The sequence below is a fragment of the Lissotriton helveticus genome, chromosome 10 (assembly GCF_964261635.1).
Source record: "Lissotriton helveticus chromosome 10, aLisHel1.1, whole genome shotgun sequence".
Classification (NCBI taxonomy): Eukaryota; Metazoa; Chordata; class Amphibia; order Caudata; family Salamandridae; genus Lissotriton; species Lissotriton helveticus.
This window is the reverse complement of record NC_136071.1, coordinates 896,378,066-897,531,498: the sequence shown is the minus strand read 5'-3', so window position 1 is coordinate 897,531,498 and position 1,153,433 is coordinate 896,378,066. Positions and strand designations below refer to the sequence as shown.

At 43.6% G+C, this 1,153,433-nt stretch overlaps 1 protein-coding gene across 1 annotated transcript; it reads left to right on the top strand.

Moving 5' to 3' along the window:
* The first annotated feature begins 352,428 nt into the window (after nt 1-352,428).
* Nucleotides 352,429-856,104, top strand: EGFR (epidermal growth factor receptor). Its single transcript, XM_078663539.1, has 28 exons — nt 352,429-352,964; nt 693,380-693,531; nt 702,450-702,639; nt 707,774-707,908; nt 711,264-711,332; nt 714,170-714,288; nt 721,232-721,373; nt 725,442-725,558; nt 731,924-732,044; nt 732,143-732,216; nt 737,813-737,903; nt 741,974-742,173; nt 745,216-745,348; nt 755,584-755,674; nt 769,156-769,313; nt 775,625-775,663; nt 790,290-790,431; nt 793,944-794,066; nt 795,421-795,519; nt 799,792-799,977; nt 805,976-806,131; nt 812,294-812,369; nt 819,757-819,903; nt 821,421-821,518; nt 823,811-823,978; nt 824,067-824,114; nt 844,973-845,075; nt 855,196-856,104. Exons 1-28 carry the CDS (start codon nt 352,889-352,891, stop codon nt 855,531-855,533), a joined length of 3,591 nt encoding a protein of 1,196 aa, XP_078519665.1. The 5' UTR covers nt 352,429-352,888; the 3' UTR covers nt 855,534-856,104.
* Nucleotides 856,105-1,153,433: the final 297,329 nt, after the last annotated feature.

Sequence of the window (1,153,433 nt, the reverse complement as noted above, 5' to 3'; positions counted from 1 at the left end):
TACCTCAACCTCTTTAGTATTAAATATCAAAGTTGCATCTGAGATAATATGAGGTGCCGGAGACTCATTACGAGTACCCTTCTTGAATTGAGATTCAAAATAAGCAACCCACTGTTGAGGTTCCACATTATTATTAGGGATATTTGTCCTCTGCCCATTTCCCCATTTTATCAACTCCCAAAACTGGGTCATATTCCTGCTATTGCATGCTACCAACAGGTCCTGCCAACGCCCCTCGTCCCAATCTCTCTTTGCCTTACAAAGGGTGGATTTGTAAGCAATTCGAGACTGTTTAACGGAGCTGTACTTCCTCATTTTGATGGCTTCTAATATAACCTTATGAGCTGCCCTACATGAAGCATTATACCAAGTGTTGGGTTTGTAAACGGGACTCTTCCTAATTGGCTTGCAATTGATAAAAAATTTCTTTAGCCCAGTGAAGAGATCATTGTGGATCCTAGGGAGATTACCGTTAATGACCTCTTGTTCCCACAATCGTTTAAGGCCTTTATTGCCTCTGAGACCAGGATCCTAATCCCTTGCACTTTACTTTTGTCAAGGGCTACCTTGGCCCACCTAACCCTTCGTAAGTCATTAGCCACAACTATTTGGTTCGGGCATGTAAAAGCCTCCGTACTAGGTTTGGTACAGAAGCTGCTATTCTTCCAAGTGCGAACTAGCGGATTGTGAGCGCTTTCGGGACGTCTTTGTACTTCCATATCAAGAATAAATGACCACAACTCCACACTTACTAAAATGTAATCAATTCGGCTTTTGGAGCGCCCATTGTCGAAAGTCGCCACACCCTGCATGTCAGACACCGTCCTGCCATTTACCGCCCTAAGGCCCCATTCCAGGCACAGCCCTTTGAGTTGGAGGGCAACTTCCGTCCATTTCTTAATAGGATGAAGGACCAGTTGGGGCACACCCCATTGCTCATCCACCTCATCGCTGAGGCTCCCATCTTCTATGTCCAGGGGCTCAAAGCAGGTATTAAAATCACCTGCAATTATAATATAAGCGTTATATGTACCTTCTGCTAAAAAAGATTCCAGGGCAGCAATTACCTGTGAACGCCTACCGCCCGGTAGGCCCCTCGCATAAACATTAAACAGTAATAGATCAAGACCCTTCTTTGATTTAACTCTAATAGCCTGGATGTCTGGACAGTCAAAGAAGACTTCCTCTACAGTGATCCCCTCAAATTGCCTTACCCAGCAAGTTAACCCACCCACTGGTCTTCCCCTTGGGTTCTTAATCGCTGGTTTAGTAAAACTTATATACCCTGCATGAAACACTGGTTCAACTGACCATGTTTCCTGAAATGCCCAAACATCAACACCAGCAATAAAAAAACGACCAATCAGTGGAAACAACCTTAGACTCCAAACCCGCATTATTCCAGGAGGAAATAACCATAGAAGTCATCTGAGATGCAGGATCTGGACGCCCGGATGTATGAGATCTTGCTATTTGGTGATTATCCTGGAGCAGCATAAGGGCAGCTGGAGAAACAATTGAAGCTTTACCGTCTAAATTGGTATTGGAAACTGATAACGGTGAAAGCCCTGTGGATTTAACCCTGACACCACTCACTAAATCACCCTGTTCGGTTAGCCCCAGTCAATCTATTTCTTCAATCGTGGATAGGGCATTATAGTGATTGCTAAGTTGGATCGAGTGATCTGGCCTAAAAGAATCCTCTCGAGCTCCTCGCGTTTTCCGAGGTCTAGGGATGTGATGTTGCCTGTAGAAGAAACCTAGTGGGAGGATACCAATGGCAGCCCTATCAAAACAATCATAACAAGCCACCTCAAGAATGTGGCAGACCAAGGCCGGAGACCTAAATCGTACAACTACACAGTCTCCTGGAATGGTCTTATTGGCGTAACCAACCCACTCTTTACACCTGATCATTTTAAACTCCTGAAAAAGGACATCCCCAAGGCCTGTTTTTGTATTCAAATAATGGAGGGCTTTATTTTTAAGAGTCGACCAATGTTCAAAGCCACCATGGGCCAAGGTAGGGACATTGGTCAAAATTACTGTGTACGGAGTGGCTTCCGGTGGTAAATGAAGATAAGTTTGTTTCTCAGTATGTACGGTGTTTCCCTTAGATGCCAACATCTCGGATCCCTCAGGCTCTGGTGGCCTTCTTGTGGACAAGGATTTACCCGCTCCTGTATCTGGTGCAGAAGGGCTCCTAGGCTTTCTAGCTTGTTGCACTCCACCCACCACTATCTGTGCATTTGCCTTTGTTCCACCCTGGTCCCTGTGGATTTGCCGTACTCTAGTTAGAGTAGTACCTGCTCCAACCCGCTTACCAGGCATGGTCTGATTCACTTGGAATGGTTGCGCAAGCGCCACTTCTATTTTTGAGAGTCTACTATCCATAGAGTCTAGCCTTTTTAAAATCGGCTCAAGGATGGATGTCAATTGTTCCTTTAGGAGGATACCAATATCACTAATGGTCATTGGGGGGGTAGTGGTGGCTAGCGGTTGGTTTACAGATGACTTAGGGTTAGTGTTGCCAAACGTAAATACCCCATTCGTACCCTTAGATGGTGGCGGTGAATTTAGTATCTTAGTACCTCTCCCCTTCCTTTTTTTGTTTGGGGGTTCTTTATTCCTGGCACTCATAGCCTTCATCCCCCTTGTTGTCACCATTGCTGGGCTATTGATATTGATAGGGGCCCGGGAAGCTGGATGTTCTGGGGGGAGGGGGGGCAACCGAGGGGAACCAAACAAGGAGTAATTGCTAGGGGCGGCGGTAACAGGAGCGAGCGGATTAGGGGGTAATTGGGCAGATGGTAACGAGACCCTCCTTAACATGGTGAGATCAAGGGAGAGTCCACGTTCGGTAGCCTCAATCTCACGAATTAAAACAGATTCTGCTCTGTCCAGAAAGGCATCAAGCGATCCCACCACCTTATCCCCCACACTCCGTTTATCCATACTAAGGGGATTAAGTGTTCACAAACCCAGCGTTAATAAATCCCACAATCAAACCCCCTGCAGCCAAGTGCAGCAGTCCAAGGATTAATGTTCTTACTGTCCGAATAGTGGGGCGACAGGGGGGTGGCCCAGCCCAACCTCGTCAGGCCATGTCTCATCCATCTCCGTTCGGCAGATTAATTATTGTGGGCTTGGCTTCCTTTTGCGGGTCCGCGCACCTTAAACCCAAGTTCCGCGGGAACGGAGATAGTCCATCCTCTCACCTCCTGGCTATCTCAACACAACAATTAGTCAATGAGAAAGGTGATTAGCCTTAAGGGGAAATGGTGAAATAAATTGGGAGACAGCGTCTCTTGGTGTGGTAAATGGCACAATCCCCTCAGGTAATGACACCAAACCAGTATGAACGTTCTCTGGCAACAAGTCCTTTAAAAAGGAAAAAAACACAAAAGGGGGTAAGTATCATTCAGAATATAAGGTTGCCCAGAGTATCTCCCCAAAGTCACTTCCCTCCAAGCACCAGAAATAAACTCACCAGTGTTATGAAATTGAGGGCATCAAATGTCCAAAATTTCTATTAAATTGTAGAAATATATCCAATAATTCCTATCCACAGCATAGAAAAAAATGGGATGCCAAAGCAGGGACTCGGTAGAAGAACAGTATAACTATTTGGTGAATTCTAGATCAAAGTCTCATTGTATAATACTGGTGCTTGATAGGGAACATGAAAGGAAAAGCTGCACAGTGCTGTGTGTATGGGGTAATGTTCACTAATTACAGTCCACAGAGCGAGGACCATAAATCCTCAAATAGCAGAATACGGTACAGTGCACTGACCTGTATATGGGAAGGAGAGGAAGTAAAAAAAAAACAGATAACGTGTGCAGTCTTGATGCGACCCTTATCCAGCTCAGAAGATTCAGGTATATCCAGCGATGTTAAAAGAGCTCTGTTGGGCTGTCGGGTTAAGAAACCCGGGTGGGAATAACAGGAAACAGGAAATCCAAAGCCGGCATTGGAAGATCCTTTTTCATGATTTGAGGATCAAAGCCAAGTGTCAGGTAAAAGGTGCATCTAAACAGACCGCAACCCTCACATGATGACCGTAAATAGTGTAATGTGGATATCTCGCGTACAGAGGCAATAAAAGAAACAAAGGGAGGCCTTAACAAAAGGTAATATCCTGAGTCCCAAAGCAACCAGAGAACCCTACAGGATCCTCACAAACTACCACAACATAGAGGAACGATAACCAAGCTGTGGGCATAAACAAACAGAGTGATATGAACAATCAAGTATTGGGAATGGAAGGAAAGCGCCTAGGGGGTCATACCATTGATTTCAAGGAGGGCCATTACACCATCTCATGGAGACACAGGAGGGGAACAGACAGTGCATGAAGCACGGGTTGTGAGACCTGGTCTTTATTTCAAAGATCACAAGCAGCACTCATCATCCTCACAAAGGTAGCAAGTGTGTCATGCTGCGCAGTAGGCTTGGTGGCCTACTTCACATTTGCAGGATGGGTTGAGGGACACTCCATTGTGCGGTCCTCCTGATACCTGTTCATGTTCAGTGAGAAAACAGAGAGACACTTTAAGTCCAACCTCGGGCACAGGACTGTTCACCTCACAGAGAGAGAATAGATGTTCATCTTGCCATCCACATCCTGCGGTAGGTCCTGGTGGCGATGATGAGGCTCACAAATCCACCGCAAGGTGTGACAAATTTAGAAAGGGTATGGTCACTCTTCAGGAAGATGGTCTCTGTTCAGTTTGATTACCTCATGGTTTGGGCAGTATATGATGTAGGGTGGATGTATGCATCACCTTTCGTGGCACTATGTATGGATACCCATAGCTGCTTGGTTCACAAAGTGAATTTCGTGGAAGGAAGTAAACCATTAAGAGGGTGGATCTCACTTTGCCTTAAACTTCCCAATTGTATGTATAGTAATTGCATTTATATAGTGCTTATTTATATAGTGCTTACTCCACCTGAAGAGGCTTTGAAGCACTTTACTCTGAGCAGTACTCTGCTTCAGAACCCAAGGCTGATGGTCAATCCAGTGCTTATTGTTTATTTTTGGTTATTGAGATTAATCTTGTGCTCTCAAAGAAAACATTCCATGCACTTACTCCAGAATCTTTGTGGTAAATTAAATTAACAAGACATATGTGAGATCATTAGAGGGGGCTATATGAGTTCATGCAAGTGATTGGTGAGTTCAATAGACAGTCTGGAGAAGAGTAGGCGTTGTTATGTTCCAGGGGTACGATGTTAAAAGGAGAGGCTGTGATCTATGAAAAGAGGTGTGGGCAATTTGCAGAAAAGCAATAACAGAGATTAAGACAGACAGGTGTGAGACTGAGAGTCGGCAATACTCAGCCAGAGGAAGGATGCAGAGGATGGCAGGCAAGGAGAGGTCATTCAAAAGATACAGAGGAGTGCCAATAACCGAAGGTTTTATTTGAAGGACAATTTTTCATGCAAGGTTTTTGGAACATAATGGTAAGGGACGTTTTTGAGATTGCATGTAATCTGTGGATGCAACATTGAAGAAAGAGACATTCTTTGCATCTGTGGTAGTGCTTTAACGACAAGTGAGAAGGTACTTTAATAGGCACTTGTCAGACGATTAGGCGGCCTGCACTTGGCAACTGCCAGGCAATAACTTCAGAAAGGCTTGCTGGTCATCTCAGCAGCCAGAGCAACGGATGGACATATACACAGCGAAATAGTGAAAGCAGGCTTGTGATCACAGAGTTGTGAGAGAATAGATCCAAACGACAAAATTGAGATTTTGTACATGTTGGAGCAGATGTCGTCTGATGTTCTCCCCTAATGTTTGGCTCAAAATATTCATTACAAAAGAAAATTTGCAGTATACTTTTCTGAAATTACTCGGGTTCATAGAAGTACCACCATGAAACGTAAATACTCAGTCAATGCCGCTGAAATCTGGAATGCTCTTGGCCACCTCCTTTAGAATGTTTGACTGCAGTCTGAAAAACTACCTGCTGATTAGATGTTGACATTATAATCCCAGGGTGTTAAACCTGACAGCCTTAGGGTTGTCTGCCCCTTAACATTTTACCTACCTCCTCCACTTTTCTGATCTCGTTTTTCTAGCTTTAGGACTCTCTGGCCCACATGCATCAAGCATTTTTGTAGTCGCAAACGGTGCGATTCCTTAGAATCGGCCGTTTGCGAATGCAAAAGTGCTTTTTGGGATGCATGAAGCAATTTTAGAATTCGTCATATTTTTGCGAGTTCTAAAATTGCGGGTGCTTTTAAGAAGTCGCAGATGTGCGACTTCTTAAAAGCAATGCATCATTACTTTGACAAGTGGAAATTCGCAATTAGGGTGCCAAATTTACCGAGTGGTTGAACCACTCGGTAAATTTGGAAAAAGTGTTTAAAATGGTGAAAAAGTATTTTTTTCAACATTCATGTTTAACACACACATGTCCTTAGGACATGTGTGTGTGAAACATGATGCGAAAAATACATTTCAGGGGTGCATGGGGGGGTCCTTTGGACCCCCCCCGCACCCATGAAATTTTCTAAGTGCCACTCGCAATTTGCTGATGCCTTCCCATTGACTCCTATGGGCCTTTCGGCCCATAGGAATCAATGGGAATTGCGAAAATTTACTTAAGAATTCGGTATTCATTTGGGATGCGGTAAAAATTGCGATTTTTACCGAATCCCAAATGAATACCGAAAATAATGATGCATAGCATTTTGCACTTCTTAATTTGCGATTCCTTATTTTTCGCAAATTAGGAAGTGCAAAATGTAACAATGATGCATGTGGGCCTCTGCACTTTACCACTGCTAACCAGTGCTAAAGTGCTTGTACTCTCTCCACAGAAATTGGTAATATTGGCTTACCCCCCAATTGCCATATTTAATTTACATATAAGTCCCGAGTACAGTGTGCTACATGTGCCCAAGGCCTGTAATTAAATGCTATTAGTAGGCCTGTAGCACGTATTGCCACCCACTTGAGTAGCCCTCTAACCATGGCTCAGTCATGCCACAGTAGAGTCTGTGTAAGCATTTTACACTGCCATTTCGACTTGGCAAGATAAACCTTTTGAGAGACTGGATATCTGCAGAGCGCAGGCAGTGGTCGAAGCACCCCACACACCAGTCACCCAACACCAGGAATGGCCAGCCAAGAGGAGGGGAAGGAGGAAGGGGCGTGGAAGAGAAAATTGAAGGTCTCAGAGCAGGAACTTGAGATTCTCACTGAGGAGTGTTGCAACAACTGCAACTTCCTGTTTGACTGGGCATCGATGAATGTTCCAGAGAAACAGAAGCACAAGATATGAAGGGGGTGCAGCAGAAGGTAAATGCTGTGGGTGTGGCACAGCGCTCTGTCGAAGAGAGGTGGTACAAAATCCATTCCTGCACAAAGGAAAAGGTCACAACACGCCTGAACGAGTCCCGTGCCACAGGAAATGGATCCTCTACTGCACCCCCACCCACAACACTGAAGGCAATGGTGGAGAGCACCCTGGAGCCAGAGGCTGTTGTTGGATTTGCCAACCTGCACATGTCTGCACCTGTACTCAAAGTACTAAACTTTAATTATGGCAACATTTCTGGACATGAGCCTGGTGTCCACATTCATGTAAAACAAACTTAAACAGACAGATCAGGTTGGGATGATTCCATGTTCAAAATATCCTACATGGTGCATTATGGGAATTGTAGTCATAGACAGAAAAAGTGTAGTCAGTGCCAGAACTGTGTAGAATGATTTTGTACGACCAATGAGAATGTATTTCACACAACATTTTTAATGGTTTCTCCATTTTCTAATTAGATGCACCTAGGGAAGACATTGAAGGCCCAATCAATAAAGGAGAAGAACAGGCGCAGATGGAGAAAGAAGAAACAGTAGTGCTTGAGAGATGCCAACTATATCTTATGACCACTCCAGGTATGTGTTCTCCCCACAGCCGCCATGAGTAGAGGGTGAGGATGCCATACAGCCACCCACTTCCAACCCTGCAGCCAGTCATTAGGTCCTGACAGCAGCACTCCACTCAGCATGCTTGTATGTGCCATCACGCATCGCAGGCTTCTGGTTCTCAGGTGACTGCAGAACAACAGGCAGTGTATGGTGGCCTTGAGGCATCGATGCAGAAGGTTCACCATCTGCTGTACAAACAGATGAGATTGCTAAACTGCAAATTGCAGGCAATGCAATAGTCCATAACAATGGGGTTCAGCACTGTGGCCAGTTGGCAGACAATCAGGCCCTTATGGGCACGAAAATGGTGCTATAACCTACCTTCATGTTGACTACATGGTGTCAGAATTATTGAGAATGACAGCTTGTTTGTCAACTGTTTGGTAACGCCTGCCGGTAAAGGTAGCTTTACTTTGAGCAATGAATCAAGTGTAGTGGCATTTCTTTTACCATATTGTGGATTTGATAATGACAGTTTTTTTGTCTTACCTAGTGAAGTAATATGTAGCAATGTGCTCCCTGTGCCTTCTCCCCTCCACTGCTCTGTTATCCTTTATTGGCTGCTGGACAAGTGGAACAAGATCCTCATCCTCTGATCAGATTTGAACACTGCAATGTGTAGGGCTCTATTGCAGGCAATATCGTGTAGGATGGCATACATTGCTACAATCTTACAAGCGGTTTCTGATCTGTATTGCAATGCCCCTCCACTCATATGGAGGCAGCGAAAACAAGATTTCAGAAGTCCAAATCTACACTCAATCACAGTCCTGGTGCGTCGATGTGTAGTGTTGTGCAGTGTGTATCGCCTTTCATTTTGGGTGGTGGGAGAAAGGTAGAGTGTGAGGATCCAGGGACTTAGGGAATACACACTGTCACCTGAAACACATTTATAAATGTGATTCAACATACATTTGAGAGGGTTGGGCACTAACATATCAGCATTTACATTATTTGTCAGTACGTAATAAGTATCCTTCATCAAACTCCCCACTGTCCAGTTGTTGTAGCGCAAATTTTGCACTTTCATTAGTAGGGGTGCATTATAATCTTGGTTAGTCCGCACCTACACATAATCCTTTATTTTATTATTTAGGACAATAGAACATGAACTGTAATAATGTGAAAGGTGATGTATTAGGGATATATTCAATGTAAATGTGAATAAATTAACAGTATAACTATGTGTATTTAACTGAAAACATTAACGTGCAGAATTCGTACTAGTTGCTGACAATTATTCAATATTTGATGTGCTCATGTAAATAGTGCTAATTTTGTATGTAATTTCACGAGGCCTTTGTGCCATTTCTTATGTTGGCCAATTCTGTAGGTCTGAATTGTATTTTTCCCCTGGAAGCTCTTGCATTAGATTAATAGTGGATTTGATGTGCATGTTGGATTTGTTCTTTCTCATGTTTCTGTTGCAGGTGGAGAATCCATCCTTGTTACCTAGAATAATGTCTTTGATTTAGGATTTAGACTTAGGGAGAAGAGGATACTTTGAGCGTTCATACTGATAATGGAGAACTGTTGTACTTTCTCATCGGAGCAAGCCTGGGAATCAATCTTATCTTCCCAAGGCATGGGATCATCGCTGCCTATTGGAAAATCACCTACGAGGGGTGGTTTGACTGGATGGTGTGATGCTGCAATGCATCTTGGGATACTACCTGTGGAATTGATGTATCAAAGTTAGGGACAGTGAGTAGGGAACTACTGCCTTGCCTTAAGAGAGAGAGAGAGAGAGAGAGAGAGAGAGAGAGAGAGAGAGAGAGAGAGAGAGAGAGAGAGAGAGAGCATCTTAGAAAGAGCTCTGTAGCTTCACTCTACTTGACCTATCTAAAAGTGAAGAGACTTCTTAGGAAGACTTCACGTGCTGACACCTTAATGGATCTTGCCTTGGGAAATGTTAGGTAGGGATGTCACGTTAGTGGTAGTGCTGGTACAGACTAATGCTTTATACCCACAAACTACCAATGAAGGGGAACATCGACATCTGCGCTATCGTCTTCTGTATTCTGGTACTCAAACTGATTATCCTGTGCATGTTGCACGACCTTAACTTCACCCGTAGGTTTGGTTTGTACTAGTTCCAATGTATTTCTACACCCTTATCTTGAGGTGTCTGTACGTCCAACTGTTCTTAGCTTTGTAATAAACTAACAAAACTTAATTGGGAGCCATAGTAATGATTGCTTGGTTAACGATTTTTCTCCCCTCCACGCTTGCATGCTGATAAAAAAGAGCCATCGACCTGGGGTTCCAGAATAGATCTAGAACGTGGAACCCGGCTCCTTCACAGTCGTCTGAATATTCCGCTGTGCCTGAACATATAAGAGTCATGGGTACTACCTGGATATTATCATACAGTGTTAGTGATTATGTTATGGGCATTGCAAATCTTAAGGGGTCGATTCCGATTCGGGAAAAAAAACGTCCGTACAATTTGTATCCGGAGCCCTCTCCGTACGAATCGTACCCGTCCATCCGAGTCACGAAGTACGATCCGTATTCCGTGAATCCGTCCAAATTGTCGTGATCCGTACGTATTGCAAGGCTGAAACCGTGAACCGTACGACTCGTACACATACCGTACGACTCGTACACATGCCGTACGACCCGACGAGTACGATCAGGACCGGGGTATGAGGATGCGATTCGTACGGTCCATGTCAGGTAAGGGCGAGTCTTACGGAAAAGCACACAAACACATACACACCGTACTCTCCGTACCCCTCATAATCGCAGGGGTATGCACCGTACCCCTGTGATCATGGGGTGTACGAGCCAGACCCCCATTGTACAATCGGTGTACGAGCTGTACCCCCATTGTACGATGGGTGTACGAGCTGTACACCCATTGTACGATGGGTGTATGAGCCGTACCCCATGTACAATGGGTGTACGAGCCGTACCCCCATTGTACGATCGGTGTACGAGCCGTACCCCCATTGTACGATCGGTGTACGAGCCGTACCCCCATTGTACGATGGGTGTATGAGCCGTAACCCCATCGTACACTGGGGGTATGGCTCGTACACCCATCGTACATGGGGTACGGCTCGGACACCCATCGTACAATGGGGGTACGGCTCGTACACCCATCGTACATGGGGTACGGCTCGTACACCGCACCGTACCCGGAGGGGGCCGTTCCGTACCTGTTTCGGCGCGAACTCTGCTTTTGCAGCTGTTTTCAGTTCCCGTAGAAAAAGGGTCGTACGGTGCGTACCCGGCACGTATCGTATTTGCTGGGTCGTAAAAACCAGCCGCGAACCGTACAGATGTCGCGTACAGCGGGTTCCGAGGGAGAATCGTACGGAGATTAGAGTCGTACGGTGTCTTGGACGACTCATACGGAGTACGGCTCCTGGTACGAATCGTACTTCGTCGTACGTACGGGGGACGTTGCACGGTACGATTCGTACGGTAAAAACGCTCCAAACGGCTATTCGGAGCGGTTTTTCCCGAATCGGAATCGACCCTTAAGGTAATGCAGGTTTTTTAAATTCCTAAAATGGGATTCAAGATGAGATGAGGAACATATGGGCACATGTGTCCCATCTATACACCTTATGACCTGGGGAAATTTTACAATCTGGTAAATTGAAATTGGGTAATCCGCATTTTCTCATCCTTCCTGGGCATGTAAATGTGCTGGTAAATATTGAGAATCATGTCATCGAGGAAAGAGTGGACGAAATGCAAATGCACACTTTGCGCCACCCCACCTGCAACAACTACCACAGCCTGGTAACTGCCTGTGGCTAATAGGTGTAACAAGTCAAACACCTGGACATGGGTGGGGATGAAATTATTGTCAAAGTACTGCTTTCTAGGTGTGGCTTTAATGGGGAAATTAACTCCAAAATGAAAATGCTTCTTAGCCTGCATTTGTCATATATCTCTTCTTCTGTTTGGCCACAAATGGTCAGCCTGACTTGGAATATCCTCTCTTGTCTCTGCCTCTTCCTCTGTTGAGCAGCCAGTATGCACATCCTCCTTGCTACCATGTACAGGGCAGCTATTGTGGACAGCTGTGGTTCATTCTGGGACAGCTTTTATAGTTTGCACCCAGTTACCCCCTGATTTGAATTGGTGGTACATTGCATGCACAAATGGGCCAAATAGCGACTATTCACTGTTTGCAACTCACTCACACATCGCATTTGCGAGTCAGTATGAGCGATTCCCTAATGCTGGCTCCCTATTCCAGTTTGCAAAAAAATAGTGACTCTTAGTTCAGTCACATTACTATTTTTGGTTTGCTAATGGCTTTTTTACATAGGGACTGACGTTTTTTCTGTTTGTAAACCAGTTTGCGACCGATTTGCGAGTTGTAATTCTTTTGCACATCTGGCCCTAAATGATTTTCCTAGAATCACAGTATTTTGAGCCGACGCCAAATCTCAAACCTCGTTCCTCACTTCCAACTTTAGCAGCTCTGCCCATTATGCCACGTCCTTATTGTACAGCTCACTTTTGTTTATTTGAATTTAAGATGGGTTATTGTACATCCGGTGCCCAGTCTAGGATTCACATATACTAGAAGGAAGTATGCAAAACATCCATTTCACCATCACCTGCTGTCAGCAATGGCTTCCTGGCGAAAGTAAGACACTGCAATGGGACCTTGCACGTGGTGGGGACACAATTGATGATGTGATCATGAAGCAATGTTCAACAAATCTACCCACCTCAATGATAGAGAAATTCTTTACTGGTAACAAATTATTATTCCAATTTTTCTTCAGGCTAGAAACTAGGCAATGCCTATGCTCGCTTGGTAAGGAGTCCTAGCTAGCAGTTATATTCTCGCATTTGTGGATATATTGCACCGATGCTACAATCCATTCAGTAAATAGGAATGCTCAGTTCAAAGAGCCTTTTCCAATTTCCTTCTCTGCCTTGACTGAGTTTATGGGTTCTATACTCGCTCTGTTAGTTGTGTGGTGGGCCGGTACTCCATCTTTAGTCCTACCACTTGTTGGAATTAAATGTGTGTAATAAAGCAGAGTGACATGTTTGCACTTGTAGTACATTTTGTGAGGGATGAGGTGACATAAAGCTGTTACTGACTGTGGTGACCAGCAGAATGACAGAGCTGTATTTTCCAATAATGGCAGGTTTACTGGTAAGGGGATTGAAGGGTGACTGGCGGACAAAGTCCAAAATGATAAGTGATAGTTTCAGGCAGAATCGAGGGGTCATATGTACTAACGTTTCATACAGCGCAGCAACCAAAGTTGCTGTGCTGTGGTGCATGAAAGGAAGAGAGCAGAACAGTTTTCTGTCTAAGAAGATATGGCTCACTTTAGTCTGCCATGTGCTAAGGCTAACACCCTTGCACCATAGTGCAAGTATGTTGCCTAGCATACACTTTGTACTGGAAGGGTACCCCACCATTACAAAATACTACTGCTAGACAAAGTGCTAAACGTTTCCCACATAGGATTTGTTCTGTTCAGTTCAACACATGTGCAATGTTTGAAAAGTAAGGAGGAATACAAAAATTAAAACATTTCTTTTGTTTACGACTGCCGTGAAAAAGCATTATTTTTTTACACAAAGCTCTGTCTCCCATTTTTTCGTAGATTGGGATTTACATCAAAAAACATAAAGGATGGAATGGGAGCACCCATGTAACACACATGGGATGCTCCCTTGATAGAAGAAATGCAAGCAGCACCAGTGCAGCTTTGTAATATTTTGGGGCTATCTTCTAGTGCATGCAAAGTTTTGCCCTAGAAAGTAAACAACACATCCACAGTTTCTGTTGGTTTACAATACTTTTTTGATGCAAACCTGGCATAAATTCTTAGTAATGCAACACAAAAAGATGATGAGCGGATTGGTGAACATTGTCAAACATTCACCCCAATCACAGATCTGGGCCTAAAGCCATTGCTTATTTGCTCACCACACCATTCCAGTTTGGACCCAGCCATATGCAAATCAGTCGTGACCCTGCTCCCCATGGGAACGGTCCAGCCCGAACTGCCAGGCCAGGTCTTCACTGGACTGGAAAGCAAGCATCCTGGGACCGGTTTCAGGGTATTACCGCTCATCAGGTTAGCTCGAATCCGGTGGCGTAGCGAGTACGGGACCCCTGTCTGGACATATCCACCACATTTAGGGCGAAAACTGGTCCTAGGATGCTTGCTTCCGGTCCAGAGAGGACCTGGCCTGGCAGTTGGGACTGAACTGTTCCTATGGAGAGCAGTGTCAAGACTGATTTGCATATGGTCGGGTCCAAACTAGGGTGGCTTGTTGAGCTAAAACGATGGATTAAACCCAGATCTGTGACTGGAGGTGAGTGTTTGATTTGCTCAGTATTCCGTCCATCATCTGTTCTTTTTGCATAAATTCTTAGTAAATCTGCCCCTAAGTAGCTTTCTTTTTTTTAAGAGGTCTCTTGAAAGCCAAGCTGTTCCCACCATTCTTCAAATGAGGATTCATTACACTCCTAGGAGTGTCTGAGAAATGCTAGTGTAGCTCACTCCCCACATCTGATTAGTGCATTTGTTTTTTTCCATATCTCCTAGTGTACTGTTGTGACATAATTACAATGTAGGGTGCTATATAGAACTATGGCATGAATGAAAACGAAAATATTTTTTTTACGTTTACTGGGATCGGATCAGGTTTTTGGAACTGTGCAGTGATATCTAACTAGTTTAGATCTGTATTTTTAGATAACGTAGTCACTTCTCTCTAGCCTCTCTCTGCAGCCCTTTCTCTGGTTTTTATTTCAACTTCATGAACCTTCTTCCCTCAATGAGTTTTTTTCCTTTTAGAACAAGAAGACATTATTTAGCCAACAAATAAATAACATATTAAAGTATCCGCAGCTTCAATAGAGTCCAAGCATTGACTAAAATGATTAAATAGTTGTAAAAGAACATTGCATAGCTGCAACAGTTTTTGAAAATTGAAACAAAGGATAGCTAACATTAGTAGCTGGTGCAGAATATAATAAAGACATTTCAGCCTGTTATTTCTATTTCGATGTTTTCTCTGAGAACATACATTTCATAAGTTTGTAACGCTGCTTTGCCTAATCACGGTCAAACAATTGAGAAGTTATGAACATCTACTACCCCATTTTCCCCTAGAGGACCCTGTCTTTCCCTCGCATCATGACCACACCACATGCTTCTATTATTTGTCACTGGGACGCTATGTGATTTAAAATTTTTAAAAAATCAACAAACGTCTACATTTAAGTTAGCTGTGAGATAAAAGTGAGTATATCATTTAATGGAAGCCGAGCAGGTAGGTTGTAAATGCATTTGTATACAGCGTGCCTGATCTCCCTTAAAAAGCTGCTTTCAAATTCCCAATTCAGTTTTTTTCTGATATGCTAATAAAACACAACCCAGTACCCACCTACCTGGTGAGATGTAACTTTGGCAGGTTGAGAATGATTGAGCGAGTTAAAAGGGAGTCTCAAATAATTTGTAGAAAACTCTTGGTTGGGTTTCAGCCTGGTCAAAAAGTGTGTGTAATGGAGCCCGTGGAGCCCTGGGCCCTGAAAGTTCGCTGGTCTGGGCTTTATGAGGTGAAGGAGCGCAAGAGTAATGTCATCTACATGGTGAACCTCAAGACTCCTAGGAACCCTTTTAGGGTCCTGCATGTGAATTGCCTAAAGCCTCACTTTGAGAGGTCTGAGATTACCATGCTCCTCATCACTGATGACGGGGTGGAAGAGTAGAGCGAACCTCACCCGAACCTCCTATCTTCCAAGGAGCAGAATGGGTCAGTGCAGGGTAACAATATGTCTCCTACAGTGACCGTAGATTAACAGAGAGACTGTTGCCGGTTGCTGGAGTAGTTGCCCTCTTTGGTGTCCCTTTCCCCAGGACTCACTACATGGTGCACCCATGATATTGATGCTGCAGACAGCACACCTGTAAGAATTCTACGCTGACTAGGAGTGTGGTCCCTACTTGTAACAACCTATATTGCCAGATAGCTTGCCATCCCCAATGGCTAGATATTTTTATTATCCTACACATTTTGAAAGGGATGCGATGGTCAGATTGTTTTGACAGAACTCATTTGACCACTGATTTAGATTGATGACTGAAGGTTAGTGTCACAGATGTGTTGTGTGCCAGCACATGCATGTAGGGATGAGAATCACAGGGACACTGAGCCCTATAAGTGGAGAAGTGTGGCTCAATGGTTAGAGCAGGCAGACCTTGATGCAGAGCTCTGGCCAGAGACCAGGGTTCGATTCCCGCCTCGGCAGGTCTCGGGCTCATTAATTCCCCTGACCGGATATTCTCGCCTCAGTGCCTATTCTGATCATGGGTCCCACGCTGCAACTCTGGGCAATAGCTTGCTTAGTCTCCACAACGGCCCCCACAACGCGAGGGATGCCTGGTCTGCGCCATGGGGGTGCCCAGGAGTGGACACTTCACAGGGAAAGCCAGGAAGGGTTCCCTTGCGGTATTCGTACAAGCGTCGGGAAACCCAATGCGGGTAGCGGTGCGCTATACAAGTACAAAAATATTTACATTTATAAGAAGATCAGGAGGGCCATTTAACAGGATGCACCAAAACTTCATCGAGATGCCTGTGTGTAATGGGCTGAGATATGTCCTGGCAATTGTGTGTGTCTCTTGCGTTGGGTTAAGGCTTACCCAACCAGAAGAAATTATAGTCTCACAATAGCTAAGTTGTTGTTGAGGGCATTTATCCCCAGGATCTGTTTCCTGAGTCAAACCGAGATACTCATTTGAATAATGAGGTCGTGAAAATGTTGTGTGCTGCAATAGAAGCGGAGCAAAGACTGTTATCGACCTGAGGCTTCAGGCATAGTTGAGCAGGTGATTGGAACGTTGAAATCCAGGCTGGCCAAAGTGCATGCATCAAAGTCTCTGAAGTAGCCCAGTGCCTTGCCTCTTGTGTTAATGAGTCTTTGCAGAATTCCTGATCGGAGGACAGGACTGTCCCCACATGAACTCATCGTGGATGAAGCAATGAGACTGACAGGGTATACAACGTTTACAACGCAACTTTTACAACGCACTACCATTACAACGAAACTTTTACAACGCAAAATCCATTACAACGCATACATTTACAACGCAGTCATTACAACGCATGACACTACAACGCACACCACTACAACGCATACCATTACAACGCAGTCATTACAACGCATACCATTACAACGCAAAACTTACCATCCAACACTTACCCTACTGTTGCACCCCCTGGAGTTAGAATAGTAATTTTAACCCCTACACTATCCAAAACTTTCCCTACTGTTGCACCCCCTGGAGTTAGAATAGTAATTTTAACCCCTACACTATCCAACACTTACCTTATATGCAATGTAATATAATGCGTTGTAATGGTATGCGTTGTAAATGTAGTATGCGTTGTAGTGGAATGCGTTGTAAAGGTATTTTTTAAGAATTCGTTGTAATGGTATGCGTTGTAATGGTGTGCGTTGTAATGGATGTTGCGGTGTAAAAAATGCGTTGTAAAGGTATGCGTTGTAAAAGTGTGCGTTGTAACGTCATACATCCGACTGACAGCAGTGCCTGGAAATGCCCTTGTGAACATTACAGATGACATGGTTATTGAATACTGGAAAGGACTAGCTAATGTGGTGCATTCTTTGTCTCACCAGGTTGGAACTGCCCCCTGCATTAGGAGCAGTGCCATGTCCTTTGGTAAAGAAATATGTTTGGAAAGCATGTCTGGACCTCGATGGCGTGGAGCCCTCCAAGCCATTCTAGTAATGAACACTGCTGTTAAGTGTGGAGGTCTATCTCACTGGAGCCAAGCTGTACATACTCACAGAGTGGAGTGTTGCTTTGATGATGTGACAGTACCTCTCCCAGAATTGCAGACCGCAACAGAAAGCCAGAGGGAAGGGTTTGAACAAGTTACAGAAAATCAGTTAGAACCTGAAACAGCACATCCTTGGCCTAAGGGGGGTCTTGATGAGTCGACATTTCAGGTTGAGACAGGAGAGTCTTGGCCTGTGGTGCTGACTGATCCATATTCTGACCCTGGCAAAGGGCCTAGTACTGTGGCAAGCCAAGTAAGAGCTGGAGACAGTTGGCCAAGAAGGCAGGAGAGAGAGAGACTAAGTCTGCCTTCAGAGCATGTGCCCCACACTATTCCAAAATACACTAAGGATTGTGGTCTGAGTGACAGTTAAAACAAACAATCTTCACACAGGAGATCAGAAAGAGCTAGGCTACCCTGCCAGAAACACTCATTCCCTGAATAGACATACTTTGCTGCAAATGACAGCGAGAGTGGATTTTGGAATTTGGAGGAGAACAGTGCAATTCCAATTGAACCTCCGTGAACTTGAGTTTGTGGCTGAACTGCCCTTTGAAATCGGTGATGTGTGGCTGTGCTTTCACGTGACTTTGGAGGGAACCTCGTGAGCTGAGAGCCGGGAAGACGCCGAGAGGACGTCGGACTGCGGCTTCATCGAACCGCGGCTTCCCCGCTGCCCCCCGCTGATCCCGCTGCTGAAACGCTGCTGGTCCCGCTGACATCGGGACTTCGGGACACCGTCTGCCTTTTTCTTTTTTTTTTCCTGGTTGTGGCGGTGATGGGCAGCCAGGAGGGCCTGGGCGAGACAGAGCAAGCGGGAGGAGCGGCCGAGCCGCTGATCCCGCTGACACCGCCTGCCTTCCCTTCTCTCTGCGGTGGGTTGATATCCAGCCGAGGATCGTGAACAGCCAGGCATCCAAGTGGGACTGAGACTCTGAGACTCTCGAGGATCTGGCAGTCTCACCAAATCACCAAATCCTGTATTGACAAATTCAGAGAGCAGCAAGTGGAATCACAGACACACGGAAAAGCAGCTGACTAGACTGTAAGGAGTTGTGAGCTGTGAGCCCAGACGCGAGACGGCGCAGCGTGCTCCATAACAGCTGAGGCATTGGAGGCTTTGGAGGCATCCTGTGGAGTAGCCAGAGAACCAGAACCCCTGGCCCCCGCAGACATTACGGCTCCTCTCCTGGCACTCTCCTGCTTAGTGTCCCGGTGCATTCTGGGACTTGTAGTTTTGTATTTCTCCGTAGAGGCACATTGGACTTCCCTGTAAATTCGGAAAAGGAATCGGGAGACCAGTGGACGGTCCCACAAGCATCCTTCCCTGCCGCATGAGTGCACTAGGAGATGCGATCATAGCGCAGCAGGAGCGACACAGGAGCGGCTTTGGAGTTGAGCAGTGCACAGGACAACTAGCGTGACTAAGCACCACGGGCGCCGCCGCGATCCGCCACTAGCAGGTAGGCACTGTGTGCACCGCGGAGAGATTGTAAGCCATAGAGCCACGGCGTAGGGCACAGACCGTAGTGCCGTTGGTGCTGTTTGTGCCACGGGTGCTGTGGGTGATGCAGGTGCTGCGGCGTTGCCGCGTGTGCCCCATGAAAAGCTCCGCGTGTACTGTAAGTGTAGCGGGTAACACAAACAGACTGTTATTAAGACCAAGAATGAGACTCTAAACCTGATTTTACACCGCAGAGCTGCGAGGTCCCTCAGAGCATCCAGTCAGGAAAGCTAATTAACCATCAAACACCCTCATTTATTAACAACAAACTAAAATAAAACAATAATAACCCCCACAAGAAGGCCTACCAAATAATAACCTCCACAAGAGGCCCTGAGGAGCAGCGAAGCGCACTGAGAGTAATCTGGTAAGCGCCAAAAGACTCAAAAGGGCACACAGGATTTTAAGCAAGGTAGTGTGCAACTGGTAACCAGCTGGAGTGTAAAGGCTGGTCCAAGTGTGTACACGTCAGTTGAGGAGCACCTGGTGGCCTCATACGATGTTATACACTCACCCTGTAATTGCTTTTTGAGTCATAGGATACTCAGAGTGCCCCGAGGTGCTTGTGGAGCCTAGAACTGCATAACAACATATTTGGAATCTATTTAGTGAATCTTTTTCTCACTTTACATACTTGTCTTTGGTCTGCCTCTCTACATATCATCGGGTACATCGCGGCATTGTGGCACATAAGAAAATCTTTCCAGTAGATCGAGTGAGGTAGCCCCTAGAAATGCGCTCAGGAAAAGAAAGAAGTTTGAGTACTCCAAAAAAACGTGTCCGGAATAATCAAGCACCCAAAGTGCTAAAAAAGGCTAGAGCTAAAACTTAAAGGGGGAGAATCAGACTTTAATTTCACCAATAGCTAGGATGTTTGAAAAATCGACAGAAATCCCCCAGAAATTTGATTTTATGAAAGATCCAACAACAGCACTCATGTCAATGCAACTAGAACCAGAATTGAACTCTACAAACCCCAATCAAGCCAGCAAACAAGTCGAAAGAGAACTTACTTTTACTTCATGAAGCTGACGTAGATTGGGTTTCTGACCAAACCAAAGATCAACAAGGGACAGATGGTGAAGGTCAAAGTAATTTGCATATAGAGGGAAAGGATTTTTTACAGCGAGTATATCCTTTGAATCAAATAAACTCTCAAGAAACGAAATACAGTGTTGGATAAAACAAGGATGGTTTCAATAACAAAGGAGTGGAATCAAATTGACAACATCAAGGATACAAACATTGGAGGATTTCCGCTCCCACTAGAAGTTAAAGTTGCGATTCGGAAAAAAAGGATGAAGTTGTCAACGAACATCCACTGGATACTAAAGCACCTCACCGAACAGCCACTGAGGAGGATAAAACCAGTCATTAAGAGGAAGCCAACAAAAAGAACTTAAAGGATCAATTAACTTGGAAAATGGCCCAACCGGGCAAATAAAGGCTGGCGGGGAAAATACAACAGTACAAAGATACAAAACTCGAGAATATTTAGAACAGGATGCTACTAATCAACTAAAGAAATCGGTTGGAACAAAAAATCTTTTAGGAAGCAATGGACAACTTGTATCTGCAAATGAACTTGCCACAAACAAATCCAGTGTTTCTACGCCTAAATATGTAGAGGAATTTACTGATGAAGAAGGCGGTCACGATGACAGCAATATCCCCTCAAGTTGTAAAGTAATATACATGGACAAAAAAACTAAAAAATTAGGATCCAGGAACCATATGGGAGATATTCTATCAAACATCGGTTTTGACCCTTGAAGCATTGACAGCACAATCAAATGAAATGGACATTCAAATAGACATACTGGGAGTTATGGCCAATACAGTTGCTGGGATTGAGAATAAATTGGCAGAGCTGAATAATCTCAAAATAAAGGCACAAAGGGAAGTTGCGCCAAGTTATATCGAGTGTACATGTGCTCCCATAATTAATAAACTAGTAACCATCCCAGAGGTTGTGAACACAATCTTGGAGGATGTTAAAGATATTGTCTGCATAAGGAAAAATTATTACTGTAAGGAGGATGATCCGCCTTCTAATGCAAGGGAACTTACACTAGTAAACAAAGTGGATCAATTGGAAAGAATGGATACCAGGGATGCTAATATATCGAGCACGGCAATCCAAACAAATACGAACCAAGATACTAACAACATAAAAGGTAATAAAATATTGTTGGATTCTCCACAAGAATTGAATAAAGAAGGTGCAAATGACGACGACTCAGTAGCCTTTGAAATAACAAAATAAAAAGTTTGTCGCAACTTGATGTTAAATTGGAGACATCAGAAATAGAAAGAGGAACAACAACAGATACCAAAAAGGATTTATTGCCCAATTCAATTGAAATAGGAAGAAAGCTAAGGAAAAAATCAATAGATAGTAATGTTATTGGGATGAAATCTTCAAATGCCAAAATATTTAGTGACGGAAAAGAAAAATATTATGACATTTTTGCTCAACCAATGAACCCTTGATGCACTCAAAAACTAGCCAGATTAAAAACAAATACAGTAGTCGAAAGCTCCAACCTAACATCGTATATTCCCGAAGTCGAATTACAAAGAGTCCACAAAGAAGAATCAAAACGTAAAACCAATTGAAATGGTTGTGTAATAAAAGATCTTACTTCCTGTGTTATCCAAAGTGAACAAACTAAAAGTATGACCAAAGAAATGATGCTACAGAATACACCGGAATATAGAACAGCAGTGCATAATCAGAATGCATGGCAAAATTACATAGGTCCAACAACTCGGAACCAAATAGAGCAAGACCAAAAAACTCCGCCCAACCAAGCTAGGAATACAAACCAAAAAGAAGATATCTCTGTAAGAAACGAACTGGGGCTGACAGAATAAAGACCAATTCTTGGAAAATAAAAGAAGTGACAGACAAATCGATGTATATAAAAACCCGAGGTATTCTAATAAAAAGTGGCCAGAACAGGCTGATTACCTACGAGGAATATGGAACATCTGAGGACAAAAAAAGTGAAACAAGGCTCCTAAAAAATAACCCTGCTCAAATTATCTTTAACCCACTTTATGAATCAAGAGAAACACACAATATCCTAAATAGAGGAAATATCCTCCGACTAATGAAAACGATACCTTCACTTGAAAAGATAACATCTGAGGATATTGAATGTGTAGGTTTCCAGCCTGATTCCGAAGCACGATTTCCACTAACATTGGTAACAGTGGCCACCGGCCCTATAGCAGAATCGATCTTGAAAAAGAGTGCGGAATCTTCCATAGTTGGGGTATATTAATCAGCCCACCGCTTCCAAAGGTCTATCCAGCACCGTTCTTAATTAAAGGAAGCACCACAAAGCAATCACACCATTAAAAAATTAATTCTATTTTTTCCATATTAAAAAATCCCCTGGGCAAAACAAACCTTGAAGAAAAAAAAGGGTCTAATATATTAAAGAGAAAAAACACAAATGGAGTGAATGAAAAATGGGTCATGACAGCTTTACACGGTACTAAGGAGCATTGAGAAACTTCATCACAGGCAGTACAACAGAAACTGAGCACGGTCACTTCTACAATAAAGATTTGCTCATGGAATATAAATGGGATCTGTAAAAAGCTAATTGATGCTCAAATACATGCATTACCATACAACAGTCAAATAGTACTATTGTAGGAAACATTGGCAATGGACCCATTCATGTTAAAATACTACAAGGGATACTTCGAGCCTGCAATCAAATATCAGAAATTTGGTCGTCCTTGTGGTGGGCTAGCAATATTCGTACTAATTGATCTAGAAGTAAAACACTATCAAATACAAACGAATAATTCATATCTGCTTGCGGTAAAGCTACGATATAAAGCTTGCATAACCAGGTCATACAAAACTCTAATCTTAGTCAACATATATATACCTCCAAAGCAGACCTCCAAGAAAGAGATGTGTGCCACTCTTAATAATTTTCTTCTGGATCAAATTCTGGAGGAGCCCTTAGCTGACTACATCGTAACAGGGGAATTTAATATAAACTTGCTAATACCATTTGAGCGGGATGATATTATTCAGTTCCATAATCAACAATGGGAAATCCCGGACCCAACAATGGAATCAAGAACAATGATTAAACAAACTAGAATGGGGAGACATTTTGTAATGGACATGGAAGCACTGGGACTCAAAATATTAAATGGTAGATTCTCAACGGACACTCCACCTGCTTGCTCATACAATTCATATAACGGTAACTCATGCATTGATTACACACTGACATCACTGTGTACTTTCAACAAAGTGACAGCATACCGACAGAATAAAGTTCCGGATAGTGATCATAGTCAACAAATTTAAAGCTTTCCTGTCCAAAATCTCAAAAATCTCAAACAATGCAAGGCCAGACCAGCACCATCAATTACAGGAAACTTATATGGAAAACTCATAATGCGGACGAGATCATGGCAAAAACAAAAAGTCTAATTGAAGAATGTTTTAAAGAAACAATAATGAGAACAGTAACAGACCAATGGGAAAAATTTACAGAGAAGTTAGTGAGTTATAATGAAAAAACATCCCATGCAGATAGAAGAAATACGGCCCGGAATGAAACAAGTGAACCTAACATCTACCTCCCGTTTACTGTAAGAAAAGTTAGACGTACGCATACAGACTTAGGAAACAGTCTATTAAGTTTCCATTTAACGATGAAATATGGGTGCTATTAAAAAACACAAATTGCAATCTGAGGAAATTAATATGGAATGAAAAAAACAAAGCCATGCAAGATCTTTGGACAAAAATCTTCCACACAAGTACTTTAATAAACTCACAGGAGTTCTGAAAACTGATTAACGGTCTAGCTAGGCCAAACAAACAGGCTGTAGGGTCTGTCTTATCTGAAGAAGAATGGGTTATGTTTCTTTTACACCATTTAAACCCAGAAACCTCAATATATAATCAATGTAAAAATCAGGAAAAGAGGATAAAAGATGACCCGGAAGACGACTGTGAAATTTATATAACCAACTCACAGGTTTCCAAGTTGATAAAGAAACAGAAGGATGGGGCCCCCGGTCCCAACGGTATTCCGTTTGCATTATACAAGGAAGCACCTGACTTTTGGTCTATCTACCTGACCGATGTCTTTAACGAGGTGGTTCGGAGTAGAGCAATTCCTAAATCATGGAAAGGATCGCTAATAACACCAATTTTTAAGAAATTAAATTGGCAAATGCCGGAAAACTATTGGCTAATTACCTTGTAAGATACGGATGCAAAATTGTTTGCTGGGATTTTATTGGTTATTTTAACTGATTGGGCAAAGGAGAACCAGGTTTTGCCCCCGAACCAAACAGGCTTTATCAAAGGCCTTGGAACCTCTACTAATATATTAACACTATCGATATTAATTGATAAAGCAATATTATTAAAAACAACCCTTATACCTGTGTTTCATAGATTTCAAGTCTGCTTTTGACTGTGTTGATAGAGAGCTTTTGTGGGCTAAATAAAAAAAAAAAAGAGGAATTCGGCTTACTTTGCTAAAAATGATCCGGCTTCTGCACTCGTAAGCTTGGGTTAGGGTGAGGATTGGTGATGGAAGCATACTAACCAACGAAATTCCTACAACAAGTGTTCTTAAACAAGGGTGGGTTTTGGCCCCCTTACTTTTTAATTTATTTTTAGCTGATCTTTCCACTACGTTGAATGAAATCAATGCACATCCTCCAAGGTTAGCATACAAACAGATATCCAATTTGTTGTATGCTGATGACGTCATACTCCTAAGTCATACCAAAATTAGAATGCATCGATTAATTGATGCCATTTCTAAGTATTCAAAAACAAATGGTATGGTAATAAACGAAGCTAAGACCAAAGTAATGGGTATTACAAAAAATGTGCGACTTTAATTTAAACATAAATGGTTTTTAGAACACAAAGAATTGGAACAATTTGCTATCTACAAATATTTTGGTGTTATTTTTAATGATAAAGGAAATTTCCTGCCACAAAAACAGGATATTACAAGGAAAGCAAACACCCTTGTCACGGCATTTAGAATCATTCAGAAAACTGTAGGAGAATTGTCTTACCATCCTTTCCTAAAAATAATCGCTGCAAAACTACTCTCTGCTTTAACATATGGTAGTGAGGCAATCGATGGAAAAGATGCTGATATTATTAACACTGCTGTTGCTAAAGCAAACAGAATATTATTCTCCCTGCCAAAGAATGCCTCACAAGCTCAGGTCCGGCTGGAATTTGGGCTAAATAATCAACTATATGCAAGGAAAGGACAAATACTGAAAGCTTGGAACAGAATAAAAAATGACCAAGAGAACCAAATGTCTTGTATACTGTGGCAAGAAGTAAAAAATAAGAGAAATTGATATGTCTCCTCCTATTTAAATAGATCAATAGAAGAATTTGGTATAACATCGCCTTGGAATACTACTGTTACACAGGATAGCTAATAAAAAAAAAATAAGCTTACCAACCATTTTTCTTTGATAAAGGACACAAATATGTTAGCAAAAAGAAACCATGCATGGCCAATCATAAATGGATTCAAGGTGAAAAAGGTGCAAAAATATCTTGAAACTTCGTGGTCCAAGAAAAACAAGCAGATTTTTATCAAAGATAGATTTGGTTGTTTGCCAGGACTATGTCACTTACCACCATGAAAGAGACAAGAAGATGAAAATCTATGCAGGCTTTGTAAATTAGGACCAGAAAACACTATTCACTTACTATGTCTTTGCCCGGATTTGGAAAGTGAAAGAAAAACTACACTCAAGAGACTGCTTAATATACGTGGAGTAAGGTCATGTAGGCAAGCCCTGATTGCATGTTTAAACCCTGAGGATTTAGAAATGAATTCAGCATTTGTGAAATTTTTACGTGCTGTGGAAAATAAGTTGGAGGCTTTTATTTGAGATACTTATTGATTGAGCCAACATGTATAAAGTACAATCAAGTCTTTTTCACACAACGTTAAATGATTAATTGTTTTAAAACTTAACGTGTATGATATATAATTAAGTCTCTGGATTTAAATTTGAATGATGGATTGTTTTTTTTTGTTTTTTTCGATGATATTTTAGCCATATTTGCAAGGTTTTAATTAATCAAACAAATTAAAATAAATAAATAAACCCTTTGAATTTGCTTTGCCATTGAATAGACAGACACGATTTGTCGCTGGCATGATCTCTGACCTGCACTTTGATCTGTATGTTTATTAGAGACAATTAATGAACTTTATTAAAAAATAATTAAGAAGATTCCCTAGGGCCAAGGCTATAGAAGTAGCGTAAGGGTTTCATTTAGAAGAAGATGGAGTAGGGTTAGGGAAGACTCACAAAGACTTTGTAAATAAACTCGTCATACGATTTATGGCCTTTATTTTGACATTTGCACCAGTAAAAATGTCTGGAAAAGATCTGTTTGCTGCTATTTTCTACTTAACGTTTTGATTTTATTGAAGTCATGGAAACTAGTAGACGTCGAGCTAAATTAGGAGGTGCATTGATAGCTGTAATTGTAGGACTAATTGTTTTGCTTCTAGGATTATATTCGCCCACACTTATCAAATCAGTCGAGATCAGATTTAGGTCTGCCACTAGAATCCTAATTCCTAATGACAGTAGTTTTCATACATTTGATTTCAAGGCATTACATATAGATTCATCAAGTGGAGACTTCCCCTCAAACACTTATTTTAAGTTACTTTATGAATACATTTTCACTATGGATGCAAAGGACTGCTATGTCTTTATGTAACTGCCTATATAAGCTTCAGAGGGAATTACCTATCACCAGATCCCTCGTACATATGGTATTACATGTAGCCTTTTGGTTCGTTTTTTATGTGGAAAGGGTCATTTCCACTATTGTTTTTCTCAAATTATGATTTAGTGCTTTCTGATGTTCCCATGTTTAAGCATTTGAGTGGTCACTGCCAAAGAGATGGATAAATCTGATTGTTTATTTAAACCCATAGTGGCATTAGATACTGCTCATGCTCATAGGAACAATTTGACTTGTTTCTTAACTGATGTTGAAAAGAAATGTTTAGATTACATAGGAGACAGGAGAATGGAAATTAATGCTAGATAGAAAACAGTGAAAGATCAACCTTATGGGCTAAAGAAAAATTTGAATATCAAGAGTCAGGAATTATGCCTGCACTAACTTTAGATTGGAAACCCAAAGGAAAACTATGTGTGCTTAGAGTCAAATCCGTGGTTCACACTAAATTTATGGCAAAGAGTGATTGGGATCACATTTTTAATATGGGGGAAATTGGCTATTATTCATGGGAGGACAGCATCCTGTCATTCCTGAGAATAATGTGTTTTGTGGGGATCACTCATATTTTACAATGCCCTGAGGGTGGTATAGCACCTGTTACTTCGCAGTAGTCTTCCTGAAGATTTATCATGTAGAACATTTAGATGATCTTGTTGGGAATCACCAGTTAGAACAAAAAGAAGCTGTAGTGGTGCTGAAATAGTTGCAGACATATTTGATGCTTTGATTCCTTCTGTATGAGTACTTTGGAATGATTTCAAAGTTAGAAAGTTGTACACTATAGTTGATAAGTTAGCTGCTAGTATTGCAAATGCATTATTAGGTGTAGACACTGAAATGATAGCTGTAAGGTCTATGGTAATGCAGAATCGCCTTGCATTAGACATCCTTCTTGTGAAGGAGGTGAAGAAATACATTGAGAATATTACTGATATTGATATTGAATTATTTTGTAATGTGTGTAAATTCCGAGGGCGTCTTGGCGCTGATATCTGTTATGTTGAACATTGAGAGACCAGAAGCTGAAATGTACTATCATAAAGGGCCTTCAACTGATAACAATGAACTGGAGAATAACCAGGTTTTAAAGGGCATATAACTGATCTCACCAAACAGGAGAATAACCAGGTTGTAAGATGTTTCCTGAATCTGAATAAGTTACACTGACCCCTAAGATGTTCAGGTAAGTTATTCCAAAGTTGTGCAGTGATGTAGATAAAGCTCCTACCTCCCCGTTCCTTTCTTCTGAATTAGAAGTAGCACAATTGTGAAGAATTCTGGACGAGCACAGAATTCTTCTAGGAATATACCTGGAACTATTTTATTCAAATATACCAGACCATCATCAGTCATATGTGCTAGACATAAAGCACTAAACATCTTCACAGAGAGCTAATTGAGCTCTCATAATGCCTCAGAAACTAGCTTGAACTTGGGGATTTTCTCTAGAAGTTGAGCCGCTGCATTCTATAGACATTGACATTTCTTCAGAGAGTGCTGGTGAATGTCTAAATATAGGGCAATGTAATAGTACGGCCTAGACAGCTTTAAGGCAGTGACCACTGATTTCTGATATTACAGACTTAAGGGGAGATTTAAAGGAGTTGGGAGCTACAGGTGCTTAGGAAGCAATTGGAAATTGATGTGCCGTAGTAAGCAAATGGTTTGAAAACCTTGGGAGTGGAATAGTGGGTTCCATTTTGAGACCACTTGGGATAATTGCCCTTTGGGCAATCTGTCTGTTTGTAACCTTTATAGGGTACAATTGTATGAAAGTGAAAAGAGAGGTACAGGAAAGTAGGGGAATAAGAAGAAAGAGAAAACATGTGGAACTAGAGGAGAGTCAGCGCAGATTTTATGATGAAATGAAATACTTGGAAAACTCTAGACGAAAAATGTTAACAACCTCAGGATTTTGATCTGGTCTCATCTAATAAGATTCATATGTTTATTGTGATGGCTAACATCACCATCAGAGGGGGGGATTGGAGGAGCCCAATTTAGACTCCTCCCTTACACGCCACAGAAATGCAATTATATACTTGCATTTGAAATTATTTTCACTGTGTGTCCTCATCATTGTTTGTGAAGTGTTTAAATGTATTTAAAAAGTGTATTCACTGTAGAGACTAGAGATATATATAAATGTGCACTGATGTTCAGTTTAAACTTGTAAGCATGTATTCTTTATTCACGTTTTATACTTATATTTGCATACGTAAACATGTACTCATGTACTCATATTTGCCCTTATTTTGCAAGTTACAAGGGTGCATGTATAACCATATATTCAAAGTGCACAATAATTGCTAACTTAAACTTAGCCTGACTACAGGCCTCAATTGAAATGCATTTTGCTTTGCCAAAATGTTTTCCTTTTTCTTGCAGGTTTATTATTTTCTTAGTTAGAGAAAGGCTTGTTGTCTGTATTAGATTGCTGATAGAGAAGCCTGGAGGAAAACTTGGCACTGAACATGGAGAAATAATGGTCAATAGAGTCTTTCTGCTCATCCTGTATCAGGATGGCAAGATGTTCAAGGTTGAGAACGTCAGTCTCAGTTTGATGCATTGGGAAAATAAAGCTATGTTGCAGATCCACTCAAGTAATGGTATGATTGGTCCCTGGTGGAGTAAAAGGAGATAAGGATGTTTCTTAGTCTCCTGTTCTTTTTAAATTGTTGTTCACACAGTTAGAGTCGCCAGAGATACCCTTTAGACTTCGAGAGCTACAGCCCTCTCTGCTTGCCCTATTCTTGCACGAGTGAAGCTTCATGCTAAACACTTCTTTTCTTTTTCCAAAACTTCTACTCATATGTGATCATGCTGACACCTTCTATGCTCCCGAATTAGAGACCCTTGATAGATGACTCCATTTTGACTTTTGTTTAAAAGAGAGAAGGGAAGTTTATTTATGGAACACCTGTTTGCTTTCATTTATTTCTGCATTGTGGTGGCTATCACAATTCTGCATCTCATTCTTTCGCGCCTTAACCTACTGAGATATATTAGGTTACTCATTTTATTGATTTATCTATTGAATTTATTTTTGGTTTGCATATATACTGAATTTAGTGGTAATCCACATAAAAACCCTTTAACCATATTCAGAGCTTCTTGGGCCTTGTTGGGGAGTAACACTGGCATCATAAGTTAAAAATGTATTGTTGCCTTCACTCTTTTAATGCTTCACGTCAGCTAGCAAAGGTCCATACACTAATGGGGATAAATCTTTAATGACTTGATTAAGTGATTCATTTGTAAAGCCCAGCACTCTTTCAGTCCTTATTTTGAAGGATGCTGGACAGACTCCAAAAAACAGTGGTTTTACCATCTACACTATTCAGGGTGCATAGAGGGAATGTCCTCAGTTAAAAAAAAGAGTAGGTCAGTTTCAGTGGGGCTTAATCTGAACCAATTGTATTTTTCACTGATTCAAAATTTCTGTATGGCCATCTAGCCTTGGTGGTATCTGAGAGTACTTTTACGTAAACTACTGGGGAATAGAAAATATGATGTGTTATTACATCCGTTTTAGAGTCCAATCAAATATGAAGGACTCTTTCTTTTCGGTTTGGTGGCCATAACAGTATCACACAGCAATGTGTAGGCTATTGAATATGAAAAGCAGATTCGATATGACACAGTGAAAATATGCAGCTGTAGCGTGTCAATCAGTACAGAGTAAAAATAAGGTAGTAAGATCTTACATTAGGTGTGAACAAGGTGTACATGAGTATGACATTGAATTTGGCTGAGAACACATTGCAATGTAGATCACTATTGGTGCAACATAAACTTGAGTATGGAAAACATTTAGGAGCCTAAATCACATTCTGTTATTAGAACGAATTTCTCAGAGATGTAAAATCACATTCAGATTTAAAATGTTTTTTTAAATTTAAAATAACTTGTATGTGCAACGTCAGCCTTGGTGCATAGGAAGCAAGCATTGTGAGATCACATTTAGTAGCAAGAACACATATAAGTGCAGAATCACATTACGGTACAAAATCATCCTTGGTGCAACATTAGCAAGAGTGTGCATATACATTTAGGAACACACATGTGCACACATTGCACAGTGCATAGACTATATTTCACCATGCACTACAATGGAAAGTACTGTTTAGGCAGGGAGACACACACACACAATGGCAAGTATCTGACAATAAGGGAGAAATACTCCTATGTCATTTCAAAATGTGGGTGCCATTTTCTTCAAGCAATGACTGGAAGGGGCTCACCCAAACTAATCAATGGTTGATGGTGGCAGACACAAAGCCACTTACTGTGCATGTTTTTGAAGTTGGTAATATGAAATCCGACCAAGTCCAAAAAGCAAACATTGACAAAATGAGTAGATCTGGTTTTGTAATAGCACAAATGGACAGACAAATCTACAAGCACACATAGAGACCACATATGCCATTATTACAGGGGCACCTTTCCACACAGAAAATCTACGAACAGGCCCACTAGCTCTGACAGGCAGTACTAAAGGCACACATGCGCACCCAGACATCATTGCCAAATGGAAGTTTAATTTATGATGTGTATTTTCCAAGAGGAAATAAAAGAAAGTAAATTATGGAAGATAGTTCACACCTCCAATACATAGGTAAACCGGACATCTAGACAGGAAAAAGAAAACAATATTGAATATTTCAGGAAAACCATACAGTCTGCACTCTCTGAAAATTCTAAAAAGTTAAACGGGTGCAAATAAAAATACACTACTTAAGTTCGTTCAGAATGTCTTCTTATTTTCAAACCTGTAATATTCTGCAAAATAAACTGCTCTTCAAATGTCATCAATTTGTGGATTTTGTCTTCCTAAATAGCTAACATAATTCTGTGGATTAATTTAACTGGTACTAAAAGATCTAGGGTACTCGCACAGTTGAATATGCCTGACATCTGCTATGTGGAGCTCTATAAAACCACAGTGCTCTGGTAACCATCTCCACATGTGAAAACAGTTTTGTACCCCTAATTGAATATTGTGAAACTGAAATTAGTAGAACGTTCTATATTATACAGTACAGCACAGACTTGATTCAGTAAAAACAAGTCTATATGTTCCGTGAATTCCAGTACCCTGCCCCTGGCTCAGGCTCGTGGCTCTAACCGAATGACACCCCTCTGCAGAGATGGCACTGTCTTGGCCTCCTATGAAAGTGCTTCTGTTCAAGCGTGTCCACATTGTGTCTTAATGCTGGATTTTAATTGAAAGTCCGTAGGTGCACTCGTTTTTATTCTAGTGTAGTTCTGTAGTCCTAGTGGTTTGTGTGCTACTTCATCCTCGTGCTTTGTCTTGAAGCACTGTACTATATCATCTTAACTAGGTGGGACGGGGGACTCTGTCGCAATGGATGTGTGTACTTTTTACATAACATTCAAGTTGTATCAGTTACTCTCTGTATTAATCAATACATTCATTACTTCTTTCTTTTTCCAGGATGAATATTTATTTCATATTTCCATTCATATTATATTCCATAATCCATTCGTTTATGTTTTTACTTCTTCATAGTTTTACATTTAACCCAATACATTTCGGGTCTGAAATGCGACCCTTTATCAGGTGTCTAAAGAGGAAAGAAACGGAAACCTGGTGAGCTAGTCTCAAACAAAAAGTTAATCGTGGGCTAACATTCAATATCTTCTCATTGTATTTTATCACAAAAGCAAACATTCTGATGTATATGTGTATATAGGTAATCATATTATACAACCAGTATGTCTATCATATAGTTATAGTTATAATATGTATCCTTAATATTTAGGATACATTGGCTCACACATGAATTTTATTCGCCCGAATGTATCGCATCCATTTGCAATCATGTGACACACAGACAACCAATCGTTTACTCTGTTACTTGTCAGCGGACGAAAGGAATCATATAATGGCCGCTATTGGCTGGCTGATCTCGAGATTCATATGATCGGAGAACGCCAAACCCGTCATAGTTTTCTATCGAAGTAAGTTCCAAATTTGCAACTAGACGGTCCCCACTCACTAATATGCATAGCACGCACCCCGTCATTTAAGTAGGGCACTTCAGTTTGTGGAAATTAAATCTTTGGGGCCCAACGGGGAGGAGGGTGGGAGGCAAACAGCATCGACCAGAGACACAAAATTAGGTGTGATAGAGGCCGCTTTATTGGAAGGAGGTGCACCTTACACAATGAAAACCCTCGGCCTGCACCATACAAAACTAGACCTCACTAAATATGTAATTTCCTGACAAACCCCCCACCCCCTCCCCTAAACTGGTTCCCTCAATCCACAAACAGTAAACAATTAGCAAAAACGTCAATTTGCCTCTCCACCTGGCTAAATACTTTATTGTACTTGACCTACCCCCCGATAATCCAAAACCAGATCTCCTACACTTCCCCCATATATTAGGAAGAACCGCCCCCAAAGGCAGAAAATCACACCCACACCTGCCCCAGCGACACGACCAAACCTCACAACCATTGAACAAAACCCTGATGCACCGGCCCCCAAGAAAACTCCTTCCAAAAAACACCACCGAACACCACTAAAAACCCTACTACACCCCGAAAAAAGGCAATAAACCCACCCCCTGCCCCACAGGCCTCAAAAATTTAAACCCCCCTTTCAGCTGAACAAAACCCAGGGTGGGAGGGAGGGAAAATATTTAAGTCCGCCACCCCCCCGGCTGCTGTTTCACAAGCCACCGAAATGGTGGCCTATGACACAAAATGGCCGGTTTTAATGTAACCCAGCCCAAATGCAGCCCAAAAATAGCCCATCCCAGCCCAAGGCTACCAACTAGCCCAAAACCAGCCCACAGACGGTGCTGGACTCTACCCCCCTTCCCCCGACCCCAAAACCCCCCGGGGGTGGCAGGCCTTCCGCTGGTCGGCCGCCCCCCCAAAGCCCTATTGGGGCCCAACGGGGAAGGCAAACAGCACCGACCAGAGACACAAAATTAGGTGTGATAAAGGCCGCTTTATTGGAAGCAGGTGCACCTTACACAATGAAAACCCTCGGCCTGCGCCGTACAAAAGTAGACCTCACTAAATAGGTAATTTCCTGACAAACCCCCCACCCCCTCCCCTAAACTGGTTCCCCCAATCCACAAACAGTAAACAATTAGCAAAAACGTCAATTTGCCTCTCCACCTGGCTTAATACTTTATTGTGCTTGACCTACCCCCCGATAATCCAAAAACAGATCTCCTACACTTCCCCCATATATTAGGAAGAACCGCCACTCGAAAGACGTGCTAGCGGCTTTCTACCCCCCCCCCCCCTAGGACTCCTGCACTTTCGGGTGTCTGCGCACACCAAAGGCCTGATCCAGAGCCTCCTTCAAGCGGACCACTTACAACTCCAATCCGTACTGGCAGGTGTACCCCATCATCCCTGAGAAAATCCACTGCCCCGTACCTAAGCTCCGGGTGCTCCATCCTTTCAGAACCTTCTTTCTCCCCAGAAATCCTTCACTTCCCTGTAAATTTTCTCCGGGTCCTATCTATGGCCAATGGCCTCTCAGCCCCCCTCCAAACCCGCCTGGGACTGAAACCCTGACCAAATGACATGACTCCCCGCCTACCCGCGCCGTATCTCTAACAGGTCCCCCATCACTTGTTTAACCAACGCTAACCCTTTACACGGTACCAAGGCCACATCTGACACACTCTCCCCTTTACCACTTCACACAAAGCCGGCAATAACGCATGCCCGCGCCTGCCCCCTTTCCATGCCACTGACAATGAAACACCTGTTGTCTAATTCCAACTTCTGATTCCGGTGCTTGACCCAGTCCCCCTTTCTGCTCGCTTTATAAATGAGTGTCCACCAATATAAATCTCCAGCGCCGCCGCAGTTGGCCTCGCCCCTGCACCTGAAAAGACACACATGTGAGAGGTGAGAAATGTCCCCCACGCCCGGCAGCCTGACAGACGCCCGCCAACAGTCCGACCTCCAGGGCCCGAGGCCTCCCACAAACCTGACGCGCAGCCTCCGTCGCCGCCCCACACCAAAGGAATGCCTCCGTAGCGCCTTCGGGTCCTCACCCATACCCCATAGGGCGTGCCACAGGACCCCCAACACCTGTGCCGCATACACTCTGTCACCTCCTCCTCGACCAAACCCCCCGCCCAGCCTTCCAACAGCCGCGTCCCCCATTCCCTCACCGACGGCGAATCGACACCCCCGAAAGCCGCCGTCCATCTAATTCACCCTGAACCGCACCACCTGCTCCTGCTGAAGCCACCGATCCCCTGCCTCACTGCTCCCGACCGCCGCCACTCCTCCCATGTCCGCTCATAGGCACCATGGAAATGCCCCAAGACCGCCTGTCCCAAGCAAATCCCCCTTACTCCCCGCCGACAACCGTAGTCGATGATGCGGCCTCATCAAACCGGACAGCGTCAAGCGTCAAACCTAAACGATGACTTTGCTGTCCTCTTGTCCTCCGGCAGGCGTGCTTCCATGGCCACGGAGTCGAGCTCTATACCAAGGAATGACAGCACCGAACTGAGACCGTGCGTCTTCTCTGGTGCCAGGGGCACCCCCAGGTAAACCACAAAGCCCCGTAAAACCGTCCAGCTCCGCTGGCAGTCTGACGAAACCCGGCCGTCCCACCAGAAAGAAGTCATCCAGATAGTGCGTCACCGACCAGAGCCTGTCCGCCAGGAAAGAGCCCACTGCAAAAAGAACTGAATGTTGAATGCGCACCCAAAATCGAACATCCCATGGGCAGTGCTGTCGCACCCCATGCCAACATTGCCGCCCCCTCGTCCTCTGGCAGGCGTGCTTCCATGGCCCAGAGTCAAGCTCTATACCAAGCAAGGACAGCACCGTACGTCTTCTCTGGTGCCAGGGGCACCCCCAGGCAGCCCACGAGGCCCGTAAACTGACCAGCTGCCGCTGTCAGTCCGTCGAACCCGGCCGTCACCACCAGAAAGACGTCATCCAGATCGTGTATCACCGTCGCAGAGCCAGTCCGCCAGGAAAAAGCCCACTGCAACTAGGAACTGAATCACCCAAACAGCGCATGCGAGATCGAACATCCCATGGGCAATGCTTTGTCCCCACAATTGCCCCTCTTCAAACTGGTTCCCCACCAACCTTCTTTCCAGATGACCCGGAAGCAGCCAAAACGCTAACGTAACATCGCACTTCGACATGAAAGCGCCTTCACGCACCGCCGCCGTGATCCGCAGCGCCACGTCCATGTCTGCATACGACACCCCCGAGAGCTCCGCAGCAAAAAAAGTCCTCGACCGACTTACCCCCCGACCGCTGCTGGCTCAACCGAAATTGACCGGGCTCCTTCCTGAGCACCACCCTGATAGGGTAAACAATCAAACCCGGCAGCGGCGGCTCCTAAACGGGAAGGGGGGGGCCCATCTGGGCCCCGCTCACCTCCTTCAACAACTGCCCGCACTATCCTTGTGTTCGCATTGACGGCTTCCAATACTCCACCCTAACCGGCGACGAGCCTACGCCCAGAACCTTTACCCCTTTTCGCACATACCCACACCCCACCTGGCACCCCTTCACACACCGCGCCATTCCCAAGCGCACCCCATGATCCCCGGTATCCGCACCAACCTACAGCCGAAGTGTACCCAAACCACTCCCCGCTCCGCCACCATCCTTACCTGGTGTCAAGGCCGGCATCGTCACTGGATCCCATCGCCTAACCAGTGAACCGGGGGGGCCGTCACTCTCGGCGCTCCTTGCCGGGGCATACCTGAAACACACTACCAACACCGTTACTCTGCTCCCCCCCAACCCCTTCCCGCATCTACCCCTCCTCCGCAGAATCCTCCACATATTCCAATTGCACCATGTCCTCTTGCCCACCACTGGGCCCATCCATCCACTCGTCCCCTAGTCCCCCCCTTAGGGGCTCCGTCCTACCCAACCCCGCCTCCTACCGACAAACCCACATCAGCCCCCCCGATCCAAGCTCCCTCTCCTCTCATCTCCTTCTCCACTCCTCTGTACTTTCTCCTCCCCCGGTTTAATCATGGACGGACCAGATGAATCTACGAAACAGTAAACCCATCATTTACCACAGCGCAAAAACCCTTGGAGTCATACTCGACACAAAACGAATCTACCCTCCCCATTAATTCCATTGCAAAGCCTGCTCGATACCAACTGCGCCTTCTTAGGGGGATTCGTCACTTCTTCTCGGAGCATGAACTTAACAACCCTGGTCCCATCGCTGGTCCTCTCCCAGACTGGACTACTGCAATCTCTTCTTACCGGCCTCCCTAAATTCCACCTGTCCCCCAGTAAGTCTGTTCCTCATTCAGCTCATTTGCTTCGTAAATGGGGTCAAAAGAAGAGACCACAGCACACCCATGTTATCCACCCTCCGCTGGCTCCCATTGGTGCGAGATCTAACCACAAGACTACCCGAATCACCCACAAAGCCTCGCACTCCTCTTCCCCTCGCTATCTGGTGAATAAACTGAAACTCTCTGGAGGCTCCAGCCCATCCCGAAATGCGGAAAATCTACATCCTGAACCTCCCACTTTCAAGAAGGAAAGATCGCTGGCCCCATCCTTTTCCGGAAACGCAGTGAGAATCTGGCACTCACTTCCGCCTCAGTTCCGGCACCAACTCCTCCCAGGCCTTCACAACTGACCTCAAAAGTCTCCTCCTTCAAGACACTTCCAAAGTTAATTCATGCCCTCACTATTACCTGCAGTAAGACCCTTTAGTATAGAAAACTGCTCATCTCCCTGACTATGGAGGTGCCGTCCCAGCATGTACGTGTGGTCTGTGAGACTGTCATTATTGCCGTAATACCCTTGTACCTGTGATTGGTACTCTTAGTAACATACACACGTCACAGTTCCCTTGTAACACAGTTTGCTACCTCTTACATTTTGTTTGCTTTCGATACCTTGACAAGTGCCACAATTGCCCACGTAACTCTTCCCTTGTGTTCGAGTGTCCTCCATTCATTGCAGTATTATACCCATATTTGCACTTTGCCCGCTTTGGAACCTGCACACATGTCACGTTGTTGCCTGTAAGCACTTTTGCCTCATGTAATGTAACTATGCTGTTGCAATTCGTTCACTTGTAACGCTCCTGTATCAGGTCTGTCCCTATTGTGAAGCGCTCTGAAACCTTTGGGTAAAGTCCGCGCCATATCCATTGCAGAAATAAATAAATAAATGAATATTACTCTGCATCTGATCAACAGCCTCTTGTCTCCATCCCCGACCCCCGGCGGCCGTCCCGACCCTTCGGGGTGGGAGTGACGGGGGTGCACCACCCCACTTCCCCTCGCGCTTCCAAGAATGGTCCCTCGTGGGAGTGTGACTGCCCGTACCAGGCAGAGCCGGCCCATCCCCTCGGTCGAGTGGAGCCGCATGCTGCTCTCCCGAGCGCCTATCCCAGCGTCCCTGCCAAGAACAAGAGGTGGGGTCCAGCATGTCGGGGAAGAAACACCCCTTCTGCCCCCCTTCTGCCCCCACCCCCCCACACCTGCTGAATGCCCCCCCTCCACGCCCGTCGAGCCTCCAGCCCCCGCTCCCCGCTGGACACCCCACCCTCCCTACTCGAAGGCCTCCCCCGAAACGGGCCTCCCGCCCCCAACCACACGCCCCGCACCCCTACCCCCAACCCGTACCCCCCTCGTACACTCGCCGCAAAACAAATCCCCCCCTGCCCCACCCTCCCCCAGGCACAACCTCAACCCCCCGGCGCCCCCCCAGCTCAACCCATCACCCCCTTTGCCGCCCGCGGAGACGGAGACCTGCGAGGCCCCACCATGCTCACCTCCCCCTCGGGGACACCACCCCCCACGCCACTCCCTCCCCCCCAGCCGACCCCCCCCTTCCCGCTCAGCTTCATCTATACTTATGGGAGTCCCCTCTTTCTCCCACGTCGAGCCACCCCTCCCTACCCCCTCTGCAGCCCTCCCCAGCATCTCCACGTGCATCCTCCAACCCCCGCCCCCCCGTCCGTGAGCCCCCCAACCCGGTGCCCCCCCGGCCCCCTCCCACTCAAGTGTCTGTTCCTGAATTATGTTGGCAAACAAGAAAATCTGAGATTCCTAATTGACTGGAAGCTTGTGGGTGGGGCAGGGATTGTGGGTAGAGCTCTGCGAGGGGATCTGAGAACGCTCCAAGGACCGTCGCCCGGACTGCATTACTAGTGGAGACAAAATGTGGATTGAGTTTGTTTATGAAAAACTGGAGTCCCGAGGAAGGGTGGGTGTGCCGGAGACTGTGCAGTTGCTGAACTTCGCTCTTCATGGAAGAGCTTCAATCGACCCTGGACTGGGGACTATCAGAGGAAGTGGGGGGCTGGGTTGCAAGTGGACCGCGCTACTTCGTAAAGCGAGTGGAGAGGGACAAGAGGCTAGATCTAACCTAGGTCCTGCGGTGCCCCCCCACCTCCTACCTGGGCGTGCACGCGGCGACATCACTTCCAAGCCGGCGGGGGCCTCACCGCACCGGCAGGCCGCACCAGTCCCTGCGGTCCGCCCTCCATGACCCGTGGTTCGTCGATGCGCGCCGTCCGCCTCTGCTCCTCACTCCACCGCCAATCCCTACTTCCAGCACCAAAACAGGCCCCCCGTGTACCACCAAAAAGATGACCTTGCCCAACGCGACGCGACAACAATTACCACATAACAAACAGCGGCCAAAATAATTAAGTCTGCCACACCCCCGCCCGGCTGCTGTGTCACAAGCCACCGAAATGGTGGCCTATGACACAAAATGGCCGGTTTTAATGTAACCCAGCCCAAATGCAGCCCAAAACTAGCCCACCCCAGCCCAAGGCTACCAACTAGCCCAAAACCAGCCCACAGACGGTGCTGGACTCTACCCCCCCTTCCCCCGGCCCCAAAACCCCCAGGGGTGGCAGGCCTCCCGCTGGTCGGCGCCCCCCCAAAGCCCTATTCACCTAAATATATGCCTACACCCCGACCTTCTGCATACATAACGACTTTCTTGACCATCAGCTCTTCCCGATTTTCACAAACCTTCCTAACCATTCCCACTCATAAGATTACTATATGATAGACATGCAGATTGTATAATATGATTACCTATATACACATGTACATCAGAATGTTTGCTTTTGTGATAAAATACAATGAGAAAATATTGAATGTTAGCCCACGATTAACTTTTTGTTTGAGACAAGCTCACCAGGTTTCCGTTTCTTTCCTCTTTAGACCCCTGATGAAGGGTCGCTTTTCAGACCCGAAATGTATTGGGTTAAATGTAAAGCTATGAAGAAGTAAAAACATAAACGAATGGATTATGGAATATAATATGAATGAAAATATGAAATAAATATTCATCCTGGAAAAAGAAAGTAGTATTGAATGTATTGATTAATACAGAGAGTAATGATAAAACTTTAATGCTGGATTTGTCAAGAACAAAATGACATAAAAAATCAGAAACATTCGAATACTAGTCTACTGCACAAAATTGTATTTGTTTGTAACAATCGGAAACCTTCAGTTAAACTGACTTCCAGGAGTTACAAGGCAACTACTTATAAACGGAACACCTAGCAATTGATCACAGACTAAACAATGAGTGAAAATGTAGTGCGGGTTCGACAGCATCTAGTTCAAGAAAAACATACTAAGCATATTCAATCCCTCACAATTGCTGTCTCATGTGTTGCAAATTATGTTTTCTAAGGTAAGCAACCAGCTCAACACAAAGGGGGCCGAAAACGTCCTTGCCCCTCATTCTGTGAACTCATCTCACTTCTGCGCCACCGAAATAGCCATATGTTCAGTGAAATGGAAAACATAGTGCATCATGCATGAGTTGCAGCGGCTGTGAATGTGAGGAATGACAACCATTTTCTAAGGGGGACTGAGCTCAAATATCCTCCTTTTATAGACTGAATGAGCTCTGTGAGACATTTAAATATGTTTCAGCCAGGCCTAAAAATGCTATTTCTGTGACTGGAGCGTGAGGAACCTGGTTTTCCTCGAACCAAAGGGCTTTTAGGGGCCACACTAAATAAGGCACCTACACCCTGTTTCACGTTGGAGCATCCCCAAGGGTATCTTTTTGCGTGCCCATGCGCTAATAGTATGAAGCCTGTGCGTGGGCACGGGCGTTCACACGGGGCGATGCCTCCCATGCAATGATGCAATGCCAACTTGCCATTGCGCCTTTGGAAATTTTAGGTTTAGGATTCACACCTATAAAGCGTGACTCTGGGGTTGAAAAAACACCTATCAATAATGCAGAGATGTTTTAAGGCATGGACAAAGTGGGCAATTGCCCAGGGCCCCACCTTAAAAAGGGCCCCTGATGAAGTAATTGGGTCCCTAAGTCTCTCTTTGCACTCTCTATCGCAACTTCTCACTCACTGACCACCTCTGACCTTGCCTCTCTCTACTTATCCCTACCTCACCACTCTACTTTATCTAGAGCACCTTTCTATTGCTCTGTCCTCTCTCTCGTCCTATCTGGCTTACCCCTATTTGCCTCTCTCTTCCTCTCTCCTTCCACTTCTCCCTTCTTCCAACTAACTTTCCTCTCACAGTCTATCTTACCTCTCTTTCTAGATCTCCTGCTCAACTCAGAAACTAATCCACCTAGTTTCATTGCACAACTTAAGGAAGACCAGGGTGCCCTGGTAGGAACAGGCACCTCGCTGCTGATTGGCCTGGGCATTCAATGTGCTTCTTCTTTGGTGGCAGGTGATGCAGCGAAGGATGTGCATGATATAGTGATTAATCTACACTGTAACTAAGGGTGTTGTCACCAAATAGCCCATGGGGAGAAGTGCGGTTTGGGGACATGTATAATAAACACACGCACTAGCATTTTTATCTACTGTGTGCCATTGTTTCTGAAAAGTTAAGATATAAATCAATATTATTTGGGATCATGAAGGCTTCGATTAGCTCAAAAGGGGCAATACATATAAGGTTGGTCTGAACATGGGACCCTAAAACATGTTTTGCCTGGGGCCCCAAATGCCCTTAAGATGTCCCCGCAGGAATGTGTTTTTATCCAAAACTAATCAAAACCCTCCACGGCTCCACGGAGATGGGAAGTGGATTGTCTTCAAGGCCTTCTAAATTCATGCAGGGTGGTACCCTGCCGAAGATGCAAAGGAAGAGAATTCCATAGATGCGCATCTGCTACAGAAAACGCACGATCACCCAACATTTCCCACTCAAACCTCAGGACTACCAGAAGAAATGTGTCTCTCGGTCTCAGTAATGAAGTTGATTATGCAAGTGACATGGGGGCGTATCAGAGCAGCAGAAATGGAGAGACCAAGCAATGACTATTACAGAAGAACAAGTACAGATCGCCACTACTCCTGTCATGCAGATCCTCGTAGAGGCTTTGAATATACGACCACAGTAACCCGAGTCTAGGACTAACACGATAACACATAGGCAGCGCGTTTTGGCAAAGTAGCTCAGTGGATAAAGCCAGTGTTCAGTGTATCTGCAGGCCACGGGTTCGAATCTCGACAGGGCCAACTCTGCCTTTCATCCATTGAAAATCACGTAAAGGTTAGCATTATGTCTGTGAGTTTTAAAATAACATAAAACAAGCATTTATTGCTAAAGGTAGCCTGCAGTATGCATTTGTACTCCACCTGAAATGTGTATGGAATAATTGTCTGTTAGACATGATTTCTCACGCTCATTTGTGCTTGTTAATTATCACAGCAGAGTCAACTTAACCGTATATGCCCGGGGCCTTTCTACTCATATTAATTAATCACTTGTATCACTGAAGGCTGCGGATAAGAAAGTTAAATCCCAAATAGGTGAATCACCGCAAGAGAAACCTTGATGCAGGGCACGGAGCTGGTACCTGGCCGGCGTGTTTCAGCCTGTGATTGAGGGCAAAGCTTCCATTGCTAATTCTCATATCAGGAGGGGTGCAGGATTCCACAAGACTCTCTGAAGTGCTCCAATGGGAAGGCGTGCACGTTCACTGAAATACCTGGCAGACAATGAAGCCATAAGCTTTACAAATTGTGTAAACGCTGGCTGCTGTGAACCCCGCCGCTAGAGTTGAGTTGCATTGGTGCTTTTCAACTCACCATAACGTTTGCCGCCCTTTCCAGTGTGCACTAAACCGACAAAATGGAAAATGTGCACACCTGATTTTCAAAATGATAAATTTGGAGTGGGCGGTTTGTGGGATTTGCGATTAATAGAAACAATGAGAACGTTTTTCAATATAAGGTAGTTAGGGCAGAGCAAATTTGCCAGACATTTGTTCAAAACTCGCCTCTTTGAAAGAAACACGATACAATGCAATGGGTCTGATTGTAATGGGGAAACGCTTTCGCGTGCTAAAGATAAAGACATCTCTACACCTTGCCCCGTATTAACAGAAGATTTCTGGGTAGGTCTCCCCCCTTATATTGAGGGGAGCCCTGGAGGACTTAGTTAGATGCTGGGCTGGGCCGCGCCGCCAAAGCGGCTTTACCTCTGTACGGATGTTTTATTTTGCAGTTGTTGTATAGCGCGAGCTTCGCCCTTGGGCACTGGAGCGCTGTACATGAGAACTAGTTAAATTACATACGGTCCTATTCTTTTTTTTAGGCACAGGAAGTTTAGCGATTTGCCAAGAATAGCAGGATGTTGAGCCGACGCCGGACGGACTCGAACCTGGTTCACCAGTTCCAAGGTCAGCAGCTGGCCCTACGCCACGCCCTCTCCTCAGACCGTGCCGCACGGGAGCACCCCTTCCCTGCGTTGGGAAGGGGGCAGAGACCACAAACCCTACATGATGTCCATTATGTAACTGCACTCACTAATTGACATTGCCCTAGAGGAGCCTTGGAGTCCTTTTTACCCACGTATCACAAGTACCTTGCTCAGCATTACCTGCTAAATATATGTCACGTCCCAGGGGCGTACTTTTAACAAACCAACCTTTTTTGCCCATGTGCAATTATAAGGAGCATGTGCGCTGGCAAAACCATTGTTCCATTTGCACATGGACACATACACATGTAAACTTTGAAACACGGACTGTGTGGAAGCCTCCACCCAATGTCCATCACTGAAGGAGACACAAGCTGCTGGCCCTTCCATGATGTTGTCATCATGCATGCATGTACACGTGTGTGTGTGTGTGTGTCTGTATGTGTGTGTGAACACACAGAAACACAACAAACACACCCAGTCTGGTGGTGGTAGTAATGGTGTTATCAGTCTGTTTGTTCATGGTTGGTGCACTGACCTACTGAGGTTCATGAATGTTATTTACAGTACAAGTCAGGACATTAATATATTCAAGCGCTCGCTGTGGGAAATTTCTCTTGGTGTCTTAAGCACAAAAGAGAGCGAGATCTCTCTAAGCAAAACCATGCTAGGGAAATCATTCCTGTCAGCAAAGCTACTATACTCGTAATGTGACAGTAAGCCACTCCGTACATACCTCTCGACTAGTACAACCACCTCTCAGGAGACAATGCAGGCGCATGTCATCACCTGATTCGAAACATCGTGGTGGGCCAATATCATACAGCACTTGGCCAAGGTAACACATTGCTTGACTGAGTTTCGTACAGAACTTGGCCAAGATCACGCAGCATTGACCAAACATTCAGATCTATCAACATATGGTTTGCAAGCAATTATCCAACTTGTCCTGTCTGTTGAAAATCAATGGACTGTGTGAGAATATTGGAGAGTCACTGTAGCATTTTTGACTGAAAAGGAGAGATAAGAAAATCCAAATGAATGTTACTTGGGAAATATGATGCTGAAGGGTTGGGTAAGGACGAACACCCAGGAGGGGGCAGAAACTGATTGCTGTTTCTTGTTAAACCAGCTAATGCAGTGGCGTGTGAGCATGTGTGCAGAAGCTCCTAACCAGGTATTTCTCCTTCCACTGGCCCTTTATGGGCATAGGGAGAGTTGCCATTATTTCCAGTGGTTCCATGTGTCCCCCCCCCGCCCAACTCTTCTTGATTACTAGGGTCTGCCCTCTTTGTGGGACATTCCCTGGCCCACATCACACAGAGCTGGTCCAATAACAGAAGACCCAAGACCAAGGCCACATGGCCTTGTCTGAAGACTTTAGAGCAATGGTTCCTAATTTTACAGTGCTGCAGCGAGATAACACACAGCGAGCAGCAAGCATACGATCACACAGCACTCTTCTAAATTGTCACAATGTTGAGCTAGGATGCCAAAGTGCTGGCCCAATATCATAGAGAACTGGACCAAAGAACAAAGTATTGCAGGATTGGGCCAATATCGCACAATACTGGACTGGTAACACACAGCTTTCATCCGATATCAATGAGATAATATCACACTGTGGGGGCCAATATCAGACAGTGCTGCACAGAATGCACTGCTCTCAATTTACTAAATGTGTCCAGATGATCCGTTAACGAAGCAATGGTCATAAATGATCTTATCATTTGTATACAGTGCATTCATCAACATTTTTCCAACGTCACCAAGGATGAAGTTTCCTGATTTCACAAAAATTAACAATGAGCATCATGCCCAATGAACAAAGGATGCACACAGGGCAACCGACTTGAAGTTTGGATGCTAGAAAAGTGGAGGTTTCTGGTACAAGCCCGGTGTATCAGGCATAAAGAGTTGTGAATGGTCCATTCCTGCACCAGGATCCAGCAGAGCTGAGCCGGGGATTTGGTATCTTCAGCTTGAAAAGCACGTCAGCTGCAGCACTTTGGATCAGCCGTAACGTGTGCATAGTGTTCCTAGGCGGACCTAAGTAACTGACATTGGCAGGCCTAAGTAACTGACATTGCATCTTGTAACTGACATTGCATTAATCAAGTAGCACAAACACAAACTCATTCGCTTTTGTTATTGCATAGAAAGAGGTGAAACACTGAAGGAGTTTCTCTAGCCGTTAGGTGCCCTGGTCTCTTTGGAGTCCGCTCTTAAGGCTTAAATCTTTACTACCTGAAGGTGTTCATGAGAAGGGCCATAAGAAGATGGGAAACATTGTTGAATCATAATGGAGACTCTTAAAGCGATGTCAGAATTTACCTACTGTTCAGATTAAGCTTTTGGAACATGCAGTCAGCAGTAGACCATAGGAAGATTTGGAACTTACCCAGTAAGGGGGTCTCCATCTCTCTTCACATTCAGAACAACCTGAGTGTTGTTGGCCTATATATCAAGCCTCTACTAGACCTGCTAGTGGTGTAATGGATATTTGAATTAGAAGTTGGTCAGGGCAGGGGCCTGTTGAAGCCCACATGATAATTGACACTATGAGCATGTACATGGCAGAAATGTCTTTCATTGGCAGCAGTCGATAAAAGGAACGTAACCCACACTTGAATAGTGTCACAAATGTCAATCTCGTGATGTCTAGTGGGAAATTGTTAAGTCACTTTTGTTCAAAGGTTTACTAAATGTCCGGTAGGACAAGAGCCATGGCGCAGCCACCATTATCCAGCGACTGCAAGCCATTCAGGTGTGACAAGATCAAAGACTTCATACTCATCAGCTGCTGAAAGCCTACTTGATGCTGTTGGAGGCAGTTGTTGATCTCAACATATCCCACATCGGCTTCGCCTGGCACACTGGGCTCCTTTCCACCGCAACTCCAGAGAAGTTGTGTTGGTGTCCCTGACCCCTCGGAATTCCTACAGCGATGTTGACAAAGCATAAGGCTTTGAATTTGGCCAAATAACCAAAAGGTGAGCAGCAGCCACATTTTGGGGAGAAGCTGGTTTACCTATGTGTGGTTCCACTCACCAGGTTGTTGGACAGGCTTGGAGTTAGCACCTAAAAAGTCTATTACGGCTCTCCACATAAAGTCAGCCAGTCACATAGCACCAGGATTTGTTTACGACTAACAATTTGCAAGCAGAGGTAGGACAAATGAACGGTTTTACCCCTGAAGGATGCCGTCAGACTGTAACCTATTCTAGAAATGGAGATCGATTTGGCCTCCGCCTACACACAGAGTCCAGCTGTTTATGAGCTGTGCAAAGAAAACCGTCTCGATCATAGTTCTAAAATTAAGACTACAGAATCAGTAAGAGGCTCTGAGCACAAAAAGAAGTGAGATAGGGTCAAGTGGAACAAGGGAACGACTCTTGAGAGGATCATCTGAAGTAGATATCCTAGATAACATGTTTGAGGCCCCGAATCCCTTCTGCTCTGCTGTGTCTTCCAAACTAGCAGAACAGCTACTGCTAAGAGCCTCACCACAGAGGAGCGGCAATTGAATAAACTGCAGATGGAAGGTAGGAGGTTAGCTCTTGAAAGAAAAGTAGCCAAAATGGAATTTAAGCTCCTGATGACGTGTGATAAAATGTCTCATGCTCACAAATGTTTGAGCTGATTGAGACTGAGACTGAGGCCCCTTTTCCCTATTGGACGCAATCAAGGCGACAAGAAGATGATTGGTTCATTCTCACCTCTTTAAGAACGAACTATTTAACCTTCTATAATCTGGCTCTGTGCACTGGACCTATCTGAACTATTCCCACCACCACCGCCCATCTCAACTAAATAGTTGACCATCGCACACTGAAACAAAATTCTACTCTTGGCTTGTCTACAACTGTACTTGACTGTTTGTTTTATCAAACCTGTCTGACTGCAACTTCTTTAAATGTTGATATTTTCTGCACATCCATCCCTCTTCCCGACCATTTATCAAAAAGTAGTTAGAACATTTCTTACTCTCTTACTTCAATTCGTCATTGGACAACACTCCACTCTGAACATCCTCAAAGATAGAATGGCACCCCCTACACCTGATGTATTCAGTGTCACATTGGCACATTGATTTTGTCTATCGTGGAGGAGAAAATTATTCAGAGGAGTGTTCACCACTATCTCCTAATCAATTTGGCAGATGACGAGCAGAGAGTTTGCAAACACGTTGGCTGCAAAGGCTCACTGGTCTGTTTTTCCTGAGGCCTAGAGTCACCAACTTATATACTGATGAAAATGACACTAGTGATATCACACATTTTAAAATTAAGTTATACAGGACTCTGATAAGGTAGGGCACAGCATTATGGGTGAAATATCCATGATACTGGGTCTGAGGCCATTACCTTCCCAAGCGTTCTTTATTCCAGGCCGGTGGACACTGCTCTGGGTTACATGTTTTTTTTTTATCTCAATAACTCAAATAGAGCCATTTCCTCCATTTAGGTCCTCATGGTGCGCATTAGCATGGGAATCCAGAATATTTTTCTGACACAAGTGTATGTTAAAACTTTTTGACCTCATATATATGGATGGATGTCTTTAATATAGGAAGTAATTTACGATATTATACAATACGTAATCTGCTGTTATATGTGTGCAAACGTGTTTGATTTTGGAAAGAGTGTTTGGTCGGTGGGAGTAAAGATCAAGTGAGATTTGAGTTAAGTTTGAGTTGTGAATTTTATGTCTTTGAGATTTTGTGCTATTGTCCTGTTGCATCCTTGTCAGCCTTAGCTCACATCATATATTAGCTTTCTCATGGAATTGTTTTTTATAGATGTGTGTCTCTTGCTCATGTGTTGCGAGTTGCATTTGGTGAGCAATTGCTTCAACATCACCGCTTTGGTTAAGGGTCCGATTGCTTGTTAAACCTTTCTCCCTGCCTAGCCAACTTGGAAGGGATAAGGTTCAAGAAAGCCGCCTTAGAAAAGCGTGAGGGATGGCTGAATTTAATGGCCCCGGGCAGATAACAGTCCCCTACTGCCCTTTGTGCATTTGCAACCAGAGCAGGAGGATAGCTCTTAGTTGTCCTGAGAACCCTAGTCCATCACCTATCACTTACTAGAGCACAGGACTGTTTGTTAGTCATTTTCTTTTGTACTGACGAAGTGTGAGATATATACTTCAACACTTCTACCTTTTACAAGGGATGTACTTTGGAACTTTGCCTTGTACCACTGCCGTGACCAGGGGCGATGGGGTTTGAATGAATGCCTCCCTCTACCACTCCCATGGTGGGTGGGCTAGTTTTTACCCCTCTCCTGCTTTACCCAAGTGTACGGAGGAGGGAATTGTCACTACGTAGCCGATATTTCCCAAGGCTGAAGGTACTTGTTACACCCCAACCCCCTGCATTGCGAGATGCAGGAGGGGTGACTTTCATCATTCCTCACATTGAACATTCAGTATGCTTTGCAACTTGAGACCTGCCAGTAACACATTGATCTCTGCACAAAATCATTAACCCAGGGCTTTAAAAAAATCTCACAAAATACAACTGTATGACCTACACGATACACCATGTACTCTGCAGAAGGCATGTTCATCTTCTGAGTTGAGTCAAATCTACATTCAAAGAACGCACACAGATGTTTCTTGCTAAATAATTAATCACTGAATTTATCTTGTGTATTATATATATCCTGACATTTGCTGTGCATACCTAGATCTCTAGAGCAGGTGCTTTAAGTTACTAAAAGTTTTCTGTATTAGTGACCCATTAAGTAGACCAGAAAAGCTTTATTATCACATTTGTCCTTTTTGCCACTTTCTTTGGATGGCAGAATTGTTCAAATATAATCCACAGGCAGCTATTACTGACTTTGTTCCTTGTGACTGCATCTTTGCAACTCTGCCTGCTTCCTCCTAGTCCTACATTCATGTGTTCTCCAGCACTGCCTGGGGTTCTTTTATCCACCTATGGGAAATAAGAGACATCGCAAATAAATGTAGGCAATAAGGGCATACGAGCACTGGCAATGCCAATAGGTCTGACTTTAAAGGAACATTGTATGGCAAGTGAAGCATTACAAGTAAATAGCATGGGAAGAGATATGTATTTGCTTGGAAGCAAAGAACTGCAGAATAATGTTGGTGTAGGTTAAAAGGTCTGCCAAGCCAGATCTGAGAATCCATGTAGATTAATGGCTGCCCTCCTTTTATATGTGCTGCTGCAAGACAAACACAACACAAGTTATCTAGCTATCTAAGAAACTTGAATATAATTCCATTGCCATGTGCGTGCCCCTGAAAGATCAAGCTTAGGCAGCAGTATAAATAAACAACTTGATCACAGCTTGGGGATGAGCAAGTACTTTTTTGTGGAAGCTTACAACTTCTGCCCAATCAAAATATGTACACATTGCTCTCAACATTTGAGTGGAGCCAAAGTCCCTCTCTAGTGATGCTCACATATTTGTCTGGAAACAGCTGCACTGTCAAGAAGGCCCTGAAAATGAACATCTTTAACAAAAGTGTGATTTTACTGATATTACAAAACGTTTGGCCATGTGTACACAATCATTGCCACCCCTCCTTGACTTTGATAGAGGGGTCTTGGGCAATGGTCCCCCATGATCTACAGAACTCCAAACGAGAACACCGCAAAAGAGAGAAGGCCTGGTGCATGGATCCTACCAAACCCAACCACATCGCACTCAAAGAGTCCATCCACAAGCATCACCAACTGATCCACACCGCCAAAAGAACCCACTTAAAAAACCGCATAGACAACAACGCCCACAACAGTAAAGAACTCTTCGGCATCGTCAAAGAACTCTCAAACCACAGGACCTGCCCCAATGAACCCCCTCTGTCACAAGAGCTCTGCAACTTCCTCGCCACCCACTTCCGCCGCAATATAGAAGAAATTCACCACAGCTTCAGCCTCAAACAGACCGCAGACACCCACAAACCTGATGCCCCGAGCAACACCAACCTCCTCCACACTCGGACCCTCACCAACGAAGAAGACGTCACTCACACCATGGCCTCCATCCACTCCGGATCCCCATCGGACCCCTGCCCTCACCACATTTTCAATAAAGCTAGCAACATTATCGCTCCCCACCTCTGCAACACCATCAACAGCTCCTTCAAGTCAGCCACCTTCCCGGAAATCTGGAAACACGCACTACTGAAGAAGCCCAAGGCGGACCCAGACGACCCGAAGAACTACCGGCCAATCTCCCTCCTCCCCTTCCCGGCCAAGGTCGTCGAAAAAATCGTCGACAACCAGCTCTCCCGCTTCCTAAAAGACAGCAAGGCACTCGACACCTACCAATCCGGATTCCGAAAAAATCACAGCACCAAGACCGCACTCATCGCTGCCACAGACGACATAAGGATGATGCTCGACAAAGGAGAAACCACAGCACTCATCCTGCTGGACCTCTCTGCCGCATTCGACACGGTATGCCGTCACACCCTCCGCACACAACTCCACAACGCCTGAATCCGCGACAAGCCTCTCAACTGGATCTCATAATTTCTCACCGGCAGAACCCAGAGAGTCCGCCTTCCGCCATTCCTGTCTGAGGCCTCCAAGATCATCTGTGGCATCCCTCAAGGATCCAACCTCAGCCCAACGCTCTTCAATGTCTACATGGCTCCTCTCCCCAATATCGCTCGGACACACCACATCAACATATTATCATACGCAGATGACACCCAGCTGATCCTCTCCCTCACGAAAGACGCCAACACTGCCAAAAACAACCTACACAACAGACTACACGCCATCTCCAACTGGAAGGAATCAAGCCGCCTCAAGCGAAACACCGATAAAACAAAGATCGTCATCTTCGGCTCCAACCCCTCAGCATGGAACGACTCCTGGTGGCCCAACTCCCTAGGCACCGCACCATCACCCACCACCCACCACCCACGCTCGCAACCTGGGCTTCATCTTGGACTCCACTCTCAGCATGACTCAGCAGGTCAACGCAATCTCCTCCTCCTGCTACAACATTCTCCGCATGCCCTGCAAGAACTTCAAGTGGATCCCCGTCGAGACCAGGAAAACCGTCACCCACGCCCTGGTCAGCAGCAGATTGGATTACGGCAACGCCCTATATGCAGGAACAACGGTCAAGCTACAAACCAAGCTACAACGTATCCAGAACGCATCTGCCCGCTCATCCTTGACGTCCCACGCCGCAACTACATCTCCCCCACCTAAGAGACCTACACTGGCTACCTGTACTGAAAAGGATCGCCTTCAAGCTCCTGACCCACGCACACAAGGCTCTCTACAACACCGGTCCAGCTTACCTCAACGACAGACTTTCCTTCCACGCTCCCACACGCCATCTCCTCTCCGCCAACCATGCTCTCACCACCATCCCCCGCATCCGCCGCCCCACCGCCGGAGGAAGATCCTTCTCTCACCTCGCCGCCAAAACCTTGAACTCTCTACCACTCCAGCTACGCCAGACCCAGGACCTCCTAACTTTCAGGAACCGCCTCAAAACATGGTTTTTCGACCAGTAGCATCCCCTCTCCCCAGCGCCTTGAGACCCTAATGGGTGAGTAGTGCGCTTTATAAGTGTATTGATTGATTGATTCATTGATTGATTGATTGATTAAATGGTGGGGGAGGCTTCAAGGGTCTAAATCACACTGTACCCAAGGGTGAAGTATGTACTTTTGCAGCCTCCCCCATATTGCCTACGGGCAAGATAAGTTTTTGTTTGTCTAAAAATGTTCACAATTATTTATAAGAGGTTCTAAATATTTTGTATTTTGCGCCCCCTTTGCCTTCGTGAATGGTAATGGTTAAGGGTATTTAGAGGCTTTAAACCCCACTTCTTACCCAAGAGTGAGGATAGATTCTCCTAACCACTTACTTCCTTACTCAGGAGGGTTTAATTAAGCCCCCTTTCCCAATGGTGGGTGTATTTATTTTCCATACGTGCCTAGTACAAGGGCAGGGGATTTGGAAGCCCCCTTTCCCAAGGGTGAGTTGGGTGTTGTAATGAAGGTATCAGGGCAGCTGCGAGCTGTTCTGGTGATCTGTAGCCCACACAATGTATTAGATGTAGGTACATTTATTACAATAGACACTACACATAACGGCATTAATGAATGTCCAGTATTTGTTCTCAATTACGAAATGAGTATGAAATGGCTTATTACAACTCTCCTTCCAACAGTGAAATTCTTTCCAAGTTAATTAGACTATGTCGGGTCAAGAAAAACGCCAAATCAAACAAAAACACATAATATACACAATATAGGAGAAACATAGCCAGCAATCATTCACAGATAAAATTCCATCAAAATCAGAAATAAAAATAATTGTATAGAATAATATTGTATTGGGTTAACATCATTATATGAAAAAGTCCAAGATCACTATTAGATCTGGGGGTCTCTAGTTGGCAGAGGTAGGTACTAATGTCTAAATAGGGACCCTTGCTTCTAGTCAGGGTAATGGGGATACACTCTTTGGATAACCCCTGCTCACCCCCTTGGTAGCTTGGCACGAGCAGACAGGCTTATCAAAGGCAATGTGTAAAGTATTTGTACCAATACTCACAGTAACACAGTGAAAAAACGACAAATGGACTCCACACCAGTTTAGAAAAATAAAGTATATTTATCTAAACTATACAAGACCAAAACGACAAAAATCCAACATATACAGTTCAAGAATATGATTTTAAAAGAGTGCTAGGGTTTGCGTCAAAATAATCCACAGTTGCGTCAGTTTTAGCTCAAAGTACCTTTAGATGTGACAAAAGTTCCTAGCCCCAACTGCAGCATCAAAAAACAAGCGATGCATCACTCCTGAGACCCTGGGGAGGCGATGCAACAACCCCGCTGCACGCAGCGGGCCTGTTGCGACAAATCCGGTCTGTATGGGGAGCGATGTGATACCTTGTATGGATTCCGGGGTGCAGGTTCTCCGGTAGGAAGCGTCTCGCACAGCCACGATGCGACGATCTTTGGGGCTGCAACGATCGTCAGTGCGCGGCGCAGCATTGATCCTCTTCTGCCGTTGCCCCTCGATACGTTGGCACTGGACTCTGTGATGATGCTCGCAGTGATGGGATGCGGTCCGCAAGCAAGCGGTGCGACGGTTCTCACAGCGACGAAAGGCTATGCAACGATACCCGTAGCGACAGGAATCTTCCCGCACCGGGCAAGCGAACGATGCGTCGGTTCTTGCAGCGGAAACAGGCGCTGCGACGATCTTCGCGGTGACAGGAATTCTCTCGCACTGTCGACGATACTCTGCGCAAGTGAGCCATGTGTGCAAAATTGTAGATCTTCTTCTTTCTTCTTTTCCAGCTCCCTAAACCACAGGAAACAACCTCCAGAGGCCCCACAAATAGATCAAGCACTCCAGGCAGGTCAGAACTCACACAGCAGTTCAGGGGGAAGCTGGGGGTGAAGTCCTTTTGTTCCTGGGCCTTCTTAACAGGAGGCCAGCTCTCCTCAGGCCCTTGGAGATCTCTTCAAGCAAGGGGACACAACAACAGCAAAAACCTTCCCCTCTCCTTGGCAGAATAGCAACTGCAGGTCAGTCCACAAACACACAGCAGGACAGTCCTTCCTCTTCAGTCTTCCAACTTTTCTCCTTGGCAGAGGTTCCTCCTTAATTCCAGGATGATCTACAGTCTGGGTATCCCTTTTTATACCAATTTTTCCTTTGTTCTCTGAAGGCAGAGAGGCCTTTGCCTTGTCCAAACCAGTTCTGGTCAGTCCTGGAGCACTTTGTTTACCTGACTCCTCCTTTCCTTTGAGAGAGAGGGGCAAGGTCGTCAGCTGCCCAGCAGGAAGTGGAGCCAGCATTGTGGAAGGCAGGTACAGCCCTATTCAGGCCCAGGTGCTATCCCCTCCCACCACTCAAGATGCAGATGGAGCTATTCAGCCCTGGGCTGACCCAACCAGCCTCTTGGAGCCACCCCAGCCCCTGTCACTCACAAACCAGACAGTCAATTCACAAACAGGCAAAGGCACACAGAAAGGTCTGACAAGAATACAGCCACTTTCTAAAAGTACTGTTTTCAAACACCAGATTTAAAAAACATCCTTCCTAAAAGATGGGTTATCAAATTCGGAGTTCAGGGATACCAGACTTCAATTTTCTATCTTGCTCCTATGGGAAGATATACAGGTAAACATTATACACAGCATTCCTCATTATAGCCAATGGGCAAGATAGCCTTTCAATAGTGAAAAACAAAATTGGCAGTATTTCACTATCAGAGCATGTCACCCAAACTAGTACATGCTCTACCTTTCACATACACTGCACCCTGCCCGGGGGGGGTGCCTTGTGCCTTCCATAGGGGTATCCAATGTGTACCAAAAGGGAAGGGTTAGGCCTGGCCAGTGGTGACACTGGTCAGGTCAGTATGGCAGTTAGCAACTGCATACAGGGCTTGATCTGGACCACAAAGGTCACCCTCTTGATGCAGCGTTGCCAAACCAGTTGGGACAATGAAGTGTCAATGAACAACAAAATAACACAATATAGAGGGGGGAGTGTGCATGTCTGGCAGAGTCATGTTAGGTCACATATAGTTCCCTTCTGGTGTCTGCTGAGCGGTAGTGAACACGTCAAGGTGTTGTGTGTGCACCTTTAGGCTCAGTGAGCTGGACGGTGGCTTTCACACATCCAAGCACGCAGAGCGTCAGCAGGTCCATCAGACTTGTTCCTAGCCAAGAGGAAATGTGCAATACTCAAGGCCACCTTATTGAATCACCATTAGCAGCAAGATTAATGCATTTTGGGGACTATATGATAATGTTCAGTAAACTCTGGGATGTCACAACACATATTTCCAAGTTCTGAGAGTTGGACAGCAGCCCTCTGCCAATCAGAAATTGTGCATCTTAGAAAGTTTGAAAATCCAGCCACATTGGCTGAACAGTTTCCCTCCTCAGGGAGAAGTCCATGAATGGTACTTCTTATCCTCTTGCCAAAAGACACAATGGTGGCCGCAAGACATGTGCAGATGGCCAGTAAGGCCCTCCAGGGGCCTACTCTGCTAGAAAACTGCTAATTTTCTTCCAGATGTTCCTGTAAGGGAAGAACAGAAAAGGAAGAAGTGGGGGATTAGTCTTTCCTTGCAGCATCCCTCCTCCAACTTGCAATCTCCATTCTTACAAACAAATAAACATTGCAGTTCAGCTAAGCATAACCTAACAAAAGGTGGACCATTATTGATTGCTGAGCATTAGTCACTCATTTACAGTGTACAGAAGCCATTATTTGTCAACAAAATTGCAACATTAGGCACATAGAATGCTTATAATGGTCATAAACATAAAACAAGAAAAAAGAAAAACTGAAATCGAACTCCTTAAATCCCTGCAAAGCCACTAGCATTAGCTTACTTAGGGCTGTAATCATATCACCACTGTGCAGTTACTGCATCCCAAAAACGATGTATTGCTGCCCCCGTCTAAAACATCTGCAAAGTGTCTGTAGGGTCTACCCTCATTGAGGCGACAGCTTGGGCAGTGTCTTCCTATTTCGGAGGAGACTAAAGGGTGTCCTCGAGGAGCATCAGCTTGCAGTTTTAGGGTCAAGGACTCTGAAAAGTATAGCCAAAGAGTGAAAAGACAGCGAATCGAACAGGCACAAAGGAAAATTGATAGAGGTTGAAAAGCTGCATATTTTGATGAGGACTTTTGTGAATACACCAATGAACCAAATTTCTTTGTTCAGTAAAACACAATCTGTACATACACATATCTTCATTTCCACAAAAAACCTCTCCCTCCAAATTTCCCCTATGACCAAAATAAACTGTGTACTAGACCAGGAGTTTAACATCAGGTCGGTTAAGGGTGCTACAAATCAATAATAACAACAGCATAATTTATTTTACTTAAAACATATTGGGGCTGATTAAAATGCAGCCTGGAAAGGCTCTGCCCGTCTGTCAGAGCCTTTCCTCATTACAATGCTGGTGGTTGCAAATTAAACCGGACATTCATTCCAGCTGGCTTCCGATGGGCTCAAAAAGCCTGTCAGACAGTCGGAGGCCAGCCTGTAATCTCAAATGGTGGCCTTTCCGACCTTTGGATTACAATACTCGGTCTCAGGCAGGCTTTCCATGTTGGGCTTTGCCTCTGCGGTCTCTGGTAGGGGGCTCATGGGGCTCCTAGGGAGCCCCCCTGTTAATCCCTGCACCCCGTGGCAGGCATGCTCTCCCATTTCCCTCTGAGAGCATGTACTACGGCCGGTTTACGGCTGTAATAATGCACCCATAGAGGAATGTCGGAATGCAACCGAACAGTGTTTGGTCACAATCTAATCTGGAGGTGGGGACCGCCGACCGGAGGTCGGTCAGTCGGTCCCAATTCCGAGACGGTGTCAGATGCAAGTCCACCCAACATTTTAATAGGCCCATTGACTTCATCTATTCACATGGGATATGTCTTAACTTAGTCCACATAACAACATCTGAATCTTTGAGAAGTTCAGTCAGTCTATTACAAAATTAATTTTTTTCGACAGTATGGTACAGTTTATTATGTAACTGTTTTCATTTGGAAAAGATAATTTAGATGAAATAGAAACACATCAGTTAAATTGAAACAATTAATTTTATACCACATGAGGAGATCAATTTAACCAAGCAGATGCATGTAACAAAACGGAGAATGTATTAAATTACATATTGTGAACATTTTCTACTTTATTATTTTAATTCTTCCCAAAAGGCATTTAGCAATTGAGTCATCTTTGTATTCATTCATTTCAAGGGACAAATTATATTTACTAAAATACATCGTCTGAGATAAATGCTGTATAAAGTAATTCCGTGATTTAAAAAAGAAAATAGCATTTCACATGCTAATATGCCATTTATTCTGTTAATTATATACTTATACTTTTCATGTTAAATGCCAATGAAAGTGAAAGGAAGAGCTAGATAAGGTAATTGGGAAGGTCTTTATTAATGGCCAGTCCCGACAACTCCCAGGCAGCAACTGCCAAACCTCCCACGTTCCGTGTTCCATGCAGGGAACATGGACGTAGGGAGATTCCACAATTACACAGTAAAGAACCCAACACACCTCCCTTGCTACAACCAAAAAGAAAGGAAGATGGAAAAAGGAAAAGGACATCAACAAGGAGAAAGGGAGAGATATAAATAAAAGGACACAAGCAATGAAGGAAACAAAGCAATCAATACCTGAAAAACAAGAAAATGCACGGTATATCAATACATGGCATAATCTTGAAATTTTGCTGGCACAGATCTAACCCTAGAAGAAGATCTTTTGTGGGCAGAAGAAAATGACTGACCACACCTGTTAAAAGGACTAGGATTAGAGGAAGAACCACCGGAACGAGAAGATAAGTCAAGAGTAGCACGAGTAGAAGAGTTAGCAGAAGGGTCAACAGAAACACCCACCTTCCCGCCCACATACACGATTTTGGATCGAGGAACAACAGAAATAGCACACTTGTTCCACACCTTCCCATTCTCCAACACCACCACCCATTCTTTTACCTCTTTAACCCTTGCAGGAGCAGAAAAGCGAGAATCAACCTTGCGAATGAAACCGGGTTTCTTGACTCTCACCCAATCGCCCACACACACAGGTGAAACTTTCTCAGAAACAGTGGCATATTTGGACAGAACAGCCGTTCTGACATCAACAACACCACTAAGTTTAGATAGATCAATCATTTTCCTGAACATCCAATCCTTGTTCAGTTTAGAACCTGGCAACTCTTCCCTTAAGTAACGTAAAAGGAGATATTCCAGTACTTATATGAGGAATAGTTCAGAAGGCCCATAACATGTCCGCAACGGCCACACACCATGACAAACCATCCACTAAGGCGAACTGTAGGTGGTCCTTAATAATGCGATTGAAGCGCTCAACTAAACCATTGCTGCGGGGATGGTAAAGAGATGTCAACACATGCTTGATGCTGAGTTCCCTAAGAAAATCTTGCCTTTCTTGCGTAACTAGTTGAGTTCCATTATCCATTATTTAACACCAAGGAGGGGAGAGGTTCAATAAGTGTACTCCACCACCCCGAACCCCCTAAACAATAATACAAACACATAGAGGGGTGGGGAGAAAGAAAGTCTTAAAGGACACAGACAATGGGCTGAAAGAAAATCTAAATATTTTGAAAAAACTGCCCTCACTCACACACAATGTGTGTGACATGCTTCATCATCGGGTCTGCTTACAATACGCCCCCGCGTAGCCAGCAGGGGGCGGAGCATAGGGAGGGGGAAACAAAAACACACTGAAGACAAACATAGATCAACACAAAAGTGACAGACAGTGATCACACCAATATGTGTTGTCCTCAAGGACTGGGTGAGCGGTAGACAAAAAGTGCAGTTAGGTCGTGCTCATTAAAACTGGCTCCTGGATAGTTAGTACTTTATCCGTGGGTTCCAGGGTCATGATTAAAAAGTGTGAAGGATGGTTAAGTGTTTAGGCAGGAGGTCAAGATCCTAAACCACTCCTCCTTATACTGCGGTGGTCAACATGTTTCGACCGTTTTAAAGTGCCCTCAAGTACGTGGGTCACATCAGTCTTCTTCAGGACAGTCTATCTGTCCCAGTCCCTTAATCACCTCTTACCTTAATTTGGTAATTTGTCAGAGGGATACCACATGGAGGGTACTTCCACACCCGTGGAGCATTTGTTACTACAAAAGACATAGGAAGAAACAATAATGTTTATGCTAAGTGTGAAATGTAATTCTTATGTAATAACAGATGATGGATGTCGTAGCCCCCAAGTAAAAACAGTTAGTATATATATAAATGGTCCCTAAAAACCATAATTTTCAGTGAGATCTATATACAAGAGGAGGTATTCCAGTATTAATATTTTTAATGACCTCCCAACAGCCTGTTGCTGTAACAAATTAAAAGCACACACGTGTCGTAAAACAAAAAGGTCTGCAGGCAAAGCAAAAAAATGCCTCCCTGTGCAAGATTAGTGAATAACGAAATCCTTCTGCATATTTACATGTGGTTGCGTGAGCATTCATACACCCTTTCGAAATCGTATTGTGACAATGTATCCCCACTGAATTCTAAACTAGCATCGAATTTGCCCAAGACTTCCACCCTTTTCCCTCCATAAGCAAAAATCCTGATATTGGAGTGCTGGAACTGAATGTTATCAAGGTTCGAAGGAGATCCAGAATCAGCCAGAAAATTCACATTCATGCCATTCACACGTATAGTACATGTGGGTGACTTTCTCTAACGTGAACTACCCATGGATGCAATTTCAACAACACCATCAGAATGAGTAATCGATGAGGATAATGTTAGTAACATATTAGTATTCTCTTCACTAGAGTCAACAAAGTCTTCCTCAATCGACTTGACTTGAGTAGCACTTTTGTTGAACGCTGGATTGGACACTGTAGCTTTGCAAAAACGAGCAAGATGCCCTTTCCTGCCACACTTGAAACAGGTTTGATTTAAAGCATAACAGTACTTCGCATTACCAAGATGATTCCTGCTACCGCAGCGAAAACAAAAAGCTGTGTTCTGTCCGACTTGGACTTGGGCGGGGATAAAGTAGAAGAATTACGCGTAGAGTTATCTGGAGGAACTTTAGTGGCTTTGACACTATGTTTTGACGATAGAAGTTTCACCTCGGTAGATTGAGAAGAATTACTCATTTCCTTCATGCAAAATTGTGAATGCTCAATGCTTTTGGCCAGGGTGATTGCAGTTTCAAGATCAGGGTCATCAGAAGATAAAAGTTTCTCCTGAATTTTCTTGTTGCAAGTGCGTTCAATTAGTTGATCACGTATGATCTCATCCCTGAATTCTCTGTAATTGCACGTGAGAGATAAAGTCCTGAGGGCAGAGACAAAATCATCAATGGACTCACCAGAAACCTGAGCACGTTGTAAAAATCTGTGGCGTTCAAGTACAACATTCTTCTTAGGATCAAACCTTTTTTCCAAAGTTTTTATCAAAGATGCATTATCATCCACAAGTAAAGAATCGCCATCTCCACTACGAGTACTACCAACTTCAAGAGTTAAGGTTTTCACAATACTTCTGCCCTCAGCACCCAAATTGTACTTAAGAAGTGCCCTTTTCTTTTTGGTGGTGAACGTGTCACCATCAATGGCCTCTAAATAACTTTCAAAGGTGTCTTTCCACTGTTGCCATATATATATATATTTTTTAGAGTTTTATATAGCGCAAACTTAAACTGAATCTGGTTATCAGAGCGCTTTACACAGCACCAGTTACGTTACATGAGGACACACATTGTTGTGGAAGACAGTTCACAAGATTAAAATTATTGAAGGTGAGCACATAAGTTTAAAACCTGAGCAAAATCAAAAAAATTAAACTGCATGTATAAGCTCTACAGTTGCATCCGGATGTTAGAGGGCTGGAGTCAGGTTTCCTTCATAGGTATGCAGGTAAATAGTGAAATACCGATGTTAATGTCCTTCTTTCCTCACAAAATAAAGTTACAAGTATTGCAGTCTATTTTAGACGAATAGCGAAAGAAGAAAACAAATACCTCTTAATATGGGCCGAAAAAGTTATTGTAAAAGAGTTCTTCCTTCAAGAAAACGATCAGCTTTTCTCCAAAAGATTTACAAAAACAAAGATGTCCGCCACGTCGTATAGACGTCTTTTCTGAGGGAAATTGGCCTTGAAGTGCAGGCGTCCTGAGCGTGGCCTCAATCAGGTTTCTACAAGCGATTGAGCGTGAGAGGCGTAGTCCTGCCGCTCGAGATCACCAGTGCGCGTCACCGCAGGTCACGCGCCACCGCAGGTCACGCGCCACCACAGCTCGCGCGTCACTACAGCTCGCGCAGAGCCAACGGCCTCACCTCCAAAACAGGGATCACCGGAACTGCCCCAGCTTGGACCCCGCACACACCTGGGCGACAGCGCAGGATGAAGAACGGCACACTCCCAGATAGTAGGGGCTCCACCGGAGGATCGTCGGAACAACAGCAAACTTGTAACCAGCAGCAGCGCGGCGAAGGAGGCAAAGCCAGGAACACAGAATGAAAGCCAGGAACCACGGCGGAAACGGGAGAGCAGGACTTGCTAAATCGTCGCCAATGAAAGGAAGAGATAGACAAGGTAAGTGGGAAGCTCTTTATTAATGGCCAGTCCCGACAGCTCCCAGACAGCAACTGCCAAACCCATGCAGGGAACATGGACGTAGGGAGATTCCACAATGACACAGTGAAAAACCCAACAGAAAGCCTCCCTGTTCTGTATACATGAGCTTCTCCTCTGCCAGTATCAAAGTCCTACCTATGCTGTAAGCAAGGTGCATAACATCAGGTGAGATTAGTGTGCTTCAAACCTATAGTAAATGGTTTTTAGGCCAGTAGGCAGCCTCAGAGACAATGTGAGAGAATGTTTGTGTTTGGCTTCCGCTTGGGCCAGCATTATCCACCAGCCAAAACAGACTCACAACTTGACAGAGAAACATATGGAGTGAACACACACTGTGATCTGATGCCACAGCATTCAGGTGATATCAAGAAACCTTGCACTTGGGAAAACTATGTGCCTCGCCCTTTCTGAATTGAGAGAGGATGTTTTAACGTATTTTTGATAAGCTACTTGCATTGAGGATCACAGACACATAATTTCCAATTACTGATTGTTTGATGGGAGAGTGGTGGTCGAAAATACCAATAATCCTCTGTTTGGAAGCTCCTCTGTTCTTGTGAGGGAGGACTCTGTTTTTGGGAAGTTGTGTAGAATTGGGGTGTACTATCATGAAACTGAGTTTCTAATGTTGACCTACAAAAATGTTGACTGCAGAGTATTGACTACCACTATCTTGTCAAAGCAATGGCACATAGATAACTATTGATTTTCTATTCTTAACTCTACGTACCTCAATGATTTATACATCTTCAATCTCTATATAGATTTGGAGTTAAGAATAGAAAATCTATACTTATGTAAATATACTTTCCTTCATGATACATTGGTAGACAATATTCTAGAGTCAATATTTTTATAGGTTGACATTTATTACCTTGACAATCTGAGGTACACATGGAATAGAAGGTGTAGTGTGACAGGACTTTTTGTAATGTGGTATCTAACTCATGGGGTAGATCATCCGGTGACATGAGTTGTAGGAATTGTGAGAGAAGGGTGCCCCACTCCTGGGACATGGGGCACTTGCGAAGGTGTCATGCTTCCTCGTACTGGAAGGTGGTTCCCTCTGCTGTTCTCCATTTACATACGCACCCACTATGCTGGTAACCCTTAAATAAGTGCTAAGAGACCAATGGTGATTAGGCGCTATATAAATGGCATTTAACATAATATAACATTCAGCTAGTGGTGGGGCTGTGGTGGCTCGCCATTGTAATGTAAATGTTTGTTTGGCCAGTAGAATACCTAAACCGGTGCAGGGTGTGAATGTAAATGTAAATGTAACCGTACTTGTAAAGCGCACTGATACTCCTGAGTGTCCTGGCGCTGTACTCATACCGCTAGGGAACCCTTCCTGTTTGTTCCCCGTGAAATGTCCACTCCTGGGCATCCCCAGGGTGCAACCAGGCATCCCTAGCGCTGTAGGGGGCCGATGTGGAGACTAAGCAAGCTATTGCCGAGAGTTGCAGCGTGGGACCCATGCTTAGAGTAGGCACCGAGGCCAGAAATCAGGTCCGAGGAATTATGAGCCCAAGATCTGCCGAGACCAGCCAAGCCAGGAATTGAACCCTGGTCCCGGGCCAGACCTCTGCATCAGGGTCTGCCGCTCTAACCATTGAGCCACACTTCTCCATCCCGGATAGCGTGGGAGTCCCTGTAGTAGGAAGTAAGAGGGAGTATGGCATGTGAGAAAACATGTTGTGTTGATGCATTTGTGGGCAATCTGAACTTGTAAACAGCGCAAATACGGAGTATTTTTTCTTTCACTAAAAAATAACAAGGGCTTAGGCCTCCCAGGTGGAGATGTGCATGGAATTCATTGACCTCTTGGAGTGTAGTGTGAATGCCTTTCCAGTAGGTGAGGTGGGTAGGGCAGGACCATAACATGTGGCTGAGGTCTGCGTCCCCAGTGTTGCAGCAGGGGCTTAGCTGATTTGCTGTGGGATGTCGAGAGTGCATGATGTAACATATGCAATTGGTTATTTTTAAGCCTGGCATTCCTTGAAACATTGTGAGCAAGAAAAGGCAAAGGACTGTATCCATTCAGCATCATTTAGTGCCCTTCCCATATCATCTTCCCACTTAGTGCGCAGGGGCTCCAGGGAAATTCCAGTGTGACCCGATAATGGCTTGTAGAGCCAAGCCATTAAATGACCACCCTCCCCATGGTCAGAAGTGTTTGATAAACTACATGTGTAGATTGTTCTTCGTCACTCGTGGACCACAAGGTGAATCAAGTGTTGTGTAGTTGGCGGCAGGTGAGGAATTGTCCTGGTGGCAAGCCATGATCCGTTTGGAGTAGTTCAAAAGAGTGGAGATGACTGTTGGAAAAAAGGTCTACGCCCTTGGTCAGGGGTTGCTCTTGCAAGCTGCATAAATCTAAAGATGGATGAGGGCCCGGATAGCGTGGGAGTCCCTGTAGTAGGAAGTAAGAGGGAGTATGGCATGTGAGAAAACATGTTGTGTTGATGCATTTGTGGGCAATCTGAACTTGTAAACAGCGCAAATTGTCTAGGTGTTTGTCGTGGAAGTAGGAAACCACAAATGGTGGCAGTGGTGAGGGGGAGGGGGGTGGGTGCATGTTTCTTCCAGGTTGCAGTTTGCCAGCCACCTTGTAGCCCATTGAAGTTGTGTTGCTAGAAAGTAGGATTCAAACTTTGCGGTGCCTGGACCTTTACCAGTGGGAACTGTAATTTTTTCAGGTCTATTTGGAAGCAGCCATTACCCCACATGAGATTTAATAGTAGTGAATCAAGGTCACAGAAGAAACTGCTGGGGGGCTTGTACCACCGGGAGTTTGGCAAAGTAATACGGGAAACTCCCTTTACCACGCAGTCTAAACCACTTAGTGCCATTACAACATGGGCACTACATCAAATGCGACTTTGCCATGTGTTCCTATAGCACGCAAGTCTTTACAAGAACTTGCTCAGGGAATGCGTTGTTGGACTGGTGTTAGATTTAAAACCCAACATGTTCCCTACTGTTACACAGACTGGAGTTGGAATAGTAAATTATAACATCCAAAGTCCAGTGCTTCCCTAAGTCAAGGTGATGTTATGTACTGTAATGTAATGTATCATGAAAGCGTGGTAATGAGGCATGCATCGTTCTGTTATACAACCAGTAATACCGAAGACGGGGTAAGATCACCATCTTTGATAAAGCGATCTTGCCCAGTGCAGCAAGTGGCAGCTTCTTCAAGAACAGAATGTCTGACATTCATGCAGTGAGTACGGGCCTCAGTTAGTAGGAGAGTGGTACAAACGAATACCTAGGTACCGGACTACTGAATACTGTCAGGTAAGGGAGTCCCTTCCAGTCAAATCTCCTATGAAGCGAGGCTGGCATAGAGCGGGAAAACAGAGGATTTGTATGAATTGACCACTAGGCCTGCATGTTTGGCAAACATCTGGAGCGCATTTTGGATGGGGGTGTGGTCTATGCGAGCATCAAAGAGATACAACTGGAGATCGTGGGCGTATAGTGATACCGCATGTGGGCAGTCCGAGAGAGGAATGCCTCAGTGCTGACCCTCTAGTCAGAGCCATATGGCAAGCAGTTCCACTATTATTGTAAAGCACAGGGGTGAGAGAGGGCACTGTGGTGGGTGCCTTGACCGACTGAAAATGTGGGTGACATGGAATATCCTAACTGTGCCAGCGAGAGACACTTGGTGTATAGCAGACATGTGTGGGATAGAAGGTGTTTACCTATGCCCATTTGTGGAAGAACCTGATATAGGTATTCCCATTGTAGCATTTCGAACACCTTCTCCAGGTCCAGAACCAGACAGACCACAAACGGGAACAGTCCTTGAACCTGATACTGCACATGATAAAGACACTGTAGATTGTATGAGGTGCTATCAGGATGAATAAGCTCCAGGACGATTTGAGTGTATCTGGTTGACAAGATTGTGCCCAGTATTTTATAAGCAGATCCTAGGATGGCTATGGGGCTATATGAGGATACACAGGTAGGCTCTCGGTTGGGTTTGGGAATTGATACTACTAGAGATTCCCAGAAGGAGGATGGAACCTTCCCTAATCTGAGGGCTTCATTGTACATTTCAGATAGGAGAGTTGCTTTACTTTTGCCTGTGTAATCACAGTGTCTAAGCATTCTCTTTGAGGCATGATGATGCTTGGTAGTGGGAGTTTGGTTAGGAGTGGCTCCTCGACGTTGTCTGGTAGAAGGTGCTAAGGTTAATAACTTCAGAATTACTGGTGTATATCACATTGTGTGTGTGGAGAGTTGCACCCATGGATGAGGTGAGCTCAAGGATGGGAGTCACACTTTGCTCTAGACAGATTAACCAAGCAAGGAGGCAACCAGATTTGTCACCCTGTCTGTGGGTTTTACCCACATACGCTGTGAGGTTAAAGCACTGTAAGCGCTCCAAGATAGCCACATGTTGGTGCTTGGAATTCTCCAGTGCCGCCCGTCGGGACACGTCCAACTCAGCTTGACATTCTAATAGCGGTAGGCATCTTTCTTCTTCCGTGATTTCACTGTCAAGAGTCCTACAGACACCTAATATCTCCTGCATACAAATGCCATGAGTGACTACTTTAAAGGCGTCCCATTTCAAGATTCTGGTAGAGGCAGCACCTCCTTTGTCTTCAAAGTACTTGCATTAGTGTATTTCCTGGGTTTCCCAGAACACGGGGTCCTCCAGGCAATCTTGGGGTAGTCACCTTGTGGGGTTGAGGGGGTGGGTGATACCCCATTGCATGTTCATGGTGTGGGCATCATGGTTGGAGTCAACCCTTCCTTAGTAGTCTGCATCGCAGACTCATGGTAAAAGAGCTAGGGAGCAAAATATGCAATCGAAGTGCACAAAAAGGTTGTGGAGTGGCGAATAGAAGAAGAATACCTGGGAAGTGGGGTGGAGTGTTTTCCACATGTTGGCTAGCACCCAGTGTGTCACCCAGTTGGCAAATCGCTTTGCCTGAGTAAAGGGTGGGGCGTGTAGCATTGATGGATGGGAGCGATTTAAGCGTAAGTAGAGGACAATTGTAGTTGCCCCCTAGCACTAATGGTACATGTGTCTCATGGACTAGGACATCAGTAAGTGATTTCCAGAATGTCTCCTGGTCAGTGTTCAGGGCATAAATGCTGCCTAAAAGTGCAGGAAGGTCATTGAGTTGACCCTCAAGCAATGCATAACGTCCCTTCTTGTCGAAGATTGTGTCAGAGATGTTTTTTAAGAGAACTCTAGTATGAATCCAGGCATGGTCCCCCTAGCGTAGGCGGAATAAGTGGTAACTCAAACTATTCCATGCTATCGCTTCTGAAGGCATGTCAATTCAACTGTAGAAGTGCGAGTTTCTTGGAGAAAGTTGATTCATGCTTGCTGTATTTTGAGGTATGAGTATATTGAGTAGCACTTGCCCGCCGTATGCATTCTCCTAACATTGAGTGTGAGGAACCTAGTGGTGGGCTGTGATTTCAGATTGAATGAACGCACCCTCAGGTGTTTGGGGGTGCTAGTAAGCACTGCTCTTTAGACATATCCTACCCTCTGCCATCAATGTGTTGGCTTGAGTATGTCTGCCTCTGTGGGTCAAATATGGGAATAGGTCATAAGTGAGAGGAGTTATGATAATAGTAGAGTCTGCAGCAATAGGCAGTACAACCATCTGGAATCAACTGGAAGGCATGGGGAGTGGCCGAGTTGTGGATCAAATGAGTGCGCACGTGGTCAAAGGCAAGCCTGTCTGCGCCCGTCCGCGGTCGGACCGGGCTCAGGGCTAGTCCCCCTGCCCGTGAGACTCCAGACATTAAGAAATATTAAAAACAGGAGCTCTTAGGGCTCAGGCCACTAGAGGGCATAGTCAACTGCCCTAGACTTGCATGTGAGGTGGGATTTAAAGGCAAACATGGGGTTTGCAGGAAATGTGGACCGCAACTGCCTACTTTCCTTGACCAACCGGCACATGGTTCGCAATATAATCTCCATGATGGCCCAGGTAATGATGACAGACCTATTTTTAAATGTGTGCTTTTTAATGATAGGTCCTTAGTTAAACATAGTTCAGAATGTGCACTCTTTTTAGATGAACATAATATTAAAATAGCTTTTATTACGGAGTCCTGGACAGATCCACCCTCCGGACCTGATCCAGTAAAGTCCACTCCCCCAGACTTTTCTTGCTTTTCCTGGATAGACCTCTGAGTAAGCGGGGGGGGGTTAGTGGTCATATATCATAATTCATTAAAAAACAATGTTTCGTTCAGCATCTAACTCTTTCTGTGAAGCTCTTTCTATCAATTTCAATTTGGAGCATCACAGCATCTTCAAAGGATACTCCTCTATCGTCCTCCAGGGCCTCGAGCTGGGTTTCTGGAAATGATAGGCACTCTACTTGAGGATGGTTTTTGCCTAGATACTCTCACAGTTCTTGGGGACTTTAATTTTTATCTAGAGGACCCCGAGGATCCAGATACCATCAGTTTGGACAAAATAATGGAAGTCGTGATCTAAAACAGCTGGTAGTTGGCCCCACGCATCTTAAAGGACATATTTTGACGGGATATACTCTAACAATCCTGATGTATCCTATGTAGAGGTTCTTCCCTTAGCCTGGTCCAACCATAGTGCTATCATATTCGGGCTGAAGGAACCATTAGATGTGAAACCAAAGACAGCCCCACTTAAGTTGGTGGAAAAAAGGGCCTGGAAAGATCTAGACAGGCTACAACTTGAGGCAGAACTTAAGAATACTTTATTTCCCCCACTTCGCGACATTGATAAAGTGACCAATGCCTACACCGATTGGCTAGAGACAGCTGGTAACAAGTTGGTGCCAATAAAAAGGTGGACTCCCAAGAGAGCCATTCCCTCAGCCCCTTGGTACTCAAACCGGCTTAAACTTCAGAAATTATCCTGCAAAAATCATGAACGGGCCTTGAGGAAAAGGTATGGTAGCAACGATAAAGAGACTTACAAATACAGTCTCAAACGGTGCTAGACCTGGCACTATTGCTGTGGGTCTCCCTTCCATTTTTGCTGCTGTTGCCTCATGTATTTTGCTGGGGTTAGCTGCTCAGAGCACTGTGCCACTGACAATCAGTGCCACAGTGCAAGTGCTCCCTGTACAGAAGTGTACACATTGATTGGATTCCATGATTGGCTTATTTGGTTTACTGTGAACATGACAATGGGATTTTAGGATCCAAGGGAAGACTTTATAGACCAACGAGGAAAAATTTCCCCTTTATCATATATTCTTATAACAATATATCTCCTCGGGTCTTTTTTATATATTCGATGAGCCTTAAAGGGATCTAGAAAAAGTGAGTGCGTTCCACATTTAACGAATTCACAATTACAATACTCGTGTTGTTATAATTAAATCCTATTGGGAATACATCCCTTAAGGACAAGAACCCTCACTCACCCTTGGGTGACATGCTTCATCATGTGGGTTCCTCCTTACCCGCAAGAAGACCTAGTCTTGCGGGGAGCTACGACTTCCCAGATTTTAATGAAGGAGCTCAGAGATGTTTTCTTAGTATGTTATAATAGGTAGGAAGTATGTCCCATATGAGAGCTAGTGGGGTAAAGTAATTGCAGTGCAGTAAAAAGTGATTAAGCAAATATGTAAATAAAGTGTATTAAAACTGTCTAGGTCGATACACTAAACAATTTTATTCACGTGTTCAATCTGATAGGATTAAAAACAGGGCAATGATGTAGTATGGATTTAAACTTCTTAAGGTCGACATGTTTCAGCCATATGATCTACTAATAGTATCAGTGGCTTTCTTCAGGACCTATAAAAGATGTAAATATGCTACTGCCAGTAAGTGTATAATAAATCAAAAGTGATAATTATATATACTAAACCAGTATTCCTGTGGCGTTATATCTGGTAATACCGCGTTTATCCTCATAGGTAGGATAATAAACTTCACCTCAACCTGGCAGGCAGCTCAGGGAAGGAGGCCCCGCACTCTCCATCAGTACCTCGGTGTGGATGTAGAGTCTGCCTCGGGAGGTGTACTGTCAGACCCCAGTAACGTGCACCAGGAGTGCCCAGGGCTTGTAAATACACATGCTGCTAGTGGGCCTGCAGCACTGGTTGTGCCACCCACAGAAGCAGTCTGGTAAAATGTGTCTAAGGTCTGCCATTGCAGAACCTGCGTGCAGTCTGGTACTGTCATGCTGACTGGGAAAGTGCACCCACTTGCCAGTCCCCAAACCTTCCCTTAACTTCATATTAATCACCCCTATGGTAGGCCCAAGGGCAGGATGCATTGTAAGTATAAGGTAGGACAAGCCCTGATGTGTATGGCATGTCCTAATAGTGAATTACAGCCATTTTCGTTTTTCACTACTGTAAGGCAACCTGTTCTCATAGGCCAGAATGGGTTAGAATTATTACATCCTATGATCCTAACAGACTCAGGGAACATAGTAGAAATTCGAGTTTAGTATGCCTGAACTCAGAATAATAAAGCACATCTTTTAGTAAAGTTTATTTTAATGTTCAGTGTTTGCAAATACCCCTTTTAGAAAGTTGGTATTTGCTTGCCTAACCATTTCAGCCCGCCGCTGCTAGGATGTGTATCTGCTGTCTGGTTTCTGTGTGTGACAGGGCTAGGGAATTCCAGGAGACAGGCTGGACAGCCAGGTGGTGAATAGAAAGATTACACCAGGATGGGTGGGAGGAGTGCCCCTTGACTCTGAATTGGGCTGTGCTCTTCCACCACAATGCTGGCTCAACCTCCTGAGCGTCTGATGTCTCTGCCCTGCACACTGAAAGCAGAAGCCTGCATCATGTCAACAAAGTGCTCAAGAACTGGACTGAACAAGGCAAAGGCCCCCTGGCCTGAAAGAACAAAATAAATGCAGTACGAATATAGGAGCCCTGCTCCCAAGAAATCAGATCCTGCTTGAACCAAGAAGAACCTCTGCCGACAAGAAGGAACTGGGAAAGCCGCAAGGAGGAGTACTGTCCCTGACCTGGGGGATTGGCCTGCAGTGGTTGCCTTGCTGTGAAAGGAGAGGAAAAGACTGAAAAGACTTTATTCTGCTTGTACTTCAACTATCTCCAAGGGCTTGTGGGTGAGCTTGCCCCCTGAAAGGAGTCCCAGGACTATTGGACTCATCCTGCCTTCTTCAAAACCCGCTGGATATTGCCTGAGATCTGCCTGCTGTCGGAGCAGCGATCCGAGTGCGACTCATATCCCTGTCCACTCTGAAGTGCGTGCCTGGCCGCCCGCACCATGCCCCTTGACTCGCAACTCGAGCCGTCGCTCGCACCGTCTGCAAGGGCCACCCGCACCTCGATTCCCCCTCTCCCCCTTTTTGGAGCCGCACTGATATCGCCGCACTCCTGCCATTGGTTAAAGGATTGGAGTGCACTGCACGATCAAGTACGGTCCGTACGCCGCAGCGTACCGGCCACCGTGCACCGCGCTCATCCAGTCCCCCGGCAGCGCCGTACCCCAAGAGCCCAGCCCGTACGTTCGTCATGTACCGGCCGCCTTGTGCCGCGTTGCGCACCTCACCAAGGCATCCCCGCTGAAGAAGGTACGGCTCGAATGCCGCAAGGAGCAATGAACGCTTTCAATCCCGGGTCGTCCGCCCCCGATCTCCATGGCCCCCCCCGCTCACTGCCTGGCTTGAACCGCCAGCACCGAGCCGGATCCACATCGACAGGGGCCCCAACGCGCCTGGACTGCCTTCACCTCCTGCCAAGCCTCGTCCGAGCCGAGCCCCATCAAGAAGGTATTGTTGCACGACTCGCACACCCGCAGCACCCGCCTCGGAACTGAGTGTCCGCCGGGCCGGTGCCACTTTGTACACCTTCGTTTCACCACCGTGCGAGTCAAACCGAGGGTGCGAAACGAACCAAACAAGAACTACGTATTTTTACAACAGAACTCACCTTTTGTAAAATAGTATTGTGGCCTAATTTTAACGTTACATGGATCTTGTGCTAAGCCTTTTTATATAAAGACAACTTATTTTTTATACAACCCTGGTGTGGTGTCCATGTGTGGTGTTGTCACTGAGTCACTGAGTTACTGTGTGTTGTTACAAATGCTTAACCTATAACACTCTGAGATTAGCCTTGTCTGCTCGCACCACGCACCCTAGAGGGTGAGCAGGGGTTTTATTTTAAAGAGTAAGTCTCTTGCCCTGACTAGAGAAGAGGGTCCCTGCTTGTCACAAGTACTTACCTGTGCAGCGGTGAGGATTTCGAATTTGCATTTGTAATTTATATACAGTAATTGGTGAACACCACGTAGTGAGTTCAGACCAATAACGCAGCCACATACTTATTGATTTTTGTTTTGATGAGAAATCTCCATTTTTTAAAGAAGTCATGCCTGGTTCACTCAATGGAGGAAAGGCAGCATCTATCATCTCTGACATTGAAGGAATAGAATGGGAAGAAGAGAGGCTAGAGAGCTACACCTTAGCCCAGGGCTTCTGTCTCAAGTTTAGAGTTTCACAGTCTGAATGCAAAAACAAGCCACACTTCCAAAAGGCGCTGAGGGCCTGAATGGAGTCAAGGGCACCTGAGAATGCGGTGGAAATTGAACCAGCAGAAAGCATTCATGATTTTGGCAGAGTCCTGTCACCTGAGGAGTTGGAAGACAGGAAGGAAACCCAGGCACATGAAATGGAGATTGCAAAACTTAATGGACAGCTGCCTATGGAAAGCAAAAGGCTGGCTATGGAAGAGAGAAGAAGCCAAATGGAAAATGAGATGAAATTGAGGGAGTTGGAGCTGAAAGCTAAAAGTATGGAACATTCTCCCTCTGGTGGCAACGCATCACCAGTGCAGGTAGAATCAAGGGTGCACATACCTAAAGAAGTGTTTTTTAAGAATGATGACATAGGGCAGTGGTTCAAGGCCTATGAGGTAGCCATGTCTTCCCACCGGGTCCCTGAGAGAGATTGGGGAGCGGGGTTGTGGGGGCGGTTCCTTAGTGAGGGGCGGGACACACTGCTAGATTTGCCCTCTAAGATTCATAATTCTTCCCCACACATGAAGGAAGCTTTGATGACCAGGTATGGGTTAACTCCTGAATTGTACAGACAGAGGTTATGGGGTTGTGCAAAAATTCCTAATAGTACGTATGCGGAGTATGTAACTTTTTTCTGCAGAGCACTGGATGGTTGGGTTAAGGGTAGCAAAGTTGATGATTTTCAAGGTCTCTTTGATTTATTTGCATGGGAGCACTCGTCTAGTAATTGTTTTCCTGAGCTATGCCAGCACCTGATTGATAGCAAGCTGACTAACACTAGGAAGCTTGCTGAGGAGGCAGACCGCTCGGTCAGCACCAGGGTCCACAAGGGTCACGTGGGAGACTCCGCCAAGGGTGGGCAGGGTCCCTAGCAGAAGAGTAGGGGGACAAGGGAAAACAGAGGGAGTTCCAAAGCAGGCCCCAAAGTAATCCCCAAGGGAACGCAGGGAAAGGTTCTCAGCCTCCCCCACCCCAGAAACCCCCCGGGGCCCCGATAGGTAACCCTGTTCAAAGAGGGCCCCTCAAGTGTTACAAGTGTGGTGAGTTGGGTCATTTTGCCAATGATCCAAAGTGTCGCCAGCTTGGTAAACCAGCACCCACTGGTGCTTCACCCCGGCAGATGGCTAGTGTAGCCTTTGGGGAGGAAGTAGCAGCCCAAGGTGGGTGGGGTACAGTAGAAATGTCCCTTGTCTCTTTAGGAGACTGTAAGGTGGTCCCTGAAAACCAACTGCCCAATAACACTAAGAAATATGGGCAGTGGGTGACCATCAATGTCAAAAAGGTGGGGGCTCTTAGAGATACAGGAGCCAGTGTGACAGCTGTCAATTGTCACCTGGTGTCTCAAGAGCAGGTGGTCGCACATGCATTCTACCGAGTCGTGAACGCCGACAACACTGAGACCCAGTGTCCCATGGCTCAGGTTCCCTTTGAGTGGGATCGGGGTCGCTGGTACTCTTCAGGTAGCTGTAAGAATCGACATGCCTGTAGACTGTTTGTTGGGGAATGGCTTGGAAAGCTCACCTTGGGAGAAGGTGGAGAAAAGAACTCACCTGCGGATGGTGGGTCTGCCTGACTGGGCGTGCGTGACCACCCGGTCAATGGCAGCCAGTAGGGGTGCTCAAGAGGTCCTGTAGCCTGAGGGAGAGGCACAGGAACCGGCATTAGAGAGAAGGCACAGGAGGCGCGGGAAACCAGCCCCTGAAGTTCCCATGGCCCAGGAAGAAGCAGACCTTGATGGGGATACCATGGAGCTTACAGGGGAACGGATAGCTGAACTGGGGGACCTGCCTGAGCTGACCCATTGGCAGCAGGAAAGAGGCCCCTCCACTGAAGAATTCTGCAGGGCGCAGAAAGAATGTCCTTCTCTCATAGGTCTGCGGCAGCAGGCTGCAGATCAGGCCAACAGTGATCAGTCTGGAACACATTTAATTTATTGGGAGAATGACCTCCTGTATTCAGAGCTTAAGGTTGCTGAGCCTGGGTCAACCCGTGCGCTGGTGGTATCCCAGCGCTTCAGAGCCTACTGGGGCTGGCTCATGATGTGCCATTGGCAGGGCATTTGGGGCAGGACAAGACCTATGAAAGGCTTGTCACCCACTTGTATTGGCCTCCAATGCACAGGAACTCAGATGCTCACTGAAGGACCTGCCAGACTTGCCAGGCAAGTGGAAAGAGTGGGAGGAAGCAGAAGGCTCCTCTCCAGCCATTCCCTGTAGTCAGTACCCCATTCCAGCGAGTGAGAATTGACATTGTGGGGCCACTGGACCCCAGGACAACCAGGGGCAACAGGTTCATTCTGGTCCTGGTGGACCATGCCAACCGATACCCGGAAGCCATCCCTCTGAGGACAGTGACGGCCCCCGTGGTGGGACGTGCGCTGATGGGAATTTTCTCCAGAGTAGGATTCCCTCTAGAGGTGGTGTCTGACCGGGGTACCAATTTCATATCCAAGTATATGAAGTCTCTTTGGCAAGAGTGTGGTGTAACCTACAAGTTCACCACACCTTACCACCCCCAAGGAAATGGGTTGGTTGAGAGATTCAACCGTACCCTGAAGGGCATGATTATGGGTCTTGGAGAACCCATGAGGCGTAAGTGGGACGTCCTCTTGCCAAGCCTTCTCTTTGCTCACCGTGAGGTGCCACAGAAGTCTCTAGGGTTCACCCCCCTTTGAGTTTCTGTATAGCCTCCCAGTGAGAGGAACTCTAAGTCTGGTCAAAGAAGGCTGGGACCAATCTCCCAGGAAACCTCCCCAGAATGTATATAGCTAGCTGCTGGCCTTCAGAAACCAGACTAGGCGTTTCAGAGCACTTGCTGAGGCAAATCTGGAAGCCAGCCAGGAGGAAATGAAGCGGTGGTACGACCAGAATGCCACTCTGGTAGAGTTTCAGCCTGGACAAAAGGTGTGAGTCCTGGCCCCCATGGAGCCTTGTGCGCTCCAGGATAAGTGGACCGGGCCCTTTGTGTCATGACCCTGCTCTTTCCACAAAACCTAAACCTATATGAATCTCTAAGGCAAATTCTAAAGAGATCTTCCCTTTAAGAAACCCGCCCATATTCCATGCATCCTGCACTCCTGGCATGTTCAAGTAAGTGTGGTTGGTGCATTCTGTTAACTATGGTTTTGATAAGTGATTGCCAATGCTTGGTGGTATGATTATGATCTTGATTGCCAATGCTTGCTTACAATAGCGCTATTACCAGTTTTTTCATTTGAAAGGAACAGTAGCTTTGTTGTGAAGCTCTCGCGCTGTGTGGACTTTAGAACACAGCGTGAGAAAGAACAGAATAAAAGAAACCTTTCAAGACGCGTTTAGACTGCACGCGTTCATGCCGGCAATGCTCTCGCGCTGTGAGCAGTTCTGAGCACAGTGTGAGGGCAAGGTTGACGCGTGCGGCAGAATGGACGTCCTGGGGTGTGGCAGGGCTATAAAAGCCACACCCGGACTTCCAGAAGGTGCTGAGCCTTCCGGAATCTTCAAGGGAACATCGCGCTTGGCTTAACACTTCCTGGAGATCGTAAGAGTTTACTTTTGGAATCCAGAGTCATCTCTTCAGCACCTCTGCCAGAGTCTTCAGGAATTCACGATGTTTCTGCAAAAGAAAGAAGGAGCTAAGTAAAACTTCTTTTGGGGAAAGGCGCCCACCGCTAGCAAAAGACTTATCTTTTTGAAAGAGAACGATCATTTTTGGAAACTCTTTTAATTAAAAGAGGAACTTAGAAACTACGGACACTTTAATATTTTGGACTAATTCAAAGTGTTTAGTTATAGCGCAATAGAAAATTCAGATGTTTTAGAATGTATGTTAAATTCTTTAATTTAGGTGAGAAGTCGAGTTAAGCAGCAAGCAGGAGATTACTAAGTAAGTAAGGTCTAGGTAGGTTTGATAAGGTTAAAGAAAAAACTGAGTAAGAGATTATACAAATGATATTTTGTTGTTTCACACAGAATATTCACGTCATTTTTCAACGCAAAATCCAAGGGGTGGAAAACTCAACTTTCTCAAGCCTCTAAAGAGACAACGCCTCCTCAATAAAACAACAGCCTACTGACCAGACTTCACACACAACGACTTCCTGGACGCGAAGCCTAACTTAGTAGATCGCAGGTAGGAACTTAAAGAATTACCACTCGGATGATGTTAGATGTTCTTTAATTAAACAAATATAATAGGACAATATTCTAAGGAGTTTCTTGTTGCTTCGCAGGTCGACTGCAAGAAAATCATTAGCGTCTGATTCCGGCCTTCCTCCCTGACTACTATCTTTCACCCTAGTGTAACTCTAGAATCATTGGTTGTAGGATAGGGTTTCTGGGAGTTTGGCTCATAGCGTCTCTGCAAAACCAATCAAGCACCTTACAGGTAAGGGTTCGAGAACACACAGGTAAGAGTGCTTGATATACTTGACAGAAGCCCACGAACTTCGTTTTGCACAGACGCTATGGATAAAACTTCGCAGATATCTCTGCAGGATATAGCCGCAATGTTAGTTGAAATAAAATCTGAACACGCAGAATTGCGAAGAGATGTGTCAGCAATTCAGAGTAGAATACAACCTCCTAGTCCAACAACCTGGATCTTCTCCTCAGAAAATAAATCTTATCTTAAACCTTCTGCTTTCCAACCGGCCATGCAAACTTTGTATAGTGGGAATACCACATCTTCGACCTCTGCCAATTCTCAGATACAGGTTATAACACCAGTCACAGTACCTTTAGCACCCCCAGAAAGATTTTATGGAGATAGTAACAAATTTACAATATTTTTGAACCAGTGGCAGTTACATTTTGTGGCAAAACCCACCACATTTCCTGATGATTCCTCCAAAGTTGCTTTCATTTTATCATATTTAGGAGGTGATGCCGCCTTGTGGTCTGTACCATATGTAGAAAGAAACAATCCAATTTTAAATGATCTTAAACGGTTCAAACTCGCCATGAAAAAGTTATTTGCAAAACATGTATTCGTTCAAACAGCGGATCATGAACTACTCAATTTGAAGCAAGGATCATCAGATCTTTTGCATTATATTTCCACCTTCAATAGACTGGTCATTGAAGCAGAATGGCCAGAGGAAAAACGTGTGTCCTTGTTCTATCGCGGTTTACGTGAAGAATTAAAAGACATGGTCACACAAATCTTAGACCCACCAACTGATTGCGAGGAATTTATTGATCTTGTTGTAAAACTCAATCATAGAATTTCAGAAAAGAAAGGCGATAGAGGAAAGTCAGACTATAGGATGATATTGTTTAAAGAAAGGGGAAGCACTAAGAATGAACCTACCACAGCTAAATTAGACACTGTAGAACATATGCAAATAGGGACCATTAGAGGACCTCTGTCAAAGGACGAGAAGGAGAAGCGTAGGAAATTAAACCAATGTATGTACTGTGGGAAAACAGGACATTTTGTAAAAGACTGTCCCACACGACCTGCAAAACCAAAAACTAAAACTACAGATGTTGCCGCCATACAGCAGTCGGAAAACTAAAAAACTCGGTAGACAAAGAGGTCAATCTACCGAGTGCACATACTAGTTTGGCCTCCATAACACCAACTGCCCCACATTGTCATCTCAGTATGCGGATTTTGCTTCAATCACAAAATGATAAAACCCGATCTTGGTCTATTGATGCTTTGATAGATTCTGGAGCTACTGGCAATTTTAATGACACCCAATTGTTCAGTAAGTTAGGTTTACAAAAGGTTGTGAAAGTTTCTCCAGAAATAGTTAGAGCGGTAGACGGTAAGGAACTAACTTCGGGACCTATACATCATCATACTGAATTATTGAGCATGACTTGTGCTAAGAAACATGTTGAGGAAATAACCTTTGATATAATCGATGCTCCTCAGTTTGGTTTAATTTTAGGCATTCCTTGGCTTGTACTTCACAATCCTTACATAGATTGGACTAATAGAACCATACTGTTTAAATCTGATTACTAAACTGAGTTGAGTGCGCTACTTACACGTAGGCGCATCCCTGTGAGTTGGGCACACTTGTGGAGTTCAGCCGAGCTGACTCAGATAGGGCTCAATGAGAAAAGTTCAAAAAACCAAGTTCAATGAAAAAGTTTCATCGTTTGTTGTGTTTTTAATTTCAAAGTTTCATGTAGTATAGCGTTACATCACGCAATTCAATAAATTCAACATAATCCAAATTTGGTTCAAGAAATGCTCCAATGCATTTCGGACTGTGATAGTCCTTTGTCAAGGAGCGCTGCGGGAGGATACAAAAAATGCATCTTAGATCAACGGTACAAATCGACTGAAGTACAGTGAACTTGTGCGGGTTGGCGTGCTCGAAAACATGCTTGCATGCGAGTAAAAATGGTGCGGGTTAACGTGCTCGAAAAACATGCTTGTATGTGTGTAAAACCGGACCCGTGTGGAAACGGGACAAGGAGGTGAAATAAAAAGTGAGAAGAAACCATAACCAAGATCTGTGACAAAGGGTGATAAAAGACATGGAAAGGTCGGGGGAGGTCTGAAGATGTTTAAACAAATCTTACGCGTGATAGTTCAACGCTGGGCTCACATAGGCACTGCGGAATAGAACGGTGAAGAACCGTTAGGTGAGGCGAACGAAAAAGACGTTCAGCGTGAAGGAGAAACATGCAGACGTGATTACTTACTGGGGAGAGTTGAGGAGTAGACAAAGTTTACAGCCATGTTTCACGAACTTCGCGGAGTTACTGCGGAGTTCGGGAGGAGTATAAAAAAAGTCAAAACAAACAAAGGACCCAAGTGAGTGAGAAAAGGAGGCGGCCATCTTGTAGTGGGGAAGAGTGATTCAAGTGATAGTGTGCAATCAATGTAATATGCAGAACGGGGGTGCATGGTATCAAACAGAACAACTACATTTAAGTAAGTAAATGTCCATGTGGGAAGATCTACGTGGGAAAAAACAGTAGAAAAATAAAAATCCGACTGAACGAACACAAGTCGAACATTCGTACCAAAAACACCAAATCCAATGTGGCAATTCACTTCAATGAAGCTCATCACAGCGTGGCCCAGTTAAAATATCTCGTACTCGAAATGGTTGCCAACATAGAAGGAAGAGACAATAACAAGACTCTCCTACAACGGGAGACTTCATGGATTTATAGACTTCAATCCCTGAAACCATTCGGTCTCAATGACCGGACAGAATTAAGTTATCTGTAGTTGTTCTGTTTGATACCATGCACCCCCGTTCTGCATATTACATTGATTGCACACTATCACTTGAATCACTCTTCCCCACTACAAGATGGCCGCCTCCTTTTCTCACTCACTTGGGTCCTTTGTTTGTTTTGACTTTTTTTATACTCCTCCCGAACTCCGCAGTAACTCCGCGAAGTTCGTGAAACATGGCTGTAAACTTTGTCTACTCCTCAACTCTCCCCAGTAAGTAATCACGTCTGCATGTTTCTCCTTCATGCTGAACGTCTTTTTCGTTCGCCTCACCTAACGTTTCTTCACCGTTCTATTCCGCAGTGCCTATGTGAGCCCAGCGTTGAACTATCACGCGTAAGATTTGTTTAAACATCTTCAGACCTCCCCCGACCTTTCCATGTCTTTTATCACCCTTTGTCACAGATCTTGGTTATGGTTTCTTCTCACTTTTTATTTCACCTCCTTGTCCTGTTTCCACACGGGTCCGGTTTTACACACATACAAGCATGTTTTTCGAGCACGTTAACCCGCACCATTTTTACTCGCATGCAAGCATGTTTTCGAGCACGCCAACCCGCACAAGTTCACTGTACTTCAGTCGATTTGTACCGTTGATCTAAGATGCATTTTTTGTATCCTCCCGCAGCGCTCCTTGACAAAGGACTATCACAGTACGAAATGGATTGGAGCATTTCTTGAACCAAATTTGGATTATGTTGAATTTATTGAATTGCGTGATGTAACGCTATACTACATGAAACTTTGAAATTAAAAACACAACAAACGATGAAACTTTTTCATTGAACTTGGTTTTTTGAACTTTTCTCATTGAGCCCTATCTGAGTCAGCTCGGCTGAACTCCACAAGTGTGCCCAACTCACAGGGATGCGCCTACGTGTAAGTAGCGCACTCAACTCAGTTTATTAGTCGGACGCAGTTGGACAGTTGCGTCACCTGTGGGAGCACCTTTACTTTCCTCCAACCAACCATCACTTTCCCTTCAGTCTACTTGCTCAACCTCACGCTGTGCGCCTGTGCCTATACACTTTGTCACGTAAATCTGATTACTGTCATGCCAAGTGTTTTCAAATATACCCAGGTTCCGAATTGTTAATACAAGGATACGACTTTCCAAAGGAGTCAAAAAGTGTCCTGATAATTGCTGGAGTTCCAGAGGAATACCATGATTTATTGGATGTCTTCAATAAAAAAAAGGCCAACACCTTGCCGCCTCATAGGGACTTTGATTGTCAGATTGATTTACTTCCTGGGGCGACTTTACCATGTAGTCGCATCTATGCGCTAACAGAGAAAGAAAATGAACACTTACGCAATTATCTTGATGAATATTTAGCTAACGGTTTCATCAGACATTCTAAGTCCCCGGTTTCTTCTCCTCTCTTTTTCATTCCAAAGAAGGGGGAGAATTGCGCACGTGCATTGACTATCGCGCAATTAATAATGTGATAGTAAAAAATCGATATCCACTACCGTTAATTCCAACATTACTGGACCAAATCAAAGATGCCACCATTTATAGAAAGCTGGATTTGCGCGGAGCATATCATCTGGTAAGAGTCCGAGAGGGCGATGAATGGAAGACAGCATTCCGTACAAAATTTGGATTATACGAATATCAAGTTATGCCCTTCGGACTCTGCAACGCTCCAGTCGCGTTCCAGTTCTTTATAAATGAAGTTTTAAGAGAATTGCTTGACATCTGTTGTATGGTCTATATAGATGATATTCTCATTTATTCAAAAGAAAAATCTGAGCATGTAAAGCAAGTACGAGCCATTCTGCAACAGCTTTTACAAAATTCTTTATTTGTAAAATTAGAAAAGAGCTTGTTCCATGTCACCACAGTAGATTTTTTGGGATACATCCTTAGTCCAGCTGGCATAGAAATGGACCCAAAAAAGGTTCAAGCAATATTAGAATGGCCTAGTCCAACCTCAGTGAAACAAATCCAAAGCTTCTTGGGGTATGCGAACTTTTATAGGCGGTTCATAAACAATTTCTCACAAAAGATAACTCCAATCACAAAGCTGTTAAGAAAAACCACAAACTTTGAATGGACTTCAGAAACAGAATTGGCTTTTCAAGACTTAAATAATCAAATTCATTACAGCCCCGATTTTAAAACATCCTGATCCCGCTTAACCTTTCATTGCGGAAGCTGATGCCTCTCAATTTGCAATAGGAGACATTTTATCCCAAAGAAGTAAAAGCTCTGGACAAATGCATCCAATTGCATACTATTCAAGAAAATGATCTCCCACGGAACAAAATTACGCTATAGCCGATAGGGAATTATTGGCCATAAAAGCTGTGTTCAAAGAATGGCGACACTACTTGCTAGGGGCTTGTCATCCTGTGACGATTTATACCGATCACAGAAATTTACAATCACTTAGATCTGCTAAAGCTTTGTCTCCTCGCCAGTTGCGTGGACTCTATTCTTTAATGATTATGATTTCATCATCACTTATCGCCCAGGGAAAGAAAACAACAAAGCAGATGCGTTATCAAGAATCGGAATAAGTGATGATTTGAATGTAAAACAAGAAACTATTCATCCAATTATTCCAGCGGATCACTTTTGTGTTGGTCTTATTGATTCTGATGTTCTGTCTGATATAGAAAATGCTCTTAAAAATCAATCAAAAGAAGATTGGAGCAAGAGTTATCCGTTATTACAATGGAAAAAAAATGTATTGTGTCAGGATTGCACTCCGCAGGATCCGCATGCAGCAACAATGCTCCACCTCCGGACCTTCCGTACACCCTGAATGTATCTCACAGGGTGTTCAGATGATACGGTGAGGGAAAAACCCCAAAAAGGGGACAAAAAACCCAAAAGAAAAAGGGAAGAGGGAAGGGACAGCAGGGGAAAAGAAGCTGCAAGAAAAAACACACAATGGTTAATATGTTTCTTAACCCTGCTCTCATTACATTCTCACTAGATAAAGGGCACTATGAATCACCTGTAGAAAGCCTTGTGCCTTAACCTTCATACAGCTGTTTCTTCTGACTCCCTTCTATCCTGCACAACACAAGAAATCTTATTAACAAATGTGATGAACTCTATCTGCCTATAACACAGGTTCTCACTAAAAACCTACCCCGTAGCCTGAAAGCTGAGAGCTCTGAAGAATAGTCCAAAACGCAAAGTATACAAATTGGTTCAATCCAAGAACGTAAAGTCACAATGAAGCGCAACAAGCACTGTGCTTTAACATGAAAGAGAATCCTTGTCACTGCCAGCAGAATCCTCCTTCGCTATGAAACGTACTAATGTGCCCAACACCGTACCAGAGGTAACAATGTTAAACCAAACACGGCATGGCGTAGTTCCTTCACTACTGCCATCCGCTTTGGCATTTATATTCCACAAGGTAATCTACATGCAACGTCATGTCTTCATGACGGTAATGCGGAGGACCTCTCTCCTCTGCACTCCGCCACTGGAACGTGAAAACAAACACCCCCCAAATGTGCACACCTCTGAGTCACTCTTCCAAGAGCGTATTAATCAAAACTCTACATCAGTCCTCACAGCCGCGAGGCACTGATGAGCTCGTGCAGACTTGCTCCGAGCCGATGGCAGTTATGTAAACAAACGCGCTAGCCAGCGCGTGATCAAAATACCGGATACTTCCTTCCACAGGAATGAACGGAGACCGTGTTCAGTTCCCACGGGTCTAACAGGATCTAGGAACTTCGGGAACTAGGCGCTCCTGCTACCACTGTAGAATCACGAGCCCCGATCACCCGGTTCCGCCCTGCAATATCCTGCAGTACCGCCGAGGATCATGGAATCTGTAGTTCGGGCCCTAGGAATCATGGGAACTGAAGTTCTGGTAGGCGCACACTGCTCTAAACCCTGACAGTACGCCCTCCTCGCAAGCGCCTCCTAGGACCGGGCTTGGTAGGAAACCTTGAGTGGAAGGAACTGACCGCCCTAGGAGCATGAATGTTATGCCACGGCTCCCAAGAGTCGTCCTCGGTCCCATATCCCTTCCACGAGACCAGATACCAAAGCACCCCCCTACGAATCTTGGAGTCACGAATAGACCTCACCTCGTACTCCAGATTCCCATCTCAAGCAACAGGGGGAGGCGCCGTTCTGCGCGATGTGAGGGCTCTCTTCACCAAGTGCACATGAAACACCGGATGAATTCTCAACGTGTTGGGCAACTTCAATTTGTACGCTACAGGGTTGATTAGTCTCACGATGGGATAGGGTCCAATGAAACGCGGATGGAAAACGCTCCTCAACTTGAAACGAATGTACCTTGTTGAGAGCCACACCTTGTCCCCTACCTTGAACTGAGGACCCGGATCACGGTGTCTATCTTCCCATCGTTTGTACACCTCTTTTGCCTTTAGCAGATGTTTTTGTACCCCTTTATGCACCCTCCCTAAGGTCTGAACACGTTCCCTCACAGAGGGGTGAATATTCAAATCAGCGGGGATATTGATTGGCAAAGTGTTAGCATCATAGCCAAAATTAGCCTTGAAAGGCGACATGCCTGTTGAACTGTGCCATGAATTGTTGTACGCCAACTCAGCCATCCATAACAATTCCACCCAAGATTCATGTGCTTCCTTGGAGTAGCAGCGCAAATACTTCTTTAAAGTCTGGTTTAGACGTTCAGTCTGTCCATCTGTTTGGGGATGGAAGCTGGTAGAGAGCGCTGACTCAATACCCAACGCCTTGCACCACATTCTCCCAAAACGAGCGATGAACTGAGGACCCCTGCCAGACACTATTACTCTTGGGATGCCATGAAATCTTATAACCTGGGAGGCCAGTAACTGAGCTGTTTGACCAGCCGTGGGGAGATTTACACAAGGTATAAAATGTCCCATTTCCGTTAAGTTGTCCACTACCACCAATACAGCGGTTTTTCCCTGATCCAAAGGTAAGCCTGTGATAAAATCTAGACTTATGTTCTGCCATGGGCGATCAGGTGTGGGCATAGGCATCAACCGACCTTTCCTTTTGGTAGATTCCCCTTTTGCTCTGGCACAAGTCTCACACCTCCCTACCCATCGTGTAGCGTCCCTGACCAAGGACTCCCACCAGAAATGTCTTCTAAGCAGGCTCACATTCTTGGTAACCCCTGGGTGTCCTGTCGACGGAGCGTCATGACACCAACAAAAGGCTTTCTTTCGTATCTCATCGGTAGGTAAAAACAAACACTCCCCCTGAAACGGCAATCCCTGCCTCACCTTCCAGCCCGGCTTGGTAGCAGCCCAACGGACCGAAGACCTAGAGCCCTTGATTTCGTCCAAACATTTCTCAGCTCGAATCACACATATCACCTTAGCTGAAGGGATGATGGATTGGTGTTCTTCCTTATGCTGTTCTACAGGTATCTCTTGCCTGGACAATGCATCTGCCTTCCTATTCTCTATGCCGGGTCTAAAGGTCACCACAAAGTTGTATTCGGAAAAGAAAAGCATCCAACGCATTTGCCTTTGCGTCAGATGTCTCGCTGAGGTCATATATTGGAGATTCCGGTGATCGGTATATACCGTCACCGCCTGACAAGCCCCCCAGAGATAAGGCCTCCATTCCTGAAAGGCCCTCTTTATAGTCAAAAGTTCTTTCTCTGCAATAGTATAATTGACCTCAGCCGAGCTCAACTTCTTTGACAGGTAAGCAACAGGATGGAGCTGACCATTGTGTGGATCTCTCTGGGAAAGGATTGCCCCTATGGCTTCATCCGAAGCATCTGCCTCGACTATGAAGGGATGTTCTAAAACAGGGTGTGCCAACACCGGTGCTGTGGTGAAAGCTCTTTTCAGAGTCTGGAATGCATCCTCCGCCTCCCTTGTCCATACAAAAGGCGTTCCCTTTCTTAACAACCTGGTAATGGGGACAGCTGTCTGAGAGAAGTGTAGAATGAACCGACGATAATAATTGGCGAACCCCAAAAAACTCTGCACCTCCCTCACGTTCTTAGGGGCTGGCCAATCCTGTACCACCTGTACCTTCCTCCCAGACATCTGCAATCCGCGTGGGCTGAGATTCACACCCAAAAACTCCACCTCCTGTACACCAAACTCACATTTGCTCAGTTTCACATATAGGCAATGCTCTCTTAGTTTGTCCAGAACCTTACACACCTAGGCCGTATGACATGAGACATCCTGAGAATAAATCAAAATGTCGTCTATATACATCACCACAAAACAGTCCACATACTCTTTCAAAACGTCATTTATGAAAAATTGAAACGCTGCAGGAGCATTACAAAGCCCAAAGGGCATAACCAGATATTCGTAAAGACCATATCGCGTCTTGACTAGCAAACAAATGGTTAGGGGTTCTGCCCACTTAACCCTCCCGTACCTGAGCAGCAGACATCCAAGGATGAGACAGTAGCAACACGGGGTACCGAAGGGATCAATCCAATTTTAATTTTCAAACAAGAGACAATTAATTATCTTGTGAATAACAAATTAAACATTAAGAAAAAATATATGTTAATTCATCTACACACATATGAGCGGACATCAAGGGAGGCACAACAACCAACAGTCTATATACAGAACTTCACATATATATCATATACAAATATACACAACATTTACAGTATCAACAAACAATTATCTGTACCCTAAACACAAGCAATATATTAAAATATATATACACCAATTCAAGTAAGTGCCTCCTCTTAATTTACAATGGAGTGCACGACAAAGTGGTAGTCCCAAAAGCAAAGCACCAGGGGGTTAGAACATCAACCCAGTCTATATTTGTATTGGTGCACATCAGAAAAAAATCTAATCTTTCTTAATTTGTAACAGGGGACTCCATTCGAAGCAAAAGGTGTCGACGCAGTCGCGGTCGCATTTCAGCCAGATGATATAGGCTTCATCAGGACATGGGTACTCTATTCCTCAGGGCCCAGACAAAATTCTCGGGCCGGTGTCGGCGGTAAGTATACGACACCATCCACAGGGGGGTGGGGCGGGAATCGTTTTCTAAGTCCAGTACAGAAAGTTCTACCTTATATATACAATGAGTCCACTCAGATAAGGGTAATGTGGAACAGGCGTGGCTCAAATCACACGTTCTTTCTCAGTTCTTCGGGTAGCACGGCGACACGACCACACAATGTTCACCGCAGTGTAGATCATCCTGAGAATAAATCAAAATGTCGTCTATATACATCACCACAAAACGGTCCACATACTCTTTCAAAACGTCATTTATGAAAAATTGAAACGCTGCAGGAGCATTACAAATCCCAAAGGGCATAACCAGATATTCGTAAAGACCATATCGCGTCTTGAACGTTTTCCACTCGTCCCCCTCTCTCACCCTGACCAGGTGATAAGCCCCACGTATGTCTAAACGGGTATAGATCTCATCCTCTCTCACCTGGTCGAGCAAGACTGAAATGAGGGGAAGAGGGTAACGGTTACGTATGGTATTCTTGTTCAAGACGCGATAGTCCACACACGCCCTCAGGTCCCCGTTGGCCTTCGCTATAAAAAACAGAGGGGAGGCTGCTGGAGAGCGGGAGGGCCGGATGAACCCCAAACGTAAATAATGATCGATGTATTCTTTCAAATGGGTGGTTTCAGGCACAGACAATGCGTATACTCTGCATGATGGTATCGTGGCCTCCTCCACCAAATCTATGCGGCAGTCATACTCTCTGTGGGGAGGTAAGGTTTCCGCTTTAGTCTCACTGAAAACATCCCTATAAGACACGTATTCAACGGGCAGTTGAACATCAGTTTCCACGGGGGTTGCTGCCAAAAAGGGGGTAGCTAACACTGCAACATGTGCTGGAGCACATGGCACTAAGTGATCCTGGCAATTCTCTAGTACAAAATGGAACGTTTTCGTCTGCCAGTCCACCACAGGATTGTGTTTACGTAACCACGGCATGCCCAAAATAACCTCATACTGAGGCACAGCGATAATGTTCAGAGTCAAGTTCTCAGAATGCACAAATCCCTGCAATACCAAAGACAACCCCAACTCACTAGTTCTTTCAGTTATTTGACCCGATGTCAAAGGTTGCCCATCAACCGCTAATACTTCTTCGGGATTCTCCCTAGGAACACGAGGCAAGGCCAGACGTGTTACCAGACCGTCGTCTATGAAATTGCCTGTGGCTCCGGAATCCAACATCACCATAACCTGATGTTGCTCTAGTTCGCATTCGAGTGTCATGACAACCACAAGATGCGATTCTGTTTCGTCTTTTCCGAAAGAGGACAGAGAGGTGAGTTTCCATTCCTGTCCTCCTTCATTCCGAGGTTTATTGTCCTCCTTCTGTTCTATGTCCTGCACCGTCTTAGATACAGCCACCTTTTTGAATCTGTTGACATTACCCGAAGTCTTGGGTTTGGAGGGGCATTCCCGAACATAATGTCCCTTCTTCCCACAGTACATGCATAAGCCCTGTACTCTTCTTACTTCCCTCTCTTCTCTTGACAAAGGCGCCCTGAGTGCTCCTATCTCCATAGGTTCAGGAGTGGTCTCTGATACCCCCGTTACCTTACAAGGGATCCTTTCACTACTCTATGTTCCTCTTTCCTATCTTCTTCTATTGCTCCCTCGTTCAGACAAACGGCTATCCAGTCTTAACACCAGATTCACCATATCAGCATAGGAAGTAGGTTGAGGATCAACCTGTGCCACCACATCCTTTAAGTCTTCTTTTAACCCCTGATAAAAAAGGGACATTCTTTTCTCCTCTGGCCATTCCGCTTCAGCCCCTAGCCTGTTGAAAGCAGTCAGGTAAGTAACTAGTTCTCCCCTGCCCTGCCTCAATTCCAAGAGCTCTCGGTCAGCACTAAATGACGTAGCCCTTCGGTCGAAAACCCTCTCGAATTCTGCTTTAAACGCTGTCCAATCCGACAGGATAGCATCATCGCGTTTCACTAAAGGCACCGTCCAATCAGCCGCATCCCCAACCAAATATGAGATAACAAAGGCCACCCTTGAATGATTAGTAGGGAATGAAGATGGCTTACAAGAAAAATGCATGAGAACTTGAATCAGAAACACATGCACCTTGCGGGGATCACCTGAGAACCTTTCGGGAGTAGCCAGTGGAATGGGTGGAGGCACAGTAACCTGTACAGTAGAGGATGGGGCGGAAGCGTTAAAAGGATTACCACTCAAACGTTCCACCTTTTCCCGCAAAGCAGCGGTCTCAGCTATAGAGGAGGCCAACTCCTGCTGTACCAATACCAAAGCATGCAACACATCCTCCATGGACGCCATTGTTCCTACACACGGACCGGGCAGAGTGAAATTCGTGGGCTCGTGATTCTGTCAGGATTGCACTCCGCAGGATCCGCATGCACCAACAATGCTCCACCTGCGGACCTTCCGAACACCCTGAATGTATCTCACAGGGTGTTCAGATGATACGGTGAGGGAAAAACCCCAAAAAGGGGAAAAAACCCAAAAGAAAAAGGGAAGAGGGAAGGGACAGCAGGGGAAAAGAAGCTGCAAGAAAAAACACACAATGGTTAATACGTTTCTTAACCCTGCTCTCATTACATTCTCACTAGATAAAGGGCACTATGAATCACCTGTAGGAAGCCTTGTGCCTTAACCTTCATACAGCTGTTTCTTCTGACTCCCTTCTGTCCTGCACAACACAAGAAATCTTATTAACAAATGTGATGAACTCTATCTGCCTATAACACAGGTTCTCACTAAAAACCTACACCGTAGCCTGAAAGCTGAGAGCTCTGAAGAATAGTCCAAAACGCAAAGTATACAAATTGGTTCAATCCAAGAACGTAAAGTCACAATGAAGCGCAACAAGCACTGTGCTTTAACATGAAAGAGAATCCTTAGTCACTGCCAGCAGAATCCTCCTTCGCTATAAAAACGTACTAATGTGCCCAACACCGTACCAGAGGTAACAATGTTAAACCAAACACGGCATGGCGTAGTTCCTTCACTACTGCCATCCGCTTTGGCATTTATATTCCACAAGGTAATCTACATGCAACGTCATGTCTTCATGACGGTAATGTGGAGGTCCTCTCCCCCCTGCATTCCGCCACTGGAACGTGAAAACAAACACCCCCCAAATGTGCACACCTCTGAGTCACTCTTCCAAGAGCGTATTAATCAAAACTCCTTACATCAGTCCTCACAGCCGCGAGGCACTGATGAGCTCGTGCAGACTTGCTCCGAGCCGATGGCAGTTATGTAAACAAACGCGCTAGCCAGCGCGTGATCAAAATACCGGATACTTCCTTTCACAGGAATGAACGGAGACCGTGTTCAGTTCCAACGGGTCTAACAGGATCCAGGAACCTCGGGAACCAGGCGCTCCTGCTACCACTGTAGAATCACGAGCCCCGATCACCCGGTTCCGCCCTGCAATATCCTGCAGTACCGCCGAGGATCACGGGATCTGTAGTTCGGGCCCTAGGAATCATGGGAACTGAAGTTCTGGTAGGCGCACACTGCTCTAAACCCTGACATATTGTGCATGAATGATCAGGTATTTGTCCCCATTGAGCCTTTACAGAAACGTGTGTTACTAACATATCATGATTCATTTCTGTGAATCCATCCTGGAGTAACTAAAATGTACCAACTAATTAAAAGACGGTTTTGGTGGCCAACAATGCTCAAAAGCATCCAAAGTTATGTAGACACTTGTACTGTTTGTAGTCAAAACAAAGCAATTCATCGATCTCCAAGTGGTCTGCTTTTGCCCTTACCTATACCTCCACAGCCATGGCATACAGTATCACTTGATTTTATTGTGGAATTGCCTCGTACTAAGACTGGATTCACCACAATACTAACCTTTGTAGATAATTTTTCACGATATGCCCACTTCATTCCCCTAAAAAAGCTTCCTTCGGCTATTGAAATGGCTCATATTTTTGTAAAGCAAATTGTCAAATTACATGGTATTCCATCAGTAGTGATTTCGGACAGGGGCCCTCATTTATTTCACATTTTTGGCAAAATTTAGGAAAATCTTTAAACATGGAGGTGCGTATGTCATCTAGTTATCATCCACAAACAGATGGTTTAACTGAACGCTCAAATCAAACTATTGAACAATTCTTGCGTTGTTTGTTAGCTACTTGTGAACAAGAATGGTCTGAAATTTTATGGGCTACAGAATTTGCGTACAACAACTCTGATCATTACTCTATTGGTATGTCTCCTTTCTTTTGAGTACATGGTTTTCATCCAAAAGACATGTTAGGTGTAGGTAAAAATTTAACCTTCATCCCAGCAGTTACTGATTATGTGAATCATTTGGTTTCAGTTCAGCAAAAAGCCCAACAACATTTAGCTCACGCAAAAGAAACTCACATTTGCTGATAAACATCGCTCTAAGCCACCACTTTATTCTGTAGGAGACAAGGTGTGGTTAGCAACAAAAAATCTAAAGCTAAAGTGCCATAAACTTTTCATCCACGATTCATAGGTCCCTTCGCCATAGAAAAGGTTATCAATCCTGTTTGCGTGAAATTACTGTTACCAGCAATTTATCGAATTCATCCAGTATTCCATGTTTCTTTGATAAAACCATGCAACCCGGAAACTAGATCACTTAGTCATCCCCCGGCTGTAGAGGTAGATGGGATGCCTGAGTTTGAAGTAAAGGCAATTCTTGATTCCAAAAGGATAAAAGGTAAACTATTTTACCTAGTAGATTGGAAAGGTTACGGGCCAGAAGACAGCTCATGGGAACCCCTTGCTAATTTAAAACATGCCCCAATGAGTTTAAAAACCTTTCATGTCAGATATCCTGAGAAACCAAAACCAGTCCCTATGGTCTTAGGGGGGATTCTACGGGGGGGACTGTCATGACCTTGCTCTTTCCACAAAACCTAAACCTATATGAATCTCTAAGGCAAATTCTAAAAAGATCTTCCCTTTAAGTAACCCGCCCCTATCCCGTGCATCCTGCACTCCTGGTATGTTCAAGTAAGTGTGGTTGGTGCATTCTGTTAACTATGGTTTTGATAAGTGATTGCCAATGCTTGGTGGTATGATTATGATCTTGATTGCCATTGCTTGGTTACAATAGGGCTATTACCAGTTTTTTCATTTGAAAGGAACAGTAGCCTTGTTGTGATGCTCTCGCGCTGTGTGGACTTTAGAACACAGCGTGAGAAAGAACAGAATAAAAGAAACCTTTCAAGATGCGTTTAGGCTGCACACGTTCATGCCGGCAATGCTCTCGCGCTGTGAGCAGTCTGAGCACAGCGTGAGGGCAAGGTTGAAGCGTGCGGCAGAACAGACGTCCTGGGGTGTGGCAGGGCTATAAAAGCCACACCCGGACTTCCAGAAGGTGCTTAGCCTTCCAGAATCTTCAGGGGAACATCGCGCTTGGCTGAACACTTACCGGAGATCGTAAGAGTTTACTTTTGGAATCCAGAGTCATCTCTTCAGCACCTCTGCCAGAGTCTTCAGGAATTCACGATGTTTCTGCAAAAGAAAGAAGGAGCTAAGTAAAACTTCTTTTGGGGAAAGGCGCCCACCGCTAGCAAAAGACTTATCTTTTTGAAAGAGAACGATCATTTTTGGAAATTCTTTTAATTAAAAGAGGAACTTAGAAACTACGGACACTTTATTATTTTGGACAAATTCAAAGTGTTTAGTTACAGCGCAGTAGAAAATTCAGATGTTTTAGAATGTATGTTAAATTCTGAGAAGTCGAGTTAAGCAGCAAGCAGGAGATTACTAAGTAAGTAAGTTCTAGGTAGGTTTGATAAAGTTAAAGAAAAAACTGAGTAAGAGATTATACAAATGATATTTTGTTGTTTCACACAGAATATTCACGTCATTTTTCAACGCAAAATCCAAGGGGTGGAAAATTCAACTATCTCAAGCCTCTAAAGAGACAACGCCTCCTCAATAAAACAACAGCCTACTGACCAGACTTCACACACAACGACTTCCTGGATGCGAAGCCTAACTTAGTAGATCGCAGGTAGGAACTTAATGAATTAACACTCTGATGATGTTAGATGTTCTTTAAGTAAACAAATATAATAGGACAATATTCTAAGGAGTTTCTTGTTGCTTCGCATTTCGACTACAAGAAAATCATTAGCGTCTGATTCCGGCCTTCCTCCCTGACTACTATCTTTCACCCTAGTGTAACTCTAGAATCACTGGTTGTAGGATAGGGTTTCTGGGAGTTTGGCTCATAGCGTCTCTGCTAAACCAATCAAGCACCTTACAGGTAAGGGTTCGAGAACACACAGGTAAGAGTGCTTGATTTACTTGACACTTTGAGGTTGTGGAGTGCAAGAGTCCTGTTACCTATTTGGTGGAATTGCAGTCTCCCAGGAATCCCTTGAGGATCCTGCATGTCAACCGCCTTAAGCCCCAGTTGGAGAGGTCCGAAGTGGGCATGCTCTTGGTCACAGATGATGGAATGGAGGAGGAAACTAAGCCTCTTCCTGACCTCCTGGTAGCCACAGAGCAAGATGGGTCAGTGGATGGAGTTAACCTCTCTCCCACCCTGACCCCTGAGCAACAGAATGACTGTCGCCAGCAGCTGGGACAGTTTTCTGATCTGTTCTCCCTGGTTCCTAGTATCACAGATTGGTGCGTCCATGATGTGGATACAGGAGACAGCTTACCTATGAAGCACAAGGCTTACAGGGTAACTGACAGGGTCAGGGCTTGCATCAAAGAGGAGGTCTCAAAGATGCTTGCTCTTGGGGTGATTGAGTCCTCCAGCAATCCTTGGGCCAGCCCAGTGGTCTTGGTCCCGAAGGCTGCAGCGCCGGGTGCCACACCCAAACTCCGGCTCCTTGTGGACTACAGAGGACTCAATTCAGTCACCAAGACTGACGCGCACCCCATCCCCAGAGCTGATGAGCTCATTGATCGGTTAGGGGCTGTCCGGTACCTCAGCACGTTTGACTTAACGTCTGGGTGCTGGCAGATTGCCTTGACTGATGGGTTCAAAGAGAGGTCAGCATTCTCCACACCAGATGGGCATTTCCAGTTCCGGGTTATGCCATTTGGGATGAAGTATGCCCCTGCCACCTTTCAGAGGTTGGTCAACCAGGTGTTGGTTGGGCTGGATGAGTTCAGTGCCGCCTACATGGATGACATCGCAGTGTTCAGTGTCACCTGGGAAGAACATCTGCACCACCTCTGGGAAGTGTTGATGGCACTGCGCAAGGCAGGCCTCACGATCAAGGTGAGCAAGTGCCAAATCGGGCAGGGTTCTGTGGTGTACTTGGGACACCAAGTTGGGAGCGGCCAGGTGGTGCCACTTCAGCCCAAGATTGAAACCATCCTGGCTTGGGAACCCCCCAAAACCCAGACAGAGGTGAGGGCCTTCCTAGGACTCACCGGGTACTACAGGAGGTTTGTCAAGGGGTATGGCAACATTGTTGCACCCTTGACAGAGCTGACTTCCAAGAAGCAGCCAAAGAAAGTGATTTGGAATGACACCTGTCAGAAAGCTTTTGACACCCTGAAAACTGCCATGTGCACGGCGCCTGTGCTCCTGGCACCCAACTTCTCCAAAGAGTTCCTTGTGCAGACAGACGCTTCAGGGCATGGTGTAGGGGCGGTACTCTCAGAGATGACTGAGGAGGGCTTTGACCAACCTGTAGCCTTCATCAGTAGGAGGTTACTTCCACAGGAACAGAGGTGGAGTGCCATTGAGTAAGGCTTTTGCTGTGGTCTGGGCACTGAAGAAGCTAAGACCCTGCCTGTTTAGGACTCACTTCCGGGTTCAGACAGACCACAGGCCCCTCAGATGGTTGATGCAAATGAAGGTTGAGAATCCAAAGCTGTTGACGTGGTCCATTTCCCTACAGGGGATGGATTTCACGGTGGAACATCGCCCTGGCACAGATCACGCCAATGCTGACGGTCTGTCCAGACTTTTCCGCCTTAGTGATGAGAACTCCCTGGGGTAGGGTAGTTCTCCCCACATTTCAGCTGGAGCGGACACGTGTTAGACCTGGCACCATTGGCATCGATCTCCCTTCCATTTTTGCTGCTGTTGCCTCATGTCGTTTGCTGGTGTTAGCTGCTCAGAGCACTGAGCCACTGCCGATCAGTGCCACAGTGCAAATGCTCCCTGTACAAAAGTGTATACATTGATTGGATTCCATGTTTGGCTTATTTGGTTTACTGTCAGGCCCCAGTAAAGTGCACCAGGAGTGCCCAAGGCTTGTAAATACAGATGCTGCTAGTGGGCCTGCAGCACTGGTTGTGCCACCCACAGTAGCAGCCTGGTAAAATGAGTCTAAGGTCTGCTATTGCAGAACCTGCATGCAGTCTGGTACTGAACGGTATAAAGATTTACTGATGGAAACTAAAAAGAATTTCAATTTGAATAAAATCCTCCAAGCAAAATCTAATTCCAAAGAACTTTTTAAAACTGTGAAAAGGTTAACCTCCCCATACAGTATCAAAAAGGCCAGTAGCCCTGAATTATACGATAAATTGGCCACCTTTTTCCAACTAAAGGTGGCGGCCATATTTTCCAGGTGGTTCTCATTGGTGGATCAGTTCTTGCTCATTTTACCCTTTTGGGGCTTGAAGAAACTGGAAGGGCGAGATTTTGATCGATACCTTATCACTATTGATCCAAACCTCGATCTGGTCGACTGAACCTTTGTTGCCTGTCTTTGAGGAAGAAAGTGCATCTCTTACCAAGCTAGCGCACCCAATAAAGGACTCCGCTCCCAAAGATCACAAACAACTTCTAGCTTTCAAAAGTTTATTGTAAGCTTAGGATAAGCTGCAAATACAGGCATCTCAGAATGAGATTCACAAGATACACAGGTCCAACTACATACATGTGCTCTCTGAAAGCCCTCAGACGAGCAACGGAAATTACTAACACAAGTTCTAAGAATAATAAAGCTATCAGCATTGACGCATATTGAGATCTCTCCTTCATTTAAGTTGGAGGAAAACACACAGGTTAGGCTGTCCCTACCCTGCTCTAGATGGTATCCCTACTTAACCAAATCCCAACCTAACAAAGGTGTCAGCAGTGAATGACCCCCAAGGGAAGTCACTCACTCTTAGTCTCTTGGTGAAAACCTATAGTTCTCCAGTCATGACCCCTCTCTGCCTACCCATCCGCTCTCTAAAGGGTCCTCAGGTATCTGCTCTAACTCCACCCAGGGGTGCTGTCCCTAATACAAAACAGTCAACAACATTTGAGACGCCCCTCGTGAGACGCCCCTCACGTGGTGTAGCTTCTGGCTTTTTCCATGCTGCTTTGTATTGGGCCTCATACGTTGGAGTTGACCTTGCTTCTCAGACTCTTCTCCGGCCCGCTGATACCCCTTAAACATTCCGGAACCCTCCTCCATGTCTGGGCCGTCTCCTGAACAGACCTCTATTCATTTTATTTATAATTGGATTCCCCCTTTTCTCTTGCAGACAGACATCTGCAGCCAAGATCCCAACTCTCATAGACTTCCAAAAAGGTTCGCAACATTTCTTGGCCCAGACATGTACGTGTAAACCAACGTTAAAACATTTCAGGCCTACAATATTTCTCATAATGATTATAGCATTCAACTTCTTCATTAATTAAAGCATGTTAATACTCTTATTCTATTATTCAGTAAACACATCTATAAATCATGGCCCATTAATGCAATGACCAAAACATTAGTACAATCTATGTCGTGAAAAGAAACACCTTCCCCTTCCCTTCTAGCTCTGGCCCTGAGGCCTACCACATTCTGCGTTTAACCACATGCCATCTTACATTTTAACAGCTACACGACATGGATTCAGGAATAATCACATCTAATAAAATCATATAGTGTCACACATTTCTGTATTAGTTCCACTTCTACTTAAATCTCTACATTAGCTATACATTCAGAATATAATTGCAGATACTATTAGCACTCATGGCATTTCTCCTCATGATTTGTGCTTACTACGGGTAAGTGTGATGCACTCATACATTTAGGTCAGTTTGCGCTCTCTCAGTTCCCCCCTTTGATGACCTCTCGGGGTCATCACTAACATTTAAACTGCAGTTATTGCTAGCATAACTTGTCTCTGCGCTTCCAGAGCCCTCAGACTCCTGTACTGATTATCTTGTATGGCAGCCAATCTCTGCAGCTGCTCTCTTTGGGCCCTTTCTGACCTTTTTGCTCTGTACCATTTGAATACCCTCACCAACCCCCACAATACGATCCCACAGATCAATATTATGATGATAGGTTTTAGTATATACCACACAAAGCTTTTGCCTAGGGTGGAAATCCACCCTCCAACTTCACTCATTCCGTGGCCCACCTTTTCCCAGACATTTTCTCTACTCAAGTCTTCGATCTCCTTGTGAATATCAGTTATGTTCCTAATAACTTTCTCAAGGGGCTTTGAATTGTCTGGAATGTAAGTACAACATTCCTGGACCTTCAAAGCCTTACAGACTCCGCCCTCTTTTGCTAGTAGGACGTCTAACGCAAGACGGTTCTGAAGAACCATAGCCCTTATCGATTGCATCTCTCCTTCTACCAGCATTAAGGACTGAGCAGTGCTGGCAGACAACCTGTCGACGACTGTTGCCAGTCGTCTAATTTTAACATCATTAAGGATTAGTCCCAAAAGAGGGAACATAGCTCCAAAGACATCTCCAACCATTTCTGCATCTCCTACATCTCTCCTTCCCCTCGATGATGTCTTGCCCTCAATGATCTCTAAGTCTTGTGCATGATATATTTTGGGGAAGACAATTGCTAGGTAACATGATCCATACCAGTTGTCAGGTAGTCTCACGTAGGCATTTCTTCCACATACAAAATACACATTTGGAATCACTTGCATTCCCTTCAGGAAATCTTTAGTATAGTACTCTATATTGAAAGCATGTTCACAGCTGACTTCTCCCACGTATACATTTTCGTAATACGTTTTGGCTCGGTGAAGACATAGCTTTCCTCTCTGCGTCTTATCTAAAGCTATTGGACCACTACTACCCTTTCTCTTGTGTGCCTTCTCTTCCTCGGTCCAATCTGTTTTCCATTGTCCTGATTTTTTCAAAATCTTTTGTCTCCTGTAACGATCATCCACCTGCCCTATGAACTTCTTCTCGACTTCTGACACCTTGCATGTCAGGTTATTTCTACGGGCATGTGAAGTATCTAAGGTAATCCAAGGAATGAAGAACTTGGCCAATCTGTCTTCACTCTTCCAGTAGTCCCATTTGTTCATCTTCTTATAATTTGGGACTTCTGGCAACACTGAATCATAGTTGGAGAAATAGTATTCAAAACTATCTCTCTCATAAAATATACTAAGCAATAAGCTACATGTAATGCCATATGTCAGCGGGAGGTGATGATATCTAATGCCTTCATCTACAGACGCCGGCAACTGCATGCAGACGTAACAGTCCTTAACCTCCATGGCATCCACGTATTCATATAAGAGTTTAGCATAAGCATTTGACCTAAAGTCTCCTTGGGACTCATCTACGTGTAACCTGCGGGCTTCTGCAGCTAATAACGCTTTCTCTTGAGTGTTTTCCCTTTTCTCACCAGCAACAGTGGGTGTAAGCGTTTCTACAGATTTCACATCAGTTACCTTCGCCTCTTCCTCATGTCCCTTTACATAAGAAATTGTTACCACTAAAGCTATCAATATTATCACTCCTACTATTAGTGTACCTATTATACATTTAGCTCTGCGGTTCTGGGTGCCGGCTTCCATTTCGTCAGACAATATGGCTCTCTCTTATCTTAGCAAAAAGTTCTTTTCTTCTCGTTCCTTTACAGTCTCTTTTTAATCCTTTTGTCTTTAGAATCCACACAACTGGAAGCTGACAACCTTCTTCGCAAAAGTCCTTTAACAGTTCAATAAAGACAACCCTAGCCCTTCTCCATCAACTCAAGGGAAGTTCCCTAATATTCTCTGCTTCCTGGGCGCTAGGTAATCTTCTTTTTCTGCTCGCTTTATTTACAAAGTCCTTTAAGCATCTACTATCAGGTTTGTGCCTGCAGCTTCGATAGCAAAGTTCAGTATTTCCAAACGAAGATTGTGCTCTTCATGGGCTGTTATCGTTGTACCAAAGTCGGGGAATTGCAATTCTGAGAGAAACATGTGTTTTAACTTGCTGAGGCGGGGAGGTCTGGGGAGCATGAATGTTAGTGACCCTTCTTGTTCGACTCCGGGTACCAACAGTCGTATTTCCACGGTGACGATGGGCTCAGAACTGGACACCACCACCGCTCGGATCCTCCCTGTCTCCTGTTTCAAAGACATTTGTCGCCAGATATGTCCACTCAGGGGTGGAGTATCTTCTGCTAGGCACACGCACTCTTCTTGACCTTCTTCGGTCCGGTGCTTCAGCGCCCTGAGCACCTTCTTCCGGGTCTGAGTCTTCTGATATCGGAGGAAGGGTTATCTCTGGAGTTGACCTCAGGCTAGAGCTCCTTCTTTGCGGCCAATTAGCTTCTCCACGTGCCCTTCTACTCCTTCTCCTTCTTGTCTGTTCTCGCTCTCTGTCAGACCTGTCAGTGTCTGACTCGTACTCCCAGCTACTTTCTCCTTCTGTAGCGTCGTCTGTTTCGCTGTTGTACTGACCGTCCTCAGCTTGGTCAGACTCGTTCCCTGCTTCCGCTGGCACCTCTACAGCTTGGCTAGCCCCCTCTATGGCTTCTCGGTCCTCTGTTGGACGTCTATCCGAGAGAGGAGCTGTTTCTTCCAGAGGTGCTGGAACCCTTCGCGTATGTGACGCGTGGATCCAATTGGGCAGGCCTCCCACCTTCACAGCCGTGTTCGTGATCAGGATGATCTGGAAGGGCCCACGCCAACGAACATCCAGGCAGCTTCTTCTCACATGTTTTTTCACCAGGACCCAGTCCCCAGGGTACAGGTCATGGCACGGGCCCTGGCACGATGGAACCTCGGCAGCCTGCACCTGAAGGGACACAGAATGAATGGCGTCAGACAGCCCCTTACAATAGTCCAGGATCATATCATCTGTGATATTTAACAGTGCAGTAGTTGGGACAGATGGCAGCCTCATTGCTCTCCCCATTAACACCTCATGTGGTGACAACCCCGTTCTTCTGTCTGGGGTACTACGAAGGCTCATGAGGACCAATGGCAGGGCGTCAGGCCAACTCAGGGTCGTTGAGGAACACACTTTTGCAATTCTGGCTTTGATCGTGCCATTGATCTGCTCCACAATTCCTGAGGCTTCTGGTCGGTAACTGCAATGCAATTTCTGATCTATGTTCAGAGCCGCACAAATCATCTTCACAAGCTCGCTGTTGAAATGCGTTCCCCTATCTGATTCCAAAGAGGCCGGCACCCCGAAGCGCGGAATGAGTTCCCTAAGCAGTAACTTGGCCACTGTGAGGGTGTCGCACCTACGTGTAGGGTATGCCTCAACCCATCTGGAGAATACACAAACAACCACCAGGACATAGCGGAGGCGGTTGCACCTCGGCATTTCAATGAAATCTATCTGCATTCGATTGAATGGACCTCCAGACCTTCCTATGTGACTCAGTGCAACTGGTGTTCTTTTCCCTACGTTCAGCTGCTGACAGGTCACACAACGCTGGCACACTGCTTCTGCTGCTATTCTAAACTTAGGATTGTACCAGGTCTGTCTAAACACTCTCAGCATAGCGTCTCTCCCTAGGTGTACGGGACCATGTATGTGTCTGGCCATTGGGCTCACCATCTCATTGGGCAACACTGCTCTGCCGTCTGCTGAGACCCAAAAATGGGACTCACCCACTACACATCCTGCCTTTTCCCATGTTTCTTTTTCAAAATCAGGAGCATTTTCTTGCATGTTTGCCAGTTCGTCCCAAGTATCAACAGTTTCCAATATCATGGCTAATTCAGTCCTTACATTAATTCCACCCACTTCCACCTCTGTGAAAGAGTACCCTTGTTCTGCGCAATACCGCGCGACTTCGTCGGCATATCTATTGCCTTTCGAGACGAAGTCCTCATTTCTGGTATGTGCGGTGCACTTTACAACTGCGATACCTGCTGGGCATTGCAACGCCTCTAACAACAGGCGCACAAACTCTCCATTGCGAATGGGAGAGCCTGAAGAGGTCATGAACCCTCTTTGAGACCATAACTGCCCGTAATCATGAACCACCCCATAACCATATTGGCTGTCGGTGTATATGGTGACTCGAATTTGATTGCTTGCCAAGCAAGCACGTGTCAAGGCAATAATCTCGGCTACCTGAGCGGAGTGTACTCCTTCCAGGCACCCAGCTTCCACAACTCCAGTAATTGTACAAACAGCATAAGCTGCTCTCAACTGCCCAACTTCGTCTCTTACACATGAGCCATCGACAAAGAAAATTTCGTCTGGGTCGGTCAGTGGCTCATCTACGATGTCGGGTCTGGGTTTGGTGCATAGTTCAGTCACATCGAGGCAGTCATGGTCTGTACATTCATCATCATCCTCGATATCATTTGGGAGTGGCATCAAGGTGGCAGGGTTCAAAACAGAGCATCTCCTGAGGGTCACATTCTCTGCAGCAAGAATAACTTGCTCATAGCGCGTGAGCCTGCTGTTGGTCAGATGCTGTGTTTTGGTCCTGGTCATCAACAGTTCAACAGAATGGGGCACGCACACCTCTAACGGGTGCCCCATGACGATATTTTCACATCTTTCAATGCTGACACCCGTTGCAGCAACGGATTTGAGACATCCGGGCAACGCTGCGGCTACTGGGTCTAAAGTAGCCGAGAAATAAGCAACTGGTCTGCGGGCATTCCCATGGATTTGGACTAACACAGACAACGCGCAACCTTCTCTCTCACAACAGTAAAGCAAAAATGGTTTATTATAATCAGGCATTCCCAATGCCGGAGCACGACACAGGTCCTCTCGCAGCTGTAGGAATGCCATCAAACAGTCTTTGTCCCATGGTACCGGATCGCTCACCTCCTTATGCGTCAGTTTTTGCAAGGGCTTTGCTTTCAGTGAAAAGTTCGCGATCCACTGTCGGCAATAACCCACCATCCCTAGGAACATCCTGACCTCTCTCTGTGTCTTAGGCGCATTCATTTTCATGATCGCCTCTATCCTGTCTGGTGACACCTTTCGTTTGCCTTTCTCTATTCTGTGTCCCAAGTACTGCACTTCTGTCAGGCAGTACTGCAATTTTCCCGGGGACACCTTGTGCCCATTGGCAGCTAGGTGATTTAACAAAGCAATGGAGTCCTCCCTGCAAGCTTCTTCTGTTTCTGACGCCACGAGGAGGTCGTCTATGTACTGGACCAGAACTGACTTCTGGGGCAGCACTAGACTTTCAAGATTTTTCTTCAAAAGCTGGTTAAAGATCGATGGGCTCTCTGTATACCCCTGAGGAATGCGACACCATGTTAGGACGCGACCTTCCAGCTTAAATGCGAAAAGAAAATGGCTTTCTTCGTCCAGAGGGATCGAAAAGAAAGCCTGACAAAGATCAATCACAGTGAACCACTCAGCTTGGAATGGAATCTGAAACAGTATCACTGATGGATTCGGCACCACTGGACAACACGAAACGACTATGTTATTAATCTTTCGGAGGTCCTGCACTATCCGAAATTTCCCATTTGGTTTCTGCAGACCCATAATCGGGGAGTTGCATGGACTACCCACGATTTCTTTCAGTATTCCCTGTTTAATCATGGACTCGATCACGGGTTTTATGCCTGCAATCGTTTCTGGAGTTAATTTATATTGGGGTGTTCTTGGGAACTCAGCATGCGGTTTCACTACAATTTTCACTGGGTCCACCCCTTTGACCAATCCAATCTCTTCCCCAGTGAAGTCCCATACTTCTGGTGCCACTGTCTCTCTCAAGTCCCAGGGGAGCTCATCTACTGTCAAAGTAGGGTACAGCTCCACGCATATTCTTGAGTTTGCAACTTTGAAGTCTGCGTCATCATCATTGGTCAATACCTCCACTCCCTGAGGTGTACAGTATATTGTACAATTCAATTTACACAACAGGTCTCTGCCTAGCAGACACACAGGACTTGAATCGCAAACCACAAACTGGTGCTCATCGCTGTACTTCCCTATTTTCACCTGTACCGGTTCTGTCAATTGGCTGGTTATTCTCCTGTTTGCGACCCCCACCACTTGTATGGTCTCTCCAGACATGGGCAGGTCTGGAACTGCAGCTGATCTGATCGTGGACCTAGTGGCTCCTGTGTCCACCAGAAATGTCGTGGGGCACCCTGCTACTTCTGCTTCGACATAGGGTCCCCTCTGGTCCACCTCCAAGGCTGCCCCGAGGGTGCAGTCTTCTCTTTCCACTCTCTGTCCGGTTAATGGGTCCACATAATAGCACTCTTCTCCTTCTACAAACAGGGGCATCTGTCTATAGGTCTTACCCATATTCCCTACTCGGGGAGGTTGCGGGAACTGGGCTCGGGGAGGAGCCCCCCCCCCTTTGAGCACCTTTCCCTGGTATGGCGTCACCCCTCTCGTAGGCGCGCTCTGGACCTCTTCCTCCTCTTCCTCTTGTTCTCCTATCTCTACATTGTAGGGACACTCGCGTTTCCAATGCCCCACCTCGTTACACTGGTGGCACCTAGTCGTTTTCTTCAAGGCAGCTATGTCTATTCTGGGTCTAAAGGTGGAACTCTCCTCATTGCCCCTGTTCTGACTGTACTGCTTCTTTCCTCCTGTACCTGTTCCTTGCTGCTGTTGCTGCTGTCCCCCCTTCCCTGCTGCCTGCATCTGTACCACCATCAATTTTTCTTTTAGTTTCTTAGCCTTGGAGTCTATCTCATCACAGCAGTACCTGGCATATCTCAGTATTTCGTCTAGGGGTTTATTTTGCCAACAAATCAAGTGTTGCTGAATCATTAAACTAATATCCGGTCTCAGTCCCAGGACGAACTTGGACACAAATTGCCCTATGTCTTTTGGATCCATTACATCCAAGCCGCTATACTGTTTAAACGCCTTCAGCAATCTCTCATAATATTCGTGAACTGTCTCTTTGGGTTCCTGTCTGGTTCGGTCTATTCTGACCCAATCTATGTCTTGCATTGGCACTTTCTCTTTCAGCCAAGTCATCACTCTCTCGAATTTTGCCATCACAATCTCGGACGGCCCATTAGTCTTAGCATCTCTCTCCGGCTCCGTTGTGGGCCACTCAGCGCTAACCTTGCATGCTGTCCACAGATCTCCTGGTACTACAATGTCGAACAGCGTGTTCAGATCTATCCATAGGACCTTTGAGATTTTTACAAATCTCTCGACTTGCTTGTACCACTCCACTGGGTTTTCCCGCAATTTGGGGAAGGAGGTGGTAAAAGCAGCTAAATCTCCCCTACTCCAAGGGACATGCACATAGTTCCCATTGGCGACTTCACGCAAAGGGTATGCTTCTATTCCCTGCAGCCTTCCTGGTGTCATACCAAGCGTGCTTCTCCTGACGGTCCCTTTCTTGGACCACCTCTCTTCCCACTTATCTAGTGCCCTCCATGTCCTTATTCCAGTGATCAGTTCCCTTATGTGCGTTTTCAGCCCAATCGTTCTCCTCTCATCTAGGTCTCGATCTGTGTAATGTAGCCTGTGGTTACCCTGTAATGCTTTGGTTCTTGACAGGTCCACCATATATTTGCCTGCTAGTTCGACTAACTTCTCATGGATTGCTCTCGCTTTTCGAGTGATGTCCTTTGCCATATACAGTATTTCATCCTGCTCATACATTTCTATTCTTTCTAAAGGCAGGGTACCATCTATCATGTCATCCAGGTCTGACCTTAAGCTGGCGACATCGAGTCTCTTAGCTTTTATCTCAGCTCGCAATATGTCTTTCGAAGGGTGCTCACTGGTCTCCCTACCATCCCAACTCCGAGCTCTACGTTTGGGCTCGGGAGAGTTAATGAGTGCTCTCCCTTGCTCCCATCTCTCCAGGTCCCATGCTCGGCCATCCGATCTTGGAAGGTGATGGAACACGGGCCTGTTACCCCCACTCTTGCTCTGCCCACTCTCTTCTTCTTCTCTCCTTTCACCGTACGCCTCTCTGTTATTTTCCCTCTGGTCGCTACTCTCCCTTTGCCTAGTATCGCTCAGTATCCGATACGATCCTTCCTGGTTCCCCATATTCCCTGGGCTGCGCTCATTTCCGTCATCACAGGGACTATGATGCGACCTCTCACAACTCCCATTCAGTTCTCTGGTGCCGGGCACACAGTGTGGACACTTAAAGCTGTTTCTGTACTCTTGCGCTCTCCTCTCCCCTTCACTGAGTATTGGGCGCGCCACCCCTCCACTCCCGGGGCCCCCGTTTTCCAGGTCTGTTCTATCCCCACTCCGGGCCCAATGGGTGACTCCCCTACTATCTCTCTCTCTCCCGTCCCACTCCGGGTTGCTCTCCCCAGCCCCGCAGTGAGTCCGAGCTCTGCTGTCCTGACTTTCCCTTTCAGCTTCTGCAGCTATGATGCTCTTGTGAGCCTCCACTGCCTCATCCCACTTCTTCATGTACTCATTTAGCTCTTGAAAGGATTTTCGTCCAGATCCCCTCAGATCCACTGGCCATCTAGGGCCCCCAGGGTCCCCTCCTGGATCCCCTGCTGTGTGCATCGGGGTGCTCCACTCTCTTGGTATCGGCATCTGACTTGGGGAAATAATCGTATCGTTCCTCCTTGCCGTCCCTGCTCTTTCTCTGTCCTTCCGTACCCGTTCTTCCCCTCTTGCTCTTTCTTGGTCATATATCGATATTATAGGACCTATGGTAACAGGTACCTGTAGTGCATCTGGTAATGCGTAGGATGTGGCGCTCTCCGTTTCCGGCGCTCTTTGTACCACAAACCTCCCGACTACCTGTTGCACCTGACTAGGCTGGGACAGCTCTTTCTTTGCCTCAGGATCCCACTCTGAACTGGGAAGCGGTCCATGCTCCCCTGCATTGCCCCCCTTTTCTCTTTCACTATGCTCGACCTCCCCCCCTGCTCTATTATACGGGGGTGGCCTGTCTGTCAATAATCTGTTTATCAGGCTGTCCTCTGTTTCGCTCTCATCATCTTCTTCTAGGGGGCTTTTATTTCCGGGCACCTCTAACACCGGGTACAGTTTATTTACTTCCATGTTATGCACTCTCCATCTTTTAGCATCCGCATCCCACCTGGCATCCTGCACTGCCCTTACCGATCGTTTCACCCTTTCTTGTCGTCTGTTCATATTCTTTTCATGCGCTGCCCTAATCCATGCATCAAGAGCTTCAAACTGGGTCGGTCTAGGCAAGGGTCTCATTGAGGTCATGACTGATTTTAATCGATGTAACACCTCTAATCTGAACGTCCCGTACTTCGGGAACGTCAGTTCCTCATTTCCTTCCGTAATCTTACTCCACTCTGATATCCAAAGGATCGTATGCAACCCAACATTCACTGCCATGTAACGAGCCGGCGTACCCTCCGGCGGGGCTTCTTCCCCTTCTTCCGATCCCCGCTTCTCTTTTTTTAAACACCACTCTCAGCCATTTAAAACACTTCATAATTATACGCACAATATCCAGCCTCGCTACTCTGTTTACTTCCTGATGACAATCCACCAATCCTAACGCGGCTTTGCTAACTTGGCCTATCGCAGCGCGGTCTTTCTCCGGTCGGCCAATCACGTCGCGACACTTTCTGACGTCTTTGCTAGCTGGCCTATCACAGCGCGGTCTTTCTCCTGTCGGCCAATCACGTCGCGACACTTCCTGACGTCACTTTTCTCCGCTTCGCAGCAGCACCCCTCCTTTCTCAACTCGTCTCCCGGTCATGCATGCGTCCCATTCATACACCGAAAAATGACTACTTCCGACCAAGCGGTCACTTCCCTCGACTGTACGTCCACAGTCTATATGTAATTGTCAACACAACTGACGAAATGTCTATCGTCTCTCTGATAGGTTGCTTACACACACAGTAACCTCCGACCAGCGTCCGTTACTCACGCACTCACTCTTACGTTCCCCCTATCTCGGTCTTTCGGGTGATCAATGGTACCTCATGACCCCCTTCACTCCAGTTGACAATTACTCTGGGTGTCCGATACACCCGAACCACTTAAGCTCTCCTTGAACTTAAGATTTCCACCGGTTGCGCGCGCTCACAACCTGTTCCACAGTCACTCTACAGACATTCAACTCCGCCAGACATTACAACATAGATACAATACAAAACACCGCAATCTAACACGCATAACCCTTTATACTCACTCTCGACCGATACTGCTGCTTTTTCTGTCTCACGTCATCCGGATCTTCTTCAGCGGGCGGTTCTTCCGATCATCGATTTCTAGGGGCCTTGGGGTAAGCTAACCTGGCCTAGGTCACCGTCCTCAAGAAGGCAACCATCCTCTGCTACCAACTGGAAGGGCGAGATTTTGATCGATACCTTATCACTATTGATCCAAACCTCGATCTGGTCGACTGAACCTTTGTTGCCTGTCTTTGAGGAAGAAAGTGCATCTCTTACCAAGCTAGCGCACCCAATAAAGGACTCCGCTCCCAAAGATCACAAACAACTTCTAGCTTTCAAAAGTTTATTGTAAGCTTAGGATAAGCTGCAAATACAGGCATCTCAGAATGAGATTCACAAGATACACAGGTCCAACTACATACATGTGCTCTCTGAAAGCCCTCAGACGAGCAACGGAAATTACTAACACAAGTTCTAAGAATAATAAAGCTATCAGCATTGACGCATATTGAGATCTCTCCTTCATTTAAGTTGGAGGAAAACACACAGGTTAGGCTGTCCCTACCCTGCTCTAGATGGTATCCCTACTTAACCAAATCCCAACCTAACAAAGGTGTCAGCAGTGAATGACCCCCAAGGGAAGTCACTCACTCTTAGTCTCTTGGTGAAAACCTATAGTTCTCCAGTCATGACCCCTCTCTGCCTACCCATCCGCTCTCTAAAGGGTCCTCAGGTATCTGCTCTAACTCCACCCAGGGGTGCTGTCCCTAATACAAAACAGTCAACAACATTTGAGACGCCCCTCGTGAGACGCCCCTCACGTGGTGTAGCTTCTGGCTTTTTCCATGCTGCTTTGTATTGGGCCTCATACGTTGGAGTTGACCTTGCTTCTCAGACTCTTCTCCGGCCCGCTGATACCCCTTAAACATTCCGGAACCCTCCTCCATGTCTGGGCCGTCTCCTGAACAGACCTCTATTCATTTTATTTATAATTGGATTCCCCCTTTTCTCTTGCAGACAGACATCTGCAGCCAAGATCCCAACTCTCATAGACTTCCAAAAAGGTTCGCAACATTTCTTGGCCCAGACATGTACGTGTAAACCAACGTTAAAACATTTCAGGCCTACAATATTTCTCATAATGATTATAGCATTCAACTTCTTCATTAATTAAAGCATGTTAATACTCTTATTCTATTATTCAGTAAACACATCTATAAATCATGGCCCATTAATGCAATGACCAAAACATTAGTACAATCTATGTCGTGAAAAGAAACACCTTCCCCTTCCCTTCTAGCTCTGGCCCTGAGGCCTACCACATTCTGCGTTTAACCACATGCCATCTTACATTTTAACAGCTACACGACATGGATTCAGGAATAATCACATCTAATAAAATCATATAGTGTCACACATTTCTGTATTAGTTCCACTTCTACTTAAATTTCTACATTAGCTATACATTCAGAATATAATTGCAGATACTATTAGCACTCATGGCATTTCTCCTCATGATTTGTGCTTACTACGGGTAAGTGTGATGCACTCATACATTTCGGTCAGTTTGCGCTCTCTCAAAACTGCAAAACATCTGTCCTCCATACGTTCAGGCTTCCCTCCTGACCCCTGTCCGGTCCTGGTACTTAAATCCTTTCCCAAAGTCTTCTGCTCGGTGCTTAATCCTTTGATTAACAATATTTTCATTGATGGAATTTTCCCCAAAGTTTGGAAGATGGCTTCAATTCTGCCCCTTTTAAAAAAAACACCTTAGACCCTACTGATCCGGGTAACTATCTCTGTGAGCGGCTTTGTCATTTCTAGCCTATTCTGGAAGGTTGGGCTGCTCTGCTGGGTTTCCTGGGCAAGAATTTGTCTAAATATTTGTCTATCCAGTCTCAGACTTCTTTGGGGTCTGTAAAGTAGTGTGATTTGCCTTTATCCAGAAGTTTGAGGCATGCTGGAAACAGCAAGAAGTTTTGGATCCCCATTTGCCGGAGCCACCTCTTGACTTTGAGAAAAGTAGTGTGTTGACGTTGCACTGTTAGAGTGTAGTCCGGGAAGAGTATAGCGTGTCTGTCTTCCAGTTTCAAGAGATCTGCCAGCCGAGCTGCCTGCAGGATGGCATCAAAGTCCAGAAAGTGCAGAAGCTTGGTCAGTATGGGACCTGGTGGGGGGCCCTGGTGGAGGACGGCTCTCTGGCATACAATGTGCTCTCTCTATGGAAAAGAAAGCAGCAAGATCCGAGGCAGGGACGAATAATCGAAACCAGGCATTCAGGAATGCCAAGGGATCTTTGCCTTCCAGACCTTCTAGAATGCCCAGGATTGGAGGTTGCTTTTATGAGAGCGACCTTCTGCATCATCTACCTGTTCCTCTAAAATGTGAACTTGGTCCTGCAGATCCCGGATAGCACAATGATTGTCAACTGTCTGAGGCTGCAGCTCGGCTAGTGTTTTCTTTCCATCTCTCACCCGGTCTGTGTAGCTTCAATGGTCTTCTCTGAGGAAGCTGAATTCTGTGACTGGGGATCCCAGGGCAGTTTCCATGAACCTCCAGGAGCTTTCAATGGCTTCCAGCACCTGGTCCAGGTTGTCCTGTGGGGGCTCAGGGTGGTACCAACATCTCGTGCAGAGTAGGATCCGGTATGGTGGGTGGTGGTCAGGTTTTGGATTGGAGTGGTGACTTTGAAAAGCCCATAGCTGTCTGTATCAAGGGTTGAGCCCTTATGTAATTGGGATGTATGGTGAGTTTTCTGATCAGGGCACATGACACATGTACCAGACAATGTGAGAAATAAGCTTGGAGGTGAAATGGGGGGGTTTCACCCTTAAGTCCGAGGAGTTACTTCACAGGGCCGGGTGACCCTCCTCTCGGGGTCTGTGGGTTCAGTGGTAGCTAGCAGTGGCTTTCAAAGATGGTTTAGAGCGCATCCATGGCACCAGCATGGACTCAGCCAATGAGAGGTGCTGGTGGGGTTCCTTCTGCTCTCCCGAATAATTGCAGATAGGGAAAGTGGGTTGGCTTTAGGTGAGTCAGGACCTAGTAGACTTGTTGTAGGTGGGGTGCCGTGAGCTGCCTCGTCACTTCTCGACCTAGACACTGAGAGCCCTGTCCCTTCATCCGGGGTGGCCTGTTTATTTGCAGTTGTACTCTCTGTGGCAGCCGTGGGCCAGCAGCTGTAGGATTGAGCCAAGGGGTCGATGCTGCAGCACCCCCAGTGCCCTGGTGTTTCCCAATGTCAGTGGGGAGGCTGATGATGAAAATCACTGCCTTCCCAGGATTGCCCCCTGATATTTATGTGGGTGGCGTTAATTCAGGCTGTGTCTCTGTCACTTTGTGCCTCGACCAGGCACTGGTGGGACAAACAACACAGTTTTACCAGGGTGGTCTGCATTGAGTACAATGTGACCTGCTCTGATGTTTAGGGAGCGCGAGGCCAGGGGGAACCACTCATTGGGCCAGGACGGGAAGTCCACACGGCCACAACCCCCAGTGCAATTCAGTATGGTGCTGGTGAGGTCAGCTGGGATTCGGTGTGGCATGGTGTTAGCCTGGGGTGCAGGTCTCCCTATGGGGAGTGATGTTTTAGCACAAGTACCCCCAACCTGTTGTACCCCAGTATGTTATGTTATGTTATGTTATAAAACCTTTTATTACGCGCTCTATTACTCAAGAGTATCCTGGCGCGGTGAGTAAGTGAGAAAAAACGGAGCAGCCAACATAACAAATAGAGAAATTACAAAGTGATGTTAAACAAATGTGTTTTGAGTCCCTTCTTAAACTGAGAAAGTGAGGGAGCAATGCGAAGGGCCAAGGGAAGAGCATTCCATGCTCTGGCTGCCTTAACAGAGATGGATTTGCCTCCTGTTCTTGAAAGCTTAAACTTAGGCTGGACCATCTGGCACAAGTTGGCGGAGCGGAGAGCCCGTTTAGGAGCATAAAGAGCAAATCTATTCCACAGATATACTGGACCCAACTGGTGGATAGCACGATAGGCCAAAACCAGAATTTTAAACAGAATTCGATTGGCAATAGGTAACCAATGGAGACTACGCAGATGTCCACGAACACTGGATCTCCTGGGTAATTGAAACATCAGTCTGACTGCCGAGTTTTGTATCACCTGGAGTCGATGGACCATATAGTCTGGTAGGCCGCTAAAGAGTGCATTTGCATAGTCCAAGCGTGACAAGATCAGCGCTCTTAGCACAGTCTCTCTAGCCTCACCAGGAATGAGGGGAAAAAACCTTCTGAGGGCCTTTAGAGTGGCATAGCAGGTACCGGTTAGTTTCTTAATATGCTCCCCGAACTTTAAATCCTGCCCGAACCAGACACCAAGGTTCTTTACAGGGTCTCCTGTTGAGTTCGGACAGGGTAGATCGGAGGGCCAGATTTGTTCCCTGAAATTATCCGGGAAAGATCCATAGAGGAGGATCTCTGTCTTCTCCTCGTTACATTTTAAGTTGGGCCAATGCCAGCCAACGGAAAACTCGCGACAAGCAACTCTGGACGGTCAAGGGGTCTAAGTGGTTTTTTGGCCAAGTGAAGAGCAGCTGAGTATCGTCAGCATAAGCCATTATTTTGGCACCCAGCTGCTCAGCTAGATAGACCAGGGGGGTAACATAAACATTAAAAAGTAAAGGGCTTAAGGTAGACCCCTGCGGAACTCCTGTGGTTAGTTCCTTAACCGTGGATGCATAGGGGGGCATCCACACTTGCTGTGATCTATCTTTCAAAAATGAAGTCACCCAGTCCAGAGCACAGCCTGAAATACCGATGGCACCCAATCTGGCCAAAAGCATCGAATGGGGCACCGTATCGAAGGCGGCAGAGAGGTCTAGTAAAATCAGAACCGCCCTGCCACCTCCATCCAGGCACTCCCGAATATCCTCTGAAACCTCAATTAATGCCGTTTCGGTGCTATAGGCCGCTCTAAACCCCGATTGGGCAGGATGGAGCGCGTGAGAAGACTCAATGAACCCTTCAAGTTGTCTAAAAACAATCTTTTCACATGTTTTAGCCAAAGCTGGCAGAAGAGATATGGGCCGATAGCTGGAGGGCACAGCCGGATCCAGGCCGGACTTTTTCAATAACGGGAGGAGCTTGGCTTGCTTCCAAGTATGGGCACAAGGGGTCTTCCAGTGACAGCACCTCAGCTGCTGGATGGTGTAGTGGCCAGTGGCGGTGCTTGGTTGTAAGCGGGTGCGTCCCTAGGAGCCACTGTGCAGGGTGAACATGGAGCTTTCTCCATGCCCTGAACAAGCACAGAAGGCTCAGTGATGTACCTCTGCAGCACAGAGTCATGCCAGAGTGATCGGTTTCTCAGCAGGTGTTGGAGCGGAGAAGCAGGGGAGGCTGTCATGAAGACCAGGTTGTCCATTCCCGCAAGCATGGGCTTCAGGTCGATATAGCCCTCCGCAGGGAAAGCAGTCCAGGATCAGTCACCAGCATGCATTGATCTTTTGCGCAATACGCGACTGGGGGAACAGCACTGGAGGCGCCTGAGAAGATAGAGGCTCACAGGCATTCTAGGGTGTGATCCAATTATTGAAGGGCCCCCAAAGCTGGAGCCTCTGCTGCAGGTAATGATATTCTTGCCAGAGAGTGTAGTGTCAGGTGGGGGAAACTCAATGCTGAGGGGCTGCGCTTCCTGTTGCAGTGCGGGCCGCCATTTTTTTACCAGGGAGTGTGGTCCGTGAATTGTTCTTTGCCTCTGCAGGGCTGCCCCGGGCCCACGCAGGGGTCCCTCCTAAGAGGGGGGCCCCACTTAGTGCCACAGGATGGCACACGACGAGTCAGCCTCCCAGTGTTTGGGATCCTTGAGGGTCCCCTAGGCCGACATCACTTTCGGGCAGGAGAGGGTGGGGGAGAGGTACTTATACCTCTCCCGCCCTCTGAGCATCCTCTTTCTCTTGCTGCCCTGACGCTGTTTGTTTCATCCTGATGATGCCGTTGTATCTTGGTCTGACGTCGGGTTGTTCTGGTGAGTGTATGGGCACCGTAGCCATAGGTCTCCCCCTTTCTGTCTGTGGCTCCGTGTGGGAGCCTGGTCGCACTGGTCGTGCTGGGCAGGGGTTGGGGCCTGGGATGTCCGCGAGCCCTGTAGCCTGGAGTTGTGTTGCGTGGTGGAGGAAGCAGCATGGGCAAAGGGCCCGCGGCCTGGTCCGGCGCGGTCATCTGGCTGGCTCATGGGTGCGGAGCGAGAGTGGTATTGTGCGGTGTGGTGGGGCCCCCTCTTCGTACATTCTGACGGGTTATCTCATGCAGAGTAGACGGAGGTTGTTTTCGTGTGCTGCGTGGTGTTTGTTTTGGTCCCAGGATTGAGGGGATTTGCGGATCGGCACGCGGGGTGTCTTTGTTTGGGGCACCCTTGGGTGCCGGTCTAATGTCGGGCAGTAGGAAGGGCCTGCATCCGGCGTGCGGTACACTGCTCATTAGACTGTCTGCGGGAGCTAAAAGGTTTCGTTGAACACATCGTGTCGCTACCTTAGTAAGAGTCTGCGGTGATGCGCCGAAGGCTGTGTGGGTTCGTGTAGTACATGGCAGTTTCAGGCCACTTCAGTGAAAATATGTGGAGGCTACTTATGCAGTTAACCGATTAAAACTTTCTGACATTGAAAATAGCCATTTTCCGGTCGTTGGTTGCTGGCCATGCGCCGCGAATGTTTGGTGGCGGCTGTTCTTCCCACCGAACCCGGAGCACTCAGTCTTAAGTGCCTCCAACCTCCTTTTGCACCCCTTACAGCAGCCCGCTCTGCACCGCAGCCAGCAATGCCCGTCCGGGGCCCGCTACGGCGGCAATGCTTGGCGGCTGATATTTATCTATCCATGGAGGAAAGTGCTCTATTACTACTCGGCTGATAGCTCAGTAAACTTACTCTTTCTGCTGACATCTGTTGTAAGGAGTAGTTTCTGTCCTGTAACTCCAGTTCTGTAGTAGGGGTATCTCTGTTATAGTCATAATCTAGTGAATAGTCCCGCCCATGTGCGTGGACCCCGGAGCAATCAAAAATAATCTCTTACAGTGTCAAAAAATTGCAGAAAAGCATAGACACTTAAGAGAGAATTTAAAGACAGATAATGCAGCCTAAAAAGCTACACTGTCCAGTACTTCAACTAGAAATTCCACCATAAAATCCACAAAACAGCAAAAAGCCTGTACAGATTTCCCTTGCTTTAACAGCAAACTCCCTCAGGAATGATAGAGAGAAGAACCTGGACAGACAAGCCCCATAGGCTGCCATTATGTGGCTCAAAACAGGATACTGTGCCTTTAAGAGAATCTTCCAGAACCTTCTCCCAGTATCCCAGAATGCATAGCAGGTCCAACTTACTTTCAGTTCTTTTTGAAGGAGTAACACGCCAGACCTGTAGCATTCCTTAAAGGAATATGTCTCTCTCCACCGGGAAGGAGGGCGGGCGCTTATGACTATAACAGAGATACCCCTACTACAGAACTGGAGTTACAGGACAGAAACTACTCCTTCTGTAGTAGGGGATCTCTGTGTATAGTCATAATCTAGTGAATAGAATGGCAAGCCCATCCCCACACCAAAGCGGCGGTGGAGAAAAGAGAATCAACACCACTATTGTGCGAATAGATTTCGCAGCGAAGCCTGTCCAACCTGAGCATCCGCCCTAGCATCAGAGTCCAGGCAGTAATGCTTAGCAAAGGTATGAACCGACTTCCAAGTGGCCGCCTTGCAGATTTCTGCAATCGGAACATTACGGAGCAATGCTGTCGTGGCAGCCTTGCCCCTGGTGGAATGAGCCTTAGGCTTACCTCCTAAGGTCTTATTAGCTTTTTGGTAACAGAACTGTATGCAGGACACAATCCACCGCGAGATGGACTGTTTAGAGGTAGCAAGACCCGTCCTGACTGATCCATAATTGATGAACAATTGGTCTGACCTACGAATATCCTTGGTTTTATCCAGATAAAATTTCAACACCCTCCTAACATCCAGGGAATGCAAAGACCTTTCCGCTGGAGAGGAAGGATTCTGAAAGAACGTAGGTAAAGTGATAGTCTGGTTGATATGAAAATCAGAAACAACCTTGGGAAGAAACTTAGGGTGAGTACGCATAACAACCTTAGCAGCATGAAATACAGTATAAGGTTCTTGGCAACACAACGCCTGAATTTCACTCACCCTGCGGGCCGATGTAATGGCCACGAGGAACGCCGCCTTCCAGGACAGGTGCTGCAACGAAGCCTTATGAATAGGTTCAAAAGGCTCCTTCATCAATCTGGACAGCACCACATTCAAGTCCCATGAAGGCGAAGGAAGCCTGACAGGAGGGAACACTTTCTTCAAGCCTTCCAAAAATCCTTGATCACAGGGATCTGGAAGAAGGAAGTCTGTGAAGGGCATTTCCTGTAGGCAGTCAAAGCAGCCAGATGAAACTTAATGGAATGGACATTAAGGCAAGACTGCGCCAGATGTAGCAGATATGGAAGGATGACATCTTCCTTGCATGTTGTAGGGTCATAGTTCTTAGACTTGCACCAGATGCAAAACCTCTTCCACTTGTAAGCATAAGAAGTCCGAGTGGAAGGTCGCTTAGCCTCCTTCAGTATGTCCATACAATCCTCTGGGAGATTCAAATGGCCATATTGCACTATTTCAGGAGCCATGCCGCCAAACTCAAAGACGAGAGGTTGGGGTGCACCATCCGCCCCCCGAACTTCGCGAGAAGGTCCGGCCTGCACGGCAGCTTCATGTGAGGAAGGAGAGACCGGTGAAGCAGGTCCGTGAACCACCACTGTCTGGGCCATTCCGGGGCAATCAGAATCATCTTCGCCCTGGATTGGGAGAGCTTGATGAGAACCGCTGGAATCAGGGGAATGGGTGGAAAAGCGTACAGAAAGCTGTTCGACCAGTTGATCCATAACGCGTTCCCCAGCGTCCCCGGCTGGTAGTACCTGGAGGCGAAGTCTCGGCATTTGCTGTTTTCGGCGGAGGCGAACAGATCGATGTCTGGAGTGCCCCACCTTGCGAAGACTTCTCCTAGTACTTCGTCGTTTAGGACCCACTCGTGGTTTTCCTGAATCAGTCTGCTCAGCTCGTCTGCCTGAACATTCTGCACACCTGGCTGATGAGTGGCCGTTATCGAGAGTCCTCGAGCCGGAAGCCAATGCCAGATTGCCTGCGCCTCCTGAGACAGAGTGCGTGATCTCGAGCCCCCCTGCTTGTTGAGGTAATACATCGTGGTCGTATTGTCCGTCTGTACAAGCAGAGAGTTGGTCCGGAAGGACGGTTGAAAAGCCTTCAGCGCCAAGTGAACAGCCCTGAGTTCCAGGAAATTGATGTGGTACGTGGATTCCGACGGGGACCACTTCCCTTGAATCTGCAGGTCTCCGGAGTGCGCTCCCCAACCCAGGAGAGAAGCATCCGTCACGATAGTCTGAGTGGGAATGTCCTTGTGGAAGGGAACCCCTCTGAGGAGATTCTCCGCTGAACACCACCACTTCAGAGACTGAAGAGCATGTAGAAACAGTTGTACCTTGTCGTCCCAAGATCCTCTCCTCTGGTCCCACTGATCTTCCAAGCACTCCTGCAGCGGTCTCATGTGCAGCCGCGCATGCGGTGTCAGGAAGATGCAAGAGGCCATCGATCCCAGCAGAGAAGACACCGTCCTCACTGTCGTGGATGGAGTGGACATGAGAGCCTGAGCCTTCCGAAGGAGTGATAAATGTCGCTCTTCCGAAGGAGACACGCTTGCTGACAGCGTATCGATGGAGGCTCCCAAGTACTGGATGCACTGGACCGGAGTCGGGACAGACTTGGACATGTTGATGTGCAACCCCAGCTTGTTCAAGAGAACGCACGTCTTCTGGAAGTGTGCTTGAGCTTCAGAGAAGGAGGAGGCCTTGATCAACCAATCGTCCAGGTACGGGTAGACAAACACCTTGTTCTTCCTCAGGTGTGCCGCTACCACTGCCATGCACTTCGAGAACGTCCGGGGCGCAGACTTCAGCCCGAACGGAAGTACCGTGTACTGATAGTGATTGGTGCCGACTTGAAATCGCAGGAACTTCCTGTGTTTGTGTGCAATGGGCACATGGAAGTACGCATCCTGTAGGTCTATGGCGCAAAGCCAGTCTCCCCGCTGCAGCTGAGGATAAATCTGATGCAACGACAGCATGCAAAACTTTTCTCTGCGAATCCATTTGTTTGCCTGTCGCAAGTCCAGAATGGGCCTGAACTCGTTCTTGTCCTTCTTGCGGACCAGAAAGAACCGGGAGTAAAGACCTCTTCCTCTTTGAGACAGAGGTACATCTTCTATCGCCCTTTTCCTTAGAAGGATGTCGGCCTCCGCCTGGAGCTCGCACAGTTGATACTGCGAGCTGACCGGAGGAATCGATGGAGGAGGGCTGATGAACCGAAGACTGTATCCATTGCAAACATATATTCAGCACCCACTTGTCCTGAGTAATTTTTCTCCACTCTGCCAGAAAAAATTGAACGCTTCCCCCCACCGGAGCAGGTAACGGACGAAGGGGAAGTAACCGCTCAGGGTCGAGGCCCAGCCGGGCCCTTGTTCGCGGTAGAGGACTGCTGTCCACCTCTACCCCTCTGACGTTTCTGGAAGGGTCTTCTGTATTGCTGCTGTTGTTGCTGCTGCTGTTGTTGCCCAGAAGACTGTCCCCTTCCTCTACCCTGCGACCCGAACCGTCGTTGGAACTGGCGGTAGGGTTTCTTTTCTTTGGGCTTCTCGAAGCCCACAGCCGTCAGGGTTTCAGCCTCGGCCTTCATCCTGGCCATTTCGTCATCTGCGTGCTTCCCGAAGAGGGTGTCGCCGGAAAACGGCAGATTTGCCACTCGTTGTTGCGCTTCAGGCTTGAGCGACGTCAGCCGGAGCCAAGCATGGCGTCTCTGATTGATACCGTGGCAGTATCCATGCGCGGCCAGCAGGGAGATATCCGCCGCGGCGCTGATGGCCTGGTTCGAAACCAGCATCCCTTCCTGGATGATCTCCATGAAGTCCTCTTTCCTGTCGCGCGGGACAAGGTCCGCAAACTGTTCCATGGAATCCCACAGTGCACGGTCGTATCGTCCCAACAACGCCGAGTCACTGGAGGCCTTCATTGTCGTGGAAGACGTCCCACACGCCTTCCGTCCAGCTGAGTCAATCCAGCGGCTCTCCTTATCCGGAGTCACAGTGGAGGACGGGGAGGTAGCATGTAGTTTCCGAGCCGCCGTCACAATCACCGAATCAGGCACTGGGTCCTTCCGCAAGAAGGCCGGGTCCGACTCTGGAGCCCTGTACTTCTTGACGAGCCTGGAGGGAGCAGCTTTCACCACCGCCGGCGTAAGGAAGAGCTGTTCAGCAGGCTTAACCAGTCCTGGCACCAAAGGCAGTAGGGGGCGAGACAGGTGCTTCGTGTGCAAAGTCTCGAAGATCACAGAAGTTGTGGGCGTAGGGGCCGTCACCTTGATCCCCAACTTCGCCGCCCCTCTCAGGAGAACCTCCTGGAACGTGCCAATGTCATCTATCGGAGACACCCTCGTCGACATTGTAGGTGAATATGAACGGGTCCCAGAGGCCGAACGGGACCTGGACCTATGCCTCCTATGGCGATGTCTGGATCTCGAGGAGGAACCGTGTCCACTCCTAGATCTGTCTCTCCTCCCGGAGCGTGACCTCGATCTCCTGGGCCTGGGACGCTCCGCCGGCTTCCCCGGGTCAGACGTCTTGGGCTTAGGAGGAACCTTTGACTTAGGAGTCTTCTTCGGAGGTGTCGGAAGTCTGGGCATCGACACCGATCTCGGTGGAACCGGAGGAGGAGCACCCGGCACCGGGGCCTGCGGTCCTGACGGAAGAGCAGGTAGAGGAGGCAACGGAGGAAGGGTCGAAGCCCTCGGAGGAGGACCTCTAGGCAAAGGAGGAGGAGGAGGCGGTGTAACAGTCTTCTTCGGGGTATACACCTCTGAGTACGCCGTTCCCGGCGAGCCACCATCCTGTCCTGACTAAGGGGAGACCCCCATAGTCCTCGGCCTGTCCTTACGACCCCCTGACGTCGAAGACCGGTGTTCAGACGTCGACCGTGGTCCTTTCGACATCGAGCGGCCCTTCGGCGTCGACCGTTTCACACTCCTCGGCGTAGACCGGCTTCTATGCCTCGACGTCGACCCCGACCAGATGGACGAACCTCTAAACCTCGACGACGGGCGCTGACGCCTCGACGGGGACCTCGACCGCCTCGACGACGACCTCTTCGATCGCCTCGACGTCGACCTCTTCGATCGCCTCGACGCCGACTTCTTCAGCGCCGGAGACCTCTTCTGCCTCGACGGCGACCTCGCCGTCCTCGACGGCGGCCTCGACGACGAGGATCCCCTCGACGACGACGATGTCCTCGCCCTCGACGGCGAACGGCGGTGTCACCTCGACGGCGAGCGCCGACGCCGGGCCCTCCGATGCCGTCCACTCGACGCCGACGGCGACGACGAAGAAATCGACACCGGGTTCGACGGCGGCCTGTGTAAGTCCCTCGACGTCGACGGGCGACGTTTTCTCAACCCAGAGCCCTGGGGAGACCGGGAACTGGCCGTGGACCTTCCTCTCGACGTCGTGGTCATAGCAACCGACCCAGACGGAGACCTTGGACGTTTGCTGGACTTCCTGCCCCTGGGGAGCCCCCCAGAGGCCTCAGCATGGGCAGTAGAAGCCCCTCCAGACCCACCTTGAGCCTTCAGTCTTCTTTCTTCAAGTCCCTGAAGTCTGATCTTCCTCCTGTCCTTCAGGGTCCTGCCAGAGAAGCCTCTACAGATCACACACTCCTCTGGGATGTGGGAAGAGGGAAGGCAGAGGATACACACCTCATGGGGGTCTGACTTGGCCTTCTTCCTGGAGCACTCCGGGCATTTGTCAAATAATGCAGGCATTATGGACAACAAAAGAGTGCAGAAAACCAAGAAGAAAGTCACCAAAGTACTTTAAAAGTACACAAAATCGAATTTAGTGAAAAAACACCAACAAAACCCTTGAAAAGGGAGAGCTCAATGCTCCAGGGTCCTGCTTGCAGGAGCCGGAAAAAAGAACTGAAAGTAAGTTGGACCTGCTATGCATTCTGGGATACTGGGAGAAGGTTCTGGAAGATTCTCTTAAAGGCACAGTATCCTGTTCTGAGCCACATAATGGCAGCCTATGGGGCTTGTCTGTCCAGGTTCTTCTCTCTATCATTCCTGAGGGAGTTTGCAGTTAAAGCAAGGGAAATCTGTACAGGCTTTTTGCTGTTTTGTGGATTTTATGGTGGAATTTCTAGTTGAAGTACTGGACAGTGTAGCTTTTTAGGCTGCATTATCTGTCTTTAAATTCTCTCTTAAGTGTCTATGCTTTTCTGCAATTTTTTGACACTGTAAGAGATTATTTTTGATTGCTCCGGGGTCCACGCACATGGGCGGGACTATTCACTAGATTATGACTATACACAGAGATCTCCTACTACAGAGTTGCATGTTTGATTCCTGATAGGGTCAACTCTGACTCTTTCTTTTGCGGGGACAGGCGGGGTCCGCCAGTAGGCACAGCAGCTGTTGTCTCGGCTCTCATCACCACTGGGCGAGGGGGGGCATGAACAATTTTGCACCAGGACGCTATGGCAGGCCCTAATGTGCTCTTCTTTTCACGTGGGTGCACTTCTATTCCCACTCTGGAGAAGTTTGTTACTTTTGCACCTTCTGTGTTTTTGACGGGTAGAAGGCTAACTGCTCTGGGGCAGTTGCTGCTTCAGCGCGACGGAGACCCCGCCATGCACAGTGGCAGTTCGTAGCCACTGAGGTCGAGCGGAGGTGTGATTTGCTCATTATTAACTTGCTTTGGGTGTGTGTCCATAAGCCTCTGATCGTTGAGAAGGCACACAGGTTTGCGGGAGTATGCACTTTGTGTGGGTCATTTAGTGTTGTTTCCCTTTAGTACCAGGGCAGCGCCAACGTGGCTAATGGTTCCTGGCTCTGGGGGGTTGTGCCTCGCCATGCGCGAGGGGGAAGAACTTGGGGAGGAGCACTCTAGCCTCAGTAGTCTTCAGCACGTGTATGTGGGCCAGGAGGGGCCTAAGTTTGGACCGATTGCCTCCTTGTGGTGGGCGGTCCGGGTGTTGGGGCTGCCGGTGGAAGGTGGAACTGAAGCTATTGGTTATTATGTCTTAGGGGCAGAATTTCTACCTGCCTGAATGTGTGATGTATCAACTGTGCTTGAGGGCGCTTCATCCTTTCGGGTCGAGTTCACGCTGATGACTTTGGTGCCTTTATCAGGGTTCGTGCCTTGGGGTCGCGTTCACTTCCATTATTTCTGGGCAATTCACACTCTCGTGCTTGAATGTGCAGGTATAACCGGGGCTCAGGATTGCGCTCTATACTTTCGGTTCGAGCTCGCGCAGCCGACTTTGGTGCGGGAACCAAGGTTTCGAGCCTCGGGGTCGTGTTCTCTTTTCGGTGATTCTGGGCAATTCTCTTACCCTGCAGTGCCTGAAGGTGTTCTTAAAGCGCTCCATACTTTCGGGCAAGTTCGTGCTATATAATCATGCAAAATATAAATAAATAATTAACATTAGGCATCGGTGCCACGCTCACTGGGCACTTCGCACATAAGCTAGCACAGTGTCTTAGGGCCACGTCCTCCCTACATTGTCCACGCCCACTTTTTTCAGCGGGTTTAGCCGTGGCTGTGCTCTCAGCCTGGCGTGCACAGGCCTAGTTGCAGCTGGCTTGTAGTAGACTGGTTACAATCATTACCTGCGTCGACGGTCCCGACTCAAGGGTTGGGGCGAGCAGTGTTTGGCTACCGGAGGGCAATGCCGCGTTGTGTTGCTTCCCGCACAACACCGTCAGTTACGTTTGTATAGTTTGAGATGTTGTCCCGTGGGTGAAGTGGGCAGTGTGGAGCTGGGCGCATACTGGCACTTCGGCGCCGTGCTGACCGGAGGGGCTAATTACTTACTCCATATGCTTGAAGGGGCAATGAAATGTGTTGGGCACTCAAGCGCCCCTAGATCTTTCAATGTTTCTGGGCAAATCACTTATCTCCCGTGTCGCTATGCAATGGGGGGCTTGGGGGAGGGAGCTGACCGAAGGGAGGTCTCCTCCCCCGGGCATTTTGGGAGGGCTGCGAGGGGTTAAGCAACAGGTAGAACCTTCTAGAATTGGGCTGGTGTAGTAGGTCTTAGCCAGCCCAATTATAAACTCCTGTGTCTCCTCCTCCTAGCCACCATTTTAGGTTTGGTGACCTGGTGGCTAGGAGGACAGTTAGCGTTTTTGTCTGGTAATTATTTGTAGAGTTTTAGGGTAATTCCTTTTAGTGTTTATTGTTGCTACTTGTTCATAGTGTAATGGAGGACTATCGAGTGCTGGAAGCGATGAGGCTTTTGTCTGAAGCAGGTCGCATGGATTTGCTGGTGGGAGGGGGGCCGGCGCGCCCTCAGCGCCAGGCCTCTGCTGGTGTCTCTGCCGCGGTTATGGCGCCCTCCTCGCTGAAGAAGAGACGCTCCGGGCAGGTAAGTGAAAGGGGCCGGTCCCGTACGAAGAAACCGGCCCCTTCAGTTCATGCGCGAGTGGCGGTTGGGGAGGGGGGAGCTCAGGCGGTGTATGGCGCTCCTTTGGTGTGCGTGAGTGAGGCGCGTCCGTCCACTGCTGGGCAAGCGCGAGTGGCGGTTAAGGCGGGTGAAGCTCCGGCGGTGCGTGATGCTCCTGCAGGGCATGTGAGTGAGGCGGGAGGTGCGCTGGTTGTTCCTGCGGCGGTGCGGGCGGGCAGTGTGGCTCCCGTTGAAGCGTTAGCTTCGGTTTTGTCTTTAACGGGCAAGCGGGGGAGGGGGGGGCGGAGAGGGAGCAAGAAGCGCTCTGCCTCTGACCCGTTACTTGAGCGGCGGGTGGATCCTGAGCATGTGGTTGTTGCCCGAGGAGCGCGCAGGGGCTCTGTGCAATTTCTCGAATCACAAGGGGTATGCCAGGAGCAGGTTGAGCCCGGTTTGAATCATTCAGAGCTGGTTGTTGCTGAGTCACAGTTTCTTTGTGATGCAGGCACTCATGTTTTATTAACACCTTCTAAACATTTGGTGCCAGGAAAACATGTTGTGGGAAGGTTAGTTCAAGGCAGTTTTGTATCAGGTGGGGTGGAGGGCCCTGGGGGTTTGGAGCATCAACTTGGTCGGGTATTTTCGTCTCATGATGTTGGTGATGGTCAGTTGGAGGTGGAGAGTAATGTGGGCAGCCCTTTATTGTTTTTTACTCCTGGTTCTTCTGTGGGTGCTGCATTGTCGGTGGTGGGGGGGTTCTAGGGGAGAGGGGGAGAGGGGGAGTGGGCTCAAATGGGGGAAGGGGGTTCAGTTTCTGGCGCTGCTATGGATTTGGGGGTTTCTCGGCCTTCGCCTGCTGGGTCTTTTGGTTTTTTGGATATGGATGACCGTTTTCAGAGGGAGGGTAGGGGTGTGCCACAGGAGGGCCATGGATCTTTTTCTTGTAATGTCAATGTTGCAGGTCATGTGCCTGGTGCAGGGAGTTTGGGGCTTGGAGGGGCTGTGGTGGGTAATCCTGCAGGGGTTTGGCAACCTGTTGGAAGAAGTGTAGGGGATGTTGGTTTTCCAGGTACAACGTCACAGCATGACAGGGGTGTCAGGCAGGTAAGTGTTGGGCCTGTACAGGGGCCTATGGATGCTGTTCCATATGGGTCGAGGGGTGCAGGAGGCCCCTTTTTGATGTTCGGTTCTCCTGGGTGGGAGCATTTTGGTGCTGCAGGTTTGGGGCAGCGGGGATTACAGAAGGATGGTGAGGGTCAAGATTGGCGTGCGAGGGCTTCTTTGCGGGCTTCTTCTACAGCGGTGGCTTTTGATAATTTGGATTATAGTGGGGATGAAGAGATGATAGGCGACTCTCCGGTCAGGGAGGTGCCTTTGAGGGGTAGTCTTAGAGGGCGTTCTTTGGATAGGTTTCAAGGGATGGTCGTTGGTTCTAATTTGCAGGGGACAAGGCCTGCGTCAGGTGCTGTATTTAGGGATCCTAGCACACCAGTCCAAACTTTTTCTTTTCAGGACAGGGATAGGTGCGCCGGTCCAGGCTTGGCAGGGCGTGGTCCAGTCCAATTTCGCCAAGGTGTAGTGAGGAGAATGCCTAGCGCGGCCCTCTCTGTTCCACCGAGGGAACCCGCCGCGGTCAGCACACGAGGGTCCGGCGTGACCCCGCTGGCCCCAACGAATAGCAGGTCTAGGTGGTCCACCTTACCGTCGGCTATGGAGCCACAGAGTCAGCGCAAGGGGAGGTACGGGCGTGTACAGTCTGCTCCCCCTCATGGAGTTTCTTCACAACAATTAAAATGTAATCTTGCTGATGCCGGGTTAGGTAAGACCCGTAGTGTGGTGTTTCCTGCTGAACTTGATTCAGTGGTCTTGGATTATGATGAAGATAGTCCCGAAGAAGGAGAGTTACGGGAAGTAGAGGGGGGGAGCCCTCTCATGTGTCTAGTAGTGTTTTTCAGGCTCAAGCGGTGCAAAGACAAGTAAAAGAGAGAAGAGAACACGGCCCGTCAGTCAGGGCGCCTCGAAGACGGGATACATTGGTATCGGCACCACGGGCAGAGCCTGCGAGAGTGGTCTCTTTGTTACCAGGTGAGCAGTTAGCTACACAGGCCAAACCTATTATGGTGTCTGTGGGCACAGGAGGGGAAGGGGCTGTTGGGGTTGGTGAAGGGCGGTTGCTGAAAGGACGTTATGTAAAAGACACTGCTGTGGGCACTGATGATGTTGTTGAGATTACAGGTACAGTGGAGAGTAGTACTAGCACTGACGCTTCAAGTGTGGTAAAAGAGCCATTGGCCAGCAAGGAATTGTTAATTAAAAAATTGCCTTATATGGGGGTCACGAAGCCTTTGGGTGCCCATTTAATGTTGGTTACAAAAGAGAGAATTTGGAAGGGAGAATATGTTGAAATTCTTAAGCTACTACACCGGGAAGTCCGGTCCAAAGAAGGATCGAAAGAAGAAGAGTTTGAGCCTGCAAAACGACATAGAGTTCCATTAACCATTGAGAATTGGACAGCTGCATTCCTTATTTATGCGAGTGTTTTTTTGTGAAAAATTTCCAGAGCGCAGCGTGTCTCTTTTCAAATACATGGATGTGATACGTAAGGCGCAGCTTACTGGAGGGGGGTGTGCTTGGTCCCAATATGATGAGGAGTTCAGGGCCAGGATGGCTTGGGATCCGGAGGCCAAGTGGGGGGAGCTGGACACTGATTTATGGCAGCATACTATGGGATCTGCATCGGGGGGTAAGACGATTTTTACAGCCAGTGGTCTTCCCTTACTTTACCGGCCCTTTCAGGCCAAGCCCACCCGGGGAGGGGTGGGGAGTAGCTCAAACACACAGTCTGGGGTTGGCACATGCTGGGAATTTAACAAAGGGTCCTGTAGTAGAGAGTATTGTAAATTCAGACATGAATGCTCCGGTTGTGGTAAGCGGCATCCCTTGTCTAGATGTTGGGATAACAAACCAGCAGGAGGTCAACAGGGGAAACAGTCAGGTGCAGGTGGTTCGGGGACGTCCCAGCAGTTTTCAGGGGGTAGGGGATCCAGAGGTAATCAGGGTATTGGGCCCAAGAGCTCATACGCCGGTTAAGTTGGAAAAGTTGCGCCTTGCACTTCAAGATTATGATGATGCAGCTGTGAAACAGAAATTGTTGGGAGGTTTTGAATTTGGATTTCATTTGGGTTACATGGGCTCCAGACAAAGGAGATGGTCTGCTAATTTAAAATCAGCGTCTGAGCATGGCGCAGTAGTGCAAGAAAAATTGAATAAAGAAGTGCATGAAGGAAGGATGGCTGGCCCTTTTCATGATTGGCCGATCCATAATTTGATAATATCACCTATTGGAGTGGTCCCTAAAAAAGATCCGGGACAATTCAGGCTCATTCAGCACTTGTCATGGCCGGAAGGGTCGTCTGTAAACGATTTTATTGACCCAGAGTCTACTTCGGTCTCTTATTCCTCAGTTGACGTGGCCATGTCACTTGTTGTGACTGCGGGTGCAGCTGCTGAGATGGCTAAGTGTGATATTAAGTCTGCTTTCCGGCTGCTGCCTGTCCATCCAGATGACTGGAGTCTACTGGGCATACAATTTTCAGGACAATGGTATGTGGACAAGGCATTGCCGATGGGTTGCTCCATTTCATGTGCTCTTTTTGAGTGTTTCAGCACTTTTCTACAATGGTACTTTACTCATCAGTCTGGTCACTCACTGGTAACGCACTACCTAGAGGACTTTTTCTTTGTCGGGTCCCCGGGCTCCACGGAGTGCCAGTCTGCTCTGGACACTTTCCAAGGGCTTATGGAGGATCTGGGAGTTCCTTTAGCTCCCGAGAAGACCATGGGTCCTGCCACTGTTTTGTCCTTTTTGGGAATTGAAATTGATTCTGTGGCAATGCGGGCTCACTTGCCAGAAGATAAAAAAGTGAAGATGCTGGAGTTGCTGGAAACCATGTTGTCAAAACAAAAAGTGATGGTGAGAGATATTTAGGTGTTGCTAGGTCACCTCAATTTTGCGTGTAGGGTGGTGAGAACAGGGAGGACTTTTTGTCGCAGATTGGGCAGGGCCCTTGCAGGTCAGCATTTGCCTCACCACCGTGTTCGCTTGTCTGCTGGTGTCAAGGAAGACTTGAGAATGTGGAATTTTTTTCTCTCTTCTTTTAATGGTGTACCTTTGCTTCGGGATGTTGACTTTCAGTGGGATGTGCAAATGTTTTCTGATGCAGCAGGCAGTGAAGGATTTGGTTTGTATTGGAATGGGAGATGGTGTGCAGAACGATGGCCGGATGAGTGGTTGAATGGTGGTCGCAGCATAACCTTTTTGGAGCTTTTCCCTTTACTGGTGGCTTTGACTCTGTGGGGGGAGGTCTTGGCACACAAGAAGGTGCTTTTTCGTGTGGACAACATGGCTGTGGTTGAGATTGTTAATCGTCAGTCCGCCAGGGATGAACAGGTCTTGAAGCTCATGAGAGTCTTCGTGCTGGGCTGTTTGAAACACGACATTCACTTTCGTGCTTTGCACATTCCTGGTGTGGACAATCACATTGCGGATGCTTTGTCTCGTTCACAGTGGGGGAGATTCCGTGGACTGGCCAGGGAGGCAGACAGAGCACCAACCCCGATGCCGATTCATCTGTGGCACGTAGGCAACGTCGGGTCTTACAACTGGTGGTAGGTTCTTTATCTGTGTCTACGCGTTCAGCTTATTCTCTGGCTTGGAGGGAGTTTCTGGAGTCCGGCGCTTGCAGGCGTGAGAAGGTTTGGCGTCGTTCTGAGGATGTGGTGCAATTCATTTTAGATCTCATGGATAAAGGTTTGACTAGAGTGACTATTGCAGGAAAATTGGCAGGGATAGCTTTCCAGGGTAAGTTGGTTTGGGGTTATTCTCCTTCTGCGGGTGAGATTAGCAGGAGAATGCTTGAGGGCTGGGCTAGAGAGCAGGGTCATTCTAGTAGATTAAGGGCCCCCTTATCTTGGCAGACGCTGGCTCGGTTGATAGCTATTTTGCCTTCGGTTTGTTCAGATGACTTTGAGTCTTGTTTGTTCTCCATGTTAATGGTATTCATGTTTTTTGGAGCTTTTAGGGTTTCGGAATTGTTGGGTTCAAAATGTAAGTGTGGAATTTTTTGGCGTGATGTGTTTTGTTCTGATGAGGGGGTGCATGTTTGGTTAGCTAGTTCCAAAACTGATCAGAAGAAGTTGGGGAAAGGAGTGTGGTTGGAAGCGCGCTCTCCTAGGATCACTTGCCCTTTGCTGTTGGCCCGGCGCTGGCGTTCTTTATCAGGGGGTGGTGAGGATGCTCTTGTTTTCCAGCATATTAATAACACTCCTGTTACAGCATACCAATTCTGTATGGTGTTGCGCAAGGCTTTACTACACTTGGGGCTGGACGGGAATTTATATGGTACACATTCTTTCCGGATTGGTGCTGCAACTGAAGCTTTTAATAGAGGATGGACGCAAAGGGATATCATGAGGTTGGGGCGTTGGTCTTCGAACTGCTTTCAGCGTTACGTGAGAGGTCAGGCGGAGGAGGCGCATGCGTCATCTTCCTTTCCATAAGCTTTAACTATGTTTTCTTTTACAGGATCAGTAGCTGGGCCCCGTTCTCCAGTGGTGACAGTATGGATAGTTGGGCATTCCTTCGTGAAATGGGCCCGAGTCCAGGCGGCGCAGAGTTACTTCGGAGAGTTTTTGGGTTTTAATGCTCAAATGTTTAACATTGTTTGGAAGGGGAAAGGTGGTATGCTCTGGAGAGAGTTAATACCATGTCTCAATAACAGTATAGTGGGCGGGCTATGTCCTGACATTCTGGTGATTCATTTGGGGGAGAACAATATATGTACCACTAAGGGTGTTGTATTGTTGCGAGCTATCAAGAAAGATTTGAGTCTCATTAAAGAGTTTTGGGCTGGTTGCCATGTTTTTTGGACCGAACTAGTTCCGCGTAGGATTTGGAGAGGAGCGGTAAATCCCAGAGCTGTAGATAGAGCCAGGAAAAAGGTAAATTCTGAGGTTTCTAGATGTTGCCATTTGCTTGGTTTCAGCAGGATTTCTCATAGAGAGATACGTTTTGAAACAGTGGAATTTTTCAAGGGTGATGGTGTTCACCTTTCCAGAGTAGGGATGGACCTGTATTTGTTGGAGTTGCGTGAAGTTTTGGCACGATCACTGACGATGCAGCGTTGAATTTTGTTAGTATATGCTTCTATTTTCCTAGTTGGGGGGGCAGAAAGGGGGGTGGTGTAGTTTACCTCCCCCCCCCCTACCTTTCTGGGTGGCGGGGCTTTTGTTGTTTCGGTGCTGTTTATTGTAAAGTTTTTGGTGAGTATTGGTCTGATTCATTGATTGACAGGTAAAGGGGAAGTTGGTCATTGCTTGACCGTTCAGGTTTTGGGGGGTCTTGACAGGGGTGAAGGGTCAGGCAGGGTTTTGGTTATCGAGGGCCTGGTTTTCATTATGTGATTGGGGTTGTTGATGACGTAATGTGTTAAGTGATGACGTAATGATTTATTTGATGATGTAATGCTTTATTGATGATGTTATGTTTATAATGTTATTGTAATGTTTTAATGCTGTATTGTTGGGTGGGGGCCAAAGAATTTTAGGGGAGGGGGTGGGGGCGGGGTTTGAAGTTAATTATTTATTTAGTGAGGTCTAGTTTTGGAAGGCTTTGCCAGGGTTATATATTTTGTAATGTGCACCTGTTTCCTAATAAAGCGGCCTTTTTCACACTCAAATATTTTGGTCTACTTTTCTCCCCCCCCCTCGCCCTCCCTCCCAAATAGGAGGGTGCACGCTGGGGCACCTTTACCGTTCCATGCTCGTGGTGGCGAGGACAGTGCTGGGTGACACAATTGGTCACAGCCCTATCAGGGGAGGGCGGGCCGACCTGAATAGTGCTCCACACCTTCTGTCGCGTTCACAATATTGTTTTTGCTTGATGTTAGGGCTCCTTAATGCGCGTGTTCGACGGAGGGGTATGATAAAGTTGTTTCTGCAGGGCGAGTGTAATACTAATAAAAACCAGTGAGTTGTTTATTTATTTATTTATTTATTTATTTATAGATTTGTATAGCGCTAGAATCACTCCTACAGGAGTATCTCTGCGCTTTTGACCAGGGATCAGCAGCATATTGACAGTGAGGGGATGAGTTAGACTTCATTTTTAAAAAGAATTGTTTTTAAAAGTTTGCGGAAAGTCAGAAGTTCTTTACATTGTCTTAAGGCCAAAGGTAACTTTACTAAGGTAAGGTTTACTGTCATTAAAGAACCGGAATGCAGAAAAATTTAGATTAGAGCGTATTGAGTTCTCCCCCAGACTTTCAGTATCCTGATGTTGTAGATCTGTTGATTGGGGTAGAATTGAATTCCTAACTATTAGAGATAATTCATTACACTGGTCTTACGTTTTATAGTCGGAGTTGGTGTTTCTCCAAACCAATTCCCCCCTGAACTTTACTGCCTACCAGAAGGGATGACATATAATTTCCACCCTCCCTCCGTCTGATGTAACGTTTCCTAGACATTGATTTACACGCATGATTAAGTAATATGTGGGTGTAATGTAAAGTGCTTCGACACCCTTCACGTTTATGAGTGACACTGTAAATTAATTAGATGCACCTGAGTGAGTGGTTATGGTGACATAAGGGGCACTTGGTAGTGCAGAGAAATCTTTGTGCAGGTGGTCATGGATGGGGGGACACGCCCACAGGGTGCCACCGGTGCTATAGCTGGCACGGCTGTTAGGGTTCACCTTTAGTTCCTGATGATGCTGGCAGTTGAGTGCTTTCCTTGAAGCATTGGTAGAGTGCAATGATCTTGTGTCCTATTTATCTTGCATGGGATATGACTGAGATCTCTTGGAGTTTGTGCACAGCATTCAGAAGGGAGGGGCGACAGGGGCACACATACTTTGGTTGCTTTGTTAAGGCATCAAGAATTTTGCTTGCAGACAGGTATTTAGCAAGCCCCGCACGCAAAGAAGCTTCTCTTGCCCTCATGACCATGAAGCATGGGGCAGTGGGGGTTTTACTCAGGGGCAACCATCTAATAGGGGCTACCTTGTCAGCTCGTCTAGTTACTCACGGGGTACGCACTTATCAATTTTGTACATGGTTTTCCCCACAAGGTGAGAAAGTAAGGTCTGGACTGCCGTAAGTGCGGCGTTGGCGCACCACTTTGATCTTCAGCAGCAAGTCACCTTAAATCTGGCTGGGTGGTTTTCTGGTGCAATAGGCACCGTCAGTTAATTTTCACCACCGGCTCCTTGGACAGTCTGACAATAGGGGGCACTGTCTGGCTTGGAGAGAGGACCATTGCAACAGGCACTGAGTAAGTCAAGTCATTGGGGACTATTGCCTTCTGCCCAAGCCGTCCTGTTAGTCTTGGGGGCCTGGAAAGCCTCATGTGTCACGCTTCAAGTTAGAGTTATATAGAGGCTGGTGAGTTCTGTAATTTCGATTGCCAAATTTGCGGCGCTTCTACGATAAAGGTTGAATGTCTCCTGACATGTTCGGCGTGCAAATTTGTTTACATTGTGTCTGGTGATTACACTATCCTCTATCTTGCGATCAGAGAAAGTGGTTAAGGTGTGAGGATATAGCAGTGCATGATATGGGACACTTAGCAGTAAGCCAGCAAACATGAAACAGTAGATCATCATCCGGAAGAGGAATGCAGAGGTGTTAGTTGTGTGTGGACATATACTCCAGTAGGAAGAGAGCTCCGTGGGTTAAGGCGTGCACGGCAAGGATCTGGGGGTATCCGGCAGAGGTTTGCTTCATAGGCTTGTAAAGTGATGAGCTGGGCCAAGTTGTGCAGCTAAACACCGCGCATAATGCATAGGTCTCAGTTTGGAATAACTAGCACATGCCGTGCATAATCTGTATGTCACCGTTTTGAATACTAGCACACGCCGTATGCACAGTTCTATTAGGTTTGGATTCCTCTACACCTGCACAACATCATATATATGGGACATTCAGGACACGGGTTTTACGTTCTACCGTCCCTGGTGAGAGGTAACCACGCATCTAAGCAATGTCAATCTTTACAGCCTAGAGGGGCAAGGAGGGTTTGCAACTAGACACCTGCAGCAGGGAGTGCTGCCAGGCAGCTAAGATTGTGAGTGAATATGTCTGGCAGGTCACGTAGTGGTGCCTGCCACCTGGCCACTGCAGGCTGTTTAAGGAGATCTCTAAGGACTGAGGAGGGGTCATAGCAAAAGCATACCTGGGCTGAGTCACATGCGAGGTGAGGCGGTGGGGGTACCTTCAGCATTTCACAGAATCCCCCCCTGTTGGGGCTATAATAGGCTATAGTACAGCAGCGGTGCTATATTGGACCTGCATGAACTCCAGCAACTGTCACATTGGTAGCAGTAAAGCTTACAATTATTTTGCCCGGGATTGGGGCGGGCAATGTCATCGTACTTTGCGGCCAGAATCGGGATAGGCAAAGACATAGGTTTGGTCTACACACAAGTAGGCACTTTCTGTCAGCTGGGGCGGGAGTTGCCTTTCCCAAGAGGGTGCAGTTTGCCCTATAGTGCTGAATGGGATGGAGCACTATACGGTCAACTATCAGACTACATTTTGAAGTCATAAGTTATGAGGGTGCAGGTACTTTCTAATACGTTTTCTCCATGTCCACTGAGCATAGGGTTTGCAGGCTACCAAGTGCGTCAGTTATACACATTATTCTTGGGAGTTGTCGGTTACCATTGGGACTGCTTCTTATGGTCAGGCGGTTGGCAGGCCTTTTAGATATGGGTTTGGAGCGCAGGCATGTCCAAGTCAGAGGAGAGGTCAGAAGTCGGCCCTGGGTTTCATGTGCACAGGCCTGTTGAGCGGCAGAACTGAGAGGACTTGTGTTCCACCTCCTGGTCACAGGTTGAGACCCTGGTAAGTCCACTCAGCATTTCATCCTTCTGAAGTCGATAATAAAGTAGCATGGAGTCGAGTAACAATAAACAGATGTGAATTCACCCGCCTTATAGCGGGCAGCCATGCAGGTTGTGGGAGTTGTCATCCAACAACTGTGCTATAGTCCAAAGTTGGGGTAACTCTGGGTTAAAACACCAAGGCGATACAAAGTATTATAAAACGAGGCGTCACCCACGGGTGGTGTCTGGCTTGTTTCGCTGGACACGCTCCGACAAGCGCTATACACAGAGGTGTGAGTTGAGCATCAAACTAGGGACCGGTGAAATATGGTGGTCTGAAGTACCCCCCCCCGGCAGCTGTGGCAGGGGGCGCGGTCAGGGGAAGCCATGGAGACATCACGCAGGAGGGTGGATGGCGCCATGCATATATTCTCTGAGAACAGGGGTTTGGTTGATCTTGTATGGGTTACTGCATGGCAAGTCCACATGGTGTTTAGATGCAGAAGGGATACACCTGTCCAAAGGAGGAATGGACCTATCCTGGCTTAATCTAGGGGAGGCCTTGGAATCAGCAGGGGGTAGGTAACTAGGTCTATCGTGGTGGGGGGCCCTGGGGTGACGGTGGCTACACCCAGTGCTGTGGCGGAGTTACAGGGCAATCCAGAGGCTGTAAGGTACAGTAATGGTACCCTCTGCAGGAGCACAGTAAGGATGCGAAAGCCAAAATCCCCAGGGAGGTCCTCATGTTGGACCCTGGAGGAGCGACGGTGCCCCATTAGTCCTTCGGGCGGTTGTGGACCTGAGCAACCGGGGGTTGCCTGCAACTCTCCGCCCTCCCTGAGCTGGGAGGGGCGTGAGTAAGGGGTGGACTGGCGGTCTGCCGGTGGGAGGGGCTAGACACTCCCCCAAATCAACAAACACCGGTTTGCGAGGGCCACCGGGTAGATTGGCTCATGAGGTGGGCAGGTGGTGAGGGGCTGCCTACCCTGGGATCGCCCGTAAGATAACCCACCGTGTTGGCATATTTGTTATGCAAATAAACCTGCAGCAATTTTCTCCACTAAAAATATGTTGTGTCCGATTATTTCTCTGAAGTATTGCTGTGGGAGGGATGGGGAGTGTTGCCGATATTGGCACTAAGGTGTATGGTGTTATTGGCTGCTCAATCTGGGTCATCGCCGCTCCCAGCACCCCCTGTAGTAAAAGATTGGTTTGGATGCTGGGCCTCGGGTTGCAAACTGGGCCGGACTGGGCACCACAACCGGCCCTGGCAAAGTGCTCGGCCGGCCCCCCTCCCCACTCGGGGGGTTGGAGGTGCCGCTGAGCACTTTGCCGGGGCCGGTTTTCGGCCGATTTTGGTATAGGGCCAATTTTGCAGCTATGCTGCAAAAACGGCCCTGTAACAAAAACAGCCCCAAGGGGCCCAAAACCGGCCACCACCCGTGCGGCACACCGGGGAATTGCCCGGTGCCCGCTATGGCCAGTCCGGCCCTGGTTGCAAATATGCAACGATTACAGGGTGGATGTTACGGAGCACTGCTAATGTACGTCTGCCATTGCTGCTAGCTTGGCCACACCCCTGCCCACAGTATATCCAGTGATATTTCCCAGCAGTTCCCCCTTAGCAAGACATTCCTGACATGCAGACCTGCAAATACAAATATAAAAATATGTTATTTGCTCTTCTTTTTAAATGTTTGAAGACACTTATTCCATTTCTGTAGAGCAGAGCTGTAGAATAGTTACCATGAACAGCCACTAGGCCATACCTACTAGTTAGAGAACCAGCTCTTATTGCTGCCTTGCTTGGATGACATCATTTTGACCTTGGAACACAAGGTATGAGCTCCAAACGATGTGACTGTGGGCAAATGGCTGCCGCGTTCTATTTGTAATTTATAAAGTAATATAATGGAATACCTAACTGTAGATTGCACTGTCTATAAATATTGCAGTACCATATTACTTTCCGTCATCTTTTAAATACATTTTACTTTTTGTTTTTCAACCAAACCTTAAACACAAAATCGAATTCAGTGTCTACTGCACCTCAAGTGGCAGATACACCTGCTAACATTTCAATGGTCAATGTGAAGCACCACTCAGCTCCATTAATTTAGGTTATTGCTGTTATCAAATATGTGACATAAAATTCAAATAACATTGAGTACACAAAAGCACAAACGCAGCAGGTGCATTAAATCAGCAAGCTATTATGCTGGCACTGGAAGTTTGAAACCTATGACCTTCAGTTTCAGGGGCGTAGCTTCAGGGGGGTGTTTGTGGTGTTACACCCCCTAAAAAAAATTATTCTGTTGTAAATAGTTGACTACAATGGTCTTCAGTGGGTAGGGTGAAGTGACAGTCGGATTTCATCTGGAATTTTAACACACCCACAATGACAAAAACACATACACACTCTCTTTCGACTCTGCTTTGAAGTTCTTAAAAATGTTGATTAGTTTAAAAATGTTGGGGCATATTTACAACTAAAAAGGCGAAGTGCATCGTTATGCCAAGTAGGCTAACGACACGATCCGTCACTTTAGAAATGCAGGGCTACACCATATTTAGAATAATATGGTGCAGTGGAAGAATATGGTGCAGCCCTGCGTTTCTCACTGTGCTGGTGCTAAATTTAGCTGCCTAGTTCCAATGCAGGCACCTTTGCACCATAGTGCAAGGGTGTCTGCATTGCAGGGGAAGATTGTTTATGTGCAGGAAGGTGTCCCTTCACATAAACAATCTTAAAATGGTGTTTTGTAACTTCTATGTGTGCTAATTAATGCAGCACACATAGAAGTTGCAAAACTTATTTTTTTTAAATGACTGATGTGCAGTAAGCACATGAACAATCAGTTGCGTTTTGCTGTTTCCAAGTGTGTTACACAACGCAGCACACACAAAACAGCAAAAATGAGGAGAAATTTAATATTTCTCCTCGTTTTGCCAGGGTAAGACCAGGTTTTTCCTTGTCTTAATTTTGGCTTTACCCCATAATTACGCCACCCTTGTAAATATGGGACAGCGGCAAAATCAGTGGGTATATCGTGAAAGGGTGCCGTATTTATAAAGCAGCGTTAAGCCACATTGTGTGGCTTAACGCTGCCTTGTAAATAAGACAAAGCCCTATCAACACCACAACATCCTGAAAAGTGACGTTCCTGTGGCAATAGGGGCTTGTAAATATGTCCCGTTGTTTTAAGTGCCGCTTACAATGCTCTTTCCACTGCCCCTTAAGCCACCCTCATGTCCTGCTTTTCATATATTGTGTTTTAAGAAGATTCACCAACGTGATAGTTAAGAAATGTGAAGCTCACTCCGCCTCCTCACAAATCATTTTGACCAAGCTACGCCCCTGTGCAGGTTACACAGGTATCACACCAGAAGACACACAAACTCCTGAGTTATCCAACTGGGATTGGAACGTTTAACCTGCTAGTGGCACAATTTACATTTGATATTAGCAAATTACTACTCTATTTACTGACAGGGTTTTTTCAAGCTGTTTTCATGCTGCACAAAAATACAATGTTTGAATGTCTCAGAAGGGCTTAAAAAATATTGTGTACTTTTCAGAATATTGTCCACTCTCCTCTTTCACCGCCAACCTTTCCCTGAAAGGATATCACCCTCGCCAAGCCCCTGGTTCTACCACTACTTCTCACACCATCTTTACTTTTTAGTTCTGTACAAAGAGTGATAGAAAGCAAGGAGACCTCAGGCTCACATACTCAGAATTGTTATCACTACCAACACCCCGGAGTCGCTCTGTTCTCTTGTACAACAATCTCTCGAAAGAACAGCGTGGCACATCCTTCCACTTTCTACAGAAATGCGCACAGTTTTATTGGTGTCTGTGATTGCAACCGTGATGCTTCGTCAGGCTGCTGTGCTGTACTTTTCCCTCATTAAATAGTTTACAGCCTGGAGTGCTGGTTCTTCTCAAGGAGTCATAATATTTATCCTGGTGACTGTAAGATCCTCTCTGTCATCACTCTTCATGTTATATCCAGTGACACAATCAGAGTTCAGCACAAGATTAGACAAACATCTCTCAGAGGGGCCTCTTAAGACCGGCCAGCTTGTATTTTGTGTTTTGAAATGAGACGTCTTACACATTTTCTCATTTATCCGTCTTAAAATAAATGAATTTGTTTCAATGCACTTCGACACAGAGTAGGTAAATGTCCTCTTTTGGACCCAAGTAGTCTTTTTAAAAATGTATACTTATGGGAAGTCTGCCAGAATAGTATCTTCACAAGCAGCCACGTATCCACCTAATCAGCTACTTTTCAGGTCTCGGCTAGGTAGCGCATGCACTGTCTCGTCGAGAGATGCTGTATACAGTATTGTGAGGGGAAGGTCCGCCCACTTTCCGTCTATGTTTTCCATTGGCTTCAATCTTAAATGCTGCATTTTGATTCGTTTTCAGATTGTTAGTCCCTCCTCCTGATGGCCATTTTGTCATTTATATCCTTCCTTGGCTATTGGCCCCTTTACTCCAAATCTTTTTTTGCCCCTGTGTCTCCCCTCCCCCTCCCGCAGTCCGTGACTTTTCGCCCCCCCATCAGCCCCTCCCACTCCCATTCGTGCCTTCCTGGACCCCCACCCTCCCATTTCCAATGTAATAGGTTTCAGTTAAAAACGAGTCCTATTGCATTAAGAAATGCTTGTTTAGTGTGTGAGTGTTGGGTCAATTTGCATTCTTTTGTCTCGCAGGCGCGCGATGCCTTACATCGTACGCATGCGTGACAAAAGAGTGGCGTATTCACAATTCGCATTGGGAGGCAGAGACAGCACAAGTTAGGAATTTGACCTCCCTTGCTAGTCCGGCTATGGATATGTACAGAGCGGAGGTACATCAGCAGCCCAGTTAACCTACCAGGGGAAGCACAGAGCATGGTGAGCACTCTCCCACCGAGCACTTGACAGCTTACTTAAATTATGACAGTCGCACCACTCTCACCTCGCTTGTTACACCGACAGAGGCCCGAGGATTGGAGCTGCAGGAGCCAACAGTGTACGGCCACAAAGACGAAGTAATTGGACGCTAAGGAGTACTCTGGTACTATGACATAGGAGGTGGGGGCTAAGCCCAAGTGGGCACCTCAGCACTCTGTAACAATTGGTAGAAGGGAAGGCCGGGGATCCGTCACAGATATGACCGGTAGTGATTGCACGTGTTTTTTCAGCCAATCCTAAGGAACAATACGGTCTCGGGCAGCCCACAGCTAATAAACAACAAGCAAAGCTCCCCAGCCAATCCACGTAAGAGTTTTCGTAACCAATCCAAGGCCCCTACACTTTCCTACCATTCAATAGCTTTCCGCCAACCTGTTATTATTATGGGTTGTGCGAGCTACATAGTTTCACCACTACTAACGTTGATGGCCATGTTGTAGCGAAAATAGGCAAGTACGTGCACGTCATAGAAATGAGATACGTATTGTTAGCAAGTACCTGCCAGTTCCACACACAATAAGCATGCATGCCAACAATCCTGATTCCTGCGGGATACTACATTTTCAAGGGTAACCTCCCAATTCCTGTACTCAAAAACAGATTCCTTGGGGTCTTCAGATGGCAGGGACTGGTCTTGTTAATTAAGTGTCCAGGCCGACTTTCTGTCAAAGACCGACCCTGCATATGGTGTACTCAGGTGGGCAATGCATTGGTTGCAGAGCTCTGCGTCTCATCTGCTGATCACAGGTGCATGTGACGCTTCATAAAATGCTTTCTGAGTCTTGAGGTGCTTCCTGCAGAGATGCATGCACTCCTCGGAAAGTGTATATATATATATATATATATATATATATATATAGCCCAGCCTGCTATGCTAAGTGAAGTGCCACTTGCCATTACCACATCCGCATCTGACTTAAGCTCAGCAATCGACAGTGGCTCTGATAATGAGACCACCCGAGCTCAAAGGGTGGGGTTTCACAAATATACCCTAGCGCAGGTGGTGGACTGCCTAAGGCAGGACTGGCGACAAACACTGCGTTCTGGTGCACAACATGCGCAAAATGCTCAGCAACCAGCACAAGGAAACGCAAGAGATGGGAGTGGCGGCAATGCCATAAACAGCGGTACAATACCAAAAAAAACATACATCAAGAAAATGAAGAAACAATGGAATCAGTAAATGAGACGAACAAACTGTTATAAACTTAACGGACGCACAGCTATCTACTAGTGAGACATCTATTCTATCATTAGGCTTGTCATTCTGTCCCAAGGGAAATTTCAACTATGCGGATTGCCGGATTGATGTATACAAGTTTATAAGAAAAATCAAACTGAAGAAGTTCCATTTGCTGCAAGGAACTGGGAAACAGAAAATACCATTGGCAGGAACTAGTGCAATACCATCATGCATAACAGTACAAGATGCAGGACTCATGCAGGATTTACATGATCTACGTGACGAAGGCAATGTCACATTAGAGCCTCTTAGCCAAATGTCCAGGGAATATGCTCAAGGACCGTTAACAAAATTTAAACCAAAATCTAAATTTTGCCCAGTAATGATACGCGATAACATCGATATCTTTAATGATAAGGTAACACAGGAACTCAAAACTTTATACAGAAAACAAAATGAAGCCAAAAGGAGGTATACGGCAAAGGATGACGCATATTTCAGGCTCATGAAGAAGTTGAAATCCAACAAAAACATAATAATACGCCAAGCTGACAAAGGAGGAAACATCGTCCTCTGGCCTTACAATATGTATATGGCAGAGGCAACCAGTCAGCTTGGCGACACGGATTGCTATAGGCGCAGTGATATGAGAATAGTGAAAGCTTCATGAGACAATTTTTACTCGTGCCTAATAGCATGGAAAAATACTGAGCTGTTGTCAACAGATGAGCTTCGTTTCCTTAAAAATGACAATCCAATAATGCCAGTGGTATATTTTATACCTAAAATCCACAAAAATAAGACCCATCCTCCGGGCAGGCCAATAATATCAGCTTGTGGCAGCATTATGTCGATTACTTCCTCCAAGAGTTTGTGCGAACATTGCCATCATTCATATTGGACATAGGTGACTTGCTATGAAAATTGGAAAAAGTGGTGTGGAGTGATGATATGCTATTGATTTCTATGGACGTATCTTCATTATATACTAGCATACATCATAGGGATGGCCTTAAAGCAGTAGACCATTTTCTTAGGAAACGTCCAATTTGTTATCTATATCATAACAAAATGTTGATGGCTATAATCACAATGTGCCTTGAAAACAACTATTTCTTGTTTGCAAAACAGGTGTATCAGCAAATCAGAGGCGTAGCTATGGGGGCATGTTTTTCCCCTAGCTACGCCTGCCTACACAAGGGGCTTTGGGAAAAGCAGGTTTTAATGACAGATGACAATTAATTTGTGAATACCCATATAGCTCATATGTTCAGGCATATAGATGACCTTTTGCTTATCTGGAAGGGTACCGAGAGTGAAGCTCAGATCTTTATTGACTCTCTGAATGTTAACAATATGAATCTGCCCTTTACCAGCCACATTAGCAAGTCATCAGTGATTTTTCTTGATGTTGAAATATTCATATCAGCAAATCTCCTCAATACCAGGTTGCATAGGAAAAGCACAGCAGGCAACTCGGTACTAAATGCTGAGAGTAATCATCCAGCCCATATGATCCGCAGCATCCCCTACGGGGAGATGCTGCGGATCAGAAGGATTTGCAGCCTTGATGCTGACTGTATTAAAGCACAGAGGGAATGCCGTTCCAGATTTATTGAGAGAGGATACAGCCCAAAAATGGTTGACAAAGCCACCAACAGAGCCAACACACAGAGTAGATCTCAGGCATTGGTGACCAGAAGTATAGTAAGGACTATCCCAAGAGAGGATCCACCGTTAAGGCTGATACTAACATACAGCAATCAACATCATGCGATTAGAAGAATCATCACAAAAAATTGGCCTCTCATTAGGAATGATCCCACTCTAGGGAAGAAACTTACACGCTCTCCTAATCTGACATTTAGAAGGGCTAGTGCTATGAGTAACACACTGGTCACTAGTAGTCCAGAGGTAAAAAACAGTGATTTATGGATCTTGGGTAGCAAAGGGTTCATAAAATGTGCCACATGGAAGGCATGCAAACAGGGTGTCAACAGGACGGAATATCATAGTCCCTTTAAAAACAAGCCTATCAAAATAGATAAAAAACTGACATGCCGAACTGAATATGCCGTATAAGTGCTAGAGTGCCCTTGCGGTTTAAAATATGTGGGGAGTACAAAACCCCAATGCCATAAAAGGATACTCCAGCACTTACAAGCAATTAAAAAAGGTGACGAGTCTTACCCAGTTGCTCGGCACTTTGAGGCTATGCATGCCAAGAATCCAGATGACCTAAGATACTATGTGGTGGACTGCATTCCCCCGTCAAGACGAGGAGGAGAGAGACAGAAATGCTAAGCTGAGAAAGTTAGAGACAAAGTATATACTTGAGATGGACACCAAAAGTCCAAATAGATTGAATTCTACCGAGGATTTTTTAACCTTTTTATGAAGAAATTCTGTTTCTGAATGTAAATATCTTCAATTAATTTTCATCAATGAATTCATTTTTGCCGTTCGCTAATTATGAAATATAGTTTTTATTCACAAAACGTTTTTTATACATTTTTAGGGTTGGTACACTATTTATAACTACACTTTGTACTTTAACTTGGATAATTCTGGCATTGCCCACTGGGGCTTTATTTATTATGTGGTCTTGCCACTGATGTGCTTGATGCTGCTATTTTCTAATATGTGAAAATATTGGGCTTTTGTAACATGTTGTGATTTTGTCAGTTAGGAACTTCTTGCACAGATTTTAATTAATCGTGTTTATAAAGTTAGATTTTCCTTTTTATGACTGTTAAATCGCATTCAGATTGATCTTAAATATTTATTATAAATATTTATTGATGTACTTTGCACCAAGCATCAGCAGCTATTTTGCACATCCAACATATCGTATTTTACAGGTATAATTATGATGTGTTAGAGACTGAGTCTGTTGTTTCATTGCACTAACGTTTGCACTGTCACTTTAAATATCATGAGCTTCCCCATGTAACTTGTCATGTGATCAAGGTCCGAGGAGGACCGAAACGCGTCATGGCGGAGGTGCTGGGTGAAAAATAAAAATATTGCAGCACGACTTTGGGTACGCTTCGTCTCTGTGGAGATTGTATTCCTGTGGGTGAGACGAGTACAAGGATATATATATATATATATATATATACACACAAGAGTGCAGGTTTAGACGGCGACCCACGGAGCGAAGGAAAATTGAAGCGCACCCACACCGCCGCTTGAAGCCGACAACATAACCTCCGGGGGATTAGAGCATGAATAACCACGCTCTACGCGACTCGGAGGTAGGGGAGCTATGGCATTTCAAACATTAAAGTGGCACGAGCGAGTTAGGAGTGCATCTGAGTTTAATTACCAATGTTTAGTGAAACGGCACGTCGCGAGGTTGCAACAGGAATTTTTAAAACCCGCCCTGGGGGAGACACACAGGGCACAAGCCAGGCACAAAGTGCTGCACAAACCAGTTTAAAGAGCAAATATCAGCAGCTAGAGAGACTCCATCAAAGGGAGATAAGAAAATGGTGGGAGGCCACCTCCCTGCAGCACTACGCCGAAGTTAACAGAGTACCACGTGGCCTACGCATATACACGGTTCCGGGCTATGAGAATCTGGACCCTGATCTTCTAAGTGAGTGGGCAGAATACACTGCACATTCTTCTGAAGGAATGCTAAAAGTCTTAATTAATTTTGCCTGGAGAGATTGCGAGAAGGTTTTAAAGGACATTGAATCGCTTGAAAGTAACATCCTGGAGACAGTAGAACAAAACAACATGATGAGGAGAAGGAAATAATAAAGAAATGTCTGATTACATATGAGAAAAAGATCCAAGCAAGGAAACAACAAAAATTTGAAAGAGATGCTCATGATTATGAGCAAGGAAGGATACTGACCTTCGCAAGAAGATACAACGCACCCCGCCAGGATCTGAAGACATCGAAGCAAAAGGCAACTGAGGTCAGAGACACCTCAGAGTTGAAAGTTACTAGCACTGAGCAATCAGAGGAAGAGGGATCCAGTGCGGGACAAGCGCAAAGACAACAGCCTTTTTTTCACGAGGAGTTCAACCTCATCAGACAGACATGGTTGAGAGGGGGGAAAGGGCGTCCCCCTTAAAAACCACAAAAAACAAGCGCTTCAAAAGGAGGGGCGGGAGAAAACAGTGGAAGTGGAACAAGGCCTACCAGAAGTCTGAGGGGCCGAACCAACAGGGATTAGGAGACAGCCTAACCATTGTTAAGCTCTCTCCAAGACTATTGACACCAGAAGAAGAGACTGTGCTTAAACTGGGTCTAACCTTTTGCCCCACAAGCAGTTATGAGTATATTCAAACACACATTGATTTCTTTAAGTTTATTCGGAAAATCAAGTTACTAATGTTTTTTAAACTAAGAACCCCTGGTGAACAAACAACAAGGGGCGCAACAAGGGGATCAACAGAAGTACAAGAACCAGGAGCAATAACTATCTGGGACTTGGACACTCTAGCGATGCTTGAAGAATTAAGTGATGAAAACAGTACCCAGCCGGTGTCACAAAGAGATAATGCCATAAGAGCAGCAGAGATGGGAGTAACACAAATAGGAGACAAAAAGCCCATTTACACCATCATCCTAATTCTGCCCCCAACTGCCCACTGATACGATTGACATTTTTTCAGATACCGTGATTCAAGAACTCCAAACTTTGAGAAGAAGAGAGGAGGACTTGAAAGGTAAAATGAAATGGAACTTGTCTTTCAGCCAGAGGAAAGCCATACAAAATCTGGAACAAGATGATTCAATTATAATAAAAACATCCGATAAGAGTGGCAACGTTGTCTTACAAACTCAAGACAACTACTGCAAAGAAGCCCTACGACAACTCCATGATAAAGGCAACTATGCCTTTATCACAGAAGACGAATGCAAAAGGAGCATTCAGGACTATGCCGATCTTATCAACAAATGGTACGAGAAAGGAACATTATCGAGAGAAGAACTGTTATTTTTACAGAATAGAAATGCTAAGAGCCCAACTTTCTACCACCTACCCAAAGTGCAAAAAGATGCTGCTAGACCACCAGGAAGACCGATTGTGTCATCGATAGAAGGACTGACGGTAAACATGTCTAAATTCATTGTCTATTTTCTCGCACCCTTCGTTGCACAATTGAGTTCCTATACCAAGGATACTAAAGACTTTCTGAAGCTAATCCAAGATATAGGATGGGAAACAGACTTCGTTATGATCACGCTTGACATTTGTAATCTGTATATAAGCATAAGGCATCAATATGGCCTAGCAGCAGTGAAGAACTTTTTGGGACATCAGCCGGTTAGGTATCTGGAACATAGTGAGATGCTGCTAGAGTTCATCTCATTTTGTTTGAACAATAACATTTTCATTTTCCAGGGCCAAAGATATCGGCAGATACAGGGTACGGCGATGGGCACCTGCTTTGCCCCTAGTTGCGCGAACTTGTTTGTGGGCTGGTGGGAGAAGCAGGTGGCCTGGGCCGATGACAAAGGAGAATGGATGGAAAAAGTGATCTGCTAGTGGAAATATATCGATGATCTCTTCATTATTTGGAGGGGATCAACAACATCTGCTGAACGATATATCTCCGCCCTCAACAACAACAACCTAAATCTAAAAGTCACTAGTGAGATGAGTACCAGCGAAGTTAACTTTTTGGATCTAAAGGTATTTGTCAGTTCTGGTGTCATCCAAACAGCCTTGTACCGTAAGACCGGCTGGAAACTCTGTTCTACATGGACGTAATAGCCATCCAGCGACCCTTATAAGGAGTATCCCCTATGGGGAATTACTCTGAATTTAAAGGAATAGCTCAGAAACTGAAGATTATGAGAAGGCAGCTAGTGATAGCATTAAACGATTTAAATCTAGAGGCTATTCACAGAAAACACTGCAGTTGGCCAAAGAAAAAGTTGAAACAAAAGAAAGATAGACACTACTAAGAGACATACATACAAGTACATCAGGAGAGGATACAGGGAACCTGAGACTGATCACTAGTTATTCGTCAGCGGCCAGTAAAATAGGAACAATACTGTGCAAAAACTTGGAAAATATGGAAGTCTGACAGTGTGGTAGGGCGAGAACTTTCGGATTATCCCAAAATATCTTTTAGAGAATCAAGAACTACAAAAGGATCTTTTGGTACATAGTCATCTCACAAAACCAACTCCAGTCTCAGGTCTACAGAACATTCATGGTTCATTCCCGTGCGGAAAATGCAAAGCTTGTAGTTCCAGTAAAAGAACCCTGGCTGCCGGTCACGTAAAAGGATTTCCAAATTCATGACATGCACCATGACACATGTAGTGTACTGCCTGGAATGCCCATGTGGCTATCGCTACGTGGGCAGTACAGTCAATGCAGTTAAAATGTGAGTGCTGGAACATCAAAGAGCAATCGCTAACAGAGATGAAAATTATCCTGTAGCCCGTCACTTTGCTAGCCACCATAATAGCAACAGAACACTCTTACAGATTTTCTGTCTAGACTGTATCCCCAATGACATCAGGGATGGAGATAGAGAGAAGACGTAGATATATAATCGAACTCCAGACCAAGGAGCCAAATGGGCTAAACGCTTGAGAGGAGCTGATAACTTATCTGTGAAAAGAATCAATTTGAACAGCACCATTACACGTCTTGGCAAAAATAGAAGGACTATAACACAGTATACAAAATTTTAAGATAAATTGTAATGAAATTAAAACAATAACTAGTAATTGACTATAGTTACAACTTAAACTGGGGCACAGGAAATAACTGTGAGATATCTATCCCCAAATAGAAGAATGTGCCTGCCCATCCAGGGCGTAATAACTCTGAGTTACAATTAATATTGTGCAAAGGTTGAACAATGTATAAATATTTAAATGATGAGAGGTAGAGCGTGACAACAGTCTCCTTCGAATATGTCAAACTATTTAATTTGCATATCGAATATTGAATTCATGAAATTAAACAGTGAAGAATTGCATACAAATGAATGTACCAACATTGACTTGCACACTCCAATATGGCGCAGATAAATTCTCTTGTACAATCCTTCATTTATTTTGTAAATATTCCCTTCCGGCTCTGTGACGCTTGCCGACACCGACGAAAGCTATGGCTGAAACCCGTCTGTTTATTTTTCTGCACAATAAATCCTAACTGGGTCTAGTATTAACAGGAGTGCTGGTACTTTCTGTCAAACGGCAGTAGAGATTTATATAGCAGTCAGTCAAAAAAAGCTTTACTTCGGCTCTAAGCCCTTAAAACTAAATAAAAACACAGTTAAACATATGAGTATAAAAACAATCCTCATAAAAACATAATATTGCACCTTGCTCCACTTAACACTGCATCTATTCCTTGCAACTATCAGCCTCCTATCGAAGTTCCTCATCAATGGTATTTTCATTGAATTTAGCAGGAATACTCAGCATCAGTGGCAAGGCGTTATGGTCCCTATCATAGCGTGGACCACTGACATGTTGATTAAATTTAACAATAATCTAACATCAAGCATTCTGTAATCAATCAAGCTGGAATAATTTACCCTGTTATATGTGTGGGCACCAGAGTGGTCAGAAATAGTCCAACCATTGCACGTGCACAGCCCATGAAGAGTAAGGGATTGATTCAGAGGACTACTGTTGTTCATTTTTTAATAGGCTCTCTCCCTGTCTCGGGAATGTTCCAAGCTACATACTCTTCAGAAAAGAGGGACAGATTATTGGTGTTTAAGGGTTCATATTGGCAGTTAAATTCTCCACCCACAACCTTCCATACATCTGCTGAAATTAAGGATAGATGGACATACAATATATATAAGTATTGTTTGGCAGTGTGGGACATTCTCGAATTGATGTTAATTCTTTTTTACAAAACTTAAAGGTTGATGCACCAAGGGTTGGTGCCCGTCCCACCCCAGTACTGTTTACGCGGACGCCGCCGACCTGAATTTCAAGGACAGCGAACGGCCTGCAATGTCTTATAGAAAAATGTATGTATTTCATGACTGAAACCGATTTACAGTTGAATCTTTTAAAAATCTTTGTAATGACAAGTGGTAAAAATCGAGTGATGGATAGACAGCATCATGTGGGCAGCACTATAATTAACAGAGTCTCAAGCTTTACATACCTGAGCTTACTATTCAGAAGGAATTGCACTTGGAGTTCAGATATAGAATTATCTAATCTGAAATTTCTACGAACAATCGAGGGCATTTTTAGATTTTCCACAAAAATAGGAAATAAACCAAAAAGGGATATCCTTGCCCTGTGTAGAAGTAAATCCATCACAACTGCATGCTATGGGGCAGCTATGTGGGGAAGGGCCAACACTACCACTCTACAAACTCAAGAAAATAAGTTCTTAAAATGTCTGTTGTCAGTCCCAAGTTCTACAGCTAATTATGTAGTCCATAAAGAATTATCCACTCCATACATTAGTGACCTTATATGTATAGCAGGACTTACCCTATGGTACGGGTTATGGATTAAAGAATAAACAAAGTTTACTAAGGATCTAATTATGAATTGTTTGTCACTTGACAATAGTAGGAAAAGAACCTGGCTAGAGTATTTCTTCACCCTCTTAAAAGGTTGCAAGATAGCTCTAGACCAAAAGGAGCCTTCATCAATACAGGGTTACAGTACAAAAGAGCTTAAAACACGGTTTATTGTTTCTATGGAATCAGCAAGCTCAAATCGAATTATTGCCTCTTACTGTGAGCGCCCATATTCTACGACCACACAACCATATCTTATTATGATAAGGAATATTGAGCAAAGGTTTTATTTAATGAGGCTGAGGCTTGGCACCCTACATTATTTAATTGCATTCCCCAGACTGGAAAAGTGGTGTCTTAATCGGCCGAATTGTCCATGGGATGGAAAATCTCCTCAGTCCACGCTGCATTTCGTACTATTCTATAATTTTTACAGAGACATTTGTAAATTTGTATTAAAACCACTTTTTTTTAGCTAATAACCTTTATCACTATAAACAAGCTTTTAATTTCCTTTGTAGTTTGCAAAAGCTCATATTCTGGTTAATAAATCTATGGTGGGTTCGATTTCAGTGCAAAGAGGGACAAGGCAGGGTTGCCCACTGTCCCCTGTTCTCATTGCCTTTTTCATAGAACCTTTAGCGGTTGCAATCAGGAAGTGTACGTATATTCTACCACCTATGGCCTGTATGGATAAGATCAAATTATATGCGGATGACATAATGTTACTCCTGAAACCTGAGATGCATTCGCAAATACAGGCCTTTTCTGTTTTTGCAGAATTTGAAGCATTGGGGGGTATCGAATTAATAAAAAGAAAACTGAGATTTTAATCTGTGGTAGTATAAATTCTGAATTGCACCCTGATATTCAGAGTTGTATCAATAATAGACCCAAAAGGTTTCTCGGTGTCTATTTTACGCCATTAGTTCGCGATTTGAATTTTTTGAATTTTGAACCTTTAATAAAAAAAGTTTGTGATATGTTTTCACGTTGGAATGCATTGCCTTTATCTATTTTAGGCCGGATGGCATTAATCAAAATGTCAGTAATTCCCTTATTTAATTTTTTGTTCTCTACTATCCCTTGCTCTCTGCCAGTTTTTTTTTTTCAAAAAGCGATTCCTTGTTTTCAGCCTTTGTATGGGCAAAAAAGACACCTCGAATAGCTATTAATACTTTATGCGAAGATAAAGAACAAGGAGGTCTTGGTCTCCCAAACCTTAAAGACTACTACTACGCATATTTTGCACAGTATCTTTCAAGATTTAAATACTTAATACCTAATGAGGCATTGTTCATCAATTTTTTCATGGAAAGAATTTGTAAAGAGGCTGGAATTCCCTCTCCACTTTCAATATTCAAATCACCCAAATTAGTCAGATATAAGGTTTTGAACTGGTTTTTCAAAAAACGTGATACTATGCTGAAGAGGTACTCACTCTTCCTCCTAGGTTTAATAACTCCAGTAAACGAAGCCATTTCAGGCTTCGGGATAACAATGGGGCCAGAAATTATACAAAACTGGGCCAGATTGGGGTTTATAACACTGTCGAATTTCGTGGAAAATGAAGCTTGGTTGACCCCTAATGAGATGGCTTCCTCAATTGGTGGAAGCTTTCTTCTTATGGGTTCATATAAGTTACTGTATAAGGTTCTGGCTCAAACTGACCTAACGCAGATAAGTCAATCTTCATACTTAACAAATGATCTTTTTTGGTCCCCACCTTTCAAGAAACCTGGAAATTGGAGAAGAAATTTGGCGCAGAGTGGAGAGGAAGATCTGAGCACCAAAGCAATTAAAAAATGGCAGAAGCATGAAAGTCTTAAACGATAATACTTGGAAAACCTTAAATAAATTTAATTTTACAGTACTGAGAGGTGCCAACTGGAGACAAATGCTTTTTTTCAGTAAATGGCTTTTATACTATACTCCTGTAGCCATTGCCAAATTGTTTGATAATACGTCGTCTACTTGTTTTAGATGCACTCAACCGGATCTGGCTAATTGGTCCCACATAATAGCTTTCTGTCCCCAAATTAAGGCATTCTGGGATTGCATTTTTTCTTTGCGTTCTCTTCATTTACATTGTACGATCACCAGCTTTGAAAAACTGATTATATTTGGTTTTGATCCAGAGCTTAATCTGACTGAGTCACTGGCAAAACTGTTGTATATTATAGTAGCAGTGGCTAGATCATTGATTCTTAAGTATTGGAAAACAGATATAGTTCCATCCGTAGATGAGTAGTATCAGAAAATTAAGAGAGTCAGGAAAAGTGAATTTATATTCGCACAAAGTATTGGGGGATTGCGTAAATTTGCAAAAATATGGGGATTAAAGTTCGATGCATATTGTCGGAGCTAAAATTTTTATGTTTCTGTATGTCCTCAGGGATGGTATTATATATTTTTCTTTTTCAGCCTATCATTATGTATCTTGGATATAATGTAATGAATGCAATGAATGAAATCTCAAGAACTGAATAAAAAATTTAAAATAAAAAATAAAAACTTTTTGTCACTATAAACAAGCTTTTAATTTCCTCTGTAGTTTGGAAAATGTGAAAAATATTAATGCAGTTATCAGTTTTATACAAATGTCTGTCAGGAGAAGAAAAGATTACTACAATTTAGACGCTTTAACTTATGAATAAGCTCATGAATGAACTTGGTGTTGAAATGCTATCCTATCTCTGATGTACGCTACCATCTTGTACTCCATGCATTTAGGAGAATCCTCTCTAGCAAAAAATGTTTGTATTTAGAAAGTTGAATATCTCTCTTATATTGTTTACATAAGGCACTATTTTGCACTTTATTCACATTATCGATATGCACTTTGCCAACATGCACATGTAATTTGTTGTTTTAAAATGTACATTTTGATAAATGGTATTATAAAGACTGTGTATATGAATGTAAAACATATTTGACTCAGCATAAAGTTTAATGTTTTTATCAATGTAAATTATCCTTAGTGATTAGAATGCTTTTATGGTCATATGCGATGTACCGAATAAAGCTTTTTTGACTTTGACTTTGAATTTGACTCATTGATAGATGGTGTATCAGGATATTCACTATTCATCCTTTTGTTTGTCCCCCAATTGCGATGCCGATAATTCACATTTGTGATGTTTACTAACCGATGATTTCAAACAACCTCAGGGCCTTTCAATGAATTGACCAGGTGAAAGTACATGAAGTAATTTGGTTTTAAATGGCTTTGGAATGAGAAGGAAACTGACATTGAAAAAGATGTGGTGCTGAAATGCACCTGTCAGTACTTTTGAGGCTTGCACATTAAAGCACTTTGCTAATAGTTACCCGAGAGTTCACTCATTACTGGAAGGGTGTTAATTTGTCTCCCGGAGTGGATGTATATATAGCGGTTCACCACCGCTGGAGTTTTGCACCAGGGAAGGGAGGTGCGGCAGACGGTGACCTGAAAGTTATAGATATATGTGTGAGTGTGTGTATATATATATATTTAATTTATTGTTCCTATCATATCGCTTGATAAATATATATATATTTCAATTTGTTTATGTTTCAGTCAAGGTCTACTTTTCCTCATCATCATCTTAGTCAGCCATTTAATAGTTTCTACTAACCTGAACAGGACCTCGAGGCACTCAAAAAATTAGGAAGAGATGATGAATTACTAAGATCAACAGATGACTTTTTTTGGAGTAGAGGAATTCTAGTCAATCCAGTTGTGCCTTCAAATGTTCAGGTAACTCTTTCCACTGCTTTGCTCCTCTGAAAGCAAAATGCCTTCTGCTTGTACGTGCCTTACATATAATAGGAGCCTGTAAAAAAATTGTTGACCTGCGATCTCTACCTGACATATTAATTAGTAGGCAGCTATTGAGCTATTCTTGACTGTACCGTAAAAAAGTCACCCTTCACCAACAGTTGATAGTCTTGACTAGTGCCTCATCCCAGTCATTAGCCAATGCCAGAGATTCAAAACAGGTGCGAGATTACCTAAACTGCGAGTACTTGTTATAGCACTTGCAGCATTGTTCTGCAACACATGGAGTTTGTATAGTTGCATGTCAATTGTGCCTACCAAAGAACCATTATAATACTCTTTTTTAATCCTAAATTGCTCTTGCTATGGTAGCCCTCTGTTTGATGATTGTTTGATGATGGACAATACGGATGTGGAACTCCTGCAATGGATTTAAAGTAACTGTGATTTGAAGGCATGTGCTCAAATATCATAGCCATCAATCAGAGTTTTCCTAGAGTATGAAGCTACAGGTCTGATTGAAGGTTAGGTTTAAAAATGGGGGTTGTTTTTGCAAGTCTCTTGATAGAAAGAGTAAGAAGTGTTTTCACCATTCTGGTTTATCCATTGTAGAATCATTCTAAACACATTTTGAGCAATGTGCATACCTTCCTAAAAATGATTTGTAGGTTCAAACATACAAGTTGACAACTAGGATGTGTTGAAGTGCTTGTTCACAAACCTTAATAAAAGAGGGGACAAACACAAGCCCTAAGGAACCCCACAGCACATTTGCATTGCCTTGGAGAAAAGACTCCACTGTTTGAAATGTTGACACTGTTTTGAACTAGAAACAACCTAATGATGTCATAGCCAAATGCAACATCTCCTACCATCTCCCTTAACATAAAGACGGGCCTTCGAGGGTATCAATGCTGCAGAAATGTCCACTGACATGAGAAGAAAATTGCACTTCTAGACATGTGGTCTGTGGCATATATTAGACTCAAGGGCATACTGCACATCCAGCTGTATTTTATTTGATTTCAGAAATAGTTGCCCCTTCGTAGTGGCCATTTATTACACTATTTTCAGGAGTACAGGAGCATTTAAAATGAGATGGGACTCATTGCAAAACTGACGATCCAAGATTGGCGTCTTGAGTGGACGTGGAACCCTCGCTTAAGCAGCATAGGAACGTCTACTGTTATAAATAATGGTAACTCTCAGCAACATTCTTCTAATATGACTGTGGAACATGGGCAAAATAATCTTTATTTTTCATTTTATAACTTTAAGAAACAGTGACTTAAATGCAAACATTTCAGCTTCAATGAGTCTGTGATGAATGTTCATCATTGTGTGTGCTATAAGTATAATTTTAATGTGTGACTTCTTGCAAATCTTTTTTATTTATTTTATTTATAATAAAGTGTATACTCACTCATATAATTCTCTGAGAAGTAGATAAAAAGAAGATAGGATAACGCAGGGAGATCTAAGATACAGTATGAGATTACTGGATCCAAGGCACTTTTTTGTGACTTTTGTGTCGATTACGTTGAGATTGAGGTAGGGAGTTTCACAAATAGGAACCTTGCACACTGAAGGCTGTACAACCCAAATCTACAGCTTGAATTTGAGAACTTCATAGAATAAAGAATAAGAAGATCTTAATTTTCAGTTCACGAGAGTAGTTTATAATTATGTTTGGAGAAAACCAGGAAGTGATCCATAATAGGCAAATGGATTAGGCGTGCAACCTTACTGGACATGTCTGTTAGCTGGTGGCCAATGGAATGAATTGTGGTAAAGTGTGACGTGGTCAAATGTTTTTAGATTAAACACTAGTTTAATAGCTGCATTTAGTTCATTTTGCAGTCTTAGAAGACTTTTTAAGGAAGAAACTGATAGGCAGAATTATCAAAGTCAGGCTGCAAATGAATTAAGGACATCGAAACGTTGCTTTAGATAGAATTGGAATTTCGGAGACTTTTTGAAAAAAAATACATTTTAACCTGAGTAACAACCTTTTAATGAGCTTATCTCTTTTATGGATATTATTTTTCTGAACTCAAAATTATCCTTTTGCTGCTGCTTTTTTGCATTTTCTTAGCGCTACTTTAACAGTACTTAGTTTTGTGGATAAACATACATTTGAGTACTTTTTACTTTTGATTTTGATGTTTAGTTCTTAAGCGAACAGATCAGTAACACTTTGGAAACCCTCATTGTAAAGAGGAACTATACTCTCTAGATTTTGGCATGGCAGGCAGAACTCTACCTCATCTTTGAATTATGTCACCACCAGGTTACTAGGTTTCTGGTTTCAATTATTGTATCACTTTGTGCGTCCTCACTTTTCTTGCACTGCCAGTTGTAAATACAGAATAATCCGAACAGCTCTGTTACAGAACTCTTACCTCAACGGACTGGATATTATGAGAAAGAAGCCTCGTTACTGTAAATGTAATTTCTTGTCTTCTGGATTAGATACTTCTGGAAGAAAATTAAAATCTTTCAAAAAAGACCTAGACTTGGAGCCTCCTGGTTAGATTGGATTTACACTCCAAGATCTCCACCAATTGACCATGGCTAGTCATAAGTGTTAAAAGTAGATATTGTTAATCTGCATCAAAGGTCTTGAGGTCATCAGGCGATTGCTTGAATTGCACCATAATTATAGACATGGAAGATCTAGCCATAACTTTAAAAAACTGGATGATCAAGCGAAGGGTTGTTTTAGAAGGATGACCTTTAAGATTAAAAATAGTTGCCACTTTGGCATAAATGCCATCAGGATAGTACAATTAACTGATTTATAGATGTGTGGCAAAACAACACAGACGGAAGTTCGTGGTATTTCAGCCAGGAAAGTTATGCCAAGTGCAGACAGGTCTAAATTGAGATTTCTAATATGCTCTGTACCAGGGTATTGTATGTAGTTAGTGAAATGTCATGTAAGTATGTATACTTAAGTTGCTAAATGTATTTTCACCAAAAAACATTTCTCTTATTGGACCAAATTTGCTACTCCATTTTTTCTTTTCAGACAGAGGATAGCAATTTTTCCCAAGACTGACATAATGAAATGTAAACAAGGCAACTCAGAACCTTAGCACGAATACAGGTGCATCTATTCCAACAAGGGGCCTTATCATACATATGGCGCATTTTCCTTGTATGCGCCGGGCGCACCTTTGAAAATGTGCACCCGGCGCAGACAGGGAAAATGCGGCGTATTAGGATGAATATGCTGCCCTCAGGGCAGCTGTGAACTCGCGCTGCCTTAGAGGCAGCGCATTCATGTGAAAAATGGAGCGGCTGCTTTAAAGCCGCTCCTTGTTTCACAGTGCAGGCGGCATCAAGCCTGCACATAATACTTTTTGTAAGCACAGGGAGATTAAGTGATTTGCCCAGAAACAAGGATGTTAAGCCGACTACGAAACTCAAACCCAGTGGCCCAGCTCCCTAGTCGGCATCAATGGCCCTTATGTGACATCCTCTCACAAGAGGACACCACATTGTCTTCCTAGTCTTGGTCTCACTTCCACATTTTGTGATTATGAGCAAATCACTTAATCTCCCTGTGGCTGCTTGCATTTGCTGTTGGTTGCCTGTCCACCTCCCGCCCATCGTTGTTTGCGCCCACTGAACTCATTGCACAGATCCCCATCTCCACCAAATCTGTTTTTCACATTTTTTTGTGCTGGTTTATGTGGCACCAACCACCACCTGAAGGTAGGTATTGGAGTTCTTTACATAAGCACCAATTACTTTTTTGTATGCAGTTTTATATAGCGCCAACACCATCCGAAGAGATTGGAGAGCTTTACATTAGCACCAGTTACTTTACACAATGACACATACATTTTTGTAGGCGTGGCGAGATTAAGTGATTTGCCCATGATAAAGGATGTTAAGCCAGTGCTGAACTCAAACCCAGTTTATAAGCTCCATAGTTGGCAGCTCTGGCCCTTACACCTCATCCTCTCCTGAAAGAACTCCATATCTTTTCCCAAGCCTCAGCCTCAGTTTCACATTTTGTGATTACAGACAAACCACTTAATCTCCACGTTTCTAAACACCACAAGCATTGGCAAAGCCAGTATGTTTCACCTGTGTGAAAAGTGTTGTTTTTAGGTCTCGTATAGACAGAGCATGCACTGCTCGTGAGAAAGTGCACGCGCTGTCTCAAAGTAACATGTTGTGTTCTCGCTGTGGGCTTTCAGGCCGTCCATCCCCTACCATTGTTAAACTTCAGTGTTGCTCAAATTTTCTTTGATGCCATTTGTCATGGCATGATGGCGTCATCCACTCTTATTGTGTTTGGCCCACCCATAGCACATGGACCAAGTACATGTCTCCTTACACTGCTCCCAGTTTCTGCAGCTATTTTTTCTTTGTTTTCAAGCACTTCATATGAATACTTGTGTTATCAGGACTTCTCCCTTGTAAACATACACACATACCACTAAAATGAATCCACATGTATATAAACTAATATTGTTCTTAAAAAAACACGAACAGCATTTGTTTATTTTTTTGCACGATCTGATAGTTTTGGAGCACTCATTCCATCTTGCCAGAGCGCGAACACGAGCCAATGGTATTGGTGCACTTTAAATGCTGACCAGTTACATTCCACAATGACACATAACATTTTTTTTCTGATGCTGCTTAAAATAGGGTATTTTTTTTCCCCTTCGTCGTTGCTTCCTCCGCCGTCTCCCGTCATTGCATGGCCAGCTCTGCATCCCCTCCTGCTTCCCTGCTGGACCCGTCCCCCACTGCCTCCCTTGTTGCTGCTGTTTTTTTTGTTAACCATCCGATGGTATTGGAGCACTGGTTCCGTCCTCTGTCATATGCAAAAACAACTATTGATGGACAGAATGCAGAACAATGTCATACATTCATCCCAGTACAGAGATCTGGGTCCAAATCCATCGTTTTGTTGCACTCTACACCACCCCAGGTCAGACATGGCCATATGCAAATCAGCCTTGACCCTGTGCCTCATGGGAACAGTCCAGCCCGAACTGCCAAGCCATGTCTTTCCTGGACCGGAATCAAGCATCCAAGGACCGGTTTCTAGCTATCAGCCTCCATCAGCCTGGATAGCTTGACTCCAGTGGTGTGGAGAGCATGGGACTCACGTCTGAGCATACCCATCCCACTCGGGGTGACAAATGCAAAAACAACAATTGATGGACAGAATGCAGAACAATGTCATACATTCACCCCAGTACAGAGATCTGGGCCCAAATCCATCGGTTTTTTGCACTCCACACCAACCCAGGTCAGACATGGCCATATGCAAATCAGCCTTGACCCTGTGCCTCATGGGAACAGTCTAGCCCGAACTGCCAAGCCATGTCTTTCCTGGACCGGAATCAGGCATCCAAGGACCGGTTTCTGGCTATCAGCCTTCATCAGCCTGGATAGCTTGACTCCAGTGGTGTGGAGAGCATGGGACTCACGTCTGAGCATACCCATCCCACTCGGGGTGACAAATGCGAAAACAACAATTGATTGACAGAATGCAGAACAATGTCATACATTCACCCCAGTACAGAGATCTGGGCCCAAATCCATCATTTTTTTTGCACTCTACACCACCCCAGGTCAGACATGGCCATATGCAAATCAGCCTTGACCCTGTGCCTCATGGGAACAGTCCAGCCCGAACTGCCAAGCCATGTCTTTCCTGGACCGGAATCAAGCATCCTCTGTCATGCCATAGTATCCTTCAAACGAATGTACACATATCACTACAATGCATGTGCATGTACATAAACAAATGAAGTTCTTAAAAAGTTGTTACTACATAAACAGCACTTGTTTCTTTTTTTGCATAATCCAATGGTATTGGGGCACTCGCTTCATCCTCCCTCTTGCCATAGCACACACACAAGTTGATGGTATTGGAGCGCTTTATGTACTCACTAGTTACATTCCACAATGATGCATTCAGTTTTGTAGCTGATCGGCTTCAATTAGGTATTTTACCCCTTCAATGCTGCTTCCTCCCACCCTTTCTCATCATTGCTTGGCCATCTCCCCATCCCCTCCTGCTTCCCTGCTTAACCCATTCCCCCACCAACTCCCTCGTCCCTGCTACTTTACAAAACACATTTTTTGGCACGATCCGATGGTATTGGAGCACTTGTTCCATCCTCCATCTTAACATAGTGCTAACACCAGCCGATGGCATTGGAGCGCTTTAAGGGCTCATGACTTACATTACACAATGACACATTCATTGTCGTACGCAGGAGGAAGTGTAATTGATTTGCCCAGAATTACAAACTATTCATCCGACCCCGAGATTTGAACCTGGTTCCCTAGTTCCCTTGTCGGGATCTCTGGCCATTACACCACATCCTCACTTCACTTCAAATCTCCTCAGCTGTTTCTCACTATCACTTCCACATTTGTTCAGCAAGACTCTGTCAACACCGAACAAGCATTGGCAAATCTAATAGATCTCGACAATGTCAAAGCTATTGGCCTTGTCAACGGAAATGTCTTTTAGCCATGTTGTCTAGAAGTACATCTGCTGTTGAGCATGGCTGAAAGTCACTGAAAAAAGCACTATGATGCAGCCAGTGCAGGCCAAGTCATAGCGCTTTATTGTGTTAGGAGGGGCAGAACAATATACTCAACATGGGGCAAAGAGACTCGGCATCGGCTCAAAATCGTGTGATTCTGGTCTTTCAGTAACTTTCAGTCATGCTGAACAGCAGATGTGCTGATAGACAACGTGGCTAAAAGATACTCACATTACTGACAAGGCCAATATCTAGGGCATTACAGAGACCTATTGGCTTTGCCAATGCTTGTTTGGATAAAGTGCTTAAACCATGAAAGTCATTTTCGGACTGGATTATTTTCCACTATCATACATGAGTTTCATTTAGCATTTCCTAATGGGTTGCAAATCGACCTACCTCATTAATATTAATGATGAAGGTCTCAGTTTGCGACCCATTAAGAATCACTAAAATCACAGAGATAGTGGCCTGCAGGGGTCAACAGACCACCATGTCGATGTTTGCTTTTCAATAAAGCAATAATTGTTTTTAAAATGGAGCCCATTTTCCTTAAAGGAAAACGGGCTATGTTTAAAAAATAAAAATGAAGTTTTCTTTTCTTTTTCCAAGAGCAGGCAGTGGTCCGTGGGACCACTCCCTGTTCTTAAAAAAACATTTTTATGAACATTCACAATGTGGAAGTGGTCCCCTGGGGACCCCTTCTCATTATTGAAGGGGGTACCACCTACTTGAAGTAGGTGGTAAAAATGCAAATGTTTTGCACCCTTATTTTGGTCGCAAAACATTCCAACATACCGTTGTGTTCGGTATTAGGAAGGGACGCCCTAAACAAGCCCATTCCAAATACCGAATCAGAACGTATTCACAATTCCAAATTGTGATTCGGTAACATGTTACTGCTGTAGTGCCACTGGACCCATTTACTTTGTCTCACTTTATCTCCTTACACGACACATCAGAGTCGTTTACTTGGTGCTCCGAAGGATCATGAATCATTCCGAGAGGGGTTGGATATAAAAGATCCAATCCAGTTATACAATGAGGACAGGGAATTGGGTAACTGACATACAATCTTGTAATTAAATTCATATATATAACTCACAAGACTAAACTATACAAGTACAGAATTATCACAGTTAGACGAAATCTTCTGAAGAAATTTAGCTGAACTAGAATCATATAAACCAATAATTCAGTTAGATCTATACAAAATAATAACATTAGTATTCGTTGACTAGAGACCTCTCTATTAGAATTCCCATCCCTCATTAATACTCAATTGGAATGCACAATCAATTATTTTGGACAAGTCATAGAGAGACAGAAAAAGGATTTAAAGATAGTTAGATTTTATCAGTAAATTAAGAAAAGTAAATACATCAGTATCAGGCATTTAAATTTAGGAGTGCAGAATAATCAAATTAATCTAACTTCGGGCCATCAATTGCCAAAGTTCTAGAGGAAGAGCTCAGGAAAGGGCATGAACCATATAAGCTCAAAGTACTCTCCCATGCGGGAAAGAAGTCAGGGAATAGCACACACAGAGTATGCGTCAGCCCAAGGTAAGCCAGTGGAGACCACGAGGAGCAGATGATGTCTCTCAGTCTGCAAAGCGCAAGATCTCCAAAGAAGTAGAAAAAAATCTCTGTTTGTCCTTCAGTGTATATCAATCCTCAGGTTCCAGGGTGCCACCTCTGGGTCACCTCATCTGGTCAGACCACTCAGTCCGTCGGTCAGTTTGTATAGGGCGATTGTCATTCAGTATAAGGAAGACACATTTTATGACAAAATGGTGGTGATCATCATGTAAGCTGCTGAGTCATTCAAAAATGCAAAGTTGTAAACAATAGTCTTTAAGCAAAGGCACATGAGTGAGTTCAAGAGGACTGTTTCGTACAACAGATGTCACCAAAGTAGCAAATTAGTAGCGAGTAGTCAAAGTATGTGCATGGGAACTCATTCTATGAAACACAGTTTCATGCTACATTGCAAGTTTGCGAAGTCTTTTGAGGAGAACAGAATCAATCAAAGTAAGGCAATTGCAGGCCTTAATTGAATTTAGTTAATGAAATACAAAATATAAAATAATGGAAATTTGCATTACATTTAGAGTCTTTAGAACCTTTGCATATTAATTTCAATTCATTGCACTCATCAAGCATGTTGGTGTCATTGTATTTTGCACGTGTAACTATAACACATTACTACATTCTCAAAGTACCAACTTATAAAATCATTTCGTAATATAAAGTCATTATGTTGTTTCGAGAAATTCTCATTAGTAAATGTATGAAGATTATTCTGTAGAAGTTACAAAGAAATTTGTATTATTATAAATGTGCAGCATCCTTCTTTCTTTCTCCACTTGATCCACATTAAAGAATACACCATTGCAATTTAGTAAACATGAACCTACGTTATTCAAGCAAGCATTTTCATCTAGTCTACACTGTTCTACATGCTTTTACAATGCAGTAACTTAAGGGCCTGATTACGAGTCTTTGACTGCCACACTCGCAGAGGCGCAGCAGTAGCGGTCCACCTTCTGCCGGAATGCCACTTTCAAAGTCGTACCAGTGGTGGTCCACTGCCTGCGCCAGGGAACCTCCCTGCCCCTGCGCTGGCACGTCGGGAGCCCAATGTAACATGCTGAGTGGGACTGGTGCAGTCTCACTGATCATATTATGAGTTTCTCCACTGCCGGCACCCTGCCATGAATAGGCTGCCAGTGGAGGAACAAAGGGGGCCCTATAGGGCTCCCATGGGGATGCATTCAGGGGGGGCACAGCATGTGCCCCCCTGTCTGCTTGCACCCCCAGTTCCAGCTTGGCATGGACGTCACCGCACATTCCATCCTGGATCTTTTTTGCTGTTCCAATTGCGTTGCCTGCTGTTCTTGCACCGCCATGATAAAGGCAAAAAAAACATCCACCTGCACGAGTTAAACTCATAATTAGGTCAGCAGTCCTTGTGCAGCTTTGGCACAGCCGTGCCGCCGGAGACCCGGTGCAACTGCGTCAATGTTGTAATCAGGCCCTCAGTCTTTTCATGATCAATTGATAAAGATTCTCCAACGTATATTGAGCATATATTGTGCATATTTGTCATTTTTCTCTCAAAAGGTGTCAAAATCAGTTTTATGTGTCAATTAAGGGATTTAGCAGTTTATCTGCTTCATCATTACTGAATCGCAAATTGGAATTTATCCATACGAAAATGCATTTTACCGGTCGCCTGATTCTGTAAAATGCATGATACTTGCGGCCCATAATACCTAATCCTATAAATACCATCAAGAAACATAGCAAAAACACTTTCAGGTCTCAGGGTGCAGCTATAAAGAGTCCACTGAAGTAAAGAACAGTCCAGATTCTGTGGTCCTATGTTGTATGGCATGGTTCAAGCCACTTCTGCATTTGAGAATGTTAGATTGGAATGTTGGGGGTTTGAGGCTAAGGGGTCATATAGAGTGGTTGGAGCTGGCAGTGTCTGCCATTAGTCATGTCTGCTTTACTAATAAAGTGACCTAAAAATCTACTAGAGCGTGTTTCTTTGTATCAACTTCCCAAAAAGAGTGTGTTGCATTGCAAACACACAAGGCATGCTTTCCAGGTGGAATGGGGCACAGGTCAGCTCAGTGTTGTGTATTGAAAGGTCAATCCCAATGGTACGTCAGATAGTGGGACAATGGCAATACAATCCATGTATGGCTGCTGCTAGGGTGGTATGTAAGTTCTTAAGTACACTGATGTGTGCACATGGGGCCAGTCAGTTCCCTGCATGTACCTGGTTCTTGTGTCAGTGATGTTAGCTTCTTGCAGAAGTAAAACTTTGCATGTATTAAACCGCTGTTATCATTTACCTAAAGAAATATCCTCTTCCAGTGTGAAGAACAGAACAGAGGCAACAACTTCTGACCAAATTAAGTGGATTCATATCTCTATGCACATCTATGAATCTCATCTTATCATACCATATATGATAAATCAAAATACCATTTTTATTGAGGCACCACCCTTCTCAATAGACATGAACTTCTACACAGCATTTAATGTTTATCTATCCACCTACCTATGATTGTGCTTCGAATAAGACTGTCAATCCCTCTAAACATAGTGTACAAGTAACACAGACTACTTATCAAATCTACCTTTGCCTCAGGATGCATGGACAATTTAATCTGCGAACGTAAGACCCTGAAGTGCCATTAAGGGCAGCATTTCCACAGTAAGGCTGTTGGATGACAAAGTAGCAAGAATTGTGGATCTACATTTTGGAGTGCGGTCCATCATCTATGAGTAGGAGAGTGTCAATGGAGCAGAGGAGGCGTTATTTAGTGAGAAACAGAATTATTTAGGTATATCCAGTAGCCCAGTCCACATAGGTACACTTTTCAGTAAATAGAACTGCGGCTCACATTTGACAGCCTTTAGTTAAAAAAGTTATAAGCAGGATAAAGTGACATCCCACAACCACAATTCGAAACAGGCTTGTCAGATTAAATTTCAAGGTGCCTTTCTGTATAGTTATTTGGTTTGAACTTTCAAAGTTTACTAAGTCATTTTCCTTTTCTCTATTGTCTTGAACTTTTTGGGACAATTCTCTGGTGCCCTGTCAACTTGTGGAAAAATATGTTAGGGTATCCCACCTCAGGAACCAACCAACGCAGACCCAGTGTGTACCTGTCAGACCTAATCAAATATTAAACCCTAAAGCTCTAACAAGCACCAAATGTGAAGTGTTTTACCACAGAAGATGTAATTTCAGATGCTTCATGATGCAAGAAGCAGTCCCAAGTTTCACCAGGATGTCAAGGATGGTGCAGGGTAGGAATATGACTGTGCATCCCTGCAGTTCCTATTCTTTTATTATACCTCACCTTTTATCACTACCTATTGGAGGCACTCCCCTTTCCTTCTCTGACTTTTCCCGGGGTGTAAATTAGGGGTGTAAATGTCCAAAGCCTTAACTTTAAGTTTTCATTCTCCATATAGTGAAGTACTGGGTTTTTCAGAACCCAGCGGTGCCAGGGACACACCCTAGGACTCCGGGTTCTTCCTGTTTCAGACTACAGAAACTCAGAGTCTTCTAGGTGAAGTCAAAGATCGATTTTATTGGCTGCAACCAAGTAACAGGCGTCCTAGAATTACAACACGGTGTATATTCTCAGGAGACTGCTCAATCTTACAAAGCCAGCCTTCTCTTTTATACAAAATATTATGCTTCAGGCAAACATTCCTTATTTTACAGTTGACCATTCACATATTTTCAATACAAAGAAAAAGCAGAGTCATGATGACAAGCCCATATTTCAGTTTGTTCAGCCCACAATCAATTACCCGGCAAGGCCCAGTATTTTCATCAGATATCGACGAAACCCCAATAAAAACGGGCGCCTCCTCCTCGTAAAGCAAGTCATAAAGAAAGAAACAGAGGCAGGTGTGTGTAAGATTAGGAAGGGTTTGTGTGTGATGAAGGGTTTATGGCATGTTGTGCCTTGATACTATCTCGACCGGCCGCTGGGAGAGGAACTGCCCAAACAGGTTTGGCCTTGGGCAGTGGAGTCAGCTTGCCCAGGTCGTGCAGGAGTCAGCGAAGGTGTACGTGTCCTTTTTGGCCTTAGTCACCGGCCTATGTAAAGGGCAATCACAAAATGGCTGCCATTCACAAAATGGAACCCGAGGGTTCTGGGCGAAAAACTCAGAATACAGGGTGATTTCGTTACTCGAATATGACGAAAATGCTTGTGCATAGTCCACTAGTCATTCTCGGCCTGCTGCTATCAAATTCGTCATGATACGAATATGTTTATGACACAGGTCCAAAATTTTCAGTACCACAGACTCTCCTTTTGCCCTTACATAGGCAATAACCTATACTCATGCTAATCTGAGTCCAGGTCTGTATTCCTAAAATCATTGAGATGTTGCTGTAGCATCATCCTATTACTTAGCTCGTCCCTCGATACAGGTTTCCTTACACACGATGTAGCACAGAGGCCACATATAGCAGGAGCACACTGTATGCATAGACAGAACAGGAAAAGAATGGCTAAGATCATCCCAATGACCATCAGAATCTTCCATCTCCAGGCGGATATCAGTTCCCAGACCCATCCCATCAACGACCAATCTCCTTTATCAACATGAATAGATTCAGAGATCTTATGTAGTTTGGAGATGGCCTGGTGCAATGTTGGAGCGTTATCTGGAATGAAAACACAGCAACTCGATTAGATCACTCTACATACCCCACCTCGGTCTGCAAGTATGACGTCTAACGCGACCCTGTTCTGAAGGGTCATAAGACGATCCGACTGGAGCTCAGCAGTCAAGTTACTAAGGGCACCGGCAGTTTCATCTACGGTGGATTCAACCACCCTCGTCAATTGCCTTATGTTCCTGCTGTTAACCATGGGTCCCCAAAACGGCAGAAAACCCTTCATGAAGTCTCCAAATTCTTGTCCTGCAGTGTCTTCTTTACTGAAGACACCTCTAACTATCCTTGCCTTGTGGTAATCTGCCGCAGCTGTGTAGGTTGGAGGCAACAGGAAAGAAACAAAGCATGTGCCCGAAAAGTCAGGGGGCAACCATGTATAGGTTCTATCATGGCAGATGAAATAGGTACCCTTAGCTGCTAAGAACGAAGGGGAAGTCTGAGACGCAAAAACATATGTCTCAGCGCAGATGCTCTTCCCTAACTGAGCTCTGGGATTCTTGCCATTACCTTGCAGACATAGGTGACCCTGATGGGGTACAATCCAAATCGGGGAGGATCTTTTACCTCGCTGTTTTTCACTCAGAGTAACTCCATATCCGGTTACGTTCCATCCAATATATGCTAGTGTCTCATCTCTCGGGATAGTCTCGTAGGAAGTATCTTCCCTAATCATATCTACTATACCCTTAACTAGAGCACTATTCTTAGGATTATCTTTCACAGAACGTAGGGGGTAGACTTCATGTGCGTAGATGAACATTGTTCTGTATGCCCACACAGAACCATTATGGCTGAAAGGCAGGACCAGATAAGGGATACCTTTATCCGTTGTGTGAGGCATAAGAACACACACCCAGCAGTTAGTTGTATTCATTACTAGTCGGTGTTGGTGCAAAAGCTGAACGAAAGAGTTATTAATAAACTCTAATCTCCTAACAGACTCATGTTCAGGAAAAGGGTGGAAAGAATGCGAGGAAACAGTAGGAGGAGGTATGGACTGTGTAGTGGGTGCAAATGTCACATGAATAGAGAATAAAACATATCCTATTAAAAACATCATTACACTGAACAACATAAAAATGCATAATGTCAAAAAACTTTTCTTGGTCATCATTCTACATATTTTAGTTTTAAAGTTCATCTCTATGGCAGGTCTCTCCATCTCAAAAAACTCCATCCTCTCTAATTGCTGCTCGCGATGGTAGGGTGTTCTATGCTAAGGAATGCTTCTGTCAGTCCAGGGCAACTCCCTTAGACCAACCAGAACTGTCGACCTAACGTCTTCAGCTGCACTCCAAAGACTTGGGCAACCGCGACCCTACAGCTGAACCCGGATGGTGGTTCGAAAAACAAAAATAAAAAAGTTTCTCAGATGAGAGAGCTGCACTTTTCAAAAATTCGCAAAGAAAAGGAACATTTTTCTTAGTTCATAGTTCTTGGCCTCAGGTTATTACGTCTTTTTCCATGTAGTGTCTGGTCTTGGAACAGTAGTTCAGGCTCTGTAGTGTCCAATCGGGTTGACGGTGGCACAGCTTCCTGCAAAAGATTGTCACTTTCTCGTTCAGAAATTGTTCCTTTTATGCGTGCATCGCTGAAAGGCAGAAAACGAGGCACAGTCTCAGTCTCAGAGTCAGCAACACCCTCCTGGACCCACCGGTCGTACGGCAGAGGCAAAGGGACCCTCTTGCAGTGTACGCCGTGGATCCAGTTCTTTTTGCCTTCCACTCGCACGGCGGATCTCGTTGACAGCAGGACTAGGTGGGGGCCGGTCCAACGGGGCTGGTCATTCTTTGTTCGCTGGAAATTCTTGACCAGCACCCAGGATCCAGGATCGATATGATGTCCTGGAGCTTCAGAGACCTGAGGCAGAGTATCGTGAACCTGTTGGTGTAAAACACGCAATTTAGCCGTCAATTCGTACAAATAGTCAAGCAGTACAGGGTGTTCGATCTCACTGAATTTTGTCGGCCTTGGCACTCCCCATATGTTGGCCGGACGGCCGAACACTATTTCATAGGGACTAAGTCCCACTCGCGAATGCACAGTCATTCTTGTTGATAGGAGTGCTAAAGGCAGTGCGTCAGGGCATTTAAGACCAGAGCTCGCTTGGATTTTGGCCAATTTTAGTTTTAATGTGCCATTGTAGCACTCTACTAGTCCAGCTGATTGGGGGTGATTTGCAGCGTGGAATTTCTGTTGGATGCCTAGCCCTTCACATACTTTCTTCATCACTCGACCCACAAATTCACTCCCATTGTCACTCCAGACCATTCTCGGCATTCCAAACCTAGGGAAAAATTCTTTGACAAGGGCTTTAGCTGTGGACAAGGCAGTGTTGTCCTTTAAGGGATATGCTTCTACCCATCTCGAAAAGGCACAAACAACAACGAGTACGTATTTCAAATTGTTGCACCTTTCCATGTGGATGAAATCTAGCTGCAAAGCCTCGAACGGATACGTTGGAGGCGCAAAATGACCAGCTGGAGTTAGGGTTCCCCTACCAGGATTGTATTTCAGACACACCATGCAATTCTTGACCACATTCTCTGCACACTTAGGAATTCCAGCATTTTGCCATACTGGAGCCAGCAACTTACAAATCCCTTTCACACTGATGTGAGCCATTCCATGGGCCATTGTAACCACTGCAAGCACATACGCATCGGGTAACAACCATCGCTGATGCTCTGATAATTCAACCCAACAACCATTTGCGTCCTATTTACCCGTACTTTCTCTCCACACATTCAACTCTTTCTCTGTAGCTTCAGCTTGAATAGACTTCACACTCTCTATCGTGTCTTCACACATTCCAATGTCACCAACCCATCTCGCAGGGCCTGCAACATACATTCGACTCATCACATCCCTTGCTGTTTCTTTTGCAATTTCATCAGCAAATGCATTGCCACGACCAACATCATCAGTAACCTTCTTGTGTGCACTGCATTTCACAATCGCAATTTGCAATGGCAAGGTAAGTGACTCAAGGAGCTCATTCACCAACTGACCATGCTGTATCTTAGCTCCATGCGAAGTCAGGAACCCACGTTCTTTCCACAATCGTCCAAAACTATGGGCCACACCGAATGCATACTGGCTGTCAGTATATATGGTCACTTTCGTTCCTTTTGATAACACACACGCTCTTGTAAGTGCAATCAACTCTGCTGCTTGAGCTGAATTATGTGGGACACGTGCAGCTTCAACAATCATACGCATAGTCGTAACAGCATATGCCGCAGTCGTATCACCATTCGGAAGCTTGAAACATGAACCATCCACCCATAAGGTACCATCACACTTCACAAGAGGAGTGTCCTGAAGATCTACTCTCCCTTTCATTTCTTCTTCTGTTCTGAGAAAACAATCATGCTGTTCAGAAGCATCTGTCTCTGTTACAATTGGCAACAACGTAGCTGGATTCAACGTGTTGCATCTCTTTATGTATACATGACGCGCTAAAAGTGTCAACTCATAACCTGACAATCGAGCACTAGTTAAGTGCTGTGTCTTGGTCCTATTTAACAACGTGTCCACTGCATGTGGGACCATCACAACCAACGTATTATTCATCACTAAACCAGCAGACTGCCGAATAGAAACAGCTGCTGCCGCTGTGGCTCTTAAGCAACTTGGCAATGCTTTAGCTACCGGGTCCAAAGTTGACGAAAAATACGCGCATGGACGCTGTTTGTCTCCGAACAACTGTGTCAACATTGACAATGCACAACCTTCTTTCTCATGGACATACAGTGGAAAAGGCTTACTGTAGTCGGGGGTACCCAACACAGGAGCCGAACATAATGCATTGCGCAATTCGGAAAAACTTTTCTGACACTCTTCAGACCATGGGAGGGGATGCGGTGTATCTTTACAAGTTAATGCCACCAAAGGTTTGGCCAACAAAGAAAAATTCGGTATCCATTGTCTGCAATATGATGTAATACCCAAGAAAGCACGCACTTCTCTCTGTGTCTTTGGCACACTCAATTTTGCAATTGCCTGAATTCTTTCTGGGGTCAGTTTCCTTCCCTCCTTCAATAAGAGATGACCTAAGTAGGTTACTTCTTGTCGACAATATTGCAACTTTGAAAGAGACACTTTGTGATGTAAATCAGACAAATGACGCAACAACGTCAACGTGGCTTCTTTACAGATTTTCTCAGTATCTGCAGCAACAAGCAAATCATCAACGTACTGAATAAGTGTAGCGCCATCACGTAAAACAATCGTATCAAGCTGTGTTTTTAAAGCTTGACTATATATTGATGGACTTTCACAGTAGCCCTGGGGAGCGCGTTTGAAGCGGAAGCTTCGACCTCCTAAACTGAAGCCGAAAATATCCCTACTCTCCTCGGCAATCGGGATGCTGAAGAACGCATTCTTCAAGTCAATCACAGAGAACCAAGTCGCGGAAGCTGGAATCATAGTCAATAGGGCAGTGATATCAGGGACAACTGGGAATTGTGGCACAACGATTTTGTTCACTTCTCTAAGATCAATCACAAATCTGTAAACGGGTGGCTGAGAAGGGTCAGTACGCTTCAAAACAGGCAGAACAGGACTATTGCAAACGTTGCCTCTTGTCTCTTCAATTACATCTTTTTCAATCAAATCATAAATGATCGCTAGCAACGCTTTTTCACCTTCACTAGATATTTTATATTGGGGAATTCGTGGCATTTTAACATTGGCTTTCAATGTCACAACATATGGCGGTATTTCCAAAAGACCCACATCATTAGGACCAGTAGCCCAAAGAATATCAGGAAGAAGCGACAACTCTGTCGGAAGTTCATCCTTTGACAAATACATTGGGGAGACCACTTTCTTACCTAGTGTAAGTTGCACTCCTGAAGGAGAACAATACAATGTCGCATACAATCTTTTCAACAGATCCAATCCTAACAAATTTTCACCACAACCTGTTGTCAGAATAAGGGGTGCTTCTAATTCACAAGGTCCAACAGAAAGGGACATAGGACTAGAAATCGGGTTCCTAACTGGGGCGCCAGAAAAACCTACTGAAACATTCATTTCGCCAGACAAAGGTGCGCCAGGGAGTTTAGAGTGCATAATGGAACTCTTTGTAGCACCAGTATCCAACAGAAAAGGCTCTGACACACCTGATGTAATCACCTCAACATAAGGTCCACTTTGATCTACTGGAACTGAAACAACTCCCTCTCTTTGTCTATGGCTATCCTAGCAATCATTACCTTCCATATTCTCATCTTCTGCATAGTAGTCATCAGCATAGTACTGAGGCGTCCTACCAGACGCGTTATTCTGCTGATCAAAACTATTCATTGAGTTCTGTGGTGGAAAAGATCGCCCGTTCTGTAGGGAATTTCCACGTCCTCTACGCGCTTGTGGAGTACCTCGACCTCGTGCGCTAGAAACACCATTCATACACTGTAATAAAGTAGGGCAGCTACTTTTAAAATGGCCCTCTTCTTTACAATATGCACACTGATTAGGGCCTACAGGAAAACGTTGTTGAGGATATTCGGTCCTTTGCGTGTTTCTCTGAAACTGCTGAGGCTGCTGATAGTTACTCTGACCACCATGAGGCGGGTACGCCTGCTGTAAAAGAACCTTCGTTTTTAACTCTTTCGTTTTCTTGTCTGCTCTATCTTTCTCATCTTTATCTCGATTTTCGTAATACTGGGCAGTAGCCAATATCTGTGCTGAAGAGGAAACGGCCCAAGAACTCTCTGAATCTTTTAACTTTTTACATAACTCAGGAAGCAAATTATGCACGAACTTGTCAACGAACAACCGTTGACCACCTTCTGTACTCATATCTTGACCACTGTGGTCGATAAACGTTTCTTCGAACCTGGTGAAGAAATCAGACACGGTCTCATCTTTCTTCTGCTTACACGCAGACAATTTGTCCCAATTCACTCGCATCGCAGGCATCAAAGTCTTCATGTAAGTAATTATCCTACCAGGGAGGTCTGCCACTAAAGGTTCGGGTTTAGCACCACCAACTTGTCTGCCATCAGCAGCAGCAATATTAACCCATGTATCACCTAACTCCTGATCATGATCCGCATGACGAATCTTTCCCCATAAAGGCTGTGGAACAACATTTCCAAACAACATGTCTATATCCGCTAAATTCATAATGCATGAGCCTGCAGTCTGTGACAATTCCTTGTAATACCCTGCAGGATTTTTACGGGGGTCAGGTAAAGTCTGCTTAAGGGCCAAAACTTCAGCTCGTTTCCAAGGAACGTGTACAAAAACACGCTGGAAATGTGCCGGCACAGCATCGATGTGATTAGCGACATCAGCTGCAATGGCATCCTTCCATACCGGAGGAACTTCCCTCATGGGATACTGTCCCGCTTTCCTCCTAACAGAGGAATCATGCTCAAATAACGACCGAGAAACACCCTCACTCCTAAACGACAACAATGTCGCAACTGCTTTTTCAACATCAGAACCCACAATTGTGCCTTTTGCAAACTCGTACCGTACACGACACAGCTCAGGTGGATTGCATTCTAAATCATTTTCCTCCAATTCCTCACAAAGGAAAGTACACATTTTCCCGAAAACGTATCTCTGTTTTGGTTCTTTCCACTGATGGAAGACATCCATAACAGAATCTAGCTCATATCTCGTAGGGTCAGTAACCCATTTGTGTGCCAAATAATTCAATGTTTCCCGCTCTCTAGAGTCGGGCAGTTGACTACGCAACTGTTTGCTCGTTGAAACAGGGGTCATACTTGTTGCCCCAAAAAGAGGATACAGAAGACTAGCAACAGTGTTAGTCATTCTCTGTCGAACAGAAGGAGAAGTTGACGAAAGAACAGGAGTAAAAGCAGAGTGAGGCAAGGCAGATGCAGATGCAGATGCAGACGCAGTAACAGTAGGAATATCAGAAGAGGCAGTCGATGCAATAGGCAAAGTCGTAAGAAGTACAGGGTGAGCAGGTAGCAAAGTCAGCGGCCCTTGAGGAGGCTGAGCCGTAGCAGTAGGAGCCAGCTGAATAGGAGCTGGCGGTTGTGGAAGAACCTGTGGCACAACAATTGGGAGTTGCACAACTAAAGGTTGCGGAGGTGCAGTAGCACTCTGCGCATAGGGGGGTGGCGAACTTAATAAGTGAGACATTAAAGGATCTTTCTCAAGTTCTTTTGCTGTATCCTGCTGGAGAGGTGGCAAAACTGGATAACTTTTATCGATCGCCATTTTACGTTGCCTGTGCAACTGTTCACTCGCTTGTTCTTCCTCATCATCTTTATATTGCATAGCAGCTTGCATTATCGAAATACCCTTTTCTCTTTTATTCTTTTTAGCTAATTTAATTTCGTTCTGTTTGGCTTCCTTTCGCCATAGGCGGAAAGAGTCAAACATCGCCGGCCGGGCTTTCTCTAGATTATCTAAAATCTCCGTGTCAAAGCTACCGTATTGGGGCCATTTTAGACCACCATCCTTTCTGGTGTATTGGATCCATACTTCATTATACGTGATGGGGCCCACGCCGTGTTTCACGTAGAGCTCATAGGTTGGAGTTCCAATCGGAGGAACCGGACACGAATCCTCCAATCGGGAATCCCTATTATAACCAAGACAAAACAAGTTTCCAAGTCTGCTAAGACCAGGCATCTTCGCTCTCTAGTCTAGCTTCAAACTTCAAAGGATTATCGATTACGATAGTCTCGTGAATACACAAGTCCCTCGGCTTTGGTACTTGCAAGTTCCAAATCAAAGATCCCAAGGGGATACCCAAACTAAGAACAAAACTAAGGACTGGGAGACGCTCCACTTATACCTAACTGAGGTATCGATGACGTCACCAGAAGACTTGTCTATCGTTTCGCTCTACCAATCATCAAGGGTCCAAAACAGGGCAATAGTCAGGGCAGCAGTCCTTCGTAGCCGTCGGGAAGTGGGGAACCTCGCAGCAAAGACTTTCGGACCACGTCGACATGCAGGGGTCGATGAAGTGGCGGCCTTCCTCCAGAATTTTCACACAAAGCTCCTCACGAACCTCTGGCTTTGACCGGTACCGCTGAAATCGAGTATCAGGCTCGGCTTCCAACTTCCTCGGGGCTGTGATGAGAGTCCAATTCCCTACCCTACCGAACTACCGCAGAGTTCCATATGCATTGAAGCGAACAACCAAGATAGTACAGCGGGGCGTGGGAAAGGAAGGGAACAGCGGGGAGGGAGATCTGTAACAACAAAGAACAAGATTTAGAACACCCTATCTCCCTAACCTATAACAGTAGTGTTCTACACTCCCTTAACCCAAAACCACCCCACTGTAACCAATCAATACCTGTAAAGGAAAATACACAATGATCAAATCCAATGGAGACAGTGGTCTGAGGAGGTATGAAGAACTGTGCCCAACTGTGAAAACAAAACGAACACCATTCAATGCCCTCTGATATAAGTCAGCTGTTATTTCAGTTGGTGTTCAAAAAAGGGTGCACTACACATACCATGAACAATGCATCATGTCTTATTAAATGGGTGATTCACAGTTCCCTTTCTCCAATACCCCTCCTGTCTCCTGTAGAAACGCGATAAGGAAATAATAATGAACCCTGATATCCCAGGAATCCACTCCGTGAGAAACAGAGGGGGAAGGCTCCTCACGTCTTGTACACAGTGTTAATTCACACTCAGAAACGGCTTCTCCAAAATAAGCTTGCGCACCAGAAAGTTCTGTGGGCTTACTCTTTGTAGGTAGAAAATAGCGAGGCTCAGTAATATGCTCCAAGTGAGTCCTATCGCCACTGTGCAAGTTTATAACTATGTACAAATATTTACAATAAGGGTTTACGAATGTTATGGCTGTGTTTGGCAATGAATCAATAAATGTCTTTGACCCTAGAACCAAACGCAAAGCCACCAACGTCTTAGACTGAAATCGAAGGTAAAGGAACCTCCGTGTAACACTCAGCCGAGTGAAACTCCCGAAAGGAATACTATTCTCTGGGTGTGCTGTTGGGATCGAAGACACCAACGCCTCACACCTCCAAACTTCCGAAATACTCACGATTCCGTTGGACTTGGAACAACAAGTCGCATCTTACCGCAACCAGACCAGGATTCCAGAAACGCCACCGCAGGACGGAATTATCGGCGTCTCACCGCCGTCTGCATCACTCCTTTATTTCCTGGCATGCGCGCGCAGTCCCGTTGGTACGCGACGTAAGCACGGCATGCCGGGAAATGTAGTTTTTTGTTCATGCTGGCGGCCCGTAATCGTCTGGCGCCTTGGAACCTGACAGTACACCCCCTTCACAAAGGGGCCCAACCCCACCCGCGGCTTCTCAGGAAACAAACGGTGAAACTTGGCCACCAACCGGGGAGCCCGAACGGCCCCCGCCGGTTCCCAGGAATCCTCCTCCGGACCGAACCCCTTCCAAGAGAGCAGGTATTGTAAGCGACCCTTCACCCATCTAGAGTCCAAGACACTCCGCACCTCATACTCCCTATCCTGCTGCACCCAGATAGGCAAAGGGGCCCTACGAACAGGACATCTGGAGGGTTTTAAGAGAGAAACATGGAACACAGGATGTATGCGCAGCTGCGCAGGTAAACGCAGACGCACAGCCACCGGATTCACATGCCCCACCACCCGGTACGGGCCTATGAATCGGGGGTTAAACATGCTGTGTTTCTTGAATTTGATGTTCTTGGTAGACAACCATACCAGATCACCCTTCCGATACACCGGATTAGGTCTCCGGTGTTTGTCCGCTTGGTGTTTGTATCGAGCTTTCGCCCGCGCAAGATTCTTGCGTGCGTCCAAAAGAACTTGGCGCACCCGCAACAACCGTTCCCTCACCACTGGCAGCTTCACATTATCGGAAGGTAATAGCATGGGGGTGAATCTGGGGTGGTGTCCGTAGGAGCAAAAGAAAGGTGTGTGTTGTGTGGATGCATGTTGGGTGCTATTATAGGCTACTTCCGCCACCCACAACCAATCCACCCATGAATCACTGCTTTCTTGCACATAGCATCGGAGATATTGTTTTAAGGATTGGTTCAGTCTCTCCGTCTGTCCATCCGTCTGCGGATGGAAACTGGTGGACACTGATGAAGTTATGTGCAATGCTGTACACCAAGTTCTCCAAAACCGAGCCGTGAACTGTGCCCCTCGATCGGATACAATGTCACGGGGAAGGCCATGCAGTCTTACAACGTTCACCAAGAGTAAGTGAGCCAATTGGCCCGCAGTGGGCACCTGGGCGCAGGCGATGAAGTGGCCCATTTTCGTCAGAAAGTCCACCACCACTATTATGGCTGTTTTGCCTTGGTCTTTCGGAAGACCCACAATGAAGTCAACTGAGAACCTCTCCCACGGATTTTCCGGAGTGGGCAGAGGTTGTAACAATCCTTGAGGTTTTTGCCTGTCCGTTTTCATTTGATTACAGGTGGCACACTCCGCCACCCATCGGCTCAAATCAGGTCTGATGGAAGGCCACCAGAATTGCCTCTGGGTTTTCTCCAACGTTTTGACGAAACCCATGTGACCGGCACACAGAATCTCATGGCACCAAGAGAACACAGTTTTACGCAAAATGTTCGTGGGTACCAGGACCTGTTTTCCTCTCATTGGAACGCCGTGTCTTATTTTCCATTCTGGATGATGTCTGAGCCATGTGCGCCACACACAGGTTTGTACTCCTCTCCTAATACTGGACAGAAAGTCATTGGTATGTGTTACTCCTATGACTTTTCCCGGCTCAATGATTGACCGAATGGGTTTCTCCGAAGGAATCAAGAGATTTTCGCTCCTCGTTAGCGCGTCCGCTTTCCTGTTGTTGGTACCAGGCCGGAACGTAACCACAAAACGGAACTCTTCGAAGAACATCATCCACCGGAGCTGCCTAGGAGACAAGTGTCTAGCGGCCCTTAGAAACTGCAAGTTTCGATGATCGGTATAAACCGTGATCAGGTGTCGAGCCCCCATTAGCCAGTGCCGCCATTCCATGAAAGCGTCTCGAATGGCTAGCAGCTCCTTTTCTGCGATGGTATAGTTGATTTCCGCAGGACTGAGCTTCCTAGACATGTAAGCTATCGGGTGAAGAGTGCCTGTTGAAACCTCCTTTTGAGACAACACAGCCCCCAGAGCTATTTCAGAGGCATCCGCCTCGACTATGAACGGGATGTCTGGATTGGCATGTGTTAATACCGTCGCGGAGGAGAATGCTGTCTTTAGTTTGTTAAACGCGTGTTGTGCTTCCTCATCCCACACGAACGGTATGTTCTTTTTCGTAAGCCGCGTGAGTGGTGACACCATCCCTGAGAAGCCAGATATGAATCGCCTGTAAAAGTTGGCAAACCCCAACAGGCTCTGGATGTCTTTGACGTTCTTAGGACGCGGCCAACTCACAATAGCTTGTACTTTTCTCTCTGCCATCACCTGTCCTGACTGAGTAAGCATTACACCCAGGAACTCCACCGTTGTTACGTGAAATTCACATTTGGTGATTTTACAGAAGAGGTGATGTTCCCGTAGCGCTTGCAACACGGATTTCACGTGTGTTACATGTTCCTCAGTCGAGTTCGAATATATGAGAATATCGTCAATATAAACGACTACATGATGATCCAGGTATTCGCGAAGCACTTCGTTTAGAAAAAATTGAAAAGCGGCCGGGGCATTGCAGAGCCCAAAGGGCATCACCAAGTACTCATAGAGTCCGTACCGCGTCTTAAAGGCCGTTTTCCACTCATCACCCCGTCTAATGCGAACAAGGTGATAGGCCCCACGCAAATCCAGTTTCGTATAGATGTGTGCCGCCCGGACCTGTTCCAGCAACACCGGGATCAACGGCAGTGGGTATTGATTCTTCACGGTGATGGCGTTTAATGCTCTGTAGTCGATGCAGCACCTTTTTTCACCATTTGCTTTTGGTATAAAAAACAAAGGAGATGCTGCAGGGGATCTAGATGGTCTAATGTATCCTAAAGCCAGATATTTGTCTAGATAGTCTCTCAGCGTATCTGTTTCAGGTAGAGTAAGAGCATAAATTCTCCCGTTAGGGATTTCAGAGCCTGGGATGAGGTCGATGCGGCAGTCATACGTCCGGTGGGGTGGAAGTACCTCTGCCTCTTTATCACTGAAAACCATCCCAAACTCAGCGTAACACGAAGGCAGGGTCACGTCTTTTTCTGCTGCTGTTGCTATCGTATGCATAGACGCTAATGTTGTTGCCGGATTCCACTTCTTCGAGAAACAGTGTTCTAGGCAATACTGGGAAAGAAACTGGATTGTTTTGGTGGTCCATCGTATATCAGGATCGAGTTTTTGTAACCATGGGAGACCCAGTATGATCCCGTATTGCGGGGCTTCGATAATGTTGAATACCAGATTTTCATGGTGGGAATTATCAAAAATGACTTCGTACTCCCTCGTATGGTATTTTATTGGACCTGCGTGCAGTTCATTTCCATCGACAGCGTAGACTGTTTCGGGTCTTTCTTTGGGGACTAATCTCACTCTCAATCGACGAGCCTCGGAAAAGTCCATAAAACAACCTGTAGCCCCCGAATCAACCATCACATGCACGTCTTGTTTCACGTCATCGATCGAAATGGTCATGTTCACAAAGAGGTGATTCCGCTCGTCTACCAGATTCGGGGTGAGTGAAGGGATGATATGTATGCCTGAGGGTTTCCCTTCATCCACCATCAAGCTGTGGAGTTTTCCGACTCCTTTTCTGCTACTCCTGCGAGGCTTTGTCCTCCCCGAAACCGGTTGCTTTTTGGTTTCACCGGGCATTCACGCAGGAAATGGCCTTTCTTCCCGCAATAGAGACACAATCCTTGTTTGCGCCTATGTTCTCTTTCGCTGGCGGTTAAGGAAGCTCGCACCGCTCCTATATCCATAGCATCAGAGGATGTTGCCGTTTTGTCCCCGCTACTGGCTTGTTCATAAGGCATCACAGCTCGTTCCTTCTTCTTATGCTCTCCTTTCCTTTCCTTCATGCGATGGTCTAAGCGTAAGGCGAGTTCTATTAAGGCAGAGCAAGTACGGGGCTGAGGGTCTATCTGAGCCAAAACGTTCTTCATTTCTTCACTAAGGCCTTGATAGAATAAGGCTGTTCTCTTTGCTTCAGGCCAATCCGTTTCGGCCACGAGTCTTCTGATATTGTTGAGATAGGTAACAAGATCTGCCTCACCTTGTTTCAGTTTCAACAACTCCCTGTCCGCCGTGAATGTCTCTGCTCTCCTATCGAATGTTTTTTCGAATTCTTCCCTGAAATTGTCCCAGTGATATGAAAGGGGGTCATCCCTTCTAACTATTGGAACAGCCCACTGTGCAGCTTCACCCCCTAAATACGAGATAAGGAAAGCCACTCTCGCTTGATGCGTAGAAAACATTTTGGGTTTGCACATAAAGTGCAACTGAACCTGTGTCATAAACACTTGAACTTTTTTATTGTCCCCAAAGAATCGTTCGGGTGGGGCTAGCGGGATTTGTGCGGGCATTTCCACCACCACGGAAGTGGTAGGGGAAGAGCCACTTTTTGTCCCTGTTGTTGCAGTAGTTGTGGGCAATCTATCCAACCTGGCTCGTAATTGTGCATTCTCCGCCCTCGAAGCAGCTACCTCTCTATTGGAAGCTGCCAGCTCCACCTGAACTAAGGCCAAAGCAGCCATGACGCCCTCTAAGGTGGTCATGGCGAAATCCCAACACAGCCAAGAGGAGGCAAAATCCTTGGGCCGATAATTCTATCAGGCTCGGCTTCCAACTTCCTCGGGGCTGTGATGAGAGTCCAATTGCCTACCCTACCGAACTACCTCAGAGTTCCATATGCATTGAAGCGAACAACCAAGATAGTACAGCGGGGCGCGGGAAAGGAAGGGAACAGCGGGAGGGAGATCTGTAACAACAAAGAACAAGATTTAGAACACCCTATCTCCCTAACCTATAACAGTAGTGTTCTACACTCCCTTAACCCAAAACCACCCCACTGTAACCAATCAATACCTGTAAAGGAAAATACACAATGATCAAATCCAATGGAGACAGTGGTCTGAGGAGGTATGAAGAACTGTGCCCAACTGTGAAAACAAAACGAACACCATTCAATGCCCTCTGATATAAGTCAGCTGTTATTTCAGTTGGTGTTCAAAAAAGGGTACACTACACATACCATGAACAATGCATCATGTCTTATTAAATGGGTGATTCACAGTTCCCTTTCTCCAATACCCCTCCTGTCTCCTGTAGAAACGAGATAAGGAAATAATAATGAACCCTGATATCCCAGGAATCCACTCCGTGAGAAACAGAGGGGGAAGGCTCCTCACGTCTTGTACACAGTGTTAATTCACACTCAGAAACGGCTTCTCCAAAATAAGCTTGCGCACCAGAAAGTTCTGTGGGCTTACTCTTTGTAGTTAGAAAATAGCGAGGCTCAGTAATATGCTCCAAGTGAGTCCTATCGCCACTGTGCAAGTTTATAACTATGTACAAATATTTACAATAAGGGTTTACCAATGTTATGGCTGTGTTTGGCAATGAATCAATAAATGTCTTTGTCCCTAGAACCAAACGCAAAGCCACCAACGTTTTAGACTGAAATCGAAGGTAAAGGAACCTCCGTGTAACACTCAGCCGAGTGAAACTCCCAAAAGGAATACTATTCTCTGGGTGTGCTGTTGGGATCGAAGACACCAACGCCTCATACCTCCAAACTTCCGAAATACTCACGATTCCGTTGGACTTGGAACAACAAGTCGCATCTTACCGCAACCAGACCAGGATTCCAGAAACGCCACCGCAGGACGGAATTATCGGCGTCTCACCGCCGTCTGCATCACTCCTTTATTTCCTGGCATGCGCGCGCAGCTCACGTTGGTACGCGACGTAAGCACGGCATGCCGGGAAATGTAGTTTTTTGTTCATGCTGGCGGCCCGTAATCGTCTGGCGCCTTGGAACCTGACATCGAGCCCCACGTTGGGCGCCAACTGAAGTACTGGGTTTTTCAGAACCCAGCGGTGCCAGGGACACACCCTAGGACTTCGGGTTCTTCCTGTTTCAGACTACAGAAACTCAGAGTCTTCTAGGTGAAGTCAAAGATCGATTTTATTGGCTGCAACCAAGTAACAGGCGTCCTAGAAGTACAACACGGTGTATATTCTCAGGAGACTGCTCAATCTTACAAAGCCAGCCTTCTCTTTTATACAAAATATTATGCTTCAGGCAAACATTCCTTATTTTACAGTTGACCATTCACATATTTTCAATACAAAGAAAAAGCAGAGTCATGATGACAAGCCCATATTTCAGTTTGTTCAGCCCACAATCAATTACCCGGCAAGGCCCAGTATTTTCATCAGATATCGACGAAACCCCAATAAAAACGGGCGCCTCCTCCTCGTAAAGCAAGTCATAAAGAAAGAAACAGAGGCAGGTGTGTGTAAGATTAGGAAGGGTTTATGTGTGATGAAGGGTTTATGGCATGTTGTGCCTTGATACTATCTCGACCGGCCACTGGGAGAGGAACTGCCCAAACAGGTTTGGCCTTGGTCAGTGGAGTCAGCTTGCCCAGGTCGTGCAGGAGTCAGCGAAGGTGTACGTGTCCTTTTTGGCCTTAGTCATCGGCCTATGTAAAGGGCAATCACAAAATGGCTGCCATTCACAAAATGGAACCCGAGGGTTCTGGGCGAAAAACTCAGAATACAGGGTGATTTCGTCACTCGAATATGATGAAAATGCTTGTGCATAATCCACTAGTCATTTTCGGCCTGCTGCTATCAAATTCGTCATGATACGAATATGTTTATGACACAGGTCCAAAATTTTCAGTACCACAATAGCTGAAATATAATTTCAAGGTACAGTATTGCCAACTTTTTTTAAATTATGCACAAATTATTCCTTTTCCAAGATTCTGAAATGCTAAATAGCATAGTAAAAGATGTAACATTGACTAATAAATTGGTCCCACCATCTAGTATATTGCTTGTGTACATATTAAGAAAACCATCCAGCCTAAAGCTCCCCATCATTTTAGACCTCTTATTCATATCCATTAACGAAGTTAAACAATTATAATCTGTGTTGTTTGATTACCAATGCTGGCCTCCTGACCAGATGCAAACAATTCACAGGAAACTTCTCCCAGGACCATTCATCAGCAAAAGGATCCTGAATGATCTGATAACCATAAAAAGGACAAATGGGGTAGTTTAGAGGTTGGCAGATATGGTGTTGCTGCCAAAAATGGCAGATGGTCCATTCGCCAACCTCGCAGGAACAGAAGAATTTCTGCCGATGGAAACATTGGACTCTATAGTCCATCCACCACAGGCAAGCTTGATGACAGTAATAATAACCACAGCGGTCCCAACCAAGATATATAATGTACATAATAAATAGAAAAAAGCATCCAGTAAGTCAAGACCATCATATTGTTACGTTGCCTTTTTAAAGGTAGCTCAAACGCTCTCTCTTCAAGATGACAGCCAGTTTCTACCCCATACAAGTATCACACTCGAGTCCAAGAGGGCCGTCAATGGCTATCAGTGGGGTGCGGCCATTCAAGCCCCATCTTCTATTGATATGCTGAGAAGGACTGTTGTGTATATAGTGCTCTTCCACCACCAACATGGCCAGACCATCGCCGCTCGCTTGACAGATTAAGTCCGATGGTACACGGACATGCGCTAGGTATGAGAGAGGGAATCTTACAGCGGCCGTAAAGATGCCTCAGGCACAATGGTTATTTAAGGAGAACGATGGACAGACAAACGTATATGATGTGAGTGTATAGCGCTTATTAACCCTGACGAGCAGGGACATCTTAAGTATTTTGTAAGCCCTGGGCCAAATATATTTTGGGGGCCCCTGTTCAGAACAGCTTTGAATTTATTATCCACTTTGAGCCCCTGTTTCCCATGCTATTTCCGCTTCCTCAGCTGCGTTAGCGGTCCAGTTTGCATCATAGGCATTAGCCTATATATTCCCTATGCAAATGGACACGTGCAGCTGACAGTGGTAGGATTTAGTGTTTCCTGCCCTGCTGCTAGGTTTTTAATACTTATTAAATTGTATATGTGTGGCTAAATTACTCTGTGCTTTTTAACAATTTCTCCTACCTGCACGCACTGGTACTTTACTTGATTATGCTTGCCTACACCTCCTTAACTCATCCTATTCGCCTCTTGCTTTTCCTCTAGTCCTGGTCTGCCTCAGCTGATACACCAATTGGGCGGAGGGCTACGCTACTATCGGGCTCCTTACTTCCGCCCACACCGCTTTCGCTTCCTCAGCTGCATTAGCGATCCAGTTTGCATCATAGGCATTAGCCTATATGTTCCCGATGCAAACAGATGCGCACAGCAGGCACGCCTTCGGCGCGCCAAAGGCAAGCCCGTCTGCGCCTATCTGTACACGTCAGCCACCCGAAGGCATCCCACACCGGCCATGCTGCCCAATTCCCCTCTGGTGAGTTTCTTCCACTTTATTACAATAGGGAAAAACTGCTTAGCCTTAGGCGGCTACCATTATGTCTGTGTACAGCGGCTGAATCGAGCTTGGAGCTAGACTTTTGATGCAATAAGTGCAACTGGTTTCTCCTCCAGCCTAGGAAAATAGCACCCAAGATCCTCCCATGCAATAATAAGTGTAAAAACAATAAGAAAACAGAGGACTTAAAGGCCACCCCTGTAGCTCTATGCAACAACACGAACCACACATTTATGACCTACTTTTAGACGAACAGCCTGATCTTTTATTTCTCACTGAGACCTGGCTGTCTGAAACCTCCAATCCTACTATCACCTTGGCCATCCCTACTGTTTAAAAAATCTTTAGGCGGGACCGAACGAGTGGGAAAGGGGGCGGTGTTGCCATATGTTAAAATCAAAAACTAGGCTGCTCTTCCATCCTAATGGAAAACATCGAGGGCGCAGATTCCTTAGGCTTCCGCTGTACCTTATCCCCCCCCATAATAGCATAGCTGTTTTTCTGATTAACAGACCTCCCGGTGCAATTTTATTACTATGCTTAATACAGCCACCACCTCCCTGGCCTTAAAATACAACAACTGCCTTTTACTGGGACATTTCAATATACATATGGACAATGGAAAAGACCCTCAAACAATTTCCTTGTTGGAGACGCTGCAGGCCTGCAAAATGTTTCCATCTATTTCTTCGGCCACCCATGAGAAGGGCCATACCCTAGACCAAATCTTTCACAACTTTGACTATCTCTTCCCATTACTTGGTCTGACCACCTCCTATTAAAATTCATCATTCCCAACTCTGCCACTGCCCCTCGGGCTAACGAAGGGCAGAGGGTCCCTAATTACAGGACGTTTCATTAATATCCATCCCGATGTTAGCATTTTCCCTCAGCCATTCCTCACCGGAGCTGTCTGGCTGCCCTGGCTCGGACGCCCTCTCAATAGATTCATGGCTCCGAACCTTAATTGGTGCAGTGATACTGGTTGTTTTACCGCTCCTCAAAGAGGTCGGCCCCACCAGCTCCATGATTTAATGATTTCCTCAGATCTAGCAAAAGAAATTGTAGAAAAATGGAACAGAAATGGTGTAAATCCTATCTATCTGAGGACAGGAAGATATATAAAGACCCCTTAAAGAGTAAGGAAATCTTTAGCGTAGTTAAATCCTTTACTGCCCGAAAGCCGGCACAGAGGAAGGGCCATGCATGTAGAATCGTCTAAGCAAATAGCTCAATTCTTCCACAAAAAGATCTCTGTGATCCAACAAGCCTTCACTAACATCTCAGAGGAAGAACTGACCTTCTACCTTAGTTCTAATAGCAAATGTTATCTCTTGGATCCCTCATCTTTACTAACTTTCCCTGAGTTTCAGCTTCAAGAGTCACTGACCCTTCTCCAAAGCATTAAGTCTGGCTCTCCTACTGACCCATGTCCAGCGAATATCCTGAACTGATTAGCTCCCACCATAAACCCCACGGTAAAACAAAACTTTAATGCTTCCCTCTCCTCAGGCAACATGCCAAAATTTATGGAAGAAAGCTAAGATTCTTCCACTGATAAAAAAGACTAACGCCAAACCGAAGGACCCTGCCAACTACAGGCCAATCTCCCTTCTTCCGGCCCTCTACAAAATATTAGAGAAGCATGTAACAAGGCCCTCCAAAAACACATTGAAGATGGGAAGCCCCTTCATGAGTCCCAATCCGGTTTTAGGGCTAACTACAGTACGGAGTCCGCTCTGCTGGAAGTGACTGAATTTCTCAAAGGTAAACTGGATCAGGGAGGCAAGGCTGTTCTGATACTGCTCGATCTGTCAGCGGCCTTCGAAACAGTCCCACATGAGAGGCTCCTGGAGAGACTTGCTAATATCAGCCTGTAGGGGACCGCCGTAACATGGATGTCATCCTTCTTGGCAAATAGTTCTCAGGACATCTGGCTCCCCCCTTTCTCATCCCTGGTTCTGGCCATGAATGTAGATGTCCCTCAGGGCTCCATTCTCAGTCTTACCCTTTTTAATATATAGCGATCCCCCCTTGCATTTCTGGTAGAGGAAGAGGGCGCCAAAAGTTTCCTATGCTGATGACACTCAGCTGATTTTTACATGTGAAAAAGGAACCGACTTTGACAGGGCAATGATTAGGTCTTGCCTCACAAAGGTTTCTAACTGGCTTAAGATCAATCATCTGAAGTGCAATCCTGACAAAACTGAAGTTGTTTTCTTTGGTAATCCAGAAATGCCTGACTAGAGCTCTTGGTGGCCAAAAATCTACCGCCCCGCCCGCGGAAAAGGATAAAGTCAAAAACTTAGGAATTGTCATTGACAAGACACTCTCCATGGGCTTTCAAATCCAAAATCTAACTGGTGCTTGCTTTGGCATACTCCAGATGCAAAACAAAATCCTGCCACTGTCACCGCTTGAGAGCAGAAAGATCATGGTGCAGGCTTTGGTGACATTAAAGCTTGACTATGTCAACAGCTTGTACCTCCGTCTTCCAAAATCCCTTATCCAGCACCTACAAGTAGTACAAAACGCCGTAGCCAGAGCCATCCTGAGACCTAAACCCAGATATAGTATGACCCCTATTCCTCAGTCTCTACACTGGCTCCCCATAAAAGAACAGATCGACTTCAAAGCGATCACCATCTTCTTTAAAGCTTTCCACGGCTTAGGAGCTGGCTACCTCAAGAAGCACGTTAATAGCTTCACAACATCTAGACCCCTAAGATCTTCCAATGCCAACTTGGCCATCTTGCCTAAAAAATGCTGTGCCCGCACTGGAGGCAGATCCCTTGGCTTCCTAAGCGCAAAATTGTGGAATAGACTCCCTGACTCTCTGAGACTAACCACAGAACTACTCTCTTTGAGGAAGAACTTAAAAACCTGGCTTTTTAATAACTGATGGGTCTTTTACCCACGTTTTCCTCCTGCTGTCACGCGCCAGGATACCCTAGCATGAGTAGCTGCACACTTTATTAAATACACTATTTCATTTCATTTCATTTCATTAGGGACCTGACAGTGCAAAGGAACACTCGTCCAAATTCTAAGGGCCTTATTTATGAGGCCTTGCTTCACTTTTATGCCGTTGGTGGGTCACTTTTTGTGATGCACCGGCAGCGTAAAAAATGTGCCATATTGCGCCCTATTTACAAAGTGACGCATCTAGGCAGAGGCGTCACTTTGTAAACCCCTGCACCACATTATACCTGCGCCAGGTATAATGGATGCAGGGTGGGTTTACCCCCCTGCAAAAAGCCTCGTAGAAGTGGTGCATTGAATTCTCTGAGAACTCAGTGTGCCAATTCTAGGACGCCATTACGTTAATATCTTACACCTGCCTCACAGCAGGCGTAAGACTAATGGCAGGCCCTTTCACATGGGGCTTGACCCATGAGAAAGGACACATTGATGGAGTTGCGTCCATTTGTAGACACACCCCAGCAATGCATCACTTTTACGCCTACAGATACGTCAGAAATACTGACGCATCTGTAACTCCTTGCTACATGATGCGTCATACAATAAATTTGAGGCATCCATCATGTCGCAAGGAGAGAGCACTAAGAAGTGACGCATCCCTGTTTTCACACAGTGATGCATCACTTCTCATAAATAAGGCCCTAAATGTGTTTACATCTAATATTCAGGGATAGTTATGTGTGTTTTCAATATTGTAACACAGCAGCAGCTCACCAATATCACTGCAAATAATCTCTGTGACGCCCTCCCATTTCTTATATGTTAGGCCTTGTTTTGATCTAAAAGAAACTTTTTGTATATTGAATGAAACATAAACACAACATTTCTCTGCAAAATGGCTGTACTAAACTCTCACACATCAGGTACATAAAAATAAATTAGAGGAAAACACTATTTAAAACAATCTGTTTAAGAAATATTCAAGGTCATTAGGACAAAACTCTGTAGAACGGAGCTGACTATGTCAGGGGGCCCCCCGAAAGGCTGGGGCCCTGGGCGAGAGCCCACTTTGCCCATGCATTAAAACGTCTCTGCTGACGAGGCTCTGAAGCACTTCTTCTGAGCCAGGTGTCTTTCGGAGTTTGAGTCTGACTTGCTTTGAAAACAATATCATGATTTTTCAATTTTTTAGTATATACAGGTTTGTCTCTCAGCTAATGTAGGCCATGTGGGAATGTGATCCCCTTACGTTCACCTTAAATCGCCTTAATAGCAAAAATGATCTCCAATATTTTCACCCGTTGCAGTTTCTCTCCTATCGACAAACACCTTTGGCTCTAAACAGGGAAATGTCATGCCCAGAAATAGATCATTTATCACTCGCAGATACGCAATAGCAAACTAGAAACGATTAAACTCAATTCAGTGCAGTGGCCGCCAGCATTGCTCGCGGATGGCGGGGCGGGCGCAGGGGTTCGCGCAGTTGTTGAGGGAGGTCATGCGGGGGTGGGGCAAGCCACGCATATTAAAAAACTATGAAAAAGTAAATAAACGTACCTTGCCGCTGGGTCCCGCGTCTCTGTTCCTGCTCTCCCCGTGGAACTCGAGCAACAAGAAGCAGGCCCCACTGAACAATCACAACGCTGCAATGCAGCGTTGTCATTAGGAAGCACCCAGGCTCTCCTGACCAATCACAACCCTGCATTGCAGCGTTGTGATTGGTCGAGCGTCCTGGTTGGATGACCAGCGAGGGAATGGGGGCCTGGGCATGTTCTCCACGCAGGCTGTAATACAGCCTGCATGGAGAACAGGGAAAGTGTGCATGACTGTTTTGGGCGTCGCGAGAGGGCCAACTGAACAGTCATTGTGCACTTAGGAGTGGGGAAAACACTCCTCACCTCCCCTGCTCCAAGAGCAGAGCAGCCCCACCCACGCCCAAAGTAGCACAAAGCATAAAATGATAATAACTGAAAGTTATTCTTATTTTATGTTTCTTCTTCGCACTGCTTAAAAGCAGTGGAACAATGCTCCTCTGCCATAGCTGAGGAGCCGCAAGTGATTCAGTGACTGAATGAGAAAAGGTACGTCGTCCTACTAAATTTCTAGCCGAGTAATCATGCATGTTTGCTTCTACCTAACAGGCATTCAGGGAAATTGTGCCCTGGTGTTGACCTGGCCCTTTTTGCTGGGATATCCCCAAACCTTTTTCTTTCGTTCTATTATTTCTGACCTGTTTTTGTTGGTTTTAGGACTCTGGGCACTTTACCATTGCTAACCAGTGCTAAAGTGCATATACTCTGTCAAAATTGCAATTGTGATTGGTTTGTCCATTATTGGCATAATTGATTCACTAGTAAGTCCCTAGTAAAGTGCACCAGGTGTGCCCAGGGCCTGTAAATCAAATGCTACTGGTGGGCCTGCAGCACTGATTGTACCACCCACACGAACAACCTTGCAAACATGTCTCAGACCTGCCACTTAAGTGCCTATTTGTGCACTTTTAAACTGCCATTTAGACCTGGCAAGTGCACCCACTTACCAGGCCCAAACCTTCCCTTTAACTGCATGTAAGGCACCTCTAACTAGGGTTGTGCCTGTCCTCACACAAAGCTGTCTCCACCCCCTGTAGTGTGTTTGAAGCCAGGTCAGGGAAAGGCAGGGTCTTGTGCACTGCGAAGACTTTCCTTTGAAGTTTTCCTACTTCAAAGACAGAAAGGGCTATAAGTATTGGACCTCTGATACTCCCTAATCAGAACACTTCTAGACTAAAGTACATTCTACTAGGATGAAGAGCTAGATGCTGTAGGATGGACTGACACGCTTTCTATTGCTTTGTTGTTCTGCTCTCCTGCTTGCTGCTTCTGTCCTGGAAGTGAAAGGACTGGACCTTGGTTTCTACATCCTGCTACCAAGGTTATCCAAGGGCTTGAGCGTGCTTGCCTCCTGTTAAGAAGTCTCAGGGCCATCAAAGACTTCACCCATAAGTGCCTGGTCTCTTTTGCTGAGACACCTGACTTGCCAAGTGGTGCCTAATCCAGTTCCTGGGTCCTTGGAAGAAGACTCATCCATCGACTCTCAGCTCCCGTTTTTCTGATGCAGCACCGACATATGGTTGAAAAATCAATGCATCGCTGCTATGCAGCTGAAGAATCAACACAGCACCGGCAATATGGCTGGAAAATCACTGTAGCCCAGGTTCCAATCACCATGTCACAGACGTCTATGGCATCCGCTCCGATGCATTCCCTGCCTTGCGGCTGAAGAATCAACGCATCACCTGCATCGAGCCAGTGACATCAATGAAGCGCCTGCTTCGTCAGTGCTGCATCAACAAAGTGTGTCTGAATTTTTGATGCATCGTACTTCGACGCTGTCTCTTCACCAACGTTGTACAGCAGTAAGAAATGGAGGCGACATGTTCGGGCATTGACTCATCACCTTACCTCACAGTAAGCAACAGTAAGGAACTGATGCATCACCTCCCCTGCGCTGCAGTAAGGAAACGACGCATCACCTCACCTGGCAGTGAGGAACCAAAGCATCACCTCCCCTGAGAGTAAGGAACCAAGGCATCGCTTTGCTTTTCTGGCACCTCACCTCCCCAGCACCTGCTTTCATCTTTGATTTCAACACATCCCAGGTATTTTGTGCTAGAAGTAACACAGCCATAGATTTCTATTGATTTAACTGATTTAACCCTTGATAAGTGATATCTTTACTCGTGTATGTTGGATTTTTGTCATTTTTGGTCTTGTTTTATTTCGATAATATATAGTTAATTTTCTAAACTGGCGTGGACTTATTTTGCAGTGTTTTCACTGTGTTACTGTATGTTTATGTTCAAATGCTTTACACAATGCCACAAGATATGCCTGACTGCTCGTGCCAAGCTACCTAGGAGGTGAGCAGGAGTTATCTTAGCTGTGTGACTCAGTTACCCTGACTAAAATAAGGGTCCCTACTTGGACAGGGTGCAAACCTCTGTCAACCAGAGACCCCCATTTCGAGCACCAAGTACCTTTCCAGGAGAGTGGGAGATACTGCCAGTAGTGGAGTCTAATCCCAAAGAGCAGTGCTGTGAAAGCGATAGTCTTCATTATGTGAGGAGATGTAGTAGAAGCCTGTAAAAGAAGTGGGGTGAGTGAAGTATGTGTGCTTCTGGCTCTGGGCTGTTCCGAGAGCACTGTTTGCGGGTTTAGATGTTACCTTAATAGGAATCAAAGGCTAACAGATATGGTGCATGGTTCCTGGTAAGTGAGAACAGGCTAACACCTGTCAATGAGGTTCTCTTAAACTATTTGGAGTAAAGTGTTGCATAGACTGCTGTTTCTTGAAAAGCACACACCTTGATATCATTTCAATAGAAGGGCTTGCTAGTTGAATGTGATAATTTGTCGATCTACATGTGGTGAACTTTAATCCCTCACATGTTCAACTTTTTTGTTCTGATTTTGTGGGGGTTTGAGGCTATGTTTTTTTATACCGCAGTACACATTAGTATTTAAAGTACTGTACGGAAGTATTCTTCAGAGGGATAAGGTACTGAAACGGTGGGTGGTGCCCACTGGCAAGATGTGAAATGTCGCACCTTTTCATTGTTGCCTATGTACCCAAAGGTGTGGTCATTTGCTCATCTTGCATTATCTAGTTGCTGATTATAAAAACAACAAGGAGTATTGCATTCATGCGGTCTCAGTCTCTAAAGTTATGATGTTGTTTTGTGAGGAGTTTGGGTGCATTGCGGTGAAAGCTTAACATTTGTTTTTGCAGAACAGTCAACACCTCGTTTATGCTTGTTCAGACAGCCCCCGGTTGGAGGTGGTATTGGAGTCATTGTGCATTGTTAGAGAAGAGCTTTCTGCGTTACCCTACTATGCTTGTTGAGGGGTAAGGAGGGTGTGGAGGGTGTGGACTCCAAATTAATTTGTCGCATGACCCACGGTCTTCTTCCTCATTTTGTCGTTTTAGGAGTATTGCAGTCTTGGACTCCTTGGAATTTTGTTGATCGCTGCTCACCTTTGCTTTCTTCAGTAGGTGTTTTGCTAGGGTCCACTGTTTCTTTTTGTAGCACAGAACAGCGTCTGTCCTCAGCAGGGCACTAGAATTGCATGGATTCCTCATTACACCAAATTGGGGAGTACCCACCTATTTGAGGGAATGCACAGCACTTGATTTGCAACTGCATTGCAATGCTAGGTCTATTCATTCACGGACACTGTGCACATGAGGTAGGTGGTACTTAAACCCTATCTCCCCTGGTTCGGCTTACTTTGGATCGATTTAACTATGCAATGGAAGTTTCTAAATTGCTATCCTGCCTTTAAAATTGTTCATATCTGTGAAAACACATCAGAGGCAGCTACCTTTCATGATAAGGAAAAGTCAATTTCAACACGTTTGCATTTCAAATGTCTTCCAGGCTGCACTCCAGCATAGAGTTTGTGTGGTGATGTCCCTCACAGCAGTACTGTCTCCAGTCTGGAGCACCCACCACAGAGGCACAAAGAGGTGTGAGTGCTCTCCAATGAAGTATGATCAAGGTAGACAAATGCTTGGCCTCACCTGACGACTCCCCTTCAACCTTCAGCTCCACCCCTACTCACCCATAGCGTCTACAAAAAGGACAGAGCTTCAAGAAGTTAAGCAGCCATTTGTAAAGGGAGACATTTCACCATCCCCAAACTCACACCAGTGTATGCATTCCATGCCCTCCAGCATCTGCAATGTAGGTAATACACTTCCACTGTGTGGGAAGCTGTCCTCACCTTCCATCTGGTGCCACTACAAACCAGAGGCATTTAAATGTATCCCACTCTGCCTATATAACTAATACTGCGAGTCAAATCTGAGGGTGAACACCAGAATCTCTTTTTCAATGTGCACATTATTTCCCATGTATTTTCTCGATATGAGTCTAGCCATTATTTCTCACTTTCAACCCTTGAGCTGATCAACATATTTGGCTGGATTGGTGGGCTAGCAGTAACCTAGTAGGAGAGAGTTATTTGAAATGATACTAGTACCTACTATAAATTCCCAATATAGCACATTCTTCACAAGTAAATAATGCTATTTTCTTTCTACATTCTTGCATTCTCAAACTGCATGCTGTCTCAAACATATTCATAACAATCCTTAAATACGGCATAAAAAAACGTATCCTTTAGTTAAAACTTCTGTTTGTCTCCTCTCCTTTTTTCTTCTCCTTTTTTCTTCTCACTTTCAAATGTCCCTTTCCTTCCCTTCCATTCTCTGCATGCCTCCTCTCTCTGAGCACAACCTATCTCTGACACATGAACGTTTGACTTTTCTTTATTTCAGCAAATTTCCCACACTCATTTACAAGATCATAATCTCTCCCCCTCCACTGAAAGTCATACCTATGCAACCGAACAATACCTAATCTCCTCCAACTCCTGTATTAAACCCACCAATCATGTGCTTCAGTTCAACCACCCACGCCCACTAATGATCACAACCAACTACTATTACTTTAGTCCACCATAAAAAACTGAAATGACTGCATGGAATGGTTTGCTTTGAACACACAAGACTAATCCCAATAACTAACATTAACCAATAACACTGAACTAACATCACATACAGCATTCTGGGATATTACAAGACGCATTACTGTTCATCTCCAGACACTTCGAGTGGCAGCCTGCCAATCCAAAAGCAGAGCTTCACTAACACTCCCACCTATACTGGCCTGTGGGGTTCTGTAACATGATCACCACACTCTATACTTAATCAGTCAAAGTTGAATCTTTGGCATAATGATAGCCATGCTTGCAATTTTGTCGTGCATTCTTGGAATTAAGGGATCCATCCCTGGCATAAGAATGTACATTTGCGACATATTGTGGACATCCTTGGCCTATTTACGGTGCACACCTCTGGCATAATGATAGCATAAATGTATCCACACGTAGCATAATGGTAGCTGCCCCTTCCAAAATGTTGGCCATTTCAGGCATATTGTGTCCAGCACAATATATTGTCTTTTTCAATAAACAAGTCAAAGCACTTCAGTAACTTATATTGCACAACTGCTCACCAGGCTACAACGTACAGCAAAAACAGCTCCTTATTAATCACATAGGCGAACCATAATGCATTTACCAATGCTTGTTTTTATCAGCTATGAGTAACATTCCTTTTTTAGATTATTTGTAGCACTTGCATTGCTGTTTAGCCATCTTCAAATTCTTAAACCTTTTGCACGTGTAATATAATACATGGTTTGATTCAGCTTTTTGTGAAGTGATATTTTAGTTTGCAGTCCACCAGTTTCATGAATCTCCTGATTCTGGTTTGTTACTCATCAACAGAGTGAACGAGTGCAATTGGGGTACATTGAGGGGGGTACTCCTTTTAACATGGGAAGATAGCAGTCCATGAACAGGCAATGACAGCATTGACATAATTACAAGTTCCACAAAACGGGGCAATTTTACAGCACGGTAAAATCACATGCACTTTTTTTATGTGCATTAAAATTCGTTCAGTACCATGCAATTACAAGTAAAATCCCATAGAATGACAGTGTGAGGCAGATTTTACCGGCCATAAAACCACAGAAAATCTTCTATTCCATGCTGATTTAGTATGTACATTTACCACCTGCTCTGGCCAGGTAGTAAATGTATGGGGGTGCCAGTGCATGGTATGGGAGAAGGGGCTGGAAGGAGTAAGGAGAAAAAGGGGAAGGTTTCGTTTTAGCCAGGGGAAGTTTTGTATTCTTCACTCTGTGAAAGTGACATGAGACTTGAATGCTGCTTCAGTCAAAGTAACCTGCAACTGGTCGAAAAAAACTTAGGTTCCAACACAACCAGTTGATCCGGGTATGAAAAAAAAAAAAACTCTAATAATCAGGACGAGCAAACCAACGCATGCAAACATGCCAACTTTGCATCTTGAGAAGTAAGTTGGTAGGAGGAAATGTTTGTTTTACTAACCTCTTTGGCTTATCATTTGCTTATCTTCTCCCTGTAAGATGTGGAAAATGACAATGTATATGTACATAAGCGGCGTTCATTTATGTTCACCATACCCCTCGCTGTAAGCAGAACGAATACCGCGAAGCATTGACCGCATCATCCCGCCAGCATAGGCCCATGCACGCACGTACACGACAGCCATTTTAGGCACCAAGGCCTCTCTGCCCGTTTGTTAAATCCCCAGCACGCCCCCCCCCCCGTTGAACACCCCCGCTCTCTCATGCATAGGCCATAAAACCCTCTCCCTCTGCGCGACCCTGCTCTAAAAGTGACACCCCCGCCTGACCGACACCCCCTGCATTCCTCCCAGGAACACCCTTCCCCTCTTCTGATGACCCCCCCGGCTACACCTGGCCTCTCGACCCGGTCCCAAGTCATAAAACAAAGCCTCATGGATGTACCCCCCCTGGCCCCGCATAGCAAAACGTGATACACCAACCGAAGTGCCCGATCTTATCGCCTGCCCAACCTTAGATCTGACCACCCCCTCTTGCCCTCGTGTCCTGTTGGAATGTCCGGCTGCAAGATTACAATCACATGTTACATTTGGGAGGGGAAACGACATCCGAGCGACAGGTATGGGAATAGGCCTGAAGCTGGGATTCCAAACGTGCCTTTTCGTACTTCAAAGTTTCTTTATTGCAATAAGGAATGTTTGTGCATCGTAAACCTGTGTATAAAAGACGGAGCCTCAGAGAAACTTGTTAGAGCACCTCTTGAAGACATTGTGCGCGTGTCCAAAATGACAGGCTCTCCTCATGAGAAATAAAAATCTGTTCTTGCACTCCCGCTTCCAGCGCCCGTCTCTTTATTTGGTAACTGATCAAAATGGGAACTAAGAGGCGTCTTGTGCCAGCAGCCTGGGCATCGGTTGTAATGTGGGCTGTTTTTCCTCAATTGGCGTCCCAACGCGGGGCCCATCAGCGACATAAGGTCCGGTAAGAGAGGTCCAGACGATGGGGTGAACATCTGAACGATTGGAGTATACCTGCCTTGAGAGGGCCCTCGTCCGGCTGCCGATTGAATGAACTTCACCGATTCCGAACGGACCTCTCTCAAGCGACCTACTGTCCTGACTGGGATCCCACAGGAATGCTGCTGTAAAAACATGGAGTAAGAGAACGATCGGGCGCTGGAAAGGGAAGGCGAAGAACTGTCCACACGGTCCGGTCCGGGTAAGGTTAAGTAGGACGTCTTTACGTCTGATTGATAGGATGACTTTATCCATCTGATTGATTGAGTGATTGATTGTTTATATTGGAATCGGTATTTAAATACTGGTATTGTTCATTGATTGGTTCATTTAGCCTTGGTTGCTACTTGAAGTATTGGTTCTCTTTGAGACATTCTCTGTTTGCAAACAGCGACGAATAGGAACGTTTCTCTCTCTTTGCAAATAGTGAAGGATAGGTAATGCGGACTTTTGTCCCCCGTTGTAATCCGTCATGCCTGTTTTTCTCCCCACTGATTGATTGGTTGCTCTGTTGCTCTTTGAGACATTCGCTGTCTACAAACGGGGAAGAATAGGAATATTCTGTCTCCCTTTGCAGATAGTGAAGGGTAGGTAATGCAGACTTTTGTCCCCCATTGTAATCCGTCATGCCTATCTTTCTCCCCACTGATTGTTTGTTATCGATTTTTTTATCGATTATCGCTCTTTTGAGATATTCCCTGACAACAAACAGAGAAGAATAGGAATATTCTGTCTCCCTTTGCAGATAGTGAAGGGTAGGTAATGCGGACTTTTGTCCCCCGTTGTAATCCGTCATGCCTGTTTTTCTCCCCACTGATTGATTGATTGTCTGGACATTTATTGTTCAAGGAATAGTTCTTTTGAGGTATTCTCTGTTTGCAAATAATGTGGAATAGAAATATTCTGTCTAGTCTTTGCAAGTAGTGAAGGGTAGGTAATGCAGACCTTTGTCCCCCGTTGTAATCTGTCATGCCTATCTACTCCCCACTGATTGGTAAACTAGTTCCACCCGGACCATTTATTAGAGGTAGATCATCTGGCTCAACCGGAGGGCGGCCCTAATAAAAAGGACATATGTAAAATACAAAGTAATCACCGTATCCTGTTAACAGAAACTTTAGCACGAAACAGACTAGAAAAGGAAGGAAAAAAAATTGAGCAAAATCAGTAGGCCACTGACGAGTTTTTTTGACTTCGCTAGGAATAAGAAACGTTAGAAAGAGCCCGCAATAAGAAACATGAAAGTGGTGAGAGAAGCCAAGCTTGACATCACGTCAGCCACGAGGTAGCTAGGCTTCGCCGCCCCTCACTGCTCCAAACATGTCTGTCCCACCGCCCGCCACGCCCAATAACGGTAACATAAGATAGATACAAGTCAGCAGATACCTACCCCCATTCCGGAAGCTCCCGAAGTGCAACAGGTCCACGGTTACGCCCATCCGGAAGACGAGGCCTCGACACGTGCAGGGCGGGGCCCGGCTGGCCGCCATCGGCCGGAGAGGTCGTGGGGTGGATGGCCCGGAATGTACTGGTCTTCCCATCCTCCTCTTCTGGCGCCTTGCAGGCCACGGGGGGGATGTCTTGCTTATGCCTCCGACCCCCCCCCCTCTCTCATCGCCTGGTTCGGCCATCACGAATGTCAGCACCAGGAGACGGCGTGGGGTGCACTGGGAGGGAGAGGCGGCGCGGACGAGCCTCTCCCACCTCCCCAGGTGGAGGCCCCTCAGCTGCACCCCCAACGCTCCACTCACCCGATGGGGTCTCGTCCACTGTTGCGATACAACGGCGATTCGCCCGAACCAGCTGAGTTCCTCCCACTCTTGGGACACAGCGCTGCACCCCTGCGCCTCACTCACCAAGCTGAGTTGCGCCCACCCCTCTTGCGGTGCAACGCCACGCCCGACAGGCTGGAGTCCGTCTGCTCTTGCGATCCAGCGACTGCCGGTTGCCGCGGAACTCATAAAATAACGGTCGACTCTGCAGGATTGTGCCTGGCGTGCAAAGATGGCCTGGTCGCTTGTCAGCTAGAAAATGAATCCCCCGTCCAGAAGCGTTCTTCTCAGCTTTGAAGATTCTATGAGAACTGCAGGGGCCCCCGACCCCCGCGGGCCCCCCCAAAGGGGAATGACTGCCATGATTGCCCGCGGAACGACCAAGACGTAGCCACGAGACGTTGGCGCTCTCATGCTGGCGCCAGCCTCAGTTTGAATGACCAAAATCCTGCAGACTACCAATTTGATCAGTTCCGGTGGAACACCAGTATGACCCGGTAGGAAAGATTGTTGCCTCCCTCCCCCCTTTGACTGATGGTTCATATCGACGGCCCCTTCTGTTGCCCTTTAACGAAACTTTTGGACTGCCGAAAGAGGCTCTGGTCCAACCACGAGTTGGTGGAGACATTTTGACTATACTTGGACCTGCCTGACCTCACCCAAAATGGCGCCGGTACAAATGAAACTCGCAACTCCCTGTTGTGTTCCGGTTGCTCAGCCTTGATATCATGAGATATGTATGCAGTTTTTGAAGCGCATGGCGGGAGGGGATGGGTACTGATTGAACATTCGGACAATGAATTGATATTAAGTTCTGACGCGTCATTGATTACCGTATTATTGAAAGTTCGAATTTTCGACACTCATGGTATTTGCCCACAATGAATTTTCAATATGATTTTATTGCACTTGTCGCACCTTTATGAAATCAACGACCACCGACTCCGTTACGTTTTCCTCAAATAAATATCCCCTCATGTACAGTTCCAGTCTGCTCTGTGGCCGGCCCACGTGGTTGTAGGCCCGTATTTGTGCGCCAACATTTTTAAATAAAGTTTTTTTTGAAAAGCAAACATAGTTGTAGCGCTTAGATTGGTACGTTTCGAATAAATGGCCACTGTTTCCGATATAAGTAAAATACAGGTGAAATGAAGCAACTCGATTACTTAAAGGTTAAAAAGCAAAGTACACAGAAATATTGCAAATGTGAATGGTCCAGGTTTGTTGTATGTGTGTTTTTTTTTAATATATTTTTTTATTTTTGTGCAACGTAAAGCAATCGATAAAGGTCCCGGTATTTAGCCTTTACTTTATATGCCACATGTATCAGGGAAGTTGTTTCAGATGCCCCTAAGCCACTCCGAAGGAATGCCACCTAGCGCCTCTAGTTTCCGTGCCTGATGAACAAAAAACGACCCTGTACCACTGTAGACCATCCCTCCTCCTCGAAGGAGAGCACGAGTTCACCCCCCACTTTACACTGACTGCCCTTTGTTTTGACCCTTCCCTACACACGATCCGTAATACCACACTTGGGCGATCTATGCAATACACAGTCCATCAATGATTATTTCTCCCGCACTACCGGTCCCTCTGGGCTTAAACTCCGAGATGAAAGGGACTGCATCCCGCGGAGATAGGTCGAGTATGTGGTAAGTAAAAGCATTTTCGGGTTTATGCGCGCTGATGTGTTTTAAAACACAGGCCCCCACCCCTTCCTTTTCCCTTCTTTTCTGCAGGTCACATCGGAACGTCGACTAAAGTATGGAGAAGACCTAAGCAACACGCCATGGTTCCGCACGGAAAAATTGTATATTGTCTATGGGGACTGCCCCTGAGAACGTGACGAATTTGTGTGATATGAATGCACGCGCGTATGCCCTGATGTGTATAGCTCGACTGAATACACGTTGCACACGTTTGGATTTATAAGAGAAATGTTTTATGTATGACTTAAGTGATGATCGAACGGCCGATGGAATGGGGAAAAGGGGTCTGAACATGGTGCCTATACACGACGAACAAACAAAGATATAGCACTCCCTTACTTAGAAACGACTGTCTCTCTCTCTGAACCCAGCGACTGGGAGGGTGGCCTGAAGCAGAAACTTGGCGGGTTATTGCAGTATGACAAAATATGACTCCAACCGGCACCCCAAATAATGCAACCAAGAATGACGTGCACCCATGAGTAAATTCATACGGTAACTAAATAGGGAAAGGTTCAGGAATATTCCGGGGTGAGGTTTACCCAAGTACCCTCCTCCTGGAAGACTAGGAATATTGTCAATGTTTAAGATTTACCACCTCCTTCTTGCACCCTCATAGACATGAAACTCAAAGCTGCCCCATCGTTCTCCCGACTGACACCCTCCGTTGCCTCAGCCTGGATACCCATTCGCTAAAAATGATTCGAAGATCCCACCGTGAGTATTAGCCCGACCAGGTTAGTTCCCGAACAATTGACAAAGGTGTAAGTATTTGCAACCGAGGCCACCAGCAAAGGCAGCCAGATGAATTAAGTAGGATACTAAGGATGCGCAGCATGCAGGAAGAAATCTTTTTGGCCAAGTACTGTTCTATGTTTTGTCTTGGATTTTTGTATATAATACATGGACTATTCCCCCCCCCCGCCTGAATTCATGTGTACGTAATGTATGGATCTACGTCGTCCCTCAGCCTGTGTTTCTATATAACTTGACCCCTGCTGTTCTGTGTTGTGTGCGCACTAAATGGCCTATTATTGTACACGCTTCTCTCTCTCTCTTTCTCTCTCTCTCCATGTCGTACGTGTACCGAATAGTTCGTTTAAAATGCGGACGACTCTCTCTCTCTGAGGGTCCCCCTGTTCCCTCTTCCTTTGTGTGGTAACGTTGTGCCCCGCCGGCACAAGCCTAATTGGTTTTTTGACACAAAGGTGTTCGGCAAAATTGACAGAAACTAAAACAGTTGTAATTTGCCATATTACTACCTCTCCTTTCTGTAAAATGATGGAACTTGAATTGGCTAAGAAGGAAAGGACAGGTAAGACGACTGATGTCCCCTAATCTGGCCTTTTTTATAGGGGGACTATATGTCAGTGGCCTTCTGTTCTCAGTTCGTTAGAAACACAATCCCCAATGCCCAGATTGCCCCACCTCTCTACACCCAAGTACGGATGTCCAAAGCGTCCTCGTTTCTCCCGATTGACCCCAGCTCCATACCCCGAAGTATAACTGATGACCCTGATTAACCGTTGCTCCCCGAGAAAAGAATGTTTAGCCTCTGTCCCTCTCTCATGATGATAGAAGACTGCCAGGGCTTGGGTTAGAAAGACGAGTCTCTACCGAAGGATCCGATTTCGAGTTTGATGGAATACGCAGTTGATAGGAGTCTGACTTCTCTCCATATACGTCATGAATGAACGCCAAATAGACTTAGTACAAACTCAGTAGAAATGCCCGCATACATACTCCATAGTGATAACTTCTGACCGTGACCGATGAACGTATCCCCAACTACTTAAGATTGGGGGCGGAATTAAAATGTATAAATGTCTTCTCCTGCCAGTTCTCTAAAGCTTGTTTTGTACCCATTCAAAGATACACAATCACCGGAGGAGAGGGGCCGGACGTGACGCACAGCCTAGCCGCAGATCATGAAGCACATGTGACCTCGACCAAAGGTGGAGCCGCAGAGCAACGAGACGCGGGACGAGGCACCACTCTCAAACACGGAAAATGAAAGGATGGAGGGCTGCCTTGAAGCCCTCTGCTTGCTGACCCACGCGTGCCAGAAGTCCCCACCCCTTTGAGCCCGATTGATGGGCCTGCCTGCTCGTTATCCTTTGCTCCCTTGGTTTGTCTCAAAGATCTGATCCCACTCCGCCCTCTCTTCCCTCGATTATCCGACAACCCCCCCTTTTTTCACATGGATTTTGACTCAGAGAAGAAGAACAGCATTTAGGTAGAATAGGGTTTGCCACGGAAGGAGAAAGAAATGCAGGTGCCCAGCATGAAGCACCCTTAAAAAGATTAGTTAGGAAACAGGACTGTGGTCTAACAGCAGAGGACAGATCGCACCCTGCGACGTGTAAGGATGGATCCGAGCTGGACCTATAGCTCCACCGCCGGTGCTCAACAGCGCCAACGGAAGGAAACGAACTACTAGAGCCTACCAGTGATGGCTCGCTGCTAAAAAGACACTGTGGCGAAGACCCCCCTCCCCTTTCTGAACTTTCTACCCCCCCCTGACTACTTGCTTGTATTGAACTGAATTCCTCCCTCAACCACTTTGTATTGCTTTCAAAATGTTTCATCGGTCACTTTTGACTGTACATTGATACCGCCGGAGAGAGAGTCAGAACACGGTTCCATAATGTGTCGGAACATTTCCTTGATTGACTCCGACTGAGTAGTATACCGATCTCTAGACTCGTATATATAACACGACAAATGTAAATTTATCTGTATTGCACCTCGTCTATCGTTTCGACTGCACATGGTTATATGCAATCCGCCAGTATTGACAAACGCTATTTCATTGATCACACATGACTATATGTACACCCCGTCAGTTATGATAAACACGGAAATGAACTAACTTATGTTAAAAAGCGGCGACTGTGGAAAATGACAATGTATATGTACATAAGCGGCGTTCATTTGTGTTCACCATACCCCTCGCTGTAAGCAGAACGAATACCGCGAAGCATTGACCGCATCATCCCGTCAGCATAGGCTCATGCACGCACGTACACGACAGCCATTTTAGGCACCAAGGCCTCTCTGCCCGTTTGTTAAATCCCCAGCACGCCCCCCCCCCGTTGAACACCCCCGCTCTCTCATGCATAGGCCATAAAACCCTCTCCTTCTGTGCGACCCTGCTCTAAAAGTGACACCCCCGCCTGACCGACACCCCCTGCATTCCTCCCAGGAACACCCTTCCCCTCTTCTGATGACCCCCCCCCCCGGCTACACCTGGCCTCTCGACCCGGTCCCAAGTCATAAAACAAAGCCTCATGGATGTACCCCCCTGGCCCCGCATAGCAAAACGTGATACACCAACCGAAGTGCCCGATCTTATTGCCTGCCCAACCTTAGATCTGACCACCCCCTCTTGCCCTCGTGTCCTGTTGGAATGTCCGGCTGCAAGATTACAATCACATGTTACATTTGGGAGGGGAAACGACATCCGAGCGACAGGTATGGGAATAGGCCTGAAGCTGGGATTCCAAACGTGCCTTTTCGTAATTCAAAGTTTCTTTATTGCAATAAGGAATGTTTGTGCATCGTAAACCTGTGTATAAAAGACGGAGCCTCAGAGAAACTTGTTAGAGCACCTCTTGAAGACATTGTGCGCGTGTCTGAAATGACAGGCTCTCCTCATGAGAAATAAAAATCTGTTCTTGCACTCCCGCTTCCAGCGCCCTTCTCTTTATTTGGTAACTGATCAAAATGGGAACTAAGAGGCGTCTTGTGCCAGCAGCCTGGGCATCGGTTGTAATTTGGGCTGTTTTTCCTCAAAGAAGGTTTGCAAACTTCTGTAAAGAAAGACTGCAACCAAGGCAGATATTTGGCTGTCTCTCCAGGAAAAGTAGGGATTGTAACCCAGGACCGCGGAATAAGACCTGTTTCTGCAATCTGAGCGAGGTGGGAGTCATTCTGTCATGCAAAAACCCTGCCTGCACTCAGAACAGAGCTCCCAGGTCCAGTTGATGCTAAGCTGCCATGAGAACCTTGAACTTCTGAAGACAGCTGAGAATGTATATGAATACTAGCTGCCCAGGACAATCCAAAGAGTTTTTCTACCTTGGCAAACCCTCCTGCACAAAAACAATCACAAGATGCTTTTTCCTCTTTCTATGTATACTGTAGAATGCAGCACACATCGAAAAAGGAAAAACGAGGAAAAAGACAGATATTTCTCCTCATTCTGCCTCCCTTATACCTCACCTGGGGAAGCGTACGGTTTTGGCGCTGCCTCAGAGTTAGTTTCTCGTAAATCTGGGGCAGTTTCAAAAATCTGTTTATATTGCTGGGAACGCCACCAGTAACACCCATTTCACGGCCCTTTAACACAGAAAAACTGCTTTAAAGAAAGCAATATTTAAGAGGCAGCATTAAGCCAAAAAAAGTGGCTTAGTGCTGTCTCGGAAATATGGAACAGGCTTCTGCGCCGCAGAACCTCACAAAAAGTGACGTTCCGGTGGCACATGGGGCCTCATAAATAAGGCCCTCAGTGTTACCTGTGTGTATCAGCTTGACTAGTGATCTGAAACCCAGTGGTGCCTGAGATTTACTGAGAGGCCCTTACCTCTGCCAGTATAGTGCAGCTTTGTTGACAAACACAACCCTGTGATTGGGCCTCTGTGAGCTGAAGACATGCCCCCACTCTGAAACTCTGAAGACTGCCGCCTCTCAATCACTGTAATTCCCCTCCCACTGTGGCAAGCCCAGCAGTGTGACAATTGCATGCATTCCAGAGCTTGCCTATCAATGCAGTTACATCTCCTTATAACTACTTAAGCAAGCCCTTCTAAAATAATCAGTAAATGATACCTGCTGTTGCTAAAAGCTATACAACTACTTGCACTGAACGAAATAAATAAGAACTGAATTGTGGGCCTCTGATCTTTAAAGTGCCTTATTATGCGTTTTGGCTAAATCCAATATTATTAACATTCTTTATGCCAGGAATATGCAGACTCTAGGTTAAGCTTATGACACAGAGTAGGGAAAAGAGCTATTATAAAAATATTATAGTAAAACAATGCAAGCTGCCCAATTAAGTAAAAGTTACCCGATCGGTAACTTGGGTTTACAGATGGCTTGTTTTCAGGCAAAATAAAGTTATTTTAATTACTCCTGAAAGTAGGGTTTACATTATTTTTTTTTTTTAATGCAAAGGTTAGAGAAAGCATTTACAGGTTGTGTCAACTGTCATCAGAATCAGCGAAAATAGTTGAGTGTTTTTGGAAGTGGAGGTAATATGTTGGATAAATATCTATATAACAGGTACAGATTGTTTCAAATGTTGCAAAGGGAGTCCCAAAACATATCACTTTTGAATATAAAATATGCTTTCCTGACAATTTATTTCACACAAAACAGAAATGACGGACACAAGTTTACTAGATTAAAATATTTTTGTAAACATTAAATTAAATGTACTTATATAATTCAACACCTTTAAAAAAATGTATTATAAGAAACTACTAGTAGGGACTTTATGACCATATTTGATGTTTCACACGCTGGGCAGAGACTTTCCGAAATTGGGATGGCGATCTTCCTTTGGTAAAGTTTAAAGGTTTGTTACATTTCTAAATACATTTAGAAAACATATGTTTATGGTAAATAGTAATGTTTATTCATTTTGCATATTTAGTTTAAAAGTGAACCAATATACAAGGGTTTAGCAATAGTAACTTAATTTTAAGTAAAAGAATGTATTATTTTAAAAATATTAAAATTAAATTATTTTTCTGAAGTTTAAGTTTATTAAGTCTCACCTAAGTAAAAAAATATATATATAGTTAATTAATATATTAAAATGATTTCAAAGAAAAACTTAAAAGTACATGTCCTACTCTTAAAATACATTAGACCCTGCCCTCTGGGCTGCCCAGGGCCTATCCTAGGTGTGACTTCTATGTATTAAAGAGGAAGGTTTGGGCCTGACAAAAGGGTTATTTTGCCAGGTCGAAATGACAGTTTAAAACTGCACACACACATGCTTCAAAGGCAGGCCTGAGACATGTTTAAAGTGCTACTTAAGTTGGCGGTGCAATCAGTGCTGCAAGCCCATTAGTAGTATTTAATTTACAGCCCTGGACAGATGTAGTGCACTTGCTTGGGACGTATAAGAACATTAAATATACCAGTTGGGTATGAGCCAATGTTGCCATGTTTTAGGCAGAGAGCACAAGCACTTTAGGACTGGATAGCAGTGGTAAAGTGTAGAGAGGACTAAGGCCAGCAAAAACAAAGCCAGCAAAAACAGGAGGTCTGAAGGCAAAAGGTTAGGCAGAAATCAAGCCAAGGATGCCAGGTCTAATACTACATTTTTATTATTTAATGTTTAGTACCCTTTTTGGAGTTTAACAATGAAAATAACTGTCAATTTTATTAAATATAATTACATAATTTTGACTTAAATCTATACATCACTTATAATACTTATTACTGCATAACATTTTTTTAACTTTAGGTAGGAATTTATTTTTTAAAGAAACTTGAGAATCATATTGTTCTTCATTCAAAATATTAAAATTCATTTAATTGTTAATTCAAAATTAAGTTTAAAGAGCTACAGCATTTTTTTTTCTTTTTAAAATTTAAAATAAATCTTTCCATTATGCCAACTAAAGCCACTTGACCTCCAACTACACCGGTGCATGGTAACGGGAGGCGGTCCTGTTATGAATGGGCAAACGGGTTATATCTTCATTTTCATGAAGAAAAACTGCAGCAGCACTCCAATTTATGATGACACTCATGAGTGTATTAAGTGATACCATGTCATGGCGGACTCTGCCTTCTTCCGATCAAGGTGTCCCACCACCATAGAAACTTTAAAAAGTCAATCAACAGCAACTGTAGAAAGAACTATATTGCTAACTGTCCCAAAGTTCCATAGTAAAAAAGAAAACAACGAGTTATTCCAATCATGGTTATCAACATATCATTATGGGGGTATTCACATTAATTTCTATCTCATCAGAGACCAAGATGATATATTCATCAATCATATTGATACAGTGATGAGAATTCATACTTGTATGATCAATGCTTAATTATACATTTTCTTGATTCCTATAAACACAATCCTCTGACACGAGTATCACTTTATTATAAATTTAAATTAATCCATTTATGCATCCTGATTGATTGATTCAATTAGCAATGATACACTCACCCAGGAACCAGGATCAGATTCTGACAAAATATGTGATGCAGGGGTATGCCCTATTTCCCATGGTCTTGGGGGAATCATGTGGCAAGGGTTCCGTCTATCTATGGGCCATATAGTCACTGTGTGGTACTGCCGCAATAGGCCACATTATGAATCAAAGTAAAGGATTCAATAGATTGATTGCTTCCTTTTTGGGCTGCAGCTATCAAAATTGCCACCATTCTTTGTAGCTTGTTAAGTTATCAATCTATTGACCGAAAGTGACCCTTTCTCAGTGTAACAATCTCACATCAGTTCTCAATATGCCATTCAATCCAAACAAAATCCCCTCAGTACGCTACCTCATTAAATCAAACGTATACCGCCTCATCGGCTAACCATTATCGATTAACTTACATGATGTGGGGGCATTCTTTGTAACCGATGGTCATAAGAGGATTGTGTGCCAGAGTGTCCACCATCTGCAGCCCATATAGTCACTGTGTGGTACCTTAAGGCTACAGCTGTCATGTGTGGCAACGTCCTTCACAGCAAATTATGTCATCCATCTTATTACTTCAAGTGCCCGTTCACAGTGTGAAGATCAGTTTAGTCCTCTGCATACAATCTAATCCAGTCAAGGTCACCTCAACTGGCTACCCCATTCAGTCAAACCATTGCCACCTCAGTGGGCAACCTATTACCATGATCATAACTCTGTAACACAAAAACAAACAGTAAGTAAACGGAACATTCAAGAAATAGATCCTTCAGATCTGGTCCCATAAAGCAGTTATGGGTGACTTGGCAAATAAAATGAAGGCAGAGAGACAAAAAGAGGAGGAGCAGGATGTGCTACATAGTACTACATAGTACTTAGTGATAATATATAAAGGGGTATAGTCATAGGTGACTGCTGACACCTATAAATAGGTCCTGAAACAATGTCTTTATATAAATTGTTGGAATGCTCCAGTATATTGTTTCAAGATACTGTGGCTGTAATTCTTTGGAGCAACCCCATTATTGCCCTTCCAGGTAGCTGGGGCATGTACTATGGTAGAACCCGTCTTTGAACATGTACTGTTTCTGAATACTTTCTACCCAGACTCGTTGAGTGCAACATCTGTTGTTAATGTTAACACCATTCACATTTAACCCATGTGCATGTTCCAAAATACCTATTATCCGCACACTACAATCCCCGCCCTATTAATTAGTTCCCATGCCTTTTTATCACAGGACTCAGCCACTCGTTGGAGCTCAATATTAGAAGTGCTGGCTCATACCCTTTATTTCAAATCAACCTTAAAGGTGAGTACCAACTAGTTGCACTTCACATCTAATCAAACCATAACCATCAAAAAGACCATCAATATTGTTTTTCTGTTTTAAATAGTCCACCAGTTATCTATTTCTTTAACCAGTCAACTTACTTTATTTCTCGATTTCCTCAATCTTCCTTAAATTAAGGATATTTTATATATGCTAATGTCATCTCATGGATATTTTTCATTTTATCCAGTTGTCGATTACCTAAATATGCAAAGAGAAGAGAACAATTCTAATCATGAACTCATTTGGATTCTAACTGCAGGGAAGCCTTATATAACCCCCCCTCTATTATTCACTCAACTAAAATAGGGTTACACTCCACTATTTGGATACTTCTAACCAACCCTTCCTGATCAACCCTCTCTTACATCTCTACCCATTGTGATTCACCCAACTCATCTTCCTGCGGTACTTATCAAACAATCAACTTGAGGATTCTATTGATATGTCATTTATTACCTATAATAAAGATAAAAACTTTGATACAGCCACCCCATTTTTTCTATATTATGGCGAGAACAATTTGAATATTATTAAAACCACTCATCACCTAGAGCTTTCCTATTCATTCCATGCATATTTGTCTTCAGGTTTCAATTTTCAGTTACCTGTAAATGAAGATTCCCTTTCAGTACCATGTGTAATCACCAGGGCAAAAAATGTTCTAAGCCCCTTCCAGTTAGCTTATCCTGTACAATTCCGCAATGTGCTCCCTGCTGAAAAATATAAATTTGCACTCATTTCAGAGTTGCACCTATTAAGAAAGAAAGGAGGACTCCTGATTGGTCCCTTACCCATTTTCACCAAGACATGTATAGGTGGCACTTTGCCTTCCTTTTAACTAATTATTGGTATACTTTGTACACATATAGTATCGTATCACGCTCTTTACTGACTTGCGTCTATAAGGAGTTCTACTCTGTCCTTTCCTGACCCATTGTTCACTTCATGGCATACAGCTTACCAGTTAACCAGTAGTTAAGTGGGACAATCTCCCCTTCTTTAGTACAATATTTTTATTTTCTTCAGACAGAAAACACTCAGCTATCCATGCCTTCCTTCTCTCAGCATGTGACTTTGTGAGTAGCATTCAGAATAAGGGGAAAGTACATAATTATACAGGACTCGTCTAAGAACTGACTGTTGGAATCCTTATCCACTGCCAGCAATTTCATTATAAAGATGGGGCCTCTAAGCGATTGGAGAAAATTACTTTACCAAAATCCAAAGTCTCCACACCAATGGCAACAGAAAACTTTACTGTGATCCAAGCTTGAAGTATCCACCACCAACTTCCCTTGCCAAATTTGGGTCCGAAACCTGTGATACTTTCAAAAAGACTGTCAGAATGAACACTTATTACTATTTTGAGGTAGAGACTAGCGAGCTGACAGACTCTCAGAATGAGAAATGCATAAGTAAAACAGGGCAAAGAAGGAGCGGTCTGTGAAGAAGCTGATGCTGGATGACTGCTATGTGCACACTGCTTCTCTAGAGATAGACCAGCCCCTCTCGACAATGGTGATACCTAGGAATGACTAAGGGTCAGGTCTACCCCGCTGCCACCTAGCCAAACCCGTGGTGAGGCCGCTCGCCAGATTACTTGTTAAACTTGTGTTTGGTAGGCTTTTTTGGGGGCATTCCCATGGTGGTGCCTTTAATAACAGGCACTGCAATGGGAACACCACAAACAGTTCCTGCAAGGTATGGACTGAAAAGTCCCTGCTGTGCAGGAACTGGTGTGTATTCACACAGGGAGCACATATTCAATCAATCAATCAATCAAACATTTGTAAAGCACACTACTCACCCGTGAGGGTCTCTAGGCGCTGGGGAGGGGCGCTGCTACTGCTCGAACAGCCAGGTCTTGAGAAGTCTCCTAAAGGTTAGCAGGTCCTGGGTCTGCTGCAGGTGGATGGGGAGGGTGTTTCATGTCTTGGTGGTGAGGTGAGAGAACGATCTGCCGCCGGAGGTTGTTCTTCGGATGCGGGGGATGGTGGCGAGGGCGAGGTCTTCGGAGTGGAGCTGGCGGTTTGGGGTGTAGAAGGTGAGTTGTCTGTTGAGGTATGCTGGTCTGGCGTTGTGGAGTGCTTTGTGAGCGTGGATGAGGAGCTTGAAGGTGATCCTCTTGTTGATGGGGAGCCAGTGCAGGTCTCTCAGGCAGGGTGTGCTGTGGCGGGGGATGTCGAGGATGAGGCGTGCAGAGGCGTTCTGTGTTCGTTGTAGTCGTTTCAGGAGTTTGGTTGATGCTCCTGCATAGAGGGCATTCCCGTAGTCCAGCCTACTGCTGACGAGGACCTGGGTAACTGTCCTTCTGGTTTCGGTGGGGATCCATCTGTAGGTTTTGCGGCGCATGTGGGGAGCGTTGAAGCAGGAGGATAAGCCCCGCGTTGACTTGCTTGGTCATGGAGAGTGATGAGTCGAGGATGCGTGTGTGGTCGATGGGCATCGGTGCCGCTCCCAGAGTGGTCAGTCACCAGGAGTCGTCCCAGGCGGAGGGGTTGGGGCCGAGGATGAGGACCTCCCTCTTGTCCGAGTTCAGTTTCAGTGGGCTGTTCTTCATCCATTCGGCGATGGCCTTCAATCCTTCGTGGAGGTTGGTTTTGGCGGTGAAGGGGTCGTTGGTGAGGGAGAGGATCAGCAGGGTGTCGTCAGCATAGGAGATGATGTTGAGGTCATGTGAACGGGCTATGTGGGCGACCTGTGCCATGTAGATATTGAACAATGTTGGGCTGAGGGAGGATCCTTGGGGTACGCCGCAGATGATCTCAGAGGTTTTGGATCAGAATGGCGGGAGGCGGACACTCTGTGGTCTGCCGGAGAGGAAGGAGGTGGTCCATTCCAGGGCCTTGTCTCAGATCCCTACGTCCTGGAGGTGGTGCGTGGCAGACAGTATCGAAGGAGGCTGAGATGTCCAGGAGGATGAGTGCTGCGGTTTCTCCGTTGTCCAGTAGAGCCCTGATGTCATCGGTGGCGGCGATGAGGGCAGTTTCGGTACTGTGGTTGCTGCGGTACCCGGACTGGAATGGGTCCAGGATGTTGTTCTCCTCGAGGTAGTGGGTTAGTTGTCTGTTGACGATCTTCTCGATCATATTGCGTAAGGCCCCCTTTGTTTCCTCTCTGCCAGGGTTTACATGGAGTAAGAACCTTCATGTAAACCCTGGCGCAGAGGAAACCCGTAATATGCTCGGCATGACCACAGTTGTCCCGCCAAGCATATTGCAGATTCTGGACCACTACGCGGAATGGCGGTTCCTGGCAGCGGCCCCATGCCGGTCCGACGATCCCAAATCGTAGTCAGGCAGTCGGGAGACCGCCACCGCCATTCCCTCACGAGTCTGGTGGTCCATGTAAGTGACCCCTAAGGGTCCCCACAGCATAGGTGGAACTGAGTACTCTCTGGATGGAAGGTAATTAGGAATGCCCAGCTGAGTTTAACTGCAAGAAATTAAGTAACAAAAAGGAATGTGGTACTAAGAAACATTAGTCCACAGTCCCACAGTCCCCGCAAGGAAGAAATAAGAGCCAGAGGAGAGCCACACTGACCAAGAGCCAGAGAATTGCACAATAAGATGAAAGCACTGAATGAGACAATAAGGATGGGCATCTAACTTGTTTAGGTGATGGGATTTGAATATGGGCCTGAGGGAAAACAGAAACCCCAAGAACTGATGAGCTGTAAGTGCCATGAATTTGTCACCTCTTCCTCCTCAATATGTGCTGGTGCTGCTGGGACTCATTTGGTGCCAGAGCTAAAGATGCTGCTGGCGTACCACTAGTCAATCAGGATGGGGCACAATGACCGCTCTTTCAGTGCTCTGTGGGCCATACAATGCACACTACATTGAGCTACTCTGCCATGCCAAAGAACAAAGGAGTGACCTGCACAAGCAGCAAACTCTAAGACAACAAGTATGTTGTTACATCCTCAAGAAAACCCAGGAAGCGGTGGGTAAGAGAGTTGCACCTACATTGAGGGAAGATGACAAAGTGCTGACTCACAACCTGTTTAGCATTGTTAGAGATGTTACAGAAACTATTCCCCTACAAAGGAGGCCCTCAGAGATTGATTGTGCAGTGTTGCACATATTTTACCCCCTACTTTTGTCTTCATGGAAGTTTTCTGTGGGAAAATTAAAGAGCTTCTTCATGCTGATGTTTTTCCTACTTTAGAGGTGCCCAAAATGTTGTCCCAAGCCAGTCCATCATTAATATTTCAGCGTTAGTGCAGGTAGGAAGCTCTACCTTCTAATGAATCTAGTGTGAACCTGTGTAGTTGTTCCTTCCCTAATCCGTGAAAGGAGGGTTTTGCGGACGGGTATCACAGAAACAATCCATGCACCTTTAAAGCTCTGCCCAACATAAATCTTTCACAGGCCGCTTGTAGATATGTTGCTATACTCACTGTAGTCCCTCCTTTGCAAGAGGGCCAGGCGGAGTCCACCATTGAACTAAATAATAAAGTTTTGAACTGGTTGGTGCCAGAAGCGGCCCAGGCAGGTAAGAGTGATGGCTTGCGGAGGGGAGTGGACAGACGATAATGAGGGAAAATTCAATTTAAAAAAGAAAACCACTTACCTCCTGCTCGCCGCATCACCGACTTGAAAATGAAGAGAGCACAAGGTAAGTGGTTTTTTAAAATAAAATGTTCCCTTGTCGATGTCTCTCAACTCCCCCCCACCATGCTCACCACTCCTACATGCACGAGCCGCTCCTGGTTGGTGCATTCCAGAGGATTCTTCTTTGCTAGCGATAGCCTGCTGACTCGTAAAGTTGGGTAGATTCGGTTTGGACCATTCGATAATGAGGGGGACTGGGTTATTGTCTATTTTAGATCCTCATCTCTAGTGCAAAGATCCTTGAATCTTAAGAAATGCAGGGACGCTTTGATTAATCTTCATTTTTTAAACCACTATGACGTTTGTTGTGGTGTTTGCTCTTTCCTGAAAGCGGTGGTAAAATGCAGGAATTTAATGGAGAGTGAGCTGGATATCTATTCTTTTTGTCTAGTAAGTGGGTCACTGAAACACGTCTTTCATTGTTGTTCTGTGTATGAAATTGTAATGTATTTTAACATATTGTTTCTTTTAAAAAGCTGATTTGTTTATGAAATTGTTATATATTTCATAGAAGTGTTAATTATGTACTTTTTATGGCCATAAATGAGCTTAATAAAGTAAATTGACTGACTGAGTTTGTCTCACGGCAGCATCCGAGGATGCCTCCCTTGCAATCACTGTGTTGGTTGTCTTATTGGGTTCAGGGTCTCTAAACCCACCCTCAAAAAGCCATGTGATGCTCTATTTCATTTCCCAGATTGTCGAGTGCTGAAGGGGTTTTCTTGTTGCTAATTTTTGGTTTCAAGTATAAAGTTAAGAACAAGGGCCCAGATGTAGGTAATAGCACATTACCGAATGGTAAATACCGAATTTTACCGATTCGGTATTTACAATTCGGTAATTGCTATGTAGGTAAATAATTCGGTAAAAATACCGAATCTGTAATATTCGGTAATTACCGATTCGGTAAAATTACCGAATTTACAAGGGGGACAGGGTGTCACTTTGACACCCTGTTGCACCCCTGTTTCTGGCTTGTGTGCCATGTGACACACAGACATGCCCTTAGGGCATGTCTGTGTGCCACATGGCACAGGTGTACCTGCACAGATGTGCATGTACACTGGAATTCGTTATTTACCATGAAATAGTATTCGGTATTCGGTAAGGGCCTGTGGCACTGATTACAGTGCCACCTACATCTTGATTTACAGAATCGGTATATTTACCGATTCGGTATTTTACCGATTCTGTAAATTTACCAAATCGGTAAATATACCGATTCTGTAAATAAAATGCCCCCTACATGCCAATTCCCAAATACCGGTCGGTAACGGTCGAAATCGGACGTTACCGACCGGTAATTGGCGACCTACATCTGGGCCAAGGACCCCAGTGGTAAATGGGTCTGATCAACATAATCTTAGACCAGTAACCCTGATTGTCCTGGTTATCTCGCAAATGTTACGACAGTCATATACATACTCATATTTTTTGTGAAAGAACATGCCTATTTTTCTCGTCATGTGACATCAACAAGCAAAATTAATTTTAAATATTAATATACATGCTATGGGATTATACTTAAATTAATGTATTTAGAGGCACATATGAGGATTCATTTCATAGTACTTCAGAACATGATATACGACAAAAGAAATGTATTGGGCTGCATTCCACTCGACACAGCATGATGTCCTGATTGTTGAATTTATTGTAGTGATGTGTATTAAGCATGTTGTTGTCAGGTATTGTAGGGCAGGCATATGGTATTAAATTTGCGGATGCCTCATTGCCTATTGGTATCATGCAGGATACCAATAGTTGTAAAATTAATAAATAACATTATAAGACATTAAGACATTTTAAAATGATTTACAGTACAATGTATTGTTTCATAGAAAACAAGCTTAGATTTACTTGCATGTATCATTTGTATTACATTTGTGTTAACTATAGAAACTGGAAATTCAAATGAAGCTACTGAGCACAACTCTAGTCAGAGTGTACTAGTAGTATGATGCTCACAAAATAAACTTATAAAAAAGTACAAGGCGCACTCATTTATATAACAATATGCAAAAGGAAAAATTATGTAGAAAACTTTTAAATTATGGATTGTGTTTATGAGTAAAAGTAAATAATCTTAGTAGTTAGATTGTAACTTGTTAAAGGCAAGAATAGTGGCTGCACAGATTTGAAAACAACTATGTTTGTGAACCTAGATAACGTACACAATATTTAATAAGCACACATGTAAAGTAATTCTTTTTAGCCTAAATAAAACACTTTTTGTATGATGCTTTAAGTCCATTACACGTCCACCCTCACAAAGGCTCATCAATGTGCAGATTGACCACTTTCACGAGAACTAGCTGGTAATGTGCAAGACACTGTCCAGACAGACAGCCATTATAGGCAGTGTAAATTGATCATTTTCTTGGTGAATATTTTTTTTTCTGTGGCGTCATCCCCAGCCTGGACACTGGCCAATGACTATGCCACACACAGAGCTTAGTAAAACACGTCTTTAATCTTCTGCGTGTAACTGCAAACCCAACCTTCTAAACCTGCATTTACTTCACTTCACTCCACTCTAACACTTACATCACAGTTCTATGGAGTCCATCAGGAGCCAAAAGGGTTCTGTCATTGCTAACTTAGACAACGCTACATCTCCCCTTCTGCTAAAAAAGAATATCCAAGTTTTTTACAATCATATACAATTATTACTCTTCAATGAGGCTTCATGGGGCTCTGATCACATGGCCCGACTGTGTCTTCAGAAACTGTGGACAGGCAGCCATAGTGTCCATGATCTGCATTGGCGATGTAGAAAAAACAGCAGAGATGGGTCTTCAGTTGTCCTTTAGGCCCAGTCTCTACATTGACAATAGTGCCTGATGAGTGATGTGTCACATGGTGGAAATGCAAGGAATCTCGCGTAGCAGACTTCCCAGGACATTGGGCAGTCACCATGTGTCCTTTGTTGGTCACAACACGAAATTGCTCAGCATCGAAAGGAGCATCAGATTTCCATTTTCTAGACAGACAAGCAACCACTCGATATCCTTTAATAAAAGTAACTTATTTTGCATAATGATGCTTGTCTGCGTAGGCCTTCATTTTCATTTTACAATCCTAGTCTTTATACGAGTTTCTTCCTCAGTACTTGATCTTCTGTTGGTCCATTGAGGTAACTTGGTTGTCATAGCTCTCCTTTAGATCAAGGTGGTAGGATCGAGTAAGGGGTTGAATGGTAATGTCGAAGAGTAGAATTCAACACAGTTTTAAAGTTGAGGTTTTCCAATACAGCACTCTCATTCTGATACTTCACATTACGAGGACTGAGAAAGTCTCTAAATGCTCAACTCTTAAAAGGTGGGCCTTTGGGTAGATTTTAGGATCACAGGAACACACCCATATTGAAAAGATGCTGTCTAATCTCTCGATGACTATTTCCTGAGTGATGGATAAGAGATCTTCTATTGATAGGAAACAAGAGTAATCATCAACAATCACCATCAGGTGATGTCCATTGTCAAGAGGACCAAAGAAGTCAACTGCAATTCTTTCCCATGCATGCTTTGGCAACTCTGACATGTTTAAGGTGTGTTGAGTGGTTTTACATGAAAAGCAGTTGCAGAGATGACAGGCCTTCATTTCTCCTTTAAATGAGGAAACCAGACTCGGTCTCGGAGAGCACGTTTTGTGTGATTGATCCCACGATGTACATCATGGGCAACTTCAAACCTCTGTTGTCACAGACTGTCTGGAATAATACTTCTCCAGCCTCTCAGGATTACACCTTCTAGAGTAAAAGACAGTTCATCTTTGACATTATAAAATTTCTGACATCCACTGTCACTGGGTCCAAGGCTGATGTGCAATAATGCCTTTCAATTTTAACATGTCACTATTTTGACTCGTGGCAGTGACAATTTGTTCTAACAAAATGGCAGCTGTTGTGCTGGAATTCACAACAAAATTTATGTGGGCTTCAACTGTCTTAGAAGAGGTAACATGGCACTATAAAGACACTTGTGAGTAGTAATCAGCAGGGTTTTGCTCTTTGCCTGGATGGTGCACAATTGTGTAGTTGTAATTTTTGTAATTGTAGACCCCAAAGTTCAATGCGAGGAAACATCTTGACCTTTGGATTGCCAAGGATAGTCAGCAATGCTTGATGATCCATCACAAGCATGAAAGGCTTTCCATTTAAGAATACGTGGAAATGTTCACAAGCCCACACCACTGCTAAACTTTCTTTCTCAGGTTGTGAATAGGCACGTTCAGTTTGGAACAGATTTCTGCCTTCATATGCCACAATATGCCTTTGTGCATTTGGGTGTGTAAGGATTGCACCTAACCCACCTGGGCCAGCATCAACAACAACCTCTGAATGAAGCTTTTGATTAAAGAAGGCCATTTCAGTAGCATTCTCTATAGATTGTCTGATCTTCTTGAAGCTTTGCCCGCATTCAAGCGACCAATGGATTGAAGCATTCTTTTTCATCAAGTCCCTCAACGGAGCACTCACAGTGGTCAATTCTCATTTATATTGAGATCAGTACCTGCCCATTATAAGGACTGAACATTACATGGAAACATCTTGTGGGGGACAGGCAGCTGACAACGCTTGCACTTTAGCTTGATCGAGTGTTATGCCCCCATCACAAAAGATGTGGGAAAGAATTTTAGCTTCATCTTATGGAACTCATCTCGTCATTCAAAGTCAACCCTGCATCCGCAAGTAAACAATATGCCTGTCTGAGAGCTTTATCATGCTTCTTCCTTGTAGCTCCGAAAACCAGTATGTCATCACTATAATTAAACGCATTCATCACAGGTTGTATGATATATTGAATGACATCTTGAAACAGATCTGCAGCTGATAACATACTGAAACATAGTCTTTTTTATCAGAATAAACCAATATGTGTAGAAAAGTTCCAACTGATGATATCCTTTAGTCAAATCAAGGAGAGAGAAGATATTTGCACCATTTACTTTGGTTATCATGTCGGCGATGTGCAGACATGAATGTTGTTCTCGTTCAATTGCTTTGTTGACAGATGTGTACAGCTCCTTTACTGTCCTTTTTTGGCACTACCTCTATTGGAGAACCCCAGGGCAATAGGCAAGTGGACCATTCAATGATATCATGTTTCAGCAATGATTCAAGCTCTTTTTCAACAACTTTCTATAAATGAAAGGCAGTTTGTCTGTGTCTTTAAGCAATAGGACGGACATCCTCATTAATGTGTAACTGTCCTTTTATAGTCTTAAGTTTTCCTAACCCATAAAACAGTGGAGTGAATTGACTTACTATTTTGTGATGAGCATTCATGTTATAGTTCACTGATATCAGTCCATATCAGCAGCTGTGCTGAAGCTGAGCACACAGGCACTTGATGCCATACCTTGAAGTAGATGAATGGGTGCTTGTACTTTCGTTTTTTCATGTTTCACCATTGTCTCAAATGAACCTTGACTTTTCTATGACGTCAATGCAGCCCATGTATACACTTTAGTTTTTAATGGCTTAATTTGTGGCAATGGAGATATTTTATTGTATTTCTCCTAAGGCATTATGTTTTTTGATGCACCACTGTCGATAATAAAAAGGTATTGTGCAACCATTTACTTTTAGTGTAATCTTTGGACAATGTTTGAACGCTTTTTGATGTCAACTTTTCTTTGTCTTGTATTTTTCCTCATAAGCGGCCAGTCAGCATGTGCACATTTTCCTGAGGTAAACATCGATATTGCAATTGTTGTCACTTTCACTTGATGTTAAAACTGAAGAACCTTTTTGACGATGGTTTAAATGATGATCATATTTGTTTGGTGTGGTTTTGCCTCAATTAGTGTGACCGCTTGGCATTGTGGGTATGCGTCGAGCATTGCTTCAGGAGCGTTTGGGCAACCATTTTGTCTTTGTGTCATGACAAACGTACTTTTTCCTTTGCCTTACAAACCATTACAAACTGGTTCTCCTTCCCACAGCCTTTGCACACCAGTCCAATGGTGGGACACTTACCAGTACACTTAATGAAAACCCACAACTGAAACACAACTTCTTTTTTTGTGGAGACATCACTCTGTGTCTCTCTGCCTTTTGCTTTGTCTTACTTTTCATGTTCATGACTGACTCACTCTGGGCACCTCCAGCCTCCATGTCAGCAGCTTCTCGATCAGCATGCTCTTCAACTCTGGCAACCATGAAAACTCACTCCAGACTTAGGGACCCATTAGGATGGTGGGTGGATCGCCCCTGCCGGGCCGGAGGTAGCCACCGCTGGCCCGGCAAGGGTGATCCGCCCGCCATCCATACCCTAAAAGACACCCCGCCATATTAGGATGGCTGGGGGGTCCATGGCGGATGGAAAGATCGTCCTCCAGTGGACTCGTTGACCGGGCGGAAAACGTGAATAATATGGTGGCGGTGTCTGCAAGACACCGCCATCCATATTATGATGATTGCGGAGAACAGCCTTTCGATGGCAGAGTTGTCGTCATGGAAAGGCATGCGGTTTATCCTTGTGGGGGCCCGCTGTGGGCCCCCAGATTGTGGGGGGTGCACTTGGGGCATTGGCATGGACAAGGTGGCAGGCACCGCGTGGTGCCTCTCACCTTGTGCTTACCAATGCACAACGTGCATTCACAGCATTGTGGCGGGCGTTGCTGTGAGCACCGCCCGCCACAATGTTGTGAATGGGGGATGCCACGGTGGGAGTGGCATCCTAATGGCCACAGCGGCACCGCCGCACCTCTGGCAGACGGCCCCGTTCACCGTTACGGTGGCAGGAGGAACTTTGTCCATTCGCCATCGTAATAGGGCCCATAGAGTTTCTCTCGGCATTCGTCATCTGAATGATCTGACAGTCATCCATCAATAATTCTGACGGGTTTATCTTTCTCATCATTATATTCATTAAACTTACAGTGTTTGATGAGCGCATCCAATCTCTCAACAAATTTGCCAATGGTTTCACCATCTCTCTGTCATTCTTGACTGAAAATGTATCTTTGGTAATCTAAATTCAACTTGGATTGAACTTGAGATTCAAGGTTTCTTTGATTTGACTGTATGTAATTTCTTCAACTCGCATCATTTTCTTCATGACTTCTTTTACACCTTTGTGAGCTAGATTCTTTAGGTATTTGATAATCTACTTGTTATCTGTTTCTTCTAGCACATAAATGAAATCATCAAATGTCTCTATCCAAGCAGTCCATCTGTCTTCAATATGCAGCTTGTTGGTGGTATCAAATGGTGGTAGTGGTTTCAGGAAGGCGGTGGCATTCTAACAATTGTGGAACTTAATGGTGTAGGAAGTAGGGGTGGGCGGAATTTGCGTAGTCGTGCTACACAAAGTCCTGCGAAGCGGTAAAAATCTCCGCGAACACGCAGAAATTTTGCGTACAGGCGGAATTGCTTGTTCGCAGCCTTTTTCCTGTTCGCGATCGCTGTTTGTGTGCTCGTTGAGAAACATCTCGCAAACACACATTTTGGGAACACGAACAAGCAAAAATTCCGCAAAGCCGCGGAACGCAGAATTTTGGGCAATTTCACGTTCTTCTTGGAATGCGAAATTACCTAAATTCCGCTAATTCCTCCTACAGAACGGAATTTACCACCCAGGCCTAGTAGAAAGTAGTGTTCTTTCAGACGCTGCTTGGTGATGTTGTTTATGCAAACAATCTCTGAGGGCTTTTGATATGTTGGCCTCTGGGTCATCTTTGATAATTACATGAAACATAGCCTCTTTCTTGGTTTTCCTGGGGAAAACAACCTTTCACTCTTCCCATCACCGCTCTCGGTTTTCTGATCTTCAAAGATCTCTGGAGTTGTACTGAGCCCCACTCAGCAGCTGTGGTGCTGTGCTGCTTCGGGTATGGACAGTTCTGTAAACACAACGCAGGGTACTTATTTTGGGTCCATTTCCCCCAACCTAGTGGTATGATAGCTCTCTTTACCCAGTACTGATTATGACCATTTCTTGTATTTGATTTGCTTTGCTTTTACGTGGCTCCTTATACTGTCTGACACCTGGTTGATCTCTGCCTCACAGCACTTCTGTTTGCAGCGTTATCACTTCATATGATGTATAGCTTTAGGTTGCTTAATAGCGCAATAACACTTTTTACTGCCTTCCCAGCAGGTTATTGGCCAACTATATGTAGACTTGCCAGTAAAACGTTTGTTATCTTCAAATGCGTTACAGAGATTAGAGTTGTGCTTTGACCACATATGCCAGTCGTTGATTTGACACTTCGACTGAGGTACACGTGGCATGTACAAGCAGTTTGCTGGACCATGGCAAATTCTCTGGGAGAGCCCTGTTGATCTTCGGGTTACTTATCTCCTATCTCGTCACCAGTGGTATTATCCTCTCCAGCCTGGGTTCCTGCTAATACTATGCCACACACAGAGCTTAGTAAAGCATGTCTTATTCTTCTATGTGCAACAGCAAATCCAATATTCTAAACCTGCAATTCACTTCACTCCACTGTAACACTTCTGTCACAGTTCTACTGAGCCAAAAGGTTCCGACACTACGTTATCCACTTGGAATATAAAGTCAGACGTCACCCTGTTCAACTTATATCATCATTAAATCAAGAACAAATAACATTATTCGATCACAGAGGCACTTGATTTTTCTAATGTAAAAATGGAGGCACAGTGTTGTCCTTATAGAATTATGACAGACAAATTTACATTTGTATAATAGTATGTTTAGACTTGTTTCAAAGGGCATTTAACCTGTAAATGTTGCTCATTTTGATTGCTCATTACCATGGCACATAGGAATTTTTACAATATATCAAATGTTTAGAATATGTTGCAATGAAAAATAGAAATGTTTTAAGTGAATACACACACATTATTTTTCAGAATTATCTCTTCTGCCTGTACCACTACCACAGTAGCGTTAATAATGAATAAATACTGTTTCTTCTCTACCAAGAGGTTATACATCCAAATGATTGTTTTAATTAAAAAACTTGTATTCAATGTTTTACAAAGCTCCTAATTAATTTTCTCATGATGATGGGCCCAGCCAGCAAATTGTGTTATTCGACTTTCATGTACACAGCTGCTCACTTCTGCATTGGGAGTACAAACTATGCCCACCAACCAAAAACTCTGGCCATGTTCTTTCCAGTAATTTCCAAGTTTAAACACAACTGTACACAGTATTCTTATCTTTTATTTTTCCTGGGTTGGCGTACCCAAGGAACTTGCCACTTTAATTTGAAAATATATTAAAAACAATATGGTTTTACCTTAAATAGAATCTTTATTGTATAGAGCAGTGTAGATTTATTAGATGATGGTACTGCTTTCTACTGAATTCTTTATGGTGACTAATTTAAATAGGGAATATAATAAATATATTAATTAAACCCTCTCTACATTTAGCTAAGAACTAAAAAAGTAAATGGCATCCTGATAAGCATTCTTATTGTATTTCAAAAACATTTGAGGATACTATCAGAGATAAGGCTTAACTTGAGAATCTTTTTCAGCCAACCATGATGTACATGTGAAAAAAAACACTGCCCCTTTGCACACAGCCGTCTCTGTATATATGAAGCATTGCTGAAGAGACACGATTTTTACAAATTTTTTATGCAACAGACTTTAATTGGTACAATTATCCATTCTAACTGCTTGACATCGGACATGTATCAAGGTTTTATTTAGTTTTCTAAGTAAGTTCAAATACTAAAAAAAAGTGTGTCAGTTATTGAACAATTAGATTATAAACACATTTGAGTGTTTCTACTGCTTAGTAAACTCACATACACACTGTTCCTGAACGTTTATAATGCTACATGAGGATGTTTGAGGTATGTGTGGGTTCATTAAGAAACAGGGACAAACTATTATTCTTTGTATGTTAGTCAGCTTTACATGTATAATTATTAAATGATTATACTTTTTTTAAAGAAATGTTCAAGTGTGTGAAGTGTCTATTTCTTTATGACTATTAAGTGTTTGTATTTGAAAATGATATTAACATGAACATATTTGAAAAAATCATGTGTATATGTTTGTTATTCGAATCAGAAATAACACATGAATATGTCATTGCAAATTTAACAACTTAGGGCCCAATTATGATATTTGGTGGTCGGACCGCCGTCGGCTGTTGCGGCAGTCAGGAGACCGCCCGACAAGCTGTCGGCGGTCCAACTGCCCAATAAAGATTAGATGGCCGTGGTGGCGGTTGGATAGTGCTACCTTTCACTGCTGCCTGTGCTGCGGCCCAGGAAAAGGGCTGCAGCACAAGCTGCAGTGTAAAAGAGCACTGTGTGCATGGATGTGTGTGGGGGCACTATCTGTGCCCAACGGCCACTTTGCATTGGCCCATGAGGGACAGGGGCCCTGTGTGGGTCCCATAGTCCCTTTCCAACAGCCTTTTCATGGTGGTTGGGCCGCCTTGAAAAGGCTGTTGGAAAGGGCCCTCGTAATCCTGCCGGTGGTGTCTGCCACTGCACTGCCTCCATTCTGGGTCACAATTCTGGCCACTGCCCTGTTGGGATTGCTGATCCTGGAAGTGGCGGCGGTCCGTCCCCCGACAGACCTGGGTTCAAGCGCCAGCATTGCAATGTAGCGGTCAGACCGAAGGGCTGTCTGTTGGTGGGACCGCCACCAACCGCCTGTCGATGGCAGTCCCACCATCATTATGAGGCCCTTAGTTAGTAACCTAAACACCCATAACATTCCATGAAGGCTGTTTTATCCTGTTCTCATATTTAGAACATATATATTTACAGCATTGAAATGTGTGACAAAATGCATTGTCTATGGGACATCTGAGCATGGCATATATATTTACATTTGTTTATTTAATAAAATAAGAACTACACATGGGTGCTCATTATGTACTTACAATAATTACATTTTTAAACTGAAGAAGAAAAAGAATGATTCATAGAAATGAGAGTCTAGAATTTTTTTTCCTGATGCATGTAGATTGTATGAGTCATGCTCAAGTGTAGGAATTGAGTAATTCTTTTCATGTTCTGTTTCATCTATATCTAAATATTTAAAGAAATTTCCTCCAGTGGCATTTCACTGCATTCCAGGATGCCACGATGCTATGAAGCACAGAATATGCAACTATGATATAGCACATCATTGAAGGCATAGAGAGGAATTCCTTTCCATGAAGTCTGATCGTCTGAATCTTAATTAAATTTGTTTTTAAATCTTTCAATTATGCTTTCAATTTCTCAATGTGAGGCATTAAAGATTCCTCTCTACGTGTATTTGGGTCGTCTATTGGCTCTGTGAGCCATGATTGAACAGATAATCACATACAGATGAGAACGAGAGCAGGTTTTAAAAACAGTTACAGGTGTAGGTAATTAATAATTAACAGGCAATATCATTTTCTTATACACACAACTCAGTATTTGTTAATCAAGATGACAAAATAAAAATTGAGATAGAAAACTGGATATTTGCCTTTCAATAAAAAATAACTATAAATGAAGTTTGACCATGTTAAGCATATATCCTGACCTCACACAACAACAATACCAGCAATGTTATTATTATACATACATAAGAAAGACAAAAATATGATAATTTCATTTTTTATGAAAAAGTGAATATATGCAAATCAAGAAATTGTGCTTGGCGTGCCTCATGATTGAAATGGCACTTACAACAATGTTAAATAAAAGGAAAATAGTATTAACTCCATTCATTGTATGTTTGACTCACAATTATGTCACAAAACATGCCAAACAAATTACAAATAATAAGATATTTAATTGTGCAACAAGGATGGAATGATAAATATTACCAGTTTTGTAAAGCAAAACACTTGTTTATTTGAATAACTATGAACATATAGGTTCAGTTGAATGCAAACTTTTGGACACATAGTAAAGCATCAGAGTTTGACACTGAAAGAGATATTAATTTAATGGTGTGGTAACGAGTAAGAATATTATGTGATAATCCTTTCATACTACAAAACAAGTAATTATGCAACATTTCATGTCCTCCTTAGTTAAAAAAATCTAGCATCTGAAAAGCATGCATTTAGATGCCACTAAGAAATGTGTCCTTACTGAAATATAACTGTGACAAATATGTACCTTGTTGTAGTATAAATGTTAACATGTCTGCACCCAAAAACACTTTTGGACATGAGAAAGCTGATGTGTCCTTATATAATTCTTGTTTCACAAGTAAACACATGACATACCAATGTTCATGTAGGATTAGTAACATAGTCAGGTACAGCGCACCCAATCATTGTCCTTCTCCATACATGCTTCTTTCAAATTGTTGGTTTATTGTGCAGTGGTGGAAGATGTACGAATACAGTGTACTGCCATGCAATTAGCAACCACAGGGCATAATATACATCTGAAAGTTTGCATCGCATATTTGTTTCACATTGATGAAGTAACTGATTCCTCTTTCTGTAGAAGTGTTCATTCTCAGCTGCAGGACCATATACCTTTTTCAGACTACAAAAAAAGCCTAATTAACAGCACCTTATTTCACCATTCTATCTAAAAATATGTGGCATTTAACTTTACCATCGTACAAACTAAAAGAAGAAACCTAATTAATAACACCTTATATAAACATCTTTCTAACTGCACCGTTGTGCTGCATCTTTACCAAAGTATCTAAATTTATGCAGTATCATTCAACTATACCTTTGTAGAGACAACAAAAAAAGAAGCCTAATTAATTACACCTTATATGAACTTCTTTCAAATTACAAATTTTTGCTGCGTCTTCAACCAACTATCTAAAATTCAACTTTTCCTTTGTAGAGACTTAAAAAAACTGCCAAATTAATACCATCTTATATAAACATAAATAATCATCTTTAAAAATATACATATTACTGTACAGACTCTTTTTAAACTACATTTAAGCACAATTAAACAAAGTACAATATACATCTCTACATTTAATAATATATTTTTAACAACACAGTTTTTGAATAATGTTAAAAATTTTAAAAATAAACCTCACAAATTTAGAACCCACCCTGCAAATGTGTTCAATTTAAAATCTCACAAACTCTGACAGGATTTTCTTATACACACAATCACTATAAAGCACCATACTCAGCAAGGTAAAACCAGTAATGCCAAAGTTTCCCTCTCTTTCTCCACATAAATATACATAAGTAACAAATCACATTGCTTACCAGATATTTCAGAATTGTAAAACACATTTCTATTGGTTACGTGTAATAACCCTTAGCAATTCACTTCTAAAGGTGCCCAAACTGTCTCTACATTTTTTTAGAAGTCGCGACCCCATCATGCACCACTGCGATGGAGTCCCAAATTCATACGGCAGTTCAAAAAGATATAACAAATAAATTCAACACTATATTTTAATTAAACACCACTTCTAAAGATAGTACTGACTTGGGAAAAATCATTGAAAGAATACTATTACTAATATATAAATTACAATTTCACATTTTAAAAGCACAGTTAACTTTTAACCCTTCCCCCATTCTGCTTCATGCTGGTTTCCATAGTAACAGTTCATGGAACATTCAACTGAACTCACAGGTCACAAGTTCACCATATTTTCAAGATAACCACACAATGTAGCAAATACAAACAGCAGTTGTGGTTGACTTGGCAAAATATGACCTTACCCTTTCTATTGTACCTTTCAAACATTTTTTACTAACCAATAAGAAAAACGCTTTAACAAAAAAGTACAATGCACCCTATGTTTGAATGTATAATGTTCTTAAACAGCCAATCAATTCTCTATTTTTTTTTAAAATTGCATCTTGTCCACTGTAGTACATACCTCTCATTGAACCAATTGACTACCTCAGCTTCAGACATCTCTTCATTACTTACAGACATCCCTTCAGGATGCTTACACTGTGGATTTTTGGACCCAGCCATGTTTTCTGGTACAAAAGATATGCTTAATGCAGAGGTATTGACAAAGACCTAGCTTTGCAAAATCTAGACATTAAATCGATTGGACAGAGAGGATTAAAGTGGCATCATTTAATGCCTTTGGTTAAAAACTTTTTGCATCTCCAACCCCGACCTCATAATTGTACACTGTGGTGGCAGTGATCTAGGCACATTAACTGGGGTAGGTCTGGAAATGCTAATGAAGGACACCTTTGCAGAATTGATGTTTCTTTTCTCCCAAACTGTCTTTGTATACTCTAACATATGCCAAAGACAGAAATGGAAGTGGTTCAATCAATTTTGTCCTCAGATTGAGAAAGCGAGAAAAAACCACAATAAATCTGTTTCTGCTTACTTCAGAGACCATAGTATGGACTCCATCTATAACAACAATCTACTTTTCCATATGGATGGCATCTACAGAAGTGATGGAGTACACTTCACTGATCAAGGTAACAGAGTGTTTCTCAACAACCTGAAGCTCTGCAGCCGCACTTACATGTAACTTCAACAATCTCCCAATGAAAACAAGGGCTCTTTTTAGAGCCACCCAATAACCCAACATATGACCTATGTTTACATAAAAAAATCTTAATTATTTTAGCTTGGAGTCGTGCACCCAGTGTGACTTACGGAGCCACACACCCATCACGTTCACACTAGGGGGCCGCGCTGAGCGCCGTGCACCCATCACGTTCACACCAGAGGGCCGCGCTGAGCGCCGCGCATCCATTGCGTTCATGCTAGGGGGCCGCGCTGAGCCCCGCGCTTGGGTCACGACTCCAAACTTTGGCAAAAAAAAACCTGGCCACTTGTATTAATTTATATTCGCCCAGGAGACCCCATCCCCCGGGGCATGCCCATATCTATTTTTTTATTTAAAAAGAAAAAGGGAGGGGCCATGTGGCCCCCTCCAGGGACAATTTTGGCCTGGGACACATCCCTCGAGGCTTGGCGTCACAGTTGGAGACCGTGGGGGAAGCCCCAATGCCCCACTGTCCCACCAGCTCCCGGCCTCCTGCAGGAGCCAGCATTGCTTTTGAGCAAGGGGAGCTGCTGACATGCAGCTCCCCTTGCCCAAAAGCAATCCTGCTTTGCTGCACTGAAGCGAGAGCAGGTGTTCCTGGTTTCGATTCAATCAAGCAAAGCAGCATTTGCTATGACAGGGCGGGAGCCGTGTTCCCACCCTGTCATAGCAAACAGCAATATCCCAGGGTGGGCACCCCGGGACATTACAGGGAGGCGGGGGGAGGCGGTCTCCAGGGCCACTATGGGCTCTTGGAGGTACATTTCTAAAGCCCCGGGAAGGTAGTGGTCCTCGGGGCTTGGGGGTCCATAACGAACACCCGAATTTCAAATTTTAGTGCCCCGGGGAGGTGGTGGGTGCCTGAGCCTCCCCACCCCTTATTTAATAACCCCACACTCCATTTTCTTTTTCTCGCCCGGAGTCGCGCACCCTGCGCAACTGCTACTTTTTTTTATATTGGGGCCCTGGGGGTCCTTGTGGGACCCCAGAGCAGGCCTAGGGGGCCAGGGTGTTCCTACCCTACCCCATTTTCTTGTTGTTCATCCTTTTTTGAACATATTTCTTCTGACTCAGTAACTGAGTCACAAAATGTCTGCCAATAGTTCCTGCTCTGGAGTCTTGGCAGCCAATGAGACTAAAGCTTGTGCTCGGGAGGGTTCGCGAATCCACTGCGCCCCCAGATATGGAAACCTTTTCTTTTTCTAATTTCTCAGGAACTGCTGAACAGATTCACATCATTTAAAATAAGAGCTCTTTCTGAACCAAGACCTACCTTTTTGCCAAATTTGGTGTAATTCCGTTTAGCAGTTCGGGCTGTAGCTTTGTCTAAAGTTTCCTAAGGAAAATTACATAGGGAAAACGTGTTTTGGGACCCCCCTTTTTTCTCCGCTCCCGCTTATTGAATCACCCCGAAGCTTTCAAGGCAGGAGCTTCCAAGAGCGGGCCACTAGTTTTAAAAATTTCACTAAGATTTGTCAACCTGTGCCAAAGTTATTGGGAAAAGAAAAAACGCTTTTTGAATAGAAACGAGGACCTAAGTATAACTACCTACTGGTGACCGCCAGTAGGTAATATATATATATATATATATATATATATATATATATATATATATATATATATATGTATATATAACTACCTACTGGTGACCGCCAGTTGGTAATATATATATATATATTCCGCAAAGATTCCGCAAAGATTCGTCCACCGGCGCCAAACTTATTTCAAATAGAATGTTGCGGATTTCCTATGGAAACTAGGTCCTAACTATAACTACCTACTGGCGATCGCCAGTAGGTAATATATATATATATATATATATACATATATATATATATATATATATATATATATATATATATATATATATATATTGGGAAAAGAAAAAACGCTATTTGAATAGAAACGAGGACCTAAGTATAACTACCTACTGGTGACCGCCAGTAGGTAATATATATATATATATCTTAGAAGCAAGAAAAAGCCAAACTGCCGTCCCAGGTCCCCAGGCAAAACAGAAGACTCCATGAATCCGGTCTGAGGCAAGAGATCATTTATTAAGCAGCGCTTAACAGAAGCGAAAACTGACGCGTTTCGGGCGGATGCCCTTGATCACAGTCAATTGTTAACCCCTCAAGCCAGAACTTTTAAATTGCTTGTGCATACCATGTGACACTCATAGACATTGAAGACATACTATAACTGCGTGTTTGGTGGCATGAGTTCGGGATGAGGGGAAAAGACACATAATAATAACATGACTTATATATATATATATATATATATATATATATATATATATATATATATATATATATTACCTACTGGCGGTCGCCAGTAGGTAGTTATAGTTAGGATTGATTTCCATAGGGAAATCGCAACATTCTATTTGGGATAACTTTGGCGCCGGTTGAGGAATCGGCCTGAATTTTTCAGCAACTTTGCCTCGCGCCGCTCCGCTCCTTCTGTGAAAGTTTGGGGGGGATTCGTCAAGTGGGGGCCGAGAAAAAAGGGGGGTCCCAAAACGTGTTTTCCCCATGTTAATTTCCATAGGGCGGTCGGTCGCACTTTTAGCTCGAACGGCTGAATGGATTTTCACCAAACTTGGCAAAATTGTAGGGACTGGTAGCCCGATGTGCCTTTGCTATGTCTCAAGATATGTGCTCCAGAGGATTTTGAGTAATTTAGGTTAAAAAAATGTTATATATCTATGGCAGCGCCCCGGTACGCGCACCGGGGAGCGCTCCGGGCGCCACGCGACTTGCGCACGGGAAGCTGATTGGCTCTCGGGTGTCTGTAAACATTCGAAACAGTCCGGAGCGGCCCCCATCTTGTGTCTCGGTAGGACCGAGACACAAGAGGTGGCTAAAAACAAAAGGGGGACAATGACCAAAAGGGGGCAGGGTACACCCCCCTGACCCCCTAGGTTTGATGTGGGGGCCATAAAAGGGTCCCGCGGGACAAAAAAAAATGTAATTTTTTTCCGATTTTCGCGGGGGCAGCGCCTGGTACGCGCACCGGTTAGCGTACCGGGGAGCGTACTTTGGTGAAAAATAGTGAAAATAATAGTGTAAATAATCATTTTGAGTGATTACAGGTAGGGTAGCTCTGAAAAGAGCTTTTGGGTTCTGTGGCTGTTTTAGGTACCTACAAGTGCGTCCCACACACACCCACACGCACACAACCCCACACCCCCAACACACACACACACACACAGATACCTCACAGACACACCCCACACATCCCACACACACACCTCCCCCCCACACACACACACACCTCACAGACACATCCACACATCCCACACATACATACACATTCTACACACATACCCCCCACACCCACACACACCCCACACACACCTCACACACCCACACTCCCACCTACACCCAAACACCCCACACACCCACACACACACCTTACACACCCACATCCCCACCCACACCCACATACCCCACACACCTATACACCTCATCCCCCCAGACACACACACACACTCATACACACCTCACAGACACACCCCCCACATCTCCCACACACACCTCCCCCCCCACACATGGGGAAAACTGAGTGAAACACTAAAATAATAATTTAAAGTGCTTAGAGGTACGGTATCTCTGAATAGAGCTGTTGTGTTGTGTTGTGTGGGTGATTTAAGTACCAACATGTAGGTACCAATGCAGAGTCTTAAATTCAATGTACACCTTTTTTTATGTAGATATCTAGCATGTTGTTATAGAAGTTATTGTGGTATATGGAATCCATACCATAGTCTGTCAGGAAAGCAGAAAGAGCATGGAGGCAGGAGATGAAAAAGAGATGTCAAATACACATTGGAGATAATATAGTGGGAGAAAGGAAGTATCTATGAGCAAAATTACTATGTAACACAAAAAAGTTGCACAGTATACTATAAGTCTGACTTTACATTATAATCAATTTGGTACTAGTTTAAGAATTACATATAAAAATGAATAATGTCTCAAACAATTTTAACAATTTTAGAATTATTAAATATACATTTATTTCTTTTTCTAAATTAAACATAACTTCTATCATTTGACTGTCAGAAACGTCCTCATATTGAATTAACAAATCCACAGATTCTACACATTGTAGAAGTTCATGGTCCTGTGATTCATCCATGAATTCCAAGTCATTGGGTTCAATGATTTCTTCATTGTTCATCTCTAGGACAATTTCAAAGGAAACGTTTTGTTCTCATTCCATTTTTGTGCTGAAATTTGCATTAAAAAAAAAATCAGTAGAAATATGGCACTGTTGGGTTTAAGTTCAGACAGGTAGTTTTGATTTTTTAACAGTGAAGTTATCTTTGGGCAGTGTATGGTATCAGACTGGAAGTAAAAATATAAGAAAGTGTATGTGATGAAATCTAAGTAAATTCATAATTATACAAGACAAGCCTAAATCCATCCATAACTATAACAGAGAAGTCTATCTAAATCTATAACTATTACAGAGGGATAGTATAAAACTATCAGAAAAAGTTTTCCAAATTAACTTAAAGTGCACAACATACTTCAGTTTTCAAAATAGCAACTTACCTTTCAAAAAGCAGTTTAAGTTCTCAGTGAAAATTTTCTTGAAATCTACTTCAGGAGGTAGTAGTCAAAATGGCTGGCTTTTCCACTCTTTCTTTATATATATTAATGTACATAACCAATCAAATGTCAGGGAAAAAAAGTAGAAAATGAAAGTAACATTTTAATTGTTTGTCAATTCTAACACTTCAGATGTGTTTTTGTGAAGTAATTTACCTCAGGATATTTAGACAGTGCTACATCTCAAATGGCTCAATGGAATTCCACCAAATTTGGGAAAATGGTAGGGACTGGTATGTAGTACGGCCTATTCTATATTTGGTGAAAGTGTCTCCAGTGGTTTTTATGTAAATTAACTTTTAACAAATTTTGGGAGCGCTTCCCGGTGCGCGCCCCGGTACGCGTACCGGCAGCGCTACGGGAGTCCTCCATTTTGTGTTTCGGTAGATTTGAGTCAGAAATTGGCGGACAAACAACATTGGGAATGGGTATAAGGGGGCACGGTAGGCACTCCCTGACCCTCTAGGTTTTCTGAGGGGGTCTTAGGAGGCCCATATAGGCCAAAAAAAAAATATATATTTTTAAATTTTCACGGGGGGAGCGCCCGGTACGCGCACCGGGAAGCGTACCGGGGAGCGTACTTTGGAGAAAAATAGTGAAAAAAGTTCGAAAAAGATAATCATTTGGAGTGATCAGAGGTAGGGTAGCTCTGAAAAGAGCTTTTGGGTTCTGCGGCTGATTTAGGTACCTACAAGTAGGTACCAATGCACAGTCTTAAATTCAGGAGGAATATTCTATTCCCCTCATCTGAAAAGTGCACACCATCTCCTCTGTAGATATCTTGCATGTTGTAACGCAAGTTGTTGTTGTATATTGAGCCCATTCCATAGTCTCTCATGTAAGCAGAAACAGATTTATTCACATGTTTCCGTGCTTTCTCAAATTGTGGACAAAATTGGTTGGACCAGTTCCATTTCTGCCTTTGGCATATATTGGAAAATACCAAGGCAGTTTGAGGAAAAAGTGCCATCAATTGTTCAAAGGTGTCCTTTAAAAGCATTTCCAGACCTACCCCAGTCAAAGTGCCTAAGTCATTTCCACCACAGTGCAGAATTATGAGGTTAGGGTGTGGCAAATGCAAAAAAGTTTTCACCAATGGTATCAATTGGTGACATTTCAATCCTCTCTGGCCAATCCATTTAATGTTCACATTTGGTAAATCAAGGTTGTGAACATTTCTGGTAGCTGCATACCTTTGAGCCCAGTGGATATAGCTATGTCCAATAATCCCAACAGAATACATGGTAGAGGAGGTTCTGGTGCAGTCAGATGAAGTGTAGGAATAAAATGGCAGTTGGAACAGTAGGAGTTTGCAAAAAAAACCTGTGGAGTTTCAGTGCTCTTGAATCACAAGCAATGATTGGTAGATTGAGATAGTTGAAAACTGAAAGTTAGGGTGCATGGTTGTGTTCTGTGTAAGAAGTAATTTGAATGGTTAAAAAAAGTCATTTAAAGAAACATTGCACCAGATAAGCTGGTGTATTGAGAGGTCAAACACCCTTGCTCATTTGATTTGCAACATTGTAGAATAAACTTTTAACCCTGGGAGCTCAGTGAGGAGGGAGTTGCTATGGTAACAGGTAGAAAGGGCTGAGGGGGGGAAGGGTGTTGATTTGAAAATAGAGAGGGAAGAGTTTTGATTGGTTACCATGAGGAATATGTGTGTACAATTAGAGGTTTTCTGTGCCATTAATGGTTCCAGTGCCTGGAGAACATACCTTTTGCTCTGCTAAAGAAATATTGGTGTGTGTATCTGACACTGTTGTGAATCTCCTAGAGCATTTGTAAAGGTGAGTTATGATTCATTTAATATACATAGAGACTTGTATACTCTATGGAGAAGATTTGGAAGCAAATTGTGGTTTTTTAATGTTGCTTTGTGTCATGCTTTTTGATAATGCTTGGTAAAAAGTCTTTACTGCATAGAGGAATTGTATTTTGTAAAATTGTGAAGTTTTAGTAGTGACATGGAATGCTTGTACATAGGACCTGTGCTGTGTTTCTTAAATGTGATGTCAAAAACGATTTTGGGAAAAATGAATGGCTTTTACATTTTTTAAAAGGAATAAAGAATGTGTGCATGTTTAAAGAAATAAATTTGACTCTTTACAATGATGTTACCTGTGTTAACTCAGTGTAGGAAGCATATTGAGTTTGTTTGCATAGAGGAATTGTATTTTGTAAAATAGTGAGGTTTCAGTAATGACATGGAATGCTTGTACATAGGACCTGTGCTGTGTTTCCTAAATGTGATGTCAAACACGATTTTGAGGAAAATGAATGGCTTTTACATTTTTGAGTATAATGTGGCGCAGAGGTTTAAAAAGTGACGCATCTACCTACATGCGTCACTTTTTAAATATGGTGGAAAAAGGTACATGTTTGGGCTTTCCTGGGGAGCGTAGGTGGTGAGGCTTGTGTCTAAGAGTGCAGTGGACTAGGCTTCATGAAGCCTATCCCCGACTGCACTCTTAGACACAGGCGTCAATTTGACTCTTTACTATGATGTTACCTGTGTTAACTCAGTGTAGGAAGCATATTGAGTTTGTTTGCATAGAGGAATTGTATTTTGAAAAATAGTGAGGTTTCAGTAATGACATGGAATGCTTGTACATAGGACCTGTGCTGTGTATCCTAAATGTGATGTCAAAACCGATTTTGGGGAAAATTAATGGCTTTTACATTTTTGAGTATAATGTGGCGCAGAGGTTTAAAAAGTGACGCATCTACCTACATGCATAATTTTTTTAATATGGCGCAAAAAGGTACATGTTTTATGCCGCCGATGCGTCACAAAAAGTGACGCATCAGCAGTGCAAAACTGACGCAGGGCCTCATAAATGAGATTCTTTTTTTTTTGCACACTACTCCAGTTTAGTCCTGTCCACTGCACTCTTGGACACAAGCCTCACCTTTTGTGCTCCCCTGGACAGTCTTCATCTCATCTGCACTCCTTCTTAGGTGTCAGAATCCTATCACATGGGGAAAGCTCCATGTGAAAGCGTTTGCCTCAGTGTTATCCCTGCTGTGAGGCAGATGCTTGTACATAGGACTTGTGCTGTGTTTCCTAAATGTGATGTCAAAAACGATTTTGGGGAAAATGAATGGCTTTTACATTTTTGAGTATAATGTGGCGCAGCGGTTTAAAAAGTGACGCATCTACCTACATGCGTCACTTTTTAAATATGGCGCAAAAAGGTACATGTTTGGGCTTTCCTGGGGAGCGTAGGTGGTGAGGCTTGTGTCAAAGAGTGCAGTGGACTAGGCTTCATGAAGCCTATACCCGACTACACTCTTAGACACAGGCGTCAATTTGACTCTTTACAATGATGTTACCTGTGTTAACTCAGTGTAGGAACCATATTGAGTTTGTTTGCATAGAGGAATTGTATTTTGTAAAATAGTGAGGTTTCAGTAATGACATGGAATGCTTGTACATAGGACCTGTGTTGTGTTTCCTAAATGTGATGTCAAAAACGATTTGGGGAAAATGAATGGTTTTTACATTTTTGAGTATAATGTGGCGCAAAGGTTTAAAAAGTGACGCATCTACCTACATGCATCACTTTTTAAATATGGCGGAAAAAGGTACATGTTTTATGCCGCCGATGCGTCACAAAAAGTGACGCATCAGCAGTGCAAAACTGACGCAAGGCCTCATAAATATGCTTCCTACACTGAGTTAACATAGGTAACATCACTCATTGTACTCCACCTCACTCAGTTTTTCTCTTAGTGTGTCTACCTTATAACTTCCTCAATCCATTTCCCTCAATCGTTGTATATTATCCTGTCTCCCTTCATCCTTTCACTCTATGACTGTTCTTCACTTACTCTCAGTTATCTTCTATTCCTCATTCTTCTAAATGCATCCTTAAATAGACTGTTTTCTGTCTCAGTCATTATCTTTTTACTTACTTCTGTTTCCTGATTTAGTTTTGCTAACTCACATTGTTTTAGTATCTTTCTTACCTTCAGTTTATTTCTCTGTTCTTCTCTCTCTTTTTGTCAGTGAATCTATATGCCTTACTCTTAGTAATTTGCTCTCCTTCTATTTCTTTTTCTCTCTTTTTGTCTTCTACCTTAGTTTATTTCCCTTTCTGTGTCCTTCACTCTAACTTTATTTCTAAATAGAGCATTATGATTTTTAACCTCTTCATTTGTATCTTTTAATTTAAAATACATATTTTACTAATTATAACTTATTTTTTCTTCTCTCTTTTACAGATACAAAGTGTAGTTAAAAAATTAATTAAAGTTACATTTATTATATGGTAAGTATGACTAAAAAAAGTAGTTTGTCATCACCCTTTGCTTTAAGGTCACTAACATTTTCTCAATCTACCTCACTCCTGTGTCTTTACTCTGCTTCCCTCACTTATTCTTATTCTACATGTTTATTCCCCTTTCCCTATTTCCCCTCTCATATTCAACTTCTTTCAATCCCTATTCTTTACTTCACTTACCCTCTGTTCCCTTCCTTTGCTTCTTCACTCATTCTCTTTTTCTTAATTATTTACCTTACTCCTACACATACACTTCATCACCCTCCCAACACATACACACACCTGTAACATACACCCCACACACACACCACACACACACCTCATACACACAAAAAATCCTCCCACACACACTCCTCAAACACACACACACATTCCATACACACACATACATCGAACACATATACACCCCACACTCATACACTTCTCACACATATTTCACACACCCTCACCTCCACCCACACCGAAACACTCCACACAACCACACCCACAGACACACATTACACACCCACACCCCAACCTACAACCACTGACTCCCTATAAGTCACACACACTGCATTACTTATCTTTTTTTGCTGTTTTACTCAAGCCCATTCAGGTACTGTTTCCTTTACTCTCTTTGTCCTCTCTTTTTGTCACTCCCCACGTGTTATCCTAATTAAATTTTTCTCCCTCTTTCACCCCTCTTTACTTATACTACCTGGTCTTTTCTCACTTTCCCTCATCGTTCTTCATTTATCGTGGTTCCGCCACTACCCTTCATTCTCCATTTTTTACTGTCCTTTCTTTTTCTTTTAACAGCCAATCACAGTCTCACTCTATCTCTACTTTAGTGTTCTTCCTCTCTCTTCCTTTCTTTCGCTCCTTTAGTCATTTTACTTTTCTCACTTTCATCCAATTACACCTTCTCTATTTTTTACTATGTAATAAACAATCCCTCTGTGGTCATCTTGTAGCTCTTTTTCTCTTAACATAACTCTCTTTGTGTCCTTCCCTCATGCTAACTGCTTCGTTAAATAATTTTTTTCTTTTTTTGGGGGGGCGCGCCCCGGTACGCGTACCCTAAGGACATAAAATTGACAGAGATCCTTTAAAAATATAGCTTTAATTTTATAAATGAAAGGTAGTTCTAAAAAGAACTGTTTTTTATTCTTTTTGTTGTTTTATATTTTTTTAATGTTTTTTGAACATTTTGTACTTTTTTTGGCTTTTCAAAACAGTTTTATTTTTTTTGTATTTTTTATGGGAAGAAACAAAGAGAAAGGGAATTGAAAATGGCTCAACTGGAGCAAAAAACAAAAAACGGAAAAAATTACTTCTTTTGTTTGGGGCAAATGTGATTGTCACCAGCAAGGACGATCAGCTTTACGCTCTTTTCAACATAGGCAATGAGCTTGCCACATTCAGTACAAGTGACTCTAAAAGTACCAAATCGTTCTTGGATACAAGGCATCACCTCTGATGTTTCTGGTCCCGATTGAGTGGATTGCTTTCTTTTGGAGCTGGTCATTGAACACTGGGGGAGGTGACTGGCCAGTTCCCTGATCTCTGCACGAGAATAGTTAGCAGGATGCTTCCGGGTCATATGCCGAATCATGGTATTATTACCAAATGAATATTTTTTATCTGGATTGCCCCTTGAGAGTTCTGCACCACAGATTCGACATGTTACCTTAGCCGCATTCACTTTTTTCTTGCCCTCTGGAAGTGAAAAAAACTCCCATACAATGTGTTCTTTTGGCTTGTATGGGGTATTTTCTTCAGGCAGCCATCTGCTCCCCTCCTCCTCTTCCTCTTCCTCCTCCTCCTCTTCTCCACCAGCAATGTATTGTTGTGGTGGTCCTCTTGGTGGTTGTGGTGGTGGTGGTGGTGCAGATGCTCCAGCTGTTGCTGCTACAGTAGCCATTTGAAAGTAAAAAAGAATTGTCTCTGTAGATGAAACAGGTCTTCCTCAGTCAAAGGACAAAGTCAGAGTGAGGAAGAGAGATGGGGTTTTTTATCATTTGGAAAAAAAAACTGTGCTGAACCAATCAGAAGTGTTATTTTCAGGTCACAAGACCAAGGCTTTACTCATATGGAAACCAAAACTGTTCTGCACCAATAGAAAGTGTTATTTTCAGGTCACAAGACCCAGGCATTACTCATTTAGAAACCAAACCTGTTCTGCACCAATAGAAAGTGTTATTTTCAAGTCACATGACCCGACGCGCTTACGCTACGCACCCCGGGGTGCGCCCGTAGTCGCGCTCCGGGGCGCGCCCGCGGTCGCGTAGCGTAAGCGCGTCAGGACGTTTCGCGATCGTATGCGATCGCGTGCCTTCGGTTGCGATTACGCTGTGCGTCATATGACGCATCACGCGTGTACGCGATACGTCACAATGTTGTTTTTGTTCGCGGCAATAGCGCTCCCGGGACGCTCCCCGGTACGCACCCCAGGGCGCGCCCCAAGTTAAATATAAAAAAAAATAATAATAATTTGACATAATTATACAATATAAAATTTGTTTTAAAATGTATTATTTTTTATACCTATAAAGATTTGCTGATAAAAAAACATTGAAATTCATTGGAAAAAACCATAGGTTTCACACCAGTTATAGTTAGGAATTAGCATTTAAAAAACCTATTAAATTCACTGAAAAAACCATAGGTTTTACACCAGTTATAGTTAGCTGGAAATGTTACTCGCATAAAACCATTGAAATTCCCACGTTATAGTTAGTTGGACTCACTATAACTTGCGCGTGCAATGCACTGCTGATGACGTCACATATTACATCACTCATGACATGGTCAGTGACATCACTCATGACATCACTGATTACACCATCCAGTGAATGTGTGTCTTTCTGAAAAATAAATAATAGTGAGTAATGTTTAAATATTTAAATATATGTATTAATGTAACACTTTGTGTATAAGTGGCTGCATGGGTTGGTGTGTAGCTACATGTGTAGGTATATGGGTTATTAGATGTTTTTCTTAGTAACACTTATACACAAAGTGTTACATTAATACATATATTTAAATATTTAAACATTACTCACTATTATTTATTTTTCAGAAAGACACACATTCACTGGATGGTGTAATCAGTGATGTCATGAGTGATGTCACTGACCATGTCATGAGTGATGTAATATGTGACGTCATCAGCAGTGCATTGCACGCGCAAGTTATAGTGAGTCCAACTAACTATAACGTGGGAATTTCAATGGTTTTATGCGAGTAAAATTTCCAGCTAACTATAACTGGTGTAAAACCTATGGTTTTTTCAGTGAATATATATATATAGATATATATATATATGTATATATATATATTACCTACTGGCGGTCGCCAGTAGGTATATATAGTTAGGATTTTTTCTCTATGGGTTTTTTGAAAATTCTATGTCTAATAACTTTGGCGTTTGTGGACGGAATTGGCTGAAATTTTCAGGAAAATGGCACATTTTGTTTCTGAGCAGCCCTTGAAAATTTGGGGGGGGTTCGTCCAGTGGGGGCCGAGAAAAAAGGGGGGTCCCAAAACGTGTTTTTAACATTGAGTTTTCCATAGGGCGGTTGGCCTCACTTTTAGCCCGAACGGCTGAATGGATTTGCACGAAACTTGGCAAAATTGTAGGGACTGGTAGCCCGATGTGCCTTTTGTAGGTCTCAATATATGTGCTCCAGTGGATTTTGAGAAATTAACGTTTAAAAAAAGATATATATCTGTAACAGCGGACCGGTTAGCGCTCTGGTTCGCGGACTTTTCGCGCAACGGAGCTTTGTGAAGCGAAGCTGATTGGTTCTCCGGCGTCTGTCAACATTCCAAACAGTCCGTAGCGGCCGCCATCTTGTCTCTCGGTAGGATCGAGAGACAAGAGGAGGTCAAAACAAAGGGGGAAATAACTATAAGGGGGCATAGTAGATCCTCGCTGACCCCCTAGGTTTGATGTGGAGGTTTTAAAAGGGCCCCGCGGGGCAAAAAAAAATAATAAAAATAATAATTGAACGGCTGAATGGATTTGCACGAAACTTGGCAAAATATTAGGGACTGGTAGCCCGATGTGCCTTTGCTAGGTCTCAATATATGTGCTCCAGTGGATTTTGAGAAATTAACGTTCAAAAAAAGATATATATCTGTAACAGCGCTCCGCTTCGCGTAACGGAGGTTTGCGAAGCTGATTGGTCATTCTGTCACTGGGCTATAGTTGGGCTACATCTGGCTGATATTTGGGCTACATTTGTTTTTTTGTGTGTCTGGCGGCCATCTTTGGGCTACATTGGGCTACATTGGGCTTCATTGGGCTACATTCGGCTAATTAGCAAATAGCTCATCGCAAACTAGGAATGGTAAAGAATCGCTATTTATTCCTTAAAGTTCGCTATTTAGGAAATGCAAATAACTTTGATGATACATATGGCGGTTCATCTCTAACAAGATAAGAAGCATAGGGATAGATTTATGATGACTGGCGCATCACCAGGGATGTGTTAGTCATTCTGTGCCGCTGTTCCGTCACCTATGGTGTGCTGCATTTACAATGCGGCGCATCATGGGGCAAAAACAGCACAGATGCGTGATGTATCTGTGCCGTAAAGGTGGCGCATTGCTGGAGTTGTATCGCAAGTGTGATGAAGCTCCAGCAAGGGTCGGGGGTGCCCCTGTCGCAGGGTTTCTGTTCTCACACAGAACTGTGGACAGAGGATTGGAACCTCGGCGAATTAGGGTGTCCCAAAACTCACGTTAGTAATCAAAAACTATTTAGCAAGCTAGGTACAGTGTCACATTGGATATAACAAACTCTCAATGTTTAGACAATCCAGAATATGAACTTATAGTACCTCAGGATACGTGGAACTCATGAACAGTCGGTCGTTATAGATTTCTTAGAAACCAGAACATGGAGTTAAGAAGAACAGATGTGTATTTGAAATGTTTATTTACTAATGCCGTCTTCTCAGGCGTAGTACCTTAGATAATAAAAGTACACATATTATCAGTAGCAAAATTACCAGCATAGTTACTAGTACATAAAAAGTGAATGGTGATAGTATGTTAACATGCTGTAAATGAATAAGAGTTAGCAACACTTATAAGCAGCCGCGGGCCATGGAGGGAGTTACGGTGAGGCAGGGAGGCGGGGAGGGGGAGAAGCAGGGTGGAGAATACAAGTACACATATTATCAGTAGCAAAATTACCAGCATAGTTACTAGTACATAAAAAGCGAATGGTGACAGTATGTTAACATGCTGTAAATGAATAAGAGTTAGCAACACTTATAAGCAGCCGCGGGCCGTGGAGGGAGTTACGGTGGGGCAGGGAGGCGGGGAGGGGGAGGGGCAAGGTAGAGAGGGCTCCACCCTGCTTCTCCCCCTCCCCGCCTCCCTGCCCCATCGTAACTCCCTCCACGGCCCGCGGCTGCTTATATCTCACCCTCCCTAATACACATATTATATTATTTGCTAAGAAGGTCTCTTTGTGTTGGTTTAGGGCGTGTCCATACTTTAGTGTCTTAGATTTGAAGGAATCACATCAGCATACACCAGCTCTCTCTTCATGTGAACCGCATCAACTGTTGTGTATGTGTGTTCGGCAAAGCAATATAAAACCCGCCTCATGCCCAGAATTGGCAGAAGTTGCACTTATGTTATGAGTATGAAGTCGTGGAGATCAGACCTCATAACAATTCTGTATCGTGTTGTTCTTGAAACTTTAGCACTCGCTGTACAGATATAGTTTAACAAGTAAAGCAGATAGTAGACCAATAACATATTATTCTCATGTAAACCACGATGAACTACTAGGTGGAAAGCTAAAGCAACAACTAAGTGTCGTGTGCAGAAGTTGCAAAAAAGGAAAAATGGCGTTTAAACCGGTAATGAGCCCATGCTAACTTAACACGGTGTAAAGATATCCAGGACCTAGATGACACCTCCTCATGATCCGGAAACGAACTGAATAAGATAATAGAAGTGCCATCTCATGAGAGCAGATTGCAAGTTTATATGTGGACGGTCCGCAAGGTAAAGCATTAAAAACTAGGAAAATTCAATGCTAAAGAAAAATAAAACAGCCAAGTACTTTATCGAGTCTTAAGCCAATAGGCAAGGTAAATAATAAAAACTTGACAAATAAGTCAATGAATTGTCAATGAAATGCTAGTACTCAGCATATCAAACATGAAAAAGGTCTATGACATAACTGTGTATGCAAAATAAGCTGCAACAGCCTCCAATAGGAAGTCACCGTCTTCATCCGAAAACAGTTCAGCCATCCAATTTAAAAGCGGAAAAGAACATACGTGCTCTCCCAGCACCGGATCCTCTATCACCATCAGAGGACAGCTCGGTGGGTTTTCAAGAAAGCTGTGTTCCAAGAAAGACTGTGCTGCCGCCAGTAAATTCCAGGGACCAAGTAGTCCATGCATCAATGCCACAGCCATAATCCTTTCGCCAGGACAAATCAACTCGTGAGTAATGATAGGAGTCATCAGCTGATTAAAGTCGACGTCAGGAGAAACCGGTCCGCAGAGACACAAATCAATGGCCCAATCGAAATCACAGGTCAGGCAGTGAAATACAGGCTGGACACAGGTGAAGTAGGAGAACCGAAAAGATAATCCATATGCCGTGCTTAATATCGCCAACGGCATTGTGCCATAATATTCTAGCATGCGATTGCGGAACAGTGTCAGCAGCTGCAGGGTCGGAGGTTGCATAGGAGGGACATCCATATTTAAAAATGTAAAAAAGCACAAGAGCGTCCGCTGGTAATGCAAGTAAAAATGCCAATCCACGAACCAGAGTGCAGAAAATACAATGAAAGGGAGCAGGGATGACTCCAAAGATTTTCTCAAATGAAGTCACGAGACCACTGGTAACAACTTTAAAAAAGTGTGCCAGGGATTTTGTGGAGGATGCGTTAAAGATAGTCGGAAACATGTTGCTGAAATTGAAAGGCAAACCTGTGTACGGGTGTTCGCTATGTGAAGTACGAAAGTTTCACGGGCCGAACTCAAGGCCACCTCTCTCTGAGACAAAAGAGCTCTTATTCTTGTCATGCCGTTGAAACGTGTCCCAAGGTTGGTATTTGTGGCCAGATTGAAAACTCCCTATGTTCATGTGTGGGAGGAAATAGAACATTTCTGCAGCAAATAACCCGTTCACTTACTGTTACGATAAAAGGAATACTTTTAATTAACTCAGAACAATCTTCATTATTGAGCATCAAATAACTACCATTTTCCAACAACTTGAACGTGGGGATGATAGCAGGAACTGGCGTGCCTTGCAACACGCAAGCCATATTTGGTCGGTGTTTGTTGCATGAATCGTGTAACTGTATGTGCCTACACATTAGTGAATGATCTGGCGTCTCAGTGCATTCCTCTCCATTCAGATAAACTTCTTGATCATCTTTGAAACATCTGTATGTGTATGGAAGCGACTAGACCTCATGAACAAAAGCACTACCTAAAGGTTCATAAAGACCTATTGGTATATATTTCATACAATTTGAAAACTTATATAAAGCAAAAGGCAGCGTTATTAAACCGTGGATAAGGCATGTTGCCAAAAAACCCGCAATCCTCTGCTGATGATGTCACTGAGCATGTCATGAATGATGTAATATGTGACATCATCAGTAGTGGATTATGGGTAATAGTATCTCTAGTTTACTCCCCTATAGCTGTCTTTCTTTTAACATAAGTGTGTGTTTCCTTCCCTTATACTTACTGTTTTTGGTTCGCTTCCAGTTCGCGTACCAGCGAGCGAACTAGGAAGCGAACTAAGAGAAATAGAGGTTGGCACAGTTCCAAATATTGTACCAATTTTTTAATAACGGGGAGGTAGTTCTGAAAAGAACTTTTATTTTTATTTTTCTGAACATTTTTTTACTGTTTTTGAATTTTTCGGAACAGTTTTATATTTTTTTGGGGTTTTCTTGGAGGGGCAATGAAAACGATTCATTGTAAAGGGCTCAACAGGAGCAACAAAACAAAAAAAAGAAGTATTTATTATTTTGGGCGTTTCGGACAAACTTGCATATGATAGTCAATAGCTCTGTTGATCAGAGTGATGCTTCTTTCTCCGTAGGAAATGAATCCATCGCAAAATACGCAGGTGTGTTTTACTTCACCAAATCTCATTTGTATATTTGGCACCATCTCCCTGCCCTCTGGTCCCGTTACTTCCGGTACAACAGATCTTCTGGCCATAATAGGGAGATTATCTAGGTCGTTCCGAAACTGTGCAGCACTGTAGTTGTTAGGATGCCACCTAGTCATATGGCGATGCATTGTGTAGTTTCCGAAACTGTATTTTTTGTCGGTCCCTCTGGACAGTCTATCTTGACATATAAGGCAAGTTACGTATCTTGCATTTAATTTTTTCTGACCTTTGGGAATTTTAAAAAATTGCCAAATGAAGTTTTCTTTCCGGTGAGACGTCTTGGGCTGCTCAGGCAAAAACTGCCTCTCTTCGTGCTCGTCCTCCTGTTCCTCTTCTTCTTCTTCTTGTTGAATTACAACTTGAGCAGGTGGTCCACTCTTCCTTGGATGTGGTGGAGGTGGTGGGGAAGCACCAGCTGAAGCTACTAAAGAAGCCATTGCTCAGTGATCACAAAGGGTCTTTCTCTCACAATGATGAAAGTCAGAGTGAGGAAAGAAGGAGGGATTTTCATCATTTGGGAAAAACAAGAGTTCTCAACCAATCAAAAGTGTTCATTTTAGATTATATGACCTAGTCTTACATCATTAGGAAACCAAAAGTGAAATGAACCAATGAAAAGTGTTATTACCAAGTCACATGACTTGCTGTGTTTACGTTAAGCGCTTTGCAGGGCCTCCCGGTTTGCTTCCAGAAACCTGCGCTTTGGCACTCGCTTCGCGTACCAGTTCGCTAACGTAGCACGTCATATGACGTATCACGCGACAACGTGGAACGTCATGCGGACGGGAGGCGTCACGATGTTGTTTTCTAACGCGGCACTTGCGGTAAAGAAACGTTTACCGGCTCGCGGTCTATTTCGCGGCATCAAGGTCAGCTAACGGGAAGCTTCCCGATTCGCGAAGCGGGAACGAAGAAAAAAAAATATTTTAAAAAAAAATTATTCATAAACATATAAAATATATTTTTGGATTTAAAGAAGAATACATTTTACAGCTACAGATATTAGCTGTTAAAAAACCAATGAAATTCACAGAAAAAACCATAGGTTATAGACCATATATAGTTAGGAATTAGCATTTACAAAACCTTGAAAATTCACTGAAAAAACCATAGGTTATAGACCATATATAGTTAGGAATTAGCATTTAGAAAACCTTATTTTACTCACACAAAACCATTGAAATTCCATATATAGTTAGTTGCACTAACTATATATCGCGCACCCGCAATCCACTGCTGATGATGTCACATATTACATCATTCATGACATGGTCAGTGACATCACTGATGACATCACTGATGACATCTCAAATGACATCACTGATGACATCACTGATGACAACATCCAGTGACTGTATGCTTCTGTAAAGTTAAAATATGTCTTACATATTGAAGAATGAGTGGATGTATAAGTGTCTGGATGAAGGATTTAGTAGGTGCATGACTGACTGTATAAGTGAGTGATTAAATGTGTCTCACTGAGTGCATGGGTTAGTGACTAAACTGTTTTAAATTGTGCATCATTGTGTCTGTTGTTTTGTAATCTGATGCATGTGTTGATCATTAGCTATATGACTAACTATATGGGTTATTGATTAGTTGCCCAAGTATTTGTATGGGAGACTGAGTGTGTGTGTGGGTGTCTGGGAGGTGTATGACTCTGTGCATAGATGTGTGAGTAGTTGATTCACTAGATGTATGGGTTCAAAAGTGCATGTGGAAACATCTGTATGGGCGGTTGACTGTGTGCATGAGTGTATTGGTGAGTGAATGGATATCTCAGTGCTACATGTCAAAGTAAGTACATATGTAAAACACAGTACATGTGATAGTTGACATATATAAATAACTGTGCATAAGAGCCAGTGAATGTGTGAGTGGCTGTATGGATTATTGTGAACTTGTATCAGGGATTGTATAACAGAGTAAATATGTGTTATTATATGTTCCAATAAGTAAGGTGTGTATAACTATATAGTTGAGGAAATCGAGGTGTGATTGATTCTTTGCAAGACTGACTAGGTGTGTGAGTAACTCCATGGATGAGTGACAGTCTGTGAGTGTCTGTTTACACTGAGTGTATCTAAGGTTATATTAGAGTCTGAAGAGGTTCATTGTATCATCACATGAATGATGTCATCAGTGATGTGATCAGTAATGTCAAATGAGATGTCATCAGTGATGTCATCAGTGATGTCATTTGAGATGTCATCAGTGATGTCATCAGTGATGTCACTGACCATGTCATGAATGATGTAATATGTGACATCATCAGCAGTGGATTGCGGGTGCGCGATATATAGTTAGTGCAACTAACTATATATGGAATTTCAATGGTTTTGTGTGAGTAAAATAAGGTTTTCTAAATGCTAATTCCTAACTATATATGGTCTATAACCTATGGTTTTTTCAGTGAATATCTATATATATATATTACCTACTGGCGGTCACCAGTAGGCAGTTATACTTAGGTCCTCGTTTCTATTCAAATAGCGTTTTTTCTTTTCCCAATATATATATATATATATATATATATATATATATATTACCTACTGGCGATCGCCAGTAGGTAGTTATAGTTAGGACCTAGTTTCCATAGGAAATCCGCAACATTCTATTTGGAATAAGTTTGGCGCCGGTGGACGAATCTTTGCGGAATTCTCCCAGAAGATGGCCTGCTACGCTCCTTCCCTGAAAGTTTGGGGTTGATCCTACAAGCGGGGGCCGAGAAAAAAACGGGGTACCAAAACGTGTTTTCCCCATGCAATTTTCCATAGGACCTTTAGCCGGAGCTACAGCTCGAACGGCTGAACGGAATAACACCAAATTTGGCAAAAAAGTAGAGTTCGGTTCGCAGATCACCCTTTTTGTTAAATGGTGTAAATCCGCTCAGTAGTTCCTGAGAAAATAAAAAGTAAAATCATAGGTATATCTTGAGGAGCTTACCATACGCTTACAGTACGCGTACTTTCCCGAGCACGAGCTGACTGCTAATTGGCTGTCAACACTCCAAACCAGGAAGTGTTGGCAGCCATCTTGTGCCTCGGTAGAACCGAGGCACAAGAAAGCAGAAAAACAAACGTGCAGAACGCAAAAAGGGGGCAGGCTGGAAACACCATGACTCCCTAGGCCTGCTCAGGGGGTCCCACAAAGACCCCCAAGGGGCAAAAAAAAAATACGTTTATTAAATCGCGAGTACGCGTAGGTACGGGAACCCCGCAAAAAAAAAAACCCCAGTCTGCTTTTTTCAAATTAGCCCCCGTGGGACCAAATCCTGGGGGCATAATGCAAAAATGTGTGGGGGGGGCAATCCCCCCCACACTGTCCTGGGACCGCCTCCACACCAGGGCAAAGTAATTATGATATGTGGGGGGCACACGGCCCCCCCGCAGCCCCGGGGACCGCCACCCCCCGGGGCTTTGATGTTAATGATGGGGGGCCTCTAAGGCCCCCCGAGCCCCGGGGACCGCCACCCCCCGGGGCTTTTTTACCAAGTAAGCGGGGGGCTCACGGCCCTCCCGCAGCCCCAGGGACCGCCACCCCCTGGGGCTTTGATATCAATGATGGGGGCCTCCCGAGCCCCAGGGAGCACCACCCCCGGGGCTTTATTACCAAGTATGCGGGGGCTCACGGCCCCCCCACAGCCCCGGGGACTGCCACCCCCCAGGGCTTCGAATAAAAAAAATAAAAAAACTGTGTGGGGCGGCACAAGCCCCCCACACTCCCCGGGGACCGCCACCTCCCCGGGGCACTAATATTTAAAACAGGGGGGTCCGTGATAGACCCCCCAACCTCGGGGACCACCACCCCTGGGGCTTTATAATTGTAGGGAGGGGAGCCGTGCGGCCCCCCTCCTGGAGCCGTTGATGGCCCTGGGGACCGCCACCCCCCAGGGCCGGCTCCTGCAGTGTCCCAAGGTGCCCGCCCCCGGGACACTGCTGTTTGGTATGGTAGGGCGGGAGCCGAGGCTCCCGCCCTACCATAGCAAACTTCTTTGGTTTTTGGAAGAGAGAGCAGGAAACCAAACACTTTTGCTTTTCTGCATGGGGAGCAGCATGTTAGCTGCTCCCCATGCAGAAAAGCAATTCCGGCTCCCGCAGGAATGCTTGGAGCCGGCAGGGACTGTGGGGGGCTTGGGGACCCCCCCACGGCCCCCAACGAGGAGGGCTGTGCCCCAGAGGATGGGGTCCCCGGGGCCAGAAGTGGCCCGGGAGGGGGGCCCCGCGGCCCCCTCCCAAAAAATAAATTTAAATAAATAAATAAAAAGGACGGCCCCGGGGGATGGGGTCCCGGGCCTTAAGGGGAGCACAAAAGAATATAAAAGAAAAGTTGGCCATGCCCCAGGTGATGGGGTCCCCGGGACCGGAAATGGCCATGGGAGGGGGGCCACACGGTCCCCTTCCCGTTAAAAAATAAAAAAAAGAAGAATTGGGGGCAGGCCCTGGGGGATGGGGTCCCCAGGGCAAAAAAAAAGAAAAAGTATTTTTTTGTTTTTAAACTGGATTGGGAGGAGGCCACGCCCTCTCCCTGCACCTCTCTGCAAACGCACCCCCTGGCGCGTTTGCAGAGGGGGAACTAATTCCCCTCGCATACCGAGGGTCCCTTGGGGCCAACTAGTCCACCAGGAGCCTCCAGTATGGGCCAGGGGGCTCCCTTGCAGAGAGGTGTAATGAGGCCACGCCACTTTTTACACCTCTCTGCAACGGAGCCCCCTGGCGCATATAGGAGGTTGCTGGTGGGCTAGTTGGCCCCCAGGAACCCCCAGTATGCAAGGGGAATTAGTTCCACCTCTGAAAAAGCACCAGGGGCTGCTTTGCAGAGAGGAGTAAAAAGGGGCGTGGCCTCATTACACCTCTCTGCAACGCAGCCCCCTGGCGCATACTGGAGGTTCCTGGTGGGCTAGTTGGCCCCCAGTGACCCCCAGTAGGCAAGGGGAATTAGTTCCCCCTCTGAAAAAGCACCAGGGGGCTGCATTGCAGAGAGGTGTAAAAAGGTGTGTGGCCTCATTACACCTCTCTGCAACGCAGCCCCCTGGTGCATACTGGAGGGCTACTTGGCCCCCAGGGACCCCCAGGGACCCCCAGTATGCAAGGGGAATAAGTTCCCCCTCTGCAAACGTGCCAGGGGGCTGCGTTGCAGAGAGGTGTAAAAAGGGGTGTGGCCTCATTACACCTCTCTGCAATGCAGCCCCCTGGTGCATACCGGAGGTTCCTGGTGGGCTAGTTGGCCCCCAGGGACTCCCAGTATGCAAGGGGAATTAGTTCCCCCGTCTGCAAACGCGCCAGGGGGCTGCGTTGCAGAGAGGTGTAATGAGGCCACGCGCCTTTTTATACCTCTCTGCAACGCAGTTTCTGGCGCATACTGGAGGTTCCTGGTGGGCTAGTTGGCCTACATGGACCCCCAGTATACAAGGGGACTTAATACCCCAACTTAGAACGCGGTACGGGGCGTGTTTACACAGTGGTGAAGGTAGGGGGGGGGGCTAGAGGTGATATGTGTGCAAACATGCTCTGTGGCGCGTTTTAAGTTGGGGAAATAATTCTTCTTCAATCCAGAGGTCCCCTGGGGGCCAACTAGTCAAACAGGTACCTCCATTAAGCACCACGGAGTTGCTCCCTGGCGCAGACTGGAGGTTCCTGGTGGGCTAGTTGGCTCACAGGGGATCTCAGGATTGAATAGGAATTAATTCCCCAACCTAAAACGCGCCACAAGGTGTGTTTGCACACATGTTACCTCAGGCCCCGCCCCCTTCCTTCACTATTGAGCAAAATATTCCTGTAAAATCAGCAGAACTACGAATTCTGATTTACTATCCTGTTATCACAAGAGACATCAGTGCTGCATCTTTGAGTGCACTACTGATCCTGAAAAGTAATTCTAATCATACTTAGAGTAACTTGAATTTCCTTCCATAGGCTAACATTGACTGATTTCACTTGGAAATTTTTCGAAGTGTGGAGTTTTGGAACTTTAAAAAATTCCTCTAAAATCAGCCGAACTACGAATTCCAATTTACTCACCTGTTATCAGGAGAGACCTCAGTGCTGCATCTTTCAGCCCACTACTGATCCTGAAAAGTAATTCTAACAGTAGTTACAGTAACTTGAATTTCCTTCTATAGACTAACATTGACTGGTGTCACTTGGAAATTTTTCTAAGTGTTGAGTTTTGGAACTTAAAAAAATTCCTCTAAAATCAGCCAAACTATGAATTCCGATTTACTCACCTATTATCAGGAAATACCTCAGTGTTGCATCTTTCAGCCCACTACTTATCCTGAAAAGTAATTCTAATCGTAGTTACAGTAACTTGAATTTCCTTCCATTGGATATCATTGCCTGCTATATAAAATATATATAAATTAAAAATAGCTAAAAAGAAAAAAAGAAATATTACAATTTCAATATTTTTAAAAACATTTATTTTTCAATTTATTTAAAAAATAAGTAATGTAATTTCAAAAATAAAATATCTAAAAATAAATAATTTAAAATAATGTAGCAAATCAGTATAAAAAAAATATAACAATACATTTAAAAATTATCATTTAGAAAACCTTTGAAATTCACTGAAAAAACCATAGGTTTCAGCCACATTATAGTTCGGAATTAGCATTTAAAAAACCTTAGAAATTCACTGAAAAAACCATAGGTTTCATACATGTTATAGTTAGCTGGACATTTCACTCATACAAAACCATTGAAATTCCCCCGTTATAGTTAGTTCAGCAAACTATAACTCGCGCGCCCGCCATGCACTGCTGATGACGTCACATATTACATCACTCATGACATGGTCAGTGACATCACTCATGACATCACTGATGACATCTCAAAGGACATCACTGATCATCACTGATGACATCATCCAGTGAATGTGTGTCTTTCTGAAAAATAAATATTTTTATATATGTTTATCTAAAGGTCGATGGAAGAATAAATGGGTAAATAAGTGTCTGAATGGATGTTTTTTTGTAAAAATCATTGCATAACTGACTTATTAAGTGTATCTAAGTGAATACATGTATTAGCAAGTAATGTTTAAATATGTAAATATCTGTATGAGTGTCTCACTTTGTGTATAAGTGGCTGTATGGGTTGGTGAGTAGCTACATTAGTGTCTATATGGGTTATTAGTTGTTTTTTTGAGTATAAGTATGAGTGTCTGTATGGTTTGGTGGGGGTATTACTTAGTGCATAGATGCATGAATGAGTGACTCACTGTTTGTATGTGTTTTGAAGACAGCATGTGTGCAGGACTGTATGGGTGGATGAGTGTGTGTATTAGTCAATTAATCAACCAATCAAAGCATTTATAGAGCGCGTTACTCACCCGGAGGGTCTCAAGGCGCTGGGGGAAGGGGGGGGGTCCGCTACTGCTCGAACAGCCAGGTCTTGAGCTGCTTCCTGAAGACGAGGTGGTCCTGGGTCAGGCGGAGGTGTGTCGGGAGGGAGTTCCAAGTCTTGGCGACGAGGTAGTAGAAGGACCTTCCCCCTGTGGTGGCTCTTCGGATGCGGGGGACGGCGGCGAGGGCGTGGCCGGTTGATTGAAGCTGGCGTTTGGGGGCGTAGAAGTTGAGGCGGTTGTTGAGGTATCCTGGACCTTGGTTGTGTAGGGCTTTGTGTGCGTGGGTGAGGAGGCAAAAGGTGATTCTCTTGTTGACCGGGAGCCAGTGCAGGTCTCTCAGGTGTCCGGAGATGTGGTTGCGGTGGGGGATGTCCAGGACGAGTCGTGCTGAGGCGTTCTGGATCCGCTGGAGTCTCTTCTGGAGTTTGGCGGTGTTTCCGGCGTAGAGGGAGTTGCCGTAGTCCTGACGGCTGATGACGAGGGCCTGGGTGACCGTCTTCATGGTCTCGGTGGGGATCCAACGGAAGATCTTCGGTAGCATGCGCAGGATGTTGAAGCATGACGAGGAGACGGCGTTAACTTGTCTGGTCATGGAGAGGGAGGAGTCCAGGATGAAGCCCAGGTTGCGTGCGTGGTCTGATGGTTTGGGTGCGCTGCCTAAGGCTGGGGGTCACCAGGAGTCGTCCCAGGCGGAGGGGGAGGACCCCAGGATGAGGACTTCTGTCTTGTCCGAGTTCAGTTTCAGGAGGCTGTCCTTCATTCATTCGGCTACCTCTTTCATCCCTTCGTGTAGGTTGGCTCTGGCGGTGGCGGGGTCGTTGGTGAGGGAGAGGATCAGCTGGGTGTCGTCGGCGTAGGAGATGATGTTGAGGTTGTGCTGGCGTGCGATGGCTGCAAGGGGGCTCATGTAGACGTTGAAGAGGGTTGGGCTGAGCGAGGAGCCTTGGGGAACGCCGCAGATGACTTCGGTGGCTTCTGATCTGAACGGGGGGAGGCGGACTCTCTGTGTCCTCCCGGCGAGGAAGGAGATGATCCACTCCAGTGCCTTCTCCTGGATTCCGACGTTGCTGAGGCGCTGTGCTAGGGTGCGGTGGCAGACAGTGTCGAAAGCCGCGGAGAGGTCCAGGAGGATGAGGGCCGCTATTTCTCCGTTGTCGAGCAGGGCTCGAATGTCGTCGGTTGCTGCGATCAGGGCGGTCTCGGTGCTGTGGTTGGCCCAGAAGCCAGACACTTAGTGAGTGAATGACTGGTTCAATAGTATCTTTATGAGTAACTACATATGTTTTAAACTAGTATATGTGAGTATTGATGTATATAAGTGAGTATATGTGATAGTGAGAGATTGAAAGAGTTCCTGTATAAATAATTACGTGTTTCTATAAGTGATTCTTTAAGAGAGTAAGTATGTGTACTTCTCTGTAGAAGTAAGTGTAGTGGTATGTGTATAGCTGTACATGGAAGTAAATGGATGTTTCATAGTTTATTTGCATGTGTGAGTATGTGTGTGAGTAACTCTATGGATGAGTGCCGGTGTGTAACAGGATTTATAGGTGTATGAGTACATATGATGAGTGAGTACATGTATGAGTGACTATATAGAACTGTTGGTGAATGAGTGGCTGTGTATGTAGATGTTGGAATTACTGAATAGGTTGTTGTAACTGGTATTGGTATCTCTATTTTTTAGAAAAATGTAGTTTCTATTTTTGAATGTGTGTATCAAAGGTTATATTACGGTGAGAGGAGGTCTGCCACTCTTTCACAAGGATGATGTCATCAGTGATGTCATCAGTGATGTCATTTGAGATGTCATCAGTGATGTCATGAGTGATGTCACTGACCATGTCATGAGTGATGTAATATGTGACGTCATCAGCAGTGCATTGCGGGCGTGCGAGTTATAGTTAGCTGAACTAACTATAACGGGGAAATTTCAATGGTTTTGTATGAGTGAAATGTCCAGCTAACTATAACATGTATGAAACCTATGTTTTTTTAGTGAATATATATATATATATATATATATATATATATATATATATATATATATATATATATATATATACATCCAAAGGTGCCTCTGATCTTAAGGATGCCACTCCGACACAAGAAGGGTTCACAGACCTTTTAATTCAAGCAGCTTTACAAGAAGGTTGGTTATTTGCCCAGTCCCAACGCGTTTCGAAGCAAACATGCTTCTTCTTCGGGGGTAAGCAGCAAGTGAAGAAAAAAACTGCAACCGTCACATTCCATTTTTGTAGGCTCTCTCCGGTGAGGCATACTGGTAGTTGCAGTCCAAATCAATCCGGGAAACAGCGCACAAGAATCCTGAAATTAGCAGAAGCATGACAGAGTTTGGGGCCCACTGGAGGGCTGTTTTAAAATTAACCAAAAGCAAGAAATTAATTAAGGCATGTGTATGGACCCCACTTGAGGGGATTGATTTGGACTGCAACTACAGAAATGGAATGTGACGGTTGCAGTTTTTTTTCGTCACTTGCTGCTTACCCCCGAAGAAGAAGCATGTTTGCTTCGAAACGCGTTGGGACTGGGAAAATAACCAACCTTCTTGTAAAGCTGCTTGAATTAAAAGGTCTGTGAACCCTTCTTGTGTCGGAGTGGCGTCCTTAAGATCAGAGGCACCTTTGGATGTTTATGTGACGCGGCAGCCTCAGCCGCGGAGGATGCACCGCCCGAGTTAATGGAATCGGGTCTGCCTGGCGATGAACAATTAACCGGGAAACAGCGCACAAGAATCCTGAAATTAGCAGAAGCATGACAGAGTTTGGGGCCCACTGGAGGGCTGTTTTAAAATTAACCAAAAGCAAGAAATTAATTAAGGCATGTGTACGGACCCCACTTGAGGGGATTGATTTGGACTGCAACTACCAGTATGCCTCACCGGAGAGAGCCTACAAAAATGGAATGTGACGGTTGCAGTTTTTTTTCGTCACTTGCTGCTTACCCCCGAAGAAGAAGCATGTTTGCTTCGAAACGCGTTGGGACTGGGCAAATAACCAACCTTCTTGTAAAGCTGCTTGAATTAAAAGGTCTGTGAACCCTTCTTGTGTCGGAGTGGCGTCCTTAAGATCAGAGGCACCTTTGGATGTATATATATGTATATATATATATTCACTGAAAAAACCATAGGTTATAGACCATATATAGTTAGGAATTAGCATTTACAAAACCTTGAAAATTCACTGAAAAAACCATAGGTTATAGACCATATATAGTTAGGAATTAGCATTTAAAAAACCTTATTTTACTCACACAAAACCATTGAAATTCCATATATAGTTAGTTGCACTAACTATATATCGCGCACCCGCAATCCACTGCTGATGATGTCACATATTACATCATTCATGACATGGTCAGTGACATCACTGATGACATCACTGATGACAACATCCAGTGATTATGTGTTTCTGTAAAGTTTAAATATGTTTTACATATTGAAGAATGAGTGGATGTATAAGTGTCTGAATGAAGGTTTTAGTAGGTGCGTGATTGACTGTATGAGTGAGTGATTAAATGCGTCTTACTGAATGCACGGGTTAGTGACTAAACTGTCTGAAAGTGTGCATCAGTATCTCTGTTGTTGTGCAAGCTGCTGCATGTGTTGATCAGTAGCTATATAAGTAGCTATATGGGTTATTGATTGGTTGCACAAGTGTTTGTATGGGAGACTGAGTGTGTGTATGGCTGGCTGGGAGGTGTGTGACTCTGTGCAGATCAATGTGTACTTGTATCAGTGATTCTATAAGAGAGTAACTATGTGTTAGTATATGTTTCAAAAATGTAAGGTGTTCTGTGTTTAACTGTATAGATGAGAAAATGGAAGTGTGATTGATTCTTTTCAGGACTGACTAGGTGTGTGAGTAACTCCATGAATGAGTGGCAGAGTGTGAGTGTCTGTATAAGTGTATGAGTGCATATGATAGTGTTGTAAAGATGAGTGATTGTATGTATGAATGATTGTATAAGTGAATGTGTGTGTAGACATAGGAATCAGTGAGTGCGTATGTAGTAACTAGTATTGGTGTGTCAATGGTTTCAAAAATGATACTCTCTATTTAACACTGGGTGTAACGGAGGTTATATTACAGTGTGAGGAGATGCATTGTATTATCACATGAATGATATCATCAGTGATGTGATCATTGATGTCAAGTGTGATGTCATCAGTGATGTCATTTAAGATGTCATCAGTGATGTCATCAGTGATGTCACTGACCATGTCATGAATGATGTAATATGTGACATCATCAGCAGTGGATTGCGGGTGCGCGATATATAGTTAGTGCAACTAACTATATATGGAATTTCAATGGTTTTGTGTGAGTAAAATAAGGTTTTTTAAATGCTAATTCCTAACTATATATGGTCTATAACCTATGGTTTTTTCAGTGAATTTTCAAGGTTTTGTAAATGCTAATTCCTAACTATATATGGTCTATAACCTATGGTTTTTTCAGTGAATTTCAATGGTTTTTTAATAGCAAATATCATAAGCTGTCGAATGTCAAGTACGTGGTAAGTAAAAACATTTTCGTGTTTATGCACACTGATCTGCTTTGAATGCTGCCCCCCACCCCTCATTTCTATTAGGAGTACTCTCTCTTTGCAGATAGTGAAGGGTAGTTAACGCAGCCCTTTGCCCCCTTTGTAATCCGTCGTGCCTGCTTCTCTCTCCATTTGATTGATTGTTCTCTTTGGTTCATTCTCTATTTACAAACAAGCACAGAGTCAAAATACTCTGTTTAGTCTTTGCAGATAGCGAAAAACCGTGTAAAAAAACAAAAGGAATCGAGCAAAATCAGTAGGCCACTAATGGGATCTCTTTTTGACCTCGCTAAAATAGAAACATTAGGAACAACCTGTTGAAAATAGCAATGCGTATGTACATAAGCGGCGTTCATTTGTGTTCACAGTACCCCTTGTTGATTGTTTGAATCGAGCATTGAATTGTTCGAAGTTGGTTCTCTTAAGGATCTTCTCTGCCTGCAAACGAGGAAGAATAGGAATATTCTCTCTCCCTTTGCAGATAGTGAAGGGTAGGTAACGCAAGCCTTTAACACGTCGTACCTATTTCATTCCTCATTGATTGATTGATTGTCCGAACATTGACTGTTTGGGAATTAGTTCTTTTTGGAGGTATTCCCTGTTTGCAAATAAACGTAGGAAAATCTTTGCAAGTAGTGAAAGGGTACGTAATGTGGACCTTTCTCCCCCGTTGTAATCTGTCATGCCTATCTACTCCCCACTGATTGATGCACCTGTTTCACCCGGACCATTTACTAGACATACGTCATCTGGCCCGACCAGAGAGCACCCCTAGTGAAAAGGACATATGCAATAATAACGAAGTGATCACTGTATCCTGTTAACAGAAACTTTAGCATGAAACAACCTGGAAAGAAAAGAATAGGAAATCGAAAATCAGTAGGCCACTGATGAGCATGAACTTTTATTAAACAACGAACAAAGAAACGATAACATAACGTAATGATAAAACCTATTAATGTCCTAGAAACAAGAAAACGTTCGAAATATGCCAGTGGTGAGAGACCAGAAAAACAGTAAGAGAAACCAAATCACCCCTCGCTGTCCCACCGCCTGCCACGCCAAAAAAATCGATAGACTAGGGAAAATGCAAGTCAGTAGAACATCCGCCCCCACTCTGGAAACTTCCAAGGTGGGGCAGGGTTCCGGCTACGCCCAGCCGGGAGCAGCCCATATAAGGCAGGTCCTGCTGCCATGCCTCGGCCAGGAGATCCTAACGTAGGGTGTAGCCGGAGGAGAGGCCGAGACCAGCGGGACCCGGCCAGGGGATTGCCTTTACAACGCTGAACAGTTGCAGGGGGGGGGGGAATGTCTCCTCGACCCTCCCCTCTCTCTCCCAGTCCGGCCGCGGTGGCCCTTGAGAGTTGCAGGTAGTCCCGCCACATGCTCTTCCGGTCCGGCCACCAACGGTCGGGGGGCCGAGGCCGACGGGATCCGGCTGCAGCCAATAAACCAAGAAACCCGTTCATGGGGCCAGAGCCAGGGGCGTCCGGCCGACATCTACCGGAAGCCCGGCCCGAAGACGGACGGGACACTTCTTCTTTCTTGTATAATTGCTGCAACAACCCTGGGGGGGGATGTCTTGCACATGCCTCCGACCCCCCCCCCCTCGTCCTCATCGCCTGGTCCGGCCATAACAAATCTCAAGCGAGACACCGTGGGGTGCACTGGGAGGGAGAGACGGTGCGAACAGGCCTCTCCCGCCTCCCCAGGTGGAGGCTTCCCAGCTGCACCCTCAGCGCTCCAGGCGCCCGGAAAAGGGTTCTTCCACTGTGGCCATGCTGCAACGTCTCGCCCGGCAGGGTGGAGCCCGTCCGCTCATTTGACCCCGCGATCGCCAGTAGCTACCGAACTCTCAAAATGGCGGTCGACCTGGCAAGAGCGGGCCCAGCATAAAGAAATGGCCCGGTCACTGGTTGACTCCACCACCGTAGTCCTCCACGACCTTGAAGATTCTAGAGGAGCCGCGGGAGTCTCCGACCCCCGATGGGGAATGACTGCCATGATCACCCGTGGAGTGACGAAACTGTATCCGCGGGACGTCGGCGCCAGCCTCACTTTGAATTACTAGAATCCTGCAGACCTCACTTCCGGTGAAAGCACAGTGTGACCCGGTAGGAAAAATTGTTGCACCCCCTCCCCTTTTTGACTGATAGTTCAAACCACCGATCCTTTCCTTTGCCCTTTTAACGGAACTTTGGACTGCCTCCCCCTCTTTTACATTTTCTAGAGAAAACAAAACATTAACCACTACAATAACATAGCAGTTGACACCAGAACTGTTTTCAAATTGAAAACCAACAACATCTTCAACAGAATCCTTTTTGTTTCTGCTGTGACCCTGCTACAGCACAGGCATTGTCCCCAGCAGTAATTCTGCAATGCCGGTAAGAATAGCTGTGGTGCCTACTGGACTCACTCACCCCCGCGGCGCCCCACGCCGTTATTTGCTGGGCGGCAACTTGCTAGACATCACTTTCGTGCCATCTAGATTTCAGCGCGTTCTGCTGCCTTGGAACTATTCGCACAACAGACCGCTACTGACAAGAATATTTCATTATTGGTGCTGTCAATTTCAATAAATCTATTGGATAATTCAAAAGAAATTGCCACGGTCTCTTCGTTGTTTAAATGTTTTTACTGTTTTTGTTTTGTTGTATATATTTATATGTTATTAAAGTTTTATATTCCTACTACTTTGTTGGAGTGCTATATATTTTTAATGTGACACATAGTTGTAAAAACTTTGATGTACAAAGAGTGATTCCTGGAATCTTCCGCTTCAGGCTCGGTCCCCTCCCCAATCACAATACAGGATGGTTTTCAGATAGTAGGAACACGTGTGGTGTGACGGATCTCATCGGGTGTGGGCCTTCATCTACTATAACTCCTTTGAAGAGGGGTGATTCTTTACAGCTGGGGCCATAAACTACATCTGCAGGGCTAGCTGATAGCCTGGACAATCGGACACAGAGGAAGAGGAGTGTCAGAAGGTGCGGTAGTGAATAGGGCGAAAGGGAGGTGTCGGGCGGGCACAGTGTGATTCTCAGGGAAGAGCAGCGCAGATGGGGGGAGGTTTATTGCCCATGCATAAGACAGAGAGCGGGGGTGACCAGTGCCTGGGGAAGATGCTTGCGAGGGTGAGGAGCCATGCTACGAATCGACAGCGTGCAGAGAGTGGGTCTGGTCAAGACATCTAAAATGGCTGCCGTGCACGACAAAAGTGTGGCATTTCAAAAAAGGCAAGATGGCGCAGACAATGTTTTTCAACACTTCCTCATTTCCTTCGAATCGAACGTTAACAGACGTTGGGGCATATTACCAAAGTTAAGCGATATTTATCGCTAACGATGCTTACCAACGAATTTTTTACCGCTAAGCATCATCAGAAATTATCGAAGATAAACCTTGCTATTATCAAGGTTTATCACAAATGCGATAATAAACGGCCGCAATGCATGAATATCGCTAAAAACTCAGCGATATTCATACATTACCGAGCTAATGCTCTTAGCCATGTTATCCACCTCCCATTGGATAACATGGCTAAGAACTGCTCAGGGCAGGTGTTACTTTTTGGAGATATTCGCGCTTAGCGCGAATATCTCCAAAAGTTGGTAATAGGAGATAGATATCTTGCATGTTGTAATGCAAGTTATTGTGGTATATGGAACTCATACCATAATCTCTCAGGAAAGCAGAAACTGATCCTTTTGGGACCGCCTAAAAAGGCCTAGGGGGTGAGGAGTACTCTACTTTGCCCCCTTTTCACGTTCCGAACTATTTTATTTTACTCTCTTCTGTAATTACACAAAATAGCAGCGATAAGATGCATCGGAGACACACAGTGAGAGAAAGGAGGCCGGAGATGAAGAAGAGATGTCAAATACACATTGGAGATAATATAGTGGCAGAAGGGAAGTAAATATGAGTAAACTTACCATGTAACATAAAAATGTTGCACTCTATACTATAAGTCTCATTTTATACTACAATCACTTCGCTACAACCTCATAAATTAAAAATAAAAATGAATAATGTCTCAAACAATTTTTGATTTCTAAATATAAATTTATTCTTCAGAATTTTCTAAATTTGAAAGAACTAGTAACATGTCCTCATCAGCAATGTCCTCATGAAAAGTCTCCAATAATGATTCTTGTAACTCTATGGTCTCCAAGCACTCGATAAATTCGCCATCAAGAGATTGATCAAAAAAATCATTCAAGTCATCTCCTCCTTCTGACAATATTTAATTATTGGTGCTGTCAATTTCAATTAATGTAGTGGAATCATTCAAGTCATCTCCTCGTGACAATATTTCATTATTGGTGCTCTCAATTTCAATCAATGTAGTGGAATCATTCAAGTCATCTCCTCCTTGTGACAATATTTCATTATTGGTGCTGTCCATTTCAATCAATCTAATGGAATCATACAAGTCATCTCCTCCTTGTGACAATATTTCATTATTGCTGCTCTCAATTTCAATCAACGTAGTGGAATCATTCAAGTCATCTCCTTGTGACAATATTTCATTCTTGGTGCTGTCCATTTCAATCAATCTAATGGAATCATACAAGTCATGTCCTCCTTGTGACAATGTTTCATTATTGGTGCTCTCAATTTCAATCAATGTAGTGGACGATTCAAAAGAAATTGCCACGGTCTCTTCATTGTGAGCCATTTTATTTTGAAATTGCTTGCTGTAAATTGCAGAAAAAAATAATCACTTTCATTTATCGTTTTTAGTAATACATAATATAAAACTAACTTTATCAAGTATTTAGTATAACAGAAGGACTGCAAATAAATAACAGAAAACATTTTTCAAATTATCTTCAAGTGTACAACATAGTTCCCCTTACAAATTAACAACTCACCTTTTCAAAAGTAGGAAAAGTGTTAGTACTGTGTAAATCAAACACCAGAAATTCACCACCAAAAATTCCTCACAAATGTACCTCAGACAGTAGTATCACAAAATGGCTGTGGTTTCCTCTCATTTGACATATATACATAACCAATTAACTTTCATCACACACAAATACAAAACCAAAGTAACATTTTAATTGGTTCTAAATTTCAACACTTTCAAATGTGTTTTCCCCATGCAATTTTCCATAGGACATTTACATACGTCTACAGCCTGAATGGCTGAACGGAATTACACCAAACTTGGCAAAATGGTACATCAAACCTAAGAGGTCAGGAAGGATCTACTATGCCCCCTTATGGTCATTTCCCCCTTCGCTTTGGCCTCCTCTTGTCTCTCAATCCTACCGAGAGACAAGATGGCAGCCGCTACGGACTGTTTGGAATGTTGACAGACGCCGGAGAACCAATCAGCTTCGCAAAGCTCCGTAACGCGAAAAGTACGCGAAGCGGAGCGCTGTTACAGATATATATCTTTTTTTGAACGTTAATTTCTCAAAATCCACTGGAGCACATATATTGAGACCTAGCAAAGGCACATCGGGCTACCAGTCCCTAATATTTTACCAAGTTTCGTGCAAATCCATTCAGCCGTTCGATTATTATTATTATTTTTTTTTTTTGCCCCGCGGGGCCCTTTTAAAACCTCCACATCAAACCTAGGGGGTCAGCGAGGATCTACTATTCCCCCTTATGGTCATTTGCCCCTTCGCTTTCGCCTCCTCTTGTCTCTCGATCCTACCGAGAGACAAGATGGCGGCCGCTACGGACTGTTTGGAATGTTGACAGACGCCGGAGAACCAATCAGCTTCGCTTCACAAAGCTCCGTTGCGCGAAAAGTACGCGTAGCGGAGCGCTGCCCAGTCCGCGGTTACAGATATATATCTTTTTTTGAACCTTAATTTCTCAAAATCCACTGAAGCACATATATTGAGACCTACAAAAGGCACATCGGGCTACCAGTCCCTACAATTTTGCCAAGTTTCGTGCAAATCCATTCAGCCGTTCGGGCTAAAAGTGAGGCCAACCGCCCTATGGAAAACTCAATGTTAAAAACACGTTTTGGGACCCCCCTTTTTTCTCGGCCCCCCCTTGACGAACCCCCCCCCCAAATTTTCAGGGGCTGCTCAGAAACAAAATGTTCCATTTTCCTGAAAATTTCAGCCAATTCCGTCCACAAACGCCAAAGTTATTAGACATAGAATTTTCAAAAATCCCATAGAGAAAAAATCCTAACTATGTTTGGAATGTTGACAGACGCCGGAGAACCAATCAGCTTCGCAAAGCTCCGTAACGTGAAAAGTACGCGAAGCGGAGCGCTGTTACAGATATATATCTTTTTTTGAACGTTAATTTCTCAAAATCCACTGGAGCACATATATTGAGACCTAGCAAAGGCACATCGGGCTACCAGTCCCTAATATTTTACCAAGTTTCGTGCAAATCCATTCAGCCGTTCGATTATTATTATTATTTTTTTTTTTGCCCCGCGGGGCCCTTTTAAAACCTCCACATCAAACCTAGGGGGTCAGCGAGGATCTACTATTCCCCCTTATGGTCATTTGCCCCTTCGCTTTCGCCTCCTCTTGTCTCTCGATCCTACCGAGAGACAAGATGGCGGCCGCTACGGACTGTTTGGAATGTTGACAGACGCCGGAGAACCAATCAGCTTCGCTTCACAAAGCTCCGTTGCGCGAAAAGTACGCGTAGCGGAGCGCTGCCCAGTCCGCGGTTGCAGATATATATCTTTTTTTGAACCTTAATTTCTCAAAATCCACTGAAGCACATATATTGAGACCTACAAAAGGCACATCGGGCTACCAGTCCCTACAATTTTGCCAAGTTTCGTGCAAATCCATTTAGCCGTTCGGGCTAAAAGTGAGGCCAACCGCCCTATGGAAAACTCAATGTTAAAAACACGTTTTGGGACCCCCCTTTTTTCTCGGCCCCCCCTTGACGAACCCCCCCCCAAATTTTCAGGGGCTGCTCAGAAACAAAATGTTCCATTTTCCTGAAAATTTCAGCCAATTCCGTGCACAAACGCCAAAGTTATTAGACATAGAATTTTCAAAAATCCCATAGAGAAAAAATCCTAACTATGTTTGGAATGTTGACAGACGCCGGAGAACCAATCAGCTTCGCAAAGCTCCGTAACGCGAAAAGTACGCGAAGCGGAGCGCTGTTACAGATATATATCTTTTTTTGAACGTTAATTTCTCAAAATCCACTGGAGCACATATATTGAGACCTAGCAAAGGCACATCGGGCTACCAGTCCCTAATATTTTACCAAGTTTCGTGCAAATCCATTCAGCCGTTCGATTATTATTATTATATTTTTTTTTTGCCCCGCGGGGCCCTTTTAAAACCTCCACATCAAACCTAGGGGGTCAGCGAGGATCTACTATTCCCCCTTATGGTCATTTGCCCCTTCGCTTTCGCCTCCTCTTGTCTCTCGATCCTACCGAGAGACAAGATGGCGGCCGCTACGGACTGTTTGGAATGTTGACAGACGCCGGAGAACCAATCAGCTTCGCTTCACAAAGCTCCGTTGCGCGAAAAGTACGCGTAGCGGAGCGCTGCCCAGTCCGCGGTTACAGATATATATCTTTTTTTGAACCTTAATTTCTCAAAATCCACTGAAGCACATATATTGAGACCTACAAAAGGCACATCGGGCTACCAGTCCCTACAATTTTGCCAAGTTTCGTGCAAATCCATTCAGCCGTTCGGGCTAAAAGTGAGGCCAACCGCCCTATGGAAAACTCAATGTTAAAAACACGTTTTGGGACCCCCCTTTTTTCTCGCCCCCCCTTGACGAACCCCCCCCAAATTTTCAGGGGCTGCTCAGAAACAAAATGTTCCATTTTCCTGAAAATTTCAGCCAATTCCGTCCACAAACGCCAAAGTTATTAGACATAGAATTTTCAAAAATCCCATAGAGAAAAAATCCTAACTATGTTTGGAATGTTGACAGAAGCCGGAGAACCAATCAGCTTCGCAAAGCTCCATAACGCGAAAAGTACGCGAAGCGGAGCGCTGTTACAGATATATATCTTTTTTTGAACGTTAATTTCTCAAAATCCACTGGAGCACATATATTGAGACCTAGCAAAGGCACATCGGGCTACCAGTCCCTAATATTTTACCAAGTTTCGTGCAAATCCATTCAGCCGTTCGATTATTATTATTTATTTTTTTTTTTGCCCCGCGGGGCCCTTTTAAAACCTCCACATCAAACCTAGGGGGTCAGCGAGGATCTACTATTCCCCCTTATGGTCATTTGCCCCTTCGCTTTCGCCTCCTCTTGTCTCTCGATCCTACCGAGAGACAAGATGGCGGCCGCTACGGACTGTTTGGAATGTTGACAGACGCCGGAGAACCAATCAGCTTCGCTTCACAAAGCTCCGTTGCGCGAAAAGTACGCGTAGCGGAGCGCTGCCCAGTCCGCGGTTACAGATATATATCTTTTTTTGAACCTTAATTTCTCAAAATCCACTGAAGCACATATATTGAGACCTACAAAAGGCACATCGGGCTACCAGTCCCTACAATTTTGCCAAGTTTCGTGCAAATCCATTCAGCCGTTCGGGCTAAAAGTGAGGCCAACCGCCCTATGGAAAACTCAATGTTAAAAACACGTTTTGGGACCCCCCTTTTTTCTCGGCCCCCCCTTGACGAACCCCCCCCAAATTTTCAGGGGCTGCTCAGAAACAAAATGTTCCATTTTCCTGAAAATTTCAGCCAATTCCGTCCACAAACGCCAAAGTTATTAGACATAGAATTTTCAAAAATCCCATAGAGAAAAAATCCTAACTATATATACCTACTGGCGACCGCCAGTAGGTAATATATAAATATATATATATATATCAATGCTCCAAAATGTGCTCATGCACAAGAACGCACTCGGACAGCAATTAACTCCAATAAGTCTTTATTTTCAAATCGCATATACATTGCAATGTCAACCAAAGCCGCATTCCGATGTATGTAATCTCCAACGCGTTTCGGGAATGGCGCCCTTCTTCTTAGGCTGTACTAGAAACCTCGCAGCCTGCGAGTGCATTTGCATCCAATTATACACCCTCCAAAGGGCCACCAAATGAGTGAGTCCCTTAAGCATCCTGGAACTTGTAGTGCACCTTACATTAACAGTTCCTTTATGATTGCTGCTTCCATTACGGCCCAATGTAATGTGGTTGCAAATCTTAAAATTGCTGCCCCGAAGTCGAACTCTGCAGATTCCAAGTCCGTCGTATTCGAACTCGGCAGATTCCCAGTCCGTCGGCCCCCTGCAATCCCTTGGGTAGTGCTGTTCTCCACGGCTGGTCGGCCGTGAATATGTCAATGCTCCAAAATTTCCCCATGCACAAGAACGCACTCGGGCAGCAATTATCTTCAACGAGTCTTTATTTTCAAACCGCATATATATTGCAATGTTAATCAAAGATGCGTTCCGATGTATGCAATCGTTGACGCATTTCGGGCATGGCGCCGCTCTTATGAGGCTGTACTCAAAACCTCGCAGCCGCATGCGCATTTGCATCCAATTACATGCCCTCCAATGGGCCACCCAAATGAGTGAGTCCCTTAAGCATCCTGAGACTTGTAGTGCGCTTCACATTAACAGTTCCTTTATGATTGCTGCTTCCTTTCGGCCCAATGTAATGCGATTTTCAATCTTAAAATTGCTGCCCGTAGCGAACTCGGCAAATTCTAAGTCTGTCACCCCCTGCAATCCCTGGGGTGGTACTGTTCGCCATGGCTGGGCGGCTGTGAATATGTCAATGCTCCAAAATGTGCCGACGTACAAGAACGCACTCGGATAGCATCGGAACGTGGCTTTGATTGACATTGCAATGTAAATGCAGTTTGAAAATAAAGACACAGAGTTTATTGCTGCCCGAGTGGGCACATTTTGAAGCATATATATATATATATATATATATATACATTCCCAGCGTGTGACCAAATCCAATGGCCACCAATTGAGGCTCACAATGACACTAAGTTTCTGAAAGATTTAATTGTTACTCGCTTGTACGGACAGACGCGTTTTGGCTACGCCTTCCTCAATGTCACAAAATCTTAATTCGCAGTGATGCAACTTTATACAATAAAATATTGACATTAAATCATAGTAATCAAGAGAGGACAACACAATTCATATAATGGCAACATAAATGAGGGGCTAAGTGCCTGTTGTTTTCAAGTAAATGTGGCGGCCATCTTAGAAGGTCTATTAAGTAATTCACCATTGACCAATTCATTAGAAGATGCACAGTTCATTCAATTTTTCAATTAGTTATATATACAATATATACCTATATACAACCTATTAAATTCATTTAAACCATATATCATTATTTGATAAATGTTCTCATGTTTAGTATCACATGCCTTAATATTTAGTTAAAGATTTCACCCTGTCGGGTGCTCGCATCACTCATGACCTTCGGTGGTCGCTCTGCATAATTGTGCCCTGGATTGGCTTTTGTGGTCACACTCACGTTGGGGGCCTCTTATCATTTCTTTATACTTTCTTGATTCTGTTCTACTCACATATATGCTTTCCTTTCTCTGCTCTATGTGAACCCAGAGCTCTTCATCATTATTCAAGCCCCGCAGGGCTTTGGTTTGCAACTCAATAATATAGCGGGATTCAAGTTTGCGTAGTGTTCTAACTCTATCCCCTCCTCTTTCTTTTTTGATTACCTGGTCAAGACAGAAGAATTAGCATTCGATTTGTGTTGCTCCTCAAAATGCCTTGCCATAGGATATGCCGCGTCATGATTTTTTATAGCACGCTTGTGCTCCAGAATCCTTTTTTTAGTGGGATGAATAGTACTTCCCACGTATCCCACATATTTCTTATTGCAGGGACATGTAAGACAATACACTGTGTAATCTAAGTTACAGTTCATAAGTTTATTAATTTTTTGCATTCTCTTCCTCCCTGGTACTGCAAATTATTTTACTTTGGCGCTATTCCTGCATGCCTTACAGGCCATGCAGGGATAGAAGCCAGTGACCATATTCTTTTTTCTTGCTGTTTTAGAAAAATGGCTTCTCACCAGCTGGTCTTTTAATGCTGGACCTCTGTTTTCCCCATGCAATTTTCCATAGGGACCTTTAGCGAGGGCTACAGCCTGAACAGCTGAACGGAATTACACCAAATTTGGCAGAAAGGTAAAGTTTAGTTCGCAAATTGTCCTTTTTGCTAAATGGTGTAATCCGTTCAGTAGTTTCTGAGAAAATTACAAGTAAATTCATAGCGATATCTAGAGACGGAGTTCTTCACGCGTACGGAAATCCGTACAATTACGAGCACGAGCTGCATGCTGATTGGCTGTCAACTGTCTGTCAACACTCCAAACCAGGAAGTGTTGGCAGCCATCTTGTTCGTCGCTAGAACCGAGTCACAAGAAAACAGTAAAACAAAGTTCAGAAATAAGGAAAGGGGGCAGGGTAGAAACATCCAGACCCTCTAGGCTTGCTCAGGGGGTCGTACATGGATTTTTAGAGTCATTTTTTTTTTTTTAAATAAAAAGTCGCAGCGTACGCGTAGGTACTCGTATGCTGTGGAAAAGAAAAAAAAAAAGTAGAAGTCCGTTTTATTCATTAGGTCTCCGGGGGGCAAATTCCGGGGGCAATGTTAAGAGCTATATTTCTATGATAGTATGTAAAACTTTCTGGGGTTTTTTTCTGCACCAGTTGTACTCTCTACGTATGCGCAGCCTTGTTCGCAAGCGCACTTTTTTTCTTTTTCTCAAAGTTCTCCAAGCAAACCTCTCCTCATTTGAGGTTTTACATTTGCCGCTTTCTTTTCACGGGTCGTGTTTGTCATCTGCTGCTATGCTTTTGTAATATATTAATATACATATTGTATCTATATTTATTTGAAATGTGGTGTCGAGGCGCCAAACGTTGATTACATAGTCCGCCCAACCGCCATTTTAGTAGTTTTCCTCCGTTATTTTTTATTATACCTGTTACTTTCATTTTGCCCTCCTCATATTTTCTCTGTGATCGATGAGATTTCCTGCCACAGACACCACGGTGTTTGTCCTTGGCCTCCGATCTTATCAGACTTGGTCACACGTATACCTAGAAACTAATTTGAAGGACGTACTCTCTACGCATGCGCAGCCTTGTTTCCAAGAGTCCGTTTTTTTCTTTTTCTTCAAGTTTGCCAAGCAAACCTCTCCTCATTTTAGGTATTAAAGTTGCCGCTTTCTTTTCCCGGGTCCTGTGTGTCATCCGCTGCTATACTTTTGTAATATATTAATAAACATATTGGATCTATATTTATTTGAAATATAGTGTCAAGGCGCCAAACATTGATTACATACTCCGTCCACCGCCATTTTAGTAGTTTTCCTCCGTTATTTTTATTATACCTGTTACTTTCATTTTACCCTCCGCATATTTTCTCTGTGATCGATGAGATTTCCTGCCACAGACACCACGGTGTTTGTCCTTGGCCTCTGATCTTGTCAGACTTGGTCACACGAATACCTAGAAACTAATTTGAAGGACGTACGGCACAGCCATTGCAACGCGTGTTCGTCAACACAAAGACATTATTAAGATTATGCGTTTATCATGCATGGTAAATGCATACTAGTTGTAAAAGCATGTGTGGTAAGGCCATATGCGTGCTAATGGCTTCGTGGTGACGATCACGCGTGCAATGGCAGTTTCCCCCCAAGACACTGCAGAAACCAGGTCTGGGCGTGGTGGACTCCAGGGCACCAGGCGGAGGGCCCCTCTCATACAATATAGAAGTCTTTGTGGGGATATGGTTTCCGTGGTTTGAGGGACGTCATTGAGACCCACACACTTAATTTTGTAGGGGGGTAGGCATTGCATGGGGCAATGTCGCAAGAGGTTTATAAATGTGGTACACACTGTTTCGTATTAGTTTGATTTCTTTACCATGTTGTAGTGTATCCAGAGAAAATATAACTCAGTACTTTTCAATCCTAGTCTTGAACATCTTACTATAGTCCTTCAACATTATGAATATTATTTTTATTGTGGATCGTCCCACCCCCCACAAAGAAAAAGTAGTGTGTTGTTTTTTTATTAAGTTTTATTAAAAGAATAACTGTAAACAAAACTTAATGATAACTATATAATAAACAACTAGAAAAATAACTTTAAAAAAACAATAGCATAAACAAATTGTGAAGTTGACTCCAAAAGATGTACGGTTGGTAATCTGCAAAACAAAAAAGAAAATTAGAGTTTAGAATTATGTAGATGTGACTAAATGAGCTGAAGCATTACAAGTCAAGGTAACATTACGATTGTACGTGTGCAGTGTGCCTGGTACATTTCAGCTGCGTTATAGTGCCGCGTTCAAGTGGTGTCTATATGGAAGTGCCTACTGCGTTAGTGACACAAAAGTGGCAGAACGGGATTGTAAATATGCCGACTTATTTCTAATGCATTGCAATGAAGGCATCGTATATCTAGGCTTCTGTGCTTACCATTATATAAACTCTGTGGCCGAAAACACTGCGGCCAGTGGAATTCACAACTTCAAGTGAACTTTTCTTCTACACGTCTAAGGAGACAGCATTTTCTATAAGTTTAAAAGAGAAAGAGAAATGATGTCACAGAGAGTGAGAGAGAGAGAGAGAGAGAAAACAACATTAAAACTGTGTCGCAGAGTCTGGAGTTGAGATTTTTTCTTGAAAAGTCAGACGTACATTTAGAAGCTGGTTGTGTCACTTTTCCCATGTTAAAAGTGATAGAAAAGTGGCGTAATAAGCTTGTAGATCTTTTCATCAGACTGTTGTAACCTATCTGTTGTCACTGTTCGGAGGTAATTATACATTTTACACAGTGAAGCTGCTGCACACTACCGACTGTCTCCTTTCATAAATGAAGGTAACACTACAGTTTTACGTGTGCAGTGTGCCTAGTACATTTCAGTTCCGTTAAAGTGGTGTCTATATGGAAGTGCCTATTGCGTTAGTGACACAAAAGTGGCAGAACGGGATTGTAAATAGGCCGAGTTATTTCTAATGCATTGTAATAAAGGCATTGTATATTTAGACCTCTGTGCTTACCTTTGTATAAACACTGCGGGTGAAAACACTGCGGCCAGTGGAATTCACAACTTGAAGTAAACTTTTCTTCTACACGTCAAAGCAGACAGCATTTTCTATAAGTTTAAAAGAGAAAGATAAATGATGTCACAGAGAGTGATTGAAAGATGGTGCTCTACGTGTGGAAGAAGCCTTCACTGTAATCAAGAGAGTTAATAATTTCAATGTAGATAATGTTCTATAGAGCAGAGTGGAGATAGCAAAGTCCAAAACTTTAAAAAAGAAAGAGAAACGATGTGAGAGAGTAAGAAAGAGAAAGGGAAAAAAGGACATTAAAACGTGGGAGAGACACACACAACAGGGCAGGGGTACGTGAAGCCAGAGGCGCAACCACAGTCAAAAATATCAGGGTCGGGGGGGGGCTATAAAAAATTTGGGGTGGGGGCTTAAGTTCAAGCAAGAGTGGAGCTGCAGGGGCTGTAAGCGAGGGGGATATCAGAGCCTCATTAACAAGCAAAATGTGTTTGAAAGACTTGTGACGTACTCGGGTGTGACTGTGTGTGGGCCCAGGAAGCTATGTCATCCTAGCTGAAGCCCCGTTAGCCCAATGGTTTTTTTACGCTTGCTTTATACTACAGATTCTCTCTTTTGACAGATAAGTTGTCGTTGTTTCAGAAACAAGCTTGTTTGCTCACCTTGTGCTATTGCCGACGTCTGTGTTACATAATCCATTGTGAAGCTGGACATCTAAAAGATATTAAAAGAAAGATGTTATGATTGGTAATTGTTACAATATTAATTTGGAGTTAGATAATATCGCGCTTTTATAGACGTTGCAGGGCCGGTGTTCTATCGATAGCCTCACCCCATCTGTCTGTACACCCCCGCGTTTCCACGCATGCGCACAATTCTGCGCAGCCGCACTATGGTCCATGTCTTAGATGCATGTATTTTTAAGCTCCCCACACAGAGTTAAAGTATACAACTGGAGTTCATTAAGGCTGTGGTCGGTTGCGATTTAAGTTCAAATACGTTAAATTAACAAGGAGCCGGAGAAGGGACCGAAAGCTAATTCGCAATACAGATTATACATTGTTTCGCCCTGGAACCTTTTTATGTTGGTTACAAGTATACAATATTTTTTTGTAGGTTCCGATGCTATGCCATGGCACCATCCATGCTACAGCTCAAAATGGTGGCCCTGCGTAGATAAAACTGAATTGAGAAGGCCTTTTCTTTCTATATTTTAAGCGGGTCTCTCTAGGGCACGGACTTAACGCTGAATATTCCATCATTATTAAGGATATTTTGATCGTCGAAGGACCGCATTTTGGATTCTCTACGTGTAGGGTGTGCACAGCACACGGGGGAGCACGAATAGACAGGCAGAACCTGCATGTATCGGCACCCCGCTGACATAGGGGGTGTACAAAACAACAGGGGTGAGCATATAGTTAGAACACCGGACTGGCTACCGGGCATTTTGACATTCTGTAGAGCTGGGGGCTGATTTCGTTGATGGGGACCTGCGTGTGCAAAACGAAATTTGTTTTGCATTCTTGATTTCGAAGCACACGCAGGTCTCCACGAACGAAATTAGCCCCCACCGCAGTGACATCAGCCCCCAGCTCTGCAGAATGTCAAAATGCCCGGTAGCCAGTCCGGCACTGAGATGTCACATTTCTACAAACTGTTTGTATTGTGAATATATTCCGGACAATGTAAACATGTAAATTAATAGATTATGTAGGAGTACGTTCATCTAAAATACTAAGTCACATTTTTGTATGTAGTCAGCTACAACCCTCTGCCTCCCTCCGATGCGTACTCAAGCCTCACTGCTCACCTTTTCGTGGAAAAGAGACCTTCTTCATGATGTAGACCCGATCTCCAACAAAGAAGTCTCATATATGGTGCCGAGTCTTGATATCTGTATGGGTAACGACATACTCGTGCTCCCATCATCATCATCGCAGGTTCTTCACCCGGTCAGTGCTTCGGGCACCACTAACTCAGTGACCAAAGAGGCCACGCATGTGGTAGTGGGTCCCTTGTTCGGTGGTTTGGGAACAATTCTAAAATGTCGTACAACACGTGCGCTCCGTCTTTTTTATACATAGGGTCACGTGTGTAGTGACGAATACGCTGAATGGGTGTGGTGTGGGTGTATACCAACCATGAGGGAGTGTGTGTTGATCTGACAACTAGACTTGCAACTAAGAAATCACTACAATGGAAATTTGGGCCTCATAGTGTTGTTGTGTTTTCCTGGTAGCGTAAGAGTGGCTTTCTTTTTTCTATGTGACGTTATGGTGCAGTCACTATGTATGTAGCCTATTTTGTGACGCATTTTATTTTGTAATGCGTTTCAAACACTAGTTGTTGTAGGGTGCTTTTAAATTAAACTGCGAAGTGTGCTTATGAGTTTGTTGAGTGTAGAAGTATTTTTTTTTAAATTTTCTATGCTATTATGATTGTGCTGACTTTTCTCCTTTAGCGTGCAGTACTATATTATTTTATAAAATGTATAACTGTTGAAATCATCTTTGAAAGTAGAATGGAAGCATGTAAGCTGCTCTCTGTGACGAAAAGCAATGCTGGCTCCCGCAGGAAGTGGGGAGCCGGCTGGGACAGTGGAGGCTTTGAGGCCCTTTCCACGGTCTGCAACGTTAGATTTGAGCCCCGGGGGACGGGGTTCTTCAGGGATTATGAAAAATTTGTGATAAAGGCTATGTTTTTTATGTTAGATTTATCGTACGCGTAACAAGCACGTATGGACGACATAGCGTGCGAAGATTGGAAGTGGTCCCATAAGCGTACTGAAGGAAGAAAAAGAAGAATATTTTTAAGATATTTATGAAGTGTATGTGTTTAGATGTTGGATGGCTCTAAAAAGAGCCCTTGTGTTTATTGGTAGATTTTAGTACCTACAAGTAAGTACCAATGCAGAGTCTAAAGTTCAAGAGGAAGACTCTCATCTGTAAAATGTACACCGTCTCTTTTATAGATGTCATGGATATTGAAACGTAGATTGTTGTGGTAGATGGACCCCATTCTATAGTCTCGGAGAAAGGCAGAAACAGATTTATTCACATGTTTCCTAGCTTTTTCAATCTGTGGACAATAGTGGTTGGACCGCTTCCATTTCTGCCTTTGGCATATATTAGAATATACAAAGGCAGTTTTAGGGAACAGTGTCATCAGTTGTGCAAAGGTGTCCTTCATAAGCATTTCCAGACCTACCCCTGTCAAAGTGCACAGGCCATTCCCACCACAGTGCACAATTATGAGGTCAGGGTGTTGGAGATGCAAAAAGGCTATCACCAATGGTATCAATTGGTGCCACTTTAATCCTCTCTGTCCAATCCATGTAGTGTCTACATTTGGTAAACGTAGGTCTTTGTGAATTCCTTTCCGTTGTGCGTACCTTTGACTCCAGAAAATATAGCTGTGTCCCACAATCCACACTGTAAGCATCTTGAAGAGAGGTCTGGATGCACTCTGAAGGTCTCTGTAAATGAAATGGCAGTTTAAAAAGTAAGATTTTTTCTAAAATGGTGGACAACATGCAGTTTTGAAAAAAAGAAAAGGATTGCTTAGGTGATCGAGAACATTATACACTAAGCTAGGATGAATGTTTCTGTGTTTTGAAAGGCTGATTTTTATTGGTTAAGAAAAAGTGATAGAAAATAACGCGTTACATAAGATAAACTGGTATATTCTCAAGTCAAGCACACTTGCTCTTTTAATTGGCAACAATGTATGAGGAACTTTTCACCTGTGTGCTGAGTTAGGTGTTCCCTGAAGTGTTTATGTGGTAACTGGCACATTGTGGAATGGGGGAAGGGTTGAAAGTTTTGTCAGTTGGAAGTTCAAGCAATATAAAAGTGTATTTTGTTTTGATGTAATGTGGGAATAAATCTGATTTTTTATTTATTTGTATATGTGTGTAGATTGAGTGTGTAGATCGACAGGAAAAGTTTGCTATTTGCCATTGGACTTCTTGTCCCCTAGGACTGCTTAGGGGGGTTCACAATGATCCAAAGGTCACAATGTTTGATGGCCTTTGTTGAGTCTTTGATGGCCCTGGGGACCACCACCTCCCAGGGCCGGCTCCTGTAGTGTTTCGGGGTTCCTATCCCTGGGACACTGCTGTTTGCTATGGTAGGGCGAGAGTTGTCTTTCAAGTAGGAAAGCAGATTGCTTTTCTTCTGAGAGAGCAGCATGTAAGCTGGCTTCTCTGGCTGGGACCGTGGGGGTTTTGGGGCTCCCCCCACGGTGCTGAACCTTCATGTTTAAGCCCCGGGGGATGGAGTCGCCGGGGATTGAAAAAAATTAGTGATAGATGCTATTTTTATTTTTTTATGGTATATTTAGTGTACGCGTACTGTGCGAATTCTAAAAGTCGTTTCATAAGCGTACGTAAGCAAGAAAAAATCAATAAAAAATATATATTTACAAATATGTATCAACTTTATGTGTTTATATGTTGGTTGCTTGTAATGAGACCTTTTCTTTTTATTGGTACTTATAAGTACATGATTATGCATAGTCTAAAATTGTTGAGGAGCAGTGTTTTATACAGTGCTGAACTTTTGACCTCTGTTGACAGGTGACTTTTGCATGATCTGTTGGGGGTAGGGTGGAAAGTTATGTCAGTTGGATAGGTTTGTTAAAGCAATGGAAATGTGTGTTTCGTTTCGAATTAATGTTTGAAGGATTTTAATTGGTTATTTACCTGTATGTATGTGTAAAGTGAGAGGGAAAATGTTCGATTTCGTGGTTCTGGTGTAAACACTGAAGTAGAGAGATTCTGCATAAGAATATCTACTGTGTGAGTGGCATTCTTCTTAATCTACAAATCAATTTGAAAGGTGAGTTGATAAATTGTATGGGAATGTATGTGGTGCATGTTTGTACATTATGGAATTATGGGGCATATTATCAAGACAGGCGATAAAATATTGCCGCTTAATCGGCAGAAAACTGTCGATAAAGCAGCAATAATGGGCTTGATAATATGCTGTATGCAATTCCAATCGAAGTCCATGTTAGATGTGAGGGACATCTAACATTAGGTTCGATTGGAATTGCATAGAGCATATTATCAAGCCCATTATCGCTGATTTATCGGCAGTTTTTTGCTGATTAATCTGCAATAATTTTATCACCTGTCTTGATAATATGCCCCTATATTCGTCCTTTGTTAAACATTTTATAGTAGTAAATGTGTTTTGCTATAATGCATGCTGTTATGTTTTATTGCTTAATATCACATTGTGCGTCTGTGTAGTTTAAGGAATTATGTGGCATATTATCAAAAAAGGGCGACACATTATCGCAGTTTTTATCGGCAGGAAATTGCCGCTAAAGCGGCGATAATGGGCTTGATAATATGTCCTTGTGAATTCCCATAGAAGCCCAGGTTATAGTGTTAACCTGGGCTTGTAAGGGAATTCACAGGGCCATATTATCAAGCCCATTATCGCCGCTTTAGCGGCAGTTTCCTGACGATAAAAGCGGGGACAATGTGTCGCCCTTTCTTCATAATATGGGCCTATATTTGTCCCTTTTTGCATCATTTCTTGCCTCTCTTTTTATACTTCCCTCTGTCTCCTCTTACTCCTTTCTCTCTCTTGGTACTACTGTCTTTTTCTTATATTGTCCTCTGTGGTGATATTGCCTTTCTTTGTCTTTATATTTTCCTATTTCTTCTCTTATTCCTTCTGTCTCCTAATTTTTTTCCTAGTCTCTTCATATTTAATTTTTTTCTTGATACTCCTTTTTACGTCCTGTTTCTTGTTTGTCTCCCTCTGCATATAGTCTGAGTCGATTTACAAGCCCCTTGTGCGTCTTTGTTGTTTTATTCTGTTAGTTTTGTTTGATGTAATAGTGGCAGAAATAATGTAGTAAATTGCTTATGTATTTGGAAAATGCGTCAGTGTTGTTCACTGAAATGTAGTCACTTAAACGTTTTTCAGTAGTAAATGGTAAAATGCATGGTCTCATATTTTTTTGTCTAATATCACACTGTGCATGTGTGTACATTAGGGAATTAGGGGGCATATTATTACGGACCGGTGTTAAACTTATCGCCGTTTTATCGGCCGGAAAGTGCTGATAAAACAGCGATAATGGGCTTGATAATATGCCTTTGTTATTTTGTATAGAAGCCCATGTTATCACCGGAACATGGGTTTCAATGGGAATTAACAAGGACGTATTATACAGCCCTTTATCGTCTGTTTTATATGCAGTTTCTTGCCGTTAAAATGGCAATAATTTTAAGACTGGTCCTTGATAATATACCCCTATATTTGCACCTTTTTGTATATTTTCTACACTCTCTTGTCATACTCCCTCCTGTCTGGTCTTACTCCTTCCTCTCTGATTATACTATCTTCTTTTTCTTATACTCTGCTCCCTTTTTATGCTTTTTTTTTCATACTTTCTCCTCTTTTTGCATATTTGGCCTACTCTTTATATTCTCTCTTGTCTTTATATTCACTACTGTTGTCATAGTTCTTACTGTACTCCCTCTCTCCTTATACGGTCAGTCTACCTTTATAATTGTCTTTTCTACATATTTTTGTCTCTGTGTCTTTTTACATTCTTTCCTCTTTCTTCATTTATACTCTTCTGTTCTTATATTCTCTGTTTCTTCTTATTCTCGCTGTTCTTTGCAGGTACTCCCTATTGTTTTCTCATACTTTTCTTTTTGTTCTAATACTCTTCTCTCTGTAGTCACATTTCCCCTCTCTTTTCATATACTTTGCACTCTCTACTAATAATTCCGTCTTTTCTTATTGTCATATTCCTCTCATTATTTTCCCCCCTGTTCTTATACCCCCCCGTTTTCATATTCTGCTCTCTGTTCTCTTACTTCTCCATGTCTCCTCATACTACTGAGTTTTTCTTATATTTCCTTTTGTCCTATACTCCTTCTCTCTGTGTTCATATTTTACTCTTTTTCTTCATATTTCTTTTCTCTTTTCATTTTCTGTCCTCTCTGTTTATACTTCTTAAATCTGTTGATATTGTTTGCTCTCTTCTCTTATTCCTCCTTGACATACACTCTGCAGCAGTTTCCTCATATTCTCCGTCTTTTCATAGTGATCTGTCTCTTTATATTTGTTTCTCTTGTCATACTTCTGCCTGTTTGTCATACATTTTCACTGTTTATATTCCTCCATCTGTTTATACTCCTTCTTTTCTCCTCAATCTGTGTCTTCTGTTCTTTTACACCCCTTTTTTCTTTATGCTCCACTTTATCCCACATTCTTCGTGCTCTCTTCTGGTACTGTTCTCTCTGTCCTTACACACACTGTTCTTATAGTTTGGTGTCTTTTCACATATTCCTTCTTTTTTCTTTAGAGTCTTTCTCTCTCTTCTTATAGTGCCCCCTCTGTCCTCTTACTCTCTATTTTCTTCTTATACTCTTTCTTCTCTCCTCATATTTCCATGTTTCTCTTCATACTCTCCTTTACCTATTCATACTTTTCAGTTTATTCCAACTTCCTTCATCCCTTTATCTTACAGTGTCTGTTTATACTCCCCTTTTTGGTTATATTTTCCCTTTTTTCATACTTCTTCCTCTCTTGCTGTAAGTACTTTTATTTTCATTGTCTCACATTTCTCGTCATAATCCTGCCTTTGTTCTTATAAGTAATATTATAGAATATTTTATATATTTATTTTTGTAATGTTATATATATTTTTTTAATAGATTCTGTCTCAATACTGAAGAAATTGATGTCATGCCTACCAAAAGTTAGAAGAGGAAACAATGAAAGAAAGGTGTTTATTTGAAGAGAAGTCATCCACAAGATTTACATGAAGAACCATGTGTTAAGAAAAAGAAAAAAAGTCCTGGTAAGAGAAGGAACACTTTTCTGAGGAAAATATTAAAGACTAAGAGTAGTGTGGACAAAGGGAAAAATGCTACTACTGTGTCTGCAACGAAAAAGAAAAAGAAGAATAAAGAGAACAATCATGGAAAGTCAACTGCAGAAAAAATAGTGTATAGTAAAAGGAGGAAAAATCAATTTATGGAAATGAGGAAAAAATGTTTTATAATAGAGTTGTTTCAAATTTACTTAACGAAAATAAGGGGTGTAAAAAAAACAGCATTTTATAAGAAGAAGAAAGGTATAGAAAATGTAGTTGAGAAAGCTTTGGAATTGAAAACAAAATTGTTAATTTTTAGTAATCAATAGAATTCAATCACTAGATAAGCCAATCCATTTAATGAAGGCCAAAGGTAAGTGGAGAAGAGTAAATAACAGAAGTAATTTTTGTGAGTTTTTTTGGGTGAATGGAAACATAGTTCAAGTTCTGAGCTTTTTTTAATGAAGAAAGTTATTTTCAGAGTAATGAGTTGTTGCATGCAGTTGACACTAGTGGTCGTGCTTATGAGGTTAGACATGGTTGTCCTATTGAGAAAGAGAAAATTGTTCCTAGAAATGCAGAAGAGGTGTTAGCAGATGAAGTTTTAGGGAGACGTCCTAAAGCTCCAGTGTACACTTGGAATTGTAGTAGTATTTGCAGCGTACGGCAAGAATCTATGATTTTTTACGCAATTTCTTACGTAACTATACTAAGAAAAGTGTTAAACAAAAGATTAAGATGTTGCCAGGACTAGACCCTTGCAGAGTGAGAGAAAATACTGGTTTGCAAGGTCATTCTCTGGCTTGTCTTTCTAAAGAAGTATGTTGAAGTGTTTTTCACCATTTCAGGTTGTTAGCAGTACATCATTCTGAAATTAGGAAATTAGTCAGAAGATTGTATTATGCAAAACGTTCAGCTCTACTGTTAAAAAAGTTGAACAGTGCTCTTTTGCATGGATCTGTATCAAGTGTAAAGAACGTTTGTGATGAAATTGAGGTTAGTTATTTTGGTCCTGAGGAAGACAGTGCAGAAATTGAGATATTAATAGAAGGAAATGTAGAAGAGAATGTACAACATTGTAGTACAGAAAATTTTGAGCCAGAAATTACAAAGTTTAAGGTGATTTCAGGTCAAAGGCCAAATTATTCTTGTATTTGTTGTCGACGAACTCATTATAAAAATCAGACCAGGACTGTTGATTTGTATTTAAAAAGTGAAAAGGGAAATAATAATGAGTGGAAGAATTTTGCAACTTATTTGTTGGTAGAGAATTGTTTTAATTTGGGTTCTGATCAGCGTATTTGTAAATATTGTTATAAAAAATTAGACGAGAACAAAATGCATGCTAGAGCTGTGCATAATAATCTTGAGTTGGTAAATATTCCTTCTGAACTGATGGATTTAAATACCTATGAGTCTATTCTTATTCAATGTGTGCATCCATTTCAGGCTATTGTTCGTATGGAGCCTAAGACAGGAAAATTGCCTCCTTCTGATTTACAGAGAGGATTAAAGGGAAGAGTTGTATATTTGGCTCTAGATTTAAAGAAAAATATTGAAATAATTGGTGTAGAAAATGTAGAGGATGAACCTTTAGTTATTCTTGTTAATGGCGTTCCTACTAAAAGTAAGAAAATCTGGCAAGAATTAGTGGATGTTTGGAAAGTGAAAAAGGCAACGTTGTATCTGGTAAAAAATAATCAATATTAAAGAAATGTATATGTGAGAGAAGAAGAAATAACTGTAGAAGAAGATAGTGACTTGCCATCTGGACAAATTGAAAAAGTGGATGTGTCCAGAACTGAAGAAATCTACAAACATTACAGTGTTCATCCAATGCATTCTAAAGAAGTGATGGGGAATACTATAGAGTTATTCCTAATGAAAGAAGCAAAAGGAAGTATCATTAGTGTATGGGAAAAAAGCTTGGAAGCTCGTTGTTTCCCTCAATTGTTTCCCACAGGAAAAGGAGGACGATATGATGACCGGCCTATGCAGATTTCTGCATCTGAATACCGGACATCAAGATTATATGCAGAAGATCCAAGATTTCGACAATGTGTTCCGTATTTGTTTCATCTTTTGTTTGTGAGTGATTTGTCTGGACCTTCTTATGCAGTAAACCATATATTGAAAATAGGTGTACATTTGCAAAATGTTTCGGCAAAGGAATTTATGGATAAAGTACTGCAGAAAGATAATGTTTTGGAATCTCAGCTAATTAATCTCATGGCATGTCAGCGTGGTACTAATGAGTACTGGTACCGTCGTCATGGAGAACTGAAATGTATGCTAAGGAACTTAGGAACTCCTACATGGTTCCTTACTCTAAGCTGTGCTGAATATACTTGGGATGATTTACTTCAATTTCTTTGAGAGGCAAATCCAAATATAATAAATATTGAATACAAGACACCTGGAGAATTGTGCTCTTTGGATCCAGTTAATGTATCCAGGTATTTCAATCATAGATTTGAAGCATTGATATCTTTTATCACCAATAAAAAAAATCCTCCTCTTGGAGAGGTTCTGGACTTCTTTAGGAGAAAGGAGTATCAAGCAAGAGGTGCTCCTCACATACACATGCTAATATGGATAAAAAATGCTCCCAAATTTGGAACAGACTTAGATGATACTGTGTTGTCTTTTATTGAAGAATATGCTACATGTGATATACCCAAAAGTACACAAGATAAGGACTTAAGACAACAAGTCTTACGATTCCAAAGCCATCGTTGTGGGAAATACTGTTGTTGAAAGTACAAATCTAAGGACAAATTCTACACCAAATGCCGTTTTGCATTTCCACGACCTGTAATATCAAAAGGAAGAGTGAATAGTTTTATGTCATTTTTGCGACATACTATCACAAGAAAGTCTCCAAAAAATACCTACAACTTAAGAAGAAATGAAGAGTCAAAATATAAAAATGACTATAACCCAGTCATTTTGTCCATGTGGAATGCTAATATGGATATTCAATATGTTGCGGACAATTCCATTGCTGTTGCTTGATATGTAACATCCTACATAACAAAATCAGAAAAGACGGAATTGAAAGAAATGTGGGAAGAGATTTCCCACGAGAAGAGTCTAAGTAAGAAGTTACATACTTACAGTTTGAAGATGTTATCTCATCGAGAAATTGGAGTGTATGAATGCTCGGATCGGTTATCATCTGCAAGTCTATATTCCAAATCTAGAAGAATCATTTGGGTGAGTCTAGATCTTGCTGCAACACGAACCCGAGTTCTTAAATCTGTACAAGAAATTGAATATTTAGCTGAAAAAGAGCCAGAACAAAATCAGAAAAGACGGAATTGAAGGAAATGTGGGAAGAGATTTCCCACGAGAAGAGTCTAAGTAAGAAGTTACATACTTACAGTTTGAAGATGTTATCTCATCGAGAAATTGGAGCGTATGAATGCTCGGATCGGTTATCATCTGCAAGTCTATATTCCAAATCTAGAAGAATCATTTGGGTGAGTCTAGGTCTTGCTGCAACACGAACCCGAGTTCTTAAATCTGTACAAGAAATTGAATATTTAGCTGAAAAAGAGCCAGAAAGTACAGATATTGTGAAAACAAATATGTTGGATACATATTATCCAAATAGAAGTCGTCATCTTGAGAACATTTGTCTCTATGAAGTGCTGCAAAACTATATTTTTAAACGGAATATTACCGAAAACATTGATAATGGTATATATGCCGTTATTGGTTCAGAAGGATGTCTGGTGAAACAAAGAAAAGGACATTTGATTAATCACCGTAAACTGAGTTACGAAACACCTGATAATAGGGAATTTTAATATTTAGCTCTTTAGCAACTTTTCAAGCCATGGCGTTCAGAATTGTAATTACTTGGAGATTTCGATAGCTATGAAGATTCCTTCAATGCAACTAAAGATGCTATAGAATGTCCTGTTTTTGCTAATTATGTGAAAATGTTGAATGACGAAATTGAGCAAGAAGCTAGAATTGCAGCTGAGATTGCTAGAGACAGTTCTCAAGACAGTCAAATTTCTGCTCCATTGAGTCAAGTCCCTCTAGGAGAACCAATTGTTCAAAATGAAGCAGCAACTGCTATGGAAGAGGTGGAAACAGCAATGTATCAAGGTCAATAAGATGTAACAAATGTAGGAAACTTGGAAGAACAACAAAATCTGGAGCAGAAAGAAATATATGAGCAAGTGAGAGAACAGATTGACCATGGATTACTTCATGAGAAGAAAGAGTGCTCTTGCTTATCATTTGAACCTATTCGAATGTACGTGAGTGGACAAGCTGGAACAGGCATACGTTTTTTAATTAAAGTAATCACAACTTTTCTACAGACAACAACTGAGTCGCATTTGTCTTGTGTTGTCACTGCTTCAACTGGATTAGCAGCCCACAATATTAAAGGAATTACTTTACATCGTTTATTAATGCTACCAGTAGAGCATGAAAATAAATTAGAATACCAGATACCATAGATTGTATTATGCAAAAAGTTCAGCTCTACTGTTAAAAAAGTTGAACAGTGCTCTTTTGCATGGATCTGTATCAAGTGTAAAGAACGTTTGTGATGAAATTGAGGTTAGTTATTTTGGTCCTGAGGAAGACAGTGCAGAAATTGAGATATTAATAGAAGGAAATGTAGAAGAGAATGTACAACATTGTAGTACAGAAAATTTTGAGCCAGAAATTACAAAGTTTAAGGTGATTTCAGGTCAAAGGCCAAATTATTCTTGTATTTGTTGTCGACGAACTCATTATAAAAATCAGACCAGGACTGTTGATTTGTATTTAAAAAGTGAAAAGGGAAATAATAATGAGTGGAAGAATTTTGCAACTTATTTGTTGGTAGAGAATTGTTTTAATTTGAGTTCTGATCAGCGTATTTGTAAATATTGTTATAAAAAATTAAACGAGAACAAAATGCATGCTAGAGCTGTGCATAATAATCTTGAGTTGGTAAATATTCCTTCTGAACTGATGGATTTATATACCTATGAGTCTATTCTTATTCAATGTGTGCATCCATTTCAGGCTATTGTTCATATGGAGCCTAAGACAGGAAAATTGCCTCCTTCTGATTTACAGAGAGGATTAAAGGGAAGAGTTGTATATTTGGCTCTAGATTTAAAGAAAAATATTGAAATAATTGGTGTAGAAAATGTAGAGGATGAACCTTTAGTTATTCTTGTTAATGGCGTTCCTACTAAAAGAAGAAAATCTGGCAAGAATTAGTGGATGTTTGGAAAGTGAAAAAGGCAACGTTGTATCTGGTAAAAAATAATCAATATTAAAGAAATGTATATGTGAGAGAAGAAGAAATAACTGTAGAAGAAGATAGTGACTTGCCATCTGGACAAATTGAAAAAGTGGATGTGTCCAGAACTGAAGAAATCTACAAACATTACAGTGTTCATCCAATGCATTCTAAAGAAGTGATGGGGAATACTATAGAGTTATTCCTAATGAAAGAAGCAAAAGGAAGTATCATTAGTGTATGGGAAAAAAGCTTGGAAGCTCGTTGTTTCCCTCAATTGTTTCCCACAGGAAAAGGAGGACGATATGATGACCGGCCTATGCAGATTTCTGCATCTGAATACCGGACATCAAGATTATATGCAGAAGATCCAAGATTTCGACAATGTATTCCGTATTTGTTTCATCTTTTGTTTGAGAGTGATTTGTCTGGACCTTCTTATGCAGTAAACCATATATTGAAAATAGGTGTACATTTGCAAAATGTTTCGGCAAAGGAATTTATGGATAAAGTACTGCAGAAAGATAATGTTTTGGAATCTCAGCTAATTAATCTCATGGCATGTCAGCGTGGTAATAATGAGTACTGGTACCGTCGTCATGGAGAACTGAAATGTATGCTAAGGAACTTAGGAACTCCTACATGGTTCCTTACTCTAAGCTGTGCTGAATATACTTGGGATGATTTACTTCAATTTCTTTGAGAGGCAAATCCAAATATACTAAATATTGAATACAAGACACCTGGAGAATTGTGCTCTTTGGATCCAGTTAATGTATCCAGGTATTTCAATCATAGATTTGAAGCATTGATGTCTTTTATCACCAATAAAAAAAATCCTCCTCTTGGAGAGGTTCTGGACTTCCTTAGGAGAAAGGAGTATCAAGCAAGAGGTGCTCCTCACATACACATGCTAATATGGATAAAAAATGCTCCCAAATTTGGAACAGACTTAGATGATACTGTGTTGTCTTTTATTGAAGAATATGCTACATGTGATATACCCAAAAGTACACAAGATAAGGACTTAAGACAACAAGTCTTACGATTCCAAAGCCATCGTTGTGGGAAATACTGTTGTTGAAAGTACAAATCTAAGGACAAATTCTACACCAAATGCCGTTTTGCATTTCCACGACCTGTAATATCAAAAGGAAGAGTGAATAGTTTTATGTCATTTTTGCGACATACTATCACAAGAAAGTCTCCAAAAAATACCTACAACTTAAGAAGAAATGAAGAGTCAAAATATAAAAATGACTATAACCCAGTCATTTTGTCCATGTGGAATGCTAATATGGATATTCAATATGTTGCGGACAATTCCGTTGCTGTTGCTTGATATGTAACATCCTACATAACAAAATCAGAAAAGACGGAATTGAAAGAAATGTGGGAAGAGATTTCCCACGAGAAGAGTCTAAGTAAGAAGTTACATACTTACAGTTTGAAGATGTTATCTCATCGAGAAATTGGAGTGTATGAATGCTCGGATCGGTTATCATCTGCAAGTCTATATTCCAAATCTAGAAGAATCATTTGGGTGAGTCTAGATCTTGCTGCAACACGAACCCGAGTTCTTAAATCTGTACAAGAAATTGAATATTTAGCTGAAAAAGAGCCAGAACAAAATCAGAAAAGATGGAATTGAAGGAAATGTGGGAAGAGATTTCCCACGAGAAGAGTCTAAGTAAGAAGTTACATACTTACAGTTTGAAGATGTTATCTCATCGAGAAATTGGAGCGTATGAATGCTCGGATCGGTTATCATCTGCAAGTCTATATTCCAAATCTAGAAGAATCATTTGGGTGAGTCTAGGTCTTGCTGCAACACGAACCCGAGTTCTTAAATCTGTACAAGAAATTGAATATTTAGCTGAAAAAGAGCCAGAAAGTACAGATATTGTGAAAACAAATATGTTGGATATATATTATCCAAATAGAAGTCGTCATCTTGAGAACATTTGTCTCTATGAAGTGCTGCAAAACTATATTTTTAAACGGAATATTACCGAAAACATTGATAATGGTATATATGTTCAGAAGGATGTCTGGTGAAACAAAGAAAAGGACATTTGATTAATCACCGTAAACTGAGTTACGAAACACCTGATAAAAGGGAATTTTATCATTTAGCTCTTTAGCAACTTTTCAAGCCATGGCGTTCAGAATTGTAATTACTTGGAGATTTCGATAGCTATGAAGATTCCTTCAATGCAACTAAAGATGCTATAGAATGTCCAGTTTTTGCTAATTATGTGAAAATGTTGAATGACGAAATTGAGCAAGAAGCTAGAATTGCAGCTGAGATTGCTAGAGACAGTTCTCAAGACAGTCAAACTTCTGCTCCATTGAGTCAAGTCCCTCTAGGAGAACCAATTGTTCAAAATGAAGCAGCAACTGCTATGGAAGAGGTGGAAACAGCAATGTATCAAGGTCAAGAAGATGTAACAAATGTAGGAAACTTGGAAGAACAACAAAATCTGGAGCAGAAAGAAATATATGAGCAAGTGAGAGAACAGATTGACCATGGATTACTTCATGAGAAGAAAGAGTGCTCTTGCTTATCATTTGAACCTATTTGAATGTACGTGAGTGGACAAGCTGGAACAGGCATACGTTTTTTAATTAAAGTAATCACAACTTTTCTACAGACAACAACTGAGTCACATTTGTCTTGTGTTGTCACTGCTTCAACTGGATTAGCAGCCCACAATATTAAAGGAATTACTTTACATCGTTTATTAATGCTACCAGTAGAGCATGAAAATAAATTAGAATACCACAAGCTATCTGGAGAAGCTTCTTGCGAAGTTTCAAGAGTCTTGAGGAAAATGAAACTTCTCATTATTGATGAGGTAAGCATGGTATCAAACTTAATGCTTGCTTTTGTGCATTTAAGAATGCAGCAAATTCTTAAAACAGAGTATGACGTCTTATTCGGAGGAAAACACATCATAGCTTTTGGAGGTCTTCTACAAATTACTCCTGTAAAAGGACAGCCTGTGCTTAAAAAACTGTCGCATGAAGATACCAGAAAGTCTTTAGGGAGCATTGGAAATGTAAACATTTGGTCATATTTTGAATATAAGGAACTTATTACAAATATGCGACAGGCAAATGATGCTGATTATGGAACTATCCTTCAAGATATAAGAATTGGAAAAATGACTGAACATGGCAAACAAGCTTTACAGAGACGATTACTTTTGAATTTGTTTCCAAATGAAAATATTGTCCCAGAGAAAATATACATGAGAATTGCAGAAAACAAATCTGTAGTCTGCTTAATGCCAACACTACGTGAATGTTCTATATTCAATGAAGAAATGTTAAAGTTGGAAAATGAAGAAATTATAAAATTGGAAGCTATTGATAAAATAGAACATGAAGGAATCACTATTATTTTGACTGAAAATTTGAAGAGGAAATTGGATTCTTTAGACTGCTGGTTTAGAAAAGAATTTGTATGCATGTGCAAACTGTAGGGTAATTTTACGACATAATTTGAATGTGGAAAAAGGTTTAGTAAATGGAGCAATGGGTAAAATTGTTGATTTTGTTAATTATGTAAATAGAGATGGGATTGAATTTTTGAAAATCAAATTTGATGAAATTGCTGAAGTACAACAATTTAGTCGTTGTTCATCTAGGTTTTTGCTTGTGAAAGATTTGTATGTACGCAGAAAACAGTTTCCTGTTTGTTTGGCATATGCAGTGACCATTCATAAATCTCAAGGTTTAAGTGTAGATAGTGCTTTAGTGAATATTGGAAGTACCATGTTTAAAGAGGGTATGGCATATGTTGCTTTGTCTCGAGTCAGAACTTTATCTGGATTGTACTTGATTGCGCCTGCAAGCAAAAAGAAAAAGGACAGTGTTGAAGAGAATGTTGGTTATCGGTTTGAAAATAGTTGCGGTGTCAACTGCTATGCTAATGTAGTTGTTAATGTTGTTTTTGTTCTTGAAAGTTTGCAACAGCAAATTGTTGAAAATCGGGACAAAAGATTCTGTTGATTGTTGTTTTCAGTTTATGAGAAATGTAGTAGTGATAAAAGTAAAATACAACGTGTTTTTGATATTCGAAATGTTTTGGACATATGTTCTGGTTCTAGTCAATTTATGCAGAATATTCAGCAAGATTGTCAGGAATTTGTAATGTTTATGCTTGGTGTACTGGAAGATGAAGGTATAGATATTGAACACCTTTTTGGCGTTTCTTATAAATGGCAACATGACTGTCAAAATTGTTTGTTTACATATACCACTAACATAGACACTGAAATATTCATATATTTGACTTGTGAATCAGTGTCTTTTAACAATCTAATTAGAGGAGCAAGTCAAAACATGGAGTGTAGCCAATGTAAATCAGAAATGTCATCAACATTGTTTATACAAAGATATGGACAGTATGTAATTTTAATCCTGCACCGTTGTAGAGCTGATGGAAGAAATTTGGAAACTTTAATTAAAAATGTTGTAGCTTGTCAAGTTTCAATATCAGGAAGAACTCTTGAAGCTGTTGCAATTATTTTTCATGATGGACCTTCTACAACATCTGGACATTACACTGTTTATTTAAAATGTCTGAAAGGTTGGATACATTGAAATGATAGTCAATTAGTTTTTAAGCAACGTTTGCCTAAAGAGTTACCAAATTCCTACCTCATATTTTTAAAGCCAAAACTTTAAGTTCAAAATTTGGCCTTTTAGGATTACTGATGTTAAGGTACATTAGTCTGGTGTTGTAGAGTATTTTGTAAGTGAGGGTGAGGAGGTTGAAGGTGACCCTCTTGTTGATATTGAGGCAGTGTAGGTGTATTTGGTGGTGAGTGATGTGGCTGCAGCAGGGAACATTCATAATCAGTCAGGTGGTGGTCTTTTGGATTTGTTGTAGTTGTTGTAGGTGTTTGGCTGGAATTCATGTGTTGAGTGTTTTGCCACAGTGTAGTCTGCTGCTGATTAGGGACTGTGTCACTGTTCCTCTTCTTTTGGTAAGGATCCACGTGTAAATGTTGCGGAGCATGTGGAGGGTGTTATGGCAGTAAGAGGACATGGTGTAGACTTGCTTACACCTGGAGAGGGAGGAGTTTAGGATGTATCCTAGGTTGTGGATATGGTTGGTAGGTGTTGTTACTGTCCACAGTATAGTGAGCTAGCAGGAGTCGTCTGAGGTTGAGGGGGTGGGTCTGAGGATGAGAACTTTCATTTTGTGCGATTTCATGTTTAGAGAGCTGCTCTTTATGTAGTTGGTGATGTCCTTCATTGTGTCATGGAGGTTGCTTTTGGTGGTATGTGGATTCTTGGTGAGGAAGAGGATGAGCTTGGTGTCGTCGATGTAGGAGATGATGTTGAGGTTGTGATGGTGGGCTACTTGTGTGAGGGTGGCCATGTAGATGTTGAATAGCGTCAGGCTGAGGGATGAGCACTGGGAGACGGAGCAAATGGTGTCGGTGGTTTTGGATCAGAAGGCTGGGAGGCAGATGCTCAGGAGTACTATTGAACAATTACCAAACTAAGAATTTGACGCATACTATTTGGCCGTGTGAAATAGTACGTGAAACCATAAAGGACTTGTTGTTATATATTTTGTCAGCATATATTTGTAAGTAATATTCTTTACAGTGTATGAAAATTACTCATAATGTTTTGTTATGTTATGATTGTTTGAGATGTGTCATATTTACGTAATAAATTGCTCTTAGAAAAAAACATTTAAGATATGTTTTATTTCTATTTTTTAGATTGTTATTGAGAATGTTGAATGTTTTTTTTCAGATAATCTTATTGATTGTCTTCTTTTTTGCCCGCTGTTATGTGATGAGTACTATTGCACTCACTGTTTCTAGGGAAATTCAATATTTTCTGAGAACAAAAAAAAGGCAAATGTAATAGTTTACAAATTATTTTGTGTTGTAAAAGATATATTGTAACTGTATTTTTTTGTGTCTTCCACAGATGGTAATTTTATAATATATATTTTTTTTATTATTTAATATGCTTAAGGTAAGTAGAAGTAACTGCTAAAAATGGTCGATGGAATGTGCTTCAACCGAGCTGAAGTAACAAAACATGGACGAGAAGGTAAGTGTGAAAAGATGGTTTGTATCTTTTAAGGATATTTTAAAAAAACGTATATACTGGGTGTACCTGTCAGAAACCCTCATCAATCAGTGGATACGATAATGACTTATCTAAACCGTAGCTGCTGCAGGAGAGATGAAGAATCTGCAAGGAAACATACTTGGAGTGCTTCAGTGCAACAGAGGAATTCTAAGATGGCCGCCTCGAGGAAAGACACGGTGGTGGTCTAGTCATTTACCACACACCTGTGGGGAATCCTTGGTGAGGCACACGCTCCCTAATTAGTGTGCACTTCACCTAAGACGTTCCAGAGTTCAGACCCATTTTCAATTGCTCCATAGATAGTCCTGATGAGAAAGGACAAATATTTGTGAGAGAGTTAAAGAAGGTTCCCGGTTAAACTTACCTTAGTTATCGTGCCCGCAACTAGAATTCAGCTTCCGAGTTGGAAGAAGCCCGCACATTGCACAGCGATTGATTTTCCCGTTGCAGCTCCTTCAGGGCAAACGGACTCAGTCATGTTCAGCAGCTGAAGAGCAGAGGGAACAAGAAACCATACAAGAAACCTAAGTGATGCCTCATAGTTGACAAAGGTATATTCTTGGAAAATAATCGTATGACAAGTTACTGAGTGACTAAACTTACCTGACATTATAGAGAATATTGAATATATTCACTCGATGTATTTTCTGTAACCTAAAACGAGAAACGATAAAATTCGTGATAAGTAAGGTCTTAAGAGAAAAGAACACATTGAGTAAGGAATACCAGAAACACTGTTGAATTAGGAAGGAACGTTAGTGAAAAACACAAGATATTCAAGGATTGACAGAATAGATAACAACCAACTGCATATAGAAAGGTTAGTAGAAGAACACAAGGAAATTAATAATATACAAATTAGGCAATAAACTGAAAGGCCTAGGTTAATGAATGTTACGTAAATATAGGTTATAAGCAGTGAGAAAAATGAAGAACAGCAAGCTACAAGGTTGCAGATAAATACTAAAGGAGCGGCTAGTTCGAAATTCGAAGGGGTAGGTAATTAGTAGGGTTAGACTAAGTTATAGATGAGGAATAGAGATAGAGTAAAGACATGAAGTATTCAAAAAGTAGTGTGATAATGATGTCTAAATATACACAGATACGCAGTGTTATTCTGGACAATGAATAGTATCTTTTGCATTTTACTAAAACACATTTATTATTTTAGAATGGGTGAGGTGAATAGACATATTCTACATTTTTTAGTAGTGTATTTCACTATAATAGCCTGAGTCTTTTCCTATAGTCATAAGGAGTGACTGGTTTCAAAATTTAAGAAAAGCTAAGAACAGTAATTCCATTCATATAACTTTGCAAAGGACTAAAACTCTACTAATGGAATGTTATTAGATAATAGTATTTATATCGTATTTTTTGTAGGCCAAATAGGTGAAAAGGGTAGTTTTGTATTTTATATTACGAAAAGTGATAAAATTAACTGTTTATATTTTTATAGAAGGAGCAAGAACATAAAGGAAAAATTATGGAAAGAGAACAGCCTCATACTGAGGAGATTTTGGATATTACCTTGAGTATAATTGAAGAACTAATCGTATCTGTCACAGGCAATGAGAGTGAAGAAGGGGAAATTAGTGCCGCAGAAATGAGCTGTGATTTCGAAGACGAAAGCTTTGATGGAGATTTTCTGGAAGTATTAAATTATGTTGAAATTTTAGAACAAATTAATTCAGAAACTGCTAATGAGGCAATTGATCTGAATGACATATCTGATGAACTTGTGTTGGAATGTCTGGTAAATTATGAGATGTTACAAGAATAAATGTATTGTTTACAAATAATAAAGGTTTGAGCACTATCTACTAATGTATTTATTGTACTAAAAGTGAAGCTCTTATAGATTCAGTTATATATTCTTTAAATGTTTGTATTGATTTAAAATATGCAAAGTGGGTCTGAGGGTATGGATTGCTTAAAATCCGTATACATGCAGTCTTGTGTGCACCTGCAAACTTGTGCTATGCCTTCAATTCCCCAGTCTGTATCCTTAGACTTCCTCCAAACACTCTGACACTGCTGTTTTAGTATTGTAGTGAGCCAGTCAGCAGTATGTTCTTTTCCATTGTACCGTGGTAAAACTGAAGCTGTAATAAATTTAGTGAGGAACTTTCTTTGCAGAACTGTAATGATCCAGTCACTATCTAGATACTCATGGACTAAAACAGGCCTTAGTCCATAGACTGTTTCAAACCCCTATAGACTGTGCATGCACTGTTCTATGCACCAGCAAACTTATGTTTTATACGTTCAATTCCTCAATGTGTATCCTTCAAGGTAGTGCAGGGTTTTGACACAGCATGAGCCCAAAAGTGACAAAGTGAAATCTTGTAGATTTCAGTCAGCCACTTTTAGGAGGTGTTCCTGCGCCGGAACGCCCCCCCCCATGTAGGGATGTCTTCTTCTGGTACAGGGATTTACAATGTGACGCACCTCCCAGATACGTCACATTCTAAATCTTTTGTACCACCACTTCATCAGAAAAGTGATGCAACGGCGGTGTAAAAGAGGCACAAGGGTGTTGTAAATCTGCCCCTAACAAACACTTACAAATTCACCCAGGCAGTTTCACTAAAAGTGCATTCTTTTTTTAATTTACTTTTGTTAATATTTTACATTGAAAATATGAAATGTAACTTTAAAAATAAAATAAATATAAGTATTTATAATAAAAATGTAGGAAATTACTATAAAAAGAAAGAAATATAATAATTAGTACATTTTAAAATTATAATTTACAAAATCTTTGAAATTCACTGAAATTCACTGAAAAAAGCATAGGTTTCAGGCACGTTATATTTAGGAATTAGCATTTAACAAACCTTAGAAATTCACTGAAAAAACCATAGGTTTCACCCAACTTATAGTTAGCTGGACATTTCACTCATACAAAACCTTTGAAATTCCCCCGTTATAGTTAGTTCAGCTAACTATAACTCGCGCACCCGCAATGCACTGCTGATGACATCACATATTACATCACTCATGACATGGTCAGTGACATCACTCATGACATCACTGATGACATCTCAAATGACATCACTCATGACATCAGTGATGACATGATCTTTGTGAAAGAGTGAGTGATTCGAAATGGTAAGGTAAATATTCATTGACAATTCTCTTCGTAGATCACTATTGTTTATTCAGATAGTGTCGATACGTTAAACACTGTATTTTTTCATTTTTAGTTATAAATACAAACAAATAAGGATCTTAAATGTACTGTCCTAGAGAAAGTCAATCTCGGACCGAGAGGGGGCAATCTTTGCTCCCTAGTGAACTTGCGAGAAATGAAATGGATAATACATTTCAATTCTATTAATGACGGACTGAATGAAGTAGATAGCAGTTTCGTACAGATGGCAACAATCTAATACATAGGGTTGCTTTTCTGGAAGGTCTAACCATGTAATTCTTCCATGTATCTTTCCATCCTTCATATAATGAGTGCACCTTCAACCTCTGTATGCACCACTATAACAACATGTTAATTAGTTACGTGGTTGCCTATAAGAGGTAGTACGTTAATAAGAGCACCCTCTACATCAGTATGGGGAAGAACACATTGTCTAATTATGTAATTGTCTTGATTATAGTAGAAATGTACAATTATACAAAGTCTAAGATATACTGTACATTGCATTCCAGACCACCTTAATACCCTGTGATGGCAATTACGTGGTCGTGCATAAGACCTAACGATGTACTTGACATGTAAGTAATGTATATAGATTGTATCCGCATCTCCATGTAAGTAGTGCCTTTACCTGGAATGATGTCTTTTAACCATATACATAAGCGGAGTATTTTGGATCGATTTAATACCAATACAAGCCAACTAGTCTAATCTTAGGTTGAAATGCAGGAAACTATCCATCTATTACCTTACATAGGGCTGTACGGGATAGACTAGTAGCTAGTATCCTAGGGAATAGGTGGGTAAAATTAGGTGGCCCTTACCTTCCAGAATCCAAGATTCCCGTTGGCACAAATATTAGAAATTACGGGTATCGTACCACCCTTACCAGCCAGAATTACGTGCAAACTTATTTTGATAAACAAGGTTAGCACTTGACTCCACCAATTCATTCTAATATATATGTCAATATAGTACGTCACTTTCCCAAAAATAACTCCGTACTTTAAGTATGTTTTAAAATTCGCTTTGGGTCTATAATTACCTGCACGTCACGTGTCCTAGCAACCACGTCAAACGGTGGAGGCTGGCAACTACGCTAAACCTCGGAGGCTTTCCTCTATTTCATTTACGATCACGTGATGCGGAAGTGATTTTACCCTGCTGACAACGCGAACTCCACACTTCCGACAACAACGGAGGATGTATAGGATGCCGGGGACGAAGATGCCTGACCCGTCAACATAGGTAAGAAGGTCTTGTGCCGTGTACCTCACTACCCAGCCTTCTGAATAATCCTGCATACTGAGCCTGATAGATACTTTTCGATGTATTGCCGCGACCGAGTCGGCAAAGTAGTAGGACCCGTGCCTTGATCGGTACGCAACAAGTACACAGGTACGAACTGGCACCAACAACATTGTTGGACGTGGCCTTATTAAAATCTTATTCAATACGTTATCCTACCGCAATTGTATATTATCTTTCCCTAGATTGCTTGCTAAATGATAAGCTACATCTAAAGAGCCGGATCAATGCAACGGGATCCATACACCTATGAATTTCCGATTACTACGTTTAGGACACTCCTAACTAATACCCAGGTAAATCACGAGCATGTGTTGTGATCATTCACCGAACGTACCCGCATGTAAGCAGTCTTTTAAATCATCCGTTATTCATCCCCTTAGGAATGTGTTTGCTTATGCAGTAAACCGCCCCATTGAAGGACATTACCACAGGGAAATGCTCATGATCGCCTAAGGACACTGTTGTGTTATGACAAGGTAATTCCCCGAGCCACTGGCGATTTCGAGTGATTCATTGCACACCGTTTTGATATCTAACTTATTCGGTTATCCATCTTCCTAAGATTGCGTACACACAGGATATAATATGTCCAATTGCAGAGCGCTAATGACATTTATACACAAGGTAATCCTTTACCTTTCTGGCAATGTGTGTGAGTAGGAAGTTGGCATGTTTAATGTAAATATAGGTCAGTCTGATTCAGTGTCATAAAATAACGCTCTAACAGATTATTAATTAACCTCACCAGCAAGGCTCCCTTAGTCTCTCAGTGGCGTACTTTTTTACTTTTTTATGAAGGAATGTTGTCGAGATCATCCTATATGACCCCTCTAGTGTCTTTCAATCACCTGACATTTTGGAGATAAATGGGACAACCCTTAGTAAACTACCTAACTTCAGCTTCAGGATCAGATCATAGACAGAAACTAGCCTGGCACCTTGACCCTGGTCCTTTTGGATCAAGCATAGGTTCTAGCAAGGTATGACGCTAATCAATGTACCCCTGTGTAAATATTTTTCATTAAGTGATAACTTAGTAACCGATTTTAAATGTCCTTTCCCCCATAGGAATTGCCCACACCCCCCCTCTCACTGTCCTGAGGAAGACCCGCCGTGTAAGGGATATCATCCCTACTACGAGTGTCGAAACGTCGACTATCAACTACTGCACATAATCAGAGTGTGATCTTGTACACCTGTTATCTATGATGCCATACTAAATGTTATACCTAACTGTGGATTAATTCTGACAAGGCTCCCTTGTGAAGCCATCTTCAATTGTTTAAAGTAATTTACGATTGAATTGTCACTTCACCTACCCACACCACTCCTGATCACTGCACTACCCTTCCCCTTTCCCTGTACAGTGGGCACTGTTAAGATGGGAATTATTTGTTTGTATTTATAACTAAAAATGAAAAAATACAGTGTTTAACGTATCGACACTATCTGAATAAACAATAGTGATCTACGAAGAGAATTGTCAATGAATATTTACCTTACCATTTCGAATCACTCATAATTGGTCAGGGACCACTCTCTCTATAGCACATAACTACCCAGGTCCCTATGACTACCGGGTTGACCCCTTATTGTACTCCCTTTGTGAAAGAGTGGCAGACCTCCTCTCACCCTAATATTACCTTTGATACACACATTCAAAAATAGGAACTAACATTTTAAAAAAATTGGAGATATCAATACCAGTTACAACAACTTATTTAGTAATTCCAACATCTAGATACACATTCACTCATTCACCAGTAGTTCTATATAGTCACTCATACATGTACTCACTCATCATATGTACTCATACACGTATACATCCTGTTACACACCTACACTTATACATAGAGTTATTCACACACATACTCACACATGGAAATAAACTATCAAACATCCATTTACTTTCATTTACAGGTCTATACACACCACTACACTTATTTCTACAGAAATGTACACATACTTACTCTCTTAAACAATCAGTTATAGAAACACATACTTATTTATATAGGAACTCTTCCAATCTGTCACTGTCATGTATCCTTACTTATATACATCAATACTCACATATACTAATTTAAAACATATGTACTTACTCACAAAGACACTATTGAGGCAGTCATTCAGTTAGTAGCACACCCATACACACACTCATTCACCCATACAGTCCTGCACACATGCTGTCTTCAAAACACATACAAACAGTGAGTCACTCATTCATGCATCTGTGCGCTAAGTAATACCTCCCACCGAACCATACAGACACTCATTCTGATACTCAAAAATCCAAATAATAACCCATATAGACACTCATGTAGCTACTCTCTAACCCATGCAGCCCCTTATACACAAAGTGAGACACTGATACAGATATTTACATATTTAAAGATTACTCGCTAATACATGTATTCACTAAGATATACTTAATAAGTCAGTTAGGCAAACATTTTTACAAAACAAAACATCCATTTAGATACTTATTTACCCTTTTATTCTTCCATTGGCCTTTAGATATACATATATAAAAAATATTTATTTTTCAGAAAGACACACATTCACTGGATGATGTCATGAGTGATGTCATTTGAGATGTCATCAGTGATGTCATGAGTGATGTTACTGACCATGTCATGAGTGATGTATGTCATGAGCGGGTGCCCGAGTTATAGTTAGATGAACTAACTATAACGGGGGGATTTCAAAGGCTTTGTATGAGCGAAATGTCCAGCTAACTATAACATGGGTGAAACCTATGGTTTTTTCAGTGAATTTCTAAGGTTTTTTCAATGCTAATTCCTAACTATAACGTGCCTGAAACCTATGGTTTTTTCAGTGAATATATATATATATCGTATGAATATATTACATTGAATTGTGTATGGTATTTGACTTTCAATACTTCTTCCATGTCAATACTGAGTTTATATCACGTGGTGTTAACACGATTAGTCACTAGCACTTTAAAAATGAGCATTTGCATGAGGGACGTTGTCATGTGAGCAAGGCTCCAAGGAGCCGAAACGTCATGCGGCATACTCTGCTTAAATAAAAAGAATTGAGCACTTAACTGGTCCATGTCCAAGATGTCTTTGGCGGCAACCTGTCTCTTTGATGCGCTATTTCGGGATATGTGTGGCTGTGAGTTCTGATACTGCCATTACACGGGACCCTCTTCGTGCAACGGACAACGCCGGAATCGGAAGTACATCTAGGCATGGCCTGGATTCTAGTGCTCCGGAAGGAGATTGGCGTTTGACCCCCTGCAACCGCAACACAGACAGAAGCTCCACTGAGTCCGTGGGACAGCAGCGGATCGGAGGAAATGAAGAACCGCAGGAGTGCCCTGGAAATCGGTGGGCATACAAGTAGGCGGAATTAATAGGGAGGAAGAGAAATGTGCAAGTGGCGCTCTAGACTATAACTATTATATTGAGTCTGGACAAGACGCCTACTATTACTGACAACTGCAGAGATGTCGGCTGACAACGTCCGTGATCGGGAAGCAGCAGCACTCACTATGTTTTCCGACAGCTCACCCATCCCTGAAAATATACGTGGGAGGGTTAATGATGAGGCCAGCAGCAGCAGCAACACGTTGAATGACATTTTAAAATTACTTGAGAAAAAATCCAGAAACGAGCAAGCTAAATGGTGGGAATCTAAATCCTTACATAGTTACATTGATGTTAATCGTATACCCCGCGGCTTACGGATTTTAACTGCACCCACCTATGAGGATCCGAATCCTGACTTAATGAGGGAGTGGGCGGAAATTAATCTAGAAGCCTCACGCCGCCAAGTGCTAGTCCTTATTAAATATGCTGATATTGACAGGGCGGCACTGCTCATTGAAATAGCAGCTCTATATGAGCAACTTGAGACCATGGGTGAAGAGGATGAAAAAACACGATCAACTGAGGAAATGAATATACGTTTAAAAAAAAGAAGATAAAATACAAGAAAGAAAAGCGTATAAATTTCAACGGGATCGTAATGATTATGATCTGGGTCAGATCTTTACCTTCTCCAGAAAATATGATGTAATGAGGGGGTCTGCCCCCAAATCCCAGCCTAAATTTAAACACAGCAGAAGGCAAAAGGAACAAACGTATTCTTCAGCCTCAGCATTGAGCTCTGAAGTGGACACTGATAATGAATCTGAACGCCGCAATAATGCCAATATAGGCACCCAAGCCAAACCGTCACCAGGGCAGGAGATACGTTTTTTATGCCTAGAAAGGCTGCAGACATTGAGGCCCCATATTCAATAAAATTACAGAGACAAAGGGCCAACTACAAACTGCGGCGGAGGTTCAGGACGAGGAAGCGGCGGGAATTATCAAAAGCCAAAGAGGGGCAGGGGTCAGGGAGCAATGAAAGAGTAACAACGAGTGGTCAACGAAATCTGACAATAATCAACCTGACGCCCCTCACTCTTACAAATGATGAGAAAAATATTCTCAATCTGGGACTTTCCTATGCCCCTCCCCGCAATTTCAACTACCCTGCCACAAATGCGACCTTTACAAGGCGATTAGAAAACTTAAATTACGCAAGTTCTATGCTCTCAAACCAAAAAACAGAGATGTGACTCTTCAATCTATAACGACTACCTCGATGGATATACCAGGTACCCCTATTTCAGAGGACATTGCTGAGTTATGGGATACTGAAGGAGTGGGTTATCGGACACACCAGATGAGACCTAACTTCATTGGAAAGGTTGATGAGGTTGGAAATCGTATATCAGCCGTTTCCCCATTCAAACCACCATCAGTCTTTAATCCTATACTGCCACGCGATGCAATAGAAATTTTTCATGAGAACACGGTCAAACAACTTAAAGACCTTCATAAGAATACCTGTTCACTAAAGAAAAAGTATGACAAACAGACACAGCAATACGCAGCCCTTGTTTCATGTCTCACTAAAGAAAAGAATATTGTCATTCGAGGAAGTGACAAGGGGGGCAACATTGTCTTTATGACGAGAGCCGAGTATGATAAGGAGGCGTACCTCCAACTCAATGACCGGCAATGCTACGAACGGACAAGCATAGTTAATCTCAATATCATTAAGGCCGAATATCATCGCAAACTGGTGAGATCGAGATCAAGTGGCATGATTTCGGACACTGAATTTAAATATTTGAAAATTGAGAAGCCTGTGACCCCCCTTATTTACTGTATCCCCAAATTACATAAGAATGTTGAGAACCCCCCTGGCAGGCCTATCATCTCAGCCAGGGGGGACCTATTGGAACGCACATCTATGTACATTGACTATTTTCTTCAAGGCTATGTGCAATCATTGGATTCATATGTACAGGACACAGGAGATTTTCTGCGGAAAATCCAGCATATCAAGTGCGTAGAGGGTGACTGGCTGATGGCACTTGATGTCACCGCTCTCTATACCAGCATAGTACACACGGATGGTCTGGCAGCTGTGAAGCACTATTTATCCCGATGTCCTCACATCTTTAAAGATCACAATGAAATGTAGCTACAAATGTTGGAATTTTGCTTGTCTAACCATGTCTTTATGTATAACAACCTTCTTTACAGGCAGCTACAGGGTGTGGCAATGGGGGCCAGCTTCTCCCCGAGCTTCGCATGCCTGCACATGGGAGCCTGGGAGGAGCTGGTCCTCAAAACCACACATCAGGAGATCTTTGATGTCAATATAATTGGGTGGTATTGGTTCATTGACGACCTGTTTGTCATTTGGAGAGGCAGTGAACTCCAGGCAAAAGAATTCATCAGTGGCATTAACATCAACGATCTTAACCTTGCATTCACAGCCACACTAAGTCAAGAAACTGTTACATTTTTAGACACTGAGGCATTTGTCAAGAATGGCAAGTTAGAGACTAAGCTCTACCGTAAAAGCACAGCAGGGAACAGTATCCTACATGCGAGCAGTGCCCATCCGGCTCATCTCATTGCCAGCATCCCTGATGGGAAATGCTGCGCATAAGAAGGATATGTAGCAACCCTACTGACTTAGAGGCTGCCCAATTGGCCAGCAAGGAGAGATTACTTGAGCGAGGTTATTCCGAACAGCTCATTGAGGGAGCCTGGGTCAAGTCAATGGGACTCAAAAGACAGGATCTGTTTGAGAAGTATGACAAGAATTTTAACCATAAGGAGATGGCTAATAAGGGAGAACCAAACCCCAAAGACAGCAAGGTCTTTAGAATTATTACAGGCTATAGCAAACAACATAACGCTATTTACAATATTATTAACAAGAATTGGCCAATTGTTGTAAATGAGCCGGTTATTGGGTCTACCTTACCTGACAGAGCCACTCTCACATTCAGCAAAGCGCCTTCCCCTAGAGATCAGTTGGTTGATACCTGCCCAGAGACCTTGGAGAGAAGGACCTGGCTACACAACAACGGTGGCTTTTTCAGGTGTAAAACCTGCAAGTCCTGTGTACACGGGATTAATAAAAAGTCATACAGGGATGCATTTAGTGGAATAGAACATCCTATCACATAGGTCTTGACTTGCAAAACGGAATTTGCCATTTATGTTTTACAGTGCCCTTGTTCCTTGAGTTATGTTGGTATTACTAAACTAGCTGTACACAAGCACATACTTCAACATCTAAGAGCAATATCGAACCAAGATAACATGTATCCGGTGGCACGGCATTTTCGTGAGCATCATCATAGCGACAGCACCAGCTTAAAATATTTTGTTATAGACTCTGTCAAGGCGAGCAGACGAGGGGGCTATAGGGAGGCTAAACTACGGAAATTGGAGACCCGGTATATTTTACAGCTGGATACCAAGACACCGGGGGGTCTCAACATAACTGAGGACATGTACACATGTCTGCCATAATGTTAAAACACCTCAGTTATTTATAATCAATAACAGGACCCCGTCTCTAGCCCTGCTAGTTTTAATGAGCCATCTCTTCCTTATGATTTATTGAATGTTTGATCATTCTGCATTTACAGTATAGTCCCGTGATTGTCAGATATGTATTACAGGTATCCCCGTCTGGGTACAACCTGATTTTAGACCAGTAAGAGGATTCTGATTGTTAACCACTTTGACTTGCATCATACATATAGTGAATGTATACATTATATATAGAAAAACATTACAAAAATTGTTTTATATATTCAAATGATGAATTGTAATATAAATACTTATTTTTGTTTGGATTTCACGTGCAGCTGCAGCTATTTTTGACCATAACCTGATATTTATGATTAATACACTGTTTTAAACATCACATCTTAAAAACTACACAAGTAAACACCTGGTTTTTATCTTGTTCACTATATTCAACTATGATACATGGAGTGTTTATCAATGATTCATGGTTTTGATATATATATTAGATATACTGTTTTCATTTTAGTTTGTGGGAGGAACTAAATGAACGGGCTGTAAAGCATTATGTGAACATCTGTTATCTTATACTTTGATATATATCTGATATAGTATATAGACTTCACACTGTCTGTCTAGGTCTCGAAAGTAGTACTTTTGGAGGGAACCTAGACTGATCCATAAAAAGATGAGTGTATGTTTACTATTGGCGTAATTTTGCACATATAGTTAAACTGTTAACGATGCGATTTTGCACTATTTGCGATTTTGCACATTATTAAACTGACTTGCACTTTAAGTTATCACAATATTAATCTGTGGTAGGAGGTTGTTTACATTGCGCATTTTGCACAGATTGCGGTATCTTGCACACAATGTGATCGATTTAACAGTGAGAGTCACCCTGTATATCGTTGTATATGAATTTTTACGGATGTATTTATTTGCTTTTATCACAGCACGAATATTGAAAGGTTCAGGTATTTTACCAGTATTTTAACTAAACCATGAAAAGTCTAAATTGATATTGTATGAATATATTACATTGAATTGTGTATGGTATTTGACTTTCAATACTTCTTCCATGTCTATACTGAGTTTGTATCACGTGGTGTTAACATGATTAGTCACTAACACTTTAAAAATGAGCATTTGCATGAGGGACGTTGTCATGTGAGCAAGGCTCCAAGGAGCCGAAACGTCATGCGGCATACTCTGCTTAAATAAAAAGAATTGAGCAATTGCGCACTTAACTGGTCCGTGTCCAAGATGTCTTTGGCGGCTACCTGTCTCTTTGATGCAGTATTTTGGGGGATATATATATATATATATATATATATATATATATATATATATATATATATATATATATTACCTACTGGCGGTCGCCAGTAGATAGTTATAGTTAGGACCTATTTTCCATAGGAAATCCGCAACATTCTTTTCCCAATCACTTTGGCGCCGATTGACGAATCTTTCGCGAAATTTTTAAAACTTATGGCCAGCTCCGGTCCGCTCCTATCCTGAAAGTTTCACAGTGATTCGTCAAGCGGGGGCCGAGAAAAAAGGGAGGTCCGAAAAACATGTTTTCCCCATGCAATTTCCATAAGAACCTTTAGTCGCAGCTACAACCCGAACTGCTGAACAGAATTATACCAAATATGGCAAAAAGGTAACCCTTGGTTCAGAGTCGTGCCTTTTTGTTAAATGGTGTAAATCTGTTCAGTAGTTGCTGAGAAATTCAAATGTAAAAAAATAGTGATATCTGGGTGGAGCCTAACCACACATGTCATCGTAAGATCTGATTGGCTGTCAGCACTTCATCCTGGAATTGCTGGACCAATATACATGATAGCACCCCATTGAAATGCATTGTAGTGAATAGAAGGTTTTGAGGGTCACCAAAAGGAGAACTATAAAGGGTAATAAGAGACGTTAGTTACATTAGAATTCATTTGTTGATGGTACCATACAAATTTTAGGAATTCTGGTGTGTTCTAAGGTGATTTTACCTTGTGAAAAACCTTCTGCTGGGATATCATGAATCATGTTTGAGAGAAAACTATTTTCTCATGCTTGTCCCATAGAGGTTTGGTAGGTGCTCCAGAAGCTGAAATTAGAGCATATTTTCTGTAAATTCACATTATCTTTCACATTCATGTGAGAATGAAGTCTGACATTCTCAGTAAAACATGTACATCCAACAAGGGCAGAGACTGTCAGTTGATTCCTTTGTGTTCTACTGCAGCTTCCCAGAGTGTTCTAAAGAACAACTAGAGCGCTAACAGTCTAACTAATGAGAAAAGTATGGCACACCTGAAGCCATCTTGATTGGAATATACTGGTAACTCTTTTAAAACATTTACTTTAAAAAGGAATAAAATGAGGGGGTTCATTTTGTCCTAGAAATTATGGTTAGTGCAGTAGAAAGAAAAATTAGGACATGTTTTAAGGGAGATCTCAAATATCTTCCTGTTATATTTCAACAGGAGCAGCCTGGCATTTGATTCCTTTGTGTACCACTGCAGCTTCCCAGAGTGTTCTAAAGAACAACTAGAGCGCTAACAGTCTTACTTATGACAACATTTTGGCCCACCTGAAGCCATCTTGTTTGGAATAAACTGGTAACACTCAAAACATTTAATTTAAAAAGGACCAAAATGAGGGGGTTCATTTTGTCATAGAAAATATGGTTAGTGTTGTAGAAAGAAACAATAGGGCATCTTTTAAGAGAGATCTCAAATCATCTTCTATTTAATTTGAAAATTCTGACATGCAGACTGAACAATCACTTTCAATACCAGCAGTAGACTTCGAGTTAACTCCCTGGTGAGCACTACCCTCTACACTACCCAAACACTACTGCACTACCATAAACCCTAAAACACTACCCCAGCACGACCCCCTACTCTACCCAAACACCACTGTACTACCCTAAACCCTAAAAAACTACCCCCTACAGTAAACAAACACCACTGCGCTTCCCTAAACCCTAAAACACTACCCCCAGCACGACCCCCTACACTACGCAAACACCACTGCACTATCCTAACACTAAAACAATACCCCAGCATGACCCCCTATACTACCAAAACACCTCTGTACTACCCTAAGCCCTAAAACACTACCCCATCACGACCCCCTATACTACCCAAACACTACTGCACTACCCTAAACCCTAAAACACTACCCCAGCATGACCCCCTACACTACCCAAACACCACTGCACTACCCTAAACCCTAAAACACTACCCTCTACACTACGCAAACACCACTGCACTACCCTTAACCATAAAACAGTACCCCAGCGCAGCCCCCTACACTATACAAACACCACTGGACTACCCTAAACCCTAAAACACTATGCTCTACACTACACAAACACCACTGCACTACCCTAAACCCTAAAATACTACCCCCAGCATGACCCCCTACACTACACAAACACCACTGTACTACCCTAAACTCTAAAACACTACCCCAGCACGAACTCGCAAACACTACACAAACACCACTGCACTTCCCTAAACCCTAAATCTGCCCCTAGCACGACACCCTACACTACCCAAACACCACTGCACTACCTTAAACCCTACATCTACCTCCAGCACAAACCCCTGCACTATCCAAACACCACTGCACTACCATAAACCCTAAAACACTACCTAATACACTACACAAACACCACTGCACTACCCTAAACCCTATAGAACTACCCGCAGCACGACCCCCTACACCACACTAAAACCACTGCACTACCCTATCCCCTAAATCTACCCCAGCACGACCCCCTACACTACCCATTCACCACTGCACTACCCTAAACCCTAAAACACTACCCCTACGCTATCCAAACACCACTGCACTCCCCTTAAAACACTACCCCAGCATGACCCCCTACTTTCCAAAAATAACACTGCACTATCCAAAACTCTAAATCTACCCCCAGCATGACCCACTACACTAGATAAACACCACTGCACTACCCTAAACCCTAAATCTACACCCAGCACAACACAATCACCATTGAACTACCCTAAACCCTAAAACACAAACCCCAGCACGACCCCTACATTACAGAAACACTACTGCACTGCCCTAAACCCTAAAACACTACCCCTACACTACACAAACACCACTGCACTACCCTAAACCCTAAAACACTACACTTAGCAAGACGCCCTACACTACACAAACACCACTGCACTACCCTAAACCCTAAAACACTACCCCCAGCACTCCCCCTACACTGCACAAACACCATTGCACTACCCCAAACCTTAAATCTACCCCCAGCACGACCTCCTACACCACCTAAACACCGTTGCACTACCCTAATCCCTCAAACACTACCCCCGGCACGACACCCTACACTATACAAACACCACTGTGCTACCCTAAACCCTAAAACACTACCCCGGGCACGACCACCTACACTACCCAACCACCAGTGCGCTACCCTAAACCCTAAAACACTACCCCCGGCACGACCCTCTACACTACCCAAACACCACTGCGCTACCCTAAACCTTAAATCACTACCCCTGGGATGACCCCCTACACTACCCAAACACCACTGCGCTACCCTAAACCCTAAAACACTACACCCGGCATGACCCCCTAAACTACCCAAACACCACTGTGCTACCCTAAACCCTAAAACCCTACCCCCAGCACGATCCCCTAAACTACCCAAACACCACAGCGCTACCCTAAACCCTAAAACACTACCCCCGGCACGACCCCCTACACTACCCAAACACCACTGTGCTACCCTAAAACACTACCCCCAGCACGACCCCCCACACTACCCAAACACCACTGCACTAACCTAAACCCTAAAACACTACCACCGGCACGACCCCGTACACTACTCAAAAAACACTGCGCTACCCTAAACCCTAACACACTACCCCAGGCACGACCCCCTACACTACACAAACACCACTGCGCTTCCCCCAACCCTAAAACACTACCCCGCACGACCCCCTACATTACTCAAACACCACTGTGCTACCCTAAACACTAAAACACTACCCCCAGCATGACCCCCTACACTACCTAAACACCACAGCACTACCCTAAGTCCAAAAACACTACCCCCAGCACGACCCGCTACCCAACCCAAACACCACTGTGCTACCATAAACTCTAAAACACTACCCCCAGCACGACCCCCTACACTACCCAAACACCACTGCGCTACCCTGGACCCTAAAACACTACACTCAGCACGACCCCCTACACTACCCAAACACCACTGCGCTACCCTAAACCTTAAAATTCTACCCACAGCACGACCCCCTAGACTGCAAACACCACTGCGCTACCCTAAACCCTAAAACACTACCCCAGCACGACCCCTACAGTACCCAAACACCACTGCACTACCCTAAACCCTAAATCTACCCCAGCACGACCCCCTACACTACCCTAACACCACTGCACTACCCTAAACCTTAAAACACAACCCCTTACAATACACAAACACCACTGCACTACCCTTAACCCTAAAACTCTACCCCAGCACGACCCCCTACACTACACAAACACCACCGCACTACCCTAAACCCTAAAACACTGCCCCAACATGACCCCCTACTCCACACAAACACCACTGCACTACCCTAAACCCTAAATATAATCCCCTACACTACACAAACACCTCTACACTACGGTAAACCCTAAAACACTACCCCAGCACTACACAAACACCACTGCACTACCCTAAACCCTAAAACACTGTTGATCAGAGTTTCTTACCGAGGAATTTGTTTCGCTCGTGTTAGCCCTTGTTCTACATCACTGTGTTTGTATCCTCTGTTTAAGAATCGTTTTTTTACTGTCCTCAAAGTTTTTTCCTGGCATTTTTCGTTTGTAGAGCAGTTTCTGCTCATCCTAATGAACTCGCCGTAAGGGATGCTTTTGATCAATTTCGGCGGATGGAAGCTTGTTCCATGAAGAATGCTGTTGGAAGATGTCGGTTTTCTATAGATTTTAGTTTGTAGATGCCCATCTTCAATGTACACTTGGACGTCTAGATATTGTATTTGTCTGGAACTTATGTTGTAGGTGAATTTGAATCCCATGTCAATGGTATTGAGAATGTCAAAATATTTTTATAAATCGTTTTGACTTCCATTCCAAATTATAAAGAGGTCATCAATGTACCTCAGCCAGAGATAATAATAAATACAAAATATGAATTAATTCATAATATTTAAATTACTTCCCATCCTCTTCCTCTATAAACCCACAACCCACTACAGAACTAAAATATTCAAAATTTATATAAAACAAAATTAATAACTACTAAAAATGTAACACATATAATAAAAAACAAAAGCATTACTAAGACAAAAAATAGTTCACAAACTGTTAAAATGCATACTAAAATACATAACAATAATTAAAATATCGATATTTGTAAAGAACTAAGGAGCCTATGAGGATGGCGGGCCGACTTACGTCCGCCCGCCACACTAGCGGTGCTTGGATCACCTGCCAGTGGTGCGGCGGGCCCGCACCGGCAATTAGGATGTCACCGCCACTGTGGGGGTGGCACCCCCATCCACATCATTGTGATGGGCGGTGCACACAGCACAGCGTGCCACATGCTGTGGCTGCACACTGTGTATTTGCATGCACAATGTGGCAGGCACAGCGCGGTGCCTGCCACGTTGTGCATGCAAATGAAGGGGGGTACCATAGATTCCCCCCATGTGCCCCTCTACCCCCCAACATCCTGTGGGCCCGCAACGGGCCTCCAACTGCAAAATCTGCATGCCTTTCCGTGGCGGCGTTGGCTGAATCCCGCATGCATAGTAATATGGAAGGCGATGTCGAGCAGACAACCCCACCATATTTAACCCTTTTCCGCCCGGTCGACTCATCAACCAGGCGGAAAAGCAGCAGACGGTCTTCCCATTCGCCGCAGTATCTCCAGCCATCATAATATGGTGGGGGAATTGGGAGGTGGGCGGGAGTTAATGTCTGGCGGATCGCCACCACCATGTGGGCGGTGGCGATCCGCCCGACATTGTAATAGACCCCTATTACTTCATTAATAACGAGCTCATGGAATTGATCAATTCTGTTTCCTGGGCTTCCCTCGACCTCGTCCTCTCCCACGTATTTTCGGGGTTTGTTGATCCAGGTAAATTAATTTCATCTCGTCTAAAAAATGAATATGGCACTCGGACAAATTTTTTAGACAAAATTAAATTAATTTACCTGGATCAACAAACCCCGAAAATACGTGGGAGAGGAAGAGAAAATCATCAAGCAGAAGTATCAAAAAAAGGTGAAAAACATGCAGAGAAAAAGGAGAAAACAAAAAAATTACCCTCTACGCAACTGAATGGCAAGAAAATAAATAATGGAATGATGAAGGAAAGCCTCATCATCAACTTATCTGACTATACACTCAACCAAGATGAAACAAGTGTCCTCAATAAAGGCCTATCTTTTTGTCCAGAACAACACCATGACTATGTGGAAACAAGGATAGACCTATATAAATATATCAGAAAATTAAAACTAAAAAAATACTTCGCATAAAGAGCTGTAACATCAGAACCAAGCCAACAGTCAATTACCAACGAACAAAATGTAATGTCTATGGAAGACATAACGAATCTGAGAACTGCATATGATCTTGCAAATAATGATGAAATAGAAACATCTGACACGCAATTGCTGGAAGAACTTGAAATTGGAACTGACAGACATCAAAGTTCAGGCCTCAAACCAAAGTCAAAATTCTGCCCAACTCTAAGCCCAGGAAACAGAATTGATCAATTCCATGAGTTCATTATTAATGAACTAGAAATGATGGAAAATACGGCATCAAATATGAAGGAAAATCTGACAAAGAGTGAATGTCTGGCATTAACCAACTTGATGAAGAATGACAATATAACGATAAAACTGGCGGACAAGGGAGGAAATGTAGTGGTTTTAAATACGACGGACTACATTCAATAAGCGATGAAACAATTAGGAGATGAACAAAATGATGTTCTATTACCATTGAATAAGTTGAGATGGAGACTCGCACACCTATTTAAACAAGTTCATCTTAATTAATTCACTTATGGAGCTATCCTGGGGAACGCTTTCATCCACAAAGCGCCGAGCATATAAATCAAAACGGAACACTGATGAGTAAGGTACTATATGAACTTGTTTAAATAGGTGTGCGAGTCTCCATCTCAACTTATTCGTCTGAACTGTCATCCTACTAGACTCAGCACCCGTAAAAAGTGTGGAATTTCGAAGAACGACGTAAACGCATGAACATGAACTACATACCAATTTGAAATTTCTATAATGTAACTTTGGACATTATGACACCTTGTAATGTTTCACTTGTTTGATTCTGTTTAAATGTTTTGCATATTCACTAGTTTGTGCCGAATAACAGTCATTGTGTTAACAGCGTAGCGATTAAACATCCGAGGGTAGGGCGGGGCAAAGAATGGCACTGAAGGTGGTTGGATCACGGCATGACCCGAGTTAGAAGGGATACAATGGGGCCAAGAATACGTGGTATATGGGTAGGTTTCAACCCGGTTAGAAAATACGCAGTTAACAACCAGGTGAATAATGTGGGCGGGATTTAGGTGTTAAAAACAAGAGACGAAACTAGAGAAGGACTAGAACTGGAATCGGGAGAGAGGATTCAGAGCGTTATGTTCGCAGTTGATGAGTCAGGAAAGGTACGTCATTATACCGTTTGTTCATCGGCCGTATGTCGGTAGTAAAGACTGTTATTGAAAAGTTAGAAGTATAGAGGGCATAACTTATGAAACCACTCCAGTGGGTCATGTAGACGGCACTTTTTGCACATAGAGGGAAAACGCTGGCTATGGCGAGGTATAACAGGGTATGCAATGGGCTATTAAAAACTGCTAGACAATTTATATTGACATGTGAACATGGGTTCAAAATATAAATGGTAATATATTTGATTTCAACTTTACAGATATGAACCCCTGAGGAAGGGCCAGAACGGCTTGAAATGCATTGGGTTAAATCATATTTCATGGAGCAAGGAATTTTACATGCTGTATTTAAAGGCCGTTGGGCATTATACATGCATTTGAAAATTGAAATCACCTTGGTTTGAACATATCAACAAAAGAACAATAAACTGTTTTAAATTTGGAACAAAAAATGTACTGTGGATTAATCGATTTATGAGCAAGGTTACCAACCTGTACGATGTGATGCATCCTGGAACTGATAGTACCTTACTCATCAGTGTTCCGTTTTGATCTATTACCATTGAATCCCATCAATGATCTGACTCTAGATCTGGAAAAAAGAATCCAAATATGCAATACAGATGGCCTCTTGAATGAAAGTGAATCCCGTTTCTTGATTAATGACAGTCCGGTAATACCTACCATTTACTTTCTCCCGAAAGTACATAAAACTCTCATTAATCAGCCTGGAAGGCCAATCGTCTCGAATTGCCAATCACTATATGAGAATTTGTCTATATATGTGGATAAATATCTGGCACCAATTGTAACAAACCACAGTTCCTACATCAAGGATACAGGTGATTTCTTGAGAATTTTGGCAAACACAAGCTGGCAGAAAGGCTTTCAACTCATAACCATCGATGTGGTATCCTTATACACATCTATAGATCACATCTATAGATCACAAAATCGACCTCAAAGCAGTAGAATATTTTCTACGTCAAAGAAACATCCAAGAAATTAAACACACCAAGATGCTATTGGATATGGTAGAGATATGCCTTCATAACAACATCTTTCTCTTCAATCACAAACTTTACAATCAAAAACGTGGCACTGCCATGGGAATTTCATTCTCACCCAGCTACGCATACATCACCATGGGCTGGTGGGAGTAATTCATGGCATGGAATTAAGAGAATGAGACACACACGACCAAAATTGAACTCTGGCTGAGGTACATTGATGACCTCTTTATAATTTGGAATGGAAGTCAAAACGATTAAAAAAATATTTTGACATTCTCAATACCAATGACATGGGATTCAAATTCACCTACAACATAAGTTCCAGACAAATACAATATCTAGACGTTCAAGTGTACATTGAAGATGGGCATCTACAAACTAAAATCTATAGAAAACCGACATCTTCCAACAGCATTCTTCATGGAACAAGCTTCCATCCGCCGAAATTGATCAAAAGCATCCCTTGCGGCGAGTTCATTAGGATGAGCAGAAACTGCTCTACAAACGAAATGGCAGAAAAAAACTTTGAGGACAGTAAAAAACGATTCTTAAACAGAGGATACAAACATAGTGATGTAGAACAAGGGCTAACACGAGCTAAACAAATTCCTTGGGAAGAAACTCTGATCAACAAAGCAAAAGAGCCAGATGATGATGCCACAAGATTGATCTTATCATAGAGCAAGGACAGTTTTAAGATCCGTAAAATTCTCTCAAAGTATTGGAATGTACTAGAAAAGGATCCTGACATAGGAAAAATGCTTGGAGATCAACCACAGATTACATTTTGAAAAGTTCCCTCTTTAAAGGATAAATTGGTGAGAAGCCACTTTTCAATGCCTAAACCGACAACATGGCTAACTTCTAAACAAAATGGATTTATACACTGTGGAAAGTGTAAGGCCTGTAGAATCGGCAAGACAGTGTCTAACATCAAAGTCTATAGAGGGAAAACGTTTGAAATTAAAGTAAAAATAACATGTGAAACATCATATGCAGTGTACATGATAGAATGTACTTGTGGAATGCGCTACATTGGAAGCACCATCTGTCCGCTTAAAAAGCAAATGTTAGAACATCTCCGAGCGATCCACAATAAAGACATGACATATGCTATCTCCAAGCATCTTCACCTGCAACACAAAACCAACTGGGAAGACATCCGGTACTTTGGGATTGCTACTGTACCTGCACATGAAAGAGGCGGCGATTGCACAATGAAACTGAGACAACTAGAATCACGCCTCATAATTCGATTCAAAACCGAAACCCCATTGGTCTGAATGGGGAGGAGGAAATGTACGTTCACCTATAAATACCTGAGAAAAATTGGGTACTAAACCCTTTACAGTCTTATCAGTACTGTCTGTATGCCACACATGATGGATTTTGAAATCATAAGTGAGGTACTATACCAAAAGAAAACTTTAATCCAATGTGCAATCTGACGTATTAACATATCACTGAGATGTAACATAGTTTCTGATGCACATGTCAACAACGGAAAGTACAGACGATCAATAACAGCACTGAATGTAAAGTAATGTTTGGTAAAGTTTGAATTGAAGAACAATAAGAAAGTTGCTAATTCTGAAACTACAATAACCAAGGAAGCTTTGCTCTGGTTCACAAACTACACTATAAATGGTGATACAAAAAACGGACTCATTACACCGTGAAAAAGAACATTTCTTGTTCGAAATGTTGGTGGGTGGTGGATGGTGGCGGAGTTCATCATGCTTGAATAAAACAAGCTTCACTAAAGTTCCTGTTTTCTGGAGTGCGGTCTTTAAATAAGTTTTTGCTGTTCAATTTAACACAAGGCTTTGTCTGGCCCCGAGACCGGCACTCGCTGTATTGAGCGCACCAGCTTCAGGCAGGCCAATTTTGTTTTTTATATATATATATATATATATATATATATATATATATATATATATATATATATATATGTGTGTGTATATATATAACATCTGCGGGCCATCAAAAAGGCGGATCCTGCCTACCCGGTGGCCCGGCACTTTGCCGAGGCACACAGCAGGGATCGAGACAAACTCCAATTTTTTGGGTTGGACGCCTCAAACTCAGTAACAACCAAAGGCGCAACATCAAGCGCAAACAACGGAGGAAATGCAGGACAGCAAGACAACTCTGCCAATCTGGTAACAAAAAGAAAAACCTACAAAAGATGGAACTGACGATGAAGCCTACAGTAAGTGATAATAAGACAATTGTGAACCTCACTGATATATTGTTAAGCCCTGGGGAATTAAGAACGCTTTCATTAGGGTTGTCATTCTGTCCACCAAGTAGGCCAATGCATATGTACATGGAGGAAGCGCTGAAGCAGCTCAACGATAGACATTGCTACATCAGGAGTGACTGGCAGACCATGCGTTTGGCTTGGGATGATTTTAATACTAAATTGTACTCCTGGAGAGGACAAGGTCTGTTGAGTGGGGATGAATTGAAATTTTTAAAGACAAACCACCCAGTGATCCCGGTGTTTTATCTAATTCCGAAAGTCCACAAAGATCGGCTAAAGCCACCGGGCCGGCCTATTATATCGGCCAGGGGAGGGACTTTTGAGAATGCATCCCGCTATATTGACCATTTCCTCCAGGAGTTTGTGAGAACTTTGCCATCTTGTATAAGAGACACCACTGACTTTTTGGACAAAATCAAAACAACTATGTGGGACATTGACTATTTACTGATTACACTTGATGTGACCGCTCTATATACGAGCATAAACCATAAAGACGGTTTAAGAGCGGTTTCACATTTCTTAAACAAAAGACCAGCTTGCATGTTGGAGCACAACAAAATGATAATGGGAATGTTGGAGTTTTGTCTTAATAACAATTACTTTCTGTTCCAAAATCAGGTGTTCCAGCAACTGAGAGGTGTTGCGATGGGGGCCTGCTTCTCCCCCAGCTACGCGTGCTTGCACATGGGGCTGTGGGAGGAGCAGGTCCTAGGGATCAAACATGCACAGGTGATGGCTAACAATGTTGTGTCACTGCTCAGGTTCATAGATGACCTCTTCATAATTTGGAGGGGTACTATCACAGAGGCTGAGCAGTTTATTGTAGATCTTAACACGAATGATTTGAATTTAAGCTTCACCGGTACGATCAGTGCTAACATAGTCAATTTCCTAGATGTGGAAGTCCAGGTGTCCGGTGGGCAACTGCAAACTAGTTTATATCGCAAGGAGACCGCGGGCAACACGGTTCTTCATGCGAACAGCCATCACCCGAGCCATCTGTCCGCAGCATCCCCTATGAGGAGATGCTGAGGATCAGAAGAATATGCAGTACAGATGAATCATGCCTGGCATCACAATTGGAATGCATGCAAAGGTTCAAGGACAGGGGGTATTCAGAGGCCTTGATTGAGAAAGCCATGATAAGATCCAATAGAGTTAACATCTTGCCTAACCTGGAGGGGAAACCCGATGAAACTTTGAAAGTCAAAGACAATATGGGCGGACAACCTAGACTTATCACAGCATTTAGTCGCCAACATAAGCAATTGCAGAAGATCATACGTAAAAACTGGCCAATTGTCATGGGGGATCCTGTGATTGGCAGAACATTGACTGACTATCCGGCAATAACATACAGCCGTGCCAGGTCAATGGGCGACATGCTGGTCAAAAGCAGCCCTGAGGTGGCCAACAAGAACAACTGGCTCAGGAAGAGCAAGGGCTTCATAAAATGTGCCTCATGCAAAGCATGCACCTTGGGGAAAAATAAGACAACTTTTGCTTCGCCATTCAGTGAGGCCCCCATTCTGATCAGTAAGAAACTAACGTGCAAATCAGATTTCGTCGTGTATGTGCTGGAGTGTGCGTGTGGACTAAGGTACGTGGGGAGTACCAAGCTACAGGTCCACAAACGCATACTCCAGCACATGCGGGCGGTAATCAATAAGGATGAAGCCTACCCAGTGGCCAGGCACATTAATGCATGCCATAAAGGCGATTTGAACTGTCTCAGCTATTTTGCAATTGATATGGTATTGCCACTGCGTAGAGGGGGAGACAGAGAGGCGCGCCTTAGACTGCTTGAGACTAGCTATATCCTCAATCTGAATACAAAGACGCCTAATGGCCTTAACGCGACTGAAGACTTGTATACATGCTTACAATTCTAACTGAGGGAATAATCTAAAAGCATGAGCCCCAGGCACCAGAAGGATATATGAGAGTTTAAGTGGGGGGTGAGGTGTCAACAGAAAACTGCAGTCGATATTCATTTAAGATTTATATGTTACAATTTTTCACAAGGGATATAATTTTTATCACTTATATTAATTTGTGCGTGGATAAGTATTTGATCATGTGGGAAGTATAGACGCAGTTATCCACAAACACAGTGAGCCCACTTGGGCTTTTATTCCCAGATTTTTTGATGATACTCCTTATTGGATTACCGTGGTAAAAGGAAAGTTGCTTGTTTTGCACAAATTCAGCACACTTTGCACATCATTTGATGAATTCCTATTTATGAAAGTATAGTGTTTGCTGCATATGTACAGAATGAAATGTTAGCCGTATTTTTACATTTGATGTAAATTTCATGAAATTGGCTTTATTTAATATTTATTGTGTATATATGTATATTAACTTTTTATATATTTATTGCAATACATTCAACGATAACAATTACATGGTGTACATAGGAGTAGTTATCAAAATGTACAATGGTGATTCGATACTGTGTATTAAGCTGGATTAGGCAGAAGTCTATTTTTCTTGTCTATAGTCCTACGGTCACGTGATCGTATCACGCATTTTAAATTCACTGGTTACTTTTGGCCAAGTCATGTGATCAAGGGCTCCAGGGCCCGAAACGCGTCATGGCGATCAGAGGTTGCACGTAATAAAGAAATAAGCAAATTCATCTGCTTGGGTCCGTTTCGTCTGTCACGTCCAGTGAAGGATGTGTGATCGAAGTTCCTTGTGATATATATATATGTGTATATATATATATATATATATATATATATATATATATATATATATATATATATATATATATATATATATATATATATATATATATATGTGTGTGTGTGTATATATATAACATCTGCGGGCCATCAAAAAGGCGGATCCTGCCTACCCGGTGGCCCGGCACTTTGCCGAGGCACACGGCAGGAATCGAGACAAACTCCAATTTTTTGGGTTGGACACCGTCCCACCCAATGTTAGGGGAGGTGATCGCCTGAGAAGACTCCGTAGGCTGGAGTCGAGGTACATCTTAGATCTCTCCACTAAACATCCCAGGGGGCTCAATAGTGGAGAAGAGATGGCGTTTCATTTAGGAAAGTGATGTTACATCTCCCACCTATATGCACCATCTCTGAAGGGATCACCCAAATATATAGGGATGGCCTACTATTAATCTGTTATATCTGTGATTAATGAATCTCATGGTTTCTTCTGAGAATCATATATGAAAGATTTGCTTACATACACAGATTATCTTTGGGTCTTTTCTTTGGTTTAACTTTTGAATTTCTGAATTTTTGAACTTTGAATTTTTGAATTTCTGGGTTCTTTCTTTGGTCTGATTTGCACTCATGTATCTACTTAGTTGTTACTAGACTGGCGAAAACATCACACTAGCCATGTGGTTACTGTCATCCGATTTGGATCTCATCAATGAAATCTTTAAATTGAATAGATTGTATTTATTGATTGAACCAATTTATTACATGTATCATCAATGTATTTTGCAGCTGCCCGTGCAATTTGATTAGCTCTAATGTTGATACTGATGAATCAGTGTATATTTTTCGGTATGTCTTAACGGTACTATAATCATGATGGGACAATTTTGACATAGGACATTAGCCGATCCACTGCTTTATTTCTTGTCTATATTTTTAGACATATATAATTAATAGACCCTCTATCCATGAACACGCAGTCCATCAGTGGGTGTAGTGAGTATCTTACATATGTAATGAGACTTAGGAAACATATTCCAACATGGTGCTCATGGTGTTGCTAGAGGGGTTAGTCCTATGTCTGTGTCCATGATTTGGTGAAACTTTATTAACATGCTGATTGTTTTGTGTAACTGACACACTGATGAAGGCAGCAGGCCGAAACGCGTCTGTGCAGTTTCCCTGATTAAATCTTATGGTTACAACAATCCTCCTTGAGTGCTGTGCCTTTTCTGCAAAGGGAAGAAAGGTTTGAGCGTAATATATATTCACAGAAAAAACCATAGGTTATAGACCATATATAGTTAGGAATTAGCATTTACAAAACCTTGAAAATTCACTGAAAAAACCATAGGTTATAGACCATATATAGTTAGGAATTAGCATTTAGAAAACCTTATTTTACTCACACAAAACCATTGAAATTCCATATATAGTTAGTTGCACTAACTATATATCGCGCACCCGCAATCCACTGCTGATGATGTCACATATTACATCATTCATGACATGGTCAGTGACATCACTGATGACATCACTGATGACATCTCAAATGACATCACTGATGACATCACTGATGACATCTCAAATGACATCACTGATGACATCATGACACACCAATACCAGTTACTACATACGCACTCACTGATTCCTACGTCTACACACACATTCACTCATTCACCCATACAATCACTCATACATACAGTCACTCATTATTACAACACTATCATATGCACTCATACACCTATGCAGACAGTCACACACTGCCACTCATCCATGGAGTTACTCACACACCAAGTCAGTCCTGTAAAGAATCAATCACACTTCCATTTCTTCATCTATACAGTTAAACACAGAACACCATACTTCAGTGACATCACTGATGACATCACTAATGACATCTGAAATGACATCACTGATGACATCTCAAATGACATCACTGATGACATCATGACACACCAATACCAGTTACTACATACGCACTCACTGATTCGTACGTCTACACACACATTCACTCATTCACCCATACAATTACTCATACATACAGTCAGTTATTATTAGAACACTATCATATGCACTCATACACCTAGTCAGTCCTGTGAAGAATCAATCACACTTCGATTTCCTCATCTATAGTTAAACACAGAACACCATACTTTTCACACATATACTAACACATACTTACTCTCTTATACAATCACTGATACAAGTACACATTGATATGCACAGAGTCACACACCTCCCAGCCAGCCACACACACACTCAGTCTTCCATACATCCACTCATTCTTCAATATGTAAAACGTATTTAAACTTTACAAAAACACACAGACACTAGATGATGTCATCAGTGATGTCATTTGAGATGTCATCAGTGATGTCATCAGTGATGTCACTGACCATGTCATGAATGATGTAATATGTGACATCATCAGCAGTGGATTGCGGGTGCGCGATATATAGTTAGTGCAACTAACTATATATGGAATTTCAATGGTTTTGTGTGAGTAAAATAAGGTTTTCTAAATGCTAATTCCTAACTATATATGGTCTATAACCTATGGTTTTTTCAGTGAATTTTCAAGGTTTTGTAAATGCTAATTCCTAACTATATATGGTCTATAACCTATGGTTTTTTCTGTGAATTTCATTGGTTTTTTAACAGCTAATATCTGTAGCTGTAAAATGTATTCTTCTTTAAATCCAAAAATATATTTTATATGTTTATGAATAATTTTTTTTTTAAATATTTTTTTTTCTTCGTTCCCGCTTCGCGAATCGGGAAGCTTCCCGTTAGCTGACCTTGATGCCGTGAAATAGACCGCGAGCCGGTAAACGTTTCTTTACCGCAAGTGCCGCGTTAGAAAACAACATCGTGACGCCTCCCGTCCGCATGACGTTTCACTTTGTCGCGTGATACGTCATATGACGTGCTACGTTAGCGAACTGGTACGCGAAGCGAGTCGCAAAGCGCAGGTTTCTGGAAGCAAACCGGGAGGCCCTGCAAAGCGCTTAACGTAAACACAGCAAGTCATGTGACTTGGTAATAACACTTTTCATTGGTTCATTTCACTTTTGGTTTCCTAATGATGTAAGACTAGGTCATATAATCTAAAATGAACACTTTTGATTGGTTGAGAACTCTTGTTTTTCCCAAATGATGAAAATCCCTCCTTCTTTCCTCACTCTGACTTTCATCATTGTGAGAGAAAGACCCTTTGTGATCACTGAGCAATGGCTTCTTTAGTAGCTTCAGCTGGTGCTTCCCCACCACCTCCACCACATCCAAGGAAGAGTGGACCACCTGCTCAAGTTATAATTCAACAAGAAGAGGAAGAAGAGGAACAGGACGACGAGCACGAAGAGAGGCAGTTTTTGCCTGAGCAGCCCAGGACGTCTCACCGGAAAGAAAACTTCATTTGGCAATTTTTTAAAATTCCCAAAGGTCAGAAAAAAGTAAATGCAAGATACGTAACTTGCCTTATATGTCAAGATAGACTGTCCAGAGGAACCGAGAAAAAATACAGTTTCGGAAACTACACAATGCATCGCCATATGACTAGGTGGCATCCTAACAACTACAGTGCTGCACAGTTTCGGAACGACCTAGATAATCTCCCTATTATGGCCAGAAGATCTGTTGTACCGGAAGTAACGGGACCAGAGGGCAGGGAGATGGTGCCAAATATACAAATGAAATTTGGTGAAGTAAAACACATCTGCGTATTTTGCGATGGATTCATTTCCTACGGAGAAAAAAGCATCACTCTGATCAACAGAGCTATTGACTATCATATGCAAGTTTGTACGAAACGCCCAAAATAATAAATACTTCTTTTTTTGTTTTGTTGCTCCTGTTGAGCCCTTTACAATGAATCGTTTTCATTGCCCCCTCCAAGAAAAACCCCAAAAAATATAAAACTGTTCAGAAAAATTCAAAAAAAGTAAAAAAATGTTCCGAAAAATAATAAAAAAAATATAAAACAACAAAAACAATAAAAAAAAAAGTTCTTTTCAGAACTACCTCCCCGTTATTAAAAAATTGGTACAATATTTGGAACTGTGCCAACCTCTATTTCTCTTAGTTCGCTTCCCAGTTCGCTCGCCGGTACGCGAACCAGAAGCGAACCAAAAACAGTAAGTATAAGGGAAGGAAACAGACACTTATGTTAAAAGAAAGACAGCTATAGGGGAGTAAACTAGAGATACTATTACCCGTAATCCACTGCTGATGATGTCACATATTACATCATTCATGACATGCTCAGTGACATCATCAGCAGAGGATTGCGGGTTTTTTGGCAACGTGCCTTATCCACGGTTTAATAACGCTGCCTTTTGCTTTATATAAGTTTTCAAATTGTATGAAATATATACCAATAGGTCGTTATGAACCTTTAGGTAGTGCTTTTCTTCATGAGGTCTGGTCGCTTCCATACACATACAGATGTTTCAAAGATGATCAAGAAGTTTATCTGAATGGAGAGGAATGCACTGAGACGCCAGATCATTCACTAATGTGTAGGCACATACAGTTACACGGTTCATGCAACAAACACCGACCAAATATGGCTTGCGTGTTGCAAGGCACGCCAGTTCCTGCTATCATCCCCACGTTCAAGTTGTTGGAAAATGGTAGTTATTTGATGCTCAATAATGAAGATTGTTCTGAGTTAATTAAAAGTATTCCTTTTATCGTAACAGTAAGTGAACGGGTTATTTGCTGCAGAAATGTTCTATTTCCTCCAACACATGAACATAGGGAGTTTTCAATCTGGCCACAAATACCAACCTTGGGACAGATTTCAACGGCATGGCAAGAATAAGAGCTCTTTTGTCTCAGAGAGAGGTGGCCTTGAGTTCGGCCCGTGAAACTTTCGTGCTTCACATAGCGAACACCCGTACAGAGGTGCAGACCCTTTTCAATTCAGATTTGCCTTTCAATTTCAGCAAGATGGTTCCGACTATCTTTAACGCATCCTCCACAAAGACCCTGGCGCACTTTTTTAAAGTTGTTACCAGTGGTCTCGTGACTTCATTTGAGAAAATCTTTGGAGTCATCCCTGCTTCCTTTCATTCTATTTTCTCCACTCTGGTTCGTGGATTGGCATTTTTACTTGCATTACCAGCGGACGCTCTTGTGCTTTTTTACATTTTTAAATATGGATGTCCCTCCTATGCAACCTCCCACCCTGCAGCTGCTGACACTGTTCCGCAATCGCATGCTAGAATATTATGGCACAATGCCGTTGGCGATATTAAGCACGGCATATGGATTATCTTTTCGATTCTCCTACTTCACCTGTGTCCAGCCTGTATTTCACTGCCTGACCTGTGATTTCGATTGGGCCATTGATTTGTGTCTCTGCGGACCGGTTTCTCCTGACGTCGACTTTAATCAGCTGATGACTCCTATCATTACTCACGAGTTGGTTTGTCCTGGCGAAAGGATTATGGCTGTGGCATTGATGCATGGACTACTTGGTCCCTGGAATTTACTGGCGGCAGCACAGTCTTTCTTGGAACAGAGCTTTCTTGAAAACCCACCGAGCTGTCCTCTGATGGTGATAGAGGATCCGGTGCTGGGAGAGCACGTATGTTCTTTTCCGCTTTTAAATTGGATGGCTGAACTGTTTTCGGATGAAGACGGTGACTTCCTATTGGAGGCTGTTGCAGCTTATTTTGCATACACAGTTATGTCATAGACCTTTTTCATGTTTGATATGCTGAGTACTAGCATTTCATTGACAATTCATTGACTTATTTGTCAAGTTTTTATTATTTACCTTGCCTATTGGCTTAAGACTCGATAAAGTACTTGGCTGTTTTATTTTTCTTTAGCATTACATTTTCCTAGTTTTTAATGCTTTACCTTGCGGACCGTCCACATATAAACTTGCAATCTGCTCTCATGAGATGGCACTTCTATTATCTTATTCAGTTCGTTTCCGGATCATGGGGAGGTGTCATCTAGGTCCTGGATATCTTTACACCGTGTTAAGTTAGCATGGGCTCATTACCGGTTTAAACGCCATTTTTCCTTTTTTGCAACTTCTGCACACGACACTTAGTTGTTGCTTTAGCTTTCCACCTAGTAGTTCATCGTGGTTTACATGAGAATAATATGTTATTGCTCTACTATCTGCTTTGCTTGTTAAACTATATCTGTACAGCGAGTGCTAAAGTTTCAAGAACAACACGATACAGAATTGTTATGAGGTCTGATCTCCACGACTTCATACTCATAACATAAGTGCAACTTCTGCCAATTCTGGGCATGAGGCGGGTTTTATATTGCTTTGCCGAACACACATACACAACAGTTGATGCGGTTCACATGAAGAGAGAGCTGGTGTATGCTGATGTGATTCCTTCAAATCTAAGACACTAAAGTATGGGCACGCCCTAAACCAACACAAAGAGACCTTCTTAGCAAATAATATAATATGTGTATTAGGGAGGGTGAGATATAAGCAGCCGCGGGCCGTGGAGGGAGTTACGGTGAGGCAGGGAGGCGGGGAGGGGGAGAAGCAGGGTGGAGCCCTCTCTACCTTGCCCCTCCCCCTCCCCGCCTCCCTGCCCCACCGTAACTCCCTCCACGGCCCGCGGCTGCTTATAAGTGTTGCTAACTCTTATTCATTTACAGCATGTTAACATACTGTCACCATTCGCTTTTTATGTACTAGTAACTATGCTGGTAATTTTGCTACTGATAATATGTGTACTTGTATTCTCCACCCTGCTTCTCCCCCTCCCCGCCTCCCTGCCTCACCGTAACTCCCTCCACGGCCCGCGGCTGCTTATAAGTGTTGCTAACTCTTATTCATTTACAGCATGTTAACATACTATCACCATTCGCTTTTTATGTACTAGTAACTATGCTGGTAATTTTGCTACTGATAATATGTGTACTTGTATTATCTAAGATACTACGCCTGAGAAGACGGCATTAGTAAATAAACATTTCAAATACACATGTGTTCTTCTTAACTCCATGTTCTGGTTTCTAAGAAATATATAACGACCGACTGTTCATGAGTTCCACGTATCCTGAGGTACTATAAGTTCATATTCTGGATTGTCTAAACATTGAGAGTTTGTTATATCCAATGTGACACTGTACCTAGCTTGCTAAGGAGTTTTTGATTACTAACGTGAGTTTTGGGACACCCTAATACGCCGAGGTTCCAATCCTCTGTCCACAGTTCTGTGTGAGAACAGAAACCCTGCGACAGGGGCACCCCCGACCCTTGCTGGAGCTTCATCACACTTGCGATACAACTCCAGCAATGCGCCACCTTTACGGCACAGATACATCACGCATCTGTGCTGTTTTTGCCCCATGATGCGCCGCATTGTAAATGCAGCACACCATAGGTGACGGAACAGCGGCACAGAATGACTAACACATCCCTGGTGATGCGCCAGTCATCATAAATGTATCCCTATGCTTCTTATCTTGTTAGAGATGAACCGCCATATGTATCATCAAAGTTTTTTGCATTTCCTAAATAGCGAACTTTAAGGAATAAATAGCGATTCTTTACCATTCCTAGTTTGCGATTAGCTATTTGCTAATTACAAATTACCCATTCATTTCCTTCATTTCCATAGGGCGGTTGGACTCACTTTTAGCTCGAACGGCTGAATGGATTTCCACTAAACTTGGCAAAATTGTAGGGACTGGTAGCCCGATGTGCCTTTGCTATGTCTCAAGATATATGCTCCAGTGGTTTTTACGAAAATTAACTTTGAAAAATATATATTGGGCTACATTGGCCTATATATATGTTGGAGCCCAAATGTAGCCCAATGTAGCCCAATGTAGCCCAAAGATGGCCGCCAGACACACAAAAAAACAAATGTAGCCCAAATATCAGCCAGATGTAGCCCAACTATAGCCCAGTGACAGAATGACCAATCAGCTTCGCAAACCTCCGTTACGCGAAGCGGAGCGCTGTTACAGATATATATCTTTTTTTGAACGTTAATTTCTCAAAATCCACTGGAGCACATATATTGAGACCTAGCAAAGGCACATCGGGCTACCAGTCCCTAATATTTTGCCAAGTTTCGTGCAAATCCATTCAGCCGTTCGATTATTATTATTATTTTTTTTTTTTGCCCCGCGGGGCCCTTTTAAAACCTCCACATCAAACCTAGGGGGTCAGCGAGGATCTACTATGCCCCCTTATAGTTATTTCCCCCTTTGTTTTGACCTCCTCTTGTCTCTCGATCCTACCGAGAGACAAGATGGCGGCCGCTACGGACTTTTTGGAATGTTGACAGACGCCGGAGAACCAATCAGCTTCGCTTCACAAAGCTCCGTTGCGCGTAAAGTACGCGTCCTGGGACGCTGCCAGGTCCGCTGTTACAGATATATATCTTTTTTTAAACGTTAATTTCTCAAAATCCACTGGAGCACATATATTGAGACCTACAAAAGGCACATCGGGCTACCAGTCCCTACAATTTTGCCAAGTTTCGTGCAAATCCATTCAGCCGTTCGGGCTAAAAGTGAGGCCAACCGCCCTATGGAAAACTCAATGTTAAAAACACGTTTTGGGACCCCCCTTTTTTCTCGGCCCCCCCTTGACGAACCCCCCCCAAATTTTCAAGGGCTGCTCAGAAACAAAATGTGCCATTTTCCTGAAAATTTCAGCCAATTCCGTCCACAAACGCCAAAGTTATTAGACATAGAATTTTCAAAAATCCCATAGAGAAAAAATCCTAACTATATATACCTACTGGCGACCGCCAGTAGGTAATATATATATATATATATATATATATATATATATATATATATATATATATATATATATAAAAAGATATATATATATATATATGCAAAAAAGAAGGACAGAACTTTGGGTAGTTCCCTAGTTTAGATGGAAGGCAGCTCCTGTATAGAGCACCCTCAGCACCAGCGACACTCTAAATTTGCTCACCTCAAATGTCTGCTTTTCTATCAAAGTTTTTAAGCATTGTATTAGCAGAGTGCTATCCACGCCGAGATAGAAATGGACAAAGTCTTTTGCCATTTGTACAGCAAAGTCTTTAAGCATAGGATTAGCACAGTGCTATCCACGCCGAGCTGTAAAATGACAAAAGCCATTTACCACTCCAGGCACAATATTACAGCATTGGATTGGTAAAATACCATCCAAGCCAACCTGAAATGAATAAAAGCAATCCCTGACACTTGTTTCGCTGTCAATACAGCTCTTCGGGGAGGTTTAGCTTTGTCCAGACACAAGGGAGCACCCAGTATATATACACACACACACATATATATGTATTTATTTGTTACATTTTTATAGATATTTAAAATGATAAAATCCATTAAAATGTTTAGTTTAATAGTTGTGTTATTATAAATATACATATTTATAAATTATTATATATGTGTGTTTTTTAATTAAGTTTATTTGTTATATTTATTAAAATGTATATTAAATCTAATTTCTTTATTTAAATTAATTGTATTCTTTAATATATTTATTAACTCATTTTATATATATATATTTTGTAAAGCTATATTTATGACATCGATATTTTTTGCCTGAAATTTTTCTACTTATCATTATAAGTACAGGATGTAGATTTTTTTGACAGCGATATTTTGGTCACAATATTTTTGTATGGGGATATTTTGGGTGTCAATATTTTGTCTGTATACCGAGAAAGTTTGGGAATATCTCAGGATGCAACACAGAAAGATGATGGATGGTTGCTAAATATTGGCAATTATTCACCCCAAGTCACAGATCTGGGTTTATCCATTGTGATTTTGCTCACCGCACCATTCGAGTTTGGACCCAGCTATATGCAGATAAGTCTTGACCCTGGGTTCCTTGCTCGATGTGGCACTGGATTCAAGCTAGCCTGGCTGATGAGGGGTGATGACCCAAACGTGGACCCAGGATGCTTGTTTCTGGTCCAGGGAGGACCTAGCCTGGCAGGTCGGGCTGGACTGTTCCTATGTGGAGCATTGTCAAGACTGATTTGCATATGGCTGGGTCCAAACTGGGGTGGCATGGTGAGCAAAAGAACAATGTGTTTGATCCAGATCTCTTGACTGGGGGTGTTTCAAAAGTTTCAGCACTCCGTCCATCATCTTTTTGTGTTTGCTATGTTCGCCCTAAGTGGCCAAGTGTATGCCCAGATGTGGGTCCTTTGCTCACTGTGCCACTGGATTCAAATTAACCTGGCTGATAAGAGGCGATATCCCGATACCGGTCCCAGGATGAATGCTATCTGGCCAGGGAGGACCTGGCCTGGCAGTTCGGGCTGGACTGTTTCCATGGGTGTAGGGTCAAAACTGGGGTGGCATGGTGAGCAAAAGAACACTGGATTTAACTCAGATCTCTTGCCTAGGGGTGAGTGTTTAAAAAATGTCAGCACTGCGTCCATCACCCTGTTGTGTTTGCTATGTTCACCCTAAGTTGCCAACTGTATGCACAGATGTGGGTCCCTTGCTCGCTGTGCCACTGGATTCAAGCTCGCCTGGTTGATGAGGGGTGATATCCCAAAACTAGTTCTAGGATCTCAGGTTGTCAGGTTAATTAGGAAAAATCTGAAATAATGATATGGAATATGCAGTTCAATTACCCCATAATTAAACAAGAAAATAAATATTTGGACATTAACATCACACTGGAAATAGAGCATATACCCATGTTATTGTCTTAAAAGATGAGAATGTATCCCACTAACAATTTAGGGGAGAGTTAATCTTGTTTAAATGACCCTTATTCTGAAAGTTACAAAGCTGTCTAATAATATCCCATTTAATTTTAACAAAATTGTTTTAAGTGATCTCCAATCCAAATGAACAGCTTTGCATAGAACTCCAAATATGCTATTGTTTCTTTGAAAGGTTAAGGGAAAGAAAGAGCAAGGAAGATTGAGGTTTAAAACTGTACATTTCATATCAAGGCCTTTAAACAGTTATTTGGATACCTTGGAGAATCCAAGATGGGACTGCGTTTCCAGGAAATTACATCAGGGTGGTGTAGGGAAAAAATCCTTTATAAATTTGGGGCACGCTGGCACCAATTTGGGGTTTCCCTGGAACATCGAAATTATTGCAGCAATATCTGAAAGTACCTTTGTGAGAAATAGTAAAATAATACAACTGATTGAGGAAGGAGATGTTCTAAAATAGGAAAAGTATCTGTACAAACCAATGGTTCTATCACAACTTGTTGCTATCTACATCTGAAATGTTGGTGTTCTAAACACAAATGAAGTCAAAACACTACATCAGAGGTAAAGGTGGCATTACAGGACATGTCACCAAGGAACAATGAGGTAGGCTATTGCTATGCTGGCCTTCTGGAGTGGAAAGAAAGAGAAATACTAGCACAACAGTATGTCTGGGAACAGACTTTCCACCAACAATGACAGAGGATGGCAAGTATCTATAAGTTGTCTATATCAAACGGTTAAATCTGCACCACTTAGGGGAAATCATTTCTTCATTATTAAAGAATCTATTGGATCTACTGGACCCCTGAAAAGCTGTTTAATTCTCCAGCTCTCATGTAAAAGATGTATGCAGATTCAATCAGAGGATCTGCATATGTTTGCAGGCTGTCCGGCACTAGAAACTATTTGGAATGATGTAGGTACGGTAGTTTACAAGATACTTCTACAACATCTCAAAGTTAGTCCTTCGCTCATTATGTTTGGCATAGCTGAAGAAGATGAGAATAACCAATTTATTAGATTGGATAAAGGGATATTGTTTTACCTGAAATTCATGGACAGGACTCTGATATGTAGAAGTAGATTCTACCGACATCTCCCGCACTCAAGGAATGATTAGCAAGAATACTATACAAATCAGAACTAGTTTAAAAAAAGGGTTCACTGATAGAATATTGATGCCCAAAATATCCCCAAAAATACCCCGCCAAATACTGAGTCATAAATATCAATATCAAATATATCGACATCCTATATTTATAATGGTAAGTATAAAAATATCGGAAGAAAAATATCGATGTACAAAATATTGTTTTTTTATATATATAAAAATATATATATATATTAAATAATAAAAGTAACTTTTACAAAATTATTGGGATTTAATATACATTTTAACAAATATAAGAAAGTAGCAACCCGTCCCGACGTTGTCCGGGTATGAATTGCTGCCGCCCAGTAGTATATTGTTTTGTAGGTTTTTGTTTTGATAGCATTTCTTATCTGTGACAGGCCTGTGAAACACTCCGATTCACAGTGCACTGCTGATGCACTTAAGAGTGCACGTTCAGTAGAGTGTGAACTCGAGTTTCCCTACTTTATTTTTCCTTGCAATATTATATAGCGCGAACTCGACAACATGGCATGAGCACAATTTACATTACAGAAGTACACATTCATTTGTGGTAGGCACTGGGAGATAAAGCGATTTGCCTGGAATCACAGGATGTTGAGCTGATGCCGAGATTCGAACGTAGCTCCCCAGCTCTAAAGTTCGCAAGTCTAAACTTGTGAACTAGGTGTGTCTAAAAGTGTATGTCGGAGCTGGCCATCAATGAGAGAGACCTGTGCATTTTTCAAGTCGGTGGTGAAAAAATATGAGTATGTTGCTGGAGATGTGGGCTGCCGTGCCACCAATGTACTTAACAGGGGAGGGTAAACCCCCATTATTCCGCAACTTTCTTTCCGCATACCATCACTCTGCATACTTTCATTATGAAAGTACCATGACTCCGCAATGCCATTATAACGCATGGCATTACATTTTATATGCTTTTACCACGCATACATTTACAACAAAATTCGTTGTAAATGCATGAATGGTAAAAGCGTGTTTTTTTAATGTTTGGATAACGTAAGTGTCACGAGGACGTGGTCCCTGTCATGGACGGACGGGGTGTGCCTACTTACTGTTCTCCGTTTCCGCCCCGTCCGAAGGAACCTCTGGACGTCTCGTGGTGTTTCCCTACGCTGCCTTCCAGAACGCCGCCTCTGGCCCTGCCTTCCGTGACGTCCGGGAGGTGTTCCCTGGCGTTTCCAGCATTCGACCAATTGGAGCGTGATACGTCAGGAAACCCGGGCCAATCACCGGACGCTGGGGCGTTTAAGGAAACCCTGTGTGCGTCTGCCAGCGCGGAACCTCTAGGAGAACAGCCGCGCCGTGAGGAAGACGCCGACATCGAAGAAGACGAGAGAACCGAAGACCCTCATCCCAGATTGCCGGTATCACGACTCGACAAGCCAGGAGGCCAACGAGACCACGCGCCGCCCTGCCACACTTCCAGGGGAGAAGTGTGGCTTCACAAGGTACGAGGGCGTTTGCAAGGGTTGTTGGGGATACGGGGTGGTACAGACTAGCGTGTGGGTGGTCCCAGGCACATCACGTTCACGGCATCACTCGTAGGAAAGACCCTATTCCACAAAGGTGACGGAACCCTGGTGAACCCTCACTCCCTTTCCCCCTCCCATTTCTTGTCCTCGTATCAGCCAGTAACGAGGCTGTTTGTTTCCTTTCTTTCTGAGTGCATCCCGGACCAGAGATGAGCGAGAGGAAGAGGTCGTAGGAATACCCAAGACTCACCAAGAGAAGGAAGCACTACATCCGGGGGAAACCTGGTTACGGGACTCATTTCTGATCATTCGCTGTACTGCTATTTAGAACTCGTTTTGACTGACTGTCAATAAAAAAACCAGTTAAAAGAGTCCCACGGTCCTTAGTATCCATCCTTTCGCGGCCCGAACCGTCACAATAAGTATGGGTATAGGGGTATATGTTTTGGGGTACTGAGGTATAGTTTTGGGGTGTTTGGGTATTTTAAGGGTTCAGACATAGTTTTGGGTTATGGGGTACAGGGGTAGTTTTAGGGTTTAGGGATAGGTATGGGTTTTGGGGTACAGGGGTATTTTAAGGGCTCAGGGCTAGGTTTGGGTTTTGGGGTATTTTTAGGGTTCACTCCCAGCAGTGCCCAACAGTAAGGGGGGGTGGGGTTGTGGGGGGTGTGGCCATGACTCCCAGCAGTGCCCAACAGTAGGGGGGTGTGGGGTGTATGTTGGAGGGTGTGGGGGGTTGTGGCCATGACTCCCTGCAGTGCCCAACAGTAGGGGGGTGCAAGGGGAGTTGCAGAAGGCTGCAAGGGGGAGGGTGAGAGAGTGCAAGATGTATGGAAGGAGGCAGCACTCAACCCATATGGGCCAGGTACACACCCATGCACCATGCTCAATGCACAGGGAGTCTGACAGTACTGACAAGATAGCTGACACTGGGCCCTGGTGTAGGCAGCACATGGGCCTCCCGTGACCAGTGCAAACACTAACACCAGGACAAGTGAAGATATCTTGCACAGGAACTCACAACCACTATAATGGCAGCATGCTACATGGGGGGACAGACACACCACGAGGGACGCCCACTTGCCAATCACACTCAAACTACTACCATGGCCAGTCACACACACCCCTTACAGAAACGGAGCCCCTGGGGACAGACAATGGAGTGCACCACTGTCACAATTGTCATGTAACAAAACCCCAAAAATACTGATCTGATGACGTATGCAAACAAAAAAAGCACAGTGCAGAATCACAAGTCCATTGTGCCTCTCACACAGTGCTGTTGCCACAGCTTGGTGATGCTGTGGATGCACTCAAGTAGCACCATGGACATGGGTATTGACATCATAGAGAAGTAGCACGTCCTAAAGCCCTGTGCCTGAAGAGGGTGTACTGCTCCTAGGGGTTTGGGAGTGGGTGGCTGTCTTGGCCCTGCAAACCCTCTCTAAAGTAGCATGATGAAATCAGCTAAATTCAAATCAGTCGCCATCATAAACATGCAGCATAAAAACCCTGTGCATGCTTGCACCAGCAATAATTATTCAGACTGCATGGTGCAGATTGGGCCACACAGAGCACACCTTGAACTGTGTGGTGCTGGCCACACAAGCCACAGCAATGTCTGTGACTTTCATCAAAAGACAGTACCCAGCATGTCAAGCACCCCTGATCACATGTCAATCTCAGCCCACACCATACACATACACAAGTGAACACTTTCTAAAATACGAAGCAGGGGGAACATTGACAACGACTATGTATATTACATTTGGATGTTGCATGATAGTGCATTAACACTGTTTCTCTCTCACACCCACAGGGGAACGTGTGGAAACTACCCCCAACCAGGGGTGAGAAGGATCCCAGTCCCAGGCTCAGCACGGCAGTGACCCCACCGTAACTGAAGCCTCTCAACACACCGTCGATGACCCCAACCAACCAGGCTCCTCTGGATCCCAAACCCCTGCAGCAGCTGGAACAGATACATCTGTGCTAACCACCACACCCATTCCTGCCACATCCCAGCAGACAGCTCGGAGCCCTGCCCATGATACACATCAGAGCCTGTCTGACAATGAGGGACATCGTTCGCCGGGCACTCATGAGGTGGCAGACGACACCTCCACTGCCAGCACTCATGTGTCCTGTCGACATGATGTGCCCACAAGCGTCCGACTGGCTCGTGTGGGCAGGGGTGGTGGGAATGGCGCTAGGTAGAGGCGAGAACCTGACCAGCCAGCTGCAGGGCCCGGTATGTCCGAACTCCGAACCATCATGGATGAATACCGGCGGGACACCAGGGAGTTCAGCCTGGTAGTGGAGGCCCTCAACAAAATGACAGAGCAGCAGGCCCAGCTACATGCCAGTCAAGAACAACACCAGGGACGGATGGAGGCAAGACTGAATGAGCTCGTGACGGTGCATCGGGAAATTAATCAATCGCTCCGTCTGATCGCTGTCAACATGGAGCACCCTCCCTGTATCACGAGGCCAGAAACATCTAGGCAAAGACCAACAACAGGCACAGGGAGGGAGGAGGAGGCGGAATTGTCAGACGGAGATTCCCATGCATCGCCAAGGCCTGCACGTAAGGGTCCCCCAAGGAAGGTTGGTCGTCCACGGTCAAGACGTTGAGAGGCATAGGGCCATGAACAACTCCCAGGTCACTTGGTCTGGCATCTTGCCTTTGTGTGCAACAGCATCACCCTATTGACTTTAACACTCTCCCACATGGACTTCCCAAGCACTGTGGCCTGGACTCTGTTGACCCATACTGTAAATTGATACTTGTATAGCGCACTACTCACCCGCAAGGGTCTCAAGGCGCTTGTACAAATACCGCTGTGGAACCCATCCTGGCTTTCCCTGTGAGGTGTCCACTCCTGGGCATCCCCAAGGTGGATGCCAGGCATCCTTAGTGTTGTGGGGGCCGTTGTGGAGATTAAGCAAGCTATTGCCCAGAGTTGCAGAGTGGGACTCCATGATTGGAATAGGCACCGAGGCGAGAATTATCAGGTCCGTGGAATTTTGAGCCCAAGACCCGCCGAGGCGGGGAATTGAACCCTGGTCCTGGGCTAGACCTCTGCATCAGGGTCTGCCGCTCTAACCATTGAGCCAAACTTCTCCACTGTAAGGCATCACATCTCCAGCTGTGAACTTTGGATTCCCCCCTTCTTGTACAGCACCTACTCACGTTACACGCACAAGAGTAAAAAATAAATCTCACTTGCACTAAAAGCATTGATGTATTTGTATGTACTCAGATTCTAATACATTTGTGAGGTGAAATGTCTTCAAATGCCACCGTCTCCTGCAAACTATTGCCATCTACACTCATGGATTTTAGTTAGGCAGTGGAAATACATAGGTCACAAGATAGCCTAAATTACATACATGGATAGCAATACTCACCCGTGATGGTTACTAACTGCAGAAGATGGGGTTTGTTTGAAATACTGCAATGACAGACAGTCATACAAGAGTGTGTGAGGTGTCAAGAGCATGGCAAATATGCTAGGTGTCCACGGAGGGAGCACCAGGATCTGTCTAATGAGGAATGAGAACTAGCAGCCACATGCTGTTGTACTGTGGATGTGAAGATTGATGGCCTGGCCGAGGGTGCCAACAGGGACTGTGGGCAATAGGGTGTTAGATGTTAGACGTCCATATAATTTATTTAGCCTGGGTCTGTGGAGTGCCGACTGAGTGTGGCTGATGAGTATGAAGGTGAAAGTGCATTTGACTGTGGGACCATTGTAGGTATCTCAGGCGGATGGTCATGTGGCAGCAGCAGGGGATGTTGAGGATGAGGTGTGTGCATGCACCCTGTATTTCGACAAGTACTCCGTAAGTCACGTTCTTGTTCCTGTGTAGAGGTAGTTTCTGTAGTAGGGCTGGCTGGTGTTGTGGACGGTAACCCGGCTGAACACCACCTTGCCAACAGACATCCCCATAGACATACCTGAAGGAAATGACAAATCCCGCTAACACCACACCGACAGAGTGGTAGGAGGAATTCCCATCATCCACATTAATAATCCCAGAGTCACTACCAACAACAACGACACACTCCACATCGCCTACAACATGCATTTACTGATCCACACAAACAACACCCTCTGAGGAACACTCATCTACAGACCACCTGGAGTCCCAACACTATTCACCAACTCCATCGCTCACCTCATCAGCACGCATGCCCTCGCCTACACGGACTACATCCTCCTTGGGGAAATGTACTGTCACCGTAATGACAACTATGACGTAAACTCCACCGCCCTGATGGACAACCTTGCCAACCTTGGATTACAACAGCAAGTGACAACCCACACCCACAACGCTAGACGCACACAGGACCCCATCTTTGCAGAAACTCCACACATCTAATCCAACAACAACACCTCACAACACTGGAAAGACCACAGAAGCCTACACTTCACCTTCAGGAAAGCAAACACAATCCCCCTGCACACAGACCACAGACTCACCTTCTACACACCCACCCGCAGCCTCTGCTCTACCAACCATGCTCTCGCCACGGTCCCTCACATCCCGAATAACACGGACAGTGACAGATCAATCTCCTACCTCGACTCCCAGACCTGGTACACCCTCCCTAAAAGTCAACTACAGAACCAGGACCTGCTGCCCTTCACAATAATTCACAAGGCCAGTGTGTTTAGATCAGTACCAGCACCCCCCAGCGCATTGAGACCGTCACGGGTAGGTAGTGCGTCAAAATAATGAATCAACTGATTGTAGATGGCTTAGGCAAAATCTGTGTGTAGTGTAGGAGAGCTGTAGATGATAATTACAATTATGCTGGTCAGGATGCTGGTGTGAAACAGGCTGTGCAGATGTTTGACAATGCAGAGTGTGTCCATGGTGTTGGATGTGACTCAGAGGGTGTAGGCCGTTAAGTCTGACCAATCATAATCCTGGATTGGGTGTGTGATCCCTGTTGGTTTTTTAAAATCCATCTGGCGTTCTCAGGTTGCGTATTACCACGTTACAGCATTTGAGGCGATGTGTGTTGGTGTTGTGTCAACGAGGTAATACACCACAATGTGGTGCTGCTGTAAGTAGTGTGTGTGCAGTATGAGGCACATGACCTGGTTGTACGTACACGCACTGTTAAGTGTGTCTGCGGCGAGTTGTCAGTATGAGTTGCACACACAGCCTGAGAGCCTGTCATGTGTGTGTTCGTGGTAGCGTGTTACCAGGTGGATTATTGTCAGCTGTTCACTGTGTGGAGGTTGTCTGGGGCATGAGTCTGTTGTATCACATCTGTAATCAAATACAAAGGAGTCTAAGTGGATACCATTGGCAAATGCCGCACCCCATTCAGACACTGTTCATCAACAAAAAGGCCAAAACCAACTCTCAAGAAATTCCTTACAACCAATGTCAGAGTTACATGGCCAATCTAAAATACTGCCTCAGAGGTGTACCTTTACACTAATCCATAGGGTCACGTCGTGTTTTACATTTACACAACATTGACACCAAGGTCTGATCCCACTCACTAGAGGAAAAATGAAGAGAGATAAGAGAGGGTGCCTCACGGTAGCAACACCCGAGGGGGTTCCTGACAGACAATTGCCAGTTTACCCACTTCTCATCATCGGCCACTCTGTCTTCGTCTGAGTAAGGAACAAAGAGGCAAATACAAACAGTGATTCACTAATTAATAATTATATGGTGATAAAATAATCAACCACTATGTCCCCTCATGTTAATTATGGTGAAATTCATGTGTGTCTGCACCTGGTACTCCTATGAGAGCCAAGGACAATCGACCACCACTATTGAAAAGGGGAGGGACTTGCTAGCTAACCAACTTCCTACTGATGCGGTCACATGTGTCATGAAATGAGCTGAGTGACTAGCAGTGTGCATGTTGTGGGTGCTGACGGACCGGCCTTTGTCATGGCGGTTGTGCAACAGTGGCACAGACAAGATGCGGCATGCTCCAATGATGGATTGATGGATGTATGGATGAGTATCTCATAGGTGTGTGTGGCTTGATTGGGGCATGCGGTGCAGCGTTGTGGCTGTGGATGCTGCAGCCGGGAGGAGTGAACACATGAGGGCAGAAGGGGTGATTGAACATGCCAAACAGTCACACAACCCAAGGATTCTTGCTAGGCAAAAAATTACATTTGTATTTGAGGCTGGAGTGGCTGGTTACCCATGGGTCAGTCCCAGCAAATGTGTGAACATTGAATAAACATCACAGCCACAGGACCAGTCACCATAATGCCAATCAGGGCACACGACACACTGCATCAGCAGCAGTAGCCTGCACGTTGTGTGTATCAAGCAACAGAACACATACGCAACTATGTTCATCATGCACAATATGGTCCATTAGCCATTAAGATCAGCATGCTTGTTGTCAGTGTACACATAACCGCATATGATCACTCACTGTAAAGAATGCATGCAGTCTGGAAAGATACTGGAATGGGACACAGCAATGAGGCACAATGTACAGTGTGAAACACAGTTCCTACACAATAGTATGAACTTACTTGCAAGGCCATGCTGCATCAGCCAATTTACATGTCCAGTGGCATTGCTCAGACGACTATAACACTCATGCAATGATGTTACCTGTAATGCTGGTGCTACACTCTCCACACAACTGGCAGGGACTGTCCGTACCTGTGACCATCAGAGTAGTGTGATGCTGGAAGGTTTCCATCTCCCAATATCCCCTTGGTCTGACTAATAATGACAGACACATTAGATTAGGGCGATCAGGCGAGGGAAGGTGAGGATGGGATCTGCAGGGAGGGAGATCTGAAAAAGAGCAAAACATGCATGAGGATTCCATACTTTCAGTTACAGAATCTCAGATTATCTTGGCACCTACACTGTACCACTCACACCTGTGGAGTGTAACCACTGCCACTGTGTCTTATTAGTGATCACAGATCTTGCAATGAGCCAAAATCAGATCCTTCAACAGGGACACATGAGAGTTGGCAGGGGTTCTCACCAAAATGGAGCATGTATAAAGCTCACTAGGCTGCTACAATGGAATGAGATCCATGCAGTCATGAAGGAAGTCACAGTGTATGATTGATGCTCACGATCTCAGTAATTGTGACGTATAGCAGTGCAAATGACACAAAGCCAACTATACGTACTCAGCCCTGTGAATAAGTGAGGGTCATGAAGGGAAAGTTGACATCACCCACAAGAGCCGTAAGCAGCTCCTCAAATGAGAAAGGAAATAACCTAAACAACATTAAGCCCCATAGGGCCCACTCATTACCTCTTGCAACTGTGCCTTACTATGCTAGACAGGAAAAGCATGTGTAAACAAACTCAACTGTGACGGTAGGGTTGTATCTTTTAGGCACAATGCTAAAAGATACAACCCTACCGTGACCAGGATATGCTGCATGGCAGAAGAAATTTAAGACATTTACCTCAACGGACTGTTGCCACGTAAGTGCGAACATTAGCTGTAGGCCAACGTGGTGATGTAATCAGCGCAACATACCTGGCATCATGAGAAAGGAAAGTTAACAACAACTTACTGAGAAGGCTAGCGAAGAAATGTTGTCCACCGACACTGAGGTAACGATGTGACAGTGACATTACATACTGCCACAAGGGGCAATGCATCCATGCAAACAGACTCACAGGACAATTGACAGAACATGTGGGACATACACTGGCCCACACCGGCACAACATGGTTCACAGGAAATCAAACTGTACTGGCCCACAAGGTTGAGTGGATGATTTGGACACATCCTGATGCACACAGTGAGACAGCAATACTCCACAGTGCCTGTGTTTGTGATGTCACACACAATGGCAACCTGTGGCATCCGCAATGTGTCAGGGTCAATGTAAACACACATTGATGCATTCACCAAATTCTAAACTAAACTACAGATGACTGTCAGGTAAGGTGACTGTCTTGTCATGGGAGTGGCGCTACATGCAATTTGATACATGGCAATGTGACATATATGTATGGCCCTACAACATGCGCAGGAACAGTTTCTACCCAAAAACAAACCATTACAACAATGAACTGCTGGTTTGCAATCCTTACCCAAAATGACATTTCGACATGTCTGTGCAGGGTACGCTGATTCACCCGACGTTGCTATCATCAAGAGGAATTGCAGCAGGACCAAGATGACACAAACGGACAACAGCCCGGGCAACCTGGAAAGGACAGGCACACAAGGGGTCACGTACTGTATAGATTCATTTAGACATGGTCACGTACAATACACTGACAACGTAGTACACTTGTACATTCAAACTGCAATCATTGTGCTCATGTGTGTGGCATGACATCTTTACTTGTGTGACACAGCACCACCAAAATCAAAGTGATATTGTGTACAGTCTGCTGGACACACATTATGCTACACATGTCACTCTATGGTGGTAGATTGCACACTATCATACAGGTACTCACTGTTATGAGAAGAAGTTGCGTATGAGTTGACTCCGGATATCCCCGTCCTCCTCCTCATCGCTAGCATCCTGGCCAAGGCCTTCGTCCTCAACGGGCGGATGGTCCTCTTCATCAGGATCCAGGATCAGTGGCACCTCCCCCTCCACTGCCATGTTGTGCAGCATGCAGCACACGGTGAAGATGTCACACACCTTGAGCGGGGAGTATGGTAGTGATCCGCCTGTCTTGTCGAGACACCTGAACCGGCTCTTCAGGAGTCCAAACGTACGCTCTATCACACGCCGTGTCTGGCCATGTGCATTATTGTATCGCTGGTCTGCAGCAGTTCTGGGGTTGCGTAGTGGAGTCATGAGCCACGGCATGTTCGGATATCCGGCATCTCCTACAACAATACATCATGTCAATGAGTGTGCAAGGAGTAGCCATGAGAGAGATGATTGACATTGAGACATACATGAGTACACAGTGTATACCCACCAACTAGCCCGATGGTTGCGCAGGTGCAGCATCATCTGTGGTACCCTGCTCCGCCTCATGATGAATGCATCGTGGCATGATCCTGGAAAACGTGCACAAACATGGGAAATCATCATGTTAGCAAGATACACCACCAGGGCATTTATGGAGTGGTAATGTTTCCGGTTGCAGAAGGCATGCTCTTGAGCCTGTGGTGGCACCAGTCCAACATGTGTCCCATCAATGGACCCAATTACATGTGGCATGCGTCCCAGGGCATAGAATGCACCCTGGACATTGTTCAACTCTTGTGGAGTGGGGAACTTAATGAAATCATCAATGTGCTGCAACATAGCAGCTAAGACATCACGGAGGACACAACTAAACATGGTCTGGGACATCCCCCCCACATCACCTATGGTGAATTGGAACGTACCTGTGGCAAAAAAAATGTAGGGCTGCCATCACCTTTACCTTGGGTGTCAGCGCAGTTGGATACCTGTGTCGCGGTTGTAGGTGTGGTTCCAGCCTGTCAGTCAAATCCTGAATCAATTTCTGTGGAAATCTGTAGCGGCGGATGCAATCCCGTTCCCTCATGGCATCCAAGTCAGGCAACGGCCTTGACAGAGGGGGTGCCCTGCACGACATGTGTGGGGAGAAAAGTATACAACTATCAGCCAAAACATTTTACAATGTACATAGCACAATCAGCACTGATTACACACATGAAATCACTTATGAACCTGCCATGGGCTATACATCATGGACAGTTATGCAAGCTACTTGGCTCTCTTAACACATAACTGATTCCCCTGTTGGCTGTGAAATGTACATGACATGCACACAAAAGATAATCTGGCCATGTCAGAGTTGGCAGACCAATGTATAGCGTCAGTGACACACGTCACGTGACCTGCATGAGAAGGTGGTCAACACATCCAGACAGCTGACTGCACGGAACACACCCACGTCACATGTGCTCTATATTTTGCATTTCAGTCATTAGCATTTTACAATACTACACCACAGACATCCTCTGAATGCAGATCTGTATGTCTGTGGCCAAATGCTCTATGATGCCATCACACACATGAGCTATAGAAATGCCCCTGTGGCATGGTGTGCGTACATGTGTGACACTTGCTATCACGACACAGAGCCATAATGGATGCACTGATAGAGGATGACGTTTACCCAATACAAACAGCATGTCCAATGGATTACATGGCACACACATTACATTGTCACACAGGGTCATGCATATCCTAAATTGGTACAGTGAGACAGTGCCCCTGTCCCTGGCATCATGTGACAGATGTCCGTAATGAGGAGTGTGCCATCACAGTGTTCATGTGAATGACTACATGTCCATTATGTTACTCATGTGACAAGTGTGAAGGTAATGTAAACCACATGGTGGCCCGTCACAAATGTAATGTCTCCACAGCCCATCACACATCAACAGTGCCACTAGTTCACATGCCCTCCGCTATTTGACTGTGTGCCACACCGGGGGCCTGCTAATGTAGGTCAGCCATGCGAATACATACATGGACATCCTCACGATGAACTCACACCCACATCCCTGCCATGTGTTTTCCTGCTGTCACTACAGTAATGGTGCCATGCGTGAGCCTGTGGAACGCACTGTACACATGCATTGACTGGAGCATGTGATACACACACTACCCCACTGGTGCGTGCGGGTGTACGGGTCATCTCACCAATGCATTGTACCTATACGCGATACAAGTCAGGAGCGTACCCCACTGGTGCGTGCGGGTGTACGGGTCGTCTCACCAATGCATTGTGCCCATACGCGTGTGTAGCGTACCCCACTGGTGCGTGCGGGTGTACGGGTCGTCTCACCAATGCATTGTGCCTATACGCGTGTGTAGCGTACCCCACTGGTGCGTGCGGGTGTGCGGGTTGTCTCACCAATGCATTGTGCCTATACGCGTGTGTAGCGTACCCCAATGGTGCGTGCGGGTGTACGGGTCGTCTCACCATTGCATTGTGCCTATACACGTGTGTAGCATACCCCACTGGAGCGAGCGGGTGTACGGGTCGTCTCACCAATGCATTGTGCCTATACGCGTGTGTACCGTACCCCACTGGTGCGTGCGGGTGTACGGGTCATCTCACCAATGCATTGTGCCTATACGCGATACAAGTCAGGAGCGTACCCCACTGGTGCGTGCGGGTGTACGGGTCGTCTCACCAATGCATTGTGCCTATACGCGTGTGTAGCGTACCCCACTGGTGCGTGCGGGTGTACGGGTCGTCTCACCAATGCATTGTGCCTATACGCGTGTGTAGCGTACCCCACTGGTGTGTGCGGGTGTACGGGTTGTCTCACCAATGCATTGTGCGTATACGCGATACAAGTCAGGAGCGTACCCCACTGGTGCGTGCGGGTGTACGGGTCGTCTCACCAATACATTGTGCCTATACGCGATACAAGTCAGGAGCGTACCCCACTGGTGCGTGCGGGTGTACGGGTCGTCTCACCAATGCATTGTACCTATACGCGTGTGTAGCGTACCCCACTGGTGCGTGCGGGTGTACGGGTTGTCTCACCAATGCATTGTGCCTATACGCGTGTGTAACGTACCCCACTGGTGCGTGCGGGTGTACGGGTCATCTCAACAATGCATTGTGCGTATACGCGATACAAGTCAGGAGCGTACCCCACTGGTGCGTGCAGGTGTACGGGTCGTATCACTATCGAAACATGGCGTTTGCAACTATTCACGCACCGTACTTGTGTGTGATGCCTGAAAATACATAGGAAACACCTAGGGGACGGGTTGGATGCACTGAATGCAGGCTGGTTGTCAAGGAAACTGATATTTGAGTGTGCTACAGGTGTCCAGCAAAATTCAGTTGGCCAAAAGTATACAATGTTGCAATGTTTTTTGTGTAGCTAGAGCTAAAATTTCAAACCATGCAAATGTGTGTCAGGGCCTTATGTAATGGGATTGGATGAAACATAGGATTGAAAGTGATGTGTCCTATCACACTGTCTTCCTGAGAATGACAGCCCCTCAGCAGCAGAGATTTAAGGCTGCATGTGGCTGTGAGAGGGCACTTGCCTGCACAATATTTGAGTGGACAACACTGCTGCTGTCTCTGCATTCCCTGGACCCTGATTTTTCTGGACATGGAGAGGGCACCTGCATTCAGTGAGGAGTAGAACCAGGCACTGCTGGATGCCCTCCTACCCAACTACAGCAAGCTGTATGGGAAACCAGGGGATCAGGTGAGTGCTTAATGTGTGAGTGTGACTACAGCCATTGTGTATTTATGGGAGAGAGAGAGATGCAATGTACTTCAGAGTGAGTGCCTGGTGTGTACATTGAAATATGTACCATGCAGTGAATGATGTATCTAAATCTTGTGTGTGTACTGCTTACCGCCATTGTGCTAAGTACATTCACTTGAGAGTGTGTGGTCTGCTTAGAGTTTGTGGGATATGTGCCAACATGTCACGTGCTGGACACCACCATGAAAAAGCATAGCTTGTTCAGTGTTAGCCATGCTCAGTGAGTGGTTTGAAAGCCCTCGGGCATCCGTTGCCTTTCACAGGCATGTAGTGCATTGGTGTTTGCTCACAGGCCACATTCACATGAACAATGATACTAGTCCTGTCTGCATCCTCTGCCCTGTTGTTATCATCAATGTGGGGCAAGTGTGGGTCTTTGGGACATGGAGCAGGTGTACTGATGTACTTTCACTTTTTATTCCTGACAGGTATCTGCCCATGAGAAGGGGGACATCTGGCTGGACATTGTCAGGGCCGTCAGGGATGTGAGGTCTGAGGGGGGACCCTACCGCAGGGTCCGGAACATACGCAAGAGGTGGCAGGACATCCGGTGCTGGACACGCCGTATCGCCTGGGTGCAGCTTAAGCTGGAGGCTCCACGCCGGCATGGAGGCACGCGTCACCTCACCCCCAACCTGCTCCGGATCCTGGCCGTCATTTTCCCTGACCTCCATAGGCAGATGCAGGAGGGACAGCAGCAAGGAGGGGGTAGGTACATGTCTGTTTGCTGTCATGTATGTCACATGCTACCTGCAGTGTTTGTGAGCCTGGTGACAATCCCACAGTGGGGGTGGTGTGGTCAGACAGGCACTTAATGCATTATAATTTCAATGCCCCTTTTTAAGCTAATGCTCTTTGACATCCCTTACCCTCCTCCACATTTGGCCCCTGCTTTCTATGTTTCATATTTGTGCATGTCCTCCTAGGGAAGAAAGGTATTAGTATGCATATTGCTTAGCACATCATCATGTTGGAGGGGGGTCTGTGACACTTGTTGGTACCTTAACTGTTCAACAGCCTGTGCAGTGTGCTTGCCCTTCATGATAGCTTGGCACTGATCATGAGTCTCAACAAGGAGTACTACACGGGTCTGCTTCAGTGGCCTTTGTCCTTGGTATGCTTTGTATTTCTCATGTGTTAGCTACATGTGCACACTGTCCATGTATCCTAATTTTGCTTTGTGCATGCTCACACTGGGCAGGGCGTGTGTGCATATTCACAAGAAATGTAGCAGGTTCTTTGGGACAAATATTGATTGTGCAGCAAAACAATGTGACCTTGGATTTCTTCATATAGGTTTCCAGTTATTGTGAGCCAGATTCATATTTTCTAATACTTGGGCAGTATTACTCACATTGACGGAGTGCTTGGGATGTTGTGCATGGGAGGTGTGATGGGACCAACTGTTTAGCCTTGTCAGTGGTGTGCTCAGGATGTAATATCTGATGTGGACTTGTCACTATGCACTTAGGCTGTGCTGTTGGAGAAGATAGTCATTGTAGGATTTACAGGAAATGTTATTGGCTCCCAGAGATGATTGCTTAACACCTCTCCTGTTGACAGGCAGTGGCTCATCATTGTGACTGTATTCCAAGTTGTGGCCTGGTTTGTGACTTTGCTCTGTGGATACAATGAGCTTTGTGTCTCTTACAATTGCGCATTAGGAGACTTAGATATGTGCAGAGTTATGTTGCATGTGACTCAGGATGCATGCCATGATTAGAAATGGTGCAACATTTTTTAATGCTGATATGTATGATGGGGAGAGGTGACTGATATATTGTTCTTTTTCTCGTTGCCAACAGCATCATCACCACAACCTGGAGGAGACACAGACACAGAACGGACCGAGGGACCCAGCAACACTGCCACCAGCTTCGAGGAGTCGGAGGGAGGCAGTGGCACAGAGGGTGAGGGGAGTCAGCCGGCCAGACCTCATGAGCACGACACCTCCTACCATGCAGACGGCTCGGAATCTGACTCCCAGGAGGAGGGGGGATATGCAGCAATGGCATCGACTGCAACTATGTCTGTCCCCTCCTCCTCCAGACACATCTCCACCCTCCCAGTTGTTAGGGGCCCTAGAGTCCGTTCTACCCCCGTGTCTCCTTTGTCCCCGGCACAGCGCCCCCTGCCCGTGTTTCCCCTGCTGCCCTCAGTGCTGAGTCTGTTGACCTACTCCGGCTGATTCAAGTTGGTCAGGCGTCAATGCTGACTGTCCTCCAGGGCCAAACCAGTGTGAGAAGTGGGCGGGAACGGAAGGGCACGGCGTGCCCCTACTTCTAAAAATTATGCTAGTCCGTTCCCCTACTTCTTGTTTTTGAAAGACCGTACCGGGACTGTAGGAAGAGCCATACTTTAAAATGACACCTTTTTTTTCCCATGAGTGGTGTAACGTGAATATTGACGAAGGTCGGGCGCGTGGTGCAACTTGAATATTGACAAAGGCCTCTGCAGTGCCCCCGCCCGACCTCCTCCCCTCCCCTGCTGTGTCTAGGGGCCTGCAAAGTGAGACTGAAAGGGCCATCAGTGTAGCATAGCTCGAAAGCGGCTACCTCTGATGGCCCTGCGGCTGCCGTGAGCCCGTGATTCACACCTCATTTGTGAGGAGGACACTGCCTGCCGCCCCCACTGTTACCTGTGACAATGGTCACATCAGGATTCTTAGGTGTCAAGCAGACTGACGGACGCCACCTGGGGGACTTTGTGACTTGCTTTAAATCTGCTCTCCAGCCAGCCACTGAAAAGCTGACCCAGCCCCACCAGCCTATCCTGGAAATTACTCTCCGTGCCTGCCCAGAGGTCCCCGACCCCTCCTTTACAGCTCTGCCCTTTTCTCTGAACCAGGGCCTGCACGAGGAGCCTGGACTGCCTCTGAAGCTGGACTCCACAAACATCAAGTAAGTGGGGGGAATAAAATATCTGGTGCATTTTGTTTAATAAATAGAAAATGTCAATTTTCTTACCTGCTGTTTTTTTTATGTTATTTTTTTTCAATGTGTAGTACCTGCTCAGAAGCCAGTGCAGTTGGCGGCACCACCCATGCCAGGCTCACTGCGGGCATTTAAAATTCATACATGTCAATAGGTCCGATTTGAGCGGGAGACGCCCAACCTTTAAAGCCAAAACCAGCTTTATTTCTGCTGCCTGCGGCCTCTGCTTCTGCAGAAGTCAATGGGGGAAATTCATTCTTCCGGTTATTTTAAACAAATCTCCCTCTTTACTCTTCTAAAATGTTGGCATTTTGCTCCACGAAGGCCATCTATCCCGATCTGCCACTGCTCTCTGTGCTGCTGGTAGGGGCCCGACACTGCTGTCTCTGCCTATCTCAATGCAGACGTGCAGCTTAACCTGCAATTACAGTACCGAGGCTCTGCTGATGCCCTTCAAGTCTTTTTTATGCCCGCTCGCCCTATGTGCCCCCTGGGCAGTTTGCAGTCTATGGATGATATGCCAGGAAGTGAAGGTGGTGAGGGAGGGCTGGATCCGGGTATACTAGAAGCAGGGTCATGAGAAATACCAGGAAGTGAGGGGGAGCTAGGGGAGGACAGGATGTGGGTATGCTAGAAGCAGGGTAATGAGTGATGCCAGGAAGTGAGGGGGAGCGAGGGGAGGCCAGGATGTGGGTATGCTAGAAGCAGGGTAATGAGCATTGCCAGGAAGTGAGGGTGGCGAGGGAGGGCTGGGCCCGAGTATACTAGAAGCAGGGTAATGATATGCCAGGAAGTGAGGGGGAGCGAGGGGAGTACTGGATGTAGGTATGCTAGAAGAGGGATAATTCCGGAGAGCATGGGTGGCGAGGGAGGGTTCAATGTGGGGACGCTAGAAGCAGGGTAATAAGCGATGCGAGGAAGTGAGGGCGAACATGTGGGTATGCTAGAAGCAAGGTATGGGTGATACCAGGAAGTTTGGGTGGCGAGGGAGGGCTGGATCCAGGTATACTAGAAGTAGGGTAGTGAGTGATGCCAGGAAGTGAGGGGGGGTGAGGGAAGGCCAGGATTTGGGTATGTTAGAACAAGTTTAATGAGTGTTGCCAGGAAGTGAGGGGGAGCGAGGGAGGGCTGGGTCTGGGTATGCTGGAAGCAGGGTAATTCCAGAGAGCATGGGTGGCGAGGAAGGGTTCGATGTGGGGACGCTAGAAGCAGGGTAATGAGCGATGTGAGGGTGAACAATTGGGTATGCTAGAAGCAAGGTAACGGGTGATACCAGGAAGTTTGGGTGGGGAGGGTGGGCTTGAGTTGGGTACGCTAAATATAGGGTAATGAGCGATGCCGGGAGGTAAGGTTGAGGGGGATTGCAGGATCTGGGTATGCTAGAAGTTGGGTAATGAGGGATGCCAGGATACAGAGGGGTGAAGAAAGGGCTGAATCTGGGTATGAAGAAGCATGGTAATGAGTGGTGCTAGGAAGTAAGGGTGGAAAGAGGAGAAATGAACCATGTAAGCTAGAAGCTGGGGAATGAAGTATTCTAGGAAGTAGGGGTTCCGAAGGGAGGGCGAGATCCAACTATGGCTAGACCTAGGGTAATGAACGATCCCGGGCAGTAAGGGTGGCGAGAGGAGGGTGGGACCTGGGTGTTCTAGAGTAGGGCAATAATAAGCGGTGCGTGGAGGTAGAGGACGAGGGAAGGGCTGAACCTGTCTATGCTGGAAGCAGGGTAATGATGTCTAAAAAGTAAGGGTAGTGAGGGGATGGTTGGATCTGGGTATGCTAGAAGTAAGGTAATTTGGGATACCTTGAAGTAAGGTTAGCAAATAGGGTTTAACTCTAGTAATGCTATAAGCAAGGTAACTAGCAATGCCAGGAAGTAGCGATGGCACCGGAAGGGCTGAATCACTCCTAGAACTAAGGTAAAGAGCAATGCCAGGAAGTAAGGGTGGTCAGAGGAAGGCTGTACCTGGGTATCCTCCAAGTTTTGTTGTGAGTGATTTCAGAAACTAAGCAGGACAACATGAAGGGTAGATCTAAGTTTGGTAGAACCATGGCAATAAACTATAACATGAAGTAAAGGCGGTAAGGGAAGAGCTGAAGCTAGGTATGATAGAAGCAAGGTAATGAGTGCCAGGAAGTAAGGGTGGTGATGGGAGGGCTGTATTTGGGTATGCTAGATGCATGGTAGTGAGCAGTGCTAGAAAGTGAGGATGGTGAGGGGAGAGCTGGCTCCTGACATCCTAAAAGTAAAGTAATTAGTGTTGCCTTAAATAGGGGTGGCAACAGAATGGTTTGATCCTGAGGTGCTAGAAGTAGGGTAAAGGACAATGCCAGGAATTAAGGTGACAGGAAGGATGGATATACCCTGTATGCAAGGAGTTGGGTAGTTAGCGAAGCCAGAACCTAAGGGTGACGAGATGAGGGTTGGATCTAAGTATGGTAGAAGCATACTAACGACTATGCCAGGGGCTAAGGGTGCAAGGGTAGGGCTGAACCTTGCTATGCCAGAAGCAGGATTTTGTTCAATGCCAGGAAGTGAGAGTGGGCGAAAGCAAAGCTGGATCTGGGTATGTTAGAAGCAGAGTAATGTCCGATGGCAGGAATTAAAATTGGGGAGGGCTAGATCTGGGTTTGCTGGAATCAGGGTTAAGAGTGAGGCCAAGATGTAGGTTGGCAAGACGAGGGCTTAACCCTGCTATGCCAGAAGTACGGTAATGGGCGATGCCAGGAAGTAATGGTGGCAAAGAGAGGACAGAACATGGGTATGTATAAAGCAGGGTATTGATCGATGCCAGAATGACGGTGGGAAGGGGAGGCTCGATCTGGGTATGTTTTGCTGGTTTTAGCCACACCTCTGACTCCGCCCACTAATCCAATCCTCTGCTTATTCCCGCCCCCTGAGTCTCCGCCCACAGTTCCCCTACTTTTTTGTCCCCACTTCGACCACTGGGCCAAACACAAATAATGACACAGTTGTTGTCATTCATGGAGGGCATGTCAGCTGACATGTCTGATCAACGTTGGAGTTGGGCGTCCATGGACTCAACACTGACGGCAGCACTTGCCATCCTGCAGCGTCAATCCCCCCCACTCCTTCTGACCCATCCACATCCCCCTCTCCCATTCCTGTCCACCATACACGCAGACGCACAAGATCAGACACCCCAACAGACACACCCAGCACACTCACACGTAAGTCGAAGCGCAAACCAACATTCACCCAATCTCAGGGGGATGTACGCACACTCACAGGGACCGGGGACACACATCACCCACCCACCCACAGCCACCATTCACCTGACTCACAGCCCTCTACCTCCACTCCCATTGTGTCCCCGGGTTCAGGTGGTAGCCTGTCTGAACTGGCAGCAGTGTGCAGCGCTGAATATGTTGCTACCTTTTGCGCTGACCCTGCCACTGTGGAGGAATCCTCCCCACCTGCGCCCACTACACATACCCTTCCCTCTCCTGTCCCCGCGGTGCCAGTCCCAGACTCAGATGATGCCCCCAATGGGTCCTCGGACCTCTAAGTCCAACATGTGCAGGCAAGTTTTGGGGTGAAAGCCTCCACAAAGTCACACTGTAATGGACTTGGTTTTGGACTGGCCATTGGCCTTCAGTGTTCCTGGACTCATTTAATTTTTTTTCCAACAGATTGGCGCTGAATAAAGCATTTTATTTTTCTGCCTGAACTATTGCATTTCAGGGAATTTCTGTAGGTGCTGTGTGCCTACAAGTTTGTGTGATGTTAATAATTTGGTATTGTGACAGATGTCTATTTTTCTGATGGGACTGAGGTGGGCCATGGTATCTCTGTGCTATCCCAACGTTTCAGATAATTATCTTTATTTGTGTGTGTGCACAGATTTAAGGCTGCATGTGGCTGTGAGAGGGCACTGCTGGGGGTCCTCTGCACCCACCCCCTCTACTGTTGGGCACTGCTGGGAGTCCTGTGCACCCACCCCCTCTACTGTTGGGCACTGTTGGGGGTCCTCTGCACCCACCCCCTCTACTGTTGGGCACTGCTGGGGGTCCTCTGCACCCACCCCCTCTACTGTTTGGCACTGCTGGGAGTCCTCTGCGCCCACCCCCTCTACTCTTGGGCACTGCTGGGGGTCCTCTGCACCCACCCCTCTACTCTTGGGCACTGCTGGGGGTCCTCTGCACCCACCCCCTCTACTGTTGGGCACTGCTGGGGGTCATCTGCACCCACCCCCTCTACTGCTGGGCACTGCTGGCGGTCCTCTGCACCCACCCCCTCTACTGTTGGGCACTGTTGGGCACTGCTGGGGGTCCTCTGCACCCACCCCCTCTACTGTTGGGCACTGTTGGGCACTGCTGGGGGTCCTCTGCACCCACCCCCTCTACTGTTGGGCACTGCTGGGCACTGCTGGGAGTCCTCTGCACCCACCCCCTCTACTGTTGGACACTGTTGGGCACTGATGGGGGTCCTCTGCACCCACCCCCTCTACTGTTGGGCACTGTTGGGCACTGCTGGGGGCCCTCTGCACCCACCCCCTCTACTCTTGGGCACTGCTGGGGGTCCTCTGCACCCACCCCCTCTACTGTTGGGCACTGCTGGGGGTCCTCTGCGCCCACCCCCTCTACTGTTGGGCACTGCTGGGAGTCCTCTGCACCCACCACCTCTACTGTTGGACACTGTTAGGCACTGCTGGGGGTCCTCTGCACCCACCCCCTCTACTGTTGGGCACTGCTGGGCACTGCTGGGAGTCCTCTGCACCCACCCCCTCTACTGTTGGGCACTGTTGGGCACTGCTGGGGGTCCTCTGCACCCACCCCTCTACTGTTGGGCACTGTTGGGCACTGCTGGGGGTCCTCTGCACCCACCCCTCTACTGTTGGGCACTGTTGGGCACTGCTGGGGGTCCTCTGCACCCTCCCCCTCTACTGTTGGGCACTGCTGGGGGTCCTCTGCACCCACCCCCTATACTGTTGGGCACTGTTGGGCACTGCTGGGGGTCCTCTGCACCCACCCCCTCTACTGTTGGGCACTGTTGGGCACTGCTGGGGGTCCTCTGCACCCACCCCCTCTACTCTTGGGCACTGCTGGGGGTCCTCTGCACCAACCCCCTCTACTGTTGGGCACTGCTGGGCACTGCTGGGGGTCCTCTGCACCCACCCCCTCTACTGTTGGGCACTGCTGGGAGTCCTCTGCACCCACCCCCTCTACTGTTGGTCACTGTTGGGCACTGCTGGGGGTCTTTTCCAACCACACCTCAGATGTGACGCACCGTACCCCGAGCTTTCTGACGTGTGTGCGGCGCGTATCACTATTGCAATGGTGATATGCGCTAGCGTGTGACGCACCGTACCCCGAGCTTTCTGAGGTGTGTGCGGCACGTATCACTATTGCAATGGTGATATGCGCTAGCGTGTGATGCACCATACCCCGAGATTAATGACGTGTGTGCGCCGCGTATCACTATTGCAATGGTGATATGCGCTAGCGTGTGACGCACCGTACCCCGAGATTAATGACGTGTGTGCGGCGCGTATCACTATTGGGATGGTGATATGCGCTGGCGTGTGACGCACCGTACCCCAAGATTAATGACGTGTGTGCGGCGCATATTTCTATTGGGATGGTGATATGCGCTGGCGTGTGGCGCACCGTACAGGTATACTTCGGTTGTTGCGGTGGGTTGTACTCACCGTCTGCGCCGTCGTCGGTTTCTATGTACGAGGTCGTAGGCGAACAGGGCTCGGATGACACGGTCGATGGTGTTAATGTTGTGTATGTCGCGTACCGGGGTGCAGTTCGCGGCGGACTCTGGATTTATGGCAGTTTACAGCTCTCGTCTGAAAAGGGCCGTACGGAGTGTCGTCAACACGGATCGTACTTCCTGGTTCGGAAATGGCTGCCGATTTCGTACAGACGTGGCGTACAGCGTCGGATGGAGTGAATCCGTAAGTAGTTTGTAGTTATACGGGTTTTGGTACGAGTCGTACGGAGTGGCGCTTTGGGTTAGGATCGTACTTGCTAGTTCGTTTGGGGACGTTGTTTGTGTACGAATCGTATGGGAAAAACGCTCCGTACAGCTAATCGGAGCACTTTTTACCGGATCGGAATCGACCCTAAAATGTAATAAAAAATAACATTATATTATAAATTAAAACATTAAAATATTTAATAGTCTTTAAACTTACATTTTGCACTCCATTGAGTGCAACAGTAGGGAAAGTGCTGGATAGCAGAGAGGTAAAACTTACTATTCCCACTCCAGTGAGTGCAACAGTAGGGAAAGTGTTGGATATCTGAGGTGTAAAAATTACTATTCCCACTCCAGTGAATGCAACAGTAGGGAAAGTGTTCGATAGCGGAGGAGTAAAAATTACTAGTCCCACGCCAGTGAGTGCACAAGTAGGTAAAGTATTGGATAGCGGAGGGGTAAAAATTACTATTTCCACTTCTGTGAGTGAAACAGTAGGGAAAGTTTTGGATAGCAGATGGGTAAAAATTAATATTCCCAATGGAGTCAGTTCAAAATTGAAAACAAACAAAATATTAACTACAACACATAAGATTTTAAAAAAGAACAAAAGAAAACATTTATAAAAATATTAAACATTTACAAAAGATAGAAACATATTATATTAAAAAGATCTAACAATTTTTTTTTTTAATTTACAGACAAATAACAATTTTTTTATAGAAATTATACATCATCAAAAACATTAATTATTACATACAAGTATTCTTTTTTATTTCCTACCCTATAGCACCACACAATTCACTACGCATATCTAAATTTAAAAAAAGTACCTCCAAATTAACGTCATTAATTATCAGTTAAAAAAATATTATTGATAAAAAGACAAATTAAAACAGATAAAAATTAATTTACTCCCCAAACGATACCCCTATAAAACCAAAACCCACACACAAAATAAAAATTTAAATAAACAATTACCATAAATATTTATAAATGGATTAATTAATATTAATGATCAACTCATTATTAATTAATTAAACATAAATTACTTTCCACCCTTTACCCCAATAAACACCACAATTCACACCTAAAAATCATTACACTATTTCCATAACTAATTTTACATTAATAAATGAATATCAATTAAAAATACCTTATTCATTAATTTTAAAGAATTTACTTCCCACCCAATACCACTATAATCCCCACAACTCACATCTTAGATTAATTAAACAATTTCCATATTTAAATTGTAGTTCATTAATTAGCAATAATTAGCAAATAATTGTTAAATAAATAAATAAATTACTTCCCACCCTATTCCTCTATAAACAACACCACCCGCTCCTAAAAACATAACACAATTAGCATAATTAATTGCCAATTAATTAATAATAATTAACAAGCTATTAAGAAATAATTAATAATACATTAATTCCCACAATTAACACTATAAAATATAACTTAAATACATATTAATAAATACAAAATATGAATTAATTTATAATATTTAAATTACTTCCCATCCTCTTCCTCTATAAACCCACAACCCGCTACAGAACTAAAAATTCAAAATTTATATAAAACAAAATTAATAACTACTAAAAATGTAACACATATAATAAAAAACAAAAGCATTACTTATACAAAAAAATAGTTCACAAACTGTTAAAATGCATACTAAAATACATAACACTAATTAAAATATCAATATTTGTAAAGAACTAAGGGGCCTATTAGGATGGCGGGCCGACTTACGTCTGCCCGCCACACTAGCGGTGCTTGGACCACCTGCCAGTGGTGCGGCGGGTGCACACCGGCAATTAGGTTGTCACCGCCACTGTGGGGGTGGCACCCCCATCCACATCATTGTGATGGGCGGTGCACACAGGGATGTATGTCACTACAACGCATGCTTTTACAACGCATGCCATTACGGCGCAGGTTTTACAACGCAAGTCGTTACAACGACTTGCGTTGGGGGGCGCTGGATAGTGAATAATTTAATATACTATTCCAACTCCAGTCCCCGTGGATAGTAGGGAAGGTGTTGGATAGTAATTAAAGTATTCCCTATCCTAGAGCGCCCTCCAGCGCAATTCGTTGTAATAACTTGCGTTGTAAAAGTTGCGTCATAATGGTAGTGCGTTGTAAAAGTTGCGTTGTAAAGGATGTTTCCCTGCACACAGCACAGCGTGCCACAATGCTGTGGCTGCACACTGTGCATTTGCATGCACAATGTGGCAGGCACAGCGCGGTGCCTGCCACGTTGTGAATTCAAATGAAGGGGGGTACCATAGGTTCCCCCCATGTGCCCCTCCACCCCGCAACATCCTGGGGGCCCGCAACGGGCCTCCAACTGCAAAATCTGCATGCCTTTCCGTGGCGGCGTTGGCTGAATCCCGCATGCATAGTAATAGGTAAGGCGGTGTCTAGCAGACAACGCCACCATATTCAACCCTTTTCCGCCCGGTCGACTCATCAACCAGGCGGAAAAGCAGCAGACGGTCTTCCCATTCGCCACAGTATCTCCAGCCATCATAATATGGTGGGGGAATTGGGAGGTGGGCGGGAGTTAATGTCGGGCGGATCGCCACCACAATGTGGGCGGTGGCGATCCGCCCGACATTGTAATAGACCCCTATATTTTTGCAAACAATATTAATTAGCGTTATTTTCAAAAACGATATTTCTTCCCTCCAAATCGATATTCTTGACCACGATATTCTTGCTGTCGATATTTTTGCATCACGATATTTCCAACTCTATATTTGTGTACGTCGACATTTCAAACTTGATTTTCTGTCTGTGCACCAAGAAAAAGGCTGAATATATCAGGTGGAACATATGGGGATCATTTTGATATTTGACATAGGGCCTGATTTAGAGTTTGGCAGAACGGGTCACTCCATCATAAATGTGATGGATATGCTGTCTGCTGTATTACAAGACCATTATATCCTATGGCATTTGTAATACGGCGGATGGGATATCCATCAGGTTTGGGATGGAGTAACCCATCTGCAAAACTCTAAATAAGGCCCTAAATCAGAACTTGATCCTAGTATTACATCAATGTTGGGTTCTCAGACCTGTTTGTGTCCTACTTAGAGCCACTGGAATTCTGCAATTCTGCAGCAGCAGTGTTTTTGGATAATTATGGATTTGCTGCATTTGCCGATTTTAGAAAAAAAATTGCTTTTAGCTCAAACGGATAAAAAGTTACTAAAAATGCAACAATACATGCAGAGGGAGGCACTTCGCAACGGTTGACTGTCCACCTTTCAGTTGCATATTAGCGTATTTGTGTATTGAACTAGTACTAATAAGTTGAAACCTAAGTCCAGACAGTGTTAACATGTGTAAAATTACAAAACAATAAACTGATACTATCGCAAAATGTGCTGCATTATGCCAATAATCTGCTTTTTCATGATGAATAATTTAGTAAACCCTACCGCACAATTTAGTCCTCCCTTGATGCATCATTCCTGTGTCCATGGTTATACACGAGGTTTTTATTGAGTCATGCTCTAGCAGCTAAGTACAGGACAATTTCTGGATTACAACATGCAAAAAAGTGATGGATGGAATGCTTGAATTAATCTCAACCACTGTTAATTACTCCCAGTACATTGTTATTTTACACACCATGCAACCTCAGCTTGGACCCAGCCATATGCAAATCAGCCTTGACCCTACTCCAATGAGAACAGTCCAGTGAGAACTGCCTGGCCAAGTCCTCCCTGGGTAGAATAGGGGAGATTTTGCACTACTGCTTATCACTGTTTTTTTCTTTATTAATATTACTAGGTTAACCAGATTTGAACCTGTTTGTGTGCTATGCCTGACATATGCCTGCCTAGCATGTGTTACTAATCATTGTTGTGGACAGGTTTTCAATCACCTGGACTCAAGCATGTACTGCTGTATTGATATACTTCATTTGACATCCAATAAACTATATTTGCGTGAACTGTTCCTGCAGAATTTATTTTCATATGCTTCATAAACATCATAATCTTTTCATGATCATTTCACTTTTCATTGAACTTAAACAAACAGTTACAAAACAATCACTGTTTAACAATCAATGTATAGTTGCTTGTGAGTCTTCGCCCAATGCATTTCGGGACAAAATGTCCCTTCGTCAGGGGAAAACTCTGTCAATAAAACACAGTATCAGCAGTCCTCCCTGATCCAGAACCCAAGGCCACCAGAACCGGTTGTACCTTAGTTAGAGCTCATCAGCCAGGTATGACTTGGTTCCAGGGACACAGTGTGTATGGTACTCATGTCTGGCCATACCAATCCCACCTAGGGAGAAACACTAGAGCATACAAAAAATGATTGTATTGTATTGTATTACATAGTTTATATAGTGGTTACTACCCCTGTGTGGGACACTGAAGCTCTTGCCTACAGAGTAGCATGCTACACCAGTTAGGGTGTGTGGTTGGAAGAATGTTGCATTTGTTTTGATCCTATGTGGGAAGTTTTTTCCATGATGTGCGTGATAACCATGAGGTGTGGTTATCGTGTTATGGGGTGCAGCTTGTAGGATGATGTAGTGTCAGAGATAGATTTGCAGTTTTATGTATTTTTGTGTGCTGTTAGTTTTGGACAGCACTGCAGGTCCCTTTATGGCATTTCACATGATATAGTCTGCTTAAGTGGTTAATGCACGGGTTGTCCAATCTGAGATTTTGTGTACAGCTGTGGTCCTGTGCTGGCATAGTTGGAGAGAGACAGAAGTGCAGAGATCTTTAGGGATGAGCATTTTTATTATCATCCCATATCTAACTGTTGATGTGAGATGTAAAGAAGCGGTCAGATTGAATAGATATTTGGGACCTAAGGTGAATGGACTATATTAAAGTCCTCCAAAACTGTCCAGTAATGTGTGACAGATCTCTTCAGTAATGCCATTCCTGTTCATTTGGTGATGTTTGTTTTTTGGCTGTAAAGTGATGGGCAACCCTCATAGCAGGTATGTATTATGGGAAATTAATAGGTATAAGTTACAATTTGTGTCTGACCACTAAATATTATGGTTTTAGTATTATTGTGGACCATAACAGTTATATATGGAAGTACATAACTATATATTGTCACAGTGACCCACAGGTCAGCCCTTCTTTGCTTCCCTGCATAATGAAAGTAATTTGTTGATTGAGTTGTTTGCCATTTGTGGGTTGTAAGCTGAGGATTGCACTTGAGGGTGCAACTTTTTTCTGGGCTCTGTTGCCTGGTTTCAAGTGGTGCATTTATTTAGGAAATTCCCAAGTTTTCGACTGTCTTCTGAAGTATATATGCTCCTGGGTGCTTCTGATGCTGGCTGATAGTGTGTCCCAGAGCTTGGTAGCTTGTAACAAGAAAGCAGTGCCTCCAATGGATTTCTTACTGTAAGGTGGTATGATAAGTGGTGCAAGCCCAGAGTGATACAAGGAATGCTTGAATTAATCTCAGCCACTGGTAATTACTCCAGTGTATGAACTGGGATGCAGCCACAAGTAATTACAGGTGACTGAGATTTATTCAAGAATTCCATCCATCACTTTTCTGTATACTTTTGGATTTCTGGATTAGGGCACAAAATAATATAAGGACTGTGCTGTCAGCCAGCCTGGAGTACATTTCTACTTTCTCATGTTGAACTTGGACCAAAAAAAACCAACTAAAATACAAGTCCTTAAGTCTCATTTTTTTAAATGCCAGAGAGCACAAAGTTCATCACCGGTGAGTCCTCTTTACCTGCTGGAGGTCTGAACATCTCAGGCTATTTTAGGTGGCGTGTGTTGTGCTAGGACTGTGGAAAGGTTTACATTTGAAAGCAGCCTGTTCTCCGTCCTTGGCTGAAGCGAGCCTTTCCGGTTAGCGCCGTGCAGTAAAAGTTAAGTTGCTTCGCGTTAATTCTTGTCTCTTTGATTACTCAAGTAAAGCCAGCATAGAACATTACACGCCCTGTGTGTTCTACAGTGCATTGCCATCTGCCTTTCTTCCCCCTGGCCCCGCCTCCAGCCCCTCCAGCTGGGAGAGAGGCACGCCCACCCCTTGACGTCACCGCGGGACACTCCAAAGGTTCTCGCGGATCATTGTTTTGTAGAGGGAGCCCGAGAGCTTGGCCAAAGCTGTCAAAACTTTTGCAATTCCGGGAGCTGGGAACGGCATTGCTTCACTCACGACTCGTATGAACTGATAAGGATTGCTGGCAAAGGAGACTGGGAGCTTTCCACTCAGTTTCAAGAGTGACAGGAGAGTTTCACAACCTGAGCCGGTAAACGTGTATCTTGGATGCTCCTGTGAAGCCCCATTACTCCTGTCCGGGCAGGACGAAGCATGGGTTTGTACAGCGGGAGCCCGGAGGAGAAGCCGCGGAGCCAGGCGGAGGATTGAGGCGAGGAAGGAGTTGTGAAGAGGACAGAAATCAGTTTTGGGAGGTTAAAAGAAGGGATTGAGGACACAATACGTTCCCAAAGTCTGAAATTTGGAGTTAGGAGCAGAGACTGTGGGACGGCGATAATGAAGCTCCGGGCTGCAGTGCTGCTGGTGCTGTGCATCATCAGACGGGACACCTCAGCCGATGAAGACCAGAAAGGTAAGGAGGGCTCTCGTGCCGAAACGTTTACTTGCTTTATCTCTATCAGGGCGCAGGCGGAGCTCGCCTTTTCGTTTTTTGTCAGTTAAGACCTCGGACACCTCTCTGCGTTCTTGGAGAGTGGACATTGTTTCAGGGCGGCAGCCTTGTTTTGTCAGGTGGGAGTTGATTGCCTGTAGTTTTATCTCAGCGGAGCGCGCGTTGGTTTGAGCGGCCGCCCGGATCGGTCTACATTGACCTGTTGGCGGCTGAAGAAAAGTCCAGCAGTTGCAGGCAGTGCCTCTTCCTGGTGTACCTCATTCTTGGAGATGAAGACGTGAGGGTGGGAGGGAGGAGGAGGAATTTGATCTGCATTCAGCCGGCAGTTCGTCGAGCCAGAAGGAAAGGCATGTTTAACTTGTCTCCAGTGCAGGCAGCCCGGCGGGGAGTTTGGGCAGGTTGCGAGGAATGTTGTGCCTCTTCGGCTCATTTATTTCGGCGGACATAAGGAGCGAAAAGAAAAAAAAGAGAGGCAGTGTTAACTTTGCATTGCCATTGGGTGTGAGTTGATATGTCTCAACCAGGGCCGGTTCTATGATTTTTCGAGGCCCTGGGCTAAAATGGAATGTGCGAGGCCCCTGTAGATAAGTGGCCCCTTGCAAGGAGACCCTTCACAGACACTGCGGGAGTCCCATTGTCCATCATTGTGGCGCCCCCCCAGTTTTAACTTTCATCCCACAAGCATTTCTCACACCTTCAGTTGATAGGTGTGAGAATTGCGTGTGGGCTTAAAGTTAAAACTGTGGGGGCGCAAAAAAGGCTGGATAATGGGCCTCCCACCGTGTCTGTGAATGGGTCTCCTTGCAATTGAAGGGAGCTTCTCCCTCCCCTATGCCTCCAGACACCATCCCTGAGAGGCCCGGGGAGGGGGGCCCCTCCTAAGGACCTTAATTGCTAGGTGACACCTTTCTTTGAAATAGATCGCCAGGGAAACAACAGGACACATCACCAGTGCGTGGCTCCATGCTGGTGGGCTGAGTGCGAGGCCCTGGGCAGCAGCCCATGCCTAGCGCCGGCCCTGGTCTCAACCACAATATTGTGTTGCTGCATCACTATTAATCCCTATAAATGCGCACACACTTTGACGAGTACAACACACAATTGGTCGCCAGTGTAATGAAAGAAACACCCTTAAGGCCCAATGCGTTGTTTTCTTTCACGCTGTCTATCGACAAGGAATTCAGGAAACAACACAAGGTGCGTATTCTTTTTTTTTTCTTCTTCCAAAGTTACCTATTGCTGTCGCTGAGTGCGTGTCTGTTCCGCCTTTCCAGGACTCCACGTCACGCTGGAGCGCATACACAGGCAGTCACACCTTCCGCCCTCTGGTGTGTACACAAACACAGAACAACACGCGTGGAAGTGTCCTAAAGTATGCAATCTGTGTCACTTAGAGCACGCGTCAATGCTCTGTGTAGAGCACAACTATGTAAGTTGTTGTGAAAAAGAAATCAGAAAGAGAGCCCTTTCGAGTTTCCTTTTGAGTACGTTCCCGACGGGCTGCGCTTTCATGTGCTCCCCGGACACCCCCTTTGATGGACACCGCGGCGGTTCAGCTGCAGCCCACTGAGCTCCCACATGGTGCTCGCGGCCCCTCTGTGACACTGGAGTCTGAAACACAAGAGTCCCTGAAGCGACTAAGTCAGACGGGCTGCTTTATCGTACCCTGCTGCGACTTTCGGTTCTCTTCCCAAGAAAGGCAAACAATGCAATAAGGAAGTAATCTGCAGAGGGCACGCCGGTGGCCTCTGAAAGTGAATGTGGATGTTCCGCAGACACCCCCCCCTGGATTTGCTTCCTTTCAATTTGCGCGTATTTTCACGCATGGAGACGGCTGCGTGTTTCCATCAGAATGCAACTGGCACGTGACATTTTGCTGCTTCTGTCAAGTATTTACACACAGGGGTGCACTTTGCTTCCTTCACGGCAGACTAACTCATCAGCCCCCCGAGAGCCAACCTGAGAGGGGCTGTCTGAGAGGGTCTGTTGGGTTAAAGAACGCAAAGCACAGACTCGCATTTTTATGTGAAATTCATTGAACTTTGGCGGATGAGACATTCGTATTTTTCTTGAGGAATGTGGCCACGCATAGTGTTAAGAAAGGGGCACGGTGGTCTGCCACCGCCTCTGTTCTCTGGCACCCTGCTGCTACTGCCACAATAGGGGGCGACTTCGCATCCAATAAGTGGCGTTTTGTTAATGTGTTTTTGCAGAGCGCATTGGTCGCCATGTCCTTGGCCTGTGGGCACTGGGGCTGGAACAGGTTAGCCGGGGGAACTCCCTGTCTCCCAGTTTGCACTGGCTCGAAACGTTGACAACACGTTTTTGATTTAGTGCCCTATGTTATACATTGGTATTTTTTGTGAAATACGCTGTTGTTGGCGAATTAAACAAGAGTACGTATTTACAATACCAACCTTATGCGATTATCGCAATATCGCTTCCTATCACATGAGTGCTATAGAGTGTGCCAATTGTCTGCTATGATAACAGCCTGAACGCCATGCACATCAGTCTGCAAAATGTACTTTCATGTGTTATCCGAATTTTTCTTATATCGAAAGAGACTCAGGAGGACAAAGGGGACAGACAGACATCATCAACACATGTACCTTTATAGTGAGAAGTTGTATGTATGTGTGTATGTACGTATTTGTGTTACTTATAGTAAACGCCTACATGACTGCACCTCGGAGTACCAACCATCATTCCCTGTGTATTCGGGCGGTTACTCTTCCAACAATATCCATGACTGGAATGTGGGAGATGTTCGTTTTTTGGGGAGGAGATATTCCTTCATGCACTGGTTCTGCAGTACCTTCCTGTACTGGCAAAAACGATTTGGCTAATCAGATTTGGTTTCAGGATGCTGTTTCACATCCAGATAGTACAGCTATGTCTTACTTTCTAACATTAAACACCATCCTTTGACCAGGTGTTTCCTTTAGGTGAGTATTTCCACTCTTGTGCATGATTTGGAATGCTCCTCTCATGCAGTACATAGCTATACATGCTATAATGTGGTACTACACTGTCTACACATACAATAAAGGTGGCATTGCTAACCTGTGATGGGGTAAACAATCAACATAGGCAAGAAACGTGCCTCAGTAGCCATTTGTATCTTACACATGAGGAGTTTCATGTCCCTGCAAGTTGGGACCTGTTGTCCGTGCTCATTATTTTAAGGCGGTGGCTTTAATTTGTGTTGTTGTGCAGCGGGGTGCCTCAGAAGCATGCCGAAGAGCCATGAATAGCATTTATTTCCACACTAGCTGTGGCTCTAGGATGGCAACATTGAATGTAAGCAATCCATAGCCATAAAGAATCCACTGAACTACATGTTGTATCGACAGGCCTTAAGATATACTCTAGAGAATGCAGCAGGCCTCACAGGTGTGCCAGGAAGCAAGACTTCAAACAAAAACTTCAAAAGCGCCGTGCACTGGAAAAGTCCATTTATTTATTTATTTTCAAAGTTTTATATAGCGCGAACAAGATCTTTGCAGATATCAGAGCGCTTTACAGAAAGATGGGGGTAAGGGAAGCAAGACGGTGATTAAGCAGACTTTTGTTACAATAATGACAAAAGGTAATACATGAGTAACAAAAAGATCGCAGTCAAATAAAAGCATAACACATGTAGATAATCAAATACACAGCTAATACAGAGTCGGTGTAAAGACTTAGTTCGGACCAAGATAGAGTTCAAGTGAATTTAGCCATTAGGATGGCTTTTACTTCTTTCTTAAAAAGTATAGTGGAGGAAATCAGCCTCGTTTCGGGAGGGAGTGCATTCCAAATCCTGGGTGCCATTCCTGAGAAGGAGCGTTTGTATGTTTTTTCCTTTCGGAATCTTCGAAGTTTCAGGAGGAGAGTTTTTGAGCTTCTATTTTTTCTCGAGCCTCCTGATACAGTCAGCTTTTGGGTGAGGTAGTTGGGTGACTTGTGGTGTACGGCCAGGTGTGTCATGCAGGCAATTTTCAACTGTATTCTGGCTTCAAGAGGCAGCCAGTTCAGGGATCTTAGGTCAGGGGAAATGTGTGAATGCTTTCTTGATCCAGTGATCAGTCTCGCTGCAGCGTTCAAGGAGGCTCTTAGTGGTGCGGTTGTAGATAGGGGGAGGCCGCTGAGAGCTACTATTCCGTAGTCTATGCGTGGGATGACTAGGGCTTGTACTGCAATTTGGAAGTCCTTAGCTGGGAAGAAGGGTTTAAGTTTCCTCAGAGTGTTGATTTGGAAGTTCGCTCCTTTAGTTGCTTTGCTGATATGCTGCTGCATGTTGAGATTGGCGTCAAGTGTGATGCCTAAGGATTTCGCTGAGTCTACAATGGTGGGTTGGATATTGAGTGCGGTTAGGTGCTTGAGCCAGGATTGGGTGGTGGAGATTTTCGCAGGTGGTGAGATCAGAAGGAACTCCGTTTTCTGCGCATTAAGTTTGAGGTGATTATCCGCCAACCATGATTGGGTGTTTCTGAGCGTGGAGTTCAGAAGTTTGATGTCTTCCGGGGACTCTAGTTTGAGGTAGAGTTGAGTGTCATCAGCGTACATGTGAAAGTATACATTAGATGCTTGAAGCAAGGTGGTGAGTGGTTCCATGACTAGGTTGAACAAAGTGGGGGATAGGGAGGATCCTTATGGGACGCCTAATGTTACAGGTACAGACGAGGACAGCACGTTATTGATCTTGAACTTATGAGACCGGTTATGTAAAAAGGAAGTGAACCATTTGAGAACAGTCCCTGATAGACCCATTCTGGTGTTTAACAACTCAAGTAGATTCTCATGTTTGACGGTGTCAAATGCTGAGGAGAGATCGAGTAGTATGAGGAGGCAGAAGTCATTGTGATCAAGGATTTGGAGGGTGTCATCGATTTATATGCGTCATAGCCGTTTCCGTACTGTGTCTTGCTCGGAAGCCTGATTGATGGAGGTTGAGGAGGTCAAACTGATCGATGTGTTTTGTCAGTTGGAGTTGTACGCATTTTTCCAGCAGTTTGGCCAAGGTGCCATAAACTGTTGCTGTGGACCGGCATTTGGTCAACATGTGTCATCATGCCTCAGTTAGTGTACATGTGCGAACCAGCATGTGAAAAAGTCGTTCAGCACTGTCATCGTCATACATGTTCTTAAGTGTGTCTCCCAACCTCTAATGCAAAGTGCAAACCTTCCAACTACAGCCGGAGGTCCACCTGAAAGTGCAAAATAGGCTTCTAGCCCTGTATCAAGGTTAGGTACAAGGGCCAGGAAGGAAACAGTGTAGAAATGAGCTAGAAAGAAACGATAGAATGGGCTCAAAGGGAGTGAGAGGGATACGTGTGCCCTTCGACCCACACTTGTTAGTTGTTGTGGTGTTTACCCATCTAAGGACAGGAGAGGTTGAGTGGGAAGTCTACGAGTAGCGCTGAGATGGAGACCAAGGAAGGATGTATAGGGAATCCAGACTCATGGCTCTTTGTAGAATCAAAGCAATGTTCCCACCACAACTGAAGGCATGGCGAATGCTATGTAAATACTTAAATGTATGTGATATTTCTGCAGTTTTACAAGCTAACAGTGGTAGGGGCGTTTGTATCAGCACAAGATTAGCGAAGGAAACCACAACCACTGACACTTCACTGTGACAACCTGTGCCAGAAGAGATTTGTGGGTTTGGTGATGATAAGTAGTATAGAGTAAATGTCTATAGAGGAAATGTATACCTCATGGCCCCTGCCCCCCACAGGATTTATTTGGTGAATGGTTAAAGACAACAGTAGTAAGCAGAAAATTAGTGGGTTCCCATGGTGGAGTTAGTTCAACCAGATCAGAAGCTTACTATTTCAAGCCCCACATTGATTGGGTGGTGATATAAGGGGGTGTATATTTTATGAGTTGGGCACATGAATGTGTTGGGTACCGATACAACGGGATGGAACATTTTTATTGCACGGGTCAGCCAATAAGTCCTGTAGCTAATTTCCATTCCATTCTAAAAAAAATAGTAGCCTATCGCCCGTGTGAGATGACACACAAGAGTGCAGCATAGTGATGAGGTCGAATGAGCCAGCTGAACCATGACACACTTCAAGGATTGAGTTGTGCATTTTGCTCCATGACCAGATGTTGTAAAATACCTACTATGTGCATAATGTGTGGCAGAATCCGATAATGTACATACTGCTATGGATAAAAAGTTACAGAAAGTGGCCTGTAGGCTTCATTGTTTGAATCGTACTCTTGTAGTTCGTTGTGCTCATCTTTCGGTTGTGTTTTTTCGTTTTTCTGTTCAAATCTTCTTATTGCTTATATTACTATAATGTCACAGACTACTACAATGGTTGTCTTCTTCTATGTTAGTGAGTAGCACCAGGATGTATTTTCCTGGTCTCGCGTTCCTCCTTCCTAAAACACAATAACTCAATTTACACCACATTTTATGCACTTTTTCTTCTCAGTTTTCCCACTCACCGCGATACGTTTGTCTATACTTTCTTAAAACAGTAACGAAAGCAGAAGGACCACTTTAAACATATATCATAATAACAATTTTACTAATTTTGTGTTGATCTTGCCTCATTCTAAATTGGCCCACCTTTTGTGACTATATAGATATATGCACGGAAAGAAAAGTGTTTTCCCATGAAGCTTCCTTTGGGTGATTGCTTGTTCTTTCTGGCTTTTGGTGTGTCATGTTGGTGCATGTACCACTTTCCCACAGGAAACAAGTCATCAACAAGGAGTGATATCTAGATCTGTTATGCCTGAAGCGTATAAGCATCTAAGAACATACAGTTCTCACATAGTTCCCAAAAATTAAAGGTTTCTGTGAATAATTGGTTAGTATATGCCGGGGTATGATAATTATTTGTAACCGTTTGTGTTATAGTGATGCTTAAATCGTTTGTCTCTCTTCCCAATGAACAATTAACACCATTTTAAATAGAAGAGAAATAGCAAGATTAATTGGCAGTTAATTCCTAATAGTCATCAGCGCAGTGCAGGTGCGAGGATATTTGGAAATACAGCATGTTTCATCATGTGCTGCATTTCCTTTGCTTGATTACGCATTCTGATTTGCATGTACTTTTCACAGGTGTAGCGTATGACACCATCCTCTAATTTCCAAGCTTGGGAACAGTTATGACATATTTAACGTGCCAGCATTTCCTCTGGTTCCTCCAGAATGTACCCACAACTTTGATATTATAGTAACTCTCATTCCCAAAGAATGTGGGGACCTGGGAAATGGTAGAGAGGGGAGAAAACTTGGAAAAACTTTGCTGTGAGTGGCCCCCAGTGATCTTTGGGGTGTCAGTGGTTGAGGAGCAAAGTGTTGAGATGGCTCCTGGGGCATGGTCATAACATCTCGCCCCATCAAGGAGTCATCTAAAAATTATGCCACTTCTGGCTTTTGTAGGCCTCACTGCAAACAGCATCTGCGGGTGTGTCAGGTCCGGGAGGTACCCGTACCACAGCATCCTTCCTGGTGGCCACGGTCCTTTCAGAGTACGGCTCACCTCCTCCAGGCACAGCCTGATTGTACTCCTGAGGAGTGCCTTTCCTTTTCCTGGAAATATCTGGGCTCACCCAAGATGCACACACAGCCTCTCTTATAGCCAGAGTGTTGAGGCTGGAGAGGGGGAATGAGGGGTGACCAGGTGAGACACAAGCCGGGTCTGTATCAAAATACATCACCCCCAGGTCCTTAACTAATTCAAATAAAAAAACACAAACACAGGTGAAGTTGCCCCAGCAATGTGCTTGGGCAAGTAACCAACCGTGGCCTTGTTATGGGCTGTATCTTAATACTGATTTGGGCATAAATAGTGATTTGTGCATAAATAGTGATTTGTGCATGATATTTATCTGTCCATAGGCGCTTATGTAGGGTTCATGGTAGTCCTGCAATATGACTGGAAACCAGAATCACAAATGTCCCAGATATCAGCTTTAAGCATTGGGGTATCTCTGCCCCCAGTTACCGCATGAGAGGCCATGGATGCCCAGGCAGTCATGGTGAAATAGGACTTACCTCATCCAAGTTAAATTGTTCAGAAGTTCTTCTCCATTGAAGGTCACAGTTTGGGCCTACCCCTATCCAATGAAGCCTCTTCCTACATTACAGTTCAGGAGTTTCAAGCGCATAAAGTGCACAATTCCACAACGAACTGTGCAAACCTGTTAAGTTTCTCTCTGACTATAAGACAGACTCAGCTGTTCGGTACAGTTCACAGAAAAAAACGCAACGTATAATTATAGGCACTGAATGAAAACACAATACTCATTATTTAAATTACTATTTCTACTTTTGATACTTTGGATAGACCACTCCACGCGCTGCCTAATTTTGATCTAGAAAAGCTATACACGTTGAACCTATGCACTACTGCATACATCATATAGGTTAAATCTTTTATGTTCACCAGGTGGACATTCTGGGTTGACTCATAAAATAGTTTGCGAGCCTGCAACTGCAGGTTTATACCTTCTCATGACGTAGGCATATTTTGAAGGTAGACTCGCTTGTGAGAGTTACACCTGGAAGCATTCTGTGAATTCCTTTTTCTCACTATGGGAAGGTACTTATGGATGTGCAATTCCGTACAATGTTTAAAGTGTAATTGTAATATAACTTTAATCTTCATGGTGAAAACCATTTTCCCATGAAGAAGTCCTTTAGAACCCTCTCCCACCACTTTTGGTGCGCTGCCTTCCCACTCACCGCCTGAAACTGATTTACTCCTGTTCTTGACAGAAGTAAATTGCTTGCTGTACTCAGCGTGGGGATACCTTGTGGAAATTTTTCTGGGTATTCAAAATCTCATGAATGTTCCCAAAATTTCAATACCATCTCTATCCAGGAACCAGGGACGTAATGCAGGTCCCCGCAACCCCTGAGCTGAAGGAGGGTCCCTAAACACTCCAGGGGGTCCCCCAACCCATTGCTGTAGCCCCATTCATCCCAAGGCTACTGAATATCTGTGAGATACGAGAGACCCCTCACATTTTGGAAGGGGGGGGCATCATTTTGTGTTACTCCATCGCATGGAACTCCCTCTCTCCGCCCTCCTCCACCACCTGGAGGGATTCACTCATGCAAAATATTACTTCATCCCTTTCCAAGTGCAAATTCAGATTTTGAGAATTGCAAAAACAGATCTTTGCTTGTAACTTGAGCCCCCTTCACATGCAAGTTGACCTTTGTGAAGCGTCCCTCCTGTCTCTCTAAAAGTAGTCCTTTAATTCTCGCTGTCTCTCTTATTGTGTTTACTGTCCTCCCTAATCTTTCAATATCAGTCACGTACAGATGACGTCGGACTGCGATCCAAACACGTCAAGCCCGGAAGTCGTGCAGTGAAAGCAGAAGGGTCTTACACGTGCACACAGGCTCAGAGTCAGGCCTTGCTCTGTGTCGAGGATTAACTCGGTGTCTGTTATCACACTGCTGCTTAGCCGCTTCCCTCTGGCACTACTCGGTTTCCAAACCAGTAATTTGGAGTGGAAAGAATGCACAGGCCTCCTCTTGGAGGGGGGCGAGCGACAGCATTGCAACAGCTCTTTAAATAAGCATGCACCGACAGACAATGGCTGCTCTTGTCATTTCACCACTTCTCTCTAATGACAACGACCTATATGCCACATTTTTATTATTTTAATGCTGTTGGAGATAAGTGCGGCAAATCATGTAAGTGCTGGACTGGGAATTACCCTTCCACCATATTTACAGCATTACATAAGCAATAATATCAACAGTGTCCCTGCCTGTTGTGCGCATGTGCAACCAGGAGCTGTACCTTGGAATGGTGTGCGCGTGCTAACAATTAAAAGAAATCTTAAAACAAGTTCACAATAATTATTTGTGAAAAGGGTTTTGTGGAGTGTCACTGCATTCTTACAGTGGCAGCAGAACTGATTGACACCCTTTGCAGCCCTACGTTAAACTACACACAAAACAGGCGCGCATCTTTTATAGATAGGTGCCAAAGGTGGTGGCTACCCACGCTAACGTATGGGGTGAGCTCAATGTGGGCTAGAACATCCAGTATTAAAATGTGAAGAAATATTATTTGCACCCATTTTAGTGCTACGTCATGGGGAGGGCGACTGGAGTTATGTGGTTCTGCATGATTATAGAATTATAGCACTTGGCACATAAGTCATCAGCTGTTGAAGAATTTTAGGATTTCAAGAAATACAATTTTGTTTCTAGCTCAAATAGATCAAAAGGTATTAAAAGGCGGCACACATGGTGATGCACAGTGACAGGCTCGTTAGAAAGGTTAAGTGGGCACTTTTAAATTTGCTTATTATTGTACTCGGGTGTTGAACTATCACTATTGACAAATTTGACAGGAAACCTTTGCCCAGAAATTCTGTTAAAACGACGGAATAGCCTAATAATGCTGCATAGAATATGCAGCATTATGTTCATTTTTAATTCTGCAGTTTCTAATCAACCCTGTCACATAATTTAATTCTCTATTGCCGAATAATGGGTGTTTGGGATGCTCAAACCCTGAGCACTAACGCCTAACACTATTACTTGGGTCAAACACAATTATGGACCTTTTTAATTTATTTGGGGGCACCACTCGCTAATGCTTTTACATTTCAAAATAACCTCGTTGTGATATTTTAAAGGGACTGCTCCATTTTAGGCTTTCACACTCATGCTTCGGTTCACTGCAGTTTTATTGCTCTTCGACCTCAGGTGTCCTGGTGAAGGCAGCAGACTAGAATCTCTAAATGAGAGATGTTATCAGTTTTTCCAGCATTAGACTGCACTTCTCTCAGCTGAGGTTTTGAGGGAGATACTATCAGTGTTTGGGTACCGAGTAAAAAAAATCTGCAATTCCTAGTATGTTTTGGATGGCTGAGCTCATGGTTCATATGGACATGGGGCAGCGGATTCTGTCCAACCCTTTTCAGAATTTGTGGTATATTTTATGGATCAGTGGTTGCCTATTGAAATGTTTGCTAGCCTCAACCTTGAAGTCTTTAAACATGTCTGAGGGGTGGTGATTCATGACTGAAGTTTCACATCATTAATCATCCATTCTAGCATCGGTAAAGAGAACAGAGATCAAGCAACACCAACCCCGAAAAGCCTTCATTAAACTCCAGATGAAAAAATAGAAATTGCAGTGGAAATCTGCAGAAAAGGATTAGACATGGAACCCTGGAGTGTGTGGGGAGAAGAGTGCGGAAAATAGAGGGATGTAGATGGAGTAACTGTCGTCGACAACTGCACGTAGCTCTGAGACATCAGAGCCCAAAAGAAACCATCTTCAATACCTGCTAATAATTTTTGGGATGCAACATAATGCTCGTCCACCATCAGTAAGACGGTCCCGGGAAAAAAATACCAGCTGTGCTTGCCCATGTGCACTGAGGTGGCAGCAGCAACTATCTAGTATGGAGGACTGAGAAGGATAATCAATCAATCAGCCCAGGGATTGTACAGCCCGACTAATCACCTGTGAGGGTCTCAAGACACTGAGAGGGTTAGGATGGGGGGCTGCTGATCTGTCTGGGCGCTGGCGTTCAGTCGAAGAGCCAGGTCTTGAGATCCTTCATGAATTGGGTCAGCGATGGGGCTTGTCTGAGGTGGAGAGGCAGGGTGTTCCAGGTCTTGGCGGCGAGGTAGGAGAAGGATCTAAGACCTGCAGACTCCATCTTGAATAGAGCGATACGACAATTGAAATGTCTCATCACATAATATAGAATTGGCTATAAGAGTTTTTAAGGGGCCCGAACCTGAATTCTAGGCCATAGACACAGGCAAGATCCTATAATGAGTATAAAGGCCTTTTAACAACTGGTATAGCCTGAGGCAAAAGGGCTACATATTGCTAGGAAAGCATTCCACCTTCTGGGGCAGAATGTTCTAAACTAAAAAGGGAGAAACAGAGCGATAGGCATTGGAATGCTGAAGCAGACAGCCTGCGCCAGACATTATTGGCAGTAAGCCACTCCATTGTCTTTAATGCGGCTCCTAATGTTCTAATGGCAATTAATATTACAACACAAAGCTCCAAACAGCGGTGCCACCACTGACATGTTTTTGAATGAGCTTTATAGATGTATTTTGGACCTATTTCGTAGACTGTGAAGGTTTCTTTTTTTTTAATGAACTTCTAAACAAAAGCCTCTTCTGATTTCTTTAATGTTCAAAATGCAGGTCCACCCTCACTAAGATGTAGGATGTCGACCAGAACTAGGCAAACAACAGCAGCCATGCTCTTGAATTCAAAATAAGGTGCTAGTGCACGGCAAGTACTGGGAAGAGAGAGGCCTGCAGCTTCTATCCTGAGTAGATTAATGCAATTATTTCATTTTCATAATCGCATACAGGAATTAACATTATGAGAAGGCGATGTGTGCATTTGCACTACCTCCGACGTACACTACATACGTTTCAGAACACATCTGGACCTAGTTTATATATAATGTATGGATTAAAGAGCTTGACATGTACGTCTAAATGTAAGATACAAATTTGGTTAATCAAAAATATACCTAAAGTTAGGGGACTGGAGATGGGGGAGAGTAAGGGCCTCGCGTGGACACACACAGCACTAGAAAGAGTGTTAGCAGCATCAGCCTTAAACGGATGACTTCTTTAGTTAAAGATTACCTTGTAAATTACACAATAACGGGGTTAGCCGATGTCGCAAGACTTCGACAGAATACAATCAGCGAAGAAAGATGGCGAGGAAAATATTGAATCTTTACACCTCCCATCAGCAAGCATTCCCAATCTGGTGATACGTTCCACATACGCAATCAGTGTAATAAAATACTGAAAAAGTGAACGGCACACCTTGTTAAAATACAATGCACTTTTTCCGGCATAACCTGTACTAGGCAAGGATAAATGTTTAATAATGCTTTAAAATAAATTGCCAAGTTGTTTGAGGAAACGCATATTGCTTAAACAATGTCAAGAATATTTTTTAGTTTGTGTCTTTTTTTTCAGTGGAGCAGGGGAAATGTTGGTTTAAAATCAACATACAGAAATAAAAAATTCAAAAATGTATGTGCATTCTTTTAACTTGTCTTAAGTAGATGTCTTCTAGAGTTTCAAAAGACTTTAAGTAACTAAAAAAAAACCCCGTGTCTGGCCCTGTATGTATGGTGCATAGTTTTATAAGTAGCTGTTCTTAAATGCTTTTGAGGCAGCACATAGTTCATTTTGATGAACACACGCCTAAGGCCCTGATAGAACTGCGGCATCTTTCTTCTGAATTAGCACCTGCGAAGGCGGTTTACTAAAGAATTTTCCAGAGAAATTCCGATCGAGAGAATCCCTTTTGTAAATACAGCCCATAAGGAGTAAAACAGCGTGTTTGGTTTTGCAGTTTGTTCACATGTTTGAACAGTACTTCGGTGCTAACTAACGTTCGAGTGCAACCAGTTTCCTGTGACTCAACTTAAAACACACGTAGCCTACCTGGAGACATGTCTATTTCTCACGACGAGGACACTGTCCCTGTCCAGTATACATCATCCGAACGCAGAGTCTGGGGCAGTCCTAGAATCTTCACTAATCTTGGAGCATGAACATCATAAAAACACCGAGTATTGAAAATGGCATTTTCCCTGCATGGACGGTGCATTCTGTCTTTCACTGCAAAATTTTATGTTTTTATTTTATTTTATTTTATTATTTTAATTTTTGTGCTTAGTAGAGTTAACCAACCCCAGAGATTAACCCCAGAGATCCTATGAAAAACTGCGTAATGGTTTAGAGGATCTGTGACTGGGGGTGAGTGTCTGAAAAGTTTCAGCGCTCCGTCCATCATCTCCTTGTGTTTGCTTTGTTCGCCCTAAGTTGGCAAGGTATGCCTAGACGTGGGTTCCTTGCTCACTTTGCCACTGGATTCAAGCTAGCCTGGCTGATGAGGACTGTTAGCCCAAACCAGTCCCAGGATGCTTGTTTCCGGTCCACGGAAGTCATGGCTTGGCAGTTCGGGCTGGGCTGTTCCCATGAGGCACAGGGTCAAGACTGATTTACATAAAGCAGTGTCAGAACTGAGGTGGCGAAGTGTGCTAAAGAACGATGATAGATTCAACCCAGATCTGTGACTGGGGGTGAGTGTCTGAAAAGTTTCAGTGCTCTTTCCATCATCTCATTGTGTTTGCTTTGTTCGCCCTAAGTTGGCAGGGTATGAACAGACTTGGGTCCCTTGCTCACTTTGCTACTAGATTCAAGTTAGCCTGGCTGATGAGGGTTTTTAGCCCGAAACCGGTTCCAGGATGCTTGTTTCCGGTCCAGGGGAGAAATTGCTTGGCAGTTGGGGCTGGACTGTTCTCATGAGGCACATGGTCAAGACTGATTTGCATAAAGCTGTGTCTGAACTGGGGTGGCAAAGTGTGCTAAAGAACAATGATGAATTCAACCCAGATCTGTGACTGGGGGTGAATGAAAAGTTTCAGCGCTCCGTCCATCATCTCCTTGTGTTTGCTTTGTGGACCCAAGGAAGGGACAGTAACATTTACAACTCTTATCACAAATTGTCAATGGCTTGCCATGACTTGGCCACCTTGAAACTGGTGAAGTCATGCAAAGGGAAGTTTCTATTCCACAAGGCATTCAGCATTGCGGTTGGATTGCCATCTACAGGTGTCAATGACGAGATGTGCCACACGCATAGAAGCTATTTGGCATGTTAGAATGAGCATATTCACCATGACAAAGGGCTACCAGGCTAGGAGGTACAGAGTTGTGCTAGCTCTTTTCCAAGAGAACATGAAGGTAATGATCCTAACTAGAGAACCAGTGGCCAGTATAGAAGACTTGGCGATTCTTGACTAGAGGTGGTAGCACAGCTGTAGTATTTTGGTCGTCAAAGGAGATGCGAGTGAATGAGACATATGTTTTTAGATTCTGCTGTTGGTGTCTTGCACATACGTACAAGGCAAGCAAAGCCTTTCCAGATAATGGCAAAGTCAGGCTCAGTCCACGATCCGTAGTGCAAGCCGGGAGGTGGCCCACAGGAAGGGGTGCTTGTGGTGTACATTAGTATCTGGGAGCCAGATCTGCTCCCTGTGGCTTAAGTTAGTCAAATGTGATGTGATGTGATTCAATGTGATGTAGCCCTCAGAAAGAATAGTTTGAAACTCTTTCCAGCATAAGATGAGAAATGGGGATTTGTGCAAATTGGATGAGCGTGAATCACATAGTCTCTTGTCTGAGTACAAGAGTCTATTGCTTCTGAAAGCTTGGATGTCCCGGCAGAGGTCCACTTTGCATTACAGTGCCCTTCAGTATCCTATGTGGGAGTAAATAGTCCAGTAGCAGCAGGGTTCAAGGCAGCCGGGCATTTTCTATACATAAACTAAACAAGCATTTACAATGCAATGGTTTTGCCTTTGTTAAAGTTAGAGCTATTGGCATTGCTCTTGACATTATTATTATTATTTTTTTTTTTAACATAAATGAATGGCATTGTCATTTACAATAGCAGGGCAGGGCACAGGGAAGGGGGCAAGGAGAGACGAAGGAGAGCTGCGGGCTCAGGGAAGAGGGGCGAGGAGAGACGAAGGAGAGCTGCGGGCTCTTGTTGTAATGCTTGCATGGATGAGTTGGTGGATGCATGCATGGGTGCATGCATGGATGGGTGTATGGTCACCGGTGAGGGTCACAGGGCACAGGTGTCAGAGCTGAGGGCACGGGTGAGGGCAGAGGGGTGTGAGCTGAGGGCAGAGGGGTGTGAGCTGAGGGCAGAGAGCTGTGAGCTGAGGGCAGAGAGCTGTGAGCTGAGGGCAGAAGGGTGAGAGCTGAGGGCAGAGGGGTGAGAGCTGAGGGCAGAGGGGTGAGAGCTGAGGGCAGAGGGGTGAGAGCTGAGGGCAGAGGGGTGAGAGCTGAGGGCAGAGGAGTGAGAGCTGAGGGCAGAGGAGTGAGAGCGGTGAGAGCTGAGGGCAGAGGGGTGAGAGCTGAGGGCAGAGGAGTGAGAGCTGAGGGCAGAGGAGTGAGAGCTGAGGGCAGAGGAGTGAGAGCTGAGAGCTGAGGGCAGAGGGGTGAGGGCAGAGGGCACAGGGGTGAGGGCACAGGGTTGAGAGCTGAGGGCACAGGGTTGAGAGCTGAGGGCACAGGGGTGGGAGCTGAGGGCACAGGGGTGGGAGCTGAGGGCACAGGGGTAAAGAGCTGAGGGCACAGGGGTAAAGAGCTGAGGGCACAGGGGTAAAGAGCTGAGGGCACAGGGGTAAAGAGCTGAGGGAACAGGATGCTCCTGTTCAGAACCGGTGAGACCTGGCCCACTTAAAGACCTGCTTATCCCCCTATGTTCATGGGATATGTAGTCTGTGTTGTTTTTTCTTTATTATGTTCTTTAAAGGCTGGTGATTTAATAAAGCGAAGAAAGTAATGCATATTCCACACCTCGTACTGGCTGAAACAACATAAATTGCAGTATAAGAGAGGGAGGCGGTATGCAACCTGGTCGGGAGTAGATCATGGGCACCCAAAGTGGCGAAAGTGAGCAAAGAGAGCGCTCACTTTCCTGCCAGTAAAGGAAGCTATGCCACTGGGCGAAATTATCCCAATTGACCAGCCAGGAGGGAGAATGTGATGCACTGAAGCTGCCCCGAATTCGAGCACAACCAGACAGCTGAACGGAAACGTAGACAACCACTTGCACTCACCCCAACGGAGCGGCTGCAGGAAGTGAGTGAATCTTTTCGTAAAATGGAGACTTCTGCTCAGTGCTACATGGGTGTGATCAGCCTTAGTGGCCAATTTGTTAGCAGAGAGTACAGCCAGGTTTATTAAACATAAAAGCACGGGGCTTCTGTTGCTGCATAGGGGCACCAGTGAACTATCTTTGGGAGCACCACAGCGACCGATGGGCCACAGTTGTTCAAATACAAGTCCAGGAATGAACATGTTTGTGACTAATTGCTTTACATCCTGGCACTCGCTGAATTTAATTAAACAATCAACCTTGAATTTAGGCACAAATTAAATCAACGGAAAATAGGGGTATCTCTTAGAATAGTGTATGTATTACGGGTCAGTGTTACGATTGTCACCCAGCAACATTAGTCTTAGCATACCCATTGTGTCAAGACAAGCGATTCACGGAATAAATTCCCCAGGAAAAAACAAATATAAATCAACGGAGTACCTAAAAATTAAACCACTATTGTACATTCTCGTCACTCAGAGGAACTACAACAAGCTGTCTGTGCTTCAGCTGATGTGCCGATCCTATGTAGTGCTGCGCTGCCTCGGAGCGCTATACGGCGGCAGCGCTGTGATGAGCATCAAGTGTCGGCGCTAATGCTGCAGCTGTGACTGAGGCTCCCCGGCCGGCGCTGGAGTTTATCCACAGTCCAGCTTGCCTCTGACTGGCTGCCGACAGAACCCCTGTATTGTGACGTCACGCGGAGCTTTCCCGGCTAATGTGCCGCTCAGTGGCACTGGCCGTGGCAGCCTGCCGGGCAGGTCCCGCCTCCCCAGCGAGAGTGTCGACATGCCAGTTACTGGGTATTATTACAGTTTGAAACAAATATAGTTAAGGCGGGCTGAGGCGGTTATATACGATGCGGGTCATCTGTCTGTGACTGGATGAACTACGATGCTTAAATCCGCCCAGCTTTCTCTCGTTATTCAGTTACCCCCGATAGTGAAGTCGGCTTAATAACTACTAAGTGGAGCCCTGCAACGTGCTATCGTTACTTAGTACTTGTAACTGTGCAATGGCACCATCACCATGCTTTAAGAACAGGAGATTGCCTAGCGAGATGTATATGGCCTTATTTGTAATAGTAAAACCTGAAACTACTACTCCCAGACTGCAAAGCGTCCTCTCCTAAAACATTAGAATCATTTAAAGGTGGAAAACAAAACTGCATGGTCCAGTATGCACATTAGTTCCCCGGACTCATCACAGCTTTCCCCGCCATGCATTCAAGAAGCTAGGGCAAGGTCTTTATTCCCACAGGGTCAGGTGAATCGTACAGTATGTGAATGTACTCCACCCAAAAGCTCACCTGAATTTGCTGGCGCAATTGTTCAGTTGGTGGCGAGCAATACCTCCGCCTGCAGTGCAGCCAAGTGTGCAAAAGTAAAAGCCCCACTTTTGCGCCCAGCAGCAACATCGCGTGGCCTGGGATTAGCGCCCCCATACACACGCATCAGTGTAGCCCACACTCACCGTGGTTGACCACTGCCTCCCTGCGCTCCCCGGAGGCCTGGCTAATGCGGGCTGTGGGTCGGCCAGACCACTGTAACGTGCAGCGATTTGCTCAACCGATGCGCCGGGAACTTACTCTGAGAAATGGAAAGGTAAGGAAAGTGCAGGAAGGAAATGAGAGGCTGTTGTGAAACCAGGAAGAGAGTACGTCATCGCGTGCACAATATCTGAGGGCTTGAAAAATGTACCAAAGCTGACGAAAAAAGTAACCCAGTCTGGGACAGCAAACAATAGTGATGCAGGGAGAGGCAAGTGTCGACCACGGGAGAGAACTGGAGTGCGCCAGGGTGGGGGGAGTGGGGGACACACAGCAGTAAACCTCGGTCCGGACCCCACCACAACGAGAGAAGAATGAGGGAGTGTATATGGCAATCCCCGCGCATAGGCTCTCACCAAAATCTGAACGTGTATTGTTCAACCGCTAATTTTTACTGTTAGAGTGTAAGGGGAAGCAGGACAACGTGAACAGCCAGGACAGGAGCTTTGGCAATGGCGGCGGTATTATCTCACAAATGAACAAGCAACGAGGCACTGGCTACTTCAGAGTAGGGTCGATTCCTTTTCCAGCTGGGCACCTGAAAACACTCAACGGAGAGTGAAAGGGGAGGGGGGGCGGGAACGGGCACACTGGGAGGGGGGCGGAACAGACACGGACATGGGGAGGGGGGGGGGCGGGAAACAGAGCTCACGAGCCAACGAGCACACGACACGGCGGAACCGACCAATTAAACAAAAAAAAGAAATTATATAAAAGAAAATGCTCCTTACCTGATCGCCTCGTGGGAACTCGAATCTTGCAGCCAACTCCAACAACAAACACTTGTAAAAAGACGAAAACGGGGCGACTGAAAAAAAAAAAAATAATACACACCCACCGCCGCGATGACGATCCGAAGTGGGTGGAGAGGGAAAAAATGTCGGGAACGCCCCCGAATCTGGTCCGATATTGACGGACAGAGCCTTCTCCCAATGGCTAGCCTCCATTTATGGAGCTAGCCAATGGGAGGAGGGGGCGGGAGGGGGCGGATACCCGACCCCACAGAGAAATTACATAAGATTTTGCTAGTGCATGCGTACTTCGTACGCATTTTGCGAGGCAAAACCTAAAAAGGCGGTGGTCTGTTGCAAATCCTGTATGTGAAGGAGGTGGTAGATACCAACTGAATGCAGCTGAGCAGTGTGTCACAGCAAGTCTGGTGAGTTGCACACAAAAAAAGTAGAGGAAGAGTTTGCATAGAGTGCATGACTGTACAAAGCCTAGGCATGAAAATGCATTAAGACAGCCAGGAAGGTCACTGAAGCAATCCTGTCTGAAGGCATTTCTTTTTTAATATTTATGTCAGCCTTTCATACAGATGTAGTCATCAGTTACTTACTACCTATATCACATGAAGACAGAATGACAGACATTGGTAAACATTTTCTCGATTTGTTTTGGATTGTGAGGGGCTTTTGCTGCAATGAGAGTGGAAAAGCAGAGGGAAACAATAGACACTGGTCGGTGTGGTGTATTGTTTTCATTTTCTTGGCGGGAAGGGACAGAAGATTGGGACTGGGGTAGGCAATGGAAGTGGGCGTGGGCAAAGTTGAACTGTTGCAAGCACTTTAAGACCCTAAGCTACATGACCAATTCTGAATTTATGGCGTGCAGACTACACTAGTAGGCAGATGTTTCCTTAAGCTGTGTCACTGGAATTGCAATTAGTGATTTGCAGGTTAAATGAAGATCTCAGCTGCATATACAGTAACCCTTCAACATCATATTGGCATCAGTGACCAAAGATGTAGCAAGAAATTCTGACTGTGTACCCCGAATAAGTCTGCATCCTACCTGATAACTGTCCATTTAGCCCCCTAGCCAAACCCACTCATCTTTACTAGTCACCCCTTGGCATCAGGTAACCAGTTGCTTCCACTCTTACTAGTGCCTGACAACTACACCAAGTCTCTCTTCCGTGTCCACTTCACTGCCCACTCTAACACCACATACATTACTTAGTATGTGTTCCCTCCAATATTATTCATTATGTATCCCCAATCAATACATTAATGGCCTATGAGGCCACCAGCTATCAAGTTGTTTAATTGCATTGCCTTCTACCTCAGCACAGATGCTACCGGGTGTCCAACTTTACCATCAAAACAGTAGAATTGCACTAAATACGAGGGCTTACAGAATGGCACATTTACAATAATGTTTTATTTGTATGATTGTGGGCACTTTTGTACAACCTCGTAGCATTGCAGGAATTATTGAATATTTAGAGTGCTGTGGAATTAAAAAACTACAGTAGTATGTCCTAAATTATATTCGATTACTACAAATCTTGTTCAGCTAACGTAGTCTTAAAACCTGCATGTAACCTGTAGGTTGCGCACATATCTTTTCTTTGTCCACGTTCGTCCCTTAAACCATTCAACAGGGATTAGATTTTATGAACTGCAGATTACACATAGATCTATATGTCAAGTCTGTATTATTTGCAAATACCCTGCATCAAATGAGTTTATGGAAGCTCAGGGAGAAATTATTTGTGGTAGGAGATGTGCCTGTTGAAAAGAGGAAGTGAGAAAAGAGTTGGCGAGAAGTGTAGTAATGTTTTTAGTGATTTGGAACTTCTGTCACCCCGGATCAACAACCCACAATAGTCTTTGTGAGAAGTACAAGCCTAAAACAGAGTTCTGGATATTTCTGGCGCAGATGGTGGCACAGCACTCCAGACACAACCACGAAAATGATGTGGTCCTAAACTCACAAAGCACGAAACACAGACATTATAAAGTGTCTCTCATAGAGAAGTATACCTCATTTATGGCAGAATTGGACTTATATGTAAATGAAGCAAAAACGTTTGTTATGGTTGTGGGTGAAGATTCAAAGAAGTGAGTGAAATTCTAAATAGGGCAACAAATATTAGAACGACATGATAGGACATGATAGCAAATAAAGCAAACCTTATGGAGGATAAAGCAAAGTTGCTAGGCTCTAAATCAGTCCAAGAAATGAAAAAAATCCATCTAGCTAAAGCCGCATCTATTGAAACCTATGGGGTAGCAATCTGGGGTATGGAGGATGTCACTTTATTGCAACGCGTAGAGGATGGTTTTTGTAAGGTGTTAATCTCGGTGCCACGTGCTTGTTCCAATTATGCTTGTCATTTAGAATTGGGACTACCGTATATTACTGACACTATTAGAACGCCCCCTACTGTTGTGGCTCTCAATATGGAAAAGAGACTCAGTTGAATTAAATCAGTCCATGTTAAAATACATATTGAATTTAGAGCATGCACATAGAATCTCATGGATATGGTATGTTCGCTTGACTCTACTCTCTTTAGGGTTAGAAAAACTCTTTGATACTCCAAGCTTATGTGCCAAATTTTGGAACTCAATACTCAGGGAGATTTTTTTGGGCAAAATGCACAAGTGATAGGAGGTAGAGCAATAAGGGGAAAACACTTTAAGGGTATGTCTGGAACTGCCCCCTGTGATGTATGGCTCTTATTGTAATTTGTTGAGAATTCGCAGCATCATTTTTTAAAATTAATTTTCATTTAAAATATATCCCGCTTATGTTCGGCTATCCTACAAACCTGAATGCTATTACTCAGCTTCCCTTATGCCCATGTGATGGAAAGTCCACACAGACAGCGCACATTCTCTTCTTTTGCTCTTTCTATTTTCAGGAGTGGAAAAAGTTTATCGTTCCACTATTGCTCAAATTTGGTTGAAACATCATCGTGTAGCCTTATCATTTATTCAACAATTGGAAATTCCGTGTGTATGCTATGAAATTGCATCCATTTTATGGCCTGCTGTAAAGAATCAGGAGTTTCTTTACAGAAAAAAACAAGTTTTATAATGGTTTTACAGTTTTAGAAATATGTGATCAAGTGATAAAGATGAATTTTATATGAATTGCATGATGTATTTAAAGCCTAAAGATTTGGATATCTGGAGCCTGTATTAATGCTTGGATAGTTCTCATTGGACAAAAACATTTTAAATATTATGAATAATTATGTATTGCAAAGGATGATCTTAACTACTTTTTTATATGTACATTTATGCATTTTAAGTAATGCAAATAGTTCATGATGATGATGATGATGGTATAAATTGACAATAACCATAACCAGCTTCATTAAACACACACTTGGTGAAAGAGACCACGCCAACCCACTGTTTGAAACGCTGAAATACTCAATGTCCTCTTTTCAATAGCTATGATTTCAGTCAAGAATCTAAACTATGAAATAGGAGTGCCAGCTAGATTAATTTCCCTGTGCATCACTTACGAAAAGTGGATTTCATTCGAATTAATCTGATATATTGAGCAATGGTATGATCTGCCATCCTGACTGCACTGAAAGACTTTGAAGTTTGGTCTGCCTGCCAAGGAATACATCAATTCCTCTTATCATTATTGCCTCCTTCATAACCCTGCACTCCACTTGACATTTTCATTTCTATCCTCAGTCAAGTCAAAACGATCTTTGAAATTCATAGTAACAACAACTGGGCTTTAACATGTTGAGAAGCTGAGACGTCCCCCCAAATCTACATGTTCAGTAAGGCTAGAAATATACTTTGCTATCCCATTAAATGTATAGGGCATGTCTTTGAAGGATTGCACTCCTCAGCAGACAGTAGCTGGATCCATCGATAGGTTGTGGGGAAAATGGCCCCATTGCAAAGCAAGGCCAGTGAAGCATCCATTACAAGCAGCGGAGGGAAATTGCTGCTAATTTATGTTAATAAGTGGAGCATCATCTTGGAGTCATCTTTGCTCCATTGGCCACACGTTCTAGATGTGGTTGCTGTAATCACTGCAGTCACTGTTTCTTGTTCTCTTGCTGGAATAGATGTTCTGAGCTTAGACAACCACACATGCAATACCTTTGTTACAGAGGATGGAGCTTGCTGGCGCTCTGTCCCCTTTCCAAAGACAGGTCAAATGCACATCTACAAAATCACTAGTGCAGTGTTTCCCAAACTTTTTAGAACCACATAGAATGTAAACTTTTCCAATCCACCTAGCTTTTATGCACATGAAGCAGGGGAGATTTTTTAATGTAATAGCAATTTTTATAAACACCGTGACCTTAACCATTCCCTTCGATATTCTCCTATGTTGAAGGTATTGGGCTGCCAATACAAATCGTTGTACTGTGGAGCTGGAATACTTTTCAGAGTGAGATGTTGACCTGTAGAACTTGTTCACTAAAATCATCAGGCTTCTGAAAAATCTTGGTGTCGATATTAGCAAATTTGAGTAGCCCCTCCCACAGTTGAGTATGGGGAAAGGCTTCATATACATTTTAGTGTAAGAACGAGGCCCAATGTTGCATTTTGGAGTCTATATATACAGCAATTGTATGTAGCGTATCTAGCAAATAGTGTATATGGCACATCAGGTAAAATGCCCCAAGATCATTTTATATGAACACCAGTTTACATTACACAAGGTCAGATTCATGCTATTCTAAGCATGGGCAATTAAGTAATTTGCCCGGAATCAAAGGATGTTGAGCCAAGGCCGGGACTTGATCCTGGTTCCCGAGATGTAAAGTTGGCAGCTGTGGGCATTAGGCCACATACATATTTCTTAAGTTATGTCCGAAAGTCATACACAAGTGTAATGTTTGTGTATGACTCACATACAGTGAGCACAATGTCTACTGAAATGGCTTTTGTGAAGTAAAAAAAACAGTAGCAGCAAATACTGGAGTCTTGCTTGGGAATACGTGCAAGGGTTTGTTTTAAAACTGGAATAGGGCCATTGTTTAGCACCTTTGAACTGGTGTACAAACAGGGCTAATCATTTTAAATATTACTTTCACATAAACCAGGAGATTAGCAATTCCCCAAAAACTGCTTGCGACCTACTATTAGGCCCCGATCCGCAGTTTGATTAATATTGCACTAGTACCTTAACCATACTGAACTCTGGGAATTAACTTGTTTTTTACCTTAAATTTCTGGCTCAACTGTAGATTTTTACTCTCCTTAAAGTACTATATGCTACATTAGCAGAGTAAAAAAGGGTATTACAGTGCCTCAATAAGTTACACGCTCGCTGCTGATGTCTGAATATGTACTGCAGCCTTGTGTTTGAATCCAATGCCGTCCTTCATCAGTACAAGCTCGATATGCTGAACATCATTTAATGTTTTAATAGTAACACTTGTAATTTCCAGTGATTAGAATTCGATGTATTTGATAAAATAATTAACAAATACGTTCATGAAGAGAAAAGATGACGACAAGAAAAAAACATTTTGCATTTCAGTGACACTTATGGAGAAACAATTATGAAGAATTCCAGAATAAAGAGAATCCCTGACTACTACACTAATTTTAACCCTCACCTTAATACTCACCTGAAACACAGCCTTTACATTAGCTAGACCCCTCTATAGCTCCCTTACCCGTACCATGATCCAAAATGTAAACACAGTCCTAACTTTAACCAACTCCTCAACTCTAACCCAAATGCTGAATTTAAACATAACAATAACCCTTCAAAAAACTCTGACCCTAACGTTACCCCACATCTAATCTTGGAACATGTACCTTAGTAATAGAAATAATTACTTGTTCTTAAAGTTCAATAGATTTCCTTCATTATCAAAGATAATAAAATATTCTTCATTTTCACTTTTCATAGATTTATTTTTTATCATGTGCTTTTTATTTATTTTCACGTATTGCTTTAATAACCTGCAGGACTGTGCTATTTAGAGCTATGTTAAGCAAGTTATTAGTAATATGTAATGTAAACAAATAAAAGAATGGATTACATCAACTGGGCATGAAGTGATTGTGGGAAACTTAACCTACAGCGGTTTCGCTAACAATGCTGGTCTGCTGTCCTTGAGTTAGAGAAGATGCTCCCTCGGTATATCATTATAGAATTGCTGTAGTAGAATTCTCATACCAATATTTAATTAAACACCCTGGCTGTAAATCTGTTTTACTATGCACAGATTTTGAAGAGATTAACACTGATAGATTTTCATATCCTTCTCTCTCCAAGGTAGGGATTCAATTATTTTTGAGTCATAAAGATCTTAGTGTATTTGGTTTTATTATGTGCTCAGTAAACTCAGCTTGGTGATAATAGCCTTTTTGTTGTTAGCACAGCTTGAGATATGGATGCACCTTTTGTGAGCACACATGTGTAACTTTCAAGCAAACAGTAAGGTGCCTGGCTTACATTTAAAGTGTATGCCTTTTATTCTTTTATACGTGATAGATTCATCAAAAATAATTCTTATTTGAACCTGCAGAATCAAATATAGGGGCTCAAAATAATTGAACTGAAAAAAGAGGCAACTAGCACATTTTTAGATAAACGTTTCTTCCATTTTTAAGAGCTTGATACATGTCTTAGATTGCTATTAATCCTTGACTGTTTGTGTAGGAAGTCACGTTACCATAGATTTATGGGCATCATTTTTAAAAAAAATTGGTGTATTTGTAACATTTATGGCTCGAACCATTAAAGCCTTTCTGCGGAGAATGAATAAAACACGAACACGTCATTGAAGTATTGAGTGTTTATACATCTTTTTAAAAATGCACTCTGTATGTTGGTATAGGTATACGCATAGTGCAAACATATCAGGCAGTGACAGAACTCTGAACAGTATTCAGGATCATTAACAACAAAGCATGTGAAACGTAGATGCCTTTTGAGTAGGGAGTTGAGTCCCTCTTTGTGTTAGACTTGGGAGATTTTGTGGTGCAGTTGTGTTACCAGTCCATCGGTGGACATTGATGTGGTTAATGGTGAGTGGACAAGTGTTGTCTGTCACGTGATATGCAACCTCTGCACTGCTCTCTTGCAGTATGAAGGCTACTTGAGTGTTTAGTGACCAGGCACAAGCTAGCCCAACCCCCAACAAATGAAGCAGTGGGCGTGGCCTACCCAATGTCTGCCTCACCCCTTTTCACCTGCTTGCAGCTCCCATGTCTTTGGGAAGAGTTGGCATGAGACCAGTGTATCAAAAGAGTAAAGCTCGCGACTTGCAGCGGTATTGCGTCTCCGGTCTCCCATGGGTGAGTGAGGTTGTAGAGAGGCACAAAGGAGGCCTTTCCCAGAACCATACTATTACCCATTGGGTTCCAGGATAAGGTCATGAAGAGCTCCTTATTCAGCCAATGGTAGGGTAGGAAGCGCTGTGCTACCGCTACCGCTTACAGTAAGTCATTATAAGTGATTAGGGATATCATTCTCTAAGTGCAGATGTGTTCTGGTGTTAGATTACTGTTCTTTCTTACATAGTGTTTAACACTGCAGTTTACTCTTAGCATGCACTGTAAATTACAGGGGCTACCAACACCCAGCTCAGTGGGCCTTAATTTATCAATAGTTGATGGAAGGAAAGGCCTTGTTGGTCCTACCGACAGTGAACTCTTGAACTGCAGGTAACATGTCAGCAATGAACGTTCCTCTCAACGAACATTCATTTTTCGCTCTTCTTGCCGTCTGAAAACGTAGAACACTGTTGTGGCTGCATTGGGCAGCCATGCCTGTCACAGGAGGGAATTTCCATGTATTGCAGAAGCGAGCCCTGATCAAGCAGACAATGTGGTAGGAAGAGGGAAGATGACCACGTGCGGAGAGGGAGTCTCGAGGTCTGCTTTAGTGACAGGGGTGTAGCTGCCATGTGTGCAGCAGGTGCAGTGGCACCAGGACCCAGAGCCCTGAGGGGCCCATATTACCTCAATCATGATGTATCTACTACCACCAAGAGTCAAAGTGGCCATTTTCCTTGCTTGCGCCGAGGCCCATAACATTCTTTCTATGCCAATGTTTAGTAATGGGCAGTGCTGTCACGTGGCCGAGACCTTACACAGCCAGACTAGAGCATCATTCACACCACCCCTCTTAACGCAAAGTTTAAAGACGCTGTTTTTTAAACACTAATCTATCACAGGTCATCAAAACAACTCTTTAGGTAAAATTCTACAATAGTAAATGTATTGTGTCAAATAAACAGTACACATGACAGTAATGAAACTTCATCAATGCACATTATTGAGTCCAGAGGGCAAGCCCGGATCGAATGTTGTTTGCGTGAGGCATGCCGGTGCAGGGACACTGTAACTGAAGACGGCCTCTGGTATGTGTCCATTCAGAAAACCGCGGAGGGCTTCGCTGCTCTGCTCAGCTTCAGCAGCAACAGACACCCAGCAACAGAAAGAAGACACAATTAAATATTGATCGCCACAGGCCCGGTGCTTTTGTGCATAGTGCAGCGCTAATTATGAGGCCAATGCATTAGTAATGCTTGTGCAGGCCATTCATTAAGATGCTCTTAGGTTTTTCAAAATAAAGAGCTTACCCCACAGTTTAATCAGCTCTTTATGGTGTTTACACTATCTTTTAACAACATGCTTTAAATAATGCTAATAACCGACCCAATGAATAAATGGTGGTGGACTATTTAACATGTCATTTTATTGGTGACACTTATCTGTAACATGTTGCGTGAGGTAGGAACAAGCCGGCTCCCTCGCTTTGTTTTCCTTTCTCATGCGCCCCTACACCTGTCCGAGTTGCCCAACTGTGAACATACTTTTTTTATTTTTGACATTTCCAAGGCACTACTTGGCTCATGCCACGCCCACAGAAAAATTGTGAGTGACAGTGAAGGGTCTTCACATGTTGGACAATTTCAATTATTATGTGTTATACTGACCCTGCAGAAGAGAGTGCTGATCTTAGTTTATTTTTAGAGCAGTGACGCTACTAACATTTTGGTATCTTAGTGACTAGACCATCGAAGGACGTAACCTTCTGTAAAGCGAGATTATCTGAAAGCAAGATTTAAGTGTGGGTTCGTTTCATTACAAAGCAAACATAAGGAGATGATGGACAGAGCTCTGAAAATGTTCAGAATCTCACCCCCAGCCACAGATCTGGGTTGAATCCATCATCGTTCTGTAGCTCACTTCACCACCCCAGTCTGGACCCATCCATATGCAAATCATTTTTGAACCTGTTCCTCATCAGAACAGTCCAGACTGAACTGCCAAGGCAGGTTTTCCCTGGCCCAGAAACAAGCATCCTGGGACCAGTTTTGGTGTAACACCCCTCATCATTCAGGCTAGCTTGAATCTAGTGGAAAAGTGAGCAAGGGACCCACGTCTGGGCATACCCTGCCAACTAGGGCAAACAAAGCAAACACAAGGAGATAATGAACGCAGCACTGCAACTTTTCAGACACTCACCCCCAGCCACAGATCTGTGTTGAATACAGTTCTTATTCAACCATATGCAAATCAGTTTTGACTATGTTCCTCGTAGGAACAGTCTAGCCTGAAGTTTGCCACTGGATTCAAGCTATCCTGGCAGATGAGGGGTGTTACCCCTAACCGTCCCAGGATAATTATTTCCGGTCCAGGGAAGACCTGCATTGGCAGTTCGGGTTGGACTGTTCCAATGAGGAACGGGGTCAAGACCAATTTGCGAATGGCTGGGTCTGAATTGGGATGAAGAAGCGAGCTAAAGAACAATGATAGATTCAACCTTCATCTGTGACTGGTGGTGAGTGTCTGAAATGTTTCAGCGCTCCGTCCATCATCTCTTTGTGTTGCTTTGTTTCATTACACTCAACAGGTTGTGGATAACATAGACTGGTGCCATTGGAATCTGCCCCTCCGTTTGCACTGCACAACTATCTGGTTAGTGCTAGATATCATTTGTGTAGCTCTTAGCAAGTCTAAGTATTTTTTGATTTTCACTTGTCATGCCAATGAAACATTGGTGCAAAATAGCTCCATCACTAGTGCAAACAATGCAGTCTTTTAATGTCAATGCAAAGCTCACCAGTAGCGGTGTAATATAGTCAATCTGAGCCAAGTGCATCAATATTAGACCCTGGTGAAATTTTAATGACACCGGTGTAATTCGCGTAAATTGAGGAAGTTCATGTTACACTTGTGCAAAATTCCTCAAATTACGTCTTTGCACCATAAAGATATTCTTCATCAAAGATCAAATTGTGGTAAGAAAGGAAAGAAAACCATTAAAAACAATAAAAGAAAGTTCTTGATGATGTGATGATTATGTCATTGCTATTTACAACGCAAACATTCTGCAGGATGAACCTGTTGATTTTTTTTTTCACACGATAGGAACGCAGGAACTTTACGCTGGCACATTTGATATATGCATAATATATATATATATATATATATATATATATATATATATATATGTATATGTATATATATATATATATATATATATATATATATATACTCTTTATGCACGTGATGCCTGGAGTACACTACATGCAAAGCTAGACGTACCCCCGCAGACTGAAAAGTATTAATACGGTCTTCTTACATGAGAGTTGGAGATATGGTGAAGACATGTCTGCCAAAAACATAAAGCCGCACGTGCGCTCTCCTAGCTTCAATGGAACATCATATTTGCTTTCTCTTTTTTTTGCTTTTAATTTCTGTGGGCTATGTTTGTGGGAATATGCCTTTTGGCTGGCTTCAAACTTTTATAAAGGAAAGGGTGTATTTGTTGGTGGTTTTAAATTATTCTCGGTGGTTCTTGTGCAAAGAAGCGTGGCCCTGAGCTAACATTTTCCTATCGTCTGTTATGTTGACCCAAGCGTTTATCTCCTGACTTGCAGCATTGTTAACTATTTCAAGGACAGATGAGATGTCATCCCACGTCAAGCCAATGTGCAAGAAACAACTGGGGCGAATGTGAATGAACGAGTGCACAGTATGTTATGTTCATTATGAGTGCATGTCAGGGCCCAGTTATTAATCAAGGGTCTGGGGCTTATAGTGTGCCAGAAAGTTATTTGGTGAAACATTAGGTATATTATGTCATGGTACTGGCATTTGCGTAGCGCTTGGTAATTTCTACTTATGTTTGGTTAGAATAGAGTTGTTAAATGTTTACTATAGTAAGGGTTACAACGATTAAAATGAAAGTAAAGTGGGTTTCAGCTAGGTGCTCGTTTGTCCATTGCTCAGGCAGTTCAGAGTATTTTCTAAACAAGCAATACCAGCCACTTAAATATAATGACAGCAATGAACAGAAGGATGAAAAGAACTCTAAGCATCTTCCCATAGCCACGTATCCTTTCACTTATCCAAGAAAAGAGCAAAAAGTAGTAGTGGTTTAATTATTTCACCTCGTTAACAACACATATGTTTGTTGTGAATATAGTGCAATGACAACATTTATTGTAATCAGGATGGTGCTATTTGGTTGTCCATACCCTGCTACCACAGGTGTGACGTGCACATTGGATCCAAGGATCTTGAATGTATTACATTTTATAGAGACAAAAACCAAAGCACGCAAACAATGTTATAAAACAGTATAAGGACCAAACATTAAGGTTTTTTTTTTTTTGTAAAATCTCACAGCCTTGAAAAAGTCACTGTGTGACGAAACACGTGTCGACAGTTTCTTAAGAAAGAACATGTGAATTTGAATATACTGAAGAATATACGATCTATCACATCTACAATAAAGTGAACCTCTGTTAAAAGTCCTTAATGAGTGGATCTTATACTATTTTATAACACCGTTTGAGTGCTGGTGTTTTTGTCTATTTCTTTTCATTAGGATCCCCATCCAATAAGGTTGGGCAAGCTGTCCCACAAACATTTACGTGAATAAGGGGATCAAGTTACATTTTAACATATATCTGCAAAGCAATTAGGTCTTGCCTTTTGATGTTGGCTATGCTGTTGCTAATGTGGTTCAGTGTCGGCATAAAGAAAGAAATATTGTTATTGCCGGTGCTGAAAAGCATCAGCATAAAAAGTGATATATATGAAATGATGCTACAGTGGTCCCAGCATGGGGGGGTATTTGCATTTCCGTGGCACCAGACATGCACTCACATTGTGGTGCATCATGGTGCTGGCTCTCATTTTGCTTTTTCTCAATTTACTTATGTTCCTAGATTGTGGAGTGCATCCTGAGTAGAAAACACAAAAACATTATAAAATGTGTGCAAGAAGTGGCCCAGAACTAAATTGTAGCTATCAGGCCTTCTAAAATGTTTACATTTTTTTTTTAAAAAAAGTGTAATGGGGAAGGGTGGGGGGAGCAATGAAGCAGCTGGAACTTGGAAACTAATGGAGGAGGTTCAGCATGGGGGATATAGAAATATCAACGATGAGCGGCAACAGTGAGGAAGCAGGAGCGGGTTAGCAAACTGGGAAATGGGAGAGCAACACAGAGTGCATTGGACTGGGATGTGAAGGGGGAAGCAGCAAACAGGGGAGAGTCCCATGCAGTTCTAAAAGCCTCAGAAAAACGTAGTTCTCTAGAAGTCATGGAAGAATTGAAATCACCAAGTCAAAGTATGGTAAAGAAGCTGTGCTCCAGGGAGAGTGTAAACACGAGCAGAGGAAGCAAAGCTATTAAACAAGTAGCAAGCAAATGGCATTAACAAGAAAACTAAATAATGATAAGCAATGGGCTGAACTAATTTCTACCATAAGTATTGGTATCTTCAATAGGTCATTCAACAACAGACAGCTAAAGATGTCTATAGGCAGACTTAAAAATTCAAAACAATTAATGCTTAGAGAGAAAATTACTGTGGATTCAGATATCTTTTTGTGGGTAGGGGTAGATACTTTCTAGTTTTCTATCTTTAACAATGAGAGTCCCAGTAAATGAAATCATTGGTATCCCCAACACCTATTTCTTTTTTTAAAGTTACATGCCTGTGTTTGCTTCAGTCTTTCTTATTTGTCCACCCACCCTTTTCTATGCTCTTTGGCACCCTGAGTGCTATTTACCTACCGCTCCTTTGTTAGTTCAACATGAAAAATATAAAAAATGTAATAATAGTTGCAACTACATAATTATGGGTGGACTGCCACTAAGTGCCACCAGCAGGCCGTCGGTGGCTGTCTGCCCGACAGCCAGGATAGCTGTCTGACCGCCACATTACAATGCATTGGGTGGGCCTGCAGAAGTCAGAGGGAAAGACGGACGCCTCTGACAGGCTCAAGGATCTCGTCGGGGGCGTCGGTTGGACCATCATCTCTACAATAGGGGCAGTGCCTGCTCAGGCAGCTCCATAGGGATTATGATGTCCCTTTCTGCCAGTCTTTTGATGGCTGTCCCACCGCCATGGGAAGGCTGTCTGAAAGGGAATTTGGGGGCACCTTGTAGGGCCCCTGTCCCTCACAGGCCTTTTCTGTGTGACCTGGCAGGTAAATGTAGTGCCCCCCCAAACATCTATACAGCGTGTGCGAAGCAACAATAGTGCATGGATATTCAAAAACATCCCTTTTTCAATTGCGGCTTGTGCTGTGGCCTTTTCTGGGCCGCAGCATACGCCACAATGGAAAAAGAGAGGTTTACGACTGCGTGAATGGCATTCATATTCTAATTGGGCTGTCGGGACTGCCAAATCCTTGTCAAATGGTCTCGAGCCCAAAACGATGATGGGGCCCAACGTTATGTTTTCACAAATGGATAGTGTCCTGGGCCAGACCAGGATTAAATTACTAATGGAGACACATAAAAGCACTTTGATATTTTATATTTAACCAAATTAGGGATATGCATATTTGGGTAAACCTTCCCAGGCTAGCATATTCCTCAATGAAAAATATAATGATGACACAATTTATATAATTAATAAACAATTACATAATTAATAATACATTAATTGTTAACTAATTATTACTTAAATAACTTCCCACCCTATACCTGTACAAACCTAGCAACCCGCTATAACGCTATAAATTACCATTAGCAAATAAATTAAAAATTATAAATCACTTAACATTACGAACTATATTCAATAATTATACAAACAATAATAATTCATGAAATAATATATGTACTAAAACAAATTTAAATAATTAAATAAATGTTTTTTACCACGATATTATTGAAAGCAATATTAACAAGAACAATTTTCTTAACAACAATATTACTTACTTGAAAAAAACATTATTCTTGACAACAATAGTTGTCATCACAATATTTTTTACCGATATATTTGTCTTCTGATATTGACAACTCAATATTTGTTCCAAATATAAAATATCTACATATGTGAAAAAATTAATAAATACAATTACAGTTATAAAATATAATCATTGTATCTTGAAATTGAAATATAAAACACATTACTAAATACAATTTCTCAAAATATAAAACATAAAAATGGAATATAAAATAAAATAACATAAATGCTTTAAAATGGAATTCCAAAATCTATAAAATACTATAACAGCTACATGTTTCAAACACTCAAGTAAAATGCTTACAAATAATTACAAATACTAATACAAATGAAATTGTAAAAAGATACATAAAAATACATACAAATACCGTTAAAAACTAACATGTCATTATAACAAGAATGCAAACAATAATTATAAAAACACATAAATCAAAGAAATCAGATTTACTTTTGCCACTCCATCATTAGCAACAGTAGAGAAAATGTTAGACTTTAGAGGGATGGATTTACTATTACCACTGCAACATGAGCAACAGTAGAGAAAGTATTGACATTTGGAGTGGGTGAGATATACTATTCCCACTCCAACAAAAGTAATATTAGGATCAGACGTTGACCCTGAGGAACAGAGAGAAAAAAATGAAAGGGCGAAAGATGGAGGAAGAGAAAAACCGTGCCAAAGAAAGTAGGGATGAAAAAGCCTGAAAGAGTGAGATGAATGGGCTGGGAGTATCTGGCTATAGGTGAAAGAGGCATGAGCAGGGGCGGTGCCTCCACTGCGAGAGCAGAAAACATGAAAAATAAAATGGTGATAAAGTAAATTGATTACCATTTTACCATTTCATTTTTTATGCTGGTAGCCAAGTCTGAGGGCGGGGCAGCAGCAAGGAAGAACAGTCAGAACTTCAGCTTATAGTGCACATGTCACTGTGGGCGGCTGTTTTGTGACAGCCAGCCTGACATGCACTTTAAATACTCCAACCCAAGTTGTCTTATACAGATGCTTGAAGAGGAAGCACAGGCCACCAAAGCCTGAAGGACCATCGAACCAGCACGCTCCAGCCAATCCTGGTGCTTCTCTCATGCTGCCTGAATAGCATGAGGGCAGCGTCTGGATTGGTTGGGGGCAGTTGCTGCTGGAGCTCTAGGAGCCTGTGCTGCTGTGATAAAGAGGAGCACAGAGCACATGCCAGCAAGTAAATCTTTTCATTTAGTTTCATTTTACTTTGGTTTAACTCACTGACACGCACTGCGAGAAACTTGCAGTGCCTTCAGTTTCAACCTGAGCTCTCAATCGTGGCCCGTTATAAACACTGCTTAAAACGGACAAGAATTGAGAGCTTTGAATTTGAGTCCAAGGGCACTGCTGTTTTTTATTAGTGCCTGTCAGTGGGTTAAATATTAACCCCACCTGTTTTATTTGCCAGTGGCAGCCACTGGGCATGAGATGGAATCAAGATTACTCATCTTTGGCATTCGGCAACCCCAACATTCAAGAGCATTGGGTGTTGGCTTTTGAGCATATCTTTGGGTCATGGCACTAAACATTTGGGGCTTAGAGCCTCTGTACCCAATCTAGTGTGTCCTGCTGTTGGAAACCTTACCACTGCTGAAAGAATTCTTTGGGTACCAAGGGATGTATGCAACCCTGCCATTGTCTTTATAAAGGCTAGAGCTCCCAGTCCACTCTCATGATACAGATGTGTGAGAACAGAATACCAGTCTGGTATTGAGAGTATAGGCAGAGGCAAATAACGATGCATCATGTCCACAGACTCCTCAAAAACCTAGGGCCTGATTACGAGACTGGTGGCGTAGGGGTGGGGTTCCACTGTATTGCCGATTACAACTTACAAAGTCGTGTTGGTGGTGGACCGCCTGCTGCACCAGGGAATAGTTGTTCCTTGTCGGTGATCCAGGAGAGCCACAGCGTAATGTGCTGAGAAGGGACTGGCACAGTCCCGCTCCACATATTTTGAGTTCTTACACCACCAGCCTTTCCATGGCGGAGCACCGACACCTTTAGGGCCCCCAAGTCCCCCACGCCCTGGGGATACATTCATGGGGGCACAACATGTACCCCCATATCTGTATTCTCCCTAGTTCCAGCACTGTCCATGCCCTGCTGGAACTTTTTGTCCGTTCTCATGGCGGTGCCTGTTTTCAAGGCACCGCCATGTGAAAGGCCACAGACCATAATATGGTCGGCGATGCTTGTGTGGCTTTGGTGCAGTGGAGGCAGCATTGCGCAGTCGTCGCTGTGCTAAATTCGTTATAAGGCCCCTAGAACTCTAGAACTTCGTTATTTCTCTTAAACCACAGACCTCTGGCCTTAGTCGAAATTCATGAACATCTCAGAGGTACAATGGTAACTTATTAGGTTACTCGCTGTTGGACGAAATTAGAGCAATTTCAGAAAGCACTTCCCTGTCCTAGTGGTTAGGCTGATGTTTAAAAAGAACAGATATTCAAGGATCTTTCTCTGTCGAAACAGATGCTTACTCACCTTCAGTTTCCTGGACACAAAGGTGTGGCTCTCTGGGGGGTGGAAGGTGTTTGCCATTGCTGTATGAAGCTTGTCAACATCTTCCCTATAAGGCATTTTAGATGGTGAATGAGGGGGACATGTGGGTGGACACCAGGTACCATAAGCAATGCTTTTGGGGTCCCATATGAAGATCTGAACCCGGCAAGAAACATAGCCTCTAAAACTTAAGAGATGTGTGAAGAGGAAAACCAACATTGTGGCTCTGCTGTACATAAATATATATCGAGTACGACACAACTTTATCAAAGTCAAAGATATGAATGCAATGCTTAACTGAGTTTCAAGGTGAATGTTATCAAAGCAAGTTAAAGAAACTGGACTTTCTTCACCGTCTGTGGCATATTGTACCTTTCAGTTTCGTTATTATGCTAACCTTGCTGATTGCTGGTGTGAGAAAGTAAAACAAACAAGAAGGCCGATGAGCATGAATTCCCAGAACAATAAACTACATCAGGGACATACCGTGCGAAGGACTGAAAAGGATGATTAGGGGAAAATGTCATTCCGACTACCTGCTTACCTCAAGAGACCAGTTCACCCACAGACTCATCCTATATTTAATTTCCTGAAGGAATTGTCCATTCCTGGCTTTTAATTTAAGGCTAACTTGTGGGAAAAGGTACACCTAAAATGCTCAATGATCACTTGAGAAATTGAGAGATCAAAAAAAATGGTAGAGGTTTTTAATAACCTTAAGAAAACCAAACTTCCTGCAATATTGAAATGAGAAAGGTGGACAAAAACTGTTTTGCGATAGAAATCAGTGATACGAATTGGATTAGGATGCCATCACTGCATGTTCACATGTCCTGATTAGTTTCGTTTTCATATCCTGAGTAATAGAATTCCTATTCCCAGTCAGTGCAGCAGCACATACCTTGGGTTGTACAGCTGCTCCTCCAGAGTTTGGCATACCGACATTTGAGTACTTGAAGGGCAGAGGCAGTGCATTGAGTGTTTGAGTTGCCAAAACATTTATGTAGCGCACAGAATGGGCCAAAGTTTGTGGCTAACACAAAGTACAGACTAGGAAATAAACCGAAAACCATTTGTTTTTAAATGTTTCCAGAACCCAATATGGCAACCGCCAGTAGTTCCCTGGTTTGACTTCCAGTACATAAGTTAAGTCTGTGCATTTTATGCATAGAGATATATATATATATACAGTGGGCAAAACAAGTGAAAAGCTACTGGTGAAATAAAGTAAAATATCAACCGAAATCAATAGACACAAACTACCATTTCCAAGGGGCAGCTGTAAACTACTGAAATGCACCCCACCAACATTCATTAGATGTTCAAAAAACAAAATGCCTGCAATCGACTTCTTTAAGACTCATATTAAGTTTCGTCAGTGACTGATAAAAACATGGGAAAAACGTGTGACTTTGCACAACTATTCAGCAGTGGTGGCTGGCAGGGAACAGGGTGATGAGGCGGGGGTGGAGGGACAAAAGAAAGAACAGTTACCTTTTTACTGGGCACCGTCTCTCCTCAGCTCAGGTCTCTTCCGACCCCACCATCTCTCCTCAGCTTACGTTGCAAACAGGAAGCACCGAGGCTTCCTCCCCAAAGCCAATCGCAACTCTGCAATGCAGCGTGGTGATTGTTCTGTGCATTGTGGTTTGGCACTCAGACAGGCAGTGGGAGCCTGTGCATGTTTCCAAACAGGCTTTGCATTGCAGTCTGATGGGGAACATGCAAAGTGTGCATGACTGTTTGGCCGGCCCAATATGGCCGGCCAAGCAGTCATGCCCACTTGGAGAGTTCAAACCACTCCTCCCCGTGCCACCAGCCTGCCCCGCCCTCACCCAGCCAAGTAGTGAAAAATTAAAAGATAATAACGAGGTTATTATCATTTTAGTTTTGCTTTCTCCTGCTCTGAGAGTAGTGGGGAGATGCTCCTCTGCCGAGGAACCACCCCTGCTATTTAGGTTGGTATCAAAAGTGATTCATTTAGAGGACCAGGACTTTTAAACATGACTTTTGTTGGTGATTAGTAACCAAAGAAGCAAAAAACAAATACATGACTTTCAAAACATGCCCCAAAAGCGTTTATGTGCAACTAAAGGATCAATAGTATTTAAAAATACTTAAAAATATGAACCTGCAAGTTCATCATACATGTAAGTGCACTACTTAATTGTGAATGTGGTAAAGATCAGGGGGAGTGGCTGGAAAATAGGCATTCCTATTACTAAATGGGAGGGCTTTTGGGAGAAGTAAGGAAGTGTTTAAGGAAGGCTAGGGGTGGGTTAAGGAAGTTATATTCAACCACCCACATACGGGTAAGCCCATGGCTATGCACCACAAACCGCACTTAGAAAGTTACTATAGTTCTAAATGTAAACCAGTGCTGATAACCCTATGGTAAAGTATAGATTAAAGAAAAAAGGAAATTAAACTAGAAAAAAAATATTGCCAATATTTGTATGTTTTAAATATTAATTAATGTAAATTAATTTTATATATTTGTTTTACATGTAAAAAACACACTGGAGGGCTAATGACTTAATTTTGAATTAAATGTTTAAATAAACTTAAAAATATTAAACTTCCTTTTCTGAACTAAATATATTTCCAACCTAAAGTAAAATATATATAGTTATGAGGTATTCATAATCATTAAAAGTGATATATAAATTTAATTAAAAGAAATGTAAATATTGTTAAATAAAAATGTATGTCATGTTAATTTTTTAAATCAGTAAAGGTTATTAAAGTATTTTAAAATTAAATGATAAATACGCTTTATTTCCAGATAACTTTTTAATATTACATTAACTGTAGTTATTTTTTAAGCAGTTTAAATAGTTACATTTAATTTAACATTATTTCCTATGGGGTTCTACTTTAAGTCCCCGCTGCCATTATTTTCATTATGGAGGGTGTTGCAGTATTAGTGGTTGGTCATGTGTGAAGCCTGAGTTACTACTTCTCCACCCCTTTTTCAGCAGGTAGATACGTGTAAGACTTCATTTCTGTTTAACTTTATGCTTGTAATCAGTAAATAGCCAAAAGTAGTAAAGTTACTCAAAATGTAAGCATAAACTAACACATGTAAACTAATCGCAAGTTAACTTTGTGAATAGACCCCAGACTGTTTATTTATTCTATTTTAGAACAGGCTTCCCCAAGTAGTAGCTCTGGGGCTACTGGTGGCTCTCCAGCTACCTATAAGTAGCTATCCTGTGTGCTGCCCAGCTTACTAAATGGAAAGCGTTTGTTTGGTTGAATCAATAAATGTAAGCATTGAAAAGCCTGCATTAGAGACAAAAATGTGTGCACCAGTTGAAGTCTGGAGAAAAATATATCTAAAGTATCTAAAGCTGATAGTTCTATGATAAATCATGAGTGCAGAGGTGGCTTATTACTAATATTATTACCAATATTATTACCTTGGTGCAAGGGACGTTGCAACTTTAGCTGTTAAGTATTACCAATGTAGAGGCAATGCATATTGACAAAACCGTTTTTGCATTACTGTTGGCAACCATTGATTTGTCAAAGTAATCACTTTTGGTAATGTTGCATATGGTATCTACTAATGTAATCTAGTGTGATGTGTCGCCATTACAACACTAATAATATTAGTAGCTCTGGATCATTCTCATTGATCACAAGTAGCTCTTCTTGCAGAAAAGGTTGGAGACCCCTGTTCTAGAATTAACTGGAACAAAATCCAGTTGCTCCTAAGACATTTAGATTAAGATGCATACTCTTCCACTGACACTATACCTTCTCTGTGCATGTGGAGGATGCTGACAGCCTATGCCCTCTAGAGGGTGATCCTTCATGAGCCTGGACACACCAGATCCATCTTTAAGGGTGTCTTGGATTGGGAACTGGCATTAATTAATTGTATCGGTACCCGAATTAAGAACTGAACCCTTGAGTTAAGAGTCAGTACTGTAAACAAATACAACAATTTTGCTACCACGCTAAGGAACTAATTACGAGTTCGGTGGTGCGGCACCGGGTCATCCCCGCCGCCACATTTCCAAACCTGTGGTTGGCTGCCAGATTACGGGTGATTCTCATCTGGTGGGCTTTTTTTGTCGTTCCCACTGTGGTGCCCTGAAAATGGGCACACAAATGGGAATGCCAATAACTTCCTGCATGGCATGGACAGAAAAGTTCATGCCATGCAGGAACTGGGTGCATGCACCCCATGGTGCAGAGGCTTTGTTTCCTCTCATAACATAATATGTATTTGTAAAGTGCACATTCACCAGTAGGCATCTTGGTGCTGAATAACAGATGTTTATTGTTACCCAACTCAATAGTACTCATTTTATTGACCTCATATGGATGAAAGGTTGAGTGGACCTGTTGGGATTTGAACCTGCAACCATGAGGTCGAACACAGGCCCTCGCAGGGGATGCATTAGTCCCCTGAGCCACCACAGTTTTAATGGAGGAACATTTCCATGAAAACCGTGGTGGAGAGGACACTCGTAATATGCCTGGCGGGACCATGACAATCCTATCAAGCATATCGCTGCCTCCGGACCACTATAACACTGCCAGGGAACGGCGTTTGCGGCAGGGCAATGGTGGTCCAACCGCCCTCATTGTAATAGTGCGATCAGAAGACCGCAATCGCCAAGCCCCCACGAGTCTTGATGGTCTGTGGACTGCCAGACTCGTACTTAGGCTGTAAGGTGTTATGTGAGTGGTTACATGTGTATTAGAGATAACGGGGAGCCCCATCTGCCCTTCAGAACATTAGTTGACAATTGGCCCAGAATGATTATCAAGTGCAATCGACAATTGGTAAGAATTTGATATTTGAAATTGCTAGTAGTGAGCAGAATGTTAAACGGAGACGCATAAAAATCACATTGATATTTTTGTTTAAATCAACAAAGAGGATGTTAGGCTTGAAATGTAACCATAAGACACAAATGTAAAATGAAACCAGGATTGTCTCCTGGAAAGCAAACACGGCGACAAAAGGTTCTCGGCGAGAACGCGCTTCTGCGCGCTTAGTCGAGACCTCAAATAGTTAGGCAATGGTAACTAGTCCATCTCAGGTGTACCCCAACAATTATGTGACTGTTCATGGGAAACTGCTTTAATATAGTCACTTATGAAGCTCACAGAAAAGAAGCAGATACTTGACATATTCGTCTACAATGGTGAAATACTTCCTGATGTGCTGCTGCCATATAGTGACAGTATAAAAGTGCCTTTGCATGCGCCTTAATTTAACAAAAAAGAAAACAGCACCCAGTCTCATGACATGTTATTAATTTTCCTCGTATTGCTTTCAACACCACCATAGAAGAGGTGTGGCGCCGCAGCCAGGGTGACTGACACTGGACGCTGGGGGGCACAGTTCGATCCCTGCCAGGTCAGCCAACACCATATGACTATGGGCAATATCTTACTTAATCTTCCCAATGGCCCCCAACGCCGTGACACCCAATTGGGTAGCTGTGCGCTTTACAAATACTGTTTTTTTTTTACATATGGAGTCTAAAAAGATATACTACCAGATTATCTGTATGTCTCGAGTTAACCTGCTGATTGCTCACAGTATTGAGAAACCGGAAACTTTGTTCTTTCATTCGGAGTTTCAGGTGACACCTGCAAGCTTCTGCATTGGTAACTTTGTGCATGGCATGAAGATTGCACATGAACCTCTATGTTACTCATCCTTTCAGGGTCTATGAATTAGCGCTGCCAAGCCGTGGGCGCACGCCCTTTTGGTTTCCACATAAGTCTTTCATTTGTCTAGAAAGTGGCAAACAGCAACTCATTTACCTGCTGTAGCGAAAAAACTATGCATAATTTAGATATCATAAAAGATTGAGAGATAAACAGTTGCAGTGCTTTCATTCTGTACCAGTTTGTGCTCTTTGTTGCTGCCATTTTGTTAGATGTTCTTTTGAATCTGAGAAGTGTAAAGAAACTTGGCTATCTGCCCTCCTCCCAGGTAGAAAGCTGATTATTTTTTTGCTTATGTGAGCTTATGTGAGCTATTGTAATTTGTATTGACATGTTATCTGCGAACATGCATGTTTATTGTATGTAAGTAGTGGTAGAAGCTGCTACCAATAACTTGCTCTTTTGGTGCCCCTGGTCTCAGTAGTCATAAAGACAGTGTCAGGAACCGAAAGCAACAAGCACTGGCAAAGACAATTGACCTGACTTTTTGTTAGGGGAAGTGGTTTGTAATAACTGGACCGCAGTGTGTGCTACCCCCACCTTTCCTTAAGTGTTAGTAGTGAACTTTGAAGGCATACAAGGTAAAATATTGCAAATTAGATTATTTTCACAAAGGGCCAGTATTTCTGTTGCATCTTGAAGAAAGCCTATGTTCATGCACACCCGTACTTGTGAACAGTACAGCTGCAAATCCAACATATTAGTATAACAGCAAAGTAAATAAATGTGCAAGAGCCAGTTGTGTATAGCATTGCACCGTTATGACCAAATGATTAACAAAGGCATCTCAAACAGCAAACTCTTCCTAAACAAAAAAGGCTGCATTTCAGAATTGAAACATACTTATATCAGCAAAGCAAATCCATCCAAGAACACACACTGACTCCATTACAAGCTACGCATCATACTACACCTGTACTCCAACAAAGAAATACTTAATGCCCCATCTCCAAAACCAAATGGGAACATATATAGTACAGAGTAAACCTCAACGAATTTACATGGGTTTGATGGACATCCTAATGAAGTAATGGCAAACCACGAAATCACATAGAAGCCAAAGACTTAAGGGATGCCTCAAACCCTACTCTCCTTTATTCTTAATCTACATTTGTGAAGAATTGATGACAGGAGGTCTCAGGACAGCTTAATCTGCAGCCAGACCTAATTAGAGCTCTAATTGCAATGTATACTTTAAGGGCCCGATTACAAGTCTAGCTGTCCGAGGACTCCCAGACTTGTGGTGGCATGGTGATGGCGGATACAGCCGCTGCCGCACTGGCAGTCCTACCATCCCAGTACGAGTTCAGCAGTCTGACCACCCTGAGACCGCCACCGCCAGAGAACTGCAGTTCTCTGGAGATGGTCTGGTGGTCAGAAGCCACAATATGTTTGGCGGGACCACCTTGGTCCTGCCAAGCTTATTACGAGTTTCCTCTCCTCCAAGATTTACACGGCGGTTCCTCCTCCATGTAAACCTTGGAGGAGAGGAAACAAAGGGGGACCTGCAGGACCCCCTTTGACTCTTCCAATTGTGCATGCATATAGGTGGACATAGCATGTGCCCCCCTGTGTGTATGCCCATAAAGTTCTTGCATGGCATGGAGTTTTGAGTCTTTGCTGTGCAGGAACCTTGTGTGGTGTTCCCATTGCGTTGCCTGTTTCAAAGACGCTGCAGCCTTTAAAAGAGGCTCCGCCATGGAACACCATGCCACCCACCTGCCAGACTTCAAATAATTTGAAACCCGGCGGGCGGGTGGCGGTGAGTCTCAGCGGTGCGGTGAAGTACTGCCCGCCCCCACACCACTACAACTCCTAATTGGAGCCTAAGTAGTTTCCCTCCTTGCCCTGGCTTTCTCTGTCACTTCTACAATGAATATGAGGCTGCTGAGGAGCCAAAGTTAGAGATCAGCTCTATGATATCATTCAGGATTCAAAGGGTGTTTGATCTTCCACAACCCATAAAATTTGATGGATCAGTGCCATCCATGGTCGTGCAGTCATGAAGATTTGATATTGTATAGATCTTCCTCATGTGGTATTGAAACTTTGGGCCAGATGTACGACCATTGACTTTTGAGAATCGCAAATTGCAAAAAATTGTGACTCGCAATTTGCGAGTCACAAAAGCCAATGAACCACATTGTCAGAGACACTGTTAGCAATTCCCAATGGGGTGGCAAAATGCGAGACTCACGAATATTAATGAGCCACTCGCAATTTGCGACCCCATTGGGAATGGCTGACCCTCCCAGGGATGGTGGCCTGCTGAGCTCAGCAGACCTCCATGTCTGGGACTGCTTTTCAATAAAGCAGTTTTTTTTTTTAAATGCATCCGTTTTCCTGACTTGCAAAATAGTGTTAGTACATTGGCCATGTAGATTTTTGCTTGCGCAAAGGGGTCCCAAACCCGTTTGCGCATGCAAAACCTGGTCATACATCTGGCCCTTTATGTGGTAAATCAGATTAAAGAAAACATTTTGGGTTATTTTACCAAAAGTTTGAACTACTTTGTGGGGTGATCTGGAAATAATGTGGTGCCTTGAAGTGATAATTGTGCTGTTCTGTTTAGTTTCACGAAAGTTCTTGCGAGAAAAGAAGACCGTGATTAATTGCTATTAAGTAGAAGGAATGCTTTCTGCACACAACTATTCTCTTTTAGTTACTTCTAAATTTGCTTTACGTGTAAAAAAAGGGATCGCAGCTTGAAACACCAAAAATGGAAAAGTCGAGCAGGCCATGATTATAATTTATCTAACAGAGGTTGCGAGCTGTACACATGGTTTAAACAGCCAGGGGATTCTTCAGCTATTCTATTTACTCATCGGTTGGAGGATGGCGCTGACGTTCGTTACTGATTAATCATCACCCTTTGATAGTGTAAAAGAACATCAGGCTTCCGCCATGATATTCTAAACTCCCATGTGGCTTTCAGGAATCGTGCATCAGGGGCAGATTATACTGCGTTGGTGTTAACATTTAATAAAAATATTTGCACCAGGCCAGAAAAATAGAACTTGTTCTATTTTTGCTATGATAACACAACAAAGCATGTGACAAATAAATATTCCTTCAATTTTAAAATGTGAAAGATAGATAAAACAAGTTTCGGAAAAAAGCCAGTTTGTTATATGTCTTTTTATACAAGCACCCTGAATAATGCAGTAGAAGTTCACTTTTTTCTTTGTAACCAAGGGTAATTATTAATTGATCTGTTTTTTAGGTCTCGTGACCTATCAATGCGCGGAAGCGCATTGAGGGAGCGAGAATTCAAGTGCTGAAAACAATCGTGAAACCAAGGGTTTCGTTCGTGCGGTTTTCATTAAGTTCACGTGAATCACGTGAGCAAACAAGCACGCGCATTCACGGCCGCACAGCACATCAAAGGGCTTCGCCCAGCGTGCGCTCTGCGGCTTCTCCTCCCCTAATTAGCAGCTTCTCCCATGTCTCTCTGGCTTCCCTCTGGCCATTTGCCACACTCCTTGCCTCTGTCTTGCCTCCCCCTCCATTCTCCTCCCCTCGCTCGCATTCCCTCCCCCCACCAGGCTCTGCTCACAACAGGCAATCCCCCTTGTTTTTAATTGTTTCCTGCTTTCTTTGGCGCTTGTTTAAATGTCTATGTATGATCCACCCATCTGACATTTCTCCTCTCCTTCGTTCTGGTGTTACTCTTTCCCTTCCCTTTGGTTGCTTTCTTCCTTGTTTTGTTAATGTCGCACTTTTGTAATTTTATGTTTTCGTGTCCGGTACATTAGTAAAAAAAATATGGTTTATGTTGCACTTGTGCTGTCCGCTACATTGGAAGTGCCTGGACACATCCTGTGAGGCAGATGATTTCTTTAAGTGTCCGACTGGCGTGCTGCTGAGGCTTCCTGCTTGATAGTACAGAGATGCACAACGCTGCACGTGGTTGCTTTGCTCGTGCAGGAACGTCAACGGGTAACAAGCTGGCGTGTTGGGTAAATTGGACGCCACACAATCCTTCACTATTCATTTTTGAAACCCTGAGTATTTCATCATTTGCGGTCCGGATGCCAAAAAGTGTAGTGGAGAGACTAGAATCAAAACGTCGCGGAAGCAAATCAGGTTTATTAGGGAAGAAAACAAGCACAGGCGTTGCCAATAGGTCTTGCATTAGGAAAGTTTAACCTATTGGTATTGTAAATGACATAAACTTTCCTAATGCGAGACCTATTGGCAACGCCAGTGCTTGTGTTTTTTTGCTGCTTCAAATATGATACATTTGGGAAATGATTTTTAAGCGATAGATCTGTCATATGACTTTGAAAGTTCTTTAACAATCCATTTTCCTTTTACTGTCACATACAAGGCAAATTTTAGCTACCTGGCTTCAAACAACCGGATAGGGGTCATACAAAGAACTCACAGTGGTCTTAGAGCCCTCCCAAAGTTTCCTTTCGTTGGCTTTATTATTACTCTCATTTGCTTGCTTCTTCTTCAACGGCTTTCATTCTTCCTTCCTCTTTAGGTTACAGCTTCTGTCTAGTTTTTAAAGACATCTTGGGGATATTCAGAATGCATTCCGCCTGCTGCTTACCATTGGCTTTGTAACTCTCATTTTCTGTCTTTCTATTTGCTGGATTTATTTGTTCTAAACTGTCCTGCTTGAGTTCATCCCTCCTGTTGCCCAAACCTTGTTTACTGTATTCTTCCAGGAACTCACATTCTGTGAACAGGCCTTTAAATCTTGTTCTTATCATGTCACATTAGCTGTGCAGTCAAAGACAGAGAGAGGTCAACTATCAAAGTCTCTGGGAGCTTGGTGTTTACTTTTCTTTCTCTGACTTCAAAGTGAGAACATTTATGTGACAATCCTGCTAAGTATCCATGTAAGAGGAAAAATGAACTGTTTTGATGTTTCAGAATATATCAGACAGTACAAATGAAGCAATTTTTTAAAGTAATTCTGAAGTGGTGGAAATAAATATTTGAATATGATCTAAACACATCAATACACTACATGATGACATTTGCACTCATTATCATTTGTGTGCAGTAACACTGTATTACAGTGCAAATGTAATGGTTATTTCAATTGAAAATGTGTTGTCTGTAACTACAGTGCGCTACCACATCATGCATACTCAACACTACTGCACTCTACTCCACTCTATATAGCCTTCCACTCTATGCCACACAGCTACATTCTGCAACACTCAACTCCATTCTACGGCATACCACGCCTTCATTGGCTCCATCAAATTAAACAAAACGCCAGTTAGAAACTCTACATTCCCCCATACAGTTAAACGATTAATCAAAGATAACACCCTTAGAGTTTTAGCCGTAGAAAGCCAGGAGTTCCTAACATTGTTCCGACCTGACAGCTTGCAGTTGTTTAGAGAGGTTTACAACAACCACCTTTTGAGCCTCTGTAATCGGCTAAATTAGTTTGACTTTCAGCAAAGTTAGAATTCTTATTAGCAATCCCCTCAGCTAGGAGATTGGAAGAACTGGGTGGTTTTGAGGCCAGACTTTGAATTTGTTTCTTAGATTCAAATCAAATTCCACCTCTCTGAGATAATTTTACAGGTTCCTCAAGCCTTTTTGTATATTCTCAACGGAGTATGTAAATAGAGCTTTATGAATTAAAATTGACTGCATGAGGGAGTGTGAAGTTTCTGACTGTTTTTAGTTTTATTTGATGGAGCCAACAAAGGCAAAATTATTTCAAACCTTACACTTACTAGATCGGTTTGCCAAGCAATTTTTCAGGCATGCAGGTTGGTTGGCAAAGAAGCCCTATAGGAAGTCCAAGGGCAATCCACAAGGTTGATTTCAGATACGTGGGCTGAGGCTGCAGTAGCAAGAGGTTTGTTGGGCTGCAAATTGGTCAACCCCTCAAACCTTTGTAAAACATTACAGGATGGATTGGTGTCAGTTCTCAGTTTAGAAATTTGATTTTGTAATTAATGACTCAATAATGAAGTAATTGTTGTTGAAATAAATAAATACTTGTTTCCGCATCACGAGCTGGTTGGTGCAAATGATTCAATTGGTATGTCCTCAGTATGGTTAGAACTGAGTTTAGGAGGTTGGAAATTAAGTAATGAAATACCTACTTACTACTAATCTTCATTACCCTAAATCGTAGGCTTCCTCTTTATAGGCCAAGATCCCCTCCCCCTCCAACTTTGTAACTCCAAGTGTTTTCTTACTTGTTACTCACAGGAGCATCGGAGGGTAAGAAAGGGGCATTAGAGCATAACAAAGTACATTGTCATAGAAAAAGGATGGGTGCATGATTGCACTCTTTTTTATGTATGAACAACTTTATACGGGAGGTGTAAAAGTCTCAATATGATGAGGATTGGGATAAGGAGGCACTACGATTCAGAGTAATGAAGATTACTAGTAAGTCATTTTTTTCATGACCATAATAAGTTCTGTATAAATTAAAATTTACAAATATCTTGTGAACACAAAAAAGTTTATTGGATGCTGATTATCAAATCATTAGACAGCATAATATTAATATATAAACATGTTTGACTGTAGGGTTGTCCTTGCAAATAATGATAGTTTTTTTGCCTACAGTGGAAGTAATTAATAGTATAATTGTAAAACACTCAAAATAAATCATTCTTCTCTTCCTTCTCTCTTTAGTGCATACATAGAATATTAGCATTTTACAGTGGTAACAATTTTCATAACTTGTTGCACCCCTTATTTAGGTAAATGACAATTGAAATTGTTATTTCTGAAATCCCTCTCGGACAAGTGAGTAATGTTCATCACTCCATACACAATGATTCTCTGTGAGCACAAGCATGATTGTCCTGTCATCAGTGCCAGTCCCCATATTCTCATAATAATTCAAGGACTCAGAGAGTACATAAGTAATATTTTCAGTCTGTTATTTTGCTTCTTTTAAAACAAAGAAATCTTGATGTCCCTTCATTACTACTGTTTTTGTATCAGGTTGAAAGATTTTTAAATCAAACTTGTTTAATTGTTTAATGATATAAATAATGTTTTGGAGGCTGTGCGGTAACAATTCCAATGTTTGGCCTGCCAATCTCTGGCAACCTCCTGGGGCTGGAGCTGGGGTGTGCCTGCTCTGTGTCTTTCTGGTGACTCCTTTGCTTTAGGATTGGTATGATCCACCACCTTGTTTCTGTGTGTGTGGGCTAATCTTGGGATTTCTCCTGTGTTTCTTGCTAAGCTTGTGGAATGTGTGCCCTTTGTGCCTATCTCTTATTTTCTTCTATGACTCTTCCTCCCTGATGGGCTGGGTGGTGATTATAGGCCGGCATTGCACTGTATGCCTCGATGATATTATGATGATGATGGTGGTACTGATGATGACAATTGTAATTTATAAAGCGGAAACTGTCACTTAGCATAGTAGTCCTAAAAGAAGTATTCAAATAGAGTGGGATTTACCAAACTGTGATGACGGATCTGAAGCACAGATAGAATCGGAGAACAGGTGGGCTTTAAGGGTTTCTTAGAAGGGTTAATGATTTTGTATAATCCGAAGTGCCAGATGTGAAAATGATCTGCCTCTCATTCTTGCTTTATAAAATGTAGGAATTCTGAAGATTGTTTTCCTAAGGACCTTAATCATCAGATAGGCCTGTATTGCTAAACTTTCTTTTGCAGAAATATAGGAACCAAGTTCTGAACAGAACACTGAACATTACTCATAGCCTTGATTGCGATGCGTGATGGCATGGGCAGCTCGTGTAAGAATGTCAATTGCTGAGAGATTTTGGAATATTTGAGTAAATTATAAAACTCATACTGCAGCATGTTGGATGCGAACAATATGATGGATGAGTGTTTCAGAAAGGGCTAGGTAAAGAGAATTATAATACTCTAAGCATGATGAAATCACAGCCTGAACTGTTACTTGAGGAGATGCGTGATCCAAAAAGAGGATGAGATTCGATTGACTTGAGGTGCCAGAGCGAGTGATTGGTTGACAAAAATCCTAAATTATGAACTTCTTTTACTGGAACTGGAGAGGAGCCTAATTTTGATGGCCACCATCATTGCACCTCTGGAGCAGTAGATATGTAATCAAGCAGGATTTCTGTCTTATCTGTGTTTACTTTTAAAGTATATTCTTCCATCTGCCAGTATTCTCGTTTGATGGAATGTTTTCTCTACTTAGGATGTCCAATGAGCCAGACCTGAGCTTGAGGCTGTAGAATGTATTCTTTGACTCTGACTGGCTAATTTAAGTTTGGTCTGGTGTACTGCCTGGGTTGGCCTTTCCTTCTGGGAGGCATAGATAGCGTTTTTAGATGTTCTCATGCCTGTATCCCTTTCTATCGCCAGCTCTTTTTCGTTTGGTGTGGAGGTGTTTGTCGTGCACCTAGTGCGTCTGGTGCTGGGTTGGGTCTGCTGAATGTTGGCAACTCTAGATTTCAACTGCCTGCTTTTCTTTTGCTTTTACTCATGTTGTGTTAATGTGTTTTTCCCCCTATGCACTCTGCTTTGGGTGCTTTTTATTGTGGAGCTTTTCTTCCACATCAACCCTGTGGTTTTCCATTACCCCTGCCTTTCTCTTCTTAGTGGGTGCATTGATGGCTGGCTGGACGATGCTGTTCTGTGTCAGGGTTTAGGTGGATTTGCGCACCTATGTCCTTGGGCCCTAAGCTGGTGTTTGTTGAAGGTGCCACATTCTCTGTGTGGGCTTGTTTCCTTATGGCATGGCCTTATTGACTTTCCATTTTTCTTTGAGTGGTGTGAGTTGAGGAACTGCTATTAATGCTACCTGTTGCAGCTTGGTCTACCCGAGGGATTGAGTCCTTATATCTTGGAGTGCCCTGATGCTTTTATTACACTTCAGAATGGGTCTACATTTGGTCCTTTTGGGCTTGTGCTTGGAGATTGATTTTCTGGGTTTTCCCTTGTGATTTCCACTCGGGGTTGTCTCTTCTCATTTTGCTGCTAGGACGGAGACTTTTGCCTTCTTCCTCAGGTTTCTGGTCCACCCCCACTCCATTCTTGAGCTAGAGATTTTGGGATAGATAGTCCGTGGATTGGTGTTGGGATATCTCACATGCTTCATATGGGGACATGCCCTTCTACAGGGATGTGGTGATCTTGTCCTGTTACTGCGCTTCCAAACTCTCTACTGGACTGACTTACTCTGTATTCCCCTTGACAAGTTATTGGTCAGTGGGAATCACCACATTGGCTCTGCGGGAAGCATGCACACTTTCTTGTGTTGCTCTTTGTTACTTCCTTACTTATGGCCATTGTCTGTATCACAGCTGTGTGGTTCATGTCTGGTTTCCTTCCTTGATTTATGCAGGCCTGGGCTTGAATGGGATTGTGTTCTTCTATCCTTTGTAGGTTGGATGCTTGCACCTTTTTTGGCTTGTGTCCTTTCCACATGCTGTGCTAGCTATATTGTTGTCTGGCCCTTTGTCACCCTGGTTGGTTAGTTCTTTCTTCCTGCCACTCGCCTTCTCTCATCAAAATTGTATTACCCTGCTTGGGGGCGGGGTGCTTTGGGCTGAAGTGCAGTGCCAGTTGTTATTGCTTCCACAGCCTCTTTCGCCTCCATTTTGGTCTTGCAGTGTTTCAGTGTTGGTATGTAGCTCTTTCTGTGTATTACCGGTGCATGTGGCTTGTGCCTTAAGCTGGTTCCTTCCCGCTCCTGCAGTGTGTAGGAGCTGTGGTTTTGGTACATTCTGTGATGGTAATGCCTTCCCACTATATGTCCATTGCTTGGTGTTTGCTGCAAGGGAAGCTTCCTCTACTGGCCCAGGCTTCTTGTTCTCTGTTGGGTCATCCACCTGAGAAAGATATTGTCTTCCTTGAGAAGAGCAATGTGGAAGCATGACCTATATTTGGAAGAATCGAAACATGAACCTATATGCTAGACTGGAATATTTAATGTACTATTTTTCCTTACTGTGTCCTATTTCCAACTCAAAACCTGTCTGGATAACTTTCTGAGTAACTAACCAAAAGGGAGTGGGGGGGGGGGGGGTCATAATGGAATGACAGCTGAATCGTAAGTTAAATTCATGCAGGCAAGTCGCAAAACAATATTATAGGCAGGTTTGAAGGTTTGAAAGATTCGCTGATCTCAGCACATACAGACCTATGTCAAACTGGATTACATACTGCTGCACCTGAACACGAAGGGCATGTAGAACGAAACACCACTGCTTGAGAGCAACAGCACCTAATCCTGGCCTCTGCAGACTGCCACTGGTGTCCATGTGCATGGCATCTCCGACCACTTGCGGCATTCTTTGAATTTGGTGTGATCCCTGTGAAACAGAGCTGCAGACCACCCTTCTTCTACATTGGCTATGTGTGCCCGCACCGAGCCAAGAAACAGTGGCAGATGCAGCTGTAAGTACTGTCTTTGCTGTCTTACTCTTGACTACACCCTGACAATCATCTCTCTTGAAGACCTTCTCCATTGGACACACTAGATGTGCCTTCTTCCTTTTTGGTTCCAGAACTTGCTCACTTGCTAGGTGTCGGTGCTTTGTTGGCTTTCTGGGTTCAATCCGAACTCCTTTGCGTGTGGACTTTACCTTTTTTCAATGGTTGCCAAATGTGGTTGATCGTTGCTGAACATGTCAGCTTTGGTAGAGCCTCCAAAGGGAAAGAGCGGGCCGAGGAAGTGATGAAGAGGTAACACTTTGATTACTTAACCTGTTATCTCCTTAGTCGGAGCATACTTCTCATCCCAATCACTAAGACCCACTGAACCTTCTTGCTATGTGCCAGGGCTCAATTATTGTCTGTTGGGCTACTTTTTTAATGCTTCTCTCATTTGACTTGCCTTTTCTTGGTTTGTCTACAAACCAATTGATGGGGTGATTAGACTGCTCTGTCAATCTTTTTCACACATTGAGCAAACCATGTGTAATGCTACTTTGCTCAGTGTGCTCTTGCACAATCTTAGCTTGTGCAGGACCAAGATACCAGTGGCAAACTGCATATTGTTATAGAGCAATTTCCCAAATGTCCGACTTTTCGCGTAATCAGATATCTGAAGCTGGTCATAAAGCAAATATGTGCAGATAATAACATTTTCTGAAAATATTGCTCTGTGTGAAACAGACGACATATAATCGTGCATGTGCTGCCCAGAAGGAACAAGAGGCTTGATTCTGACGAAAAGCCACACTCTCATCAATCTTGTACACTCAGTCGAAAGGGTTGCAAGTGTTTATTTCTTCAACACATATCCTCTTAGAGGGTGTTGCCTTTGAGAATTAGCAAACATTTACTTATGTTGTATGTCAACCTGCTATGTGGGGGAGTTTTATCTAAGACTAATTCTGCTATAAACTGAATTTGATTGTGTCTATGTTTAATCAGTAACATAAGGTACTTACAAAGAAAAATTCCTCTTAATCACAAATGGGCAGATTTTCGTGGGTGGCTGCAACCAAACAGTATGGTATATGTTGCGAAACCAATAAACATACTGGTAAACATGACTAAAATAAGCAATTCTTAGAAGAAATTAAATGGCTAAGCGAAGAGCATCCACAAAAGATGTTGTCAAATGCAGAGCATCCGAAAATAAGGATATTTTTATAACGTGAACACGCAGTTACCTCACACTGGGCACTTATTTACAGCTTGTTCCTACCATTTTGCGTGGCTGTCAAGAGTTGATAATATGGTCCTAGTAGTTCGTTTAGGTTTTGTCTACAAACAGCTTCACCAGTCTGTTGGCCAGAGTTACTGTTTTCAGTTCATATCATGTGCTAAGTGTGGGCTTTTGGCCACCCCATGGCTCATGATTGGGTGCCTTTGTTGTCCATGTCACTTCCCTGCTCCTGATTCGATGGCAATGTAGCTTCTAGTGTTCTGATTGGATGAGGTAGCCTTTCACTGCTGACGCCAAACCTTGCTATGCAGTGTGTTTGTGGGACGATTTTCTGTCCCACTCTCTGTCTTCTTCACCGTATTTCTCCTCCTCCTCTCTTCTCACCTAGCATCAACTTGCCTCACAAGCACCTTTTTATCGCATGTAAACATGTTATCTACATGTAGCTATCTCACAACAGCTTTTAGACCACTCCAGGATGGCCACCGACATATGTGCATGCATACACTTGCAGCAAGATTCTCTAAATGGGCTTATTTTTTAACTAATCCTATTCAAATACTGCCTGCGCTTGAGCGTGCATTTGCATGCAAAGACAGCCATCCTGGAATGGTCTCAGAAATATTGTAAGGTAGCCACATGCAGGCTGCAAAAAACAGTTAAAAGAGAAGGGGGAGGAAAACCAAACGTAGTTAAGGGTACATCCATTATTAGGAAATGAATTTTATGAATTGAGACATAGATTGGTATTCATGCTGTTACCCATCAGTTTCAGGCACTTTAACAGTAAGTCAGCATACACACTCACTAGCACAAAGGCAAGCAAGCAAGCCATGAAACCACACGTAAACCTTAAGTAGTGGGGGTCTTACTTATGAGACATTATTAGAACAGTGAGGCTTAGCAATTTTATCACTTAAATTGATGTTGAAGATGGTGCACATGAAATATCCACAAAGTGAGACTATGGGGAGAAGAAGGCACATTCAGTGATGTTTTGAATGACAGCTTTTTGACAAACCTAACGCAGGATGAAAGAACCTCTGGGGACATATTATGTAGTAGGGTGCACTTTCCCTGTTTGCGCCTGGCTCACCTTAAAACAGGTGCGCTAGGCACAAACAGAGAAAGTGTACCCGATTACATAGAATGCGCTGCCCCCAGGGCAGCCGTGAACTTGTGCTGCCCTGGCGGCAGCGTAATCAAGTGAAATACGGAACGGCTTTGAAGGGGGATTAGGATCCCCTTGCGGGCGGGTGCAGTCAAGGACTACACCCGCCTGCAAACGGATGTCTGGGGGCCATGGGACCCCTCTTATCCCCTGCAAAGGGCTACTCTCTGCGGGGGCACACTGACAGTGTACCACCTTTTCAGGCCTGGACTGGCCATAGCGGGCACCGGGAAATCCCCCGGTGTGCCGCATGGGTGGGGCCGGTTTTGGGCCCCTGGGGGCCGTTTTTGGTACAGGGCCGTATTTGCAGCATAGCTGCAAAATCGGCCCTGTATCAAAATCGTCAGAAAACCGGCCCCGGCAAAGAGCTCAGTGGCACCTCCAAAACCCCCGAGTGGGGAGGGAGGGGCCGGCCGAGCACTTTGCCAGGGCCGGTTGTGGTTCCCAGTCTGGCCCTGCACCATTTAGGTGGCTCACTGTCAGTGCACCTCCTGTCAGCTTTTTGCCGCTGCCCCCGCATCTGTAATACGGCACAGGCACAGAGGTAAAGGGATTCCCTCATCTGCATGGGGCAAAATGAACACTGAAAACATAGACAGGCAGTCAGATGAAAGCAAACAAGAAAGTAGCAATCCAACAAATAAAAATCTGCAAGGAAATGGAGAAGCAGAGAATAAGCCCTAATCTAGAGAATATCCCAACCATGAGTCAGAATACTTCTGAACCTCCAACCAACCAGCACAAGTTTTTGGGGTGGCGGTCTCCACCCTTCCCCGTGCTCTCACTTGTGGCCATTGAAGGAATCGCCAGCATCCCCCCGCTCTTATATGCGCCCGCGGCGGAGGACAAATGCAAGGACCGCTAAGGGCTGCACTAGGTCTAGCTACACCATTTCCCCCCCCCATATTTGATGGGGGTGAAGACTTGTAATTCCTACTACTAGGCAGAGATTTCTGCCAGATTTGGTGAATACCATCTTAGCAAAAATATCCGCATAGTTGTAGGTAGAAATCTACATGTGCAGAGAAGTCCGCATGTAGATTTGCCTTTGTGAACTGGGCCCCTAAGCGTATTTTGGAACACACACAAATGCATAATCGTGCACACAAACAGCACAAGCTTAAATTCACAGCAGGTGATGAGAAAAATCAGGAGGCAATAACTAGAAAAAAATAATGTTAAGAGACTAACTGCATGCAAACGATTTCTTTGGTGACTCTAGAGTGTTATTTCTTTGGAAGAATACTACTTTAAAGGTATGCCTGGAGACCCATAGCATCACATATTATATTTTCTATTAGATAACAAATCCAATGAAAACACTTTTCTGAATATTTTTCGAAACTCAATAAGAACATAGGAAAGAATCAGACATATGATAAAAAAATTAAACACGTTTTCACTTGTTCATGAACAAGTAGTACAGGTACTTCCTACATTACTGTTTGTCACAGATATGTGATTGATATATTTCCCCATAGATGAATATTTTCACAATGAGACACACTGTATGCGAGCATTTCTTCAGTTCTCCTTAAAAGACATAGGTTTTGTCTTGGAGTTATGTCAGGGTTATGCAATCAGACACCGCAGGACGCCCCTCAGTGAATGACATGGGATGAGGCAGAAGTAAAAGAGCCGAACCAGACCGACCTGTCTCTGCAGACCTGGTGCTGTTGAGACACACTTGCTGCATTCCACGGATAAGTCGTCGCTTGCAGCCATTTTGTGGCCCATGGACGTGCAACACCTGACAAGTGAGGACGTGCCCTACCTTTTAATTGCACGCCAGGCCATGACAAATGATATTGTTGATGAACAGGAATAGCCACTTACTCTCTGTGACTTTTTATAGGTTGATGCACAAACAGAAAAGAAACAGAAATCTATGTGCAGTCTGAAAGCAGTCCTTAAAAAGATGTGTATGGGCAACCGTTTTACAAGTTTGACATAGAAATGTCAATTTTCAGGAGAAAACGTCAATTATGGATGATAGGAAACACGATGTGGTTGAGGAGAAGGGTACATTTTATGAATATATGTATATATATATCAGTTTTGCAGGTCTTTGCACGCTGAGTCGACACCTGAGAGGTACTTGCACAGTGTGTGCAGAAATTAGGCTGTTTGTGTATTTTCCTGAAGGTTAGGTACAATACTTTGGTCATCGTTAGCGTGTCCCCTAGCTAGGATCTTAGGAATGCCGAGAGTCTACCTCCTTTCAAGTGCCAACGTGTTTGTAGATCCAGAAAAGATTTTTTATCAGATTAACGCTTGAAGTCTTCGGACTTGTAGTTCCATATTTTGTAGTGGAATTATATTATATTTGTAGTTCCAGCATTTACAGCCCCTTTTTATCTGGAATACTTTCAAACCACAAGCACTACCACTTTTAATATGGCATTATAGTCTGGGTCTCACGGGCCAATCAGATTGCTTTGATTGTGGGCATTAATTGGCAGTTAGCGGTAACATTCCAGGCACTCTGACCTTGACTAAAGAGAGTTCAATGGTCTCCTCTCATTTCTCTTCCCACCTTGGGTTTCTGTTGTATCCAACTGACAACTGTATCTATCCTTTAGCGACAGCAGTCACCGAGACATGCAGCGGAAATGTTTATCAATTCTGGCCAAGTTGGACAATCCATTTTCCCTCATTCACCCTGGCAGCTGTTATCACTAGATGACACCTGGGTGAGAACCTGGCATGCCAACATGCCCTGCTCTTCTTGCAGTTAACAATCAGTGACAGCAGCTGCAGATGACCATGGAGAATGTCCAGAAGGCAGCACTCGTGGCTCAGAGGGGATGACGTCCGCGTCTCCTGCATGGCTTCTGCTTCCATAGAAAGCCCAACAGATGCCACACACCCTGGCCTGCATGCTCCCCTGCTCAAACTAATACCATGTGACACCAGGAGTGACAACAGGGAGATGATGAAGGGATCTTGGGGGTGCATCCGTTAAGTCAATAAAAGCATGTTGACTTAGTGGCTGTAAATATCATTATGGTTTCACTCTCTGCAGGCATTCAACTTTGGTTTTTTATCAACTGCTTAAAAATAACTGCTGCAGAAATGTTAAGTCTTTGTGGTTTGATTTATGGAATATCAACATTTGGACGGGTGAAAACTCCTGCCTCTGACATGTTCATTCTATTCACAACTGTAAACCCTGATGTCAACCTCATTTGCAAAGTGCATAACAGCAATTCTAGTCTTACACATGTTCATAGCATTTAGACATTGAATCAACACTTGCAAAGAGGAAATAAGTAATTACGATTGAAACAATAGGGAGCACGGGCAATTCTCAAGTTTATACCTATAGAGGTCACTTACGTCTACAGTTAAATGGAGCATCTACCGTACAATGGCAGATGTCCAATTGTGCCTTCCTCACAATTCCCCTCATTATAATAAAGTCAAAGAGACTTATAGTGTCTTAAGGGAGAGCATCAGCTGGCTCCCCCATCAAACACTCACAGCCTGTGGGTCATCTGGTATAGCGCAGCCAGCATTTCAGCAAGGGAAGACTCGACCTACGTAGGGAGGGTCCTCGTATTTTTCATATTCACAGCTGCCATGTAAGGCATTGCCGTGGAAGAAATTAAATGAACTAGTGATATTGATTCATGACAGGGACATGTGCTCCTTGTTTTGCATAAAGAAACTCCAACTTTGGGGATTTGCATCTGCCCAAAAAAATGTTGATCGAGCTACCGTGACATATTGGTCCACCTGGCATTGACAGTTTGGTGGAAAGTGTTCCTGCTTGACTGGCAGAATCACTTTTGGAGAAAAACCACCATCATCAGGCAGGGATCTCTAAATATGGTGGGTCAGTTACTGCAGGATGGGCAGAGAAGGAGCTTATGCCTCCCTCCTTAGCGTCATCAATGAGATAGAGGATGAGGCATGAGCTGGAAGCTAATTCTGCACTCAGGAGGAGGGGTTGGGTCAGTGGAGGTGGCGGAGGCAGAAGGTTCATGAGAAAACACCTGTAGAAGCTGATCAAGAGGGGGAGAGGGTATCACTTTGGAAGCAAGGAGAAACTAGGGCAATAAAGAAAAAGTGAGAGTGAGAGGAGCAATCCTAAACTGTGTGGTGTGGTTAATAGAAAAACAAGATACAGAAGATACAGCAAAACACATATATGCCCATCACATTTGACAACATGAACATTTGGCTGTATATCGAATTTCATTTTATGAGTTATTTATTTTTATGTTATGCCCTTACAAAATGTAGTGGCAGATTGTTCATCACATAAGTGCAAGCCTGGTCCATGTGGTATTATCTAGTCTTCTTTTTAAATGAATGGCAATATAAATTCTTTGGGCAGAGAAGATTTGTGCAGTCCCAGTAGAAAATAATGGTTAAATCAATATAAACGTATAACATGGTCCTGATTCAAAAGGTCAAGTGCAAGATGTTGTAAATTTGCTCTTTTAAGAGTACTCCTAGGTTTGGGGCAAATTTCTAACTCTCAGGTGATTTTGAATCAGTACCGAAAGTGCAACTGTAAATCTACGCCAATTGTTCATTCCCAGGCACTATCACACGCATAACATTTACACAAGAAGAATTTCATTTGGTGGAAATTGCCACCCATGGAAAAGTACTGCCTGTGTAAATTTGCACGCTTAACTTTTTTTTATTCTTCAAAGGAAAAATGCTTTCCTTGAGGAAAAAATCTATTCTCGTACACGTCATTCTGCAATTAACAATAGTAATTTTGTGTATGTTTCCAGACTGGTAAACTCCCTGCAAGAGGAGTGTAAATAACCACAAACATAAGGGGGCATATTAGGAAGGAACCTCGTTAAAATTATCACCGTTTTATCGGCAGGAAACTGCTGATAAAACGTCGATAATGGGCTTGCTAATATGCGTTATAGAATTCCTATAGAATCCCAGGTTAAATGTCCTGCACATCTAACCTGGGATTCTATAGGAATTCTATAACGCATATTAGCAAGCCCATTATCGTTGTTTATCGGCAGTTTCCTGCCGATAAAACTGCGATAATTTTAACGAGGTTCCTTGCTAATATGCCCCAAGATTTTTTGGTACTTCACCTACTGCTGCTGATAAACCCATCTAGAAATACCCCACCCACTTGAAATTCCACCTTGGTAGCAGGATTTCAATATTTGCAAATGCCATCAGACAGGGCTGACATTCACGGGGAAGGGGGTGAGAGCGCAAAAAATATTATTTAAAATGTTTTAAATTGCCTAACCCGATGTTCTTGCTCTAGTCCTTTTCTATACAGGAAGTGGAACCAGATGCTAAAACTCCCTTGCCAATCCTGGCGCTGCTCACAAGCAGCATGCAAAAGAAACAATTGATGGCCGGAATGCTGGACAATGCAAACATTCACCCCCAGTCACAAGGATCTGGGTTTAATCCATCATTCTTTTGCTCACCACACCACACCAGTTTGGACCCAGCCATATGCAAATCAGTCTTAACTCTGTACCTTATGGGAACAGTACAGCCCGAACTGCCAAGCCAGGTCCTCCCTGGACAGGAAGCAAGCATCCTGGGACCGGTTTCATGGCATCACCCTTCATCAGCCAGGCTAGCTTGAATCCATTGGTGTAGTGAGCACGGGACCCACGTCTGTGCATACCCTTCCCACTGATGGCGACATATGCAAAAGAAACAATTTATGGACGGAATGCTGGACAATGCAAACATTTGCCCCCAGTCACAAGGATCTGGGTTTAATCCATCATTCCTTTGCTCACCACACCACCCCAGCCATATGCAAATCAGTCGAGACCCTGTTCCTTATGGGAACAGTCCAGCCCGAACTGCCAAGCCAGGTCCTCCATGGACAGGAAACAAGCATCCTGGGACCGGTTTCAGGGCATCACCCTTCATAAACCTGACTAGCTTGAATGCAGTGGTGTAGAGAGCACGCGACCCACGTCTAGGCATACCCTTCCCACTGAGGGCGGCATATGCAAAAGAAACAATTGATGGATGGAATGCTGGACAATGCAAACATTCACCCCCAGTCACCAGGATCTGGGTTTAATCCATCATTCTTTTGCTCACCATACCACCCCAGTTTGAACCCGGCCATATGCAAATCAGTCATGACCCTGTTCCTTATGGGAACAGTCCTGCCCAGATCTCTGTACTCGGGTGAATGTATGCCATTGTTCTGCATTCTGTCCATCAATTGTTCTTTTTGCAGCATGTGAGCAACGCCCTGATTGGAGGGAGCGGCCTCACTCTACGCTCCACAGCACACTGGAGGCCTGCACTCACTCTCAACACAGCTGTCTTAAGACAGCTGGGTTGACAGGTTTAAAAGTGCCCATGGCTGGCCAAAAATACATGCGCACTTTAAACAGTGCATTAGACAGTCTACACTCCTCCCTGCTGTCAGTCAGCAGAGGCCCGACTCTTACCTGATGCTCGGTTCAGGATGACCGATGAAAAATATAATGGTAATAAACTACCATTTTATTTTTCTTCTCTAGGGCTTCGGAGGGGGTTCAAGTGGGGTGATGATTCTCTGCTCCAAAGGAGGAGCAACCCGTGCCATTAGAACAGGTACAAATGTCTAGAAATCAAGACTGAGTCTTTATGTTTTCAAAGTGATATTTTCCCCCTAAGTGGCCGACTACGATATAATTCGGAAAGTATTTCGAACGAATCCGTCTCGGAATCATTTCTGTATGAATCGGGTCCTGCGAGTCCGAACGACCGATTAGGATGCTTCCCAACATTGTTTGGTGATACTTGCATTGACTTCATTGGGAGCTTGTGTTCCGAACGAGAACACAGACTCCCATTGAAAAAAGCAGTGGTTGGGGAAAACCTTGCACCCTGTGGCGGGCACCCCATGGTGCCTGCCACATTGTGAATGGTTGGGAAGAGGGGTCCCCAGGGTACCCCCACAGGCCCCATTCGGATGCCTCTGGGTGAAGGGTGACCCTCAACAGGCCCCTAAAGACAGATCTGACAGTCGTTTTGTAGTAATCAGCTCACAGGTAGGTTGATTATTAAGATGATTTATTAGAACAAGTGCTGCGCAGCAGCTCACACAGCCAGTAGATCATCAAATACAGTTGGTAGTTCAAACAACATTCTAAAAGGAATACAGGGATGGAAGAGATAGAACACAGAGCGTGGATGATTCTATAAAGACTAGAAAGCAAACTTAACAGAACACTACATTATCCTCTCTCCTACAAAACAAAAGCAGAAGAAGGAAGGAACAGTAAAAGATCCAGAACAGAAAAGGCATAGAAAATTAACGGAACCTGGCAGGAGTGACTCGAGTGCGAGAGCTCCTACGAGGTAGGACAGTAGCAGAAGAAGTAGAGGGAAAGCAGGAACATCATGAGAAGGTAGAACAGGAGAACTCCTACGAGGCAAAACAGGAGCAGAAGAAGTAGAAGACAGAGAAGGAACATCAAGAGGCAACATATGTGTATCATGAGAAGATTGAAGATGAGCGACAGATTTGCCCACTTTAACAACCCTGGCAACATTCCACCAGTTTTTCATGTTGACTCTCACAGAATTGCCACAGATTTTATCAATGACAAAAGGTTCAGAGAACTTAGGGTTACCCTTGGTAGAGTGAGTGGGCAACTTGATCCGAATTCTATCACCCACAACAAATGACTGAGAGGCCACCCTCTTCCTGGAGTCAAAAACACTCTTCTGTTTGGACAGGGCATGCAAGACATTAGACCTGGCAACTTCATCAATATTGTCAATTGAATTCAATTTCACCCAACGTGACATCCACCCAGGGCAAACCTTTGAACATGGTTTTCTCCCACGCAGCAGTTCAAATGGGGAAACCTTAGTAGAAGAGTGGGGAGTGGTACGATAGAACCACAACATGGACCTGACTGCGTTCGGGACATGGCAGTGTTGAGCAATGGCCCACTGAATGCAATTGTTGAGCACCCTGTTCATGCGCTCAACGAGACCATTCGTCTGAGGGTGATAAAGCGCACTCCTCAAATGATCAATGCCACTCAAATTAACAAATGAACCAAATTCCTGACAAATAAATTGTGGGCCATTATCACTTACAATGGAGGAAGGAAAACCTTCACGCAAAAACAAGTCTTTCAAGAAATCAATAATATTCTTGGAGGTGGCTTCACTTACAAAACGGACCTCTGGCCATTTAGAATAGTAGTCGACTGCAACTATCGCAAATCTGGAGGCAGGAGGAAGTAAATAGAACGGACCAACCAGATCGATACCTATCTTTTCCCACGGCCTATCAGGAAACGGGATAGGTTGAAGGGGGGGAGAACGTGTTTTCAAACACTTCTCAGCACTAGAACAAACCACACACTCAGCCACAACAGTGTCTATGTCCTGATCCATCTTGGGCCACCAGTAATGTTCTCTAACCCTTCTTTTGGTTAGTGTTTTGCCAAGATGACCTTCATGCGCACCTTTGACAATCCTAATTCTAAGGTCACTGGGAGGAACTAGTCTATCACCACGCATGAGGATACCACCCTCAAAAGAGAGTTCATCAGAAACTTTGACAAAGGTCTGAAGGGACACATGAACATTCTTCTCCCTGGGCCACCCTCCTCTGACAAATTTGATCACTTCACAAAGCAGGGTGTCACTGGACAAATGCTCCCTCCACTCATTTTCACTAATAGAGCGCATATCATCAACCCCAACAAAAGCTACGAAACAGTCCTCCTCATCATAATCTTCCTCGCAATCTCTGTCAGGGTCAAAGTCAACAGGATTCCTAGAGAGATAATCGGCCCTTATGTTCTTATTGCCAGGTATGTAGCTGACCTCAAAATCGTATTGGAGTAGTTTAGTTGAAAGTCTGGCAATCCTAGGAGAATGGTCTTTAATCCGAACACCAGTAAGGATAGACACTAAGGGACTGTGATCGGTTCTCAAACGAAAGTGTTTACCCCAAATATACGGATTAAATTTCCTAATCGCCCAACAACAAGCTAAGAGTTCCTTTTCGATAACTGCAAAGTTGGACTCTGCTCCACGAAGAACTCTCGAAGCATATCCAAGAGTGTGCTCCACACCACTAACCTCTTGAGTAAGGACAGCCCCTAAACCAAATCCACTGGCGTCCACGGTGATAGTGCACAACAAATTGGGATTAAAGGGTTTCAAAACTTTAGACCCAGTAAGTTCTTGTTTAATCCAAGAATTTTTTTTTTCACAATTTGCATCCCATAGGAAAGGAACTTCTTTCTTAAGCATGTTAGACAATGGTTGTACTTTTGTGGCATAATCAGGTATGAACCTAGCGTAAAACTCACAAAGTCCAATGAACGACTTCAAACCACTCTTGTCTCTGGGTGCAGGACTGTCGACGATGGCCTTGACCAGGCCAGGTCTGGGTTCTACACCATTCTCAGATAACACGTGTCCAAGATATTCTACCTTGGGTGCTCTAAAAATGAATTTTTCTTTCTTTAAAACAACACCCGCACTACCCAGAGCTTTTAAAACTTCTTTCAGAGTTTTATCATGGTCATCACAACTTTTACCATGAATAAGCACATCGTCTTGGAAAACGACCACACCACTGATGTTTTTTAGAGTATTGGTCATGATCCTTTGAAAGACAGCTGCCGCAGAGGCCAACCCGAAGGGCATACGGCAATATTGAAAGGAACCTATAGGGGATACAAAAGCAGTAAAGTGTCTGGAAGCAGGATCCAGGACCACCTGGTGATATGCGGATGCTAGATCCAGCTTGCTGAACCACTTGGAACCATCAATAAGTGACAACATGTCGGGGATCTTAGGCAGAGGAAAGGAATCGACCCAGATATTCTTATTTAGGCTGCGTAAGTCAACACAGACACGAAGCTCCCCAGTCTTTTTCTTAGCAACCACAAGAGGAGAAAGCCATAGGGAGGATTCAATGGGTTCAATTATTCCTCTGCTACAAAGGTCATAAAGTTCTGACTCTAGCTGCTCTCGCACACTGAATGGGACGTTTCTCAGTTTGTGTTTAATTGGGATTGCATTGTCCTTGACGCGGATGGTGTGCATGAATCCTTTTACTTCCCCTAACTTATTGCTAAAAACACCAGGAAAATCTTTAGCTAAAGTGCTAACAAAATCAACATTTTGAGTGGAAAGGACATCGTTTGTGGGAGAGCTGTCATCAGATTGAACAACAGCAATGGATATGGGATCTTTGGTTCCAGGGCGGAGAACCATCTTAAATAAACCTTGGTGGAACCAACCAAGGATGTTCAAACCTTTGACTGAGACATACACTTTGCCAAAAAATTTTCTCCCTCTGAATTCAATGGAATCTTCAAAATATCCCAATAGTTCAATCTTCCTGCCCTCGTAATTTAAAGGTAGTCTATCTGGAGGAGAGAGTTTGCGCTCACCCCAAACCTCTTCGAAGAGTTCCTGGGTTAGCATAGTTATCCTGGCCCCGGAATCAACCAACAGGCAAACTATCTTGTCTCCGATACCAAAATCGGAGTAAGGATCCACACATTCTGACTCAGGATCCTCAATGCTAACCACAGCAACCATGTCTCTCAGATCATCTTGAATGCTAGTATCGTCTTGAGGGAAATCAGATACATAAGCAACCGAAGTGGGGGTATAATTACTGTTCCACTGTTTACCAGATTGAGGGAAGGAAGAGTTTCTTTTTACATTTTGGCACACTTTTGCAAAATGTCCCACTCTGCCACAAAGTCTACATGTGACACTCCTGGCTGGACAAGGACGACCAGACTTCGAATGAGGAAAATTGCCACATTTAAAACATACATTGGTTTGTTTGAAGAATCTGTTGTCGGCACGACCTAAAGTGCCCATCTTATTTTCAACAACCTTTACAGAACTGACTACAGTTTCATCTTTAGTAATGGACGAGGAAGATCTAATATCTAATTCCTTGACAGAAAGTTTTGAAAATTCAATACTTTTTGCTACTCGCACAGTCTCCTCGAGAGAGGGATTATCAAGTGAGAGTAACTTCTGTTGAATATTTTTATCTAAACATTTGCAAATGTACTGGTCTCTTATCATTTGGTCTCTAAAATTTTCGAACTCACACTCTGCACTCAATACTCTAAGCGTAGAAATAAAATCCTCCACCTTCTCCCCATGTTTTTGCTCAGATTTGAAGAATTTGTGCCTGACAACAACTAGACTAGGTTTAACATCAAACCGTAGTTCAAGCAGTTTTACTGTTTGATTGTAGTCATCCAAGTCTTCTTCTTCAGGAGCAGGTACCAAAGGGGGTAAATGTTTAAAAATTGAGCGTCCTTCAAACCCCAGACTGTTCAGCAAAAGGTATTTCTTTCTTTCTGCCCTGTATCTGGACGCACCAATAGCCCCTAAGTAAGTGGTGAAAGCGTCAAACCACTTTTTCCAGACGATAGGAGGCTCACCTGGAAGATCAAGGAATGGTGGAGGAGGAGAGACTGCTTGCAAACTCATGCTTGTATAGATGCTAAAGCTTTGTCTTAAACGCTGGAGGGACACACAATATTGATGCCAAAAGTAAGTAGGAGAAAACAAAAATCGTCTCCTGCTTTGGGATGACAAGTGACTCAAATGGCCACCGTAAATAGGACGAACAAAACTGTCTCCTCGCCTTGTGATGATAATAGCTAATAGCTCTCAAACACTTTGGAGTGTTTTAACTGTCTCCTCGCTTCGTGACAATAAAGGTGAGATTGCTGCCACTCACCTCGTGAAAGTTTACTTCATAAACGGTTCCACACTAGTCAATTTCACTGTCGCGCTTCTGTTTGCGCACTGGAACTCGCTTATCTTTTACTGCACGTTAGTAGTGTGATAATAAACATTGAAAAAAAAAACGGAGATGATCACAAAATGGCCTCTAACGTTGCGTTCCAACGTCAGGACGTCGCGTTCCAGTGACGTTTCTGGATGTAATCTACGTCAGTTGCGTTAGGAGATACATTTGCTCCAGTGGCTGGGCGTATTTCAATACGCTAAAAGCGTAAATAAGATACGCTTGGAGCGTAACTGACGTGAGTAAACAGGCTGATGGGAGACTGCTGCCGCTTCCCGTGAGAAGATTCAAAAGAAAGTACAGTACCTTTTTCTTATTTTCTTAATTTCGGCGAGGTTGAGGGATAGAGCGGGTAGACCGGTTCTTTCAACTGCTCGACGTCTTCTCGAGAGGCGATCCGGTTCCTCTAGGTGCTCAGCGTCCTCTGGTCTCTATGTACGGCCGAATTTCGGATTCGCCGAATTTCATTCCATGGATGCACGCGTGGAGTGCAGACACTTATCCCATCCTCCTCGCCACGTTTTTTGTAGTAATCAGCTCACAGGTAGGTTGATTATTAAGATGATTTATTAGAACAAGTGCTGCGCAGCAGCTCACACAGCCAGTAGATCATCAAATACAGTTGGTAGTTCAAACAACATTCTAAAAGGAATACAGGGATGGAAGAGATAGAACACAGAGCGTGGATGATTCTATAAAGACTAGAAAGCAAACTTAACAGAACACTACACGTTTTCTGTCAGGCAGATCAAATCGGAAGTGCTGTCCGAATCGGTCATCATAATTGCTTGTTTGGAAACCGTGTCCATAGAGCTGTACGATTCTCCTCCGAAAGACTCAGGCTGTCCGAATGCCTTTCGGAACCGATTTGGACTACCCGAACGATTTCCAGGCATCCCAATTGGTCGTTGGGAAATGTGTATGATTCGTTCTGAAACAAGGGTTCTGAATCCAATTCTGCAGTACCGAATGCCATCCGCAGCCTTTCTGAACTGCATCGTAATCGGCCCCTAATTTGAATTTAGGTACTCAAAAAAAAATTTGTAAATTGGGACCATAGTCTTTAACTTTACCTAATAAATTCACTATGCAAGCTGGGAGCTCACAATAATGTGGGATATGTATCATATTACGGAAAAGATTAATAACATGGTTAGAGCAGCAAATAGCTTATTGTGTTTTAAAGCACAAATGTGCCACATTACGTTTTCAAATGGCCCTAGTTTAGTGTATTTATTGAAATCTCAAATATTGCACACTTATGAAGTGGGACTACTTGTATGGTATGGAGAGTAAATCCTGCACCTGGCATACTTACAATGAAATAGGTATGGTGGCCTGCTTCACTCTGCTGACAGATGCTTGCTTTAATATAACCAGCTAAGCTGAAATTTCATCCTGCAGCAGGTTTGTACGCATGCATTCTTTGTTTGTCCCCTTTTTTCTGATTTTTTTTTTCTAGACGAAGACACAACCTGAAATGAAGGTAAGTAAGCAAAAACCTGCTCTCCTTGGACTCTGAGTCTGCAGCGCTGACACGTGTGGTGGTTTACCGGAGCAGGTGCTGTACCTAGCGTGCCGCCGTTTGGGCATGTCTCTGCAATTTTTGCATTGCACAAAAATTACGTAAGTGAGCTATGGATGCACATTGTTTTCAAACTAACATATCACTCCCAGATTTTGTTTTCATTCGAACTGCTTCTATGCAGCGCAGCGCGGTTGTTTTTTGAGACCTGACGTGCACAGTTGCAATTTCAAATTCAGCAGTGAAAACCACACAAATGCGACTTTAAAAAAAAATAAAGTCTGAAAATCAGTAGCGTTTGGTGATGCTGAGTAAACAATTCTTAAAACACAATGGTATTTATTTGCAAGGATTTTCTTTAAAAAAAAACCTGAGCTTTGCCTCCCCTGGAGACAGCACTGAAATGCATGTTCAGCTGAATTTAAGCCTGTGGGATATTCTTGCATGGCCCTTCCTTTTAAACGCCCTTTCCTTTAAATTACAGTGTGGTTCATTTTCTGCGTATCAAGGGCACGGAAAGATATGCGCTTGTTTGAAGGTGATACACAAATCCAGATTATTTTGTTTGCTATTAACCCCTTTTTCGCAAGTATGTTCTTGTAGTGAAAGACGATTCTCTGTATAATTTACATGCATGTTAAGACTTGGGCCGTCCACCGGGCCAAACCCCGGGGAGCTCACACCCAGGCCTCGTTGGCAAACAGTGGTTATTTTATCTCGCTCAAATTCCACACCCACTTCTTGTGTGAGTGTGTGTGTGCGTGTGGTTTTGTATGGTCTGGACCCTCTATTCATTCTTTTGTAAGACAGGCCTGTTTCACACAGCTAGGCCTTGGGGCATTCGGTGTGTGCACGTGTGCCACAGAGACCAAAGGCGCACCCCCGTTTCATGTATGAACACTTCTTGTTTATCTGGTGAGGGACTCTCTGTGCTGGCACCCGACTCGCTAGAACTCAGAAGAGATGCAATTAAATGCATTCAAACGATTTGATGGGAGCAGTTCCCTGATTCCATCTGGCACGTAGCCACCCGCCGTTGAAATCGGATCTCAAAATGTAAGCAAGTAGTTCAAAAATATAGAACTCTGTGTTCAAAAATATAAAACTCTGTGTTGTAATTTAAGTAGGCAGTAGGACTCTTAGAATGTTGGGTGTTCTTCCAGAAAATACAGACAATTCGAAAAAAATATGTATTTGTGTGAAAAAATACACGCAAAGATGAAGGTTGAGTAGCATCTAACTACACATAAATTATCCTGTGCTGGCAATATGGTTCAAAGAATAAGGGTTTGTTACTGACATGTCAGGAGGAGCTCCGGTCCTGACTTTTCATTTTGCAACCAAATGCATTCTGGGAGATGTAGTCCTAGTTGTCTTCCTTCTGTTCATCCAATTGATGAAATATATTTGACAATGATGAGTCTTAAAAGAAAAGTCCAGGATTGGAGAATCGTGCCCACGATGAGGTAGTATCATCTGGTAGTCTTGCAGCGATGCCTGGAGAGTTCTTCTGGTCACAGGTTTGAATCCCAGCAAAGCAAGTTCATCCTCGCATTCTTCCGAGGCCAGTAAATTGGATGACATTAAACTGGATATTATAAACACCTATTGTTTACATTGCTTAGCAACCCCATAAGTGCTACACAAAAACAAATTATTTTTAGGAGTCATATGCTGGACAATCATATCCTCATCTGCTATTACATAAAAGATGACTCGGAGAGCTTTGGATTACTACAATGACATCACACCAACGTACCTCCAAATTGATCGTACCCTGAAGTGACTTCACAATGACCGGAGTTATCAGATGGAAGTTGGGGAGGGGCTGCTCTGCATCACCCTCCCCAGAGACATTAGGTACATTTCCGTACTCTTATGCTCCCACACTGTACCTCTTCCATTGCTTGATTTCCTAGTTCATAATCACAACATTGTAAATATGAACAAGAAGAGGTTTCTGCCCTGAGGCTCCAAATAACGTAGCCAGGTCTTGCTATCTGCAATGTCATTGAAATCTTAAGTAGAAAAGATGGCCTTTGCTTTTACTTACCCGTGTACACCTCTACATGTGCTTCATCCACTTTTCATAATCCCAAACTGCAAAGTCGCAGCCACCCCCGGCCAAAATTATAGATTGACGCTCTCTTCAAACCCTGAAAAACTCGATTTCAGAGATGAATTTAGGCAGAGTCTTATATAAGCATAATAACCTTAAACAGCTTCCAGCACATGGAAAGCTAATAGTGCCCTTAGTACATACTGATATCACAGACCTTAGGATTTATTGAATGGGCAGTAACTACTACACATTCTACACCCCAGAATGTGGGATAATGCAGTAATACTACTTTTGTTTTGGGTGCACATGACGTTCTCGTTTCACATATATATATATTCGCTTGAGAGTAAAAACAAAACTGCACTCACTGGGTTGCAATCAGAACAATTTTATTGGTATAACAGTCACCACATCCAGCGCGTTTGGCCTGACACAAGCCTTGATCATGGATAACCACCATTTTGTTTCCCATTGTTTTTAAGTGCACCATCTGAAAACATGTGACCCGTAAATGACACAGTGAAAGAACATTGACAAATACAATTTACATTGCAAATAAAGTTACAATGGTCGCTGCTTCATCACTCTGCATAATTCGTCACAATTTTTCGGAGAATAGCATGATGTTTAATCCGATTACCACAAAGACATAGAAATGTTTCCAATTTTGTTTTCCTTATTGCTTGGCCCATTCAGTCTCATATTATAGACTCAGATCTTCAATTCATTACGAATCATTCCTGAATCAAGTAATCAGTTTTTATTATTTAACCATGTCTAGAGGGAGCAATATTGTAACTTTGTGAATAAAAGAATCTGCGCGCATTTCCACAACTTTTTCCTGGAGAGTTTGAGTATAACTGTTGAGTTGGAAACCCTGACTAGCAGTGGGCTGTAAGGAAATACTGCCATGCTTTACACGAAAATATACATACATATTTACATTCTGTGGTTCTGTATGTATTGCAACTCATATGTAGTGCAAACATAGCTAGGAACAAAGGAGCACTGTAGATAGTAGAATTGTGGTAAATGAATTTGTCATCTTGTATGAGAACTAGTCCTGGACTTTGGCTTGACTGGTACTGTTGATCATTATTATGAATTCAGTCTTTTTGGGGTTTGATCCAGCGGGCTATAGAAAATATATCATAAACTACGCTACCCAATTTCATAACCTATAAACAAATTTCTAAACTATACATGGACCCATTTATGAACCTGATATATTTTGGGCCTACTGAATCAGGTGGTCAGAATAAATCTATATACACATTATCTACACACTATATACATATTTATACATTTGCAGAAAGAATATTGTCATTAGAATAAAACTCAACCATTTAAACGACCACCATAGGCGACGTGATCTAGCTAATGGTAACCTATACTTCTAAATAATCAAGACCAGCTTGTTTGTCAAAAGTAAGATTTTATTTTCTAAATTATGGTATATAAGTTGTAAGTTTTATAATTGAATTTTATTAGCATTAAAGCAAGCATGATGGTAAGAAATAAGAAAATTACAATTTAAGCAATTGAATCAGTTTAAAGAAATTATATAAAGTTTAGCATTTCTAAAACCTATTTCCCTAACTGAGCTAAATAGACAGAAATTAAAGTAAAGTTCTTTGAGGATTCTTACGTGCTCCACGCAAAGTCCAGCAGCACATCACCCTCATCGGAAAGTCAGAAAGCAGCAGCCAGCCCAACCCTAAGGGCATGACTTTTTATACCTTTCTACGCTAACTAAACTAGCAAAGGAAAGTTTTCAGAAATACTCGACGTCCCATTGGCTGAGAGTGACAAGTGACATGTCACCCGATTCTTAAAAAGTTCCACAAAATCATGTCTTACAAAGACCATTGTCTCTTCCACGTGAAGCCAGAGGCTTCCTGCGATTGCAACTTTGTTTTAAGTCATCCTAGCAGCTTCCATAGTCTTACGGTGCAACTTCCGCGGATGCCAAGTTAAGGACTGACAAAAAGTTCACTTTCGACCTTGGCCATGTCCGACAGAATGATGTCAGCTCATCAGTTTTTGCCTTGTGAATGCAGCTTTAGTAAACGTTTTCATTCAGAATGGGCGTCTCGTGACTTTCTGCAGAAATATGAATTAGCTCTTTTTGTGCGGCTCAAATAGTTAGGCCTCAAAAGCAGGCAACTTATGATTTCTAGTATAAAACAAACACAAGAAAAGTATTAATGTAAGAAATAAAGTATATTCTGTATCCACCCCATGGTTTACTAAATAATTAACCCACCCGATTAATCAAAATGTTACCTAGCCATTGCAAACAAATAAAGCAGCGTTTATATTTACCAGTCTCCGTTTTTCTATGAGACCCATACGCACCTAGAATAGTAGAAATGACATCATACAGACAAGGAAAAGCAAAACAAGCACATGCTTATTTTAAATATGCAGCAGTTAGTAATGACAAAAACGAAAACAATAAATTATTTTATTATTTTGCACGAACAAAAAGATGCAACATTTATGCACGTTTATGAGCACACATGTTAGTCCCCCCACGTGTAAAGCTTAATCTAGGTTGTATTAGCACGACATATCACAAATCATTAATAATTTTATTCATGTTATGGAAATGTGACTTTGCGAGTTTAAACAAAATTTTGTTTTCTATCTCGCTCCATCAACTCCCTCATCTGGTGATTAACAAATCACCACACCAGCACTCAAAATTTTGGTAAATTTAATTTATAAGAAATCGATTCAAATTCATTGTATTAGTAAACCTAAAAGTCTGTTTCAGCATAATCTTTGCAATTAACATGACGCTCTCTATGTAACTCCTGCAACTCAATCTCCCTTTCCTCTTCTTTTCTGAGTTTATAAATTCTCTTCTTTTCTCTTAAATGCTTCTTTCTTTTATGCAACAGACAACCTACTTTAGTCAAAATAAAAATGAATATTATTATAATCAAAGGTGCCAGAATCTTGCCAAGAATTGAACTTCCGATATTATGAAACCAGTTTTTAATTGCTTGAAACCTATTTGAAAGTTTCCCAGTAAAATCTTCTTCTTCTAAAGGAATTATTTCAGAATGCATTTGTGTAATATTCTTAATATACATTTCAATATTTTTACTTTCATCCGGTATATATGTACAGCAATGTTGGACATGTAAAATGCCACAGACTCCTCCCTCTTTTGCTAGGAGTATGTCTAAAGCAAGACGGTCTTGAATTACCATGGATCTAATTGCAATAACTTCAACATTCACTAATTGAAACCCATCAGCAGTGTCAGTTGATAATCTATCAACTATAGTGGACAATTTTCTGATTCTCCCTGCATTTAGGGTTATACCAACAAAAGGTATTACAGCTTGGAAAATATCTCCCAGAACTTCAGTAAAAGTTTCTCTTTTAGCTCTATTTACATAATTATGAATTTTAAATAATCCTTCTGAATCTCTGTCAACATGAAACACTTTAGGAAAAACAATTCCCACATAACAAGTTCCATACCAATGGTCTGGAAGGTTGTAGTAGGCTTTGTCACCACAAACAAAATAAATTCCAGGAAAGATAGGATCTTTTTCACCTTTAAATCCCCAACCTCCCATAATCTGATAAGTATCTTCACAGTTGCTTGCACCTACAAAATAATTATCAAAAAGTGTGTTATCTCTTCTAATGCAAAGCTTTCCACCAACAGGTTTGTCTATGTGAATTGCAATATTTTCAAGCATTTTGCCATTTAGTTTCTCATCCTCTTTTTGCCAGAATGATGACTTAGTCTGCTTGACTAATTCATTTCTCTTATAAATTGCTCTTCTCTCCTCAACCATATTCAGAAATTTCTTCCCTTCAGCACTTAATTTACATGTTAGATTATTCTTGTAAGCATACTCATAAGTGAGTTCATTAGTAACAAGGAAATATTCTCTCAATTGTTTAGCTTTCTTATGCTTATTTAAAGCATTATCAATCTTGACATTAGCAAAAATCTCATCATAATTTGAATAGTAATATTCTAAACGACCAGTTTGATAAAATAAACTAGTTAATACACTACATGTAACAGCATAAGTGAGAGGAAGCATATTATATGTTACTCCCTCAGAAACAGAAGCGGGTAACTTAACGCACACATAACAATCCTTTGCATCCATTACCTTTACATATTCACTCAAAAGCTTTGTGAATGTATTGCTTGAAAAATCACCTATTGATTTATCTTGATGAATGTTAGGCTGATGATCAATTACTTTTGCAGATGCACTATGTTTAGTTTGGCTAACCAGAGCTTTGCTTGTTAAGTTAACTTTGTGTAATTCTCTATTCATTTCTAAAGGTATAATCACAGCTAGTACCAACCAGAGCAGAACTAAAATGAGCAGACACACCAGAGTCATCTTACAGCATCTTTTAAAAACAGAGCATTTTGAAGTGCTCTCCTTAATGTAAGGCATTTTTAGGTTAGTTTTAGCCTCAAAAATAAAATTAAAAATAAAAATAAATTTTAAAATTTATATACACCCCCCTTTTAAAATATTTTTCTTTTTATAACCCTAAACAAGATTTCTTCGACCTTATGTCATACATAAGTTTTTCTTCTACTAGACAGTTTTTCTTCGACCTTGTGTCAACTAACAGGATTTCTTCAGCCTTATGCCAATTTAATAAATTTGTATTTCAATCATTGTCACTAATTTCTTGGATTTCGTTTTCTTCTTCACTACTATCATATATGTCTATAACAGGTGGAATTACTAAGTAAGTCCACTCAGGAGACTTGTATTTCTGGTTTGGTCTAATTATTCTCTTCCCTTTTCTTGATATCACTTCTATTTTCCTTCCAACTCCAACCTCTTTTCCAGGACTCTTTTGACTACTGATTTCTTCAACTTGTTCTATTGGCTTTTTAATCAATCTGACTCTCAATCTTCCACCAGGCCAGTAGTCTGCTTTTCTCACGTACTTTTTCTTTGGTTCAGAATTATTCGATTCAGATTTCCAAGTCCTTTTCTTTCTGCTTTCACTTCCACCTTCCACGTCACTTTCCTCAGTTTCGTAGTCTGAAATTTCAATTGACTCAGGAACTTCTCTATACGGCAATTTCACTCCTTCAGGAACTTCACTTTGTCTTCCATCACTGGTACTCGGTAATTCGTTCTCCTCCTCTTCCTCAATTACCTCTAGCTTCCCAGATTTCGGATTTTTGTTCCTTACTTCAGAGCTTGTTTTCTGCCTTTCGATACTCTCCTGGTCTGAAACTTCTTTTGGTTCAGCTTCTTTGTCTTCAATATAGACAACCGAATCCTCAGTTATCTTTCCTTTTAACAGATTCTCTTCACCTTCAGAATCTATTTCAATTATTTCTAAGTCTTTTCTTGCCAGATTTCCATTCACCGGCACAGTTTCCAGATGTCGACTTTCTTGTCGATCTTCAGAATCTGGAATTACATCACCTTCTGTTCTGTCTTCTGCTTCAGAATCAGAGTCATCTGTGGTATCACTTTCAACATCAGAATTCTCAGGAGTTGGTATTGGAATAGTATGACTTGGATGAATCCAGCGCTTCAATCCTCTGCACTTTACAGCATTAGTAGTGATCAAGATTACCTGCCTAGGTTTCTGCCATCTAGGAGATAGACAATTCCTCCTCCGATGTACTTTCGTTCTGACCCAGTCTCCAGGTCTCAGATCATGTGTCAAAACTTTGTCATTTGATTGTGCTTCAGTTCCCACCTGATTAGACACAGAAGTTACCATATCAGATAACCTTTTACAGTAATCCAAAATTGCACTGTCATTTATGCTCAACAGTTTACCTACAGGTACAAAAGCTTGCCTCATAACTCTTCCCATCAAAATTTCATGAGGACTCAAACCTGTCTTTTTATCTGGTGTACTTCTTATTGACATCAAAACAAGTGGAAGAGCATCAGTCCACTTAACTCCTGTCTCTAGACACATTTTTCCAATTCTGTTTTTAATAGTTCCATTTATTTGTTCAACTACACCTGATGCCTCTGGTCTGTATGCACAGTGTATTTTCTGCTCAATACTCATAGCTTCGCAAATTAACTTCAACAGTTTATTATCAAAATGGCTTCCTCCATCACTCTCAATAGTGACTGGAAAACCGTACCTTGGGATGATTTCTCTGAGCATTAGTTTTGCTACTGTAATTGAATCACAATGTCGTGTAGGAAAAGCCTCTACCCACCTTGAGAACAAGCATACAATTACAAGTACATATTTCAAACAGTTGTGTAAGGGCATTTCAATGAAATCTATTTGTAACCTGGTAAAGGGACCACCCTCTCGACCAATTATTCCTGTCCCCACCACTGATTTTCTGTTAGGATTCATTTGTTGGCATGACAAACACCTTTGACAAAAAGATTCTGCAATGGTTCTAAACTTGGTATTGAACCATGTTTCTTTAAACAGTCTGACCATAGAATCTCTTCCTAAATGTGCAGGACCATGATATAATCTGGCCATGTCAGAAATCATGCAATTTGGTAAAACTACTCTCCCATCTTTGTAAACCCACACTCCATCTTCATCACGTTCTCTACAATCTGATCTTAACCACTGGTCTTTTTCTTCATCATCTGCTTCGTTTTGTAAATCTCTAATCTCATTCCATGTTTCTACAATAGTTGTTAGCATTAATGAATTTGAATCAGTTTCTGTACTTCTATTCCGATTGTAAGAATAATTTTTCCTTGCGCAGTACTTTGCTGTTTCATCTGCGAAGGCATTTCCTTTGGAAATATAATCAGTCCCTCTAGTGTGTGCTGCACACTTGACTATGGCAATTTCTTTTGGCAATTGTATTGCTTCAATTAATCTTCTAATGAAAACTGCATTTTTAATTGGTGACCCTGTTGATGTCATGTATCCTCTCTGTGACCAGAGTTGTCCATAATCATGCACAACTCCGTATCCATACTGACTATCAGTAATGATGGTAACTCTTATATCTTTTGATATTTCACATGCACGAATTAAAGCAATCAATTCAGCTACTTGAGCTGAACGAACTCCTTCAAGACATGATGCCTCTTCAACATCTTCGACTGTACAAACTGAGTATGAAGCTTTCAAGACACCACCTTCGGATCTTAAGCATGAGCCATCTACAAAGTAGACAAAATCCGATTCAGGCAAAGGTCTGTCTTTGATGTCTTTTCTTGGTTTTGTGCAGAATTCCATGACATCTAAACATTCATGTTCTGTCTCGATGTCATCAACAATTTCAGAATCAGGCAGTAATGTAGAAGGATTCAGATTCAAACATCTTGAAATCGAAACATTATCTGCTCCCAGTATGATTTTCTCATACTTTGTCAATCTGCTACTTGTTAAATGTTGAGTCTTACCTCTTGTCAGTAATATTTCAACTGAATGAGGCACAAAAACTTTTACAGGAAATCCCATAATGATTCCTTCACTTTGTTCAAGACTGATACTTGTAGCTGCAACTGCTTTTAAACAACCTGGTAATGCTTTTGCAATTGGATCAAGAACTGCAGAGAAATATGCAATAGGTTTCTTTAGGTTTCCATGTCTCTGAATTAACACAGATAATGCACATCCTTCTCTCTCACTGCAATACAGTTCAAAATCTTTCTCATAATTTGGCATACCCAAAGCAGGAGCTTGGCATAAGCTCTTTTTCAAGTTTTCAAAAGATTCCATCTCAACATCATTGAGAATAATTGGATCTTTTACATCTGATTTGGTCAGTCTTTGTAGTGGTTTCGCAATTACTGAAAATCCACTTATCCATTGTCGACAGTAACCTACCATTCCCAGGAACATTCTGACCTGTCTTTGTGTTCTTGGCGGTAACATTGCTTGAATCATTTTTATTCTCTCTATTGTTACTTGTCTTTTTCCCTTTGCAATTCTGTGACCAAGATATTTTACTTCCTGTTTGCAAAACTGTAGTTTTGCTGGGGACACTTTATGTCCTTCTTCTGCAAGGCGATTTAACAGAATTATTGTGTCTGTTACACAATTTTCTCTTGTCTTTGCAGCTATTAACAAATCATCAATATACTGCACCAACGTAGACCTACCTGGTAAGTCTAAATCTTCTAATGATCTTTTTAACAGTTCGTTAAAGATTGAAGGACTTTCTGTATAGCCCTGAGGGATTCTTGTCCATCCAAGGGTCTTACCTTGGAATCTGAAAGCAAAGATTTCATAACTGTCTGGGTGTAGAGGAACAGTAAAGAATGCATTGCAAAGGTCAATGACTGTGTACCATTCAGCATCATATGGAATCTGAAATAGAATTACTGCTGGATTTGGAACCACAGGACAACATGGAATAACAATTTGATTAACCTTTCTCAAATCTTGTACGATCCTAAATGTTCCGTTAGCCTTTTTAACTCCCATAATTGGTGAATTACAAGAGCTACTCTTCATTTCTTTCAATACACCTTGCTTGATTAATTTTTCAATTACAGGTGTAATACCTTCAATTGTCTCTGTTTTCATTTTATACTGTGGAGTGTTTGGAAATTCTATTCCCTGCTTCAATGCAATTTTAACAGGATCTACGTTTTTCATCAGACCCATCTCATTCCCAGTAAAATCCCATATTTCAGATTTCACTGTTTCTTTTAGCTCTTCAGGTAAATCTTTTTCTTCAAATGCAGGAAACAATTTTGTTTCTTCTGCTTCCATCATCATCATTGTCATTCTGTACAAACCATCTTCCTCCATTGTTTGTAATTCAACTCCTTCAGGAGAACAATATATTCTGCAATTCATTTTACATAGGATGTCTCTGCCTAATAGATTTACAGGACTACTATTACAAACCACAAATCTGTGTTTGTCTCTGTAATTTCCAATTTCAACTGGTACTGGATCAGTTAAGTCTGTTTTAATTTGCTGATTACTTACTCCGACAACTTGGATGGTATCCCCAGAGAGAGGTAGGTTTTCAATTTCCACTGATCTAACAGTAGAACGGGTAGCACCAGTGTCCACTAGAAAAGTGATGTCTACATCATTAACTTTCCCGTTTACATAAGGACCAGACTGGTCAACCTCAAGAGTGGCTCCAACAACACACTCTTCCTCCTCTCTCGGGCACCGTCAGCAATAATCATCAGAATCACTGTCTTGGCTTTCTGTTAATAAAAATTGTTGTGAAGCATTTTGCATTTGAACCCTTTGCTGCTTTTGCTGTTTTTGTGGTTTTATTACCTGTTCACATCCCTGAAATCCCACGTTTGGATTATATTTTTGAACTCCCCCACAATTCGGAAAAGGTGGTTGTGGCAACTGGTCCTGACGATTATTCACCTGTTGTTGTTGCTGTTGTTGTAATTGTCGCTGAATATTAAATTCATTTAACCCCTGTTGCATCTGTAGCTGTTGCTGCACGTTAACACCATTCTGCATCTGTGGATTCAATAAGGGATTCTTTAAGTTTCTAGGAGGATGAGGACACTCGTCCCTCCAATGTCCAATTTCGCCACAATTAAAACAAGGTAATCTTTGTTTCAGCTCTTCTATCTTTGGGCTAAATTTCTTTTGGAAATTATTACCTTTAAACTTTCCTTGTATCTGGTTCGTATTTCCAGTTTGAACAAAATTAGTGTTCTTATTTCCCATGCTGGCAATCTGTTGCTCAGCTACCTTTACCTGTGCCCACATGGCTTTCTCCTTCAGCTTCTTCTGTTTTACTTCTAATTCATCGCTACAATATTTTGCCTTTCTCAGAATATCATCAATAGATAGTGCTTGCCATCCGACAATACTAGTTCTGATCATTTCTCCAATTTCAGGTTTTAGTCCATAAACAAATCTATAGATAAAATGACTCATGTCTTTCTCATCTAATTTTTCATAACCACTGTATTGTTTAAAGATTAACAGTAGCCTTTCATAAAAAGAATGAACTGATTCTTTTGTTTCCTGCTCTGTTCTTTCTATTTTAACCCAATCAACTTCTTTGGGTGGAATTTTGTTTTTCATCCAAACAATTACTTTCTCATAAAAATCCATTACAAGTGGATTTGGGGCACCTGTTTCTTTGATTCGCTCAGGTTCTGTTTTTGGCCAACTAATAGATATTTTACATTCTGTCCAAAGATCAGATGGAACAACAATGTCAAAAAATCCATCTAAATCAATCCACAGAACTTTTGACACTTTGATAAATCTATCGACTTGCCTGTACCACTCAACAGGTTTCTCTCTTAATTTCGGAAAGTCATTTGTGAATAACAGAATGTCTTGTCTCGACCATGGGACATGAACATATCCTCCACCTGCAACTTCTCTCATTGGAAATTGTTTTGACATTCTTTCTAATCTTTCATCTTCCTTCCTTTTAGTCCATTTCACTCTCCATTTGTTCAGTTCTCCTAGCTTTTTGATATAGACAATTAAATCTTTAATGTGAACTATTCTTCCCATTGAGTTCAAACTCTCAATGTCGCTTTCTGAGAAATCTAATCTGTAATGTTTTGCAAAATTCTTTTGTTTACTCACATCGATTTCAAGTTCTGCAGCTAGATCCTCTAATTGATCATATTTATTTTTCGTTTTCCACTGAATACTTTTGCAAATGAATAGTAGTTCATCATCCCGATAGTAATTTAAACTATCTGGGCCAATTGTTCCAATTATTAATTCTTCAATATTTGCTTTTAATTTGGCCACATCAAGCTTTGGTGTAGTTACCCTGACTTCAGGACTTCCTACATCTGACATAGCACCCATTGGTGTTTTTGGAGATAAATCCTCATTAAAGGTTAAATCAGGCATTCTCGATCTAGAAGTGTTTAATTCTGTCAAATCTGAATAAAATTTTTCAGCAGGCTTTTGAATTTCTGTATTTAAAGGAATAGTTAATCCAGTTTTGTTTGTATTTCTTTGATCAAATACAGGCTGAACAGGACCTATTGTTACTGGAACTGTAACAGCTTCCATGCCTTTTGTCATTCTTCTAATTAATTCTTCTTTAGACCTTAAATATTCATTATAATCATCATCCTCAACATTTCTTGTTTCTCTTGCATATTCTTTTGGAGGTTCCCTTGCTCTTGGAGTCATTGAAAAATGTCTACCCTCATTTCGAGCATTCTCAAATTCTGGTCTTCTAGGAGTTTCAGTGATTTCACAATTATTTGGATAAAGTTTAGGAGCTTCACTAATTGGAGGTGCACTCGGTGAAGTTTCAGTAGAAACCACCGGAGTAGACCATGATCTAGGAGGTCTCAAAGGCTGATTAGGCTGTTTCTTTCTAGCAGTTGTATATATTTCTTCCATAACTGCATCCTCAGATTCACTTTCCATAGATTTCCCTGTAGGAGAACCCATTACCATTTCATGAATTAAATACAATCCTTCACTCATGTTTCCCTGTCTCCACATTCGTAATCTATCTTCATGAGTTTCTCTTTTCCATGATGGATTTTTAGAAGGTCTTTTAATTCCACTAGCTTCTCTTTGTAACTGATACATCTCATCTTCCCACTCAACTAAAGCTTCAAATTGAGTTGGTCTCGGTTTTGGAACAAGAGCATTCATTTTCTCTCGTAAGTTTCTTAAAACTCTTACATTAAATGAACCATCATCAGGCCAAGTCAAAACACCATCGTTTTTAGTATAACGTTTCCAACTGTCGAACCATAAGACAGTATGATATCCGTATTCACCTTCCATGTACGCTGCAGGTGTTTTATACTTATGAAGTAGTTTACCACCTCGCGTTTCGATTTTCTTGTCAGGTGAAAATAAATTCTTAAATTTCTGAAATAATGTTGTCTTTTTCTCAACATGTTTAAAATGATAACTCATTTTTAAAAGTTAAATTTAATTCACAAAATCGTTCGTAAAATATTTCCGGGATGTTCCGCAAACAACCAATCCGTGTGCGAAACACACCAACAAGCCAATGGCAGTTGAGCTGCGTCACTTTTCAGCTCGACCAATAATTTTGGAGATTTTCCTAAGGACCAATCAGCTCACAGGCCGTCAGAGACTCAGGAGCCAATCAGAATACAGCTTGTGACGTAGGTCACCCAATCCCAGCGCGGCTCTGTGACGTACACAGCAGCTGCGGTTTCTCGCTTCTCACTCCTGGCGCTTACCCCTCCTTCACAAAATCTTTTCACAGCGCCATTTTAAGAACACTTTTCAGTGTAAATTAATTCTTAACAATGACTTATAAAGACAACATCTGTTCGTTTCACTAATTAGGATAGTTTACATACATTCAAGTATCCACACTTCGGAATAGACGGCGCTATTCACACTAAGGATAATATTCAATTGTCAGTAGAGTAACCTTACCCCACCCTTCAAGCAAGTATAATTATGAACTCGCTTTGCTCTGAACCCACCGCGAAGTGAAAGTTCTAAGAGTTCCACTTGAACATAAAATACAACTCAAACTCGCACTTTTACACGGAAAATTCCCTAAATTCAAACACACACGAAATCCGTACAGGACTCTCACCTGTTTATAGAAATCATGCACCGTTAGCAAAATAACGACGTTATCCGTACAGGGCTCTCACCTGTTTATAGATATGAAACATGTACCCGTACAGGACTCTAACCTGTTTATAGATAATCATGCACCGACGTTAAATTTTACCCTTCACTCAAGCTTGGATATAACTAATACTCTCATCACAGTGAGTTTTATGGAAGGCGCTTTGTCCCTATTCTCATGCTGCTTTGATTTCTTAGAAAATCCTCACTATACAAGATTCAGACCTAGCCCTAAAACTGTGCTGCTCGGCGACAACACTATGGTACACGGCGATACCTCTTGTGATACTCGGCGATATCACTACAAACGAACAGATGGCTTGCGTGACTAATTTCTCGCCACACAATCTATACCGGTATAGCTTACAGATAGGCACGAAAAACGAACTTAACAAGTGTTAAAACATTAATCCTATTTGCATACCATGACGCAATCCTTAGCAACCAACATGTTACCTTGGTTACTCCTTAGCAACCATCAATTTCTGCTACCAGATAATTGATCCAGCGGGCTATAGAAAATATATCATAAACTACGCTACCCAATTTCATAACCTATAAACAAATTTCTAAACTATACATGGACCCATTTATGAACCTGATATATTTTGGGCCTACTGAATCAGGTGGTCAGAATAAATCTATATACACATTATCTACACACTATATACATATTTATACATTTGCAGAAAGAATATTGTCATTAGAATAAAACTCAACCATTTAAACGACCACCATAGGCGACGTGATCTAGCTAATGGTAACCTATACTTCTAAATAATCAAGACCAGCTTGTTTGTCAAAAGTAAGATTTTATTTTCTAAATTATGGTATATAAGTTGTAAGTTTTATAATTGAATTTTATTAGCATTAAAGCAAGCATGATGGTAAGAAATAAGAAAATTACAATTTAAGCAATTGAATCAGTTTAAAGAAATTATATAAAGTTTAGCATTTCTAAAACCTATTTCCCTAACTGAGCTAAATAGACAGAAATTAAAGTAAAGTTCTTTGAGGATTCTTACGTGCTCCACGCAAAGTCCAGCAGCACATCACCCTCATCGGAAAGTCAGAAAGCAGCAGCCAGCCCAACCCTAAGGGCATGACTTTTTATACCTTTCTACGCTAACTAAACTAGCAAAGGAAAGTTTTCAGAAATACTCGACGTCCCATTGGCTGAGAGTGACAAGTGACATGTCACCCGATTCTTAAAAAGTTCCACAAAATCATGTCTTACAAAGACCATTGTCTCTTCCACGTGAAGCCAGAGGCTTCCTGCGATTGCAACTTTGTTTTAAGTCATCCTAGCAGCTTCCATAGTCTTACGGTGCAACTTCCGCGGATGCCAAGTTAAGGACTGACAAAAAGTTCACTTTCGACCTTGGCCATGTCCGACAGAATGATGTCAGCTCATCAGTTTTTGCCTTGTGAATGCAGCTTTAGTAAACGTTTTCATTCAGAATGGGCGTCTCGTGACTTTCTGCAGAAATATGAATTAGCTCTTTTTGTGCGGCTCAAATAGTTAGGCCTCAAAAGCAGGCAACTTATGATTTCTAGTATAAAACAAACACAAGAAAAGTATTAATGTAAGAAATAAAGTATATTCTGTATCCACCCCATGGTTTACTAAATAATTAACCCACCCGATTAATCAAAATGTTACCTAGCCATTGCAAACAAATAAAGCAGCGTTTATATTTACCAGTCTCCGTTTTTCTATGAGACCCATACGCACCTAGAATAGTAGAAATGACATCATACAGACAAGGAAAAGCAAAACAAGCACATGCTTATTTTAAATATGCAGCAGTTAGTAATGACAAAAACGAAAACAATAAATTATTTTATTATTTTGCACGAACAAAAAGATGCAACATTTATGCACGTTTATGAGCACACATGTTAGTCCCCCCACGTGTAAAGCTTAATCTAGGTTGTATTAGCACGACATATCACAAATCATTAATAATTTTATTCATGTTATGGAAATGTGACTTTGCGAGTTTAAACAAAATTTTGTTTTCTATCTCGCTCCATCAGGTTCAGCATGAGGTTGGTCTTATAATCCAATTTTGTATGTAGTAAAGACAATCTTTGACCCAGTCCCTGTCCTCACTAATGGATAATGTCAATAAAATTAGGTATCAGTTTACTCATTAATTTTGCTTCCGGGTTTGGCCATTACGTCTTCTGGAGGCTCCACGTATTGGTTGAAGACCCTAGGGGAGAGACTGGATAGCTGGAGACTGAGCAAGTCACTGACTGCCACTGGGATCCAGATAAGTCCATTTATACAAGTTGGTGTAGAGATAGGAAAATGGGGAGATTTGTGTTGTGTTGTCTTTTTAGAGGGAAATAACAATACATGGTCAGTTTTATCAGTATGCACCGTTAAGGAAGGTACAGTATGTTGAACATTTATACTTGAAAAGATTGTCCCCCTGTGTATACAGGGGATATCTGGGAATGGGGTGCATCCTGAATATTGAAACCAGAATATTGATGACACAGAATATGAAAGACAAAATATTGATTCCAAACTAAGTAAGTGTAGATTTTCCATACCTTACTCCACATATATGTACTATGGTGTGGTGATATATATATCTTCAAGATAGGCAGATATCGAGTTAGGAATAGTAAATATATACTGCCCGACATGCACTTCCCTTTTGATATTTTGTTGTTCAATATTCTGTCCATGATATTCTTCTACGTCAATATTATGGGGAGGGTGGCAGTTTTCAATAGTACAACCGGAACATTTCTCATAACTCACTAAAGACAATCCCCAGAACAACTGTTAATTATTTGTGATGATAACTTTCAGTGACCAACATACCTGTGGCAAGTAGTGATACCTTCAGTTGCCAGTAGTCTGGAGATGTTATAAAATACACAAGCTCCTCTTAGATCTGGGTGGATGTGGAAAGGAGGTGTGCACATCTTGCACATTAGTCTAGTCAATATTGACTGAAAATTTCCTGATTGAAATCTTCCAGTTTGGAAAGTATTACATTCATTTTTCATGGATGTGCCAGTGGAATGTTCTGCAATGACTGGCCATTTACATGTGAATAGGATTTGCGGGGATTAGTCCAAAGATAATGAGAATGCATGCGTATACTATACACTAGCTGCAAAGAGAGAAATCCCTGAATCCGGCTCAAAACCCAAAGTATCAAACACATCTATAACCTTCTCCACCTGTTCTTGCTAAGTCAAAATACTTGCACTCAGGAAGTAATAGAAAATAAAGTCAGTCTGCTATTATAGAAACATTAGAGTTATGTTTTCTTTTTCTTGACCTGGTTGGGGACATTATTGCACACTGTGTCTTCACTTATTTGACACATTCAACGTGCCGTAGAGAGCTCAGTAGTGCATAACCACTCACTGTATGGTTGGTGTTTCCTAAAATATAACTGTACATCCTCGTCAAATCCCACAGCTGCCTCTACATTTCATAGACGAGCATGTTACGTTGGCCTTCTTTTCTCAAGTGTTTGCTTCATGCTTGGTGGTGTTAACCATTTCCTTAATATGGGATCTGAGTAATGTGGAGATATGGAGAACATGTATTGATTGAAATGGCTTCCAGGCTGACCTAATGGATTGGGCTATTCAGACAAACATATTACATCTTGCACTAGCTTGTATTCGCTTTAATGCTTGAACTGTTCTCTGGAATTAAATGCTATTTCTTTTGATCTTTTTGGAGCTCTTATGTTATCTTGTTATTAATGCAGCGTCTTTCCGTTCCCCCTCACCCACATATTTAGCTCCAATAAAACGTAATATTAATAATGATAGATGCAATAACCGAAGACAGACTAAATTCATATTGGAAAAAGCGACTAATACAAATACACTACCATAAAACATGTTGCTGGAAAACATGCTCTTTCATATTTACAGTACAGGATGCAGCATGGTTCAAAAATGTATCTGCTATAAAGCAGGCCGTGAGCTTCAAGGAAATTAGATTGTTTGCATGACACAGTTTCCTATTACAGTTTATGCCAAATGAAATAAAGATTTGTTAATTTGCTATCTTGCTATCAATCAAATACTATTGGTCCACTGGAGAAAAGTCTGTATCAGAAAATAGGGAAATAAGAAAACCCTAAGGTAAACTTCTACCATTTGTGCCGTCGTTAATGAGTGGCATCAACAAACCAGCAATCTTCAACAGAGAAGGGATTGGGAATTTGGCAATTAACACTTAATTTATATGAGAAGACCCACCTCTGAAGCTTTCATTTGCAATAAAGAAAAAATAGAATACATCACTGTGGTCAAAGAATTGAGGCGAAATGAGAAAAAAACTTAAAATGTAACCTTGCCAACGCTGGGGACTATGCTAAGCCCAACTCTGACATGGTCCTTAGGGTCACATCAGAGCAGGTCCTGCTCCTGAATTTTGAGGAGCTGATTAAGTTCAAGACTCTTGTGGGTGGCCCCTGATTTGGTTCTGGAGAGGTCAGGAGGTTTGGTGAGGAGTATGATCATGAACTCCCAAATTAGCTTTGGCCTATGATCAGGAGGTATCGGTCTAGCTGGCTCTCTTTGGCTATTAAAACTCCTTTGAACTTTGTTTTTATTTTAGCCTTTTTCAAAAGTATATTTTAATAATTAGAACTCTGGAACGTTGAGAGCTCTGTTAAAGACAATGGAGTGGCTCTGGGCGTTTATTGGCTGGTATAAGCTCGGATTTCCAACAATCCAACATTTGTATTCATGTTTTTCTCTTTTTATTTAGAACATTGTACCCCTTGTGTGTGTAACATTATAATAGCCTTATAGCCCTTCTGCCACGAGCTATACAAGTTGTTAAAGGCCCTCTCCATCATTATAAGCTTTGCTTGCGGTTCAGGCCTATAACTCAGGTTCAGGGCCTTTAAAAACCAGTAAAGCCCTCAGCAGCGGTCTATAAGGCTATATTAGAACATTGGAATTCTGAGAGCTTAATTGCAGACAATGGAGTAGATCTGGGCTTATAATGGGTGGTATAAGCTTCTTCTCCAACAATCCAATGTTTGTCTTTATGTCGCTCACTTTTTAATTTAGAACATTCTATCCTTAGTGGGTGGCTGGGCTGATCTAAAAGCCTTATACCAAATCTGCCTCGGTCTATACTAGTTGAAGACCCCCTCCCTTGTTCTATGCCCCTGGCTGTGGCTCGGGCCTGTAAATTGGGTTAAGGGCCTTTAACACATTGTATAGATCTCAGCAGCGGTTTAAAGGGTATAAAATGACCTGTGATGTTTTTTCTTAAGTCACAAAAATAACCTTTGTCTCTGACTGGTTTGTTTATTGTTATATCCCCTTGGACATCTTAGGCATTTGATGGGTCCCATCCCTACTAGATTGTGGACAACCTTCCCTGGAAGAGAGAGGGATTACAGTCTGATGGGTTTTCCATACCATTGGACCACAGTGACTGTAGAACATCTCACTGGGGAAACACATCTTTAATTAGGTTGATGAGTAACTTGGTTATGTATTGATGAACTAATCTAATGTTAAAACAAACACAACAAACACTGTCTTCAGCTGGGCTCAAGTGAGATGAAATACTTATTCCATGTAAAATCAAGACTAACCATGCTTGTATTACTCTGCGGTTCCCCTATTGCTCTCTTGCCTTCTGTGAAACTAAAGCTGACAATTGGTTTCTTGGTAGAACAATCATGATAAAGGAAACTATACTGCCGAGAACCATACCTAATTCGAGAATGACCAACTGGTATGTGTGAAGGTAGTACTCTTCAAACTCTTTACTTGACTGCTTTCAATTTTCTTTGGTTGGAGTTCACAAAGGCATGGGTGAATAAGATAACAAATATATTGCATCAGCATGCCATCAAGCTGGTCTCAGGCACTAAAAGGGTTGTGTACTTCAGTTTATGATCAAATGGACTTCCTATGTTGCCTCTATCCAATGTGAGCATTGTGGCATCACTCCTTCTTTATGGGAAAAAGGGACAGCATGCGCAGGTGCAGTATGTGGATGTTAGTTGCTCACTATGGACCTGATTCACAAGGAGAAGGCAGAGGCTCTCCAGTCATGGTATACTCTCCACACTCGTGGTGGAATATCTGCATTGCAGTTTTTCAATACGGATATTCTACCATGACCCGCCACGACTGCAGAGGCCCTTTGTGAATTGGGCCCAATGGGTATATGTTTCTCTCCTTTTAGCTTCCTGCTTTATACTGGGCGTCATGCATGGCGATTGCGCACTGTTTTATACATTTCTTTGACAACAGCATATGCCTGTGATCATTTCTTGAAAGACCAGTACACGAATGTACTCCTTCAAAATGGAAAAAGAGAACATTTTTTATCAATCAATCAATCAAGCAGACTTGTAAAGCGCGCTACTCACCCGTAAGGGTCTCAAGGCGCTGGGAGGTGGGGAGTTGCTACTGCTCGAACAGCCAGGTCTTGAGTTGTTTCCTGAAGGAGAGATGGTCTTGGGTCAGCCGTTGGTGGGTGGGGAGGGAGTTCCATGTCTTGGCCGCCAGGTAGGAGAAGGATCTTCCTCCGGCGGTGGCATTGCGAATTCGTGGGTTGGTGGCGAGGGCGAGGCTGGTGGATCGGAGCTGGCGGGTGGGTGTGTAGAATGTGAGGCGGCTGTTGAGGTATTTGGGGCCCATGTCGTGGAGAGCCTTGTGTGTGTGGGTGAGGAGTCTGAACCTGATCCTCTTGCTGACGGGGAGCCAGTGCAGGTCTTTCAGATGGGCGGAGATGTGGCTGTAACGGGGGATGTCCAGGATGAGTCGTGCCGAGGCGTTCTGTATGCGTTGGAGTCTTTTCTGGAGTTTGGCTGTGGTACCAGCGTAGAGGGTGTTCCCGTAGTCCAGACGGCTGGTGACGAGGGCCTGGATGACCGCCTTCCTGGTTTCGGTGGGGATCCACCAGAAGATCTTTCGGAGCATGCGCAGGGTGTTGAAACAGGATGACGAGACGGCGTGGACTTGCTTGGTCATCGTGAGGGAGGAGTCCAGGATGAAGCCCAAGTTGCGTGCGTGGTCCGTTGGCTTGGGTGCGGTGCCCAGGGCAGGGGACCACCAGGAGTCTTCCCAGGCAGAAGGGGATGGTCCCAGGATGAGGACTTCCGTCTTGTCTGAGTTCCGTTTCAGACGGCTGAGCTTCATCCATTCCGCAACGACTTTCATTCCTTCCTGGAGGCTGGCTCTGGCAGTGGCGGGGTTGTTGGTGAGGGAGGGGATTAGCTGGGTGTCGTCGGCGTAGGAGATGATGTTAAGGTTGTGTTGGCGTGCGATGGCTGCGAGGGGGCTCATGTAGACGTTGAAGAGGGTGGGGCTGAGCGAGGATCCTTGCGGGACGCCGCAGATGACTTCGGTGGCCGCGGATCGGAACGGTGGGAGACGGACTCTCTGGGTTCTTCCGGCGAGGAACGAGATGATCCACTCCAAGGCCGTTCCTTGGATTCCGGTGTTGCTGAGGCGCTGTATCAGGGTGCGGTGGCATACAGTGTCGAAGGCTACTGAGAGGTCCAGGAGGATGAGGGCAGCTGTTTCCCCGTTGTCGAGCAGGGACCTGATGTCGTCGGTTGCTGCGATGAGGGCAGTCTCGTTCCTGTGGTTTGCTTGGAAACCGGACTGCGAGGGGTCGAGGGAACCGTTAGTCTCGAGGAAGGTGGTGAGTTGTTTGTTGACGGTCTTCTCGATGACTTTGGCAGGAAAAGGGAGGAACGAGATGGGGCAGAAGTTTTTGAGGTCCGTGGGGTCCGCAGTGGGTTACTTCAGGAGGGCGCTGAGCTCGGCATGTTTCCAGCTCTCCGGGAAGGTGGTGGATGCGAAGGAGCTGTTGATGATGTCCCGGATTTGGGGTGCGATGATGGAGTCAGCGTTGTTAAAGATGTGGTGTGGGCATGGGTCGGTAGGGGAGCCGGAGTGGATGGTGTTCATCGTGCGGGTGGTGTCTTCGGTGCTGACCGAGGTCCAGGTGCAGAGGGTGGTGGTTGGGTGTTCTGGTTCGGCGGTTGGGTGCGTGGTCTGTGGTCAGCTTCTGCGGGGAACTTGTTGTGATTGGTGGTGGGTCGTGGTTCTCCTGAAGTCGAAGTGGACGCAGCTGTGGTCTGTCCAGTGTAGTCCGGTTGAGTGGCTGAAGGAGATGTGCTTGCTGGAGGAGAAGATGGGGTCAAGCCTGTGGCCGGCGTAGTGGGTGGGGGTGTTCACCAGTTGTTTGAGTCCGAGGTTGGCGAGGTTATCCAGCAGGGTGGTGGTGTTGCTGTCATTGTTGTTCTCCAGGTGGAAGTTGAGGTCCCCTAGAAGGATGTAGTCTGGGGAGGTTAGGGCATGCGGGCTGACGAAGTCTGCAATGGCTTCGCTGAATTGTGCGCGTGGTCCCGGGGGTCTGTAGATGAGAGTGCCTCTGAGGGGGGTCATGGGGTCGGTGTGTATCTGGAAGTGAAGGTGCTCGGCGGCGGTGAGGCTGTCGTCGGAGTTGGTCGTGATGCGGATGGTGTTTCTGTGGATGATGGCGACGCCTCCTCCGGTTTGGTTTACTCGGTCCCTCAGGGTGATCTTGTAGCCATCCGGGATGGCTATGGCGATGTCGGGGGCTGAGGACGCCATCATCCAGGTTTCTGTGAGGAAGGCGACGTCTGGTGTTGTTGTGTCAAGGAGGTTCCAGAGTTCGACGGCGTGCCTGTGGACTGAGCGGGTGTTGAGCAGGATGCACTTGAGGTGATTGTTGCTGGTGCTAGACTTGGCGGGTGCGGTGCAGGTTCGGAGGCAGGTGAATTTGCAGTCTTGGCAGGTGAAGGGTCCGTGGGTGCGTTTCGGGGTGGCTCGGTAGCAGGCGGGGTTCCGGCCGGCATTGAGTGCGTGGAGGGTGGCGGCATCGTAAGTCTGTCGGGTGGGCTGGTATCGTCGAGGGCCAGGGGTCAAGGCGCTGGGCGCGGTCCAGGCGTGGACGGGCGTAGACGGGCTTGCTTTTGGCGCGCCCGCTGCGCGTGAACGCTGCACATGAACGCTGCGCGTACGCGTGGACTCCGCCATAAGTGGCCAAGTGGGAGGGAGGACCAGCTGGGAGGTGGGAGCAGGACGACGAATCGGAGGGGGGGAGAGGGCACAGAGGAGAAGAAGGGGCGGGGCTGCAGGAGAGCAGCAGCGGGGAGCTGGGGGTCACGGAGCGGGAGAAGGCGGTCGCGAGGGGGCACAGAATACAAGCAGTGGTACAATAATACAAATACAGGGCACAGAAAGAAAAAGCAAACTACAGTGGGAGTACTACAGAATAATCACAAAAGGGTGCTCGCAAAGGGCGGCGAAGGGCAGAATACAAGCAGTGGCGCAAAAACATGATTATTGGGCACAGAAAGAAAGGATTACTGGGCACAGAAGAAAGCAAAATCCGTAGGAGTACTACAATTTATCAGGGAAGCGGCGAACTCGGGCAGCAGCGGTGAACACTCACGGGGGGGGGGGGCGCGCGGTGCGTGGCGTGACCGGCCCTGCGAGCAGGGTCAGAGGTCACAGCTCACCACCTCGCGGTCCTCGCCATAAATGGCCAAGTGGGAGGGAGGACCAGCTGGGAGGTTGGAGCGGGGCGGCGAATAGGAGGGGGAGAGAGGACACAGAGGAGAAGAAGGGGCAGGGCCGCAGGGGAGCAGCGGTGGGGAGCTGGGAGGTCACGGAGCGGGAGAAGGCGGTCGCGAAGGGCGGCGAGGGGGCACAGAAAACAAGCAGTGGTACAATAATACAAATACAGGGCACAGAAAGAAAAAGCAAACTACAGTGGGAGTACTACAGAATAATCACAAAAGGGCGCTCGCGAAGGGCGGCGAAGGGCAGAATACAAGCAGTGGCACAAAAACACGATTACTGGGCACAGAAAAGGATTACTGGGCACAGAAGAAAGTAAATACCGTAGGAGTACTACAACTTATCAGGGAAGCGGCGAACTCGGGCAGCAGCGGTGAACACTCACGGGGGGGGGCGCGCGGTGCGTGGAGTGACCGGTCAGAGGTCATCAGCCTCATTATTCATTATTGTCTTGATTAGTTACTTCGATTATTTTCTGAGATGTGCTGAAATATGGGATGGTTGTTTGTGATGTGGCTGTACTTATGCACAAATAAACCAAGCAGACTTTCGGGCAGCTTGGTTGACACCACAAAGCTTATTTCTCATTTACATAGATCAATTACCGACAGATGTCAATATCTTGTGTGTACTTCGGTACTTTCTTGTTGCTTACTCTCTGCCAAGACCGCTGTCCTAGTTCGGATAGACACCCCAGGTGGCAGGGTGTTGTTTACCACGATAGCAACTCTGCCTTACATTGGAAGTTATTCTGCATGATACTATATCATTAAAAATTGTAAATATTGGATGTGATATTATTGTTGGCATCCTTCTAAATCCAAATAACTGACTAACATGTCCACCACAAAAATTACTTTCATATTTCCCTATACTAATTTACCACTAACAATGTATGGGTTCAAGCGTAGCATGCTACTTAACGAAAAAAACACTTCAAACCTCCATCAGGGGTAACAAGCGCTATAGGTATGCAAACCTTTTTGCCTCTTCTATCATCCACTATTCTTCTCAATCCAAATAACTGACTAACATATCCACCACTCAAATTACTTTCATATTTTCACTATACTAATTTACCACTAATCCTTTTGGGCCATGGAGTAGCGAGCTACTTGCCGAAAAAGTGCTTTAACACCTCATCAGGGGTAGCAAACGCTATATAAATGTAATTACAATGCAATACAATAACCACCATTTGTGTTTGTGTAGATGTCAATATCAAACCTGTACATGTACATGTCAAAGTCTCTACATACACCTATACGCTTAAAAGTCAAAGGGCCAGATGTAGGAAGGCTATTACCTGTCGATAACGGCCAAAATCGGCCGTTACCTACCGGTAATAGGCTTTTCTGATGTAGGTGGCAAATTTACTGATTCGGTAAATACCAAATCGGTATTTACCGATTCGATATTTACCGAATCGGTAAATGACATGTAGGAAGCACTTTGAAGAGTGCTTCTGTGCCTTAAGGATTTGCTATTTACCACCAACTCTTATTTGGTGGTAAATAAGGAATACCTCTGTAAATGAAAATGTGTGCATTTACGCCAGGGCCATGTGGCAGACACACATGCCCTTAGGGCATGTATGTATGCCACATGTGCACACCAGCACTATTCAGGGGTGCAACAGGGTGTCAAAGTAACACCCTGCCACCCTTGACTCTTTCCCTATTTTACCGAATCGGTATTTACCGATTCGGTAATTGACATTCATTCCTATGGGCCTCCAGGTCCATAGGAATGAATGTCAATTACCGAATCGGTAAATACGATTCGGTAAATACCGAATCTTAACGATTCAGTATTTTTTACCGATTTTATACCCACATAACATTTACCGATTCAAAAATACCGAATCGGTAAAATTCTGTATTTTCGAATCGGTAAATTTCAATTACCTAAATCTAGCCCTAAGTCACTAAACACAATACCAATTTCTATTGAGCCACCACTATTCAGTACGCTCTTGAAATGCAGTTCTATCATACACACCTTGTTTTGTTTTCTATGAACTGTATTCTACATGTTTTAAATATAAAGGGTAAATAAATCATTAACACATAAAATACAATGAATACTTTCCAGCTGCCACAAAGGCATGATATATAATTAACTAAAAGTGTTCAAATAAGTAGTTGCCACAAGTATGTGATTACTTTTCATGTGTTCAGTATAACGGAATAGGCTACCTGGTAGAGGGAGGAAAAAATCAATGAAATACTGAAAATTACCATAAAAGGCATTTGAATCGTGAAATAATGTTTTGGAGTTTGATTACTGGTCATCATACAACTAGAGATCTAAATCTGGAATACATATGATAAAATGTAAAGTAATAGAAAGATCCATGGCTGTGGCGCATTTTTCGGTCCCTGTCAACATTAATAAAGTGAACACCGTAGTCACATCTGAACACCTCAAATAAAGTAGCTAATTGCTTGATTAATATACTTCTAAATTCTCTCTCCAAAGTTGATTTATTTCAAACACATTAGGTGTAAAATAGAAAATTAAAATCATATACAGTATGGATACAAGCACTGCATCAGCAACCGTCCTTAGATTTCTAAACCTTATTGGTCACCTATTGCTGTAGAACTAGGCTAGACTGGACTACCGGTGCAGCATCTCTTGGTGTTTACATCTGCATATTGTGGATGTAATGTAATGTAATGTAATGTATAGGCATTTATATAGCGCACTACTTACCCGTAGGGTCCCAAGGCGCTTCGACCGCTGCAAAACCCTTCCTGGCTTCCCTGAGAGATGGTCCCTTAATGGGTATCTCCAGGGTGAGACCAGGCATCCCCGGCGGTCTGGTGGGGCCGTTAGTGAAGATGAGGCAAGCTAATGCCCAGAGTTGCCGAGTGTGAACGCTGATCAGAGTGGGCACCGAGGCGAGAGAATTATCGAGTCCGCTGACCCTGGTCCAGAAACCTGCCGCGCCAGGAATCGAACCCTGGTCCCGGGCCGTCCTCTGCTCTCGGGTCTGCCGCCTCTAACCAGTGAGCCACACTACTGGATAGCAAACCACACGATGATGCTCAAGCTGTCCACTAAGTTTAAGAGCATTTTATTTCTAAATTTCCGTGGAGTGACTTGTCTGGTTGGTATGAGAGTGAGATTGAGATGGGAAGAGGGTAGGACATGAAAAGACCTTCATATATAGAGTTATCGCTGGCATGCTTACAACGTTCGAAAGTTGCTTGGAAGAGCTTAATCTGGACTTGTTGAAAATGTGATCCTTGAGAACTTTAGAGTATTACATTCAACATTCTTCTCTGATGTCTTGGGATGGATCCGACGGGTGTTGAATGCTGCTGAGTCATGGTTCAATTTGTTCTTGTATAACTGATCCTTCTGCATTACTACAAATCACAATTTCTCACTACTTTTCCAAACAAGAACATTCAGGGCCGGACTGGCTACTGGGCGGTTTGGCATGCTGATGAGCTGGGGGCTGATTTCGTTGATGGAGACCTGCGTGTGCTGAACGAAATTCGTTTTGCTTTGTTTATTTCGAAGCACATGCAGGTCTCCATCAATGAAATTAGCCCCCACCGCAGTGACATCAGCCCCCAGCTTGGCAGCATGCCAAAACGCCCAGTAGCCAGTCTGGCCCTGAGAACATTACATCAGCTAGGTAGCCACTATACAATCTGAAATTCAATATAAGTGTGAGGCATAGTGTTACTTCCTGAACCTATTCAGTGTGTGCGTTTACACATATCCTGATGGCAGCAACTCTACATCAAAACTGTATTCTCCATGTACAATCGGCATTGAGAATTTAACACTGTAAATCACTGTTATTAAAACCTCTGTACACTTTATTATACCAGAATAATATTTTTGGCACTGATGGATGTCTGAGCAAAACCATGGCCAACTTCCTCATTCCAACATTTTACGGCGTTCCGCTTGACAGTCACAACAAGGTAAAGATCATGAGTGCCTTCTATGGTCTCATCTCAACAATGAACTCCATTGCCAACTCTGGGATTAGCTCAATTTGTGGTAATACAAAACGGTTACAAAGAGTGGACCTTTCCTTAAATGACAAGTATCACAAATATATTTGTATTGCTGCTGCTGTGGGTGCTCATTTGGACTGTATTACAGAGTATTAGATGAATGTCCCACATTTACAAAGAGTTCTGAAACAAATATCACAATTCTTAGCTTATACTGCAGTGAGCAATCCCTGCCTGTTCATGGGGCTGTACCCTAAAAGCTTATAACAAATTCACATTCGCACCATTTTCCATTGGTTATTAAACATATCCAGCAAAGTCTACCATCTGATCTTTGTGGCAAGCAGCTTGCTGCTGCCAATGTGTTATGCTGTTTTCCAATTGTTTCAACACTTTGATATTCCAAAGACTCACTTAGTTTTACACCCTGGTGCACTGGTAGCTCACTTTTCACTTTAAGATCCTTTTGGAATCTGTTTCCACTTTGCATTAAGGTTTCACAGAAAACCCCATGTATTTTTGTGACACATTGAATGCTTCTCAGTATCTGGCTTTTTCAGCTAGTTTGGGCCTCTCTGGGCCTCTTACTCTAGGGTTCTGAGGATACCTAGACCAATGGCCAGAGCTGCTGACTATGGAGCTAGGGAACCAGGTTCAAGTCTCTACGTTGGCTCAAAATCCTGTGAGTCTTGGTAAATCACTTAATCTCCCCGTGCCTACCAAAAAAGAATGTGTCCTTGTGTAACATAACTGGTGCTCATTTATTTTTTTTTTTTTTAGGTTTTTAAAAGATCTTTATTATGCAGTATGTGGTTATCATACATATCACAGCCCATATCTCCGCAAAGACTGTGTGAGCATACAGTAGTTTGCTTGGTTCTGAACAGGATGACACAGCCATTCAGCCGACAACCCGGGGGTCCGGCGGCGAGTTCCATATGACAGCTTGTATAACCATTTGTTTACTAATGACGTTAACGGTAGATCTCATGGTTTTACATTTTATCCTCAAGATCCGTGTCGCAATGGTCACCCAGCGTTTGCCTCATGAGTGTAACTTCCCAAAGTCCCATAGGTCGTGCGTGAGTCAGCTGTGGGTAGTCAGAAAGGGGGTGGGGAGTCGGATATATATGCGTCTCCAATGCTGAGTCAGTGTTGCTGCTCTTGTATTGGCAATGTGTGCATCAGTATAGCTCACTGAGGCATAGGAGTGAGCAGGTGTTGTCAGCAGGGTTAGTCCGCAGCCATGTCGGGTAGGGTTCAAATTTCTGAGCAGTAGGGTGCCTGTGTGGCCTCCCAGTTACATCACTGGGAGGGCGCTAGGGACATGCCAGCGTCCAATAAACAGAGTGTCCTATCCCTGCGCAACACGTATGTAGCCAGGTGTCCAAGTGTACCTCTTGCAGTGTGTGAGTGGCATCGCGTCTCCGCAATTCGCAGGTGGCATGAGGTCCCAGGGGATTGTCTCCTGTTAGTAACGTGTCATCTTTTGTGTCTTCATTCAAAACAAGGAATATGGGTCCGGTCAGGGAACTTGACCAGTAAACAAACTGTTTCCTACGCCAATATAGTGGCTGGGAAAACCAGGGGTCGGGGAAGGTGTTAATAGTAGGAGAGGGGAGAGGGGGGGGGAGATCATTGCAGGTTCCGATGTGGGGCATCTGTTGCAAGGTGGGGTCCAGCGAGGCTTCATGTAACGCACAGGGACAGCCGAGCGGGGGGGGGGGAGAGAGGGGGAATGGTGGCGGAGGAGGGGTGCGAGTCCCCCGTCTCTTTCAAGAGTATGTTGGCAATATCTGCAGTGTAGGGTCAGGGCGCAAGTCAGCGGTGGTCAGGGTGGTGGCTCAGGCCATCTATGCGGCAATGTGTCCCCTGCAGGTGGACGGGCGGGCGGGGGGGGTGAAAAGGGGGTGGGGGCGGCTCCCCCTTTGGTGGTAGTGTCCACTGCCGGCATAGGTATGTCAGGGCCAGGGTAACGGCGCGCACTCATTGTCCCAGAGGCGTCCAACGTGTTGAGGGGAGGCAGTAGCATCCCCACCCGGGGCCGTATGTCTCTGACCGGCGAGAGGCGCGTGGGCAGGGGGGGGGGAGGGGTGCAGGGCTGCATTCGCTCTCAGTGTCGGTTAGTATCACTATGTCTATGATGCCGTTTGTCTCATGTGACCCTCCTTTCCTGGCAGGCGTGATGGAATGCCTTTAGGAGGTCGCTCCAAGGCTGGGCGATAGGGAATTTGCGGAGTCCCGCTGTTTCTTCTCGAAGAAGGACCGTGCCCTCCGCTCGCGCCCAGTTAGTGAAGGAAGCGCGCCAATGACGAACATGGGGGGGGTCGCTGCCTTCCAGTGCTTGGTGATCAGGCGTTTAGCCGTTATGAGCCCCATGTCCCAGAAGCGGGTCCGCACTTTGTTGAGTTTCGTGCGTTTATACAATCCTAAGATGCATGCTTCCCACGTGTGTGGTATTTGCTCTCCGGCGCTGCGTGTGAGGAGCGTCACGACCTCGCTCCAGTATGCGCGCATTTCAGGGCAATGCCACAGCATATGTAAGAGGTCTGCTCCAGCCAGAGAGCAGCGCGGGCAGGCAGCATCCGTGGTGGCAAAGTATCTATTTATCTTGTCAGGCGTCAGGTAAGCGCGGTGTAGAATATAGAATTGTATGATTTTGAAGCGGGGGCTGCGCAGGATATATGTCGGTCCGGCCAATATCATTACCCATTCTTTGTCGGTCCAGGCCCGCCCTCTGCCCGCCACCCACCCATCACGCAACCGCAGCGTAGATGGCTGCGAGTGTGCCTGCAGAGCCTGCGCCAACCAATGGATGATGTGCGAGCCAGTCCCCATAACATGGAGGTACTGTATAAAGCAGTGCATCGGCAGTTCCTCCGTTACATCTCCCCAGCAGGTAGTGAGTGTGCGCAAGAGGGACGCATGTAACAGGAACTGCCCAGCAGGGAGCTCTGTGGCGGCAGCTAGGTCCGCAAAGGTGAGTAGCGCCCCCTCAGCATACAGGTCGCCCAGGGTATCCACCCCTGCTTGAGTCCAGCTAGTCAGACAAGGCACAGTCAGTGCTCCCGTTGGGCTCGGGGTGCCTAGAATGGGCATGGTCGGGGCGTATGGTGTTGTAGCCCGGGTGAGTTTCAAACAGCGCAGGAAACATTTACGTGCCACCGCCAAGTATATCTGGGGGGGCGGGGGGTTCGGGATATCGGGTGGAACAGGGTATTTATTTGCGTTTGCGTCCAGGCAGCAGCATCCGAAGCTGTGTCCTCAAGGTGTTTGCCGCTAAGCCACTCCGACACCCACTGCATCTGTGCCGAAAGGTAGTACAGTTCCATGTTGGGAACCGCCAAGCCTCCCATTGCCGTTGGCATGTAGAGTTTAATCAGCGCTACTCTGGGTCGGCCCTTGTTCCAGATGAGGCTTCTCAGCAGGGTCTCCAGGTCACGGAAGATTTTGTTCGGCACATAAGTGGGTATATTAGCGAAGTAGTACAGCAGCCTAGGCAGTACTATCATTTTGATAAGCGCTATCCGACTTGGCACATTAAGGGGTAAGGTGTTCCAGAACGTAACCTGCGCCCGAATCGAGGCAATTGCTCTTAGGAGGTTCCCCTCCAGGACATCCAGTGGAGTCCGGTAGATGCGTATCCCCAGATAGCGGAACGTGGTGGGATACCACTGTAGCCTGCCGCCGCCCAATTGCACATCACACTCGGGCGTATCCGGGTGGAAGGAGTAAGCCCCCGATTTGGACCAGTTGACTCGTAATCCCGACATCTCCTCAAAAGTTCGGAAGATGTCGGCCAGAGAGGCTGGGATGTTGGTTATATCCCTGACGTACAACAGTAGGTCATCTGCGTACAGCGACACTGCATGGAGACCGTCCGCCAGCGGGATGCCCCAGTCAGCCCCCTGTGTCCTAAGAATCGTGGCCAGGGGCTCCATGGCTAGAGAGAACAGTAGAGGCGACAGGGGGCAGCCCTGCCTAGTGCCCCTGCAGACTTAACATAACTGGTGCTCATGTCAAGTTCTCCAATACTTTCGGGTCAAGTTTGCACTATATAAAACTGCACACAAAAAAAGTCATATGTGCACCAACATCTGATGAAATCGGATTGTCTTTGAGATCACAGCGGAGTGAAGACCGACATCAATGGCCAAAGCCAGAAGGCGAGCACTGTACCTCACCACAAGCAAGGGATCTGGGATTTTTCACAAAATGTATGTTTGTACAAAGCTTCATGGTGCAGCACCATGCTCTGGTTCACACATCAAAATACATAAATTGCTACAGCGAGTTGCCGGCAATTTCAGTTTGTTGTTTGCCTTTGAAGCAATCTTTCATTTCTGCGACCTTTTGAAACAAGTTGCTGGCCTGGTACTTTCAACAGAGGCACCAATAATAAAAACATTTCTTAAAAGATCCTTGTGACAGAACCCTCAGCTCTCCGTGTAAGATAGTATTTATCCTACATTAGCAATACATCTGACAAATGTTAATGGTATATTAAGGCCCTTACAAGTGCAACATTAGCTACAACTTTTTCTTACCATCTCCTGAACCTACCCACACCCTGAAAAGTACCAAGAATTTTTCCATAGCACATATATGTGGAAAGAAATTGGTAGGCAAAAGTCTTAAAATATACCTGTTTTTTGGTTTTCAGATTGACTAATACCCGACATAAATAAACCATTGCCATAGGCCGAAGGTTTGTTAGGACTAGATAATGTAAACCCTAATGTTTATCTCTTAGTAAGGGCTCTATATGGGCATCCAGAATAAATCTTGGAGGACCTAATCATGGTCAATTTTCAGGATCGCAATTGACTATGTAATATACTTTGACTTTCTGTCCCTGTCTTCCTGAGACCTAACTCCAGTGACAGCAAGGACACTGCCAGGGGAACCAAAGGGCAAGTCTAAATTAGCAACTGCTAGCCCAGTCACCCCCTAAATGACATCAATGTATATAACTCAGTTCCATGTGGATTAATTGCATGTAAATCTGCTTCACGTGTAAATACTCTAAATCTGACATGGATCTCGCCCTGCTGGACCTACGTTGGACACCCTTGCACTTCCTCCATGGCATGCACGGTGTGAGCTTCCTTCCATGTACAAGTCGCTTGCTTCATTGCAGAGCTAAATTCAGCCTAGTGCGACTCAGGGTCAGTTTCAAAGAGGCTGTCTTGAAACGCAAACATTGACCCACCTTCAGCACGCCCTCAGCGCACACAACTATTTCATAAGACACTGTAAACATGAGCAAGATCACATTTTAGAACATTTTCTGGCAGTTACTGGGAGTAGGTGTATATGTTTACAACATTTACCTGTAATTTGCACTGACAATGTCTCCAGGCTGTCATACTACTATTGTTTTCGAGATAGCATCCACTGAGCATTCTCTCAAGTGGCGTGAGTCTGTGAAAAGGCAGTGGCACCATGCTTATCATTTCTCTAAATACATGCTGTTAATGATTACATAGGCGTCATGCTTTATTTCATGCAACATCACTTTCCTTTTCACTTCTTTACAGGCTCTTGCAATTTCCGATAAGCGCAGTTTGGATCGTTTTTTTTGTGCTGAGTTTGCCATTTTCACCTTTAATGTTTTTCCTGTTGAATAATTTGTTTATTTTCCCTTCTTTATCTAGTTCATGAAGTATGCTTTTTAGTTACATTTCCTCCACTCACATTTATTTGTACTTACCTACAATATAAAATGCGAATTATCTCTTTCATTCATTGTTCATTTCCATCATTTACGTAAAGTGCTTCAATTGCTTCATTAATCTCCTCCCAATTTTATGTGTTTTTATTAAAACGTTGGTTGTTTTACTGTTGTCTCCTTTAGTGTATACCATGTACAAGATCACAGATCCTATGGCTTTCTTCAGTGTTTGCATAAATGTTACCCAAAAATGCTGACAATGTGATATTTAACAAAATGAATGTAATCATACATTTTGCACTTTTAATTAAGTAACCAGTAAATTAGGCGAAAAGGTGGCTATTCTGGACATTTAAGCAACATATGTAACCACTTGCAGCAGCACTCCACAAAAATATTATACCACTCCTTGACAACCTATGACAAACTAAACAACACCCGCCCAACACGCCCCATGCAGGATTGGCTTAAAGGGATGGTGTGAACCCTAATAACACGCCATCTTGCAATTAACCCACATGCTTACTTCAAGACAGGCAATCTACATGCAATTCTAATCTGATCCTAGGTAGTATTTTTCGGTGTCATTTAATAGAATACTTGGAAACTGTAACCTGAAAAATAACCCGCCTTAAATGCCAGTTCATCCTAGAGTTCATTTAAAGGCCATCAAGCAAAAAAAGGAGATAAATGGCCAACCATGTTAAAAATCAATCTGCAAGTCATTGATCAACATTTATATGTTTCAATTTTTTGTTGAAAACTTCCAAAGGCTTTGATTCTGAACCTCTTTGATGAGCAGTCTGCCCATGATAATAACTACATTCTCAAGTTAATCTTGGATGAGTCACCACAGAGAATGCCCAATTGTTTCACATCTTTAAGAGAGGTCTCTTGTAGCCAGGTATGTGCTCAGCCTTGTAATGTAATGGAGCGTAACATTAACCTCTTTATTGGTCTTTATGTAACAGCTCTATTATTTAGGCTGCACACAGGAGCTCTCCCCTGCCTGCTCTTGCTACTCCACACTTAATAAATATTTCTCTAGAACTCCTGTGGCTGAAAGGTTTTCGACCCATTCTAGTAGTTCCGTTCTGTTTAAAGTCATTAAACATCAGGCATGTCCCAAAGGCCCCTGGACCCTCCACATGTTCTTATGGTGAGTAAGTATTTCACATATACAGAGACTGTGCTTATGATAATTTGGAAGATCTCAATAATGTAACCCTTCTTGGCCTCCGCAGTGATATTTTGGTGGAGTTTTAAGTGGCCTTTGAACCCATTGATTATCGAAGAAGGCCACATGGATCAGAATGATGAGAGGATGAGGTATTACAACTTCTAATGGATTTACATTTATGTCAATCACTCTCCAGGCTGGCAATCCAAAAATTTGAGAGTTTGTCCACTATGGTGTGCACCCTTTCATGAACATGGATGTTCGGCTGCTTGTGCATTTAATAAAATTCCAGGGCCTCAACTAAAATCAGATCTAAAGATCTTTCCATTAAAGACTTTTCTAAATGCATAAAAAACATAAATACATGCTGCTGCATAATCGTGTTACAGTAACATTCTGATGGAATAAATGAGGGTTCCTTTTTTTCAGAATGTAAATCTGACTGCTTGACCTAGTAAATGAGTTGTGCGAAGTTGATTCTGATGCACAAGAAAGTAACATATGAATCTGTTATGTTATGCTATGTGTATTTGTAAAGCGTACTATCACCTGCAAAGGCATGCTGTGTTGATTTGTGCAGTCATGTCCAGTTTTCTATTGATTATTCTAAGGTTTTTAGTGTGGGTTCTGTGTGTGGATCCAAGTTCAGGCAGCCAATAGTTGGAGTCCCATGGTGAAGATAACTACTTCTGTCTGGTCAGTGTTGAGCTTGAGACAGTTGGCTTTCATCCAGTTTGCCACTCCGGTCAAGCAGTCAGTGAATTTGTTTCTTGTGTTGGGGGTCTTGCCTGAGAAGATAGTATGAGTTGTGTGTCATCTGCATGGGAGAGGATGTCATTGGCCAGAGGGATCATGTATGCATTGAAGAGGATGGCATTGAATCTTAATGTGTACATATGAATTTTATAATTTCATATTATTTTATTGTTATTGATTCCATGAGTTAAGACTAGTCTTTTTTTACAGAATAACGAACCCAATTATTTCGAGTTCTATTTATCCACCAAAGAAGAAAAATGTAAGAACAATAACAAAACATTACAATTTAGGGGCATTTAGTTTTAACTTGCATACCCCCCATAGTGATTAGGAATACAGGAAAACACAAAGGTAATAATTTAAAGAGTTAATATTAGTAGTACTTAAATTGACTAAGAATGTCATCTTGTGCAGGTAAATGAATACAAAACAGTTAGAAAATATATGCATAACATACATATGGAAGTAAAAGATATTGCAGTGGTGAAACCCATGTTGTTACAAACCACAGACAATATTTTTACCCTTTGTCAAAGTCAATACCGCTGCAGCTTCCACTCAATTGTGGCCTTTCGCCCCCCGAAAGCCAGCAGACAAGTAAGAGATGCAGCTTTTGTAATTCACTTCCAAGGAAGTAGAGACAATGACAGCTGTCAAACCACCAACCCTGATGGTGGATGGCTTTATTAGTCCCCACTTGACATCCCTCCTGGTCAGTCTTTGAAAAAGTTACTTATCCAGTAGAATTGCATTCTTAACTTGTTCTGAAAAGGTAAAATGTATTATATTTCTAAAGAATGAGCTTTGTGAGATCCAAAGTAGTTGAATAACTGCTTAGTTGTGAGAAATATTGTCCTTAATTCTGTGTAAAAATACCTGGCTTCCCTGTAATTTGGCTTCAGGCATTTCAGGGCCCAATGTGCTGGGAAGACGAAGCAAATAAATTTGCAATGCTGGTCTAATACTGCTGAAACAGCCTTAATGTTTCTGAACGCGTTGCCTTGTTTGGACCAAGCATAAAAAGAGCATGGTGGGGAACATTGAAGATGCTGATAGGTTCTAAACTGAAAGGCAGTTTCTAGTCTCCACATTGCCTACTAGTCAAAAATTCAACAATGGTTTGGGTTGATTAGAAGTAAACTACACTAAGAGGTAAGTGTAAAGTGACTCACCAAAAGCCTGAGGATAAGAAGACGCCAAAAACCCATTTTCATTATTTATTTATGCAGTTTTAGAACACACTATTCATCACCTCTTTACCTCTCCATGGTGCATGCTGGTAGGAGATGTGGTCTCTAGATTACCCTTCAGTTCAGTCGTCCACAGGATGTTGTTAACAGAGATAAGTATTCAGGCCCACAAACGGGTTGAGGCAAGCTGAATGTAGGATAGAGCAAGTTCATCCTTGGAGAAATTATGCAAAACATATGGGGGTTCTTGGATAGGGTCTCATTGCCACCTGGGATTTGAGCCTTAGAGGGAGCTGTGTACCAATTCCGGAATTTATGTACCGAAGGCATCCTTCAAAACAGTGATTTCCAGGTCTTTCGTAACCTTGAGTTAATCTGGTTTCCGTCTTAAATTTGGTGCCAATTTGCTCCAAAGGCTGAAGCCCATAGTATTAGTTTTTTTTTCCCTTTCTCAGTTGTACAGGTTCTGGCCCTCTCTCTGTGTTTGGCACAACGAGGCAGTATTGTTGGACATTGGGGTTGTATGAGGAATTCACTATGTTTACATTGCTTAGGCCCTAAAACACCAGCACTGCAGTGCAATTTTTTCTGGTGTGGTTTTATCTCCAAATTCCAAGTTAGGTAGATTGCAATGGGGGGATAAAGCAGTAATGCTGCACGTTTACTTTGTTCCAAGCAGCAAAAGTCAGAATAGTGAAGATTGTTCCAGCACACATTTTGCCAGATTAAAGTAGCTAATTTGTATTTGGAAAATTCACCAGGTCAGTGTAAAGTTTGTGCTCAATGACGGTGTCAAGTCCGACCCAAATCCCATTTGTGCCCAACTCAGCATTACCGATCCTCTGTAACAGGGCCTAATAGCTTAAAATGTGCTTCTTTACCATTGTTCCAGTGAAGGGGAGATGTTTAGAATATACAATCTATTGGCATGAGATGCGAAAGGAAAATGAATTTCGGATTCCAGATTTCTAAACCGTTTCTGACTATAAAGGTGTGACAGCTACTTCACCTACAAGCATAAAGCCCTCGTGTCAATACGCATAATGAGTAACAAGGGATCATTCATTTCCATTGGCAGGTTGCGGATAGCATTTCCTTACATGCCTCTGCAGGGTCCGAAGACACCAACAGCAACTTTGGCAAAAATATTCAAACTAGCCAGAACATTCTCTCTTTCTTCCCTTGGGATTTTAGTACGGTATCCCCCTATCAGAAGAGTGCAGAGCGCGTAGGAGCAAAAATGCAACTGCCCCAAAGTATTTCCCCCTTGACACCAGAGAATGATTTTTCTGTGGGTACTAGGCGGCATCAATAAGTGGGGCTGTATACCCGCTCAATAAAAAAATATTATAAAAAATTATTTAATTGGAAAATCAATCATAGTAATTATATCTGTGGTAATATTCAGGCTAAATAACTAATACTCTCCTCCCAATGCCCCCATCTCCACCCTAACCTGGCTCAGATCACGTTCCCTTGGACTACACCATTTACTGCTAAATACCTAAAACACACCTTCCACTTTGCTAACAGACTATGGCAAGCGGGCATCCGATTTCCTGAGATTGGAAATAAATTGCGGAGACAAGTAGTCTTTAGAGTCAGTTCTATGTGTAAAAGTAATTGAATTAATAATTGTTTTCTCGATAACGAATCCACTTTCTGTGTACAGTATGCGTATTATTGATCCATAACTCCACTTTCAGTGAGGTATTATGATTGTTATGGATGATTCTGTGGCAAGAAGCTAGTGGAGCTTTGGGGGAGGGGCACAAACACCCGTAGAAACGGAGAGAGCACGTGCACGTGGCGCACGCACCGACGCCCACGATCTTCCGATGATTCTATACCATCTATCTGCCTGCCCACGCCGTGACCTTTGCGGTGATTGATGGTGACGGTCGGGTGTCCTTGTTTAAATCACGCACGGTGTGGAGTGGATGAGCTGTAGTGATGTTTGAGCAGAACGCAGAGGCCTACAGCACTTATCTGTCTGTTCCTCGAACACCAGCGACCCTGTTCGAGACAATATTGAACAAACAATAGCGCCGAAGTGTAAATTGCTTATGGGTAAATCAATACGGCCTATTCCCGTCTAATAGCCCCGGCATTGCTTTTTAAATGCCGCGTGCATTTGAACGTTTTGCATGAATGGTTTCCCCGCTCTCCATCGGATCAATAGATCACATGTTGACACAAAGCCTGGATGCAAGGACATGTGAAGGCCAGGGCGGCAAAAAGCAAATGTCAGTCTGCCAAACCTACCGTAAAACAAGAGATAGGAACTACAAATTAGGCTTTGCATTTATTTGCTGGCTTTTGAGGCGTATATAACACACACCACCAGAAAACTAAAGAACACCTCAACTTCAGAAATATTATACTTTCTTGACAACATTGTCAGATTTCATTCCTTGACGACCCTAATTTGCTGTCTTCCGTCGTGGTTTAGGAAAAAAACGCACCCAAGTGTACCCTTTAACTTGACCCACTGCGTGTGTAGCCTGTGAAGAAGATGGGTTGGGATGCCAGTGTAGAGGTGCATTGTCATAGTCTAATCTGCTTGTGATTAGGGCCTGCGTGATGGTACATCAGCTGTCCTGTGGGAGCCACATGAAGATTTTACGTAATTTGCGGAGGATGTGGAAGCATGAGGATGTGGCGTTGTTGACATGGAACTTCATGGTGACGTTGGTGACCAGGATGAGGCCTATGTTCCTAGTTTGGTCTGGTGGGGTGGATGTCCAAAGGGTAGCTCTTATTGCCGAAGATAAGCACTTCAGTTTTGTTGATACTGGGCTTGTGGCAGTTTTCTTTCATCCAATTGGCCATGCTGGTCATCCATTGTTTGAAGCTTGTCTTGGGAAGGTGGCTATCTTGAGGGTGGTGTTGATGATGGAAGTGATTGTAGCACGGATTGTAGTTTTCACCACGTTGTAGATATGGTGGGGTTGAGGGGTCTGTGGGTGCCCCTGAGTGGACTGTCTTCCTTTTTGGATTAATGTCCTCGGTGGATAGAGGGCTCCATTCAGATAAATGTCCTTTCAGTGATGTTGTAAATAGTAGGAAACTAGAACCAGGAAACTAGAACCTGGAGCCAGTGGAGCGTGGTTCTGGTACAATACAAATACATTTTGCTCTGTGAAAGGTATGTATGGGGCACTTGTGTGTACATAGCGACAGAAAGCATTGTGTCGATTTACCATTATAAAAGTCCACGGGCGCAAGCCAAAATTACACCACACCGATGCCCAAGCAACCCTTAGTAAGTCAGTACCTAAATGTTAACACACTAGACATCCCTGTGTGTGCTGCTAATAGGGTTGGCTGCCGTCAATAACTGTGTGTGCTCTCATGTGTTTGCAGCCCACACAACCACATATGTCTAGCTGTTTTCTTTGGAACATGTCCTACAAAAATGTATTGTGTAACAGATGGGTATATTTAAAGGTACATTCCTCATGAAACGCCACAGTGGTCACCATCGTTGCAAGCAGCAAACTTTCCTGGCTAGTTTTGTAATAAGCCAGGCATTTTGGTTTCCAAAATACGCTGGCTTCAATCTGGTTTTTAGCTTTAACAAATAAACCTAATCAGTATATCATGTAGGCAGGGGTTGTGCAAGCCTCTAGAAATAGCAATTACAGAAACTGGTGGTAGCCTCGAGTGTGAAAAGTGAGCAAGTGTAGTTTCTACTCATCTGCAAGTTCGGGCTGGACTGTTCCCATGAGGCACAGGGTCCAGACTGATTTGCATATGGTCAGGTCTAAACTGGGGTGGCATGGTGAGCAAAAGAATGATGGATTTAACCCAGATCTCTTGACTGGGGGTGAATGTTATGATTTGTTCCGTATTCCGTCCATTAATTGTGTGTCTTTTGCTTCCTTGCCCTAAGTGCGCCGGGTATGCCCAGACGTGGGTCCCCGGGCTCACTGTGCCACTGGAATCAAGGTATCTTGGCTGATGATGGGTGAAACCCCCAAACCAGTCCTATAATGCTTGTTTCTGGTCCAGGGAAGACCTGGCTTGGCAGTTCGGGCTGGACTGTTCCCAAGATGCACAGAGTCAAGACTGATTTGCATATGGCCAGGTCTAAACTGGGGTGGCATGGTGAGCAAAAGAATGATGGATTTAACCCAGATCTCTTGACTGGGGGTGAATGTTATGATTTGTTCTTCATTCCGTCCATCAATTGTGTGTCTTTTGCATCTGCAAGTAGGCACAGGTGCAAAAATGGGCTCAAAATGTAATTGCTGCTTATTTTTTCTACATGTATTTAGATCCCCTTGGCTCAGTAGGTGTTCAAAGAGGTAACACTATAAAATGTCTAGGGACTTAGGTACAGGTAGAATGGGTAGAAAAGTGTGGCTCAATGGTTAGAGCGGCAGACCCTGATGCAGTAGTCTGGCCGGGACCAGGGTTCAATTCCCGCCTCGGCGGGTCTCGAGCTCAATTTCCTCGGACCTGATAATTCTCGCCTCGGTGCCTATTCTAATCATGAGTCCCACTCTGCACCTCTGGGCAATAGCTTGTTTAATCTCTACAATGGCCCCAACAACGCTGAGGATGCCTGACTTCACCATGGGGGTGCCCAGGAGTGGGCTCCTCACAGGGAAAGGCCAGGAAGGGTTCCTCAGCGGTATTCGTACAAGCGCCAAGATGCCTACGGGTAGTCGTGCGCTATACAAGTGCGTAATCATTTCATTTAATTTCAGGAACATATTAGAATTTATAGATCAAGCATCTGCCTCTAATTGCTTATAGTAAAATAACTATAATGAAAAACATTACAATAATTATAGTTAATGTGTTCAAGTGCAATAGAAAGGTACCAAAGGATCTGAAAAGAAAACAATATTCTCCCACTCTATTAACAATAGAAGCGAGAGTTCAGCATAGGGGGCGATGACACTTGCACAAGATGTAAGTTGCATAAAAATGTAAAGATGTGAGCAGTGACTTAGCTAGAGAGGGAGGCGGAGGTGGTCCACTCCAGGCGGCACTGTTTTTAGGGGTAGCGGGATCGTGTCTGTAGACTATCACCATCTCCCCGCCCCGAGAACAAGTCGTCCGTCGGCCGCCACCCCCGAACAAGTCATCCGTCGGCCGCCACCACCAGCCCTGCATTTACCTTCCCCCCAGGCGGAAAACGTAGGGGCTGCCCCGGGTGGCAGTATGTCTAGCTATGCCACTGGATATGAGACTGCAAAGATGGTTAGAAAGTATTTGAGACTGCTGATTGCAGGGAGTTCCTTTGGCGAATATCCTCTATAAGTCTTATTTTTATAATTTCACTGTTCTGGATGTTAATGGGTGCTTTAAATAGCGGGAGGGATGAAAGAAAAATATGGTTTCCAAAGCTGAGATAAAGTCGCAGCAAAATGGAAACAGAAGAAATGGAATCTGCAAGGATGGCAACTGCCTTCAAAAGTTGGAACAGCTCATATCATTGTAGACAGATGTCAGCTGTCAATTATGCCATGCAATAAATCACTCCGAACCTGATTCACAAAGAACCTCCGCACTCATGGCAGAGACCCCGCAGTCGTGAGGGGGACTTCACACGGGAGCGGAATCTCCGCAATGAGAATTCTCGTTGCAGAGATTCCGCCCCGAGTGCAGAGACTCCCCCGCGAGTGCAGAGGCCCTTTGTGAACTAAGCCCTCCATTTCTAGCTAGAGGAACCATCTACAAATTAGTGTCACCATTCTCTTCCCTTGATTTGTAATTCCTAACACAACTGGTATATCGCTTAACGTTACTAGGCACTGTGTTCCCTGGCAATAATGTGGAATTCTGTATCTTATTACTTCTATGAAATGCAGAACACCTGTTCCTGGCTCAACACACCTCGGATCACAGCCTGTTCAGAGGACTAATATCACACATATAGCTCACTACATGCAATCCAAGCGCTATACATGTAATAGCAGAGCTGCAAACAAACCCTTGACCCCTTCTTTACCCCTTTTCCATCTTGGGTAACCAAACTTATGATGCATGTGTAGTGCTGTGTGCCAATCCCTGCCACCTGCAAATAAACGCATAGACTAATACGTGAATTTAGTCTGAAATGTAAATCACAAATTGGTATACTGCCAAGGCCTGTTCAGCATTTCATCATTATATTATGATGTCAGAATTTTTATAGCATATTTATACCAATTTTAGGGTGCCTGGTTCAGTCCCTGTATTCATGTTGTTTGTTGAATGTGTGCTGTATTAGATTGGGTTTTACCGGAGGAAAGAGTGTTGAGTGTGAGTGTTGTCTGTTGGTGTATTGACTTGGTTGGTGCTCTGCTAAGAGTTGCCCGAACCTTTTGTGAATTTTATGTATTAGATACATGGATGTTTTTGCCGACTGGCCTAACCATAATATGATCACTTGGTAGGCAGTGCCCAGGGCCTATTGGGTATTCTGTTTAGAAGTGGTTTTAGCTAGTGGGTCTGTGATGATGCCTGTGAGGGTATCATTTGACCTGAGGTGATCATCTGATAAGCATGTTGGCACGATGGAAGTATATGCTGCTGTGGTTCTGTCGGTTAGTCGACTATAGGGCTTGGGTAACATGTTGTGCACATTATGGTCGATTTTGGAAAAAGGGGGTGGTGATGGACAGAGTTTCTGAATGATGCAGAATACTCTTACCAAGTCAAGAGATCATGGTTTTAATCCATCACCTGTTTTTTAGCTCATTGCACCATCCCAGCTCAGAACCTGGCTATATGCAAATTAGTCTGTTCCTGTCCCAGTGCATGATGGGAACAGGGCAAACCAAACTACCAAGCCAATTCTTATGCTGGGAAGGAGACAAGCTTCCGGGGACCGGTTTCTGGCATCACAGCCTTCGTCGGCCCGGCTTGCTTGAATCCTGATGGTGCAATGAGCAAGGGACTCACGTCTGAGTCTGTGCACATTATGGTGCCAGGTGGTGTTGATAATGTATTCTGTTGGGTTATGGTTGTATGCGTCCTAATCCGTGACATTTCTAGAAATGAATTTTAGGGAAGCACACAATGGAACACAAACTGTTGATGCCATCGGTAAAGGGTAATTGTGAAGTGTGTGTGTGTAGACATATACAGAACATATTACCTACTGGCGATAGCCAGTAGGTATATATAGTTAGGATTTTTTTCCTATGGGATTTTTGAAAATTCTATGTCGAATAACTTTGGCGTTTGAGGACAGAATTGGCTGAAATTTTCAGGAAAATGGAACATTTTGTTTCTGAGCAGCCCCTGAAAATTTGGGGGGGTTTCGTCAAGGGGGGGCCGAGAAAAAAGGGGGGTCCCAAAACGTGCTTTTCCCATGCAATTTTCCATAGGGCGGTTGGCCTCACTTTTAGCCCGAACGGCTGAATAGATTTACACCAAACTTGGCAAAATTGTAGGGACTGGTAGCCCGATGTGCCTTTGCTATGTCTCAAGATATATGCTCCAGTGGTTTTTACGAAAATTAACTTTGAAAAATATATATTGGGCTACATTGGGCTATATATATGTTGGAGCCCAAATGTAGCCCAATGTAGCCCAATGTAGCCCAAAGATGGCCACCAGAGACAAAAAAAAACAAATGTAGCCCAAATATCAGCCAGATGTAGCCCAACTATAGCCCAATGACAGAATGTCCCAGAGTGTTCTAAAGAACAACTAGAGTGCTAACAGTCCTACTTATTACAAAGGTATGGCACACCTGAAGCCATCTTGATTGGAATAAAGTGGTAACTCTTAAAACATTTAATTTAAAAAGGAACAAAATGAGGGGGTTCATTTTGCCATAGAAAGTATGATTAGCGAATATATGACGAAATCCCGCATACCATCAGTCCGCATACCATCAGTCCGCAAAAAAAATCCCGCATGTACTATTAGGCCGCAAATTAAAATAACGAAAACTTTTAGAACGAATATGCCTTTAGCATACACTAAACAACTAAACTACCCTAAACCCTAAAACACTACCCCCAGCATGACCCTACACTACACAAACACTACAACACTACCCTAAACCCTAAAACACTACCCCCAGCATGGCCCTACACTACGCAAACACTACAACACTACCCTAAACCCTAAAACACTACCCTCAGCATGACCCTACACTATGCAAACACTACAACACTACCCAAAACCCTAAAACACTACACCCCAGCATGACCCTACACTACGCAAACACTACAACACTACCCTAAACTCTAAAACACTACCCCCAGCATGACCCTACACTACGCAAACACTACAACACAACCCTAAAACACTACCCCCAGCATGACCCTACAATACGCAAACACTACAACACTACCCTAAACCCTAAAACACTACCCCCAGCATGACCCTACACTACGCAAACACTACAACACTACCCTAAACCCTAAAACACTACACCCCAGCATGACCCTACACTACGCAAACACTACAACACTACCCTAAACCCTAAAACACTACCCCCAGCATGACCCTACACTACGCAAACACTACAACACTACCCTAAACCCTAAAACACTACACCCCAGCATGACCCTACACTACGCAAACACTACAACACTACCCAAAACCCTAAAACACTACACCCCAGCATAATCCTACACTACGCAAACACTACAACACTACCCTAAACCCTAAAACACTACCCCCAGCATGACCCTACACTACGCAAACACTACAACACAACCCTAAACCCTAAAACACTACCCCCAGCATGACCCTAAACTGCGCAAACACTACAACACTACCCTAAACCCTAAAACACTACACCCCAGCATGACCCTACACTGCGCAAACACTACAACACTACCCTAAACCCTAAAACACTACCCCCAGCATGACCCTACACTACGCAAACACTACAACACTACCCTAAACCCTAAAACACTACCCCCAGCATGACCCTACACTGCGCAAACACTACAACACTACCCAAAACCCTAAAACACTACACCCCAGCATGACCCTACACTGCGCAAACACTACAACACTACCCTAAACCCTAAAACACTACCCCCAGCATGACCCTACACTACGCAAACACTACAACACTACCCTAAACCCTAAAACACTACCCCCAGCATGACCCTACACTACGCAAACACTACAACACTACCCAAAACCCTAAAACACTACCCCCAGCATGACCCTACACTACGCAAACACTACAACACTACCCAAGACCCTAAAACACTACCCCCCAGCATGACCCTACACTACCCAAACACTACAACACTACCCAAAACCCTAAAACACTACCCCCAGCATGACCCTACACTACGCAAACACTACAACACAACCCTAAACCCTAAAACACTACACCCCAGCATGACCCTACACTACGCAAACACTACAACACTACCCTAAACCCTAAAACACTACCCCCAGCATGACCCTACACTACGCAAACACTACAACACTACCCTAAACCCTAAAACACTACCCCCAGCATGACCCTACACTACGCAAACACTACAACACTACCCAAAACCCTAAAACACTACCCCCAGCATGACCCTACACTACGCAACTACAACACTACCCAAAACCCTAAAACACTACCCCCCAGCATGACCCTACACTACCCAAACACTACAACACTACCCAAAACCCTAAAACACTACCCCCAGCATGACCCTACACTACGCAAACACTGCAACACAACCCTAAACCCTAAATCACTACCCCCAGCATGACCTTACACTACGCAAACACTACAACACTACCCTAAACCCTAAAACACTAGCCCCAGCATGACCCTACACTACGCAAACACTACACCACTACCCAAAACCCTAAAACACTAGCCCCAGCATGACCCTACACTACGCAAACACTACAACACAACCCTAAACCCTAAAACACTACCCCCAGCATGACCCTACACTACGCAAACACTACAACACAACCCTAAACCCTAAACACTACCCCCAGCATGACCCTACACTAAACAACCACCACAACTCTACACTAACACAACACTACACTACACAACACTACACTACACATAACTAACCCACGAAAAAATTAACACAAACCCACTTACCTCTCTCGTCATCGTGGTTTTCACAACGCAAATGCATTTACCATACATGCCTTTAAAACGTAATTCTTTGTAAAGGCATGCGTGATAAATGCACATGCGTTTTGAAAAAATGCGGGATAATGGTATGCGAGGTCAATGACCTTGCGGGATAATGGTATGCGGACTGAAAGTCCGCGGGATAAAAAATGCGGGAAAATGGCTGCAAACCATGATTAGCAGCAGACTTCCCTGGTGAGCACTAGCTTTACTACAGTGATCTAATGAGCAACTAGAGTGCTAACATTCAGAATTTATGGCAAATGTGTGACACATCTGAATGCCTTCTTGATAGAACCAAAGTAAACAAGCATTGAAAATGCAATAGATCTCGCCCTCGTTTAAGTTAAAGCCCTTCTGTTTGTAATGAGGTGGCTTTTTAGCTTTGCTTTTATTAGTGTTTTTAAAACTTTCATGTAAATAACATGCATATGTATGCATATATGTATATATATATATCGCGCATCCTGTGAACACCTCAAGGCACTGAAGAAGGCTGTGATGTATGCCGAAATGCATTTGCCGTTTTTGTGTTCCGAATTAAAGCCTCCAAAACGTCCCCGCCTGGTGTCTCTTCTTCTTTTGGAGAATTGCTTTGATATTTCAGCGTGAACGCCAACATTCACGCATCAGAGACCCCCGCATTGCAAAGCGGCTGCGGTGTTGTTGGCTTCTGTTTCGACGGACTGCTTGTCTCCAGGGTACTGGATTTGCGCTGCAACCCACCATCAATCTCGGGAGGTACTGGGCGGTGGGCTATGTGGAATTCATTCCCGATGTCCCTGCCTCCACTTGGCCCGGAGGATTGGTGGTTTATGCGGTACTGGGGACCCGAGGAGGTACTAATTTTGGGAGGCACATCAACATTGAGGATGGTGAAACTATGTGATGCCGTCCCCTTCCCTGACATTTTCAGCTCATCTGAATTTTGCATTCTGGGACATGTAGGCGTTATTGAACTTGCCACAAACTTTACTCACCATGGAGGCGGAGCTATCACTCAGGCAACAGGATGCAGCTGGGTATTTGAAACCGCGATAGTTATCGCGCATCCTGTGAACACCTCAAGGCACTGAAGAAGGCTGTGATGTATGCCGAAATGCATTTGCCGTTTTTGTGTTCCGAATTAAAGCCTCCAAAACGTCCCCGCCTGGTGTCTCTTCTTCTTTTGGAGAATTGCTTTGATATGTATATGTATGCATGCATTTATATTTATATAGATATGCAGATTATATATGTTTATATATGTATATTACCTACTGGCGATAGCCAGTGGGTATATATAGTTAGGATTTTTTCTCTATGGGATTTCTGAAAATTCTATGTCTAATAACTTTGGCGTTTGTGGACGGAATTGGCTGAAATTTTCAGGAAATGGCACATTTTGTTTCTGAGCAGCCCCTGAAAATTTGGGGGGGTTTCGTCAAGGGAGGGCCGAGAAAAAAGGGGGGTCCCAAAACGCGTTTTTCCCATTCATTTTTCCATAGGGCGGTTGGACTCACTTTTAGCTCGAATGGCTGAATGGATTTACATGAAACTTGGCAAAATTGTAGATATGGTTTGCCCGACGTGCCTTTGCTATGTCTCAATATATGTGCTCCAGTGGATTTTGACAAATTAACGTTTCAAAAAATATATATATCTGTGACAGCGCTCCGGTTAGCGCCCCGGTTCGCGTACCTGACGCGTAACGGAACTTCGCGAAGCGAAGCTGATTGGCTCTCCGGTGTCTGTCAACATTCTAAACAGTCCGGAGCGGCCGCCATCTTGTCTCTCGGTAGGATCGAGAGACAAGATGTGGTGAAAAACGAAGGGGGAAATGAAGGAAAGGGGGCAAGGTAGACCCCTCCTTACCCCCTAGGATTGATGAGGGGGATATTAAAGTGCCCCGCGGGGCAAAAAAAAAAAATATATTTTTTTGCGATTTTACGCCGTAGAGGCGCGTCCCGGTACGCGAACCGGGCAGCTCACCGGGCAGCTAACCGGCAGCGTAGCTGTCAACATTGTAAACAGTCCGGAGCGGCCGCCATCTTGTCTCTCGGTAGATTCGAGAGACAAGATGTGGTGAAAAAAGAAGGGGGAAATGAAGGAAAGGGGGCAAGGTAAACCCCTCCTGACCCCCTAGGATTGATGAGGGGGATATTAAAGTCCCCCGCGGGGCAAAAAAAATAAAAAAATTGTTGCGATTTTTCGCGGTAGAGGCGCTTCCCGGTACGCGAACCGGGCAGCTAACCGGCAGCGTAACGGGAGTCCGCCATCTTGTGTTTTTGGAGCGTCCGGTTCGCGTACCGGGTAGCGTCCTGGTAAGCGTAACAAGGGGAAAACCAAGAGAAACAGTAAAAAAAAAATGAAGGGACTAGATTTCCAGCAAACTTGGCAAAATTGTAGGGACTGTTTGTTTGATGTGCCTTTGCAAGGCCTCAAGATATGTGCACGTGTGGATTTTGTCTAATTAAGGTTAAAAAAAAAATATATATCTGTAAGCGTGTTCCGGCACGCTTACGTTACGGGTTTTGTTTGCGCTGCAGAGCCGATACGTCACGCATATGCAACGCGTCATGAGGCGTCTCACGTGGCTACGTGATACGTCACGTAATAAAGAATATATTTTACAGCTATAGATATTAGCTTTTAAAAAACCAATGAAATTCACTGAAAAAACCATAGGTTATAGACCATATATAGTTAGGAATTTGCATTTACAAAACCTTGAAAATTCACTGAAAAAACCATAGGTTAGAGACCATATATAGTTAGCTGGACATTTTATTGACATAAAACCAATGAAATTCCATATATAGTTAGTTGCACTAACTATATATCGCGCTCCCGCAATCCACTGCTGATGATGTCACATATTACATCATTCATGACATGGTCAGTGACATCACTGATGACATCACTGATGACATCTCAAATGACGTCACTGATGACATCATGACACACCAATACCAGTTACTACATACGCACTCACTGATTCCTACGTCTACACACACATTCACTCATTCACCCATACAATCACTCATACATACAGTCACTCATTATTACAACACTATCATATGCACTCATACACCTATGCAGACACTCACACACTGCCACTCATCCATGGAGTTACTCACACACCTAGTCAGTCCTGTAAAGAATCAATCACACTTCCATTTCCTCATCTATACAGTTAAACACAGAACACCATACTTCAGTGACATCACTGATGACATCACTGATGACATCTCAAATGACATCACTGATGACATCTCAAATGACATCACTGATGACATCATGACACACCAATACCAGTTACTACATACGCACTCACTGATTCCTACGTCTACACACACATTCACTCATTCACCCATACAATCACTCATACATACAGTCACTCATTATTACAACACTATCATATGCACTCATACACCTAGTCAGTCCTGTGAAGAATCAATAACACTTCGATTTCCTCATCTATACAGTTAAACACAGAACACCATACTTTTTCACACATATACTAACACATACTTACTCTCTTATACAATCACTGATACAAGTACACATTGATATGCACAGTCACACACCTCCCAGCCAGCCACACACTCACACTCAGTCTTCCATACATCCACTCATTCTTCAATATGTAAAACATATTTAAACTTTACAAAAACACACAGACACTAGATGATGTCATCAGTGATGTCATCAGTGATGTCATTTGAGATGTCATCAGTGATGTCATCAGTGATGTCATTTGAGATGTCATCAGTGATGTCATCAGTGATGTCACTGACCATGTCATGAATGATGTAATAGGTGACATCATCAGCAGTGGATTGCGGGTGCGCGATATATAGTTAGTGCAACTAACTATATATGGAATTTCATTGGTTTTATGTCAATAAAATGTCCAGCTAACTATATATGGTCTCTAACCTATGGTTTTTTCAGTGAATTTTCAAGGTTTTGTAAATGCAAATTCCTAACTATATATGGTCTATAACCTATGGTTTTTTCAGTGAATATATATATACATATGTATACATTTATATGCGTGCATGTAACATCATCAAAATGATGACGTTAAATGCCTCCCAGAGTGTATGCCTATCATCTACTCATCAAACAGTGTTTTAGAAGTATTCAGTAGAATCTTACCCAAGTTAATTGTGGAAGGCATTGTCTGACAAAGCTTCTGGCCAAAGCCTTCTGGAGAATGCCTGGAGGTTTGTACCAAACCATTTCATGCTTAGTACAACTGAAAAGTGATCAGAAAAAGACCTAATCGTGTGCTGACTTGATTGCACCCAGGCATTTGCATAGTCTGTGGTCAGCCAGAAGTCCAGTAAGGACTAAATGTTATGTACTGAGGATATATAAGTACTCTGCTGCACTTCAGAATGCCTCTCGCTCCAAATGTCTATGAGGTTGTGGGCATTCATCATGTCTTTGCATGCCGTCATTGCCCTGAGGGAGCAAGCTGTGGTTAGTGATCTATCTAGGGCAAACACCAGCGTGGTATTAAAATTCCCACCCCATATTACTGTCTGGGAGACACCTGCAGGACCTTGTTCCAGATCACTTTATAGAAGCCCGGATTGTCCACATTGGGGCACTATGTGTTATTAGAACATCGGAATGTTGGGAGCTCCATTGAAGACAATGGAGTTGCTCAAGGCTTGTATTGACCTTTGGCCGTCTGCTCCAACATTCCAATGTATGTCTTTTCTTTCTCCCTTTTTAATTTAGAAAATGTTACTCTCCTTGGGTGAAATGTTCTAATAGCCTTATGGCCTAGTGTCGAGGGCTATACTGGTTATTAAAGGCCCTCTCCCTCATTATAGGTACGGTTCAGGTCTTTTAATAACCAATGTAGCCCTCAGCACCAGGATGTAAGACCATAATAAGCGGTTTACACAAAGTATGCCTTGTACATCCATTAGTCTACCCTGATCATCAATTATTGATTTTAATAGTTCAAAAGTAAAGCTTTTTTTAACTAGGATAATTACCCCTTGGTCAAAGGTTAAGGATGATGCTGCCAATCTGTGAGATGCCTATCTCATTGCAATGAGCTTGCTTGCTGTTTGGGATAGGTTTGTTTCTTGAAGTAGAGCCACCTCTGTCTTACGCCTATCAAGATAAGCCAACACTCGTTGAGTCTTACATGGGTTTCCTTTACAATGGTAGCAGTGGGTATGATTAACCACACATCTCAAATACTGAAGTTGCTGTAGCACAAAATATAGCACAGGGTGGTAATAGAGATAATCAAGTAAATGGGTGTTTCGACGTACAACACTTTACTACCAGAAGGGTGCAGCCGGAGTGTGCTGGGATGTCTCACTCACAATACTTACAGATTGCCTGAAGCACACGTGTATGTTATTTAATCAACTTCCAATCAACGTAAGACGTTGGATCTCCTTTGCACCCATAGTGACATACCCTTATTATATGGAGTAAAAATTGGATTTTTGCCTTTTTGGTGTTATTTTGATTATTATATCTTACTTTCTTTTTCTAATTTAGTTTGGGATTTTTATTGTTCTGGGTTTAGACTTTTTTATTGTTTTGGTACTGCATAAACACTTGGCACATTGCCCTAAGGTAAGCCTGTCTGCTCTCTCAGAGCACAGATGAATTAAGTGACTTTGAGTGTTCACCCCGACAAGAGTTATGATTATTATTCCGTGAAGTGGGTAGTCACCACCCCAAATAATATTCCAATTTCTTACAGGTCCCAACTAGAGAAAGAAAAAATGGCTTAATTCCAAAAAACATAATCATTGCATGAGCAAAAACAACCCAATTATACATGATATTGGGTCTTTTTTGCCCTGTTATTATATTTTCGATGACTAAAGGAAAATCATTTTCAACATGTATTTTCCAACTGTTTGTGTTCACAACTATGCCTGTAAAGAATTGCTTGGCCTGCACAGTTAGATCAAGGTTGGGCCTGGAAAAAATTGCCCTAGCAAAAATCACTAGTGGGTGCTATTTACACGAATCCATAAATGGGTACAGTAAACAAGCATTGGAAAAGACAATAGGTTACACATATGCGATATCTATTGGTTTTGTCATTGATTTTCAGACATGTTGCACTACAGTGCGAGCTGCTTTTCAACATGCCATAAAGAAGGAGATAAAAAATTATAGACCAGAAAGCCATCAGTACTTCTAAAAAAAAAAAAACACACAAAAACGTGCTACGTTAATGACCATTTGCTGATGCTGTCCTCGCGGTGCAAGCGAATAAATAAACGCATTTATTTGAGAAGAACCACAGCTAGAAAGGCTGTAGCTTTTTTTTGGAATCATTTCAAGAATATTTTCCTGCTGTAACTGGGAACATTGTTTTCTTGTGTTAAAAACCAGTGCAGTACAACATTGTTATTCAGACCTAGAAATATGTTTATTTGTGTGGGCATTTCCTAATAGACTGCGCTGCAGAAGAGCTTTGTTCTTCATGACAAAGTGTGCTATTGTCTATGTTTCGTAATATTTAACGTAATCCCAAAGAATGGCATACATCATTTAATATTAGGACGTAAAGTCATTTTCTTGTAAACATTTTTAGCTGAAAACATAACCTTCCTTAATCTTGTTTAACCTTAATAGACAATATGTATGAAATTCAAATTTTTTAAACTTAGCCAAAATGATTATCAAGCTTATTATAAGAATGCATTTTTCAAACAGTGCCTCCTACCTCACTTCAACCGCTTCTAAGCACGCTGGAGACTTAATTTCTACGCTTAGAAGGTTGGAGGACTGAGAGGCCTCGCTGTGATTCCAAAGCATGTCCTATTCGTCACATTTTGCACCCTCAGAACTCTTTTCAGTTTGAAACTAGTAGCCCCGATGTGCTGTAGTTTTGAACAGGAGGAAATATGTTTAACTCGCTTCATATCTAGTGCATAAATAGCGCATCTAGCTAAACCTCTTTTTTTGGCAAATGTAATAGTTAGTCTCTCCTCACGTTTACATGGCAACCCTTTGGTAGAGTACAGTTTCTTCTTGAGGGATTCTCAAGGGATTCTCACTGACTTTACCATGCACGTTACGAAAAATTACCACTTCATATACTAGTATTTATATTCTGGAGAAGCATAACGTCACCTTAGTGATTGGTAACTCCCTTCTGCCACAAATATTACCAAGAAAGACAGCTACATGGTTATTCAAGGTATGTTTTGAGGTGCAGATAATCATCCATTTTGATTCTGATACTCACAGAAAGATTATTTGTTTATTTAGATGTGCAGTGTGACTAAAAAGCATGCATCGGTAAAACCCAGTAGCTCTGGCCATTTAAATGCTTGTGGAGGGCTATTGGTTTGGCCAATGTTTGTTTGCTTGGCATAGTTTATTGCCAAGTGTTTGCATGCATGCGGTTGCATGACTGACCATTTAAAAATACATTTGGTTTACAAAATGTAAAAAATCACTCCAAGATGGATGTGTATGCGTTCTCATGCTTGGCGGCCAACCTTGCATAGTTATTTTGATACTTTAGCCTTAGTTTACCTTTCAAGATGGCTGTTGGTGATTCTGGAATAGTAAATTAATAAAAAAAAGTTTCCACGGAACGCTTCACAAAACAACAGAAGCAAGGGCCAAGTAGCAATATGCAGCTGCTGAACCCTCGCAAAAATAACATAAAAAATGATGGCCGACAGGGACGGCACAGGGAGGAAAGGATAGGTTGAGAAGCAAGTGGCTCAATAGCAGTAGACAACTAATGGGCGCCTGCAAAATCAAGTTTCCAAAAGCAAAAAAAAAAAAAAAAAGTGGCAGCAGGATGGGGAGGAATGGTGGTGCAATAGATGAGTAGGTATTGAGGTGGGGTGGGGGGTGCAAACAGAAGAAAGAGGGAGGCCATGGATTTCTATGGAGTTCTAAAAGATAAATGGAAAAAATAGTTCCTCTACCAACCATATCTTCGTTCTTGAGGCGAGAATAAAGGCAATTCAGAAGAAGGAAGGTCATTCTACAGAGAGAAAAGCCAGGTTTTTAAAGGCAAAATGCTTTACCATATGCAAAAAGAATAATTAATAGAGGGAATGCTGAACAATGTCAAACATTCACCCCGAGTACAGAGATCGGGGCCTAAATCCATAGTATTTTTGCTCACCATGCCAATCCAGTTTGGACCCAGATATATGCAAATCAGTCTAGACACTGCTCCCCATGGGAACATTCCAGCCTGATCTACCAGGCCCGGCCCTCCCTGGACAGGAAACACGCATCCTGGGACTGGTTTCGGGGTATCACCCCTCATCAGCCAGGCTAGATTGACTCCAGTGGTGGGCAAAAAAATGATGGAGTTGGCTTGGCAGTTCGGTCTGGACTGTTCCCAAGAGGAGTAGGGTGAAGACTGATTTGCATATGTCTGGGTCCAAACTGGGGTGGCGTGGTGAGCAAAAATACAATGGATTAAACCCATATCTGTTACATGACGGTGAATGCTTGCATTGTTCAGTGTTCCATCCATCATTTGTTCCTTTTGCTTTTGTGGCCCTCAGTGGGATGGGTATGCCCAGGCGTGGGTCCCATGCTCACTGTGCCACTGAATTGGAGCTAGTCTGACTGATGAGAGGTGATACCCTGAAGCCTGACCCAGAATGCTTGTCTCTAGTCCAGGGAGGACCTGGCTTGGCAATTTGGATTTGACTGTTCCCATGAGGAGCAGGGTCAAGACTGTTTTGCATATGGCTGGGTCCAAACTGGGATGACGGGTGAGCAAACAAATGATGGATTAAGTCCAGATCTGTGACTCGGGGTGAATGTTTGCATTGTTCAGCATTCCACCTATCATCTGTTCTTTTTGCTAATGATTTTCCATAGCGCTCAGATAATGTGGAAGGGAATTCCACATTTTGGCCGTGGCTTTATAGAAGGGTCTTCCTCCCTAACGTGCCTTCCGAAATCTAGGAATGAGCACTAATCTGTTCTTGGTAGAGTGTAGAGGTCTTACTGGTTGGAACTACTGAGATTTGATTCTTATAGCTCGAGGTTCTAAATTGTGCAATGCCTTGTGTGCAATACACAAGGCTTTAAGTGACTCGCATGCAAATGGGCAACCAGTGGAGCTTGACCAGATCTTCAGCCACCCACTGATGCCTGGTGAGATCTAAAATGAGCCTGGCTGCTGCATTCTGAGCAGTTTGCAGTTTTTTGATGGAAAACTTGATTTTCAAGTACAAGGCGTTACAGTAGTCAATTCTGGACAAAATTGCCACCACAACAACTGTTTTGCACTCAGCCTGTGGAATATAGGAAACAACTTTTCGCGTTATTCTGCCCAGATTGAAACAAGAAGAGATTGTTCTGTTCACTTCTGAGTCAAATGAAAGGTGATCATCCATTATGACTCCCAGATTTGATTTTTTCCAGCTTTTACCGGTAACGGTGGACTGCCTAAAGATTCGGGCCACCAATTTCTGTTCCAGACGGAAGATCAACTTCCAAAAATGATGAATGTGCAAATCCAACTAGTACCGTATACTTTTTCCACTGCAATAAACATTTGCAGCTGTTGGCAGTTATACCAGGCTGGCTCTTGCAAGCACAATGGCCTCTATCCATTTTGAATTCGAATTATACATTTTCTGATTGGCTTGTTTAATGCTTTGATTTTGTCTCATGGGCCCAGAACGATTAGAGCTTTTTCCATAGCACTGTAAAGCTTGCTGTCAGAATATGGAGTTTTAAAACACATTTGTCTGTGCCAAACGTTAAAAAACATAACCTCTGACCCACATGTGGTAATTCAGTCGCTCTCAGAAAATGTATTTTAGCTGGAAATAGGCCACGTAGTTTGTATGTTGCCAGATATTTTATATGTGCCCCCGCATCTCAGAACGCCAACGCTAGGCCATGCAATTTTCCAGCTGAGGCGATCACATCTCACCTGGGAAATACTTTTGCTCTCTCCGTGCAACATGCGTTTGTTCTCATCAAAGAAGTATTTTTTTACAGCTGTTAAGTATTTCATACATGGGCTAAAACAAATATTACACCTGGTCACTAGGCTAGCTTGAATTCGTCAATAATCACACAAAAACCTAGTCCTCAGGGCAATTAATCTTATAGATCTGTGAACATCTGTGGATTAACAACAACAAAGAATATACAGAGTTCCCCGGACAGAGTCAACTAAATGACTAACGTGAACCTCTCTCTCATATTGAGTTCAACAGAAAAAAAGTGAATGTTGTGAACCCTTTACGGAATTTGGGGATGCCTCACACAGGTCACCGGTTGGACGACTGTTGTCATCCCACCCGGCGATCGTCCAGCGTCATCATCGGTATCCTGCCCCTGCGACAGACTGGCGGTGCAATGCCTGTCGGGCAGCACCGGATGCTGCACTTTGGCGGGGTTCTTTTATTCCTTAGCCAAAGGGTGTGTGAGTGTGAGGGGCCTAAAAAAGTGCAATAGTGAGCGTGAGTGTGGTCTAAAAAAAGTCAGTGGAGTCCATGGGGAAAGGAATTTAATAGTATGGCTCACTGCTTTATTAAAAGGAACGATAAGGGGTATTGAGGCGGGATAAATAAAGTAATCGTGCCTCATTCAACCCTTAGTGAACGTGTGGTCAACATGTTTCTTGCCACTCAGGCAATTCATCAGGACCAAAAAAGAAGCTCATATAATTGCTGACAGATCACTCAGTAATCAGAGGAATCTAGTATACGACCTGGAGTGTGTCGTAGGGACAATCCTTCGTCCAGTCCCTCCCAAGAGCTAGGCAAGGAAAAGGAGAAAGAGTGTTATTAGAGATATACTTGGAACTGTGTCTGTGTACCCCTAGCTATTGTTGGGTTAAGACCAATAACATGCTGGTGATGCATATCGGGGTGTAGATGGGTTTGTGAGGACCCCATCATGGAGACACTTTTGAGTGAGAGAGACGGTCCCAATCCCTCGTGGAAGAGGAATCACCACGTTGTATATGTGTACACCGTGCTCACTAAGCCGGCCTGTGAGATGTGTGCACTGAGAATGACTCATACAGTGGTCTATACTCATATCGTCTATCGTGACATGCCATGCCTACATTTCATTAGAGCAAGCAACTATAAGTGTGCACATTCACACACGTGAAATTCAAATTAAAATTGAAATTATTCCCAGACAATCAGACGAAAGAGAACAACAACATCGACCCTCCAGCTCAACAAATCAATGGCCACCGCTAGTTGGCGCCTGTGTGGTAAACAAGCCTTAATGTGAGATATTTAACACACTGAGGACGCTCGCCAAATAAGCCTTACCCGTGATCCCAGGGTCGGGCGGCTCTCACGCACTGACCTGGTGGGGCCAGAGATAGGTTACGGAACCTGAAAAGAATCAACAATGCCGCCAAGATATAGCTCGAGGTGTATCTATGTCCTGCTGTGCCCATGTAATATGCTGTACATTGGGATGACGATGCGCCCGGTGAAAGAGCGCATCAGGGAGCATAATAGCAACATTCGCTGTGCAAAAACACATACAAGGCTTTACGACCACTGTAAAGTATATAACCACTCCACTGAGAATATGCGCTGGACTGTCCTCGAGTGCCAACCTGGAATGAACCAACAAGCCCTCTTCAGATTGGAGCAGAGATGGGTGCATCGTCTTCGCACCGACGAACTCGGGCTCAATGATGCGGTGCCATGGACAATGCTGGCCAGATAGTCCACTCTAGGGTCTGATTGTCCTCCCCTGAGTCACTTCAAGTTATGGCTGAGACTTGTGGCCATACGTTTTCGAAACGGGGTGAGAGAAGCTCTCTAAACGAACTCATCTCCCCTCCACCAACACTGACTTTGAGCCATTGAGTTAAACCACTTCCCCGTTCCAAGATGGCTGCCGCATTTCACCCCTTACTACAACCAGGGGGAATCATCACTGTCGTTACTAGCGTCACGTTGCCTAGCAACAGGCTTAGGACACGCCCCTACGGAGCCCGCGCTTCCAGGGCTTATCTGAGGCAGCGGCTGGTCGCAACTCTACCGGCTGACCTGCGGGAATTCCGACGTGGGAGGGGTAGGTGACTAGACGCCCTCTGCCAGCGATAATCAGGTAAGGCGTACTGATTCATGCAAGGACCTCCGCGAGCGGTCCTTTCCGATCGCCGTGGCGGACCCTCAGCGGGACCATAGATGACGATGAGTCGTCCCACTAAGTAACAACGCCCTATCTTGGCGGCATTGTTGATTCTTTTCAGGTTCCGTAACCTATCTCTGGCCCCACCAGGTCAGTGCGTGAGAGCCGCCCGACCCTGGGATCACGGGTAAGGCTTATTTGGCGAGCGTCCTCAGTGTGTTAAATATCTCACATTAAGGCTTGTTTACCACACAGGCGCCAACTAGCGGTGGCCATTGATTTGTTGAGCTGGAGGGTCGATGTTGTTGTTCTCTTTCTTCTGATTGTCTGGGAATAATTTCAATTTTAATTTGAATTTCACGTGTGTGAATGTGCACACTTATAGTTGCTTGCTCTAATGAAATGTAGGCATGGCATGTCACGATAGACGATATGAGTATAGACCACTGTATGAGTCATTCTCAGTGCACACATCTCACAGGCCGGCTTAGTGAGCACGGTGTACACATATACAACGTGGTGATTCCTCTTCCACGAGGGATTGGGACCGTCTCTCTCACTCAAAAGTGTCTCCATGATGGGGTCCTCACAAACCCATCTACACCCCGATATGCATCACCAGCATGTTATTGGTCTTAACCCAACAATAGCTAGGGGTACACAGACACAGTTCCAAGTATATCTCTAATAACACTCTTTCTCCTTTTCCTTGCCTAGCTCTTGGGAGGGACTGGACGAAGGATTGTCCCTACGACACACTCCAGGTCGTATACTAGATTCCTCTGATTACTGAGTGATCTGTCAGCAATTATATGAGCTTCTTTTTTGGTCCTGATGAATTGCCTGAGTGGCAAGAAACATGTTGACCACACGTTCACTAAGGGTTGAATGAGGCACGATTACTTTATTTATCCCGCCTCAATACCCCTTATCGTTCCTTTTAATAAAGCAGTGAGCCATACTATTAAATTCCTTTCCCCATGGACTCCACTGACTTTTTTTAGACCACACTCACGCTCACTATTGCACTTTTTTAGGCCCCTCACACTCACACACCCTTTGGCTAAGGAATAAAAGAACCCCGCCAAAGTGCAGCATCCGGTGCTGCCCGACAGGCATTGCACCGCCAGTCTGTCGCAGGGGCAGGATACCGATGATGACGCTGGACGATCGCCGGGTGGGATGACAACAGTCGTCCAACCGGTGACCTGTGTGAGGCATCCCCAAATTCCGTAAAGGGTTCACAACATTCACTTTTTTTCTGTTGAACTCAATATGAGAGAGAGGTTCACGTTAGTCATTTAGTTGACTCTGTCCGGGGAACTCTGTATATTCTTTGTTGTTGGTACTTTCTGGGACACATACATTGGACCCCGTTAAAAATTGTCCTAATTTTATGATTCCCCCTTGTTGATACAAAACATCTGTGGATTGCCAAAAGATCATTCCAATCACACCTCTGATTCTAGAGATTATTACCATGTTCCAGTCTATTGCCAAATTAAAAGTAGCCAATCTCTGATAAACATGTAACCATACAACACAGTACAAACATTCACTAGGAGGACAACATTTGAAAAAAAGTGTGAATAGCTAGATGACACCTCACGGGCGCACCACCAATGGGACCCCTGGTTGGTACTCACCAGGATGGCCCTGTTCTCATCATCGGTGTCACCTAGCTTAACGTAAACGTGTCCGAAACCCAAAGGAAAAGGAGACAGTGAATGGTGCAGTGTACGCAAAACTTATATGTGACAAGGACTAACAACGTTTAACATATAACACAAAAAATACTGTGCATACAAGATACAGAAACCTTTTACTCGCATTCTCTTGTTGCCAACAGTAAACATATATACATAAAAAGGAGAGATGCGAGCGAATCGATAGGTAGTATTCGCATCTCTCCTTTTTATGTATATATGTTTACTGTTGGCAACAAGAGAATGCGAGTAAAAGGTTTCTGTATCTTGTATGCACAGTATTTTTTGTGTTATATGTTGAACGTTGTTAGTCCTTGTCACATATAAGTTTTGCGTACACTGCACCATTCACTGTCTCCTTTTCCTTTGGGTTTCGGACACGTTTACGTTAAGCTAGGTGACACCGATGATGAGAACAGGGCCATCCTGGTGAGTACCAACTAGGGGTCCCATTGGTGGTGCACCCGTGAGGTGTCATCTAGCCATTCACACTTTTTTTCAAATGTTGTCCTCCTAGTGAATGTTTGTACTGTGTTGTATGGTTACATGTTTATCAGAGATTGGCTACTTTTAATTTGGCAATAGACTGGAACATGGTAATAATCTCTAGAATCAGAGGTGTGATTGGAATGATCTTTTGGCAATCCACAGATGTTCACAGATCTATAAGATTAATTGCCCTGAGGACTAGGTTTTTGTGTGATTATTGATTGACTGAGTGGAGGGCGACCTAGTCCTGTACTTCCCTCTCAACTCCTAATATATGGATAGCTTGAATTCGTGCCAAACTAACACCACTGTACAATTTAATTTGCATATGATTAAACACAAATAGCAAATGTGGCGAGAAATTGTACTTTTGGAGGTTAGCCAGAGTACTAGACTTTGCATTCAAAATGGGCAAAGTGAGGATGCTTCGGCAGTCAGAAAACCAGGTGTAGCTTCCTGAATTAATTCAATTTTGTCCAAGGTGAAGTTTCACTTCAAATTCTTTGTGCTCAAATTTCAAGCCTAGACAGAGCTGGGCATGGTGCCACATGTAATCAGGCATATCACTCAACTGGTCCACACCGCAGCAGAACTGAGGTGGTACAGGCCAGCATACTACACTGAACACCAGTGGGAATATTTTCTGCTAGAGTTTCACTTTGCATTGCCATGCAGCTAAAAAAAACGTATGCAAAGTTCTATAATTATCTCACCTCAACTCTCAGTGGGGTTGGTCTATAGGACCTGCTGGTTTGGAGTAGCTCTGGAAAGCCTTCGGCTAGCCACGCGTTTTACAAATCGACTAGATTAGATTAGACTAGATTTTCATCTTTGTACCTTCTCGTTTAAAACACTCCCATGAAGCAATTTCAATTAGAGTTACCGTGGCTCTAGGCTTTCTCAATGGCTCCACTGGTTGCCAGGTGCATCTTAATAAAAGTATTCATAGTGGCACTGAGGCCCTTATACCAAGTGGTCCAGTAACTGGGTGAGGTGTTAACTGCACCTGGTAAATATCAATGCAGTGGGTGCGGTACGTTATGTACAAGGTGTGGTACATACACCATAAGCCAAGTTTTCCTCTGGTAAACAAGGAATTACTTGCACGTGCTTTCTGCTCCACATTCTGCATGTATTGCAATATACCACATGTTTTTACTTGTTATTTTTTTGCCATCTTTGAACTTTAGAAATTTACTAGGAGTAAGTTGCTGGTGAGAGTTAAATACCGCAATACTTGCAAACCCGATTCATGTACAAGCAGATGTTTTAACAGGGATCAGAATCTACCAGACCACTGGAAATCATAGCTTAAGTGTTTAGTCAGAAAACTCTACAGTAGCTGCAATCAGTCATCCCAATCAAGGCTTGCTAATGGATTCAACATGAATTCAATTCTCTAAGTCAGTAATGAACACAACCCTTCACTATGTCATTTCAGCTGATCACTCACCAGAACCTGCTATGCAGCCTTTGCTATCTCCAGGAAAAGATTTGCTAAAGCAATGTATGTTTCCCAGTCATTCGTGTCTCCGAGCTGCACTGTGTGATTTGAAATAAATCCCTTATTTTGAATCTACCAGGAGCTTTATGTCCTTTCACTTTAATTTCCCACAGTTTTGAAGATGGAGAGTGTCTCGACGGGGCTTCATAGGGATTCTAAATCAATCAACGTCCTCTGTTGTAGTCCCTACAAGGGTTACTGAGGAGCAGGCGTATCTCACCAATTCCAAGGCAGGACACCTTAGCATGGACTCAGTTTATCTTTAACTTCCTGAATCCTGCATCAGCCCAGTAGTGTCTGATGGTCAACACATTTTGGCAAAAATCTAAGTAATTCAAGGAATGCCTATTTTTTTTTTGCAGTTAAAATAGCGCAAACTTGGCTCAGGAGTATTAGAGTGCTTAACAAGAGCACCTGATTAAATTACACATTTTTTAAAGGCACAGAGAGATTAAATGATTTGCAGAGAATCACATAATGTTGAGCCGAGGCTGGTTCTCAAACCTCATTCCTCAGTTTCAAAGTCGACATCTCCGGCTGTAACGCCACATCCTCTCCACTAAAGGTTTGCGGAAGAAAACTATAGAACTGAAGGCCACCTTTGAGTACTGAGTTGCTTATATTATATTATATACTCCTACAAACCTTCATGTTAAAACAACAAAGTGGAAGATCATTGTTCTGTCATTTTCCAAACATCTTTAATCGGGTGGATAGGCCCACTTTTGGTTTAAATTTAGCTTCTTGAAGATAAGCTGCAACTACTTACCTTATAATTTCAGTCTAGGATATGAGCACTTCAGATGTGGGTCAAAGGGTGAGTCATATGAAGGATTAAACACACAAACATGTTATGTTATTTTGTTATGTTATGATATGCTGTTCCAAACTAAATACACAAGATGTGGAAATCGCCAGCTTTACCTAAAAGATCAGAAATGAACGTTACTGCGGAATAACATATTTCCGTGTAGATTTCCACGTTTCCTCTATTTTCTTGCACACTCTCACCTGAACATTGTACCTGCTTCCTGAGAAAAACAGAGGATGTGCGTAATACCTGCTATACTCGCAATCCTGATGGGACTTCGACTTTAATGGGACACTCGTAGTGACATAATGACTTTGGCAAATATGTTCGGATGTCCTGTAGCTTTAAATTTAAACGAAGACAGTACACTTGTTTTGACATTTGTATAGATGCGCTTATTCACTGACGCTCAGTTCCTGGTTCATACACCTCTCAAGCTTTTCCCTATCAAAAGTTGAAATAATGCCCCTCAGCTGTTAGTTCAACAAACAATACCCCCATCATCATTTGAATGGCATTCTTAATTCACTTTTGGGTTGGAACAAACACGGAAGAGCACACGTCTTTCTTCTGGAACTGCTGTTCTTTTTAGTTCTGTCAACTTTGCGGGCGTGTAAACATGTGCTCGGCCTCGGGAGTGTATTTGAGCAGCAGGACACAGCGGGACACCGTGCTGTACATTCCTGCTTGGAAACGGTCTGTTGTTTTACCGTATTTGCTCGGCCGAACTGTGCAGCGCGTGGTAGCAGACAATTATATTAATGCAGTTTGATGAGACACACCTTCCTCTGCGTGAGGAGCAGAGTCCGGTGATGTTCTGGAAAGACGTCCTGGGGGCCCTGTTTCGAGTCTCGGCGTTGGATTCAACGTCCTGTGATTCTGGGCAAAACACTTAGCATCCCGACAATGTATGTGTTTTCGTGTAATGTAACTGGTGCTCGTGCAAAGCGCTCTATTACCTTCGTGTTGAGTTCGCGCTTTATGAAACTGCAAAAACAACCGGCAGTTACCTGTCTAACGTGTGAGGTCTGCCAGTGGGCGACTGAACGGCATTGTGAAGAGCTGTGTGGCCAGCGCCGAGAAAGCCTGCAGCGCTGTACCTAGAAAAACAACATTCCAATTACTCGGCATTGAAAGAGGAGCCTTTTGTTCAGGCTTGAAGCATATTGACTTATTCTCAAAGGTTTATTTTTGTCTGTGAATACTATGAGCTGTAATTTTGGTCTTGTATGACAGGTAAGGAACAGTTGGATATTAAACATGAGAGACTAAAGGGGGCGGTATTCTTTGTGGACCCCCCTTCAGTAAAACCTTTCCTACCGGAAATACATTTTCCCTCCAAAGGTTGCTTCTTAATGCTTAAACGCTTACTATTTATATACATTTCTAGAGAATAGGGATTATCACACCCAGTTTGAACACTTGCACCAGCATTACTTAGCTCTACCTTTAAGTGTACAAATTGAATGTGCTAAACATTTGATTATTTGTGACTCTCCACCTACACCTATTATCAAAATTCATTATGCTACTATATGCATTAAATTCACCTGAACTAATAAAGTTTCCAACAAATGATTTTCGAGCTTGGCTAGAATATTGACAGGATAGCACAAGGTGACTTCCTCTCTGACGGCTCATTGTAACCAACATATCCTAATATTTGCCCGCCCCCTACCCCACCACTCACATCCTCCTTCTCCATATCAAATTCTCATCAAAATATACCTCACCATAGATAACTTGAATCCACTAGTGATTTACTGCCCTCCCCTATCTTCATCCAATTGCCTCTCACCGAGTCAAGACAAGTTCAGTGAAGCTTTCCTATTCAATAGGCAATTTTAACCTTTGGAAAAATAGTGTGGAACGCTCTCAAAGTTTTGAAAGAGGTATACACATTCAATATACAACATAGGATTGTACTAGGAGCTTGGTGAGGCCACACTGGGTGCGTGATCCAAACACTCTTACGATATATCATGCATTGGGGTTGGAGTACGCAAAGATAAGTCAAGAGTGAGTGAAAGGATCAAGGGAGGTTGTGGCTTCTTCTAATGTTTTGCATCAAAGAGAGTGAGTGATAGAGACCTCAATGTACATCCCACAGCGATTGGATAAAGAAACAAAGGAAACGTCAGCTGTCCTTTAATTTATGCAGAAGTGTAACAAACTGTAGTCCAACTTTACACACGGTATGCTATCACGCACCTCTCTCTTTCTCTCCTTCTCTCTCTCTCTCTCTCTCTCTCTCTCTCTCTCTCTCTCTCTCTCTCTCTCTTATTTTCTTGATGTCTCCTACTCGCTCTCTGTCTACCACCATGCACAAGGAAGGTGATTCTATGCAAACTTCACAAAATTTGCTATAAATTGGCACTAGAGTGGCGGTGGTGAGATGAGTAGTTTTAAGGACACAATGCAACAGCAAGATCTCAAACTGTATTCATGTAATACTAGTCCTTCACTCCATGGTGACTACCAGCTTTTTCCCTTTAACGCACTCGTGCACCCATAGCTACCCCTCCAGTACCAGGTACTCAGGTGCATTGTCACCGTCTCACCACTTTCACTCAATTATTACTGCAACAGTTTGCAAATGTTTAACTGCTTCAAAAATTACAAGAACAGGATTTTTTTGTAAACCAGAAAGCAAACTTGAGGAAGATAGCACTATGGATAAGCATTTTGTCTGTCTAGGAAGTATTTTTCTGGACATCAGACATATGTTAGGTCAAGCCATTTTTACAGACAATCATTCCTGTGTTTTCAATGCCTCTCCCATTATGAGTCTGTGAAAATGACTGTCAGAATAATCGCGTGTCAGGGAGGTGGGTGAGGTGATGGAAAAGTTGGAACTGGTAAGGCGCCATGAACAAAAGCAGGGTGGGGGTGAAAACCGCTTACGTACCACCATCTTGCTCAGCATTTCATAACCCCTGCCTCATACCATCTCCCGCCTTCCCCACTTCATGAGGCTCTCACTCTCGCACCATGTATGCCCAGGTGCAGTTTTTCCTCAGGGAGTAGAGGAAGATAGATATGAGGCAGGGCTGTATCCGTTACTATTCCTATAATTCACCCAGGGTTAGGGAGATGATAGAGGCACAAGCAAAATACCTCCAGTAGTCTTCTTCTGGGACTTCTGCTAGCAAAGAGATACATGCACATCTGTTTGGAAGGAGGAGCAAACCAAAACTGCTCCAGCCACCCAGCTCTCTTCCACCCTCTCCCGGCCACGACTACTGTCCATATGTCACTGACACATTCATCATTGCCCTAAATGTAGACTATGATTCACCCTTCGGTAGACTTTGATTCACCCTTCGCTAGACTTTGATTCACCCTTCGCTAGACTTTGATTCACCCTTCGCTCTGCAAATCTTACTACCTTTACCTCTAATGCCCAACTCTGGGGCACTCCCACCATTTGGGAACTTAGAATCTGCATGGGTTTGCAACCACACAAATAAAAAAAGAATCTAAAACCTAACCTAGTTGAAATCACCCGTTCACCCCTTGCCTTTGCCTCAACCTCACCATATCATCCTCCTATCCTGTGTGGCAGAGATATGAAGCAAACCTAGCAGCTGCTTGTGTGCGTGATTGTGTGTAATGAAATTGGAAGGACAAATGCGAGTCAGATTGCTCACCCTGTGCCAGCAAATAATAACTGTTATTTGCCCTTCCCCTCATTATCCACCACTACCTTTGATCTTTAATTGTAGGTAGAACATTTAAATGAGTTAACACCCTCAATATGTACAGGAACACTTATTTAGAATATATTAGAGAATGTGGGAGTCTCACCCACCAATGAGACACTAGCTGTTAATAGGCACCCACCTTTTAAACACTCTAATGTACACTTAGGACTCTCCAACATTGTCCTTTTGTCCCCCCTCCGTTTTACTTCTGCTTTCAAAGACTGGTTGCCGTTGTAGGAGCTGCACACGGCCATCTCTGCTGTGGCAGCACAAGCACAGGAACAAGGTACATACCTGCCTATGGGTCTCCCAGCCCTGGCAAAGCCAGCTCCCCCTTCCTCCCATGACTGCTGCTGCTGGATGAAAGGTGGAGCCGAGGCTGTCATTGAGTGACAGCTATCGAAGGAGCCATGCACGCTGACATGCTCCCGCCAACACACTGGTGGACATCCCAGGATAGGAATAAAAAAAAAACAGCAATCTTGTTCTGACACCTATAGTAATTGATACATAACAGTTTCCTCATTGTTGGTATAGCTTCGCATGGAGAAGAATTATCTCTTGTAATGCCCACTTCATTTTTTGGTCTACAGTCAATACACCTGAGTTGCCACCTTTTCAACATTGGATTTGATGCTTTCAGTCTTTCTGTTTTTTGCTTTAAATGTATTTTCAGAGACATCCATGTTTAATTTAGCTTTGGAACGAATACATTTGGGAAAGGACCTTAAAGTAACATTTGAAGTTTAGACCTCAGCGCAACTGAACATTAATGTACAAGTAAACATGTGCTGAAACTGCACATAACTTTTGTTCTTGGGTTTAAAAATGCGATGTGATTACACAGCTATTTTCATGCAGATTTTGGCGGAATAATTGTCTAGCACATCTATAATGCTTGGTCTACAAGTGTAAATATTTTATCAGGTGAGCAGTTGCTGCCTTTCTAATCCAAAATCTTTTTTTTCCACTTCTTGGTAGAGAAGGGCGGGAAAAGAAAGAGAGAACAGGCCCAGCACGGGCACGTTTCAAAATCAACTTAATCGCAGAGACGTGCAAGGTTTAGCTTTATCCCATGGCAACTTGGGTACACAGTTAAAACAAGCTGTTCAAATGACTTAGGGCAGGTTAGTCTCGTGCCAAGAGAAGTAGAAATAAAGGGGAAAAAAAATGAAACGGAGAAAGATTTGCGAGGCTCTGTTGGCTGAACACTAACAGGAAGTGGAGCCGAGAGTGGGCAGGAGCAGACATGAATTTGGCAAAAACCTCAGGTTTCCACTCATATATCTGAGATTCATTTCCAAATGTTCGCTGTTTTTAATTCTTGAGGTGCGCTGGAAGTTTGCACAGGCGGCAGTCTCATTTAAAAAGCAACATGTTTAACAGAAATAATTTGATTGGCTTATTACCTTTCCAGTCAACCAAGACTCTCCGGCATACACCCCCACCCTACTCTCGCCCTCTCTTGCACAGTATTCGAAAAAAAGATGTCTCTGTAAATGTGGGACTTTTTCAAATGAAGTATGCCGTGGATGTAAGCAGTAATACATTATAATCACGTGAATAACAAAATATAATATTTCTTGTAAAATAAAGACGCGTTTGGCTTTATCTTGTTCCAGCAGCAGCCCGTGCAGGTATGAGAAGTGGGGTGGTTAGGCTGGGCTGGGCACAGGATTCGACAGATGACGACAAGAGAAAATTAAATAAATAATTAATTTTCCCTCACCGTTGCCTGTCGTAATCGCCCCCCCCCCCCCCACACCCAGCCCCACCGCCACACCGCTCTTACCGGCATGGGCCGCTGCTGTCTTGATCCCTCGAATCCAAGTTATGTGTGCCCAGCACAGTGTTAGAACAGTTAATTGAAAAATCACATTTAATAGTATCTGCAGCAAGACGTTGGCACCTACCATATTTCTTATATGTAGACCAACCATGACTTTTTCACAAAGATTGTCATAAGAGAAAATCTGAAGCAGCTTTGAGCATCTACATAATGTATATGAGCAAAACTTTATCAACCGTATTGCAAATCATCATCTCACTTATGCCCCAGGCCTCTACACTTGTAAGAAGTCTTCGGAAAAATTATATGATGCAGATCCTGAACATCTGAGATGCTCACTTAAAAGTCTGTTGTGGCTGCAGGAGAAAGATGTGCACATTTGGCCCATAATGTCCTAGTTGGCAGTGAGGTATGATGTAGACATTCACTTTAACATTCAATGAAAGGCAGAGCCATTTAATGCTTGTCCATGCTTCCTGCTCGGCTCCTATGAGTATTCATTGGGCCTGTATTTACTATTATTTCATAATACACCCCCATGCGTCCACTTGGCCTCTGTGTTGCCCAATAAGTTACTTTTGTCTCATCTCGCTTTTCTATGTCCCTCCCCAGTTCACCCTATTTTCAGTTCTGTGGCCTATGCTTGTCACTTGAATTTCAACTCCGATTTCCCTCCCTCACCCTCATACATTCATCACAGTTCCTTATATTCAGTCAAGCTGATTACATCACCACGCTGCTGCCTTTATCCAACATATTTCCCCATCAGACAATCATCTTTCCCCCACAGCCACATGGTGTTCCCATTAGCCTATATCACCCCTACATTACTGTTCAGTGTCTTCCCCAAAAGACCCCTTGCTACACCTGTCTCAACTGTCTCCCCCATGTGTCCCCTCTGGTCCATAATAGTCCACATCAGCCATTCTGTCACCCCCTCGCATATGATCCTCAACCATCATGTTTCCTACAAATATCTCAAGTCTCACCTAAGATACCTATGCTCCCCTTAGACTACCTCAGATTTCAAAGTCTCTCCCTTGGTTCCCCAATCTCTCCTTTGCCACATCATGTCACACCCTTAGCCCTCTGTGCCTTACCTTTCTCTCCTACACCTCAGCACAGATAATACATTTCCCAGTTAGTGCAGTTTTCGTACTCAATCTCTCATGTAACAGTTATCTTCACCTTGCCTCCTATATGCCTGGAATATGTTTAAACCAGTCACCTGCATCACACCATGCCTTTGATGAGTGCCCATCAGCACCCAGCTGTAGCCTGCAATGCCTTTACCAAAGTTACTCTGCAGCAACATAATTTAAAGTCTCTTCCAGAAACATGGTGTCTCCTTCAACCTCCAGAAAATACTAACCTCTCTGCCTCAAATGTTGCCTCTTTAGATCACATGTGCTTCTTTCACCTTTGGCCGCCAGCAAAGTGGGCCTAAACTATCTGTTTAATTTAATAACAGGTACACACCACTTCAGTGCATTGCAGTCACTGCATTTACTAATGATGAGTCATTTTCTTCCAATTGGCCGGAAGAAAAGGGGTGGGGTGTGGACAGAGTTCTAGGCGATTGGTTGTAAGGAAATTGAACTAAAAGCACAAATTAGTAATAGCTAAATGTAATGTGTTGTTCTAGCTGACATAATGCCTACAACTTAAGTATAGCACTTCGTCGCCCCTGAGGGATCCTAGCACTGTAAAAACCCATAAAAATGCAAATATTCTTACCTTTCAAAGACCAGAAGTCAGATTGGTTGAATCATCTGCAAAGAACAATCTATTGGTGGCACCTGCAGCTCCCCACCTACCTCGGTATGACTTATGAGCCAGGAGGTGTTCACCGGCCTCACAATAAAACAGAAAAATAACAGCTCAAGCAGAAACGGTCATATTTACAGCTCACTCTAAAAGTTCCTGATGATGACCTGTGCTGTGCAGTATGCACAGATAGCAGGCTGTCTATGTTAGCAACGCAAGAATGTTCTGCCACATCGTCTATGTTCCTGTTTCCCTTGATGAACCTTTTGACTCTTGACAAACCTAACAATTTGATTGCAGTCACAAAATTACTCATTTCAATTTTCTTTTATTGTGCTTTTCCTAACTGCGGTGAATGTATACTTTGGCAGTACTCTAGTACAATAAATGTGAGTGGGATTATTGAAAAATAGGTGAGGTGTGACTGTTCTATTGGTTTGAATTTTCACTAATTTTGCTCAATAAAGTTGTTGGGTTATTGATTTTGTTAGATTTGTTTATCCTTTGGATACCTGATTTGTGTGTCTTATGTGATGTCAAGAAAATTGCTACTTTGAAATGTTTGTGTGGAGGCGCATTACAACTCTGAGTGCTCGTTGTGTGTGTGTTGTGGGCATGTGTTTCCTAGAGGTGGGTGACCTGACAAATTAACAAGGAGAGTCGAGCCAGACCCAACCCTGGCTCTAGGAGAGCCCATACACCAGCCGGGTCTTGAAAGTATTTAGCATGTAAATCAAGCAACAAATATCATGTTACAAAATGGTACGGTGTAGGTATATTTCAAAATTCAAAAAACGTATTACTTCAATGTGTGAATGCTTTTCGCCTTGGTACATTAGATTGTATCTCTGCATCCAGAAGTATTTTAGTGATAAGTGATAGTTTTTAAAGAGAAACTGAGAAATAGCCCACCCTTGCCATGATGGCAATGCTATTAGTGATCTAACAGACACGTCAGTTGTCATGTGTATCCTGTATTTGGCCTTGTTTTTTTATTATAAACAGAACAACATTATAAGGTATTAAATCAAACACAAGAAAGATTTGTTTAAAGCTCACATCCTGAACTCAGGTATGTGATAAAGAACAAAAAGAAGGATCATTGACAAAGTATTAGCCTAGGATCACACAATTTAGTCAAGCAGTGAATCCAGGATAGATACTAGATTTTCCAGTTTCATGCTGTACAATATTGCAAATAGATGAGTATCTATTTATGACCTAGAAGAATGGGGCTTTGCTTTTAATTCCTGGAAGAGAATATTAGAGCATGGGTAGATCCAGTTTGGGTCCAGTCGTCTTGTGGTGTCCCATCTCCAACTGGTGCAACTGGAGCCCAGTAATTCCAGACTGCCTTGGTGTTCAGGACACAAGTCATCACACAGGGAACCAGCTTACTATCTGGGTTTTTGCAGAGCAGAGATTAATCTCCCAAGGTTGGCCACAATTTTCAGTTTGCAATTGTTGGTCCCAAAAGTAAACCACTCTTGTCCACCATGTCTTGTCAACCATGTCTTATGGGCTCAAGTTTGACATTTTATTGACGTACACAGGGGTTTAGGTAGACAATCTCTCATTCATTCTCACGAAATACATTAGAGGAGATGCCGCGTCCCAGCAGAGGTCATATGAATTCCATTGATAAATATTAGTCAAGCTGAGATGTGAACGCGCTGTAGTTATGGCATGGGTAAACTTCCAGGATTCAGAACCGATCCAGGATTCAAACTAGGAACGCCGTGTTCCATGACCAGCACTTCTGACCACTAGACTCCGTGAAAGCTCAGCTTGTCTTGGGCTCGAGGTTCTAAGAAGTTCTCCAACTGGGCCAGACCCAACCAGCTGCCTCAAACTTGGCTCGAGCTTTCAGTGACTCACTCACCTCTAGTGTTTCACTGTGTGATTGTTCATGTGTGTTTGAGATGCAATATATGTGTACATGTGTTGTTATTGTGCTTTGCTTATACAAAGGTCTTACGCGATGTGCCGTCAGTCATATGGGATGTAATGTGAGTTGTGCGTCTATGCAGCGCACAGCATTTGTATAGGTGGGATGGTGTGTTGTGCGTACATGAAGTGCAATGCATTTGCAGCTGGTGGTGTTTAGTGTGATTTTGAATGTTTGCAATAAGTACGCCATAAGGTGGTCAATTTAGTTGGGCAATACACCAAAAACTTTTCACCACATGAATCTTGAATTATGCACTCGCACTATTAATGATTTCTTTGTATAAAAAGTAGTTTTAGTCATTTGCAGATTGTGTTTATCTTCCTGCTTTCACTGAGTAAACCGTTGGCTGGAAAAAGATTAGGACACAACAATAGGTGTTTTCCAGCCCTATTAGCGTAATCAACGCCTCGAGGCTTGAACAGAAAATTTTAATTGAGTATTATCACAAATCGAAGACGCTGTGTATTTTTGTCTGGTTTCACGTGCAGTGCTTAACAGGAGTCTTACAGAAATCCTGGAGGTGGGCACCTCTCATTAACACTAATACTCAGTAATGAGCAGGATTAAAATGGAAATAATGAAGCCATAATCCCTGGGGCCAACTGCAGTCACGTTACTCATTGTAAAGTACTCAAATTATATTGCAAATTGTTTCAAATCTTTTTTTTCCTAGAGGAAGCGAGCATTTTACATTATTATTGTACATAAAAATGTAGTTGCCGTTTGCCTACAGAAGTCTGCACCTTTTTTTAATAAACATTCTAAAGTAAATAGCTACTGAGATCTTAGTAAGGGAGGCAAGTTCTTTCTTGATTGTGGATAAACAGGTTTTCAGTCCAGACCTAACTTGTCTTTTGCAATCCACAAAACAGGTTTCCAGTCCAGACCTAACTTGTCCATGGAAATCCACCGAAATAACAAAGGCCAGAATGATAGCAGTGCAAAGCGAAGGTTTTTGGAATGGAAACGAACTGATGCTTAGGGCTTGGAGATAATGTAGCTTTGGAATCCTGTATTGATAGCGTCATCAAGTGCAAACAAATCTGATTTGTACCAGGTAGCACGACATAGTAAGCACTACGGAAAGACTCGTTTTGTCACACAAAAAGATACCTAAACACTAATGCTCAGTGTTGTCATTTCATCAAACATAAAGGGAGAAGAAACAACACACACCAACACACACATACACACCCTCTCTCTCTTTCTCTCTCTCTCTCTCCCACACTTTCTTTCTACTTCATGGTGACATCCCACGTAGTATTATTACAAGGCCTCCGACCCCTGACTAGACAACAGAAGGCTACTATACTGCACTTGTAGCAGAGACCCCACACATAAACATATAGGATCTTTTTATCTGCGGAGTCGTGTCACGAGTGTGGAGACTCTGCAGTCGGGTTAATACTGATCGTAACATTTGTTTGTGAATAGCAAAAAATCATAAACTTACACAGAAGTATAAGTTTACCTTTGTGAATTAGGCCCCACTTGTGTAATCATTTAAGAGTCAATGAGAGTGTATTTTAGGGGACTCTCCAGTGATGCACGCTCGCTTGTGAATATTGAAATGAAATACCATTTCAGGTCAGGGTTTTGTATTGAAAAACAATATTCCATACACGTTGGACATGTAGTCCAGCAGTAGGATGACTTTTCAGGAAAAGAACTTACATAATACTTTACACAAAAAAGTGCAGGAACGGTAAGAGATTTAATCTGTGTTGTCATGGTGATGGCACACTTTACTCTTCCAATATGGCGCCCAAAATGCAATTACATCAGTCCAATCTTTATGTTTATTATGTTGTACATACATGGTGTTCTGGGATGCTTGTTAGTCTGTGAGGAAGGCTGGATACAGCCAAAACACATTGGCAAGATGTTTGGGATTTAGGTTTGAAATAAAGTCAATTGGAGAAACGTTATTGTTAGAAACTGAGGTTTCTGCTTGGCAGAGTATGCACCATGTCCAAGCAGGAGCCACATTCCTAGTCAGTGTAAGTCAGATACTCAACCTAAATTAACCTGTGCTTACCCTCTGTTAGCTTGGGACAGAACAGTCAGGCTTAACTTAAAAGGCAATGTGTAAAGTATTTGTGAAGCACGTTAGTTACAGTAACAAAGTGAAAACACCACAAAAGACTCCACACCAGTTTAGAAAAATTGAGAGTATTTATCTGAGTAAAACACGACCAAGATATGAAAAGTCCAATAAGTAGAAGTTGAGATATGAATTTCTAAAGATGAAATCCAAAAACAGTGCTTAGAAATCAATAGCACTCAAAGGTTACTTGCGGTCGCACTAGACTGGAGTTCAGGCCGACCGCGATGGATGGCAGGCCGGCTACTGGACCCCCACAGGGCCCACTGAAAAAGTACCTTCTGCGGAACATGCGTCGGCATCGAGGACTTCCTGCATCTGTTCCGATTGACACAGTCATGTCTATGCATCAGAGTCGAGCCCCGCAGTTGATGTTGAAGGAACAGGTCTGTGTTGAAGTCGAGCCTCACAGCCGGTGTCGAAGGATCGGCACTGTGTCGTCGTCAAACCTTGCAGTCAGGACCCGTGTCGTCATTCAATCGCCACTGCATCAGGGGGCACTACATCGGTTCCGATCAGGTCAAAGGGGTCACTGCATCGATTTTCACACAAAACAGCTGCAGAACCCACTTTTGAGGCCCAGGACTTGAGGGGACACCTCAGACATGGGTAGGACTCGCAAATGGCAAAGTCCAGCAGCACTAGCAGAGTTGCAAGACGTCTTTTGTGACCCTGAAACTTCAGAGAACGGGAGACAAGTCAACAGGCTCACGGGAATTTCAGGGCGGGTTTCATGTGCCCCTTGCCCTTCCGCTTTCTGGCAGGCACCCAGGTCATTGTTCCAGGCTGCAGGTACTTCTAATCACCTTCACGAGCTGCCATGGACTGTGTGTTCCGGTGCACCCACTCAGGCAACCCTATCATCTCCAAGTGTGACCTGAGGTCCACTTCCTTCCAGTTGGTGTGCTCCAAGTCGTTGCCCAGCAGTCAATCCACAGGCAAGGATGGACTCACAGTTACCTTCAGCAGACCTGAGGAACCCCCACTCAAAAAGAACCAGAGCCACATGATTGTGGCCCTCACGGTTCTCAGCAGCAGCAACAACTTGGTAGAATGCGATAGGGTTTTCCTGCTCTGAAGACACCAGATGACACCTGATGGTTGTCATGCTGGCTCCTGCATCTCTCAGAGCCTCCACCCTCTGCCTAATGATGGACACCCACTGACTGTACTTCCTAGTATTGTCAGGCATGTGGGTTCTGTGAACCAATTCTCCATCACCCAGGGACACAAGGGTCAATTCTACACTGGCCCTAAATCTACCTGAGACAATCATAAAGAAGTAAATAAATAAAACAAATTAAATTGTGCGCGCTGCAATGCATTTGGCGTTACAGTGCGCGCAATTTAATTTGTTTTATTTAATTATTTCTTTACCGAACTCCAATCGGCTGTATGCCGGAGTTTACTACCCCCCGCCTTGGCCCTCCCCGTCCCACCTCACCGCCCCGCCTCACCGCCCCACAGCACTCCTTCCAGGAGCCACTACTGATGGGTACATTTTGTACCATATATTAGGGACGTATATCTAGGTTAAATATAACAATTGAGAGTATACCATTTTGATCATGTTGAAAGGAGGAGCACAGGCACTTTACCACTGGTTAGCAGGGTTACAGTGCACAGAGTTCTAAAGCAGCATAAATATCGGGTCCAGCAAAAGGTGAAAAAGACGAGGTGATCATACAGAAAAGGTGGATTTCCTTCATTGCCTACGATCGCCAATGTTATGCCAAACTAGTATTTTTGCCAGTTTCGGTCTGTCATCCTGAGATTGCCCATAAAATGCTGCTAAGCATAACCATCATTAGGCCAGGCCCAGCATTATGCTAAGGTGGGCTCCAATATGGTAATGATGCCCACAATTTAGCAGGTTTCACAGCATTATCCAGACATTAGCATTATGCTGGGAGAGTACAAGTATCTTAATGAAGTCCACAAAATGTTAAGAGCTGGCAAAATGATGGCAGGTGTTCAGTTTTGCCTGGAGTGAGCCCTGTAATGTTATAAATGGCTCTTGGGTGTTAGCGGTCCAATATATGCATGAGATGTTTAAGTGAGGCGGTAGGCTGAAAGAGACAGAAAATACCAGGCAGAGAGATTCTACAGGGACACTCAGACTCTCTAAGGCATTAGCAACTGCACACATTGACACAATTGCACTCTTGCAGACATATAAACACACATACACACATGTCCAGACAGACACTCACTTACATATATGAAACTTTGCATGAACACACATAGGTGCACACACTCTCTCTCTCTTTCTGCAGCCAATTCCCATAAGTGATTACCTACCTCCTCTGCTTCTGTGGGGCTCCATGCTTCACACTCTATCCTCCCTGATTGGTTGTCAACTCTATGACCTATCTTGTATTGCCCTCCTCGCCTAGTGGAAGCATTTGTGTGGCATGCCCTGTACTTAAGCAGAGTCTGATTGACAATGTGGGGCTTGCAATATGTTTATTGACCATGTGGTACCAGGCACATTGTGTTCGGGTGTGTTGCAGTCTTGGAATCACACTGTGACTGCAACACACTGTATGGGAGCTAATAGCTGTGATTTGAACCCCTAGTTCTCTAACAACCTACACCTCAAACAGAAGAACGAGAGAGCGTGTGTGTGTCTGTGTGTATGTGTGAGAGGGGGCATGTGCGCCACTACACATGTGGAGTTAGTGGATAGATGTTTTGCTGTCAGTCTCAACGTCTCGAGCTGTGCAGCATTGGCATAGGAGGCGACACCCTACAGTTCCAGAACCCAGAGAAACATACATTTTTTTCTGGAGATGGCTGGCTCCACCTACATGCCCCATGAGCGGGCCCCCACTGCCTCACAGTATTTTTAGAAATACAACAAAATGAGTGCAATAACCAGCATATCACTGTCTTCAAAACGGCAGATTGTATTTTATTGTATGTGTTCTAAAGTAAAATGCCAATTTAAATAAAATTACACTTTTGTGATGACTCAACATGGATGTCATAGTCAATTTCTTTGGAACTATTACTACTATCCAGTGACAAACAAATATCTTTGGGGCAGTACGCTGCTATACGTAGCTATAAATACATAGGTATGGTTCTCATCAGTCTAAAAACACATATGAAAGAAGTGAGTTGGATACTCTTATATGTCTGTGGAGCCTGAATACAAATGTTATTGGTGTGCTGAAGTTACAGAAACAACTTTTGTGAAAGCGAGATTTATTCAGACTGTGGTAAGATGGATTTGTTTTACATATGTTTGTTTAATTTATTAAACCCAGAATGCATGTAGCATTCTAGCGCTTTTAATGTATTCACCTTGTTTCAGTGCACATATATGGGAGATTTTGAGTAACCTTATTAAGACATGTCGGAGGAATTTGTGGTGAAAATATTGACCGGTTACTTTGTTAATTTATTGGTAATATTCCTGCAAGTCAAAAGAAGGTGTTCTCTTGGACACCATAGGGTAATGCTAGCCAATTGGAAGCATTTGTCTGCGGAAATGAGCATAGCACGGCGTCTTCCGTAATGCTGGGGGAGAATTCCCGCGTCCAAACTGCAGAAGGATTTGATTTATGACCTGCACTGCAGTGCGGAAAATATTTGGTTTTTTTTTCTGCTGTGCCTTGCAGTGGATGCTGGCTGTGCTGGGGCTATGCAGTGAACCCCATTATCTTTACTTTGATTTTATTAGCATCTCTTGGTTATTCGATGCCGCATCAGCTTTATTCCTAAACTGGCTGTCCGGGGTTTGTTATGGCTGTGTATTCAAAGCTGTAAAGACTACTGATGTAACAAGAGTAGAGAATGATGTAACTTCCGGCGTGACGCGCATCCAGCAGCACTTACATATAAAGCCCATTAATGAGGCGGAGCTGGGTGCCAATGTTTACTGTCCTGTACCGCACATACTGGAATACAGTGTTCCTGTTTTCAGAGACTACCTGTTCCTATTCTCACTTATTTGGATGTGACCTGATACATTAACATTTTAAAGTATGGTAGGATTTTGGAGCAGGTACCAATTATCAATTTTGTAAAAAAAAAATTGTCGGTGCATGTGTTTACTAGAAAGGACTCGTGCAGTCCTCAACTGCATTATATTTTATTTAGCTTCTTTCTTACTTTGATTTGAATTTTCAATGGTAAATGTGATTTACAGCGTCTTTAATGGAGAGCATCGCATAGCTGCAGTCCAGGAAGGAGTCTTTCCAGGGCCTCTTCACATTTCAAGGGGCTGCAGTGAAGAATGTGTTTCGCTTGCGGAGTAAATCAAGAAAACAACACGTGCCTATTGCCCGTCACCAGCAGCGAGTGCTTCGGAACACCTTGCTTTCAATGTTATGCAAATATTAATCGGTACACGCAGTTTATGAAGCACCGAGACCGATAATTTATGGTTCCGCCATAGAAATGCGCAAGAAGACATGCGGGGAAGGCAGCTTCATTTAGACTGGAAAGTCCCCTCTTTTTAAAATACCAATGTAGAATGTTAAAAGGGAAGAGATGATGAAAAAATGTAAAACGGTAATTTTGTATTTTTTCATTAAATAGGAAGTAAGAGCACACACGACATTGTGAGTAAACGATCTGGAAGGCATAGTCAAACAGGCTGTAAAAATACAGCTTGCACATTTCTATACTCGCACGAAACCGCCTCAGTAGCCCTTTATAGACACATTTCAACCCTGAATAAAGGGATAAGCGGAGCGAAGGACAACACCCACTGTTTAGCTTTAATCATTCCAAAGCAAACCACCACACCTTGCTCACCCTCCTCCCTAAGGTTACCAGAGGACATCATGACATCAGGGACTCCCTGAGTCAGTTCAAGGCTCTCCGTAGCAAACCAGTGCATTGTGGGAATTGTAGTCCATCACACTTGGTGTAAGGGTTCTATGTAACAATACTTTCTGTAGGCAAACACTGTATTCGAAATGGTGTCCCTGGTGACATGAAGTCATCCGGTAAACTTACTCTCTTTCATGCACTCATTGAATATTGGACGAGTGGCCCCGTACAATAAAAACAGTCCAACATATTTATAATAAAAAACAATGAAAATGATTGAGGCACATTAATGCTAACATTTGCTTATACATAGAAAGGTTAATAAAACATGAACATCTCTACGATTGTAAATAACATACATGGAACAGTAATGTGCCTCTCTACCACGAAAGACGATTCGTACATTCTACACAAAGCCTTCCCAACCACTTAATTAAAATTGTAAAAAATGGAGGAATGGATATATTGAGCATAAACCACCTATATGGGGAATCACCATAAAATCTAATCACATTTAAAGGAAATTAGAGGTCACTAATTCCATTTCACCTCTCTTCTGCAAGGTGTTTAAAGCAAGAATTAGAGAGGTGTTATTTCACCTCCTTAGAATGAGATAGTCTTTGATCCTATGCTAATATTTTGCTTAGTTGCAAAGCAGTCGGTTTAACAAATCTGTATACATTATGGTGTGTTCATGAGCGCAAGCCTCTTTGCACCCATTCGCCCCTATCTATAGTCATTGCCTTATGCAGATTGGCTCCTAACAATGATAACATCGCCCCAAGAGTGAATCATCGTACCTTCATATGTTTCTCAAAGATCAGTGGCATGGTTAGCCAATCTTTTCCACCTTGTTTCTGTAGTGTGCTTTTTTTGATATCCAGTAACACTTGATCTCATTGTACAAAATGTTGTCACTGACATATTCACTTAACTAAAAGTTACTTTAGCCTTTGTTTTTTCAGTGAATTTCTTTGGGTTTTTATAACGTAAAGTAATATTTAATACCATATGTAATGCCACCCACCTGCCGCTCATGGCCTTTGGCCATACGCACTGGGGTGTTGCCCAATTGACTTTATGTTTTTTTAAAGGGGAGGGTTCAACATGCACTCTCCCTTAGCTTATTAGGCCCTGGGGCCCCATTCCCTGTCTTTTTTTAAATATAAAGTGGAGGGGGGCTGCGTGACCACCCTCCACAAGTCTTATTAGGCCCTGGGGACCCCATCCCATAGGGCCATTTCTTTTTAATTAAAGGGGAGAGAGCCACAATCTTCCCTCCCCAAGTCTTATTAGGCCCTAAGGACCCCAACTCCCAGTGCCATTACTAAAATTAAAGGGGAAAGGGGCCCCTTTCTGGAGCCTTATTAGGCCAGGGATCCCATCCCCAAGGGACTTTTTTGTATTAAAGGAGAAGGCGGGCATGTGGCCCCCTCGCCAAGATACATTGGGCCCGGTGAGCCCATCCCTCATTGTCTTTTTTATGAAAGGGGAGGGAGCTGTGTGGTCCCCCTCCCTGAGCCTTTTTAGACCCTGGTGACCCCATCACCCAGGGTCACTACTTAAAATAAAGGTAAGGGGGCAGCACAGCCCATCTCCCAGAGCCTTGTTAGGCCCTGGGGACCCCATCCTCTAGGGACACTACTACAATTAATGGGGAGGTGATCATACTGCCCACTCCTCGAGCCTCATCAGGTCTTGGGAACTCCATCCCCCAAGGCTGTTTTATTAAATTAAAGGGAAGAGGGCTGTGTAGCTCCCTCCAAGACACTTATTAGACATTGGGGACCCTATCTCCCAGGGCACTACTTAAAATCAAAGGGGGGAGCCCCCTCCCCCAACCCTTATCCGCGCTTGGGGGCCCCATCACCCATGGCTTGCATTACTTAAAGGTGGTCACCTTGGGAACCCATCATACACTGTTTGGGGGCATTGCTTCCTCCTAAGGGAGCAGCTAATTATGCTGCTCCCTCCGGGTGGAAGCTGTCTTTTGATCTGTTTCCCTGCCTGCATCAGTGAAGGCAGGAAACAGCTTACAAGTCTGCTCCTAGCCGGCGGGAGCATTTTCAAATCTTCCGTCAGCTGGACAGGGGCGTAACACAGGCCCACGCATCCCCCGCAGTGCGGGGGGGGCCTCAAGCTCAAGGGGCCCCCCTCAGCACTGCATTTCGGCCTGAGAGCTCCGAATAGAGTCCGGAGGGGGCCCCTCCACGTACCTGGCAGGGGAGGCCCCCTCAATTATCGTTACGCCACTGCAGCCGGAAGAAGACTTTGTGTTTCCTCACATGTGGCAGGAGTTTTGAAAATGCTCCCACCAGATGGGAGAAAACACAGGTTTCCCTGCCCAATCTGGTGTGGGCAGGGAAACCTCTGTGTCCCGGGGAGGGCTTCCTGGGACACAGCACATGAGCCAACCCTGAGGGACGGTGGGTACACCGAGGCATATGATGGCTCATGGAGGGAGCAGCACAGTCCCCTCCCCTTTTTGGTATATTTTCGCCCCGGGGGTAGGCTCCTGGAGCTTAAAATGACTCAGGGAGGGGGGCTGCAAAGGCAGAATCACTGTACAATGTGCATTAACCAGAAGGCATAAACTGATAGCTAACTAAATTGAAAGGGAGTAGGATATACCCATGGACACGGATCAGCTTGTACTTATGTTTTAAGGAAACAGCATTGGCAAGTTCCAACTTGGCAATAGTACAAACCTAAACTCACCATTGCTGATTTTTAACCATTGAGATGTCCAGTTTTTTAGCTTAATTACATTTGCTGGAGAAGTCCCCAAAATCTCAGACCATAATTTTCTAGGTCAGAAAATAAAAGGAGCACCAACCAGATTTCTTTTTGTCTTGCTGGGGCTTTACTTCTTGGGGTATTCAAGGGTCATCATATGCCACTCATCATGACCCACAGGCTAGTAGGGAAATTATCTAAAAAATGAATTAAAAAATGAATGTATGCCTTTTTCGGAAGGACAATATAGCATACAGTTTATAATAGAAGACATGTTCTGTAAGAAGTAAAATATGACTTCAAAATTAATTGGTTTTTAAATGTATGCCTCTAAAGGTGACATATTGTGCTGGCTGCTAGGGATACCCGTGGATGAGTTCTTTAGTTTACAGACATTGAGTTTCATGATGGAAAAATGTTTCGTATTGTTTTCATAAGTAACGTAGAAATTCAATAGCTTTCCCGGGTATTCCCTTTGTACCCTCTATTTGATTACCTTACATAATTTATTAGACTTTTTTTGGTTTACATCATTTTATTCTTTTCTGAGTATCTATTGTTGCCCTCAGTAAGCAGGCTACAATGCTTAAAATATGTATGACTTGAAGTATTTTTGGAAAGTATTGTGTATTGTATTGCATGTAGCAAGTTCTGTTATATTGCACACCATCTGAGTAGTACAATGACAGTTTTATGATTGTAATTTCATTTTTCAGACTGCAAACTTTGTGATTGTAAGAAAGTAGCAACGTAACTTCTATATTCGACTGACCGGAATAGAAGAAGGTCAAAGATCAGTCTACATAGGAATTCTGAAATACATGTTGATATCTTATTTACTATTAGTCAAACATGAATTATTTTAAATTATAACTTCATGAAAACATAAATAAAAACAATGTCCTCGGGGGATAAAAATACTACATGATCTACTGAGGTCCAAATTAATGATAACATATTAAAATAAATAAATATAGATTTAAATATAAATATAAATAACCTGTACACAAAATGTTGGGCTAAGTACAATTATTCAGGGGCGAAATAACCCGCAAATTAACAGTAGAGTATCTAACAGGTTGAAAATAAAAATAAAAAAACAAGTTGGCCTACATTGCTAGAAAGCTAGGATTTTGTATTACAGAATTCAGTGCCAATAGGTAGAGCCTCCAGAATTTCACGTTTTAGCAATCTGCAATAAAATCACCAAATTAGTACTTTTGTAAAAAAAAACGTTTTGATCGATAAAAAACGACATACCCTGTCTACGCAAACCTATGTCTTTTCTCAGCACCCATTGTCTGCGAGAACAGGCCTTTAAAACGCGGGCTGAGCCACGTTTGCCATTTCCCCGCAAGCATAACAATGCTTGCCTGAACCATCCATCTGCCTTAACCTCGAGTTTTAGAGCTCTGGGGGGGTCGGTCGTTTTTTTGAAGGGGGCAGGGTTTTAGGGCTTAGGGTGGTGGGGGAAGGGTCAGGGTCGTTTTAACGGCTGAGGCCGAGTTTGGGGGGATAGTTTTTAGGGGTGGGGTTTGGTTTTAGAGCTCATGGCGGGGGGTCGGGGTAGTTTTTTACAGGGTGGCGGGGTTTTAGGGCACATGGGGGTTGGGTAGTTTTAAGGTCTGGGGCCGCGTTTGAGGGGGAAGTTTTTAGGGGTGGGGCCGGTTTTAGGCCTCATGGTGGGGGGTCGGGGTAGTTTTTTACAGGGTGGCGGGGTTTTAGGGCACATGGGGGTTGGGTAGTTTTAAGGTCTGGGGCCGCGTTTGAGGGGGAAGTTTTTAGGGGTGGGGCCGGTTTTAGGCCTCATGGTGGGGGGTGTTGGGGTTGTTTTATTTAAAGAGGGTCAGGGTTTTAGGTCTCAGGTCGGAGGAATGGATATGGGTAGAGTAGGGGTATGTTTTAGGGCTCAGGGTGGGGGGACTGAGTTCGGGGTAGTTTTTGGTAGGAGGCAGGGTTTTAGGCCTCAGGGCAGGGGGAGGGGAAAGAGTAGTTTTAAGGGCAGGGCGGGGTTGGTTTTAGGGCTCAGGGCAGGTGGGGCCAAGGTAGGGGGATAGGATTTTAGGGCTTAGAGCATGTCAGGAAGGGGTAATTTACCACGCATATCCCTTAGCAAACATGCCCTTGCAATGAAATTCATGGTAAAGGCAGACATGGTAAAGGAATGTGTGCTTCTATCATACAACCATTGCCTGCTCTTGCAGTTTTCATAACATTTTGGCATCTATAAATGAATGGTCAACTAGTGTCCATGAGTCCTAGTGGTGGCTGGTCATGAACTCGGGTAAGTGAGTGGACAGGTCAGTATTTGTATTCAGGTTGCAGAAAAGTGACTGAAGAGAGATCAAAGTAAACAATGTTTACAGTGTAGAAAATCACAACATTCTTAGCAATATACCTAAAAATACTGTTCTTATTAAAGGTGTAGTTTCACTGCAGTTTTAAACTTAAAGGATGCTAACAGTTGAATATTGTTGATTTTTCTCCCCTGGTGAAAAGACAAGTTCTGTTTCCAAAACGTCAAGGAGTAACAAGCAACCCAACTCTCTTTTGTGAAAGTAGTGCATTGATCCTAGTCAGCAAATTCACTTTGTGTCATGTTCATCAGGTGGGGCTGTTGTATTCAGTTTTATTTACCTGAGCTACCAGTTCACATAGTAAAGGTACATCCTTTTCCTCCTTGTCTGGCTGGATCTCCTCTACCCATGCTCGTGTTTGCAGATGATACAGTCTTGCTCGATCTGACTCCAGTAGTTCTCCAAAAATAGTGGCTTACTTTGTACGCCTATTCTGTGCAAGTACTTTGGGTATTAATTTACAAAAAATGCTCACAATTGTCCGTGATAATAGAAATGCATCTAGTTAAAGATCATAGCTGCCGAATAAAATAAGAATGAAATCGTGGCGCTATAGCCATATCCTGGAATGTTGATTTCTGTTTATACAAATTATTCTCTCACAGACAATGAAGGCCATTTCTAGTGGCTTTGGATTGCATTACTTTTTTTTCACCTTCTTAGGATATCAAAGCTCTGTGGCAAGTCTATGCTACAAAACATCTGCACATCCCACTTTATGGTTAGGAATGCCAACGTCTCAATTACACGCGGAAAGACTGAAGGACGTTTTTGGAAAAAAACTTCAGTCCTTCTTGCCTGGCCTTTTTAACGAGGCTTTTCCTAGGAATGGTGGGACTGTTCTTTCAGAAGTAGCATCTAGAATGTCCAATAGGATTACAGAAACATCTAATCCTGTCAAAATTGCAGAAATATATTGATATGTGTCATACATTCAATAAAAGAATAGGGAATGCCATGACTTTTGGGCGTCACAGAACAATATGTACAAGGCTGAGAGTTCCAATTTTCAATTTATGATACACCTGAGAAGAGGTCAATGCCAGAAATAAATTCGTTTCTTGTAGCATATTGGATGGATGTTAAAAGATTGCCTCTCCTGTGGGCTCTGTTGTTGTAGGCCGGGGGTGTTCTATTTAGGTGCTAGCAGAGACCCAGAGATAGATGACTGTATATAAACTTTAAAATAGGTGGTCTGCCAGCTGCAGGCAAAGTACTGAGGAGAAACTCCAGGCAGAGTTGTTACCCCTGTTTTTGTATCCTGTACAGATTTTTAATGATTTCATATTTATCTGTTCTGTTCTCTTATTCCAAAGGAAAAGATATTTAAGACCAATGTTTGTTAGCTGCCAAATTTTTACAATTACAAGTGCTTTCACATTGTTGTATATTCCAAACTTAGGGGACGTCTGGTTTAAGCCTTTAAATGGTTTTGAATCGTTTGCGATGTTCCAAAATGTACTATTGTACTTTTGATTGTTTGTTGTTTTATTTAGTGTGTACTGCTCTATGGAAATTTGGATATCATTAAATTAATAAAACGAGATGGGTCACAGTGTACCCTCCCCAGCAGTCTTAAGGAGAGCACCCCAGATGCACCAGGTTATAGGCCCACACTGATCATAGTGTTGGTTGACTTTGGGGGCCGTAAATGGTAGGACAATACCATGGCAGCCGGAAGACAAATCCTGATCATTTCTTCAATATGCAGTTGTTTAAAATTGTATCTTAATTAGACTGGTTCGTATGCATGGTTGCTAGCATTAATGGACTCATGGCTTCCTCACCAAGCAACTGAAGCAGATATTCCTTTTATGGAAAACAGGAGGCTAATCTTGCTAAATATGTAACACAATGGTCCATCTCTGCTTATGACCACACATGTTCCTCACAGCAGGAGCACATTTTGTTTACTTACATCCCTCCTCCAAAGTATAACACTTTTCACTTGATTGCAGTTTTGTAACTGCCGCTCACACCCACCTCCTGACAGGTTTTTTTTATTTGAAAAGCACTTAGTTAGTCTTTTCAACTGTTTCAAGGAGCTCTGTGGGAGCAGTAAATAAGTATAGATGTAATGGGCAAGGTTTAGTAAACCATGGAGTTCTCAGCATTTTAGCTGGGTGGTAATATCTGCCCAATTCATTGGAAATCCTCATTATATGTGGAAGAATGTTATGGAAAATCCTTTATGTTGAAGGCGATGCCACCAAGAATAGACCAAACAGAAAAGCAAGGATATAATGGACGCAATTGAGATGTATCTAGGAAATGTTTTACTTTTACTCAATTACTCTATCAGAATATTTTTCAAGATGAACACTGTTTGGACCACTCAAAAACACACATAATCTTGCAACGTGTTTCTAAAAAAAAGCCTTATCAAATAAGAATAATTTGAACAATATGAAGAAAAGCTAGTGACGTTGTTCCCAGCACAGCTGTAGGTCTGGGCTAGGCAATCACCGGGATTGACTATCTATAAGGCAGTCTTATCTCTCCAGTTGGAGATTGCCTGGCGTTGTTAGGGAGAGACTGCTGAATCCTTTACACTAGCCAGTTACAACAATTCTCCTAAATGACGTTATATAGTATCAAAGCAAATTTGAGCCATCCATGTATTGTGCAAGTCACAAGTTATTTCAGAATGACCCTCCCGGGCAACCGTATTTGAAATATTTGTCCCTTGAGTTCCAATGCTCTCACAAAAGTGAGCAGCTGTTGAGACAGTCACATCCTGTATAGGATGGAGCACTTTTTTTCCATACAAGATACACTGTAAGCAGTAATGCTTAATGCAATGCGAACAAGAATGGTGTAGCAAGGGTACCATAGCCCTAAACATGGAAAATTGACTTTCTCCCGGTCCCTGGTTGGATAGTAAATGACAGTCATAACCTGTTGCACTAAGGAAAGCTAACTCCCTAGTTACATACTCCTTGGGGTGTCTCTTTTCCAGACATACCATTATAGATTTAGGTCCTAACTACAAATGAGCTGGAGTTTTCTAACACCTGCACAAATCCCAGTTTGCGCAAAAGTTGGAATTCCGAACTATGCAGAATTTACCACACCTGTAAGATGCAAAGTTTGCTGCCTTCATACACTTTATGCAGGTCAAACCAAACCGAACTTTTTCAGAGGAAAGAATTATGGTGCAGATTTTGGGGCAGTAATCACCATCTGCATACCACGTATTATTCCACAGAAACTCAGATTAGGTCATTTTATCAAATACGATCAATTCCAAACTCCGGGGTCGTATTAACTAGCACCTTCCCTCTGGGGGACTCATAACCAGGGTCTTAAGTGTAGAGCGAGAAAGCTATGGCAATATCAGTACCTAATAGGGCACAATAGAGAACATCCTCACACTAGCTAGAGGATTTTCGTTGTGTGCCAGATGGAAGCTATGGCCATATATATTCATATGTGGAGCTTTAAACGGAGACTTTTACAATAGTGCACCATCATATGTGATGCTAGTAAATATACTAAACGTATTTTAAAAAAAAGGATGACTACCTACAGTTACATTCTAAAATTATAAAGTACATTTTGTGTTCTAGTTTGTTTTTCTTTTTTCCATTTTGCTTTAGATGTTTCCGACCTGATTGTAACTCTTACATAACCCCTTTTCATGTCTGATGTTGGTGTTCCACTTAACATGGGCTAGAATTACAAAACCCAGTCTAAATCCTGTCCTTATAATCCAAGTGCACCCAAATAATTTATATCTTAAGTCATACGAATTTTTCAAATCAAGTAACTTATTTACAAAGAAAATGGATTGCTTGTCTCTACAGTAGCTAGGTCACTGTGTATAATGTGTAAAATATGGGTCATGCTCAATTATACTCAACTTAAACTTTTGACCTCAATATGAAGCTCTAAAGGGAATTCTGTGTTCTCCAAACACGGCTGGTACATCTTTGATAAACAATCGGCCCAATACATAATGCACACGCATATATTATGTATAAAGAATGTCTGCGTACAATATGTTGGATCCCCAAAATAAGCATAAAACATTCATGGTGCGTATAAGCAATGTGAAGGCATTTTGCCATCCCTGGAGTTCAACCCAGCAAACATAGTACATTGCAAATATAATTAATATTTTACGTAAATGCATTACAAGATAGAACTGTGAGCCTCCATTGCTGATTCCTGCTTCATTTTCCTTTTCAACAAACATTGGCAAAGCCAAGAGGTCGCAAATTTAACTTGACAATGCAGTTAACAAAATGGTCATTGGCGATGCTAAACAGCATTGGACAAACAAGTCCCCAACCAGATGTTGTATGCATGCGCATACATGATGAAGTTTCAGCATTTTTTTACTTTTAATATAACTTAAAGTTCAAAGATGAAGGATGCATCTCTTGGGGTTGTAAATCAAAAACAAAGAAAAGAAAAATGTGTGAAAGTACATTTTCAGAAAGGAGCAGCCTGTAGATGCCAGGCCATCCTAAAAATGCTAAAACATTAAATTACAAAAAAGAAAACAGACCGTAGAGGAGAAGAAGAGCAACAGAGGTGGACTTTTAGATCGAAATGCTAAGTAGGATGGGCGGGTTGAGGGAACAAGATGGAGAACACAAGGTAGAAATGGGGATGTGGAAGGGGAAGCAGCACATAAGGTGCTGAAAACCCCCCAAAAGTTGTTTGCTGATGTGAGCCATGCAAGGATACAAGTCTCCCAATAAAAAAGTATGGTAATGAGACTACGCTCCGGGGATGGATAAAAACAAGAAAAGGGAGCACCAACTTTGAATAAGACGTAAGCAAGTGAGATTGACAAGAAAGCAAGCCAATGATAATCAATGAGGTGACTTAAAGCACATGGTAAGTATCCTATATTGTAGACCACAGGTATTCAACAACAAACGCTAAAGCTATTTCAAAGCAAATCCTAAAAAATGAAAGGATGAAAAAATCGTACTCCTACTGTGGAGGGTTACGGCAATGTAGTATTCAAAAAGAGGAAACAGTGCTTCTGCCTTGAAAACACCGAAAGCAACTAAGTTTAGCTTTGATTAATTAATTAATTAATTGTGGGTTTATATAGCGCTAGAATCAACTCCCGGAGGAGTATCTCCGCGCTTCGACCGCTGGGGAACCCGTCCTGGCTCACCCTGAGAGATGGTCCCTAATGGGTATCTCTAAGGTGCGACCAAGCATCCCCGGCGGTCTGGGGGGCCGTTGAGAAGATGAGGCAAGCTAATGCCCAGAGTTGCCGAGTGTGGTCCCTGACTGGAGTAGGCACCGAGGCGAGAATTTTTGAGCCCGCTGACCCTGGTCCACGACCCTGCCGCGTCGGGAATCGAACCCTGGTCCCGGGCCGTCCTCTGCTTACGGGTCTGCCGCCTCTAACCAGTGAGCCACACCAGTGAGCCACACCACTCCACATCTACTCTGGATGATCTACTCTCTAGAATGAGAGTAGATCATCCAGATATTCAAAGCGGAAATGGGAAACTAAGTGCGGGGAAATGTAAATAGCTTATATATACAGGCTGTATGTGTAAACTCATGTGCACATGAGGAGTTGAAAACTGCCTTTGAGATGAGTTTTCAGATATGAATTGAGGAGGCTTTTTGCAAGCACACTTTTGAACCCTTTGCTACTGGGAATATGCTGCCAGAAGGAAATAGTTTAAAGTATAAATTCGCTATTGTTCCGCGTCACCCCCAGTCTCAGATGACTAATGCTATCTTGAAAAAACACAAAATTGAATGATTGCCTGCTATTACTGTCAAACCCACAACCAGCTCATGACAATATCGAAAACATATGAATATGAAAATTCTTTCGGAAACAATAACTAGTTGTTGCCAAATATGCGTGTCAATTACAGAGCCATTAGTGGTAGCATTTAACAACTCCTCTAAAAGATTTAAACTATTTTTAGTAGCTTGTTGTTTCTAACTTTTATCTATTAATGTTTAATTACAGGCTTCAGGTTTGTACTTTTAATAATTGTTTGGAAATGGATGCTAGCTCATCAGGGACATCTTAAGGATTTTGGGGGCCTTGGGACAGATACAGTTTGGGGCACATGTTTCCAACAACTTAGAATTTCTGATCCATTTTCAGGTAATTCACACCTATTGAAATATACATTATACCAGAAAACTTTGGGTAGTAGTGTTCCCTAAAGCAAGAGAAATGTCCGCACATCCAAAGAACAAACTTGTATACGTGTAATATCAGCAATTGCTTCAAGAAGTCTGGATCTGGGTGCTCAATTTACCCTCAATACACCAACTACCCAGTGGCGTTAGTTGCACACAAAGTGTGCACCAAATAGACACAAAGAATGGGGGTTTGAACAGCACACCTCTCGTTATAGTATCAAAGTCCTATTATTAATCAATGTAGTTACATTAAACCCGAACATAGAGACAATCACAAAAGATATTCTTATATAAAGGGATCCAAAGCGTGCGATGGTCTTGATTTTGTTTTATTCAAAAAGACTTCATTATAAGTTCCCAGCACGCGGCTTGCTGACACGTGTTTCGTCTAACAAAGACTTTTTCATGGCAGCGAAACTATATTTTATGTATGTCCAAGTGTCCGGATGATTAGGTTCGATCTCCAATGTCACATAGGTGGCGTATAAAGTCACCATGCAGTCTTAATCTATAGGGTAATCAATATAAGATCATTTGTTATGTAATCCAATCCACGGTGTCGAAATATAAGTAAGCGATATACAGCGAGTACAGGAGATGTCACCTTACATAGGTTGATGTGCATACAGTAGTTGGACCCTTCGTATCTGACATAGATGTGGACTAAACAATAATGCCCCAGTTTGGAATATATTCCTGTAATAAACTCTTAATGCGGTCGCCTAATGTAAGCAGCCACCAAAGGTGAGAATTGTGCCCCACAATTCAGTAGGTCATGACCGTAATACGTCTCAACCTAATCCATAGTAGTGCTCGGAGTGACATGATAACCCTCTTTTTTGACCTCAAACGCTCGTATCGGCAAGCCGTGTGCTGGGAACTTTTAATGAAGTATTTTTGAATAAAAGAATCTCAAGACCATCGCACGTTTTGGATCCCTTTATATAAGAATATCTTTTGTGATTGTCTCTATGGTCGGGTTTAATGTAACTACATTGATTAATAATAGGACTTTGATACTATAATGAGAGGTGTGCTGTTCAAATCCCCATTCTTTGTGGGAATTATACATTAAAATATTAGAAATGGTAAAAGTAAGACAAATAATAAGAATTACTCATATAAAATCTTCACTGTCTCATCCGTACACTTTAAGATCCATCCTTTTCTTGATCTGACCTTGGACTATTTTGATTCACATATAGCACACCACAGGGCACCATTTGGAAGCCCACAATGAGAATATAGTGTATTCAACAACATTCTATGACCAAAGGGGTAGGAGTTTTCGGATTTCAAACATGCTAATTTGCATAACAATGTCATCTCAGTAAATGACATCACAAAACCTTTAACATGACGTCGAGATCACAGGAAATGACCCCACAACACGTTACTTAGATGGTGTGGTCTTTGATTCTTAGAACATTACTAAGGTATATGAGAGATATGCTAAACTCACAGACATATTTAATTGTGCACAATAGAAACATAGTAACAGATGAGAACAGTATGCCCCATCCAGTTTCTCTATTTGCTAACATTGTGTATTTACCAGTCTTAACCTTGTCATTTACCAATACTATTTCTATCCATCACATGTGGACCATTGAGTATATATAGCCTTTCCAGTCTTTTCATTACTCTCAAACTCTACAAAGTCTTCAGGTTCACCTTTATTCACAGAAATACAGCAGCTTTATTGTCAATTGCATTTGTTAATAAATGGACACAAAAGAATAGAAAGACATATGGTGAGAATGGGGAGACAAGAAGAAAAAGAGAGGAAATAGAATCAGCAAAGGGGTGAAGGGAAGGAAGAGCAAGTCGAGGGAAGGAAGAGCAAGTCGAAGGAAGATGAGTGAGCAATAAACAGGTTAGGAATTAAGTCACAAACCTGAGGTGATCATGTCAAATGTTATGGAAAGGGACGAGTGAGATGAGAGGGAAAGGAAAAGATGGAAGTAAGAATGACAGGCAAAATTATAGTAAGAACATGGAGGTGGAAATAAGGAGGGGCAGGAAGGAAGAACTGGGAGAAGGGATCAGTGAGCAGAAAAAAGAGGAAAATCGAATGCCAAAATAAAGGCTTGAGAAGGGAGAATTTGACATGTACGTAAAAAGCGTTTGAACGAGACTGTAGAAATTGGGTGTTATGGGAGAGTAAAGTGACGGGGGAATGGAAGCATGAGGAGCAGAAGTGGAAAGCAGGAGAGAGAAGTTGCAGGAGTGGAGTGAGAAATGGGGGAGGGAAATGAAGATGAATTATAAAGAAAGTGTGAAGAATCGAAATTTGCCTAGCTTATGTAACGGTAAGTTTCAATTCTATTAAGGACACGGAGGCGAGGATTATGCTATTCTTCCTTCGCTTTATTATAATTAGGAAAAACACAGCAGCCTTAGAAAAGCTCAAAATCCATGTCCAAACTGCAGGAAAAACTTGGAAACGAACAGCTTTAAAGTTTGTGAATCCAGAACAAACTACAGCTCCCATGAGCCTTCCAACATTAGTCCTTCTATTATGTCCAGTCCAGGTACTAAAGCCAGTCCCCTCTCAACCTTCTTCCTCTTTCTTCGCGCTGGTTACGCACACTCCTCATTGGTCCTGTTCGGAGCCGTCATTTCCTAGCGGAAAAAAACGACAACGTAAGAGAAGCACCGAAAACATAACTGACAGCACGCGAGTTGAGAACATCATCAAGACTGGCATTAGAACATGCACCACGCAAAAATGGAAAACAGTTTACTTACTGAGATACGGGTGGGTTCGCAACGCCGAACTCCAGGGTGGGATAATCCTCGCCTCCGTGTCCTTAATAGAATTGAAACTTACCGTTACATAAGCTAGGCAAATTTCGATTCTATGTCAGGACCGGAGGCTTCGGATTATGCTAGTTCAAAGCTTACTCACCACAAAATGAGCCAAATCCACCACCGGTTTAAAGGAAAACCTTGTAAACGTGGAATCCGAGGACCAAGCAGCTGTGCGCATCAAATCCTCTAAACGAGCTCCCACTGAACGCCTTAGAAGCCATGGCCTCCCTGGCTGAGTGAGCTCCAAACATATAGTAGCAATGCCTGCTTCTCGCATGACCCAACGCACCCACCCGCAAGAGTGGGGGGAGAGACAGCTCTGTGTGGTTTTTGCAGGGCAATTAGCAACTGTAGTTAGCCCAGAGGGCAGATGTCCAACGTCATATTTCATAAGCCTGCAAAGACTGTACGACACACAACTTGGGCGAGTCCACAAAGGCTGGGTACGAAATAGTACGTGACGCCGACCTTGTGCGACGTCCCACTACAAAAGTGACCCCCGTCAGGGGAAAAAGACCCGCGCCGAAATGACCAAGGCGCACACATCCGACACACGCTTGGCAAGAAACCAAACACAAAAGCACAGCCAACGTAGCTGAAAGTTCCATTAAAGATAAACAAGCTGTAGCTTGCCAGGACAAAGTAGGTGCAAGACCACAATGACGTCCCAATGAACCGAATACCGAGGCACCGGGGTTAAAGAGAGACGAACGCCTCGCAAGGGCCAGTAAACGAAAGGGTGTCCCCCCACTGGAGAACCTTCCCCAGGTCGGTGTCCCGTTAAGAATGCGGGACGCATAGCAGCAATCGTCCTGATTAGCCAGGCGTGTAGTGGCCAATTCGGCTAAAATCCAAAACTGAAACGAGGGAAGCGACCACGGGATCCAAGTCCTTCCGAACCCACCAACACAGCCACTTAAGCCAAGCAGGTTTGTACCGATTCGCCGTACTGTCGACCCAGGCTGTGGATAGCGGATCCCCAGCCGACCCCGAAAGGCCCGGGAGCGACCAACGTCTCCAGAAAGCCTCCGTGCCATGAGGCGGAGAGAGCCCTGAGTGACAAGGGAATGTGGCTCCCGAATCTGGATCGAGCAAGAGATGAGGAAAAAAATAGGGGGAATAGGATTGGAAAAACCCAAGAAAGGACCAGAAAAATCGTCAAACCAGACTTGAGACCCCCAGAGCGGTGTAATCAACACCATCTCTACGTCCTGACGGTGAACCTGAGTCGCCGTCTCACCACCATTGAGAACGGAGGGAACGCCAAGGCGGCCCCCTACCCCAATCCTGGGGGAAAAACATCCATGGCAACTGCCAGAGAATCCGGCCTCCAACCGAAAAATCTTGGGAGGTGGTGGCACAGCCAGGACGCAAAACAGATCCCACGAAAAACATACCACACCGGGTACTCAGCCATTGGAAAAAAAACTGGGATGTCCAGCAACCGCCGACTGGCAACCTCTATGCAGCGGGAGAGCCAGTCCGCCACCTGAGCGTCTCGGACCGGCAAGGAGACTGCCGCCACCGATATGTGACGTGCAAGGCAACAGTCCCAGAACTCCCTTGCCAAACCCGCCAGAGCTCGGGGTGAGGTACACCCAGGTGATCGACGTATCAGACAGCCGAGACGTAGCCCATCACCAAAGGGGTGCAGGGCTACACAGAATCCTTGGCGCAACCTCGGATCGCAAAAGACCCTGCGAAGAGCCCCAAACAGTTTATATGTAACCTTGGTCGTCGGAGGACCAGCGCCGCCTGTGGAGAACTCCCCACAGCGGGTACCCCCAACCCGACCTGCCGGCATCGGAGACCATCACTAAATCCGGGACCGACCCGAAGGCCGCCCAGCCACACCTAGCCGCCATACGGGAGAGCCACCAGGCCACCACCACCGTCACGCCCTCCGAAAGGGCGCATCAGGTCGTAGGACATGCTCCGTCGGAGGTGTCGGGCCCGGAGGCGCCGGAGCGCTCTGTAGTGTAACGGCCCTGGGAAAAAATCGCCGGAACGGCGGACAACAGGAGTCCGATCCCTCGAAACCGTCTGCCGTAGCGTATGTTTGATCCTAGCTATCTCCCTCGAGGGAAGACTGAGAGAGGCCCCGACAGAGCCTATGACAAACTTAGGAACACGATGTCCTGAAACGGAACCAGAAACGACTTGGATTCGTTGAGGACGAAAAACCCGTCTCCGGAGAAACAGAACCTCTTGTTGAAGGGACCAGCCAGAGTCCTTGGAACACTGGGCCATCAAAAGGACGTCGGCAAGGTAAGCGATCATCCGAATACCTTGTCCCCGCAGGAACTCCACCACCGGGTGGAGCACATTTCGTGAAGCCCTAAGGGCCGAGGAAAATACCGAAGGGAAGGGAGGCGAAACCCGAACACACAGTTCCAGCAAAACTGGAGGAACGCCGCCATCCGTCTTGTCCAGCTTATTACTGAGAAAAACATCGGGATGCCGCGTTGATAGGCGGATGGCCCCCTTCCGGAGTAACTCCGAGACCTCCCCGTCTATCAAGCGCGCGCCGGGCTCGGAAGCACCATCGGCCGTGGGCCCGAAGCCTGAAAAAGGCTGGTAGCAGGCGGCTATGCGGAAACCCCGCACGGTTCGCGAACCCAGGCGCCCGTAGGAAGCGACGCCCCTTCCCCATAAAAGGCCGCGAGCCTGCCCGCCCCGAGGACCCGGTCCGAAGACAGGACACTTACCGTGGGGACTGTTGGGTCCAGGCGTCTAGCGGTAGCCTCGACCGCCAAGCGTTGGCCTCTCGTGGGGTAAAAAATCACCGAAGTTCGCGGAGGTCTGGCACCGGCCCCTGCCGGAGCCTCGCCCCCTACCGGTGGCCTGCTGCCCTGCATGGTCGAATACAACAAGGAAAAGCTCCCCAAAGAAGGCCGCCTTGCGCCACCGACCCCGCTTCCAAAGAAGCCAAGGCAAGAAACTTCGGGTCCAGCTTATTAAGCAAAGACCTCCGCCGAGGGTGGACAGGGAGCAGGTAGCGTCCCCCAAAAAGGATCACTCTCTGAGCCCAGTTAGGCAAACTCAGGGGAACGACCGTGCCAGTGGCTTACGCCTCCTCCGCCATGTCGAGGATCTACGTTGCGGCCCAACCGCGCCAAAGTGTCTCGGCACGACCGGCAGGAGCGGGCAATGCCCTTCCGCTAGGAAAAGGTGGCCACTTGCGCGTAACTCTGGAGCTAGGGACACTTTACCCTCCAAAGACTTACGCAGGCGACCCTGCCACCAACCTCGCCACCGTGTCAACCGGTGCCCAGGCGGCGGACCGTGGATGCCGAATCTCACCCGGGACCACATACCGGAACTGGCTCGGGTAGCGCAGCGGCCGAGCCTGAAGGGCGCCAAAAGCGCATTGACCCACCAGCGTCCCCGCGTCAGGGAGGACCGGTCCCGGGGACGGAGGCGCGGTCCCCAACCCGCTGCAGGCTCAGGGCCCGAGAGTAGCGCAGGGGGACCAGGTTGGCGCATTCCTTTACAAAGCGCGCAGACAGGCTATCCTCCATGGGACCCACCGCCTCCGTCGTACAGCGACATAGGAAGCTGTTGACCGCATGAGAAAGTGCTCCTCTTGTAAATAGGAGAGAAAGAAATATCCATCTTGTATGTGAAGCTGATGACCGCTTGCCAAAAGGTCCCATCACGTAAATAGGAGATAGATAAAACCATATAGACAGTAAAGAACCATCAAACTATTATGAAAACAATCATCAAAAGAACCATCATGGTGAAGCTGGTGACCGCTTACTAAAAGGTCTCATCCTGTAAATAGGAGACACGTAAAGAATAAATAAATAAATAACCATCTAGTCAAAAAGTACCATCAATGTAGGAAATAAAGAAATAAGCATCAAAAGAACCATCTTGTTCCCTGGCTGCAAAGCAGTAAAAAAGGCAGCCTATAGCACAACAGCGCTGTGAACCTTACCCCCCTGACAGGGGGTGTCAGATAACCAGAATATGGGCAGACCATACAGGCTGCAATAACGTTTTGGGCCAACTAACTGGCAAGGTAGGGTAGCACGACACCCCCCCCAACGCGCTGGCCCTCCACACAGGGACCGGGCCAACCACCCCCAAATGCGCGTGGCACCACACAGAAGTACAGGAAAAACGTGCAGTCGCCTACCGGCGTCACCGCGGTCTCAGCCGCCAATACAGACCCCGTAGGGCGTCAGGGACAGGAATGCGGGGCCAGATACCGACCCGGAGCACCGGGCGTAGAAGGGGTGGAGAGGGCAAAGCTCCGGGCCCGACCTGCTCCGCAGCGCGGCCCCCCCAGCATGAAGGGAAGCGCGCCGATGAGCAGACGAGACGCCGAGCGCCCTCTGGCGGGCGCCTCAATCACCGCACCGCCGCTGGGGCTAACGTCGCGAAAGGAGCGAGAGCGCTCCCGCGACAGGGCTCTGCAAAGGAAAAAGACAATGAAAAATCATCAACAGAGCCCCACACACCCCCGCCAAACCGCCGACGGGAAATACATCGCCCCAGGCCCCAAAACCAGAAATAGGGAAAGAACACTTAACTGACTGCTGCGTGAGCAGCGAAGAAAGAGGAAGAAGGTTGAGAGGGGACTGGCTTTAGTACCTGGACTGGACATAATAGAAGGACTAATGTTGGAAGGCTCATGGGAGCTGTAATTTGTTCTGGATTCACAAACTTTAAAGCTGTTCGTTTCCAAGTTTTTCCTGCAGTTTGGACATGGATTTTGAGCTTTTCTAAGGCTGCTGTGTTTTTCCTAATTATAATAAAGCGAAGGAAGAATAGCATAATCCGAAGCCTCCGGTCCTGACATAGAATCGAGAGAAGGTATGGCTAGTGGGAGAAATAAATAAAAATGAGTACAAATGGGAGTAGACATGTGGTTCTCAAGAGTTTGAGACCATGTCCCGATTTGCAACTTATTGCTATTCCATCCAGAACTCTGATAAAGCATGCACCTGTTTCTTAGTGAAGAAGTAATCACGATGTTCATGGGCTCTAATTAGCAATTGTTAAGGGTACTGCCTAAATGATGTGCCCAGTCTGTGCACTGAGCTCCGACCAGTATCTTCCTGCAATTTAGGAACCACCAATATTGGAAATACATGTGCTGTTATTATGGGAAGACTCCAGCTAACTGAAATCTAAATGGAACTGTGAGCTTCAAGAAAACAAAATCATTTGTTCACTCATCATTCATTCACCCACTCCTTGTATTTTCCCAATCACTCACCCACAACTTGCATACACTTGCAGCATTCTCGCAGTTGCTTACTTGTTCGCTCATATGTTTAACTCAGTCAATACTCTCACACATAGCATGCACTTGTAATGGTATTTCAAATATGCAAAGTATTGCCACAGCTTGTTTGACCCTCATCGCGGTTTAAGAGATAAATTCCGATCCCTGTGCAAATATGTGTTTGCACAGGAACCAGGATTACGGATTGTGTGATAATTATGACACCGTCGCAGTTTTTCCCTGATAAATTACGGCAGGTCAAATTTTCCGAAATGTATTGCGGGAAAATTCCCTGCAAATAAGGCAAACCATGTGTAATTCAGTGTATTAAAAAATGATTCCACATGTGATGCTCCATTTTCCAGGAGGTATTTACAACATGTCAGAAATACCTTGCACTATGAAAATTGTATTTATCAAGTGTGGCAAGTATGGTAAATACCCCACCCTATTATGACAAACTCCTTATGAGGACTGTAGTATTTTGACTTTGCACTGTGAAAAATTTGATTGTAATGTGCTAATGAGACAGAAACTCCATCTGTTGGTTTGCAGTGAAAAGTTTGGAAAATGTTCATTCTGTGCATGGCAGACTTTCGCTACTAGCAGACGCTTTCTGCTTTTTCAAACTGTATAGAGCTACTGAGGAACATCTTTGCTAGACTTTGAGAATATTAAGGCACCCAAATCATTAAAAGGATTTCTGAATGTGCTTACAATAACTAATTCATAATAGACTGATGTGCAGCACAACCTGTCCTGTCCACATATTGAGATTTTTGGAAATACTTTATTTAAACTCTATGCCAATACATCATTTTCTTGCTATTTTGTTTTTTGTATGCAATAGTTGTGAGTTCAATTTTGAGTTCTGCCTCACCAACACGTTGTCACTGCTACTCACTTACAATGTCTGCAGCAGGCACCATTTCCCCAATCCAACATTATTAGTTAAGTAACCTAACACTGGAAGGATCACTGAGGCTGCAACAAATAAATAACTATGGCCTATGCTACAGTTCTCCACTTTGAGCCACCATTAGTTTTAAGCATTATGTAAATAGATGGCTGCATCTAAACAATTTTTTGAGCAATCTGCACTATTTTATTGAGAACACTAAATATTCACCTTTAAAATCCAGATAGAATCTGATTAACCTAGTTTGGCATTTGCTATTCCTTGGCATTATGACTTGGATAAGCAGCTGAAAGGTCAGGAGGGGTTGCCGTTCCCTATCCATGGATTGTTGTTCTATTTTGTTATCCACAGGTCCTTCTTTCTGGGAAAGAAGACATTTTTAAAAAGCATGTCAAGCAGACAGGTAAAGATTTTTGAATTTGGCTGAAAGTACTGGCTCAATTAATGAGGCCTGGAAAAAGCTAAAGCTCTCTAATGAGCTATAATGATAGAGAAACATGTGTCAGGTGTTGCTTTTATTCATTCCAGGTTGGCTTGGATGATATTTTACCAATCCAAAGCTGTAATACTGTGCCTGGGAGTCATAAAAGGCTTTTCATCATTTTATAGCTCAGCATCAATGACACTGTGCTAATACTATGCTCAAAGATTTTGCTGTAGAAATGGCAAAAGACTTTGTCCCTTTCTGCTCAGCATGAACGGCACTGTACTAATCCTAAACTTAAACACTTTGCTAGAAAAGCAGACATTATAGGTGAGGAGATTTGCTGGTGTTTTAGGGTGCTCTACACAAGAGCTGCTCTCCACCTAAACTTGGGAACAACCCAGAGTTCTTTGCTTCTTGTTTGCATAATTTATAGGACACTCTAAGTCTGAAAGGGTATTGTTTGTATTAATAGTAACTCTGCGACTTTCTAGCAAATTTTTATGTTTGCCCTGAGTTTTTGGGAACAACTGGTGAAAACATTTTACACAAACCACTCTGGCTGCAAGGGGCTATATGAGACACAGGAGCCCCAACAGAAGTGTAACTGAAGGTGCACATATTACCGACACAGCTCCTGTTTATTTCCAGATGTTTCTAGCGGGCGGAATGGTCAGTTAACTGATTACTCAGGATTTTCTACCTGTTCCTAGTTAAAGCCAAGTTTGCTAATATTTTGCTGTACTGAAGGCTCAGCTAGCCATCTTCTACACATTTCCATAAGAATACATATTGAGATTTGATAAAAGAAATATTAGCATTAGGCACAACACATTTATTCTACCCCTTATTTCTGCCAGATGACCATACCATGTCTGCTTCCTTTCTCTGTTGTGAATTTTGCCTTAATTTTGATGGATTTGCTCAGGTATTTGGAAATTTTTCTGTGCAAATCTATTTGGACTAAACCACTCAGATTGGAATGCAAAGTATAATATGTGTAAAAAAGTAAACAAACTACAGGCCCGGCATGGTAAATTTTCTCCGCATTTATATTTAAATGTATGTTAGGATACACATAGGATAAGCAATCAGCGTGAGCATTGTGTATAATAGTTTTAATGAAACCTCATTTGCACAGCATTCTTTCAAGGTAATTTCACTTTTAGAATATCTTGGCTTGCAATCTATAAAAATGAAAATATAACTAGTAAACTCCAAAACAGGAGAAACCAAAAGTAGCTTTGTGTTCTACTTGGATGGGTAATTTCATCTTATATTATAAAAATACGAGCAAGGTTTCCAGCATTAAATATAATGGGCGTAATAACTAGTAAAACCAATAGGTGTTGCTTGATTGTGCTTTTACATACAAAGTGGATGCATGCAAAAGTGTGCATGTATGAATGCATGTGTTTGCATGTGTTAGCATATTAAAGCCAGACTTGCACGTTGAGTCAACACCTGTTTTGCATAACAAAAACAACAGGGTCATTTCATTGATTCTAAACCTGGTGGATCCCTTTAGAACAATTTTGTACATAGTGTATGATTATTTTACTGTTCCAAGATAGCCACTTCATTGATGCTAAACATGCCAGTCATCTTAGAGCAGTAAAACAATGATTCACTATGAATAATACCATTCTTAAATATTCACCACATTTACAAGCAAATGGCGGCTTGGCTCAATATCTTGGGAACTTTTATGAATAATATGTATTTGTTACATAACTAATTGAATGTTTCATAAAATATGATGATTAGCTGTGCTTTTCCGATATAAAATAGCCCCTTATCCATCCCAGTAGACATGGAACAACATCTACAAATTGCCAGAAAGAAGATGGTGAAACTAAAATGCTTTTGTGGTGTGATCCAAGATGTGATTTGCAATATTTGAAGCCAATGACTGAAGGATGCTGGCCCAAAGCCAGCTGTTTTATATTTTTTGGGCAAAACAAAAGTTCTTGACTTTCACTAGACGACAAATACACGGGAGAACCCTACACCCTCTGCAGCTGCAGTGACAGTTTGCTGCCCATGACAAGTACCATCCTGGTTTTGTAAGTCTCAGGCACTTTTATGTTCATCTGAGTATAAGCTCATGTGAACCTTTAACTATCACTTGTTGAATAATAAAATGAACATACTTTTGGCCCTAAATCAGATAATTAAATGTGTTGCGAGAAAGAAAGGGCTCTCAACATAGTAGTTTTTTTTATGGAATCATTACATTCTTGCGATGATTGACTTAGAACTATCAATGACAATCAGAAATAATTAGTTGCACTCAAAATATATATTAGGTTTTGTGTATGAAACCTGTTGAGTATGAACAAACAAACTGTCAAACCAAGATCACGATTGATAGATGTATTGCTATAGAGCGACTTGCTTCATTTATCGAATTAGAATATACAACAAATATTTGCAGTGACAGATTTTAAAGAATTTTCACAAATGCCTCTCTTATCCTTGAAATATTAAAAACAATCCCAAGGACATATTAAGACGTGAAAAGCACTGGGACTATCCTCTATAATGCACATACGCAATGGTCACATCCTCTGACTACTTCTCCCTGTACTGTTGCCAGTGGACTTGGAACGTATGTTTAGCTTCATTGGTCACATTACGAAAGGATGGCATGCTGTTTGGTGCACTATTTTACATTTTACTGCAGTAGGCCTGTTTTATAGAGTTGGAATGACCATTCTAACCTGGGCTATTGGTTGTGATAGTAGTAGTAGTAATAGTAACAGTAATATGTTTCCTTTACTAGGAGCCAGGCTCAAGTTGGCACCGGAGCATTTTCTCATATTTTTAAATGGAAATGAGTAGTGATTGGAATGCATTGGCCATATGGTTCTTTATTTTTAGAAAGCACCATGAGGATGTGTTTACGGTGTGAGGAAGTAAAACAGTTCAAGGAAAGCAAGATGTAAGAGTGATACTCAGGACATCTTCATTAAATAAATGTACATACAGAAAACACAAATGGAACTTGTTTGCCTAGTTAGGGAATAAGCCCTCAAGGTCGTATGCTGGGTGCCCTAGGTTTAATTCCTTACACGTTTATAATTTCTAGTCCAAGTGTCAAACAACTAACGCAGCATTGTCTGGCATTTTGCTTTTCACAAATTCTTAATTTTTTTTTATTACAAAAGTACATGTACACATACTGCAAGCTTTAAAGAGTCTAGGTGTAGAAAATATTAACCCATTGCATGCTGCCGACTGCAGCACTACCTCCCTAGTGCTGCCGTCGGCCAACGGCCGACGCAGCCCCGCCCACTCTTCAGAACGGCCGCACTGCGGCGGAAAAACCGCTGCGGTTAAGGCATTAACAAAGAGGAAGACAAATAATGCAAATGTGTCAGTCAAGAGTAGCTTATTTTGAGCATGTACCAAACTGAGTTGCATCACTGGAGCTAATAATAGGAACAAGTACTCAGAAAGAAAAGTTGGTCTTGCACTGAGGTTATGACCCTAGAATATCGAAGCTAGAATATGAAAGAATACAAATATGGAGGATAAAAAATCAAATTCAAAATATCAAAAGGTGAGTAAGCATAGATTTTCTATATCCAACTCCACATACATGTACCTTGAAGATATATATATTTTTAGCAGATGTGGAGTTAGGAATAGTAATAATATACTTCTTGTATAAGTGCCTACCTTTCGATTTTATGGTCTTCGATATTTTATCCACAATATTCTTGCATTATGATATTCATAGCCCCAATATACTGTAGTACATTGGTTCTCAAATTTTATAGCCACATCAATCAACGACATCATTGATCTAATGTTGTAGAAGTTGTAACGTAATTATATAGTGCTTACTACCCCTGACCAGGGGTTGAAGTGCTTTTTCAGTGAGTAGCACGCTACTCCGGAACCCATAAAGGATTAGTGGTGAAATTAATGTAGTAACATGTGAAATTCATTTTGAGCTTTGGATATGTTATTCTGTTATTTGGATTGAGAAGGATAGTGGAGGGACATGGTTTGCATTTATATAGCGCTTGCTACCCCTGATGAGGTGTTTTAGGTGAGTATCACACTACTCCAGAACCAAAAAGTAGTACCAAAACAAGCGTTTTGTTTGATTTCCCCATCATTAGTCTCTATTGAGCTTATGTACGGGTCTTGTGTTTGTACTGCCTGTTAGTGCTATTAATACAGTGCCCTTCTGCACCGATATTTGAAAGCCCCTTGTAATCTATCTGCCTGGTTTGATTCTTATGCATTAGCAGCCCCGCGAGGGCTACGCTGGCAGTCAGCGCTGGAATGCATTGCAATGCATCCGGGGAATGCTGAAGCAGCTGGCGGACAAAGTTGGAATGATGTGCGAAATGTGTGGGTTTCTTGCCCCCACAATAGAAACGTTTCTCTTTTTCCTGGCGAGCCTACATAGGACGTCTTAAAAAAGAGCGTGCTGCCCACAGCCTCAGGGGCCATCCTATGCTTCCTTCACTTCAGGCAGGAACAAGAGTTGTCTGTTTTCCTTGTCTATTCAGGAAGTCATAGAGAGAAACAATGACCTTATTATCTTTTGGGCAAAGTTTACTTAGACGTTTCATAGCTTCCCAGCAGCATCAAAGAGTTCAATGCAAGGAAACTCCAAGTTGTGAAAAGCTGAGCGGCGTCCTGTGCAGAGCGTTGTGGAACGACAACAACGTTTTAATATGGAAGTTGACATGTGGCAATATTCTGACCAAAAATAATGTTGTTTATGGCAATGCCGAGGCTTAATGGCCATGCCGGGGTCTGGAGTCAAACAGTGTGGTGCAGGAAGAAATGTGTTTTTATGTCACAGTCCTAATGCCAAACCAATGAAATGTCTAAAAGCAGCTAACACCAACCCTAAATTGATTTGGCACTGACAAGAGCTACAATGCTGAAACATGCTGAGTTTGTCCGCTGCTGTTTTTATAGAAACTACTAAAAGTAATTGTTGTAACTTAAAGTTGGAAACTTACCAGCATTTTCTAACCACTTGAAATGGCTGCATATATTATTAATGAAAACATTTAGGTGGGCTTTATAGGTTGTTCTAATTAAAGATTACCTGGGCAGAAATTACCACAGAACGTGTGCTACTAAATTTTGGGGCAATATGCTTCTGAGACTTTATAAATAAGAAAGTAACTAAACCAGAGATATGGAAGTGAGCCGAACCGTTTAGCTAAAGTCATTCTTGTTATTATTATTAGGTCTAGAGCCAGGTGAAACCTTTTGATTTTATAAATATATGTATAATATACTTATTTGTAGGGTCTTTCAGCCAACACTTTTTGTCCATTGGTCTGTTACTGTGTCATTCACAGGTAGACGCGGCGGGAACAGGTAACAGCGCTGAGGCGGGGCGGGGCGGGGGGAAGTAAACAGATGATGGATTAGGGAGAGTAAAATAAAAAATAAAAATACAACCAGTTACCTTGCGCTTGCCGCATCGCATACAAGCGCAAGGTAAGTAGTTCATTTATTTATTTTATTTTTTCTATCCTGTCTGTCTACTTCCCCCCTCCCGCCCCCACACTGCCCCACTGCTGTTACCTGTGCCAGATGTGCCTGTTCACAAGGGCTTTGGGTCAGCCCATTTCAGTCATTGGCTACATTCAGTGTGAATAACGGCATTCTGCCTTTTGATATGAAGCACAGTACACTTCAGTGCCAGCAACAACTATGGCAATGGTGCTTTTTGAGACCAAAACAGTTTTTGCCTTTGGCCAACGTGTTTTTTTTACATTGAAACAGGTATTACTTATTGCAACGCACCAAATATTTTTTATTCATTTTCTTTTTTCTTAATTTTTTTTATTTTGTTTGGATTAAGAACATTTACTTTCACATTGTCTTATTGTATCGTACATATGAGGCTGTTTTCAACAGCCTTTGTAACATCTGAAATGACATACCTTCACTAAGGAAACATAATAGGTCTAACATAGACTCATGTCTCGTCAGGTCTTAGTGAAAGCCTTTTACGAGTGTCAGTCAAAGTGTATACTAACTCGTTCTCGCCTATTGGCCAATCTGGAAGTGGCCAAAGGGCTAGTCGCACATATCAATGAATGGGCTGTTTTTCTGTTTGTGGGCCTGTTATACTGTCTGATGAGCCCATTTTATTTACTTTTGATTTCTTTGATATTATTAGAAACATTGTCTGCAGCAAACAGAAATGCATGCAGTCTCCCATACCTTGCAAAACACCTATACAGCTTGCCTTTTCAAGTTTAAAACTGTCCTGATTTGCAATTGTGGCAATTTGTTTAGCTTTCTGATTCACTAATGAGGGCCCCTTTTAATTTGGTGCATGGCCTATTTTCTGTACCAGTCCCAGTATGATGTTCGAGCATACTTTGGCACTGTTTTCATAAGCAAACGGCATTGTAGCCGTTAGGAAAGCATCCCTTAAATTCAGTGGATAGCTGAAAAACATGGACATGGATTAAAAATCATAAGTTCAAGCAAGTGGCTCTTCGCTCCTTAGGGTGGCTGATACTGACAAATGCTGCGTAACCTCACCTTACAACTTGAAATAAATAATATACTTGTTCACTTCCACATGACTTTCAAATATATCCTGATGTAATCACAAAAGATGTCTAGCTTAGCTTCAATTTCACATCATTATGTAGCATTTTTAAGTTAATGTACCTGACACCTGATGCACAAAACTATTCTGCAGTCGAAAATTATGATTTGCAAAACCAGAGGGTATGCGATCACAGAAGAGTGTTTTGAAATGTACAAGAAACCCTTTTATGAGTCAGAAATGTCTTACCGACTTGTAGAAGCTTTCCAAGTGACTAGAAACAGGGGTTTGGTTTTGTGACCCATTATGATTTCCAAGTAGGATAGAGCATAAAAGAGGGGTCCCAAGTCTATTTTACAGTTGCACTGGAATGTATCAGTGCTTTGTGACTGCAAGTCTGGTCGCACACCACTGATCAGATACTGACACTTCAAAGTTAGAGACATCTGATTCCTAAAGCGGAAGCTGTCCTGCTTTGGGAAACATTTTGGGAGGCCTCGGTGGTGGGGGCTGGGTTGGGGAGGGGGGGGATAGTAGGCAGTAGTCCAAGGCTCCATAACCTTCTCCCACCACTGTGTTCGCAGACGGGAAAAGATTTTTGCAAAATAAAAGTCCTGTCCTTTTAAGGGACACAGGTTGCTTTAACATTTTTTTTTTCAGTTTAACATACAATTTGTGATGCAACCTATTGCCAAATTTTTTACATCCTCATGGCTAACCCACTTGCAGGTTGCAAATTGCACTTTATAGTTTGCGAAAGTGTATATCGTGACCCTGATTTAGTCAGTGGATTACACAAAGACAACTGTTGTGTACACCTACCATTTTTAATTAAAAATATTAACTAGCATAGTTTTCTTACCTTTAATTGTTATTCTCATTTGCCCCACCCACGTTTTAAGGACAAAGCTTACAGAGGTTTACAGGTCAAATAGCTTGGTTGCAATTGGAAGTATTACATTTCTAAATTTGATATAAAACTTTTTGATTTCTGTAATTAAGGGGCAAAAGTAAATTAAAACTATGAAAAGGGTGGCATTTCACAAATTATGATTGTGAAAATTCTCATTAGTAACCTTCAACTCTGGACAAAAAACTGTTCCACTTTCGCAAACTTTGAAGAGAAAATGTATTTTTTGCCCACTGATACCTAGAAGTGCTAGGCCAGCATGGCCAGGGTGACACGTGGGCGAGAAATGGGCTCGGAGCAGCCTTATTTTCTTTATTGTTTTAGGTGGGAGCCATTAGCAGCACTACAGGGATATTTATGATGTGATATTGGAGAGTGTGTGGGTGAGTGGGACCAGCTGAGCTCAGCTTTGGAACAGGAAGTGTACTGCAGACCTGTTCAAACTCAATGAAAAACGCACAGATATATACTGTTTAAAAGAGAAATTAATTCATTATTTTGGCACTCATGTTGCAGAAAGAACAAGTATAAAACTATGCACCTCATAAGCCCGAATAAGCAATGTTTTTACCACCAAGTGCCTATTGATGTGTGCAAGTGTGTGTGTAAGTGTGTGTGTGTGCACTGACATATGTTTCCAATCAGCCTAGTTGAACGAACTGACACTTACTTAGGGAGGTGTGGAGGAGTGTTAAGGATCTGGGAGCCTCTGGAGTGTTGGAAAAAGGGGTGTGCTCTGTCATTCATGTTGGTACTGCATAAAAAAATTAGAGAATTGGGAATTATTAAGTTGGGATGGATGACTCAGCTGCCTTCATGACCGATTGTTACCAACCCTTTAACCCATTTAACCCCTTTACCGTGGCCGAAAATCCACCGCGGTGTGGCGGCTTTGAAGAGGGGGCGGGTCTGCGTCGGCTAACGGACGAGCGCAGCACTACGGAGGTAGTGCTCGCAACTGCTGTTGGCCGACAGAAGGAGCGAACAGGTTAAAACAGTGATACTGAAAGTACGGACCAGGGGCTGCATGCAGCCCTGTGATCAACAGCACTGAGCTGCTTTTTACTCAATCCAGCACTAACATTAAAGAGAGGTTCAATAATCCGTCAAACATTATTCAAAGGTTAATTGAAGCTAAAGAAGGGAAGTAACTAGTGTGTCCTGCACTGCTTAACTTTAGGAACACCTTCATTTTTAAAGATCTCTTGCAGCAAAAGTGTAGAAATATGATAAAGTCTCTTCAAATTTCAAAAAGTCTTTTTCATTAACACACAACATCGTTTCACATTAGTGCATCAGATTATATCAGTGTATTGAGAAGTATTTTTTGTAAGTGATAGTTTTTAAATATGAATTTAGAAACATTCATCTTCCCCCTACCCTGACTACAATGCCAAGAGTTAACTAAGAGGTAAGTCAGTTGTTTTGTGCACTCTTTGGGTGGTCTGGGTTCCTATTATACAGGAACATTATAGTTTATCAAATAAAACACAGGAGAAAGTTTTGTTCAGCACTCATCCTGAAATCCTGTATTTCAAGGTCCTCTTATATGTGATGATGAAGAAAAAGACGGAAAGTAAAATAAAACAATTGCCTAGGATCACACAATTTAGATAAGTGGAAGCGAGGATTAATCCTAGGTTTTCTGGTTTCACATTCACAGCCACTAGAAGTATATGCTTCACTTCCCCTACATCCATTTTACCACCAACCCTCTCCCAAACTCCCGACAGCCACCCTACTGGCATCAATTCGGCCCCTGGTCACATTACAGACCATATTTTTTGGCCCCTGGGAAAATGTTTGTGAGTACTCGTGCTTTAAAAGATACAGATAGTGGGCTTGAAGTTTGTCGTTCAGAATATTTCTCTCTCATCGCATTCTAATGGCTCTTCGGAGCATACTTCCACCACCTCTGGAGTGTCCGCATTGCAGTGCATGAGGGGCTACTTGAGGGAAGTACACTGAATCATTATACATTAAATTATTTATCTCATAGATTGATTCTATACAGAAAACAATACTTTAATAAAAATGTTGCTTGTTTCCTCTGACTTTCTGGACCAAACACAAGAGGGGGTGATGTGACTTTAGTTGACATCGTGTCAGTTGAGTGTACTGACAAGGCCCTCTAAGTCTTGAGTTAAATGCTCACAAGTCAATCAGATATTATCATATGTCAAAACGTATAAGGTGTACAAGAGTCAACTATAAATGTGTCACTGATTGTGTGGGCTGTGAGGTGCTTGTTTGCTGTCAATGAAATGTTGTGGATGCTCTGACATGTGAATATGTTTTTGAGAACGACGAGTTATGTGGAGCTGCAGTTTTAGTTTCCTGGAAAGTAGATGCAACATAGGGATTCTTCAGATAGTTTTCTTTCCCTCAGATTGACAGCCTATGGAATTAGGTCTTACCTTAGTGCCAGTAGAGGCAGACACCGGCACACCAACTGAGAGCTAGAGAGGGAGATGCTTGTTGGATCAGCAGTGAGCCAATGTAAGGCATAAGTATCCTGCTGCTTATACATCATACACCTGTAGACTATGTGGTACCAGAATGCAATCCTTTTAGTGTGAAACTATCAGGAAGGCCTTAGGGTATACAACTCCCTTGCAGGCGGATAACGGCTGCTTCACTTCACATTGTGGTTATTGTTGACATTCCTTTCCCAGCACATTTAAGTTTCTCCATGTCTGCACCTCCTGCATAGTTGACTTTGTCAAGGAACAGATTTGGACCACAGTTCCTCTAATGATACCATACAGAGCCCTTGCAGGTTTTCATGCATACCGATAGGGACATACAAAACTACACCTCCAACGGGCATGTAATTCACACATAACAAGAACTTCCTTTGCAGACCAGCACAGTTTTCCTGGATTGAGAAGTGAAGTTAGTGCACGTAGATAATTGGCTAAGGAAGTCTTGAGCTACCCGTGTGAGCACTCACCAACAGCAATTTGATTAATCAGCTATGTTCAACACACACCTTACTTTACACTACTGGCAACCTATGCATCTTTTCTTGCACCATTTGCCTTCCCTTCCAACTGCACTGAATATGTGTCTCTATTCCATCTAAGTGGAGGAAAAGCCAATCACCCAGGCAGCACCAGTGATACAGAGAATCACTGTATATGGATTAAAGCTTTTTATTTTTATGTTGAACTTGTCATCATTTCAGGGGCATTGGCACATAACTAATGAATCTGTTAATAAGTAATTTCTGGTTGCTCATGGGCTTACATTCTTTAAAGATGAAATAGTGAGGTAAATGCTGACTCTACATTATATCTATTTCATCTAATGCAAAACTCTCTTGTGTTTACTTTTATAGCCTATAGTATCGTTCCACTTATGATAACTGAGACAGTATATACAGTACACGTGACAACTAACTTGACTCTTACCCCCAGATTCATCATTGTCCCGTTTTGCGAGTCCTTAATGGCGATTATTAAGGAATCGCTATTAAGGATTTCAATACGGGATTCATGTAGAAATCGCAATTTTATTTGCGATTTCTACAGCTTCCTTATTTGCGATTAGCAAATTGCTAATCGCAAAAGAATAGCAATTTGCGAATCGCAAATAAGGAAGCGATTTCAAGGGTGCCAGGGGTGTCCAAAGGAAACCCTGTAGCACCCCTGAAATGTAAATGTAGACTGATGTTGCGCACACACATGTCCAAAGGACATGTCTGTGTGTAACATACAACTTAGAAAAATGCACTAAAGTGCATTTTTCTAAGTTTTCGCTATTTACCACGAAGTCAGACTTCGCGGTAAATAGCGGCACAAAAAATTGCGATTTCGCAATTCAAAAATGGTCCATGCATTGCATATAAGGAATCGCAAATTGCGATTCCTTAAATGCAATCGCAATTTGAGAACTCGCAATTATTTGCGAATTCTTAAATTGCGAGAGCATGAACCATTGATGAATCCCAAATGCAATTTTTGCGGGTGCAAACGGACGATTTTTGCGATTCGCACCGTTTGCGCTCGCAAAAATGCTTGATGAATCTACCTGTTAGTTCCCTAATAGCATTGTCATCAGGGTGAGTTATGAGTTACTATGAGTTACTGCAAAGTGATCAGCAATAGATATCCTCAGCTCCACTCAAATCAATTTTAAACATTATTTTTTTTCTTTTGAAATGCATCTTCTTTTCTTTTAAGGAAAACGGACTGCATTTCGAAATAAAAAAAGATTGCTTTATTAAAAAGCAGTCTCCGAAATGGTGATCTGCTAAACCTAGCAGGCCATCATTCCCGTGATGGCTATCGTTCCTAATAGGTCACAAACTGCAACCTACCACATTAATATTCATGAAGTAGGTTGATTTGCAATTCACTAGGAATCACTAATTTGAATTGAAAACTTTCATACATTCAGGAGTAGCCATTTCCTAATTGCAATTTGTAGAAATGTAATATTAGGAAATCACTATTGCTAAGATTAGTACATCGGGCCCTTAGTCTCTTACTCAATAACTTTGAAGTGCTTCGGCTCCTTCACGGTGTTTGAAACACCATGCAAATGCTACAAAACAATACGACACAACAAAATATATTATCAATATGTTTGTGAGCTACATTTAAATAGTGTGTGTATGTTTCTGAGCTGTGCGTAACCAATATGGATATGCCTGCTAGCTGTGCTTAACTGAGCTGTGCTTAACTGCAAGAATGTTTCTCATAGCATGTTTCAAAACTCTTACTTTTAATAAATGCCTCTCCATGCAGATATATAATCTGATGTACTAAGGTGAAACGTTTCCATGTGTTAAAAAATGCACTTATTTAATTTTAGAGGACACCTTATCATACTCAAACATAATGTTTGTTGCATAATTTACATGCCAAATATTTTCAAGCCTCGGCTCGAGTATGGCATCTTAGAGCCAGACCGACCCTTGGCTTGGCTCTGGCTTGACTTTCACTCTTAGTTTGCTGGCCCATCCAGCTCTAGTGGTTTAAAGAGGCATGAGGTGGAATCAAGGCTACCAGCCTTGGTATTCAGCATGCCGACATACAGCAGTGCTAGCCGCGGGCTTCTGAGCAAAACCTTGAAGGCCAGTCACCTATTCTTTTTCAAACTAGGCACCAAGCACACAGCCAGTATATGCGATGGATTCTATGGAGACATTATTACTTTTTTCTGTTTTGTCTTGATTACACTATGTTGAGGTTACACTGGCTGAGATAAAACTTCCGGGAAATATAATAGTAAGAATGTGAGAATGTGCTGGATTTTTGGCAAGTGCACAAAGAAAAGACACCATGTTGCAGTCCCAAGTTTTTTAGAAAGTGTGGCAAATCAGATATAATAACAGTGCTTCTGAGAAGCGCTCTTTACACACACACACACACACACACACTCTCATACACGCCCGCACGCACGCAAGCACGCACACACAGACACCTCTCCTTGAAATGAGAGAAGGATGTTAAATTCACTTTGCAGGATCACAATGCTTTGCTGCGTTTACTTCAGAATCGAAGCTAAATGATTGTGAATATTGGACTTAATGTTGGTGATTTAATTATTTGTTTTTAAAGTTTTTTATTTCATGGATTGCCATTTACTTCTCTTTGCCTTGTTTAAATATACGGGAATTCTACTGCACTGCATAGATGCGAGGGTAGTCTTGGAATTCAGTAAGTGCAACTAAAGTAGGAACGCCTCAGTGCTTCTGTGCAAGGTATGCTAATCATTCTCGCACCTGTGAAATAGTCATCATTTTAAACCCAGAGGATGGAGACACACAAGAACCTTTCTTTCCTTTAGCATTGTGTAGAGCGCACTTTTGAAAATAATAATATGTGGGATATCATGATGAGTTATTCTGCCTAGCACAGAGCCGAGATCCTGTTTGTATGCGTCGGCAGGGCGTAAAGTGAAAGTGAATCAATTTAACGCGATATTTCTCAGAATTAGGGCGTTATTTTTGGACAGTAAAACTCGAAACTGTAAGCAAGATTTGCCTTTTTCAGTTACAGAGATGTGCGGTCTGAAAACAAAGGTATAACTCCATGTCGGGTTAAGCGTGGGCATTTGTTACATCACTGGATTTCACATCTAAATATCTGACAAAGAAGATCAAAATGATGTACCTATCAAGCAATTTGAAAGGTGTTTTCTCAGCAAATGTGAGATACTGCAAAGTTATCAGGAATAAATCTCCTCAAGTAAGTAGAAATTGACACCAAATATGCACGCAATAACCCAGCATAAATATAGGTCAATCCCCAAAATATGCATCAATTGGTCTTTTTATAGCCCAGACATCAAACGTTTCAAGTTCAATATTTGACCAATTTGGCTCCAATATTAAGAGGTAGCTCTGATTCTTCCCCAAAAATCGGGGCGGGCACCTTTCTCTAAGACTTGATCTTATGCCAGGACTTCCCTGTCAGTTCCCATCCCTACAGGGAGATGTCTTTGAAACCTTTTTATGGGCCTGAATCAAAAAGCCTACTTGCAAAAATTGGAATTCTGTTACTTGATGGCGCCCACCCACCCACTTCATACACAACACCCAACATTTCCCACATGGTCCTCACTACAAGCTCACACTCTGCAAGTCCAGCACAATGACCTAGTCACTTACTTGATTCCTTTGAAGTGCTTTGGCGCTAATTCAAGGGGTTTGAAACACTATGCACATGCTACATTACAATACGACACAATACACTATAATAGCCATTAAACACTTAACCAGAGTGTGTTTGTTCCTGAACTGTGTAGAGCCAATATATATGTGCTTGTGAGCGGTGCTTAACTGGACGTTTATGAACTTCAGGCATAAGCGAGCTGCATGATCACGGTGACACGAGGAGTACATTCCACTACTCCTTATGTACAGCACACATCTCTGCTAACTTAGTCCACACTCATAACCTCCACCCTTTTATCAGGAATCCAAAGCAAGCATTCTATCCCGCTCATCTCTTCCTTCATCACAAGCTTAGCTACTGTGGTCTATATCATAAGAGCACCACACAATTCAATCATGCGCAACATCAACACATTTTTTAAAAAGGCCACACTGCTTTTCAGTACTTTCCCAAACAAGCATTCCCCTTTAGTTTAGCGTGGTGCCTGACTGCTACTGTCATGTACCTTGGACTCTGCCACCTACCTGGTACGACTGGATTCGACTCTGAGGGTAGCATGAGAAGTGGCATGATGCAGGGGCCATAGAGATACGCCATGCCGCGGAGACACGCCTTGCCACAAGGATTCCATAGAGAAGTAGTGGTGCCACCCTGAGGTGGTCCTGGGAGGCAGGCGGAAGCAATGTCTTAGATAACACTGGGAGATGGATGGTGATGCAGTCTTGGGAGTGAATGGATAGACAGGGTCAGCAGATCGTTAATGGCATCCACAGGCAGAATGCCACCTGTCTCAGCTGTATGTACATGTAGGAGAGACGTGTTTAGAGCCCACGCATGCTCCGGTTTTACCCATCCTTCTCACATATGCTCCAAACTCAGTTTCATTGATATACATTCAAAGGAAGAGTCAACACCCATACATAGTGCTTCGCAACCGTATCTCAATCTGCTGGGTTCCTGCAATTTGAGGTGCTTTATGCTCCCATCGCTCTAAGAAATGTTTTCAGTTCCAGGTCTATAATCCTCTCCTCCTCTTCTGTTCTACATATATACTTTTTTTTAAAGTAGCATCTTGTTGCTAGTCTTTTTCAGCATCTTTCTACTCTGAAGCCTGTCCTGAAGCCTTCCACTGGTGCTCTCTGTATGCTTCGAAGCAACAGCAGGTGACGAAACACGTGTTGGTTGGACCTTGTGTTGTCATTTGAATAAAGACAAAGGGAATACTTCAAGTGACATTACTTGCCTTTGTCTTTTCACCTACAATCTGTGGAACCTTCGTATTACTCGAATGCGTGTGCATAGGAATTGACATTACTCATTTCGGACCCTTGGGTCCCGACACTGAGGGTTTAGGGGTTTTCCCTCACCTGTGGCACCGCAAGAACTATATCCGTTTTGTTTATATCATGGTACCTGGTGTGCACCATTTTTCCTGTGCTAATTAACACCCCCATTTTGTTAAGCAACAGCTGGTGGAACTTGCCTCTTACCACACAGGCAGCAAGTCCCACAACATGTTCCTGGGCTCCAGCTAGCTGTACCTGACCAGGATTCAGTTAGTTCCTGTGCCTTCTTCCAGAACATTGTGTCTCAGCTTCGGGAGATGTCACTTGCGTCTCTCACACCTCACAGCTAATCCACCTCGGCACACAGGAAATCAAACACCAATAGATTTTCTTTCAAATTACCGAAACCTCTATGCCTGCATCAGTTCCACATGAATCATGTGTAAAGTGACTACGTTACTCATGTAAGGTGAACTACCGGAACATGCACGAATTCCAAGGATTGTCACGCGCTTCATTCAAAACTAGTAATATTAATATTTAATTAAACTAGGTCTTTAAAGCCATTGGGAGCATTTAGAATACCCAGTTTTTGACCACAGCAGTGCCCAGGAGCAGACACCCACTTTAGCAGTTGTATGAGCGATGCATTTCAAATCCTTACATTGCGTTGAGCAGGGATTCAAAGGTATGTGGCATTATAGGCAATAACCTAAAGGCAGGCTGTGGTTTTGCTAAATGAAACACCTGGATAATGGCTCAGTAATGAGTGAGAAAATATTTCTCGTGAAGCCCAGATTCTCAGATTTGTCAGCCAGTCAGGAATTATATTTCTGCATTCTTTATCCTTCAACAATAATTCTGAAGACCTTCTATAGTTTTCCTTCATGAAGGTTGGGTTTCACGTTACACATATATCTATATATACCTATGCAGCTACAGCAGTAGCTTCATCTCAGAGTTATGCAACATGAAATATTTTGTGCATCACAGTCAAAGGTTTGCTGAAAATATTAACTGGGAAATGCATGGTTAAAAAGCAGTGACCTACTGCATCTTGCCTAGACTCAGTACTCAGTTTAGAGATACTCAACGCTCATTACCACTCCTGCTATAAAAATTATGCAGTAATATATCAAACAGGAAAATACTGTTGGGGCGCATTATCATCATAGGGTGGTGTTTCTTCTTCATTAAAAGCTGAGGGGGGGTTGAAAGGGTCATAACAAACGTCATTTTAGTTTGCACGTGAGATTATCATTTGTTTTTCTTCTTTCGAGCACATTTTCATAGGTGCTTCCTAGTGAAATATGCACGCTGAAAGTGCATAGTAATTCCGCATGATTTGTAAAGCGATTTAAGGTGAAAGCGCTATGTCTGATCGAATCAAATTACAATGGGACTCCAAATGAGTTGCACTCGTGTTAAGGTTTAGTATTCCATTAACATGTTCATAAGTCTACAAAACATTGATGGATGGATTGCTTGAATTAAGCTCAGCCACTGGTAATCACTCTGAGCCACATCCCAATCCATTGTTATTTTGCGCACCATGCCACCTCAGTTTGGACCTAGCTTTATGCTAATTAGTCTCAACCCTGTTTCAGTAGGAACATTCCGGCCCGAATTGCTAAGTCAGGTCCTGCCTGAACCAAAACACAAACCACCCAGGACCAGTTTCATCCTAGATTTTGGCTCATCATCTGGGTACAGCATGGTTCCAGTGAGACAGTGGGAATGGGATCCAAGTCTGAGCAGGAAGGATTGACAAGTAGTTAGGTATCAGTCTCCTCTCAGCTCCTATAGCACTTTTAGGCTATCTGGTCACCTTTAGCATCACAGCCAAGAGTCCAGGAACAGAGGGTCACAACCTGAAGGTTTAGGATTCACTCAGGTTGGGTCCACGTGCAGGTTCAAGATGGTTGGAGCTTTTTCTCTCCCTGAGGCTCTGATCAGAAGGCCTGCCAACTAGCCCTCAGAGTCACTCTGGAAGTCTTGGGTTCAAGCGGGAAAAAGGTCTCAGGCAGCACGTAAATCCTCTTGGTGCTGCAAGAGTCCTATGAGGTATAGAGCAGGCCACAGGCAGCTGGGCAGTCCTCTGACAGTCCTTCCACAGGTCCAGTAATGAACTGAAGACTAGGTCTGAGGGTCTTATTTTATATAGTTGGTACCAGCTTTGACAGTGAAGAAACTTCTATAGTTTTACCCCCACAGAAGTGTTTGGAATTTTCTGCCTCCCTGCCTTGCTTCCATTCTCTCAATATGCTAGTGTGAAGTTATTTGGGTGTGAGCTAAGGCAGGGTAAAGTGCAACTCCTGTTGTGCACATTACCACCCCCCCTCATCCAGCTTGGAAGACCCATCCTGCCAACAACCAGTTCCTCTATTGTGTAGGTGTCTGGGGGAAATACACAAAGACCAACTGACAATTACACCTATTCATGTGACCCATGAAACTGGCTGTAGGCACCAAATGGTTAGGATAAGAAAATGGCAACTTTCTTTTTTCAGAATTGTGACTTAAAATCCGGTTTTACCATTACAGAGCTTTTTAAATTGCAATTGCTTAGACACCAAACATGACATTAGCTACCTGTTCCCTAAAAAAGTTAATACTTATTAAATTTAATAGGGGAACCCCAATGTTTTCCTATGTGGGTGGTAGGCCTTACAGTAGTGAAAAATGAATTTCACTACCAGGATCTGTAAAGCTAAAAGTACATGCCCAACTTTTTAAATACAATGCACCGTACCATCTGGGCTGTTTATAGTCTACCTTGGGGGTGACATACGTAATGAAAAGGGGGATTTAGGTTTAGCAATAGGTTTATTTTGCCAAGCCGAATTGGAAGTTAAAAACTGCACACAGGGCGCAATGGCAGGCCTTAGGCATGATTTAAGGAGCTACTTATGTGGGTGGCACAAAACTGCTTTAAGCCCACTAGTAGCATTTCCTTTACAGGCGCTGGGTACATTTTTTACCACTTTACTAGGTAGGAACGTACAAGTCAATTAGATGTACCAATCAGGTGTATGACAATTTTACCATGTTTTAGGGGGAGAGCACAATCACTTTAGCACTGATTAGCAGTGGTAAAGTCCACAATCAGAAAAAAGACCTGCCCGTCAAATTCAATCAAAGCCTCAAGAAGAGATCATAAGATAATTACAAAAAGTGCTCCACAAGACAGAGAATGGCAAGTTTACAAAGTTATAAAGATTTAATACATGATACAGTTCTTCAGTAAATATAAATATCAAACAATATATGAGCTTTTCTTAAAATTCAAAGTGTAATCCATCATAATAGTCCCACATATCAATCTCAAACATACCTTTCATTCCAACATACATTCCAAAATAACATACATTCCATACCACATACACACAACATATCAAGGTACATGACAGCAACTGGCTGATCTACATGTTACAGAATGGACATCAATTCTCGGCGGGGAGATGGAGAAGAGATCAGTCAAAATATCCCCAAGTAAGAAAACGCCGACGTGCGTTTCGGTGTGTGGCCCCAGCCGGGGCTACACCTTCATCAGGGCTGGGATGTACAGATCAATGTGGGACACAGTAATCAAGGTAGGACCCCTAAGTATTCCAAGAGAATGGGATAATCTTTGCAGGGCCAAATAGCTACAGAGCCCCACCACAGGTACTTCAACAGGAGGTGTCAGGAATCCTCAAAGTAGGCAACCCTGTATGGAGTTCATTTAATGTCCTATCCAAGAGCTGGATACCATAAGATAATAAGACATTAGAAGAGGCGTAGCACGAGCCAACCTTCGATTTGGTGCAAAGGTGGAGGTTCAAAGATCGTGCACAATATCCTACTATGGCGTCCTCACAGGAAGGATTGCAGGTAAAGTGCTCAGAGTCCTAAGGCTAACAAAAAATAATTCCGCAAATCAGGAGCGACTAAGACAAAAAGTTAGGGAGTGACCCTGCAGAGAGAGCTAAATCCAACAGAGTATTTCCCCTGACCCATTCCTAAGTATCACTAATGTTAGTTTCAAGAATCATGATTGACAGAGTAGTAAGCAGGGCTCTAAAATACATGTTTACTTTTAGTACTATTAACCTCTTGTCTTTGCCCTCAACAGTAGTAAGAGGCAGTTGGGGGGCAAAGGATGTAATAAGGGGTTAAGCATGCGATATCACCCGTAGTTAAAAAATACAAGATGCCAAATCTCCTACTCCCATCATTTTGTTGAATTGACATATGTGGGCATAACTAAGGTTTGCAAGACCAATTTCAAACACAGGAAAGGTAGCAAAGTGCTAAGGATTTGATATTGCAGAGTTGTAGGGAGAGAAACTGTAAAACATTGATGTATGTTTGTTCACGTACGCTGCAAATTGTGTTTATTATGGTCATAGTAAACGTTATTCAAAGATAAAGAAGAAGGAAAAAACAATATGTTCAAAGTGGTAAATTTGAATCCTATAAGATCTCTACTCTTGATGGTTTTACTGGAGGTAATGAGATGCCTCTGGAGTCAAGCTATCCTGGCTGATGAGGGCTGAAAGCCCGAAACCGGTCCTAGGATGCTTGTTATCAGTCCAGGGAGGACCTGGCCTGGCAGTTCGGGCTGGACTGTTCCCATTGGGCGCAGGGTCAAGACTGATTTGCATATGGCTGGGTCCAAACTGGAATGGCATGGTGAGCAAAACAACAATGCAATTAGGCCCAGATCTCGGTACTGGGGTGAATGTATGACATTGTTCTGCATTCTGTCCATCAATTGTTCTCTTTGCGGAGGTAGTGAGAAGGCATCAAACTTTCAACAGAAGATATATGCTGAAAGCTCAGTATGCTTTGTGACTATTGTTGAGTGACAAGATGCCTCTAAGCCTATTTTCTAAGCATGAAAGGAGGTGTAACGTTTGTGGCTTCTCACCTGCAAGTTTGGTGTACATTTCGCTCTGTGTCTACAACTCCTAATTGTTGGCTTGGTATAAGAACACTCTTTGTAAGATGAGCAAGGTTTTCTTTAGTTCTGTCTTTTCTTTTTTTTTCACCACATTTTATAAAAAGTACTTATGGGCTAAAGGTTAAAAAGCAATAAGGTAAACAAGTTTTTAACTTTTACCAGTTTGTCTCAATGATGGGTCAACACAAAGCATTAAGCAATCTTGCTAAAACCTTACGCTAGACCATGAGGGACTGTGGTGGATAGTTACAATATATTATTATCAATATTGATGATAATAATAATGGTGATGATACTACTAATTCTACAACTACTGCTCTTACTAATACTATATATAATATTTATAATAATACTCATGATAAACAGGAGGTAGAGAAACATACTGATGTGACTTCTACAGTCTCATTTATTCTGTAAAGGTTATATTACAACTATGTAACATGCTGAAAGAGAGGTGTGATGTGCTGTGATTGAACAGGTACAAGACTGGTCGCACTTTACACAAGTATATACATTAGCACACCTTCACTGCCACAATAAATGCATAACACAAAAAAGCATTCCCATTGTCTATGCAAACTAGGATCAAATATTTGTACCATTCATCGTTGGACTCCATGTTTAATTTTCAAATTTTATGCTGTATGCAATTGGCACAAATTCTTTTGCCACTGATTTTGAAGGTACATTTCTTGGTACTTGGTAAAGTGAGGACGTATGAGAAAATCTTGGTAAAGAGAAAAGGATCTGTTAATTAAGTAAATGTGAGAAGCATCATCAGCCTCCTCACTATATTCAGCCAAATATCCAAATGTCTTCACAATGTCCAAAACTGGGTGCATGTTAAAATAAACATGCTATATATGATATTGTGAAGATTCTTTATTAATAAGGCTTCCTGTTTTCCATGTTTTTTACAGATAAATAAGGACAGAAAACAATGTGTTTCCTGTCTGTATTTATTTATAAAGGCAGAAAGATCATGAAAATTGTGTTCCTTGTGAGTGACTCGCCATGCTGTCTTTCATGAATTCCAGGCAAAAATATGAGCAGAAAAAAAGCATGAGGAGTTAAAAAACTGCATGCGATTCCCTTAAATACATTCAAATATTAACATATGTATGAAGTATAATAGTAATATTCAACTGAGGGTGTAATGTTTTGTTATATTTGACTGCCTAATTTGCTAACCCTCAACAGGCATCAAAGTATGAGTGCATATTCATCAGGTAAATAACTATGGATATTTACCATTTTACAACTTTATTTATTCTCAAAACACAAAATAAGTATGGATAAATGCCAACAAGAAGGCCAAAACATAAACATGGAAAAATACAGATGGAAATGTTAAAACGCATAAATACCATAACACTGGGACCCCTATTTATAAAGACATACAAAAATCCCATTACATAAGCAAATAGAACACAGTATAAAACACACCTTCCCATCTAGAATCACACAACATTGTACTCCCTCCACATACTAACATAGCAAAAACACTCATACACACTTCCACATCAAAAGTATATGGCTATGTTAAAAGGGAATATTTGTAATTCTGGTACATGTGATCTGCTGATGGTTTGACTTTAACGAGTGGTATGAAAACGAGAAAGTATGTTTGTTCATGGTATTCTTGTCTGATTTAGGGCCAATGTCATATTCAACTTTAGTTGAAGATAAGAAGAAGGAAAAACATGATGCTCAAAGAGGTGATACAGCATTGTTGTAAATTCAGAAAACAGCAAGATCTCTACTCTCGATGGATTTATGTGAGGTACTGAGATACCATCTAGTTTTCAACAGCAGACAGATATGCAGACAGTTTAGTATGCATTGTGACTATTGTTGAATGACAGGATACCCCTGAGCGCATTTTTTAAGCATGACAGGAAGTGTAACAAATGTGCCTCCTCACCTACACATTTTTGTTGTACATTTTACTCTGCGGCCACAATCTCAATACTCCATAAGTAAGATAAGCAAGGTTTTCTATAGTTCTAATTTGTATTTCTCACTATATTTAATCAATGAACTTATGGGTTAAACTAAAGGAAAAAAAGCCTATAGGGTAATTGTAAGAAATTGGTTTACTGGTTGAGGTGGGTGAAACCCTACTCGAGCAGCAACCACAATCCTTGTTTAGGTGAGGCACAACCACACCCTAAATTAACATGTGCTCAATTCTCTGGTAGATTGGTACAGATCAGTCAGGCTTAATTTAGAGTCTCTCTTTAAAGTATTTATGCAGCACTTCAAAGAGTAACACATTAAAATCACACCTCAAAAAGAATCCTACACCAGGTTGGAAAAAAAAGTTATTTATAATACATAAAACAAGACTAAAATGACTCAAATCAGATCAGTAGAGCCAGAGATAAGCAATGTAAAAATAGTTCAGTCAAAATAGCGATAAAAAGCACAAAGAGCCAACTGTGGACATCTGGTCACACGAGACCAAAACAAAGTCATAAATCAGCCCAACCACAAGGGAGCGTGGGCTGGCTACAGGGACCAGGTTAGGCAAGCTGAATGAAAGTACCTTAAGTCCTGGTTTCAGAATGTTGCAAGGCCTTGCGTCAAGGGTGCATCAGGCAGCCGAAGCGATGTATCGGTTCTGCGGCCCTGAGGAGCTGTGATGCAAGGTCCTGCTTAATCTTTGATGATCCTGTTGATGAGGGTTTGTGATGCAAAATCCAGCATTGAAGATGCATGGCACAGTCAAGGTAATGCCTTGGTTTCAAAGAGCTGCAAGGCTGCGATGTAAGAGCCTGCATCATCATCGATTCTGCCGTCGATGAGGGATTTGCAATTCGAGGGCCTGTGTCGATAAAGCTATTGATGCAGAGTCCTGCACCATGAAAACCCTCACATCAGAGCAATGCCTCGGTTTTGCTGAGGATTGTGACACTTAGCTGCTGGGTCCCCAGACTGGCAGAGCACCTTCAGGCCAACTTCCAAGGGTCCAGGGCTAGGGTGGCACCATGTGGGAGGGTAGGACTCCCAGATGGCAGAGTCCAGGTGTTGAGCTCTAAGTTGTTAGAACCTTCTGTCCCAGAGTCTTTAGTCAGGAGGCCAGCAACAGGCCCTTGGAGTCACTTTGGGGTCCTGGGTTCAACAGAACTAGTCCAGCCCTTATCACCCAGGCAAAAGGGCAGCAAGCAGTACGTCAGCATGACAGGGCAGCAGTTCCTTCAGAGCAGTGTTCGAGCAGAGCAACAGTCTTTTCTTGATCACAGCAGTCCTTCTTCCTGTAGTACGGAGAATCCACAGGTCCAGAAGTGTACTGAAGGGTTGGTATCTGGAGTCCAATATTTGTACCTGGGCCTTCCCTTGAAGTGGCAGAATCTTCTAGAGGTTTCATTTGAAGTCCACAGGCATCCTGCCTTCCCTTCAATTGCTCCAGACTAACTACAGGGGGTATGCAGCCCTTTGTGTGGAAGCAGGGAGGCAGGGTACAGCATATTCAAATGTAAGTAGGGCTGTGCTCATCTCCACTCTCTCATGCTGCCAGTAATGGCCCATCCAGGCACACCTACGCTGTCTATTGTGTGTGGCTGTCTGGGAGAAAAGCACAAAGCCCAGCTGCAATCTACACCAAGCTATTTGACCCAGAGACAGGCCACAGTCACTAAATGGCTTAGGCAGGAAAATGCCAACTGTCTAAAAGTGCAATTTTCCAAATTGGATTTGAAAGTCTGACTTCACCATCAGACAGGATTTTTCATTACAATTCCAAAGACACCAAACATGAACCGATAACCTGCACCCATTTGGAAATTATCACTTATTAGATATAATAAGGTAACTCAAATGTTAGTCTACAGGGGAGGTAGGCCCTGCAGCAGTGAAAAACGAATGTAAGAGTTTTTCACAACCAGAACATGTAAAACTTAAAAGGTTTGAAATACAGTGCACCCTGTCCTCTGGGCTGTCCAGGGCCTAACTTCGGTTTGACTTACATGAATTAAGCAGAAAGGTTCAGGCCTGGCAAAAGGTTTATATTTCCAGGCCGATATGGTAGTTTAGAAACTTTACACACAGGCTGCAATGCCAGATATGAGACATGTAAAGTACACCTTAAGTAGGTAGCACAATCAGTGCTGCAGTCCCACTAGTAGCATTTAATGTACTGGCCCTAGGCACAGGTAGTGCCAGTGAACTAGGGACTTCCAAGTAAATTAAATATGCCAATTCGGTATAAGCCAATTCTACCATGCTTTAAACAGAGAGCAATAGCACGTTAGCACTGGTTAGCAATGGTAAAGTGTGCAGAGTTCTGAAGCCAGCATAAACAAAGTCAGCAAAACGGAAGGTTGAAGGCAAAAAGTTAGGGGTGAAACCCTGCCAAGGTTGCCAGGTATAAGAGTAATCATGTTTTAAACTTTTACTTGGTTTCTGAATGATGGGTCAATGGTAACCAATATGCAATCTTTCCAATTCCCTACTATGAACCCTGCTGGAGGCAAGCAAACAATTCCTAAAAAGAAATACAAATGTTTACAGAATGCATTTCTTCTTCCTTTAATCTGTCTGTTACTATGCCAATATTGACTGTGACAAACGAGCGAAGAACAGCTAATGTATTTTTCAAATTTGATCATCAATTAACTTATCAGCATCTTTATTAATAATAAAAACAACAGCAGCAATAATAGTAACATGATTTGCTTTATTATTATTATTCTTACTACTTCTACTAATAATAACAATAACGATAACAATAATAATAGTAATGATGATAATATTAATAATAATAATAAGATAAACACGCTATATATGATATATCAACTATTTCTTACAAAGCAGTACAAAAACCCTCAATACATAATCATCAAGAACGCAGAATAAAATACACCTTCCTTCTAGAGTCACACAAAACTGTACTCCTGACCCAAGTGCTAACATTCTACAATAGCTACTCATGTACCAATGAACTAACACCACACAACATGTCATTATATTAAAAGGGAAAGTTCATAATAAAGGTTCTGTGATTCAAGACAGTTAAAAGGCAGTTTCGAGCTGAAAAACATCAGGATTTAGAAATTCGTATGATTATTAACCAACCGAGTTGTTGGTATACGTCTCATCGCCTACACAGCAGCATGTTTGCCCTATGTACTACGAAGTAATGGCCAATGAAAAAGGGTGGTAATCAGCAACTAAAACATGTTTGTAAACAAAAGAAACACAATCGGCCTCGTCAGGATACCCAAACAAAAATCCAACTAACTCTGCAATGTCAAAACCTTCACAAGTAAATATTCTATGCTTGACACAGCAATGATTCATTATACAAGTGTGCAGTAATCCCCAATATGTAATGCCACAAACTACTAAATATAAAAACCTTCTTTATGGGCCAAAAGGAAGCCTGGATACAGATGTTTTAAGGAGGATAGCCCCAAATGGAGCAACACACATCCCTGGGGCAGGCTGCAGATTGCACAGTTGTACAAATAATGTACTATCTGGCCCACAGCATTCTGCACTTATACTGAAATTATTATTGTACCTCTACCATCTTGCATACAATACATTTGCATAATCATTATGGGTCTTTCAGAATGAGCAGTTTATTTTTAGTTTTAAAAGTATTTTCGGCAGGAAAATCGTCAGTGACTTGAACAAATGTCATTAGCAATGCTTGATTTTGAAGTCACAACTTAGAATCCCAGCACAGCAGACTCTGCTTTACATCTTTCAAAAGTTGCTGAATATTATAAATTAGGTGATCACAACATCTGTTATTTACAGCGAAAAAAAAAGCAGAAATGCAATATGAAGTGCTGTATAATTATTATTAGTATTGATGTTGTTTTTGTTGACGTTTTGAATATAATATTAGAGTTGATACTGAAGTAAAAATCTTAAATACATGCATGTGCCTGACCTTACCTTCATTTCTATTTTGGCTCAAAAGAAGGTAGCAGGAGAAAAAAATCAGGAAACGTCTTCGGAAACTTTATTTTCTCAGTACCAAAATATCAATCTTATCTTCATCCAGGAGATGCCTGTTTTGTAGAATCCAGACCTATATGACCAGGAATGCACTCAACATGGTGGAGAAGTGATACTTTAGTTCTGTGACTCATGTTTAAATCTGTTTGTCATATAAGTGGAAATTGACGGGAAGGATCATAAATAGATTTGTAACAAGCTTCAAATTAATGTTATTGAACAGAGCTCGTACGCCCCCATGGGGCACCACATGGAATCAGAAACAAACTCTCCCAGGCTACCATTCATTGCCTATTGACCATAAAGATCTGAAGCAAATTCTTGACCAGACTGTCTCACCATTCTTCACAGTCAGCTAATTAACTATGGTTGTATGATCCATTCTTTTCAAATCAGCCAACACAATGGAATCTATTAACCTATTGATACAAGGTCAAAAGAAGAGAACATAGTCTGTATGCTACAATAGCGAGTCATAATAAACCTACCTAAGGCTCCATTGTATAGTTACCCATAGTTCTGAAAGGTGGAAAGGACCTTCCAAGGGACCAGAGTATGATGGGCTAATTGACATTGGAGTAAGCATAAGAAAAGCCCTTCTAGTGAGAATTTTACAATAGAAATAAGATCGTTGAGTGCACCAAAGATAAAATATAAACCTGTAGACCAATGGGAAATAGAACTATTGAGTAAATGATAGGAAATTGCATAATTTACTATAAGAAAGCCTAAATATATGATTATGTGAATCCGTCTTTCAGAATGCCATGTAATGGTAATCATGTCCAAGGGGCTCACCTTTTTAATTCTAGTAAACCATATGCACTGCAGATCTGAGGGTATCCTATGACTGGGATTGTGCCTTTGCACCTGGTGAGGGTAAATTTGCCCTGGGTCAAGATGAGAACAGGTCATTTGTACAACTCCTTGGACCTTCGTGATACCTCAAGCAGCCCCTAGAGCTTGCTTATTCGGGACACAAATAGTGTATATAAAATTGGTCTTCATGCAAACACACTGCCAAACCTATTCTACCAAAAATGGCATTTTATATGTCAGCAGGAATCAAGACATTGCCTAAAGATGAAACAACAAATACTTATTGCCTAGGGTTACGCATATTTCAGTTGTAAATCACCATTTCCAGTGATCTGAGCAGATAATAACAGCACTGTTGCTGTACATGAAAAAGTGTAATCTTTATAAGTGGAGCATTTAACTCATAAAAGGCCTCTCAAGAGAATTAAAAGGTTTTTGTTCTTCATTCGTTTGGGGATTGTAAATTAATGCAATTTTTATTCTACTGAATGCTGTAAATGTCCATGTAAGTGTTTGATTTACATTTTCCATAACATATTGGCTGCCATTCATAAATGAGCTTCATTTGTTCGACTTTTATATGTAGCTTAATGTTTGTGGGACTCCTGGGACACTTGCCCATGCTCAACACCACATTTTAGCATGCAATCATCTGTTGCTTTTATAACATATCCACGGTTAAATGAAACAACATTCAAGGAAAATACTTCGTAAATTGAATTCAGCACATTGAAAGCTTTGATTTACGCTTTATCCATATAAAACAGGAATGTAGATTACAGTGAATCGTAATAGCAATGGCCGTAGTAAAGCAACACAGCTGAAGATGATCCATTTAGAGCACATTTAATCGGCCTTGATTAAAATGGCTGTCATTTATGTGAAACCAATAATTCCCCAAAAATAGATCCACTAAAAAATAAGATGCATACGTTCCAATAAAAATTATTTTCGTATACTTTCTGCGAAACATATACATATAGAAAATCAAAGCATGAAGAACTAACAACAAAGAAGATGCTTTTAGGTAGGGTGGGAACACACACACACTAGTCCAAACAAGGTGATACATATTGCAACCGATAACAAATATTCCGATCTAGAGAGAAGGGACATTAAGAGAAGCTATAAATTACAAGGTGATTTATGCCTTTTCCCATAATGCAGAGGAAAATCTGTGTTGGTGTAAGTATCAAGTCTATGAATGTGATGGTGATATAGAACTTTGGTAATGCCATGCATAAATAATGGCACTTAATTAAATCACACCCAATCTCCAATTAATGCTAAATATTTGGCATTTGTATTACTAATTACGATTAGTGCATAAAATTGGCATCAACAATGGTTAAGTGCAAAATAATGATAACTGGCACAAACAAAGGGTCGAGGTTTTGGAAAGATGCGCAGCCAACATTACAAGCATAGCTTATGGAGAGAATGCATCAAGAACATGTGGTGCCAGCATCTGTATGTGCCCATCCCTTAAAAGCTGCATAATGTTAAAAAATACAAGCGTGGAATGTGTGAAGAATATATTTTGCAGAATCATTCAATATTAAAGAGTATGTGGAACATACGTTTATTGCATCATGCAAGTATGTAGGCATAGGTAGCTACAATGGGAAGAGGGATCGGATCATCCAGAGATCAGCTCATCACACAGATAAGGTTAAGGCTGGCAAACCAGTAGATCACCGGGAAAATAACCACAATATCATAAGAAACGAATTTGATAATTTTAGTAAATAATAGAGAAATTGGTATTATCATAATGGAAGCAAATACCAGGGAGCGACTGCACTCCATATGCAGATTTGATGTGTTTACAGCGAGTAGAAATGCTCAGCAATACAATCAGATTAACTATTCATGTCTGATATTAACAAAATTTTTTTTTACAGTTTTAAAAAATGGATTTACGCACAAGTGAAATGTTACCAACATTTAGATGTGGGTCTTACTTGGTAGGATGAATTAAAAAGTAGAAGAAGACCCACAGTCGGGGCACGTAGTGGGAACACGTCACAATTTCTAGGACTACAGAGTAAGGAATATTTTTCGCAAGTGAGAAAAAAAGGTGCAACTCTGCAAAGATTTTACACATGTGCTAATGTACACATGTAACATTAATATATGTGCGAATACTGATAAGTGTGAGCACTTCAGATAAGTCATAACTGTCACAGCTTCCCAATTATTTGTGAAATCCAGACAGTTAGAATGTACTTCAATAATATACATCTGCCTCCCAATTGTAAGAATGCCTCGTTTACAAATCGAAATATGACATTTTCCCACACATTAGTAATATATGGCGTTCACATGTCTGTGGCAATAATACAATACATTACTGAGTATGTCAAATACACTCATGACACACATAAGCCTAGGCGGAGCACAGACGCTGGACATACCTGAAACTCTCTCATCCTTTTCTGGAAATTAAAGGTCTGTTGTGTGCCTCTTTGAATTCCCTGGTTTTGTAGTACTCATCCTATGGGGTCTTTATGCCATCATTGGTGATTCTTTTCTGTGAAATACTAATTTAGGGCAATAATAAAAACACTGAAAAATGAAAACGTACAACTCACATGATTATCAGTCTTAAATACATTGTTTTCAACAAATTACCCTAGAATTCGGATCCTTTACGGTCTCCTTTACTAAGCATAATCTACTTCTGTCTATCTATAAGATTAAATACAGCCAGACAGCAGCCACCACAAACAACACAGACGAACATGGACCAACTCCCTCCACAAGCCTTACAATGCTAAAAGTTGAGCATGTGGGAATAGTGCTGCCACACCAAATCAATTTTGTGGGTTTTAGCCAACTGGCACTCTTTACCGATCAAAGGCATACTTTACTGTATTTGGTAGCGGGAGTTTTCCTGGAAAAAATACACTGTAATTTGTTTTATAAGTTTAAAAACCTTAGTAGACTTCTGCAGGCAAAACCCATATGGCTGCAAGGAGTTCTAACAGTGACGATAAAACAGGTGTTAAAGATTTGGAAGTCCAAAAGTAAGCCCTCTTTGGAAGATTGAGTGACGGATAGCGTTTCCCTGTCTAAATACGAGGATGCGATGTCTCAGAAGGATTGTTGCCGGCTTGTCTGGCAGGATAATGATATGTCTGTTTGGTGGTGTAATCAGCAGGGATTCAAAAAGGCTTCTTGAACTATTTTTGATGCGGCTCTGCTCGTTGCTTACATTTTCACTATTTATATCACTATTAAACTTGGGGCATTCGTGTCAGCTCTGGGTTTGCTTCCTCATGTTTCGCTGTCTGGCTTTCAAATATTGACTGCACTAGTGGTTTGGAGAGCGTGCATTATAAGATTGCTCACATATTGCAATTCTCTGCGCAAGGATAGGTATGTATAGCTATTATGTGTATAAAAGGGATTTGCGTAGCAGGAGTGTAAACAAAACACAAGGATGTAAGGAGTGTGCATATTTAAAATGCAGAGATTGGCAGAGTCTTGGAAGGCACACAGCTATAATGAGATTAAATGGAGGCTGCATGCACCTTGAGTGTGGTTAGAGTACATGGATAGTATGAATCTAATGTAGCAGGATAATCTTTGTTAGCCCTCTATGCAGAGGCAATGGTCACCTAGGAGGTGAGTGTAGAGGTTACCTAGCTACCAAGTGAGTAGTGGGATCAGTGGCGTAGCTAGACCTTTAGCCACCTGTGGCGGTCCTTGCGATTGCCGACCGCAGGGTGGGTTGCTGGTGATTCCTGCATTTGCCGCCCCACGATGGTCGCAGGTAAGAGCGGGGAGGGGGAGGCCGCCGCCCCAATACTCGTGCCGCCCTGGACAGACTGGCCCCCCTTGCTATGCCACTGTGGTGGATGGCACCCGATGCAGCAGGAGTTTATTCAGAGTACGTCAGTATATGTCAGTCATGTGCCTGAAAAAAAGTGAACTAAAAGTCTGCAGACAGAACACAAGTGGTGGCATTTGCATAAAGAATACATGGCTCTCAGGTATGAGGGTTTCACTTACCTTACTTTTGGACCGTTGCCGTGTGATGTAACTGATAATATCATATGCAATCTCCTTAGTGAAGGTATAGCATGTGCGAGGCGGGTATCAGAGATGTAGCTGACGATATTGTAGGTAGCCTCATTAGTGGCGCAATGGCATGTGTGAAGGGGTCATCGGTGATGCAATTGATGTCATGATATGTAATCTCATCAATGGCGTGTGATGGGTCATAAACAATGTGTTGGGGATAATGAAGATTGTCTAACTTCTTTAAAGACTTCGTGGACTTTGGAAGTTTTGTATTGCACTCATACCAATCCTACACCAATGAGTGTCATGGGACTCCAATGCGGGAATACCCCATCTGAAGATCCCTGTGCCACAGGTTCCAGTTATTTCTGCATGCAAAAAATACTACACTATTACACGATCACAGCGAACATTGAATGTTCTGCACAGATTTACCCATGGATATGGGCTGTGTTCCAGAACATATTCCACCAGGTTTTATGCATTGGCAGAAATGTAAAAGGGTGTGGAATTACCACATGTATCATAATGCCAAGTCAGATGGTAACTCCAAAAGCCATCTGAATATCCTTGGCCCTCATAATGACGGCCTAAGTTGTTTTCATGGAATCAGAAGGTTTTTATACCAACTTAAGGACTGCTTAAGGTAACATTAGCCTCCCCTGTACTAAAGTTTATTTCATTTTCTCCAGTTACTGTTCCGCAGCTTTATTTCTCCCTTTGAAAGCTTTAGAATGCCACAAAGTACTTTTACTGTAACAAGTATCTCCCTACCTTGGTTTCCTGAAGTGGCTAGTTGTCCAGCGCTCTTACGTTGTCATAAAGTTTGAATGGAATAAATGTTGGCTGTGATGAGACACTGGAGAAATATTTTGTTGAGCATATAATTTGTGACTCAATGTGTGCATGAATTGTGGCGCAATCAGCAGTGAGTATTGTAGAGTTGATGAACTCTCTGTTTCGGCCACAAGCTCATTTTCTGTGGTTCTGCTGCTTGTGGGTAAGAGCGGCCTATCTGTAACAATCTGCAGCCCACAAACAATAGCTCAGTGTTCTGCGAACAGTCTTAGTCACAACACAGCTGGCGCGCTGCTTAGTGAGTTTAACCGCTGCACTTGAGGAAGTTCCATGCACTTTGGAACAGAATAACATATGGCTTGCATTCCAGAGAAGGATCTCAGCCTTGAAATGCAGCGCGCTCGCAACTTTCTACAGACTGCCCCTGGCAGAAAGTCTCTCAATCCATATTTTTTCCTTAAATGCCTACAATGTCTGTCTTTCTTTCTTTCTTTCTTTCTTTCTTTCTCTTTTTCTTGCTTAATTTCTTTCTTGCTTTATTTCATTCTCTTTTTCTTTCTTTCTTTTTTTAGCTTCTTCTTATCTTTCTTTTAGTCTTTCTTTCCATTTTTCTTTCTTTTTCCTTTCACTCTTTCTTTGATTTATGTGAAGGGCTCATTCATATTCTGATTAAAAGACGTTAATCCAGAAAAATAGACAGACAGATTCAATCCATTATGTGTAAAACAAGAATGCAGGGCTTTACTTGAAGTTTGGTGGATGGAATACTCTGTAAAAACTTGGAGGATATCACATCTGCCACATTATTAGTGAAACAGGCTCCAATGCACTTGTAATAGTGGCCACGGGACATCGCCACGTTTGTGACCGAGTACCTTCTCGCTATAGTCTAAATAGGACCCCAAGTGCTTAGTACATGCTTAGAATGTTTCACGAGGTGTCACAGTTGTACGCACATTGTAGTTGTAATGTTGTAATGCGTAATGTTTCTGCTTTTGTTAACGGCACAATACAAGCCTGACTTTCGTGAAAAAACATTTTGTAAGCATTTCTACCATAGAGGTGGAGGCAAAATGGTAATAGAGATCAGCGAAGTGTAGCAGGGACAATAACATTTCTATTGCACATGTTGACTCAGGACTCTTTTTTTCACTTTAAGAATTTTATTGGTATAATAATAAAGTGCCAAGGTTACAATAGGGCATAAGATGGAACAATAGAATAATAAAACGCCTATCGTAAAAGGCTATTACAGTAAGGAGCAATCAATTAAGAGATAGCAAAAAGTGAGGTAAAGAAACCATCTTATGGGTGAGAAATGGATAGGAAAAGTAAAGGGTACATATTAAAACAGGTGATAAAAGAGTAAGGTTTTTTATTTTTATTTTATATCTCACCCTTTTATAATTCTAAGCCCAGGGAGATGAGCTGGTGTTGCCAGAATACCACAATTTTTGCTCGAGTGCGTACTGCAGGGTCAAACCCAGGACTCTCTGGTCCAAGGTCATTCACATAGCCATCACATTCAAATACATGTGTTTTCCATTCTAAAGTACTATGCTTGTATGAGTCACATTTTGCAAAGTATTGCTTTAGTCAGTGTCACGTGACTACAAGCATTGGTCCAGTATACTATACTCCCAAGCCTTGACAGGAAGCCTACTCACGAGGGGGGCTGAACCCCATCACTGGACCCTGCCACGTCTGCTTACTCACCCTGGATTGTCTCCAAGGAGACCCCCGCCCCGCTTGTGCTCTCTAATTCCACCCTCACCACCCCCCTCACCCCCAGCCCCCCGCCTCCCTCCTCCCTCCACCCCGCTTGTGTTCTCTAGTTCACAGTTCTGCCGTTTCTGAATCAGTGAGCGGGGCCTGTGAGCCTGTCATGCTTTCCGGCATGTGTCCTCACAGCGCACACTGGCTGACACTCGCACATTGCTGGGTTACAGACAGTCCGTGGAATGTAGACACACGACCACGCTGAATATTATCTCTGAGTTTAAAATAGAGTCAGTCAAGCCCGTGCACACACAGGAGCCCTGCGAATCACTCCCTTATCTGCCGCTATCACGGGATATCACTGCAAACATTTAAGCTTATGAACAAAAGAATTGTTATAAACCCAAAGCCCGAGCCATATGGCTGCACAAACAAATGGAAATATAAAATGGCGCTCTTTTTTCTGTACTCGGAATGGAAAATACAGTTCAAAATACTCCACAAATGTAACAAAGGTCAGGGCCAGGCTTCTTTAAGGGTGACAAAGATCCTTTTAAAAATCGTGTTTCTTTTAGACAGGGGAATTCGGATGCACAGAGGGACACTTTAAAATATTTGCTAAACGAATAAGTGTACGTTATGAAGCAGAGAATAGCGTTAGCTTTCTGGAATTGGCTGGAAATTGTGGAAGGAGTAATACTATCTGAGCTTGGGGTGCAGAAACAGCTGCACAGTAGAAGCAACATCTGCATGACGCACACAGAACTGGGAGATGGTAGCAGTATTACCTACATAACATATCTTAAACTATTTTATGTTATGGATTTGCATAATGTTAGCTTGTGGCTTGAAGCCATTTCATTGCACTACATTTTTCAGTCATGCAAAACTTTTTTCAGGGCTTGTCAATCTGAGCCATTTGTTGTCAAAGGTCACTACCATAGGACACCCGCCTGGCAAAATGACCTCCAGTATGTCAAAGCCAGCATGTTCGCATGGCTTGCGTCTCTCAAGCAAACCTCCCTCCCGCATGGTTGTCAAGTATTACTTTCACTATGCCACCACCAGCATTTTCCCATAGGTGTCCCTCTCATGTAAAGAATTACTTAGAGAATGTCAGAGCCTGCATTTTTCAACAGGTGTCCTCCCTCATGCCAAGAATTACCTCCAGTGACAGCGAGAAACCTTGGGGGCCCCATGATCCAATAATTATCTTTAGTATGCCATGGCCACCGTCAGATTCACACGCATTCGACATGTCAGAAAACACACTCACATTCACACTCACTCACTTTCATTCATACTCACTCCCTATTTCTTTCACTCGCTATCCTTCACTCATTATAACACAATCTCTCCCTTACTCATTATGAATCATACTCACTTCCGCTCACTATCATACACAAATGCACCGACACACTGACAATCACTGATTCTCACTCTCATCCACAAATGCACTTTAACACACTCCCGTTCCTGGTTCACATCTAATTGGTGTACAGGGGCTCGTATTAGAATTTCTAGTGAACAGACATTCTGCTTTAAAACATAGCTCATCAGGTCCATGTGCAAGTGCAACTGCTGCACCAATCATAACTGGGTCCCTAACTCTCACTCTCTCTATCAATCTCCTCTCACTCACTTATTCTAACTCACTAAGCATTCACCAGCATTCGCGACAGCGCTTTGAGACCCCTCCGGGTGAAATGTGCGCTCAATAAAACCCTATGACTATGACTAGGACTCACTCACACTCCATTACTCGAAGCCTCAACCTCAATTTCACGTATTCATACTTACTCTCACTCACTCATTGATCCTCACTCACTTTTACTCTCAAACACATTAAACTAACGCACACACTTCCTTCTCTCTTAATCGCTCACAAACACACATTCCCTCACTCATGCCCTGTAAAACAACACTAGAATATTTTTGTACTTACCTTTCTTCCTTTGCTGGCAACTCAGAGGATCAGTGGCAGCCGCAGGGCAGGAAGAGCCAGAACAGCGTGATTCCTTGTGAGGATCAGACAGATCACAAAGGACAGGTCTGCAAAGAGGAAGACACACCTCAAGCCCTCTCTCCGCTTCTTGATAGGACTGTAAGCACAGCCCTATCAGAAGGCGGGACAATGCTTGGGATATTACCCCTGCTGCTCTGTCTAGCTACTCATTGGCCTCAGGGACGCACTGATGTGCATCCTAAGAGCCACATTTGAGCAGATGTACTGTGCTGTAGTAGACATGCGCATTACGTCTGCTAAATAAAATGGACTGTGCTAATGTGAGGAGATCATAGTTGAACTACACCCCAAACAAGTGCAACCCAGGCATCCGCCTGCAGAGTTCTGGGTTTTTAAACAACACTTCGTAGATGGAGCGCCACTCCACCCCTCAGCCCCCGGGAACATCCTTTACCACTCAACCATTACAATGCGTAATGGTTACATCGTGGTTTTAACAAAGCAAATCGTTACGTCGACTTGCACTGGAGGGCGCTCTAGACCAAGGAATAGTGTGAATTACTATTCCAGCGCCTTCCCTACTGTACGTAAATTGGAATAGTAATTCACACTATTCCTAAGTCCAGCGCCCTCCAACGCAAGTCGATGTAACGGCTTGCGTTGTCAAAACCGCGATGTAAAATACCACGTTGTGATGATATGCGTGGTATCATCATATATTCTGAGCCCCCTCCTCCACCTGTCATCAGGTGCCTAGAGACAGGTCGAGAGGGCTGACTTGCACACTGGCAGTCTTCATGAAAACACAAAAGTTGTGTTTTCAGGAACACTGCTAAGTTATAAAACAACAAGATCAGTGAGGTATAAGGGTCAAGTCATTCTGGGACACTGCACAGGTGCCAGGGCTGTTCCCTGAAGCCCCTGTAGAGGACTGCCCTTGATCAGGTGGAGAGGATGTCTAGAATGAGGCAGATCAGTATAGGAAGTAAGGGATGTGAATATTGAGGCAGATCAGTATCAGGTGAGAAGGATAGGAAAAGTGGGGCGGATCAGCATAGGGTGTGAAGGATGTCAAGTATGGAGTGGATTGGTCTGTGATGTGCAGGACCTCAAGAATGGGGCCGGTGGTTAATTTTTCCATCATCTTCCTGCTGGAAAGTAGAGACAGCCATTGTGTTCGAGGATGCTGAAAGACAGGAATTTTGCTTTTTATTCATGGTTCGTACGGTCATTTACCACATTGATGGAAGTGCTTTGCTGATCTGTGAGGCTGCGCGGCAGGGTTGACGGAAAAAGGGATAAGATTTTGAAATAGGATTACTTTTTAGTGGTCTGCATAATGACTGTTTTAGTAGGCCTGAAGGAGAGTTTAGGGTGTGAAATTGGCGTCTTGTTACGGTTGTTGTTGATATTGGCACGGTGAAGGATTATTATAACATACTGAAGGAAAAAAGCAGTTTCACTCTTGGATACAGTAATTGCAAATAGTTTGACCCTTTTCCAATAGCGATTTACATTCTAGACATAAAAGAACATGGTTGTGCATGGTTGACTGCGGCACGTTCCACTGTTCTAATGGCAGAGCTCAAAATCACAAAACATAAAAATACATTATTATAAATAAGGTGTAGGGCTCCGCAGACTATGCCAGATTTAGACTTGTAGCCAGGGGAGGTCAGTAATGAGCAATAGCTCTGAGAAACATATTGCTGTCAGAGACGAGAGGTGCAGAGCTCTCTACAATATACTACATGGGGTTTTTGCAACCACAACTGAAGACTTTGTCTTCCACCCAGAGTCCAGGCGTCCTGCCAGAAAAAAAATATGGTTGTATTTTGCTTTACTCCCACTTTCTGAGATTCATACAGAATCTCTTGTAGCAAGACAGGCTATTTCAAGCAAAGGAGTCATACAGGAAATAGTAAAGAGAGAAACCAGAAACTTTCTACATCACAGCACAAACCTTTACTGGTGACTGTTCACCCACTCGCTATCTGATATGTACTCCTGTCTGGGAAACTGAGATGGGTTTTTCGAGGATGTCGTTCATCATAACTTCTACAAATATGCAACGTCCTTCAGAAAGAGCTGCTTTTCTAATTGGCCGCCTCTGTCAGTAAGTGGATACATTGTTAACTCCTTTACCGCTTCCAGTTCCGGGCAGAGTCTTGTATTTCAATAGTGGAAAATCTGCAAAAGAGTTTTGTACATGTGGGCAGGGAAACGAGCAGACATCTCGGCAGGGTTTGAAAGATTCTTTTGGCAAATCATGGCCAGAAACAACAGTTTTTGCTTTTAGGGGGCTCTTTTATCTTTTAAAGGAAGGAAATTGAGCAATGTTCACTCTTGCAGAGCATAAACGTAACACGTGTATTTGTAAAGCGCACGTTCTTCCGTAAGCGTCTTGGCACTGAATAGCAGATGTTTATTGGTACCCAAGGGTACTCATTCTATGGACCTCAGATGGATGAAAACTTGAGTGGACCCACCGGGATTTGAACCTGTGACCATGATGTTAAATAGAAACTCCTGTAGGGGATACAGTAGTCCAGTGAGCCGCCAGAACCAGGAAGCCCTGTATGAAATGTAGCAAAGTAACCACAAACAAAGCTAAAGCGCACGGCCGGACTGGGAACCAAGACTGGCCCTGGCAAAAAGCTTGGCCGACCCCCCCTGGTTTGGGGAAGGACAGTGCTAGTGGAAAGCACCACTCCCGTCTCACCACTGCTGCTTTACGGGGCTGATTTTGCAACTATGCTGCAAAACTGGCCCGGTAACAAAAATGGCCCCCAGGGGTCCAAAACCAGCCCCCTCCCTGGCTGCCCACCGAGGAAATGCCCAGTGCCCGCTATGGCCAGTCCTGCTCTGATAAAGAGCCACCATGGAACAACAACATTTAGATGGAAATCTGTACAGATATAAGGGTGTCTTGAGAGTAATTGTGCATTCAACTTCCCACCCAGCATCTCATCACAAGCCAGGTGGTGTAACAATATTTTTGATGCTGCATTTGCAAGCACTGATAAAATCTTCACATTTCAGACGTAAAAGAATGATTCGATTTAATCAACCACGGGTGGACTCTAAAAAAATCCCAAACACTGCTATGTATTTGCCTTTCCCTATAACTTATAACAAAAGATTTTGGCACATGTTACTTGATATATGGCCCTAGATGTATGTGCACCACATGCTGGGCCAATAATTGTGAGATTCATACTGAATCTGGAAAACAGTGAGCTAAGGTGTGCAATTATGCACCGGAGCCTGTTTACTGCCAGGACCACATTATAAGCAAGCATTGGCAAAGACAATAGGACACATCTTTATAATGTGAGCGTTAAGTTATTTCTTTGCCCATGCTTACTTATATAGCATTGTTAAAAAAGTTAAAGGAAATGAAACTTTTGGAAGAAAAGCAAAGACATATCTTAAGGTATCTTGAAACTGAACATTGAATTCAATATTTTCATTCTTTATAAATGTAATTGTTTATTTTTTAAACTTCATGCTGGAAACTGACCAACATTTAAAAACCCTTTTACGTATTATCCAGCTCATAAAGTAGAAATATAAAATACTTATAACATTACAGCTGTCCACAGAAGTGTCAAAATTGTCAGAATTTGAACGTAAATGTTTTTATTTACTTTTCACATGACTTGTTACTGGCTTCTGGGTGCACCACAGCAGCCCAGAGAGCATCTTTATGTACCACCGAGAGAAGAGACATCCCCTATCCAGTCAGATTAAGTAAAGCTTCTGCCTCAAATGCAGGGTGAGTGTGACAACACCCTTCAATGCAACTTGTGGAATACAGGAGATAAAGAAAACAAAGTCCATAAAGTCTTTTCATTAAACAAGCCTGACCACAGGTATACCTATTGCTGTGCTTGTATGGATGAGCTGAGAGGGTTGGGGAGCAACATGGAGAGCACGGGGCAAGGAATCAATCCATGTAATCCAAGTTAGTCAAGATCATGTTCCTGTATGAGAAACGTGGTAGACCATGCTCCACCATATGAAGGTGGAGGATGCTGACAATCTACTAAGAGGTCAACTGTCCACGTTTCATCTGGTAGGTTTTTCGTAGCAGGGAAGTAGGCAGTATTGTAAGGGTGCCCAAAGCCCTGGCCTGTACAGGTCCACACTAATGCAGTATGTATCAACTCAGCTACCTATATTGTGCGTAATGTAGTTGCAGTGTGGCTGGTGCAGAGGCAACGAAGCACAGCATAATTCATTTAATAGAGGTGCTCTGTGTGTGGGTGCATATGCGTCACATAACGTGAAGCACATTTTCAGGGCTGTAGTTTCTGCCATTTCTTACTGTCTACCTCTTTTCATTTGTTTAGGGTGGGGATGTGGGTGTTTAGGAGCAGTGGTCACTTTATTCACTATCTTTATGCCCCCTGACACTTTGCTGGGTCAGACATATTGACCTCCTGGTACAGAAACAAGACACACAACTCTACACTCTGCCTGGATCTGTGCCACGCCCAGTCAACAGACAAAAATATAGGCAGTAGATGCATGAATCACTTTATCAAATAATCTAGGGCTTCTATTTATGAGTACACGACTAAGCTCTAATCAGTCTGCATTGATGGATTGTCCAGCATGTGGCTATTGCAACTCTCTGCACACCAGGGCTGTTTTATTGCAATTGTCTGCCTTTTGAAATGATGACAGAGAGACAGACTTTTCTCTATGCAGATCTCAGTGCTCTGGAACAAGAATGTATAGGTATTTATGATGTGCCTACCCTAGCAAATGAAGGAATTGAGTGCTGGTCAGAGGATACAGAACTATTTAAGCCCTGGGTGCTTGTAAGAAGAGAAAATGAGGAAGAAGAGGGTCTGGAAAAGGGAAGACTGCTGGGATCAATTCACAAATGGAGCTGGATTACTGTGGTGATGGCGGGTGGAGGATGAGAGATTATGCCCAACGGTAGGAGGAACCTGGAGAAATGTTTGTTACCAACATTTTCTTATATCACAAAGGCTCTGATAGTTAAAAAAGGTTCTTTTAGTTCAAAATGCTTCCTCTGCATGAAATGTATTGCACACTTTATTATAACATATATACAATTGGTTGGGTCATATTAAACATAAACATTAACATAAAATAATCAATTATTCCTAAAGAGTGCAACTTAAAATATCATAGCAAACACAAGGAGATGATAGACGGAGCTCTGAAACTTTTCAGACACTCAGCCCCAGTCACTGATCTAGGTTGAAACCATCTTCGTTCTTTAGCACACTTTGCCACCCCAGATCCGTCCATTATTTGTTTGCATAGTAATTTTTGTCCCAAGTGGGATGGGTATGCTCAGACGTGGGTCCCTTTCTTACTGTGCCACTGTATTCAAGCTAGTCTGGAGGATGAGGGTAATAGCCCGAAACCGGTCCCAGGATGCTTGTTTCTGGTCCAGGGAGCACCTGGCTTGGCAGTTCTGGATGGACTGTTCCATGGGGAACAGGGTCAAGACTGATTTGAATATGGATGGGTCTAAACTGGGGTGGCATTGTTATGTTATGTTATGTTATGTTATCTTATGTTAGCACATATTTATACAGCGCGTGGTTACTCTCTGGAGTGTCCCGGCGCTAAACAAAACAGCCACGTAACATAGATCACATGAGGCCCCTGCTGGAGAACTCATAACTGAAAGATCCACGTTTTAAGACTTTTCCTAAAGGTAAGTAGATCGGGACTCTGCCTAATAGAAAAAGGAAGGCTATTCCACAACCGTTAAGCCACTATGTGGAAAGATCTATCCGGGACAGTAGCAGCTTGGGGGTGTCAATCAAAAGTTGGGATGAAGATCTCACGGTACGCTGAGGAAGATAAGGTTGGAATCTGTCCCTAAGATAAGGGGCTCCAATCTTATGGAAGGCTTTAAAAACCAGGATCAAGGCTTTAAACTGAATTCTCTTCCGTACCGGAAGCCAGTGAAGTGAAGACAGGAGCTGGGTGGTGTGGGTTCTTGGACCAGTCAAAAAGATGGCTCTAGCCGCTGCATTCTGGTTCACTTGTAGTCAGCCCAAAAGATATACCGGCAGGCCGAGATACAAGGAATTGACGTAGTCTAGTCTAGATATTATTAAGGCCTGGACTACTGTCTTCCTGTAGGGGATGGAGAGCAAGGGGAGAACATCTCATAGCATTCTCAGCAGCCCAAAGCAAAACCCAGCTACAGAATGCACCTGGGCCTTCAAAGAAAGAGTTGAATCCAGCTTGATTCCCAGATTTTTCACAGTGGAGACGGCCGACGCAGGCGGGGACATATCCTGGGGCCACCATGCATGCCAGGTATCGGGTGGCCGAGAGCCCAAAAAAATAATATTGGACTTCTCGGAATTACATTTTAGATGGTTAAGGCTTTAACCAGGAAGACTTTAGAGAGAGACAGGTATTAATTAAGTTACCATTGAACTCAACTTCTTTCTCGCAGGTAAACAATAACTGAGTGTCATCAGCATATGACACTATTTTGGCACCAAATTTCTGGGCCAGCGGGGTGAGGGGGGCCATGTACACATTAAATAAAGTAGGGTTCAGAATAGAGCCCTTAGGCACCCCTACATTCATCAGAGGGATCCTAGCTGTGAAAGGTGGAGACCAGATGGTTTGAGAGCGGTCAGCGAGAAAGGATGCAAGCCAACTCAACACCGTGCCTCCGATACCGCTGTCACTTAGTCTTTGCAGGTATCTAGAATGGGGCACGGTGTCGAAGGCTGCGGAGAGGTCCAATAAAACCAAAACTGCATTACCTCCACTGTCCAATGTAGCCTTTATAGTTTCTTCGACTTCCAGCAGAGCCATTTCGGTACTAAAGTTAGCTCTAAAGCCGGACTGGCTAGAGTGCAACAATTCGTTGGTATCAGCATAATTCGTTAAGATTTAATTTTCAAATTTTTCCAGGACCTTCGAAAAGAAAGGCTGAAGAGAAATGGGTCTATAATTACAGGCTGCCTCAGGGTCTGCCGAAAGTTTCTTAAGTAGTGGTAGGATTTTAGCATGTTTCCACCTTTTTGGCATCAGCCCTTCCTGTAAAGCGGTGTACAAGATAGAATTCACTTCCGCTAAAGAAGCCAAAACCTTCGCTGGGCAGGGATCAGTGACGACCCAGATTTCAAAGCTTTCATGAACACCAGTGATTGTTCCAGTGTCATCTCCGGGAACTCCCTAAGTGAGGCACTAGGACTGGGGTATGCAGCTAGGGGGAAACCCTCGGCATCCTCCAAATCCAATGATTGGGCTACAAAGGAATCCTGGATCAATGTAAATTTTTCATAGAAAAAAGGGCCATTCTATCAGTCCAATCGCTTGTAGGAACAAACGGTTGGCTTAGTATCGCAGGGGAAGAGAAACTTTTTACGACATTAAAGAGGGTTTTACCTTTATTAGCCGCCAAATTAATTTTGGTTGCCTGCACGTACTTCCTTGTAGTGATTTTTCAAAGTAAGTTTGTACGTCAAATTTATCTGAGGTATTATAGTTCCTCCGCCATATTCTCTTGGGATGCTTACAGGCCTTTTTGCTATCCCTTAAGGCTTCTGAGAACCAAGGAGCCCGAACTCGAGAGGGTTTAGCCGGCTTCACAGAAGGAGGGGCCAATTCAGTGGCCTGTTGCTGTAGCCAACCTTCTAAGATCTGCACATCTTGTTCCAAGGTGCCACTTAAAGAAAACGGCTGATGGTGCAGCGCGCACTGAATGGCCTCAGTTGTCATCAGATGGATTGGCCTAAAAGAGTGCCTGGCCTTGGCTTTGTCCAGGGATTGAGGACTGGCAATATCTCTGCCAATTTTAAAATTGGTCAAATGATGGTCAGACCAAGTTAAAACTAGGGAGGCATCCATATAAATCTGATTAGAAGAGAAGACCTGATCCAATATATGTCCTTTATCATGTGTAGGGAGGCATACAAAAGGAGACAGGTTGAGAGTATCAAAGGATTCACACACTCTTAAAGAGTCCGCATCCAGAAACTTATCCAAATGAATATTGAAATCGCCCAGAACCATACAATGGCTATATTTAGCTGCAATAGGGGTTATGGAATGGCTGATAGAATCCAAAAAATGCTTTGCTGGACCAGGGGCGGTAAATAACTAATCCTGCCAGAGATTGATGGGCCGAGAGTGTCAGGAGGAAACCCAAACTATCCGCACCCTCTATCTCCACATTCACTAGAGGCGTACAGGTGAAAAAGCTCCTATACACGATGTCTTGTGAGCAAAAGAACGATGGATTTAACCCAGATCTCTTGACTGGGGGTGAATGCATGATTTATTAATCCATTCATAATTTTTTTGAGTAGCACTTTTCGTCCTAAGTGGGATGGGTATGCCCAGATGTGGGTCCCTTGCTCACTGTGCCACTGGAATCAAGCTAGCCTGGCTGATGAGGGGTAATACCCCCAAACCATTCCCAGAATGCTTGTTCCTGGTCCAGAGGCAGCTTGGCAGTTCGGGCTGGACTGTTTCATGGGGAGCAGAGTCAAGACTGATTTGCATATGGCTGGGTATAAACTGGGATGACATTTATTTATTTATTTGAAAAGTTTTATAAAGCTCAAACATGAGCCAAAAAAGGGTATCAGACCTCTGTACAAAGGAGGGTACATTTAAAACAAGGGTGCAGTATAAAATAGAACACAAGAAGTATCTAAACAAGTTACAGCCGGCAATACATAAAAAAGGACCTGTGAAGACAAACATAACACATTTAGAGCGCGCGGTAAAAAGATGGTCAAGCTGGCGATGGGTGTGGATTAAAGATGGCATCAGGACTATTGGTGTATATGGTTTTTCAGTATTAGCCACTTTACAGTTTTTTTTAAAGAGGTAGTGGTGTATAGTGAGCAATACAACAATGGATTTAACACAGATCACCTGACTGTGGGTAAATGCATGATCTATTGAGCATTCCGTCCGTTATTTGTTTACGTAGCACTTTTCGTTCTAAGTGGGATGGGTATGCCCAGACGTGGGTCCCTTGCTCACTGTGCCACTGGATTCAAGCTAGTCTGGCTGATGAAGGGTAATACCCAGAAACCGGTCCCAGAATGCTTGTTTCTGGTACAGGGAGGACCTGGATTGGCATTTGGGCCCTTGCACCTAATTTTTTTGCAAATTAAGCACTGCTCTCACACTACAAATTTGACAGGTTTGCAGCACCATATGTAAGGCACTCCCACGTGCCATCTCTCCAAGCCTGGAGCACACTCTCAGGGACGCACAAACAACATGAAAAAAGAACGGTAATTGTTAACACTTCAACCATTACCCTCATTCCATTGAAGCTCTACAGATGGTTTAACAACTAACTTGACAAACTGGAAAGCACCTTTGAGCCTTAGCAAGAGGTAGGGATGTGCTATAGAGATGTTGCAAAACAAAACAGGTAGAGTCAGTAAATCTACTGTTAGCGGTAGCAAGTTGATGCTAGTGTATGCTTCTGTTGCAGTGTATCTTTGTCAGGCATCCTCGTTTCTGGAACCCCCATACCTCACCCCTCCAATCCTGTCCAAACCTCCTCTATTGTAGCAAACACTTCAAGCGTGTTCTGTTCTAACGTCCACACGGCCACACACAGACTGCACAATTCATTCACCAACAAACGAATCATGGAACATAGTCTGTCCTCTGGACCACACTGTTTCGACAGGGAAATGCTCTACAATGTAAATCTCATTCTAAAACATGCTCATTTCCATTACACTTTGTAATTTGTAACTGTTCTACTAAATATCAAACCAAACCTTATTTAAAAAGCACAATAACGTTGGCACCTCAAAAACTTTAATATTGAATAATAAATTGTACATGGATTCTCCTTTCCGTGGGAGGTTAAACCATTTTGCAATAAATATGGTATTGTTTATTGATATCATTAAATCTGTATTGAAGAAAGATGTTATGAATTGATATCCTCGATTTTTTAACGATGGTTGCAATTTGTTGAGTTTTTACAGGCAGCCCACGCACACTTTTATTTTTCCAGTTTGTTGCACAGGAAGAAGATGCTTCCTCCTAGAGGCAGAACTAGATATGCTGCTGGGATGAAGCGCACAGGAAATAGTTCATCTCTTGTGTTTAACATAAGATCTCTTGGGTATTTCTTTGTAGTGAGCCAGGACATTCAACACAAGGATTTCTTCTGTAAAAGCGTTCACGTTTTATTCCGCACTGAATTTTAACTATTTTTCTGGGGGAGGATTTGAAATGGAAGTCACTTGAGAACAGAGTGCTGATATAAAAGAACAAACCGATATTTCAGATGAGCTCTAACATATGTGAGGAAGAGCAAAGTAAAATAAAACGACACAAAATAAATGTATTCAAACTTTTGAAAGCAAGTTAAAAAAAATGTTATGTTTAATTTTGTTAAATGCTTCTTGGATAAGAAACACTGAAAATGAGAGCAGTGGGATGGTGGGGGTACAATAAAGACAATTCCGCCTAATAGTTTGTTGAATTGAGTCCCTACATTCCAAAAGGAAACATCTGCCCATGAAGTTATGCAGTTTAGAGTTCATTTAATGTTTTAAAAGGGCACAGTGCTATACAAAAGTGATATAATTTCAAGCAGTTCCTTAACTATTTGGAAACATTTTTAAGGTATCTCAGAACTTTAAAAATATCAAAGGTATAGCAGTATTTACGTAGGCCTTTCTTTTACATGATATACTTCTGGGCACTACTGGATTCAAAAGAAAACGAAAACATACAACACATTAAATTAAGAATGACACGTTTACTTTTCTAGAAGTTCACATTTTATTCTAATAAACTGCATTATACGAGGCAGCACTGTGCAGAGTAACTTAGTGCCTGAAGTTCTATGTTGTCCTTTGTTGCTTGACTTTCCAATCTATTCATTAGCTAACATTACCATAACATGTGTATAGCACACGTTTACTCCCAAAGGGGTATCTTGGCACCAGATAACAGCCATTTATTTTTACTCAACTCAATACTACTCATTTTATCAACCTCAGAAAGGATGAAAGGCTGAGTGGGCTCGCCAGGAATAGAACATGTGACCATGAGATCATACACAGGCCCCATGCAGTGGATGCATTAGTCCACTAAGCCACTTCACCCAATCCATCAATGAAGCAAACAAAACATAAGATCTACTCGAAACCAAGCCATGCGCAACAGTACAACCGAGCATAACAAACCAGAAGGCTGTGTCCTCAGGCCTACACATCATAAACATAATTCTTCATAGACAACATTGATATTGTGTAGCCAGCCAATATCCTACAAAATTCACCACGAAATAACGTACTAATCTAGACTAGCTTAACCAGCCTCCAGCCTATATGACTCACTCCTAAACAGTAACTAAAAACGAATGCAATATGATTCCAGTTAACAAATTCCTATGTTAAAAAGGGCTCCCAGATTGCAAATGCATTACAGGACTATAGAAATAGGAGAAACTGTTGCACAAATGCACTTAACGCTTCCGCTCTACACATCTTTCACATTTTCCAAATCATAAATATCATATGGCCGAAGCCCTTTGGAAAATATGCAATGTATTAATAATAGGTGGCATTAGGTCAATTTCACCTAATGGATGTGAAGCCTGCACCCGGAAAAATACCCAATGAATCATATTCAATTGGTTAGCAAACCACCATTTATGAGAGTATACAGGACCATTTACATTTGCATTCGTAACTGTAATAACATCAACAACATTTATTGAAAATATGATAATATGAGTCACAGGGTAGTGTTTCCATATTGAAGAACATATTTATCAAGGTATTGTGTCTCTCTTGCAACACGCAAGGGGACGCAAGGGCAACGCAAAACCTAAATTTATCATACCACATAAGGCCACCTTGTTTGGTCCTGCATGGCTTTATAAATCTAGAATAACGCACGGCAGCACAAATCCCTGTCTTGTGTTTCTCTGCGACAAGGAAGCATTCACTTATGGATTTTGGTGCATTCCCAGATTTACCATAAGGAGTAGACCTGAGAATAGATAACAAGCATTTACAATGCAATGGTTTTGCCTTTGTTAAAGTTTGAGCTGTTGGCAAAGCTCTTGACCTTTTTTTTTAACATAACTAAATGGCATCGTTATTTGCAATGGCACTAGCTTTATCTTTTGCAAATGACACCCACAAACACCTACAGAGAGCCCCCAACACACACCCACACTGCGCCCTTCCCACACACACTGCGAGCACCACCACACTGCGAGCCCCCCCACACACACTTTGAGCTCCCTCCACAGACTGTGAGCCACTTCTATAAACTGCGAGTCACCTCCTACAAAGCCCCCTCCACACTTAGAGCCACCCCGCTCACACACAGAAAGCTGTCCCCTTGTTTGGCAATGTATAGTAAGGATGAAAGGGTGGACGGAAGAAGGACGGATGTAATAAAAGGTGGATGTATGGATGTATAAAATGTTGAATGGATGAATGATGTATGGATGTGTGAAAAGGTGGTGTGATAATGATGGGTGGATGGATGAAAGTGTGTGTGTATTGATGTATAGATGAAACGTTGGATGGATGAAGCATGTAGGATGGATGGATGGAAGAATGAAAGGATGGATAGTTAAAATGTTGCATGGATGTATGATGTATGAGTGAAAATGTAGCTGGATAAGTAATGTGTGGCTGGATGGATGCGTTGATGTGTGTATAGATTGGGAAATTAAATTTTAAGATGGATGTCGAAAATGTTGCATGGATGAATGATTGATGGATCGTTGAAAAGGTGGTTGGACAAATGATGAGTGGATGGATAGAAGGGTGGATGTGTAAAGATGAATGTATGGATGGAAAGCTGAAAGTGTGGATGGATGTATTGTTAGTAGAATAAATGGTAGATGGATGTATTAATAAAAATGTTGCATGAATGATGGGTGGATGTGTGCAAATGTAGGTGGCTGTATGATGGGTGTATGGATTGAAGGGTGGATGAGAAAAGGATGGATGTATGGATGGAAAGATGCAAGTGTGGATGGATGAATAAAAGTGTGGATGAAAGGATGCATGAAAGGATAAAAGGGTGGACGGATGAAGGACGGATGGAAGAAAACATGGCTGGATGTATGGATGGATAAAAATTGCATGGATGAATGATGTATGTATGTGTGAAAAGGTGCTGTGGTGAATGATGGGTGGATGCGATGAATGATGTGTGGATGGATGAAAGGGTGGGCGTATTGATGTATAGATGATAGCTTGGATGGATGAAGGATGTATATCACATATCATATATCACAAGGATGTATATACACATATCCCGTGTAGAAGCCTGCTGTGAAACATGCATCATAAAGCACTGCACGAAGATTTACCACCATGGGACACTATGAATTGCAACCGCAAGACAAAACACGTACAAGGAGCGTAAAGGCCTCCCTGTCCGGGGAACGAGTGCTGCACAAAGTGATAAGCAAGGCACAAGTCTGGCGATTATTAAGTCCCCAAGATCCGACACAGAGACAGAGACCATTTATGCAAAACGTACCAACATAGGATACAAAGTCACGGGTAGAGTAAGTTACTTGCCCAGAATGATGATGATTTTGCCGCGACTCGAACCCAGTTCACCAGGGGGAGGACAACCGCCCCAGCCGTTAAGCTGAATCCACACCCCTCACTGGCTGGATGCAAACCCTTGCTCCGTGAGAAAGCTTCATCACAATGGGAAACACAAGCAGGAGAGCTGAATGGAAGCAAAGCCAGCAATGGCCTGCCACGCAAGTATGCGGTACCAACACCAAGCCAGATTCAGAGGCAGCGAAAGAGAAGGGAATTTTGGAGAGCAAGTACGCTCACCACAATACATAGGACACGAGCCGAAGAGCCAGAACCCAGTCCCCGCTCTAAGCAGTACAGCCACCCGCCGGGGAACCAACAAGACGCCCAGCATAGGCAGGCACCCACATTCTGGCTGCAACAGATAAAGAGCCCCTCCTCAATGGGAGGCAATCAGTGGGTCGCACATGAGACTCAAACCGTGAGTTTGAATACCCGAACGGCAGTTCCGACACCGGAAACAAGGGCACAGAAAGTGAAATGGCAGAAGAACCACACAAACGAGCATGGCCCGGCGCAAGTACCGCTGAAGTACAGCGCACACCACAGAATGCCCAAACCGATTCAGCCTCCAAGAGGCAGTAAAACAAAAACGCACCTGATCGCTCAAGGGTAGGAGCATTAAAAGCACTGCATGTAGGCGGAAAACGCCACCAACCCAGCACTGCCGCACCCCAGATGCTCAGCACGGCAGTGGAGGTGCAAAAGCATTTAGAGATGCCGGGCAAAGTGGACAGGCAGCCGCGCCTAGCGCGGGAGCAACGCCAAATAAAACCGCCGCCCAAATCCAAACATTACAACAAGGAAACCCGACACGTCAGCAAAAAAAAAAAGGCAGGTCCCGGCAATGCCGGACCAGATTCGGGGGCGTTCCCGGCTTTCGGCTGACGTCGCGTGACGTCGGCAAAAGCCAAAGAATCTCGGGAATGCCCCCGAATCTGGTCCGGCATTGACGGACAGGCCCCTCGTCCAATGGCTAGGCTCCATTTATGGAGCCAGCCAATGAATGACGAGGGCCGACCCAAACCCACACTACAGTTCTCATTAGGTTTTCGCCTGCGCGAAAAAGATGCGCAGAGCGCATCTTTTCGCCAGGCAAAACCTAAAAATGCTAGGCCTTCCCAGGTGAGGCACAACGAGGAGAAATATCTTTATTTCTCCTCGTTATTTCCTCTTTCTACGTGTGCTGCATTGTGAAGCACATGTAGAAAGAGAGAAATGACTCTCAGGATTATTTTTGTGCAGGAAGGTGTCTCTTCCTGCACAAAAGCAATCCTACCTACAACACAGGCATTTTTGCAACATAAATAATGCAAGGGTGCCTGTATGGGTTCTATGCAGCCAAAAGTGAGGGAGAGGAATTTCCTAGGACCACTTAATTTGATCAAAAACATTTAGCAAGTCCCATTTTAAGCACTAAGGCCCCCATTAGGATGGCAGGCGGATTTCCCCCGCCGGCCTGGCGGGGGCGATCGCCCGCCATCCGTGCCGGAATGAACCCCTGCCATATTATTATGGCTGGGGGGTCCGCGGCGGACGGAAAGACCGTCTGCTGCTTTTCCGCCCCGGTCGCCTTGTGACGGGTGGAAAAGGGTTCTCTTTGGTGGCGGTGTATATCAGACACCGCCAGCCATATTAGTATGGGCATTTTCCAATGGAAAGGCATGCGGAGTCTGCTTTGGGGCCCGTTGCGGGCCCCCAGGGACTCCAGGGGGTGGGGGGTGCACATGGGGGGTACCTATGGTACCCCCCAGCATTTCAAAGAACAACGTGGCAGGCACCGCGCGGTCCCTGCTTTCAGCACTGCCCGCCACAATGTTAAAAATACAGGATGCACCCGCCACTATGGCGGGCGCATCCTAATGTCCCCCACGGGACCCCCGCCCTTATGGCGGGCGGTCCCTTTCCACGATGGGATGGCGGGCGGGCAAAGTCTGCCCGCCATTCTAATGGGGGCCTAAGAGTGTATCCAAACATCATTAGGAGACTGTGCACATAATCAAAAAAATTGAGAAAATGGTGCATCGATGCTGAAAGTAATTGAAAAACGTGGGTTTTTGGTCATTTTTCGTGTAACTAGCATCTCCTGAGCCCAAGTGATCCACCCAACATGTCAATTTTCTTTCTTCAGGCATATAATTTAAGCCTAAACCTGAGCTCAGTTGTAGGCATGACATCTAGTTGTAGGCATGACATTTACTGCCATAATTCACAAACTGCAGTGAATAGATGATATAATTTTGAATTCCTGTGGTCAATATAGTGGTGTACTTAATTCACATGTTGGATATAGAACAGTCAAAACCTATTTCAAAAGGCATTTCTAATTTTGTTACCTAAAAATATTATTTTGGGGTATTTCTTTCCAGATGCAGTGTCAGACAGTATGAAAATTCCAAATACTAAGCCAGTGTTCTTTCACTAGAACACTGAATACAACATTGAGTCCATATTTATTTTATTGAAATATTTATCCATTAACCTAAAGTTAGTAAATTAATTGAAGCAGCTATTTGTCAACCATCCTTCCTCAGATGATGGATGTACTCAGGGATCAAAGTGCACCAGCACATACCCATCTCAGTACTTCTCAGACCTTTAGTCTTGGTCCAACAACTAGAGGCAACTGGTTTCTGACATTAATCACTGCTAAAACTACATCCTGTAAAAAAGTTATGAAAGCAGGCACAACTTAACTCACAGAGGCATCCCTAACATGAAGCCGTTATTGAATCCTCGTTGGAATTTACTGGGGCTGCCAAAAAACAACGATTATCTTAGAAGTTGCATCCCATATAAAACAATGTCTTGTTCTGTCTTATGCCGTATTCCAAATATAAAAGTAGGAATGTGGTACCTCGGTGACCTCTTTCTGGATTTACAGGAGAGCCAAATAACAAGAAAATGTCTGTTTCACATGAAACTTCTAAAAGGAGAATATCGAAAATTAATTTGCTAGTTTAAAGGAATAATTTTTATATATCACAGGTCTACACTCTTGATTTAGATTCTACTTCAAAGACATTTCTCTCCATAATAGACTGGGAATAGAAGGAGAATTTTTGAGAAGCCTGATTACTCAAAAACAATTGAAAATGATACCTAGATGATTGTACAATTCTTTTTAAATGCATATTCAGGAGGTAATACTTACCATTGTGGTTACAATTACCGCTGGGTTTTACCACCCATTTTTCAGTTAAAAGATGAAAAATTTGACAAAAAGATCGGGAAGACCATTGGCACTCTGTTTTTTACATTATTCATAGCATAATTACCACAAGGCTCTTGCTTGTGGTGATAACAAATCATTTTTAAATTGTGTGGCACAGTCTTTCCAGAGTGTTGATGTAATAAAACCACATTACCCAAGCTGCTTAACAACAGAAATCAGATATCCACACTTTCACAAATGCACCACACTCATAAGGACTATCTCAGTGTCTTCTTAATGCCAAAACTGGCTGATCTTTTCTATTCTAATTGACAAAAATTGCCAAGCAAATGAAAGAGACTCGGTGCACATTGACAAACATAAACCTTTGGTTAGGTGAAATGGCATTTGTGCAGGAGACTAAAATTTAACGGATTTGGTGAGGGTGAAAAAATTGGTTACAAATCTCTACAACAAGGTATACGCATATATATTCCTACCAGTATGTGATCGGCATTTATTGAGCTTGCCTTTGTGAGTCAACAAACCTTCAGCGTGATCCTCGTGTTGTTAATTGTTTGTCTAGTACACCTTCTTGTTGCCAAACAAAAAATAGTGAAGGTGGGTGAATGTTTAACGAACACTGGAAGTGTACAAAAACAGTTTGCTATTTTGTGCATTATCTAAAGGAATCTTAAGCAGTTAAACATGGCTAGCTCATCACAGACCACACCAATAATAATTAAATATTTTTGGGAAAGTATTCCACAACAACATCAAGGGCTTTTTTGGATCACTATACAAGTATATATATAAATATATATATATAACAATCAGACACAGTAGTAAATAAAAACTTGATAGCTGAATTTTTTGCTGAACAAGAGGCAGGAAAGCTTACCAGCAACCAAGTTGAAGGGGTTATTAGTGCCATTAATGAGGGAGGAAGAAATAGCAGATAATCTTGCTAATTTAGCAAATGATAAATCTTGCGAGAGCAAGAGTTTGTCATGTGAGCCTTGAAAAAAAATGTAAGCTCAATTAAAGACTTTGTTAGGCTTACTGTTCAATAACATCCTAATGAGAAATGAACTCCTCATTTATTTCTTTTGATTATTTGTTTAAAACAAAGGGAAAAGCCTTAAGACCGTTGCTCATATACGCCAATTAGTCTCTTGAGTTCAGATTACAAATGAATCACCAAAATGTTACCCTACAGAATTTCAAAGAACACTAAATATTTTATGGATATAGATAAATTGGGGATTGTCCTAGGGAGACAGTTGGTATCAAACACTAACTTATCAAAGTTTTAGAATACTTTTTAAACTCATTGGACCATTCAGGGCTGCCATGTTGCATGTTGGGAAAGTGTTTTACTTCATGAGCTGAGAATTTTTGTTTCTTATCTTAGAGCAATGTATATTCTGTTGCCAGGGCAAGAGGGTTTTAACTAAACTTAGAATAAAGCTTCCATCAGATTAGTGATATAATCACATAAATATAAATGATATCCCTCTTTTATACAAACTGACAACCCTGTTGTGGAGACAGCAGTTTTCCCTCTTTCAAAGATAGGCAGGGTATCACTAATTAAAATGTCAGTCTTGCCGTCAGTTGGATTTCTGTTTCAGAATATGCCATGTAAAGGTTTTTTTTATAAACAGGTTAAGTGAATGGTTAAAGCCTTCTTATGGTTAAATAAAGGACCACAAATGAATGTGACACCACTCATACAGGACAAATAAGATAGATGCGTAACCTTCCTGAATCAAATTATATTATCTAACATCATTCTCCAACATTGTTTCTAAATATCATCATTCTGGATGCATAGATAATTCTGCAATTAACAGAATAGTTAATTCTCTCTATCCACCCTTCTTACTTAAAATATCATGGAGTCCAAAATCAGTTCAAGACCACAGTTGCTCTGATGAAGAAAAAACGCTGATTTCTGTACTCATTTTAGGACATCTGCTATTTGTGTTAGAACAAGACCATATAGTTGTAGAGGTTTTGGTTTTTGTGGCGATGCTTCATTGATTAAAAAGTGGAAAATGTGGGATGTAGTCACACAGTAGATTTTTGTATTAACAGGAAGTGGGTCACTTGAGACCAAAATGATACACAATGTTTGGAGAACAGATTGTGGTTTTGGTTGTTAGCCCAGCAAATAGAAACAAGTCTATACTCAAATTTACAAAATCATAGCAGCTATCTAGAAGATATAACTAAGGACTTGTCTATGGACCAGCCATCTCTAACTGACATAAGCCTATGGTATAATAAGCTGGAGGAAGGAAGACAGGATTGTTGCATTGACGCATTGCTTAATAAATGGGAAAAGGAGGTTGGGTTGAAGATCTCCAGGACAATGTGGGGATAAATGTTGCAGTTTAACACTGAGTCCATTTGAAAGGCCAATGATGGACACATGAATATTTTCACTAAAATGGATGATCTGTTATACTGCTTAGTTTCTCAATAATGGAAATGCTAGAATTTAACCTTATTCTCCACGGAGTCAAAATCTGGCTATTTGGGATTGGAAGCATATGGCATAGAGTTGTCCAAATTTAAATGAACTATGACAAACTATTTTTATGATATGAGTAAGCTAAAAAATAAATTGAATATTTATATGCAAAAGGATAGATTTAATCAAAATATTTTAGGACATGGAAATACTACACAGACACTTGAGACAAAACGTTAAGGTAATATTATGAAAGTGTATATTTATTTATATATAGATATTTTAATAGTTGAGTTCGATAATACAGTGTTTATATTTTGAGGCAGGAACACATAACTTGAAATGTATGAAAATATGGACTACCCCCTTTGTACTGAAGTTATAAAGAAAGAAAAAAAGACCACTCAAATACCTTGGCATGACATTGATGAGATAATAATGATAATAAAGAAACCTTTATTTCGAGAGTTTGCGCCAACTAGATAGTTAGTGGTTGATACATTTTAACTGGAGGGACTTCACAAACCTCTCCATGGAGTACTCTTGGCAAGGTTTTCCAAGAGAATCTATTATTTTTTTAACACATACTTATTGGCCAGTATAAAAGAAACAATTGGCTGATCTAGTTTAAGAAAGTACAGCTCTCAGATGGGTTATCTATTTTTTTCACATCAAATACCATAGGTATTTGATTTAACTTTCAACAAACATTTGTCCCATAACATGCTATGGTTAGATATAGGTAGATACATCTAAAGAAGCAAATGGTGTTTGACTTAAATGCTTCAATTCATGAATGCCTGGAAAGCTGGTGAATGAAAATGTGTTACAACTTGTGTGTCGGATAAAGATCAAACGTTCCGATTGGTGGATGTCTCAACCCCTTCCCTCATCTAGAACGTGTAGAAATGTACACATATATAAATAGTGCAGACAGGATATCCACCAATATTTTGCAATCCTCGAACTCTAAGTAACCTCCTTAGAGTGATGGTCTCTAATGTGTGGAACTCTCTGCCTATGAGTTTGTGCCAATTTGGGAACAGGGGAAAGATTGACGTTTCTGGCAGCCTGGTAGGATGCATTTAGCTTCTCAATTGGATATCCGTACTATTATCGTCGTGCACATTGTGAACAAAAGCTGTCCATGTGTGTCTTAGAGGGAGCAGAGTTTGTTTACAAGGCGAGTAAGGCTGGAGCTACAGCATCAGATGCCAGTAAGGAGGAATGTCCACTCCTTCAATAATGCTTCCTGGAACCACCAGGTCAGTGGCACCAGAGGCTTTAATTCTGCCCAGTCCATCCAGCATTATTCAGTTTCAACTAATAGTCAGTTTGGTACAGTGGTAAGATATTAGCGTAAAACCCAATTGCTTACCAAGAGTTGTAATAATGTGTAGGTTCTCCTTGAGTTTCCACCCTATATGTACCTTCCTCTGTAATACCTTTGAGTTATTAGAGAGGAAGACTCTAGAGCAGGTAAATTAGAAGGCAACTTTTGATCCGAATAGAGAAGTAGCAGGCTTGATTATTAGAGGAATATCCTTGCTGTGGAGAATGGCAGGAGTTGGAATCGGGGCAGGTGGACAGACGCAGAAACCTGGATGGCCAATGGTTAAGTGCCACAATAGAAAATTAAACAGCACACATGAATAGTTTTTCGCAAAAAATCCAGTGGAGGGCGCTCAATAGGATTTTGCCTCTAGAGATCTGCGTCGCAATATAAACATACCACTCCATGGCATACGGGATATCGTCCCCACTTAAGATGCTGAAGCTCAAGGATCTAAGTGCGGTTCAAAGTGCAGCAAGCACCGGTAGCTTCAGTTCGTCGGTAACTGCATTGTTGACTATCGCAGATGCGAGAAGTAAGAGCTTCTTCTCCAAAACAAATATCAATTCTTATCCCGTGGCATAAACCCTGTCCCGAAAATGCTAAATGACCCCATTGTTTCAGCTTTATTATTTGTACCTTTTAGCTGTGCTTGTTTTGGGCTTGATTCAGTCAAGTGCGACGGCTGAGCTACGACACATTGACTTCAAAGGGCTTGTGGTGTATGTGTTCCCGCTGTCCTGCACTTGACTTGTGCCAAACCCGCAAATGCCAGCTGTCGGACACCTTTCAAGTTTATATTCCACCCAGTGATCAGCGCTAGTGTTCTCTGTCCCTACCTCCTGAGGCCCAGAACCACCTTCCTGCTACCAAGGTCTCCCTCTTACGTTTCCCTCTATCTTTAAAACTCTCTCAAACTTATTTTATACATTTCATCCCTCACACTCTGACTCTCTCTCGCTCATGTCTTCACTTTCTCTCTCCTACTTTGCCACGTTCTGTCTCTTAAGCTTTCTCGCTCTCTCCCATCTTCCTTTCTCTTTCTATTTTCTCTTCAGTTGAATAATGCATTATTAGCATGACTTGCATGTATACAGTCTTTTTGAAAGTTAACATATTTGGGGATGTTTCACACAAAGAGACTATCTGCCACAGATTTGAGCCGGGTGGTAACTTCAGTAGTTGAGGAACTGACTGTAGGATCATGGTTTTATGATGTCAGTGGTGAATGTCCCTGTGTCAATGGAACTTCTACTTTCAAGCCATGTGGCTGGAAATGGTGCATCATTTATTGAAATGTGTAAACAACAGAGCACAACAACATAACATACAGAGAGCAACAGAACAACACAATTAAAACATAACAGGTCAGATCACAAGTCAGAACACCACACAATAACTTCAGTACAACACAACAAATTCACATTGAAACAATGCCCCACAAAAACACAAGCCTGCACATCAAAATACCACTCTAGAAATATACACAAATGTTCTTTTCACACATTACCTCATCCTTAATCCTGTTTTTATAATATGTTGTTTGGAGCAAGCATAGCGCTAACTTTCCACCGAGGACATGAAATTGCGGCAGCCAAAATTATTTTGTATTTTGGCCCTTTATGCCATGGGCCTAACGCAAGCAAGGAACTTAAGGCCCCGCTCCTAGAGGGCCACTAAAGGACATACATTGTTGGAGCTCACAACCCTGGACCATGGCGACACTGTACCTGCTGCACTAATGAAAGCCACGCACTTGTCTGTAGGGTAAAGCTGAAAATTTCGTGACAAGCCTGTATTAATGATCGTCCTGGGATTTTGCCCTCACCATACTGGCCTCCCTAGGCTCTGGCATGTTGTGAATCTGTGCATTTCCCTATCAGGTCTATGTGCCTGTGCTCTCTGTCCTCCCAGGCCCACCCATCCTCCAGGACAGGACCCCTCTCTGTTATGCTTCTGAAAAAGGGCTGACATTATGACAGTTTTGACTGAGACACTCAGAAGAAGGCTTGGCAGAGGTGCAGGGAGGGCAGCGGGAAACCAGGCGCAGAGAAAGATAACCAGGGATCAGCTTTTTATTTATGTTTATCTGTTATCAGGGAACACGCAGTATTGAATTCCTCTTGGCAGGCAGAAGGCTCATTCCTATGAAGAACAGCGTGGACGAAAGTTTACAATCCCTTTTGTTGTTACATTCTTCCAACCGGTCATACCAACACACAGAGTCACAGCCTGTTGTTAAGCTCCCAGGGAGCGAGGTTTCAGCTGTAGAGCAACACTCTCCTCTTATTCTTGACTTATCCACTCTGTAGGAAGAGCCCGCTGGCGTCCATGTCAATTACTGTATAAAATGTGCAATCCTCCCTTGTAGCAAGCTTCCTTAAACCAAAGGTGCAGGAGAAGCAGGATGTGCATCCTTAAAGCATAGTTACAGGGTAGGTCGCGCAAGATTCCATAAACCACAGCCTAGGGAGAGGCAGACCACTTGTCCCTAAATCATAGTAGGGGAGAAGACAAAGTTTCCCTAAACCACTGGAGCAGGACAAGTAGTACAAGCTTCACTTAGCCGTGGGTGCAAAACGCGTAGAATACACTTTCTTAAATCATAGGTATGTGAGAGGTAACGTAAAGTTCTCTAAACTGCTAGCAAACTTAAATCATAGGTGCAGGCCAGGTATAGCAAATGTCCCTGAATCCTAGTTGCGGGGCAGAGAAGGTAGGTATTACATAAAAAAACAGTGCAGCGCAGACTGGAAAAGCTTCCCTGAAACACTAGTACAGGCAATGGTAGCTGCTATCTGACAAAAATGGTGGGAAGTGAGGGGGGACAATAACAATCAATAAAGGCACTTACCTGCCCAGGTCCAGACTGCCTGTAGCGGCCACTGGGCGTTTCTCCTGCAGGCCGGCATGGTCGCGGCCGGTATTGGACCCCTGCGGGCCGTTTTTGTTATTGGGGGGTGGATTTGCAGCATAGCTGCATCATCGTCCCCTTTCAACAAGAGCACCTGCAGTGTTTTTCATGCGCAATCCCCCTACCAGCCCGACCCCCTCCATGCGGCTGGTCCAGCTGAATAGCCAGGTCTGGTTTGCTTACCCATTCCGGCCCTGTACCTGCCACGTCAGTGCTCTTCTCCTGATAAAACTCAGGCTCCTAGACTCTCCTACGGCCAATCCAGACACTGCTGATAAAACTCAGGCTCCTAGACTCTCCTACGGCCAATCCAGACACTGCTGATAAAACTCAGGTTCCTAGACTCTCCTACGGCCAATCCAGACGCTGCTGTCATGCTGCCAATATTATTACCCAGAATGAGAGCAGCGCGGGGATTGGCGTGAGAGGGCTTGTTTTGCGCTCCCAAAGGAATTGGAAGCCTGTGCCTGCTGTTCTCTCCACCCAGCAACACAGCTCAGGTTGGAGAGATCTCAGTGCGCATGTTTGTTTGGATGTCCTAAGACAGAGGGCCAAACTGACATGCACAATTGCAGCTATGTCCACCACTCCTCCTTCAGTGCTCTCGTCATGATGGCCCCACCCCTATGACTCACCTTCTGAAGAAAAATAAAATAAGAAAATAGTTTTATTATTTTATTTTTCGTGTTTGCAGCTGCTAGTAGCGGTGGCGACGCTCCTCATAACGGAGGAGCCGCCACCGATAACAGGTCAGGAATAGCAAGATTCCCTCATGCACAGGTGCAGGACTAGTTTTCATTTTGCATATGTGCAACATCACACTTGATGTGCATGTTTAGGGAACATTTCTCATAAAATAAATGGAGCAACGCCACTAGCCTATGTTTTCTTGTTAAGAATTAAAATTACTCAATTTTAAAAATGGAGTGATCTCCCAATGGTAATATTTAAGTTCACATCACATGCTTTCATCTCCTTGTAATTCCATTCTGTCCTCTGTTACATAAGATCTTTCTGCCATCACCCGGCTCTCTCTGTCTACCACGCTCTTTAGGTGCACTCTCTCTTGCCTATCGCTCATTCTCACTACTGCATTCCTGCTCACTTAATTTCTGTTCTTTCTTCTCACAGCAATCTCTCCTTTGTTACCCCCAGGTATTGTTAACAGTTATTTCCTCTGTTGCCGATCCCTCATGCTCTCCCGTCCTTTCCTTTTAGATGCTCTCTTCTATGAATCCCATTTACATGTACTTTCTGCTTCGTACAAGCTCAAGTAATCTCTGCCCACTCAATCTCCAAGTAATCTCTCTTTCATTTGACAAAAAGTTATCCTATCATCCACCCACCCTTAAGTACCCTCTCTCTTCCATCCCCCCAAGACACTCTCTTTCCATCACACCCCTCAGGTACTTTTGCACTACGCACTCCCCATGCTCACGCCTCCATTTTCCTCATATACGTCTTATCAGTCGCTGCTGAGCTGCCCTCTGGTGTATCCCTGCTCAGATATTCTCTATGAGCCAGATCTTCCTGTAATTACTCTTCCATGCCCCGTCACCACCCTGCCCTGCAGCATTCTCCCCTCTGGTGCCATCTCTCTCCCTTCCATGCCTCCACGGGTACTGTTTTCATCTTCATCTAGTACCACTGGTTCCACGCAGGGCGCCTCAGTAAAGTGTCTTCTCCCCCAGCCCCCTCAGCTTCCCTTTAATCATTGGCTTCAAATATTCTCTACCACTCTCAGGCGCTTTCTCCCCCTCAGATACTCTTCTTCACCCCGTCCTCAAGGAACTTTGAACATTCTTCTGGTATTCTTCTCCCTGTGCTCTCTTAAATTCCCAGTTTTATCTCAGATACATTTCTGTATCACCGCCTCTGTACTGTTGCTTACATGCCTCACTTCCTCACTTGCACCCTTCATCCTCATTCAGTGTCTTCTTTGTCCTCAGCCACCCATTGTTCTTCTTGCAACCTTTTCCAACATTCTTCTTACGTACCCTCTATTACTCCTCAAACCCACCTCTGGTGTGTACAAATCCCTGCAAAGCCCTTTGCACTTTGAATGCACTCTGGCTGATCCCAATCCCACGCAAAACAGAGACCTCCTGGTTTCATTGGGCTTTGCATTATGCTACTATCCCCATAAACAGAATATCCATAGAGCATGAATTCCTTGTGTGCTGGTGTCATGATCATCGCTGAACTCCTGAAGGTACCGGACTGTGTGGCCGCTACAGCGTTGCTGCTTATTCCAACCCACACACCAGGTTCAGCTGTGAAGTCTGCTCAGCTACAATCTACTGATAATGCAGCTGCTAAATATGTCTGGTGCTTCTGATCCAGCGGGCTATAGAAAATATATCATAAACTACGCTACCCAACTTCATAACCTATAAACAAAATTCTATACTAAATATGGACCCATTTATGAACCTGATATATTTTGGGCCTACTGAATCAGGTGGTCAGAATAAATCTATATACACATTATATACACACTATATACATTTTTATACATTTGCAGAAAAGAATATTGTCATTAGAATAAAACCCAACCATTTAAACGACCACCATAGGCGACGTGATCTAGCTAAAGGTAACCTATACTTCTAAATAACCAAGACCAGCTTGTTTGTTAAAAGTAAGATTTTATTTTCTAAATTATGGTATATATGTTGTAAGTTTTATAAATGAAATTTATTTGTAATATAGCAAGCATGATGGTAAGAAATATGAAAAAAACACAATTTAAGCAATTGAAACAATTTAAAGAAATTATATAAAGTTTAACATTTCTAAAACCTATTTCCCTAACTGAGCTAAATAGACAGAAATTAAAGTAAAGATCTTTGAGGATTCTTACGTGCTCCACGCAAAGTCCAGCAGCACATCACCCTCATCGGAAAGTCAGAAAGCAGCAGCCAGCCCAACCCTAAGGGCATGACTTTTTATACCTTTCTACGCTAACTAAACTAGCAAAGGAAAGTTTTCAGAAATCTACGACGTCCCATTGGTTGAGAGTGACAAGTGACATGTCACCCGATTCTTAAAAAGTTCCACAAAATCATGTCTTACAAAGACCATTGTCTCTTCCACGTGAAGCCAAAAGCTTCCTGCGATTGCAACTTTGTATTAAGTCATCCTCGCAGCTTCCATAGTCTTTCAGTGCAACTTCCGCGGATGCCAAGTTAAGGACTGACAAAAAGTTCATTTTCGACCTTGGCCATGTCCGACAGAATGATGTCAGCTCATCAGTTTTTGCTTTGTGAATGCAGCTTCAATAAACGTTTTAATTCAGAATGGGCGTCTCGTGACTTTCTGCAGAATTATAGATCAGCTCTTTTTCTGCGGCTCAAATAACTAGGCCTCAAAAGCAGGCAACTTATGATTTCTAGTATAAAACAAACACAAGAAAAGTATTAATGTAAGAAATAAAGTATATTCTGTATCCACCCCATGGTTTACTAATTAATTAACCCACCCGATTAATCAAAATGTTACCTAGCTAATGCAAACAAATAAAGCAGCGTTTATATTTACCAGTCTCCGTTTTTCTATGAGACTCATAAGCACCTAGAATAGTAGAAATGACATCACACAGACAAGGAAAAGCAAAACAAGCACATGCTTCTTTTAAGTTTGCAGCAGTTAGTAATGACAAAAACGAAAACAATAAATTATTTTATTATTTTGCACAAACAAAAAGATGCAACATTTATGCACGTTTATGAGCACACATGTTAGTCCCCCCACGTGTAAAGTTTAATCTAAGTTGTATTAGCACGACATATCACAAATCATTAATAATTTTATTCATGTTATGGAAATGTGACTTTGCGAGTTTAAACAAAATTTTGTTTTCTATCTCGCTCCATCAACTCCCTCATCTGGTGATTAACAAATCACCACACCAGCACTCAAAATTTTGGTAAATTTAATTTTTAAGAAATCGATTCAAATTCATTTGTATTAATAAACCTAAAAGTCTGTTTCAGCATAATCTTTGCAATTAACATGACGCTCTCTATGTAACTCCTGTAACTCGATCTCCCTTTCCTCTTCTTTTCTGAGTTTATAGATTCTCTTCTTTTCCTTCAAATGTTTCTTTCTTTTATGTAACAAACAACCTACTTTAGTCAAAATAAAAATGAATACTATTATAATCAAAGGTGCCAGAATCTTGCCAAGAATTGAACTTCCGATATTATGAAACCAGTTTTTAATTGCTTGAAACCTTTTTGAAAGTTTCCCTGTAAAATCTTCTTCTTCTAAAGGAATTATTTCTGAATGCATTTGTGTAATATTCTTAATATACATTTCAATATTCTTACTTTCATCAGGAATATATGTACAGCAATGTTGAACATGTAAAATGCCACAGACTCCTCCCTCTTTTGCTAGGAGAATGTCTAAAGCAAGACGATCTTGAATTACCATGGATCTAATAGCAATAACTTCAACATTCACTAATTGAAATCCATCAGCAGTGTCAGTTGATAATCTATCAACTATAGTGGACAATTTTCTTATTCTCCCTGCATTTAAGGTTATACCAACAAAAGGTATTACAGCTTGAAAAATATCTCCCAGAACTTCAGTAAAAGTTTCTCTTTTAGCTCTATTTACATAATTATGAATTTTAAACAATCCTTCTGAATCTCTGTCAACATGAAACACTTTAGGAAAAACAATTCCCACATAACAAGTTCCATACCAATGGTCTGGAAGGTTGTAGTAGGCTTTGTCACCACAAACAAAATAAATTCCAGGAAAGATAGGATCTTTTCCACCTTTAAATCCCCAACCTCCCATAATCTGATAAGTATCTTCACAGTTACTTGCACCTACAAAATAATTATCAAAAAGTGTATTATCTCTTCTAATGCAAAGCTTTCCACTAACAGGTTTGTCTATGTGAATTGCAATATTTTCAAGCATTTTGCCATTTAGTTTCTCATCTTCTTTTTGCCAGAAGGATGACTTAGTCTGCTTGACTAATTCATTTCTCTTATAAATTGCTCTTCTCTCCTCAACCATATTCAAAAATTTCTTTCCTTCAGCACTTAATTTACATGTTAGATTATTCTTATAAGCATACTCATAAGTGAGTTCGTTAGTAACAAGGAAATATTCTCTCAATTGCTTAGCTTTCTTATGCTTATTTAAAGCATTATCAATCTTAACATTAGCAAAAATCTCATCATAATTTGAATAGTAATATTCTAAACGACCAGTTTGATAAAATAAACTAGTTAATATACTACATGTTACAGCATAAGTGAGAGGAAGCATATTATATGTTACTCCCTCAGAAACAGAAGCAGGTAACTTAACACAGACATAACAGTCCTTTGCATCCATTACCTTTACATATTCACTCAATAGCTTTGTGAATGTATTGCTTGAAAAATCACCTATTGATTTATCTTGATGAATGTTAGGCTGATGATCAATTACTTTTGCAGATGCACTATGTTTAGTTTGGCTAACCAAAGCTTTGCTTGTTATATTAACTTTGTGTAATTCTCTATTCATTTCTAAAGGTATAATCACAGCTAGTACCAACCAGAGCAGAATTAAAATGAGCAGACACACCAGAGTCATCTTACAGCATCTTTTAAAAACAGAACATTTTGAAGTGCTCTCCTTAACGTAAGGCATTTTTTTTTTTTTTTTTTTTTTTTAGCCTCAAAAATAAAAATAAATTTTAAAATTTATATACACCCCCCTTTTAAAATATATTTTTCTTTTATAACCCTAAACAAGATTTCTTCGACCTTATGTCATACATAAGTTTTCTTCGTACTAAACAGTTTTTCTTCGACCTTGTGTCAACTTAACAGGATTTCTTCAGCCTTTTGCCAAATTAATAATTTTGTACTTCAATCATTGTCACTAATTTCTTGGATTTCGTTTTCTTCTTCACTACTATCATATATGTCTATAACAGGTGGAATTACTAAGTAAGTCCACTCAGGAGACTTGTATTTCTGGTTTGGTCTAATTATTCTTTTCTCTTTTCTCGATATCACTTCAATTTTTCTTCCAACTCCAATTTCTTTTCCTGGACTCTTTTGACTACTGATTTCTTCAACTTGTTCTATTGGCTTTTTGATCAATCTGACTCTCAATCTTCCACCAGGCCAGTAGTCTGCTTTTCTCACGTACTTCTTCTTTGGTTCACAGTTTCGTAGTCTGAAATTTCAATTGACTCAGGAACTTCTCTATTCGGCAATTTCACTCCTTCAGGAACTTCACTTTGTCTTCCATCACTGGTACTCGGTAATTCGTTCTCCTCTTCTTCTTCAATTACCTCTAGCTTCCCAGATTTCAGATTTCTGTTCCTTACTTCAGAGCTTGTTCTCTGCCTTTCGATACTCTCCTGGTCTGAAACTTCTTTTGGTTCAGCTTCTTTGTCTTCAATAGAGACAACTGAATCCTCAGTTATCTTTCCTTTTAACAGATTCTCTTCACCTTCAGAATCTATTTCAATTATTTCTAAGTCTTTTCTTGTCAGATTTCCATTCACTGGCACAGTTTCCAGATGTCGACTTTCTTGTCGATCTTCAGAATCTGGAATTACTTCACCTTCTGTTCTGTCTTCTGCTTCAGAATCAGAATCATCTGTGGTATCACTTTCAACATCAGAATTCTCAGGTGTTGGTATTGGAATAGTATGACTTGGATGAATCCAGCGCTTTAATCCTCTGCACTTTACAGCATTAGTAGTGATCAAGATTACCTGCCTAGGTTTCTGCCATCTAGGAGATAGACAATTCCTCCTCCGATGTACTTTCGTTCTGACCCAATCGCCTGGTCTCAGATCATGAGTCAAAACTTTTTCATTTGATTGAGCTTCAGTTCCCACCTGATTAGACACAGAAGTTACCATATCAGATAACCTTTTACAGTAATCCAAAATTGCACTGTCATTTATGCTCAACAGTTTACCTACAGGTACAAAAGCTTGCCTCATAACTCTTCCCATTAAAATTTCATGAGGACTCAGACCTGTCTTTTTATCTGGTGTACTTCTTAATGACATCAAAACAAGTGGAAGAGCATCAGTCCACTTAACTCCTGTCTCTAGACACATTTTTCCAATTCTGTTTTTGATAGTTCCATTTATTTGTTCAACTACACCTGATGCCTCTGGTCTGTATGCACAGTGTATTTTCTGCTCAATGCTCAAAGCTTCACAAATTAACTTCAACAGTTTGTTATCAAAATGGCTTCCTCCATCACTCTCAATAGTGACTGGAAAACCGTACCTTGGGATGATTTCTCTGAGCATTAGTTTTGCCACTGTAATTGAATCACAATGTCGTGTAGGGAAAGCCTCTACCCATCTTGAGAATAAGCATACAATTACAAGTACATATTTCAAACAGTTGTGTAAGGGCATTTCAATGAAATCTATTTGTAACCTGGTAAAGGGACCACCCTCTCGACCAATTATTCCTGTCCCCACCACTGATTTTCTGTTTGGATTCATTTGTTGGCATGACAAACACCTTTGACAAAAAGATTCTGCAATGGTTCTAAATTTGGTATTGAACCATGTTTCTCTAAAAAGTCTGACCATAGAATCTCTTCCTAGATGTGCAGGACCATGATATAATCTGGCCATGTCAGCAATCAAGCAATTTGGTAAGACTATTCTGCCATCTTTGTAAACCCACACTCCATCTTCTTCACGTGGTCTACAATCTGATCTTAACCATAGGTCTTTTTCTTCATCATCTGCTTCGTTTTGTAAATCTCTAATCTCATGCCATGTTTCTACAACAGTTGTTAGCATTAATGAATTTGAATCAGTTTCTTTACTCCTCTCCCGATTGTATGAATAATTTTTCCTTGCGCAGTACTTTGCTGTTTCGTCTGCGAAGGCATTTCCCTTGGAAATATAATCAGTTCCTCTAGTGTGCGCTGCACACTTGACTATGGCAATTTCTTTTGGCAATTGTATTGCTTCAATTAATCTTCTAATGAAAACTGCATTTTTAATTGGTGATCCTGTTGATGTCATGTATCCTCTCTGTGACCAGAGTTGTCCATAATCATGTACAACTCCGTACCCATACTGACTATCAGTAATGATGGTAACTCTAATATCTTTTGATATTTCACATGCACGAATTAAAGCAATCAATTCAGCCACTTGTGCTGAACGAACTCCTTCAAGACATGATGCTTCTTCAACATCTACAACTGTACAAACTGAGTATGAAGCTTTCAAGACACCTCCTTCGGATCTTAAGCATGAGCCATCTACAAAGTAGACAAAATCCGATTCAGACAAAGGTCTGTCTTTGATGTCTTTTCTTGGTTTTGTGCAGAATTCCATGACATCTAAACATTCATGTTCAGTTTCAATATCATCAACAATTTCAGAATCAGGCAGTAATGTAGAAGGATTCAGATTCAAACATCTTGAAATCGAAACATTATCTGCTCCCAGTATGATTTTCTCATACTTTGTCAATCTGCTACTTGTTAAATGTTGAGTCTTACCTCTAGTCAGTAATATTTCAACTGAATGAGGCACAAAAACTTTTACAGGAAATCCCATAATGATTCCTTCACTTTGTTCGAGGCTGATACTTGTAGCTGCAACTGCTTTCAAACAACCTGGTAATGCTTTTGCAATTGGATCAAGAACTGCGGAGAAGTATGCAATAGGTTTCTTTAGATTTCCATGTCTCTGTATTAATACAGATAATGCACATCCTTCTCTCTCACTGCAATACAGTTCAAAATCTTTCTCATAATTTGGCATACCCAAAGCAGGAGCTTGGCATAAGCTCTTTTTCAGGTTATCAAAAGATTCCATCTCAGCATCATTGAGAATAATTGGATCTTTTATATCTGATTTTGTCAGTCTTTGTAGTGGTTTTGCAATTACTGAAAATCCACTTATCCATTGTCGACAGTAACCTACCATTCCCAGGAACATTCTGACCTGTCTTTGTGTTCTTGGCGGTAACATTGCTTGAATCATTTTTATTCTCTCTATTGTTACTTGTCTTTTTCCTTTTGCAATTCTGTGACCAAGATATTTCACTTCTTGTTTGCAAAACTGTAGTTTTGCTGGTGATACTTTATGTCCTTCCTCTGCAAGGCGATTTAACAGAATTTTTGTGTCTGTTACACAATTTTCTCTTGTCTTTGCAGCTATTAACAAATCATCAATATACTGCACCATCGTAGACCTACCTGGTAAGTCTAAATCTTCTAGTGATCTTTTTAACAATTCATTAAAGATTGAAGGACTTTCTGTATAGCCCTGAGGGATTCTTGTCCATCCAAGGGTCTTACCTTGGAATCTGAAAGCAAAAATTTCATAACTGTCTGGGTGTAATGGAACAGTAAAGAATGCATTGCAAAGGTCAATAACTGTGTACCATTCAGCATCATGTGGAATCTGAAATAGAATTACTGCTGGATTTGGAACCACAGGACAACATGGAATGACAATTTGATTAACCTTTCTCAAATCTTGTACGATCCTAAATGTTCCGTTAGACTTTTTAACTCCCATAATTGGTGAATTACAAGAACTACTCTTCATTTCCTTTAATACACCTTGCTTGATTAATTTTTCAATTATAGGTGTAATACCTTCAATCGTTTCTGTTTTCATTTTATACTGTGGAGTATTTGGAAATTCTATTCCCTGTTTCAATGCAATTTTTACAGGATCTACATTTTTCATCAGACCCATCTCATTCCCAGTAAAGTCCCATATTTCAGATTTCACTGTTTCCTTTAGCCCTTCAGGTAAATCCTTTTCTTCAAATGCAGGAAACAATTTTGTTTCTTCTGCTTCCATCATCATCATTGTCATTCTGTACAAACCATCTTCCTCCATTGTTTGTAATTCAACTCCTTCAGGAGAACAATATATTCTGCAATTCATTTTACATAGGATGTCTCTGCCTAATAGATTTACTGGACTACTATTACAAACCACAAATCTGTGTTTGTCTCTGTAATTCCCAATTTCAACTGGTACTGGATCAGTTAAGTCTGTTTTAATTTGCTGATTACTTACTCCCACAACTTGGATGGTATCCCCAGAGAGAGGTAGGTTTTCAATTTCCACTGATCTAACAGTAGAACGGGTAGCACCAGTGTCCACTAGAAAAGTGATGTCTACATCATTAACTTTCCCGTTTACATAAGGACCAGACTGGTCAACCTCAAGAGTGGCTCCAACAACACACTCTTCCTCCTCTCTCGGGCACCGTCAGCAATAATCATCAGAATCACTGTCTTGACTTTCTGTTAATAAAAATTGTTGTGAAGCATTTTGCATTTGAACCTTTTGCTGCTTTTGCTGTTTTTGTGGTTTTATTACCTGTTCACATCCCTGAAATCCCACGTTTGGATTATATTTTTGAACTCCCCCACAATTCGGAAAAGGTGGTTGTGGCAACTGGTCTTGACGATTATTCACCTGTTGTTGTTGCTGTTGTTGTAATTGTCGCTGAATATTAAATTCATTTAACCCCTGTTGCATCTGTAGCTGTTGCTGCAGGTTAACACCATTCTGCATCTGTGGATTCAATAAGGGATTCTTTGAGTTTCTAGGGGGATGAGGACACTCGTCCCTCCAATGTCCAATTTCGCCACAATTAAAACAAGGTAATCTTTGTTTCAGCTCTTCTATCTTTGGGCTAAATTTCTTTGGGAAATTATTACCTTTAAACTTTCCTTGTATCTGGTTTGTATTTCCAGTTTGAACAAAATTAGTGTTCTTATTTCCCATGCTGGCAATCTGTTGCTCAGCTACCTTTACCTGAGCCCACATGGCTTTCTCCTTCAGCTTTTTCTGTTTTACTTCTAATTCATCGCTACAATATTTTGCTTTTCTTAGAATATCATCTACAGATAGTGCTTGCCATCCGACAATACTAGTTCTGATCATTTCTCCAATTTCAGGTTTTAGTCCATAAACAAATCTATAGATAAAATGACTCATGTCTTTTTCATCTAATTTTTCATAACCACTGTATTGTTTAAAGATTAACAATAGTCTTTCATAAAAAGAATGAACTGATTCTTTTGTTTCCTGTTCTGTTCTTTCTATTTTAACCCAATCAACTTCTTTGGGTGGAATTTTGTTTTTCATCCAAACAATTACTTTCTCGTAAAAATCCATTACAAGTGGATTTGGGGCACCTGTTTCTTTGATTCGTTCAGGTTCTGCTTTTGGCCAACTAATAGATATTTTACATTCTGTCCAAAGATCAGATGGAACTACAATGTCAAAAAATCCATCTAAATCAATCCACAGAACTTTTGACACTTTGATAAATCTATCGACTTGCCTGTACCACTCAACAGGTTTCTCCCTCAATTTTGGAAAGTCATTTGTGAATAACAGAATGTCTTGTCTTGACCATGGGACATGAACATATCCTCCACCTGCGACTTCCCTCATTGGAAATTGTTTTGACAATTTTTCCAATCTTTCATCTTCCTTCCTTTTGGTCCATTTCACTCTCCATTTGTTCAGTTCTCCTAGCTTTTTGATATAGACAATCAAATCTTTAATGTGAACTATTCTTCCCATTGAGTTCAAACTCTCAATGTCACTTTCTGAAAAGTCTAATCTGTAATGCTTTGCAAAATTCTTTTGTTTACTTACATCGATTTCAAGTTCTGCAGCTAAATCCTCTAATTGATCATATTTATTTTTCGTTTTCCACTGAATACTTTTGCAAATGAATAGTAGTTCATCATCCCGATAGTAATTTAAACTATCTGGGCCAATTGTTCCAATTATTAATTCTTCGATATTCGCTTTTAATTTGGCCACATCAAGTTTTGGTGTGGTTACCCTGACTTCAGGACTTCCTACATCTGACATAGCACCCATTGGTGTTTTTGGAGATAAATCCTCATTAAAGGTTAAATCAGGCATTCTCGATCTAGAAGTGTTTAATTCAGTCAAGTCTGAATAAAATTTTTCAGTAGCCTTTTGAGTTTCTATATTTAAAGGAATAGTTAATCCGTTTTTGTTTGTATCTCTTTGATCAAATACAGGCTGAACAGGACCTATTGTTACTGGAACTGTGACAGCTTCCATGCCTTTTGTCATTCTTTTAATTAATTCTTCTTTAGACCTTAAATATTCATTATAATCAACATCCTCAACATTTCTTGTCTCTCTTGCATAATCTTTTGGAGGTTCCCTTGCTCTTGGAGTCATTGAAAAATGTCTACCTTCATTTCGAGCATTCTCGAATTCTGATCTTCTAGGAGTTTCAGTGATTTCACAATTATTTGGATAAAGTTTAGGAGCTTCACTAATTGGAGGTGCACTCGGTGAAGTTTCAGTAGAAACTACCGGAGTAGACCATGATCTAGGAGGTCTCAAAGGCTGATTAGGCTGTTTCTTTCTAGCAGTTGTATATATTTCTTCCATAACTGCATCCTCAGATTCACTTTCCATAGATTTCCCTGTAGGAGAACCCATTACCATTTCATGAATTAAATATAATCCTTCACTCATGTTTCCCTGTCTCCACATTCGTAATCTATCTTCATGAGTTTCTCTTTTCCATGATGGATTTTTAGAAGGTCTTTTAATTCCACTAGCTTCTCTTTGTAACTGATACATCTCGTCTTCCCACTCAACTAAAGCTTCAAATTGAGTTGGTCTCGGTTTTGGAACAAGAGCATTCATTTTCTCTCGTAAATTTCTTAAAACTCTTACATTAAAAGAACCATCATCAGGCCAAGCTAAAACACCGTCGTTTTTAGTATAACGTTTCCAACTGTCGAACCATAAGACAGTATGATATCCGTATTCACCTTCCATGTACGCTGCAGGTGTTTTATACTTATGAAGTAGTTTACCACCTCGCGTTTCGATTTTCTTGTCAGGTGAAAATAAATTCTTAAATTTCTGAAATAATGTTGTCTTTTTCTCAACATGTTTAAAATGATAACTCATTTTTAAGAGTTAAATTTAATTCACAAAATCGTTCGTAAAATATTTCCGGGATGTTCCGCTAAACAACCAATCCGTGCGCGAAACACACCAACAGGCCAATGGCAGTTGAGTTGCGTCACTTTTCAGCTCGACCAATAAATTTGGAGAATTTCCGAAGGACCAATCAGCTCACAGGCCGTCAGAGACTCAGGAGCCAATCAGAATACAGCTTGTGACGTAGGTCACCCAATCCCAGCGCGGCTCTGTGACGTACACAGCAGCTGCGGTTTCTCGCTTCTCACTCCTGGCGCTTACCCCTCCTTCACAAAATCTTTTCACAGCGCCATTTTAAGGACACTTTTCAGTGTAAATTAATTCTTAACAATGACTATAAAGACAACATCTGTTCGTTTCACTATTTAGGATAGTTTACATACGTTCAAGTATCCACACTTCGGAATAGACGGCGCTATTCACACTAAGGATAATATTCAATTGTCAGTAGAGTAACCTTACCCCACCCTTCTAACACGTATAATTATGAACTCGCTTTGCTCTGAACCCACCGCGAAGTGAAAGTTCTAAGAGTTCCACTTGAACATAAAATACAATTCAAACTCGCACTTTTACACGGAAAATTCCCTAATTTCAAACACACATGAAATCCGTACAGGACTCTCACCTGTTTATAGAAATCATGCACCGTTAGCAAAACAACGACGTTATCCGTACAGGGCTCTCACCTGTTTATAGATATGAAACATGTACCCGTACAGGACTCTAACCTGTTTATAGATAATCATGCACCGACGTTAATTTTACCCTTCACTCAAGCTCGGATATAACTAATACTCTCATCACAGTGAGTTTTATGGAAGGCGCTTTGTCCCTATTCTCATGCTGTTTTAATTTCTTAGAAAATCCTCACTATACAGGATTCAGACCTAGCCCTAAAACTGTGCTGCTCGGCGACAACACTATGGTACACGGCGATACCTCTTGTGATACTCGGCGATATCACTACAAACAGAACAGATGGCTTGCGTGACTAATTTCTCGCCACACAATCTATACCGGTATAGCTTACAGATAGGCACGAAAAACGAACTTAACAAGTGTTAAAACATCGATCCTATTTCCATACTATGACGTAACCCTTAGCAACCAACATATTACCTTGGTTACCTCTTAGCAACCATCAATTTCTGCTACCAGAGAATTGATCCAGCGGGCTATAGAAAATATATCATAAACTACGCTACCCAACTTCATAACCTATAAACAAAATTCTATACTAAATATGGACCCATTTATGAACCTGATATATTTTGGGCCTACTGAATCAGGTGGTCAGAATAAATCTATATACACATTATATACACACTATATACATTTTTATACATTTGCAGAAAAGAATATTGTCATTAGAATAAAACCCAACCATTTAAACGACCACCATAGGCGACGTGATCTAGCTAAAGGTAACCTATACTTCTAAATAACCAAGACCAGCTTGTTTGTTAAAAGTAAGATTTTATTTTCTAAATTATGGTATATATGTTGTAAGTTTTATAAATGAAATTTATTTGTAATATAGCAAGCATGATGGTAAGAAATATGAAAAAAACACAATTTAAGCAATTGAAACAATTTAAAGAAATTATATAAAGTTTAACATTTCTAAAACCTATTTCCCTAACTGAGCTAAATAGACAGAAATTAAAGTAAAGATCTTTGAGGATTCTTACGTGCTCCACGCAAAGTCCAGCAGCACATCACCCTCATCGGAAAGTCAGAAAGCAGCAGCCAGCCCAACCCTAAGGGCATGACTTTTTATACCTTTCTACGCTAACTAAACTAGCAAAGGAAAGTTTTCAGAAATCTACGACGTCCCATTGGTTGAGAGTGACAAGTGACATGTCACCCGATTCTTAAAAAGTTCCACAAAATCATGTCTTACAAAGACCATTGTCTCTTCCACGTGAAGCCAAAAGCTTCCTGCGATTGCAACTTTGTATTAAGTCATCCTCGCAGCTTCCATAGTCTTTCAGTGCAACTTCCGCGGATGCCAAGTTAAGGACTGACAAAAAGTTCATTTTCGACCTTGGCCATGTCCGACAGAATGATGTCAGCTCATCAGTTTTTGCTTTGTGAATGCAGCTTCAATAAACGTTTTAATTCAGAATGGGCGTCTCGTGACTTTCTGCAGAATTATAGATCAGCTCTTTTTCTGCGGCTCAAATAACTAGGCCTCAAAAGCAGGCAACTTATGATTTCTAGTATAAAACAAACACAAGAAAAGTATTAATGTAAGAAATAAAGTATATTCTGTATCCACCCCATGGTTTACTAATTAATTAACCCACCCGATTAATCAAAATGTTACCTAGCTAATGCAAACAAATAAAGCAGCGTTTATATTTACCAGTCTCCGTTTTTCTATGAGACTCATAAGCACCTAGAATAGTAGAAATGACATCACACAGACAAGGAAAAGCAAAACAAGCACATGCTTCTTTTAAGTTTGCAGCAGTTAGTAATGACAAAAACGAAAACAATAAATTATTTTATTATTTTGCACAAACAAAAAGATGCAACATTTATGCACGTTTATGAGCACACATGTTAGTCCCCCCACGTGTAAAGTTTAATCTAAGTTGTATTAGCACGACATATCACAAATCATTAATAATTTTATTCATGTTATGGAAATGTGACTTTGCGAGTTTAAACAAAATTTTGTTTTCTATCTCGCTCCATCACTTCCAGGGTCGTAGCTTGGCCAATGTCACTATTAAGTCTCTCCTACCAAGGGATAAGGTCTGGGTCTGTTCACCTAAGCTAATGCTCTATTCTGGTAGAACACATATAGCTGTCAAGCAGCCAGCACTTAATTTGTTCTGGTGTTTGTCGGAGCTGGCACCAGTACGTAATTATTAACATCAGCACTTATTTGTGACAGCACACTACATTGTGGCGCTATGGGCCACATTTATGAACCTATTTTGTGTTCGCAAAAAGGCGATTCAGTAACCTGTTACTGAATCGCAAAATGGGTTTGTGATTGGGTATTTGGAAGGGGCGTGTTTAGGGCGTCCCTTCCAAATACCGAATCGCAGTGGTATGTATGAATGTTTTGTGTCGGTGAATGCGGTCACAAAACATTTGCATGTTACCACCAACTTCAAGAGGTGGCAGTGGTCCCACTAACTACTGCCTGCTCTTAAAAAAAAACTTTTCATTTTTTTCCTTTAAACGGAAAATGGGCAGTATTGTTTTAAAAATGACTGCTTTGTTTAAAAGTAGTCATGGATATGGTGGTCTGCTGACCCTAGCAGGCCACCATCCCGTGATTTTAGCGATTCCTAGGGGGTTACAAATTGCAACCTACCTCACTAAAATTAATGAGCTAGGTCGATTTGCAACCTCCAAGGAATCGCTAAATGAAACTCTTGGAGTTTCATACATTAGGAATAGCGATTACCAAATTGTGATTCCCAGAAAATTAGGTAATCGCTATTCCTAATGTTGATACGTGTGGCCGTATATGCCTATTTCTTTGCCTAAAGTATAAAATGTTTAGGGGTGTGATGGTTAGTAGGCAGCGGTGGTACTCACATTTGGCACTACTGGTGGGAGCAGTGCATGGTGCAAACTATAGTGGCCGCCTGCACTGCGAGCAGCACGTCATATGCTACATCTTCAGTGAATTCAGAATAGGGGGCTGTGCACCCAATCCCTCGGGTTCACAAAGAATCACCACCCGCAATCTGCTTTAATATAGTAAACCTAGTAGGACATTCAAACCAGTTGGTGTGATGTTGTATTCATTAGTAGGTTCACAGTGGTGTGAAATGTCATATTATAGTTTAATAGCACGTCTACTGTTTTTTATTCATTGTGTTATAAAAATATAATTTTGCAAAAACATTGTTCTAGTGCAAATTTTAAATTCATCACATGACCTTTTACCACCCTGCTCTACTTTCTACGGAAGTGCAGGCCGAAATGACAGCAGGGTGTCAAATGTCACGGCAAGTAGAAGTTACACTCTCAGAAGCACCGCACTTTCTCAATCTGTAACCTCAGCTTGCTATGTGGCAGGTCTTCACTCCAGGGGTGGCTCCTCTGCTACAGTGGAGTAGTATCGCCCCACTGCTCTTAGAGTAGTGGAAAAGGGAAAAATAAATTGATAACCTTGTTATTATCATTCTGTTTTACATATGTGCGGGTCTGGGTTAGGGCAGGGCAGGGCTGGTAGCACAGGGAGGAGGAGTGGTCTGTGCACACTAACTGCCTCATTACGATGTCAGTCGGAAACGAAACCACCTGACTCCTTCTAGGATTCGGTTTAGATCGACTGGCGATCGGCGGCTCCTCCTGACCGATTACGATGCTTCCGAACACCATTCGAAAGGACCGGTAGGGGCCCGTGGTGGTAGTGCTGCTGGGCGCTGACGTGAGGCGGGGGAGGGGCAGGGTGGGGGTAGTGAACTATGGATTACGGCCGATTAGAGGTAATTAAACATATAAATAAATTAAACGAATTTCGTTGGGCGCGCTGCATTGCATTTGGCGATCCAGATGTCATGAGTGCTCCACAGGCAGAACCGGCAGTGTTTAGCCATGGTGTCTGCGCACCAGGGTGAGCACCAGTTGAGCTGAGGCTCCAGTCTACTCCAATCCCCTAAAAACCAGACTTAGAAGTAAGGCTGCAACATTTTTTGAGAGCAAGCAGACTGCTTACTAACTGCAGTAGGCAATGAGCTACTAGGGTCCCTGACCACCCTGGGCCCTGGTGTCACCGCACCAGCTGCACCATTGATTGGCACACCTGTGGCTCGCTCTCTGTATTTCATGCTTTGTCTTTTCCCTGCCTCTAATCACATGCTCACCCTTTGCCTTCATTTACATGATTTATCTATTAATTTTAATGTGCGCTAAAACTTTCGAATTTCCCTTCCTGATGAAAGCACTTTTTTTCTCTTCTTTGTTAAATGTGGGACATTAAATCATTGCATCAAAGGTCGAGATGACCCAAAACGACATCGTCAGTTAGAAAAGGAGAGACAGCACAATGCATGCACAGCTCCTTGTCATGAAAGTCATTGTCCCAGAACAGAAATTAACAGACTATATTGAACCAAAGGCTTGTAAATCGGCCATGTTTAATACTTTTTTGAAATGCTCAAAGACATTAAGTAATCTAATGTCTGCACGATGTGCATCTGCCATATTTATTTTGCTTACATTCAGTTTGGACTTTTTACCTATTTTTTATTTGTCTTTGGCTCTCTTGCCCCTTTCTTTCATTTTCTCTTATTTGTTTGGTACTTTTGCCTTCTTCCCCATACATGGCTCCCATCCCTCCATCTTTCTGTCTCTTGCTATCATTCCATTCCCTATACTTATGTTTTAGCATTGTAGCAGTGTTGAAAAGTATGAATAAAACTATGTCTTGCCTAAATTGTCTTAAAATTCAACCAGTGTGGCAAGATGTACCTGCAATGTACTGTATTCATATTTTTTTAAAACATGCATAATGGCAAGTCTAAGGATGCATAGCTGAATATGGGGTGGCAACAACAGTGTGGCCTAGTGGCCTCATCTCATGGCCCACGCCTTTCATGTGAGATGTCCGTGGAGGTGCCTTAAACTTGTAAGGAGTTCAAATGAGGTCTGTTCAGCTCTTGAGAATTCCTGCACACGCTTGAAGACATCATCCTTGGCCTTGGCTTTCACAGGAAAGGAAAGAGGTGTCCACTGAAAGTCCAGGAAGGCAGGATCCATGCAATACTTCAAATATATCCACACGAGATAGATACATTTACCCGCAATTAATCTAAATGTTATAGATTCCAGTCAACAAAGATCTGTGTATCTCTAAGCATCTGTTGTCAATGTTCCGGCCTGGACCCTCCTGTACCTCCCAGAGTCAAGAGGGGACTGAACCCACCCATGTGAGGCTAGTGATTAATGCTATAAGAAACATGAGCCCCCTGCCTTCCCCCTTTCTGCTCATCTGTCCTCTGCGCACGAACATCTGGCCGACAAAGGCAGGGGAGGATGGATGTCATTGTTTACACGGACCCGGTTCACGCTGGGAACACAGGCATGCTTTGCAGGGTAGTCATATTTTACAGTGTGGTCGCCTTTTGTTGTTTATAGGAAGCAATTCAAGCCTCTACAAAGCTGGAAAACAATAGAAAGGAAATAATACACAATAATTGACAAAAAGAAGCTTCCGAGAGCTTGACCCGCTACACACATCCCGTCACAGATAGTGTTCGCGGTACAGTAAAAATGCCACATTGTGGAATGAAGATTTATCTTTAGTTCTGGCCGGAAAGAGTTTCAGTTCGCAGTGTAGCGTCAGCGTGTTGCTTTTAGAAAATGGATGTTTTGATGATGTTCATTCCTGGCTTGAAAACGCCATGACTGACTTAGTTTGATGGGATGTTACATTTATAATGCACATTCTTGACATATCATTGGTGTTAAATACCTTACATTGGGCTCTTTTTTTATAAAACGGGGCTGTGGTTGATATGGGCTCAGCCTCTGGTATCTGTATGCTAGGGACATTAACCCAGCACATTGGGGTAGGTCCTGGGGATACAAACAAAGCACACTGCACTGCATCGCAGAGAAGCTGCGCCATACCAGTACACTGTGTTCTAGAGACATTGACCAAGGACACTGGATTTCATCCTACGGGTGCCAGCCCTCCACACAGTGACCGGTGTATACTAACCTGGCAAACTACGCTCCATCTTAGAAGCACTAACTTCCCAAACTGCACTGCATCTTCAAGACAGCACCCACCAAAATGCATTGCATCCAAGGAATACTCACCACAATGTATTGCATCCAAGTAATACCCAACACAATGCTTTGCATCCAAAGAATACCCACCACAATTATTGCATCCATGGAATTCCCACCACAATGCTTTGCAACCAAGGATTAGTCACCCCAATGCTTTGCATCCAAAGAATACCAAACACAATGCTTTGCATCCAAGGAATACCCACCACAATGCATTGCATCCAAGGTATAACCAACACAATGCTTTGAATACAAGGAATATCCACCACAATTATTGCATCCATGGAATTCCCACCACAATGCTTTAAATCCAAGGTATAACCAACACAATGCTTTGAATGCAAGGAATATCCACCACAATTATTGCATCCATGGAATTCCCACCACAATGCTTTGCATCCAAGGTATAACCAACACAATGCTTTGAATGCAAGGAATATCCACCACAATTATTGCATCCATGGAATTCCCACCACAATGCTTTAAATCCAAGGAATACTCACCACAATGCTTTGCATCCAAGAAATACCAACCACAATGCATTATATCCAAGGAATACCCATCACAATGGATTGCATCCAAGAAACACCCACCACAATGCTTTGCATCCAAAGAATACCCAACACAATGCTTTGCATCCAAGGAAACCCACCACAATTATTGCATCCATGGAATTCCCACCACAATGCTTTAAATCCAAGGAATACTCACCACAATTCTTTGCATCCAAGGAATACCAACCACAATGCATTATATCCAAGGAATACCCATCACAATGGATTGCATCCAAGAAACACCCACCACAATGCTTTGCATCCAAAGAATACCCAACACAATGCTTTGCATCCGAGGAAACCCACCACAATTATTGCATCCATGGAATTCCCACCACCATGCTTTGCATCCAAGGAATACTCACCACAATGCTTTGCATCCAAGGAATACCCAACAGAAGTCATTGCCTCCAAGGAATATCCACATCAATACATTACAGCCAAGGAATACCCACCACAATGCATTGCATCCAAGGAATACCCATCACAATGCTTTGCATCCAAGAAATACCCAGCACAATTCCCTGCATCCAAGGAATTCCCACCACAATGTTTGCATCCAAGTATAACCACCACAATGCATTGCATCCAATGAATACTAACCATAATGCCTTGCCTCCAAAGAATATCCACAACAATGCATTGCATCCAATGAATACTCAACACATGCATTGCATCTAATGAATACCCACCACAATGCATTGCATCCAAGGTATAACCAAGACAATGCCTTGTATCCAAGGAATACTCACCACAATTATTGCATCCATGGAATTCCCACCCCAATGCTTTGCATCCAAGGAATACTCACCACAATCCTTTGCATCCAAGGAATACTCACCACAATTATTGCATCCATGGAATTCCCACCCCAATGCTTTGCATCCAAGGAATACTCACCACAATGCTTTGCATCCAAGGAATACTCACCACAATGCTTTGCATCCAAGGAATACCAACCACAAAGCATTGCCTCCAAGGAATATCCACAACAATGCATTGCATCCAAGAAATACCCACCACAATGCTTTGCATCCAAAGAATACCCAACACAATGCTTTGCATCCAAGGAAACCCACCACAATTATTGCATCCATGGAATTCCCACCACAATGCTTTGCATCCAAGGAATACCCAACAGACCAACAGAAGGCATTGCCTCCAAGGAATATCCACATCAATGCTTTACAGCCAAGGAATACCCATCACAATGCATTGCATCCAAGGATTACCCATCACAATGCTTTGCATCCAAGAAATACCCAGCACAATTCCCTGCATCCAAGGAATTCCCACCACAATGTTTGCATCCAAGTATAACCACCACAATGCATTGCATCCAATGAATACTAACCATAATGCCTTGCCTCCAAAGAATATCCACAACAATGCATTGCATCCAATGAATACTCAACACATGCATTGCATCTAATGAATACCCACCACAATGCATTGCATCCACGGTATAACCAACACAATGCCTTGTATCCAAGGAATACTCACCACAATTATTGCATCCATGGAATTCCCACCCCAATGCTTTGCATCCAAGGAATACTCACCACAACGCTTTGCATCCAAGGAATACTCACCACAATTATTGCATCCATGGAATTCCCACCCCAATGCTTTGCATCCAAGGAATACTCACCACAATGCTTTGCATCCAAGGAATACTCACCACAATGCTTTGCATCCAAGGAATACCAACCACAAAGCATTGCCTCCAAGGAATATCCACAACAATGCATTGCATCCAAGAAATACCCAGCACAATGAATTGCATCCAAGGAATACCTACCACAATGCATTGCATCCAGCGATAACCGCAACAATGCATTGCATCCAATGAATACCAACCACAATGCATTGCCTCCAAGGAATATCCACAACAATGTTTTGCATTCAAGGAGTACACACAACAATGCATTGCATCCAAGGAATACCCACCATAATGCATTTTATCCAAGGAATCCCAACCATAATCCATTGCCTCCAAGTACATCCACAACAATGTTTTGCATTCAAGGAGTACCCACCATAATGCATTGCATCCAAGGGATACTGACCACAATGCATTTTATCCAAGGAATACCCACCAGAATTCTTTGCATCCAATGAAGATCCAAACCATCATCTTAGACACAACAATGCACAAAGTTGCAGTACAGCACTGCCTCCTACCGAGAGTAAAATACTACACCGAATTCCGGAAATACTAACCCACCACACTGCACTGAACCATACAAACTCCAACCCACTACAGGGCTGTGCATTCAAGGGGTATACCACACTGCACTACTTCAAGGCAGGAATAATCCACAACACTGCACTCCATGCTAAGGACACCAATCCACCGTATTGTATTATAACCAAAGGTGCACTGCCCTTCATCCTTAGGGTACTAACCACCAAAATGCACAGCATCATCCGAAAATGAACTATGCCGCACCCAAGCAACGCTGCCATATTACATTGCAGAGTATCCACAAAACACTGAGTGACCACACTGTGCTGCAGTCTAATAACAGTTACTCACCAAACTGTGGGGCATAATATCAAGACAGGCGATAAAATTATCGCCGTTTTAGCGGCAGAAAACTGCTGCTAAAACGGCAATATTGGGCTTGATAATATGCTCTATGGAATTCCAATTGAAGCCCATGTTAGATGTGCTTCACATTTAACATGGGCTTCAATTGGAATTCCATAGAGCATATTATCAAGCCCATTATCGCCGTTTTAGCCGCAGTTTTCTGCCGCTAAAACAGCGATAATTTTAGCGCCTGTCTTGATAATATGCCCCTGTATCTTTGCTCCAGAAATAAACAAGACTACACTTCATCATATTGACACTAAATGCTAGCCCACCATACTGCACCACAGACAAAGAAATGTTTTCCAACACACTGCACTAGGTTCACTTCTTTTCTCAAGGTACCTGAAACTAAGAAAATATTAGGTACTACATCTTGAGCAGTTAGGTCCTCACCATTCCTTTTAAGCATTTGAAGTATTTTACACTACCTTTACTATACACCACTACTCTATAGCAATAGCAAATATATTCAAATGGTCACTAAGGGGCAGATTTATGAAGGCCTTGCGCCGCTGGTGCGTCACTTTATTTGACGCAACGGCGGCGCAAACAATGCGCCCTATTTACAACGTGACGCATCTAGGAGATGCATCACGTTGTAAAGCCCTGCGCCTTAAGGAGGCGTTCCGGCGCAGGGGGGGGGCATTCCTGCGCAGGAACGCCTCCTAAAAGTGGCTGAGTGAAATCTATGAGATTACACTCAGTCACTTCCTACGTCAATTCCTTACGCCTGCTTGAAGCAGGCGTAAGGGTGACGCACCATGCATTGTAGGGGTGGCCCCTGTGCATTGCAGGAGTCATGTCGCACTTGCGACATGACTCCAGCAATGCGCCGCCCGTATGCTGGAAGATGCGTCACGCATCTTCCCTGCCTTGCACTATGGTGCGCCGCATTGTAAATGCGGCGCACCATGGGTGGCGGAGCTGTGGCGCACTGTGGCGCACATTAACTGGCGCATCCCTGGGGATGCGCCAGTTAACATAAATCTGCCCCTAAATATATTCCCACAAGTTTACCATGTTTACTTTTGTACAGCCAACTTCAGATGTATGTTAATATGTTCATAATATAAAAAAACTAAAGACGTCGTTTTGGCTTTGTATATCCGTGTTTATATAGTGAATAAACAAAATCTTTAAAAAAGCATGGGTTAATTAAATAAAAGAAGGATCTAGTCGAATAAAGCTAAAATGATGTTTAAATGATTTTTCTTCAGGTGGCATATTATCTATTTACATCGAGCATATAATTAGCCAACAAAGGCCAGCTGAGAGTCGTGCTGAATCTATGCCACCTCAGCCTAGTAGCTGAACATATTAATCCCAGTGTGTGCAAATACAGCATCGTGCTGAGTAAATATTGCAACACGTTTCTTGTGACTGCCTACAGGCTATATGCGGTTCAGTAAAACAAGTGTGGGTGAAGGTGACATGTGAAAAGTATGGCAATTTGTATTGGCAGCTTTAGAACAGTAAGCCAAGCACTATAATTAGAAAACAGTTTATAGTGCAAGTTTCACACTATGTTTCAATTTATTTTTGCGTCATACTTGTACATTCTGCAAAACATGTACATGATACATCTTGATTTCACAGTCATGCTTTCTTGTTTACTTATCCACATTTATAAATGTCTTCTGAACCCTAAAACGGCAATTAAGGTCAAAGTTACAAGTTACTCATGACGTGTTGTTTATACCACATGGTTTATTAATGTTTGTAGTACTCTTTTGATACATTTAGAGCATTTGGACATTATCTGTTTACTATTCGATTGCTTGAGACTGCACGTATCTGGCAATGTTTTGAGAAATGTGTGTTTTGCTGGGGATAATGTGCTAATATTTAAAATGTGTTTTATACTACTGTGTTTATTATTATAAATCACATTTTAAAATCAATGTGCATTGAATAGAAATTAAAAACATGCATTCTAAAGTGTGCTTATCTTTTGAAGTACATTAACACTAGAGAGTAGGTTTAACAGGACATATTTGAAGGGCAATGTATGGCAGTTTAACTTTTTGCTGACAGGGTTTGTAACCTTTATTTTCACAAAGTGAGGAGTGTTCATTGGTAGATGTTTGCATCAAAGATAATCCTGCAAGGGTGAGGCTTGTCAGTTAAGCTCATTCATTTTCTAAGACCCTAACTGTCCCCATAGAAGCGTTTATTTTGACCTGCATTGAATAAAAGACAACATGCTGTGTTTAACTTTTTTTTATTTGTGTAGGGAAGTTAAATATCCTGCCTGTGCGTGTGTGTGTGCGCGTGCATTGTGATATTTGTAACACATACAGACAGAGAGAGTGTGTGTGTGTTTGAGAGAGAAATAGAGAGAGAAAAAATATCCCTATGGGGTAGGAAAAAGGATGGCACTCTCAGGAACAGTAAGAGCTCTCTCTCTCTCTCTCTCTCTCTATATATATATATATATATATATATATATATATATTACCTACTGGCGGTCGCCAGTAGGTATATATAGTTAGGATTTTTTCTCTATGGGTTTTTTGAAAATTCTATGTCTAATAACTTTGGCGTTTGTGGACGGAATTGGCTGAAATTTTCTGGAAAATGGAACATTTTGTTTCTGAGCAGCCACTGGAAATTTGGGGGGAGTTGGTCCAGGGGGGGCCGAGAAAAAAGGGGGGTCCCAAAACGTGTTTTTAACATTGAGTTTTCCATAGGGCGGTTAGCCTCACTTTTAGCCCGAACGGCTGAATGGATTTGCACGAAACTTGGCAAATTTGTAGGGACTGGTAGCCCGATGTGCCTTTTGTAGGTCTCAATATATGTGCTGCAGTGGATTTTGAGAAAATAACGTTCAAAAAAAGATATATATCTGTAAGCGCGGACCAGGCAGCGCCCCGGTACGCGTACTTGACGCGTAACGGAACTTCGCGTAGCGAAGTTGATTGGCTCTCCGGTGTCTGTCAACATTCTAAACAGTCCGGAGCGGCCGCCATCTTGTCTCTCGGTAGGATCGAGAGACAAGAGGAGGTCAAAAGCGAAGGGGCAAATGACCTTAAGGGGGCATAGTAGATACTCCCTGACCCCCTAGGTTTGATGTGGAGGCTTTAAAGGGGCCCCGCTAAGCAAAAAAAAAAAAAAATTTTTTTTGTTTTTTTTCGTGGTTAGCGCCCGGTACGCGAACCGGGAAGCGTACTGGGGAGCGTATCACAATAAAAAATGAATGATAGACTTTTCAAATGCTGTATGTTAATTGATTGTTGGTTTTGTTGATTATTTTTTTTTTTTTTTAAACTTTTTTTATTGTGTTTCATAATTTATTAAACTTTCTAACATTTCATTGTCAGAAATTTCATAATCATGGAATATAGATTGTAGTCTCTGAGGTTGTAAAATGTCCTCATTTGCAAGGAGGTTATCTACTGCTTGCACACATTGCAGTAGTTCTTGGTCCCATGTTTCATCCATAAATTCAATCTCATTTGGATCAATGATTTCTGTGTTGGACTCTGGAAGGACAATTTCAAATGAAATGTTTTGTTCACTTTCCATTTTTCCTGAAATTTGCATAAAAAAAATATATATTAGTAGAGGTAAGGCACTGTTGGGATTAATTTTAGATAGGCAGTTTTTATCAGAGAATTTATCTTTGGGCAGTGTATAGTATCAGAGTGGAAGTAGGAATATAAAAAAGTGTATCTAAATTTATAAGTACTACAGAGGGATAGTATATAACTAACAGAAAAAGTTTGCCATATTAACTTAAAGTGCACAATATACTTCAGTTTTAAAAATAACAACTTACCTTTAAAAAGAAGTTGAAGTTATTAATGAAAATCCAAATGAAATGTACACCAGGAAGTAGTAGTCAAAATGGCTGTGTTTCCTTCTCTTCCTTTATATATATTCGGGTACATAACCAATCAAATATCATGTAAAAAAAGTAGAAAATGAAAGTAACATTTTAATTGGTTGTCAATTCCAACACTTCAGATGTGTTTTGTGAAGTAATTTACCTCACGGTATTTAGAGAGGACTACAGGCTAAATGGCTAAATGGAATTCCAATCAAATTTGTGAAAATGGTAGGGATTGGTATGTAGTATGAGTTATTCTATATTTGGTGAAATTGTCTCCAGTGGCTTTTCTGTGAACTACTTTCCCACCTTTTTTGATGGTGCGCTTCCCAGGAAGCGACCCGGTACGCGAACCGGTGAGCGCCCTGGTACGCGAACCTTAAGCGTAACGGGAGTTCACCATTTTGTGTTTCGGTCGAATTATGATACAAGATGGAGGGCAAATAATGTTCAGAATGGGTAGAAGGGGGCACGGTAGACTTATCTTGACCCCCTAGGTTTTGTGAGGGTGGCTGAGGAGGCCCATATGTGCGGAAAAAGAAACATTTTTTTTAAAAATTTCGCGAGGTTAGCTCCCGGTACGCGTACCGGGTAGCGCACCAGGGAGCGTATTTTGTTGAAAATTAGTGAAAATAGTTAGAGTAAAATAATAATTGTGAGTGATCAGATGTAGGGTAGCTCTGAGAAGAGCTTTTGGGTTTATGGTACATTTAGGTACTTATAAGTAGGTACCAATGCACATTCTTAAATTCAGAGTGAAAACTCTGTTGCCCTCATCTGAGAAGTGAACTCCATCTCCTCTGTAGATATCTTGCATGTAGTAACGCAAGTTATTGTTGTACAGGGAGCCCATTCCATGGTCTCTCATGTAAGCTGAAACAGATTTGTTTACATGCTTCCTCGACTTCTCAATTTGTGGACAAAATTGGTTTGACCACCTCCGCCAGTAGGTAATATATATATATATATATATATATATATTCACTGAAAAAACCGTAGGTTAGAGACCATATATAGTTAGGAATTAGCATTTAAAAAACCTTAAAAATTCACTGAAAAAACCATAGGTTATAGACCATATATAGTTAGGAATTAGCATTTAAAAAACCTTATTTTACTCACACAAAACCATTGAAATTCCATATATAGTTAGTTGCACTAACTATATATCGCGCACCCGCAATCCACTGCTGATGATGTCACATATTACATCATTCATGACATGGTCAGTGACATCACTGATGACATCACTGATGACATCTCAAATGACATCACTGATGACATCACTGATGACATCTCATTTGACATCAATGACCACATCACTGATGATATCATTCATGTGACAATACAATGCATCTCCTCACATTTTAATATAACCTCTGTTACACCCAGTGTTAAATACAGAGTATAATTTTTGAAACCATTGACACACCAATACTAGTTACTACATACGCACTCACTGATTCCTACGTCTACACACACATTCACTCATTCACCCATACAATCATTCATACATACAATCACTCATCTTTACAACACTATCATATGCACTCATACACCTATACAGACACTCACACTCTGCCACTCATCCATGGAGTTACTCACACACCTAGTCAGTCCTGTAAAGAATCAATCACACTTCCATTTTCTAATCTATACAGTTAAACATAGAGCACCTTACGTTTTCAACCATATACTAACACATACTTACTCTCTTATACAATCATTGATACAAGTACACATTGATCTGCACAGAGTCACACACCTCCCAGCCAGCCACACACACACTCAGTCTCCCATGCAAATACTTGGGCAATCAATCAATAACCCATATAGTTACTCATATAGCTACTGATCAACACATGCAGCAGTTTACAGAACAACAGACATAATGATGCACAAATTAAGACAGTTTAGTCACTAACCCATGCACTCAGTGAGACACATTTAATCACTCACTCATACATTCAGTCATGCACCTACTAAATCCTTCGTCCAGACACTTATACATCCACTCATTCTTCAATATGTAAGACATATTTTAACTTTACAGAAACATACAGTCACTGGATGTTGTCATCAGTGATGTCATCAGTGATGTCATTTGAGATGTCATCAGTGATGTCATCAGTGATGTCACTGACCATGTCATGAATGATGTAATATGTGACATCATCAGCAGTGGATTGCGGGTGCGCGATATATAGTTAGTGCAACTAACTATATATGGAATTTCAATGGTTTTGTGTGAGTAAAATAAGGTTTTTTAAATGCTAATTCCTAACTATATATGGTCTATAACCTATGGTTTTTTCAGTGAATATATATATATATACATATCCAACACAATCCTAACAACCAGGTATGTATACATCAACATCCCGGTGAGTTTTGGCTGATCACAGCAGTCTTGATCTTGATGGATGTCATTATGTTTTGACAACCATTTTAAAGTGCATAATGACCACAAAAGCCTAAAGAATGACAAGTGCACACTTTGATTCGAACCCGCAACCCACAGGGTGCCTCTGTCCTTATCAAGAGCGTAACTCTCAGACCAGTCTTCCAAGATAAATATAGGGCAAACGATCTCCATTTGTATATAGTCGGGCTATTGCAAGTCACAAAAGAATATTGCATAGATAGATGTCTGGGGATCTTGAACCATCAAGGATAATTTCTTCTGTGATTGGGGGATACTGTGCTGTAAGACTTGCACGTCATTGTTTATACTCTCTTTCTCAGAGGCAAAAAGCTATTGAGCGAGGGCCTGTGTGAGTTAAAGGCCACTTCACATCTCCTGCACCACCTAAGCACTGGGGGTGCTTTATTGTTTCCCTTTCATTGAGTTTATTCAATTTTTGTGGTTTTACCAAAACAAACAAAAAAAAAAATCAATAATAGTAACACACACACACACACACACACACACACACACACACACACACACACACACACACACACACACACACACACACACACACACACACACACACACACACACACACACACACACACACACACACACACACAGACACAGACACAGACACAGACACAGACACAGACACAGACACAGACACACACACAGACACACACACACACACACACAGACACACACAGACACACACACAGACACACACAGACACACACACACACACACACACACACGAAGTGACTCAAACAGATAGATTTACCAAAGAACAAAAATATATTTCCACTACAACGTTTCAGCTTCCGCCTTCCTCAGGTAGTTTCAAGATGGTAAGCTCAGTGGCTGCACAGATGACACAGCTGAATTTTCAAAAAGCATCATGAGTGAAGATTCCATTTGGAATGTGGAATCAGTGCAGTTCTGAGAGTTCTTGAGATATGCAGTAATCAGGTTGTATTGTCAGTAATGTTCAGTCCATCTGGATGCAATGATTTTAAACGGTACATCCAGAAGTTTTCCCTGGAGTCCAGTAGTTCTTCCTTTGAGACATGTTCCACAGGGAAAATCTTCAAATCTGATAGTGAATGATCCACAAGGTTAAAATGATTGGCTACAGGCTGGTCAATTTTCTTATTAATTATTGCTGATTTGTGGTTCCTGAATCGTGTGCGGAGGTCATTCACTGTTTGGCCTACATATTGTTTTTTACAGCTCTGCCGTTGGCACTGAATCACATAAATAATGCATGTTGAGCGACATGTTAGATGCTGCCTTATTGCATAGGTTCTTCTGGTAACATAACTAGTAACTGATGATGTTTGTAAAAGGTATTCACACGTGATGCACCTTTTAGAGTCACAGCAATGAACCCCTGCATTTGTTACAGCTTGCTTGAGTTCAGCTCTCACAATAAGAGATCGTAAATTTGGAGCTCTGCGGTAAGCAATGACTGACGGTTTTGGAAAAACCTTTTGCAATTTTTCACAAGTGGACAGTAAGGGAAATGTTTTTTGCATTATATTTCTGTAGTTGGGAGCTGATGGATGATAGTCAACTACAAATGGAGTTCTGTCACTTTTGTTTCTGGCGTTGGTATTCCAAATAAGTGCTTCTCTGGGTAACTGCAAAGACTTGTCAATTTGTTGCTGTATGATATGCAGAGGATAGCCTCGCCTTCTAAATAATGTAGCAAGCTCCTGTAGATGGTCTTTACAGGTTTCCTCATTGCTGCAGATGCGTCTTATTCTGAGTGCTTGGCTGTAGATAATGCTCAGTTTAGTGTGATTAGGCTTGTGGTACAGATCAGTTGTAATTTTGTGTTCATGAATGGTGACTAGCACATCCAGAAAAGGGAGATGATGCTTCTGTTTGGTATTGCTGCTGGTAAATTTGGTGGTAGGATGGATATTGTTGATATTAGCTGTAAATTGTTCCAATGTTCTACTTCCTGCATTCCATATTATAAATATGTCATCAATGTATCGTAGCCATACCAGTGGTTTGATGCTAGAAGTAGCAAGTATACTGTTCTCTAGTTTGCCCATGAAGATATTTGCATAGGATGGAGCCATCCGAGTACCCATGGAAGTACCTTGTATCTGCAGATAGTGTTTACCATTGAATGTAAAATTGTTGGATTTAAGGATAACTCTATATATATATATATATTATTGAACTCATAAGTATGGAAAGGCGAGTTGCATTCAAATTCGAGTCACGGCCTCTGCTGACACCTCAATAGCCTAGGCGTATAGGAGAACATGTTTGCATAGGTGCCACATCAACCACAACCATGGACACTGGGAAACATTTATGAAAAATTCATCCAAGAAGGTTTCCCTATGTTTTCTTATTCAGTAATCAATGAAACCAGCAAGAGATATAGTTCATTTCATTCATGTTATCATTAGTTTGTTGCAAAAACTTTAACCATTATTAGAACATTGGAATGTTGGGAGCTCCATTGAAAACAATGGAGTGCTCCGGGCTTATAATAGCTGGTATAAGCCTGGAGCTCCAACATTCCAATGCTTCTTTGTTCACAGCTCTGGCTGTGAACAAAGGCTTCAGGGAACCTGAGGGGATTCCAATCCCCTCACGCTCCCAAAAGGCTTTGTTTTTTTTGTTAGAACATTCTGTCCTCTAGTGACAGAATGTTCTAATAGCCTTATAGCCCTTCGTAGATGGGCTATACCGCTATTAAAGTCCCTCTCCCTTGTTAAAGGCCCTCGCCTTCGGCATTAGGGCCTTTAACGCTGGAGAGGGCCTTTAATAGCCGGTATGGCCCTCTATGGCGGATGTAAGACGTTGCGACGCGTTCCATTACAACGCGTGCTTTCACAACGCGTCCCTTACAACGCAAGTCGTTACCACGACTTGCGTTGGGGGCGCGGATTGAGAATAGTATAATTTACTATTCTAACACCAGTCCCCGTGGACACTAGGGAAGGTGTTGGAATAGTAAATATACTATTCTTAATCCTCTAGCGCCCTCCAGCGCAAGTCGTGGTTACGACTTGCGTTGTAACAGACGCGTTGTGAAAGCCTTGCGGGGTAAAATCCGCGTTGTAAAGGATGTTCCCCTCTACGGCGGGCTATAAGGCTATATTTCTCCTTCCCCAGGAGTTACTAATCACCTGGTGTTATGCTGGGAGTTTACGTATACTGATGGGATACAGATCTTCAAGTACAAAGATGTGAAGTTAAGAATACTCAATCTATACATACCAGACGCACTTACCTTGATGATATAGGCCCTGCTTACGAGTCAGTTGGGATGGCATTCTCATGTGGTATTCCGCTCCACCTGATCTCTACTAGCCTCATTTTCCCACACTTAGTTTTCCCAGGACCTGATTTTACCGGATGGTAAATCTGACTGGTGACCTGATTTTACCGACCGGTAAATCTGACTTGTGACCTGATTTTACCGACCTGTAAATCTGACTTGTGACCTGATTTTACTGGACGGTAAATCTGACTGGTGACCTGATTTTACCGACCGGTAAATCTGACTAGTGACCTGATTTTACCGGACGATAAATCTGACTGGTGACCTGATTTTACCGGACGATAAATTTGACTGGTGACCTGATTTTACCAACGGTAAATCTGACTGGTGACCTGATTTAACGACCGGTAAATCTGGCTTGTGACCTGATTTTACCGACCGGTAAATCTGACTGGTGACCTGATTTTACTGGACAGAAATCTTGCTGGTGACCTGATTTTACCGATTGGTAAATCTGACTGGTTAACTGATTTTACCAGACGATAAATCTGACTGGTGACCTGATTTTATCGACCGGTAAATCTGACTGGTGACCTGATTTTAGTGTCCGGAAAATCTGAGTTTGGAAAAAAAATTGAGTTTTCAACTGCAACAACATCCAAACTTAGAAACGAGTCCTATCTAAACTTTTGCTCAGACAAAGCTATTTTTGACCTATCCTTCCTGGCCCTTACAGCCACCCATGCATGAGACAGAAGCAACTGCTCACATATTCACCCTGCTTAGAGTAGGTGTGAAATATGTGCATTAAACCCCTGAAAATAGGAAATTCCTTTTGGAATACTACATCCCTTGTCCACACAGATATTTCCCATTCCAGGGCATTTAACTCATAATTTCACCATACTGGTGGGGTATCACAGCACAGCAGGCGCAGCCGGTACAGGTAAGAGCGGTGTGGCGGGGTGGGGACAGGGCAGGAGGGAAGTTAACAGACGAATGAATAGAGAAAATAACATTAAAATAATCATAAGACCACTTACCTTGCTCTCGTCTCATCGCCGAGTCGGCGATGAGGTGAGCGCAAGGTAAGTGGTTTTATTTATTTTGTATTTTATTTTCCCTATTTCAGCATTTGTTGACTTTCCCCCCGTCCCGCCCTGCCCCAGCACTCTTACCTGTTCCGGCCGTGCATGCCGCACAGTAACATTAATGACGTGTGTGGAGTTTTCACCCCACCAGTACCAGGCAACTCGTCATAAGGACCATAGTGATACGGGATACACGATATGTTTCAGTTGCTATCTTGCCCGACTATGTTGTGTTACTCGATATTGCATATAAGAAGCATTTCTTGCCTCTCTGGCTTCTGCTGGATGCTGCATGCGTTATCTCCATTAATCGTTAAAGTTCATTAAGTCTGTTTTACTCCTAATCTCATCTGCCCGAAATTAGATCAGGAGTATAACATCCAAAGCTTTCCACTTTAGAACAAGTGAGAACTAAACTGCTTGGAGATGCTTTTTTTGCCCATGCAACAGAATCTCCCAGTCATCCACAGAGGCCCACAAGTGAATCGGACCAAGGCAGACCTGCAGAAGGAAATGTTTGCAATCTAGGAACAATATTTATACACTCAGTAAATAATCAAAGTCTAAACGCATAAAGGCTCAGTAAATAGTTAGTAGCTCACGATCAAGGTTTTTGCATACTAATAATCCATCTGCTGACCTTGTATACAACAGTGCCCCTGTACACAAGGCCGGCTCCTCTATTTGAGTGGAGGATCGTCGCCCCATAAACAAAAGCCCCAGGCCGAGCTGTAAAATACAATTGTAATATTGTTTATTACCATTTTATTTTTCAGCAACCGACCCATCCCGAACTGAGAGTCAGGATGGGGCGGGCCATTGGTGCTGAGTGGCAGCAGGGAGATTTGTGCTCCGAGTTTAAAATGTGCACGTTTGTTTGGCCGGCCGTCTTGCAACGGCCAGCCAGGTAGGCACATTTTAAACCTATCTAGCCCAGCTGTCTTAAGACCGCTGGGTTAGAGAAAGCAAAGGCCTCCAGTGCTCTTGTGAGCACTGACAGAGGCTGCTCCCACCAATCCTACCACTGCTCTCATGCTGCATGAGAGCAGCGCCAGGATTGGCTCGGGAGTCGGAGGCCTACCTGCCTTGAGACGAGAAGGATAGAGGGGATATCGCGCTCCTTAAAAAGGTAAGTGACGTTTATTTTGTTTATGTGCCTCAGGACATGTCAACCACCACTGCCCTGTAGATATGCAGATTAAACTATAAAGAAGGTTGGGAATGTATGATGACATTTTTACTTTTGCTCTTGTGTTTTCAACCAGATCTCTCATGTAAAGCAACAATTTCATAGGCTAATGGGCTGTAGAACTGGTGAATGACTTTTCTCAAGACAACCAATCTCTTCAGCCCATTTATTGTTGTGATTTTATCAGAGACTACCAAGCGCCACCCAGATGGGCAGATATCTCATACATACTGCAATAGGAGCATAGGTCCAGGAGGGCCAGATCCAGGACATATTTTCAGGCTAAGCCTGGCTCTGTAAATCACTGAAGTTTAGATTCTTTAAATGTAAATGGATTGTTTGTAGTAAGGTCAGGTTGTTTGCTACCCAGATGCTAATTACTAATTAAAAATAGAGTATACTATGAGAATTTGAAACAGATCTGGTCCTCCTGGAGGTATATTAGACACTACTGTTCACAGTACATTAGACACTACTGGGTGTGAGTGTCTGAAACGTTTCCGCACTCCGTCCATCATCTCCTTGTGTTTGCCATGTTTGCCCTAAGTTGGCAGGGTATGCCCAGATGTGGGTCCCTTGCTCACTTTGCCACTGGATTCAATCTAGCCTGGCTGATGAGAGGAGTTACCCTGAAACCGGTCCCAGGATGCTTGTTTCCAGTCCAGGGGTCCTGGCTTGGCAGTTCAGGCTGGACTGTTCCCATGAGCAATAGGGTCAAGACTAATTTGCATATGGTTGGGTCTGAACTGGAGGGGCAAAGTGAGCTAAAGAACGATGATGGATTTAACCCAGATCTGTGACTGGGGGCGAGTGTCTGAAAAGTTTCAGTGCTCAGTCCATCATCTCCTTGTGTTTGCTTTGTTCGCCCTAAGTTGGCAGGGTATGCCCAGACGTGGGTCCCTTGCTCACTTTGCCACTGAATTTCAATCTAGCCTGGCTGATGAGGGGTGTTACCCCGAAACTGGTCCCAGGATGCTTGTTTGCAGGTCACGGAAGACCTAGCTTGGCACTTCAGCATCTACTATTCCCATGAGGAATAGGGTCGAGACTGATTTGCATATGGCTGGGTCTGGACTGGGGTGGTGAAGTGAGCTAAAGAAAGATGATGGATTCAACCCAGATCTGTGACTGGGCGTGAGTGTTTTAAAAGTTTCCGCTCTCCGTCCATCATCTCCTTGTGTTTACTACTGTACTGTAGACAATTCTGTGATTTTTCAAGGAGTAATGAGTGGGTTGCCTTTGGGTTATTTAGCATGTCCAGTTCTCCAACTGTCCTACTTTCATAACGTATCTGTGACACGTTTCCAAAAGAAATTATCTTAAACACTAGCATTACAATAATTTATATTTGTATATTTCAACGTCTATGCCATGCCTGCAATGTTATGTTTAGGGTGTTCTGGTTCAAGTATAGCACAACATTTGAGTTGGGTCTTACTGAGTGCATTGTTAATGCATTCATTGATATGTAAAGGATCATCGATAGTCATGTTGAATAGTTTGGAGGCGTTTAAAAGCACTGGGCTCTCTGCCTTGTGACAAGCCCAAAATGTATTTGTTTTTTGGCATAACCAGAGTTGTCACTGAAGCCTCGTGCTGATTTCCGGTTCAAAGTTGAAGTCTTACTGGCCTGTATTGGAGCAGGTAGGGTGAACTCCAAGGGTATTTGGGAAGATTCACCCTCTAAAAAAACTGTGAAAATATGAGGCCAAATGGAACCACAATAAACCTCTTAACAATCATATCTTTCAAAATGTGTTGCTACAATAATTGGAAGAAAAGTATTTCTAACTTGCACAATATTACTCCTATTTTGAAAAAGTATTGGGGAAAGAGTCCTTATCACCCAGACTTCATGATAGTGCCTTGCATATCTCATCAAAATGTGACACGATTAAATAAGCCATTTTAATGATTCAGCTATGTTCCTTTCCGACTATTACTGTTGAGTAAGTATCTATTTTATCTTTTCATATAAAGAAACCCAGTGTTTTAAAAATCAAATGTTTCCAAAGTGAATATAGTGAAACATTTGGGAATATGTGTATGAGCAATGATGTTGCCAAGACAACGGTAGTGCTACAAGAACATTGTCCCTTTGGTTATGCGCCAATTGAGAGCCACCTTTCAGCAGAGCAAAAAGCCACACAAAAAATTGTGGTGGAATCAAATGTAAAGAATGCAAAAGTAGTATAAATAAAAGAATGTTTAGAAACTTTATGCCACCGTTACAGGACCCCAAACGAATCCAGACAGCTCAGGGGGTTGTGCTACAAAGCATGGACCAGTCACTTGATGGTGTGCAACCATTGTGTGTCCTGTTATGAACTGATTCAGCACATGGGCCATAAGCTTGGAAGCACAATCCCAAGTGTGCTCACACTCTTCGCGCGCCAAAGCACTGGTCAGGGAGGGTTCTCTTTCGTAGATGCCAATGGCATGCTGGTGCATTCATCAGTTTTGCGATAGTTTTCACCACCAATCGCACACCGTTGACAGAGACCTTAATCTTTAACCCCTCCGCCCTTCCTAATTTTACAATAAAAATGCATTCTCCTTGGGGGAATTTATGGAGAAGGGGAGTTTAAAGGCTTCAATTGATTGCAGGTCCGCCCAAGTGATAAGGACAACAAAGTGCCCATATTCTGCACCAACACATTGGTCTGAGGAAATCAAGTGCCACAGTGGCTAAATGGGTTATTTTGAGTACAAATGTAGCAATCACTTTATCTGTGCCCGAAAGACTGGTGTCCTTGACATCAAGGGTTCAGAGGAGAGGAGTTAGGACACAAAGGGGGTAAGTGTCAGGTCTGCCAAGCTTCTTTTGCCAAAGCAAGGGTAAGGACTCTCTTTAGTATTTGCAGGACATCTCTCTAGTGGAGAAATGCAACATGATCATGGGAGAGCTTTCACAGAATGAGCTTGCATATGTTTAGGTGTTCTTAGGAAGTTCAAAACGGTAAACAGCATATTACTCCAAAATTGGTCTTGATGTATCGCAAAGCAGAGAATAAACAAGCATTGGCATAGCCAATAGGTCTCGCTTGTAGGACCTTATAAGTATTTAGTTACAAGGATATTGTGCTGCAAAACAAAATACTTATAAGGTCCCACAAGCGAGACCTATTGGCTATGCCAATGCTTGTTCTTGAATTCATATTTGTGCACGGGTGCAGTGTCGATTTTTTGGGCATAGCCTAAACACAATTGATTCTTATTAGATTTAGAGTACACATTGTACTTCAGAAACTTTTCCCAGCAGTCCGACAAGCCGTGTGAGTAGGGGCAGCCGGGGCAGAGTGGGCTGAAGCGCTAAAGCGGAGCGTGGCTTTGCCTGCAGCTTCCGGCAGCCAGGGGACCCCACGCGCGCGACGGTGAAACAGCATGACATCTGACGGGAAACTGGTGCTGCACACATAAAAAGTAAGCAGGAGAAAGAGGCGTTCATACCCACACGGATTGGGAATAATGGCAAATACGACGTCCCTGGGAAAGATTGGAAACAGACCCCACTCCTGCTGGGTGCGTGGAAAGTGTGAGGGCCAAATCGGGTAGTTAAACTGAGGGGAAAATGTTGCCAATGAGCTAAAAGTGTGCTCTTGGTAAAAAAAAAAAAAAATGCGTGCGCCGGGAAAGGAAGGCAGAGAAGGGGAGGGGGAGGAGAAATGCAAGACGGCGGGCAGGGGAGCGGGTAGTTAAACTGAGGGAAAAATGTTGCCAATGAGCTAAAAGTGTGCTCTTGGTAAAAAAAAAATGCGTGCGCCGGGAAAGGAAGGCAGAGAAGGGGAGGGGGAGGAGAAATGAAAATGACTAATTAGGGGAGGAGAAGCCGCAGAGCGCACGCTGGGCGAAGCCCTTTGATGTGCTCTGCGGCAAATGGAGGGAGGCTGATGCGCGTTCATGTTTGAACACGTGGTTCACATGAACTGCAGGAAAACGCCATGAAAACGCCAGCAAAAAGCTGGTGGTTTCATGATGTTTTCGCCGCTTGAATTCTCGCTCCGCTCGATGCACATGCGCGCATCGATAGGTCGCGAGACCTAACCAGCTCGGTTAGCATGAAAAATTGTAGGTTTTGCGACTGTGTGAAACCAACTTGCAATATAATAAAGTAACATTGTGTATCGTGAACAGGTTTGTGATTCTCAATATCCACATATTGACTCCCTTCATTTTGCAAGGAGGATGCATTAAAAGACTTCCCCCTTCTTTCTTGCAAACAGCACGGGTATATATGAATGCGTTATAACCGCAAGTGCAAACCATTGATACAGACACCTCGAACAGAGCGGTATTCTTTCGTAAAGTGGAAGTCGTCAGCCATAGACAACTTGAAGTTTGTAAAGGCCACATTCGGGGGGGCTGCAGTAGATAGAGTCAGACAGCGTACCAGTGGGTCGCTGCATGTAAGCTCCAATGTCCATTCGCCTTCTGACAAATTGTTTAAAAAACAATGTGAGTGCAGGATGAAGATCTGCTTTCCATGCAGGCCTCTATCCCTGAAGTGGCGGGCAGTTTTTAGCACTTACAAACGGAATCTGGCCTCATTATTGGTAATGGAGCAGAGTTTCTGTGTACTTTAGTGGATCATTGTGCTGTGGTGAATTAGTATGTACGTCGCAGTGCAAAACAATTCTTGTGTCGCATTGCAAAAATTTCCTCTATCATGCATACCCAGAATAGTTAATCTGACAACAGGCGCCTACCAAAAGTGACTAAATAGATAGAGTCAGCCGGAGCAGGCATGGGGGCGTTGCTTAGTTTCAGATGCTATGAATTAATGAATATCCAGGAAGACATCGAGAACACCTTCATGCAGGCACTCAACTCTTGCTCAGCGGTACTCCTGATCCACGGTCCTCTTGTCTCTTCGTCCACTCCACAAGGGTCACGGCTGTCAGGTTAATGAGAAATTAATGTGCTATTGGTAAGTAGATCTAAGTGTGTATGTATGTGTATATATATATATATATATATATATATATATATATATATATATATATATATATATATATATATATATATATATATATATATATATATATATATATATATATATATATATATATATATATATATATATACGAGCAAACGCACAAGTGCTTTCAGAGAGGCTCACCATCGGCACTCCTACCATCCGGCTTTGCTTGGCCCCCATGCAGCTTCACAACCTCCCATCTGATTTCTTAAAACAAAGTCCGACGCGTTTCGGGGCCAAAGCGCCCCTTCCTCATGGACTGACATGGAGGCAGGTAAGGCTTGCTTTCATTGTTCAAAACATTTTATTTCCTTTTGAACTGGTCCGCCCTAAATGGGTGTGGCTTCATTATGTTTGCACTGCCAGGATTGCTGGTAGTTGTAGTCCAAGAGAGCGAGTGAGCATTAAAACCTTGAGTACGTAACATGCCTCATGTCACCGTTTGTCAATGTACATTAAACACCTTGAGTAGGCGATGAAAGCAGGTTTAGAAGCCGCTCTTTCACATGGAGTGTCGCGCTGTGTAGGCAAGAAAGGGTAGTCTCGCCACAGTCTTCTCCCACGAAGAGCATGCTGACAGCCAGGTTACTACGGGCAGAAGCGGAGCTCCCTCCCACGGTCTTAGCAAGCCGTGTATTTTATAGACGAGCAAACGCACAAGTGCTTTCAGAGAGGCTCACCATCGGCACTCCTACCATCCGGCTTTGCTTGGCCCCCATGCAGCTTCACAACCTCCCATCTGATTTCTTAAAACAAAGTCCGACGCGTTTCGGGGCCAAAGCGCCCCTTCCTCATGGACTGACATGGAGGCAGGTAAGGCTCGCTTTCATTGTTCAAAACATTTTATTTCCTTTTGAACTGGTCCACCCTAAATGGGTGTGGCTTCATTATGTTTGCACTGCCAGGATTGCTGGTAGTTGTAGTCCAAGAGAGCGAGTGAGCATTAAAACCTTGAGTAGGTAACATGCCTCATGTCACCGTTTGTCAATGTACATTAAACACCTTGAGTAGGCGATGAAAGCAGGTTTAGAAGCCGCTCTTTCACATGGAGTGTCGCGCTGTGTAGGCAAGAAAGGGTAGTCTCGCCACAGTCTTCTCCCACGAAGAGCATGCTGACAGCCAGGTTACTACGGGCAGAAGCGGAGCTCCCTCCCACGGTCTTAGCAAGCCGTGTATTTTATAGACGAGCAAACGCACAAGTGCTTTCAGAGAGGCTCACCATCGGCACTCCTACCATCCGGCTTTGCTTGGCCCCCATGCAGCTTCACAACCTCCCATCTGATTTCTTAAAACAAAGTCCGACGCGTTTCGGGGCCAAAGCGCCCCTTCCTCATGGACTGACATGGAGGCAGGTAAGGCTCGCTTTCATTGTTCAAAACATTTTATTTCCTTTTGAACTGGTCCGCCCTAAATGGGTGTGGCTTCATTATGTTTGCACTGCCAGGATTGCTGGTAGTTGTAGTCCAAGAGAGCGAGTGAGCATTAAAACCTTGAGTAGGTAACATGCCTCATGTCACCGTTTGTCAATGTACATTAAACACCTTGAGTAGGCGATGAAAGCAGGTTTAGAAGCCGCTCTTTCACATGGAGTGTCGCGCTGTGTAGGCAAGAAAGGGTAGTCTCGCCACAGTCTTCTCCCACGAAGAGCATGCTGACAGCCAGGTTACTACGGGCAGAAGTGGAGCTCCCTCCCACGGTCTTAGCAAGCCGTGTATTTTATAGACGAGCAAACGCACAAGTGCTTTCAGAGAGGCTCACCATCGGCACTCCTACCATCCGGCTTTGCTTGGCCCCCATGCAGCTTCACAACCTCCCATCTGATTTCTTAAAACAAAGTCCGACGCGTTTCGGGGCCAAAGCGCCCCTTCCTCATGGACTGACATGGAGGCAGGTAAGGCTCGCTTTCATTGTTCAAAACATTTTATTTCCTTTTGAACTGGTCCGCCCTAAATGGGTGTGGCTTCATTATGTTTGCACTGCCAGGATTGCTGGTAGTTGTAGTCCAAGAGAGCGAGTGAGCATTAAAACCTTGAGTAGGTAACATGCCTCATGTCACCGTTTGTCAATGTACATTAAACACCTTGAGTAGGCGATGAAAGCAGGTTTAGAAGCCGCTCTTTCACATGGAGTGTCGCGCTGTGTAGGCAAGAAAGGGTAGTCTCGCCACAGTCTTCTCCCACGAAGAGCATGCTGACAGCCAGGTTACTACGGGCAGAAGCGGAGCTCCCTCCCACGGTCTCAGCAAGCCGTGTATTTTATAGACGAGCAAACCCACAAGTGCTTTCAGAGAGGCTCACCATCGGCACTCCTACCATCCGGCTTTGCTTGGCCCCCATGCAGCTTCACAACCTCCCATCTGATTTCTTAAAACAAAGTCCGACGCGTTTCGGGGCCAAAGCGCCCCTTCCTCATGGACTGACATGGAGGCAGGTAAGGCTCGCTTTCATTGTTCAAAACATTTTATTTCCTTTTGAACTGGTCCGCCCTAAATGGGTGTGGCTTCATTATGTTTGCACTGCCAGGATTGCTGGTAGTTGTAGTCCAAGAGAGCGAGTGAGCATTAAAACCTTGAGTAGGTAACATGCCTCATGTCACCGTTTGTCAATGTACATTAAACACCTTGAGTAGGCGATGAAAGCAGGTTTAGAAGCCGCTCTTTCACATGGAGTGTCGCGCTGTGTAGGCAAGAAAGGGTAGTCTCGCCACAGTCTTCTCCCACGAAGAGCATGCTGACAGCCAGGTTACTACGGGCAGAAGCGGAGCTCCCTCCCACGGTCTTAGCAAGCCGTGTATTTTATAGACGAGCAAACGCACAAGTGCTTTCAGAGAGGCTCACCATTGGCACTCCTACCATCCGGCTTTGCTTGGCCCCCATGCAGCTTCACAACCTCCCATCTGATTTCTTAAAACAAAGTCCGACGCGTTTCGGGGCCAAAGCGCCCCTTCCTCATGGACTGACATGGAGGCAGGTAAGGCTCGCTTTCATTGTTCAAAACATTTTATTTCCTTTTGAACTGGTCCGCCCTAAATGGGTGTGGCTTCATTATGTTTGCACTGCCAGGATTGCTGGTAGTTGTAGTCCAAGAGAGCGAGTGAGCATTAAAACCTTGAGTAGGTAACATGCCTCATGTCACCGTTTGTCAATGTACATTAAACACCTTGAGTAGGCGATGAAAGCAGGTTTAGAAGCCGCTCTTTCACATGGAGTGTCGCGCTGTGTAGGCAAGAAAGGGTAGTCTCGCCACAGTCTTCTCCCACGAAGAGCATGCTGACAGCCAGGTTACTACGGGCAGAAGCGGAGCTCCCTCCCACGGTCTTAGCAAGCTGTGTATTTTATAGACGAGCAAACGCACAAGTGCTTTCAGAGAGGCTCACCATCGGCACTCCTACCATCCGGCTTTGCTTGGCCCCCATGCAGCTTCACAACCTCCCATCTGATTTCTTAAAACAAAGTCCGACGCGTTTCGGGGCCAAAGCGCCCCTTCCTCATGGACTGACATGGAGGCAGGTAAGGCTCGCTTTCATTGTTCAAAACATTTTATTTCCTTTTGAACTGGTCCGCCCTAAATGGGTGTGGCTTCATTATGTTTGCACTGCCAGGATTGCTGGTAGTTGTAGTCCAAGAGAGCGAGTGAGCATTAAAACCTTGAGTAGGTAACATGCCTCATGTCACCGTTTGTCAATGTACATTAAACACCTTGAGTAGGCGATGAAAGCAGGTTTAGAAGCCGCTCTTTCACATGGAGTGTCGCGCTGTGTAGGCAAGAAAGGGTAGTCTCGCCACAGTCTTCTCCCACGAAGAGCATGCTGACAGCCAGGTTACTACGGGCAGAAGCGGAGCTCCCTCCCACGGTCTCAGCAAGCCGTGTATTTTATAGACGAGCAAACCCACAAGTGCTTTCAGAGAGGCTCACCATCGGCACTCCTACCATCCGGCTTTGCTTGGCCCCCATGCAGCTTCACAACCTCCCATCTGATTTCTTAAAACAAAGTCCGACGCGTTTCGGGGCCAAAGCGCCCCTTCCTCATGGACTGACATGGAGGCAGGTAAGGCTCGCTTTCATTGTTCAAAACATTTTATTTCCTTTTGAACTGGTCCGCCCTAAATGGGTGTGGCTTCATTATGTTTGCACTGCCAGGATTGCTGGTAGTTGTAGTCCAAGAGAGCGAGTGAGCATTAAAACCTTGAGTAGGTAACATGCCTCATGTCACCGTTTGTCAATGTACATTAAACACCTTGAGTAGGCGATGAAAGCAGGTTTAGAAGCCGCTCTTTCACATGGAGTGTCGCGCTGTGTAGGCAAGAAAGGGTAGTCTCGCCACAGTCTTCTCCCACGAAGAGCATGCTGACAGCCAGGTTACTACGGGCAGAAGCGGAGCTCCCTCCCACGGTCTTAGCAAGCCGTGTATTTTATAGACGAGCAAACGCACAAGTGCTTTCAGAGAGGCTCACCATTGGCACTCCTACCATCCGGCTTTGCTTGGCCCCCATGCAGCTTCACAACCTCCCATCTGATTTCTTAAAACAAAGTCCGACGCGTTTCGGGGCCAAAGCGCCCCTTCCTCATGGACTGACATGGAGGCAGGTAAGGCTCGCTTTCATTGTTCAAAACATTTTATTTCCTTTTGAACTGGTCCGCCCTAAATGGGTGTGGCTTCATTATGTTTGCACTGCCAGGATTGCTGGTAGTTGTAGTCCAAGAGAGCGAGTGAGCATTAAAACCTTGAGTAGGTAACATGCCTCATGTCACCGTTTGTCAATGTACATTAAACACCTTGAGTAGGCGATGAAAGCAGGTTTAGAAGCCGCTCTTTCACATGGAGTGTCGCGCTGTGTAGGCAAGAAAGGGTAGTCTCGCCACAGTCTTCTCCCACGAAGAGCATGCTGACAGCCAGGTTACTACGGGCAGAAGCGGAGCTCCCTCCCACGGTCTTAGCAAGCTGTGTATTTTATAGACGAGCAAACGCACAAGTGCTTTCAGAGAGGCTCACCATCGGCACTCCTACCATCCGGCTTTGCTTGGCCCCCATGCAGCTTCACAACCTCCCATCTGATTTCTTAAAACAAAGTCCGACGCGTTTCGGGGCCAAAGCGCCCCTTCCTCATGGACTGACATGGAGGCAGGTAAGGCTCGCTTTCATTGTTCAAAACATTTTATTTCCTTTTGAACTGGTCCGCCCTAAATGGGTGTGGCTTCATTATGTTTGCACTGCCAGGATTGCTGGTAGTTGTAGTCCAAGAGAGCGAGTGAGCATTAAAACCTTGAGTAGGTAACATGCCTCATGTCACCGTTTGTCAATGTACATTAAGCACCTTGAGTAGGCGATGAAAGCAGGTTTAGAAGCCGCTCTTTCACATGGAGTGTCGCGCTGTGTAGGCAAGAAAGGGTAGTCTCGCCACAGTCTTCTCCCACGAAGAGCATGCTGACAGCCAGGTTACTACGGGCAGAAGCGGAGCTCCCTCCCACGGTCTTAGCAAGCCGTGTATTTTATAGACGAGCAAACGCACAAGTGCTTTCAGAGAGGCTCACCATCGGCACTCCTACCATCCGGCTTTGCTTGGCCCCCATGCAGCTTCACAACCTCCCATCTGATTTCTTAAAACAAAGTCCGACGCGTTTCGGGGCCAAAGCGCCCCTTCCTCATGGACTGACATGGAGGCAGGTAAGGCTCGCTTTCATTGTTCAAAACATTTTATTTCCTTTTGAACTGGTCCGCCCTAAATGGGTGTGGCTTCATTATGTTTGCACTGCCAGGATTGCTGGTAGTTGTAGTCCAAGAGAGCGAGTGAGCATTAAAACCTTGAGTAGGTAACATGCCTCATGTCACCGTTTGTCAATGTACATTAAGCACCTTGAGTAGGCGATGAAAGCAGGTTTAGAAGCCGCTCTTTCACATGGAGTGTCGCGCTGTGTAGGCAAGAAAGGGTAGTCTCGCCACAGTCTTCTCCCACGAAGAGCATGCTGACAGCCAGGTTACTACGGGCAGAAGCGGAGCTCCCTCCCACGGTCTTAGCAAGCCGTGTATTTTATAGACGAGCAAACGCACAAGTGCTTTCAGAGAGGCTCACCATCGGCACTCCTACCATCCGGCTTTGCTTGGCCCCCATGCAGCTTCACAACCTCCCATCTGATTTCTTAAAACAAAGTCCGACGCGTTTCGGGGCCAAAGCGCCCCTTCCTCATGGACTGACATGGAGGCAGGTAAGGCTCGCTTTCATTGTTCAAAACATTTTATTTCCTTTTGAACTGGTCCGCCCTAAATGGGTGTGGCTTCATTATGTTTGCACTGCCAGGATTGCTGGTAGTTGTAGTCCAAGAGAGCGAGTGAGCATTAAAACCTTGAGTAGGTAACATGCCTCATGTCACCGTTAATGTACATTGACAAACGGTGACATGAGGCATGTTACCTACTCAAGGTTTTAATGCGCAATCCTGGCAGTGCAAACATAATGAAGCCACACCCATTTAGGGCGGACCAGTTCAAAAGGAAATAAAATGTTTTGAACAATGAAAGCGAGCCTTACCTGCCTCCATGTCAGTCCATGAGGAAGGGGCGCTTTGGCCCCGAAACGCGTCGGACTTTGTTTTAAGAAATCAGATGGGAGGTTGTGAAGCTGCATGGGGGCCAAGCAAAGCCGGATGGTAGGAGTGCCGATGGTGAGCCTCTCTGAAAGCACTTGTGCGTTTGCTCGTCTATAAAATACACGGCTTGCTAAGACCGTGGGAGGGAGCTCCGCTTCTGCCCGTAGTAACCTGGCTGTCAGCATGCTCTTCGTGGGAGAAGACTGTGGCGAGACTACCCTTTCTTGCCTACACAGCGCGACACTCCATGTGAAAGAGCGGCTTCTAAACCTGCTTTCATCGCCTACTCAAGGTGTTTAATGTACATTGACAAACGGTGACATGAGGCATGTTACCTACTCAAGGTTTTAATGCTCACTCGCTCTTTTGGACTACAACTACCAGCAATCCTGGCAGTGCAAACATAATGAAGCCACACCCATTTAGGGCGGACCAGTTCAAAAGGAAATAAAATGTTTTGAACAATGAAAGCGAGCCTTACCTGCCTCCATGTCAGTCCATGAGGAAGGGGCGCTTTGGCCCCGAAACGCGTCGGACTTTGTTTTAAGAAATCAGATGGGAGGTTGTGAAGCTGCATGGGGGCCAAGCAAAGCCGGATGGTAGGAGTGCCGATGGTGAGCCTCTCTGAAAGCACTTGTGCGTTTGCTCGTCTATAAAATACACGGCTTGCTAAGACCGTGGGAGGGAGCTCCGCTTCTGCCCGTAGTAACCTGGCTGTCAGCATGCTCTTCGTGGGAGAAGACTGTGGCGAGACTACCCTTTCTTGCCTACACAGTGCGACACTCCATGTGAAAGAGCGGCTTCTAAACCTGCTTTCATCGCCTACTCAAGGTGTTTAATGTACATTTACAAACGGTGACATGAGGCATGTTACCTACTCAAGGTTTTAATGCTCACTCGCTCTCTTGGACTACAACTACCAGCAATCCTGGCAGTGCAAACATAATGAAGCCACACCCATTTAGGGCGGACCAGTTCAAAAGGAAATAAAATGTTTTGAACAATGAAAGCGAGCCTTACCTGCCTCCATGTCAGTCCATGAGGAAGGGGCGCTTTGGCCCCGAAACGCGTCGGACTTTGTTTTAAGAAATCAGATGGGAGGTTGTGAAGCTGCATGGGGGCCAAGCAAAGCCGGATGGTAGGAGTGCTGATGGTGAGCCTCTCTGAAAGCACTTGTGCGTTTGCTCGTCTATAAAATACACGGCTTGCTAAGACCGTGGGAGGGAGCTCCGCTTCTGCCCGTAGTAACCTGGCTGTCAGCATGCTCTTCGTGGGAGAAGACTGTGGCGAGACTACCCTTTCTTGCCTACACAGCGCGACACTCCATGTGAAAGAGCGGCTTCTAAACCTGCTTTCATCGCCTACTCAAGGTGTTTAATGTACATTGACAAACGGTGACATGAGGCATGTTACCTACTCAAGGTTTTAATGCTCACTCGCTCTCTTGGACTACAACTACCAGCAATCCTGGCAGTGCAAACATAATGAAGCCACACCCATTTAGGGCGGACCAGTTCAAAAGGAAATAAAATGTTTTGAACAATGAAAGCGAGCCTTACCTGCCTCCATGTCAGTCCATGAGGAAGGGGCGCTTTGGCCCCGAAACGCGTCGGACTTTGTTTTAAGAAATCAGATGGGAGGTTGTGAAGCTGCATGGGGGCCAAGCAAAGCCGGATGGTAGGAGTGCCGATGGTGAGCCTCTCTGAAAGCACTTGTGCGTTTGCTCGTCTATATATATATATATATATATATATATATATATATGAATTCCGTTTTCACCTTTTAGAGAGGTATTTCCTCATGCACTCTCGTGTCCTCAAAATTACACCACACGTTTTGTTTGTCGAATATAAGGTTTATTTTCTTCAGCAACCAGCTACACCTTACGCGTTTCGGTCTCTACGGAGACCTTGCTCACAGGTAAACTGAATCGACATTTTTTTACTTTTAAATGGAGTGAAAATTACTTGTCAGTTACGTCACTTCCTGTTGATTATACAGGATTTCTGGGACATGTAGTCTTATAGAAAACATTATCATCGTGTGATCTCTATATCAAGTCATCAAATCTTCTCTTTGATATTTAAAACACAAAAAAAAACACAAAAAAAACAAAAACAATTATTAATCAATGTTACTGAAATTAAGCCATCCAGTGGGCATATCCCTCTGGGGCATTAAGACACTGGCCCTCTTTGTCCATTTTCCTATTTCAACGTATCATAATCCCGCCCTATTGGTGGGTTTTCATTAATTATATCTTTTGGTAGGCAATTTTGGTTAACGTGCATATTTGTACATGTCCTTCAGTACGAAACAAAGAAATTAAATTTGATAGCATAACTGTGTGAATTAAAATAATTTTCAAGAGAGGTAACATTATCACTTATCAAGATTCATTAGTCAATTATGGATTATTTAAAGGTGGCAGTGCAGTTCTTCATCCTGGTTGTGCCCATGAGGGCTCAAAGTCCGGAAACTCATAATATGTTTCGATTCTTTCTGTCTCATTACTTTTTCACGATCTACCCCTCTTTTGTTCGGTCCAACACTCTCAATCCCATAAAATTTTAGTTCTTTCCAATTTCCATTGTGTTCCTTTTCCATATGTTTTGCCATTGCGTTGCTGTGGTCTGAATTAATAGTGGCGCGGACATGCTCCAGGTTGCGTAATTTCAATTCCTTTTTTGTACTTCCAATGTACTTCAAGGAGCACGGACATTCCAAAGTGTATATGACAAATTGAGTTTTGCAATTTATTAGTTGATCAATTTTCCAAGTTTTTTTATTCGCCATCTCTAGTTCTTTGGTCGTTTTGGCAATACAACAAACTTTGCATCCAGAGCATTTATAAAATCCCCTGGGTTTTCGCCACGCTTCAGGTTTTTTTTGTTCTTGAAAATGACTGTGAATTAATTTGTCCTTTAAGTTCTTAGCTCTCCAAAAAGTCACATTGGGATGATCTCCCACTATTTCAGCAACTTTTGGATCCATATGCAAAATATGCCAATTTTTTCTGAGAATTTTAGTTATTGCTTGGTTGGCCGTTGAGTGAGTAGTGATAAATCGAATTTTTTGGTCCTCCGTGTCAGATACTTGTTTTTCTTTGAGTAGATCAATTCTGTTGATACTGGATATATATATATGTATGTATATATAGAGATATAGATATATAGATATATATATAGATATATGTATATACATAGACATCTATACACACATATATACATATATAAAAATATATATATAAACACACAATCAGATTTGAACATTTAGAAATCACATATATATGTATTACACACACACGCACTGATTTACTATTTACCGAAATATGTGGTCCAACCAAGTTTATCTGAGGCCCTATGTATGCCCCCTCTCCCCCCACATAGCTCACTTCTAAAGACGCCACTGACTAGGATTTCTTTACTTCTTTTTTGTTTGACAGTGTTCCTTAAGGAGACTCATTTTAGGGAAAAAAATAGCACTTAGTGGAACTCCCCAGCATCCAAAGCTGCTGTTTTTAAATATGAAAAATATACGTTTGCAAGTAAGCCGGACTATGCAAATTTAATAAAAACATTTTATGACTGCCTGTTGGCAGATAATGTGAGTCTAGGTGATAATGAAATATACCTATTTTATTTTGAAAGTGTGCAATTATGCAATTAACATTTCGCATACCCACCACTTTTTACCAAAGACTTCAAAATTATTTAAAACGTGTTCCAAATGGTTATCAGTATTTCTCTTAACCATTCATAACTGTTAATTCTGTTTTATACTTTATAATGACGAACAATAGCTCCTAGTGCTGGTGTAAGTGAATACTCTTGGCCGCAAAGGCACAGAGTAAATGTAAATCTGGTTTCGAAAAGTACAGTACAATAATGCGATTTGACACTCGACCCATGTAGCTCGTTTTATGACAGTAACTTTTCCGATTAGGGAAAAAAAGAAAAGAAACAAATGTACGGGCAGTCAAGCAGTGGCTCTAGAAAAATAAATCAACAACATTGACTAAACATAGTAAAAAAAATGTAAAAAATTCATCCAAAGAGAATGATTGATAGTCAATTTAATGAAATGTGCACTAATACAAAGTATTGCAGGCACTGGATAAGATTGCGCACCAGAAATAGCAAATGCATCAGCTTAATTGGCGGAAATAGGTTGCTAAACTGCACTTAAAAAGGAAATCGTACAGGAAATACAATTGGAAGGCAAGTTCCACATTGTGCAAGGTGGACTGCAGCGAGGCAAATGATTCTAGGTACGCGCCGCACAGGCATTCTCATAGGAACACCGATGAAATGTGTACATATGAATAGGCAAAAGAGGGTCATCTTTGCACAAATACCAAGTACATTACCTAAGGGGTGGTCTCTAACTGGTGGCTAGGTGGGCGTCCAACGTGGAATGACTTTAAGGTCCAAGGGAGAAGCTAGAAAAAAAAACCCTTCCCCACGTTCAACTATGTGGCTACCAATGAGTGATCGAAGGGCACATTCCCAATCCCTTCATGGTAGGTCCCCAGGAAATATTCCCCATTTAAAGTTTCCTTACTTCATTCTTTCCTTCTCTTTTCTCCTATAGATTTTTTTTGTTCCTTATAAACTTTTTTTTCCTCATGCCTTCTTTTCTTTTTCCAAATTTCTTTCCCTCTTTGTATTGTTTTTTCTCCTTTCTTCCGAGCTCCCATACATTTGCATCTCACATTTCCGTTGAGATTTTCATCATTCCTCTTTCTCTTTGTAACCATAATTGTTTTTTTGACACCCCATTGTCCCAACACACAACTGTCTCATGCTATCTTCGTTCTGTTAGTTATTAGTTTCTGCTTCTGTCTTGCAACCTGGAAGTCACATCCCAAAGTTGAAAAGATTCATAAAGAACAATTTAATCCGTTTACCGCGGTGGCAATTCCACCGCGGTGCGGGCGTTGGACCGAGCGGGCGGGGCTGCGTCGGCTAACGTCGTGCGCAGCACCCAGCAGGTTGTGCTCACGTTGGCCGTTGGCCGACGGGAGCGTGGAAGGGGTTAATCCGTTAATTGACAGCCCTGCTCAAGCTGGTATACCAGTGATTCCCTATGCCCTTGGTAACATGCAGGTATTATATTATTGCTGGTCCATCGCAACATGGCTGCTATAATATGGCCGCAGTAGCACACTTTTCACCTGGGCACCTATACTTGTACTAGACAGTGCCAGCACTTCACATCAGAGCTGCTGGACTGTTCCAATGATGCACAGGGTCAGACTGATTTGCATATGGCCATGTCTGAACTGGGGTGGCTGAGTGAGCTTAAGAATGGTGATGGATTAAACCCAGATCAGTTGACTGGGGGTGAGTGTTTGATTTGCTCAAACGCTCCGTCCATCATCCCCTTTTGTATCGCTTTGTTCGCCCTGAGTTGGCAGGGTATGCTCAGACGTGAGTCCCTTGCTCACTTGGCCACTGGATTCAAGATAGCCTGGCTGATGAGGATTATGAATCCGAAACCGTTCCCAGGATGCTTGTTTCCGGTCCAGGGAAGACATGGCTTGGCAGTTCGGGCTGGACTGTTCCCATGAGGCACAGGGTCAGACTGATTTGCATATGGCCATGTCTGAACTGGGGTGGCTGAGTGAGCTAAAGAATGGTGATGGATTAAACCCAGATCAGTTGACCGAGGGTGAGTGTTTGATTTGCTCAAACGCTCCGTTCATCATCCCCTTTTGAATACTTTTAATGAAGGCAGAAGAAAGAGTGGGTAACCCAATAGACCCTTGGAGGCTTGGGCAATTAGTACATTAGAAGTGTTTGCAATCCTTGAGCGGTCCACACGTACCAATTTGTTCAAGTGCCAGCGTTGCCGGTTACTTCGTAAATATAAGAGACGGGCACTGCTCCGTACAACGCTCTGCTGTCTCAATGCCGACTGTTGAGGCAGCAGAGCATCGTACGGAGCAGTGCCTGTCCCTTATAGATATGAAGAAACCGCCAACACCGGCACTTGAACAAACTGGTTTGTGTGGACTGCTGAAGGATTGCAAAATTTCTGTGTTGCACTTTTCGGGACCTCCTTGGAACAAATCTAGCTATTTATTAGCTTTCTCTTTGACGTCAAACAGACTTTTTTAATGAACTAGACTACATTCTGAAGTTGCTCATGTAGTCCCCTAAGGGTCATTCAACATATGAATTTACCGTCCTGAAGATGGTCTAACAGATGTCTTCACTATCTAGACCGAAACGTCGACAACTACACCTACTTTCTTTGTGAACTGTTCACCTGAGGATTCGTTTTCTGTTTGATCAGTCACATTGTCCTGCTGTACATATTGTCTGAAGTAGGTGTCCACATCAGTGATAATGAGATGCTTATAACAACAAACCACTCTTTATTCTCAGTCATTACGTGTTGATTTATACTTATTTATGTAACAGTTTTTTGTACCCTCTAAAAAGTTTCTCATTATAAATTTACGTTTCTGGCAGATTTGTTTAAATTGGGGTAAGTCAATTTAACTTCTCAAATAACTTGATGTAAGCTACTGGATAGAGCATGCTACCATTGTTTCTTACAGATATTAGATTGAGCAAAAGAAAGAAAATCCCTTGTAGACATATGTACCCCCTAATACTTTTAATGACAGCACTTCTCAGCAGAGGTGTTGTAATGTCAGTGGGGCAATACTATCCCTTCCCAATAGGGCTGCTAGGCTATTAGTGGATCAAGGCAAGTCCCACCTTTTCTCCAGAGCTTCTATACATGTCATAGGAATGTGATTGGCATTGTCCACAAAATGTCGTAGCTTTATTGCAACAGTTGCAGTTCTTCTCTTCAGCAGTGCCGTACCAAAAAAGGAGCAGAAAAAGATGTGACTTAACCGGGCAGCTGTATGGAAAACAAGCCCAGCTCTAAAATTAGTTTTGTAATTGCATCTGTTCTTCATTTTTACTGTCCCTTGTAATAACCAAACATACACAGAGTCAAGGTTTTTATATGCAATTATGAGATAAGAAAAATGCACAGCACACAGCTCTGTTCCCAATACAAAAAACTGAAGTGAAACATCAGAGCATGGAAACTGAATTTCCGTCTCCAATTCACATTCACTTCAGAAAACTGAATTAAATCCGCTTACACATGAACCATTCCTAGGAATTCCTTAAGTGGTTCAGACTTCAGCTTCAAATGATGTTCTGGGGAATGTCCCCAAGAGTGGGGCCTCACAGACCTGCCAACTGTATAAGGAAGGGACGAGCCCTTGGAGGGTGTGGGACCTTGTGCTGATACCTAGCTACGAGGCACTGTGCCCTCCACGAAGCCCACCATCCCCTCCGCCCCCCATAAATATCAAAGGGTTGCTGAGTCTGTCACTGAACTCCAGCACTGTATTCACGCCCCTAAATAGACGTTGGATGCTTACTGCCGCCAAACCAAGCTGAAAAGTCACATTATGCAGTGTTTTCTGGCTCATCTTTTCTGACACCGTGTACTCAGCGGGTGACCGTGGGAAGGGAGCCCAAATTGTGTGGCACACGGTGCAATGTGTTTGTTGGCAGGTCTAGGTTTTAGGTATAATGGTGGCTCTTGGTTCTCATATAGCCTCTTAGTTACTCTGCCCGCTGGGCAGGTGAGCAGAGCCGACACCAGCCACTTCACATGAAGAGATGCTGCTCCTAATATTTTATAGTTTTTCAGCCTCTCAGACACAGGAACTGCTCTTCATGTCCTTCTTCCTCAAATACACTTTGCTTGGGACAGTTCTGGCACAATGCAGGTTTCACGGAGCACTATCCTCTTCTAGGACATGGTCTACTTGTGGAATGATTTTCTGGAGTTAGCTAGCAGCTGATGTGCTTTTTCAAACTGCTAGTCTTGCTTTTCGGCCACTCACTCGTCACACTACATATCCATGGATCTTCTTCTCACCCATTTCTGGTCTCTTGAAGGATTGGCCCCCATTTAGTTCAAGTTGAGCTATTTAAACACCTGAGTGATAACCCCTGATGTGACTTTGACTTAAAATGTCTACCACTTGTTAATTTCTTCTGTGCTCTGCCTCTTTAAAAATCATGTTCAATCTACTTGAGCTGTTTCTGTCAGCAGTGATCTTCCATCTACCATCTTCCATTAAGCAGCTGGGCTTCACCCCACTTCAAGCTCCCTCACATACACTACTCTTTTTAGGTTTTGCCTGCACAGCGCTTTCTCTGTGCTTGAGAAATCTATTCAATATAATCTTAAAAGGGACAACATCCCACCCCTTGCTTTTCATTGGTTCCTGTGCTTGTTAATTACTTTTCCTCCATTTCTATTGGCTGTAGCATAGTTTCCGGTATTTACCAATGCTTGTTCCTTGCATGCTTCTCTTATCAGTTCCCCGTCACAAAAGTACTGTTTCCTTCCACTGTTGGGGTATTTTTTTTAATGCACAGTTTTGCTTAACGCCTTTTATTTTTCCTAGCGGCATGCAATTGTCTAATATTTTATGTAAACATTTTGGACACATATTTCAAGCATGAATCTGAACCCACACCAAGACTCGAACCCGGTTCCGCAGCTCCAAGGTTGGCAGTTCTGGCCGTTATGCCACATCACATCACATTTTTTAATTTAATTAGTAACACTCCAAACAAGTGCATAGTTTTGCAAACCGTTCCCCCCCCCCCCATTGCAACCCCCAATGTAGCTGGCATCTGTCTTCAGCTGCCATCCCCTGCCCTGGTCATTACTTTCACCCGCCACCCCACCTCGTCATTGCTTGTTTATTTAGAAAGCTTGTTGCTATACTACCGAGGACCGCGTTCTAATACTAATATCACAGTGTGATGAATTGCACAGGCTTTGATCATCATGCATTGACATGAGGGAAAGAATGGATTATATCATAGCTATTATTTGCTAAAAAATTACAACAAAAATTAAGAATCACATAAGTGAAACCAAATGCAATTACCCATGCTTGTTTTTACATTCTAAAACAGCATATATTTATAGGAACATCTTTCCTCTCTTTACATGGTGTGTGGGAGTTGAAAGGCTGCATGGTTTTTTATGTAAAGTGTGGGGCATTGAAATTCACTTGAATGCTGGAAGAATGACAGGATCTGTGGAAGGGTGGTTGCCCTCATCATTTGGTAGTATGGGATTAGAAATGCTTGTTGAAGGTTGATAGTGGTGTGGTTCTGTGGCGACTCGTAGAGCCAGGTAAATATTTATGTATTTATTTTCAGGAGCAGGGGTGAGGCTCAGGGGTTACATGACCTGAACTCTCTGAAACTTTCATTTGGATTTCCTTTGAGATTAATGCTACTACTCTGACTGGAACTCTGCTCCTTTTTGATATTGTGCCATGAGAAAGCCCAGCCCCTTGGGGCGAAACATGTGTCAGCTGGTTCTTGTCACATCAGGCTCCAACCCTGATGTTCTCAATAAAAAACTGTCAAAGATACAAAAAAAAAATTGGGACATTCTTTCCGAAAAAAAACATAAATTACTCAGACCTGTCTTTCCTGAACTACCTTTTCAAATATTTATGGATGTAACATTAAAGTAAGAAGGCTATGGGTGTTGTCTGTGGGTCAAGAGTAGAAGTGGAATGTCGGGCAGTAATGTTAGAACAGACAGTTATGGACGGTCAATGGGTATTGCACATTCACATCACTCACAACCAGAACTTTGGCCTCTAGGCTTGGAGTCGGCCAACTGCTGTTTAGGCTCTTTAAGGGTGTGGGGGGTTTGGTGGGAGACATGCTTCATGGCCATCAGCCAATCAGGGCTTGTAGGCTGCAGACCGAGGACCACTCAAAGTCTGGCTACAAAGGCTGAAGCACTACAAGCAGTCTGTAGACCTCCATATGGCTTGCTCAGACAGAACATGTATGGCTGAGATATCAGTTCTTGAGAAAACAGAGCACATGGATTCTATCTCCCACATTCTTTCAAGAACGTTTTGTTGCAAAATCTATGCCTCTCTTTTCTTTGGCAGCCCGAGTGCATATTCAAACTGTATGCTATTGTGCTTTGTTTGATCATGTGCAATGTGGCTGTGCTTTAGAATAACAGTCACATTCTTACTTGCCATTCCAAGTATGAGTGGAATTATATATCAGAGGCACTCACCTGTTTATATTTTGATTGGACACATCAGTGGCAGCATTTAGGGAAGGCATGTTGGTAGTGGTGTGGTTGCTGGCTTAGTTAATGTTATACAATTGTGCTGCTTAGTTTGTGTCCTTTATTTGGCAAAATGTAGATTTCCATTAAGTTTTCTTCAAGTTTATGCATTTCTTTTCGCTTTTGTAAATTAGAGTCAATATCCGCTATTACATTTCAAGATGAAGAGGATACATGGCATTTGTCTGAAGCTATACATATCTGAGCCGGATACACCTAGCAGAAATTAGGATCATGCATGCGATGACTGAAAGAAGCATTGTCTGCAGCAACTGCCCCTTGACAAACACTCTGAAGGCTCCCAAGAGCACAAGTGCAGTAACTTGCTGCATCATGTCTTATGGTGGCCTTCAATGTACCCCTGAAGGGCAGATGTGCACGGTGTCGAGTTACTGGGAGAGCAGCCCATGCTATACTATGTTATGTTCTTCTCTATAGGACCACCCCTCTAATGACTTTTTGAGGGGTCCAACAACGGGTGGTTGCACCCCTTCATACTCGTGGAGTGTCTCCATGCCTCTTCCAAAGGAAACCCAAATACCCTAAATGTGCCTCACCTCACACATGGAAAACACTTACTGCAACTCCAACAGCCTTTTTTGCAGTGAGCATGCTGAAATAATACAGAGCGATCCACTACTCACGTATTCCCTCATCTGAATGATGTTGCGCCCCAAGGAAATGAAGTGCCCAACTCCCATACAGCGGGCAGCTTTATGTCACAAGAATGCCTCTTATAGAAGGGACCATACAAACAGATGTGGTCACTTCTGCAGAGAGGCATAGCTTGGTCACTGAAATTCAAGAGGAGTGAATTTCAAATTTCCCTACTAAAATAGTGGTGGGCCGCAGGGTGGAGGGGTGAGATGACCAGGGCTCCGGGTGGACTGTTCTTGTGAGGAGCAGGATCTGTCCTGATTTTTATTAGGTGGGCCTCTGTCTGCTGTGGCACCGTGGGGGAATAATGATGGGTTGAATGCTATCCAGTGTGATTGCCAGTGGTGTGACTATTTGAAAGCATTCATCTCATCACCTTTTGGGTGTATGATCACCAGAAGTATGCAGGAAAACCTGAAAATGGCAATGTTTTCCAAGCCTGCTACTGCAATGTTTGTGAATTCCAAAAAGCAGGAGATTTGCACCCATTCAAAGAGTACTTCTATGGGTGCAGATTCAAAACTTTTTTGGTAAACTAGTCTGCTCTAAACAAATTATCAAGTTAAAAGGTCCTGGTAAAAACGAGAACAAGAAAAACTGGTGCAGACATAGCAGATCAGACTCAGGGCCCCCAGACTGAACTAATAAACCAAGAATGTATTTGGGGAGTGTCACTCTCCAAACACTGCCCTCAGAAGCTAAGCCCCTGCCCGTCCCATGTGTGCTGGGTAGTTATCCCTGTGAATGAATGACTACTGTGACCTTACCTGTGAACGTATGACTACTGTGGTATACAGCACAATGTTCTGGAGTCCCTGTCCTGGAATGATCAATTCTTTTAAATGTATTTTTACTAAATGCATTCTTCTTGGTGCTGCACTGAGAAGCCTGGGTGATAGAGTTGTTAAATCAGTGCATATAGGCAGGGCTCCATGTTTCCAGTCTTTGCCTTTTACAAATCATTTTATCAAGTAACTGACAGCCGTATCTTCTACACCCGAGTCGCAAATAAAGGTGGGTGCACCAACAAATTATTAGAGCAATCCAAGCCAGAACTGAGCCACGGTCTGGCTTGACTTTCAGTACATGCATGAGCCAGGCCATGAAAATGTTTAGCATGTATATCATGCAACAAACATAATGTAAAAATATGATATAGTCTATTCAGATTTCAAAGAAAATGTATTTCTTTAACACGTGGAAGCATTTCACCTTAGTACATCAGATTATGTCACTGCCTAGTTAGGCATATATTTAAAGTAACAAGGCCATTAGTGATCGAAGAGGCAAGTCAGTAGTCGATAATCCTAAACGTGGCCTATATTCTTATTATAGATGGAGCAATATTATAAATTTACAAATCAAACATAACATGTTTGTAAGCACATCCTGAACTCAAGTATCTAAAATTGCTCTCATACATGGTAATAAAGAAAAAGGAGTTTTTTTTTTCATAAAATGTTTGCCTAGGATCACACAATGTGAACAAGCAGGAATGCCGGTACTGATTCCAGGTTATTTGGTTTCATACTTTAAAATTCAGCCGCCATATGATTTTTCATATACTGTTTTGCATTAAAGGTCACTGTTTTGGCTTTTATTTTTGGAATACGTAAACTAACACAGACATACCAGATCAGACTCAGGCCCCCAGACCCAGCCACTAAGCCAAGAATTGATTTATTTAAGGGGGTTTGTTTAACACCCTAAACCCACCCAATCCCGGCCCATAAAGCTACATCTCTGCTTCGGCAATCAACGCAAAAAAGTCGGGGAAGCGCAGAAACATCCAATTTCCTGATGTTTCAGGGCTTCTTTGCTCATAAGATGCTCCCCTTTCAGTAAAAAGTTAAATATAAATAAAGTAATATTGTAGGTATGTGTTGAACATGACCACACAGCTATGAAGCCAAAACCCTACATTAAGTATCATTAATACAGGGTATATTTGTACAGTACATGATAAAGTTGTACGGTGATAAGTTTACCTGTAGGCATATGGAAAGGAGTATGTTTCGCTTATTGTCTTTTCAAAAGTAATTTAGTTGTAATACCTAAGCAGCATCCTGGGTCAAAGAGCTTAAAGCTTATCGCTGACTAGGTAGGTGAGAAGCATATTTAATTAGTGATTATTTTTTGAACTACATGCGTTGTGTCCAGAATTGAAACAGTGGGAAAGAATGAAAATACTTCAGAAATGATAAAATTCACATCAATCTTTAGCAAGTTAGTGTGATTTTAGTAAAACAGGGTGCACAGCTATGGTTCTTTTTACCAGTAGCCTGCCCCTTGTCACAGTGGGGGCTGCGGGCCGGAGGAGGAAGGAGACAGATAGGGAGGAGGGAGGTGGGGAGGGTTCAGGGACAAATAAAACAAATAAAAGAAATGTACCTTAAAGCCGCCTCCACCTCCCGCAGGATCACACTCTTTGTACTTCCGGCCCTGGGCACAGGCTCTCAGCCTGCCCTGCGGCCAATCCTGAAGCTGCTCTCACAAGAGAGCAGCTTCAGGATTGGCCTGAGCATCGGCAACTTGCGCTCCCAGGCAGACTGGGAGCCTGTTCTTGCTCTTTCTAGCCCTAGCAATGGAGCTGAGGCTGGAGATAGCTTCACTGCGCATGAGGGGTTTGGCCGGCCTGAGTCGGCCGACCAAACATCTCATACACAGTGAAGGGAGTAGCCACTACTCCCCCACAAGCAGTGTCATTCCCTGGACCCACCCCCAAGACTCGTCAGAGTCCTGGGGGCTGGTCCGGGGGATTCAAATAAAACGATAATAAAACAGGGTTAAAACCCGTTTTATTAACGCTTCATTTGCTGGATTTGCTGGTGATGGCGGGGGGTGCAGCGCTCCTCCACTCTAATGGAGTAGCCGCCGCTGCTTTTTACTGGCTAAAATTTATGGGGAAATAAGTTTTTTACAGAAGAAGTGATTTTGACGTGATTTGCATATTTAAAATTGTGGGAATTATCCTTTATACTTAGGGCAACCAGCTCCACATTCCATCCTGACAATAAACTAGTGTGTAAATAGCCAATCAATGCAGTAAAGACAAAAACAGGGAACTGCTGTCATGATAGCACTTTAGCCCGAAATAAAATATATTGTTCCATACCACTAATTTTCTATATTTTACCACATCTATCAATGAAAACTCAATTTGCCTTATTTTTAACCACTTGTAAGCAGAGAGGTTTTAAGGTATGGGCAATGTGGGCTCTGCCCTAGGGCCCCAGCCTTTCAGGGGGCCCCATGATAGAGTCAGCTTTGTTCTGCAGAGTCTTGCCTTGATGACCTTGAATAATTCTTTAACAAGTTGCTTCAAATACAGTTTTTCTTTAATTTATTTTTAATGTGGGTGATGTGTGAGAGTCTATTATATGATTTTTTGATGTGAAATTTTGTTTTTACGTTTCATGCAACATGCATACACAAAGTTTCTTTCAGATCAAAAGAGGACCTGAAATATGAGAAATGGGTGTGGGTCAAAGAGGTTATTTTCATTAATATTCGTGAGATGCTACTGTGTTACATTGTTGAAAACACAGGTCACTATTTTGAAAATTAGATGTAAACACATTTTGAATTTGGAGGAGTGTATGTGCACTGTCAGTGACCTGGCCAAAGAGGGCATGAAAGAGCTGAACTTGGTTCATAAAATCAAAGCTTTTCTGAACAGGGGCCCCAAATATAGTTTCGGCTCAGGGCCCCTAAATCCCTTAAGGTGTCCCTACTTGTAAGCATTGTTTTTGTGTCCATTTTGTAGAGTACCTTCGATAGGAAATGGCATCAGAGCAGTGCTTAATTTGAGCCAGAGCTTTCAGGTGCTGAGCACTGGCACTTAATTGGTGTCCGGTGTTCAGCACCTAATTGTCAGCACCACACTTAGGTCAGTCTGCTACGAGGTGGCGCAGATCATGTCGTTTAAAGATGAGCAGTATAACAGTTGTTTAGGAAAACATTATAAATTAAAAGATTACCAATACCTGCCTCCCCAGCCATTCATTTAGCTTTGGGAACCTGGAATAATCTGAACTGGCGCATTTACATGCGAGAGAGGTGTTCGTTAGTTGTTTTGGCAGCGATGACAGGGGCGATGGGTGATGCAAGCTGCAGTGGCCTCCTGGTTAGAGCCCTGGCACTTAATATTTTACAAATTAAGCACTGCATCAGAGGAGGAGAGCATGGTTAGGGTACAGCTCTATTTCAACAGCAACTTTGCTAAAAGGCCACATACTTTCCATCAACAATAAATTGTATCTTTGTAATTTACAACTGGCATTTCTTGTGACTTCCTCTATTGTCATTTCCTGTTTAAGGGCTTGAAAAGTAGTTCACCAAACTGAGGAGAGACTAAGTAGAAAAAATGCTTGCTAAAACAATGAGAAAATTAGAGATGAGAACGATTTTTTAGTTGGGAAGTTTAGTAGAAATTATACCATTAATTAAAAAACACAATGGTTCAACTTTTGTAAAAAAAAAACAAAAAACTGTATGCTACTTCAATAATTTTGCCTTTCAACGTATAACAACAACCATATTTCCCATTAGTTTCATGACAAGGGCAATGTATCAGAGCCTCTGGTATTAGCGAATTAGGCATCGTTAATCTTGTTAACCAAATGATATCCGGGAAACAGAGTCATTAATACTGGCTTTCATGATCATTTTATGAGTTGTTGTTGGAAAATGTACTTTCTTACAAGCTTGTCTGTACAGAAGAGAATAGCAAACACCAAGCACAAGATATGGTTTTCAATGTCAATGAAGAAGGGAAATTGGATCTAAAGAGGAATAACTGTTGCGAAAACTGGAATCTAATTTGTGCAGCTCCAGACTGGGGCTTGAAAGCATTTGTTGCATCCTGTTTTCTTTTGCCAATAGGATGAAGTTTATAACAGAAAAGAAGCAGCTTCAACAAGATTCTTATTTTCAAAAGTATAATGAGTCTTAGGTTGGGGATTTGCCTTAAAAATTGAAAGGGTCAGCAACAGTATCTTTCCTCTGTGCAGTGTTATAGTGCCTAGCACTTTTCATTATGTAGTGCTGCAAAGCTCACAAAACCAAGGTCCACAAAACATATAGTGAACACATTTAAATGAATGTGCTGGACACAAACTGGAACTGTGCACCCTACTACAGTTAATGTGCGGCACCTAGCGCATCCAAACATGTGTGCTTGCATAGGGGGCAGTGACAGACAGGCCGGCACAAGTAGCAACCTAGCCTGATTTTGAAAGCGGGGTAAATTCCTGTGCATGTGGGTGCAGTAAGTGACAGCACTCGCCTACTGGGGAATGATTAACGGGTCCTTGCAACCCCCTTTCAAAGGAGGCACTCAGAAGGTGCGCTCGCTTTGTGCCACCTCTTTGTAGCACACAGTTAATACACGTCTCAACTGCTTCTTTGCCTCTATACTTGCATCAATAATATGGTGCGGGTTTAGGGGTTAAGTGTTTCCTCATTTGCATGGGACTAGGCCCCAGGTACAATCAGCAAAGGTCCTCTTGGGATCACACCAGTGCACATGCAGCATCTAAGTGATCTGTATTACAGAAGGGGCCACACAAAGGTCTGCGGTTCCAGACATAATACCAAATTGCCCGACGGGTGGAGAAAGTGGGTACACATGCCCGTTGTGCCCCCGGGACACTCAGCGTATTGCAACCCCAGATGTTCTAAGGTGTTGACGTTCACATTGTAAAATGTAACCTCTTCCTACACAGTGGGACCCATGATGGTTGCTGAATCTGCAGATTGGGACATGTGGTGACTCAAAAACCTGCCTCAAGCTCTTTCAGAAGTGGATGTCCAACACCTACCTATAACTCAACCTGATCAAGGCAGAATTCCTGCTGTTCCCTGCCAACAGCAAACAGCCTCAAATTAAAGCCTGGACCCCTACATAATGAACCTGGAACGCTTCACTATCAGCTGACATTCAATGCATAATCATTTAGATTCACCCCCAATACTCTTTAAGAGAACATATCAACAAGAAGACTGAGACAGCATAGGAGTAGATCTCCCTCAACAAAATGGCAATCCCTTTCTCCCTGAAAATGACTGCACCTAGATGAGGAAACACCTTTCTCTGTGTAACCACAACACATTGGCCCCAATACAAGGCGTCCTATACACTGCAACACAGTCATCAAAGGTCTGAAGAAGTTCGACTATCACCACAACCGTCAAAGAACTGCACTGGCTTCCTTTTCAAGACAGCAGCATCTACAAGAAAAAAGCCAGAAAATTCCCGTCCGCTCCTTGGTTCACCGAATCTCTCCGACTACAGAGACAATACTGTAGGAATTTAGAAAGGCAGTGGCGTCGCCATTTCAATCCCTGCGAAAAGAACACATCCAAAAATGCTCTATCAAACTACAAAAAACTTATAATAGCAGAGAAATCCACCTACTACACTAACCAAATCAATCAGGCCAAAAACAATACAGGAAAACTGTTTCAGGTGGTCAGCTACCTATCCAATCCCCTTGCACCCCGCCTAGAAGGATCACAGGCTCTCCCAGATTCCTTGGCCAATTTCTTTGAAGATAAAGTCAGAACTATCTTCAACACTTTCTCCCCGGACTCATCACTTACTTCCACCCCACAATCCACCGCCGTAACTGATCCAGCTTTTTCAATCTTTGAAGCCACCACACAAGAACTCATCCAACCTTTAATAGCCCGAACCAAATCGGGCTCACCTTTTGATCCTTGCCCCCCGGGCATTTGTAATCTTATCTCTGAAGCTATTGCCTCGCCACTATCTACCATCTGTAATGCAATGTTCAAAACAGGCATCTACCCTTCTGTTTGGAAGGAAGCTACTATCAAACCTCTGTTAAAAAAACCTACCCTAGATCCCCTCCTCCCCGCTAGCTATAGGCCCATCGCTTGTCTCCCGTTCCCGGCCAAGATTTTTGAAAAAATCATGAACAACCAGTTGTCGACCTACATACACAACAACATTCTGCTGGACGACACCCAGTTTGGGTTTCGACAGGGCCATGGAACAGAGACTGCACTTCTAAAAGCAGCGGATGAGATAAGGTCCACTACGGACAGCGGAGGCTCGGCGATTCTGATACTCCTAGATCTCTCCGCAGCATTCGACACGGTCGATCATGTCACCTTGATCGACCGTGTCGCGGCCATAGGAATAAAAGACAGGTCTAAAGATCTTCTCGCTTCATTTCTGGCCAACCGCCCTCAAACGGTGAAGATGGGCAACTACACCTCCCAGACCTTTTCCTTGCCTTGTGGAGTGCCGCAGGGATCCTCGCTAAGCCCGACACTTTTCAACATATATGTGTCGGACTTGGCGAGGGTCATAAAATCCCACGGAATCTCACTTACTACATATGCTGACGACACCCAACTGGTGTTGTCTGTATACAACGACGGCACTTCCGTAGCAGCCAATTTCCAAAACGGAATGAAGGCAATAAGCTCCTGGATGTCATCCAACTGTTTAAAATTGAATTCTGATAAAACAGAAGTGATGACATTCGGGAGGCTGCAACCCACTTGGTCCCCGCAATGGTGGCCATCTCAGATGGGACAACCTCCCGAACCAGTGAGCAAGGTACGAAATCTGGGTGTCATCTTCGACAACAAGTTGTCCTTCCAGCAACATGCTAATTCGGTAGTTTCCTCTTCTTTCTACACCCTAAAAAAGATTAAAAAAACTAATCCCTTACCTCCCTCCATCAGCAGGCAAAACGTTAGTCAACACACTAGTCTTTTCTAAAACTGACTACTGCAATGCCCTCCTATTAAATGCACAACAAAAGGTTCTCAATAAACTGCAGACAGTGCAAAACGCGGCAGCCAGGACACTGCTACCCATTCCCAGGTTTGCATCTATTTCTCCTTATATCAAACAGCTACACTGGCTGCCGGTGAGAAGCCGGATTAAATTTAAGGCTCTATGTATAGCATACAAAGCTATCCACAACCATGGCCCTCTATTTTTAAGACAAGCCTTCCGGCCACTCGAACACCTTAGAACCTTACGCTCGTCCACAGCCCACCTACTTAGAGTCCCTCGAACACGAAGAGCTAACTGGGGAGACAAACGCTTCTCTGTTGCTACAGCCAAGGTGTGGAACACGCTCCCCCTCCACATTAAATCTGCGCCTACACTGCTTAATTTTAGGAAAAAACTAAAAACTTGGTTGTTCCCAGCCTGAACACTCCCCGATCCACTGGAAGTTCTGCAAACTATAGCGCCGAGACACCCTCGGGTATTTGCGCGCTCTAAAAATTGCTCAAAATAAATAAATAAATAAATAATAAGGCCAGCTGCAACACATGCAATTTGGTAGAAACAGTGCACCTGAATATCTAGTGAAAACTACCACCTCGGACCCCCATTGCTGCCCTAGAAGCTAGGCCAAAATTAAACCAGAAAAAAAAGAATAAAAATAGAAGTCAGGCCTTCTCCATTTGCACTCCATGTGAATTCAGAAAGTATCTGCAACTCTTCATAGGTCACTACATTCGTAAAAAACAAGGATCTTGTCTACTCACTGAAAACAATCCTGAATTGTATCCCTTGGTCCCTGCTCATGTACGAAGCCCTATTGCACTCTCTACATACAGACACTGTCTCAGAGCAATTGAGACTCTTAAAAACTTCCTCCGGTTGTATTTCCATTCACTATTTCAGGACTTTAATATGAGCATTCCTACATCAATACTGAGGAAACACAAATGTGGATATTAGCAAGCAGATAGATCCCACCCATCAATTCTTCTTCATTTTTAGTATTTAAAACAGGGTTGATTATTGAACACTCTCATTGTTATTAACAGAAACAATCTGGCTTGCTGACAATGTGTGGAACCCCGTGCTTTAGTGGCAATGGGGCTTGGAGCTCTTGTCAATCCTGGTGGCCTGGGCACAGGCTTCCTTTCTAGGCCCTTAAAAATACAAAGCCCTCAAATGCCTGCAACTGCAGGGGCTGTAGGGGTTCATTTTAGGGCCCCGACTCAGCTTCAAGAAGCTGCACAGTTACAAGATTGTTCTCTCGAGAGGCTAATCTCTTTACTACGGGTTAAATGCCCTGGAAAACATCTGTAGGGTAAAACAATTCCTAAAAATATAAAAGCTAATTTGTTCAAATAATATAAATATTTAAAACAATAATAGTAAATGTTTTCTCTGTCTTTGCATCTGGATTATTCAGTTTTATTGCTGTTACTTTTTAGGCCTCACCTGCGAAAGCACATGGGCTACATGCCTCCTCACTTGCAAGATAGATTGTATGCAAAAAGGGGCTTTCTGCTCTCCCGTTGCTTACCATCTGTTGGCTTCATTGTCACTCTTATTTGCTGCCTTATAATTGGCCAGCATATAACGGCTTAACTTCCTCTTCTTTTGGCTGGAGCATGAACCAAGTACTAATTGCTTTATCTTAATTGCTGTCCTTATACTGATTGCGCTGTGATTGAGGTACTGTTTAAAAATGTTCTTCTTCCCTGTCATCCTTGTTGAAGTTCTTGCCATTTGTAACTATGTTTTACTACGCCACACACACTTCAAAGAAGCCCTTTGAAATAGATGTTTATTGTGACAACAGATGTTATCTGCTTCCAAATGTATTTTCCCAGGTTTCCCATTCCAAAGTAGACTTTTTGGTCCATTAAGCCACATGTCCTTTCTTTCAGTTAAACACATAATGCATAACACTTAAACCTGCACTTAAAATCTCTACAAGGAAGAGGTTAACAGTCATCATTAACCGTTGATAAATAGGTGGCCCTCAAGAACACTGTATATGCTTCACGACTGAATGTTTATCCAGGGGTCTAGGTGAGAAAAGAATTAAAGACACATCTTCTGTCAAGTAAATATAATCTAATTGTTAGCTTCTGACAGTTATTTAGTGGTGATAAATAAAAAAGGAACACACTAAGTGTTGCCAATCTTAATAAATAAGGAACACAGGGCCATATGTATCAACATCTTGATTTGCAATTCTCAAATAGCGATTTTTTAGAAATCGATATTTGAGAATTGAAAATAGGGATGTATGTGGAAAATCGCAATTTTTTAGCGATTTCTAAATATTCCTTAATTGCGATTAGCAAATTGCGAATCGCAATTAAGGAATATTTTCCCATTCATTGTTATGGGCCAGGAGGCCCACAGGAATGAATGGGAAGTTATTCTCAATTTGCGATTCGCAAATTGAGAATCGCAAATTGAGAATAATTTCAAGGGTGCAGGGGTGTCAAAAGGACATCCTGATGTACCCCTGAAATAAGCATGGGTGCACATGTGGCGCACATACATGCCCTAAGGGCATGTATGTGCTTCACATTGCACTTTGAAAAATGCAAAAAAGTGCATTTTTCAAAGAAATCGCAAATTACCACCAACTTTAAGTTGGTGGCAATTTGCGATTCCTTAAGGCTAAATTGCACTTTTTTGGTGCTTCTTACATTGCATTTAAGGAATCGCAAAATTTGCGATTCCTTAAATGCAATCGCAAAATAAGGAATCGCAAATTTTGCGATTCCTTATTTTGCCTTAATATATACCATTTGGCAAAATTGCATTCGCAAACGCCGAATTTCGGCGTTTGCAAATGCAATTTTGCTTCATACATGTGGCCCACAATCATTATTTCATTTCCGCTAATATCATATTCAGTGGATTCACCAGCGCTTCCTGGTATAACATTCAAAATTCAATTGTTCATCAATGTCATGGTACTCTTAAGGGCACATCCCGTACAAAATTTAAATCATTCATCGACTCTTCAATTACAGTACTACACTTGAGAGGAGCTTATTTCATAGTGTAACCACTTTGAATCTCTGAAGAAAACCCACTACATGAATAAAGGGCACCTAAGCTCATATGGCACTGCTTACCCTCATTGGAGGGGAGATGAGAACTGTGGGCTTGACCTTGCACACTCATGCTCTGTGTTTTCACTAGAAAACAAAGCCTAACTTCCATCCCCTGGTCATGTCCACCCTGCATGCCTAATCGGGTGTTAGTAAAGAAGCTGACCTCAAATACTTTTATTATATCATACACATGTAAGAGGCTGGGTTGGAAATGAAATACTCTCTGCAATTACAAAAAACATATTGCTATGCTACATACACATGCACTGAACAGGTTGAAAGGGCCAGGATCATGTATTGACACGATATGAGTAAAGATTGAATGTAGAAAGCAAGTTGGCTCTTTTTTTTTTTACCAGGAATTGTATTTCATAATAAATGCCACGCTGCAGAAATGAGGTTAGGGCACAGCATGATTTTAGGCCACCATCACTTTTATATACCCATTAACACATGTATTTGAAAGTACTTGCAGTCAAAGCGTTGTAGGCGGCTGACTGTTTTCTTTGCAGATGGATTGATGGGCCCTTGGAACTAAGGTAGATTTTCTAAATTCATATGTCTAGGGTTTAAGAAGGAAGAAAGGGGTGCTATGAGGAGATGAGAAGATGGATACCCACTGGGAAGATAGTGAACATTATGGATTTTTACAAACGTTCTCAACGGGTTTTCACATTTAATTTCTGAACTTTCACTCAGTTCTCCAAAAACAGAGCCTAAGTGTGCAAACTAGGGTTGAAAAACACTCAAACGCCCTCATACTTCTTCGCAGGTCAGAGGAAGGACCTCTCCTCCTTAACAAATTCTTTCCAGGTGGGGGGGAATAAACGTCCACATTTACATTTCCACCCACACCAACTCGTGCAGATAGTCTTCTATGAGTCATAAATGTCCGCCAATCATAGAAGGAAACTTGTGATGTGCTGATTGTTGCCTGTTCAGCACTTTGTTAGTAATTCACTTTAAAACTTTTCCAATTAGGTATAACCCATGGTTGCTCATTCATATAAAAACTGAGCATAGTATCCGTTTTCCTCATACATTTTATATATTACATTGTGATACTTTAATAAAAAAAAATAGGACATGTTAAATTGGTTTTAGAAGTTTAGCTACTAATAGCTTTGCCCCACTCCCCCTGAGTGGGAGCACTTTCACAGCATTACTTCCCTCTTTGCAGCCCCTCTCCCTTTCCCATCAAAGTGGCTCAACGTTTACCAGTCCAGTAAACTGGACTATATCTTATTTTTTTCCAAAGATCACAGATGCCATAACTGAAAGCAGCAAAGGGGCGGGGAGGGGGGAAGATGGTTAAATAAAGGAAAAAAATAACTTACCTGCCGGCTGCCCGGCTGGCCGCCGCCACCTCTCCTCCATCTTCTCAGTCCTCTTCCTGGCTTCTTCTGTGGAAACAGGAAGCAGGAAGCACCCTGGCTCTCAGGCTCCTCACAGCCAATCACAACTATGCAATACAGCATTGTGATTGGCCTGAGCACTGTGGTCGGGCGCTCAGCCAGGAAATGGGGGCCTGGGCATGTTCTCCATGTAGGCTGTAATGCAGCCTGCGTGGAGAACATGCAAAGTGTGCATGAATGTTTGGCCGGCCCAAGAGGGCTGGTCAAACATTCATGTGCACTTACTTAGTGCCCATCACTCCTCCCCTTGCTCTGAGAGGAGAGCAGAGCAGATCCATCCTGCCACGCTGAGAAGCCGCAGCAGGAACACATAAAATGATAATAACGTAGAGTTTTAATTTTATTTTTCCTTTTCTTTCACTGTGAATAGCAGTGGGACGACGCTCTTCTGCCTTAGTGGAGGAGCCGCCTCTGTGTTATAAATGTAAGGGCATGCATCAAACCCACCATAAGGGCATGTGTCAATCCCAGCAAGTAACACAAGTGAAGGGATCTTTCTCAAGGAGGTTGTGCCTACCCAAATTAACCGGTTAACTATCTTGAGTTACACATATGCTAACCCAGGAATTAGATTGTTTTACACTTGCCATAAAGACAACAACACACTTTGGATAGTAGGAGCAGAAAATCACTTGCCCACTGGGCTTTTCTAATGTTAGGTTCTGTGGAAAACACCTATCCTAGTTGCTGCATTCTCCCAATGTTACAGGCTCACCAGCAGCCCAGGGGTATGAACACAGTGGGATGAGAAAGGTACCGCAGAGGCTGGATACATACTCCTTTCCATTCGCTAAGATATCTGTCAATGGAATGGGGTTACTCTTGATTCACCACATGGGACATATGGATTTGAACATGGCGGACTGCTAGGACTGAGAACAGCATTCATCCAGGAGAAGCAAGTGGGGACTTTCCTCAGTGTAGGGCGCGGCCACAAACTTGGGGGTCCTCAGATTGACTATCATTCCGGGCTCACATACAGTTCTCTGCTCATTCCTCAGCACCAAACCACCCATCAGGGAAGGGCCTAGCAGGCCACGGGGATGGTTCAGGGTGATCACCTCTCCCTCCCCCAAGGGATGCTGCACCAGCAGCAGAAGATGGACCTAACATCCACACACACTATTGGTAGATTTTTCCTGCTGTCCTGGTCCTTTATCAGATGCCCAGGCCAATTTCTTTCCTAAGGGCATACTATAAAGGGTGCTAAGCACCAGCCCTGCTTTATTTTACTTCCAGCATCCCCTCACTGACTCTGAACTTTCGAGGTAAAACAAGTTTCATGTAGTCCCACCCATCTACCTGGTGAATCGAACTATAGGTAATTAACAACACTGTTATTTACATGGCCAACAGGGACGTGTGCTCAGATTGTACTTCGATCCTTACAGGGGTGAATGTTTTGGACTGATTTGCTACATACATGTCAAAAAAGTTTTAAAGTCACTGTCCGCACAATATTAGAATGTGTTGTTTCAACATCTCTGTGAAGACAAGATCATAATGAATGGAAGTCATGGAGGGAGGGTGTAATTCTTAGATTCTGAAACTGTCTAATACAAATCTTTTAAACAGGCTGGAAGGCAGCAAGACAAATCGTACTTGGTTTGGCTACCGAAGCAGGCCACATCACTGTCTAGCTTTCACTAGTGCCGATGCAATACTCTTTAGGCACAGAACTAAGGCAATCCTCCTTGGAGTATGGAAGTCTGTTGCACATGACAAAGAATAACCCCCCAGATGAAACGTTTAAAAGAGATTTGAAGTTCCTATTGTGCCAGCGTCACTTCCTGTGAATTGCATAAGAGCCAGTTAGGAACTATCAAATCCTCCCCACGATTGTCACTGATGACATTTCTGTGAATAATTCTATATTTGTTGGTATTGTTAGATGCTCGTCTCGTCCCATGTATAAAATATGGCACTTCATGGCCATGTTCCTCCCATGTGTTTTGAACACATTGTGACTGTATTATGAGTATGAATTTATTTTGTTAAATGGTTCTTTTTAAAGTGATGTACCGACCATTAAGTCTTGTCAGTGCTATATAAAACTGCTAATAAATACATTTATAAATACAATAAATGAATTAATCGGGATCAACCTCCTTTTTATTGGGTCTCGCTGGCAATGCATCCGCAAGGATGCATGTGTCCAGCTGGAGACGTATAGCGATCAGTCAGGACAAGAGGGTGTACGAGCTTTTTCTCCTGGATTCGTGTGCGCGAACGCGCACGTCGCGTCCCGCGCCGTACACATGCGCGCGCAGACAGACACTCGCTCACACACACACACCCTCCCCCACAGTCACACACACGCACTCCAAGACACATACACACACACACGCAAGCACGCACACATACACAGCCCGCCCCCTCCCCCCGCACGTGCGCACACACATGCTCCCCCCGCAGCTCAGCAACCCACTCACCGACTTCCTTCGTGCGGCGGCTCTCCTCAGCTGCAGGGCCCGGCAGCAGGACTCTTCTTCCCTCCTTCGGCACCGGGGCGCAGGGTAGGCTCCTGCCTGCTCCGGTGCTCCAAACAATCGCGGCTCTTCCGTGGGAGGCGGGGTAGGCTCCCGCCCTCCTACTTCCTGTTTCCGGTTGTCGCGCCGGCCTGCCTGACTTCCTGGTCGCAGGCCGGCAGAGTGACGAGGATGTTTGATTTGTGGTATTTATTTATGCATTTTTATATAGCGCGGACTTTACCTGAAGGCGGTATTTATTTATTTATGTATTTATGCATTTTTATATAGCGCGGGCTTTACCCGAAGGCGGTATTTATTTATTTATGTATTTATGCATTTTTATATAGCACGGACTTTACCCGAAGGCGGTATTTATTTATTTATGTATTTATGCATTTTTATATAGCGCGGACTTTACCCGAAGGCGTCAGAGCGCTTCACATTAGGAACAGAAATGAAACATAATGAGAAACATTACAAAAGAACAGGTTGCAAAAACATACGTTACTTACATAAGGTAATAGTGACAATTGTGAGCAAACAAAATACATGAGGTAGTAAAAACTATGAGCAACCAAAAATACGTGAGGTAGTAAAGGTAATAGTGACAATCGTGAGCAAACAAAATACTTGAGTAAAAATTGTGAGCAACCAGAATACATGGGTAGTAAAGGTAATAGTGACAATTATGAGCAAACAAAATACTTGAGTAAAAATTGTGAGCAACCAAAATACATGAGGTAGTCAAAAGTGCACAAGAGGAAATGAAAGTGACAAGTGTGCAGTTATAAGAGAAAACAGAGTATAATTAGAGGTATAGTCCTGCAATAAGTGCTAGACACTCAGGCTCAGGAACAAGCGTTACATGGGCAAGGTGGCACTTGTGCAAGTATCAAAGGCAAAGACATGTGAGAGGTAGCAGCCGTGTGTTGCAAGGGCAGAGTGGTGTGTGCATGTTACAAAAGGGCACCGAACACCAGTACATGGAAAATACTGCAAAAAGGCAGACCCTCCAATCACAGGCATACACTGGGAAGGCACTTCCATGGTCATGGAAAGTAGAAATTATCAGTAGTGGGAAGTCTTCCTCACAAATAGCAAGAGGACGTGAATTACTTTTGGCGGTGTCTCTGGAGGAGGAGAACTTTGAGGTCCCTTTTGAAGGCCTGGGAGGAGGCGGTGGTCCGGAGCTTTTTTTTGTCCTCTCGCGGTTTGTAAATACAAAACATATTGCATTACAAATGCTATAGGTATCACATTTGCGAAAGTTATAACTATTGGCATTGTAAATGACGAAGCTATTAATTTAGCTATTTAAAAAAAAAGAAACATAAATAAAAACTTTGCCATTTACAATACCAATAGCTCAAACTTTCCTAATGCGAGACCTATTGCATTGCAAATGCTTGTCTCACTTGCCCATGTCATTAAGGTGTTGAGAACCCTTTTCAATATTAGTGTTTAGCTTTTGTGTGCTGCAAGTTTTTTCCATTTTGTACCATGAGTAAAGATGGACACATTTCTCCCTATGTTCACTTTCAAAACTGTTCTCATGTTTTTAAAGGGTCTGGGCCCAGTAAATAAGCTTGTATGTCCCTGGCTTCACTAAAAATGCAGCCATTATTGAGCCATCCCCATTGCATCCGATGTGCTATATCACATAACTAAAATATTGCATCCACTACATTGACCTAACCACAGCATTGCAAGATTAGTCTCGGTAAGACGAGGTGGAGTTAGGAACAATAAATACATATGTAAACTGAGCATATATACATTTAGGTTTAATGGATGTAGTATTATTACAGGTCGCTGTTTTAGACCTCAATATAGTGTCACACTACCAATTATTCACTTCCCTTACCTCTAGCCGATTTGCTTGATTGATTATCAAATAAAAAATGTGTCATATAAAAAGTTAACCTTTTGGATACAGGAACAGCTATATTAATTAAATTCAACTTTATGGAATTACAAGCAGAAGAACAGGCCGCTCTGTTTCCTGTCTCTCCCACTCAGAGGAAGGTGGATTCATTTTCTAGCCTCTCTGCTCCTGTAATTTACCAACCGGTGGTAAAAAAAAAAAGGATTGTCCCTTTAGATAATACGGCCCGATGCCTGTCTGCAAAAGTCATTTAAACCTTTCCAGAGTGTCTCAGCCTATTATTGTTTGCACTTTTATTCAGCAGGTGTTAGGTGGGTAATTGAAACGACTTTCCCATGCGCGATGCTGTGGAGGCCTGGACCACAGGTTAAATATTACTGAGGGCACATGCATTCCCACACGATCAAGAAGGATTTGTGTGTTTGTGTTATAATGCGGGCATTCTCGTGGCGCCATTAATAAATGTTTAATGCTTCCTGAGATTAATGTGCAGATGCTGACTGCATAAACAGATATAACTTCTACCAGCTCAAAGAACCTCCCGTGAGTTAAAAATGAATGTGATTCTCTGAATATGTGCATTATAAACAGGGTCATTTGTTACAGAAATCTGGGAACTTTCACAAAAGCGTCCATTTAGCTTAAACCTTCATTTTTTGCATGCGCATGCGCACTGACCTCTGTTAGACAGGCACATTTCGTCAGTTATCACCCTTTACAACGCTTGTCTCCAAATATATCATCATGCTTCACACTGGAATGAAATAATAGATTTTCCGAATAAAACGATGCATTTATGAGTGGGTGTAGATGAATTCCTTCACTCTGTGGTTGGTGCTTATTGCCAGTCGATCACTCAGCACCAGGATGCCCACATGGGTGATCCGCGCCTAACAAAACTAGACAAGACATTTACCACAGGCATTATGGAATTGTTGCTATGTGGAGTGAACATCTTCTGGGAAAAAGTATCCCTTTTTCCCAAAAATGGAAACTGATCAAAGGTTTGACCAACAGCTCATGAACAACTTTCTTTTCAATATTATTGTCATAGTGCAGATGAGATTATAAATGTCAGGATTTAGGGTCCTACTTGGAGAAAGTTGGCTGTGGCTATCCCACTGCAGGGCGTGCTCATCACTAAGAAGCTGTAAGGTTGAAGCCTTATGGTACAAGCACTAGACACTGCACAGAAATGCCATTAAAAATAAGTTTTATTAGTAGACAGGGAGTGCTCTAACAGCATTTTTTTTCTTTGCCTAGAATGGAAACAGTCCTCAAACTGTTTCTGGACTTCGTGCAACCAGTGCTCTTGGGGTGATTCCACCTAGACACGAAATTACATTGGAGCTGATTTTCAGACGATTTTCCAATACCAAACGTCTCCACATCATGCCCTAGGTGCATTTAAATTTCAAGTCCCCCTCCCACTTGCTTCTGTTATTATCAAGCGAGAATTAGGGTCCAAGGCAGAAAATCATGCACCTCCAATATAAGTCATATAGGAACACGGGATACATTTTACCAAGCCTTGAATCAAAATTATTAGTAAAGCATTGAAAACCTGCTGCGGTCGGATTACCTTGGTTGCACCAGTGCTGATAAAACTTTGCCCCAACATTTCCAGATTACAGTGGTTGCACAAGTGCCGGTGTTATTTTTTGCCAACATTTTCGGGTCACATAGATTACACCGGTAACAATGCAACTGTGCAGAAAGATGTGCACCAAATAACAAGCACAAAAATAACCTTGACAATAATAAGCATTTGCACCAGCCCAGATGTGGTTCAAGGGTTGAAGCCAATTTACAACCACCCTGATGATACATATACCAACCTGTCGTGTGCTACTTTTCCCTTGCACTATTTCCACTTTCATGGAATTCAAGGCGCATGCATTATGCCAGCCATTAGAACCACGAGCGCTTTGCTTTGGATATACTCCTTTTAACTAAATTACTTAGAGCAATTAAATTCAAATTAATCTTTCTGAAGCCCTGGCCAAGGAAATGGTGTTTGTACATCTATTTAAACAAGTGCAAATGAGTGCCAGATTAGGAAATACAATTCAATGTTCCTTTATCATTTTCTCTGCCAATATTTACCTTTGGCTTTCAACACATGGTACCTTTTTAAAATAAATATTGAATTTACATGGATGAGACCTTTAAGTTAATTAAGGTTAATATTTAACAGGATACTGACATGCTTGTCTTGTAGGCAGAAGGCACTTGCAAGAAGATGATCGCGAAGCTGCGAGGATGTATTGTGGACCACTTATGAAGGCGCAAGCTATGCAGCTTCACATGTTGCTTTTCATTTCTGCCATGTATCCGCGCGAGGAAAGGCAGGCAGGATGTACTGTCGGCATAATTATCCTCAGAATCCGTGTATCTTGCAGGGGCCACAATTTATTTATACGATTCAGAATGGCTTGACTAGGGGTCTATCTATCTATCTATCTTATCTATCTATCTATCTATCTATCTATCTATCTGTCTGTCTGTCTGTCTGTCTATCTATCTATCTATCTATCTATCTATCTATCTATCTATCTATCTATCTATCTATCTATCTATCTATCTATCTATCTATCTATCTACCTGTCGTACCCCCCACAAGGACTGGGGGCCAGGGTATCCCTAACCTTCGTACTTGTATTTGTTTTTTAACATACTTCTAGGACTCTGGAACAGAGTCCCTGAGCCCTGTAATGGCAGCAGCAACATTAGTCTGGATTTATGACGGAACAACGCATTTCATTGTAACGCATGCCGTTACAAGGCAGCCGTTACAACGTGAATGTAGTTACCATGCATTACCTTTACCACGCATATTTTTACAATTATTATGCCTTTACCACGCATGCCTTTACTACAAATTTTGCTGTAAAAGCATGAATTTAAAGGCATATGCGTGGTAAAGATATTCCCTGAACCCTAAAAAACCGGCCCATGGCCCAACACCCTCTGGCCCCAAGCTCTTTAAAAAAAAAAAGTCCCTATCCCTGAGCCCTAAAACTGGACCCCAGCGCAAGCCCCCTTGGCCTCCAGCCCTTAAAAAAATACCTAGCCCAAGCCCGAGCCCTAAAACCAGACCCCTGGCACAACCTAAACTAGTCCCAAGCTCTTTACAAAAACAGGCTCAGCCCGTAGCCCTAAAACTGGACCCCTAGCACAACCCCATATGGCTCCCTGCCATTATAAAACAAAGGTTGCCCCAACCTAAAGCTCTAAAACAGGCCATTGGCAAAACCACCCCCTGGCCCACAGCCCTTAAAAAAAACACCCCCAGCCTAAAGCCCTACAGCCGGACTCAGCCTTGTAAACCCCCTATGCTCTCCTGTGCCCCTTACCTCACAATGAGGCAGCTCTTCAAAGCTGATGCACGGGTCATTTTTGCCTAAGGTGGAAGCAGAAGGGTCTCTTCCTCTCCTCCAACAATGCCGAATGCCATACATATCCCTTCACCAACGTTACCACCCACATGCCCTTACCACCAGTACCACGCATATGACTTTACCATTCATACCTTTACAAAGTAATTCATTGCAAAGGCATGCATGGTAAAGGCATTTGCATTGTAAAATCATGCATGTTAAAAGCTATGCATGGTAACAGTAGTAATAACCGCGTTGTAAAGGCTATGCGTGGTAACAGCTGCGCTGTAATAGCTGTTTCACCATTATTCTTCACGTAGCCAGCAATCACATTGCTCAGTCGTCCGGGACCCACGCAGACCAGACCAAGCAACCCGCTTTAGCTTGCTGGGCAGTCCAGCTGGACTCATGCGAGAGTTCTGCAGCAACAGATATCTATCAATTTTGAACCTACATTTCTCTAAAATGACTGAACAGAACTACACAAAATCTGAAAAAGCATGCTCTCTGAGTCAAGAGTAAGTTTAAACCCAAATTTGGTGCAATTCTGTTCAGCCGTTTTTCCTTCCGCATGACAGATCACTCCGAACCTTTCCAGGAAGGTGCTGAGGTGCATGAGCTCTTTTAACCCCTTGAGTGCTGGCCACGTTCAACGGGGCCGCGCACGTCCTTTGAACGTCGAGGCCCTGCCCGCGCAATATAACGTTCCGCACCAGCGTGGAACGTTCAGCGCAGGCAAGGGGTTAAAAAACGTTTTGAGCTGATTTGTCAGATAGTGACAAAGTTATTAGCAAAGGAAAAAGTACTTGTTCTATGGAAAGTCTAACACATATACGTATATTTGTATAAATTATGCACCACTGAGGCCCAAATCATTTGTGGCAAAATACAAATTATGCAGTATTTGCCATTATTGTCATACATTTAAGGTATGAAGAACATTTTTTATGAACCCTATATCCATAATTATGCTGTAACTGCAGCCACAGAATCATTAGACAATATAATTTACCGGCAAGCACAAGTCTACAGAAGCAACGAATGCATCTTTGCCTGCCTCTCCATATCTTCCTCTCTCTCTCTCCTGTGTCTCTCATTCACTCTCTCTCTCTTTCTCTTCTCTGACTCTAATTCCTTCTCGTCTCATTCTGTCTCTCATCTCTGTCTCTCAACTCTGTCTCTCATTCTCTTTGTCTCTTGTTCACTCCCTTTTTCTCTTCTCTATGACTTGCATCATGTCTCTCTATTCTCTATGTCTCATTCTGTCTCTCCCTCATCAGTCTTTTATTCGCTCTCTCTCTCTCTCTCTTGTCTGTGACTCTCATTCTCTCTCTCATCCCTGTCTCTCATTCACTCTCTCTTTTCTGTCTCTAATTCACTCTCATTCACTCTTTCTTCTTTGTGCCTCATTTTCGCTCTCATCTCTGTCTCTCATTATCTTTGTCTCTTGTTCCGGCCCTTTTACTCTTCTCTATGACTTGCATTCTGTCTCTCTCTTCGTCTCATTCTGTTTCTCTCTCATCTGTGTCTCTCATTCGGTCTCTCTCTCTTCTCTGTGAGTCTCATTCTCTCTCTCATCCCTGTCTTTTATTCGCTCTCTCTTCACTGTCTCTAATTCACTCACATCCACTCTTTTCTTCTCTGTGACTATCATCCTCTTTCTCTTCTCTATTCCTCATTTTCGCTCGCATCTCTTGTCTCTTATTCTCTCTATTCAGTCTCGCATTCTCTATCTCTCTCTTCTCCACATCTCATTCTCTCTCGCTCACTCCCCTCCCTATGTCTCATTCTGCTTCTCTCACTTCTCTGTCTCATTGTATCTCTCTTTTCTATGTCTCTCATACTTTCTCTCTTTGCTATGTCTTTCTCCCAGTCTCTCACTCTTTCTCTTTCTTTGTCTCTCTCCGTATCCCAGAGTCATCGCTATTTTTCCTGAGAGCCGAGTAACAGAGACAGAGCTCCACTAACTCGTGCATTACCCCAAGATAGGAGTGCCAGTGCTTAATATGAGCTGGTGTTTTCAGGTGCTCAGTACCAGCATTTATTTTGTAACACCAACACATATTTTTGACAGTCCAGCATATGATGGTGCTGTTAGTCTGTTTTTAAAAAGCACATGAGGAAAGTGTTTAACTATTCAATGTACAATTACAAAAGTAGCAATACCATAGTTCTCATGCTATTCTCACAGCTTTGGATAGCCTAGTATAGTACCAATTTTCACATTTATAGGATTTTAATGGTAAATAGGTGTTGTTGGTACAGGTATTTACAGCACTGGCATAGACTCTAGATAGTGGAAGCTGTAGTGGGCTTCTAAGAAATATCTTGGGGCCCTGGCACTTAGTAATTTACAAATTAAGCACTGAGGAGGGCGGGAGGTAGCTTTGTCGTCAGAGACCTGCGCTTTTAACCCGAAGACATGTCCTCTTGCAGCCAACAGCTCCAGTGAGATTGGTGTAACACAGGCCCCTGCAGCCCACGCGGTACAGGGGGGGCCCTAGCTCCAAGGGGCCCCCTGGGCACCTAACTCTGGCCGGGAGAGCTCCTGATTGAGCCCGGAGGGGCCCCCCTAAGTACCGTGCAGGGAGGCCCCCTCACTTTTCGTTACGCCAGTGGTGAGATATGTAGCCTACAGCATACCTCTGCTGTCTCCGGACGTAACAAAAGCTGAGAAACGCGACTGATAGGTCTGCTGTCACAACCATTACTGACAGCTGTCACAGCCATTACTGACACAGCTGTATTACCTGAAGGATGCTGAGAGTTCTGTAGTCTTGGGTACATTTCTGCTGACTAAGCTGTGGGTGAGAACAGCGTGAGTCAGCTGTCTTGACTTGCATTTGTCTACTGAGCATAAATCCTAAATCAACCTTAAGCACAGTGATTCATATGATATTGATCTTTCATGTGGTATTTGAAATACAGTAAAGGATTTGTCTATAAGGTGGAATGCACCAATGAAATCTCAGCACTATGCTTTTCATGCATTGGTTTAGGCGTGCTGCCAAATGCTACTGTGTTGTAGGTTTTAAGATAATCCACGCTGGATGGGGTGTTGAGACTTCAAAAATTCTTGCTTGTCTCTTTCATGAAAAGTGATCCGCTCCGCACATTCCAAATTTCTGTTTAAGCTTGTATTTTTTACTTCAAAAATGCATTCGTGTGAAAAGGATGCAGTCGCCCTTGCCTTCTGTTTTAATGGCTTCTCGGGGACGTAGGTGGCTAACTGGTTAGTAGAAGCATATTAAAAAAATAATATAGTTTATTTTTTGTTTTCCTCAGTGAATTCCTTTGTTTAAATCTACTTTTCACTGTTGATGGATTCTGCACATGGGTTCCAAATCCGGGTCAATGGGACACAATGTCCACCGCTGGGAAAGAGAGCACCATGTGTGGATGAGAATTGTGATCCATTAAATACCTTAAATTCTTCAATTTAGAAGACAAGCCACTGGAACCAATGGCAAAGCTCTTCCTGCTGCTCCCCAGATCCCGGTTTTAATCAGGTTGGAGCAGATATGCCAATGTTATGAGGATCTGTTTGTATTCTGTAGAACCACCCAAGCTAGAGCTCTCTCCTCCTTGTCTCCTGCCCAACTTCCCTTCACTAAGGCTTCAAAAGCACCGTGCGTAACACCACGGAGGCCGGTTTGGGGAACGAAAACTGTTATCCCTTCGGATAAGACGAAATCTTCGAGAAGAACCAGCCTGGAGCTGCACATCGCCGGCAGTGCAGGTCCCTTCCATTCAGAGTACTTTGGAGAAATTCCTTCTACCAGAAACTAAACAGCTTGGAAGCGATTAGCCGCCTCTGCACTGATGCTTTGCAGGACATCAGAAACTGCTTGGAGCCTGGGTCCTGTTGAGGAGACTTCAAAGGCACTAAGGAGATAGAAAAATGCCCACAGTCTGAGGCCGGCTGCCTCCAATATGCCAGCCGCCCCTCCTAACTCAAAAAGCATTTTAGAATTTATTTTTTGTGCAGAATATTCCATGAAGCATTCAACAATTATGACTTATGATAGATGTACAGGTTCAGAAATCTGCCCACTTATGGCAATATAAAAGAATTAAAAGCCCTAGTCCTCTCAAGAAGAAACCCTATCGGGCTTTTTCAAAAAAAAAAATTATGAGTACAGGAATTAGTGTTACAGGAGTACTCGTTTACGTGCTCTTGTACATCGGCCCACAACGTCCAACTTACAGTGTAAAGAGGCAGATCCCTTCTATCTGTATTAATCGTGTATGAACATTCCCTAAACAGTCCCATTTTAGATGTTTTGGGGCCAATTCACAAAGGCCTGTACAAGTACCTACAGGAGCACTACCAGGTATGAGCAGTGAGGCCGGATAGGGGGGATTTCGACAGACAACGTTGAGGGAAAAAGTATTAATTATTTAAATTTCCCTCGTGGTCGTCCGTCGAATCCCCCCCAACCCGGCACCACCGCCCCACCCCTCTTACCTGCACGGTCCACTCCTGAGTACTACTTTATGTCCTCCAAAAATATCTTCGCTAATAGGCCCCATGGTGGCTGGTGTAGACGTGGCATCTGTAGTCCACACTTGAAGATGGAAATCAAAGTAACTAACTTCATAGGCTCCAGGTGCAGTGCGCATGGGCAGGAAGGCCCCCCCTGTACCGCCCAGAGTCACAGCAGCAACACTAGGAGCCTGACTGGCGAAGGAGCAGCTCCTCTCGTCTCAGGAGGGAGTAAACACAGACCCGTGGCGCACTGCCACCGCCCACAACCAATCACACGCCCACAGCATCTAAGAAACAGACCAGCTACACACCACAATGCTGTTTCGTCATGAGCTCCGGATAACAATGCCCTAATGTTAATAGCTAACTACCTGTACGTTTTTCAGTGAGAATTCTTAGAGGTCCCCCGAGGCAAACCACTGATGTGTGCATCAAACAACTACGGTCTTAAAATACCCTCTAAGCGGTAAAACACCCCAGAGCTAAGAACACAGCAGCTTGCAAGATTGCTCAGTGAGTTAAGTGCTCACCACTGAGGTACAGATGTGATCTGCAGACCGCAAGTGTAATACCCAGCAAGGCTCACTCAGCCTTCCATCCTTCCGTGGAGGTTACATTAAGTAACATTACTTTGAGTCAAATTAACATCTGTTTTTTCTAGTGTTTAGAAACGGCAGCAAGGCGGAATAAAGTGCTGTATAAAACCAATGATTATTGTCATGGTTTAGTTAACTCAACCTCACTAAACTTTAATTCCAACTGAATTCAACACTGAATTAAAGAGATAACAGGGCCTCACAACAATGTTGCATCCAAGGCCTCTAACTGCAAAATAATGTCATGCATCTGAACCTTACTCACCATTCAAATTGAGGATCTCCTGAGTGAATTCCCTTAAGTTAAAAGCTAATTCCCTCTTAATGATTATTTCGCCTCTCAGCTACCCGGGATGTTAGCCCGTGTGAACTCCCATTACAGAAGGGCTACTGACTGACTGCAGGCTGTTAGAGTTTATCTTATGGTGGAACTGATTCATTGAAGGTTAGGCCACACCATGTGATGCATTGAAACGAGGCAAGAAACCACCATTCTGTGCAACCCTCGCTGATCACATACAACTCCCTCACTGTCCACCCACAATCCAACCGGCACAATATGGTAGCATTTTCAGGTTTGTCAGTGGCGGAAGGCAAAATGTGGTGGATCCGATATGTAAACAGCGTCCGAAGACTCCTGAAGCTGCGTGGTGGCTACGGGTTCAACGTGTTTATTCTTGCTGCCATGCTGCCGACGGCAATGCTACCTCGCTGGTGCTGCCGTCGGCCAATGGCCGACGCGGCCCCGCCCGTTTTGCGGAAGTGCCACACTCCTGCAAAATCGCGGGCGCAGTAGAGGGGTTAAAGAAGGGTTGGCTACAGAGTGCTAGTTTACTGAATATTTTGGATCTAGAGGACAGTTTCTTTAAATCTGTCTACATTTGGGGCCTGAAGATGGGTAGCAATTGGCCTAACGGCTTGGGCGGTCAAAACCTCGAATCTGGGGAACTTGGTTCGAGTCTCGGCACTGAGGCTGAACATCCTGTGATTCTGGGCAAATCACTAATCTCCCCGTGCCTAACTAAAATGAATGTATCCTCATGTAATGCAACTGGTGCTATGTAAAGCACTCTGATACCCAATTTGGGTCAAGTACGCACTATATAAAGCTCTGTTAAAAACAAACTGCAACCACTCCTCTTTAGGTGGGACCAGTCTTGGAGGAGAGTTCTTTTGCATACCAGCTGGCTATATGTCTGCAAGGTCCCTTTGTTATGATGCTCATGGCCTCTTCAATAATGTTTCCACAATACACATTGTGAAGGTTTAGCTGCAGAGTGGAAACAAATTGATCTTTTGATTATTATGGGGAATTTTCGTTATAAAATTCTGTGTTTTGGAAAGACAGAGGTTGTGTACGAAGAAGCAAAGTAGAAAGCTTTTTTTTACAGAAGAAGCACCCTATGTTTCTGGGGGACCTCTTCCGCCATCAGTAACATTTAGCAGGGTTTTGCATCTATAACTGTCTTTTGCACTCAATGATATGTGTGGTATTTATAACCTTTGTATCACACTACATGAAGCTCACTTGACCCTGTGAAGGTCACACCAATAGCACAGGTTCCAGTTAGAATGGAAGTGGGTGACAGTGGACTGGAAGCATCAGTGGTGGCTAAAGCAAATAACTCCACTGTGGAAAAGAAGATGGTTTCCAGTTCTCAAAATTGGTTGTCTTTCCTGAAGAGATGGGGAAGGACAGACTTCTCTGGCCACTAGTGGTACCACTGTCAAATCACATGGTACATTCACAGACCTGCCAATCGTAAAAGTAATTTGTAGTGTGTGGTCATACAGATAAGGGGGCGTGGCCTTGACAAGGGTCGGGAACTTGGTGAGTCCTGCTTTAGACGACATGCTCTGCCTAAACAGCCCCCACTGTTGAAAGTTAGGCTGAAACCGTCAACATTATCGGCGCCCTCTTGCTCTTCTCGAACCCTTTTCGTGCACGTAAACAGCCGCCATTTTGAACACCATGGCTTCCATGCCCTTTTCTGATAACCAGCGCGTCTCTCTCCCTCCCCTAGCCTCACGGGCATCCCCCGCATGCTGACAACCCCCTCGCCCTCACATGTCTCGGGTCATAAACCCCTCCCCAGCGCAGCTCTGCCTCGGAATCCCATCCTGTTCCCAGCACGACACCTCCCTTCATTCCTTTCATGGTCCCAGGTCCTTTTGATGCAAACCCTTTTTCCTGTGTGCCCATTTGTCTTCCCCGTTCCCAGGCCGCCATCTGGCTCTGCGGATACTGTTTATTACCCCAGTACAGTAGGAAGCTTCCCTCATCAAAGGACCCCCGAGTTGATCAAAGCCCCCACCCCATGAGATCCGATCGAACCCCACGCATTCCGTGAATCGGCGGAATATCCAACTGCGCGATGATCACCACCTGTTGTGACCGGGGTGGGGACTTCAACTGTAACTATGTGTGGGAACGGACCTGAAGGGGAGATGCCGAGGATGTCTTTTCGTACATCAAAGTATTAACGAGGATGTGTTTCATGCAATAAAGTGATTAACTTGTGTATAAGAGGCCAGGCCTCAGAGATGCGGGTAGAGCACCCCAGAACGATACCCGCTGTCTGTTTTGCTGTGTTCTCCTCCGGAGAGAATAAAACCCTGTTTCCTGCCTTCCAGTCTCCAGCGCCTGCCTCTTCATTAGTTAAATACCTTGTGGGTTCAAGAGGCGACACTGCCGGGCAATACTTAAGGATCTCCTATTCTGGTTGGTAGTGTCACCCTTTTACAATTGGCGTCCCAAGCGTGGGGCCCATCAGCGACTCGTGGATCCAGTGGGAGAGGTCCTGACGACAGAGTGAACGACTGCAACGATCGGGAACGCGTCTGTCCGATAGACCCTCGTCTGACAGCCGATCATCCGAACTTCACTGGTTCCGAACAGACCTCTCTCGAGTGATCTACGGTCCTGACTGGGAACCATCAGGAGTGCCACGAGGATAGCGGAGAAGAGAGGACGATCGGGCGCTGGATTCGGAAGACAAGAAACTGTCCATGCGGTCCGGGTAAGGTCGTGTAAACACGACAAGTTGCGAAATGATTGCTAGATTGTTTAAAAAAAAAATACTAGTATTGCTCTTTTTATTTATTTGGAGATTCGCTGTCCGCAAACGGAGAAACAACAGGCTCTCTCTTTGCAAACAGTGGAGGATAGGTAGGGCAGCAGTCGTGCCTATTTTTTTTCTCCCCCACTGAATAATTACTTGAAACTGAACTGTTGTTCGCAAAACTATTGTTTTCTGGAGATTCTCTGTCTGCAAACAGGGAAGAGACCACCTTTTTGCAGATAGTGAAAAGGGTAGGTAACGCAGATCTTTGCGGACCTACTCATTCTCCCCATTGAATATTTATTGGTCTTTTGTTATTTTGATCCATGAGGTATTCACTGCCTGCAAACAACGTAGAATAGAAATATTCTGTCCAGTCTTTGCACCCAGTGATAAGATAGGCAGTGCTGGCTTTTAGTCCCTCGTTACGAGCCGTCATGTCTGTCTTCTCCCCACTGATTAGTAGCCTGTTTAGCCCGGACCGCTTATTAGAGATGGACCATCCAGCCCCACTGGAAGGCACCCCTAATAAGGACATGTTCATGAAGCATGGATTGACCGCTATAGCCTATAGCAAACTATGGCATAAATATACGAAAAGGGATCAAGAAAGTCAGTGACCACTGAAAGGATCCTTCGATGACGATAAAATAAAAACGCTAGAAACAGCCCTTGGTAAAAACAAGACAACACCCACTATGCTTGACAGTTTCGGCATGTGGCGCAAAGAAACTGAACAACGTAAAAAGAAAACTGAGAGTAGGTTGGGAAAAGAGCTGCGAAAAGCAGCCCACCTGGCTGCCCAGAAACTAGAAAAAGAGATAAAGGAAAGAGAGAAAGCTAAACAGAAACTAGAAATGGAAACACCGAGCCAGTGTCCGGTTAGAACTCCCTCCATGCTCTACCCTGATTTACCCTCAAAACAACGAGCCAACGATGATCTGCTGTTAGGCCCTCCTATCATCTACATGCCCCCTCCATATGCCCCTTCCCAACCCTTAGCGCAGCACGCGCCACCCCCAGGTACAAACGAAAGTACCGCCACAGCTTCGGCCCCAATGGCCTCTGTGCCAGCCGAACCCCTTGTATTAAATACTGCATCAACAACAACGTTAGACGACCGTGAGACTCGAGGGGCTGGCCCTGCAAGAACAAGCAGACTAAGCAAAGATGAGCGAGCAGGGATTGACAAAATAGCAAGGACACTGGTAGAAAGAAAGGAAGATGAAGAGTACATCACGGATATGTTCAACTCGTATACAGGGAGTCACAGACGACATTTTACCGTACGACTGTGTTATCATGTCTTGAATGCATACGAGGACCGATATCGAGACAACGGTCCCGGGAGCCTAACGACTCTGTACCGGAAGGTCGATATCGGGGATGAGGGCGAGTGTGATGTGTCGGACCTCCTTACGCGTACGCTTGAGGTTTTCCGCCACCTCACTGAACGAGAGTCGGGAACTAAATCCGCGACCTCCGTAGTGACCGAACCATCAACCGAGCAATCTAACACCATGATGCCGATACGAGAGGCTGCCCCTTACTGGGTTCCTCCCCGAGGTACAGGGACTCACGATGATGCAAACAACCAAGATGCGAAGGGAAGGGTAGTGTACAACTGGGTCTACCAGCCATGGGACCGGCAAGAGATTCTGACATTCCGGAAATCTCTACCCGACCTACGTAAAAACCCCACTGCCTTTTATACTGAATTGGGCACAGCCCTGGGTTCAACGATTATGACCCTGGCTGACATCGACTTGTTCTTCGGGTTATGTCTACCAGCTGATGTGTGGAAGCAAATCCGGAAAGTCGACCACCTTGAGCTGTTCGGACATACCTGGTCACAACTCGATGATCTGGATAAACAACGGGGACCAGGACAAAAGCCTTTGAAATCCATTCTAGACCTTCCAGATAAAATCGTGGAGAAATTAAAAACCCTGATCCCTTAAAAGAAAGTGGACTGGTCGATAGTAACAGCCTGTCGCCAGAAACCCCAGGAGGATGTATCGGAATACTTCTCCCGGTTTGAAACGGTGTTCTCCGATTACAGCGGCCAGGACATGACCACTGCAACCGGACACCATCTGTTTGTCCAGAATTATGTTAAGGGCCTGTCATCGGAGATCTCCCAGAAACTACAGGCCAGCGAGAGTAGTTGGGCCGCCTCCAAACCTACAGCTATTCTCCAAATGGCCCTATATTATGAACATCAGAAAAATGAAAACGATAGGGCAACAGAGAAAAAGAAGAAGGACTTGAAAGAGAGGGTGATGATTGCCAAACTGCAAGGGGTGACTATAGGACGAGACCACTATCGGGGAAACTACCAGACGAACGTCCCTAAGACTACATTTCCCCAGGACCGCACTCTGACTTCCTACAGTGGACGCACAGACCTTAGAGAGAACCAGTGTGCTTTCTGCAAAGGGACTGGCCATTGGAAATCCCAGTGCCCAGTTCTTCTGGAAATAATCAAAAACAAAGACCCCAGGGACATAGCAAATGGACTGAGAAATAAGGGACAACAGCGAGGGCCCCCAAATGACACGACTAACGACAGATCAGGCAGACCAAATACGTTTGATCGACCCAGGCAGAACCAATATCAACAATCCGACTATGAAGACGCCCACAACTTCGCATAGGACAGCCAAGGGCAAGGGAGGGATCCAGTCGAGCTCTATGTTGACCAGCAGGGCCCTTACGTCACTGCTAAGGTCCTGGGTACCAAGTCACCATTTCTGGTAGACACTGGCGCAACAAGTAGTGCGTTATCTAAACGACTGATTCCAAGGGCACCCTTGTCTGGCTCACTCATAACATCGACAGGTTTCGATGGAACGCCCTCCACCAACCCTTTGTCTGCCCCGATTCTCTTTGACGTAGAAAACAACACCACTGACACCACGTTTTTGCTCTCCTCCAATAGCCCTGACGCCATTATGGGACTTGACTTACTGAAACACTTCCGGGCGACGATCAGGTATTCTCAAGATGGAGTTCGAGTGTTTCTTTACGACAACCCCGTTCTGCTTAGACATTGCTCTCCCCAACACGTGTTTTCCATCACCGACGCTGACGCATCCCTGCTTGACACTCTGCCCCCGTATCTGTGGGCCAAAGCGGATTCGGACGTAGGGCGTATGTTAATTGACCCAGTACACATTACTGTCCGACCAGGCGCAACACTCCCGAAACTCCCACAATATCGGATATCGCCCGAGGGCGAGAAGGCATTGGTAATGATTATCCAGTCACTGATAGACGCAGGAGTGGTAGAGGAAGTAGTTAGCAACGTTTGCAACAGCCCTATCTTGCCCATCATCAAGAAACAGGGAGAGGGAGATGAGAAAGCATACTGTTTTATCATCGACCTCCGAGAGATCAACAAAGTGGTGGTACCCCAGTACCCTGTGGCCTCAGACATCACCGCCATCCTGACCTTGATTCCTTCTACTGCCACCACCTTCACCGTCATCGACCTCAAAAACGCATTCTTTTCCATCCCCATCCACCCAGACAGCCGATATCTCTTCGGCTTTACTCTAAAAGCCCGCTCATATAGGTTTTGCCGAGCGCCCCAGGGCTACACAGAAAGCCCTAGCATCTACAGCCAGGCCCTCAAAAGACAACTAGATCAAGTCCAGTTACCCGACGGAGTGGTGTTAGTACAATATGTCGATGACATCCTTTTGGCTGCCGACACTACCCCACTAGCGGTTACCACCACCATTCAACTCCTGCACTTCCTTGCGGAAAATGGCCACAAGGTCTCCAAGAAGAAGTTGCAATTCTGCCAACCCCAGGTCACTTACCTAGGTCACCTTTTGTCCAAAGATGGAAGAAAACTCACTCCTGATCGAATCCAAACCATTCTAGACACCCCTGTCCCTAAGACCCAGAAGCAGGTTCGCTCCCTATTAGGCCTCACCTCCTTCTGCCGACAATGGTTACCAAACTTTAGCCTCGTTGTAAAACCACTGCTTTCTCTGCTAAACAAAGACGTCCCTTTCCCACTCCCCTGGACCCCTGAGTGTCAAACTTCCTTCACGGAACTGCAAGATGCCCTTTGCTCAGCCCCCGTCCTAGGTACCCCTGATTACAAAAAGCCCTTCTCCCTTTACACTCACGAAAGGGAGGGGTGCGCTTTATCTGTCCTGACCCAGGCCATTGGCCCTAGGCAACGACCGTGCGCTTACTTCTCTGCCACTCTTGACCCTGTCGCCAGGGCCTTGCCTGCCTGCCTTCGAGCTGTAGCTGCTGCTGCAATCTCTATCCGACAGAGTGAGGGGATTGTACTCTCGAATTCCCTCACGGTACTGGTACCCCATGCAGTCGACACCCTCCTGAACCAAACCAAGACGCAACATCTGACGAGTGCACGACTGACTGGATACGAACTGACTTTGCTTGCGCCCCATATCACCCTGAAAAGATGCACCACACTGAACCCGGCAACTCTGTTACCCTTGCCAGAGAACGATCCCAATGTGCACCCTGTACATGACTGCGTGACTCTTACGGACAAACAAACCAGGAGTAGGGTTGATCTCAGAGACACGGCTTTCCCTGACCCCGACGGGGAGCTGTGGGTGGACGGTTCTTGCATCAAACTCCCCGACGGTACCACTTCCGCTGCCTATGCAGTCACCACGGCTCGAACCGTAGTAGAAACAGCCCGCATCACCCAGCGATCTGCCCAGGCAGCGGAACTGATTGCTTTGACACGAGCCTGCATCCTGGCCACCGGAACCACAGCGAACATTTACACCGACAGCCAGTATGCCTTCGGGGTGGTTCACCATTTTGGGCTCCTCTGGAGGGAAAGGGGATTCTTGACCTCACACGGCGCACCCATTTTGCACTGTCCTTCTCCCCAACAAGCTTGCCGTCATCAAATGCCAGGCACACAAGAAGGTGACAGACATTATTGGACAGGGAAATGCACTAGCCGACATCACTGCCCGAACGACAGCTGAAAATAGGACGACGACACATATGTACGTGACCAGGTCACAAGCGGAAAAATGGACTGACGTTAGAGACACTATCAGGGACATTCAAATGGCTAGCACACAACACGAGTTGACTGAATGGACACGGGTGGGATTAAAGGACGATGAAGGCTGCTGGCGGACAAAAGACACGAACAAATGGTTGCTACCTGATTCATACCTGATTCCCATACTGACCATGGCACACTCCCCTGCCCACATAGGATCAGCCCCCATGATCGAACTTGTCTCCAGAGTTTGGCACAATGATAAGATCCCAGATTCCGCCAAACGCCTGGTCCAACAATGCCTAATATGCCTGCAACACAACCCCGGGAAAGGAACTGTAGTACCCCGAGGGGGATTTGGGGTCCCAAGCCACCCATTTGAGGTCCTGCAGATGGACTACATCCAGCTAGACAGGTGCCAAGGCCTAAAATATGTACTTGTTGTGGTGTGCGCATTTAGCAAGTGGGTGGAAGCATATCCAACCCGTGACAACACCGCTATGGCCACTGCAAAGGTGCTGTTAAAGGAATTTTTTCCCCGTTACGGCCTCTGTCGTATTCTATGGAGTGATAATGGCCCCCACTTCATAGCCGAAGTTATCCAGCTCATCTTAAAGGGGTTGGGTATTAAACAGAAATTCCACGCAGTCTTCCACCCCCAATCTGCAGGACTTGTTGAGCGACACAATGCCACACTAAAACTTAAACTGGCCAAGATAGTGGCTACCACGGGTCTGAAATGGCCAAACGCCCTCCCACTGGCATTACTATCGATGCGCTCTACCCCCACCCGACATCACTTAACTCCTTATGAAGTTGTCTTCGGTCGACCCATGAGTGTCTGGTCTGCCCCAAAACCAACCTCCATTCATGACGTCCCGGACGTCCTAATGTCTGATTATCTGTATAAATTGACTGAAACTCTGTCTGTCATTCATCAGCAGGTGCAGCAGGCCATCCCCGATGCTTCCAGGGGTCCGGGCCACACCATCCAGCCTGGGGACTTCGTGCTGATCCGGAATTTTCAGCGATCGAAGAGTTTGGAACCCCGGTGGACGGGCCCCTGGCAAGTGTTGATCACCACTCGGACAGCTCTTCGAGTGGAGGGGAAGAAGCACTGGCTGCACGCCCATCATTGCAAAAAGGTCTCCTCAGCCCTGGCCACAGCAGACAACGTCAGTACCCAAGAGGAGCTCCTGAACAAAGACCGACCATCATTGAACTGCTATCCCGACACAGAGACACTTGAACTTTCAAAACATTCTGATCCCACTGTGCCATCTCGAGAAGGGTATTTCCTGCGTCGAAAGGAGGGAGCTTCGGCTAAGTAGGCCACTGACTAGGTTAAAGGGTCTCAGAACGGTGACCCAACACTACCAAGGGTTACCTGGAGAGAAGCTAAACTAAGTCTGTGGTTCTGCCCACTACCGAGCACCTTGAAAACGAAGATGATGGAAGCGCCAGATAAGAAGATGATGGAAGCGCCAAATAAGAAGACGATGGAGACAACAGGAAATACCCGCTGCAGAGATCCGAGAACAGACAGACTCCATAGCTCAAAGACAATTGCACTTTTTATCGCAATCCTCTTCTGCTTTCTCCTCATGACCACGCTGCACCACAGAGCAAGAATTAACTCAAGTGAAGCCACCTACCGTGTCCTGCGGAGGTATTCAATGCAGGGTGGAAGTAATTTGGGAGTGAGGCAATAAGAAGTATGGGAACTGTTAGTATAAAATTAAAAAGGTTGGGAGCTAGGACGGAGTGTGAAATTCAGTTGCGCTTGCAGAGTTTGCAGAGTTTTTCCCACTCTGCGCTCCGCGTATGGCACGGACGTCCGATAAACTCTGCAGTACAGAGTTTTTTCCTCGCTTTCGCTCCCCAACGTTAAACGTCAAAAATCTTACTCCCGACCACCTCCTGGCGAGATCTCTCAATGTGGCAGTCACAGATGGTCACTACCGCTCGTGTTGAGAAACCGTCCGTTCCCAACAGAAGGCTGCCGCTCAAGTAGAAAATCTACTCAAGTAGCAGAATGAAGCAGTGCCCTCTTGCACTGCACACACATGGTGCCGTTCGCAGGATTTTCTGTGCGGAACAAACTCCTGGCGCTAATAATCAGCACAAACGGCCCAATGTAACACTCTCTGACGCTTGCAAAACTCCAAGTAGCACGGCGGAGTTTTTTGGTCACTTCACAGAGTTCCCTCCCCCCCAGGCCTATTTATCCCACTTACTTCAACCACTGATTAAATAGGGCCCTGCTCTACAAATGAGCTGGAAATCTTTTCTGCTAAAGGGTTTCCAGCTCACTGTGAGAATGTGCCTCTTCACCGGATGTTATTGTGATGAGGTGTGAAACTGTGTCACATGGCTGGAAGGGGAAACATCCTTTACAACGAAACTTTTACCACGCAGTACCTTTACAACGCAGGTATTACAACGCAAGTTGTTACAACGACTTGCGCTGTAGGGCGCTGTAGGATAGGGAATAGTTTAATTTACAATCCAAAACCTTCCCTACTATCCACGGGGACTGGAGTTGGAATAGTAAATTAAACTATCTACTATCCAGCGCCCCCAACGCAAGTTGTTGTAACGACTTGCATTGTAATACCTGCGTTGTAAAGGCATGCGTGTTAAAAGCATGCGTTGTAACGACATACATCCGGCTGGAAGGCCTACGCTCACAAAAGAGTCTTCCATTGCAGGCAGCAGTGCCAAATTATCAAGGCGCAGGCACTTCACTTCCATTGCACTAACCCCAAGCAAGGTGTGAGCAGGCGCTCCACGGAAACAGGAAGTCGAGCAGGAATGCCAATGTCTGACTAAGGAGGACATGACTCACTCTCCAGCCTACACTCAGCACTGAGTGTAGTGTCATCGGGTGTGATGGATATGGAATGGCCAGAGGGGAGAGGCCTCGACGATACCTGCCTTTAACGTTGCACAATTTTGCATACTATGTGCCTTTAGGCATTTGGCACTTTTTTCTCAGAGTGAATGCTCCCACGCTGGTATTTTTCACAGGATGACAAGCAGGTTTGCTGAATTACACCATCAGGCGCAAAAATGTCAGTTTCGCCAACACCCTCAAATGGTGTTTCCCTGAAAAACTGCAGTTATGCCACAAATGTTTAATTGCACACCTGATATAATGATATTAATAAAATGCAGTTTTAAATAGGAAATTATTTATGGACTTTTCTCTCAAGATTTTCTGCATTCAGAGTTGCGGAATTAGCCAATTGGCATGGCTTTTCCATGCGGTGATGTGGCAGTACCATGTTAGTATTGCGTTAATAGTACACAACTACAAATAGCAATAAATGTAAGGAGTGCCATGCAATACCACACCTTGCCCGGATCCGACCCTCTAAATGAGGGCCCATGTGTGGTTGTTAAGAAGGAACCATGTGTTAGATGCTTTGCATTAAAAAAATATTAACTCTACATATATAACTCCAATAGTCACAATACATATAAAGATTGTTGCGTTTTAGATCAAGAACCATTAACTTCTCTTTTTGCCGAAATAACGCCATTCTGTACTCTTCTGGATTAAAGTTGAGGGAGTATCGTGTTATCTAGGTGGCAAGACCATACTTCTAAAAATTAAACAGTGCAAATTCAGAATCCCCAAAATGATACCGGAATTGGTTCAGTGCTTTGTAAAACTACATGAGACCCTTCGAATGCTCGTGGGGCGGTCAGTTACCAACCGAAAATGCCTAACGGCCAAATAAAGGCAAGGTCGCACGTTATTTTTCTTTTTTAATATCGGAGCAATCCTTTTTTTATTTCGAAAACTTTACGCTAAATTCACCCTACGCTAGATGCACCCTTGGAATTGCTCTTTAAAAGCCAGTAAATTACTTCCAACTAGACATAGCGTTTATTTCTATTAATATGATTTTCTGCATGCGAATTTTAGACACCTATATGTACTCAGTCTTAATATTTCCGTTCAAGAATATCCGTTGTTATTCTTTTTAATGGATTCTGAGCTGAGACGTTCTGTTTTTATAAAGGATCAGCAGTCAGGGGACGGTTCCGAACGGTTCGTTGCATAACTCGGGTACTGTGCGGACGAGCAAGTGAGCTTAGGTGTTCCTGTACCAGGACAACCATGGGAGATCTTGAGCCCATAGCGAGCGTAAGCAATCGAATACTGGCGCAACATTGCCATCTAGTGTCTAATGAACAACACTGTGAGCTAAAATTCTGCAGCCCTCCCTGTGCTTTAAACCACACATGCACTTGTTTTTTGTTGTTGCATATTTTATATAGCGCGTACTCGACCCGAAGGTATTGGAGCGCTTTACACGAGCTATGGACGCGACCTTGAGGCTCGAACCCTGGTTTCCAGCACCAGCGTAGGGTATTAGTGGGGAAAAGAGGACTGTGGGGTAGTGGGCGCAGACACATAATGATTGTGAAATAGCTGTTCAACAGCTCTTCTACTGATATTTATGTTTTTAGGTGTTCTTTTAAAACGAATGCTGCCACCATCACCTGAAAGAAATACTTTAAGGCAGTAAAAAATTTTAAATGACGGAGGCGCGCACTGCACCATTGTCCTCAATCCGTATTACCCTTGTGTTGTGTTCCTGTTTATTATAAGCTCATGACGCCCCCAGCGCGCAACGTTAGGTCATGTGACCTCCCATAATAAAAGACGCACGCACGCACGTTCATTCGGGTGCGGAGCAGAGAGCCAGCAAGCATACACCTAGTGTCAGTCTGTGTTATTTCTAGGCCACGTGCAAGGCCTGTAATCACCCTAGGTGCCCCCTGAGAGTAGGGCCCCTAGTCACAGCCCCTAGGGTTCCCACGATCTGCCGCCACGAAGAACACAACAATTGGCGACGAGGGTGGTTGATCGAGCCCTCGCCACGTGTGGGTGGTGTCAGCCCCCTTTTGTGCGGCGGCTGCGAGCGTGCTTTCCGCTCGCGGTGCTCGTGCCACACTGCTGCCCACACACTGTGCCCCCGCACACACGGACTCTCGCCGATCGGGCGTGCAGGTGAGCTGGATCGCCGCCCCCGCCTCCGGCCTGTCACGCTCTCCTTCCGTTTCAGTGCACTGCGTGCAGTGCGCCCCGTGCTCCTTGGTCCGTGGGCCGCCTGGTAGGGGCCGCGGTGCTCCTAGGCCAGCGCCGCACTCGGCTTCCAGGCCGGTGCGTGAAGCGCGCTCTTGTGTGGCCCGGCCCGGCCCGGCTGACGCTCATCCACTAAGCCGCGCCCTGCCGTATCCCACGCATCGCGCGGACGCGGTGTTCTGCGTCTGGCCGTTGCTGTTTCTCCGTGCTCTGCTGGGGAGCGACGCGTGGAAGGGAAGAAGGACCTGTGCACACGACGCCCCAGTTCGGTGGGCACTCCTGTGAAGAGGACACACACACACACCCGCGAGGCGACAGGTTGTGGGGTCCATCCAGAGGCCTACAAATCACGCTCACCGCCCCACCTGTCACGGAGGGCCCTACTGTTCACCAGTCACGACATGGCCACAATTCCACCTATTGAACCGTTTGTGGTGGAAGGATCTCCATCGTCATTAGCCCCCAAGTGGAAGGAGTGGGTGGACAGACTCCTGGTATTTTTTGAAGCCACAAAAGTCCATAAAGAGCAGAAGCGGGCCATGGTGCTCCACCTAGGAGGCAAGGATGTGCATTCCATTGCCAGGACACTAGTAGAAGCTACTCCCAAAACTCACCACACACTCATCAATGCCTTGAATGCTCATTTTGAACCAATGGCTAATCAGGACTATGAACGATTTGTATTCAGGCAAGCGAGGCAACTGCCCGAGCAGTCGTTGGACACGTACCACACCAGGCTTAAGAGGCTGGCGCTGTCCTGTGGGTTTGCGGATACCACCGAAGAGATAAGGGGTCAAATCATTCAAGGCTGTGCATCGGCCAAGCTGAGAGAACGGATTCTGGAAGAATCGGGTAAGCCGCTAGCTGACATCCTGACCCTCGGGCGTACCAAGGAACTGTCCAAAGCACGAGCCGCCCACATGGAGGCAGCCCTACAAGCACCGGTCAAGGCTGAACCAGTCAACAAGCTCCAAGTGCGGGCGCCGGCCAAGTGGAACAAGAAACCTGTGAGGACACAGGGAGGCGCCTCTGGCTCCCCGTGTGGGTACTGTGGAGGCCCGACTCATCCAGCACCGGAATGTCCAGCTCGAGGGAAGCGTTGCTCAGGATGTGGCAAACTCAACCATTTCGAAAAAGTATGCCGCTCAAAGAAGTTTCGCAAGCCCCGACAAATAGTAAATGCACTGCCGGAAGGGGACCAGAGTCAAAGTGACATGGACGATGATGAGGAGGAAGAAAGGACGGTGCACAAGGTACACATGATAGGAACAGCTGCACGTCGTGCCAGGAAACTGCCACAATGCTCACTCACAGTGGCGGAGCAGGAAATTATGGCCGTGGTAGACACAGGGGCCACCATCAATCTGATGAGTGCCGCTCTATACAGAACATTGACTCGCCCTCCGAATCTACATCCCTCACCCATCACGGTCTTTGCTTATGGTCAGGAGACACCCCTCAGAATCAGGGGAAAGTTCCGGACATCCATTACTCATGGGGATAAAACCATCAATACCAATGTATTTGTCTCGGAAGACGGGCAAGGCATGCTATTGGGATGTCGAGCGGCTGAAGATTTAGGCGTTGTCACTTTTGCGTTTGGAGTCCATGAAGAATCGGTGCAGCAACTTATAATGGATTTCTCCGATATCTTCCAGGGCATCGGACGTTTCACAGGGAGAGAGATACACCTTCATGTGGACCCGACAGTGCAGCCAGTCGCGCTGCGACACCGCCGCATAGCCTTCCATCTCAGGCCTCTGGTAGAAGAGGAACTCAGAAAACTGGAGGCGGCGGGCATCATTGAAAAGGTCACAGGCCCCACTCCCTGGGTGTCACCCATCGTGGTAACAAGGAAACCAAAGCAACCCGGAGCTGTTCGGATATGTGTGGACATGCGCCTCCCCAACGCTGCTATCAAACGACAACGACACATTACACCCACAATCGATGACCTCATCGGAGAAATGGCCGGGGCCTGTTGGTTCTCAAAACTGGACCTTCGGTCTGGGTATCATCAACTGGTATTGGACAAAGAGTCGAGGAACATCACAACGTTTTCAACACACGTAGGCCTCAGAAGATACACCAGACTCAGTTTCGGAATATCCAGTGCGGCTGAAGTATTTCAAAATGTGATCCAGGAACTGATTGCAGACATACCTGGGGTGGTCAATGTCAGTGATGACATCATGGTACATGCGAGAACCATTGGGGAACACAATCAGCGACTGGCACAAGTGTTCAGAAGACTACGAGAGGCTGGCCTAACCCTGCATCGAGAAAAATGTGAGTTCCTGAGGCGGAAAATAGGGTTTTTTGGATACACCTTCTCGGCTGATGGAGTTCAACCGGACCCGGAGAAAGTCAAAGATGTTAAGGATGCCAAACCTCCCTCCACGGTCACCGAAGTCCGCAGTTTTCTAGGGATGGTCAACTACTGTGGACGGTTCATCAGAGACCTTGCCAATCTGACACTTCCTTTGAGGGAACTTACGAAGGACTCCGCTCCCTGGACATGGGGAACAAGAAAAGGCATTTGAGAGTATCAAGGAGGCACTGTCAGACGACACCACTCTGGCCTTCTTTGATCCCCGAAATCTCACCCTGGTGGCCGTAGATGCCGGCCCTGCAGGTCTAGGTGCAGTACTTATGCAGAAACAGAGGGATGAGTTGGATTGGAGGCCGGTGGCTTTTGCGAGTCGTTCACTCACGGACACAGAGCAGCGATATTCCCAAATTGAAAAGGAGGCCATAGCCATACATTGGGGTTGCAGACATTTTCATCTCTATCTGTATGGAAAACCATTTACTGTCATCACAGATCACAAGCCGCTGGTGGCCCTGTTCTCGGGGACCTCAACGAAACCACCACCTCGCATAGAAAAGTGGATGCTGCAACTCCAAGAATACAACTGTAACATTGAATACCAACCAGGAGCCAAGAATCCGGCTGACTATCTTTCACGACACCCTCGGGCGGCAACCCCTGAAGAGATAGAAGAGGCAGAAGAAACTGAAGCGTATGTCAAATGTGTAATGGCCAGGTCGTGCCCCCGCTCCATCTCTGTCAGTGACGTGGCAGCGGCCACCACCCAGGATGCTTGCCTCCAAAGGGCTAGGGAAGCAATGCAGAAGCGAAACTGGCATAGAGTTAAGGAGAGCTGGAAGACACTCACACCAGAAGCTCAACGAATCATGGAGAGTTTATACCATGTGAAGGATGAGTTGAATGAGGACAACACTGGTTGCCTACTAAGAGGACATAGGTTGGTAATACCATCCGCGCTAACGGAACAAGTGGTTCAACTGGCCCATGTTGGTCACCAAGGAATTGTCAAGACCAAGGCACGTCTGAGAGCCAAAGTGTGGTTCCCGCTCATGGATGAATTCGTGGAGAAGATGGTAAGATCCTGCACTGCCTGTCAGGTCACGGGGGATGTACCACGGGAAGCACCGGTCATAGTGGAACCCCGTCCACAACAACCGTGGAAACTGGTCAGCATGGACTTCGGCAGCCTTCCAGATGGACGACACACCATGGTGGTGATTGACGATCACTCAAAGTACCCGGAGGTTGAAATCATAGCCAACACAAGTGCTGCGGAAGTACTCCCCAAACTAGAAAAGATAATAGTTGCTCATGGAGTAATGAGAGAATTGCGCACTGACAATGGACCCCCGTTTCAAGGCCAGGAACTAGCCACCTATCTGAGCTCTCTGGGTGTGCGACATCGTCGGATAACTCCCCGCTGGCCACAAGCGAATGGCGAAGCAGAACGATTCATGAGGACTCTCAATAAGGTGATAAGGATTGCGCATGATAAAGGACAGTCAGTGGAAATGGCTATATTCACATTTCTTCGAAGTTACCGCCAAACACCTCACACCACCACGGGAGTGGCTCCGGCGCACCTTCTCATGGGACGGGTAGTAATGGACTCTATTCCGCATCACCCAAGCTGGATGCCGAAGCAGACGGATGAAGATAAGATCGCGGACAGCCGTAGAAGAGCGTATGCCCAAGTCAGTCAAAGACGGAGAGCCACAGCAGTGAAATTCCGCAGAGGAGATGTGGTGCTATTGAAGAACAGAGTGACCAGTGGCAAATTCAGGCTAACTTATGAAAAAGGCCCATGGCGGGTGATCAGTGTGAAGGGTACCCGTATAATGGCCACCAGAGGACGAGAAACAGTAACCAGGAATGTGTCGCACTTCAAGCATTTTCACACGGCACTGAATCCAAGGGAGAGCCCACAGGAGGCCACAGTGCAAAAGAAGAATGACAAGTCAGTCGGTGCCGATCCCATGGACAGCTTAGAGAACTCGTGGAGAGATGTCCTTTCTGATGACTCTGGTAGTGAAGCTGAAGAAATGGTCAGTGATGCTGGAGCTCCAGAGGTGGCGGATGAGGTACCGAATAGCCATCCATCCACCTAGGGGACCAGTGAAGGAACTGTCACAGGGCGGGACAGTTCGCAGTATAGCCTGAGAAGAAATCCAGAGCCCTCCTGTCGGCTGCGAAATTATTTCACGTAAGAATGTTCCAATTTGTTTCATAGACCAGCCTGGCATCGTGGTGCCACCCGGGACATGTTTCTACTGTTTAGCTAAATCGTGATATACTAAGTATGCCATTTGTGCCTGATCAAGTTTGAACTGTTGCACCGAAAAAGCACTGTGTGTTTGTTTTTCATGTTTTAGGAGGAATGTTGTGTTCCTGTTTATTATAAGCTCATGACGTCCCCAGCGCGCAACGTTAGGTCATGTGACCTCCCATAATAAAAGACGCACGCACGTTCATTCGGGTGCGGAGCAGAGAGCCAGCAAGCATACACCTAGTGTCCGTCTGTGTTATTTCTAGGCCACGTGCAAGGCCTGTAATCACCCTAGGTGCCCCCTGAGAGTAGGGCCCCTAGTCACAGCCCCTAGGGTTCCCACGATCTGCCGCCACGAAGAACACAACACCTTGCATCCAAGCCTCCCCCATTGTTCATTGTATTCCTCTCCACCAATAAACATTCATGGCCCTATTGAATTAGAGATACCAAGTCTTAACGCCTCTGGATTATTAATGGAAAAGTTAAACAAATCGTTCGGTATTTAGGCAGAGATAGCACATTCAGGTACTGCTTTTAAGCAACCCGGCCGTGCCTTCCAAGTAGGGGGTAATCGAGGTATCTCTTAGAGCTGAAATGTCAAGCGATAGATGAGGAGAAGCCCAAATGACGGAAAACTTAATTGGGGTCGATTCAAAAAAGCTTTTGCGAGTACGGGAAAGGGTACCACAGGAGTTTTTTTTTTTTTTTTTTAGTTTTATATAGCGCGAACTAGACCCGAACCGAATCAGGTATCAGAGCGCTTTACATAGCACCAGTTACGTTACATGAGGACACACTTTCATTTTTTAGGTACGGAGTACACTTGTACACACCCTTACAATGTTCAATGCGATATTAGAAAAAGCACAAACAGGACACAGTGCTTTCTATTTCTACTAATTGTACATGAATATTTTCTCAATACTCCTCGGATTTTCACATTTGAGATATTTCAGGTTAAATTCACAAAGGCATATAAGAGTACATAAAAAGGTGCTGCGGGAGTACTATTTACATAGTCGAAAATGCCTTTATGTTCACGTCTGATTTGTTCCAACAAGTAGCGAAAAGGTGGGGTGGTCCAGTTTTACGTTTGAGATGATGGTTAGTTGATCAAATAGAAAATTACATTTTATTTTATAGGGGGAAGCATACCTTCGCCTTATTATATTTCCAGAAGGGAAGGAAAGTATAACATATCACTAAGTTGGAAATATACTTGGCAGAAGAAACACACATTAAAGAATAACAAGTAAGAACGAGTCGCCAAAATGGAGAGGCACCCACAGTGATATCACAGGAAAGCCTCTATCCTTATCTGCTGCTCAACAACTTCATTATTGCCTGTTTTTTGTCTATTTTACATATGCTCTGTTTATTTAATAATTGACCTCTGTTTGTTCATTTGACTCATCTTTTGAGAAGTGCTGTAGTGGATTTGCAACATTGTGTATATTTAATCTAAATGTGCATGTCTATGGAGATTTCATTTCACCCGTCTAAGGTCGTTAAGTGCTGTCAAGGGACCGTAGGTGTCTGATGGGTTCTGATGGAATCTGTACATAAGCTGCTGACCACTGGTTGCAATACAAGTAAACCAGAACGGTGACAAATGCTGAAATCTGAAGGCAAGTGAGCAGACACCAGTATTTTAAAGCATCATCACATGGTCAAACTGCAAAAGCAGCTGTACAGAGAAACAGAAGGTGCTAAAAGTATTATTTCTACTGCCAACGTGCTGCCCACAGCTCTGTGTTGTCTGAGAATGTCAAGACTGCCAGAGGCATAGCCCTTCCACAGCAGGTAATTTGATCTCATCAAATAACCGTGACGCTCCTTCATTTCTCACAGTGGCAGATCTTTCCAGAAACATCTACTATGTTTCCTCACCGTCTTTGCATGACATAAATGCCATTGTTGTCCTTAGCGGCAATCATTTTGGAACAGTAACATATGTTTTACATTTTAAGCAGTAGAAAGTACACCAGTTGGGTAGACATTTTGTGCACAAAATGTGGACTCTTGGATAAATACACAGACGAGGTTCCATTCTGGTCCTGATGCTCATTTCGCAGAAATCAAGCCTGATGGTTGCCTTGTAGAAAAATATACACTCAATACTGTAGGAGTGAGTTAGTTATGATAAAAAAAGCTTTTGGCCTGAATGGTGCACTGGAAAATTGCTATGTCTAGTACCATATGTCTGGTCTGCTTATTATGAAATGACAAAGACAATTGGTCTACCTTATTTATTGTGAAACACATTTGTTAAAGCCACTAAACCTTTACCAATTGGTTGGTTGTTGTCATGTTGTGTTACAGGTTGCACACAGTAATTTTGTTATGTATAATCTCACATAATACTGTAGTAGGCCCAAGTTTTGGCATTGGCCAAGTGTGCCAGTGATACAGTGAGGTTCTTATTTACTGTACCATGATATTTCTGTCCTCTTGGACATTAGGTGGAGAGTAGTCTTAAGTAAACTAAATCCAAAGAATACTGTGATGCCTGTAGTGCACTAGCACAAGTCCTCAAAGCAGGCACACCCCCAGTCCCTAATAAAAAGTCCCAACCCATCTTTTTGGAAGATACTCTGTGTAACAGCCATGCATGTATCTCTTCTTTGCTGCGGTCTAACTCACAACAGAACACAGGCAGCATAGCGAACTAGACCTCGCAGGTCTCTGCAACCACGGATATGAGAAGAGGCCTACCACCAACATCTGTGATGTTGCTTCTGTCCCATAGAAGCCTCCCAACCAACACATATTACAATGCCCACTTCAGAAAGAGGCTGTGCTGCAGATGGCATACTCGTCAAAGATTCAGTCAAAAAAAAAGTATCAAAGTATGCCCGCTCTTACAATCCAAAATTCTGCAGGCAGGAAAATTGGTTTGGGGTGGCTTCCTTTTTCAAGTACTGCTCTACGCAGTTCTGTAGACACATACTTTGTGTGCGGTGATGCTCTTCACAGTACAGTAGCCCCCAGCCTCGACCACAAAGGGGTGTGAACTATCTTCTCCTGGCTATTAACAGCCACAAAGACAGTGATCAGGAAGGAGACAATAGATTGTTTTTACCTAAAAGACCCTTCTTACTCGAAGAACTAGACTGCACCCCTCTTTACCCTCACCATCTACCAAGTGGCAGTGCTACAGGAAAGACTTAATTGAACTTCTGTAGAAGCATTGCATCCTTTGTTCCCACTTCACTAACTAGGTCTCCTCCCTCCTGCATCTCTTGTGATACACTTTCACTGTCAGGGAAAACAGCATCACCTCCATCTTCTGCACTGGAACAGACTCACAACTTCCAAAGTGGAACCCACAGGCCTTCATCACTCTGCTTCGCTTATAAGTACGATGCATATGCTACAATAGCCGCAAACACGCACAACATACTCTTGGATGGGATTAGGTACCAACACAGAATATGAATCTGACTTCGCAGTGGCAAGACACTCTTAAACAGTGTCAAATAACTCCTGTTAAGAGAGCGAGGGAAAAACTTTTAATTACAGAATAGTAAAGAAAGATCTTTAAACAAGACCTTTTCTTTTTTCTGCAGCAACTTTCCTTGTGCAGCGTACTGACCCTGAACTCAGGTTGGGATACTAGAGAAAATGTTTAAAAGGGTTGCCCTAGGCCAATCTCAGAATTACTATAAGAAGGATTAAGACAGACATAAGACTGAGAGGAGGCTATACTCAGAAATAGAAGCCAGTGTTGGCCGCATCATAGCACTTTTTTTTACTTCAAGCCGTGCAAATCTGAGCAATCCAGCCTTGCACACTACCCTCAGGGAAGAAACTTAATTTTCTTAAGAACGTACATTATTACAACCCCCATCACGCCGCAATCTGCAAGGCAATATGATTGGATCACCTTATATTGGTACATTAGACATCTGCTATAAACACTTTTTCTAGGACTGCTTTTTGCACCCAGTCCACCACAGTTGCACGTTTTGTTAGTTTTGAAAACACACTTTTGGTCAACTCTGAATCCCTTTTGAAATGCAGGTCTGAGAAATAACTTATGAAAAATGAGATTATAAAGCGAAAATACAATAAGTGTTTTGTGATCCGTCCTCTTTCGAAACTTCTTCCTTCAGGATTCAGAACTGTTGACACATTCTGTCCCTGACATTTTGCAAAAATGATACAGTGTGACCTCCCTACATTCAGGAAAGTTAGGGCAAAAGACACATTCATGTTAACAGATTTCTTTGTGAAGATAACAGAGTTATAAACAAATAAAGTGGAGTTAAATTGTTTATACCGTCAAAGACTTTCTGTCACTATATCAGTCATAAACAAAATAATGGTTCTGTATGTTGTGGCTAGGAAGTCTTCTTATTGGACCCAAAACGGGATTACTACATTGAAAAATTCCTGTATGCTCATTTTGTTCGTCCAAAGAAAGGTGTTACTCGTTACACCATGTTGAAGATCTGTAAACGAGTGAAGAAGATTGCTTAAAAGTTGGCATGAATACATCCATTGAAATGCATTCTCGCGTTACCACCATCGCACCATGTGAACATCATGTCTGTACATAGTGAATGAATAATGAATCTCACTCTGTATGTAATTACATAGCCTACCTTTACCAGCAGCTGATCAATTGTCCGGCATATTGTAGTGATGGTATATATCAGGCGGGCAACTAGAGCCAAATGAAAAATATTCTTCCAACCATAGACAGAGTGACTGTAAGAAGGGGTGAAAACACAACAAAAGCTTCATTTACAAGTAAATGGTCTTTTAAAGGCCTGTTAAGTACTCAGGTACGGCTGCAATTAGATGGTCACCAGCCCGCAAAGCTGTGTCAGCCCGGGCTGACACACACGACGGGGGGGGGGATGAAGCCCTGTGAGCCCAATGGGTGTTGCGCGCCTGGTATATATATTATACATATATATGCATAACATATATATATATATATATATATATATATATATATATATATATACATACACATATACCACTGCATTGGCAAAAAACTACATTTTCTCTGCAGTTCAGAACATAACAGCATTAAAATGATCAAACATCTCATGCCAAGCACGTGTGGGAAATAAGCAGACATGAAGTGTTCCACTATACTACAAGGATGAGCCTAACAGGCCATGCAGGTGGAATCCATTCAAATATACCAGGGGAAGGGGCAGTCTGACTTAACAAGCATTGGCAAAGCCAATAGGTCTTGCCTATGCAGGAGCTATTATCTATGCCAATATGTTGTAGAAATGTTGTACACCGAAGTGGCTGAGGTTGAGCATAGCTACAAGTTAGTAGAGTTAAGGATAGTGGTGTGGAGTGGAGTGTCATAAACTGGAGTAGAGTGGAGTGGCATAAAGGGGCCTACAGTAGAGTTGAGTGGCGTGGAGAGGAGAGGAGTGAAGTGGAGTGTTATGGGGTCCCGTACAGTGTTCTGGAGTGTCATTTAGGGAGTACAGTGTTGCTGAGAGGAAGGGCGTATAGTTGAGTGGCGTAGAGTGGGGCACAGTTTCAGAGTTGAGTAGAGTGTCGTAGACTGCAGTGGCATAGAGTGTCATGGAGTGGTATAGAGCAGAGTGGAGTGGCATAGAGGGTGCTGTGTAAAGTGGTGTAGAGTGTTGTAGAGTAGAGTGGTCTACAGCGGAGTAGATAGTCATAGAGTAGAGTGGCACAGTGTGGAGTGGAGTAGTGTGTAAAAGAATAGAGTGGAGTAAAGTGGCACGGAGTGACATCGAGGGAGTTACCTAGAGCTTCATAGTGTTGAGTGTCAGTAGAGCAGACTATCATGGAGTGGAGAATTGTAGAGTGGAGTGTAATAGAGTGAAATAGAGTGGCCTAAAGTGCAGTGGTGCAGAGTAGAGTGATGGAGACTTCAGTGGCAGAGAGAGCAGTGTTGCAGAGTAGAGTGATGTAGAATGAAGTCGCATAGAGTGGAGTGGTGCAGGGTGGAGTGCAGTGGTATGAGTGGAGTGATGTAGATTAGAGTGGTGTAGAGTGCAGTGGCATAGATTAAAATGGTTCAGTGGCATAGAGTGCAGAGAGTACAGTGTCAGAGAGTGCAGTAGAGTGGCGTGTAGTGCAGTAGCTTAGAGTTCAGTGGCGTAGAGTGCTGCAGTGGTGCAGAATAGAATGGTATAGAGAGCAATGACACAGAGTACAGTGGTGCAGAGTAGAATAAAGTGGCATAGAGTGCAGCGAGATAGAGTGCGATGGTGTAGAGTGAAGTGGCATACATTAGAGTTGTGCAGGGTAGAATGGAATGGTATAGAGTAGTGCCATGGAGTTCATTGGCGTAGAGTACAGTGTTGCAGAGCGAAGTGGCTTGGAGTGGTGTAGAGTGCAATGGCAAAAAGTACAGTGGTGCATAGTAGAGTGGGGTAGGGTGCACTGGCATAGACTTGAGGGATGCAGAGTAGAGTATAGAGGCGTAGAGTGAAGTGGCGTAGAGTGCAGTGTCAGAGTGCAGTGGTGCACAGTAGATAAGAGTGGAGTAGAGTGTTTTGGCATAGAGTGCAGAAGAGTGGCGTAGAGTGCTGCAGAGTACAATTAAGTGGCATAGAGTAGAATGGTGCAGAGTGGTGTGGCAGAGTGTTCAGTGGCAGAGAGGGCAGTGTTGCAGAGCAGAGTGCTGTAGAGTGCAGCAGTGCAGAGTAGAGTAGCAAGTTCAGTCCCTTCAGTGACTTAGCAGTGGCATAGAGTTCACTGGCATAGAGTTCGGTGGCATAGAGTGGCATGAAGTAGAGTGGCAAAGATAGCAGTGTTGCACAGTATACTGCCATAGAGTGCTGAGGTGTATTGTAGAGTGGTATGGAGTGGATTGGCATAGAGTGCAGAGGTGCAGAGTAGAGTGGCGTAGAGTGCAGTGGTGCAGATTAGAGTGGCGAAGATATCAGTGGCATAGAGTAGAGTGATGCAGAATAGAATGAAGTGGCATAGAGTGCAGTGATGCGGAGTAGAATAGAGTGGCATAGAGTGCAGTGGCATAGAGTATAGTGGCGCAGAGTGATTTTGTGCAGAGTAGATTGGCCTAGAGTGCATTGGTTTTGAGTAAAGTGGTGTAGAGTGCAATGGCATTGAGGGTGGTGGCTTAGAGTGCAGTGCAGCAGTGTAGGGTAGCATAGAGTAGAGTGGTGCAGAGTGGAGTAGACTGCAGTGGCAAAGAGTGCAGTGTGCATAGTAAAGTAGAGTGGTGTACAGTAGCGAGGCATAGACTGCTTTTTCATACCATGCCCTTGCTACGACTTGCACCATATTAGCACCAGTGGCTGCCAGCAAGGATCGGGGGCTGGTGGGGTGGGGGGGGGGGGGGGGGGCGGGCAGATGTGGGGGGGAGGGTTGTAAAAAAGAATGAAAAAAGTATCTTTTTGTCATTTCTCTCCTCAGTCTTCTTGCAGTGTCTCTCCCAGCCAGGAACAGGAAGCACATCCAGGCTTCCCTGAGCAATCAGCGCTGTGATTGGTCTGAGCACCATGGCTCGGCGCTCAGCCAGGGAATGGGAGCCTGGGCATGCTCTCCACCCTTGCTTTAATGCAGCCTGGGTGGAGAGCATGCAAAATACGCATGACTGTTCTGCCAGCCTGATAGGGCTGGCCAATCAGTCATTGCGTACTTACAGTGTGCCCACCACTCCTCCCCTCTGCTCTGTGATCAGAGCATTCCCGCCGCCCAACAACGCCACAACAGGAACAAATAAAATGATAATAACAACAAGTTATTATCATTTTATTTTTCCTTTATTTCCTCTGCTGAAAGCAGTGAGGCGCAGCTCCTCCGCCTTAGCAGAGGAGCTGCCACTGATTAACACTTTTGTGTCCCCCCAACCTAGAGTAGTATTACATGTCTGTTGCCCTGTCCCACTTTGTGCTGTGGGCACCTGTAACTAGATGCACCTGACACAGACTTGTACTTGGACAGTGTGCCCTATTACAGTCAATGCACTGTCTACTATGAACACAGCATAAACGAAAGGTCCACCAGCTCTTTGAAGCTGCTGGTCTGCCAATCACTTCAGGTGGAAATCCTGCCTCACATTTAAATGGGCAGAGATTCCAATGTAGGAGGGTGCAGTGAGTGACCACACCCACCTGCAGTGGGTTATCTGTGGGGATATCTGGGACCCCATCTCCTTCTGTCCAAGGGAAGCACTCTCTGCATCACCTCAATATAGTGTACAATCAGTGCACCTGCTGAAGGCTCTTTTGCCTCCATGTCTGTGATATGGTGATGGCACAGTGGTAAAGGATCCCGTCAATTGCATGGGGTCGCGCCATCATGCAAATGAGAGAACATCGCATCAAGTTCACGCTGGTGCATATCACAGACATGAACGCACAAAACACATGTCTAACTCCAAAACATGGCACTGAATTACTCCAAAATTTGAAGGAAAGAAAGTACTGTGGGCTACACCTGGCCATAATTCTCCCTTATTAGACTGCACAACGCAATGGTCATTTCAAGCTCCCATAACTAAGAAGGTTTTTCTAGTGAGCGAGAAGAAAGCGATTTCTGTTGCTTCATAGTCATTGTAGTCAAGTGAAATACACATTATTGTTTCGCGTTAGCAAACGTCCCACAATCATACATACCTATGAACACTCAAAGGTGTTTGTGCCATTCGCTTTGTGATTGTCATACTTGCCCTGTGACAAAGAGAGAAAATACAATAATCAGTTTATCACATTGAATCACATCCTCTGAGGCGGAAAGCCGGAGGAACTAAACGCCGAATTTTAAAATTGTTATATTTTGTGTTATTTGTTTTAAAACTTTAGTCCTACTCTGTGCTCTTGCTGGGACACACACTCACCCCACATTCAGCGGATTTAGCGCTGCTTGTAGATCGCCAGGCGCCGCCATCGCCAGGCGCGAGGCCACGCCCACCGGACAGGCCACGCCCCCCCCATCCGCCTATAAGAAGCGCTGATTATTAGCGCGCCTTATTGAATCACATCCTCTGAGGCGGAAAGCCGGAGGAACTAAACGCCGAATTTTAAAATTGTTATATTCTGTGTTAGTTGTTTTAAAACTTTAGTCCTACTCTGTGCTCTTGCTGGGACACACACTCACCCCACATTCAGCGGATTTAGCGCTGCTTGTAGATCACCAGGCGCCGCCATCGCCAGGCGCGAGGCCACGCCCACCGGACAGGCCACGCCCCCCCCATCCGCCTATAAGAAGCGCTGATTATTAGCGCGCCTTATTGAATCACATCCTCTGAGGCGGAAAGCCGGAGGAACTAAACGCCGAATTTTAAAATTGTTATATTTTGTGTTATTTGTTTTAAAACTTTAGTCCTACTCTGTGCTCTTGCTGGGACACACACTCACCCCACATTCAGCGGATTTAGCGCTGCTTGTAGATCGCCAGGCGCCGCCATCGCCAGGCGCGAGGCCACGCCCACCGGACAGGCCACGCCCCCCCCATCCGCCTATAAGAAGCGCTGATTATTAGCGCGCCTTATTGAATCACATCCTCTGAGGCGGAAAGCCGGAGGAACTAAACGCCGAATTTTAAAGTTGTTATATTTTGTGTTATTTGTTTTAAAACTTTAGTCCTACTCTGTGCTCTTGCTGGGACACACACTCACCCCACATTCAGCGGATTTAGCGCTGCTTGTAGATCGCCAGGCGCCGCCATCGCCAGGCGCGAGGCCACGCCCACCGGACAGGCCACGCCCCCCCATCCACCTATAAGAAGCGCTGATTATTAGCGCGCCTTATTGAATCACATCCTCTGAGGCGGAAAGCCGGAGGAACTAAACGCCGAATTTTAAAATTGTTATATTCTGTGTTATTTGTTTTAAAACTTTAGTCCTACTCTGTGCTCTTGCTGGGACACACACTCACCCCACATTCAGCGGATTTAGCGCTGCTTGTAGATCGCCAGGTGCCGCCATCGCCAGGCGCGAGGCCACGCCCACCGGACAGGCCACGCCCCCCCTTTTTTTCCCCAAATGTGCCTTCCACGTAAGCGCAGCGGACGAGCGCAGCGAGAGCGCCGTTTGCGCGCCGAAGGCGCGCCTAAGGCAAGCCCATCTGCGCCCGTCCGCGCCACACCGAGCCTAGAGCCCACACCTGTCCGGTCCTAAACCGCCACGAATCAAATATTCACAAGAAACTCTGTATCAACTCAGAGAACCGTTAAACACTAGATGTAACGGACTTATTACCCCGGAACAGGAGCTTCTTAGATGCCCAAACTGCGCATACAGGGCTACGCCCCTATCCCATTCTGAACCTGCCTGCCTTGAGATGGCCCTGCTGAACTGCAGGTCACTCCCTAAGCATCACACTGAAATTAACCTTCTATTGACAGAGTCGGACTTTGACGTTCTGTTCTTAACAGAAACTTGGCTCTCCGAGAGCTCTGACCCAGACATTATCCAAGCACTACCTCCTGGGTACCTCATTAAAACCCTCAACAGACCGACGGGCACGGGAGGGGGCATCGCGATTATCTATCGTGACAACCTCGCATGTCAGCTCAAAGACAGCCCCATTCTTGATAGCGAAAATGTCCTTTTTTCCCTACATCTGCCACCATCTACCACACTAACTGGGGTGTTAATCTACCGTCCGCCAGGACAGGTAGGGCGTTTCATAAACTCACTCATGGATGCCATCTCCTCCCTGGCTTGCGTGACTCCAAACTTTACAATCCTTGGGGACTTAAATCTCCACTTCGATGATCAAGGCAATAAACTTGCCACAGACTTAAAAACTGATCTAAATTTCCTTAATTTACAACTACTCAGCAATGATCCCACCCACATGAAAGGACACCTATTGGATCCCATCTTCTCTAACCTTTCCAAACTCTATGTTCAAACCCCTCTCCCTCTTCCCTGGTCTGACCACTTCTTGGTTCCTTTCAGATTCCAACTTCCAGGGAAGATCTCGGATACTCCTCGCCCCCGGGCCCCGTCACGTCCATGGAAAAAACTAGACACAATCCTATGGGAACGCTCTCTGTCCTCCACTTTACCCACAGTCGACCCCGACCCCTCCAAAGCCGAAATTCAATTGCATAAATGGATTAGTGACTCTCTCAATACAGTCCTGCCACTCAAAACCCTTCCTCCCAATAGGAAATCCTCGAAACTACCGTGGTTCACTGAGGAACTACGTGAATTAAGACGGAAAGGCAAAAGGCTTGAACGCCAATGGAGAAAGTACTGGAACACAGAAGACAGAAGCGGTTACAAAGCCCATATTAGGCTCTATAAAAATGCATTAAAAAAGGCACAGGCCTCCTACTTTGAGGATCAAATAGCATCCGCGACCAACTCTGCAAAAGAGACCTATCGGATAGTTAAACTCCTCTCCAAAATACAGGAACCCCCACCACCACCAGACCTGGATGGCGCAAAATGCAACCAGATGGCCGAATTCTTTTCGAAAAAAATCGAAAAAATCCTGAACTCCCTCCCGGCGGCGCCAACCGCACCAAGAGGCCCTTATCACCCTGCTTCCCAAGACACCCCGAGGCTTCTCTCCTTCCCCCAAATCACTACCGAAACGTTTCTTAACGTCCTGCATAAAGTCAAAAGTGGCGCCCCATCAGACCCAGCCCCGATCAGTAAACTGAAGCAAGTTGCTTCCACTGTAGCCCCTCCTTTCACCAATCTGATTAACGCTTCCTTCGAAAATGGCACAGTCCCAGCAAACTGGAAAAAAGCCACTGTGAAGGCTCTCATAAAAAAACCGCATCTTGACCCCACAGATCCATCAAACTTCAGACCGATCTCATTGTTACCGGCTATCAGTAAAATCGCCGCGAGAGTAGCAAATCAACACCTTTCTGAGTTCCTAGAGACCAATCATCTCCTCCGCCAAACCCAGACAGGTTTTAGACCGGGACAGGGGACGGATACCGCACTGTTAGCCGTGGTCGAAGAAGCTAGGGGCATACTGGACGTAGGAGGATCAGTGGCAGTGATCCTCCTCGACCTGAGTGCCGCCTTCGACACGGTGGACCACGCAACCCTTGTTCACCGTCTTGGACTGATAGGAGTGGCGGATTCCGCATTAGCTTGGATCTCATCCTTTCTTGAAGACAGGTCTTTTCAAGTAACAGATGGATACTCCATCTCCAAGGCTCAGGCACTCAAGTGTGGGGTGCCCCAGGGATCTTCCCTGAGCCCCACACTTTTTAACGTGTACATGGCACCCCTCGAGGATGTTGTTAAACCTTTTGGGATTAAATCAATAATGTACGCCGATGACACTCAGCTCGTCGTGTCCCTCAACCAATCAGACAACGCCCTCCCCAATCTATTCAGTTGTCTGGAAAAGGTGCACCAGTGGATGTGCGAGTCCCGGTTAAAATTGAATGGTGAAAAATCAGAAATACTCCTCCTGGGAAACCCAAATAAAATCCCCTCTCCCCTTCCCTGGCCACCATGCATGGGATCTCCACCATCCCCAAAATCCGAAGTAAAAAGCCTAGGGATATGGCTGGACCAGGATCTCAGTTTTAAAACACAAGCGAGGAAAACTGCGGGTACTTGCTTTGGCCTTATGAAGATGGCACGAAAGATCCTCCATCTACTCCCCCTTCAATCCAGGAAGCTCTTGATGCAGGGGCTGGTGAACTCCAGATTGGACTATGGGAATGTCCTATATCTGGGGGCCCCAGTCTCTGTAGTCCACAGACTTCAATGTGCACAAAATGCGGCGGCAAGATTACTCACAGGAACCGCCGCGAGGAACTCGGCCAAGCCAGCCCTTAGAAGTCTGCACTGGCTGCCAGTTAAGGAACGGGTCAACTTCAAGACTTTGTGCATTGCCCATAGAATAATGCACAATGAAGGCCCTCCCCTCCTCAGGCCGCTTGTGTCTCATCAACAATCAAGCAGACAACTTAGATCTAACTCCCTCTCCCTGGCAAAAGTCCCCAGAATCAGGAAGGCCAGAACAGGTGGTCGCCTGTTTTCGTACAATGCCCCCAGATTATGGAATGCCCTCCCACTCTCCCTGAGGCAAGAACAAAACCACCTCAGATTTAGGAAAATACTGAAGACCCTACTTTTCCCCTGAGCACTCCCCCCATGACTTCCCACCCTACAGGAATGTGTTCATTAGCGCCGGGATACCCAAGGGTCGCTGTGCGCTTTATAAAACCCAAAATCAAATCAAATCAAATCAAAACTTTTTCCCAGAGGAAGTGCTACCCTAGAGAATTGGGGAAGACGTGACCACTTGTCTTTAGCACCAGTAGTGGACTTCTTACATCAATTTGAACTATTAATTATGATCAGACCTTGGCTGGGGTTCTAGGCGGATGGTTCTCTGGATATAGCCTCCTCCCAGATGACCTACCACCCTACTTATCTTGTAAACGTCCGAGGTTATGTTGTAGTGGAATACTTTGTGCAAGAAGTCTGATTGTTGTAAATGTTTTTGTTTTAGGGATTTATGTGTTGACTGATATGTAGATTCATTTAAGACCATCTCCACTTTGGGGCTTATATTAAACTTTGACTTGGTCGCTGTGAATTGTGTTGACATTGCAGTTTTCTCTCTCTTTCAGTGTGCCATGGTTCAAACAATAAACTCAGCTTGATTGGCGACGAGAGCTCCCATTACACCAGCATGCAAAATATATATGGCAACTGTGAAATCGTGCATGGCAGTCTGGAGATCACCTTTGTGCCACAAAACAACAATACATCTTTCGTGAAGGTACTGTATTTACATTCCGTCACTGCAAAACACAACCAAGTTAAGGCGACTCACTTACTTACTGTAGGTTTGAAATTAAGATTCAAATGAGGTGAAACACATGCAGAATAGCAATGTATTTCAATAGATACTGTGTCCTTATGCACTTGCAAACACAATAGGAAGTTGACACGCTACTAGATGCTAAGAATGTAAATTATTTCCCTCATCTGGTGGATAGATAACACATGCTCAAGGATACAGACGTGGTTTAAAATTTGCAGAACAAAGTAAAATCATAGTAAAAGGCCTAACTGGATGTTTACTCGATATTTACTAAAAAACCTCCTATAAGAACAAAGGAAAAATAGCATGTTTAAAATGGCTAAATGTGCAAGGAAAATCTGGATGTGAAAGTATTACAAGACTTTAGCATGGCACACAATCCATGTAGGGCTGTGCTGGAAGAAAACAACGCATTAGCAACTAAAGATTTGAACTGTTTGAAACGTAAGACAGCAACATTGATGCAATTGTGGTCTTGATGGCCCATCATTTTCTGCTCTCCTATCGAAAGTCTAGTCAAAAAATGCAAACTGGCATGTAAACAAAGGATCTACCGCTATATGTATCAAGCTATTTAGCATTCGCAAAGGCCGAAATTCTGCGAATTTCGGCCTTTGCGAATGCTAAATAGACAAATGGAATGTATCAAACAAGTTTGATGCAAAATAAGGATTAGCAAAATTTGCTAATCCTTATTTTGCGATTGCACTTAAGGAATTGCAAATTTTGCGATTCCTTAAATGCAATGTATCAAACAAATAAAATGCAAAAAATGCCATTAAGGAGTAGCAAATTACCACCAACTTCTAGTTGGTGGTAATTTGCGAATTCTTATCAAAAATCTTTTTTGATAAAAACCAAAGGTGCCATATGACGCCCATACATGCCCTTAGGGCATGTATGTGCGCCATATGCCCCCAAATGTCTTTTTCAGGGGTGCAGCAGGGTGTTCTTGAGACACCCCTGCACCCTTGGAAACATCCCTAATTTGCGATCAGCAAAGTGCTAATTGCAAATTGCACTTTCATTCCTATGGGCCTCCTGGCCCATGGAAATGAAGGGGTAATTTGCGATTGACAATTTGCTAATCTCAAATTAAGGAATGCTAAGGAATCGCTATTGGAAAGCGATTTTGTACATACATACCGTTTTGCATTTCCTAAATAGCGATTCCTTAAAATTCGCTATTTAGGAAATGCAAAATGGTTTGTTGATACATATAGCGGCTAGTTGGGTAAATGAGATTTAAGGGATAGTCAGGTAATATTTGATAGTGTAAGTTCCATTTGTAAGAGACAAACGAACGTTTACATCTGTAAGACTAACACTGTGCCAAAACTTCAGAAGCAGTTATACTGCATTATCGAAGAGCTACAAAAGAAAAGCACAGTTTTGAACGAGGTTGTCTTATTCCAAACAATATGCGATCAGTTAGGATTATGTTTTTCATCACAACGATAAACAAACATTGGCAAGGCCAATAGGTCTGACTTTAAAGGAATGTTGTATGGTAATGTGAAGCACTTTAAGTCGATAGCGTGGGAATGGATAAATATTTCTGCTGAAGGAAAGACCTGTAGAATAATATTGGTGTTGATTAAAAGGTAGGTGACAGGTGCACTGTCAAGTCAGACCTAAAAATCGATGTAGGTTAATGACTACCCTCCTTCCACCTGTGCTGCTGTCAGAGAAAAACAACATAAATTATCTAGTTATCGAAGACACTTTAACAGCATTACAATGTCATGTCTGTGTGGATAAGTAAACAAAATGATAACAGGGCAAGCACTTATTTGTGGAAGCACACTTTTTCTGCCTGGGAAAATCTGCACGTGTTTCCAACGTGCAGGGACTAGTTTGCTGACATGTACCACCTTCACTTGGTATCAAATGTCACAGGGAGAGGTGTGCGGCAGGGATGGGGCAGGTGGCAGGGCTTAGCCAGGGCATCTGTGACCTTACCAGGCTTTGTCCTGGATGAGCAAAGAGTTGTCTGCTTCCCTTGTGGTGCATCAGTGGATCCGGTGGTGTCCAGGCTGTGCCTGTGCCCACAACCCCTGACCCTGTTCTGCAGATTCACAAGGTGCAGGTGAACATCCAGTAAAACTGGGTCCAATGTTTTCAGGCCCAGTAATACCACAGACAGCTCATAGGGTGAGGATCTCTATGCCCCCGAGATAACGCTCGACCATACTAATGGCCATTAGCCATACTAATGAGTGCCTTATTGGTAATGATCACATAGTTTTATTTGGAGAAGCCTCAAAGTAACAAGTTAGCAAGTTCTGTGCTCAATAGGAAAACATTAAATGACAGAACAAATTACTGACCTTGTCTTCTCAATCTCCAGTCAGCAATGGTTTTCTTGAAATACCCTACGAATGTGCTTGATTTGGCTTGGTATAATTTGTACGCTCACTGAATTTTAAATAAAGGCTGCCCTCCACCACTCATGGGATCTCTTGTTTGAACAGCTTGTGAGACCAAATCATTATTTGGTGATTTTTAATGGAAAGGAACGCGAGATTTGCAATACACATCTACAAATATTAGAGGATTTTTCTTAGTTTCCTTACATAAATCAGATTGACAATGTTCTTTCTTTATGGAAATCAGAAATAGTTGATGGAAGAAAAATAGGAAATGTTACATGCTCCCAAAAAAATAATGCAACCATTCAATGATTCGATGATTTTTCAATTAATCTAGATTCTTAAGTATTTTGCAATGAGCTCGCTCACCCATAGATTATAGGAGGTAATAAAAAATGAAAGGTTTTTAGCAGAAACAAAAGCAAATGTTTTAATCATAAGCCCAGGGCAATTTTTTAGATCATCATCAAACGTACATGGAAATACTATTAGTGCTGAGGCAAGTAAAAGAATGAGAGCAGTACAAAATGTATCATGAGCAACCTTGCCACTTTGTTCTTGTTTTTATTAAGGGTGATGCCTGATAATCAAGGCATCTTACTGTGAATATCTATGATGGTGGTTGGGTGCAAAAGGGAGGCAATACAGGTGATCAGGAGTTATTTGTTTCCTGCTTAGTTTAGTGGATGATTTCTTCCAGTTTTGGTTACTAACCACAAATTGGAAGTTTCTGCAGTTGAACCCCACTCAGGCTTCATGGATATCAAAGAATATCAACGACCTCACACTGATGATACGCAGGCGGCATCAAACTACCCTTTGATTGTAAAACATCTTAGAAACATGGCTGTCCTAGGCAGTGTGGATTACATTGTTGTCAACTCTGCAGTCATTTACGTACACAAAAGTCTGAAAACTCTTGTGTAAGTAAATGACTACAGAGGAGTTGACAATCACAGTTTATAATGGAAAAATTGTGCTCACTAACAAAGAGAATTATACATTCGTAAACTTGGTGAGCGTTGACTGGACTATTCATGTTATAATTAAAAGAGCCCATAGATAGGGTCAGACCCTACAAATATCAGGTCTTCAGCCAACCTAAATCATAATTAGACTTTCTGTATTTTAATATATTGATGCCTGCTATTCCTCATATTAGCTAACTTTCATTTGCATTGTATGAACGGAGGATTCAGAACTGTTTGACTTTTACACACTTCATTCTTTCTTTCACTTGTTCTGGGGATGCCTTTGGCGTCTCCTGCTGCTTTCGCTGCTGCACACGGACCATTTATTTGGTGTCTCCTTGGTCACTAGACTGGGTATATTTGGCTCACTTTTTGCTACAGCAGCTTTGAGGAAGGCACGCCGCCTAGTTAGCAAGTAGTTTCATGTTTGCTCCTCTGATCATTCGTTTTCCCGCCCAAACATATTCATAAGCATCACTGCACAGCAGAGCAGTGAACAGGGGCAGGAGGCCTCCCTTTAACAAGCTTATCTGCTATCATCCACCCCTGAATGAGGCCATCAGTCAGGATTGTTGACTCTCCTTCTGAAGATAATAATGGAAACTATTATCATGGTGATTTAATATTGTCCCTATCCCCCCACATATAAATTTGACTCTATTTTATAGAAGATTGTTAAGAGAAAAAATGTGCACCAATAAACCCCCCTGAGAGAATTCTGGTTTGGCTTTTATAGGTAAACTATTTTGACAAAATTCTGAGATTTGCACTTGAAACCCCATTGTGTAAGGCTTAATCAGCTGTAAAGAGCAGAGCTCTTGTGAATTGTTTTTTATTGAAGATTCCAGTCTCCAATGTAGCCTTATAGCCCACCATAGCAGGCCCACTCCAAAGTTAAAGCCTAGAGCCAAAGGCGAGGTCCTTTAGCAAGGGAGCGGGACTTTAATGCTGATATAGCCCAGCTATGATGGGCTATAAGGCTATTAGAACGTTCTACCCCTAGATGGCAGAATGTTCTAACAAATAAAATATAGGCCTCAAGGACCGCGAGGGGATTGAAATCCGTTTGGGGTCAGTGAGTCCTTTGTTTTCAGCAACAGGTGTGAAGAACAACATTGGAATTTTGGAGCTTCGGGCTTCTACCGGCCATTAGAAGCCTGGAGCACTGCATTGTTTTCAATTGAGCTCCCAACATTCCAATGTTCGATTTACTAATCTTACTGAAATGTATTTGTCTGAGAAACGAAATGTCATTATAAAAGAGCTGGTCCCTAATTCAAAAAGACTTTTATGTTGCGACTGAAAAGGATAAAAAAGGGGTTGAGTAGGTGTATTTTTACTAAGATCCATCTGGACTAGTTTAAAACATGTCCAAATATCCCATAGCAGAAATATTGTTGTTGGTAATAGGTAATGGCACCTAGAATTAGATTGGCTGTAATGTATCTTATAATGTACCCTCAGTTGTCCCTGGATATTTATAATATGTAGATGAGCGGGTAATACATATTCATTTGTTGTCTGATAAATCTATCAGCATGCAAGATTTAAATATTTTTGGTGAACATCCTGACAATGCTCGCTCTTATATATTTCTGTGACATCCAGCCAATTAAAACGTGTTGGATCTTTGAATCTGCAATGCAGAATGGGTTCAATGGTGAGCGCTAAATGACCGCTAGTCAAGAAGGACATGAGAACTCCGCTTGATCCTGAGCTTTAGTTCACTCAAGAGGTAGTAGCAGTTTTCATTTACACATTGTTTCCTGATTTGTCCCGTCCTGTCCTTCTTTCATCGCATTATTCCTTTCATCACTTTTGTTCACTTTATATTGATTTTTAAATTTTGTTGTACTTGGGACATACCAAAAGTGTAGCCAGCACCTTCAAATCATTCAATTTACATCTGTTAAAGTGTGGTGTGATCGGAAAAGGTTCAGCCATGTCTCTCTCCAATTATATCAACTGAAATGGCTTCCACTTCACAAAAGTGTTACTTTAAAAATGCCTGTAGTACACACTCAACTTTTAATTAAAATAGCCCCATTCTGCTTGCAAATACGTTTTTTAAAGTGCGTCCCCGCCCCTCCTTCCAGTTAGACCAAGCTCCCGGCTGCTCTTCAAGTTTTCATAAGTTGAAAACATGGGGCAGACACAGCTTTGGAATCCATACAGCTCTATGCAGGAACTCCCTTCCTCAAGATGTCCACACTTTAGATAATTGTCTTCAGCTTTGAAGGAAACTTAAAGCCTGGCTCTTTGCTTAGTAAATTTGTAATGTCAAGCTATTCATTGTGTGCATGCATCTGTTCTCTAGCATCGAGAAAGTCTTCCCAGAGTGTATGGTTTCCTTTGTAATAGCTAGCAATATAATATTAATAAGTCATTTGATGAGATTTGTAAGAGACGTCTATTGATTGCATGTTACTTCCTGGAAAGGTACAGAGAGGACCTGCAGGTGCCCTGGTACTCTACCCTTATTTCCATTCAACAGTTGTCTGACATAGAAAAAGTTGACCTTAAGAGGTTGCCAACCCATCAGTCTGGTGAATCTGACCTTCTAGGGCCTAATTCACAAAGCTTTGAAAGTACATATTGGAAATCCATTCTTGTAGTTTTATTACTATATTTGCATTGTGTCATACGCAGACGACACCCAACTCATCCTCTCCCTATCCAACAAACCCAACACCGCCAGACACAACTTTCGAGAAGGCATGGATGAAAAACAGCTACCTACAACTAAACACCAACAAAACGGAAGTACTCATCATGGGCCCAAACCCCGATGTCTGGAATGACACCTGTTGGCCCCCCCACCCTCGGAAGCCCGCCCACCCCCACAGACCACGCACGCAACCTGGAAATCATCCTGGACTCAGAGCTCAGAATGGACCGCCAGATCAACTCTGTCTTGCCCTCCTGCTTCCACACCCTCCGCCTCCTACGTAAGACCTTCAAATGGATCTCAGAAAGGCCATCACTCACGCCCTGGTCACCAGCAGACTTGACTACGGCAATGCACTCTACGCCAGAATAAACATAAACCTCACCCGTAAGCTATAGAACATCCAAAACCCCGCTGCAAGACTGGGCCTCAACCTGCCAAGACACTGCCACATCTCCCAGCACTTGCGCACACTCCACAGGCTCCCCCATCAAAGCTAGAGTCACCTTCAAGATGCTAATCCATGCTCACAAGGCCCTCCACGACACCGGACCACCATACCTGAACAGCCGACTCAAATTCTATGCACCCCAAAGGACCCTACGATTAGCTCAGCTCTCTTATGCCGTGGTCCCCAGCACCAGAAAGACCAGATTGGGAGGCTGCTCCTCCTCCTTCCTCGTGGCTAGAGCCTGGAACGACCTTCCGCTCCAGCTCAGACAGACAACATTGCTCCCCATCTTTGCAAGAAACCTCATAACCTGGCTCTTTGACAGACCCCCTCAGTGATGGACTGGAACCTGTGACCCTCCCGCCCCACCCCCCCGCCAGTGCCTTGAGACCCTTACGGGTGAGTAGTCGCGCTTAACAAACACCTGATTGATTGATTGCATTAGTTTTACATATTAGAACTCACAAAGAAACAGGAGTACTCCTGGTGATATACAAAAGTAGTAGATTTCCAGGAGTACCCCAATTCATATAATGTACATGTGTGGATCTTTCAATAGATGAAAAATCTGCTGAAATAAAACATGCGGAATTTCGCATTTTCGCAATGAACTTCCTTTCGTCTTCATGAGATTTTTTTCATGTGAATAAGCCCATTCTCCTAGACACCTCATGATTTTTCTTTTTTTTTTCTACCCTGCAATAACACTCCTGCCTTTCACATGGTTATATTTGCATGTTTTTCCAGGGTGAGAAACTAACAGTAACAGGTAGGTGAATGCGTGCATAGATTTGGATTTCTAGAAATGTACTTACTTTTGCAGTCTGGCCCACCTTCTAACAAAAAAATAAGATCAGCGGAACGTTCATAGTAAATCAGTCCCTAAATCACCTACCTAGAAGAATTGGACATTTCACATTATTCTGAGAACATGCATTCACGTACCTCTGCACAAAACATCTAGAAACTATATCAATGAAGAAATTAATATGGCTGTTAATAGAATTTTGAACATGGAATTTGTTTCCTAGATTCATAGCGAGAGATGCAAACAGTATCTTTTTCCGTGCTTAGGGTAGAGGTAGGCCTGAGAAAAATAATTATGTATGCATGTGAAAACTGCACATGATGTATGCCCAGAATTTTTATTCACACGGGCAATGTATGCAACAAATATTTACAATCCACTGGCTACATTTTTGATGAGTTGTGCAAACAATGAGCATACCAGAGGGCGTGTCTGAAAAGTCACTGCTATGCACTGTAAATGAAGTACTCGTCCTCAAAGTGTGGATATTAACCATCGCCCTGAAATCGACACAGCATAATGTCCTTGCCCTTCAGGAAACTTGAAAATGTACTTTATGGCACAAACTTGTGGAACGTTTCAGTTTCTGTTTGGCTCGGTTTTTAGTACACTTTTGCTTAATAGCTTAGAATCGCTTCTGTATAATAACCCAACCAGTTCCTTGCCTCTGCTTTGGCTTATTGGGCTAAGAATGGTGAGGGCGTAAACCCTACTTGTATTCCACTGCGGCCCTGATACAAGGATCTGCCCTGAACTTGAGGCCTGTAAAGTGACTCTGCATTGACCTCTGCCTCCAAAAGGTGGGAATCATTGGGCTGTACTTTAAGGTGTTCCCACTGTGCGCTAAAGTCAAGGTGGTCATAAGTGGTACAACCAGTTGGAGAACATTTCTGGGGAAAATTTAGTGGCAGAGCATTTTCCATTCAGGTGTGTAGTAGGCAATCTTCTCAGGGTGAGGTACCATTGCACTAGGAAGGTGAGACAGTAGTCTGCCAGCAGGGGTTAACGGATGGAGGGTAAGCTCAAAATCCAAATCTGAAGTGGACTAACAATATAATATTATCTGGGGGAAAGCATCGAAGCAAACTACAAAAAGGAAGGGAAAATGAAATAGTAAGGACTTTTACGACCATAGACCATGAAACAGCAGAAAGGAGAACACTGTGCATCTCTAAAATGTGCGCCATCTTGGAATAACCAGTGGAACACTGCCAGGAAATGGTTAACCACTGTTGAGATTAGATACAAACGTGTTTAAAGGCGCAGTGCAAATTTAATTTGGAACCAAATGGTGGTGAACATCTGACAAACAGTTGGCTATTTATCTAATGAGATTACTGGTGGCTAAGAAACCCAATATTATACACATTCAAGCTGGTGTGCGGCTCAAACTTTTTTTTGTACGGTCAAACAAATGGCGCTTGTCAGCAATGATTTTTAATGAAGTAGAAACTACTGTACATCTCACGTGCATAAAGGAAGCTAGAATGTTTAACCAATACTAAAACAGTAATACCTAGATGCTCTCATTTGTTCATCCAATCTAACTTATCTTACTCCATATGTTGTTTATCTTACTCCATATGTTGTTTATCTTCAACAGAACATAAAGGAGGTTGGAGGCTATGTCCTTATTGCAATGAACGATGTGAAACAAATAGTGCTGGAAAATCTACAGCTAATTCGAGGAAACCCACTTTATGTTGACAAGTACGCTTTGGTAATCATAATGAATTTTAATGCAGCGATGGATTCGGTTGGTCTGGAACAAGTACTAATGAATAATTTATTAGGTAAGAGACTCGCGCGAAGTATCATTTTTTACATTGTTTTAAATGTGGTTTGGAAAATAACATATCATTGAAATATAGGATACAAGAGTGAATGCAATTTGACAGCCAATCATTTATTATCTAAACCTGCACTGACTTCAGAATTGTACCTCTCTGTTAAGTTTCAGCTTTAACTGTTTATTCCATTCCTCATTTACAAAACGCTGTGCACCCGTAATATGGATCTCTGTGTCGAGGACAACATCTCGAAAAACAAACTTATATGTAAGTCTAGATTTTCTATTTCTAACTCTACATTTATGTACCTTTAACAATTAGCTTCTAGTTACGTAGATGTGGAGTTAGCAATCCTAAATCTATACTCCCCTTTTTGCACTTACCTTTCGATATTTCTATCCCACATTATTTTGTTCATATTATTCTGGCATCACAACATTCTGGGGTCGATATTGAGTCGTACAATCTTTAAAAATTAGAGCTTTAAATACCGAGATTGTGGTGCATGTTACATAAAAACAAGACATTCCTAGGCAGGCTAATTGTCACGACAGATAGCCACTTGCAAGATACTGGGATATTTTACAAAATGTGACTCAACTCTTCGCCCTTTTGAGTCAAATATGAAGCATTTATTTTATTCATTGTTAGTAATTAATGCATCATGTGCTCACTGCCGGGACTCCATGACAATTTTTGATTTCTCCTTTTCCCAGCCTTATACTTTTTAGGCTTGGCTCAATAAATACTGCTAATGGCATTTATATATTCTATAGACTTTAGAAAGGTCAGAAAAGGGGACGGTATAACGCTAGCGAAAATGAATGACCACATTTGGGATTGCTTGGGTGTAAGGCATGCAATGTCAATGACAGTTTTATTTAGTGACTCAGTTAAAAAGAAATGCTGTCTTCACGGAATCCATTCAAGTTTTTGCTTCAAAGGACTGTGTTCATCACAGTAGCCCTTTGACTGTACTTGTTCGTCTCTAGCAGCCTTCACATCACACTACAACGATTTATTGCAAATAATACAAGTCTGCTGGGAAAAGTAAACATAGTCTATGGAATTTTTAAATCCCTACAGTTTGTAAGAATTACATGTAATGTGCATCACAAGTTTGTGCATGTTTCACTTTGCTGCAATATGGCAAAAAAAGTACTTTGAGAAATATTACATTTGTAAATTGAGTTCCTCATGGACACAAACTGCTTTCGTAGGAAGGTTAATCTACTAGTTCTCATTAAAAATGATTGTTTTTCTTTTGCTACTTATGTTTTGTTCGCAACGTTCAACAATGAAGAGGAAACTCTGCCAAAATCGAAAAGTCAAAATTTTCCATTCATGTGTTTAAGTACACGTTTGCATGGACATAGCTGCCGTGTGGTCAGTGCCTTCTGTAATATCTTCCGACATTTTTGGCATTTTAGCAAAAGAACTTTGCATTTCAGGCCTTGCAATTTTGCTTTCAATCATATTTCCTGGCTTGGAAATTCCAGCTTGCAAAATGCTTTCAGTCAAAAACCCAGGATTGGCTGAAAGCGTCACACATGCAGCGCCGAGACGCCCTTGGGCATTTGTTTGCGCTATATAAATTGCATAAATAAAATAAATAAATAAATAAATAAATATGAGAGAAAAGCTCTGATCAATGAAAATGTTAGCACTGACGATGGGGGATTAGCGTTGGCGGTCAAGACGTGCTATCCGTGTGTCTGGCAAGGGCAAAAAATTTCCGGCTGTGAAAGCGCGCTGTTTAAAATCTCAGTTACGCCCAACTTCGCTTTCACAGGCCTTTTGATTTATCGTCCCCCTGGTAGCGATTTGGCTTTCAGGGAGGCCCTTCCAGACGCTATTAGCGCCTTGGCTGCAGGCTGTTCCAATTTCTCCATCCTTGGAGATTTAAACCTCCACTATGATAACCTGTCTCTACCTGCAGTTTATAGCTCTATTGCCGATCTCGAGGCGCTCCAGTTAGTCCAGCTGGTCTCGCATCCCACCCATGTTGGTGGCCATACCCTAGACCCTTTTTTTACTAATCTAGCAGAAGCCAGTATCCTTCCCCCTTCCCCCCTGGCTTGGACCGATCACTATCTGGTACGCATCCAGTGTCCACTGTACGAGCCGCACCGCAAATCTGCGGTCCGCTCAATTCCTAGACGGTGTTGGACCAAATTAAAACTTGAGGATTTTTTCCATCTGTTATCCTCTGACCCGCCTGGTTCAGGCGACACTGTGGATGAGAGCTACGGCCGTTTTTGTGAGTGGGTTACTAGGGCCCTCGACTCCCTTATTCCGATAGTTTCGTGTAAGTGTGGGTCTAGGGACCCGAGTCCTTGGTACGATGATTCGCTGCGGGCGCTCAAAAACATCTGTAGGCGTGCCGAGCGGGTATGGCGCAAAGCCTATGCCAGCGACAAAAAAGCTTTGTATTCTGCTGCTGTAAAAATCTACCATCGAGCAGTATGCAGAACCCGTGCGGCATATTATGCCCTACAATTTCGTACCAGTACCAACCCCTCCAAAACTATTTTTAAAGCCCTGAAAGATCTTATTACCAAAAAAGTGATCGCGACTCACCAGGGTTCCATTGCTCACTGTGAAGCTTTGGCTGCTTTCTTTTTGGAAAAGGTCCATGCCATCTACAGAGCTTGTCCTACGGCGGCTCCCCCTGTTGGCAGTCCCCTTAAGCCCCCTACCTTGGAGGTGTTACATTCTTTCCCGAGATTAACATCGGAGAGTTTTGGTAAGTTGGCCCAACAGGTCAAGTCAGGATCCCCGGCTGATCCTCTTCGCCCGGCTCTGTTTAGAGACCTACCATCCAATGGCCTCCCACTGGTTTGCTCTTTAATTAACACCTCTTTAGCATCCGGTGTGGTCTCAGTGAAGTGGAAACAGGCGGTAGTTGTGCCCATCCTTAAGAAACCAACTTTGGATGCCGATAAACCTGAGAATTACCGCCCAATTTCCCTTCTCCCGTGGCCTGCCAAAGTTGCGGAGGCTCATGTCAACTCTGTCCTCTCTGATCATCTTCTACAAGCTAACATCTTGGACAGGACGCAGAACGGCTTTCGTGCTGGGCATAGCACGGAGACGGCTCTACTTTATATGGTGGAGCATTTGCGCTCCGTGCTCGACGCGGGTCAAACGGCGGCGCTGGTGCTACTAGATCTGAGCACCGCCTTTGACACCGTGGCCCACCCGATCCTTCTGCGGCGCTTGGAGGAAGCGGGTGTCACCGGTCTTGCGCTCCAGTGGTTCCGATCTTTCCTTGCCAACCGTTCTTTCTGCGTGGCCGTCCCGCCCTATCAGTTCAAATTCCATCTTCTGGAACTGGGGGTCCCCCAGGGCTCCTCGCTGAGCCCCACATTATTCAATCTATATGTGAGACCGCTGGCTGAGGTGGTCAGGCATTGGGGTATGACCATGGTGTCCTACGCCGATGACACCCAGCTAGCGGTTACAATCAGCGGGGATGCGGATGTGGATGCCCCCAGATTCCAGAATGGACTTCGGGCGGTCGCCAGCTGGATGACTTCCAACTGTCTCCAGCTGAACGCAAGTAAGACGGAGGTTATGATCTTTGGCAAGCAGACGGAACTCTGGGGTGACAGGTGGTGGCCATCGGACCTGGGCCCCACACCTATCCCAGTTGCTCAGTTAAAAAATCTTGGGGTGTGGCTCGACCCTTCTCTTTCTTTTGAATGCCATACTAAGCGCACGGCGGCCTGTTTTGGCATCTTGCGGGGACTACGACCCGTACTAAATTTTTTTGATGTGAACACCAGGCAACTCGTTATCCAGGCAACTGTGATGTCAAGCCTCGATTATGCCAATGCCCTACTACTGGGCTTAAACCAGGCGGAACTCACTCGCCTGCAGCGCGTACAGAACGCAGCGGCTAGAGCTGTTGTGGGCTTGCCTAGATTTTGCTCTACAACCAATATCTTGCGCACGCTGCACTGGCTTCCGATTGCTCGTAGGATCCAGTTTAAGGCCCTCTGTGTTGCTTACAAGATCATCAAGGGATCACCTGCCTTGATTCTTTCTAATCTACTGTCCCGTTATATTCCAGGTCGTGCTTTAAGATCTTCCGACCTGGAACTCGCTGTGGTCCCCCGGTTTAAGCGCTGCCGGTCCGGCGGCCGTTCCTTTCAAGTGCGTGCCGCCGCGTTATGGAATTCCCTGCCCTTCGAGATTCGTGCCCTTGGGGATTTGCTCTCCTTCCGGCGGGCTCTAAAAACCTTTCTGTTTCCTTAGTTCTCATGCTTTTTTTCCTTGTTCTGTTGTGTTGTTGCTACCTGGCGGGCGCCAGGACGCTCCTTCGCTGGAGCATCTGTGCGCCTAATAAATATGCTTAACATAACATAACATAACATGGGCACCTGCTCTTCCTTATTTTTACCATTAATTATAATGGGGTATCCCAGTAACCCTCAGAACCTGGGTCCTAAAGATAAGCAAAAATAGTGGTTCTGTCGGGTATAGAGCAATTTCTTTGCTTTGCTATATATATAGATTTTCTTTACCTGTATCACGGAGAAACATTGAATCTACAATCTATAAAGACACAACACGCTTCTTCAATTTGAAAGATTTTTCTTATTATAAATGTCTTGCATGTATCCTTCAAATATACAAAAAGGCTATCCAAGACAACCGTGATATCACATCACATACAAAGTGGAGTGTTTTAGTGACTGGTAGTGACAAGTGATGACCGTGCTATATCTTTGATACATGTAAAGAATATCTATATATATAGCATAGCAAAGAAATTGCTCTATACCCGACAGAACCACTATTTTTGCTTATCTTCCTTATTTTTAGCCCACCCATGCAACTATAGACCAAAACAACCATATGCAAATCAGTCTTACCTAGCCTGAGAGAGACATGCAGCCGAACTGTAGGGTCAGGTTTTGCACAACTTTGGTGTTTACTTTTACCTCATGTTCATTTTAATCTGTATCATGCTCTATTATTCTGTGATTCCAGCTCGTGCATGTGGTAGTGCTTACTGCCTTCATCATGCCATAGGGTTGCTTTTCCTGGTGCCGCTACTGAGTATTGGCTATCACTGTTTGTAGTCATTCAATTCTTGTTCTTAAAGTTTGCTCTTTGTATTTTCTTGCAGAAATTCTTAACGGCGGCATAAGAATTGAAAAGAACCCATTTCTCTGTCATATGGATGCAATCAAATGGGAAGACATTGTGAATACAAACGACCGAAAAAATGAAATCCTAGTTGATAAAAGGTCCCCAAAGAACTGTATGTACTCGTGTTCTATACATATTTACTGCTTATGTGACATAGTTAAACGATTCCAATGTCATTTTTGCAACTCAAATATTTTATTTGAGTCAGGTATTTTAATACAAATGTTTTGTGTACATTCTTACATGAGTAAACACAAAGCTGTACTTCACCATATAAAGTTTTGTGTGTTTTAACTTGTTTATTGTATAAAGGCTCTAGGTCCCTAAAACTTTTTTCTAGCAGAATTAGGATGAGTACAAAACACACACTAGATGTAATATGTTAAGCCATTCAAGAATATACAACCAAATGATACTAGGATACATGAGAATTTACAAAAGCGAATGGTTATTTAACCTGTATAGAAAAGCTATTATTTAAGCAATCTGTATTTTCTTCTGAAGTCAATGTAATTAAATGTGAGCATATTTTAATTAGATGAAGCTCAGTGGTATTAATTATTAATGCTCATACTCAAGTACATTTGCGAATCTATCAACGTATTGAGCTTTTCCTAGGTATTTATTGACGAGTTTTAGATGGGAGCTCCTTTATTCCAATATGTAATGGTTTTTCAATCTCTAGTAAACAACGTAACATCTACCTCTCATAAATAATGCAAATGTAACACTCTTAGCACAGATGCCTTAGTTAAAAGGTTTCAGAAGCCAGTTTGGCTTGGTGTCAGGATGGCACCAAATGCAACCTCAAAAACAACATTGTGTGTTTCCTCTCCTCAAATATAAGAATTATAGATGGGTCGATGTCAATAACAGAGTTGCTTTCTACAGTGGGTTCAAAGGGACATAATTTAAAAAGATGAACAAACTTGGTGTTGTCTGTGATGTCAGTTGAAGTTCTGAGAAACATTTGAACCTTGATGTCAATGGGGAGCTGCACAGTTGGTACCACTTAGTTAAGTACACAGGTTATGCACGAGGTACATAGTCACTTTCACACCAGGCACCAGGATCATGATGTTATTTTGTCAGATTGTAGCTGACACCCTGAAGAATTCAGAGATGTATCCTTGTGACCCCACTGACAGAATGATGGCAGGATAAAGCATAGGAAGAAAAGAAGGACAATAATTGCCATCAGACACATACACAATTCAAACCACATTCTTCTATGGTAAATTGTTTAGATATTCTTACTATATCAGATATTATAAGCTCAAAATGACTCTTGTCTATGATGTCCAGCAGATAGTCACCTCCCATCTTGTACAATTCTAAAAACACTCATGGGCCCTGATTTAATGACAGAAGCATCAAACTTTATATATATAGGGAAGTCCAGTGATGTCACTTCCTGTGCAGATAGATAATGGAAAATGCAGTGATGTCACTCCCTGTGCAGAACGATGATGGAAGATATTAAATGGAAAATAGTAAATGGTAACTCATTTCCCTGCCCGCCAGAAGCATTTGTACTTCTCCATTCAACTTTCCTAGATTATATGTTATGAATCGTATAGTGTTTCACCTGCTAAGGGGCCTTTCAGACGTTTTAAAAAGATCCAGATTCATCACAGAACACCATTTTCCTTTTAAACCTGCCTTGGTGGAACTTATAACTCACTGGGTCCAATATATTTGGCCATTATTTTAAAAGTAACTGCTTCTAACATCCATGTCCACAAACATAAGATCAGTGTGGCTATGCTGTCTCAACAGGCTGCTTCCATCTTTCCTTTTTATGAAGTAAGAGTAAGTACAACATTCCCCAGCCACAGGTATCATCTGTCCCATCCATCACATGGGAAGAGGCTTTACCTTTCTAATGGGTACCAAAAAAACAAAAACAATAAAAATGTGACCAAAGACCTTGGCCTTTCAGATTACTCCCCTTTTCTGTGTGGGGGTGGACTGGGATGTAAAAGACAGTTTCAATTAATGACAATGACTGGCTTTAAAATATTCAAAGGACATCTTCCTGAGTGAGTATAGGTCCAAACGGTTAATCATCAGCAACAGAAAAAGGCTGACACTGAAGAGGACCAACGCACTTTAAAAGGGATGGGCAGGGGTTTCATTCACAAAGACTTCATTCAGAAAGAAAGGTGTTTTGAGAATAAAAGAATTCAAAATATATTTTCAGACATTGTTTAGTTTTATATTCAGTGGGGCAAAAACATCTCAAGAACTCAAACACAATAAATGATGTCATTTTGATAGCTGAAGGTTGTTCCTAACCATCAATGGTTATGGTGAGGTCTTCATCTAGACTGAATAATTATAGCAGGGAAGGGATGAATTAATTTGAAAATGACCCTGTTGGTCAATTTGCATTGGTGCACTAGCTATAGAAGTATACCAGAAGAAGGTGATAATTAATTAATGATCAGTGGTTTCAAGGCTTAAAGCTTAGTGGACAGAGAACGAAGGAAAACATCTGACCTTATTGTCTTTGGTTGGCAAAAGAAGCCTGATATCATTGGTTAAATAGATTTGTTTGCCATCACAGGAGTTGAGATGTTGATTGTAAATTCCTAAGCCTTGATTGACAGCTACAGCATCCAATTGTATTGTACCTACCCTGAGTGAATTTGCTCTGACTAACGTGTGGTCCTGGGGCAGAGTGATTAAACACCAGAGCCAGAGATAGCCATGTACCTCCACAGATACCACTCCTAATCTACACATGCACATCCTCACTCCAAACATCTGTACAGTATTAAGAGGCCAAGAAAGACTCACTGCAATCCCCTTTTTTGTGTCACTTAACACATGTTTCATTCTGAACATAGGCCATTGGAAGAAAGAGCGAGGGACATAAATATAATACTCGGGCTAAGCCCAAACTGAACATGGACTCCTGGAAAAGAAAGATGTTCTAGAGGTTACTACTTCTATACCTGCAGGGCCTTGGTGTTCTCTAAATGCCTCTAAGGTCGTTGGCCACAATCTCCCAACACAGCAAACTGCCTTACATATCTGAGAGCTTAGGAATAGATGAGGTGCACTTTGGGCACACACTAATAATATGAATGTTTTATTAGCTATAAAGAAATGTTAAGCAAGGCTAAGCAGTATTCTATTTTACTTTACATAATTAGCAGCAGCAATCTTTACCAAACACTTTACTTTAGTCAGTTAAACCTACTCAAGTACAGCAGCATATGCAGAATTTTGAGTATGATTGAAATGGATGTAGATCTGTAAATAAACTATGTACACTTGCTTCTCAAGTGAAAGTTGTCAATTGTGGGTGTTAATCTAAAATGCTAATCAAGTTATATGTAAATAAAAGAAATGTTCTCTAGTTTATAATCAATCTTTAAAGTTAACATGTCTATATGATTTAATAAGATGTTATTTTCAGCCTATTCGATGTTCCATCCTTTATTATGTCTCAACTGTAGGTCCAAAGTGTGATTCAAGTTGCCATCAAGGATCTTGCTGGGGACCAGGTCCTGAAAATTGTCAACGTTGTAAGTTTAAAGATAATTATTAATATTAGTACAACAATCTTTTCACCTCTATGCCATTTCTATTCACATGCACTATGATCTTCCAATGTCCATGCAATGAAGTTCATATTACTGTTGTAATAAACCTGTTATCAATAGGGCAAACATAGGATACTACTGATCCCTTTCGAAAATGCAAATACAACAAAGTTATGGATGGAAGGCTTGAATTAATCTCAGCCACTGGCAATTGCTCGGGCATCAACCCAATCCATGATTTTCAAACTCACCATGCCACCTCAGTTTGGGCCCAGCCATATGCAAATCAATCTTTACTCTGCTCCTCATTGCAACCGCCCATCCCCAACTAGTAGGCCAGGTCCTCCCTGAATAAGAACACAAGCAACCTAGGACCAGTTTCACCCTAGTTAGGGCTCTTCAGCCAGGTATAGCTAGTTCAAAGTGATTGAGTCAATGCTTGAATTAATCTCAGCCGCTGGCAATCGCTTGGCCACATCCCAATCTATCAATTTTCACACCCCATGCCACCTCAATGTGGACCCAGCCATATGCAAATCATTTTTGACCCTGCTCTCATGGGAACAGTCTGGCCGGAACTGCCAGGCCAGGTCTTCCTCAACCAGAACACAATCAATGTAGGACTGGATTCACCCTATTTACACAGTAAGCTCGGGACCCACATCTGGGCATACCCGGTTCACTTTGGGCATCAAATGCAAAAACAGCAAAGTGATGGATGCAATGCTTGAATTAATCTCAGTCAGTGGCACTCATTTGGGCCAGATTCCAAACCATTGTTTTTAGCCCACCATGCCACCTCTTTTCAAAAATGGCATACGGCTCACCCATGTTCCATGACTGAATTCCAATTACATGGTTCACTAGTGAATCTATGAAAAGCTAATCATTCTATTGACATGTTCATATATTTAAATTTGAAGGACAGATACTCAAATAATATCTGTATATTTTAACCAAAGACCTTACACATTAGAAATGTTCTTTTGGCATCTCAAAATGACGGAATCAGTTATACTCTAGTAGCATGCAAACAGATATTTTATTCCTCCTATTTTCTTGGACTAATAATTCCATTCAGTGAGTGGAAGATTTGTTTTTAGTTTCACAATATATTGACCTTGTTTTGCATGAATATGAATTTACCTTGAAAAAACTAAGACAAGAGACATTCGTCAAAACACTAACAGTTGTTTTAATCGAACACTACGTCCAGGAGTGCAGCATACAGAAATGGGTCTGAAGACTGACTCAAGTACATTCGTTTTGAATGTCTTTTTATACATTTCTTGAAGCATTATAACACTATTCATAGATCCTGTTTTGGGAGTGGAATGTGGGCCTGGTCATGAAGCCATAAATGATTACCACCTGATGACAAATGCAGGTAGGTCTCTACCTTGTGTGGACACAATGAAGGCCAGTAGGTAACGTAACAGACAGTAATAGCGGTGCAATTAGAAAATAGCAGATTCTCGGTCCGCACCTCCGGCGGTTGGATCACCCAATTTTGGATTTATTTGCATGCTGGAGGTCCTGCCAGTAGAGACACTTCTATTAGGTCGACAATGATGCATGCTAAATCCAACAAGTAAATTGGAGGTTCTGGTGTCCCCTTGACAGCGGCGAATCTATCACCATGTGTGGGAGAGTTAGTTCCATGAAAAACTATCATGTCAAGTGTGGTAGACATCGCCAAAAGGTTGACTATTTACACCTTAGCATGATAAGATAATTAATAGGGCACAAATAATGTACCCAGAGGGATGATGAAAATTCTATTATGTAATATGATACTGAGCATAATTTTCACTGGAGATCACATCAAGTTGCACACCTTCACAGACAGCCACTTGTTATATACCTTTGTTTGACATGGCAGAAAAGTAAAAACGTGGCTGAATTTCTAATACCAGTGTGGCAAAGGGTAGTGTATCTGTGAGCAGCCTTTCATGACTTCCTTAGACACATCTGTGTTTGATTGTGAGATAAAAAGCCTAAGCTGAACAGAGACAAAACAGTTATTCTCCTCCGAGGATCCGGAGCTCTTTGGTCCATTTTGTGGTAGTGAGCTTCCATAGGTCTCCATATTGCATTATATTAAGCCCATAGCTTTCCTTCCTATATCAAACAGCCAAAATATTTTCTTCTTTCTATGTGGTTTTTCTGCTGCTTCTAATTGCTTCTTCCTTGCTGATGTAAAAGTTCCTATCAGGGCTCATACCACTGAGACTGGGCCATGGTAACGCACCCTCCGTTTTTGCCTGCGGAGCAAAACTAGACCAAAACAACACTAGAACTAGAGAAATAGGAGGATTTATAGACCATAATCATACATGTTTGTACCACCCAAATTGACACACCATTTCAAATTTACTTTTGTAGCGAATGCTGGACAACTACGAAATTACCTCGTCAAGCTCGCCATTTTTGCCAGGTGTACACAGATACAAAGCGTGTTCATTTGAGGATCTGTGCTGTGATTCGCGAACCTGTACTGCAGACTAAAAAAAATAATAATCAGCCAGCCCACATGACAACAATTTATTATGCAGGAATCCCTGGATACCCACCCCCCTTGTCAGCCAAGACAAACTACCTAAGAGCCATAGTTGAGTTTTGTATTTAACGACAGGAGCTATCAATATGCCAATAGGTTTTTCCCGATCAGTTCACGAATATTGTTTGCAATATTGTCCCTGTCTTCTGGGCAAACAGAAGGAACATGCTTGATTTCACAAATCCTTCAATGTTCAACAGGCCTCAGTACTTCTCATTCTGTATGATGTGGTTCACTCTTTGTTCTTGCTTTCCTCCAGTTACCAAGTTGATCTGCGCCCCGCAGTGTTCAGGGCGCTGCAGAGGAAGGATGCCAGATGACTGCTGTCACAGCCACTGTGCATCTGGCTGCACAGGACCTCGAGAAAGTGACTGCTTGGTAAGATACGTGTTATGTTATATTTTTATTTTTATAAAGAACTTGCATACCCAAAGGGCATCTTGGCACTAGATGAATGCCTGCCAAAAGAAGAAATATGCTCCACAATGTAAGGAGATATTAAACCAAGAAAAGCCAAGTTTTCAAAGCCCTAGGAAAATCTAGGAGATTAGGCATGATTTTAATGTCCAAAGGAAGCATATTCCAGGCATTAGCTGTTCCCACCGCAAAGCTCCTGCCACTCCAGGAGATATGATGAAACCTAGGTACATTCACCAGTTTGGTTTCTTTATACAACATGCTCTCTCTTCCAGATTTCACTTAATTCTAAGATCATAACTGACTGTGTTCAGTTATTTACATCATGGAAATAGTTTGATTATAAATGACATCACAGACTATAATGCACTTCCAATACTGCAGATGAGACATCTGCCATGTTTGTGATGGTGTATCCCGTTCACCAAAATCTAACCAAGTGTCTTGATCAATCAATCCCTTCTTACAAATCACTGACTTTATTTTATATTGCAATATTTGAACATGTGAACGCTGTATCTGTTTCTTACATAACTACGATTAGAAACAGCAATTGAGGTCGAAATTCTGTTTAAAGAAAGTTAGAATTTTATTTCTGCTGACATTTATTGAACAATGAAAAGTCTGACAAAAATCAGAATTTTGATTATAAAAGTTATGGCACCACAGCATCACTACTACAATGACATCAGGGAGTGTACACTAATAATCTACGGTTGAAAAGTATAATATGCGACCCTTACTAGAATCAAAGTGGAATATAATAACCACAACCCACAAGCAGATAATATTCTAAAGCAGACAACCACCGGCACATGAAAATACTCTAATTTGTAACAAACAGACCAAGGTACAAAACAGAAGCACATTTACTGATGGGTAGCAGAATACTCTGTGGTTGTGCTGAGACAGAAAACCATGTGTCTGTCACATGGCCTATGTTGGAAGGACCGCAGTGTTGGTCTTGTGTGTTTGGTGCTATAACTTGGCATAGACTGAAGAAAAAAGGATGAGATACTAACATATCATTGTATAAAAAGTGTTTTAATGCACTGTGTGCTCCTCATAATATGTGAAAGCAAAATGATAGTGGTGCATAAGCAGGGGTGCAGAACAGAAATTTGAGAATGGGCATGGTCGTTCATGTGGATCCTTGGTTGGATACTTACCATCTTCGGAGTGGTCTGCGTAGCATTGGAGATCGAGACTCAACTGAGCAAAAGAACGAGAGCCTGATTCAATAAAGGTGAAGTGAGAGCAGGTGCGGAGGGTATCAGAAAAGAATCAAGATGGTAAAAGGCACATATTAATGATGATATGATAAACAAATGTAACCATTGGGGCAGCAGTGGTATAATCTATTTGGAGACAATCAAACAGCTAATATGGGGTACTGGAGCCTTTGACAGGCAGTTTTCCAGAATAAGACCTAGTTTTACCAAGATCTTTGCATTGAAAAGCTGCAAGAAAGTCTGCAGGGTTGTGCGAACGGGAAACAATGTCATTGGTCATGCTTACGCTCATTAAGATTTTTATGCCATGATGCTAAACAGGATTTAGCATTGCCCAACGGTACCATAGCTGAGGAGCTGTGACATACATGAGTTTTGTTATCAAGGCACACCCTCAGAGGCAAAACATGTGCTGAATTTTGTAGAAATTACAAATATTGGGTCCGAAATATCACCCGATTTACATTTTACATTTTTTTTAATTTAGTGCTAGGATTCCAAGCAAAGCCAGTTTCTACTACTTAGTATGCCTTTAGTTGATCTGGCTTTGCATGAAATCCTTTGGGTGTTTGGACTGCTCTTGATCCATTCGGTCCACTTTGCACAAACAAGTTGGGGCTTTACGATACGCACCGTGAGCAATAGTGGACTATACCAGCCATTAAAGGCCCCCAGTGGTTAAGAAGCTTAGTTTCACAGCTGCTGCTCTGAATGTTTAACGAGAAAACAACACTGGGTGTGGGCTTCCCGCAGTAAGGCCAAGCCTCCTTATCAATAAGCAACAACACAGAAGCCAATACTGCAAATTCAAACTTAAACACGAGTTTGCTCTGCACAAAGAACCAAACTAAGTGAGAGTGTGGACTAGTTTGTCAAGAATAAATCTTATTTATTATTCACCAATTTAAACGTATTTGTTGGTTAGGGTTCACCAAACAATTGATAGCAATTTATCAAAAAGACAGACACTACAAAATACAAATTGCATAAAAATGACATTTACATAAACAAGTGTACATTAGTGCAGAATTAACAAGCGAACCTAGTTGAACAACTTTCACATTCAAAACTCACTCTCTCCCACACACCATACATACGTGAAGGAATATTTACAATTTCAGAAATGTCACAAAATACATTTTCGAAAACACCACAGGGATCTGTTTGGTCAGTTCAGAATATTTTATCTAATCAAGAAAAGCTATCTGATAAATAGCATCCTTATGGTGTGCATAGGTGGTCTACGCGTTTCGAACCCCAAATGAGTGCGGGGGTTCTCATCAGGACCTCATAACTGTGGGGAAAGAAATGAAATCGGGGTCACTATTAGTGAAACTATATTAAGAAAGACAAGCTGCCCCCACTCAAAAAAGCCTCTTACCAAGAGATCCAATTCAGTCTGAATTTTTCAAAATACAAAATGCCCTTTTTAGATGTAGAGGTATATCCAGCAGACGGAGGACTGGTAACCACCTTATACAAAAAGGAGACGGACCGCAATAAATCCCTCCATTATAGAAGCAACCATCCGAGGAGCATGAAAGACAACTTGCCTTATGGGCAATATTTACGGATTCGCCGCAACTGCCATTTTAAAGATGAATTCTTTGAGAATGCAACCAAATTGACAAACAACTTGCTGGAACGGGGGTACCCCAAAAAATTGTTTAAGAGATCGCTCAAACCAGCATGGTGGACGCCACGAGAAAGCCTGTTAGAACGAAAAACTAAAAAGAAAACAGACAGAATAGTATTCGTCTCAACCTACTGCCCCAATTCGAATTTACTTAAAAAAGTTGTAGCCAGCAATTGGCATTTGATCAAGAACTTACATACAACACTCAATGTGAAGCCATTATTTGCCTTCCGAAAAAATCGGACGGTAGGTAACCATTTAGTTCGGGCAGCCATGCCACAGACAAAAGCGATATCATTGAGATCTTATGTTGGGCTACCTCCAGTAGTAGTCCACAGGAAGTGTGGAAACTGTGTATGCTGTTCCTCCACCGAAGAAGGATCCGTCTTTGAATACAAAAACATCTATTGGAGACACAACGCTTTCACCAACTGCAAATCACGAAATGTGATTTATGGGATCAAGTGCCCATGTGACCTCCTTTATATAGGAAAAACTAATCAGGAAGTTAAAACCCGCATAATCCAGCACAAATCGCGCATAAGACTGAAGACCCTAACCGCACCATTGGTAAGTCACTGGCAAACTTTTGATCATAAAGAATCCGACTTGAAATGGACAGTGATATTAAAGGTGGAGACAGATCAAAGAGGCGGCGATCTCGATAGAAAACTACTTCAGCGGGAAGCAATGCTTATTCTGAAATTCAACTCAGCAATTGAAGGCCTGAATGAAATTTCTGAATTGCACCGGCTTCCTTAGACCAATTCTTCAACACTTGCATCCTCCATGCAATGAATCTAGCCCCGAGACAACCGTGGAAACGAACCAGCTAGCTAACACTACAATCCCCAGACATACTGCTAGCTGGTACTACATTTCCCAGAAATCCCGCGACCAGGAAGAGAGGTGGCGTTCCATAATGTGTTCGCCACGGCAGAGTTACAGCCACTCGAGCCACTGATTGCCAAGACAAACCAGACACTGGAGGACTCTGGACGCCCTTGCACGCAAGGTAACTGCGGCGGTGCACAAGGCTATTTCACTCCGTTAAGCGCCCCGTGAATTTCTACTCCTTACACCCGTGTTCTCCTTTTCCAGACTCGAGATTCATCCGAGCCTCACGAAAGTCCGTCTCCGCACGGAGCTTCACCAAGTAAGTCCCTTCCCCTCCCCAGTCCCGGATTGAGGCATATATAATACAAAACCATGACGACAAGAGCTGACTGGTTCCTTCTTCTTTTTACAATCAGTGCAAAGACCAAGCCTAAATAAATGTAAGTGCATCCTGGTTTTTTCATTTGTACCCTTGAATTGTAAATAGAACTGAGATTGACATAGGGGCTGACTTGGCGTTTTCAGTTAACTTTTTTCACAGTTGGTCATCGTCCGGTTCCCCCCCTTTTCATATTTCAATTGGTGTACACTCATATCATAGGTAAGAGGCTTTTTTGAGAGGTGGCAGCTTGTCTTTCTTAATATAGTTTCACTAATAGTGACCCCGATCTCATTTCTTTCCCCACAGTTATGAGGTCCTGATGAGAACCCCCGCACTCATTTGGGGTTCGAAACGCGTAGACCACCTATGCACACCATAAGGATGCTATTTATCAGATAGCTTTTCTTGATTAGATAAAATATTCTGAACTGACCAAACAGATCCCTGTGGTGTTTTCGAAATTTTATTTTGTGACATTTCTGAAATTGTAAATATTCCTTCACGTATGTATGGTGTGTGAGAGAGAGTGAGTTTTGAATGTGAAAGTTGTTCAACTAGGTTCGCTTGTTAATTCTGCACTAATGTACACTTGTTTATGTAAATGTCATTTTTATGCAATTTGTATTTTGTAGTGTCTGTCTTTTTGATAAATTGCTATCAATTGTTTGGTGAACCCTAACCAACAAATACGTTTAAATTGGTGAATAATAAATAAGATTTATTCTTGACAAACTAGTCCACACTCTCACTTAGTTTGGTTCTTTGTGCAGAGCAAACTCGTGTTTAAGTTTGAATTTGCAGTATTGGCTTCTGTGTTGTTGCTTATAGCTCTGAATGTTTAAGGCAGAGGCTGTGTATTAGGACATTGTAATGCCTGAGGGCAGAAGGCCTACACCAGTAGCGGCCCATGGAGGGAGTTCCGTGGGGCGGTGAGGCGGGGCGAGGAAGGGGCGGGGGGTAGTAAATACTGGAATATGGATGAACGGAGGCAAGTAAACATTTAAATAAATAAAACGAATGTTGTTGCGCTCGCTGCTGGCCTACACCAGGTCTTATTGGCAGCTGCTGTTCCATTGTCTTCAATTGAGTTCTCAACATTCCAGTGTTCTACTATAGCTCAAGCCCTGTTTTGCATCAACTTTCGGCACAATAATCTAGTTGCGCATGATAAATGATTGAAGTCGTTTGCACTGCTTATCGTTACATGGCACTCCTTTGCATCATGCAAGCACCTGTGCTGAAGTGTAGGAAATCTGGACATAAGCCTTCTGCTCATTTTTGCCTTCAGCTAATGGCTTGTGTGCAGTATACATATGTAGTATTTTATCCATGACTGTGTCAAAACTGATACAGTGCAATTGGCTGTCAGTGGTGGTCCAGTACCTATGACTTTACACGTACAATAGTTGTACATGTCTGAAGCATGTTTACCCTGCTGGAATATTTAGTTGATTCCTTTAGAAAAAGTTTAATTTTAAGAGGTTGATAAAAAAATGCTCAGTTTTAGAGTTGGAAAGCTGTAATCACTGAAGCGGAATTTCCATTAATCCTATAAACTACAAATTTTCCTTCTACAAATGTTTCCACTGCTGCGTGCACAAGCACACACAAACACACACGCATACACACACACAGTATATATGATGCAGATGTGCAAAGTGTAATTTACTATTTATGATGCAGATGTGCAAAGTGTGATGTGACATGTATTACCATTTTGAGTCTGGGGGACATAACCCATGAAAAGTGAAGACACAAGAGAGTCTTAATGACCCCCCATCATCAATGATCATAAATATCATTTTATATTCGGACCTTCTGCATATACAGTTTATTTCACACCATTTCTTCATGGGTACTTGTTTTAATCAAAAGTATCAATCACAGATGCAAAGGGATGCAGTTGTCCAGTGAGGAAATAGCACATTAGAGACTTTGTGACTATTAGGAGTTGTTCCCATGCCGAAAGTTAATTGTTACATGTAATCTATGAGGCAGTAAACAGTGCTTGTGTGTCAAGATTGCTGTACTCTGTTAATAAACTTTAAATTGACTTCAGCTTTCTAGAGATAAACGTGTGGATGTAAGTTGTTCTAAGTAACCTTTAATTGGGCCGCATTTGTTTTCACTGCTAGGGCATAAATCGTAAATATGCAGCTAAGCACAATGTTCTATGCTATTTCTTTTCACTGTTGAGAGAGGAGGGAAGGGGCCAAGACTCACAAGAGGAGGAGTTTCGAAGTGTCATGTTGCCCCTCCCCGCCTCCTAATCAAGGTTATAAAAAGGATATCATAGTCTGTGCATCTGCATATGTTTATGCAAAGTGTTTTACATGTCTATTTGTTTTAAGAAATGTATTTACCAAAAACCAGGATGCAAGTTAATAAACTTGTGCCCAATGGTAAATCCACATTCATGGGATATCTTGAGTATTATGAGAGTTGTTTCACTGTGTAAAGTGATTAATGCAATCTGTGAGCTAGTAAAAAGTGTTTTGTCATGTCATGTTTGCTTTACTGTGGTAATGTACTCAATACTCAAACTCGAATTTGACATTTGACAGGTGTTTTGTGCCACAATTACATTAACTGCCATGTTAATGTTAATATTAAATTGCATTTATAAAGCGCTAATCACCAAAGGTCTCTAAGTGCCATGGAGTGTGTGTGCGCGCGTGTGTGTGTATATATATATATATGAATGATATTATATTATATTGTATTTTTGCATTACTGTAAAAGAGTAAATAAGCAGTCTTTATAGTACATGCTATACCTGCTATTTCCATTTGTTGATATCCTATGTTTAATTTACAGGCCTGTCGCCGGTTTCGTGACGGCAATACATGTAAGGAGAACTGTCCACCGTTGTTGTTGTATAACCCGAATACATATCAAATGGATGTAAACCCAGATGGAAAATATAGTTTCGGAGCCACTTGTTTAACAAAATGTCCACGTAAGTTAATGGCCATCCACATATATTTCTTATAAAGCAGTGCTCAAAGCAACATGATTGTGAGTATGCGATTGGTCAGGCCTGATGTAGAGTTAGATGGTAGCGTAAAATTCAGCAATACGTGGAGAAATCTTTGTCGTGGAGATATTCTAATATCTCTAATGTAAAAGTAATGTAAATTACTGGCCGAATTGGGATTACAAATAACAAAATAAAACTGCACTCACAAATGTTCCTACTTTGGACAATTCACCTGCAAACATTAACAAAATGTGCAGGCAGAAAATGGCAAATAAAGAGGAATTATCATGGGAATTGACTCACCAGTGGAAAAAGAATTCCCACAGTAATTCCCACGATAACTAGGGGCGTAGCTTCAGGGTGGTGTTTCGGGTGTTACATCCCCCAATAAATGTATTATGTAGTAAATAGTTGGGAACAGGTGCTTTCAGTCGGGTATGGTGAGGTGTTTGTGGAATTTCACCTAGGGTTTTTAAATGCACACACAAACTAAAATACACGGAGACACTCACACTCTCCCCTCCACTTCTTGAAGTTCCTAAAAAATGTTGGTAATTTTACAAAATATTTTGTTTTAAGTACCACTAACAATCCGCACTGCTCTCCTTTTCCACAGCCCTTAAGCCCCTCTCATGTCCTGCCTCTCAGATAACGAATGTTAACAAGATATGCCAGAGTGACTGCTGGGAAATCTGAAGCCCACACGCACCAGCCTTACTGGCCAAGCCACGCCCCTGCAGATAAACTGGAATAGCCCAGTAATTCTGCACTTTGGAATTAGGGGACGCCATGGTATTAGTAACCCTTGAAGCTGGAAATCCACTTTAGTATTCCAGGCCAGGGTCATTTGAAATAAGTTTTGATGCCGGGGTGCACACAGCTTTCCACAGGTGCTCAGCACCTTGGGTCATACCATCTTAGAAACAAGAACTTGATAAACAAAACACGAATAGAAACGCTTATTTCTAAATGCCGTGCTTTAAAAGAGCAGGCACTGTCCTGTACTGAATACCTGCACTTTTTTTATTTGAGAGGGAGAGTACCTGCATTTTTCAAGATCGGATTGGTGCTTATTAATAGTGAGTACCTGCACTGCTATATTTCCATTTAAAGTGCTACTTTGAGTCTTATGTATCAGTGACCTCACATCACTTTCGAACAATCTGAATTTTGTGTATTACGTTACTTTGCAGAAAGTGCCAGTGATGCAGGAAACAGCCCACTGTGATTTGCAGTATTGTCGGAGGAGCTGTGTATTAGAAATAGAAGTACAATCCCATGTTTGGGTGAATTGACAAATGATAGAATTTGTGGAAGTAGTACCTTCTGGCCTCACCGTGAACACTTTCAACATTAATTTGTTTGGGTGTGCTAGTAATTCGCAAGCAGGATCAAAGGAGTATTTAGAGAATATGTTAACTATGCCTGTCGGGGCCTGTGAGTGAATATTGTCCAAGCCAAAGAAAACATATTAATGTATACCAAGGGTTGCTGAAAATGCAGGCAACAAGACACAGCGAAAGAGGGAACCATAATTTAACAAAGAGGTAGGTAATAACTCACCTGTAATTAATTTGAACACAAATTTGGGGCTGATTCGAAAACATTTTGATATGATTTACTCTTATAGTACTTCTGTACTTGTGGCATTCACCTCTGATTCAGGAGTAAGTTAGGAACTCTAAGAGAGTAAGTCACTCTTACACATAGCCAAACCTTTGTGAATCATGTCCAATATGTTTTAGTTGACATAATATCCTGTGCAACGACTTGCAGCAGATGACATTAAGAAAACAAGCACGAGCAATGCCAAAATGGCTTAATGTGCCATTCATGTAAATATTGGCATTCACAAACATTGCTTACGTCTGTTGCACGCACAAAAGGTGTTTGTCGCATTAAAGCCAGCCCTATTGACTTTAAAAGTGCTGAGCAAAGTGGCCAAAAAATATTGCGTTCTCTATGGAATGCATGCAAATGATACAGAATCGAATGTAACAAAAGGTATGATGCTTGAGGGTCCTTTCCTGATGTAAAATAAGGTTTTCAAGCATGCCACTGGGAGCACTTGATTAAAGATGGAATGATACCCAAACACCAATAGCATGAGGTGAGAAGGTGATACTCCTCTGAATGCAGCCAAAGCCCACTCTATTTATGTTTCTACAGATTTTGTAGACATCTGCGCTGTCACATCACACAGAACAAGAATTGTCAAAGTCAGTAAGCCTCGTCTTGTCAACCTTTTGATTCACTAGTGCTTTTCGACAACAACGGTTGTCATATCTCAGAGGTGTGGACAACCAATAATGGACATATTTGAATTCAGACAGAGTAGGGTGGGCCACTGCTTTCTAGACCATTTAACCTGGGAAATGTGTGTCAATCTTGTGGTCCTTGGGTTTTAAATATGTCTTTCCTCCCATTGCTATGAATCCAAAGGTAGCGGTACAAATTAAGAGGTCAGAATTTGTTCCATTGATCATAGTGCCCTTATAGAGCATTTGGTTCCCCATTTCAGGTATTTCACCAGGAACTCGGTTTATCTTCTAGAGATATGTCCATCTGACATGCAATATTGCACTGCCCAAGACGATTCTCTGATGAGTCCATCTCCTTGGACTCTGAATCAAAATGGTAGGTCTCACCGAGACAGAATCTATAGGGAATGAGATGCTTTTGGGCAATGAAACAATTAACCTATTGGCAGGTCTTACACTCATCGTTGGAATTCTTTCCTTGACTGGGGCAATCAGTCCCTTACCCTGTCAACCCTGTGGTTAGTTGGAGGTACTATACTCTTTGGTTCCCTGGTTAATGAAGGACTTTCTAATTTTGAGTCCTCCACTGAAAGTGATTGTCCTAGCTTAGTACTGATCATCAGTGTTGAGAGGTTTGATGAAGTCACAATTTGAGCGTCTTAAAGCTCAAATCTTGAATGATCTGTTGCCATATAAGGTTTGATATTTGGCTCTAAAAAATCAGATTGGTAATTTGGCAATTTGTTCTACCTTATATTTTGTAAAAATTGCCAAAAGCATTACTTTTGACACTAGGCTTTATTTTCTTCTAAGATTTTGTCTAACTTGTAGTTGGATCATGAAATGTCCCTTTTATGATGTAACGTGTACAAGGGCTTACTGAGCGATCTATAGTGGAGGAACTTTGCAGCAGATGGGTGGCTTTCTCTTTAATGTCAGGTGAATTGTTTCCCTTAGCAGACGTTTGCAGGGAAACAATTTGGGTCTCCTCTTCAACCCTTGCTAACAACTACAGGCTGCTTCAGCAGCTAGTACAGAGGTTGCTGTGTCTCTTGTTGGTGCCTCATTAACGGCTTCCAGAATTTGTATGCAGCATTATATGACTAACGCATGTGTCTTAAAATATAGAGTGCGCCTGAGTCTTTGCCTGTTGTCACCAGTAAATGCTAAATGGATTTGGTATAAACTGAAGCAAAGTGATGAGGAAGAATGATGAGTAAGCAATGCCTAGAGTTATAAGTAATAACCCTTATTACACCAAATCCTCTCTTCCAACACCTATTTCAATGCGCACCTCTTTTAGTTCCCAGCTATGACATTTAAAATTTGTAAAAAAAGATGTTAGAACCATAGGAGGACTTTGCCCTATAAGGCATCAAAGAGGGATAGGCCTAAAGGAGGTAGAGATGGTAAACATCTTTATGATTTCAATTTTGGGACAAAGAGAGGATATGAATGGCGTATTTTACACCTCACGAAGTAAGGAATGTGGCATTGAACAGCTGATTCAGCATAAAGATTATCAGTATGTAAATTAGACTACAGTTCGGAGATCATTTTCTGACTTCTTGTATTATTGTTCATTTTAAGAAAATGTTTGCCCTTTCCTGTAATATAAGAGACAATTACAGCATATCTGTGTATAACTGTGTGTGTTGTAAAATAGTTGGTTTGTGTACTCTGCTGTTGTTTTCAAGTCAATAAACTGAAGTGTCCCAAAAATAGCCAACCCATGAGCTTAAGAAAACATGTCTGTGAACAATCACATCATTTCTTATCTTTCCAGACAATTATGTTGTAACGGATCATGGCTCCTGTGTTCGCACATGCGATGATAAATCCTATGAAGTAGAAGAAAATGGCGTAAGAAAATGCAAAAAATGTGATGGGCCATGCAACAAAGGTAAACATTGAGACAAAAATGGATCTAATTTGCCAAAAAACATAATCCTACACTGGCAGTCAAGTTCTCATAAACACTGATAACTATGATGATTCTTTTGAAGCATGGCATGATGGATTTAATTTTTCAGTATCCTGCTGATGTGCCAAGCAATAACAAAACAGATTTTTATCAATATATTTAAGGGGCTGATTTAGACTTCAGAGTATGGTCCATACTCCGTTGCCCTTATCGAGTAACCACACTCCGACTTTAGAGATGTCCACTGCCCAAGCGAACATCTCTAACATTTGCAGAAACCGCCAACAAGGTGGCGTCTGTCAATGTATTAAATCTTTTGACGGATAGCTCCACCATTATGATGTTACCATCTGTAATATTCTATGTAATTCATACACTTGATATTGCATTTCTTCTTATGTTTATTCCTTATGTTCTGTTACTATGGTTTCTCAGAATGCTGTTGTGTTCTCTGAGTGCATTCCACATAGGGAGCACTCTGGCTTTGACCACGACATGACTAGATGGTTGTACTTTTACTGCTAACTGAACAAACTACCTTAGTACTACAACTTTGCCTCCCGTGGATTTCTACATAATTTTACTGGCGACGATGCGTGCTCAACATTTGTGATCTCCCTTGGAATGATTCACAACCTCTTCTTCCTCCAGACCGTGCTCCTGTGTCATACGAAGGAAGGAAAATTAGTCTTCTTGGTTTTTTTGAAGACATCTTGTGTTTTCAGGGGAAGAAGATTAGAGGGAAAATTTATGTTGCATTTAAAGGGCTCAATATTTTGGGCTGGTTTCATCAAGGTCTCTTTGGTATGACACTTAAGCCTGGTGCTAAGGAACAAGTTTTTATTGCTACCTGCTCTGACTACTTACAAATGTTTAAATGCAAATTTCCTTCTGTTTTTAGTTCAAGATTGGGTAAAATAAAAGGATTCAAACACAGGATTATTGTTAAAGAGGGTTCAACACCGGTTAAACATAAGCTTCGAGGTGTGCCCTTCAGCATCAGAGACGATTTGAAAAAAGAACTTGAGATGCTGTGTGAGAATGGTGTGATAGAACCTGCAGAGTCTTCTCTTTGGCTTTCGCCTTTAGTTGTAGCTCGTAAAAGGGATGGCAAACTTAGGGTCTGTGTTGACCTTCGCTCTGTCAACAAAGTTATTTGGGTTGATTCTCACCCTCTTCCCCGAATTAATGATCTGTTTGCGGCTACCAAAGGTGCAAAGTTTTTCACCAAACTTGATTTAGCCAGTGCTTACCACCAGGTCGAGCTACATCCTGATTCCCGTCATTTAACTGCTTTCATCTCTCCTTTGGGCACCTTTCAGTATCGACGCATGCCTTTTGGCCTAGCTTCGGCTGCGTCGGTTTTTCAGCGGGTTATGAGTAATATCTTGGAAGGTGTTAAAGGAGTGACAGTTTTTCAAGATGACGTGTTGATTTTTGGCAAGGATGCTTCTTCTCATGATTCGGTCCTTGATAATGTTCTAAGTTTGTTTCAAGATCATGGTGTTGTTTTGAAATTGGAAAAGTGTAAGTTTATGTGTACCGAAGTTGAGTATCTTGGTCATACTTTGACACAAGATGGTATAAAGCCTAGACCTGCACTCTTGGACGCTATATCTAAAGCTCCGATCCCGTCTGACAAAACTGGTGTAAAGTCTCTTCTAGGTATTTGTGAATACTACGCCAAGTTTATTCCTCATTACGCAACTATTGTTCGTCCTATTAGTAACCTGTTGAAAAAAGGCGTTACATTTGTTTGGTGTGAAGAATGCGTTAAAGCTTATGAAGAAGTTAAACTATCTCTGACGTCTGATTCTGTCCTTAAACCCTTTGACCCTGCTTTACCATGCTGTTTGACTGTTGATGCAAGTCGTGTTGGCCTTGGTGCAACTTTAACGCAAAATGAGTGTGGCATTGAAAGAACTATCAGTTTTGCTTCCAGGGTTTTGAGATCTGCTGAGATTCAATACTCCGTGATAGAAAAGGAACTCTTGGCTTGTACATGGGCTATTGAGAAGTTTAGACCATTCATTTGGGGAAAGCGTTTCTTACTTCAAACCGATCACAAACCTTTGGTTAGTATTTTGGGAGGTGGTGTTACTAAGTGTTGCACACCTAGGATTTTAAGAATGGTGACCAGGCTTTTACAATATCATTTTGATGTTGTGTATATTGCTGGTGGGAAAAACGTGAGGGTAGATTTTTTGTCCCGGTTTCCACCTGCTGTTTGTGATGATGATGTTGACATCTCCTTTTCCAATCTTATTGAAGAAGACTGCGACGATTGTTTGGTTGCTTGTGTAGACATCCCTGAATTACAAGTTTGTTCTGAAGTAGAGTGGAGAAAGGCTTTTAAAGAAGACAGTGTTTTTCAGGATGTTTGCAATTTTGTCAAGGTGGGTTGGCCGCGTGAGACGATCTTGTCTTCTTCTCTTCAACCCTTTTCTAAGGTTGGGCATGAAATCTCCATTGAGGATGGTATTTTACTTCACAACGACAAAAGTATTCCTCCCTTTGCATTTAGGAAGGACATCATTGTGAAAGCTCATGAGGGTCATTTGGGTTGTCCACTTACCAAGCGCAGAATTCGTGACATGTTCTGGTGGCCCGCTATGGATTCGGATATTCATCTTTTTGTTGCGGACTGTTGTATCTGTAAATCTTCAGATAAGAGTCTCAAGACTTGGGTACCTCCTCTTATGCCGGTTGAGTGCCCTGATCGTCCTTGGGCTAAACTAGGTATCGATTTAATGGGACCTTATTCTGTGCTGAGTGGGTGTTCCAGGTTCATATTAGTCTTAGTTGACTATGCTTCTAAGTGGCCAGAGTTTAAGTTGATAAAAGATGCTGATACTAAAACAATCATTGAATTCTTGTGTGATGTTTGGAGTAGGGAAGGTTTTCCTGAAGTGTTGGTTTCCGACAATGGGAAGCAATTTGTGAGTCATGAATTTGTTGATTTTCTATCCAAATCTGGAGTTAAGCATGTCAAGAGTTCCCTTTATCATCCTCAAGGGAATGGCCTTGTTGAGAGGATGAACAGGGTTGTGGGAGACTGTGTGAAGTGGGCTAGGAGCAGTAATGTTGAGGTCAACAAAGCTTTGAAGAGCATGATTTGGTTTTATAGGACTACTCCTCATTCCTCCACTAAGGTCTCTCCTTTTGAGTTAATGAGAGGTCGTAAACCCAACACTTCGTTTTGTCCTGGATGGATGTCTAAGTGGATGAAATCCACTTCTGATGTCTCGAGTCTCATGTCCATTGTAAAGAGTAATGTTTTGCATGCTCAGTCCAAGCAAAAAGAAAATTTTGATGTAAGGAGAGGTACGAAAGAGAGCGTTTTGGAAGTTGGGGACTGTGTGAGGATCAGGAAATCTATACATGTACACAAAGGTGAAAGCAAGTTTGGGCCCCCTGTAAAAGTTGTTAAGATTGTAGGTAATGCTGTACAAGTTGAGGGAGGTTTCTGGTGGAATTTAAACAGAGTTGCTAAAGTCATCGGTAGCTCTTCTGCTGTCTCAAAAGGATCTTCTACCTTGTCTCCCTCTAAAAAATCCTCAGCAAATTCCTTTCCCACCAAAACTCCTTCCACTGAATTTGGAGTCAGGAAGAGTTCTCGCATTGTTAATAAACCTTTGAGGTTTAGAGATTAATAATTCTGTTTCCGTTTTATCTCCTTTGTTTTATTTGTTTTTTTAATTTATTTTATTCTTTTGAGAAGAGGAGGTGATGTAATATTCTATGTAATTCATACACTTGATATTGCATTTCTTCTTATGTTTATTCCTTATGTTCTGTTACTATGGTTTCTCAGAATGCTGTTGTGTTCTCTGAGTGCATTCCACATAGGGAGCACTCTGGCTTTGACCACGACATGACTAGATGGTTGTACTTTTACTGCTAATTGAATAAACTGCCTTAGTACTACAACTTTGCCTCCTGTGGATTTCTACACCATCCTTAAAACGTTTAAAATGTTTTATTGTTTTCAAAAAATAAAATTCCAAACCATGATTTTGCTTTTGAAAATAGAAAGAATAATAACTCTCACACAGTGGGAGCTCTCTCCCATGATGTAGGAGTAATTTTGCAGTATCCATTGCACCTTACAGCCAGGTTTTATGTGACAGTTCCGCGCAGTGAAAACTGGTTGTTAACCACCCACTCTAAATCGGGCAGATGGTCAAATGGCTGGATCTCTGAGTTCCCTCACTCAATAGGAGGAGTATCTCAGTATCGTAGATGGAGTATTGTCCGCTGCAGGCATACTGGAGGTCCACCCATAATCGAACTTTAACTCCATTATGTCATTGGGAGTGACATCATGTGACCTTTTACCAAGATCCAATCACAGCAAGTTACATTCTTCTTAAAAAAAAAGAAGGCCCTCGAAATAACGATACAAAGGCAGGTAAAAAGGGGTACAGAGACCATAATACAAACAACATATAGCCTACCCAGTTTAATGATTATAAGTAGAATATCTTGCCACAACAGGTGAGCACCATCTAGGATTGGACTACAAGGACCTGAATTTTTTACCAATATAATCATTTTGGAATCTAGTGATCCACTATGTAATACTGAATCTATGTCATCTGTATGTTTGTCTGATAATTGTATTTAATTGTATAGGATGAGGGATCTTGACTTTGGTCCTTCTATTCCTTTAAATATTTTTTTCTGGTTTTATTTTTTTTTTTGTATGATTATGGATGAGTGATATTTGTGGTCTGAATGTTATATATGTTGTTTGATTGATAGCATGATTGTCTTTCGGAGGGTTGTGTTTTGATCTTTCCAGTGCGATTGGGCAGCTTTAGTAGTAATTGTTGTGTTTGATCCTAAGGGACATTGTTATATTTACGTTTTGTTCTTACTTTGAATGTTCTATATCAAATGTTTCATATTTTGAATCAAAATGATGTTTTTTGGTACAGAGAAACAACAGCCCTTACTGTTGTTTTCAACTTCCAACGTATGTCTGTGAGCGGTATCTAAAAGTGCCTGGTCGGTTAAACTGAGACAATGTCAACATAGTGTTGTTTATAAAAAGTGCCGGGGTACGTTGGAAGTCTTCACCTCACAAGCGAGTTTTAGTCGACGCTTCACTAAACGAGTAACATCATTTGTGTGACTTTCATTATGTATATTAGCTCAAAATTTATAGTAGCACATTCATTTTTCGCAGAATATCCCCAGATGAAGGCAGTCTGGCCGAAATGCATTGGGATGACTAAGAACCATATGAATGATATAATGTATTCTGGGATTTGAAGTACAGTACGTTTGGAAACGGATTCAACTGAAATGTGATGCAACAATTGTAATTTAAAAAAAAATTTAATGGAAGAACTCTTTTATGTCAAAATATTTGATTGAATAAGGAAACCTTCATAGCAAGTACTTCAGTTTCAGTGCCCGGGGGACATACCCCACTTGGTGGGGATGCACCCAGATTGATGTTCATTACACTCAGGTTCAGTGACTGATTCCCTGGTGCACGACACAGCTACTAAGTTACCTTCACAACACGGTAGTGCGCTCAACTCACATCATGTAATGTAGGAAGTACAGCATACCTTGTTTTCTGAAATACTTCCATTGAATGTCTCTCACTTCAAAATATACATGAACTCTTTTTTATCATATATTTCTCTTTTAAAGTCTGTTATCTGAGTATATTTTACAATTGTTATATCCGCTTCTACAAGTTAACAAGATTAATTTAATTAACCAATCAATCAGTCAATTAACCAATTATTCATTCTAGCTAAAATCACTGTGATTAAAAAATTCCAGTTACCAAAGGCATTGGTACCAAAATGTTAAATCACCTAATTAGCTTGACACACTGGCTAAAAAATTAATTGCAATCAATTACATTTGAGTGATTTTGAACAAGTAAACTACGTTTGCTACATCAGTCATACCAACTTGCCACCTTTTAGAAACACAATTTAATTATTTAACTTCTGTTACACTTATATTGTTCAGACTGCTCTTGTTATCAAAGGTAACATATCCTACAAGACAAAAAAAAGCAATATTCTGTGGCACATGATTTGCCAATATGTGAAACAGTTTTTCCGATAATCTTGCTTTTGTTTGTTTGTTTGTTGATGGTTCACTAATGTGCATTTTTTTATAAACAAGCATTAGGACTGATGCAGATAGGCAACAAAAAACTTTCTTAATGCGTTTATTACTTTTTGTGGAGAGACCTTTTGCCATAAAATTCTGAAATAGAAAAAAACAATATATTATTTATATAAGTATCTTAGCCACGCTCATATGGCGCTGCTGCTTACTGCTAACTTTACATCTGTTCCATTTCTTAACAGTTTGCAGTGGACTACCTACTACTGCGCGTGTCCGTGCTATTAATCATTTTAATATTGAGAGTTTTGCAAACTGCACCACGATTCAGGGAGATGTTATAATCCTTCCTGTTACACTAGCTGGGTAAGTAGAAAATAGTTGTTAAGGTTCACATTTTAAAATGTTTATTTGAATTTACATTTTGTTGACACGTTTGTCGTTTCTTTCCTGCATCAATGTAGTGATGGTTTTGAAAAAATTCCGCCTTTGGACCACAATAAACTCAACTATTTTAAAAACGTAAAAGAAATAACAGGTCAGTATACAGATATACATTCTTGCATCATGAACTGTATGAAAAATCTAATTAGGAAACACAGAGGAAGTAAAATGTTCAAAAACATGCTAAAAGAAAATTTGAATCCCTAAAAATAATTGTAATGTGAAAAACGTTTTCTGATAATACTTCCCTGTTCTTATCTAGAACCATTAGAATGTGTGTGTCTTTACTGAAGCAGCTCCAAGGTCTTGAAGCGCCTGTCTGGAAGGAGGCAGGCTGTCTCTAGCAGCTGTGTGAGAATAGAGTAGAGAAAATGGGGAAAAAAGGAGATCTGGTTGTATGATATCACCACGCATGCCTAAACAACACGATTGGAACTACGACCGCATCTTTACGAGGCATGCCTTTACCACGCATGCTTTTACAACGATTTTCGTTGTAAAGTCATGATCGCTATAGGGATATGTGTGGTAAATTGAACACCCCGCCACTCTGCCCTGTGCCTTAACATCTGATAAGTCCCAGCCCCGCAATCCACCCCGCCACAGCCCTTAAAACTACCCCTGTCTCCTCACCCTGAGCCCTAACACTCGCCCCTGTCAAAAAACGACCCTGACCCCAGCCCCCCCGCCCTCTGCCCTAAAACTGACACCAGCCCTGAATACTCCCCCCACCCTTAGGACTACAACTCTGCGACCTCCCAAAAAAAGACCCTGACTCCAGCCCCCCACCCGAGTCCTAAAGCTGACTCACACCCCTGAAGATTGCCCTACCCCCACCACCCAGAGCCTTAAAACCCAGCCCTTAAAACTAACCCGACCGCCACCGCCCTGAGCCCTAAAGCCCTGCCCCCTGCCAAAATAACTACCCCGACCCCCCCGCCCTGAGTCCTAAAAGAGACGGCCAACCTCTACAAATTACCACCAACACAGCCCCACTTACAAGGTGTCTCAGAGCTTCCTCTCCAATCCTTCCTGTTCTGCTCCATGCCCATCCACATATCTAGACCGCAGACTGCCTTAACCACACATATGCATGTTTAGCGCAGAAGTGTGGTTTAGGCAATTGTTGTTCCACTTGCCTAGAAACAGCACACGTTCTAAAGGCCGCTTCCCAGGAGATCCAGTACAGTGGTTCTTAAATGTTTGACTTCTGCAGACCCCATTCAATAGCAAGTGGAAGCTAGAGGGCACCCCAAACCATTTCTGAAATGTGTACCTCATCAATAACATGTAAAAATGACACAAACAAATACATACTATATGAACTCAGCACATTTACGTTCTTCTGCACGTATATGCTTAAATATGACACCAACTACACACTGGTATATCATATTCACAAATCAATAAGTACTCATCTCAAATTCGAGCTGAGTGGTGGGACAGAAGTACCAAACTGATTCACATTGACCTCAGACAAACGCAAGAAAGCAATCAAGCTCAGTTTGGTCAAAGTGGGACGCCATGCAGAATCTCTAAGCAGTGATTTCCTGAAAGCTACAAGACCAGGTGCTCATTATGCCAGAGTACATGCTACCTATTGAAAAGTCGTACTCGGCCTGTGCAAGTAATTCAGCTCTGCTAAAATGTGCAGGCATGCCTCTTTCCCAAGATTGTAGATTTGTAGATTTGTGGAGCCTGTAAGTGCCTGCCATTGTGAAGCAGTAGATTGGATAACATTTAGCCGGGAAGATCCCCTTGGGCAGTATACCAAAGTATAAACAATAGATCACTGAGCGCTTGGAACACTAGTTCTCTAAGCATTTAAATGCATGTGATATTCTAGAAAAATCTTACGGAAATAAAAATAGCTTTTAGTCTGAAGCTGATTGTTAGTGCAGGCCCTAGCAAGTTTGAATAAGAACAGTGACTGTCCTCAACTTCTGATTAAAACGTTTTTAAAATGTTTCGGGTACAGTGGAGTTTAAGTAAGAATTATTGCTACTTGATGAAACTATTATCTACTTAGAAGCAGACATCTTTATTCAATTTCTTAACTAAAAATGATTATGATTATTGACAGAAAATAATAACTAGAGGTCATATGGCATCACAGACCACCTGAATAGGTGCTGAGGACCCCAGGGGTCCAAGGCCCTCAGGTTAAGAAACTCTGATCTAGAAGTTTAATTTTTTTTAATGAAAATAGGACTTGGGTGCTTTTCTGATCAAATGTCTGATGGACGGTTTCAAAAGTAAACTGGTAAGACTTTTAGCACTTCAAAACCTGAGCTGCCGGTGAAGTTGTTTTAGTGTGAGGAATAGAGTGTTGTAAACCCATGCTAGGCTCTTGAGCGAGTCAAATCTGTTTCCTGACAACTAGATCTGAGTATGCTTTGGTGAGTCTTTGGTCTGGTCCAAACCTCAGATGCATGTAGCTGCCATACTTCTTCAGGATTTACAGGGACCATTTGTAATGGCTTTAAAGTGGCCTTTCGTGATTGGTTGAAATAGTCTACTTTAGGCAACCTTAATGTTTGTGTGGAATATTTGTGCTCCATGCCTGATGGATTCAATGGCAAGTCGATTATCAATGATTGTTCTCAGGATTGCTTGCTCCAGCATATATATTTGTGTTATTTGTTTTAGGATGTTTCAGTGATCCAATTATTTAACCTGTTGCACACCCTTTATGCCTTACCAGTGCAGTATTTCACATGCATTCATTCACTTTTGGTGACAGTGTTTCTTTGTGTTCTTCCAAGAAGGCTCAGATACTGTTGTTTGCCTTCCTCAAAGAATCCTGAGTAGATGGGAGAGGTTCTCATGATCTCACAAAGTCAGGAATGGGTTGAATATTGTGTGGCTCAGCATTTTACCACAGCAGAAGTGTAGTATGTTTGTCCATTACTACTTTGAACTACCTTTCTTGTAAGAAAGAGGTAACCTCTTGAGTGTCTGACCCATACCAATTTCAGGTTGTCTAGTGAATATCATGATGTGATCTAGTTTGTCAGATATTCCAGTAGCAGGACGCATCCCACAATGGCTAATGTGACAAGAGGATTGTTACATAAAAGAACAAAACTCTGATAGGTAATAGATATTTTATTCAATTAATAACTTGCAGATACACTTTTGAGTGTTTGCTTCATGCATGTGACACAGATTCTAAAACATATTATGGTATGGTACTTGATTTTGTGTTGCACAAGGCCATGTAGTCTATGGATGCCAGTATTCAGATCTCTGTGTCCCATCATGCCGATTGGTGTCTTCCTTTCCAGATGTGTATCACTGCCTGGTTGGTCTAGTTTATATGTCACTGTTTAACTGTTTCATTTTGTATATTGCCATCTTCTTGGCCCCATGGCAGTGCCTGCATCTTACTATCCCACTGTGAGTGTCAATATTTTACATTCTGCGTTTGTGTTCGTCCCTACTTGTCCCTCTGTCCCAGGCCATTCATCCCTGGTACAGTGCTTGTCGATGTTTCCAGATCCCAGTATCAGTATACATGTCTACCTGTTCCCGTGTCTTTGTTTCCCTGTTTCTTCGTCCCAGTGTATGCTTTCTGCCCCCACACCTCAGTACCTGTAGTCTTTTAGATTTCAGAGTGCTTATTTATCTGTTCCAATGTGTGTACCGTCTAGCCTTATTGTCTGTTTTCCATTTCTTTTTGTCTGTGCCTTCCATTCCCAGTGCCTGTATCTTCTCACCATAGTGTTTATGCTTCCATGTCCCAATGCCCAGGCCTTCCTGCCCATTTTCTGTTGACCCCCTCTCCTGGTCCGTTTCTCCATGTTCCAGTTTCTTCATATCCTAGACGCATTGTCTTTCTGTACCTGCATAAGTAACTGATCTCTAATGTCTCTAAACGGCCGTTTCTGTTTTTCCTTGCTCCAGTGTAAACTTCTCCCTGATCCATTGATTACAAGCACACATGCCTGTTCTTGCTGTGTCAATGTCCATGACTCACTTTCCCAGGCTTCCTGTCCCTGTTCATGTTTCCTGCCCAAGTGTGTGTGTGAATGTCTGTCACAGTCCTTATCTCTTACTTTCAACGAAAGCTGCTTCACACTCTGGAGAAGTTGGCATAACTAGGAAACCAATCTGTTACCATCACACTTGTATCTGGTTGTGTAAATATAATAACCTTCTAATAAAGAACGAACAAAACAGTTTTAGGTACTTTGAGTTTTGAGCGCTGTACTCCATTCGTCCAATTCCAAAGTTAGCAGCGTTGGCAGTAACACCACATCCTCTCACTTTCTAAGTAAAATAGGGGCTAGGTTTGCTGTTGGAGGATAAAAGTTTACACAATTTCTGGTAGGAGCCAAAAACTCCCCTTAAAGTTAATCTCTCAGCAGTACCAATTCTTTAATATAAGAACCCAGTGGTTCCTTCTTTAATATTGTTGAGATTGTCCATGTATAAATGCAATATTTGACTATAAAGTTCAAAGAAAAGCTCTTGTGGAGAATACTGAATGCAAATTAAAAGCATTTACAGAATCCTGCAGTGTTGACTATGTTACTCACCTGATGTGTTGCAAATGTTGCTTTTTTTGCCTCAACTCTCTGACCCCTGCCCTCCAGGTGTTTGAGTGACCCCCCTCAAAACAATCGTTGATGCTTTTCACATAGATTAACGCTCCTGCTTTGGTCTTGCTGGCTAAAGACCTGGAGGAGATGGCAAAGTGCTGCTGGTGAGCTTCACGTCAGCTTTTTAAAGGAAAGTTGGACCGGGCACACATTGCTTCATACATCTACTCATATTTCTTCCCAGCAATGGTTCTAAGGCTAATGGATTAAATCCCATTTAGCATTAACTGTGCTCATGCTAATGTGTGCTTGAACATCTAAATGAGAGTTTTGTGATTCGCCATGGACTTTTGAGTGCCCACATCATAAGATGTTCCTATAAAAATAAGCAAATGGAAACTTGCAAAAGAACATATTGATTATGGGGCATGGAGACCCCAAAGGTCACAAAGAGATTCATTGGTATTAACACAGTCCACTGGCTGCTTACACAGGGGTTATTTCAGACCCTTACAATAAAGATGCAACAGCGTCTTCATACTAAACAGATTAAAATGATACTTCTCACAGATAAACAAGTTAAAAGGTATATCCAATCAAAAGATCTCACCTCATTGTTTAGTGCGTCGAATCAGGCTATAACTCTGTTCTGACTTCTTCTCTACGCTCCCTTTCCTTTCTTCTCTTTTACTCTTTTAAATTACTTAATTTACTTGATTAACCTTTATTTTGTATGCTATGTGTGGCTTGCAACAAAATGACTCATTGTCTGTCATTAGATGTACGTGCAAATAGGAGGTTTTGTTAAAGAGCCTTATCAACATTGGAGTTTTGTTCTGCTAAAAAATATTATGCTGTTGTACATTATACTTATTAACCAAATATAGGGACAATATACGCATCGCTTTTTCTTTCTTATAACTTTGACTTATGTTCTTGTTGTTTATCAAAAAGAATACAAATTATATATAAAAATGCCTTAAACTGTTTCAGTGATCAGGGTACATTCAGCCAGGCATGTTAGTAGAACATTATCTCACTGTGTACAAATATTGTTTGCAAGTCTATTCAGTTTAATTATAAATTCCCTACAAATTATGTACTTATTTCAAAGTATTTAGGGAAAACATTTTTCTTTCATTATAGGATATTTGGCAATTCAGGCCTGGCCTGATAATGCAACTCATCTCCATGCTTTTGAAAACCTGGAAATTATCCGTGGTAGATCAAAGACTTCGTAAGTAAAACTGAATTCTGGTTTATCTTGGAACACAGAAAGAAGGAATTGCTAGTTATCAAAGTTTATAGAAGGTCCTGAGTTGTTTTTAATGTCAACTCAAATAACTAACTTATATACTTGTTCTATAGTTTTTATGTTTTTTGTTTGATGGTGAATGAATAAGTAAGGAAGATAGGTTAGTGATTAAGTTACTTCACTCTTTCACTCACAATGATTCAATCAATCCTCCATCACTAACGCTGTAGTCACAAGTGAGTGTAGTAGGACCATACTGCAAAGATGGCTAGTAATGTACATTCATCTTCCTGGCTTGAGCAAAGACACCTCTTCAGGTTATCTATCAGAGGATAATGAGATACTTTGCGTAGATAGGGGCGTTCAGATACTTTCTGAAATGAAGAAGTGAGGAAGAGAGGATCACTTATACCAGAATGGTGTTCATAGCTTTGTTGCATAACCTGAGAAGACTTCTTATCTGGGCTTTTCTTGGTGCTTTGTGATTTTCAGTTTTGCTAGGACCTGACACAACCATCATATTCATAAAACGTTACTTTCAAAGGTTTTTCATACAAAATGAATATGACAAAAGGAATATCTAGATTCAAAATCCTGTCTCAGGCTATTGCACATCTAATACATGGGCTAATAACAGATTATATCTAGTAGTTATAGCAAATATCAATAACAATTATATCTTCATTATATGTAATCTCAGGATACAAATATAGATAATCAATCAGGATTTATTGAGGGCTGCTTATCACCCATGAGGGTATCCAGGCACTGAGGGCGGGGGGAGTAAAAGCAGCTGCTGCGGGCTATCCATCAATCAACCAGGTCTTCAGGCCCTGAGCTCCTGCAGGGTTGAAGGTGTTCAGAGCTGGAGTGGGAGAGTGTTCCAGGACTTTGTAGGTAGGTGGGTAAAGCATGGCTGCTGCTTCTGTGGATGTGTGGAGTGTGAGCCAAGGAGAGAGATGCGTAGCGCAGCTGTCTGACGGGCTGGTGGAAGTTAACTCTATGGTTAAGGTAGGCTGGACCCTTGTTGTAGAGGGTCTTGTAGGCATGCGTGAGTAGTTTTAACTGGCTCTCTTTGCTGATTGGCAGCAAGTGTAGTGCTTTGAGGCAGGGGTAATGTGGGTTTGCATCTGCTGCATTCTGAACCATCTGGAGTCTGTTTAGAAGTTGTGTGTTGATCTCCACGTAAAGGGCATTGTCATAGTCCAGATGGCTGGTAATGAGCGCCTGGGGGATTGTGCATCTGGTGTTGTTGGGAAGCCATTTGAATATTTTCTTCAACATTCGTAGGGTTAGGAAACATGATGACAAAAAGGCATCTTTCTGCTTCCTCATTGTGAGATTGCTTTTGAGTATGGTGCTAAGGTTCCTTGCTTGTTCTGTGGGTGTGAGTTGGCGGCCAGGTTGGGTTGGCTACCATGATTCTTTTCAGTGGAAGGTATTGTTCCCAAAGAAGAGTACCTCCGTGTTGAGTTTGGGGCAGTTGTTCTGCGTCCAGCTGATGACTTTGGTCATGCACCTGTGAAAGTTTAATTTGGTGGTGTTGGGGTCTGAGGACAGGGATATGATGAGCTGAGTGTGGTCTGAATAGGATATAATGTTCATAACGTGGGCTTTGACATGGTAGGCTAGCTCTGACATGTATGTGTTGAAAAGGGTGGGGCTGAGTCGCACTTGTGGGACGCCGCAAATGATGTCCTTTGGGCCTGAGGTGAAAGGTGGGAGGCGGATGCTCTAGATTCTACTAGTGAGAAAGGACGTGATCCATTTAAGGGCTTTCCCTTGCATTCCCATCTGGAGGAGACCCTGTAGGATGGTCTCATGAACACGGTGTCAAAGGCTATGGAGAGGTTGAGGAGTATCAGGGCTGTGTTATCTTCCTTGTCTAGGAGAGCCCTGATGTCATTGACTGTGATCAGGGCAGGTTCTGTGCTGTGATTTGAGCTGAATCCTGATTGGAAGGGGTTCAGGAGTTTGTTGGTTTTCAGGTGATTGGTGAGTTGGATGTTAATTGCTTTCTCCAGTACTTTTGCTGGAAAAGGGAGCAGGGAAAATGGGCGGTAGTTTTTGAGTTCTGCAGGGTCTGCAGAGGTTTTTGTAGCAGCAATTTGACTTCTGCGTGCTTTCAACCCACTGGGAAGATGGGGGAGTTGATGGAAGTGTTGAGGATGGTGGTGGAGTTGTTCCCTAGATGGAGCATATGGTGGAAGCGGGGATCTCTGGGTGCTCCTGAGTGGATGGTGCTAATGATGGTGGATTCTTTCCCATTGTTTTTGTTTTAATTGCTTTTTAATACTTTCTGTCAAATATATGAAAACATGTGCTTTTTTACATCCATTCGGAAAAACCACTTCCACCGTTCACCGGCGGAGTTCAATTTATTTTCTCCTCTTGTGTATGGAAGACATGGTTTTTCCAGACAGATGTGTGATTGATGTTTGGAATGTGGAATGAATGGTATGTGAGATGGGAGTATGGTACAGGAGAGATCATGGGGTATGTGTTCAATTGTGTAGTGATATGTCTTTGTTTCTAAACATAATGAATCCATACTTTCTATAATAGATGAAACATCATGTTTGAATGATGAAACCAAATAATGTTATGAAACAATTATGAAAGAAATGTGTTGCAAACATTAAAAACATAGAATTTTATAAAATACGTTTTTACAATTGATCTGGATCTGTTCACTGTTGGAGGTATTCCTGTGTGACAAGTAATTCAGGGTAGTAGGACTTTTTTCTATTAATTTTGCTTGTTTTTCCTGGTCCTCAGCCTGAATTTGAAAGTTGAATTAATTGAGAGGGGTCCATATTGTGTATTTTGTTGCTTATAGGTTTTTTCCTGGGAGCAACTTCACACCTCATTCACACCTGCTCAAAGAGTAATTATGGACTGTCAGAAGTAGCTTGTAAGGACTTCAGACAGGGCAAGGATAACTTTCTTAAAGGCCCCTTTCCAAAATATGTATTACAAATCCGACTTCACAAGTGATTTTGGCTTGTAATAAATATCTCAAAAAGTCAAAATATTTAATTTGTAGCATTTTCCTAGCTGGAGACAACGTTTCTTAAACTTAATAATATATCCTCAGTGTTTCTGTGGAAGAGCCAACCATGCTACAGTGGATTAGCTTTTAGGGCCTTTTCACTTTAAGGACATGTTTAACATTAAGATTTTACATGTCCTACTTCTAAATACCGTGGCTCCTGCATATTGGGCAATGAAGCCCACTTAATAGTGACTTATTCATATTTAAAAGAAATATTTAAATCTGTGAGAAAGGGGTTATTTTGACAGCTCAAATTTGTAATTTAAGACTACACAGCCTGGCTATAATGGTAAGCGTGGAGCTATGCTTTACAGTATCACTGCAGTGGATGGTACAATGAGTGCTGCAGTCCACTGGTAGTATTTAATTTACAAGCCCTGGGTACTCTTGGTACCATATACTAGGGACTTGTTAGCAAATTAAATAAATCAATCAAGTGTATACCAATTTTACCATATTGCGAGGAGGAGCACTAACACTTTACTGCTAGTTATCAGGGACAAAGTGCACATAACCAGCAAAATAGAGTACAGCAAAAAGGCACATATAATTGGGAGTGACCATGCAAAAAGAGCACATTTCCAACACTCTTTCAGTTTTTCTGATGTAGAACTGACTTATGCCTAAAAATCAGTGGTAATCACAGCATTCAAATGTAGATCAAAGGAATATATTTGAGAATTGAGGCCTACAGAAATGTGCACAAGAGATTAGACTATAGCATTGCATAGTGCATGTATTTCACTGCCTTTTCACCTTATCTCAACTAAGAATAAATTACACAGGCATGTACAGCTACTTTTTCTAGGCGTATGTCAAACTTTCACATGTAAAAAACTTTGTGAATTGGGTCCTTGCTACCTTTACACCTTCTTTCATATTAGAAATCCCTAAATGCTATAATGCTACTTACAATATTTCTGCCAACTGTGGATAATATGACTTTTAAAAAAAACATATTGCAATTTTATTGCTTTTTTCTTTTCTCACCTTTTAGTGGTCGTTTTTCTCTTGCTGTGATTCAATCAAACATATCATCCCTTGGGTTCCGGTCCCTCCGTGAAATAAGTGATGGAGATGTACTCCTGAGAAGGAATGCTCAGCTCTGTTACACAGATACAATAAATTGGACGAGTGTCTTCAGAACAAAGACTCAAAATATTACATCTGCTTTAAATAGACCTAAAGAGACCTGTTGTAAGTGTGTGGAATTAATTTGTGATTCGGAGTGTTATGCGTGAAAACAAGATGATCTAACCATAACAGAATATGCTACTGAATATATAAACATGAGTGTGGAAAAAGTCAGTAGTGATATTGTATGACAAACTGTAATCACAACACGATGTAAATTGAATTAAAAGAATTCTAAGAGGCAAGTTAACAAAGTATTTGCACATGTTCGAAGAATTACTCCTGTTCAGAACACTAGTAAGTCTATAACCACGTTGGTAATGTGGTGGGAACACCCCCCCAAAATTGCTAGGAGGAGTTTCAGAAGGGGGTGCCGAAATTGTAAAAAACGTTTAGAACTGCAATGGTCCTTTAATGTTTTATTTCCACATGCATAAATGTAGAATGACTACATTTTCATTCGATATGTGGACATTTTTTATGGATGTAGGATTTCTGAAAATCTGCAACAGTCACATGTTTCCAGGAGTAATCTTGGAATTCTTTGGCATTCATCATAAAAGTCCTGGTTGGACATCGGAAATGTGTACTCATTGTCTTACACATACCATGTATGTACATTTCAGACACTACTAGATTTCACAAGTAATTCTATAAAATCCATAGTGCCCATAATAAGCAGTTTACTGATCCATAAAAATCCACCTTATTGAAAAACTTCAGTTGTACATAATTACATTTATGTGGTCAGTCATTATGATAATTTGCATACATAAACAATGACACTTGTGCACACAAGTGTCACTTAGATGTGAAAATACCTTTGTCAATCGGGTCCTTCATGAATTCCAGAAAAAGTCAGAAATGTGTCCAAATATTAATCATAATTGTACAACTGTATCTTTTTGACTTTCCATTTTGTGAGTTATGTGAATGTGGTATTCAATGCTCTCTTTGAACTTAAGCTATTATGTCTCCCCTGACAGGGGCGTAACATAGGCCCCTGCAGCGCATGTGGTGCAGGGGGCCCCACAATCCTTCAGGGCGGCCTACAATCCTTCATGGGACCCCTATACAGCCCAAGATCAATGAACAGGAATCTCAGGGGCCCCTCATCATATTTCGCAGGGGGCCCCATCATTTTGTGTTACGCCACTGTCCCCTGACCATACCCCTTCTGAGATAGGCCCAAATCACTGGCCACAGTCTCTATGTAATAATCTCACATGCCAGCTATACCTCATCAGGACATTGCCTTAATCTGACTCACTAAACCTGATGTGGAGTGTTCACATCGCACACATGTGGCCATTTGGGGGAATCAATATCAAATTAATGATTTCATTTTTTTGAAAGTCTACTGTCCCCCTAGTATACAACTTTGGGAAATGTCGCTAAGGGGAAAGTCTGTAGTGCCACCATTAGTATTGAAGTCTGTATAGTGAACCATTATGTATTCTTGGCTTACTGCAATTTAGAGGAGGTATGATCATTCTGCCTTGCTCCACAGAAGTTACTGTAATCCTAATGGCCAGAAAGTGAGCACCCAAAAGGCGTTCACTACTTCTCTAAGAGCATTGGTTATGTGTGCCTATCATGCCCAAAGCAGTTTAACCCAATGCGGTGTTATTGCTTCTGCAGTATACGTAGCCCTACCATTTATATAATAGCCTGCATACTCCAAATGGCCTTCTATCTCAACTCACCCAGCACATTACAAATGACCAAGTTCTGAACAACCATTTTACGACTAGTAGAAGGGAATGCCCATTGTACATAACATAAACACAATTCAATAACCTATTTAATCTAAAAAGATTTTTATAAGTTCTTTGATATGATGAAGAAAAGCAGCTGAAGTAGGGAATCAGTTCAAATTGTACTGGCTCTGAAAAAATCCATTAAACCCTGTCCCAATGGATGTGTATCCATCATGCCTCAGGCTGGGCATGTTCTGCAACTGACAAGTGATTAGTTTAAAAGAAATAGAGTAAACTACAATTATTTCAAATCAAGTAGTTCTACAGCTAATTGATTAAAAGTGTCTAAAATGACTTGAATAGAAGTTTAAAATAAGTAATTTAAAAACTAACATCCTTTGATTAAAATTCCAAATTACAAAGTAATAATGCTGGTGATCCAACGTAAGCGGTCTATTCCATTCCATTTCAAAAAGCTTTATTCAACAGTTGTGTCATAAAAGCATATTTACACAAAAATGGAATTGTTTCCAAAGATAAAACATGATAAAACCATGAGGTATAAAAACATGTTAGGGTTATGTACAGACTGCCGAGATAAATGATAGAACACGTTAATGTGGTTAAAAGGACTACTTGGGCCATCCACTTAAGAACTTGGGTGATTGGTTCGACGAGCAGTTGTCCTTCTCCACCCAAATAAAAAAAATGGCCCTGGGCCTCCCAGACAACGCTCTAAAAAAACTGCAGGTGGTCCAGAATGCGGCAGCTAGGTTTGTGTTTAATATTAATATCAGAAACAGTGTCAAGCTACATCTGCATATGCTGCACTGTATGCCTGTCATCAAGCGTGTAAAGTTCAAGGCCTTGATTATCGCGCAGCATGCTTTTCATGCGGGGGGCCTGAATATCTTAGGAAACGCTTTGCAATTTACACGCCTGCCAGACACTTGAGGTCGGCATCCCAGCTTCTTGCACAGATACCCCGTGCGTGCTGCAAAGAATGGGGGGTAGGTCTCTTGCCTTTAGGGCAGCTACAGTCTGGAACTCCCTGCCTTATTCTTTGCGTAGCATTCAGGATCTGGGGCAATTTAAGAAACAGCTCAAAACTTTCCTGTTCGAACACATAGAGAGACCCATATATTTGACACCCAGAATTATTGTAATTTATGTCCTCTAATGATGCATCCTCTTTTTTTGTTTGAGAGTTTGAGGATTCCGACCAAACACATACAACTTGTGGCTTGATCAAAAGTGCTTTGTGATAACAATGCAATTGTTTTGTTATAGAGACGAGAGCTTAGTATGGCATGGTTTACTCACATTATTTTCTTTGACCCTCTGGAACATACCGAAAAGAGGCTCCTGTCCATATTATAAAGACTATATTTTTTCTTTCTCTTAGTGGCAGAAAAGAAAATATGTGACCCCTTATGTTCTAACAAAGGCTGCTGGGGCCCCGGACCTTTCAACTGCCTGTCCTGCCGCTATTTTCTTCGAATGGCAGAATGTGTGGAAACATGCAATATTATGAAAGGGTAAGAGCCTACCAAAATGCACTCTGTTCTTTTTTTAATATGTACTGCTATACAATACCAGTCAAATTCATTGATGGGCTGTGTAGTTAATAGTAAAGATTGAAGGACAAATGGTTGTAAATCTTTTGAGGTCGTTCAGTTTTTTCGTGGTTATTGATAGTGTGTCACTGAAGCCGTATTTTAAGGACAACAATAATGAGGTACCCTTGTGAAAAAATATGTTTTTTTCATGGATGTTGGTTAATCAAAATGTCAGAAGTAGTGAAAGCTTCATTGGTTCTCCTTTGATCCACAATAGCATCACAGAGATGGCACCTTCCTCTGTCCTTGCCCTGCCAATAGTCACCTATTTGCTGCTAAGCGGATAGGGGACTAGCACTAAACATTGGTCCAGGAGCGCCAGATCCATGTCAGACTTCAAGGCTAGCCAAATAAAACGCATTAACTTACAGACAATGTCAATGGAGCTTGTTTAGCATAGTCAGTAGTTATTCTGAAAATCTGGCATGGACTTGGCCCTTCTGAGCCTACAATGGGCATGCCTGGAATGAGGAAAAGATATTAGAAAAACTAAACAGAGACTTCTGCATCACTGGTATTGGGCGTACAGAGCAAGCTAAAGGTGGTAGCTGCTTTACTGAGAGGGAGCTCTTCCGTACTGGTATACAGGTACCTTCAAAGTCACTTGATTCATGTAAGACAAAAGAAAGGGAGTTCTCTTACAATCTATGGAGCATTTCATCTACAACTGTCACAACAAAAAAGGAACATAGTTTCGTTTTTTATTTCATTGTCAGTAGTGCCTCTTGTTAATTATGTATTCCAATGACAACGGCTGCCTATTGAGGTCGATCGGCTAGCGGGCTCCCTATGGAGACATTAACTCCTAAGGGTAAATGTGATGCCACCATAAAAGCAAAAACACATTTTGCTTTGTGTTGGGCTGGTTCGACCAAATGAATAGGCAAATCAATGGAGGCCTTTTCCATGGAATGTGCTGCTGAACCATAACTACACAATGATGACTACCATGCTGTTATTATTACACAGTCGCAGTCACCACAGTGTAATTACACTGTAGCAGTTTTCACTGTTTAGGTATGGGTCAGCTGCAAATAAAATGAAACTGACTTTTTATGATTTGCCTTTAAGTTTTGATCACCTTAACAGGTCTGCACCAAGTTTGGCAAGTGCTTGGAGCAGTCAGCGAAGATCTGGTATGCCAATTTTTATTCAGATCTGCACTTGGACAAATAAGTTAAAGGGAGGGGATAGGAAAAAAAGTTTTGTTTTCCTTTTTATCTCCCATAGGAAATTTTGCCCATTTACAGCCAAAACCGCTGAACAAATTCATAAGAAAGTAGAATTTTTCTCAAAAAGTCTTTTCAGTTGTTTTTAAGATATACGCATTTTAAAACATTGATAGGTGGGTTATAAGATTCATCACTTCTGTATATCATTTAAAATCATGATTCAGAAATCCGTGAATTCTGTCACTCACGTTTGAAATTTTTCTCAAATATAGTAGAGGACTATATTTATTATTTTTTCTGCCATCTTGAAATCCCATTTTTTCTAACAATCAGTACATCCCCCTCACTAGGGGAAGTATTGTGGTGCCCTCAGAGGCATACAAAATGGCAACAAGAAATTCACTAGAAAAAATTCAGATTTGCCATGTTGAAATCATGTTTTTTAATAAAATTGCATTTCTACAGCTGCATTTTATGCTTCTGAAAAAGGCACTCATTTGTGTAAAAAAATCCCAGAAATTGCAAATAAAAAATAAATAGAAAAATATAAATTTAAAAAATATAGGACAGGGTCCTGTATTATGTAGAGTCAAAGGTAGTCCACAATGGTGTTAGGCTGCCTGCAGCGGACTAGGCAAAGCCTTACAGACAAACCATACTGCACTTAAGGCCTAATTACAATGTCGGGCAAACTAAAGTCCTGCCGACACCGTCTCGGTCCTGGGACAAACCAACCTCTGGTCGGCGGTCCCGACTACCTAATTAGGATGCGACTGGACACTGTTCTATCGCATTCCTACATTTCCCTATAGGAGCATGCATTACGGCCGTAAACTGTACTGGGTTGCTGTTCACCCCTGCACCCCGTGGCAGGCACCTCAATGCACCTACGGGAGGCGCACACAAAAGGGGACCCTGCTGGGGGCCCCCAAACACACTTTCTGACATTATTTCCATGTCAGACAGGACGGCATAGAAACATGCCGGAAACCGTGCATAGTAATCCCTAGGGCGGAATGACTCACCCTTTGGGATTATTAGCCGGTTCCTACTGGCAAATGGACTCCTTGAGCCCGTCAGAGTCCAGCCGGAATGACCAGCCGGTTTCAGTTCCAACCAGAATTGAAACCGAAGATGGGAACAGAAGGTCGGAGGCTTTCCGACCTCCATCCTAATCGCTCCCTCTGTCTTTAGCCATGTGCAGTGGAGGTTGGCTGACTGCAGTAAGTTCGGGCAGTGGGGTACCCACCCATGAAGCAGCGATAGCGCCGATATAGTCAGGTTAGTCCTTCCATAGGGAAGGAATATTTTTGTTTTCTTAATAACTTTGGTACCATCCACTTTAGCTCCTTCTGATTTCCCATTGTAATTCCCATAGGAAAGCTTGCTCTCTGATACAGAAAATAGTAGCTGAATAGATTTACACAAAGTTTGGAAAAACTTTAGAATTCTACTCAGAACGCTGAATTCTTCTTATTTGGGAAAAATCTGTTCTGTAGTTTTGAGAAATTAGCAATAAAAAGGCTGCTTATATGGCCACGAAGAGGTTAAACACCACAAAAAGTTATCTGAACCTTTTGTGACCAGATATACTTTGATTGATCAATTTAATCCTGATTAGTTGGACACATCAACAGTATGTTATGGCAGCTATTACAGGATTCGGGATATAGTCTCTGCATCTCGAAAATAAATGCAAAAAACACATTGTGGGGGCAATGTGAGGATACCCTGACCCCCAAGTGTGAGGTCCGCCCTCCCCCTATCCCCCTTCCTCGATTGGCTGGCTTCATCATGGACAGCATATCGTGTCAGCCATTACAGGACTCAGGGACATGGACCTCATTGAAATGCATTGTAGTGAAAGTGTGTTTCTTCACATATGGAGGCTGACAGCAGATTTTTATCATAATGCAAATCATTTGATGGTGGTACCATTCTAACTTTATTAATTATGGTGTGTTCTAATGTGATATTACCCTGTGGAAAATGCTTATCCTCTGCTAGGATTTGCATGTATGCCGGAGATAAAAAGTTTTCTCTCAGGATTTTCTCATAGAGGCTATGGACGTTGCTACAGAAGCTAAAATGAAAACACATTTTCTATATCTTCACACTATCTTCCAAAGCCATATGAGAATAACGTCTGATATAAAAAACAGTAAAACATGCACTTCCAACAATAAGAGCATCCTGCCAGTTGATTCCCCAGTGTTTTCTGTGATGTTTTGTCACAGTGTTCTAATGAACTGGAGTGAAAACATTCTGTATTTAAGACAAAAGTGTGTCATACCTGTAGGCTATTTTGATGGAATCAAAGTAATAAAAGTGAAAGCATTTCCTGCAGAGAATACTGCAGTAATTGCATAAACCTAAAATGAGGACACAGTTCATATACATTCTCAAATATCTTCTTCTTCAATGTCGAAAGAAAGAAATCTGTTATGCTAAGTGATACACATACTTCCAACACCAGCAGCAGCCTTTTAGTTGATTTTATGGCAAAGAATGGAGGCCAATATTATGCATTTAAGTCTTTATTGCCACACACAAAGCAGCAACCACTAGAACAATAACGTTAAGAATTAGAACTTAACCAAGATCTAATATATATGAGACACAAACAATCAGCCATCTTCCTTCTTTGTTGCTGCTCAAACATCAGATAAATACACTTGTTAACTTAATCTTTCACACATGTGAAATGGTAGATGGTTTTAATAATTATGAAATTATCAATAGCAAAGCCAAAACATGGTAGTGCTGGGCACGTCCATTGGTTGACGCGGCCCCGCCCACTTGATTAAACTGCCTCACCGTGGCGGAATTGCCGCTGTGGTTAAGCGAATAATAGGTTTAGAATCATAATTCATTAATTAATTATAATGTGCATAAAGGTGAGAATTAAACTGCTTTATGGTTTGGAGTTTTATAAATAAAATGCTTATAAGCGATAATTTTTTCCAAAGGTTTGTACTGAGACACGGTATCTTTACGGGTAACGTTTAAGGAGACGCAATATACGTATTGTAATCACATTACAGTTACCACTTAAGAAACACAATGTTTTTTCTGTTACCGCTTTAATGAGCAGCAGTAATTAGGCCAAGAAAAGGGGTCCTGTGAGAAGTATTTGAATTATTTTATATCAAAATATTTTTTCACTTTAACTAGTGTAGAATAATGCAGTCGAGTAAATTGTTAAGCTGACATGAGCTGGGTTTTCAAAACTCAGCCACGTTAGCGTTCACAGGGAAAGAGCCTGTCTCTCTGTAGCACAGGCGGCAGTGTGAGCTGTGTCCAGAGAGCTTACAATGTTGTAAAGGCAGTGCGTGTGCCAGCTCGAGTCGTTTTAGATCAAACTGAGTTCAGACAACAACTGGGGATTCAAGTTACTGTATGCTTAGCGCATATCTAGATAGAATGGCAGGCTGCTTGTGCCATTCAAAAACACTAGAAATAAATTAAGAAAGGGGGATATTTTAAAGTAGAGCAGAAGATATTTAAGCCTTACCTCATCACTGCTGCGGGATGTTTGGTAGTTTTGACAAGTTAGGTTTTCCGTAGCAGTGTGAGGAGTTTCAGCGGCCATTTTGAAATGGGATGCCTCAGCTAAGTATTACAGTAATAAGGGCGGCAATATTTTGGGGAAATAAAAATATGTTTTTCTTTTCAGTTAGGCACACTGTTATCAGTCAGTGTCAAGGATCAGCTATTTGTGGAGGTGTGTTTTGGGTTCTGTGGTATGAAAAGTGAATAATATAATTTTGGAGGAAAAATATTAAGTTTTATAAAGATGTAGATGGATACTCTTGAGGAGATGAGTTTAGATGAGAAAGTTTTGGCTTTGCGTTGACAAAGCTGTCTCAGGGTTATCCTCTCACTTAGAAAAAAAGATTTATGAATGTGTGGAAAGAATGCTTCTTAAGATTAGGAGTAGGGAGCCTCGTACAGGGTAGGAATATTTTTGGACTGTGGAGTAGGTAGAGTTGAAGGTGTCAGGTCCTAATACCGTCATAAGGCCACACAAAAAAGAAAGCATGTGGAAAGTAGAGATATGGCTAAAATGAATAAGGACTGTGAAGCAACTCAAGCTAAGAGGAACTAGCCAACCCATTTGGAGTTGAATGAGAGAGTGGCAGTAAAGGCAAAAATAGGGAATCACAGAGCGATTGCTTGTGATGAGATGTCATCAAGTGGAGATGTGGGGATAAGTTGTTCCTCAGAGTTTGAGGATTCTGAGGTAGAGAATTTAGATGTGAAAAAAGGAAAGAAGGATCTGACTAAAAAACAATAGAGGTTGCTTAATCCATTGGGAGAAAGCATGTTTATTCCACATTTGATTCAGAACCCTCTGTCCCCTCAATGGACTTCTACGGAGTATGTTGCGCAATATGTGGGTGAGAAATGCCTAAAGATGTATGCAATAGATTGCATTCAGAGTGTCCAAAACCTTTGTTGGAACAACAAAATTGCATATACCACTAAGTTGGATGCAATGTTCTTGCCCGTCTTGAATAGGTCTGGTAGGGATCCAAGAAGGGGGTTAAACAAATGATCAAAAGCGTTCAAGGATAAGCTTCTAAATGTTTTTGGACCCATGACAAATATTTTTGACATATGTAAAGATTCATATGCGAATGGGGTAAAGTTGAATGTTAAAGAGCTGAGGCAATGGGTGCACAGGGTAGTTTGCCTTCTGGGCAACGCAAATGCAGCGTTGTGTGAGAGGAGGAAGAGTATCTTCATGAAGATTAAATCTAAACATGCAGAGTTCGCAAATAAGAGGCTGATGTGCAGGCCAAGGGTCTTTTGTTTGGAGAGGAATTTGTGAAGGACATCGCCAAATATGTTGGTGCTTATAATTCTATACAAAAAGTGCAGAGAGATATACGCAATGTTGTTGGCAGGGCTGGGGGAGCACGCGGTCGGCCGAGGATACGGGATCACAAGAACATCATTCTTGGGACGCTTCAGACCCTCCAGTGGGTATTACTACTGGGGGTTTAATCCCCACCGACAAAGAGGAAGAGGAAGCTCCTCCAGGGGCATACGAAGGGCTAGGGAAGCGCAACGTATGTTTAGAAAAAGGCCCTTTATATGCCCCATTAAAGTTGGGCTGCAGACTCACTCACTTTGTTGGACATTAGAGGGATATAACATCAGGTCAATGGGTGTATCAGACAGTGCAAGGTTACAAAATAGAGTTTGCAGAGGATCCAGAGTAGGGGAATTTCCCAAGACCATTAAGATTTACAGAAGATTGGACAAAACTGGTAGTGAGGTTGACGCATGAATCACTTTTCTCAGTTATGGAGAGAGTCTCAATGATAACCCAGAGCATATCTGATTTCCATTACCATCCTCGTAGAAGGTTTGAGACCACTAATGAACCTAATAAATGTGAACAATTGTGTTCAATGCAATCATTTCTAGATGGAGGGAATTCATTTGCTAAGAGATATTTTGAGAAAGAGAGACTAGTTGACTCGTCTGGATGTCAAAGATGCCTACTTAATGATTCCTATTTGTCAGAAAGACAGGAATTATCTAAAGTTTCAATGGAAAGAGAAGATGTGGAGGTTCACCTGTCTCCCATTCAGATTGACATCAGCACCATTGTGAGTCACCAATTTGAGGAGACCAGTGATGGCATGGTTGAGATCAAGAGATCTGCGTCTTATTGTTTACTTGGATGATGTTTTAATAACAGCAGAGTCAGGAGAGTTAGCTTTAGAACAGACAGAATTGGCAGTCTTTATTCTAGTGGATTTGGGATTTGTGGTGAACAGTGGCAAGTCTTATCTGGTACCAAGTCAGTAAATACAATGTTTAGGTTTCCAGACACAGACATTGGACTCTGTGTTGGAGTTACCAGCAGAGAAGTTGAAAAGGATTTCCAGGGAGATAAGGAAGGTTTTGGACAGCAGTTTTATATCTCTAAGGCAGTTGGTGAGAATGCTGGGTTTAATTCGGCATTACTTCAGGTCCAGCTCCACTTCATTATTGAGTTCTGTAGAGATTAAAGGCTGAACATCTCAGGAGGGGACTGAAGTATTCCCAAGCAATTCAGTTGAGTTTGGAAGGAAGGGAGGACTTGGAATGGTGGCAGAAGAATATGGTTGCATGGAAGAGCAATTTTTGGTGTGGTTCTGGATGTAGTGATAGAATCAGATTCAAGTCTTCAAGGCTGAGGAGCAAGATGTGGTCTGAAAACAACAGGAGAGGCACGTCCGGAGAAGGAGATGCATATAAATTATCTAGAACTTGTTAGCAGGGTCGTTTGCAGTGAAGAGTTTTGTAAGGGACAGTGTGAAGTGTTGTCTGTTGTTGAGAATGGACAAAGTGTCAGTGGTAAGGTATGAGAATCGGTTGGGAGGTCCACGGTTGAGGGCACTGGCAAAATTGGCAAGCAACTTTTGTCATTTTTGCCTAGGTCAGAACCTTATATTTCGGGCACAGCATATTCTGGTGCTCAGCAATTGCATATAAGATTGGAATTCAAGAAGTGAGGGAGACTTGAGCAATTGGATGTGGAACAGGGAGGTGTTCAGAGCGCTGGTGATGACATGGGGACGTTTTCAAAGTATCCTTTTGAAAGCAGATTGAATGCACAACTGCCAAATGTTTACCATTGGAAACAGGATCTGGAGGGGTGTGCAGTGGATGTTTTTCTGCAGGTTTAGGGTCAGGGACGCAATTATTAGTTTTCCCCTTTCTCATTAATTCAGAGAGTATTAACAAAGAGGAGAGGGGAGCAGGCAAATCTGTTGCTGATAGTTCAGTTTTGACCGACACTGATGTGATGAGCTCACTGGTGGATGATCCAGTACTTCTAACAGGTTGTGTGAGATTATTAGTGAATCCAGAAGGAGAATGTCACAAATTGGTTCTGAATGGTCAGATGCAGCTGATGGCATGGATGATTTCAGGCAAATATGGCAAGTGTCAAGATTATCGTCTGAGGCTTCTAAACTCATCAAATGATCTTGGGCTCAAGGGACCACAAAGGCATACGGACTGACATGGAAAAGGTAGGTTTGTTGGAGTAGTGGAAGGGATTTGGATCCAATATCAGCAACTTACTCAGCCTCATAAAAGGAATTTGCTCTTCAAAGAGTATTCTAAAAATAACTTTCTTAATTTTATATTTTAGAAGTGTAATTGGTTTGGTCATGGTTTGGCCAAACTTGAGTGGTGTCAGGAACTTCAGGCTGGCAGCACGGTTTGGGTATAGTAGAAGGATATTTCTTTTAATGGAAGCTGTTACAATATCTTCAGTGCCTTTTATTGTCCTCATGCATACTTTTTTATGTAGAGTGTTGTGTGCTAAAATATTTAATAGTATAATCATGCCTCCTCATTATATTGGAGTGCTGTGAGGCTCCCCGAAGCTCCACGTGAAGGTGGAAACGTGCAGGGAAGAGATTGATCCATTTGGGACTCTCTGAGGCATCAGAACCCCCTGTGTCTTAAGAATCTTCGAGTATTAGTATGAGTAGATGAGGTTACAAAGAGGAGGTCTCTGTCTTTATCTTCAATATGTCAAGAATGATCAAATGATCGATTTGTTGATTGCTTCTAAGAGAAAAGAGGGCCCGTGAAGCATGAATCACTTTTCTCAGTTATGGAGAGAGCCTCAATGAGACCCAAAGCATATCTGATTTCCATTACCATCCCTGTAGAAAGTTTGGCCAATACTGACAGAAGAATAGTTGTCCATGGAGATGTTGATGGAAGAGTACATTCTTTAGTTCCTTGCTATTAATCAAAGGATTGTGCAGCAGAAGTAGTTGATGAGGTAGGGTAAATTTAAGGACAGTGTTTCAACATCTAGGTTAAGCTTACTATGAGGTGCACAGTGAATTTCTTGTGGGCGCAGAGGGTTTATGATTTATACAATCTTGGTGTTGAAGCCCATTTTGCCCATTGAGGCTCATGTAGAACACAGGCAGTTACTGCCAGTGGCAATTGCTTTAGATTTTCATATGACAGATGGGTACATTCAAGTAGTGTGCATATTGCTGTGTATGTTGGATTACTGTGAAAGGAGGAACCAATAGCACTTTTAAATCAGTAGCCAGATTCATGTATTCAGACATGAAGGTGTTTGTTTTGACCTTGAATATTTTGTTTTTTGACTCCTTCCTCATGATCTACAGATTGCCAAAGCCAAAATCAATTGTTCGACATTTCTTTCTTGTTTTTCTATGACTCTTTTTTAAGGGTGGTTAAGTACAATGGTGCTTTTAGTTGTATGGGGCTATATGTGTGGTATTGGGTTGTAGAAGTGTGTAATTCATGTCTTCCTTGACCAATATTTATGTTTTTGTCCAATTTTGTCAAACTACTCTGTTTTCATTTTGGTGATTGTTTTTGCCCAGTGCTTTGGAGTTCATGTAACTAGTTGGTATGAAACTTTCAGAACTGAGTCGGAAGGTGATTAATGGGTGATTCGGCCAGTAATTGACTTCTGACAGTTAGGATTGTGGTTCTTTGCAATGCTGAAGTTCAGGTGGGATTGATACTCTGATTAGTGGAAATATTTAGGGCATACTGCAGAAAATATGTGCACATACAGAATTTTACCGCTTTTACAGTACATGCCCTATAGATACAAAATGCCATTCCAATGGTAAGCGAGGAGAGCTGTTTAAGACAATGCACAATAGATGACTCTTTTATTGAGAATGGTTTAATAGTGATTACAGAAACAAAATAAAGTTTAACTATATTTCAGAACTAAAGTTTAATTTGTATGACTGTTCCACTAACAGATAAAAGTATAAACCCCCATGGCAGAGACAACGATTAAGGTGATAATGTTGGAGGTGTAAGTAAACAGTTTACAAGTTTCATAGTTTTTCTCTTATCTCACCCTAGTAATTGCTACTCTCTTGTCGCATTGTATAAAAATAATCACTATTGTATTTTCATTGATACATATTTATGTACATTCTGTTCTCATATTTATCACTGTAGGGTGCCGAGGGAATACGTTAAAGACTTGAAGTGTTTTCAATGCCATCCGGAATGCCTAATTCAGAACACAACTACGACTTGCACTGGACCGGTAAGAGTATAACAGACATTACAAATTTGTTAGAGAGCACTGTAGAATAAATAAGTAAAGGTTCTACATACTTTATTTTCCTAGTTGATCATGCACTCTGTGTGATCAACTTAAAATGGATACAATGAGCATACTCTATATTGCATCAGGAAACGCTTTTCCGGTGTGCCCCTCACAAACGTTCATATATATATATATTTATGAATGTAGTGTATTGCATGCGCCATATGCATGTGCTGTCCTCTCCACAGATTGAGGCAGACACCAAATTATTGCTCCAAGTTGGGATTATTTGAAGTTTATTTCCAACATGTTAGCCATAATACGTTTTTGCCGTCACATGTGGCATTAATCACATGAAATATGTCTCCAATTTTTCTTTTTTTCTTTATAATTAGTGCAGCACCATAGATACTAACCAAATACTCATCATAGACATTGAGGACAGACTAGCATTGAATTTCTGCAAACTGGAAAAACATGCTTATACTTCAATTATATATTTATTCATTTCAAATAATTCAATACAAAATTTATGGTCAAATTGTGATTTCATCAAATAAAAATTTAGTTTAAAGTGAATTTCAATATTATGTCGTCCAACCTCTTTCCAAAATTTCACATATCTCATCCCAGCCCAAAAAAAAAACTGAGCCCAAGTGGGCAAACCTGAGTATATTGGTTTTATGTCTATATTGGTTAATCAATACTTTAGCAATTAAACTACAAATGAGCATATTGCACATAGGAACTAAAACAAAACCCAGGCTAAAAAGAGATAAAGGGAAGGAAAGAAATACTCTTGTCGCTGAAAATAATATCAATAATGCCATTTGATACTCGACATAAAGCCAGCCTTGGTGAGACCACAGACTTGCCTGAATAATTACGGACACATGAATAAATCTTTGTCAGCATTTAAGCCACTTTCTGCTCTGTATCTAGGGCCAGGATGTACCATGTCTCCAGTTGCCTCAAGCATACATAGGGACGTAGAGCTTTACTACTCCTCACTCCACATATACTTACCTTGATGATATGTTGATTTTGTTGAACTGATATTCATACAGGTCGATATTTAAACTTTAACACTGTAGTGTGACATCAATAAAGGGGTCCTGATATATTACCACAATAGATACAGAATAGCTGAGACATGGCATGCAAAAAAGGATTTAACCGTGAGTCCCCGGACACTCAGAGTTGCTCTAACTTTCTGTAAGAATTACAAAAACCCCAGGGATTCCATAAAAGCAAGCAAGCGTCCGCCCAGATTAATCCATTAGTTTGTATTTTTCTTTCTTCTCTTTTCCATTAGTGTCTAGTGACTGCCCAACATTCTGTGGGACATAGTTATCTTCCAAAGATACAAATAATAATGCAAAGAGTGTGCCCTTCTTCCTAATTTCAAAGAGATTAGATTTTCAAAAATAGCAGTCAAATTTCAGCTAATGGATCCACACAAACAAGCACTGGCAATGCCAGTAAGTCTTGCATTTCCGAGAGCTAGATCTTATGGAGCTGTAAATGCCATTGTCTTTTACCCATGTGTTTTGGTGTGCATCACATTAGTTACCAGCAATGCGGTATTAATGTGTGTGCATCACGGGATATTGTACAGCACATGCTGTGTGAATAAGTGATGCAAAGTAAGTTTACAATTCGTGTAAATTAGTTGCACTCAAAGAAATTTTGTCCCATCAGATGTGCATGCTGAGTGCTTGCTACTTAATACAGAGACTGAATGCAGTTCAAAGATCTGGTCTACCACAATATGAACACTATGCACAGCATCAGGAATGGACCATTAGCCGGCACCACGTATAGATACTGAAGACGCAAGAGGGCTACTACAACATGCTCATGTAACTGGCATTTGATTAGGATTGTTACCTTCAATGTGCAAAAGATGATCCTCTAAATATACGCTAGATGTGTCTACATTCCAGTATTGCACTTTTTCTTTTACTCTGAAGTGGCAAATGGATGCTGGGCAGCGCATCTTGTGGCCGTCAATCACGGTACGTATGGTGCCCTGACGATCCCGGGTATACTATGGACAGCTGGCTCCTTCCGGGAGGAAATTATAATAGGGCACTCTATTCAAATCCTAACCACTATCTACTGACGGGCTCAACTAAGCCCTCAGTCCACACTTGGCATGCCGCCACTAAAACCCTAGGGTGGGGGCAGAAACTTAGGTTGGGAACCCCCTTATGGGACTCCGAAAAGCTGGGTAATCTATGGAAGTTGAAGGGACTTGATAGGTGGGAACTCATTGGGATCTTGCGAATTAAAGATATGTGGGAGAAGGGCGAAGTGAAGACATTTGCCTCTCTACAACAACAACATGAACTAGTTGACACAGAGTGCTTTCGATACACGCAGATAGGTCACGTGCTGCAATCACACCTCCCCAGGGGCTCCTCCCCCCTGAATACTCCCTGTTGGAAGATAGATTACTGGATGGTCACCTACCTGAGAAACCATCTCATTAACTTATAAGAAATTGATTAATAATATGGCGGATCGGATCCCCTCCAGCCACTACGGCAAAAGTGGGTAAGGGATGGTTCAGAACTGGACGATGAAGAATGGCAGGAGGTGGTATCTTCCCCTAGAGTGGTGGCAATCTCAGCTAGGCTCTGGTTAGTGCAGATGAAAATTCTCCATAGGGTGTACATTACGGGGCCCCGTCTGCTACAAATGGGGGGGCTGAGGGAGGAAAATGTAGGCGAGGGTGCGGCTAAGAAGGCACAATCATAAACATTATATGGTTATGCGAACACCTACAATCATATTGGCGGCAAGTACATGACATACTAAGTGATGTACTCACATTAGTCCTTCGCCCAGAAGCACGTAGATGCCTCCTGAATACATGGGAGCCTATTGATCTGAATAGTTCCCAAACACAGTGGGCTATATTTGGAGTAATGTTGGCAAAGAGGAATATTGTTCAAATGTTGGGAGCGGCGCAACCACCCCCAGTAGAAGCCTGGGAAAAGGACCTTGACTGGTGCATGTATAGAGAAAAGACTGTTTACATGGCCCGGGTTTGCACTAACAAATGGTCCCGAATTTGGATCCCGTGGAACTCTTACCGAGGGGATATCTGTAGCCCACCACATAGCATTGATCAGGATGATTCCCCTACCCTGTAACTTGTCCTTGCAGACTAATGTTTGCTAAGATGTGTTACTCGTTGTCTGTGTATGAATGTAATGATTCCTCTGTTCTGTATATCTTATGGCGAGAATGTTAATGAAAAGATTTTTTTTTTAAAAATCACAGATGACCAATGAATCGTAATAGCACCTCAGCACTGCAAAAGTATAGACTTCTATTGTGTGTGCAAATACCTGACACTGCTGATTCTTGAATGATTATAGCACACATGAAAGAAGTGCTGAATTACATATCATTAGCTCGTAAACTTCATATCTACATCACAATACATCTGCACATAGTGCCAACCTGGAAATCATCATAGGCACGCACATACTTCACAAATACACACACAGCGGCGACCTGCAGATGCTTGTGGCATGTTGCTGACTTCGCACTGATTCATGGGTCTAATAATCGAACTGCCCATTGTTTAGGAAATGGCAGGAAGGACAGCTTTCGTCCAGCATAAACAGCTCATCTTGCACTTGCAAGTGCGATCAAGGGGACTGTAAACAAAAGGGATGGGGAAAAACTGTTGCTGTCTTGGGCAAATTCTCTTGAATGGACGTTTTCTGCAAGGACCATCATAATTAGGAAGGGTGTAGAGGAGGTACAATCTATAAGTTCATAGTAAGAACAGGAAAATATGCATGGACAGTACAAAAATGCACACTGGTGCAGTCCACCTCAAACCGAGGGCACATTGCGCTCAGATTATGAGGAACAGCACTGAAGGCACTAGCAGGAATGCAGGTTCTGTCACACACTGCCCTGAAGATAAATGCTGCAGAGATCATGTACAAGCAGTGCCCTCCTGCCTCCGATAGCTGAGTTACAATACATCATAAGGTACGCTAGTTACTCACTGTACCCTCAGCAAACAGTATCAGGACAGAACACTTAAGGGGGGCACTGTGTTAGCCCACATTGTTCCCTGGCATGTCTGCCATAAGTGCTGGGGAGTCAAAAATCAAGCAGAGGATCATTGTACAAAGAAACAGTGGTTACCTGGTCCTAATCTTGGCTCACGAGCAAGCTTCATGGTGGCAGCACAGCATGTAGGAAGATGTAGTGTAACTTAGCGAGTGCAAGTCACATTCGGTGCTGCTGAAGGACAGGTTAGTAACCCCTGGCTAAAGGGGCGTAGCCCTTTGCTCCTATTTTAGTGCCCGTTAGTGTTAATTCCAAGGCTGCCCCTTTACCCCATGTCATTTAATAAATGAATGCCTCATGCAAGTTCCTTCCTGCCTGCAGCCCGCTACATAAATAAATAATTACCTCATACACGTGGATCATGAAGCCTCTGAGAGAATGGGAAATTGGTAATTTGCAGACAACAGCGATGTAGGTTACATCCCACTAGGCCAAAAGTGTGACCAGAGACAATTGCCTACTGCATTGTGAGGGGGAGGGGAGGCAGGAAAAGCCACCGTCCTCTGCTCCATTCTGCCGCAGACCTGATCAACGTAAAAAATAGTTCCCCAAAACAACACATAAAACAGATGTGTAAGGTTAGAAGTATTCGGGCAGTGCTCAGTGGGAGTAAACAATAGACAAAAAGGTGGCACAAAGAGGGCAAATAAGCCATTAGCAAGCAAGCATTTTTGAAAGAGTATCGAAGGGGTGAATAAAAAAAACTGTTAGCCCACAGGCTGAATATAGCATGTCCCGAGAATCAGCGCATGCGCCTGCCTAGGCTCGGCCTAACCAAGGAGAGCTGTGATTTAGTATATAAAAAAACTATCAAATTTGAAACATGGAAGGACTAGAATGAAAAAAGTTACATATTAATAAATAGTTTTCAGCCTTGAAAAGGTATAGGATAAAGTAGAGATATACATTTTAGCTGGTGTACTATGAGAAATGTCCTATGAAATGTGAATAAACAAAATCACATCGAAAACTTGACAGTAATAGCTAGCTAAAGTGAATTAATTATAGATAACACACTTTTGCTTGATTGCTTCCTCCATTCAGTTTCATTGAAAAACACATTCAATTCATCCATCAGTTTATATAAGTAATGATTCAGTGAACGCTGATTCTCCTCAGACTATGACAGCTGTTATTGATATATATATATATCATTCATTTCATTGATGATTTATTCCTTATATGGAATGGCCCCAAGGAGGAATTTCTGACCTACATGGAAATTTTGAATGAGAACGAGATTGGGTTGAAATTCACTCATAACATAAGTACAAAGGAAGTTGTATTCTTGGATACAAAGGTCTATGTCCATAAAGGTAAATTGGAAACGACTGTCTACAGAAAAACAACCGCTACGAACAGCATGCTACACGGACAAAGTTTTCATCCTGAGGTATTAAAAAAGAATATACCGTATGGCGAATTTATCAGGATGAAGAGGAATTGTTCCAATCAGATTGAGATGAACAAGAAATTCAAGGAAACTGCCAAAAGATTCAGTAATAGAGGATATAGAAAATGTGATATAGACCGAGGAGAATTAAGAGCGAGGAAAAATGATCGAATTGAGACATTGATACCGCAGAAAGAAAGAAAAACTGAAAATGACCAAAAGGAACCAATCAGAATGATATTGACCTACTCAAAAGAAAGTCAAAAAATACGCAAAACGCTACAGAAATATTGGCATGTCTTGCAAAAAGATCCCGATATAGGAAAAGACCTGGGCCAGTTTCCTAAAATGACATTTAGAAAGGCACCATCATTACATGATAAACTGGTCAACAGCCACTTTGAGGAAAAGAAAAAGACCAAAAATTGGCTGGATGAGAAGCGCCATGGATTCACAAAATGCATGCAATGCAAAGCTTGTAAGGTGGGACGAAACCTGTCCAAAATACAGGATTCGAAAGGCAAAACCTTTACAGTAGAAAGCAAAATCACATGTAAGACAACACATGTGGTATACTTATTGCAATGCTATTGTGGAAAAAGGTATATCGGGAGTACCATCTGTCCCTTACATAAAAGGATTTTGGAACACATCCGGGCCATATAAAATCATGACTCAAGCTATGCTATGGCCAAACACATGTTAACACATGCCAAAGAGAAAAAGACTTGGAAGGACATTACATATTCGGGACTAGCAACAATTCCTGTAAAAGAAAGAGGGGGAAATAGACTGATGACTCTACGCAGATTAGAGTCAAGACTAATCATTCGATTCAAGACTAAAATTCTTGGAGGACTAAATGGCGATGAAGAACTTTATGTGCACCTTTAATGAATTCCTACCCGAACAGACAATCTGAACGGGAATTAGAAAGAGGAAGGTCAAACATGTGGAAGATACAAATATGTTTTTTGAATGAGGGCACTTAGTCCCTATATAACCCAGCATTGCGCAGCACTTATAACTGTATAGCCCATTGTAGATTATACAAAGAAAATTGTATAAAATTAGTACTTACTAAATGTATCTCACTTAGAGATCACATATCAAAGGGGTGTATAAGCGCAAAATAATATGTCTTATTTGTACATGCACATACTGACCAATAGTAGTAAGAAATTGCTAACAAACTGTGCTTTTGCCGAGATTGAGTAAATATGAAAAGAAAAATAACTACCAGAACCATAATGCATCATGACAATGCTAGTATGAATCTCCTGGTAAAGATAATTGTAAAAAATACCAGAAGCACAATGCATCATTGAAATGCAAGTATAAATAAGGAAAGTAAAAAGGGACAAATGTTTTAAACCGTGAGCAAGATCGAAAGATTGAAACGCGTTGGTTGGCATTAAAACCTGCTTAAAAAAGTATCCTGGTGGAGTGCGAGTTTTATTTTGCTTGGTGAATAATTAATGACAGGGAACGCCCGTCCCTGACTCTCGCATCAGCTGTGTAAAGTGTGCCCTCGGTAACGGGCTTACATTGGTGACAAGAATATATATATATATATATGTATATATATATGCAAATTCAAACAACGAATGTCATGCGCTCTCAGGCAGAAAGACAGCAGGGATCCGATTAGCAAGAAGCAGTTTTAATACACAACGCGTTTCACCAAAAAGGCTTGTTCACGTGCAGCTACACACAAGGACATCCACCATTAAATAAAGTTCTCATTATACAATTCAATGATAAACATAAAGGTCGGACTACCAGAAAATGCATGTCAGACATCTTAGAGTGGTATATGGAACAGGATTATTTTCTGTGCAATAATACAAAACATATAAACCCAAATGGTTGCTCGTATTTGTTATACGCAGGCTTCCCACGTGAATAATATTCTGCAAACAATTCTCATGGAACCAATTGGCAAACCAATATTAATAGCATCTGATTAGAGTCACTATAGCGGGCTGACATATTGGAACAGTCAAAATGCACGATTGATAGTTAAAAGCCCCGAGGTGCTGACCTATCATAGGTTCACCCAGCAGTGAAACATGAGGTTTGAAGAATAAATCATGTTGGCAAATTTAGCGAGAGATGAAAATGTTTTCGTGGTGTGTGCTCACACTATTTCAATACAAATATTGGCTCGTGAGAGCGGGATGAACAGTTGTGCAAATTCTAACAGCAGTATTCCTGTCTCATGCAGAAATTATTTTTCTCAAACATAATTGCGTTGTTAGATGGTAGCGCATGAGAACAGTCGCCCCGTGCGGCATGTGCTGTCTGTAAGATATGTAACAGACTTACTGACGGTGTAAGAACACCGATGTGGGCATAAATTAATAAGCACAAATCACCAAGCAGCCAAAAAGAAACCACACATTCCTGCATAGTGCAAGAGTATAGATGACATAATTCTTATCTCATGTAACTTGAAAATACCAATTCAAGAGCAAATGTACCAAAACACACATTAATTCATGGTGCAAGAACAAAAGCAAAAATGGCAAGGTTCAATATTGTAAATTGTCATATGGCTAAAGGTGGCAAATCAAGAACAAATATGTACCAATGATAAATCTCATAATGAGAAGCCAGTGACAGGATAAAGCTGTCCAATAAAGTCAAATTGCCATGTGAGGCGTGGGCTTTCATGCTGGGGAAATTGCAAAACCGGGAAGGTCTGACCTTAGAGGTTGGTGTCTCAGAGTGTGAGTTGGCCAAGAGCAGTGATTCCTGGAGTGCAAAGGTTGGGTGCGCCCGTGCAGGTGCAATCCAGTGATGGGCCCCCTCCTTTCCTCCTGTGGAAAACAACAAAATAAAATAAAACGTGAGTTAGAAAAGTTCGCACAAGTAGAAAATAAATAATGTGACAAAATGCAAAACTTGAAAATACAAAACTTAAAAAATTACAATGTCAGAAAAGGAAGTATACATGATGAGAGAATGATTAAAGCAGATCACAAATACTGTTCAATATGGATTATTCTCTTAAATGAATTGCCAATTCCTCATCAATGTTGAGACCTCCCGGGAATCTGGTCTGAAATTCAATTATCAGTTTAGACTCGCGTTGTCTCAGATTGAGTAATCTGTCACCCCCTCTCGGATGTCTGGGGACCTGTTCCAATATAAAGTAATTTAAATCAGCAGTATTGGAAAAATGTTGCTGTTCGAAATGACGTGCCACCGGGTATTTCGGGTCTCTGTTCGTAATGGCCCTGAGATGTTCCAAGATTCTTTTTTTGGCAGCACAGCTTGTGCTGCCAATATACCAAAGTTTGCAGGAGCATTCAATGGCATATATAACAAAGGTGGTACTGCAGGTAAAGAAAGAGGTCAAGTTTTTGGTAATGTTGTTATATTCCACAGATCCTCTATATTTACTGTGTTTGCAGGCTTTGCAATGGCCGCAAGGATAGAAACCTACTAGGCCATGATCTGTATCTTTCTTGCTATATTGGGTGATATCGTTTCTGACCACTAAATCCCGTATGTTCTTACCTCTCTTGTAAGTGATCATGGGTCGATCTGGGATGGTATTACCTAAAACAGAATCGGTTTTAAGGATCCCCCAATTTTTTGCAAGGAGTTTTTTAACTTGTTGAGATTCAGAACTGAAAGTCAGGATGAGTCTGGTCGAATCCTCATTTTCAGTGGTATCGGGGACTTGATTATTACCCAGTGTCTTTGATCTTTCTATTTTCTCTGCTCTTTCTTTAGCTTTTTTGAGAACCCAACTTGGATAACCTCTGCTTTTAAACCTGTTCATAATGGTTTCCTGCTCCCTGAGAAAAGAATCGTCGGTGTTACAATTACGTTTCGCCCTCAGAAGTTCTCCATAGGGGATGCTCCATTTTAGAGCTTCTGGGTGACTACTTAAAGCATGCAACACGCTGTTCCCAGCTGTTGCTTTGCGATGCAGTGAAGTGCAGATTTTTAGTTCTTTGATCTCTAATTTGACATCCAAAAATTCAGTTTGGCTGTCGTTAATGCTGCCTGAAAGGAAGATATTGTAACTGTTACAGTTCAGTTTACTGATGAAGTCTTGTGCTTCAACTTTAGTACCTTTCCAGACAATGAAAAGATCGTCAATGTAGCGTAGCCACACGACGACCTTCTCAAAGTCCTCCCTCAATGTGGCACTGTCATGGATTTCCTGCTCCCAGTAACCCATGAATAGATTCGCTAGACTGGGAGCAAAGCAAGAACCCATGGCAGTACCACTGATTTGCCTGTAGAGGGCGCCGTCAAAGGAAAAAATGTTGTTAGTCAGGCAGAAAAACATCATCTCCATTATCATTTTTGAATGTTCACGATAACACAGAGGTCTAGTTTTAAGAAAATGTTCACAGGCTTCGATACCATGTTGGTGGTTGATAATGGTGTACAAAGATTGAACATCTAGTACAATAAACATGAATTCAGATTCCCATACTATAGTTTCGATCCGACAAAGAAAGTCTTTCGTATCTTTTATATAGCTGGGTAATTGGATAACATAGTCTCGAAGGAAATGGTCCACATATTTCGAAATGTTTTCACTAATGCTCCCTATAGAGGACACTATAGGGCGTCCAGGTGGATCAGAAGCATTTTTGTGGAGTTTAGGTAGTAAGTATAAGATGGGTAGCTTAGGGAAGTCTTTTTTTAGATAGCGATATTCTTCCCAGACAAGGAGCCCCTTGTCTTTCCATGTTTCCAGCTTTTCCCAGATATCAGTAATGCTCGTGTTGTAAGCATCAATTTTCACTGGAATGTAAAACTTGGTATCACTGAGTTGTTTCATTGCCTCACGAATATAGTTCTCACGATCCAGGACAACAATGTTTCCACCTTTGTCAGCAGGGCGGATAACTATATTAGTGTCATCATAGAGGGCTTTGAGTGCTTTTCTTTGGGAAAAAGTTAGATTATTTCTAAACCCCCGCTTCCGTTTGGATTTACTTTGTTTCCTTAGACTGAGCAGCCCTCAGGTTACTGGGAGCAGGAAATCCATGACAGTGCCACATTGAGGGAGGACTTTGAGAAGGTCGTCGTGTGGCTACGCTACATTGACGATCTTTTCATTGTCTGGAAAGGTACTAAAGTTGAAGCACAAGACTTCATCAGTAAACTGAACTGTAACAGTTACAATATCTTCCTTTCAGGCAGCATTAACGACAGCCAAACTGAATTTTTGGATGTCAAATTAGAGATCAAAGAACTAAAAATCTGCACTTCACTGCATCGCAAAGCAACAGCTGGGAACAGCGTGTTGCATGCTTTAAGTAGTCACCCAGAAGCTCTAAAATGGAGCATCCCCTATGGAGAACTTCTGAGGGCGAAACGTAATTGTAACACCGATGATTCTTTTCTCAGGGAGCAGGAAACCATTATGAACAGGTTTAAAAGCAGAGGTTATCCAAGTTGGGTTCTCAAAAAAGCTAAAGAAAGAGCAGAGAAAATAGAAAGATCAAAGACACTGGGTAATAATCAAGTCCCCGATACCACTGAAAATGAGGATTCGACCAGACTCATCCTGACTTTCAGTTCTGAATCTCAACAAGTTAAAAAACTCCTTGCAAAAAATTGGGGGATCCTTAAAACCGATTCTGTTTTAGGTAATACCATCCCAGATCGACCCATGATCACTTACAAGAGAGGTAAGAACATACGGGATTTAGTGGTCAGAAACGATATCACCCAATATAGCAAGAAAGATACAGATCATGGCCTAGTAGGTTTCTATCCTTGCGGCCATTGCAAAGCCTGCAAACACAGTAAATATAGAGGATCTGTGGAATATAACAACATTACCAAAAACTTGACCTCTTTCTTTACCTGCAGTACCACCTTTGTTATATATGCCATTGAATGCTCCTGCAAACTTTGGTATATTGGCAGCACAAGCTGTGCTGCCAAAAAAAGAATCTTGGAACATCTCAGGGCCATTACGAACAGAGACCCGAAATACCCGGTGGCACGTCATTTCGAACAACAACATTTTTCCAATACTGCTGATTTAAATTACTTTATATTGGAACAGGTCCCCAGACATCCGAGAGGGGGTGACAGATTACTCAATCTGAGACAACGCGAGTCTAAACTGATAATTGAATTTCAGACCAGATTCCCGGGAGGTCTCAACATTGATGAGGAATTGGCAATTCATTTAAGAGAATAATCCATATTGAACAGTATTTGTGATCTGCTTTAATCATTCTCTCATCATGTATACTTCCTTTTCTGACATTGTAATTTTTTAAGTTTTGTATTTTCAAGTTTTGCATTTTGTCACATTATTTATTTTCTACTTGTGCGAACTTTTCTAACTCACGTTTTATTTTATTTTGTTGTTTTCCACAGGAGGAAAGGAGGGGGCCCATCACTGGATTGCACCTGCACGGGCGCACCCAACCTTTGCACTCCAGGAATCACTGCTCTTGGCCAACTCACACTCTGAGACACCAACCTCTAAGGTCAGACCTTCCCAGTTTTGCAATTTCCCCAGCATGAAAGCCCACGCCTCACATGGCAATTTGACTTTATTGGACAGCTTTATCCTGTCACTGGCTTCTCATTATGAGATTTATCATTGGTACATATTTGTTCTTGATTTGCCACCTTTAGCCATATGACAATTTACAATATTGAACCTTGCCATTTTTGCTTTTGTTCTTGCACCATGAATTAATGTGTGTTTTGGTACATTTGCTCTTGAATTGGTATTTTCAAGTTACATGAGATAAGAATTATGTCATCTATACTCTTGCACTATGCAGGAATGTGTGGTTTCTTTTTGGCTGCTTGGTGATTTGTGCTTATTAATTTATGCCCACATCGGTGTTCTTACACCGTCAGTAAGTCTGTTACATATCTTACAGACAGCACATGCCGCACGGGGCGACTGTTCTCATGCGCTACCATCTAACAACGCAATTATGTTTGAGAAAAATAATTTCTGCATGAGACAGGAATACTGCTGTTAGAATTTGCACAACTGTTCATCCCGCTCTCACGAGCCAATATTTGTATTGAAATAGTGTGAGCACACACCACGAAAACATTTTCATCTCTCGCTAAATTTGCCAACATGATTTATTCTTCAAACCTCATGTTTCACTGCTGGGTGAACCTATGATAGGTCAGCACCTCGGGGCTTTTAACTATCAATCGTGCATTTTGACTGTTCCAATATGTCAGCCCGCTATAGTGACTCTAATCAGATGCTATTAATATTGGTTTGCCAATTGGTTCCATGAGAATTGTTTGCAGAATATTATTCACGTGGGAAGCCTGCGTATAACAAATACGAGCAACCATTTGGGTTTATATGTTTTGTATTATTGCACAGAAAATAATCCTGTTCCATATACCACTCCAAGATGTCTGACATGCATTTTCTGGTAGTCCGACCTTTATGTTTATCATTGAATTGTATAATGAGAACTTTATTTAATGGTGGATGTCCTTGTGTGTAGCTGCACGTGAACAAGCCTTTTTGGTGAAACGCGTTGTGTATTAAAACTGCTTCTTGCTAATCGGATCCCTGCTGTCTTTCTGCCTGAGAGCGCATGACATTCGTTGTTTGAATTTGCATATTATTGACCCGGACTGCTTCGCCGGGATCTGCGCCAACTTCCATTAGGGTTCCAGTACTCCGGAAGAAGCGTCTCTTTCTTTACATGTATATATATATATATATATATATATATATATATATATATATATATATATATATATATATATAATATATATTAGACGCACTTAAGTTGTGAACACTTTATTTAACAATCCTATTAAAACATTGAATAGCGGGAAGTGCATATGCTGACAATATAATTTTTTATCATTAAATAATATGAAGTGAGAAAATTGTGGGTTCCAATAATTGGGTAAAATAAATTGAATTCCTTCTGCAAAAAAAACAAATAGTTGTGTCCATTTCTGCCTTCAATCATGTTCCGTGTTTTTTTTTTAGGGTCCGGATAATTGTTTGGCCTGTGCCCATTATAAGGATGGACCTCATTGTGTAAAATCCTGCCCAAGTGGAATAATGGGAGAGAATGACACATACATTTGGAAATATGCAGATGAGAACAAAGTTTGCCAGCTGTGTCATATGAATTGCACTGAAGGGTGAGTACAATAGTAAAAATGTGAGTAAGCAGATGTGATTTTTTACAAAAACACACTTAGTTTAACACTGCTTCAGAACAAACTTTCCAGATCTCTATGTAAGAATAGGCTTGAAGTCAAATTGAAGATTGTTCTGTATGACTGTTGCATGTATTTTTAAACTTCCAAGCCTTAGTTTGTTTTTCATTAAGGTTGGGAGGCAGATGGAGTATTTTGTAGGGTAGGCTGCCCAATCTGAAGTTTTTCAGTACTATGTTGTAAACCACTATATGCTGTTAGGTAGTCGAAAATTCCATGCTCAGCTATTGGGGAAAAGCCTCAGTGTGAAGTACCAACTGCACAGGGATAAGAACAACTTTTGGGATTTGCACAATGATTGTATTTTCCCATCTATTTGGGACTTCACACATGCTTATACTGTAGTTCTGAATAAATCAGGTGGAGAAAGGTGTACTGAGGAATTAAAGTTAGTATTGGGGCAGCTGAATTTCTGGGCGACGCGGGCTTGCGGCAAAAGGTTATATTTCAGCAAAAAGCTGAATGTGGGTGCTAACTCATCTAGAGGGAGTTTAAAAGCTTGCTTTCTGGAAAGGATATCCAAGTTGGGACATCAAATTTCAGGGTTAAAGAGCATTGACAGTGTCTTTTTTAGGGGTTGAATTCAAGCATGGCCAAAATCATTCAGGTACTAATCACTGAGAGATGTTTCAGAAATCTGCCTCTCGTGATATGCTAAATTAAACTAAGCATCAGCAGTGTATTAGTGTATGGAAGTACCACAGCAAGCTACAAGATCCCTTAACGGATACATGTAAACATTTGATATTTGAATGTTTAGGGCAGATGCTATGAGTGTAAATGGATTGGGAGGGAGCAACAGATTATCAGACTTGCTTAGGAAGGTGTTGTAGTAGTGCCCTGGGCAATCATGTATGGGGTGTAAGGTATACTTTAAATGGTTGTGCCTCCTATGGCTAAGGATACCAATGTGAATGAAGCCTGCCTGGGAACAGTATTACACTATATTTATGGGTTGAGTTCCATCGCCTTTTTGTGTTCTGTTACATGTGTTGGAATAAGTGCCCTTTTGGCACCAGCATGACAAAGAAGTAGGGTGGCAGTATGGAGAACAAGGTCTCTAAGGAGGAGGATATTGCAACTGTTGGTGGTGATTAAGTCAACTATGTTGAGTGAGTATGTGGGGGTCCAGTGGAATCCATGAATGGCACCAGGCTGTGTACTGCATATTCCTGAGATGGTACAGGTGATGGGTATTGCTATTATGTTGTTAATGTGTACCCTTAGTGCAGGTACCTACCTGGGTGTAGGCTTGTGGCCTTTAGTGATAGTGATCAAGTGAATGCCAAATTGTGGACAGATTGTATTGTAGGTTATGTGCTTGTGTGAGCACCTACTCAGACATGGTTGCATCGTTTTGTTAGGGGCACAGCTCATTCAGTGTAACACATGGTTCAGGCCACTACAGGAAGAGTTCACTCATTGAGACATGAGCACATGTTCACTTTCAATGTGGTATTGGTCCGTAAACAGCAGAGATGAGAGATCACTACAAATCATTAATTTGTCTTTGCAGCAGTGGCACAAATTATTGGAAAGCATCATTAGAAAGTACAGAGACAGTTGGCTACTGCATGTAGCTACTCTAGATGGTGCCATATGGTCTTATAGGGGCTCCCTGAGACAGACACTCCTCTGCCGTTACTTTGGCCATGCTGACCTGTTCTTGAGTTAGGTACATGTTGGGGCTTCTTGAATGTCAAGCAGAGAACCTGCTCAAGGTCCGTGATACACTGAAAAAGATAACATTGTGGATTTCTCTACAAATGTATCTTTTTTCTTCTTTCACACTGAGAGTCATATGGGCCTGACTGGGAAGTAGGTTCAGAGAAGGAAGCAGTAAGGGGTTGTTGTAACAGGCTGGGAGAAAGTGGATTGCAAACTAGATCGAGGTGATGCCTCTCAGGTGGATGGAGCAGGGTCTGCTAAAGCATCCTGCTGCTATGTCATAACAGCTCCCCCTTGTTGCTTTCTCTGGGATATTACTCTTAACATATGACGACATCCTGATGATATTAGTTTGGAAATTTAAGGATCAGCCACCAGCCTCTCACTTCACTTCCATCTGAAGCTGTCCCTTCTACTCTGCCTGGCTTCTCATGTTTTTTATTCAGAGTGCCAGCAGGTAAAACCCTGATGAAAATATTTTAAGAAACGTTACTGCTATTCTTTTGCTGGGATCTTAGCTGATCTAAAGATTGTAAATAGAAATGACATATGTGAATGTTTTGCGATCACTGGTTCTCTCTGAAAGCATTTACCGGCAACCATTCAGCTAAGCCAGGAACTCATCACTGGCTATCAGCAAGTTGCCCATGAGACAGAAAATACATTTTGTAGTGTTGACTGCATTAAGTGATGTGTGAAGTCGGGATTCAAGTCATAAATGGTGCACTGAATAAAGAAGTCGTATGTGTTCATAAAAAGATAATTAGACTGTTTCAAAGATAATGCATATAAACTTTAAGATGCTGAAACTGCTGAGACCTTTTGATTTTACTAAAATTATAAGTATAATAAATTTCCTTTTTAGGGGCTTTCAGCCAGCCTTCTTCATACATTGGTTTGTTATTGTGCCATTCAAATTTTCCTTCCACCGACTAACACATGGGGCAGTTCACTTTAATCATTGCTAACTTCACCTTGAATCATGGCTTTTTGAGAGGAATGCTTTCAGCACTCCATGCTAGAGCATGTGTGCTTTACTTGCTCCTCCAGTAAGCCACTCTCATGATAGTTTACTTTTATCACCACTGGTTATTCCCCTCACCTACAGCCTATGCTTTGCCGCCTACTCAGTTGAGCTACACTTTCCCTATCCAGAGTGCCTGCCCCTTTCCTTTGACCCACATGGACAGTTCTCTTCACTTGTCGCCGGTGCTATCTTGTCTCTTCTGCCAGAGTGCCAGAGGGAAAATCTTTCCTACAAAAGGAAAGTCTGTGTTGGGATTCAAATTCTTCAAGGCACGTGTTTTTTAGCAATCACTCTATTCACTGAGGTGTGATTGAACATAATGGTAGGTAGTCACTTAAAATGTGTTTACTGTTGGGCAAGAGCCTTTCCTTGAATGTCTGCTGGACTGTGTTCCTCCCCGATCACCTTTTGCTTTCCTTTCCCTTTCGCTCACTTCACTTCACTTGCATTTGAAGCTGTCCCTTCTACTATCTGGACCGCTCCTTTTTATGCCAGCAGGTAACATCCTTATCAAAACATTTTTAGAAGTTACTGCTATGCTTTTGCTAGGAGCTTAGCTGAACTCAAGATTGTTAATAGAAATTACATGTACATGTGTTTTTGTGGCCACTGGTTCTCTCATAGAGCATTCACTGACAACCATCCAGCTAAGCTGGGTACTCAACATTGGCTATCATCAATTTTTCCGTGAAAAACAGCTAACACATCTTCAGCTGGTCAAGTAGTATCCAAAATATTTTGCAAGCTCTATCAGTAATTCCTTAAGAACTAGGTTTGCAGAATGTGTCATCTGTGCCATGAAGTTGGTGTAGGAAGATATTCTGTAAACCCAACCCTCATTTTTAGGACGAGTATCAGAGACCTGTTGTATACACTTTATGGGCTTACATCCCGCCTATTGCTTTTTAATTTGTTACATGGATTGTCCTTCCAAAATGCTTGCTTGCTATTGGTGAATCCTTCCTCTTTGTTCCTCCTTTTTGTCTTTCTTTTCCTCCCATGGAGCAGGATCAAGTACTGTATTGTTAGGCCTCGGTTGTTTATCTGTTTGTTTGGGGGACTATTTTTTCTTGGTTTCCTGCTCGTGATACTGTGTGCCTGTGTTCAGCTTTGGTGCCTGTAACTGGTTGTATTTTATTTTCTTTGGAATGCTGTTCAGCCAAGTTTCAGTGGATTGCATGAGGAATTGCAGCTGTTCGCAGAGTATTATGATATGGCACTCCGCAAGCACTTCCCTTCTTGAATGTTTTTGTTTTGCTTGGACTCCATGTCCAAATCAGTGTGCATTCTTATTTTCCAAATCATGAATTGCTTTCTAGGTTAAAAACAAACACTCTCGGTCAGCTTGTTGATTTTTCCTCACCCATCGGTGCTTTGATGTAAACAGGGCTGTAATTCTTATCTCGTAGCACAGGACCAAGCGCAGCCGAGTGCTCCTCCTCCAGAACAAAACAAGCTGGCAAGATCATAACTTCTCCTACAAGAATACTTTCACTTTGAAAAAAATATATATATATATCACAAATGTCACATGGGACTCACTTATGTAGAACTTTACGCTTCCATTCTGAAAGCCCTTAAGTGTTTCTTCAATCATTTGTGTTCCACAAATTAATACATGAATACATTAATGTAGGATGCCTGGCAATGAGAACACTCAATACAAGAATCTGGACTCCCAAATGAATGACACCATATATATATATTAGTTGCAACATTCAATATGTGCCAGCATCCAATATATTCAAGTGTGAGTGAATAAAATAGTGCAGTTGACGAAGTGCTCACATGTAAATACAAACAAAGCATATAATATACTGTAAAATTCCTAACTGTATCATTTTTTCACCCAAAATGCTTGGGCCATTTGGAAAAGTATGTCAACCTTTTGACCTCAAAGCCACTAGTGGGGTCTACCAGGGATTTCGTTGTCTAACACTCACATCTTCCACTTCTGTGTGGTAATCTACTTTTTTCTTAAAATCAGTCCAAAGATAAAAAAATCTTTATACACTAGTAAGTCTTTATATAAAAGCTAAGCATTAAAAATGCCACCAAATTTACACTTAGATATATCTGGTAAAAGTTATGGGCTGTGAAATGCATCAATCAATCTGGTATCTACAAGGCGTGGCTGGTAAGGGGTGATGTGATACAAATAATGCTTAAAATAAAAAGTAAAGTGAAAATAAGATTGAGACTGCTGAATTTACCTAATTAGGCACATGCTTAAGGTAAGCATAGTCTAGCTATCATACAGGTATACTCAATTAGGGCATAGATAAAGCTCTGCGGGGGAAGAGAGACCCAACAGGACTGTAAGATTGGTTTCTTTTCTATTTTTTAACCCTTTTGTGGTAGGGTTGGCTCTCATTGGGTAGTAAAGATTTTATATTTTTATGACTCAGAAAGGATAGAAGGTCCCCGTAAAGCAGCATGTCTTTTGTTCCTTGAGGTCTGGGGGAGATGGCACAGACGGCATTTAAAAAAAACTATATTGAGCTGGCCACAGCCCTTCTGCATTCAAGGTAATGGGGCCTGCTCATCCAGTAGTTTATTATTTATTTCCATAGTACAGCATCTATATAAAGGGAGAGTAGCAAACATTAAAATATATAGGTATTAGCTGAGGGCTGTTTGTTTATTAAGTCCATGGTAAACACCACGAAAATGCAAAAGCAGCTGGTAGTCTGGTAGGTATGGGTAAGGTAAGGTAAGTATTGCTCGTTATTTAAGTGTATTCTATGTATGGTCTGGCGTTCTCTACAGACATTTAAAAAAAGGTTTTCCCCGCCGTGCTATGGCCTACCATCCTTTGTTGGGCTTAAAAAAAATTACAAATCTCAACTGCCTCTAACAGGACTGAAAAAAGGAAACAATATGCAGTTCCATGCAGGTCTTGACTTTAACCCCAGGATTAGCGAAAAGTAAGCGTTGTTTTGGCTTAAAAATGTCATGGTTCATTTTCAATGCTTAATTTAAGAAGGTAGTTATTTTTTGAGGGCCAGCACTTACTTTTCTGCATCAAGCATTTACTGCGAGCAAAAGAAACACATGGGAAAGACGGAGGAAGAGAACGATGGAAAAGTGTCAAAAAGGGAGAATGTAGAACGCTGCAAAAGTGACCTGAAGGGGCAGGGAGGGCAGTAAATGCATTAAAGAGACCCGAAGTGCTCGCACATTTAGCGTGTTTCAGATGGGAGTTTTGGGGAGTTTTCCTTTATAAATTGAGCACTGTTCGTATTCCATGAATCAGAGGCTTCAAATTTGCAGAGGTGAAGTGGGCTCCCCTATATTCCAATCATCCAGTAATTTAGGTGTTTAGGAGTTCAGCCAAAGTAAATTTCTGGCACATAAGAACTTTAACTGGCTATGAAAGGAAATCATGTCTTAGCCTGTGGTAACAGCCCTTACTTTCCCAGTGTATTTTTCATGACATGACTGTGCACTATTCTAAATGCAGATGTTTCCTTGCCACCTATATGGACATTGAAATTGAAATAAAAGCAGTTCTGAAAGTGTTTGCATTTTTTTCTAGGTGCTCTGGACCGGGTTTGGAAGGCTGTCCGGATTCAGGGTAATTTGAACGTTTCTAAATTTGCAATGATTTGTTTTAGTAATACGTTTGTCTTTATTTAAATGTATATTATCATTCACACCTACTAAAAGCTTATAATAATTTTCAAATATACTCAGTCTTAATAAGATCTAACGACTTTGTGTATAGAATTGTCTGCAAATGAATCCAGACATTTGAGGCTATGTTGGCAGTTCTAATGCTATGCGTTCTACGGGTGAGCAAAATATGCTGAACTCTACATAGCAATATCAAATAGAAATACAATTTAGCCTCATGATCATCTACAAACCACATCCGGGTAGGTCTTTACCATGGGTTTTGACGTTGGAATCGAGCACATACAACAGATGAGGGTATTCCCAATTTCAATTAGGAAAGCCCCCTTTATTGATTCAGAAATTCCAACAGAACATATAATAATGTTCTAGTCCAAGACCGCAGTACCTTCTTTTTATGGACTGTAATGTGCAGTAGAATAGATTAAATCCAAATAACGACCACCTAAGTTTAAAGATGGTAGTGTATTGAGGCGCATGGATCACAAAAGGGTTTTCAGCTAGATTCAGATTATAAATACATATCCAAGCCTACCAAGTAATTTATGAAGTTTAATTGGTTGCCCCCCACCCCCCTCTTCCTGAATGTATTATGGCATTTATGCCTGAGCTACTATCGCAAAAAAACTCATCTTTTTTTAAAACTTCCATCAGGCTAGACTTGAGCAATGATAAGTTATGTCTCCTTACGGCTTTGACAACTTTCATGTTTTGTTATGTTTTTTTAATTTGTTTATTGATTGAATTAGAAATGGAAAACGAAGACACAAGAATCATCATACAATGATAACATGACTGATCTGTTGTGTACAAAAAATAACACACACATGATTCAGCACAGATTTGCTTGATCTAAAGCCTGGCTACCATGGTGCGTAAAATGAGAAGCGAAAGGAAGTAATGAGGGGGGTGCACTTCTAGAGGGTGGGGGGACACTCGGGTGAAATGGAACGGTCAGGATAAGAAGAGAGTGCTATGGGGGGGAGAGAAGGTTCCACAGGAGGATGCAGAAAAGAACTTCGTGGCCCAGGGTTGGGCACCCAGTCATCAGTCATCAGTCATCAGAAGAGGCTGCAAAATAAGCATCTATAGGTTTGCTGCTGAGGGAATGAAGAGAGTGGGGGGAGGGGGAAGGAATACTTGCAATTGCAGACACCATTACTGTGTCGGTCAAGTATCACCGATCATCCTGTAGGATGGCTGACCATATGAGAAGAAATGTGTTGGCTTTGTCTTGCTTATTGTAAATGAGTTTCTTGTAGGAGACGGTTTTATACATTTCTATGAGCCTTCCTCATGTGTGGGTGGCTGCAGGGAGCAGTAGTGGTGGACTATACAGGGCTTAGCTGCCATCAGTGCTGTGTTAAGCAACCTGTGTTTGTGGTGGGACAGGAGGGGGAATCCACCGTACCATGGGGCATAATCAGGTGGTGTGGCATCGAAGTGGAAATTCCTTTCATCCCACGCAACGTAGATCCTATCTCATCTCAGAGGGCACGTATGTCAGGACATGTTGTATGTGTGCAATATCGCAGTGTGCATGTCCACAGCACCAGCAGGTGAGGTAGGAGCCCTGTCGTAATGAGGTTTGTTGGCTTCCAGTGCCACTCCTGAAACATTTTAAACAGGCACAAGTTAATCCGAGCCTCTCTCGCTCCTTGGCTGAGATTGTCCAGAATCTTGTCTCAATCCTCTATCTCATATACCACCTGGAGTCGAGCTTGCAACCTGCCATGTAATTTCGATACATGCAGCTGGCAGTACAAGTGACAGATCAGGAGATTATATCGGCCGGACATCATGCCCTTAGATTGTCCCCAGGTGTTAAGATAAGCGAATACCAGAAAGGAAGGGATGTTCCAGAGCTGCATTCTTAGTCTACATGTGAGTCAACGGCGTAATTATCTGCATTTCCATTGTTGGTTGGGGTACAGACGGAATTCCTCTCGAAGTGTATAGAAGGATTTGAATGTCGCTTGAGATATCATTTGATTCAGGGTGAGGATCCCTACCTCACAACAAAGGCCCCAGTTGAGCATTTTCCTTCCGGCATGGATACTGGCATTGCACCATATTGGCACCTTATCATGGAGGTTAGCAGCCACAGAGAGAAGCCTATGGGCTTGTGTCCATGTTTTGGACAAGGCCTGGAATATTGGGTCTACTAAGCCTCCACAAGATCCGTTGTCTATGAGTTTACCAATGGCTAGTCATGTTCTCATCTGCCCCTAGATACATTTCTTAATTCCCTTGTCTACTTGTCTCAGTATCTTAAGAGGAGTTATCAATGGAGCATTCCCAGCTCAAAGTAAATTCTGGGAGGGTTACCATTTTCACCGCCTGTGACCTCACCCATAAAGAAAGGGTAAGTTAAGATCATTTCTCATTACGAGCCTTGTCCTCTCCAGGAGTGGTTCTAAGTTGTCCCCTACCATGCGTTCTAGTCCCTGGTTGACTTAGATTCCTAGGTACTTGTCAAGCGAGGGTTTCCACTGGAATGGATAGCCAAATATGGCAGCTCTGGTAGTCATTGTCGAGAGTGGCAGTGTTTCCCTCTTCCTCCAGTTAACCTTGCACCCGGATATCTCCGCCAAAGTGGAGAAAACATCCAGAAGCATTGGGATAGAGGTAGGGAGTGCAGAGAGCATGAGCAGAATGCCATCCACATATAGATAAGTGTTGATGGGCCTCCCTGGGTTGGGGATCCCTATTAACTGCTCCAATTGGTGCAGAGCAGCTGGAAGGTGTTCAATAGGTAAGAGGAAGAGTAAGGATGACAGCAGGTATTGCCGTGGCATCCCCCTGGAGACTGGAAAAGCGTCTGAAAGGAAGCCACCACTGTTGATCTGCAATGCGGACCTTCGAGATGAAGTCCACACCAAGGTCAAATTTCGGGGAACATTGAGAAGAGATAGCTGCATTCTATTCTGTTGAAGACCTGTCGAGCGATAGGACCAGTGCTTCTGCCAGCAGATCTTTAGCCAACTCAGGCATGAGCCAGTGTGCAAAGATGGTTATGGATGATCATCTGGGACAAACCCCACTTTGGTGTGGTGAACCAAAAAAGGGATTACCTGTTTAAGATGGGCCACCAGAATTAAGTCCAGTATCTTGATATCTCCATTGAGGAGGGAGATAGTCCGATAGCTGCTACAAAGGAGCCCTTCCTTCCCAGGCTTGGAGAGGACTGTAATAAGGGCCCTATTGGAGAGGGTCCAAGGGATCCCATTTGGTCAGCTTCTTTGATAATTTCATCTGGGAAATCTCCTACTTCCACCTTCGTTCATTTGTAGACCTCGTCCGGGAAGCCATCCTCTGCAGGGGCATTATGATAGGGGATCTTGGAGATGGCTTGGCCTATGTCCTTCTTGATGATTTCTCCCCAAAGCAGTGCCTACCTGTTACGTTGAGACTGGGTAAGTGAATTTTGCCAAAGAAAGCATCGGGTCCATGACCACTTCAGGGGTGTAGCGGTCCTGGTAGTAGTTTGGCCATTTCCACTTCCCTCTGCCGCAGTTACGCCACTATCAACCTGTCCGTCTTCGACCTATGCTCTGAGTGGCAGTATTTACATTTTTTGTAGTGCGTATTTTGCCTTGGAGGTGAAGAGTGTATTGAGATCCTGTGCGTTTTCTCAAGGCAGAGTTCTCTGCTGTACTGCCTTTGTTTATTGATTAGAGCAGGTTCTTTCAGCAACTGTCATCTGATGTTAGCCTTAACCGCCACCTATAGGGTTTGAGCCACTGACACTTTGTTGTGTTCACCGTAAGTGAGGACATAGGATTTAAGCAGGTCCTTTCCTGTGGGCTGGTTGAAGCGGGAAAGGTTGAGGCACCAGAGTTTATGGATTGCTGTTGCAAGTCTTAGGTCAGCCAACAAATGAATCAGTGAGTAATCTGATAGTGCTTCCACAAGTACAATAGTATCACTCTACATCGAAATCATTAGTTGGGAGGCGAGGAAGTAATCCAGCTTCGACCGAGTGCCATGTACCTTGAGATATCAGTATATTCTCTGTCTACTGGACAGAGGAGGCACCAAACATCAAGGAGGCCATGATCTGTGAGAATGTCGCCCATGAGGGCCCAATCTGCATTGTTAAATATGTCTATAGGGTTGGTGTGATCCAGTACTGCATTGCATGCTAAGTTCCCGTCTCTCCCATGAGCAGATGGGTGGCATCTCTCTGTCATCAAACAATTAAGACGCAGAAGAAACTGACATTTAGGCCCCATCTGTGCATATATTAAGCCTACACTGAGCACTGATGCCCCCCTTCAAGGGGTGTGTGGGGACCCAGGAGTCGAACCTTCAAGTTTTAAGTATGTCACTGGAGCAGCAGAGGCCCTTACATGCCATTTCCTATGGTTCTTTGCACTATTCAAAGTAAGTGCTAATTTCAGAAAACAGTTGAGTTTTATATTAATGGCAATGTGGCACTTTATTGGTGGTTTCACCTTTTATTATATTAGTCTTTAGAGATATATCAAAACATTGTATGTATCTAACATGATAATAGTTTGGTTTATGGTTCTTCAATGACTCTAAACAATTTTGACAGTAGTCAGATTATCAATTCATATTGGGAGCCGATTCTCCCCTCAATTTGATTCGCATTTCCTTTTTGTAAATTGGAGCAACAAACCAAATAGGAAAAAGTGATGTAAGCGTTAACGTTATGAATTATATGCATCTTCGTACATTTGAAAATATTAATCAGGGTGAGAGACAGAATGGAAATGCAGACATCCTTGGTGAAGTGTTATTGCAATACGCATGCACAGTATGGTATCAGAAGCAGTTAAATATCTTTAGAGGGACCAACTGACACACAAAAAGTAACCTCTGAAAGTGCAGGTCACAGACATTTGTTCTTGCAACTTCTAAGCATGGAACCTTTCCAAGTAGGGTGGATTTTCTCTGTTGAAAATGTAATGTTACGGGTGGGAGCATGGGTATCAGAGGAAAGGTGCCAGGGATGGCATTTTGAGATCACCTTTACCTTTACGGTGAGTCACCAACTTTTTCAATGTTTTCTCACACCCAATTTGCACATGCATGCCTGGTGCCAACAATACAATGGTAAGACTGCAAGCTAGGTTGGATAAATTCCTATATTTTGTTAGGGGGTTTTATCAAAGGGATTTCTTCACATGGAAAAATAATTTTCATGTGAGGAAAACATGTAAAAAAGGATAAGGTGCGATTCCAGGTATTCCTTTCGTAGCTTAGCCAGATTGTACCATTAATTTATCTACGGGACAAACTGTTGAATAAATGTGGGACCGATTCAGATGGTGTAAGGTTTATTGCATTGTTTCTAGGAAGATTCATGAATACTCTAAATAAAGTATTGTGAGGACTGTCCCAAGATAGGCTGGAACCATTTTTGCAGGCAGAGTAAAGCACAGACAAAGTTGGATACCACAAAGGATACATGATTTAGCAGCATGATTCTTTTGTGGAATTCAAATGCTGCGGATTTTTCCATCATTTAGGGAATGGGTCCAGAAAATCTTTCTTTTGTACATCTAACAATAGGTAAGGACACCCCCTTCATAATGTTAGATGAACGTCCGCGAACCCGAGTGAGTGGTCTCCATCTTTAGATTCTTTTTTTCTCCAATGGGTTGGTAAGCAATGGTCCACAGCACCGGATTGTACATGCCAAAGACCCGAGTGAATACACCAAGAAACACCAAAAAACCCACCAAAAGGACAACAAACGTTGTGTTTGCATTGAAGAATAGAATTGACAAAAGAGTGAAATCACTGAAGAAAGTCCCTGAATAGAATAGTTAGATTTTTCTGTTTGGACCATGTTGTCGGAGAATGGACAATCATGGTGATAATTAATTAGAAGCCCCTTTTAGCTTCAGAAGGGATGGAAAAAAAGTAATTTTAAGACTTGTACCACATGCCCTCATGAACTAGTACAGAAGTACAAGCCCAAGGTGTGCAATTTGTGCCTCAATCTCAACTGGAGCCCCAGGGGAAATGCAGGGAAAGGCCGTCCCCCACTCACATCATTTTCTACACTAATGACCTTCCCTTCCAACTTCTGTGGTCATAGACCCAAAATTAAATTCTGCTATTTTTATGTGTTGCTCATCAACCTTCTAGCTTTGTGTGCTGATCATAGTCACTGAATTTGGTGCTAAAACCAACTGCATGTATGTGCTTGTGTGTGACGCCCTCACTTAATCATACACCCTCAATCTACCCTTCTATCTGAAAAAAAGGGGGGGGGGTTGACAGTGCCTCATGGGAGCAACACCCAGGGGAGGATCTAGCAGGCTGGTACTCGCCTGGATCCTCACTTATCATCATCTGCTACTGTCAACCATGAAAGTAAAGGGGAATAACAATTGTGCAGTGAAAACAAAAAGTGCAGTTACTATTAGGTGACCCTCTATAGGTGTAATAGAACCCTAGAAATTCCAGTTCTATACTCCCTAGTCGTTTAAAAAGAACAGAGCTAAACTGGCAATTTTTTATTTATTCTCTGCTGTTTGCTCATTCTATTAAAACAAAGAACCAACATGTTTCATCACCTATATATATTACCAGTGATTTCATCAGGGTTTTGCCGGGTCAGCGTGAGTATTGCACTGCTGTATTCTCCCTTTATTGTACCTGCAGTGAAAAGAGGGCGAAAATACACACACACACATATATACAATGCATTCATTATCTCTCGGTTGGGTTGCATTTGAGAATAAAATCACAATTTACTCAAACTACAAACATCTCCACTTTTGAGACATTTGCCAGCGTTTAATTCTTCATACATTACCAGGTGGCCTTTTTTAATGAGCCTACCCGGCCCCCGTAGAAGAATCTGGTATACACCACAGTGCTGTTAGTGTATTCCGATATCCGCCTGCCGGTCGAATTTCTATAAAACAATGAAACAATATAGGGAGACAGGTCGGGTTATGTTGGACTGCTCATATATCCTCGTATTCCTATTAGTCCTCTCCCTGCTTTCTCATAACTGTATCCATGTCCGTAAGGCTGGTTCATACCTCCCGCTCTAACTCCTCTTCCTAATGCCGTTTGGCCATCTCTACACAAAACCCCGTGTTAAGGGCTTTGGAGGACGAAGGAAGGATTCTCTTTCACCCCTTCAGTTATCACCCCTCCTGGCTCTCGGCCTTCCCAGTCTAGTGGAAGCCGTCCCTGCGGGGCCCGTTAGCGGTCAGAAGATATCTCTTACCGGTATAAAGCTGCGGTCTGGCTTGCGCTCACCCCGTTGCACTACGGCGTTTCTCTGGCTGTTCCTTTTCAAACCGAAAAAAAGTTCCGGTCACATGGTACACGTCTGTGTGCCTACGTCGGTCAAACGTGCTCCCCGTGCCCTTGGCGTCGGTGGCGGCCATCTTTGAATGGTTCAACACACTGTTTGAAGGTAATTCCACACAATAAATACATGTCAGTATTCTTTATCGTTACTAATTATTTACGGGCAGGTGGTAGGCAGGAACAATTATTCATCATTAGGGTTTGTTACCAGGTTTGTTTCTTTTATCCTAGCATTTTAATGACCTGTCCTCCACGCATCAACTGTCTTAATCACAGGTATCTGATTTGCTGGTTCAGGGCCCTATATTGCTGATATCCTATTCCATTCTATGGAGTCATTAAGGCCCGTGTGGTCCGTGCCCTCCTCAAATATCCAACGTGCCTCTTTCTTATGTAGCCTGATGTTCATGTTGTGTGGATCACCTCTTACTGTCTCAATCACCACCCACCGAAGATCTCGGGGTTGGTGTTTGGATTCTTTAAAATGTTGAACCAGTTTAGTTGTCAATTTTGCCGCTTTCAGTGTGCTGAGATGTTCTTGAATTCTTATTTTTATTTTTCTACTCGTTAGTCCAATGTAGTGCATACCACATGGACACGTCAGTCTATAAATGACGTTACACGTGTTGCAGTTGCTAAAGTCGTTAAGGTGCCAGGTCTTGCCACTCGTTCGGGTAATGCATTTAGTCTTGGTGGTGAGTGCACAGATTGTACAGCCCCCACACGGATAATGGCCCGGAGGAATGTTAGAAACATCCTCCTTCATTTGTGGACGTGAGTGAACCAGCCGGTCCCTCAGACTGGATTATCGCTTAAAAGCAAATCTTGGTTGTGGCATGGTCATAGAGTTGGTATTCAAGATATGCCAATGTTTTCGCATTATCTGGCGAATCTGTGTTGAATGTGGTCCAAATGTGGTTATCACTGGGATACAATCATGTCGCTTTTTACTTTGTTGTTCTAGAAGAGCATCCCTTGGGGTGTTCAACGCTCGCTTCCTTGCCTGTTTGACAATTTTGTGTGGGTATGCTCTGGCCACTAGTTTGTTGGTTAACTCTTCCGTTTGCTCCATGTAGCTAGTTGTTGAAGAGCAATTCCTGCGATACCTCATGAATTGCCCCACCGGCAGATTGTCCCGCAGAGCCCTGGGATGGAATGACTCATAGTGTAACAGCGAGTTCTTGTCTGTCGGTTTTTGATGGACAGTTGTTACAAGTTTACCGCCGCTGGCTTGTATGTCCAAATCCAGATATGTCGCTTTTTGCCGATCCACAGTCCATGTAAATTTGAGGCATGGGTCCAGATTGTTCAGCCACTCAAGGAACCGATCCAGTGTCTCTGTAGATCCCCTCCAGATGCATAGGATGTCGTCTATATATCTCTTCCAGAGGACAATGTTCCCCTGGAAGAGATTCGATGCATGATGGATGTAGTTTGCCTCGAACTGCCCGACATAAGGGATGGAAAAAAAGTAATTTTAAGACTTGTACCACATGCCCTCATGAACTAGTACAGAAGTACAAGCCCAAGGTGTGCAATTTGTGCCTCCCTGAAGACCACCAGACAAAGGGATGCAGGGCATGCACAGAATTCCTAGAGAGAACCATTAAGTAAGGGAAGAGCAAAGGTGGACACAATATGCCATGGCACAGGCCAAGGAGCCCCTTAATGGCATAGGACTCTCCAGAGATGAGGGAATCGGTGAGGACAAGGAGTAGGTCATGGGAGACTTTGGGTTAGATCTCAAAGAAATTATGTACTCCGAACCACAGGGAGAAGACGTGCAGAAAAAGTCGCACAGGGATGGAGAAGTGCAGACAAAGCATACAACCTGAAAAACCGCAAGACTGAGGTGGGGCTGAGCCGAGAATTTTAGACTCAACAACACTAAAAGTAACCTTTATCTAGAAGCACAAGACAGATGAGGTGAAAACCAAGACAAGGGAACCTAACAGGTCATAATCCAAAGTTACTGCAGATGGCAACCCTTCACACCTCATCTAGAGGGGGCCAGCATGGAGGGAAGGTAAAGGCAAGGAAGAAAGATGTTTTTATTCTGAAAAGAAGGGAAGACCTGAAGCCTGATGCTAAACATCGTTGAAAGAAAGAAATGCAAGCCTGATGCTAGAATTGCAGCATTACTGCAGAGAAAGAAAAGGTTTGGTGAATCCCTCAGGAGTTTTTGAATACCAACAAAGCTGACTGGGGACCCAACCAAGACAGAGGTCTCCATTGCACCTTCAAGTGTAGGGATGCCAGTCACAAAGGCAGCCGTTGCAAGGTGGGTAACACAGACCATACTACATACAATACCAGTTTTCTCTTTTTCCTGGCTCCTGGTGCTACCCTCCTCCTGATGGGGCACGGAAGTCCAGATCTTCCCCCAACAGGTCCTCAAGGGGCATAAGGGGGCCATCATCACTGGCCCTGGAGAGACCCACTACTCCTGGGGTCAGCTAGAGAGACGTTTCTCAGTCCATTATGGCATCAGTAGGCTAGTCCGTCCAGCTCTCCATGGTGTTGCCATTGTCGCCTTCCAAAGTTTTGCTCTCCTTCATGCTCTGAGGTGGGACTTTTATGCTGAGTCCAGACTATAGGTGGGGGGACAGCCTTTTGTTTAACCCAAAAACTGATTCTGGTCAGTTTTCCCCTCTTCCCTGGGTTTGGCTCTGACCTGGCTAGTAAAACAAAAGGACGGTGTCAGGTCTCTTTGTTTTTGCTGAGGAAAGACCTTTTGAAGGGTAATTAGGGTGGAGACCAACTCTTCCACAGCCATTCATTCAGGAAGACTCACTCCCTTCACACCTAACACCCTTTGTGCATTGCATAACTCCATACACATTTTCCATTGGGAGATCCATCAGCAACCCAGGCAGCTAGAAACTCCCATAAACTTTAGGCTGAAAAAGCCATCTTTCCAAAAGTGGCATTTCTAAAAAGAAATTGTTTCAAATCCGACCTCACCATTAAAGAGGACTTTTAATTATAATTCAAAAGAGTGTAAAAAGTATGTTTTTAGCTGACACTAATCTGAATTTAGCATTCAATAAATGTAACAAGGTAGCCCAAAGACTCCCTTATGGCAGTAGCCAGCCTTGCTACAATGAAAATCGTTTTTAATGTTCTCCATTTCCTACTCTGAATATCTACAGCCTGCCTTTATGGTCAATAAGATCTACATATGAGTGACGTATTAATGTTTAAAAGGTGGGTTTAGGGCTGTCAGATGGGGTATTTTGATAGGTCACATTTGGAATTTAAAGCTGCCACAGGCAGGTTACCTGGGTACAGCTACCAGGCTGCACAAAACTGTAGTCTCTCACATGCAGCCTGTACTCAAACGCACATGCGTGTGACCACATATTTATGTGCAACTAGCCTAGTGCCCCTTATCCTAGGTGCATCACAGTGGCATCATCTTATAAGGCAGATACTAGCTCTAGACACGTACAATCCATTTTACCGTGGAATTTCTGGGAGTGAGACTCAGGTAATGAGACTCACCCACCATAAAGGTCCAATACTAGGTGATCAAAACATCTGGGCGTACTAAATGAGCGGGACCCATTTAAGCGAGCACTACATAATCAATACACAGAATGAGAATCACGAAAAGATTAATGCTATACAATGAAATGATTAATTACCTGTGGGTGTAGTTTTACAGCTTGAAGAGTCCTCTTGATTTACATCTAGCCCCTACTTCTCCCCAAAAGAGGTGAGTTTTAACAGTTTATGGAATTTCAGTAATAGGATAAGATTTGAAAACATAGTAGAAGACTGAACACTAAGGGGAAAAAAGAATATAAATATAGTGACCACGCAGTGGGTCTTGGGGGCATACATCTAACATCTGATGTCTTAGGGGGAAAAGTATACAGATTGATGCCCAAAAGACAAGAAAGGACTGTTCGAACTCAAAAATTAGAATAATGCACAGCATATGAGTCCAGAAAAGTATTCAAGCTGTAAAACTACCAGGCAAATAACCATTTCTTCGTGATACAAAGGTGGTGGCAGCTGTGGGAAATTCTCTACTTTGAACAGCAGATTACAATCTATTTGGTTTTTAAACACAGGATATGGTCTAGTGAACATTGAGATATAGGGTATGGAACTCAAAGGCAAGCCCCTCAGCAATGATAAAATGTTTCATCATATAAGGGAATAAGGAACTCACTTGTTGACTTGTGAGCATTACATACTAATATAAACCTAAACCTCAATATCTACCTCCACAATTCCATTCACCACTAAACAAATAAGCCCACTCAACTAAAAATGCTCAGCCTTCTGACATTCATCATCTCCTGGAGCTCCTAGTCTCCATTAATCTCTGAATACCCTGCCCGGTCTCCCTTCGAACTTTACCTTTTGAGCTGACCTACTGATATTTTTTCCCCTAAACCTACCGGTCTTCAGATAGATTGCCTGCCTTGTGGGCCAGGGCTACTATATTCTCTAGGTCTCTTTCCTATCCCAAAAACGTATGTAACATAAAATTAATATTTAACTCATCTTTCTTTCTGCTTCCAATTTAAGGACACCTAAAAACATTTGAGATGCCACATTTGATTTCACAGTTGGATAATGCCCAGCTGAAAAAGAAGGGGGCGCTATTAACTTCCCTAACTCTTATTGCAAAACGACATCACTTAACCTCTAACTTCCTTCAGGGCCCTGTTGCCTTCTGTTCTTAGCCTTTTCACTTTTTTGGGGTGGCATAGAGTAAACTAAGTGCCTCCAAAAGAAATTATGTTTGAATGGTTAGCTTTATTTAATAACTTTTTTTTACTTTATATCTTTGCTGTACAGGTAAATTGGTATACTTTGTGGAACAAAACAGGCTTAATATATTAGGGAACTATTGTCCTTCATGTCTGTAATAAAAAGTTCTCCAACTGGCCAACGCTAGAGATACTTCTCTATTTAAACACTCCCCTTTTTGAGCAAGTGTACATTTTGCTTCTGTACTCTGCCCAGTTAAATTTAGATTTTTCTTTACTTTGGCCACAATTTTTACTTTTCGCTTTAATGTTCTCACAAGTTCTTGTTGCACATCTTCTTCTTCCGACTGCTCATCCTAACTATAATTAGCCTCAGTAGCCTCTGGTATCAAGTCAATATTATAGAATCATCAGGATAAAACCTAATGAAGTAATAAATGCCTGTGTTGATCTCCGACATTGGCTAATATTTCTAGAGGTATTCAAATACCTTGTTCCACTGAATCTGGCTTTTGAATGGTGGTTTAATAGCTCTTGATTCACTGCTGACAATTGGAAATTGGCTTCCAGCATGCAAGAACAAGGCAAAGCAGTGACCCTTTGGGTGATGCTGACATCAGAAAGTACTGTTTTCTCCTGAAGCTCTAACAACACTCTGAAACACATATTAAAGCTCTCGTTTTGAGTGGCTTGGTACCAGAGGCCAGTAATATGGCTCTGGATATTACCAATACCAGAAGTTTCAGAAATACAAAGTTTCAGTATTACCAGGAGACCACAGGATAGTGTCCTATGGATCCCTATGAAATGGGGATAACATGTGGGCATTGATACTAATGCATCAATGACTCCAAGTAAACTACATGTATGTTTACTTGGCTTTACTGGTAATCCGATTACTTGACCAAGGACCTGGAGGACTGGTCCAAAGTAAAACATGCAGTAGTACTGGGAATGCAATTTCTGGTTAAGACAATAATGCACAACTTGTGATTCCTATTATCAACCCCATTCGGGAATTGCATGGGACTCATATTGAGGGCCTAAGTGTCTTTGGTTCTCAGACATGTTGTATCTGCACCATGAAATAAGATCCATATTTGAGATATTAGCAAAAAGTATATTAGATTCTTCTCATATTGGAAATTCTTTTGGTTTGATGCAATGTGACATCTTTTTGCAGAGCAAACCAACGTTGACATATTAATTGCCTTCAAAAAAGCAACTAACAAGGCTGTAAAATTTAAATCTTGGCTATTCAACAAGGCTGACCTCGCCCATAAATGGCACACATGGGTAGTTTTGTAATAATACACCATCTAGGGTAAACAGCCATATCTGAGCACATATTTGTCAGCGGCCTTAAAACACGCCTTGCTGCCCTTCCGTCTTCGTAAATTTCCTTCAGAGAACCTCATACCCACCTGGAAGTGGTCCTGACCAAAAAACCATTACACCATGTGGTTACAGCCAAGAAACCATGGTCCATATAATCTGTGTGTGACCTAGCCTTTAATCCCTCAGGAGAAAATTGTTCTGCCCAGCACTGAGGGCCCTCCAAATTGGGTCCTGTCTCTCCACAGTAATGACACTTTTGAACAGACACACATCCTGTTATCATGCCTGGTTCCTGCTTCAGGCAGCAAAGCAGCTCTCACAGTTAACACCCCATGTCCATAATTAAAATTGAGTTCTAACATTAGAACCAGCCTGGGCTTAACATCTAAAAAACTGCAATAAACAGCCCGAAGCCCAGCACTTTAGAACTCCAGTGAATGACGTCTAAGAATCTGAGACAAATTTTGTTTCCAGTCCCACTAGTTTAGGGTGCTGGAACCCTATTTATCAGACGCACTTTACCCGATAATAAACACATGTCACTTTACACATATTAATACGCTAAACAATGGATTTGGACTGTCATATTTTAAATTCACCTTTTGCTTTAATTGAAAATGTATGACAATCAATCAATCAATTAGTGATTTATAAAGCACGCTACTCACCAGTGAGTGTCTCAAGGCACTGGGTGGGGGGAGGGGGGTGCAGCTCCTGTTAAGTCAAAGAGCCAGGTTTTGAGGTTCTTCCTGAAGGTGTGGAGGGTGGGAGAGAGTCTGGTGTTGACAGGGAGCTCGTTCCAGGCCCAGGTTTTGATGTAGGAGAAAGCTCTTCTGCCTGCTCTGGATCTGCGGATGCGGGGTTATCTGCGAGGATGAGGTCTGCGTAGCGAAGCTTTCTCTTGGGTACGTGGAAGGAGACTCTCTCGTTGAGGTATTTGGGTCCGATGTTGTGTAGGGATTTGTTGACGTGGGTGAGTAGTTTGAATGTTACTCTCTTCTCAACGGGGAGCCATATGTGCCCTGATATGTGTACTCGGGGTTGACGGGTTTTAATTTGATCATTTGTTTTAATTTTTTTACAAATATTCAGATGTACATTGCAATGATTTTAATTAATTGGCAATGAAGAACATGACTTACTTACTTGCCATGTCACTGTAGACGGGTATTATAGAGGTTTATCTTTGTCTTCCAGATCAAGAATCCCATCCATTGCTGCTGGAGTGGTTGGAGGTATCCTGTGTGTGGTCATTATAGGCTTATGTGTTGGATTTTTCGTTCGCCGAGTCCGTATACAGAGGAAGCGCACTTTGCGGCGGTTACTCCATGAAAGAACGGTATGCTTTTTTTCATTTCAAATATTTATTTTTTTACTTGTCGCTTTTTTGCTATTGTATATTATGGTGTGGAGAAAATTCCTTTTCATTTTCTAGTCCAATTTTCTTTTCTTTTGTCTAATAATACAGGTACTTGGTAGGCTCAGTGATGGATGGTTGGAAAAAGTTCCTTTTTAAGTAATATAATGTTTTAAATGTATTCATATGTCAAATGGAGCATACAATTTCTGCAATCTATGTAACACACAGTTGCACAAGTTAAAACATTGCAGTTTTTGCTAACTTATTATTTGGGTATAGTCAATAGATATAATAAAAATGATATTCACAATGATATCTTTACACTGTAATAAGGGTCTCCTTTATTCGTTGCTGTTGCTTAACTCTATTTAGGCACTCAAGATGAAGTCCCCACAACAATGCCTATCAAAGAATATTCACCTGCAAGTATATTAACCAACAGCATAAAGTTTGGGTTAAACTTTTTTAAACTAAGCCCCCAGATGAAGCTTTGTAAGCGACTGCTGCTCTCAGTGATCATGGTCTAACGATAATAATGAACGCTTAAGAGGGCATTATCATTGACGTAACTGCCCTTTGCTTCTTTATGTACCTTGGCCTTCAATGAACTGGACATATTACTTGAGTTGCAGCCAATTATTTCATGATATTGCCCTCTGAAGCCTTGATAGTATAATACATGGGACCTGTACTCCCTGTATGAAAGCCCTTTTAATTTCCTTTTTTACAGAGAACTGGTGATGCATCTAGCATCCTGTAATAAAGACATGATGTGGCTGCTCAACTGTAATAGATTATTACAGTTGAGTTCTGATGTCACAATTCCTGCTGCATGCCAGAGCAGGAGCAACAGGAAGATGCAGGTCACCAAGCACAATTAAAGCTACAGTTTCAAAAATGAAACATGGCTTTTCCTTCTTATGCTCTGTTTCCTCAGATGAACAGTGATAAGCAGAAATGTGATATTTGTGCCAAATATTTAAGCATTTTGTGGGAGGAGTGAATGTGTGGCGATGTAACATAAGTGGTAAAGTACCAACTGCCTTACAAAATAAAGATACTGCAAGGCCCTTTGCATCTCTGTAACCTTATAAGTGAACTTGGCCTTTGACCTTGTTCCTCTGGTCATGGAACCCCTCAGTGACTTGCACTCTTCTTATAAAGTTTGGCAGGGGTAGTTTATCCCATATATAACAGATAGCGACTTAGTTCTGTGACCAACAGCTGCTTTGTAAAGGCTGATCTCGACTATTACCTTGTACCAGAGGTTTACATCTCGTTGATAGGAGGAGGTGGACATTCAGTGAGAAAGGCATATTACAAGGTGCCAAGAAACATAATCAAAAACTTACATTGTAGAAAGGGCATAAATCGATCTTCCTGAGCATTAACCCGAAACGTCATTGTATGTAACAAGCACAGCAGTTTCAACAGGGTACTAACTCCTGATCCAATTAAGGTCTAAAAAAGCCACAGTTTAATTTGCACAAACCTTCCACACCAGGCTCCTCCCATTTATGCCAAGTCCCAAACTTGGGCCTACCAAAACCGTGGTCCTCAGAGTTAGGCAAAGTAATTAGCCACTAATGCAGAGATCAATGAGTGAAAAATCAATATGTTGGTGCATAAATGAGTTGAAAATAAGCAAGACCTTACATTTTGTCCGGTAGGGATCCGTAAAGTGGATGTATAATGTCTAGAAAAAATGATAATTATGATGATAATAATAAAAGTACAATGGTTCAAGATCCACTTCTACTTCTAAGCGCTGTACAACTAGAAGGTGTTTCTATTACACTCTTAGGGGTATGCAGTTTACAACCATTAGACGGATGGAAGGTATATGAAGCCTTGTGGAGGTTCAACCTCGTGAGGGTTAGATCTCTGCATATTGCAGTGATAAGCATAAACCTCACTGAGTCCGTTTTTAAACATGTACATATAAAATTTGAAGATTCATTAATAGCACTGTGCTTGTCACATTAATTTCAATTTTTTCTTGGTCTTGGATCCTTAACAGTGTTATTACAGATTCAAAGTTTGTCTAGATATATTAAACAGTAATGGTCATTGTTCGAACAGTGTGAGTCGCTTTCTGTCAGTATGCCACATTTTACAAATGTTTGGCAACGAGGGACAAACATGCAGGGGAGAATTCTAAAAATACTTTTCATGCAATCCCTGAGGTTCTTTTTACATAAAATGAAGTAAAAATGAAGATAATTGTGGTGGCCTTTAACTATGTCTCTGTAAGCTGATTCTCCAGTAAAGCCAAGTGAGTTGCAGCCTCTATGGTCACTGTCCTAGAAGTGGGAGCAAAGCAATGGCCCTGAGGGTGGTTCATTTCTGCTGACTAAAGCCTCATCTTTGGATGAGGCGAATGAACCAGGCCAAGATTCTAGGCGAGACAACATCTTCTATACAACAGGAACCACTTCTTTATTTCTTCTAATTTAAGAAGCTTACATTTTTGGTTGACGTATCCTCTCTCTGCTTCTATGGTGATAAAACCTGTGGTTCAGGCTCACTGGCATAAATTGGAGAATAGCATGGTCACACAGTTTATGACACAAACTCCCAATACACTGATGTTGATTCCTTAAAATTCCAGGCCTACAGGACATCGAACACGCTTCGACTTCCGAAGACATCACAGGGTTTTTTCTCTCTGGTGTCTGGAGGGACATCTTTTGTAATTTTGGAACTAAGAATTTTTTTATTCGTTTTTTAAGAAATAAAAAATCATTGGAAATCCCCCTAGAAGGCAAAGAACTGGAGTAAAGTATAACACATGCCATTGAAATTCTATGCTAAGTGAAAGAAAGAAAACTGAGAGACACCTTGAAATCCTACACAGAAGAAGGAATGTGAATGGTGAAAGAAATGGAAATGGAACAGTACGGGAGATAGGTGGATGAAAAAGAAACTAATCTGAGATTCAAATCCTTCTATATGTTTTTAAGGTAGTTGGTGCCTTCTGTCTTTCAGTCTCTGAATTTAGTGTGTCCTAACCCTCCCCCTCCAACCCCCGTTATTGTTGGATAGCTGTTTGACATATCAAGGTTATTAATATAATAGAACAATAATATAATGTCCACTACATTTGGCCTACCACTATATCATAATGTGCATATATATGTCCTATTTTTAAATCCATTAAAACTTGCTTTGTGAAGTATGTTTATGTAGAATTAAGAATGGATATCTATGTTTATTTGTCAATGTAGTGACAGGTCAATATTGCCAATACAATATTAATGTCATGTTATATACTTTATGTCACATAGTAGTCTCCCATCTTGTCAGACTGGTTGAGCAGGATGTGGGCTATAAAAGAGTGAACGTGTAACCCAGGACCAAAGGGAATCAAAGAATGCATTTTAATTAAGAGGGCAATAATTGTATCTGTTGGTAATGCAGTACCTCGGATGAAGCATGTTGCTTTTATGTACATCTATGAATTTTGTTTAATTTTTAATTTTTAATTTTAGTTAGTTGAGCCTTTAACTCCCAGTGGCGAAGCACCAAATCAAGCACTTCTGAGAATCCTAAAAGAAACGGAAATAAGAAAACTCAAGGTTCTTGGTTCAGGAGCTTTTGGCACTGTATATAAGGTAAGATCTGCAGTGTAATGGTAACTGCATAACAAGTACAGATACACAAAAGTGTATATGAATTGTCCCTCTTAAATGTCAGATTTGATTGGGTTTTATCTTTAGTCAGATTTTTTCACCCAATAAATTTTGGCAGGTCATACCAACGAAATGTATTGAGTGGAACAGACCCAGTAAATACCTAAGCGTGGGGGTATTGGTGAGATAAACACCAAAATATGCATGCTATAGATATCATTGTATATCGGGTGTGATAAATAATAATGCATATAGACAGGCCTCGCATTTGAGACTGTTAGAAAGGCGCATTTTATTATCTCTGTGTGATCACTGTTGAGGTAACTTCATCATAAAACCCACAAAAGGTGATGAGAGGCTGCTTGCAATAAGTCTAACCACTGGCAATAACTCGGGTAGCTGTCCAATCCATTTCTCTTTTTCTCACCATGGCACCTCGGTTTGGACGCTGCCATATGCAAATCAGTCAGGACCCTACTCCTCATGGGAACAGTCCACCCCGAACTGCAAAGCCAGGTCCTCCCTGAACTGGGACACAAGCAACCCTGGGAATGCCCATACGTGGGTCCCATTCTGAATGTGCCATTTGAACCGAGCTGTACCTGGCTAATGAGCCCATAACTAGGGCGAAACCAGTCCTGAGTTGCTGTTTAGAGTTATTTGTGGCTATACATGAAAAAATCACTTGTTTAGCGCCAATCGCAATCATGTAAAGTGTCATTGCTTTTAAATGACTTTTAATGATGTTTGTTGCCTTAATATTACCAGCTTGGCAGCCAAATGACATTACTGGAGTTGCAGCTCATCAAATATGTCTTTAAAGCACTCTGTGCTGAATGTGTTATTAAAGATGTTTTCGTCTTTTAAACATTAAGGCCCTGATTCTCAGATTGATTAAACAATCATGCGTTAAGGCTCCCTGAGGAAATACCGACAGTGTGGTGTTCATTTCTCCCCTAGTGAGTTATTACCTTTCCATTCAGGTTTCAGCAGATTGGAATGTGAAATTTACCAACAACAAATTCAAATGGAGCAGTCAAAGTAGACGTATGTGATTCAACCCTGTGTATTCAGTGACAGTGCACAAGCACAGCACCCTGATAACTCACATGGCGGGAGCATTCCTAAAAACAAACCTAGCTGGATTCTGAAAAGCTATCCTTAACTTATAGAAAAAATGTACATTTAATCATTGAATTTGTTGTTATTTGGTTTCATTGACTTGTGAGCTGTATGTGTGTGCTGGTGATCACATAGTCAGTTCTGCACATCTGAAGTAAGTGTTTAAAACAGACAGGCAATAGTTCACAATGTATCTCTTTTTTGCTTTAACAAGGGCTTGTGGGTTCCAGAAGGGGAACATGTAAAAATCCCTGTCGCCATTAAGGAATTGAGAGAGGCTACATCCCCTAAAGCCAACAAGGAAATCCTGGATGTGAGTTACTGTCCTTTCATCTTTAACATTCTAGTTATTATTTCAAAGATATAGCACATGTGTTCTTGTTCAGTGAACTAATATATGTCTCTTGTAAACCCAGGAACAAGTACATGTCTACAACCGCTTTTGCCATCCAACAAATCTATACTGTAACCTTGAATATGGCAACAGAAATAATAGGCCACTAAAAATCCTACCCACTGAAGAGTATCCAAACCTAGGCACTTAATAAGGTTCACTCTTTTTTTATTTAACTCAGAGACGTTTAGGGCACGGGCAAAGTGGGCCCTGGCCCCGACCCCCGAGCCACAGGATTTTAGGTGGCCTCCTGATAGAGCCAGCTCAGTTCTGCAGATACTCTAACCCTGATTACCTTTAATAATTCTCAGATTGTTTTAAATACCGTTTTTTGTTTAATTTATTTTTAATGAGGGTGATGTGTGAGAAGTTACTGCAGACAATTTGCAGAGAAATTGGTTTGTTTCAAGCAGCATCCATAAAATAAGATTTTTTTTTCACAACAAATTTTTATTTGTAGGATCAGGCAAGTAATACGTGTGGCTCCCCACATTCAGGAGAACACCACCAAGCATTGTGGTACAGTTGCAGCATAGGACCAAGCGTCCAATCAAGTAGTCAAGAGAAAGCAATTATAAAAGAATCCAGCTATACCCTCCCCTACCCCTACTAACCCCAACTACCCAACCCTCCCACCTCCACCCTTGTGTCCCACCCTACCCCCGTGCACGTGTGTACAGATAGCTTCGGTGTGTAATCGTGATATGATACTCGTGGCGTATTGCCAGGACTTGCAAATATCAGGGGACTAAAGATCTGTCTCCAGTTCTGCCGGGGGGTCCAGTGTCAATCCCCTATAATCAGCCCACCTCTTCCATACCTTGAAATGTTTGCGGGGGCACCCTCGTGCTTCAAAGATCGGTCGCTCCAGGCCCATGCAAAAGTCCATTCCGGACCTCCATGCACACAAGGGGGGGGCCCTCACATCTTTCCAAGCCCGAGCTAGGTCCCTCTTGGCCACCACCAGTCCCAAGAGCAACAGGTGACGTTTATATATGTTTCCACCAACCCCCTCCAAGATGTGGAGTAGGCCCAGACGATGAGTGCGAGGAAGAGTCCAACTCAGTACTTCAGACAGGCAGCCCCACACACCCCTCCAGAAGCCCACCAGCCTAGGGCACGACCATATCGTGTAGAGCAAAGTGCCCACCGCGTTTCCGCAGCGCAAACCTTCCGGGGATCCAATCAATCCTGCCTTCCACAGACGCTCACGGGTGTAGTAGGCCCTATGGAGAATTTTGAATTGGATCAGTCTAAACCGCATGGCAATGGCTGCCCCCTTAGGGGATTCCGGAGCTTCCCTCCAGTCATCTTCATCGAGGGGGCCAACATCGGCTTCCCAAGTCGTCTTTAACGGAAGTAGGGTGGAGGAGCAATGAGTGACCATCGTCTGATATATACAAGAGACTTTCTTATCCCCCAGATCACCCATAAAGACTTTAGCCTCAATGGGACTAAATTCGGGAAGCTAAAATAAGATTTTTTAGATCAAAACAGGACCTCACATATGACAAATGGGAGGAAGTCACAGATTTTGATTCACAAAATTATTAGTAGTAATATTAGTGAGCTGCTGCAATATTGAAAACACACATCACTTTGTCTGAATATTAGATGTAAACAAATTTAAAAGTTGGACGAGTGCAACTGTGACATGGCCAGAGAGGGCACGAAAGAGCTGAAATTGGTTCATAAATTCAAACCTAATCCAAACAGGGGCCCCCAAAATAAATTTGGCCCAGAGCCCCCTAAATCCTTAAGATATCCCTGCACATGTTGTAGTATAGTTAATGCTTTTGAAGATGCCTATAAACACATTTTAATACTCTAAACTTACACATTATTTTGGGGGTGAGGGGCAGAGAAAAGAGGTCAAGGCTGTCAGACCCATTCAGCCTTCCCGCTTCCCAAGCTGATCTTGAAACACACAGATACTTCTCTGTTCATCTTTTCTAACTACCATTGCTCCACTGTGTTGTCCCATGCTTTTTTAAATTTCATTTGCTACTTTTTGCTACCACACCTGTTTTGGTCCAAGTCCACATTATCATGTTGGTGAAAAACACCTGAAATATTTAAACTCAAGTTGCATAGTGTACCCAAGTTTCTTGTCCAAGTGTAGTGCCTTTGAATGAGTTTACAATATAAATACGACCCAAGCAACCAAAATGGCTTCATTGGAAATAATATTTGTTGTAGGAACGTAAGGTTTATTTTGTTGGCACCTGTGTATTGGCAATGTGAACCACTGCAGTGCCTCATCGTGGGTGCAAGTGAATTTGTGGAAGAACAAGACCCAGCCCAAGAATTTATGGAAGGCCAAGACCTAGAAGACCAAGAGGGTTTTGATTTTTGAATGCTGTAGTTGCTTCCAGCCTGCAATGTAGCAAACAGATTGATATTGCAGAATACCATAGACTTTCACCACTATTTCATTCGCACAGTTCATAGCTTGAGTCACTATTAAGGTTGGCACTTAACTGGATTTCAGTGAGCATAACTGGTAGTCTGGCTGATTAGAGGTTTTGCAAATTAGCAAAATGATTGATACTTTGCTTACCTCATCTGTTGAGTACCAAATGAGCAGGAAAGGATTAGTGTGAACCAGTACTAGGTTGTTAAAGGAACATATCAAGCAGTATGTAAAAATACTGTGAAGTGTCATTGAGACTGAAGAGTTAGAAGCATTGATGCATCTCTCATATGCAATTTTGTGTCTTCAGAAATTCTAGAGCACACAACTGGATACAGTAGTTTGTTACCCTTTCCTAAAATGTAAAATTCCCCATGCAGTTGCAAGGGAAATCACAGGGCCATGAAAATGTTTACCAACTATATTCAGGAGGAAGTCATTTGAACAAGATAAGTTTCTGCTATATTCCATATAAATCCAACTGCCTCAATATTCAATAGATCTTAGTAACATACGCCACGATGGCAATCTCATGTCTGTTGTCACGTCTTCGAACAACGACCAACGTCTCCAAAAGTATATTGTCCGAATACGATAGGTGAACTTGAACCATGATACCACTGCACCGCATTGTCAAACTTCGAAGTCAGTATCCAATTTCTTGTGTACCTTTTGTAATCATGTTTTATCTCAACCAAATTACAATGAAGTTTAGAACCTGAATCTTGAAGTTTTAATTTTGAAATAGGTTTATTAGGTCCAGCCAAGACTTTAAAAAGTGTCCCCTTCCTTCATCCCCTCAGCCATATGACTCTTATCCTATCAAACCTCGAAATGATATGTCACCATTGATATCCTTCTCTGATTATTCTATGGTTATGTATCGTAATGTTTTTATGTTATTATGTCGCAATCGATTAGCATCCTCCTAAAGGCAATGGTTAATATGCTATTAACAAATTAAGCATAACATAACGTTTGACAAATGAATGTCAGCAGTAGAGAATGTTTGGTGATTTAACAAATAGCAAAGATTCATGTTCTGCTATTTATTGCCACAGGTGAAATAAATAAGGAATAAATTATAGCATTTCATTCTCGCATAATTTTAATATATCTTATCAAGAAAGTCTTAGGTTTCGGTCAGATTCTATATGCTTCCATTTTTAAGACATATATTCAAGCAATCATTAACGGAATTAAACTGAAAAACTTGGACATACTCGTATAATTATAAGCAGTTTATTTATTCAATGTTTTAAGGCCTGCGGGCTCCATGGAAGTGCGCCTTGGGACTGGTCAACCAGTTGGTCACCAGCAATTGACTTCAGATTTTCATGCGTGTTTTGGACAGAGCACGCACCAAGTCTGTACACCAACAAAAATTGATTATTGATAATTAAAATCTATGTCATTCGCCATTGTACAAAAGAGGGCATGCTATGTCTTATTTTTGTGAATAAAAATGATTTGGCCACATGGAACCAGACTAGAAGTGCTTTCCTGAATGTCTTTCTTGTGCCACAGCTTTATTGCTGTGAACCTTCATGATATTGATTATGAAGGAACCTCAACCAGAAAATTAATCTCTGAAATACCTAACTGTAGAATGGTTAAAATGGTGTAGCAATATGCATGTTCTTGCACTTGCAATATGGCACCATTTCTGAAAATTTGTGAAACAAATGTGACTATTGACACAGCATACAATCACTATTGTATGTTTCAGCAGCATTGCTACTCCTAATTCTGAAGTGTTTTTAAATCTTTTTACACAGGAGGCATATGTGATGGCCAGTGTGGACCATGCCCACGTCTGTCGTTTGCTGGGTATCTGCCTAACCTCCACCGTTCAGCTGGTCACCCAACTCATGCCTTACGGTTGTCTTCTTGACTATGTACGCGAGCACAAGGATAACATTGGCTCAAACCATCTCCTGAATTGGTGTGTTCAGATTGCAAAGGTAATAATTACAGGCTTGTTTTATATATGAAGAGTGGGCATGTATTCATTTAGAATCCAAAATATTCATATTATAGTTATTAGCAGGGCCATTTGGATTATGTAGTTCTGAGGCCACAAAACTTTCCCAAAAAATATGGATTTGTCACATAATCCATCATCTTCTGCATAATTTGCAGAGTTAAAAAAAGTTGTATAATTTTAGCTCAAAAGGATCAAAAGTTACTAAAAATGTTGTGATCCGTGTTACTGTGCAGTAGCAAGCCTTTTTCCTTACAGTGGCAAGTGGTCTTTCCTTTGAGGATTGCTGGATTTTGGTGCTACACTATTACTAATGATGTGTGACCTCTTTCCAGAAAGTGTTAACATTGTAAAAATAACAAAAACATTTAAGTAATACTACCACAAAATGTTCTGCATTATACCACATAATTTGTATTTTCTTCCTGCTTAATTTTGTTAACTTTGGCACATAATTTGTTCCTCCCTTGCTGCATAATTCCAGTGCCCCTAGTTATCAGGCATTTAGGAGTATGCTATACAACTGAATTTTAGCTTATCACTGATCTCTATCTGCATTGCAATGTGGTGGTCAAATGTGGCAGAACTATTAGAAATAGGACGCACGCTAAAAATCAAGAGAGAGAGATTACTTTGGACAATGTACTTTTGCTGGTCTTTTCTAAACTCTACTATTGCTCTCTTTCTGTTTAGACACGATTGCAGGATTCTTGTTACACCAGAAGATGTTGATATAGAGAAACTTCTAGGTTTTCTTCACCGCGAAATAGCAATTATGTGCTAAGGTTACAGTAAAGACGTGGTTTAATGAGATGCTCTGAGCAGTTACTCTGTCTTTTCATGAAGAGAGATTAAAAATAACAGTAAATGCTGCCAGAAAATAAACAAACTTTATTGTACTACATTGCTCCTTGGGAAACTGATCCATCCCACATTTTTAGAACAAACACAGAGGATGTTAGTTACTACCAATTAAATTGTGTAAACAGTTATCTTGTGTGGCTAGTTTGAAAATGTGGCTTGGATGGCCCCCTTTGACCAACAATGGAAAGGCTAAATGGAACAGCACTGTGTAACAGTTCCTAAGAATATGAAGTAGAATGGGGAGGTACACCAAGACATACTACCCGTAAATATGGACACCTATGAGTCACTGAACATTGTTCTCTTGATGTACTATCCAAGAAGGATAGTATGTGGCCTAACAGCTAGAGCAGTCGACCTTGAAGCTGGGGAACCGGGTTCGAGTCTCTGCAGGGAGAGTGAACATCCTGTGATTCTGGGCAAATGACTTAATCTCCCCGTGCCTAAGAAAAATGAATTTGTCTGTCTGTAACACACCTGGTGCTCATGTAAAGTGCTCTGACACCTTCCAGTCTAGTCTGTTCTATATAAAACTCCAAAAAAAGAAACGAACTTGCAGAGAGAAGAATCGATGAATATGAATACAATATGCCTTGGCTCAAAACAGAGGCTTACAACGATATTAACAAGTGTAAATGCACCTATGATTAAAAATGCAATGGCACACCAAGCGTAACATACAACTTTGGGCACAATACCCCATGCAATACTCTGCTTCGAATTTCCCAAATGCTCAAGGATTAAGACTACTTAAATTGATTAGAGCTTTAAAGACTTGAATGTATCCATATTTGTTTCTAAGGGGTGGAGATTGTAAATTAAGAAAGCGTACGTCCTAATTTAATACCAAGGTAGAATACAAATTAAACCACATAGTGAGAGATAACAAACATATATTGCCCTATGTGGGTTGATCGAAAGGGGGAATATACTGAAAAGGCCCATGCACTCTGCGGTGCCTTGTAAATATTGTGGCAGTCAAGCTGCTTCCCCAACCTCCATGTTCACTGAATGTAGATAAAATGTAGCACAAATGATGTCACAATAGCTTACCTAAGGAAATAACTTGAGGAATTGACCACATCATTTCAAATTACATGTAAAAGTACTTTGCAATCTGAACATTAATTAATATAGGCATATGCCAGACACAGGTGGATTGGTGATTTATTTGGTTGTAATCAAATACTGATTCTTTATCTTGTAGTGTTTTACTACACATTCAGGTATTGAATGCAATCCAATGTTACTAAAACACAAATACTACGCAAAGGTGACAACAAATAATCTGTTGCTATCAAACCTCATAAAATATTTGAAATTGCACTAGAACCTTTAAACTCAATTTTACTCTTAGCATCAGTAATATGAACTGCATCGAACTGTGAACATCTTACTATTTACTATTTCATTTAATATAAACAATGCCTGTGACATAATTGGATAGGCATTCATCTACATTTGTTCACATCATTTTTGTGCAACCTATGCCTTGATACTACTTTATACCATGTAGTTTCACATGTGCAGAATTGCTTTTAGTCAAAGTTAATGTTTCTGTTGTTGGTATGAATCAAAAGGCACACCATGCCCTGAAAAACCACACACCAATTAAATAAGAATCTTTAAACTGACATCCAATAGAGATTTATCCATGCCGATCTTTTGAGGAAGAGCGACAATTGAGGATTCCATCAGGACAGGTTTCAATGAAATGTCAAGGATTTCAATGTACACCTTGCACTGTTAAGGAACGACTATTGAGCAAACTTTACAACTAAATAACAACACACAACAGAGACAATTGATTAACCTCCTTCTTGGATCCACACGGCAGGACATTGAGATATAGAATGTGCTACAATGCCCTAAGAATAGTGGTTTATGCTATACAAATGAGACTGGCATAACAATAATCAAACAAACATATTCAAAAAGCGAGTCATGGCTAATATTTTGTAGATCATTGTTAGATCTGGGGGTCTCTAGTTGGCAATGGTTATCACCTTTGTCCAAATAGGGACCCTTACTTCTAAGTCGGGGCAAGGGGATTCCTCTCTTTAATAACCCCTGCTCACCCCCTTGGTAGCTTGGCACGAGCAGACAGGCTTATCTCAGAGGCAGTGTGTTAAGCATTTGTGAATATACACAGTAATACAGTGGTAACACTACAGATGGACACAACACAGGTTTTATAAAAATAGGTATTCTTTATATAGACTTAACACAAGACCACAAACGACAAAAATCCACAATACTATACTAAAGGTTGCTTAAAAGATGATGAAAGTCTCTTAATTCAAGTTGATGGTAAATGGGACAAAGTTCTCAACAAATTTCTGGGATGCGGCACGCACAGTAAACAAAAGGCTCGCAGAAGGGGAGATGCGTCAATTCCGTGACCCGGGGGAACGGTTGCGTCCTTCCTCAATGCTTGCGCAGAGTAGGGGACTCGTCGTGAGCCTTACCGGTGCGGAAGTGATGCGTAGATTCCTGACTTGTTGCGGTGCGCAAGATGGCGCCTTGAGGCGATGCGATGCCGATGCGATGATCCAGTTGCGATGCGAGAAGATGGCGCCCTTGATGCGGCGATGCGATGACGATGCGATGACACCCTGGCAGCCTTGCGACGACTCTGTACTTTGGAGCCACGACAGGCCCTGCGATGCGCTTCTCCGGTGATGCGATGACAGCTCTCTCGATGCGTCGCGCTTCTCCGGCGATGCGACAGCAGACAGCTTCGATGAACACACGCTTCCAGGGAGATGCGACGAATTCTCGCTTCTCCGGCATTACGATGATCTCAGCTGCGGCGGCGACACGCTTCTTCTCGATGCGTCGCGCTTCCAGCTCCCAGCGGCACGCAAGTGACTGGAGTCAGAATTCCCAGCAAGGAAATTCAGGAGGGAGCTGGAGGTGAAGTCTTTTGGACCTGAGACTTCAGCAGGAGGCAAGCACAGTTCAAGCCCTTGGAGAATATTCTGTAGATGAAAGTCCTTACAAAGTTCCTTCTCCTTTCCCTTGGCAATGAAGCAACCACTGCAGGCCAACCCAGCAAAAAGCACACTGGCAGAGGGACAGTCAAAACTCCTGCAGCTTCCTTGGTTCTTCTCCTTGGCAGAAAGGTTTCTTGTTCCAGAAGTGATCTAAAGTCTGTGGGACTGGGTCCCAATATTTATACCAAAAAAATCCTTTGTTCTCTGAAGGCAGAGAGGCCTCTGCCTAGTTTAAACCAGTTTCTGAGCACTGTGTTTACATGACTCTTCTCTTCCTTTCACTGTGCAGGGCAGAGACATCAGACGCCCCACAGGAGGTGAAGCCAGCACAGGGGAGGGAAGATGCAGCTCTGGAGTACTCTGTTGACAGGATTCCCCTTCTCCTTTCACTGTGCAGGGCAGAGACATCGGACAAGCCACGGGGGGTGGAGCCAGCATTGTGAAGGGAAGGCCTAGCCCTATTCAGGTCCCAGGTGCACTTTCCCCCTCCCATCTGGATGTAAATCTCCCTAATCACCACTGGGCTGTCCCAGACTGTCTCACACAATTTCCCCAGCCCTGTCACACACAAACCCAAACAAGGAATACACAAGTCAGCAGAGGCGGGCTCAAATGGTTAGGCAAGCAAATACCTACTTTCTAAAAGTGGTATTTGCAAACACAGAATATTAAAATGAACTTTACTAAAAGATGTATTTTATTATTCTGAGTTCAGGCATACTAAACTCGAATTTCTACCATGTTCCCTGAGTCAGTCAGGATTGTAGGGATGTAACAATCTTCCCTGCCCATTCTAGTCTATGAGAACAGGTAGCCTTCAATAGTGAAAAACGAAAATGTCGGTCATTCACTACTAGAACATGCTACACACATCAGAGCATGTCCTACCTTATACTTACTAATATGAAGCAAAGGGAAGGTTCAGGGACTGGCAAGTGGGTGCACTTGGCCAAGTAGACATGGTAGTCACAGACTACACACAGGCCTTGCAATGGCAGGCCTGAGACACACTTTACAAGCTGCTTCTGTGGGTGGCACAACCAGTGCTGCAAGCCCACCAGCAGCATTTGCTCTACAAGCCCTGGGCACACCTGGTGCACTTTACTAGGGGCTGACAGTAGATCAAATAAGCCAATCATGGAATCCAATCAGTATATCAATTTAACATAGGGAGCAGCACAGGGCCCAAAACATACAACCAGCAAAAATATGTCAAAACAGAGGAGGCAATCCGTCAAAAAATGGAAGGGAGACTCACCCCAATGATGTCAGGTCTAACAATCATTAATATTCCATCTCCATACCCAGGCACACTAGAGGAAAACAAAAAGGATCCCCATGAATTATGGCCGGTAATAACTAACTGTCCTTGAACCGCGAGAACTGCATTCAGCTTAGAATATCTTTCACAATATTATAAGGTATACAATATTGCATTATCAGATGAGTTAAAGTGGCTGAAATAAGGATCACTACTACTCCAACACTGCTCTTCAGAGATTTATAGATTTCTATTGTAAATTTGTTAGCAGTTGAGCTTACTCATAGGCAAAAAACAGCTTCCTAAGAACAAGTTCTGCTCAAATATATAAGTATTCCATTTTTCTTATGATTTTCTTTGGGCTATACGAAGTGTTGAATATCGATACCTTGCAATTTAATTTTATGATTTAGATAGCATATCAGTAAAAATTGTTACGTTAATCTTCCCTTCCTCATGTTTACATTTATTTTGTTTAAATTATTTATTATAGTGTAAAGTTTACCAACATATTGCTGCGTGGAAGATTGTTCACTTCAGGAACACTAGCACTACTGCATGAAATACATTTACAAAATATTAAAACATATTAAAGTTGAAGACAATTTAAACTAAATAATATTCAGGAAATCGAGCAGTATAGGCTGTCACCTATCCAGATTACAGAAGAAGGAGTATTTAAAATTTGTATCTGAGGCAATGTGGGCTGGTCTTTGTAAAGTGATACTTCATTTTAAAGTGCCAGACAAAATGCATAATTAGTGTGATTGGTTAGTTAATGTGCAGTTCATTCAACAATCAGACTTTCCAAATGATTATTGAAAAAGAAAAACGCAATAAAATGTCTTATTTTGCAGGGAATGAATTACTTGGAAGAGCGTCGCTTGGTACATCGTGATCTTGCAGCTAGAAATGTGCTTGTCCGAACTCCACAACATGTCAAGATCACAGATTTTGGACTTGCTAAACTGCTGGGTGCTGACGAGAAAGAATACCATGCAGAGGGTGGCAAGGTAAGAAATGTAAAACGTGTTAACTTAAAGGTAAATCTCTTTCTGTTGTCTTATGGCCTGGGAAAAAATATACAGCGTGGGGTTATTATGTATATTACTAATTTAAAACGATATTGTTTTATTTTATTAAAATATATGGCACATTTTTATTAAAGGAAAAGCATTGTGATCTGTACATGCATGTATGTGTGTGTTTTTGTGTGTGTTTGTGTTAAATTTACACATATGATTTGCATGTATCTAACCTCTTAACATATTTTCATACGTAAGGATATCTATACACACAACAGCATTTTACAACTTAAGATGGTGTTCTACTGCTTGACATTAAAGCTTTAGAAAACATCTATATTACATCTGTCAAATATACATGCTACTCTCTGGAAAGCCCAATGATCTAAGAAAATACATTTGACAATCCTCGAAAAATAGTAAAAACAATACAGATTGTTTAGATTATAGTCACATCACAGAAGTTCCACAGTGGTTAAGAGGGCTCATTAACCTTGTTAGGATAGTACATTTCTTAACTAGAAGGAGAGGTGCAGCTACGATGGCATGGTGAAAAAAGTGTGGCCCCTACATACTTTTCCAGCGTGGAAGGGCGGTTGGGACAGGTGAACCTTCCGGTGACAGTTCATGCAACTGTAATTGTGGGCCTTTTAGGCAATCGACTCAGCCCCCGCTCCTGCTCCTTGCGCCATGTGGTAATTCGGGGTCCTTCCGGGGCCTTCCAGTATTGTGCAAGTACCCTTTTTTCCAATATAAATGCCCAGTCTTGGAATCGGCTTGCAAACTTAGTTTTGGAAACATGCAGGAATCAGCTCAGGTGAGCAAGGAACCTCCTTGTAGATGGTGTCCGTCACCACTGCCATGACTTCCTCACAGTAAGCAAGCAATTGAGAGCAGTCCCATAACGTGTTTAGGATCATCCCTCACTGTGGGCATGCCGCTTCTACTGTATGAAAGTATTTATTGATGTGATCTGGGGTAAGGTATGACCTATGAAGTATGTAGTAGTTAATCAGTTTAAATCGGGCACCTCTAGAGACCTTTGGTGTCCTTTCTAAGATGTTCTCATAGTCTGATGAGGGTATTGGAGCCCCGAAGTCCTCCTCCCATTGTGCCTTCAGTGTTTCTAGGGGTCAAAACATGTCCCCCCTTATTGTTCTGTAGAAGCATGTGATAGCTTTAATGGTGCCTGTTACTACTACATATTTTCCTTCTGGGTCTATCAGGTCTCCCATATGTTTAAAAGGGACCCAGATCTAACCCTAATTAGAGTGCCCCTGGCGTAAACCGAAAACGTGGTATAATAGGCCTGAACTCTCAATCGTCTATGTAGAGCGGCTCCCTCTTTGGCCGTTAAGTGTATCTCCTGTAGCATTGCTACATGAATTTCCCTCGCATTTAGATATGAAAACACCTTGTTTTTTTGTTAAGGTGTGCAGCCATCACATATTCCAAGAGGGTATTTTATATGTCCTGGGGCAACCATTGATCTATTTTATGACTCTCCAAGTACTGCCTTTCTGCATGTACAATAAAACTAGTGGGGTATGACTCATATATTCCCTTTTAACCATCAAACAACTGTCATCCCAACACCCACTCCCCAGGACAAGCAGGCAAGTACCCTCTTCAAACGTGCAACTAAAACATGCAAATGCTTGCCGGAAAACCCATGTGTAATACTAACTTCGGGATTGGGGCGAGAATGTGCTCCCTGCTAGCTACTCCACCACCCAATTCCCTGCTCAAATAAGAGTTTTGTGACTCAGGAGCAGATCTGACTTTTACACTCTCCCCAACACCTCCCAAGTCAACCACACCTTTATGACTTCATAATTGTACCAACAAGTGTATTGGATTATATGATTTTGTCTTATGTTCCAGGAGTCCTTTTAGGCAGCTCTGTGCTCATGACGAGTTCCTGAGTTCCATGCTTTTTTGCCCTCTCCTGTTGATGTGGGGCTTTCTCCTATGCTGCTCATGGTGCCACTACTGCCATCACCTTCGGATACTCTTTTCGTGCCTCCGCCTTGGAGGGGGCAGCCTTACTGAGATTGTTGGGCTGTTTCTGTGGTCTGGCCCTGCGAAGGTGGCCATTGTGGGAGCCTTCAATCAGCCCAGGATGCAGGCTCTGGTCCAGCCAATTCCAAACCTCTTCCAGGGTCTGGAAGAACTGTGCCCCCATCTGAGTCCCCACTTCCAACCGTGCTGGAAACATCATTTCATTGGGTATTTCCAGCTGTCTGATTTTTGCTTTGCCTCTTGAGACGTGAACCGCTGTCTCTGCACTTCCCTTGAGAAGTCTGGGAAGATCCTAATCTGCTATTGTCAATTGCAAGGTCTCCTTTCTTCCTGACCTGGCTCAATATAGCTCAGGGTCCTTAGAATAGAGCAACCTTGCCACTATGGGGTGTGGAGGGGCCCCCAGAAGCGGGGGTTTATGGGCATTCTGTGTGCACTCTCTAGAACAAAAAACTGGGATAATACCTCCGCTATGACTTATTCTCGCAGCCATCTTTCCAAATAGTCCACCATGTCATTCCCCTTGAGGCACTATGGCAGCCCTAACTCTATTATGTTGTTGCAGAATTACCTGTTTTCTTCGTCCTCTGCTTGCAGCTCTAGTGTGCAAACTTTCGCCTTCATGGTGGATAGGCGTGCAGTAATTTTGGATAGCACTGGAGACACTACTGTCTTGTCCTTCTCTATTGTGGTGACTCGTTCTACCAGGCGGCGATGATCATCTCGCAGGATCTCCATATCTGTCACCAGGGTATCAATTTTGGCCTCCAATGCCTGCAGAGTTCCCCTGCTCGTAGCTCTTCAGACTCGATGCAGCTGCTGCTAGTAGTCATAACCAGAGACCATGTCTTGCCACACAGTACACAACAGCACCTCTCACTCCCAGGTGGGCAGTCAGTATGATAGTAAAGAGGCCTCCTACTCAAGTAAATGCCGGCCACTGTTCGGTGGGTCTCTCCGGAATGTCTGCCAACTTTGATGGAGTGAGTGGGGAGCAGGCCTCTCTGGGGGGACTACACCAATTACATGCCTTACTCAGTTGATCTTGCAGGTGTTTCAGCTGCACAGCCATTTGAGGTACAGGGCCAAAGACTCCACAGCATCACGTCTCATTACACCGGTTCCTCTCCGGAGGCTCTAAGTAATTCCTTGCAGTGGCAGGCATGCACCATTTCAGGTCGAGGACCAGGGATCTCCCAGTCAGCAGCAGCTGGTATGCACTCCTTTCCCTGCAATTATCAACAATGCTGGCATGATTGTGGCCTGCTTAACTAGGTAGAGCAGCTGCAGAAGTAACAAGGGCTTTCCTAGAACCACGCGAAGATCGCTGTTATATGACTATTAATGGGTACTGCAAATCCTGTGTAAATTGCAAAGTAGGCACCAAAGGCTGCTCCTGAGTAGGCATACCTTGCTATGCCTGATGCTTGTTTATTTAAAAAATTTAAATATTAAAAAAAAATTTAAAAATGTAAAGCCTCCATCTTGAGACCCCCCCTTTCATGACATCTTTGAAGATCCTGGCAGGGTCACAATCTTCACAGTCCCTCAGTAGTCGCTACTACACAGCAGCTTTTTTCCTCTCAGATCCTTTAGGCTATCCTGATGGGCTGGTGGTTAGCAGATGGTGCGATTGTCTAGCTGCTGATGGCAGCATGGGACAATGTTACTCCAGGTCGCGCCGTCCTGCGATGGGGAGGTGAATGCAGAGGAATCCAGGGGGCCCTATGGCAAGGGAGCCTTCATCTAATTGAGGTCCCACTCCCTGTCACCGTTCCTTGTTGTGGTGCCCCTTCCACTTATTGCTGCCAGCTGCATAAATGCAGGCCTCTGTTCTCTTTTTCGCTGTCAACTCAGCACTCCCTTAATTTGACACACGAGTCCCTATGCATCTTTTCTGCCCCTGGATGGGGCGTCTGTGGTCGATGTAGAACATAAGGCGATTGCCTTGCTGCCGGCCACAGCCCAAAACTCACCCTGACGCAAAGCTGCAGCTGCCTCCGAACTGCCTAAAAAATGAGTTTTCTCCCCTCCCTCAGATGCCAACGACATTAGGGAGCAACACACTCTCATTTAGAGCCCCTTGGGCTGGCTAATGATATCAGGATGGTGTTGGATGGGGGTTTACCAGCAGGAGCACCGCTTCTTGCTTCCTATCCGATCGGTGTCAGGCCACGCCCCCACCTTCACCAAGGATGATTCATTCTGGCTCTATTTCCAAAGTTTGTTTGTCCACTGTCTTTGAAGTAGGTACCCTTGAGAACCTTCTTTGGAGATTGATGTGCTGTGGTGTATGTCGCTGATCAGGCAGTAAAATGTTCATGCTCATTTTTTGTCTAAAAGATATCAGTGTATGAGATTCAGTAAGCCAATTTTGTAAACAATTCTGAAATTATGCTCGTTGTTGGGAGGCTTGATTTTGGCTACATATATGTTAACACATATGAAAAGCCACTGGTAAATGTGCTGAGAGGCCCATACTTGACTATTCACACCTAAGTCATCTAAGTTGGTGACATATATAAGTACTTCAGAAGCTCAAGTCTGCCATAATAATTATCGATTGTGGTAAGACGATTGGAAGTAGTCTTAAATTAAATGGAAGCAATGACGTCTGATGCTTGTCATGAGCTAAAATCATCAATGCTGTTGCCCCCATTTATTCTTAGTTGTGACTCATCTTTACCAAATTTCCAAAACTGATATGATGCTCACTTCAGCTGCTATCTTGAAAGTTTTGGGATGATCCGTCAAGCGTGGGCAGAGAACCAGGTAGTGCTTGACAGTGCGTTTTCCCCATGGACCTTTAGACACGGCTACAGCCAGAACTGCTGAACGGAATTACACCAAATTTGGCAGGAAGGTGGGTGTTAGTCCAAGGAAGTGCCTTTTTGTTAAATGGTGGTAATTCGTTCAGTAGTTTTAGAGTTATTCAAAGAAATTTCTCGTTGTATATATAGGGACGCGGTGGATCCGCTACCACTCCCGATCTTGTGCTGAGATCTGATTGGCTGCCAACACTTCAAACCAGGAAGTGTTGGAAGCCATCTTGTGACTTGGTTGAACCGAATCGCACACAAAAGATTTAAAAAAAGAAAAGGGGGCAGGGTAGAAACACCCTGACACCCTAGGCCCCTTGAGGGGTGCCTAGGCCACCCGCAGTCCCGATGACTGCCCCCTCCCCGGGGCAATAAATAATAAATACTTCTGTTCTGTTAAAAAAAAATCCAGGCATTACAGACTAGGATCAGAAAGCAAACTCTTTGACAAAAAGAAGAAATATACTGACTTTTCTCACAATGTGCTGCAAGTGAAAAATTTAAAGTGGAAAAGGAGGAAGATAGAGCAATGACTTATTTTCAGTTACTCTTTGTTCTTTTACTTTATCTGAGAACAACTTATTTTGATGAACAAGATTTAAATAGAGGTTGCAGCTGCCTTGCCTCCCGGTATCTTTCTGTAATAGGTTTGATTCTTCTTGCTTTACGTAAAAAATATTCAGTCAAAAATGCAATCATGTCAGAGGATATACTGGCATAGTATACTGAAAGGAAAGTTGACTTAACGCTACAATCTGTAAAAAAATCTCCACTTCCCTATGGGTTTTTAGATTGATTTCTGAAAGAGGCAAAATAAGCTAAAACTATGCATAAGCGAAGTATGGAAGAGAAGATGTATGCCATGATTGAAATACTTCTCTTAACAAAGGCTGATGAAAAGTATGTGTTAAAACTAGAAAACTAAGAAATTAAGGAAAGTGCATATATATATATATAGAGGGCACCATCAAGCAAATCCGAAAGAAAAGCAAAGATTTGGATTACAGGTCTCAAAGCACTTTACTGAACCAAAAGCAAAATATACCATCTTTGTTGTTAATATTCGCTGTTTCGTTTACTTTGTGTATCTTTATCGACATTTATCATTTTCATTTGCTGCGTGTTTTTGTATGAATTAACAATCGATTATCAGCTGTGAATTCTGCAAATATTGATGAATTGGTTTCAGTTTTCTGGAGTAACCGGTAACAATCTTAAGAAATGTTTTCCATGTTTATAATTGGTTTTGTGCTCTCTATAATAGTTGGATTTTGCTTAATGGACCATATTTTATTGTTACTTTAATTAGGTGCCAATTAAATGGATGGCTTTAGAATCTATTCTACATCGGATTTATACACACCAAAGTGATGTCTGGAGTTATGGTAAGTCAACTAAAGCAGGTTTGCAGTTTTCAAATATATTATTCGCAACACTTACAATGTACATGTCCTCAAGGTATCTAAACTCCCAAAAAAACACACTTGCCCAACATGTTGCATTACACAGTAGATCTATTTTGGAATGCCAGTCCCCTCCCCAACCTATTATGAGTTGCTGAAAAAACCTGAGAATTGGGCTTGTCGGAAATGTAATACTTTAATAGTTTTTTGGCAGCACACTCTTCACAGAATTCCAGGAGTAGTCCTTTCATCTTATCTTAATCGGCTTAGGTAACAGGTTTATGGTGTGGTGCAGTTTTCTGTAAAACCTGTTTTTTCCAAAATAGTGTTCACTGTCAGGACACCTCCAATTAAATATCAGGGTAATTTTGGTGCCCCATACCACGGTGACAAGGCTGCTGAGTCCCCTGCCACCCTCAGAATCATGGCCGAGGAAAAGGCTCCCCCTGGCAGCAAACAAAGCACTATTGACAAGTACACCTGTCCGGGGACACTCTTTTCTCACTGGGGCATGCGGATAGGATTGTCCAAATCCAAACAATACTGCACTCCTGGCAACTATCACTTACTTGCGAGACATGCTTTCTGCTTAAATTGGAGCAGGTTGGCACTGATGTTACGTTGCTCTGCTAAAATCTTCAAAAAGGAGTGGATTACAGAAGCTGAAACTGAGGTCTCTGGGGTGGAAGACTCAGTTAACACCTTGCCATAGATGGTGACCAAACATACTGCTGTGCTCAAGGAGCTGGCTGTGAGAGTAGAGTACACGCAGGGCACTAACTTGAGGTTTGTGGTCTTTCCTGAGGAGTGTGAGGGTCCCTCGATGGAGCAATTTCTTTCCCAATGGCTTATTCTCTGAGGCCATGTAAGGCCCTGTCCTCTTGCTGCACTGACCAACGGGCCCACAGAACTTTGGAATGGCGCCCTCCTCCAAGGGTTCGGCCCAACCTCTTATTGCTAAGGTCTTAAATTATATGGACACAGACGCTATCCTCAAACATGCCCGCCTCCAAGACAAAATTATGTATCGAGAACGAGAAATGGTGACTGGGACCTATTATCCTCTCCCCTAGTTACTAAAAGCCAGAATCGATGTGTGTCTTTCTTTGCACAAGCGTCACTAACCAGTGCCATTCGTTCCATTTCCCAGTCCTTTTTGACCTTGAGAATTGCTTTCTTGTAAACTCGCCTGGTTTCCCTCACTTGATTTACATTATTTGAAAGTATTGCCAAGGCCAGCTGGGTTCTGAGGTCCCAGCATTCTCACATAACCCAAGCAAACCGCTATTTAGAGCATTTGTTCCCTTTTTTCCATTGTGTTTTAAAATAAATGGCCAGCAAGCTAAAAAAATTAGTATGGCAGTCAGCAATCTTGCTAAGATCACCCAAAGGTTCTAAAAGGCTGAGCATCAGTCTAGTACTGGCCTCCAAGTTTGTGTTGATAAGAGCTCACGTCTCCGGGTCCATTGCTACACGTGCCCATTTAAGGCACCTATTGTTATTGGTAGAATGGACCTCCCTAGTGGTGAGAGTAATATCAGTGGAATTTAGGCGTCTGGCCCAAGGAGAGATTAGGGTTAGCTCAAGGGGGTGGTGATCACTATCCATGGTAGACCCTACAACCATGTCAAAATGTTTCGGCCACAGTCTTAAATCTAACAAAAAATAGTCGATTCAACTTATATTAGTGGTCCGATTAAAAGTATTTGCTCCTGCCTTGTCAGAATTGGTTCGTCCGTTAGCAGCCCTCAAACCAAATTCAAGTGTTATTGCATTCATCTGGAGTTTGGTTTGAGACCAATTCTTGATGGGAGTAATATCCAAGGGGGGAATGTGCCATAGCTCCTCCTATCTTTACTTCCACACAAGTCCTCCAATCCCAACAGTTCAAAGCTGACGTTGAAGTCTCCTGTGACTTTTACTGGTAATAAATAATCTCTAGCATCTAAGAGGTTCTCCAACTCCTGGAGGGTAGAAGATGTACTTCCTGCTTTCGTCCCTCTGGCATACACATTAAAAAGATTTATCCCCAGCTCATCTTCAACGCTTATTTGGACCGCTAGAATGTCTGGCTGTTGGTCTTAAGTTCTTTAACAGAGCAGTGGAGATCAATTTTGATTAGAATTAGTAAACGCCCGCTTGAGCGCCCATATGTACCAGCGGTGGCAGAGCGATGGAATTTAATACACCTGGGTATGAAGATGGGAGACGGGCACCACATTGCTTGTAGAATACAGATGTCGTACCTTTCCACGTATTGGAACCAGTGGGCTAGTATGAGTTTTGGTCTCACCCCGGCAACATTCCATGACAGTAGAGAGTGTTTGGTCATGTGGTCTGTGTTATCTAAGAGTGCAGGAATACCACCCTCTCCCATACCTCCTCCCTGGGATCCCGACCCATGTTCCTTGGGACTACCTCCTTATTACGGCAACTGGTTGCAGTCAGATTGCCATCGCCAGGTAAAGTGACTAAAACCGTCGATGAGGGTGGGGTTAAGTCATCGGGGGAGATTGTTACAGGAATAAGTGGAGTTGGGGTATAAGGGAGTGAAATAGAGCCTGATGGGAAGGTTGGATGTACAAGTCAATCATTAACGTAAAGACTTCACCCAGGGGTTTGCTGACGAACCAGGCTATGGGTAGTTGGCAGTATTGGACGTATTACAGGGCGATATTTCATCTGTAACCCATAGAAGTGGAAGGATTGAACCTAGTTTCTAATGCAATTAAATCATGTGCAAGGTTCAAATTCCCAAAGAGCAGTTCTACACAATCTGTCATGAAATTAGTTCCATTAATCCTTTTGGCACTCCAGATGCCCTCCATAATTATTGATCGGCACCCCCTCATGTGGCGTATCCAAGAGATACTTTTGTTGATAAAGGAGTCTTCGTTTTCATGTCTCGTGGTAGGCGACAATCTAGGGACATTGGTCAGAAAGATACTCTTAGGGGGTCCTTGTGGTATGACTCGCCTACTAGATATATCTCGACAAACGTGTCAATAGGGGGAGGGATTGGTGGGCCACTAGGTGGCAACAGAACTGGAGTTTGACTGTGAGCTGTTTTAGAATAGGGTACTGTGTTCCTAGGCGTGTGGCAGAGGAATTCTTGCAGATTAAATTTGCAACAAAGCCTAAAGATGGGATAGTAGAACTATCAGGGGTAGTTGTATGGATCAAAGAATTCATGGGAAGCTGCTTGGGCAGTTGGGCTTCGATCTCACCTTTCTTAGTTAACAATTGAATTTGATCTGTTAGCTCTTGGACTGCCTTTTTAAACTATCTACCTCTGACCTCAGATCGGCTATAATCTTAAGTAGATCCTGGCCCTTTAGTACCTGGTCGCCTATAGCAGTCTCACATAATGACTGTGTTTGCGTGTCTCAGGACTCTTGGTCTGCTCTTGATTCATGTCTCCCATCATCTAGGCTACGAAGCTCACTTGGCCCCATCTCCACTATCACTGGGGATTCATGGATGGCCTGAAGCTGGAGGAACCTATTAGAGAGAGTTAGATCGGTGGTTAAAGTACTACCAACTGGAGCATTGTCTGGAACCCTGACTGGGAGTCCAGAGTCTAGCTCCCCCTCTCCCATATCTGCCTCTTCTACAGCAGCGTTGGATATGTTGGGTGCTAGTGAGTGGTCCGAAGAACAGTTTTTCGTGCTGCATGTTATGGGCTTTCTGAACATAGAAGGAAAACGTTTGGGCCTGCAGGACTTTGAACTACTGGAGTGGATTGGTGAGCATGATAGAAAATGGTTCAATGTTGTGTCGGCTGGCGGGGATTGAATATCTCCGCATTCAAAAAGAAGGTCATCTATACAATCAAGAATACAATTACCTCCTGCCGACTTGCGCGCTTTACTAGTTTTATTTGATTTTGATTTCGGTTGTGCCCCTCTGTCCCCGTTTCCAAAATCTCTGGACTTCCTTTTCCCCATGATGAATTGTGGGTTTTAATGCCTTACAAGTTTAATGATTTAGCCAGAGTTACTCCCCTAAATCCTTTGTAGTCTGTGGTTAGAGAAAGAGTTAATGCTAATATGCCCGACAAGCCGCCTAGGGAGTACACAGATCACAACTACAGTAATCAACAAGGAGCTACAGAACTGATCACAGGTACTATGCCCACACTATACCCACACAATATAAAAAACGGTTTTATGCTGCAAAAAATGAACAGGGCATGGGTCAAACACAGCACAAAAGCTGGCTGCAGGTGGCTACCAGCAACCCAGGAAGTTGAAAAACTATTAATAAATGACCCCTAAGTAATAGATTAGCCGAATGGGTCAAGTTCAGGAGCTCAACCGGTGTGGCGGCTATTAAGGACCAAGAACAGAGTCAAAAGGAAAATTCTAAGTCAGAGATGGAATCAAAGTAAAGAAGGTTTGAACTCACAGTTGGATGGCACACAAATCAAAGGGGTGGCCCTGCCCTGCCTCTTCCTGGCAATGAAGGGCAAGGACGGAGCTGCCGGTGTCTTCTTGCATGTCCGTGCAGCAAGTTGGCAATGGCGCTTTTGGTGCATCAGGCAGCCCCTCCCCCAACCAGAAGGGAGCCAAAGAGAAAGTTTTCTTAGGGCTTGGAGTCCCCCACTGCTCCTGCGGTGCTGCTGGAGCTGCCGGTGACTTCTTGCACGTACGTGCAGCGGGAAGGCTATGGCACTTTTAGCACGTCTGGCAGCTCCTCCCCCAAACAGGAGGGAGCCAAAGAGCAAGGCTTCTTGGGCTTGGAGTCCCCCACTTCTCCCCTGTTGCTGCTAGAGCTGCTGTGGTCTTCTTGCGTGTCTGCGCAGCGAGAAGGCGATGGTGCTTTTAGCGCGTTGGGCAGCCCCTCCCCCAACCAGGCGGGAGCCAAGGAGCAAGGCTTCTTGGGGCTTGGAGTCCCCCACTACTCCTGCAATGCTGCTGGAGCTGCCGGTATCTTCTTGAGCATTTGACTCCGTGAGCTGGGAGTACTTGTTCATCCTCCTTCGAGGCCTGAACTTCAGTCCTCGGTTTTTTTCCTATCTCAAGATGTTATACACCGATTTGAAGGTGACGGTGAGGGTGGCTGGTGCCAGATTAGACTTGTTTCAAATACAGCAGGAGACATGGCAGGGTTGCCCCGGTCTCCTCTGCTGTTTGCTCTTGCTTTTTGGAGCCTCTGGCAGTGTGGGTGAGGATGGACGTTCAGATACAAGGTTTCAAACGGGGAGATGGTCTCTCTGACGGAACAGCATTATATGATGGTGATGTTCTCTTATTTCTAACCAGATGACTCAGACCCCACATCCTGCAAATTATGCCTATATTTGGGGAAATTTCAGGCCTTTGCATTAACATATCTAAGTCTACTGTTTTCTTGACTGTTAATCACCCACATAACTTCGGATGGGTCAGGATTGTGGTGGGTTCAAATATCTGAGTGTCTTTATGCCCTCCAAGGTGGCATTAGCGTGGATATATAATTTGGAGCCTGTATTGGCTCGTCTGAGAGAGAATGTTTGTGTCTGGTTGGTTTTGACTTTGTCCTCAACTGGTAGATCGGCCATTTTTAAAATGGTGTCATTGCCCTGGTTTCTATACCAACTGTGGGATTTCCAGTTTGATATTCCTCTGCACTGGTTCCACAAATTGAATTCTATTCTCACTACCGTTCTCTGGGAGGGCAGGACCCCTAACATTGCCATCAGCAAATGTTTTCAATCCACTTACTGTGGGGGTATCGCTGCAGCGGATTTCAAATCATATTATCGCGCATCACATCTGCTGATCATCAATGACTGGCAGAACGACCTCCAGGGCGACCCCGCTTATGCCTCAGAGAAGGGGGCAATGGGGGACACCCCTACTATCTCATATCTCTATGTTGGGGGTAGCAGTGGCGATCTTCCTCTCAGTGACTAGAGTGGACCCGAATCAATGGCGATATCTCCGGACAGATGGGATGGTGGGGAGATTGATGGGGTGAACTCCGCTTTGGTGGTGCCACCCGCTACCACAAGTGACTGTCCTGTTAGGCTTTCAGAAATGGGATTTAATAGGGATCTCTACTCTTGGTGATATTATAAGTGGAATGGTCCTCAAGTCCTTTCAGACCCTTTGGGTAAAATACTAACCTCATCATAGTGTTCCATCATTTCCTTCAACTCTACCATGAGCTGACCCCTTACATTGCGGCCCTGACTGACCCCCAGAACGTAATCCATTGGAGAGCAAACTTATTATGGGTGATCTGAGTGACCACATGATTGATGTACCAGACACTTCTCTCCAATTGTCCTGATACCTTTAGCGCTCTCCGGAGGGCAGGGGAGGCTGATGTTGGGGTTCTGTAGAATGAGGATGGGACTGAGGGCACCTCAAGAGGTGACCATTGCAGCCGAACTTAGGTTGAATTAGCTTAAATACCTCCATGGGGTGTATTTCATGTGCCATTGATTATTGCAGAAGGGGGTGATTGCCTCCCCGACATGTCTTGGATGTAGTGCTGAGGCTGGAATTTGTTTTGCATACGGTTTGGGTTCAGAACAGCCCTGCATTGATACTGTTATGGTGCGAGATGACCCTTCCTGGGTGGGGTCCTGTCCTGGTTGGTTCCCACTAAGTGCTGTTTAAAATATTTGTCTTATCTGCAAACATATAGCTGTTGATATTGCAGTCATGCAGCAGACACACCAGCTATCTAAAATATAAATTATAAAGCAGGGTAGAGTCGATGAATGCTGCCAAACTACCCAACAAACCAGTTTGTGATCACCTATAATGGATCCTAACTACACTGCTCGGGTCCTTCCAGTTGAAATTGATTCAATACACTGCAGTACCATATAGCTAATTGCACAATTGACCAGGTCACAAATGAAAACGTGATGATAGCCCTGGTGAAAGTGGTGGAAAGTCTACCAAAGCAAAATACTGTTAACACCTTACTAAACAGTCATTCATAATTCATCAACCACAGCTATAAACACAGATCCAGTCGCCATTCTACGTCCACATCCTGCTTGTGATGCCTTCAACAAACTTTTGCTTTATATGTGATTTGTAGTTGTGAGGTAACAGGCTTCCCTTATAGTTTAGATAAGTAAGGGCTGACAGAAATGGGTATGAAATTGGGTGGATCATTCCCGATAGACAGATGATTGCTCTCTCGATTATATCAGGGACACTAAATCAATTTCCTCTATTAGAAAGACCCCCTTTTATAGATTTTAGTCTTGCCAGGTCAAGTACCTAGTATCTTTTACAAATCTTAGGCTCTTAAAATGCAATCTTATTGATCCTTTGCAGTTCAAATATCATGTGGGCATGCGGTTTTGTTTGATAACGTGGATGTAATTTCCTATCTTGCATGCTCTTTCTGCTCTCTCCCACAGGTGTAACAGTTTGGGAGTTGATGACTTTTGGCTTAAAACCTTATGATTCAATTCCTGCAAGCGAGATTTCTAATGTTTTGGAAAAAGGAGAACGCCTGCCACAGCCTCCCATCTGCACTATTGATGTGTATATGATCATGGTCAAATGTAAGTATTTGTTGATTATCATATACTTATTTTGCAGTTGCTACTCAACCAGGAAGTTTAATGCGCTGTACAAAACAACATTTATGATGCTTGCATCTCTCACAGGGAACAGATGAACACAATAAAGCACTTGAAATGTTACAGAAGAGCTATAACGCACGGTCAGCAAAGCTATTTGGGTACAAAGATATAAAGTGGGAAGAAGAGAGGGGAATAATACAACCGGAAATAGAATCAAGGATGAAGTTGTGGGGTGACAATAGTGAGAGTAGTAGATGAACATAAAAGTGTAGACAGCTCGAATGTAGTAGAAGATGAGGAGCGAATTTAAGAGAGGACAAGGGGGAATTATCGCATCGAAAAATAAAGGGTCGAGGGAAGTAGGGGACAACATTCTGTTAAAATATAGTCATAATATGTGCAAAGAATGTTGCATCTTTTGCTTTGCAGAGGGCATGTTTGTAACACATAACTATTCATAATCGCTTTCTGTAATTCCTGCCATGCTTTGAACATCAGGAGATACATGAGATGCCCCAAACAATAATGCTAATAAATTTTATCCAATTGGAGTGACCCTCCTGCTCATTCAAAAACCATCATATGACAAGGAGTCCCAGCACCTATACTTAAAGTACCTAGTAGGGATTCTTGTCAATTAGCTTTGGGGCACTCAGGCGTTGAGGTCCTCGGCCACATGATGACAGGCCCTGAAGGCCCGTCTAAAGGCTTTGGTGCCCTCTGCCAAGTACAATAAACAGCTGTGGCCCAGGCTCCTGCTCACACAGTTTGGCAGGGGCTCCAATGTAGTCAGACACAGTTAATGCCATTGTGTATCGGTCTTATCCATGGACCTCACTTAGAGGTCACCAAGGGTCACTGCTGTGACCCCTGGCATGGCCCTTGTGACCCTTGTGACTGCCTTTACGACCCCTAGCGTCAGCAGTGGCAAAACCAGTTGTAGGAACAGAAGCAGCCCGTCCTTATGGATGTCGGTGGGGGCTTCACTTACCTCTTTTCTTGTCAATTTTTTATTATACTAATGGTGAATAATATTACGGTAGTCGCTATTAGTTTAATAAACAATAGAGTGTAAATAGCGGGAATATGACTTCCTCTGGCAGCTGAGGTAAGTAACAAAAATGCTTTTAAATGTATGCATGTTCTGTTTATGTTTGCAGTTTTGAATGTGTTTATGTAAGAGAGAGTGGGTGTATGTGTGAATGTGTGTAGGCAGAGTGTATGTGTATGTATAAACATGTGTATGTAAGTGAAAGTGAAATTCAAGAGGCATGTGAAGTCACTTTCCCTGTCCCTGACATTAGGGTGAATTGACGACCATGGTCTCATCAAAGAAGAATCATTTATCTAATCAGGTGGAATGCATAATGAGGTGACTAGTACTTAGATGATGTTTTCTTAGTCTGGACCACAGTGATACATGTTCCTCACTATCAGATTATTTTTATAAATCTACTTCCTCGTATGTGTTGTTCATTGTCTTATTATCTTTTCAGGCTGGATGATTGACGCAGACAGCCGTCCCAAATTCCGTGAGCTGACTGCTGAATTCACCAAAATGGCTCGAGACCCCCCGCGCTATTTAGTCATACAGGTACATGTGATATAGTTAACTTTGTCAGGCGAAACCATGTAAGTAAACCAAGTACATATGTGTGATGAGGAAAGTTAACTAGGTTATGCAGAATCCGATTTAAGATAATTGACACTGTAAATATTTTCGATACATCTTCGCATAAACCCTTCACCAGTAAGAAAGAATACGTTTCCAACATCAATGGAATTTAGACCGTGAAAAAGTATGTAAATGGCACTTTTTGAAAGAAAAATTATTCCATGAATTAGTGTCCACCTAGTAGTTAATATAATTCCTTTTGTTAATTTCATCCTGAAAAATTTGTGTATGCAATTTCGATGAAATGGTGCTCTGTGCTTTTGTTTTCTATGAAATCATATATAATCCATAGGCTTGCCTTCCTCAGACTCGCTCATTACCTCTGCATTACATTAAAAAATACAGATAATTGTGTTTTGCCACCCAACCCCATTTGCCATCTCTTCTGTCTTCCACCCAGTTATTACAGAAAAATAAATACCTTCTATCCTGAAGACCAAATAAAAACTTCTTTGGCGGAATGCTCCACCTCCATGCTCAAATAAACATACAAAAGCTCCCTGTTAGCATCACCTTCACCCATGATAGTAGCCTTCCCTTCCTGGTCTCAACATTTGAAAAAAATTCTATACCAACATCAAGCTACCCTCCTCCTACCATTCCAGATATTTAAACAAGCATTCGCAATGCAAAGCGGTCTCACCTTTGGGACCTTATATGTATTTAGCTAAGCAGGACATTAGACTGAGTGCTTAAACATCTACTGTTCTTTAACATGGAGAGAAAGTAAGCACCAAACTGTGTGACTCGCCAGGTATGGGAACACATGGAGAGAAATAGTGCCTTTCAGCAGAAAATGGTATAGTCCAAAGCTCTGCTTTTAATATAAAATCAGGGCCTTCGGTGGTCATATCAATGAAAATACAAGATTTGAAAAAAATATTGTCTACGGGTGCTCGTGGAAGACAATTTCTATAGACCGGAATCTAGAGAATGCTGAATTGATTCTGATAATTTACTGACCTCTGCTTGTCATTTTCTATCAAGACAGTTAAATAGAGGCAGTTGCCAGAAATTTTTTAAAAAGAAAGTCCCTCAGCAGAAAGCAATTCAGGTATTTTACTGACCTCTACTGGTCGTTTTCTATCAAGGCATATATATAGAGGCAGTTGAACAGATAAAAAAGTCCATAAGCGGAAGCAGATAAGTCCTAGGGCTGATCTCCAGAGCCCACAAAGTACATACATATATAAGTATATACTAAAGTATATACAAGAGGTCTTGAATGCTCAGCCCAAAAAATGTAATACCTGCCATGGAGCAATGAGTTTTCATAGGAGGTAGAAATTAATATGAAGCTAAGGTTGAGCGAAGTACTTGTTGGTCTGTGAAGTTAATTTTGCAGAGCTCAAGAGAGTGTTGCTAGCATTGATTCTCTGAAGTCAAATAAGATCCTTTTAATTATACAGAATTTTGTGGAGGATTTAGCCCTATATAAAGATTACAGGCGTATTCAGTTTTCAGTTTCTGGAATGGAACAAAACACGTTACCTGTTCCATCACACTGCCATAAAACCATTCAGGGATCAGAAACACCTTACCTCTCCATAGAACAAATCCATTGCTTCCTAAAAGCACGTCATTACTTCAGTATTTAATGGCAGACCCATTAACTCTAAGAAATCATGTGACAGGCATTACCCAGGGCAACCAAAGTCAGTAAACTCTCTTTCTCCAAACCCAGCTCCTGCCACATTGCAGCATAGATGGTCTACATCAGTTGATCAGCCTATATATCTCTTACCCCCACTTGTCTTTTCAGTAATAAGACCGAGATTTGCCATCCTCTTTGGCAAATGTCATAAAAGGGACTTATTTCAAAAAGTGATATATTGTCTTTTGAAAAGTATTATTACTTTTACGGACTTGGCGCTGTCGATTCTTTCCATGCATCTTCTCTGAATGCCAGTTGCACTCAGTCGATGTTGCAAATACAGAATTTGCTCACACTCGCTATCCCTAACGCTACTGTTTCGATTTAAGTTTAATATTGTTATTAGGATTTCTTTTTCTAGCTATTGGCACTCATTGTATTCAGGAAATTAAGCATTTGGACAAAAACAAGAATAACTGGGGTGTTCGAAGACGTAGAGATAGGCCATAATTTGCCTGAAAATGATATTTCCTGAGTGACAAAATAAGAAATATGATTGATATATTGACAGCTTTCCAGTGATTTCTTACCATAGGCTGTAAATATTTATTTACCAGAATGACGAGAGGATGCAACTACCCAGCCCAGCAGACACCAAGTTTTATCGCACTTTGATGGAGGAGGGAGAAATAGGCGAAGTGGTTGACGCTGAGGAGTATCTGGTACCACACCAGGGCTTTTTCAACAGTCCGGCCACATCCCGCACTCCACTATTGAACTCAGTGGTAAGTTAATTTCAGACTGTTCCACACAATCACACTTACACAAACCCAACACACGCTTTGGGCCTAACTTGCTTTTCATGTGTTACAGAGTACCACCAGTAATACTTCAGACATCCCCTTCATCAACAGAAACGGAGTAAGTACATTTTTGTCTTTCGGAAAGTGGTGATGCTGTTAGAGGTCAAGGCCTGACTGTGTCTTATTTGGGTGCTGTCGATACAGATTGTGCTAAAATTGAGATATAATTCACACTTGAGGCATGCCCTTTATATTTAATGCTGTACTTTGTTGAGCAATTGTACAAAAAAAGCATACATTTTTATTATGATATGCAATTCCACTGTATTGTATTTACAACATATCTTACCAACATATTTCATTCATTACCTTTCTGCATATCAGTACGCAATATGATGTATATTGTTTCAATATTTTCTTTGTTTGTTTAGAGAAATTAGTAGACACATCCCTTTGGTAAATAAAAGGCTTCCGTAAGTCTGCAAAGGTAAAAAAAATTAAGCAATCTCTTCTTACTGCAGTCACCTTTCCAGGTTTCGGTTACATCTCTATTTAGATGTTATGAAGCTCTCACCAGATACCAAAGGCGTGCCTGGATAAAAACAAGCATGTGCAATGCAATAGGTCTCACATTTGCAAGAGTTTAAGCTATTGGCATTGTAAATGACAATGCATTTTATTGATATGTTTTGATAATTAACACACAAATAAAAACCATTGTCATTTACGATGCCAATAGCTCAAACTGTTGTAAATGAGAGACTTATTTCATTTCAAAGAAACGGCCACCATTGTCCCTAAATGTTGCAGTAAAGCATGTCATGCCAGCAGACGGAGAAAATACTGCTTACAGACTAAATAAGACATACTGAGTAACAAGAGAAGTAAAAGGGCCAGTCCTCATGGGAGGTTACAAATAAAGACATGGCGGTACTAAGGAGTGTCTAACAAGCCTATTAATGAATCAGAGGGCAACATTTACTAAGGGCATTGACACAAACCAATGACAAATATGGGCGGAGAGTGGGAGGGGCTTCAAATCTATACTCTAATACAGCATGCCTCGTAGAGCAGCACATGCGCTGCCCAGGCTCGACCTAACAAAGCAATTTAACACGAAATCGGCCAGTAAAGTTGGGGCATTGATCCCACCAGGTAGATTAAGAACAGCCCACTCCTCCCTGTTCTGATATCCCCCATCATCGCGGCCATAAAACACTCCAACCACATGTCTACCGTCTGATGAACTCTGCTTCTTTAATGGAAAGACTGAAGCCACAAAAGGATGAGACTGTACTGCATGCCATGCACTTTACAAGGCTTCCCTCCACCGATAAAGGCCTAATTACATTTGGAGGATTGAAATTAATGCATGTTTTTATGCATTAATTTCACTCTGCCTAGTTATGAGGGGTTTGGTTTTCTGCATCCAGTTTTACCAGGTTATGGGAAGATGTGGCCTGATTTTTCCGGCTGTTGCATGTGCTTTGCCTGCAGCAGCCAACTTCATTCAGCACTTTATTTTCATACAATGCCCCCTCCCCCTATTCACCACACCCCACTCACAGGCCTGTGCACATGTTTACCAGCTGCTCAGAGCAGGTGTTAAATGTAAACATTAAAACTTAATGGAAGGGCACATTTTGTTTGTTTTTGTGACTGGAAATTCAGTTCCACAGTCCCACATGGTGAGTTACCCTTCCCTGAGGTTCTACTCGTACTTGCACAATACTGGGGCGATGTCACCATGCATGTCATTTTAAAATCGCCCACAGCACTTGCAACTCGCAATCAGGGCAATAGAAGGCGCCTTTAGTGAAGCACAACAGCTATAGGAATCGCAGTAAAGATGTGTGTTAGACCTGGTACCATTGGCGTGAGTCTCCCTTCCATTTTTTACTGAATGCCTCCTCTGTTTTTAATATGTTTTGCTCGTTTAGATGCTTTTGGCACTGGGCCACTGCTATTCAATGCCACAGTGCAAGTGCCCATGTGCTAAATTGATGTTTTGATTAGTGACTCCATGATTGACTTATTTGATTTACTGTCAGACCCTCTTATCATGCACTGCGTGTGCCCGGGGCTTGTAAATCAAATGCTGCTGGTGGGCTTGCAGCACAGATTGTGCCACCCACCGACGCAGCCCGTAAAGTGTAACTCGGGCCTGCCACTGCAGAACCCGTACGAAGTCTGGGACTGCTGTGTCGACTAGGCGAGTGCACCCACTCGCCAGTCTTTAAACCTTCCCTTTTCTTCATAACAGTCACCCCTGCGGTAGGCCTACGGGCCGGGTGCTTTGCATGTAAAAGGTAAGACATGCCCTGATGTGCGTGGCATGACCTGATGACCTGATAGTGAATTACAACCAATTTTGCTTTTCACTATTGTAAGGCTACCTGTCCCCATAGGCCAGAACAGGTAGTTTGATTATAACTTCTTATAATCCTAGCTGACCCGGGGGGCGAGGTAGAGATTCGAGTTTAGTATGCCTGAACTCAGAATGATAAAATGCATCTTTTAGCAAAGTTGGTATCTGTGTTTGAAAATACCACTTTTAGTAAGTTAGTGTTTTCTTTCCTAACATTCCAGCCTGCCTCTGCTAGTGTGTGTATTGTGTGTCTGGTTTTGTGAGTGACAGGGTCTGAGGGGGCTCCAGGAGACAGGGTGAGTCAGCACTAGGCTGAATAGGCTGATCTACCTGAGGTGTGGTGGGAGGAGTAGCGCCGGGGCCTGTATAGAGCTGTGCCTGCCTTCCTCAATGCTGGCTCCACCTCATGTGGTGCGTCTGATGACCCTGGCCTACTCTGACAAAGGAAGAAATCGTGAATTGGCAGAATGCACCCAGAACTGGTTTGGACTATGTAAGGACCCTCTGCCTTCAGAGGACTAAGGATTTCTGAGTATAAATATGGGGACCCAGACCCCAAGAAGTTAGATCACTTCTTGGAACACAAGACAAACCTTTGCCGAGGAGAAGAACTGAAGGAAGCTGCAGGAGTTGTTTTGGCCTGCAGTGGTGTTTTCATTGCCGAGGAAAGGAGAAGGAACGTTTACAGAACTTTCATCATCTTGCACAATATTTCTCCAAGGGCTTGAACTGAGCTTGTTTCCTGTCTTAAGTCTCAGGGATACAAAAGACTTCACCCCTTCTGTTTGCTTGCTTCTGGAAATTGCTGTTTCAATCGCTACGGAAGGAATCTACAACACCAACGCCAGCGAACTTCACCACAATCTGCATCGAAGTCGTGAGTGCTGCTCCGACTTGTACACGTAGACCGATGCCTGTTGCTTTGCCATATCAACTCCGTAACCAACATCATCACGGAGCCGATCCTCGACGAAGGTGGCCAAGAACTCATCAACACCGTGACATCGTAAGAAACTGTGGTTTTGGTGTCATCGTAACGTCACCGCCTCTCCGATCAGGAACTGATGCCTCCCCTGCCTGCACAAGCATCCAGGACACTGACGCATTATCGCCTCCGAAGCAAAAAACTAACAACGCTGCAACGTGCAAACGACACTGCATCTCCCGATGCCGTGAGCTGTCTTTGTTTTCGCTTTCCAAGATACTGGTCTGTAGGAGTCTGTTTTGACTCAGGCAAAACAGACCCCTACAGACCAGTAGGGGTTTGTTTTGCTGCCCACCTCGGGGTCGGTCCAGTACTTTGGAACCTCTTTGACCTCTACGTCGTGATAACTTCCATTGGGGTTATCTGTTGCTAAAGACTGATTAAATGAAGGACCTATTTTTAAATTACTTCTACCATTGTGAAGTATTAATTGTGATTACCGTATTGTGGATTTTTGCCATTTGTGGTCTTGCGATAAGTCTATATAAAGAATCCTTATTTCCATACAACCCAGTGTGGTGTTCATTTGTAGTGTTTTCACTGTATTACGGTATGTGTTGACAATTGCTTAACACACTGCCTCTGAGATAAGCCAGTCTGCTCGTGCCAAGCTACCAAGGGGGTGAGCAGGGGTTATCCAGTGGTTTAATCCCCTTTCCCTGACTTAGACGCAAGGTTCCCTATTTGGACAAAGGTGTATACCATTGCCAACTGGAGACCCCCAGTTCTAACAAAGTGACATACACATTATGCCATGTTAATATAAGATGGAAGTTCCACTTTATAAGGAGAGCCTTATTTTGGAATGTAAAGTCGAAGTGTGCATTGAGATTGCACATTAGTATAAAATAGATACGTTTAAGTAGACTCCACAAAGCATGTGCCCATATGGGGAGAAAAGCACAAATCAGTCTTGACCACTTTAATTGTCTAGCATGGAATATTTCAATCAATCAATTGATATTAGTTTTATAACGCCGTTGGTAGAAACAGCTATTAAAATACACATTTACATAGCACACTCATAAATATGTAAAAATATAATTCCAAACTTCTGTGCATCTTGAGCATCATCGAAAAATGTGTGACTTCTTTCAATGTCAAACATTTAAAGACACATTTAATGTTAAGTGCCTTTCCTTAGAGCCCTTGTGTAATTTAACAAATTTAAGAGAGCTCGGGCACATTGTCGAATCGCAGAAGAACCTAAATCATGTTTTACATACTTAAGCCCTAGTTCGGTATAAAAGTTAAACAAAAGCCCATTACAGTTATAAAGGACAAGCCATCATGCAAACCTCAGGAGAACAGTTTTTACAGGTTCTACTCCTCGACAATGACAGCAGACCCAAAATGGAACCTTGTTAAAAAGTGTTCTGAATTTGTGGTGTCAACAATCGACAAATAATTGTCAGTCACTGGAAATATTAAATCTGTAGATGAGCGTGCAGGATGACTTTAGCTAGGTATTTAAATTCTCTTGAGGTGATCATTCATGAAAAATTAAGTGTTTAATCCAGCACTTGTGAGGATGCTTTTAGGCGATGGATTTTCAAGAAAGTTAACCACTGCATTCGACGTGAATCAGCTTAATGGGAAATGTATTTGACACCTGCTTTAGTAAATGTGTAAATATAGAACAATAATTTGAGTATTAAAGCTTGTGCGTTTGCATGGTCGCGGAAGCTTGTGACTCTCCAAGTATGCACAGCACAAGAATTGTTTATTGTGACGGTTGTCGACTGTCTCCTATTGTTGCCTACCTTTTTTCTCTTTCCCACTTCCCTGAACCCTACCTAACCTTACCACCCACCTGAACCCACAGGTCTGCAATCGGGTGGGGCACAGATATTATGTGAGGTGGTGGCGTATGGTGTGTGACTCCAACTCATCCTAGCTAATCCCTTCGGAGGAGTGGGGAGGTGGTGATGGGAGTGTGGTGTGAGTTAAAGGTCTGGCTTAACTTCTCGACAGCTGCCTGCAGTTTGGGCTGGCCACATTCACTGCTCCAGAAGACAACAATAAGGTGAAGCTTGAGGTGCTGTTATGGCTTCTTCCTACCTAGCAGCTGAATAACAGCGTCTGCTGTACATTGCTGCATAGGAACCCCCATTCAAGAGAGCCCTTGGAGTTGGGAGGACTGCAAATCCTTTAGAAGCGGGAATTCCTGGTGAGCCTATATAACTGGTTGAGTTTGCCAGATAATGGTCAAGCTTTGGTGCATTTTGTGTTAGTGCCGAAAGTCAAACCTGAATAGCTTGTATGGTGCTGGTTGTAGCAGCTTGAGTCTGGACTTGACTCCATTGGGGGGAGTGACTACTGCTGGACTGGGTTTGGACCTTTTGCGTCAGTATTAGAGATACTAAGAGTAAATAACTAATTGAAGTCTGTAAAAGAAGGATTTAATAAAAAAGAAAAATGACCAATCACATAGTAATCCTCAACTGAACCTACAGTTAATAATTACTCACAACTATCAGTGCCTGGGTAAATTACTAGAGAGAAAGCCGAGGGAGGTAAGCACTTTTTCTTGGCTCATACCGTGTCATCCTTGTCATCCCTGCAAGTGCACTGGTGCATATGTTTTGGGAGGGAGAGAGATCCCCTCCAGTTTATAAACAGTTAAGGCTGGCTTTAACATGAGCAATGGCTTCCCACTTTTGGTTCGTGCATTCTCACACAACTCGAGGCATTGAAACTATGAAAACATTTCAAGATCATAAAGCCCAAAATGTTTAAAGTGCTTCTATGTGAAGCATTCCCGAGGCCCGAAGACAGTCAGCTTCCAGAGAGAACAAACGCTCTCTGGCATCATACACGAAAAGTAGAGTTGACAGAATGAGCTCCAGTCATGGGTTTTGTAGAAACATGCAAAAAGATTCTAGCTTTTCTCTAAGGAGTGCAAAACATAAACATTCTCTCTGCTTGTCATTGTAAGTTATTAAAATAGAATAAACATTCTCTCTGCTTGTTATTGTAACTTATTCAAATGGAGCAGAAGATAGAAAAGCAACGTTCGGCGCACTGGTGCATAGAGTATGCGAGTGGTGGAGCTTGAGTATGGCAGAGCCACCGGAACACGATTGCCTCTGCCTTCTTTTCATCATCCCAGGTCGGATGAAGGAGGTCACCCTGCCGTATAGGGCTCTCCTGCAGAGAAAGTGATTTGATCTTGCAGAGCTCTACACACATTGGGACATAGACGAAGGTGTCCTGGAAAGCTCACTTCAAACTTATTCAATTTTACTACCTTCATCAGACTTACCTTACCCCTTGGCACATACATGTCATGTTGCCTGTGGTGGGTCGAAGTGCACTCAATGTGCTGCTGAGGATGCTGGCTTTTTATACATGGTGTGGTCTTTTCCCTTATTGATACCATACTGGACGTTGGTCTTCCAGGTTGTTTGTGGTGTCAGTGATTGAGAACTTGTGCTTAGTCCCCAGCTATTTCTACTGGGCCTTCATGACCGTACCATGGCTTGGAAGGCTATGAAAAGATTTCTGGACGTGGCCCTGATTCTTGCTCCTAACAATGAGCTGGAAATTGGCTCTGGAGCCGGATAGCTGTAGATGGGGTTGTAGTTGGCGAGTTGGGCAGAGTGTGAAAGGGTGACACTTTGCAGGGAAGAGGCCAGAGGAGTGCGAAAGGTGCTTATCCTGCCTGCATGGACGCCATAATGATAGTCTGTCCTTGAGTGAGCTTTGATGGTCAGATTATTTATGACAACTCAGTCTTGGAAGTCTCTTCACCCTCTGCTGACTCATAATTCACGGCACAGGGTGTTCACTGTGGAAGGCGTATGGCTTCTGTGACGGTTGCGGCATAGAATGTTTGAATATGCCATAGTGTATCTAGGACCGGATGGACACCTGGGTGACTATGATGGTGGATAGTGTTTTGGTTTTTTATAACGTCAGAATCCTCTTGTGGTCTTATGTTCTTCTATATTGGTAGTAATGGTTCCAACACTGCTGGCCCCTCCACTTGCTAATGATATTGCCTCCATGTGCAATGCTTGCCAATGTTGTTGTTTTATTGTTTTATTCTTATTTAGTACGCTGTTGTTCTAATGAAAAATGAATGCAAGTATTTTCAAAAAGAAAGAAAAGCAACAGTCTGCTTTCTTTGCTTTGAACAGCTGCTTCAATTATTCTCTGTGACTTAACAGCCTTTCACCTTGGCTGCTGGCCCTGGCATTGTGATGCAAACACAAGGAGATGATGAATGGAGAGCTGAAACTTTTCAGAAACTCACCCCCAGTTACAGATCTGGGTTGAATCCCTCATCGTTCTTTAGCTCACTTCGCACCTCAGTTCAGACCCAGCCATATGCAAATCAGTCTTGACCCTGTGCCTAACGGGAACAGTCCAGCCCAAACTGCCAAGCTAGGTCTTCCTTGGACCGGAAACAAGCATCCTGGGACGAGTTTCGTGGTAACACCCCTCATCAACTAGGCTGGCTTGAATCCAGTGGCAAAGTGAGCTTGGGACCCAGGTCTGTGTATACCATGCCAATTTAGGGCATACAAAGCTAACACAAGGAGATGATGGCTGGATGGCATTGTGATGTCAGAACGCAACTGTAATGACTTACAATAGTTGAGTTCTGACGTATTTTCTTTATAATCAGTGACTAAGTACATCACAAGTAGTCGATTGTAAAGAAATTAGAGACTGACATTTATACAGGGATTACAGAATGCCATGTATTATATTAATAAAATGCATGTTCTAGCTAAAGGCTTGTTATTTAAAATTCGTTGCTAGTAAAACAGCCGCATCAGTTCATTGTTTTTCATTTTAACATTTTTATTGCAAGCATATGAGGCCATGTTTAGGTAGTTAGGTGTTTTCCTTTTATTTCTATATATTTTGTGGCATATGCTTGTGGTAAAAAATAAGAAAAAGTTAAACCAACACACCATCTTATCAACACTTGTTATTGTTGTTATTGTTATTTTTGATTTGTAGCGCGCCCAATCACCTGCAGGCCTCTAGGCCTATTGGCTTTGCCAATGCATTTTTAGCAGCTCTTCTCCAGCAATGACCCTCCTAAATGATATGCAATACTTATGACCTAAAAGCATTTTCAGTGAAAGCAATGGTAAACAACTTAGGGATAAAACCTCACAATTGCATTCTTCCTTTCAGAGCCCATTATTGACATGCTCAACCCAGCATTTTGCAGGGCTCAGATAACTTATTTCGTTTTCATCGGATAAATGTATAGCAATGTTCATACTAATATTAAGATGATCATTTGCTCCAAAGATGCCATCATTTTCCAGGACCGCCAGGTGCAGGTAAGCGCTGTGGGGGGAGTTGACAGAAGACGAGGGGGAATTAAATTTACAAAAATGAAAACCACTCAACTTGTGTTCACTGCATCACCGACTAGGTGATGCGGCAAGCACAAGATAAGTGTTTTGCTTTTTTTAATTTAATTTTTCCTCGTTGTCGTCTGTCGACTCTTTCCACTGCGCATCACCGCGCTTACCTGCAATGGCTGCCCCTGTCCTTTTCTCTGTTCTCTTCACCTTCGACAGTGGCGAATGTCCTCCAAATCTCTACCTGCAACTTAAATTGGTCACAGAAGAAGCAACTTGGTCATAGTCTTTTGTTTGTGTGTGCATGTGTGGTGGTGGTTCCTGGCATCTTAAAAGAACGCCACTAGGTTGTGAATTCACTTCTTTTCTCTCACACTCCTGCCACTTGTAGGACTCTGAAATCTGTGCAGCATTTACCGTTGTGGTTTGTGACACTTCTTTGGTCCCAGGACAATCAAAAGGGGGTCTGGTCACTGGGGACCCTCCCCAGTTTATCAATCCTTGGGTTCACTGACGCTGGAGACAACCAGCCAAAGACTCTGTGATTTGGCTCTAAAGCTATGTCTTTATTTGGGCAGAGGCTAAGGATACCAGATGACAAACCAGAGGATGCAGTGTTTTTTCCTGGGTCCTCATTTGACATCCACTTGTTTTCTGGAAGTTGTGCTTTTGATTCACTTTCAATGGTCAATTGATGTAACTCACATGAAAACAGTGAATTGTAAAAGAAAGGCCAAAAAATGCAACATTTCTTTCTTGGTGATATAAGTCTTCTGGTAACCCTAATGTAGATTCCCACCCACTGACCTTCACAAAAGAGTACGCCACAACAGCAGCAGGCTGGAATTTAAAGATAAATGTTTCCTCGCCATTCTCCCAGGAGCATCAGTAGTGCAACACATGCCCTGGCACCAGGGCCCAGGGATTTGACTGGCCCACATCACCTCCATCAGTGACTGTTTTTACTGCAAAATGAGGGGCGGGGTCCCAGTTTCCTTGCTTGCATTAGGGTCCAGAACTCCCTTGCTACCCCGCTGGCGCCTTCTGTCCTTCCTTGGAATCTGCTTCTAAACTAGATTTTCTTTTGACCCCATGTGACTCTCCCTGATCATTTGATCTCTGCAGTCTCCCTTCAAAGATGATCGAAAGGACAGCATAAATGACCTGCTTGATCATCCGCACCTTATTGATGCAGAGAAAAAAAACTGAAAAGGAACCTCCTACTGCGCTTCTCGTGAGTTTGGGTCTGTCATTGCTAGTACGTGCTTTATAAAAACTTCTAATAAATAAATAAACATCACAATTATTTTCACATTTTTACACGTGTTAACACTGTATGTGCAAAGATTTCATCTAATTGGTACCAGTTTCCCACCTTACTGCAGCAACAAACAACTAGGTGACCAGTCAATCTTTGCAAAGGACCTTCCGCTACGCTGCAACGCGTCGCCAAGTTGTTTTGATCCTTTTCAGCAAGAAACATTTTTTTCTGTGAAAATCTACAAAGTATGCAGCACATAAAGGATTATATGGCACATGCAGCAAATCCATAATTATGTGGAAAATGCCACAGAAACGCATAATTCCGGTTACTTCTTTCCAGCTTCCTTCTTGCCAGTGAAACCAACTATCCACTGCAGCCATTGTAAATTAAAAGGACATTCTGTCCTGCGGCTCTGCAGCAAATATACTTAAATACAGGCCTGCCAACCTAAGAATATTTGCCACCGTGTGAGACATGGAGAAGAGGGCATGGACTTTGAGAGGGGGAGGGTCTTTGGACCCCCTACTCTGTCTAAACAGCCACAGCGTCCCTCCCCCACAATAGTAAGGAACTCATCGGACGCACCTGCCTATGTCCTGTGAAGGTTTTAATTGGGGCCCAGCTGGGAGAGAGTTCACACTAAGACGGACGCGTGACCCTCTGATGAGGCTTGAAGCCTTTTGTCACACTGCAGCACTGTGTGAGACGACAGGCCTGATTATGAAATTATAATTTAAAATAGCGGTAACATTTTCAGCACCAAAAGACACTACTCTGGTACTGACACACAAGTCATAGAGTTCACCTGAGTTGTCCCCATTATATTTTGCAAATGTGTCTGTGTCCTGAGAACAGTTAATCTTGTTCCCTTGTTGTTTGAAGTTTCCCAACGCTAGCTAGTCTAGTCAATGTTTAACTATATTAAATAGTACAAGAGTCAAAGCATATACATCAATCTTGTGAAAATTCACAGCTGGTAATGTTTTATTCATTGTCGTTTAATGCCATCTATCGGCAATATTTAGAACAGTGGTTGTTTTAATGTTATGAACTAGTTTGGAACTTTTTATAGAGCCTATGAATGATGTTATACATGGGATACTGCAATTCCTTTATAAACGTCAGTCTCTAATTTATTTATAATCAGTCACATGTGACGCACCCAGTCGTCCATTAAAAGAAAGGACATCAGAACGCGACTATTATAAGTTATTATAGTCTAGTTCTCAGCAGCCAGGTGAAGATCAGGTTAGGGAGCATAATTTTGAAGCAACTGTTCAAAACAACGAAAACCGAATGCTGCTATTCTTTCTTCTGCTCTATTTTTCTAGCTTACAATCCCCTGCCTTCCGCGGGAGCATTACTCGAAGCCCTGTAATTTTAAAATCTTTTTGTCCTGTCTTGTGCTCATTTAGTTATTTTAATTTAATTCACCTACCCTCGTAGGGACTTCTCCTTTGTTTCATCGCCCCCCGCGCAGCCGAGGTAGACGCTGCAGCGGGCTCAGGCTCCCTCGCTCGCCGCCATCAGTGAGCCGCTCCCCGAGCCACGCCCACTCTCATTTGGCCACGCCCACTTTGGGTTTAAAATCAGGAGCTGACTGCAAGCTCGCCCTATTGGATTCTCCCCTGCCTTCCGCGGGAGCATTACTCGAAGCCCTGTAATTTTAAAATCTTTTTGTCCTGTCTTGTGCTCATTTAGTTATTTTAATTTAATTCACCTACCCTCGTAGGGACTTCTCCTTTGTTTCATCGCCCCCCGTGCAGCCGAGGTAGATGCTGCAGCGGGCTCAGGCTCCCTCGCTCGCTGCCATCAGCGAGCCGCTCCCCGAGCCACGCCCACTCTCATTTGGCCACGCCCACTTTGGGTTTAAAATCAGGAGCTGACTGCAAGCTCGCCCTATTGGATTCTCCCCTGCCTTCCGCGGGAGCATTACTCGAAGCCCTGTAATTTTAAAATCTTTTTGTCCTGTCTTGTGCTCATTTAGTTATTTTAATTTAATTCACCTACCCTCGTAGGGACTTCTCCTTTGTTTCATCGCCCCCCGCGCAGCCGAGGTAGATGCTGCAGCGGGCTCAGGCTCCCTCGCTCGCCGCCATCAGCGAGCCGCTCCCCGAGCCATGCCCACTCTCATTTGGCCACGCCCACTTTGGGTTTAAAATCAGGAGCTGACTGCAAGCTCGCCCTATTGGATTCTCCCCTGCCTTCCGCGGGAGCATTACTCGAAGCCCTGTAATTTTAAAATCTTTTTGTCCTGTCTTGTGCTCATTTAGTTATTTACAATTTAATTCACCTACCCTCGTAGGGACTTCTCCTTTGTTTCATCGCCCCCCGCGCAGCCGAGGTAGACGCTGCAGCGGGCTCAGGCTCCCTCGCTCGCCGCCATCAGCGAGCCGCTCCCCGCTCCCCGAGCCACGCCCACTCTCATTTGGCCACGCCCACTTTGGGTTTAAAATCAGGAGCTGACTGCAAGCTCGCCCTATTGGATTCTCCCCTGCCTTCCGCGGGAGCATTACTCGAACCCCTGTAATTTTAAAATATTTTTGTCCTGTCTTGTGCTCATTTAGTTATTTTAATTTAATTCACCTACCCTCGTAGGGACTTCTCCTTTGTTTCATCGCCCCCCGCGCAGGCGAGGTAGACGCTGCAGCGGGCTCAGGCTCCCTCGCTCGCCGCCATCAGCGAGCCGCTCCCCGAGCCACGCCCACTCTCATTTGGCCACACCCTGAACGGTTCTATAAATCATGTGCTTCCTCCGTACGCGCAGCGGACGAGCGCAGCGGGCGCGCCTAAGGCAAGCCCGTCTGCGCCCGTCCGCGACCGGCAGGGACCAGGGGCCATAGACCCTACTCATTCTTTGTCATACACATCCGCGTAACTTTCTGCACTCATGGTCCCTAGCCCTCTCTCTCCTTCACTGGCACAACGTCTTGACACACTTGGTGTCCTCGCGCCCCACCCTTCTCGCTCACTCCCTCTCCCTCACCTTTCCACTCCTTCCCCTCCCGTTCATCCGGTAGCACTCCCCCCCCCAATCTTCACCATCTGCAGCCTCTGCTTTTCTGCTTAACACTCGGTCGGCAGTTAACCACCAAATCGAGCTCTCCAATCTTATAAGTTCAGATTCTCCCGATTATTTATTCCTCACTGAAACCTGGTTCTCTACAGATTCACTTCCCGACCTCCTGGCTATTCTCCCCGACACTTATTATGCTCTTCGCGCGGTCCGCCCGGCTGGAAAAGCCGGTGGCGGTGTGGCAATGATTATTCGTTCCACGCTCAGATTCCAGCTCCTCGATCACCCACCCATACCTAATGTGGACTTCCTTGTAGCCCGATCTGTTAACCTTACTGATCCCCTGACTTTTGTGCTCATGTATCGTCCTCCCCTGGCCATGTCTCAGTTTGTTCTCTCACTACAGGACCTCTTGGCCACCTTGGCGGTAAACAACTCATCAGTTGTCCTACTCGGGGATTTTAATTATTGGCCTGATGATCACAGAGAAAGTCCTGCATCTAAAGACTTCTCTGCTACTCTTCAGTCATTAAATTTAATTCCTCACATCACTACCCCCACTCACGATAAGGGCCACACTTTGGACCAAATTTGGTCATTGCGTCGTCAAATCTCTCCCCCCTCTATTTTTCCGTGCATTTGGTCGGATCATTTTATCATCTCTTTTAGTATTTGCTCTGCTTCTCCTGCCAAAACCCCTCGCTCCAAGAATTTGTTAGCTCGCAGCTGGAATCAGACGGACCTCACTCTCCTCTCCTCTTCTCTGGCCTCCTCAGTGCCTGATTTAACGGATCTCCCTCTTGAATCCCAAGCTGACGCCATCAGTATTTGGCTCTCCTCCTCCTGTGATATTGTTGCCCCCCTTAAGAAAGTCAAATCTGTCCGGCCACATGACGCCCACAGATGCTTCACGAGCGAACTTAAAGATCTTAAACTTAGTCTCAGGCGCTCGGAGCGCCACTGGAGGCGGAAATATTGTCCCCTACTCCGCACCAAATAAAAACTTCTGCTTAACAGCTATAAGAAAGCAATTGTGTTGGCCAAAACTAATTATGTATCAGAGAAAGTTGCTCTCTCCGTAAACAAACCCCGTGAGATTTTCTCCATTGTAAAGCAGCTTGCCACCTCCGATCGTACGAATGTCAGTTTTGCCCCCTCCCAATCATTTTGTCTTGCGCTCAATAACTATTTCATCAACAAGATTGTCACCATCAAAGCCAATATCCCCGTAGTCTCTCAACCCCGAGCCACTTTCCCTCTCCCACCTCCGCCTCTCCTGCTGGATCACTTCCCTCCCATCTCTACCGAAAGATTTCTTCTTTTGCTTGCTAAGGTCAAGTCCGGCTCTCCGGCTGACTGCGCTCCGGCCCGGATCCTCCAAACCCTCTTTACCTATTGTCCTGGACCCCCTCTCATCCTGCTCAATTCCTCGCTGGTTCTCGGTTCCGTCCCTTCCTCCTTTAAAACTGCAGTAGTTCTCCCCATCATCAAAAAACCCGGCTTGGATCCCTCCTCTCCCCCAAATTTCAGGCCCATCTCCCTTCTTCCCTACTTGGGGAAGATTTTGGAAAGCCATGTCACATCTTGCCTATCCTCACACATTGAGGAACACTCCCTCTTAGCCTCCCATCAGGCAGGCTTTCGCCCGGGCCATTCCACAGAGACCGTGGTCACTGCTGTTTTGGATGAGCTCAAGGCAAAAGCTGACTCTAATCTTCCCCAAGCTTTGGTGCTCCTCGACCTGTCGGCTGCGCTTGACACGGTCGACCACGCCATTCTTCTCGGCCGTGTCAGCGCAGCCGGCATCAGGGGAAAGGCACTTTCTTGGCTAGCGTCCTTCCTCCAAGGCAGGTCCCAGGCCGTTCATCTGGCTGGATTCTCCGCCCCACCCCGTCCCCTTGTGTGTGGGGTCCCCCAAGGTTCCTCTCTCTCTCCTCTTCTTTTCAATCTGTATATCTACCCTCTTATTCTTTCGCTTCGTGAGCTGGGGGTCTCCGTGTATAACTACGCGGATGATCTCCAGCTCATCTTTGACCTCTCTGCTTCTGACTCTTCTCTCTTTCTCAGTTCCACCCTAGTCTTCATCTCGGAATGGATGTCCATGAATCACCTTAAGTTGAATCCGGTCAAGACTGAGCTTGTCCTCACGGGTGGTCCCACCAATCCCTGGTCCCCGATTCATTGGCCCCTTTCCTTTGGTCCCCCCCTACCAGTTCCCTCCGTCCGTACCTTGGGCATCAAGGTAAGCAATAACCTCTCCATGCATGCCCAAGTCAGCTCCGTCGTCTCATCTTGCTTTTTGTCCCTTCGCCTCATCCGAAAAATTTCCCGTTTTTTTTCCATGAATGCCCTCAAATCCATCGTCATGGCCCTCACCACCTCCCGTCTTGATTACGGGAACGGTCTCTATGTTGGCATTCCGGCCTTTGAAACATGACGGTTACAGGCCATTCAAAACAAGGCAGCCCGTCTCATCTTTCACCTCCCCAAATCCTCTCACATCACGCCTGTACTTAAGTCCCTTCACTGGCTCCCGGTGCACTTTAGATCTTTTTTTTAATTGGCTTGCTTAGCCTTCTTGGCTTATACCCACTCTGCTCCCCTTTTTATTGTTTCTTTAATCACTCCCTATACTCCGGCTCGCACCCTTCGCTCTTCATCTCTCTTCCTTCTCCAAATACCCCGTTATCGCAAATCCCGAACCGGTGGCACCCGCTTCTCGGTTCTGGCCCCCCAGTTTTGGAACAGTCTTCCGTTGTCCATTCGTTCTATTCCTACTTATCCCACTTTTCGTAAAGCCCTAAAAACCTTCCTTTTTTCCCCAGGCCTTCCCCGGTTAGTTTCCTTGGTTGCTTTGTAGAATCCTGTTCTCACCCTCAGCGCCAGGAAGCCGCTTGGCCGCAGTGCGCTTTAGCAAGTTTCTTTTTCATTTCATTTCAAGCAGAGAAAACATGTTTATTTGTTGCACTCCTTATAGAGTTAGAAAAAAAGGTAGAATATTACTGGATGTTTCTACACATTGTAAGGGGAAACAGCAATCACCACGGGGTGGGTGGGTGGATGGATGGATGGATGGATGGATGGATGGATGGATGGATGGATGGATGGATGGATGGATGGATGGATAGATAGATAGATAGATAGATAGATAGATAGATAGGTATGCTAGGGCAAGGGTGGGTGTAGGTTTTTGGTTGGCAAGAGTATTTTAAGGATTTTGGATGGGTATGAGTTTTTGGGTGGCAAGGGAGTTTTTAGGGGGTAGGGTGGGTAAGGGATTTTGGGTGGTAAGGGAATATTTAGGGTCTCGGGGAGATAGGGGTTTTTGGGCGGCAAGGGACTTTTTATGGTTTAGGGTGGGTATGGCCTTTTGAGTGGCAAGGGTGTTTTTATAGTTTACAGTGGGTATGGGGTTTTTGGGTGGTAAGGGCATTTTTAGGGTTTAGGGTGGGTATGGGGATTTGGGTGGCTAGGGTAATTTTGATGGTTTAGGGTGGTAAGGTTTAAGGGTTGGGGTATGTTGAGGTAAAAAAAAATATATATATTATATATGTTATATTAATATATATATATATAATATATATTTCACATCCACTTTATGAAAAAAGACCGCTGCACACCAGTCTCCAGTCGATTTCACAGATTTAATATCAAGCTGCAAAAAAACCAATGCATTTCCACTCTTACGAGTCTTGCTCATGTGCTCATTGCAATTTTCAGTAATTGATGGGTGTGACAATGAGACTTTATGTTAAGGATGCACAGTAAAGCAGATATCTTTGTAACACTCTTGCTGTCACCCCTTCTGCTTCATTTATTTCATAAACTGACAATAGTTTGGAGGTGTTTTCCTTCAAGTATCTGTGAAAAGTCTAAAGAATGCTACAACATAGCCACCTCCCCCCCTCAAAAAATAAATGAATAAAAGGGCAATCGTCAGATTATATGAGCAAGGAAAACCCAATCACTCACCCTCAAAAGAATGGACGAAGTTTGCAGGCCCGGTGGCAATCTTGTGGAACGCCTCTTAGCAGGCACCGGGCCCCTCCACCCAACCCTGTCCTCCTCATGACCACCTGGAAGACCACGCAGCATCAAACACAGATGTTGTGTCCAACTATATTGCTCCAGTACAAGTGGATCGACTCACATTCGAAAAAGGAACAATTTGGTTTAGAGTAAACTATGTGCACCAGAAAGTGGAGCATATTCCACAAAGACAAGTTTTCGTATGTGACAGCCCACATGTCATTGTTACCGAAATGCGCTCTATGAAGGTGGGGTGCTGCTGACTTCTTTAGATATGCTTTGCACGCAAACTCATGCCAGCTTTATTTGGAAGTATTTTCACACAAACATTCAGCTGCTCTCACACCCACTCAGACACCTACACAATCACTCACAGACCCACTCACACACCTAGATAACCACTCACACACCCATACAGCCACTCACACATGCACTCAAAAACCCATACAGTCACTAACACCCACTCACAGACACATACAACCACTCACAGGCCCATACAGCCACTCACACACCTACTCAGACCCACACAGCCACTCACACAGCTACTCACTGACTCATACAGCCACTCACACAACCACTCACACACCAACAAAACCACTCACATACCCACTCACAGACCCATACAGCCAATAACACCCCTCTCAAAGGTTACAGGTTACATTTAGGAAATAAAACAAAAGAAATCCTTTAAAATTCACTTAAAAACAAAGGTTACAGGGATGTTATAGTGAGGAAATAACATTTAAAAAACATAGACATTTACTGAAAAAACCAAAGGTTACAAGGACGTTATAGTTAGGAAATAGAATTAAAAATACCTTAGAAGTTTACTGAAAAAACAAAGATTGCAGGGACATTATAGTTAGGCTCAGATTTCACTCGTACAAAACCATAGAAATTCAGCCGTTATAGTTACCTGAACTAACTATAACTTACACCCCCTGCAATCCACTGTTTATGGCCTCACATATTACATCACTCATGACATGGTCCGTGATATCACTGATGACATCTCAAAAAACATCACTAATGACATCATCCACAGAACCACTTACACATCCACTCACACAACCACTCATACACCCATACAACCACTCACTCACACACATACTCACACACTCACACAACCACTCACACACCCACTCACAGATCTATACAACCACTCACCCACCCAGTCACAAACCCTTACAACCACTCACATGCCCACTCCCACAACCACTCACACACCCACAAAACCACTCACACACCCATACAACCGCTCACACACCTGAGCAATCACTCACACACCCACTCACACACCCATAGAATCACTCACACACCCACTCACACACCCATAGAACCACTTGCACACCCGTAAAACCACTCACACACCCACACAGCTACTCAGACACCTACTCCTACATCCATACAACCTCTCACACACCCAGACAACCTGTCACACACCAACTCACAGACCCATACAGCCACTCACACACCCACTAACAGACCTATGCAGCCACTCACACACCCACTGACAGATCCATACAGTCACTCACACACCAATACAGCCACCCAGATACCCACTCACACACTGATACAGTCACACAGCCACTCAGATGACAAATGTTAGAAACAGTATCACTAAGTAGTAAAGAAAGAATAGTACTTTAACTTATGCAGTAGCTTAGTATCTATCTTTAAGTCTCAGAAATGTTCCCGAAACACTTACACTCACTGGATGATGTCATCAGTGATGTCATTTGAGATGTCATTAGTGATGGCATCATTGATGTCGCTGATCATAGCATGAGTGATGTAATATATGACGTCATAAGCAGTGGTGTAAGTTATTGTTAGCTCAATTAACTATAACTGCTGAATTTTTATGGTTTTGTGCAAGTGAAATATGAGCCTGTAACACCTGGGCACCCTGCATGCAGGTTCCCATGTTGAGGCACAGACCATGGAGCCCATCCCTGACTGTCCCTGCCAGCTCATCGAGTGGGCAGCACATGAGGCCTCAGCGCTCATTTGGCCTACCCGCTTCTGCATCGATTGTGGCTGGCCTCCCACGCCCCCAAGTCACGGGCACAGGAAGCAGGGTGGGCAGGCTACACAGGGGAGTGGGGTGATAATCCCCCTCTCCCTTTATGCCATCAGGGCCAGGGATGAAAGTCCAGGGCACTTTTATCCATCACGAGGGAGTGCAACAATGCTCCCTCGAAGTCGTCTTCTTCTCGGGCCCAGGAACAGGGTCTTGGACCCTTATGCCTCGCACAGGGAAATCATGACAGTGCTTCCCCGCAGTTTCTTCTTCCCGGAGGTGTTTCATCACTGGTAAAAAAAAAGGGTCAAAGGTCACCAAACTTTAAACAGTCATAACCCAGGCCCCGTTGGGCCGTTTCACGTTTTGCTTTTGTTCTCGTTTTGCACCTGGTGGCGAGCACCAGTCACCTAGGGCAGTTGTAGCTGACCTCCTTACCCCCACAATAGTGCAGTCATCAGAGAGCTGTTTTTTATTAGCTCCCTGCACCAGATTTTCTCTTTGCTCTTCCTCTGGGCTTCTCTGACAACATTTTCTACCAGTATTAGTATCCAGAGTCATTTTGTAACACACTAATGATTTCATAATGACTTTTCTCCTTCGCTGAGCAGCATTTGTAATTTCCTCATATTAATTCAGTTTTAGGTTGCTCAATTTTTAGACAACGCAACCAGCCAGAGTAGAAGCAATGTGCGGGAGACAAGCAATGTGCAGTATAATGTGCTTTGCCACAAGACAAAGTTTTTTAAATGTTCCATAGCATTTTGCCACCGGAAAGGACATACCACCAAACCTCCACCCCATTTCGTTCTGCTCCCTTTCAGTTGCCGTCCATGGATTTTATAGTCCTATAAATGTACTTTCAAATTGGGAAAATATTCCCGGAACCCACATTGAAAATGTCCCTGCCATGCTTGGAGTTTTCCGCGCATGTCAGGAACATTTTCGGCATTTTACTGGGCGGGACTGACATGTCTACCATGGTGGCCTTGCACACAAGTGACCCCGCCTTAAGTGGAGGCCGCAAGTCAATTTATATTGGGTAGCCATAATTTTTTGCAAGGACCTAAAATGGAAGGAAATAATAAAATCCCTGTGAATTTTACAAATATTTTGCCGAAAATACCTTCCTGGGCACTGAATTTAAGAAATGTATCAGAGTGAGGAAGACATCATCAACAAAGTGCCTTTTCAACCGTTTTTCAACAAGTATTTTATATCTATATTTTACTGTTCTTTGCTGCTATGGACAATCGCTCAGCATAACCCTTTCAGGGCTTCTTTCTATGGTGCTAACAGTGCACTCCAATCTACTTGGGCGACACCCTGATAAGATTTCAGTGGAAGTGGCTCTATCCATACCTACATGTACATATATATACATAAACATGATACATAATAGCCTATACATCAGCCTAAGCTGAATCTATTTTGAAAATGATTCCTTGCAATATCTCGAGTGCAGTGATGCAATACCTGGCTCAAACGTAGTCTTTAAAAATTAGGACAATTATCCCCAGTGTTAAAGAAGTGGGGGGGGGGTCTTCATTCACCTTACCTCAGCTCGGTACATAGAACGCAGCAAATTAGTTGCCAGCTCCACAGACGGTGCGATGTCTCTTTGTAACATTGAAGGCAAGGCCGCTATTCCCTGAGCATTGTAACATGAAACTCTGTTTACCAAAGCGTAGGGCATTGCTAAAATTCAAATAATTTCATCAGAGAAAATAAATCCAAATGAGCATTGATAGCAGTCATATTGGCATCTGTGTATTTTATTGTAGCCCTGTCGTTGAAAATGTTTAAGGTAAGCTAAAGAGTCATTCTTGTGCATAATTTTGTAAATGACAAAAAGACAAGGTCTACATATCTTCAATTGTCTGATGGTCCTTCTCATGTTAGGCCTGTGCTGTTCGGTGATCTCTGTTAACTGTTTGCATGTTTTACTCTAAATCTTCTAGGGACCCCCCACGAGAGAAGATAGCTTTGCTCAAAGGTACAGCTCGGATCCGACTGTAATCCTGCAAGACGACAACATCGATGATCGATTCCTGCCTGCACCTGGTTAGTATATGACTCTCAAGTCTAATGTGAAATCATAAGCTCATGCGAGGTTTGGGAGGTGTTCATCTTTCAGTTTTCCTCTCACATAAATGCTGTGCCCTACTTGATCTGTGTCAATCAAACACATTTTTTGACAATTTCTTACATTTCCATATACAATTTTTTCCAGCGTATATAATTAATAGCTGGAATTTATTTGGCGACATTCGTGAGATCTCAAGTGCGCTCTATGGAGTCTGGAATGGTTCAATGATTGCTTTCTACGCAACCCTGTGAGGTGCGACCAGTACCTTAACTAAGGGACAAGAGGATACTTGAGCTCCCATGGTGTCCCCACACAACCTCAAGCTTCACCATCCATTGCAATGTTGTGCATGTTTTTAAGTGCAACAACCTCCCTGTGTGTATGTCGGAGCAATGAAAGTAGGTGTAAGACTGAATATATTTTTAGGCTGAAGTGAAAAAAGCTTTAGCTCTCAGTGACAGAAAAATGTTTGTATAAAAGAAAAAGTTTTATGCAGATAACTGCAAGAGAGAGTTATTCTGCAAACGCATTACAGGAGTATTGCTATGTTGCAAAATATTGTATACCATTTCCCAAAATTGTTCTGTACATGCTTTAAAATGTCAGTTTCTAATATTTGAATAGAGCTAGCTAAAGAAGTTTTTCAGAAATACTTATATTGAGCATAAATCTCTAAAAGAGAAAGTAAGTTAACAGCAACATATAGTTTTGAAGGATAGTGAAAGAAAACTTTTATTTGAAAAGAACCAAGTGAAAACAGGAAAGGGACGCAGAGCAGTAGCAGAGAGGTGGGATGGGAGGCGGTAAAGGAACAATGAGGGCAGTAAAGTGGGCCTTCCAAGGGTATGGCTCTGCAGAATGAAGTGAACATCCACAGGCTTGCATGTTACAGGCTGTAACCAGAAATATTTGAAAAAAATATACAGCCAAAAGCCTGAAATTGTTGAGTGCTGTTTTTGAGTGTCAACACTTCAGATATTCACACTGCTCAATTACCTCAATGCAATATAAAGACATTCTGAAACACAATAATATACACCTCTGAGACTCAATGTACACAAGTACGTCACATGTTTTGTTGAAGGTGGAGCCTCCCTACAAATGGAAAAATAAACCGTACACATTGATGAATCAGCATGTTGCACAATAATACTATGTACAATGAAGTTTAGGTTAGCTATTTCAAGTCTGCACAAAGTTGTGTTGGCTGGAAGTACTTTCCACTTTTCTCGATTGCAAGAGAAATTATATTCTCAATCTCACCATAACAATCCATAATGAAACTGGATGACAAGTTTCTTGGACATACAACACCCAAGCTGTGCACTAAAACCCAGACACATTACCTCAGTTTGAAGAAAAAAAAACTCTGGAATTTAGCCCTTGGATATTGCACAGTATTGGGGAATACTCGAGTAGACACATGCAATAATTTTGCATGCATGGTGATCCCATAAAAGGACAGTAATTTTAAGTGTAGAGTTACCACCCTGCTATTATTGACTAGTCCCTTAGTCAGAAAGTCAAACAAAGCAATTGGTACATAATAAACATAATACAAATTCTGCATATTTGAGCATACATCCGAGATGCAGTTAAGTGCTATGTTGCAGCAAATATGCTTGATTTGCATCAAATGGCCACAGATAACGTGTTTGCTTGAATGGTGATTTGAATAAAGTTTTAGTAATAAAATGATCATTTAACATAGTCCAAATGTCTTTGCTTAACCCACCCTGAATGAAAGTTGAGAGATTTTTTCAAGGTCGTTTTGTACACGGCAAATAAACGGGGAACAGCGTTTTCCAACGCAACTTTTACAACAACGTACCTTTACGACGCAACCATTACAACGCATCTTTTACAACGACTTGCGCTGGGGGGCGCTCTAGGATAGTGAATAGTTTTAATTTACTATCCAACACCTTCCCTACTATCCACGGGGACTGGAGTTGGAATAGTAAATTAAACTATTCACTATCCAGCGCCCCCCAACGTAAGTCGTAAGGCATACGTTGTAAAAGCATGCGTTGTAACGGCGTACATCCAAATAAACAATGTGGATTCAAAGTTTTAATGTCCGAGATTAGGCATATCAAAAACTGAAGGGATCTTGCCTTTTCTGAGCAAAGCAGAACATTGATTGGCTCGTACAGGCCTAGCTTTTCTCAGGCTCATTGCTTCGGACTGATCAAACTATGCAGTTTTATTCTGGCCCATACTGCTGCACCACATGTAAGAAAACAGACCACTTTGGTGTTGTAGGTATTTACAAGAAACTGGCCCAATCTATTAACTAAAGAGTAGCTGCATTTAGCCAGACTTGGCGTAATTGGTTAGGACATTGTTCTTTTCAAACCTAGAAATTTCTTCCAGGCCAATCTGTTATCAGTTATAAGACACATATACTTATTTTTAACAATACCTTTAAATTAGTACCTTTTTAGCTCTTTGAGAAGAAAAAATCATATTTCTCAAATCTCTGTACTTTTTAGATGCTGATGTGGAGAAGGCTGATATTACAATAGTCTTATATTCCTTGCTATAAGTGTTGTAACCTAACTTGAATGTGGTTAAAAAGCAATGTACCCTCAGATTCGAACAAACCAGAGTTATGCGATTTACCAATCTTGTGGCATACACTAACGATATTAAAAGTGGCACTGCCCATGTTAAACAATAATGAAACTGAAACACAGCCTTGTTTCACTCCTCTATAAGCAGGTACTTTACTAGAGATGCTAGCCAATGTTGTGATCCATGTGGATGTCCATGTTAAATATGCACAGCAAACTACTCCTGGCAAGAGGAGTAAATCATTATCCAGAATATGGGTTGGGAATTAGAAAACCCCTATATTGAGTCAGGGTATAAGAGGAGTCGTTTCTACATGGGAAACAAAAACAGATAATTTGCAAGTCAACATTTTCATTCCATTTATGCATGACATGCAGAACTGTATTCCTTGTTACAATTCTTCATGCAAAAACGTTATATATTTGAGTTGCCATGGAAATCTAAGACTGTCATAGATTTTCATTACTACTCATGGGATTCTTGAAAAATCAATTAAAAGTTGATAATAGCTCTTAAAATGGGATTTATCGTATGGGAGCAAGATTTGCCACCAACCTTTGCGACTCTGACTGCCAGTTTCCAATAAATTGTGAAAACACATAATGAATATTAAGTTGATTATATTATAAGAGTTGCAGTTTTCATACCACAAACTATCTAGGCAAACATCTTATTTGAAATCACATTAAGGTACGTGCTTATTATATACAACAGTGATTAGCTATGGTGTTTTGAACTAAAGGAATGTACCATAATATCATATATTAAAATGTAATTTTTCATGATGTACATCGTTAGCCCACCTACCAGTTATATTTTTAGTTTCGCTTGATCCAGACGTGAATGCAAAAAGTTCTGTGTACTTCACATCAGTTAGTTTCACCAATTATTGTTACGAACTAATGGTGCGCTTACAGTTTAATTAGTTAGTGTAACATGTTCATGTCCAGTAGGCATTCTACCGCGTTGTTTAATCTTATTACCGAGAGCACAGAATTTCAATATTTCAGTGCATCTATAGAATTAAATCTTCTAATTACTGCAGTCGTCACTGACTAAAATTGACATTATCCTGATAAATTCCGTCATCGTAGATGTGTGGAGGGATAGGAATTGTTCAACAAGAACTTCATATACGTTGGTCCATTTTCCTGCTAAGTTTCTTCAACTTGGGCAGCCAGAATTGACAGCGTGAATAGGATCTAAGGGCTCCCAGCTCTAATTCAATGTGAATGGCTAAAACTGCAGTATTGTGGGAACAGGCCAGAGTCATTCTCTTCTGTCCATTCGATTTGCACAGTTGCTTTCTTAAATCTTGGCCCAGTAGAGTACAACAGGTGGCAGAATTATTCTCGTGATTGTGATGATATTAAACTGTGTTGTAAACCTACCACCTTGCAACACATTTCTACACTACCTTTCAAAAAACCTCTGCCAAGAATAAGTAGAAGCGCCATTTTTTAAGGGTTTGTTCCACACTGTCCAAGTTAAAGGTAGGACAGCATGGGTGCCAGTGTTTGCTGGCTGGTGCTGTATACAATTAATACATTAGGAACTTATTTGTGTGTAAGGGAATTGGGGAAGTAGTCAATCTCCGGTTCTTTCAATTAGAAATTTGATGCACAGGGCATCCTGAGGTTCGGACTTCAATGCAGCATATATGATCTGGCATGGTCCCACTAATAATTTGGTGAATGTGGCTCCCATGGTCATGCACTATTTAGTTATAGTGCAGCATATGGATGATAATTGGTTTCATAGGCAGCGCTTCATGCTGCACTGTGACTCTGAGCCACTATAAATAAAGGGTGTTGGTACTGCACTTGCTGGCCCCAGAATGCATTTGCTAGACTCAAAAGTCTGCGTGTAAGCTCTGGTCACAGTTCTAAATCGTCATAAGATAGGAGGTGTAGAGTATCTGATCTAAAGCAGTGCATGAAACATTAGGTCACAGATTTGCCTTCTCTATGAGGTAGATAGGGGTGTTAACGATTTTGTTGTAGAGATCCTTCTGTAAGCAGTCCCCCCCAAATTGAATTCCTGGTAAAATGACTTGTGCACACCTCAAGAAACTGCATGTGAAATGCAAGGCATAATTTGGATCCTTACAGCATTTTAATCAACCTTTCATTCCGTTAAGAGTTGAAAAATATGGTCAGTTTATTTATTTATTTATTTATTTATTTATTTTAAGGTTTTTGTAGAGCGCGCAGTAACCCGAGAGCATCCCGGCGCTAGAACCTGGTAGTCAGGAGGGAGTAGCGGAGGGAGGGAAAGGGAGATCAAAAAAACAGAAGAGTTTTCAAGGCTTTCCTAAATTGGAGGAGATTTGGTTCGGTTCTCAGTTTCCGGGGGAGACTGTTCCAGTGTTTTGCTGTGTTTACTGAGAAGCGGCGACCTCCAGCTCGGGCTCTTTTCACTTTGTGGACAGTGATGAGGTTCTCGTGGTTTGGCCGGAGTGACCTGGTGGCTTTGTAGGGAATGATAAAGTTTTTGAGAATGGGTGGACCTTTGTTGTGGAGGAGTTTATGTGCCAGGCAGAGGGCCTTGAAGACAACCCTTTCTCTGACTGGAAGCCAGTGAAGCTGCTTCAAGGCTGGCTTAGCTGATGATCTGGCCGGGGTGTTGGTAAGAAGTCGGGCAGCCACGTTCTGGATTCTCTGAAGGGTGTTAAATGTGGCTTCCGGGGCTCCCAAGTAAATTGCGTTGCTGTAATCCAGCCTAGACAAAATAAGGCCCTGGATCAGCAGTTTTCGGGAAGTGAAGGGGAGCAGGGGAAGCACCTTCCTGCATGCCCTGAGCAGTCCAAAGCATATTCCGGCAGCTTTTTTTGCCTGGGATCTAAAGGTCAGATCTTTCTCGAGCCATACACCCAAGCTTTTGACCTCCTCTTTGGGAACAGGGGGATCACCCAAGCAGGTGGGTCACATGTTGGGCGGCATGGAGGGCCCTTTTTGTCCAAGCAGCAGGATTTCGGTCTTAGACCCATTGAGTTTTAGTGCAGAGGAGTTCATCCAGCCGTGGATTTCAGTGAGACAACCGTGGAGATTGGAGGGTTCTTGGTGCAGGTGTGACAGAGTCACCACCAGTTGGGTGTCATCGGCATAGTTGATAATCGTCACTCCAAACGGAGTGACCAACTCCTCCAACGGGGACATGTAAACGTTGAATAACGTTGGACTTAGTGATGAACCCTGCGGTACTCCACAACGGAGGGGGACCGCAGGGGAGTGGCTGTCATTCTCCCAGACTTGGAAGGAACGGTTGCTGAGGAATGACGTCAGCCACTTCAGAGCCATGCCCTTCACTCCAATGTCTCTCAGACGCTGGAATAACACCTGGTGGTTGACAGTATCGAAGGCCGCACTAAGGTCCAGGAGGATCACTGCCACTGATCCTCCTGTGTCCAAAATGCTTCTGGCCTTCTCTACTGCCGCTAGGAGGGCGGTGTCGGTACCCTGGCCAGGGCGAAAGCCTGTCTGAGGGTTCCTAAGCAGGTTGTTAGTTTCTAGAAATAGTGACAGCTTTTTGTTCACTAGTTTGTCCGTGATTTTGCTATTTGCTGGGAGGAGGGAGATTGGCCTATAGTTGGCTAAGTCCTGAGGGTCCAATGAAGGTTTTTTCAGTAGACCTTTGACTACTGCTGCTTTCCAGCTGGGAGGGACTTCTCCCTGTAGTAGAGAGGCGTTGATAAGGGTCGTGAGCGGAGGGATCACCGTGGGGGCCACTTTCTTTAGGAAGCGCAGTGGAACCGGGTCGCTGGGGGAGCCACTTTTGATAGAGGCGAACGTCATGGCTACCTCCTCTGTGGTTACTGGGCCGAAAGTATCGAGGGAGGGTGCCTGAGTGTTGAGTGATGGGTTGTGGCAGGGGGGGGGCTGAGACTGTCACCGTCTGTGCGACCGGTGTCGGGAGGAGGTAGGGAGGCGAGAATTTTTTGGATTTTCTCGTCGAAAAATGTTGCAAGTTTGACGCATTTATTTTCCGCGGCTATAGGGTCCAGGGGTTTCGTAGGGGGATCTGGGGCGTGGAGAAGTTCTTTTAGAATGGTAAAAGTTTCCTGAGCGGAGCAGGATGCGTTTTTAATTCTTTCCTCGTAGAAAGAGCTCTTGGTTTTCTGGAGCGCGAGTTTGTCGGTCTTTAGGGCAGACCGAAACGTATCTTTCTTCTCTGCTGACTTATCTTTCCTCCATGCGCGTTCAGTCCTCTTGCATTCCTTCCGTAGGATATTAAGTTCAGGGGTGTACCAAGGGGAGGGGTTAACTCTCTTGGTTTGTTTAAGGGTGCTGGATCGAGGAAGGAGGCAGTCGAGTGATTGGGTGAGCCACGCATTGAATTCAGTATCTGCAATTGTGGGGTTGTGAGTGAGGGGAGGAGTAGATTCCATGAGTTTGGCTGCCCATTCTTCTGGGACAAGTTTGTGCCAGCGCCTGATAAGGGTTCTGATTCTAGGCTGTTGGGGTGGAGGGATGTCAAGGTGCCATTCAAAAGGGATCGGGAAATGGTCAGTCCAAGGAAGAGGGAGGTGCACGCGGGTTTTAAGGTCATGAATGTTTGTGAAGATCGGGTCCAGTAACTGGCCTTTGTCGTGGGTGGGCTGTGGGTTCATTAAGCAGAGGCCAATAGACGAGAGGTCCAGCCGCAGTTCAGCTGCGGGGGCGTCGGTTGGGTCCAAGAAATGGAGATTGAAATCTCCCAATAGGAGGAAATTAGAGGAAGTCGTGGCCTTTAGGGTGACATGCTCCATGAGTCTGCTGGGGAACTCGACAAGTGGGCCTGGGGGGCGGTATACAAGTAGGCCAGACATAGACGTTTCTGGCAAGATTTGTACGGTGAAGTGGCAGCTTTCGCAGTCTTTAATGTTTCCGTCGGCAGTCCTGCAAGTAAGGTGATCTTTGTGTATTATAGCTAAACCACCTCCTCTGCCACTCGGTCTATTCAATGAGCAGATTTGGTAGCCGGGAGGTAGGGCATTAGCAATATCAGGGCCATTGTTAGGGGTAAGCCAAGTTTCTGTGAGAAACAGAATGTCCAAGGCGTGTTCTACAATAAGGAGGTTTAACTCGTGGGCATGTTTGCCGAGCGATCTGCAATTAAGTAGGCCTAGATGTAGGCTCCGGCATTCTGTTCTCGCGTGAAGCGTGTTGCAGAGATTACAGCTGGTAAAAAGGTTGTCTCCCGTATAGATGTAATTGCAGATAGGGTGTTTAGGTGGATTCAGGGCCAGAAGACTATCTCGAGTATAGGAAAGGTCTTGACTCGGAGAAATGGGCATAGTGACCGGCCTAGGGCCGTCCTGGCCCGGACGGGCCCAGACGGGCTTGCCTTAGGCGCGCCTTTGGCGCGCCCGCTGCGCCGGTCCGCTGCGCGAACGGTGTAAGCACATACTATCAAGGGAGGGAGGAAGGCGGGGGGCGTGGCCTCGAGTGGGCGTGGCCTCGCGTCTCACTGTCAATGGCGGCGAGAATAGTTAGGGAAACTTAATTCCACATCCAGCGCTAAATCCGCTGTGCAGAGAGTTTTTAAACAGAGTTCTGTGGTGCCAGGAGAGGAGTGCGTTTAAAATCAACAAGTAAGTAGTGACACAAAATGTTAAAAAACGAGCAAACAAACTCCCGGCTTTTCGCCTCAGGAGGAAACAGGTTCTGACTCTAGACGCTTGTATTCAGCGTTTTTAAGCCGAGCGAGGCGGGGTCGTGGCCTCGAGTGGGCGTGGCCTCGCGTCTCGCTGTCAATGGCGGCGAGAATAGTTAGGGAAACTTCATTCCACATCCAGCGCTAAATACGCTGCGCAGAGAGTTTTTATCAGCTAAATCAGTTGTGCATCAATAAACATTTGCAATGAAGTGGCAGAAAAGTCAAGCTGTCTTGTGCTACATGCCTAGTTATTATTAGTGTAGTACAAGTCAGACATGTTTTTCCTGGTGCCACTAAATGGTGGTCCTTGGCTAGTTTGCTATCGCCATTTACAGGGGTTTCCTCTTGTCCCTTTGTCAGATTTTGTATGCATTGGGAAAGGGAATCTAATTGTGCTGCCATGGCATCAATAGCTGCCCCAATTTGGAGTATGCTCTTGCTTACATGTGTATTTGTAAAGTGCAAGTTCACCCAGAAGGGAATCTTGGTGCTGAATAACAGACGTTTATTGTTACCCAACTGTACTCCTTTTATCAACCTTAGAAGGATGAAAGGAGAAGTGGACCCGCTGGGCTTTGAATATATGACCAGGAGGTCAAACACAGGCTCCTACAGTGGACGCATTAGTCCACTAAGCCCCCAGACATGGCTTACATGCTTTGGCAGTGGTGTGAGGCCAAAGATCTGGTTCTTTTGCTACGTTCTATCCTGTTAGAATGGTAGGAAATGTGTGGTTCTCCTGCAATGTGTGCCAGATTGGATGGGAGTCCTTGTTCATATTTCTGACCTCCATCTCTACTTACTCCCCATGGGCATCTAGATATGGTCCCTTCTTCTGAGCAGGAAGAATAGACCGCTCTTTGCTTGGACTCAGTCACCCATCTTCTCGCTTCCCTCCAGTCCCACTTGCCCTGCCTACCATTATCTCCCTTCAAACCATGCTTTTTAAAATAACAGATCAAGCATTTCTTTCACACTGCCTTCGAACAAATAAGGTAGAGTCGCTTTTCTGTTTTCAAAAACTCCAAATAGCACAATGTTACATCACATGCCTGAGAACCAGTGACTTCATCACAGAAGTAACACATCACAAGATACTGATCAGACTTTGGAAAATTATGTAATAATTCTTGTTCCATGCCAGGGGCAATTCTGATCACCCTGGGTAGATTTCCTTGGCCCCCATCTAAGCTGAAGTTCATCAACTTACCATTTTGAACAGGGAAAACAGACAAATGGTGCCCCACAAGTCTCTATTGTACTTATCCAGAAGAGTTTGCATTTGGAATGTAACAGTAATACAAGGTGTACAGAGATACAGGGTTTTAAATGGGATCCCTTTTCTTTAACTGAGCACACACAAGAAATGTGCAGCACTATTTTTAATAGGCATTATTAGAAAACAATCTACTTAAGCAGTCTGGGTGCCACAGTCTTCTCACACAGCACCGTAACTTGTCAAGAAATCTCAGGTTCAGAGCAGCGGCTTGTGCAGGAAAGAGCAGTGGGGCGGTGGGACCGGCTGGAGGGGGTATTTTAACGGTTGATGACGAGCATAAATTAAATAAATAATTAATTTTCCCTCATCATCGCCCGTCGAAATCCTACCCACCCGGCCCCACCGTCCCACCGCCCTTACCTGCACGGGCCACGGCTGCAGGCTCATCTCCCACTACAATGTTGACACAGATAAAGCCCTGACGAGAAATCAAGAGACTAATCATTCTCTGTTCTCGTAAATTTGTAACTATAAAGTTAAGATCATTTGTACTGTATTTGTCATTTTGTAATATTGTTAGGCATTTTTTATGTATTTATCCAGACGGTTTCATGAATGTTTAAGATGAATGTATAACTTAATCTCATTTCTTTGCTTTTTAGAATACGTGAACCAAATTGTTTCCAAAAGGCCAAGTGAATCCAATGTGCAGAATCCAGTCTACCACAATCTGGGACTTGTTCTGTCTCCGACGGCTTACCTGTACCAGAACCCCCAAAGCATGGCTGTCAACAACCCTGAATACTTGAACACAGCCCATCCTTTCATGACCAATGGCACTGGTAAAGGTGAATTATGGGACCAGGAAGAGAACCACCAGATTAGTCTTGACAACCCAGACTACCAACAAGACTTTTTCCCTAAGGAATCTAAGACTAATGGCATTCTACTGCTTTCCATAGCAGAAAACCCTGAGTATTTGGAGGCGGGAGGACCCTGATTTGCTCACATGAACCTATCAGCACATTTGGATGCTAGACAAAACATTCCTTCATTGCTGGAAAAACTTTAACCCGTTTGGGTGTTTTATGCTCATCCTTTTTATCTGACCAATGAGAAAGACATTAATGAATCTTCAGAATACGTTTAGCGCGCGCATGTGAGCTGCAATCACTGCGGTCATTCTAAACGTCCCTCTATTCGTTCCTGTACATAAACCTGCACACATTGTACATATGGATTTTTACAAATATAAGCCCTTATTTCCATTGTTTTTTTTTGTTTGTTTTTCAATTTAAGACCAACAGCAATGACACCATTTGGATATTCTTGTGAACACTTTTTTTCGGTAAAATGATGAATTCCGTTGTTTTGTATATCATTTTTTTTACCTTCAGCAGCTGAATTCTAGTGCAGGTCTATGGACTGTGTAGAACCTTGAACCATGGATTCTTAGCTGATGATGATCGACTTCTAAGCAGCAATCTAAGTATTATAGATGTACATGATTTGGATTAGGTAATGTTCTCCAATATTTGTGTCACGTCAATAAACATAGTATGTAAATACCATTCATGGATCCCTTCTTGAAGTGCAGATTGGTAATGGATGTATTAGTGCAAAAGCCCAGTGATGACACCAATTGTGCTAGCTCAAAAATGAAAAGTCACACATCTTTCTAGCCATTGTCCACTATGTTGTTAGTCATTCTTCTTTTGTATATTTTCCTAAAGTTAATGGTTAATAATAGTGCTCTAAATTTAGTGAACACAAAGCAGCTTTTGAAGGGAGATTTATACAGTATTTATAGGGTTTTCAAATATGGAACAATATTGAACGGCCAGCAGAGCACTTTACTGAAATTAGTTTTATTTTGGTTGTAGTCTTTCAAGCATGAGGTGCAGGACCTAAATGAGGGAGGATTACAGGAATCAGGATGTGATGGGGTGGTGCGGGAACATATAAATGGGACAGTACTAGTCAGCATTTAACCTTATTTACAAGACAAATATTTGTAATTTGATGCACAGGAAGAAAGTCCTGTGGACAGGATCACAGGAAATTTGACCAAATATTTCTAAATGTGCATACCACACGATTAAACGTAGCACATCTAATACATACATTAAGTAGTGGAATGCTATACCCCTTAATAGGTCTGTCTGTAGACGGTGCTTTTACATAAAGCAATAAACATCAGTCAGTCAAGATGCTAAGATAGGGTTCCACATCACAATGCCCTGTGGAAATTTCCCACAACCCAACAACTCAGACAAGCTAAATGCCCCCCAAAACAACCCACCCATGCACAGCGAAAACTGGTTACCCTTGATCTTGAATAAAAGCACTCTGGAAGAAAGTTAACTAACTCATCCAATATCTCATTCACAATAGGTTCCTAATGAGATGAACAACAATCCCTCTCTCGAACTCACCCTAATAGCATCCTCCTTGCCAATTCTCACTTAGCCAAGTCATATTACCAAAAACAACTTCTCACAAAATGACAACCCTGCTAATTTGCCGGCACCAGTCACTGGTGATAACCTATTGTCAATCAAGTCCATATAAAATGCATAAGATCATGTCTCTAGTCTGCAACTCCAAACTATTTTTACACCACTATCCTGAAACACCTGCCAAGCCTGTCCATAACTCCTTCTAGCCAAAGGTGCAAGTAAACATCTCACCAGTGCTATCACTCTCATTCATGTAAAACCCACAAGTCCCGAGGCATCCTGTCCTTCTCAGCTTCTGCAGTTGGAACCAGCCCAAAGAATAACTGTGACAAACCATTAGGTATATTGTTGTCCACATTTGGCAAGTGTCTGGCTCTAAACAAACTACTGTGAGGCAAGTAACCCAGCATGGACTTGCACAACAAGTTCAGATCCCAAACATATTTAGTTATTTGCCTATTCACCAACTTCACTACAGCTTAGTAATCAAATCACTGGACATCACCAGCTTGATCTCAACTATTCCACCTGCAGCACTAGTGCCATAAATAAGCTAATGAACTCCAAGAATGCAATACTTCTTCCCTACTTTAGTCAATGTTCTGGCCATTCCTCTGCACACAGATATCCATACCAGAACACACCAAACCTATGGGCCCAGCTACATCTGAATAAATCTGTATCTGCCACAACATGTTACATTTTATCATTCAATGACCACATTGTAACATCACTTAAGTGATGCAAGAAGTACTATGTCACTGACTCCTAATTTCATTAGGCAGAGAAAGCCCATTTCAGGAAAGAGTCTCAAGAAGTAACGGAAAACGGCACAATTTATTGAGAATACCTTTTTCACAGATATGTCACATCCACTTCTGCTCCTCGAGATCAGGGTGATGCTCAATGGGGTCCACCTCCTGACTTCCCCACACTCTGACTAATAAATCAAACAGAGCATAAAGGTAATCAAGCGAGGGATAGGTAAGGGTGGGGTCAGCGGTGGAAAGGGATTACCTGAAACGACAAAAGCACAACATGAATACTGTATGACAATCCTGTCTACTCTCAGTATGGTCTCACTAGAAGCCTGAATATACATGTATGGTTTTCTCCCCAAGAAGTTGTTCCAATGCTTCCCATAAGATACCTCTCTTAAAGTCAAAGGAACCCCTACCACCTGAAAGATACAAGATCCGATTATCAAACCCACCTCAAGTAACTCCTCTGAGACTAATAAACATTCGACAGTTATACTTCCACACTCACATTCATTCCCCACGATACCCAAAACAAAAATAGGTTCAAAAAGCAAATGTCCATATCCAAAGGTTCCAGAAAAAAGAAACAGACTCCAAGAATAAAGTTCAGCAGAAAAAGTATTTAGAGTTCCTGCTACTCGGTATTCCTTAGAATGTCCAGTACTTCCCAACATGTATTAGACACCATGAATTCATTTGTTATTCATGCTTCCCATAGAGGGAGCCAAGAGCCAAGAAAGTAAAATAATACCCCAACACAATACCTTCTGATAGCTGGGTATCTCACGATCACCTCGTGTAACACAGGACCAAAATCCAAGAATTCCTCTGCAGCCGCATGAGGAAAATGATCAGGATAAATACCGCTCCGATCTCTCACCACTGCAGCCACAAGCGGGAGAAATAGAGCACAGTCTTTGCTCAACCTGAGCAGAAAGAAATGTATATTTAATTCCGCCGCAGCCGCGAGCGGAATATTGCTGACGGTGTATCTTGCTCAGCCGGCAGGGAGAAACACCGCTGCCCGCCGCAGCTGCGAGCGGGGCGTAGAACAAGGAAGGGTTCGCGCTCAGCCGAGCGGAATTTACTATGGATAGCCCACCGCAGCCGCGCGCGGGTTCAGGAATCCTTAACAAGGCTTCTTCTTACAAGGCACTAGAAGAACACAGCGCTTCACATTTCCCAACAGCGCTGCTGCAAGGAAAGCGGCCAGAACTCCAGAATCACGTACAACGCGGCGGCGTTGGTACGTGTAATTTATGCCGATCGGACACACCTCCCTAGAAAGCATTCTGGGAGTTGTAGTTCCCAACTGTTCCGTCTCATGTAGGCGCATGTGTCGTGTCAAACCCTGACAAAATATGCCCACTGCAAACTGCATTCCCTGGATGGAGAAATTTCAGAACACGAGCCTAATATCAGATTTTTTCAGTTCCACTAACCCCCTAACATTGTTTCAACATCCTAATGGCATAATTAACAGATGCATATTGCAACAATGCATCATCTTGTGTTATGAAGTTATTCACTGAACTACACTCTGGTAATGACAAATGATGGTTCAAGCAAAGCTCTCTTGAGGCTTTTTAGGAACCACCACCAGAGGGGAGATCTTCAAATCTGTCAACAGCCATGTATTACAGGGGCAGGCCACCCTAGTCTCCTCCATCTCATTGGACAATGTTGTACTAAACACTCGTAGCAGCTCCTTCATTGACTTCAAGTTGACTTCAAGTTCATTGACTTCAATCCTAACAAGCATTTTATCCTTGTTAGGATAAAATGCTGGTCACTCACACAGCCTGTCACTCCTAATGTGTGTACAAGCCCTTTGGTAAACTCAGCTGCTGACCTTTGCTCTTGCCTTGTTGCCACTACCTCCCGCTTCCTGCTGCAACCTGTACAAACATTGAGTAATTAGGCCCTTTGAGCACCCATGTTTGGAATGACACAAGGCCCTATTGTAGAATCCCAATTAAACCCCCAGCATGCCACAGCTTTGAGACCCTGCCCTCTTTAAACTCCCCCAGCCCAAGCTGGGTGGGACACCACAGAAAGGGTCAGTACTGTATCAGCAACCCACTTGATGTTAATGCCGCAGACGCCTGCCACTTAGTGACCATCCACACCAACCATTGAATGGTGTCTGGTACCCCCCATGGCTTTTAAGTGGGAACACTTAGCCTGGCCTTAAAGTCCTCATTATAAAATAGCCCCACCAATGACCCAAAATCCAGCTGTGTCTTTCTTATAATGTATTTAAATAGCATCACACACCAATCTGTATACTTCTTGCAACAGACATAGGCATACATTATAAAGGCCAGAGTCCTCTCATTGCTTCACCAGATCCGATTCTTCCTCATTTGCTTGAACCTCTTCGTCCAATAACTTGTATGTATCAACTCTCTGTTAGATTGATAAACCCACAATAATGCAAACAACAATCAGTATTTATCCAGAAACTAAACTAAAGATTGTAAAATTAAAAAATAACAAATTCTCTGCACATGCATTTTGGTATTCAAAACATTCAGAATATCTTGGTTAGTGTTTCATACTTGGCAGGGCAAATACATTATTTTTAAATAAAGAAACATTAGATGCCTTAATGCTGGACAAATGACTAGTATGTGCAGCAGCGGCCCGTGCCAGCGGCCCGTGCAGGTAAGAGCGGTGGGGCGGTGGGGGTGGGTTTAGGGGGGGGAATTCGACAGACGACCATGAGGGAAAATTAAATTAATAATTACATTTCCCTTTGCTCGTCCGTCGAAATCACCCCCCCCAATCCAGCTCCACCGCCTCACTGCTCTCACCTGCACAGGCTGCTGCTGAGTATATGTTTTAAATCTTGATTCCCTTGTATGCAAAAAGGGCACCTGAGTCTGAGATTTTCTTTCTTATGCCACTTAGCGTAGGTATCCATTTGTTGTCATGTCAAACATGATGTTATAAAATACACGATTAACCACGAACAATAAGGCTGCAACATTTTTACTTCGGGTGTATCCTCTATGAATAATTAATAAATAGCCGTACTTATAAGTCTGCATGTCTGATCCGTTGATACATAGGTTTTGTTTGAATAATTTGTTTTATTTTGGTGGAGGGGACTTATTGTGCAAAAGCGTATGACAAATGTTTGTGAATGGTGTACTTTTGCAGGTTATCCAATCCAGTGTGTTCTTAAAAAGAGTTCTGAGCGTGACAGGGGCCACATTGCTTATCTTACGTCTCCATCTTGCAATATTGCCACAGGTCTTAAACTTACTCCAGGTGAGTTCAAATTCCAGATGGATTATCAGCACTGGGATGCTTTGGTGAATATTTAGGAGGTAGGTAGGATTTCACCTTTCACTTCATTGAGAAAATTATGTTTTTCAGAAGAGACACATTTCACTCCATATAATAAAGAAGGTGGAATCTTCACATTGTACACATTTATGGCAAGGCCCTGATGTTTTTCTCTCAGCACGCTGTACACAATTCTTGTGACTACAGAATAGGACAACCCTTTTGCTACTATCTGCTTTAATATGAGGCATTAACATTCATATTCTAGTTGATTACCATACTAAGGCCCAGATGTAGGTAATAGCATATTACCGAATGGTAAATACCGAATTTTACCGATTCGGTATTTACAATTCGGTAATTGCTATGTAGGTAAATAGGGCCAGGTGTAGGTAAATCTCATTTACCGATTCTTAAATACCGAATTTTACCGAATCGGTATTCAAAAATCGATAAATGAGATGTAGGGAAAAATTCGGTATTTTTTTTACCGATTCGGTAAAATTCGGTATCTGACTTTCGGAAATTACAGAATCGGTATTTTTTTCCCATTCATCCCTATGGGCCAAAAGGCCCATAGGAATGCATTGGAAATACCGAATCGGTAAATACCGAATCGGTAATACCGAATCGGAAAGCAATCAAAAGTGAAACTTAAGACAACAGCCAATCAGGTGCAACCACCCTCCCCCTTCCTACCAGGAAGTGGCTACACAGGCAGCTGCAACTAATTAGAAGGTTCTGGAGAGGCAGTTGGAGCAGAGAGACTGGGAGCAGCAGCAGACAGAGTGTGTGCACTTTTAAACTTTAAACATGGCAAGCAGCAAGGACACAGAGCAGACAGAAAGAAAAAGAAAGCTGAAATTCAGCAGCATGGAGCTCCAGGTTCTTGTGGAGAAGGTGGTAAAGGTGCACCACAAACTTTTTGGAAGGCAGTCCCTCTCTGTGCCTGAATCAGCAAAAAGGAAGATTTGGCTCGAAATCCTTGAGAAAGTCAATGCAGTGGGAGTGACAACCAGAGTCACAGAAGATTTAAAAAAGAGGTTTTATGACCTAAGGAGCCTCACAAAAAAAAATTGCTGACCACCACAAACAGGCCTCGCAAACAGGTGGAGGAAAGAACACAGCACCCCCCCACCCCCTCAGTGACCTGGAGGAGATGGTGGCCACAACCTTGGAGCCAGAAAGCATCCACGGACTGGGAGAAGTGGACAGCTCGGCGAAAGCTGCAAGTAGAAAAGGTAAGATGCATGCACAGCAATCCCCCTCACACCCTCTTCCATCCCTCACCCCTTGAAGCTAAGTTACCCCAGTCCCAGTGTGACTGTGCAAAACAGTAGCAATGCATCATGGTACATGTAGTCAGTTAATGAAAGACCATGTCATACAGCACAGTAACCACCAAGTTAGGCAAATGATTGCAGACGTAATGAAGGGCAGGCAGCATATAATAAGTGCAATTTCCTAATTTTAATTGTAGTGGCTGTGAGACATTTGCACCTAGCTGATATGCGCTCATATGTCCACAGGTCACACATCCAGAAGGCTGTCACAGGAGGCAGAAGGCACGGCACCCGAGAGGGAGGAAAGTCATGAGCCAGGTCCCAGTGCATCACAGGACACAGGTGTACAGAGTGGGCAGCCACCTTCTCAAGAACCTGACATCACAGAAGAAATGCAGGCATCCACAAGACCATCACAGTCCCCACTATTGTTATCTTCACCAGAAATGCCAGCATCCCTGGATATTGAGACACCTGCAGCACAACCTAGCAGGAGGCATGTCGTTTCCCCACTGATGGAAATGGAGACAGCTGCTGGTGAAATGGTGGGTGAAGACTCACACAACTTGCCTGGAGCTGACATCTCTGCCACACTGCAGCCCAGCGCAGAGGCTGTACCCAGTACCACTAGACGCCGCACAGTACCAGGAAGGAGTGTAGGTGCACGTGGGGAGGGGTCCAGTGTCTTCCAAGGCCTGGAGGGATCCATGGTCAGGATTCAGAGGATGCAGGGCAAGGGCATCATGTCCTGTCAAAGACAAATGCGGAACCTCAATATGAACATGCAGGAAATTGGTAAGGGCATCAGGGAACTGGTGGAAGTTAACAAGAACATGGCTACAGGGATACATCACATGACCCAATCCATGCAGCAACTGTGCACAAAACTGGACTCTGAAATAACATCAAGGCGCAGGGAGAAGCAGCGTGCACAGTAACTGAGAAAGCTATTCACCGCCTGGCAACAGCCACATCCCTGCTATGCAGGCGTAACATGAACAGTCAGGAAGTCCTGACTCAAAACAGCAATCCGCTGACAAGGGGCATAGCCGGAATGACCGGTGCGCTAGAGGATCTACTTCATGCTCAAACTGCACAAACTACTGCTATTGACGTGCCGGAGAGTGAAGGTAGCACCAGTAGGAGCGGCACGGCAAGCCCCCTTGTTGTAGAGACAAGGAGGAGCAGCAGGCGACAGGGTGAGGCTACAGGCCAAACGCCCAGTGAACAGAGTGAGCCACATACATCTGCCAGTGCAAAGCGTGGCCGCAAATGAACAGTTATTAGTATGGGTTACTGCCATTGGGCAGACAATTTAGAAATTTGAAAGTTTGTGTTGTGCCATTTAAACCTGCGTAGTGACAATATACAACTACGGTGGGTGCATTCAACACCTGTCTGTGTGTGTTTACTCACTGTGAGCATTGCAGTGAAATGCTTTCTGGTGCACTTTTGTTATTTAACATACCGAGATATATTGTACATTAAACAAAATATGTGCTTTCAACATAGGTGTCAGTCTCATTACTTACTCAGAAATAGTTGCGTGTAATCTCCTCACGTCTGTATCTGCCATCACTTGGTGTTGACACTCCAGCAGGTTGTGTTTCAGGCACAGCCATGTCGTCGTCATGATCCTCATAGTCTGACAACTCCACCTCAGTACCCTTCTTCACAGCAAGGTTGTGCAACATAGCACAGGCAGCAATGATCTTACAGCAGGTGATGGGGGTATACTGCCTTGCACCTCCACTCTTGTGCATGCATCTGAACCTGCTTTTCAAGATACCAAACGTACGCTCCACGACATTTCTTGTGCTCTTGTGGGCCCAGTTATATCTCCTTTGGCTAGGTGTTGAGGTAGGGGGTGAGTATGAAGGAGCGGAGGGCATATGCACTGTCTCCTAAAATGAAATGGGAATACATTACTCACATGCATACTTGTACTTCTTACTGCAATAGGTGTTATGGGGGTCGCACACTGTGTCTCACCTAGGAGGTATCCTTCACCAAATTCCCCTGCAGTCAGCCGTGCATAGATGCCGCTGTTTTGAAATATATAGGAGTCGTGTGTACTCCCAGGGAATTTTGCCACAAGGTCAGTGATGGCGCACTTTGCATTGCAAATCACCTGCAAATTGATGGTGTGCGTTGACTTCCCATTCCTGTATATATATTCTGTGGCAGCAGGGGGACAAATGGGAATGTGCGTGCCATCAATGCAGTCAATTATATTGGGGAATCGTGCCATCTGGTAAAAGTCAGATTTTGTTTGGGCCAGTTCAGCATGGGTTGCAGGAACATATATATAATACTCCATCCTCTGTAACATGGCGTCAAGGAATTTGTTGAAAAACCTTGACAGGCTGCGCTGGGTCACCCCACCTACCGCAGCAACCACACTCTGGTAGCTCCCAGACGCAAGCAGGTGTAGGCTGCACAGCACCTGCATGTGGGGTGGAACAGCGTGTGCCCTTGGGGTAGTATGCTCCAACAGTGGGTGGCGGTCCCTGATGAGGTCCGTGATGGTGTCTGGGGCCAACCTGTAACTCTGGATTATCTCTGCCTCTGTGAGCATGAACAGGGTAATCCTATGTCTGGAGACCTGCTCTTCTCTCTGCCATTCCCTCTCTCCTTCCTCCTGTAGCCGTAGCCGTCTTGCAATGACATAAAATGCCGCCATTGTGCAAGAAGAATTGCATTTTGGGTCCATTTTTATAGGTTGCACCTGGTTACCACCTGATTTCAATCCATGGTAAATACCGAATCTTAAATGCCGAATTTAGAGCAAATTCGGTATTTCAGAGCTTACCTACATCTCATTTTTCAATTTTACCACTACTTATTTACCGATTCGGTATTTTACAGAATCGGTAAATTTACCGATTCGGTAAAAATACAGATTCTGTAAATTTACCGATTCGCTAATCACTGCAATTCGGTAAATTTACCGAATCCGTAAATATACCGATTCGGTATTTTACCGATTCGGTAACTTTACCGAATCAGTAAATTTACCGATTTTGACGAATTTCTGACTCCTACATCCCAAATGCTTTATACCGGTCGGTAACGGCCGAAAATACCGAATTTTCGGCCGTTACCGACCGGTAAATGCCTACCTACATCGGGCCCATAATTCGGTAAAAATACCGAATCGGTAATATTCGGTAATTACCGATTCGGTAATTACCGAATCGGTATTTGCCATTGATTCCTATGGGCCTTGAAGCCCATAGGATTTAATAGCAAATACCGATTCGGTAACTACCGAATCGGTAAAATTACCGAATTTACAAGGGGGACAGGGTGTCACTTTGACACCCTGTTGCACCCCTGTTTCTGGCTTGTGTGCCATGTGACACACAGACATGCCCTTAGGGCATGTCTGTGTGCCACATGGCACAGGTGTACATGCACAGATGTGCATGTACACTGGAATTCGTTATTTACCATGGAATAGTATTCCATGGTAAATAACGATTCGGTAAGGGCCTGTGGCACTGATTACAGTGCCAGCTACATCTTGATTTACAGAATCGGTATATTTACCGATTCGGTATTTTACCGATTCTGTAAATTTACCAAATCGGTAAATATACCGATTCTGTAAATAAAATGCCCCTTACATGCCAATTCCCAAATACCGGTCGGTAACGGACGAAATCGGCCGTTACTGACCGGTAATTGGCGACCTACATCTGGGCCTAAGACACTTCTAATGTTAATATTTTTGCCCAAGAATCAAAGTTTTTGATTTTTCATCCTTTTGTTACATGGAGCTAAATGGCATAAGAGGGAAGGCACAAGAGACCAGGTTGGAGCCCTATCACAGCCTTATCAGAATTAAGCTATCAACATGACATTGCAAGCATAGAGAATAATGTCTGTATTTTTGTTCCCCAGAACATGAAGAAATATTCTGATTGAATTAATCACTGAAGGAAGATCAATCAAATAGTGTGAAAACACCAGTAGAGCTCATAAACAGCCTTATTTTAGGTCATTTTCAGTGGCACTTCTGCTTGCTAGACCATGACTTAATTCCATAATTATGTGGATCCTGGTGTCAGTGTATAGTGAGATTAGGCCGGTAAGAGAGTCTGAGGCATTTGGAATAGTTTCCATAGGATGTCTCTGTCAGCCTTATTGAAGGCACTTGTATAATTGTGAGAGGCTATATAAACTGGCTGCCATTTTATAAATTACACATTGTTTGCAGATTAGTTGAACTGCTGTAATTGCCCCGAGGAATTGCCATTGCCTTAGATTAACTCTTTAACCGCAGCGCAAATTCTGCCGCAGTGGGGGAGTTCTGAAAAGTGGGCGGGGCCGCGGCGGCCAACGGACGTGCGCAGCACTAGCCAGGTAGTGCTCGCGACGGCCGTTGGCCGACGAGCGCAGCGAAGTGGTTAATTCAAGCATTCCATCCATTACCTTGTTTTGTTGCCCTAAGTGTGACAGGAATGCCCAGACGTAGGTCCGGTGCCAGTGGCTCCAGGCTATGCCTACTGATGACCCCTAATAAGCGGCCCTGGGTTGCTGGTGTTCCAGATCAGAGATGACCTGGCCTGGCAGTTCGGGCTGGGCTGTTTCTATTAAAGCAATATGAAGACTAATTTTCATAAGGCTGTATCCAAACTGAGGTGGCATGGTGGGTGAAAAACAATAGATTGGGATGCGACCCAGAGTGATTGCCAGTGACTGGGATAAATTAAAGCATTACATTCATTACCTTGTTTTTGTTCCCCTAACTGTGACAGGAATGCCCAGATGTGGGTACAGAGCGATAGCAAAGGGGATGATGGACGGAGCGTTTGAGCAAATCAAACACTCAACCCCAGTCAACTGATCTGGGTTTAATCCATCACCATTCATTAGCTAACTCCACCACCCCACTTCAGACATGGCCATTTGCAAATCAATCTGGCCCTGTGCCTCATGGGATCAGTCCAGCCCGAACTGCCAAGCCATGTCTTCCCTGGACCGGAAGCAAGCATCCTGGGACCGGTTTCGGATTCATAATCCTCATCAGCCAGGCTATCTTGAATACAGTGGTAGAGTGAGCAAGGGGCCCACGTCTGGGTATACCCTGCCAACTTATGGCGAACAAAGCAATACCAAAGGGGATGATGGACGGAGAGTTTGAGCAAATCAAACACTCACCCCCAGTGAACTGATCTGGGTTTAATCCATCACCATTCTTTAGCTCACTCCAGATGTGGGTACAGAGCACACTATGCCATTGGAACCAAGCTATATAAATGGATGAGCCCTATTAAGTGTGGAACCGCTCCTGGGTTGCTTGTGCACCAGTTTAGGGAGGACCTGGCCTGGCAGTTCAGCCTGGACTTTTCCCACAGGAGCTGGGTCAAGACTCATTTGCCTACAGCTGGCTCCAAATTGAGGTGGCATGCTGTGCAAAATATTGATGGACTGGGATGTGGGCCCAAGTAATTTCCAGTGGCTGAGATTAATTCAAGCATTGCATTCATCAATTCTTTGTATACTTTAGTGTGTTACCCTAAGGGGGACGGCAATGTTCATATGTGGCTTCTGTGCATACTGTGTCACTGGTATCAAGCTATATGTGGCTGATGAGCCCTAACTAGGGCAAAACCGGTCCTGGGCTGCTTGTGTACCGGATCAGGGACGATCTGGCTTGGCAATTTGGCCAGAACTGTTCTTATAGGAACAGGGTCAAGACTGACTTTCACATAGCTGGGTCCAAACTGAGGTGGCACATTGTGCAGAATGATGATAGACTGGGATGCAGCCCAAGGAGTTAGCAGTACCTGAGATTAATTCAAGCATTTAAACCAACAATGTTTTGTATACTTTAGTGTGTCCCACTAAGTGGGATGGGAATACATAGATGTGGCTCCAGTGCATCGTGTGTCACTGAAATCAAGCTAGTCCTGGCTGATGAGCTCTAGCTGGGACGAAACCAGTCTTGGGTTGCTTGTGTTCCGATTCTGTGAAGAACTGGTTTGGCATTTCGGGCTGGATTATTCCCACTGGAGCAGGATCAAGACTGATTTGTACATAGCTGGGTCCAAACTGAGGTGGCAGGGTGTGCAGTATAACTGAACTAGGATGCAACCCAAGTAATTACCAGCAGCTGAGATTAATGCAAGCATTCCATCTGTCCGCTTTTTGTATACTTTAGTGTGTTTCCCTAATTGGAAACAGAATGAATAGACATGGGTCCCGTGCACTCTGTGTCAATTGAACCAAGCTATATCTGGTCAATGAACTCTAGCTAGGGCAAAACCATTCCTGAGTTGCTTGTGTTCTAGTTCAGGGAACACTTGGCTTGGCAGTTTGGGCTGGACCGTTCCCACAGGAGCAGGGTCAAGACTGATTTGCATATAGGTGGGTCCAAACTTAGGTGGCATAGTGTGCAAAATAACAATGGGCGGAGATGCAGCCAGGGTAATTACCAGAGGATGAGATTAATTTCATCATTGCATGCATTAATTTTTTGTATACTTTAGTGTGTCCCCCTAAATCTCCCTAAGTGGGAATGGTATGGCCAAAAGTGGGTCCTGTGCACACTGTGTCACTAGAACCAAGGTATATCTTGCTAATGTGCCCTAATTAGGGTGCAACTGGTCCTGGGCTGCTTGTGTTCTGGTTCAGGGAGGACCTGGCTTGGTAGATGGTATTGGGCCATTCCAATTGGAGCAGGGTCAAGACGTATTTGCACATGGCTGGGTCCAAACTGAGGTGACATTATGTGCAAAATAAGGATGGGCTGGTATGAAGCCCCAAGTGATTACCACTAGTTGAGATTGATTCAAGAATTCATCCATCAAATTTGTGTATACTTTATTGAATCACCCTAAGTGGGACGGGTATGCCCAGAACATGGAACCAAGATATACCTGGGTGATGAGCCTCAATAGGGTAAAACCAGTACTTGGTTGCTTGTATCCTGGTTCAGGGAGGACATCGCTTAGCAGTTTGGGCTGGACTGTTCCCATTGGAGCAGGGTCAAGACTGATTTAACGTACCTGCTTCTGCAAAATAAAGATGGACACGGATGCATCCCCATACAATTACCAGTGGCAAAGATTAATTCAAGCATTCCATCCATCAATTATTTTTAGACTTCAGTATGCAACCGTAAGTGGGATGACTATGCCCCGATATGGTCCCCCTGCACACTGTGTCCCTGGAACCTAGATATACCCAGCCTATGAGCCCTAATTAGGGCAAACCCAGTCCTGGGTTGAGTGTGATCTGGTTCAGGGAGGACCTGGCTTGGCAGTTCAATCAATTTTTTGTATACTTTATGTAGAGTTGAATACATGGATATGACATCATTGGAATGTTACTTATGTTGCCAGGATAGAATTTGAATAGATGAATTACTGAAAACTGTGATGCTGTGCTGGAGGTACCTGAACCTACTCTTCAATAAAGATATCTAAACTTCACGAAATTGCCTAGAAATTGGATCTTTACATTGGCGACAAGGTGGTCTTTAACTGCGCAGGGGGCAGACACATCTAGTACCTCCACCCCTGGATAAAGAAAAAGGACTCATTGAAAATCAACTTGAAATTTTGCAAGATACCAGTAATTTTGTGAGTCATTTAATGGATAAACCTTCTCTTCCGCCTGCTATATTCCATATTTTCAAGGTTTAAATAACGAGATGAAGTTGATTTAAATTATCCTGAATAATAGATCATTTGAGTTTATATGAACATTCTGCTCGATAAGGAAAAGAAGTTTAGACGGAAGGTTGAGATAACGTTCAAGCCTTATTGGTTGAAGAATAAAATTGTGTGGAGTGTAAAGATTGGAAGCTACAAATCTGAAAGTGAAGTGAAGTTTGAAATGACAGATTGTCAGAAATAAGGAAGTCTGATTTAAATTTCAGAAATTCGAATGTTGGAGATTACTCATTTGTTTGGTCTTTGTCTGCCGATCTGCTCAACTATTTAAAAAGTAAACATCTCTGAAACGTTCGTTCTCAAAGAAATGACATCTCCGAGAATTGTTTAAAGATGAACATCGCAACGCCACTATTTAAAAAGTAAACATCTCCGCAACATTTATTCTTAAAGAAATATAATTTCCGAGAATTGTTTAAAGATAAACATCCCAACGCTTACTCACAAGAATTCTCTCCTCAGACCGACTCCGAGACTCGTCATTGTGCTTATGTCATCAGTTTTCAGTGCGCATGCTTCTTAAAAAAAAAAACGAGCTCAATTTCCTACTGAAGTTGACGTCAATGCTCGCAATCGGCGACCATTTTGAGAGATTGGGAAAACTCTCATTGTAACCCATTAAAAGCAAGTTGTTTTACAAGGAAGATCGCAAGGTCAGTAAAGCTCAACTTGGGAGTAAAAGAAATCGGAATTAAAATACTTTGACATCGTTAATTTTACAACTGTCTTCGTCTTCTCACGTGTTCTGTGGAGTTTCTTGGCCATCTTCTGAGCTTCTACCACGAAATAAGAAGACATGAAAACTTCTGGTTTGTTATTTTGCATTATTATTTTATTTTCTTGTATTAATCTAATATTTTAATTTGTTGTTTCATTAACTTATTTTCTTCCTAGGTGTACTGAACTTATTATTATATTTTCTTCATCTTGTCTGTTGTTATTTCATTGACATGGGTGATCAATCGATGTCTGTTCCTACAAGTTTTCTTCCTACTCCAGGCGATCCAGCAATCCCTTGGAAAGATTGGAAGAAATTATTTTTGACTTATATTCTTGCTACAGGTGCTGATAAATATGGGCCTATACGAAAGCAAATGTCAATGAAAATCACTACCAAAGTAAATGTAGTGTTGGAGAGACACAAGTTTTTTTGTCGTAGACAAAAATTGGATGAGGATATTGAAACTTATGTTGCTGCATTAAGGGGTCTCTCATTAACATGTCAATTTGAAACTTTAGCAGATTCCCTTATAAGCGATCAAATTGTAAGATACACTAATTATAAAAGGATACAAGAAAAATTACTCATTAAGGATCCAACCTTGGAAGAAGCAATACAAATTGCAAACAGTTTGGAAAATACTCAATTGTTGATTAAGGAAATGGAGGTTTGTAGTAATCCATTAACTAAAGATCAAACAGGAAAAAGTTGTGAAGTACAAGCATATGTAGACAAGACTAAAGTTGTTAAGCATGATGGGAAATATCCTACCAAAAATGTTAAATGCTATTGTTGTGGAGCACCTGGCCATATTGCTTCTAGTCTCAAATGTGCGGCGAGAAATGCATTATGTAGAATTTGTGGTAAAAGGGGGTATCTTGCCAAAGCCTGCAGAACTAAAATCCAATCTGGTCAGATACATGAAGTAGATAGTGTTTCTGAAAGTATGCATGAACTTATGTTATGTGTTGACGGTTTCAGTGATATTCCTGAATCCGATGAAACGTACAAAAATGAGTTAGAGTCATATTATGACCGTTCAATCTTAGATTGTGATGTAGTTAAAGAAAACACTTCATTGTTAAGCAAACCTCATTACATCATAAAATTAGACGTTTATGATGTTAATATGCTGGTAGATTCAGGAAGTTTATATACCTTGTTATCTATGGAGATGTATTCCAAAGTATGGAAAGAGAAAAGTGATATTAAGTCATGGAGCAAACCTGACATTAAAGCTATCAGGTCTGGCGGTAAAACTATTGATATAATCGGACTCAAGTGGATGATAATATCATTCAAAGGGAAGAAAGTGTATGGGAGAGTGTGTTTGACTAAACAAGGGCCCAACTTGTGAGGTTGACGCCAACAAAGAGATTTAAATATTATCCTCAACCCCACTGCTAATGAACCTGTAATGTCTACAGTTTTATTTTTTTATTATTTATTTGTCGGATTTGTAATGCGCATAGCTGCCCCAGCGACGAGGCGTCCCAGCGCAACCACAGACTCCTCAGCGAGAACCAGAAAGAGCTTAAGATTACACAGGGAAAAGCCAGGTCTTTATTGCTTTTCGAAAGGCAATGTGGCTCTGAATGGCTATGATGGACACAGGGAGCAAATTCCAGAGTTGCGCTGCCAAGCTGCGGAAGGAGCGACCACCCTCTCTGGCTTTCAAGACATGAGGAGTACAGTCCAGCGCTAAGTCAGCTGATCTCAAAGAACGCCATGGCACGTGGAACTCCAACAGATTAGCCAACCCCAAGAGTGCTTGTGACGTCAGAATCCGATGCGACACACAAAGCGCCTTGAATTGAATGTGCTTCTCAACAGGCAGCCAATGAAGTTGGGGAAGCACTTGTGAGACTGAGCAGGATTTCGGGAGGGCCACCAGAATGCGGGCTGCTGCATTCTGTACTCTCTGTAGACGCTTAACACTGGCCTTGTTGGCTCCCAAATATAGGCAGTTGCCATAATCCAGTCTGGATAGATTTACAGCCTGGATAATAGCTTGGAGCACCTTTGGAGGGAAGAAACCCAGCAAGGTCTTCAAGCCTCGCAGAAGCCCAAAACACTCCACAGCCACTACCTTCGATTAGGAGTCAAATGTCAGGTCACTGTCAAACCACACGCCCTGGTTTTTCACAGTCTCCTTGGGCAAGGGGGCAGGTTTAAGGCGATCCGGCCAACATTGCTCGGACCACAGTCCCTGATCCTTCCTAAACAATAAGATCTCGGAATTACTGGCGTTCAACTGCAAGCAGTTTAGCACCATCCAGCCCACAATCACTGAAAGGTCCTCTTTAAACTTGTCCAGATTGATACAGCATTTTTTGGAGAAAGCGATCACCAATTGGGTGTTGTCCGCGTACAACACCAATGACAGGCCCCTTTCCTTGGCAAGTACAGCTAAGGGCCGGACATAGATGTTGAACAGTAAGGGGCTAAACACTGAGTCCTGTGGCACCCCCTGGTACAAGGCGAACTCCTGGGATTGGAAAGGAGGCACAAGAACTTGAAAAGACCTCCCCTCCAAAAAGGACTGGAACCAATTCAGTGCCACATCCCTAATGCCAATTTCCTGTAGGAGTCTTAGAAGGATTTCATGGGAGACGATATCAAAAGTGGCGCTTAAGTCCAAAAGGACAAAGGCCACTGAATCACCGACATCCAGCTTCGCCCGGATGGCTTCTGTAACTACCAGCAGAGCAGACTCAGTGCTATGACGGGCTCGGAAGCCATGCTGTGACGGATCCAGGATGGCATTATGCTCAATATGCTTAGAAAGAATGGAGTTCACGTGGGATTCAGGGTGGGTTTTTGGGGCGATAATTGCTTGACTCCGTAGGATCCAGGGTGGGTTTTTTGAGCAGCTGGATGACTTTCGTGTGTTTCCACGCCCCAGGTATGGAAGCTGATACCAAGGAAAGGTTGACCAAGTCAATATTCAGCGGGTAGAGGAGAGTGTGAAACTGACGAAAATGGGCTGGTGTCAAAGGATCGGCGGGTGAGCCCGATTTTATCTTCAAACAGGGTGGTAATAAATTCATTTGTGTGTGGACTTGCGCGATCTGAACAGACATATTTGGGTAGATAGGCAACCCTTACCGAATATTTCAGAAATATTGACAGCTATGGGTGGTGGTACTGTTTTCAGTGTGATTGATATGCTTCGGAATATCATCAAATTGACTTGGATATAGACTCAAGACATCTTACCTCGTTTGTCACACCGTTTATGGGCATTTCGTTACTGTAGGATGCCCTTTTGGTTAGCATCCGCCTCAGCGGTGTTTCAAAGAGTGATGGAAAGAATTTTTGGAAACATGAATGATGTTTTGTGTTTCCAAGATGATGTTTTGATTGTAGGGAAAGATGGTAACCATCACGATATCATATTAAATGAAGTATTAAAGAGGATGGAAGACAATGGACTAACTAGAAAAAAAGAAAAGTATCAATTAAAAAGGGACAACGTGACATACCTGGGGCATGAAATTTGCAAGGATGTTATCAAGCCCAAAACATGCATCATTACTGCAGTTAAGGACTCCACAAAATAAAGATCAACCTAAATCATTTTTAAGGCTTGCTGAATATTGCTCACAATTTGTGAAAGGTTTTACAGAGATTGTTGAAGAGATATCAATTTGTACCACCAGTGGGTCTAAGGAGCAAAATTGTGAATATTGCTCATGAGGGACACTTGGGAAGAAACATGACTAAGAGAAAGGTGCGACAGTCGTATTTGTGATAAGGGATGGACGGCGATATAGAAGAGGCAGTGAGAGAATGTTATGCTTGCTCTCAAGCAGATAAAACTAATGTTATTAGGCAACCTCCTTTGGTGTGTACGTCATTTCCCAAAAGTCCATGGGAGAGAGTAGCATTTGATTTTTTAGGACGAATTTCCAGGCCTGGTTCTCGCAACGAATTCTTGATGGTCATTGTTGATTATCATTCTAAATGGTTTGTAGTAGAAATCACGGAGTTCATAAACACTCAAAAAGTTATTGATTTTATGGAGAGAGTATTTTTAAATGAAGGAATACCCAAGACTTTAGTATCTGATAATGGTGTCCAATTGGTATCAAGGGAAATGCAAGAATTCCTTTCCAAGTTTAGAATTAGTCACAAGAGAGTTGCTCTATTTAGGCCACAAGCTAATGGTCTGGTAGAAAGAATCAACCAATTGATTATGGATAATATCCAGTTATCACTGGCTAATGCTTTGCCATGGCATGAGGAATTGAAAAAATGAGTGTGGTCCTATAGAATCACACCACACTCAGTAACTGGAGTTTCACCATTTATATCTCTGAAAGGATGTGAACCAGCAGTAAAGGAAGTGCCTGGTTGGTTAAAAAAGAGAGATTGTGTATGGGTTGACAGGACCGCTGTGGAAAACAAAGTGGTCCAAATGCAACATGATTCTACAAAATATTATAATGATAAAAGAAGTGTAAACAGTCTTGATATTAAAATTGGAGACTGGGTGGTTATAAAATGTAGTGGAATAATCACAAAGGGTGACAGCAAGTTTTCTGCACCTATTCAAGTAAAATCTTTAAAGAGAAATGTTGTTATTTTGTCTGATGGCTCAGCTAGGTGTTCTGGAAATGTATGCAAATGTCGTGCTGCTTTGCCTGCTTTTGAGAAAAAATGGAATTCAAAAAAGAAAAAAAAAACTGTTTTTATTTATCGAATGTATGGTTTAATTATTTATAGTTCTATTTACAAGTGTATGATAAGAAGGGAGATGTGTAGAGTTTAATACATGGATATGACATCATTGGAATGTTACTTATGTTGCCAGGTTAGAATGTTAGCATTTGAATAGATGAATTACTGAAAGCTTTGAAGCTGTGCTGGAGGTACCTGAACCTACTCTTCATTAAAGATATCTAAACTTCACCAAATTGCCTGGAAATTGGATCTTTACATTTTAGTAAACTTTCTAGAAGTAGCATTTTCAAACTTGCAATCTAAAATCCACCTTTACCCTTACAAACGGTTTTACTTGACAATCTCCTAGACACCAAACATGAATTCCTATCTGGTCCCAATCAAATGTTAGCACTTAGTACAAATAATAAGGTAACACAATGATATTCTTTGGAAGAGGTTGGCTTCAAACTGGTCAAAAACTAATTTGGGAGTTTTTCACTACCAGGACATGTAAAACTTAAAAGTACATATCCAACCTTTCAATTACAATGCACCCTGCCATATGGACTACTCAGGGCCTACCTTACAGGTGAAACAAAAGAGAGTTTAAGGCTTGGCAAGTTGGTTATTTTGCCAAGTTGAATTGACAATTCAAAACTGTATACAGGCTGCAATGGCAGACCTGGTACATGTTTTAAGGGGATACATAAGTGGCTGGCACAATAAGTGCTGTCTGCCCACAAGTAGCATTTAAATTACATTTACTATATGTAAGAGGGGGCTTCCCTCTCAAAGCATTACTATACATGAAAACATACAAGACAAAACAAACATACAGGGATGAGAATTAGCGAAATATGCATAATCACGTCAAGTTTATGATGACCGTCACGTCTGTGTGGTTAGCGGAACTAGCGGCGGGGTGAGGTATTTACAGAGAAAAAAACGATATATGCGGTAAAGTGAGTGGCAGTAATATCGGGCACAAGATGGTGAGAAGAAAGAAAAATAACTTAGTTCTCACACAAGCAATTTGCTGTGAGTGCCCCGTGAGTATCCAGCAGGGTTGCTGGCTCTTAGGAAAGAAAAGAAGAAAGTGGCGCGTTGTCCATTGGTGGTTGCTGAAAGGGAAGGTCTTACCAGATCAGTCGCAGCGTGGTAGTGCCTCTAGATTGACTTACTGTGTATCAGCTCTGGACCCTCCTGTCAACCTGTAGTTACTGCTACCGAACTGCGATACTGGAGCCGGGTTTGTGGGTGTGTTAAGTACCTCTCAAAGCGGATTACCTGTTCAAAGTGTGTATGTTTATGGGCCCAGGTGAGTATGGTAATTTAGTTGGTAACTCCACACGCCATCAGTTTCGACTTCATGAATTGGAGGAATCCGACTGATTAAAAGTCATATGCAAGACATCTGGATTCACAAGTTCAGGACTGTGTTGGAAGTTGAAAGTTATCCTCCTATGTGTGGAAGGGAGTATCTCCCACATGATAGATTATGAATTGTTGTTTTTTCACACCATCATTAGATTGTATGGGTAGGAAGGAATCATGAAATACTGATGATTATTGTGTTATTGTTATTTGTTTGATGTGTCTTATGTATGTTTAAGAAAACAAAGTTTCGGTTTGAAAGGCAACTTGGGATTGATTTGTGAGTGCTCAATTAATTAGGTAATAAGCCTGGGGACTGGGTTCCCACATGTTGGGACTAATTAATTGTTTCCCCTACAATAAATCATCATGAGCTTTTCCCACACATCCTTTTTATTAACCGTGGGCGCAGTGCTCCGCTCCGTCCACGGAGTGTGCGTAGTGTTGCCTACTTTGCAATCCGCAAAGTAGGCGTAGTAGGCAGGCTACGCACACGTCGTGGAGGAGCGAATTTGCTCGCCACCCGCCTCCCGCCCGACCTCTTTTAAATGGCCTTATAATCTCTTAAAGCATAAAAGAGATTATAAGCACAAAACTTCGGCCCAAAGCCCAGATGTGGGCCACATGATCAGAAACGCGCTTATATAGTTCTATTGGGAGCCCATTCGACCCCGCAGCCTTGCCTGACTGCAAAGAGTGAATAGCACTCACGACCTCATCCATAGTGAAGTCTGACTCCAGAAGTTCAGCGTCTGCATCCGAAATGGAGGGCATTTGGATATCTTTAGTATAGGTCTGCGCCTCCGCAGAGAACATACCCGAGGAGGAGGTGTAAACCGCTTCATAGTAATCGGCCAAAGTGTCTACGATACCCGTGGGACAAGTGTGCACCACACCATCGGTGGAGCGAAGTTGCGCTTTTGTCCTCCTGGCCTTGTCTTTCTTTTCTAGCCACGCCAGAAGTCTCCCTGCCTTATCACCAACCTCGTATATGGTATGTTGAGTGCGCATAAGCCGTTGTCTGACCTGCACTCGCTGCAGAAATCTTTTTTAATGTGTTGTGGTCCTAAAAAATTTCTTATTTATGCTATTACTTCTGGTTCTGAAACGTTGCTACGCACAGGCACTTTCCCATATGTGGGTTTACAATTTTAAGACAATGGATCCTAGGCACCCCATTTGGCATATGGTCAGAGCAAATTTTTAAAGACAATTCATTCAACTTTAAATCTACCCCAGCCAAAAAGAATAGACATAGTGTTGTCCCTACTCAAAATCTATTGAATACAGTGTGTACCGACTATTACATATGGGACTTAAATCTGGGGCTTTATTACCCCTAAAAGCGTCCAGGTCGAAGAAAATAGATTTTGTAGGGGAGTACTGGGGATACCTATCTCTTCTTCTTCCTTTTCTGCCACAATGAGTTAAAATTATTATACCTAGAAGATTATATCAGGTCCCGCCCTGCGTGTTTTGGTTAAAGGTTTGGCAAAACCTGGCAGCCTCGTTAACCAGGGAAATTATAGTTGATTGTTTAAAGTGCGACAAAGGCAGAGATATACTGTGGCTTGCAGAAGTAAAGGCAAGTCTAACTAGAGTAAATCTTGGACATATTTTTGATAAACCAGACCAGTAAGATGGAATTAACAAAAAGACTATTCGAGAAGCTATATACAAACATTATGGGGACATAAGACACGCACAAGAGCTCTCCAAAGCCTCCGTTGCACGTTATATATCAATGGTAGACGACGGAGGCCCTTCCTCTTATTTACCAGCTTGTTAACTTTTAAGGGGCATTGCATGCTGGGAACAAAGTTTGCTCTTTCACCTTAGATCTGGCACATTACAATATCTGTTGTGTTTCCCCTTAGGCTTTCAACTAAATATTGAGAAAGTGCCCTGCCCCTGCCGCAACTTAGGTAAACAATCCATGTTGCATTTTATGTTCTTTTGCAATTTTTATCAAAAGCACAGTAAGCATCTCTTGATCCCGATTTTTAGGGCTAAGGGAATAATGGATTTTAAGGTTGCTTATATGACTATCCTTCAGCTTAATGGAAAAATGTAACACTCCGTGTCTGTACTTTTTTTAAAATGGGCATTCGTTAACGCGTCTCTATGAACTCCTGACAAGCGGACCAGATTGTTTAATATATGTACTTTTTGGTCCATGTGGACACAGAAATATGCTCTCTGGTTTTTGATTGATATTGAAATGTAAGGAGTTTGTATCCATTAGCTTATTTCCCTCTGCTGCTATTCCCCCCAAACCCACATGCACTTTGCACTTTGGCACTTTATTATATGATGCTACTATACATTCAACCTGACCAGACCAGACTGTCTAATATATGTACTTTTTGGTCCATGTGGACACAGAAATATGCTCTCTGTTTTTTTTATCAATATTGAAATGGAATGAGTTTGTATTCATTAGCTTATTTCCCTCTGCTGCTATTTCTCCCAAAACCACAAGCACTTTGCATTTTTGCACTTTATTATATGATGCTGCTTTACATCTAACCTGATGTACCCGTGTCAATTTTATGATGATCTATCAAACTGTTTTTATATGGCTAATGTTTTAATATATGTCCTAAATCTAGACAATGTTTTAATGTAAATGTGTAAGTGATTTATTTTGTGAAAATTCTCTGTGCTTTTATGGATATTGTATATCCGAATAAAGATTACTGAATTGAAAAAAATAAGTATTTATGCAGCACAAAACAGTAATAAAGCGAAAACACAGCACAACAAAAATCCCACCCCAATTTAGAATATTAGTGAAAAATGTGTTAAATAATTTGACACCAAAATGAATTAAATTCAATCTGTAGAACCAGAATTTTAAAAAAATTACGTTTTAATAGAAGAATTGTGCCTAAAAGATCAAATCGCCAACCGCAAATATCTGGTAACTCGTGACCACAGCAAAGTCAAAATTTAAGACCAGCCGCCACGGACCGCTGTTCGGCTTCATGAGGTGGATTAAGCTCAGTCTCGGTTTACCTTCGAACTTTGACATTTTGAAGAAAAGTTCCTGAGAAGGTAAAGTTAAGCAGGGCAAAGCAGGTAGCGGTGTCCAAGGAGGAGGCGTTGTCGCCGCTGAATGAAGTTGCAGAGAAGAGTTACTATTTCAGATTTTGTCAAGTTTTTGGAAGTCGAAAATCTCCAGCAAGATGAAGCTGCAGACTATAGCCAAAGAGGTATTCATGAGGCAGGATACCTTTACTGAGAGGATCTGCTGGACAGGATTTGCTGCTATGGAGAAGAATGTAGCGGGAGCTACCACAAAGTCAGGCTGACTGGTGATGCACATCGGGCAGGTCAGTGAGCAGGTAGGTCTTGGTCTCCTGTGAGTTTTTTTGTGTACAATTTTCCCAGGTTTCTGCTTTTGGCTGTTTGGACACCTTTAGCACCACTTTCAAGGTTGCAGGACTGGCTGGATACCACTTCGATGGCAGACCTCACTTCTGGCTGGGTCCAGCTTCAGGCCTCCAAATTGTTGGAACTTGTGTCTCCGTAGCTCAGAACAGGAGGCCAGCCAACTAGACTGTGACGTCACTGTGGCAGTCCTGTGTTCAAGCAGCAAGGCAGGCCTCAGCAGCAGGGCAGTCCTCTGGTAGCAGCAGCAGGGTAGTCCTCGGATGTATAAAACTGGCCTCAAGCGGGAGGGTTTCTGGGTGTCCTATGCAGGTCCAGGAGTTGGTCTGAGAGTCCAACATGTATACCTGGTGCCAGCCTTTGAAGTGGGAGAAACTTCTAGTCCATCCCAACATCTGGTTCTAGAAATTTCCTTCCCTCCCCTGCCCAGGATCCAAGTGGCCTGCTGTGACAAAATCCTGGTATCATGTTCCTTTCTCTGAGTGTGCTGGATGCAGCCCTTTAAATACAAGTAGGGCAGGGAATAGCTGCTCCCCACCCATCCTTACAAGATGGCCCATCCTGCTAATACCTAGCCCCCCTCTGTTTCATTGTCTGGGAGGAACATCATGCTGCACAGGGCATAAGCTGCAGGCATAAAATGGTTAGAAGCAAAAAAATTAAACTTTCTAAAAGTGGCATTTTCAGAACTGTGACTCATTATCTGACATTACCATTAATTAGGACATGACATTTCAACCTGTTTTCAATCAAAAGTTGGCTTTAATTAAATGTAATAAAATAACCCAATGTTATCCTACGGGAGAGGTAGTCCTCACAGTAGTGAAAAACGAATTTGGGAGTTTTTCACTACCAGAACATGTAAACCTACCTTTTAAATACAATGCACCCTACCTGTTTAGGGCCTACTGTAGGGGTGTCTTACATGTATTAAAAAGGAAGATTTAAGCCTGGCAAAAGGTTTATTTAGCTTGGTTGGATTGTCAGTTTAAAAGTGTCATCTTTGGCTTATTTACATTGCTCACTAGGCTGAGAGATCTCATGAAATCTGCATATTTTGACATGAGGTGCTGCAGTCTATGCTTGCGTTGGTGTTGTTGCCAGAGTAAAAACTACATTGTGTCATGGAGCTCTGAAAGAATTAGCAGTGCACAAGAGTGGTATAAGCAGCAGGAGCTTTAACTTTAACTCCGAATTCAACATTTGTTTAACATGCCTTTCAGGATTTCTCATCTCAGTGCAATTCATTAATTGGGTCTGGTGAGTACCATGAAATTTATCATGGATGTGAAGAAAACTAAAAATAAGCAGAGAGGTATATGGCAGCTGGATTTTCTATATTTCAATCTTCAAGTGTAATTATTAAATAACACAGGCTATATGGACTTGTTCGTTGAGAAGGAGAAGTAAGTAGCAATCATTTACATAGCAATAAATCATTAAAGACTTTTAGTACAGCCAACAAACAGAAACAGTGTGAGTTAAAGGTTTTATTTTCAATTCTTTTAGTCTTCCATCTGTTTATTCATTAAGTACTAATCTTTAGATTTCAGCATTAAAAGTTAATATAATCCATCAATCCATATTTGATTATAAAATAGAACAAAATGTTAGTTAGAATCGCATTTAACATAGTGATACCACAACAGATGTGTTCCCTGAAGGAAAATTCCCTATTCTAAATTAAATTGAAATAACATAAGAAAAAGGTGTGTTCAGATACCCATAAAGAGTATTGTTGAGAGAATCAATGTGCATGCATAAAGCCTTTTCATAATAAGCTGGAAAGTATTCTCAAAACAAAGGTATCTACAGACAATCACCAAAATCGGAATAAGGTGGCCTCTCCAGTAAAAAGGCATCAGAAACTCAAAAGCAAGTCTCCAGTCAGAGAGTTTTGGGAGGAATACTAAATCTAGCTGCTACGCTAGAAACAAGAATTAATATAAACACACAAATGCAATGGTGGAACATAATTTTTTTCCTTCTTCTGAGTCTTCCAATAGAATATCAGCAAACTCCTGTCCTGGGAAGAAGCAAACTCCTTATTTTCACATAGTGGTCACTGGTCATTTTCACTTCAGCGATCTTAAGCACATGGTGTATCCCCGCTGCGTGGAACGCATACTGTTGCTACTGCTGACTGTGAGGGACTCAGTGTCCCATAAAAATGTGCGACTGGAGGTGCACCAGCACCGGGGAAGGAGTAGACACATCACCTCTTCCGTGCTCTTAAGCGCGTCGTGTCCCCCTTCCGTGCAGGATTCATCCTGCTGCTGCTTCTGCTACCTGTGAGAGACTCTGTGTCATATAAAGACTTGCACTTGGAGGTGCGTCGGCGCCTGGGGAGTAGACACACTCCCTCTTCAGCGTTCCTAAGTGTGTTGTGTCTCCCAGCTGGACAGGACCTATCCTGTTGCTTATGCTGCCAGTGAGGAACTCTGTATCCAATAAAGATGTGCGCCTGGGACCCGCCAGCACTGGGAAAGGAGGATCTTCAGCGCTCTTAAGCACGCTGTGTCTCCCTGCCTCGCGGGACATGCCCGCCAAAGCCTGGGCCAAGGGCAGGCATGTCTACATCCATCAGAGCCCGGAGGAGGCTGGGCTGGGCCCGCACCTTAGATTTCACTTCTTGTAGCTGGGGTGCTTTGCAGCCATTGTGAGTACTTCACATTTGTTGTATGACTTGATCTCCTTGAACCCCCACCCCCACCCCTTTTGTGGTTGTTTTTCATATTCTGCAACTATTAACGATATGGGGAAGAGAAAAGTGGATTTGTCAAATATGCCCAACAAAAGGCTAAGGACCAGCAATACAATTGTGTCATTCTTGAACAATGTCATGGGGGTTTCATCAGATGAAATCCTGAGCGTGGAAGGCCAGTTTTCCTGAACCTGCTCTGAGTCTGGCCAGCCTGGGGACATTTTGAGAATTCTCCCCGGGGTTTCTGTGGTGGAAATGCTCATGAATTGAGGGGTGGAGGGTCGGGGGGGGGGGGTGGACTGTCCTACCTTGCAGAGGAGGGTTGCTCTCCCGGAAGGAGAGATATATTAAGTCAACATCAGGCCCGCAATGAACACCCAACCGTAACCCCAATTGCAGCAGGTGGGGGGGGGGCACATGGATGAAACGCAAAAAGGGGTCGCCATCTTGCACAGTGCAAACAATCAATGAAACAAGTAGGGGGCTAAAAGGGGGCCTCTGGCTCCTGTTACAGCAGTCTCTCATGACCCCTGTCTTACTTTGGATCATATTGTAAACTTGGAGTCGTATATTTCCACTACTTTTGAAGCTCTTGTTAATCGAATTTCTAAATTGGTTGGGGTGGTGAAATTATATGGCAGGGTCTGTCCTTGCCCTTACATCAAACATTTCAAATAAAATGTCTTGTTTGCCAATGGCCAACCATGATACCAAAAACACTCCCAAGGTGGATCCTCCGGGTAGGCCTCCCCATTAGTGGGATTGAAGCAAGGGACTTGATGTGTTCTATTTACTCAAATATCATGTCCACAGGCACACTGCTAGCACGATTAAAGCCCCATGGGGCCTATGCATTGCCAGTGGGACCCACCTATATGAACTTGGGTGGTTTCCCCTCTATGGGAAATGTGGGTGTGCACACAGCAGATGGTAGCTTGGTGAGGTCATTATATTCTCTTAACAATAATCCCAGTAAGCCTTCCTGATAGATATTCCTAGTGAGGTGGCCATCCAACTCCCCCCTGTATCCACTCTGTATGTTGTTGTCCTGGCTATTGTCCCGCCTCTCAAATCTAATGAAATTAAAAATCATCAACTCAAATATAAAGTGGTACATTGGTTGTCCAGAAGGTTTAATTTATCCAGCCTCTCTTCAAGGAGATTATAATGACCTGGAGAGTAGGCTAGATAAGAAATTCATCTAAAATGTACCATGGGTGCTGTGTGGTTGTACCTTTTTCTAATGCCATAAGGGCTGTTTTTTTGTTGCATATCCTCCTGTCTGTCAATACATTTAACATCCGAATCACAAGATTTCCCTCGGGTTTTCCCTATAAACATCCGATTGGGGGCAGCCAATGCCATGGGAGGTTGCTAAGAGAAACTGGGGTGGTTTTGGCCTCCGTACCTTCAGGGGCCGTTATGCCATCTCCACTGAGTAATTGTTTTGACCCATTAAGTGAGCTTAATGATCAGCATTGACTGGCCTTAGAGACTGCTTTGCCAGCAGGCCTGGGTCTTGTTTGCCAACAGAGAGAGCTGAAAGTACTGAGGTGGAATATTGCCGGGACACAGGGAAAACTGGTAATGTGGGGTGGGAAGACAAGATCAACTTCTTTGACATCCTAAGCCTCCAGGAGACTTGGGATACAGTGGGAGATATATTTTTGGATGGTTATGCTTCCTTTTTCTGCAAAGTCTTGCCCTCCCATCGAGGGAGAGCAAGAGGGTGTTTAGGAGGAACAACATAAAAAAGGAAATGTGGGAGAGTCTCCAGAGGGCTAGTATATTGCAGCACAGTGCCACATTTTGGAGGGTTGTTAACCATCCGCTATTTCGTTCATCACAGGTCACAGCTCAGGTTTCAACAGTTCCTGTGCAGGCTTGAAGTGATCATTTTTTGATCCTGTATGATTTTGAGGGCACTGATCCACTAACCATGGAAGAGCAGACAGCAACCATGTTCAAAATACAGTGGGAAGAAGTCAGTGAAGCTATTATATCTTTACCAAAAGGAAAGTCACCTGGCCCAGATGGGGTTCCAAGTGACCTGTATAAATTCCTGGCAGATCTCTGGGCACACATGTGACACTGTACATAAATGCAACTCTCCATGATTCATTACCTATAGGATGGCGCTACTCTGCGATTGTCTCTATGTATAATGTGGGGAAAATATCTGATCCTGCCTGCCACAAAAACTTTTCTTTGATAAACACATAATTAAAAAGATCTAGATCATGAGCAAGGAGTGTTACAGCGGGGTTTGCCTATCAGGACACTGTGAGCCCATTCTATCTCAAAGTCTCTGTCAAATTTGATTCCCAGTGTGCAGGGTATCCAGGCCTCTAAACATTTGACACAGACGTTTGTGTCGTCTTCCACCTTTTCTACTAACCCGAATATGCGCAGATTACCTCTGTGATTCTGATCAACCAAGGTGGAGATGCCTTTCATCAGGGATTTGATCCTGTTAGTGGTTGCATCCATTCTTGTCTTCTCAGAAGATGCAGAGTCCTCCAGTGTCTCAATCATTGACTCTGTTTCTCTGAGTCTGCCTGCCATATTTTGAAAGTTGTTCCTTAATGCTTTAAGGTTGTGATCCATGTCTTCTGTGTTTGTTTTGCTCCTTGGGCCAGGTCATATAAGGCTCCAATTCACTGTAGTATCATGTCCAGGCTGGTCACGGAGTCTGTTTTTGGTTTGATGGGGGAAGTCTGGCAAAGGAGGCTCCGCCTTGGTCCATTTTAGTGTAGATTTGTTGTGTTTATTGTCTCTGGTGTCTTTGCCTCTGTGTTCTGCCATTGTGGCAGCAGCTGCGTAAAGAAAGGAATGTTATGTAGTTGTGTATCCACACAAACTGTTTACAAGATCAGTGTTCGGCACTTAGTGGTGTGGGAACAGGAGGTCTTCAGTTCTGGAACCAGGAACCCTTTAGTTGGAAAACTGATATGGCCGTGTATTTTGAGTGTAGCTGTATTGGTTCTCAAGGTCCATTTAAATTGTGGTTGCAAAACTCAAGGTTGAATTATATAGAGCACTTTTTATTTGGGATCATTCACAGCGCTCACAACCTTGGTAGGCAAAGCGTTGGTAAGCAGACAATTGCTTTGCTTCAGCAATCCAGGACCTAGGGTAGGCTTCAGGGTGCAGGTATGGGAGCATTCACCATTTTGTTTCCCGTCATGGGGATGCTGTTAATATTGCATGTGACGTTAAGATTCAGAGTGGTAAGCAGGATGTGATGCTGAATATAGCTACTACGGTGGGGTGGAGGTCGGCTATAGTACATAGCCGTGCATTGTCAGCAGATCAGAAGTGCCTCACATGCGCTTGCTGACCAGATCACCAGCTGCTAAACGGCAGTAAGGGGCTGAGTGGAACCGGTTCTGTGGCCAAAGTAGGAAGGCACTCTGTGCTCTTGTGGCAAAACTTTCCATAGGAGACCAGGCGAAAGCGATTGTGCGGTTAAGGGTGGTCCACACCTCTAGGACGCAGGCATGTGCACTCCACCAGGCAGTGAAAACGGCATGTGAGCTTTTATATTGAGGCCCCCATTGGGTACAATATTCCTATCTGTCTGTCATTGCTGTGTGTAATAGTGGGGTGCTTCACGGAGTGTGGAGGTAATAACAACCACAATTTTGTATTGCAGCATCTGGCCTGCTCATGTATCGGAAGCATTTCACACGTGGCCAATGACCTGTCCACTAGCTGCAGGTTTATGGTAAGTAGTGGTGTGGTAAAGGGTCAGCGATCTCTTTTGGAGAGCTCTCTGCACTATTACGGTGACATGAGTCATAGGCAGTAGGGAAGGGCCATGGATGATATTGGTTATGCAGTCATGGATCGTGCAGCGCAATTGGATCGCAGGCACAAGCCCTTCTCTGTGCAGCTATACAGGCTAGTAGGTGTTCTTTGCAAGAGTCTTCCATTAGGGTCAGTGCATTGTGCTTCCTACCTTACAACCGCTTATGTGTGGAACCAGAGTGTGAGACGTGGAGCTGCAGGGTGCCACCATATTTGTTTTCCTTGCACCTGAGTAGTGAGGAGTCCAATTTGGTCTAATTCACAGCTCTAATGCCCTGATTGCTTGCCACATCTCAACACCCAGTGCTTGGTTTGCCTCTGTAGGTTTGCATCGGGCGTCTGCTGGGAAGATTGTGCTCCAAAGCACTAGAACATCAGGACCGGGCGCAGAGCAGTGGGAATGCTCCGGCTCAGGCCACACCCCCTCCTAGAAGTTTCTTTTATGATTTTATGAGTTGTCTTGATCTGTCCATCAATATTAAAAAATCCCATGTAATGGTGGAACACCAAAACAAAAAAGTGTTGTGTAAAAGGGCAGATAATAGCCAGGGTAGAGCATGTATCTTATTGGGATATTCTATTTACCCTCACGCTGTAGCTGGAAACAATTGGTCAAGAAGAATGCAATATGTTTTTTATGAGCCCTGGAGGGTATTCGGGATTTTTCTTAACAATGATTTTGTTAGAAGTTTTCAGGGCTAAATGTTTATCAGTAGCCAGCTTGGCTGTGATGTTTGTGGGTATGTGCCCATTGAACAGCTTCAGGTATTGGATGCATCTGAGCGGTCTCTTGGGGATCCCCTCTGAGGTTGTCCATGAGGAACTTGGTCTAGGCTATATCACAGACCAGATACCACTTCGACCACTTTTGCTTTGGTTAAATATTCGGTTGAAAGATGAGCTGAAGGTAAATAAATTAATTATTCAGGACGGTTTGGGTCTGGATAATATGTTGCACATCCCCTGGCTACACTACATCATGAAGAATCTGAAGGAGCTCAGTAGACCTGAACTCTCTTATGATCCAGGTAGAGAGGTCAAAGAAGATGTTGCTTGGCTAAAGCAGGGCGGTAGCAGGCCATGCAAACTCGACTCTTTTGAAGAGCTCTGTGCAACATTTTTTTTTTATTTTAAAGCCAGTCAGTGGGTTGGAACTCTACCATGTCTTGGTCATGTTTAGCCATCATTGATGGCAGTTGATGTACTTTGGATTGAGTATGTTCCATCAGCTGCTATACCCTAAAGGCTGTTGATTTAGGAAGTCAAAATCCCCTTTGTGTGAATGTGATAACATCTCTGCCTGTGATATGCTGCGCATAATTTTTATTTGCCCAAACTATTATATGCTTCAGCACAAATTAATCAGGCCGCTCCTGTTGTCCCTGAATTTTAGACAGGCAAGATCTTCTCTTCTATTATTGCAGCTTTTATCGACCACTATTATTTTTATTTGTAGTTAGATTTTTTTAGGAGTTTTAAGGTTGTACGCATAAGGATTTATCTGTGTCAAACAACAGATTGTCCCTTATTTTGATTATGTTTTATAAGTTTCTTGATGAGCTTTTTAAGGCTGGGCGTAGTGGGGCTACGCTGAGCGCCACGGAGCTGAGGAAAAAATACGTGGCGCTCCGAGTAGCTCTGCCACCCGCCTCCCACCCGCTCTATTCACAATGAATACAACTTTTAAAAAACGCCTATAAAATAAAAAGAACCTTACCTTAAGCTGCGGCGTACCCGGGCAGCCCTCCTCGTCTTCATTGCGCTCTCGGTGAAAACTGCGCATGCGTGGTCGCATGCGCACTTTTCACAGAGAAACAGAGAATACGGGTGATCCATAACACAGTCCTGTCTTACCCCTTTTTCTGGGGCTAATGAACCAGAGCATTGTGCATGCACCCAGTGAATAACAGAGGCTGTAAGATGAGTGGTCACTCTTTGTAGAACGATGAGATATTTGATGCCAAGCCCATGCCTGTAAGGCAGGGCCATAGTTATGCTGTTTACAGTCCCCCTATCTCTTCTACGCCTTTCCTCTTTGTGCTTTCCAAAAGCAAAGATATTGCACTGTGGCTCGAATAACAGCAGTGGGGTTTTCACTTCGCTTGCTAAGGATAGGTCAATATGTTCTGTTATGGAGCTTATCACCTCATATATGGCAGAGTTATAAGAACATTATGCTATGTAGTAACATTCACTACTGAAATAAATATACATTAAACAATTACAGTGCCCCCCCATTCCATTAAATTTCTTATATGTCCTACCTGGGACAGGCAGAGTCACCTACAAGTGGCTAACAGATAAAAAATCTGGAAGGTTAAACAAGGCATGAATAATATAGAAATAACTAATGCATTCACAGCCAGACATTCATAATATTTTAAATAATATACAATAAAAAAAAATACTTATTGTAGTACCAACAAGACATAATTAAATACATAAACATTCACTGAACCTTCAAAAATGATTATTAGATAATGTAGATAGGCATAAACCACCCAAACTGTTTCTCCTGTTCAGTTTAAAAGGCACGTTTCTTGACTGTCTATAATGGTGCCACAGTTGATAAGTGGGTGTTTGTGCATAGAAAAGGAAAACCAAACATGTCAGTAGTTGTTCCACCCAGGGTGTCTCTCACCTCTGGCTAGTAATTTGAATATGTATCCCTACAACAGCCGACGTTTATGAGCCGGCTTTAATCTAAAAGCGTCTATTGTGATGTGCATATGTAAACAGCATAATGACGATCAAGCTTTCCTTTTCAGTTGTTATGCAGAATAAGTCATTAAAAAAAAAAATTATGAGAATGGCTAAACACACTTGAAAGAATATATCTAGCAAAAAAGCAAGTGAATTTAGGAAGACAAATGCAAGTCTACTTCCCTCCTAGATGACTTTGCAACACATGAGCTGTGGGCACTCAAACAGCTTCTGATGTCACATTGCAATTCTCTACCATCACTTGCTGAAACAGTTCACAACTTTAGTAGAAGTTTTCTGTTGAACGCGGCCCACCACCCAGAATGCTGCAGCCAGACTCATCCTGAACATCCTGTGAAATAACCACATCTCTCCACACCGCAACAATCTCCACTGGCTTCCAGTCTAGGAAAGATGCAGGTGCAAGCTACTCACCCACACTTACAAAGCTCTCCACAACACCAGTCCAGCTTACCTCAACCACTGCCTCAACTTCTACCAACCCACCAGACACCTTTGATCTGCGTCCCAGATAACAGCACGCCTCCCTTGCATCAAAAAGACCAAAAGTGGTGTACGCCCCTTCTCATACCTCACATCCAAGACCTAGAACAACCTCCCTAAACACCCAAGAACCCCCCTCTCCCTCAAAGACTGCTGAAGGCAGCTCAAGACATGTCTCTTCTAGACTAAATAGGCATGATCTCCTCCTTCCCCCTCAGGTCTGCCCCACGCAGCCCCGGGAAATTGTCACAGATGATTAGCAGTGCTCTACTAATTCACAAAACAGGTGTATATGTTGAAAAGTTATCGCTTAATATTAAAAGGAAAGGTGTCCTCTGAGCTCGTCATGAGCACCGGGGCGCTGTGCACGCCCCCCTCTCCCCAGTGGGGGAATATGCCCCGCAGGGAAGGGGTTAATAATGTCTACTGGTGTATGAAATGGCTTCATCGAAGAAGCATCTTGTTTGATTTCCTTATTAGAGCCTGGTATGGGGTGTGCACTGGCTTTCACTTTGCTCATTATGGCAAAGCAAAATAATATATATATATATATATACATATATACATATTACCTACTGGCGGTAGCCAGTAGGTATATATAGTTAGGACCTAGTTTCCATAGGAAATCCCCAACATTCTATTGGGAATAACTTTGCGCTGGTTGATGAATCTTCGCAAATTTCTCAAAGAAGATGGCTCGCTCCGCTCCTCTCCTTCCCTGAAAGTTTGGGGGGGAATAGTCAAGTGGGGGCTAAGAAAAAAGGGGGGTCCCAAAACGTGTTTTCCCCATGTTAATTTCCATAGGACCTTTAGACACAGCTACAGGGAATTACACCAAACTTGTCAAAATGGTAGTGTCTGGTACGCAGATTACGCTTTTGGTAAAATAGTGTAAATCCCTGCAGTGGTTCCTGAGAAAATTAAAAGAGAAAACAGTTATATATCTGTAAGCGAGCACTGTGCGCGCACCCCGCGATTTTGCGGAAAAAAAATTTGGGCGGGGGGCGCTTGGGGGGCTTCTCTCTTTTATTTTCATCTTTTTATTTTAATATCGAGGGTGCCCACTCCTCGTTTTACAGCCGAGATCACCACCGCGGCCCGAGCCGCCTCAAGATGGCCGCCGCCTGGTTGTGGGCGGGGCCGGGAGGACGTGGTTTCCGCTTCCCCCTGCCTGGGGGAAGCCTTCGATGTGCCCGCCGGTCTCCCGTGCCGAGGGGGAGACCGGGTAATGCTGCCGGCTGGTGCGGGGCTCCCGTGTGCTGAGGGAACCCCGGGAAAAGAGGAGATGCCGTCCGCTTCCCCCTGCACACGCCTGAGTTCATGTCGTCGTTGGCATAGCGGTAGTGCCCCAAGACACGAAAACTGAGGTGTCTTATCAAATTGGTTTGGACCTTGCGTGTGGAAGGCTTTTGTGTCGGTGGCCTAGATGGAGTGTGGATATCTTGTTTGCGGATGGTATATGAGTGCAGTCTGACTTGGCTTAGTATTTTTTTGCTTTGGGAAAGTTGGGAGCGTGTACAGCTTTGGGGTGTCTGTATAGCTCTATCCGTTAAGCGTGGCGTTGGGGTGGGTTGTGCACTCCTTTAGTCTGTCTTGTCCTCAGCGTTGGAGTAGGTTGTGCTTTTAATGTTGAGCGCTTGTACAGCCTGAGTTGCCAGGTGGTTGTGTATGTGCAGGCCAGGGTGTTCTATTTGCCATGTTGGTGTCTGGGTTGTTGGCATACCCCACCGACCTGCCGTGCTCGGAATAGTCAGTGGGCGCCTGCGCTAGGAATGGAGCTGCAGGCCCCGGGCGGGGCTCTGCTTCCTGCTGCTTCTATCTTGCCTGGGAAGCTGCATCCGCTGCTCTCTGCGAGTTACTGTAAAGTATCCGGCCCTCATTGGCCGCTCTCCCTCTGCACTGGAAGAGCTGACTGTCTAGCCTCGGCAATAAATAACTTGTACTGAAGAGGAAGATTGTTTCTCCGTAGACGCAGGGACTTGAAACTGTTAAGGCTTTCCCAGTCGCCAACTCTGGCCACATATCATTGCCTTCTCGTTGAGCTTTAAACTCCGAATTCTGTTTAGTCAACTTTTGTAAGACGAGTCGTTGTGGTGTTGCGTTGAACCTTTGCCCGAAGGTGCGAAACTACAGTTTGCATAAGTCACATAATCAGCCGCTTCATCTACTCTTCTGGGATCCAGCTTGATGTGGTTATATTTTGTTGGCGCACAATTGTCATTTTGCTTCATTTAATGTAACGTTTGCTTTTGTATTTTGCTCACTTGTAATGTTCTCATGTATCAGTTCTGTTCCTATTGTAAAGCGCTCTGACACCTTCGGGTAAAGTCCGCGCTATATAAAAATGCATAAATAAATAAATAAATATAATCACGGGTTGTGGAAGGGTTATCAAGCCTCTCTGGCCCCACCCCTCTGCCATGACGAAAGGCGCAAGTGTAGATGGAGACTGAGTCTAAACACGCTACATCGAAGGCTGCGCAACAGTTTTTGCTAGGGTGACCAACCGTCCGTAAATTTCACGGACAGTCCGTAAATTTGTCCGTCTGTCCGTTGTCCGTGAAGGATTCTTTAACGGACGCCATTTGTCCGTAATTTTAACCAGGCACAGCTTCCACCCACCTCCCTTCTTGACACCGATGCTGTTCCAAAGCTCAGATATCCCGCAGCATTGGAGAGGCACAGCGGGATGGCAACCATCACACCTTCCGCCCTTGACTTCAGCCCTTGATGAGCTGTTAAGAGGTGCTTGAATGTGACTGAGAGGGAGGGGCTGCAGCTTCAGGAGCAGGGGCATCTATTCAGATGCAAACAACCCTGAATGGTCACCTCTCTGCAATTTAGAGGGGCCTCCCACATTCCAATTCTACCCAGGGCCCCAAACATCCTAGACTCGGCCAGACTACACAGAGGCAGCACGTGGTTCTCTCTCGTCACAGAGCTTAATTACTGTCACTAAATTGTAAGCAAATCTCGGTTCTTCAAACATGCAGTCTATAATGTAATAAAATTAAGAAATGGCACAATCACACCCACACTGATTAACAAAGGACAATCAGTTAAACCAGTTCTCTTAGAGTATCTCCTGTAAGTACTGTACATCAAAGTGGGGGATGGCATTTTGGACAGAGAGCCTGTCATCTCGTTGTCTTGTGCAGGAGGGGGCGAGGAGCCCAAGATGATACTAGAATACTGCATGCCCACCCCTGTGTCCACCCTGGTGGATCCTGTTCCCCCTCCTGTGATGGCTCCTGTCCCCCCTCCCCCTGTGATGGTTCCTGTCCCCCCACTGTGGTGGATCCTGTCCCCCTCCCCCGCCCCTGCTTGTGATGGCTCCTGTCCCCCCTGTGGTGGATCCTGTCTCCGCCCTGGGTGGCTTCTGTCCCAGTCCTGGACCGGCTCCTGCAGCGAGGGTGAAGTTCCTGATGGGCCTCTTCTCAAAAGGGCTCAGCTCAAATTAATATGGAAAGGTGGGCGAGTAAGTAAGTGAAGGGATGGGTGGATGGCTGGATGAATTAGTGAAAGGGTGAATGGATGAATGAAAGATTGAATAAATGGATAATGAGAGGATTGATGGATTGATGAGTGAGGGGAAGGATGGATGAGAGAAAATGTAAATAGCTGAATGTATGGGTGGAAGGGTAGCTGGATGATGGATGAGGAGAACGATGGATGAGGGGAAGGATGGATGGATGAGTGGAAGGATGGATGGATGAGTGGAAGGATGGATGGATGAGGGGAAGGATGGATGGATGAGGGGATGGATGGATGGAGGGGAAGGATGGATGGATGGGGGGAAGGAAGGATGGATGGATGAGGGGAAGGATGGATGAGGGGAATGATGGATGGATGAGGGGATGGATGGAGGGGAAGGATGGATGGATAGATGGGTGAGGGAAGGATGGATGATGGATGAAAGGAAGGATGGATAAGGGGAAGGATGGATGGATGAGGGGACAGATGGATGGATGAGTGGAAGGAAGGATGGATGGATGAGGGGAAGGATGGATGAGGGGAAGGATGGAGGGGATGGATGGATGGGTGGGTGGGTGGGTGAAAGGATGGATGGATGGATGATGAGGGGAAGGATGGATGGATGATGAGGGGGAGGATGGATGGATGATGATGGGAAGGATGGATGGATGATGAGGGGAAGGATGGATGGATGATGAGGGGATGGATGGATGATGAGGGGGTGGGTGAAAGGATGGATGGATGATGAGGGGGTGGGTGAAAGGATGGATGATGAGGGGAAGGATGGATGATGAGGGGTGGGTGAAAGGATGGATGGATGGATGATGAGGGGAAGGATGGATGGATGATGAGGGGGTGGGTAAAAGGATGGATGGATGGATGATGAGGGGGTGGGTGAAAGGATGGATGATGAGGGGAAGGATGGATGGATGATGAGGGGGTGGGTGAAAGGATGGATGGATGGATGGATGGATGATGAGGGGAAGGATGGATGGATGATGAGGGGAAGGATGGATGGATGATGAGTGGGTGGGTGAAAGGATGGATGGATGATGAGGGGGTGGGTGAAAGGATGGATGATGAGGGGGTGGGTGAAAGGATGGATGGATGGATGATGAGGGGGAGGATGGATGGATGATGAGGTGAAGGATGGATGGATGGATGATGAGGGGGTGGGTGAAAGGATGGATGGCTGATGAGGGGGTGGGTGAAAGGATGGATGATGAGGGGAATGATGGATGGATGATGAGGGGGTGGGTGAAAGGATGGATGGATGGATGATGAGGGGGAGGATGGATGGATGATGAGGTGAAGGATGGATGGATGGATGATGCGGGGGTGGGTGAAAGGATGGATGGATGGATGATGAGGGGGGATGGATGGATGGATGATGAGGGGAAGGATGGATGGATGGATGATGAGGGGGTGTGTGAAAGGATGGACGATGAGGTGGAGGATGGATGGATGGATGATGAGGGGGTGGGTGAAAGGATGGATGGATGATGAGGGGGAGGATGGATGGATGATGAGGTGAAGGATGGATGGATGGATGATGAGGGGGTGGGTGAAAGGATGGATGGATGGATGATGAGGGGGGATGGATGGATGGATGGATGATGAGGGGAAGGATGGATGGATGGATGATGAGGGGGGGGTGAAAGGATGGATGATGAGGTGGAGGATGGATGGATGATGAGGGGAAGGATGGATGGATGATGAGTGGGTGGGTGAAAGGATGGATGGATGGAGAGTGGGTGAAAGGATGGATGGATGATGAGTGGGTGGGTGAAAGGATGGATGAGTGGGTGGGTGGATGGGTGAAAGGATGGATGAGTGCATTGGATGGTGGGTGGGTGTGTGAAAGGATGGATGAGTGGGTGGGTGGATTGATGGGTGGATGATGGGTGGGTGGGTGGATGATGGGTGGGTGGGTGGATGAGTGAAATGATGGATGGATTGATGGATTGATAAGTGCAAGGGTGAATGAATGTACGTATGAGTGAAAGGGTGGATGTAAGGATGGATGAGTGAGTGAAAGGGAGGGTAGATGGACAAAAGGATGAATAGATGTGTGAAGGAGTGAAATGATAGATGGATGAGTGATAGGGTCAATGGATGGATTCATGAGTGGATGAGTAGATGTATGGATGGGTGGGTGGGTGGATGGATGGAAGGAAGGATGGCTAAGTGAAAGGGTCGATGGAGAGAGAAAGGGAGGATGGATGGATGACTAAAAGAGTGGATGGGTGGAAGGATTAGTAAGTGAAAGGATGGCTGGATTGGTGAAAGGGTAAATGGCTGGATGGATGAGTGAATGGATGGGTGGGATGAAGAGTGGATGGATAAGTGTACAGATGGATAGGGTGAAAGGGTGGATGGGTGGATAATGGATGGATGAGTGAAAGGATGGAGGAAGGGATGGATGAAGGGATGGATGAGTGAAACGATAGATGGAAGGATACATGATGGATAGGTTTGCAAATAGTTGAATATGTTTGGAAATGGCTGGGCTTAATTATATACCATTGCGCGACCTCGGACGTGTCTGTAAAACTTACCTATTGTCCTGAAGTTTTGTCCTGAATTTTGACCTCCTGTCCTGAATTTGTGTCCTGAATTTTGACCCTTTGTCCTGAATTTTTACACTCGCCGTCCTGAATTTGCACCAATGCCAGTGGTCACCCTAGTTTTTGCCCCGTCAGTGTTCATAAATGCTGCAGGCTGCAATGGTATGATTCTGTGATGTACTTCAAATAAATTGCAATAGCATTCAACACTGGGTCACAGATTCGGTCCAGACAAGAGAGCAGCGCGCACTGGAGAGCAGGAATACAAGGCAGAGCACAGCACTGCAGGTAGTTTTATTCACTTACCTTAACGGAGGTCAACAAATCGCACTTCAACACGGCACAGGCAGTGATTGAACTGGAGGCCCGGGGTCAGCCTTTCTTGTGTAAGATTGATAGAATAAATATGTTTAAATGCTACGTGTTGTGGGCGTGTGGTGATTGACAAGTTTTATGTGCCTGCCAGAAAGTTACTCTGCAGAAACAAGCGGAGGAAAAAGGCTAACACGTGTAAAAGAATTTGCTTGCGAATGTTTGGTTTAGCATGAATTTTATATGGGGGCTTCTTATAAGATTGTTTTTATCTTGTTCCTCACTTTGGTATGTGCTGACACCCATAAAACATTCAATTTAAAAGAAACAAAACTAAAGTAAACTCAGTTTAAAGGTGTGAATGCTGTCCAAAATAAAGAGTAGGAAAAACTAAGTGGCAACATTTTTCCCAAAAAGGTGCCCCTCTCGAGCTTAAATCATAACTGCTCTTCAGACTTTGTGATGGTTAAAGGAATGTGGGCTGCCTTTTTTGTGGTAGGAACCATCCGTTAGTGCACCTCCTTATTTGGAATCCCTTTTTTGTTTAAACAGTGCACAGTTTTATAATAATTATCTTACAAATGTGAAGCCTTGCAATCAGTTACATTTTAATACTTGAGTAAAATTAACACTTGTTCATTTATTAAAATTAGTGATTGCAATCTGTGCCATTATTAACTTTTGCTACTTGTCAAATAGCACGTTCCTCCAGACAACACCTCTCTGTCTATAAAGGCTTTAGCCTTCCCCTCCTACGTACAGGTTGTTGTCACAGGGTTCTTTGGTGGCTGATGAGTTAAATTTAGGAAAAAGAATATTTTATGGAACACACAATCTCTTTTCAGATAATTATGTTACAAGCAGTGCCTGGTTTACAGTGATCAACTGGATCCAGTGTACTTAGCAGTGCAAACATGAGGATAAATCCTATCAATGAAAGAATGCTTTTAACTTAAGTTGGCCATGCAGGTATAACTCACCTCCCCCTTTGGGGAGATTGCAGTCGCTCACTGGGTTCACTCTCTTAGGCAAATGCATGGGTTCATCTGGAGCCCTACCACTATAAAACTTCACCAGCCACCACTGAGTCAGACACAAACCATTATTTCTTGAACGGATTTGAAAGGGGGTCGTTCCGACAGAGCACACAGGGGTTTATTGGACACGCTCTGCGGCACAAGCGCACCCCAGGCTCAGCAGGCCCTTGGTGTGCTCTGAGCACATCTCTTCGGTGTCAGCCCGTGCACACTGGGCAACGTGCTCTCCAATGACAGTGGATTAAAGATTCTGGACATGTACCAAGAGGAGTGGACGTCTGCAGTGTAGATGCATTACAGCAGCTTGACATAAAATGTAATATCCGGCACCTCAGGCTTGCATAATTTTTCAAAGACAAGCAACAGGCATCTTGTGTTCGTCAATTTCCCTACAGCATCCTATATCCTTACAGTATGTAAAGCACAAAGCAGTACACTGCATCCTCATCACGACTCAGCATAGCTACCAGTGTGTGGCAGGGTTCAATATTATGAGCTAGCTCAGAGCTGTTGACAATATACCGAAGGCTGAAAGGCTGAGTGACAGCAGGAAGTGGAACCTGTGACCTTTACATTTCAGACAGATCTCTTAAGCAGGTGCATGATCCACGGTGCTATCCAATTGACTAAGGCCACAGCTCTTCTGACCCTGTAACAGCTGACCCTGATATACCTTTGCTGCACAACGTGAAACCAGTCTGTCTAAACATAGGACTCACACTGCACAAGCCTTTTCGAGTTCCAGGCAGCCGGTCTCCATCAACATCTGACATAACAAGATAACCGGGCTCTAGTAGGTTAGCAGCTCACATCACTCCAAAGAGGGCTCTTTTACACTACTATTCTGTGGGGCAAATGGGTGATTTTCATTGCTTCCTTAAAGGCCAGTGGCATCTCTTGCTACACCCCAGTTTATTCTTTCATGTTCTACTCACTCGAAAGTATCACACGTGTCCTTCCTGCACAATTTTATCCTTGTGGAAACTACATCAATATGTTTGATATTGCCAAATGAGCAGAGTTCAATAGCAGTACATCTGCAGACACCATATATTTTGTGTTTGGGAGCTTTTTAGTTCGAAGTTTGAACTGGTTCAGAACTTTCTAAAATCGACAATCATGTGGCACAGAGATGTTACTGATGACCTCTGTTCAACTGTTGTAGATGGAATTATCATTAATTTAGCAATGTTTCCTATTTGTCGTAGGCCACGTTGGTGAATCAGTATAGGTACGTTTGGGGGAATGATTCTGACTTGGAAAATAGAGCCAATGTTAATCCATGTTCTGTTTCTTGGATTCCTTAGTGAACATCAACCCATGCTCAGAAAGCATACATTTTATTCAGCAGATTTCTCTCTTTTTCATTTCTCTGGATGCATTCAACAGCAGATGATAGTTCTCTAAATGAATGGAAATTGTACAGCTAGTGGACATTTGAGAATCTGTCAAATTACACACCAAAGCTATCCTGTGGAATAATTCACAGCCTTTAAATTTGTTTTCAGACATTCCACAAACTATTCCTGAGAATATATATTACCTAATGGCGGTAGCCAGTAGGTATATATAGTTAGGACCTAGTTTCCATAGGAAATCCCCAACATTCTATTGGGAATAACTTTTGCGCTGGTTGATGATTCTTCGCAAACTTCTCAAAGAAGATGGCCCGCTCCGCTCCTCTGGCACAATCAGGGGGGCAGAAGCAAGAAATACGGCACAATCAGGGGTCAGTAGGCAAGAAATACGGTACAATCAGAGAGCATCTTGCTCCGGTCCAAAAATCGGATCCCTAGGGCTGCTCAGGTGGTCCCACAAGGATAATAACATATTTAAACGTTATCCGCTAATAGAATTAGCATTTTAAAAACCTTGCAAATTCACTGAAAAAATCATAGGTTTCAGGCCTTATATAGTTAGGAATTAGCATTTAAAAAACATTTGAAATTCACTGAAAAAACCATAGGTTTTAGGCCTTATATAGTTAGGAATTAGCATTTAAAAAACCTTTGAAATTCACTGAAAAACCATAGGTTTTAGGCCTTATATAGTTAGGAATTAGCATTTAAAAAACCTTTGAAATTCACTGAAAAAACCATAGGTTTTAGGCCTTATATAGTTAGGAAATAACATTTAAAAAACCTTGAAAATTCACTGAAAAAACCATAGGTTTCAGGCCTTATATAGTTAGGAATTATCATATAAAAAAAAACATTGAAATTCCTCCTATATAGTTAGTTGGACTAACTATATATGGCGCACCCGCAATCCACTGCTGATGATGTCACATATTGCATCATTCATGACATGGTCAGTGACATCACTGATGACATCACTGATTCATATATATAGAGATAGAGATAGATAGATAGATATAGATAGATAGATAGATAGATAGATAGATAGATAGATAGATAGATAGATAGATAGATAGATATATAGATACTCCAAAACGCCACCTCCAATCCCAACTCGGATCAGCGAAGCAAGCAGGAGACGGACCACCAAGTCGAATTACAGGTTCTTTATTGCATTTCAGCTGGATAAGATATATATATACACACAAATTAATGTTTTTTTTACCTTCCTGTTTTTTTCCATGCACATTTGCACATAGTACGTCACGGCTGTGACCACTATATGTTACACATTTTTTCAGCACAAGCACTTTTATGCTATTTAAATCATGAAAACATCATTAATTATGGCCCACTTGGGCAATATTATACAGAGTCTTATGTTTACATTTCCCTTTTTTGCGAATTTGCACACAATTTAAAACCCAAATAATTATGCAATTGAATGTGTTTAGTGCTAAAAGCTATGTTTTTTTATTCAAAAAAGTTTAAAACTCACTACGAGGGTTTTTTAAAATGCCTTTACCATAATTTATGCTTATTTATATGTATTATAGAAATGTTGGTAATATTTATTTATGAACATCTATTGTATATAGCATAATTGTAGAGGGATTAACATTTGACTCTCTACAACCAGGAAATGACTGAGTATGTTTTTCATGTCTTTGCCTATTACGTGGTAACTTTTGCACTTGCACTGTCACTTCAAATATGGGAGGCACCACACATGCGCGTCATGTGATCAAGGGCACTGTGTTGCCCGAAACGCGTCATGGCGGTGTTGCAGGGCGATATCGCAAAATAAAATAGCATTGCACCAAATCTGGGTCTGCATCTGCTGTTTGGAGTGAAGCAGTGTCACGAAACGGAGTAAGATATATATAAAAAAAATATTATATATATGTATATATATATATATATATATATATATATATTCACTGAAAAAAACATAGGTTTCAGACCTTATATAGTTAGGAATTAGCATTTAAAAAAACCTTTGAAATTCACTGAAAAAACCCATAGGTTTCAGGCCTTATATAGTTAGGTATTAGCATTTAAAAAAACCTTTGAAATTCACTAAAAAAAACATAGGTTTCAGGAGTTATATAGTTAGGAATTAGCTTTTACAAAACCTTTGAAATTCACTCAAAAAACTATAAGTTTTAGTGGTGTTATAGTTAGCTGGACATTTTACTCATACAAAACCATTGAAATTGCTCCTATATAGTTAGTTGTACTAAGTATATATCGCGCACCCGCAATCCACTGCTGATGATGTCACATATTACATCATTCATGACATGGTCAGTGACATCACTGATGACATCTCAAATGACATCACTGATGACATCACTGATGACATCATCCAGTGAATGTGGTTTGCTTCGTTATTTAAATATGCATTATATATATAGCAATTTGCATTGAAGAATGAGTGGATATATAAATAAATATTTGGATGGAGGATTTAGTAGCAGTGTAATTGACTGTTTACTTGACCAATTTATAATGTCTCACTAAATATAGTGGATAGTGACTAAACTGTGTGAATATCTGTATCACTTTGTCAGTTGTTGTGTAAACTGATTCTACAGTTGGTTACTAGCTATGTGAAAGTCTATATTAGTTATTGATTAGTTAACTGAGTATTTGTATGGGAGTGTGAAAGTGTGTGTGGTTCGGTGGAGGGTGTGTGACTGTCCAAAGATGTGTGAATAGTTTATTCAGTAGATATATGAAGTTAAAACTACATGTTCTTACAGTTTGGGTGAGGGAATCTCTTTATGGGTGTGGCGATGAGCAAATATATTTCTCAAAGGTACAGGTCCAACAAACTAGAAAAATAAAAGGCAGTGTATGTGTCAGTTGTTGTATATAAATAAGTATACATAAGACACAATGATTGTGTGAGTGACTGTATGGATAACTGTATACTTGTAATAATGATTTTATAATTCACTAAGTATGACTTACTATCTAAATGAATAGAAGAAGTGGTGTTTGTATAAGTGTTTTGCTAAGTAAATATGTAAGTATGATCCATTGTTTGCATAAGTGAGTAGGATGACTTCATATGTGAATAGGATGCGTGCTGTTGTTTAATGTCGATATAGATGTATAAGTATTTTTGATAGTGTTCTATTGTTCATTGACAGCATGTATGAGTGAATCCATAGGTAAGGGATTAGATGTGTGTATACATGTATGAATCACTGAGTGGATTTTTAGATACTTGTATTGCTGTGACAATGGATTAAAATATGATACTCTGTATTTTACAAAGAGTGATGAAAAATTGTAAAAGTGTATGAAAAGGTGTATGTTATTGTCACGTGGATGATGTCATCAGTGATGTCATCAGTGATGTCATTTGAGATGTCATCAGTGATGTCACTGACCATGTCATGAATGATGTAATATGTGACATCATCAGCAGTGGATTGCGGGTGCGCAATATATACTTAGTACAACTAACTATATAGGAGCAATTTCAATGGTTTTGTATGAGTAAAATGTCCAGCTAACTATAACACCACTAAAACTTATAGTTGTTTGAGTGAATTTCAAAGGTTTTGTAAAAGCTAATTCCTAACTATATAACTCCTGAAACCTATGGTTTTTTCAGTGAATTTCAAAGGTTTTTTTAAATGCTAATTCCTAACTATATAAGGCCTGAAACCTATGGTTTTTTTCAGTGAATATATATATATATATATATATATATATATATATATATATATATACATACACACACATATATGTATTTATTCACACAAAAAACAAAGGTTACAGGGCTTTATAGTTGGGGCAGATTTTACTTGTACAAAACCAGAAAAATTCAGCTGTTATAGTTAGCTGAGTTAACTATAACTCGCGCCACCGCAACACGCATGACCTCACATATGACATCACTCATGACATGGTCAGTGACATTATTCATAAGATCACTGATTACATCTCAAATGACATCACTGATGACATCAGTGATGACATCATCTATTGGCTGTGAGTGTAAATAGTTTATGAGTGTTAATTATATATACCAAGGTGTATTGGTGAATCAGTGGGTGTATGAGTGTCTGTATAGATGGCTCAGTGGGTGTGGGAGTTTGCAGAGCGGTGGAGAAAGGGTCATGGCCTCTGACCACCTCTAAGTAATCCCACTGTATGGGTCTTACTGGATGAAATAGGAGGTCTTATTGGCTCCTAACGACTCTTAGCAGCCATGGGCTCTTCATCCCCCAACCAGGAGCGAGCCAAGAGTGGCATTTGCACAGTAGTGGAGAAAGGAGGCATGGCTTCCTGCAAGTTCTGGCTTTTTTTTTTAGTATGGGGGCCGTGTGATCCCCTTTGGGACCCCATCCCAGAGGGCCTGATCCTTTTCATAGAAAATGTCTAAAACAAATGGGAGAGGGGCCGCATGGCCCCCCTCCCTGGCCGATTTTGGCCTCGAGGACCCCATCTCTGGGGCCAGGCCATCATTTTTTTTTTAATGGGAAGGGGGCCTGCGCGCACCCCCTCCCTGGGCCGATATTGCCCTAGGGACCCCATCCTCTGGGGCACGCCAATGTTTTTTAAATAATTGGGGGGGCCACACGGCCCCGCTCCTGTGGCCGATTTCAGCCCAGGGAACCCCATCCCCAGGGGCCAGGCCTCTGTAAATATTTTTTTTACAAGGGAGGGGGGCCACGCAGCCCTTCTCCTGAGGCCTATTTCGACCTTCACCATTTTTTTGAATATTGCCCTGGGGACCCCATCCCCTAGACATGGCAAGGTCGTTGGAGACCGCGGGGGAGCCTCAAGGCCCCTGCGGTCCCTGTGGAAGCCGGCATTGCTTTTGGACAGAGGGAGCTGCTGACATGCATAACATAGAGAAAAAGCATTTTGGGACCAGCCTTTTGCGGCCTCCGATTGACGGATCACCACGAAATTTTCAAAATAGCAGCTGAAGTGACTGCACCGATAGTTTTGAAAATCCTAACAATAACTACCTACTGGCAACTGCCAGTACGTAAAAAAAATAATTTATATATATATATATATATATATATATATATATATATACATATTTTGTTATACAAGGTGCCTAAGCTTTTGGGGAGGCACTCGACATTCCTCCGCCCTGCGGGCTTTTCTCTCTGCGCACTTCTCCGTTTCACAAAACATAGAATTGGCCCGACGCGTTTCTGGGAACCTTTTCCCGTCATCAGGGGCTGCCTTCAAGAAATGTTTGTTCATGCGTCATATTTACCGGGCATTTCTTTGACCACACCCATGGTAGGCGTATGTTCAGTACATCGTCCTGCCGTGCTTTCTGGGATAGGTAGTCCGTTTTTGAAGCATGTAATTTTCATTAAGTCTCTCTTGAAAAGTGAGGCTAATATTTATACCTTGGTAGGCTGTGTTTACGATTCAGTGCGCTGTAGTGTTCTTCTGGAGTCCTGTCACCAAACCTCCAACTCGTTTGGAAGCGATTTGCCTCAGACTGCCGCACTCTGGGTCCGCTGCTGCAGCCGATGGTGCCATCCCCCCGACCGGGCGGCCGTGAAGAATTTTGTTATACAAGGTGCCTAAGCTTTTGGGGAGGCACTCAACATTCCTCCGCCCTGCGGGCTTTTCTCTCTGCGCACTTCTCCGTTTCACAAAACATAGAATTGGCGCACTGAATCGTAAACACAGCCTACCAAGGTATAAATATTAGCCTATTCTATGTTTTGTGAAACGGAGAAGTGCGCAGAGAGAAAAGCCCGCAGGGCGGAGGAATGTCGAGTGCCTCCCCAAAAGCTTAGGCACCTTGTATAACAAAATTCTTCACGGCCGCCCGGTCGGGGGGATGGCACCATCGGCTGCAGCAGCGGACCCAGAGTGCGGCAGTCTGAGGCAAATCGCTTCCAAACGAGTTGGAGGTTTGGTGACAGGACTCCAGAAGAACACTACAGCGCACTGAATCGTAAACACAGCCTACCAAGGTATAAATATTAGCCTCACTTTTCAAGAAAGACTTAATGAAAATTACATGCTTCAAAAACGGACTACCTATCCCAGAAAGCACGGCAGGACGATGTACTGAACATACGCCTACCATGGGTGTGGTCAAAGAAATGCCCGGTAAATATGACGCATGAACAAACATTTCTTGAAGGCAGCCCCTGATGACGGGAAAAGGTTCCCAGAAACGCGTCGGGCCAATTCTATGTTTTGTGAAACGGAGAAGTGCGCAGAGAGAAAAGCCCGCAGGGCGGAGGAATGTCGAGTGCCTCCCCAAAAGCTTAGGCACCTTGTATAACATATATATATATATATATATATATTCACTGAAAAAAAAAACATAGGTTATAGACCATATATAGTTAGGAATTAGCATTTACAAAACCTTGAAAATTCACTGAAAAAACCATAGGTTATAGACCATATATAGTTAGGAATTAGCATTTACAAAACCTTATTTTACTCACACAAAACCATTGAAAGTCGCATATATAGTTAGTTGCACTAACTATATATCGCGCACCCGCAATCCACTGCTGATCATGTCACATATTACATCATTCATGACATGGTCAGTGACATCACTGATGACATCACTGATGACATCTCAAATGACCAGGCAAGACATATTTTTCTAGCGCAGCGCAGCGCTCGACCAGTTGTGGTTTCCTTTTTAGCAGACTTGAATTGGAAATAATTTTTTTAACAACCCGTTTTGTATTTAATTTAATAATATGTTAATTGTACCCTGTTTTTAGCGCCACTTACTTGCTTGATAATTGTCTCCTCACCGCATTTTGCGGGCTCTTTTCCCTCGTCCTGGCAGCGCCATCTTAGGAGTAACTTTTTCACCGTAGCACCTTTCAGGGCAGCGTGCTAGGCGGCGGCAATACTGCAGGCTACTTAAGGGGATCGGATTTTGGGTCTGGACCTCTGACCAGGCAAGACATATTTTTCTAGCGCAGCGCTCGACCAGTTGTGGTTTCCTTTTTAGCAGACTTGAATTGGAAATAATTTTTTTAACAACCCGTTTTGTATTTAATTGAATAATATGTTAATTGTACCCTGTTTTTAGCGCCACTTACTTGCTTGATAATTGTCTCCTCACCGCATTTTGCGGGCTCTTTTCCCTCGTCCTGGATAGACAGCGCCATCTTAAGAGTAACTTTTTCACCGTAGCACCTTTCAGGGCAGAGTGCTAGGAGGCGGCAATACTGCAGGCTACTTAAACGGATATGACAGCGCGCAGCAGTCGCGCGCCGGAGTCACGCCAGAGTCCAGCCCGTCTGTGCCCGTCCGTGCACGGACGGGCCCCGGGGCCTGGACTCTTGGTCGTAGCATCAGGTATCCGGCAGATATCTTACATAGCTTAAACTCCAATAAGGGGAATTTGAGCCCTAAGATGATTACTATTCTAAAAGATATACAGATCTTGAAACCCAGTAAAATAAATACTATTCTAGACCACTCCGCTCTGAAGGTAGGGAACCTAAATACACGATCTCTCCTTAAGCATCATTTGGAAATATTTACCCTTTTACAAGAGGGAGATATTGATATTCTAACCTTGACGGAAACTTGGTTGGATGATAATTCGGTATCGGATATCATAGCAGCCCTTCCCGCAGAGTATGACGCGGTCTGGCATAATCGAGCCAATAACGCACGGGGTGGAGGAGTTGCAATTTTATTTAAAAAGTCTCTGAGAGTTGAAAATCTTATAGCGGAATCGGTGGATCTGGCAGACCTACTCGGAATAAAGGTGACTTTTAATAACTCATGCCTGGTGCTTCTTACTATTTACCGGCCCCCTAATACCACGTCAATGTTTAATGATCTCTTCCTCTCTATTCTATCAGATATCTGCACTAGATTCCAAAAGGTAGTGATTACCGGAGATTTCAATCTACACTGGGAAAAAACGCTCAAGGATTCGATATCTCGACAATTGGAGGTTTCTATGTCTTCAATGGGCCTGAAGCAGTTGGTTGTAGGTCCCACGCATAATAGGGGACACACGCTTGATCTTGTCTGGACCTCGAATTTGGATGCAATGGTTCAAGACATTCTACCTTGCGTGTGGTCAGACCATTATCTGATAATTTGTGCTATTCCTATAAATGGAATTTTCGCAACCAAAGCCCAAGAAGTAAAGAAAGTTCGCCAATGGAAGAAGGTTGATATACAAACCTTGGCAGACACTCTTCCACACTGTATTAATCCTCTCAGTGGCAATCTTGAGCAGGACTATCGGAATTTAACCTAAGATTTAACTCAGGCGATCAATCAGATAGCTCTGGAGAGGCTTCAAAAAGTTAAAGCTTCGGAGAAAGGGGCGCCGTGGTATACCCCCTTTTTGAGAGAGCATAAGAAAGAGCTTCGTCGGGCGGAAAGACTTTGGAGGAAGACAAAAGAAGGAACGGATCGAGACCTCTACAAAAGCAAATTAAACGCCTATAAGAAACTGATTTTGACAGTCAAAGCAGAATACTTTGACACTCGTATAAAGCAGGCCCAAAACGTTCAGAAGGAAACGTTCACTATCTTGAGAGAACTAACAAAAACACAGTTAAAAGCTGATACAAAGATTGATTGTAATATCTTTCAGCAGTATTTCTTAGAGAAAGTGCAAACGATTCTCTCAGAGATTAAAAATAATACAACAAGTGGTTTTATTCCACTGCAGAATACTGAATTCCCTCAAGATTGCATCATTTCAAGCTTTTCTGAAATTAATTCTACAATGCTGGAGCAATTGATGAACAATATTAAATCAGGTTCACCAGCAGACCCTTGTCCCCCCAGGGTTTTCCGGGCAGCGAGGACCATCCTGGAAAATCATATTGTTTCCTTTCTTAACTTGTCTTTGTCTGAGGGATATCTTCCTCCTAGTCTGAAGGAGGCTCGGGTAAGACCGCTGCTAAAGAAACCCGGAGCGGACTCAGCCATCTTGAAAAATTATCGACCAATTTCCCAACTACCTTTTATATCTAAAATTTTAGAACAACATGTGCTGCAAGAGCTTTCTTCTTTTTTAGAATCTCACAATCTCCTTCATGGCCGTCAGGCGGGCTTTCGTGCACACCACAGCACCGAGTTAGTGATGCTCTCGGTGCTTGATGAACTTAGAGGCATGGCTGACAGTAGGAAATCGAGTGCCCTGATACTTTTAGATCTGTCAGCGGCATTTGATACTGTCAGCCATGACCTGCTCCTGGAAAGAGTGGCCAGAGCAGGAATAAAGGGTACCGCCTATAAATGGCTAGAATCTTTTCTAACAGGGAGGCAACAGAGGATTCAACAGGGAAATGATCTTTCTGATGTGGGGAAGGTGGAGTGTGGAGTCCCGCAGGGCTCAGCATTATCGCCACTACTCTTCAATCTCTACCTACAACCCCTGATTGAGTCTTTAATGCACATGGGTTGTCGAGTGTTTAATTACGCCGACGACACTCAATTGCTTTTTAGCATTGAGAACTCCACTACAGCCCAGGCACATGTGCTAGAAGTCCTCAGATATACAGTCAGTTGGATGACCATCAACCTTCTGAAAATTAATCCCGAAAAGACGGAAGTTTTGGTGGTTTCCACTGGTATGTCACCCTGGGGTGATCTTTATTGGCCGCAAGAACTCGGTCCTACTCCACTACCAGCAGCAAATGTAAAAAGCTTGGGCATAAAAATTGATTGTGACCTATCCATGTCTGCCCAGGTCTCTATGGTAGTTGGTAAATGCATTGGCTTAATCAGGCAACTGCGTAAACTAGCCCCTCTTCTATCCCAATCGATGCTACGCACGGTAGTTTCAGCCACAATTATTTCACGACTAGACTATGGCAATGCCCTTTATTTAGGCTTGCCAAACGGTCTGCTCAAGAGATTGCAGGCTGTCATGAACGATGCGGCTCGGTTAATTTTCAATCTCCCCAGAAGAGCTCATTTATCCCCTTTACTGCTTAGGCTCCACTGGCTGCCTGTGAAACAGAGGGTGGAGTTTAAGAGCCTGTGTGTAGCACATAAGGCAATATATGGACAAGCACCGGTCTATATAAAAGACCGCTTGATGCCTTATATCCCTAAACGATCACTTAGATCCTCGAACGCTCAGCTGATGGTTTGCCCTCGGTTCAATCTGGCAACAAAGGGTGGAAGATATTTTTCCACACTAATACCACAGTTATGGAACAAATTGCCGGATACACTTCGCAAAGAGACCAATCTCCTACATTTCAGAAAGCAATTGAAAACAACTCTATTTAGAGAAGCCTTAGGTCCCTTTTAACTTCCTGATCCTTTTACCTCTTTCTAGCTGGGAATTGTTGTGTCTTTTTGGTCTGAAAGCGTCTTGAGACCTGTAGGTGAGTTGGCGCTATACAAACTAAAGTAACAATAACAATAACAATGACATCACTGATGACATCACTGATGACAACATCCAGTGACTGTATGTTTCTGTAAAGTTAAAATATGTCTTACATATTGAAGAATGAGTGGATGTATAAGTGTCTGGATGAAGGATTTAGTAGGTGCATGACTGACTGTATGAGTGAGTGATTAAATGTGTCTCACTGAGTGCATGGGTTTGTGACTAAAGTGTCTTAATTTGTGCATCATTATCTCTGTTGTTCTATAAAATGCTGCATGTGTTGATCAGTAGCTATATGAGTAACTATATGGGTTATTGATTGGTTGCCCAAGTATTTGTATGGGAGACTGAGTGTGTGTGTGGGTGGCTGGGAGGTGTATGACTCTGTGCATAGATGTGTGAGCAGTTGATTCACTAGATGTATGGGTTCAAAAGTGCATGTGGAAACAGCTGTATGGGCGGTTGACTGTGTGCATGAGTGTATTGGTGAGTGAATGGATATCTCAGAGCTACATGTCAAAGTAAATACATATGTAAAACACAGTACATGTGAGAGTTGACATATATAAATAACTGTGCATAAGAGCTAGTGAATGTGTGAGTGGCTGTATGGATCATTGTGAACTTGTATCAGGGATTGTATAAGAGAGTAAATATGTGTTAGTATATGTTTGAATAAGTAAGGTGTGTATAACTGTATAGTTGAGAAAATGGAGGTGTGATTGATTCTTTGCATGACTGAATAGGTGTGTGAGTAACTCCATGGATGAGTGACAGTCTGTGAGTGTCTGTTTACACTGAGTGTATCTAAGGTTATATTAGAGTCTGAAGAGGTTCATCATATTATCACATGAATAATGTCATCAGTGATGTGCTCAGTAATGTCATCAGTGATGTCATTTGAGATGTCATCAGTGATGTCATCAGTGATGTCATTTGAGATGTCATCAGTGATGTCATCAGTGATGTCACTGACCATGTCATGAATGATGTAATATGTGACATGATCAGCAGTGGATTGCGGGTGCGCGATATATAGTTAGTGCAACTAACTATATATGCGAATTTCAATGGTTTTGTGTGAGTAAAATAAGGTTTTGTAAATGCTAATTCCTAACTATATATGGTCTATAACCTATGGTTTTTTCAGTGAATTTCAATGGTTTTTTAATAGCAAATATCAAAAGCTTTAAAATGTATTCTTCTTTAATTCGAAAAATATATTTTATATGTTTTTAATACAATTTTTTAATGTATTTCTTTTTTATTATTTTTTTTTGTTTCGCTCCCGGTCCGTGAACCGGGTAGCTTCCCGTTAGCTCAATTTGGTGCCGTGACCCAGTCCGCGAACCGGTAAACGTTCCGTTTGCGCAACTGTCGCGTTAGAAAACAACATCGTGACGCGTCGCGTAATCGCGACGTATGGCGTTCTCGCGTAATGCATCTTATGACGCGCCGCGTTAGCGCACCCGGAAGTGCTCCGGAGCGCGAACCGAGGCGCGAAGCGCAGCGCCCCGGAAGCGATCCGGGGCGCGGCGCGCAGCGCGTAACGTAAGCGTAACAGGTCATGTAACTTGTTATCAAAACTTTTCATTGGTTCATTTCACTTTTGGTTTCCTAATGATGTAAGGCTAGGTCATGTGACCTAAAAATAACACTTTTCATTGGTTTAGAATTATTTTTTTTCCCAAATGATGAAAACCTCTCCTTGTTTCCTCACTCTGACTTTCAACTTTGTGAGAGGAAGACCTTTTTTGATTACTTAGAAATGGCAAGTCTTGTAGCTGCAGCTGGTGCACCCCCACCACCACCACCACCTCCTAGGAAGAGAAGACCACCTCCTCAGATTATCATTCAGCAAGAGGAGGAAGAAGAGGAAGAAGAGGAAGAGACGCAAGGGGAGAGGCAGTTTTTGCCTGAGGAGCCATGAATTTCCCATGTAAAGGAAGATTTCATATGGCAATTGTATTCATTTCCCCAGGGCCAAAAGAAAGTGAATGCCTGTTATGTTACTTGCCTTATCTGCAAGAAAGATCTGTCCAGAGGGACAGACAAGAAATATAGCTATGGCAATTATACCATGCATCGCCATATGCAGAGGTGGCACCCTATTAATTATAGTGCTGCGCAGGTACGTGACCTGCAGGATAACCCCCCTCCTGTGGCCAGAACATCAAATGTAGAGGCAGTGACGGGACCAGAGGCGTGGGAGACGGTCCCAAATATACAGATGAAGTTTGGGAGTGTCAAACAAGTCTGCGTTTATTGCGGCCAATTGATTTGCTACAGGGAAAGTAGCATCACTCTAATCAACAGAGCTATCGACAATCATAATTGTCCAAAACTCCCCAGAAAATAAATTATCTTTTTTTTTTGTTGCTCCTGTTGAGCCCTTTATAATGAATCATTTTTGTTTCTCCCCCCCAAAAAAACCAAAAAAATATAAAATCGTTCAAAAAATACAAAAAAAGTCAAAAAAGTTCCGAAAAATAATAAAAAAAATATAAAACAACAAAAATAATTAAAAAAAAGTTCTTTTCAGAACTACCTCCCCTTTATAAAAAATTGCTAGAATGTTTAGCACTCTGGCAACCTCTATTTCTTTTGATTCGCTTCCCGGTTCGCGCGCCGGTACGCGAACCGGAAGCGAACCAAAAAAAAAAATTTAAAAAAAAAAGAAGAGTAAGTATAAGGGAAGGAAACAGAGAGTAATGTTAAAAGAAAGACAGCTAGAGGGAGTAACACAGAGATACTGTTTAATAGATCTATTTACCGAAGAAAAGATGGAAGAGGGTATAATTGTGAAAAACAAAATAGATAAGGAAGTGAAAGAAAAAAAGGAGAGTAGAAGAATAATAAACAAGAGTTTCTTAGAGAATGTGAGTGAATGTTCAAAATAAGAAGAAAAATAGTAAAGGATGTGGAATGAGAGGTAGGGTTAGAACCGGACTAAAAGAACAATCCTGAGGGAAAGTGTTAAGAAAACAGTGAGCCAAAGTAAATAGGAATAAAACAAGATGTATGATAGTGACTAAGGTTAAAACATGTGGAATAACAGAGAGAAAAAACAGAAAGCAGAAAAGAAGAAGTGAGAGAAAAGGAATGATTGAAACAGCAAAGAAATGTAAATAACATAGGGGCATATTATCAACACAGGCGATAAAATTATCGCTGCTTTTATCGGCAGAAATCTGCCGCTAAAGCCGCTTTTGCGGCAGAAAACTGCCGCTAAAGCCGCTTTTGCAGCAGTTTTCTGCCGATAAAAGCAGCGATAATTTTATCGCATGTGTTGATAATATGCCCCTTAGTGTGCTTGAACTACAAGGAGAAAGCATAATGAACAAGTAGTGAAAGAGTGATCAGTCAGAGACAGTGAGAGTAATAGAGACGGAGTGAGTGAACAGGAGTGAGGAACTATGAGAACAGAGGGACTGAGAAAAGGAGTGGAAGGAGTAGAGTAAGTAAGTAATAGAGAAAGGAATGGGGGACGTAGCAAAGGCAGGAAACTGAGGGTTAAAGAAATGAAGCAGTGGAACTAATAGAAGTTAAATATGATAGAAATGTAACGAAAAGAGTACAAAACATTTACCTTATAATTGTCGTTAACTTAGTCACTTGTTATTTTTATACTTTCAATCTGTGAAAGAAAGAACAAAAATTTGAAAAATATTAAAACATGTATTTAAAAATTAGAAAAGACAAGGGAAAAGATTGACAATCATCCAATTTTACAAAGAAATAAAGTTAGAGATAAACATGCAGAAAAAAAAGAGAAATAAACGGTGATAGACAGTCAGAGACAAAAAGAAATTGAAATAGAGTAAATTACTAAGAGAAAAAAAAGAAGATACTTTCAGTGACAGAAAAGAAGGATAGAAGAGAAAACTAAATTGAAGTTGTGTAAGCTACTAAAAGAAAGTGAGTAAGGTAAACTATATAAGGAAAGGGTGAATAAGGAAAAGAGAGTGAGGGAGAGAGGAGACAGAGGAAGTGAAGGAAAGAGTGTCAGATACAGACTGAGTGAGGCATCTACACAATGTGATTCATAATGTTAGGAAAAACAGGTAATGTAATTGAAAAACGTTCCATTTTTTTTTGCTCATTCCACAATCACATCACTTGTGTTTCCTTTGCTTAGGTATCTCATTGTGCAGATGTAGTCTAGCATATGAAAGACTACGCAGAAGGTGACCACTGTATGCAACAACTTTGACACTTACAGAAGCCTCTGCTTCTCCATGCCCCCTACACAGTCCTAAATATATACATTTTAAACTGACGATATCTTGTTGCAGATGAAGTGAGGCCTATCTTGCAACATGGTGCATCTTTTGCACTGCTGCTGTGTCACAAAAGTGACGCAACAGCGGCGCAAAAGAGGCGCACGGCCATCATAAAACTGCCCCTAACATTTTAAATGATTGTTTCAGGATGCCGATAAGGTGTGGCCTATCCAGAGATTTGTTTGAGGTGAGGCCTACTCAGAGTTACAGATTAAATTTAGGCTTGTTGAAGAGTACAGAGGAGATAATACATGTGCAGGCCCACCAACGAAGTGAGTCATGTCCACTGCACTCTTGAACAAAGGCCAGACCTCCTCTGTCTCCCTGGACAGGCCTAAACCTCATCTGCACAATGTGATTCGTAATGTTAGGAAACACAGGTGATATAATTGAAAAACGTGCAAATATTTTTGCTCATTTAACAATCACATCACCTGTATTTCCTCAGCTTAGGTATCTCATTGTACAGATGTAGTCTAGCATATCCAAGAGTACGCAGAAGGTGAGGACTGTATGCAACAGAGCAATGTACATTACTCACCTCCCTTGACACTTACAGAAGCCTCAGTTTCTCCATGCCTCCTACACAGTTCTAAATGTATATCATAAATACAAAAAGTACAGAATTAATTATACATGTTAAATGGTTTATTTTCGCTGTTCTCAGAATATATCAAATTTCACTAAAAACAGTGACTTGAAGGTATTCATCATATAACAGCGGGGAAAAAAACCCACAATCAAAATGATTGTGTTTAAAAAACCCATATAACATAACCAATCAGAAATCAAAACTCCTCAAAAATAACTTACTTTCCATGACGTTGAAGGATGTCCTATGAACAGCTTATACTCTGTTGTGCTGTTATTATTTTCAGCCCGCCACTTTCTGAAAGAAAAGCTCCATCGTTTTGACAAATATGTTACATACAATAAATGACTTCTCGCTCTCTACCGCACTTCTCCTCAAGGCCAAATCGTGTAAGAGCCATTTATAACTCTTGGAATTCTTCTAAGCAAATCCCGTCATTTTCTTTTTCCGCAACTTTCAGAAAGAAAACGTTCAAGATCATTTTCACAATCCTGTACTAGTAATATCTCACCCTTCTTGCTCACTCATGTTCCACATTTCCTATGACACTGATACTGCTTACAATGAAGCAGACTTACACTACCTCTATGACTAATACAATTATTTAATTCTCTACATCACTTTTAATCACAAAGCAATTTAAAACAGTACATAAAATTATATCAACTCCTAGAATCATTATAGGCCAGTTACCTACCCTAAATTCTTTCTTCTGAAAACAGAAAGTAAGAATATTTTTAAGTCAAAAGGCAACATTGTTTCATAGTCAAATGTGAATCATTTCCGAAACATCAGCTTTTTTTACATTTTCAATAAGCTGTGTAATAAGCGGATGTTGTCAAATGACCATCATGTCATATAATAGCTGCAGTTAGAAATGTTCTTCCTAAAATCAACAACTGAGTAGCCACAACATTTGTAATTAAAGTTGAAAACTTACTTTCATCAGGTTTATATAGCTGGAATTTTAAAATGACATTATAACCAAAAGTTTGTTCAAAAAATGTGGACAGCATTGCAGACTTACATTACCTCTACTCCATGTTTTGATTGGCTGCTTGAATTAGCTTATTAAAAGAAACAGTTTTTCTGAACTCATTCAAAGTGCAGTTATTTTTCCATGACGTCAAGTGTTATGGTAAGAACACCGTTTGCTTTGGGGAATACTCTGTTGTCCTTTAACTAATCCGTGCCCACCACTTTCTGTAAGAAAACCTTCTTTTTTTCAGGAACTACTTAAAACTCAAAAATAACTTTTTACTCTGTACTACACTTATCCTCAAGGCCAAATAGTGTAGGAGCCATTAGAACCTCTTGAAATTCCTCAGAGCAAATCCCGAGATTCTTTCCCTAAAAATTTGGTTGTAAAAACACCAGGTAAGAATTTTTAAGGTCAAAAGGCAATTTTTTTTTAAAGTTAAAACAGAATCATTGCAGAATGACCAGCCGTTTCTAGACTTCAAATAAGCTGTGTAATGTCCTGATGTTGTTGAAGGACCGTCATGATATATAATTGCTGCAGTTACAAAAGTCCTTCCTGATATTGACAACTGCGAAGCTACAAAATTTTTAATTAAAGTTGTCAATTTTGTTCCATCAGGCCTACATCGTTGGAACATTAAAATGACATACTGGCCATATGTTCGTATAAATAATGTGGACAACATTGCAGACTTACATTGGCTACACTCCATGTTGTGATCAGCTGCTTTTACTAGCTTATTAAAGGACACTGATTTACTGTCTGGCAAAGTTAAATATATAAATCTTTCTGAGTCTACACTAGTAGTACTTGATACCCTACAGTTCTCGCAGTCATGCTGCCATTGATAAGAAAGGCCAAACAGATGATCTACATCTACACCTTCATCTTGCAATACATCAAGCATATACATTAAAAACTCCTGACAATCTTGCTGAATATTTTGAGAGAATTGCGTTTGACCTGAACATTTGTCTAACAGATTTCAAATTTCAGACACACTTTCTATTTTTATTCTATCAGTGCTACATTTCTCTAACACAGAATTCAACAAACTGCAAAATCTTTGATCCGAATTGAGCACAATCTCTTCTTTTAAAGTTTCTAGAGAAAAGACAACATTAACCACTACATTAGCATAGCAGTTGACACCAGAACTATTTTCAAATTGAAAACCAACAACATCTTCAACAGAATCCATTTTTTTCTGCTTATAATTTTGGGTCCATCGACTTTTCGTCTTTTTGCTACAACCTCCCTACTATTGGTCACATTTCTTCGTTTCCGGCCTACCACACGTTTCTCAAACAAAGGATATTGAGGCAAATGTGGCGCATACTCTCTTCTTAACCAATTGTATTCCTTAATACAATCTAGATCTGCACAAATGTTTGTGACATCACACTCAATCAAGTACAATCCCGATAAAGTTCTGACTCGTGACAATGCCACATATGCCATACCCTCCTTGAACACAGAACTGCCAATATTCACCAATGCACTGTCTACACTTAAACCTTGCGATTTATGGATTGTCACCGCATATGCCAAGCAAACAGGAAACTGCTTACGGCGAACATATAAGTCTTTTACAAGCAAAAACCTAGCAGAGCAACGACCAATTAGCTGTACTTCCTCAATGCCATCAAATTTAATTTTTAAAAATTCAATTCCATCTCTATTTCTGTATTTCTCAAAATCAACAACATTACCCATTGATCCATTTACCAGACCTCTTTCAACATGTAAATTCCTTCTTAAAATTATACGGCAATTTAAGCACACATTCAGAGTCTTTTCAAAACCAGCAGTTTTAGATATAGTCTTCTCTAATGAATCCAATTTTGATTTCAAATTCTCAGACAAAATAATTGTTGCTCCCATATGTTCTCTTCTGTCAATAGCTTCCAGTTTCACAATCTCTTGGTTTTCTAAATTCAACATTTTATTGTTGAAGATGGCACATTCTGCAAGAGTTGGCATCAAACATATTCCAGATTTCTTCTCAGTAATTTTCCGAAAAATATTCTCAGGCACAACGTCTTCTTCTGGATACAAATTTGACAGTAATCGTGCATGTAAAGCTTCTTTCCCATGCTCGGTCACTTTTCCGATTCTAACATCTTGTGGAATATTCTTATAATCTTCATCCTTCGCTTGACGCATATTTTCACGCAGTTCAGCATAATTGAAGTTTAACCATATATTGACGTTGCCAATGCTCCCTAGGCACTTCCTGGTATCTTCATGCGTGAGCATTTTGAACACAGGTTGTCCTTTCACTGGTGTCAGCTGCAGAAGATCACCGAAAACAATGATGTGTTTGCCACCAAATAACACATCATACTCTGTTTTGAGAACTTCTTGCATTCACAAATGCACAAAGGCAAGCATGACATTGGAAACCATGCTTACTTCGTCAATGATAAGAAGTTTCATTTTCCTCAAGACTCTTGAAACTTCACAACAAGCATCTCCAGATAACTTGTGGTATTGTAATTTGTTATCATGCTCCACTGGCAGCATCAGTAGACGATGCAAAGTAATACCTTTAATGTTATGTGCTGCCAGTCCAGTTGGAGCGGTGACAACACAAGACAGCGATGACTCAGTCCTTTTCTGCAAATAATATGAAATTGCTTTAATGAGGAAACTTTTTCCAGTTCCCGCTTCTCCACTCACGTACAGTCGGACAGGCTTCAACGACGTACATGAGCACTCTTTCTTCTCATGACTTAATCCATGATCAATTTGGTTGGTAACTTCGTCATATATTTTCCTCTGCTCAACGTTGAGCTGTCTTTCCAAGTCTTCTAAGTTAACCGCATCCTCCTGAGCATGTGCCATGGCTCTTTCACTTCAATCATGGCAGTGGCAGCTTCATTTTCGATAACTGGTCCTCCTAGTGGATCCTGACTCAATGAAACAGAACTCTGACTGTCCTGAGAACTGTCTCTAGCAATCTCGGCTGCAATCGTTGCTTCCTGCTCGATTTCCGCATTCAACATTTCTAGATATTTGGGAAAAACAGGACAATCTATGGTCTCCTTGGCGGCATTGAAAGAGTCTTCGTAACAGAGGAAATCTCCAAGCAGTTCCTCTTCTGCACACCAAGGCTTGAAAAGTTGCAAAAGTGCTAAATAGAAAAACTCTTTTCTTTCAGGAGATTCGCCACTCAATTTTCGATGGTTTACCAAGTGGCATTTTCTTTGCTTGACCAGACATCCCTCACTTCCAATTACAGCATACACTCCTTTATCAATATCTTCTTTGATGTTCCTCTTGAATATGTAATTTTGTAGAACCTCATACAGACAAACATTCTCGAGGTGACTGCTTCTATTTGGATAATATGTATCCAACATGTTGGTCTTCAAAATATCTGTACTGTTTGGCTCCTTTTTCGCCAAATACTCAATTTCCCGCACAGGTTTCAGAACTCGATTACGCGTTGCAGCAAGACCAAGACTCGCCCAAATGATACTCCTAGATTTGGCATAGAGACTTGCTGAAGACAACCGGTTAGAACATTCGTAAGCTCCGATTTCTCGATGCGACAACATCTTCAGACTGAAACTGTACAACTTGTTACTGAGGCTCTTTTCATGGGAAATGTCCTCCCACATATCCTTCAATTCTGTCTTTTCTTTTTTGGTGATGTAAGATGTCACATACCGAGCCACAGCCATACAGTTATCAGCCACAAACTGTATATCCATGTTAGCATTCCACATGGACAAAATCACTGGGTTGTAGTCGTTGATGTACTTGGACTCTTCGTTCCTTTTCGAATTGTATGTATTTTTGGGTGATTTCCTCGTCACATTATGTCGCAGCGAAGACATCAAACTGTTCACTCTTCCTTTAGAAATCACCGGTCGTGGAAAGGCGAAACGACATTTTGTGTAGAACTTGTCCTTGTTTCTGAATTTACGACGACAGTACTTTCCACAACGATGGCTTTGGAAGCGTAAAACTTGTTCTCTTAGGCTTTTGTCTTCCTTTGTGTTTGGAACAGCACATGTAGAATACTGTTCTATGAAACTCATCACTAAGTCATCTGGATCTGTTCCAAATTTGGGTGCATCTTTGATCCATAGCAGCATATGTATATGAGGAGCACCTCTTGCTTGGTACTCCTTTCTCCAGAAGAAATCCAACACCTCTCCAAGAGGTGGATTCTTCTTGTTCATGATTAAAGACATCATAGCTTCAAATCTATGATTGAAGTATGTTATACATTCACTGGATCCAAAGAGCACAGTTCTCCGGGTGTCTTGAATTCGATATTTTCAATGTTTCTATTTGCCTCTCGTAGAAATTCAAGTAAGTCTTCCCAGCCATACTCAGCACAGCTGAGAGTGAGGAACCATGTGGGAGTTCCTAAGTTCCTCAGCATACATTTTAAATCACCATGACGACGGTACCAGTACTCATTAGTACCACGCTGACACGCCATGAGATTAATCAGGTGAGAATCCAAAATACTGTCTTGCACATCGACTTTATCCATAAAGTCCCTTGCCGAAATATTTTGCATCTGTACACCACTTTTCAAAATGTGGTTCACTGCATATGACAGTCCAGACAGATCACTTTCAAACAGTAGATGAAACAAATAGGGAATGCATAGACGAAACCTAGGATCTTCTGCATACAATCGTAAAGTCCGGTATTCAGAAGCAGGAATTTGATGAGGTCGCTCATCATATCTTCCTCCTTGACCTGTTGGAAATAGCTGTGGGAAACACCGAGCTTCCAAACTTTCCTCCCAAACACTAATGGGACTCCCTTTGGCTTGTTTCATTTGAAACAACTCAATAGCATTCCCCATGACTTCCTTGGAATGCAAAGGATGAACACTATAATGTTCATATATTTCTTCATTTTTAGAGGCTTCTACTTTCTCAATTTGTCCAGCACACAAATGGCTGTCCTCTTCTTCACTTACTTCCTCTTCTGCAACATATACATTCTTGTAGTACTTATTGTTTTTCTTCAAATACAATGTTGCCTTTTTGACTTTCCTAACATCCACTAAATCTTGCCAGATTTTCTTACTCTTTGTCGGAACCCCATTAACTAGGATAACCAGAGGTTCCTCTTCCACTTTCTCTACTCCAATTGTATTAATGTTTTTCTTGAAATCTAGAGGCAAATAAACAACTCTTCCCTTTAATCCTCTCTGTAAATCTGATGGAGGCAATTTCCCTGTCTTTGGCTCCATTCGTACAATAGCCTGAAAGGGATGGACACTTTGAATCAAAATAGATTCATAAGTATTTAAATCCTTCAATTCAGAAGGAATCTCAACCAATTCCAGATTATTATGAACCGCTCTAGCAGGCATCTGGTTTTGATTTAATTTGTTACAACAATAAGTACACACACGTTGATCCGATCCCAAATCAAAACAATTTTCTACCATCAAGTATGTTGCGAAATCCTTCCATTCACTATTATTTTCCCTTTCACTTTTTGCATATAAATCCACTAACTTAGTCTGATTCTTATAATAAGTGCGTCGACAACACACACAAGTGAAATTAGGCCTCTCACTTGATTTCACCTGAAACGTGGCAATTTCCTTCTGAAAATTATCTGTACTGAAAACCTGTACACTCTCTTCCACATTACCTTCTTCTTCTGGGTCAATTTCAACATTCTTCTCTTTACTGGCAAAGTAACAAAACTCAATTTCTTCACAAATATTCTTCACATCTACTTCAGAACCATGCAAAAGAGCAGTGCATAATTGTTTAAGCATAATTGCTGGACTCTTAGCATAATACAACATTCTAACTAATTTCCTCACTTTATTATGATGCACTGCTAGCATCCTGAAATGATGAAAAACACTCTGGCATACTCTCCTGGAAAGACAAGACAAGACAAGTGAATGACCATGCAAACCTGTCACTTCTCTCACTCTGCAAGGATCTAATTCTTGCAACAACTTCATTTTCTGTTTTAAAGTTTTCTTATTAAATGTCCGTACAAAATCACAAAGCAAATTGATGGAATCCTGTCGCACACTGCAAATACTACTACACTTCCAGGTGTACACTGGTCCCTTAGGACGTCTTCCTAAAACCTCATTACCTAACATCTCTTCTGCCTCTGTTGACACAAGTTTTTCTTTTTCAACCGGACAAGCATCTTTCACCTCATATGCTCGACCACTGGTGTCAACTGCATGCACCAAATCATTATCCTGGAAATAACTCTCCTCATTAAAAAATGCCTCACAACTTGAACTATGCATCCATTCTCCTGAAAAAACTTCACAAAAATTACTACGATTAACTGTTCTCTTCCATCTACTATTTGTTTTGAAATCATAAATTACCTTGTTTAGTTTCCTAATTCTATTGATTATCAAAATAAATAACTTTCGCTTAATTTCGAATGCCTGATCAATAATTTTCTCAATGTTTCTCTTTCTCTTATAAAAAGCCACTTTCTGTTGACGTTTCTTAACATTTTTTAACAAATTGCCAATTATCCTGTTGCGAAACATTCATCTACGAATGTCCCTAAACTGATTTTTCCTTCTACTACCATGCACAGAGTTATCTCCTGCTCTAACAGTAACATTTTTGATTGGCCTTTCCTTTCCGTTTAAATTGGCTCTCTTTTTCTGGACTAAAACATGTTCTGTACTGATATTTTTTTTCTGCAAATGTTTCTTAGGAATGATTTCGTTGTCTTACCCGGAGGTTTCTGGGTGACTTGACGAGTTTTTATTGTAGAGGACTGCTGCAAGCATGTAGTAAGCTGCTGTTTTTGACGTTTTGTAGCCTTTCGGCTTCTTTGCTTCGATGGCATACTGTAGTTTTGAAATGATCTGCAGTTGAATCTGTGGTAAAATATAATAAAAGATGTTATTAACCACTATTACCAAACAGTAAATCAATAACAGTCGTCAAAAAATGAACACACTACTTGTCAATTCTACATACAATAATTTTTAGTGCATTGGCAAATTTAGAACTCACAAATAGTAGCAAAGAAATAGAATGCTTCTACATTTGACCTGTGCTCTTTTATATGTGAATCTGAACTAATTTTATTAGCATATTTCACTATTTTATTAAAGCCACTTCACACAAGCTGTTTTTGAAGTTGTGTTTAATTTTAAATGAAACGGTTAACATGGTTACTTTTCATTTCCAGTAACTTTTAAAAATAACTCTTTATAGTTCCATAGGCTCGAGCAGGTCAGCTTCCCACCCTATGTCATACAATTCTGACAAATCGGCATCCTCATCATGTTCTTCATCATCCTCAGGATTTAAATCATCCAAGGGATCTACTTCCACTGATGTTTCAATGACAAGTTCAATGATAATATCGAGATCAACAGTTTGCTCATTATCACTCATGCTTGATGTTGTCGTTATATTTAAAAAAAGAGAACAACAATGAGATGTTGCAGAGTAAGAGACAAATCTCAGAGACTATAATAGTAAAATTGTTTAACAAGAGTAACATTTTGCAGATATTATTTAGCCATGTCCAGCGATGCTGAGGAGGTGAGGCCTATGTCCAAGTTTTCAGTGAATAGGACTCATCTCTTCTTAACCTTGGATAAGCCTCACCAACTCTGTGTCCCCTGCTCATACTTAAATGTAAAGGGGCAGATTTATGTTAACTGGCGCATCCCCAGGGATGCAACAGTTAACGTGCGCTGCTGCTCTGCCACCCATGATGTGCCGCATTTACAATGTGGAGCACCATTGAACAAAAATAGCACAGATGCGTCACGCATCTGTGCCGCAAAAGCGGCACATTGCAGGAATCACGTCATAAGCGCGACATGTCTACTACAATGCACAGGGGCAAGCCACACATTGCATGGTGCGTCACTCCTTATGCCTGTTTCAAACAGGCGTAAGGATTTGATTCAGCAATGCCATAAAGCTGACTCAGTGAAATGTTCTAAATTTCACCGTGTTAGTTTTACAGGGCTTTCATGCAAATGAATGCCCACCCTGCAACAAAACGCCCACATGAAACCTGATGCAGGTTTCATGTGGCACAGGACTTTACACAGTGACACATCAAGTTGTAACTATGTCTCAACATAGCGCATCTTTTACGCCGCCGCTGCGTCACAAAAATGACGCAACAGCGGCGCAAAAGAGGCACACAGCCATCATAAATCTGCCCCTAACATTTTAAATGATTGGTTCAGGATGCCGATAAGGTGTGGCGTATCCAGGGGTTTGTTTGACGTGAGGCCTACTCAGGGTTACAGATGTAATTTATGTTTGTTGAAGAGTACAGAGGAGATAATACATGTGCATGCCTACCAATGAAGTGAGTCATGTCTACTGCATTCTTTAACAAAGGCCAGACCTCCTCGGTCTCCCTGGACAGGCCTAAACCTGATCTCCACAATGTGATTCATAATGTTAGAAAACAAAGGATGATGTAATTGAAAAACGTGCAATTTTTTTTGCTCACAATCACATCACTTGTGTTTCCTTTGCTTAGGTATCTCATTGTGCAGATGTAGTCTAGTATATCAAAGAGTACGCAGAAGGTGAGCACTGTATGCAACAATTTTGACACTTACAGAAGATTCAGCTTCTCCATGCCCCCTACACAGTCCTAAATGTATACAGTTTAAAGTGACGGTATCTTATTGCAGATGAAGTGAGGCCTATCTTGCAACATGGTGCATCTTTTGCACCACTGCTGCGTCACAAAAGTGACGCAACAGCGGCGCAAAAGAGGCGCACGGCCATCATAAATTTGCCCCTAACATTTTAAATGATTGATTCAGGATGACGATAAGGTGTGGCCTATCCAGAGGTTTGTTTGAGGTGAGGCCTACTCAGGGTTGCAGATGAAATTTAGGCTTGTTGAAGAGTACAGAGGAGATAATACATGTGCAGGCCTACCAATGAAGTGAGCCATGTCCACTGCACTCTTGAACAAAGGCCAGACCTCCTCTGTCTCCCTGGACAGACCTAAACCTCATCTGCACAATGTGATTCGTAATGTTAGAAAACACAGGTGATGTAATTGAAAAACGTGCAAATATTTATGCTCAATTCACAAGCACATCACCTGTGTTTCCTCAGCTTAGGTATCTCATTGTGCAGATGTAGTCTAGCATATCCAAGAGTACGCAGAAGATGAGGACTGTATGCAACAGACCAATGTACATTACTCACAATAAAGCATTTCTTTTTTTTTAAAAACGATTTTCTGCTCATAATTTGAAAACACAACACAGCTCCTATGTAGAAGCATACCCTGTCAGTACTTAAATTTGCCAAGCACACATGGGTGCGTATTTACAAGGACCTTGCACCACGGGGAAATGACTTAAATTAAAATGGGGAAAATAACATCAAAGTGACTCAAAGGCCTTGTAAATATGCCCCAAGCAGCCTATGAAACTCTAGCAGTACATTTCAAGAAACCTAATTGACTTCAAGAAACGTTTTTAAACACATCAAGTAAACTAATTATTCACCCACATTCATGGGGAAGTGACTTAAAATGCCCTAACACACATGAAAGCGTATTTTTAAGGGCCTTGCACCATTTTTGCGTCACTTTTAACATGGCTATGTAACTCAAAGAAACAAAGTCTAAATTTGACAAGCACACATGGGGGCGTATTTACAAGGACCTTGCACCACGGGAAAATGACTTAAATTAAAATGGGGAAGATAACGTCAAAGTGACTCAAAGGCCTTGTAAATATGCCCCAAGCAGCCTATGAAACTCTAGCAGTACATTTCAAGAAACCTAATTGACTTCAAGAAATGTTTTTAAACACATGCAGTAAACTATTTATTCACCCACATTCATGGGGAAGTGACTTGAAATGCCCTAACACACATGAAAGCGTATTGTTAAGGCCCTTGCACCATTTTTGCGTCACTTTTAACATGGCTATGTAACTCAAAAAAACAAAGTCTAAATTTGCCAAGCCCACATGGGGGCGTATTTACAAGGACTTTGCACCACAGGGAAATGTCTTAAATTAAAATGTGGAAAATAACATCAAAGTGACTCAAAGGCCTTGTAAATATGCGTCAAGCAGCCTATGAAACTCTAGCAGTACATATCAAGAAACCTAATTGATTTCAAAAAACGTTTTTAAACACATCAAAAAACCAAATTATTTTCCCACATTCATGAGGAAGTGACTTAAAATGCCCTAACACACATGAAAGCGTATTTTTAAGGCCCTTCCACCACTTTTGCGTCACTTTTAACATGGCTATGTAACTCAAAGAAACAAAGTCTAAATTTGTCAAGCACACATGGCGGCGTATTTACAAAGACTTTGCACCACGGGGAAATGTCTTAAATTAAAATGGGGAAAATAACATCAAAGTGACTCAAAGGCCTTGTAAATATGCTTCAAGCAGCCTATGAAACTCTAGCAGTACATATCAAGAAACCTAATTGATTTCAAAAAACGTTTTTAAACACATCAAAAAACCAAATTATTTTCCCACATTCATGAGGAAGTGACTTGAAATGCCCTAACACACATGAAAGCGTATTGTTAAGGCCCTTGCACCATTTTTGCGTCACTTTTAACATGGCTATGTAACTCAAAAAAACAAAGTCTAAATTTGCCAAGCACACATGGGGGCGTATTTACAAGGACTTTGCACCACAGGGAAATGTCTTAAATTAAAATGTGGAAAATAACATCAAAGTGACTCAAAGGCCTTGTAAATATGCGTCAAGCAGCCTATGAAACTCTAGCAGTACATATCAAGAAACCTAATTGATTTCAAAAAACGTTTTTAAACACATCAAAAAACCAAATTATTTTCCCACATTCATGAGGAAGTGACTTAAAATGCCCTAACACACATGAAAGCGTATTTTTAAGGCCCTTCCACCACTTTTGCGTCACTTTTAACATGGCTATGTAACTAAAAGAAACAAAGTCTAAATTTGTCAAGCACACATGGCGGCGTATTTACAAAGACTTTGCACCACGGGGAAATGTCTTAAATTAAAATGGGGAAAATAACATCAAAGTGACTCAAAGGCCTTGTAAATATGCTTCAAGCAGCCTATGAAACTCTAGCAGTACATATCAAGAAACCTAATTGATTTCAAAAAACGTTTTTAAACACATCAAGTAAATCACTTATTTACCCACATTCATGGGGAAGTGACTTAAAATGCCCTAACACACATGAAAGCGTATTTTTAAGGCCCTTCCACCACTTTTGTGTCACTTTTAACATAGCTATGAAACTCAAAGAAACTAAATCTATTTGTAAAACACTTGACACAAAGCAACATTTTAAATACACAACTTTCTTCATAAATTTATCCCTAAAGCATAATATTCTCTATCTAAATTAAATGAATCTTTTCTCACCTTAGCAAATACTTTTTGAGTTTCAAAACAGTCTCAGACACACACCAATTTTTCTTTAGCAGAGCAAAAGGTATGCACTGCAGAGGCTGCAACCATCAATGGCACAGAAATGCTGTAATTCATAACACATATCTCTCATGTCACCCAATCAAAACTCTTCCCTCACTTTTTTCAAATCAACACCCTTCCCCCCTCTGCCCTTTCTGCCTTTTTTCCATAGCAACCACCTCCTGAAAGACCTGTCATGTTTACAAGTTCACAAAACAATGTTTCAATTGAACTCTGAACTCTCAGTACACCTGCGTATCCAGTGCAATCTTTCATAAAATGATTTTTTCTTCACCATTCAAATTACATCTTTCAAAGAACTCATCCATGCACCCTAACTTTCTGTTTTCAGCAATCAAAATCCACCAATCACTGCTACTGAATCATTAGCACAGAAACTCCACACTTTTTTCATTACATACTCCTACTATTTCAACTGCCATTTCATTCCCACACTTCATCTGACTGCAGCAGAACCTCCTCTCACCATGTTTTCTGTCTGGATTGTTAGACATAGTTACATCCACTGGGCTCTAAGGTATGCTGATAACAGAAATTTACACAACCTCAATTTACAAAATGTGGAAATCAACTGGATTGGTCACAGAGGATTAAGATGTCACCAATTGATACCATTGGTGAAAACCTTTTTGCATTTGCCAAACCCTGACCTGTTAATTGTGCACTGTGAAGGAAATGACTTGGGTACTTTGACTGGGGTAGGTCTGGAAATGCTTTTAAAGGACACCTTTGAGCAATTGATGGCACTTTTTCCTCAAACTGCCTTGGTATATTCAAATATATGCCAAAGACAGAAATGGAAGTGGTCCAACCAATTTTGTCCACAAATTGAGAAATCGAGGAAGCATGTAAATAAGTCTGTTTCAGCTTACATGAGATACCATGGAATGGGCTCCATCTACAACAATAACTTGCGTTACTACATGCAAGATATCTACAGAGGAGATGGAGTTCACTTCTCAGATGAGGGAACAGAGTTTTCATCCTGAATTTAAGACTATGTATTGGTACCTACTTATAAGTACCTAAATCTACCACATACCCAAAAGCTCTTCTCAGAGCTACCCTAACTATGATCACTCTAAACAAATTTTAAATGTAACTTTTTTTTTACTAATTTTCACGATTTACGCTTTCCGGAGCGCTACCCGGTACGCGCACCGGACGCTAACCGTGCAAAAATTTGGGGAAAAAATGTTTTTTTCGCACATATGGGCCTCCTCAGCCACCCTCAGAAAACCTAGGGGGTCAGGATACGTCTACCGTGCCCCCTTCTACCCATTCTGAACATTATTTGCCCTCCATCTTGTATCTCAATTCTACCGAAACACAAAATGGAGGACTCCCGCAACGCTGCCGGTTCGCGTACCGGGGCGCGCACCGGGAAGCGCTCGCTTAAAAAAGGTGGGAAAGTAATTCACAGACAAACCAACGGAGACACTTTCACCAAATATAGATTAGCTCATACTACATACCAATCCCTACCATTTTCACAAATTTGATTGGAATTCCATTTAGCCATTTAGCCTGTAGACCTCTCTAAATACCCTGAGGTAAATTACTTCACAAAACACATCTGAAGTGTTGGAATTGACAACCAATTAAAATGTTACTTTCATTTTCTACTTTTTTTACCTGACATTTGATTGGTTATGTACCTGAATATATATAAAGAAAGAGAGAGAAACACAGCCATTTTGACTACTACTTCCTGAAGTACATTGCAAGAGCATTTTCACTGACAACTTAAACTTGTTTTTAAAAGGTAAGATGTTATTTTGAAAACTGAAGTATATTGTGCACTTTAAGTTAATATGGAAAACTTTTTCTGATAGTTATATACTATCCCTCTGTAATAGTTATAGATTTAGATAGACTTCTCTGTTATAGTTATGGATGGATTTAGGCTTGTCTTGTATAATTATGAATTTACTAAGGTTTCATCACATACACATTTTTATATTTCTACTACCAGTCTGATACCATACACTGCCCAAAGATAAATTTACTGTTAAATTAATCCCAATAGTGCCCTATCTCTACTGATATATATATTTTTTTAATGCAAATTTCAGGCAAAATGGAAGGAGAACAAAAAGTGTCATTTGAAATTGTCCTTGAAGAGACCAATCAAGAAAACATTGAACCAAATGACATTGAATTCATGGATGAATCACAGGACCATGAACTACTACAATCTGTACAATCTGTAGATTTCCTCCTTCAAAATGAGGACATTTCAGACACTCAAATGTGCAAGTTATGTTCACTGAAAATGACGACATTTCGGACAGTCAAATGTTAGACGTTCTATTAAATTTTGAAAAACAATCACAAAAATAAAAAAAAAACAACAAAACGAACAATCAATAAACATACAATATTTGAAAAGTCTATCACTCTTTTTTCCTCATAGTACGCTCCCCGGACCGCTTCCCGGTGCGCGTACCGGGCACTCCCCACGCAAAAAAAACGTTTTTTTTTTTGCCCCGCGGGCCCTTTTAAAGCCTCCACATAAAACCTAGGGGGTCAGGGAGGATCTACTATGCCCCCTTATGGTCATTTCCCCCTTTGTTTTGGCCTCCTCTTGTCTCTCGATCCTACCGAGAGACAAGATGGCGGCCGCTCCGGACTGTTTAGAATGTTGACACACACCGGAGAGCCAATCAGCTTCGCTTCGCGAAGTTCCGTTACACGTCAAGTACGCAAACCGGGGCGCTAACCGGGGCGCGCTTACAGATATATATTTTTTTTAACGTTAATTTCTCAAAATCCACTGGAGCACATATATTGAGACCTAGCAAAGGCACATCGGGCAAACAATATCTACAATTTTGCCAAGTTTCATGTAAATCCATTCAGCCGTTCGAGCTAAAAGTGAGTCCAACCGCCCTATGGAAAATTGCATGGTAGAAACGTGTTTTGGGACCCCCCTTTTTTCTCGCCCCCCCCTTGACGAAACCCCCCAAAATTTCAGGGGCTGCTCAGAAACAAAATGTTCCATTTTCCTGAAAATTTTAGCCTATTCCGTCCACAAACGCCAAAGTTATTAGACATAGAATTTTCAAAAATCCCATAGAGAAAAAATCCTAACTATATATACCTACTGGCGACCGCCAGTAGGTAATATATATATATTCACTGAAAAAAACCATAGGTTTCAGGCCTTATATAGTTATGAATTAGCTTTTAAAAAACCTTTGAAATTCACTCAAAAACTATAGGTTTTAGGGGTGTTATAGTTAGCTGGACATTTCACTCATACAAATCCATTGAAATTGCTCCTATATAGTTAGTTGTACTAACTATATTTCGCGCACCCGCAATCCACTGCTGATGATGTCACATATTACATCATTCATGACATGGTCAGTGACATCACTGATGACATCTCAAATGACATCAATGATGACATCACTGATGACATCATCCAGGGAATGTGTTTTGCTTCGTTATTTAAATATGCATTATATATATAGCAATTTGCATTGAAGTATGAGTGGATATATAAAAATAAATATTTGGATGGAGGACTTTAACAATGTATAGTGTCTCACTAAATATAGTGGATAGTGACTAAACTGTGTGAATATCTGTATCACTTTGTCAGTTGTCGTGTAAACTGGTTCTCCAGTTGGTTACTAGCTATGTGAAAGTCTATATTAGTTATTGATTAGTTTATTGAGTATTTGTATGGGAGAGTGAATGTGTGTGTGGTTCGGTGGAGGGTGTGTGACTGCCCAAAGATGTGTGAATAGTTGATTCAGTAGATATATGAAGTTAAAACTACATATTCTAACAGTTGTTTGGGTGAGTGAATATCTTTATGGGTGTGGTGATGAGCAAATATATTTCTCAATGGTACATGTCCAACAAACTAGAAAAATAAAAGGCAGTGTATGTGTCAGTTGTTGTATATAAATAAGTATACATAAGACTCAATGATTGTGTGAGTGACTGTATGGATAACTGTATACTTGTAATAATGATTTTATAATATACTAAATATGACTTACTATCTAAATGATTAGATGAAGTGGTGTTTGTATAAGTGTGTAGCTAACTAAGTATGTAAGTATGATCCATTGTTTGCATAAGTGAGTAGGATAACTTCATATGTGAATAGGTTGGGTGCTGATGTGTAATGTCGATATAGGTGTATAAGTATTTTTGATAGTGTTCTATTTTTCATTGACAGCATGTATGAGTGAATCTACAGGTAAGTGATTAGATGTGTGTATACATCTAGGAATCAATGAGTGGGTTTTTAAATACTTGTATTGCTGTGTCAATGGATTCAAATATGATACTCTTTATTTTACAAAGAGTGATGAAAGATTTTACTAGTGTATGAAAAGGTGTATGTGATTGTCACGTGGATGATGTCATCAGTGATGTCATCATTGATGTCATTTGAGATGTCATCAGTGATGTCACTGACCATGTCATGAATGATGTAATATGTGACATCATCAGCAGTGGATTGCGGGTGCGCGAAATATAGTTAGTTCAACTAACTATATAGGAGCAATTTCAATGGTTTTGTATGAGTGAAATGTCCAGCTAACTATAACACCCCTAAAACTTATAGTTTTTTGAGTGAAATTCAAAGGTTTTTTAAAAGCTAATTCCTAACTATATAAGGCCTGAAACCTGGGTTTTTTCAGTGAATTTGCAAGGTTTTTAAAATGCTAATTCCTAACTATATAAGGCCTGAAACCTATGATTTTTTCAGTGAATTTGCAAGGTTTTTTAAATGCTAATTCCTAACTATATAATGCCTGAAACCTATGTTTTTTTCAGTGAATTTGCAAGGTTTTTTAAATGCTAATTCCTAACTATATAAGGCCTGAAAACTATGGTTTTTTAATTGAATATGCAAGGTTTTTTAAATGCTAATTCCTAACTATATAAGGCCTGAAACCTATGGTTTTTTCATTGAATTTCAACGGTTTTTTAAAATAACAATTTTTAAATGTATTAATTAGTTTTTTTTACACTGATTTACTACATTTTTGCAGGCAGGTGTTCAGAGGGCACGCCCCCTTTTTACAACACTCTGCAGCGCCTCCCTGGCGCGTTTGCAGAGGAGGAACTAATTCCTCTTGCATACTGGGAGTCCCTGGGGGGCAACTAGCCCACCAGGAGCCTCCAGTATAAGCCAGGGGGCTGCATTGCAGAGAGGTGTAATGAGGCCACACCCTTTTTTACACCTCTCTGCAACGCAGCCCCCGGGCGTGTTTGCAGAGGGGGAACTAATTCCCCTTGCATACTGGGGGTCCCTGGGGGCCAACTAGATCACCTGGAACCTGCAGTATGCGCCAGGGGGCTGCATTGCAGAGAGGTGTAATGAGGCCACACTCTTTTTAACACCTCTCTGCAGCGCAACCCCTGGCGTGTTTGCAGAGTAGGAACTAATTCCCCCTGCATACTGGGGGTCCCTGGGGGCCAACTAGCCCACCAGGAGCCTCCAGTATGCGCCAAGGGGCTGCGTTGCTTTGCCCCGGGGCGGCAGTCTCCGGGGAAATGTGGGGAGGATTGTGGACCCCCCACACTTCTTTATCACTATGCCCCCGCGATTTGGTCCCCCCGTGGGGTAATCTTTTAAAAAACAGACCTGGTTTTAAAAAAAAAATGTGGTCCTTTTTTGTCCTTGTGGGACCACCTGGGCAGGCCTAGGGTGTCAAGGTGTATCTACCCTGCCCCCTTTTTGCGTTCTTCACGTTTGTTTTTTTGCTTTCTTTTGCCTTTGTCTATCGAGCACAAGATGGATGCCAACACTTCCTGGTTAGAAGTGTTGACAGCCAATGAGCATGCAGCTTTCTCGGGAAGGCATGCTGATTGGCTGCCACTGTCTGTCAACACTAGCACAAGATGGATGCCAACACTTCCTGGTTAGAAGTGTTGACAGAAAATGAGCATGCAGCTTTCTCGGGAAGGCATGCTGATTGGCTGCCACTGTTTGTCAACACTCCAAACCAGGAAGTGTTGGCAGCCATCTTGTGCCTCGGTAGAACGAAGGCACAAGACAGCAGTGAAACAAAGGTGCAAACCACGCAAAGGGAGCAGGGTAGAAGCACCCTGAACCCCTAGGCCTGTCAGGGGGTCCCACAAGGACCCTCCAGGCCCCCAATTTGTTTTTTAATCGCGATATTCCGAACGATTGAAAATGACTTTTCTTGAGAAACATTTGGATTTGGATTATCATGTCCTATACTTTGGAATTTTTGAAAGACTGACTTTGAGGATGCTATACATTACTCAAGTCTGCCCGAATTGTGTGGGTAAAATTGATACCTAGTCACTTTGAATAAGAATGTACTTACGTCTCGTCTAACATTTGGAAGAAATATCTAGTTATATGACAACAGGATACCGACATAACTTGAAGGATATAAGAACGCCCTGAAGAAGTTCTGTTGTACAGAACGAAACGCGTCGGCTGGCTGTGGTACATAAACTTAAGGAAAATAAAAGCATTTGAATATACACCAAGATTCAGCGCTTCAATAAGGACTCTAAGTGATATGATTTGATTGGACTTGTTGTGCAAGTGGTGCTGTGCCAAACTTTGGAATATTCTCCACTACTCTCTACTACTCACTCTCTACTACTCCACTACTCTCTAATACTCACTCTCTACTACTCATTCTCTACTACTATACTACTCTCTACTACTCTCTCTATACTACTCACTCCATACTACTAACTATCTACTACTCTCTACTACTCACTCTCTATTACTCTCTACTCTCTACTACTCACTCTCTACTACTCTCTCTCTACTACTCACTCTCTACTACTCCATCTCTACTACTCTCTACTACTCACTCTCTACTACTCACTCTACTACTCACTCTCTACTACTCTCTACTACTCACTCTCTACTACTCTCTACTACTCACTCTCTACTACTCTCTCTCTACGACTCTCTACTACTCACTCTACTACTCACTCTCTACTACTCTCTACTATTCTCTCTCTCTGGTACTCACTCTACTACTCACTCTCTACTACTCTCTACTACTCACTCTCTACTACTTACTCTCTACTACTCTCTACTACTCACTCTTTACTACTCTCTACTACTCACTCTCTACTGCTCTCTACTACTCACTCTACTACTTACTCTCTACTACTCTTTACTACTCACTCTCTACTACTCACTCTCTACTACTCTCTACTACTCACTCTACTACTCACTCTCTGCTACTCTCTCTACTGCTCTCTACTACTCTCTACTACTCACTCTCTACTCTCTATTGCTTACTCTCTACTCTCTACCTCTCTCTACTAGTCCCTACCTTTCTACCTCTACCTCTCTACCTCTACCTCTCTACCTCTACCTCTCTATCTCTCTCTACACGCACACATATACACATATATATATATGCATATATATGCCTATGCATTTATATATATGTATGTGTATATATTACCTACTGGCAGTCGCCAGTAGGTATATATAGTTAGGATTGTTTTCCATAGGGAAATCGCAACATTCTATTGGGAATAACTTTGGTGCCGGTTGAGGAATCTTCCTGAATTTTTCCTTAACTTTGCCTCGCGACGCTCCGGTTCTTCCCTGAGAGTTTGGGGGGGATTCGTCAAGTGGGGGCCGAGATAAAAGGGGGGTCCCAAAACGTGTTTTCCCCATGTTAATTTCCATAGGGCGGTCGGACTCACTTTTAGCTCGAACGGCTGAATGGTTTACCACCAAACTTGGCAAAATTGTAGGGACTGGTAGCCCGATGTGCCTTTGCTATGTCTCAAGATATGTGCTCCAGTGGATTTTGAGTAATTTAGGTTCAACAATTTTTACATATCTATGGCAGCTTACCCGTGAGCTTACCCGTACGCTTACGGTATGCACACGTACGCGTACCGTACGCGTACCTCTAGTGCGTGAGCTGCATTCTGATTGGCTGCCAATGTCTGTCAACACTCCAAAACAGAAACTGTTGGCAGCCATCTTGTGCCTCGGTAGACTGAGGCACAGGAAAGCAGAAAAACAAACGTGTAGAACTCAAAAAGGGGGCAGGGTAGAAGCATCCCGACCCACTAGGCCTGCTCAGGGGGTCCCACAAGGACCCCCAAGGCCCAAAAAAAAAAAGAAATTCAGAAAATCGCGGGGTACGCGGGGTTTTACAAGAAAAAAAAAAGATTTGGGGGCCTTGTAGAAACACTCTGACCCCCCTAGGGCTGTTCAGGTGGTCCCATACGGATATTAACATATATAAATGTTATCCGCTAATAGAATTAGCATTTAAAAAACCTTGCGAGTTCACTGAAAAAAACAAAGGTTTCAGGCCTTATATACTTAGGAATTAGCATTTAAAAAACCTTTGAAATTCACTGAAAAAACCATAGGTTTCACACCAGTTATAGTTAGGAATTAGCATTTAAAAACCTATGAAATTCTCTCAAAAAACCATAGGTTTCACACCAGTTATAGTTAGGAATTAGCATTTAAAAAACCTATTAAATTCACTGAGAAAACCATAGGTTTGACACCAGTTATAGTTAGCTGAACATTTTGCTCATACACACACACACCCCACACACATACCCCCACATACACACACCCCACACCCACCCCTCCCACACACAGCCCCCACCATACCTCATACACCCACACCTCCACCCAAACACCCCACACACCCACACACACACCATACACCCCCACACCCCCACCTACACCCACACACCCCACACCCCCCACCCACACACCTCACTCCCCCTCACACACACACACACCTCACAGACACACCCCACACATCCCCCACACACACCTCACCCCCCCACACACACACACCTCTGACACCCCCCCCACACACACACACACACCCCCCACACACACACCTCACACACACACACTGCTGGTATTCAAAGTGCATGTTTCAGTCTGCATGTCAGAATTGTTTTAATGAAATAGAAGAGGATTTGGGAAGTCACTCAAAATGTGCCCTAATTTTTCTTTCCGCAGCACTAATCATACTTTCTATGGCAAAATGAACCCCCTCATTTTGTTCCTTTTTAAATTAAATGTTTTCAGACTTACCACTTTATTCCAATCAAGATGGCTTCTGGTGTGCCATACTTTTGTCATAAGTAAGACTGTTAGCGCTTTAGTTGTTCTTTAGAACACTCTGGGACATTCTGTCATTGGGCTATACTTGGGCTATACTTGGGCTACATCTGGGTGATATTTGGGCTACATTTGAGCTCTTTTGTCTCATCAGTGATGTCATTTGAGATGTCATCAGTGATGTCATCAGTGATGTCACTGACCATGTCATGAATGATGTAATATGTGACATGATCAGCAGTGGATTGCGGGTGCGCGAAATATAGTTAGTGCAACTAACTATATATGGAATTTCAATGGTTTTGTGTGAGTAAAATAAGGTTTTTTAAATGCTAATTCCTAACTATATATGGTCTATAACCTATGGTTTTTTCAGTGAATTTCAATGGTTTTTTAATAGCAAATATCATAAGCTGTCGAATGTCAAGTACGTGGTAAGTAAAAACATTTTCGTGTTTATGCACACTGATCTGCTTTGAATGCTGCCCCCCACCCCTCATTTCTATTAGGAGTACTCTCTCTTTGCAGATAGTGAAGGGTAGTTAACGTAGGCCTTTGCCCCCGTTGTAATCCGTCGTGCCTGCTTCTCTCTCCATTTGATTGATTGTTCTCTTTGGTTCATTCTCTATTTACAAACAAGCACAGAGTCGCAATACTCTGTTTAGTCTTTGCAGATAGCTAAAAATCGTGTAAAAAAACAAAAGGAATCGAGCAAAATCAGTAGGCCACTAATGGGATCTCTTTTTGACCTCCCTAAAATAGAAACATTAGGAACAACCTGTTGATAATACCAATGTGTATGTACATAAGCGGCGTTCATTTGTGTTCACAGTACCCCTTGTTGATTGTTTGAATCCAGCATTGAATTGTTCGAAGTTGGTTCTCTTAAGAATCTTCTCTGCCTGCAAACGAGGAAGAATAGGAATATTCTCTCTCCCTTTGCAGATAGTGAAGGGTAGGTAACGCAAACCTTTAACACGTCGTGCCTATTTCGTTCCTCATTGATTGATTGTTTCCCCAAACATTGACTGTTTGGGAATTGGTTCTTTTTGGAGGTATTCCCTGTTTGCAAATATACGTAGGAAAATCTTTGCAAATAGTGAAAGGGTACGTAATGCGGACCTTTCTCCCCCGTTGTAATCTGTCATGCCTATCTACTCCCCACTGATTGATGCACCTGTTTCACCCGGACCATTTACTAGAGATACGTCATCTGGCCCGACCAGAGAGCACCCCTAGTGAAAAGGACATATGCAATAATAACGAAGTGATCACTGTATCCTGTTAACAGAAACTTTAGCATGAAACAACCTGGAAAGAAAAGAATAGGAAAACGAAAATCAGTAGGCCACTGATGAACATGAACTTTTATTAAACAACGAACAAAGAAACGATAACATAACGTAATGATAAAACCTATTAATGTCCTAGAAACAAGAAAACGTTAAAATATGCCTGTGGTGAGAGACCAGAAAAACAGTAAGAGAAACCAAATCACCCCTCGCTGTCCCACCGCCTGCCACGCCAAAAAAATCAATAGACTAGGGAAAATGCAAGTCAGTAGAACATCCGCCCCCACTCTGGAAACTTCCAAGGTGGGGCAGGGTTGCGGCTACGCCCAGCCGGGAGCAGCCCATATAAGGCGGGTCCTGCTGCCACGCCTCGGCCAGGAGATCCTAACGTAGGGTGTAGCCGGAGGAGAGGCCGAGGCCAGCGGGACCCGGCCAGGGGATTGCCTTTACAACGCTGAAGAGTTGCAGGGGGGGGAATGTCTCCTCGACCCTCCCCTCTCTCTCCCAGTCCGGCCGCGGTGGCCCTTGACAGTTTCAGGTAGTCCCGCCACATGCTCTTCCGGTCCGGCCACAAACGGTCGGGGGGCCGAGGCCGACGGGATCCGGCTGCAGCCGATAAACCAAGGAACCCGTTCATGGGGCCAGAGCCAGGGGCGTCCGGCCGACATCCACCGGAAGCCCGGCCCGAAGACGGACGGGACACTTCTTCTTTCTTGAATAATGGCTGCGACAACACTGGGGGGGGATGTCTTGCACATGCCTCCGACCCCCCCCCCTCGTCCTCATCGCCTGGTCCGGCCATAACAAATCTCAAGCGAGACGCCGTGGGGTGCACTGGGAGGGAGAGACGGTGCGAACAGGCCTCTCCCGCCTCCCCAGGTGGAGGCTTCCCAGCTGCACCCTCAGCGCTCCAGGCGCCCGGAAAAGGGTTCTTCCACTGTGGCCATGCTGCAACGTCTCGCCCGGCAGGGTGGAGCCCGTCCGCTCATTTGACCCCGCGATCGCCAGTAGCTACCGAACTCTCAAAATGGCGGTCGACCTGGCAAGAGCAGGCCCAGCATAAAGAAATGGCCCGGTCACTGGTTGACTCCACCACCGTAGTCCTCCACGACCTTGAAGATTCTAGAGGAGCCGCGGGAGTCTCCGACCCCCGATGGGGAATGACTGCCATGATCGCCCGTGGAGTGACGAAACTGTATCCGCGGGACGTCGCCGCTCCCATGCTGGCGCCAGCCTCACTTTGAATTACTAGAATCCTGCAGACCTCAGTTCCGGTGAAAGCACAGTGTGACCCGGTAGGAAAAATTGTTGCACCCCCTCCCCTTTTTGACTGATAGTTCAAACCACCGATCCTTTCCTTTGCCCTTTTAACGGAACTTTGGACTGCCTCCCCCTCTTTTACATTTTCTAGAGAAAACAAAACATTAACCACTACATTAGCATAGCAGTTGACACCAGAACTGTTTTCAAATTGAAAACCAACAACATCTTCAACAGAATCCTTTTTGTTTCTGCTGTGACCCTGCTACAGCACAGGCATTGTCCCCAGCAGTAATTCTGCAATGCCGGTAAGAATAGCTGTGGTGCCTACTGGACTCACTCACCCCCGCGGCGCCCCACGCCGTTATTTGCTGGGCGGCAACTTACTAGACATCACTTTCGTGCCATCTAGATTTCAGCGCGTTCTGCTGCCTTGGAACTATTCGCACAACAGACTGCTACTGACGACCCACCCCCAGGCAACATCTTCTGAATTTTCATAATTTGAAAGAACTAGTAACATGTCCTCATCAGGAATTCAAAAGAAATTGCCACGGTCTCTTCGTTGTTTAAATGTTTTTACTGTTTTTGTTTTGTTGTATATATTTATATGTTATTAAAGTTTTATATTCCTACTACTTTGTTGGAGTGCTATATATTTTTAATGTGACACATAATTGTAAAAACTTTGATGTACAAAGAGTCATTCCTGGAATCTTCCGCTTCAGGCTCGGTCCCCTCCCCAATCACAATACAGGATGGTTTTCAGATAGTAGGAACACGTGTGGTGTGACGGATCTCATCGGGTGTGGGCCTTGATCTACTATAACTCCTTTGAAGAGGGGTGATTCTTTACAGCTGGAGCCATAAACTACATCTGCAGGGCTAGCTGATAGCCTGGACAATCGGACACAGAGGAAGAGGAGTGTCAGAGGGTGCGGTAGTGAATAGGGCGAAAGGGAGGTGTCGGGCGGGCACAGAGTGTGATTCTCAGGGAAGAGCAGCGCAGATGGGGGGAGGTTTATTGCCCATGCATAAGACAGAGAGCGGGGGTGACCAGTGCCTGGGGAAGATGCTTGCGAGGGTGGGGAGCCATGCTACGAATCGACAGCGTGCAGAGAGTGGGTCTGGTCAAGGCATCTAAAATGGCTGCCGTGCACGACAAAAGTGTGGCATTTCAAAAAAGGCAAGATGGCGCAAACAATGTTTTTCAACACTTCCTCATTTCCTTCGAATCGAACGTTAACAGACGTTGGTGCATATTACCAAAGTTAAGCGATATTTATCGCTAACGATGCTTACCAACAAATTTTTTACCGCTAAGCATCGTCAGAAATTATTGAAGATAAACCTTGCTATTATCAAGGTTTATCGCAAATGCGATAATAAACGGCCGCAATGCATGAATATCGCTAAAAAGTCAGCGATATTCATGCATTACCGAGCTAATGCTCTTAGCCATTTTATCCACCTCCCATTGGATAACATGGCTAAGAACTGCTCAGGGCAGGTGTTACTTTTTGGAGATATTCGCGCTTAGCGCGAATATCTCCAAAAGTTGGTAATAGGAGATAGATATCTTGCATGTTGTAATGCAAATTATTGTGGTATATGGAACTCATACCATAATCTCTCAGGAAAGCAGAAACTGATCCTTTTGGGACCGCCTGAAAAGGCCTAGGGGGTGAGGGGTACTCTACTTTGCCCCCTTTTCACGTTCCGAACTATTTTATTTTACTCTCTTCTGTAATTACACAAAATAGCAGCGATAAGATGCATCGGAGACACACAGTGAGAGAAAAGAGGCCGGAGATGAAGAAGAGATGTCAAATACACATTGGAGATAATATAGTGGCAGAAGGGAAGTAAATATGAGTAAACTTACCATGTAACATAAAAATGTTGCACTCTATACTATAAGTCTCATTTTATACTACAATCACTTCGCTACAACCTCATAAATTAAAAATAAAAATGAATAATGTCTCAAACAATTTTTGATTTCTAAATATAAATTTATTCTTCAGAATTTTCTAAATTTGAAAGAACTAGTAACATGTCCTCATCAGCAATTTCCTCATGAAAAGTCTGCAATGATGATTCTTGTAACTCTATGGTCTCTAAACATTCGATAAATTCGCCATCAACAGATTGATCAAAAAAATCATTCAAGTCATCTCCTCCTTGTGACAATATTTCATTATTGGTGCTGTCAATTTCAATCAATGTAGTGGAATCATTCAAGTCATCTCCTCCTTGTGACAATATTTCATTATTGGTGCTGTCAATTTCAATCAATGTAGTGGAATCATTCAAGTCATCTCCTCGTGACAGTATTTCATTATTGGTGCTCTCAATTTCAATCAATGTAGTGGAATCATTCAAGTCATCTCCTCGTGACAATATTTCATTATTGGTGCTCTCAATTTCAATCAATGTAGTGGAATCATTCAAGTCATCTCCTCCTTGTGACAATATTTCATTATTGGTGCTGTCAATTTCAATCAATCTAATGAAATCATACACGTCATCTCCTCCTTGTGACAATATTTCATTATTGGTGCTCTCAATTTCAATCAATGTAGTGGACAATTCAAAAGAAATTGCCACGGTCTCTTCATTGGGAGCCATTTTATTTTGAAATTGCTTGCTGTAAATTGCAGAAAAAAATAATCACTTTCATTTATCGTTTTTAGTAATACATAATATAAAACTAACTTTATCAAGTATTTAGTATAACAGAAGGACTGCAAATAAATAACAGAAAACATTTTTCAAATTATCTTCAAGTGTACAACATAGTTCCCCTTACAAATTAACAACTCACCTTTTTAAAAGTAGGAGAAGTGTTAGTACTGTGTAAATCAAACACCAGAAATTCACCACCAAAAATTCCTCACAAATGTACCTCAGACAGTAGTATCACAAAATGGCTGTGGTTTCCTCTCATTTGACATAAATACATAACCAATTAACTTTCATCACACACAAATACAAAACCAAAGTAACATTTTAATTGGTTCTAAATTTCAACACTTTCAAATGTGTTTTCCCCATGCAATTTTCCATAGGACATTTACATACGTCTACAGCCTGAATGGCTGAACGGAATTACACCAAACTTGGCAAAATGGTACATCAAACCTAAGAAGTCAGGAAGGATCTACTATGCCCCCTTATGGTCATTTGCCCCTTCGCTTTGGCCTCCTCTTGTCTCTCGATCCTACCGAGAGACAAGATGGCGGCCGCTACGGACTGTTTGGAATGTTCACAGACGCCGGAGAACCAATCAGCTTCGCAAAGCTCCGTAACGCGAAAAGTACGCGAAGCGGAGCGCTGTTACAGATATATATCTTTTTTTGAACGTTAATTTCTCAAAATCCACTGGAGCACATATATTGAGACCTAGCAAAGGCACATCGGGCTACCAGTCCCTAATATTTTGCCAAGTTTCGTGCAAATCCATTCAGCCGTTCGATTATTGACATTTAGATACGTCTACAGCCTGAATGGCTGAACGGAATTACACCAAACTTGGCAAAATGGTACATCAAACCTAAGAGGTCAGGGAGGATCTACTATGCCCCCTTATGGTCATTTGCCCCTTCGCTTTCGCCTCCTCTTGTCTCTCGATCCTACCGAGAGACAAGATGGCGGCCGCTACGGACTGTTTGGAATGTTGACAGACGCCGGAGAACCAATCAGCTTCGCTTCACAAAGCTCCGTTGCGCGAAAAGTCCGCGAACCGGAGCGCTGCCCGGTCCGCTGTTACAGATATATATCTTTTTTTAAACGTTAATTTCTCAAAATCCACTGGAGCACATATATTGAGACCTTCAAAAGGCACATCGGGCTACCAGTCCCTACAATTTTGCCAAGTTTCGTGCAAATCCATTCAGCCGTTCGGGCTAAAAGTGAGGCCAACCGCCCTATGGAAAACTCAATGTTAAAAACACGTTTTGGGACCCCCCTTTTTTCTCGACCCCCCCTGGACGAACGCCCCCCCAATTTTTAGGGGCTGCTCAGAAACAAAATGTGCCATTTTCCTGAAAATTTCAGCCAATTCCGTCCACAAACGCCAAAGTTATTCGACATAGAATTTTCAAAAATCCCATAGAGAAAAAATCCTAACTATATATACCTACTGGCGACCGCCAGTAGGTAATATATAGCAGATGCCGTTCTTCGTAACTTCCTTTTACACGGAAAAGGACCGAACACAAACCCAGTTTCATGCGTGAAATTGTTTATTTGCTCATAACACCACGATCGCCCTGACGCATTTCGCCCTGAGACAGCCTTGATCACATGACATATATATATATATCTTTAAAGTGCATAGATGTAGAGTTAAGAATAGCAAATCTTTACTTACCTATTTGCACTTATCTTCTCAATATTTTGGGCCAGGATATTTTTTACACAATATTGTATCCACACAATATTTTTGTTACCAATATTCTGTCAGTGATCCAACAGAAGGGCAAAATAAAGATAAAGACCCAGCACAGCTTCCTATGGCCTCTGATAGACAGGCCCACTCTTGGCCTATGCTTTACAGGCGCTCTGGCCAGGTGACCCTTAGTGCATACCACACCACTGGGTCTGTCTCCTACTTTTCTCCTGATGCACCTGTGGCTTAAGTGGGTGGACGAAGTATGATCGATGGAAAAACCACCGACTGCCCAGTCAGTGCCTGTCAGTGAACCTGACTCTCTCCAGCAGTGGTGTCTAAAACAGTCACATCTAAGTACCACTTCTGTTCTCAGAAGCATTCTAGAAGGAGTGGCTGAGTAATACAGGGGCATTTCTGGAGACATTCCACAGGCCTGCCAGTTCTTCTCTGGAACGTGGCCACCCTTTAGAAACACTTAGATAGTCTTCATATTGGAAGCACACCTCCTCAAAACTGAATCAAACTTGGGTCACCTAAGGAAATATCATACTCCATACTGCCAAATTGTGCTGCAATGATACACTAATACATTATTTGCTCCAAAGTTTCGAATTTCACACTTACACAAACAACCAGTGTGTACATGTCAGCTGCTAGAGTCCCACTTTTCCTGACAAACGTAGTAAGCCAATAAGGACCGGACACGGTTCTGTTGCCATTGTGCCCTTCATCCTATATTTTATTTAGCGTGATCTTAAAGTTGGCCAGCTGACAGTTGCCCCACCACCCTGTTCATAAGAGCATAAAGGGTGTCGGAGCAGATTTCAGCTTTCCTGGTCCTCCGTGGCATGTACTTTTTTGCAGACCACTGAAGAAGTTGTGGCTGTCAGCTGTGATGACGCCATGCAGCCAGCTTGCAGCTGTCCCAGAATTTAGTTTTTTGGCCAATACCCCCTCGCTCTTGTGCAAGACAAGAGGCAGCAAATACACTCCTCTCTCCATCGGCAAAGTGAGATCACATGAAAAGCTCTCCCAGTCTAGTGGGTTGAGAAAATTAAAAAATACCAACTTGCCTTTTTGCAACATGGGTGTATACCACCCATCCCAGCACTTGGGCTGTTATCTGCCCCAGTGTGAAAATAATAGTTACCTCCCTGCGCTTTAGGCTAGGCTGGGGAGAGAAGAATTGCTTTATCTATTACAGCATAACTGTGATCATAATCAAAGATATATTTTCTTTAAATTCAAATTCTAAATGAGAAATCTTACATTTCATATCAGGATTATGTTGGTGAATGCAAAATGCCTCAAAACCGAGCCACTGTAATTGGGATTTACTAAAAATATCGTTCAGTATGTTGTGTGGAACCTATTAGTAACTCCTCCAAAATGGGTTTCATTAACGAACATCAAAGGAAATATATAGAAAATTAACTTAGAAGTCAGACAGTGTGAACATGTGCAGTTTACTAAACATTTTAATTTTTGCAACTACCAAAAGACTCTGGAGTCTAGCTAACTCCAATCAACTTGCAGAATCCAAATTGAAAGGGATTGTTCAAGGCTCTGGGCCCAGCCAGGGCTCCTTTTGACCTGTCCTGCTCAAACTCTCAAGGACATCTCAGACTCAATGACTGACAGCACCTCTGCTAGGGCACACATTACCAACAACCCTCTAACATCAGGCTGCCATCTCATTTCAAGATCTCTTAAATGAAGCCCCTCTTCATGAAGTAAAATCTACCCATAGCTGACTTTAGCTGGTAAGGACCAGTCTACAAAGGCTCATACCGATACCCAGTTAAAGAGCGCTTCCATCCACATCAGCAACTATCTGGAGGGTAACATTGAATGAAATAAGAAAAAACAGCGTGATCAAGGACTCCAGTTTTTACATAGTCCTCCAAGAGAACTAAATCACAAGAAGTGCTTTTTAAGCATGCAAGCAACCACCTCAGAAGCTTCAGGTCACCTGTGTCAAGTCTCACGCAGACTATGCTAACAGACTGCACACAAGCACCACACTCTTACTACTCAGTAGACTGCCAAGAATCCAAAATAAGGTTGGAAGACATTGTCTACACCTTTACCTAATGGACCACATTCCACCAATGTTCAAAGCATTCAACTAGATACCAACTGCAGGAAAATCATACTTCAAAATATTCTACATTGCCTACTGGTCCTTTCACAGCAGAATCCCTATCTTCATTCAAGGAAAACTGCAATTATACTCAGAGAATACATCACCCTTCCTTTCAGATTGTCACCTCAACTGACCAGTTACTTCTACAAGACGATGCCGATTGGCGACACCACCTTCTGCATTCAGGTAGCAAAACTGTGGGGCATATTATCAAGGGATTTATCTACGCTTTTTTGGCTTTAAAAGCCAAGAAAGCGGAGATAAAATTATCTCCCTATTACCTAGCTGTCGCTAACACCAGTTAGCGACAGCTAGTAGGAGATAGCGACCATCTTGGGCCCCGCTTTGCATGTCAGAGATATTTATCACTAATGACATGCAAAGTGGGCGTGTCAAGATGTTAGCGACTGGAAACAGTCGCTAACATCGCTATATCCTATTACCAACTTTTGGAGATATTCGCGCTAAGCGCGAATATCTCCGAAAGCTAACACCTGCCCTGAGCAGTTCTTAGCCATGTTATCCAATGGGAGGTGGATAACACGGCTAAGAGCATTAGCTCGGTAATGCATGAATATCGCTGACTTTACAGCGATATTCATGCATTTCGGCCGATTTTTATCGCTTAGGAGATAAACCTTGATAATAGCAAGGCTCCTAAGCGATAAAAATCGCCGCAACACGGCGATAAAATTATTGCCGCTAAGCCAACATAGCGATAATTATCGCTAGTTGTTGGTAATATGCCCCTATGTCTCTCCCTCCTGACAAAAACCAGATTGGACCAAGATGATTTGAATTTAAGAAGGCAAGCATACTGAAAGCAGTAACCTGCAACCAAGAGATCTATAAATGTAACTGCGACACAAAGTAATAAAATCTTCTTCACTGTAAGTTTACCGAGAAATAACCAGTACATCCTGCTTTGTATCATCAGGAAATGTAATACCGGATATCCAAACAAAGTGAGTTTGAACTATGAACCGTGTGTTTCTATCACCTATAAAATAATACTATATGTAGAAGTGAATCTGATGCATGTAATATATGTACAAAAATAATGAAAAAACAGTACATACATTTCAGGGCGTAATGCAGTTTTTATTGTGCATTAATTTTTTGGGGTGTTTTCTAATTACATTTTCAGCGAAATAGAGGTTCCCAAACTGTGGCTCAGGGACCCCTGAGGGTCCGGGAAGCCTCCTCTGGGGGTCCGCGACTACTTCAAAAAATAAATAATATTAACAGATTAATCAAGTGTATATAAATAAAGAAGTAAAATCTACAATTGAAATTTTTTAAACGTACTGTAAATGTGAAGGAATTTGAAATTGGAGGCTAAAAGTTAAATTACCATCCTCAGATTGATTTGTGGGAGGAGTGCAAGAACAACAGCCAAGGGTATCACATATACAGAAATAGCTACAGGTAAGTATCGTACATTTCCAATAGCTCAGTTACACCCGTTGAGAGTAATTTCAGAACAGATGTGCTGTCTGACTATACATTAGAACATTGGAATGTTGGGAGCTCCATTGAAAACAATGGAATGTTCTGGGCTTATAATGGCTGGTATAAGCCTGGAGCTCCAACATTCCAATGTTTCTTTGTTCACAGCTCTGGCTGTGAACAAAGGCTTCCAGGAGCCTGAGGGGATTCCAATCCCCTCACGCTCCCATAAGGCATTGTTCTTTTTTGTTAGAACATTCTGCCCTACAGGGCAGAATGTTCTAATAGCCTTATAGCCCTTCGTAGCTGGGCTCTACCAGCTATTAAAGTCCCTCTCCGGACCTTTAATATAGCTTTATAGCCCGCCGTAGAGGGCTATACCAGCTATTAAAGGCCCTCCCCAGCGTTAAAGGCCCCGAGCCGAAGGCGAGGGCCTTTAACAAGGAGAGGGACTTTAATAGCCGGTATAGCCTAGCTACGAAGGGCTATAAGGCTATTAGAACATTCTGACAAGAGAGGGCAGAATGTTCTAACAAAAAGAACAAAGCCTTATGGGAGCCTGAGGGGACTGGAATCCCCTCAGGGTCCTTGAGGGACAGAGCTGTGAACAAAGAAACATTGGAATGTTGGAGCTCCAGGCTTATACCAGCCATTATAAGCCCGGAGCACTCCATTGTTTTCAATGGAGCTCCCAACATTCCAATGTTCTAATAGCCGGTATAGCCCTCTACAGCGGGCTATAAGGCTATATTGAACCACAGCAATATCCTAACATGAGGATATTATCAACTACTGTTGTAAGTTAATACACCATGTATTCACCAAAGGGTCCATGTGAGTCCAGAGGAGGACACCGCAGTGGATGGCGAGTCAGCGCGCCGAGTAGTGTCTTTGTAGAACAGGTAGGTACGAAGAGTTGGCCATAAGTCTTTCGGTCTAGCTGAAATCAGCTGTAATTCCGCATATAACGTCAGCTGTTCAATACAGAACGATAAATCCTTCAGCCAATCAGGCACATAATTAGAGTGGGAGCCGCACGTCTGCCACAAAGTTTCAAAACTTGTCTTTTAGCAGTAAGTGATTAGAGGAAGACTACTTTTCTATATGCCTTCGAAATCTGAGAGTCATTCCCCAATGTGGACAGTTTGTTTACAACTATTAATGTCTCCCCATAATTTCGGACACGGGTTCAGGTCCTCAACCCAGTGTCGATGCACGTGGGGCCGTCCCATGACAAGAGCCGGAATCCTGTCTCCGCCTCACCACATCTTTCCATCTCGAGTCCGGGTGCAGCCCCACCCTCCATAGACCAAGCGGAGTATGATAGAGCAGGTATAGCTATTTGAAAATTACAATTCTATATCTACTACTAGAAGACGTCAGCGCCGCCTGGGGGCAACAATATTCCTGGTCTTCATCGGATAACGGACATCTTAGCACTTTATCACCAGCTGGGCTTGTTGAGCAGTTAGGGGCTCTCCTTGGCTGGTATGATATAGATTCCTCACCAATGTTTGGACGATTTAGCAGTCAATCATTCTTCTAACAGTTGAAAACTGCGGGCTTCTTTGGGAAAGCTCTGCATGATTGCCTTCACTGTAGCTGATAATATAAGGATGTTGAGTGTCATAGCCTCTGCGTGTTCCCTAAACGTGAACATATGCAAACATTTACCAACCTGAAAAATGTCCCCCCTTCGCTTGTTAGTCAAAGAATTTAAAAAAGCATCATTTTCGTTCCAGTGGTTCCGGTAGCATAGAGTAGCCCTCTTAGAGGACAGATGCTGAATAGAGGAGCAGTCATCTTTTCCTATCTTTAGGTCTGTGCCATGCTGAAGCTGTACAGTGTGTGGTGTTTATTTCTAAACTAATTTTATTAGATATTTGCCAGAGCACTGAGTGTAATTGTGCGGGGTGAGCTACATCTGACTGCACCGCCGAGTGTGCAATAAACGGTTGGGGGTGATGCCAATCTAATCTAATCCAATTCCATATCCGGAGCAGTAGAGCCGCGCTGACTGTACGGTAATGCCAGCACTCACTGTCTGATACGGGCCTGCTTACCCACCCAGACCAGTCTTAGCAGTGCAGACGCAGTGCTTGAAAGAATGCTTTCGTAGAAGGAATCGGGGTATTCATAAAGTAATATTGGAACTGTGGGAGGATACCCATTTTGCAAAATGCAACATGGCCAGACAGTCACAGTGGTAGGTTCATCCAGCATTCAATTCGGTCTTCTAGGCAGAAATCTGCCTTTCCGTAATTCTCTCGTTGAATAGTATTCATGTTCTAATGTATCCAAATCAGTTCCGGATTACGAAATAGGCAAAGTAGGCACCGGCCTGCGGGCCCCACTCCTTTTAGGGGCCCGGCGTCAACGGATCAAAATAATATTGATTTGATCTTCAAAGAAAATTACAAGCAAGCTTTCTTAACTATTGTTTCCAAAAGATAGAAAAAAATGAATCAACTCAAAGAAACGAAAACTTTACATTAACTTAACGACTCTATAGAGAAAATACTGTATTAATGTAATATACCCATTAACAACTTAAAGTACATAAACCAGAGACATCAGGTTCACATAACAGTTTGTCTCTTAAAAGCTCGTCTTCAACAGCTCTCAGTTTGTAAAAAATCCAGCGCATTGGGTATCAGGAGATAATTTGAGAGGGGACCACGAAATTTCGACTAGCCAGGGGCCACCACAGGATTTAACTTAGCCAAATGCCAAAATATTTTATGGACCGCTCGCTTCACTGTAACGGGAAGTCAGACACAGGTCTAGCAGTTTTTGATGAGAGTGGGATTGGAAGATTTTTTCCAGTTTATGGTTATTCCAGACAAACCCCCGAATTTAATAAACTCCCTCATTTTTGGATTCCGGCTCACCTCTGGATCGCGTATGTATAGTGTCATGTCATCAACATATAGTGAGATGAGTACGTGGCAGGCTTTGAATCTGAGAACATGTGTACTATAGTGCTGGCGGAATTTAATCGCAAGATGCTCCATCATTAGAGCAAACATTTTTGTGGACAGTGGATGTCCCTGCTTGGATTCCCTGTGAATCTGAAATGGGGCAGACAATAGTTCCTTCACACTAACTCAAGCACTGGAATTTGTGTAAAGTAGCTGTATCCACCTTACACAGGAGAAGGGAAGGCCAATTATATTTAGTATATTGAAGAGATACAGCCATTTGATTAAATAAAATGCCTTTGTGGTATCCAAGAAGATCACCACCATTTTAGTGTCCAGGTTAATTTGATACAGAAGTGTGAAAAATGACCATCTATTATGTAGGGTGGTGCGAACAGGCACAAAGTTGTGCTTGGTCAAAGAGTAATGGTGGCAGCCTCTTCACTATGAGTTTCGTGAATATCTTGGCTTCACAGTTTATCAGTGACAAAGGATGGTTTGAATCTAACTGTTCTAGGAGCTTCCCATGTTTTAGGAGAGTTATTACCAGCGCCTCATGAGAAGATGGAGGGAGAGGTTTTATTTCATAAGCTTCCTAAAACATTGTTAGCAGGTGGGGAGACAGGATCTCACAGTATTCGTGATAGAACTATGCTGACAACCTATCAGTGCCTGGAATTTTGCCTGTGAGGAGACTCGTAATAACACTGAATACTTCCTCAATAGAAAATGTCAGGATTAGATATTCCTGCTGTGCTTTACCGAGCGAGGCTAAGTCAGGTTAGCAAAGTAGTCTACAATCTCCTCTGTAGTGGGGTTTCTGATGGACACATATAGGTTGCCTGAGAAGGTTCGGAATGCTTGCAAAATCACTTCTGCCTCTATGTGTTGTATGCCATCTCTTCTCTATATACATGTCATGTCACTACCTGTTCAGGGCCCCTTACGGAGTAGTGCCAGAGACTTCCCTGGGCGCTCTTCTACCCCAAACATGCATTGCCAAGAAATGTTATCCCTCTCAGTACCAGCTCATTATATTCAATCAGCTTATCTTTCAAGTGGGAAAAGAGCGTTGGGTCTAATTTTGCCTGCCACTGGTTTCAAGATATAGTATGGCCTGTTCAAGTGTGCCCAAATGCCTCCTGAGTTACTTTAAGATACAATTTTGTTTTGAAATGACAAAGCCACAAATAACCACCTTGAAGGCCTCTCCAACCAATGCCATACTATAAACTGACTCAATGTTTATTGCAAAATATTCCAGTATCTTGTGTTTAAGTTCCAGAATACATTTTCTTTAAGTGTATCTGATGTAATATCAGTTTTCTAGGTAGGGATCTCATTTCTGAGATGGTAATGTGTAGTTCATCTGGTGTTTGGTCTGACCGTGTCCTAGCTACGTAAAATATGCCCATGATCCATGCACTATGATCCTTGGTAGACAGCCAGTAGCCTAGCCACGACCACATTTTATGAGCTATGGATGCACATGTGTTCCCTCTAAGGGTTGCGTAGCATAATCTCTATAGATCTATCAAGCCATATTCTGTGATTATTCTTTTCAATGCTGTATTTGCAGCCACCACATATTGAGCGTTTCCTTGCGATTTATCAAGTTTAAGGTTAAGAACCACAATAAATTCTCTACCTCATGATATTGATTTGTGGACAACTTCCTCAAGGTCTCCCAAAGTGTATGAAAGAATTGAGGATCATCAATATTTGGATGGTAAACATTGATTATTGTAATATGCCTACCTTCCAGTATCCCTACAGTGTTTAAATGTTGGAATCTCGTGCCTTTTTAATCAACACCAAATGCTTCTAGAATCTTTAGAGTATGACAATGAGAAAATGTGAGCCCTCTACCTGGCATTTAAGAGCTAATTGGTGAACTAGTAATATATATAGCAATATAATTAAAACACAGACGGGAGGTTATATGTATGCTGCTGTTAAGAACCAGTGATTGCAGTATGATAGGGTTTTGACATGGGGTTAGTGTATGGACCGCAATACAAACAAAAAGATAACTCAACAGTTCCCTCTCTCACTCCCAGACCGGTTGAACAAATGGATCAGTATATTCCCCACCCTCCTGAGTCTTATGGTGACCAAGCACCTCAACATATATTCCAAAACTTGATAACCAGCAAAGTTGACATGCAAATATCCAAAACTGGTGCGCCGGTGAAACATCTCAGAAGTTACAGAGGTGGCCAAGGCAGTTTAGACTGAGTAGATACATTTTGAAGGAGTTATACATTTTGAAGGAGTAAGTGATCAAAGAACGGTGCATGTTACTGCAATTGTTCTAATTGTTTTATTTAATGCTCAACTTGAGTTCAAGTGGATTCAGTCAACGGTGACATTATAGAGGTCATCATCTTCTTGATCTTCTTGATCCTTATTACTGTGTTGTTTATGAAGAGTTTTCAGAAACATTGAGGAGGTGCATGGAGGTTTGAAGACCCCCTGTGTCTTATTGCAGTTTATTCAGTCTTGCCTAAAGCATATGACTGATGTTTTACTGGGAAGAACTCTCTCTCCGTGCAGATTGAACTGCAAGTTTAAAGGCCATAACGAAGGTCACTGCATAACCTCGAAAATTCAGTTTATGCATTTTCCAAGCAAGAGGAAGAACACTGCTGTAGTCTCTATAATTTAACTAGTATGCTATAATTAGGTTTACGAGTGCACCAAAGGCGGCCTGAGTTCAAGACAGCAATGAGTCGCTCTACTCTCCAGATACGTGATAGCTTCTCAGTCCCAAAGAGTCATCAGCATGTTTTCACCATACATTTCCATTCTTCCTGTATGTTCCTATTCAGGAATCCCAAGTATGCATTGATGTGGTGGTGGAATCGCACCTTGAGGTCTTCATTTTTCGCTTGTATTACCTCAAGAACTTTTTCCATACTGGGGCATTTATCAGATTGTTTGTTTTAGATTGTCCTCTATATCTGAAATGTGCTGTTTAACTGCACCCAATCTATTTGAGTGCTTATTCAGTTTGGCAGCCATATGGTCCATATGATAATTAAAAGAGTCGATTTTACTATCAATCGACGGCAGGCTTTGTTGTACAGCTTGTAAGGTAGTTTTCATCTCTGATTCATTGTGATACTATCAGTAGGGCTGTCTGCTCTATCAACTGAGAGTATTGTATCTGTGTTTTAGTCACCAATTTAGACTCAAACTTGAGCCGACTGTCTATTGTCCATATCCCCATTATTCCAGATATCTAATAACCTTGACTAACAATCAAAATGAGGGCTTACGCGGGCTGGCATCCATTGGGTGTCGGCACCCAGGGAAGATCGGATAGGTGGTACAGTCCAGGTCTCTTAGGGTTTAGGATTTGCTGGTTCACGATGAGGGTGTGGTGTAGTGTCTCCTAAAGATAGAGTCTTTACATGGGGGTATCAATGACACTGGGACACACCTTTACAATTGGCAAAAGAGAAAATATTGAAAGGGGAACATTGATGTTTACAAATTATTACACAGGGAAGTGCAAGCAAAAGCAGACTCCAAAGAAGAAGCACGGGAACTGGCAAGGAACACCAAGAGTACCCATAAATATTTATACATGGACATCAACTTTTTTGGTTGACGCAAGCGTTTATTGTAAAAATGTTCCAGAGATATCAGTGTCGATATTTATACATATGGATACCATCAGAAAGGCTCACATGGATTTTGGTGATATTGCATGGTTACACTACGATGAAGTGTTTAGGACAAGGTTAAGGGTAAAACCCTACAAACCATGGGAGGAAGTTGACAATGAACTGTGATTACAGTGGATGCACCCGATACCCACCGCCAGGATTGCATACTGCAGTGGGCCTGGCAGTGCAATATCGTCCCTTTCTGGGCCATCCCACCTCTGAGGGGGCTGCATGGGGTTGAGGTCAGGGTGCAAACATGGGGGTATGCTGGTCTTTTAACAGGCGGTACTGTCTAAGAAATCCATGCAAATATAAGCACAAGTGTGCAAAATGTGGGGGAAAATGTGGTGTCTTGCAGTCTTTTGAGGAACAAGCAAAGTATGGCTTCAGTGGTCAAGGCAGAGGTAGAGGGCACAGTTGCAGCCTGGTAACAAGGGCTTCCACACCAGTTAAGATTGAAGTGTTAAACGCATGGCTAGCCTACTATCCCAACAGAGAAGATACATTGGTTTGGAATGAGGGTTTCAAGAAGGTTTTCGTTTAAGTTATCAAGGCTCCAGGCAAAAAACGTTTGCAGAAAACTTAAAATCTGACAGAGAACATCCGCAGGTGATGAGACACAAATTGGCTAAAGAGCCAGCTTACGGTAGGATGGCAGGCCCTTTCACATGTTGGCCACTACCGGACCTAATGGTATCCCCGCTACATGTAGTACTAAAAAGTGCTGAAGGCGGGTTCAGGATGGTCCATCATCTACCATGACCAGCAGGTCTATCCTTAAATGAATTCATTACCAAGGAGGATAATGAAGTACAATTCGATTAGGTAGATGAGGCAATGGCACTGGTGAAACAGTGGGGGGGGGGGTTGGTTGAGCGCTGGCTAAATGTGATATTAAATCACCTTTCGATGGCTGCCAGTTCAGCCTTTGGATTTCTCTCTGTTAGGTCTCGAGCTCTTTGTTGACAAGGTTTTACCAATGGCTGCGCAATTGTTTTGCAAATTGTTTGAGGCTTTTAGCAAGTTCCTGCAATGGTGTTTTGTGCTCAGCTCAGATTTGGTCACGAGCTGATAACTCATTATTTAGATGACTTCCTGTTTGTGGGTTGTGGTGAGACAGGTGAGTGTGGCACAGCATTACGATATTTCCAAAACATGACACAAAAAGTTTGGGGTGCAATTGGCACCGGAAAAACTGAAAACTCTTGCACATGCCATGTTTTCTTGGGCTTGAGCTAGATATAGTGCAAATGGCAGCCAGTTTACCAAAGAACAAGATTGCAGAGCAGATGTTACTGTTAGAGGAAGTTATTGCAGTGCCCAAGGTAGGTATAAAAGTTGTTAAGTCATCTAAATTTTGCATGCCTGGTAGTGAGAGAAGGGAGGGCAAGAAAGATGGGTTTTCTATCGTGTTAGACGGTAAGAGGTTAAAGGCATCCCAAATGATGGGAGTCATGAGAAAGGTTTTGATAATACTGGGGGGAAATTTTGGCACCCATTCCAGCACAGGCAGCCTTGCCCCACTGAACTTTACCTTTTCAGAACTTTTTCTTCAAAATTTCTTTTAAGTCCAGAGGTAAGTGCTGGCAGGCCCAATCCACTTTTTGTATCATACCTGCGAGTTCTTCGCTGTTAGTCATATATTTTGACTTGGACCTGTACTTGCATGACTAGATGCCTGCGGTTGGCGCTTTGATCTTTTAGTTGCTACTTTTTTCTAAAAACTTTAAAAAATCATAACTCCAGTTCTACTGATTACATTTTTGTTGTTTTGATGTACAATCATTTATTAAAATGTACTCTATTTTCTAAATTGGTTTGGGATTTTTTTTCTTTTGATGTTTTTATTTTATTACTGTTTGAGTGCTGCATAAATACTTTACAAATTGCCTCTAAGTTTAACCTGACTTGTACCCAGGGATAAGCTAATTTTGTTATATTCTGTGGTTATCCTTCCAGGGATTGTGGCTGTTGCTTGACCAGCGCTAACACCTCAGTCAACCAACAACCCAATTTCTCAAAACAGTCATAACTAATGAACTATTAATGATGCATGTGAAACAATTTTATTTAGAGGTTTAGAAGTGTGTTTATTAAAGTAGCTTAGTTGTGCCACATTTTAGCAAAGACACCATTTTCTTAATGTGCATGCTGTTTTGGTGTTCTGTTCATCTTGCTTCTGCTCATTATCCCTCCCAAACAATGTCCACCAGCGTGACTTCCTTTCCCACAGTCTTTGCAGAGCACAGGACTCTGTGACATAATTGGTTATTTTCATTAGAAAACATGTACTGTGAATGAAACTTTCTTTGTGTCCTGAATATATCATTCTCAAGGCACTTTCGCTGGAAGTTCCAATGTATGCCTGCTAGAACACTGGTCTATGAGGCTTTGTTTGAAAATGTTTCATAGTGTGCTGTACATCTCCAGACTGCGTTGTTGCTGTGAGAGCGGAAGTTGTCCATTTCCTTAGAAGTAGCGTAAAATTATACTCATGCTTGTGATGATCTCTATTCTGATTTACTCAATATGTATTATTCTTACTTATGCCAAGCTCAATTTGCAGTGTTTGCTTATTATACATTCATTAAACGTATATAAGAACCACTGCTTTTGGGGGTGAGCCATAGACTTTCCCTTTTCCCCAATGTTGGTCTTACTTGTGAATGTGACAGTTAGAACTTAAAGACTTTTTGTTTTCTTCACAGAACTGTTTATTTATTGAAAGATTTCACTTTTCATTAAAGATGCTGTCTTTATGACTTTTACTGCCTTTTGAGACATGCAATATTTTTTTTCTGACTATGTACTCTGTATCTGAGACTTCATGGCATTGCAATTCTCTGTTTTGCCTAGTTTGTGATTTTTTTAATAAAACCTTTTATCTTTTCATTGATCTAAAACACAGTTATTTGGTGTTCCCAGTCACTATCTTCATTACTCTACTAAGTTGTTGGACCCAAAGTCGAGGAGGGTGGTAACTCTTATTGTAAGATCAAGGGTGCTGGAGCTGAGACGCCGGAGGTACTTTTTGGGGTGATATAAATATTGGGGTACTGAAAAATATTGTGGTTCAGCTTCCAGATGAGAACACCTTTAAGTGAGTGCCATCGTGGAAGTTTCTCTAGGTCCTGGGTCCCCTTAGATTACATCACACAGTTGTGCACCTCCTGTTGGTACCCAGGTCACCTACCAACTTAAAATTACAGTAATCAGCTAGTGAAACAGAAACCTCTAATGTGACATTATTGACACCTGCCTGTCTAATGTTACTCGCACAATGCAACTTTATACACACAGATATATATATATAGCATGCAAGTCAAATATGATTGTGCCTATTAAACATGGCATCCGTGGCGTTTCCCCCTATGTTTTGGCCTTCAGACCTCCTGTTTTTGCTGGTTTTTTTTGTTGACTCTGCACACGTTAGCACAGCTAGCCAGTGCTAAAGGAATTGTGCTCTCACCTTAAAATATGTTAGATTGGCCTATACTCGATTGGCATATTTAATTCAATTGTAAGTCCTTAGTAAAGTGGGACTACCTGTGCCCAGGTCCTTTAAATTAAATGCACCAGTGAGTCTGCAGCTCTGATTGTGCCACCCACTTAAGTAGCACTTTAAACATGCCTTAGAACTGCCACTGCAGCCTACGTGTGTACAGTTTTCAAACTGCTATTTCGACCAGGCAGAATAAACCTTTTGCAACGGTCAAACCTTCCTTTTTAATACATATAGGTCACCTCTAACGTAGGCCCTGGTCATCTCCGAGGGCAGGGTGCAGTGTATTTATAAAGCATAACGTGTACTTTTCAGTTTTACATGTTGTGGCAATGAAAAACTCTTACATTCGTTTTTCACTATTGTAAGGCCTACCTCTCCCGTAGTATAACTTTGGAATTACTGTGTTAGATTTTATAATTGCAATTTCCAAATGGTAACACGTAACCTGATCATGTTAGGTGTCTCTGGAATCACAATTTAAAATCTTAACTCATGGCGAAGTTGGGTTTTAAATCATAATTCTGAAAATGCCACTTTTAGAAAGTTGGAATTTTCTTGCTTTAGCCGTTTGGTGCCTGTACCTTTTTCTTGGTCACAAGCCTGGCTGTGGGTGGAAGTAGGACTTTGTGTATTCCCCCTAGACAGCCACACAAAATGGGAGCTTAGGTGTGGTTGGATGGGCACTAACTAGCAGGATGGGAGGGAGGAGCTGGGTCAGCCCCACTGACACTTGAATAGGCTGTGTTCTGTCTCCAAAGAAAGGGCATCATACCCCCCCTCCCATAGTTAGTCTGGAGCCAGGGCCTGGAAGGCAGGGCACCTGTGCACTTCAAAAGACAATTGAGGATATATACTGGCCCTCAGGCACCACCACTTAAGTAATCTTCTGGCCATGAGAATATTGAGCCAGGAAGAACATCTGCGCTGCTGCAAGGACTGCCACTCTGCTGGACTGATGCTCTGAATGAACTACTGCCCTTTTGTGCAGACCTACTGCCTGCTGCCCTCTTACCTTGGTGAGAAGGCCTGAACTTGCACTTCTTGAACCCAGAACCCAGTATGACTCCAAAGGATAGTTGGCTGACCTCTTGATCTGAAGCCTCAGGGACACAACAGGCTTCCAACAACCTTGCACCTACACCTGCACCTGGAGTACCATCTGTGAGTCTGTCTTGCTAAGCGGTGCCACAGAAGTTCTAGACACTTGGAAGTGGGCTTAAGGCACTTTGCTAGCCTCTGTAAATCCAGCGGAACTCAGGCATCTCCTCTGCTGCGAGGCACAACCTTAAGCCATCCTGAGGTCACTCTGCTGCTGCATGGATTGGACCTATCACGAAGCTCTGCATCGCTGCTGCAATCTGCCGAAACCGCCACTGCGCAGCACATCCTCGGCACAGGCCTTTCCATCCCTCATCAATGGCATTGGCATCCTTGACAACCATGAATGAATGAATGAAAGGACACTTGTATAGTGCACTGTTACTCTAAGGAGTGTCCTGGCACTTTGCACAGATGCCATCACTGCCTAGTGAAATCCAAAACAGTTAATCCTGATTAAAGAACCACATTTTTAGTTTCTTTCTGAACAAAGAAGTAGCTGCAGTACCCTGTAACCCAAGAGGAAGCATGTTCCATGCTAGTGGCCCTAAGAAGGAGAAGGACCTTCCTCAAGCCCTAAAACAATCCCAGCAATTCTGGATAGGAAAGCATTGGCTGAGCGAAGGTACCTTAAACGGAGCGTTGAAGACATTTATTTCCCTGAGGTAGCCTGACCAGTCTGATGGGGAGCCCTGTGAACCAGCACAAGAGTTTTAAATAAAATCCTCTTCTTTATCGAGAGCCAGTGAAGAACCTGCAGATGCGGGGACACATTTGATTTCAGAGATAGATCCAGAGAGTGCGAGCTGCTGCGTTTTGGAGCACCTGCAATCTATTTATAAGATAATCAGGAAGACCCAAGTACAGGGAATTACCTTAATCAGGCCTTGATGTTATTAAAGCCTGTATGACCTGTTTCCTGGCTGTAAAAGAAAGGAAATGTAAGAACTTTCTTAAAAGATGCAACAGTCCAAACAGATCCCCACCACCATTTTAACCTCAGTTTGAAAGGAGAGACTGTCATCAACTTTGACACCCAAATTCTTTACTGAGTTTCCCTGACAACCAGCAGGGAAGGGGGAGTCATCAGGCCAAACGAATTGCCATGTCACAGGGGCCTTCCAACCACAGAAAAGTAATTCAGTATTTTCTGCATTGCATTTAAGCTAATGGTGTGTTTACCACCGAAAGACTACTAAAAGACAGGATTTGATCTTTTTTGCCAGGGAACACTGCATCCCTTCCCCAGGGGGAAGACAGTTGGGTATCATCAGCATAAGAAATCACTTTTGCGCCCAAGGCCTTGGCAAGTAGGGCAAGTGGTGTAAGCTAGATATATATTGAAAACGGTAGGACTCTGAGCTAAACACTGTGGCCCTCTAACTCGTAATTCTTGAGACCCTGAGAAGAAAGGAGAAGTCCAGACCTCGTGACCTCGTCCCTCCAAAAAAGAGGCCAGCCATTCTTGAGCTTGACCCACAATTCCAATAAATTGAAGATGAGCTATGACAGTAGAGTACGGCACCGTATCGAAGGCTGCTGACAGATTTAACATAATCAACCCTGCCTTGCCCACGACTTCTCAGGTGCTCTTGATGTAATCGGCCAGCTCTACTACAGCTATCTTGGTGTTGAAACTGGGTTGAAAATTAGACTGACTCCCGTGTAGCAGATTGTTACCAGGTGTTAGGAGAGCTGATAATTAACATGCTTCTCCAGTACTTTAGATAAAGCTGGTAGCAGAGATGAATCTATGACATAATATCGACTGACAGAATATAGACATACAAAAATATCGACACAAAAATATCGACATCAAAAATATCGGAGTTCTATCTACATAAAGGTAAGTACAAAAATATTGAGACAAAAAAATATCGTAGTACAAAAATATCGAAGTTAAAAATATCATTTTTTAAAATATATTAATAATAATGTTAAAATAATTTAAAAATACATATAATTTAACAAACTATGAATATAAACATTAAAACATATTTAAAAAATAATAACTAATACATATACATTTAAAATAAATTAAAAACTCTACATATAAATTAATATATTTATACTTACTCCACATATTGCAACAGTAGGATAGCGTAGGGGTAAAAATTACTATTCCCTCTCCAGAGAGTGCAGTAGGGAAAGCGTTGGATAGCTATTACCAATTAATTATTAATTGACAATAACAAAAAATAATAAACATTACTACATTAACTCTAATTAATTTAATTAACTAATTAATGATAATTACCAATTAATTATTAATTAACAATAACAAAAATAATAAATATTACTACATTAACTCTAATTAATTTAATTAACTAATTAATAATAATTAATTACCAATTAATTATTAATTGACAATAACAAAAAATAAACATTACTACATTAACTCTAATTAATTTAATTAACTAATTAATAATAATTAATTACCAATTAATTATTAATTAATAAGTATGTATTAATCAAAAATATTTTTTAAAAAATATTAATTAATTTATTATAATTAAATTACTTCCCACCCTATTCCCTTATAAACCCACAACCCGCTCTGATACTAAAACGCAAAATGTAAACAAAATTACTAATTTCTAAACATACATTAAAAAACATGTTTAACAAACATAAACAACATAATAAAATATATAACACTAAACAAAATTTCGATATTAGTAACATACATACCTTAATATCGATATACTGTCTATCGATATTATTGCACATCGGTATTCTATACCATCGAAATTAAAACATCGATATTATAGTATATCGATATTTTAATTTCGATATTTTGTCTCTCTATCAGCAGAGATATAGGTCTGTAATTAGATCTGCCAGGTGCATCTTCAGCTATGGCATAATTGTGTCCTCTTCCAGGCCCAAGGTACTATTGCTGAAGACAATGACTCATTCCAAAGTTTAGTGGGCAAGGGTTTGATAATACGTATGCCTAGAGCCAGCATGTTAGGGGCACAAAGGTCTGCCGGGGAACCGGATTTAAGGTAATGTATAGCTATTAATGATCGTTCTTGGGAAAGGGTTAACAACTTGGAGACAGACACTGTGGAATTGTGAGTTAAGCCGGAATACATTGCTTCCAGCAAAGTCTCTTCAGACTGCATACTGGAGGAAAGACTGGCCTGAATGTTCATCATCTTATTATGAAAAATGTGCAGCATCTGTACACACCATTCAGCTGAAGGTTGCTGAAATCTAAAGCAGACCTTAGGGGACATAAAGTTTTACACAGTGTAAAACATTTCTCTAGATGTATTCCCAGCCCTTTCAATTCTTCCTTCCAAGTAGGCCTTCTTGGCTATTTTAACTTCCCTATGGTATTTCTTTAAAGCATCTTTATACATAGCCTTAACATTGGGGTTATAGAGTTTCCTCCGTTGTCTCTCTAAGATCTTACACAGTGTTTGACCTTCTTTGGGGGTGTCTGTATTCCAAGGGCAAGACAGCTTAACTCTGCATGAAGAAAGCGGAGCTACTGGTATCAGCTCACAATGCAGGCCTTCAAATCGCCACCTTGCTGCATCTCAGGACTGACACATTGCTTAGGTTGCGAGACGCATCATAGAGGCAGATCCTCACAACGCTCCTCAAACCAGTATTTAAGGTACTTTGTTCAACGGACCTTACCGGGTCTCTGTAACTGGCCTGCACTCCATCACAGTCAGCCTGAACCTGTAACTTTGTACCAGTCTGTCGCAACCAGATATCTACAGTTGGCACTTTGTGCTTTTTGGTGCTTTTTTCACTAAAATCTTACATATCTCCGGTTCTACTGATTGGATTGTTTGCCTTTTGATCTTGGGATCCTTTTTGTGTTGTGTTTTTATTTTTTTAGTGTTTGAAGTATTGCACATTTTTTTTTATATATTACCTTGTCATGTAGTTCCTACAAATCTATTTAGGATCTGCGCATTTAGACAGCATAAAGTAAGGGATTGGTGTCCAGACTAATTTCAGACACCCCCAAGGATATTTTAGTCTGTAGACCAGCTAGCTCACAGTGCCACTATAAGCCCCACAACCTTACCAAGTAGCGAAGTTTCTGGCAACTATCGAACATGACAACCCTGACCTCTCAGGGATTGTGGATACAGTACAGTACTTTTAGCTCAGTCACTCATGCTCACTTTGTCTCAGGGAGAGTCACAGAATAAACGGTGGTGACATTTTCAATAAGTATTTATTGAACCAGCGTCATTCTAGTATAAAATACTTGTTCTGCAACAACCATTAGACAGAAACAGAAATACACGGTTATAAGCACCAACAGAGTAAATAAAATGTAGAAGTCTACTAAGGAGCTAAAGCAATGAATGTATGTAGGCATATGCATACATGGCAGTAATCATGAGTACTCCTAAGATGATAACACTCTAACTAGATGTACTTAAGTGTACCTAGCATGTATGTAGGTGTGTAGCAAAGAATCCACCTAGGAAAGAGCCAACCCCATTACCTGATGGAAGTGAATGAAGGACCCCGTCTTGCTCTCGAGTTGGTCACCCTGAAAGGGATGTGAGACCACTGTGTGCTAGAGTGTCTACGGGCAAGGACTTCAGCATCTCATGTCAGCATGTCAGCATTGAATCTATTTCTCCTCTGGTTTGCCCAGCGAATATGTGGTACTTATATACCCAAACGGTACCCTCAGGTGTTCTATCGAGATGTGTCCTGGTACTGTGGGCATGTCGGCCAAGGATGACATTAGCAGTGACGCTTATACAGAGTTATTATGCGGAAGATGGTAATCCTGCTGTGATACTAAGAATCCTCATGCATAATAAATGAGGCTAGTTTTCGGAGAAAACCACACTACATTTATTCAGCATCTAACTAGGTAAAAGGTAAGCTCCAGAACAGTTATGTAGAGGAAGGTAGGACAAATGTAGGTAGGTTGCGCATCTACCTAGGCCTATATTGGGGTACATTGGGGTTCATAAAAGCCTCTAAATTAAACCTGCGGCTCAGTGCCAAACTACCAGAGGGTTGAACAAAGGTTTTCTGTAGGATTGGCTTGTGCCTCACACTGATATGCTGCTTGACCAGGCCTCACACCCCAGTCAACCAACAACCCAATTTCGTACAGTGCCCAATGAAAAATATGAGGAAACTGCATTAAAGACAAGGTCAAATAATGCTTACAGTAAAGACTCCCACAGACGGTTCTGCACTAACATTTCAGGAAACTATTTCATTTAAGGAGAGCCTATATGAAAACATTCAGTGGTAGATTAGAGAATTAAGGAGCAGGTTGTGCAGGTCTCTTATAACGGGGAACATCGTTTACGACTCGGTTTTTACACCGCAGTGACTTTACCCCGCAGCTATTACAATGCAAGTCGTTAATACGACTTGCGCTGGATGGCGCTGTGGGATAGGGAATCTTGCAATTTTATATTCCAACACCTTCCCTACTGTTACGGGGACTGGTGTTGGAATATAAAATTATAGCATTCCTAAATCCACGCCCTCCAACGCAAGTCGTTGTAACGACTAGCGTTGTAAGACTTGCGTGGTAAAGGCATGCGTTGTTACAACATGTGTTGTAACAACGTACATCCCTTATAACCCCTCATATTTGTCTGGTCATGCTTCTTTGATGTTGCATTTGGGTGTCAATGGTATGGCTTTGAGTTTAAGATTGACAATGTAACGTAGGTTACTTACTTATGAATCTCTATTACTGTATTTAGTTACTAATACACAGTGTTGTTTTGAAGTAAACGTGAACAGCGCCCCTTGTAGATGCGTATGGAATCCATATAAAGCATCTTTAAGGGGTATCACATAAAAAAGATGGGAAATAAAAGAGGAGTTGTTACTACTTCAGGCTATCAAGGGGTATACAAGACAATTGGTAAACCCTGAGCAGGAGATGTTCTAGAGTGAGATAAGGGACAAGTTGGAGAATACAAAAGGTAAGTGTGAGAGCCTTTTAGAACAAAAGATATATGAAAGGTAGAAGTCCAGCAATTTGCAAGGACAAAAATATGGAGAGAGAGTAGGGAAAATGTTGGCATGGAAGATAAATTTGCTGGAGACACGTAATAGTATATACATCTGTTCAGGTTTCGGCACAGGATCCTAATACGTCTGATAGCAATAGGATCAGGATGACCATTCAAGAATTCTATCAGTCTTTGTATGGTAGAATCTGAATCCAGATGACCATGCTGGGGGATACTGGCTGAGTGCCCTTCAACTACAGAGTCTTAAATTGTGTGATCATAATAGTCTGATAAGCAAACGTTTTGAGGAAGAAATAAGCTCAGCTGTTGCTCACATGAAGAAGAGGAAGTTCACATGCCCTGACAGAGTTCTGTGGGAGGTAGATCAGGCCTTAAATTCTTGAATTATTCCAGTCTAGAGCTTTAGTAGCATATTGCAGAATGGCTAAAAGTCAGCAGACTATTGGAGAGAGGCAAATATAATAGTGATATTAAAACCCAATAATAACCCAGTCAGGTGAGAGTCTTTGTTAGACCTGGCATCTTTTGGAGTGTTTCCCCTGTCTTTTTGCTTTCTGGTATCCTGGTTTTAATGGTAATGTTGGACTTCATTTTGCTGGTTTAGTGCCTTTGCACACATTCTCACTGTGTTAAAGTGCAAGAGCTCCTACTGTAAATTGTGTTTATGGAAGGGCGTTACCATGTTTGGCTTATCTGATTTACTGCTAAGTCCCTAGTATAGTGCACTATGTGTGCCCAGGGCCTGTAAATCGAATGTGCCACCCACACAAGTGGCCTTTCAAAGATGTCTCAGACCTTCCACTGCAGTGTCTGCGCACAGTTTGTACTGCCATGTCGGCCTGGCAAGTGCCCCCACTTGCCATGCACTAACCTTCCCTTTTCTTATGTGTAAGGCATCCCTCAGGTAGGCCCAAGGTAAACCCCTGGGCAGGGTGCAGTGTATGTGAAAGGCAGGACATGTCCACTTGTGTGCGGCATGTTCTGATCTGCCAATTTCGTTTTTCACTATTGCAAGGCTATCTGTCCAACAGGCTAACATGGGAGATGCTTTGAAACATCTTACAAGCATACCTTTCCATTAGGACAAGATAGAGAAATGGTGTTTAGGCTCTCTGAACTCATAATTTAATAAAACATAAATTAGGGAGATGTTTTTTTTTAATTGTGCGTTTGAAAAAGCCACTTTCAGAAAGTATGCATTTTCTTATTTAACCATTGTGTGTGCCTCTGCTGGCTTGTGTATTGACTGTCTGGTTTTGGAGTGACAGGGGCTGGGGATGTGCATTCACTGTTGATAGTTACAAGGGGGGTTGCGGTATGTCCTGCCTTCCCTGGGCAACTCATAGGTGGGCTAAATAGGCCTGGTTTGCATTTAGAATTTTCATTGGCACCTGAATCGGCAGTGTCTCCTCTGCACAATGAATTCTCTCTCCACCTCCTGTAGTGAATCTGGGCTAGAGGGGGCAGAACTGGTTTGGACTGGGCTCAGAGACCCTTGCCACAGAGAAAAACAAAGAGAGTGGTATCAATATTGGGGCCCTGACCCTGTGACATTAGAACTCTTTTTGATAAAGGAACCTGCTAAGATAGAGAAGCTATGAGGAGGAACTACCACTTTGCTTTGTGCTTTGCTGTGTTGACCTGCAGTGGCTGCTTCTGTTTTGGGTAGAGAAAGGACTGGACTGAACTTTCTGCAACTTCTTTGTTAAGTTTCTCCTTGGGATTGAGGTAGAGCTTGCCCCCTGTTCAGGAAGTGTCAGGAACAATAAAGAATTCAAGTTCATCTGCTATCAGCACTTAGAACTTTGTGTTGTGTGCTGCAACATAAGAAAAAGCAACCCAACGCCATCAATTACCCCGCTGCAGGCTCCATGTCTTGAAGACAGCCCAGAGAGCACCGCTGCAATTCGCACCGTAACCCTGGTCTCATCAACGGCGACACCCGATGCCACCACCGAGCCGCTGCTTGCAATCCAACCTGGGGGCACCGCACCTCGCAAATCTCCACGGCAACATCAACACTGCTGCTTGCACCGTGCTCTGAGGGCACCGCTCGTAAGTTGCAGGATGCACCGCAGTCTAGGCCTACTGACGGCTGTGCCATCGACTTCAGTTCCTCAGCCGACTACAGCATTTCCGCAACGACCACGCCACTGCTAGTGCCATGACCTGCCAGCACCGCGGGGAAGACCAAACCACTTCGCACTGCAGCCCTAGTCTCATCAACTCCGCTGGACGACTGTCAGTAAGCCGCTGCTTGCACTGCAACGGAGGGTGCTGCACCGCTGCACTTCGCACCACAGCCCCGACACCCTCCAACGCCGGCGCTCCTGACTTCAACTGCACAGAGTACAATCTGCAACGCGTGTGACTTCAAGGGCCCGACGTCTCCTGCACTGAACTCCAGAACCAACGCCGGGTCTTCGGACGTCACCGCGAGGTCCCCGATGCCCTATATTTCTAAAAGTACTGTTTTGCAGGTCTTCCCCACAATGTCGACGACGTGGTCAGCCAGTTTGGATTTGTTTTTCACGACGCCATTATCAACTTCAAAGAACTGTATTTTAGGTCAATTTTTGTTTATTGATATTTCCAAGAACTGTATGGTGGATTTTTATCTTTTTTGGTCTTGTTTTGCACAGATAAAATATTGGATATTTTTCTAAAAGTCGTGTGGTGTCTTTTTGTTTTCACGGTATTACTGTTTGTTATGTGTAAATGCTTTACACACTGTCTCTGAGATAAGCCTGAGTGCTTGTGCCAAGGTACCACAGGGGTACACATGTGTTATTTTAGAATGTATCCCCCTTATCCTGACTAGGAAAAAGGGTCCATACTTGGACAGGGTAACAACCTGCCAACTCGAAACTCCCATTGTTTACTTTAGCATCGTGAACATGAATCTAGATAAATGAAGTATTATGCACTGTTCCCTCACTGTGAGGCAACGTTTTTATAGATGCTGCTTTTTAGTGTAATGATGTGTTTATACTATTAATCCGAGTATTAGTAACCTAATGTCTATATATTAATTGTGATCAACATTGGAGCAGCAATATGTTTTGTTTTTAATAAGTGCACTTTATTATTACTTATTAACTGTGATTGATATTGGAGTAGTAATCTATATAGAAAAATAAAAACTTAGTTATGTTATGTTATGTTATCGATATTTGTTATGCGCACAGCTGCTCCAGCGAAGGAGCGTCCTGGCGCAGTGACAAGGTAGGACATAACATAACAGGAACTCAACAGGTAAGACCACTAGGGAGACAGACTAAAATAAGAAAGTTTTAATAGCTTTCCGGAAAAGCATAAGGTCCTCCAGCAGGCGGATTTCAGCCGGAAGGGAATTCCAGATGGTTGCTGCTTTAACACTAAAAGAGCGTCCACCCGCCCGGCAGAGCCTGAATCTAGGGACCACAGCAAGAGCCTGGCCCTGAGAACGGAGGGTGCGTGTAGGTACGTAGAAGGACAGGAAATTCGACATGATTTGGGGGCTTATACCTTTCAGAATTTTAAAGGTCAAACAAAGGACCTTAAAATGAATTTGCTTCCTCACTGGAAGCCAGTGAAGGGAGCGGAGAACATTTGACACAGGACAAAATCTGGGCAGGCCAACAATTGCTCTAGCCGCAGCATTTTGTACCCGTTGTAAGCGGGTAATTTCTGTCAGGTTAGCCCCCACCAGGAGAGAGCTGGCATAATCCAGGCGGGAGATGGCAGTGGCCTGGATTACCAGCTGCCTGGTTGGGGCATCAAAAAATTTAAGCACAGGTCTTAAACCCCTAAGGAGGCCAAAACAGCACGCTGCTGTTTTCTTAGTGTGGCCCACAAAGGTAAGACCAGCATCCAGCCAAACTCCCAGATTTTTCAGTTCCGATACCGGAGTTGGAGTTGGTCCCAATTCTGCCGGCCACCATTGATCACCCCATAATTCCACTCTCTTTCCGACAATCATAACCTCTGTCTTGGTGGCATTAAGCTGGAGACAGTTCCCTGTCAACCAGCTGGCCACCGCCTTCAGTCCATTCTGGAACCTGGGGGCATCTTGTTCCGCATCCCCGCTGAGAGTAACCGCCAGCTGCGTGTCATCGGCATATGAGACCAAGGTCAGGCCCCACTGCCTAGCGACCTCAGCCAGTGGTCTCACGTACAGATTGAACAACGTGGGACTCAGCGAGGATCCCTGCGGAACCCCCATGGCCAGCGGCTGGAAATTGGACTTGAAGGGAGGGATGGCCACACAGAAGGAACGACTGTCGAGGAAGGAGCGGAACCACTGCAGAGCCTGGCCCCCGACGCCAATCTCCTCGAGCCGGTGCAATAGGATGCTATGGGAGACCGTGTCAAAGGCGGCGCTGAGATCTAATAATATCAGCGCCGCCATCTTACCAGCATCCAACCCCGCTCGTAGATGCTCTACCATCACGAGGAGGGCGGTCTCTGTGCTGTGCCCAGCACGGAAGCCATTCTGCATGGGGTCAAGGGCATTAGTCCGGACAAGATGTTCTAACAGGGCCAGATTGACATGAGCCTCTGTTATCTTCGCCGGCCAGGGTAACAGTGAAATCGGGCGGTAACTTTCGGGCTTCGAGGGGTCCAAGGTGGGCTTCTTGATGTTTGGGGAAACCACCGCCTGCTTCCATTTCGTTGGAACCACACCTGAATCCAGTGAGAGGTTGACTAAGGAACATACAGCAGAGCATCCCAAGAAGGCCTGATCTCTAAAAAGAGCAGGTCTTACTGGATCCAACGGAGAGCCAGATTTGACCTTCAACGCAAGTTTGTCAAACCCCTCCGGAATTAGGGGAGGAAAAGAATGCAAGGTAAGGTGGCTTGAAGCCCCATCTGAAACTCCCATGTCAGTCCCTGTACTAGGGAAGGCCCGGTAAATAGCCTGGACCTTTTCCAAAAAGTAAGAGGCCAGGGACTCACAATGGGAGGTAGACCCCAAATCCACAAAGGAAGTCCGCTTCGCCAAGAGATCTTTCACGGCCTTGAATATGGTCTTTGACGGGTTTAAGCTGTTACGGAATTCAGCGGCATAAAATGCCGCACGAGCCCGACAAATGGCCCGGTGGTAGATCTTGACGGAGGCAACATAGTGTCAATATGTAATGAAATTAACAGTTTTAGAACTATTTTAGTGAGTAATAGTGATGTTATTTTTTAGAATGCTTTTATGGTTGTACATTATCTACCAAATAAAGCTTGATTGAATTGAATTGAAACCCCCATTTCTAACATTGGTTGTCAGCGGTGAGGATAGTATCACATACGGTTTTCTTTTGGTCTATTTTTGTGTTCCCATCTTTTGAACTTATACTGCCTACTGCATCATGCCTGATTCAGCAGCATCATCAGTTGCATCCATAGAAGTGGCCTTTGAGGAGGACAGGTCGGAAACCTACAACATAAGGGAGTTGAAGGCTATTTGTAAAAACCTAAAGGTCCAAAACAGAGGCCTTACCAGGAAAGAGGAGCTACAAAAGGCACTGAGGACATGCCAGTGGGCAGTCTGAAGAACTCAGTGTGGAGGCAGGAGAGCCTACTCCTAGGGTGGATGTGCTGTTGTGGGGGGGAGGGACCCTCCAGGCCAGGCAGCAATGGTTTGTCCCCAGAGAAGGACATGAGGGGAGCTAGGAGGCAACAAATAGAGCTTGGGAGGCTCAAGATGGAATCACTGAAGATAGAGTTAAAAAGTAAATCCAGCACAGATGGTGGGTGCAAATCGTCAGTGCGCTCGGATAGAATAGTACACATTCCTAAAAATGCAGGAAAGGAATTTAAGAATGGTAATGACATACAGCGGTGGTGTCAGGGCTATGAGGCATCTATCCACATGAAAGGGGCCCCTGAAAGGAATTGGCGAGCAGGATTGTGGCCTCATTTCTCAGAAGAGGGGAGGGACACCTTGTTGGCTTTGGGTAAGGGTGCAACCACACCTACACTGACATGAAGGAGGCCTGTCTCACTAGGTATGGTTTCACTGCAGAAAAGTACAGGGATCAGTTCAGGTTCAGTATGAAAACTGATTTCCAGACATGGTTGGAATGTGTGGATTCTTTCTGCAGGTCACTAGATGGATGATGGGTGAAGGGTAGCAATGTCACAGATTTTCAGGGGCTGTACAGTTCGATTGTGTGGGAGCACTTGTGTAGTCTATGTTTTTCAGAGCTGCGCCAGCACTTGACTGATAGTAAGCTGACTGACCCCAGGAAGCATGCTATGGAGGCAGACCTCTGGGTGAGTACCAGGATCTACAAGAACATTATGGGTCAGACTCAGCAAAATGTGGGCAGGGACCCCAGAAGAAGAGTGGGCGGGACAAGGGTAAAGAATAAGAGTTCTCTAAAGGGCCCCAAACTAGTACCCAGGATAAGGATTTCTATCCCCCAGGAGATAAGAAACCATGGGTCTCTTCAGGGAAGTCTGCAGAGACGGGACCCCGCAAGTGCTTTGCCTGTGAGCAGGTGGGTCACTTGAAAGTGATCCCAAGTGCCCCAAGAGGGCACAGCCACCCAACAGTGGGCAGTTCACGATGTTGGCTAGTGTAGCACTTGGGGAGGAGGGGTGCCCAAAGGAGGGTGGGCATCCCGCAGAAATTACCCTTGTCTCACTAGAGGATCATGAGATGGTCCCAGGAAACAAGGTACCTGCAAACACCAAGAAGTGCAGTGCCTGGGTGACCATCAATGGGAGAGGGGTAGAGGCTCTTGGAGATACTGGAGCCAGTGTGACCTCAGTCTGGCTTCACCTGGTCTCCGAGTAGCAGGTAGTCCCTGGGGCATTCCACCATGTAGTTGCTATGGATAAGGTTCCATTTGAATGGGGGAGTCTTGGGTCCCTTGAGGGTAGTTGTGAGCCCTACCATGCCTGTAGATTGTCTGCTAGGTAACGACCTGGACAGTCCTTATGGAAGGATGTGGGGTTCAGGTCTCACTTGGGTTGCCAGAGTTGGCATGCGTGACCACATGGTCAATGGCAGCCACTAAGGGCAATCAGAAGGACCTGGAGTCTGAAATAGTGGCCCAGGTGCCTACCAAGAGAAAGGGCAAGGGGCGCGGGAAATACACCCTGAAGTTCCCACATTTTGGGAGGAGGCTGACCTTGAGGTGGATACCCCAGCACCTACAGGGGAGCAAGTGGCTGAACTGGGGGCCCTCTCTGAGCTGACCCACTGGCAGCAGAAGGGGGTACCACCAGGGAAGAATTCTGCAGGGAGCAGAAACAATGCCCTTCTCTAGAGGGTTGCAGCAGCAAGTTGTAAACCAGGCAGCTGGAAATTAGTATGGATCACACTGGATCTACTGTGCCTAAGGTTGCTGAGCCTGCGTCAGCCCGTGTGCTGATGATACCCCGGCGCTCTAAAACCTTCCTACTGGGAATGGCTCACAATGTGCCTTTTGCAGGACAAAACCTTTGACAGGGTTGTCACTCACTTCTTTTGGTCCCAAATTGGAAGTCAGTCTGATGCTCATTGTAGGTCTTGCCAAACTTGCCAGGCAAGTGGTAAGAGTGGGAGAAAGTGTAAAGCTCCTCTCTAACATTTTCCGGTTGTTGGCACCCCTTTTGAGCGGGTCGGGATAGACATTGTGGGACCCCTGGACCCCAAGACAGCAATGCGCAATAGGTACATGCTGGTCTTGGTGGACCATGCCACCCGGAGGCTATCCCTCTCAGGACAACAAAGGCACCAGTGGTTGGCCAGGCGTTAATGGGGATTTTTTCACAAGTGGGCTTCTCCAGAGAGGTGGTATCTGACCAGGGTACCAATTTTATATTGAACTATATGACAACCCTGTGGGAGGAATGTTGTGTAAACTACAGGGTCACTACTCCTTACCACCCTCCAGGTATTAGGTTGGTGGAGAGATACAACCAAACCTTAAAAGGCATGATCAAGGGTCTAACAGAACCCATGAGTCCTACGTGGCACATCCTCTTACCATACCTTCTCTTTGCATACAGCGAGGTACCATAGAAGTCATTAGGGTTCAGTCCCTTTTAGCTTCTGAATGGGCACCCTGTGAGAGGTGCACCTTTCAGTATGGTAAAGGAAGGCTGGGAGATAGCTCCCTGGAAAATGCCCCAGTATGTATTTAGCTATATGAAGTCCTCCCAGAACCAAACTTTGTGCTTCAGGAAACTTGTGCATGTGAACCACGGAGCCAGCCAGGAGGAAATGAAATGCAGGTACGATCATAACACCACTCTGGTAGAGTTTCAGCCTGGCCAGGAAGTGTGGGTCATGGCCCCAGAAGAGCCTTGCGCTCTTCAGGTCAAGTGGATTGGGCGTTTTGAGGTGGTAGAGTGCAAAAGTGATGTCACCTATATGGTGAATTTCCAGACTCTCAGGAACCCTTTGAGGGTCGTCCATGTGAACCACCTCAAACCTCACTTTGAGAGGTCTCAAGTAAACATGCTCTTAGCGACAGATGATGGGGTGGAAGAGGAGAGTAAACCTCTCTCTGACCTCCTGTCTAGAGCACGATGGGTCAGTGGAATATGTGAACCTCTCCTCTACACTGACGCCACACCAGCAGAGTGACTGTCGCCAGTTGTTGGGGCAGTTTTCCACCCTGTTGGTGTATGTGGACACTGGGGAAAGTCCTCCAGTGAAACACAAAATTTACAGGCTGACTAACAGGGTCAGAGTCCGCATCAAAGATGAAGTTTCTAAGATGTTGGTGTTAGGGGTAATAGAGCCGTCCAACATTCTTTGGGCCAGCCCTGTGGTCTTAGTCCCAAAGGCTGCTGCACCCAGTGCCACTCCTGAACTTCGGATCTGCATGGACTACTGTGGGCTCAGTGGCGTCACTAGGACTGACGTGCACCCCATCGCCAGAACTGAGGAGCTCATTGATCTGTTGGGAGCTGCCAAGTTCCTCAGTAAGTTTGATTTAACGCCTGGGTACTGGCAGGTTGCCTTGACCCAGGGGGCCAATGAGAGGTCTGCATTCTCAACAACAGAGGGACACTACCAGTTTCAGGTGATGCCCTTTGAGTTGAAGAATGTCCCTGCCACCTTTCAGAGGTAAGGCCAACCAGGTGTGACTAGAGGATTTAGGTGCCGCCTACCTGGATAACATTGCGGTGTTCAGTTCCAGCTGGGAAGATGATTTATGCACTGCAGGCCTGGTCACACTGATGCCGGTGGATGACCGTCACCGAGCCGCTGCCTGCACTGCTACCTGAGGGCAGTGCACACTGCACCGCTGCACACCGCAGCCCTGATACCCATTGACGCCAGCGCTCCTGACTTAAACCGCACGGAGTTTGATCTGCAACGTGTGTGACGACTCCCGTAGCATAACTCACCTGGTTTTCATAAACTCCATCGACCCTACGCTCTCCCTTGTAACACCTTAGATATCACGCTTGTGGAATTTTCAGGCGTACGCGTTGACCCATCACCACAATCTTCACTATCACATGCCGAGCATGGCCTTATTTTAAATTGAAAAAAACAAAGTTGATGGACAGAATGTAGAACAATGTCATACATTCATCCCAGTACAAGGATCTGGGCCTAAATCCATCTTTTTTTGCACTCCACACCACCCTGGGTTAGACACTGGCTATATGCAAATCAGCTCTGACCCTGTGCCTCATGGGAACAGTCCAGTCCGAACTACCAAGCCATGTCTTTCCCAGACCGGAATCAAGCATCCAACGACCGGTTTCTGGCTATCAGCCTTCATCAGCCTGGATAGCTTGACTCCAGTGGTGTGGAGAGCCTGGGACTCACGTCTGAGCATACCCAGCCCACTCGGGGTGAAAATTGCAAAAAACACAGTTGATGGACAGAATGTAGAACAATGTCATACATTCATCCCAGTACAAGGATCTGGGCCTAAATCCATCGTTTTTTTGCTCTCCACACCACCCTGGGTTAGACACTGGCTATATGCAAATCAGCTTTGACCCTGTGCCTCATGGGAACAGTCCAGTCCGAACTACCAAGCCATGTCTTTCCCAGACCGGAATCAAGCATCCAAGGACCGGTTTCTGGCTATCAGCCTTCATCAGCCTGGATAGCTTGACTCCAGTGGTGTGGAGAGCCTGGGACTCACGTCTGAGCATACCCAGCCCACTCGGGGTGAAAATTGCAAAAAACACAGTTGATGGACAGAATGTAGAACAATGTCATACATTCATCCCAGTACAAGGATCTGGGCCTAAATCCATCGTTTTTTTGCTCTCCACACCACCCTGGGTTAGACACTGGCTATATGCAAATCAGCTTTGACCCTGTGCCTCATGGGAACAGTCCAGTCCGAACTACCAAGCCATGTCTTTCCCAGACCGGAATCAAGCATCCAAGGACCGGTTTCTGGCTATCAGCCTTCATCAGCCTGGATAGCTTGACTCCAGTGGTGTGGAGAGCCTGGGACTCACGGCTGAGCTACACCCAGCCCACTCGGGGTGAAAATTGCAAAAAACACAGTTGATGGACAGAATGTAGAACACTGTCATACATTCATCCCAGTACAAGGATCTGGGCCTAAATCCATCGTTTTTTTTGCACTCCACACCACCCTAGGTTAGACACTGGCTATATGCAAATCATCTCTGACCCTGTGCCTCATGGGAACAGTCCAGTCCGAACTACCAAGCCATGTCTTTCCCAGACCGGAATCAAGCATCCAAGGACCGGTTTCTGGCTATCAGCCTTCATCAGCCTGGATAGCTTGACTCCAGTGGTGTGGAGAGCCTGGGACTCACGTCTGAGCATACCCAGCCCACTCGGGGTGAAAATTGCAAAAAACACAGTTGATGGACAGAATGTAGAACAATGTCAAACATTCATCTCAGTAAAAGGATCTGGGCCTAAATCCATCGTTTTTTTGCACTCCACACCACCCTGGGTTAGACACTGGCTATATGCAAATCAGCTCTGACCCTGTGCCTCATGGGAACAGTCCAGTCCGAACTACCAAGCCATGTCTTTCCCAGACCGGAATCAAGCATCCAAGGACCGGTTTCTGGCTATCAGCCTTCATCAGCCTGGATAGCTTGACTCCAGTGGTGTGTAGAGCCTGGGACTCACGTCTGAGCATACCCAGCCCACTCGGGGTGAAAATTGCAAAAAACACAGTTGATGGACAGAATGTAGAACAATGTCATACATTCATCCCAGTACAAGGATCTGGGCCTAAATCCATCGTTTTTTTGCTGTCCACACCAGCCTGGGGTAGACACTGGCTATATGCAAATCAGCTCTGACCCTGTGCCTCATGGGAACAGTCCAGTCCGAACTACCAAGCCATGTCTTTCCCAGACCGGAATCAAGCATCTAAGGACCGGTTTCTGGCTATCAGCCTTAATCAGCCTGGATAGCTTGACTCCAGTGGTGTGGAGAGCCTGGGACTCACGTCTGAGCTACACCCAGCCCACTCGGGGTGAAAATTGCAAAAAACACAGTTGATGGACAGAATGTAGAACAATGTCATACATTCATCCCAGTACAAGGATCTGGGCCTAAATCCATCGTTTTTTTGCACTCCACACCATCCTGGGTTAGACACTGGCCAAATGCAAATCAGCTCTGACCCTGTGCCTCATGGGAACAGTCCAGTCCGAACTACCAAGCCATGTCTTTCCCAGACCGGAAACAAGCATTCAAGGACCGGTTTCTGGCTATCAGCCTTCATCAGCCTGGATAGCTTGACTCCAGTGGTGTGTAGAGCCTGGGACTCACGTCTGAGCATACCCAGCCCACTCGGGGTGAAAATTGCAAACAAACACAGTTGATGGACAAAATGGAGAACAATGTCATACATTCATCCCAGTACAAGGATCTGGGCCTAAATCCATCGTTTTTTTGCACTCCACATCACCATGGGTTAGACACTGGCTATATGCAAATCAGCTCTGACCCTGTGCCTCATGGGAACAGTCCAGTCTGAACTACCAAGCCATGTCTTTCCCAGACCGGAATCAAGCATCCAAGGACCGGTTTCTGGCTATCAGCCTTCATCAGCCTGGATAGCTTGACTCCAGTGGTGTGGAGAGCCTGGGACTCACGTCTGAGCATACCCAGCCCACTCGGGGTGAAATTTGCAAAAAACACAGTTGATGGACAGAATGTAGAAAAATGTCAAACATTCATCCCAGTACAAGGATCTGGGCCTAAATCCATCGTTTTTTGCACTCCACACCACCCTGGGTTAGACACTGGCTATATGCAAATCAGCTCTGACCCTGTGCCTCATGGGAACAGTCCAGTCCGAACTACCAAGCCATGTCTTTCCCATACTGGAATCAAGCATCCAAGGACCGGTTTCTGGCTATCAGCCTTCATCAGCCTGGATAGCTTGACTCCAGTGGTGTGGAGAGCCTGGGACTCATGTCTGAGCATACCCAGCCCACTCGGGGCAGGGTATGCTCAGATGCTCCGGCTGATGAAGGCTGATAGCCAGAAACCGGTCCTTGGATGCTTGATTCCGGTCTGGGAAATACATGGCTTTGTAGTTCGGACTGGACTGTTCCCATGAGGCACAGGGTCAGAGCTGATTTGCATATAGCCAGTGTCTAACCCAGGGTGGTGTGGAGTGCAAAAAACGATGGATTTAGGCCCAGATCCTTGTACTGGGGTGAATGTATGACATTGTTCTACATTCTGTCCATCAACTGTGTTTTTTGCAATTTTCACCCCGAGTGGGCTGGGTATGCTCAGAAGTGAGTCCCAGGCTCTCCACACCACTGGAGTCAAGCTATCCAGGCTGATGAAGGCTGATAGCCAGAAACCGGTCCTTGGATGCTTGATTCCGGTCTGGGAAAGACATGGCTTGGTAGTTCGGACTGGACTGTTCCCATGAGGCACAGGGTCAGAGCTGATTTGCATATAGCCAGTGTCTAACCCAGGGTGGTGTGGAGTGCAAAATAATGATGGATTTAGGCCCAGATCCTTGTACTGGGGTGAATGTATGACATTGTTCTACATGATGTCCATCAACTGTGTTTTTTGCAATTTTCACCCCAAGTGGGCTGGGTATGCTCAGACGTGAGTCCCAGGCTCTCCACACCACTAAAGTCAAGCTATCCAGGCTGATGAAGGCTGATAGCCAGAAACCGGTCCTTGGATGCTTGATTCCGGACTGGGAAAGACATGCCTTGGTAGTTCGGACTGGACTGTTCCCATGAGGCACAGGGTCAGAGCTGATTTGCATATAGCCAGTGTCTAACCCAGGGTGGTGTGGAGTGCAACAAAACGATGGATTTAGGCCCAGATCCTTGTACTGGGGTGATTGTATGACATTGTTCTACATTCTGTCCATCAACTGTATTTTTTGCAATTATTTTAAATTGAGGCACTTATCGGCTGCACGCGCAAACTATCAATCCTTTAAACCACACTTCCCCTTATCTTACCCACACCATTACCGCGGGGCACCAGTTAACAGTCCATGTTCGCCTATGGTTTGGATGCAATTCTCTCCGATTTCTGTGCGGAAAGTGTTCACAAATGCGAACCTAACCACTGTTCGAAATGTTAGTCACAACTAAATGGTTGCCATGTTCTCAACACGCTGGTAAATGTTTTTCAAATGTGTTTCAAAAGCTGTATCTGACAGGCTCTCCTGTTTTCTATCTTCCCTGCTTTTTATTCCAAACAGGCATTTTTTGGTTCTATATACCAGGCAAATCTATTGTTGTAGTCCTGATGATGATCCCTAACAATTATGAGCTTGGGATTGAAACGCCGTCGACATATTGATTAGTGCCATTAATTTCTATTTTACACATGATTCATGTGGTCACTATGTGGGGTAGCTTGCTTCATTGTATGACCAAATCAGGCTCCCATTGCTCAAACTATTGCCTATGTCCTTTTGTTTTGTATGCATAAATGTTTACCCTTTCTTTTGTTCACTTTCGGGTGCAGGATTGTGTCCCGTTATATTGTTCTTGTCTGTAATGTAACAAAATTACTTTTATTCTGAAATGTTTAATTCTTTGTCCGGCTGGTCATCGAAATACTATAGTACCCATTAGGTCTATATTGCATCTCTTTCTGTATATAAATGTTATGCTAAGGACCATTGGTCCAAGATGTGGGGGTGTGGACACGCACAGCTTGTACTCTTTAAAGGTAATAAGATTGTAAGGTTGTCGCGTGCTATCTGGGCTTCACTGTCTGGAGCGAACAGTGTTGTAAGAATAACTGAGAAATGCAACCCCTGGGTAGGGGTTGTCCCCTGATGCACAGCGTTGTGGAACAAATAAATGTTTATTTCTTTTTCATCGCAAGTTTGAAATAACACAGTCAATACTCCAAAAAGTTGTTAATGATCACTTCACTCCAATGATCAATAATGTTTCCAATGTTGAAGAAAAGTAAATTCTTATTGGCAGAATTGTGATACAAAGTGACTCTCAGTCAAATATCCAAATTCAATCCATAATCCCAATGCATTTCGGGCATTATATATGCCCTTCTTCAGGGGTTAAATCTACAAAAGAAGGATAATGATGGGCTCTCAATAGGAAGTATCTTTACGAATGAACAAAATATTATTACATAATAAAACGTGAGCTAATGAAGATAAATGCTGTTGATTTCAGTGGGAGTTGCAGTGATACCGGTGTGTGGACGAAATTCGTCTGGGGTCGACATGTCATTGAAAACATACTAATCGGAAAAGTGCTTGCGGGTTAAATACAACTGTGAGGGAAAGTAGTGCCGATCGTGAGTTTAACGGGTATAATGTGACACGCGTGTCATGCAAAGTGATGCATATTAACTGAAGAATAGTAGTAAGCAATGTTAATTTCATACCGCAAACAGATGATCTATGGCTATGCACAGTGGACGTGAAATCCTTATATACATCCATTCCGCACAACCTTGGAATAGAAGCCATTGGACAGACCTTATTAAATTCCACCATGGATCCAGACCTTCAAACCTTCATCATTATCCTTCTTTTGTAGATTTATCCCCTGAAGAAGGGCATATATAATGCCCGAAATGCATTGGGTTAATGGATTGAATTTGGATGGATGTCTTGATCAGAATGGAAGCAATGGAATGGAAGCAAACTATATTTTACCTGGTATTGTTGGTCAGACATCTGATTTGTAAGAAGTGGCTAGATCCGAACCCTGTGTAGTGGAGGAGTGGGTTAATACTGTTGTGCGGGTTAGCATACAAGATCATGCGTGTTTCTGCAAAAAAAAGCTCAGTTTTGGCAACTCATAATAGAGTGGTCAAGGGCAAAGAACTTGCCTGTCTTGAACCCGGGAGAGTGCACAGGCATTGGCCCCTCACCCTGTTCCATTTGGTGGGTACACCTGTCCTGTGGGCTGGACTGGGGAGTCTCGGACAGCAATTATAGTGCGGCAGATGGGCTGGCACATCTCGGGATGGTGTAGTTAGAATTCAATAAGTATTGCTTGAGCCTGTCTTGAACCCGGGAGAGTGCACAGGCATTGGCCCCTCACCCTGTTCCATTTGGTGGGTACACCTGTCCTGTGGGCTGGACTGGGGAGTCTCGGACAGCAATTATAGTGCGGCAGATGGGCTGGCACATCTCGGGATGGTATAGTTAGAATTCAATAAGTATTGCTTGAACCAGTGATTAGGACTAAAAAAAAACAACAACAAAAAAACATCCAGAGGGTGTGGAAAAATACATTTGAAAGAGAAAAGTTCTGCAAAACATTTTCCTACATATAATTTTCCATACATTATGTAATGACACAACACACACATGCAAGGACCCTAATTCAAACATGCTTTGATGCTCAAAAACAAGTCTTGGATAATCGTTGATCTAAGATGCTTACCTAAAAGGTCATTGTCGCACTGCTCTGCTTTCGCTACGCATTCTAACTATAGGCTGGGATGTGGTTAATAAAATACCCCTAAATCCCTACTATATAACTGAACAAATACAGGTCTTGCCTTGTGGCTTGTCTGCTCACACTAAATCAGCACTTGCACATAATTAATTACCATATCAAAGGAACATGTTGGCTTATGGTCCTCCCAACTCAGCAATTAGCTAGGACCAATTTATGAATATTTCCCTTTTAATGGGTACTGCGGATGTGGAAGTGATTCTGTTTTTCTCTAATCAATGGAGCAGTTCCCCTTCGCGGCCTTTTGTAAACTGCAAATAAAATTGACCATCCGCACATGACTGGTTACTGCTCCACTGTCTATTGTGGTAGCACGTAGATTTTATTATTCTCATCTGGATAGTATAAGTACTCCAGTAAAGCGTTAGGCTTTCTTCCAAAGTACACTATGTATTCATTTATTCATGCATTCTTATAAGTGCGCTTTGGCCGAGGGGATCGGTGCACTGTACATAACACAGGCTGAAGTTTGTACACTTCAGCATTACATAGAATGAGCTACAACAAACTATTTCAATGTTGATGTAAAATAAAAAGAGTAAGGGATGAGGAGAGGGGTTGTGGAAAGGTGAGAGAGAAGAGAGGAGGACTTAGAGACAGGGTTTCCTCGTGCAATATTTTACTCCTGCGACTAAAGGCAGGCCTATGTAGATGTCTGGGTGCATTTTTTAAAAGGACTTACATGTTTGTTTACATTTTTAAAAGCCTAAACTTTTGCACTGGTAACACAATAAAGCATTTATTTTACTCAACTGCAGTCGGTACTTTGATAGACTATGGTTCTTCTTCTCTGACTTCCAGTAGGTCTGCAAGACACAGCTGTTGTGTTCTGTGGGGCAGATCGGGAGACCCTGGGGCTGTGGCTGTGGACCCTACACTCAGGGGGCACCTAGGGCAACTACAGGCCTACCACGTGGCCTAGAAATAACAGAGGCGGACACTATGTGAACTGTTGCTGGTTCGCCGCTCCGCACCCGAATGAACGTGCGTGCGTGCGTGCTCCTGTTTATTATAGGATGTCACATGACCCAACGTTAGACGCTGGGAGCGTCAGGAGCGTCTAATAACCATGAACACAACATTCCTCCTAAAACATGAAAAAACAAGAAAACAATCACTTGACCGCGTTAAACAGTTCAACTTGATTATGGCCACTTCGGCAGTGTCTATGTAGCAGCTTCAAACTTCAACCATGATAACACACTGAAATGGAGCATTCTTACGTGAAATAATTTCTCAGTCGACTTGAGGGCTCTGGGTTTCTTCGCAGACTGTATTGCGAACTGTCTTGCCCTGGGACAACTCCTTCACTGGTCCCACCTGCAGATGGAAAGTCATTGGATGCTTCATCCAGCATCTCCTGAGTACCAGCCTGACTCGCCCTCTCTTCTGCTTCGCCACCAGCTTCCTCAAAAGAGATGTCTCTCCATTCTTCATCCATATTGACCCTGGAGTCATCACCTCCCGTGCTGACATCCGTCTCCGGTGTTGGAAGTTCCTGGGAAATTGCTCTTGGACTCCATTCCTTGTGAAAATGCTTGAAATGAGATACATTCCTGGTCACGACTTCTCGTCCTCTCATTGCAGTTATTCGGGTACCCTTCACACTGATCACCCGCCAGGGACCTCGTTCGTAAGTTAATCGGAACTTGCCACAGGTCACTCTGTTTTTCAATAATACCACGTCATTTCTGTGGAACTTTACTTCCGTGGCTCTTCGTCTTTGGCTAACTTGGGCATATGCTTGGCGCCTGCCATTCGCAATTTTATTTTCATCTATCGTCTTCGGCACCCACCTGGGGTGATGGGGTATGGAGTCCATTGTTACTCGTCCCATGAGACTATGAACCGGAGCCACCCCAGTGGTAGTGTGAGGTGTCTGGCGGTAGCTTCGAAGGAACGTGAATATAGCCATCTCCACTGACTGTCCTTTGTCATGTGCTATTCTTATTACTTTGTTTAGAGTTCTCATAAACCGTTCTGCTTCCCCATTTGCCTGCGGCCAGCGAGGAGTTATCCGTCGATGCTTTATTCCAAGTGAGCTCAGATAGGTGGCCAGTTCTTGCCCTTGGAACGGTGGTCCATTGTCAGTACGTAATTCTCTCATTACTCCTTGAGCTGCTATTATCTTTTCTAATTTGGGGATCACTTCGGCAGCACTGGTGCTATTTATGATTTCAACCTCCGGGTACTTTGAATGATCGTCAATTACCACCATGGTGTGTCGTCCATCTGGGAGACTGCCAAAGTCCATACTGACCTGCTCCCATGGTTTCTGCGGACGAGGCTCTACTCTGATTGGTGCCTCCTTCGGGATGTCCCCCGTAACCTGGCAGGCCGTGCATGACTTGATCATTTTCTCCACTAATTCATCCATGAGAGGGAACCATACCTTTGCTCTCAAACGGGCCTTGGTTTTGACTATTCCTTGGTGACCAACATGAGCCAACTGAACCACTTGTTCCGTCAGGGCCGAGGGTATTACCAGCCGATGTCCCCTCAGTAGGCAACCCGTGGTGTCTTCATTGAGATCATCTTTCACATGATACAAGCTTTCCATTGTTCGTTGAGCTTCTGGGGTGAGTGTCTTCCAACTCTCTTTGACCCGGTGCCAGTTGCGCTTTTGGATTGCTTCCCTGGCCCTCTGGAGACAGGCATCCTGGGTAGTGGCCTCTGCCACTTCGCTTACCGAGATGGAGCGGGGACACGACCTCTCCAGGATGCATTTGACATAGGCCTCGGTTTCTTCAGCCTCTTCCATTTCTTCCGGTGTGGCAGGCCGAGGATGTCGTGACAGATAATCAGCCGGGTTCTTGGCTCCTGGTTGATACTCAATGGTACAGTTATACTCTTGTAATTGCAGCATCCACTTTTCTATGCGGGGTGGTGGTTTCGTCGAGGTCCCCGCAAACAAAGCCACCAGTGGCTTGTGATCTGTGATGACAGTGAACGGTTTTCCATACAGGTACAGATGAAAGTGTTTGCAGCCCCAATGTATGGCTATGGCCTCCTTTTCAATTTGGGAATATCGTTGCTCCGTGTCCGTGAGTGAGCGACTTGCATATGCTACCGGCATCCATTCCAACTCATCCCGCGGTCTCTGCATTAGTACCGCACCCAAACCTGCAGGGCCGGCATCTACAGCCACCAGAGTGAAATTTCGAGGGTCAAAGAAAGCTAAGGTGGTGTTGTCCGATAGGGCTGCCTTGATGCTCTCAAATGCCTTTTCTTGCTCCGGCCCCCAAGTCCAGGGAGTGGAGTCCTTCGTGAGTTCTCTCAGAGGCATTGTCAGATTGGCCAAATCCCTGATTAACCGTCCGCAGTAGTTGCCCATCCCTAGGAAACTGCGAACTTCGGTGACTGTAGTGGGTGGCTGAGCATCCTGCACATCTTTGACTTTTTCCGGGTCAGGTTGAACTCCATCTGCAGAAAAGGTGTATCCAAAGAATCCTATTTTCCGCTTTAGGAATTCACACTTTTCCCGATGTAGGGTTAGTCCGGCCTCTCTTAGCCTCCGGAATACTTGTGCCAATCGTTGGTGGTGCTCTCCAATGGTTCTTGCATGTACCATGATATCATCACTTACATTGATTACCCCCGGTATATTTGCAATCAGTTCCTGGATTATATTTTGAAACACTTCCGCTGCACTGGATATTCCAAAACTGAGTCTGGTGTATCTTCTAAGGCCGACGTGGGTGGAAAACGTTGTAATATTCCTCGATTCTTGGTCCAGCACCAGTTGATGGTACCCCGACCGAAGGTCCAGTTTCGAGAACCAACAGGCTCCGGCCATTTCCCCAATGAGATCATCGATTGTGGGCGTGATGTGGCGCTCCCGTTTGATGGCAATGTTTGGAAGGCGCATGTCCACACAGATCCGAACAGCTCCGGGTTGCTTGGGCTTCCTTGTGACCACAATAGGCGATACCCAGGGGGTGGGGCCGGTTACTTTCTCAATGATGCCTGCTGCTTCCAGTTTTCTAAGCTCCTCTTCCACCAAAGGCCTGAGATGGAATGCTATGCGACGGTGGCGCAATGCGACTGGTTGCACTGTCGGATCTATATGGAGGTGTACCTCCCGACCTGTGAAACGTCCTATGCCTTGGAAGATATCAGAGAAATCCATTATGAGTTGCTGCACCGACTCTTCATGGACCCCAAATGCAAAGGTAACAACACCTAAGTCTTCGGCCGCCCTGCATCCCAGCAGCATGCCTTGCCCATCTTCCGAGACAAAGACATTGGCTCTGATGGTTCTGTCCCCATGTGTGATGGATGTCCGGAATTTTCCCCTGATCCTGAGGGGCGTTTCCTGGCCATACGCGAAAACCCTGATGGGTGATGGTTTTAGCTGTGGGGGCTGATTCATTGTTCTATACAAGTCGGCACTCATGAGATTGATGGTGGCCCCTGTGTCCACCACAGCCATTATGTCTTGTTCCGCCACTCGTAGTGAGCATTGTGGGAGTGTCCGGGTCCGACGTGCCGCTGTACCTATCATGTGAACCTTGTGTACTGTCCTTTCTTCTTCCTCATCGTCGTCCATGTCACTTTGACTCCGATCACCTTCTTGTGTTGCGTTCACTGCTTGTCTGGGCTTGCGAAACTTCTTCGAGCGGCATACTTTTTCAAAGTGATTAAGCTTGCCACATCCTGAGCAACGCTTCCCTCGCGCCGGGCATTCCGGCGCCGGATGATTTGGGCCTCCACAGTATCCACACGGGAAACCAGACGTGCCGGCCGGTGTCCTCGCAGGTTTCTTGGTCCACTTGGACTGTGATTGCACGTGTAACTTGTTGACCGGTTCAGCGTTGACCGGTGCTTGTAGGGCTGCCTCCATGTGGGCAGCTCGTGCCTTGGACAGTTCCTTGGTGCGACCAAGGGTCAGGATGTCAGCGAGCGGTTTGCCCGACTCTTCCAGAATCCTTTCTCTCAACTTGGTCGATGCACACCCTTGAATAATTTGACCTCGTATTTCCTCCGTGGTGTCCGCGAACCCGCAGGACAGCGCCAGTCTCTTGAGCCTGGTGTGATATGTGTCTAGCGACTCCTCGGGCAATTGCCGCGCTTGCCTGAACACAAATTTTTCGTAGTCCTGATTGGCCATGGGTTCAAAGTGAGCGTTCAGAGCATTGATGAGGGTGTGATGAGTCTTGGGGGTGGCCTCTACTAGTGTCCTGGCAATTGAATGCACGTCCTTGCCACCTAAGTGAAGTACCATGGCCCGCTTCTGTTCTTTGTGGACTTTCGTGGCTTCGAAGAATACCAATAGTCTATCCACCCATTCCTTCCACTTAGGGGCCAACGATGACGGCGATCCCTCCACCACAAATGGTTCAATAGGCGGAATGGTGGCCATATTGTGACCGGGGAGTGACGGTACTCTCCGCCACGTCCGCGTGATGCGTGGGAGAAGACTGGGCGCGGCTCAACGGGAGAGCGCCGTCCGTGTTCGAGGAGAGCGCGCTTCATGCACCGGCCAAGAGGCCGCGTGCGGCGCCGATCCGGGGATATCGCAGCCCGACCAGAACCCAGCCGGCCGTGGATACCGCAGGGGCACGCCTCGCAGGGAGTCAAGATAGACCGTGGGCCCCGCGGGCCGGAGAGAGGGGCAGGAAGGCGGCTCACCTGCACGCCCGAAGGGCACTGCTCCGGGTCCCGGTGCACGCACAGCATGTAGGCGGTCGTGTGGCACGAGCACCGCGATCAGGGATGCACACTCGCGGCCGCCGCACAGGAAGGCTGGCACCACCCACATGCGGCGAGGGCTCGATCAACCACCCTCGACGCCAATTGTTGTGTTCTGTGGGGCAGATCGGGAGACCCTGGGGCTGTGGCTGTGGACCCTACACTCAGGGGGCACCTAGGGCAACTACAGGCCTACCACGTGGCCTAGAAATAACAGAGGCGGACACTATGTGAACTGTTGCTGGTTCGCCGCTCCGCACCCGAATGAACGTGCGTGCGTGCGTGCTCCTGTTTATTATAGGATGTCACATGACCCAACGTTAGACGCTGGGAGCGTCAGGAGCGTCTAATAACCATGAACACAACAACAGCGTCCCACTGAACTTGATGCCCCATGAGAAAGCTCCTTTCTCCAACTATCTTGTAAGCTCCCTGTATGAGGGGGAATGATGACAAGGCCAAAGCAGAGAGAGTTTCCTACTACTTTGCTTAATGTTTTTTATATTCATTTTGTGTTAACTTTTGGCAGGACATGAGAGAATGAGAGAGTGTGAATTCTTGGCATGTTATTGTGCTCGCATGTCCTGGAATAAGTGTGTGAGATTGCAGAGTTTTGCAATGAGGGAATTCTAAATGTTAAGGTAGGGCTGGAATGGTGACAATTTGTAGTGCCCTTATTTGTGAGCCTGGGCGGTGAACTCTGCTCCGTTCGCGGGGCTTTTGGCACTCCGCAGAGTTCCAAAAACTCTGTGCTGAGAAGCTGAGGTTTTCCTCACGCGCACTCACAAGTTGGCGAGCACAAGCGAGGAAAATTCAATGCCAGACCACTTCCCAGTGAGATTTCTCAATGTTTGCAGCCACAGATAGTCGCTACGGCTCCCGTTGAGAAACCTTCTGTTCGCATTGAAGCTGTAGCTTGAGTAGAACTTCTACTCGAGCAGCAGAAAGAAGCAGCGCCCTTCAACACTGTGCAAGATGCCGTTCGCACTTATTTTACAGCGCGTGACAAACACCAGGCATTAAAAATCAATGCAAACAGCGCAAGGTAACCCATTCCGCTAGCTTGGCAGAGTCTTGCCATTGTAATTCTGCGCAGTCTTACTTATCTGTGTAACTACGGTAAACATTTGTTTGCCAAGTCTGCTTTTGATTCATTTTTAGAAGCCACTGCATCTTGATGACACGTGATAAAAGACTTGAAGATTCACAGTCAGTGTGGCCTCACTGTTCAATGGGAGGCAGCAGAGATACTTTCCCTGAACAAAATGTGAATGTGGAAAAGAAACAAGCATTGGCAAAGCCAAAAGGTCTCAGCAATGCAAGAGCTATTGGTATTGTCAATGTATTTTTGCCATGTTGTATAGCTGCACAGCAGCTGTTCAGCATGTCTGAAAGTCATGGACATAGCCATGCTGGTCGTGTCATAGTGCTTTTTTGTGTGGCGGGAGAGGTGGAACAAGTAAGATAACGTGGGGACGGGGCAAGAACACAATACAGGAGGGGTGGATTGCTGGTGGGGAGAAATTAAATAGAAAGGCATTTAGTATTTGCTAAAACGTTCCCCACACTTTGCATACATTTTACCAGATGAAATAAGAACAGGGACAGGTGGAGGAGAACATCAGGACAGGGCACAGGAAAGGGAGGGAGAAAAGCGATATGGACGGGGCGGATGGGATGGGAGAAAATCAATATGGACGGGGGGCAGGTGGGAGGGGAAAAAGCAACATGGATGAGGGATGGCTGAGATATGAAATGAGCGACATGGACGGCGGGCGTGCTGCAGTGGAAAAAAGCAACATGGATTGGGATATAGGAAGGGGCCTGAAAACACAAGTACTCATAAGGGGTGCTTGAATACAAAAAAAACAAAAAATGGGAGCAGTGGAAGGACAGAAGTACTTGGTCCTTTATCCAGGGGGAGGGCCAAATGCATGAAGAGGACATGACATATGCATGCCATGACGAATGGAAACAAACTAAATGAGAGCAACGTTAAAGGTTACCAATTGTAAGCTATGAGTCGCCTGCCAGCCACTGATTGTAAACAGTATGCACTGTCTAGTCGCGACCTAAAAAGAGCACATGAACTTGTATGCAGCAAGCATTGTTGGGCAGGTGGCAGGAGGAGAGTGTTTTTGATAACATTTAACAAGGGATCGAAAGACATTCATTGTGAGTGTCAGCAGTCCTAGATAACCAGACAAGAGGGAGAACATGGCTGCAGTGAGAATTGAAAATGTGTGCTTGCAAGCTTGGTGTCTCAGTGAGTACAGAAATGGAGGAGCGTGGGGTGAGCGATAGAGCACAGGTGTCTCGAGTGTTTGACTGGTCAGTGACTCTGCATCACCATCTGTGCGGAGTTCTTGAACAGCTAAAGATGCATGGTTTACACTGAAGAAAAGACAATGGAGGCTAGAGTCTGAAGAGACAGCAGAAATTAAGGAAAGTGAAAACAAAGAAAGGAAGAGCAACAGAGGAAAGTGTGAACTGATGAGGATAATGAGGAGCCAGTGCAACATATATTATTACGGAATGGGGTCCTGACTGGTCTTGATTACGCCAGATCCTTAGCTCTATTTTATCAGATCTTACCATTTATAAGGATCTTGGTCGACTGGATCTTTTTATCTGCTAAGAAGTGTAAAAGGGAGAAAACCAATAAAGTCACCTTCATCAATAGCCTCTGCAATGCAAACTCGGAAAAATCACAGACTCTATCTCAGATTTAAGGATTTTATTACAAAGCCAAAAACAACTGAACATCCAACCACCTCATTACGAGGTAAAAAAAGTACATAGGTACTAATACGAAGTTCATTCTCCTGATTAACCTAATTCGATGCACTGTAAAAAGAATAAGCACTTTCAAAAAGATTAAATAAGCGACAATTGAACCAATGTCTAAGTTGGTCTTCATCAGATTTCAGAAAGGAAAAATTTAGGTTAGTTCTATCCCTACTCTAACACTAAGAAGGCATCCCTACATAGCATCCTCCTAAAACCCATGAAAGGTGTCAACTTGTGAAGACTTCCTCAGAAGTGCATTCACATTGGAAAAAGAGTCAATCTGTCTAAGTCTTCATTCCTAGAATCAAACCCTTCTCTTACCCTCCTAATGGCTCTCTATTCTCATCGACCCTCTCTGCCTCGTCTGCCTCTATTCCCTCGTCTGCCTCTCCTCCCTCGGAGCACTGTCCCTAATACAAAATGCACAACTCCTAAAACACTCCCGACAACCCTCCTCTGGACGCACATCTTTGGCAGGTGATTTTCCACAACTTGCACTTCTTCCAAAATGGTTGAGTTGTCCTTGGGTGCCAAGCTTCTCCATCGTGCTTCCAATTATCGAGATTCCAATGTAACAGTGTAACAGGTCTCCTCCATACCTAACTCTGAAAACAATGAGCATCTATCTAGCTAACGAGGAAAATGTCCTTGCACCTGCAACAGAAAACATGAGAACAGATTAACCTTGCACATGAAATTCTGACTACATTCTATTGAGAGCCTTCCCAAGGAAAAATACATTTCAGGCCTTCCCGACTCTGCTAACATAAGAAACGACAAATGTGCCTTCCATGGCAAAACGTGAACTTTCATTTTATACAGGCCTCTACACGTTTAAACCTACACAATGCTAATAACTACATTTCTAAGCATTACATTTCTCATGTTTAAGGCACTATGGTAATTCCTACACGTGCAAACTTTTATATAGCACGTTTAAATCTACCAAACCACATTACACATGAATTAATTCGTGAAACACTAGCAACTAACAATCACATTTTAAATGTTGATTACACTTTTCAATTAACATGAGCTAATTTTCTAGCAATACACGTACACAATTCATTATTACGTTTAAATTTTCTAATGATTAAATGTTATTCTCTCCGGATACATGTGAACAGTGATTATGATTAGGGCTCCCGGTTTTCCGTTTAAACAGATTTATACATATAAATACAGACGGAAAACAATTTTTCCTTTGTCTGTATTTATATGTAAAAACGGCAAAATACTAGAAAATGTTGCTGAGCTGCCGTCTCGAATACAGAGTAATCTCCCCAAGCCCCCTTCCTGGTGCTGGAAATTCCTTCCTGGGCACACACACAGCTGCACCCAAGTACTTCACAGGTCTTTTGAAAGACCATTTACTTGTTAAAGAGGCTTGATTGTTCTTTCACCCCATGCCGTAGCCTCCCCCAGCGCCCTGACACCTCCTGACCCAGGCCCCATAAAGTTGCTCAGCTCTGCCCACTGATGCCTTTAGGGGTATTTATATGTCAGATAGCGTTTTGTTTCCATTCAGAATATTTAGTCTGTATAGAAACATAGAAACGTGACATTGTATTTCTACTGAGCAACGAGGGAAATGATAGGTTATTTCCGTAGGACTTTCATGAAAACCAATTTTCACATGGAAATTAGCAAGACAGCTGCATGAGCCACACACAAAGCTCTGCCCTCGAAAGCCACTCGAGAGCATTCAAATCCCATTGCAGGGGTATGACAGAGCGGTGATGCAGTCTGAGAGATCCCTGCTGGAGCAAGGAAGGCAGAAGGGTCATTTTCAAACACGGAGCAATAAATCACAGGTTCATGCTGCATGCGGGTCACCAATCGCTTATGTAGGGCTGCCACTGGGTCTTTTGTGTAGGGCGCATTACTTCAGACAAAATGTCAAAGTGGTTTTAATGGCTTTTGCCTAGGTGAGCATTTGTACACTTAACGGTCTGTAAACGAGTTAGGAAGAGTAAAACTGGAAAGCAGAATTAAAGTCCTGAGTTTATAGCACAGGTGTGCATATTCTGGGAGATAGAGGCGCAGTGCAGTTCAGTATTTATGGATTTGCCACCGTCTTCCTCGAGCTGTCAGTACAAATTATTAGGCTCCTATTTGTGCCATATTATAAAACGGGAATGTGGCGACTGGCTGATTTTATTTCAAACAACTTCTGAGCCCTTCCTTTTATTGCACAGGTGCGCTACTCTGGGAGACATGGACACTGTACGAGCCTGTAACTTTCTTTTTCGCATTGTTTATACAAATTATTCCACTCCATCCAGCTCATATCCTAAAATGGGAATATTAAAAAAATGGATACTCTGACTGACTTTATTCTTAACAACCATCTGAGGGCCAGTCTCATCGGGTTCCCTTATGCTTTCACAGACACAGACCACCACACTGAATATCGAGCAGTAGTTATTAGTTTACCAAAGGATAATCTTCAGGGATGGAATATTTAGAAACCACAGATCTCCTTTTTAATCCCAACCTCCCCTTGCCACTTTGATGTACACACGTTGGTATCAATGTTGCTTTGTTTTCTCAACACGTCATTCTACACATATTTTGACCCATTCCCTATGGTAAAGTGTTTATATAGCAGAACTGAGAAGCACAGGTACTCTCCTTTTCAAATTACTCAGTACCGGACCATTTAAAGCACTGCTAAAGCCACAACAAATCGCTAGTTAAGTGAGCGCATGTGTGCATTGCGAATTAAAATAAATGTGGAAAAATACTAGCTGTAGCATCGTCTTTTGCTTGTGGCAAAAATAAACGTGGATAAATACAGAAAAAATGCCCCAAAAATAAATATGGATAAATACAGGCGGAAATGGCAAAAAAATAAATACCATAAAACCGGGAGCCCTAATTATGATGCACCCATACAAATTTCAGAGTAACATGACGCTCTATCACTTCCCCCCTTTGATGACTAGTTTCATCACCAAAATCACAACTCCCTGGAGAAGGAACCGATCTAAACAGAACTTGTAGCCATTCTTCCCTTGCGGAACTTTTCTAAATCCTTGATATTCTGATAATGACTATCCTGCAGTATAGCCATTCTTATTTTTTGCGCTCTAAAAGATCTCTCAACTTGATTCGCTCTGTACCACTGATAGGCTCTCGCAAATCCCCACAAACAAACTACACAAACCACAATGATAATGATAGACTTCAGAATATACCCAACGATACCCTTTCCCAAACTAGCAAACCAACTTCCCACCTTTCCAAACCCTTTTCCAACTTTCTCCCAAACATCTTCCTCAGTCAAAACCTTAATCTCATGATGAATCACAGTGATGTTACTTATATATTTCTCCAGATCCTTACTGTTATCTGGAATATAAGTGCAGCACTCTTGAACCTTCAACATTTTACGGACTCCACCATCTTTTGCTAATAGAACGTCTAAAGCAAGACGGTTCTGCATCACCATCGTCCTTATCGACAACATCTCTCCATCAACGAGTAACAAAGATTTTGCTGTATTTGTCAACAAGCGATCCACAACAGTTGCCAGCTTTCTTATCTTCACATCATTCAAGATCTCTACCAATCCTGGTATGACTGCCCCAAAAATATCTCCAATCACTGCTCCTGCACTCTCAGCTCTCCTTACTCTCTAATGCTTCTCATACTCCAACAATTCCAAATCTTCTGTGTGATAAATCTTTGGAAAAATCATACCCAAGTAACATGTACCATACCAATTGAAAGACAGCCGTACATAAGCATTCCTCCCACCCACATAATACACTGTCGGCACCACTTGCACTGGACCTTGCAAAAAGTCCTTCACCGACGTCTCCATGGTGAACACATGATCACACGAACTCTGTCCTACATAGATCTTATCATAATACCTTTGCACACGCTTCAAACACAACTTCCCCATCTGAGGAAAATTTAGATTTTTCATAGCCTGCTGGGCAGAAAATCTGGATTTTATTAAGGACACGGAGGCTAATATTATGCAAAACTCCTTTATTACCACTGCTCAGTAGCAACAATTGAAGAACATAGAACTTCAATGAACATTCTAAATAGCTATAAAGTACCTTGGAGACCATCCATCATCCTTCTTGTTGAGCTGCGAAGAAAGATCCTCATGAAGAAGACAGGTATGAGCAAAAACTGAAGATAAACTTTTCCAAAGTACTCCGAAGGAGAAACACAATTTTATTCTGAAAAAGAAGAATAAAATGTCATAAAATCAATCCTTATAAAGGGGGGGTAAAGAGGAGGGATAATATTAGCCTCCGTGTCCTTATTAAAATCCAAATTTTCTGCCCAGCAGGCGGTGAAAAATCTAAATTTTATGGCACGACATGGAGGCCCTATTATGCAAGTTTAAAGTGCATTAAGAACATTATCAATCACATTAGGGATTGGTCTGAAATAACAAGATTTAAACATACTATCATTAGACCAATCTGCAGCTTTAAGGATATCTTGTAGTCCCCCTCCCATGCAGAATGCTTTTGATGCCGCAGCACCTCTGACGGAATGAGCACCAAAACAGAGACATCTACACCACTCTCATGCATGACATTCTTTACCCATCTAGCTAAAGTTGGAGCAGAAACTCCTTTGTGAGGGGATCTATATGAGATTAGAAGTTGGGACTCTTTCAAACTTAAGTATTGGGTTCTTTTTTCATATTCTTTCAAACACTTGACCACACAAAGTCTTTCATTTCCAGAAAAGAAAGGGTAGAAGATAGAGGAGGATAATGTCTTCGTTCTTCTTTTGGGGTAAAAGTAAACTCCTTCGGGTTGGAAAGCCCTACTCGAGACATCTAAAGCTCTCACGTCTAGTAAGTTCAAAAGAAATGTGTTTAAGAAAAAGGGAAGAATTACCTCCCCAAGATGATAAAGTCCGAAGAACGAAAGTAACGTCCCACAAGGAGGTATATTTGGGACAAGGAGGGTTTAAAACCCTCATGCTTCTCATAATTTTTTTAGTTAGGAGGCTCTGGCCAATTGATATGCAATTAATTAAGGAATGACCAGCCGAGATCGCGGATCTAAAAACGTTAACAGTTCTGTAAGACAGACCTGAAGTGAAAAGGTCCGAAAAGTAATTAATAACATTGACTAGATCAGTTGAAATGGGATCGTAACATCGTTGAATGCACCAGCGAACCCATTTGTTCCATGCCAGTCTATAAGCTTTCCTTGTGCCAGATGCCCACGATTCAGAAATGAGTCTGAAAGCATTTGACGAAAGCCCAGGGACTCTCCATTGTCTCCTGAAATCTTCCATGCCATCAGAGTTAGAAGGCCCTGCTCTAGGGGATGAATGTGACCCTCTGGATCTAGAAGGATTTCCTTGAAGGAAGGAATCAAAATGGAAAAATCTATGGTCATTTCTAAAATGATTGGAAACCAAGCCTGAGATCTCCAAAGAGGAGTTATCATGACAATGCTCTGTTTGTAACGTCGAGCAAGAAGGAGAAGGCAAGGGAGCATTGAGAATGGAGGGAATGCATAAGGTGCTAGGCCTGTCCAGCTTGAGGGTCTGGTCTCCAACTGAAGAATTTCTTCAGTTGAGTGTTTAGACGGTCCGCAAACAAGTCTGTTTTGAATGGACCCCACTCTGATTGGATGGTTAGGAATACATTTCTGTTCAGTCTCCAATTGCTGGAGTATTTGAAATTCCTCGAATACCAGTCTGCTACCTCGTTCTTCAATCCGGGAATGTGTTCCGCTACAACTGAAATACCTTTGCTCAAACAGTAGTTCCATAGGCCCTTTGCTAAGTCTGTCAGATCTTGGGAGCGAGGACCTCCCAGTTTGCTGACATAACGAACTGCGGACACATTGTCCATTCGTAAAGTTGCACAGCATTTCATAGAATCTTGTGTGAAACAACTAATCACAAATGAACCTGCTAGTAACTCTAAGCAGTTGATATGCAATTCTTTTTCTTGCTGGGTCCAATGACCCCCTGTTGACGAGTTCCCACATCTCGCTCCCTAGCCTTCTAAACTCGCATCTGATTCTATTATCAAGTCTGGCACTTCCCCGAAAATGGCCCTGCCATTCCATGCCTCTAAATTCTTCAGCCACCAAAGGAGTTCGGTTCTCGACTCCTGGTCTAGTGAGATCAGTTGTGAGTAGGACCGATTTGACCTCAAGTATCCCGCTTTTAATCTCTGAAGTGCCCGATAATGTAGTGGGCCCGGGAAGATCGCTTGAATCGTGAAGGAAAGAAGGCCCAGGATTTTGGCCAAAATTTTCAGGGGAAAAACCTTCATAGCAAGTGTTTTCCTGAGTTCCTTCCTCACTTTCCTCACTTTGTCGTTCGGAAGACGAAGTTCTGCCTTGACGGTGTCTACCAAGAAACCCAGAAATTGAGTTTGCTGAGATGGAATTATACATGACTTTTTGGAATTTATAACGAAGCCTAAGTGTTGTAAGAGATGTATTGCGAGGTCCATGTGAAGTAAAACAGTCTCTCTTGACTGACCCATTATAAGGATATCGTCGAGGTAAATGATCATCCTCACTCCCCTTTGTCTTAGCCAAGTGGCGACGGGTCGGAGTACTTTGGTGAAACTCCAGGGGGTGGAAGAGAGGCCGACAGGGAGGCTGCAAAACTGGTACAAGCGGCCTTCCCATGTGAATTGAAGAAACTTCTGATGGGGTTTCCAGATTGGTATCGTCAGGTAGGCGTCTTTCAGGTCGAGTCTTGTCAACCAGTCCCCCTTTCTCAAAACGTCCCTTAGGAGGTGTATTCCCTCTATTTTGAAATGTTGGTAGACCACCCATTGGTTGAGTTCTTTCAGGTTTATCACCGGTCTTTGTTCTTTGTTTTTCTTTTCTACAAGGAATATATTGCTGAGGAAACCCACATGAGAGCTCTCGATGATTGCACCGTTTTTTAAGAGTTCCTGAACCTCTTGAGATACTAACGCCTTGTCCTTGGTAGAAAAAGTGATTTCTCTGGGGGTTCTCGTCTGAAGAGGAGTGTCGATAAAATCTATTTGGTAACCCTTCACAGTATTGAGGACCCCAGGATCTTTGGTTACCAAGTTCCAGTTCCCAGCAAATTGGAGTAGCCTCCCTCCCACCTTTGGAGGGGTATCTGAAGGGTCTGACAAGGTTCTTACCTGTAGAGAAGAAGCGTTGTCTTCGTTCGCCTCGGAAGGGTCGACCACGAGTTCTCTGTCTCTGGGGATAGAATTGACCGAAGTTGCCTGAGTTGTTGTTGTACCTCCCGCCTCCACGGGACATGAAGGGTCTTGAATTTGAGTTTCCACGGCCGGGGAAACGACCCCGCATTCTCCCGGCCCATGTAAAAACACAATCTTGAAACACTCTTTTGATATCCTTTTGGGATTTTTGTATAGAGCTAAATGCCCCGACATATCTGGCCATATCTTCTATAAACTCCTTGCCAAAAAGGAAGCCTTGAGGATTCTGGCCACCATCGTTTTTTGCCAGTTCGATTAGCTTAGGATCGATCTTAAATAAGATCCCTTTCCTCCTTTCTATGGACAAGACTGTATTGGCATTGCCAATAAGGCATATGGTCCTTTGGACCCACTCTCTCAGTTCTTTTGGGTCGACTTGGCGGTCCTCCAGATATGCCGATTCCGCCATCTCAAATATTTTTGTTATGGGGCCAATCGTGTCCAGTAGGCAGCCCTGACAGGACCTGAGGCCTTTATCTAATCCTTTTCTTGGGTCTCGTGAGGTCTTAGATATGAAGGCTACCACTTTAGGGTCAAGTTTAGGTGTTGCAGCTATTTTATTAGGGAGGGGGCATTCTGGGGCATTCTGAGCGAAGCCTAGCCCTGACCTCGTGCGGGATTGCTCTTCGCAACCAGAAGGAAAGATAGTCTCCCACATGTTGGGAAGGAGTCCACTCGGGGGACAAAGGGTGTTTAATCAAGAGTGGGTCAAACATAAGATTTCCAAAGGGGTCCAGTAGATCCATATTTTTATTTAGGACCTTTGATCTCCCATCTGAGCTCCCCGTTCCCCTTGTCTGCGCCTCTTCTTCGTCAGTGTTAAAATCAGAGGAGTAAGATAAATCTATTTCTGGGTTTGAACTATCGTCAGTATCAATATCGATAGGGGGCTCTGGGACTTCATCTTGCCCATATGGGGTGCCCGAAGCACCATTCTTGTCACCGCCCCGAGGGCGATAAGGGGCGGAGGTAGTCTTAGCCTTCTTAGAGTCTTTACGTTCTTTTCCTCCATGTGCCCGTTTCTTGGGAGCCTTAACTGCTCTTGACTGATAGTTGCTAGTAGAAGGGCGCGGGGATGTCCGGGATTCTAGCCTTTTGTTAATGGTTTCATCAATAGAATCAAGTACCTTTTCAAAGGCCTTATTAACAAGTTTCTCTAGTGGCCCTTCGATATTAGATATAGGCTCAGACATTTTATTTATTTATTTTTTTAAGGGTATTTCCACAAGAATAATGATTTTTGGTATAAATATAACGAATTTAGAGAGTGACTCGAGAAAGCGCTGTAAATTGACGATGTCCGGTGAGAAAGACGATCTAACTGTCACTTCGATCGAGGGATTAATGACAGAGATGCAATCCCAATCTTCTAAAATGGCTGCTGAATGAAAAAACAATGAGGGGAGCCCAAGCTCTCAAAAAGGCCACCACGCACGTAAGCGACGTGCGTCGGCCGTTTATAATGTTAATTCCTCTACTGTTACCCTTGCCGAGCATAGTTGTGTCGGAAGGGATTGGAGAAAATGTTTAATGCCGTGATGATGCTGCCTAAAACGCGGTTCGAGTGTTCAAGAGGCACTCGATCACACCATCGTAAAAAATGAAGAGCAGAGGGCAGCCCGCTAAGGTAGGAAACGGCGAAAGATTAATCCTCGCGCCAAATTTTTTAAAAGTAAACTTGGTTCCTAGTCGGGTCCGAAATAGGCCCGGAATTAATTATTTCTGTCAGAAAGGGGTAGAATGCGATTACCACCGCAATAAGATGAGTATTAAATATACAGGCATTACGCAGCCGCGGTGCGTCCATTGGGGCGTAGGGGCGTAGCCCCACTAAGCCCTGGACGCACCGTGGAAGCTTAAGTCACAGCTAATAATAAATATATTTACACTTTTAGTTCAGTATAATTCTTCAGCAGCGCGGGACTCTGGAGTGACACGGATCATGTGACATCAGGGGGGGGCGGGTCTGCTGGTCTGCTGCAGCTGCTTGAGTGACAGTCTGCAGCAGGCCAGAACTGTGTGCATTATTCTACCGGGCTGAGACTTGCCCGCGCATGCGCTGATGCCAGCAAGCCAGCCAAGCATACAGAAGGGGCCAAGGGTGCGGCTTCAGCCGGGCCGGGTTTTCTAAGGCTGCCCAGGGCGAGCACACAGTGTGCCCCCCTAGCCAATCCTGGTGCTGCATGCAGCGCCACGATTGGCTGGTCAACCGCGCAACATCCATTATTGGATGCCGCGCGTGAGTGGGCGGGGGCAGAGTGGCGCGACCCCGGGCAGGAGGAGCTGGAAGCAAGCAGACCCCGGCGAGAGCCAGATACCCCTGTCTGGGAGTATTTTCTAACATCCCACCGAGCCCTTGAAGATCCGAGGTGGCAGTGGCACTGGAAATGTTATACACCCCGGTATCTTCTCTCAAGAGCCCTCGGGACTCGAGCTGGCTTTGGAACAGCAGCCCTGCCTGCCCCTGGTACACAGGGCTGAGAATGTCACTGGCGCACCCGGTCTGAAGAGCCGCCGGTGCCAGGGCTGAGACAAACACCGGAGCACCGGGTCTGAAGAGCCACCGGTGCCAGGGGCTGAGACAAACACCGGAGCGCCAGCTCAGAACAGCACACGGTGCTAGTGGCTGAGACTGGCACCGTAACTCCCGAAGCGAAGCACCAAAGTGCAGGAAAATACAACTGGCATTGAAACACTATCAGTTGAGAACCGCAGAACACAGGGGCTGAGACTGGCAGCATTGTTTCTGAAGAATCGAAGGTACCAGGCGCTGCGATACCAGATGTGAACCACTGCATGTGCCAGAGGACAAGAAGAGGCTATTTTGCAAGGACGCCCTGCATAGCTCCCAAGTTTCTCCAAAGGCCAGTGTGATCAGCCTGGTTGTCTACCTCAGACGGGGGGGGTGGACCTTATCCTGGCATCAGGGCTCGCTCTGGAGGCGCGATTCAGTGCTGATTCAGAGACTGGTGCTCACCTCTAAGCATACATCCTGCCCGGCCTGCCTCTAGGCACTATGGGGTTTGCCTGGTGGTCTCTGATTGCCCCGGTGAGCATTGCCCGTTTCTTCCAGATCTTCCTGACCTGCACAGCCTTTAGCCTGGTGGCGAGTGTCAATGGCTACTCTGGCCCGTATGGCGTCTGGTGCATGTTCACCTGGTGCTTCTGCTTCATTGTGTCTGTGCTGATTGTGGTGCTGGAGATGACCGAGGTAGGCCCTCGTCTTCCGCTGTCCTGGGAGGACTTCACTTCGGCCTTCGCCATGCTGTTGTGTACCTCCAGTAAGTGCTGGTAAGTGACCGTGTTTACAGTTTGACGGTCTTTTGCGCTCTTGTTTCATATGTACATGGGTGAGCGCAGGGGGGAACTGGGGTGATGTGAGTCGGGGGAGCTTTACTGCCACAGCAGCTTCTCCCAAAATTTAATTTGTGTCCCATTTAAGCTCCGGTAATTATTTCATCGCACCCGGTCCTCGTCCATTTTGATTAGTAGAATTGTATTTTTCTGTCCATGGGTGATTATTCCGTAGGTTGAAATCGGCCTGCGCTGTCGGACAGAGACACTTTTGCAGAGAGGTAATTAAGTCTGAGATAAAACAAAACTAGACTCTAGTTTAGTTTTATCTCAGACTTAATTACCTCTCTGCAAAAGTGTCTCTGTCCGACAGCGCAGGCCGATTTCAACCTACGGAATAATCACCCATGGACAGAAAAATACAATTCTACTAATCAATATGGACGAGGACCGGGTGCGATGAAATAATTACCGGAGCTTAAAGAGAGAGTTTTCTTATCTGAGAGAGGAGAGGCGCTGGCAGTGCTGGGACGTGTGTTTAATGTAACTATGGCACGGTGGGTCTGCGGACTGGGTCAGCGGGTCAGGTGTAGGGGAGGGAAGCATTAGTCAGGCTGTGAGTGTCGTGGAGGGGGCGGGAGTATCCTTGCGCACCAGTTCTCTAAACTGAATGAGCATGGCCCATGTCCCAGGCCGCTGCTATATGTCATTTAAGGAGATGACGGGCTTCCTCATAATGTAAGGCACCACTCTCGACTTTCCCCCAATGGATGAGCACCTTGTGCTTTTGTGAGACAGCTTGAGCTTTGGGTGGCTCTTCAATGTAATGTGAGGGTCCATTTGTTTAGCAGTAGGGTCAGGGTTGCCAATCCTTGTACATTCCTATGTATTAGGGCACGGGGACAGAAGTTAAAAAAGTGGAACTGTCCTGGGAAATCTTGCACGTATGGTCAATCTGTCCCGCCCCCATATTCCACCTTATCCTGCTTCCATTTCCTCCATATTCTCTACAAGAGCACCCTTGGTCATTCTCAACCTACTACCTTTCTTTATTAATACATGTCCCTCTGCCTACTCTGAATCTTTGTTCAAAATCTAACTTTCTTCTTCCTGTACCTCACCCTCTCTGTGCACATCCTCCGACCTCCTTGTTCTCTCTTCTTGCTGCTAGGATTTGAAGCTCCCTTTCCTTTTTGTTCCAGCTGCCCTCTCACAGTACTAGTTTTACTACTGTGTATTTTTAGCACCGATTCTTTACTGATTCGCAATTAGCAGCATGTTTCGTGTTAAATGATTGCCAAGCCCACATCAGAGACTGTGAACAGAGGGTCTGTGTTGGAGGGGGAGTAAAAGGGCCTCCTTGAAATATAAGTTATTAGAAGAGAATGTAAGTTGCAGAGGGATGCATGAGAGGTGAGGGTGAGGGGAGGGTCACGTGGGAGAATGCACATGTGTGGTGCCCCGACCCTACACACTTCAAAGCCAGGTATACAATCACTGCTCTTTTCCTCCCAAGATTAGCTTCCCTCACTCATCTGACAGGTCCCCGAGCTCTCCTAGAGTCACTATGCTGACTAGCCTTTTCTTTTTCTATGTAATATGGCACAGCTGTGCTTTAAACCGCAGGTGTGATTTAATCTTTCCAGGTTGTTACTTTCTAGACCACAGAACTTCAGTTTGCTGAAGTTGACTAATTCAGGAGCTTAGATTTTTAGGTAGCTGTACCAGGGCATCTTATCATTTGCGCAATTTCAGACCTTGGGTGCATGGGAGGTGAGACAGTGGCTTGGGCGGAAAGACTGCAACAATCTCTCATTGGGAGTATTCCATTTTCCTACAAGCCGCACACCACACGAGCCCCACCACCCGTACACTTGAATCGACTTAATTTGTGACCAGATTTGACCTATGCCCATCTTCTCTAAGCCTTAGTGGGTTTCTCAAGGTGGCATGGCATACTTTTTGCTCAATTCATCTCACGGTGACTAGAGCTCCATGGCATATTGCTTTATTTATAAGGGGGTGAAGGTCTGTAGTTAAAACTGGTAACAAAAGGGACTCCTGCTACCCGTAGGAGCAAACATTGCACCGCCTCCTGCAAGTAGGTTGTCAAACTGAGTCATGTTTGTTGAGTCTAACAGTAGTAGCGTATGTCTGACCTATGGTTATACTTGTATTATGAGAGAGGGGGTTAGAGTTGGGGATGAAGCAACCCAGGTACCCTTCTCTATCCAGAAGACTGTTAAGTATCCATCTTGTGCATTTCAATCCCCACTAAATGGTCCTCAGTTCAGGATTTTCAGATTCGGACATGTAACTGCTTCGTGTGCTGATTTGAACGCGTGGTGTGGTTGGTTGTGTGTGATGCTTACTGACTCTGGATGTCACTACTATTGCACTCTGAAAGCGATGATCTTCACTATTGCCTCACCTACCACCATAAACACCGTTGTTGTTGAATTGTGCCTTTTGCCATTCGTTATATTAGTCCTTTTTTTTTTTTTTTTTTACTGCTGTCATACACAAGTCGCCAGCGTTTGGATGATCGTTTTAAATAAATAAGCGATGAGCTCTCTCTGGTTGGATGTTGCTTCTGGGTCATGGGCCAAGTGTGGAACATCTGCCTCCTTTTGCGGCAACAACAGACATTTATTTAGCTTCTTGGCCTTTGTTATGAATTCTTTGTCTCCTGAGTCTTTGCCAGACCCTCTGTTATTGGTATTCAACTGAACTCACTGTGTGGTATCGTAACTGGGTGTTTGTGATGAAGATTGTTCGGATCTTCAGAAAAGGGCTTTTGTAGTCTGTGCTGGCACCCTGTACTGGAAAAATAGCTATAGCATTCATGTGTTCACCAGGCCCGGTGTGTGACCCCCCCACAGCCTCCCGGTACTAGTCGTCCCTGGAGGGGCTGCGAGAGGAGCAGCAGGAGCCGCTGGCAGAAGTTGTGGAAAAATTCCAAGATGCCGAAGAAAGACAGTGAGTGCCCTCGGCCTCTGTGATGCTTGACATAAGGCCAAGCATCCTTGTCCTGTTTTGACAGTGTGTAATGAAAGCTCGTTAGGGTAACTCCTCTGTGTGTTTGAGAAACCTACCCTGCAGATTCTTGTATTGTACCTGCTCTTTATGTTAGGGAAGTTTGGACCGTGGCTCTTCTTTGTACTGCACCTGCTTTTGAGGGAATCTGGTTCTATGAATACCTGCACCTGTGTGTGAGAGACGCTTTCTCAGCAGACGGCTGAATTGTATCTGCTGTGAGCGTTATGGCACCTTTTACTGTTATTTTCAGTATTATAAACAGTCTGATAACTGGAATCATGCCAGCAGGCATCCGGGCCCGGTTCTGTGTGTGGGAAGCTTGCAGTGCAGATCTGTATCGTGGAAACAAATATTTAGTGTGTGTGTGTGTGTGTGTGCGTACGTGTGTGTGAGGAAAGCTTACGAATGCACCTGCTTTTTGTGTTAGGGCAGCTTGCGCTACTAGTCCCTTAGCTGTTCCTGCTGTGTGTGTGTGTGTGAGTGTGTGTGAGAAGCTCGAAGTGCCAGCTTCTCGCCTTCTGTGTGTGCTACAGGGAGCTTGCGCTGTGGATGAGTGTATATGACCTACTCTTGCTATGAGGAAAGTGGCAATGGTATACAAAGTGTATACAGTGGTATACATAATATGATATCTTGAAGCAGGTCTTTTTTGTGGCTGATTCACCTAAGGACAAGAATATGTGTCCTGTATCTGTGTTGAGAGAAACATGTTTGCGTGGTGTGGACGTATCCCCCTGATCATCCATCATGATTAGGGCTCCTGGCTTTATGGTATTTATTTTATTAACATTTCCGTCTGTATTTATCCATATTTATTTTTTGCCTATATAACTGGTATATATTTCCATGTTTATTTTGTACTTTGAGAATAAATGGAGCCGTAAAATTGGATATTTCTGTGTTTATTTAACTCTTGAACATGCATACATGGATGCCTGTCACAATTTAGCAAATTAAGCAGCCATGTATAACTAAACACTACACTCATAAGTACATATTAATGTTATACTACAAAAATATGTTAACATATGCCTTTTTAAGGAAATCTCATCCTGTTTTTTCATTCCCCATGATTTATGTATGTTTAGTGCTAGGAGGTCCAAGTCTGTGCCAGAAAACAATGTGAATATGTACATAAATATTTGAAAGTTCCATCACTGACAGTTTAAGATAGGTTGCATTGTCAGAAAGTTTGAAGTGATGCCATCAATTACAGCCAAAACAGGCGTAAACGCAATTTGACCAGTTGAGCACATTTACATTTGTTTTAGGCAACTAGACTTGTTTAGCTGTCTGCCCCTCCCTCGGGCTAGTTGCAAGATTAAAATATACCCAAATTGCCACGCATAGTGATTGTGTCTGCCCAGTCCCTGTGAATTGTACACCTTCTTAGGTATTTTGTGAAAGTGTTTTATTTTTTTAATAGCGCATGCTACCTATATTGAGTCTTTTTGAAGCTGCCTACATATTTCAATACAACTCGAACATGGCGGTAGTAGATAGTGAGACCTTTTCTTTTGGACCTGGGACATTAGGTGGTTACTGGGCACTATATGTGGACGATAGATTCACTGCTCCAGCCTCCACGCTTCTGCACCTAAGGGACAAAATACACTGTATAGATAACCACTCAATCCACTGCCCCTCCTCACTGTCTCAATGACCATGTCCCGCCACAACAATGTTTTCTCTTACCAGACAAATATGCAGGCTTGGCTTCGGGGAGACGTCTTGGGCAGCAGGGGAAACAATAAATCGTCCAAGATAACACCTCTGGGAGTCTAGACCCGGACGAACACAAGTTGACAATGTTCCTCCAAAAAACGGTGTCTTAGTGCAGGATAAAGAGGGAAAAAGCCTTCGCAGGGCATAAAAAAAACCCTTCTGAATCGGGATACACAAAGGACATGGGCAAGTCATAAAATGAAAAAGCCGATCATAAAACACTCGGCTAGAAGCTCCATCGCGGAATGACCCAAAACGTCATTACCGCTTACAAAACGATGTGGAGCGGATGTACAAAACGCGGAAGAAAACGAACAAAACGCTTGTTTTCTAATCGCGTTTCTCAACACACTGATCTTGCTCCGAGTGTAGCAAACACTAAGTCCTTACAAAGCGGGGGAATTGGAGCCCCAAAACCCCCGAACTGGGCAAAAAACGGGCTCTAGAAAAATCGGCAAAAAACAAGGAAAAGAACACCTAACTAAACTAATACTAGACTAAAAAAAAGCATACAACAAAGAAGGGGAAGGACAAGGGCAAGGAACAAGGTATTCTGGCAAGAACAAAAATTAGAAGGGGAAGGAAAATGGAAGCACTCACAAGCCTGTGAGAATACTGCAAGGAAACCAAATCACTGAAACCAGGAACCCACACATTCACAATTTCAAGCAATGAAAGGAAGGTAGGACTTGCTTATATTCCCAACCTGGCAGATCATGTGATGGCCGATCATGGTCAAGGAGAGAGGACTGGAACCCGAATCCTAACAGTGGGCACTGCTAAGGACTGCAGGACGGCACTGTTCAGGACGGCATTTGTTTTAGCACTTTGTGAAAGCTGATAATCTAAATAATTGCGACTGACATGCCTTTATGTAATTGCCTCAAGCTGTGCATGGTGCGAGCGTGAGCCACACTGTTAAAACATGGTATTTCAAGCTGGTATTTATTTAAAGTCTTATAGTCTGAATTCAGCAGCTGAGCATAATAGGACGGAATGTATGAAGCTCTGTGGTTATACTGAATAAGCAGCTACCTATGTTATGCCATCTATTAATGTAATAACTGTACTTTCACAATTGCTTTATTAACCTTCCTGCTTTCTCAAATTTGCTTGAAAATGCACGATTTTTCTTCTTTTTTCTCAAAATTTTCTTGGGGGAGGTAATCCCCCAAAACCCTCCTTTTGGGGTTCTGGCTCGCTCGCTGCGCTCGCTCGCTACGGTGCTGTATGCAAATCACTTTGCGCCCACCACTTTCAAATGTCACCCACCGTCCCTGGCATTACGATTACGCAGGGATTAGAAAAGGATATCAAAAGGGTTCAATTAAAAAATATAAACTATCTTAAGGAAACCCTACAAAGAAAAAGCGGGGGTCCTGCATTAAAACCACAACAATCTCTCACAAGAGACAAGATATTACCCACATATATAAGTGTCAAAATAAGGAAATAATTCAAAGGATGTCGGAGAGATACTTATCTTTCTGAGCAGCAGCAACAAAGAAGGATGATGGATGGTCTCCAAGGGACTTTATAGCTATTTAGAATGTTCATTTAAGTTCTATGTTCTTCAATTGTTGCTACTGAGCAGTGGTAATAAAGGAGTTTTGCATAATGTTAGCCTCCGTGTCCTTAATAAAATCCAGATTTTCTGCCCAGCAGGCTGTGAAAAATCTAAATTTTCCTCAGAAGGGGAAGTTGTGTTTGAAGCGTATGCAAACGTATTATGATAAGATCTATGTAGGACAGAGTTCGTGTGATCATGTGTTCACCATGGAGACGTCGGCGAAGGACTTTTTGCAAAATCCAATGCTATAGGACCATAGCTTCCCTTCGCTCTATGAACTCTCTCCTCATCTGTCCAGTCTACTGGACTATCTCCTGTGTGACGTGTCTGTGTTAGTTGCCTATATCTATCCTCTATTTGACCCACAAACTTCTTCTCTATAGCTGTTAGTGAACAGGCCATACTATGCCTGTGGGCATAAGAGGTATCTGCAAAAACAACAGTTGATGGACAGAATGCAGAACAATGTCATACATCCAGCCCAGTACAGAGATCTGGACTTAGATCCATCGTTTTTTTGCTCACCATGCCGTTCCAGTTTGAACCCAGCCATATGCAAATCAGTCTTGATCTGTGCCCCATGGGAACAGTCCAGCCGAACTGCCAAGCCAGGTCCTCCCTGGAAAGGAAACAAGAATCCTAGGACCGGTTTCGGGCTTTCAGCCCTCATCAGCCAGGATAGCTTGATTCCAGTGGCATGGAGAGCACAGGACTGACGTCTGAGCATACCCGTCCCACTTGGGGTGACAATTGCAAAAACAACAGTTGATGGACAGAATGCTGAACAATGTCATACATTCTCCCCAGTACAGAGATCTGGGCCTAGATCCATCGTTTTTATGCTCACCATGCCATTCCAATTTGAACCCAGCTATATGCAAATCAGTCTTGACCCTGTGCCCCATGGGAACAGTCCAGCCGAAATGCCAAGCCAGGACCTCCCTGGACTGGAAACAAGCATCCTAGGACCGGTTTCTGGCTTTCAGCCCTCATCAGCCAGGATAGCTTGATTCCAGTGGCATGGAGAGCACGGGACTCACGTCTGAGTATACCCGTCCCACTCGGGGTGACAAATGCAAAAACAACAGTTGATGGACAGAATGCAGAACAATGTCATACATTCACCCCAGTACAGAGATCTGGGCCAAGATCCATCGTTTTTTTGCTCACCATGCCATTCCAGTTTGAACCCAGCCATATGCAAATCAGTCTTGACCCTGTGCCCCATGGGAACAGTCCAGCCCGAACTGCCAAGGCAGATCCTCCCTGGACTGGAAACAGGCATCCTAGGACCGGTTTCTGGCTTTCATCCCTCATCAGTCAGGATAGCTTGATTCCAGTGACATGGAGAGCACGGGACTCACGTCTGAGCACACCTGTCCCACTCGGGGTGACAAATGCAAAAACTGCAGTTGATGGACAGAATGCAGAACAATGTCATACATTCACCCCAGTACAGGGATCTGGGCCTAGATTCATCGTTTTTTGCTCACCATGCCATTCCAGTTTGAACCCAGCCATATGCAAATCAGTCTTGACCCTGTGCCCCATGGGAACAGTCCAGCCCAAATTGCCAAACTAGGTCCTCTGTGGACTGGAAACAAGCATCCTAGGACTGGTTTCGGGCTTTCAGCCCTCATCAGCCAGGATTGCTTGATTCCAGTGGCATGGAGAGCACGGGACTCACGTCTGAGCATAGCTGTCCCACTAGGGGTGACAAATGCAAAAACAAAAGTTGATGGACAGAATGGATTGAACCCAGATCAGTTGACTGGGGGTGAGTGTTTGATTTGCTCTAACGCTCCATCCATCATCCCCTTTGATTTCGCTTTGTTCGCCCTAAGTTGGCAGGGTATGCACCGACGTCGGACCCTTGCTCACTTTGCCACTGGATTCAAGATAGCCTGGTTGATGAGGGTTATGAACCCGAAACCGGTCCCAGGATGTTTGTTTCCAGTCCAGGGAAGGCATGGCTTGGCAGTTTGGACTGGACTGTTCCCATGAGGCACACGGTCAGACTGATTTGCATATGGCCATGTCTGAACTGGGGTGGTGGAGTGAGCAAAAGAATGATGATGGATTAAACCCAGATCTGTTGACTGGGGGTGAGTGTTTCATTTGTTCTAACGCTCCGTCCATCATCCCCTTTGGTATCGCATAAGAGGTATCTAACATGGTATCTGGTATGAAGTATTTCCAAACCCTGTCTTCTTGCTTATAATAACCATACTTATTCTGGTGCTTGTAAGCTGGTACTTCTGAAAGCACTGCATCATAATTCGAAAAGAAATACTCATAATGACCTCTTCCGTAAAAGATACTAAGTAACAAACTACATGAAAATGCCATAAGTCAGTGAGAGATGATGGTACTTGATACCCTCTTCCACCGAGGCAGGCAACTGCATACACACATAATCTTTCGCATCCATCGCTTCAACGTACTCATATATAGCAGCTTGGCATATGCATTAAGCTGAAAATCAACTTTTGACAAATCTACATGCAACCTACGATTATTTTGATCTAGCAAAGCCTTGTCAACTCCTATGATGCTCTCTTTCTTGGTCGAAGTACTAGGCGTAGGTGTTCCCTGCACCTGTATGACTTCCTCCTCATGTGAAATGACTACTGACACTATAATAACTATCGCTATGGAAACTATCACTCCTACTATGAGTATGACTACCATACATTTAGACCTACGGTTCGGGTTTCCAGCCTCCAATTTTCGCTGTCGCTTCTGAGTTTCTGCAATCAACTTTAGAGTATCTTTTTCCACCACTAGTTGCAGCTTTAATCAGTCCAAACGCCACTCCTCAATACACTGGAAATCCCCCCCTTTTATTCACATTTCTTGTTCCTTATTTACACAGTCCACAAAAAGACTTCATTAACCCCCTTCTCCAACGGAAGTCCCTAAATGTATTCTTCTTCCACTCGGGCCAAGGTTATCTTCCTTTGAGCTTATTTACAAAACACAGTCTATTAGCAATCCACAATGAGTTCAGATCCTATTGCAGCTAGAACATGTTGCAAGATTTCAAGCAAGGCGAACAGTTATCAGATTTTGAGTTGATGCTTCAAAACCAAAGGACGGAAAAGTTAATCGATGCAAAATCAAAAGTCGCACCTTACTCAGGACTGGAGGATTCGGAGCTGTGATCGCCAGTGCTCCTTCGATTTCAAGTTCGGGCTCCAGGAGTACCACTTTGATTTTCAGTAATGGATTCCTGCTGGTCACACTCACGGACCTCAGCCTTCCGGAACTCACTACCCCCGGCATCAGTAACTGAGTAAGTCCACACTGCGGTAGCGTATCTCTGGCAAGGCACTCTCGTCCTCTTGGATCTTCCCAAGCCTTGATTTTGCTCCTCGTCACTCTCCTCTGATTCTGAGACCTCAGACACAGGAGTAAGGTCTCTCTCGGGAGCCAGTCGCAAATTCAACCTTCTCTGTCGCTTCTTCTGTGCTGTTAGCCCTTCTGCTTTCTGGCTGATCACACTGTGCACCACTTCCTTCTGCTGAGACTGACTCTGGACCACTCCCAGACCTGCTTTCTTCCTCAGAGTCAGTATCCGGGGTCTGGACAGCGCAACCCGCCTGAGCTCGGCCTGGTGAACCAATAACTTCATCAGCAACCCTCACAGCTTGGCTTGACCTCTTTTGTGGCTCTGCTACTACAGCTGGATTTTCATTTGGGAGAGGTGCTGTTTCTTCCAAGGGTGCAGAGACTCTGCGAGGGTGAGAAGGGTGTGCCCAGTTTGGCAGTCCTCCAAACTTCACTGCTGTGTTCGTCACCAGTATCACCTGGTAGGGGCCTCGCCACGGAGCATCCAAACAGCTCTTCCTCACGTGCTTATGGACAAGCACCCAATCCACTGGACACAAGTCGTGGCAAAGGTCGTTTGCAGCTGGGACAGCAGCAGCCCACACCTGCTGAGACACAGAACGAACCACATCAGCTAGTCCTTTGCAGTAATGAAGGATCAAATCATCAGTGATGTTTATCAATGCTATAGCTGACACTGCTGACAATCGCATTGCCCTCCCCATTAAGATCTCATGTGGGGAAAGACCAGTCCTTCTATCTGGCACACTGCGAACACTCATGAGCACCAGAGGCAATGCATCAGACCACCTCAGGGATGTAGACGAACACACTTTTGCCATCCGTGCTTACAAAGTCCCATTGATCTGCTCCACTATCCCAGAAGCCTCTGGTCGATAACTACAATGGATTCTCTGATCAACGCTTAAAGCAGTGCAAAGCAACTTCATGATCTCGCTGTGGAAGTGTGTTCCCCTGTCCTACTCCAAAGAGGTTGGAAAACTGAACCTAGGAATCAGTTCACTCAATAACAGCTTTGCTACAATGAGGGTGTCACATCTCCTACTTGGGTAAGCCTCCACCCACCATGAATACACTCACACCACCATTAAAATGTACCTCAATCCATTGCACTTTGGCATTTCAATAAAATCCAACTGCATTCTATTGAAGGGTCCCCCCGACCTACCAATGTGACTCAAAGTGACCACAGTCTTTTTCCCCGCATTCATTTGTTGACAAGTAACACACATCTGACAAACAGCTTCAGCAACCGCACAAAATCGTGGATTGTACCACGTCTATCTGAATACTCGTACCATCACATCTCTTCCTATGTGCACCGCACTATGACTATGTCTAGCCATTGGGCTCAAAAGATCATCTGGTAAAACAGCTCGTCCATCACTCGAAACCCAAATGTCAACGTACACTTTCTCACATCTAGATTTGATCCACACATTCCTTTCCTGCTCTGAGACCCCATCCTGCAGGCATTTGAGCTCTTCCCAAGTGTCTGCCATGGCCAACATCATGTTGAGTCCGGTTCCCACTTGGCTCTCTCCTGTGTAATCTTCTGTAAATATACATCCTTGCTCAGCACAAAAATGTGCAACTTCATCAGCGTACTTATTACCGAGAGGGACAAAATCTGTCCCTTTCCCATGTGCTGTACATTTGACAACAGCAATTTCCTTAGGACGTTGTAACACCTCTAACAGTTGTCTTATACATTCACCATTCCTAATGGGAGAACCAGATGATGTCATATAGCCCCTTGGAGACCATAGCTGTCTGAAATCATGTACCACACCAAACCCATTCTGGCTGTCGGTGTAGATGGTGATGGATCCAATCCGCAGCTAAGCAGGCTCGAGTCAAAGCAATAATTTCAGCCACCTATGCGGAGTATACTCCCTCTAGACAAGCAGCTTCAACCACTCCTGAGATGGTGCATACAGCAAATGCTGCTCTCAACTGACCCACACTGTCTCTTAAGCATGGACCGTCAACAAAGAAAATCTCATCAGGGTCAGACAGAGGTTCATCAACAGTTTCAGTCTGGGTTTCATGCAGAGTTCAGTCACATCAAGACTGTCATGGTCTTCAAAATCTTCATCATCAACATTTGGTAAAGGTATCAATGTAGCGGTATTTAAGACAGAGCATCTTCTCAGAGTCACATTCTCCGCTGCAAGTATATCCTGCTTGTAGCTTCTGAGTCTGTTATTGGTCAGGTGCGGTGTCTTAGTCCTCGTCATAAACAGTTCAACAGAATGTGGAACATAAACAATCAACAGATGGCCCATCACAATGCTTTCACATCTCTCAATGATGACACCGGCTGCGGCAACGGATTTGAGACATCCGGGCAACGCTGAAGCTACTGGATCTGGAGTAGCCGAAAAGTAGGCAACTGGTCTATGGACAACTCCATGATTCTGATTGAGGACTGATAATGCACAACCTTTCCTCTCACAACAGAACAGTGAAAAGGATTTATTATATTCAGGCATTCCCAGAGCTGGAGCATGGCACACGCTCTTTTTCAAGTCTAGGAAAGCCTTCCAACAATCATTGTCCCATGGTACAGGATCGCTCACATCCTTGTGGGTCAGCCTCTGCAAAGGCTTCGCCTTCAAGGAGAAATTGGGAATCCTTTGGCGACAGTAGCCAACCATCCCTAGGAACATTCTCACCTCTTTCTGAGTGGTAGCCATACTCGTGATTGCCTCAATACGGTCTGGTGACACCTTTCTCTTGCCTTTCTCAATCCGATGACCCAAGCACTGAACCTTGCTCAAACAGTACTGTAACTTGTTTGGGCACACCTTGTGTCCATTCTCTGCTAAGTGATTCAGTAAGGCAATCGTCCTGACTCCATCAGAAGCGGTCACTCCACACGCCCCCTGGTCTCTCCTGGGTATCGTTGTGCTTTGCTCACATTGCTTTGCTGCCTTTAATAGAACTGGTGCCTGCTTGTGTTCCGTAGCGTTCTACCGCTCATTTGTGCATTGCTCGCATTGCCTCTTGGGATAATTTTGCCATTCTGTAAATTGCTTGCATTGCCTTGAAGAGTGTCTGGGCCAGTTTGTATCGTAGTGCTCGCATTGCATGATAGAATTTAATTAATACTGCCTGATTGTGCCAGCGCCACTGCCCACAGCGTAATTCCTATTTGTGCCCAAACCTGTTCCGGTTTCGCTTTTACTGCCATTTTGTTGTTGTTGTGCCTCGGAGCCCGTCCTCTCCACCCCGCTCCCGCCTCCCAGCTGCTCCTCCCTCGCTCCGCCCCCTCCACTCTCCACTTATGACAGATACTCTTACGCGCAGCGATCGCGCGCCGAAGGCACGCCAAAGGTAAGCCCGTCTACGCCCGTCCACGCCTGGACCGCGCCCAGCGCCAGACCCCCTGGCCCCGCAAAATCCCCTCCACCCGCATAACGTACGATTCCGCTACCCTCTCAGCACTCAATTCCGGCCGTCTCCCAGACTGCTACCTAGCCGCCCCAGGACACACCCATGGACCCTTCACCTGCCACTCCTGCAAGTTCGACTGCATCAGGACCCACACCAAATCCACAGACTCCAAACAGAGCTCCGACACTAACCACCTGAAGTGCATCCTACTCAACACCCGCTCGGTCCACAGACACGCCATTGAACTTTGGAACCTACTCGACACCACATCGCCGGACGTCGCCTTTCTTACAGAAACCTGGATGAACGCCTCATCAGCGCCCGACATCGCCATAGCCATCCTGGACGGCTAGAAGATCATCCGAAAGGACCGCATCAACCAAACTGGAGGAGGAATCGCCATCGTTCATAAGAACACCATCCGCATCACGACCAGTTCCGATGACAACCTCACAACCGCCGAACACCTTCACTTCCAGATTCACACCGACCCTAAGACCACACTCAGAGGCACCCTCATCTATAGACCACCCGGACCCCGCACACAATTCAGCGAAGACATCACTGACTTCATCAGCCCTCACGCCCTCCCCTCTGAGGACTACATCCTACTGGGAGACCTCAACTTCCACCTGGAAAAGAACAACGACAGCAACACCACCACCCTTTTGGACAACCTCGCCAATCTCGGACTCGAACAACTCGTTGACACCCCCACCCTCTATGCCGGGCACACGCTCGACCCAATCTTCACCTCCAGCAAGCACATCTCCTTTAATCACACCACAGCCCTCCATTGGACGGACCACAGCTGCGTTCACTTCAACTACAAAAAGACTACAACCCACAACCACCCACAACCAATTCCCCGGAGAAACTGGAATAAAATTACCACCGACCAGCTCTTCACATCGCTTCACCAAAATCCTCCTGCAAAATCATCGGACCCAAACCAAGCAGCCACCAACCTCACACAATGGATCACCCACAGCGCTGACGAATTAGCACCCTGGAAAAACCATCAAATCAAGCAAGGCAGCAAAAAAGCCCCCTGGTTTAATGATGACCTTAAGAAATCCAAGAAGATCTGTCGCACCCTCGAGAAAGCCTGGCGAAAAAACCCAACCACCGACAACCTGACCACCTTCAAGAACGCCACCCGCAAACACCACCAACTGATCCGATCCACCAAGAAATCAGCATTCAAGGATCGACTCGACAACAACGCCCACAACAGCAAAGAACTATTCAACATCGTCAAAGAGTTTACCAACCCCACCGCAGGCACCAACGACATCACTCCATCCCAAGACCTCTGCGACTCTCAAGCCTTGTTCTTCCACAACAAAATCGCTGACATACATAACAGCTTTGGAGACCAGCCCACCCCACCTACCTCCGAACTAAAACCCCCCTCCAACAACCTTTACGCCTGGAACCCAATCACCACTGAAGACACCATCTGCCTGATGAACACCATTCACTCAGGATCACCAACCGACCCATGTCCCCACCACATTTTCAACAAAGCAGACTCCATTATCGCACCCCATCTTTGAGACGTCATCAACTGCTCCCTCAACTCCGCCACCTTCCCGGAAAGCTGGAAACACGCCAAACTCAGCGCCCTCTTGAAAAAACCTACAGCAGACCCCACTGAACTTAAGAACTACCGCCCCATTTCGCTCCTCCCATTCCCTGCCAGAGTCATTGAGAAAGCCGTCAACAGTCAACTCGCCGCCTTCCTCGAATCCAACAAATCCCTCGACCCTTCACAGTCCGGCTTCCGAGCCAAACACAGCACCGAGACCGCCCTCATCGCAGCAACAGACGACATTCGAACTCTACTGGACAACGGATAAACTGCTGCTGCCCTCATCCTACTCGACCTCTCCGCAGCCTTCGACACAGTCTGTCATAACACCCTTATACAACGCCTCAGCAACGTCGGCGTCGGAATATAAGGAAAAGCATTGGACTGGATAATCTCGTTTCTCACCGGAAGAACACAGAGAGTCCGCCTCCCCCCTTTTAGATCAGAGGCCACCAAAGTCATCTGCGGCGTACCCCAAGGATCTTCACTCAGTCCCACCCTCTTCAAAGTATACATGAGTCCCCTCGCACGCCAACACAACCTCAACATCATCTCCTACACAGACGACACCCAGCTGATCCTCTCCCTCACCAAAGACCCAAACACCGCCAAAACCAACCTACACAAAGGGATGAAAGAAGTAGCCGAGTGGATGAAGAACAGCCGTCTAAAACTTAACTCGGACAAAACGGAAGTCCTCATCTTAGGATCATCCCCCTCCGCCTGGGACGACTCTTGGTGGCCATCAGCCCTGGGAACCGCACCCATACCAATGGACCACGCACGTAACCTGGGCTTCATCCTGGACTCCTCCCTCTCGATGACCAGACAAGTCAACGCTGTCTCATCATCATGCTTCAACATCCTACGTATGCTCAACAAAATCTTCTGTTGGATCCCCACCGAAACAAGAAAGACGGTCACCCATGCACTGGTCACAAGCCGACTAGACTACGGAAACACCCTTTACGCCGGAACCACAGCCAAACTACAGAAAAAACTCCAACGCATCCAAAACGCCTCAGCCAGACTCATCCTAGACATCCCCCGCCAAGCTCACATTTCCGGTCACCTGAAAGACCTCCACTGGCTCCCCGTCAACAAGAGAATAACGTTCCGCCTCCTCACCCACGCACACAAAGCCCTCTACAACCTAGGACCCGAATACCTCAACACGCGCCTGTCCTTCTACACCCCCACCCGCCAACTTCGATCGTCTAATCAAGCCCTCGCCGAAATTCCACGCAACCAAAGATCCACCATGGGAGGAAGATCCTTCTCCTACTTAGCGGCCAAGACCTGGAATTCCCTCCCCACCCACCTCCGCCTCACACAGAACCACCTCTCCTTCAGAAAACAACTAAAAACATGGATATGGTAAAGCTCCCCCCTCCCTCAAGCGCCTTGAGACCCTCTGGGTGAGTAGTGCGCTATACAAATTTAGACTTAACTTGACTTGACTTGTCTATCCTGCAAGCATCCTCAGTCACTGATGGAATCAAAAGATCGTTGATGTATTGCACGAGAATAGAGTTCTGCAGCAACACGAGACTCTCAAGATTCTTCTTCAAAAGCTGATTGAAGATCGATGGACTCTCTGTATACCCTTGAGGGATACGACACCACGTTAACACACAGTTCTCTAGCTGTAAAGCAAATAAATATTGGCTTTCCTCATGGAGGGATATCGAAAAGAAGGCTTGACGCAGATCAATTACCGTAAACCACTCCGCTTCGCCTGGGATCTGGAATATTATCACTGATGGATTCGGTACCACTGGACAACATGGAACAACAATCGTGTTCATCTTTCGGAGATCTTGCACAACTCTGAATTTCCCACTCGGACTCTGTAGTCCCATAATCGGTGAATTGCATGGGCTACCTATTATCTCCTTCAGAATTCCTTGCTTAATCATGGACTCAATAACAGGTTTAATTCCTGCCAGTGTCTCTGGTGACAAATTGTACTGAGGCATTCTGGGAAACTCAACATTCTGTTTAACCTGGATCTTAACTGGCTCAACACCACTGATTAGTCCAATCTCTTCTCCTGTGAAATCCCACACATTTTATGAAACTGTGCCTCTCAAATCCAGTGGAATCTCTTCCACTGTCACAGTGTACATCTCTATACACAAGTGCTGATTTGCAACCTTAAAGGTGGCATCGTCATCATGAGTCTGCAATTGTACTCCCTTGGGGGTACAATAGATTGTGCAATTGAGCTTGCACAAACGATCTCGTCCTAGCAAACAAACGGGACTTGAGTCGCATACCACAAACTGGTGTTGATCTCGGAACGTCCCTATCCTTACAGGCATCAGTTCAGTCAATGGACTAGTCTTTCTTTTGTTCGCTACTCCTACAACTTGGATAGATTGTCCCAAGAGGGGTAGGTTAGGAACTACTGCAGATCTAAGAGTAGAACGGGTAGCACCAGTATCAACCAAAAAGGTGGTAGCATGACCGTCAACAATCCTCTCTACAAACGGTCCCCCCTGGTATACCTCTAAGACTGCCCCAAGAGTACAGTCGTCCTTCACCCTCAGGCACCGTCATTGAAACGGGTCTGAGTTGCACTCATCAGTGTTCTCAGAAAGGAGCATTTGTCTATACATATTAGTTCCCTGTGTAATTCTCGGAGGCTGTGGAACCTGCACCTGTGGCTCCAATGTCCCCCCTTGAATGGTCCTGGGTCTCGTCATGGTATTCACGACCTCAGGCACCTGCACCACCTCCTCTCCTTCCTGCTGGACTCAATTTGCTGGATTCAAACTACACCCGCGTTTCCAGTGGCCGATTTTGTGACAAAGATGACACGCAGTAGTCTTTTTCAATGTCGCCACGTCTACTCCTGTTCTGGGATCTACTGGCTTTCCCTTTCCTTGGATGTTCTGAGCTCCTCCCTGAATGTTCCCTTGTCTCCTTCCTAACGCCCCTCCACTTGGCTGTGCCTGGAGTTTCCTGTCAGCAGTTTGCATTTGGACCAACATCAGCTTATCTTTAAGCTTTCTGTGTTTCGAGTCCACCTTCTCACTGCAATACCTGGCATATCGCAATATTTCATCAATAGACTTATTTTGCCAACAGATCAGATGATGCTGAATCATAAGGCTAGTTTCTAGTCTTAACTCTAAGACGAACTTGGAGACAAACTGCCCCATGTCCTTGAGGTTTAAAGTATCCAGCCCACTGTACTGCTTAAAAGCCTGTAGGAGCCTCTCATAATATTCATGCACTGTTTCCTTTGGTTCTTGAACAGTTTGATCTATCTTAACCCAATTAATGTCCTGGGGCGAGACTTTAGATTATAACCACGTAATTACTTGCTCAAACTTTTTCATTACAATTGGTGAAGGACCATTGGTAACAGAATCCCTATCTGGTTCAGAAGTCGCCCGGTACCACAATGTCAAACAATGTATTTAAATCAATCCACAAAACCTTTGAAATCTTAACAAATCGATCAACTTGCTTGTACCATTCAGCCGTTTCTCCCTCAGCTGAGGAAATTCATTTGTAAAAGCTGCTAGGTCACCTCTACTCCAAGGCACATGAACATACCCTCCATTGGGCACCTCTCGCAACGGGTAATTCTCCATTCCTATCATCCCCCCTCCTGGAGGCAGTGGCTCTCCTATGCTCTTTTTGGCACTCTTCTTTTTGGATCATCTTTCTTCCCGCTTGTTAGGCATACTCCGTGCATGTAGCCCTATGATCAACTTCCGAATGTGAGCCTTCAGCCCTATAACTCTCTTCTCTACCAATTCCTGGTCACTGTACTGCAATCTATGACTTCCTTGTATCATCTTAGTTTTGGACAGATCAACCTCATATTTTTTTGCCAAGTCTGTTAACTTCTCATGTGCCGACCGTGCCTTACGAATCGCATCTTTCGCCACAAACAACAACTCATCAGGTTCGTAACAATCCACCCTCTCCAAAGGCAAGTTCCCATATATGATCTCATCTACCTCAGCCTTCAACCTCACCACATCCAGCATTTTTGCCCTCATGGCAACCTTCAAGGTTCCTTGACTAGATGCTCCGCTTGCTTCTCCATTGTCTTTACTCTGGTCTCCACATCGGCTCCCTTCCTCCACCTCCCAAAGAGCTGGTTTATTTCTTGCACGTCTGTACTACCAGACTCCTGTCATTCTATCATTCTGATTCCTCGCGGGTGGTTCCCACATCCTTAGATCTGACTTGGAGTCAGCAAGGGGCCTTGGTCTCACTACCCTTCCATCCACTTGTCCCTTGAGGAGTATGAAGTGGCTGGTAACGGGGTACTGGTTTCGATGGGCTTCGATAGGTGAGCTATCTCACTCACTTCCAATCTAAAGGTACCATAACGGGGAAAAGTCAATTCTTCATTCGCAATTTTCGAGCCAAAGTATAGTATGCAATCCCAAATTCGTAGCCATGTAATGAGCTGGGGTATCCTCAGGCGGAGCTTCTTTTCCTTGAGTAACCATCCTTCTATTTCCTCTACACATATCTCGTAAACTTTAAAACAATTCATGGTGAACCCAACTTTTCGTCCTTTCGCGGCGCACTCTTATTTCCTGATGACAATCCACCAATACTAGCGCGGCTTCACACCAACTGACCTATCGCAGAGCGGCACCTTCTGACATCACTCGTCCTCCGATTGCAGCGGTCCCCCTCATCTACAATTTCTCTCGCACTCTTTCACACGTCTCTTTCATACTCTGAAATAACTGTTTGTCCGTAAAATGACTGAGCAGTCACTTCTCTGACTGTCTGTCCACCAAACGACTAGACAGTCTCATATAATTGTGTACCTCAATCTGGCAACTGTCTGTCCGCAAACTTACCGAACAATTGCACTTCCATGAACATCCAGATGGTCACAAAATCATTGAGAGGATCCAATCACTCACTTATACATACACAGTGGCCCACGACCTGTGATAGTCACTCAAACACTCACTCTCTCGCTCCCTATCTCGGGTGGGGTAATCGATGACGTCTCACGACTCCCCAGTCAATGGTTGACAATTACTCTCTGGGTGTCTTCTACACCGCAATTTCTCAGGCTAATATTCGAGCCTAAGATCTCTGGGACTGCGTGCACTCACAGTCCTAATCTCACAATCACTCTACTCCCATTCCAACTCCACAAGACATCCCACAATCAAAATAACACCGCAATCTAACAGACACACAACCCTGTTCATACTCACTCTCTCACGAACTGCTGCTTCCGCCATACCGTCACTCTCTGTTGATCTTCATCTGCCATCCTTCGCTCGTGATCCACCGGACAACCATCACCTTGGGCTCTACAACTATGGGGACTCAATGACTATCTCCTTCTAGATTTAGGTCCCCCTTTATTCTAGAGATAACCATCCTACTCTGCCACTTACTGATTATGCCAGATCCTAATCTCTATTTTATCAGATCTTACCATTTATAAGGATCTTGGTCAACTGGATCTTTTTATCTGCTAAGAAGTGTAAAAGGGAGAAAACCAATAAAGTCACCTTCATCAATAGCCTCTGTAATGCAAACTCGGAAAAATTACTAACTCTATCTCAGATTTAAGGATTTTATTACAAAGCCAAAACAACTGAACATACAAGCACCTCATTACGAGGTTGAAAAAAGTACATAGGCACTAATAAAAAGTTCACTCTCCTGATTAACCTAATTTGATGCAAGATAAAAAGAATAAGCAATTCCAAAAAGATTAAACAAGCGACAATTGAACCTATGGCTAAGTTGGTCTTCATCAGATTTCAGAAAGGAAAAATTTAGGTTAGTTCTATCCCTAATCTAACACTAAGATGGCATCCCTACATAGCATCCTCCTAAAACCCATGAAAGGTGTCAGATTATGAAGACTTCCTCAGAAGTGCATTCACATGAGAAAAAGAGTCAATCTGTCTAAGTCTTCATTCCTAGAATCAAACCCTTCTCTTACCCTCCTAATGGCTCTCTATTCTCACCGACCCTCTCTTCCTCGTCTGCCTCTGCTCCCTCATCTGCCTCTCCTCCCTTGGGGCACTGTCCCTAATACAAAATGCACAACTCCTAAAACACGCCTGACACACGTCCTCTGGATGCACATCTTCGGCAGGTGATTTTCCACAACTTGCACTTCTTCCAAAGCTGTTGAGTTATCCTTGGGTCCCAGGCTTCTCCCTCGTGCTTCCAATTATCGAGATTCTAATGTAACAGTGTAACAGGTGTCCTCCATACCTAAATCCTAAAACAATGAGCATCTGTCTAGCTAACGAGGACAATGTCCTTGTACCTGCAACAGAAAACATGAGAACAGAATAACCTTGCACATGAAATTCTGCTGACTATATTCTATTGAGATCCTTCCCAAGGAAAAATAAATTTCAGCCTTCAAGACTCTGCTACCATAAGAAACCACGAAAAGGTCTTCCAGGGCAAAACGTGAACTTTCATTTTATACAGGCCTCTACACGTTTAAACCTACACAATGCTAATAACTTTACATTTCTAAGCATTACATTTCTCATGTTTAAGGCACTATGGTCATTCCTACATGTGCAAACTTTTATATGGCACGTTTAAATCTACTAAACTACATTACACATGAATTAATTTGTAAAATACTAAAACTAGCAATCATATTTTAAATGTCGATTACATTCTTCAATTAACATGAGCTAATTTTCTAACAATACAAGTACACAATTCATTATTACGTTTACATTTTCTAATGGTTAAATGTTATATTCTCTCCGTATTACATGTGGGTGGGGACTAACGGTGATTATGATGCACCCCTTCAAATTTCAGAATAACATGATGCTCTATCAGTCTCTTTTTTTAAACTGTATTATTAGGGTTTTATAGAAGCAGATACATACAGGAGTGCACGCCCTGAAGAAAGGGGGGCGGGGAGGGGAAATGGTGTTTCATGATTTCACAATACATTGTAATAACAAGCATTTGCAATGCAATAGGTCTCGCATTTGCGAGAGTGTAAGCTATTGGCATTGTAAATAATAATGACTTTTATTTATATGTTTTGATAATTAACACATAAATAAAATGAATTATTATGTACAATGCCAATAGTTCAAACTCTTGATAATGCAAGACCTATTCAAAGAAGCGGCCACCCCAGCTGCTTAGAAAGTGAAAGTGCATATGGCGCTTGACTGTTGCAGGAAAGTATGTCGTGCTTCCAGTTGGAGAAACTATTTAAAGAAAATAATGCTTACAGACTAAAAAAGACTTACCATGTAACAAGCAAAGTAAAAGGGCAAGTCATCATTGGAAGTTACAAATGAAGACAAAGCGGTACTAAGGAGGGACTAACAAGCCTATTAATGAAATAGAAGCCAGCATTTATGAAGGACAATGACAACTATAGGTGGAGAGTGGGCGGGGCTACTATTCCATACTCCAATACAGCATGGCATGCAGAGCAGTACATGTGCTGCCCAGGCTCGACCTAAAAAATTATAACTAGCATATAAGACTGCATATAGAGAGTGGCAAAGTTGTGTATCTCCCCAGAAGAGGCTATGGGTGTGTTACAGTGAAATAGGTGTGGAACAGTAAAGCTATCCACCCAACAGGGGTGTACGCCATAAACATGGGAAGGGGAGAGAGTGATTCGGATTGAGACTGAGGTAGGTCGGCCTTTGGCTAGGGGGGCGTTGGTACATCTACAGAGGTGGGCTTCAGCCATGAGATAAGGATGCAGTAAATTATCTGTGCGCTGGGCCTATTCCCCCAGGGCTGCAAGAAGAGGAGAGATTGAGTGGTTGTGCAGGTAAGGGGGCGGGTCTGTGATGGGTGGAGGAGGAGCAGAGGAATGTCTGGTGTAGACATGCATGTGTGCCAATGGAAGTCTAAGGAGGCCCAGTGAAGTTCACTGGGGAAGGCCGTTGTTCTGTGTGAGTTGGTGGAATTGGGTAAGGCGAGTGTCCCGTTCCTGAGAGAGTGGATGTTTACGGAGGTGAGGGACCTCTTTGTAGTGTAGAACTTCCTCCTCTGCTTTTGCCCACGTTCACATAGCCCAGTGCCATGCCGTCTACAAGGCTAAGAGTTCTCTTAGCCAGTAAAAAAGCAATTCCCGCAAAGAGTGCCCTCACCTTGTAGCGCTTCCTACATTTAAAGATGCCTAAGGCACAGGCCTCTCATGAGCACTTGTCAGTGAGTGCCATGAGCTCCTGCAGAACGTAGTGGACCACTTGCCAATACACAACAACAGCCGTTCAGGACCACAACATGTGCGGTAAAGTGTTGGAAGCTGAGTGGCAAAGGGGCCGATGTGCTGTGGGAGACTAGCGGTTGAGCTGCTCAGGGGTTAGATAGGTTTAATGGTGGATTGAGAACTGTATAACTTTGAATTGGCATTTCTGGATGCCCGCCAGGGAAACGCCAAGGCCTGCTCTCATTCAGTATTATGTAATACCCTCCCATAGTTGTCCTCTCACTTGCCCCGCTGGATGGTTAGGGTAGCTCCTGTAGTGCCTTAGAAATCCATGTAATCAGGTGTCATCCCTCCCCCATGTGAAGCGGAGTTTGTATTACTGCGTAAGTCTTGGGCTCTTCGTCATGCATGGCCCAGAAGACCTGACATGTGTTGTGTGTTTGTCTGTAGGTGAAAAACTGCCCAAATGGCATGCCGTAGTCAAAGATAAGTTGGTCCTTCAGAAAAGAGGGCACCGATTGTGGTCAGCGACTGTTCCTTCCAGCTCCTCAAGTCTGGGACAGAGTAAGAGCCGGGGAAACGTGGGAGATCCAGCAGTGGGACTGCTGGGGCATACGGGAGGTGATGGGGTGAGGAGTTGTACTCTAGTCATGCATCTGCGAGCTACAGCTACAGCTACTGATACCTGCAGAGAACAAGGGGACGGGATGTGATTCTAGGAAGCTGAAAGCCTCATATCATGGCCAGTGCTAGAAGACCCGGCCCGTCACATATCCTCTCCTAGGTTGCACCCCGCTAGCCAATGTGATATCCATTACAGCTGCGTCATTAAGTAGTAGGCTTCGAAGGATGGGGCTTCAACAGTTGACGTTTTTTCAGTGCTTTTCAGTGGTGTTTGTTTCCCTATATGTTACCCAACACAATGCCTAGGTCGAAGTAGAAGCACCGGGGGGGGGGGGTAACAATCAGGAGATTTTTTAAAGTATTAGAGGATTACAGGATTACAATTTTCAACAAAGCTATTTTTTCAGTGGTAGCTAAAGAAAGAATCTTCCAGAACTGCACTTGCGATTTCAACGTGGACAGGGTTTTCCTCTGATAACTATCACAGAGGTTGGCTGAGTGGTAGAGACATATTCCAAGGTATCATACCTTGGTCTCCCACCAGCTGAGTCCGATTCCTATGAGATGCACCTCAAGTGGGGCTATGCCAGGATGTGGGGGATGTAGGGGATACACTGAAAATGTAGCCCAATTGACCTGGAGGCCCGCTGCTTGCGCAAATGCGTGAAGCGTAATGGGTATGGGGAGAGGCCGGTATGAACACCCAGAGGTACAGGAGTAGGTCAACCTCATAGAGGGACACTGCATGCATCTTGCCATCTATGGTGATTTCCCAGTTCAGCCTCTCCCTGCAAAGCTGAATGGCCAGGGGTTTCATTGTCACAGTAAATAGCAAGGGGTATATGGGAAACCCTTGTCTAGTTACTCTGCCCACCAGGAAGGAGGGCAAGATGAGCCGACCGAAGTGAATCTGGGAGATAGGATTTGTGTACAATAGGTTTGTATATGCCAGTAGGTGCTTGCCTCCCCAATTCGGTCCAGGACCTGGAAAAGACAAGTGAGTTGAATGCATTTTCTAGGTCTAGTATTAGGCAGGCTGTGTACGGAAAATGCCTCTGGGATTGTTCTTGTATGTAAAATAGCCGCCTGATGTTTTGAGATGTGCTACCACCCGGGACAAAGCGGTTTTGGTCTGGATGGATAAGTTCAGGAAGGATCTGATTTTTTGGCACGACACGGAGACCATATTACGCAAATCTCCTTTATTGCCACAGCCCAGCAGCAACAATTGAAGAACATAGAACTTCAATGAACATTCCAAAGATGTATAAAGTCCCTTCGTGACCAGCCATCTTCCTTCTTTGTTGCTGCTGCTCAGAAAGATAAGTACTGCTCTCCAGTCTATCACTTTATATCTCTTATTCCCCAGGATTTTGTAATCTGATCCATGAATGGCCTTCAGCCTGCACAAGAATATGTTAGTGGAATCTGTCAGATTTGGGGATATATAAACTAAGAGAGACTTATAAAGAGACTGAGGTAGTTCCCTGGATTTGTCGACATCATTGAAAATCTCAGCTAATCAAGGAGCGAGACTTGTGGCAAAGGTGCGATAGTATTTTATCGAAAGCCCATCTAGGCTGGGTCTTTTATTGATTGCGAGGTCCCACATGGCCTGTTTGACATCTGCATCTAATATCCCTGTGTCTAATCTTACCCTTGTGACATTAGGAATCATGGGGGATGTCAATTTCTGCAGCCACAGACAGGTGATACGCCGATTCTTTCAGGCACACGGAAGGTTTGCGTAGGAGTCGGAAAGGGACTTCAGAAACTCAGTGCTCACGACTCGGGCTGCCCTGATTTCTCGGGCCACAAACAGGTGTTGCGTTGATCTTTTCAGATACACCTCAGCAATGCGAGCGTTTTTCAGCTGTACTGCACTTTGCAGTGTCACACATGGCGCAGGTGGGTGAAGTGTTGATTTTAACCAGGAAAGTCAGCAAAACAACCTCTAAGAGCCCAGAAACTGGATTAGGTCCTACAAGGCAGGTCAGAACTCCCAGCAGTGGAGTTCAAGGTTGCTCAAGTGAAGTCTTTGTGTTCCTGAGACTTTTTAACAGGAGGCAAGATCTACATCAAGCCCTTGGAGAATCTTCTCATGCAGATTTCACAGCAAACTCCAGGCTTTGTACTCTTGAAGGCAGAAGCAGCAACTGAAGTCCAACCCAGCAAAGCTTATGCAAGGCAACAATGTTCACACGGAACTAATATGTTTAAAAATTAATCTACTATATACAAGCTGAAGTTTACTTGCTTAGATTTAATCCTAATCATAAATTTCCAATTACGACCTATAAGTGGGTTTGTTGTAACAAATACCTAAGGACAACTGTACACAATACTTTACGTAGATTTAAAAAAAAAGCCCAACAAAACAGTTAGTGCCTACTTTCAGCCGAAGTAAGTGACATTTTCTTCTGCAATCACAATTTAACCACACATGTATTTCCTTATATATGAGTGAAATTGCAACACTTCCATTAGTGGCACTAACAAGTGAAATGTGAGCCCCAGTGAAGTGACCATAACCTATGTTAGTGAGTGCTAAGTGAAATTATATAAAAAAAACGGGAATACAGGTTATTGCTAAATATCCAAAGGGTGAGCTGTAAGAAATAGAAGATGATTGATTCAGGCTCTCTCCTTTATTAATGTCGACAGCGTTTCGACCCTCTCTAGATACGGGGTCTCTTCAGGACAACGTTTCTGGGGACAATACAGCATATGGTATCTGTGTCTTTAAAAGATGGAGGAATGCCAGATATGGTGCTTAGATACACGGACAGCAATATTTAGGAGTATCTTGGAGTAATGAACGGAGGCCAGATATGGACAGCAGATTCAGGAACAGCATAAATGTGAAACTATTGGTATGTTCCAAACACGTGGTAGGCAGGAATATTTCCAGGGTTTGCGATAATACCCTTTGCAGTTCCGGGATGAATTGATCATCGCAGCCTCGGACCTCTCAATGGACTGGTTGGCAAAGCAATACACAGCAAAGTGGCAGCACTACTCCTCACAGTTCATCAGCTTTTCTCCTTGGCAGAGGTTCCTCTTGCTACAGAAGTGTTCTAAAGTACTGGGGTCAAAGCCCCAATGCTTATACTGCTTTTTTCTTTGAATTCAGCAGAAAGAAAAGTCTCTCTTGCACACAAGAACCAGTTCTGTCCTGGCCAGGCACACTACAGGAGGTGGAGACAGCATTGTGAAAGGCAGCCGCAGCCCACTCAGGTGACAGTGACAACACATCCCACCACTCTAGCCCAGGATGGCTCCTGAGTATTTCCAGGCCACACCTCAGCTCCCTTTGTGTGAGAGTCAGGAGTGAATGCACAAACAGCCCCTGTCAGTCTAAAACCAGACAATGAATCCACAAGCAGGCAGAGGCACTCAGGATTGTTAAACAAGATGATGTCCATGTTCTAAAAGTTGCATTTTCAAACCCACAATTTAAAAACCACTTTGATTTCATTAAAGACAATGGAGGCTAACATTATGCAATATACTTTTATTGCTGCCCAACATGTAGCCCTTTAAAGAACATTAATACATCATAAATATTGGAATGTTCATGAATAAGTACAAGTATCCAGTGCACAGGGCTATCTCCCTCTTTTAGCTGCAAAAACACAGGAAATAACCCACCCACTTCCGGTTGTAAGTATATAGAATTTTACAGCCCATCCTGTTTCCTTTCTGAATCCTAGAGGGTATTATCTAAGAGGAAGAGAAAAAACACAAAGTAAAAGGTAATCTGAACTGAAGGTTTCTCATACTTGTAATGCTTATTGTCAAGTAGGATGAAGGAAAGGGTTAGACAACAATGAATCCTGAAATACAAGTCTAAGAAATGTTATGTTCTCATCTTTAGTACAATGTCCCCTCAAGGGTGAGGAGGGTAGGATAATGCTAGCCTTTGTTGTTTTTAATGAAATCAAGATTCTCTCTGCATAATAATTGTTTAAAGCCATCTAGAGCTGTATTACCAACATGCTCTATTGGTCTTGAGTAAAATTTTGCAAAAGTGTTTGCATTTGACCAGGCAGCTGTTCTAAGAATTTCCACTAGGGAACCTACTGGCCAAAAGATCTTACTAGATATGGCTCCTCTAGAAGAGTAGGCTCAAAATCTTGAGAGGTCTATGCCTGCTTCACTGATTACTGTACGTATCCATCTAACTAGTGTTGCTGTTGAAACTGGTCTATGGTGTTTGACATAGGATAGGAGGAGTTAATCAACATCATTCGCTCCAAATACTTACTTTCATATACTTTCATACATCTTACCACACAATTTTTCACAGTCGTGGAAAAAGGATAGACTACCAAATCAGACATGGTTTTTGTTCTTTTCTATATGTCAAAGTGTACGCCTTGCCTGGAGTAGAATATGTTCGATAACTCAAGTGCCTTTATATCTGAAACTCTTTTAAAAAGAAATTAAGCAAAGTGATGTGGCCAATTTCATGGTTATTTTTTTAAGAGAAAGGAAAGTATTATCTTGCCAAGATATGAAAAGTGTGAATATTAGACTGACATCTCATATGGATTCATACCATGCTTTGGGGTGGTCTTTTTAGTCTTATACCATTCATAACTCGTTTGATTAGAGAATTGCTACCAATCGCTAGGTTATCACTAAGGCATGTTCAGATGAAATTGCGGATCTATAACAATTTATTGTCCTATAAGAGAGGCCAGAATCAAGATGGTCACTATATAATTATCTCTACAGGGACCTCAAGGGGATCCAGGTTTCTCTCCATGCACCAACTGCACCACTTTTTCTAAACACCCCTATATATTTTTATCATTCCTGGAGCCCAGGATTCATACTTTTTACTTTTAGCTTCTGATGAAAGGTCTGAATATCTATTAGGTCCCATGACAGACAAGAAGGTTAATTTTCCCCTCTAGAACCAAAGGGTGTTCCTCTCCATCTGAACCCTGAAGGAGGCCTAGGGATACTGGAATCAGGTGAGGAATATCTATAGCTAGTCCCATCACTTCTGGGAACCACTCCTGGGACCTCCAGAAGGGAGTCACAAGGATAATACTGCTGGACTCTACTCTCACTTTTCACAGAAACCTTTGAATCGGGAAGAAGGGGGGAAATGCATAAGCTTTGTTCTTGCCCGATGATTGAAGGAAGGCGTCTAATGTCATTGCCCCTGGATCTGGTTTCCAACTGAAGTAAGTTGGTACTTGGAAGTTTAACCTCCTCGCAAATAGATCTATCTGTATTGGACCCCAAAGGTATTGTATCAGTAAGAAGACTGCTGGATGTAATTTCCAATCGCTGGAATCTCTGAGAAATCTTGAATTCCAGTTTGCCCTTACATTTGGAATCCCTGGAATAGATTCTGCTCTTAGAACTATTTTGTGTTTCCAACAAAAATACATTATTGGTTTCACTAAATCTGAGAAAAATGTGGATTTCACCCCCCCAATCTGTTTATATATGACACTGTCGAGAAGCTATCTAAGCGAATCAGTGTGTTTGAATTCTTTAGAAGATCCTTTAAGCTCATAACAACATTCAGGGCTGCTAATATCTCCAGGCAATTTATATGGAGTGACTGTTCCTCTAGGGACCATCTTCCCCCGGTTTCCCAATTCCCTATCCAGGCTCCCCAGCCTTTGTTGCTCGCGTCCGATTCTATTATGAAAACTGGGACATTCCCAAAAATGGCCCTTCCATTCCATGCTTCAAGGTTTTTTAGCCACCAAATTAAGTTTTCCTGCACTTCTTGTGATAGCGTTATAGAATCTCTGTACCATAACCCTTTCTTTAGTCCTAGAGCTTTTAGTCTCTGTAACCCTCTGTAGGGTAGAGGGCCCGGAGAGATGACTTAAATGGGGGATGATAAGAGTCCTTCAGCTTTTCCTAGATCTCTGAGTAAATTTGAGTTTTTGAATAAGACCATCCTCACGTCTTTTTTTGATCTTTAGCACTTTTTTTGTGGGGTAAGACTAGTTGGGATAAAATGGAATCCACTTGAAAGCTCAAGAAGTCTATTTTTTGAGTTGGGGTCAACATGGACTTCTCTGTATTTATAATGAGCCATAGTTTTTCTAAGAGTTCCATTGCCCACAGCAAGTGTTTTTAACCTTCAAAACTGTCCTGTGACATGATGAGTTTGTTGTCTAGGTATATGATTAAACACACTCCTCTTTCCCTGAGGTAAGTGACTACAGGACAAAGTACTTTTGTGAAACACCACAGGGCCGAGGACAGTCCGAAGAGTAGGCAAAGAAATTGATAGAGCACGCCTCTCCATGTGAAGCAGAGATATACTTCACAAGAGGTGTATACCCTCCATTTTAAAATGTCTAAAAATTAAAAATGTGTTCAGCTCTATCAAGTTTATGATTGGTCACCAGCCCTTGTCTTTCGTTTTTACTAGGAAGATTGTACCTACAAATCATTTTGTCTTTACCTGACTTTGTCTGGCATCTGTGACACCTCTACATCTATAAGGGTCATTTTTCTGTCTCTAAAAGTAATTCTCTGGGTTTTGTAAATTGATATGGGGTCTCCCAAAATTCTATTTTGAACCCTGTAACTGTTTCCAATACCCAAGAGTCTTAAGTTATTTTTTTCCAGTTTGTGGCAAACTCCTTTAGTCTTCCTCCTACCTTTAAGGTTGAAGAAGTAATGTTGCTCGCCTTGATAACCTTGGTTTGACGATCTGGCTCTTCCCCAACAGTTCCTTGGGGTTTTCCCTTTTTGAGGGTAGAAATGTGAGTTCTGGCGGCAACCTCTCCCATAGTTCACCAAGCCTCGATGTTCCTGAGGGTAGAAGTGGGACCTAAAGGTTCCACGGCTGACAGCCAGTCCCCTCCTGTCAGCCCTTCCAAAAAGGGAAAGTGAGCCAAAAACTCTGCGCAAATTGGTTTGCGCTTTACTGAAGGCCGTAAAAATGGAAGCGTTTTCCCAGTGTTTTGCCAAAATTCTTGTGATGTATTCCTATAGGTTCTGTATAGATCCCCCTATTCCTGACCCTATTCTGGTTAACAAATTAACTAGCAGCCATCCCATGATGCAGAAACCGTTATCTGATTAAGCCAGATCACGGCACAGGAGCGCATTATCTGATTAGGTCATAACGCTTGCCATCTAATTAGGCAAGCAATATTCCTCCAGCCCCTGATAAGGCATACGGAGTTCTCAAAACAAATCAAACCTATGACAACCTGGGAAAATCCCTGCGGCCATTGTTTTGATTTCTCAAAGAACTTCAGTAAAAGAATGTGCTAACGACCAGCTCGTATGACATCCTTATTGACGTATCTATGTCCATCCTTACGTCAATCTCGGCACCTTACAGGTATAAATATTACCGACATTGCCTTAAGCAAACACACGCGGTGGTGACGAGATCGGAGCAGCGAGACTTGCCGAAGCCCAGCAGAGAGCGAAGCCCACTGGCGCTGCCCCGCCTTCCTGACGCGCTGAGAACGAGACGCTGCCTTTCTCCTGCCGAGAAATCCAGCTCCGGCGCTTCCGAGCAGGCCTTGCAGGCAGCTTGGAATATCGAGACCACAGACGAGAGATACCATCCCTCAACCATCCTAGATCTCAGGTACAGAACTGAATAACCCCTTGCAGAGAATTCTTGAGTCAGTCACTTGGCAAAACAAACTTAACTCAAAACTGCTACTTTCTACTCCAGCCCACGTATTAGGCTTAGGTCAGGTACACCGGGGTAGGCGTGGTTAGAAGCACTAGTTGAGTACGATTAGTCGAATGTATATGTGTATGTACATATTTTATCCATTTTAAATAGCATATGGCTTAGAAACCATATCAATGCTTTTACAGTATTATTTCATAATTCTGCTTTTATTGTACGCACTTTACTTAACCATAAGTATTGCGATAATATCGATTCATTTCTCTTGTACGAGAAAAGAGACTGATCAATAAATAACATCTTTTATTGAACACGCCCGTCTCTTCCTTTTCTCTACAATCTGGTGAAACTAAGAATGCACGTACTGACTGAGTAAAATAAGTTGTCTTTTGTTTTCACACGACTCTAGAGATACACTCTTGATTAGGGGAGAGCAAAGTTGTCATGTTCTATGGTTGTCAGAAACTAAATCCCTTCTTGTCTATCCAGGGAGGTTCCATTCCTCCTTGCCTATTCGAGAAAGTTTCTAGTGAACTCTGAGCTAGCTGGCAAACCCAAAACTTTAAGTCTAATATCGACAGTAGACGACCTAGTTAACGTCTGGTCTAGGTCTATACTATTGGAGGTATTATTCCAATGCGCAGAGCCTATTGGGATAATAGGAACTACACTACATTCTCTCTGAATAGGAGTCCATTTGTGTCGCCTATGTCTTCCTTGGATGATAGATATTCTAATTTAGGGTTCATTTTCATCGGATCCGCTTTACATCTGTAATCCCTGGCTGACCTCGGGATTGGGTTATGGCCTTGGAACCAAGACCTATGACCTATGAGACCACAGTAAAGCACCAACAGACCGTATAGTAAGTATAAGGCTTTATTGAATACACAATAAAGCTCAGTGAAAGCAATCCAAAGTCGTGAACTAAAGAAAACGGGTTCCTAGACACCCAAAACAACAAACATGGAATCACACCGTCCTCCGCATGAATGCCGGTCCTGGCAATCTCCAACGGAGGGCACCGTGCTAAGTAATGGCCGACAATGCCACTCGAGCTTTGTCTGGCGGCTATCACAGGTGACCGGTGAACACTTTGACTAACCGTCCCCCGCAAGAATGTCGGTCCCGACACTCGCCAACGAGGGGTACAGTGATACACAGTGGCCGACAATGCCACTCGAGTAATATGCTCCTAACTCCTGAGATGGAGCAATTGTCCTAAACTCCCCAACAAGCTCTATCTGTAAGGACCAGTAAAGTCTCTTGGTCGTATGACAGACAGGAAAGCAAAACGGGGCTTCCTCTTTGTTCTGTCCTGGTAGATATACACCAAAGCCCCCAGGTTCTGATTCACACAATCAACAAACGGGACGCGCAGGAGCAGCCGCTCGACTCGCGCACATCTCCCGTTATGCCCGGCAATAGTCTCCTTACTGCCCCAGATGGACGCTCACCATAGCCCCAGGGTTACTCACGTACCAGTCGGGACGCGCAGGAGCAGCCGCTCGACTCGCGTACTTCTCCCGATACTTCCAGCACGCACGGAATGGGTGGTGGCTGAGACACTGCTCCTTGCTTCGCGGTACAGCCAAGAAACGTCGGCTCGGGCTCTGAATATCCGACGCTGTTTGTGGAGGCCGCCATAGTTTTATCCATGTTCGGACCTGCGCATGCGCCGCGCACGGCATCCCGGAAACTGTAGTTCTTTCCTGGCCGTCCATGGGAGTCGTAGTTCTTTTCGTCCGCTATCGCGGCTGTGTGTTGTTTTTCTTGCCGCTATGCTCCGTGCCCCCCACAAACTATGACAGTACATCCCTCCTCACACAGGGGCCCCACGATGGCCAGGCCTCGCAGGATACTTCCTGTGGAAAGCCGCCACCAGACAAGGTGCAGATACTCCCGCGGCAGGTTCCCACGACTGCTCCTCCGGACCAAACCCCTTCCACGCAACAAGGTACCACAGCTTGCCCCTCTTCCACTTGGAATCGCGAATGCCCTCAATCTTGTATTCACGGTCAGCCTCCGCCTGAACTGCCAAGGTTGACGGGGGCCTCCTAGAGGTAGAGGGTTTCAGCAGAGATATGTGGAACACAGGATGGACCCGCATGGTAGAGGGCAACGAAAGCCTCATGTTCACCGGACTGATGCACTTTTCGATACGAAAGGGGCCAATGAATTTAGGATGAAACAGACTGTGTTTCCGAAAGTGCAAATTGCGGGATGAAACCCACACATAGTCCCCCGCTTTGTACAAGGGACCTGGTCTCCTATGCCGATCCGCCTGTGTCTTGTACCTTGCCTTGGATTCCGCCAAACACCTCTGGGTGCGCAGCACCGTTTCCTTGATGTGGGCTGTTCTCCTGGTCATTTCAGGCAGGCCCATACTCCTCGCTGTGTGCACCAACGGGAGAAAACGAGGATGGTGTCCGTAGTTACCGTAAAACGGCAACACCTTGGTGGAACTGTGTGTGGGGTTGTTGTAGGCAATTTCGGCAAGCCATAGCTGATCCACCCATTCCACCGTACCCTGATCAATGAAACAGCACACGTACTGTTTGAGGGTTTGGTTGAGTCTTTCCGTTTGGCCGTCCGTTTGGGGGTGGTAGCTAGTGGACAACGCTGATGTAACATGTAAGGAGGAGCACCAAGTTTTCCAAAACCTTGCTGTGAACTGTGAACCCCTGTCAGACACAATTACGTTGGGCAGACCGTGTAGCCGCACCACCTCCTTCAGCAACACAGTGGCCAGCCGTCCAGCTGAAGGTACCCCTTTACAGGCTATGAAATGCCCATCTTGGTGAGGTAATCGACCACTACCAGAATGGCGGTACATCCTTGGTCCACTGGCAACCCCACTACGAAATCCAAAGATACGTTCTCCCATGGTCTCGAGGGAGTCGGAAGGGGTTGCAGCAAACCCTGCGGTCTGCGATGATCGGATTTCATGGCAGCGCAAATATCGCAGGAAGCGACTCATTCCTTCACGTCGTTCTGTAGATGCAGCCACCAAAACTGTCTTGAGAGGTATTCCGCTGTTTTCTCCGGCCCCAGATGGCCCACACTCGGCGACTCATGACACCACCTGAATGCCTGTTTCCGAAGCCGTGGAGTGGGCAACAAGATGCATCTGCCCTTCATAGGGATCCCATCCTTAACTTGCCAATCCGTGTGGTGTTGTAGCCAAGTTTTCCACTCAAATGTGAGAGCACCCTTCTGTAACCCTCTAAGGAAGTTGTCAGGCTGTATTGTACCAACCACTATCTTGGGGTGGATGATCGGTCTCACCCGCGCTGGGAGAGGTGTTGGGACCGATGTCTGGCATGAAAGAGCATCCGCTTTCCTGTTCTCGGCACCAGGCCTCTATGTTATAACGAAATTGAATCCCGAGAAGAAAAGCATCCACCTCATCTGCCGGGGGAGAGATGCCGGGCCGCTGTCATGAATTGTAGGTTTCTGTGGTCCGTGAAGACAGAAACCACATGTTACCCCCCATCAGGAGATGTCTCCACTCCAAGAACGCATCCTTGATGGCCAAAAGTTCCTTCTCGGCGATGTGTTAATTTCTCTCGGCCTCGTTCAGCTTCCTAGACATGAAAGCCACCGGATGGAGCACACCAGAACCTGCATGCCTTTGTGACAGATGGCCCCCAGAGCCACGTCCGAAGTGTCCGCCTCGACTATGAACGGAAGGTTCGTGTTCGGATGTGCCAACACAGGTGCGGTCCTGAATGTCTCTTTCAGTGCAGAAAAGGCCTCTCCGCCTCAGGGGTCCAAATAAACTCCTGCGATTTCCTCAGAAGCTGTGTGATAGGGGCTACCAATCCCGAAAACCCATCAATGAACCGTCTATAAAAATTGGCAAAGCCAATGAAGCTTTGTACCTCCTTGACGTTTCGAGGGGGAGCCATTCCTTTACCGCCTTGACTTTTCTTTCCGCCATTGTCTGACCATCTGGGCTGAACATGACTCCCAAGAATTCTACAGTCGTGACATGGAAGTCGCACTTGCTGAGCTTACAGAATAACCGGTTCTCCCGCAGGATCTGTAACACGGATGATACATGATGTACGTGCTCTTCCACGTCGTTGGAATACACCAGTATATCGTCGATATAAACCACGACATAGACATCCAGGAGTTCGTGTAGTACGTCGTTCAAGAAGAACTGGAACGCCGCAGGGGCGTTGCATAACCCATTCGGCATCACCATGTATTCGTATAACCCGAACCGGGTCTTAAACGCCGTCTTCCATTCGTCCCCCGTTCTCATGCGCACTAGATGGTCCACTCCCTTTAGGTCCAGCTTGCTATAAATCTTGGCCGTCTTTACTTGCTCTAACAAGACGTTGATATGGGGCAAGGGGTACCGGTTTTTGACGGTAATGGCGTTGAGAGCCCTGAAGTCCACACAGGCGCGGAGTTCCCCATTGGCCTTAGGGATGAAGAACAAGGGAGATGCAGCCGGGGATTTAGAGGGGCGTATAAAACCAAGACTTAGCATATTGTCCAAGTATGAGCGTAAGTGTACGTTCTCGGGTTCTGATAATGCATACAGTCTTCCGCTGGGCACACTCGCCCCCGGTACCAAGTCGATCTGACAATCATAAATACGGTGTGGGGGTAGCACTTCGGCTTGGGCGTTGTCGAATACATCCTTAAAGACCTGATATGCCTCAGGAAGGCTAACGATTTTCTCGGCGGCAGTGGCGATGGTCTGTGACGTGTTGCATGCCATTACCGACTGCTCTGAGGACGTACCACAATGTTGAACGCAATATGGAGAGTCCATGCGTATCTCCTGTGATTCCCAGTCAATAAAGGGGTTGTGTTTCTGGAGCCAGGATAACCCCAGGATGACTCCATACTGGGGTGCTTGGATGATGCTGAAGTCAATTACCTCCAGGTGCTCTTTTCCGTACCCATTCGGACATCCCCGGTGTGTTGATTGATGGGACGTGAGGGCCAACCTTCGCCCATCCACCGCAAAGACGTCCTCCGGTACTTCCTTGGTTAGTAGATCGATGCGTATACGAAGGGCTTCCTCTGCATCCATAAAGAGGCCTGTGGCTCCTGAGTCCACCATGGCTTCACCGAAACCCATTCCGCCTGAACCAGAAGGCAAATGGTTATGAACATGTGTCTCTGGCTTAGAGGTGTCGTCAGCTGCAAGGAAGGGATAGAACAACGACTCCCAGAATCCCCTTCTCTTTTCCTGGAGTCCCTCAGTTTTCCACCACGCTGTCGACGGTCGCTGTTGTCATCCTTGGATTCCTGAAGCGACCCGTCTTTGGTTTGACCGGACACTCCCTTACGAAGTGGCCTTTCTTGCCACAGTAAAGGCACAGTTCTTGTTTGCGGCGTGACTCCTTTTCGGTGGCCGTAAGGCTGGCTCTTATTGCCCCTATGTCCATGGGTTCTGTACGAGTGAGAGGCTGAGGGTCCATGGACCCCACAGGCCCATGTAAGGGCAAGGCCTTGTCTTTTTTCTTGTGATCGCCCCGGCGTTCGCCCAGACTATGATCCAGGCGAAGGACCAAACTGATTAGATCCTCACATGTTGCAGGTTGAGGGTTGATTTGGGCTATGACGTCTTTCAAGTCCTCACTCAGACCTTGGTGAAAGAGCGCCGCTTGCTTTGCTGTAGGCCACCTGGTTTCTAACACCAATCGTCGGAACGAATTCCTGTAGTGTACAAGAACAGTGCTGCCCTGACGCAACTCCAACAGCTCTCTATCTGCCGTATACGAACCGGCTCTCCTGTCAAACACCTTTACGAACTCCTCTTGGAAGGATTCCCAGTCATGCAGGAGAGGGTCATCTTGGCTTACTAACAGCACTGCCCATTGGGCGTCGTTCCCTGCCAGATAGGAAATCAGAAAGGCGACTCTCGCATGGTTGGTGGGAAACGATTTAGGCTTGCACGAAAAGTGCAGGGCTTCTTGAGTTAAGAAAACATGAACGGTACCAGGATCCCCGCTGTATCTCTCAGGCGTGGCACGCGGTATAGATACAGGCATCTCTACCACCACAGCCGCTGGTGGCACAACCGCTGGTGTCCCGGCATCAAATGGGTTTCTCTGCAAGTTCTACATCCTAGCCCGTATATCCGGGTTTCTAGCCGCGATGCGGCTAGCTTGGTCTGGACAGCAAGCAGGGCTTCTAGCACATCGTCCATGGAGGCCATGGTTCCTAACCCAACCGGGAGGCTGATTATGAAAAGCCTGAAAAGGTCGGATATTTTGTAATCCTGGCTGACCTCGGGATTGGGGTATGGCCTTGGAACCAAGACCTATGACCTATGAGACCACAGTAAAGCACCGACAGATCGTATAGGAAGTATAAGGCTTTATTGAATACACAATAAAGGTCAGTGAAAGCAATCCAAAGTCGTGAACTAAAGAAAACGGGTTCCTAGACACCCAAAACAACAAACATGGAATCACACCGTCCTCCGCATGAATGCCGGTCCTGGCACTCTCCAACGGAGGGCACCGTGCTAAGTAATGGTCGACAATGCCACTCGAGCTTTGTCTGGCGGCTATCACAGGTGACCGGTGAACACTTTGACTAACCGTCCCCCGCAAGAATGTCGGTCCCGACACTCGCCAACGAGGGGTACAGTGATACACCGTGGCCGACAATGCCACTCGAGTAATAAGCTCCTAACTCCTGAGATGGAGCAATTGTCCTAAACTCCCCAACAAGCTCTATCTGTAAGGACCAGTAAAGTCTCTTGGTCGTATGACAGACAGGAAAGCAAAACTGGGCTTCCTCTTTTCCTTGGCTGTCCTGGTAGATATACACCAAAGCCCCCAGGTTCCGGTTCACACAATCTCTCTTGGTCGTATGACAGACAGGAAAGCAAAACGGGGCTTCCTCTTTCTTCTGTCCTGGTAGATATACACCAAAGCCCCCAGGTTCTGATTCACACAATCAACAAACGGGACGGGCAGGAGCAGCCGCTCGACTCGCGCACATCTCCCGTTATGCCCGGCAATAGTCTCCTTACTGCCCCAGATGGACGCTCACCATAGCCCCAGGGTTACTCACGTACCAGTCGGGACGCGCAGGAGCAGCTGCTCGACTCGTGTACTTCCCCCGATACTTCCAGCACGCACGGAATGGGTGGTGGCTGAGACACTGCTCCTTGCTTCGCGGTACAGCCAAGAAACGTCGGCTCGGGCTCTGAATATCCGACGCTGTTTGTGGAGGCCGCCATAGTTTTATCCATGTTCGGAACTGCGCATGCGCCGCGCACGGCATCCCGGGAACTGTAGTTCTTTCCTGGCCGTCCATGGGAGTCGTAGTTCTTTTCGTCCGATATCGCGACTGTGTGTTGTTTTTCTTGCCGCTATGCTCCGTGCCCCCCACAAACTATGACAACATCTTTCCATGATTAGGTCAGCATTGGCATTGCCTAACATACATAATACTCTTTGCGCCCAGCCTCTTAGGAGTTTGGTATTAACTGGGATGTTCTTCCCTCTAGCGTCTTCTGCCATGTCCAGGATGCATGTGAGTGGTCCAAGGATATCTAGGACTTTATCCTGGGATTGTTTAAGGCATTTCTCAATACGTTTCCTTGGATCTTTCCCGAATTTAAATAAAATGGTCATAAATTTGGTATCTGAATTCGGTGTGTTACACACTTTGTCCCCCATGGAAGGTCTTGGGCACTCATTTCTAAGGAGATTACGTCTATCTTTATCCAGAGGTTTGTTTACCCAATGGCTTAGCTATTTTGAGACGTGGTCTAATGGCCACCTCTCAGCACTGTGCGGGTGCTTGATCGTGGTGGGGTTAAACATTTTGCCCCCAAGGGGGTCCTTGATCTCTTGGGAAGTAGAGGATTGATCTATGTCCTCCTCCTCCATATCATCTAATAATAGATACTTGTCTTGTGAATCAAAGAGGAACTCATCCATATTTAAATCATAGATGGTATTGTCTGCCGATAAATTAAGATTTTTCTAGGATCTATTGTACCAATAAGTTCACTCGTTCTTGTTATGCCGCTAAGGGCAACCATTTCTTGTGCACGGTTCAGGTGGTCATCCTCTCTTGTGCTGCTAAGAGTACTATTGCCTATTGTAGCGCAGGTGCTACCAATGTCATAGGTGTGTTCAAATGCCTTCTCCACGTATTTCCTTTTTTGGGAAACCTTCCCCCCTTTTTGCGGCTTAGAGGTAGTAGGGGGTTCTTCATCAAAAACAGAATAATAATTCTCTTCTATGGGGGATCCCCTCTTCCTCTTAGTTATTGCAGTGTCTACCGCCTCTTTATCAGAGGATCTTAGCTCCTCTTGTAATAATTTTCTAATTTTGTCCCCTAAGAGCCCAGGGTCAGCTTGGTTCTGGGTATTGGCCATTTCCATAAAAAAGAAAAGAAAAATTATGAATTACTTTGAATAATACAGTGCTAGTTTTTTGGGGGGATGGCCAGTATTTATATATAAGTATATTCCTTCAATAGGTTTGCATCAGGCTATTTAAGCGCTGCTCATGATTGTTTTTTCAAACTAAACAGTTTAATTTTGTTTGCCAGTATTTTTGCAAAAAGCTCACTAGGTGGGGTCTAAGAGTTAAGCTCTATTTATTTATTTTACAGTAGCGAGCGTCTTGCCTGCCATCCGGGGTCCTTTGCTGCAGCGTAGCCGTTACAGCTTGTGAAATGACTGTTGCCAAGTCTATGCTGCAAGCGAACGTCAACAGGAAGGAAGGACTAAGGTTGTTCTTCCCTTGTTGACGTCGGACGGTTACTGGGGGAGACGCAATGGCATCTTGTGAGGTTCTTAGCGCGTGGTGTCATGAAGACCGGGTAAGGACACACATTATTACTTTTAAAAGGAGAGAGAGAAAAAACGGACACGACGGTCTTTAGGCAAATATGGTGCTCGCGTCCAAAACGACATTAACTAGTATTCAAAGAAATGGCAATTTATCGGCAATACTGAATGCACTCTGCAGCATTTAATTGATTTTTACATATTCAATTAACACGGTAGTTTGAGGGCGTATAAGGCTAATACACACCTAAGCCAACCATAAATTGGAAGGAGGACAATACAAAACATTATACAACAAATATATCGCTATAATGGCTATATTATAAACTAAAGAAATAACATAATCTATTTTTAAGGTTGACTTTTCATTTTTGTTAATCTTGAAAAAGGGAAAAAATACATACAGCGCAAACATCATAATAATATAAATAGTTATAGGGTTATAAGATAATTGAGTTGAAAAGACAACATAATAAAGTAAAGCATACAACAGAATTAGGTAAAGGTATACTTATCTTGTTGAAGAGCAGCTAATAAAAGAGGAGGATAGCCTTGTACACTGGATACTTTTACTTCTTCACGAACATTCCAATATTTATGATGTATTAATGTTCTTTAAAGGGCTGCATGTTGGGGCAGCAATAAAAGTATATTGCGTAATGGTAGCCTCTGGTGTTGTAATTAAATCTTCTCATGCAGATTTCACAGCAATCTCCAGTCTTTGTACTCTTGAAGGCAGAAGCAGCAACTGCAGTCCAACCCAGCAAAGCAACACGCAGCAAAGGTGAAGCACTCCTCCTCACAGCTCATCAGCTCTTCTCCTTGGAAGAGGTTCCTCTAGATACAGAAGTGTTCTAAAATGCTGGGAATACTTATACTGCTTTTTCCTTTGAATTCAGCAGAAAGAAAAGTCTCTATAGCACACAAGAACCAGTTCTGTCCTGTCCTGGCCAGGCACACTACAGGAGGTGTAGACAGCATTGTGAAAGGCAGCCGAGGTCCACGCGGGTGATAGTGACAACACATCCCACCACTCTAGCCCAGGATGGCTCCTCAGTATATCCAGGCCACACCTCAGGTCCCTTTGTGTGAGTGTCTGGAGTGAATGCTCAAACAGCCCCTGTCAGTCTAAAACCAGACAATAAATCCACAAGCAGGCAGAGGCACATGGGATGGTTAAACACACAATTTAAGAACCACCTTAATTTCATTAAAGACAACGGAGGCTAACAATATGCAATACACTTTTATTGCTGCCCCAACAAGCAGCCCTATAAAGAACGTTAATACATCATAAACATTGGAATGTTCATGAAGAAGTACAAGTATCCAGTGCACAGGGCTATCTTCCTCTTTTAGCTTCGAACACACAAGAAATGTACCATCCACTTCCAGTTGTAAGTATATAGAATTCGACGACTCATCTTGTTCCCGTTATGAACCCTAGAGGGTATTATCTAAGAGGAGGAGAGAAAACACAAAGTAAAAGGTAATCTGGACTGAAGATTTATCAGACTTATAATGTTCATTGTCAAGTAACATGAGGAAAAGGGTTAGACAACAATTAATCCTGAAATACAAGCCTAATACATTTTACGTTCTCATGTTTTGTACAGTCTCCCTTCAAGGGTGAAGAGGGTGGGATAATGTTAGCCTCATTATCTTTAATGAAATCAAGATCCTCTCTGCCTAATAATTAGAGAATCGTCATTTCATTACAAGGCCAGAGGCTACCATTATGCATGCTTAAAGCCATCTAGAGCTATATTACCAACATGCTCTATTGGTCTAAGAATTTCCACTAGGGAACCTCCTGCCCAAAATACCTTACTAGACATGGCTCCTCTAGAAGAGTGGGCTCCAAATCTTGAGAGATCTATGTCTGCTTCACTGATGACTGTACAAATCCATCTAGCTAGTGTTGCTTTTGAAACTGGACTTTGGGGTTTGACATAAGATAGGAGGAGTTGATCAACACATCCCACCACTCTAGCACAGGATGGCTCCTCAGTATATCGAGGCCACAGCTTCCTTTGTGTGAGTGTCTGGAGTGAATACACAAACAGCCCCTGTGAGTCTAAAACCAGGCAATTAATCCACAAGCAGGCAGAGGCACACTGGATGGTTAAACAAGCTTATGTCCACGTTCTAAAAGTGGCATTTTCAAACACACATTTTAAAAACCACCTTTACTAAAAGGTGTGCTATTAAATTCCAGAGAGACCAAACTCTGAATCTCTAGGTGTTCCCAATTGAAAGTTACACTTTAAAATGTTACAAGGCAGCTCCAATGATAGCCCTTTCATTAGTGAAAAACTAAATTGGCAGTATTTCACTATCCTGACATGTAAAACACACCAGCACATGTCCTGCCTTTACAATACACTGCACCCTGCCCATGGGGGTTCCTTGGGCCAACCTTAGAGGTGACTTACATGTAAGAAAAGGGAAGGTTAAGGCCTGGCACGTGAGTGTACTTGCCAAGTCGATATGGCAGTTAAAAACTGAATGCATACACTGCAGTGGCAGGTCTTAGACAGGTTTGATTGGCTTATCATGGGGTGGCACAGACAGGGGTGCTGGCCCACTAGTAGCATTTGATTTACAGGCCCTGGACACACACAGTGCATGTTTCTAGAGGCTTACCGGTAAATCAAATAAGCCAATCATGGATAACCCATCATAATCACAATTTACACAGGGTTCCCCTACACTATGGTACTGATCAGCAATGGCAAAGTGCCCAAAACATCTAAACCAGCAAAAACAAAATACAGCAAGCAGGTTAAAATACAGGAGATGGAAAACAGTCTGGGGAAACCATGCCAAGGATGCCAGGTATAGCAGAGAGAGTCCGGGGTTGCCTTGCAATTCAATGTTAGTTCAGTATACTGATGACCTGCTTATTGAATAAAAAAAAAGGAAACCTGTAAACAAGATACAATTGCATTACTAAACAATTTTGCTGCGAATGGACATAAGGATTCCCCTACAAAAATGTAGTACTGTGTAAAGGAAGTGATTTGTCCCGGACATCATATTGAAAATGGTGTGAAAAAAGTATTTCACAAACGTGTTTCTGCAGTTCTTAAAATGAGTCCCCTGACCACCCAGAGACAGATTTGAGTGTTTATTGGAATGGTTAGCTACTGTTGTCAGTGGATTCCAAACTTTTCCTTACTTACAAAAACTTTAGTAAGGTTGACCTGCAGTGATGTTCAAGATATGGTGCCATGTGGCAAAACATGTTGTAATACATTTGGTAGATTTAAAGAGATTTTGTATTGTTTACCCGCACTCTGGATACCCGATTATAATTTAACTTTTTAGCTGTTCTGTCATGAAAAAAGTGGTCGTGCACTTTCAATTCTCACACAGAACCTGCAAACTTCATGTGCTCAGTGGCCTACCTCTCAACTGTGTGGGATCCAGTAGCTATAAGTCTTCCAGGTTGGCTAAAATTGGTTGCAGCTGTTCGTGTTGCCATTAAACCAAGTGAAGAAATCATGATTGGACATACTTTAATGGTTTATGTTCCACACTCTGTTGAAATTCTTTTGACGAGAACTCGGACCAAGCATATGACTAGCATCATGTTGACTTGTAATGAGCAGGCAGTAGCAGGTAACACTTGCTTCTGAGAACACCTGTATTAAGAGTGCATTGTACTAGATCCTGCAATGCTGTTTCCTATTTCAGATGGAGACAGGGAAAATGATGATGAATTTGAGGTACCTAATAATGAGTGCATAGAGGTGACAGAATTATGCACAAAACCAAGACCAGACATTCAAGAAACACCCCTGGAAGGGGCTGTTCTATTTGTTCATGGTTCTTGTCTGAGAGTTGAATGTGTGCATTAAAGTATACTTATGCAGTATGCACTGTTTCTGAAAGATAGGAAGTATCTTCAGTGCCGAATGTAACTTCAGCACAAGTTGCAGATTTGGTTGCCTTGACCACAGCTTGTTGTTTGTCTGAAAATTTGGATGTGAAAATGTATACAGACAGCCAATATAGATTCAGGATTGTGCATGATGTTGGGCTGCTCTGGTCACAAAGAGGCATCATGACATCTTCAGGGGCCTGATAATAACAGTGCTTACATTATGGATTTATTGAAAGCACTATTGAAACCGAAACAAAATGCAAAGGTCATGTGTGTTGCCCATAAGGCTAGAAAGGATTTAATCACACTTGCCAACAAATATGATGATCAAACGGTGAAATAATGTGCAGTGCAAACAGAGACAGTTGTTCAAGGGAATGAGACTGAGGGAAATCTAAAAATAAATTCAGATCAAAATGCAGATGAAAGAGAAAACGTTTTTATGACTTCTATTCAGACTTGAGTTTTTTAGGGATCATCAGGAACATGCTACAGATGAGGAAAAGGATAGATGGGAATTACTAGGTTATAAGAGAAATCATCAGGATGTGTATGTGAATGCTGAAAACAAATATATTCTGCCTGACTGTATCTAATATTCCATGTATAGCTACTTGCACCAAAAATCACATGCAGGTAGAGAGAGAGTGTGACACTGATGTATAAGGAATACAGGGAAAATATAAAATTAAGGAGTATTGCTGAAGAAATTTGCTCTAGGTGTTTAGTATGTCAGCTAAACAATCAGGGTAAAGATGCCAGAATCATAATGAATCATATTGTAAATTCAGAGTCCCATTTTCAAGATTTTAAGCAAATTTTGTTGAGATGCCCCATTACAATGGGTTAAAATATGTCTAAGTTATAGTCTGGTTGTTTTCTTAATGGGTGGAGGAATATCCCACTCGTCGATCAGATAGCTTTACAAAAGCCAAATGTTTGAGGGAGTTAATTCCCCATTTTGGCTTTCCAACATCTATTAAAACAGATCGTGGAACTCATTTTAAAAACGAAGTCTTGCTAATCATTTGTGAAGCTTTGAAAATTAAGCAGAAAATTCACTGCAGATATCGTACTTAGTCTTCAGGTATTGTTGAGAAAACTAATGGAACTCTTAACAATACACCGGACCAAATCTGTTCCTCAATTGCTCTCAAATGGCTTGATGCCCTTCCTCTTGTTTTGATGAACATGCAAAGTACTTAATACAAAAAAGACCTGGTTATTTCCTTATGAGATAGTGATAGGTAGAGCTATGAGAATTGCATATGTGCCATTAGCTCTATTAGTTCCCATGACAGATGGCATCATTTTAGATTGCTGTAAAGGTTCGACTGATGTAGTGAAATCTGTCTCTCATCAGGTGAATGTGGCAACAGAAGACACAAAGCATATTTAGTGCCACAATCTCAGTCCTGGAGAATGGGTGGTTATCCAAAGACACGTCAGGAAAAGCTGTCTAGAAGAACTTTGGAAAGGACCCTAACTGGTAATCCTGATGACGATCACTGTGGTTAAATGTGCAGGAGGGCTACAGTGGATTCACACTGCTCACACAAAGAAAGTGAAAGCAACTGAAGCAGTGGATGAAACAGCTAGTCAAGAGTCAAGTATAGTGTGAAGTGCAAAGGTAAGCACAAAGCTAAGCACCACATTAAGCTTGCAGCGTGGATCCAGAGAGGGAGTTAAAGATTTGAAACTGGTGAAGATGGAAGCAATGGAAACAAGAAAGTGAGAAAGTTTGAATTTCAGGTTAGCGAACGTTCTTACGAACAACCTGAAAATTCTAAGGTCCAGTTTCAAAACTGTGATCAGAGTGAAGCGATGGGGCAGTGCAAAAGTCAAAAACATAAGTGGCAGCCAGAAGAAGTAGTCTCTGATCCAATCAAGGAGAGGTGGGAGTAAAAATCAAAGTTACAATGACCCCCAGAGGAAGAAAGAGATTTGCTGTGAACAGAGCTGAAAACGACAAGGCTGATCAAAGCTCAAGTTCAAGTGCAAGTTTACGTTCAAATTCAAGTAACTGTGAAGTAAAGAGACTCTGACAAAGAGACAAAAGCTGAAAAAAATATTCAGAGAAAGAGTACCTGCAAGACAAAACACTGTGAACCAGTTGAGAGATTTTAGAAACAGTGTTAATGAATCGACAGAGCCAAAAGACCAATGAGAAGAGGAGTGCCAAATAGAAATGTTTTTTCACCTGAATGGGTATATATAGCCACAGTATCTGAAGAAGAAGTTACAGAAATAGAGAATATGGGCCCAGTGGAGAATTATTGCCAGTACAAGGACAATTACAGAATTGAACCTGATAGTGAGATAGAGTCAGAAGAAAAACCACCTTGAATGAGAAACTAAACTGTTGCATGAACTGAAAACAGATGAAAAGATAAAAAGAGGATTTGAGCAAATTGAGAAATGTATTAAACAAAGGCTTGTGAACTTTAGGAAAGTTTTCCCTTTAACCTTTAAGCTAAAAGAAGAGCACTAACTTGTGATATTTGATATTTTTTATTAAGGATTTACCAAAATAAGAAGAAATAATTATTGGTTTATTTAAAAAAAATGTTTTTTTGATTGTTTCACTAAAGATTTTTTCACTTCAATTAGAAGATGGCCTACAAAAAGTGCTGTAAAATTACATTAATTACTATGTTGATAAGCATATTGGTAGATTTAGTTGGACTGTTGATGTGCTTACTGGTGCCAGGGGGACACGTTTCAAAGAAATGCAATTAACAGATATACAAGATAGGATGAGACATAATAATTTTAAATGTAGAGATTTTAGGAGTAGGTGTTTTCAAGAAAATACTTATACTAGAATGATAAAGGAGCATTTAGCCATGAGCAAGATTGAACTTTGTTACATTTGCCCTTTACTGCCTACTTCTGTTAGAGAGGGTGCAACCTACTCACAACTTCTGTTCTCATGTGCATTCTATCACCATTTGTTTATAACTGTTTTAAATACATATTATGCACTTTTTCCCCTTCTTAACTGATTATAATGTTTTATTCATACTTTCAAATTTATTTAGATGGACCTATTATTATGTATGGCAAGTATTTTAGAGTTATTAAACAACCCAAATAAGAAACTAAAACAACCAATAGTGAGCATGTATGTCATTAATAGACAACAAATTAGGTTTATTAATTAATAAAATTAGAGAGGGATTAAAAGTGTGAGTAATCCAGAAGGAGGGAGAATTGTAAATGAAAAATCAAAGAAGAGTTCGAAAGTTCAAAGTTGCATCCAAGATTGAGAATTGAGCAAGAAAGAAAGAGCTACGGTTTGTTTGATTTGAAGGCGTACTGGTGGAGATAAAGTAAAAAAGCTAGGCGAGAGTGTGTGTGAAAGTTGTTAACAATTGAGTGCAAAATATTTGTTAGGTGGAGACCAACTATTAAGAGGAATTTATTATGTGCGTAGGAAGAGCCTTATTTTAATTCACCTAGAAATTAACTCATCCTATATGTTTTTAGTGATGCTAGAGTTTATCATGTGTGTGAGATTGATGACGCAATAGGGTTGAGAAGAACTAAGAGAACTTTTGGTTCAGTAGTTTTAAATATATTAAAGGTTATGATTCCTTCAGCAGGTATGATGCGAATATTATATGTCTTTCAACTTTGCAAGGTAGAATGGCAGTACATAGATCAGGAGGTTTTAGAAAAGTTAAGTAAGAAATGCTTAGAATTAGGCCTATAGGTATTGGTGAGAAACTAGGTTACTGGTTAGGGGTGGACCCTACTCAAGCAGCAATCCTTGTCAGGGCAAGAAGAACTGGACCTGCAGTTCATGTGGGCAGCTGATAATGACATACTCTCTCCTTTTCAATTTGGGTTTCGCGTCAAATTAGGAACAAACAAACAATGTTTAAATCTGGCTCTGACTATCGCCAAATATACAAAGGTTAAGCAATCCGTATATATTTGTCCTTCATGGATTTATCAACCGCCTTTGATTCAGTGAACAGAACCAAACTCTGGTTGATGTTGCTGACTCAAGGCATAGATCTCCCCCTGGTCAACTTTTTATATTGTTTACACTCGGACCTTGCTGCACGGATTTGTTTAACTTCACTTGGTAAACTGTCTTCCGAATTCCTGTTAAGGAGCAAGGTAAGTCAGGGCTACATATTGGCACCCTTATTATTTAGTTTCTATATTAAAGGTTTAACAGCTCACCTAGCCTCCTCCCTCACTGACATACCCAAAATAGCAAGCTGCCCTGTCCCAGCTTTGTTATATGCGGATGCCGCCGTTTTGTTGGCCCTCACTCCAAAAGCCCTCAGACACCAGGTGGACCATTTTGTTTCTTTTATGCGCAATTTGAACCTTAGCACTAATTACTCTAAATTGCATACTATGTCTTGTGACCCAGGCAAACTAAGTTCTAACAAAATTAGTATTAACAGCCATGTTTTGACATCTGTCAAGTCCTTTTTATTTACCTCAGACAACATTTTTGTTCCTCTGGGTCATGGAATCTCCACTGTGCTCAGGTCTGTTCCAAGTTAAGTAAATGCACAAGGACAGTAAGTAACCTCATCAGACCGCAAATTAGAGGGACGATGATCCCTCTTTTGAAAGTGTTTAATTCCAAATGCATTGGCATGGCCACACATGGAGCGGGAGTTTGGGGTTTCACCAAATGCTGCGCTGTTCAAGCAGAGGAAAACGCTTCCTCCGCAGGGTATTAAGTGCACCCCCATCTACCCCACCCTCATACTACACTTGAAGCTAAACCAGGGTTTTATCGAGGATACGATCCAGATTGTGCCGCTCTTATTATGGGTTGGCAGCCGCTAAACTTTGTATGGACATCATCTCCGAATGTATGAAGTTCGATAATGTTTCCGCCATACCTTGGTTGAGCTATCTATGAGAAAGTTTTGGCTCCCTTGGCATACCCTGGTGGTACGCCAAACCTAATTGTATTCCTAACAAAGCCAAGTCCGAGGTCAAATTATTATTCAAGGCTCATCGTTCAAAAATTAGGTTGAAATCCAAGCTATCCAAACCCCTGGTGCTACAATATTACAGTCTTTTTTATACTATTGAGCCTCCACTGTTTTTGGCCCTGGAGCTGACCAGATGGGAGCGATCTATACTTTTTTGCTTTAGAACTGGCTCAATCCATTGGTCCTTATCTTTTAAATATTATTGAAAATCAGAGGGAAGTAAGATCTCTCTGTTCCCGTGCGACATCAATACTGGCCAATCTTTGCTGCACTTTAAGTTTTTCTGCAATTTGCACAGATTAGCACGTCAACACTTTCTAATTCCCCTATTAAGGAGGTTAGGTCTACGTCACTGCAGTCCTGCACTCCATCATTTACAATCTCTCAGTTCCCCCGAAATCGTTTTTAGGTCTCGTCTATTCCATCACGTAGGGATGGTGGGCGAGATTTATAGTAAAGCATCCGAAAAGTCTACCCGACTGCGGATCGCGTACAGTTCATGTGAGCCAGACGTGTACACAGGAATTATCTCCCCCTACCCCTCCCACAAAGCAAGACAAGACAAGAACATCAAAGCGACCGCGGCCGCTCTAATTCCATTTGCCACCAGCCACTTCACGCGCTCCGCAGGTCATAAACAGGATTATCTGCTCGTGAATCGGAATGCTGGCATGGTTGCCCAGCCCCCCTCCCAGCGCTGCCTTTCCTCTGCCATTCTATGGTTTCCAATACGTCTTAATAAAACCTAGTTATCTATGCTGAAGGTTTTTTGTTTTTTTAGGGAACTTGTTTGCATGTTGTGACGTGGCTGAGTGGGAAACAAATCCTTTCTCTTTTATTGCAGAAGCAACATTTCAAACATGTGTTCCTGCTATTCACGTGAGTTGGAAATTACGTAAAACATGCTATTTCTGTGAGAAGGGCCGTGGTTAGGCTTCAACTCTAGATTTCTTTTCCATGGTTTCTTACAACATTTAACAGTTTAACAGTAGCACTCTACCGCCCTCACTCTACTACCCTCACTCTACCACTCTACCGCCCTCACTCTACTGCCCTCACTCTATCACTCTCACTCTATCGCCCTCACTCTACCAATCTACCGCCTCACTCTACCACTCTACTTTCCTCACTCTACCGCTCTACCGCCCTCACTCTACCGCTCTACTGCCCTCACTAACTATACTGCCCTCACTCTACCACTCTACCGCCTTCACTCTACCGCCCTCACTCTACCACTCTACCGCCCTCACTCTACCACTCTACTGCCCTCACTCACCCGCCATCACTCTACCACTCTACCGCCCTCACTCTACCGCTCTCACTCTACCACTCTACCACCCTCACTTTACCGCCCTCACTCTACCACTCTACCGCCCTCACTCTACCGCTCTACCGCCCTCACTCTGACGCCCTCACTCTACCACTCTACCGCCCTCACTCTACCACTCTACCGCCCTCACTCTACCACTCTACTGCCCTCACTCTACCGCCCTCACTCTACCACTCTACCGCCTTCACTCTACCACTCTATCGCCATCACTCTACCTCCCTCACTCTACCACTCTACTGCCCTCACTCTACCGCCCTCACTCTACCACTCTACTGCCCTCACGCCCTCACTCTACCACTCTACTGCCCTCACGCCCTCACTCTACCACTCTACTGCCCTCACGCCCTCACTATACCGCCATCACTCTACCACTCTACTACCCTCACTATACCGCCCTCACTCTACCACTCTACTGCCCTCACGTTTCTGCCCACACTCTACCACCCTCACTCTACCGCCCTCACTTTGCCGCCCTCACTCTACCACTCTACCGCCCTCACTCTACCAGCCTCACTCTACTGCCCTCACTCTACCGCACTCACTCTACGGTCCTCACTCTACTGCTCTACTGACCTCACTCTACCACTCTACCGCCCTCACTCTACCACTCTACCGCCCTCACTCTACCGCTCTCACTCTACCACTCTACCGCCCTCTCTACCGCCCTCACTCTACCACTCTACCGCCCTAATGCCCTCACTTTACCGCCCTCACTCTACCACTCTACCGCCCTCACTATACCGCCTTTACTCTACCACTCTACCGCCCTCACTCGACCGTCCTCACTCTACCACAATACCGCCATCACTCTACCGCCCTCACTCTACCACTCTACCACCCTTATTCTACCACTCTACCGCCCTCACTCTACCGCCCTCAATCTCTACCACTCTACCGCCCTCACTCTACCACCCTCACTCTACCACACAACCGCCCTCACTTTACCACCCTCATTCTACCACTCTACTACCCTCACTCTACCACTCTACCGCCTTCACTCTACCGCCCTCACTCTACCACTCTACCACCCACACTCTACCGCCCTCACTCAACCACTCTACCGCCCTCACACCCTCACTCTACCGCCCTCACTCTACCGCACTCACTCTACCGCCCGCACTCTACCACTCTACTGCCCTCACTCTACCGCCCTCACTCTACCACTCTACCGCCCTAACTCTACCGCCCTCACTCTACCGCCCTCACTCTACCACTCTACCGCCCTCACGCCCTCACTCTACTGCCCTCACTCTACCACTCTACCACTTTACCGCCCTCACTCTACCGCCCTCACTCTACCACTCAACCCCCTCACTCGACCGCCCTCACTCTACCACTCTACTGCCCTCACTCTGTGTAACCATTCAACAACAACTGGTTCAAATATGTTCTCTCAATGTTTCAAGCTTTATTACAAATGTCACAAAAAGATGTTAATATTTCACTTCTGTTCTTGGATTTTCGTCACAATAAAATACACTGAACTTAATCTTCACAAAAGTTATTTACAAAAGTCTAAGCTATTGCCATTATAAATTACAATAACTTTTATTTAAGTTATTTAAAAAAATTAAAAGCCATTGTTATTTGTAATATCAATACATCTAATTCACGTAAATACAACACATATTGCATTACAAATGCTATAGGTGTCACATTTGCAAAAGTTAAAACTATTGGAATTGTAAATGACAAAGCTATTAATTTAGCTATTTTCAAAACAAACACATAAATACCAAATTTGTCATTTAAAATACCAATAGCTCAAACTTTCCTAATGCGAGACCTATTGCATTGCAAATGCTTGTTTACATTTGTGCCATCTTGAAAGCTGCACTCAGAACCAGACAAACTATTCTGGATTAATCCAACAGAACCTTTAATGGGCAGCTTGGTAAAGTACACCGATCTGAGTAGATGCGCTGTGTTTTCTTATTAACAGGGGAAAGAAGGGGGCACATGGCCGACCCTTTTGAGGTCTTTGCCGTCTATCCGTTCCCCGTTCTTGGCTCTTGGTGCTATAAGCGCGTTCTCCCCCTTTAGTCCATAACAGTGCACTTTATGCATCATAAGTTTTTATATCCTAGGTTCCCTTTTCATTTTCTGATGCCTGATGTATTTTGTGTGCAATATTTCTACGTAATTGTATGGTCTCAATGTTATGCCACCCTGGTCATTTGATGCACCGCTATTGTGTTTTGTTTCGTACACTATATGTCCCTTTCTAGTATTTTAAACATTCTGTACATTTGAATCATCATACATTTTAACATGTGTTTACAGCTATGTGCAATATTTTTTATGTACTTTTATGGTCTTTTGTATGCAAGACCGAATAAAGATTTTAATGATGATGACTGGACCTGCATTTGTAGAACTCAGGAACCCAGAGTGACTCTAAAGGTTAGTTAGCTGGCCTCAACTAGAGCCTCAGGGACAGAAGGCTCCAACAATCTTGAACCTAACACCTGGAATTTGCCACCTGTGTGCCCTACCCTGCCAAGTTCCTGGACCCCTGGAAATGGGCATAAAGGTTCTTTTGTCAGGACCCTCTCATGCGCCCTCTGTGTAGTGGGCCTAGCATGCAGGGCTTATGTTGCTTTATCCCTGTGGTGCTTTATGGCATTTTATGATACCATGACTGATGGTCCCTATAACACGTAATTCAATTGCACTTGAATCCCTGCAAGCATTCCTCTGAACCCGTGAACCAATAGATTATTTTGCACCCGGTGTTATTAGGGCCTTGGTGTGGTTTCCATTGAATCCCTGCAAGCTTCCCCCAGACTCCCATGAGCCAATGGGAAGCCTTGCTCCCACTGTTACTGGGGACTTTGTGTTGTTCCCCTTTATGCATGTTTGAGTGAAAATTATACATTTGTTTCCTGTTATTTGGTTTGCCAAACATCATGTTGCACCTGCCCAATCTGTAAGGTTAGAGAGTTTACTAACACGTGTTTTATTCAAGGGTTCAAGAACCTTCCACACGGCCATTAACCCACGCGCTACACGTGCTCTACCTACATCCGTTGAGCCTTCGAGAGGGTATATAAACCCCACCCAACCCTGAGTCATGGCTTGGCTTGCTTCACCCATCAGATTCACCTGAAGAATCCTGCAGTAACGGAAAAGTGTTTCAGTCTCCTTCAAGTCCATGTGAACTGGAAGTTCCTGTGGCTCCAGCTCCTTTGATGTTCTCCTCCTCGCTCCGTGTTGCACAGCTACTCCAGCCCAAGCGATTGGTCAAAGTATCAAAATCTTTGTACTTCAGTCATGTGGAGGAACTAGACTAAGTACTTGAGATCAGTTTAGTGCACACTGATCCTCCTAAAGTAGTGAGCAGGACCGAGTATCAGCGTCTTAAAAAACTATAGGCTTTCCTCCATGCGCTCTCGGTGATTTTAATCCAGCACTTCTTGTGTGTCTATACTCTGGACCCTTCCTGCAACCTTGGAGCTAGAACTGTGATTGCTCTAAGAGTAAAACGTTTAGCTCCCTGTCTTGTTGGGTGAACAGTAGTGCCTAGAGAAAGCACTTCAGAGCGTTTGATATCTGTATGAACCTTGTACTGAAATCTGTGTTCCGCATTTAATTTGTGGGAGTGTTCCTCACTCTAATCTGTGATTTTGGTTATTCTACACTCATGCCGTGCTGTTAATGAGACCTGAAGGTGTATGTCACTGAAGTTAATGAATGGTCATTGTATGCAGAGATGTTAATATACTGATGGTAACTGCCTCTTCCTTTTATTTCCAGCACATTGTGTCATCGCAAAACCAGAAATTCTTGTCCAGTGCACATCTACCTCGCAAATTCAAAAGGTCCCAGAAGTGACACATCCTGTTATGCAGTGTTGCAAAGCTGCTGAGCAGATTCAGTACTGCAAGTCTCTCTCTTCCCATTTATCTCAACCGACCTTCCCCCAGGGGACAGTGTATGATCTAAGGTTTCCGTTCTTTGACATGTGCTGTCCTCGGGTAGGAAAGGAGGTCTAGCATCAGCTCCAGTATAGTCTCTGCATTTGGGACCAGGTGAGTGTAGGACACTCTGCCTGCTCATGTGTGGATTTAGCTGAAGCGATGCATCTCCTCTAGTGCATGGCACAAACCTGAACAGAACTGATGCATCACTTTTGCTGCGAGGCTTATTTAAGTGCAAGGACTCTGCATCGACCTCACTATCAGCTTTGGAACCGCCACTGTAAAAAGCTTCACAGACGCAGGCCCTCACAATGCAAATCTCTCATCAATGGAAGCCTCAATGATGACACAGGTCCTCGCATCGCAGCTCAATAAATCACTTAGGGTTTGTATAGCGTGGCTACTCACCCATGAGGTCTCAAGGTGCTGTTGGAGGGGGAAGCAACAGATCAGACTAACTGCTGAATTCATTGAAAGAGCCAGGATTTGAGGTCCTTCCTGAATTGCATCCGCAAGGGTGATTTATTGAGGGGGGTGGGCAGGGTTCCATGTCTTGAAGGTGAGATAGGAGAAGGACATTCCTCTGGTCTGGTCTTGCGGATTCGTGGGACGGTAGCCAGGGAAAGCTGGGCGGAGCAGAGGTGTCTGTTGGGTACATGGAATGTGAGGCGGTGATTCAGGTATGCGGGTCCGGCGTGGTGAAGGGCCTTGTATGTGTGGGTGTGGAGTCTGTCGACTGGGATCCAGTGGATGTTGGGGAGGTGTTGAGTGATGTAGCTGCGACAGGGGATGTTGAGGATTCGTCTTGTTGCGGCGTTCTGGAAATTCTGAAGTCTTCGGAAGAGTTTCTGGGTGACGCCGGCGTAGAGTGCATTGCCGTAGTTGATTCTGCTACTGTTGAGGGCATGGGTGTCTGTCTTCCTGGATTCAGTGGGGATCCATCTGAAGGTCTTTCAAAGTTGGCAGAGTGTGTTGAAGCAGGATGAGGAGACAGTGTTTATCTGTCAGTCCATTGTGATCGAGGAATCCAGTCCGATGCAGAGGTTCTGTGCGATGTTCGTGGGGATAGGGGACTTCCTAGAGCAGAGGGCCATCAGAAGTCATTCCAAGCAGAGAGGGAGGCTCGCAGGATGAGGACTTCTGTCTTTTCCGAGTTGAGCTTCAGGCAGCTGTTCTTAATCCAGACGGTGACGGCATTCATTTCTTCGTGGAAGTCTTTCCTGGCGACAGTGGGTTCTTTGGTGAGGGAGAGGATCAGCTGGGTGTCGTCAGTATAGGAGATGATGTTGAGCCCGTGGTTCCTGACAATGGCTGCGAGGGGAACCATGTAGACATTGAAGAGGGTGGAGCTAAGGGAGGAGCCCTGGGGTACTCTGCAGCTGATCTCTGTCATTTTCGAGAGATACAATGGGAGTCTAACCCATTATGTTCTGCCAGTGAGGAATGAGCGGACCAGTTGAGGGCCTTGTCTCGTATATCAGCGTTGTGGACTCTTGTGGTTAGGGTGCAGTGGGAGACTACGTTGGAGGCCACTGAGAGGTCCAGTAGGACGAGGGCTGCAGTTTCGCCTTGGTCGAGGTGGGAGCGGATGTCATCAGTGGTGTCGAGGAGGGTGGTCTTGGTGCTATGATTGCTACGAAATCCGGATTGGGAAATATCCAAGCCGTGGTTGGGTTCAATAAAGTCGGAAAGCTGGGGGTCAATGGTTTTTTTTGATGACTTTGGCTTGGAAGGGGAGCAGGGAGATGGGCTTAAAGTTCCTGAGGTCTGTCGGGTCCGCTCAGGGTTTTTTCAAGAGGGAGTTGATATTGGTGTGTTTTCAGTCATCGGGGAAGTCGGCAGTCTCCCGAGAGCAGTTCTTCAGGAACCGATGCATGCATCCTTGATGCCGGACTTCGCAATGCAAGCCCTGGTCAATGGGATCCTCCGCAATAGCGCAGGACCTTGATTGCAATTCCACGCAACCGACGCATCATCTTGGCTGTGTGATGCATCGTCAATGCAGGATCTTGCAAAGTTCCGCAACCAGGATTTAAAGTACTCTTGTTCAACAGGCCTAACGGGGTCTCTATAGCCAGTACATGCTCCATCGTGGTCAACCTCAACATGTGACTCTGTCCTGGTCCGGTGCGACCAGATACCCGCAGTTGGCACTTTGTGCTTTTTGGTGCTATATTACTGAATTTTTAAACCTAATTATCTCCGGTTCTACTGATTGGATTTTTGTCACTTTTGTCTAGTTTTATTTTTCATGGTGTGTTATCATTTTTATACTGTTTGAAATGCTGCGTACTTTACTAATTGCCTTTATGATAAGCCTGACTGCTCTGTCCAAGCTACCAGAGGGTTGAGCACATAGTAATTTAGGGGTAGGCTTGTTTATTTATTTAATTTTTTTGTATAGTGCGAACAGGACCCCGAAGGGTATCAGAGCGCTTCACAATAATGGAAGGGAAGAACAAAGTAAAGGGGAACATTGCAGAGGGGGTAAGAGTGGATAACATATTCTATATAAATAAAAATGTAAACACGCGTGTTTTTAATCGAAAGCCCGAACAGACACATAAAAATGTCAATGTTCGTTTGTTCAAAATCTTAAATCTCCAAAAGTTCGTCACTGATTGCTTTGAAATTTTGACACAACGTGGGATTCGATTAAGCACGTGTTTATATATACACAATGTTGGATTTGAATACGCGCGTGTCCAATATGCGCGTGTTTTTAATCGAAAGGCCGAACAGACCCTATTGATTTGGTTGCTGCGCAAGAACTACAAGGGACGCATAGAGACAATAGTCTACATATATTAGGATGGACAGTTGGTGTCTGGATGGCAGACCGGGAACATTGGATTCGAATACGCGTGTGTCGAATACGAGCGTGTTTTTGACCGAATGCCCGAACAGACACATAAAAATATCAATGTTCGTTTGTTCAAAATCTTAAATCTCCGAAAGTTCTTCACCGATTGCTTTGAAATTTTGACACAACATTGGATTCGATTCATCGCGTGTTTATATATACACACAACGTTGGATTCGAATACGCGTGTGTCCAATACGCGCGTGTTTTTAATCGAAAGGCCGAACAGACCCTATCGATTTGGTTGCTGCACAACAACTACAAGTGAAGCATAGAGACAATAGTCTACATATATCAGGATGGACAGATGGTGTCAGGATGGCAGACCGGGAAGTGGGTGGAGGGAGGGGGAGGAGTTGGTTCACTTTGCAACATTAAGAAAAGACGCATAGAGACAATTGTCTACATATATTAGGATGGACAGTCGGGGTAAGGATGGCAGACCGGGAAGTCGGTGAAGGGGCGGGGAGGAGTTGGTTCACTTTGCAACAATAGCGCGTGTTTATATGTACACAACGTTAGATTTGAATACGAGCATGTCCAATACGCGTGTGTTTTTAATCGAAAGGCCGACAGACCCTATCGATATGGTTGCTGCGCAACAAATACAAGGGACGCATAGAGACAATAGTCTTCCAATATTTGGATGGACAGTTGGTGTCAGGATGGCAGACCGGGAAGTGGGTGGAGGGAGGGGGAGGAGTTGGTTCACTTTGCAACATTCAGAAAGGACGCATAGAGACAATAGTCTACATATATTAGGATGGACAGTTGGTGTCAGAATGGCAGACCGGGAAGTGGGTGGAGGGAGGGGGGAGGAGTTGGTTCACTTAGCAACATTAGCGCATGTTTATATATACACAACGTTGGATTCGAATACGTGCAAGTACAATACGCGCGTATTTTTAATCGAAAGGCCAAACAGACCCTATCGATCTATTTGCTGCGCAACAACTACAAGGGACGCATACAGACAATAGTCACAAAAACATATTGTATACCCATAGGCATTGTGAAATTAAACATATTAGAAACGTGCGCTTACTCTTTTCCTTCTCTTCCATTTAACCAGACTGAGCCACAGAAACGCGTGGCTGGGTACAGCTAGTGAACTAACAAGAATGTACAAGGATGCGAACAAATTACTTAGTAGGGTAAAGCAGACAATCCTAGGCATTACAGACAGGCTAAAAAGAAAAAAAGTGAACTCAAAGGACATTTAGAAAACAGACGAACCATGGCCATTTAAGACAGGAACTTGTTAATTAGGATTATCTTTACTTCATGTTTGAAAGCAGCTCTGTATGGGATTCTGCAAACTTCTGGTGGAAGAGAGTTCCAGATCATAGGTGCAGAGCCAAAGAAGGCTCTCAGCCTCGTTCTCTTTTTGCGAAAGGTGTGAGGTTTCAGTAGTAGAGCATTTTCACTTCTTGATGGTTTGCCCCCTCCTGATAGTTCTAGTTCTAGCTTGTGCTTGTGTGACAAGGATTGTGGTTGCTGCTTGAGTAGGGTTTCCCCCAACCAGTAACCCAATTCCTCACTGTTATCAAGAACAGATTAGAATTAGATATGATTTTAGCGAAGGAAGAAGGAGTCTGCAAGCTAATTAAGACAAAGAGTTGCTGCATATATGTGCCTGATAATAGCAGAATTATGTCTAATATTACTAATTTAACTAATATTTCAAAATTAATTGATACACTTGAAGAACCGAGTTATAGGAAAGTGTAGGTTTCGGGTATAGTAATCTAGGTAAGGGTTTTAAAAAGTGTTTCTCTTGGCTTTTTCAGCGGGTTAACCCCCCGACTTTTTAATTTTTGGCCTCCTGTTTTGGAATCTGCATTTGTTGGTTTAAGGACTCTTGGCACTCACACCCAGTCAAAAGATCTGGGTTTGATCCATCACCGTTCTTTAGCCCACTCTTCCACCCCAGTTCAGACATGGCTATATGCAAATCAGTCTGACCCTGTGCCTCATGGGAACAGTCCAGCCCGAACTGCCAAGCCATGCCTTCCCTGGACCGGAAACAAGCTTCCAAGGACCGGTTTCTGGCATTACAGCCGTCTTCAGCCCGGCTTGCTTGAATCCAGTGGCAAAGTGAGCAAGGGACTCACGTCTGAGCATACCCTGCCACACTTATGGCGGCCAAAAGCAGTACAAAAATGGGTGGTGATGGACGGAGCATCCGAACCAATCAAACACTTACACCCAGTCAAAAGATCTGAGTTTGATCCATCACCTTTCTTTAGCCCACTCTGCCACCCCAGTTCAGACATGGCTATATGCAAATCAGTCTGACCCTGTGCCTCATGGGAACAGTCCAGCCCGAACTGCCAAGCCATGCCTTCCCTGGACCGGAAACAAGCGTCCAAGGATCGGTTTCTGGCATTACAGCCGTCTTCAGCCCGGCTTGCTTGAATCCAGTGGCAAAGTGAGCAAGGGACTCACGTCTGAGCATACCCTGCCACACTTATTGCGGCCAAAAGCGGTACAAGCAGTACAGTGCACGGTGTGCACACAGGGCCTGTAAATCAAATGCTTCTAGTGGGCCTGTAGCACTGATTGTGCTACCCACATGAGCAGTCTGTAAATGTAACTCAGACCTGCCACTGCAGTGTCTGTCTGCAGTTTGGTACTGCCATGTCAACCTGACAAGTGCAATCACTTGCCAGCCCCTAATCCTCCCTTTTCTTACATATAAGGTAGGCCTAAGGTACCCCTGTGGGCAGAGTGCTGTGCATGTTAAAGGTAGGGCATGCACTGGTGTGTGTGACATGTTCTGGTAGTAAATTACATTGTATTTTGTTTTTCACTATGGAAAGGCTATCTGTCCCGTAGGATAAAATGGGAGTTTATTTATAACATCTTATAAATATAACTTCCCATTGGGACAAGATTGAAAGGTGGAGTTTAGTATGACTGAACTCAGAATATAAAATTGCATCTTTAGTAAAGATGATTTTTATATTGTGCGTTTAAAAATACCACTTTTAGAAAGTGTGTATTTTCTTGCTTAGCCATTCTGTGAGCCCCTGCTCGTTTGTGGATTGACTGTCTGGTTTTGCAGAGACAGGGGCTGGGGATGCACATTCTCTCAGATGGCCACTGGGGGGTGGGGGTGGGGCAGTTGATATGTGTCCTGCCCTTCCTGAATGAGTCAGGGCTGGGCTGAATAGACCTGGGCTGCATTGAGAGTAGCGGGAGGAGTTTTCACTAGCACCTGAATAGGCCTGGAAGGCATTTCGAGTTGTGGGTGGAGATTTCCCTTGCACCTGAACAGGCACTGTCTGCCTTCAATAATGTTGTCTCCACCTCCTGCTGGGAAGCTGGACCAGAGAGGGCAAAACTGGTTTTGGCTGAGCAAAGAACCTCTCTGCTCCAAGAGAACAAAGGGATTTGCTGCATAAACATTGGGGCCTAGACTCCAGTATTTTAGATCACTGCTGAACTAAGGAACCTGCCATAAAGAAGAACTGGAAAAGCTGTCAGGAGGAACTGCCATGTTGCTGCATGCTCTGCTGTGTATCTATTTGTATTTATATTTGTTGAGCACGGACCAGCCCCTAGTCCGGGACTGGAAGGATAGCTGCCTCAGAGGAGCGGCGGCTACTAATGGCTATGTTTTCGGTATCTACAAGCTGCATATTGGACCGGGGGAGCATGACGGCCGGAAGCTAACGGCCGTGACGGGGCTCCTCCCCTGTGTGTGGTGCTCGAGCACGGAGGTTTGCTAGCGGCATGCCGGAGCGGCAGTGATCTCTCTTCATTTCCTGATTTTCTCGGACTCTAACAATTCAGCAGTAGAAGTAGCTTCGCTGCGCAACCCCTGTTCACGGCGTTTTGGATTTTGGATTATATCGAAGGAACGCGGATGGTCGGCGAAAATTTGAATCCGGCGCGTGGTTCCGGGGGGTCGGGCAGCCAGGGAGTGACGGAGAGATCCAAGACGGGTGTCTCTTACCGGATGGGAGACGCAATCGATACGGTTCCACATAAAGGTGGTAAGGACAATTCCCGATAAGATTGACAATAAAACGCCAATTGTAGGCAATTGTTTTTGGAGTGGAGGGGGTGGAGAGCCACTGGCCGTGGCACGGGAGAGCAATAGGATTACTAAGTGCTGTGGGGAGGATACCATCCCCGCAGAGAGCAGGGCGGCAAGCAAGGGTACGAGCAATTTCCAAGGAATACTTAGATTGCGGGGGGCTTATCACACCGGTCCCATTGTGTGCACTACTGTGTGTAACACAGGCTCGCTGCAGTAGGAAGCGGGAGAAGGTTTGGGAGCCCTGCATGGAGGAGCGTGGCAGGAACGACGTTAGCTTGTGTGTAAGTAAAGCATGCTCCTCCCTGAAAATACCCACTGTTAAGGCAGGAGTAAGTCTCTACACCCTACAAAATCGAGCCGCTAGTATAGTGCCCGCACCCCAGAAGCCATCGGCCACTCCACCTGTAATACAAATTCACCCCACATCTAGGACAGGGAAGGCGAACCACAGAAGCAATCACAGCCTTTGGCAAAAGTGAGAGGGGAAAAAAAAGAGATGAAAAACACTGTATCGGCTGCCTCTAAGGTTACCCCCTCTTTAAAATCATTCTACAAAGTCTTCTCGCTGTCTACTACAGACAAAGTGGGAAAGATGGCCTCCAGCAGCACCCCAACCAGTATAGGACCGAGTATCGGTGTTAACATAACAACCACTCCCTCTCCCTCCCAGCCAGACCAATTACTCCAGCCTTCGATGTCTCCAGTGGAAGATAGGGTTCATCCCTCAATAGAACTTTCAAACAGTTTCTCCGCCTTGGAGATACAAGACTCTGCACAGGAGGATGTAAATAAGGCGAAGGAGATGATGGCTCTCAAACAATCGGGGAGGACGCACATACAAGTACCACTCCATCAATAGCGCTTAATCCTGTTTCTTTGGCAGATATTTTGTTGGGAATAAAGGAGGATATGGGGAAGAGATTTGAAGAGATGGGGAAAAGATTTACAATCTCAGAGTCCAATCAGGTTGCTAATCAGGCATCCTGTGAGGTGCTGGCTAAGAAGGTGGAGGAGGTTTCACTACGGACAGACGTCCTAGAAGCGGAGATGCCCAGGATTAAGGAGGCACTAAATACTACTTCAGCCCATATGAAAAAGCTGGCGCAGCAAAATCGAGAAATGAAAGACGGCATCGAGAGGCTCGCAAATCACGCCAGAAAGAACAATTTAAAACTCCTGAATGTTCCTGAAGATATTGAAGGCGGAGACATTAAGACTTTCGTGGTGGTATTACTTAAAACTACAATCCTGAAGGACTCCACCGATGGTGATGCGGTCTTTCTAGCTGATATCCAGAGAGCACACCGGGACCCATATAGACGGAACCCAGAGAGAGAGCGCCCCAGAAAGATTCTGGTGAACTTTCTGACATACTCTACTATAGAAAGGATCCTGTCCATGGCATTAAAAACTGGTGCCATAAAGTCAACCTCGTTCTCCAGACCATTCTCTTTCACAATCCGTTCGAACATTTCACATACAACTGCCACTAAGCAATGGGAGATGGCAAGAGACTCGCAACATTTAACTCTTTAGGAGCCCGTGCCCAGATTAAATTTCCCGCATCACTCCGCATAATGTGGAATAATCACATGTACAATATACGGCAGATTGAAGAGGCAGACTTCCTTATCGAAAAAATCAGGACAGATAGTAAAGGGGGTGGTGGAGAGGGTGCAGAATAAATTCGGCAGTAGACTTGGATGAGGCAAGGGCCCACAAGTAAAGGATTTAGTATATTTGAAACACTTGGCATTTGGCCTTTTTCTTTAGTCTAGATTATAGGTATACTAGGCAGGACGTAGAGCTCACTGCCCTCAGGCAAATCTAGTTTGAAATTAATAATGTATTGAACTTAACACACACACACATAGAGGGGGGGCATCCACCTAAGGGCATATGCTCAAGAAGAAAGGGAGGGCTTCCCAAGGGGGGTGGGAGAAGACAGGGGTTGGGGGTAAGGGGGAGGAGGGAAGCACGGGTGGGGTAGCAAGGGGAGAAAAGAATAAAAATAGTCCTCATTTTATCACAATTCTTAGAGACTTCCCGATGAGCAGATGGGGGTACAGTCGGCTAGCCAAGGGGGGGGGATAGACACTATAAATGGCCCATAACAAAGTATCTTTAATTACATGGAATGTAAATGGGCTCCGGTGTCCTAGGAGAAGGAGATTGATAATGAGTTTCCTGGAGCAATCTCCGGCTAAAGTCATCCTCCTTCAGGAAACCCACCTAAGCGCTACTGAAAGTAAAGAGATCTTCGGAAAAATAAGATGGATAGGCGCATTTAGCTGTTCTGGGAAGACTGGATTAAATAAGGGTGTTGCAATCTTGATTAAGGCCGGGACCAGGGGGTCTATAAAATCAATATCTACAGACCAGTCAGGGAGATGGGTTCTGGCACAATCCGATTTTAGTGGCAGCGAACAGACTATCGTTTCATATTACGGCCCAAATATAGACGACCTACCTGGTTACTCAAAGTTCAGTCCAACATAACAGGGGTTACCTCCCCTGTGATTATAGGGGGGGACTTTAACGTTCTTCTCGATCCCCGACAGGATCGATCTAATTATAGTCAGCATGTTACTACCCCACGTTCCAGACGAGCCTTGGTTAATATGATGCATGAGGTGGGCCTCATTGACCTCTGGAGAATGAAGGGGGGGCGAGATCTGGTTTTACGTATTTCAGCAAAAAACACGGGCATGCCTCAAGATTAGATTATGTCTTGGTAGGTAGGCTGGGGCTAGAGGCCATGCATGATATCAAAATACTCCCTACCATTCTCTCAGATCATGCCCCTATTATATTTACATCTTCGATTGGGAGTATAAGTCGAATTCCTATCCCCAGATGGACTTTAAAAAGGGCCGTACTCCACAATCATGATATAGTTGATGCAGTTATCAACTTAACTAATAACTATTTCTCAGATAATGCTGGCTCTGCCTCTATCGAGTTCGTCTGGGATGCATATACGGCCTATATTAGAGGTCAGATCCATAGCCTCACTAGTTCCAACAGCAAGGAGGAGGAGTTGAAATTAAAAACCTGGTAGGTAAAATCTCTTTGTTAGAGAATAAAAGGCACACTGTGAATACTGATAGCTTGGCACAGGTCTTAGATGACTTAGAACGCCTGCGGCTGCAATATCGTGGGTTGCTGGATTTAAAAGTGAAGGCACAATGGGCTGCACACGCAATGGAAAACTACGAATATGGAGAAAAGGCCAGTAAAATCAGAGCGGACCGGGTCAGGAATGATATAAACAGTCTAATTATTGATGATCATGGAACTATATCATGCCATCAGGAGGATATGGAAAAGCATTTACTCCTATTGTTGTCTACACTATACAATGAGGAAGAGCCCTCACCAGACTCAGGCAACACCTTACGGTGGTTGGAGAGCAAGGCTTTGCCCAGACTAACAGATCAAGGCCTAGATATCCTTAATAGCCCCTTTACTGAGGAAGAAATCGGCATGTATATTAAAAACATAAAGAATAATAAAGCGGCTGGCCCCAATGCCCTCCCCGGAGAGCTGTATAAAGCACTACAGGATATTCTGGTGCCACGACTTTGTGAATTGTTCAACTACGTCTACAGCCCGGTGGGTAGGACACCTCCCTCATGGAAGGAGTCCACAATTGTGCTAATATTAAAACAGGGAAAGGATCCCCTTAAAGCAGATTCTTTCAGGCCTATCTCCCTGCTAAATGCGGACTATAAGATCTTTACAAGCGTTTTGGCAGGGAGGCTGGCAAAGCTAATTCCACAACTCATTAACTCTGATCAAAAGGGTTTTGTGCCTGGAAGATATATACACGATTTAACCCTTCAGTTGATCGGAAGTATAGATTTAGCGGACACGCGATCGGAACCCTTGGCAGTGGCTGCTTACGACGCTGCGAAGGCTTTCGACTGTGTCAACTGGGGCTTTATATGGGATGTACTGAGCACGATGGGCTTCGGTGCAACCTTCAATTAGACACTGAGGGGATGCTATGAGGGAGCATCCGCCACAATATTACTAATTGGTATTTTGACATCACGCTTCAGTGTAAAGAGAGGAACTAGGCAGGGGTGTCCCATCTCGCCCCTCCTATTCGACCTCTACATTGAGCCTCTGGCACAAGCGTTGCGGTTGGATGATCAAGTTACACCCTTTATTGCGGGAGATTTTAGTTGAAAGGGCGGCATTATATGCCGATGACTTGCTAATCTATACAAGCAATCTGGCCGAGGTCTTTCCTAGAGTGGAAGAGATAATGAAAGACTTTGGTAAATACTCTGGGTATATGATAAATAACCAAAAAACTGAAATAATGTGCTGGGGGGTAGATAATTGGGAGGGAGCTCGAAGTAGTCAGTTTAGATACCTAGGTATAATAATAACACCGGGCCTTAATACCATAGCACAGACCAACATAAAGAAGGTGGCTAAGGATATCGACCACCTTTTGCTGAGATGGCAGAACTTCCAGCTTACAATTTATGGTTGTGTCAATTTGGTTAAAATGGTAATTCTACCGAAACTGACGTACCTCTTTAATATGATACCACTGACTTTCCCACATAAAGCTTTGGCCAGAATTCAGGGGAAAATAGGTAGCTTTATGTGGGCAAATAAAAACTCAAGGATCTCATGGATCGTGGAGAAGTGTGGCTCAATGGTTAGAGCAGGCAGACCTCGATGCAGAGCTCTGGCCAGGGACCAGGGTTCGATTCCCGCCTCGGCAGGTCTCGGGCTCATTAATTCCCCTGACCGGATATTCTCGCCTCAGTGCCTATTCTGATCATGGGTCCCGCGCTGCAACTCTGGGCAATAGCTTGCTTAGTCTCCACAACGGCCCCCACAACGCGAGGGATGCCTGGTCTGCACCATGGGGGAGCCCAGGAGTGGACACTTCACAGGGAAAGCCAGGAAGGGTTCGCTTGCGGTATTTGTACAAGTGCCGGGAAACCCACTGCGGGTAGCTGTGCGCTATACAAGTACAAAAATATTTACAACATGGAAAAAGTTCAAAAGAAGACGGATGAAGGGAGGCCTTGCGCTCCCTGACATCCTTTGGTATGCTTTTTCTTTTCAACTGAAAAACATTTGATGCCTCCTTACCAGCCCCGACGATTCCAACTTGGGGCGGATATTGAATACAATGGTGGAACAAGAGGGTGGCGGGCCTGGTTTCCTCTATAAATTTGGCGCGCCAACATTTTACAAAAAGGTGCGTCTTAAGGTATTGAAACATGCACTTCAGTGTGGTCTAGAGTTAAGGGGAGATGGGGCATAAAGTATTATTCAGATCTCGCCCCAATCTGGGACTCCCCGGGTCTGACGTCATGTTTTGATGATAGTCTCTCTCTCCCTATCAGGAGAGCAGGTATAACAGTATGGTCAGACATAGTACCATCAGAGGGAGTTCTCCCATGGGCGGTCTTGAGACTGAAGATAGGGGACTCCTTCTCTAGATTCAAGTATATTCAGATCTGTTCCTGGTTTACCGCTGAGAGAGAGAACATAGGTGGGAACTGGTTTATCGAGTCCGCTCTTCAATCCCCAAGTCCAATGAAGAAGGAAGTGGGACTTTGGTATAGAAAAATGTTGGAGGAGGAGGAATCTGAGGCCCCCCCAATGTATCAAATCTGGAATTCCTCTAGGCTGGAGGAGGCATCAGTTGCTCTTTATGATAGATCTCTTTATATCTTGTACAAATATGTTAGATCAGCCTCCCTGAAGAACCATTATTTCACCATTAATAGGCTTTATTACACGCCAAAAAAGATCGCGAAGTTTGTGACTCCCCCTCCATCCTGTTCAAGATGCGGGCTAGTAGAAGCAGATGACATACATGTTTTTTGTGATTGCCCTCTCTTGGGTTCCTTCTGGTCTATGATTGAGAAGGCCCTGGAGGGCATTTTTAAGGTACAAGGGACCTTGACCTTGAATTAAGTCAGAGTTGTTTTTGGGATGGACACTGATCTTTTTAGTTTATTAAGGGGGGCACAAGTGGCTTCATTCTTTAGTCTTATTATAATTGCGCGCAGGGAGATATGCAAACTATGGAAGGATGCTAGCCCACCTTTATATGAAAGCTGGTTACGGGCGGCTCTTAGCACTGCACGGTTAGAATTTGGTTTGGCACAAAATGGAAATAGCACGATGTGGGATCCCTTGTTGGAATGGGGAAGAGAAATTAGGCTGGTCTAAGGCCCTGCTGTCCTACGATTACACCAGGCCTCGGAATAAAAGGGGCAGGGCGGGTCAGCCCAGGCTATTGCAAGAACGTCAGCCCTGGGCGCCCACGATGGAATGGGTTGAGAAAGTTTATTTGCACAGCTCTTGGTGGAATGAGGACAACAACAAAAAAAAAATATATATATATATATATTTGTTGAGCACGACACTCATCCCAAGGGATATCACGGCGCTAAGAAAGCGCTATCCTGATATGGGGAAGGCGATTGCGATCAGTTTAGGATGAGGATTCCGCCGGGATGTTATTAGGTAGCTTTGGCTATGCTCTAGGGAACATCGAAGTATTTAATTTCTTCCTAAAGGTCAGGTATTCGTCCATTAGGCGTAGATCTAATGGAAGTTCATTCCAGTGAACGGCTGCTAGTTTAGAAAAGTATCGATATCCTGCTCTGACCCTCTCGGTCTGTTTGATCTTGGCCAGGGCGTGATGGCGAAATCTCAGGTTTCGTGCGTGTGGGAGTGTAGAATGCTATTTTATCTTGCAAGATGCGGGGGCCACTCTTGTGTAGCACTCTGTGTGCATAGGATAGGAGCTTGAACTTGGCCCTTTGGCGTACAGGCAGCCAATGTAGTTACCTTAAACTCTCAGATGCCGAGTGTTAGAAATCGGGGTCTCTAGTTGGCAGGGGTAGGAGCGCCATGAAACCGTTGGTGAAAGTGCGCGGTATAAATAATTTTAACGTAACGTAACGTAACGTCACTGTCCAAATAGGGACCCTTGCTTCTAGTCAGGGTAAGGAGGAAACCCTCTGAGATAACCCCTGCTCACCCTCTAGGTAGCTTGGCACGAGCAGTTTAGGCTAACCAGAGGTAATGTGTAAAGTATTTGTACCAATACTCACAGTAACACAGTGAAAACACCACAAACTGACTCCACAACAGATTAGAAAAATTAAAAGTATTTAATCTAAACTACACAAGACCAAAATGACAAAAATCCAACATACACAGTTCATGAAAATGGATTCAAAAGAGTTCTTAAGGTTGCTATCAAAATCTTTAGGTTGCGATCAAATTAATCCACAGTTACATGAAAAGTTCACAGTTGCTTCACGTTTGGCTCACAGTACCTTTAGTTGCGACAAAGTTCCAAAAGCAGAAGCTGGTGCGGTGGAAAACAAGCGATGCGTTGCTCCTGAGACCCTGGGGAGGCGTTTGCGACAGCCCCGCTGCAGCAGCGGGCATGTTGCAACGAGTCCGGTCTGTATGGGGAGGAAGGCCACTTGTATGGATTCCTGTGCGTAAGTTCCGTAGGAAGTTTTTTCTTGCAAAGGCACGATGCGACGATCTTTGAAGGTGCGGCGATCTCCGGAGCGACGATCCGCGGACCAGCGGTGATCATCTCTCTTGCAGCTCCTTGATGCATTGGCTTCGGTGATGACTCTCGCAGTGACGTGATGCGGTCCGCAAGCAAGCGGTGCAGCGATCTCCCCCAGCGACGACAGGCTCTGCGATGACACTCGCAGTGATGTTAGACTTTCCCGCACCGGTCTGGTGCGTCCCGCACACGAAGGATGCGACGGCTCTGGCAGCAGCAACAGGCGCTGCGACGATCTCGGCCTTTGTAGCGGCGGGAATTTCCTCGCACTGTCGGGGATGCGCTCCATAGCGAGCGATATGATAACTTTTCAATTGCAAAAGTCTCTCAGGCTTAGTTTCAAGCTTCCCAGCACAGGTACAACTTCCAGAGGCCCCACAACTGGATCAAGCACTCTAGGAAGGACAGAACTCTCTCAGCAGAGTTCAGGGAAGCTGGGGGTGAAGTCCTTTTGTTCCTGGGACTTCAGGACAGGGAGCCAGCTCTTCTCAGGCCCTTGGAGATTCCTTCAAGACAGGGGACACAGCACAACAGTAAAGTCCTTCCCCTCTCCTTGGCAGCAAAGCAACAGCATGTCAGTCCAGCAGAGCAACAGCAGGACAGTCTTCCTTCTTCAGTTTCAGCTTTCTCCTTGGCAGAGGTTCCTTCTTGATTCCAGGATGATCTAATTTTCTGTTGTCACGGGTCATGTACTTATACCCCTAAAAGTCTTTGATCCCTTTGTGCAGGAGGGCTCTGAGCCCGGTCTGAACCAGTTCTGGGTGTTTCTTGAGCACTTTGTTTCCCTGGCTTCTCCTTTCCTTTCAGAGTGAGGGGCAGGGTCGTCAGCCGCCCAGCAGGAGGTGGAGCCAGCATTGTGGAAGGCAGGCACAGCCCTGGAACGCTTTGTTGACATGATTCCTTCTCGCCTTTCATAGTGCAGGGCAGAGACATCAGATGCACCACAGGGGGTGCAGCCAGCACTGTGGGGGGCGGGCACAGTCCTATTCAGGCCCAGGTGCTATCTCCTCCCACTACTCAAGTTGCAAATGCAGTCATTCAGTCTAGGGATGACTCAGCCAGCCTCCTGGGGGATCCCCAGCCCCTGTCACTCTCAAACCAGACAGTCAATACACAAACAGGCCAAAGCACACAGAAAGGTCAGACAAGAGAACAGCAACTTTCTAAAAGTGCTATTCTCAAACACAGGAGTTAAAACCACCTTTCCTAAAAGATGTGTTATTAAATTCTGAGTTCAGGGATACCAGACTTATATGTCCTATCTTGTTCCTATGGGAAGAAATGCTGGTAGCCACTGTAGCCAGCATCCCCCATGATAGCCTATGGAGCAAGATAGCCTTGCAGCAGTGAAAAAACGAAAATGGCTGTAATTCACTACCAGAGCATGTGACCTGCACCAGTACATGCTCTACCTTTCACATACACTGCACCCTGCCCAGGGGGGTACCTTGGGCCTTCCATAGGGGTGACCAATGTGCTCAAAAAGGGAAGGGTTAGGCCTGGTCAGTGGGGACACTGACCAGGAGGACATGGCAGTTCACAGACGGCACAAAGGCACTGCGGTGGCAGGCCTGAGACACCATTTTAGGGCTACTCATGTGGGTGGCACAATCAGTGCTGCAGGCCCACTAGTAGCATTTGTCATCACCAGCCCTGGCACATCCAGTGCACTTTACTAGGGACTTCATGGTGATACAAATATGCCAATCATGTATATCCAATTACAATACAATTTACACAGAGAGCATATGCACTTTAGCACTGATCAGCAGTGGTAAAGCGCGCAGAGTCCTATTGCCAACACCACGGGTCAGGAAAAATACGGGAGGAAGAAGCAAAACTTTTGAGGATGACCCTGCAAGAAGGGCCAGTTCCAACACCGAGCTATATTTGCTTTTATTGCAAACCAGTCTAGCAGCCGCATTTTGCACCACCTGTAGTCAGGAAAAAAGATACTCAGGCATGCCCACATAGCTCGCATTCCCATAGTCAAGTTTACTACAAAATAAAGTCTGGGTATTGGACTTTCTACAGTTTAAGGGGATCCAAGAAAAAAGTCTTCGTAGTAGTTTCAGCGTAGCAAAGCTTTTGCCGCACAGCATTCGAACTTGAGCTTGCATTGTCAGTGCATTGCCAATGAGTATACCCACATGTTTTGCAACTCTCTTATGTTCTGGGGCGGCTCCCAGTGCCTGGGGCCACCAGGTGTCCCAAATTAAGTGTGCTCCACAGAAAAGCAGGATCTCAGATTTTCCAGCATTTAATTTCAAGCAATGTTCCATCATCCAGGTTGCTGTTTCTGTGAGACAGTTAATTAAATTATTTTTGGTGTCCTCGTGCTTTTTATTGGACTTGGCCCTTTTTACAGGGTCATCCCTGAACTTTTTGCCTTCCTCCTATATTTTTTCTGACTTGTTGTTGGTGGTTTTATGACTCTTGGGACTTTACCACTGCTGATCAGTACTAAAGTGCAAATGCTCGCTATTGTAAATTGTTGTAATGGATTAGTGACTCCCTGATTGGTTTATTTGATTTACTTGTCTGACCCTAGTACAGTGCACCATGTGTGCCCAGAGCCTGTAGATCAAATGCTGCTAGTGGGCTTGCAGCACTGGTTGTGCCACCCACAGAAGCAGCTTGTAAAAGGTGACTCAGGCCTGCCTGCCAGGGAGAGGTGTGGTGCAGCGGCTAGGGCGACTGACTCCGGAATCTGGGGCTCACGGTTCGATCCCCGGCACCGGCGGCAGATTAGACCAGCACCATGTGACTCTGGGCAATAGCTTGCTTAATCTTCCCGACAGCCCCCAGCGCCTATGGGTGATTGTGCGCTTTACAAATGTGGATTATTATTATTATTGCAGAGCCTGTGTGCATCCTGGGGCTGCCATGTCGACTTGGCAAGTGCACACACCTGCAAGTCCCTAAACGTTCCCTTTTCTACAAGTTAGTCACTCCTAAGGTAGGCCCAAGGTACCCCCATGGGCAAGGTGCATTGTAGGTAAAAGGTAGGACATGCCTTGATATGTGTGGCATGCCCTGATAGTGAATTACAGCCAATTTCGTTTCTCACTATTGGAAAGCTACCTGTTCCCATAGGTCAGAATGGGCAGTTTGATTATAACATCTTTTATAATCCTAACTGACTCAGGGAGCTAGGTCAAAATTCGAGTTTAGTATGCCTGAACTCAGAATGTTAAAATACATCTTTTAGTGAGGGTGATTTTTACATTCTGTGTTTGAAAATACCACTTTTAGAAAGTAGGTGTTTTCTTGCCTAACCATCCAGCATGCCTCTGCTAGGTTTGTGTATTCCATGTCTGGTTTGTGAGTGACTGGGGCTGGGGCTGGGGTGGCTACAGAAGCCTGTGTGAGTCAGCACTAGGCTGAATAGACCTATATGTATTTGGAGTGGTGGGAGAAGTTGCATCTGGGCCTTAATAGGGCTGTGCCTGCCTTCCACAATGCTGGCTCCACCTCCTGTGGTGCGCCTGATGACCCTGGCCCACACTGACAAAGGAAGAAGTTGTGCACTGGCAGAGGGCACCCAGAACTGGTTTTGGCTGGACACAGGCACCCTCTGCCTTCAGAGGACAAAGGGGTTTCTAGTATAAATATTGGGGCCCAGACCCCAGAACTTTAGATCACTTCTGGGAATCAAGATGAACCTTTGGCAAGGCGAAGAAGCAAGGAAGCTGAAGGAGGAGACTGCCCCTGAGCTGTTGGGTTTGGCCTGCAGTGGTTATTTTTCTGCCAAGGAAAGGGGAAAAGGAACTTTGTGTGTACTTGTACTATCTTGAGGAAGATCTCCAAGGGCTTGAAGCTGAGCTTGCCTCCTGTTCTGAAGTCTCAGGGACACAAAGACATCACCATCAGCTCCCCCTGAATTTTGTTGCTGGGAATTCTACTTGCAGAGAGGTGCCTACTGTTGTTTGGGCCCTCTGAGAAGACTGCGTGTCCCTGGGAGCTGTAAGAGCGACACAACCAGTGTAGTGTAGTTCCTATTATCCCAATAGGCTCTGCGCATTGGAATAATACCTTCAATAGTATAGGCCTAGACCAGACGTTAACTAGGTCTCCTACTGTCGATATTAGACTTAAAGTTTTGGGTTTGCCAGCTAGCTCAGAGTTCACTAGAAACTTTCTCGAATGTTCAGGAAGGAATTAACTTCCCTGATTAGACAAGAAGGGATTTAGTTTCTGACAAAAATTGAACATGACAACTATGCTCTCCTCTAATCAAGAGTGTATCTCGAGAGTCGTGTGAACAAAAGGCAATTTATTTTACTCAGTCAGTACGTGCATTCTTAGTCTCATCAGATTGTAGAGAAAAGGAAGAGACGGGCGTGTTCAATAAAAGATGTTATTTATTGATCAGTCTCTTTTCTCGTACAAGAGAAATGGATTGATATTATTGCAATACTTATCGTTAAGTAAAGTGCATACATTAAAAGCAGAAGTATAAAATAATACTGTAAAAACATTGATATGGTTTCTAAGCCATATGAAGGTTTAAAATGAATAAAATATATTACATACACATATACATTTGACTAAACGTACTCAACTGGTGTTTCTAGATACGCCTACCCCGTGTACCTGACCTAAGCCTAATACGTGGGCGGGAATAGAAAGTTACAGTTTAAGTTAAGTTTGTTTTTGCCAAGTGACTGACTAAAGAATTCTCTGTGAGGGGTTATTCAGTTCTGTACCTGGAAGTTAGGATGAATGAGGGATGGTATCTCTCTTCTCTGCTCTCGATATTCCAGGCTGCCTGCGAGGGCTACCCGGAAACGCCGGTGCTGGATTTCTCGGCAGGAGAAAGCAGCGCGTCTCGTTCTCAGCGCGTCAGGAAGGCGGGGCTGCGCCAGCGGGGTCTGCTCTGCTCTGGGCTTCGGCAAGTATGGCTGCTCCGTCTCATCACCACCGCGTGTGTTTGCATAGGGCAATATCGGTAATATTTATACCTTTAAGGTGCCGAGATTGACGTAAGGATGGACATAGATACGTCAATAAGGATGTCATACGACCAGGTCGTTAGCACATTCTTTTGCTGAAGTTCTTGGTGAAATCAAAACAATGGCTGCAGGGTTTTTCCCAGGTTGTCATAGGTTTGATTTGTTATGAGAACTCCGTATGCCTTATCAGGGGCTGGAGGAATATCGCTTGTCTAATTAGATCGCAAGCGTTATGACCTAATCAGATAACACGTTCCTGTGCCGTAGTGTGGCTTCGTCAGATAACGGTATCTGCATCATGGGGGTTTGCTGCCTCATGGGCTGACTGCTAGTTAACTTGTTGGTTTGTTAACCAGAATAGGGTCAGGAATAGGGGGATCGATTCAGAACCTATAGGAATACATCACACCCACTCCACGCTAACTATGGTCATATTTACTAATCTATGCATAGTAAAACATAGTACAATATATTATAGAGTATTGTGTATACCTTACCACCCCAAAATACATAAATGCATTTTGAAACTTTCAAATATACGGAAGAAATGCAGTCATATGTATAGTATGCACTCAAGCTGTAGAATAATGCTAAAGTAATAACGCATTTGTATACATTATTGCTATTTGGTATATGAGATTTACACATGAAATGGCTCTCAATACAGAAAAAAAGTTCGAGACCACTTCATCACAGAATATAATAACAATGAACATACCAGCGGGCAGCTAATGTCTATAAGCTGTCTAAAAATAGAAATCTTAGTTCTCTAGGAATAGTTTCTTACTTTAAGCAGAAGATAAGTGTCCCGAAAAATTGTAAAAAATAATTTGGGGCTGCTGAAAAAATTGCTGTCCGTGAACTGGAGGGAAAATTGTTCATGCGACTTTATTATTAAAGTTGAAGGCCAAATTCAGGGAACGCCGTGTACGAGTTTGTTCAAAAGTCCCTATTTCTGTTCTGGTGAGAACATCATATCATTTAGGTTTTCGAAAAAGTTGTCAACAGCTTCCTGGGAGAGTTCCACTAACTCGGAAATAGGTGTAACCATGCATTCATGCGCATGATTGTCTCCATTGACATTCTGATTTGGATTGCTGACAGAAGGTCGTACCTGATCGATGCTGCTTTCATCTTGTACTTCACTACCCCTTAATCGTAGTGGTGAAGCTTCCACGAATGCCGTCATCAGGATTGGTAGCCTTTGAGGGCAGCACAAAGCATGAGTCTTGATCGGACTCAACAATGTTTCTGCATCCAGTGGCGCATCCGATTGTAGCGTCAGACAGGTGTCTAACACGCATTCTTCTCCGCATAGCAGGCACCTTAATACAGTTAAAACACATCGTTGCCAAATAGGTCGAAAGGATAGAAACCAAGTCATGTTCAGGTCTCTAAGCCGGGATAGTCCCAGGATTCTTGATATCCGGTCCCGGTATCCAATGGCTAGGATTGTTTCTTCCCTTGTCGCAGGTGTTTTGTCTGTGACATGGTTTGCCATAACGAAAAATAAGGACTAGGAATAGGATTCCTGCAATCAGTCCTAAAATGAGGGGAAGTCCACCAAAAATCGAATGGACGAAGTCTGGAAAAATACCCAGTATGGCTTTGAATGGTGTTAATGCCATCGAAAATACTGTCTTAAATACTTGTGAGACCCCACTGGTATCAGAAATATTTAAGATTTCATTCAGGATTTCTGCGAAATGTATGGGGGAATTAGTTGATAACAATGAATGTATCTCTGCAGTCGTCCTTGCGACTTGTAGATCATATGTTTCTTTTGATGACGTGAGCCTGGTCGGCGTCTGAAGAAGCACTGTTTTCATTCTGCTTAAAGTATCTATTCGAATAGAAGTAATTTTCAAGTTGGGCCATGCCCTTGCCTCCCTGTCTGGGAAGGAGCTGGGGAACAATGAGTGTCCACAGCACTTGACCTTCGCAGTCGTAGTTACGAGATAAGGAGTCCCGGGCATAAGACTACAACATCTGTGATCTACAATTAGAATGTAACTCCCATTATAGAGTCTTTGAAAGAATGGTTCTATCGCTGTTGCAGGTGCGCCTTGCTGGTGACATGAAAGGTTATTTGAGTTCCCTTCACAGGCTCCGTGCAAACTAATTCCGTTACACAGAAGTGTACCGCTTAGTGACATTGCACAATTATTGCCACTAAGAAATACTTTCTGTCCTTTATTACTGACACATGCATGTGAGTAGGGCAGGTCCCATGTTGTTTTAATGTACCCCTTTCCCAATTTCTCGTACATGCCAGCCTGTATATATTTTTGGCAGTATTGAAACCTGAAGGTTGAAATTGGAATATTTATTATCCCATGTATTATCCATTCACTGACAGGTCGTTCTGACATTGTCACTGGTAATCTCTCAAGTTTCTCAATGCTCAGGATTGTATAATCAGCACCCTTTTGGGCCATACTGATTTGTCTATCAGTAAGGTTAAAGATATAGAATAGTGACGTTGTGTTGATTAAACGCCAAGGCACATAGCCTGAACGCAGATTTTGTAACGTCCAGCCAAGCTGTACAATAGAACGCAATTGGGACTGACCGTGTTGTAATAACAGTAAGTCTTGCGATAATATGTCGATTGCTGAAGACACAATGCTGTCCAAAGAAAAAATTCTGGAGGACAGAGTCATTAACCCATTGTCCACTACAGAAAGTGATTTTTCCAAATTAATACGGTCAATTTCCCGTATTCTCTCTGCTGTTTCAATTTGAGTAACCTTCCAGGCCTCATTGTATGCTGCATATACAGAGGCTGCTATGAAACGCTTTTGACGCTGTTTGCGTGGTCCCATAGTGAAATCACGCAAGTCAGCACCATCAGTAAGTAAAGTTAGGTGTTGCTTAATTTCTGCCAGTGTGGAAGTTTGTAGCCATTGAAGGCATAATTTGCCCACACTGTAGGTGGTTATTATCCCTGGGTGATGTCTTTGAGGATATCTAGGGTCTGGCCTGGTCATTTTGAACCCCTGTGTTTTGTTCAGGAATCTGTCTTGACAGTTATTAGTATCTGTGGGCCAGATCAACCACTGTTTCCAATCTGGATGTGTTCTGTTTTGGTTTAATACATAATTTACGTCTATCTCTTCTTCTGTAGAACTATTGCTGTTCATTGTTGGTTTTGGAATAGACGGTTTATTTAAGTCTTTGATTTTGGCTAGGCCAAGACAGGTGGTTTGTTGAACAGTGTCATTTAAAAATATAATTTGTTCTGGGATCATGCAGGCTCTAAACAAAGATTCTATACCCTGTACTTGCCATTCTTTTGTACCCCAAACACTTTTCAATTCAACATTTTTGTCCCAATAATCAAAACCAAAAGTATTCATTTGTTCAAAGAATGAGTCTGAATATATCAATTTCGTGTTGGTTATCATGGTCTTCATCCCTGTCTTATTTGACAATTTGAAATAAAATGTTTCAGCATTACTTATGTTAAAACCTGAAAAATATGAATATTTGTCGTAAACGGTTCTTGAGCTTCCTTTTGGAGGGGTTGCACAATGTTCCCATTGATTATAATTTAAAACATTTCTAGGTTGTGCAGATCTATGTAGAAAATGGTTACCATAGTGGTTATAACAGTACATACTATCATAATTTGTAGAACCCTGCAAATAATCATGTTTGGTAAATTTAGCAGACATTACTAAGTCAGACATCATATTATTAATGCTTTCGAAGTCCCAATCATCAGCAAATGAGCTTGGTTTTACAAAGTCACTCAATGAGATCTTAATTTGGTGTGGATATTTCAGGATTTCGACCGGACCATAAATTTCATAGTCAGTGTTATCTCATGCTACCCCACCCGGTATAGGATTGGCTGTGAAGTTGGCTGAAGAAAGTTCTCTTTTCTCGACGTGTGAAGATGTGTGTGGTTTGAGGATCAAGTTGATTTTCTGACTTGCTGTGTCCATTTTAGCATATTTTCCCTCAATGAAGCGTCCCAAAGTTAGTACCATGATGAGCCAAAGTATGAGGATAAATGCACCAAAACCCACCCAAAATTCAAGCCATGGAGAAACCAGATATGTTTCTTTCAGTTGTTTCAAAAGTTCTTTAGCTTTATCTTTAAAGGTTTTTGATGATGGCTGTGTCTTTGATTCACTGAAGCCTTCAGAGGAATCATCGAAGTTTATGAAGTAGCCGGATGCAGTTCTGTCAATTGTTCCAATTGGTTCAGGATCACTGTTTCTTGCATTTGCACTTGGTACTTCATTATATATTAGTGTGTCTCTGCTAAATGTTTTTATTTGGGTTTTCAGAGGTCTAAGTTCCATTGCATTGTTGCATAGTCCTTGTTGTTCTTCTGTAGGCGTTTCGAATGTAATGAGCCTCTTAGTTAGGACCTATGTACTGGTAGCAAACCTTGGTGTTCTGCTACTTATTGGGAGTCCACTTGGCCTACTATTTGTTATCGGCCACATGATTGTGGTTTTACCAGGTCGATGGATACAACTCGGTTCTCCTTTTTACCAGCAAGCGGCGGTAGTACAACTGATCTTGTCCCGTTGACAGACAAGACAGGAACTGCTTTTCTGTAAGAAGGCCCAAATTCCTTCTTTACCGCGATCTTTTCTCTGACCAGATCCCCGACTTTTGGAATCCAGACAGGTCTTGCTGGGACAGGTGGTGGTTCTTCAGTGGTTGTTGGCTGTTGTTTCAACTTTATGTTGCTCAGGTCTTTTCTTGTTTTGTTTAAGTCCTGCAAAATAGCCAAACGGTCTTTGATATCAAAGCTTTTTTCTTTCACCACTGAAGTCTGACTATCAAGGTCAGAGATCAACATCCTAGTTCCAAATAATAATTCGTACGGACTGAATCCCTTCAGAGAATTTCTTGGCAAGTTATTTAGACTACGTTGGACACTTATTAGATGTTTGACCCACCCAGCTCCCGAACCTAATACCTTTGCCGTTATAGATTGCTTTATGTCACGGTTTTTTCTTTCAACAATTCCGTTCCCCTCAGGGTGAAATGGACAAGAGTACCGCAATGTCACGCCCATGCTGACCATGGCCTCCTTATAAGCTCTAGAGCTAAAAGCAGGACCGTGGTCCGAATGCAGCATGCCAATCGCGTATGTGCCGATAAAGACTCGCAAATCTTTTATAACAGTTCTGGCGTCAGCCGTTCGCTGGGGCCACATCCATATGAATCTCGTACATGAGTCCACTGCAACCAAGATATATTTATAGTTACCATCCCTTTGTAAGGGACCACAGTGGTCTAGGTAAACACAGGCTAATGGTTTATCCGAGATTAGAAGGGGCGTCTGCGCTGGACGTCTCACCGTTGATACTTTCATTCTTTGACATATTTCACATTCTAGAACATAGTTCCTTGTTTGTCTTCTCATTTGTGGCCACCAGTATCTCTGTTTTAATAATGATACTGTGGCTGAGACGCCAGCATGTATAGAAGCAAGCCCTTCGTGTGCCGCTAATATTAGTCCTAACCTATGTTCCATGTTTGGAATTGCCCTATCCCCCACTCCAGGGATTCGAGCAAAAGGAACATTGTTTGCATCAGTTATGTATGAAAATTTTACTGGAAAGCCTTTCGGGAGTGTTTCTATCGAATCCTTTTCTGAAGCGCTGACAGCTTGTAATATTTCGCTGTCTATTTTTGTTTTTGACCGGGTGATGGCAGCTACGGAAGCCGTTTGCACAGCTGCCTTCGCGGCCTCATCAGCCAATGAATTCCCTGCAACGTGAACGCCATCACGTTGATGACTCAGCGTATGTATCACGTGAGTCTTAGGTAGTTCTTTTTGTAGCAGAACTACTTGTTCCCAGAGCATTTTATGCTTGATTGTGCCACCTTTCGCATCCTTGAAACCATTCTGAAGCCAGATCTGCAAGTATTCATTGTAAGACTGAACGCAATATTACGAATCGCACACTATGAGTGTGGGGAATTCTCGATCGGTATTTTCAAGCGCCATCTTGAACGCCAGTAGTTCAGCTCGCTGAGCTGTACAATCTCCTAGAGATTGTGTTTTAGTGATTGCTGGTTTAAATTTTCCTTCGTGCCAGCGACCTTTAACGATCGCGCACGCAGCACTGTAAGCTTGCTTACCCCCCACTGCGGGTTGTGCTGATCCGTCTGTATATATTATACAGCCGTAGTGTTCTAGAGGCAGAATTTCGGTCGGCGGAGGACATTCAAATTCATATTGGAGAAATTCTTGTGTTTTTAAGTAAGGATCAAATTCGTACGCCACGTCTGTTGCAGCAAGAGAATTAGCCCATTGTATCCATCTCGGATGGAGAGCTTTAGCATTTGGAATGCTTGCTTTTGTTACAGCCTCTAGGGCTGGTATCGGTGTCACGATTATTATTCGTTTACCTTGTGCCAGGGCTCGTTCTTTTGCTATAGCTGTCTGTGTTGCGGTAAGAATTTTTTCCGTTGGGCTAAATTTCATTTCAGCCTTAGTGTACAAGTGTGATTTGAATGCAATTGGTACCTTTTCTCCCTCATTAGAGGTCAGGTATGTGAATCCGCATCTCCCTGGGATGACTCGGATCACAAGATTGCGTGTGTTATCACGTGTTTCTAATTTTGTTTTAATTAGCATGTCTGTTTGTAAGGATCTCAATATTTCTGTGTGTATTTGAGTCCAATTAGATCTTTTAAAATCTGGTTTTATTAGATCATAAAGGGGTTTGACCCTTTCTGCGTAATTTGCAATATATGTTCTTCCGAAATTTAGGAAGCCTAGAATTGACTGTAGGTTTTTTAGTGTTCTAGGTGCTTGGAGTACGGCACATTTTTCTAGAAAATTGTCAGCCAGGCTTTTGCCTTCACTTGATAATTCATATCCTAAGAACAGGACTGTCAGATGGGCAATTCTGGATTTTTTAAAGTTGAATTTGTAACCCTCTGCTGCGAACCCAAGTATTATGGTGTTCACTCTCTTCAAGTGAGTCTCCAAGTCATCACCTGTTAAGTATATGTCGTCGACATACGATAATGCTTCGTCGTCATATATTTGTAGTAATTCTGTTACTCTCGCTGAGAATACTCCCGGGCTGTTCTTGTACCCCTGGGCTAACCGACAGAATTGTTTTTGAGTGCCATTTATTGAGAACGCAGACAAATATCTGCTCTCTGGTGCTATGTTTTGACAAAAGAATCCATTAGAGATGTCTAAGGTTGTTTTGTATTTTTTGCGCACTATGTTATTCATTAGTGCAGCACTATGTGAGTTTTGCACTGCAAAAGTTTTGCAACATGAGTTAAGGTGTCGGTAATCCAAAACTAGACGGTATGAATTGTCTGGTTTGGAGACCGGAAACAAAGGGTTGATCATTTGTGAGGTGCAAGTTTCAATCACCCCCTGGTATTCTAGCTGATCTAGAATTTCTTTTACCTGTTTTTTAGCTTCTTGCTTAATTGGGTACTGCCTTTGTGCAGTAGGTTGTGATTTTAACTGGATTTTGTGAGGAGGAGAGTCCTCATCCCATCCTACGTGATTTTTATATAAAGCAGGAGCTAGAGCTACTGCCCACTTTCTAGCAAGTGTGTATTTTTTATGAATTGGGATGTGATTTGAGAAGGCAGGCATAATTACTTCTTCGCCATGAGGGCACTCCCTGACAAATTCTGGTGGCCAGTCTTTTTCAGCTAGAAGGATGTCATAGCCCTTGGAGAGATTATCCCAAAATAGTCCCCTTATTTTTCTAGTCTTATCTCCCTCTATACGTAATGTTATTTCGTATATTTTGTGAGGTTTGCTAACTCTGGTGTCTGCAGTTTCCACTTGAAGATATTCATTCGTGTCCACTGTCTCCAGATGATTCATAAGGACTTTGCGAGCTATGCTCACTTCTGCTGCGCTGTCTAGCATTGTCTGAGCCCATTCTCCGTTTTTCAGTTGTGTTCTCAGTATTCTCGGCATTGTTAACTACCTTGATACTGGCTACCTTCTTTTTGGAAATTGTAATTTCTTTTTTAGCTGAGCAGGTTCCTTGTCTTTGGACTTGGCGTGCTCTTCTCTTTGTTCTGATCGTCCTCTTCTTTCCGATTTCTGCGAGGAAGTCAGAAAAGATTGAGAGGGACGTGTATCAATGTCTTGATATCTATCAGGCTTTTTTATATTATCCCTATTTCTAAGGTTATATCTTTTCCCAGAGGGGTCACTCTGGGGTGACCTGTGTCTTTGGTTCGGAGATTTTTCTCTTCGCCTTGGAGACCTGCCTCTGGACTGGAATTTCTTTTCTTTAGGATTGGATTGTTTGTTTCCATCCCAGCTCTTTTTCTGTGATGTTGAATTATTATTAAAAAATATTTTTTCAGGACTTTCAATCAGTTGTGGTTTTACTGGTATTCCACCTAAACTATCTCTACCTAGTTCCTCATAGGATTTTTCTATGATTCTGGCAATTTCAGCTGGTTGGTCTGCTATATCTGCCTCCTTTAACCTCTGGCGGATCGCCACGTTTGCTGCTTCTCCCTTTATGTTGGCTAATAATATAGCTGAGACCTGCTTGAAGTCTTTTAGTAATTTCATACCAAGAGTTAAAGCGGGTTCTGGACCATATTCGTCTTGAATTTGTTTTAGCACATCTGGTATAACCGAAATGGATGGAACACCGTGCGTTTTTGTGTAAATGGAAGCAAAGACTGTACCCCAAGTGTCACAGTCCTCAATGTGTGGTGCGATTCCCATTGGAAGACAGATAGTCAGAATCCTGTGTTTTTCTAACGGGGTGGTGTCAGGAAACACCGCCTCTATTTGGGTTATTTTCTGTGCCAACCAGAATGGTATTTGTTCCCGTTTAGCTGGTACTTTACCTAGGCAGGACTGTATGTTCTGTGGTGTAATTTTATTTGTGTTCCCCTGGTGAGGGGTCAGCTGTGGAATTTTAATTGCTGGCTGAATTGTAGAAGTCCGCATCACATACTGGACTAATTGTCTATGTATTTTTATTAATTGTTTTAGCTGTGTTAAAAGGTTTGCTGCAGACATCCCGTCGATGTCTGGATGTGGTGTGTATCCGGCTAGGACCGGCCACGTTGCTCCTGGTCTACCTAAGGGACCGAGCCTGGTGATGTGATTATTATGTTTTAGGGCGCCATCAAATAAGAGCAGGTGCTCTTGAAATTTGAGTGGTACTTCCACCTCCTCGAAAGGAGTGTACGTTTCAGGAGGTTCCTCTATTTTGTAATAGTGGAAGTACTTTGTTACAGCATTTGCTGCTGGAAAATTTATCCATGAATAGTATACCTCTGTCTGCCGATATTCGTGTGCCTCAATTACGAATATGACTGTACCACCTCTAGGTGTCAGTCCATTTTCTATAAGTTTTAAGGTTATAGATTTCCTTTTGATGACCGGGATGAGTATTATATCCTGGTCTGCATCTTGTATAGCAGCATCAGCGGCTGCGAGTTCAGTTGCTAATCTAACTGTCTCTCTTTCTTCATCACTGTCTACCATTTTACTGACAGGATGATTACTTTGTTTGTTTGCAGATCAGGTTTTTTATGGAAACAAAGATTAGATGCACAATATTCTGGAACAGTGTATCCTTCAACGTTGATTATACCAAGAACCATACATAGGAGTTCCCTCCTGCGAGGTCTGGCGGATATTACCTTTCACCCACTCCAGACGTCTTTGGAGTATTATGGGAAAAGGGGTCTGAGTGAGAAAGCACGACTGAGTTACTCTAAATGTCTTACGTTAGTTTTATCGCCCTTTCCAAACGCGTTGGGCGCCATGTAGTGTAGTTCCTATTATCCCAATAGGCTCTGCGCATTGGAATAATACCTTCAATAGTATAGGCCTAGACCAGACGTTAACTAGGTCTACTACTGTCGATATTAGACTTAAAGTTTTGGGTTTGCCAGCTAGCTCAGAGTTCACTAGAAACTTTCTCGAATGTTCAGGAAGGAATTAACTTCCCTGATTAGACAAGAAGGGATTTAGTTTCTGACAACCATAGAACATGACAACTTTGCTCTCCCCTAATCAAGAGTGTATCTCGAGAGTCGTGTGAACAAAAGGCAATTTATTTTACTCAGTCAGTACGTGCATTCTTAGTCTCGTCAGATTGTAGAGAAAAGGAAGAGACGGGCGTGTTCAATAAAAGATGTTATTTATTGATCAGTCTCTTTTCTCGTACTAGAGAAATGGATCGATATTATTGCAATACTTATCGTTAAGTAAAGTGCATACATTAAAAGCAGAAGTATAAAATAATACTGTAAAAACATTGATATGGTTTCTAAGCCATATGAAGGTTTAAAATGAATAAAATATATTACATACACATATACATTTGACTAAACGTACTCAACTGGTGTTTCTAGATACGCCTACCCCGTGTACCTGACCTAAGCCTAATACGTGGGCGGGAATAGAAAGTTACAGTTTAAGTTAAGTTTGTTTTTGCCAAGTGACTGACTAAAGAATTCTCTGTGAGGGGTTATTCAGTTCTGTTTGTTATGAGAACTCCGTATGCCTTATCAGGGGCTGGAGGAATATCGCTAGTCTAATTAGATCGCAAGCGTTATGACCTAATCAGATAACACGTTCCTGTGCCGTAGTGTGGCTTCGTCAGAATGGTATTTGTTCCCGTTTAGCTGGTACTTTACCTAGGCAGGACTGTATGTTCTGTGGTGTAATTTTATTTGTGTTCCCCTGGTGAGGGGTCAGCTGTGGAATTTTAATTGCTGGCTGAATTGTAGAAGTCCGCATCACATACTGGACTAATTGTCTATGTATTTTTATTAATTGTTTTAGCTGTGTTAAAAGGTTTGCTGCAGACATCCCGTCGATGTCTGGATGTGGTGTGTATCCGGCTAGGACCGGCCACGTTGCTCCTGGTCTACCTAAGGGACCGAGCCTGGTGATGTGATTATTATGTTTTAGGGCGCCATCAAATAAGAGCAGGTGCTCTTGAAATTTGAGTGGTACTTCCACCTCCTCGAAAGGAGTGTACGTTTCAGGAGGTTCCTCTATTTTGTAATAGTGGAAGTACTTTGTTACAGCATTTGCTGCTGGAAAATTTATCCATGAATAGTATACCTCTGTCTGCCGATATTCGTGTGCCTCAATTACGAATATGACTGTACCACCTCTAGGTGTCAGTCCATTTTCTATAAGTTTTAAGGTTATAGATTTCCTTTTGATGACCGGGATGAGTATTATATCCTGGTCTGCATCTTGTATAGCAGCATCAGCGGCTGCGAGTTCAGTTGCTAATCTAACTGTCTCTCTTTCTTCATCACTGTCTACCATTTTACTGACAGGATGATTACTTTGTTTGTTTGCAGATCAGGTTTTTTATGGAAACAAAGATTAGATGCACAATATTCTGGAACAGTGTATCCTTCAACGTTGATTATACCAAGAACCATACATAGGAGTTCCCTCCTGCGAGGTCTGGCGGATATTACCTTTCACCCACTCCAGACGTCTTTGGAGTATTATGGGAAAAGGGGTCTGAGTGAGAAAGCACGACTGAGTTACTCTAAATGTCTTACGTTAGTTTTATCGCCCTTTCCAAACGCGTTGGGCGCCATGTAGTGTAGTTCCTATTATCCCAATAGGCTCTGCGCATTGGAATAATACCTTCAATAGTATAGGCCTAGACCAGACGTTAACTAGGTCTACTACTGTCGATATTAGACTTAAAGTTTTGGGTTTGCCAGCTAGCTCAGAGTTCACTAGAAACTTTCTCGAATGTTCAGGAAGGAATTAACTTCCCTGATTAGACAAGAAGGGATTTAGTTTCTGACAACCATAGAACATGACAACTTTGCTCTCCCCTAATCAAGAGTGTATCTCGAGAGTCGTGTGAACAAAAGGCAATTTATTTTACTCAGTCAGTACGTGCATTCTTAGTCTCATCAGATTGTAGAGAAAAGGAAGAGACGGGCGTGTTCAATAAAAGATGTTATTTATTGATCAGTCTCTTTTCTCGTACTAGAGAAATGGATCGATATTATTGCAATACTTATCGTTAAGTAAAGTGCATACATTAAAAGCAGAAGTATAAAATAATACTGTAAAAACATTGATATGGTTTCTAAGCCATATGAAGGTTTAAAATGAATAAAATATATTACATACACATATACATTTGACTAAACGTACTCAACTGGTGTTTCTAGATACGCCTACCCCGTGTACCTGACCTAAGCCTAATACGTGGGCGGGAATAGAAAGTTACAGTTTAAGTTAAGTTTGTTTTTGCCAAGTGACTGACTAAAGAATTCTCTGTGAGGGGTTATTCAGTTCTGTTTGTTATGAGAACTCCGTATGCCTTATCAGGGGCTGGAGGAATATCGCTAGTCTAATTAGATCGCAAGCGTTATGACCTAATCAGATAACACGTTCCTGTGCCGTAGTGTGGCTTCGTCAGATAACGGTATCTGCATCATGGGGGTTTGCTGCCTCATGGGCTGACTGCTAGTTAACTTGTTGGTTTGTTAACCAGAATAGGGTCAGGAATAGGGGGATCGATTCAGAACCTATAGGAATACATCACACCAGGAGAAGCGTGTCGCCGCATCAGTTGCCATCGCATCACCGAAGGAGCGTGCCGCCGCCGCTGCAGCTGGTTGTCATTGCATCGCTGAGTGGAGCGCGTTGCATCACTGGAGAAGCATGTCACTGTCGCAGAGGTTGTCGTCGCATCACCAGAGACGCACGTCGCAGGGCCTGTCGCGGCTCAGAAGTTACCGAGTTTTTTGCATGGTCATCGGGCATGCACCCATGGCATCCACGTTGTCACAATTATACACAGAGTATCTACGAGTCAGACAATAAAAGGGAAGAAAAGGAAAAAGAAAACAGCTCCATTCATCAAAAACCCATGACAAAAGAGTAAAGATCAGATAACACCACGTGATATGTTTGTAATTAAAATGCACGTGATGACTGGGAAAAACCAAACCCAAGGGTAGGTGGAAATATTCCCATCAGTTGTCGATCTGTACCACCACTTTTTCCATCATGTGGGTTTCTCCTTACCCAGGAGCTTGAATGGTTGAATGAAGTGTGAGATACGTTTAAGATTATTTTAACATCTGTAGTAATAATTATGGTTTGTGCAATAGCTCTCTTTCTTGCGATTAGTTTTACTAAGCGTATGATTAAAATAGGTCAAGGTAACAGGTTAAAGAGAACAGCATCCATGGATAATGAACTGGAGTGTTTAAAGGAGAATGCGTACCAACAGATGAAGATGGAGAAAGAAAATTCTCGAAAGCAACTAGAGACAATGTCAATTAACTGATTTTGAAATAATAAGCATTAATTTAGCTTTAGTGATTATAAAAAGAATAAGTAGGGGAGACTGTTGAATTTTTTTATGTGCTAATATGTGGTGAGTTGTAGTGATAAGCGATGAACTATTAACACTGTGCTTAACACAATATAAATCAGATGTTTAGAAGTGTTTTTTATTAATGAATATTAGTTGTGCTACATTGTCATGCATTCACAATTTTTAGGTTGAGCCTAGGCAGCGTGCATGCGCTGTGTGCAAAACCTGCTGTATTCACTACACGGAGTGTAATCCAGCCTGATGCTTACCATACGTTTACTCCAAACATACCCCTTCTTTGGTGGCTCCTCATTGGTTCATTTTCCTGAAGTCCGTTTGGGGCTCAGGGGCACTGCTCAACTACACATGAAATCTAATTTATAAGTGGTTGTCTGCTTTAATGTAGATACTATTTCTTGCATTCCCTACACCGTCTTTGCCAAGCCACTTTATGTTTTGGTTTTGGTTTGGAAGAACATTGTGTTTATAATTGTTGCTTTTTCAGCCTGTAACTGCTTAAGATGTTTTGCTTTGTCTGTCGTGCTTCATCTGTGTGCCTTTCTTTGCAGTCAGGAGGGTCTGTTTACTTTTCTTTAGATCACTATAAAGTGAGAGGATTTTTTTTTACATTTGTCATCCCTCCCTTTTGTTAGATTTTTTTCTTTTGAAGTTTGCTAGGTATCGGAGCACTTTACATTGTAATTTACACAGAAACGCCGGATGTTGAGCCTCTGAGTTTCAAACCATGTTCGCCGGCCTCAAAGCAGGCCACTCTAGCACTTAACGCCATACCCTCTCCCCTCAAAATCAGCATGTAATATAGCTGACTCTCCTTTGGAATGCACAATTATAATGCATTCCAATTATGTGTTCCAATGCAGCGCCAGACATCTTTTTTTCTACTGCTTGTTCCGCTATGCCAGCCGATTGGGTACTGATTCAGGTGAGAGGTACATCAGCATTGCTCACTCTAACCACCTGGGGTACTACTCCGAGATCCCTTTAATTTAATTTAAAAAGTTTTATATAGCGCTAGCTTGACCCGTGAGAGGTACATTAGCATTTTTTTTCTTTTTTTTGCAGAGTTTTATATAGCGCGAACTAGACCCGAACCGAATCAGGTATCAGAGCGCTTTACATAGCACCAGTTACGTTACATGAGGACACACTTTCATTTTAGGCACGGGGAGATTAAGTGATTTGCCCAGAATCACAGGAGGTTTTTGGCGTCGTTACCGAGGCTCGAACCCAGATCCCCAGGTCCGAGGTCGAGCACCTTAGCCGTTAGGCCAACTCCTCTCATACTCCGAGATCCCTTTAATTTAATTTAATTTTTAAAGTTTTATATAGCGCTAGCTTGACCCGTAGGTATCAGAGCGCTTTACATACATACTGTAAAAAAAAAAAACTGACGGAAATTGCATTACATAGTAGGCAGGTAGTAAGGAAGCAAACCAGGGATAAAAAAAATACAGCATGAGAAATAAGGTGATTAACAGAGCCCGGTCACCAACTATCCTTGAATGTCAAGAGAGAGGAGTAAAATCGGATATTGAAGTCTAGGTTAGTTGACGTTTGTCAGGAAAGTATTTGTTAAGGAGATGTCCCTGCCCACTCCTCCCTCCCATCACGAACAAAATACTCAGAAAGCCTAGCTTAGACTGGAGACAAAATGTCACTGCACTGTGCCAATAACAGTCATTCGCTCAGAAGTAGTAGTGAAGGACACCCTCCACCCCCAACAGCCTCATATAGCTCATATGGCGTCCACAACTAATCTAATTCAGTGTTATGCACAGACATTGGGTGGCGTGACCCCGGTGCTCGAATCCTAGGTGACATTGCAATTAGCAGTACCTCTCACTTAGTGACGGCACACAGAATTTGTTCAACCAGCGGTATAGCTGTTAAGCTGCCTGGAAAGTGCTTTAATTATGGACAAATGGCATTGGTTGAATGAGCAAAAAGGAATAACGGACGTTATGCTGAATTCACTGATTGTTGAGTAAATAGCTGACAAGTAGTCACCATTAAACAAAGTAAAGGTGCACCAAAGATTATAACAATATAAACAAATTTCACAATAAGATTCCAAAATGTATACATTTCTGCTCTTTCATTTTCTTATTCTTCTAAAACTGGCACCAAGTTTATAGCAAAACAGACAACACGTTTTGTCCAAAACAACAGACTTCTTCAGGGCAGAATATCCTCAAAAGTATTAGCATTAGATAAATCTTGTGAATGCAGAAAAATTCATACTCCCAAAATGTATGTAAATACAAGTAAGCAAACTGTTGACCCCCAGAAGACCAGATGATGCAAAATATATTATGCTCCACAGGTATTCAAATGAGGTTATTAAATAAGGTCCCTGGGCAGCCAACATTAGTTGTATAGTAGAATATCACTAATTTGGGTCTATCCACCCGATTATGATATCATAGACCGCAAAAGAACAGTCGTCTAGTACCCTCTGTATACCAGACTGGTCAATGGTTTGCTGACTTTGTAAACAGATGTTGCAACTTTTAACGGCGCATCAGAGGACTTCACTTCCCGGGAGGCTGCATCAGGGGCGGCGCCGCGCATCCACAAGGAGATGCATATTAACGGTCTGGTACTCCCGCAGCACGTGACACGCGCAGGCAAAGCCCAGGCTAAGGGCTGGCCCGCCTGCATCCGTATGAGACCGGAGGAGGCCGGGCTGGGCTGACCCTCTTAGTTTTCGCCTCTTAAAACTTGATGACCTCGTCATTGTAAGTTTAGTCATCTTTTAGTTCCAGTGGCAGAGGCAGAGAAGCAGGTAGGGAGGTGCCACCCCTTGTAATCATTGGTATTGCTGGTATTATCAGTTGTAAAATATCCATCAGAGGCCGATTAGAGGGATGAGGCACTCAGGTGTTCATGGATATTGTGTTTTGGGCACCGGGGTCTGTGAGGTTAATAACCCGTGCATGCAAGTAGACCTTGAGTCTGCACATATTTGTGCTGAAACGCGCTGTTAAGCTTCAAGGCACACTCAGGGTACACAATGGGAAAATGCAAGGCGACCATGGATCCTGGGAGGGCCACGACTGGCACAGTCATGACTATGGACTCTTTTCTCCAACTGGCCACAGGAGTGCTTGACAAGAAGATCGAGCTGGCGATCCAGCATCTTTCCAGGTCCCCTGTGAGTGGCTACTCCCCACATCAGCAAGGGCCCTTATGACTACAGACAATGCTGATGGATTATCAAACAACTCCGGTCTGCAAGAACTAGATGGTCCGGACAGGTGCACAACGGGCCACCAGTTACCACTTACACCCACTATACTGGTCAATAATTCTAGATGGGTTGATGTACCTTGTAGCCAAGGACATGTGGTTGGCACACCTACTAAGCATCAGGTTAAGCAACCAATGATTACTGCATTTGCCACGCAAGAGAGACCGGGAGGAGTAGAGTTGGTCGGGCAAGGGTCAGGCACAAAAAGAAAGGGCCAATTGCCTGGGGAAAGGCCAAAAAACTGAGAGCCGAGATGACAACCCAGAAGCCCTCAAGCGCTCAAGCAATTCCAAAGGTGGACATGATGCGCATATTAGAATCTTTCCAGGTCTCTTTGAAGGCCATGATGGACTCTCAACTGTGTTCCTTGTTTCAACGTCTGCTGTTAACCGAAAAGGGACTTTTTAATCTTAAATGTTGTTTGCCCGCAAGGGGGAAGCTGTTACCCTGGAATCAAGGTGTCCAATTGACCCAGTGGTAACGAAAGGACCTGCCTTGACAGCCCCTTTTTCAAATACTAGGGGGCACCCACCTTCCCCTTTAAATCCACAAAGGGGCCCTGCACACCAGTTTCTGAATCACACAGTTAATATTCTGGTTCAAACACAGGCCCTGTGGATAGTGTGGAAAAGTAAATTTTGCCTTGCCATATGCGCCTACGTGTTCCCCATCCTATGTTATATGTGCATGATCGATATGCATATATCCCCCTATGATCGATTAAAGACGCAATTACAGTTGTGTCCAACTCTAGTATGTCAGTATCCAGTTTTCGTGAAAGCAACGAGTATTAGGCCTGTGTTGCCACGTTTTACAGTGTGCACGTTAAATTCACCGCATTGTCCCCGTTTCTAGGCCTCAAAAGGGCCCGGACACCAGATTCAAGCTCCAGTTTCCTGAACCCACTCCGAGGAGCAATGCAGCCCCCACCTGCATCCCTGACCCTTCACTTACTTCCTGCCGCGCAGCGCGGGGCCCAGCCTGGCTCTGCCTGCCAGTCTGCCAAGAGTATGTTATGCTTCTAGTTATCAGTCCAGCCTCTCGTCTTCACATTCCTAAGCTACTGAACCGCATCAACAGCTTCAGCTATGGTCTAGTCTTTCTGTCTCCATGCAAGAGAAATACTGTATTAATATTCATAGAATATTCATAGCACACGCAATACATGTAGAATAAATGTATGCACCAGCCTTAGTGTCAAGTAGCCTTTGCCCTGATAACTTTTAGATTCTATCAACATGTACTCCAAACACCAGATACCAGATATGCTATAGGTACATGTCGTCCTGACCCCGCAGACTTTAGTCTCCTCTTCTAGTGTAGAAGTCATAGCCCCCAGTTCTCCCTGGTAACACGTCATTGCCCGTTTGCGCGCACCACTAGGTTAAAGGTCCCAGCTGCTCTCAGGTAGCCCCCTCCATGTTTCCGCCCATTCATGACACTTCTATGACGTTTCACATCACATGTCTACGTGCACGCCCTGTGCACGCCTTCTTTTTCCGCCCATGTTTTCTTATCTTACGTTTGTCATAAGTTACGCCTACTGTATGCATTGTAATTGAAATGTCTTACTATATATATGTAACCTGAATTGTGATGAGGCGCGCTGCAGCTGCCTTCCTTTTCATTCTATTTCAGGCTGTCCCGTTCCAGTCCCTTCCCTTTTGCCTGAATAAATCCTTCTGACTCGGACACATCGGATCCTGCCTCTTATTTATTGAGCTATCTGTTATTGTTAATGTAATTCAAAAATAGTCCCGGTATTATTTATTTATATACCACATAATGGCGCCCGAATAGGGACGAGCCCCTTCCTCACGCGCTGGCGATGCAACGCCGGTCCCCTGACCCTCTGCAGCCGTGACGGAACTCTACTGCGCACCGGCAGATATTTCTGCTTCAAGTCTCCCTCAGGCCCACGGAGGAGACGGAGACTGCGGTCCGACATCCAGACGAAGCGGTGTGGAATGCGGTTCGTCCCGACCAGAGCCCAAGCCGAGAGAGCAAGGTCCGAAGTATCCGGAGGCCCACCTGTAACCGAAGTTTCCGAAGTTCGTAGTCCGACGTCGTAGCAGTCCAGTCCAGTCCGAGGCCTTCCAGTTTCTGCTTCCCGGTGAGTACCGTCGCGGGGGAAGTATCTAGACAGGATCATTAGTTTGGTCCTGGTCCGTTGGGTTTGGGTACGCAGATCCAGTCCGAAGTATTCACCTAGGTGGATACGGGTCCTGACGTGTCTCTTTATGGGACCGGTATGTTCTGTACTGTTTTAGCAGTGCATCCAGTAATTCTAGTAAGTTTCGTTCTCGAGAAATTCATGTGTTCTGTTTTCAGTGTATCAGGTAGTAATTCTGTTCGAACTGTTATTTATGTATTTTTATGTCGTGGTATGAGTGTTTTGTTTGCTATTCTATTACTGTGATTATTGTGTATTGTGTTCCAAGTGTATTACAGAAATGCCTCTGTTCTCGAAATTACGTCAGTTAAAGACCAGAAAAGGGTTACTCGAAGAAGCAGTTCCTGTCCCTCCTAGGGACAGTCCAGGACATTTTATGTATCACAAGCATGGCTTAGATGCCATAATATATCTAGACTTATGGGCGGACTATACTAAGGAACTAGAAGAGAAATATAGATGGCCTGTATCAGGTACATGGGATGCCGAGTGCATCATGCGAGTAGAAGAAGCATTATGGAAAAAGAAAGCCAGACAGTCCCAGAAAGATGCCATCGAGTTATGGCGCAAAGAATCTCATAAAAGAACCGAAAAAGAATTCAGAAAAACAGAATTAAGTAGGGAATCCTCAGGAAAAGCCCATGAAAGGGAATTAATCGAAGAAGGTGAACGAATTAGAGCAGGACAGTCAGACAGACAGAGAAATGCCCTTATTAAAGGTATGTATCCTCTTCTTGCCGAGGGCTTGCCAAAAGCAACCCCGGAAGTACCCTGTAATTTCCCGCCACCATTGGTCCCGATTAAGCTACGTCACAAACCGACCGCAGCTGATATTTTTCTCTCGTCCTATTTGGACGATACAGTCCCAGAATATGCAAATCCTGTTCCGCCTGCTCCCGTTAATAATGTAATTCCTGCTCCTCCAGTCGCTGGTCCCGTGGGTCCAGTTAATGTTACAGTACCTGTTACAGCACCCCCAGCCCAGCCCACAGTACATGCACCCGTTTTGCCAGTCACTCTACCAGCCCGTACAGTATTCACTGACGATTCTAGTTTAGGAGCCGCGGGGGGAGGTTCTCCTCGTACCCCGCCTCAGCCAAGACGTCTGACGCTACATGAACTAGCGTTACAGCGTACGCCAAAAGTGACTACATACGTAGATATTAAGCGAGCCCTTACTGAATGTCGTTATGATCCAGTTCCAGGCGATGATCACATGGTCATATATTCATTACGTTTAAGACGGGTTGCCAGCTATTTGGAAACCCTGCCCGATATGGGAGAACATCTAGACAGAATATATCGTTTTATCCGTACAGGAGTGAATCCAGGAAGTATTCACGAAGCCATGGTTCAAAGAAAAGTCGAGACACAGCTCATGATTTTAAAATTTTTGATTAACTGTTTAATAAGAGAGCAAGATTATCCAGAAAAAGATCCAGAAGAAATGAAGGTCCTGACTAGGTGGAGTGACAATATAGCCGATGGAAAACACAAGACACAAGGTTGTATAGAGAGTATGTACAAGAAAATTCGTAGGGAAATCATAACTATACACGAGAAACGAGAAGCAAAACAAGCAACCGAGAAAGAATATGACTCTTCTAGTGAAGAGGTAGACAACGAGAATCCCGATAGAATAGCGTATGTAGGTAAAACTAGACTTTCCGACCGACATTCACGCCTAGATTACAAGAAAGCTTTTCCTCCTCCAGTACCAGAACAGTGTTCTCTTGAGCAAGTATTCCAAGCTACCGATCATATTCTGAAATTACGAATAGGTTATAGCGAGCTTAGTACAATGCATGAACAAGAACTAGCCCGATCAGCAGTCCGATGGACTACTGATTCTACCACGTTTCCAGATGAAATAGTGGCACAAACGTTTCTGAAACTGCCCCCAGCCGAGCAACGTCTGGTGGGTATGTATATGATCCAGCACCTCATTACCCTGTATGAGGATCAGCATTCTGATCCAGGTCCGCTACATGATGTATTGAACGAGTTACTCCAGTACAGATGGAAAGGTCTAGGTACCGATTTAATTAGTGTCATTCTAGAACAGCGCCACAAATACCGAACGTTTCTGAATCCACATTTTGTTCACGTCTCACCCCCAGAAAGTAAATCATTCTATATAGACAGACAGAATCCGTTACGAGAAGTGCATCCAGTCAAGAAAGAGGGTGGTGGTCTAGAACGAGTATTTGTTTACACCCCTATTACAAAAATGGAACTCTTAGAGATGAAAAAGTGAATTCCCTGTCACGACAAAGATCCAGCAGGGTTCCACCGTGAATTAAAGGACATGCTCCGTATGGGAGAATACACGTATCCGGATATCATCAAAATGCTAAAGGTCCTGTTGCCTGCGGGCATATATGAAAAACTCAAGGAAAAAGAATGGGAGGTGGGAGAGAAAAAGATAGATTGGACCGCATTAGAAACTGAAGATAATACACGAGTACCAGGTACCGGTCTCGGGGATAAAGCAAAAGTTTTGCCCGAATTATTAATACAAGTCTTGCCAAGATTACTAGCCACGAAAAAGGAAGATTGGGATGCTATCTCAGCCTGTAAACAGAAACAAGACGAAGATACTAGTGATTTCTATTCTAGATTTGAGAAATGTTTTATTATTAATAGTGGTCTGAAAACAAGTAGTGAGTCGTACCCTCATCTTTTTGTTACCAAACTAGTCGAGAATTCAAGTCCGCAAGTTAAGAATCGAGTACTGAAAGTCGAAAGTACCTGGCAAGCTAATACTCCGTCACAGATGCTCCAGTACCACCAGAACAGAATCAGGGAAGAGCAGGAACACGAAAGGAGACGTATGAAAGACACGAAAATGAAAGTACTAGTTGCACAGTCTGTCCCGCAAGACAGGCAGAAGAGGGGTCCGAATCAAGCCAGTCATCCTGCAGTTCCCGTTAAAGGGACATGCAATTACTGTAAACAGCCAGGTCATTTCATAAACGAATGTGCAGTTCTGAAACACAACATAGCTACTGGTAAGACTAAAGAAAGACCACGTCCGCTTAGACAAGAACAAGTTTCACAGACTTCCCAGCCACCACAGAATGCACAACAGTCAGTTACAGCACCGCAGCCTATAGCTGCAACACAACACGTTACACAGCAGATGTACCAGTATGCACAGTCCGAGTATCCAGATTATCAGCCATATTCATGAAACAGCCTAGAGAGGGAGGTAGGCTTGCCTCTCATCGAGATTCCTGTAGATCAAGAGGGTCCCTATGTACACAGTCAAGAATTGGGGAAAGACAGAAAGTTTCTGATTGATACAGGGGCAAGTAGGACTACCATCAGTCATGACGAGGTTCCAGGGGCTCCACTCTCAGGCTCTAGAAATGTTTCCCTTGGATTTTCAGGAAAGCCTATTGTTAATGAAATATCGAAACCAGTTACTCTAGAAGTTGGTCCATTGTCCCGAACTACAGATTTGTTACTCACGAAATCTTGCCCAGAGAATCTGTTAGGCATTAAAACACTGAAAGAATTAGGAGCAGTCATATGCTGCTCCCCAGAAGGGGTCCGTCTGTTTCTCCGTGACTTTAAAGGTCATTATGTATTACGTGATTTTGATCCAAGATTATTGAATGTACCACAGCATTTATGGGCGCAAGGTCCAACTGATGTAGGTTGTATGCATATCACACCCCATCGTGTGACCCTGAAGCAAGGTGTTGTTTTACCACGAATCCGACAGTACAGATTGCCACCTGAGGCTGTAGCAGCCTTATCCAAAATTATTGACGAACTTATTGCTCAAGGAGTGGTTGTAGAAACTGACTCCAATGTATGTAATTCTCCTATCATTCCAGTCCTGAAACGTACTGATCCAAATGCACCTCCAGTTTATCGATTAGTGATTGACCTTCGAGAACTTAATAAGTGTATCATACCCCAGTACCCAGTAGTCCCAGATATTTCCTCACTCTTGACAGCCATTGATTCTGAAGCCACATTCTTTACAGTTATCGATCTCAAGAACGCATTTTTCAGTGTCCCCATTCATCCAGACAGCCAGTTCCTTTTCGGATTCTGTTTAAATGGAAGAAGCTATAAATTCACACGAGCTCCTCAAGGTTTTACAGAGAGTCCTAGCATTTACAGTCAAGCACTTAAGAGACAACTAGACAATATTCACATGCCAACTGACACTGCCCTGCTCCAGTATGTCGATGATCTACTGATCACAGCCCGTTCTGAACGTGACTGCGAGCGGGCGTCACTTACAGTTCTGTATTTTCTGGCCGAGATGGGGCACAAGGTGTCCCCTTCCAAATTGCAATTCTGTGTCCAGCAAGTGGTCTACTTAGGACACTTACTGTCCAAGAGGGGTAGGCAGTTGACACCTGACCGTATCCAGTTAATAGCATGTCTTCCACAGCCCAAGACACAGAAGGAGGTACGAGCTTTTATCGGCCTCACTTCTTACTGTAGACAATGGATTCCTCAGTATGCATTTCTAGCCAAGCCACTGATACAGTTAACGACACAGGAGGCAGCCGTATCGACTGTCCTCCCTTGGACCCAGGAACATACACTTGTTTTCAATGAATTAAAGAAAGCTTTATGTAATGCACCTGTTCTAGCAACACCGAACTACAGTAAGCCTTTTATACTTTTTGTGACAGAACGTGATGGTACTGCATTATCTGTTCTTACACAAGATCAAGCAGGACAATACAAGCCCTGTGCTTATTTTTCTAGCACATTAGATCCAGTGGCCCAGGCTCTGCCTGCGTGCCTCAAGTCAGTTGCAGCCACAGCTCTAGCTATCAGACAAAGTGATTCCATAGTGTTAGGACACTCCCTGACAGTACAAGTTCCACACTCCGTGGAAGTTCTTTTAAACCGAACACAGACTCAGCACTTGACAATTGCACGTTTAACAGGTTATGAACTGACCCTGTTTCAGCCACACATAGAAATCAGACGCTGCAAAATTTTAAATCCAGCTACATTGTTACCGTCAGTTACTTCAAATCCTGCCACACATGACTGTGTGGAAGTTGTTAACACTATGACAAAGCCAAGACAAGACTTGACAGACATTGCATTACCAGATCCTGACCTGACACTTTATGTGGATGGTTCATGTATGAGGACAAGTACAGGAGAACTAGTAGCCGCGTATGCAGTGACTACTGAAACCGAAGTTATAGAAACACATCGTATTGACACCCTGTCTGCTCAGGCAGCAGAGCTTGTCGCTCTGACCCAAGCCTGCATACGTGCCAAGAACCTGAAAGTTAACATATACACAGATTCACGTTATGCATTCGGAGTCGTACACGACTTTGGAGTGCTCTGGCAGGAGAGAGGTTTCATGACTTCTCATGGAACCAAGATTCAGCATGGTTTCCTCATTCAAGCTCTGTTAGATGCAATACATTTACCGACAGCTATCGCTATCATGAAGTGCAAAGCACATACGAAAGTCACTGACATCATTTCCCAAGGTAACGATCTAGCAGATCGGACAGCCAAGCTTACAGCTCAGACTCCAGACATTCCAGTTAACACGACACAGACACACATTCCAGAACAGACTACTTGTATGACAGTTAAGGACCCTACACAAGATGTCATAGATATACAGTTACATGCTACTCCCGATGAAATAAAGAAATGGTCCGAACAAGGAGGGGTCCAGACAGATCAAGGATGGTTGACGAAGGGAAAAGCCACATGGTTTCTCCCCGACTCTATGGTTCAAGTCATTATTAACACCGCACATAGTCCAGCACATCTAGGAGAAAAAGCCATGTTAGACAGCATTCAGAACCTTTGGTTCAACAAGCATTTACGAGCAGCCGCCAAACAGAAAGTACGTACCTGCATGATATGTTGTCAGTTCAATCCAGGTAAAAGTGTCCCGGTGGAACAAGGTGGATTCCATCCTCCTGACCACCCTTTTGAAGTCCTCCAGATGGATTATATTCAGATGGAGCGATGTCGAGGTTTCAAGTATGTCCTCGTAGTTGTATGCGCTTTGTCCAGGTGGACAGAAGCATATCCAGTTCCAGATTACACAGCCGCGACCACTGCCAGGCAGTTGGTTCGTGAGTATTTTCCCCGCTATGGATTACCTAGGGTCGTGTATTCAGATAACGGCCAGCCATTCTCATCCGAGCTTATGAAACAAGTTTCCCTTCTGTTAGGGTACCAGTGGAAGTTCCATTGTGTACGCCATCCTGAAGCAGCCGGTCTCGTAGAGAGACATAACCAGACTCTGAAAATCCGCATCGCCAAAGTATGTGCAGAGAAAGGTGTAGATTGGATAGTAGCACTGCCAGTTGCCCTTTTTTATATGAGAATGGTCGCTCACTCCCGTTCAGGTCTATCTCCCTATGAGATAGTGTTTGGTCGCCCCCCTAACATGTGGGGTACACCTAGACCCCGTACCATAACTGATGTTGACAGTAATATGCTGACAGATTACCTTGCCTCCTTGATGTCTGCACTACAATCTTGTCGTTCACAGGTTGCCGCTGCATTTCCAGACAACACCGAAGTGAAACCGCATGAAGTCGTCCCGGGTGACTTTGTTCTTATAAGGAACTTTGATCGTTCAAGTCCGCTGGAGCCCCGCTGGAAGCAGCCCCGTCTCGTCCTCCTCACCACCCGGACAGCAGTTAAAATTGAAAACCGGAAAGGGTGGCTACACGCGAGCCACGCAAGAAATTCCATGGACTTAAAACTAAAACTTTTCTCAAGGACTGCCCCGTTCTCAAGGACTGCCCAGAAAATGAATCTAAACTCCCCCTGTTAGAGAAAACTCCGCAGCAGGAGTATAAATCCAAGTTGAGGTCTAGTAAGTCAGCCAGTTTAATTGTCTAAGTCCCTCTCGGGTGAAACGGTTAGACAGGTTCCTGACATGTATGAGACAGACCCACACAGTGAGAGAGTTAGTCAAAACTCTAAGAGATGTATCATCATTCTATTCTTTTTATTGTTTCTGAGTCTTATGGTTACATGCATAAGTTATGCTTTACATTTATGTTTTCCTATTTCACATGTACATATGTTTTCTAATGTTACAGTAGAGCACACATTTAGTGACCTGCCTCCTCACGAGTTATCCTATCGTCTTGCCATGCGTAATAATACTTTTATCCGAATGCTGCACTATTCACACCAGACCAGCAATGCCACTAATTGTTGGGTGTGTGGTCGACTCCCCCCTTTCCAGACACCGAAGGGAGTTCTGCCACTCTTTCCTTATCCGTTCTCACATAATGGTTCGTGTGGAGCATGGTCCACGTTAACGTCATCCTCAACTGATATGTCCCTTCTGAATCGAACATGTTTCCCAGACAAGGAAGGTCTTTCCCATAGAACAGGGTTAGATCTAGAAAATGAAGTATATGATTTAGGTAATTATTCCTCGAATTTTATGGTTCTGAATGTTCAGTCCGATACTACTCCAGATTTGCCTGCTATTTCAGTACTACCAGTCAAAGGCGAATTATGTGTCAGAAAGAATGGTTCCGCACATGTGGGACATAGTGATTGTACTACTGTGGTCGAGTATAGTGACAGTGGGAAATCTATTTTCAAAGCCTCACGTCATTCTTATTTTGTTTGTGGTCAGACCGCATATGTTCGTCTGCCCCTCGATTGGGATGGAACATGTTACATTGCCTTCCTACTGCCACCAGTTTTTCTAGCCCCATCCGATTATCACAGAAACACACATCTAGTACACGTTAGACATAGAAGGGAGACCGAGTCCCCAATTGTCGATCAAACTGAAACTGCTCTAGAACAATATCAAGACTTCAATAAAGGTTTCTTTTTCTTTATAGGTCCTGTCCAGAATAGTAAGTTAATACGTAGGTTAACCAGAACCCTTGAAGCAGTAGTGAATGAGACTACTTCAGCTCTAGGTAACTTAACTGAAGAACAATCTGCTATGCGTTTTGTTGTGCTCCAAAATCGTCTCGTTCTTGACGTCATACTGGCCGATAGAGGAGGAGCATGTAGAGTCATCGGATCTAGTTGCTGCATTTTCATTCCTAATAACGCGCCGTCTGTTTATTCAGCTATAACCAGACTTCATAAAATTGCCCATCAGTTACACCAGAATCCAGGCACCTGGACATGGTCCGGTTGGCTCTGGAGTATCATATCTGCCTGGGGATGGAAAGTATTGTCATTCCTAGGTATAGCAGTAATGATCATATTCAGTTGCTGCCTCTGTTTATAATGTGGCCCTGCGATTTGCGGCATGTGTTCTACCTCTTGTATTCCTAGTCCTAAATCCCGTTCCAAGACAATTCGAGACGAGCAAATGATGCTATATGAACAGATAGATGGTATCATGAATATTGATGTTTCCTGATGGAAACGTAGGGCACAAGGAGGGAATGTGGAAAAGTAAATTTTGCCTTGCCATATGCGCCTACGTGTTCCCCATCCTATGTTATATGTGCATGATCGATATGCATATATCCCCATATGATCGATTAAAGACGCAATTACAGTTGTGTCCAACTCTAGTATGTCAGTATCCAGTTTTCGTGAAAGCAACGAGTATTAGGCCTGTGTTGCCACGTTTTACAGTGTGCACGTTAAATTCACCGCATTGTCCCCGTTTCTAGGCCTCAAAAGGGCCCGGACACCAGATTCAAGCTCCAGTTTCCTGAACCCACTCCGAGGAGCAATGCAGCCCCCACCTGCATCCCTGACCCTTCACTTACTTCCTGCCGCGCAGCGCGGGGCCCAGCCTGGCTCTGCCTGCCAGTCTGCCAAGAGTATGTTATGCTTCTAGTTATCAGTCCAGCCTCTCGTCTTCACATTCCTAAGCTACTGAACCGCATCAACAGTTTCAGCTATGGTCTAGTCTTTCTGTCTCCATGCAAGAGAAATACTGTATTAATATTCATAGAATATTCATAGCACACGCAATACATGTAGAATAAATGTATGCACCAGCCTTAGTGTCAAGTAGCCTTTGCCCTGATAACTTTTAGATTCTATCAACATGTACTCCAAACACCAGATACCAGATATGCTATAGGTACATGTCGTCCTGACCCCGCAGACTTTAGTCTCCTCTTCTAGTGTAGAAGTCATAGCCCCCAGTTCTCCCTGGTAACACGTCATTGCCCGTTTGCGCGCACCACTAGGTTAAAGGTCCCAGCTGCTCTCAGGTAGCCCCCTCCATGTTTCCGCTCATTCATGACACTTCTATGACGTTTCACATCACATGTCTAAGTGCACGCCCTGTGCACGCCTTCTTTTTCCGCCCATGTTTTCTTATCTTACGTTTGTCATAAGTTACGCCTACTGTATGCATTGTAATTGAAATGTCTTACTATATATATGTAACCTGAATTGTGATGAGGCGCGCTGCAGCTGCCTTCCTTTTCATTCTATTTCAGGCTGTCCCGTTCCAGTCCCTTCCCTTTTGCCTGAATAAATCCTTCTGACTCGGACACATCGGATCCTGCCTCTTATTTATTGAGCTATCTGTTATTGTTAATGTAATTCAAAAATAGTCCCGGTATTATTTATTTATATACCACAATAGGCCCGCTATTCGTGATCAATCCACTCTTGAGAGTAATATAGCTAGAGAGCCAATTCTGGGGGAAGGGGAGGGCTCTATGCCTTTGATACTATTTCTGCCAAAAAAAGTGACTTGTTATGTGCCCCGGCTCAGCAAACGGCTATTCAGGCACCTAGATGGTTAGGTTCTAACTGCTCCCGGGCAGCCAGGAAGCTTTAAATAAGAGCTCTGGAGATTTGATTTCAATTATATTCTGCCGAAGGGAGTATAAGTTGGAACTGTCCAGACGCAAGTCCATGTTAAAGGAGGAAGCCAGGAGGGAGTTAACAGAGGTTAGCACGATGAGGACAGTTCCAGGTTTTGGAGCACAATCAATAGCCCTTTCTTGAATAATGATGAAGGAAGTGTGGTGAGTGCCCATATCACTGAAGAGGAGTGGGTGTTCCATTTGGAAGCTATGTTCCAGTGTCCCCCTGACTTAAACCTCCCCTCTGGCCGCATTTACCACCAACTTGGTTTTCAACATATGTGAGCTTGAAGAAGGCATTGTTAGGCTGTCAAGCAACAAAGCCCTGGGTCCTGATGGTATCTCGTCGGATCTTTACAAATCAGAACCAACTTTCTGGGCACCGGTCCATACAGCGGTTATGAATGCTGCTGTAAAGACAGGTTGCCCAGAGTCATGGGCTATTTCCAGGATAGTGCCTATCTTCAAAAAGGGCAACTGAGATAGCACCCACTGCTATAGACCAATCTCACTGCTGGACTCCGTAGTAAAGGTGGTAGCTCGAGTACTATTGGAAAGACTGTCTAGCTGGGCAGGGGAATACAGTATCCTGTCGGACGTCCAGTATGGGTTTCCTCCTGGGCGGTCTACTGGGGCTCAGAGCCTTGACCTATCTATGATCCTGAATAAATATACTGTGGCCCGCCCCGGAACTATTTACCTAGGTTTCATCGACCTGTCATCCGCGTTTGATTGCGTGAATAGGGCTAAACTTTGGCAGGCCATGTTGGCTATAGGGGTAGATGGCAATATTGTCCGCTTTCTGGAAGACCTCCACCAATCAACCAAAGCGCAGGTTACATTCTCCCAAGATCTAAGTACGCCAAGTGTGTATTTTAGCCCCTTTCCTGTTTAATTTATATATTATTAATCTGGATACAGTTTTAACGAAGACAATGGTAGACTACCAGCAGGTAGGCAGACGTGGTCTGCCTGTTTTATTATATGCAGATGACGCAGTCCTTTTATCTAGGAGCGCAAGGGGGTTTCAAACATTGCTTAATTCCTTCTCCTCTTTTATGGTAAATCTGGACCTGTCAATAAACGACTCTAAATCCTATGTAATGGAGGTGGGACCGCGCCAGAAAAAGACTTTTCAATTTATGGTTAGATCTGGTCAAGTTCCCCGCACTGATGTATTCTCATACCTGGAGGTCCTAATGGACGATCAAATGAAATTGGGCCAATTAAAATAGAGAAAAAGGGGAGATCTAGTGCGTGCAAATACGGCTGTTTTAAACTTCGCCTCCAAATTAGGTAGGAGACCGATTGCTGCACTTTCAAAGATATACTAGGCTAAGTGTGTTGCTAAAGTCGATTACGGTAGCCAAATATGGGGTTATGTCTCCATGAATTAGTTACAAGTAGTTGAGAACTAATTCCTAAAGGTGTACCCCGGGGAATGTTGAATATGGTGGTTCGCGAAGAATTGGGGGTGCCCTATCTCTGTGATTTATTGGCTTTACGCCCTTTAACTTTTTGGCTAAAGATTTGGTTGAACAAGGGAACGACCTTGAGTCGTTTATCCTGAAAGAGTGTATGTCCCTTGGTTATGCCCATTACATTCGCTGCCTTAGATATATCAAGAGCAGCTTTGAAAGTTTGGGCAGATGAAACTATTTACAAACCCAGAATCGGTGACCAAGAATGATCTGTGGTGGGTCAGGGAGTCTTTTTGCAGCTTAAGGAAAATGGAGAGGGGAGAGCTGGAATTGAGGAAACCCAATGTTCGCAAATTTTTAATTTTGAAAACAACACATATGACTGAGCCCTATCTCCTAGGAGCTTTTAGCACTTATGAACGTTTTTTACTGACCAGGTTTCAATTGGATTTGTTTCATCTCCTGTTGGCTTTGCCACAGGGAGTGGTAGAGGTCAGATTTTAGAATCCTGTGGCTGCGATATTATTCTCGTGTGAAGCAAAATATTCTACTAGGCTCAAAGCATTAATAATAATATGTGCCGTGTGCAGAATCAGCAGAAAGGAAAAATGGCGTTTAAACTTCTAATAAGCTCATGCTAACTTAACACAGTGTGAAGGCAAAGCCTATCTACATGACAAAGTCTCCACAGGATATGTTTCATGTTTTAATATTTTGTAATTGTTATGTAACACCTAGGAAAGATTTTAAGATTCATGTCCTAAGGAGGTTGAAATTTAAGCAGGTGCGCCTAGCTTTTATTAATCTACAACTGCTGAATGAAGATTCTATTTTATTTGCCGTTAATTTCTTTAAATCTGCAGTGAAGCTCAGAGCTTGCCTTGGTAAAATGTTTGTAGCCTTAAGACTCGGTCTCCAATGTGACGTTTGTATAAATATTGTATCTTTTCTATCATGTACGGTTTTTTAGAGTACTTTTATAGTTTCATATGTGAAAACCGAATAATTTTTTTTGATTGATTGATTGACTTATATTTACATACATTTTGGCATCTCATTTTGAAATTTGTTTATATTGTTACTATCTGTGGTGCACCTTTACTTTGTTTAAATTTGAAACAACGTAGCTTTAGGACTGCATCTTGGCAGCAGGTGTGGATATTATTTTCAAGCATAGGTTCAAAAAATACCTTTTGGGTAATTGTTTAGAGACACAGGATAGGTGCGGCGACTTGGGGTCTGCTGCCATTATGTTGATTCCAGCAAGTGGTCATCTTATTTATTGCTCCCTCTAATTCTTCTCCCACTTCCTTCTCTTTCTCCTTTCAATCTCCTTGCTTTGCCTGGCTATTATTTTCAATAGCTGTTCTGCACACCCATTTAATCCCTCCTAGTCTCCTTTCTTTCTCTTTCTATTTCTCCAATTTGGACCTTTCCTGACTCCCTTTCCATTTTTTATATCTAAATCCTTTCTCTTTCTCCACTCACCTTACGTCCCCTTTCCCTCCCTCATATGAATTTATCACACCTCAGTCTATTCTCTCTGTGCCCTTTATCCCGAGCCCCTCTCCGCCTGCCGACAGCACAACGTTACTGCTGCAAGGGATGGTCGACTATTTCACTGTGTTCCGCCACTGTATCGTGTCTCTTCTGTTTATTCCCCCTGTCCCTCTCTTGCAGCACTGCTTTGCATCGGAGGCGTTGCGGCCCCTGTTTCTCGCTCACCCATCCCTCTCCCTCTGTGAAAGTCCACCCCTCTCTCACACTGGTCGTCCAGGTGTGAGGATCTCTGAATGGTCCACCTGGTGGTAGTAGGTTGGGCTTCTGCCCCTAGCTGTACAGATCTTCTCCCGCCAACAGCAGCACATGAACAGATATCTCCCAGCAACGCCTTACCCTGGCTCCCTGCTCTCCTGTCACTCATCAGCACTCTGGGGGCTGGCGGGGGCTGCAGCTGCCAGCCAATCATAGCAAGCACTAATGCAGCACCTCTTTCCTGAGCACTGGAGGACGCTGCGTGTGATTACATCACTAGTATCTGCCAGCTGTGTCTTTCTCGGGACCATCTTGGCTGAAGTAGTAGATTTCCTCACATGGTTGCCATGCTGCATCGCAGCTGCCCAGTACTATTCATTATAAGCAAAGGGCTGTGCGGGACTAGCAAATGTGAATAGCATCAAACATACAAGTTTTAGATGTAGGTGCATCCCTGCCTCAGAACTGAAGGAAATTAACTCGTGCTCAAAGACCTTCCAAAAATTCAAAGTGCTCCCCTGGCGTAGATTTTAAATATATTCTCTCAAGAGCTGTTATCTCAGCCATCACCACTACCAAACGTCGTCCCTACACCAAAACACTTAAAAAGCTACTTTTTCTGTCAGTCAATCATATAGCTCCTCCCCTTAGCACAAACTACATATCACTTCCTGGTCTATATAGTGACCTAAACGCAATACTGGTGCAGTATGGACCGTACTAAACATCTTCAACATTAACACAAAGCATGGAAGAATCGAATAACATAAAATACCTTTGTATAAACCAACATGGCATACTACGACATAACATAAAATAGGGCAGATAAGGTACAGTAACAGCACAAAAAAACATAACACAAGATGCGATTAGATAGCATAAACTTGTCTTTTTGTTTTTTAACACCCAAAGACACATATCTGCAGTTTAGCTCCTATCTAGTTGTTTGTTTTCATCACCAAAAAGGCAAAGCTATCCACACAGTTCCACACTACACAATTCATCTCCACACATTTACAATCCACACCAAAAAATTTGACACTAGACCACTTCATTAAACTCAACATAACAATTACACAACACACCACGTACATGCAATGTACACCACAGAATTTCGCATCATACCACAAAATTCAACAGCACACCGCATAATTAAACACTACATGCCACTCCACAACACAAAATACCATTCCACATAATTACACTCCATAACACATAATCCCACTCCACATAATTTCAGTACACTCACTACCACATATTTACTATCCAGATATTTACACTGCACACCATGCCACATAAATCCACTACACAAATCCATTACACACTACACAATTCCACGCCACATATTTCCACAACTAACAATTCCAACCTAACCCACATAATTCCACTACACATCACATACATACACTCCATAACACATGAGTACAGGACCATGTAATTTACAATGCTAATAGCTCTAACTCAAGAAAATGCAAGATCTATTGCATTTTGAATGCTTGTTATTCATGTGGATAATGTTTCTGATGTATTGTTTAACTGCTCCTGCTCATTCGTCCTCCCAATCAATGTCCCCCTGCATGTAATCCCGCTCCAGTCTTTGCAGAGCACAGTGCACTGTAACAAATGTAGCTAGTTATTTTCCTTAGGGTGAGTGTATTATGAATAGAGCTTTCTTCACATCCAGAATGTTGCTGAGCATTCAAGGACGCTTTGAATGTAGTTCCGCTGTGCCCCTGACAGAACTCACTAGTGTGTGTAACAATTGTGTTTAAGTCGTAAATAGAAGGGAGAGGCTAGTAATATTGTATTAGAATTATTATATTTTTATTTGTAACTGGTTCATGTGCTAGGTGTAATCATGCCATGCTGAGACAGTCATTTTTAGGTCTCGCCTACAAAGCGTGCATGCACTACTTAGGAGGGGACCTTTTGGAATCGATCAGCATTTTAGCTAAAAGCATGCACGTTTTGCATTGCTTTCTATTGCAACGAGTGCACATTTGACATTTCCCTTGTGGGGCGAGCTTCGGCACCATCTGTTTGTAATTATCTTGAAAACAGATGGTGCCCCTGCTCGCTCCTGCAGGGAAACGCTGTGTGTGTCTGGTTTACCTTTGTTTGCGTGTGGGCTGTGCGTTAACTTGTGGGTGACATTTAATAATGTGCTTTATATGATTACCAGTTATCTTACATTGGAACGCTTTACATGAGACCCAGTTACGGTACACAAGGACACACTTGATTTTGGTAGCCACGGAGTACAAAAATAGTCGTGCCGCACTGGTAGTGTACTTTGGCACATTATCCGTACCTTTACTAGGAACATCACATGGTTCTTGACCAATTGGAGCAATCCACCTGAAAAAGGCACAAAAGCACCAGTAAACACAGTTTGTATATACAGCGTGACATACATCCAGGAAACAAAAGCAGTCATACGGGCTCACAGGCAGCCATACAATCAGCGCTCAGTGATACCAGCAACATAACAATCCATAATGAATCGTGCTCGGCTTCTGATGGTTAGTCTGGGCGCCAGTACCGCACTTAGAAACTGAACCATTTTAGCAAATCTATAACCCTATTCTTTCGCCACGTCCACCACTACCACCACATCCACCACTACCACCATGCCCACCACGCCCACCACAGCCACCACGTCTACCACCACCACGTCCACTACCACCACCACCACGTCCACCACCATGTCTGCAACAACCACATCCACCACCACCACGTCCACCACCATGTCTTCCACCACCACCATGTCTACCACCACCATGTCCACCACCACCACATTCACCACCACCACATCCACCACCATGTCCACCACTACGTCCACCCCCACCACCAAGTCCAACACCCCCACGTCCACCACCACCAGCATGTCCACCACCACCACCACCACCACCACATCCATAACGTCTACCATCACCACATCCACCACCACATCCACCACCACCACGTCCACCAACACCATGTCCACAAGACCATGTCCACCACCACGTCCATCCCCACTACTACATTCACCACCACTTTCACCACCACCACGTCTACCACCAAGTCCACTACCACCACGTCCACCACCACCACATCCACCACTATGTCCACCACCACGTCCACCACCACCACTATCACGTCCACCACCACATCCACCACCACGTCACCTCGTCCACAACCACCACATCCACCACCACCACTTCCACCACCGCCACGTCGACCACCACATCCACCACCATGTCCACCATCGCCACGTTCACCACCACCACGTCCACCACCACCATGTCCACCACCACGTCCACCACCAACACATCCACCACTACCACGTCCACCACCACGACGACATCCACCACCACCACCATGTCCACCACCACCACCATGTCCACCACCACGTCCACCACCTCCACATCCACCACCACCACCACATCACGTCCACCACCACATCCACCACCACAACATTCACCACCACGTCCACCACATCCACAACCACCACGTCCACCACCACCACATCCACCATCACCACGTCCACCACCACGACATCCACCACTATGTCCACCATCACCACGTTCACCACCACGTTCACCACCACCACGTCCACCACCACCACCATGTCCACCACCACCACCACGTCCACCACCACCACCATGTCCACCACAACCAGCATATCCACCACCACCACATCCACCACGACCAAGTCCACCACCACCACCCTGTCCACCACCATGTCCACCACCACCACATCCACCACCACCATGTCCACCACGTCCACCACCACCACGTCCACTACCACCACCACCACGTCTGTCACCACAACCACGTCCACCACCACCACGTATACTACCATGTCTCCCACCACCACCACTATGTCCACCACCATGTCTACCACCACCACCATCACGTCCACCACCACGTCCACTACCACCACAACCACGTCCACCACCACCACATCCACCACCACCACGTCCACCACCACCACATCCACCACCATGTCCACCATCACCACGTTCGCCACCACGTCCACCACCACCACCACGTCTACCACCACCACCACATCCACCACCACGTCCACCACCACCACATCCACCACCACCATGTCCGCCACCACCACGTCCACCACCACCACCACATCCACCACCACCACGAGCATGTCCACCACTACCATATCCACCACCATGTCCACCACTACGTCCACCACCACCACCACAGCCACCACCACCACCAAGTCCAACACCACCACGTCCACCACCACAAGCATGTCCACCACATCCACCATGACATCCACCACCACCATGTCCACCACCACAACCACCACCACCACGTCCACCAACACCATGTCCACCAACACCATGTCCACCACCACCACGGCCACCACCACGTCCACCACCACCACTACATTCACCCCACCACCATTTTCACCACCACAACGTCCACCACCACCACCATGTCCAATACCACCACCACATCCACCACGTCTACCACCACCACATCCACCACCACCACGTCCACCACCATGTCCACCACCCCGTCCACCACATCCACCATCACATCCACCACCATGTCCACAACCACCACATCCACCACCACCACCACCACGTCCACCACCACATCCACCACCATCACCACGTTCACCACCAACAGGTCCACCACTACCACGTCCTCTACCACCACAACATTCACCACCACCACCATGTCCACCACCACCATGTCCAGCACATCCACCACAACCAGCACATCCACCACATCCACCACATCCACCACCAAGTTGACCACCACCACATCCACCACCACCACATCCACCACCAACATGTCCACCACCACTACGTCCACCACCACTACATCCACCAACACCACCACGTCCATCATGTCCACCACCACCACCATGTCCACCACCACCACATCCACCACCACCACCATGTCCACCACCACCACCATGTCCACAACCGCCATGTCCACCATGTCCACATCCACCACCACCACGTCCACCACCACCACGTCCACCACCACCACATCAACACCACATCCACAACCACCACATCCATTACCACATCCACCACCACCACGTCCACCACCACATTGTCCACCACCACCATGTCCACCACCACCACATCCACCACCATGTCCACCACTACCACATCCACCACGTCCACCACCACCATGTCATCCACCACCAGCATGTCCACCACCATGTCCACCACCAGCACGCACACCACAGCATCACCAGCAAGTCCACCATCACCACATCCACCACCACCACCATGTCCACCACCACGTTCACCATTACATCCACCACCACGTCTACCACCACCACATCCACCAACACCACATCCACCACCACCATGTCAACCACCACATCCACTACCACCACCATACCCACCACCATCCCCACATACACCACCACATCAACCACCATGTCCACAATCACCACGTTCACCATCACTTTCACCACCACCACGTCCACCACCACCACTACGTCCACCAACAACACGTCCACCACTACCATGTCCACCACCACCACCACGACATCCACCACCACCATGTCCACCACCATGTCCACCACACCATATCCACCACCACCACGTGCACCACCACCATGTCCACCACCACGTCCACCACCACCATGTCCACCACCACGTCCACCACAACATCCACCAGCACATCCACTATCACCACATCTGCCACCAAGTCCACCTCCACCAAGTCCACCACCACCATCACCCTGTCCACCACCATGTCCACCACCACCACATCCACCACCACTATGTCCACCACCACCACATCCACCACCACATCTACCACCACATCCCCCACCACCACCAGCACCACATCCACCACCACCACGTCCACCACGTCCACGTCCATATCCACATCCACCACCATCACGTCCTCCACCACCACCATGTCAACACCACATCCACAACCACCACATCCACCACCACATCCACCACCACATCCACCTCCACATCCACCGCCACCACTTCCACCACCACGAGCACCACCACGTTGTCCACCAGCACCATGTACACCACCAGCACATCCACCACCACGTCCACCACTACCACGTCCACCACATCCACCACCACCATGTTCTTCACCACCACCATGTCCACCACCATGTCCACCACCACCACGTCCACCACAGCATCACCAGCAAGTCCACCACCACCACCACCATGTCCACCACCACGTCCACCACTACATCCACCACCACGTCTAAGCACCATCACATCCAGCACCACCATGTCCACCACCACATCCTCCACCACCACCATGTCCACCACCACCACAACATACACCAACACATACACCACCATGTCCACCACGTCCACCATCACCACGTCCACCACCACCAACATGCCCACCACCACATTCTTCACCACCACCACAACCACAATGTCCACCACCACCACATCCACCAACACCACATCCACCACCACCATGTCTACCACCACATTCACCACCACCACCACCATGTCCACCACCACATCCACCACCCTGTCCACCCATCCACCACCACCACATCCACCACCACCACCACGACCACCACCACATCCACCACCACCACTACACTCACCGCCACTACTTTCACCACCACAATGTCCACCACCACCACATCCACCACCACCACCACGACAACCACCACGTCCACCCCCACCACTACACTCACCGCCACTACTTTCACCACCACCATGTCCACCACCACCACGTCCACCACAACGTCCACCAGCACATCCACTACCACCACATCTGCCACCAAGTCCACCACCACCAAGTCCACCACCACCATCACCCTGTCCACCACCATGTCCACCACCACCACATCCACAACTACCATGTCCACCACCACCACATCCACCACCACTATGTCCACCACCACCACATCCACCACCACCACCACATCTACCACCACATCCCCCACCACCACCAGCACCACATCCACCGCCACCATGTCCACCACCGCCACATCCATGTCCACATCCACCACCATCACGTCCTCCACCACCACCATGTCAACACCACATCCACAACCACCACATCCACCACCACATCCACCACCACAACCACCACCACGAGCACCACCATGTTGTCCACCAGCACCATGTCCACCACCAGCACATCCACCACCACGTCCACCACTACCACGTCCACCACATCCACCACCACCATGTTCTTCACCACCACCATGTCCACCACCATGTCCACCACCACCACGTCCACCACAGCATCACCAGCAAGTCCACCACCACCATGTCCACCACCACGTCCACCACTACATCCACCACCACGTCTAAGCACCACCACATCCAGCACCACCATGTCCCCACCACATCCTCCACCACCACCATGTCCACCACCACCACCACAACATACACCAACACATACACCACCATGTCCACTATGTCCACCATCACCACGTCCACCACCACATCCACCACCAACATGCCCACCACCACATTCTTCACCACCACCACAACCACAATGTCCACCACCACCACATCCACCAACACCACATCCACCACCACCATGTCTACCACCACATTCACCACCACCACCACCACCATGTCCACCACCACATCCACCACCCTGTCCACCCATCCACCACCACCACATCCACCACCACCACCACGACCACCACCACGTCCACCACCACCACTACACTCACCGCCACTACTTTCACCACCACAATGTCCACCACCACCACATCCACCACCACCATATCCACTACCACGACCACATCCACCACCACCACATCCACCACCATGTCCACCACCACCACAATCACCACGTCCACCACCACATCCACCACCACATCCACAACCACCACGTCCACCACCACCACATCCACCACCACCACGTCCACCACCACAACCACCACGTCCACCATCACCATGTTCACCACCACGTATACCACCACGTCCACCACCATCACCACCTCCAACACCACCACGACATCCACCACCATGTCCACTACCACATCCACCACCACCACATCCACCACCACCACTTCCACCACCAAGTCCACCACCACCACATCCACCATCACATCCACCACTACCACGTCTACCACCACCATGTCCTCCACCACCACCACATCCACCACCATGTCCACCACGTCCACCACAGCATCACCAGCAAGTCCACCACCACCACATCCTTCACCACCACCATGTCCACCACCACGTCCACCACTACATCCACCACGTCTAACACCACCACATCCAGCACCACCATGTCCACCACCACACCCACCACCACCACCATGTCCACCACCACATACACCAGCATGTCCACCACGTCCACCACATCCACCACATCGACCACCAACATGCCCACCACCACATTCTCCACCACCACCACATCCACCACAACCACCACGTCCACCACCACCACATCCACCAACACCACATCCATCACCACATCCACCACCACCACCACCATGTCCACCACCACATCCACCACCATGACCACCACCACGTCCACCACTACTACACTCACTGCCACCACTTTCACCACCACCACGTCCACCACCACGTCCACCACCACCACCACGTCCACTACCACCACCACATCCACCACCACCACATCCACCACCACCACCACCACCACGACCACCACGTGCACCACCACATCCACCACCACACCCACAACCACCACGTCCACCAACACATTACTACCATGTCCACCACCGCCACCACCTCCAACACCACCATGACATCCATCACCATGTCCACCACCACCACATCCACCACCACGTCCACCACCACCATGTCCACCACCACCACGTCCACCACCACCATGCCCCCCACCACCACGTCCACCATCACATCCACCACCACACCACATACACCACCACATACACCACCATGTCCACCACATCCACCATCACCACGTCCACCACCACATCCACCACCAACATGCCCACATTCTTCACCACCACCACATCCACCACAACCACCACGTCCACCACCACCACATCCACCAACACCATGTCCACCACCACCATGTCCACCACCACATTCACCACCACCATGTCCACCACCACATCCACCACCATGTCCACCCGTCCACCACCACCACATCCACAACCACCACCATGACCACCACCACGTCCACCACCACCACTACACACACCGCCACTACTTTCACCACCACAACGTCCACCACCACCACATTCACCACCACCACGTCCACTACCACAACCACATCCACCACCACCACGTCCACCACCATGTCCACCACCACCACCACAATCACCACGTCCACCACCACATCCACCACCACATCCACAACCACCACATCCACCACCACCACATCCACCACGTCCACCATCACCATGTTCACCACCACGTCCACCACCACCACCTCCAACACCACCACGACATCCACCACCATGTCCACTACCACATCCACCACCACCACTTCCACCACCAAGTCCACCACCACCACATCCACAACCACATCCACCACTACCATGTCCACCACGTCCACCACCACCATGTCCTCCACCACCACCACGTCCATCACCATGTCCACCACCATGTCCACCTCCACCACGTCCACCACAGCATCACCAGCAAGTCCACCACCACCACACCCACCACCATGTCCACCACCACATCCACCACTACATCCACCATGTCTACCACCACCACATCCAGCACCACCATGTGCACCACCACATCCACCACCACCACCATGTCCACCACCACATACACCACCATGTCCACCACATCCACCACCAACATGCCCACCACCAACATGCCCACCACCACATACTCTACCACCACCACATCCACCACAACCACCACGTCCACCACCACCACATCCACCAACACCACGTCCAACACCACGATGTCCACCACCACATTCACCACCACCACCACCATGTCCACCACCACATCCACCACCATGTCCACCAAGTCCTCCACCACCACATACACCAGCACCACCACGACCACCACCATGTCCACCACCACCACTACACTCACCGTCACCACTTTCACCACCACCACGTCTACCACCACCACCATGTCCACTACCACCACCACATCCACCACCACCACGTCCACCACCACCACCATGTCCACCACCACATCCACCACGTCCATCATCACCATGTTCACCACCACATCCACCACTGCCGCCACCTCCAACACCACCACGACATCCATCAACATGTCCACCACCACCACGTCCACCACCACCACCACGTCCACCACCACCATGTCCACCACCACCATGTCCACCAGCACATCCACCACCAGCACATCCACCACCAAGTCCACCACCACCACCACCCTGTCCACCACCACCACGTCCACCACCACCATGTCCCCCACCACCACGTCCACCATCAAATCCACCACCACATCCACCTCCACCACCACCACGTCTACCACCACCATGCCCACGACCACCACATCCACCAGCATCACCACGTCCACCACCAGCACCACCACCACATCCACCACCATGTCAACCACCGCCACGTCCACATCCACCACATCCACCACCACAACAACACCACATCCACAACCACCACATTCACCATCATATCCACACTTCCACCACCACATCCACCACCACCACGTCCACCACCACCACCATGTACACCACCACATCCACCACGTCCATCATCACCATGTTCACCACCACATCCACCACTGCCGCCACCTCCAACACCACCACGACATCCATCACCATGTCCACCACCACCACGTCCACCACCACCACCAGGTCCACCACCACCATGTCCACCACCACCATGTCCACCAGCACATCCACCACCACCACATCCACCACCAAGTCCACCACCACCACCACCCTGTTCACCACCACCACGTCCATCACCACCATGTCCCCCACCACCACGTCCACCATCAAATCCACCACCACATCCACCTCCACCACCACCACGTCTACCACCACCATGCCCACGACCACCACATCCACCAGCACCACCACGTCCACCACCAGCACCACCACCATATCCACCACCATGTCAACCACCGCCACATCCACATCCACCACATCCACCACCACATCAACACCACATCCACAACCACCACATTCACCACCATATCCACACTTCCACCACCACATCCACTACCATGTCCTCACCCACCACCAGGTCCACCACCACCACATCCACCCCATGTCCACCACCACCACAGCATCACCAGCAAGTCCACCACCACCACATCCATCACTACCACCATGTCCACCACCACATCCACCACCACCACATCCACCAACACCACGTCCACCCCCCCATGTCCACCACCATGTCTACCACCACCACATTCACCACCACTCGTGATAGGTAAAGTGTCACTGGATGGCAGGGGTACTAGGAGTGTCAACACTGGCTGTACATGGGACATTTAAGGATGCATTGGGTGCGAGAAGACGGGAATAGGGGCTAGAAGTATTTCACCAGACCCAAGATACATTTTGAAGAGGCGCAATGTCACAGGGGCTCCTGCAAAAGCACTTGCGGCATCTCTACTTCACAGTGGCATACCTGCACGAGCCAATCACTCAAAATAAGCATTGGCATAGCCAATAGGTCTCATCTTTGGGACCTTATAAGTGTTTAGCCATGCAACACTTGATGTTGTTGCACCAAGGATATTGTGCTGGATAACTAAACACGTATGAGGTCCCAAAGGTGAGACCTAATGGCTATTCCAATGCTTGTTCCTCATTCTGTATGCTTCCAATGTGTATAAAAACCCAATATTTGGGGGACGAGCCAGAAACTTTTTCTGTTCCTCCCGAGACTTTGCTCGATTTACTAGTCTTTTCTTTCCTACTAGAGATGCTGTCAGTGCTCCATGTGATTCTGAGAGACTTTCTGAGTTCCTCTAGGGCAGTGATACTCAATGTACGGCCCGGGGTCTGCTTGTGGCCCTCTTGACCCTTACATGTGGCCCACCTGGTGAACAGCAGCACGGGCCACTGCTTAGTTTCTAAGCACTAACATTTAGAATTTTTTTTTAATTAATGGGCAAGCATTCACCTGCAAATAAATGCCTGTCCGTTTATATCACATTTTTTTAGACCTCCTCACACACTTCCTGAACCACCCAGACCCCCTACCGCCACCCTGCTGGCATCAGTGTGGCCCTCAGTCACATCACAGACCGTACTTTGTGGCCCCTTGGCAAATGTTTGTGAGTACCTATGCTCTAGGGAGTCTGTACATTCTCTAATGATTTTGTGTTCTCTTGGTACTTAAAAGTATTCTGATTTTTAATTATGTACTCATGGCATGCGCGCAAGCGCTGCATTGGAGTGACCTTTTGGAATGACTCTGTACTTTCTTGGAAACTTGTGCATGTACTGCACTGTTTCCAATGAGTACTCGTGCATGGACAGAGTTTACCTTGCGGGAGTGAGCAGCGACGCCATCTGTTTGCAATTATCGCGCTTTCGGAACAGATGGTCTCCCTGCTCGCTCCAGCAAGGTAAACGCTGTGCGAGTCTCGCTGTCTGAAACCTTGTTTTTTGGCTGCGCTTGTCTTTCAGCGCTTGTTAGTATTTGGTTGCATTCAGATGTGCACCAAGGATCAGCCTTGGGCATTAAAAGGAACAAATGCAAGTCATTGTACACAACAGGACGGAGATGAGTCTAGATTACAGAAACTAGGGCTGCAGAGAATTCAAATCATACTGAGGAACTGCTCCGTTTTTGTGAACTTGGAAAGCTTGTGAACTTTGCCTAGTTTGTCTTACGGGCGATGTTTCCGAAATAAGTCCTTGAATGGGAAGTTATACTGCTAAATAAAAATTGTTCTTTGCTGAAGTTTTTCTCCCGTAAACACTATTTTAAGCGGGTTTGTCAACCTTTTTTCCTTTCAATTTACCGAACCTGAGGAAATGTACTGATGCAAGGTCTTGGAATTTCGGCCCCTGTTGAAATCCGGAGGTGATAGGAAGGGGGGTAGGGTAGAAACATCTAAATGGATCACTAAATTTCTTTTTTTGCATAGTTAAATCAAACATGGTTTACACTGTGTAAATCCATTAGGCAGACGTACAGTTTGAGGCAATTGGATACATGTTATTTGCCCAGGATAACACGAGGCAGAACCTCCCCACCCCAATTAGAACAGCCTGCGCCAGAACTGTGCGACGATTTTGAGGTGCTATCTAGCCTTATATTAAGGGATGTCTCCGATTTTTTACCCCCTGCAGCTGGTGTGTTCTTTATTCTTTTTCTGGAAGGTTTAAAGGAGGCCTGAGTTTTAGTGTAGGTGTTAAGGTCATCCTGAGGCACATTGGAGAGCTTTGTGACTCTGTCAGGATTATGAACCACGATACAGATAATACAGTGCCCTATGAACTGCGGAACCAAGATCAGAGCCTTACATTCCCAGCTTTTCTCACGTAGTGTGATCCTCAGGAAATCGCTAAATTCCCATATGCTTCCATTACCTTCTCTCCTAAAACTTATGAGCGCCTGAGATGGAATCTAATACCAAAACAATTGCGTTTAACCGCTATACTACTCATAGATTTAGGCAGGGCAGTGCAATTTAAATGTAAAAGAATGCACAGAAGAGCTTCCGAGGCGGTGGGAAGTGAGAACTGAACTTAAGAGGGAGAGAAGCTGAAGAAAGTGGGGGAGAGGCTGGCGAAGAGGTGGTAATGACTGGAAACAGGAGGGCGTGAGAAGTCCCCGAAGCCACGGATGGGGCTTTAGGCGCACTGCACAAAGGATGCAGGAAGGTCGTGGGATGACGTGCTGCAGAGGTCAGCCATGGTTTGCGGCTGTCGTGCAGTGGCTGTAGCCTGACACGATTATCTACGCTGCACTGTTGAGTTTGGCATCGTGCTAGCACTCTTGACACTGAGAACTTTGAAGTGCTAGTGGTCTGGACATCTTTGCATATTACTATTGGACTTGTTGTCGCTGTGAACTGCGAAACACTAGTGACCATGTATTTTTATGAACTGTGAAATGCTAGCGCAGCTGGGCCCCAAACTGGGAAGTACTGTTGCCCAGAAATCGTAAATGTCAAGAGTCTGGTGGTCCTGCCATTGTAAACTGTGACACACAAGTGTTTCGGACGGCGCAAACCTAGAAACGCGGGATTCCGGGTATGGACGTCATGAGCTGAGAGACCCTAGCGGCCTGGAGTCGACTGAATTGCCGAACGATAGTAGACTCAGCAGTGGATTAAAACCCAGGACACGCGCAACGCTAGAGGCTTGAGCCATGTCAGCATCCGACAACAGTGGCTCGGACACTGCTCGTCGCTGGAGTCCTGGACATTACATGTCAGAGTGGAGTTTGTGGCTGGCGATGTGCTTCTTGAGGGGTGAGCACAGCGCTGGATGCATGGGGTCTCCACTGTCTGCTGTCACACACCGCGGGATGGTAGACGGTGAGCGGGGGCACTGCTAATCATCCTGGTGTTCCCCCAGATGTTCTGGTATTGACGGTGGGCGGCTCCGATGACCTGTCCCCCCACCGGCCTCAAACTCTCCGGGTCAGATGCGTGCTTTCTGAGCACCAGATAGCGGAGTGCTCCTCGGCAGCGCTTGCTGTTTAACGGTAGCTCTGGCTTCTCTCCTCGTTCATGGATTTTGGCCGTCCACCACCACCACTATCACGTCCACCACCACATCCACCACCACGTCACCTCGTCCACAACCACCACATCCACCACCACCACTTCCACCACCGCCACGTCGACCACCACATCCACCACCATGTCCACCATCGCCACGTTCACCACCACCACGTCCACCACCACCATGTCCACCACCACGTCCACCACCAACACATCCACCACTACCACGTCCACCACCACGACGACATCCACCACCACCACCATGTCCACCACCACCACCATGTCCACCACCACGTCCACCACCTCCACATCCACCACCACCACCACATCACGTCCACCACCACATCCACCACCACAACATTCACCACCACGTCCACCACATCCACAACCACCACGTCCACCACCACCACATCCACCATCACCACGTCCACCACCACGACATCCACCACTATGTCCACCATCACCACGTTCACCACCACGTTCACCACCACCACGTCCACCACCACCACCATGTCCACCACCACCACCACGTCCACCACCACCACCATGTCCACCACAACCAGCATATCCACCACCACCACATCCACCACGACCAAGTCCACCACCACCACCCTGTCCACCACCATGTCCACCACCACCACATCCACCACCACCATGTCCACCATGTCCACCACCACCACGTCCACTACCACCACCACCACGTCTGTCACCACAACCACGTCCACCACCACCACGTATACTACCATGTCTCCCACCACCACCACTATGTCCACCACCATGTCTACCACCACCACCATCACGTCCACCACCACGTCCACTACCACCACCACCACGTCCACCACCACCACGTCTGTCACCACAACCACGTCCACCACCACCACATCCACCACCACCACGTCCACCACCACCACATCCACCACCATGTCCACCATCACCACGTTCGCCACCACGTCCACCACCACCACCACGTCTACCACCACCACCACATCCACCACCACGTCCACCACCACCACATCCACCACCACCATGTCCGCCACCACCACGTCCACCACCACCACCACATCCACCACCACCACGAGCATGTCCACCACTACCATATCCACCACCATGTCCACCACTACGTCCACCACCACCACCACAGCCACCACCACCACCAAGTCCAACACCACCACGTCCACCACCACAAGCATGTCCACCACATCCACCATGACATCCACCACCACCATGTCCACCACCACAACCACCACCACCACGTCCACCAACACCATGTCCACCAACACCATGTCCACCACCACCACGGCCACCACCACGTCCACCACCACCACTACATTCACCCCACCACCATTTTCACCACCACAACGTCCACCACCACCACCATGTCCAATACCACCACCACATCCACCACGTCTACCACCACCACATCCACCACCACCACGTCCACCACCATGTCCACCACCCCGTCCACCACATCCACCATCACATCCACCACCATGTCCACAACCACCACATCCACCACCACCACGTCCACCACCACATCCACCACCATCACCACGTTCACCACCAACAGGTCCACCACTACCACGTCCTCTACCACCACAACATTCACCACCACCACCATGTCCACCACCACCATGTCCAGCACATCCACCACAACCAGCACATCCACCACATCCACCACATCCACCACCAAGTTGACCACCACCACATCCACCACCACCACATCCACCACCAACATGTCCACCACCACTACGTCCACCACCACTACATCCACCAACACCACCACGTCCATCATGTCCACCACCACCACCATGTCCACCACCACCACATCCACCACCACCACCATGTCCACCACCACCACCATGTCCACAACCGCCATGTCCACCATGTCCACATCCACCACCACCACGTCCACCACCACCACGTCCACCACCACCACATCAACACCACATCCACAACCACCACATCCATTACCACATCCACCACCACCACGTCCACCACCACATTGTCCACCACCACCATGTCCACCACCACCACATCCACCACCATGTCCACCACTACCACATCCACCACGTCCACCACCACCATGTCATCCACCACCAGCATGTCCACCACCATGTCCACCACCAGCACGCACACCACAGCATCACCAGCAAGTCCACCATCACCACATCCACCACCACCACCATGTCCACCACCACGTTCACCATTACATCCACCACCACGTCTACCACCACCACATCCACCAACACCACATCCACCACCACCATGTCAACCACCACATCCACTACCACCACCATACCCACCACCATCCCCACATACACCACCACATCAACCACCATGTCCACAATCACCACGTTCACCATCACTTTCACCACCACCACGTCCACCACCACCACTACGTCCACCAACAACACGTCCACCACTACCATGTCCACCACCACCACCACGACATCCACCACCACCATGTCCACCACCATGTCCACCACACCATATCCACCACCACCACGTGCACCACCACCATGTCCACCACCACGTCCACCACCACCATGTCCACCACCACGTCCACCACAACATCCACCAGCACATCCACTATCACCACATCTGCCACCAAGTCCACCACCACCATCACCCTGTCCACCACCATGTCCACCACCACCACATCCACCACCACTATGTCCACCACCACCACATCCACCACCACATCTACCACCACATCCCCCACCACCACCAGCACCACATCCACCACCACCACGTCCACCACGTCCACGTCCATATCCACATCCACCACCATCACGTCCTCCACCACCACCATGTCAACACCACATCCACAACCACCACATCCACCACCACATCCACCACCACATCCACCTCCACATCCACCGCCACCACTTCCACCACCACGAGCACCACCACGTTGTCCACCAGCACCATGTACACCACCAGCACATCCACCACCACGTCCACCACTACCACGTCCACCACATCCACCACCACCATGTTCTTCACCACCACCATGTCCACCACCATGTCCACCACCACCACGTCCACCACAGCATCACCAGCAAGTCCACCACCACCACCACCATGTCCACCACCACGTCCACCACTACATCCACCACCACGTCTAAGCACCATCACATCCAGCACCACCATGTCCACCACCACATCCTCCACCACCACCATGTCCACCACCACCACAACATACACCAACACATACACCACCATGTCCACCACGTCCACCATCACCACGTCCACCACCACCAACATGCCCACCACCACATTCTTCACCACCACCACAACCACAATGTCCACCACCACCACATCCACCAACACCACATCCACCACCACCATGTCTACCACCACATTCACCACCACCACCACCATGTCCACCACCACATCCACCACCCTGTCCACCCATCCACCACCACCACATCCACCACCACCACCACGACCACCACCACATCCACCACCACCACTACACTCACCGCCACTACTTTCACCACCACAATGTCCACCACCACCACATCCACCACCACCACCACGACAACCACCACGTCCACCCCCACCACTACACTCACCGCCACTACTTTCACCACCACCATGTCCACCACCACCACGTCCACCACAACGTCCACCAGCACATCCACTACCACCACATCTGCCACCAAGTCCACCACCACCAAGTCCACCACCACCATCACCCTGTCCACCACCATGTCCACCACCACCACATCCACAACTACCATGTCCACCACCACCACATCCACCACCACTATGTCCACCACCACCACATCCACCACCACCACCACATCTACCACCACATCCCCCACCACCACCAGCACCACATCCACCGCCACCATGTCCACCACCGCCACATCCATGTCCACATCCACCACCATCACGTCCTCCACCACCACCATGTCAACACCACATCCACAACCACCACATCCACCACCACATCCACCACCACAACCACCACCACGAGCACCACCATGTTGTCCACCAGCACCATGTCCACCACCAGCACATCCACCACCACGTCCACCACTACCACGTCCACCACATCCACCACCACCATGTTCTTCACCACCACCATGTCCACCACCATGTCCACCACCACCACGTCCACCACAGCATCACCAGCAAGTCCACCACCACCATGTCCACCACCACGTCCACCACTACATCCACCACCACGTCTAAGCACCACCACATCCAGCACCACCATGTCCCCACCACATCCTCCACCACCACCATGTCCACCACCACCACCACAACATACACCAACACATACACCACCATGTCCACTATGTCCACCATCACCACGTCCACCACCACATCCACCACCAACATGCCCACCACCACATTCTTCACCACCACCACAACCACAATGTCCACCACCACCACATCCACCAACACCACATCCACCACCACCATGTCTACCACCACATTCACCACCACCACCACCACCATGTCCACCACCACATCCACCACCCTGTCCACCCATCCACCACCACCACATCCACCACCACCACCACGACCACCACCACGTCCACCACCACCACTACACTCACCGCCACTACTTTCACCACCACAATGTCCACCACCACCACATCCACCACCACCATATCCACTACCACGACCACATCCACCACCACCACATCCACCACCATGTCCACCACCACCACAATCACCACGTCCACCACCACATCCACCACCACATCCACAACCACCACGTCCACCACCACCACATCCACCACCACCACGTCCACCACCACAACCACCACGTCCACCATCACCATGTTCACCACCACGTATACCACCACGTCCACCACCATCACCACCTCCAACACCACCACGACATCCACCACCATGTCCACTACCACATCCACCACCACCACATCCACCACCACCACTTCCACCACCAAGTCCACCACCACCACATCCACCATCACATCCACCACTACCACGTCTACCACCACCATGTCCTCCACCACCACCACATCCACCACCATGTCCACCACGTCCACCACAGCATCACCAGCAAGTCCACCACCACCACATCCTTCACCACCACCATGTCCACCACCACATCCACCACTACATCCACCACGTCTAACACCACCACATCCAGCACCACCATGTCCACCACCACACCCACCACCACCACCATGTCCACCACCACATACACCAGCATGTCCACCACGTCCACCACATCCACCACATCGACCACCAACATGCCCACCACCACATTCTCCACCACCACCACATCCACCACAACCACCACGTCCACCACCACCACATCCACCAACACCACATCCATCACCACATCCACCACCACCACCACCATGTCCACCACCACATCCACCACCATGACCACCACCACGTCCACCACTACTACACTCACTGCCACCACTTTCACCACCACCACGTCCACCACCACGTCCACCACCACCACCACGTCCACTACCACCACCACATCCACCACCACCACATCCACCACCACCACCATGTCCACCACCACCACGACCACCACGTGCACCACCACATCCACCACCACACCCACAACCACCACGTCCACCAACACATTACTACCATGTCCACCACCGCCACCACCTCCAACACCACCATGACATCCATCACCATGTCCACCACCACCACATCCACCACCACGTCCACCACCACCATGTCCACCACCACCACGTCCACCACCACCATGCCCCCCACCACCACGTCCACCATCACATCCACCACCACATACACCACCATGTCCACCACATCCACCATCACCACGTCCACCACCACATCCACCACCAACATGCCCACATTCTTCACCACCACCACATCCACCACAACCACCACGTCCACCACCACCACATCCACCAACACCATGTCCACCACCACCATGTCCACCACCACATTCACCACCACCATGTCCACCACCACATCCACCACCATGTCCACCCGTCCACCACCACCACATCCACAACCACCACCATGACCACCACCACGTCCACCACCACCACTACACACACCGCCACTACTTTCACCACCACAACGTCCACCACCACCACATCCACCACCACCACGTCCACTACCACAACCACATCCACCACCACCACGTCCACCACCATGTCCACCACCACCACCACAATCACCACGTCCACCACCACATCCACCACCACATCCACAACCACCACATCCACCACCACCACATCCACCACGTCCACCATCACCATGTTCACCACCACGTCCACCACCACCACCTCCAACACCACCACGACATCCACCACCATGTCCACTACCACATCCACCACCACCACCACTTCCACCACCAAGTCCACCACCACCACATCCACAACCACATCCACCACTACCATGTCCACCACGTCCACCACCACCATGTCCTCCACCACCACCACGTCCATCACCATGTCCACCACCATGTCCACCTCCACCACGTCCACCACAGCATCACCAGCAAGTCCACCACCACCACACCCACCACCATGTCCACCACCACATCCACCACTACATCCACCATGTCTACCACCACCACATCCAGCACCACCATGTGCACCACCACATCCACCACCACCACCATGTCCACCACCACATACACCACCATGTCCACCATGTCCACCACATCCACCACCAACATGCCCACCACCAACATGCCCACCACCACATACTCTACCACCACCACATCCACCACAACCACCACGTCCACCACCACCACATCCACCAACACCACGTCCAACACCACGATGTCCACCACCACATTCACCACCACCACCACCATGTCCACCACCACATCCACCACCATGTCCACCAAGTCCTCCACCACCACATACACCAGCACCACCACGACCACCACCATGTCCACCACCACCACTACACTCACCGTCACCACTTTCACCACCACCACGTCTACCACCACCACCATGTCCACTACCACCACCACATCCACCACCACCACGTCCACCACCACCACCATGTCCACCACCACATCCACCACGTCCATCATCACCATGTTCACCACCACATCCACCACTGCCGCCACCTCCAACACCACCACGACATCCATCAACATGTCCACCACCACCACGTCCACCACCACCACCACGTCCACCACCACCATGTCCACCACCACCATGTCCACCAGCACATCCACCACCAGCACATCCACCACCAAGTCCACCACCACCACCACCCTGTCCACCACCACCACGTCCACCACCACCATGTCCCCCACCACCACGTCCACCATCAAATCCACCACCACATCCACCTCCACCACCACCACGTCTACCACCACCATGCCCACGACCACCACATCCACCAGCATCACCACGTCCACCACCAGCACCACCACCACATCCACCACCATGTCAACCACCGCCACGTCCACATCCACCACATCCACCACCACAACAACACCACATCCACAACCACCACATTCACCATCATATCCACACTTCCACCACCACATCCACCACCACCACGTCCACCACCACCACCATGTACACCACCACATCCACCACGTCCATCATCACCATGTTCACCACCACATCCACCACTGCCGCCACCTCCAACACCACCACGACATCCATCACCATGTCCACCACCACCACGTCCACCACCACCACCAGGTCCACCACCACCATGTCCACCACCACCATGTCCACCAGCACATCCACCACCACCACATCCACCACCAAGTCCACCACCACCACCACCCTGTTCACCACCACCACGTCCATCACCACCATGTCCCCCACCACCACGTCCACCATCAAATCCACCACCACATCCACCTCCACCACCACCACGTCTACCACCACCATGCCCACGACCACCACATCCACCAGCACCACCACGTCCACCACCAGCACCACCACCATATCCACCACCATGTCAACCACCGCCACATCCACATCCACCACATCCACCACCACATCAACACCACATCCACAACCACCACATTCACCACCATATCCACACTTCCACCACCACATCCACTACCATGTCCTCACCCACCACCAGGTCCACCACCACCACATCCACCCCATGTCCACCACCACCACAGCATCACCAGCAAGTCCACCACCACCACATCCATCACTACCACCATGTCCACCACCACATCCACCACCACCACATCCACCAACACCACGTCCACCCCCCCATGTCCACCACCATGTCTACCACCACCACATTCACCACCACTCGTGATAGGTAAAGTGTCACTGGATGGCAGGGGTACTAGGAGTGTCAACACTGGCTGTACATGGGACATTTAAGGATGCATTGGGTGCGAGAAGACGGGAATAGGGGCTAGAAGTATTTCACCAGACCCAAGATACATTTTGAAGAGGCGCAATGTCACAGGGGCTCCTGCAAAAGCACTTGCGGCATCTCTACTTCACAGTGGCATACCTGCACGAGCCAATCACTCAAAATAAGCATTGGCATAGCCAATAGGTCTCATCTTTGGGACCTTATAAGTGTTTAGCCATGCAACACTTGATGTTGTTGCACCAAGGATATTGTGCTGGATAACTAAACACGTATGAGGTCCCAAAGGTGAGACCTAATGGCTATTCCAATGCTTGTTCCTCATTCTGTATGCTTCCAATGTGTATAAAAACCCAATATTTGGGGGACGAGCCAGAAACTTTTTCTGTTCCTCCCGAGACTTTGCTCGATTTACTAGTCTTTTCTTTCCTACTAGAGATGCTGTCAGTGCTCCATGTGATTCTGAGAGACTTTCTGAGTTCCTCTAGGGCAGTGATACTCAATGTACGGCCCGGGGTCTGCTTGTGGCCCTCTTGACCCTTACATGTGGCCCACCTGGTGAACAGCAGCACGGGCCACTGCTTAGTTTCTAAGCACTAACATTTAGATTTTTTTTTTAATTAATGGGCAAGCATTCACCTGCAAATAAATGCCTGTCCGTTTATATCACATTTTTTTAGACCTCCTCACACACTTCCTGAACCACCCAGACCCCCTACCGCCACCCTGCTGGCATCAGTGTGGCCCTCAGTCACATCACAGACCGTACTTTGTGGCCCCTTGGCAAATGTTTGTGAGTACCTATGCTCTAGGGAGTCTGTACATTCTCTAATGATTTTGTGTTCTCTTGGTACTTAAAAGTATTCTGATTTTTAATTATGTACTCATGGCATGCGCGCAAGCGCTGCATTGGAGTGACCTTTTGGAATGACTCTGTACTTTCTTGGAAACTTGTGCATGTACTGCACTGTTTCCAATGAGTACTCGTGCATGGACAGAGTTTACCTTGCGGGACTGAGCAGCGACGCCATCTGTTTGCAATTATCGCGCTTTCGGAACAGATGGTGTCCCTGCTCGCTCCAGCAAGGTAAACGCTGTGCGAGTCTCGCTGTCTGAAACCTTGTTTTTTGGCTGCGCTTGTCTTTCAGCGCTTGTTAGTATTTGGTTGCATTCAGATGTGCACCAAGGATCAGCCTTGGGCATTAAAAGGAACAAATGCAAGTCATTGTACACAACAGGACGGAGATGAGTCTAGATTACAGAAACTAGGGCTGCAGAGAATTCAAATCATACTGAGGAACTGCTCCGTTTTTGTGAACTTGGAAAGCTTGTGAACTTTGCCTAGTTTGTCTTACGGGCGATGTTTCCGAAATAAGTCCTTGAATGGGAAGTTATACTGCTAAATAAAAATTGTTCTTTGCTGAAGTTTTTCTCCCGTAAACACTATTTTAAGCGGGTTTGTCAACCTTTTTTCCTTTCAATTTACCGAACCTGAGGAAATGTACTGATGCAAGGTCTTGGAATTTCGGCCCCTGTTGAAATCCGGAGGTGATAGGAAGGGGGGTAGGGTAGAAACATCTAAATGGATCACTAAATTTCTTTTTTTGCATAGTTAAATCAAACATGGTTTACACTGTGTAAATCCATTAGGCAGACGTACAGTTTGAGGCAATTGGATACATGTTATTTGCCCAGGATAACACGAGGCAGAACCTCCCCACCCCAATTAGAACAGCCTGCGCCAGAACTGTGCGACGATTTTGAGGTGCTATCTAGCCTTATATTAAGGGATGTCTCCGATTTTTTACCCCCTGCAGCTGGTGTGTTCTTTATTCTTTTTCTGGAAGGTTTAAAGGAGGCCTGAGTTTTAGTGTAGGTGTTAAGGTCATCCTGAGGCACATTGGAGAGCTTTGTGACTCTGTCAGGATTATGAACCACGATACAGATAATACAGTGCCCTATGAACTGCGGAACCAAGATCAGAGCCTTACATTCCCAGCTTTTCTCACGTAGTGTGATCCTCAGGAAATCGCTAAATTCCCATATGCTTCCATTACCTTCTCTCCTAAAACTTATGAGCGCCTGAGATGGAATCTAATACCAAAACAATTGCGTTTAACCGCTATACTACTCATAGATTTAGGCAGGGCAGTGTAATTTAAATGTAAAAGAATGCACAGAAGAGCTTCCGAGGCGGTGGGAAGTGAGAACTGAACTTAAGAGGGAGAGAAGCTGAAGAAAGTGGGGGAGAGGCTGGCGAAGAGGTGGTAATGACTGGAAACAGGAGGGCGTGAGAAGTCCCCGAAGCCACGGATGGGGCTTTAGGCGCACTGCACAAAGGATGCAGGAAGGTCGTGGGATGACGTGCTGCAGAGGTCAGCCATGGTTTGCGGCTGTCGTGCAGTGGCTGTAGCCTGACACGATTATCTACGCTGCACTGTTGAGTTTGGCATCGTGCTAGCACTCTTGACACTGAGAACTTTGAAGTGCTAGTGGTCTGGACATCTTTGCATATTACTATTGGACTTGTTGTCGCTGTGAACTGCGAAACACTAGTGACCATGTATTTTTATGAACTGTGAAATGCTAGCGCAGCTGGGCCCCAAACTGGGAAGTACTGTTGCCCAGAAATCGTAAATGTCAAGAGTCTGGTGGTCCTGCCATTGTAAACTGTGACACACAAGTGTTTCGGACGGCGCAAACCTAGAAACGCGGGATTCCGGGTATGGACGTCATGAGCTGAGAGACCCTAGCGGCCTGGAGTCGACTGAATTGCCGAACGATAGTAGACTCAGCAGTGGATTAAAACCCAGGACACGCGCAACGCTAGAGGCTTGAGCCATGTCAGCATCCGACAACAGTGGCTCGGACACTGCTCGTCGCTGGAGTCCTGGACATTACATGTCAGAGTGGAGTTTGTGGCTGGCGATGTGCTTCTTGAGGGGTGAGCACAGCGCTGGATGCATGGGGTCTCCACTGTCTGCTGTCACACACCGCGGGATGGTAGACGGTGAGCGGGGGCACTGCTAATCATCCTGGTGTTCCCCCAGATGTTCTGGTATTGACGGTGGGCGGCTCCGATGACCTGTCCCCCCACCGGCCTCAAACTCTCCGGGTCAGATGCGTGCTTTCTGAGCACCAGATAGCGGAGTGCTCCTCGGCAGCGCTTGCTGTTTAACGGTAGCTCTGGCTTCTCTCCTCGTTCATGGATTTTGGCCTGAATTTGTCACTGTTCCCAGCGCGGCAGGCAACGTGTGGGACACTCTTTTATTTCGGTCTCTGTGATCCCTACCTATTCTGAGGCTCGCTCACGTTCTCGGCTCTCCTTGTTGCACGGGTCTTCAGCCTGATGCCCTTGTGGGGCTGCGCCTGTGCACGCAAACAGCAAACATTCTACTGCCCTCCCTTGGTGGTGTGACTGTGTCCCCCCTCCGACCCCACTTAATGGAACTCTGCTCTCATGGTTTTTGGATCCTGACCTGGGTGCATCTTGCCATCTTGAGATGGTTTCCATCGATGCCCACAACCCGGGTACGCCATTTTGTGGATTTTTGTCTTTTCCTTTGGTCCATTGGATTCAATCCTGCCGACCTTCAGTCATTTTTCTCTTGTTGGACTGCCTTCTCTCTTTCTCCCCCTCAGGTCCCCCTCTCTCCTCTCACCAATCTCAGCCCCCGACTCTTCTCCCCCACCTACCGCTCTCTACCCCTTTTGATTTTTTTTTGTATTTCCCCGTTAACTCTGTAAATAAGTGATATATACTTGTCCAGCCTAATCGCTGGTAAAATGTAATCCTGAGTAAATCTACTATTAGTATATATATGTATATATAGATAACACTAACCACTAGTGTATGTAGTAGACCCTTGTACTCACTACCATTCCTATGTGATTCTTAGAGTTTATCTATTTGTATCTCTTCCTTGAGTGACTTTACAACTTCTACATTTGCAATTTTCTCTGTTTGTATCTCTTCCTTGTGTGACTTTACAACTTGTACATTAGCATTTTTTTCTGTTTGTATCTTTTATGTAACTCATGTAATCCTAAGTCCTTATGTATTGCAACTAGTTCTTTTGTAAAGCGCTCTGACACCTTCGGGTAATGTTCGCGTTATATAAAATCGCATTAAATAAATAAATAAATAAATAGACAACGTCATCTACAGACACTGACCCCGGGCGCAAACATGGAGTCCAAGACGCAGCAGAGGAGTCGTGGGCAATCCACCACCTTAACAGGCACCAGCATCCGCAACACAACAGCATTGCAGTTTAGCGTTACCCATCAACTACTACACCGTAGTCTTTGTGTAACCCAAAGGCATCAGGCTTTACCCACACTACAGTGATGGCGTCCAGACTTTTCCCTCACCACACCAATAGAATCCGGACTCATTCAACTGCACTACCATTGCATCTGCACTTTTCCCACACTACACCAACAGCATAGGGAATTTCCCCAAACTGCAGTGACAGCATCCGGATTTTCCCCACTCCACACCTGAAGAATCATTTCTTTCCCCTACACCACACCTGTAGAATCTTTTCTTTTCCCCCACTCCACAGCAATAGTTCCCCGTTCCACACCTGTAGAATCTTTTCTTTTCCCACTCTAATCCATAGCACGTGGGATTTCCCCATGCTACAGCGATAGCATCCGGTCTGTGACAACACACGCCGAGCCCCCTTCTGCCCATCACCCTCCTTTCTTGGGTGTCCCTCGGGTGCCTGTACACAGTTCTTTGACTTTACGCTGGTTTATGGGTCAGAGCGTCGCGACGAGGAAGCCTGGGCCGTTCACCATGCGTGAAATTCACTAGCTCCGCTCCATCTGCCGGGGGTACATTAAGGTGAGTCAGCAAGGGGGACGTGCACCTGTACACAGGGCAAGATCACACTGTGCATCATGGGCTGCTGATCCAGGGCATCGGGGGCCGCCAAAAGATCAGCTCAGATGTGTGTGAGTGTGATGTGAGCCGCAGGAACTGTGTGTGAGACAGAAGAGCATCAAGGTAGGGGGGAGACCAGGGTAAGAGACAGAGTGGTTGAGAGATCTGAGGGCAGAGAAAGAAGTAAATTAAATGGATTGATATAAATTTCACAAGAGTGCTATAGTGATAGCAGTCTTTGGCTCCCCTATAGCTCAAGTTACCACAAACAACACAAAGTGCTGCTGTATGTTGTTGTGGTAATACCACACCCTATAAACACTGATGCTGCAGGGTGCAATAGGCGCTGCGTGGAGTATTACCACATTACTTAGAGCTCCGCATCTTAAAAGAAAGGATAACAATATAGTGTTTTCCATGTGCAAATTCAGCCAAGACTCTACCCAGTTCTACCAGGTGAAAAACATGTGTGCAAACCCCCACTGATCTTGGAATCCTCATGTGGGCACAAACCGTCTACTCCACACTTGGGATTCTGCAGCTCTTTGAAGGAGGGATAACGTTTTTAATATCAGATGAGGTTACTTGGGTCCAGGCTACAACAGTTACAAAAAGACACCCTGAAAGTCTTGCACTCCAGATGATAAGGTACAACACGACAATGCTGTGTGAAAACTTGAAATATCCTGAGAAACGTTTGATTCTGAGGTGTTCGGAAATTTCCAACCTCTCCACAAACCCGTTTGCGCTGTTGACCACACCCGGTAATTAGTCGGTGAATCCAAAAACCTCACACATCCTTAAATATTAGCAGGTCAAACCTGACGAAATTTAGCAGGGGAAAAGTGTACGGTATTTACTGTACAATCCAGATTTTGGTTCCTTAAGCACCAAAATAGGCATGTTATTCCACAGACATCTCATAATAGTTAAGAATGCCAATAGCTCTGTCTAAACACTTATAACGCCCCAAAGGCAAGACCTATTGGCTATGGGATGCCGATCCTGTGCATTTCTTTGGAACGATCTGCGTTAATCTAAAACCATAACAGCAGTAACGTAGGTGTTTAAAAAAAAAAATTGATTGAATCCTCAGTTTACTAACTTAGTTCTAGTGGGTATCTCCTCAGTGGCTCCCGGTTATGACCGTATTCGCCAGGCCCCTCGTGGCAGATAGGCATGTGAATTGGAATCTGCGATATGGGGTCGGGAGCACAGCGGGGTTTAAGGCGACGAAGGCAGACGTTGGCACTGAGATGGGTTCTTGTGGCACTGGAATCACAACATATTACTGCTGATTTCGGAATTTCTTGCTTGAAAACCTGACTGATCCTGGGCAAGTTGCTTTTCATGAACATGTCTAGGTTCCATTAACTGGCAGATCCATACCAGTTCTTAATATGTTGGTTCTTCTGAACGAATTAGACATTGAGCAGGTGCCTAACAACGAGAGTGGGTTGAAACCCAAATCTAAGTTCTTGTCCACTACTAACTACCTTAAGAATATCAATGTCTTCTTTGACAGAGTCACTAAAGACCTTTACAAAATGGAAATGTCGAGGGAACGTAATCATTTTCAGAGCCACAACATTACCGCCAAAGAAAGAAAAGCATTGATCAGATTAAAAGAAGATAACAGCATAGTCATCAGGGAAGCTGATAAGGGCGGTAATGTTGTGGTTATGAATTTTGATGATTATATGATGGAAATAGAACGGCAATTGAGTAACATCTCTTGTTATCAAAAATTTAAATCTAACCCGATGCCGGCCCTCCAGCACTTGATTAAACACAAATTAAGTGAGTGGAGAGAGATTGGCTTGCTATCAGATGAAGAATCCACTTATCTTAGGGTGTACTGTCCCACTTATCCTTGTATCTATGTATTGCCAAAGGTACATAAGGGGGGCAGTTTTCCACCAGGCCGCCCCATTGTTTCTGGGGTTGGCTCCCCTACTGAGAAGATAGCACAGTTTGTTGATATGAGACTACAACATTTCGTGGTAAATCTCCCTTCATTCATTAGGGACAGCAAAGATATTCTCGTCAAACTGAAAGACTTCCAGTGGTGGGATGACCTCATGTTTGTGACTTTTGATGTTGTAGGTCTATATACCTGTATCATGAAGGACTTTGGAATAAGAGCTGTGCGTTCCTTTTTGTATAGGGAAAGTGCCAGTCTGTTTGACTTCAATGAGATGATCATTGAAATGATCACCTTAATATTGGATAACAACATTTTTCTGCATGATAAATGCTGGTACCGGCAGATTCTCGGTACAGCGATGGGCTCCAGGTTTGCTCCCTCTTATGCCTGCCTTTTCATGGGCTGGTTTCAGAGGGAGCATGCCTGGGGTCGTCGCACCTCCCCCTGGACCAACTACATTGTGTACTGGGGGAGGTGTATCGATGACATTATCTGTCTGTGGTCAGGGACTAGTCATCAACTTGAACAGTCCTTCCACTATTTAAATTCCAAGGATTTCAATGTAAGATTTACTATGAAGCACAATAAGGAAAGGATAAACTTCTTGGATATTCAGTTCTATGTCCAAAATAACGTAGTTGAGAGTACCCTATTCAGGAAGGAAACAGCTTGCAACGGGGTTCTTCATGCCACTAGTGCCCATTCTCGATCAGTCATCAATAATATACCCTTTCAGGAATTGTAGTCAGGATGAGCCATATCACCGCAATCTGATAGATTGCGAACAAAGATTCCTGAAGAGAGTATACCCACAAAAGATCGTGACTAAGGCCATTACAAAAGCCAAATGCATGGCCAGGAGTGATACTCTTAGAGAGAAGTCACGGATAGGCCTGACTAGCCCAGATGTAAGACCCTTGAGTCTTGTTACTCAGTATAACACGAACAGTGGAAAAGTGAGAAATATAATTAAAAAGAACTGGGGTCTTTTATTGGAGGTTCCCGGGCTAAAGAATAGTATCAACGAAACACTGACTCTGACTTTTCGGAGAGGGAGAACCTTACGTGAAACATTATGTCCCAGTTACGTACAGAATAAACAAACCGTGTCCATGTGGTTGCCATCTAAACCCACCGTTTTTTTTACCAGTGGTTCGTGCAATACATGCCCATTTGGTCGTAACAAGACCACTACTTTCTCATATAACACTCAGAAGACATACAAAGTCAACCAATTCATAAATTGCAATACTACTCATGCAATTTATGTTCTTGGATGCGATTGTGGAATCATTTACGTGGGGAGCACGATTACAGGAACATTGGAGGGCTCTCATCAATAATGACAGTCGATACCCCCTATGCACCCACTATAATGATACCCATCCCAACAGCAATAGGATATGGTTCCATGGCATCGAACATGGCCCTTGCAGTGAAAGGGATAGTAACCATGAATTGCTTGTCCGTCAGAAAGAGGCGAAATGGATTTGCCGATTGCAGGCCACTTTAAAAGGACATAATACGGATAGGGAGCTCCATTAATTTCTTTGAAATTATAAGGGCCGGGGCACTTTGAGATTTCAGGCTGGTTCTAGTGTCTTTAAACAATCACTACAACTGACAACAGGATAGGGCAATGCTCCATTATGAGAACTGTTATTTATCTTAATGGAGACTTGCAGTTGGAGCTGGTCTGTTTTATACGGACCCTTCTACTTATGCATATTTCATGATTCATTGTAAAATTATTGAATTCATATTGGATGTTAATGTAAACAACTCCTTGGATCTGGCATAAAATATTATGCGAATGTCTATGTATTTGGTCAGTTGCGCATTGTTATGTGTACTTTATACGTCTTTTCATGTTTATTCTTTCCTCCCCCTTCTTTTTCTTTTTCTTTTTCCTCGCCTGTCTCTCTTTTTTCTATTGTTCTAATTTTGAATTTGTATGGTGTTAATAGATTTTTCTTATTTTCCGATATACACATGGTTTGTTGCTGTACAAATATTGTCTATCCCTGAACTAAGTTGGAGATATTTTGGATCCTAGCACTAAGGAACGATGCGCAGAAATTTGTATTTCGTGATTACTCGTGGGCATCCGATATTTAAATAAATAAATATATCCCCTTTTGAATTTTCGAGTACAATATCGCAGGGTATACATTCAGTATGTATGATTTTTTGTTGCTGTAAATAGTCACATATTTCCTTATATTGTAGTCTCACCACAGCAGTATGGCCGCCATACCTTTGTACCTTTGTGCCGTGTCTACTATCGTCTGACTAGGAGAGTCGTCCGTTTTTCATTTTTATTTGTTTGGGTTTTGTGAATGGAACACGCATTTACGTCTGCTGACGTCACTAATTAGGACGTCTCTGTTTCACGGGAATCTGCGGGCTTTAAATATGAACGCCAAATGGTGCTTTGTGACTCGTCTCTCCCTGTTAGCATGCTGGGATTCCGTGATCTGGATTGAGGTAAGAATTAGATTGGTACATGGGGCGGCTGCTTGGACACGTTTCTTTTCTGATGAAGTTTTTTGTTCCCCGACGGCAATCAGATTGTGGTGGTCCTTTCTTTGAATGGGTTTATGGGATATGGTCCCCGTACTGCATTCATAATCATAGGCATGTCTGGTACCCTTACCCCTGAATGGGTTTATGGGATATGGTCCCCGTGCAGTCTCCATTACTATTGGCATGTTTGGTACCCCTATGCGGGACTTAGGGATCCTTTTGAAATAAATATTTCCCTGCGTAATGTCGTGTCGGCGCTTCCGTGCATGACACTCACGTTAGTTTAGGTAACTTTCAGTTTGGCATATAACGAAGCAAATTGGCATATATATTGGTGTGCTACACATTGTCTGTTGAGGGGAGTCCTTGTAGACATTTAAAACCTATGGGGTATATTTATTTTTATTTTTACACAGCCCACACTGCCACACAGGAGGTGAATTAAGCGTCCTTTGGGCCCCGATTTGCACTAATCATTGAAGACTTAAAAGTTTGCAAGGTGAGTCACATGTGTAGCTAATATGATGGTTTAACCATGACAGCCACATTTTTCGAGATGCTCAGTCATATTGAGTACAACTACGGTCTCATGATGGACATTTGCCACGTACTGACAATTTGAGACGGGGGTTGGTTGCGGTGATTGCTGCTTTCTCCAGGACATGGATTTAGGGGTAATATCGGTAGATGTGAATATTATGCACATCACTTCGTACTAAATAGGTTGTGTCTAAATGATATAATTTAGAGTCTCGATGAGGACATAGTAGCCATGTGTTATATCTTATTCTTTCAGATCTCATGACCGTGTAGGAGCCAAATTTGGTGCCTCTTGACATTCACTTCTCCAGCACTCTGGGAATAATTATTTAATAAAGGCCAGTTGTGGGAACATGTTACTCGAGTCTCCTACGAGTTTAGGCTACCATTACATGGACTACCATTACATGAACTTATTGTGTGTTATAGACCACATTCTGTTATTATTGTTTCAGGGGCAGGCGATATACGCCTTGTTTTATACATATACCTTTCGCACAACTGGATTGAATCTGGGGCAAGGTGAGGATAATATTTTTTTTAATTAAATGTTGCCGCTTCCACTAATATCAGAGCCGGGTACCATGTTACCTATGACCGTACCGCTCATGCATATTATCAGATTAGGTTCTCGGCACAACAGGAGGTGGTGACATCATTCTCTGACTTAGTTAGACTGAATTGCTTTCCAAGTTTGACTGTTATTTGTACTTCCTTGATTTCCGTGTGTATTTTTCTGGCTGGTCGCGTATTGCCCATTGACCATTAGTCTATTGTATACCACCTTTACTTAGCGCTACGTTTGTGATCATGATTAATAATGGATTCTAATACATGCTTGTTTTATACATTTTGTTTGCAGTATATTTTCATGTTTTTAGCTTGGTGACTCTCCCCGGTGATTCTCGATACACTTATCATCTCTCTGGTTTATCATACTCAGCAGAGTATATGGTGAGTGTTTCATTCATATGAGTAAATTAATTTGTGACCTAAGACATGTCATTGAAATGGAAATATCTCTGGATGATATTTCACCCTGTAGGACCAGTACCATACGGCTAATTGCGATATTGAGACTTTTGTTCCAAAAATCAGTTACATGTAGTATTGTTTTAATTTTGTTAGGTGATGTCGAGTTCGTTCTTGGGACTGCTGGGAATTCACCTGCAGACCTCTTTCATGCTGTTTCTCCTTTTGTTTCTCTTCCTGTGTTCTCTCATTTTTTAGCTCAACTCATCTCCCTTTTTTTGTAAGGATTAGACATATGACAGATCTAAATTCAATTTCCTAATCCCTCGCTTCTTGATATATAGGCTGGCTATAACAAAAACAGATAGACCGAATTCTAAATGAGTTTTTTTCTTTCTCTATATATGATGCATGTAAATATGTTTTTAAGCTGTATATATATATATATATGTATATTATGTGAAAACTGTAAATATGATATTGTCTTTTTATATGTGAAAGTATGTGTGTCATTGGGTGTATACACACATCAGGTTTTTTGATGAAACAACTTTAATTGAATGATGCTCCTTCTTTTTTCTGTTTTGAATCCATCCTATGCTGTATATATTATGTCTATGTTTACACTTGTCTTGTGTAATCATTGTATGGAATCTATGTTTTTATGGTTATTTCAGCCCTGACGAAGTTCCGCCAAAGGAACGAAACGCGTTGGCTGTGTGTTTTTTCTGGTATAATTGCAATTGCCAAAATAAAGAAGATATCTGTTTGGACTAAAAGCATCGTCTCTGTGATATCTCAATGAGTGCGCCTTCCGCCATTTGTTATAAGTGTTTTGATCGGAACTGTGCCTTGGGACGACAGGCACTGGAAGTGTGCAGCACCGCAATAATATTGATTACACTATTGTCTTGGTTGTGCTAAACCTTGGTCAGGTTGTCCTGTTCTTTTTTCTTAAACTTGTTAGTTGACTGTTTAGCACCCATCACAAAATCGTTACATTATCTGTATAATAGGAAATGGCTCGATTTCAGGATGAAAGAGAGGAAATGGCCCTCAATCTTTTTGATGTTACTCTTAGTAAGCCACCTGGCACTCAGAAACCTGCTACCACGACTAGTCTGAAAACATTATTTCTCAGACTTGAAAGGTTAAAGAAACAAGAATTGTCCCGATGGTGGGATGGGGTTACTTTACAACAATACCTCACCAATAAGAAAGTACCACGTGGTTTGAGAATACTAATCTTTCCCACGTTCGAGGACTTACAAGATGACCTTCTAAATGAATGGGAACACCAGCTTGAAAATGCATCAAATATAATGATGCAAATCTTGATCCGCCATGCTAGGGATAAGGGAGAGAAGCTACAGGAAGAGATAGAGAATCTATAGAAGGAAATAAATGCCATGGACCAGAAAGAACTAATTACAAAAAACTTTCCCATCCTTAAACAAGTGATGGATGACTACCAGGTCTATTTTAAGGATAAAAAGTTGAAAAAAGTCAGAAGAGATGATAGGGACTACCGAGATGGGCGTGTCTATACATTTGCTAAGAAGTTCGATAACATACAAAATAGTGATGATAAGAAAAGACCCAGGGAGGAGAAGGAAATCAATGATGAAATCTCATCTATTGATAGTGTCTCTACCTCTTCACTTAGCAGTGTAGCCTCAAATATAACATCTGAGACCCCTTTAGCGGAAGGAGCATCTTCGTTTCAGAAGGAGCTCGCAAAGCTAAGAATAAGCAGCAGGCTCCAACAAAAGACCTGCAGGGGGGGGCAGGAGGAGCAGGGGGCGGTACAGGCAAGGGCCGAGGCACTGTGAACAAAGTGAACAAGTGATGGTTGCTAATACAATTGATCCAACTTTTAATGATAATGTGATTGCCAAACATGACCTGAAAATGATCAACCTTTCTAATAAAATACTTGATATTGACGAAATCTCTGTGTTGTCTAAAGGTTTAAACTTTTGTCCTACGCAAAGTGGGTGTCGTGAACTAACAAATAACACTAACCTGTTAGCCTGGTACAGCGGGAGCGATGACAGAAGCTAATTCTCCCTATCCCTACGCAATGGCACACCCTGCGTGTATATCACAAACACCACAGAGAGTATCACTACCAGGGAAGGGGAAAAAAAGGGACAAAGGAAACAATAAAGTGCGGCTTTTCCAAAAATAAAGTAGCAGATAACTTCGGATATCTGTGCGAAGTATAAACTCTCTGATCTCTGGTGGTAGACCCTGCAGAGGAAGAGACAAGGTATCAATCATACATTCCAGACCTATACAGTAGATCAATACACTATGTGTGGAAATTAACTTACAGTTTATATAGCCGCAAGAATCCCTAAGAACTCATTCAAAAACAGTAAAAATAAAGCATAAAAAGAAAGAAAAAAGATCCTAAAGGTAGCAAGTCACTCAAAACACTATGAGTGTAGTTCCATTAGATCCTTTTGCAGTTTATACATATACTCCCTAGTTACTTAGCACTAGGCGAGACAACAGTTCAAACCAGGTGGCAAGAATCTTCTGTTACTTCACAAAAAAGGATTCAATGGCCAGAAAGAGATAATATCCTTAGTCTCACTCCTTAGGAACGCAATAGAAATGCAAGGTTCAATTCCAAAGTAAATGTAATCCAGTCCTTCAAACAGGTGTGTAACCAAAATCGATTCCCCTAAGCAAGATACTAAAAATTGTTCGTATCCAGGTTCATGAGTTTGTAGAGCATCCGCTCTTCCTCTGGAATAAACGCGTCTGACAAACGCGAATAAAATTAAAACAAATACGCCTTACCGCGAGGCTGTTCGAATGCGAGCGTACTAGTCGGCTGACTTCCAGCTGCTGGCTACGCCCGCCTCAGATCCCAGCGCGTTCAGTGCGCGATCGAGGCAGGGCGTTTGCTGAACACAAGGGTGACTGGAAACAAACAGTTTCTTGAGGCAGAGAACAAAAGCCACGAAAATAACAGAACTCCTCCAGTAGCCAAGGCGCTTTCCAAAGCTGCAAACACACAGCTTACTCCCAGGGTCAGGTGACAAGCACCGGACTGCACATCAAGGAGGAGTATAAGTAGAAAATGGAAAAGAGAAAAAGGACATCGCCCTTGAGCATTCCGGGAGATGTAGTGTTTGCATAGTTCTCACGCATTCCTCTTTCGTACAGACAACCCAGGGCGTGGTGTGACAGAACCCCCTCTCCATGACCGACGTCTCGGCGGTCCACCAGGCTTTGAAGGGAAACGAGAGTGGAAACGCCTCAGCAAAGCCGGACAATGCAAATTAGCACGAGGCTCCCAAGATCGGTCTTCAGGGCCATACCCCTGCCAATCTACAAGATACACCACCTTCCCCCTCACACATTTAGAATCCAATATGGCCCGCACCACATACTCATCCTCTCCCTCCACTACCACTGGGGAAGGTCTTGATGGTAACCTAGTGTGAAGGGGACATGCTTTCAAAAGAGAAACATGAAACACGGGATGGATGTGCCATGAGGATGGAAGGGTCAGTTTCATGGCCACAGGATTATTGACACAGCTAATAGGATAGGGACCCACAAACTTAGGTTTTAACCTAGTATTACCCTTAAACCTCAAATGCTTAGTGTCAAGCCACACTTTATCTCCTACCTTATACAGGCTCTTGTCCCTGGCTCCGGATGTTTCTAGATGTTGCTTAGCTTCTTGCAAGACTGCCCGAAGGTGAGTATGATGCTCTTGTATTGTAGGGTGCATAGAGGTAACTGGCCGCTCAAAAGGAATCATATTTGGATGAAATCCGTTAAGGCAATAGAAAGGAGAACAGCATAATGAAGAATGTACAGCAGTATTATATGCAAATTCGGCTGTCCAAAGAAGCATACTCCATTCATCACTATGCTGTAAGGTGAAACACCTTAGATATTGCTCCAAGGTTTGATTTAGCCTTTCTGTTTTGCCATCGGTCTGGGGGTGGTAACTAGTGGATAGTCTCGCATCTACCTTCATGGCTAAGCATAATGCCTTCCAAAACCTAGAAGTGAACTGAGTTCCTCTATCTGTAATTAACACAGATGGTATACCGTGCAGTCTCACTACTTGGTGAAGAAAAGTGATAGCTAACTCTCCTGATGTAGGCAATTTGGGCAAGGACACAAAATGACCCATTTTAGTCAAATGATCTATAATAACCAAAATGGTATCATTACCCCGATTGGGAGGCATCTCCACAATAAAGTCCATCGAGACAGTATGCCAGGGTGAAGGAGGAACAGGTATGGGCCTCAACAACCCACAAGAAGGCTGATGCCTAGACTGAGACTGAGCACATACTGAACATCCCTTGATATAGGCATCCGCATCTTTTCTCATAGTGTCCCACCAGAAATATCGACACAGGAAGTGTAATGTCTTTTGTAACCCCAGATGGCCAGCAAGAGGAGAATCATGAGTCCATAAAAGCACTCTTTGTTGTAAAGACACATGTGGGATATACAACTTCTTTTCGTGAAACAACAAAGCATTAGACTTGGTCCTGAATAAAGGGGCGTCATCCAACCACTCCTGTTCATCCAATTGTTGGTAGTGGACTTTCGCTTCTTCCAGGAAGTCATCTACTGTTGTCACTGCTGGGATCACAGACTCAAAGGAGGCGTTCTGTAGGATATTAGGAGGTTCTTCCAAGGAACTTTGGGTGACATCCATACCAGAAGAAGGTCTTGACAAGGCATCGGCTTTACCATTTTGTGGTCCAGGTTTAAACTTAATAACCAAGTCGAAATCTGCAAAAAATAACGACACCGCAGTTGTCTAGGCGTCAACGCCCTAGCACTCTTCAAAAACAGTAGATTTCTATGATCTGTAAAGATTTCCACTGTATGCCTAGCCCCCATCAGATGGTGCCTCCATTCTTCACAGACCCTCTTAATTGCCAACAACTCCTTGTCTGTGATACTATAGTTCACTTCACATGGTGACAGCTTTTTTGAGAAGTAGGCCACCGGATGTAATTGGCCGGTGTCTGGATGTCTCTGAGATAGTATTCCTCCGATGGCATAATAGGATGCATCCGTTTCCACAACAAAGGGCTGACTTGGATCAGGATGTCTCAGTATGGGCGCACTGGTGAAACACCTTTTTAATGTTTGGAAGGCGTGCTCTGCATCTTCTGTCCAGCGAAACTGCACTCCTTTTCGTAGGAGAAGAGTCATAGGTTGGATGATTTTCGAAAAGTCTCTGATAAACCGACGGTAGAAATTAGAGAAACCGAGGAAACTCTGAAGGCTTTTCACACTGGTAGGGGATCCCCAGAGTACTATGGCGTCAGTTTTCTTTTTATCCATGCAGAGCCCTCCTGGCCCAATCACATAACCCAAGAACTCAACTTCCTCTGTGTGAAAAAGGCACTTCTCCAACTTGGCATACAAAGCATTCTGACTCAATCTTTCCAGTACTGCAGCTACATGAGGCACATGTTGTTCCAAAGAAGTAGAGTATATTAAAATGTCATCTATGTAGACTATGCAGCACACATCCAGTAATCCCCTCAACACGTCGTCCATAAAATATTGGAATGCGGCGGGGGCGTTACAAAGACCAAAGGGCATCACTTGGTATTCATACAGGCCATGCTTTGTCCGAAATGCCGTTTTCCATTCATCCCCCCCGCCACATTCGCACCAAATGATATGCCCCTCTAAGATCCAGTTTTGTGAAGATGATAGAGCCCTTCGGTTGATCAAGTAATACTGGAATCAAGGGTAACGGGTATCGATTCTTTTTGGTGATCTTATTGATGGCTCTATAATCAATACACGTGCGCAGGCCACTTTCCCGTTTCGGTATGAAAAAGAGAGGCGATGAGGCAGGCGATGAGGAAGGACGGATAAAGCCAGAACTCAGCACTTTCTTCAAATAAGACTGCAAGTATGTATTTTCAGCCTCTGTAAGGGCATAAATCCTACTACAGGGTATTGAGGCTCCTGGTTCCAGATCGATGACACAATCGTACTCCCTGTGGGGAGGTAGTCTGCATGCTTCCTTTTCATCGAACACATCCTTATACTTCCTGTATTCTTCTGGAATAGCACCCAGGAAACACACAGAAGGCGTAGCACAACTGGAAGCCAATAGGGATGCAGGATTTTCTTGTTTCCGAAAGGTATTGTTCATATCTCGAGTACAATGCTCCGCACAATAAGCTGAGTTGAGGTCTATCGTGCGAGCTGCCCACTTCACCAAGGGATCATGCAAAGTGAGCCAAGGCATCCCCAAAATAAGCTTAAAATGAGGAGCATCAATAAGATCGAATTGGATTGTTTCAAAATGGGTGGACCCAACTTGCATGGACAGCATCTGAGTATGATAACATACAGGTCCAGAAGTCAAAGCAGTTCCATCCACTGCCTTAACAGGTTCTGGTTTCAGCTTTTTTATACACTGGATACCCAACTCGTATGCGTACCTTAGGTCCATGAAATTCCCTGTAGCCCCAGAATCTAAAAGGGCATGTACTTGAATGGGTCCCGAACTCTGCATCTCCAATACGACACATACATTCATATGAGCAACAGATGTTTGTACTGTGTTAGCCAAGGTAGGGAAGACCTCGAATTCCTCTAGCTGCAAACAAGGGGTCTCCTGCTTATTTGCGCTCTTTAGTTTTCCGACGTCTCGGCATAATTATCCACAGCAGAAACCTTTTTTCCTCCTTGAGGAGCCTTGTAGGGAGTTCTGGATCTGGTCGTACACTCCTTGATAAAATGACCCGACTTTCCGCAATACATACAAAGCCGTAAGGTCCGTCTTCTTTGTCTTTCTTCAGCGTTGAGGGGACCTCTAATTCCGCCCACCTGCATGGGTTCCACTCCATCCACAGAGGAAGGACGTTCTTCAGAAGTGGGTTTTGTTCTAGTATACAAAAACCTAGAATCAGACCTCTGTTTATCTCCCTTCCTTTCCTTGAGGCGATGATCTAACTGGACTGTTAAGTCTATCAACTCATCACAGGTTGACGGCATGTTGACGACCTGCGCCAACACATCTTTCAATTCTCCTCTCAAGCCTTGATAAAATAGTGATGTTCTTTTTTCCACTGGCCAATCGGTTTCTACGACCAATCTATTGAATGAGGTAATATACGTTAGGAGATCTTGTGCACCCTGTTTCAACGTTATAAGCTCTCTATCTAAAGTCAGTTGGTGTGCCTTCCTATCAAAGAGCTTACGCATCTCCTCACAAAAGTTGTTAAAATCAGGCAACACTGGGTCATCCCTTTCCATTTATGGGAAGGACCAGTTGGCAGCGTTCCCTCCCAGATAAGACATAACAAACGCTGTCTTGGCTTGATCATCTGGAAATACCGCCGGCTTGCACATAAAGTGTAGTTTACATTGCCCCAAAAATGTGCCAAATTTCTTTGGATCCCCAAAATATCTTTCTGGAGGAGCTAATGGTAGTTGCAAGGGTTGTATAACTTGGATAGTGGATGACCCAGAACCCCCTGTCTGTACGTGTGCTGCATCCTGGGATGGGGGAGGAGGAAGAGTCCAACCCCTTATATAAGGAGTCCCTTGTGTACTTGTCGGACTAGCTCGAGAGAGACCAGCTACTTCCCTTCGAAGTGTGCCTAACTCATTCCGCATTTCAAAGTTTTCCCCCCTAAATGCATCCACCTCCATCCTCAAGGCAGTCATAGTTTCCAGCACTGACGTTAAAACAGTGTTGGTGTCCATCGCTCGGGCTGTACTAGACCGTAGGCTTGTCACTCTGACGTGATCTAACAAATAACACTAACCTGTTAGCCGGGTACAGCGGGAGCGATGACAGAAGCTAATTCTCCCTATCCCTACGCAATGGCACACCCTGCGTGTATATCACAAACACCACAGAGAGTATCACTACCAGGGAAGGGGAAAAAAAGGGACAAAGGAAACAATAAAATGCAGCTTTTCCAAAAATAAAGTAGCAGATAACTTCGGATATCTGTGCGAAGTATAAACTCTCTGATCTCTGGTGGTAGACCCTGCAGAGGGAGAGACAAGGTATCAATCATACATTCCAGACCTATACAGTAGATAAATACACTATGTGTGAAAATTAACTTACAGTTTAAATAGCCGCAAGAATCCCTAAGAGCTCATTATTCAAAAACAGTAAAAATAAAGCATAAAAAGAAAGAAAAAAGATCCTAAAGGTAGCAAGTCACTCAAAACACTATGAGTGTAGTTTTTTTTTTTTTTTTTTTTTGTTTTTTGTTTTTGAAGACCTTTATTGTTATTACAGAGGTAAACCACAGCTTTGTGCCTACAACCCCTTCTGGCAGGCCGGCAGCGACAGTGTACAGATCAATCACATACCCCGGCTCTGGGCTCGGTGCCAATTTCGTACACAGCATGTCGCCTACAACCCACTTGGGCCGGCCGCGTTAACTGTCATACAAAGCTGTAGAATGAAGAGTATTACCGCAAGCATACTGTCCGTTAATTGCAGTTCGTATTTCCTTGAGGTCTAGTTTTTACATTTTGTCGCACTGTAAACATTAACAACAACTCGGTACAGAACGAAGAGGGTCATTCCTATTCATCTGTGATTTCCCCAGTGTGGGTGTTGGACGGTCAGGGTCTCCGGATTCCAAGTCCGGTGTGTTGTGACTCCGAGTGGTGGAGTGTATGTATGTATGGAGCACCTCTTAGTGTACGGTCAGGCATGTGCTTCCCACTAGGGGAGGGGGGGGGGGCTATGTGTATAGACTATGCCAGTCTCCTGGCGTGGGGGCGTTGTTCGTCCCTGAAATGCCGAATCATCTGCAATGCGCGAGGGTAGGGAGGAGGGGGGGGGTGGAGGGGGGGGAGGTGGAGAGGAAGGAGGGCGAGGGGAGGGGGGGGGTGGGAGGGAGGAGATTAGCTGGGCCAAGCAGCACAGGTAGTAGGCCACCACTTCGACTCTCGTGCGCACCGGGAGCGATCCAAGTGCAACCTCACCCCTCCCCCCCGGCGGCTCTAGTAATCGCGCGTAGAGGAGCATTGCAGGCAATAAATCCCAGCCGGATGTGTCCCAGCAGGCGGGTGTCAGGCGCGCTCCATCACGTCCTCACGACTGAAAGTCACTACCAGCTTCAGCAGCAGATTGGGCGCGGAGCAGGTAGGCAGTGAGCGGGCCCCATAGATCCTTGGGACGCGATTTATGTGGAAGTAATTCAGCGTAACTGTGCAGCTGGTCTTGCCAGGTTGACATTGTCGCCAACCATAGTTTGAATTTGGGGGCACGGCCCCGGCCCCATCTGCACGCCACTTGGCGTTTTGCAAGGAGGAAGCCCATTGCAGTGAACTTCCGGAATCTGTTATTCGATGCGGTGGGGAGCCCCAACAACGCAACACTGGGACAGGCTTCTAATTCTATCCCTACCATTGTGGACATGGCCTCCGTCACCTGCGTCCAATACAGCGCGACTGCCGGGCATGACCACGCTAAGTGCATAAAATCCGCTCCTGCCTGTCCGCATCTGGCGCAGCGGTCATCTTCTCGAAGACCAAATCGGTACAGTTTGGCAGGAGTGTAATATAGGCGGTGGAGGAATTTATAGTGGATCAGTCTGAGGCGTGCATTTCCCGTCACCGAAACTGTATGGGAGCAGCTGTCCTCCCATTGTTCATCTGAAAGGGGAGGGTCTAAGTCCTCGCCCCAGTCACTTCTCGCACGCAGTGCCGGGGGAGCGGAAGATGCATATGTGTGGTTGTATAGCATGGAAACAACGTGTTTTGGGGTGTCCTGCTGTAGCAGTGCATGCAGGGGCGCAAAGGTCTCCGGCTCATCAGGGAACTGCGGTGTTACAGATTTGATATTCTGTCGGAGCCGCGTGTATAGGAATGTGTCCATAACAGAAGGAGTGTGCTCCCCGAAAAATTGAGCCTTCGTGCGAAACTTGCCATTCACGTATAAGTCTCCCCATTTGTAAAGGGCTAGTTTGGAGAGTAGTTTACGGCCTATTTCCTCTCGGGCAATGCTCACTCTAGGGTCAAATGCCAGAATCATCGTTGGGGAATACATAAGGGTCACTCCCATACGCTCTGCGATTCTACGCCAGGCGCGTACCGTACAATCTACCGTGGTTGGGTCCCGGTCCGTTACCCTTACCTCCTTATAAAGGTACCCCGACGGTTTTTCTGGTCGCATATATCCGTCTTCCACAGCGAGGTGCGCCATGAACGGCGGGGGATGAAGCCAGTAGGAAGCAAAGTGGCCCTGTGCGCAGTCATAGTACAATCGGAAGTTCGGCACCTCAAATCTACCCAGGTGGTAAGGTAACATTAGCGTCGTCAGTTTTAGCCGAGCCTGTTTCCCCCCCCATATAAGTCGGGAGAGTTGGGACTCCAACGCCTTAAAGAAATGTGGACCAGGACTATAGGGAATATTAGTGAAGAGGTACAGCAGCTTAGGGAGTATGACCATTTTGATCATGGAAACGCGCCCCGCCATGGACAGCGGAAGATGAATCCATTTCGTGACGCTGTCCGTTAATTTGTCAAGGACCGTACCATAGTTCGCTCTGAACAGAGCATCACGGTTTCTGGTCACGACGATTCCCAAGTACTTTATCTCGTCTTGTGCCCATACTAGCGGGTAGTCAAGGGGGAACTGGGGAGTGTTATCAGTGAGGGGGAACAGGGCTGATTTGGACCAGTTGATTTGTACCCCCGCTATCGCTCCAAATTTGGTAACCTCACGCAGTAGGGGATTGAGATTGTCTCGCGGTTTATGAACGTATAAAGTCATGTCGTCCGCGTATAATGAGACGAGCAGTTGACGTTCTGGGTATATCAGGGACCTGTGGTTATGGTGCTGGCGGAGTTTGGCTGCCAGGGGTTCGATTGCTATCGCAAATAACACTGGAGATAACGGGCATCCCTGTCGGGTTCCTCTATGTATCTCGAAGGGTGCGGATCGAGACCCGTTTAGGAGTACCGAAGCCCGAGGTTTGGTGTACAAAAGTTTTATCCAATCCAAAAAGCTGAATGGAGTACCCATCCGCTCCAGCAACTCCAAGAGGTAGTCCCATTCCAGGGAGTCGAATGCTTTGGTAGCATCTAAGAATATTGCAGCTGCTTCACATTTGGGGTCAATATCTTGCATGACCGCCTGCAGGGTACGAAGATTGTGCGAAGTCGCACGATTCGGGACGAACCCCGCCTGATCAGGGAGGACCAGCCTCTCCATAAGAAGATTCAGGCGCGTCGCGAGCACTTTAGCTAGTATTTTGACATCAGTATTTAAAAGTGACAGGGGACGGTAGGAATCGCAAAGCTCCGGGGGCTTACCTGGTTTAAGCAGTGACGCTATCAGAGCCTCTCTCATACTATCGGGTAGTGTGCCTTCCTCAAGAGCCGAGTAATACACCTGTTTCAGGATGGGGGCAAGGATGTGGATGTAGGTTTTATAGAAATCTATCGGTAGCCCATCCGATCCCGGGGATTTACCAGATTTCATGGACATTATGGCGTCCTTTATTTCATCCAGCTCTAGTTCGAGGTGTAAGAATTTCTGTTGCGTCGGGCCTAGCCAGGCAATAGCCGTGTCGTCAAGGTATGTATGAAGCTCCAACGGCACCCGCCTCTGTGAAGAGTACAGCGCCTTGTAGTGATCCGTGAGTACACGGAGCTGCCCCGGCAGGTCCCTCTGAGGCACTTGATGCTCATCGCACAGAGTGGTAACGTAATTACAATGTCGAGGGGGTTTTACAGCTGTGGCGAGGGCCCTACCCGGCCTATCTCCCTCGCCATATATGCGCGCCATGTAGGGTTTACCTCGGAATTGACTCTCTTTATCCGCTGCTTCCGAATATTCATTGATCTTCTCCCTGAGCTGAGCTCGTTTCCCATTTCCCGTCGCGCCGCGAGTGACTTCCCTCTCAAGTGTGCGTAACTCGGACTCTAACTTGCGCAGCTCTCCCCGCAGGGATTTGAGTACTCCACCACCTTTGGAAATACACCAGCCCCTGACGGTGACTTTGAAAGCCTCCCAGACAGTAGTTAGGCTGCCAACTGAGTTAATATTACGGTCGAAGAAGTCCTGTATGTCCATTTCAAGTTCCGACTTAAAGGCTGAATCTGCAAGATGCGCGGGGTTGAGGCGCCAGCTTAAATAAGGGGAGACTTCAAGGGGGACGCGCAGGGTAAGGAGGACCGGTGAGTGGTCCGAAAAGGTACGAGCCAGGTGAATGGTGCGAACTGCCCAGGGTGTGAGGCCTGCCGCTAGAAAGATGTAATCTATGCGAGCCCAGGTAGAGTGAACTGCTGAATAGTGAGTACCCTGGCGCATGGTAGGCTGTGAGTGTCTCCAGGCGTCTACTAAATGGTGATCCTCCAGAAGTCCCAGTAGGGAGCGTTGAGTGTTAGTGTAATGCGTCGATTGCGGGTGCGATCTGTCTAGAACAGGTTGGACGGCTGTATTGAAGTCCCCCCCAAGTATTACATGAGCTATGCCCAGGGTTTGAATTTTGCCCCACAACGTGAGTAGTGCAGACGGATCATCTGTGTTCGGGCCATAGTAGCAAGCGATGAGCACTGTGTGAGAGTACAATTTCCCCCAGACCATGCAGTATCTCCCCCCACTGTCCATGTCAGTGCCCGCTAGGGTGAATCCTACCCCTCTACGAACAAGGATCGTGACCCCTCTAGCATAACTGGAGTAAGACGAAAAGACCCTGCACGAGGCCCACCTGGATGCGAAAAGAGGGGACCCACTCGGCAGCAGATGAGTCTCCTGCAGAAGAGCTATGTCCACCCCATGCCTGTCCAGGTACCCCAAGACCTGTCTTTTCTTTCTAGGGTTATTGAGCCCTCGCACATTCCACGACAACACCTGGAGCCGGAGCTCAGGTGGCGAATCAGTTACGTCCCCCATCCCCACAATGACAAGTAAATAGAACAAGCAGGTGTAGCAACATGCATCGAAAAAATTTCAGCAGAATGACATATTAGGACCATACCCAACCCTCCACCCTGGGGTCTCCTCCCTCTGGGACACAACTTCAAGTGACCAAAAACAGTGTAAGGAACTAGCCGACTCTTCGCTCCCCTCCTCCCTCCAGTAACCCCAACAGACCGGATCAACTCCCACCCCGCAACACTGAAATGTCCGCCACCTACTAGAGTAGCAAGTGAACTGATAATCATTGAGGCAGTGCATGCGTTCCACCCTCCCACTCCGGCTACCCCAACTTGCCGGGCATTCAGCACCCACCCTCCCTCCCCCACCCCAAACAGTACCAAAAACAACAGCATAACTACAATAACCCTGACCCCAGAAGGGGGAAAGGAGTCATGGGGATCGCCCATTGGAGGCGTAGTCTAAGGGGCGCCAGACCTGCCCTCCACCTCCTTACTTGCACCCACTGGCATCCGGGACCAGTCCCAGATTTCGGCCGTGGGACGGAGGTGGGTGATCCGGCACTTGTCAATGTTGTAGATCGGTGAGAGAAAAAAATTTGAAGTGCTACCTCACCAGTAAGTGTCGCATCTAGAACAGAGGATGTCCGTTACCGGCGATGGTACCACGATGTTTTACAGGCTGCTATGATTAGTCTTGCTGGGATAACGGAGATTGTGACCTGGACCGTCGTTCCTCCCTCTCTTCCCGGAGCCTGTCCTTCCTCTGCAGCTTTAGAAAATCTTCCACCTGTTGTGGGTTGGTGAAGAAGTGGTGAGTGCCACGGTGCGTGACCTTTAACTTTGCAGGATAAAGCATGGCATATGGGATTTCGTGGGTTTGTAGTTTCTTTTTCACGGCGGCAAATTTGCGTCTTGCATCTTGTACCGAGGGGGTAAAATCAGGAAAGAAGGACAGCGTTGCGTTGCCATAGGGTACCGTGCCCAGCTCTCTTGCGCGACGAAGAACTGCGTCTCTGTCCCTGTAATTCAGGAAGCGGGCGATGATAGGGCGCGGAGGCAACCCAAGGGGGGGAGGTGCAGCAAGTGATCTGTGTGCCCGTTCCACTATCAGGTGCGGGGAGAAAGAATCTTGTCCGAACAGTTCCACCACCAGTTTTTCCATGAAGATCTCCAGTTTCCCGGTGTTTGTTGTTTCCGCAAGGCCCAGGACGCGGATGTTATTGCGCCTGGACCTCGCTTCTAAATCTTCATTTTTATCCGCAATTATTTTGAGCAGTTTATCCATTTGCGTAACTTGCTTGGTGGTTGTCGTCGCCCCATCTTCCAGCACAGAAATCCTGTCTTCGGTTTCTTTGATACGGGTGTCGTGTTGTTCCAGTCTCGTCACCACACTATCCATTCGCGTGTTGATGGTGTCAATCTTTGCGTCAATGGTTGACAAGCTCTGCCGCATTCCAAGCAGGAGCGTTTTCCAATCTTCGTCCGGGGGGGACTGTGCAGGGGGGGTCTCCTCCACTTCCGACGTTCTCCCGGCAGGTTTCTTGGACTCAAACGGTATCTTGGACTGTCTGGCATCGTTGCGCCCCATGTCGCGCCTCGGGGTCCGGGTCGCCGCCAGTGAAGAAGCCGCCAGAGTCACAACGAAAGGAGATCCGACAGTGGGGGGCACAGGCAGTCAAGCTGTACAGTGTGAGGTCTCCTATTTTACCTTGTCGCCAGAGCTGGGCGAACGGGCGTCGGTCGCGCTTTGGATTCCCTCGTGTCACTCATCCAGTCCCTTAGCTGGTGTAGCCGACCTCAGGGACAGTTAGATCGTCAGATTTTCCCCCTAGGAGAGGAGGTGCCCTCACAGTGTCTTTCAGATCTTTCTGGAGTCTGGGATCCACGCCACCCAGATAGGGAGCCCACTCCACGAGCCAGGCAGCACCACAGTATTAGAGGGGCCCAGCAGCCACTCCCAGGGGACGGTCAATCAACATTTCATTTCTGCTGCGCCTGGGCCAGACCTCCAGTAACCACGTGGCCTCGCAGATCAGCCCCCTATTTTGTTCACGCAGGTCGAGATTGTAGGTCCACACTGTCTCCCCGCCAGGGCTCCTGTACTATGAGGTGGAGCAGAGACGTAGCTAGTAGTGGAGGCTCCCACGCAGCGCAGGTCCGCGGTGCAGATCAGGCCGATGCAGGCCGCTCCTCCCTGCTGTCTCGTCGCGCTGTGCGACAGGCGCGCCGTGGAATACAATCAGGGGGCCGTCACAGATCTCCCCAGCCCAGGCAATACTAGCGGAGCAAAGTAGGCGCGAAATGCAGGCGCCCGAACCCCCTCACCTCCGATGCGGCCCGATGAGCCGCCAGAGCCTTCCCGGCTGGGCGCAATGTACGGCGCTGTCCTTGGCGGGAAGCTGCGGCAGTTCAAAATCTGTGTTCGCTGCACAGCCCAGCGCCGGGGCTCCCGTCTCAGTCTCCTCTCGGGCCGGCCACAGGGGAGAGGGGGGGAAGGGACACGGCCTCCGCGCCGCTCTCCGTCCGTCGCGCTGTGTGGGCCGCTGATCCCCGGACTCTCCCAGTGCGAGGGTCCGGCAGTGTGCAGACTCCGCTCCGTCAGTCACTCCCGCTCCGGAAGCGCCGGCTTCTCCCAATGCGGCCGGGCGCGGAAATTCGGCAAGTGACACACCGTTGTGCGCGGGGTACCTTAGTGGAGCCGATTGTAAGGGTTCCAGGTCAATTTGACCGATCAGGATAATGAAGGATTGTAAAGAGTGCCAGGTCGGGCGGGAGCCTCACTCCAGTGCGGCCATTACGGTTTGGAGCCACCTAGCGCCTCCCACTATGAGTGTAGTTCCATTAGATCCTTTTGCAGTTTATACATATACTCCCTAGTTACTTAGCACTAGGCGAGACAACAGTTCAAACCAGGTGGCAAGAATCTTCTGTTACTTCACAAAAAACGATTCAATGGCCAGCAAGAGATAATATCCTTAGTCTCACTCCTTAGGAACGCAATAGAAATGCAAGGTTCAATTCCAAAGTAAATGTAATCCAGTCCTTCAAACAGGTGTGTAACCAAAATCGATTCCCTTAAGCAAGATACTAAAAATTGTTCGTATCCAGGTTCATGAGTTTGTAGAGCATCCGCTCTTCCTCTGGAATAAACGCGTCTGACAAATGCGAATAAAATTAAAACAAATACGCCTTACCGCGAGGCTGTTCGAATGCGAGCGTACTAGTCGGCTGACATCCAGCTGCTGGCTACGCCCGCCTCAGATCCCAGCGTGTTCAGTGCGCGATCGAGGCAGGGCGTTTGCTGAACACAAGGGTGACTGGAAACAAACAGTTTCTTGAGGCAGAGAACAAAAGCCACGAAAATAACGGAACTCCTCCAGTAGCCAAGGCGCTTTCCAAAGCTGCAAACACACAGCTTACTCCCAGGGTCAGGTGACAAGCACCGGACTGCACATCAAGGAGTATAAGTAGAAAATGGAAAAGAGAAAAAGGACATCGCCCTTGAGCATTCTGGGAGATGTAGTGTTTGCATAGTTCTCACGCATTCCTCTTTCGTACAGACAACCCAGGGCGTGGTGTGACAGTGGGGATGCTACAGATGTTCATATTGATATGTTTAAATTTGTGCGGACACTCAAACTGCGGG

Bases quoted from the DNA above. Each gene is read 5' to 3' on its own strand.
- EGFR (XM_078663539.1), top strand. From the start codon at position 352,889: ATGAAGCTCCGGGCTGCAGTGCTGCTGGTGCTGTGCATCATCAGACGG. The intron at 742,174-745,215 runs GTAAGTGTGTGG...TCTTTCTCTTAG, and splicing joins TAGACCTAAAGAGACCTGTT to TGGCAGAAAAGAAAATATGT. The intron at 812,370-819,756 runs GTAAGTCAACTA...TCTCTCCCACAG, and splicing joins AAGTGATGTCTGGAGTTATG to GTGTAACAGTTTGGGAGTTG.